At 42.9% G+C, this 1153433-nt stretch overlaps 2 pseudogenes; one reads left to right on the top strand and one right to left on the bottom strand.

Moving 5' to 3' along the window:
• Window positions 1-302522: 302522 nt before the first annotated feature.
• Window positions 302523-302640, bottom strand: LOC124790836 (annotated as a pseudogene).
• Window positions 302641-785595: 482955 nt separating this feature from the next.
• On the top strand, window positions 785596-785777 carry LOC124790906 (annotated as a pseudogene).
• The last annotated feature ends 367656 nt before the right edge of the window (window positions 785778-1153433 follow it).

Below are 1153433 nucleotides of genomic sequence, written 5' to 3'. Positions count from 1 at the left end.
AACTCGCGTATCATATCTGCCACACTCTCTTCCCTATTACGTGATAATACAAAACGAGCTCCCCTTTCGATGTCCCCCGCCAATCCCACATGGTAAGGATCCCACACCGCGCAGCAATATTCTAACAGAGGACGAACGAGTGTAGTGTAAGCTGTCTCTCTAGTGGACTTGTTGCATCTTCAAAGTGTCCTGCCAATGATACGCAACCTTTGGCTCGCCTTCCCCACAATATTATCTATGTGGTCTTTCCAACTGAAGTTGTTCGTAATTTTAACACCCAGGTACTTAGTTGAATTGACAGCCTTGAGAATTGTACTATTTATCGAGTAATCGAATTCCAACGGATTTCTTTTGGAACTCTTAGCCACAAACAATCCAGAGCTAATAGAGAGCATCATGACTGATACAGGGATTAATGATCACAAGGTCGTTGTAGCTAGGCTCAATACCGTTTCTTCCAAATCCACCAGAAACAAACGCAAAATAATTTTATTTAAAAAAGCGGATAAAGTGTCACTAGAAGCCTTCCTAAGAGACAATCTCCATTCCTTCCGAACTGACTATGTGTGCTCCCTGCCGCCGTTGGATAAGCAGCTGCAGCAGCAAGTCGTATACTCCTAGCTCACTCATTTGTTACATAGTTTAATTCTTAATTTCTTTGCGTGTTTTTGGTACTTGCATTGTTTAATTCATAAATTTCGGGCGTATTATAGTATTTGAGAGTTTTAGCAACGCGTTTTAGTACCTGAATAGTGTAAAATCGCGTAGTCTCCTTCCGCCGCCGAGCAGTGTGTCAGCAGTGCGCAAGTAGCAGCATTACTGCATTTACTAGGCAATCTTGTATTTTAGTAACCGTTTAAATTTTGTCGATTTGTTTGCGCTCTCTGTAGATTAGTTCAGACGTTCTTTGCACAACAGTTTTTAGCATGGATAGGGACTGCAACTGCTGTGTTCGGATGCAGGCTGAGTTGGCATCCCTTCGCTCCCAGCTTCAGGCAGTGTTGGCTTCGGTCACACAGCTTGAGGCTGTTGCCAATGGGCATCACTGTGGGGGTTCGGATGGGGGTTTGTCGGGGACGGCCAGTTCGTCCCACGCATCCCCCGTTCGGACTACGACTGTGGTTGCCCGGGATACTGCCCGCATTGAGGCTGATCCCTCACCTGTGGTTGAGTGGGGGCTCGTCTCAAGGTATGGCAGGGGGCGAAAGACATTCCGGAGGGCTGAACGGAAGGCCTCTCCAGTTTGTCTGACGAACCGGTTTCAGACTCTGTCTCAGGCTGATACTGATCTTCGGCCTGACATGGCTGCTTGTCCTGTACCAGAGGTTGCCCCTCAGTCTGCAAGATCCGGGCGGTCGCAGAGGGTGGGCTTACTGGTAGTTGGGAGCTCCAACGTCAGGCGCGTAATGGGGCCCCTTAGGGAAATGGCAGCAAGAGAGGGGAAGAAAACCAGTGTGCACTCCGTGTGCATACCGGGGGGAGTCATTCCAGATGTGGAAAGGGTCCTTCCGGATGCCATGAAGGGTACAGGGTGCACCCATCTGCAGGTGGTCGCTCATGTCGGCACCAATGATGTGTGTCGCTATGGATCGGAGGAAATCCTCTCTGGCTTCCGGCGGCTATCTGATTTGGTGAAGACTGCCAGTCTCGCTAGCGGGATGAAAGCAGACCTCACCATCTGCAGCATCGTCGACAGGACTGACTGCGGACCTTTGGTACAGAGCCGAGTGGAGGGTCTGAATCAGAGGTTGAGACGGTTCTGCGACCGTGTGGGCTGCAGATTCCTCGACTTGCGCCATAGGGTGGTGGGGTTTCGGGTTCCGCTGGATAGGTCAGGAGTCCACTACACGCAACAAGCGGCTACACGGGTAGCAGGGGTTGTGTGGCGTGGGCTGGGCGGTTTTTTAGGTTAGATGGCCTTGGGCAAGTACAGAAAGAGCAACAGCCTCAACGGGTGCGGGGCAAAGTCAGGACATGCGGGGACCAAGCAGCAATCAGTATTGTAATTGTCAACTGTCGAAGCTGCGTTGTTAAAGTACCGGAACTTCAAGCGCTGATAGAAAGCACCGAAGCTGAAATCGTTATAGGTACAGAAAGCTGGCTGAAGCCAGAGATAAATTCTGCCGAAATTTTTACAAAGGTACAGACGGTGTTTAGAAAGGATAGATTGCATGCAACCGGTGGTGGAGTGTTCGTCGCTGTTAGTAGTAGTTTATCCTGTAGTGAAGTAGAAGTGGATAGTTCCTGTGAATTATTATGGGTGGAGGTTACACTCAACAACCGAGCTAGGTTAATAATTGGCTCCTTTTACCGACCTCCCGACTCAGCAGTATTAGTGGCAGAACAACTGAGAGATAATTTGGAATACATTTCACATAAATTTTCTCAGCATGTTATAGTCTTAGGTGGAGATTTCAATTTACCAGATATAGACTGGGACACTCAGATGTTTAGGACGGGTGGTAGGGACAGAGCACTATCCGAAAATTACCTCGAGCAATTAAACAGAGAACCGACTCGTGGAGATAACATCTTGGACCTACTGATAACAAACAGACCCGAAATTTTCGACTCTGTATGTGCAGAACAGGGAATCAGTGATCATAAGGCCGTTGCAGCATCCCTGAATATGGAAGTTAATAGGAATATAAAAAAAGGGAGGAAGGTTTATCTGTTTAGCAAGAGTAATAGAAGGCAGATTTCAGACTACCCAACAGATCAAAACGAAAATTTCTGTTCCGACACTGACAATGTTGAGTGTTTATGGAAAAAGTTCAAGGCAATCGTAAAATGCGTTTTAGACAGGTACGTGCAGAGTAAAACGGTGAGGGACGGGAGAAAGCCACCGTGGTACAACAACAAAGTTAGGAAACTACTGCGAAAGCAAAGAGAACTTCACTCCAAGTTTAAAGGCAGCCAAAACCTCTCAGACAAACAGAAGCTAAACGATGTCAAAGTTAGCGTAAGGAGGGCTATGCGTGAAGCGTTCAGTGAATTCGAAAGTAAAATTCTATCTACCGACTTGACAGAAAATCCTAGGAAGTTCTGGTCTTACGTTAAATCAGTAAGTGGCTCGAAACAGTATATCCAGACACTCCGGGATGATGATGGCATTGAAACAGAGGATGACACGCGTAAAGCTGAAATACTAAACACCTTTTTCCAAAGCTGTTTCACAGAGGAAGAGCGCATTGCAGTTTCTTCTCTAAATCCTCGCACAAATGAAAAAATGGCTGACATCGAAATAAGTGTCCAAGAAATAGAAAAGCAAATGGAATCACTCAACAGAGGAAAGTCCACTGGACCTGACGGGATACCAATTCGATTCTACACAGAGTACGCGAAAGAACTTGCCCCCCTTCTAACAGCCGTGTACGGCAAGTCTCTAGAGGAGCGGAGGGTTCCAAATGATTGGAAAAGAGCACAGGTAGTCCCAGTCTTCAAGAAGGGTCGGCGAGCAGATGCGCAAAACTATAGACCTATATCTCTGACGTCGATCTGATGTTTTTTGCTCGAGTATCATGTCGTTTTTGGACACCCAGAATCTACTATGTAGGAATCAACATGGATTCCGGAAACAGCGATCGTGTGAGACCCAACTCGCTTTATTTGTTCATGAGACCCAGAAAATGTTAGATACAGGCTCCCAGGTAGATGCTATTTTTCTTGACTTCCGGAAGGCGTTCGATACAGTTCCGCACTGTCGCCTGATAAACAAAGTAAGAGCCTACGGAATATCAGACCAGCTGTGTGGCTGGATTGAAGAGTTTTTAGCAAACAGAACACAGCATGTTGTTATCAATGGAGAGACGTCTACAGACGTTGAAGTAACCTCTGGCGTGCCACAGGGGAGTGTTATGGGACCATTGCTTTTCACAATATATATAAATGACCTAGTAGATAGTGTCGGAAGTTCCATGCGGCTTTTCGCGGATGATGCTGTAGTATACAGAGAAGTTGCAGCATTCGAAAATTGTAGCGAAATGCAGGAAGATCTGCAGCGGATAGGCACTTGGTGCAGGGAGTGGCAACTGCCCCTTAACATAGACAAATGTAATGTATTGCGAATACATAGAAAGAAGGATCCTTTATTGTATGATTATATGATAGCGGAACAAACACTGGTGGCAGTTACTTCTGTAAAATATCTGGGAGTATGCGTGCGGAACGATTTGAAGTGGAACGATCATATAAAATTAATTGTCGGTAAGGCGGGTACCAGGTTGAGATTCATTGGGAGAGTGCTTAGAAAATGTAGTCCACCAACAAAGGAGGTGGCTTACAAAACACTCGTTCGACCTATACTTGAGTATTGCTCATCAGTGTGGGATCCGTACCAGATCGGGTTGACGGAGGAGATACAGAAGATCCGAAGAAGAGCGGCGCGTTTCGTCACAGCGCTATTTGGTAACCGTGATTGCGTTACGGAAATGTTTAATAAACTCAAGTGGCAGACTCCGCAAGAGAGGCGCTCTGCATCGCGATGTAGCTTGCTCGCCAGGTTTCGAGAGGGTGCGTTTCTGGATGAGGTATCGAATATATTGCTTCCCCCTACTTATACCTCCCGAGGAGATCACGAATGTAAAATTAGAGAGATTAGAGCGCGCACGGAGGCTTTCAGACAGTCGTTCTTCCCGCGAACCATACGTGACTGGAACAGGAAAGGGAGGTAATGACAGTGGCACGTAAAGTGTCCTCGCGGTGTAGCTTGCTCGCCAGGTTTCGAGAGGGTGCGTTTCTGGATGAGGTATCGAATATATTGCTTCCCGCTACTTATACCTCCCGAGGAGATCACGAATGTAAAATTAGAGAGATTAGAGCGCGCACGGAGGCTTTCAGACAGTCATTCTTCCCGCGTACGTGACTGGATCAGGAAAGGGAGGTAATGACAGTGGCACGTAAAGTGCCCTCCACCACACACCGTTGGGTGACTTGCGGAGTATAAATGTAGATGTAGATGTAGATGTAGATTTCTTCCCCTCCTTAGCCGCCATATCCCTAAGAGGCCCCATTACGGGCCTAACATTGGAGCTCCCATCTACGAATAAGCCCACCTTCTGCGATTGCCCAGACCTTGAAGGCTGAGAATCATCCTCAGAAACAGGGCAGGCAGCTGCATCTGGCTCAGCCAGAGACAGTACCTGAAACCTGTTTGTCAGACGCACCGGGGAGGCCTTCTGATCAGCTTCCAGGGACGTCTTTCGCTTCCTGCCATGCCTTGGAACGACCTCCCAATCAACCACAGGCGAGGGCTCATCCCCATTGCGGGCAGCAACGGGGGCAACCACAGCGGCAGTTCGATGTGGGGACACACGGGACGAGGCTGACATCCCCATGATACCCAAGTCCGGCTCCCCACAGTGGTGCCCATTGGCAACAGCCTCAAGCTGTGCGACTGAAGTCAGCGCCGCCTGCAGCTGTGAGCTAAGGTATGCCAATTCAGCCCTCATCCGAACACAGCAATCACAGTCCCTGTCCATTCTAATCATGTTGTATCGATGTTTTACTACAGAAAATTATTTGAACAGATTTTTGGTTAGAAATTCCTGAATTTATACATAACATTTTGTGTATTATTTTGTTGTGAACCTAAACAACTTTATGTTGGCTTGAGGGATTAAGGTTTAATTTGATACCGTCGGGCAGCATCCTACTAATGTGAGCATAGTATGCAACCTCTCGTATATAGTGAGATTCTTCGAAGTTTAATGGTATTGAACTGACCACATTAATTTGAACTGTAAGCGTCTGCTCCGGGTGATGCAAGTCAAGAATGTGCAAAGCTCTTTGCTTTAAATCAACAACACTTAAGGGTACGGTGTGCTACGCAAGGCAAGCGATTGCAGTGCTTGTTGCTTTCAAACTGAATATCATCGAAATCTGCCACACTGATGTAAGACAAGTGAGTCATAAAATACACACACATATATATATATATATATATATATATATATATATATATATATAAATGTGTGTGTGTGTGTGTGTGTGTGTATACGTGGAGAGGCTGCTGTTGGCAATGTGACGGAAAGAACTGTTGCTAAGTTCACTAAAAATCAGGGAAATGCAACCGTAACTTCCCCCCTTTTGCGTACAAAATTTATATGAACACGAAGTTGGCACTCGACCAGAACAAATAGCTCACGAATGGTAAACCTTACACACCAAGAACTTTTTACAAAGCGACGCATTACTCTTGGCTGAACCAAAATTTTAGAACAAACGCAACGGTCTCAGCCATGCTGGTGAGATGATGCCGCAGCGCCTGAACCTTTGAAGTCATAGTGTTGCGCTCAAATACTCTCTGGGCACTGTGGTGCGACCGTGTTGTACACTGACCCCTAGCGGTGCAGGTATGAGCCTGGCTTTCAATAGTTGCTCACCGGGCCGTATTCTCCACCCGCCCCCCTCCCCCCGCTCAAGTCGGCCTTCTTGCGATACTGAGATTCACACTACCAGGTGTGCCGTGTGCTTAGGGTATGGCCGCCGTCTCAGACACACAGCTCCAGTATATTCACTAGACATCTGGGAAACAGCCGCAAGAAAAAGAAATAATATTGCATAGCGATATGTGACAATTACGTCAAATTGTGACAGTAACCTCACAGATTCACGTCAAGGAAAGTTTTATTGGTAGCTCTCCCTTAAACTGTTAATAATTAGCTACTTATCGCAGGTTTTGCATCACTTACAAAACGGAATTTGGGTGTCACACTCCAGTGATGGACGGTAGTGTAGTTAATGGGGAAATGCAAGTGCTTTGTAGTGTGGATGACTGACATGCGGTAGTACCGTCTAGAACTGTTGTGGCAAAAATAAACTTTTTTTCCATTGCTTACGTTTACATGAACTATCACTGCACTTATGCTTTTCTCTTTATTTATGGAATAAAGTGAACAACAGTGAAGGGCGCGAGCATTAACTTTTCTCTCACATTTCGTTTATGATGCTGCAGTTATTCTGTGAACATATCTCATATTAAATTAGTCATGGACCAACTACGTCAGAAGCAAGGATAGAAAAGGAATTTCTCACCATTGCACAGAAATGGCGTCGACATCGATGATATTTTATTTCTGTCATGTTAGTAAGTGCCGGCCAGTGTGGCCGTGCGGTTCTAGGCGCTTCAGTCTGGAGCCGTGTGACCGCTACGGTCGCAGGTTCGAATCCTGCCTCGGGCATGGATGTGTGTGAAGTCCTTAGGTTAGTTACGTTTCAGTAGTTCGAATTTCTAGGGGACTGATGGCCTCAGATGTTAAGTCCCATAGTGCTCAGAGCCATTTGAACCATTTTGTTTGTAAGTGGCGCTCAGTACAATAAGCCTGGTGTCAACTTTAAGCAGAATAGTTGTGCATGTGCGGTTCTTTAAGGAAGTCGAGTTGTGTATTTTCGTGTCGAATCGGTAATACGCAATATAACTGTGATTAAATGCTTTCTTTGTTGTGAATTATCACCAAAGGATGTAGATTCACAATTAGTGAAGACTGATAACGAGTCTGCTCTTTCATTTCCAAGAATTAAGAAATTTCCGCCTGAATTCGAACGTGGCAGTACTTCTGCTACAGACGATTCATGTGGAGGTGTTCCAAAAGTGCACAGGTTGGTGCTGGGTGGTCGGCAGTTAATGGTGTATAAAATTGGTTGCGCCAAAGGTATTTCACAAAATAGGACACGACGCATTTTCGTAATGAACTACAGTGACTCTTCTAAAGTTTTGTGAAAGAGGTACACATAATTTGCTAATTTATGATACTGAAAACAAACGCGATAATTGATTTTCAGCAACATTTGAAACGTTCAGAAATTGATGCATCCAAGTTTTGTGAGTCGGTTTGGTATGCGACTGGTATTTGACATTTAGCGCCGAACACGAAACACCAATCAATGCTGTGTTTGGAAGACGGTGATGCTGCATCAAATAAAATGAAGTGGATATAAGACGTTGGAAAGAATGACTTGTTTTCTATGGGAAGCAAAGCGATTTTCCTTGTTTGTTAACCTGTACACGGTAAACAATGAGCAACTGATGAATGGCCAACATTCTGGCAATCAAACCGAGAAAAAATAGTCTTACAAGAGATTTGGATTGCTAAGCAAGACAAACAAAAATTTCTTCAGGGTAGCTGCTTTGATAAGGAGAAAACTGAAGGATTTGAAGTTCAAGTAATTGAAACGACCATTCTATTTATCAAATGTGGAAACTTCTAACCTTCACCCACTCCATGTAAAGAAATTTGTAGCTACAAAATGTTCTGAGACCACTAAAGAAGTCGTGGAATCAGGAGACGTATATTCTGCAGAATTTCCGAGATAGAACCATCCCACTGGAGAAACGTTAGACAGAATGTATTGGCCGGAAGAAGATCGCAATGTTATTAAGTGCACATTTGACCTAGTCTTTCACTTTCAAGGAGATAAATTTTCTCCGGTTTCTTGTGGGAGGGATTTATGAAAGGAAAGCGTAGAGATGCGACGACTCTTGAATGATTCGTAGAGAAAGGGATCGCTATAACAAATAAATGTTGAAAGGCGGAGGCGCGTCTGCTGCAGAGACGGTTCTTGAATGGTAATGTCGTTCCCTTTCCGGCGTTTACGACGGCACCTCGCCCTGCCAGCGAGGTGAGAAGCGTCGATCAGCTGGCGGCAATTGTATTCGATTTATATGTAAATGACCGCGGCGCGCGGCCACACACCTTGCTGGCGCCAGCGATCGGGGCGGAGCGGGGCGAGGCGGAGGGCTCGCAGGTACGACCTCCGTAGCCGGAAAGTAGAGTTCTGCTGGCGTCCATGTCAGAACCCGTGACTAACAGCTAAATTTGTTTGTTTAACGCAATAATTTAAAACAGTAGGTGCACAGTACTAGAAGGGAGGAGAAATGCATTGCCTGACCAAAAATTGAAGACCCCGGAAGAGACTGTCGAATGTCTACATCTACATCTACATTTATACTCCGCAAGCCACCCAACGGTGTGTGGCGGAGGGCACTTTACGTGCCACTGTCATTACCTCCCTTTCCTGTTCCAGTCGCGTATGGTTCGCGGGAAGAACGACTGTCTGAAAGCCTCCGTGCGCGCTCTAATCTCTCTAATTTTACATTCGTGATCTCCTCGGGAGGTATAAGTAGGGGGAAGCAATATATTCGATACCTCATCCAGAAACGCACCCTCTCGAAACCTGGCGAGCAAGCTACACCGCGATGCAGAGCGCCTCTCTTGCAGAGTCTGCCACTTGAGTTTGTTAAACATCTCCGTAACGCTATCACGGTTACCAAATAACCCTGTGACGAAACGCGCCGCTCTTCTTTGGATCTTCTCTATCTCCTCCGTCAACCCGATCTGGTACGGATCCCACACTGATGAGCAATACTCAAGTATAGGTCGAACGAGTGTTTTGTAAGCCACCTCCTTTGTTGGTGGACTACATTTTCTAAGCACTCTCCCAATGAATCTCAACCTGGTACCCGCCTTACCGACAATTAATTTTATATGATCGTTCCACTTCAAATCGTTCCGCACGCATACTCCCAGATATTTTACAGAAGTAACTGCCACCAGTGTTTGTTCCGCTATCATATAATCATACAATAAAGGATCCTTCTTTCTATGTATTCGCAATACATTACATTTGTCTATGTTAAGGGGCAGTTGCCACTCCCTGCACCAAGTGCCTATCCGCTGCAGATCTTCCTGCATTTCGCTACAATTTTCGAATGCTGCAACTTCTCTGTATACTACAGCATCATCCGCGAAAAGCCGCATGGGCCTTCCGACACTATCTACTAGGTCATTTATATATATTGTGAAAAGCAATGGTCCCATAACACTCCCCTGTGGCACGCCAGAGGTTACTTTAACGTCTGTAGACGTTTCTCCATTGATAACAACATGCTGTGTTCTGTTTGCTAAAAACTCTTCAATCCAGCCACACAGCTGGTCTGATATTCCGTAGGCATGCAACTTCGTACACATACACACATCGGTGAATATCTACGTCTACATGACTACTCTGCACATCACATTTAAGTGCCTGACAGAGGGTTCATCGAATAAACTTCACAGTAATGCTCTATTATTCCAATCTCGTACTGCGCGTGGAGGAAACGAACACCTATATCTTTCCGCGCGAGCTCTGATTTTCCTTGTTTTATAACGATGATCGTTTCTCCCTAGGTAGGCCGGCGTCAACGAAATGTTTTCGCATTCGGAGGAGAAAGTTGGTGATTTAAATTTCGTGAGAAGTTCCGACGCAATGAAAAACACCTTTGTTTTAATGATGTCCATCCCAAATCCTGCATCGTGTCATTGATAGTCTGTTCCCTATTTCACGATAATACAAAACGTGCTGCCCTTCTTTGAACTTTCTCGATACACTCCGTTAATCCTATCTGGTAAGGATCCCACACCGTGCAGCAGTACTGCGAAAGAGGATGGACAAGCGTAGTGCAGGCAGTGTCTTTCGTAGATCAGTTATATTTTCTAAGTGCCCTAACAATAAAACTCAATTTTTGGTTAGCCTCCACCACAACATTTTCTACGTGTTCCCCCCATTTTAAGTTGTTTGTAACTGTAATTCATAGGTATTTAGTTGAATTTACGCCCTTTAGATTTGACTGATGTATCGTGTAATCGAAGTTTAACGGATTCCTTTTAGCACTCTTGTGGATGACATCACACTTTTCACTATTTAGGGCCAATTGCGAATTTTTGCCCATACAGACATAATTTCTAAATCGTTTTGCAATTTCTTTTGATCTTCTGATGACTTTCCTAGTCGATAAACGACAGTATCATCTGCAACCAACCTCAGACGGGTGTTCAAATTGTCTCCTAAATCGTTTATATAGATAAGGAACAGCCTATAACACTACCTTGGGGAACGCCAGAAATCACCTCTGTTTTACTCGATGACTTTTCGTCCATTACTAAGAACTGTGACCTCTCAGACAGGAAATCACGGATCCAGTCACATGATTGAGGTGATACTGCATGAGCACTCATTTTCACTACAAACAGCTTGTGTGGTACAGTTGCAAAATCCTTTTGGAAATCTAAAAATCAATTTGAAATCCCTTGTCAGTAACACTCAAAACTTCGTTGAGTAAACAGCTAGTTGTGTTTCACGAGAACGATGTTTTCTAAATCCTTGTTGACTACTTGTCAATAGACTGTTCTCTTCGCGGTAATGAATAATGTTCGAATACGATATATGTTCCAAAATCCTGCTGCATATCGACATTAATGATTAGGGCCTGTAATTTAGTGGATACTCCGACAACCTTTCTTGAATATTGGTGTGACCCGTGCAAATTTCCAGTCTTTGGGTCCGAATCTTTCGAAGAGCGAACGGTTATATATGATTGTTAATTATGGTGCTATAGTATCAGCATTTTCTGAAAGGAACCTAACAGATATACAGCCTGGATCGGGAGACTTGCTTTTGTTAAGTGACTTAAATGGCTTCACTACTTCGAGGATATCTAGTTCTACGTTACTCATGTTGGCAGCTGTTCTTGATTCGAATTCTGGAATATTTACTTCGTCTTCTTTGGTGAACGAATTCGGAAGGCTGTGTTTAGTAAGTCTGTTTTGCAGCACTATCGTAGATAGTATTTCTATTGCTAATGCGCAGAAAAGGCATTGATTGTGTTTTACCGCTAGCATACTTCACATACGACTCTTTGGATTTTCTGCCAGGTTTGGAGGCAAAGTTTCGTTGTGAAAACTATTATAAGCATCTCGCATTGAAGACCGCACTAAATTTCGATTTCTGCAAAAGATCGCCGGTCTTGTACATTAGTGGTGTTTCAGTACTCCGTGATTGGTGGACTGGCGACCAGAATGCATTAGTGTTGTTTATGTGTATTGTTATTATCAGGCCTGGTAGGGAATATGAGAGGCATGAACATCATCAAATATTGAGTGATCACTGTTAAGGATACGGAGATTTAGCGTACTCATATGAGACAGCGTTATCAGCACCTGAAAGAGGCCTCATCGAGTGTCTCCGTTTGGCCGGTTGGTCGAACCCTGCAGTATCCATATTTTTGGGGCATTCTGATGTACCCCTTTCACATCTGCGCCTGCCGTGCGGAAACAAGCAGTGAACTCCCTGCTACATTCTGTGCCGCTCGCACTGTTCGAGTAGCAGCCAGGACTAGGAAATTATCTTCCTATGCTTAGTTTGCCATTAGCATCGCGACACAAACCGCTCTATCTGGAGTATTCCGATAACCGTCAAGCATGGACTGTTCACAAATGGCATCACATTGTGCAGCAATGAATCGCGGTTCTACACAACTCAGATGATCACCGTCGGTGAGAATGACAGCGACATGGATAAGGATCCTATTCCTCGAATGTTTTGGAGAGGCACAGCGATGTTACTCGAGGCGTCGTGGTACAGCGTATGACCTCAGTAACGACTGGTAGTGATTGAGGGAACTGTGACGGTATAACGGTACGTCATGGACATATTGTGTCCTCATGTCTGACCTCTCATGCGACTGTATCATGGTGCCATTTTTAAACACTAAAATGATTCCCCACAGGTAGCATATGTCTGTATGAATGTTGAAACGTCTCTGTGAAGTCGTTTCATAAGACGCTTTTCGAATTCGCTACAACTTATTCACTTTACTATCTGATTTTAGCTCAATTCATGAACTCTTCCAGGAAGACTGAGCACTCAAATAAGGCCTATTTAATATTATGTATGTGTTTTAATGTGGGTTTCGGTTGTGTTTTGTGGGAAACGCTGAGTTGGTCATCGTCTGCTGGGAGCAGAAAATGTTGCTTCTCGTTCGAAGGAGAGCATAGGATGACCAACTTAGGTTTTCAATACCTGAACAGAGAGGTTTACCCATCTTAGTCGAAGGCTGTGTCGAAGGCTGTTTTTGTGTGTGAGGTTGGTGACGGAGGGCTACCCCTCTGGTAGCTTCCGCTGCACGGAGAGCTGGGTAATCTCGAAAGAGAGAGGGGACTCTTCGGTGAACGCTTGGTGAGTACGGATCGTAGCTCTTAAGGGGGGTTTCAGGTGGTAGGAAGCAGGTTGAATTAGGACTTCGTTATCTTTAACTGGTGCAATACTTAAGAGCTTCAGCTTAACTGAAGCGTGTGAAGCCAGTTATTTTTTTAATGATTTTTAATCTTATATTTTGTGGAAGTTGCTTTTGTCTTTGTGTGTCGATTTTGTGCCACGTGTTTGGTAATCAATGACCCTTATGGTCCACCGCGGCACGGCAATAGGCTTTATTTTAACAGTTTGCTTGTTTAATGAACTATAAATTCTGCAAGAATATCTGTCCTTTCGTGCGCTTTCTACAAAGCAGCACAACAGTTTGATTCGGAATGCACCGCTGCGTTTGCAAGCAGCAGACGCAGTTAGTATGATGAATAATTATCGCACAGCCTTGTGCATTGGTTAAACCTCTGTCCAGAATAGTGCACGCGTAGAATCGTAATGTGAATCTCAGTAAGATATTTTTACGGTATGAATGCGAAGGAGATGATAGTATCATTGTCTTCCACCCCCGTTTTCTGTGTTTCTTCTTGCTGTAGTTAGTGTGGTCTGTTACATTCTTTCGTAATTCTTACTTAAATATTTCTAGTCAGGCACCAGTTATGTGTAGTTAGGATGTGCAACCAAATGCTTAGATACAATAAATAATCTACGTGGAAGATAAATTCTGTGGTGTTGATCTTACCCACTTACTCCGATTTCCAATCTTGAATTAATCAAATTGCTTCATGCACGACATGGAGTACTATGTATCTCGTTACTTAAAGAAATTTACATACTTGCGATTAAATTATTAAAGTAACTAAACTAATAATTTTCCAGCTCCGTTTTTTTCTAAATGGTTAGGAAGGGCTTGGGTTGGTGGCGACCCTGAATTTCTGAAATTTTATCATTATTTGTGTGAGAGAAGCAGCTAGAAATGCGAGATAACGTATATGGCTCGATTAGCAACGTCGTAAAGATGGTAATAAGTTACAACGTCTTGAGATATTCCCGTGGTCAGCAAGATCCTCAGATCTTCTCCCAATGGAACGTAGGTGGGACCAGCTCGAACGTCAGCTTCTTCACAGTGCTGGGATCCGGGACGTGAAGGACCACTTACAACAGTTGTGGGCCAGGTTGCCTCAGAAGAGGATACGACGGCTTGATGACACTCTTAAGAATTAGAGCATGCATCCAGGCAAAACGGGGTGCAACAACACACTAGTAAGTGATTCACATTGCCAAATTCTTTATAAATTTGAATCGACTTTGTAGTCACTCAAATAACACCACAAACCCCCTAGACCCATAAAGTTTCATTTCGACATTTAAGCTTCACAGAAAAAAGTTTGTTTATTACCGTGGTATTTAAACCAGGACCAGCTATGGTGTGCCAAAACCCACACGAACCGGATTTGCGGAGCGCATGCGCGCCGAGACTCGGCCTGTCTCTACTTTGTTCGGTCGTTTTCTAAAGTATACCCGTACAACACAACGTTTCATTTAGTATTGCGGTGTAGTATTTTTAGAACTCTCTTCATTTTGGTAGAATCGTGGTGTCAGCGCTGCTCAACCTTCGCTATTTGTTCGTGGCACGAAGGACGTTGACAGGTCGAATGGCTGCTTGCACAAAATGAGGCAGTCTAGCAGTTTATTATTACAAGACTTTAAAAACGGATGGGGACAGCAGAAAAGAGGAATGAGAATTCTCAATACGTATTATACAGTCGCGTAATCAATGGGTGCTGCAAATATGCTATGAAGTGATATTACATTATGAAGATAGTAAGTGTTCTCGAAAGAATAGATACCATTGATGACCATGCAGCTTCTCTAGAAGAAATGATAATTAATTGAAACCCTCAGCTGCCGACAGGTGTTGTTGATATACCTCGATGGAGACAGATGAAAATGTGTGCCCCGACCGGGACTCGAACCCGGAATCTCCTGCTTACATGGCAGACGCTATATCCATCTGTGCCCATCGAGGTATATCAACAACATCTGTCGGCAGCTGGGGGTTTCAATTAATTATCATTTATTCTAGAGAAGTTGCACGGTCATCAATGGTATCTGTCCTTTCGACAACAGTTACTGTCTTCATATATAGTTAATGGCTATCCGGCCATTGACCATCTGTGCGAATGCGCACAGGTTGCCCGAACTCTTGCGGGAATCGTCACCTTAGTGTGCGTGAGTAATGCGTGGATGGGCAAATATCCATTAGGAACATTACATATGTAGACTGTGGACAGTTGGGAATGTGGGTCTCATGGGAAGCCTGTAAGGGGTAAGTCCCTGCAGTCGCGCTATTCGTCTGTGTCCTCGATGGCTCAGATGGATAGAGCGTCTGCCACGTAACCAGGAGATCCCGGGTTCGAGTCCCGGTCGGGGCACACATTTTCAGCTGTCCCCATCGAGGTAAATCATCACCAGTCGGCAGCTGAGGCTTTCAATTAATTATCAGATATTACAATATATTCAGAAGTAATTTAAAGATTTAGTTTACAATTAAAGAGCGAAAAATTTCAGCGATAAAAAGACGCTGTCCATTGTTCCCAAGCGTCATTCCATTGTCAGTTTCAAAGGTTTTCGATGGAACTGAACGAAGAGTATGGAGACTTTATATACTATTGCAAATTACATCCGTTGAGTGAAGGGGCATGTGTTGAACGATTTTACTGTTTAAAACCCGCTATTGATGAATTTATAACGAAAAGGGAATGCAGGAACGAAAATTAGAACAATCGACATGGAGGGCAGATCTCGCATTTTAAGTGGACTTCACTGAACACGTCCCACTACGACACTGCAAGATGAGAAATAACTTATTTCTATTTTGATGGGGATGGTTTAAAAAGGAAGTAGCATTCTAGAAGACACAAATTCTGACAAACACGGTCCAATTCCCTAAGCTCACTGGCGTTAAAGGAAACACTAGGTTTGAAGAATTCATTGTGGCCTAGAAAGAATTACAAGGATAGTTTTTAAACGTTTTGACGACACTGCCAATTTTTCATCTGTTCTCGAGCTGTTTCCGAGACCGTCTGCACTTTCGGTTAAGAGGGCCTCCGTGCATGTCCAGATGTAACTGATTGGTCTGTTATGTAATTCCAATTTCAAAGACAAATTGTTTTACGGTAAATCTGTCTAGGATAACAACATCATTTCCCTCAGGTAGAGTTTCCACGTCTCCATAGCGAGGTTCCAAAAGTGCTAAAGTACTTCGATCAGCACATATTTGTCAAAGACCTTTCTTCGATTGTAAAACTAAACAAGTCACGACTACTTGGCAACTTGTTTTGCGACACTGGCTGCGTCTGTCCGAATGCAGACAGTTTGTACCACATAAAAGTTACATTTTTTCGTCATTCCGCTGAAAATAATTAAATAATACTGAAAATTTGTTTAATTTGTGATATATGCTGTTCACAGATATGAAAATGAAATCAAGTTCTGTGCAGTGCGGCTGCATTGCCATCTAAAAACGGCGCATTCGCAGTTTCGCCCTCTTCCCCCTCCTCTTGCTCCGACTGCGTGGCGTGGCAGTGGGGGAAATGCGCAGCCAGTCTGAGCAGTATGGCACGTGAGCCAGAGTACAGCTAACGAGCCGAGTTCACGGCCGCCCCTGTTTTAGACTAAACAACACGAACTATGCAAGTCATTAGAGCGGTGCAAAACATTTCTGAACAGTTCATATTTACCATCCATTCCTATGAATGGAAGTCCAAGAAAGAAGTGCTCAGATTATAACGATTATAACACATGGAAACAGTCTATCTAACCTGTCGTTCAATCTGGTTTGAAGCAGCCTGCCGGCTTTTTTCCTGTACCAGCCTCTTCATCTCACATCAGCAGCTACATCCAACCCCCTCGATTATTTGTTAAATGTATTCCGATATGTGTCTTCTCCTGTAAATTTCATCCCTCTACAGCTCTCTCCAGTGCCTTGGAACTTATTCTTTGACATCTTAACACATACCCTACTACCCTGTTCCCTTTGTTGGTCAGTGTTTTTCACATATTACTTGTTTCACAGATTCGGCTGAAGACACTCTCATTTATCATCTTAGCCTACCTTATATTCAGATTTCTTATTTACATTTCAAACGTTTCCATTTTCTTTTTCTCGGTTCCGCCGCAGTCTGCAATTCACTTATATACAAAGCTGTGCTCCAAACATAGTCTCACAAATTTCTTTCTCAAATTATGGTCTGTGTTTGATACAAGTAGATTTCTTTTAGCAAGGAATACCCGCGTTTCCTCTGATAGTCTGCTTCTTACACATTCCGTGATTAGTCCGTCATGTTTTTTTTCTGTTAAGTAGTACATCTATAAACTTATTTCTTGTGCTCCTTATTTCTTTCGTCTTTCTTAGGTTTACTCCCCACTCATATTCTGTGCATGTTAGACTGTTCACTTCAGTCAACAAATCCCCTGTTACTCATCTTCACTTTCACTGAGAATACCAAACACATAAACGAATCTCATTATTGGTATCCTTTCACCATCAATTCCTATTTCACTCATATACCTTCATTTGCATCTGTCATTGCTTGTTCGTTGTACTGGAAGGGAGGATCTACATCTACATCATACTCCGCAAGCCACCTAATGGAGTGTGGTGGAGGGTACTTTCGGTACCACTATCTGATCTCTTCAATCCTGTTCCACTCGAGAATAGTACATGGGAAGAATGATTGTCGGTAAGCCTCTGTACTGGCTCTAATTTCTCGAATTTTCTCCTCGTGGTCAATACGCAAGATGTATGTGGGGTGAAGTAATATGTTGCCTGACTCTTCCTTAAAAGTGCTGTTTCGAAATTTCAGTAGCAACTCTCTCTGTGATGCACACCGCCTCTCTTGTAACGTCTACCAGTGGAGCTTGTTTAGCATCTCCGTAACGTTCTCTCGCCAGCTAAACGATCCCATGACGAAACGCGCCGCTCTTCGTTGGATCTTCTCTATCTCCTTTATCAGTCCTGCCTGATAGGGATCCCAGATATATGAACAATACTCAAGAATCGGGCGAAAAAGCGCCTTATTAGACACTTCTATCGTGGATGAGTTACATTTCCTTAAGATTCTTCTGATGAATCTGAGTCTGGTATCTGCTTTTCCCACTATCTGTTTTATATGATCATTCCACTTGCGGTCGCTCTGGATGGTTATGGTCTGATATTTTACAGCAGATGCTCTCTCCAGCTGTCTGTCATCAATAGTTTAGCTGTACAGTTGTGGATTTCTTTTCCTATGTATGCGCAATGTGTTACATTTATTTACGTTCAGTCTGCAACAATCATCAATTCTCTGCAGGTCGTTCCGCAAATTCTTACTGTCTTCTGACGGTGCTACTTTGGTATAAAAGGAGAAATAGAAACCTCGAAAATGTTTTACACCAGTCTCAGGGCTTGTACTGGGCGAAATCTGAGCCCAGTTACATGGGGGTTAATAGAAATATTTGGATTTAAAATACATTTGTACTACGTAGAAAACATTTCATACTGAAGTCAGCTGCACACACACAACTATCTGACAAACTGTTCTTTTGTAAAACCAAAATATAATTTCCATGAACACGTCAACCAGCATCAGCCTCGTCCCGTTAACTAGTATGGTCCCAAACCGAGTGGTCTTAGCTTTAACGTAAAACTCCTCTAGCGTAACCAACTCCATCAACGTAGCATGCAAAAAATTCGACATTTTTGCATCCCTAAACTATCTAACAGAAGGCACATAATGCCTGTAGACTAGAACTAGCAGTTGGCCCAATGTGAGGGTTTCAGACTTCCACAGCTACAAATCTATGATCCGTCTCACCTTAACTACCCCAATGTAGGCTGGATATCCACTTCACCAAAGTTCTACTATTCTCTCCAAACCTTTGAAGAGCACACACTCCACCTTGCTTTCGGCATTCACTTACCTTCCCCTGCTCGAATTTTTTACCTTCTTATCACTTCCACTAGTCCTCACACAATGGATTCCGCGATGAAGACACACTACAAACTCGAAGCCAACAACTCAACTGTTTACCCTCTAATATTAAATCTGGTATGCTGCTGCGCTTGCACCAACGTATTACAGGGACACTATACCTATACACTCTTCGTATCTACTCTCTACGCAACTGTAACAGATCCACTGTCCGAGGCAATGAAATGAACCCTAACATTTACCCTTCCTAACAGATCTAACGTACTCCCTGCTCTCCTCTGACATCTGATCTCCCTCGTCATTTCCCACTGTCGCCAGCTACCTAACCCTGCCTACATACTATCTGATATCGCTCTTCCCCTCTTATCCGCCGTCCCAATGCTCAATAACAGCCCTTCTATTAATATCTCATACCTTATACCAACATAAACTTTCAGCCTCTGATTTGCCAAATGGTCCCTTCGCATTACAGGTCTTTCCCATGTTGTACAGTGCGTTGCTTAATCTGCCTCATCATTAATTCTTCTAACGGACAATTTTTAATACATTCTGTGTGTAGTCATTATTTTAACAGTTTTAAAAACCAGTACAATGTTTCATTAATTTTAATATTTTGAACCTACTTTTATTGGTAAAAAATAAATATAGTGGGTGGTCGAATGCGGCTTATTGTACCTATTCCTGCCAGACCTCGTCTGTGAAGTCAGAGAATAAAAACAATGATAAAGTTATCAGTGATTTTTTTTTTTTTTTGGTCTTACCACAGCCACGCCCTTTGGTCACTCACGTAACAAACTCGTCAGTTAAGTATTTCGTTGTATGCGAAACTTAGTGCAGTAAATGAGTAGTTTCGAGGACTAATTTGTAGTTAACACGCCAAGAATCGGCACATTCTGAATCCAACGAGGTTGCATTAGCCAATGTAATTGTCCGCCATAATCGCTGTTATATCTGGATTTTTTTCGTTCTTCTGTAATAGTTTCGGTCACAGCCATCTTCAGAATCTCCCAAATAATCAGAAAAATGAGTAACATTTCTACAAGAACGCAATGTATATAAACAAAATGAAGACATACCACTACTGAAAAACTCGAAACAGTGTATTTCTTCATTTACATGTTCAGCTGGGCCATTGTGTATATCGAAGTTAGGCTGCGTCACTGAACAGTATTAGTCGTGGAACAAATGTACCTGTAACTCACAAGGTACAGTATATCGAGATTTTTGAATGTGAGATGCCTTCATTTGTTTTTATGCAATCTATTGTTGTAGGAATATTACCTCTCACTTTTTCTGGTTATCTGACAGATTCTGATGATGGCTGCGGCCGAAACGCTTAAAGGCGTATTCAAAAAAAGGCTTAATGGCGTTGAAAACAGACAATTACATTGACTCCAGACAATAATCACGGACTGATATAATGATTTTATATCGTTTGTAGGCAGAGGTTACATTATTTAGCGTTGCTCCTGTGTATCTGTCAATGTAAGCCACGCAGTAGCAAACTGCGAACTGCAGAAGCCAATAAAATGACTCAACAATGCATTTTAGACTTCAAGTCTTAATGGTTACAGTAAATTTACATGATGTTACTTGTTCACTCAATGGGTAGCAAGCATTTTGGTTTTTAACATCGGTCAGTTCCAGAATACTTTTACTGGAACGAAACAAACCTTTGGAAATGCTATGAAAGTGTGTCAACGATGACTACATATTGTTGCGGAGTGGAGACAAAACTGTGACCTCCCCTCGCTCCGTATTCATAACTGGCTAAGGAGCTAGTTACACGTCTGTGACGATGACAGTGCACACAATTTGCGATAGGGACTGAGATAATAACGTATTGTGGTTTTCAAATCTTTGTAATTACTATCAACAAATCATTCATACAATAAAAGATGAGAGGCACCCACATGCCTTGCTCATACTGTGGCATCAAGCAGTCAGGCCTGCAAGATGAGTGGTCTGCCAAGTGAGTGGATTCATTCTTATTTATCGAGTAACATGAACTCTCGTACTCACAATTAAGTCACCAATCAACCTCCTGTATGAATAATACGCAATGGAAACGCACATCTGACTATCAGTAATTTACAGAACTCTGACTGTTCACTACGCACTGGCAATACCACATTTTCTTTTTTTCTTTTATTTAACGGCTTTTATCAACACGTGGCCACCGCACTGAATATGAATGGCGCACACATTATAAATTCGGGACATCATGACAACATACAATTCGAAGGAAAAGTCCACCAATCTTTTTCTTTTCACTATCTCATTTATTCCGATAAATTCTATAACCTAAACACACAAATTCTATAACCTACAACAATAACACATAAGAAATTCCGCCCAGTGGGCATGGCTTTACATTGGTGATTCTCTACCTTATGGTCTCGTAATTATTTAACGCTACAGTGCACTTTCTGGATAGAATGGTGGATCTTTTATTATACCTCACACTTCGACTCTCACAATCATCATCACGAAACTTTCCTCCAGACCGAGCGGTACCGAAGGAACAAGCATAACCCACTAATCTTTTGAAACTACCTTGCTACTCTCCCATGCAAACCACACATACCCAAATTACATGGCATACACCACACTGCAACATGGAATACAATACAATAAATAGTCACAACACTATCACTTTCAGCTTTCCCACTTCAATTAGTATTTATCCCAGTTTCACACGACACTGCCCCACTTTGTAATTCTACTTTCCTACTATGAACTCTGGAGATATATGCACGTCTTCCTGTGCAATGCAAGCCAAGTGGCGTTGCTGGATAGACGGCCGACTCACCTTGCTTCTCTCTCAGAGTTTGAATCTAGCGTCATACGGAATCATATCACGCAAAGTAATATTAAGAACATATTCTTCACACACGCGAGTCCTCAACTGATACCATGGACGAGTACTTCTCTTTATCCTTTGTCTCATACACAGATTGAGACTCACACAGTACGTGGAAGTACTCGTCTCTAATTTCAAGTCCTGCACACGCCATTTCTTAAATATTTCAACTTATGGCACACACGCTATTTCTTAAATATTTCAACTTACTGTACACACACTAGTAATTCAGCTTAACTTAAGCACACGGAAGTATTTCAACTTATTGCTACACGTGGTTACATTGTGACCGTTGGTCACTTCCGAAGATTACTACGATCCCATTAATATTACCTGCCTGACATTTAATTCTCCCCACAAAAGTTCCTGAAATAGAGACATTATTATTTCAAACTACTCTTAAATATTCCACATGCATACCATGCCTCCACTCTTTTGTCTTTACGGAGCACACCTAAAGACAGGTCTTAACAGCACAAGATCCAGCGGCAGAGTGCTGAAACATGGCCGTTCTTCAGGTCATTTCGCACCTCTGTCGAGGTGGGGAAGACCATGCTACCGTATTGGTCAGCCACATTTCAGGCGCTCAAAGTTCCGGTAAGTTTCATCTCTTTGGTTCCACCAAAGGTGGCCAAAGGATCGTCTCAAAGATGGTCATATATTCACATTCACTATCTGCGGTTAGCAGACGACCATACATTCATTCATTTCACAGATCTCACCAGACTGGATGTAGGGATTTATTTTGTGGGAGTGCACATGTGATCAATTAAATAAATAAATTGTCATTCTTTCCCACACTGGTATCCGGCTTCGCTGTATTAACCGAAATTGAGTTATTTTACAAAAAAAAATGTGTTGTTCTGACAAAAATAATGAAGTATGTTCTACCCATTTTCAATGTCGGGCGGTACTGTACCCTTTCAAAGAACCGTAATCTAATTGAAGGGAAGCAGGTTTCCACAAGACGACTCTCTTAAGGCGAATAGAAATACACTCCTGGAAGAAGTATTACTACATCCTTTTAGAGGTTTCCAGTTTACTCAAGATTTACTGTTGCAACAGCGCATACGGAGTACCTGAAATGATTACATTTACAGACCAATAGCACAAGCGTTTCTGACGTCCAGGTACAGAGTCCATGGTGTAGTCTCCACGGGTGGTAATCCGGGCTCTGACTCTGGCATCGGGCATCTGGCATCTATTCGTACAGGTGGCGAATGCTGTCGTGGTACATATTATGCCACGGCTGCTCGACCAGTTCACGTAATTCTGTAAGAGTTGTTAGCTGCCGAGTAGCACGGGTCAATTCCCGTTCCATTATATCCCACACGTGCTCGATTAGACACCAGGGAAGTTGGTTCAAGTGGTTCAAATGGCTCTGAGGACTATAGGGCTTAAAATCTGAGGTCATCAGTCCCCTAGAACTTAGAACTACTTAAACCTAACTAACCTAAGGACATCACACACAGCCATGCCCAAGGCAGGATTCCAACCTGCGACCGTAGCAGCAGCGCGGTTCCGGACTGAAACTCCTAGAACCGCTCGGCCACAGGGACCGGCTAAGGGAAGTTGCTACACGTTTTGCTGAGCAGAATGAATTTCACGGTGAGTGTGTGCGTGAGCATTATCCTGCTGGAACAACACATCATCTTTAAGATGCAAGGACGACAAGTGAAAGGGCCTAACAGCATTCTCGATTTATCATGCGCTGGTTAATGTCCCCTCCAGAAACACCATAGTCGAACGACAGTTGTAACTTATCGCATCCCAGAGCACGAGGTCAGTCGAGCCGTGTACGTCAATGCTGTAACGTGAGTGAAAGAGATGTGCATACCAGTAGTTCCACAGCTAATAACCGGTTCGCAGCAGCTCGTGTTGACACGTCTCGGCTCATAAGGCCTCTTATCTGTGCTGTGGTAGCTTTATGAACAGCCACTGCTTCCCTTAGAATGCTGGCGGGCGTCTGTGCTGCGTGGAGGTCCAGAACCTCGTCTACGGGTATCAGAGTGTTGACGTGACCACTGACAGCAGCATCATTGCACAACTGACGCAGCACGTCCAACTTGTGTGGCAAATTCTCCAAACGAACCATCCTGTCACTCGGAAGACCACAATTTGACCCCTTTCAAACTCATTCAGTGGGCTGTAGTAAACACGAGTGCGTCTCCGTGACCTGGATGCCTGCTTGTTTCACACGTCTGAACCACACTGAGCCTTTTGGCTGTGAGCAGTCCCTACCAAACGATAGACACAGATAGCAACTATGCCACTGCACTATGTGTTGGTGGGCAACGCTGAAATCATTATCAGTACATCTACTTCCCCTCAAGTGGCATATGCTGTCATCGGATCAAAAACAAAGTCTTCTGTCCAGGTGTACTAATTTTTATTTCGGCAGTGTATAACTGACAGGCACAGAAACATTAAGTGCTCCGAATACAGAAGACAGAACATATTAAAGTACAGAAACGATAAACTGTTGGAATTCACAGCCGTTTATCGACTGACAGCGTAAAATTGTCTTCTGACCTAACAAGGTAACGGCAAAGTGAGAATTTAAGTCTGACGACGTCGAACGTTAAGTGCACGTGTAGAACCAGAGTACGGGTACAAGGGTTCGATCCCCATCGGGACCTAATTTCCATTCAATACACATGTTGGACACGGCGCGGCCGACAGGCCGGCAGGCACAGATTACGACGGCCGATAGCGGCGGCGGGGCTACGCGTGCAAATCCGCCGCCGCGCCGCGCCGCGCCGACACCTGCGTGGCCTCGCCGGGCTGGGGCGGGCCGCGCAGCTGGCGGCGGCACGCCGCTCCGACACTCGCGGGCAGCGCTTCTGTCACGCTGAACTGTTTCTGTACACAATCGGCAAACACCTCCAACCCGTGGATTCATTTCAAGTAGTGTTCTTAGATTCTTCCGGGTTGGGAGGTTCGAGCCCTAATATCTTTTATCTTGAAGCTTCCTGGCAGATCAAAACTGTGTGCCGGACCGAGACTCGAAATCGGGACCTTTGCTTTTCGCGGGCAAGTGCTCTACCAACTGAGATACCCAAGCACGACTCACGCCCCGTCCTCACAGCTTTACTCCTGGCTGTACCTCGTCTCCTACCTTCCAAACTTTACAGAAGCTCTACTGCGAACCTTGCAGAACTACATCTACATCTACATCTACATCTATACTCCGCGAGCCACCTTACGGTGTGTGGCGGAGGGTACTTATTGTACCACTATCTGATCCCCCCTTCCCTGTTCCATTCACGAATTGTGCGTGGGAAGAACGACTGCTTGTAAGTCTCCGTATTTGCTCTAATTTCTCGGATCTTTTCGTTGTGATCATTACGCGAGATATCGCAGAGATATGGCTTAGCCAGAGCCTGGGGATGTTTCCAGGATGAGATTTTCACTCTGCAGTGGAGTGTGCGCTGATATGAAACTTCCTGGCAGATCAAAACTGTGTGCCGGACAGGAAAGCTTCTGGTAAGTTCGGAGGTACTGGCAGGAGTAAAGCTGTGAAGACGGAGCGTGAGTCGTACTTGGGTAGCTTAGTTGGTTGAGCACTTGCCCGCGAAAATCAAAGGCCCCGAGTTCGAGTCACGGCCCGGCACACAGTTTTGATCTGCCAGAAAGTTTCATGTCAGCGCACACTAAGCTGCAGAGTGAAAATCTCATTCTGGATCTTTTATCTTATTCGCGTTGTTTACGGGAAATGTACGTTTAGGGGCGGTGGAATGCTTCCGCAGTCAGTCGTAAATGCTATTTCTCTGTTTAGAGGAAGCTCATAACTGGCTACAACGACTGTGTTCATACTGTGTCTGCAACTTCACAATAGTATGTCTCTCAGACATGCAGAACTGACACTGTAACTGGCTATTAACAGCTGTGCTAAACTTACATAAACATCAGCTGTTTGCGACACATGAACATTTTTGCCTGACGGATACTCAAATCCAGATTTCCCGGTTATCGCGAGTGGTTGCCTTATCCACTCCGATTATCTGACCACACCCACAGGACCAGTGTAAACTTCCACATGTCACCTAATCACGCCCATTTTGCTCCCACTATTAATGACTCCAATACAGGGATACAAACATTATATAGTCATTTTAGCCCGTCGAGGCGTGGTTACATCATTTATAGCTACAGTGCTTGTGTTTACACAGCGTCACTACGTGACATATGGAAGTCCCGGAGACGTGCTCGGATAACCACTCGAGGTAAGCGGCTCCTGGTCCAGCGCAAATTTTTATGTTTCGCAAACAGCTGAGGTTAATGTAGAGTAGCAAAAAATGGTTCAAATGGCTCTGAGCACTATGTGACTTAACATCTATGGTCATCAGTCCCCTAGAACTTAGAACTACTTAAACCTAACTAACCTAAGGACAGCACACAACACCCAGCCATCACGAGGCAGAGAAAATCCCTGACCCCGCCGGGAATCGAACCCGGGAACCCGGGCGTGGGAAGCGAGAACGCTACCGCACGACCACGAGATGCGGGCGTAGAGTAGCAGAATGCGAATATGTTCGGCCGGCCGCGGCGGCTGAGCGGATCTACGCGCTTCAGTCCGGAACCGTGCGACTGCTACGGTCGCAGGTTCGAATCCTGCCTCAGGCATGGATGTGTGTGATGTCTTTAATTTAGTTAGGTTTAAGTAGTTCTAAGTTCTAGGGGACTGATGACTTCAGATGTTAAGTCCCATAGTGCTCAGAGCCATTTGAATCATTTTGCTAATATGTTGCGTAATGTTTTTCCGCAGTGTTCCACGAAAAGAATGCCGTCTTTGCTCCTGGGAAGCCCATTCGAGATGGCGAAACAGAATTCAAGACTGGGACACACGAGTGTTTTATGTGATGTCTACTTCGTAAATGAGCTACACTTTCCCTGAATACTGCCAGTAAACCGAAGTCGATCATTCAGCTTTCCTACATGTACCCTGTGTGTTCGTTCCATTTCATATTGGTTTGCACTGTTTCGACTTCATATGTAACGAATGCTGTACTCGTACTGCTTTTCCCAGACATCTGCATTACATTGTATTTTTCAACGTTCACAACAAGCTGCCATTAATCACACCAAATAGTACAATCAATTGGCGTTCAAAACAGTGTGTCACGGGGCGTGATCACAATTAATTTTGACACACTATGGGTTTCCCGTTAGCTTTAAGACCACCAGACTGCTGAAAGGCAGCTGTAGCTCACTCAGCGTGCAGTCTCTGACCTCCACGGAACTTTTCTAAAAAAATCTGATTCAACTATACACTTATTCAAGAAGGTTAACGGGATTTATAGTGCATTAAGAGGTGTCCGTGGGTGATAAATAACAGTATTATCCCGCTGATCCTTTCTGAATGAGGCTCCTCATAGCAGCAAGGTAGTAACGTTCGATGTTATTCACGTTTTACAACTCGCTCTGGGATGCCAAACGACTGATCACTTGAGACAAAACTGACATTATCGTTTCACTATGAATGATCATACGTGATCACTCCACTTCACATCCCCGTAAATTATCACATTGATGTCTTTCTTTTCTGATTGGTTCCAATTGCGACTCACTAATATTGTTCTTATAGGATACATTTTATGTTTTTTAAGAACTCATTTTTTTACATTTAAAGTACACTGGAAGAGTTATTAGTGCTTTTCCCGTTCCATTCACGTATGAAGCGTGGGAAGAATTACTGTAAGAGTGCTCATTTCCGCGCTGCAGTTAATCTAGTCTGGTCCCCACGATCGCTATAGGAGCTCAAGTAAGGGGTTCTGGTGTATTTCTAAGGTCATCATTTAAAGCCAGTTCTCGTAATTTTGTACGTAAGCTTTCTCGGAATAGTTTACTTCCATCTTAAAGAGTCTACCAGTTTAGTTCTTTGAGCCTGTCTGTGACACTCTCCCAAGGATCGGACAAACCTGAGACTTTTCGTACTTTTCTTCTTCGTATACTTCCAATGTCCACTCTTAGTCCTATTTCCTACGGCTTCCACACCCTTGATACAAATTCTAGGGTGTGTCATACGACTGATTTGCAAGCAATCTCCTTTGTAGACTGTTGCATTTTCACCATATTCTACTAATAACTCGAAGTCTGAGTCTCTGTGATCGTTTCATATCCCTACAAAATGCTACACCCAGTTATTGCACGAATTGACCGAATACAGCTCTGACTCATTGATAGATTAGCCATATGATACTACGTTTTTTCGTTTTGTGAAGTGAAAACTTTAAATGTAAGAACATTTAAAGGAAGTTACCAGTCTTTGCTCCACTTAGAAATGTTTTCGAGATCTGACTGAATATTTGTACAGCTTCTTTTAGACAGTATTTGATTACAGCTAACTGCATCATCTGTGAAAAGTCTGAGGGTACTATTAACATTAAGTGGACGACAGACCAAGAACTCCAACGTTATGTGTTCAATACGTGGTTGGTCTCAGTCTTTGTAACTTATTGCTTCTTCAGCTCCAGGCAGTATTTATATTTTGATTCGGTGTCGGTGTAAACTGAAGGTCTCCTACAGCTGGATACGTGATTTTAAAAGTCGGTGTAAAGCAAGGACATTCCATCTCAAACAGGGCAACGCCTAGCAAAGCACCGAGGTGTTCAAACCATCATTTAGGTGGTTGACATCTTTACCTTTATCCTTTGCGTAAATATATGGAATTGTCAGCAATATAGAGAATTTTCAGAACACTATCATCTGTGATATTATGAATGCCAACAGTCCACTTTCTGCCTCGAGACTACATGAACTATCAAAGTAAATCATATCGTGAATTGCTTCCCTACCAGTAATACTTTGTAGTTACTCTCATTGGTAGTAAGCAAATTGCTTTTGAAAGCAAGGTTTCGAGCTTTTAGTCAACAAATAAATCAAAATAACCGCTTTAAGGACATATATATCGATTAAATAGTTTTTACAAATTCGCGTATTCGGATGCATAAAATCTTATAGCATCAGAGAAGAACTGAATAATATGCATGTTGCATTGTTTCATTTATTCAGCTTCGTTGTAATGTCCTTTATTCATATTTAGTATTAATGATTTATGATGTTTCCGACTTCCTTTTTTTTTTTTTTTTTTTTTTTTTTTTTTTTTTTTTTTTTTTTTTGATGGGCGTGTATACAAAATGATACAGATTTCAGAATTATGTAACTGCATCTGTAGACATGGATATGATTACCAAGTCTGATGACTGTGAGATACAGCGAGCAAATTGAGTGCTGAACATACAGAAGATACACTGTACTGTGCGGGTCCAATTAACATGCACGGAGGTAACGATGACATTTTGCCAACATATGTTCTGATGTCGGGATACGTACGTCTGACTGACACAGTGACAGCGTTGTGACACACTCATTCCTGCGTAACTACTGCAACCTTCTTTTAGTTAAATGGCCCCATAAAGGTCGTTCTCATCGATTCCACTTAGCACTTCATTATTTTCCTGATCAACCCATCTGATCTTCAGTATTCTTCTGTTACACAATTCAGACGCTATTATTCTTGTTTTTATTGCTTTAGTTTACATATCCTTTCTATTTAAGGTTACTCAGCTAACAAACGCTTTCAGAAAATGCTTACAACCACTTAACAATATTTATTGCTTCTGACACTCTAAGTTTTAACATCTCTTTACTTCTACCACTGACAGACAGTTTGCCGTTCAAATAGCAACACGCTTCATCTTTAGCATTTACACCCAGTGACCTCAGTTACTCGTTGTATATATTCTACTCTCTGTCTTCTGGGGGTATATTATTCGTTGTATACCTCTCTTTCTCTAGAAGTTTTGATCCAGCTCTTCATCAAGTTAGTGTTTGCCACCTACTTCTTTGATCGTCGTCTTCCCACAGCGTATGATTCACTTTCATACAGTGCTGTAGTGCAGACGTACATTCTCAGAAATATTTCTCTCAAATTAAAGCCTGTGTTTGATATATATACACGTCTTTTGACTTGTATGATCCCTTTCACATGTAAATAATCTTGTCACGTTCTTTTTACTACGTCCGTCATACACTGTTTTTTTCTCCAAGGTAGCAAAACTCCTTTATTTCGTACCACAAGCGACCCTCAGTTTTGAAATTAAATTTTCTCTTATCTCATTTTTGTCGCTTCTCGATAATCTCGTCTATCTTTGGTTCAAACTCAATTTATATTTTGCTCTCAGTAGACAGTTCATTGATGACAGTAATTTTTCACTTACGCACAGGATGTTAATGTTATCAGCGAATCTTATTATTTATCTTCTGTAATTCTGAACTTTAACACAGCTTGTAACGTTCCCTTTAATTGCTACATTGTTTCTTCGATAAACTGAGTGAACCGCATAGGAGAAATACGGCATCCCCTCCTCACGCCGTTTTTAATCCTAGCACTTCTCTCTTGATCTTCTATTTCTTTTGTTTCTTCTTGTTTCTCAAGCGTATTACATATCACCCATCTTTCCCCGTAGGCTATTCCTATTTTATGAGGTTTTCAAACATTTTGCAATACTTTACTCTGCCTAAAGTTACACTAGTTTAATTTTTTAGTCCAATCAACTGTCACTTTTCTCTTTGCTATGATCATCTGTTTGACTCATACTCTGAACATCTATTAAAACAAATAGAAGATATTCAAAGTTTCATATTACATATATAAAAAAGAGGAAAATATGTACCTCATTCGCACAGTATTAAATACTAAACTCAGGTATGAAACTTTATGCAAGAGGTTTAAGTAATCGTGTACATTTCAGAATACGAAAGCAATTTTCTAATTACGTAGAGGACGTCATTAAAGCATCTGATGCTAATTTCGCATCTTTGGAGATTTTAAATCAATGTGGACTTCATGACTTAATTTATTGATTCACTGGATATAATAACTACACGAAAAAAGACTAAGGCTTAGAGAAACACATGAAATTTTAGATCTGATTGAATTTACGTTAAGCTTCAACTTATTTACTTTCAACAATAAATCTTACAAAAATAACGATGGTTTAGCGATGGGAAACTGTCTGATGAAATGTTTACCACAGAGCTCAAAAGAAATCCGTCACTAATTGTCGGGATATCGCAGGGAGAATCATATATTATGCGAGGTAGATCGACGACTCATTCTTAACTGTTAAATGAGGCAAGCCGGACAGCGAACACCTAGAAGCTAGATTTAACAGAAAACTTCCCAAAACCAACTTCACAGTTGAAGAAAATAAAGCCATAAGCTTGTTAGATGTATTCATATTTAAATACAGTAGAGGACACTTGTTCAGCATAAACAGAGAAACATAATAAACGAGAAACCCTGTCGCCCCATACAGCATAAAAGAGATTACTGTAGTAGCAAGATTAATAAACTTTTAAAGCTGACCTTTACAAAACACGACAAACAGAAGATGCTCTCAAGCAAGTGGTAGAGACGAACAGCTGTAAAGTAGTGCCGTAATCAAATTACATGAAATAATTAAAGCTAAAATGCGACTATGTCCAGAAACAAAATCGCGTGCAACAAGAGTACTAAGAAGATAACGATTACGTAACTGGAAAATAAAACAAAAAATTGTTAGATGTTTTCCTAAATCAATCATCATAGGAACCATAACTTACATTGTGTTCCATAGAAATCACACTATGGCATAACATTGCTGACAACACGGAAGTACGTAAAATAAAACCTGCAGAGTGGGCTAAGATTGTCAAAGGATTAACAGGGCACAATTTCCGTATTCGATTTAAGGAACATATTGTAACAAATAATAAAACTGCAACATAAAAACGTAAGACACTAAATGTAGAACTCCACAATGAAGTAATGCATACAGCCCCAAAAATTAGTTTCGTTGATACACTCGAGGAATTAGAAGTTTTCGTGCATTAGAAGGCAGGCACTTTTCATAGGCGTGCAACGCAAGTGGCGAATTCATAATAACTATTCATCACAAAGAAAGAGAGCCAAATAAAACTCACTTCGCAATTTCAGTCACAGATTCGAGTTGACGGCAAAATTCCGAGTTTATTGATAATAACTGCGGATTTGACTGGCAGTTAATTAAAAAGTTATTACACCAAATCAATTATTTTATTTTCTCTGACCAATGGACATCACTGATGGTTTTCAGAATGAGATTTTCACTCTGCAGCGGAGTGTGCGCTGATATGAAACTTCCTGGCAGATTAAAACTGTGTACTCGACCGAGACTCGAACTCGGGACCTTTGCCTTTCGCGGGCAAGTGCTCTACCAACTGAGCTACCGAAGCACGACTCACGCCCGGTACCCACAGCTTTACTACTGTCAGTATCTCGTCTCCTACCTTCCAAACTTTACAGAAGTTCTCCTGCGAACCTTGCAGAACTAGCACTCTCGAAAGAAAGGATATAGCGGAGACATGGCTTAGCCACAGCCTGGGGGATGTTTCCACAATGAGATTTTCACTCCGCAGCGGAGTGTGCGCTGATATGAAACTTCCTGGCAGATTAAAACTGTGTGCCCGACCGAGACTCGAACTCGGGACCTTTGCCTTTCGCGGGCAAGTGCTCTACCAACTGAGCTACCGAAGCACGACTCACGGCCGGTACCCACAGCTTTACTTCTGCCAGTATCTCGTCTCCTACCTTCCAAACTTTACAGAAGTTCTAGGGGACTGATGACCACAGATCTTAAGTCCCATAGTGCTCAGAGTCATTTTGAACATATGGCGAGCTGGACTCAGAATTTCCAGCAGTTGCTGCCACCGTCTTCTACCAACGCACAGTACAAGTGTAGCAAGTTTAGCCGGCAATGCAATCACTGAGACAAGGCGGACACGATGCAGCTTAGCTTTCATCGGGGACTAATTGCTCTGTTTTGACGTTTGCAGCCTGCTAGTTGCTTCGATGAAGCACTTTGGCGATTCTACTAATGTCTGTATTTATAGCCGCGCGGGGTATCCGAGCAGTCTTGGGCGTCTTGTCACTGTTCGGGTGGCCCCCCGTCGGAGGTTCGAGTCCTCCGTCGGGCATGGGTATGTTTGTGTGTAGTCCATAGCGTAAGTTAGTTTAAGTTATATTAAGTCGTGCGTAATCTTAGGGACCGATGACCTCAGCAGTTTGGTCCCATAAGACCATACCACAAGTTTCCAAATTTCTGTATTTATTTTTCAGTATTCTTTCTTTAACAACTAACCGTTATCGCAGCCGTTTCCATTATCCGTCACTTACTTTCATGATTATCCTTTTGTTATGTTCACCCGCCTGTGCCAAGCTTAGATTACATAATTACAATCCTTTATCCATTTTCTTAAACGTTACATACACATCTCAGTGGGTCATTCATATGTTGACGCCTTACAGTAATATAAGAAATTGTTACAATGGCTCCTTGTTTCTTGTAGATAGATGAGCCCCTTCATTAATACATCCATGTGTTTGATAAATGATAGAGCACAGGAATCAGTCGTCCTTTTTTGCCGGTTATATTTGGCAAATCCAGGTTTCGGCTAGTTCCTAGCCATTATCAGTGCACTACTTTCTAGTCTCAATGCATGTCAGTTCCCTGTTGTTCGGCCGTCAGTCACAGTTCTTTGAATAATATTCAAAGCAAACAACTGTGACTGTCACTCGAACAATATTTTTTTGATTACTATTCAAAGAACTATGACTGACGCCGACACAACATGGAACTGACATGCATTGAGACTAGGAAATGGCGGATTAATAGTAGCTAGGCACTAACCCAAATCTGGATTTTCCGAATAAAATATCTGCAAAAAAAAAAAAAAAAAAAAAAAAAAAGAAAAGAAAAGAAAAAAGAAAGAAAAAAAAGACGACGGAATGCTGTGCTGTACCATTTATAAATCAGATCACGGTCGCTGAGTGCACCCACGTTCCTAATGGAAGGTAGCCTGATAACCTTGTGTGGTGTGGTACCCCTATTAGATATCCTTCAATAAGACGTTTCCGTAGAGCGACATTGTTTTCTTTCTTAACTCTCCATGATCTTATGTGGAGCTTCCCTTCTCTCTCGGTCACCAGGCATCGCGCTTACAGTATTTTAGGGATATGCTAACAGGTCAACTGGCACCTCACACGTTCAGCACTGAAAGCATTTGGCATCTCGATTTCTCTGATAGCGGCACATTAAGATTCGTCGTGCTGCTCCAGTCTATGAGACTCATAGCTAAAACCTTCCCTTTTCCAATACCAACACTCTTTCTACGAACTGGACGCATTATTGTTTGACCTCCATTGTGTCTTACACTGAGCTGACAAAAGTCTTGGGATACTTCCAAATACCGTATCGGACCCCCTTTTGCACGACATAGTGTAGCAACTCGACGCAGCATGTTCTCAACAAGTGGCTGGAAGCCCCCTACAGAAATGTTGTGCCACGCTGCCTTTACAGACGTCCAAAAGTGAGAAAGTGTTGACGATGCGGGACTTTGTGCACGAACTGACCTCTCGATTATGTTCCATAAACAATGTGATTCATTATCTCAGGATGAAATTTTGACTCTACAGCGAAGTGTGCACTCATATGAAACTTCCTGACATTCAAACGGTGAAACATGGAAGGTCGGAGTCGAGACACTACCGAGAGTATAGCTGTGAGGACGGGTCCTGAGTCGTGTCTGGGTATCTCAGTCGGGAGAGCACTTGCCCGCGAAAGGCGAAGGTCCCTAGTTCAAGACTCGATTCGAAACAAAGTTTTTGATCTGCCAGTAAGTTTCAATAGGATTCACGTCGTGCGATGCGGGTGGCCAAATCATTCGCTCGAATTATCCAGAACGTTTTACAAACCGGTGACATAGCGCACCGTCATCCATAAAAATTCCATCTTTTTTTATGAACATGAAGTCCACGAATGGCTGCAAATGATCTCCAAGTAGGCGAACATAATCATTTCCAGTCAATGATCGGTTCACCTGGACCATAGGACCCAGTCCATTCCATGCAAACGCAGGCCGCACCATTATGGAGCCACCACCAGATAGCAAAATGCCTTGTGGACAACTTCGGTCCGTCGCTTCGTGGGGTCTGCGCCACACTCGAGCCTTACCACCAGCTCTTACCAACTAAAATCGGGGTTCACCTGACCAGGCCACAGTTTTCCAGTGGTCTTGGGCGTTATCGATATGATCACGAGAGCAGGAGAGGCATTGCAGGCGATGTCGTGCTATTAGCAAAGGCACCCGCGTCGCTCGTCTGCTGCCGTAGCACTTTAACGTCAGATTTCGCCGCTCTGTCCAAAAGGGTACGTTCGTCGCACTTTCACATTCATTTCTGCTGTTATTTCACGCAGAGCTGCTTGTCTCTACGCAAACGACGCTGCTCTTGGTCGTTAAGTGAAGTCCGTTGCCCACTGCGTTGCCCGTGATGAGAGGTAATGCCTGAAGTCTGGTATTCTCGGCACACTCTTAACACTGTGGATCTCGGAATACTGAAATCCCTAACGATGCATTTGCCATATGCCTTTCCATAAGTAGAAACCATGGCCGCAAGCTCTCGATTCGAAAACTGGATCATTGTGTACAACGCTGTATCACTTCTACAACTAGGTGAGTCAGCAAGAGAACTGAATCGGACTCAACATTACCATTGATTATGGCAGAAGAGGGCGCTAGGACACGACGTACGCAAATGCGTACGAGAAAAACAGTACCACACTTCAGCGGGAAACCATGCATACTGTAACTGTGGTTGCGAGGTACAGCGCGTATTAGACCACAGTCTCTGTAGCAAAGTATGGTTGAATAAATGGTCTGTGGCATGGAAACCATGCATTTCCGGACAAAAGTTGATAGATCTTTTTTGCTCCGTATCCTCTCATCGATTAATCAAGAGTTTGTAGACGGTGGAAAACATCACACTGTAGAGTTCATTCTACCTTTCAAAATTTTCCCAAAAATATGGCATGCGAACATACTCGTACTCTTTTTAACTTGCAACTCACCTCTCACCCTCACAACTTCAACTAACTTCATTCCTCTTCATTCCTCTCCCGCTGGCACAGTCTGCTTCACTCTTTTCCTAGCACTGGTCTGTCACTGTCAACTATGTGCCACTATCACTGTATCCCTCTCTTTCTCTCACTCTGCCATCGTCTCCTTCGCTATTTCTTAACCACAATCGTCGCTTATTACCTTCCAGGGTTTATTACTTTTCCTCTTCTTTTGCACTGCCACTGTCTCCTTCCCTTTCAGCATAAAAAAGCACGAATATGGAATCCGCGGCTCGGTTTTGGTACCCAGAAATCATGTTTTCTGTGTTTTCTCAGGAACACTCCATGAACTAAATGGTTCTTCCATAAGCCTCTCAAGGCACACCGTCTTCCACATCTAAGGCAAAAAAAGAATCAAGCGATTTGCTTTATTTGCCTAAGGTGGAGGATGTATGTACGAGGGTCACTCCAAAAGAAATGCACACTATTTTTGTAAAAATAGTTTTCATTCTGCATGTGTGAAAGTTTTACAATGTGTAGATACATCCTTCCCGCTTGTTTTCAAACTTAGTTCAACCTGTTCCTGTGAGTGGAAACGTCACAGTATGTCTTCAAGATGGCTGCTGCACTTGACGTTCGTCATAGAATTCCTGTGCTGTGAAAACGAGACAGGGGGAAACCAGTGTGCGATTTGCAGGGGGCCGGATGGGGGGGGGGGATTCCCCCCCCCCCCCTCTGCATCAGACCATCCCCTCCTCTGGTTTTAGTTTATGCATCCCAACCTGGGATGTTTATTTCCCACGCACTGGAGTAAAACTTGACATATAATTTAAATTTGTGGAGCCGAACGCTGAAAGTTTTTAATAAGTCTTACTATTAATACTATTAATTTGTTTCAGTTTTCTATCATCAGAATAAGTACAATCAAAATATCCACGAGTATGCTGCCGGTCTATAGTGTCCAATGGGCACAATATTTCGGCGATCATACATGTCGCCATCATCAGGGGAACTGACGGACTGAGCTCCTGTGAACGTGCCGGCACGGAGATCCGTACGCTATGGCTGCTCAGAGGGAACTGGGTTCGGTCGCGGCGGCGGCCGATTTAAATACCCTCCGCCCGCGGCGCGCTCCCTCCGCCGTCCGCGCCCCGCGCCACGTTCGCGCGGTGGAACAGATTGCGACGGCGTCTGAGATGATGTCGGTGTGATGGCTCTGTCCGCCGCGGCCGTCACAACTATACGTTTGCTCGATTTACTCTTGATTAACCCGATCGCTGGTTCCCAAGCCTTGCTAAGATTATAGCCACAGTCACGGTTTATGAGGTCGTCATTGGTGCGAATTTCGATGGCCTCTCTAACAACGCTGTCCCAGTATCTCGACATCTGTACCAGAATCCTCGTGCGGTCATACTCCATGGCGTGATTTTCCTACAAACAATGTTCAGCGACCGCCGACTTGCTCGGATACATCAGTCGAGTGTGCCTCTGGTGTTCACGGCATCGATCCTCGACGGTACGCATCGTCTGACCAATATACGACTTGCCACATTGACACGGAATCTGGTACACGCCTGCCTTCCTCAAACCCAGGTCATCTTTGGCGCTCCCCACCAGTGCACGAGTTTTATTTGGAGGACAAAACACAGTTCCGACCCAGTAGTGACTCACTCTCATCAAAACCACATCTTCTGCTGGAAAAGTTATGGCTACTGTGTTTTTCGATTCCGAAGGACTCTTGGTTGTGGACATCATGCCAAGTGGACCACCATAAATTGTGATGCATATGTGACGACACTGAAGAAACGTCAAGCACGACTGAGTCGTGTTCGATCACATCGGCAAAAAACCATGGAAGTGATCACAAAACTCGGATAGACAACACTGAAACACCCGCCTTACAGTCCTGACCTGGCTCCATGTGACTATCATCTCTTTGGGAAACTGGAAGACTCTCTTCGTGGAACAAGGTTTGAAGATGATGACTCCCTTGTGCACGCTGCCAAACAGGTTGGTCCAGAATTTTACCGTGCGCGTATACAGGCGCTGGTTCGAAGGTGGCGTAAGGCAATTGAGAGGGATGGAAATTATGTGCAGAAATGAAATATTGTTCCTAAAGGATGCATCTACACACTGTAAAACTTTCAAACATGTAGAATAAAAGATGGATTTAAAAAAAAGTGCATTTCTTTTGGAGTGACCCTCGTAATACTCACAGTTTGACCCGGTACTGTAGGATAGTTACAGTAGGACGAACCTTCTATAGCGTATACATGTGGTCCGAAGCGCAAGGGCTATCCAAACCACTTGGCCCTACCTTTCTATGACCAGTAGAACTGGAGATATCGAACCCCTGAGAAATCCAGTTTTTATGCGCGGCGTTCTGTAACACAGACCGCCAGAAAGAAAAATTAGAAAGCCGACATCAACTTTCATCCGATGATGGCATATGCCACCTGGGGGATAGTAGGTGTACTGATAATGGTTTCAACATTCTCCGTCAACAGATGGCATAGTGCCTACCTGAGCGCGATCTGCTTTTATCCTTTAATAGGTAAGGGTCACAGTCAGCAGGCTCAGAGTGGTGCAAACGTTTGAAGCAAGCAAGAAGCATGCCACCGATACGCACTCGTGCTTCCTACAGCCAAATGAACGAGTTCAAATGGGGTCAAACCGTAGCCTTCCGAGAGGCGAGTGGTCCTTTTAGAGAATCGCCACAGAAGTTGCACGTGTTGCGACAGTTGTGCAACGAAGCCGGTATCAGTGGTCACCTGAACATTCTCACACCCATAGACGACGTTATGGAAGTCCACGCGGCAGAGCAGCCCGGCAGGACCGTTTTATTGTAAGGGCAGAAATGGCAGATCATGCAGCTACTGCAGCATGGATGACAAGTCTTATGAGCACAGACATGTCAACACCAACTGCTGCGAACTGGTTTTAGCAGTGGGACTATGGGTCTTTCACTCATGCCATAGTAGCGACGTGCACGGCTCGACTGGTGCCATCAGAGGATCACTTGGAAGATGGAATGGCGCGCTGTGGTCCTCAGCAATGAAAACAGATTCTCTCTACACGTAATTGATGGTCGTTTACACGTACGATGTAGATCTAGTTAGTGCTGTCTCGTAGAGTGCATTCATCCAAGACACACTGGCTCCAAACCAGGCCTTATGATTTGGGATGTGATAAACTACAACTCTCGTACCTTTCGCGAGGATGCTAACCAGCGCTCAGTAAGTGCATAATGTTCCTAGACCCGTCCTTCTGCTATTCTTGCAACACGAAGGTGGTTTGTTGTTTCAACACGATAATGTGCCAGTGAAACTCAGTGTCCTGTGCAAGACGTGCACGAAATTCTCTGGCCAGCAAAAGCTCCGGACTTGTTTCGAATCGAGCACGTGTGGCATATGATTGGGTGAGAAGTACTTGGTGGGACTCTTCGAACAACTCTTACACAACCACGTGAACAGTTCAAAACAGGCATGGCACAAAGTATCCCAGGACAGTATCCGCGTCCGTGCGGTTCTAGGCGTTTCAGTCCGGAAACGTGCTGCTGCTACAGGTGCAGGTTCGAATCCTGCCTCGGGTATGGATGTGTGTGATGTCCTTAGGTCAGTTAGGTATAGGTAGTTCTAAGTCTAGGGGACTGATGACCTCAGATGTTACGTCCCAAAGTGCTTACAGCCATTTGAACCATTTTGACGGTATTCGCCATCTGTACGATTGAGTGAATGCCACAGTCAGAGGCTATGGAGGCTACACCATGTGCTAATGTAGGTGTTTCAGCATAGATCAAAACCAGATGCCTCAGAACTGTTTGTGCTATTGATCTGTATATTTAATGTCCTCCATATGCACTGTTGAAACAATAAATCTTGAATGAATTGGAAGCCTCTATTAGGTAGCGGTTGCTGTCACATACGTACTGCTGACCCTCATAGAGGGAAGTGCAGACGTCGACAATTCGTGTATGGAGCAAGGCTCTAGAGGGGGCCGCCACATGGGAATCGCGCGCGCCTCTCTGCCAGTCACGGCCAGGTGCTTTGTACGGCAGCGCCTTTGTTTGGTCTCTCGCGGCGAGATGTGGACTGGTAATCGCCAAGGCTGCGCGGCCCGCGCCGCCGAACACCTGTCACTGGTCTCTGCGGCGTGGGCGGCCGCAGCCGCAGCCGCAGCCGCAAGGCCGCGCCACTCGTCTCGTCTCGGCACCGGCCAGCCCCACGCCGCCTCCGCCTAATTAGAAGCGCACCGTGACCGCCAGCGCGGCGCGCTGCCGCAGGCGGCGGACCCGCGGTTCTCGGCGAGCGGCCGTCCCCGGCCCACTGGCACGGGGAAGCCGCCGTGACGCAACGCAAACGTCTGTCCAGCCATCTAAACAAACGGCTGTGGCGTTCGATTCCGGTTAGTTTGTTCTTTACAAATCTACCGTCGAGAAGTGCAATAGCAGAGCGAGAGCGGTGTTTTCTTGTCATCAGAAATCAAAACGACATATTGTGCGTCTCCTGCTGTAGTCGTGGCATTCGTCCGATGTCGCAGGGTGGTGGAATAGCGCTGTGATTTACTAACTACAATCCTGAAAATGGGGGACAAGAGAGATGCTTCCAAGACAGGTGCCTCCACATGTGGTGTTCTTACAACGAAAAGATCACTCGACGTCCCCCGGTAACAGAGCCACTGGCCTGGGCAAACCCCTCACTACAATGAAAACCAAGGATTTACAGAATACGTCCTTTTCGAGTGTACCTTTAAGATCAGTCTCGATGAACACCGAGGAATTTTCAACAACTGTGAGTAAGCTGTTTAGGTTTTTATATTGGTAACGCCACGTAGCGCTCTGTATGAAAATCACTGGCTGTGCTGTGTTTAGTCTGTGGCTGTTTTTTTTTTTTTTTTTTTTTTTTTTTCGTCAGTCTACTGACTGGTTTGATGCGGCCCGCCACGAATTCCTTTCCTGTGCTAACCTCTTCATCTCAGAGTAGCAATTGCAACCTACGTCCTCAATTATTTGCGTGACGTATTCCAATCTCCGTCTTCCTCTACAGTTTTTGCCCTCTACAGCTCCCTATAGTACCATGGAAGTCATTCCCTCATGTCTTAGCAGATGTCCTATCATCCTGTCCCTTCTCCTTACCAGTGTTTTCCACATATTCCTTTCCTCTCCGATTCTGCGTAGAACCTCCTCATTCCTTACCTTATCAGTCCACCTAATTTTCAACATTCGTCTATAGCACCACATCTCAAATGCTTCGATTCGCTTCTGTTCCGGTTTTCCCACAGTCCATGTTTCACTACCATACAATGCTGTACTCCAGACGTACATTCTCAGAAATTTCTTCCTCAAATTAAGGCCGGTATTTGATATTAGTAGACTTCTCTTGGCCAGAAATGCCTTTTTTGCCATAGCGAGTCTGCTTTTGATGTCCTCCTTGCTCCGTCCGTCGTTGGTTATTTTACTGCCTAGGTAGCAGAATTCCTTAACTTCATTGACTTCGTGAACATCAATCCTGATGTTAAGTTTCTCGCTGTTCTCATTTCTACTACGTCTCATTACCTTCGTCTTTCTCCGATTTACTCTCAAACCATACTCTGTACTCATTAGACTGTTCATTCCGTTCAGCAGATCATTTAATTCTTCTTCACTTTCACTCAGGATAGCAATGTCATCAGCGAATCGTATCATTGATATCCTTTCACCTTGTATTTTAATTCCACTCCTGAACCTTTCTTTTATTTCCATCATTGCTTCCTCGATGTACAGATTGAAGAGTAGGGGCGAAAGGCTACACCCTTGTCTTACACCCTTCTCAATACGAGCACTTCGTTCTTGATCGTCCACTCTTATTATTCCCTCTTGGTTGTTGTACATATTGTATATGACCCGTCTCTCTCTATAGCTTACCCGTACGTTTTTCAGAATCTCGAACAGCTTGCACCATTTTATATTGTCGAACGCTTTTTCCAGGTCGATAAATCCTATGAAAGTGTCTTGATTTTTCTTTAGCCTTGCTTCCATTATTAGCCGTAACGTCAGAATTGCCTCTCTCGTCCCTTTACTTTTCCTAAAGCCAAACTGATCGTCACCTAGCGCATTCTCAATTTTCTTTTCCATTCTTCTGTATATTATTTTTGTAAGCAGCTTCGATGCATGAGCTGTTAAGTGATTGTGCGATAATTCTCGCACTTATCAGCTCTTGCCGTCTTCGGAATTGTGTGGATGATGCTTTTCCGAAAGTCAGATGGTATATCGCCAGACTTATATATTCTACACACCAACGTGAATAGTCGTTTTGTTGCCACTTCCCCCAATGATTTTAGAAATTATGATGGAATGTTATCTATCCCTGGTTAGCATTGTTGTAATATTCGCTATTGTAGTGTTGGGCAGTTGGATGTTAACAGCGCGTAGCGTTGCGCAGTTGGAGGTGAGCCGCCAGCAGTGGTGGATGTGGGGAGTGAGATGGCGGGGTTTTGAGAGCGAATGATGTGGACAGAGACAGCAAATTTGTAACACTGGATATCATGAACTGATTTATATATATTATGACTTTTGAACACTATTAAGGTAAATACATTGTTTGTTCTTTATCAAAATCTTTCATGTGCTAACTATGCCTATCAGTAGTTAGTGCCTTCAGTAGTTAGAATCTTTTATTTAGCTGGCAGTATTGGCGCTCGCTGTATTGCAGTAGTTCGAGTAACGAAGATTTTTGTGAGGTAAGTGATTCATGAAAGGTATAGGTTATTGTTAGTCAGGGCCATTCTTTTGTAGGGATTATTAAAAGTCAGATTGCGTTGCGCTAAAAATATTGTGTGTCAGTTTAGTGTTGATCAGAATGAGTAAAGAGAGTAATGTCTGAGTACGTTCAGTTTTGCTCAGCTGTTTGAAAAGCAAATAACATAAAATATTTAACAGCACAGTAATTCATTAATTTTTCTAAGGGGACGTTACACAACCAAAGCAGCTTTATTATCTGCTCTCTATCAAAACCATGTCTGTGATATTATATGCATACAAGTAACCCAAGGAACATGCTGGCAGAATCACAGCATCGAACTGTATCTTACGAAAACGCAAAGGCACAAGATTTGGAAGTAAGCCTACATGTACTTTGGATGTCGGCTCTACCTTTATGCTTCTCGACATGAGAAAATGCTTCCCTGTATTGTAGTAATCCTGCCTCTCCAAACAGGGTGGTATTGCTTTTCACTAAACTTGTATCCAATTGACAAGATGCTTGGCACCAATCAAAGTCGAGAAGATACAGGTTCTGGCCGGAATAGCTCCAGCCGATAGCAGCTGGATACTAACAGTGAAATCCGAAAGAACCAAAGCCAGCTCTGTTGACAGACATCCGCCTCATGGGCATGAACCTGTTGCTGGAAGTCTTCGCAGCAGGAAAAGCTTCATCACAAGTACTTCCCCTATATGAAGTCAAAGGCGAAGAGAGGCGTCAACGCTGGCAAGAAAGAGCTAGAAGTGATTGGATACCACCAAAAGAGGAGTTATCCCCAGGAAATGGCCTGTCATGGGCCTGCATGGCCATTGGCCACAGTAAAACTCCCATTTTAAAATGTGGACTCTGCGATAACCAAGATGTGTCCTGTGCGTGTGGTGTTGGGAAGACAATGATGTATTTCCTTCACGACCCTGTTTACACCATACTCCCAAGCATAGTGAAGCAAGAGGATCTGGCATCAGAAAGTCCAAAAGCAGTGCCCCTTGCTGAGACACTACACTTCATATAGATGGTTGTCATCAAGATGCTAAGAAGAAGATATACACTTTGATGGTGCTATGACTGAAAGAGTTCAATCCATTTAGCTCTCATTGAAGTCGGTTCTTTGTTGGTCTTCTGCTGCGTGATTTTAACTCTATTCCACTAATCGCTATGTGCCTCAGTCGTCAGTGGTACGAGTACATTCCCGATGATCAAGCGGATTTGTGTCGAGGTCCGGCTTTTAGGCGGTTTTCCATCTGCCTCGTCGAGTGCGGGCTGGTTCCCTTTATTTCGCCTCAGTTACACTATGTCGGGGATTGCTGTGCAAACAAGTTCTCCACGTACGCGTACACCACTATTACTCTACCACGCAAACATAGGGGTTACACTCGTCTCGTGTGAGACGCTCCCTGGGGGGTCCACCGGGGGCCGAACCGCACAATAACCCTGTGTTCGGTGTGGGGCGGCGGAGGCGTGGAATGGACTGCGGTAGTCGTCGTGGGGTTGTGGACCACTGTGGCTGCGGTGGGGACGGAGCCTCTCCGTCGTTTCTAGGTCCCCGGTTAACATACAATACAATACAATACATTCCCGATGACGACTGGTAATGGCCGGCCGTTGTGGCTAAGCGGTTCTAGGCACTTCAGTCTTGAACCGCGCTGCTGCTACGTCGCAGGTTCGAATCCTGCCTCGGGTATGGATGTGTGTACTGTCCTTAGGTTAGTTAGGTTTTAGTAGTTCTAAGTCTAGGGGACTGATGACCTCAGATGTTAAGTCCCATAGTGCTCAGAGCCATTTGAACCATTTTTGACTGGTGATGCCAGTTTCCTTTGAACCTCTTTCATATATGTCTGAATCAAAGTTGTGGTCTTCCAGATGACCGTAATCGCCCTAAGAGTTCTCCATGCTGCAGGTGTAGGTGGTTTTCTTATGATTAGGAATGTGCAATTGAATGAAACTGGTTTATTTATCATCTCGATAATTCAAAATTATGATAAGTATATTTAATTTTTAACAATATTTCATAAATACCTCGTATGGGAACATATCTATCAACATTTGTTTATAGCAGGTCGTGTGAACGCAAGTCCATTAACCTGACGTGATGTTCATGGGGAAAAATGGAAAGAAATGACGTAATTACTGAGTGATTGTTATGAAATGAGATAGTAAAGGACAGAACTGCCGAGGGCAACACTTACAATTAGGGAAGATAGTACCACTCACCTGTTGTGGAATTTGGAAGCAAATGCTTCACAACCGCAAGATAAATCGTTAGAGTGGAGCTCAAGATGTTATAGCTGTAAACTGATTTGACTTTCCTACCTCACGCAGAAGCGACTCGGTGTCACTAAAATGTAGCTGTTGGCGCAATAATGCTGTGACCTCAATCTGTAACACTGCCACCGTCGTTCCTTCTAAGCTGATATCATAAGTTGAAGATCTGTGATGGACATCTAAGTAGAAGTCCTGCGAAGAAGCCTTGCGAGGTCACCGGGAGGATATGAGAGTAAGATAAATTGAGCATTTATTGCCTCATTTTACCACGTTTTTCGTTAAAAATTAGATGGGACTAGCTGGATTCTATATCTTGCGAGCTCTGACCACTGCCGATATGTCTCTGAGAGTGCATACCCCTTTCCCTGGACTGTGTTTTAACTTGGTTAACTAGTGAAATTCTTTCTAACAGTATCCTCAGAAAAAAATCGTTCCTCTCTCTTCCTTTCTCTTTCATCAATCAATAAAGGAGCTTTCTTTCGGCGTTTCTGTGCTCTCAGTCACTCTGGGAAAGATTCCGGATGAACCAACGTCCATGTTGCTGAACAAAGTTTTTTGTTTAAGAGCTGCGCATTCAGCGGCGTCCCTCCATTTCAAAGAATGGGTTCTTTTTACCAGCCTGATAGTGATCTCCGGGGTCCTTCCCAAAAGTTGTGACTACTTTCAGCAGATATTAGCACTTTCTTCTAAGGTTATTCCTCATTCCATCTCATAAAACGTTCTCGAAAGTGGTCGCTACAAGAAACTCTCCCTGTTGTGGAATAGTCGCGGCAACACGGCAGGGCGTCAGAGGAAGCTCCGCCGACTCTGTCACTGTGTGTCCGCCACTCCTCGCGGTCCCATCTGACTAGAAGCGCAGTGGGGCGCCTCGCCATCACTGGCCGTGTCGTGCAATTTGCTTCCAAAATATTTCCTCACTTCAAAATAGCGTCCAAGTAACGATGACTCTACGCTTAATATTAATTAATTGCACAGGTCATGGGTGACACTCTAATTTTAATTGTGTCTTTCGAGTCCATTCCGAAAAATGGTCCTATAACACTGTGCTTCTGCTGCGCGTTAGTTATTTGCCACGATTCTTGGATTTCATGAGGCCCAGAGATAGAACTAATTAATGACTGAGTATGCTATGCATGCTAATGATACTTGCTCGCTGTAATATATCTTTTGAGGCTTTGTGCCTCCATGATGAGTTATGGGAGATCCTTCTGAAACAATATATTTGAAACTGTTCAACATGTGTTTACTGCCTCGCAAAGGTTGTCTACGTTTTGTTGCCGTAAAAAAGTGTGCTTGCTACTCAGTTCAGGTTAGTTAGAAGGTTTTCATTTTTTGCTAGCATAACCCCTTTAAAAATCCTCTTCATAGACCTGGCAATAGCAGCTATCGCATTGTGAAAGGGATCTCAGAGTCAAACGACCAATTACTGATCATGTCTGATTCTAGGTACGCGAAGCTATCCACATCTCCTGGAGATGGTTCATTGATTGTAGTGGAGCGGCATACTGACGGTTTTCTTCAAGCTCATGCCAAGACCAAATTCACAGCAGTTACTTTTGAAGACTTCATGGAGCTGCAATTCAGTATGGCCCATTACAACCACAGTTCTTTCTAAAAACGATCTCGGCAAAAATGTTCAAGCAGATCGTGATCACATTTACACACCCCTCGATTAGGCTGGCGATGGGTCCTGTGTTCCACATAGGTTTGGTTTCGATGGAGGTATGATGTGGTAAGGTAATCGTACTTTTACTATAATGGCAACAAGTATCATTCCTCAATATATAAAGGCGCTAGAAAACCTAGATTTCGGAGGGGGAAGACGCACTTCTAGCGCCCTGTGGCGTGCCAGACGAATTGCGCGACCTACTGCTCCGTAGACATCCTTAGACGCATTTGTTGACGCGTTAGGGTTATTTCTATGAATTGCTACGTATATACTCTCCTGCCTAAATATTACTAACATGGACCTGCGAGACAGGATCGAAATAGTCACTTTTTCTATACCACTAATCAGTGACCTGTAGCAATCGATTGGGTAAAAAAAGAAAAAAAAACTCTAGGAATCGACCAAGGAAATGGAAAACTAGCCAATTAAACAGTCACGTAACCGTCTCTAACCATTTAGTATCATTTTCTTTACAGACAACATAGGATTACAATCTGAAGTTAAAAAGACCATAAGAACCCCACACTATACACTTCCACTGAAGCAAAGCGTAGTATGTTGTCTTCTAGTAACACTGACCGCTTCGTTAGTCGTATGGTTAACGCTGCTGCCTTCGCTGCGGAAGGACTCAGTTTTGATTCTTATTAGGTCCTCAGACTTTTTTCTGAGATAGAGGCGACTGGAACACGATTCAGAGCCTCCTGAGGAGCTGACTGAATAATGCTGCACCGGCAACATCAGAACTCCTCTGCCGGCAATAAGAGCCGGAGCGACTCGCAATGTCATCATCATACGTCACACCATCGTAGATCGCTCCTCAAAGCAGTCGGCTAGTCGGAACGGACCGAGGGCCTAATCTATGAGTGATGATGATGACAGAAATCATGGGATACCTAGTAACGTTATGTCGGAGCTCGTTTTGCCCGCATTAATGCAACAAATCGACGTGGCATGGAAGCCCCCTGCAGAAATACTGAGTCATGCTACCTATACAGCCGTCCATCATTGGGGAAGTGTTGTCGATGCAGGATTTTCTGTACGAAATGATCTCACGAACATGTTCCATAAATGTTCGACGGGATTCATGTCGGCCGATAGGGGTGGCCAAATTATTCACTGGAACTGCCGAGAACTTTCCTCAAACCACTCGCGAATAACTGCTGGCCGGTGACACGGCGCAGTGTCATCCACAAAAATTCCATCGGTGTTTGGGAACAAGTAGCTGAAGGAAACCATTTGCAATCAGTGGTCGTTTCAGGCTACTGGACCCAGTCTATTGCATGTAAATACAGCCCAATGGAGCCACCACCAGCTTGAGCAGTGCCTTGTTGACGACTTGGGTCCATGCTTCGTGGTGTCTACGCCACAGTCGAATTCCATTATCAGCTCTCACTGACCAAAATCTGGACTCTTCTAAGTAGACCACTGTTTTCCAGTTGTCGAGGGACCAACCGATGTCGTCACGAGCCCGGGAGAGACGCTGCAGGCGATGTCGTCGATCGTCTGCTGCCACAGCCCATTAACGCTGCACTGGCCTAAAGGATACGCTCCTCGTGGGTCCCACACTGATTTCTGCAACTATTTCAAGGAGTCTCACTTGTCTGTTAGCATTGACAACTCTAGACAAACGCCGCTGTTCTGGGTCGTTAAGTGAAAGCCTTCGGCCATTGCGTTGTCCGTGGTGAGAGCTAATACCTGATATTCGGAATTCTAGACATACTCTTGACAGTGTGGATTTCGGAATATTGAATTCCCTAACGACTTTCCGAAATGGAGTATCCCATGCGTCTATCTCCAAACTGCCATGTCGGGTTCACAGTCTGTTAATTACCATCGTGTGGCCATAATCACGTCGGAAACCGTTACATGCGAATCACCTGAGTGCAATTGACAGCTCTGCCAAGGTACTGCGCTTTTATACCTTGTGTATGCGATAGTACCGCTATCTGCATTGTGCATATTGATATCCCATTACTTTTTTCATTTGAGTGTGCACTGATACGCCAAAACATGGTGACCACCTGCTTAATAGCTTGTTTGTCCGTTTTGTGCCTTCCAGGAACACGAAATCACCCAGAAAATGCCAAGAAAACATTCGCCAGATCATAAAACTTCCTTGAAGTTTGTTGCAGGACCTTACACGCCAACGGCCATTTGTCCATTAGAGCATAATACGTGACTGATCTGAAAAGGCCAACTGGCGCCACTCAGTTGTGATACTGTCGTACAAATTCCAGCCTTCGTCGGCGATAACCAGCAGTCAGTTTGGTCCATGAACCATGCGACTGCTGCGGAGGCCAGAAGCAGCAACGTTCGCTGATCGGGCGTTCAGGTGGCACTGTTGCTAGTTCCTTGGTCCGTATGGGCCTTAGTTGTTCAACCATTCGCTGACTATTCGCCCGTATAGACCCTGCAACGGTCGTTGAACCGTGTCATCTATGGCCCGTGGTGCAGCACAGTAGTCTCAGAGCCGGTTTTGGATACCGCCATTTTAACACGCGCAGTATACTGCGGTACGTAAACAGTTACAGACTTAGCCGTTTTGAAAGTGTTTCATACATTCTCATGAAAGCCAATGATGATGCTCAGTTTCCACATTATGACAACGACTGCATTGTTTTCCGCGTACCTCCGACATGTTCTAATATCCTTCGCTGCCTGTGCTGCCACCTGCCGTGTATGAGCGGTTACTGAACTTCAATGTCGAACATTGGCGGTGTTCACATGAGCGTGTGTAGGATGCGTATAAGATACCGCTGCCGACGTTTTCTGAAGTTTGTCCCAAAAGCTCTGAGGAAATATCAGCCATCCTTTAGAAAACAAGCCCCTTCGAAAACAGCCGGAACGGGACAGATCAGCACAGATTAGCTGCATTAAGGGAAGTCCGGCCATTTATTCCCCGGCAGGCGAACAGTCCCCGTCTCCCAAGAGCACACAGCAGTGGCCAGCACTAGTCAACGGTCGTGGTTGGACCCTGATATCTTTCAAGACGACCGAAAGAAACAATCATTTTCGATGAAGTAGATGCTGAAGCTGCTTTCACGTACTATATCCCACTGTTTGTCAAGCAATAGCCGGCGGTTCTGATGGGAGCATCAGTTCCTGCGCAGTATTAATGTTTGATGACCGGTTATCAACGTAATCATCATGCTTTTCAGAAGGATGGAAAAGAATATCAGTTATGTTCTTTTCCAATGTACCATCCCGGCGTTCACTTTAAAGTATTTCCATAAACAATGACAAATCTAAATCTGTATGACTACTCCTCTCGTTCAGTTTATTATGCGAATGCTGATCTCTCAAATATTCATTTGATGTATAAAACATCAAATGGTAACAGACAATCTACCCTACACCTGCTCACGTGCCGGCCGAAGTGGCCGAGCGGTTCTAGGCGCTACAGTCTGGAACCGCGCGACCGCTACGGTCACAGGTTCGAATCCTGCCTCGGGCATGGATGTGTGTGATGTCCTTAGGTTAGTTAGGTTTAGGTAGTTCTAAGTTCTAGGGGTCTGATGACCTTAGAAGTTAAGTCCCATAGTGCTCAGAGTGCTTGTCGTTGAACTGGGGTGGTGTCACAGTTCCTTGACTGCCATCGTCAGCGTGATGTATCATGTATGTACATGTTTTCGGTAGGTACACCATAGCAATAGCACTATCTTATGAAACAAACGACAGTGTTGCAGTATGGCTGAGAAAAAATGTAGACGTTGTGTTGAATGGAGATACAAGAGAAACTGTCAATATAAGTAAACATATTGTCAGTGAAATGAGAAGTTATTCAGTATAAAGAGTGAATCCAATAAAATCATTACATACAACTGGATTAAAAACAGACGTCTGTGGAGGGTTAAAATAATAAAATTGATATTGTGAAGACAATCGATAACAAACCACCGTCCGACTATGGTGGTTTCAGCACCAGCGTCGAAAGTAGGGACTGCTAAATGCACGTAAATGTTGATGTTAGCTTTGGAATGATGTGACGTGGTGGTCTTGCGTCCGCCTCGGTGCCCATCATCGAAGAACTATTGCTTGCGGTGTGATTGATCTCACACATTTCAAAACATATGGTACAGGTACTTAGTTGCAAAGAAAATTTTAAATAATTTGTGGTATACGATACAGTACTTTTTATTGTGCTACTCCGAATGTAATTCTTATGAAATAATGTCGACTGAATGCATACTAATGGTGTTCTCTTTGCCGCCAATCCATCATTGTCATTCAACTCTCAGCTGAGGACATTTTCAGGTGTAATTCGAATCATAACACTCAAAGAACAAAAATTGGTTCAAATAGCTATGAGCACTATGGGACTTAACATCTGAGGTCATCAGTCCCCTAGAACTTAGAACTACTTAAACCTAACTAACCAAAGGACATCACACACATCCATGCCCGAAGCAGGATTCGAACTTGCGACCGTAGCAGTCACGCGGTTCCGGACTGAAGCGCCTAGAACCGCTCGGCCACAACGGCCGGCTCAAAGAATACAAATCGTGTCTGTCACTTCTCTCATTCGGTACTACGGATTTTCACACTCGTTATTATAGGTACAGACTATTTCGCAAACACGCTGATTTGTGTAAAACTACCGAGTAGCACGAGGACTCGAATATTTCTCGTATCTATCTATTAGGCATACGAGGTAGGGTGTTATCACATAGCCTACATATTTGTTGACTCCGCAAGACGTTGTAATCGTCACGAATTTACATAAATAAATATTATTTTTCGAATATATTATTTACTTATTTGGACAATATATGGTGCAGTTTACGAAAAGCTATAAGAGAATACATTTAGACATTGTTGATACCGATTTAGATCACATAGGCATTTTAAAGCAATTGCAACATTCACTCTTCCTGTATTCATAATCAAGATACGAATATAATTTGAAACTATCAGAGTCGTTTTCCAAAAATCTCACTTTTTAAGTGACTACCGCTCTACTTATACATCTACGTACATACTCCGTAAGCCACCTTATAGTGCATGGTGGAGGGCACATTGTACCAGTAGCAGTAGTTCGCCTTCTTTTTCCACAAGCAAATAGAACGAGGAAAAAACCCTTGTATATATGCATTCACACGAGCTCTAATTTCTCTTATCCTCGTAGTCCTTACGCGAAATGTACGTTGGCGGCAGCAGCATCGTTCTATAGTCAGCTTCAAATGCTGTTTCTCTAAACTTTCTCACTAGTGTTTCGCAAGAGGAACTCGGTCTTCCCTCCAGGGATTCCCATTTTAGCTCACGAATCATTTCCGTATCGACACAACCAGGACCTAATCTAGCGGCTCGCTTCTGAATTGCTTCGATTCTCCTTTCAATCAGACCTGGTGCGGATCCAAAACTGTCGAGCAGTACTGAAGAAGGTCGCACTTTTGTGACACACGCAGTCTCCATTATATGTGAGCTACACTTTCCTAAAATTGTCTCAATATACGGAAGTCCGCCATTCAGATTCCCTAATACCTACCTTACATGCTCGTTCCATTTCATATCGCGTTGCAACGTTACGCCTATATATTTCATCGACCTGACTGTATCGAACAGCACACTACCAATGTCTTATTGGAATAATTACGATATTGTTTTTCCTACCCATCTGCATTACCTTAAATCTTTCTACGTTTAGAGTAATCTGTCATTCGTCAGACCAGCTATAAATTACGTCTAAGTCATCTTGTACCCTCATAAAGTCACCCAACGACGACTCCTACCCGGGCATCACAGCTTCATCAGCAAACAGCCGCAGATCGCTGTTCACCCCTTCCGAGTGGTTCTTTATGTACTCGTATATAAAGAATAAGACTGGTCCTATCACTCTCCTCTGGGACACTCCTGACGAAACCTTTGTCTCTGATGAAAACCTGGCCGTCGAGGACAACGTACTGGGTTGTGTTATTTAAGGAGTCTTCGAACCACTCAAATATCTGGGAACCTAATCCGCACGCACGGACCTTCTTTAAGATTCTGCAGTTAGGCACTGTGTCAAACCCTTTCCGCAAATAGAAATGGACGAACTGAGTTTCGCACGAGCGGTACTAAATCCCCAGTGTCTTCTCGCAGCTTGTCAGAAACTCCTATACAACTTTCAGTTTGTTTATGGAGTAGACAGCATCGTGTTCTTTCGTGAGAGCCTAGAATTACTGGGAATTAGTCAGATAAGTGAAACTGCAAAGATCCTGATAAATCGATCTTTCGGTAGTCTTCTAGATCTTCAGTCAACTGATTTAGTGCCAGATACCTGCTTCTTCCAACGCTTTGTCCACCGTGCGTAGTTGCCGCAGAATTTCCGCATTACTCGTTGGTAGAGTAATTCCGTGTAAGGTTTGTCGCACTGACTTCAGAATTTTGATCTTTGCAGTATCACAAGGCTCAGATCCCCACGTTCATCCTCATGAGCTTCATGGATCAGGTGTGCTAATCATCTAATTCTGTACAAATGCGACGAATCACGTCCGTGTCCGAACTTGATGCGAGTTTTTGTATATTTATGGCACGTAGATAACGATATCTGAAGGGTATGAGGTTGGATTTCTGCGTAACGTTGTTGATTTCTTATCCGGTATTATTGAGCTGGAGGTTCAAATGATTTTCTTTCAATTCAACAAGAAAAAAATGTAAACGCCACCTAATATCGGAAGAGGAAAAATATAAGCAAATCTCGGAGACTCTTTTTAACAACATCTTATTAGAACATATTGTGCAAGATACTTGCAATCTGAACTCAACATTGAACACAATTCGCTACAGCAAGCGCTTTTCTGGGAGAGAGGGAAGGTAACAGCAGTGTAAGAAAAGGTCAGCTGTAAATTGTTGCACGTAAGTAATCAGCACTTTCATCCTACTTTATTGAATGAAATAGGGATATAAATTGCGCGATAATAATAATATTCTGTTAAGGCAAGTATACAGGTGCGATAGAAGCGTCAGTACATCCACAGAGAGTTAATAGAAGGGTACACAAGCGAGACCCCGTTGTGCTTTGTGTAATAACTACCGATCGCTAATGGTGGAACTTTTTCGTCGAACGTTGAACTGATGATGGGAAGTCGAGACGAAGGCGCGTTCTCCATTACGCGATCCGCTGTATTAGACTTCCCAGAGAGTTCTTTGATGTATCTTCGCAGTACAAATGTAACTCCTCCTCATCGCCGTGACTGGTGTGAAGGCGACGCTGGTTCGCATTTACTCTCCGCGAATTAAATAAATTTCGCTAAACTCCAACACCAGGATTCCCGCAGTCCGAGCGATTCGTCACGGCTTATTGTGGCCATCGATACGAAGCACAACTGGAGGTCACCAAGTGAAACGAGAAAGCTCCTCTCCCGGATGGAGTAACCACGGCGATCTTTTAAATTCCTTAATAACAAGGCACGCCGTTCCGATTTATCTGTTCGAACTGTCAAGTATTCTTTCCCTATGACGAATCGTAATGAAAGGAGAGGAAATACACAACGCGGTGTTTATGCGCTAAGCGGTAAAACAGCTCTGGAATAATGCAACCTTTAAGTGTTAAAAACTGGTCAAGGTTCTGCGAAGCATGATTAAAGCCTCCGCTGCACAAGACTCATTTATATGTATAGTTATATATAAAGCATCATCTGGAAGGGCAGTTGTTTTCGTTTTTCTCCGGACGCTCGCCGCTAGCACGGCTCGGGTCTGCCGACAGGCGTTCCTCGCGTACGGAGCAAGTGCACTACGCGAGCGAGCGGCCACCTTCCTTTTTGTATCGTGATCTTTCAACAGGGCGCTCACGAATTTCAGCGCGGGCTCGATCAATCTGGGGCTCGCCGGGCGCTGGCGCGGCTTGCGCAACGCTCCTCCCTTCCCCGGGGCGCTCACCTCTAATTGAGTTAAGCCCGGCCGGGCCTGCCGCCGAACACCGCCGCTCGCGAACTGCCGCGGCAGCCGGTCATCGAGATTTTCTCATCCGATGGTACACTGCCCGACAGTCTTGCGTTACATATTCTCAACTACAAACGCTAACGAAAACACACACTGCCTCACAAAAATAAACTGACCAGCCCAGAAAGGGAGGAGGAAAAGAAATGAAACTTCACATGTAGAGAGTATGTGATGTTTATCACGTAGATTTTACCGGCGTAGTACATGTTCATGCTCTTAGAGGGTATGCAGCTGCATTTCCCAGTCCAGATGACACGATATTTCGACGGTCCAAATGACAGCACTCAGGACTTCTTCTCTTAAGCCCACATGTCTTTTTTTTTTTTTTTTTTTTTTTTTTTTTTTTTTTTTTTTTTTGAGAAACGAGGTTGATATTCTTAGCAGTTGACCACATGGAATTGAGGCTCTCCATCGTTTTAATTGCCCTCATCTATGCACCAAATTTTCGATGTTCATTTAAAAAGATGGTCAGTTACCTTTTTTGGTAGTTTTAGTACACAAAAAAGAAAATGGGTCTTTGGGACACGGTGTATACCGCAAGCCTATACATGCTAAGCGCTACCTTCATGTTGCTAGTCGTCATTAACGACATAAACGCATCGAGGTGTTACGTACACAGGTCAAGACAAATTATGCTATTTCGAATTCTGACAATTTGGCTCAGGAATGGGATTATCCTGCTGTTATTTACAGTCAAAATGGATACGTCAAGTCGTTCGTGCTTTGGACCACCATGTGAACCATCGATGGAAACTCATAAATCAGTTATTTTCTTTAACGTTTGCGAGAGTATTTCTTCGAAAATTTCAAGAGTCCTCAGAAAATACGGTATTACAAGTGTCATTTTGTCTTTGCCCAAGCAGAGTCCTTCGAGCATCTGTTAAAGATAATTTGAGACTTAGGAGTCCTGGACCATATAAAACTCCCTGTCATTAGGATGAGATTTTCATTCTGCAGCGGAGTGTGCGTTGATATGAAACTTCCTGGCAGATTAAAACTGTGTGCCGAACCGAGACTCGAATTCGGGACCTTTGCATTTTGCGGACAAGTACTCTAACATCTGAGCTACCTAACCACGACACACGCCCTTCCCCGCGAGAGGTAAAGGTCCTGAGTTCGAGTCTCGGTCCTGCAAACAGTTTTAATCTGCCGGAAAGTTTCTTCCCTGTCATTGTTGAAAGACTTTATATGGGAAAGATTGTCCTTTCTGTTCACGCCCGATGTGTGAAATATCATCGTCACACACGTTTGTCCAACCTGAAAAATCTGCGTCGGTGGACACTGGCTCAGTGAAGAGCATATTTGTTGTTTAAAGACAAGCAGATTATACGTTGAATCGCCAAAGATACTGGTATAGGCATGCGTATTCAAATACAGAGATACGTCAACGGGTAGAATACCGCGCTTCGGTCGGCAACGCCTACGTAAGGCAACAAGTGTCGGGCGCAGTCGTTAGATCGGTTACTGCTGCTACAATGGCAGGTTATCAAGATTTAAGGGAGTTTGAACGTGGTGTTACAGTCGGCGCGCGAGCGATGGGACACAGCATCTCCGAGGTAGCGATGGAGAGGGATTTTTCCATACGACCGTTGTGCACCGTGAATATCAGGAATCCGATAAAACATCAAATCTCCGACATTGATGTGGCCGGAAAAACATCCTGCAAGAACGGGACCAACGACGGCTGAAGAGAATCATTCAACGTGACGAAACTGCAACCCTTCTGCAAATTACTGCAGATTTCAAGCGTCAGCGTGCGAACCATTCAACGGATCATCAACCATATGGGCTTCCGGAGAAAAGGCCCGCTCGTGTACTGTTGTTGACGGCACGACACAATGCTTTACGCCTCACCTGGGCCCGTTAACACCGGCATTGGACTGTTGATGACTGGAAACATATTGCCTGGTCGGAAGAGTCTCGTTTCAAATTGAATCGAGCTGATGGACGTGTCCGAATATAGAGAAAACCTTATGAATGCATGAACTTTGCATGTCAGTAGGGGACTGTTCAAGCTGGTGGAGGCTCTGTAGCTGTGTGGGAAATTTGAAGTGATAAGGGACCCCTGATACGTCTAGATACGACTGTGACATATGACACGTACGTAGACATCATGTCCATTGTGCATTCATTTCGACGGACTTGGGTGATTGCTACAGAGTGCCTCCAAGAACACTCTTGTGGCTTTAAATACTTCCGCTGGCCACCAAACTCGCCAGATATAAACATTATTGAGCGTATCTGGGATTCCTTGCAACGTGCTGTTGAGATGAGATCTTCACCCCGTCTTATGGACAGACCTGCGGGATTCATGGTTTCAATTCCCTCCAGCACTACTTCAGACATTAATCGAGTCCATTCCACGTCGTGTTGCGGTACTTCTGCGTGCTCGCGGGGGCACTACACGATATTATGCAGCTGTACCATTTTCTTTGGTTCTTCAGTGTGCAACCTCCCCCTCACTTATCGACCTTAATGACAGTGAAAAATTAAACCGCATGCACCTAATGGAAATTTGGGAATAGCAATCGTCACCGAAGTTAATTTGTCGGTAAAGAGGGAGGAAAGGGTTACATCTAAATGAAAGGAAAAAAGCAAATGAAACTGGTGGAAATTAATTTTGAAAAGGCGTAAAGTTATTAAAGAAAGTAAATGTGCGGTCGTTACGTTAACAATTAATTGGCGTTTTGAGATTTGGGTAAAATTACGGTCGCCAGTCCTATGGACAATTACTATAGTAACTGAAAAAGAAAGGTTATTGCACATATAATTAGCACTAAAAGCGTGGCAACTGAAGGTGTGAAAATTGAAAGTTTGTCAGAAGTAATAATTTCGCTACACTCTGACTTAATTTAGCAAAAGAATTAATAAAACCGGAAAATTGAAACTTAATTTAGTGACTGAAATTAATAGTGAGCTTTGTTTCTGAAGCATATCGAATTTCAGTAAAATACGGTTAGTCTTGGGCTACCTCAACAATCATTTCAAAAGCTACTTGAATCTACGCAATTTAGAAATAAGTGATTTAACTTTGAACTTGAATTAAATGATTCTGAACAATTAACAATAGTAAAATTTAGTACGTACCAAGCTGAGCTGCAGTCACAGGTAAGCTAAAATACGGTAACAAAACTCGCACTCTTAATTTGTGCTTTTGTAATCTAAATATTGTAGCCAGCTATGAATACCTTAACTGAACTTTGAAATTAAAGCAGTGAAGTGGAATAATATTACTTTAATGCTGGCGTCTGAATTTCAACGACACTCGGGTTCATTCCGGAAAAGGAAAGGACCCTGCTTGGTAATGCAATTGGGACAATGAGCAACAAATGTTCATGCTAAGTTGCTGTAATTATAGTTACGAAAATGGAAAAGTTTGAAAAGCTGAGGTCTGCCATACAGTTCTAAAACTTTACGTGCTTCCAGTCTTCCTTGTTGGTTGATTGAAGGTTTGAAGCTGTCGATCGAGGAGGTGGCGACAGTCACTCATTGTCGGCCGTCGCTGTTGCAGAAGCTGGATGTTGGCGCGCCTTCTTCTGCAAACTGTCACTAGGCGAAACGGACTCTTGATGTGCACCAGCTAATGCTTCCCGTCCGCGACACCGTGTCCGAAACTATCACAGCAAGTCGAGCGCAATTACATGCCGCCCAACCCCGAAAGCGCGGCAACTCGCGGGAGCGTCACACCACACCTGCTCCACTGCCCTCCTCCAGCCAGCCTCCCCTCTGCCCGGGCTCCACGCGACAGCGTTAACAAAGATCGTAAACACTTTGGTTCTCCACACGACCTATCGACGTAATCGTTCGATAGCATAGTTTTCGCTAGGCAAGACCCAGCGTAAAAATACGAATAATATTTACAAAACAACAAATTATACATCGACATAAATGCATAAATATAATATATATACAAATAGTAAAACAATTACAATATATAAAGACACAGAAATGTCATACCTTGAGGTATCAAAACAAGGAAAAAAAATTATAGTACAATAGATGGAAATAGGAGGGTATGCATTTCCGGCGTTACGAGTGTAGCTCCGGGTTCCCGCTGCTTGGATTGTGTACTTAAGGAATACATCGAAATACGATTACGCAATTACGACACTGATAAAGATACAGCATTTCCCATAAGCACGATGTGGAATTCTGTTTTGTTAGATATTTAGTGACTGCCTGATTTTGACCTGCTTCATCTTAATTCAGGATTCGTCGTCTTTGATTGTTTCTCCTGCCGTTAGCAGAGCAATTCTTCGCTTCGCACAGGGTAGCCCTTCCGCTTCTCGCGCACGCACAGCGGCCTTGTTGCCGGCGTATAAAGGAGCTGCCGTGTCTGTAGTTACCTCAGTTCCGGCGAGACTGTGCATTCGCAATGTCGGCTGAAGATGGTGGCCTGTTGGACAGTCGATATATTGTAATATCAGAACGATAAAATCCGGCAGCATACCCATAATGAGCACCATCATATATGTGATGGTATTTGAGTGACTACAAAATCGAGTCAAATTTGCAAACAATTTGGCGCTAAGACCCCATCTATCAGAATGATAGACGCTGATTCTAGAATTTTAGAACATGTTTTTTGCTCGAGTATCATGTCGTTTTTAGAAACCCAGAATCTACCATGTAGGAATCAACATGGATTCCGGAAACAGCGGTCGTGTGAGACCCAACTCGCTTTATTTGTTCATGAGACCCAGAAAAAATTAGATACAGGTTCCCAGGTAGATGCTATTTTTCTTGACTTCCGGAAGGCGTTCGATACAGTTCCGCACTGTCGCCTGATAAAGTAAGAGCCTACGGAATATCAGACCAGCTGTGTGGTTGGATTGAAGAGTTTTTAGCAGACAGAACACAGCATGTTGTTATCAATGGAGAGACGTCTACAGACGTTAAAGTAACCTCTGGCGTGCCACAGGGGAGTGTTATGGGACCATTGCTTTTCACAATATATATAAATGACCTAGTAGATAGTGTCGGAAGTTCCATGCGGCTTTTCGCGGATGATGCTGTAGTGTACAGAGAAGTTGCAGCATCAGAAAATTGTAGCGAAATGCAGGAAGATCTGCAGCGGATAGGCACTTGGTGCAGGGAGTGGCAACTGACCCTTAACATAGACAAATGTAATGTATTGCGAATACATAGAAAGAAGGATCCTTTATTCTATGATTATATGATAGCGGAACAAACACTGGTAGCAGTTACTTCTGTAAAATATCTGGGAGTATGCGTGCGGAACGATTTGAAGTGGAATGATCATATAAAATTAATTGTTGGTAAGGCGGGTACCAGGTTGAGATTCATTGGGAGAGTCCTTAGAAAATGTAGTCCATCAACAAAGGAGGTGGCTTACAAAACACTCGTTCGATCTATACTTGAGTATTGCTCATCAGTGTGGGATCCGTACCAGATCGGGTTGACGGAGGAGATAGAGAAGATCCAAAGAAGAGCGGCACGTTTCGTCACAGGGTTATTTGGTAACCGTGATAGCGTTACGGAGATGTTTAACAAACTCAAGTGGCAGACTCTGCAAAGGGCGGTCTGCATCGCGGTGTAGCTTGCTCGCCAGGTTTCGAGAGGGTGCATTTCTGGATGAGGTATCGAATATATTGCTTCCCCCTACTTATACCTCCCGAGGAGATCACGAATGTAAAATTAGAGAGATTAGAGCACGCACGGAGGCTTACAGATAGTCGTTCTTCCCGCGAACCATACGCGACTGGAACAGGAAAGGGAGGTAATGACAGTGGCACGTAAAGTGCCCTCTGACACACACCGTTGGGTGGCTTGCGGAGTATAAATGTATAGATGTAGATGATGTTGCACCCCCTCCAGCCTGGATGCAAGCACTGATTCGGTTGCGTAGGGTGTCATAAGGCCATTGAACCCCTCCCGAGACAATTTAACCCACAACCATTGTACCTGGCTCTCAATATACTGTATACTAGCGCTGTGATGCAGTTGCCTTCCTAGTGGGTCCCACACAAGTTCTATCAGGGACAGATCGGGGATCTTAATTGTCACAGAAGTACTACGACGGTGACATGTTGGGCGAGCATTTTCTTGTTGAGAAGACACACCATGATGTGACCTGAGGTCATACGCTGTGGCTCCCCACGTCATGGCGCCACTACTAACAAAGCTGTGACTCTTCAAAACATGGGATAAAGGGGGCAACTCATCTAGATCGCCATCATACTCTCAGACAATGATCATCCACGGTAGTGCATAACTGCGATTCGTCGATGAACTTAATGCGGCACCATTCACCAGCAGTCCATGTCACAGCGCCACTCGAAACGCGGCTGTTTGTATTTTGGTGTTAACGGCAGCCTACGTACTCTATATAATTACTTACTCCTGTTGCTGCCAATGTTGCGGGACGACTCAGAATGTTGCAGGGGGTCCGTTAGTTGCTGTCTGTTGGGAGACCCAGATGTCATACCAGGCCCAGTAGCCACACTAACCACAAACGACATAACGCACTCTGGTTGCCATTCTGCGTGTCGCATAGAATTGCAACTCTTTACTATTTGTATACCTTTTTTTTTTGGTCATCAGTCTACTGACTGGTTTGATGCGGCCCGCCACGAATTCCTTTCCTGTGCTAACCTCTTCATCTCAGAGTAGCAATTGCAACCTACGTCCTCAATTATTTGCTTGACGTATTCCAATCTCTGTCTTCCTCTACAGTTTTTGCCCTTTACAGCTCCCTCTAGTACGATGGAAGTCTTTCCCTCATGTCTTAGCAGATGTCCTATCATCCTGTCCCTTCTCCTAACCAGTGTTTTCCACATATTCCTTTCCTCTCCGATTCTGCATAGAACCTCCTCATTCCTTACCTTATCAGTCCACCTAATTTTCAACTTTCGTCTGTAGCACCACATCTCAAATGCTTCGATTCTCTTCTGTTCCGGTTTTCCCACAGTCCATGTTTCACTACCATACAATGCTGTACTCCAGACGTACATCCTCAGAAATTTCTTCCTCAAATTAAGGCCGGTATTTCATATTAGTAGACTTATCTTGGCCAGAAATTCCTTCTTTGCCATAGCGAGTCTGCTTTTGATGTCCTCCTTGCTCCGTCCGTCATTGGTTATATTACTGCCTAGGTAGCAGAATTCCTTAACTTCACTGACTTCGTGACCATCAGTCCTGATGTTAAGTTTCTCGCTGTTCTCATTTCTACTACTTCTCATTACCTTCGTCTTTCTCCGATTTACTCTCAAACCATACTGTGTACTCATTAGACTGTTCATTCCGTTCAGCAGATCATTTAATTCTTCTTCACTTTCACTCAGGATAGCAACGTCATCAGCGAATCGTATCATTGATATCCTTTCACCTTGTATTTTAATTCCACTCCTGAACCTTTCTTTTATTTCCATCATTGCTTCCTCGATGTACAGATTGAAGAGTAGGGGCGAAAGGCTACAGCTTTGTCTTACACCATTCTTAATACGAGCACTTCGTTCTTGATCGTCCACTCTTAATATTCCCTCTTGGTTGTTGTACATATTGTATATGAACCGTCTCTCCCTACAGCTTACCCCTGCTTTTTTCAGAATATCGAACAGCTTGCACCATTTTATATTGTCGAACGCTTTTTCCAGGTCGACAAATCCTATGAAAGTGTCTTGATTCTTCATTAGCCTTGCTTCCATTATTAGCCGTAACGTCAGGATTGCCTCTCTCGTCCCTTTACTTTTCCTAAAGCCAAACTGATCTTCACCTAGCGCATTCTCAATTTTCTTTTCCATTCTTCTGTATATTGTTCTTGTAAGCAGCTTCGATGCATGAGCTGTTAAGCTGATTGTGCGATAATTCTCGCACTTGTCAGCTCTTGCCGTCTTCGGAATTGTGTGGATGATGCTTTTCCGAAAGTGAGATGGTATGTCGCCAGACTCATATAATCTACACACCAACGTGAATAGTCGTTTTGTTGCTACTTCCCCCAATGATTTTAGGAATTCTGATGGAATGTTATCTATCCCTTCTGCCTTATTTGAGCGTAAGTCCTCCAAAGCTCTTTTAAATTCCGATTCTAATACTGGATCCCCTATCTCTTCTTCTATCACATCAGACAAATCTTCACCCTCATAGAGGCTTTCAATGTATTCTTTCCACCTATCTGCTCTCTCCTCTGCATTTAAGAGTGGAATTCCCGTTGCACTCTTAATGTTACCACCGTTGCTTTTAATGTCACCAAAGGTTGTTTTGACTTTCCTGTATGCTGAGTCTGTCTTTCCTACAATCATATCTTTTTCGATGTCTTCTATTTTTCCTGCAGCCATTTCGTCTTAGCTTGCCTGCACTTCCTATATATTTCATTCCTCAGCGACTTGTATTTCTGTATTCCTGATTTTCCCGGAACATGTTTGTACTTCCTCCTTTCATCAATCAACTGAAGTATTTCTTCTGTTACCCATGGTTTCTTCGCAGCTGCCTTCTTTGTACCTATGTTTTCCTTCCCAACTTCTGTGATGGCCCTTTTTAGAGATGTCCATTCCTCTTCAACTGTACTGCCTACTGCGCTATTCCTTATTGCTGTATCTATAGCGTTAGAGAACTTCAAACGTATCTCGTCATTCCTTAGTACTTCCGTATCCCACTTCTTTGCGTATTGATTCTTCCTGACTAATGTCTTGAACTTCAGCCTACTCTTCATCACCACTGTATTGTGATCTGAGTCTATATCTGCTCCTGGGTACGCCTTACAGTCCAGTATCTGATTTCAGAATCTCTGTCTGACCATGATGTAATCTAATTGAAATCTTCCCGTATCTCCCGGCCTTTTCCAAGTATACCTCCTCCTCTTGTGATTCTTGAACATGGTATTCGCTATTACTAGCTGAAACTTGTTACAGAACTCAATTAGTCTTTCTCCTCTTTCATTCCTTGTCCCAAGCCCATATTCTCCTGTAACCTTTTCTTCTACTGCTTCCCCTACAACTGCATTCCAGTCGCCCATGACTATTAGATTTTCGTCCCCCTTTACATACTGCATTACCCTTTCAATATCCTCATACACTTTCTCTATCTGTTCATCTTCAGCTTGCGACGTCGGCATGTATACCTGAACTATCGTTGTCGGTGTTGGTCTGCTGTCGATTCTGATTAGAACAACCCGGCCACTGAAGTGTTCACAGTAACACACCCTCTGCCCTACCTTCCTATTCATAACGAATCCTGCACGTGTTATACCATTTTCTGCTGCTGTTGATATTACCCGATACTCATCTGACCAGAAATCCTTGTCTTCCTTCCACTTCACTTCACTGACCCCTACTATATCCAGATTGAGCCTTTGCATTTCCCTTTTCAGATTTTCTAGTTTCCCTACCACGTTCAAGCTTCTGACATTCCACGTCCCGACTCGTAGAACGTTATCCTTTCGTTGATTATTCAATCTGTTTGTCATAGTAACCTACCCCTTGGCAGTCCTCTCCCGGAGATCCGAATGGGGGACTATTCCGGAATCTTTTGCCAATGGAGAGATCATCATGACACTTCTTCAATTACAGGCCACATGTCCTGTGGATACACGTTACGTGTCTTTAATGCAGTGGTTTCCATTGCCTTCTGCATCCTCATGTCGTTGATCATTGCTGATTCTTCCGCCTTTAGGGGCAATTTCCCATCCCTAGGAAAAGAGAGTGTCCTGAACCTCTATCCGCTCCTCCGCTCTCTTTGACAAGGCCGTTGGCAGAATGAGGCTGACTTCTTATGCCGGAAGTCTTCGGCCGCCAATGCTGATTATTTATCGAAATTTAGGCAGTGGCGGGGATCGAACCCGGGACCGAAGACGTTTTGATTATGAATCAAAGACGCTACCCCTAGACCACGGGTACCTACCGATGGTGTTAGAGTAAACGAAGTTACATTGACAGCAAACCATGTCTTCTGGCTGCTTCATTTTCTTGTCAGGCAGTATATTTTATAATCCCTTGTTATTAAGAAATGTCTTAATGTTAGACGTTACGTTGATGCTTGGCCTCATGGCAGTGAGAAATTTTCAGCTTTTTAGAATCTCTGAATTCAATCCGGCCTAACACATTTGCTCTACTATTGAGATGGGAAGCGATGCCCTCCTTCCCTTTCTTGATGTCGTGGTCAGGAAGAAGGCTGATGGTTTGTTGGGACACGCTGTTCATATGAGGAAAACTCACATTGATTTGCACCTTCAGGCTGTTAGTTGTCACTAACGTGCTCAGCTTGAAGAGATACTTCATACTTTGGTTCATAGTGTCCACGTAATTCCAGACCCTGTAAGTGTGTCAGCTGATCTAGCACGCCTAGAAGTCACTTTTCACCAGAATGTTTACAATGGACACACATCAGACACTCGGTTCGTTTTCGACCAATCGTGAATCGGCCGAGTGATAAAAATAACGAGATGACGCTTAAGTTTATGACCTTTATGCCTTACGCAGATGGCATTCCCAACAGGGTTGGTAGTATTCTGCGAAAACATGGTGTAGTGCTTTTTTCAGTCATGTAATATCAGGGCCCAGAATTTATAGCCGTAGGGTCCCGGGAAAAATCTTTTCAGCCCATGTCTCGTGACAAATTAAGTTGCCGTCCGCGGTGGCCGTGCGGTTCTAGGCACTTCAATCCGGAACCGCGTGACTGCTACGATCGCAGGTTCGAATCCTGCCTCGGGCATGGATGTATGTGATGTCCTTAGGTTAGTTAGGTTTAAGTAGTTCTAAGTTCTAGGGGACTGATGACCTCAGATTTTGAGTCCCATAGTGCTCAGAGCCATTTGAACCATTTGAACAAATTAAGTTGAGCCGGCAGATCTTCGAGATTATCTGACTGCTTCTGCTTCTCGGTGTTAGATATTTGCCTAGAAGTGACTGTTCTTCAGCATTACGGTTGGTGTGTTCAACAACAGTATACTGTGCACCTTTCGGACTAATAGTTCATATGTGAAAAAGAATGAGGCACTACTCAACGAGTCCATGCGCATCATTAACGGGTCAAAGCGATCTATTCCCACATACTGGGTACCTATCTTAAGTCACACTTCACCTCTCGATATCAGAAGGAAGAGTGCGCTACTACGTAAATATCAGAAGACCGTTAACGCCCCGAGCTTCTATTAATGAAAGAAATACTGTCAGTGGAGCAATAAAGATTGAGGTCAATCTCATCATAGCATGGGTTTGCTGCAGAAGATGAATTCAATGTCATCAACCTTGTGGAAACGCTTCTGGCAAGAAAAACGTCCTCCACATTGCCTGAAACTACCGTACATCCAGGAGAAACCCCACTGGATTTGAACAACGTCGTGCAATTTCTACTACTCTGAACCTCACTAAAAAGTGCCATCGAAGCGGTGCTAGACGCTCTCCACAAGTATAGTCACAGTCTTGTGACTGCGGTGGTGAACGATAGATGGTTGCTCATGTTGTATTTACATGTCCTGCGTGTGGTTACAATTTTTCTTTCTAAGGTTTCTTGACACAGAAGGGCGGAGTCGTAAATTACATAAAAGACCTTGATATTCGCCAACAACTGTATTATACTATTCTGGAAAACTGTATTACAATGTTGTACGGAATAGTTTACTGATTCTTGTCCTGTGACTCAAAAACTCTTAATGTACGTCATTCGATAGATACATAAATAATATTGGTGCCCTTTTATATTCCGTAAAGGACGATCTTGATTTGCGTAAGGCGGCTGGCTTTAGTATCGGATGCAGTTGTGGCAAGTCGTACATTGGTTAGACCATCGGGACCGTGGAGGCCCAGTGCAAAGTGTATAAGCGTCACGTACGCTTAGAACAGTCGAGAAATACCGCTATTGCACAGCACTGCGACTCTACTATTCATCCTACGGATCGTAAAAACACGGCTATTCTGACTTGGATTGGTGTAATATTATTAACGAAGAAAATGAAAAATTCTCGAATGACTTTATAAATAGAGAAATTCTGGTGGGTATGTTATTCTCTCTCTGATCAAGCAACCCGCGGGTAATTAACACTCGCTAATGACAAATTCTGACTAAGTCATCTTTGGTTTTGAGGTACCGCTACTTGTAATTCTGCATAGGCTGTATTATGGGTCTTGGTCAGTAGACCCTCCTACCGATGGTTTATATTGGCGCCCTCTCATTGCGTTTGTGCTTTGCAAATGACGGTGTGTTCACCTGTCAAAATGTTGTTGGTTGTCGAAGACGTTACGCAGCTGCTATCCCGTAAGTTCTCCAAACGTTTTATATGCCGTGAGAAATTCAAAATTTCAGTGGAATCATCTTTTTATTGGCTCATATACCCCTTTACTTAAGCCATCTTCACTGAGGCGACAAATGTCACGGGATAACACCTGATATCGAGTCGGATCTACTTTTCCCCGGAGTAGTGGAGCAACTCGACGTGGCATAGATTCAGTAAGTGGCATCGTCTCAAGAAGTCCCCAGCAGAAGTACTGAGCCATGCTGCCTCTATAGCCTTTCATAATTGCGAAAATGATGCTGGTGCAGGATTTTGTGCACAAACTGATCTATCGATTACGTCCCATAAATGACCAACGGGACTCATGGCGGACGATCTAGGTAGAGAAATAATTCACTCGAACTGTCCAGAATAATCTTCAATCTATTCACGAAGGACTATGGCCCTGGGACATGGCCCACTGTCATCTATAAAAGCTCCATTGTTTAATGGCTGCAAACTGTCTCCATACAGCCGAACTTAGCCATTTCCAGTCAATGATCGATGCGGTTGAATACCCCTTTCCATGTAAACACAGTCCACACCATTATAGAGCCAGCACCAAGTTGCACAGTGTCTTGTTGACGACTTGGGCTCATCGCTTCACGGAACACAAACCCTTTCATCAGCTCTTACCAAATGAAATGTTCAAATGTGTGTGAAATCTTATAGGACGTAACTGCTAAGGTCATCAGTCCCTAAACTTACACACTACTTAAGCTAAATTATCCTAAGGACAAACACACACACCCATGCCCGATTGAGGATTCGAACCTCCGCCGGGACCAGCCGCACAGTCCATGACTGCCTTACCAAATGATATCTGGTCTTGTCTGACCAGGTCACGGTTTTCCAGTCATCTAATATCCAACCGCTTCGGTCATGAGAGCAGGAGAGGCGCTGCAGTCGATGTCGTGCTATTACCAAATGGATTCGCGTCTGTCTTCTCCTGCCATAGTCCATTAACGTCAAATTTCGCCGCTCTGTCCTAACGAATACCTTCATCGCACGTCCCACAATGACTTCTGCTGTCATTTCACGGAGTGTTGCTTGTCTGTCAGCACTGACAACCCTATGGAAACGCCGCTGCTCTCGGTCGTTAAGTGAATGCCGTCGGTCACTGCGTGGTGAGAGGTAAAATTCTGACGTTTCGTATTCTCGACACACTCGTGTCATTGTGGATGTCGGAATACTGAATTCCCTGACGACTTCAGAAATGCGTAATTACGTCACGAACAATTTTTCATGAATCACCTGGGTCAAAATGACAGCTCCGCCATTGCACTGCCCTTTTATACCTTGTGTACGTAATACTACATTCGTATAGGTTCATATCGCTATCCCATGACTTATGCCACTTCAGTGTAACGCAGATTTTTCTTCGATGAACCACCTGTTGCACGACGCGTTGTCATGAAAAATGGGATCAAAGATCGGAATATCACGACGGAGATGACTGGAGAGGAAGTGAAAATCAGTCACGGTTCAGTGTACAACGTCGCGCACGGCGTTTTATACACGTCAGCCGTCGCCTTTCTCTGTGCTCCGCAATTGTTTACACCCCTTCTGAGGCAGCAGCGGAATTGTTACAATGTGACGCCAATCTAGATGTCTTACTTGAACGCGTAATAACAATGGAGGAGTGCTGATTGTATCACTACGATCCGTATACTAAGAAGCGGAATAAGTAATAGGAACACGTGCATTCATAACCGCCAAAAACACATCCGAGATTAATTCTGATTTACGTTTCAAGAAAAAAATTGTTTTTCGTTTTCTGCCACGACTTCTTATAAACACAGCTTATGTCGACAGTACTAGGTCTGTTCGGAGCATCATACTCCGCCGTCTTTAGAACGCTTCGAGATTCACTAAAGTCATAAAACATGTTCTGGAAGACAATTTCAATAAAATATTTCTCAGCAATGCATCGGATGGCTCAGTTATCGTGATTTTGTACATAAAAATCGTGAACAGGATTAAAATGAAGCTCCTCAATACTGTATTCGCTTTGTCCATACTAAAATAATGCTTGTGTCGTCTGGCAAGAGTTGTACTTTATTATTTTAATACATAAGACTTTTTTTAAAAAATTTGGAACCTCCTGGGCCGTTATTCTTTACGAAAAAGATGATCCAGCCACGCCGAGTGTGTAAAAGGCGATCAAAAATTCTCCGTTTGAAAGCGTTTCTGAAGCGTATATCCAACGTAGCGCGACTCCGATGCACGTACATAAGCACCGACTTGTAGCCAATGGATTTTTGTGGCGTTCGCGACTTCTCACTCGCTTGCGGTAAATGGAGAATCGTGAACTATGGCGACGTTATTATCGAATGTGTCCGAATAGGACCACAGTGCTTTTATTCTTTTCTTGGATGCCGAAGGTCGAAGATTTTCCGTTGTTCAATAGTGCATTTATGCCGGTTTACGTTACCGCTGTTGAACGAGTGCAGAACGAGTGCAAAAAATCTGTCATCATCCCGTAATTTCTCCTGTGCCCAGTGGCAGAACTCTACACGACGTTCAAAGTCGTCGCCATGCAATTCCTGGTGCAGAGAAACATGGTACGGGTGACAATCGGTGTTGATGTAGCATTCACAGCATCGACGTTTTTGAGATTCCCGATCCTCGCGCAATTTGTCTGCTACTGATGTGCGGATTTGGCGCGACAGCAGCTAAAACACATACTTGGCCATCATTTGTTGCAGGTCGTGGTTGACGTTTCCCATGTCGCTGAACACTTCCTGTTTCCTTAAATAACGTAACTGTCCGGTGAATGGTCCGGACACGTGGATGATGTCGTCCAGGATACCGAGCAGCATAGAAAGCACATGCACGTTGGGAATTTTGATCACAATAACCTTACATCAACACGATATCGACCTTTTCCGCAATTGGTAAACGGTACATTTTAACACCGGTAATGTATCACGAAGCAAATACTGTCCGCACTGGCGGAATGTTACGTGATACCACGTACTTACACGATTGTGACTATTACAGTCACTTTAACTAGTGCTGCGATTAATTTGTACAGTAGCAGGAGACAGTGCTTTTGTGAAAAGTGGGGAAGGATATTGGACAGTTATACTGTAGCCACGGTTGTTTTACACTGATTGTGAGAATAAGTGCAGGAATTCACGCACTATGTGTTGGAATAGTCTCTTTCCGGAGTTCAATGAGAACTATTCAAAGAAGGTACACTGGAGTACAAAATGAAAGCAACAAACGAAAATTTTGCAAGGTTGCTATTATTTTGTCACAAAACGGAATAAACAGGCGATAGGAAAGTAGAAGCAATGTAAAAAATACAGAACGTAAACAGTTGCAACATGTATAAAGTAGATGAAAATGTTCTTTGTTTTTCCAAATTAACAGATTTGCAGACACATCCGACAACTGGTTAATGTACTCACTATGGGGTGTGACCACCTCTGGCAGCAATACAGGCCTGACGACTACAGAGCATGCGTGAATAACGTCATGAATGTTTTATTGAGGCAATAACGCCCATTCTTTCTGCGAGGCTGCTCGCAAATCTTGGAGGGTGGTCGGTGGATGTTGACGTGATGCAACCTGTCTCTCTGCTGCATCCCAGACGTGCTCTATGGGAGTCAAATCGGGAGAGCGAGCAGGCCACGCCATGAGTGCAGTATCTTCCGTTTCCAGGCAAACATCAACCACTCGTGCTGTATGAGGTCGAGCGTTATCGTCCATCAATACGAAGTCTCTGCGCACAGTACCTCGCAACAACCGTACATGAGGTTCCAAGACCTTGCAACGGTAGCTGACAGCAGTTGAACCTTTCCGATTCACCTGCACAATTTCACGAAGAGGTGTTCAAGTAGTCATCATAAAACCTAACCACACCATTAGTGATCCTCCTCGATATCGGTCTCTTTTCGCAATGTTCGGGTCTCGAAATCGTGTTCCACATTCCATTCAGATGCGAATTCATCGAGAATCACTCATCGGACCAAATCGGGACTTACCTTTGAAAAGAACGTTTGTTCACTGTTCGACAGTCCAGGTGGCATGGTGACGACTCCACTCGAGACGTTCCCTTCTGTAAAGACATCTCAGAGGCAACACAGAGGTCCCCGATAATAAAGGCCATTCTGTCGAATCTTTCTCTACACCGTTTGCCTCGGTACAACACGTCCAGTGGATGCTGCTAGGTCAGATGCCAGTTGCTTTGCAGTACTAAGGCGGTACCGTCGTACTCTTACAGCAAATTAACGGTCCTCCATTTCTGATGTCACACGTGGTCGGCACTGCCCTGACTTTATAGCCGGCCGGAGTGGCCGTGCGGTTCTAGGCACTACAGTCTGGAGCCGAGCGACCGCTACGGTCGCAGGTTCGAATCCTGCCTCGGGCATGGATGTGTGTGAGATGCCCTTAGGTTAGTTAGGTTTAATTAGTTCTAATTTCTAGGCGACTGATGACCTCAGAAGTTAAGTCGCATAGTGCTCAGATCCATTTGAACCAGCCTGTCTTTATAAACTGTCGCCGCATCCGAGAAGCAACGGAACGATTCACATTGAGCCATCGAGCCACATGTGTTATCCACTGTGCTGCTACTATGACCCTCCACCGGTGAGTGTGTGGCAGGCGTCTTCTCTGTGTCGTCCTGCACCGTCTGTGACAGGGTACACAGCGACTGTGGATGTGAGACTGCACCGCGAACACCACTCCGTTTGATCGGTGCCCTTCCATGCAGAACACGATCGTAAGACATCTGTTGACACTCTGTATCATTATATCGTAAATTAGACACAGGACGGGGAAAAGGCGGTTTATTGCTTTTTGGACACCAGTGCAGTTTGGGGACTGTTTTTTGGTAATGTTCAGTAAATCGTCACATTCCCCAACCCCCCCCCCCCCTCCTGCCACCCAACCCTCCAATCCCTTGCAGACGGTTATGGGCTCAGTTTTAGAGATGGATAATGCCACCTGCTGTTTCATCCAAACACGAAAGCTATCACGTTCAAATTGGCGCAGGGCAGATATAATGGAATAGTTGAACAGCAATAATGTTTCATTTGTAGTCTGTGAAACGACGTCTGAACTATCTAAAAGAAATATTTTTACAAGAATTGAACAAGACCGGGAACGAGTCGAGAACTTGCGGAGACTAGCCGACTGGCCAAGGGCGTAAGCAGTGAGATGCCAGAGAGTGAAAAGATGGATTACAACGAGAGAAAGACAGAAACGAGTAGACAAAGAGCAAAAACAGTGAGGTAATACAATAGCGCAGTGAACTCGTGACTGACTGAGTAGCTGTGCTGATTGCTTTAAAGAATAGACACGGGCGCTGATAGGCCGGTAGGGCAGGCGTATCTCCGTAGCTAGCGCTGCAGCGGTGACAGCAGCGCTCGAAAATTATAGCAGTGCCGTCTAACGTCCGTCATCGAGGTGCATGCCTTCAGTCGGGCTTTCATACTCGCTTGGTCGCGATACCAGATCCTTTCCCCGAAGGCGCTTTGGACCAGAAACGCCCTAGAGGGTGCTTGGGAGGACGAAATGACGGCACCGCAGCCCGCCGGCAGATGAGAAGAACCCGGGTGTCTGACAGTGCCCACGTTGGGGGGCGATAATGGCCGCTTGGCGGAGGCCACAGTGACGACTGTACGAACATGTCCACACAGCTGGTGCCAGCACGTAGCAACCCGGCGTGCCGGGTCTGCGCCTCCTTGGGTTGTAGGGCCAGTCGATGGTGGAGGGTACACAGAGCTGCTGCCCGTGGCTGCTACAATCCTCGACAGTGGTGGTCCTGGGTGCTCTGAAACACTGTGAATGCAGCAGTGGTATTGGAAGTGCCCACTCCCTTTAATACATGTTGCTTAAACGTCCGTACGATATGCTCTGCCCAGTGGTCATTTTTGATTTCAGAGGTTGTTTATTTTAAATCCATATTTTTCTGTACTTCCCGCTAGTTCGACCTTTTTTGCTCTCCGATCCGTACCCCAGTCCCAAAGGCGACGGATTATAGGGGTTGTACTTTATCCCGCGTATTTAGTACAGTTTGCAGCTACTGAAAGTAAACAGAAACCTTCAGAAAGTCTCTTAATTTTTTTCCAACTCGTTTTCATCAGGCTTGCTTTCTCCTGGTTGAAGTAAAGAGTAAAGTTTCTATCATGTTATGACCCAATCTAGGGTTTATTTTTTATTGTTATAACCAAGAGAGTTTTGCAGTTAATAACTCCATCAATCTGTGCATATTGTCAAGTTGTATTACCTATCATTTTTGTAAGTTAGTAGAAGTGCATTTGTAATTTTTACTAACTTGCAACACCGTAGAAGATGGAATGACTTTCTCCTGTCTACTTACGTGCTGGCCATTGTAGCAAAGATGTGTATAATGTTCTTTGATTGTAACGAGGTAAAAAATGAAAAGAAAAAGAAGAAAAACAAAAGTTATACCAATCAGAATTTTTAAATGGCCAGAAGCAGTCTTCCGAAGTGTGTCCATGGACAATTAGCTAGCAAGGACATAATTAATTCGATGTAATTACAGAAAACACAGACCAGTAGAGTTCAAAAAGGAAGCCGGAATGCCATACAAAATGATAGCGGTTCTCAGTGTCCCAGTATGGAGCGTAAGGTCGAGACCTGTTTATAAATTGGACTTGGTGATGAAGTTTCTCACCTGCGGCGAAATTGGGATGGAAGGACCCTGCATGAAGAAGAGACGAAAGTGTTCACGAAATTTGTGGTTGCGTTTCGCTAGGACGGGTTCAAGGTTATCCGAAAGGAGCTACGCACAACTTCAGCATATAGCCATCCACCACGAACGTGTATCCACACCTTTTTCTCGGAGACGGCATACCTTTCGACATAAAACAAATAGGACTTACAAATGGAGCGCAAAACTCGTCTAACGGCTGTGCGTCGACAGAGGAGCACAGCTGAGGTGCACTTCCGGCTGCGGACTGCGGCTGCGGCGTATCCTTGCTCCGCCGTCCCTGGCCTCAAGGGAGATGCGCAGCCCAGCTGATACGCGCCATCTGCGAGTCCGGAGTGCGGGCAGCGAACAAAGCAAAAAGCGAAGCGAAGCGCCGCGTTAATTGCGCTTGGCGCGTTTAATTACGTTTCAAACGCAGACGCCGTCCGCCAGCACACCTCGTTACGTTCCCGCTTTTGTCTCACGGTTCTCCCCTATCACCGTTCCTCGCTTCGGGAGCGTATGCTGCGCTGCAGCGAGAGTAGGCATTTTGTGCGTCTCATTATTCCGCGCTAGACTGAAATTATGCAGTTTATTGTAAGAGTAACGTGCTGCAGTCGTAGATGCGAATTTTATTGTTGCCAGTTTCCATATTGTGCTGGCACTGTTTGAGGCATTCCTGGTTTAATCATCAGGTAGCTTGCTGTTATAAAGTAGTGATCTACCTGAATATCTCGTGATGCCTTTAGCTTCCGTCTGAAGGAAACATCCGACGTAGTTTCATCTGTAAATCGCAAGTTACGAGTTCAAAACTAAAAGACTTTCTCAGTTTAAGATGATATTACACTTCCCATCGGCGGAATTTCAGAGTATTCAGAAATTGGTTGTATGTTAACAATAGCCCCAAAAACACACAAAAAACGTGTTCCCTTTTCACCACCGTGAATCAACAATCGACAGCGCACACTAGTAGCTCTGGAGAGTATGGGAGAACGTATGATGCATAGACACGACAGAAGATGAAAAACAGAGAAAAGAAGACTAGTGATTCGTATTGGGTAGCCGGCCGGAGTGGCCGTGCGGTTGTAGGCGCTGCAGTCTGGAACCGCGATACCTCTACGGTCGCAGGTTCGAATCCTGCCTCGGGCATAGATGTGTGTGATCTCCTTAGGTTGGTTAGGTTTAAGTAGTTCTAAGTTCTAGGGGACTGATGACCTCAGAAGTTGAGTCCCATAGTGGTCAGAGCCATTTGAACCATGTGTATTGGGTTGTCAGCCCAGCACACGAGCTTAGTTCGGTAGTTAGAGCACAGTTTCAGTATTGGCAGGGATACTGGACTCATTTCTACCTATATATCTTCGCAAGTATGCAGGATAATCGACTTCTTCGCTGTTATCAACGGCAGTGGAGTTCGGTAGTTAGAGCAGACACAGTTTCAGTATTGGCAGGGATACTGGACTCATTTCTACCTATATATCTTCGCAAGTATGCAGGATAATCGACTTCTTCGCTGTTATCAACGGCAGTGGCGCTGTGAGTATATCGATTTCCATCAGATCACCGCAGACAGGCACCGTGGGGCCTGACCAGTACATGGATGGATGACCGGCATGTAAGCCGCATGCTGTTATCATTTCTCCCTTTGCATTTACGGTATGGGGGCAAGGAGGTGTGGTGGTACGAAGTCCCTGATCACCAGTCTTTGCGCCAGTTTCTTGAATTAAATTCCGAAGCTCTCTGCAATGTCTCTTGTGGTCTGGCATGCGACACTGTTGATGGTGATCTGTTTGTCGCATGGGGACGTTACATTTGGCGGCCCCCATGGTGCTATTCAAGAGGAGCAGGCTATGTGCTGCCTTCAGCTTTCACCCTCTGCCTTCTCTCGTCATCATAATACATGACACCACGCTACAAACACAACCATTACAGTAAACCACATTTAACAGTTACACATTAACAACCTACAATGCTCACACTTTAAGATGGTGCCTACGCGGCGAAGGGTAGAAAACACCTTTCCAATTCAGGCAGCTGAACCGCCCCTTGGGTGTTTGTTAGCTGTTTCGTAACTTCTTATTTCATTGTAGCGTGAACTGGCCTTTTCTACCACTTCCTTCAGCCTTCACTCCAGAGACATGCACTGCTTGACGAAACTTGTCGTTCCTCGGGAAAAGTCGAAACTTTCTGTCTCTGATAGCTACGAAGGAAACCTGCATAGACAAAGCCTATTCACTATCTGATAAAACGTATCACACCTGTGTAATGCGAAATAGACCATCAGACGTCACGAGATGCGGGTCCGCCAGTAGAACAGGAGGCGGGAGGTTTTGTTTTCAGTAGAGAACCAGGAACAGCATTACGGGTCGGTCAGCAGAGCTCAGTGACGTCGATCATTGACCAGTTACTGGATGTTACCTGAATAACAAATCCATCTGGGATACTTCCATCCTTATACAGCTGCCCAAATCGACTGTTGGTGATGCGATTGTGCAATACAAACGTGAAGGAACGATCAAAGTTAAACAAAGACCAGGCAGGTCTCATGTACCGTCTCATACGGACGGCGGTTGTAAAAAATCTCGTGAAATCCGCGGAAGAAATCAGTCGTGAGTTCCAAAGCTCTGTCATCACTGTAACTAGAGATTTGAAAAGCATAGGGTAAAAGATCGAGCAGCTCCTCATAATCCACATATTTCTGTAGTCACTGCTAAGCGAAGAGTGAGGTGGTACAATGAGCTATGCCACTGGGCGTTGATTTACGGGAAACTAGTGATCAGAAGTGGTTAATTACTCTATACCCCCAGGCCATACGAAAGAAGGGTTTGGATTTCGTGAAAGCCTGTGGAACGTTGCCTTCAATAAACAGTGGAGGACAGAGGGCATGGTGTTGCGGCAAGGAGGTGTCTTTCTTGGTTAGGTATGGCCCACTTATTGAGCTTAACTAAACGCTAATTGTGGAAGGATGTGATAACGTTTTACAGCATTGTATGCTGCGCACAACAGAGAAAAGGTTCTAGGCGGTACTACATCAGCATGACAGTGCATCATGCCATAATGCAGGATCTGTAGTGCAATGGTTCGGGACAATAACATTTCTGAAATTATTTGGGCTGTCGATAGTCCCAACCTGAATCCAATACAATATCTATAGGCTGAGGTAGAATGCCGACTTCTCTTCAGACATCGGCACCACCGTTCTTGGCGAATACTGGGGTGCCATTCCTCCACAGACAGACATTCCATTAAAAGTGTCCCAGCATAGCTCAAGCCGTCAAAAAAGGCGAAGAGTGAATACACACTATATTAATGACCACTAATAGGTGTCCGGATACTTTTGGTCGGATATTATTATAGAATAGGAAGAGGATCTAGATGAAAATGTGGTGGAAGATATGATACTGCGAGAAGAATTTGACAGAGCACTGAATGATCTAAGTACAAACAAAGCTCTGTGGAGTAGACGACATTCCAACACAAATACTGATATCCTCGGGATATCCAACCAACTATTCCACCTGGTATGCAAGATGTACGAGACAGACGAGATACTCTCTGGCTTGAAGAACAATGTAAGAATTCCAACTCCAAAGAAATCAGGGACTGACAGGTGTGAGTAATACCGAACTATCAGTTCCATAAATCATGGTTGCAAAATACTAACACGAATTTTTTGCAGAAGAATAGAAAAAAAACTGGTAGGCGATCTCGAGAAAGGTCAGTTTGGATTCCGGAGAAATACAGGAACACGACAGGTAATACTGACCCCAGAAGATGGGTTAAGGAAAGGCAAAACTACGTTTGTAGCATCTGTAAGTAAATGAAAGTTTTTTACAATGTTGGCTGGAATACAATCTCTGAAATTCTGAATGTAATGTTGATGGTGTTAGGACAGCAACCAGCCACTGCATTCTTATTGTGGGAATGCATTTACATCTTTTGGACGAATGTTATGAAAACAAACACTCCAAACCGACGTTTCACGACAATTAATCTATAAAAAACACACCACATGTCATAAAAAAGCATGTAAACCGTCTGAGGATGAATCACAATGATTTGAAACCGGTAACGGTACCCTTTGAATAAAGGTACTGAAAGTAAATTTGTGGCTGGTTGCTGTCCTAACTCCATCAACATTTGTCTTCAGACAACAGCCACGGTCTCCATCATGTCATTATATGACAAAATTGCAATTCTGAATGTGGCAGGGGTAAAATACGAGGAGCGAAAGGCTACTTACAACTTGTTCAGAAACCAGCTGGCAGTTATAAGCGTCGAGGGGCATGAAAGGGTAGCAGTCGTTGAGAAAGGAGTGGAACAGGGTTGTAGCCTATCCTCGACGCTATTCGGCTGTAGTAAAGGAAAACGGGAGAAGAAATAAAAATTGTGGTTTTCCGAAAACAGTGTAATGCTGTCAGGAGCAGCAAAGGACAGTAAGAGAAATTGAACGGAATTGACAGTATCTTGAAGGGAGGATATAAGATGAACATTAACAAAATCACAACAGTGACAACGGAATCAGGCGATGCTGAGCGGACAACATCAGGAAATGAGACATTAAAAGTGGCAGATGAGTTTTGCTAGTTCGGTAGTATAATAGCTCATGACCGAAGTAGATAATGCAAAATGGCAATGATAAGAAAAGTGTTTCAAACGAAGTGAAATTTGTTAACATCGATTAAAAATTCAAGCGTTAGGAAGTCGTTTCTGAAGATGTTTCTCAAGAGTAAAGCCATTTATGAAAATCAAGTGAGGACGATTATCAGTTCAGACATGAACAGAATAAAACCTTTTGAAACGTGGTGCTATACAACAATGTTAAAGATTAGATGGGTAGATAACGTATCTAATGAGCCGGTACTGCACAGAATTGGGGAGAAAAGAAATTAGTGGCACAGCTTGACTAAAAGAAGCGATTTGTTGATGGGACAAATTCTGAGGCGTTGCAAGTACCCTCTTTGTATGTTTGTATTAATATCACTGACAGCGGTCTGCGCCCTCGGCAAGAGATTCTATGGTGGACAGACTAGCAGTTAGCGAGCAGACAGTGAAAGGTTTGGACATGTTTTTTTTTAGTGAAGACTCAGGGTTGGTAGGACATGCATTGTAAAATGAGGATGGATGTAGTTGGTAATGTTTGGGTAGTGGAATTATTGACAAATATATAATTTTTGGAACTGGATGTCACATGAATAAGGTAAAAAAAATGGTTCAAATGGCTCTGAGCACTATGGGACTTAACATCTATGGTCATCAGTCCCCTAGAACTTAGAACTACTTAAACCTAACCAACCTAAGGACAGCACACAACACCCAGCCATCACGAGGCAGAGAAAAGCCCTGACCCCGCCGGGAATCGAACACGGGAACCCGGGCGTCGGAAGCGAGAACGCTACCGCACGACCACGAGATGCGGGCCATGAATAAGGTAAAATTTTCTAAAACAAAAGCTTTCTTTTGCTAACCGTATGCCTCCTAGTAGTTAGAGTTTATAGTAGCTAGAATCTTTTTATTTAGCTGGCTGTAGTTGCTGCTTGCTGTAATTGCTGAAGTTGGTGTTATGGAGGTTTTATGTGAGGTAAGTGACGTATAAAAAAGTTTGGGTTGTTGTTAGGATTTCTAGCAATTCAGGGCCATTCTTCGGTGTTAATTATTTGAAGCCAGGTTGTCAGTCTGTAGCCGTCAGATTGCGGTGGGCTTGTATATTGTGTGTAATAAATCAACAGGTTGAGTCTGAGTTGTCTTTGGGAAAACTCCGTAGGTCAGTGTTGAAATGATAAAAATAATTAAAGTACACTCAGTAGTTTCACCAAGTAAAGAGACAGAAGTTTCAGTTTCACTCAGAAGTTACACTCAGTAGTTTCGACGTCAAGAGATCACCGATTTAGAAATGGAGGAAAATGTGGATTTGGGGGGGGGGGGGGGATTATAAAGGGAGATCAAGAGATAAATACAGCAACCAGGATCAAAGAGATGTGGTTTGCATTAGGTATTCGGAGGTGAAGAGGCTTGAACAAGCTCGGGTAGTATGGAGAGCTTCGTCAAAGCAGTCTTCGGACTGATGATGACAAAAGCACAACATAGCAACAAAATGGCTCAAATGGCTCTGAGCACTGTGGGACTCAACTGCTGAGGTCATTAGTCCCCTAGAACTTAGAACTGGTTAAACCTAACTAACCTAAGGACATCACAAACATCCATGCCCGAGGCAGGATTCGAACCTGCGACCGTAGCGGACTCGCGGTTCCAGACTGCAGCGCCTTTAACCGCACGGCCACTTCGGCCGGCAAACATAGCAACAACAGTATGTACCTAGCCTTAGACTTGTGTACAAGTTGGTGATGTCAAACATGTAATACACGTAATGTAATTAATTACATTAAATTCGATTACAAGAACAAGAAATTTTGTAAACCTACTTATTTTATGAAGTTCTGTTTATACCAGTGTCGCGTTTACACCAGTGTCGCGTGGAACAACTAGTGTAAATTGTCTGTTTCCTTTATCTTCCTTCGCCGAACAGGGCTCATTAGTTTCATGATGAGGCAAATTTATTTTGTTTAAACTTTGTGGTCGAATTCTCTTCTTGTTGCCATAGTCGTGAGTTAACCTAGTGGAGGGATGTCGTATGTGCCACCGGTCCGTGGATTCTGTCTGTTATCCTATTTTACCTCTTTGTGTGTCATACTTTCTGAGGCGAAGGTTGGAGACCAGCCCAGCAGTTATCGTGCGTGGAAACAGTCTAAGGCTCACACTCAAACTGGCGTGGACGACGCAGCAGGACTACGTTCGTTTGGCATTGCTGACACCCCTAGGACGAGTCAAGCCCTCTCTGAGGACACTGTGGGCCTGCAACCACACTGAATGTCATCGCGCGTGGACTGAGACCGCAATTTTTGCTCTGACGTCTGACCGTCCAAAACTATTCGACATATACTGAACGGCTGTTTTGAAATGGTGTTTACGATTTTTCAGCCCTCCTGTTTCATGCCCTCGAGTGGCAGGATGACTGCCTGTCATACTGGCGCCTAGGAATCAGGAAACGGCCGTCTCTGTACAGAGACGTTTTTCAGTGAATGGCTGTCTCAATACAGGAACATTTAGCAAGTACCCAAATAAGGTGCGTGGGTGGCACCAAGGACGTTGCCGAACTGGGACGGGGTCTCCGAGGGACCCGTTCCATTTTAAACACGCATATGTCAAACGCCACAGGCGACTTGTGGGCACGAAACAAGAGGTCTCAAAAAGCATGAACACACGTTTCTGCTGCGGATCACGGTTAAATTTCGTCGAATGGTTTTCAACGGTCCCTAGTGGTTCCACCCTGTACACCAGAGCTAAAACTGGAGTCACACTTTACTCCAAAGGAATGCGATCCTGTTTACTGGAGTTGCAGCACCACGATGTCCTCAGAGAAAGGTTGAATCATCCGGGAGGAGTGTCAGCAATGAAAAGGTTATCGAGAACGTCGTCCTGTTGCTGATCGCACTGCCCACCGCCGTTTTCCATCGCTAAATTTGTACCAATATCCCAAGGGAAAGGGTGGTTTCATTGACGCATTATGTGCCACTCCATGACTCTTTCTCATGTCGATACAGAACTGTACGGTGATTGGAATGTTTGCCTCGGTCGTCGATAAGAAAACAGCCTCACTTGAAAGCTGGGTGTCGTGGTTCTGACCTCCACCCCACAGGCGTCAAGAGATGGCGTGAAATGTGGGTAAGATGAGTAGTGAAGAGCTTCCTATCGTGGACGCGGCCACTGTAGCGCTGGGGAGAGCCGTGGTGAATTTTGGTCCCAGTGTGACGTTATTAACCCGCTTTACAGCTCACTTTAACATCTGGCCTTTTTTCCCGCACATCTCGACACCTTGTTACTTAAAGCATCGCCGAGCGCGTGGGTGACATTGCAGGGCCCCGCGCCTTTTCACCGTTGCAGGCACCTTTGAACCAAATTTAAAACTTCTGTGTCGCAGTGAGAGACGATTATACGGATTTTCGTCAAAGTGATGGTTTAATTGTGTTGAGTAGTGTATTTATGGACATTACATAAGATGTAACATCACACAGATGAATGGAATTATGTCCAATCTTTCCTAACGCGAGGCCACTGTCGTTATGTGCGACCTCGGTAGTTGTATGCGGCTGGAGATTAAGTTCTCAGAGGCGCTCAGTTCCAGATGGCGACAATCTCAGCTGCATGATGCTTGCTCCGTGGGCAGAGTGAGGGGTGATGCACGCACGCACACGTGATGGACGAGTGCACCCACCTCCCGGCAGCTGCCGACCGCTGGACAGTGAGAGGCGGACACCCGATCCGCCGTCATCGCGCGACTGCTTCCCAGGCGCGCATCCTCCCCCCTCGGGCGACTCGTACAGAGGGCGTCGCTGCACTCCTGTAGGACTGCGCTATTAAAACCGTCCCGTTAATTGGTCGCAAATTCCGCCCCCTCCGTCTCTCTCGGGACGTACGAGCGCGCCTGCACATAAAAGAGCTGCAGCGCGCAGATATTTCTCCCTGCGCTGCGCATCATTTACGGCTCTTAAGATGGGCAAATTATGTTTATTTACTGGTTTTTCGAAACGGTGGCGTTAATTATTCGATAGCGCTGCAGATAGTACATTCCCCAGGGTTTGCTTGTCAGCGGTTTTAATGAGGCTGTCGTCGGAGGTAATATGGGGGCAGCGGGGCGAACGAGCGGCCGAGGTAGAACGCACTGCTGAGCCAACCGGTCTGCACTTCCACGATGGTCGAATTGCCTGCTGGGCTCCGACGGAGAATGTCGCGTTCGTTAAAGAACAGTAACACTTCTTTATGAAAATATTTCTAGTCCTCTCGGATTTGTGTAGTAACAAACGAAATGGAAGCTTATCACAAGTCGAACCAGTCATTATACCAATGCACCTTGCACGTATTACGATTACAGGACGATTTCTGGAACCTGACTTATAATTAGAATCATTCCATTACTGCCTACTTTATTTCTTCGTTGCTTCGTTTCTTGTATTAATTACTCAGGCTAATTATGTAAAGTGCCGCAAAGGCATACTACTAAGTTCAGCGCTGCGATCTACCACACACGACTGCGTTGCCCGAAGTCTTTAACACTAATATGGCAGCACTCAACCTCGAGGTATCCGGTTCGAGTCTTGCGGAGAAACGACAATTCCTGTTCGTGTTCAGAAAACAGTCCAGAGCCGTGTCGTTTTGGCACAAAGCACCACCACTGACGAACAAACATTGTACTATGGGATTTTCCCGGTCAGCAGAACTGCTCACTTAATCCTACCTTTCAGAGTAACCGTGGAATGCGCACATTGTCACCGAACCCCGCCATGTTTCCCTGCTGCGACGTAAACTCGACCAGAAGTTGCAAACATTGTGGAATAAGATTCGTCTGACCAAATGGGATTCTCCCGCTGCTCCGTAGTACAAGTTTCAAAGCTTCGGCATTACGTTTTTCGTGCATTTGGATCACCCTGATGAGTGGTTTTGGAATTCCAGCTCGCTCTGCATCTCCCAGCTTATGGCGTTCAAATGGCTCTGAGAACTATGGGACTTAACATCTGAGGTCAGCAGTCCCCTAGAACTTAGAACTACGTAAACCTAACTAACCTAAGGACATCACACACATCCCTGCCCGAGGCAGGATTCGAACCTGCGACCGTAGCGGTCGCGCGGTTCCAGACTGAAGCGCCTAGAACCACTCGGCCACAACGGCCGGAGTTATGGCGTTCCCTTCGCTTTGTTTTGGTGCTGACGGGATTCGCGAGTAATCTGCCGTGACTTTTGCACCTGCCGCCCTCTTATTTTTCGTCACAATCCTCTACAATGACCGTCGGCCACGATCACTCAACACAAATTTTCGTTTGCATTGCGACTTAGCGGACATAGCGATATACGGAAGCATCCATAACGTGACTAATAGTAATGTGCCCACGTTAGAATTCACTTAGCTCCAACATAATGCACTCACAACTACACGGAACACTGTTGTGACTACGACTGACAGTTGCAACATATTGAGTACCTTGCACTGGTGCCGTTAGTGATCAAATACAACAAGGCAATCCGATTACTTGGCTATCATCTGCATTTGTATTCAGGCACGCATTTCAAGCGGTGTTTCCGTATTTTTGTCCAGTCTGTGTGTGTCAGTAACGTAAAAGTTGCTGTCCGAATTATCGGCCGTGTAAATGAGTGGTGTCCATGTAGTGTATACAATAACATTCGCTATTATTAAACCCATATGATGATGACAGCCGCAAACTCGCAACGTTAATTCTCCTCCTAGCCTGCACGCATGGTTATGTCCATCGTAATTCTTATGAAACATCCACTTTTTAAAAATTGATGAATTACTGTGCTGATAAATCTCTTACGTTATTTGATTTTCAAACAGCTGAGCTGAACTGAACGTACTCAGACATTTCTCTCTTTACTTATTCTGATCAACACTAAACTGACACGCAATATTTTTAGCGCAACGCAATCTGACTTTCAATAATCCCTACAAAAGAATGGCCCTGACTAATAATAACGTATACCCTTCATGAATCACTTACTTCACAAAAATCTTCGTTACTCAAACTACGGCAATACAGCGTGCGCCAATACTGCCAGCTAAATGAAAGATTCTAACTATTGAAGGCACTAACTACTGATAGGCATACTTAGCAAATGAAAGATTTTGATCGAGAACAAACAATGTATTTACCTTAATAATGTTCAAAAGTCATCATATATATATCAGTTGATGATATCCAGTATTACAAATTTACTCTTTCTGATGGACACACGTCCAGATCGTCTGCTCTCAAAACTCTTGTCATCTCTCTCCCCACATCCACCACTGCTGGCGGCTCACCTCCAACTGCGCAACGCTACGCGCTGTTCACATCCAACTGCCCAACGCTACAATAGCAAATATTCCAACAATGCAAATCGGCCACAGACTGCACACAGCACAGTCAGTTAGTTTCATACAGAGCGCTACGTGGCGTTACCAACATAAAAACCTGAACAGCCTACTTACACATTAACTATTATTACGCCCATATGATGATGACAACCGCAAACTCTCAGCGTTAATTCTCCTCGGAGCCTCCATGCATGGTTATGTCCATCGTAATTCCGTGTACAGAACTGGGAGTCGTCTGAAACGACGACGATGCGCCGCACTTACGTCCAGTGATGTCGTTCGGAGCACCACTGATCTCACGTCTCTCTCTGTTGCTCATCAAGGAAACCCGTAACAGTCATCACCGTACTGACAATGCATGTTGATCTAGACGTGTTCCTGATCACCACATGTACCTCTAGTGCTCTAGTATGTAAACTGACAGGAAATAAGTGAAGCACGCAGAATAGGACTAGGAAACGAAATTAAAATTCACAAGTTAGAAAAACGTGTGTTGCTACTGCGCTGATTACAAAAGCGAATCAAATTAACAAAGAACTTGGCAGTATGAGCCCAATTCTTAGTATGAATTTCTCTCCCTCTGACCCGGACGCATGAACTGATCCGGTTTAGAACTGCGTCATAAAGCCATAGCCTACTGAGCTAAGCGGGTTAATAAACGCTGAAACGGACTCTTAGGCCGTGCATTACTGCGACGGAATTTACGCCAGACCTAATGCCACGTATGTTGTATCGAGGACATATCTTGTGAGCTTGCTGGCTACAGTAGTACTTAATACCGCAGCATGAAAGGTAACACATAAGGACGCCTGATGTCCGTGACGTACCGTTGTGCCGTCAGACTTCCCTTAGTCACTGCCAGTCTTGACCCGAAGTCATACCCGATGGCTCCCCGCATCATGATGGCACGGATAACACCATGTCTTTCCGCAAGTCGTCACCATACTCGGCGATGATGGTCATCCGAGCTGGTGCAGAACCGCGATTAGTCTCTAAGCAGAATGTGACGTCGTTCATCAATATTCCATGACTCCCGGTACCGACAGCACTCCAGACGAAACCGTTTGATGTTAACTGCAGCCTGCGCACGGTATGGTAACTCCCTAACCAGGCTGCTACTAGTCCCTGACCAATGATGTGGGGTGACACAGAGTGTTGCGGGGTGTCCATTACACGTGGCAGGCGCAGATCTGAAAGGGTTACGAAGTGCTTGTTGGACAGTTCGGTGAACTACCCGATCAAACTTCGTCGACTGGAACCCTCACGAGTGTATCTGCTCTGTCTTTCCCATGTAGACCAGTATCGGACCACTGCCATATTTGAATGTTCTACAAATCTGGATACTGCTCGATTCGACCTGCCGGCCAAACGGAGATCCACAACGACGGCCCTTTTGAACTCGGTCAGGTGCTGCTAACGCTGTCCCGCACGGGTACCCTTCACGGTGATCACTCAACATCTCGATGTGTTCACGCCTCTCATATTCCCTACCAGGCCTTGTAACAACACTAAACTCGAACAACACCAGTGCATTTTTGTGACCGTACTACCTGTCTCACAGCATAGCATCACTTACACATTCACCGTCGGTGTGTAAGCTTACAAAGTTACGTTGATCCGACCGTTTCTTATCCTGACATTTTTGCCAGGCGTTGTATCCCAAAACGCTTCGCAATGTCACGTGGTGCGAAACTGTTATTTCGGCCGTTTGACTTGGCCCCACGACCTCTTAGGAACTGTACAAGAGAAGGACCCTACGTGCCAGAACTGACTTCATCCTGTGTCTTCCTTTCTTTCAATAACAATGAAAACACGGTGCTTCACAGCACGAACAATAGTTGTAGTTCTTTACACATTAACAGATAAGTGCTTGACAGTTGCAGATGGGAACGGTAATTCAAGCAGTATTTGTCTATAGCGGTTTAGAGGGACCACTCACACTTCGTAGAAACCTCTCGTCAGAATTTCAAATTACGATGCAGATTGTTTCTATCAAGTTTTAATTTAGTGCGACATTTCGCACTTGTGAATGAATTACGTAGCAGAAAATTAACGGAAAATTTTCATTCCTGTGACAGTTGACAATCGAGCATTACGAGGCAATATCTTTATTGGGAGCGATATGCTCTTGTTTTCCACCGTTCTGTGAAATATGACAAAACTCATTATGTTATTCAACCTTCCGTTAAACGGGCCACCCGAGCGAGTACTGGAGTGTCATTATTCACATTCACAAAGAATTGTCGAAGAGTAGAGACAATCTAGTAGGCAAGAAAAACCCCTGGAGCGACGTCGGACTGATACATAAATATCAAGGATTACTAACCTGATTCGTCACAAATCGACCTAATAAACGACACGTCGGCTATGAACATAGATAAACAAGAAGAAAGAAGAAACGGCTTTCCAATCCACATAACTTTTGCTAATTCGTACGTCGCGTTATGACTGCCGTTATCACAATCGGAAATTAATTGATACACACTGTCATACTGAAAATAAATAAACTTCGTGATTTGCGAGACATACTTATGCTGACCAACCACAGCCGAAGTGCAGGGAACTGTTTATCATAGTTGGAGTTTAAAGTCTTGAGCTTCAGTCTGTTAATATACTGACGGAAAAAAAATCTCATTTCGAAGAAGGAGTTGTGCGGCATCAATGAAAATTGGTAGGAGTGTTTCTACGTCTGAAAGATGATGTCTGTTTAGCTTTCACGACAGTCGCGTAAGAGGGACGCTAGTAACGCCACTACGAGGATACAAATCACGTTTCGTTTAAAGACACGCTGTAACGGTCGTGAGTTGGACGTAGTGAGTTGGTGTTACTCAAGAATGCCTTTAAGACGACCGACGAAGACACCACTATCAGCAGTATATTGATAATGTTTACTTATGGACCGTCTGACAGCAACTGAATAAAACACAATTTTAGTGCCAAACGCTTTTCGCAGAAAATAAAGGCAAAACGCGTATGGCACTAGAATTGTGTTTTATTCAGTTGCTGTCAGACGGTCCATAAGTAAACATTACAAATACACTCCTGGAAATTGAAATAAGAACACCGTGAATTCATTGTCCCAGGAAGGGGAAACTTTATTCACACATTCCTGGGGTCAGATACATCACATGATCACACTGACAGAACCACAGGCACATAGACACAGGCAACAGAGCATGCACAATGTCGGCACTAGTACAGTGTATATCCACCTTTCGCAGCAATGCAGGCTGCTATTCTCCCATGGAGACGATCGTAGAGATGCTGGATGTAGTCCTGTGGAACGGCTTGCCATGCCATTTCCACCTGGCGCCTCAGTTGGACCAGCGTTCGTACTGGACGTGCAGACCGCGTGAGACGACGCTTCATCCAGTCCCAAACATGCTCAATGGGGGACAGATCCGGAGATCTTGCTGGCCAGGGTAGTTGACTTACACCTTCTAGAGCACGTTGGGTGGCACGGGATACATGCGGACGTGCATTGTCCTGTTGGAACAGCAAGTTCCCTTGCCGGTCTAGGAATGGTAGAACGATGGGTTCGATGACGGTTTGGATGTACCGTGCACTATTCAGTGTCCCCTCGACGATCACCAGTGGTGTACGGCCAGTGTAGGAGATCGCTCCCCACACCTTGATGCCGGGTGTTGGCCCTGTTTGCCTCGGTCGTATGCAGTCCTGATTGTGGCGCTCACCTGCACGGCGCCAAACACGCATACGACAATCATTGGCACCAAGGCAGATGCGACTCTCATCGCTGAAGACGAAACGTCTCCATTCGTCCCTCCATTCACGCCTGTCGCGACACCACTGGAGGCGGGCTGCACGATGTTGGGGCGTGAGCGGAAGACGGCCTACCGGTGCGCGGGACCGTAGCCCAGCTTCATGGAGACGGTTGCGAATGGTCCTCGCCGATACCCCAGGAGTAACAGTGTCCCTAATTTGCTGGGAAGTGGCGGTGCGGTCCCCTACGGCACTGCGTAGGATCCTACGGTCTTGGCGTGCATCCGTGCGTCGCTGCGGTCCGGTCCCAGGTCGACGGGCACGTGCACCTTCCGCCGACCACTGGCGACAACATCGATGTACTGTGGAGACCTCACGCCCCACGTGTTGAGCAATTCGGCGGTACGTCCACCCGGCCTCCCGCATGCCCACTGTACGCCCTCGCTCAAAGTCCGTCAACTGCACATACGGTTCACGTCCACGCTGTCGCGGCATGCTACCAGTGTTAAAGACTGCGATGGAGCTCCGTATGCCACGGCAAACTGGCTGACACTGACGGCGGCAGTGCACAAATGCTGCGCAGCTAGCGCCATTCGACGGCCAACACCGCGGTTCCTGGTGTGTCCGCTGTGCCGTGCGTGTGATCATTGCTTGTACAGCCCTCTCGTAGTGTCCGGAGCAAGTATGGTGGGTCTGACACACCGGTGTCAATGTGTTCTTTTTTCCATTTCCAGGAGTGTATATCGTAATATTACACGCAACTGAGGAAGTCAGGACTACTAAAGTTGAAGATACCACTATCAGCAATTCAATGAGTTTAAAAGAGGTCGTGTAATAGGACTACGAGAAGCTGGATGTTTCTTCTGCGACATTGGCAGGAATGTAGGCACTGTGCGTGACTGCTGGCAGCGGAGGTCACAAGAATGTGCGGTAGCAAGAGGTCCGGGCCCCGGGCGGCCTCGTGGCACTACGGAGAGGAGAGAACATCGTGTTGGGCATATGGCTGTGGCGCATCCTACTAGATAAACAGCAGCAATTCGAACATCAGTTGGCACCACAGTGACACAACTAACTGTAACAAATCGCTTACTTAAGGACAGTACCGGGAGTACATTCCACTGACTCAAAACCACCATCATTTGCAACTTCAGTGGTGTAAAGTGAGGGCTCATTAGAGGGCAGGACGGAGATCTGTTGTGTCTGGTGAAAGCTGGATCTCCTCGGTGCCAGTGATGGCCGTGTGTTGGTTAGGAGGCGGCCAGTTGAGGGCCTGCAACCAACCTGTACGCGTGTTAGACACACTGGACATATACGTGGAGCTACGGTTTGGGGTGTGATTTCGTATGACGGCAGGAGCCCTCTAGTGGTTATCCCACGCAGCTTGACTGTAAATCTGTACGTCAATCTGGTGATTCCACCTGTTGTGTTGTCATTCACGAACAGCACTGGGATGGGCGTTTTCCAACTGGATAACGCTCGCCCACCACTGCTGTTGTAACCCACGACGCTCTACAGAGTGTCGACATGTTGCCTTGACCTATTCGAGCAACAGATCAGTCTTCAATCGAGTACGTATGGGACATCATCGGACGACAACTACAGTCTCATCCGCCGCAGCCATCATTAACCACCCCTATACTGACCAACCATGCGCAAAAGGTATGAAACTCCAGCCCTCTACAACATAATTCATGCACGTTACCACGCTTACATGCAACACTGGTGGATACTCCTATTATTAATACACCAGCATTTCACATTTGCAGTGACTTACCTTGCGCTTACATTAACCTGCGTTCTTGCAATGTTAATTACCTATTCCCGAAATTTCGTTACTCTACATTAATTATTTTTAGCTATTGTGATTTTTTTCCAACAGTGTACACGTATTCTAAACAAGTCGCTGCGTGTCATTCAGCCACCTTCTCTTTACAGCTCATAATGTGGAGCGGATCCTACTTCAGTTCTCCTACAAAGGAACAAGCCTTCGGGTACTTGAGATCAATAATGTTTCATCCATATGGCAGTCAGATAGTATTCCCGTCCAGCTATGGAGACGGGCATCACTGGAAATTTTTGATCAAACATTTTCAACTGCTATTTTGTGGCTCAGCAGAGCAGTGGGTAAGTGTCAAACTACAAATGCAACTGTCGACGGTTCAATACTTAACCGGTACATGACTTTTTTCTGTCTCATATCACTTATTTATATCTGGCAGCGTGACTCTGAGTTGACCTTGAGCTATACGTTCACTAATAACTGGCTAAGTAAGAGGTTTCAGAGGTCGAATAATCCATACCACTGTGATATGACTATGTCTAGTAAAGTAGTGCGATCTGCCAACAAACGTTTTGATCGTGGTAAGCTATACCCTTTTACTTTCTTCCTTATAAATCTTACTAAGATTACAATAATCTCGAAGTGTCCAAGTGTAAAATCCATACAGTTTTGTTACTTCAAAGGCACAACTATAGAAACACTTTCTATCTATCTATACCCGGATCCCACTCCAGCTTCTGCCAGGTCTGGGAGCTGACGAGTCCTCTCCATTTGCCTCGGTCCTCCCACGACTTTTCTTCCTCCACTTGCTGCCAGATCGCACCACTCCTTTCCACGGATATTCTCACTCCCATTTTCCCTCTAGGTCTTTTCCCATCCATCTTTAGTTCTTCTATAATTTTGGGGAGTCTCTGCCCACGCATCCTCTTAACATGCCCATACCACCTTAATCTCTTTTTCCCAATTTCTTCTCTCACGCTTTCTTGTTTAAGGTCCTTTCTAATCTCTACATTCCTTACTCTGTCCATTCTTGTTTTTCCCTTTACTGCTCTGAGAAATTTCATTTCCCCTGCTTGCAGTCTGCTCCAGTCCCTTTCTGTTATTGGCCATGTTTCTCCACCATAGGTGACAAGAGGGAAGTAATAATTCTTATACATAAGGAGTTTTGCTTTTTCTGAAACTTCCTTATACCAAATCAGGTGTTTTATTGTTTGGCAGAAGTTCCCTCCCTTCTGTAACCTCAAATTAATTTCGTTAGTTATTCTTCCATCCCTAGATATTTCACTCCCTAAATAAGTGAAACTTTCTACCATTGTGAGGGGTTCTCCATTCAAGGTAATATTTCCGTTGATCCCTTTCTCTCTTCCAAATACCATTACTTCACTCTTATCTTTATTTATTTTTAATCCATACCTTTCCATTATTTCCTTACACGCATCAAGCTGTAACTGTACATCTACCTCTTTAGCACCCCATATTACCATATCATCTCCAAAAATCATCTTTTTGTCTTTTTCTTTTACTATATCTTTAACTGCCCTGTTCATTCCCTCCATCACAACATTTAAAAGTGCAGAAGATATAATACTTCCTTGTTTAAGTCCTTGTCTTATTTCGAAGTATTCTGAGTTCCCAATGGTGTTCTAATTCTACAATTGTGTCCTCTGTACAGTGTCTTTATTTCATTAATGTATCCATCTTCTATACCCATTTTCTTCATTTCTTCCCAGAGTCTTTCCCTGTTAACTGAGACATAGGCCTTTTCTATGTCTATGAAAAGCATTATCACCCTTTTGTTATACTCCCAACTTTTTTCCATCAGTTGACAGATAGAAAATATCAGGTCGATTACGCTTCTTACTTTCCTAAACTAGTGCTGTTCTTCACTCAGCTCCTTTTTTATCTTTTCACTTATTCGATTTAGTAAAATTCTTTCAAAAATCTTGGCTGTCTGACTCATAAGGATTATTCCTCTATAGTTTTTACAAAGACTTTTATTGCCTTTTTTGAAGATGGGAACAATGTCTCCTCTTCTCCAATCGTTAGGTACTGTACTGTTTCTCCACACACTTGATAGTACTCTATACAGCCGCTGCATTCCCACCGGACCTTCTGCTCTTATCATGTCAACTGATATTTCATAAGGTCCTGTGGCTTTCCCCCAATCATCTTCTTCCAGCTATTTCAATTTCTTCTAGTGTAATTTGTCCTAAGTCTGCTTCCCAATTTCTCTCAATTTAAATTATTTACAATAACTCAGGTCACCACCAAAGAAATTTCGAATCCATTACAATAACCAACTGAAAGCTTAAAATACAAAGGCAAGCACTCATTCTAAAGTATTGAACTCACGGTCTGGGCTCTTTCAGAAACCCTGTGACGTAAGGGAACACTAGACGAGCGTCCACAGTGAGTGAGTACTAATAGACGAAAGTGCATCCGTATAAAAGCAGAAACAATGCAAATTTCTTTGGGCTTAGTCTTACCTTACATTTCCCCATGTTCTAAATTCTTATAAGTCTCATTTAGCGATTTTGCATTGACGAAACTGTCAGTTGTTTACCATACAAAGCGCAGAGGCCCTCTCGGTTATCCCGTTAGATTTGGAACAGATAGCAATGCCACTTTGTCAGTAAACAGTGTGAACATTATCAAAACTGACAAACTGCGGGGACGGATTTCTGACTGGAAATGGGGGAGAAGGATACTATGGACATGCATTCGGAAATTGACGGTATGCGTGCAGCGACGAAAAATCGTCTTGGAACACAGTGCAGAACTGCATCGCATCCACGTCACAACAGTTGTTCAACGTGGCCTCCCTGGGAATGCAGGTGATAGGGATAGTAGCGGTTGTCTTGCACGATACACATCATCATACTCTGGCTTACACTATGTTGGTGGGCCACTTGCTTGGAGCTCAATATCCTGTAGGTCCAGGTCCTCCAAATATGGTGTACGCACAGTCCGCCGACTCCCTGCACGTTATTCTGTCTGAAAGGACCAGTGATCATATAATCGCCCAAAATGGGCAGGAAATGTTGTGCAATGTGGTGGTGTCTATGTTATTTCCGGTTGTGTAACTGTTTTATGATGTTTTAATATTGCACTTATAGATAGGTTTTTTGTTGTATGTGTTTTTGATAATGTAATTTGTTTTGTCAAGCTTTTTTACTCTGTTTGGCCATATTAGTTTCGCATTTAGATTCTAAACTTTCATTTCATCAAAATATTTAAATGTATCTACAGTTCTGATTTCCTGTTCTCCTATTGTAGTTTTATTTGTAAGTGTGAATCAGTTAGCATAATCTGTTACGTTTTTCAAATTATATTCTAAGAATAGTTTTCTGTGCTATATCTTGTAATGATTTAACTTGTCTGGTCTCTTGAACACTGCTGGGTAGGGGAGCAAGAGCATTTGCAAATCCCACGCACTTTAAACAAAAATTTTTCGCACTTTTCTTTTTTTCTTTAAGTTATCCTTCTACCTTTCTCTCATTATGTAATCCAGTGTGCAGCTTAATAGTAATTGTAACAGACAGTCACTCTGTCTTAAGTTTTTTTTATGAGGAATGCTTCAGAAATTTTACCTCTAAACTTCAGTTACGATTTGGTGCTGTCCAAAGTAGTTCTTTAGAATTATTAGTTTCAGGTGGAGTCCTACATTCCTCAAAATTTTTAAAACTGGAAGTCTATTTGTTTCGTTTCCTGTTATACGCCATAATCAATTTTAGACTGCTCTGCACAGCTTCTCTATAGTCTAAAATCTCCACGGCATTCCTCTTCTAGTTGTTCCTTGATTCTTCCACGTAGGATCTTGGATAAAACTTCGTGTGTGCAACGAACGATAATGTAAAGTGTATCTTGAAAATCGTGTGACCAGGCGTCTGATGATGAACTTGCCAGTTCGAAACCGGTAACGGCGCTATTTACCTAAATAAATAGCAGTATTAATAATGTCTGGTTGCTGTTTTCTTCTTTGTAAGAATTAACCTACATTAATTGTACACAGCCACGGTCTCACCACGCCAGATTTAGACACAATAGCATTAGGCATACCTCGCCAGGTACTGAGAAAAGTTCACGATTTCAAAAGATGCAGAAGAAACCTAACAAAGACAATCCTCAACATCAAATATAACAAGCAATGTCTATTAGCACAAGTAACACTAAACTACAAAAAAGTAAAGATTAATGCACGTAGCAGCACTGCAAAAATGGTCAAAGCGAAATGTGAAATCATGTGGCTCAAGACAAAGACAAAAATGCAACACAAAGAGAAAGACCTTTTCAACAGACAACAGTACAATTTACACTTGCAACTTAGCAATAGCCCTTCCAGCCTACAGTTCACCTACATATTGCAATACATTGACGACATCATTTCTAAAGAGCATCAGAAAATAACTTGTAGGCATAACAAAAAACTTGATGGTCTGAAAAGTAAAAAAGATAGCTTCAGTGCCAAAAATCCCCAGCCTAACCTACATCAGTTCCATGAGAGAGTTATTAATTCAACTGACATCACCTTTACAAATACTGAACTTGCCCTCATAAACAAAGGTCTTCAGCACAACATAGAACGAAATCTTAATAGCAATAACCTAAAAAGCCTCATTGCATCCACTAAGCTTGCATGTGATGCTGCTAAATTGAATCCCATTGAAACCAATGCAATAGGCTTCAAAGCCAATAAAATAATCACAAGACACCTAAAAAATACTTCACTTAAAAACAGTGACCAAAAGACACTGAATTTTATCAACTCCAAGCTTTCTAACATTTAAGTTCTAATAGTGAAGGCAGACAAAAGTAACTGTGCAGTTGTAATGTATAAAAATGAATATGTTGACAAAACCATGGAATTTTTCAGTAGTAATAACAAATCGAATTAGACTTTGATCCCACTTCTAAATTTCAAGCCAAACGTAAGAAAACTCTTAAGAACTGTAATTTCCTCCTAAGCAAATGGGAAGTACGTGACTGCACTGCTATGAACCCCACTGCCCCTCGCCTTAGGTCACAGCCCAAGATACATGAACAGCATGGCCCAATCAGGCCTATCGTTAACTCTAGGAATAACCCTTCATACAGATTAAATAACAAACTGCTAGCTTTTCTAAATACCCATTATACTTTTGAAACCAACTACTCTATTAGAAACACATTTGAGCTCATTGACAAAATTAAGGATGTGCACATTCCACCGACAGCCAGATTTGCATTGCTTGACATTGTAAATCTCTATACTAACATTCCTATACAGGACACCATAAATATAATCAAGCACAATCAGCTTAAACACAAGAAACTGAGTATGACAGAAATCTATGAGTTTATTGAGCTACTCACATTGGTGCTGTCATACAATTACTTCAGTTTTAATAACAAAATTTATGAACAGAATGATGGGTTCGCAATGGGTAGCAGCTTAGCAGGGAAGTTAGCAGACATCTACATAAACCACTCAGAACACTCATTTTTCAAAACTAACAGTCACATCCACAGCAAAATCATCTACTATAAAAGGTATGTAGATGATACAATTATTCTTTTTGATGGCATTAATGAAGAAATTGACACATTAGCAACCAAGCTGAGCAGCATGCACAGTAACATCAAATTCACTGTTGAACATGAATCCAATAACAGCATCAATTTCTTAGATTTAAAAATTTCCAGCAGAAACCAGAAACGTCATTTTGAAATTTACAGAAAGCAAACAGCCACAGATGTGTGCATCAACAGCTCATCTTTCCATCCAAACCAACATAAGATGGCATACTTCAGGTCCATGCTTAATCGCCTGCATAAAATTCCACTGGAACCAGTTGAACAACATAAAGAAACCAATATCATCAAAGCCATAGCTCTAAACAATGGATATAACACACACATTATTGATAAATTATCACAAAAAATCCAAAAAACAGCAAACAACAAAGCTCCATACCAGACACCTATGCAGCCAACACGAAAGTCTGCAGAAAGCAACAGAAAATATGTCTCACTTCCTTTTCTAGGGAGCATATCCCATAAAATAAGTAATCTATTCAAAAACACAAACATAAATATAAGCTTCCACACAAGTCATAAACTTCAGCAGCTAACCATTCATAACGTAAAGAATAACAACCCCCCTTACAAAAGATCAAGTATATATAAACTCAGATGCCAAATTTGCCCTTCCTTCTATATTTCTTAGATTTAAAAATTTCCAGCAGAAACCAGAAACGTCATTTTGAAATTTACAGAAAGCAAACAGCCACAGATGTGTGCATCAACAGCTCATCTTTCCATCCAAACCAACATATTCTTTTAAAAACAGTCATTCTGTGAAATCAAAGCAAGCTATATATTGTGATGTCTCTGAGAGGGAACGTTTCTGACACTGTTGTGTTTGTAAATCTGCAATCTTGTGATAACTTCACATGTGGCAAATTCTTTTTGGTGTGTGTGTGTGTGTATGTGGTGCTTAAAATCTGCATTTGCAATGCACACAACTCTCAGTAAACATGGAGTAAAAAACATTGAAGGCCACATTCAAATATTGCGTCATGTTGAGAAAGGTAGCCTCATGAATCTGCTTGAAGAGATAGAAATATGTACACATAAAAGCAAATCACCACATCATATTCTTAATTAACAGACGAAGCTAGCCAATGCAACCTTTCTACAAAACTTCATTCACCTATTATCCCGTATAAAACATAAATAAACACTACTCCTTTTGACAACAACATGCATTAAATAATCCAAATAAAGTACTACATCATAATATGGCTGCCTGCTCAATCACACATTACTGCAACTGTAAAATTGATTTAAAAATAAAAGTGGTGTGCCATACTACATTAATATAATTACTACTGTCACATTATTCATGTATCTCATGTATATGTTGTCACCTGTTTATTGCACTGTATTTACACAATACCATATAAATAACATTCATACAACTGGCCATCACATTTTCCCAATTTATTTGTAATTAATGCTCACTGAATATGGTATTATTTGTAATATAAATACTTGTAATGCTATCTTGATTCCTGAAAAAAATAAATTACTGCTACTATACTTGATTCAAATTACAGTGCACCATAGGTAGATGTTAATACAATTGTTACTGTCATAGTATTCGTTTTATCTCACCGCTATGTTGCTCCTTGTATATAGCACAGTATTACCTTAATACCAATAAGTAGCACTCACACAAGCTGGTTACTACATATATGCTCATAATGTAAGGTTTATCTTTGCGTTTTTATTTTCATTAAGTTATGTTATTCTTTAAAAACAGTCATTCTGTGAAATCAAAGCAAGCTATATATTGTGATGTCTCTGAGAGGGAACGTTTCTGACACTGTTGTGTTTGTAAATCTGCAATCTTGTGATAACTTCACATGTGGCAAATTTTTTTTGGTGTGTGTGTGTGTGTGTGTGTGTATGTGGTGCTTTGCACAATATGGTGATGTACAACTTACATGAGTGCTGGATATATTTTGGAATATTCGAAAAATACAATCCTGCAACTTCGCAACAAACTCGCGCGGAATTTTAGACGCAAGTACCATAACCAGTGGACCTAACATATTTATTTACGCTGTATTTCATCGTTTGGAGGTTAGTTATTTTCACATAGTGCGCTTCTAACACTGTTTTCTACCGTAGGGCAAAAACACAACAAAAATTCTTCGCCACAGTGTAATAATAAAAATCGAAAACGGACGATAATGTAAAGTGTATCTTGAAAATCGTGTGAGCAGCCGTCTTACGATGAACTTGCCAGTTAGAAACCGGTAACGGCGCTATTTACCTAAATAAATAGCAGTATTAATAGTGGCTGGTTGCTGTTTTCTTCTTTGTAAGAATTAACCTACATTAATTGTACACAGCCACGGTCTCACCATGTCAGTTTTAGACAAAAGAGCATAAGGTTCACCAACCTGTTCTCGACACGATAGACACGAGTCATCCAGAACTGTGCATCTTGATAACAACAAAAGCAGACCAGACATCCCAGCGTCCATTTAGTGGTCTAGAAACAACTGCTTGCTGTTGAACGTCGTCTGCTGTTAGACCCATTTAGTGCCACGTATTCATGTACGCGTCGAAAGGCACTTGATTATCTCAAAGAATGTGTGGTCATCTAGTCATGAGTATTAGCAAGCCGTCTGAGCTTTGACCTGAGATGGCAGGTAGGAAATCTTGGAGGTGGAATCAGTTCACGAGGCCGTGTGGACGGCAGACTAAAGATAACTTTCGACTGGACAACCTTGCTGTTGTGAGGACGGGCCAATCATTCGGTGCAGACGCCTTGTCTTGTGGTAATGACATGGACACGTTGAAGCTCTTTCATTCTGTATTATGGTCAGATGGTTGCTGGCTCTGACGCTTGTGCTGAAATTACGTAATCGTACACTGATTTCTTTACGCGAGACACTTCGCAGTTTGTTTAAGGCGGGCAACGTTAGATCTTTGTTCTTACAAGCTTATTTTTCACTTCCGTTGTTTTCCGTTCAAGTTAAACTTTCACGTGTCCCAAATCTTCACATGGGCTTACTTAAGAATTACATTCTGGAATATACTACATTCGCTTTAGTGCTATACGATGCCGAGAGAGATAAGCTGCCTCCAATAGTAACTTTTCAGTTGCGAAGTGCCGGAGTGGAGAATAGTTTGTACCTCTTTAACTCTGGCGAATTTTGCATGGCAACTAGACATGCACTCGAGCCCTCCTTATACCTACCACGTCATTGATTATGTGCACAGCTGCATCCTAAGGAACTGATGGTGGATCCTACTAGTTGGTAAAATAAGGAGTGCACACTCACAATAATTCAATAGGAATTGTAATCCACTCAGTAAAAAAAAGGCAATTTTATCATAATAGACGACAGGAAATGGGATTCTTCATCTATCTACGAAATGATATGCTGATTAAATATTACAGTGAGATTTGTCGATACAAACAGTAGGCTAAAGGATAGGGTATACTGAACTGTAATGAGAATAACAGTTGGCTCGAGAACAAGGAGCACCTACTCTCTGTGGTGCAATAGATTGACGATAATGACTGGAGGTCCTAATGAATAAAATATTACTCCCCCGACTATAATGCAGTATCGCAATGTAGTGAGAGCTCAAATGGGAACACATCGAGAAACAAGCAAGATGGTGTTGTAGCAAAGCGAGCGCGCGTGCTGCTGACGACTTTGGTATAAAAATGATAGGTCGTACAATGCCGGAGCCGCAAAATACTGTACCAGTACTGAAATCTGCAGCACGTCGTCGGTAGGCAGCGTTCTGTAATGTAGGCGTCGACTTCTGCTGTGCAGCAACTCTGTTTCAACACGTGGCCCCGAATGCTGTCCGAGAATTGTTCTGCTTCGGCCACGCACGAGGTTGTATCTCCAGGAAGACACACAGCAAAACCGCTTAAACTCTCCCTGTCGGTACAGATGCGAAAACGCAGAGTAAGAATCTGGGTCGTAAGTCGCACATTGAAACTGAAGTATCACCGAATTTATGCTACACAACGATTTCGAAGAAGTGCGACTAAGTCGTAAGACCGTCCGATTACCACGAAGATCACAGCCCGAATGCCATGCATCCAAGCAACGCAAGAGTGAAGCATTGTTATTCAACTATCCACTACCCTCGAAAAGAAATAAATCAGCATTCCCTCGCAGTATCTCAGAACATCATTCGCGCCTATAGCGACCGTTCCTTCTAATTTTATGACGTCAACTGGCTTCAGTTTAAGATGACTAATCATGCCTCTGCTATTTAGCAGGGGGAACTGAAATTGCCGTTTGACGGGCTATGGAAACAGTATGCCTAGACCACCGGCCATCTGGAGCCAGACAGTGGCACCCACCAGTGCACCGTCTACAAGAATTCTCAGTATCTTGAAGACAATACAGTCAGTCGGCGCCAGCTCTCTTCGTTCCAGATGCACCGGAACGGTAAACACATAAACTGTGGCGACACTCAGGTGGCTTTCAGGTCGTAGGCGAAACATGACCGAGGTCAGTCGCCCCACAAGGCGCTCAAGCCCACAGTGTACGACACTCTCCGTGTTCACGGAAGTGCACAGCCCTCACGAAAACGCAGTATGTCGAGTCCTCCTGTGCTCGCCTCGCAGCAAGCCACACAGGGAAGCAACAGAGAAAACTAAAGGCAAGACCACATACAGTTCCCAACATGCATAGCAATCAAGTGAAAAGTAATTTGACCTCTCATTACAAATACTCTCGTCAGAATAACCTTAATTGGCCTGTTTCTACAGTGAAATTATATATAACGTAAATAAAACTGATGAAAATGAGAGGTGACATGAAAAAAAAAGAAGGGCATGGAACCTCTCACAGTTTATTGGATGTTGTAGGGTACAGAGTGCAAAACAGTTTTCGTAAGCTACAGTTCGTATAGATGTATAATGAATAGCGGTATCAGGTCTGTTGCAAGGATTTTGGTTTCAGTTTGGTTTAGGTGTAGCTCTTGTTAAACTCCTGTCTCGAAAGGTCTTGTTACTATGAAATTTAAAAACAACGTTAATGAGATTGCGTTTGTGCACGTATGGATAACATTTTATATAAAGGGGAAAAGTTGAAGTGCATTAAAAATCCAGGTCATAGAACTAAATGGTTAAAGTATATAATAGTCGCATAGTTTTCAGTGTATAGACGAGTTCTCTTCGAAATTATAAGAAAAACGTAACTGCCGCTTCCTACGTTGACATTATAGACTTCTGCCGACAGGAGAGTCAATCAGTGCAATTTTTCCAGAAAATTTGTTTCGAACGAAGGGCGCTATGATTAAAACAATGGTCTCTCATTCAGAAGGAGCGGTGTTCAACATTCCGTCCAGGTTTCCTGGTTTAGTTTTTCTTTTGTTTACCTAACCTGTTTTCGACAAATATCAGCATAATTCCTATGGAGAGAAAACGGTTGATTTATTACTTATTCTTCCACTTTTAGAGATTGTGTGCTTCTAATGAATTCGTCGTTAGCAGACAGTGAAACTCTAATCTTCCTAACATCCTTCCTTACGGTGCATATGATGTTCGATTATTCATGAAAGCTCACACAGTTATTGGTATATGACTATCAGATCTACACGAACTGAAATGTCACAGCTGAAATTCATCTACTTTGGTGTTCCACAACGGACACGTACTTTTAGCACGTAACTTATCACAATAGTTAAGACCTGCCATACGTCAGACAGTGTTCAAAAACTGACCCAAGCACCTTGCTGAAACAGATTACTGTCTGAGAGTGAGAAACTCGTTTCCGTATCTTTAGATTACTCCAAAGCAAGTTAAGATTTTGAGGCACATTATTTACAACGTTTAAACAAGCTCAACAGGTTTTCTTGCTTGGTGACAGCTTCTTCACTAGCACCAGGCGTAATTGGTTGGCCGACCCTATATTATGTTAGAGAACTAACAGCGGTGGTATTCTGACGCTAGACCTGGCTGTGCTGTTCGGCTAGTAATGAGGGACATGTCGGATTGTTAAGGAGGCGGGCCGCACGAGTGTAGACGCTCTGGTGTGGGAACCGAGGCTGGCGCAAATGGCCGAGGTGAGAGAAAGGAGTGCTGATAGCTGGCGTAATGATGATGATGATGACTGCAGCGGCACAAGGCCGCCCACCCGCTCGGTGCGGCCGCGGCCGCTCGCACGACCAGGTGCCGCATATACGCCCCCCGCCGGCCCTGTAATAACAAGACGGAGCGGCGGTGCGGGTGGAGATTTCAATGCTCGGTATGAACAGCAACTGATGCGAAAATTATAGGATCCTGTTTCACCGAAAACACGGGTTGTTACATTTCGGAGTATTTTGACACGGCGTATTTAATGTTTCATAAATATTCCCTTTCAGCCCGGTTTACCGCCTTTTTTTGTAAAGGTAGTAAGGCGAGAGTTTAATAACGCCTTACTGATGGCTGTGGTGGTGCTTATTAAACTACTTGACGAAGTGTGGAATGATATTAAACCGGATACTAAAAGTCAGGATTTCCTGTCTTCAAACATGTACACGTAAAATACCTTGAAGGCTTCTAAGGCATACCGCATGCTTATGACGGTGCTTGAGAAATATAAAATAAATACTAAACGTAAGAGAATAGCGTACAGCTCAACGCTGTGGCAAATGTCTATGCTAAGGAAATGGGACATAAGATCGACAAGAGCGTAACGGGAAATAGGATTAATTGCCTGTAGACAAATACATAATTGTCACTTGTTAAACAGCACACAGCACCAGGTTTTTAGTGTGTGAGGGCAACTTTAATATGTTGAGTTGTGTATCTGCACAGGATTACCATCTGAACTCAACAGAAAACGTACGAACTTTGTTTTTGTAATTGATGCATCTTTGAAAAAAAAAAAGAAGGAATAGAAAGAAAAATGTAATATACAAATGATCTGAACTCCTTTCACAGTTACGTACTACCTCTTCGCCCCAATCTCATATTACGGCTGTCAAAAGCTTAGTTTCGTGTCAACTTCATGATCAATACAGAAGAAACACGAGCTTAACTGGAAAGCATAGTAAGAATTGCGTAGACGGGAACCATCCCAGCATTCGCCTAACATGACTGAAGGAAAACACGGGAAACCAAAATCTGGGAGACCAAACGGAGGTATGTTTAAAGCGTTATTAATAAAAGCGCTATTAGTAAACTACAATTGATAGATAAAGAAGTGAAAGTCGATCAGGAATATATAGGCGCTCAAGTAGTCAGAGTTTAACGGAGCATTGGAAGACTTGCGATCAAATAAGGCAGAAAGGATGGACAACATTCTATTAGAATTTCTAAAATAACTGGCGGTAGTGGATTCTGAACAACTATTCAGTTTGGTTTCTAGATGAGAATGGTGACGTACCATCAGAAGTACGTCCCAGAGATGGCAGCACCGTATGGCAGATGGAATTTTACCACCAGCGGCGAGAATGAGAACTGTTTTAAATACTTAAAATGGCGATGTTTTCCTTACTTGAACAGCGTGCAATCATTCGTTTTCTGAATTTGCGTGGTGTGAAACCAATTGAAATTCATCGACAGTTGAAGGAGATATGTGGTGATGGAGTTATGGATGTGTCGAAAGTGCGTTCGTGGGTGCGACAGTTTAATGAAGGCAGAACATCGTGTGACAACAAACCGAAACAACCTCGGGCTCGCACAAGCCGGTCTGACGACATGATCGAGAAAGTGGAGAGAATTGTTTTGGGGGATCGCCGAATGACTGTTGAGGGTTCAAATGGCTCTGAGCACTATGGGACTCAACTGCTGAGGTCATTAGTCCCCTAGAACTTAGAACTAGTTAAACCTAACTAACCTAAGGACATCACAAACATCCATGCCCGAGGCAGGATTCGAACCTGCGACCGTAGCGGTCTTGCGGCTCCAGACTGCAGCGCCTTTAACCGCACGGCCACTTCGGCCGGCAAACTGTTGAACAGATCGCCTCCAGACTTGGCATTTCTGTGGGTTCTGTGTACACAATCCTGTATGACGACCTGAAAATGCCAAAAGTGTCATCCAGGTGGGTGCCACGAATGCTGACGGACGACCACATGGCTGCCCGTGTGGCCTGTTGCCAAGCAATGTTGACGCGCAACGACAGCATGAATGGGACTTTCTTTTCGTCGGTTGTGACAATGGATGAGACGTGGATGCCATTTTTCAATCCAGAAACAAAGCGCCAGTCAGCTCAATGGAAGCACACAGATTCACCACCACCAAAAAAATTTCGGGTAACCGCCAGTGCTGAAAAAATGATGGTGTCCATGTTCTGGGACAGCGAGGGCGTAATCCTTACCCATTGCGTTCCAAAGGGCACTACGGTAAAAGGTGCATTCTACGAAAATGTTTTGAAGAACAAATTACTTCCTGCACTGCAACAAAAACGTCCGGGAAGTGCTGCGCGTGTGCTGTTTCACCAAGACAATGCACCCGCACATCGAGCTAACGTTACGCAAGAGTTTCTTCGTGGTAACAACTTTGAAGTAATTCCTCATGCTCCCTACTCACCTGACCTGGCTCCTAGTGACTTTTGGCTTTTTCCAACAATGAAAGACACTCTCCGTGGCCGCACATTCAAAAGCCGTGCTGCTATTGCCTCAGCGATTTTCCAGTGGCCAAAACAGACTCCTAAAGAAGCCTTCGCCGCTGCCATGGAATCATGGCGTCAGTGTTGTGAAAAATGTGTCTGCAGGTCGATTACGTCGAGAAGTAACGCCGGTTTCATCGATTTCGGGTGAGTAGTTAATTAGAAAAAAAATCGGAGGCCTTAGAACTTGAATGCACCTCGTACAATCTCGAAGCGCAGGTAAGTGCGAGAACTATCACATAACCAGCGTAACAGAAAAACCGAAAACAAAACTAATTATCTTTAACAAGACGATTAGTTAGTTGCCTTTGGAGAAGGTAAAGAAACCAGAGAGATAGTCTGACGTAACAGCTGAAATGGAAGCAAAACTTGAGAAAAATCTAGACACGTTCTTGTCTTCCCCAGCACCTCAGTTCCACTAAAAAAAAGGCCATAATGAGCCAGAGTTTTTAAATTTGTATCATAGATACAAAACGATTGAGAGTGAGAGTGAAGTGCTAACCGTTGCAAAAAAGTCCTTTAATCACCAAATAATATACAATTCAGAGAATAAAAACAAAGCACTGTGGAAAGTCATGAAAAAGAAAACAAGGAGACACGAACAAAGGCCTACTGATAAGGGAGGACAGATTAATGAAATACTTGTATAAATACAAACTAGCAAGTGAAGTGGTAGATGTCCAGATTCAACCGTAGTAAAATTCACAAAGGTTGTACTTCATGGTTTTGCGAAAATGAATGCGTCATCGTTATATTTTTAGATCTTTTTCAAGCTTTTGATACTGCTGTCCATAAGATTACACGAAATAAACTAAAAGCGTTAGGAATAAGAGGCGTAGTTAGTGACTGGTTCCAATCATTCCTAGAAGACAGAGTACAAAGAGTAGAGATAAAACGTACCTCAGGTAAGTCTAAACTTTTAGTAAAAAAACCAGAACCAAAGTACGTTAATATAGGAGTTCCTCAGAGTAGCAAATTACTGCCAGTAGTCTTCCTGATACACATTAATGGCCTTCCCAGTAGTGCCCCCAAATATGTAGGAATGGGTTGACACCAAATATACATGTGCTTTAATACTGGAAAAGGTGACATTCTAGAGACATGATGTCAATACAAAATTAACACATTACCTCTCGCGTCCTACATGTGGACAATATTTCAGCAGTAAATAGGCGTGTTACGAAAAAATTAACAGGGAAGTGCTGGAAATATAAAAGACATGTGGTTGTGTCATAGAAAGTAGCTCAACTGCCTGGACTATTTCATCAGCTTCGTATGGATGATTATCACGTTAATGATGTGGATATATTGAAATACTTCGCAGGTTGTTTTTGACAAAATGGAGATGGGTGGCTACCTAACATCGGACCATGAATCCTGTGTGCAAAAGAAAGACCACTGGGGAAGCAGTAAAATTATTCTCTATCCATGAGTGTTTTAGTGTATATAAAGGTTTGACTTCGGCGCTTAGTATTTGGGGTTGATGGGAGATTTTTCCGGGGGGACATTTGGAAGAAGTGATCTTACAGGTTTCTGGCTTGTTGGAGGGATCCGAATCACTGCTGATGCTAAACTAGTCTGAAATGATAAGCAATAAGACCACAAATATTCTTGTATATTTACTCATTATGTGTGAAAAATATACAAAATACGGAAAATATGGAAAACACTACGAAAAATAGGGAAAATATGGAAACTATAGTTGATAAGCCAGTAAGAAAAACTGATGCTTCCCTTTTACGTCACTACCCAGCTGTGGATAGATAAGATGCAAAATGTGTGGAAGTCATAAATAGATTACCTCCATTAGAGTATCACACATAACGGTAGTAAACTGAAATGAATTCAAACAAAAAAGGGGTTACGTTCCTGTAACCATCTAGGTTGCAATGACTGCACACGTTTTGTCTACTTTCATCTATATGAAAAAGATTAGCAAGTAATACTAACGTCCGACATTTGTCTAATTTTAAGATAATTATCGTAATTCTTGGCGAGTTTTTCTCCGTTTTGCTGTATGTACATTACTTTACCTGATACTTCAGGCATGAGGGACCCAGGGGATATATTGGGGCTTGGGTATTCCGTATAGTTTACCTTGTATTAAAGATAGACATTCATAGATTCTAAGGTCGTTTCCTTACAGACGGCCAAAGCACATCGCTCATTTGCTCACATAGCACGCCGCTGTGCGATAAGTCAGGGATGGCGCTGCTGACTCGTCAGTATGGCAACGCTATCTTAGCAGCCAGCGGGTGCCCATTGGCATCCCGTGGTTTAAAGTTTGACAGTTACTGCAGTTAAGGTAACAAACACACTCGTGCTACAAGTTAGAAGTAGCCTACGTTAAAATTGGTATTGTAATGGATCAACTGCGTGGACTACTGCAACAGCTTCGTGTAGATGAGTATCACCTTAGACAACACGAGTATAGTTCATGAGTTCCACTTTCTTAAAGTTAGAGAAACATTCTTTTCTCAATCCAGGACAATTTTCTCCAAAATATGATAAATGTTTTGGATATTACTGAGCTATGATTAGATCCTTTGGAATATAAAACATATATGAGTATGTAGCATCACTGACATTTTGGAATTTGTCTACTGAGATAACAAGAACACACGAAGATTGATATATGTGGAAGCATACCTTCAAGAAAATCAGGACTGAGGAAAGACATCTGATTCCACTGCTCTGCTGAAGTACTGAGTATTCTATGTAAGTCTGCAGGCTTTCGTTGCCGTCGTCACTGAAGTTAAAATCTTCTGGGTTATTAGGCCGCTTCATGTTTCTTCTAAAATGATCGACGTTTCGACCCCTCTGCTGGGATCTTCTTCAGGGTCTCCTGGTGTCCACTACTGCTAGAACAGTAACAGTAGCAGTAGTGGACACCAGAAGATCCTGAGGAAGATCCCAGCAGATGGGTCGAAACGTCGATCATTTTAGAAGAAACATGACGCGGCCTAATAACCCAGAAGATTTTAACTTCCGTTACTGAGTATTCGTTGTATGCAAATTGCATTTGAAAATCACGAGGAGGGGTGTGTGCTGTAGAAAACCGCAGATTTTAACGTAACATTTTGTTAATGGCAGAGGGCAGTACCAGACATCAACACTCTGCTAAAAAAAGAGGACTAAAGTGTATTGTTGAGACAGACTCCAATATATAGATGACGTAGATGTAATATATTTGTATCATATTATAACCGGGAAACATACCTTCTGAACCGAACAACTTTCCAAAGTCATGTATCATGCATCTAAATTCTGTATCGAGATGGATAATACTTAAATGTACCAATGTGTTGAGCATACATAAGCCAATCACAGTTTGCCTGCTGGGGCAATAAAAACACGCAAAAGTTGTCTGGTGTAGAAGTACACCTTTCTGACAGTCAAATGGAAGAACAGGTTAAACATCATGTTTAGTCTGCTTATAGTTTTGATTATTTAACATGCAAATCAATTACACAAACTCATATAGTTGGTGGAATCAGGTAAAATATTTTATTCTTGGACAGTTACTAAGGAGGAAGCGTAAGTGCAGGTTAGGTAAGATCGAGGGAGTAAATCACCTATGTCCTACTCTAAGAAGCCTACCTGTTAAAGATCCCTCACCGCACAGTAATAACCTAGACTAGACAGAGAGTATTAGTAGTTTGATATATGTTCTACGTGCTTTGCAGTCTTTGATTTGCCCTTCCACATGACCTAGACACTGTTATCTAGGAGGTGGTAGCATTTCTTGGAGAATATGTCTGATCTTCCACACGTACACACGCACACACACACACACACACACACACACACACACTCAATGTGTCCTCTATGAGTTTCGTGAGGATATCACATGACAAGGCAAATCACAATCATGAAAAATACATTGCAGATACTTGGTGCTCTGCAGGTATCGCTTTCTACTATTCAAGTATCTAATATAAACGCACTTTAACGCATAAATGTGTTATGGGGAAAGCTCGGAAGAAAGGAATTCTTGCAAAATGCTATTGACAGAAAATCTGCATTTGGTGTAGGAGACATAGACGGACAGCCCAGAAAAGCTGCTTCCCCACTTGGCTGAAGCTGTAGCCATTAATCGTGAAACATCTTGTTGTTTTAGGCAACCTATACAATCATTAGCACATAGACGTGGACTAAATTGAACGTAAGATATTATCAGCAACATCTTTAAAAACGATATTCACCAGATGACAGTTTGAATACTGTATCTGAACATCATTAGCGTCATAAACATTACAGATCACTAGCGGGGAAACACTGCACCTGTGATACTTTTGTTCCATAGGAAAGGGTTTCTTTTTGCGTTTCCAAATATTTAAAATTACATACACAAACCTTTTTCACGTCCTGCATATCCTCGCCTGCCTCATTCTGCTTCTGATATTATAGAAATTATGGTTGTCTTATTTATCAGATTTCTTTCAATTATTCTACTTTCCCCTAAATCTAATCAGAATAAATGTGCTTCCCTCTTTTTAATATTCATTGACTCTTGTTTACCGATAACTCAAACTACATACAAATTTGGCCGTCCAAAACATTTATCAGTATTTTTCAAAGTCTTCCGTAATAAACGGTTTTATAAGACAATCTGTTTACAAAATATACTCTTTAAGTATCCTTCTTTTTATATAATTGACAGATTTTATGACTAATGTAATAGTATGACAGTGAGTCGCGACATTTGTACGATGAATATGTTCTTTACTATACGGTTCTAATTACACAATATATTTCAGTATTTATACGCGTGTCATATTACTATGCTTTGGGAAGAGCTGCATATTGCAGTAACTTTTTCGGATTTGCGTGTTCATGACATGTACATTGTACTTTATATGAATGCATTACGTATTCTGTTTATGCAAATACATAATACATCATGTAAATTCACTTGATAAAGTTTTTAACTGTTTTGTTTTGTAAGTATGAAGATGACTCGGTGAGAGGTGATAACAGTAATCAATAAAAATATAGTGTGATCAATACAGATTACACAAGAGAACAAAATTTTAGTTTTTTCTGTAACTGACATGAAAGCAGATAATCGTTATGTCTTCTGGTGTGCTGACGATGAAAATTTTTATGAAAATACGTGATTAGCTCACGTTTCAAAGTGATGATAACGTTATGTTATTGCCTATATGAGATCAATTATGTATTTACCTTGGTGTTATTAGTTTTCTGCTGGTGATTCTCTGACCATTGTTCAGCCGTAATCGGGTAACATTCTTGCACTCCACTTTCACTGTTATCTCATTTCTACGTTCGAAATTTGCTGCTGAAAGCGCTCACGGTGCTCGTCGGTTACAGTAACACAGTTGTCAAGAAGAAAGTCTAAGTGGGAATCTAAGAAGTGTAACTTTAAGAATATGTTGCACCGCAGTCTATTGTAGAAGTGCAGAAGATTTGCCACAAGATACTTATAATTTTCTATCTTCGTAATTCCTTGAAAGTTTGTTGCCCCTTGAACAAAGGCATTACAAGCTAACTTTTCATGCTCTATCAAGATGGTGTTGAAATGTTCACCTTTGTACAGTTAGCGTATCTGGGGCCCACGGAAATTCCCTCTTACTTTTACCTCACTAAGGCATGGAAATTTCTAGCGCAGATAGTGAAATGCTTCCCCAGTTTTGTTCATGGCCTTCACATAGTTATTCATTAAATCCTATCTTACACGAAGAGCTGGGAGAATTATGTTCTTAGATTATTGACAAATGCTTCGAGCATAACATTGTGAGATAGTGGTTCAAGTGATTGACACTAAGGCCAAAATTTCTTTTACAGTGAAGTGCTTTGGTGTTGCTTTGCCAGAGGTATAGTCTAACAATACCACCACTTGCAAAGTAGGTTAAAAATCAGATTAATAATGTTGCTCGCGCATCATATGTTCGCTTTATCGGGCAACGACAAAGTTATTGACTGTGGATGGTACAGTCAGAATAGAAATAATGAAGTCACTGTAAAAAAGTCATTGATTTTGGCACTTATCTTGAATGGATTCCCACGTAGATTTCGTCGAAGTTGTTACGGCTCATCTTGTTGATACTAGGGTGATTCCACTTTGACTGCTAGAAGGTCCAGATCTGTATTTTAGCAATATTTGAAGACCTGACAAATGCGTTTTTCAGGAAATTCTTAATGAATAAACAATCCCAGATCAGAACAATGGCATGGTAGAAATAATTTTTGACTTGGTGTTCACGATCCACATTTTTATTAAACTTCTTGTAAATTTACATATACTTCTTCTTAATTGTCACATCATCAAGAAAACAGTTTTGTATCAATCTTCATACATTTAATTTCCACTTTAACCAAACACAAGACTTGACTGTTCTCTTACAACTCGAAATAACAACTTAACTTCTGCAAAGTGAAACAAAGACTGCCTTGTGCGCATTCGCGCCAAAACGGTTACAAGTAAGTCAAAAATTATGACAGTCTCACAGAAATGAATACACACAAGAACCATATCACTGTAATATATCGATACATCGGAGTACTTACACATTAATAAAACCAAATGTGAATATTGTCACAAAAATATGTCTGTTACTTCGCAGAAAAGTAGTACGATATTACTGGTATCGAGAACTGGGGTTGGAGTACCGTAATGGTCACGTAAATAAAGAACCATTACAACAGGAAGCTACCGAATTTGGTGTAGCCACGTAGTAGCCCTAGTAATATTCCTAAGACTTTCAGATCCCCGGAATCTGCCATTTAAACTTGCCATAGTTCAATTGCATTACGACTTGTTTCATATTATCATACGTTTCTTTCATGAAAGGTGCATATGGAATAGGAATCGACAGTAAGACGTTGCCATTATGCAGTAACATACACGTGATACTTACTTTGGCGTCGATGAACAGCCGCTGCTGACCAATCTTACAGTCAATACCACAGCTGCCGTTAGTTCCTGAACATAACTACTAAGTTCTTTTCGCTTTCTTAAACAGGGAGGAATGGCATATGGCGGATACGGAATGTAGCCACATTTACAGTCTTGTCAAACAATTCCGCTGTCGAAGTCCTGACACCAACAATTCAGATTTAAGTTCGCACTATGTTATTTTGTGAATTCCTGTGCACTCATCGATACACACAAAATCAGGATCTTTTGAAGAACTAGGTTTCGAAGGTGGTGGTGGAGCACTAGTTTCACCACCGCCCTCGCCACAGTCACAATCGGGTGTAACAGGAACAGGATTCCATGTGTTAATGGAGTTGTCAACAAAAGCAACAGTAATTCGCAAGGTTCTATGGTTCTAGCCAGATCATGGGTGTAGCAAAATCAGTGGGAGTTCTTATACGATTAACTCACGAATGAAGACTCGAAATACAAGACATGCTACATACGTAAGGAGCCAAACGCTTGTTCTGATCCCCAATTTCACAGCCCAAGTACAGTCTGTTCGCCTTGCTAATATATGGCGTTATTGGCCTCCTTTGGAATTTCGGTGTAGCCTGACGGCAAATGTAACAAGAATTGTCAGCACTGTTTATGCATTTTCGAGGCATATTGAATCACAGGAATTTCAATGACTGCTCACACTGACTCCACCTCAGTAACACGTTCTTCAAGTACACGTTCTGAACATAGCTTATAAATGCTAAAATACGCTTATGAAACATACTCCACTCCTCCCTTCCTCTTCCCCTTTCCCTTGCTGCTTCGAGCCCGGGCTAAGAAAAGAGCGACAAAATACATACAGCTGTTCTTGCCTGAAACTTCATCATTGTCTGTCATCAGTGGGATTGCGAAGTCTATGTGGGAAGGGATTGATAATGAAAGCTAAGAAAATAATGTAATCAAATGCAGCCTCCTTTAACTTGGGAACGAGAACTAATTCGAGTTTTTCATAATCACTTTCGTTATCAGCGTGGTCGGTATAGTTAACATTTATTTCATCCCAGGTACATATCCACTGTTGGGTGATGTTATAAAATGCTGCCAATTCCATAGCAAGATGGTGTTTATTCAATTCTCTTTCTCATATAGATGTATTCTTTAAAAATGTATTAATACATTTGTATTACGATTTATCGATAGGTCGTGGCACGGCTCAAAGTTTTCATAATAATTTTCAATCAATTGTCATAGGTAATTCATGTCAATTGCTGTCCTATAATAAATACCAATATGAACACTGTTTCCAAGTGACAGTATGTCGTTCTAGAAAAATAATTAAATATCGTTATCCACCTTAACAGAAAATGTAGTGAAAGATGAATATCGGAATATGAAGTGCAGAATATTTAGACTGAAGATTCTAGAAGGTACACAGAGATGACATAATTGTTGTAAAACATTAAATGATAAGTAATAAGTAACATTATACAAACAGCCAACAGTTTGATAAAGAAAACTAAAACAACGAATGAATGACGCACATTTATGTTTATGTGTTACCACAGATTCAATATCAACGAAACTTAACGTTCAGTACTAATGTGTGCAGTAGTAGCTACCATGGAAACATTGTAACAGCCGATATAGTGAAGCTGAAATACAAGCTCTATCATAAACCTGAGCGTGGCAGCTGACCATATACAGTGTTCCTCGTATGGCAGTAGATGACTCACTCCGGCTCACCACCCTACGTATCAGGTCCTCGAGCAGGTCTTGCAGTAACGCCTTCCACTGTATTCAGGTGCCAACTACGGTCGATACCCTCACACTGCAAGTAATCGTGCACAAGATCAGCACTGAATGGTCATCAGGTTTCATCTACCTAGCTCCATATGCGCCACTAAAAATGTGAACATGTCATTTCAGAATGTCGTCCCTACAAGTTGCCACTGTCAGTGTCCCCACAAGATATGTGCCATTGAGCACGTGCTTCTAATACGACTTTAGCCCACATAAAAACATATGAACCACCATATCGGTCACTTTTCACAAAATTGTAATATTTGTAACACATAGATGAAAAGACAAGAGACCCAATAACATCCAAGCAAAACCGACGTTTTCATGAAAAGAGCACCATCGTTGTTCCGTAGTTTTCTCACATTGGAAAGGATACCTTATTCAATAAAACATGCGTTGCCTGGCTATTGTTGGTGTTTTTGTTGTTATTTTCAGTCAAAGACTGGTTGGATGCAGCTCTCCACGCTACTCTGTCCTGCGCAAGCCTCTACATCTCCGAATAACTACTGCAACCCACACCATTTGAACCTGTTGACTGTACTCGTTTCTTGGTTTCTCTCAGCAGTTTTTATTCCCACACTCTTGCCTCCAATACGAAATTGACGTTTCCTTGATGTTGCAGAATGTTCTCTATCAACCGATCCCATTTTTTTAAAGACAGTTTATGTCACAAATTTCTTTTCTCCTCAGCTCTATTCAGTACTTTCTCGTTAGCTACGCGATCTGCCTTTCTGATCTCCAGCATTCTTAAGCAGCAACACATTTCAGAAGCTTCTATCCAATTCTTGTCTGAATTACTTATCGTCCACGTTTCATTTCCGTGCTACAGTCCCCAGACAAATGCATTCAGAAAATACTTGAAAATACTAAACTTTTTATTCGGTGCGTCAGTGTGAAGAAAATGCATCTATAATTGTTCTTTTCTTCTTTACTTATTGTTATCTGTAATTCAGTGTCAGAGCTGACCTCACATAAGACATACAATCGGACACTAACACACATACATAAAAATGATAAGTGAAATTTACGTGACAAGAAGCAGCAGTCAGGTAAATTAGTTCTATTATAGAATTATCAGAATATTTACGATGTATGTTGATGTTATGGTTTTTTTGTTTTTTGTTTTTTTACTGTGGGACTTAACATCTATGGTCATCAGTCCCCTAGAACTTAGAACTACCTAAACCTAACTAACCTAAGGACATCACACAACATCCAGTCATCACGAGGCAGAGAAAATCCCTGACCCCGACGGAATCGAACCCGGGAACCCGGGCGCGGGAAGCGAAAACGCTGATGTTATGTTTATTATTTGGTTGCACCAGAATGGAGTTTATTGATGACTAGCCTTTTCCCAGCGGGTTCATCCGCATATGCATTCGACACGTACACTATAAGACAAAACAAAAGACGCACCACGAAGAAATTATCCGAATGGGACAGAAATTGGTAGATTTGATGTACAGGCACAACCAAAGAATTCAATTTTCTGAAAAATCGAATGAATTATTCAAGAGAAAGAGTATCATAAATTGAGCATGTCAAGAACGTTTCGGTCCTCCTATGGTCATTATGCAAGCAGTTATTTGGCTTGACACTGTACGTCCTCCTGATGGATATTATGCCAGACTATGTACAACTGGCGCGTTAGATAGTCAAAATCTTGAGTTGGTTGGAGGACCCTACCCATAATGCTCCAAATGCTCTCAACTGGGAAGAGATCCGGAGACCTTGCTGGTAGAAGTGAGGTTTGGCTAGCACAAAGACAAGCAGTAGAAACCCTCGTGTGCGGGCGGCCATTATCTTGCTGAAACGTAAGTCCAGGATGGCTTAACATGATGGGCAACAAAACGGAGCATACAACATCGTCTACATACCATTCTGCTGAACGTGTGCCACGGATGACAGCCATAGGTGCCTGCTATAAAATGAAATGCCATCCCAGACCATCACTTCTGGCTTTCTGACCACATGGCGGGCGACATTCATGTTGGTATCCCACTGCTGCCTGAGTCTAGAGTCATGTCAGTCTGGAATCTCATTTATTGGAGAAGAAATGTCTTCAGTGATGAGTCCTACTTCGAATTGGACTACATCTGCCTTTCCATTTCCTCCTCCCATTCACTGTTCATCCCCTCTTCTATCCATCTTAATCAGTTACCACCCATGCACATCAGTACAGCAATAAAGCAGGCTGGTAAGACTCCCACAACATGTCGGTGATATAAGACAGACTACACATCAAGAGCTAGAAAATCACTTATTTGCTTGGATGTACAGGCCACTATGCAAAGCAGGTTGATAAAGCAGGCCAATACACCTGTCACGAAGAGCAGCCAACATGTCGGGGTCTGGAAAACCGTGTCTTGCCCCTGACATGTGGGCTGCACTGAAAGTTGATTTGGCAGGCTAATACTGTTCTAGACAACATATTTATTATGTAGGGCAGGCTAATCGTCAGGGCAGGAAGAATACCGTTTTTGCCGTATCTCAGCGCCTAATGGTGCTATGAGGTTACATTGGTAAATCCTATGGTGGTGATACTTGTGAGGGCTGCTGTTTTTGTACCAAATTTGGTTTAAATTAATCAGTTGTGGGTTTAAGAGGAGAACCAAGAAACACACACGTACACTTGAATACTCAGATACAGCCTCTGGAAATTGAGTTTTTCTGACATCACACGATGCTAAATCTATACTATCTCATTATTTAGCTTGTTACTACTTCTGAATAGCTACTGTCAGGTATTTTTGACCAAAAAGTTTAGTAACACTCGTAAATTTTAGTTGCCTTCACACATGTTCCAGTTTCTTCTTCCTTTAGTTTCCATTCTCTACTACATGAAACAGTTGGCAACGTTGTCATTTCGTCAGAAAGGAATCCAGAGTCGGAAAGAAGTGTCAGATGAAATACTAGCGTTTCTGCAAAATGAGTCAGCGGAATGTGTGGTATTGTATACGCTCGACTATGCAGACAACGTACATGAGGAGTACAATGACGATAATACGTTCTTAACAACTGAAAGTGATACTGGAGCCATATAGTTGATCACCTTTGTCGGACAGGGAGCAACAAATGCCGTCTCCAGTGAAACATAATAAAGGACAATCGTTGTTCAAGAAATGGGTACTAGACATAATGACGTACACGGAAGAACATCCGCAGCACAGTAAAAAACAGTTTCGAATAAGACCGCAGCAGCATCACTGTGCAATGAATAAGAAAAACTACGGATATTCAAGGGAGGACAAGGCACACTTGTTAGAAAATCTGGTGTTGCCACGTTTCAGGTATGCTCGATAGAATTCACTGGATGTGCATGATAGTGACTACTACGTTATGCACATCAAATTGGGCGTGACATAGATTACAGTGATTTCTAGGCAGGCAGTGGATGGTTGCATAGCTTCAAACAGTGCTACAGAATTGGAAGACATAAGCAATCGAAAGTTCAAACAAAGCTCAACCTGACGATGCACGGCAAACTGCGGAATCTGCCAGAAAATCTGTTGAAGAGATAATCAAACCTATGCCATCATTCGGTAAGAAATTTATTTTTGATTCTGACCAATCGCGATTTGCAGAGGAAATGTATATTAAAGGAGCCCTGGAAATGAGACGTTCCAAGAGAGCTGCATCAATATCAACTAACGCCAGTGCCTTAACGCATTCGTATTCAATTACACCAACTGTTAATCTGGATGGTAAACTGGCTGGGAAGTTATTAATTGTACTGCGAGAAGCTGGAGGTGCTCTACCCCTACGATTCTTCATCGCGTGCGTGATCTTGCAAGGGCAGTATAGAATATTTATGTCACAGCGAGCAAGAGTGGGAAAATGAAAGTAAGAGAACTACAACTACGGCGTGATAACTGCTTTTGGCCAATAGCTGGTCAAAATAACTTGCTGTTGCTTGATTCCTGGTCTGGTCATACTCCTTTGGAGCAAACAATCCCTCCTGAAAAGAGTGTGACATTGCAATTTATACCATCTGAAACCACTGGACAAATTCAGCGTCTGGATGTTTTCGTTTTCGTGCATATAAAACATATAATCTCACTATCTGAAGTTACAAAAAATGGTTCAAATGGCTCTGAGCACTATAGGACTTAACATCTGTGGTCATCAGTCCCCTAGAACTTAGAACTACTTAAACCTAACTAACCTAAGGACATCACACACATCCATGCCCGAGGCAGGATTCGAACCTGCGACCGTAGCAGCCCCGCGGTTCCGGACTGCGCGCCTAGAACCAGTAGACCACCGCGGCCGGCTCTGAAGCTACACCTTAAAGGATAGCTAGTTTCACGATAAGCTAGCTCCACGACAGAGTGTCTCGCATTAGGTTGCATGCCATCACATTCCAGCAGTTCTCATCACTCCGTTACAACAATGTGATTCAATATGCAAATTTTAAGAAAGCACACCTAGCTTAACGTCCTGCATGGTTTGTAACTCCCAAGGAGTTCCCCTTCAATCTTGATGATACGAAACTTTGCGATCAATGTGGCGCGCCACCTTTCTTTCGATGTTCATTGTTTTGAACATTTCTTGAATGTCGACTGTGTCCATTGTGTGAAATGTGATGCGTACATCTCACAGAAAGTTGATCTCTGCACCTCCTGGACACTCATTTTCTGTCGGCCTCCTGATGCACATGGTGAAACATTAGCAGCTAATATTTTTCCAGTCATAATCGCTTACACAACACTTTCAAACTAGCGGCTGAACTCGTGACCTCGCTCTCAAGGGGCTCCTTGTTAGCAGGTGGCTTTCAGCTCCTACCACACCTCGCGTTGACGATAGCCGATCTCTAACCTGCCAGTGCCATGGCCATCCGCAGAACTACTGTAGCAGATACTACGCGAAACATATTGGTCAGCTGAACTGTAGCAAGTTTTGCTAACGACACGGATATGGGACAACCCTGAGCTCACCTACAGAGTAGGCGTAGACTTTACACATGTTGTTATATCCTCTCGTTGACACACAGAAACAGTGGTTGACTGAGTTGGACAGACGCGATAGGCAGTCGGCGTAATTCGCGAGCGGCCTGGGAATGCCAGCCGTGAGCGGCGGTCATGGAGCGTGTGGCGCTATCTCGCGGGGCATCTGGCTCACCTAACTGGTCCATCTTATCGCCCTCGGGGCCGCGGCCGGTTTAATTGAACCGTAGCCGTCGGCCGAGGAATGCCGCAGCCTGGGAACGGCTCTCGCCTTACACTCGCCCGCTCCGCCGCCTTTGTTCCTTCAATTAAAACCGCCGCCGGCGATATTTAACACTTCTCCGCATCGGACGGACGCGGACGCTTCATAAGCGCGTTACTTGTTATCCGCTCTTTATGCGCGCTTATATCGGAGATTTACTTCGGAAATAAATAACGAAATGCCGCATATATAACTACCGTTGTTAGCACTCCTGCTCGAGGTTGTATCCGCATGGGACGGGGCACTGGGATGTAAGCGTTCGTTAAACCGCAGCTAATGAGGGTGAGGAGAGGTCAGCGTGAACGTGGAAAAGCTTTGGAAGGAACGGTCCTTACTCAGTTTATTGAAGGCGCCTGTTAGAGAAGAGCACGCCCGTTGTGTTCACCTCGGGAATTGGTTTCTTATGGGTGCTTGAAACGGTAATTATTCATAGCACACTGAGGAAAAAACTGTACGGAAAAAACTGTACTCCAGTCGTCAGTGTGAGTGTCTCCCCTCATTACGCTCAAAACTGTAATTAGCCTTAGCAAAAAGTCTAAAATATTTCGTTAATAATTTATTTGTGCACTTTTTCTTTGCAAGCTTAATCCCTCTCTTTGACCAATCGGCATTTGAAGAGGAAATGCATATTAAAGGAGCCCTGGAAATTAGACGTACCAAGAGAGCTGCATCAATATCAACTAAGTCAGTGCCTTAACGCATTCGTATTCAATTACGCCAACTGTTAATCTGGATGGTAAATTGGCTGGAAAGTTGTTAATTGTGCCGCGGGAAGCTGGAGGTGTTTGTTCGTACATATGACTGTATTAGTAATGTTAGATACAAGTGCAATAAAAAGTAGCAGGAGTTACGAAAATAGTATTACCTACAAATTTAATTCATTAATGACAGTCTTATCAACAACTCCACATAACTCAATGGCATGAAGTTTCTGTCATCGGACAGTAATAAACATAAACAGGATCTACTTCCTTTGCCCATACATAGTAAGATTCTTTGCAGAGTTTAGAGGTACAAGGGAAGCACGGGAAGAATCAGATCTACAGCAAGCTTTAGTTTGTCTGGGAAAGTCAACTGCAGCAGAGATGAAAGAGAAAGAAAATCTGAACAAAAAATAGAGAACGACGGGAAGTTGAGGAATAGATAAATAACTGATGATAGCTCAGGGAGATTTCGAGAAAGATACTTATATGCTGACTCATTGACGGAAAACTAAGACTTCTGACATGAACCGAGATGTAAGTGAATGAAAGTAGAGAAGGCTTTAGTCTCATCTTGAAGGCAGTGTCGTTTGGGACTATAGACAGGTTTTTCAGTAGTTGGTTCCAGAAAAGTATTGGTACGACGGCGTATGACACGAAAGATATGACGTTAGACCTACTGTATGTTGATGGTAGAGGCAAGATACTGCACACAACCGACTTTGTGTCAATGCTAAACATTATTTAATGGCTGGCTCTGAGCACTATGGGACGTAACATCTATGGTCATCAGTCCCCTAGAACTTAGAACTACTTAAACCTAACTAACCTAAGGACAGCACACAACACCCAGTCATCACGAGGCAGAGAAAATCCCTGACCCCCCCAGGAATCGAACCCGGGAACCGGGGCGTGGGAAGCGAGAACGCTACCGCACGACCACGAGCTGTGGACTATTTAATGTGTGACAGGATATTATGTGATGTATTTTCTCAATTACGTAACTTCTCGTTGCACTATAGACTGTAGCCGGCCGGTGTGGCCGTGCGGTTCTAAGCGCTTCAGTGTGGAACCGCGTGACCGCTACGGTCACAGGTTCGAATCCTGCCTCAGGCATGGATGTGTGTGATGTCCTTAGGTTAGTTAGGTTTAAGTAGTTCTACGTTCTAGGGGACTGATGACCTCAGATTTTGAGTCCCATAGTGCTCAGAGCCATTTGAACCATTTTAACTATAGACTGTACACGACAAACTGTCCGTTAACATTATTACGAACTCATTCAACTTTTTAGCGGAACCACCGTTTCTGGATCCCACAGCACCTACGTGAGATGATTGTAATGGATGTAGCTACTGAAATATCTCTACGAATATCAATGCTTCCCACTGGTTTCGACATCTACCCACCAAAATGAAAAGCAGAGTATCCTCTATACGAGAAGTAACCTTTTTTACTTACCGCCCACTTTTGTATCTTTGTTAGTAGAGAGCTTTTCTAACCGCCCACCGGCTCGACAGTACTGGGGATTTATGACGTAGGGAAGTAACTTTATAAAATTTATAAAGCAAAGCTACAGTAAGTTAAACCAAATAGTAATAATTGCTTACCAAATACTTTATGTCAAAATTTTATGAAAACCTAACGAAAATATTCATTAAAGTTTGTCATTCAGATACAGCACTGTTTTTTTTTTTTTTTTTTTAAAAAAAACTCGTATTATACAGGTATACCAACGTGTGTCAGCATTCGACGGCTGCAGGATTCAGACTACAGTTTACCATTACGGTATATTGCTGCGCTCATAAGTCAAGATCCCAGGACATGCAAATAAGGAATCCTGGGATAGTGGAGCACCATACTCAACGCCATGAAAGATCTCAGTGTGCCATGTGACTGATGGTCGAGGGGAAAAAACAGTTTATTTGCTCGGCCATGCAGAATTGTGCAGACACATCATGTACCTTTAGTCAGGAAACGAGATGGTTTGTAGCAAGCCAAGTATCAACATTGACGATGTGACGACGTCTGGATCTTCACAGATCATTTTTACGGCTCTCCTTGACCGTACAGCAGAAGCTAACAAACATTACACAGAGTAGCGGCACTATGTCATTTTTTCAGATGAGATTCGTTTTTTCACACCTGATGGCGATTGGGTGTCCGTGTGTGGAGACTCCGAACAAAACGTATGTTTCCACGTTGCATTTGTCATAATAGTATGCTCACAGCGCCTGGTGTCGTGATGTAGGTTGGCAGTCAGTACACATCATTATCATCTCGTTCGCCCCCGGTAGCTAAGTGACCACCACAGGCCCGGTGGTGGTGAGAGGAACACTGTGGCCAGGCCTCGGGTTTCGACCCCTGCCCACTTTGCCCTCCGAACCCCCACCGGTCCGCTACCACCCCAAAATAAAAGAAAAAAGTAAAAAAAAAAATCCTAAACAAAAAAAAAGTGGTCAGCGCTACAGAATGTCAAACCTAAGGGCCCAGGTTCGATTCCTGGCTGGGTCGGAGATTTTCTCCGCTCAGGGACTGGGTGTTGTGTTGTCCTAATCATCATCATTTCATCCCCATCTACATGCCAGTCACCGAAACGGCATCAAATTGAAAGACTTGCACCCGGCGAAAGGTCTACCCTACGGGAGGCCCTAGTCACAAGATTATCTCGGTTTCACATAGCCGGTAATGTGGACAGCATCTGTTACATTTCTGTCGCAGTAATCCTGATGGGTATTTATCCTCCAGTCTTCCATCATGTTATGTTTCAGCAAGATAACAAATGACTTTACATTGCCAGTGTTATCTTGACCTACCTCGAGCACAGGGTGTTCAAATGTTGCCCTGGCAAGCACGTTCTGCAAATTAACCACCCAATGAAAACAATTGCTCATAGGTTGGCGAAAAACTGTTGTGCCACCACTCCCCCAGTAACTGTTAGTAATGATTTGAAAATAATTTATCTACCGGAGAATGAAGAATGCGTACAGTGCAGCATGTTTGCTGAAAACTGCCATTGTGAATGGTGCACCAAACTCCACGCTGGTTACAAATGTCCCCATATCGCAAATGTCGTAACGCAGAAGCTACGACATGTCAAGTGGGAGAGACTCGAGCAGCCGCCCTACAGTCAAGATGTCTCCCCATGCGAGTACAAAGCATTCGGTCTCTTAAAAAACACCTTGAGAGGTCGACCGATTCGCGTCAGACGAGGATGTGCACCAGGCAGTTACGGACCTCTTCAGACAACACGATACATGTTTTAACAAACGGGTACCTTCAACCTGTTGCGTCGGTCAGATGATTGCCACTATGCTCTCAACGATTTCGCCTAACTGGCATACCGATTCTCGACTGCAGGACCTTCGAACAGAAACTTTTTGATCGAACCTTATACCATAGAAGTCTATTTGAACTCGACTGACAGCAAGTTAAAATTTCATTCCAGAATGAGATTTTCACTCTGCAGCGGAGTGTGCGCTGATATGAAACTTCCTGGCAGATTAAAACTGTGTGCCCGACCGAGACTAGAACTCGGGACCTTTGCCTTTCGCGGGCAAGTGCTCTACCAACTGAGCTACCGAAGCACGACTCACGCCCGGTACTCACAGCTTTACTTCTGCCAGTATCTCGTCTCCTACCTTCCAAACTTTTACAGAAGCTCTTCTGCGAACCTTGCAGAACTGGCACTCCTGAAAGAAAGGATATAGCGGAGACATGGCTTAGCCACAGCCTGGGGGATGTTTCCAGAATGAGATTTTCACTCTGCAGCGGAGTGTGCGCTGATATAAAACTTCCTGGCAGATTAAAACTGTGTGCCCGACCGACACTCGATCTCGGGACCTTTGCCTTTCGTGGGCAAGTGCTCTACCAACTGAGCTACCGAAGCACGACTCACGCCCGCTACTCACAGGTTTACTTCTGCCAGTATCTCGTCTCCTACCTTCCAAACTTTTACAGAAGCTCTTCTGCGACCCTTCTTTCAGGGGTGCTAGTTCTGCAAGGTTCGCAGAAGAGCTTCTGTAAAAGTTTGGAAGGTAGGAGACGAGATACTGGCAGAAGTAAAGCTGGGAGTACCGGGCGTGAGTCGTGCTTCGGTAGCTCAGTTGGCAGTCTGCCTTCGGCAGGGCAACAGAGCGGACGCGTACGTGTTGACTTCGTGCGGCGCGCGAGCTCGCCTTGTTTACTTTCTGACGGCCGTTGCTTAAGTGCCGGCTTACCTTGTCCGATCCATGGCGAACCGTTACCGTAAATCAACACTCCGATTTACTTTCTGCAACGATTATGCCAGACCCAAAGCACTCGAGGTGGAGCGTTTTCTGTGAGAGGAAGTGAAGATCCCGGCGACCGATATTATCGGCATACATTTGTCCATCGTGAGCAGCACGGTCTATGTGAAAATCATTAACGACGCGGCGTGCGAACGCATACTACGTGAGACCAAACAGGGGTTACGCTTCTGTCACGCTGATGACAATGTGGGGGAGGTAACCGTCGACCACGCAGGCTTAGGTATGCGAACGATACGCATTTTCGAATTGCCATTCGAACTTCCAGCTGAGGAAGTCGTCGCGGCACTACGCCCATACGGCACGGTCCACGGCCACACTGCGTAGAAGTGGACACAGTTTCGGACGTATCCTGTCCTCAACGGGGTCCGACAGGTCACCATAGATCTCCGAAGCCACGTACCGTCCTACTTACAGATCGGCGGATGCCGTGCCATAATTATATACGACGGCCAGCCTCGGACCTGTTCCGGGTGCGGCAAAGAAGGCCACCTTAGATCCGAATGCCTACAACGGCGTATTACGCAACTTCCAGCTGCCGCAGAACCACCCACGTCGCAACCTACAGTGCTACCGGTGACCTATGCCGCTGCTCTGGCTTCTCCTACCACTTTGCAACGTCGTCCGGTCACCACAAACGACGCCACCAACGAGCCCGACCAGACACCGACGGAGAGCGACTCGGACGACCCGCCGCCTCGGCCGGCCATCGACGCCGTTCCGAAGATGCCGGCGCAACCAGACGCTGACCCTGATCTCGGAACCACGATGGATATCGACTCGCTCATCGTTCCTACAGCGGCCTTTCTGCCAGAACGACGCGACTCCCTTCCGTCGTCGGACACGGAGGGTCGCACAAGGAAACAACGTTCCCCGAAACGTCGCAAGCGAAGACGTCGCACCGTTTCCGGCCAAGCGGAGACGTTACAAGTCGAGGAGGACGTAACCGTCGACCAGCACGAGGCCTCAGAAACGGGTACTGCTGACGATGACGTAATGAGCGCGGAGACATCTATCGGTGTGCCTGCGCCCCGTGCTGACGCTGAACTAAATCAAGAACGCATCACAGGCGACACTACACCACGCACAATTACAACATCTTCTGCAGACAAAATGGACGATACACCAGTTTCCGCTTCCACGGCGTGGCACGAGGAGGAGGTCACGGAGCAGGAGCCGTTACGGGACCCTGCGCCGTCAGGGCCCCACCACTAATCATACTCTCCCCAGACTCCCCTGCGGGCCAGCGGGATAACGTTCCACTGCGACGCCCACACCCTTGCGCGGACGGCGGAGTGGACCAGCCTCCAGCAATCCGACACCAGGCCTACCGGATAGCAACCATGAACACCAACAACATCTGTTCCAGGGTGAAAATCCGCCTTATGCAGGAGATGTTCTGGGCTTCGGATATTGATTTCGCCCTTCTGCAGGAAGTTCACTTGGCTAGTCTCCCGGATATCAATGGCTATACCGCCCACGCCTCCGCGAGTGATCCTACGGGCCGCGGGGTGGCCATCTACGTCCGCCACGGGATTTCTGTGACCGACGTCGCCTTTCTTCCATCAGCTCGGAGCATGGCACTCACTGCCATGGGGACACGCATCATTAATGTCTACGCTCCCTCAGGCACCGACCGACGGCATGAAAGAGCCCAGTTTTATTCCGAAGAAATCGCTCCCCTCTTTTTAGGGCGTTATGATCATTGCGTACTAGGGGGTGATTTTAACTGCGTTCTGCATCCTAAAGATCAGATTCCCCACTATACTACCTGCCAGGAGCTACGTATAGTGGTGCGAGACCTCCTGCTTCACGATACCTGGGAAGTCCAACACGGCGACCTTTCTGGTCATACCTTTCTTACAAGTCATTCCGCCAGCCGACTAGACTGGATATATGTCTCAGAAACTCTTAGATCTGCGATACGGGGCGCCGAACGCTGGCCGCTGGCCTTTTCCGACCATTGCGCTTACATTTGTACGGTCCTCCTTCCGCCGCAATCAGTATGGCGCAGCCGTGCGCCATGGAAACTCAATACCTCACATTTGCATGACCTGGCGTGTCGCCAACAAGTCACTGAAACATGGACAGCCTGCGAACGACGCCTTCCCCGCTACCACTCGACATTGACATGGTGGTTAGACTGCGCCAAGCCGGCGATCCGGAGGACACTGATGAGATACGGGAAGGACATGGCCGACTGGCATCGCACCACTGTTGACTTCTATTACGCGATTTTCCGAGATCTGGATGCTCAACCGCCGACCCCGGACAACCAGTTGGAACGGCAAAGAACTAAGGCGAAGATAATTGCGCTGGCACGCCGGAAACTGCAAGGGGTCGTGATACGGACGCGGCGCCACGATCACGCGGATTTAGAAATTCCATACATGCATGATATAGTGTCCGACAAACGAAGGCGTCGTCGGCAGATCATCAGCACTCTGAATACGCCTCATGGAACGCAGGTGACCACTCAGAATGACATCGTCCGCGCATTCGTCGAGCACTACCGTCGTACTTATAGTGATGACGACGCGGGGGAAACTGCAGCAGACGACTCCATTTTGCATTACGTCACGCGCACCCTCCCCCACACGGAGGCGGATGCTTTGACAGTGGCGGTCACGCTAGACGAAGTCCACAACGCAATCGCCAAGGGTGCAGTCAACAGATCGCCCGGCATTGACGGCTTACCGATTGAGTTTTACCGTTCCTTTCGGGACCTCATGGCCCCACGGTGGACGACTATGTATCAAGAACTGATAACATCTGACCAAGCAATCCCACCCGCCTTTGCTGAGGGCATCATTATACCAGTCCACAAACCAGCCCGTGGTTCGATGGTCACGAGTTACAGACCGCTCACCCTCCTCAATGCCGATTACAAGATTTTCGCGCGCTTACTGGCAATGCGGCTCCGAACTACACTCCCTCATATCCTCTCGCCAGAGCAAACGACGCCTGGCGGACAGATTAACATACAGACTGCCACAGGGGAATGCCGCGACTTAATTGCGATAGCGGCGGCCTGCAGGCTCCGGGCAGCGGTCGTTGCTATAGACTTCGACAGCGCCTTCGATAAAGTGCGTCATCGTTTCCTGTTTTCGGTGGCAGCCCGAATGGGCATCCCCCCTCCGTTTCTCGACGTCATCCGGCGTCTTTACGACAGTGCCAGTTCCCGTGTCCAAGTCAATGGACGTTTAGCAGGGCCGGTACCTACCTGCCGTTCAATACGGCAGGGGTGCCCCCTCTCTACCCTCCTGTATGCCATTGCCCTTGAGCCCCTTATTGGGGGCTTGACGACCAAGCTCTCTGGCCTCACCCTGCGCCAACACACTTTTCGCTGTCGAGCATATGCTGATGACCTCCTCCTCCTCATTCGCTCCGGCTCTGAGATTAGGGATGTCCTCGAATTGATTACCCGTTATGGGGCTGCCGCTAGCAGTGCCATGAATGTCGCCAAATCTTCTGCAATGCACATTGGACGAGGCCTCCAGGAGGCTGAAGTGGCACCCCTGCCGCTTGTGCGGACTCTCCGGTACCTTGGCATTACCTTTACCCCCACGGTCACACGCACGGCGGCAACGAATTTCCGTCGCCTGTTACACGTCATCCGCAACGACGTCCGCCAGAACCTCTTGCGCCGCCAGGACACACTTCAACGGGTTGAGTTTATTAATCTTTATGTGGCATCAAAATTGGTTCACATCGCGCAAGTTCTCCCTCTACCAACTGCAATTGGGCGCAACCTTCAGGCGGCTTTTGGCTATTATCTCACGGCTGGTTCAATGTTTAAAGTCCGTTATGAGACACTTACCCGGCCTTCACGGTCTGGTGGCGTCGGGCTCGTCAATGTCCGTATGCGAGCTGCAGCATTGTACATGAGTACCATGAGAAAACAGTGGACGGGCCAGGGTACATCTCTAACACGCAGCTTGCTTGAGGTCCTCCTACCTGCTTCCACCTCACCACCGGTGTCTGTCGGCCATATCGTGCCTTATTTGTCCCATTTTTCGACCTTTTTCGTCGACTACAGTTACACACATACCAGTCTCCCAGATACACGCCCACCTAGGACTAAGGATTTTTACAGCCTGTTGCTGCGCTGTGTTCCCCGGAATGTGATGGAGACCAAACACCCCTCCATCCAGTGGCCCATAGTGTGGACTACCGTCCACCAGCCCTTCCTCCCTACGAACGTCCGGGCACTGTGGTATCACATAGTCAACAGGAAATTTGCCACGAAGCAGCGCCTGCACAACATTGGCTTGTCGGAATCCCCTCTTTGTCTCCTTTGCCAGCAACTGGACACTGATGAACACCGTCTGGCATGCGCCTCATCGCAAGATGTATGGCGCTTTGTGCAGCAAATCATTGCCTGCTATCTCCGGGTGCCACCAGACACAGTCGAACCTCGAATGTTTCTATACCCGGAGGACAGACATTTTCCCGCCGCCAAATATCATGCTATTACGTGGGTCAAAGGGTGGGCGGTCGCTTATCTCTTTCGTGAGGGACCTAAATCCCGCCTCGACTTCTGGACCTATTTACGAACAGCCCATGAAGCTCTCGAAAACACGCCAGGTTACCGAACATTATTTGCTAACTATCTTCGAGCGGTCTTTGTTAGACCTCCACTGAGTTGGGGGGTGCCTGGCTCAGAGGGCACCCACCCCTCCTCCCCCGGCCGTGTCTGAGTTTCAACCGCCTACGATCTATTCTACTTCTGACCTCCGCGGATGGGAGAGCGCGCTGCAGATTGCGCGGATTTTATTTCTTTTTGCTTTATTTTTTTTCTCCTTTCTTTTTCTTTAACCAGAATTTATATTTCTTTTCTCTTTCGCATATGTGTTCCCATAATTTCATGCTATTAGTGAATCTTACAAAAACACATGCAAATAAATAAATAACAACGCCTTCCACTACTGTTGATTCCTGTTTCTCCCACTTCCCTAAGCACCACAGGCTCGGTGGTAGTGAGGGGGACACTGTGGCCAGGCCTCAGGTTTTTATTTTCATTATTTGCTGCCCTTCCTGACGTTGCAGTTTTTAATGGCCGTCAGTGTCATAAAGTAGTAGATGTTATAGATCTTATTTTAAACTGCAGCACGAAAGAAATTGGTATAGGCGTGCGTATATAGATACAGAGATGTGTATACAGGCAGAATACGGATCTGCAGTTGGCAACGCCTATATAAGACGACAAGTGTCTGGTGTGGTTGTTATGCCGGCCGGAGTGGCCGAGCGGCTCTAGGCGCTACAGTCTGGAACCCCGCGACCGCTACGGTCGCAGGTTCCAATCCTGCCTCGGGCATGGATGTGTGTGATGTCCTTAGGTTAGTTAGGTTTAAGTAGTTCTAAGTTCTAGGGGACTGATGACCTCAGAAGTTAAGTCCCATAGTGCTCAGACCCGTTTGAACCATTTGTGGTTGTTAGATCGGTTACTAATGCTACACCGGCAAGTTGTCAAGGTTTAAGTGAGTTAGAAGGCGGTGTTATAGTCGTCACACGAGCGACGGACACAGCGTCTCCGAGGTAGCGATGAAATGGGGATTTTTCCATACGACCATTTCACGAGTGTTCCGTGGATATCAGGAACCCAGTAAGTCAATAAATCTTAGATTCCGCTGCGGCCGGGAAAATATCCTGCAAGAACGGGACCAACGACGACTGAAGAGAATCGTTCAACGTGACAGAAGTGCAACCTATCCATAAATTGCTGCAGATTTCAATGCTGGGCCATCAACAAGTGCCACAGTGCGAACCATTCAATGAAACATCATCGATATGGGCTTTCGGAGCCGAATGTCCACTCCTGTATCCTTGATGATTGCACGACACAAAACTTTACGCCTCGCCTGGGCCCAGCAACACCGACATTGGACTGTTGATGACTGGAAACAACCTGATGAATCCATGGACCCTGCATGTCAGCAGGGGAATGTTCAAGCTGGTGGAGGCTCTGTAATGGTGTACGGCGTCTGCAGTTGGAGTGATATGGGACCCCTGACATGTCTAGATACGACTCTGACGAGTGATACGTACGTAAGCATCTTGTCTGATCAGCTGTATCCATTCATGTCCAATGTGCAATCCAACGGACTTGAGCAATTCCAGCAGGACGATATGACACGCCACACGCCCAGAATTGCTACAGAGTGGCTCCAGGAACACTCTTCAACACTCTTCTGAACTTAAACACTTCAACTGGCCAGCAAACTCCCCAGGCATGGCCGTGCGGAGTGGCCGTGCGGTTTAAGGCGTCATGTCACGGACTGCGCGGCCCGTTCCGCCGGAGCTTCGAGTCCTCCCTCGGGCGTGGGTGTGTGTGTTGTTCTTAGCATAGGTCAGTTTAAGTTAGTTTACGTAGTTTGTAGGTCTAGGGACCGATGACCTAAGCAGTTTCAAAAAATGGTTCAAATGGCTCTGAGCACTATGGGACTTAACTTCTGAGGTCATCAGTCCCCTCGAACTTAGAACTAATTAAACCTAACTAACCTAAGGACATCACACACATCCATGCCCGAGGCAGGATTCGAACCTCCGACCGTAGCAGTCACGCGGCTCCGGACTGCAGCGTCTAGAACCGCTCGGCCATCGCGGCCGGCCCTAAGCAGTTTGGTCCCTTCCCCAGACATAAACATTACTGAGCGCATCTGGGGTGCCTTGCAATGTGATATTCAGAAGAGGTAACCACCCACTCGTACTATTACGGATTTATGGACAGCCCTGTAGGATTCATAATGTCATTTCTCTCCAGCACTATTTCAGACGTTAGTCGAATTCATGCCACGTCGTGTTGCAGCGCTTCTGCGTGCGCGCGGAGGCCCTACACGATTTTAGGCAGGTGTACCAGTTTCTTTGGCTCTTCAGTGTGTAAACTCATATACACATTCAACAGTATCTACGGGCATACTGTTTTCAAACAATGTGAACATGTATATCTAAAGTCCTGATTAAACCGATCAGAAAGTGTCTAGTGTTCATTAGTTTGAACCACCAACGTTGAAAGACATTAACATGTGCGACCACGGGAGCTGAGGTGAAGTTTGACGCCACAAAAGATTTTTAATTTTATTAGAGCTGTGCTAGTATCGCCAAAAATTGGGGTGTGATATTGGTATATAAAATATGTCTCATCTGTCGGCTTAGAAAACACAGGGGTTTAAAAGCTAGTGCTAGCCACGAGCGCCGCTCTCTTCGGTTTTCCCAGAAAAAACGCGTGCGACCAGCAGGCAGCCTAGAACTAGATCGCCCTGCCGGCGCCACATTGCCTCTGTCTGCCATGTAGAGCAGGGGGATGGCTGCGGTGAGGCCCCGCCGCTGAGCGGCAGTGAAGGCTCACTGGCACGGACAACGCAGCGGGCAGAGCGTCCGTTGTTGATGGCGCTGGGCCGGCGCGGCCTGCGTGTTCCGCTCTGGTTGGCGCACGCTGGCGCGGACTCGGCAAAAAAGTGAAAAGCGTGCCCATGTCGGCCAAGGCCGCGCCACGGACCGTGACGGCCCGCCTGACGTCATCGCAGGGCTTCCCCGGAACTGGACGCTCCCTCAACACACCGCGATCTTGTCTACAGTACGACGTTGAGGTCGCCAGGTTGAGACGGCACCCAGCCACTGTATGATCCTTTCATACAAATATCCTCGTCTGGTAAGATACTTTCCTCGCTGTCAGATACGATTTCCTACTAAATCCACCTATCAGCCCAGCTGAATCTCTGCTGCTGACGCATTTCAGCACGTCAAATACAGCGAAATCTATGGATAAATTGATATATTCTGCAGTTGGAAAGTTCCTGGCAGATTAAAACAGTCTGTCGGATCTGGAATCGGATACGAAACGTCTGCCTTTAGTGGACAAATTCTCAACCTACTGAGCTATCCAGGTATTGCTCGCTATCCGCTCTCACTGTTGTACTCCCGTCAGTATCTCTCTCCTATCTTGCAGTCTCCAAAGAAGTTCTGCTGCATACCTAGCGCGACCAACACTCCTGGAAGAAACGAGAGATGGAATGGAGGAATTTAACTGCCAGAGAACTTCAAATCAGCGCACACTCCAATGCAGAGGGAAAATTCAGTCTGAAAACCATTCACCATTACAGTTTGATAAGTTTTATTGTCGCCACAGTTGTACGACGGTTTTTAAGAAAAACTGTTTCCCTCGAAATGTAAAAACGGGCAAAATATAGTATGTAAGAGAGTTAAAATGCGTGCTACACGTGGTTACATACTGAAAAGTTATTTATAATTGTCCGTTCATCAGACTTGTGTTATCTCAGAATGAATCGTTACTGGTGGACATGAACCTTTATTACCTCAAAATATCGGAAGACAATCAAACAGACTTCAAACAGTAATCGTATAACAGACGTGAAACAGTGACGATGCATAAACTGTGAGGCCCGATAATCATTTGAAGCCGGTAATTGCTCTAAATATCCGAAAAAGTTACAGAAGTCTGACTTAAGTATTTTGTGAACTTTTTCGAATAGTAGTTAATGAATGGATAAAGTACATTGCTCCTTTTTTTATACAGTGGTGCATGTAGTAATGCTCCAATTTCTTCGGTGTGTAAACTATTCCTGGTGCACTTACCGTGTTAATTCAGTATGGAGTACGAACTTGCGACAATAACCACAGTCGCCTTCATTACGGCAAAAAAAAAAAAAGGTTATCGTACAGCACTGATGATGAGAGTCCCCACCTGGGGAAGTTCGACCGTCGAGCTGCAAGTCTCTCCAGCCGACGCTACATTGGGCGACTTTCGTGTTAATGACGACGGAATGACAATGAGGGCAACACGGCACCCACTCCTAAAGCGAAGAAAATCTCCGAAACTGCCGGGAATTGAACCCGGGCCAATGTACTGCAGTCATACGCGCTCACCACTCACTTAAGGGGACGAACCTGCTTTCATCAAGAACGCAACAAACAGATCAAATGAGGTATACGGGTCCTGCAGCGAACTTGTAACGTCACACAAGTAGGCTTGCCCGCTACAGTTCGCGCAAGCTCGGTTCCGTGTACGGCAAACAAGAAATCAATATGTAATTGAAATGTTCTTAATTTTGTCGTACGCTATAGAGAATTAGCATGCATTTAAACAAGTTCTCAAGAATTATTAAATTCGTCTGAAATACTTACTCACGCTCCCCCGGAGATGGCGGCTGGCACTCGTAAGACCTGTAGTGTCACGTGCTGTGACTTAGGCGCTACTACCTGTCTTTCTCGTGGGTCTCGCGCAAGTAACTGCCAAAGATGTAACGGAATCACACAGATGTAGCAGATGAAGCAGTGCTCACTGAGACTACAGAATAGCATTACCTGAGGTGTAACTGCCGCAACTGTACATCGATTACTAACATCGATTACTGCAGTCACGTGAGTATGGTGCGGCATAAGGTTTACCCGTAACTGTCTTGCCGATTTTCGGTGTCACTACATCGCTGTACAGATAGCAAAGGCATCCTGGATTTTCTGCTTGCTTCTCATACAAGTTTTAACAATTTGCATTCGACATTTGTGATGAACTTCGCTTAAGTTTTTTTTAGGAGATAACTGCAAGGGCATTCCACTTGTTTGCTACTTGTATCCCACTTCAGGCATCACTGCGTTTTCATTATAAGAAAAGAAAGAATTAGGTCTTTTAGTGCGAGTTATCGTATTACTGTAACTGTTTTTATAAATTAGGTTGCGGTGACATTTCTAAAGTGTCCCGGCAAATCTCGGAACTGGAGAACCGCTTGCAGAAATTTATCGATTTATCTAACTTTGGCATATTTATAAATACTAAATCTTGTGTTTTCACTTCCTAATACAATACTAATCACGAAAAATCATTCACACCTCATGACCGTTGTAGTTTCTAAAACGGGTTAACACGAAGGAAATGACTAATGCCACCTGATATAAATCTTTCCTGCAGGAGAACATCGCTCGCAATGAGTGTGCATTCAGCGCATTGACTTCTAATACGGTATAACGGTGTCATATTTACCCAGCTCTTATCTCACAATTAAATTACTGATCATACAGTGACATAAAGTAGCACTTCAGTTTTATGCCTTCGTTACATTGTGTCTCGATATTAACGAACGCATAAAGCGCCTCTGAGTAGTATGTAACTACAGTTAGTGCCTCGTTGTACTTACCTATGAGAAATAACTTTTCCTCCTTTGAATAATTTCGAATTGCATCCGTAGCAGGAATAGTTCAACGCCAATGCTACTACTGATCAATATATGTGCTTAAACAGAAGGAAGATACATGGAATATTAAAGTTCATGCACACCACATGGATATTCCCATGTAGGTAAGCAAAAGAAGGGAGATGGCATTATAGACTTACACTTTACGTTGTTTTGAAGCCATAGTGCACGGGGTCTGCCGCCATTTTAAGTAGCCCAAAACATTAGCAGCACTGTTTACGACGGATTCTTGCTCATTATTTCTGTCGTGTGCATACAACAACTGCTGTATATACTAAAAATTACAGTTCTTGCTTGAAAACGTAGACCCAGGAAAGCAATTTCCAACGTTTTTCTGTCCTTGAATGTGTGTGTTTACTCGTAATACGATATATTTGGCCTCGTTAGTGTAACTTGTTGCCGCGCGGGGTAGCTGCGCGGTCTAAGGCGTCTTGTCACAGTCCGCTTGGCTCCCCCCGTCGGAAGTTCCAGTCCTCTCTCGGTCGTGGGTGCTTGTGTCGTCCCTAGCATAAGTTAGTTTTAGTTAGATTAAGTAGTGTGTAAACTTAGGGACCGATGACTTCAGCAGTTTGGTCCCATAAGTCCTTATCACAAATTTCCAATTTTGTAACTTGTTTTTGTTGATACATTTCGAATAACGAAGAAGAGAAGGATGTGATGTGAAAGGGATGTTTTCGTGATGCATTTTATTCCACTTTTGCAAATTAAGCTGGAACTCCGAAACTAATGCTTTTTTGCTTCCTGATACTGCTTCTTGTCAGTCACATTTTCAGTTTTTGAGCTCTTTGGTACAACATTTTTAACGTTCACGTTTGCAAAAAACTTACCTACCTGTTCTTTATTAGTCCACAATCGTGTGCGATGAGGAAAGAAGCAAGGCATGCAACCGTATCTTGTGCATGTCAGTGAAGTGAACAATTATTGAAATGTCAAAGAAACAGATTAGATTGTCAGTGCATTAGTTTTACTGTAGTTTACGCATTTCTCGCACTGATATCCCACCGATGATGCGTCATTCAGTGTATGGCCAATAATAGCAATTTACAGGGTAATAAAAGATATAATTTTTTAAACATGTTCCATCTATAAATATGATTAAGGGAGTGATCTCAAACGCTTAAAACGCCATGAAATGGATATTTTACATTAACATGTATGTAAGTAATTTTTTTCAGTAATGAAAACCTGTGCAAGATGTGGACCTCCATTTCAAGCAATCACCTATTTGCTTCTTTATCTGGAATATTTCTGGCCAGCAACTCTGGCAGTTTTTCAGGAATAACCAAAAATAGCACATTTGAAATGTACATGTACTTTGATCATTTGCTTGAGATTACTTTTGAACTTTATTTTTAGTTTTCCAAAGTATGCTTATGCTATACCATGCTATACCATGCTTTGTGATATACCAGTAGTTATTTAGCTACTTAGTTTTATGTTCCACGTACCATTTGCACGATAAATCGTAATGATGTGGAACGAGTCGTTATATACTGACATCAATTATTGCCAACGTAATGATTATTTATTAGGTTTTTTAGTTTTTTAATTAGAGACATACAAATGTTAGTCAGTAATTCCTACCCAGCATCATTTACACATTACTGTAATAGATAATCAATTTATGGAACAGCAGGAGTTATCACGGAGAAGCGTTTCTAATTTAGTTTCAAATTTTATGTTGCTGTCCGTCAGGCATTTTATATCAATGAGTAAGTGATCCAAAAAAAATTTTGCAGCATTGTGAACCCATGCTTATGCTACAGAGAACCTTAGTGAATGTCATTTTTTCTTCTGGTACCGTAATTTTGTACAACACTGTTCCTATTGAACAGCAGTGGAATACTTACAAGTTTCATAAGGGAATAAACATACTGTGAACGATAGACTGCTACTCGGATGCCGAGCAGCAGACAGACACGACGAAAAGAGTGTTCTCATAAGTTTTTTGCCAATGCACAATTGCACTTTTATACAATCATGCACACAAAACACTCACACATGATCGATATCTCTGGCTGTCCTAGACAGAATCTTTTTTAAAGGGGAAAGAAATAAGGACAATGAATAATTACCGGTGAGAGGAATTTAGGGCCTGAGACGCTGTCCCAACAACTGGCACGGTTACTTTGCCTTATTTCGTGCACGGACGAGACCATTAATGCAGTGTGTTTCGCACGTCGTAGCGTTTGCGATTTGGAACCCAATGAAAAAAAGAAAAAAGAAAACGGAAAGAAGGTAAAGAACGAATAATGAATAAAGTAAGGCAAATGACAGAAATAAAACCACGACGATAAAAGTAAACAGTGCAACCATAATACATGTATACAAAAAATAAATATTGCTTGATCGGCTCCACTTACTAATGAAATGTGTTACCTATAGACTTTAGACTAAGGTCGGTTCGATTAATACATCCGTAAACAACGTAAGCTGGCATTTTTGATGAAACAACTACGTCTCCACACAATGAAAGAACCCAACACGGTCGAAACTGGACACAGGTACGATAGAGTGACGTCTCGGAACCGTATAACCGCGGTGAACCATGGAGATATGAATGCGGTGAACGTAATGCTTTGGACTACGTAAGATGACGGACGTCGGCTTCAAGTCGTAATGACAATTCCCCTCTTTTTTTTACCTCCATGGATATTCCCAATTTGTGACTGTGGCCAGAGATTACATTGGCGCCCAAGAAAAAAATGTCAAATGCAGTATCTTCGTTTGGGTAATGCTCGTTCCCACAAACGTTTGGTCATTTTGACGTCACGCACAATATCGACGACTGCATGATCAGGTATCGACTTTGTGACAAGGAAGAATGTGAATATTATTGCTCCTCGATTCAGTTGCAGCAATTCAAGCTGTCCTCTTAGGTTCTTGCCTAATAGCACACTCGAAAGTCGCTACATACGAGGTGCGGCTAGAAAAAAACCGGACCGATGCTGGAAAAAACATTTATTTACAATTTCATGTTATCTCCTTCAATGTACTCTCCTCCTCGGTCTCTACACCGCTCCATACGAATTTTCCACTGTTCATAGCAATGCTGCAGATCATTTTCGGTAAGTCCATACATTACTTCCGTCGCCTTTTCTTTTACTGCTTCAACAGTCTCAAATCTAGTTCCTTTCAAAGCTGACTTGACTTTAGGGAAAAGAAGAAAGTCATAGGGGGCCAAATCAGGTGAGTAGGGTGGATGATCTAAGATGGGAATGTTGTGTTTTACCAAAAACGTCTTCACTGACAACGCACTGTGAGCTGGGGCATTGTCTTGGTGAAGGATCCATGACTTTTTTCTCCACAATTCGTTCCGTTTTCTCCGTACTCGCTCGTGTAGGGTAGCCAGGACGCTAATGTAGTAATGCTGATTCACTGTTTGTCTCTCTGGTACCCAATCAATGTGCACAATCCCTTTCATGTCAAAAAAAAAACAATCATCATTGCCTTGAATTTCGATTTTGACATTCGTGCTTTTTTTTGTCGTGGAGAACCAGGAGTTTTCCAATGCATCGATTGGCGTTTAGTTTCGGGATCGTAAGTAAAAAACCACGATTCATCGCAAGTAATAACATTTTGTAAGAAGGTGGGATCATTTTCAATGTTTTCCAGGATGTCAGAACAAGTCATTCTTCGGCGTTCCTTCTGTTCAATTGTGAGACACTTTGGAACCATTTTTGAACACACTTTGTTCATGTTGAAACTTTCATGAAGAATCTGCCTAACACTTTCCTTGTCAACTCCTGTTAACTCAAACACTGCTCTGATTGTTAAACGGCGATCTTGTCGAACAAGTTTACCGATTTTTTCAATGTTGTCATCAGTTTTTGCTGACAATGGTCTGCCAGTGCGAGTGTCATCACTGGTGTCTTCGCGGCCATCTTTAAATCGTTTAAACCACTCAAACACTTGTGTTCGCGATAAACAATCATCGCCGTACACTTGTTGTAACATTACAAACGTTTCACTTGCAGATTTTCCTAGTTTGAAACAAAATTTGATGTTAACACGCTGTTCTTTCTGTACACTCAACATATTCCGACGCACAGACAAAACGTCAACTACTTAAAACAGACGCCACGGGCAGACTGAGTGCAGGAGGCAGATGAAACTCGAGCAGTAGGCGGAGCGAGAGTCACGTGACAGGCCACGCGACTTTCAGCCTTATTGAATTCGTTTTATTGTTTCACCAGTACTAGTCCGGTTTTTTTCTAGCCACACCTCGTATTCAGAAATAAAGAGACAAATATTTGTGAGAAGAAAAAAATACAAATTTTACTGTAGCTTGTTTTAGTTGCAAAATTTAAAGCTGTAGTCTTAGGTTTCAACCCAACCACACACTCGGAAATCGCCAAATATTTGGAAATAAAGAGCCAAATATTAGTTAAAAGGCAGAATATGAATTTTATTAAAGATGTACTCTATTTGCTAATAAACAGCGGAACATTTGTTGCGAGCAAGAGTATGAATCTTAATGCTCCTCGTTTCACTCGCAGCAACGTCAACTGCCCTCTTAGGTTCTTGCTTAACCACACACTAGAAAGGCAGCCCATATTCGGAAATTAAGTGCCAAATATTTGTGAAAAGGAAGATAGGAATTTTATTGTTTCTCGCTTCAGTCGCAGAATTTAAGCTGTCATCTTGGGTTCCTGCGTAACCACTTACTTGAAAATCGCTAAATACTTATTTCATCCTTCGTTCTCAGATCAGACTGAATGTAAATAACATCCAGTATTGCAGAACATATTTGTAATAAAGTCATAAGAAAGTAAGAGAAAGTGTTAAAAACTCTAACACGAAAACAAAAATTGCATATAGCAGAATGCGACTTCAAAAACTACCATGTAAATTATCACACTAGCACTTCGTATGTTCCTGATTAAGTTTATTTTATTTGTTTTTGTGTTTTATTGTTTTGTATTTTTCGTTTTTCTATTTGTTATTTTATAAATTTTAAAATTATTTTATGTACCAGAAGTCCAGGCGTCAATGGCGCCTTCCGATTGGCGGAACATCCAAACGCGTCTTCTCGAAGTTTTAATGGCTATTCCATTTGTAGCGCGTTCAGAGCATCATGTCGGCAAAATAAGTATCAGCATCTCATGGCTTGGACGTTCCAGCCGGAAGACGGGTCATGAAAGGCCAGTTGGAAGGCGGTTCCGTAGAAAATTGGAGAAGAACTGCTTGTATCTGGGGTTGCGAATAACTGCACAATGTCGATCGTTAAGGTACGTCCAATAACCCAGTTATGATTTCTCCTCGGTACCAAAAAGTTTACAGGCCGTATGGCCGCGTAACCAATACACAGCGCTAGTTTTCGTTGCGGGGTAATGAATCACATCTGGGAATAAAAGCGTCTGGAAAATGGTTTTAGCAAGTGTCTGTCGGGTAAGGAAAGCCAAGACACACTGCGCGGGCCTCCAGACGTCAGATGGCGGACCAAATGAGAATCAGTGAGCATCTGTGTCATCTACACCACAGTGAACACAGAGGGGCGTCTCAGCGAGGTGGATGCGGTGCAAACGAAACTGGTTGACCTGCTTGAAACTGGCGGTGATGTACCAGGTGAACCGGCCGCTGGTGTCGTGAAACCCTACATGCACCGCTTTGTACAAACGTCGCCGTATGACCTAGGGAGTATACATGGAAGGGGTAAGGAGAGGAGGATGTGACTTAATTCCGGAAAGAAATGCCGAAAGTGATAGAGGTTGGGGGGGGGGGGGGGGGGCGGAATGTCTGTTAACATGACTGGGGCTGTCTTGGAGACTGGCTCATTCTCATGTAAAAGCAGTCCGGTCAGGATCGTCGGGCAACGGCTTTTGGGAGCTAACAAAAGTGTCGTAACTCCTTCTAGCACGTGGAATAAGCCCACTCCACCACGCTCCCGTTAGAGTGCGAGGGAGGAATACTGAACTTTAAATAACATCCCAGTACAGACAAAGGATCCCATCGCCATCAACACACGACGGGCGAGGTAATCGGAACCAGGAATACTTATGCCGCATGGGAGATGCGAGAGGCGTGGTACGATGTCGAGGGATCTAAGCCGGTGGTCCACAAGGCCAGCCCAGATTGTGTGGAGGAGACGCCGACTGTTTGTTGCCGCTGAACGACAGAGGTCATTCATAAAATCAATGCCCAAACAGCGGACGCTGGTGGCCTCAGAGGAGCCACGTTCTCTCAGGCAGGTCCTCACCAATGAGAAGAACCTTTGATTTCGAAATGTTAAGAGAACTGCTCGATGCTTCCCCATATGTCGCCACGCAAGTCAGAGCGGTGCGAACATCGCCTTCTTTGGGTAGGTAGAGGACTAGATCGTCAGCATAGGCCGTACAACAGAAGGGATGTCAGGCCCACCAGACGTCGGCGAAGTCCCTGGAGTGGGAGCTCTAATGCCAAAGCATACAGTATCGCGGAAAGTGGACAACCGGACAGAGCGATCGATCGCAAGAGGCCCAGTGAGGCGACCATTACAGAGTGTTATTGAATTCGCGCCGTTCAAGAGGCGCATTACCGCTCTTGCTTTACAAGCCGGAAAACCCATGTGCTGGAGGACCGATTTCGAAAAGGTATGGTCGACACGGAGTGCCTGACTGAAGTCAAGCGATGCCACTGCACCAAGTAAGCGTTGACGACCTGACGAGTGCGATCATGTCCCTGTAACGGCAAAGGGCTGTATGGATATTGTCGTCACCACCTAGAGAATTCTGATTTATTTTATTTATCGCGTCAGAAGCAAACTAAAAAATAAAAAACCATACTAGATACATTACTACATACATACACACATTATGGTTTATAAATTAAACTAGTCAAGAATAAAATAAATGATTAGACACAGATTGTGTTGTCAAACATAAGGTGATTTTAATCTATACAGTGGATGCCCAAAAATTTGCAACGTCCAGTGCACCTTGTGTAGCGTTTACGAGGTCCTCCATGGTGCACACAGTTGGAGGTAATGTGCATTGTAGTAGACGTGTTGATGTCTGCACGGCAGCTCCGCAGTCACACTGGAGAGAGTCCACCTGGAAGCCCCACCTCTCCAGATTAATCTTGGATCTTGTGACAGAAGAACGCAGGCGGTTGAGTGATTTCCATGTGGACCATTTCTCTGTGTGACCTGGGGGAAGAACTTCTTGCGAGATCAGCCACTCCTCCAGATGCTGGCATCTGACCTGCCATCTCTTCTCCCGGTGTTGATGTGGAGTGTCAGCGAGTGGTTCTGTACTGTGAAGGAAGCTCTTTCTAGACACAAGTCTTTGCTGTGCCGGTTGGTGGCCATGTAGTGGGTGGGCTTCGGATGTTAATGCCTTCATCATTTCACTCCGTACTGCTGTATCTCTTCGGATGTCCGAGGGGGTGGGGGGCTATGCCGGATAAGCAGTACAGTTTTTCCACAGGTGTGGCTCTTAGGCAACCCGTAGTGATACGACATGTCTCATTCAGAGCGACATCAACTTTCTTTGTATGTGTAGATCTGCACCATACTGGGCAAGCGTACTCAACTGCAGAGTAGCAGAGGGTTAATGCGGAGTGCGCACTGTGTCTGGCTGTGCTCCCCATGTTGTTCCAGTCAGCTTCCTAACCACATTGTTCCTGGCATCCACTTTTTGCTTTGTTTTTAAGCAGTGTTCCTTATATGTAAGAGCACGGTCCAGAGTGACTCCGAGGTATTTTGGAGTCTTGCAGTGTTCTAAAGAGGTTCCTTCCTAATCTATCTGCAAGGTTCTACTAGCCTGTTTCTGAGGTGCAAAGCACAGGTCTGGGTCTTAGAAGGATTTGGTTTCAATTGATTGTCCCTGTAATAGGCAGTATCGTCGCCCTTCCACATCGGTGAGGTCGTGTATGAGAGCTCGAATACGACGTCGGGGTACTGTGAGGAGGTGGTACATCGATGGTGTTTCGTGAGGCATATGATCACGGTTGTAGGACCTGACATGGGTCTCTTCCAAGGGTGTAAAAAATTAAAAAACTTTATTTGTTGCAGTGGAAAGATCCCGGGGACACACGCTGCTCAGTACGAACTGCGTATCCGCATCTAACATTTAACATACGTTCAAATTTCCACAGCCCCTTCGATTCACAGTTGCTTAAAATACGAGTATGAGATACGAGGGCGTGTTCAAAATTAATGCTTCCGAATTTTTTTATGTACAGAATCGTAAAGCTTTTAAAATGAAACATACCTTATTAGCATCATACACCTTTATTCTTCGTATCTACATGTTTCCAGCCATCTGCCACTAGAAGGCTCTGAATAGTAGAGTGCAACACGGCGAGGTGTACGGTAACTACGTCGGTGGTGCGTGAGAGAGAGAGAGAGAGAGAGGTGTGTTGTAGTTTCGAATTCGAAGAGGTGGAGCAACCTCAGCTTCAGAATGGCAATGCCAGACAGGAAACGAGTGCTGTCGACGTCTGGAACAATCCGACGCCTTTGATTCACTGTCATCGACGATACTCCATACATACGATAACTGTAGTAACTGTTTTGTTCAGAGGTACGATTCAATGTTTCTTCAGACATCCGCGCAAGGTTGACGACATGTGGAAGTTTGGGTCTGCCCATGAAGCGTGCTCCGAGACCCTAATGGTAAGGCGACCTCTCGCCATAAGCGCGGTACAAATTTTGACTGTCGTCCTTCCATTATACAGCTGATGGTAGTCTATATTCGCAACTACGAATACATTTCATATGCTCCATACATTCCTGAGTTGTCCCCATCTTATTTTCATCTGTCTCCAAAACTTAAAGAACACCTTTGAGGACTTCACTTTGATAGCGATGAAGAGGTGCAAGCAGAGGTGAGATTTTGGGTCCGTCAACAGAGTCAAAAATTCTACAGGGACGGTATCAAAAACTGATCTGTCGTTCGGAGAAATGTGTTCATCACCAGGGTGATTGTGTTAAGAAATTAATACTTAGATATTAAGAATAAAGATGTAGAATGTTTGTACCATTCGTTTTATTTAAATTGCTTCGAAAGCATTCACATAAAAAATTCTTGGCATTACTTTTCAGAACGCCCTCGCACATTCTCTGTGAGCAGGAATATTATTTTGTGCTTATTCATAAGCTTGTCTTCGGTAGCAACAGATTCTTCGAGATTCGTGTACTTTACGTGCCACTGATGTTCGGTACAGTGCTGTGAAAAGTTCCGAACAGGCAGCCCCATCTAGTTAATGGAATATTCATATGCAATATTATGCCAAGGGTCTGGCCGCGATCGTAACTCCGCTTCTCGTCACATCACCGATGTTAAGCGCTGTCGGGCTTGCCTAGTACCTGGATGAGTGACCGTCCGGTCTGCCTAGCGCTGTTGGCAAACGGGGTACATTCCGCCCTTGTGAGGCAAATTGAGAAGCTACTTGATTGAAAAGTAGCGGCTCCGGTCACGAAAAATAACAACGGCCTGGAGAGCTGACCTCATGCCCCTCCATATGCGCATCCTGCCACGCCAATAGACTGTGAAGATGACACGGCGGTCGGTCACTATCGTTTCGACTTCCGAGGCCTGTTCGGAAGAAAAGGTTCAAATGGCTCTAAGCACTATGGGACTTAACAACTGAGGTCATCAGTCCCCTAGACTTAGAACTACTTAAACCTAACTAACCTAAGGACATCACACACACCCATGCCCGAGGCAGAATTCGAACCTGTGACCGTAGCAGCAGCGTGGTTCCGGACTGAAGCGCCTAGAACCGCTCGGCTACCGCGGCCGGCCGGCCGAAACATATGTACACTGCTGGGCATTAAAATTGCGATACCACGAAGAATTGCAGATGATAAACGGGTATTCATGGGGCAGATATATTTTACTAGAACTGACATGTGATTACATTTTCACTCAATTTGGGTGCATAGATCTGAGAAATCAGTACCCAGAACAACAACCTCTGGCCGTAATAATGACCGTGATACGCCTGGGCATTGAGTCAAACAGAGCTTCGATGGCGTGTATAGGTACAGCTGCCCAAGCAGCTTCAACACGATACCACAGTTCATCAAGAGTAGTGACTGGCGTATTGTGACGAGCCAGTTGCTCGGCCACCATTGACCAGACGTTTTCAATTGGTGAGAGATCTGGAGAATGTGCTGGCCAGGGCAGCAGTCGAACATTTTCTGTATCCAGGAAGGCCCGTACAGGACCTGCAACATGCAGTCGTGCACTATCCTGCTGAAATGTAGGGGTTTCGCAGGGATCGAATGAAGGGTAGAGCCACGGGTCGTAACACATCTGAAATGTAACGTCCACTGTTCAAAGTGCCGTCAATGTGAACAAGAGGTGACCGAGACGTGTAACCAATGGCAACCCATACCATCACGCCGGGTGGTATGCCAGTATCGCGGAGACGAATACACGCTTCCAATGTGCGTTCATCGCGTTGTTACGCATCACGGATGCGCCCATGATGCTGTAAACAGAACCTGGATTCATCCGAAAAAATGACGTTCTGCCATTCGTGCACCCAGGTTCGTCGTTGAGTACACCATCACAGGCGCTCCTCTCTGCGATGCAGCGACAAGGGTAAACGCAGCCATGGTCTCCGAGCTGATAGTCCATGCTGCTGCAAACGTCGTCGAACTGTTCGTGCAGATGGTTGTTGTCTTGCAAACGTCCCCATCTGTTGACGCAGGGATCGAGACGAGGCTGCACAATCCGTTACAGCCATGCGGATAAGATGCCTGTCATCTCGACTGCTAGTGATACGAGGCCGCTGGGATCCAGCACGGCGTTCCGTATTACCCTCCTGAACCCACCGATTCCATATTCTGTCATTGGATCTCGACCAACGCGAACAGCAATGTCGCGATACGATAAACCGCAATCGCGATAGGCTAAAATCCTACCTTTATCAAAGTCGGAAACGTGATGGTACGCATTTCTCTTCCTTACACGAGGCATCACAACAACGTTTCCCCAGGCAACGCCGGTGAACTGCTGTTTGTGTATGAGAAATCGGTTCGAAGATTTCCTCGTGTCAGCACGTTGTTAGGTGGGGTGTCGCCACCAGCGCCAACCTTGTGGGAATGCTCCGAAAATCTAATCATTTGCATATCACAGTATCTTCTTCCTGTTTGTTAAATTTAACGTCTGTAGCACGTCAACTTCGTGGTGTGGCAATTTTAATGGCCAATAGTGTAATATTATGATCACGTGGAACTCGGAAGCTACTGCTTTTCTGACCAAGACAATGGCAGCTATCGTCGAAAATACAACTTCGTGGTATATAAATCCCTTGAGTGTTTGTATTGTGTCTACGAGATAAAGACATTTCTTAAAAGTCGAGTAAAGCTGGGAAACCGTTCGAGATGCGAGCCTCGTAGACCTGCAAGTTGCCCACCGCGTGCCCGCTCCGTGCGCAGCTCGCCCGCCTGCCGTCTCTCGCCTCGCTCGCCGGAGACACCGACTGCGTCCCCTCCGGAGCGCGGCCGGCGGCCTTCGTGCTCTCTTCTCTAATGGAAGCGGCCCCTTATGGCAGCGCATAATGTCTGTCGGGCCCGCCTCCTGCGCTACGTGTCAACTCTCCCCAGCGACGCTCATATTTCTTTCTCGTCCATCTCCTCCTCTGGTAGCTCTCACGCTGTAAAGGTGAAACCTGTTGTTTCTAAATGCGTGCACACTAACCAGTTTCTTGTAATGGCCCCTTTGTTCCTTGTCGAGGATTTACAATGAATTTTGTGTTCACACAATTTTCTCGAGTTCGGCGAGAAACAAAACTTAAAAATATGCTGTCTAAAGAATCAAAGGTCTTTTAGAAAGTTTCCGAGAATGGCATCATGAAGTAATGAAACCAGTAGAAAACAATCCCTCTATTCGCCTTTAAGGCAGTCTCTACCGGTCATCCACACTTTTCACAATGTTTAAAAAATTGCTGGCCGGCCGGTGTGGCCGTGCGGTTCTAGGCGCTTCAGTCTGGAACCGCCTGACCGCTACGATCGCAGGTTCGAATCCTGCCTCGGGCGTGGATGTGTGTAATGTCCTTAGGTTAGTTAGGTTTAAGTAGTTCTAAGTTCTAGGGGACTGATGACCACAGATGTTAAGTCCCATAGTGCTCAGAGCCATTTGAGCCATAAAAAATTGCTGAGCATTCGCAGCAAGGCTTCTTTTTGAAGCACGTATGTCGTACTCATAATATTAATCTCACACGTCTTTTGGTGACCACCGAAATGTGAAGAATTCAGCTGTCTGGCCGTAATGGGTATCGACCGTACGAAATATGGCTATAAAATATCGGTACTACTGTCGTACAACATTTTATTTCAAAAACACACATATTTTGCTTACAGTCACCCTCTGTACACTCCCTTTCTCTATGACTACAGCGCTCCATGCGATTTTTCGATTTATGGAAACAGAGCTGGAAATCTTCCTCTGTGAGCTCCTTGATGAAGCGTGACACTTTTTCGTTGTTCAAAGCGTCAGTACAAAAATTTTCACAGACTTCTGTTTGTTCGTTCGTAAGAATTTTCGACACCAGTTTCGCACACACTTTTCTCATGTTAAATAGGCTATATAAAATTTGCCTAACGTGTAGTTTGTCCATTCGTACAGTTTCAGCGATCGATCGAATACTCGACCGACAGTGACGTCGAATCAAATTATAACCTTTTTCTATGTTTTCATCCGGTTTTGATGTTGTAGGGCGTTTCAGACGTGAGTCATCTATGAATTCTTCGCTTTCATCTTTGAAAAGCTTGAACCACTCAAAGACTCGCGTATGTAGGAAACAGACTTCTTCATTCGACTCTTTTACTAACCGGAAGGTTTCAGTAGAGGTTTTTCGAGTTCCATGTGAAACTTTACGACAGTTCGTTGGCATATTATTACACTCCACACTTTCCGACAAAAGAAAAAACAGCTCTTACATAAACGAAGGCCAGGGGGGCACAGATTTGTGTACAGTCAGCAGAGATGCCACATTCAATTGGCGAGGTTTCACACTTCACAACCACTGGTCTTCATCTTCGGCGCATGCGTGCTTAGTCGGTGACAATATCAGTCCCGTTATTTTATAGCCACACCTCATATGATGGATCGAACTATTAGCACCGCCTCTCACGTCCCGTGGTGATGGTACACAGCAAGGATGAGTCTCGACAATATGTGAATGCTTTTTCCACCCTTGTTACCTTCTATTCATCAACAAATCTATCACAAATCGTGGCAGATGATTTGAGCAATGGATGTTAACATGATTCAATTCCAATTCCTACACTATCAATCTGAAATACATTTGACGATTTTGTGTCGTCATCTTTAACGTTTCTCGAAGTTGTCTGTTGTCATAATTCGTTGACTCAATGGTAGCGCGCCATCCTTAGTTCCGTTCTCTTTCTAAAAGCGATGAAATCTTTTGTTCTAAGCTGCCATGTTGGTTCCCTAAATGACTGTGTAATTTTCTCTTAGTGCGGATTGCATCCAACGATCTTCCTACGCGAGGAGTAATAGTATCCACTACGCAAATATTTGGAAGCCTTCGCTTAGTTTATTTGCCCTAATAAAAAATATTGTTTCAGCAGCAAACTGCACCCTACATTTTGTGAGAACAATGTAGAATTTCATATATTTGTTTCAAGACGATAGAGTACTCAATATCATTAAAAAAGGAACAGGCTTTATATGCAGGGTGTTTGGAAATTCCCGCTACAAAGTACTAGTGCTTGCAGAAGAAGTGACTACATTATGTTTTGAACAGGAACCCATGTCCGAAAACGCACCATTTCAGTGCTAAAGCCGTTTGACAACATGTTTGCTAAGTATGTTTGCAACAGTGTAGTCGTGGTGTGTGTGTGTGTGGGGGGGGGGGGGGGGTGCTTACGCCGGATTGGTTGATGTCCTTTGAGCTCTGCTCTACCTTCTTGACCTGGTTCGAGCTTCATTCAGTGTCTGTATATGCTAAAGCAACATAGTTGAACACCGACATGATCCTTCTGTACGGTGAAGCTCACAGTAATGAAAGAGCTGCTGTTGTGGTTTATCAAGATTGTTATGCACAGCGTCCTACTTCATCGCATACCCTTTTCGCCACAGTTACGCAACCTTCAACTTCAGCAGGCGTGACTGTGGTCCTCCAGAGAGACGTCGCACACCCGAATTTGAAGACGCCTTACTGCATCATGTTGAAGAGAATCAGCCAACGAGTACACAAGAAATTGAGCGTGCAATGAATGGTGCTCCTATCACCATCTGGAATATTCTGGTATTTGGTGGATGAACAACAACTACATTCATTCCACCTCCGATACTCCATACTATACCCACAGACACGTGAATGAGGCTCGAATCAGGTGAGAAAGGTAGGGTAGACATCAAATGAGTCAGCTAGTCCGACCTAAGCACCCCCACCATGAATACCCTGTTGCAAACCTGCCTAGCAAACATGTTTTCAAACGGCTGTAGCTCGGAATACTATGAACTCACTACCCTCTACAAGTTCTGATAGTTTGTAACTTGAATTTCCGAACACTTGTTTAATTAATTTGACCTATATCTGTGGCAATGCCTAGTAATGGAAAGAAATTAAATTGCAGGGTAGGTCGGGCTTCACGTTAAAATAGGTCACCCTACACTAGGCAGTGCGACTCGGTTTTCACATTGTAGAGGGTCAAGGACGAGTTCCTGTTGTAGACAACGAACTTTCTAGTTGGTTAAGGGCCTCTCAGACTGGTCGAAGATTGAGTCATTATGCCGTAATTCAGGTAACATGTGCGGAACAGGACTGTTGTCAGCGTTCATCTTGAGGAAAAGTTACAAGGAATAATCATGTGCTCGGGAACCCACATGTTCGTGTGCGGAAGCTACTATCCACTATGCAGAACAGTCTACTTAGGTGCTTCCTGAAGAACAGTTTTCAATCTCTTAATGTTGTCAAACGAGCACGCTCTTAATACTGCTGTGTTACAACATGTCAAGGTGCACATGATTTGTAATAGTACTTGCGGCACAGAAAATAGGTAATACGCACGGCATGCATACTCCTCCCTGTACAAGAAGCATTTGCTTTTGAATTATAATGTTCATTTTCAGTAACAGAAGGGGGACAGGTGTCTAGAGTAGGCACTGTTTCCACTCACTTTACCCGATAAGCCACATCTCTTTTCAACGGTCGACATGAATCATATTCGGTAATGGTCACAATACTCTTACCAAACGTCTGATTCCTTATGGGATCGTCAGGCAGGAGGTTGTCAACCAGTTGTGATTTGTAAAGGATTCAGTAACGTCATTTGCTTGACTCTTCTTCTCAGTTTAGGTTATCAACTCAAATTTTAGGCTGCTTCCCTTTCAAGCACTCAAGTTCACTACAACTTCACTTTCCATTTCTTTTCGACGGATCCCTTCACTGAGGTCACTGTTGGACTACCTTTTTAAGTGATACCGCAGGAGGATACGTTGATAAGCAAACTGCCTTCGGAATACTGATGACTCGTCTTTTAAGCAAGCCACTGGGAAATTTCCAAATTTTCCAGCAGTAACGGTGCATGTGTCTCCTGCTAGACGGCCACGGGAAGCGTCCTCAACACTGTAACCTCAAATGTTTCTTTTTGTGGTTTTGTTAGGATCATGTAAATTCCAAAAAAAATTGTGATGGTCATGATGAAATAAAACATAGTCTCCACACAAAAATGGTCATTTCCTCTTCATTTTAGTCTCTAATTGACACAAAAATATTGGAAACATTAAACAAACTGCTGTAAATTCTATGCAAAGACCTTACTGTCACCATCAACATACGACAGAGTACTTTCCTTTACACTTAGCACCAGTTAACTGATGACAGCGATAATGCACACTTAGTAAGCACAGCCTGTAATATTGTAGTTTTTATTGATAGGGAAAATGTGCAGATGGAGCTATAATATTCCGAAAGTAGTACCTTCCCAAATATGTGACCGGCTCTATGAATACCTGAGTAACAGAACCCAGTGCGTTAGAGTAGATAGCGAATAATCCACAGGGACTAAAGAAACGTCTGTTGCGGGCCAATGAAGCGTAAAAGGAGCTCTAACGTTATAAACATACATAAATGATTTGTCAGGCAGAATCAACATTACTATAAGATTGTACGCTGACGAAGCTGCTGTCTGCAGGAGAGTTCCGTCGCTGGATGATCACAAAATTTGCGTCTGTTTAAACAGGCCCGTCGACTTTGTTTTCCTCATAATTTAGAAGGCTCTGATTTATTATTGTTCTGCTGCATGGCTGGTTTACAGCATGAAGTCATTGCGCCATTGTGTTCACATACTATCATAAGTGATACACCTTATAACGTGAAAGTTTCTATTTGGATAGATTTCATCACTCTATAAATAGGTCGATGTATGATATCTTATATTCCCAAGGGAATGGTAATTAAATAGTCATTTTATTGAAAACTGCTTGATTTTCCATTACCTGTCCATTGTGTCAATTTTTAATGGACTGCGTGTGATGAACTTTAGGGGTGGTTTTCTGAAAAATGAGGCAAAATATTGTAGAGAATTTCATTTTAGCTTATACGCAAGTGACCTGCCAAATCGGTCGCCTGTGTCTGACTCCTTCTCTTGTCACACCCTTCAGAAACTACACCGTGAAAGTCGTGAGGGTGCGGGGGGAGGGAGGGTTGGCCGGAGGGGGAAGAGAATTCGATGAAGGAAGCAATAATTAATTTATGAATCGCAGCATCTATCAGTTTCATTACAACATAAATAAACTCTAACAGCAACAAACACACCCTGGCAACTGAATTTAATCTGTGGACATCTTCGGGGTGCACTCAGCCTCGTGATGCCAACTGATGAGCTACTCGACCGAATAGTGGCGGCTCCGGTCAAAGAAAACCGTCATAACGACCGGGAGAGCGGGCTGCTGACCACACGGCCCTTGGAAGATCCCCTCGCTTCTCAACTGATACTATTATTACTCAGCTTAGCCGCGAGTCCGTAGAGGGTGGTATATGTGACGTACAGTATGGCTGGTCAGCATTTCCACCCGGAATTTGCGAGTGTAGGTTGGATCTTCCTTGATCCGCCTTGGTGGGTCGTGTCGTCGGATTTCCTCCTACCTGTGCGCGGTGCAGCTCTCGTAAATGTCGTCCCGTGCAGATTCTTCATTGGCGCATTGGATGTCTCTGTCGGTGGAAGCTAATTATCTGAAATTGCTGTCGATCAACTTTGGGGTATCTATTTACTCGAAATTAACATTCAGAATGCCGTAATATCACTTTTATTCCCATTAGATCAATAATGAAACGCTCATGTCGCAAACTACTCGTAACCGAGAGCATGGCTACCATCGAACAATACAGGAAGAGCTCTTAACGCCGACTACCGCCTTGGCAGTCTGTATCTCTTACTAGTTTCGTCACAGTTCGTGGATTTCTGATCAAGTTCGTACTTACTAAGATATGCATTTGTTAATGAACGGGTGTGAATTTTTAACCAGGCAAAATTATGATAAATAGTTTTAAACATCCAGAGGCTCCTCCTAGTATTCATGTTGTCATAAATGACTTTAATTGTTAAATATAAATAAGCAAAATCGGTGACTTTGGCGCCAAGACGGCGGTACTTCCCATCATCTATATTTCCCAGGCTAACGCTTGTTGCTACGGTCCAGCGCCAAGCCCCACCACACTACGCGCGACATATGGTCGCTTCGTCACCTAGACAGCCAGCGTGGGAAATGCTCTCCGACTCATGGCCGACTACGGACTACAGCACTTCCTAACTATCGTGAATACATCAGTAAGAGACAATAATTTATTAAAACTGGTAAAAATGTCTTCCCGAGTAAGAGGCACCTTACACCCTCCTATCCGCATCCCCATCTGAGGATGACACGGCGGTCGGATGGTCCCGATGGGCCACTTGTGGCTTGAAGACGAAGTTGGTTGGTTTGGGGGATTAAAGGGACCAGACTGCGACGGTCATCGGTCCGAAGACGAAGTGCTTCTTTTTTTGTGGACACCATTATGTCCTTGGAAAACAGTTCGTCTCATTTTATCCCCAGCTTTGGCCACCTGTCACTATGTTAGACAGGCCACAGCAAACAAATAAGTGTGGTGCTTCGATGGCGCGTGGTATTTCTCAACATGGATGTCGATAAGCATATAGCACCGACTGCCGTCTCGATGGTAATCTTTTCACCTTATTTCCAAGGCGAATCTTGTACCTTCGTTTGGTTACTTGTAATCATCCCTCTGTGGAGACGACAAGGAAATCCAGAGTCGGAGCTGACTGACCTGTGACGAGTATTAGAGCGGCCAACGAGAAACCCGAGATGAGGAGACAAAGCAGAGCAGAGCAGCCGAGAACGAGCGCACCCCGTGCCGGGGCAGCACGTGGGCGACGCCGGGGCCCAAGGCCGCTGCCGCTGCCGCTGCCGCTGCTAGCGGGGCGGTAATTGCGGGCCGGCGGCTCGCGCGTTTATTTATAAAACGGCTCTCGCGGCGTCTTCTTTCCCAACGCTTCCAGCGGATGGCCGCTCTGATGTAACCCAGTCACAGGCCGTGACGTAAACGCGGCACAGTTCCGCGCCGCTGGCCATTGTTCGAGTGCTCCTCCGCCGCGCTGCCGGATGGACGCCTCCGCAAAAAGAGCTCCTCGCGAATCGCGAACAACATTTACGCTCCATGAACTGGAAGCAGAGAACAACTCCGCTAAGGTGCGTTTGGTACATCTGACTGCATCACAGATAATAATGGCATACTGCTGTGAAGCGCCCCCCCCCCCCCCCCCGGCCCCCAAATGAGGACGAAAACACATTAGACGCTTAATGACCAAAAAAACTCGCCAGGTATGAACAGGACTAACAGGCCGACGGTTCCGTACAAAATGTCCCAAGGATTCCCAGATTTTCGACAATGTTTTAATTTCAGTAATACAAATGTGACATGAAGTTATGGAGGAGGCATACGACCATCATTATAATAATCAGTAGTTCTGCATTCAGACTTATGGGTCGGAATGGTAAAAGTCAGACATCAAGCAAAGAATGACTTTATTGCTCATATGACGCTTTTCGGAATTTACCCATCACCAGACGTCCTGGAGCGATTACTGCACATAGAGTAATCTGTGGATGTTTGTAGACTAGACTTTTTTTTTCTCGTGCCGTTTTTCCCGCGGATACGCAGGGTCAGCATGGTTAATCGGCTGTGGCAATATTAGTTGAAGGGGTCGCCGGATGCCCTTCCTGCCGCCACTCTGTACCCCCTGGGAAGTAGTTAGTGTACCCCAACTGTCTGCGACTAGTGTAATCCATGGAATGGTACGAAAGTGTTCAGGTGACTGCGAGCCGTGTAACTGAGGCGGGACGTGGGGACCAGCCCAGTATTCACCTATGGGGACGTGGAAAACCGCCTAAAAACCACATACAGGCTGGTCGGCACACCGGCCCTCGTCGTTAATCCGCCGGGCGGATTCGATCCGAGGCCGTTGCGCCTACCCGAGTCCAGGGAGCAGCGCGTTAGCTCGGCTAACCTGGCGGGTCGTTTGTAGACTAGACTGCGAACGTTTATTTCACATACAACATGAAACGCCATAACTAAGTGCAGTGAAACCTGACGGATAAATACCGAAAAGCATCATATGAGAAATAGAATCATTCCTTTTGAAACCTTCCCATCTCTTCTATACCTCTTGTGTTATTGACAACCTTCCCTTTTACAACAAACTATGTAACGTTTTCTTAGGATTTCTTTCTCTTGCTTAATAATAATAAATGAAATCTTCCCTTTGAAATTTATTCTCTTTCTTTATCTTCACATACAAATTTAATTACTGCTTATTAAAAGTGATTTTCTGATTATTTCGACGAAACATAGAATGTGTCGTCGTCGTGGCCCTCAGTCGTTATCTGCAATAACCCAAAACTGTTCTTTACCTTTTTTACTGTTACTGGATCGCCAGCTGACTGCTACATCGAACTGCGACATGAATATACTTACTCTGTTTACTATACTCTATTAGCTGCTGGTGGGCTTTCATAATAAGTGGCTGTATTTATTACCAAAGCTGACGTTTTCTTTAATTAATTTGACTGAAGTTACGTAATTCATAGTTAAACTTTTTCTTGACAGCAAAAAAATTTTGCAAAGTTTTACGTTAATGGTTTTTTGGGATGGATTATAATTAGAAATGCAATATTGCTGGCAAAAGTTAATTATATTCTTAATGAATATTACAAACGTTCAAATGGGACTTACTTTTTACAATAATCTTACAACTAGCAATGCGCAAACATACCTTCAGTAGTCTTGAGGTTCTCAAAAAATTAATTCAATAATATTAGTTCCTCTTATTATAATAGTTAGCTGATGTCTCTGTACATCCGTTTATAATCTCTTGTAAATCATAGCTAGTGGCTGGCAGGCAGACCTCTCTTCTCAACCTCTCGCTTCAGACCTACTACCGACTCGCCTCACTTCTCGCTTACTACTGACTTCCTACGAACGCTAAAGTGTGGTCTCTCCTGCCAACAATGCTTTCTGGTGCAGACAATCCCTGCTACCGTTACAAAATGTATCAATGCGCGGTCTTTCCCGCTCTTTTATTAAAATGTATGCTTACGTGGTCTCTCCCGCCCTTTTTAAAATTATATCAATTTGCGGTCTCTCTTGTCAACAATACTTTGGTGCAGACATTCCCTGCTACCACAATTATTTCCAAAATGACAAATATTAATTATTCCTACTTAATCCTATTAATAAAATATAAACGTCTTTCATAAATTGTGATTTGACAATAAACAATAGAAATATACACATCTTACACTTTTACCACTGATGCCCAGTCAGCCTGAATGCAGAATTACTAATTGTTTTAATTTCGAGTTTGATATCGGATAACAAATCACAAAGGAAGTATTTTTTCGTGTGGTGATGATGATGATGAAGTCCCATACTCCGTGACGGAGCGTAGGCGAATGACGCGGGAGACACGCGCCGCCGTACTAGGCAAGGTCGTAGTGGAGGAGGGTTGTCGTTGCCTTCCTCCGACCGTTATGAGGATGAATAATGATGATAAAGACGACACAACAACACCCAGTCATCTCGAGGCTGGTGAAAATCCCTGACCCCGCCGGGAATCGAACCCGGGACTCCGTGCCGGGAAGTGAGAACGTTACTGCGAGACCACGAACTGTGGACTTTTCGTGTGCTATAATTACATATTAACAATTTTCGGATTTTTTTCGTTTGACTGCACTGTGAAACATTTTTTGCCAAATTTCAAGATTCTAGGTCAACAGGAAGTACACTATAGGTTACGATGAGAGAGTCTGCAGTATCAAAATATGTGAACTAACTGGTCGTAATCTTTGGTTTCCTTGACTTAGAAGGTGACGTTTATTATACCACCAGGGGGACATACCCCTTAGCATGTGACATAAATTTCAACTTAATACGTCTATCTGTTCCTGAGAAAAAGGAGTCATAACAAATGGACGTACAGGCAGACAGTGAGACAACAAATGACAGGAACATTTATTCCGTGTGTACAATAACAGATTTACGGTTTTCCTTTTCTTCCTTTGAATGTACTGTGAAATCTTCCTTTTTGCCAAATTTCGTGATTGTTAAATTTCGTGATTCTACACCGACGTGAAGTACTCAATACGATTCGATGAGTGAGTTTGCGGCTATCAAAATATGTGACATAAATACCCATATATTTTTACTGCACTGACTTACAAGTTTCAATATTTTACGCCGCCAAGTGACTGTAGACCTCAGAATGTGACATTAATTTCAACTTGATACGTCTACCCATTCCTGAAAAAAATGGTCGGGCGCACATCCAGATGCACAAGAAAGTGATCGTACTAGGATTCCGTTTTTACCGATTGTGGTACGGAAAAGAAGATGAAATAGTCGAGGCTAAAAAGCAATTCGGAAACTTAGTAATCTACGAGACTGCAAATTACTCTACCTGAATAAATGTTTCTGGACAAATATTAACGCGCATTAATATGACGTGAGTCCACCCTTCGCCTTTAAAACGGCTTGCATGGTGGAATACTTTCGAAGGGGTGTCTAAAGTCTGTGGAGGAATGGCAGCCCATTCTACCTCAGCAGCCTAAACCGGAGAAGGTATTGATGTGCGTCGCAAGGATCTGGAGCTATGTCGAGGTTACAAATCATTATAAATGCTTTCCATTGTGTTCAGTTCGGTACTCTGGGCAGGTCAATCCATTTCAGGAATTTAATTAGAGGAGGAGGGAGGGGAAAAAATGGTTCAAATAACTGTGAGCACTATGGGACTTAACATCTGAGGTCATCAGTTCCCTAGACTTAGAACTAATTAAACCTAACTAACCTAAGGACAGCACACACATCCATGCCCGAGGCAGGATTCGAACCTGCTACCGCAGCAGTCGCGCGGTTTCGGATTGAAGCGCCTAGAACCGTTCGGCCACTGCGGCTGGCTGAGGGAGAGGAAGGGAACGGAAAAGGAAGGCATGTCCAAAGGAACAGACAGCACCCTTTCATACAACTGAGTCGCCTAAATTGGCAGTGCATCCACCTTATCCAGTGCGGATGCTCGAGTACGTTCCCCCTCCTGCGGAATATCAGAGCAGTGAGCATGAAGGAAATGGACGGGGACTGCGGGTAGGTGGTGGTCGCTGGGAGTTTGGGTCGTCCGTGCAAGAGCGATAAACACTGTGTCTTGGGTGGCGCAGTGGTTAACGCAACTGCCTAGTAAGCCGGAGATCTTGGGTTCCAACCTGGTCCGGCGCATATGTTCGCTCGTCGCCGCTGGTGCTGCACATAGTCCGAAAGAACAGGCGCTAAGAATTCACACAAACGTTTCAGAAATGACATTATTCACAAATCATTGACTCACGGATCCTGCTTTATGACAGGATGCATTGCCATACACACTGACACAATCACCCTCCCCACGAAAAACACTCCCATAGACTAAGACCACCTACTTTCTGCTTCCCTGTTCACACTATATCTGAAGACAGGCGCCAGACTCACAACACTTCCATCGGAATACAACAGAGCATAGTGTGATTCACCATCGCAAACCAAGTGGTTATCAGTAATTCACTGTCCAGTGTCATGGTTCTTTGCACCTCCAGCTTCCATTGACACTGACTATAGAAATTTGTGGTAAATGAGGAACTATTCGACTACTGTACATCATACTTTTTAGCTCCTTATGCACAATCATTGTCATGGGTGGGATGCAGGTAGCCCTTTAGAAGCTGCGAGTTACGCGTTCCGCCGATGTCATGCGATTTTTACTGTCACCTTGCGCAGTGTTCGACACTCCTTCTCCGTCAGCACATGAGTTCTACCTGGTCTTGGCTTCTACTTCCCGTTTCCACTTCACAATCATACCACCAACAGTGGTTTTCGGCAGTGGTAGAAAGGTTAAATGTCCGTGATGGATTTGATACTCAGGTGACATCCAATGACTTTTGTAGTCACTAAGCTTTACTGACCTACTCATTCTGTTGTTCCTGCTCCTCTACCGATCAAAAAGTCACCGCCCATTTCGTACTGGCGTGTCCGCATCTCGTAACATCTAGTTCAAATGGCTCAGATGGCTATGAGCACTATGGGACTTAACAACAGAGGTCATCTGTCGCCTAGAACTTAGAACTACTTAAACCTAACTAGCCTAAGGACATCACACACATCCATGCCCGAGGCAGGATTCGAACCTGCGAACTAACGTCTAGTGATCAGTTCCGAATTACGTAATGGTGTCCGTAGATACTGGTAACATATAGATGTAGAGTTATTTTTCCCTGATTTTTGCAGATCTATACTTATAGATATTAATGAGTTAATTATCTACAACAAGAGAATTTCCACTAAAACCAAGTCTTTGAACGAAACGGATCGCTTTCAAGTGCAGAGTACTCCTGCAAAGTGAGTTGTACGTTGGGAGGCACCAGTACAATAACCTTATATTCCAGAGTGGTCCTTCAAGAACTGTTGCATAACACAAATCTATATATGTAGTAATAGGTATTGCCACTTTAGGTCTGTTTCCTTTGGGAGACGAGGTTTTAAATAGCATCTGAACCAAGAAATTTTTAGACCAGCGTGAAGTTTGCACCTAAAAGGTTCAGTCAGCCTCTGGGCCTCATGGAGCAACAGTTTAGACGCCATGTTGTAGCAGGGCTGGGGGCACAGGACTCAGGACTTTCGGGAAACTACTGGCGTTCAACATGCTTCTGTTGCCCCTTAACATTGTTTCACAGAAACACTCTCTCTCTCTCTCTCTCTCTCTCTCTCTCTCTCTCTCTCTCTCTGTCAATATATGTATATATATAGTAGAATGTGTATTATTTTGTTTTCTATACCGAAAAGTGACTGTCGGTCCAATAACTTGTCCAAGCAGAAAATTTTAAGCAGACATCGCTGTTTATTTAAATCGTATCACATGAAGTGATTAAGCAAGCCTCTTGTATCTGTATCTGACAATTTTTATTCTTCGATTGTTTCCACATATAGGTTTGCAATGTCTCCATTTGTCCTTCATTTTTGTTAGTAGCGTGCTCACAGTCATAGAATTGAGAGACCACTGTTAATTACACCTGGAAAGACGAGAGGAAGCTGATGCCGGTAACCTCAAGACAGAAAGCTGCAGGACAGACGCCAAAAAAGTTAATAGAAAAGATATAGAAGCAAAGATGAACTGCGTATTTCGTCACGGTATCTTCGAGTTACCGCGAGAGTGCCACGGAGATGCTTATTATACTCTACTTATAGGCATTACAAAAGATGTGTTGTACAATACATGATGGTGAGGATCACTGTATGTTCCAACAAGAAGCAGACAACGTACGACTGCTTCCCACATACCATTCGGATAGAGAGTATCAGCGACATTCGCGCTCAAACAAAATGTGTTATCTTTTATTTTAGTTTTTGCTGCTGATTTAAGCGTCCGTCTAGTTTTTTACAGTGAGCCATAGCGTGGCATATCTGGATACGATATCAGCTCAATAACTGATGGTCAGTAATCATAAGTAATGCAGAGATTTGCACAACTTCCTAGACAACTGCCTGACTAGTTATAATTGGAGGAACTGTCTCACCAACAGACGTTCTTCCTCTGAACATTTCACGAACGAACCAGAAAAAGCGGGAATGATAAGATACACAACAGTACATTCGGCCACACAGCATAAGGCGGTTTCGCAAAGTATACCTGTAGATATAGTTGTAGTTATCACATCCCACTGCAGAGTCCAATGTATGATTCCTTGAGAAGTAAATGAGACGAAGGCTGTAGATTATTCCTGCAGAGGGAATTGCGCTGTGAGATGAAACTGAGCCACCGGAATAAAATACACCCAAAAAGAAACGAGTGACACACCATTTATAGACAAACAAAGGATTAAAATTTGAGAAAAATCGAATTATTGATTCAAGACAAAGCGCATTATAAATTGGGCAAGTCAATAACGCTTTGATCCTCCTCTGGCCCTTATGCAAGCAGTTATTCGGCTTGGCATTGATTGATAGAGTGGGGAAAGAGTCGGCGTCCTTGGTGGCCGAGGTGGAGTTCGGAAAGCACAAAGACATAGTAGTAGGAACTCTCTTGTGTCGGCGGCCATGCTCTTGCTGAAATGTAAGCCCAGGATGGCTTGCCATGAAGGCCAACAAAACGGGGCGTAGAATATCGTCGACGTACCACTGTGCTGCAACATTACAGCGGATGACAACCAAAGGATTCTTGCACTCTAGACCATCACTCCCGCTTGTCGGGCCGTATGGCGGCCGATATTCAGGTTGGTATCCCACTGATGGGTGGGAGGTCTCCAGACACGTCTTCGCTGATTGTCGGGGCTCAGTTTCAAGCAGGATTCATCACTGAAGACAATTCCAGTCAATGAATTTACATGTCGAGAACGTTGGAGCATTATGGGCGGGGCACTCCATTTCGGAATTTTGACGATTTAACGCGCCAATTGGACAGATTTAGCACGATATCGCCCACGAGGACATCCAACAACTCTGTCAATCAATACCAAGCCGAATAACTGCTTGCATAAGGGCCAGAGGAGGACCAAAACGTTAATGACTTGATTAGTTTGTGTAGCTCTGTCTCTTCAATAAATCATCCATTTTTTTGCGATTGTACTCATTTGTTTCTTTGTCTTGGAGTATATGGTGACCAGTTAATGCATGCTCACTTCAGAAACGTACCGCCTGTCGTGGAGGACGGAAATGGCTCAACATCTGCGTAGAAACTATGAATTAAAGGACGGTTAATATTTTAAAAATGTATTTTTAAGGTATTTGGGTAACAGGTAAAAGGGAGGTGTACCAACGCGTTATTAACTTCCTCAGATTACGAAACTCTTTCTCTTGAATAAATTATCCAATTTTAAAAGATGTTTTCATTTGCAAATACTCAGAAATTTGACATCTGCTGCTTTGAGAACTGTTTATTATGGAGTTTGAGGAAAAGAAGATCTAATTCCCATGAGCAAAAACTGATAAGCTTCCTTCGTAAGCTAAAGCAGGTCGTTAAGTATCTCTGTGCAACATTATACTCGCACCGCCCGATGAGGAAAAGCACCCATTTTCGAGTGATCACTGCTGTTCGATGACATGCTGCTGTTTTAGTCTTCAGCTGAAGACTAGTTTTATGCAGTTTTCCACGCTAATCCATCCTGTGCAAGTCCCTTCATCTCTCCATAAATATTGTACCTACATTCACTTGAACCAGCTTTCTGGAGTTATGCCATCAATTTTGTCTCAGGATGAGTCTGCTCAACCGATCTCCTCTTTTGGTCAAATTGTGCCACATATTTCTTGTCTTCACAGTTCCATTTAGTACCTTTTCACTGTCCGTCTATCTTCAGCATTCAGCTGTGGAACCAGACTTAAAAAGCATCAGTCCTGTCCTTGTCTGTATTGTTTATCGTCCACGTTTCACTTCCGTGTATGCTGTATTACACAGAAGTACTTTCAGGAAATTCTTCCCAAATTTTAAATTTATATTAGACTTTAATATTTTTCTCTTTTTTTTAGAGACGCGCGGGATAGCCGCGTGGTCTTGGCGCCTAGCCACGGTTCGCGCAGCTGCCCCTCGTCGGAGGTACGAGTCCTTCCTCGGGCATGGGTGCGTCTGCTGTCCTTATCGTAAGTTAGTTTAAGTTAAATTAAGTAGCATGTAAACCTAGGGAACGACGACCTCAGCAGTTTATTCCGATAGGAACGTACCACAAATTTCCAAAATTTTCTATTTAGAATAGCTGGTCTCCTACCTTCATTCAGTATCTCTTTTAATAATCAGAGTCCCTTACCATCGCCAGATTTAATCAATTCCATTCCATTTCCCCTGTTTCTCTTTTGTTGTTGTTCATCTTATAATTTCTGCTCAGAACACTACCAGTGTCGTTGAAACGGTCTTCAAAGTTCTTTGCTGAATTAAATGTCATTAGAAAACTTGTAATTTCCATTTTTTTCCTTTCTAAATTTCTCCATTGTGTCACTGTTGCTTACTCATTGTACACCCCACCCGGCTAGCCGCGCGGTCTAACGCACTGCTTCCAGAGTGGTAAGGCATGCCGTTCCCGGGCACGAATCAACCCGACGGATTGGTGTCGAGATAACGTGTGCCGGCCAGCCTGTGGATAGTTTTAAGGTGGTTTTGCATGTACCTCAGCGAATACGGGCTGGTTCCCCTTATTCCGCCTCAGTTACACTATGTCGGCGATTGCTGCACAAACACTGTCTCAGCGTACGCGTAGACCATCATTACTCTACCACGCAAACATTTGTGGTTACACTCGTCTTGTATGAGACGTTCCCGTGGGGGTCTACTGGGGGAACCACACAGTAACCCTGGGTTCGGTGTGGGGCGGCGGTGAGGCGGGTGGACTTCTGTGGCCTGTTGTGGGCTTGTGAACAACTGAGGGCTCCGGCGGGACGAAGCCTCTCCGTCGTTTCTAGGTCCACAGTTCCATACAATACACACACACAATACTCATTGTACAGGTTGTACATTGAGGTATAGGCCGCAGCAATGCATCCCTTCATATCCATCGACTCTTACAACTACAGTAAGGTTTCTATGCAAGTTGTAAATAACCTGTCACTCTATTTATTTTTAATTCCTGTTTCCTGCAGGTTCTCAAAGAGTGTATTCAGTGTAAATTGTTACACACCTTCCATAAACCTACAAATAGCCTTAATTAACCTATTTTCCAAGATAGATTGCATATTGATAAATTTTTCTGAATCCCAACCTGACGTTCTCCAAGGTCGGATTCTACCAGTCTTCCCAGTATTCTTAAATGATTCGCAAGGATATTACACCTCCCAACTCGTCTCTTTCCGTTCCATAAAATCGTTTTTCCGTTTCGTGTATCATCTGATATTCAGTCAAGATTAAAAAACGTCTTATGAAATCTCTCCTGCAACACGAAAGATCCATAGCAAAGCAGCAATTCACATAAAGTCAAATGTTAACTGAACATATTAGAACAACAACGTGTTTTTGATAGCTGTCGCCGTCGAATATAGAAGATTGTCACAGCGAATAGGACGGACAACAACGCAACAAACCACCCCCCATCACGACGGAGATAACAAAAACCGATTGGGAACCATCTTCTCACAATGTGATACGGAAACAACTTCTTCAGACACATAGTTGTTCTCGTCTCATATTTTCTCGTGGGAGAAATGATGCACCCCAACAAGTGAATACTACCACCACTTACCTTACGATGCCATCATGGCATGTATTCTTCACATGTTTTGGACGTACTCATTGGTTAACTTACGTGCGCCGCAACTGTCTACCCAAGAGACTTTCATTCGTGCTTTGAACATCCAAAGATGAAGACACTGTGCTCATGACAAACTCCGTCCCCTCTGAGATGCGGGGAGCGGGGTTAGACGTCTGGAGTGGTGTCTTCTGCAAATGTAGCGCGTGGGTCGTTCTGCATGGCTTGACCAGAGTTAGGTTGTTTTCGCCCAACACTGAATTTTATGCTTTGTGACCAACCTAAGTCTGTTATAACCCCGGTATTCGATGCCCAACGCTATCAAGACGTTATTTCCCATAGTATTTCGCAAAAGAGGCTGTTTTCGCCAAATAGATTACGATGCGCCCTTGACACGGTGCCATGTAAAGAGACCGATGTTGCACTGCGGTGGAGGTAGATCATCCAGCGGATGGCTGATCCACGATTAAAAGCGCTGATTTAGCACATCTTTTCCGTCATGCGACTGACTTCGGCGCCCACGGCCATGTGGGGTCTCACTGCTTCCCAGTAACGTGACACTCTCAGCTGCTCCTTTTGCCGCGCCAGCAGGAGAACACTTTTCCAGCACGGCTTTTACCTCTAATTCAGTTGGTCATAAGCATGACACTGTGGAAGTAAATCTAAAGAATAACCGTAAAGTAAATCCTAAAGTTCAGAATATTAGTCACGTTTCATTTTATTTCCACTAATAACCGGTTTCAACCCACCTGGGCAGCCGTGCGTATTAAAGCGCCGCTACCGGCACGAGGAGGTGCGCCAGCCGAGGATCGAATCCGCAAGGAGGATTAACGAGGGTCGGGGTGCCGGCCAGCACGGATGTGGTTTTTAGGTGGTTTCCCACATCTCGCTAGGTGAATACCGAGCTGGTACATAAGTCCAAGAAGATGGGGGGGGGGGGGGGAAGACGAAGGGTAACAGAGTGGTGACAGTAACGGTATCCGGCCACACCTTAAATGAACGATGCCACATCAATTCATAACCATGACGATTCTGCGCCGATGTGGGACAAAGCCACAAGAAAAAGTAAGACTGTTTTCAGTTTCGTAAGAATCATCAGATCAACAACAGGAAAATAAAATAGTAAAGTTTTACGTTCATTGTTAGTTCAGTTAACGACTTCACCTCTCTGTGCCACTGCCTTATGACCGAGTTTTCTTCTTTTTTGGCATCTTCCCTTGTGGGTTTGATGATGGCTGTAAAGCCGAGCAATTTTATTTGTACAAATAAATTAAAATGTGACCAGTACTGTGAATTCTGCAGTTTATTTAAATATTAGGGTCTCCAGTCTGCTGCGAAGGTCAAAGTGATCTTCTTTCACGTTCACAACAATAAAAGAGTGTAAATCGCACAAAATAGGAGGAATTCATAAGAAAATAATGAACTCATACTTTTAAAAATGATATATTTGCTGACTGTTTGCTTTTCCACAGTTAATATTGTTCTTCTACCATCAGAGTAATCACCGACAGCAGAACATTAGTTTTGGAGAGATAGTCGTCTTCTAAAATTTGAGTGGCATATCTTTCTTCATCTGCGCTTTGTTGTGCGTGCATAACGAATGTATCCTGAACTATTTGTCTTTCCATCTGCAGCCTGTGTTGTGCAGTTTCACCCGTTAAATACATCTGTGACGTTAGGCGACTCACTGGCATTGTGTCAGTCATTCGAGTTTATTTATCCGTACGTTAATTCCTACGCTCCATGTTTAATGCATGCGCGCCCACCACCGTCCCCATGTATCTTTCATCCTGCTCTCTGTGAAAAACAGGTATGTTCGTTCCAGTTCTTCCTTCCTTAATAAAGCTTAAAAGTTTATTATCGCTAACATTTGCAATGCAGCCTGGAGACCTAATCAAGGACAACAGGTGCGTCTTATTTAGGGACAATCACTGTTTTTATAGTCAGTGGATACTTATATAGACTTTCTACTCCAGATAATTAATACTGAATAATAGGCTCGGATAAAACGTTTTTGGTTTACTTGTCGCATCGGATTCGGATGAAATCGAAAACTTCTGATCACCAGGGGCTAAGTCTGAATATCGTGAAATGGGCGACGCTACCACGTTTATGATTGACTAGATTACATCACGCAGATGACGGACGCTAAGTTGCCTCGTCCGTAGATTATGTTCCCAAGGGAGCTCGCAGTATTATGTAAAGTATTCCTCTGTGACCTTTCTTTGTCAAGTGCACGTTACCGTGCATTGCTGAGTGCGTGATCATTGTCTCAACTGGAGCTGCTACCACAGCTTCCCTGACCACAGAAACCCAATAATTCTAAGAGTAAACTAGAATCCTCGGCTGTTCTTTGCTTATTCATTATATTCTCTTCTGCAACCGCCAATTTTCCTAAATTTCTGTACTTTTGGTTCGATGATGTTCAACGCAGCAACGGGTGATAGTACACATAGATTGTCCACGTAACTACAGCCTCAATTGCAATGAGTATTGTAAATGTCTGGTGCTCTCTGACGGAGGTTATCTTCAAAAGGTCGCAAAATTTCTTTACCTCTCTTGGGTATCCTGAAGACTAGTCTGAACGAAGGTACGAACATATGGAACAAGTTCACAGTAATGTGACTGGCTCGAGGACTTCTTAAATAACAGAATCCAGTATGTTGTCCTCGACGGAGAGTGTTCATCACAGACAGAGGTATCGTCAAAAGTATCCCACGGAAGTGTGACAGGACCGCTGTTGTTGGCTCTGAGCACTATGGGACTTAACTTTTGAGGTCATCAGTCCCCTAGAACTTAGAACTACTTAAACCTAACTAACCTAAGGACATCACACACATCCATGCTCGAGTCAAGATTCGAAACTGCGACCGTAGCGGTCGCGCGGTTCCAGACTGTAGCGCCTAGAACCGCTCGGCCACGCCGGCCGGCACCGCTGTTGCTCTCTACATACATAAACGATTTGCGGCCATTTGTTGATGATGCCGTGGTATGCGGTAAGATTTCGAAGTTGAGTGACTGTACGAAGATACAAGACGACTTAGACAAAATTTCCAGTTGGTGTGATGAATGGCAACTAGCCCTGAATGTGGAAAAATGTAAGTTAATGCGATTGAGTAGGAAGATCAAACTTTAATGTTCGAATACAGTATTACTAGTGTCCTGCTTGACACAGTAAAGTCGTTTAAATATCAGGGCGTAACGTTGCAAAGCGTTATGAGATGGAACGAGCAAGTGAGAACTATGCTAGGGAAGCCGAATTGTCGACTTCGGTTTATTGGGAAAATTTTGGGAAAAAGTTATTCACCTGTAAAGGAGACCGCATATAGGACGCTGATGCGACCTGTTCTTGAGTGCTGGCCGAATGTTTTGGATCCATACCAGGTCGGACTCAAGGAAGACACCGAAGCGATTCAGAGGCGGGCTGCTACATTTGTTACTGGTAGGTTCGAATAGCACGCAAGTGTTACGCAGATGGGCCGGCCGCACTGGCAGTGCCGTTCTAGGCGCTACAGTCTGGAACCGAGCGACCGCTACTGAGCGACCGCCACCAACATACACACATCAAAAAAAAAATTTTGCATCACCTCGGTACCGAGAGTTCCGGAACCTGTACAGAAAATTCGAATAGAGATCAACATAAACATCATTTCCACCCTTTTTACTGCTCACGAAAATCACACATTGTATGTTGTACGACCATACAGTGAGACCTTCAGAGGTGGTGGCCCAGATTGCTGAACACAGCGGTACCTCTAAAACCCAGTAGCACATCCACTTGCATGATGCATGCCTGTATTCGTCGTGGCATACTATACACTAGATCATCAAGGCACTCTTGGTCCAGATTGTCCCACTCCTCAAAGGCGATTCGGCGCAGAGCCCTCAGAGTGCTTGGTGGGTCACGTCGTCCATGAACAGTCCTTTCCAATCTATCCCAGGCATGTTCGATAGGGTTCATGTCTGGAGAACGTGCTGGCCATTCTAGTCGAGCGATGACGTTATCCTGAAGGAAGTTGTTCACAAGATGTGCACTATGGGGGCGCGAATTGTCGTCCATGAAGACGAATGCCTCGCCAATATGCTGCCGATGTGGTTGCACTATCGGTCGGAGGAAGGAATTGCCTTCAAACACGTCTCCGAGGATTGTCTGTTTGAAGGCATATGCGACACTCATCGGTGAAGAGAACGTGATGCCAATCCTGAGCGGTCCATTTGGCATGTTGTTGGGCCCATCTGTACCGCGCTGCATGGTGTCGTGGTTGCAAAGATGGACCTCGCCATGGACGTCGGGAGTAAAGTTGCACATGATGCAACATATTGCGCACAGGTTGAGTCGTAACACGACGTCCTGTGAATGCACCAAAAGCATTATTCAACATGGTGGCGTTGCTGTCAGGGTTCCTCCGAGCCATAATCCGTAGGTAGCGGACATCCACAGCAGTAGTAGCCCATGGGCAGCCTGAGTGAGGCATGTCATCGACAGTTCCTGTTTTACTTTATCTCCTCCACGTCCGAACAACATGGCTTTGGTTCACTCCGAGATGCCTGGACACTTCCCTTGTTGAGAGCCCTTCCTGGCACAAAGTAACTGCGCGGACGCGATCAAACCGCGGTATTGACCGTCTAGGCGTGGTTGAACTACAGACGACACGATCCGTGTACCCTCTCTCTGATGGAATGACTGGAACTGATCGGCTGTCGGACCCCTTCCGTCTAATAGACGCTGCTCATGCATGTTTGTTTACATCTTTGGCGGGGGGGGGGGGGGTGTTTAGTGACATCTCTGAACGGTCAAAGGGACAGTGTCTGTGTCTGTGATACAATATCCACAGTCAGTCTAACTTCAGGAGTTCTGGGAACCGGGGTGATGCAAAACATTTTTGACGTGTGTACTTTGCGCGTAAGGACCTCGAAGATAAGATACAAGAAATTACGGCTCATGCGGAGACATAGAGACTGTTGTTTTTCAGTCGATCTATTTGCGAGTGGAACAGGAAAGGAAATGACAAGGAGTAGTGCAGCGTAACTTCCGCCACACTCTTTACGTTGGATTGCGGAGTATCTATGTAGATCTAGACCTTTTGACTGTTGCAGTATATACTTTATTCGTTGTTGTACCGCAGAATGGAAGCGTTGGCTGTAATTGCTTGGTTGACTGACGTCGCTTCTTATGAGCAGTTTCCGAGAGAGTTGACCTAACGTCACGGACTGAATACCCATTCCTTTTGAATATCATCATCAGGTGGTTACTCTAACAACCAAAGTGGAGTGCGTGTTAGGATGTTCTGTATACCTCTCTTCTGAACTGGGTGATTAAATCTACGACCGCTGAAATAAAGGCACATATGCTATTCTCCTCCTAAAGATAAATTTAAGCCTTTTAACTTAAAAGTTAAATTTAAATATTTATCGAGAGACAGTTGATTTCTCGTCAAGCTGTTCATTCCAACGTTCCGAGACACATAATAACCAAATCGTTCATCTCCTTTTCTTTCTACCAACACATGTAAGATAGGTAAATTATCATCCGTTTTCATCTCCCTGTAAATATTGTGTTTGGTCTTACACTGTTCAAATGGTCAACGAGCGGCTGCAACATCTCACTATCTTGCGGTCAGATTAAAAATTTATCGCTAGTGCCTCTCAAGAAGCAATGATGGACGGACGGGGTGCAGTATTCAACGCTTGTTCTTCGAAATCCTCCATAAAAATATTAGCTACGTTTCCTGACAATGATGAACATGTTGCTGTTCTATTGGTTGTTTTGTAATAAATTCTATCTACAAGAATTACTTGGCTGTCAAGGTATGTTTGTTTTTCAATCTTAAATACGAAATGGTTCTATAAAGAAAAGACAGAAGAATCCATAAATGTGATGTATAGGCTTACATATACTGAAAAAGTCTTAAAGTTACGCGAACTGCTACAAGTGTAAAAAGATATCAATAGTTGCAAAATACAGGCTGTATCAAGAAGAATCATCCGATTTGGTACGTCTATATTTCTTAGACTAATAAACATAGACAATGAATTTGTTTTTTGATGAACGTTAAGCTCAAAAAATTTTTTATCATACCTTTTCATAGGTTTTCAATATGCCCACCTCAGATGCACGGCTTATGTCAATGAGGTATTCACATTTTTCCACACTGCAGCGACCATCTCTTGAGTTACAGCTTCCACAGCTGCTGTTTTGCGATGTCTCACTTCATGCATTATTGTTGGTAACGGAGGCACATAAACAGAATCTTTTATAAACCCCACAAGAAGTAATCAGATATAGCCAGGTCCAGTGACCTTGGAGGCCAGTAATGTAAGGCTGAATCATCCGAGCCATCGTTCAGTAATCCTTTGATTTAAAAATTCCCGCACTTCCAGATGCCAGTGCGACCGTGTCCCATCCTGTTGGTATGTGATGTCTTTCGAATCAGTCTCCAACTGTGGGAAAAGAAAGTTTTCAATCGTATCAAGGTATGTGCTTCCAGTTTCAGTGGTCTCGGCAAAGAACAATGGACCGTACACCTGTTCCTGTGAAACTGCACAAAACACATTAAACTTTGGAGAGTCTCTCTCATGTTGTAAAACTTCTTTAGTTGCTCTGTACCCCATAATCATTTAAGTGGAATGTTGCCTCGACACTAAACACTAAGCATTGAAGAAATCTGTCATCCTCCAACTTGCCAAGAACGGAATTACAGAACTCCATACGTCGTTGTTTGTCACCTTCACGAAGAGCTTAAAGTAGCTGAATTTTGTATGATTTTACGTGTAATGGTCGACGCTACACTCACCAGACAGACATAGGGGGAACGCTGAGCTGTCGGGCTGCACTGCGAAAGGATTTCTGCGGACTCCTTGTGAAACTATGGCGGATGCGTTCGACGTCAGTGTCAAGACATTCGGCGACGGTCCGGCGATTGGCCTTTACACAAACAACCTGTTTCTCAAAATTGTTCATGCCGTCGTTTAATGCTCTGTGCTGTAGGAGGATCCACACCATACCTAGGACGAAAGTCACGCTGGATAGTTTTTACTGACCCGCACCGCGCAAAACGTAGAACACAAAACGCTTCCTGTTGTCCCAACACCAGTTTTACTAGAACTGAAATGGGCGCACACTGCTGCTACCTAGCGGGAACCGTTTAAAACTCGAAAGTCTGCTCTTTCCAACACGCACATATCTCAAATAACATAATAGTTATGTTTCTTTTTAAATCGGATGATTCTTTTGGATACACCCTGTATTTCGCCGAAATATACTTTGGAAACAGTGTTTCAAACAAAAGAGTAAACTGTTAACTGAAAGTGAATGAAAGATATTTACTGCATTTACTATAAAAAAATCTTTAAAGATATTATTGTGGATAATCTTTACTTTCTAATCTGACTTATTACGCATAAAGCAGCGACTCAAAGAATTTAGCTGAGAGATAGTTTAAGTATTATTCGGTTGTCTAAGTAACGAACAAACATATAGTGGCGGATTCAGGTAAGGTGAAAAGAATTTGTCCTTTCTCATTTCTAAAGAGTCGAACATTCAAATTTCTACAGCGTTTACGACAGACAGAATTTCATGTCTGAAGAAGGGAGGAGAAGGGAGACTAGTGTTCATCGTCTCACCGACAACGAGATCATTAGAGACGGAGCACAAGCTTGGTATATGGAAGGATGGGGAAAGAAATCGACCGTGCCCTTTCAAAGGAACCATCCCGGCATTTACCTTGAACGATTTAGGGAAACTGCGGAAGACCTAAACGGAACGTCCTAACAGATGCGAGTCCAGTGTGCTACCACTGCGGCACCTCTGTAGGTAACATCTGAAAAAATTGTGGTGGAGAAGAGACAGCAGTTGACCTATTCATAGTTGAAATACGTTCAGGACGGACACGTGAGTCTGCATTGCGTACCCTGGAATACTGCTCAAGTGTGGAGAACCCATACGTAATAGCACTACCTGGCGATATTGAACTTATACGAAGAATGGCAGCACGTATAGTTACAGTTTTGTTTTCTCCATGAGAGAGCGTCATGAAGATACTAAAGGACTTCAAATGGCATACGTTCGCAGACAGATACCAGCTACCTTGCGAAAATCCGCACAAGAATTCAAGAACCAATAATCTGAAAATTTATTGCAACCCTCTAAGCATCGCTCACACAGAAACCGAGGAGACGAGGTTAGACTCATTATAGTGCGCAAAGAGTCATTTTAGCAATAATTCTTCTCGTGCCCCATACTCGAGTGAAATGGAAAGAGGAAGTAACAAAGAGTGCAAATCGGAGTCATTAACGATAAAATCCGCTACAGTTGAAAAAATTATTTATTACTAAAAAACTTAAATTAAAATTTATAAAAAGACACAAAAAACCTTTTAGAAGTAATAATAATAATAATAATAATAATAATAATAATATGTATTGCCCCTTTCAGTTTAATGTAAGCAATAATATTTTGATCCGAGCGTCTTGGCGTCTGGCGACTATTAAGTAAACATTAAAAAGAGAAGTTAACAGCAGCTGTCTTTTCTAGAACAGCATACTTCAATTATCGCTGGGTATAAGGGTCTTTTGTCTTCCGTAATATATTCCAGGCCTGCGCGCCCCATATTCACACCTGAAAAGGGCTGGTGAAGTTATAATTACTTATTACATAAAATATGAAAACCAATCAGACTAATTAGCATAAATTGTTAATGAATACAGTTACCTACTTATAAAATAAATAATATATAATAATATATATATATAGTATAATATAATATAATAATATAAAAGAAATAAATAATATCACATTTTTACATAATGTACGAACTTATGTACGAACTTAGTTCTTGCGTTGATCTGTCTTAAGAGGCTCATGTCCTACAGTAATTTGGAGATAGCGTACTAACTCACGCTTCATTTAACTGCGTCCGCGAGTCGCGCGGTGCGCGGTGTGCTGCGCGCGGACCGTCACCAGGTGCGGCGACCCGAACGTGCAGTCGCGTTGGGGCAGGCGTCGGTAACGTTTGTGTTTGTATTGCAAATTTTTGTGAGTAAATTAATTAAGGTTTAGCCTCAGCCATTTGATATTGTTGTTTTGATATTTAGCTGGGTTGCCTAGGTTGCTGACTTGTATTTAAATTTCATGCTTTATCAATTTTAGATGTGTTACGTTTTTATTTTATTTACTTAGCGGTCCCCCGACACGAAAACGCTAAAATCAAAATATTACTACTTATATTAAAGGGGCAATACATATTACTTTTTTAATTTTTAGAGACTTTTTTGTCAGTTTCTTTAGTTTTTAATTAACCTTTTTTTCATCCTTTTTAAACTTCCTATTTTACTAGTAAACACGGTATGATCGACATCCTATCCTCAGATTCACACAAATACTTTCGAGGGCGAAACACGAAATTGCGACACGAGATCTTTTTCACGTATGAGGTTTAGGTGTTTATTTTTTTAATTCACACATATATTCATTGACTATGCTTTAGTATACATTTAGCTACTTTATGTAACGTAAGGCGAAGTACGTGAGCTGCGATTTCCCTCTCTTTCAATACTCTACCTAAACTATTAGGGCTGGCTCTGAGCACTAAGAGACTCAACTTCTGAGGTCATTAGTCCCCTAGAACTTAGAACTAGTTAAACCTAACTAACCTAAGGACATCACAAACATCCATGCCCGAGGCAGGATTCGAACCTGCGACCGTAGCGGTCTTGCGGTTCCAGACTGCAGCGTCTTTAACCGCACGGCCACTTCGGCCGGCTAACTATTAGGGAAAAATCATTTGATCTGGTACTGAATTGTAGACCTCAAAAAGAACTACAAAAAAGTTTGCGAGAACATATGTTTACCTTTAAAGTTCAGTGACACTCGCCCTTGTTCTGCATTCTATGTGCTGAAACGAGCGACCGCTCAAGCCAAAAATCACCATTGTTGGTCAACCATAGAGGATAAACATACGTTCTCTTGAACTTTTACTTAGATCTTTTAACGCTCTGCAGTCTGGTTGTAGATGATTTGATGTAGTTCTTGTGTATTAAGCAGCGAATATCAAGAGAGAGCGCTGGTGGAAAACATTTTTACTTAGCTTATCTGATGAAATTTAAAGAGCTGAACAGATTTTAGTGGAGCATAGCTAAGAAACATTCCGATTAAACCAGCTTTCGAGTAAATAAAAACTGTATTAAAATTGGTCCTTCCGTTTGGGAGCTACAGACATACACTTTAAACATAACACCACTCTGTTTGAGTCGGGGGTTTAAACGGAAAGCGCAGACCAGTGTTTGGACCGGTGCCCCATCTTCAGGTGCCTATTAAAATGTGAGTCCATGCAGGATACATAATTGAGGTCAAAATAGGTTAAAATACGTTAAAATCGTGCATATTATCACGTACTTTAACCTCAGTTATGTAACCGTTGTGGACTCACGTTCTAGTATGCACCTTATGTTGCGACACAGATCCTGAGACAGGGTCGAGCTTTCCTTTTTAGAAATAAGTAATTTTTACAACTGTCGCGGATTTTATCATTGATGATGAAAATCAACAATTGTGGATGTCCCGCCAAGAAATAACAATTGTTAGTACTCTCAGCCATGCACTTCACCGTGGTATGCAGACTAAAGATGTGGATGTAGATGTGACGATCCAGCTGGCTGGCTGGGTGCCAGCGGTGGCATCCGACGCGCATGCGCGTGTGAGCTGGTCCGGGGCTGGGCAGAGATCCGGAAGACGCGCCGATAGCATCGGCTGCCGCCCCCGCCGCCGCCGCCCCCGCCCCCGCCCCCGCCGCCCCCACCGCCCGCTGACCCCGGATGCCGGAGGCCGCGGTCAGCCCGACAGGCCCGGCGCCGCGCCGCGCCAGGCCGCAGCATCCGCGTCAGATGCCAGCCCAGATAGCCCGCTAATGGCCTCCCCACTTGTCCTTAGCGGCCGTAATTGCTCTCTATTCTGGAGCAATAGTTCACTGCCGATTCCAGCTGCACCGTGCTCGTTACGTCTGGAGCGCCTTTCATCCGTTGGGACTACTAGCTATCGTGTGAAGACATCGCCAGCACTTAAATCTGGGTGTGCTGCTGAGAAGACTTCGAATTAGAAGTAACATATCTCAGGCCTCTTCAGTGTGCTACCTTCAACAAATGCCGTGCACGTAATAGTTGATATTCTAAATAAAAACAAAGGAAACTAAATTTATTTTTCATGCCTATGCTCATTAGTTCTGTTCTTCAGTCCGAAGAATAGTTTGATGATCTCCGTGCTACTCTATCCTGTGCAAGCCTCTTCATCTCTGAAGAACCTCTGAAACCTACACCCCTTTGAAAATGCTTACTGTATTGGTCTCTTGGTCTCTCTCTATGACTTTTACCCACCAAGCTTCAATCCAGTACTAATCTGGCGATCCCTTGATGCCTCTGAATGTGTACTATCCACTAATCCCTTCTTCTAGTCAAGTTGTGCCACAAATTTATTTTCTTTCCAATTCTTTCAGTACCTGCTAATTAGTTATGTGATCCATCAGTCTACTCTTCAAAATTCTGTAGCATCATATTTCAAAAATTTCTATTCTCTTCTTGTCTAACCTGTTGCGCGTCCATGTTTCACTTCCAAGCATGGCTACATTCCATGCAAACACTTTCAGCAAATACTTCCGAACACTTACTTCTATATTGGATGTCAACAAGCAAATTTTCTTACGAAACGCTTATCTTGCTACTGCCAGTCTAAATTTTATATCCCCTCAATTTTGGAAATCCTTTTACTCAATTGCTACTTTAAGTGCCTCATTTCCTTATCTAATTTGTTTGAGCATCACCTGACTTAATTCGACTACATTACATTATTCATGTTTTGCTTTTTTTTTAATCTTCGTCTTACACCCACCTTTCAAGACTTTGTCCATTCCGTTCAATTGCTCTTCCAAGTACTTTTCTGTCTCTGACATAATTACATTGCCATCGACAAACTTCATAGTTTTTATTTCTTCTCCCTGGACTTCAATTCCCACTCCAATTTATTCTTTGGTTATCTTTACTGCTTGCTCAACTTAAAGACTGAATAACATAATCTACAGCCCTATCTCATTTATTTCTCCACTACTCGTTCCCTTTGATGCTCCTCGGGTCTTCTAATTGCCGTCTTGTTCCCGTGCAAGTGGTGAATGCCCTTTCGCTCCCTGTATTTTACCCCTGCTACCTTCAGAATTTTAAAGACAGCATTCCAGTAAACATTGTCAAAAGCTTTCTCTAAGTCTGCAAATGTTATAAACTTACATTTGTCTTTCCTTAAATTATCTTCTAAAAGAAGTCGTCGGGTCAGTATTGCCTCTTGTATTCCTACATTTCTCAGGAATCCGAAGTGATCTACCTCTAGGTCGGCTTCTACCAGTTCTTCCATTCATCTGTAAAAAATTCGTGTGAGTGTTTTGCAACCATGACTTATTAATCTGATAGCTTCGGTAGTATTCACATTTGTCAAAATCTGCTCTCTTTGCAACTGGAATTATTACATTCTTCTTGAAGTGTGAGGGTATTTCGTCTGTGTCATACATCTTGCACATCAGACGCAAGAGTTTCGTCATGGATGACTCTCCCACGGCTAACAGTAGTTCTGACGGAATGTCTAGCTCCGGGACCTTGTTTCGACTTAGGCCTTTCAACGCTCTGTCAGATTCTCCTCGCAGTAGCATATCTCCCATCTCATCTTTAACTACGTCTTCTTCCACTTCTATAATATTGCCCACAAGTACATCTCCCTTGTAGAGACCTTCTATACACTCATTCCTTCTATAAGCTTTCCCTTCTTTGCTTAGGACTGATTTTCCATCTGACCTATTGATGTTCATACAGCTCCTCTTTTCTGCAGAGCTCTTTAATTTTCTTGTAGGCGATATCTATCTTTCCCCTTGTACCGTCTGCACTCTAGCCATTTCCGCTTAGCCAGTTTCCAGTTCCTGTCAATCTCATTTTATAGACGTTTGCAGTCCCTTCCGCCTGCTTCATTTGCTGCATTTTTGTATTTTCTCCTTTTATCAGTTCAATTCAGTACCTCTTGTGTTATCCAAGGGTCTGCAGCTCGTGGTCGTGCGGTAGCGTTCTCGCTTCCCGCGCCCGGGTTCCCGGGTTTCGATTCCCGGCGAGGTCAGGGATTTTCTCTGCCTCGTGATGACTGAGTGTTGTGTGATGTCCTTAGATTAGTTAGGTTTAAGTAGTTCTAAGTTCTAGGGGACTGATGATTTTTTTTTTTCAAAACATTTTGTTCAGAATTACTCGTGTTCGACTTCCAAAGTATTTGTGTGATTCAAGATGAATTGTTAAGTTTTTATCAGTGTTCAGTTTCTACTCAGAGAAGAGGTTTCTTTGTCTTTCTAACATCGGCGAATGGGAATTTTGTGTTAAGATTTCTGCACACTTAGTGCTATGACCAAAAAGGGAACATGAAAAAAGGGGTGGGAGGGGTTTGGGCCTCGACGCACTGGCAGTGCCGTGAAGAGACCCCACTGCTAGCGCCGCGCGTACAACGCCCTGACCATCCTAAAAATAAAAAAATTAAAAATAAATAAATAAAAAATAAAAAATAAAAGTGATTAAAAAATTGGATTGCTGGGAAAAAAGGATGGATAAAGCGTCTGCAAAAAAAAATGACCATGGATGTTAAGTCCCATAGTGCTCAGAGCCATTTGAACCATTTGTTGTCCAAGGATTTCTACTAGGCCTTGTCTTTTTACCTATTTCATCCTCTTTTGTCTTCACTATTTCATTTCTCAACTCGACCCATTAGTTTGCTACTGCATTCCTTTCCCCTGTTCATCTGAGTCGTTGCCTAGTGCTCCCTCTGAAACTCTCAACAATGTCTGTTTCTTTCATCTTATCCAGATCCCACCTCATTAAATTCCTACCATTTAGCAATTTCTTCGCTTTTAATCTACAATTCGTAATCAATAATTTGTGGTCAGGATCCACGTCTTCCCTGGAAATGTCTCGCAACCTAAAATCTGGTTCCGAAATTTCTGTATTACCACTACATAAGCAGTCTGAAACCTTCCGGCGTCTCCTGGTCGCTTCCACATGAACAGCCTTCATGCATGATTCTTAAGCCAAGTGTTGGCGATGATTAAATTACACTCTGTGCAAAACTCTACCAGGCGGCTTCCATTTTCACTCCTTTCCCTCCTGTCCATATTCATCTACAATTTTTCTGACTGATAAATAAAAAGACCTACAGCCGTTCCTACGATTTTATTTTATTTTATCGCTACCAGTTTCAACGCTTCAGTACGTTATCTTCAGGCTGTTTTTGATGCGATACAGGTTGATATGATCCCCATGCCTAACACAGCAGTTGCCAGCATTACCGGATACGCAGATAATGTGTCAGCACTCCAACCATCAACTGCCAACTGATGTGTTATGCATGAAAATCATATAAACCTGTATCGCATCAAAAACAGCCTGAAGATGACGCACTGAAGCGTTGAAACTGGTAGTGACAAAATAAAATAAAATCGTAAGGACGGCTGTAGGTGTTTTTATTTGTCACGATAGTAAACGGCCGTCGTCCCAGAGACCTCCTGCTAAAAGGGTGGGCATACAAAAGTACAATTTTTCTTTCTTTTTCTTTTCCTTCCCATGACTATTAAATTTCTGTATCAACTATTTGAACAATTTCTTTTGTCTTTTCAAACATTTCTTCAACCTCTTCGTCATCCACGGAGATAGCTGGCATATAAACTTATACTCCTATGGTGGATGAGGGTTTCATGTTTGTCTTGAGTACAATAATGCGTTCACTATGCTATTCATAGTAGCTTGTATAACACTCCCGTCTGCTACTGCTATACCTTAACCTCAAAACTGGAGGCAATTTGCAAAACAGAATTATTTTGTTATAGCAATTATGGTATAAAGCAACAGAGCAGTGTTACACTCTGAGAGGAATTTTGTTATGTTGACCGTGTTGTTCCTAACGGAGGTGGCTTATCGAAAATGAAAGTCAAAATTACGTAAATATTGGAATAGTAACAAACAAAATTTTGCCTAGCTATATTGTTTACAGAATAAGGGAAACGGTCGCCAGCCTAATTAGGCAAGAGAAAGATTAGCGTTCTCGTTTATGAAAGTAGGTATATGTAACTATAATGGACAAACACAACATAGACTTAGCCACACGCGAGTGCAATGAACTCTGACACACATATGTTTTAAGATTGAAGCTGACAACTGGAGCAGCACAAGCTATTTGCAAAAATTATAAGAGATAGCGAAACACCCTATTACTTTCATGCTTACATAAAGTGAATGGTCTTTATAACATTACAATTAACATGCACTTCTAATACACAAGATACACAAACACTTAGCAAACTTGAATATATAATGTTCCACAACTGCAGCTTTCTCACTTTTACTACAGCGAAACACAATACTGACCAAATTGCAAGAACTGTCTCACCTTTAAGAATTTACTACAGACAATAATGTGATCATTTGCCTTATAAGCCTCAGTCTTAAGAACTTTTAATACTGAAGTTAGCAACAGCACTTTAAATAGCAGTTTTAATAGGAAAATTATTTTGAGCAAATAACATTTACTTTAAATCACTCTATTGCCACATTAACTTTAACTTTCCTTTTACTAAGTTCAAGAGGCATTAATTAGCAAAACTCTAGGCTTTAATTTCTTTTAGTAAGGACACTCGGATATCACTTTAGCTCAAACGGAGAGGAACCTGAGAGGCGTTATGATGAGGAGAAAAATCAAGGTAGGTACATAAATTCAGATACAAATTACCTTATATTTCAGCACAATAACACATCCATTAAGCTGATCCTTCACTGTACATCATTATAGTATTACGTTACAGTGATTGCGCAACGTGGTGGCAACTGCATGTTGGTAGGTGGATTCGCAGACTGAATTGCTGGACTCTGTCATTTCTTGGTGGCGACGACAGATACAAATTCCAGAATAGTTCCAGCTATATATCCATCCATCCGAGGCATTGGAAAGTAGCAGGAAAAGCCTCTCTCGGAACCAGCACCATATGCGTCTTTTACATGGCAGTGCACTGACTCGTAGCTCATCTCTGACTGCTGGCTCGTCCCCGACTGACTATCAGTTCCACCTTTTCCACCTAGGCCAACCATAATTTGCGCGCGCTACACAGTTCCGTTCCCGAGGGGAACCACTACACCTCTTATACACAGAATACTAAGAGCCCTAAGTGAGGATCAGCAATTTACATAACAGTAAACAACCATTTTAAACAAAACGGAACATTTGCACATATTAACATGTCTACAAAAAATTATTCACACAAAATTACAATTATATACAGTAAGTTTTGTTCCCTCCAAATGGGACAAAGCATTTAAACGAGAGATATCCTACACAGCATACAATCAAATCATGACATCAAAGTTTTAACAAAAAAAGGAGTATACAGTTTTGTGTTATCTATTCAAGCAAACACATTTACAAAAGCTCAATGATGTAACATTAAATGAAACAAAGGCAAAATAAATCAGTAGAGCAGTAGAGCCATGGTGTTACACTTGCTCGTTCCCCTATTTTATTATTCGTTGTTAAACCTGATACTGCATTCCCCCTAAATGATTTCGTTTGTATAATCTGTATTCACCTGACCAGAAGTCCTGTTCTTCCAGCCAGTGAACTTCACTAATAACCATTATATCTAAGTTCCACCGACCCATTTCTCTATTTAAATATTCTAGCCTACATGATCGATTAAGATATCTAACCTTCCACGATCCGATCCATACAATGCTGGTTTCTTTATCCTAATGACGAGATCCTCCTAAGTGATCCCCGCCCGGAGATCCGAATGGGGGTCTATTTTACCTCCGAAATATTTTACGCAAAAGGAGCTACATGCCCTCGGGAAAAATTACAGCTGTAGTTTCCCCTTCGTAGTACCAGAACACCAAGGCTGCTTTGGTTAATGTTATGAGGACAGATCAATCAGTCATTCAGACTGTTGCCCCTGCAACTGCTGAAAAGGCTGCTGCCCCTCTTCAGGAACCACACGTTTGTCAGGCCCCTCAACACATATCCTTCCATTGTGGTTGCACCTAAGGTACAGCTATCTGTATCATTGAGACACGTAAGCCTCCCCACCAACGGCAAGGTCCATGGTTCATTGGAGGAGGTGTGATGGTATAATAGACAGTTAAGAAGACATGGTTGGTTTGTACGTGATCATGCTCCAGAGTTTGAATTATTTTACGTAAATCAACCAGGCTATCAGTTCTAAAGGTCGCAAAGACGTCCAGTCCTCCCTCCTTTTATCACGTCCTACAATCCTTCCCTAATCTTTTCTTTTTTTTTTTTGTGTCGTCAGTCCTCTGACTCGTTTGACGCATCCCACCAATAATTGCACTCCGCTGCCAACCTCTTCATCCGAGAGTAGCACTTACAACGTGCACCCTCAATTAATTGCTGGCTGTATTCCAACCTCTGTCTTCCTCTACAGTTTTTGCCCTAGACAGGCGCCTGTAGTACCATGGAAGTCATTCCATGATGATTTAACAGATCTCCTATCGCCTTCTCCCTTCTCCTTATCAGTGTTTTCCATGTATTTCTTTCCGCGTCGATTTTGCGGGGAACCTACTCATTCCTTATTTACCATTCTACTTAATTTTCAGCACTTTTCTGTAGCACCACATCTCCACATCTCAAATGCTTCGATTCTCTTCTGTTCCGGTTTCCTCACAGTCCATATGTCACTACTACACAATATTGTGCTCCAAAGACACACTCTCAGAAATTTCTTCCTCAAGTTAAAGCTTATGTTTAAAACTAATAGACTTCTCTTGCCAACGCTAGTCTGCTGTTGATGTCTTCCTTGCTCCATTCGTCATTGATTATTTTGCCGCCTAGGTAGTTGAATTCCGTAACTTCAACCACTTCGTAACCATCAATCACGACGTTAAGTTTCTCGCTGCTCTCATTTCTGCTACTTCTCATTACTGTAGTCTTTCTTCGATTTACTGTCAGTTCATATTCTGTACTTGTTCATTCCATTCAGCAGACCATGTAGTTCTTCCTCACTTTCACTCAGCATAGCAATGTCATAAGCGAATCGTATAATTGCAATTTTAATTACACTCCTGAACCTACTTTTATTTAACTCACTTCTTCTTCGATGTCCAGGTTGAACAGTAGGAGCGAAGGACTACATCCCTGTTTTACACCCTTTTTAATCCGAGCACTTCGTTCTTTGTCATCCACTCTTATTATTCCCTCTTGGCTCTTGTACGTACTATATTACCCTTGTCTCCCTACAGCTTACCCCTATTTTTCTCAGAATTTAGAACATTTTCCACCATATTACATTCCAGATCGACAAATCCTATGAACGTGTCTTGATTTTCTTTGGTCTTTTTTCCATTATCAACTCAACGGCAGAACGGCCTCTCTGGTGCCTTCACTTTTCCTAAAGCCAAATTGATCGCCATCTAACAGATCCGATTCGTCTACCAAACCAATAAAATTCCCGATACTAGTTTTCCAATTTGAACACATTCCACTATGTTATTTGACACACAGGTTTGACACTACCCACCCACTCTCTACAACAACTCTTGCCCACTGCTACACCTCCATACTCTCCACATCCTCTCCCAATAAAACTTTAATCGCCTTCCTTTAGCCGACCATGAAACCCACCCAGATGAAATACTTTTCCTGTCACATCAAGGAGACCCCACCCCTACTTCCCTTTTCAGGATTTCCTCATCACATCACTCCACACCATATCCTCAGGCTTCGTTCGGGAACACATCCCTCTTCAGCCTCCCAAATCCATTTTCCGAACACTCACTCCTTAGCGCTAGCCCAAAAGCTGCCATCCCATGATATCCCTGGCAGTCTACATCCACTCATAACATCACTTATCCATGTATGTACAATGACAGAAAAAAGCGTAAATAAGAATTATTAACATCGGAAATATATTTTTCTTGGTAACATAACATAACATTGCAAGATCGCAGGTTAATTTATGTGCAAGGTAAGTAATAGCAAATGTGAAACGCTGCTACGTTAATAACCGGTGTAAGCGCTAGAATTTTGAATACAAGCGATCAGAGGTGTTGTACAGGTGCCAGACGTCAGTTTGTTCAAAAATGGTTCAAATGGCTCTAAGCACTACGGGACTTAACATCTGACGTCATCAGTGCCCTACACTTACAACCGCTCAAACCGAACTAACCTAAGGACATCACACACATCCATGCCCGAGGCAGTATTCGAACCCGCGACCGTAGCGGTCGCGCGGTTCCGGACTGTAGCGCCTAGAAACGCTCGGTCACAGCGGCCGGCTGGCAGTTTGCGAAACGGAAATCCCTGCCTGTTGCACATGGTCGGTCAACACAGGGACAGCTAATGCTGATTGTGGATGACGTTGGAGTTGTCGTACGATGAAGTCCCGTATGTGCTCGATTGGAAACAGACATGGTGATCGAAGAAGCAAGGTACAATGCCAACACTCTGAAGAGCGTGTTGGGTTACAACAGCAGTGTTTGGGCAACCCTTATCCTGATGGAAAACACCCCCTGGAATGCCGTTCATGAATGACAAAAATGGCTCTGAGCACTATGGGACTTAACATCTACGGTTCTCAGTCCCCTGGAACTTAGATCTACTTAAACTTAACTAACCTAAGGACATCACACACATCCATGCCCGAGGCAGGATTCGAACCTGCGACCGTAGCTGTCGCGCGGTTCCAGACTGAAGCGCCTAGAACCGCTCGGCCACCCCGGCCGGCTCATGAATGACAGTATAACAGGTGGAATCACCAGACTGGTTTACAAATTTGCTGTTAGGATGCACGGGGTGTCAACGAGAGTGCTGCTGCAGTTACACGAAACCATAACTCTAGATACAGGTCCAATGTGTCTATCATGTAGACGGGTTGGCTGCAGGCCCTCAACTGCCCTTCTTCTAACTAACACATGGTGTTGTAACCAACTGACAGCCAGCACTGGCACCGAGGCAGAACCAGCTTTCTTCCGAAAACACAACCGGCCCTTACCCTCCCTCGCAGTGAGATCTCGCTTGACATCGCTGAAATCACAAACGGCGGTTGTTTGGGGTCAGTGGAAAACACACTTTAGGGCGTCTGGCTCGGAGTTGTCCTTGAAGTAACCGATTTGTATCAGTTCATTGTGTCACTATGGTGCCACTTGGTGCTCAAATTCTGCTGCAGATGCAGACGCAGTACGATGCGGTAGAGCCATGCGCTGAACACGATGGCCGTCCCTCTTGGTAGTGCCACGAGGTTGTCTGGAGCCCAGTCTTCTAGCGACCACACGTTCTCGTGACCACCGCTGCCAGGACTCATGTAGAGTGGATACATTCTGCAATATTGAAGAAGGAACGTCCTGCTTCTTGTAACCCTATTACACGATCTCGTTCAAACTCAGTGAGGTGTTGATAATTGCGTCTTTGTCACCACAAAGACATTCGTGACTAACATCGAATCACCACGTCCAATCTCAAAGGTAACTAACGTTCACGTGCTTTGCAACGTGTATTTGAAGCAAACCTGATTGTAATCCTCATAGTTGCGCTACTAGGGCCAGTCTTTTGCGACTGGCGCGAAATTTGTATAGACATTGTCTTTCAGATGCAGAAACACACCTACCAGCTTTCGTTTATGTCGTTAGTTCCTTCTTGGTAATGCGATTATTTTTCCGTCAGAGTAGGTTCTTTTCGCGTAAATAGGAACTTACTCCTACGTTTCCCGAATTTCAGGAGAAGTTTTCAGTCTTTTTTCGACTTGGCCTTCATCTTCAACATAGCGGTACTCCCACTGCGCAGGATGGTACTCCCCGGTACTGGGTGATTTGCGGATACGTCTGCTTTTTAGCTCACTGAGTCGTGAGATACTTTTATCGAACGAGAAGACACAGGCTTTCATTCGCCTTCATAAAAATTTGATGGTTTGGAATCACAGTAAGTCCACAGATAAAATCCGATGTTTGCACAACGATACAGTAAGAACTGCATTTTGTGAGTAGTTAGTTTGTAACAACAATTATTGATTCAACATACCACTTAGCGTTTTCATATAATGAGAATTCTTCATTTTAAAGCTGCTTTACTTGACGATAACATCTTTTGTTAATAATGAGTGTACGCCATACTCCAAAGGAAAAATAGATAAGTTTGGAAACATATATCAGGTCGACCACGTCATTACATTTTAGTTACTGTTACAGCAGAGAAAATCCTCTTACTTACAATTAATTTATTGATATACTGAAGTGCTAATCTGCTATGTACCATATGTCCGATGATTTTAGGATACTAAACAAAACGCTAAACACATTAAATTGTAATAACGCCAGCAAATTAGAAATTCTGTTGACATATCGCGTTTATCGTTCAAAGTACACATGTATCTGCGTGTTCTGAGAGGGGAGGAAACACGCAAATTAGAAATGAGTTATTTTAATTCCGTGCTTCAGTGAAACTTCTGACTAAGATAAAAAATTTGAAAGTTTCTGATCTTGGAACACAAAAGGCTGAATAGTTTATTTCGAAGCTCTCTGCAAAAGCAACGACAACGACGGAAACTTTCAGTGAAGACAATTTGTCCACATTGTACTGAGAATATTACAGTAATTCAAAGCTGCACGCGACGAGATTTCTCGGGGGTATCCATTAGGCTGACCTTTCGGAGAGGTGGACCCCGCACGGTGAATTGTAAGTCACCAGTCGGTTGCACAGCATTTTTCCATAATTTAAGCATTCTTTATAAGTAGTCTATCAGTTGAAATAGAAACACAGAACGAAGCATCTCTAGTCATTATTACCATATTTCAACACCGATGGAGCGGAACGAACTGAGAGACGCTATTACACCGTGTTGTTGGATGCACTGAGGCAATTTTCTTCAGCTGCCATAACAATACACTTCACACAAAATAGAGTATAATGTGTTCGTGAGACCCCAAAATGAACAACGCAATTGAAGTTCTCACACTTGAGGCGCCTATGCTTTCAAATGCTTCTGTAATAACTCTCAGTCCAGCTTTGTGCCACGCCACATGTCTGTAGATGGAACACAAAATAATCTCGAAGAGAGATGCCGATACGAGTTTTTTCGACGAAAGAAACTGCGTTCAAACTTTTTGTATACTGGGATTCAAGGAACTAGTTGCAATTAAAATTATAGTGATATAAGTTATGTCTTGTTGGAAAAAAACAGACTTCTGAAGTAACTGAAACAAAGTATTTACGACACCTCTGATGTAAATATTGCATAAAGATTTATCTTTCTTTCCTTTACTCTTTTCAGTTACCATACCACCCTGCTCCCAAACCCTCCCTCTGAAGTTGACAAGCAGCTTATGTATTCTTTTCTTCAGAACTCTACAAAATGTGGGGTCGAAGTAGTTTGCTGTTGGATAGCTTGTTGCCTTGTCAACCCGTAATCATTACTTAAGGTTCAAATTCACCAACCAATTGCAAGTACTTAAATTTATTTCACGTCAGTCTTCCCACTCTGGTGTTACCGCTTCTGTACAGACAACACAAGAGCTTGCACCTCCTTTTGTGTTGGCGAGTCCCCCCCCCTAGAGGTCAGTTCCGCATTGCATAGGGATATCTGGAAACAGTGGATCAGATAGTGAATGTGTGTAGCTCAATCAGTCACAATGTTAGAGGATTGTTAGTGTTACGAGATTAATTAACTATCGATGCCTTCTGAGGTACTAGTGCTCTGATCGGGTGTCAAGGCATAAAAATTACTTGAACATTACTTGTGCTGCTAATATCTTTAACTAGATTATAGTTAATTTAATGAATTATTATCGTCTTCAATAGTTTCACTGCATGTGACTCCTGCATCTATGTCTACTGGTTGCTGTAATAATGGAGTAACTTCTCATTTCTGCAACTTTTTCTTCACTATTTTTAATCACTTATCACTTGCTACAATCATTTTAAAGTGTGGCAGACAATGTAGATTGTACTAAGACATGGTAACTCGACGCATATTATTAGATGCAAACTTTTTCCTGAAAACCGTCAGGTAATCTATTTAAGAATCCAGTATGCATATCCAGCCAATAAATCAAATCAGATCTGTAATGCTATGTGAAAACTGCAAGCAGCAATAACAGCTGCCAGTAATTGCATTTCTAATTAATTTTATGTTTATTTTTTTCTTGGTGTAGTGAGGGAATCTCTTAATTACGCCGGCCTCGGGGCTTCTAGCTGGCTGGCAAAAGGGAAGATTCTATTGAAGGCACGGCATAAGTCGTGAAGATATTTCCTGCTGAACGCCAGTCTCCATGGAGGTAAAGCTCGAGGGGGAGAGTATGTCAGCCCAACAGGATCGTGGAGTGACGCCATAAAACGTCATTGTGCGAGAAGTGAAAGGAATCCTTTTCAGCAGAGATAAAAATCTAAAAGGCGGGAGAGAACGTAAGTCTGTGAAGTAGGAGCAGCCGTTAAGCTCAAACAAGGCTAGCTGGAATGATTATTCTGAATTCAGTATGGATTCTGTGATTGGCACAGGGTAATTATATTGGCAGAGGGGAAGATTTCCCTCATGGGTCTACTTGGATGTATTCTTATTGTTCGTAACCTGAGATTAGTTACATAGTTGGGCAGAATTTCTGCCTTCTTCCATGCATCAGGGGAGAAATATACTTCCCTAATCAACCACGAGGAAACCAGCAAGAGAAGAAAATTTGTTAAGCTAATCTTGTTTATTAAACTATCATGCCTTATAACCAGTAATGTCTGTTGAAAATGAGAGGCGAGATTCTGACACTGGCAGAACCAGTTAATTTTCATAGAGAAGTGAGAGAAATTCTTCTCCGAAGGCCACCAGAGATGGCACCTGCTCCAGGTCATCGCAGAAAACTGCATAGTGAGATTTCTTGAACTTAGTGTAGAACACAGAAGCTTCGCTGTACTTCGAATTATGACCCACTACTGCAGCAGTCTTCTGCCCTCACACATCTTTAGAATAATAAGCAAGGCCCGTCTTTGCACCCACCGAGACGAGACGAATGTGACGTCATTTCGTTTTGCTCATCTAATTTGTATAGTCAGCTAGTTTCACACGCCGTGCACCTAGTGCATTGTTCATAGTTTTTAGGGACTTTCCTTGAACCTTTTCGCAGCTATTGGCTGTATTCACGATGCAGTATTACCTCATTATTTCATTTATCTCCCCAGCAGTGCTATTCCTTGCCCCTTATTAATTATTTACGTTCTTGCAAGACCCATACTTTGATGGCTGATTGGGCCACCTCTTGTAATTTCGATTAAGTAAGCCGTTATCCGTTTCGCAATCTTGCCTGTTCTGAATTTCTATGATCTTGTGGGGAGCTTCACATAGCTGTAGGTCACTGGCGATAGAACCTGTAGCATCTCAGGGATATGCTAAACGGCTCAAACGCCACCTCACAATGTAGCTCCTTATGAACTAGTAATGCGTTATAATTGCCCAGACCATCACAATGTAATAATGGCAGTCATCTTCACATTTTGAAAATGTAACGTATTGATCACCCCCCCCCCCCCCCCCCCCCCCGCCAAGAACCATGGCCCTTGCCCTTGATGGGGAGGCTTGCGTGCCTCAGCGATACAGACAGTCGTACCGTAGGTGCAACCACAACGGAGGGGTATCCTTTCAGAGGCCAGACAAACGTGTGGTTCCTGAAGAGGGGCAGCAGCCTTTTCAGTAGTTGCAGGGGCAACAGTCTGGATTTTGAAAATGTAACGTATTGATCCCTCCCAAGAACCATGGACCTTGCCGTTGGTGGGGAGGCTAGCGTGCCTCCGCTGAGAGCCCTATCGTAGGTGCAACCACAACGGAGGGGTATCTGTTGAGAGGCCAGACAAACGTGTGGCTCCTGAAGAGGGGCAGCAGCCTTTTCAGTAGATGCAGGGGCAACAGTCTGGATGATTCACTGATCTGGCCTTGTAACATTAACCAAAACAGCCTTGCTGTGCTCGTACTGCGAACGGCTGAAAGCAAGGGGAAACTACGGCCGTAATTCTTCCCGAGGGCATGCAGCTTTACTGTACTTTACTGTATGATTAAATGATGATGGCGTCCTCTTGGGTAAAATATTCCGGAGGTAAAATAGTCCCCCATTCGGATCTCCGGGCGGGGACTACTCAAGAGGACGTCGTTATCAGGAGAAAGAAAACTGGCGTTCTACGGATCGGAGCGTGGAATGCCAGATCCCTTAATCGGGCAGGTAAGTTAGAAAATTTAAAAAGGGAAATGGATAGGTTAAAGTTAGATATAGTGGGAATGAGTGAAGTTCGGTGGCAGGAGGAACAAGACTTCTGGTCAGGTGAATACAGGGTTATAAATACAAAATCAAATAGGGGTAATACAGGAGAAGGTTTAATAATGAATAAAAGAATAGGAGTGCGGGTAAGCTACTACAAACAGCATAGTGAACGCATTATTATGGCCAAGATAGACACGAAGCCCACGCCTACTACAATAGTACAAGTTTATATGCCAACTATCTCTAAAGATGACGAAGTAATTGAAGAAATGTATGATGAAATAAAAGAAATTATTCAAGGGAGACGAAAATTTAGTAGTCATGGGTGACTGGAATTCGGTAGTAGGAAAAGGGAGAGAAGGAAACGTAGTAGGTGAATATGGATTGGGGCTAAGAAATCAAAGAGGAAGCCGTGAAAGGTCTCTGTTGGATTCCTTTCCAACAACGTTACAGCCGCCTGATAGAATTTTGCACAGAGCACAACTTAATCATAGCTAACACTTGGTTCAAGAATCATAAAAGAAGGTTGTATACATGGAAGAAGCCTGGAGATACTGACAGGTTTCAGATAGATTACATAATGGTAAGACAGAGATTTAGGAACCAGGTCCTAAATTGTGAGACATTTCCAGGGGCAGATGTGGACTCTGATCACAATCTATTGGTTATGACCTGTAGATTAAAACTGAAGAAATTGCAAAAAGGTGGGAATTTAAGGTGATGGGACCTGGATAAACTGAAAGAACCAGAGGTTGTACAGAGTTTCAGGGAGAGCATAAGGAAACAATTGACAGGAATGGGGGAGAGAATTACAGTAGAAGAAGAATGGGTAGCTTTGAGAGATGAAGTAGTGAAGGCAGCAGAGGACATAGTAGGTAAAAAGACGAGGGCTAGTAGAAATCCTTGGGTAACAGAAGAAATACTAAATTTAATTGATGAAAGGTGGAAATATAAAAGTGCAGTAAATGAAGCAGGAAAAAAGGAATACAAACGTCTCAGAAACAAGATCGACAGGAAGTGCAAAAAGGCTAAGCAGGGATGGCTAGAGGACAAATGTAAGGATGTAGAGGCTTATCTCACTAGGGGTAAGATAGATACTGCCTACAGGAAAATTAAAGAGACCTTTGGAGAACAGAGAACCACTTGTATGAAAATCAAGAGCTCAGATGGAAACCTAGTTCTAAGCAAAGAAGGGAAAGCAGAAAGGTGGAGGGGGTATACAGAGGGCCTATACAAGGGCAATGTACTTGAGGACATTATTATGGAAATGGAAGAGGATATAGATGAACATGAAATGGGAGACACGATACTGCGTGAAGAGTTTGACAAAGCACTGAAAGACCTGAGTCGAAACAAGGCTCCGGGAGTAGACAACATTCCATTAGAAATACTGACGGCCTTGGGAGAGGCAGTCCTGACAAAACTCTACCATCTGGTGAGCAAGATGTACGAGACAGGCGAAATACCATCAGACTTCAAGAAGAATATAATAATTCCGATCCCAAAGAAAGCAGGTGCTGACAGATGTGAAAATTACCGAACAATCAGTCTAATAAGTCACGGATGCAAAGTACTAACGCGTATTCTCTACAGACGAATGGAAAAACTGGTAGAAGCTGACCTCGGGGAAGATCAGTTTGGATTCCGTAGAAATGTTGGAACACGTGAGGCAATACTGACCCTACGCCTTATCTTAGAAGCTAGATTAAGGAAGGGCAAACCTACGTTTCTAGCATTTGTAAACTTAGAGAAAGCTTTTGACAATGTTGACTGGAATACTCTCTTTCAAATTCTGAATGTGTCAGGGGTAAAATACAGGGAGCGAAAGGCTATTTACAATTTGTACAGAAACCAGATGGCAGTTATAAGAGTCGAGGGGCACGAAAAGGAAGCAGTGGTTGGGAAGGGAGTGAGATAGGGTTGTAGCCTATCCCCGATGTTATTCAATCTGTATATTGAGCAAGCAGTGAAGGAAACAAATGAAAAATTCGGAGTAGGTATTAAAATCCATGGAGAAGAAATAAAACTTTGAGGTTCGCCGATGACATTGTAATTCTGTCAGAGACAGCAAAGGACTTGGAAGAGCAGTTGAACGGAATGGACAGTGTCATGAAAGGAGGGTATAAGGTGAAGATCAACAAAAGCAAATCGAGGATAAGGGAATGTAGTCGAATTAAGTCGGGTGATGCTGAGGGAATTAGATTTGGAAATGAGACACTTAAAGTAGTAAAGTAGTTTTGCTATTTGGGGAGCAAAATAACTGATGATGGTCGAAGTAGAGAGGATATAAAATGTAGACTGGCAATGGCAAGGAAAGTGTTTCTGAAGAAGAGAAATTTGTTAACATCGAGTATTGATTTAGGTGTCAGGAAGTCGTTTTTGAAAGTATTTGTATGGAGCGTAGCCATGTATGGAAGTGAAACATGGACGATAACTAGTTTGGACAAGAAGAGAATAGAAGCTTTCGAAATGTGGTGCTACAGAAGAATGCTGAAGATTAGATGGGTAGATAATACAACTAATGAGGAGGTATTGAATAGGATTGGGGAGAAGTTTGTGTCACAACTAGAAGAAGGGATCGGTTGGTAGGACACGTTCTGAGGCATCAAGGGATCACCAATTTAGTATTGGAGGGCAGCGTGGAGGGTGAAAATTGTAGAGGGAGTCCAAGAGATGAATACATTTATCAGATTCAGAAGGATGTAGGTTGTAGTAGGTACTGGGAGATGAAGAAGCTTGCACAGGATAGAGTAGCATGGAGAGCTGCATCAAACCAGTCTCAGGACTGAAGACCACAACAACAACAACAACGTATTGATCTTCCATAAGGAAGATTTATGCAGTGAGGAGACATAAGTCATGGACAGCGATATACACATATAGAGATGGCGTTAGTATCACGTACAGAAGGTATAAAAGGGCAGTGCGATGGCGGAGCTGTCATTTGTAGTCAGGTATCCGTGATGATTATCGATGCACAATGGGAATTAACAGACTATGAGCACTGAATGGTAGTTGGAGCTAGACGCAAGGAACATTCCATTACGAAAATCGTTTAGCAGTTTATTATTCCGAGATCCACAGTGTCAATAGTGTGCCGAGAATACCCAATTTTAGGCATAACCTCTCACCACGAACAACGAGGGCAGCTGCGTCTGCGTAGAGTTGTCAGTGCTAACAGACAAGTAACACTGCGTGAAATAATCACAGAAATCGTTGTGAGACCTATCCCCAATGACAGTGCGGCGAAATTCGCGTTTATAGGCTATGACAGCAGACGATCGACGCGAGTGACTTTGTTAACAGCACGACGAGGCCCGAGGAACATTTCCTGGGCTCGATTGGACCCTAAACGCCTGGAAAACTGTGGCGTGGTCAGATGAGCCCTGATTTCAGTAGGTAAGAGCTGATTGTAAGGTTCGAGTGTGGTGCAGACCCCATGAAGCTATGGACTCAAGGTGTCAACAAGGCACTGTGAAAGCTGATGATGGCTCCATTACGCTGTGGACTGCGTTTGTACGGAATGGACTGGGCTCTCTGGTCCAAATGAACCGATCATTGACTGGAAATGCTTACGTTCGGATATTTGGAGACTAGTTTCAACCATTTTAAGACTTCAAGCTCCCAAAAAAATGATGGAATTTTTATGGATGACAATGCGCCACGTCCCCAGGCCACAATCGTTAGCGATTGGTTTGAATAACATTCTGGTCAATTCGGGCAAATTATTTGGCTACTCAGATCGTCCAACTTGGCACATAACCGGGAGGTCAGTTCGTGCACGAAATCCTGCATCGGCAACATTTTCGCAATGATGGATCGCTATAGAGGCAGCATGACTCAGTATTTCGTAAGCGGATTTCCAGCGACATGTTGAGTTCATGGTACGTCGTGTTGCTGCGCTTCGCCGGGTAAAAGTGGGTCCGACACGATATCAGAAGGTATCACATGATTTTCGTCACCTCAGTGTACAGCAAGCACTTGTGGTCGGATACTTGACGTTCACTTGCTCGTTTTCCTGAACTACGCAAAGTCAAGAGTGGTTCGGGAACTTCCTGGACTTGCAGTACACGGTAAACAAAGGAGTAGGAGTGGTATCGTACGACAGTGGCTCAAATCTGGGTCGGCGATCGCCAGCAGCCCGTTTGGCCCAAGGTCAGCGAGCTGCTCCCAGAGCGGGCAACCTGATGGCGCGGCGGAAGAGGCGCTTATTAACTTCCGCCCATAAAGCGGACCTAGCCACAACACCATGAGCTGCAGCAGATTGCATCCTGCCGCGAGAAAAGGCGACGCCTGAATGGGAGCTGCGGCAGGGCCCGGTCTGTCTCGCTGCCGGCCCTCATTTATCCGAGGCCATTCACGACCGCCGTTATACGAGCACTGCCCGCCGGATCGCACGCCCGGCGCCGCCGCGCACAATGCCTCGGTCGGCATAAAGCGAACCTGTAGTTTACCGGATCAAAAACAAGCCATGGTGCACTCTTAATGGGGAAGGAGAGTCGACTCGAGGTAAAAAAAGATAAACACTATCGCTGAAGGAATGAGATTAGGAAATGAGACACAAAGAGGAGTAGATGATATCTGGTATTTTAGTCCAGTCAAACGGTAATTCTCACTGTAAAGTTCTGTAGAAATTTTTTGACAATCTTTCTATATGTTTTTCAGGGTGCTGTGCCCGATTTATGAAAGTTCCACCAACATTTCGATCCGGATTTGGGTCAAAAAGGAATAAGCAACGAAAAAACGGGGCTTATTACGATTTTCGCTTATAAGTCGGAGACGACGCAATTTTCGGCGAAGTTGTCTATTTGTGAAAATAAAGAGGAAAAGAGTTTCCCTAAAATACGTGACCTTTTTCGTCACTCCGACCGAACGGCATGTAGCGCATGTTGAAGTTACCGTAATTTCGGGCACTACCACCAAAACTCAATTCCTCATCCCTCCGTATGTTATGATGTTCGTTCAAATGACGGAATGAAAGGTATCTTCATTCGTTTGACTAAAACGTATTCAGATAACTTATGTCAAAAATATAATAATGATGCTTTATTCGGCAAATTCTAATGACAGTTACTAAGGTAGTAATATCATATTGTTAATATAAAAATTTTAAAGAGACTTCAAAGGCGTTTCATTCTTTTCGGGCATCAAGCTCCACAGTCCTCTTCCTCACTTACTTCGTCTGCAAAATTAGAACTTACATGGGTATTTTACATCTAAGTAAGGTAATAGATGACTAATCTCACATCTGATAACAGATAAATAATTGTTTGCCTGTTGTAACTATAAATAAGTATAATAAATAAGAGTTGAGCCCAAACGTACACTTTTCTCACAATAATAAGGTCTTGAGATTTCACAACGAGAAATAATAATATAAACAATGTGATCAAATGTTCAAATGTGTGTGAAATCTTATGGGACTTAACTGCTAAGGTCATCAGTCCCTAAGCTTACACACTACTTAACCTAAATTATCCTAAGGACAAACACACACACCCATGCCCTAGGGAGGACTCGAACCTCTGCCGGGGCCAGCCGCACACTCCATGACCGCCAACAATGTGACATCTTGCTTACCTTCGTCAGTGGAAGATCTGGTTCCAATCTACTGTTTCTCCTGTACTTCCATCATGGCTTCTTCTAAGTCTTTCGAATAGAGATGGCTGACTTTCTCACAATCTGTATAGCAGGTGATGCAGAGATTCGAGCAGCGGAAGCCTGTTTTTCGGCAGTTGCAAGAGTAGCTATGACACTCAGTTTTGCATCTGCGTACCACATACTGTAGGTCGGAATAACGTCGAGTGCTGGCAGCTGTAGCATAGTGGTTGGAACCAGGCGTTTCTTGCATCTCGTCCAATCCCGTTCCTCGAGATCTTTATTTTGCCCAGCGACTGTTATACCCGGTGCTTCATTTGGAGAATATACTGCCAAGCTGCATCCACAGTTGGTGGCATAGAAGCGATGTTGATAATTGTTCTAAATGCCGATTTTATGTACCTTCTGTATCTGAGGTGGTTCAAAGGTTCTCTCCTTACACCACCGTACAACCTTAAGTGGAATCTACACCGTTCGGATCTTTAAATATTTGTATGTTCTTTTGGAATTCAGAGTTTTTCTTCAGTGTAGTGATGCCTTTCACTCTGACCTGATTGTAAAGAGCAGAAGTAATGTCACAACCTCTGACTGAATACTAGAACAGGATGTTCTCACAAGCTGGGTGGCCAATTCCCCGAGGAGAGTAAAACTGATGTGGGATTTTCCCTCACCTTGATTTCAACTAGTACATTACATTTTTGATTGAAGCCTTTTAGAATGACCAGAAGGTCCACGTCTTCCCTATCAACTACGACGGCTGAATCTGTGAGGTCCAAAGATAATGCGTGGTTGAGGATCAACGTATTGTCATCTTCCGCAGCTTGCTTAGAAACTATGCCTGCTTAGGCCAGTTTGTCCATTAACACTGTTATTAAGCGGTCCTTGGTCTTCGAATTAGGAATTTTTCATGGACGACACGTATTACCGTCGTTTCGTTGAAGATTATACCTACAGAGCTGTGTCTGTGAGATCTTCTCACTCGGTCATTCTCATTGGTGCTGGTGCTCAGTTTCTGAAAGCAACCATCAAACACTACAACGGACCTTTAACTGTAATTCAACTGAGTGAAGGAGACATAGCTGACACAGATACCTGAAAATGACTGCCCAATGAGCCACACAACTCTATGCAGCAGGTATCATCTATCAAGAGGGGAGATCAGTGTCATCTTACAAACATCTTAGCCCTCTACCACGGCAAGCTTTAACAATCAACCACTTCAGTGACATCGTGACACTACTGGAGGATGGAACTGCAAATTTGGCAGTGGATGTGAGAGAAAGTACGATACGATAGGGACGATGTAGGGGGGGGGGGGGGGGGGAGCGAGGAGAATCCTGGGATGACATAAGTTTATAAGTCGCGCTAATCTTCAATACGGGCTATAAGCCGTACGGCTGGTCTGATGAAAAAAGTCACTATGACCTATTTTACGGGAAATCATATCATCTCTATTCTGATAAGTAGACAACTGTGCCCAAAATTGCATTGATTCCATTTCTGACCCATTTCCTCGTCGAATTTTGGTGGAACTTTAAAAATTCGGATTCACCACCCTCGAAAAAATATAAGCAGCTTAGCACAAAGAGTTCTACAAAACATTCCGCTATTCAACCTTTTTGAGCACGCTCTGACTGAACTATGTAGTTAGATAAATAATTGATAATGAGCGAAGTAGAGAGGACATAAAACGCAGACTGACAATATGAAGAAAACCATTTCTGAAAAAGAGGATTTTGAAATTTCCTAATAGATTAAAACTGTATGCCGGACTGGGACTAGACCAAGCGACCTTTGCCTTTCGTGTCCAAGCACAACTCACAACCCACCCTCAGAGGCAAAAATCCCAAGTTCGAGCCCCGGTCGGACACATAGTTTTAATTTACCAGGAAGTTTCAAAACACCACGCACTCCGCCGCTGGGTGACAATTCAGTCTGGGAAGAGGAATTGGTTTACACCTAGTATAAATTTAAATGTTAAGAAGTCTTTGCTTAAGGAATTTGGAGTGTAGCCTTGTATGAAGTTCAAATGTGGACGATAAGCTGTTCAAACAAGAATCGAATAGAAGCATCCGAATGGTGGTGCTATAAAACAATGCCGAACTGTAAATGGATAGATCGAATAAGTAATGATGATGTACTGAATCGAAATGGAGAAAAAAGAAATGTGTTTCACATATTGACTAAAAGGAGGTGAACGTTGGTGGAACTTATTCACAGGGATCAAGGTATCTCCGCTTTGGCAACGGAAGGGCGTTTTGGGGGTTATAACTGTAGAGGGAAACCAAGGCCTGAAACAGATTCTAATAGATGTAGGTTTCAGTGCTTACGCAACTGTGAAGAGGCTTGTATTGCATAGATGATAGATAGCTGCATCAAACTATCTTCTCCTCTGAAGACTATAACATCAGTCCTGTAGACAAGAGAAACTGAATGAGCAGAGGCCACAAGTTTCTGAAAAGAATGTCTTTCGACTCAGCAACGAAATGTTTTACATGACTGATGGAAACCGATTGCAAAGGGTGCAAACCAACCATCATACCTGCTTTCTCATGGGAAAAACTCAGGTGCCTTCTATATGAGCGGTAGGGCTCCAACCATGAATCAGCCATAGCCCCCTCTTGCGTTTCCGCTCACCACAAAGACTTTACCATGGTGCTGCAGGACCGCCATGTCTGGGAGAACCGATAAAGTGAACAACTTTTTACACATATCTCACAATTACTTTTCGGAATTTATGGTATTAGCTGAGTGAACATGCGGGGCCTATTCGGAAAGTGTGGTCCGATCCGTCGCGAAATCGAAACCACAGTGAAAATCAGATGAAACTTCGCACATATGTGTCGGGCAGTGTGTCTAGTATGCCTGTCTATCGCGTCACGTAGATCTTCCTAGTTCTGAGCACAAAGTGAGCACGTAAACATGCCTAGGAGAATAGTGAACCCCGAAAGTTGGGTGCCCACTGGCAGGTTTCGCCTGATTTCATGCAATCCCACATAACATTTCCTTCCTCAAACATGGTTCAAATGGCTCTGAGCACTATGGGACTTAACATCTATGATCATCAGTCCCCTAGAACTTAGAACTACTTAAACCTAACTAACCTAGGGACATCACACACATCCATGCCCGAGGCAGGATTCGAACCTGCGACCGTAGCAGTCGCGCGGCTCTGGACTGAGCGCCTAGAACCGCTAGACCACCGCGGCCTTTCCTTCCTCATGACAATTCTTGGTCACACACTGCAGTGGCAATGAGGATGTCCCTGAAGTGTTTGATCACCGAACATACCGCCGGGACTTCGCTCCCTTTGATGTTCATCTCTGCTCACATGAGGACAACATTTTGACACGGACAACGAACTGCAAATCAGCGAAGAGAAGTGGTGGAGAGCACAGGCGGCTGCATTCTATGACGAAGCTGTTGGAAAGTTGATACAACGTTACGATAAATATGTACGTCGGAGCGGCGACTGTGTAGAGAATCAGCTGGAATGTGTAGCAAACTGTTGCAGACAAAACGTTTTTGATTTTCACTGTAATTTCCATTTCGCAACCGATCGGACCTTACTTCCCAAATAGCCCTTGTAGATTTCCTGTTACGCCTAGAGGCGCTTTCGAGGATTTGAGTAGGCTTGTGAACTCTAGATAAGCTCGTCAAACGATGATACCTGGTTTAAAATTTGGTCTTGTACACAGTTTTTCTTTGTGTTGAAAATACGTTTTTGCAAGCCCTCTGCAGTTGATCTATCGCAGAGGGCAGTTCGTCGCAGACTGAGGCTCCGACAAGAAAGTTATATTTGTTAGTTCTGTTGCTTGAGCAACGCTAGATAAAGACGGTTATTAATGTAATACGCTGCTTTCTTCATCACACGAACGATACCTCCAGTGTAACGCTAATGTACTGAATGATCTCTGGTTGTTGCAGTGACATATTTATAAAATCACCTACAGACTTCACTTCAAAGCACAGAGCATTCCCTCTTCAACGTAAAGCTTCACTTTCTTCAATTACTGGTGGTATGTTAGGATATGCTGCCGCCGAACAGAGGCACATCATTGTAGCCCTATATCTCTGACGTCAGCCTTGTGGCATGGCGAGACAAGTGGGTGTCGGTTGTTCGGGGGAAAGGCAGACCACCGAGGAGATGTTGCTGAGCGTGTGCTATTACTTCACTAGCTATGAAGATGATTATATAAAGTACCTCGTCACAGGCAATATAGACATCTTTGCGTATTTGCAGGACAGGTTTGGGTCCTGTAAGTTTTCTGATACTGAAATCCCATTCTACCTCGTATCGCGAGTGATTATCTTCTATCTGCCTCCGTTATTCAATATAATAATAAAGTACTATTTTTAGAGTACCTGGTTGTTCAATACAGAAATTTTATCAGCAGCTCTCGGCGGTAAATGATGACGATCAAATATTTACGTGCTGTGAGGACTACCTTCTGAAAATACACGCATCAAAAATATTTTTCATCACCTCGGTTCCGAGATTTCCGGAACCTGTACACAAAATTCGAATAGAGATCAACATGAACATCATTTCTGCCATTTCTATTGCTCATGAAAACCACACATTGCATGTTGTACCACTAAACAGCGAGACCTTCAGAGGTGGTGGTCCAAATTGCTGTACACACCGGTACCTCTAATACCCAGTTGCACGTCTACATCTACATCTACATCTGTATCCATACTCCGCAAGCCAACTGACGGTGTGTGGCGGAGGGTACCTTGAGTACCTCTATCGGTTCTCCCTTCTATTCCAGTCTCGTATTGTTCGTGGAAAGAAGGATTGTCGGTATGCTTCTGTGTGGGCTCTAATCTCTCTGATTTTATCCTCATGGTCTCTTCGCGAGATACACGTAGGAGAGAGCAATATACTGCTTGACTCTACGGTGAAGGTATGTTCTCGAAACTTCAACAAAAGCCCGTACCGAGCTACTGAGCGTCTCTCCTGCAGAGTCTTCCACTGGAGTTTATCTATCATCTCCGTAACGCTTTCGCTATTACTAAATGATCCTGTAACGAAACGCGCTGCTCTCCGTTGGATCTTCTCTATCTCTTCTATCAACCCTATCAGGTACGGATCCCACACTGCTGAGCAGTATTCAAGCAGTGGGCGAACAAGCGTACTGTAACCTACTTCCTTTGTTTTCTGAATGCATTTCCTTAGGATTCTTCCAATGAATCTCAGTCTGGCATCTGCTTTACCAACGATCAACTTTATATGATCATTCCATTTTAAATCACTCCTAATGCGTACTCCCAGATAATTTATGGAATTAACTGCTTCCAGTTGCTGACCTGCTATTTTGTAGCTAAATGATAAGGGATCTATCTTTCTATGTATTCGCAGCACATTACACTTGTCTACATTGAGATTCAATTGCCATTTCCTGCACCATGCGTTAATTCGCTGCAGATCCTCCTGCATTTCAGTACAATTTTCCATTGTTACAACCTCTCGATATACCACAGCATCATCCGCAAAAAGCCTCAGTGAACTTCCGATGTCATTCACAAGGTCATTTATGTATATTATGAATAGCAACGGTCCAACGACACTCCCCTGCGGCACACCTGAAATCACTCTTACTTCGGAAGACTTCTCTCCATTGAGAATGACATGCTGCGTTCTGTTATCTAGGAGCTCTTCAATCCAATCACACAACTGGTCTGATAGTCCATATGCTCTTACTATGTTCATTAAACGACTGTGGGGAACTGTATCGAACGCCTTGCGGAAGTCAAGAAACACGGCATCTACCTGTGAACCCGTGTCTATGGCCCTCTGAGTCTCGTGGACGAATAGCGCGAGCTGGGTTTCACACGACCGTCTTTTTCGAAACCCATGCTGATTCCTACAGAGTAGATTTCTAGTCTCCAGAAAAGTCATTATATTCGAACATAAAACGTCCTCTTGCATTGATGCATGTCTGTATTCGTCGTAGGATACGATCCATAGTTTCATTAAGGCACTGTTGGTCCAAATTGTCCCACTCAACGGCGATTCGGCGTAGATCCCTCAGAGTGGTTGGTAAGTCACGTGGTCCATAAACAAACCTTTTCCATCTATCCCAGGCATGTTCAATAGGGTTTATGTCTGGAGCGATGTGCACGATGGGGACGCGAATTGTCATCCATGACCACCAGCGGCGTACGTCGGCCCCACTTTATGCCACCCCAAAACAGCAGGGAACCTCCACCTTGCTGCACTCGCTGGGCGGTGTGTCTAAGGCGTTCAGCCTTACTGGGTACCCTCCAAACACGTCTCCGACGATTGTCTGGTTGGAGGCATATGCGACACTCATCGGTGAAAAGAACGTGGTGCCAGTCCTGAGCGGTCCATTCGGCATGTTGTTGGGCCCATCTGTACGGTGCTGCATGGTGTCGTGGTTGCAAAGATGGACATCCCCATGAACGTCGGAAGTGAAGTTGTGCAACATGCAGCCTATTGCGCATAGTTTGAGTCGTAACACGACGTCCTGTGGCTGCATGAAAAGCATTATTTAACATGGTAGCTTTGCTGACAGGGTTCCTCCTAGTAATAATCCGTAGGTAGCGGACCCCCTCCGTCTAATAGGCGCTGTTCATGCATGGTTGTTTACATGTTTGGGCGGGTACGCACGCAACACACACACACACACACACACACACACACACACACACACATAACTTGGAACAGCTCATTGCTCCATTGCGGCTACTCAGCCCCGAAGCCGGCCGCTGTGGCCGAGCGGTTCTAGGCGCTACAGTCTGGAACCGCGCGACCGCTACGGTTGCAGGTTCGAATCCTGCCTTTGGCATGGATGTATGTGATGTCCTTAGGTTAGTTAGGTTTAAGTAGTTCTAAGTTCTAGGGGACCGATGACCTAAGATGTTAAGTCCCAGAGTGCTCAGAGCCATTTGAACCATCAGCCTCGAAACGGGGAGCCCTTTCTGATGGACCTAACCAGAATGGAAATGATGGAGTATGGAGCAAGGGAATGTAGTGACTAGACGGGCACACACCGAGGAAATCTGCCCAAATGCTACCACAATGGGTGTTGCCAAGATGACGGCGGCGTAAGCGGATCGAAAAGACTTTAATTGGTGTATGAGCTTAACAATGACATGCTGGTGGCTTTGTAGCCTCGCCGTTCAAATCTTTCCGCTGGTCAGGTCCACAACCAACTCGATCGGTAGTGACCTAAAAAGGATCACCTCCAACTATTCCCTTGGCCACACCAAGAGCGAGCGTCTCGCACGTTGACAAGACGCGCGGCCGTATAATGCTGAAAGCAGCGCAGATGCATTGTGTTGTGGACCCTTGGCGCCAGACTGTTGGACTTAGCGTATCCCTCCGCTGGACGACCAAAATTGGCACCTTTTGTACACCTCATAAACTTCGAGGCAGCTTTCCCGCCTTTATTTGTAACATTACTGTTGATATAACTGAATGCGTTACCGATGTCATACTTCAATACGAATACAGCGTATTTGCTATACTAGTCTCTAAATAAGAAGCCACCAGCTGATAAACCGATGACTTTATTTGACGCGGTTCGGGTAGAGCCCATTCTGCCCATCCTCAGATCAGCATGGACATCTTGGTGGGCAAGTATATAATGACAGCATGTAGCAAACAAACGCTTTCATGACAGCTTTGTCTATTAAATATTGTTTTCACACATCCGATCACCAAGATGTACATTCCAGTCTGAGTATGGGTTCTACCCGAATTGCGTCAAATTAAGTCATCGATTTATCAGTTGGGGGCTATCTATTTTGTGACCAGTGCGGCATTTATGCAATATTCCTGTTGCATTTCACTGTGGTCACATTCTTGCTGCGTGATTTTATGTCGCAATTACAGGATGGAACATTTCAAGGCACTACAGTAGAAGTGGTGGACTGTTTAGTGAGGTGACAAGTTGTTCTGGCAGTTTACAATTATTATGTTTAATTGGCTGATTAATGATATGTGATACAAGGCTAAGGCTGTTTTAATTTATAATTTCCCATCAACTGACTCCTCATTTACGCCCTAATTATTTCTCCGACTGGCAAAACTCTCTTAAATTTTATGTTTTAGCTACGTCTTTTTAAAGTGAGGACGGCAACGGCAGTCTCCCGCACTCGTTTTGAAAACGACGCGCTACGCTCTGTCGTAGAGTGTTGGAATGTGTTTTATCCTCGCATGATATAACATTTCTGAAGATAGAAAAGTCCGCTGTAGTTATCAACGTGGATTCTAAAACAGCGATAGTGTGAATCCCAGCTGTGTTTGTTCGGGCACGAGGCCCAGAATGCAGTAGATACTGGCGCTGAGCTTGATGCCGTGTTCCTTGACTTCAGAAGCCGTTTGACACAGTTCTCCTCTCCCGCCTAATGATGAAAATAAGACCGTGCAGAATTTCAGACTAGTTGCGTGATTGGGCTGAAGAGTTTCTAGCAAACAGAACATAGAACGTCATTCCCAGCGAAGAGGAATCTTCCGATGTAGGAGTAATTTTGAGCGTGCTCCAAGGGAGTGTTATAGAACCATTACCTTTTATAATATATATAAATTACCTAGTTGATAGCGTCAGAAGCTTCATGCGGCTTCTTGCAGATGACTGGGTGTTGTGTGCTGTCCTTAGGTTAGTTAGGTTTAAGTAGTTCTAAGTTCTAGGGGACTGATGACCAAAGATGTTAAGTCCCATAGTGCTCAGAGCCATTTGAACCATTTTTTTCTTGCAGATGATGCTGCTGTATTTACAGATCTTACAAACCTAGAAAGTTTCAGGGAAATGCAGGACGACTTGGAGAGGACTTTACCAACAACATAAATGCGAAAGAACGTTATTGTATGATTATACGACTACAGCACCACTACTGGGAATAGTTACAGCCACAAAATATCTACGATTGTGAGTAAGGGGCGATTTGAAGTGCAACATATACATTGAAGTAATCGCAAGAAAGGCAGATGCAAGACTGAGGTTCACTGGAATGATATTCAACAAGTGTAGCCACACACAAAGGGGATGGCTTTAAAAACCTTCATTTGAACAATATTTGAATATTTCTCGTCAACCAAAGGTTCGTTCCCCATGATAATCTTAGAATAAATAGAGATGATTCAAAGAAAGCTAGCGCATTTCGTTACAGTTTCATGTCGTAAGCGCGAAAGTGTCACGGAGATGTTCAGCAAACACCAGTGGCAGACGCTGTAAGAGAGGCTTTCTGGACCACAGTGCGGTTTACTGTTGAAATTCCGAGAGCATACCTTCCTCTCGCTAAAGCACCATGAACGTACAGCTAGAGCGATTCGAATGTACACTGGAGACTTACCGATAATCACTCGTCCGACGGATTCGCGACAGGAACAGGAAAGGAGAGAGGCGGGAGTCCTACACAAAGTGCTCTCCATCACACACCGCAGGATGACTTGCGGAGTATAGATGTAGAGGAAGATGTGGTCTCTCTACAGGCTCTTCTTTTACGATTCAGGACAGGAACAGGTAACGGGGCAAGTAATAGTGCTATACAAAATACCTTCCATCACACACCATAGTGTGACCTGCAGAGTGTAGACGTAGATGTAGATGATGAAGTAGATGTACATGTTGTCTTTCTGCAGGCTCTTCCCCTACATTGAAAATGTTCCGCAAGATAATGTATTTGCATCAGTAACCAGCGACGATAGCGAGCTCACTTAAGTTAACGTAATAAGCTTAGGAAGACAAAGTGAAAACTTTTCAGCTTAACTGTAGAAGACTGCCTCCTTTCCCCACGAGAAGCTTCCGATTCTGAAATGTGATCCCCTTCTGTCGTACAACTGACAAAGTGTGTAGAGTTCCGACAAATATGTTGAATAAACTTGGCATTCGCACCATTTGTAAATCAAATACCCCGGTTTTCCCATCTTCCAACTACTCTGTTTGACGTAAGAACGTGAAGCATGGAGAAGGGGAGGAGTAAATGTAAAGAAACATCAAGCGTTGAAAGTGGATATGATATTACTTCAGTGATTACAAAACTGAGTAAAATTAACGAAGAACTTGATAGTACGAGCCCGCTTGTTAGTATCACGTCGCTCCCCCTCTGGCTCGGACGCATTCACTGATTGTGTAGGCATGAGTGTCATGGAGCCATTGTATCCTTTCCTGAAGTAAGCTGGTCATTGGATCCTGGACACAGGCAATGGAGCGGAGCTGATGTCCGAAATAGACCCACACTTTTTCTATCTGGGACAAATACAAATTATGCGTATCATTTGGAAGTCAGATCAGGAAGCAAGAGAGATCTGGAGAGATCGAATAGGAGTCCCTAACCGTCCTTTCCACCAACCTGTCGTCTTCTAAAGTTGTGTCTCCAGCGCAGAAGACAGCTCGTCGGTCGTGGGATCTTCTTCGGCGGAGGCTGCTACGCTGTTAACTTGAACCTGTGATTGTGGTTTTTACGGGATGCCACTTCCCGGGATAGACCCTGTATCTACAGAGGACAAGTACTGAAAATGATGGTATCCTGTTTCATTATTATTTAAATATTCATACATTTTACACTGTCTTTTACAACACTCGATATAGCTTTCTTAATTTACGGTAACTTTTCTACTCAACTTCCGATATACAGTATGACATGTCCGTCCAAAATAGAGAGACGTGTCCGTCCCTTCAGAACGCCCGAAACAGTCTGACTAGTGCAGCCAAAGTACTTTGTCTCCCGGGCTCGCCAAAGCGACCCGAAGGTGTCCGAAGCACTTCGGTTGCAATATCGTTATTTTTCTGCTTCTCATAACTAGTAAAATTTAATAAACAAAACCATAAACTCGTAGGGTAACCATGATAGTCATACTGAAAACTAAGTTAAATACAATGAAAAGTATATAAATAATCAATAAGAGAAGTTAGGTGTTTTGGCGCCTAACACCCGAATGTGCCGACCAATCAGAAGCAAGTTCAGTACAATTGGCGGACTCACCCATGGGACTGGTAAACACTGTACCATCTGTCGCTTATACCTCACTCCACTTTTGTACCATATGCTACTTCACGTGTAACAAGCTGAATCCAGGGGAGCTTCTAGCAAGATAAAATACTGGAGGCCACAGCCAGTAATACCACACAAATCTGGGGACCTAGCTTGCCAAGGGAGTTCCTCAACTACAGCCAAACAATTCATAGAAACATGTGCCGTGTATGGACGAAAAATGTCCTGTAGAAAAATGGCATGATACGTAACACATGGGGACACAGCATGTCAGTGACCTACCGTTGTATCGTCATTTGCCACAGTCAGTACCAGCCTTGACCTGAAGTCATGCCCGATGGCTTCCCACGCCATGACGCCACGAGTAACACCGCTATCTCTCTCCAAATGGGATCTCTCACCGGGTCACTGTCATAATGGCCGACGACGGTCATCCTCGGTAGTGCAGAACCGAGATTCATTTCTGAATACAGTGTGACGCGTCGTGGTGTAAACGACAGCCTACGCATGGGACGGCAATTCGCTAGTCCAGCCACGGTTCATCTCCAACCAATCGTGTGAGATGACACAAAACGTTGCAGGGATTCCATTTCTTGTTCTGGCCAGACAGGCTGAGATGTGAAGCGGTTACTATGTGCTCGGTGCACAATTCGGCTATTTTTCCTTGTGATTATAGGAACCTTGACGACGATAATTCCTGGCCTCGTGTTTCCACAAAGTCCTGCACTGGACCACTGTCACATACGAACGCCCCAGAAATCTGCATACTGTACGATTCGTCCAGCCTGCCAAACTAAGACCCGCAATGAGGCCCTTTTAAAACTTGTGAGGTGTTCAACGCTGTCTCACGTGAGTATGTGTCTTCTCCATGTCTTTCCCAGTGATCACTCAACATCTGGTGCTGTTCACGCTTCTTATCTACCTTATCAGACGTAGTGAAAACACTTAACACGAACAATGCTAGTGAACTCTCGTGGTTGTTCTACTTGTCACAGAAAATTACAAGTAAAATCGTTTACATAACTACCGATGGCTTGTAGGTACATAAAGTTACATTGACATCCGAACATCTCTTCTGGGTTCTTCATTGTTTTGTCAGGAAGTGTAACCTTTTAGTCACTTGCATTGACCCACTGAAATAGCGTTTCTTAAATAGAGGGGTTCATGGTGACTTCTTTTACATTCAGATATACTCTAGTTACTGTCCTAGAGTTTCCATTCGCCCAGTAAATACTGGCACACCCATTCACCTTCCTTCTTTTGGAACATCTTCACCCTCCTTCTATCCAATGCTTTGGTGCTTATTTCCTTTCTGGTGTCATATAGTGGAAACTTAGCAGCAAATCGGCACTCAAAATCAGTGAGTTTGTTTGAAATCTGCCGACAACAATGCTCATAGATTCGTTTTCGATTACTTTATCATCATTCAACAATTGCAACGAACATCTTGCACAAAGCTGTCATTAGTTAATAATTTAAAGCATACCATAGGATTATGTTCTACTTAATTATGCAATCAAATGCTTCATATAATTTTAATCACGGCTCGTGTAATATCCACACTGAACAATTTCTCAATATTTGGTATCGCAGCTTTATGGCGTTCTTGCAAGGTACCATCTTCGACTGGGAACACAGCAGTCCTGAGCCTAACCCCTTATTTAATAACTGTAGAAGATGGGCTACACTTCTTATGAACTTTGTCCAATTCAGGATGAATCTCCGTTGAAGATAAACCGTTGTAAAAAGGCTTTTTTAAGTAACTATTTTAGTTTAATCGTTAGAACAAAGCTCGTGCAACCGGGATACTTTAGAAACCCGACAAAAATGAGGGAGTTGAGACCAATGGTGACGTGTGACATGTGCGTACAAAATGAACAGACAAAATAAAGTTTCATTCGTAACGATGCAATTCCAGCACTAAGACAAGAAACTTTCTCTTTCCCTTAATATGAGGACTGAAATTATCCACTTACACATTATATGGTGATAGTATGAAACGTCTTTGTCACGACAATGCAATGTACTTATTAATGAAAGGAGATACTGAACAATTTCAATTTTTAGAGTCAGACATTCTTGGTCCGTCTACTTTCACGAAAATTAAACTTTCCTTCTTCTAAAAGGGACGAGAGGGTCTATCAACACACACAACCTTCAGATTTATATTCGAATAGCATGAACTAAATTATCTCTTACTGATATTACAGGTTAACGCAAGCCCATGTACACTTAAAAACAAGCAATGTGTTGAAATTATCCAGGTTTAAGAAATAATTGTTTATTTCAAATAAAGTAACAGCGTTTCTAGGAAGACAGTTGTATTTTACAAATACCTTTCGACCGTGATTTCAGTCGTAATGCTTTTATTCTGATATTTCTACTTTGTCAAATTAATTGAGTTTTTGTTTTATTCCGTGGAGTCTGCTGTACCACATGATGGAACTCGTCCGCTGAGTCACCCGACAAGTCTGTGACTCTGCAATACCGGTTACACAACGCTTGATATCGGGAATTCCCAATCCTCTGGTATACGTCAAAAAAAAAAAAAAAAAAAAAAGCATTGGCCCAGATAGTCACCATGACAGATGCTACCTGTATGTGGTATGCTTGATATAGTTTGTGCTCTGCTATATTGCCGCTTCCTTCTGCCACCCTAAATAGAGTGTGATCAGGAGGCCGTAACTCACACAGCGAAAGAAGACAATCCTGAGGGCATGTTTCAATTCTTATTTGAAACAAACAAGTGCTGTTTCATTTTATAAAGTAAAGAACAACTACCTTCAGTCACAATCGTGATTATGTATCAGTGCACGATGCATTTCAAGCCCTTGGGGTTCATCTTTAGGTGCTTTAAAGTCTACATCGATTATTTTTCAGATTTAGGAAAATCTGGCCCTGGTAATATTAAAATGGTATTTGACAAAGCGGGCACATTGTGAATATAAGTTTACAAAACTAATGCACAGCGAAAAGTAACTTACTGCATTTCAGGCAGTAGGTCTGACACCATGTTACCCATAGCTAAGCCTTCGTCCTGTTGGTAAATTTATCATTAAAAGGGAACCGGTTGTGGGACAGCAGCAGTTTAAGTAGATCGACCAACTCAGCCTCCACGCTGGCATACTCATCAACCACTAAGAAAATAATTTTTTTGAAGGGAAAATAAAATTGTTGAAAAAATTTTATATTCTGTATGATATATGTATATATGCCACTCTACTCCTATTTGATGGCATAAAAGCTGAACTTGATTACCTGCTTAACATGCTTCACAGCTTAACATGAAACAAGTCAATCTATAAATTTCTTAGGTCTCGAAATGGTTAATAAACAACAAGAACATAATTTTCCATTTTACAGGAAAACCTATTGACAAACTATCCCACAAATTACAGACCAACATCAGTAACAGAAGCACTCGAAGAGTAACAACTGACACAGCGTATTTCTTCACAAGCATCCCCTATTATGGCACAGCATCACAAACAATTGCTAACTTATTTAAGAAAACCAATATTAAAATATCATTCTCCACAGACCACAAACTTGGGCACCACTTACCTCACACAGCAAGCACAAACACTCCAATAACAGAACACAGTGGAATACATAAATTACAATGCAACAGCTGCCCTATATTTTATATAGCCAAAACAGGAAGAACTTTTCACACACACTACTTTAACACACTGATACTTTCAGACTTAACCACTTTGAGAAATCCACAACAGCCAGCCACTTGTACCTTAACAGGCATAGACTAAGTTACATCCACAACGGCATAATTGTAGTCCACACGGAGAATCTTAGTAAAAATCTTGAGCTACAAGATAAATTAGAAATCATGTTACAGGAAGAAAAATCTTCTGAACACGTGATGAATGAACAAACAGAGTTTAGCAACCACAGTTTGTTCAGCAATTTTAGTAGTTTATTTTTTCCTAAATTAATAGATACTGAATAGTGAAACCGTTCGGTAATATAATCCATATCTGACATATTCACAAATATTCGTTTTGTAACTGATATCCTGTATGACTGATAATACAATATCTCCTATGAAGTAATAACACCTGTGTATTTGTAGAAATTCAGTATCTTTACATTTGCAATGCTCAGGCTTGTTTTTACAAAATGTGCTCTAGAACGAAATGTGTTTTTATGTACAGGCTACGTTCACTCATACTGTGCTTCAAAACCCATGTATCCACCACTGTAAACTGTAAGTTATTTTTCGATTTGTATTAGTTTTGTAATATTCACAAGGGACCTCTTTGTAAAGCACCATTGTAATCTTACCGGGACCAGAATCGCACCTGAAGATGAGCCTCTAGGGCTCGAAATGCATCGTGAATTGAAATAAAATTACGATTGTTGCTGAAGGCCGTTTCTCTTTATTTTAAGAATTGTAGTACTTACGTTTTCATTTATGCTTCATTCTCGTCTAACTGTGACCTGTTGTATACCATGTTCCATTTCGGCAGCTTCACTGATTACGTCAAGGAAAGCTTGAGAATGGAGCTGCGACCCCGAAACTAGCAGAAAAGAGTAGATTATAAGTAAATAAAATAAAAACAGCCTAACGTAGGTGTGAAATTGCCATTTCCAGAATAATACTTCTCTGTTAGTGATTATTTTGTAAATTGTTTGCTTTGGTAATAGAAGGTTATTCAATCTCATACGAAGATTACGGTAAGTGCGGAACTGTGGAGTACCTTTTTTGTTGCAATGCTAAATTATGGATGCTGTTTATAGTTTGTTGGTATGTAACAGAAGAAAACTTCCTTAAAGTTACCTTATGTTGTTATGAATGTAACAGCTGTATTGTACAATTTTGTTATTATATTGATGGCTACCTGTGTTTTGCCGATTATCTCCTGAAAATAGAAAACTTGAGCCTTACGAAGCCGATATTCTTTAACATCACATAACGTTATTATAACAAGAACTCCAAGCTACTACCTGTAGAAGTTAACTTCGCATTTGATTGACGACTTCATTTCGTGAGGTTGCCAGTGACTACTACCTATCTTCGGATGGTCTGTATTTTCAACCTCCTAGTGTCCATTTCCAATGGCTAAATAAATTAATCAAACGAAATGATTAGCGGTTTACTACGAACCACTTCACTTGCTCGATATCCTTCGCCAAAGAAAGCGTGCTGCAGTCGTGAGAAAATTGCACCAGTTTGCTACAAGGCATTACTTCAAGGTGCAATCAGTGGTGTGCCTGCTCTCTTCCGATGAATTGCCTTCCATTTTCCCTCTCCACCGCAATTAAATTTTTGTTCCATTGGTGTTATTTCTCCAGATTGCTACAGACGCTTTCATCGACGAGAAGGTTTATGAGAGTGCTCCTTACTATCCATACACAATTAGGCTTACGCTCTCGACCTTTTACGTTTCCATCGTGATATTAATGACAATGAGTCCAAGTTTCATGTAAATTAGAAAAATACTAGAGAATAACAGAGAACGACCTTTGGCAAAATGTTTTCTATTAACAACAGAGTCTCTAAACCTAACGGCACCGCAATGCTTTTTATCCCTTTTCCGCAATAAATACACTTGTGAAAAACATCTACCTGAACGGTTTCGTTTAAGGCAACATATTAGTGGACACTGATACGGCGTGTGCCCATCCTTCGCCTTCATGATGCCTTGAACTCTGCTGGCTGCCTGAAACTGTGTAGAGGAATGACAGCCTGTTCTTCCTCAAAAGCCGAAACCGGAGAAGCTACTGAAGTTGGGCGTTGGGGTCTAGAGGGAAGTAGCCGTCCTAACTCGTCCCAAAGCCGATCCATTGGGCAGGCCGAGCAATTTTAGGAACGTTGTTGTCCACAAAGCATTGCCTCAAAGATGCTGCTTTATGCATCACGCTGATACAATCTCCGCGCTGTCCCTCTACTGTAGTCTCTACGCAATGTTGTAAAATATATTCACATCCTTCCATATTTAGCATTTTCTTATGCACAATAGAGGGAGCCACACATTAACCACGAAAAAAGATGCAGTGCTGCACTATCACCTACTCCGTACTTCCCTGTCGGCAATATACTTAACATTCTCCCGGCATTTGTCAAACCCAAACGATCCCATGGGATTGCCACATGATAAGGCGTGATTCGTCATTCCAACTCACTCGTTTGTAGTCATCCACTAACAAGGGAGCCTCCCGATCGCACCCCCCTCAGATTTAGTTATAATTTGGCACAGTGGATAGGCCTTGAAAAACTGAACACAGATCAGTCGAGAAAACAGGAAGAAGTTGTGTGGAACTATGAAAAAATAAGCAAAATATACAAACTGAGTAGTCCATGGGCAGCACAGGCAATATCATTGACGATGTGAGCATAGGAGCGCCGTGGTCCCGTGGTTAGCGTGAGCAGTTGCAGAGCGAGAGGTCCTTGGTTCAAGTCTTCCCTCCAGCGAAAAGTCTGTTTACTTTATTTTTGCAAGGTTATGATCTGTCCGTTCGTTCATTGACGTCTCTGTTCACTGTAATAGGTTTAGTGTCTGTGTTTTGCGACCGCACCGCAAAACCGTGCGATTAGTAGACGAAAGGACGTGCCTCTCCAATGGGAACCGAAAACATTTGAGCCAGGAAACCACGTCTGATATATTCTATACGACACTGGTGACGGCATGTGCGTCACATGACAGGAATATGTTGTCGACCCACCTAACTTGCACACTTGACGAATGGGTAAAAAGATTCTTCTACCTTGCCCGATTTAGTTTTCTTGTGGATGTGATAATCACTCCCAAAGAAGTGATGAAAACATAAGAGTGCGTCACATAAACTGCAACAAATGAATGCAACAGTTTTACAGTCGCACAGTTTTCTCTGTGCTCTGTCAAAACATATGTTTTTAACGTTTTCAAATTTTTCCGTGTGTAGACCGTCAAATCCTGCAGATGTCCAAGCAAATCTGAACATGTCCTGAAATTTTGGAGAGCAAAGTTGATTATGTGTGAGTGCCTGAACTCTGATAATTGTCTGGAAATAAAAATTTAAACTTTTCACTCGATGGAAGATTTCAACCAAGGACCTCTCGCTCCGCAGCTGCTCACGCTAACCACGGGACCACGGCGCTCTTGTGCTAATATTATCCTTGATATGGCCTACGTTGCCCATGGACTACTCAGTTTGAATATTTTGCTTGTTTTTTCATAGTTCCACGCAACTTCTCCTTGTTTTCTCGATTGATCTGTGTTCAGTTTTTCACGGCCTATCCACTGTGCCAACTTATAACTAAATCTGAGGGGGGGGGGGGTGCGATGGGGAGGTTCCCTTGCAAGTAGCGAGGCTTACTGTGTTGCGGCTCGACCATTGCAGCCCACATTCTTCACCTCCCTACACACAGTAATTGACTAGCTAGTCGTACTTTGGAACTCACGAGTGACGATTTCCTCTTATTTCGTGCAACATTTTACAATCACACTTAGCAATGCTTGACGGTTCTTCCCGTTTCCCTGGTTTTGTTTTAACTGTGGTTGTACCTTCGCGTTTCCATTTCACAATCACATAATCAACAGTCGATTTGGACATTTTCGGAAGGGTTGAACCGTCCCAGAGCTATTTGTCCAATAATTAGCCCACGTTCGAAGTCACTGAGCTAACCTGGACGACCTATGCTGCCACTGACAAAGCGATACTCCCCGCCACCTTTAATACTGGCGGACCCACCTATTGTGACATCTAGTGCGCAGTTCGAAATTACATAGGTATATCACGACACACTTGAGTAGATAGTGTACTCCTGTACCATCTCTTGCCGGCCGGTGTGGCCGTGCGGTTCTAGGCGCTTGAGTCTGGAACCGCGTGACCGCTACGGTCGCAGGTTCGAATCCTGCCTCGGGCATGGATGTGTGTGACGTCCTTAGGTTAGTAAGGTTTAAGTAGTTCTAAGTTCTAGGGGACTGATGACCACAGATGTTAAGTCGCATAGTGCTCAGAGCCATCTCTTACCCAATTTAGTCTTTTTTAAGTACTTCAGTCCGAAAACAAAAACAGATTTTAGCTTCTATAGTATATACCACATGCCATCAATCGCTTTTAAACTGAAACATGATTTTACGTTCTGTCATTCAGAGCCGGCCGTTGTGACCGAGCGGTTCTAGGCGTTTCAGTCCGGAACGGCGCTACTGCTACGGTCGCAGGTTCTAATCCTGCCTCGGGCATGGTTGTGTGTGACGGCCTTAGGTTAGTTAGGTTTAAGTAGTTCTAAGTCTAGGGGTTGATGACCTCAGATGTTAAGTCCCATAGTGCTTAGAGCCATTTGAACCATTTTTGTCATTCAGATCTGAAATGGTCACCACAGACGGAAACCGATAGTAAATTGACGAACGTTTGAATCATTGAGCGTTCTGATAGATGTAAATTGGTGAAGGTTATCTCGTGGAACGGGAAAGAGAAAATCTATGTTTGCACTCGGTACAGTATGTTTCAGAGCGTTCTTAGTGGGCCAGCGTCATGCCCCTCCCTCCTCCCATTGTCCCCCCCTTCCTATTCCAGTAGTCGATGGTACGCGCGAAGAAACATAATACCATGGGAAAGCTGAAATGTATCAGCATCGATATTTGGTAATCATTAACACCACATTCAGAGTTGTTATACATAACAGCACATAAGCCTGATGACTGTAAGAATATTTTTCTGTATCTGTTAGCACTGATAGAAGCGAAATTTCTTTACTTTCGTTATTAAGATCATCTTAACAGACTTAGCCCTTTCAGACCCTCTGGCTACAATTACGTAATAACTTTTACCGTGTCTCAACTTCAACACAAGTATTTTTTGTCAGTGGAAACCAGAGATACACGTCTATGAACATTCGACATTTTCATCATGCGAAAGTGCTCCCAACTGTTGGCATCACTAGAAAATATCAGCAAGTCAGTGTAGCAGTGGGCAGCAGCTCGTCACCGACAGAATACAAGGATGTCGTTCGTCCACTGTGTAACTGTACATTGTTATTGTTATTTTGCATAGTAAGTATTGAATGATCATTTAACTATTTATTACAATAGAGAATACTTCGTAATTAGTTATTTTAGTCCCTAAAATGAAGCTAAGTGTACGAAGTATGTTTTGAAAAACGGCACAAACTTTTGTATAAATCTTGCACTTAAAATAATTAAAAACGTATCTAAGAGGACGACACAATAATAAAAACTTTCCTTCCTTCAGAAGAAATTCTGATCCTGAAAGGGTTAATGAGATCACTAACGTAAATCAAGTGTCAACTAAATCTGTCAAATACACTCCTGGAAATGGAAAAAAGAACACATTGACACCGGTGTGTCAGACCCACCATACTTGCTCCGGACACTGCGAGAGGGCTGTACAAGCAATGATCACACGCACGGCACAGCGGACACACCAGGAACCGCGGTGTTGGCCGTCGAATGGCGCTAGCTGCGCAGCATTTGTGCACCGCCGCCGTCAGTTTCAGCCAGTTTGCCGTGGCATACGGAGCTCCATCGCAGTCTTTAACACTGGTAGCATGCCGCGACAGCGTGGACGTGAACCGTATGTGCAGTTGACGGACTTTGAGCGAGGGCATATAGTGGGCATGCGGGAGGCCGGGTGGACGTACCGCCGAAATGCTCAACACGTGGGGCGTGAGGTCTCCACAGTACATCGATGTTGTGGCCAGTGGTCGGCGGAAGGTGCACGTGCCCGTCGACCTGGGACCGGACCGCAGCGACGCACGGATGCACGCCAAGACCGTAGGATCCTACGCAGTGCCGTAGGGGACCGCACCGCCACTTCCCAGCAAATTAGGGACACTGTTGCTCCTGGGGTATCGGCGAGGACCATTCGCAACCGTCTCCATGAAGCTGGGCTACGGACCCGCACACCGTTAGGCCGTCTTCCGCTCACGCCCCAACATCGTGCAGCCCGCCTCCAGTGGTGTCGCGACAGGCGTGAATGGAGGGACGAATGGAGACGTGTCGTCTTCAGCGATGAGAGTCGCTTCTGCCTTGGTGCCAATGATGGTCGTATGCGTGTTTGGCGCCGTGCAGGTGAGCGCCACAATCAGGACTGCATACGACCGAGGCACACAGGGCCAACACCCGGCATCATGGTGTGGGGAGCGATCTCCTACACTGGCCGTACACCACTGGTGATCGGCGAGGGGACACTGAATAGTGCACGGTACATCCAAACCGTCATCGAACCCATCGTTCTACCATTCCTAGACCGGCAAGGGAACTTGCTGTTCCAACAGGACAATGCACGTCCGCATGTATCCCGTGCCACCCAACGTGCTCTAGAAGGTGTAAGTCAACTACCCTGGCCAGCAAGATCTCCGGATCTGTCCCCCATTGAGCATGTTTGGGACTGGATGAAGCGTCGTCTCACGCGGTCTGCACGTCCAGCGCGAACGCTGGTCCAACTGAGGCGCCAGGTGGAAATGGCACGGCAAGCCGTTCCACAGGACTACATCCAGCATCTCTACGATCGTCTCCATGGGAGAATAGCAGCCTGCATTGCTGCGAAAGGTGGATATACACTGTACTAGTGCCGACATTGTGTATGCTCTGTTGCCTGTGTCTATGTGCCTGTGGTTTTGTCAGTGTGATCATGTGATGTATCTGACCCCAGGAATGTGTCAATAAAGTTTCCCCTTCCTGGGACAATGAATTCACGGTGTTCTTATTTCAATTTCCAGGAGTGTACCTTTATTTGTACGGATTTCTGAGATAGTCAAGTTGTGTGTGCTACGTTCAAATACATGAACTAGATTACCTTGCACCAATAAAAGAAAAGGGGGAAAGAGAGGCAGAGAAAGAGAGAATATTATTAGGGCGAATTATCGCCCATCAAACGTTGGACGCGGTTCATAAAAGGCTACTCATTTTTCTACATTTATTAAACAGAATGATATATTCAAAAGTTCCATGTTTCGTACGAAAGATGGAACACCTGAGGAATACCATAAAGCCACAAACATCGGCAAAAGTCAGCTTCATTGTTATAAGAAGATCGTCGACTAAAATTATTTCGACAGGCAATAAAGCACCGACAGGAAAGATGTTTCATTCTGATCTCCGAAAAAGTAAAAGTATAATGTCTTTGTGCACTAACATTTTGAAAAAATTTTCCCCATTTGTAAGATTTAGGCAGAAAGTAGAACCAACGAAGTCTTTAAGAATGTTTGCGAGAACACTGCTTCCCTCTGATAACAGGAATACGTTGAATGAACCACAGTGAACCTCGCTGAAATGGAATACGTTTTACAAAATGAAACGCACTTGTGTGGATGGTGCAGTTGACAGTCACGGAACACTTGCTGCGTGACTCAGTGAAGTGGCAACATGTGGCCGGGTCACTTATTCAAGATTATCTGATTGTACCAAGAGAGCAGCTAAGCGTGAGCTTCCGTTATTTATGGATCACAGAACGTATCTTCAGTCCCAAGAACAAGACAGCAGACAGCTGTTGTGCAATTACGTTGAGCGTGAACAAACTACGATGTAGCGTGAACTTGCCGGGTCGCTCATTAGAATTGCCACTCTTGTGTACCGTAGTACGTTAGCGATGATTCGATGGTGGAGACAACAGAAATCAGATGTTCTTAAAGCAGAAGTGCTCCATCTCTGCCACCTCGAGACAAAGACGAGCGCCATGACTCCAGGTAAGATGGAGTATCACTGACGAACGAGACCATGACCGTCAAAAGTAATCGGAGCCATTGTGACACACAGTATATCACACAAACAATAAACAATTACTTTATGTAAGATGGTTAACGCTCCAGCGTCCTGTGTCCCATTTACACTTGACCTTATTAGTACCATAATCATTCCTAATCGTTCCCTTACGCTTACCGGTGGCGGTCGAAAAACCGTTGTGTGTTTACACATTCATTCAGTTTCCATACCAGGATTTAAGGAGTTGGAAGAACAATTACATATCCAGATCATTTCCGGTTTTTATCCAGGGAGAATGAAAAGTCGTTCGTGCATCAGTGAAGTCACTACACCTGTCTTGCGACCGTATTTCAAAATTTCGGAAGATTATATGTTGAAGCGAGTAACGTGTGTTGCCATATTACAAGATCAACATGAAATTCACTGCTGGGTTAGTGTTGTGATCAAGTCCTCAAGTCTTCCACACTTAGTGGGATATTACGGGGCAGTACCTCATTCCCAGTCCATCTCCGGGAAATACTACCTTCAAGTGCGCCAGACTATACGAGTACGGCATTCTCCACTCATGATATGCATGCCGCCCATATCTGTACTACACATAATGTAACAAATTTGTTGTTCGTAAGCCGCGCTTAGTGGCTGCGGTTAGAGGCGCTATGTCACGAATTGAGCGGCCCCTCTCGCTGGAGGTTCGAGTCTTCCCTCGGACATGGGTTTGTGTGTTGTCCTTAGCGTAAGTTAGTTTAAGCTAGTTTAAGTAGTGTATAAGTCTAGGGACCTCAGCAGTTTGGTCCCTTAGGAATTCACTCTCATTTGAACATTTGACAATACTTGTAGGTTTTAAAACGCTTGTCGGGCGCTTCCTATATATAACTGATGGATAAATAGTTCACCTCCTTATAATATTTTACTGCATGGGCCCCACATTTTTCGTTTTAAATTCTACAAGTATTTTCATGACTATTAAAAATAAACACGCACAAATTGTCGGACTATTTGAAATTCGTGTGGGGCTAGGAGAAATCCTTTTCTACTTTAGCTCTTTTTAAAAATGTATTATAGCACAAAAATTTTTATTTAAACAATTATTTTTTCACTTATAGTGTCATGGCTATACCACGAAATATCATTATCAACAGCCTTTTGAGATCCCACTCTAAGATGTTGGACGCATTACGGTCTCATTGTTCCTGCCGTTTCTAGTGTAACCACTAAGTCCTTCCTCCGCATTTGGCTGACAGAAAGGTAGGTAAGGAGTATAACAGACCAGCAATAGAGAAACGGAAATGAGAAAATTTTAGCCCCCCCCCCCCCCCAAAAAAAAAAGATAAATAAATAAAGCTCCGTGGCACGCCTGAATGTGCCTTTCGGATAATACAGATGCGTCATTCTCTTAAATAGCAATGGGGTATCGCCCAGCTCGCAACGACACCTGACGGATCCGCATTCAGTGGGAAGGAGTTATTTGGTATATAACTATGGCGTAACTTGCTGATGAGTACCTTTATCCCTCCGTCTTTTGCCAATCACTGGGAAATTTCGTCCATCTGCAGGGTCCCAACTAGCTACCATCAAGCCACCTTACATGGGCTGCAGAAACAGATTTGGATGAAATTTAAAAAAAAAAAAAATATGGTGGCAAAGTAAAGTAAGCACGATGGGAACCTTTGTACACTGCTGGCCACCGTAAATGCAACACCCTGAAGGAAGCATCCGAATCAAGTGAAATTTACACCATGGGTTTGCAGCGATGAGATATCCAACTGATTAGAATTTCAGCGCAGACGCACATCACGCGCGCCTGTGGCGCCACCTCATAGCGCCATTTAAGGCTTGGCGATTTCGACGAGTGTACGTTCGGCACGTGTGTTTACCTTGTGGTTGTTTCACAAGACGATCAGTTATGCCTCGTAGACAACAGCGAACATCGTTTGATCAAGTATCCGAGTTCGACAGAGGAAGGATAGTGGCTTACCGAGATTGTGGATTATCATACAGAGAAATCGCTAGTCGTGTTGGACGAAACCAAACAACTGTAATGCCGATATGTGACCGTTGGATGCAGGAGGGTACGACGGACCGACGTGGTCGATCGCATTCACCTCGATGCACCACTGCACGTGCTGATAGGCAAATTGTGCGCATGGCAGTGACGGATCGCTCAGTGACATTCCGAACCATAGCACAGCACATTGCGTCTGTAACGCATCATCCAGTGTCTGCGTGTACCATTCGACGCCGTTTACAGCAGAGTGGTCTGTCCGCAAGACGTCCATTGCTTCGTCTACCATTGACGCAGAACCACAGACGTCTCCGTCGCCAATGGTGTGATGACAGACGGATGTGGACGGCAGAATGGAATGACGTTGTCTTTACTGACGAGGCACGCTTCTGTCTGCAGCACCACGATGGTCGGATTCGAGTGTGGAGACACCGTGGAGAGAGGATGCTGGACAGCTGCATTATGCACCGCCACACTGGTCTTGCACCGGGTATTATGGTATGGGGCGGTATTGGATATTACACTCGCACGCCTCTAATACGCATTGCCGGTACTTTAAATAGCCGGCGCTACATATCCGAGGTGCTGGAGCCGGTTGTCCTTCCTTACCTTCAGGGCTCGGCCACAGCCATATTACAACAGGATAATGCGCGACCACACGTGGCACGCATTGTCCAAAGGTTCTTCGTCAATAACCAGATTGAAGTGCTTCCCTGGCCGGCTCGCTCTCCGGATGTTTCGCCGATAGAAAACATGTGAGGTCCATGGTTGCTCAACGAGTGACCCAGATTACATCCCCAGCTGCTACACCAGATGATCTTTGGCAACGTGTGGAAGCTGCTTGGGCTGCTGTACCCCAGGAACACATCCAACGTCTCTTTGACTCAATGCCGAGACGTGTGGCAGCGGTGATCTCCAACAATGGCGGCTACTCTGGCTACTGATTCTGGCAGGAACCACATGTCACAGACGTCTGTAAACGTAATCATTTGATACTTGGTCAACATGTTATCTACAAAATAAATTTTGTTGTGCTACCTCTTGTCTTTCTTGGTGTTGCATTTACGGTGGCCAGCAGTGTATTTAGGCGGCGTGTACTTCTGAAGGATCGAACGAGGAATCGACAGAGAGAAACACTGCTTATTTGAAGCGAGCTAACGGTACGAGAGCTGACATTTTGAAAACGCGACGATCTTCTCAAGGCGATTAGATCACATTTAAATCGTCGTGTTTAGAAAGGAAGAAAATGGATAGGTGAGACACAGCGACTTAATGTTAGTGAAGGGAACGAGGAGCTGAGTGATCCATTTGTCAAGAGTTCTATTCTTGTGGCGGCCTTTACCGGCAAGTAATGGAGCTCACCCGACAGAGCCTCCGTGCGGCACCGGGCCGGAGGATTACAGGTACGTAAATGTGATGTAAATAGCGGCGGGTCGTGAGTCCTGCGAGGCAGCGCCGCCCCCATAACGAGGCGCAGGTGTAGCTGGACCTGAGGTGGCGACCTCGGGGCGCTTCCCGGAACGTCCGCCGCTCTTCCCAGAAGACGGCGCCGTCACCGTGACGTCGCGGCAGAGGGCGCCAGGTACGGCGGCCGGCGGCCAGCGGCAGCGCAGCCTCGACCCGCGACGCAGTGGTCTGCTTCCAGATGCAACCTTCACACCGTTCGAGTGCCGTGCCCCGGATTAGGAATGGCAGACAGTTATCTGTGACTGTGGCGATTACGTATGTCGCAAACAGGTGACTTCAGGCTGAACGAAGTATTCGGTTTGTAATATTTCAACAATAACACCAGGAAAGAAGTGCTCGGATCAGAAAGAATGTAAGACGGGAATGCTATCTCTTTTCCCTACTACTGACGGAAGTAAAGAACGGTCCAAGAGTGGGATTAAAATTCAGCCTGAAAGGGTGTCAATGATAAGATTCGCTGATGATATTATTTGCTATCCTCGATGGAAGCGAAAAATCATTGCAGGATATTTTGGATGTAATAAACAGTCTAACGAGTGCAGAATATGGATTGAGAGTAAAGTGAAGAAAGACGAAACTAATGAGCAGTAGCAGGAATGAGAACAGCGACAAATTTAATATGAGAATTCGTAATCACGAAAAAGACGAAGCTAAGGAGTTCTGGAATCTAGGCAGTAAAATAACCCCTGTCGAACGGAGAAAGGAACACATAAAAAACAGACTAGTTCTGGCAAAAAAGGTGTTCCGTGCAAAGAGAAGTCTACTAGTAACAAACGTAATTTGGGAAATAAATATCTGAGAATGTACATCTGGAGCAAAGTATTGTATGATAGTGAATCATGGACAGTGGAAAAATCGGAACAAAAGAGAACCGCAGCATTTGAGGTGTGATATTAAGAAGCATGTTGAAAATTAGGTGGACTGATAAAATGGGAAATGAGGAGGCTGTCCGCAAAATCGGCGAATAAAGTAACAAAAGGAAAACACTGACAAGAAAGAGGGACATGATGGTAGAATATTAGAGAATAATCACCATATCACTAGACGGTAAAAACTGTAGGTAAAAACAGAGACTGGAATACATCCAAAAAATAACTGACAACGAAGGGTACTACAGTTGGAGTGAGATGAAGAGATTGACACAGCAGAGGTGACGAGCAGCAGAGGTGACGAGCGGTATCAGACCAGTCAGAAGTCTGATGTCAAAAAAATAAATAAATATATACGTGGAGGATCTTGGCCGAATCGGCAGGTAGAGAAACTTGTCGTAATCACTAAAGAAAGGACCGGATGATACGCAATATGTTAAGGGATCAAGGAATAATTTCCACGCAACTTGAGGAAGCTGTAGAGGGTAAACAAGGAAGAGGGTGGAATTTGTAGGGGAGGACAGAGATTGCAATGTATCCAGTAAGTAACGGGGATGTTAGGTGCAAGTGGTACTGTGAGATCAGGAGGCGGGCTGTGTGAAACCTGGCAGAAGACCGACGAGAAAGGAAAGTCATTTCTTGGCTGCGCTTGCGTGACAGTTCTACGGCCATTGTGTATGCCAGGTTATCTTTACGGGATATGGCAGTAGGAAACATTTCTCCGGCCTGAAGAATATGTGGAGGCCTTTCCGTAGGCCTATTAAATGGGGGATGTGGTAGGAGCCAACCAGGTTGACTTCTAGACCGATGTTTTCGAACACCTGTTGCATAGAAAGTCTGAAAATGCTGACAGGAAACAGAACTTTACAGACGTGCAGCTAGCGAGAGAAGTACATGACCAATGAAAATGCACGTCTTCTGGTCCTGATGCTATACTCATGTTCATGAAAAACAGAACACCTTGAACAACTAAAGGAAGGACGTTCATGATCACAGAACACGTTCATTAGTATGTTCTGCATAAATCATTAGCGTCTGAACCATATCGGCCCGTGGGTTCAAGATGAACATAGACATCGTGGAGCAAAACCACCTACTAGTAAAATGTGCCAGCGGCTCTCTTTGTCGCTGTAAACCGAGGGTGATGTATTAGTGTGAATCGAGCAGACGCGCCGGATGCCTAGCAGACATACGCGCGAACCGTGCTGTCAAATTAGTGAGTTTGCAAAAGGGTTCATTATTGGCGTGAGAGAAGTGATGCACCCATCCAGGAAATTGCTGCTCTTGTGTGACGAAGCATTTTGGGTGTGTGCAGAATGGTTCACGGAATCAGATCGCACCACCGAGACCACACCTCGAGAAGGGGGTGACAGTCGGTCGCCGTTTACAATGATAAGGATTAAGTGCGGTTCGTCCTGCCTACCTTTAATGAATGTGGAGAAACATGCTAGACGGCAAAAGTGTATGGAACGACGTCACTGAGTACAGGATTGGCATCAGATAGTCTTTCCGGACAAATCCACGTTCTGTTTGTTTCAAGATGATGGCTGCATTTTCGGTCGCTGCAGACAGTGGGAGCGGCAACACAGTGACTGCATTCGCACAGGACATACATCGCTAACTCAATGTTGGGGTACTGTTGGGTACAACCACAAATCACAGTTGGTTTGTGTCCAGGGCACTGTGACCAGTGTGACCTACGTGAATGACATCCTGCAACCCATAGCCATATCCTTTCTGCACTACACCTCAGACACCATTTTTCAGTAAGACAATGCACGGCTGCATGTTGCTGCACGGACACGAGACTTCTTGGTGTCACAGGGTGCCACACTTTTGCTCTGGGCCGCCAGATCATCAGACTTGTTGCCAATCGATAACGTGTGGGATATGGTGAAATGACCAGCGCCAAACATTATAGATGAACTTTGGAATCAGGTGAATGCAGCATGGATGGCTATACCACATGGCGCCATTCGCGACTTGTATGCGTTCATGCCGTGACGCATGGACCAATTTATCAGGGACCATGGCGCACCCTGTGCCTACTAGGCAACAGAACACACTCTAGACCGAGGTGACTGAAATGCTAATCATTTTTGCAGAACATACTAACGTACAAGACCTGTGAATGCGAACGTCCTATGTCCAGTTGTTCAAGATATTCTGTTTTTCTGAATATAAGTGTACTTGGTTGAAAGGCCAGTATGTGAAATAGACTCGTGGGAAGTCCTCTGGCAGCTCTCGCAAGGGTAGGATGGGAGTTGCAGCCACTGGGGTGGATCCGAGTTTTTAAAACTGTTACATGTATGAAGTCGGGTGTGAGTGATCCTCAGTGATAATTAAATTGTTTCTATGATACGAAAAACAAAGAGTTTGAAAGTGCGTTCCCCGAGCACGAATGTGAAGGCCTCAGAGTTTCAGAATTTTGCGAGCAAGGGTATGACTCAGTGAGCGACCACTTGCTCGGGAAGCCAAGGTCTTGTGTCAGTAGGTGGAGGCACCAGATACAGCGGCGACTTTTTAAAAACGACGAGGCGGACTTCGCAAGGTGCTGTAGAAGACGATAAATTTCTTTTGTTCCAGCGGAAAGGTGAAGTGTGGTGTTGTAGTGATTGTGTCTTTTGATTGGTGTTGATTGTTTATGGAGGAGGCAATGTTAGAAACCCTTTAAGGACGGTGTAGTGTCTGTTCCTAGTTTTTCAATCTAGCTGTCGGATGTGAGAGTTGCTCTGATACAGGTCACTGGTTAATTGTATAGCAGTATTTATTTTAACACAGTCTCGCAATTCGACGCTACGCTGACTACAGTAATTTTAAGTGATAATATAAATCCAACAGTGAAGAGAACTAATTCGGGTCCTCTAGCAACGTTTCAGATTAAATCTTGAGGACGGTACGTCGTGTTGTCTCGCGTAGTTTTCACGGTCAACAGGCAGTGGAGACTCGCCATGGCCACAGTGGTTCAAAAATGTTCAAATGTGTGTGAAATCTTTTGGGACTTAACTGCTAAGGTCATCAGTCCCTAAGCTCACTCACGACTTTAACGTAAATTATGCTGCATGGGGGCTTAATTATATATAATGAATGCAAATACTTTTTAAATTTTTAGTCGCTGTCTGTCCGGTTACGCAGTCTCGTAACCGGTTGGCCCTGACCAGTATTAGTACGCAATCTGACTGCATAGAATAACAACAAAGAATGAAAGAAAACTTCCGTTAACACAATTAATTAATTAAGTCCCCAGCAACTATAAAACGTAGGAAACAACAAAACACAAGTGTAGCTGTTCTGTGTGTGGAAGTGTGATTCAACGTACACATCTGGCACGGTTCTTCCTCAATAAAACCAGATATTTTAAACACCATTTATACTGAAGTAATTAAAAAAAATAAACAGAAATACTATGATTGCACATAGTAACCAGAAATACAGTCTAATACAAGAACACGAGCCAGGTGCTTTGTTGACTGAACCTGTGACCAAGAGGCATTATTGTTTAAGACATTGAAATAATAAAAAAAAGGAATTTTTTACCTTCATATATATTGACGAAAAGCACACTCTGATCATTACAGCATCCCCAATCCAACAACATCTGGTGTCTAGCCCATCAAAACAATACTACAATTCTGAACAAGCACTCACTACCGCAACTTCTCAACAACGGCTCGCTACTGCTACATCTCAACAAGCACTCTCCACCACGACTTCTCGACAAGAACTGCCAGTGGAGGCGGCTGAATAATACTCTTTGGCGCAATCTCTGGCGCTGTAGCTCAGTGTAGCCACCTTTCATATGCCCCTCCTCCACGGGCCGGAATTTGATGGTATTTTTGCCAGCATTGGTGGTGAAAATACCACCAAATTCGTCAAAACAAAAAAAAAAAAAAAAAATACAGACAAAAATAAAAGATAATATTAATAAGTAAGTATCACCTCACTAAATAAATTTTGGCTTTGCACTGACCCTTCAATAACCTAATATATAAAATACAGTAAGGAATACAAATGCTTTCATACATGTGATTTTACATAATAGTTTACACAAGTATCATTCAATCAATGGCACCCAGTAATGTTGAGCAGGTGCAGACACCAACAAGTGACATTATTTCAGTAGAAGCAGTCCATCAGTGGCACCCAGTAATGTTGAGCAGGTGCAGACACCAACAAGTGACATTATTTCAGTAGAAGCAGTCCATCAGTGGCACCCAGTAATGTTGAGCAGGTGCAGACACCAACAAGTGACATTATTTCAGTAGAAGCAGTCCATCAGTGGCACCCAGTAATGTTGAGCAGGTGCAGACACCAACAAGTGACATTATTTCAGTAGAAGCAGTCCATCAGTGGCACACAGCATTGTGGAACAGGTGCAGACACCAACAAGTGACATTATTTCAGTAGAAGCAGTCCATCAATGGCACCCAGTAATGTTGAACAGGTGCAAGCACGAACAACAGTTTGAAGGCACACACAATTTCTTTTACAAAATTATTATCAATGCTCTTACACTAAACACACAAATTATAATAAACGCACAAATGATATCAGATAATTATCATATTAAATATTACAAACACACAAATATCAGTAAACCTATAATATTTATGGGTGTCAGTGCAGGCCACAAAAAACAAGTAAAATAATATTTAGGAGATAGGTCGGTACCAATTATTTGAGATTAGGAAAGGAAAACACACAAAACACACTCACTCATCTTTCATCCACATTAAGTACTACCGTGTAATTGAATAGTGTTAACTGTGTAAATGCAATTCTGTCCAAAATTTTATGTTCAACTTGTGTATCAATTAGTAGTGGCAGCAATGTATAACAGTCAATAATAGTTAGTCAACGTCGTAGTCATCATGTCAAGACCAATGTTTGCCAAGCCAAATCAAATGCACGGTTGCTGAAACAACTGTCAGTGTGCCAAGATATGCAAATACTTCCTCTCTCCAAAAAAAAGTATATACTACTTAGTGATTTAACAAAGTGTGTGTGTAGACAATCTTCCTTCCACTTGAGTGTTCTAGTCTGCCATCTTCATCCTCCTCGTTCCATATAAACCAACAAAAAAAAAATATGCTCCTCACTTACTTCACCTCTTATCCACCAAAACTCCATTAATCAGTATCATCACATAATCTTAATACTTCAATAATACCTCTTACGTCGATACATCTAAACCTTATCATCAATATCATTTACCTTACCTCTCGTCCACCAAAACTCCAATAATCATCAACTTCACATAATCTCAATACCGCAATAATACCTCTTCAATACGACGATACATATAAACCTTATTACCAAAATCATTTCACTTCCATAGAAACTCTTCCCTCTAGTCAGTCTCCTCGAACAAGTACAGATAAAATCCTACTGCATACTTCAATTCATCATTCCATACAATCCGAAGACAATGTCCACACATAACCTCTGTGTAATCCACCTGACCCATATCTTCTACTCATTATGAATTATAAAATACATTTTGGTTATCTTTTCCATCATAAAATAAAAGAAATGCATACATGACCTCTAACAGCCTTTAGTCTGAATAACTTTCAGTAAGGAAGTACGAGTGCGGAGTCTGAATGATCATAATATTTCACAGTGTGTACACCACTACAAGAATCATGGCAAAACAGAAGCAAACATGTGGAGTATTTCTTGTGTCAAGTGTCACTTGCTATTTCAATTGCTCACGAAGAATGTAGTGTAATAACTGTCATGGTCTAAACCTAGTCTTGGTGTGTCATGTCGTTAGCTTCCTTCCTAGTAACATAAATTTATACAGTTTCCATAAAACCTCCAGCTCATGTGACTTCAATGAAGTTTCTTGTAGTAACGACGTTCGTAGAATAATAGCAGTTCATTTTCTTACCTTAAAATATAAGGCACTAAGCGTAGGCAAAACATGCAATCGCGAGTAAATATACCAGTGGATGAACAGAATGTGGATGCAGGACAATTCCTACAACGAGACTCTGCCAAGTGAACAATCTATAATTAATACCATAATGTGACCTAAACTCCATGTTCGTACACCGCATATCAGCATTTCTATATACCAAATTAAAGAGTAGTTATGACAACAAACAGAAATGTATAAATATGCAATCCATACGCAAAGCAGCAAATATGTATCTTACACAATAAACAGGTCATTAGCATCATATCAGCATAATCGAATAAATGTTCATATATAATCTTAATAAGTAAACATGAAGGGGCAAGCAGATAAATCACAAAGTATAACTTACATAAATAACCATATCAGTACAATTAATCAGGTGACAATTATAATTTAAATAAATAAGCACAGCAGGCACAAAAAAAAAATATGACATCAGTGAAAAAGCATAGCAGCCAAGCGATGCATAATATACACAAGTAACAACTGTTCATTAATCAATCATTGTCAATATCAGTTAACACGAAGTATGAATCACGTAATCGCGAGCAGCAAATTACGTCTAAAGTACGTACCAAGTGGAAATATGTTACCTGAAAAATCAACTCAATTAATAGTTACCTTTTTAGTTTATTAGTTTCTTCTTAGAAATTACATTCTTCCTGAAAATTTTCTCGATAGCAAGTCCTCTTAACGTCGGAGACACACAGAATTTACCTGAAGGTCTTAAATATTTTATACAACCGTATCCTGAAAAATACTGAACGTTAATAACATAATTTATCAAGTCACTATAGCTTTATACTAAATTTATTCGGAGAAATTAGACTGTGTATTTGTTTACGGCTGTCAGTGCATTCGCACTGAGCGCTCGATCAGCTGTAGGTGCGCGTGACGTAGGAAGTAATTGTTTACGGTCAACGACTGCCTTGTGCGGCGCGCAGACTTGACTGTTGCTTTGAGTATGTGCCGCCGCCGAAACACAGCGCGGTATCCTTGTATTCTCTGCATGTTTACGTATAACTGTTAGTCATAAATTGGTAGTGGCAGCAGAAGACAACACAGCTGATGGACAGAAGCATTAGTTCGCGCAGACTTGACTGTTGCTTTGAGTATGTGCCGCCGCCGGAACACGGCGCGGTATCCTTACATTCTCCGTGTGTTTACGTATCAACTGTTAGTTGCTCAGAAGCATGTCATTCCACAAAAATTTTAACGTTAGATATATGATGTATTCCCTTAGAGCGTCGAGATTTAAGAGTTTCTACTTCAACAGTGTTATCATGAATAATTTTGCGAATTCTATATGGACCGTTATAAAGCAGAAAAAATTTGCGACACAAGCCCTTTCCTTTGCGAGACAAACGGTGAGACTTAATTAACACCTTTTGACCAACTGACAAGGTTTTTAAACGACCAGGACGTTTAGCTGATTTCTCTCTTCTAGCAGCCGCAGATGCAATATTTTGCAGAGACAGGTTCACAACTTCAGAATGCCGCAGTTTCCGTGTAGGCGGAAAAGGAACGATTTCAGAAATGCGATTTGTCGGTGCTTTATTTTTTAATATCAATATAGGCGGTAAAGAAGTTGAATCATTAGGGAGTTCATTCAGAATGTTTTGAAAAATATGAAGATACTGATCCCACGTTCTGTGATTCTGATGACAATAAAGTCGACACAATTTATTGATTTCCTTCATCCATCTCTCTGAAGCGTTAGATTGAGGGTGAAAAAGTGAAATGAAGATTGGTTTAATCTTACGACGCCGTAGAGTACGAAGCCAAATTTTAGAGCGAAACTGTGATCCATTATCTGATATAACCTTATCAACATGACCCACTTCTTTAAGAAAATGTTTGATGATAGCGTTAGATACTGAACGAGCTGTTGCTTTGCGTAAAGGTGTAAAACACACATATTTTGATGTCAGTTCCACTGCTACCAAAATGTACGCAAAACCATTAGTAGAACGAACCACTGGACCGAACAAATCGACTGCAGCCATCTCCTTTAATTTCGGTGGACTGATAGGAAACAACGGTGCTCTGTGAGAAATTGTTGGCGGCTTAGCCGTTTGACATAATTTGCATTTGGTAAGAACAGATCGAATACGTTTTTCCATGTTACTGAAGTAGCAATTTTCTCGTAATTTATGAAAGCATTTTCTGGGACCAAAGTGTGCATAACTGAAATGTGTGTACCAAATCAATTTATTAACCCACTCATCAGGAATACAAACTAACCAAACAGAGTTGTCGACCGATTTTCGTTTAAAAAGAATATCATTGCGAACTAAATAATACTGTCTAATCGCTACGCTTTCCTTTCTCCTCCACTTCTCCTTAATGTCCTTCCAGATTGGATCCTTATTTTGCTCATTAGCGATGTCCTTGAGCGAAGACGAAATAAAATTCTCAAACGCAACACCTTGAATATACATCAAACAATAATTGTTTTCTTTGCAGTCCTCCTCAGCACTTTGTTTCCATCCTATAGGTGCACGTGATAAAGCATCAGCAATAATATTTGAAGAACCCTGTATGTAAACAATACTAAAATCAAATTCCTGTAGATACAGCGCCCATTGTGACAATCTTCCATGTGTTAATTTTGTTGACATAAGAAATTCCAGAGCTCGATGATCGGTGTAAACCTTAGTATGTCTCCCACACAAAAATGTCCGAAATTTTGTGAAAGCCCATACAACAGCCAAGGCTTCAAGTTCCGTAATCGAATAATTCTTTTCTGATTTAGAGAGAACATGACTTCCAAATGCAATAGTTTTCTGTATCACAACGCCGTCTTCTTCTATCTCTTGAAATAAATGTGCACCTAGGCCTTTGTATGATGAGTCCGTCGCCAAACAAAAATCTTTAGATAAATCCGGATGTGAAAGAAGTGGAGCAGCAACTAAAGCATCACGAAGTTATTCAAATTCTTATTGAGCTTCCTCATCCCAACACCAATTACAATTCTTTCCAGACAGTTCACATAAACGAGATGTGGCCAAATTGTCCAATCTAACAAAGCGTCTAAGAAAATTACAGACACCAAGGAAACTACGAACATCACGTTTTGTGGTAGGAACAGCATAATTACGAATAGCGTCTAGTTTTTCTGGATCAGGAAGAATACCTTCTGTAGAAATAATATGACCAAGAAATTTCACCTGAGAACGACCAAATTCAGATTTTTCCAAGTTCACTGTAATGCCAACTCTTGCAAAAATACGTAATAATGGATCCAAAATTTTGTTATGCTCACTCCAAGAACGTTTAGCAATAAGAATATCGTCAACATATGAAGTAATATTGTCACGAAGATAAACAGGTAAAATTTCGTTTACACTACGAATGAATGCTGCTGAAGATACAGTAAGTCCAAATGGTAATTTCCGAAATCACTTTTGGGTAAAATAGTCATATCCGGTTATTCTTTACCGTCTCTCTAGATAGATTGATAGTCAAAGAGTTGTTTTGATAGATGCAAAGAATAGTAAAAGAGTAGGCAGCAGTGCAGAAAACTAAAAGGGAAATAGCACTACTACAGCTCGGGGCCCTGTGCACGCTACGGCACATATTCACTTGGTGTAGTGAATCCCCTGAGGACTTTAACAGCCACACGTAAATTCCAGTTTGTGACTTAGTGTCAAATTTGGCGGAAGTGCGTACGTAATTGAATCTAACCATGAACATGGATGTATGTCATTCTTAGAATTGCGAAAGATCTTAAATTTCCGAACTGTTAAGAAGTGTTTATAGTCAAAGTTTTCTCCTTGTGGCGACAAAGACCTACCGCGTCTGTCCCAGTCCCAATGTCGATTATTGTCAAGTTCGCGCGCCTGGCGCTCCCTTGTTGCATCTCGAAAATGAAACAAATTATTTTCTTCAAACCCCTCTGCTATCTCTGATTCTAAATTTCTTCTGCAGTCTTTTCCTACGATTTCGCCTCCAATTTGTTTGACTTGCTTTCGTAATGCCTCAAATTCCCTTTTAACGCGTTCATTAAATTTTCCCTGATTTTCAACATGCCTGTTTATGTTCTGGTACTCTTCGGTTTCTGCAAATGGCAATGGTGCTGCATCATCTGAATCTCTGTCCCCATTTAAACTGACTTGTCAGTTAACTGAAATCTCCTCAACTCTTTCCGATAAGTCACCTAATTTTTCTTTCTGTTTATTTACGTCTTTTGTAAGTGTCGCGGCTCGGGTTTCAGTATTGACACATTTAGTAGTTAACTGTTCACACTGTTGCGTTAGGTTGTTTATTCTGTCATTTGGTACGGATTCCTCGATTCTTTCAAGTATTTCTTCCTTATCGTGTGCACGTTGTAAATTTAACTCTGAAAATTTTTGTACTATCACGCGATCTCTTTCTTCCTGTTCTCTGTCCTGTTCCTCTTGTCTAATTTCTATGGAAATTAAACTATTATTGTGAGCATTCAAAATCGGTTGTAGTTCTTCTCTAATTTCTTTGTTTGATTCATCTTTCATGTTTTTGAAACATGTCCCTATTCGTGAGCCTAACTGTGTTTCCATTATTTCCATCTTCGTTTTAATTCTTCCTATTTCTGTTTTAATTGTTCCTATCTCTGTTTTAATTTCAGATCGTAACTGTGATCCCACTGTTTTTAATTCAGATCTTAACTGTGATCCCAGATTTAATATTGCACCCATCAACTGCTCCATATTAACTGGTTCAAACTTCTTTTCGCCAGTGACATTTCCCGTAAAACTAACTTCCTTCGGCATAGCCGTAAAGCTATCTGTGTTCGATACTATTTCAGAAACTTCTATCGTTAATCTCGTATTCTGAAAAGTTTTTGGTTGTGAAAAATTTTGAACTGGTTCGGAACTATTTTCCCGACTTATTAAATTGTTTTCTACTTCATTATTCATGATACTGTTTTCCTCTGTTGGCGAGTTCGCCATGTTAACAATTTCGTCATTCTCACTATTCATCATTTTTGCCTTTTTCATCGATCGCGTAATCATTTACAAAACATACAAAACTCGTCACTATATGAAAATTACACACAATGACACTTTATCACCAACAATATCATTTACACGAAATGCTTCCCTCAAACACGATTAACGAACAATTGAAATCTTCATAATTGCACAAAATTGTGAAACCCGTATACAAGACAACAAAAATTAAATTCTGCAAAAAATACCATTAGAAAAATGACAATTACCAAATCTACACATGCAATATAGACTACAATTACTAAACTACAAATTACTACAACAATACTACTGTCTGCTATTTTTACAATCAGAATAATTCCAAGGGACGATCCGAAACAGCGGTCGCCACGTGCATGGGGGCTTAATTATATATAATGAATGCAAATACTTTTTTAATTTTTAGTCGCTGTCTGTCCGGTTACGCAGTCTCGTAACCGGTTGGCCCTGACCAGTATTAGTACGCAATCTGACTGCATAGAATAACAACAAAGAATGAAAGAAAACTTCCGTTAACACAATTAATTAATTAAGTCCCCAGCAACTATAAAACCTAGGAAACAACAAAACACAAGTGTAGCTGTTCTGTGTGTGGAAGTGTGATTCAACGTACACATCTGGCACGGTTCTTCCTCAATAAAACCAGATATTTTAAACACCATTTATACTGAAGTAATTAAAAAAAATAAACAGAAATACTATGATTGCACATAGTAACCAGAAATACAGTCTAATACAAGAATACGAGCCAGGTGCTTTGTTGACTGAACCTGTGACCAAGAGGCATTATTGTTTAAGACATTGAAATAATAAAAAAAAGGAATTTTTTACCTTCCTATATATTGACGAAAAGCACACTCTGATCATTACAGCATCCCCAATCCAACAACATCTGGTGTCTAGCCCATCAAAACAATACTACAAATTCTGAACAAGCACTCACTACCGCAACTTCTCAACAACGGCTCCCTACTGCTACATCTCAACAAGCACTCTCCACCACGACTTCTCGACAAGAACTGCCAGTGGAGGCGGCTGAATGATACTCTTTGGCGCAATCTATGGCGCTGTGGCTCAGTGTAGCCACCTTTCAATGCTAAGGACAAACACACACATCAATGCCCGAGGGAGGACTCGAACCTCCGCCAGGACCAGCCGCACAGTCAGCCACAGTAGTGCGGCTGCTCCGGAAACAGAATCGGAGGTTAGTTTCAGATCATAAGGACTTCAAAAAGGAAGCCACAAAGTACTTCACAACCTAAAATTCCTGCAAAAACATAAGTACGAAGGAATCGACATTACTCAGTTGCAGGCAACAGATTTATTTTTCTGTTGTTTCAACAAAGACTCTACGTGTGATCAATGTGATGCGAAGAATTTCAACACAGATCCGCAGGTAGTTGGGAAACATCCATTCTAAGCAAGCAGTTGTCAGTCTTCGAGGTCAGTTTGCTGGAGTACAGCCTAACGATATTGCGAACAAACAATCGGTATTCGGAGTTTGTACACAGACTGATGTGGACACTTTCGTAGCGTATATGAAAATAACATAAACTCGCGTTTATATCAAATTTTAAGGATATTATACTTAAATGGAATAGAAAGAAACTAATCCGATATGGTACATGAAAACACGGTTATGTACCCACTATAAAACTTCAGACAAGGACTTTCAGTAACTGCCAGATGTGGATTTATGAAAAAGAGAGGACAGATGACCACAACAGAAAGAGTGCAAACAGATGTAGCGGCCGTAGCTGCAACTCACATCTCAGGATCGATAACTTTGTAGGTAGGAATCGTGTGACCAACAGCAGCGGCCCTCGGTCGGATGATGAGGCATGTTGGTAGCGACTGACGAGCGCGCAACAGCTATTATTCTTTTTTCACAGAAAAGAAGCTGTATAAATTCTATAATTGCTGGCCCTGCTCTCACGAAAGTAAAGCTATTGGCCTTCGTTGTACGTGTCTTCTATCTGCAGTGATGCAGATTGATTACTGTTGGGCGCAGTTCACACCACCGACGAAGGAAGCCAGCGTGCAGCGCACCATCAGAAACTTCTGGAGCAAGCTGAGACCGTGTGTGTGGCACGTGGACCAGGTGGTCTGTTTGGTTTCCTTCTCTTTCCCCCAGTCAGTGACAGTCCCTGTCTCATTCTGTTGTTACACAGTTACTGTCTGTTAATTATTACTTATTTCCATTAATATACAGGGTTTCCGGGCTAGAATCTACTAAAATAAAATATAGCAACTTCAGAAATAGTTCAGATATTTATTGATGGTATGTTTCTACAAGTACGGTAACTCAAAATGTTATTTTACCACACCTAACACACATCAATATGCGTACCATTAGTGGCGCAACAGACATTTAATTTGTATTCCATTTCTCTTCAAGTTCTTTGCAGCATCACAGGTTTAATATTTTCGACAGTTGCATGAATGAGATTGCGTAGATCTCGTAAATCACTAATCGATATCTGGTGCACTTGATCCTTGATATACCTCCACAGGAAAAAAAAAATCAAGTGCCTTAATGTCTGGGCTACCTCTCTCAATACAGCCATTTGGTGATCCAAGAAATCCTCGCTATGGTCGAAAAAAGACATGTTGCGCCATCTTGTTGAAAGATCACCTCACGAAGAAGTTGTGGCACAACATACAGCTCTCACATGTCTACCTATTTTGCTGCATTACCCTCAGTTTCTGCGAAGAAGGATGTGCTTTTAACCTTCTCCTTCAACAATCCACCCCACACATTTACTTTCGCAGAGTAATTTTTGCACTCTAACACTACGTGTGGGGCTTCAGTCCCCTATATGAGACAACTCTGTGTGTTTACAGTGCCGAAAGTGTGGAATGTAGCCTGGTCCAAGAAACCGATGAAATCGAGCAATGTCTCGTTTTCAACCATTTTTCCAGAACTGTTCTGTCAAACGAGGTGCTGTTAACTGTCTACTTGCTTGTCGGACTGACTTACGAGGGTTTCGCTCGAAGGACGTGCGGATTAATTGAACAGTAGCCTCTGGATCTGCGCGCTTGGCGTGGTGGCCCGCCATCGAAAGCAAAACCGTACTTTCCCGAAGGTGGTTGTCCCATTTCTTTATTGTCATCGTCAGTTGGTCGCAGTTCATACGCCGGAAACGGTGTTATACCGGCGTAAAAGACTTTATCTCTGCGAGAGAAAGCACACGTAACACATTCTTCTGTGGAGTCGCATTTACGTGAACGATGTAGTTACGCACATGCGCATGTGGCACCATGCGCATGTGGTACCAACTGTCTCGAGTAAACACAGAAAAAATTTTGAGTTACCATACTTGTAGAAGTAAACCGCCAAAAATATCTCAATAACCTTCAAGTTATTAACTTTATATCACATTTTTGATATGGGCATTCTGTATTTCAGCGACTTTATCAGTGATAGGCATGCAAATAGAAACCCCCGAAGTAATATATTGAAATGTTTTCAGAGATTTCGAAGTGCCAATTGCCACCAATGAAAGTGCATCACTCGCTGAAGAACTAATTCAAAAGAATAGAGGCATCACCACGAGCCAAATGAGCGCAGAGACAAGGAAAAAGGATGTGTTTCACAAGCTGCGATATGATCGCGAATTGAACAGTGACCCAAAAATGGAATTAATTCACAAACACCGAATCGTCGGTAATTGAACAGTCACCTGAATATAGAATAAATTTTGAAGATGCTCATTATAGACCGAAACCGGTAGTCTAACGATAAAATATTTGTGAACATAGAGTTTTAGTAAAGGAAATTTAAAAGGATGTCCGATGACGCTGACTGAGCGGTTAAGATACAGCAAATCAGTAACTGATTGGTGGAGTCCATGTACCACGATAAGGAAGATGCTACGAATCGAAAAGAGAAAGGAAATGCTCCTTTCATAGTGAAAAGAGACTACAATATTAATTTTGAACATTTCTATCACCCAAAGAGGAACATACAGTACTTTTTTATCTGACGTATAGCGCCGACCCTATGTTGCGAAACCTGCTAATAACGTTGTTGTAGGTGGTGGTCGACTTCCTTTCCTATCTTTGCTCAGTTTAAGCTTGCACCCAGTCCGTAATGACCTCATCGTCGACGGGTGTTAAACTCAAATATTCTTTGCCGTGCTGATTGAAAGCTAGGCCTACCTAGTTGTTATTTACATAACCACATATCGTTCAGATCCTGCTTTACCTCAGCAACAGAAAGAACGTACCATTTTCATTTATGCCTGTAGATAAACTGTGCATGAAGTTTAGTACAAGAGCTTCTTGCAAAGTGGCCGAATGGAAGCTAGACTGAAGTAACATCAAGTGACTGGTACGTATTGGGTGTCGACATTCCAAGCCACTGGTCCATATATGAATAACTTATCATAAAGAATCAGCGGAATTCTGCAATGTCCTCGCAAGCGATGCTGTTATTTGTAGAAGGGTACGCCCAGAAAAGAAACGCCCTCTCGATGTTATTCGCGGCAGCTCCAGTCTGTAATTTGCTTAAGCAAATGCATGAATCCGATAGCGTTCGGTTTCTAAAACAGTTGTAATCTCCTTCCCCAACATTACCGATCAGACAACTAAAGAGTCCTGCCAGAAGTTCCATATTTAAATAAAGTACATCCTGTAGAAATACATAAAATCTTCAAAATAGTAACCGCATTTACAAATATGTTGAACGCTTAAAATAAACTGTAAACCAATGGTATTGTGTTCACTTTCACTAATTACAATAAAGCTTATTGGTAGCTACCGTATGAAGAACCAGTAATAAGTTTATGTAACGCTGATGGGGAACTGTAGATGAATGTTGAAAAATAAAATTAGGTGCACGGTAAGGAATGAGGAGGTTTACCACAGAATCGGCGAGGAAAGGAATATGCGGGTAGTACTGAGAAGAAGAAGGGACATGACGATAGGATACCTGTTAAGACATCAAGGAATAACTTTCATGATACTAAAGGGAGCTGTAGAGGGTAGAAGCTGTAGATGAAGACAGAGATTGGAATACAGGCAGCAAATGATTGCGGATGTGGGTTGCAAGTGCTACTATGAGCTGAAAAGGTTGGCACAGAGCAGGAATTCGTGGCAGGCCACACCAAATCACACACACACACACACACACACACATATATATATATATATATATATATATATATATATATATATATATATATATAATTACACTCAATATGATGTTTACAACTTCATGTTTATTGAGGCATTATATATATAATGCCGCAATAAACATGAAATTGTTAACATCATATTGGGTGTAATTTAATGTCTCTAAACTGCGGACCTAATATTTCCTTATTGGTATTCATGACCAACAAATAGTTTGGTCAAATAACATTATTAACATTAAAATTATGCTTTTTAAGGAAGCTGGTCAGATCAAATACTGCTGCCAACGGACACTTCCGAACAATTTGGAAAGACCGGAAAAATTATCAAAGTTAACAGTTATATTTGGCTCGTATAAAATGTTACAAAATTCACCAAGTGAGAGAGAATTGATAGTGTTGTGCTAAATTTTTGGCTCCATGCACATTCCTTTACGGTTTAGAATTATTCTTTATAGCTGTAGCTCTCGATTATGATCAGACCCGGTTTTCGCATCAAACACTACTGCAGATGCTTGCTTAAATCGGTAAGTTTTACGCAGATCGGTAGTCGTTCGAAATAAAGTATAAATGCAAAGGAGACAGTATGAGAACGAACTGGAGTAAAATGTTTTAGCATCAGTCTATCACTTCGAAACAACACTTAGTCAACCTAATGCGTCAAATGAGAAAAGAACCATTCAATGCACAATGAAAATTAAATCCATATACCACTTTCCTGCGGTGCAGCAGTTTAGTCAGTGGTTGGTAGTTCCCAGGTTAAAATGTACTTGGCTCCTGATTTACTGGTGGCTTTAACTGCGTTCTGTCTTTCTGGCAAATGATGCCCGAGGAAGATCTTCAAAGCCAAGGCCAGGTGGCCAAGTGGCTCTGACCTTTGCCACAGCCAGTGAATCCTTCCAGGAATCTCCAGTGGGATGCTTCCCTAGAGAGCCATATGACCTACAGTGCACTTGCTCACTTACAGTTCATCTCAGTATCCCTTCGGAATTGCCTCTTACTTAGGTATGAACCACGCAATTCAGTATAAAAATGTAAACTACGTTAATTAAATGCTGGCAAGCACTGGTAATGATACACATTTCATTTGTCTGGGGAATTAATTATTCCGATTTTATTGGTCTTTTTAATTCCGGTTTTATATCAGTAATGGGACTTTTGCAAAAAAAAAAAAAAAAAAAAAGAAAAAACGGTCACCTAACATCAACTCTTCATGCTGTTTTTAAATTAACACAGATGCAGTTGCATTGAGAACTTTTTAAAGTGATTTTACGTCGGAGGACTTTGACCTACAACATGACATTGGGATTATGTGTTCGTTTGAGGCATTGTTTGGGATTAGAATTTTGCCAAGGGTACACATCAATATTTTATTATGTTGTATACCAATCTGATAAGCCATTGCCGACTCACTATTTTGCTTTAATGTCGCAATCTTAATTTCTTTTATAAACATGACAGGTTTATTTAATTTACCAGCTCATGACTCATTCACTACTCCTTCAAATTTAATTACACAAGTTAAAAGAACACAATTTTACAAACATCATCAACAAAAGTTTATCTCAGTTTCTACTATGCAAGAATGTAAGACATTCAAAATGTAAAAACTGTCCTGAAAAGGAAAAAAACACAACAGTTGTCCTCGATATGAGGCACAAATAAAGTTCATCACGCAAGATTGGCAAAGTAATAGGCTTGATACGAGAGATACATGATTAGTCTGTATGTCCAGTTTTATTGAAACAATTTGGGTTTATGTAGCACATTGCCCTATTTTGACTAGAAAAGGAAGTGTTTGCGATGCAAGATGATGCTCAGCATAGAGCTTTTCCTTATTTTGTTTATTGCACACAAACATACGAAAATATCTCAGGTGTTCACACCACTGATGGCCATAATCTGTCTTACATAAACCCAAGTCTCTTCCCTGATCACGGCAGTGCACATCAGATTTCAAGAATGGAATAGAAATGAGGTCAAAACAGTGCCTCTTCCTTCCTAAACAATGTTGCAAGATGCATCAATATTGGGTGGTTAGTGTTCTTTCACTTGCTCAACATTATGAACTGTGACTAGTGTTTATTGGAGGATTTTAATTTGGTATGAACACAAGTCTCATCATTCATTAGGTGTAAAGACAGAGTCTTAGTGTTTTTTAGGTAGGAAAACAACAATGTATTAATCATCTGGGCAACATTTATTCGCTTGACAAACTGTGTGAAGTTTCCACATGCCATCACCATGTGTAAATACAATCAGGGCAGCTGGCACTTGCCAGTTTGATAGCGGTGAGGCCTCAGGACACCCAGATGTGCGGCCGTCTGCTAGGCGAGGCGGTGGTGTATTTCGGGAAGTCCCTCAGGTATATTGCTTGCGTGGTGGTTTCATTCAATTGTGGACTGGTAAACGTTGGAGCATATTGTGCCTGCACAGAGACTGGCTCAGCTGGTGAGCGACTTCTTCTGGCACTTGCCTCAGCAATCGAACGGTTGACCCAGTTTCGTTCCTTCACTTCACCTAACACATCATCATAATACTCCATGGCTTCCGGAAATTTGTTCCATCACATCTTATATACACACAAAAATATAAATAAACCTCAACCAGTATGGACATCTTCATCAGGGCAACTACTGCCGATCATCTGTTCCCCAATTTAATGCTTCTCATTTCAGCTGCTTATGCATCATCTTCTTGACTCGTTTTGAAGACAATCAAACTGGTGCCGTGCGAGAAATCTTCTTTACGGCCTCAAAACTCCCCTATTTTTTTCATAGGATGACTTCATGCTCTTACTGGTATTCTTGCGACAGACCTGCGACTGGATATCACGTCTCTGCTTACTTCTTCATCGTGTCTCACTCTCTAAATGTGCTATATGAAATTTGACGGTTATCAATCGACTTGCATTTTCATGATATTTATAATATTTGCTATTGACTCTTCTTTGATCTACTCCTCGACATTCGCAAAGCTTTACAGCAAGTGTCATCTCCTTATTGGACCTCTTCCCTTTACCTTCCTCTTCCTGGTGGCATTTTCGTCTAACTGGTGGTAATCCACAGTCTCTCTTATCCAAGCCCTCAGTGGTCGATCTGTCAGCACTAATCTAGGCGTCATACCTGTAGTCTTATTTAATAAATCATTTAGTAAAAGCTGAAAATCTGCCAGATACAAGTCCCACGATGTGCTCCATATGTTGCCGTGATAATACGACCAACACAGCAGTTTCTCTCGTTATCTCTCTCGGAGGGGGATTCGTGCCAAGGAGGTACCATGATGTATGTACTGTTTTAATCTTCTTTGGCCTCATAAATTCCTTGCAGTACTTGGATCTAAATGGTGGTCCAATGGTTCAACCCATGTGAAGAAAGTAGTTGCTAAAGGCTCTTCTTACTGATCTACCTGTGGCATTCTTTAACAAAGCGGCTTTGATAAATTTAGAAGTCAGCTCAATGGTTTTTAATATGTATTGGTATTTCCTGCAATCTTCACATATTCTTAGTACCTTCCTCATCCTCCTGTCCATATTATTGAAGTATATTGACTCTTTCAATTCGGTGCAACACTTTTGGGATCCAAAGTGAGCATGACTGAGGCTTGCATACAAAATTAATTTGTTTACAAATTTCTCTGCGATAACACTAATCAACTGCTTTCAGCTTCATTGATGCCTCTGAAAAAATAATGTTGTTAATACTTGCTGAAGACTAGTCCTGCCAGTTTTCTTTGACTTGCCTTAATAGTGGGTCCCTGTTTATTCACTTCCGATATTGGTAAGCACTGTCCCTACAAAATTTTCAAACGTCACTTTCTTCAGGTAAAGTACGTTAAAATTTGTCTCATTTATCTTGATGTCACTCTCACGATTCAGTTCAATGGGTGCTCTTGGTAATGCAAGTATTATAACATTTCCTGTTCTGGGACGGGTAACACATAAAACCTAAACTCTTACACATAGGGTGCCGACCTTTAAAGACGTCCATAAGTGAGTTTTGCTGTCACCAAAAACTCCAAGGCTTTACGGTCGGCGTACACCTTTGTCATTCATCCCTCCAAAAAGTACCCGAATTTGCTAAATCCCTGTACAACGGCTAGTGTTTCTAATTTTGTTATGGAGTAATTTTTTTCAAAATATGACTACCGAAGGCGATGGTTTTATTCTCTATCTCCCTACCATCCTGTTTGACGTCCTGGAATAGATGAATGCCGAGATATTTCCTCCATACATTAGTAAACATTCAGAACACCTTGCTTAGGTCTTGGTGAAACAAAAATGGCGATCTAATGGTTCCTTCAAATCTTCGAATTCTTGTACCTCAGTCCATTTCCAGATGACGTTTTCCCCTGTCATGTGACCCAAATTGAATGTAATAACGGTATCTTTTACGAATCGGTAATAGAAGTTTGCTAGTACCAAAAATACACACACTTAACGCTTAGTCCTTGGTACTGAGTACTTCTCAGAGGCCTCTAACTTTCCCGATTCTGGCGGGTTGCATTGGCAGATACCACATGTCCTAAGAAATCTATATTCTTGTATTCAAACTCAGTTTATTTTTTAAATCAATCATGGTATCAGGTTTCTCAAATGCTTCGATTTCGTAGTTTTTTCCCGCAGCTAGTAAGTCGTCGACATACAGCGTAACATTATCTTCCAATGACTCCACTCCGTTGAAGACTTCACTCAGTTAATACTTGGCAGAGATCCAACCTGCTTTTGGATCGGGCTTCCTTAGCTCCTGTGCAGAAAAATCTGCAGTATACTGCTTATCCAGTTTCAATAAGCTACCAGACGAATTTAAAAATCATAGCAGTAAACCCGCACTTTTAAATCGAACTGAAGAGTTTTCTCATGGGTCACTCCTGTTCTGTTGAGGAGTTCCTTGAAAAAATAAGCTGATTCTTATGTTATATTGTTGATTGCTTTCACTTAAACTTATGGCTTCACTTTTTTGGGTCATAAAGATTTTATTTTCATCTGTTATTACTTTTAGGTTGTAATTTGATGTACAGACACGTTCAGTGATCTTGGAGATTTGCACCTCAATTTGGTCCTACAGAACTTGACGTGTAAATAAATAAATAAATGAATAAATTATGGGCCCTAGTCTTCGAATGGGGGCAGAAGATGGAACATTTACCCCCAGCGGCAATTGTTGAATAGGAAGCAATATTCGTAACATAAAAATGCTGTGTACTGGCAACAATCCGGGTGCAGCTCGACTTGGCAATAGCTCCGCGCAAATCGAACGAAGTGAGGACACGTATTCCACGAAACTGCTGAAGCAGTTCTTCGAGTGTCGCTGTCCACCAGTCTCCATTTCGATTATTCTATTTACCAGTTACGAATCAGATACAAGTCTGATAGCTCCATCTTTCTTGTTGACACACCATATCAGGTTCTTTTATTAACTGACTGCCTCTTCTGCAACCCTTTAATATTTTCTTCACCTCATTCTGTATTTGTTCCTTTTAGATGATTGGCAGTTGCGGAACTTAACGCAAAATTTACCGTGTTCTTTCACCTTGAATTTGTACAAGAACGTCTTGATTACCCTGGAATATGCGAAAATACTCTTGATTATGATTTTAATAGATATTCTAATCCTGCACTCAAGCCTGCATATTCGATGTGGCGAAGATTTGCTTCTACCTCTTCATAAATCCCTCAGATTTCGCTCTTGCATGCATCCACTAGCATCAGTGCCACAAATTCTTGGTCTTCGTCCTTCTCTACGTTATTATATAAGTACAGAGGCACTATTCTATCTGCTAATTTTGCAGTAACGAACCTTTCTGCCATGTGCAAGACCATCTCCTACCTCTTCATGATATCGAGTCACAGTGTTGTTAACACTGCCAAGCCCTGTATTACCATAAAGTTTGAATAGAAATCATGCATTTGGCATGTAAAATTCACTCTCACTTGCTCCTTCTCATCAGCATACTTGCCACTCACAGCTCCTTGAATCTTTCCATTCGGTGTCTCGAAGACTGGCCTCCTCCATTTCTATTCAAAAAAAATCATAAACACTCTTATGTAAGACTGATACCTGTCTAGCTGAACTATTCTACCATTTAAGTATATACTGATACACCAAAACATTACGATCACTGCCCACCACGAAGTTGGATGCCGCCTGGTGGTTTTGCGGGTACGTGAGGCGGTAACAAAAGTATGTAAGCGGAGCAGAGATGGACGGGGAATCACTCTAGCGAAGATATGGGCTGCAAATGAGAAACTCCATTGACACAACCGACTTTGACAAAAAGCTGATTATTCTTATGCAGAGCTCGTCAACGAGCATCTCGAAAACGGTGAAGCTGGTGGAAGATTCACCGCTACTGTCGTGAGCTTCTACGTAAAATTTTAGTAGAAGAACAGTGAAACTGCCACTAGGAGCTAAATAGTTGGGCGTGCACGACCCTTCACGGAACGTGGAATTCGGGGGCTTGTCAACTCCGTAAAGTAGGATAGATGGTGATCTGTGGCATCTCTGCCAGAAGAGCACAATGCTGGTCCTCGCACAAGCGTTTCGGAGAACAATGTTCATCGCACATTGTTGAACATGGAGCTCCGCAGCAAACCATCTTTACGGGTCACATGTTGACGCCACGACATAGTCAATTACGATTGCGGTGGGCAAGGGACTATCGGCATTCAAACATCGATCAATGGAAACGCGCCAACTCGTCGGGTGAATCACATTTTTGGTACACTTGGTCAATGGTCATCTCCACAAACGCCGTCATCGAAGCGAACGGCGCCTCGAAACGTGCAGCGCGCCTCGGACGCACGCTGGTGGGAGAAATATTATGGAAAGGGATACATTCTACTGCGTTTTCATGGGATCTGTGGTAGTAATCTAAGACACACTGACAACTGCGAATCACCTGTAGCCCTCCATGTTTCATGTCTTCCCCGGTGAAGGTGTCATCTTTCAGCAGTGTAACTGTCCATGTCTCGGAGTCAGAACCGTTTTGCAGTGGTTTGAGGAGCATTGTAATGAACTCATGTTGTCTCGACTACAAAATTCGCCTGATGTAAATCTTCTGGCAGCCATCTGGGTCGCTATCATGTGGCATCACCGCGTAATCAGATCATCGGCCCGTTATTTACGCAAAATACATTACCTGTATGTAGACATCTAATGCTACATACCTCCACAAACTGATATGCAGAATCAGTGATGTATTTCCTTCTAGGGATGGATGAACAAGCTATTAAGCAGCAGACCATAATGTTTTGGCTCGTGTTTTTTGACGACAAGATACTCGCAACACTCAACCCCACCATATTTTCCTAATAATGTGTACCTGATCTCGGTTAATCCATGCATAGTGTTCCTGCAGTCCTATTACATCGAACAGTCCCATGTGAAGCATGTGGTCTAATCAATTCCGGGAATCGTTTCTTTCCTCCTCATTCCCTTGAGTTGGGAATTAGATCAGATCCTCAAACTTCGATAATTTCTGCTCTTCCCTCTTGTTTATCATGTCTTCTCCATTTAAATAGTTAGTCGTCAGGCCTCCAGTTAATCCTTTTATATCCAGCTGATACTGAGGTCACGTTTGTGTATTATCATTTTTTTCTCCCTATCGGTTTCCATTCGTGTCCCTCTCCTCAGGACGGTTATTTATTTGTTTATTTTCTAGCGGAAAATTGGTGTGAACAAAATGCACAGGCCCCATCGCTTTGGTACTTAGGTTGTAGACTAATTTGTGCAGTAGCTTATGGAATTCAAAGACACTGTGCATTTTCTACCGGCAATGCTGAGTTCCCAATAGATTTGAAGTGTAAACTTCATTACACAAGGGTATATGGTTCCTCACTGCCGTGTCTCTGAAAATCTCTATGGGATCTGGCCTCATCGACTCTAGATAATTTTTTATCATTATCCCTATCGTCACCTGGTCTTGCGTATCCACTCATCAGTGTTCTTCGAGGAAATTACACATGAATTCTTCATATGTCTTGCACTGTTCCAAAGTCATTCGCCTTATAGTCTCTTCTCTAAAGTGCTCGCACACAGACTTAAATTTTTAGTACAGGTGGTCACAGTTTCAGCAAAGTCTCACAGAATTCCTCACTCCACATCCTTGGGTGTAAGCAGTTTGCAGCGTCTGTAACTAATGAGTACTTTTGTACAGATACGAAACGTATCCAGATTTCTTCTTTGTCCGTGACACTTGATACAGTATCTACAACTGCGGTGGCGACTGTTCCCTAATGCTGCATAACCTGTCGGTAATCTCTCTTTTCTCTTATTCTTCCCTGTTCCTTTCTTCCTCACTTCGGGTAGTTAAATTCTCTCTTCAGTTGCAAGTCGAATTTTATAAGCGCGTCCAGCATTTGCTGGTTGTTCTGGTTAATATGGCTCTGCGTTTCTTTAAACTGTACCAGTACTCTAATTTCTTCATTCTCAGGTACACTTGCTGCTGCCTTACCTATCTGATGTGGTTTTCTTAAGAGATGCTCGTCGGTGGTGGTTAGTACCTCAACTTGTTCTATTACTTTTCCCATAATATCAAAAATGGTTCAAATGGCTCTGAGCACTATGGGACTTAACATCTGAGGTCATCAATCCCCTAGAATTTAGAACTACTTAATCGTAACTAACCTAAGGACATCACACACATCCATGCCCGAGGCAGGATTCCAACCTGCGACCGTAGCAGTCACGTGGTTCCGGACTGAAGCGCCTAGAACCGCTCGGCCACCGTGGCCGGCTTCTCTTAAATACTTCTGCCTCGTACTTAACTGTTCATCATTTTTCTTTACTCTCCCATCATTTCGTTTTTTTGCTTTTCTAGAGTCGTTTGTGTAAATTTTTGAGTTGAGCATTAGTTTTCTTAGACTGTTCACCGCTTTTCTTGAATTGACAAACGAGCAACATTTGCTCATCGAATGCTGCAAGTGATTGAGATGTGGGACCACAAGTGGCGGCACTCTGTGCTGCACTTTCGTAGCCTCTTATTTCTGAGACCTCCACTGTTTGAAAAGTTTCACGCTCATCCTCTCTCATAAACTTTATTTCGCTCCTGAACTTTCTCGTTCCCCAAATGACCATTTTTGTGCTGTTTCCGACGCTTCGCTAACATCTGTGTTATGACTACTGTCTCTAAGTGGCCTGAAAGATCTCTCCCCAATTCAGTCATTCTTGCTAAACGTCTAGGTCTCGACTTGGTAACCTTTGCCATGCTCCAATACAATTGCTATACTTCAGCGGACCTAAGATCAGAATAAAAACTAATCACCCTACAACAAAATCTCTCAAACCTCACACATACACACCCACACACACACACACACACACACACACAAGCACTACATTTATTCAATTCCCTCCTAACACATAACACACAGAGCAAACTGGAAAATGAATAAAATCCCCTCCCCTCTTCAACTGAACAATGGCAAACTTGTACCACCTTCACTTACGTGAAAGCAATACATAAATAGCTACGAGCTAGCAGTTTATAAATCATTTATAGGTTTATTGATTTTAATGACTTTCGGTATGGAAAATGCAAATTCTTCTTGAAAATTTAAGTTTCGCAGGTGTAACTGCGACTTCAAGAGATCGAAGTCAACAGGTATCGCCAAGATGTATGTGTATGGGTCAGGTTCAAATGGCTCTGAGCACTATGCGACTTAACTTCTGAGGTCATCAGTCGCCTAGAACTTAGAACTACTTAAACCTAACTAACCTAAGGACATCACACACACCCATGCCCGAGGCAGGATTCGAACCTGCGACCGTAGCGGTCGCTCGGCTCCAGACTGCAGCGCCTAGAACCTCACGGCCACACCGGCCGGCGTATGGGTCAGGATGTTGACTAGAGGTATACAGAGTGGCCGCGTAATATGGCTTAACTCGTTACTGCACTCCAAAACAACGAATAATGAAGTCAATTATCTACGAAATTAAACAAGAATAACGATAATTCAGTTTATTACATTAAACGTGCATGATAAAAGAACTGAAAAAGGCTGTCAGATCTAAATTAACCCCTTCAAGTCTGGTTAAGGGATCTGGGATCCGATTTTAATAATATATTTTCCATCGTGTACAAACTCTAGGGATTGATTGATGAGACAATACGGAACAAAAAAGGTCTAATAAACCTGTATCCAGAAATGCATGGTTTCCATGTTAGGGGCCATTCATTCAGTCGTACATTGTTACAGAGACTGCGGTCTAATACGCTCTGTACCAAGCAGCCACAGCTGCAGTATGCGTTGAAAATGGTTTCCATGTGTCTCAACGCACACCTGTACGCGCCGTAGCATGAAACAATTCATACTGCAACTGTGGCTGCGTGGTACGGTGCGTATTAGACCGCAGTATCTGTAACCAGGTATGACTGAATAAATCACCTCGAGCACGGAAACCATGCTTTTCCGGACATAAGTTAATTAAACCTTTTTTGTTCCGTATGCTCTCATCGATCAGTCCCTAGAGTTTGTACACGGTGGAAAAAATCATTCTGTATTCATGCAGTCATACCATGATAGAATATTAATATTAAAATGAAGATAGTAGTAGCGGTTACATCTGTGGCAAGAATTGAAAGCATGTTGATAGTAAAAAAATGCATCCAAGGCTTCAGAATAAAGCCTAATATTACTGAAACTCAGTAAAAATGATCTGACTGTCCCTAGAACGGGTCTCACTGTCTCGGCTAGATCTCACCATGTTAATCTGCCGGTGGATGCCGAAGCGAGTACAAAATCAGTCATTGGGGTCGTACCAACTACTTGTGTCTGCAGATATGTTCAACCCAGCTCAGCGGGAAAATGTTCTACGTCTCCACTCACCTGCTCATAAACTGCTTGGCTGCAGAGACGTTCGGCTGATGAGGTGCACAGAAAAAGAATCGTTGGGAGGGACCCTGTCGGAGAAGTGGTTTCGTACGGTCTGCTTCCTACATGAAAGATTCGTATTTCCGTGTTCTTCGTACATCACATCATTCCGACTTTATAAACTATTGATGTTCCAAATGCTGACCAGTAAAAAGATGCGTTAAAAGAAACTGGTCCCCTTCCCTGATTCTTGTTTCAGGAGGTTGACCAGCGATATGCTCCCTACCACTTGATGCTGGAAAACTGTTTCGTGCTGTCTCTCAATCTCTCTCTCTCTGTCTCTCTCTCTCTCGCTTGATCTCTGTCTCTGTGGACATCGGGTTAGACTTCGGCAGCACAACCGAGTTTCTCTCTCTGATTTCTCAATTACTTATGTTTTAGTCACCTTTCTTACGTTGTACTAAACATTGGGGGTTTGTAGAGCCCGAGCTCGTTAGCATAATACGCCTCCAAAACTGTCCTAACTACCGTTTTCATACTCGCCTTCCCGTGTTATGCTTTCTAAATTCTGTTTGTAATAGCATTCTACCAGGCCTGCCCAAAAACGATATTTATGCATGTAACTTCCACATTCTGGTAGGTAAAAACACAGTGTCGTTAGCATTAGCTTTTTTTTGCGTCATGATTCTTCTCATTCGTTTGATGCGGTCCGCTACAAATTTCTCTCCTGTGCCAACCTTTTCCACTCAGAGTTGCACTTGCAACCTACGTCCTCAATTACGTACTGGAAGTATCCCAATCTCAGTCTTCCTGTACAGTTGGCCGGCCGTTGTGGCCGAGCGATTCTTGGCGCTTCAGTCTGAAACCGCGCGACCGCAACGATCGCAGGTTCGAATCCTGCCTCGTGCATGGATGTGTGTGATGTCCTTAGGTTAGTTAGGTTTAACTAGTTCTAAGTTCGAGGGGACTGATGACCTCAGATGTTAAGTCCCATGGTGCTCAGAGCCATTTGAACCATTTTGAGCCTCTACAGTTTTTACCGTCTATAACTCCCTGTAGTACCACAAAGTTATTCCTGATGTCTTAACAGATGTCCTGCTCTCCTTTCCTTTCTTCTTGGCAGCTTTTTCCATACATTCTTTTCCTCTCCGATTCTGCGGAAAACCTCCTCATTCCCTATCTGCCCACCTAATTTTCAACGTTCTCCTGCAGCATGACATCTCAAATGCTTTGATTCTCTACTGTTTCCCTTTTCTCCATAGTCCATGTCTCACTGCCATAGAATACTGTGCTCCAAACGTACATTCTCAGAAATTTCTTCCTCAGATTAAGACCTATGTTTGATAATAGTAGACTTCACTTGGCCAGGAATGCCTTTTTTAGCAGTGCTAACCTGCTTGTGATGTCCTCCTTGCTCCATCTGTCATTGGTCATTTTACTCCCTAGGTAGAAGAATTCCTCAAATTCATATATTTCGTAATCAGTTATGCTGTTAATTTTAACTCTGTTGTCACTTGTGCTACTTGTCATTGCTTTCGTTTTTTTTCGAATTACTCTCAGTCCGTATTCTGTATTCATTAGACCATTCCGTTCAAGAGCTGCTGTAATTCTTCTTCACATTCACTGAGAATAGCATTTTCACCAGCGAATCTTACATTGACATCCTTTCACCTTGAATTTTAATCGTGTTCTTGAAACTTTTTTTTGTGTCACAGCTTCTTCGACGTATCGATTGAACACCATTCATAATCAGTATACTCCGTTCTCGGTCTTCCATTCTTGTTTTTTCGTCTTGATTCTTGTACACATTGTACATTACCCGCTTTTCTCTATAGCTTACCCTTATTTTTCTCAGGATTTCGAACACTTTTCACCGTTTGAAACTGTCGAGCGGTTTTTCCAGGTTGACAAATACTATGAAAGTGTGTGTATTGATGTTTCTTCAGTTTTGCTTCCATTATCAACGGCAACGTGACAACTGAATCTCTGGCACCTTTGCCTTTCATAAAACCAAGCTGATCGTCTTCTAACACATACTCAATTTTCTTTTCCGTTCTTCTGTATACTAATCTTGTCGGGCACTTAGATGCATAAGCTGTTAACTTCATTTTGCGATAATTCTTGCACATGTCAGCTCTTGTAATCTTGGGAATTGTGTGGATTATGTTTTTCAGAACGTCTGATGGTATATCGCCAATCTCATGCATCCTACACTCCAATGTGAATAGTCATTTTGTTTTCACTTGTCCTAATGACTTTCGAAATTTCGATGGAATATTATCTGTTTCACTTTAAGTCTTCCAAAGATTTTCTACATTTTTATTCTAATACTAGCTCCCCTGTCTCCCTTCCTGTCGACTACTGTTTCTTCTTCTATCAAGTTATATAAGTCCTCGCCTTCATAGATGCCCTCAGTTCCCATCTATCCCCTCTCTACTGTGCATTTGACAGTGCAATTCCCATTGCACTCTTAATGTTACATCTCTTGCTTCTAATTTTGCCGATGTTATTTTGACTTTCCTTTTTACATGCAGTGCCAGATCTTCCGACAATCACTTCTTTTTCGATTTCTTCGCATTTTTGGTGCTTCGCCATAGATTTCCTGCACTTACTATTTATTCATTCCTAAGTGGGTAATATTTCTATATTCCTGAATTTCCTTGAGCTTTTCTGTATTTCTTTCTTTCGTCATTCAACTGAAGTATTTCTTCTGTTACCCATAGCCTCTTCACAGTTGCCTTCCTTGTACCTACGTTTTTTTTCAACTTCGGTGAATTCCCTTTTTAGTGACGTCCATTCTTCTTCAACTAAATACCGACTTGAGCTGTTTAATATCGCAGTATCTAGAGCCTCACAGAACTTTAAGTGTTTCTCTTAATTTCCTTGTATTTCTGTAGTCCACTTCCTTGCGCATTGATTCTTTCCGACTAGTATCGTAAATATTAGCCTACTCTTCATCATTAACAAATTGTGATCTGAATCCACATCTGCCCCTGGGTACGCCTTACAATCCAATATCAGATTTCGGAATCTCTGCCTGACCTAGATCTAATCTTCCCATATGTCTCTGCCTTTTCCAACTATACCTCCTCCTCTTGGGATTCTTGAGCAGAGTATTCGCTGTTACCACCTAAAATTTATTGCTGTGTTGAATTATTCTTTCTCCTCTCTCATCATCGCTACCAAGCCGATACTCTCTCGTAAACCTTTGTTATACTTCTTTCCCTACAACCGCATTCCATTTCCCTACAACCGCATTCCAATCACCCTGACTATTAGATTTTCATCGCCCTTTCCGTACTGAATTGCCCATTCAAATTTTCTCTATGTCTTCACCTTCTGCTTGCGGCCGCACAATGTCCTCGGGTTCGGTATAGGGTGGCGGTGAGGTGGGTGGACTTCTGTGGCCTGTTGTGGGCTTGTGAACCACTGACGGCTCCGGCGGGACGAAGCCTCTCTTTCGTTTCTAGGTTCCCGGTTTAAAACACAATGTGCTCCTCGAAACGTTGGACCTCTTTCCTACTCCCTGCAGCTTCGTGAAGGTAGCAGTCTGCAAGATTTATTTGGAGTGTGGTAGATGCTGCGGAGCACTTTATTCTGTATCCCTGAAACTTTTGTGCACATGGCCTAGCTTCAGTTCTCCATACCAGTCTGACGTAATTCATGACTGATCCTAAATATTTGTAATCCACTCCTCCTTAAATATTAATAGACCACATCCTTCAGAGACTGTAAATCTTTCGTTAATCAAGAACGCCACCTGTAATGCGGTAAATCTTTCGTTAATAAAGGTGGCAGATTGTTTCTTACAGGTTTTGTCTACGTAATGTTACATCGTCACCTGGCGATTAAGTGTTACTCAAGGTCATTTTGCAGTCAGAGTTCAGGGTGAAGCTTACCGCGCTCAGACTCGATGTTGTTGTTGTTGTTGTGGTATTCAGTCCTGAGACTGGTTTGATGCAGCTCTCCATGCTACTCTATCCTGTGCAAGCTTCTTCATCTCCCAGTACTTACTGCAACCTGCATCCTTCTGAATCTGCTTATTGTATTCATCTCTTGGTCTCCCTCTACGATTTTTACCCTCCACGCTGCCCTCCAATGCTAAATTTGTGATCCCTTGATGCCTCAGAACATGTCCTACCAACAGGTCCCTTCTTCTTGTCAAGTTGTGCCACAAACTCCTCTTCTCCCCAATTCTATTCAATACCTCCTCATTAGTTATGTGATCTACCCATCTAATCTTCAGGATTCTTCTGTAGCACTACATTTCGATAGCTTCTATTCTCTTCTTGTCCAAACTATTTATCGTCCACGTTTCACTTGCATACATGGCTACACTCCATACAAATACTTTCAGAAACGATTTCCTGACACTTAAATCTATACTCGATGTTAACAAATTTCTGTGCTTCAGAAACGCTTTCTTTGCCATTGCCAGTCTACATTTCCTATCCTCTCTGCTTCGACCATCATCATTTATTTTGCTCCCCAAATAGCAAAACTCGTTTACTACTTTAAGTGTCTCAATTCCTAATCTAATTTCCTCAGCATCAGCTGACTTAATTCGACTACATTCCATTATCCTCCTTTTGCTTTTGTTGATGTTAATCTTATATCCTCCTTTCAAGACACTGTCCATTCCGTTCAACTGCTCTTCCAGGTCCTTTGCTGTCTCTGACACAATTACAATGTCATCGGCGAACCTCATAGTTTTTATTTCTTCTCCATGGATTTTAATACATACTCCGAATTTTTATTTTGTTTCCTTTACTGCTTGCTCAGTATACAGATTGAGACTCGATACGACCGCGAAAGTCGATAGACGTCGCCGACGGTCGAGACTAGGCAAGTAAACGTCACAGTGACGTCACGTAGAAGTGTCACCGCGGCGAATCTAGCGTCTCCCTGTGACATACCTAACCCTCCGCTCCTATCGAGCGCCCTTCTCAAACTGCTTATGGCTTTCTGTCGGTGTCGAGACCAGACGGGGCAGTGCGGCTCGGGCGTGGCACGCAGTGGCCCCAGAAGTGCGCCGCGGCCGCTCCGAGGTGTGGACAATGGACCTCGCGACGGACCGCGCCGAGCCATAAAAGAGGGAGAGCGGGCGGGAGGAGTCCTCACAACAGCGCCGCCATTATGCCCGCCGTCCCGGGTTCGACTCTCTTCTCTGTCAAGTGCTCATCACACGTCCATAAATAATGCATAAGTGCAGGCTCTTAAAGGTGCGCGCGCGAGCCCGAGTGTGGATGTGCGTCCGAGTGCGTGCGTGATATAATTCCCCCGCTGATGATATATCGCTCCTTGTGTGGCGAACGTAAATTACGCTCCGCCCGTTCGCTCGGAATTACAATTAAATTTTATGTGCCTTATGAAAACGCGAAATGTAAAGAATAAACTTCATTATCGTAAAAGATGGCTTTCGCTAAAATAAAACCGGCACTTATTTATGTGCAGGGCGCTGACACTGACATCGCCGGGGATGTTAAAGCCGGCATGTCGCCTTGCACTCAGGTTTTCGCTCGCGTTTGCTCGTTAATTACGGCCGATGATAGGTACGAGCGGAGAGTAATCGTTCGCATTCAGTCTGGTCTGCGGTCTCGTCGGTCGTATACGAAAAAGTAATTAAACGAGCTACGTAATTGCCCGCTAATAACATACTGCCGGTGACATACGGTGATGGGGCGGCCGCCTCGATAAACAATAACTATCAGACTTTCAAATTATTCGCCCATTTCCCTTTAACCTTCTCACATCTTCTGGAATGCTGAAATAATTTAATGTAATTACTCAATCAACAGCTGTCATAGAACCGGCCTATTTCTTTTTGCAACTTAAGCTCTTTCTTCCTTTTCGTGACCAAGCGAAACGGTTACAAACTCCAGAGAGGTAGAAAAAATTTCTAAATGGGTGACCACAGTTGAACTTCCAGTTTCAAAACGCCGTAGTGAGAGAATCACTGCTCAGAATGTTGTCAGATTTGAATAGTATATTATTGACGCAGGGGGAAACTCCGTGGCACCAAAAGGGGACGTTTCAAGTTGACCAATAGGTGGCGCTGTAAGAGTCAGACTATGCACACCAATAAACGTGCTGCACAAGGCTGTTCCTCAGTTTGCCTCCGAGAAGCCCAACATGACTGCCTGCATGAAGGATCGAGCGCTGCCGGTAAAGCTCTTTTACAATAATGCTGACTCTGCGCCAGTAGCCGTGCAGAAGTTCTTCCGGACACTTAGGGGTATAAAAAAAGGTATTTGTCCGACGTCTGCAACGAGTATGGAGAAAAATATTTCAAAATTCGAAAAAAAGGTTGTTTTAAAGTTCAGTGTGGCAGGGGGAGGAAAGCAGTTGATCAGACATCCGACGAAGGTGTGATCAAAACATTGCAGGAGGGGTTGAGCGGTAGTGGGCTGACATGCAGCCCACGGGGCATTGTCTCACGGTTGGAAATGGCTGTGGACACGATGCATAAAATTCTACGAAATTCCTGCACTGATATCCACAGTCAGGGATTGCTTCCTGCTGACCTACCAGCAAGACAAACGTTTACTCTGGAATCCCTTGGTCGCACGGAAGTGGACAATGAGTGGCCATGGAACATTCCATGTACAGACGAATCCCATTTCAATTTCCAATGACATCTCAACCCGCAGAATTGCAAATTATGGGCAACGTAAAATCCTTATGCACATCAAATGGTACCATTGCATTGAACAAAGGTGACTGTTTGGTGCGGGTGACGGCATCGTTTATCGTAGGACCGTATTTTTTGGAGGAGATGAGTTCTGCGGGTCCTGTTACCCGTACCGTCACTGGTAAACCCTATGAGAGTTTTTCGAGTACCGACGTCATTTCAACCCTTCAAAAGCTGGATGTGTGAGTAGGGTCATTTTTATGCAAGATGGTGCTCCTTCGCACATTGGACAACCATTGTGTGGCATTTTGGAAATGCTAGAATTATTAGTAGTCATTTCCCTACAGCCGGGCCGTCCAAATCACCTGGTCTTAATCTGGTGTGACTTCTGGCTGTGAGGTTCAGTGCTCCAGTTACGAGCGTGGGTGAAATGAAGGCACACATTGCGTCCTGAACGTGACACCCGAGAAAGCTCGATCTGTTGTGAACATGCTGGTTCTCAGTTTCAAATTGTGGTAGAAAATGGTGGACAGTATATTGAACATGTCTTGCGCCTGTCTCACTACAATTAGAAATCGATATCATTTTGCATTTTATGCAGTTTTGGCACTAGGTCAATTAAAAACAATGTCATTTTGCTTTTTATGCGGTTTTTTGCTGCAAGACAATTAAAAACTGATTTTTCCCGTCGATTTTGGTACGATCATGCCGTGGTAGGTTGGCTTACCTAACTAACAGTGCCACAACTGTTGACTGCCGAACTTGTATAGTCATGGACATTAAGCAGTACAGCCGACCCCATTTGCGTCAACTCGCTTAAAGCGCCGTCTATTAGTAAAATTTTCGTTAATTTTTTTCCTTTTTTTCCCCATGAAACTTCCACCTGCGCCAATAACGTGCTGTTAAAATTTTACCTCATTCTGATCAGTGATTCTCCTACTACGGCGGGATGAAGTTGCAACCTTAATTATGGACGACCTGTGTTTTATGCGAGGAAAAAGGTACCGTCTATGAAACTTCATTCAAAATTTATTGACTGCGTGATGTAATAATACTGCCAGTGAATAAAACGCTTTTCCAAAGAATATTAAACTGCTATGCAGATAAACTGATTCTGTTGTTTTTTGTTTTGTTTTATATAATCAGCTTCCTTACCCACTCATATAATGTAATGTAGATCATACTAGCTTGCGTGACACGGAGATGAGCCAGACCCATATCAAATCCGCGGCCCATTACCCGCCATGGGCTGGTGTGTGGTTTCTAGGTGCTTTCCTACGCTCGTTTAGGCAGATGCTGGGCTCTTCCCCAATTTCCACCCAAAAGATGCGATTCATCATCTTTTAAATTAAGATCACCCACAGTACAAAGTTTAAGCAGAACACAGACATGTGGCACAGATGACTCTCTTCCCCCCACCCCCATCATCTTTTAAATTAAGATGACGCACAGTACAACAAAGTTTAAGCAGAACACAGACATGTGGCACAGATGACTCTCCCCCCCCCCCCCCCCCCCCTTCCTTCGGTAACTGGCGTCTGCGGCAGCAGGAAGGATATCCGGCCTCAAAGTTAAATAAGATAAACTTGCCAAATATTCGGTGCAGTTGACTCCATACTAGACGAGATTAATGCTAAGGCGAAGGAGTATGAAGAATCTCGTTTCTTTCTCCTGCTCGCAACTTACTATGCTCATTATTGTTCAGTTTTCTAGTCTCATTTTATTTTAATGCTAAATTGGAAAACACAAACTTGTCTGCACAATTCAAACATTTTTAATCTCCTGTAAGTTTTACTGCAAAAAAAAAAATTCTTCCTAAATTTGATAACTGTTTTCTGTTATTTCATTTTTTATTTCTTCGTTTATGTAATCATCTTACGAAGCTATTAGTGTTAACTGTGATATTGATTCGTCATCATAAACGCAAATTCGTAAAACACGTAATATGTAGAAATCCATGAGATGTTAGCACTTCTCATCAGTACACAGAATTAACCCTGCGTTGTAAGAGTCATGTACCACAAGTCTGACTGTAGGCGAACAAAAAAAGGGACAGTATTTTTGTAACTCTCATGGGGATAAGGGGACAGATACGACAATAAGATGAACACAAGTAGAACCTGAGTTGCTCGCATCAATATCAAAATATCGAAATAAGTGCTACGATCACCTTTTGATGCGTTGCATACGAATTTTGCAGTACAGCATTTCACTCTATTTCTGAAAACTGAAACATTCCTCGCGAAAATAAATGAGGTAGAAAGCTGTTACCTATCGATAGATTATCGTACTCTCGTTTTTCATATACTTCACCTTCCCCATTTTTAGTGACCACTTTCATGCTAGAATTTTCAGCTGAATGTATACTACATGTATATCGTTCCTTTATGTAAATGACACACTTGTAAAGTGCTTGACGTGCATCGTGCAACATTGGTTTCATTTCTTTCTGCGGGATCATAGTTCAAAGTGAGACGAGATAATGAGTTCGTTCAAGGAGTTTAGATTAGAGATCAACGTGCCGTCGAAGAGGAGGTCATTACAAGCAGTGCAGAAGCTCGATTCAGGGAACGATGACGATGGAAAATGGATGTTCCCTCTGCACAGGAACTGGTATTTGGTTAAGCGATTGGTGGAAACGACAGTAAACCGAGTTCTGGGTGATCGAACAGGGGTTTGAACCGCCCCCTCCACTTCCTCCCTAATGAGAGTTCAGCAGCTCATCGCTGCGCTACCTCGCTCTTTTCTAGCAGACGTTGATTAGAATTCCGGTGCTAAAATTTCTTATATCTTCTCTTTTTCTTGTGGGATTTCGATTTACCTTTGACGAAAGAGTTAACAGCAGAGAATGATGAATATGTCGCTCTTTACATGCGACAGCTTGTTTGTATAGAACAGTTAAATCAAGAACGTCTCTGACTTGCGAATCAGTGTTCTTCCGTTTCACGCAGTTCTTACATTTGCTTATTTTCAGTACCTTTGTAACAGCCTACAGAAACTATATAGGTAACATACTCAGTGTGTGTGTGTGTGTGTGTGTGTGTGTGTGTGTGTGTGTGTGGGTGCGTGTGTGTGTGTATTCGCTCGCGTGCCTGCAATAGTTAGAGGGAAATGGAAGTCATAAATAGAGAGAGAGTAGAGAGTGAGAGAGCGAGAGAGACAGAGAGACAGAGAGGGAGAGAGAGTGAGGGACCGAATGAAGGAGGGAAGGCGAGAGGGAGGCAAAAAGGGAAGGACATGGAGGGAGGAACAATATTTTGGAGGATATAAATATGATGAAACAGGGATAAACGAAAAGAAAGGAAGATGGGGTTTATAGTCACATCGACGGACTGATCATTAGGAACAGAGCCCTAGAGGGAACGGTAAACAATTTGTATGAAAGTGAACATGACATGTTAGAGACATACATACAGAGATTCGCCTGCAAAAGTTTGTACCTAAGAGAGGACATATTGTTATATACGCTGTCCAGTCACATTAATATGACCACCTGTCGAGAGGCTGAATAACCACCTTTTGCAGCACGGACTGCTTCGGAACGTGCAGGAAGGGATCAATGAGGTTCTGGACGGTACCGACAGAGGTGTAGAGCCAATCCGATTCCAGTGACGTCGCCATCTTTGCTAGGTTTCTCTGATGACGATCCAGGGTGCGAACAGTCCAGCAGAGGTTGTCCCACAGATTCTCGACTGGGTTTAAGGCCGGCGAATTTCGTGGCCAGGAGAGTACTATAAACTCATCCTGGGGCTCTTCCAACCACGCACGTATTTTGCGAGTTGTCTGACATGTTGCATTATCCTGCTGGTAGATGCCATCATGTGGAGGAAAAATCAACTGCATGTAAGGATGGACATCGTCCAAGGCGGTAGAAGTATACCTGTATTGATCCATTCTGCCTTCCACAATGACGAGATTATCTCGGGAATGTCACATTCCCCACACCATAATGCTCCCTCCTCCGGCCTGTACCTTTTCGACGATTGTTGGAGTGTGTTTGCTTTCAGAATTTTGACGCCGCACACACCAACGGCCATCTGTCCGATTGAGCATAAAACATGATTCATCTGGAAAGTTCGACTATCTCTATTTAGTAGACGTCCAGTTGCGGTAGCGGCATGCAAATTCCAGTGTTCGTTGGCTAGGAACAGCCGTGGTACATGAACCAGGCGCCTCTTGCAGAGACCCATATACAGCAACATTCACTGAATGGTTGTTAAAGAGACAGTACTGATAGCCTCTTGTTCACCTGGGTGGTCAACTGCACTCCAAAAAAAGTTCAAATTTGTGTGAAAACTTATGGGACTTAACTACTAAGGTCATCAAAGCGTACACACTACTTAACTTAAATTATCCTAAGGACAAACACACCCACCCATGCCCGAGGGAGGACTCGAACCTCCGCCAGGACCAGCCGCACAGTCGATGACTGCAGCGCCGTAGACCTCACGGCAACTGCACTCCTGTTCAACGGTACACATCTCCACAGCCGTCGTTCACCCTTGTCACTTGTAGCCTGTGGTGAACCACAGTTACCATGGCGCCAGGTTTGAAAAGCGCCATTTTGTCATGAACGGTATACTTGAACCACTGCGTCACGGGAAGAATTAATAAACTTAACCGTTTCGGAAGTACTTCCACCCTTGGCTCGAAATTCAGTAATCATGTTCTTTTGTGCGTCAGGTAAATGGCTCCCTTTTCCGCATTACGACAACGACTGAGCAGTTTTCTACGTCCCGCGACACACTTTATATACCCGCCACTGCTAATACAGTCACCTGCCATCTGTGAGTGGTTAATTCCAGTTGACGTCGAACATAGTCGGTGGTCACATTAAATTCACTGGACCATTTATATTTTGTTAGCGGACTTGGGTGTAATATTGTTCTCATCATTTGTTGCAAAATGCTATAGTGGAAAATTATTTGTCACTAACAGGAAATTACCGTTGGTTATGTATACCATGACAGAACTGCTAGTAAGACAACCATTGCTATATAACATGTCTTCCAACATTAGTTCTCCCACAATTTTCTGATGTTGCTGATGTACACTGATGAACCAATACACTTTGACCAACGCCCGTCGCAGGACTGAATGACACCCGGTGGCGTTACGGGCACGTAAAATGCTGAGGAAAGTATGCAAGCAAAGCTGAGACGTATGGGGAACCATTCTAGCCACGGCAATGGCCGCAGATGGGCTTAACTACTGAGATAATCGCCTTTTACGAAGGGTAGGTTATCAAGGCCCAGCGGCTGGGAACGACCCTGTCAGTAGCAGCGAAGCTAGTCTGCTGTCCGTGTGCTACTGTCACTGGAAAGTGACTGAAGAGCGGTGAAGCCACGAATAGATGAAAATGTGTTTGGCGTCCACTCCCCAACACAGGACGTGGATGTCGGAGGCACGCCCACTCTTCAAAGCAGGATAAGATGTATGTGCCAGATTGAAGGCCGAGTGAAATTGTTTCGGAACACATGGTTGAGCTCAAGCTGTTGAACATGGGAGTTCAGAGCAGACGACCGCTGAGGGTTTGCATACAGACCCAACGACATAATCGGTTACGATTTCGTTTGGTCGGATGAATCACGTTTCTTGTTAGCTCAACCATTCTACGGTCTTGTCTGATACTGTCATCCAGGCTAGCTTCTCCTCCAAACATGCACTGCGCCACAGTCGCAGGTCGTTGTACGCCGTGGGGGCAGTTCATCTGGGCTTCCAAGGGATCTCGATGGGAACACAACAGTTATGGAGTATTTGAGATGTGTTGCTAGCCGTTTGAAGACTTTCAGGTGTCTTGTCTTCCCTCACGGCGATGTCATCATCCAGCACTCATCTTGAAAGAATCATGCTAGTGTGTTTTGCGCGGCATGATAATGAACCAATTTCATGACGTGAACAGTATATGAACCTGATCTAAACCAGGTGTAACTGATCAGGGATGCTACTGGACGATAGCGCCGTGTCCGTAATTTAAGGGGATTGCGTGATCTGTGCATAGACATGTGGCACCGGAAACCTCCGGAATCTACCAAACATTTTGTTGAATTCGTTTCTCTGTTGCAGTATATGCTTAAGGAGTGGAGAGATGGGTTTATTTGACTGATACGGTTGAGCTGGACTTCCTTTATCAAATTTTATTTAAGAAGTAGAATCTACGCGGATATTCTGGAACCTCTTCTTCCTGGCAGAGAGGGAGTAACTGCACCACACGACTCCAGCTGTAATGGACTCTTGCGACAAGGACCAGCAGTATATTCTGAAACAGAGATACATATAAGACGCAGGCCCTTAACTGGCAGCACCAGCAACAGTTCATTTTCTGGCGTTTGCCATAAAAGGGAGGAGGTAGGTTAAATTCATTTACCAAAACGCTGTGATTTACGAACTCTAGACTATTTGGCAAGGGTTCTCTCTGCAGCTTAAAATATCTCGCTATTACAATTACGCAACTTCAAAATTTAATACCGATTGCGATATTTAGATCTGGATACTAGGACTCTTAAAAATTTGTAACTAATAATAGTACTTCATATCTTAAAATGTTTCCATGATTAAAAAAGATCTCTGTGGCTAGGAATCATATCACAATAAGATCTCCAACAATTTTAATTACTTTACATTTGTTAAGCCTTTAAATTTGAAAATCAAACATAAATAACGGTGGATCACATTTAAAGATATATCTGCAGATGTTGCTGATCAGCCTCGGGCACAGAGACACTTGCATGACACCACGACGACGTAGCATATACATGAGGAAACACATATACTAAGAATCAATTACACTAGTCATTCAAACGACACCCAGTGTCTAACTAATTGCATTTACGAACCTGGGTCGCTAGTGTATTTAGCCACACCATAAAAGTAGTACTTACAGTAGTTAGCGCGCCTTGCGGAAAACATAATACAAGACAGCTTTAGGTTTTCGGCACCAGCCTTGGTAATAATAACGTAGAGTAGCCTGCCCAGGCTCATGCGTAAAAACTGCCGTGATAATCAGGTGCTAGGCCCATGCACCATTCAGATCCTTAGCCTAGAAATACAGATCCGACTCATTGTATCTGAATGTGGCCACGCTACATGTAGCTTACAATATGGAACTAGGAAGCAGGCGCTTTATTGTGTGTAACAAAGCCAACAACCATAAGAGCGGCTACTAACGCCGTTCGCAATAGTAAGCACTGAAAATATAAACCAATGTTCGGGCACACCCACAAGATAGGCCATCCACAACAATGGCCAGGTGTCTTAACAAATTTTAACCACAGACAAGCAATCCTAAAATCAGTGTTCAAACACGAACCAAGGCGGGTTAACACACTCATCGTTCACCACAAGACTATACAACTTTGTAATAAGAAGATACCGGCACACTCTCGCACAGCAATCAACTTAATTAACAGTTAAATTAAGAACTGCCTAATGCAAAGCCTCCTCATCACGACATCCACAATTTTAACCGAACACACATTAATGCCTGAACCCGAGCGGATATACACCGTACAATCAAAGTATCGACTCAGATCCCAGTTGAACGATCTGACAAGAACTGCAGCAACCTACACTGGTAACAGCCAAGGTGAAACACAAGCAGTGTAAAACAACAGCTGCAATTTCAATTTGCTGCTCGCTTTATTCGTGAATGAAAACTTTGCAAGAATCCATTGTCCACCTTGTTCCAGGACCGCAGGAATCCGACCTACAATATGCAAACTGAAAAGGCCTACTAGTTCAAAGAGGCCGTCCCTGGCAATCGCTACCACCAACAGTCACTGTTCTGGATCAGTTGCACATCTTATCACACCACGCAACGAAGAGAGACTGCATGCCCGCCGAATGCATGACGACGTGGAAGGTTGCAGCACTAGTGGGACACCAGCAACAGGCGTTGCCCTCCACAAACGCGCCGATTTTGCTGGACTGGTGAACATTCGGCACACCTCATAGATGCCCACAACGTAAAGAGCAATATGAATGCTTTTCTTTGAGCTTGCAAGATAAATTCACCTCCTAATGGGGCCATGAACAACGGAACAGACAAATTCCATTGGGTAAAACATTTGTTACACATACAGAGCGAGGTTAATTTACAACGGAACAGACAAATTCCATTGGGCGAAACATTTGTTACACATACAGAGCGAGGTTAATTTTCCAACTGGCCAAGTTTCAGAACGTAATTCGTTATAAGGTTCGGGACGTTCGACTTCTAGATTTCTTTATTACACCTCAGTGTTTTACGGGATAATTTCACTGCACTTCGTAACTCGTATTACAGTTCAGAGCAGAATATTACTGCCAGGCGTTTGATAATTTTCGTGTTACAGTTCAGAGAAGAGAACATGACTTATATTCAAGCCGGCCGAAGTGGCCATGCGGTTAAAGGCGCTGCAGTCTGGAACCGCCAGACCGCTACGGTCGCAGGTTCGAATCCTGCCTCGGGCATGGATGTTTGTGATGTCCTTAGGTTAGTTAGGTTTAACTAGTTCTAAGTTCTAGGGGACTAATGACCTCAGCAGTTGAGTCCCATAGTGCTCAGAGCCATTTGAACCATTTGAACTTATATTCAAGTATTATTTAGACCGGCGGAAAATTGCTCCCATCGGAGCACAAAAAATGCCAACATATTCCTTTTTATTTAAAAGACTCTGGTTGAAAAGTGGGGTACCAGCTGCCTCGTTCTACATTCCTCAGCAGCTCTGAAATTTTCCCAAAAATTTTGGTATGCAATCATATTGGCGTTTTTTTTTAACATGCAATTCACCTGAAACTCACACATGCACCCGTAACTGCATCTCACTCACATGCTGTTAAGTCGCTCGTACCCATCCACTTTCGGTTGCCCTTTCTCACCCACTCATTCGGCCCAACTCATAGTTTGTGTCTCTCTGTCAGTGTTCCTGTGTCACAGACACAGCCCCTCGTTCTGTCCTGCTGCTACAGTCTGCCTCCCTCCGCCCCCCCCCCTTCCCCCTTCCCCGGGGGCAATTTCTCCTTCACTCTTCGCCTATCACTGTTCTGTCACTGTCTACTGGGTTCCGTTCCGCTGCCACCCTGTCCCTCTCTTTCTCTTACATTGGCTTCTTCTGCTTCGCTCTTGCTCTAACACAACCACTGTCTGCTGTTTATTATTTACCCGTCTTTTTGCCACTGCCACTGTATTCTTTTCTCCGAGAATGAAAAAGCGCGTATAGGTTAGCTTGCCAAAATTTTTGGAAAAATTTCTGAAGGTGCTGAGAAATGTAGAATGCGGCATCTTGTATCCACTTTTCTGTCACAGTTTTTTAAATAAACAGGAACATTTCACATTTTTTGTGCTCATATACGAACATTTTTCCGCTGGTTCTCTTCTTTTCCCTGCTGCAGCAGGGCATGTAACTCATTTGAAAAGGAATGTATTGATCAATAAAATTTAGATAGCTTAAAATACGTGAAAATGAAATAAGGGAAAACTAGTTTTACACTCCAGACCGGATTTTAGTCCCAAAACAGTTTTGCGTGTGCTTCAGTGCTTTATCGTGGGTTCCGAGATGATTACAGATACCACAACATTGGTTTCGCAGGTGATAGCCGAGACACCTTACAGCCTATTTCTCTGTGCTCCGTCTCTTCATAAACTACGTTTCGCATCACACTGGATTTTACATGTACAAGTGAGGTAACTTTGAACCACAGTATCTCGGAAACGGATAAAGATATATCGAAAATTTTCGAAGTTGTGCAATATCTGGGTCTTTGGAACATATCGCAAAAATTTCAGTCATTTGCTGTGCATAGCCGTCTTGGAATACTAGGCTGGGTTTTGGTCCCCTAGTAACGTGGAACATATAGTAAAAAACCCTATTTTTCGGGTTTTCCGAGGAACCGCCAATGAATAACTGATTCTTGATGATGATGATGTTGGTTTGTGGGGCACTCAACATCATGGTCATCAGCGCCCGTACAAGTTCCCAATCCCTCCATTTCCAGTCTCACCACTTCCCTGATGATGATGAGATGATGATGACCACAAGCACTCAGTATCAAGGCGGGAAAATCCCCCACCCGCCGGGTGACTCTAGCTTGTCATCACCAACAGACTCCGAGGTGTTAGCACCGGAAAATTCCATTTTTATGCGCGGCGTTTTGAAACATCAGGCACGGCCGGCCTTTGTGACAGAGCGCTTCTAGGCGCTTCAGTCTGGAACCGCGCGACCGGTACGCTCGCAGGTTCGAATCCTGCTTAGGGCATGGATGTGTCTTATGTCCTTAGGTTAGTTAGGTTTAAGTATTTCTAAGTTCTAGGGGACTGATGACCTCAGAAGTTAAGTCCCGTAGTGCTCAGAGCCATTTGAAACATTAGGCACGCATGCCAGTCACAGCCCAGTATTTTAGGGGATAATTTCGCTGCGTTTCGTAAATCTTATTACAATTCAGAACAAACCATTACCGTTATGCGTTTGGTAACTTTCGCGTTGCAGTTTAGGGATTAAGAGAACATGATTTACATTTAAGTATTACAATGACCGGCACGAAAAACGCAACACTTCAGTTTCTTACAAAACCTGAAATTTGTTTTAAATTTATGACGCTTTTATGAGACTAATCCATTATCTTATGATGGAATATTATGCTACGGTCCCATCTAAGTGACCAACAATGAAAAAAAGAAAGGCGATTATAAACAAATTCGGAAATTTTGAGTACGCTCATAAAGCTAATGCACGTCTCTTCTGATGTAATACACTTCGCAATTTACTTTACAGACCTCGAAGCCCATCTCGGAGACCCCTGTTCACACCTTCAAAGTCGTGTATTGCCACCTGTTGCATAAATTAAGACATTCAACCTTTCGTACATCCTCCTGACTAATGCGGCAACGTCCTGTTGATGATCATATCCCATTCTTCCAGGAGGGTGTTCCGTAGATCCTGTAGGGTCTCTGGATAGTGCTGATGGGATCTTCTCTCTAGGTAGTCCCAACGGTGCTCAATAGGATTCAAATCAGGACTTAAAGCAGGCCAACCTATAAGATTAATCCCTATTTCATCCAATCCTCACAACAGGTGGGCATGCATTGTCATCCATTAGTGAAAAATCATCACTGGAATGAAAGACACAACGTGCTCCAGAAGGATTCCCTTCACATACCGATCTCCGGTAAGGCACCCATGCTCCGCGAAGATCAAATCCGTGCTTGCAGCTGTATTTATTTCTCCCCACACCATCACAGAACCACCCTGAAAATGCATCGTGGAAGAGAATGTACAAGGAGAATACCTTTCCCCTAGTCTTCTCCAGACGCTCTCTCTTCCATCAGCTGATCAGAGGCCAAATCGCAACTCTTCGGTGAACAACACTTGATCCCATTGTTGTACTGTTGAGCCAAGATGTTCGCTTCCGAAATGTAGTCGAGCTGTGCAATGCTCTCCGGTGAGTTCCGGCCCTGTAGCAAGTTTTCTGGACTGAAGATTAGCTTCTTCCAGGCTTCTTCGAATGGTTCTCTCACTAACATTGACCCTTCGAGCCTGTTGGAATCGATTTCGTGCTTCATTAGCGGCGGTGTGATAGTTGCGGAGAACTGTAGTTGTAAGAAAGCGGTCATCTCTCTCCAATGTTGCTCTTCTCGGCCTGTTCCTGGTCTCCTTACAAAACCTCCTGTTTCCCTGTGCCTTCGTACAGTTCTGGAAATCGTGAAAGGTGGAGTCTTCAACACTTCTATAATGTAATTCATGCTACGACTATCTTCCACCAAAGCAACAGCTTTCGCTGCTTGTTCAGGGCTTAACGACACGTTTACTCCAAAAAGCCGATTACAACCACAGAAATATCCTACAAATACGTCTGACTGAAAGGCGAACAATTCGGGGTACAACAATAAGCCCTTTGGAGATAAGAGAACGACTTGTATGAATATCAGGAGCTCAGATGGAAACCCAGTTCTAAGCAAAGAAGGGAAAGCAGAAAGGTGGAAGGAGTATATAGAGGGTCTATACAAGGGCGATGTACTTGAGGACAATATTATGGAAATGGAAGAGGATGTAGATGAAGATGAAATGGGAGATATGATACTGCGTGAAGAGTTTGACAGAGCACTGAAAGACCTGAGTCGAAACAAGGCCCCCGGAGTAGACAATATTCCATTGGAACTACTGACGGCCGTGGGAGAGCCAGTCCTGACAAAACTCTACCATCTGGTGAGCAAGATGTATGAAACAGGCGAAATACCCTCAGACTTCAAGAAGAATATAATAATTCCAATCCCAAAGAAAGCAGGTGTTGACAGATGTGAAAATTACCGAACTGTCAGCTTAATAAATCAAAGCTGCAAAATACTAACACGAATTCTTTACAGACGAATGGAAAAACTAGTAGAAACCAACCTCGGGGAAGATCAGTTTGGATTCCGTAGAAACACTGGAACACGTGAGGCAATACTGACCTTACGACTTATCTTAGAAGAAAGATTAAGGAAAGGCAAACCTACGTTTCTAGCATTTGTAGACTTAGAGAAAGCTTTTGACAATGTTGACTGGAATACTCTCTTTCAAATTCTAAAGGTGGCAGGGGTAAAATACAGGGATCGAAAGGCTATTTACAACTTGTACAGAAACCAGATGGCAGTTATAAGAGTCGAGGGACATGAAAGGGAAGCAGTGGTTGGGAAGGGAGTAAGACAGGGTTGTAGCCTCTCCCCGATGTTGTTCAATCTGTATATTGAGCAAGAAGTAAAGGAAACAAAAGAAAAATTCGGAGTAGGTATTAAAATTCATGGAGAAGAAATAAAAACTTTGAGGTTCGCCGATGACATTGTAATTCTGTCAGAGACAGCAAAGGACTTGGAAGAGCAGTTGAATGGAATGGACAGTGTCTTGAAAGGAGGATATAAGATGAACATCAACAAAAGCAAAACAAGGATAATGGAATGTAGTCTAATTAAGTCGGGTGATGCTGAGGGAATTAGATTAGGAAATGAGGCACTTAAAGTAGTAAAGGAGTTTTGCTATTTGGGGAGCAAAATAACTGATGATGGTCGAAGTAGAGAGGATATAAAATGTAGGCTGGCAATGGCAAGGAAAGCGTTTCTGAAGAAGAGAAATTTGTTAACATCCAGTATTGATTTAAGTGTCAGGAAGTCATTTCTGAAAGTATTCGTATGGAGTGTAGCCATGTATGGAAGTGAAACATGGACGATAAATAGTTTGGACAAGAAGAGAATAGAAGCTTTCGAAATGTGGTGCTACAGAAGAATGCTGAAGATTAGATGGGTAGATCACATAACTAATGAGGAAGTATTGAATAGGATTGGGGAGAAGAGAAGTTTGTGGCACAACTTGATCAGAAGAAGGGATCGGTTGGTAGGACATGTTCTGAGGCATCAAGGGATCACCAATTTAGTATTGGAGGACAGCGTGGAGGCTAAAAATCGTAGAGGGAGACCAAGAGATGAATACACTAAGCAGATTCAGAAGGATGTAGGTTGCAGTAGGTACTGGGAGATGAAAAAGCTTGCACAGGATAGAGTAGCATGGAGAGCTGCAACAAACCAGTCTCAGGACTGAAGACCACAACAACAATAAGCCCTACAAGAGCAGGAAAACATTATTCACTCACATTCGATTACGTGTTTTTCAGATCGCTTGGGAAACAGCAAATAAGGCTAGAACACTAAACAATCAATACTTCATTGTTTGCTCACAAAGCTACGCCAATAACATACCCGTTTCAAAAAATTGGTTGAAGTTCACCACTTTGACTAAATAAATAACTGCACATCATTTATTGGCTGTTGCGTTTTACTGCCGGTGTATTTAGATAATGATTATTGTCTACGTGATATTTTAATGGAAGTAAAATGGTTCAAATGGCTCTGAGCACTATGGGACTTAACATCTGTGGTCATCAGTCCCCTAGAACTGAGAACTACTTAAACCTAACTAACCTAAGGACATCACAAACATCCATGCCCCAGGCAGGATTCGAACCTGCGACCGTAGCAGTCGCGCGGTTCCGGACTGAGCACCTAGAACCGCTAGACCACCGCGACCGGCAATGGAAGTAAGAAGACAAAATTTTGCTTAATTGTGTATCGTGCGGATACAGGAAAGTAGCGACGATTTTCTCCCCATTCTATCCACGGGGTTCGGGCCGTATAAGCAAAAAGGAGCGCTCGGATAGACTTCGTTTGAGGGTGCTCAGTCTGTCGTCTCAACCACTGTGACCGGACAACAGCGCACGTTGGCAGCTCTGCGGGGCCCGTGCCATCGGCGGCGCCCCGGCCGCCGGCGCCGGGGCCAGCTGGCTCGGTGCGCTTTAGTATGCGCGAAGCGGCGGTCCCTACAAGGCCGGCCAATTAGAGCACGGCAAGTGGCGAGCGGACGCGGGCCGAATGCAGAGAGGGCTCGCGAGCGCCGCTGCCCGCGGTTCTCACGCACGCCGTCCCGTCCCGACTCGTCTCGGAAATTAATTAATAGCCCGCGCTGGCACATCGAAGGCAGCCGATCGCCACCGAGCGAGCGCTCCGCATAAATTGCCGGCGTGGCCGCTGTGCCGCTCGCCGCTCCTCCGGTGCGTCCGGCCGCGGCGCGCAGCGCCTCCGCCGTCCCTTTTTGCAGACCCCCTCCCGCCGCCAATAGAACGGGCCGCGAGCGAGCTCTTTGATGTTCGCTGCCCGCTAATTGGGTCCGGCGACAGCGGAACTGTAACAATGGCCGCACCGCGGACAACAATGAGCACCTAGCCAGTTAATCTGCCGCGTCTTTCGCAGCGGCCGGTTAATTGCCATATTGCGCCGTCACGTCCCGCGCGATTGTCTCTGGCGGTGTCTCGCGGCAAATTGAAAAAGACGATTCGCGGAGTCTCCCGTCCTTTAACGGATCCGCGAAAGAGTAATGCATGGGCGGTTGTTAAGGAGGGGGGAATTATTGCCGATATGGTACCGTAACGGATGTCACCAATTGACAGTTGTGGCCAGGAAGCGAGTCTAGAATTATGTGCGAACTCTGTGCGCATTGCTCCCTGTCGCCGACAAAGAGATATGTGAGGCTTCGTGACATAAAAGGAAGCCATACCTCAGTTTGTGACGCGTCCGTCGTTAATCATTGCGTGTGTGGAATACTGTTGGCTGCGACGTACGTAAGAAGTTCCACCAGTATGCTGCGAGCGAAATTTTCGAATGTAAGCTACGATTATATCTCATCTACAGAGTAGCGATATGAAGACATGTAATGGACGGAGAGTGCGAACGGCCTGTCTGCAAGGCAAGTATCGTAGATTTCCATTTATTTCACACCAGTGCTATGCACTTGGGAGTTTAATTCATGTCTTATCCAGCTGTTAGAACAGTTGTTACCACTTACTCTAAGACTCGACGTTGAAGAATATGCAGACAACTAAAAACAAACCAGCAGTAAATTAATTAAACACTAATAAATATATTTCTGTCACAATAAAATTATTTTGGTATCTAGTCAGAAATTTGACGAAGAATGGGCAAAATTAAAAAAATTCTTTATCCAAATAATTTGATGAGTTTGAGAGCATATAGAGCGTAGAGAACTACGTTTCATATTTATTACAACAATGGTATCAGGAACGGTTGGTAGTGTTACAGGACAGTTTCCGGAAAAGCCCTGTAAAATACGTAAATTCATATAAATACATATTAGAGATCCACTCTTGACCTGAATAATTAATTGAAATCGAAGAAATGAATTTATAGTGAATGTATGAGTTATTGCCAGCTTCCTTAACAATCAAAAACAGAATTACTTGCTAGCTTCAAATAAGGAAATATTTTGGAGGCTCATAGGCTGTCATGGATACAGAGCCAAATGCCAGAACAGTCAGGAACCTTGCTAATCTTTTCTTAGGAGGCTAGTGAAGACGGGAGGTTCTTGTCACGGACAGGCCGTGCGCTCACCTGTGTGACTCCCTAGGATGCCACCTTGCAGATGGACAGCAGTTACAAAATCCTGTAGCAAGTACGTAACACATAGAGTCATTGGGTCATTCTGTGCTGTCGTAAGCTGTCGCCAGCACACCGGTCGGCAAAGATGAAGCATGAAGATCGATTACTAAACACTGGACCAAGCACGCCTTTCATGGGAGAGGCCAGAGACACACCCACAGGCAACAATCCGCCAACGCCGTCTTGACAGCATGTATTTAGGTGGCCGCCGCTGACCTGAGGGCCTCAATCACTCGCTCTACCATCCAGATTGCTGTCTGTCAGTTTACTCGCAGAGTGGGTTTAGTTCATCATAGGCTACGACAGTAGGCACCAACCTCATTGGTGACTGTAGTGGGACTATTACTTATGAGCTCGTGAAAAGGTACACAAGCTCTCTAAGCAGCATTTTGACCAGTTGGACTTTGGAAGGTTCAGAGGCCAACCACGCAATTTAAGTATGTAACGAAAAATGTGGTAAAGTGAAGTTTCCTTGTTGGGCTCTTTCACATAGAAATCACTTGATTCACTTATTTGTCTCGTCTCGTCTAGTCTCGTCACTCATTTCAGCGAGAGTTTGTCTTGGAGCACTTCTGCTACTACTCCATCGCCTCAGCCACCAACTGATCTGATGCGTTTGGGGTACTCAGAAAATATTTGGGACATTCAACTCTTAGTCCCAGGAGAGAGCCGCTGGTGCTGCCACTGACTGAGATCACAGATATTTCGTCACGGACAACTGCATTATGATGAGGCTGGACCGCTACCATGAGCTATGTGGAATGCCAAATAAATTCGTAATTTTTTTGCAATTTCAAAGCTTCACTCTGAAGATTTGCCTTGCGAAGGCAGGACAGTTTGTCTCCAAAATCTACAGCAGGTGTGATGTAATGCATTCAACAGTTCTACATACTATCTTGAATAGTTTTATTCTATGTAAACCAATTTTAGATAAATAACAAAGTACTTGCCTGAGTATTCTTAGTTTCCCCTTGACCCTCGGGAAAGATTCATCAGATTTAGTTTCCACTGGTTGCCAGTATCAAATGTTAATAAGAAATTGCCACAGGTTGTCATTATTGTGTATGAAATATTAATTGTCAATGAGAGTATTTGAGTATCATTTTGTTTTGATTATTAATTGTCTGCTTTTTGATATGGAAATAAACTGAAAAAATTAGAGTCATGTTCCACCTAATATTAAATCGACCCCTCCCAGGCAAGACAGGACTACATTACAGTAGGCATGTATTCATCATTTGTAGTTAGATTACTTTTGTATCTAATTATTAAGTATATTTGACTATTACATGATAAATACATATTCCTGTCTTATGAAGATGAATATTGATGCCATTTGGTTTGAACGAAATCACACCATTTTTGTGATTAAATCCAAACTATTCAAAAAGACAATAGCGAAAAATATTTTTTTATATATGAATAATGTTGTCACTCAAAATTAAAAATAAGAAATAACAAAAAAACACGATTGAGAAAATTCTGTTGAACAGCAACAAAAATAACCAGGAAAAAATGCCAGATAAATGATCCTCGAACTGGAGAAACAGAAACAAACTTTAAAAATTACACTATTTGCAGTCGCATACGTTAATGCTGAATATATCCCAGTGAGTTCCAGTTTTTTTCCAGTCTTTGTGTGCTCCAGCTACTGCCTCTATATTTGGGTAATGGTCTGCATCCCAGCAGTGGGTGTGCTGCTAATCCCACCTGTAATGGCTAAGCAGGCCAATCTCCGCACCTTAGCAAGCTCCTTAGCTACCTGCTGTTCTACCTTTTTCCACCACACTGTAGCCCCATAAGTGATCATAGGTCTTACTACCATGGTGTATATCCAGTACATAGTCTTGGAGCTTAAGCCCCAGTTTTACCACAAGCTCCCCTGGTATTCATTAGAGTACGTTTCGCCTTGGAACAGGTGCTCCTCTTGTGAGAGGTCCATAATAGTTTCTCATCCAGCTTCACCCCTAGATATTTCACTGTCCCCTTCACTGGTAGAGTTTCATCGAAAAACTTGAGATCCCAATATGTGTGATGGATCTGCTTCCTCGTAAATGGTACTACAAGTCTTCTTAGGACTGAGCCTTAGATCCTGTTTCCTGCACCAACTTTGCATAATGTCCAGTGCTCCTTGTACCATAGCTCTGATTGTACTTAAAAATTTGCCAAGTATTACTATGACAAGATCGTCTGCGTATCCCCGGCTAAAGTACTGTCTAGAGTTTAATTCTACAATTAGTTCATTCATCAAAAGGTTCCACAATAGGGGGGACAGGGCCCCTCCTTGTGGATACCATCTATTGGTGTTGATTACCGTTTTTGTTGTATAATGGTGGTTTCTACCGTTCTACCAATAAGCATGTCTCTAATCCACCTGAAAATCGTGACCTCCAAGCCATGCACCCCTGCTACCTTACCATAGATTTGAAGGTCATGTTGCTGAAAGCCCCTTCGATGTCCAAGAAGATGCAAAGGGGTATTTCCTTAAAGTATAGTGCTTTCTCCACCTTCCCAACAGGTTGGTGGAGTGCAGTTTCACACAGTTTTCCAGGTTGGTATGCATGTTGGTTTAAGTGTAGAGGGACCCTAGTTAACCTCTTCTCCCTAACATGCACGTGAACATTTTTTCTAATGTTTTAAGAAGAAAGGAGGACAGACTGATTGGTCTCATATCCTTGGCCTTGGTATGATAAAATCTTCCTGGCTTTGGAATGAAGACAACCTTCACTGCCCTCCAGACATTAGGAATGATTCTTGATGCTAAGCTAACCATAAATAACCTGCTTGTTGCAGGAGTACTGGAAAAATTCCATCTGGGCCAGGTGACTTGAATGGTTGGAATTTTCCCCCTGGCAATTGGATTTTATTATGGTCAACACATTCTCTGGCAGAATCCCAGTTCTCCCTCTGAATACCTGGAAACCGATATCTCACAGGGATCTCGTCCTGGTCTATGTTGTCTGTCAGTGTACATTGAGGAAATTGGGTCTTGAGGAGTAGTTTCAGTGCTGTCCTTATATACTTCCCATCCTCTTTCCTTAAAGTTCCTCCTGGATTAGTTGGTATCCTAGTGAGGATTTTGTGAAGTCTAGCCTGAACAGCTGTACCCTCTACCTCCTCACAGAATATTTTCCAGGACGCCTGCTTCGCTTGCTTAACTGGAATAATGTATTTGACAAGGGCCACCCGATATTCTGCCCATTGTCCTTTCCTTCTCGCAAGGTTAAATGGTCTTTATACCTGTTTCCTCTGTGATTCCAGGTTGTTGTTCCACCAAGATACATTCCTATTCATCCACTTCTTGGTGACTGAGCAGTTGTCATGGCTCGAGGTCATGATGGCAGAGGTAACTGGCTCTGCTACCTCCTCAAACTCTATTACTACAAGTACTGACTTCCGATAGGCTTGAGTCGAGGTCCGTTCTGTACACGTCCCAGTCCGTTTTCCTGGGATTCCTATAGGACATGATCTGTCTAATGCCCATTTCAACCTCGAACTTACTTCACATGTGGTCTGATGAGGATGGCTCTGAAGCGACATGCCATTGTTTGACATAACTACACATCAAAGTGGAACTGAAGGTTATGTCAATTATCCCTTCCCTTTTTATATTTCTAAATGTAGGTTCTTTGCCCCTATCGAGGATCTCTAGTTATTGGCTAGAAGGAATTCTATAAGCTTCTCACCTATATTGTTGGTGTCAGTGCTGCCCCACACTAAGTTGTGGGCATTAGCATCACATCAAACCAATAGTGGGTCACCCTGCTGCGCACAGGTTTCTGTCAGTCTCCTCACCTCCTGAGAAGGAGGAGCACTGTCCTGGTAAGGAAGGTATGCCGAGGCTATTACATACTCCCTCGTCATACCTTTCTCAATTTGCCGCATCCTGATGGTCACTAATTACCTAGAACAAAAGTACGCCATTGGCTTGAAGGGGATTCCATTTTTACATAAATGCACATTCTGGAGTTTCTTATATTTCTAGCATCAATCAGCTTACCTCCAGTGCCTACGAGGCCCGATACATCCCGTTTACATAAATACGGTTCCTAAATCAGGGCCACGTCCACTTCCTGTCTTCACAGAAGACAACTCAAAGCAGCAATGGCCCCTTTACTGTGTTGCAGATTTATCTGCAGCACATTCAGTCTCCATCTTGCCGCCATTGTCTCTTCTGATGTTTTTGATTACCCTGATGGCAATCTGCGAGAATCCCAAGAATAGTCTCAGGTCCTGTTCCCGCGTTTCCCTCAGGGACTTTTCTCCGACTTCCACCACAACGGTCTGGCCATTTGGTGCAACCTTCCAGTTGATTACCTTTCAGTCCTCTGTCGAGACTTTCGGGTTTTGAGAAACTGTTTTCACAATCAGAATCTCTGGAGAGGTATCCTTAAGGAGTTTTGGCACCCAGATTAATATCTTTGAGGTCCTGAAGACCTCAGCTGTTGTCTCCAATAGCAGCTTTCCATCCTCCCACAGTGATATTAGAGTCACCTTTTCCTTAAGCCAGTCCACTGTTCCCACTTCCTCACAGACAAAGATAAGAGCATCATAATTCACACAGGCTCACCTGAATTTCGGTCCTGGACCAGCATCCACCCCTCCCCTCCCCCCAAACTCCTCAAAGGGATCCATCTGCATGAGCTGCTCCTGCTGCAAGGTGATGACCAGTTGACAGCCTTGCTGGATAACCCCCATCCTAAAAACCGACAATGCAGTACTATAGGTCTGTTTCCCTATTTCTTGCCTTGGCTTTTTCTGGATATGCTTATCCTGAGAAGTGGGAGTCAGATTCCTCCCTTGTTCTCTTACTGCCTGCCCTCGATGTAGAAAGCGTTTGTACATCAACTTCTCTGGGTCAGTCCTTTCTTGAAGGTCTTGGGCTCAAGCCTTTTTGTTCCCTCCGCTTTTGTTCACTAAGAAGTTTCCTCCTCTGAGACCCAGACAAGTCTTTGATCTTAATGTGGTCCAATGTATTATTAACCATTCCCACTTCCTCAACAGGTCTGGCCCCTGTTCAGCTGAGCGGATGTTTTCCGTTGGTTCGAGTCCCAATATTTGATTGTCTGAGGTCTCAACTTGTCCCAAACTATTGCTATTTTCATTTGTGTCCATTTTGGTCCCACAAGAGTTGGGAAACTAAACAGTCCACTTAATGGAAACCCCACATGTTACAAGGCTAATTACTCAGGGAGGTCGCCCGGTATCCCTGAGGCCCCATTCATGATACATCTTCCCATGTGCAACGCACCCCTCGGCACAGATCGCATCACACCTGGGCTGGGAGTTGGGGAAGGACAAGGAATGGCTGTCAGATGACAGGTCGTTGTGGGACACACTTAGTCTGGTCCTACCGACTGTAGGTTCCCACAGCCAGCATAGCCCTCAGCTTTATGTGAACACACAAGCCTTCCCACCTGCACAGACAGCGCTACTTGAAGGTGGTGTCTCCCAGAGAGAAGCAGTTGGTTACTTTAAAGGAGTTCAAAAGTGACATTCTGTGACAAACATAGATCTAAGCACTCTGTTATGAGTCAAAAAATGAGTTTAATATTCTAGTCCGGTGATGCAAGACATAGCAGATAAGAACAGATTTTTTTATCTGATGAGAAATTACTTAGAGGAAATATAGCCTATGCATAGTGCTGTACAGGATTTTCGCAACAACTAATGATACTTAAGGGATGCGAAATCGCGTGTATGCCCCTGTTTCTTTTGTCTTCGAAAAAAACTCATATAAAATGGGGAATCGACATATCATGAGAGAAATTTAAGGTGTGTGGTCAACAATATTGCTGTATCAGATTGGGTAAAGTGTTTTTTTTTTTTTAACTGGGTGGTGGGAAGGATCTATATCAGGGTGGAGTTTGTTAGAGCTACTCTATCCATCCAAGCTGGAGCTGTTTTTTTGCAGTACACTGCGGCTAGTTGTAGGAGTGGTCAAGAGGCTTTGGCAACTGGAAGTTGCAGATTAGCTCAGCCTGTGATGGGTGGTTGGGTGGTTAGGTACAAGGAATGTGCCGACCTGTCTGACCTTGCTCACGGCTTCAGGGGCTGGTGAAGTGGCCAATGTGCTGGGTGAGTGGCTACAGAAGCGGACGTGTGTGTTGAGTGAGAAGATTCAGTATGATGGATGTTTGCATTGGATGATTATTCCCCCATGTCAATTGATCGGTTGACTGTATGGTGACAGTCACGCCGACCTCTGAGCATGCGGTACAGTGGGTTTGTACATGCCAGGGGATGGGTGCACTGCTGCCAGAATGGCCAGCACTGGTGCAAGTCTCTGCCGGCCTTCGAGGACGGGGCTGCCCTGCAGTCAGCAGCTGGCGCGCACTTCCTGATCACCAGTTTGTGTGATAGGTAAGATTTTTTCCACCAGGTATGTTTAGTGGAAACGTTATGGTGGAGGAGGGCGTTTGTGCTCTGAAACGTTGGTGCATGCAAGATTCAGATATATTTAGCACTACAATCTATTTGTGGTGGGAATTTCATTACTTTATTTGCATAATGTTTGGGTGTGATTTTTCAACGCTTGAGTATAATACCCCAACCTGTTTTGAACGTTTGAGTATGTTCTATTATGAAGAAGGATCATCGTAAGGCGGAGTTGCGTGTTTTAAGCTATCTATTTGATTCCTGTAAATTGTTAAACAATTAATTTGATACTTTAGTGCAAATGGATTATTTCACTTATTTTTTATATCGAAATTCTTCAGCTCTCCCTTTGTCTGCAGCATTAGTCAACAGGAACATAGTATTCTGAGAAGAGATCACATAAGCAGGGAGTGGCCTCTTGAGAGAGAGAGAGGCAGGAAGCGGGTCTGGAATTTCCCAATCAACAGAATGCCACCACTTGATGCCATGTTTGGGCGCCACGAGATCAAAGGTGGCCGATATCCAGTCCGTGGTCAATGGTATATAGTAACGTAATCTTTAAATAGGACTTTGGGCGATGGCGCCCTGAGGATGGACACAGACCTGAGAGACCCGAAACGTTGGCTTCTGTACTGCACTTCATTCAATTCCTCAGTGATTACAGTTACTACAGCATGGGGGAGGGGGGGGGGGAAGGGAGAGGGAGAATGGACCCAAGTGGAGGAACCCATTTAGAAACTTAATAGTACTTTAAAAACCCAATCACGATGTCAATCTCCCGATTGATGAATATGTTTCCGATAGTCGTATTGCGAGCACATCCACCAGAACAAACCCTCCACAGGTTGTTTAAGGACATACCAGGCAACTGAGCTGAAATTTGAAATTTTCAGCTACCTTCTATGTAATAGACTTCCTACCATATGACCTGTCTGTGTCAGTATCCACCGACAGGAAGCTAGGGGAAAAAATACCAGTTGGTTTTGGGAACCTGGTGGTTTCAGGATCAAATCCGTTAAATATTCCAATCCTAGTACACACCAATAGGAAGCAAAGAAACGTGACAGAATGTGGCCACTTGAGAGAGAGTGTGTGTGTTTTGACAGGAATTTCTGAGGTATGAACATGAAAGGGGTGCCGCACCTGCCGCCTTTTTTCAGGGTTTAGTGCCACTTTCGGTCAGCCAGTCATGGGGCCCCAGTGAGAATAGTGCAGCCTGCACATGTGGGAATACGCGAAGCAGTTGACACGGTAAAGCGGTCAGGGGCGTGGGTGCACAATGCCCTGCAGTCGGTGAGAAAAATGTTAAGAGGGTAATTATGTGCGGTGAGTTATGTTGAAGGTATTCCTTGCACAACCAGGATAAAAAAAAGCGATCGATTTAATGAATTCTTTTCGATGCATTTTAAAAGATCTGTATCTCCTCAAACAACAGAGAATGATGAGCAAGAGAGATCCAGCCCCTGCAAATTGAATTTTATAAATAAACAATATACCCTTTGCTGTGTAATTGAATTTCCTGTCTTGAGATCCATCTTCTCCAGCATGTAGATCCCAGTTTTCAGGTGTGGGTGGGAGGGGAGGGCTGGGGGGTTTACCAGAGGAGGAGGGGTTAGTTAATTGATCAATTTAATTACTTAGTTAACCGAATTAATAGAGTAGGAGAGGGCCATTCAAAAAACTCAGGCCTGAAAATGTGCTTTTTCGGAGTGGGGGAAGTGGGAGGGTTGGAGGTTTCCAGAGGGGTGGGGGAGACTAGGGGAGGGAGGCGTGATTAATTAATTAATTTAATATCAAAAGTGGCGTAGAGCAATAGGTTAAGAACCTGTCAATCAAAAGAGAACAATAGGTTTTCCCCTAAATGTATGCTTGCTCCTGATGCAGGCAACACTCACAAACATAATGCGCTGATGCTGGCCCTATCCTACTAAACATGGCCTGCAGAAATAATGGCCTAGCTTCGTCAGCTGCTTTCCAAATTCAGAGGACTTCTGATGCGAGGCTAGTGCTGGATGTAAAAACACGCCATTGATAAATTAGTCAGCGATGTTACAGAGATAGAGTGGCGGTGGCCGTTTTCTAGAACCGGGAAAGCTTTCTGTCAAGTAACAGGCATTGTACCACGATGTGTTGTCTTGGAAGGATTTTGTGTGCTGGTGGGATCCACTCTATTGGGCTCATGTATGCATTTTTCACTACTGGCTGGCATGCAGTACTTGGTGGAAAATAACTGCAGGGAGAAAATAACTAGAGGCGGTGGTTACATGCATAGAACAGCAGACTAGCAGAGACAAGGAGCTGTACACAACTTATGCATATGAGCTGAACACGTTGACAATGGAAATCAGCGCGCCAACTAGGAAACGAACAGGGTCCAGAGTTAATGAATTAAAGTCATCTACATTGTGCGTAGTTTTACAGTGGTGTTGCTGGAGGACCGCTTTGTCACGTAAAGTACTACCTGACAGACTGGAACGAGGAGTGGTATCCCACATTACCAGAATTAATTAACACCACGGACGTTTCGTGCTGTAGTGAATGTTTGAGCATTTTGATGAATCAGCGGTTTACTGTCATTGTTTTAGTTTGAGAGCATGCTCTTATTATTCCGATACGTACAGATATTGTGAAGCATTTCGCAGTCTTTCTTAATGTGTTCGATATGAATATGTAATTTGAATAAATTAGTGTGTTAACTGAAAAACTGTTTCCGTTTGGCACCTTCCATCCATTCTGAAATATTTTTTGTGTAAACCTCCACCTTGGGGTGTATGGGTAGGCACTTAAAAACGCGTTACCCACTGAAGGTATGCATATTAAAATTTTATAGCTTCGAGTTTAAAGCTGTGGCCAGTGAAACGGTTGTGGATATGGCGTTAGCATTTTGTTTTAATGTGGAACGAACAGCTAGTGTGAACTGACGATGGACAAGCGTCCACTCGAAAGGATGGATATTTTGGAGGACAGAAGTGACATATCGGACATCTTCAGTGGTGAAGTAGGGTGTAGGGAATTATTAGAAAGTAGTGACTTGCCTTTCGAGCTGATAGGGCAGTCATTTCAAGTTTCTGTTTTGAAAGCGGTGTGTGTAAATTTACGTTGTAATTTTTCTTGTTTTCTATGTCTGGAAACGCGCTCGTTAAATCTGAATTACTTGGGCATGCACCTGCAGCCTCGCCAGAGAAACTGCGCTGCACAGAGATCAGTTGAAGGTGAACTTTGCTGTGTGAAGAGGCACACCAGATTTATCTGTTGAGAGCATCTATCTGAACCTTTCCTGGAAAATTATATTCAAAATTCAAGTCATCAGTGCAATACCTGGTCACTTCTAGGAGAGCATCAGTGGTATTTGATATGGCCAAATGTGTGTCACTGGATAATCCAAACGCAAGATCAGGAAAATGTTTCCATATATCCATCCACGATAAAAATCCTTGAAACGGATATTTCTACCAAGTGAGCTAACATTTAAAATGCTCCAGCATATACAAATTAATTTAATGACTTTAGCAATATTCTCAAAACTTTCAATAAGATGTGTTCCCCCAAGGCTAAAAAAATTTTGGCCAGTGATCTCACTGAAAATATTAAGCACACGTTTGACATTTTGTCACTCCACGTTACTTGATAAAGAGAGTTTAAATTAAGTTTGTTGTCAAATTTTATTATCTGTGTACACTCTATGTCATGTAGCTTTTTAACTGCAGGGAACGTTCTGAAACAGTTTCAAACTGGGGGTATTTTATTGTCTGATTAGGATCTTTTTTTTATTTTTTATTTATTTTTTTTTGATCCAATCGTTTCTGTCACATTTTAATATGTGAACAGAATCTAAAAGCGGTTGAGTGTCAACATTAGGCTGTTTGTAAACAATTGACAGTTGAGGGTGGTAACAAAGAATTACAATGCCTGTCTATTAATTGAATTGTTGTCACTAACAACGCAGATACCTTAAAAACACTGCATGTAGTCCAGAAACTATTTTCTGAATTAGAGTGAAGAGTTCACCATTTGTTTTCCACTGGAAGGATGTGAAATACCTCTTAATGTGAAGAAAGCAAGCTTTGTAGGTCTATCATAAAAAACTTGAACACAAGTTGCCACATTTTTAGAATTAAATACAGCACCCAAAATGTTACCTCAGGTGAAATCCAAATAACGCTTCAAGTGTATTTAATTAACCTTTAGTGAAACCACATGATCTGGTTCACAAAGAAACTGGAACTTCTGTTCTGTTTACAATAGAAAACTGTTGCATAGCCGTTCAGCTGCTGGGTTTGTTTGAAAACGTGAACAAATCTTATGCAGTATATTAGATGGGGTGTGCTTCTTAAAAATTTGTAAGCATGTTGTAATATTGAAAATAAAATACTACAGAACATAATAAAATCTGACTATTATCTGTAATGATTCGTTTGGACACCCATTAAATTCACTTGCTCGCATAAAAAATTAATTATGCTACTTTCAGTCTCATCAAAAAAATTTGCCGTATTTTTCAGAAAATTGGTTATGAATATCAAGTGGTCTTGTAATGAACTATCATTGTTCTTTCTGCTTTAGTTTTTCCAAGTTACCAACAACGTCAGTTAAGTCATTTAAATGGTGTATAGTTAATGGGAACTTCTTTGTAACAAGTTTTGTGATTACACTTTTACCGACATATAACTGCATACTCTGGTCAGTATTCACAATAACAGAACACAAAGGTATGGTTATATCTGTTGTTCCTATCAGGGCAAAACTAATGGCACTGTATGACTTTATAATATGCCAATTTTTGGGCAGCTTGACCCCTCTAAGCACTTAAGAAAGCCATTAAAGCCCAACAAATGTTTTTCCTGTTCGTACTTGGTTTGAGTTGCTACACTGGCTGCAAAATCTATTTCTAACTTTGTGTTTTCCAGACGCTCCCGTATCTCATCTCCGCCCTCTCTTGAACGAGAAACTGACGAAAGGTACTTCGGCAGTTAGGCAGAACGGATGGTATATGGTTCGTGGTTAAAGGTGAGGTTTCCGAATAGGCACATAATGTTTCTTCCGCATCGAACTGTCGAAATATTCGGTGCGTCTCAGAATGAGATACTTGGTGAAACGGAGCTCGCACACCTTGAAATAATGAGAAAAACTTTTATCAGCTAAATATGATAACTCCCAAGGGGAAAGGTTGCCACTAAGTACTTACTTCAAAGTCGGATTAGTGTCGATTACTGTCAGAAGAAATCGATTAATACTGACTCAGTATTTTAAATTATAAGGCTAAAGATATTCCCGTATTAGTAAATCACAGTCTGCCACTGACTCAGTACTGTATACTGTGTACTTGCTCTGCTATAGAAAGGCAACAGATTAACCGAAATAACGTTGTTACTGTACAATTAGCCATCATGCTAACTTAAACGCACAATAAGTTGCTCATTCTCCCTATATTAAAGCAGGCGTACTCCGAGACAATCGAACTGAACTGTATAGACGTTTAGCTTACCCTCGAACTGTCTGTCACCCGGAAATTTTCGCAGTCTACCGCAGCTATTCATTTCTGTGTAATTCTGTGCTTTTAGGAAATGAAAACACAGCTACGTTTTCATAATTTCCCTTGCAGAGTGGCACACAATGCCTGTACGCCATTTGGAATGATTACATCGAAACAGAATTAAAAACAGATGTCTTTCTGTAGATCAAGTCTCACGCTCCAGCTGTATATTTTGAAGTCAACGTAAACGATAAACAAAGTTTTGTTTACAGGGTAGGTTAGCCAACATAAAAACTTTACTCTGAATTGCTTGGTCAGAGAAATCCACAGAAATTAACCACATTATTATACAGTGAAGATTTTTCACTGCACATTGGTTTGGACCCGTCGCTTCTTTTCCTTGCAGTGCTTCATATATTTAATGAAATGAACAACGCGTTCAGTCAGTTGCTTTAGTTGCATTGTTGGTACGGCTATGAAATCCAGCTCTGGCCACCAGAAGTGTAATAGTAGCTGATTATGCACACCCACAAACGGCCTACCGGAAATGACGTCATATGTCGTACTCGTTTTGGTGGGGAGGCCTGTATGTTAGAAAGTGTTGACACTGCTGGTGCAACAACGACGCTCCTGCAGCGATTTCGATGGGATGTATTTCATCACCCAACGTACAACCTGGACTTAGCTCCGATTTTCAGCTCTTCGCTCACCTGAACCGCTGGCTATGATTGACAGTACGTTGCACAGACAGCGGGCTACAGACCGGCGTAGGGAAAGTCTGTTCGACGCTACGACAAATGTCTAAGTCGGAGCGTTGACTATGTAGGGAAATAGATGGAATGTGTGGCTAATGTTGCAAATAAAACACACCTGACTTTTATTGTGGTTTCTATTTCACGACCGATCAGCGGTTGGAATAAAAATCGCCCGCGTATTTTCCTGATATTAACTTTTACTCACAGACTTTTCTACTAGTCAAATTGGTTTTTTGGGACACTGGTAAGCGGCTCAGCGAAGACGGCACTTAGTGGTTTATCATCTAGTCCAGTAGCCGGTTTTGTGGGATTTTTTGAGTCTCACGTCAGGGCTCATAATAGTGGAATGGGAAATGTAACCAATTAACTTACTCTCGTAAGATCTAGTCGAGAATGGCGTCCCTCATATCTTAACTTTTAGACAGTGACAGTAGTGTGAGAAGTTAACCTGGGCCCTCTGATTAATGTTTATTTGTCAAACTATGACGTAATTACATCACAGAGGATTGTAGTTCGCACCGTGCCTCGTCTGTAACTCACTACGCTTAACCACGGCCACTTCCTTCGTGGCCATCTGGGGGAAAGAAACAAGGCTCTACAGTCTTGTGAGACGTGTTCCTGCCGAGCACGTGCACACTTATTAAATCACAGTCCCCGCCAGAAAAGTTGGAAATAACTAAACAGAACTCCAGACCCAAAAACGGGAACACACTTTGTAATGTAATAAAATAAAAATTTTTTGTTTATTTGTTTTGTGACTATTAGTGTAATGTAATAAAATAAAATATGAGCCATGACTTATACAAAAAAGAAACACACGTTAATGCAATGGCTCAGCATAAAAGAGAAATAACTAATGTAGGAATATTATTAACAGTGTAATACCTTGTTTAATTTAGCCCGACGTGTATAAGCACTCAGTAAACTAGCTCAGTTCTCAGGATAGTTACGTAATCGTCGATACATCGTGGTTTCGTTTCGATTCCCCAATATAAGATAACAAGAGTAGCATCTACAAATGAAATCCTATAATGGAACTGGAATCCTGTGACCAGATCTTTCGTGCCTGGGATGTTATCTCGTTATACACTCCTGGAAATGGAAAAAAGAACACATTGACACCGGTGTGTCAGACCCACCATACTTGCTCCGGACACTGCGAGAGGGCTGTACAAGCAATGATCACACGCACGGCACAGCGGACACACCAGGAACCGCGGTGTTGGCCGTCGAATGGCGCTAGCTGCGCAGCATTTGTGCACCGCCGCCGTCAGTGTCAGCCAGTTTGCCGTGGCATACGGAGCTCCATCGCAGTCTTTAACACTGGTAGCATGCCGCGACAGCGTGGACGTGAACCGTATGTGCAGTTGACGGACTTTGAGCGAGGGCGTATAGTGGGCATGCGGGAGGCCGGGTGGACGTACCGCCGAATTGCTCAACACGTGGGGCGTGAGGTCTCCACAGTACATCGATGTTGTCGCCAGTGGTCGGCGGAAGGTGCACGTGCCCGTCGACCTGGAACCGGACCGCAGCGACGCACGGATGCACGCCAAGACTGTAGGATCCTACGCAATGCCGTAGGGGACCGCACCGCCACTTCCCAGCAAATTAGGGACACTGTTGCTCCTGGGGTATCGGCGAGGACCATTCGCAACCGTCTCCATGAAGCTGGGCTACGGTCCCGCACACCGTTAGGCCGTCTTCCGCTCACGCCCCAACATCGTGCAGCCCGCCTCCAGTGGTGTCGCGAAAGGCGTGAATGGAGGGACGAATGGAGACGTGTCGTCTTCAGCGATGAGAGTCGCTTCTGCCTTGGTGCCAATGATGGTCGTATGCGTGTTTGGCGCCGTGCAGGTGAGCGCCAAAATCAGGACTGCATACGACCGAGGCACACAGGGCCAACACCCAGCATCATGGTGTGGGGAGCGATCTCCTACACTGGCCGTACACCACTAGTGATCGTCGAGGGGACACTGAATAGTGCACGGAACATCCAAACCGTCATCGAACCCATCGTTCTACCATTCCTAGACCGGCAAGGGAACTTGCTGTTCCAACAGGACAATGCATGTCCGCATGTATCCCGTGCCACCCAACGTGCTCTAGAAGGTGTAAGTCAACTACCCTGGCCAGCAAGATCTCCGGATCTGTCCCCCATTGAGCATGTTTGGGACTGGATGAAGCGTCGTCTCACGCGGTCTGCACGTCCAGCACGAACGCTGGTCCAACTGAGGCGCCAGGTGGAAATGTCATGGCAAGCCGTTCCACAGGACTGCATCCAGCATCTCTACGATCGTCTCCATGGGAGAATAGCAGCCTGCATTGCTGCGAAAGGTGGATATACACTGTACTAGTGCCGACATTGTGCATGCTCTGTTGCCTGTGTCTATGTGCCTGTGGTTCTGTCAGTGTGATCATGTGATGTATCTGACCCCAGGAATGTGTCAATAAAGTTTCCCCTTCCTGGGACAATGAATCCACGGTGTTCTTATTTCAATTTCCAGGAGTGTATAAAGAAAATCTACAAGTAAAATTGTTAAATTATTAGTAGCTTCCTCCAGTCTCCTGGGATCTGAAATAAAGTTTATTGTGCTAACCGACGGCACGTATCGTGTTAAAGATTTTCTAAGATGGTGCCTAGCAATGAAAATTCTTTGTTAAGGCCCATATCTGCTTAAGACAATAAAGGTATCAGATTTACAACATATTGACCACATACACAAATTCTTTTGACAAAATAACCATTATATTTTTCAAGTTTTAAGTACAACTTACATTATCAGCTGGTACAGCAAGATGAGCTTTACACAAGAACGTCCTCTTATGTCCGAATCCAAGCAGATAAGATAAGTTAATGACAAAGGAAAGATATTTCATGCACAGAAGCGCAAGAGCCCACGGAATAACATGTCCATTGTGGTTCTATCTCTTCTTCTTTGGCGTACTTGTCGATTACTTATAAAATTTATCATAATATTTAGTTTACATTTTTGTAAACCCCAGTCCACCCAGGAGAAACAGTACTACTTTCAGAATATAAGATTTATTGTACAGTAATTTTATTTTTCGCGAAGGATCTCAAGTGCTGATTTCACTTTAAAATGAAACCTCCGTTACTGAGAGCACGGACTAACAGCTGACTTTTTGATTTCTCAAGCCCCAAGCAGGTGCACGAAATTTTGTGTAACATTCAGGCCTTTAAGCCAATGACTCTCTGGAGCAGAATGCAGACAGCTTCATTAGCCATTTTCTCATTCCACTAACAGCACTCCTCGCTAGCGATTTCAGCTAAATCGGGACGTCTGAAATATCCCTTTTGGGCTACCGTGGCATCGCACTGTATCTCACTTATGGTAGCAACCCAATGTGAGGAGTGCGGAACGAACTAAGTGACACGTTGCTCTGCAGCTTTAATCGGAAATTTATGCTGGTGGACCCTGATTAATTCTCTTCACTGTTACAATTATAAAATTCACACGTATTATAAAAGTAGATGAACGCCTATATGGGTTGTAAATGGTATAAGCTGCCAAAAAATTATTTTTAGTAGAACACAAGTAACTGATTTAAAACTTTTGGTAACCTGTTTGTCCATTTCCTATGGTTGTCCCAGAACAAATACAGTTCACTTCGGGATAACGTTTTTGGAAAGGTGACATTACCGCTGCGCGTACTGCATCGCGAGCATGAGTTGCAAGCGAGTAAGCCACACATCCCGCGCCCGGGTTCCCGGGTTCGATTCCCGGCGGGGTCAGGGATTTTCTCTGCCTCGTGATGACTGGGTGTTGTGTAATGTTCTTAGGTTAGTTAGGTTTAAGTAGTTCTAAGTTCTAGGGGACTGATGACCATAGATGTTGAGTCCCATAGTGCTCAGAGCCATAAGCCACAACGGCCTGCGTGGTAGAGTCACTTTAATGCGCCGTGTCGGCAGTCATCAAGTTACCAGTGCCGACGTTATCGCAACTGCGTCAAACGTTAGGATGGAAGGGAGGTTTACTATCACTGGACAATGTGATATTTATTTAATTTATACCGGGGCAAAAGATGTTGCGAGGGCAGCTGTACGAATAATCGAGAATATTTCCCACAACGAAGAATTCCTGCACGATCGCCATTTGTCGCTGTTCACCAAAGAATTGTATCACCATAATTCGTCACTTTCAGTGAATTATTTTGCGATTCATTCGTGAAAAAGTACAGTAGTTAACTTTACTTTTAATTCTGTATGCGAAACGTTTTGTCTGTTCTGGCATGCTTTCGTTTTATTATAAGTAAATCACGACAGAATACAGTTTACGAGTGTATTTGATTTGCATAGCTTGAGAGGTACTGACTCTATACTACCTCGCGCGAAAGCCAGAGGCCCACAACGCGAAGAACACACCTTGGAAGAGGAGGAACAAATTCTACATCGCATCCACGATATCACACTCAGAGTACTAGAAGAATCGCCCTCCAAGTAGGCGTATCGTACACAGCCGTTCATCGCCCTTTGAAGGAGGAGCGCCTGCGGCCTTGCCACATTCAACGCGTACAACGTTTGAAGAGCAAGATTTCCTGTCGCGACGAGAATTCTCTGTTTTTTTCTTTAATTGCGCAGTATGATTTTGTAAACAAAATACTCGTCACAGATGAAGCATGTTTCACTCGCGACGGAATAACCAGTTTCCATGCACGTGGAGTGCACACAGTCCGCAACAAGTAGTAGCAACACATTTTCAGCGCCGCCACTTTTCCGTAGGGTATGGGAGGGTATAACCGGTTATTACAGCACTAGACCTTACGCTTCCCCTGCACGATTCACTGGTAACAACTACTGAACGTTTCTACAGGAAACATTGCTACCAACTTCATTAGAAAATACTCCGTTAGCCGTACGTCGTAACATGTGGTTCCTCCACTATGGTGCTCCACCTCATATTGTTCACAGAGTACGAAGATCTTTGAATAAACGATTTCCAGGTCGATGGATTGGACTTTTTGATCCACGTCGATGGCCAGAACACAGTACTGATTTAAATTTACTGGATTTTTACATTTGAGCCCATATGAAGGAATTTATTTATGCTTAGCAAATGAATGACGAGGACGAACTTATGCAGAGGATTTTCGATGCTGCCAATATATCAAAAGCAAATGTGCGTGTGTGTGAACGAGTGCGACGTAATGAAGAATGTGTCGAATCGAATGGTTGGCATTTTGAACACTTATTTTGGTACTGGTGTAACAGGGAAAAAAGTCATGTGGATTTCGTTTACGTTACGATACTGCTGTAGAAAAGGAAAAAATCTGAATTTAATTTTCGTTATGGTATTGTTATACAAAAAGGAAACAGTTGATTGTAATTAACGTACAACAAATTACGTGGTAATTGATTGATTTTGTACTAAAGGAAACACATTTAATTTGATATTAGCTTTTCTTTACTACTATGACCTTCGTTATGGTAACGTTCAAAAAGAGAAAACATTTTGTTGTACTTAATTCATTGTTTACGCGAAACCAACTACATGTTCTGGACAACCCAGCGACTGTTTCCATTCCTGTTTCGGTAGTAACGAGCCGCCGCGCCGCATCGTTGTACACGTCCAATGTTTACATTGCTCTAGTTCGTCCATTACCTTTCTCTGATCGTTGCGTCGATGTCAGTAATACACAAGAAAGGTCGTGTGCCGACAGCTGACAATGTAAACAGAAATGCATCTACTACCAAACCTACACAAAAATAAATAACGTGATACAACGACATTTCATTAGACTTTTTTGCTCAGCACACCGAGATATACCGTCTGTATACATTTAGCAGCTTATACCGCTTACAGCCGCGCGGTCTAGGCCGCCTGGCCACGGTTTGCGCCGCGCCCCTCGTCGGAGGTTCGAGTCCTCCCTCGGCCATGGATGCGTGTGTTGTCGTTAGCGTAAATTAGTTTAAGTTAGATTAAGTAGTGTGTAAGCCTAGCGACCGATGACCTCAACAGTTTGCTCCCATAGGAACTTACCAAAAATTTCCGAACTATACCGTTTATATCCTGTATGTATGTACATACGAGTATGTTCCACGTCTCCCCCTAAATCAATGGAACAGTTTCAACCGAACTTCCTACACATGTCACTTATTCACCGGAGGAAATCGCGGTGGGAGGAGAACCACCTACGTATCAAAGGGGCAAAGGGGGGAGGGGGGGGTGAAAAAGCAGTGTCGCTCACGACGCGCGAATAGCCTTACTTTAGTCATCCAGAATTTGAGAATGAGAGCACTTCGTGACTTGCAACAAACTTCACACATAATTTCAGACCTTTACGAAACGTTTTCTCGATGACAGTCCCCATAAAACGATGAAAGGAAAGAAGTTTAACGTTTACTATATTTTCGCCAAATCATTGGCCGATCCTTCCAAACTGCCTAACCAGAAAAATCACCAGATTTGAGCCCCTTCTCGTGGAAATTAAAATGTGTTTCCTTCATTTGTTTAGTCTTTATTTCTTGTTTTTCGTGGGAACCGTTTCAACCAGCAAAAGTTTAATTTTAACCACCACGTATTATGAGAGGTTACCGTGCGAACACATGAGTTAGGTTTGTGTGAGGACGTGAAAATGGCCACCACTAATTTCAATCTGGGGACGATGTTCTGAGTAGCTTGCATAGACTTTCTAAGCCATTTAAATGGCCGTTGGAGTTACCTGAATGTCAGTTTCAATATGTTAAAGATTTCAGGGAAGGAGAGCCCCGTTTTAAAAAACTTTTTTGAGGGATTCCTTTACAAGTACTGTGTGTAAATGGAACCGAGGTTTATCGAGGACGGAAAGCTGGAAGGGGAGCTTTTGCACCAACCACGCTCTAGTATGCTACTTAGAGTAGTCAACGTACTTAACGATTGGAGCAGATACATCAGGAGCTAAGATGGACCGGGCACAAGCGGGATAGCCAGCAGGTGCCGACGCCTCTTCTCTGGTGTGCGGATCAAGCTCTCCCAACGAGCAATTGAGGTCCAAGTTCTACCAAATCAAATTTACAAATACTTAATGCACATGCCACAAGATGGAAAGCTAGGTAACCTTAAAATCACATATCCTTACTTGATGTTCAAATGTACAGATTACTGTCTTAGGTTAGCAACTGAACATCCATTTAATGTAATGTTTTGTCATAAACATCTAGGTACAGTGACTAACATGATTTTGACCCACGACCCACGACCCACGTTTAAGCGCCATTTCTTATGAAAGCTTTTATTCTTCGAAAAAAAAATTCGGACTATTGCTTGTGATGTTGTATTATTAAACTGTAATATAGCCGTTTTGCATGCCACTAGGACGGAGCGGCGTAGTAGGAAGGAGACGATAGCAGCAGTCAATGGAAAGCAAGTAATATAAGTGGGGGGGGGGGGGGGGAGCATAGTAAGCGGTATCTGGATGTCGACATTGAAGGACTATGTATTTGGAGTCGATATAAAGATGACCTCCATTTTCAGGACGCTACATTTTAAAGTTTATGAGTAATCTGATTTCTGGCGGTAAATGGCCCCACAGGGCAAGCGTTAGGAGCTTGATGATTTGTGAGTGCAGTTCACATTGTTGCTTAAAATTATTCCCCTAGTTGGAGCATAAAGAAACTTTAAGGTTTTTATACGAACGTGTTCCGAAAGAACTTGTAAAATTAACATTTCGGTCATTTAGTTACGAATTACAAGCGACGTTTTGAGTCTGCTTTGGTGAATTTGGCTGCCTGAGCTACTGAGATTACTAGTGCCGTTACAATAGTATTCCGTAGTACTAAATAAACTACTGAATTTCAAAGTAATTCCTTGTGTCACTCTGCTCATTCGATAAACTCGAGTCCAGTTACCTTCATTTACTAATACTACAGTAACCAGACTGCAAAGAACTTTATAAACTTGTAATTTTCCATAGCAACTGTTTTACAGTAGTGTGCGATTGGTCTGTAGACAACTGATAGTCCAAAGTGAATTCAGGCAAATTCCATCGCTTACTTGTGTTGTCCTCCCAAGACATGTTAATTAAATGAGCGTGGTAGCTAGCAAAAATAAAATAAAAAGAATATAAATTTATTGTAAGATTTTATGGGACCAAACTGCTTAGTTCATCGGTCCCTAAGCTTACACACTACTTAATCTAACTTAAACTAACTTACGCTATGGACAACACACACATCCATCCGGACCGTGACAAGATGCCCTAGACCGCGCGGCGGTAGGGAGCAGTCAGAACGTATACAATGGATTATGTAAGACTTCGGGAGTGGTAGGCAGGCTAAGAAGGAAATTTAATATAAGACTGAAAGAATTCTTGGAACTGCATTACACAGTACACTGGTATAATGTTTCCTTATTGTAACAATGGATGTCGGTCACCATTCGCACCTGAAGATAATACAGAAAATGTACGGTTGTGTGTTACATAGTTTAGCTCAAAAAATATATTCTGAAAGCTACTCAACACAACCTATACAAAACATTACAAAATACTGGGTGACTCATAAGTCCGTTGACATTTGAAAATGCACTAATTCACGATATGTCAAAGATGGAGAGGTAAAACTTGACATTCATGCTGAAATGGCATGGTGGTTTTATTGAAACCAATGCTAGATCGTAAACCGGCCAACAGATGGACGCATGATAATCGTGAATAAAAGTAGCTGCAGTGAGACAATGGGTGGGATGCGCCAGCTGTCGCAGCATGTTGACTTTACCAGAAAATGCACTATTAGTGAAGCTTTGCTATCAGAATGGAGCCGCTACTGCAACTTGACGATCCTATTCGCCACAAGAAGCGTATTTGCACAAGTGAACGTCCTGTCACAAGTGTCGCTGTGAAGAAAATGATCGCGAAGTTTCAAATGGTTCAAATGGCTCTGAGCACTATGGGACTTAACTTCTGAGGTCATCAGTCCCGTAGAACTTAGAACCACTTAAACCTAAGTAACCTAAGGACGTCACCCACATCCATGCCCGAGGCAGGATTCGAACCTGCGACCGTAGCGGTCGCGCGGTTCCAGACTGTAGCGCCTAGAACCGCTCGGCCACTTCGGCCGGCGCGAAGTTTCAAGCCACAGGTTGTGGGCGACCAGACACTAGTGCTACTGCTGCTCGGACAGTTCAAGAAAAAATGAAGACTTCAGCGGAATCATCTCCGTATGGTGAAGATAGTGCTCGTGAAGTCACACGCTGCAGCAGCTTTTCACGCATTACTGTTCGGAGAGGACAAAGACGTACACTCCAGTGCCATCCGTACAAAACGCAGCGTCATCAGGAACAGTTAGCCACCGATACGGAGAGCAATTGTGGTGCGAGCACTTCAAAATATTTGGGAAGACTGAGCGGCGTTGGCTCGTTCTATGTTCTTACATCTTTGCCTACTGGCGTGATCCATCTCTGTCTAACCGCCGGATGGCGCTTCGGTCACCTCTTAATTGACTAACTATGGCTCTGAGCACTATGGGACTCAACTGCTGAGGTCATTAGTCCCCTAGAACTTAGAACTAGTTAAACCTAACTAACCTAAGGACATCACACACATCCATGCCCGAGGCAGGATTCGAACCTGCGACCGTAGCGGTCTCGCGGTTCCAGACTGCAGCGCCAGAACCGCGCGACCACTTCGGCCGGCTCTTAATTGACTCTTTGGTTGTAGTTTCTTGCAGCAGGTTGTTGCCTCATTGCCGGCCGCGGTGGTCTAGCGGTTCTAGGCGCGCAGTCCGGAACCGCGCGGCTGCTACGGTCGCAGGTTTGAATCCTGCCTCGGGCATGGATGTGTGTGATGTCCTTAGGTTAGTTAGGTTTAAGTAGTTCTAAGTTCTAGGGGACTGATGACCACAGATGTTAAGTCCCATAGTGCTCAGAGCCATTTGAACCAATTTGACCTCATTGGCAGTCAGTCAGTCAGTCGCTGTCAATGAAAGAGAGACAAGTGGCACATATGACCTACGGCGAACTGTTCGCGGAGCTTACGGGCGCACGACTGTCTAAGCGGCCGGTGGTCGACAGAGTTGATCAGCAATACTTAGGCCTAATGTAGCCGGTTTACCCTGGATTAAGGAGGCATACTTGCTGATGTGGGTGTTGGAGTGCTATTCATTGTCTAGTGCCCTCTGTCCTGCCTTTTGAGGGTAAAGTAATTGTTACTTAGAATGAAATTTTCACTCTACAGCGGAGTGTGCGTCGATATGAAACTTCCTGGCAGATTAAAACTGTGTGCCGGACCGAGACTCGAACTCGGGACCTTTGCCTTTCGCGGGCAAGTGCTCTACCGACTGAGCTACCCAAGCAGAATCACGCCCCTTCCCTACAGCTTTAATTCCGCCAGTACCTCGTCTCCTACCTAGAGCACTTGCCCGCGAAAGGCAAAGGTCCCGAGTTAGAGTCTCGGTCCGGCACACTTTTAATCTGCCAGGAAGTTTCATACTTGTTACTTGATTGACACATGTGCTTCCATGTTGAAGCTGCTCCTGATACGCTGGATTGCCTGTGATTCTCCATCACTTTGTCACAAGTGTTAAATTCACCATTTGGTGCCTCTGTCTGAAATTATCTGAGTGCCATATTTGCGTGTTTTAGAATTTCCTTCAATTGCAACTTGTTCAATGTGTACTTATTTGTCAGTTACGAATGAATTAATTGTCATATGTTCCACCGAGAGAGGTGGCGCAGTGGCTAGCACACTGATCTCGTATTCGGGAGGACGACGGTCCAATCCCGCGTCCGGCCACCCTGATCTAGGTTTTCCGTGATATCCCTAAATCGCTCCAGGCAAATGCCGGGATGGTTACTTTGAAAGGGCACGGCAGGCTTCCTTTCCCGTCCTTTCCCAATCCGATGAGACCGATGACCTCGCTGTCTGGTCTCCTCCCCCAGACAACCCAACCCATATGTTCTAGGCCGCCACGTGTGTTCGTGGCCACTGAAGTCGAAATTGAATCTTATTTTTAATGAAAGTTGTCGCCTCCCTGACTGGTGTAACGACCATAAAATTGCCGACGCGTATAGTAAACAACGCTAGTGGTCCAGTCAGTCTTGGCTCATTTGGGTAATTGCGTTCCATAACTGTGGTGAGATTTTTCCCCTTTCAAAAGAAATTAATATTTATTGTTCTAAATACAATTACTATTTAGTTGTTTGGTTTTAGCCCTCAAGATTTGCCTGTTATCTTTCAAGTCACTTAAGTTAATGTGTTTGAGCAGCCCTTGATTTCTGGGGTATTTCATTAACTTGTTATTATATTTCACCGTAAGATTAACCGGTTAATCCTCTTAGTAATTTTTATTGTAATGTTCTTATTTTAATATGTAAGGTTGGTTGGGGCTTGGGGCCACGCTCACACTGAGTTTCTCGTATTGGTCTGAGCATTTTCATATGTTCTACGATTGTTATACATGAATTATGTATAAGCTTGTTTGTTCTCGGATTTCCGAGTTGTTCGTACAGTTTGGAGGCACTGTTACCCACCGGTTCATCGGGTTTAGTCTGTCCATGTCGGCTACATACGTCCGCGCAGAGGGCGCGCCACTTCCCGTCTCACCGTAGCCTCTGAGACGTTGTGGCCTCCTGGCTTGCTACGGCATCCCTCATAACTCGAGTATCTACCTCGTAGCAATCGGGCGTCAATTTAACCTGAAGTGCCCATTATTCTACATTATCTTATCCAGACCTGGCCGGCCGTACCTGCCCTTTCCAAGTTTTCCCTGTTTGAAGTTTGGTTTTAACGTAATAACTTGAATGTTTGTGTGATGCTCAATTTGTTAAAAGGTATATTATTATTTTCCACATCAGTGTCCTGTTTATGCCCAAGGGGATTCTCTGATTGATCAAATATTGGATAATTGCGTTGACAATTGATCCTGTGTTCGTTGCATAAAATATTAGCACTTAACGGTCTTCAGCTCGTCAGATACCAGACTTGTAAAATTTCGTGTTACTGCACTTGTTATATTCATTAATGTGAAGCACCTCTTTTGACCAGCCAGATGTTGGAGTTGAAATCCTTAGCATCACCGCTGTCACTGTTTGCCCAGCGCCAAGCGCGTGTTTCAAAAGAATGGTTCAAATGGCTCTGAGCAGTATGGGACTTAACATCTGAGGTCATCAGTCCCCTAGAACTTAGAACCACTTAAACCTAACTAACCTAAGGACATCATACACATCCATGCCCGAGGCAGGATTCGAACCTGCGACCGTAGCAGTCGCGCGGTTCCGGACTACAGCGCATAGAACCGCATGGCCACCGCGGCCGGCGCGCGTGTTTCGGTTGTATTTGATTGTACTACTTGCTTGTTAGTCCTTCCTAAATTGTTGCATCTTATTCGTCTGAATTAAGTAATTAATCATCAATTGGTTTAATTTAAGAAACTTTGGCTGAATGCCTTTCCTTAATTATTTTATCTAATTCTCTGTTGAAATTTGAGCTGCTGTTAACATTTTAAATCAGTTGCTGGCGCTAATTGTCACTCATTAGCTGCGACTTCTTAGTTACGTTCATTGCAAGCAGCTATTATGATTTGTATTTCATTGTTTTTCGTATGTGTGCAATAAGAAATTGTTGGACTCTTGTGAAGTAAGAAATAACTTATGATAAATACCCTACACCTTTCCCATGCCCGTTCCTTTATCCTGGGGCGTCCTTTGGTTGTCTAACGTGTTGTGGACCGTTCCACACTCCAATGATCTGTCAACACCCACAACTGACCAACTTGGGCAACCGAAAATGGGAACCAAACTGCATGACGAGAAAGGCTCGATGTGGTGTGGCTCTACCAACCCAATCGTGAGCGGACCGTTTTTCTTCGAGAAAATGCGGGGTGCTGTTTTTCAAACAGTCAGCGTGACTGATGCGATGTATGACGACGCATTACAGAGTCGCATCATTTATAAACACCCCACATTGCCACATGTGTGAAAGTTGCGAACATCGTTTAGAGAGGATCTCGTGCTGAAGCGCCACTTCCGTCATACTAAGCCTCCCAGGTCCTCATACCTCAGTCCGTGTGATTACTGTCAATAGTCCGACCTCATTACGGATCCAAAGAGACAACATCCGACGGGATTGTCACACCATACGTACTGACATGCTGTGCAGTGCTTTCACAACACTGATCTTTGACTAGAGGTATCGTCGATGCTGGACGACCGGCACTTTGAGCATTTGTTATAGAGAACATCGTCTTGCTAAAAATCGATTGTGATGCTAATTACTGCTTTTCTATTATATGAAGCATCATCTGTTGGTCATTTTGTACATTTTTTTAGTTTCAATAAAACTCCATGTCATTTCAAGCACGTGTGTCAGTTTTTACCTCTGTACCTACATTACTGAAGTTTCAAATGTTAACAGACTCTTGGGTCACACAGTAGAAAGAAATTGCAGGAGAAAACATCAAACAAGAGAAAAAGAGATAACGATAGTGAAACCATATAGTACCTCGTTTTGCAAAGAATAATGGTTCGAATTAGTCCTCAGAGTTAGACCCGCACCTATGTGTAGTATACACCTCCCGTCCGTGTGACGCCATTTCGCTTTCCACACACACGTAGTAACAGCTCTGCCTCGCTGGTTCACGAACTGTCTTGTTACCGCGTGGCGTCGGACCGGTCGCTTTTTCCCCTAGCTGACAGCAACTCACGTCTGTCAGCTATCAGCGGTCTCAGAAGGTTAATCCTTTCCGTCACCGCTAATTCGACATTTGCCTTTTTCTTCCCCACGTTTCAAAAGAGCCGAAAGGCCTCCGTCGGCGAGGCCGGACCTTCGGGACGAATCCGGCGTCGCGCGCCAGACCTCCGCGGGACGGTTTCTTACCGCGCTCGCGCGCCCCTCTTTGCCACCGCGAGCGCGATTTATGGGCGCAGACGGCGGCGGCGGAACCGCCGGTCGAGAGCGCCGCAGGTTTTTGTGGGGATGACGCGCCGATATTGCTAATACCAATTTGTTGGCCGCCGGTGTGGCGACGGCCTAGCGGGGCAATTACAGTGGGCTGCGGTCTGGCCGACCTGCTCCCGCTTTGTGCTCTGCGGTCGCCGCGCCCTGCGAACGCACCGGCAATTAGAACAGCGGGCAGTCGCGTAATGTGCTGAATTCCTTATTTCCACCCGTCAGCTCTACAAAGCGCCAATTACGTTTGTGTCCACGCCGGCGTTCCCTCCAGCGTCTTTTATATCCGCTGGTGGTAACAAACACTGTCTCCATCTCTAAATCCTTTCCAGCTCCGTGCCGCCGCATGCCTGTTTCCTTGCCGTAGCAGCAAACTGCATCTAGAGCAATGGCTCCCAACGTTTTCTACCTCGTGCTCCAGTTTCAAAAACGGTTCAAATGGCTCTGAGCGCTATGGGACTTAACATCTGAGGTCAACAGTCCCCTAGAACTTAGAACTATTTAAACCTAACATCACACACATCCATACCCGAGGCAGGATTCGAACCAGCGACCGTAGCGGTCGCGCGGTTCCAGACTGTAGCGCCTAGAACCGCTCGGCCACCCTAGCCTGCTCCCGTTTGCAGCCCCTGAATATCTCATGCCTTCTCGCCACCCCCCACCCCCACCTTTGTTCAATCGTTCTAAAGATTTAACTAGCTGACAGGCCAGTCATTGTTCGGGTATTCGTTTTACTAATTTCCTGTTAGAAAAGGAAGCAGAAAATGAAATGTGTTTGTACTGTAATATGTAAAAAATTCCATTTCCATCTATTCGTAAAGACGCCTTTAAAATTATGAAGCAGTCGTACAGAGAAATATGCATAGTGTACAAACGTATAAGTTCACCTGCTTCGCGTGTCTACAAAGCGATTTCGTAAACGTCCCTATGGCGAAGCCTCTTCATAGCTCTACAGAGGGCTATTTTTTTCGCCCACAGCCATTTGCGTTACTCAGTTGAAAGCAGTCAAAAGCGCTACCAGCTGTCAGGAATTTTCTTAAGGTGAGTCGACAGCAGGAGTATCTTAGTTGTAAAGAATAAATGTATCAGAACTTGACGTATGATGCGCCATTTTTTCACGTCGCTTAGTGGTTATGACATCGTATTTCTTGACCTATGTTCTTACAACGATGTATATGTGTAGGTACATTTACCGGCATATGTGCAGACTGTCTTCGAAATATGTTGCGAAGAGTAGCCAAAAACAAGTAATGTACACATCAATAAAAGTTTTTCATCACCTCGGTTTCGAGAATTCTGGAGCCTGTACAGAAAATTGGAATAGAGATCAACATAAACATCATTTGCCCCCTTTTTATTGCTCATGATAACCACACATTGCATGTTGTATCACCATATAGCGAGACCTTCAGGGGGGGGGGGGGGGGAGGGTCCAGATTGCTGTACACATCGGTACCTCTAATACCCAGTAGCACGTCCTCCTGCATTGATGCATACCTGTAGTCGTCGTGGCATACCATCCACAAGTTCATCATGGCACTGTTGGTCCAGATTGTCCAACACCCCAACGGCGATTCGGCCTGGATCCCTCAAAGTAGTTGGTGGGTCACGTCGTCCATAAACAGCTCTCTTCTGTCTATCCCAGGCATGTGTCGATAGGGTTCATGTCTGGAGAGCATGTTGGCCGCTCTAGTCGAGCGATGTCGTTATCCTGAAGGAAGTCATTCACAAGATGTTCACGATGGGGGCCCGAATTGTGGTCCATGAAGACAAATGCCTCCCCAATATTTTGCCGATATGGTTGCACTATCGTTCAGAGGATGGCAGTCACATATCGTACACCCGTTACGGCGCCTTCCATGACCACCAGCGGCGTGCGTTGACCCCACATAATGCCACCACAAAACAGCAGGAAACCTCCACCTTGCTGCACTCACTGCACAGTTTGTCTAAGGCGTTCAGCCTGATTGAATTGCCTCCAAACACGTCTCCGACGATTGTCTGGTTGAATGCATATGCGATATTCATTGGTGAGGAGAAGATGATGCCAATCCTGAGCGGTCTATTCGGCATGTTGTTGGGCCCATCTGTATCTCGCTGCATGAACTTAGGGAGTGAAGTTGCGCGTCATGTAGCCTATTGCGCACAGTTTAAGTAGTTACATGAAGTCCTGTAGCTGCACGAAAAGCATTATTCAACATGGTGGCGTTGGTGTCAGGGTTCCTCCGAGCCATAATCCGTAGGTAGCGGTCATCCACTGCAGTAATAGCCCTTGGGCGGCCTGAGCAGGGCATGTCATCGACAGTTCCTGTCTCTCTGCATCTCCTCCACGTCCGAAAAACATTGCTTTGGTTCACTTCGAGAAGCCTGGACACGTCCCCTTCGTCTAATACGCGCTGCTCATTTGTGGTTGTTTACATCTCTGGGCGGATTTAGTGACATCTCTGAACAGTCAAAGGGACTGTGTCTGTGATACAATATCCACAGTCAACGTCTATTTTCAGGAGTTCTGAGATCCAGGATGACGCACAACTTTTTTTGGTGTGTGTAAATTTAAATGTCACGCATGATGCGGCAGTTTTTCACGCATCTCATTGTTTATGATGTCACATCTCCCGATCTATGTGTCATACAATGAAATAATTTCGAAGTTACAATAAGCGGCATTGTGAATACTGTCCGCAAAATGTGCTACGAAAAAGGTTCGTAGCAAAGAAGTATTAAATTTAAACGTAATGCTCAATGCGGCAGTTTTTCACCCTTTTCAGTGTTATGACGTCATATCTCATGAACTAAATGTGGTACCATGATATAATTTTGTAGGTGCTTTCACCAGCATATGTGAATACTATCTGCGAAATTTGTCTGAAATAGTTAGTAGCACACAACTAACAGTATAAAAATCATGCATGATGCGGCATTGTTTCACCCATCCCATTGTTTATAACGCCATATCTCGTAGTTCTTACCCCGAGAACGATTGTTGCTTGTCACTAAGGGACATGTCTACCAAGTTATCATAGTGCGTCAAAGGACATGATAGACAAAATAGACATGTTTCTATGCATTTCTTAAGTACATAATAATATTGTTTTTACTTCAACAACATTTTTAACGTCAAAAATTCTTTTATATGATGAAACTTGCAAGCAAAATTTAGAATAGCAATGAAACAGTTGAAACAGTTTTCCATCAAGCTGCTCCTGAATATGTGGTTTCAAACCAGCTGACGCACATCAAAGATCACTCTCCGTGTTTAGTCTACTGTGGTGTTTATTTTCATGATGGCTAATTCAGTTTCATGCGATTTAAGGAATTTCATTTTCGAACGAAAAGGTCTTTTGGTTTTATTTTTCAAAACTGGATGAGTTATTGTTAGATGATGTTCCAGACGTACAGGCCGCAATGAGCCGTTTCTGAGGACACTGTGACATACTGCACACTGTACCAGTTGCACGTTGTCTTTTTCAATAGACGCGAATGTATACTTAATATACAGTGTCTTCCGCAAATGTTGCAAAAAACTCCGACGGCTTGCGGAGGGTGTCTTGGGGAACAGATCGAGGTAGTAACCCGAGTCTGGAAACGTTACATAACGACGCCACACACGGTCGAAGTTTAAGGAGCCGCCGCCTGCCACTAGACTTCCCATCTGGCAGCAAACGTGACTTCGTACGCTGGCGGACCATAGGTGGAACGTCTCGCAGTGCTGTTTGTTATTCTATGATCCCGTCTGATTATCTCCACTGTACAACACAGAGTTAGCTGCTGTGTAAATAGGTCTTATTTACCATGAATACAATTGCCTTGGTGGAAGGTAGTTTTGGACATCAGTTTCCATTTAGAGCTTTTTTCTCCTGAATATCAAAAAATATTGAAGAGTTTAGAGAGTTGCAGGAAAAAGGTAGACTAGAAATGGAAACCGCGTCTGAAAATGACATCCACCGAGATCAGAGCATCACATTCATAGGAGACAAAGCGTGTCTACGCAGCAACTAGCCATATCTTCTCTGCTGAAGATCGTGTCAATTCTGCCAGATCACTGTATAACAGACGACATTGTGAGAAGTTCCAATTTTGGTCCATCAGCGTACAAAGTCACGTTTGCTGCTCAAGGCGTGGCCTAGTGGCCTTGAATGAATCTAGGACAGCGGAATCGGGTGGTCATTAAAAATATCCAACAGTTATTTATCAGTTTACTCATGTTGAGCGCGAAGGGGCGATTTGTAGTGATTACTTAGGAGAAGAAGAACTTCCCAGCAGAGATAGCTATAAAAACTTTATTGTAGATAACCGATTTCGGCAAAACTAAGTTGCCATCTTCAGATCTTCTAAAGGGTTATTATAAACATCTTGTAAAAGCTACACACAAAATCTTTCCATTTATTTTCAAGGTACACAAACATGTTATGAGCGACACATTGGCACGTCACAAATTAAAAAATTAAAAATTACTCTGTAAATCACAGTTCGCCAAAACACCGTTCCCATTACATAAGACGTCTTACCCATCGGAGTCAATAGGACATGCATGAGACTAGAAAACTTGATATCAAGCAATATGTCAGTAATTGTGTACCTTATGTGCAACGATGTGAATTAGCCACAACCGATTCCATTATAACGTCTACCAGAAGCATATAAACCGTTTGAAGTGCTTGAGACGGACATTTTGGGTTTATTTAATGAAACACCAGTAGGAAATAAATACAAATTGAGTATGCAATTCATGACCAGAGTATTTGTTCCTCAAGCATTAGTAAATAATTGGTTGCTCATATTTGGTATCCCGGACACTAATTACAGGCCAGGATGCCAACTTCACGTCCGATATTATGAAGCAGTTGTGTAGATTCCTCCAAATTTGCACGCTGCAAGCAAGCTCCTTCCACCCCAAAACTAATGGGAGAGCAGAGAGAATTCATCGCATGATTTGAAAGATGTTGAGCTACTTACTACATTATCAGTAATCAGGAAAATTGGGATGTAAATATAAATGTTGTAGCTGTGGCATAGAATTCTAAAGTCCATATGGCTACCGGTCTTTCACCATATGAGGTAATATATGGGAGAAAAATTCCTTCACCTTTCGAAGTGGGTAACCTGAAGTTTGAATACGACATTGGATCAGTAAACAAGTCTTCTAAGAAATTACGTGACATGGTGCAACAAGTGAAATGCACAAAAACGAAAGCTGTAGAATGACAAGAGCAGATAGGTACGGAGGCTACTGCAATACATTGTTGGCCAATGAATATTAGTGATGAATCCATATACACTAAAAGGTAAAACAAAGGAATTCCTGACTTGATACTATGGGCCATACCAAGTAGTGGAAATGATGTCACCTGTCAATGTTAAAAAAATACAGATGCCAACAAATAAGTTGATTATTCATGTGGGACGTTTTAAGCCTTTTAAGGGAGCTGTGGATCCATTCCCGCAGATTCTCACACTTGTGTGAGTTGCAGCTATCCAGTGAGAAGGGAGGCTATGGAAATCGACCCTCAGTACACATAGCTGTCTTCGATTGTCTATGGAACCATGAGTCAGGCTGGAAGGACACTGCTGCGGCCCCAGCTGAACTGCCAATTTCCACTGCGATACTCACGGGGCACGGAGGCCGCCATCACACTGCAGGTCTGCTGGATGATTGACCTGCGTGAGAGGGGGTGGGGAGTGTACTGCTGCTGATTATCCCATTCCTGTGGCAGACACCAGTACTTCCAGTTCTTGTGTCCGAAATGGAGCCTGAGAGCTGCTCCCTGCGAGCCAGTGAGTAGTTCAGGTGGATATGGGGCCTGACTGCTGGATGCAAATATTAAACACCAACGAGTGCTCTTTCGAGACCAACACTTGGAGCTGGAGACCGCTGGAGTCCATGGATCGACGGCGACCACGTGACGTAACAGCGACTACCCAACACCTTGTGCAGTGTAGGTACTGCGAGTCGAGCGCACGCCAGCCTTTCGCCGGACGAGGCGCATCTCTGCCGACCTGGCTCTGGTATGATGCTTTGTCGTGTATCACAGCCTAAAAAATGTGTTATTGTCAATGATGCTTTGTTGGCGTAACTAGGTTCTCACCACCGCATCATGCCCGGCTCTCTCCTGATGACTAAAGGAGTCTAGGACTGGAGTCATATGTAACTACTCATATTTTCATTTCTTCTGTCTATACACATCAATCATTGGCAGATGGCATTTGGGTTGATTTGTTATTTTTATAGAGACAACAACTTAGAAAGAAGTGTTAACTTCTACTCTCACAGTCAAATACATTTACTAGTGTCATGTTAGTATCAATAAGTAGTTTGAATTAATTGCAAAAGGTACTGTTGTCTGCTGCCCTACAGAAGCTATAAAATATCGAATCCACAGCAACATTAATTAATAATTACTTGCAAGGTTTCTCGGTGTCAGTGAGTGACTGGATGTTTATCCAAGTTGTGGTTTCCATTTTATGTGAACATTAGTGTCTACATTGTATGATAGGAAGCAGAATGGATTACTAATGGTGTACTTACAGGTGTACAGCCGAATTGTTGTTTCCATTTTATGTAATATGTAAGCATATATCAAACAATATGAAGCCAAATGAATTATTATTAGTGTACTAGCTGTATCCGGCCACGCTTGTCTGCGGTTCAGCCTCCTTAAAAGGAAAAAGAAGAAGAGAGAAGGCAGACGTTTCTAATGTGTATTGGGATTGGATATACGTCCTAATCTCCTTCTCTCCCCTGTCTCTGTCCATCTCCCACTGCCCCTTTCTTTCTCCGCGTCTCCTCTTCCTTCCCCCTCTCTCTGTCCATCACCTCCTCCTCTCTCCGTCCATATTCTTCTCCCCCTCTCACTCCTTCTGTCCCTCTCTCTGTCGATCTCCTCCTCCTGTTATCTACGTCCATTTCCTACCAACCCTCTGCCCATCTCCTTTCCTCCCTCCCTCTCTCACCTGGATTGTTTATCGTTATTGAAAATTCAGATTCTCTAGTGGTATTCTAATCGTAAACTAAACAACTAAAACAACTCCTCCCGAAAAGGCCATGAAGCCCAACGGTATCGACCTGCCACCGTGTCATCCTCAGACCACAAGCGTCACTGGATGCGGATATGGAGGGGCATGTGGTCAGCACACCGCTCTCGCCGCCGCATGTCAGTTTCCGAGACCGGAGTCGCTACTTTTCAATCAAGTAGCTCCTCAGGTTGCCTCACAATGGCTGAGTACACTCCGCATGCCAACAGCGCTCGGCACACAAGATGGTCACCCATCTAAGTGTTAGCCCAGCCCGACAGCGCTTAACTTCGGTGATCTGACGGAAACCGGTGTTATCACTGCGGCAAGGCCGTTGGTCAATCGTAAACCAACAAGCCATAAATACGAACATATGTTCAAAAATGCATGGTTTCCATGCTAATTTATTCAGTCACACTTTGTTGCAGGGACTGCGGTCTAACACGCGCCGCACCATGCCCCCACAGTTACAGTATGTATGGTTTCCTCCTAGAGAGTGGTATTGTTTCTCATACGTCATATACTAGCGCCCACTCCTGCCATACCATTGGTAATGTTGTGTTCAATTCACTTCTCTTGCTGACTCAACTTGTAATGGATGTGATACAGCTATGTACACAATGGTTCCGTATCCGAAGCGGGAGCTGGTGTTTACTTACGGAAAGGTAATTGGCAACGGCCAGCGGGCACCTAGGTTGTATCAGGAGACCTATTCTCGCCGACAACAAGCACAGTGTTCAATGTTTGCAACAGTGTTTCGCTGTTTGTCCAAGACAGTGTCGTTTCAGGAAGCAGGAAATGATAAAGTGCGTATCTGAAGTGTTCGGACACCAGACTTGGAGGAAAATGTGATTAGCGCTGTGCAAGGCGACCGCCGTATGGAACATTCTCCATGACAATTGTTACTACCCTTATCACTTACTGCGCATGCAGGGCTTACTAGCGACAGACTTTTCACATCGGGAGCAGTTTTGTCACCGTTTCTGCCAACAAGTAACCATGATTCCGGGATTTATATCACCCATGCTACTCACAAATGAGATTGGTATCTTCAACTTTCATAGCAGTCATCTGTGGGATAGTACGCAGAATCCCCATAGTATGGTGACAGGGAATCATCAGCATCGGTGCAGCCGAAGTGTGTAGGCCGGGATAATTGGGGACCATATTTTGGGGCCAGTCTTCCTTCCACGTCGCGTAACAGGCCGGGGCTATCGGCGTTTCTTGCGGGTGACTTTGCCTCCCCTGCTGGAAGTAGTGCCATTGACGATTCGAATGGGTTATGGGGCTGCTACATGATAGTGCTCCAGCCGTTAACATCCGACGTATCTCAACCAGGTCTTCCCTGGTCGACAGATCGGACGAGGGTTTGCAGTTACATGGCCTGCTCGTTCACCGGATCTTAACCCGTGCATTTTCTGGTAGTGCGGCCATCTCAAAAGTATCGTGTATTCAGAGCTTATTCCAGATGTGGAGACGCTGGAGCAGCATATCCGTGCCGCCTTTGACACTGTTCGGATTCAACTTGGCCTATGTGAACGTGTGAGACAGAACATGCTACGGCGCGTACGCCTTGACGGACATGGAAATCAATTTCAACACGTAGTGTAACTATGGTTGCATGGAACAGCGCGTATTAGACCGCAGTCTCTGTAATCATGTGTGATTGAATAAATGGTCTCTAGCATGGAAAGCATGCGTTTCCGGAAATAAGTTCATTACACCTTTTCTGTTCTGTCTCTACCCATCGATTCCTACAGTTTGTACACGGTGGAAGACATACATTCGTGAACATCGGACTCCGGAGCAGACGACCCCTCCTTGTTAGAATGTTGACAGAACAAAATCATCAATCATGATTGGAATCCAATTACAGGTTTATCGAGATTGGTCCGCGGATCAATGGAAAAATGAATCACCACCAGTTCATTTCTGTGATAGGACACATGAAATTCATGCAAACAGCTACTCGAAAGTTGCACTGTACGATGGAGACAGGCAGGTGGAGACAGAATTACATTACGGCGGACATTAACCTCGGATTCCATGCCTATGCAGTAATAGAATGTATCATTACAACTGTGGATTACGTGAATATTACTACGCACCATCTGCGTCCCTTCATGTTTGATGTCATCTTCCAGCACGACAATTGGCCATGTCACAAGACCAGAATCGTGCAACAGTGATCTGTCGAACATAGTAGTGGACACACGTTGATGCCTGGATCATCAGATTCGCCTGAGTTCAACCCAACGGTACAAATCTTGGACGCTACTTGCCTACAGTTCTGCACCCGGAAACCACCGGACCGTAATATACTATAATTGTGTGACCTGTGCTTAGATATTCGGTGAAATGTATCTCCGGAAAGCTACTAACGACTTGTCTAGTCCATGATAATCAGAATCGCTACTGTATTGCTTTCCAAAGGTAGCCCTATACGCTATTAAGCAGGTGGTCGTAAAGTTTTTGCCAACTCGTGTCGTTTCCTGTGATTAAATTATGCAATTACTATGGAAAATGAGAGTAATAAAGTATGAGTACCACAGAATCTAATAGCTCTCCAAATGAACGAGCATCAACTTCATTATAACATCACTAATCACTAACTTCTGGAACCAACCGAATTTACGTTGTTAATGAACAGACCCAAATAAGGCATGCAAGAATTAAATATCGTCCTTAAATTAATGTGAATACCAGTATGTAACATCAGTCTTTACCTTAATTATTCACTTGAGGTTTCATTCATCTACTAAAGGTGATTATGCTGGAAATACGTAGAGACCAAATATAGTTAATGTACAGGGAGCGCTCAGTAAGTATTACGACACATTTTGTTTCTCGGCCAATTTCGGTTGAAAAAACTACGACGTTCATTGTGGGACATCGTGAAATATTCTCTCTTCATCCTTGATGTTTTCATAAGGTTCCGATAGGTGACTGCTCTACACAGACTTTAAAATGGCGTTCGTGATGGATATGTGTTCCAAGCAGGGAGCTGTCATTTTATTTTGGTGGGAAAACAATCACAGATATTCATAGGCGCTTGCAGAACATCTACAAAGATCTTGTAGCGAACAAAAGCACTGCGAGTCGTTGGGTGAGCAGTCTGTCATCTTCACAACAAGGTCGCGCAAACCTATCAGACCTCCCGCGTGAAAGCCGGTCCCACATAGCTGTCACTCCTGCAGTGTTGGAACGTGCGGACCCTCTTAGTCAAGGTGATCGACCGTCAAAAGAATACGACAAGCATTTCTGTTTATGGGTACGTTACTCTCGTTTCATGAAAAGTAGCTAAGTTAGTGATGATGGCATGAATCTACCATTGTAATAAAACTCCGAGATCAGTCATACTTCTAACAGAAAATGCCTAAACATTCTACAGCTCTTGTACTATTACCCACGTATACCTCTCACTCTCGCCTCATTACCTGATGTTCCATGATACCTAAGAATTCTTTATTTAATCAGTTGTCTTAGCAATATCTACCGGGTGTCTTTTTGTATTACTGATTTAAGCACACTTTGCCACCGTTTCAGTACCATTAATATTATTCAATCTGTGTACTAAACTCCACGTATTGCTGAGGACTATAATATATCTGTTTTATTCTGAATGGTAGTTTTGAATTTTATGTGGTGTCCTATAATTTATTTGTAACTTTAAACATGTAAAATGTTGTTGGTTGGAAAGACTGAACTCTCACCCTGTCGATTATAGAGGAAATACGATGCACTGCTATAATAGTCTGGTCAGGGAGTTTTCAGGTGTCCTACTTGCTCGCTAATTTCAATTCACATTGAAGACTAAAACAAAACGTGACTGGTTACAGTAAATTCTAGAAACCTTTATTCATCACAGTCGTAGTGTTCCAAGTCCGTCATGGTTAAAAGTTTTATAATAAAGTTACTAGATGACTTTTATTACTTGATAAGCAAAATAACTGACGATGGGTGAAGCAAAGACGAAATAATTATAATGTGGAGCAGCAACAACAACAAAAAATCATTTCTGATAAAGAGACTTTGACATCGATTATTAAATTTCAGTGTTAGAAAGTCTTTTCTGGCGGTATTTGTCTGAAATGTAGACACGTACGTAAGTGAAATGAGGACAGTAAATATCTAAGAAGAGAAATTTCTGAAATTAATAGTTACGAAAAACGGGGGAAAATTAGTGGAGTCTAACGGTACCTGATATGGGCCCGGATAGCTGTGTGTACCACAGAGTCGCTTCCAGTGTGGGGAGCCAAGGTCAAATCCTCCTCATAGACCAACGAAGAGGGTCGGCGTGCTGGCCAGCCTGGATGTGGTTTTTAGTAGGTTTACCAAGTCCCACTAGCTGAATATCGGGTTGCTAACCAAGTTCCATCTCAGTTACACGATTCGCAAACATTTAGAAAACTTTCACTCACTTTCACCTGAATACCATTACACGTAGACAGTTTAATCACACGCATACCATCCCAGAGGATAACAGGGGGACGACCAGTACAGTCACCCCGTAATGTACCCATGCCAAAATCATTACCAACCGATGCGAAATGTATGGCACAACTAGACTGAGAAGAGACCATTTGGTAGGACACAGCCTAAGACATGAATGAATAACTCATTTGGTAATGCAATGAGCGGAGGAAGTGTAGTAGAGGAAGGCCAAGGCATTAAGCAGATTCAAATGAATGAAGGTTTCTGTACTGATACAAGGATGAAGAGCACTTCACATCGTGAAAAGCTGCATGAAACCAGTCTTCGGACTGAAGACCACACCACAACACCGACGTGAGTAGGGAATACTATAGACGCTAGCCACAGAACCCGAGGGGCATATCTAGGTATTTCTACATTGGTGGTCACTAGATGTCGTAATATCTGCACCCTTATTTAAGTTAGACAAAGTAGTGTGCAAGCCTAGGGACCGATGACCTCAGAAATTTGTTCCCATAGAAACTAATCACAAATTGTAAATTGTATAAATCGCCATTGGTACTCAATTGGGATATTCCTTATGTAATCCAAATTAATGACTATACATCTACATCAGTAATAAAATGTTGTTTTGTATCTTCGGTACAAATTGTTTCAAAATAGAGAATTGAATATCCGTGCAGGTCTATAAGTACCATTCTAGACAGAACGTGAAAACAGTATGCAAGAACCAGCTTTGGATTTCAGCCATACGTATAGATACACCAGTATACAGGCACATACGTTCACTGTAAGAGGTACCTTGTGACGCACTTTCGAAGGCTGAGCCCTCTATATCCTTCTGAGTAGCACATGGGAACATAATCGCGTAATTGTGCATTGGTCCTCCCCTGACATTAATTATAAGAGCATTAGATTAGCTGCGCAGGCAGCTATATGAGGATGCAGGCACTGTTGACAAAGTCATATAGTATTTTACACGCTATGTCGTTAGATGTTAATGAGGCCGGGAATGCTTGGGAACTGATAGCCAAGATCCCGAAGATAGCTTGCAACTACATCTATGTGATACGTGTTCCGAGGACAGAATTATGTGGTTTGTATCTTCTTCGTCTCAGCAAACACATAGAGGGATGGCGCTGAAGTTGGCCGATAGAGGTGTTTGTTGAGCTTCAAATTATTAAATTTCCTCCTGTGCTATACTGTCGTGAAGCTCCTCCATGTGTGTGTCTTTGTTGGTTGGCTACACGTTCTACAGATAATTTGAACGATTCTTTTATCGAAATGATGTGGAACGAGTCAGTTTACAGAATATGCATACATGATTGATGATAACATTAATGAATACATTATTATTATTAGTCCTACTCAAGCAATTACACTTAATTATTTTATTTTATTTTTTTCACTGGCTACCAGTTTTTAAATGGAAATTAGTCAATGGAATAAAAAGAGCTGCGCAGGAGAAGTTATTTTAAAATAAGATTAAAAAGTTGTAGGATATTTTATGTTGTTGGGAAAATAATAAAAATTTACTGTTGGTGCATATTGAATTATTTTCTCAGCTACTGACACCTTTAAAAATGGGTAATAAAGGTTATTTTTCCCCTCTTCTGTTTTAGGTATATTATATCACTGTTTTTCTCAAATTGCGATGCATTATTTATCACGAATTTCACTAGCGAATATATGTATTGTGACAGTGCAGTTAAAATGCCTAACTCCGTAAAGAGGAACAAATTATTTCTACAACAGTGTGATCACTCAACTGCAGAATCCTTAAAGGGGCATCTAGATGTCGTTCGTGGGTGAACACCACGTGTTACTGTTACTGCTCGCTTTTGTACGACGCGGATGATGCTGTAGTAAACAGAGAAGTTGCAGCATTAGAAAATTGTAGCGAAATGCAGGAAGATCTGCAGCGGATAGGCACTTGGTGCAGGGAGTGGCAACTGACCCTTAACATAGACAAATGTAATGTATTGCGAATACATAGAAAGAAATATCCTTTATTGTATGATTATATGATAGCGGAACAAACACTGGTAGCAGTTACTTCTGTAAAATATCTGGGAGTATGCGTGCGGAACGATTTGAAGTGGAATGATCATATAAAATTAATTGTTGGTAAGGCGGGTACCAGGTTGAGATTCATTGGGAGAGTGCTTAGAAAATGTAGTCCATCAACAAAGGAGATGGCTTACAAAACATTCGTTCGACCTATACTTGAGTATTGCTCATCAGTGTGGGATCCGTACCAAATCGGTTTGACGGAGGAGATAGAGAAGATCCAAAGAAGAGCGGCGCGTTTCGTCACAGGGTTATTTGGTAACCGTGATAGCGTTACGGAGATGTTTTATAAACTCAAGTGGCAGACTCTGCAAGAGAGGCGCTCTGCATCGCGGTGTAGCTTGCTCGCCAGGTTTCGAGAGGGTGCGTTTCTGGATGAGGTATCGAATATATTGCTTCCCCCTACTTATACCTCCCAAGGAGATCACGAATGTAAAATTAGAGAGAGTAGAGCGCGCACGGAGGCTTTCAGACAGTCGTTCTTCCCGCGAACCATACGCGACTGGAACAGGAAAGGGAGGTAATGACAGTGGCACGTAAAGTTCCCTCCGCCACACACCGTTGGGTGGCTTTCGGAGTATAAATGTAGATGTAGATGTAGATATTTTCTTATTAAGTGGTGAGTTCCCCTAGAAAATTGTTCTTTAGAACATTACTGAGTGGAAACATGTAGAATATGTCAGGAGGCTGATACGCTTGTTTCCAATATTAGCAATTATACAAACAGCAAAAATAGATGAACTTGATTGTTTGAGGAGCTCAATAATATGCTTCTTCTAGTTCAAGCTTTCATCAACATATATTCTCAAAAATTTGGAGCATTCTACCCTACATACTGACTCCTGCTCATCAGCTGCTTAAGTTGTTGGCACGACTATTTGTTGTAGAGAACTGAAAGTGGTGTGTTTATGCAAAATTTAGCGAGAATCTATTTTCAGTGAACAGCTTAATAAACCTTTGGAAAATATATTTATCATCTCTTCTGTCGTTTTCAAATGGAACTTTTTATAATGGGGTATCACCTGCAAAAAGTGGCAACTTTGCTTTTTGAATCTTAAGTGAAAGATCATTCACGTATATAAGGTATAGGAGTGGGCCCAAAACTGAACCTTATGGGACTCCCTTTGCGAGCTTTCCCGAGTCATTAAAATTGTTATGATTCTTGTTGTCAGTTGTTATGATGACAGGTGGCCAATGTTAAATAGAAACATATATTGCGGGTTTGGCAGTGAAGTCGGCAAGGAGCTGGCTGCATAGTCTGTATCTGCAACGACTGAAATAATTAGTGGTCGTTAGTATATATATATATATATATATATATATATATATATATATATATATATATATATATATATATATATATATATATATATATATATGTATCGTACTTAACTTGTGTTACAGGCGGCATACATATAATTACAAATAGATATCTAGAGAGGCATTACTTATGCCGTAGTTGACTAAGCGGCTTGTTAGAGGTTGCTTTCTATCAGCTGAAGGCTAGTTGACGTCCCGATCTAGAGTGGACGAGAGCTCGCTAGATACTTGTCAAAAGCCGCGGAGTGGCGTTAGTCGCTACTCGCGGGTACAGCGATATCTATTACGAACCGCGGTCGATATCTGCAACCCCGTAACAACTGTGGTATCGAACGTTGATACCACAGAAATTTTCTACCAAACCTATAATTTCTAATCAATGTTATTTCGTATTCACTATCAGATATTATGACTGCCACGTCTGTGCGAATTCCAAGGTTTCCAAAACGGCCATTTCCTCGGCTGTGATAATAGTGAAGTGTGGTTTCAACGCTATCAGTAGACTTGGACGCATCGGTATACAACCCGTAGACATATTGATGGTGAGACAGGAATTCCTGCTGTCGCAAAAAAATGGTTCGAATGGCTCTGAGCACTATGGGTTTTAACTTCTAAGGTCATCAGTTCCCTAGAACTTAGAACTACTTAAACCTAACTAACCTACGGACATCACACTCATCCATGCCTGTGGCCGGATTCTAACCTGCGACTGTAGCGGTCGCGCGGTTCCAGACTGTAGCGCCTAGAACCGCTCGGCCACCCCGGCCGGCCCTGCCGCCGCAGGTTCGAATCCTGCATCGGGCATGGATGTGTGTGATGTCCTTAGGTTAGTTAGGTTTAAGCAGTTCTAAGTCTAGGGTACTGAAGACCTCATATGTTAACTCCCATAGTGCTTAGAGCCATTTGAACCATTTCTAACCAGGAATTCCACTGTCGTTGTGTCAGTTGGCCCCTGTTTTTGAAACGTTAAACTGGTCCTGGCAGCAACCTGCAGAGTCAACGTTTCGTATGGCACGCTGTAGATGCTGTAGTGCAGTAGAAGAGGACGCCTCCATACTTACAATTATATATTAATACCTTCAGCTGCTGACGGGCGTTGATATATATCAACGGGGACAGATGAAAATATGTGCCCCGACCGGGATCTCCTGCTTATATGGCAGACGCTCTACCCATCTCAGCCACAGAAGGCACAGAGGATAGTGTGACTGCAGGGACTATCTCGCGCACGCCTCCCGCGAGACCCACATTCTCACCTTATATGTCCACACACTACATTCGTAGTGTCCCTACCCAACACACTCATTACTCGTGGAAGACATTCTTACCAAGTCCCGTAAGAGTTCGGGTAATATGTGTGCATCCGCACAGAAGAAGGAGGTCATGGCCAATATTGCCAGAACTATATACTTATATGGATATGCTGTCTGTTCTTTCGGACATGTCCGAAAGAACAGACACCACATCCATATAAGTATATCCTCCATAGTTTGTGCCTTGATGCTGGCGTGTCCATAAATTCAACAGCCATGGGTGGTATCTGCTAATTTAGCCAGTAACTTCCAACACACAGTAGGATGTTAATTCCCATTCTTTCATCAAGGAACTCATATTCGTCTAAATGGAGCCCCATGAGGAATTTCTTACAGAGGAATTGTGGTGTGCGTACTGTGAGACCTTCGGTACACACACCATCAGATTATTTGACTTGTCGCTCTAACGAAGTAGGCGAGTGTCAGCAATATGTCTCGTGGTCTTATCGTGGCGTGTTTATCTTCTGCCGTTAGGTCAGACGATAGAAATGCCACTTGCACGCTTAGAGTAGCAGATTGACGGTGACCAACTTTAAACAGAACTTGATTAATTTTCACACACATTTATTAAAATAATAAAAATCATAGACATTACGTATCTTGATTCTGGATGCTGTTTACAATTGACAATCTGAAGTTCCTTTGGTGTTGGCACGTTAATCTTATTCTCACATATCTCTGATACTTGACAAAGTGCCTATTCATTTATCTTCATGGCTATGTACAGCAATATCGTAATCTTATTAGGCGCAGACTGAAACTTGACTACAGACTAATGCAGACTGATGCAGACTGACTAATCGGACGTCTGTACACTCGTTATAATACCTCGTGCGTTCAGGTATCACTGCGTGAGTGTGATCCGCGAGGAGAAAAGGTTCTACGTTAGCAGCAATCTCATTGGCTGCATTACATATTACTACGCAGATTGGTGTTGTGTGATGTCCTTAGGTTAGTTAGGTTTAAGTAGTTCTAAGTTCTAGGGGACTGATGACCATAGATGCTAAGTCCCTTAGTGCTCTGAGCCAGCCATGTTAATACGCGGATCGGCGGAAGCATAATTTAGTCCGTCTCTAAGATAGCGCCATCTCGTAGTGCGGAGACGGACGAGCGCTGCGCCTGCGCTGTTGTGCTTAGCGGGGCGCGCTCTAGTGGGAAAGTTGTGTACGCGCTGACTACGCGGAACTATGTACACAACAGGAATATTCGTTGGAGTTTTAAAGATGGTTCATTGGTTTCAACTAATAATACGCTGCCTGGGTCTTTTCAGTCGTTCATATCCGAACTAGGGGAGGAGTGACGACTACGATGACGTCGTGGAAGCCGCGGCGAGCCCGCATGCGCGCGCACAGTGGTCGGCTGCCCGCGCCTGTTCGCCCATTCCCGTCACACGCCGTCCACTGCCACAGCGGGACGCCCCGTTATTGATTGCGCGGCTCTCGTGCGACCTGCTTATTCTCTTTTCCCTCCCCAACAGGTGATTTCGATTCGGTGTCTTCTTCGTATACATCTCGTGCTTTCACGTGCGCCTTTATTCTCCAGGTTTAGTATGTGCCTGTATTTATGAGCATCGCATCTGGAACAAGGGGAGGCGCTGTGCCGTCGGCTGCCATATACAGGCGCGGCGCGTCCTCCTGGTGCCATTCAACGCGCGCCGCGTTTTTACTCGCCCCGGCTAACGTCCGCAAAAGTTACACTACCGAGATCCGTCCGTCGCTTCTGTCCTCCAACTGTGATCTTTATCTGTATTCCATGTGAAGATGAGCTCCTCTTCTCGGAAGCAATACTTCCCGAACGGAAGGGTACCGCATTTCTTTCGTGCGAAAAAGGAAGTAAAATCGTGTACAGAGAATTAACGTTACACTGTAATGGGATTGTGAGGCTTCACAGAAGAAGTAAGGTGTCGTGTTTTATTACGCACATTTCGCAGGACTGCCGGCTAGCGGTGCTGTTACGGATTACTAATGCTCTCCGTACAAGTTTCAGAATTGTTTGTCTGTATCCCACACGCTCGAGTAGAGTTTACTTGTGCAGGACAGTGAGCCGTAAAGCACTTCACTACAAAAAAACTTTTCAACTCCTAATTTACTCAAGACTGCAAACCAAAATCGTAAGACCAACAACATCTGCGGCTGCAGGTTCAAAAAAATGGTTCAAATGGCTCTGAGCACTATGGGACTCAACTGCTGAGGTCATTAGTCCCCTAGAACTTAGAACTAGTTAAACCTAACTAACCTAAGGACATCACACACATCCATGCCCGAGGCAGGATTCGAAAATGCGACCGTAGGGGTCACGCGGTTCCGGACTGCGCGCCTAGAACCGCTAGCCCACCGCGGCCGGCGAAGCACTGAAAACTGAGAGTTCAAAATGTAGACTGGCATAGTAAAAACGCTCTTGAAAAAACCAGGAAATGAGTTTTTATTAGGATGTTTTCCAACAAACATTTTACTCTTGTTTGAATGATATTTCCTCTATTTGACCGAATACATTTCGTTACTTATCTACAGTAGATCATGAACCTATCCTCATTTAACAAAGTCTTACATCCACCATTATGGTATATGATAATGGCTTAAGGCCGGAAACATGATAGTAATACAAAATAACGAAGTTGTATAATAAAATGGCGGAAACATTAGTTAAATATTATTACATGACTATGACCCAAAAATACGTTAAGGGAGCAGGAGAAGCACCACAGGACATTTTAATTCGCACTGTCTATACTTTTACAAATAAATTCATAAAGCTTTGTCAGCATGACGAGGAAGGATTCAGGATTCACACTTATAGCAGTGGAAGTTCAAAGACACGAAAAAATAATATTTTTTATACGTGAAAATTCATGATTTTTTCCACTTACTGTTGGCTGCATTTGTTGCTATAGGTACACTTTTCTTTGTAAGTAAGAGAGATTCATCGATCAATTTTGCACAGCTTACAAACCATACTTACAGGTGTATGAAACTCTAGAATTTATTTAATCTATGGAAAAATGAATGGGCTGTTACGCTTTAAACTTCATGTTTAGAGAAAACTCGAATTTTATAGTTAATTATCTCAATTTTTACCACAGTTTTTAACAGATTTGGGGAATTCTAGAGTTTCATACACCTGAATGTATGGTTTGTATGCTGTGCAAAATTCATCGAAAAATCTCTCTTACTTATGTAGAAAAATGTACCTACAGCAACAAATGCGGCCAATACCAAGTGAAAAAATGATGAAATTTCACATGTAAAAAAAATTGGTTTTGTTATGTTTTTGAACTTCCTCTGCTATGAGTATGAATCTTGAATCCTTCCTGGTCATGATAACAAAGTTTTATGAATTTATTTGTATAAGTATAGACAGTGTAAATTAAAATGTTCTGTGGTGCTTCTCCTGCTCCGAGTCGGCCCCTTTCACGTCCTACCCCCCTTAATACTAATTTACTTCTGTTCAACTCATCAACCTCTCGACAGATTTGATCCTGTTCTCCATCTTCGCCTCTCTTGTACTAATCGTTTCATCTCCACTCTTAGCTGTTACATCCCAAATCTTCCGTAATAAGTTTTGGATATTCTGGTATTGATCTGTTCCCACTACTTACACCCTGCACTTCTCCTGCTACCTCCTGGTCATTTATTACTGGATGCCGCAACAGACCTCCCACAAACCTGTGCTGTTCTTCTAGAACAGTTCTTCCATGGATTTCTTGCCTTAACATTTTTCTTCTTGGTATACTTCATTTCATACTTGAACCGTCCACTTAATTTTAAAATTTTTTGTTTGCACCACATTTCAGATTCTTCTAAATTTTCCTTCTCCGTATTATCGATTGTCTTGTGCGGTGTTCCATATTGACACTTTCAGGAACTTCTTCATTAGTTGCGTAATATTTCTTTATACCATCACAGTATTTCATCATAAATCTCTCTTCGCCTCTGATAGTAGTTTTGTCATCCTTCTTCCTAGATATCAGAACTTCTCCACCACTGCACCGTTCCCAATTTTAACGTTAAGCAAGTAGTTATTCTCCTTTCTATTACTCTTAACCACCTTCGGCCATGCTCTGTTTATCCATAATCCTAATTCTGTGTCAAGTGTGTTGTCAATTTTCTTTAACAGACCTTCTTAATTTCTCTTACATCAGACAGAGGGGCAATATACACACTGAAATTTTCGGGAGCAAGTGCTGTACCAGCTGAGCTACCCAAGCACGACTGACGACCCGTCCTCACAGCTGCAGAGTGAAAATTTCGTTCTGGAAACATCCCCCAGGCTGTGGCTAAGCCACGACTGCAGAATAGCCATTCTTCCAGGAGTACTAGTTCTGCACGCTCGGCAGGAGGGATTTCGTGAAGTTTAGAAGGAGACGAAATACTGGCGGAATTAAAGCTGTGAGGACGGGTTATGAGTCGTGCTTGGGTAGCACAGCGGTAGAGCACTTGCCCTCGAAAATCAAAAGTCCCTAGTTCGAACAGTTTTGAACTGCCTGGAAGTTTCATATAAGGGTTATATCGTCCGCGAAATTCAGCCTTAATATGTGTTCCCTTTTTCTCGCCTAGCGAGACTGTATATCCGCCGTCGACTGCCTGTGATCTATGTGCCGCATAATACTCCGAACAGGGATCCATGCCTCATTGCGGGCAATGCGCCCGCAGAAGAAATCCGAGAACGTCTCTGCGAGCAACATAATGAGTTAAGTTTGTCGCAGTAGACTTCGCTCTTTACCATTCTGCTAATTAACATATGAAACATTTCACACTTCAAGCAACTAGATAAAAGTATTACTATGTGTCGCTGTAAACCTCTCTTCGACACAGGTAGTGCGTATTCCTCTAGCTGAAGAATTTGTACCTTCCTGACGGGCAAATAACACGGAAAGGAACTCAACTGTTTCAGACATAAGCTACACACAAAAGATAGACGGAGAAATAACTTTTTTTTATCTTTCGTCAATAACCAACCGAAAAGTCTAAGCGACCATTTCACTTTTCACCAGATATAAATAATATGTATGTGATGTAATCGTCACATCAGACCTGTATTAAAGAAAAAGAATAGTTTACTTCTGTATATCTCGACACTAGTTTAATGTATACGGAATATACTGCGGCAGTAATTTCACGGTTTCCATTTTCATGGAATTTTATGGACGAGAGCTTCACAAAACCACGATTAATTCATAAGATAGTTGTGAAGGAAACATCGTTCAGGAGACATTCAAACCAGTGAAGTGAATGCATCCCATAAAATACTCTCGTTTTTTTTATATCAGTAAGATCCACCTATTATTTCCACCTATTATTTCCTGATTCTCAATTTACACCGAGATTTAAAATCTTTGTCCTCTCTTTGTGGAGTTGCTATCTTGTTAGTCTGTCTTTCTTGTGTGTCCTAATCATGCTACGGCAAACAGAAAGCCTAAGATCGTAAGCTCGTCTAATTATTAACATATCGTACATTCGCTCTCAGACTCCTTAAGTACGTAGCACATCAGGTAGCCAACTTTTCTCAGTTGTGAGATATGTTGAAGCTTAAGAATATTACCGTTACGTAAGAGACACAGAAAAAAGAAAGAACATTACATATACCAAAGATGTAAACAGTCAAAATTTTCCGAATGGAGCTGCTAGCACTTTGTTGATAACGCATCTGCTACGCTGTATCGTTACCACACTGCTTAAGACTAGACTCAGCGCGAGAACAATATATTGAAAGATAAATATCCACTGATAACCGTTAGGCGCGGCGGATTACCCGAGCGGTCTAAGGCCCTGCAGTCATGAACTGTGCGGCTGGTCCCTTCGGAGGTTCGAGTCCTCCCTCGGGCATGGGTGTGTGTGTTTGTCCTTAGCGTAATTTAGGCTAAATAGTGTGTAAGCGTAGAGACTGATGATCTTAGCAGTTAAGTCCCATAAGATTTCACACACATTTGAACATTTGTTTGATAACCGTTAAATGTGAAAACACTCCAAACCGAAATACATTTTTCGGTACTGCACACATTTCAAACACATATATGAAGTAGGTCTCTTGAACATGTTGAGTTTTGTCAGTCAAATTCGGATAAGCTGAATAAGAACGATCATCAAGTTGGAGTCAATTGTTGTGCTCAGCGACTGTGCAAGGAAGAACACAGCAAACAGTTGCGTATCAATTTGTACTTTGTTGCAGATATAACTAGATTTCAGCTACTGTTTAGCCATCATCAGCGTATTTAGTAGCGAGTCATATCGATCTAACAAGCTTTAATATGCACGTATTGCCGTGCGGGGCAGCCGTGTGGTCTAATGTTCCGTGTCATGGCTCGCGGGGCGTTGTGTTGTCCTTAGCGTTAGTTTAAGTTAGACTAAGTAGAGTGGAAGCCTAGGGACCGATGATCTCAGCAGTTTGGTCCCATAGGAACTACCATTTTTTTAGGTATATATTGTTAAAACGATATTAAACTGTCCGTAGCTCAATTCAGATGCGCTCACTACTAAACGCACTGATGATGGCTATCCCATAGCTGAAATCTAGCTAGATCTGAAGTAAAATACGGATTCATACAAGACTGTCTGCTGTGTTCCTCCCTGATAAAAGAAAAAGAATAACTGAGGACCCACTAAGAAAGTAATAGCTTAAATAAATAGAGAGTAAAGGAATACAAGACCACACCAAGAGTATAAACGTAAGTACACTGATGAGCCGAAGCTTAATGGTCACCTGATTAACAGCGAGCTGGTCCACCTTTGGAAGCCATGCAGCAGTGATTCTGCGTGGCATGGAATCGGCGAGTTCTTGGTATGTTCAGTTGTGGAACTAAGCCAAGCCCACGCAGTTCTTGTAAGCAACGGGTCGGTGGGTTGCGGGCTCGAGCCTGGCGCCTCGTAGTGTTCCAGGTGCGTTCCATCGGCTTCATATCAAGCAGTTATGGCGGCCAAGACATCATCGTGAGTTGTAACGCTCCCCAAAGCACTGTAGCACGATTAAGGCCTTGTGAGAAGGGAAATTATCCTGCACGAAGACTGCTCAGGTGCCGCGTCATAATCATTTAATCAAAGTGGATTATGTCAGTGAATTTCTCCATTTGCAGCCCGTATCAGATTTAGGATGGTTCTTCATTTGTCTCCACTCTACTTGTATACTTTTCCTACCACTTTACGTTCCGCAACGCTACCAGGTGGCATTCAGTCTCACCGTGAGCATAAAGTTTTGGCTTCATTAGCGTATCTAATGGCCTGTAAAACGCATTCAGAAACTGTAATAAATCATAAGTGCAGAACAGCGAAGGGTAAAAATTCTGAAAAACCGGAAGCCATCTGAAAAGCATCGCAAAACGTCGTGTCGGTGGTCGGTTTATGAGCAACCAAGGTACACGAAAAGATAGTCTGTTCATTGTGGTATGGCTGGAAGTTCTTTCTAGAGTCAGTGAAACAGCATGTGCTACATACAAGCATGTTTAAAGCCTCTGTCGGTACCCTTGCGACAGCATACTCAACCTAGAACATGTTGCAAACCGCCGCGCATAAAAAAACGGAATTTTTGGGGTCGCGCCTCGGGTTCTATTGGTGGCAGAAAGAGAGGTTCAAACAATTTGGATAGCCCTTGAGCGAGGGGCCATTTGCATATCCAGCAGAAGGATCATTTTACTGTAATTATCCTGCAGTACAGGGTAATCTTTTCAATATCACAACACGCTTCCTCAAGCCTAGGCAAATAGAGAGAATCGGCTGGTTCTTTTCGCATGAGATGTCTTCTACAGTGCCCCTTAAAGGGCCTTACGGAGGCACTATTTAGTTCATGGGCGGTTCCTGATAAAACGAGAAAAACATGATTTCTGGGCACCAAAACCGACCCTCAGATTCCGAGACGGCTAGGCACGGTAAAGAGCTGAAATTTTTGAGACGTATTCCTATGATCTCGATCTCGAATTACATTGAAAATCTCCTTGAGATCTTTATCCGTTCCGAGATGCGGAAGTTCAAAATCTCTCTACTTGTACACGTAAAATACCTATGAAAAATCCGGTCTGAGCCGAAAACGTAATTTAAAAGAGTGAAGTAACATGGGGCAATATGGATCAAAGTGTCTCAGTTACTGTCAGAAGGGTTCTGGGAAGCTCACAGTGTTATAGTACTGAAGCACATGCAAAACTTTTGTACAAATGAAATCCTGTCTTAGGGTTAAAATTGTATAGTTTTGCGTTATTTCAGTTTCACATAAGTAAACTATCAACATTTTACTGACCCATGAAGTTTTTTTTCGTATGATTGACATGCCTGTTGCAGCAGGGAAAAGAAGGAAATCAGCGGAGAAATGCTCCTATCGGAGCACAGAAAGGGCTGGTATGCCACCCTTTATGAAGGACTCTGACTAGAAAGTGGGATATCAGCTGTCTTATTCTATCTTGCACAGCATCTTTAAAAATTTTCCCAAAAATTTTGCCATGCTAACATGTTCCCGTTTTTTTATACTGAGAGAGGAGGAGAGTGTGGTAGGGGGAAAGAGACCGAAAAGTAATAAATACTGTGGCTGACAGTACAGAGCAATGTTAGGAAAATAGTGAAGGAGACAATTCCAGTGGGAGCGGAATAAAGAGAAGGAAAAGAGAAAGCGGGTGAGAGTGAGTGACAAGGCGAAACAGACTGTACGACAACAGCAACGAAAAAAAGAAAGATAGTAATAGTGAGAAGGGACAGTAGCAGGAGGAAGGAATGAATGGAGTAGTTGCAGTACGAGAAAACAAGAGGCAGATGCTGAGAATGGGTGGAGACAGTATTAGTAAGACAGAATGAAGGAGACTGTGGCAATGAGTCAGGAGAAAGTGACAGAGAGAAAGAAAGAGATGACAACGAGCTGCGCTGAATTAGTCACGGAGAATGGGCAAGTGAGAGTGGATGGGTATGAGCGGCTTACAGCGCTGACCTATTGGATGTGAGGAAGTTACTGTTAGGGGACCTTGTGGGAGTGAGAAGGGAGCAGCATCTTGAGAAAGTGTGAATATATTCAAATGCTAAAATTTTTAGGAAAATGTTTGAAGGTGCTGAGTAAGGTAGAATGAGGCAGCTGGTAAAGCATTTTTCAAACAGAGTCTTTTAATAAACAGGAGCATATCTGCATTTTAGTGCTCCAAGATAAGCTTTCTCTAAGTCCACAAATGCTATAAACATAGGTTTGCCTTTCCTTAATCTATGTTCTAAAATAAGTGCCTCTCGTGTCCCTGCATTTCTCCAGAATCCAAACTGATCTTCCCCAAGGTCAGCTTCTACTAGTTTTTCCATTCTTCCGTAAAGAATTCGTGTTAGTGTTTTGTAACCATGATTTGTTAAACTGTCAGGTTGGTAATATTCACACGTCAGTGATATAGGTCTATAATCATGTCCAACACTCCGAGCACCATTCTAGAAAACAGGACTGTACTGTGCTTTTTTCCAGTTGCTTGGTACACTACGCTGCTCCAGCGACCAGTGATAGTTTGCTTTTAGGAAGGGAGTAAGTCCGTTTGTTTTTTGTAGCATCTCACTGGACAAACCCTTTATTTTTTGTAGCATCTTACTGGGCCAAAACTTAATTACGCTCTTAAAAGAGCACACTGGTCAGTAAAAGTGATTTAATTGATACAGAACTGGAACCAGACAACCACATGACTCTCCACCAGTAACATAAGCAGACTAGCTTGTGTCCACCAGTCGGTTGCATGGAATAAGTGCAAGAAGATTGGTCGACACTGGGACGTAACAGAATGGCAATAAGAATCTATTGTTTTCGTACGAGTGAACGCCAAACCATGAATTGAGTTACATGAAATAATTAAATTTTCATTGAAATATTTGAGTCTTATATTTATCCACGATAATGAAAGAAGCTGAAGAAAAATTAAAGTTTGTGCCACAGCTAGGTTTTGAACCCAGTTCTTCTTAATTACTAAACATGTGTGCTAGTCATTACCCCACCAAAACAGTAAAGCTAATACAGCTGCACAAAGTACCGTAGTTCAATGCCCCCCCCCCCCCCCACAAACACACACAAACACAAACTTCAGTTTACATGTCCAACTTATCCCTTCTTAGATCATCACTACTAATGAGGCTATTTGGTAATGGAATAACACTCCAGTGTTGGACATAATGGGGACATCCCACCTGTATCTCAGCCATAGTTGATCTGTAGGACTGATATAATTCAATTTTCCTTGAGACATTTGATTCATCATCGCAGATGAAAATGGTACTCAAATGTTTCGAGGAAAACTTAATTTTATCAGATCTATAGATCATCTACGCCCGATGTAGAGGCAGGATTTCCCCGTTACGTCCAACACTGGGGTGCTATTCCAGTACCCAAAGGCCTCCTCGACAGTGGTGACGATCTGAGAAGGGAGAAATAAGCTGAAGACATGAATTGAAGTTTGAGATAGGGTTGACATCGTACTAGGGTAGGCCGTGCAGCAGTGTTACATACACTGCTTTGGCTACCACACATACCTCGTAAGCAAGGAGATCTTGGTGCAAGTCCCAGCCGAGGTACAAACTTAAAATCATTTCTTCAGCTTCTCTCATTATCGTATGACTTAGATGAGTTAGTGTATCAATGCGGACTGCTCCACGTGTTCTACAAGCAATGGTGTGCTATTTGGAGCAGTTGACACGAAGTAAGAACAGTAATCATAACAGGATCGTAACTGATATCGTCCAGAGACGAACGTCATGCCTTTTCGTAGCAATCGGCTTGAAACATGCCCGGAATTTCTGGAGCAATTCCACTTGCTATGCCCATTTCAACCAGCTTCCGACGGCCTAATAAGGCGTTTAAAGTGAAGAGTGTGGAAAGTATTGGTCAGGTTGGAGGAGATGCTATTTCCGTTCTTTTTCTTTTCGCATCGTGACTTCGGATCAGTCTTTCGGGTTACTGTAAATATGAGCCATGGTGTTTATTTCCATATTCTCCCATACATCTACATCAGTATGTGACAGATACTTCCGCCTTCAAGATTACAACAGCCGTCTTCACTGTGCTGCAAGTGCACATCACTCCCATGTTCATCTCGACCAGCCCACTCAGTCTCGCGATCTTTATTTAATAGAGCATGTCTAGCACTATTAGGGAGAGGAGGTAAACAGTAGCAATGAGCATCTCCGCTATATAGTAGCTCTACAACATGTAATTGTCAATGAGTGGTTTCTGCATCTACATGATTATTCTCCAGTTCAGGTAAGTGCCTGGCAGAGGGTTCATCGAACCACCTTCAAGCTGTTTGTCTACCGTTCCACTCTAGAAAAAAAAATGGTTCAAATGGCTCTGAGCGCTATGGGACTTAACATCTATGGTCATCAGTCCCCTAGAACCTAGAACTACTTAAACCTAACTAACCTAAGGACATCACACAACACCCAGTTATCACGAGACAGAGGAATTCCACTCTAGAAGATCGCGGGAAAAATGAGTACTTAAATCTCTCTGTGCGAGCTCTGTTTTCTCATCCTTTATCATGCCGATCATTTCTCCCTATGTACGAGGGCAGTTCAATAAGTAATGCAACACATTTTTTTTCTCGGCCAATTTTGGTTGAAAAAACCGGAAATTTCTTGTGGAATATTTTCAAACATTCCCGCTTCGTCTCGTATAGTTTCATTGACTTCCGACAGGTGGCAGCGCTGTAAGGAGCTGTTAAAATGGCGTCTGTAACGGGTGTGCGTTGCAAACAACGGGCAGTGATCGAGTTTCTTTTGACGGAAAACCAGGGCATCTCAGATATTCATAGGCGCTTGCAGAATGTTTACGGTGATCTGGCAGTGGAAAAAAGCACGGTGAGTCGTTGGGCAAAGCGTGTGTCATCATCGCCGCAAGGTCAAGCAAGACTGTCTGATCTCCCGCGTGCGGGCCAGCCGTGCACAGCTGTGACTCCTGCAATGGCGGAGCGTGCGAACACACTCGTTCGAGATGATCGACGGATCACCATCAAACAACTCAGTGCTCAACTTGACATCTCTGTTGGTAGTGCTGTCACAATTGTTCACCAGTTGGGATATTCAAAGGTTTGTTCCCGCTGGGTCCCTCGTTGTCTAACCGAACACCATAAAGAGCAAAGGAGAACCATCTGTGCGGAACTGCTTGCTCGTCATGTGGCTGAGGGTGACAATTTCTTGTCAAAGATTGTTACAGGCGATGAAACATGGGTTCATCACTTCGAACCTGAAACAAAACGGCAATCAATGGAGTGGCGCCACACCCACTCCCCTACCAAGAAAAAGTTTAAAGCCATACCCTCAGCCGGTAAAGTCATGGTTACAGTCTTCTGGGACGCTGAAGGGGTTATTCTGTTCGATGTTCTTCCCCATGGTCAAACGATCAACTCTGAAGTGTGTTGTGCTACTCTTCAGAAATTGAAGAAACGACTTCAGCGTGTTCGTAGGCACAAAAATCTGAACGAACTTCTCCTTCTTCATGACAGCGCAAGTCCTTACACAAGTCTTCGCACCCGAGAGGAGCTCACAAAACTTCAGTGGACTGTTCTTCCTCATGCACCCTACGGCCCCGATCTCGCACCGTCGGATTTCCGTATGTTTGGCCCAATGAAGGACGCATTCTGTGGGAGGCACTACGCGGATGATGAAGAAGTTATTGATGCAGTACGACGTTGGCTCCGACATCGACCAGTGGAATGGTACCGTGCAGGCATACAGGCCCTCATTTCAAGGTGGCGTAAGGCCGTAGCATTGAATGGAGATTACGTTGAAAAATAGTGTTGTGTAGCTAAAAGATTGGGGAATAACCTGGTGTATTTCAATGCTGAATAAAACAACCCCTGTTTCAGAAAAAAAATGTGTTGCATTACTTATTGAACTGCCCTCGTAGCTGTCCACCAACAGAATATTTTCGCCATCTGGGAGAAAGCTGGTGATTGAAATTGCACGAAAAGATCCTGTCGCAGAGAAAATTGCCTTTCTTTAAATGACTTCACCCCAAATCATGGCCATGTCCGTGGTACTCTCTCCTCTGTTTCTCCATAATACAAAACGAGCTGCTCTTCTTTGAACTTTTTCAATGTCCTCCGCCAGTCCTGTTTGATGCTGATCCCATACCGATGATAATACTCCAGAAGAGGGTGGACAAGCGTCGTATAATGAGTCTCTTGGCGTAGACCTGTTGAACTTCCTAAGTGTTCTTTCAATAAACCACAGACTTCCTTTTGCTTTACCCACATCATTATCTGTGTAAACTTTTCAATTTAAGTTATTAGTAATTGTGTTAGCTAAGTATATAGCTGAAATTTCAGCATTTAGATTTGTGTGATTTATCGTGAAACCGAAGATTAGTGCTTTTCCTTTCGATCTCATGTAGATGATTTCACACTTCTCGTTATTTAGAGTCAACTGCCACTTTCAGCACCATACAGGTATCCTATTTCAATCATTTTGCATTTGCTTTTGTTCATCTGATGGCTTTACAAGACGGTAAATGACTGAATCATCTATAAACAGTCTAATAGTGCTTCTGAGATTGCCTCCTAAATAATGTATGTAGATCAGAAACAGAAGAAGGCCTATAACACTTGCTTGGGGAATGTTAGATGTTACTTCCGTTTTACTAGATGACTTGCGGTCAGATACTACGAACTGAGACGTTTCTAACTGGAAATCACGAATCCAGTCACACAAGTGAAAATCTAAAGATATGGAATCAATCTGTGTCGATAGCAATCATTACTTCATGAGAATAAAGAGCTATTTGCGTTTCACAAGAACGATATTTTCTGAATCCACGCTATGTGTCAATAAATCGTTTTCTTCGAGGTAGTTCATAATGTTTGAACACATTATGTGTTCCAAAATTCTACTTCAAACCGACTTCAGTGATATGGGCTTAAACTATGTTTGGCATACGTGAAGACAATTATGGTCCATCTTTCTGAGCTAAAGTCGGAGACTACAGTCGGTATTGCACGGCATTAACATGAGGTCTCCTGAGTGTGATTAATTTTTTGTCCAGTATTCTTAAATTAATTCGACCCAGATGCCTTTAGACTGCTGAGCAATTTTGGTTGATTTTCTATTGCACGATCATTTCTGACAATGTCTGATGCGTTGTCGTCCGCACGATGGTAGTATGGGTGAACCATATTACGAGCTTCCACGGTGAAACCACTTCGTGAAACCTATTTCAGCATTCCGACGTTTTGTAATTTTCCGTTTGGGCGCCATTACGATCGTTGAGCGACAGAAGAGTGTTTAGCTACGACCTAAACTTTTTAAGAGTTCTAGTAAGATCGGTTAGCATAATCTTATTTTCGAATTCAGCGAATTCCGCTCGTTTTGCTTTTTACGTTCATGTTGGCTTCCTTCACTTAAATTTGTGATGCTGCTGTCTTTGCTTTCGTAACATGTTCCTCCATAGCTTTCTATCCACTGAAGGTCTTTTCAATTTCTAATTTCTCACAACCTTGTTCAACACGTACTGGTCTCACCCAACACACACTAGTCTCACAAGGAAACATCAGCAACGCGATTCTATTAAATAAAAATTTAAATTTAAAAAAATTCACGCAAGATATCAGTCCCAGCAATCTAATCCCGCGAAATTGTGGGTCATAATTCTGGGGGAGCACAGTTATGACCTTCGGAATTTACAGCTTTTAATCTAAGCGCGCCCCGGTTGTGCGTATCACTTAACATCGGACTGACAATCAACGCCAACCTTTTCGCGGAATGTTGAAGGCGAAGGAAGAGGAGTAGAGTGGCGGACTCTCCTGCACAACGTGTTTTGAAATCCTGTTCGAGAACAGTCATCTTATTCTACGTAAAAATTGTAATATGGGTACGTAATAAGTCAGTCTGACGCATATGTACCCTCAGTACTGCAGGGTATTATATATTAGTTGTACAAAAGGAACTTTTAATTGTGAAAATGGTAAATAACGTATTTGATTCAGCACTGAATGCCGTATATCTTCATTTTTTATTCCCGCCTAACATTATTAGTTCCCGAAGTTCCCGCTAGGTAGCATACGCCAATGAGTTATTCACATATCATGGAGTCGTTTCAGAGCATGCGCGGTATTGCGTATGGTTTTGTGAATCCAATCAGCTACTACGGTTCAGAGGCAGTTCAGTATCAAAGACAAACTGTTCTTATCTCGTACAGTCGTTTCGTCGAAACTGTCTGTGTATCACAATGGAGACCGCGTCAGGTTCGGCCAGTAGTATCTGACGCAGCAATTAAACAAGTTCGGTAGTCGTTCATTCGTAGTCCCGGTAAATTAAAGAGACGTATCAGTTTAGAACTGAAGGCACCTGGATTGTGGGAGGTATTACGGAAACGCCTGTCATTCAAACCCTACTAAATGGAACTGTTGCAAGCCTTAAGAGAAAGTGACAAAGAAAAACGAGCTGAGATTTGTGTAGAAACTTTTAATAAGACACAGCCTGAAGATGATTTTCTTAATAAAATTGTGTTCAGTGACGCAGCCATTTTCCATATCTGCGGCAGAGTGAACTGGCATGATGTTCATATATGGTGTGAGTAAAACCATGTCACGTAATCGAAGATGTACGGGACTCGCCTAAGGTAAATGTTTTTGCACTTAAGCTGTAACTTGATTTACAGTTCTTTCTTTCTTGCCAAGTCAACTGTAACTGGCATATCGTACCTGGACATGTTTGAAATTACCTAATGCCTCAATTACAACAGGATATGAGCAAATAATTTATTCTCAAGCAAGATAGCGCGCCACCACATTATCATCGTGAAGTTGTTGCGTATCTCCTAAGTATCTCCTATGGAGATCCCGGCGGGGTCAGGGATTTTCTCTGCCTTGTGATGACTGGATGTTGTGTGATGTCCTTAGGTTAGTTAGGTTTAAGTAGTTCTAAGTTCTAGGGGACTGATGACCATAGATGTTAAGCCCCATAGTGTTCAGAGCCATTTCTTATGGAGATACGCAACGCCACCTCTATCAACTGATTTAATCCCAATGGATATCTTCTGTGTATGGCGTTATATTAAAGATAGTGTCCGTTCCTCCGCAAACGTCGACGAGCTATGACAAGCGATAACACAAGCAGTTGTCATAATCCATCAAGACTTGTTTCATAGGATTTTGCAGGAAATTGATTACGGATGGGACACTTATCGTGCTTCGAAAGGTTACCACACTGAACGTTTGCAAATGAAACTTCAGTGTTGTATCAAACATTTCTGTAATTTATTTTCGTTTTTCATAATTAAAGGTTACCTTGGTATAGTTAATTTATAAGCACCCTGTATTTTATCAATGCTCTCATGTTCATATTCTGTAGTTATATGTGCGCGTCAAAATCAAAATTAATAAACCTAAATACTGAAGAATAATTATGATATTGAGTTGTTGATTTTCTGTTTATAATTGAATCACGCCAGTTACATTGAAGAATAGCCTATGCCCTGCAAAAGTACTTCACTTTACCACAGCCTGCTTAAAGATGCAAAGAAAACGGCGCACAACTGTGATGTTCAAAATTACACAGTGTTACTCTACTTCTTTAATGACACATCAATTCATTTAATTCATTTTAGAAAAAACGCACTCTTTGACACAATGAACAAACGTCACAGCAATTTTTCACAAACTTCTTACTCACTCCGCTGTACTGTACTCCCTCGGGCATTAAGCAGCTGCAGTGGGGCGGAGCGAGTGACAAACAGTGCACGCGGGAGATTAAAAGCTATACTTTTAAAGGTCCTAACTGCTTAGTGTCCAATTATGGGCCTAAGTTTCTGGCGGTAGCGATTTCTGAGGCTGATGTCTTGCTTAGTGTGCTTTCTTCTCCTTAAAATACGAGATGAAGTTGGTGGTACATTGTCCGTTTTTTTTTTAATTTTATCTGCTTTTGTCACACATCTTTGCCTTCATTGCTGAAATTCCGTGTTGACAACTCTACAGTTTGTTCCCGTCACTCTCACGAAGCAACATTATTTTCCAGACTATTAACATTCCTTGCACCGCCAGGAGTCACTGAGCTATAGCAGGCTTATGATCACCGTTGTCCTACTCTACGTTAACTGATTCGAAAAGGACGGGTCTGTTGCTTACCCCAGGAGTTGGTCTTCTATACAGCTGCCCGAAGCTGTTTTGTAGACTAGAAGACCTTCGGAGAAGATATCCGACTGTTGCCAGACTCCCAAAGACGGGCGGCCGTTCCACACCTGGAGGTCCGAACAGCTGGTGGTGGGCGCAACGGCGCCCCGTGACATTGGGAGTTTGCTAATCGGGCTCCCTGTGAGAAAGCGCGCCCGAGCGGCTGCCCTGTCGCAACGGCCTGGCCGCGCCGAGCTGGGCTGAGCTGAGGTAAGGGCACGGTCAGCGGTGGGCCGGCCGCCACTCCATCAGGGCCGTGAGAACCAGCGCGGGCAGCCAGCGCCGCGAGTGGGCGGCGTCTCTTGTTGTCAGGGAAGAGCACAGTGGCCAGGCCGCCCTCGCGGCCGTGTGGTGGAGCAGCGGACGCAACGCGTGGCTGCTCCTGGTTGATCTATAAGGGTTGGTTACCTACACTATGTAGTTCCATATTACATGAACCTCTTCATTGTTTCCGAAGGTGAATGTTCGTTATGGGTTCGCAGCTGGCATAGCATTTCTCTGGCCATTAAAAGTGATACATCAAGAAGAAATGCAGATGATAAACGGATATTCATTGAACAAATATATTATACTAGAACTGACATGTGATTACATTTTCCCGCAATTTGGGTGCGTAGATCCTGAGGAATCAGGGCCCAGAAGAACCACTTCTGGCCGTAATAACAGCCTTGATACGCCTGGGCATTGAGTCAAACAGAGCTTGGATGGCGTGTACAGGTACAGCTGCCCATGCACCTTCAACACGATACCACAGTTCATCAAGAGTAGTGACTAGCGTATTGTGACGAGCCAGTTGCTCGGCCACCATTGACCAGACGTTTGCAATTGCTGAGAGATCTGGAAAATGTGCTGGTCAGGGCAGCAGTCGAACATTTTCTGTATCCAGAAAGGCCCGTGCAGGACCTGCAACATGCGGTCGTGCATTATCCTACTGAACTGTACGGTTTTGCAGGGATCGAATGAAGGGTAGAGCCACAGGTCGTAACACATCTGAAATGTAATGTCCACTGTTCAAAATGCCGTCAATACGAACAAGAGGTGACCGAGACGTGTAACCAATGGCAACCCATACCATCACGCCGGATAATACGCCAAAATGGCGATGACGAATACACGCTTCCAATGTGCGTTCACCGCGATGTCGCCGAACACGGACGCGACCATCATGATGCCGTAAACAGAACCATGATTCATCCGAAAAAATGACGTTTTGTCATTCGTGCACCCAGGTTCGTCGTTGAGTACACCACTGCAGGCGCTCCTGTCTGTGATGCAGCGTCAAGGGTAACCGCAGCCATGGTCTCCGAGCTGATAGTCCATGCTGCTGCAAACGTCGTCGAACTGTTCGTGCAGATGGTTGTTGTCTTGCAAACGTCCCCATCTGTTGACTCAGGGATCTAGACGTGGCTGCACAATCCGTTACAGCCATGCGGATAAGATGCCTGTCATCTCGACTGCTAGTGAAACGAGGCCGTTGGGATCCAGCACGGCGTTCCCTATTACCCTCTGAACCCACCGATTCCATATTCTGCTAACAGTCATTGGATCTCGACGAACGCGAGCAGCAGTGTCGCGATACGATAAACCGCAATCGCGATAGGTTACAATCTGACCTTTATCAAAGTCGGAAACGTGATGGTACGCATTTCTCCTCCTTACACGAGGCAGCACAACAACGCTTCACCAGGCAACGCCGGTCAACTGCTGTTTTTGCGTGAGAAATAGGTTGGAAACCTTCCTCATGTCAGCACGTTGTAGATGTCACCACCAGTGCGAACCTTGTGTGAATGCTCTGAAAAGCTAATCATTTGCATATCACAGCATCTTCTTCCTGTCGGTTAAATTTCGCGCCTGTAGCAAGCGAACCACAGCCGCTGAAATAAGCATGTGTACAGCTTGATCGTAGGATTAGTGCAGTGAAGGAGCTCGAAGAACAACGTGTGTGTGAAATCCTGCTACAAACTTGGCAAAACTTTCACAGAGACACTTCAAGTGCTTAGCCAATCATACGGGAAGGACTGTACGAGTCACACTCAGTGCTACGTGTAGTTTAAACGTTTTCAACAGGGCAGAGTGTCGGTCTGTGACGATTCCAAGTCTGGATGCCCTTTCACATCAACAGATGATGGCCATGTGGACAGGGTTCGGCTGTGATTCGTGGTAATCGTCACTTAATTGTTCGGGAAGTTGCTGAGGAGGTGGGCATCAGTGTAGGACGATGCCATCAAGTTTAGAGTGAAAAACTTGCGATGCGTCGTGTCAGTTCAAAATTCGTACCACGATTGTTGACCGAAGATCAGAAACAGACCCATGTTGAAATGTGCGAGAAACTGCTTGCCACTGTTAATGACAATGAACACTCTCTTAAGAACATCATAACAGGCTATGGGACGTGGATGAACGACTCTGATGCTGAAACGAAGATGCAGTCATTGCAGTAGGTGGACAAAGCGTCATCTCGTCCAAAAGAAGCGCGCACGAGTCCGTCAAAGATCAAGGTGATGTTGATTGTGTTTTTTGATTGCAAAAGCATTATCCGTCATGAATTTGTGCCACGTGGTCATATGGTAAACAAGGAAATCTACCAGGGAATCTTAGGGCATATGAGGGATGCTGTTAGCAGGAAGAGGCCTGAATTGTGGGAAAACCAGAGTTGGATTTTGTATCATGACTATGCGCCAGCTCATTATCTGCTGCTATCTAGCGAAACACCACATTCCCGTTGTGCCCCATCCACCGTGTTCTCCGGTCCAAGTCCCAGCAGACTCTTTCCTGTTTCCCAAACTGAAAAACACGTTGAAAGGACATCGCTTCCAAACAATAGAGGAGATATAGGACGATGCGACGAGAAATCTGTGGTCCATACCATAAAATGTGTTCTAGGAGGCGTTCCAAGACTGGAAGAAACGGTGGGAACGGCGTATTGTCAACACTTCGGCTGAATAAGGATACGCGTTCACCAATGAAGAGACTGTGGCAGAAATGTAAAGGAAGTGAGACAAGCATATTCATTTGTTCGTGAGGCATGTTGCAAGAAACTATCTGTTTCATAAGAGCAAGTACCGAAGGACTGACACACCAGTTAACTGACTGTTAAGTCGATACAGCATAACAAGGAGAACACATTTGGTCATTACAAACCGAATCTTGCAAGATAGCCTCTCGCTAGCTCCCTTTAAATAATTCAGCTCTCGTCATGAGTTGATCATTGGGATCGATTGGATTCACAGTAACAGCACTCGATTCCATGATTGCTGGACTATAGTGAATTTATGTCTTAGATGATCATCACACTCGACGAAGTAGCCAAAGGTGTACTCAAGATGCTGCTCACCACCTACCTTCTGCTGATGGCGAAACTGACTGTATAACGACAACACCATATCGCAGGATGCTGCCAATATCAGACTTCAATGCAGAAGCTAGCAGCAGGGCCTCTTGGAGCCCACATTCCTTCTCAACTTTCCGGCGCCTTCAGGTGCTGAAACCTACCAGAAGTAGGGCGGCAATCAACTGAAATCACGACTACTGGTCCTCGTAAAATTCAGAGTGGGACTGAGTACACTCCAGCAGTCAACCTGAAACAGCCACGCCTGCATGCTGGCTGTCCGCTGCGGCGCCAGGGTCGCTGTCATCTTCCCTGACAGACGTCCGCTATAATCCAACATGCAACTGAATGAGCAACAGTCGAGGATGGTGTGAAATAATGACGACTTGTAAACATTGTGTATAAATAACTGACCCCTAACAAAGTTCTGCTATGTCGTCAACGGTTCACAGGTTCCCAAAAGCTGTCCTCACTTCATGCAGAGGTGTCTCCACTCAGAACCTCTGTAGTTGTTAGGAGTAGTATGTTTCTTGTTTGGTCAGTATGGTTCAAATGATTCAAATGGCTCTGAGCACTATGGGACTTAACATCTGAGGTCATCAGTCCCCTAGAACTTAGAACTACTTAAACCTAACTAACCTAAGGACATCAGACACATCCATGCCCGAGGCAGGATTCGAACCTGCGACCGTAGCGGTCGCGCGGTTCCAGACAAGCGCCTAGAACCGCTCGGCTACTGCGGCCGGCGTTTGGTCAGTACCTCCAAGTACATATGAAAGAGAAGTCATTAATGTTTACTTCCCCTGGGCAGCTGGTTAGGTAACTGAAATGTGGATGCATCGACACAGAATTGTAAGTCTCTATACAGAGGCATAGTCCAATTAGTGGCGCAGTATGCAGAAAACATCAGGTACAGATTTAGGTGACATGTTTTGGGGAAGACTGCTAGATGCAGACAAAAAACAACCAACCGACTCAAAAGGGTATATATTAATGTACCAGTGATCTCAATATCTGTACCTATACCCTTAGACACTTTGTACATAAACTCACTCTCTCTCTCTCTCTCTCTCTCTCTCTCTCTCTCTCTCTCTCACACACACACACACACACACACACACACGCACACACACACACACACACACACACACACACATATATATATAGGGTGGTCCATTGATCGTGACCATGCCAATATCTCACGAAATAAGCGTCAAACTAAAAACCACAAAGAACGAAACTTGTCTAGCTTGAAGGGGGAAACCAGATGGCGCTATGGTTGGCCCGCTAGATGGCGCTGCCATAGGTCAAACGGATATCAACCGCGTTTTTTTAAACAGGGAGCCCCATTTTTATTACATATTCGGGTAGTACGTAAAGAAATATGAATGTTTTAAATGGACCTCTTTTTTCGCTTTGTGATAGATGGCGCTGTATTAGTCACAAACATATGGATCACAATTTTAGACGAACAGTTGTTAACAGGTAGGTTTTTTAAATTAATATACAGAACGTAGGTACGTTTGAACATTTTCTTTCGGTTGTTCCAATGTGATACATGTATCTTTGTGAACTTATCATTTATGAGAACGCATGCTGTTACAGCGTGATTACCAGTAAATACCACATTAATGCAATAAATGCTCAAAATGATGTCCGCCAACCTCAGTGCAATTGGCAATACGTGTCACGACATTCCTCTCAACATCCAGTAGTTCGCCTTCCGTAATGTTCGCACATGCATTAACAATCCGCTGACATATGTTGTCAGGCGTTGTCGGTGGATAACGATAGCAGCTATCCATCAACTTTTTTCACATAAAGAAATCCGGGGCAACAGATCCGATGAAAGTGCGGGTCATGGTATGGCGCTTCGACGACCAATACACTTGTCATGAAATACGCTATTCAATACCGCTTCAACCGCAGGCGAGCTATGTGCCGGACATCCATCATCTTGGAAGTACATCGTCATTCCGTCATGCAGTGAAACATCTTTTAGCAACGTCGGTAGAACATTACGTAGGAAATCAGCATACATTGCACCATTTAGATTGCCATCGATAAAATGGAAGCCAATTATCCTTCCTCCCATAATGCCGCACCATACATTAACCCGTCAAGGTCGCAGATATTCCACTTGTCGCAGCCATCGTGGGTTTTCCGTTGCCCAATAGTGCATATTATACCAGTTTACGTTACCGCTGTTGGTGAATGACGCTTCGTCGCTAAATAGAACGCGTGCAAAAAATCTGTCATCGTTCCGTAATTTCTCTTGTGCCCAGTGGCAGAACTGTACACGACGTTCAAAGTCGTCGCCATGCAATTCCTGGAGCATAGAAATATAGCGCGGGTGCAATTGATGTTGATGTAGCATTCTCACCACCGACGTTTTTGAGATTCCCCATTCTCGCGCAATTTGTCTGCTACTGATGTGCGGATTAGCCACAACAGCAGCTAAAACACCTACTTGCGCATCATCATTTGTTGCAGATCGTGGTTGACGTTTCACATGTGACTGGACACTTCCTGCTTCCTTAAATAACGTAACTATCCGGCGAACGGTCCGGACACTTGGATGATGTCGTCCAGGATACCGAGCAGCACACATAGCACACGCCCGTTGGGCATTTTGATCACAATAGTCATACATCAACGCGATATCGACCTTTTCTGTAATTGGTAAACGGTCAATTTTAACACGGGTAATGTATCACGAAGCAAATACCGTCCACACTGGCGGAATGTTACGTGATACCACGTACTTATACGTTTGTAGCTACTAAAGCGCCACCTATCATAAAGCGAAAAAAGTGGTCCAACTAAAACATTCATATTTCTTTACGTACTACACGAATATGTAATAAGAAAAGGGGGCTCCTATTTAAAAAACGTAGTTGATACCCGTTTGACGTATGGCAGCGCCACCTAGCGGGCCAACCATAGTGCCATCTTGTTTCCCCCTTCAAGCTAGACAAGTTTTGTTCTTTGTAGTTTTTTCGTTTGATGCTAATTTCGTGAGATATTTGGCCCGATCACTACCAATGGATCACCCTGTATATATATATAATACGTGATGCATATATATATATATATATATATATATATATATATATATATATATGATATCAAAAGCTCAGTTCAGAGAATTCCCGAACCTGTACGAAAAATTGGAATAGAGATCAACATAAACGACATTTGCGCCCGTTTTATTGCCGTTGAAAACCACACATTGCGTGTTGTACCACCATACAGCGAGACCTTCAGAGCTGGTGGTCCAGATTGCTGTACACACCGGTACCTCTAATACCCAGTAGCACGTCCTCTTTATCGATGCATGCTTGTATTCGTCGTGGCATACTATCCACGAGTTCATCAAGGCACTGTTGGTCCAGATTGTACCACTCCTCAGAGACAACTCGTTGTAGATCCCTCAGAGTAGTTGGTGCATCAGGTCGTCCGTAAACATCCCTTTTCAATCTATCCCAGACATGTTCAATTGGGTTCATGTCCGGAGAACATGCTGACCACTCTAGTCGAGCGATGTCGTTATCCTGAAGGAAGTCATTCACAAGATGTGCACGAAAGGGGTGCGAATTGTCGTCCATAAAGACGAATGTCTCGCCAATATGCTGCCGATAAGGTTGCACTACCGATCGGAGGATGGCATCGGGTATCGTACAGCCATTATGGTGCCTTCCATGACCACCAGCGGCGTAAGTTGGCCCCACATAATGCCACCCCAAAACAGCAGGGAACTTCCACCAAGCTGCACTCGCTGGACAGCGTGTCTAAGGCGTTAAGCCTGACCGGGTTGCCTCCAAACACGTCTCCGCCGACTGTCTGGTAGAAGGCATATGCGGCACTTATCGGTGAAGAGAACTGATGCCAATCCTGAGCTGTCTGTTCGATATGTTGTTGGGCTCATCTGTACTGCGCTGCATGGTGTGGTGGTTGCAAAGATAGACTTCACCATGGACGTGTGGAGTGAAGATGCGCATCATGCAGTCCGTTACACACAGTTTGAGTCATATCACTAAGTCCTATGGCTGCACGAAAAGTATTATTCAACATGGTGGCGTTGCTGTCAGGGTTCCTCCGAGCAATAATCCGTAGGTAGCGGTCATCCACTGCAGTAGTAGCACATGGGCGGCCTGTGCGAGGCATGTCAGCGACAGTTCCTGTCGCTCTGTATCTCCTCCATTTCACTTTGGTTCACTCCGTGACGCCTGGACACTTCCTTTGTTGAGAGCCCTTCCTGGCACAAAGTAACAATGCGGACGCGGACGAACCGCGGTATTGACCGTCTAGGCATGGCTGAACTACAGACAACACGAACCGTTTACCTCCATCCTGGTGGAATGAATGGAACTAATCGGCTGTCTAATAGGCGCTGCTCATGCATAGTTGTTTACGTCCGTGGGCGGGTTTAATGACATCTCTGAACAGTTAAAGGGACTGTGTCTGTGATACAATATCCACAGTCAACGTCTGTCTTCAGGAGTTCTGGGAACCAGGGTGATGCAAAATGTTCTTTGATGTATGTTTATGCAGACTTGCTGACTTGTATCTTATTCAACCACTGGTCTTAGTTAAAGCCTATGCTCAGGGTACTGTAACAGATACAAAACAAAAATGAAATCAAATCCACTGAAAAACATGACCTGCAAGATCATAACTTTTCCTAAGAAAATACTTTCGTCAAAATGCAACGGCGCGACTGAACCTATCTTTCTCAGAACATTTCTTCAGATCGGCAATCTCCTCACTTGCTGTCCGTGCTGCCAGCAATCGCAATACTCGCTCGTCCACAAGCACTTTCTACTGCCGCTTGTGTCTACCATCTGAATATTATTGTTGCCTATGTTTTCCAAAGCTACCAAGGGACCTTTAGCTCTCGTTATCATGTAACACGCAAGCCCAGAAACCGATTAACTCATAACGCAGACGCAATTTAAGCTTCATATAGAATCAAAATTCAGCGATCACTACCATAACAAATTAGCAAACATGCTCACAGAAAAACTAAACTAATGACAACGGTCTGTGTCATAATTTTGGATCTTGACCTCTTCATCGCTGCCTGAATGCCAACCAAAGTCCTGACTCAATCTACCGTCCTCACAAAATTTCTTCTGATCGGCATTCTCTTTACTTGCTCCCCTTAACTGTCGGAGCATGGAGGCAGACAAAACAAGGGTACTTAAAAGTGTGTAAAGTAGCAGAACAGATTTAACTAATGCGATATGAAGAATAGCCCTATCACTTATAAATACGCCCTTGCGACAGTGATTAGAAATCATACCTGATAAAAACATATAGGTTCATCATACCGAGCATCCTACAACTAGAGGATGCACCTTAAATTGATGAGTGATCTTATAGGATATTCGGACTGTATTCTAGTCCCCAAGCTCTTCCAAATTAACTAATGCCTCCGAAAATTATTAATAAACAACATATAACAGTGAAAATCAATGATCATGATAACTAATCTCTACTAAAACAATACATGCAATTCTGCACTATACAAATTTATTATAAGTTCAAATGGCTCTGAGCACTATGGGACTCAACTGCTGAGGTCATTAGTCCCCTAGAACTTAGAACTAGTTAAACCTAACTAACCTAAGGACATCACAAACATCCATGCCCGAGGCAGGATTCGAACCTGCGACCGTAGCGGTCTTGCGGTTCCAGACTGCAGCGCTTTTAACCGCACGGCCACTTCGGCCGGCTTTATTATAAGTCACAGCTCATTTCAGTGAAAATGAAACAATGACATAATCGTCCAAAGGACATTTAAAACAAAATAATAATCGCTCTAAATTAATACTAGCAAGCAACTGCTTACTTCTGGCCTGTTTTTGCATACGTGATCTGTGAAATTATACTAAATGACTATTATCATATTAGTAGGAAACTCTAGAAGAAACTACTCCCAAACAATTGGAGTGAAAGCTAATGGGGATAAGAAATACGTTAATAGTGATCACAGTAATTTTCTTTTACAGCCCTGAAACGCTGGAGAGGATCATTGTGAATACACTGTGGTGGGGAAAAGGAGTGGCGATTCGAGAAGAAATCTGCGCCATTGGCAAAGGTACAGTCGTTCAGAATATTCTGAATTCTAAAATGCAATGGACGTAAAAAATACGGCGCACAACCACTACATTTGAATTATGTTTTGTAGCTTCTCTGCACACAACAGGTGAGAGACATGGACTGCCAGCCACAACGGTGAAATTCAGACACGTTTTAGCGTGAGACTATAACAGGAGGAGTGCTCACCTTATGCTGCGTAGTAGACGAGAACTCCCAGCCAAAAAAATGTTCAGAATCCTCCAAGTTTACGACAAGTACAGTGGCTTAAATGCTCACTAAATTACAAGATCGCCTGAGAGCAGAAGACAGCAAGTCCATAAGTCGTCAACAGGAGCTGACATGCAAGATGCCCATTCCTCATGCGCGTCCAGACAGAAGACCCTCTTTTATAACTGCTGGCTCTCTAGTAGACCTCTGATTTCCTCATCCGTAAGCCCAGGTAGCTGACCATAATCATAGAATTCCCTGTACATTCTCCCCCTCTCCTCATTCTTGGGGCAAATTCAAGCGGAAAAGTTTTGGCTGCCAAAAATGGATCTCCAATTAAACTGCACCACAGGCTTATGCATAATGGAACAACGGCTACCACGCATTCACGTCACACTCAGACCTTCAGACATTTCTCTCTGCCGACCGCCATTCCGTCCTCGACGAGAACACATTGAGGCATAGGCAACCGTTATGCCAAACTCAACGGAAACGCGGAGAGACGCATACCAAGCGTCATACCATACTCAAAGGAGACACGGTGAGGCTCACAGCCGACCGTCATTCCACGTTCGACGGAAACACGTCGAAACACTTGAAGAAAAGGTGAACCATGGTACAGATAGGAGAAAGAACTAATATCTAAAAAAAAATAAGGTGGACAACAATTTAAATTCTTATTGTATTTAAAGGTATGTTAATGTTAACTTTTCCTGTGCTAGTGCTAAATCTTTATTAACGATTTTTGGTAGCTCATTTTGACATGTAAATAATATTTTCTTATGTTGCACTTTTTCCAACTTGTTTAAGTTAATAGAAACGTACTATTAACAATTCTGAGTGTAATGTGTTCATAAAAATACATAGGATAGATAAATATGAATGGATTTAGCTATTGCAGGATGTTACCAAAAAGTTTGTAAAGTAAAAATTGGGTTTAGAAATCCAGTGTTCGTAAATGTCAATGTTGATAATTTTTGTAAAGTCATGATGAGCAGAATTATAATTTCTGGAGAATGTAAATAGAATCATAAATAGCTGTAAAATCATGAGATAGGTTGAGATATAGTTTACAAAGTTTAATTGTAAGAATTAAGCATGTTTTCGATTATGTGTAACCTAAAAGAAAAAGTAACATTCTTTTTATAAAATGGGGAAGATAATATTAAATGAACGTTTCCTCAACTTCAATACATATCCATCATCATTTAACATAAATTAACTGAATAAAATTTAACAGTCTCAATATAAATGTTGAATTTTCAAATGATACAAATCTATAAAGATACGCACATTGTTTGAATTTCAATGTAGTCAACTATTTTTGAAAGAAAATAATTCCTTCAAGCACTTCAATAGAATATCACAAAAAATCAGAAAATCAAGGTGAGGGAAATGAAGGAGAATGAATAGAACCACTGCGTAAAATATACTAAATATTAAGATAGGAAGTTGGTCAGTAAACACCTCAATTGTTACAGTCAGCAGTTGAACCAATTTTGCACTGTCTTCAATCAATTACTCAATCATTGATTTACCCAGTACAAAATTGAAGACAGAAGGAGGAGAATATGGAAGGTTGCAGAATGTTCAGATTTGCACCTTACATGAGACCTTTACAAATCGCAATGAGAAGGTGACGGTGACACCTAACGTAAATAGGCAGTTATGAGAACATTTGCCTATCAGTATGTAAGGCAAAAAGGGATGACAGTCAATTAACACACCATTCCTATACAATGTATGTCTTTGAGTGGAAGGTAGAACATGGAACGCGAGTCGAGTCCCTTTTAGTTTTGACAAGCCAGCTTCCAACGGTGTAGCGAAACCGCGCTGTGGGAGTTATGCTGGCAGCCACTTAAGGGGTGGCAGGAAGGAAGACAGCGACCCAGGGTCAGGTGACTCAAGCTGGAAGGCCGCCTGTAGCGAAGGCATCGGTACAAGAGCAGAGAAGGAGCTTTAGAAAACCGCGTTTCGAAATTCCAACAGGATATGAACAAAAGCAAGTGACGCATTTTCGTCCAGCGAGTGTGATACACAGAAAGGTCAATGTACTTTAGGCGGCTAGAACGGGCACAAAACGTCCAATTGGTGGAAACTCAGTAGGAAGGAGAAAACTACCAAGTAGAGGGAGGCAGGTCTGCCATGAGTAAGACAAGAGAGAGTTTTTAAGGGGACTCTTCTCTGAACTGGCTTCAAGTGCAGAATGGAGCATTTAACGCTCCATATGACGCAGAGAAGAAATTGGTGTGGACACTGCGTTCACCACAGACGATTTTCGTAGTACTGACCAACATCATAAAGTATGTGTAAGAGCAATTTTGTAAAGAAATGTCCAATCAAACTTTCATATTATTGTGCTTAGGATTAATGTAAAACCAGCACTCCGTCTTCAGGCCACGAGTGACCTACCGGGACCTCCGACCGCTGTGTCATCCTCAGTGGAGGATGCGAATAGGAGGGGCATGGGGTCAGCACAACGCTCTCCCGGTCGTTATGATGGTATTCTTTACCGAAGCTGCTACAAATCGGTCGAATAACTCCTCAATTGGCATCACGAGGCTGAGTGCACCCCGAAAAATGGCAACAGAGCATGGTGGCCTGGACGGTCACCCATCCAAGTGCCGACCACGCCCGACAGCGCTTAACTTCGGTGATTTCATGGGAACCGGTGTGTCCTCTGCGGCAAGGCCGTTGCCCCAGATTTAATGTAAAGAAACTTTCAATTAAACTTTCATTGTATTGTGCTTATGATTAAAGTTCTTTGAGAGAGTTAATATTTAACACTGTTGTGTATAAACTTATTTCACTTTTTGATGTTGACAAGATGAGTTATCCATTGTGCTGTTTTTATGTTGACGAGTTGAAAACTGTGTGAAAAGCTGTAATTTGGTGAGAAATATTGCGACAATAAACTTGTCATTTCACCTCACACAGTTGTTCTCAATTCAAGAATAAGCAAAAGCAAAACCCCCACAACCTTACACATGTACAGACAAATAAATGATTATAATCTCAGATATGTTCGATGATTTATGCAAGAGACAGAGCTTCACAAATTGTGCAAGTCAGTAACATGTTGGTCCACCTCTGGCCCTTACGCAAGCACTTATTCGGCTTGGCAACGCTTGATGAAGTTGCTGGATGTCCTCCTGAGCGATATCGTACCAAATTCTGTCCAATTGGTGAGTTAGATCGTTAAAATCTCAAGATGGTTGGATTCTCCAAACGTTCATTGGGGAAGGGATCCGGAGACTATAGTGGCCAACAAAGGATTTGGTAAGCACCAACAAAGGCAGTAGAATCTCTTTTGCTGAAATGTAATCCCAGTCTGGCTTGCCATACCCCAAAAGGGGTGTAAAATATCGTCGACGGCCAGCTGTGCTGGAAGCTTGCCGCGAATGACAACCAGAGGTATCCTGCTATAAAATGGTACCCCAGACCATCACACCTGGTTGTTGGGCTGCATGACGCGACTGTCAGGTTGCTACGCCACCGCCATCTAGGGCGTCTCCAGACGTCTTCGGGCTGGAATCTCATTGACTGGAGTAGAACTCTCTTAATTGATGAGTCCCTGTTCGATCATTGACTGAACCCTATTTTAGCCAGCAATGTCACCAGATCTCTCCCCAGTTGAGAACGACTGGAGCATTATGGACAGGGCCTTCAGCCAGCTCGGAATTTTGAAGATCTAATGCGAGAGTTGTACAACATTTGGCATGATATCCCTCAGCTGGACATCCAGCAACTCTTATCAATCAATGCGAAACCGAATAACTGCTTGCATAGGGGCCAAAGTCCAACAACGCGTTACTGACTTGCTCAACCTGTGAAGCTCTTAACTGTGAATAAATCATCCAATTTTTCTGAAATTTTAATAATATGTTTGTCCCTACATTTACATTGCATCTACCGATTTCCGACCCATTCGATTAATTCGTTCGTGGTGCGTTGTTTCCTTTTACCCTAATAATATTCGTTTGAGCTGCAGATATTTTCTTACGAAAATCAAAACTTTGGTTCACTTGTTCCAAATATGAACAGTTATGGCCCCGAAAAGGGCAACTGTAGAAAAATGTACAATCTGGCACTGACTCTTTCCATAGCTAAATTTTAATTACTTCTACCTGTGGATGATGAAGAATCACGGTTTCAGACTTTATTGGAAAGTGAGCTAAAGCGACATTTCAAGCTTATACTCTCATTAGGCACACATGAGAAGTATTTCAATAATTTGTGTCGTGCACTGTCTGAGACGCTGCGTTGACGGTGAACAACCGCATTCAGTTAAGAAAGAACTCGTTAACTGGTTCCGCATCAGCTGCAGAATATTGCAGAACAAATGAAAATTTGTGCTGGACTGGGACTATACCCAAATTTCCTGCTTGTCGATAGCTCTTGCGTTAACCGCTTCGGCTCTACGAGCACCTTTCCAGGCGCCGCGCATATCTCAGGTTGTCCTGTTGTCTGCTCTCCCTTACGCTTGCACTATATTACCGTGATTCCCGGACTGGATGAGACAGTTTGCTCTCGTCATTGCGTTGATATGGTTGATGCGGTACCATAATCGCAATATGCGAGTTCATTCTGAATAGACTGCGCCTGTCGATCATGAACCATCACAGCTCTGCACTGCCGTATTTCATGCATTAATAAGGCAATGACGAGCAACACAGTGTCTCATCCTGTGCGGGAATCGCGGTAATATAGTTCGAACACAAGGAAGGGTAGACACCAGGACAATTAGAGAGATGCGCCGCTCCTGGAAGTGTGCTCATATAGTCGAAGTGGTGAAGGCGACTGCTTGCGACAAGCGGGAAATCCGGGATCGTGTCATGGCCCGTCACAAATTTTTGTTTTTTTTTCTGAAATATTCTACCGCTAATACGGAACCATAATCGTGGTTTCTGATTTCATTCTTGTTTCAATAACCCTTAATTCTGGTGTACTGAACATGATACCTTATAATATATATTGGAAAAAAGCGTATGATAATTAGCGAAGATTCATTCTAGATCTTGCACTGTAATATAATTAGGGGATGTTTTTGTGTAGAAGAAATACAATATCTCCGCGTTATCGTTTCGGCACTTTAAGAACGCACATGTATTAAAATCAGTTACCAAATTCACGAAATTGATGATGACGTTCCACGCCGAGGTTTTAGAGTAACAAACATCGAAGTATTTGGATCATGTAAATCAGTTAGCCTTCCATTCTAACGATAATGATTTCCACGATTTCTTAATAAAAATGGACCTAAGTACAAATAAATTTTTCATTTTTGTGGCAATTTGAAGCATTTTTGGTGCCATAACTTACGAATAGTAGGGAAGACGCACGAAAAATAACGTTAAAAAGCAAAATTTTCTATCAGTATGCGATAACCTTTGGTGTGAAATTATCCAAATGACGCCACACAAGACATGAAAATCTGTCAATGTGTAAAGCCCTTCACTCTGTTCAGAACATGTGTCTCTTTCATACATTCGTAAGAGAAATTTTCCTCCTTAAACTATGGTGCTGGTTCTCCTTCTCTTTTCAAGTTTAATGTCTCTTGATCACTCTATTCTTGAAGACACAACTGAGTATACAGCAACGCTGTGAAGCCGGTAGTTTTTCGCTATCAACAGTTTTATTCATTTCGTAATATTACCAGTGTGCTTATGTACATATTTAATGTTGCTCGAAACACACATGATAGTCAGTGCAAACGTTTTCTCCTCTTAGGATTACGACCCCGTGGCTTGGCGTACGGTCTCACTGTATCAGATCATAAACGAAATATGTTCTCTGCATCATGCGTGATGAGACAAAGTTCAGACCTTTCTCTCCGCGATGACGTAATGCGAGGAAGCTCGGCAACGAAAATTAATATCATCTGTAGCTGAAATATTAGCCACGAACTGAAGATAAATGTAACATGAATATGGAAACAAAAGACAAACACGGGAGTTCCCTACCTACTAGGTGCACAGTTTTCATCTACCGCTAAAGGTCGAAGACAAACATGCTCGCATTCCGTGGAACAAAAGCAAGCAGTTATCTTACATATTTTCCTAAACAGTGTTCCTCCCCACAGATTTAAGTGTACATCAGCATTCGAAATCAGCAACCCTTTTAACAAACGTGCATTGATACATCTTTCAAAAGTGTAGCAGTAGCCTCTCCAACCCGTCGTCTTCGCAGTTATGAAACAAATAGATTTCTGGAGTATTCCTCCAGTCGCACAAATAAGGTTCGGTTATTACGTAAACACCCACGAGAAAAGTTTTACTCCATACTGCAAATCTTTTGTAACTCGTTCGATTAATTAATAGCAGAAAACTATCGTGTTAAAAAATTTAGAGAATAAATATATTTTGTCTGGAAGACGCCCGACAGCTATTAGTTAATTAAGAAAGTCTTCCTTATAAATCACCAAGAGAATTTCTTTAAATATGAATTTCCAACTTTGACAGCAAGAATCCGCCAGAAAATGACTATAGCTCTTTATTTAAAGAGAGAAAGTGTTTTCGTTTTGAAGATGTGTCTTCAGACGGATGTTACAGCCTTGTCTCCTACAATCAACAAAAAATTTCGTTGTAAAAAAGTGGAAAAAATCGAATGAAATTTGTCGCGCAATTATTAACAGAAATATTAATTAGCTATGTGGAATACAGCCTAAAAGAAAAGAAAAAATATCTTACAACAGTGTCGTGACATAACTCAAGCGTTGCAGACTCTGTTTTGCTACACGCATAAACCATGTGCAACATGCACCACAACTCATCCACTTAAAATTTTGCTGGCGTATATTTTATGTAAGAGCTGGTGGAAAACGTTTATGATTTCGTTAATGCATATTATGCCCAATAGGTGAGAGAGATTACTAGTCAGAATGACTCAAATTCAAAATTGAAGTCATTCTGACTAGTAATGAACGCTCACTGAATAATATTTACAATAGAGGGATGTTAATAACATTAAATTCACGATAAATAACCTGCTAAAACAGTTTCGCACCACCCACATGACTGATGTAGTTCGTATATTTTTTTCGGAAACTTCTTTCTCAATACTCTTTTGACCACAGGGAATAGCTACGAAGAACAACCCGTGTGAAAACAAAATCCGCATTCACTGTACAGCTTAGCAGTGTACGCTAAGTCTGCAGCCAAGAAAGGGATAATCGAAGTTGTTTATACTGTCCAACCTGTCAGCATGCGTCGAAGGATCATTTCAGGGTTAGTCTTCGCAAGTTTTCTCATTTTAGGGCAAGAGAGATTATCAGTACGTACAGTTGCCCATAAAGCCAAACCGATCATCATCTAACAGCTCCTTAGGTTACGTTTCCATTCTTATGTATATTATACTTGTCATCAACTTGGATGCATTAGCTGTTAAGCTGACTGCGATGATTCTCGCACTTGTCGGCTCTTTCCGTCTTCGGGATTGAGCGGATGATATTTTTCCTTAAGTATGATGGTATGTCGCCAATCTTATAGATTCTATAGGCCAATCTGAATAACGGTTTGGTTGTACTACCCCCAAGTATTTTAGAAATTCCGACTGAATACGTTGTCCATTCCTTCCGACCTCTTTGACCTCTGACTATTACTGGATCTCCTATGTCATTCCTTTCTCATCCAGTTCCTTCTAACACCCATCGATAAGTCCTCCCCTTCACACAGGCCTTCTGTGTCCTCTTTCCATCTCTTTCTTTTGCGTTTAGGAGTGGGCTTCTCATCGCAGTGTTAATATTAGTGCCTTTGCTTTTATTTTCATCGAAGGTTGTTTTAACTTTTCTGTATACTGAGTCAGCATTGCCGACAATATTTTCATTTTTGATTTCTTTACGTCTTTCCTGCAGCCATTTCGCCTTAGCTTCCCCGCACTTCCTACTTATTTCTTCCATGTAACATGTATTTCCGTATTTCTGAATTTCCCTTAACGTTTTTGTACTTCCTTTTTAAGTGATTCTTCACAGTGACATTTCATGTACCTATGTTTTTATTTCCAATTTCTGTCACTGCTCTTTTTAAAAGCGTCCATTCTTCTTCAAATAAACTGTCAGCTGAGTATCTCTTCATTCCTTAGAATTGAAACTTCCCACCGCACCTCCTCAGATTTATTGGAAAGTGGTCCCGTCAAAAAATTAACACAGATCAAGCATGAAAACAGGAAGACGGTATACTGGACTTTAAAAAAAAAGTAAAATAGATGCAGTGGACGATCCAAGAACAAGAAGAGCAATAAAGCCCCATGGTTAATTGGTTACGGTGCCCGAATACAAACCGGGTGAGCCATGTTCAATCTTCCCTCGTGCAAACTTTTTTTTCGTTGTTCGTTTTCTTCAAATTTGTATCAGTGTCGTGGCGTAACGTCCGTTTGCAACACCGAGGTGTAAGGTAGCGACATAATTATAATCATAGTTGATTCTGCACAACTACTCTATTAGCAGCCGAAAGGAAGTGGCTTTCGCTTGGGAACCGCAAAAGTTTGATGACAAGGCGACAGGTCAACCTAATCCTTCACCGAAAAACGCGTCTGGTGTGTCACAAATGGCATCAGTGATAGTACGTGTGTCGTATGATAGGAATCTCTTATCAACGCACTTAATTTGTACGACTGGTAATTGAGTGAGATATGCCTCCTCGCCCGGTACAGGAGTTCATATGAATGTGAATGTGATCACTCCCAAGCAAATGCTGAAAATGTAGTAGTTTGTCACATAAGCTGCAACAAATGAACGCAACAGTTTCACAATCACACAGTTTCTCTGTGCTCTATCAAAACATATCTTTTTCACGTTTTTGCTTTCCGTTTTGGAAGTCTTGAGTCTTGAATTGCTTTGTTGTAACATAGATCACAACAGTCTATTTGTTGCTTGCATTTCTGTGAGACATATATGTGGTATCTCGCCTGCTCTCACAGTTAATCACATTTATTTGCACCGGTAACGTAATCTTAACAACTGTCTCATATTCTATAACCAGTGTATGGTATGATAACTGCCAAGGCTACAGAAAGAGTACAGACGTTCCAATGACTGGACGGATAGTTCATAATGTTGTGGAAGAAAACTGGCACAATTGATTTTTGCACACGGCTCGCCTGCTTGGCAGTCAGTCACCATTACCACTTACCCGCAATGCTTCCTGTTTCCATGCTTGATCTGTGTTCAGTTATTGACGGGCTATCAGCTGGGGCTATTACCACTAAATCTGAAGCAGGGTGCGACGGAGAGTTTCCCTTGGTAGTAATTACATATCCCACTACTTGGCAGATTGATTTTTCCTGATTACTCTCTTAAACTTCAGGCTACTCCTCATTATTAATAAACTGTGAAAAAAGTCTTACAATCCAGTATCTGATTTTGGGATCTCCGCCTGACTATGATGTAATCCAGCTTGAATCTTCCTGCCTCTCACAGCCTTTTCCAAGTATACCTCTTGCTATTATGAGACTTGAACAGAGTACCCGTTATTATCAGCTGAAATGTATTCCAGGACTCCATTATCCTTGCCCTCTCTCATTCCTACTGCCAAGCCCATATTGTCCCGAAATCCCTTCTTCTATTCCTTCCCCTAGAACCGCATTCCAGTCCCCAAGACTATTTAAATTTCATCTCCCTTTACGTACTGAATTACGCGCCCAATATCCTCATACATTTTCTCTATTTCTTCATCTTCTGATTGCTATGTCGACATATATACCTGTACTATTATTGTCGGTGTTGGTTTGCTGACGATTCTGATGAGAACAACCCCATCACTGAACTATTCACAGTAGCTCACTCTCTGACCTACCTTCCTATGCACACCGAATTCTACAACATTTTCTGTTGCTGTTGATATGGCCCTATAATCGCTGAACAAAAATTCACTTCACTGATCACCACTATATCACATTGAGTCTTAGCATTTCCCCTTATAGATTTTCTAACTTCCCAGCCATGTTTAAACTTGTGAAATTCCGCGCCCCTATTCGAAGAACGTTACCCTTTAGTTGATTATTCAATCTTTTTCTCATGGTCACCTCCACATTGGAAGTCCTCTCCCGGAGAGAAGAATCTTCTGCCATAGGAGAGATCATCATGACTCATTTTCAATTACAGGGCACATGTCCGTGTAAACAAAAAAATGGTTCAAATGGCTCTGAGCACTATGGGACTCAACTGCTGTGGTCATAAGTCCCCTAGAACTTAGAACTACTTAAACCTAACTAACCTAAGGACATCACACACATCCATGCCCGAGGCAGGATTCGAACCTGCGACCGTAGCGGTCGTGCGGTTCCAGACTGTAGCGCCTTTAACCGCTCGGCCACTCCGGCCGGCTTCCGTGTATACAAATAATGTGTCTTTAATGCAGTGATTTCCACCGTCTTCTTCATCCCCATGCCGTAGATAATTGCTGGTTCTTCCGCTTTCTAAGAGCAGTTACCCACATCAAGGACAAGAACGTGCCCTTAACTTCTGTCCACTCCTTCTCCCGCTTTAACAACGCCGTTGGCAGGATGAGAGTGACTTCTTAAGCCTGAAATCTTCGGCCACTATTGCTGATGATTTTTGCTCAAAATTTAAACAATGGCTCCAGTCGAACCGGACCCGTCGTTTTTGTTACTAGTCGAAGGCACCGCCCATTGACCTTTAATATAATATAAATCACTCTGTCAGTCGAATAAAAATAGTAGTAAGAAGTATTATCCCCTCAAACTCGACTCCAGTCGGTCCACATCAGACGCAGGGTCGTAGTGTCATAGATTTCATAGACGCTCTGCAGTATAACATACACCTGTCGTTCTTTTCCAAGTACCGAAACTAGTTCACCAAAAACTGTTACGGGAGAACATAAGTAAATTTTTGATGGGCTATGAGAGAAGAAAGTTCTTACGTAACGCCCCTTACTGAAAATCGCTACAGCCAGGCTACAGCGTTTTCGAACTATAAACGGAATATACACATGGTGCAGTTGATATTTTCCCTTTTCTATTCCTTGTGCTGAAAGAATGAGGCATTACAGTAGCGTACACTCAGTGTTCCGTTTCTTGCTAACCCTAAGTCCACAAATAGCTCTTCATGTCTCCCTCCGACGCTCTTCACAAAACATCGTTGTCCCATCGCCAGTCACCCACTGAATATAAAACCATTTACTATCGCATTGTATATTTTCACGTTTAACGAGTCGCAGTATTTACCCATTTATAACCGCCGATGTAGTAGGTACAGTGACAGCAAGAATTATGGAACTTGAATGAGTCTAGTTTTTGTCAGTTATTCTGAAAAAATACAGTGAAAAATGTAAATACCTGAAAAGTTTAAGTTACTTGTTTTACTATGGTTTGTAGCTCCTCTTGATGTTCTTCCGTGTTGGCGATTTAAAATTTGGGTTCAAAAATGGTTCAAATGGCTCTGAGCACTATGGGACTCAACTGCTGAGGTCAGAAGTCCCCTAGGACTTAGAACTACTTAAACCTAACTAACCTAAGGACAACACACACATCCATGCCCGAGGCAGGATTCGAACCTGCGACCGTAGCGGTCGCGCGGTTCCAGACTGTAGCGCCAGAACCGCTCGGCCACCAGCGGCCGGCTAAAATTTGGGTTGTTTTGGAAATCAGCCTTATGCAAACACAGTTTATTATTTTTTTTTTTTTTTTTGTTTTCACCCAGATATATTTCTACGCCAATGTGTCATCTTTTGTGGGTCCAGTTTTTATTTCCGTAAAGAACAGTATCAAAGTTATAACGATTTAACTGTTGTAAGCCTAAAAATTACCATATGCGCAGTTTGCTTTGTTTTATTTAAATGCTGACCTTAAAATTACGTCACTAAATGAACTACATTATTATACATCCGTTTTTATATTCTTTTTCATCCTTTTTCTTTGACAGCGTGTCATCTGAAAACTAGCCTTCAAGAAATTTATTGCGTATTTGTGAAGAACTGTATCGTGGGTAGAGGTTATGTGCTTTCCTGTACTTACATTTTTCGTCCTGTTTCGTGTCTCTGTTTTGCATCTCGGTCAACTGCTATTCAGTTCACTGTTCCCACAAAGTTGTTCACAAAATTTTCGCTCACTAGTTCACCTCAAATGCACTCTCACAAAATGTGGCGAAACGTGATCTGAACAAACACTTCTGACTCGATACTCGGTGAGAGATATTGTGTTATTGTCGCTGCTCACTTGTTCGTCGCTGGTCTTGTGTTTGTTTGTTATGGCGCTAATTTTGAGTGTTTAGTCAGAACTGGTGTGGTGTCGATGCTGGGACAGGGCAGAGTGTATGTAATGTGTGTATGTGTGTATGTGTGTGTGTGTGTGCGTGTGTGTGTGTGTGTGTGTGTGTGTGTGTGTGTGTGTGTTTGTGCGCGCGGAATAAGAGAGAGAGAGAGAGAGAGAGAAAGAGAGGTATAGAGAGTTACTTCATTTAGCTATGTAATTTTAAGGTGGGCGTCTACACAAAACAAAGCAAATTGCACATATTGTTGTTCTTACGGGTACAACAGTTAAATTATTATAAATTTGATAGTGTACTTTACGGAAATAAAAATTGGACCCACATAAGATGATACATTGGTGGCGAAACATGTCTGGGTAAATACAAAAATAAACTAACTGTGTTTGTATAAGGCTGATTTTCAACACAACCCAACTCTTACGTTACTTACAGAAGTTTTACGATCACATTACTCTTAGGTATTCAGATAATGAAATTTTTCCCGTAGATGCACATGTTGGTGTGGGCAGCAGAAATCAGGTACCGAAAGTCATATGGTTTCTTTCCACGGAGAATCGAAGTTTGTCAAAATCGTTTGGTTTAGAATTACGTTACTGCAGACGTATTGAACAGTGCTAACGAGGTAGGAACTATTTTTTATTAACTGGTTCGTATTACGCCGTTTTCAGAGAGTAGCAGTTACAGAGAAAACAGCAGATGAGGTGCCTACTGTCGTAAATACAGCAGTAGGACGGCAACGTTAATAAATTCAGTATTTCTACCAGGTGCGCAGGCAATAACACTCAACATGTTGCGAAATTTGTGTTAAACATTCAACAGAAAGTGGAAAGAGTACGCGATTACTGAAGAAATACAAATTGCTTGTCGGAGTGATTTACGTTAAATGCTAATATTCACAAGAATAACGACTGAGAATCAGACGAAAGGAAGAACGACTGCAGACCAGACAAGACGTTGTCTTCACAGCGCAGAAGACGCCTTGGCGAATGCAAGTGCTCGTAAAACTGCAGATAAGACGAATTCATTAAACCAATGCAGACTGCGCGTCGGAAATTTGTTTCAAGTCGCAATGAAGCATTTGTTTCGCTCCCAGTCGTAAAGAGTTCATCGAATAAGTTATTGTTAGGTGGCTCACGATGAGCAGCTAATTACATTTTCAGCGTCAAACCAACAGCCAATACCATAAAAGTTTTTTCTCTTAGTCTGTTGAACTGTTTCTCAAAGCTATGCTACTATCTGTTGCTTTTACTACCTTGATTACGGTTTTTAGTCAAATAAACGTAAAGACCTCTTTGGAACATACGACGTGGCACAAAGCACTCGTTCCCACAGTCGTTGCCAGGCCTTGAGATCACTGCTCTCACTAACGTTCTCAGTCTGCTTTCGGCCGGTGAGCGGCGAGGACGTCTTCTTTACGTCCCGTCCGCAGAGTCGCGAGCGCGTGTAGTTCGTTTACTTCCTCGCCGCAGCTAATACTCGCGTCCGTTAACACTGAGTCGCCATGGCTCATTCGTACAGAAAAGCTACCATCAAGATCAGCTTCCAGCCCGACTACGCACGACCACGAGCCTTTGAAGTCGAACGATTCATCCGTGACGAAGTTCAAATACCAACACAGCACATCATCGGTATCCACCTATCCATCACAAGTAGCGTCGTTTACGTCAAGATGGTCGATGACGAGTTATGTCGCGCAGTTGTGAACAGATGCGCGAACACTCTCAAGTTCAAACACTCCGATGGTCACATCGGAGAGGTTACTGTTGACCATGCTGGCCTAGGATTACGCACACTAAGAGTCTTCGAACTCCCTTTCGAAGTACCACCGGACGTCGTTACCTCACCTTTCCGCCCTTATGGGACGGTAATTAGCCACGTGGCCGAAAAATGGAACACCTTCGAGACGTACCAGGTCCTCAACGGCGTCCGACAAGTGAAAATTGAATTAAAGAAACATGTGCCGTCCTACTTAGTCATAGGTGGCTGTCGAGCAATAGTAATGTACGACGGACAACCTCGTACTTGTTCTGGTTGCGGCCAGGAGGGTCATGTGCGCTCAGCGTGTATTCAACGTCGGGTTACACAACTTCCATTGCATGACACGACACCACCTCCTACGCTCACGGCCCTCCCCCTCAATTACGCAGAGGTGACACGATCGACAGTCATGACAGTCGACAACCCACCCCGAAGACAGGAAGCATTAGAATGCGCACCTGTCGCCGGTCCTGGATTGACCAACACCATTACGGTGTCTGCAGAGGTTGAAGAATGCCGCCCATCGACTCCACATGAAGATTCGGACGAGAGAATGGAACTCGACGCTAGGGTTGTACCGACCTCTGCCTTTCTACCTGAGGGGGATGCTATACGGGAACCACAAACTCTTTCGGACACAGAAACCCACGTCCGCAAACAAAGGTCACCGAGAAAAGGTAAAAATCGACGTCGCACACCCTCAGACGATTGCCTCCAGCGGACGTCTTCTCCAGTTGACGACCGGACGGCCAACGAAACGACGAGGAAAATGGATGACACGAGACCACCCTCACCTGTCGCTTTGATTTTGACAAACCCGATTCCGCTCTCTCGGACAAGCGGATGGCCAGCACAGCGCCCGCCGTTGGTACACAACCGAAAACAACTGCGGATTCACCCATAGTCACTCAGCCCACAAGTGTTCTACCGCAGCCACCGTTAACTTACGGACCTTGGGTGGATGACATTGAAGACGATTCTACGCCCGCTGTGGTGGATGAGGAGAGAGTTCTCTCCTCCCACACCTCGGCCCCTCCTGAATAGCAACAGATGACGGCGCGGACGCGGCCAGCAGATCACAGGCCCCACCTTTTACGGCGACACTGACGGCGGCCCCCACCGCAGGAGACGATGTACAGACCTATCGCTTAACGTCCATCAACATTAACAACATTCGGACACGTACGAAGTTGTCGCTGCTCCAAGACATGCTCAATGCAGCAGACGTTGACACTGTCTTTCTCCAAGAAGTCTTCGTCGTCGATTTCCCGGGTATGTATGGCTATACGGCTCATGTGTCCCACGCCTCGCCAACTAACAGTGGAGACGCAATTCTCCTCAGAGAGGGCCTCGAGGCGGACGAAATCCGATATCTCCCCGACGCTAGAGGAATGGCCGTAACGGTGCAAGGCGTCCGGTTTATCAATGTGTACTCCCCTTCCGGAACGAATCGCCGTCGTGGCCGATCGCTCTTCTTCGCAGAAGGAATAGCACCGCTTTTTCAGGGCAGGCACGATGACTTGATATTAGGGGGCGATTTCAATTGCACCCAAGCACCTAAAGATCAGCTGCCACGCCACTCACCGTGCCCCGAACTTGGGACACTCATCGGCGATCTCCAGCTGGTAGATACATGGGAACATGTCCGAGGAAATAGACCGGAATACACCCATTTCACGAGTCACTCGTCTAGTCGCATCGATAGGATTTACGTCTCCCGTTCGCTCGCGGCAACTGTGAGTGACGCGGAGGTGTGGCCAGTAGCCTTTTCTGATCACGAGGCCTATATATGTGCCGTCACCCTTCGTCGCCAACGGGTGTGGCGCAGCTGACATCCCTGGAAATTAAACCTTGCTCATCTCGCTTCTCCGGATTGTCGACGCGCCATCGAAGACACGTGGAGTTTGTGCGTCCGCCGCCTCCCAACGTATCCTACGTCGATTAGTTGGCGGTTAACCTGCGCCAAGCCGGCCCTACTGCGAACCTTTATTACGTATGGTCGTGAGACTGCTGCTTGGAAGCGGCAGACCCTTGATTTTTATTTCACCGTCCTTCGCGAATGCGCCTCCTTGCCACCCACACCGGAACGACAGTTGACAGTTCAGCGTGCCAAAGCACAGATCGTAGCCCATATGCCCCGACACCTCGAAGGGACGATCGTCCGAGCGCGAAGACAGACTCGCAACGGAACGACCCACCATGTACCACGTCATCCGAGAACGTACACTGCGAAGACGGGCGCTGATACATGCCATCACCACTGAGGACGGCCGTCATCACACCACACAACGCGATATTGCTGCAGCCTTCTTCGACCATTACGCACGACTTTATTCTGCTCGATGTTCCGACCCGACGACGGTAATAGCAGTCTCACAACTGGTTTACGGCATTGTCCCACAGGATTTACAAACTGAATTATTGAACGACATTACGGAAGACGAAGTTATCGACGCCATCGGTAAAGGAGCGGCGAATAAGTCTCCTGGCCCCGACGGGCTGCCTGTGGAGTTTCATAGAACTTTCCAGTATTTACTGGCTCCCAAGTTAACAGACATCTGTCGGGAGCTTATGTCCCCCGCGCTGCCGCTCCCTGCGACCTTCGTAGAAGGAATAATTATACCGGTTCACAAACCAATAGGTGGGGCTCGAATACAAGATTACCGCCCGTTAACACTCGTCAACTGCGACATGAAGATATTCACCAGATTATTAGCAAACCGTCTACGACCGACCCTACCTTACGTCATCTCGCCAGATCAGACTTCCCTAGGGGGTATCAACAACATCCACACAGCACTGTGTCGATACCGTGACTTAATAGCCCTAGCCAGGGCACGCCGCATCCCGGGAGCGCTGGCATCACTAGATTTTAGCCAAGCTTTTGATCGAGTGGATCACGCGTACCTAACGTCCGTTCTCCAGCACATGCAGTACCCACCGCAATTCACAGACGTCGTGATGCGCCTCCTCCGAGGGGCGACTTCCAAAGTGCTCGTTAACGGGCGTCTCTCGCAGTCCCTCCCGATTTTCCTCTCCGTGCGTCAAGGCTGCCTCTTGTCGACGTTACTATATGCTCTGGTACTGGAACCGCTCCTCTGTGGCCTCCGTCAACGCCTCACCGGTCTTACCCTGTGTGACGTCACATTTCGCTGTACAGCATACGCAGACAACCTGGTTCTCGTGTTCCGCAATCGCGACTATGTCAACGGAGCACTAGAATGGATTACCACGTACGGTGTGGCTTCCGGCAGCTGTCTCAACGTCGCCAAATTGGTCGCCATCGCAATAGGAGACGGGTTGACCCCAGCGTGTGTCGAACCCCTACAGCTTCGTGGCACTATCAAATGTCTCGAAATAGAGTTTCACGACGACATACGGCGCACTGCGGCTCTTAACTACTGCCGCTTATTACAACAAATTCGGGTCCAGATTTTCAACCTTCGTCTGCGGACCCTCGACATTCTCCAAAGGACACACTTTCTCAATGTTTACCTCGCATCGCGCCTTCCACACACAGCGCGTAATCTTCCAATACCGTTACTGATGGCTCAACGTCTATTAGCGGCATTCGGAGCCTACGTCAGTACAGGCATGCTCTTCAAAGTCAGTTATGAGTCACTGACCCTTCCCCCAGAAAGGGGAGGTCTTGGTCTAGTCCATGTCCACGACAGAGCTGTGACCCTGTATGTCAGCTCACACATCAAGCTGTGACGCCACCACCCGGAAAGTTTGACAGGTTTGCTGTTGGAGTCCTTAGCTCCGCCCTCCCTTATGCCCCCACTGACGACGCAAGACATACCCCCACCCTTCTACTACTTCGGGAACTTTTACATTGAACACAGCTATGTCCGTATCGCAGTGCCACCGACGAAACAGGCGTCGGCGCGGAATATATATCATGTCCTACAGCAGAGGCGCCCACCAAACACCGTGGACACCAAAAGCCCTCAGGTTAATTGGAAGGTGGTGTGGAAGACGATTCACGCGGTTCCACTGGACACAGTCGTCCGATCCACATGGTACATCACAGTCAATGGTAAACAGATCACCCGATCACGCCTCCACAAGATAAACATGGCGGAATCGCCTCTCTGCGTAGACTGCGGGATACCAGACACGGACGAACACCGTGTCACATGTGGCGCGGTAGAAGACGTATGGAGCTTGGTGCGACAAATTTTGTCGTATTTTCTACGAGTGACTCCGGAACACATTACACCTCGGTTTCTACTACTTCCGGATCAACAGTATTTCCCGCGCGCCAAGACCAACGCTGTCACGTGGATCCGTGCGCATGCGGTACACTACTTATTTCACGATGGACCTAAAGATGTATTCGACTTTTGGAACTACCTACAAGAACGTCATTACAAGATCGTACGGAACCCAAAATACAGACAGTATTTTTTTAATTACCTAGGGAGTGCCCTACGCGACCTTACACGCAGCTGGATCATCAACAGGTAGGAGAAGACACCCATTGAGTGAGCTGACAAGACTAAGTTCGATTCTCGGTGGAATAACATGATATACGTGAAGACGTACCTGGATGATGAAGCGTAAGGAGAGTAGCGACACACCCTTCTGCATCCTGCATGAAGCACTTTTTTTTTCGTTTTCCCCATATACATTACACCGGTGTAGGAACGTGCCGAGATATTGTTTTCTTTTTCTCAGAGCACGATGCGGTGCTAGATACATTTATTTTTGTTGTGGTATAAAGTAAAACCACACTAGGAATGTATTAAAAACAGTAAATAAAAAAAAACGCTCTTAACAGTTTGGAAGATCACTAATGAGACCAACATCGTATTCTGACAATTCTCTGACCGCAGTGGATAATAAACAAATGTTAAAAACAGGATGCAATGATGGTGTATTGCTCCTAGACTTTGGTCATGTTCAATAGTGGCATTTCAACGGTCACTGACTATTTAATAATAGATTATTATAGTACCTCGCTGTTTTCGGAGCAGTCCAGGCTTTAATGTCCAGACGGCCTGTATCAGAATGTCTTATGCTAATGAACAGTTCCGAACAGCGAGAATTTAGAATTCGTTCGAAGCTTCATTTCTTCCATCTCTACATTTGCCACAGTTCTAGTTTTAATCTCATGGTTACAGTTTAGCTTCAAGCCAATACGTATTCATCATTTGTTACATTGATTTCTCAAGTCAAAGACTTCCCTTCACTATTGAGCTATGTACGCGTTGCCACGTAAACCTAATTAAGATTTCTGATTTTTTTGCCCTTGTTGTGTTGATAAAAAAGTACGAGCTGTTCTGGGATTTTCAGAAGCCGTATAGGTATGACTGGTACAGCACATTAACATATCAGTACAGGTTGTAAGCAGCAGCTTCTGAACTATTCTAGATAGGGTAAACAGCGAAACACTCTCGGTAGTTACGCAGAAAGTGTTCTCAGAAGAGCACCTACGCGGTCCGGATATGAGGTAGGGTAACAACGTCAAACATACAGTTATCTCTATGAGCCTCACGTCTCGCGGAGTTTACGGCAAAGAAACTAAAACTGAAGGTCACACCATGTCGTCGGCATGCGAAAAATAAGATTATCAGAGCAACTGAGTTTTATACTTTACATTTTTCATTCCGAGTACAGATATTATGTTTACTTTACGGAATGAACTCTAGCGGCTCGTAGTGATGAGATTTCAGATACTTCGGAAGAAGGATGATGATACTACTTCGTAAACTTCCAGAGTAGTGTCACGTATAATTTTTGCGTGAAGCTACCTGCTACACCGTTCCATATCTTATTATTATTTTAGACGCCTTATATCAAAACTGCACCTAGCGATAATTTCTTCGAAAGTCACCAGTGATTTTGAATATGGCTTCTCATATGTGTTCTAAAATCCACAAGCTGCCTGAGATGAATTACTTCATAAAATAGCGGAGTGGTTTTTCTTACAAGGGATGAAGCAACATTGCAAACGATTTGGCATACAATAAGAGTGATTCCGATTAAGCGTCGTTGTAATTGCTGGAGTTTCCAGCAAGCTTTCTACCACATAATTTGTTTTTCAAATCTCAGTGTCGTAGCAGTACCCGCGGTATCAGCTAGACATAGGCGAACACATGACCTACTACTTTCTCTTATTTTATCACGGGGTCAGCACTATAGTGCAGAGTTCTCTAATCCGGGACTTATTCTGCCCACAGAAGTAGTGAAGCAACTCAAATCACGTAATAAAAACAAGTCTTCTGGTCCAGACTGAATACCAATTAGGTTCCTTTCGGAGTATGCTGATGCATTATTTCCATACTTAACAATCATATATAACCGTTTGCTCGACGAAAGGTCCGTACCCAAAGACTGGAAAGTTGCACAGGTCACACCAGTAATCAAGAAAGGTAGTAGGAGAAATCCACTAAATTACAGGCCCATATCGTTAACATCGATACGCAGCAGAATTTTAGAACATATATTGTGATCGAACATTATGAATTACCTCGAAGAAAACGGTCTATTGACACACAGTCCACATGGGTTTAGAAAACATAGTCTCTGTGAAACACAACTAGCTCTTTATTCACATGAAGTGTTGAGTGCTATTGACAAGGGATTTCAGATCGATTCCGTGTTTCTGGATTTCCGGAAGGCTTTTGACACTGTACCACACAAGTGGCTCGTAGTGAAATTGCATGCTTATGGAATATCGTCTCAGTTATGTGACTGGATTTGTGCTTTCCTGTCAGAGAGGTCACTGTTCGTAGTAATTGGCGGGAAGTCATCGAGTAAAACGGAAGTGATTTCTAGCGATCCCCAAGGTAGTGTTCCATATATATAAACGATTTGGGAGACAATCTAAGCAGCCGTCTTCAGTTGTTTGCAGATGACGCTGTCGTTTATCGACTAATAAAGTTATCACAAGATCAAAACAAACTGCAAAACGATTTTTAAAAAAATATTTGAATGGTGCGAAAAGTGGCAGTTGACCCTAAATAATGAAAACTGTGAGGTCCCCGCCAACAATTATGTACAGATTACAAAACCCTAATACTGACTTCAGTTACAAACGATGCGCTGATTTCGTCTCAAACTAATAACACTTATCAAAAGCTATTTCAGTTGCACCGCACGCTGTGGGTTGATAGGGAACTCGATGAACACGAAGCACATGTTGAAGACTGAACTGAATCAGTGACTTGAAATTTACACATAACTAAAAGTAACCTCCTCACATCAGTAGCAGATGGCTTGGATAAATCTCGACTTTTTACCAGTCCTGTTCAAGAAGTTTCAGACGTTAACAAAATCCCTTTAAAAGATTCTTTGACTTCAAGAAAGCATCATCGACTTTTTTCTCAGGGTGAAGAAGATAATATTCTAAAACTCAAACTTGTTCCAGAATACTGTGATCGTTTTGTCGACTTAGAGACAGTTATCTCGAGATTGATAGCTTGAGAGATATGCCGAAGAGAACGACTAACTTTCTTTCAGCTTATAAGAACTGGAAATCGTCATCATTCAATGGAAAGCAACAGGGCCGCGGGGTTAGCTGTTTTTCGAACTGAACGAAAAAGAAAACAACGTCGCTTCTTCTCCTTTCATCATGGTTTAGGCCACAGTCTTGTTCCGTGCAGGCCGGGGTGGCCGAGCGGCTCTGGGCGCTACAGTCTGGAACCGCGCGACCGCTACGGTCGTAGGTTCGAATCCTGCCTCGGGCATGGATGTGTGTGATGTCCTTAGGTTAGTTAGGTTCAAGTAGTTATAAGTTCTACGGGACTGATGACCTCAGAAATTAAGTCCAATAGTGCTCAGAGCCATTTGAACCATTTTCTTGTTCCGTCTTCTAAGTATTCAGCCATCCTGTTCTCGTCTTCCTATGGATCTTGTACCTACAGGATTGAAATTTAAGGCTTGTTTTGGTGGTCTCGAATATGGCATTCTTCGCAGATATTACATCCAGCATTGGCGATTAGATCTGATCTTTAATTTATGGTATATACCCTAAGCTCTGCTCTTATATTTGCGTTCCTTAGTCTTTGTAATCTTGTGCAATCCATTGTTTCTCTTAGAAATTTAATTTATGCCGCTTCTATTCTACTTTGTTGCTCTTTTTGTAGTTGTCTAAAATTCATTTTCAAATAGCAATGTAGGTGCGCCCGTTATATTAAAACTTAAATTTTTGCCTTTCCTATCTTTATTTCTGTGTTCTATTAATTGATCCGCATATCATATTTCTGCAGTTTGCTGTCAATATCGAGTTCATTTTGGTAGCTACAGCATTTCCCAGGTAATATAAGTCACTAACTTGTTCAAGTGTTTTGATTCCTGTAACGATCTCGGTTCTCTGCGGTTTTGTCCCTCTAAAAGCCATTACTTTTATTTCTGAAATGGGTATTTTGTACTACATTCGTGTTTTGCTGTACCCCTCGAGTGCAACGTCGTCTACAAAGAATTACTGTTTTAAAATACTCGTATATGTCATGTGACAATATCGAGGCTGGATCACTTTGTTGTTTCCATGTCTCAATCATATCGTCATTGTATATATTAAAAATGTAGGTTATAAGTTACACTCATGCCGGGCCGCTTGGTTCATGGATGTGTCTTCTGTCGCAACATAGTCTTTGCTCTTATTTTTGTAGCTCTGTATAGGCTGTCTATTACTTTCATTATTTTCAGAACATATCCTTTCTTCTCTAGTACGTTCCATAATATTTTTCTGTTCTCAATGCTGGAGTTTTTCCCTATTGAACTCTATTTGTTTTTCTATAACTTGTTTAAGTATGAAAACATTATCTGTACAGGATCTCGCTTTTCTGAAACTATATTGTTCTTCAAATGATAGATTTTAAGACGTAACTGATAGACGCTGGTTTATTATCTTGGAATAAGACAAACTGCCTATTGGCTTCTGTCTCGGGTTCTTCGGCTGACGTTCGTCTGATGATTTTACTGGCCTTTCGCTAGCACAAGTGGTTGGCACTGTCAAAGCTTCACTCTCCATTGATGGTGGTGAACTGGAGCCGAGTTCGCGGCCGCAGACTATATGTACCTGGCGTGCCAACGTGCAATGGCTAGCCGGCCGCGGTGGTCTCGCGGTTCTGGGCGCTTCAGTCTGGAACCGCGCGACCGCTGCGGTCGCAGGTTCGAATCCTGCCTCGGGCATGGATGTGTGTGATGTCCTTAGGTTAGTTAGGTTTAAGTAGTTCTAAGTTCTAGGGGACTGATGACCACAGCTGTTAAGTCCCATAGTGCTCAGAGCCATTTGAACCATTTTGCAATGGCTTCTCCGGAGTCATTTCCGGCGCGGTTCTCCTCTTGCTATCTGCGACGGTCTTTCGCTGCAGCACGGGAAGCCAGGAACCGTTTACCTTAAGACATTCTTCTTTCTTATTGAAGCTATTCCCGTGTTTTTGTATTTCTATAGCCGCTCTGCGCAAGCGAGTGTGATAGCGCTTCTCTACACTCAGAACTTCCGTGTCGGCGAATTTTATTACATGGTCTGTCTGATACAATGCGTGCTCTGCTACGGCCGATTTCTCCACCTGCCCCAACCTGTAGTGTCGCTTAAGTTCTTTGATCCTGGTGTTAATTGCTTGTCCCGTAATTCCGACATAAACCTTTCAGTGTGAGCATGGTATGCGGTATAACCCGGCATTGCAAGTGGGTCCCTTTCCTCCTTTGCCGGTCTAAGGCACTCTTTGATCTTCTTTGTTGGTTTGAAAATCGTATTTACGCCGTGCTTGCACAATAACTCCCGGCGGAGGTTCGAATCCTCCCTCGGGCATGGGTGTGTGTGTTTCCCGTTAGGATAATTTAGGTTAAGTAGTGTTAAGCTTAGGGACTGATGACCTTAGCAGTTAAGTCCCATAAGACTTCACACACATTTGAACATTTGCACAATAACCGGCCGATTCTGTCCGTCACTCTGGGAATGTATGGCAGAAAGGCCAAACCCGACATTTCTTTTTCTGATTTGTCGCTTCGCCGAGTATTTGTCTCTGTTACACTTCTACTGTAACTTGTGGAGTACCCACTGCTCCTCAGAACACTTTCCAGGTGTTGCATTTCGACTCTGAGGTGCTGCGGCTGACGTATTTGTCCTGCTCGCATTACAAGCGTATTAATCATGCCTCTTTTCTGACTAGGGTGGTGGTCTGATAAATGAATAACATTTGGGATTGGCTACAACCCTGTCTCACTCCCTTCCCAACCACTGCTTCCCTTTCATGCCCCTCGACTCTTATAGCTGCCATCTAGTTTCTGTACAAATTGTAAATAGGCTTTCGTTCCCTGTATTTAACCCTTGCCACCTTCAGAATTTAAAAGAGAATAATCCAGTCAACATTGTCAAAAGCTTTAACCAAGTCTACAAATGGTAGACACGTGGGTTTGCCTTTCCTTAATCTACCTTCAAAGATAAGTCGTATCGGCTCACGTGTTCCAACATAAGCACACTAAGCTTTAAATATAATCTCCATACGTAAGTAACTCGGCGTTTATACCATCACCTCCTGCTGGTTTCCGGTGTCTTGTATTCAGGGCCACGATTAGCTCTTGGAGGCTGGTCCCGGCGGAGGTTCGAGTCCTCCCTCGGACATGGGTGTGTGTATTTCTCCTTAGGATAATTTAGGTTAAGTAGTGTGTAAGCTTAGGGACTGATGACCGTAGCAGTTAAGTCCTAAAAGATTTCACACACATTTGAACATTTGATTAGCTCTTGCATCGTTATGAGTTCGCCGTCATATCGTTTATCCATTTCAGGGGGTCCCCCTGTAATGCTCAGGTTTCAGTACGGCAGAGCTGATAAGCCAGAACATTATGGCCACTGTCCACCGCGAAGCGACATTGCGGGCATAAAAGTACGTAAGCGGAGCATCCACGGACAGGTTATCACCCTAGGTGCATTACTCAGAGCCTATGAACGAGTATCTCGAAAAGGGAGAACCTGATCGAATGTACACGTGCTACTGTCATGAGCATCTACGGAAAGAGAAGGACATCGAAACTATCACTAGGCGCTAAGTGGATCGACGTCCACGACTCTACACAGAATGTGGTGTTCGGAGGCTTGTCTACTCTGTAAACTAGGATAGATGACTTCTCTGCCTAAAGAGCACAATGTTGGTGCACGCAAAAATCTTTCGGGGCACACTTTCATCGTACATTGTTGCACATGGAGATGAGCAGTAGACAACCCTCATGTTTTCGCATGTTGGCTCAAGGACGTCGTCAGTTACGATTTCAGTGGGCAAGGGACCATCGGGATTCGACCGCCGACCAACGGGAACGTGTCGGCTCTTCGAGTGAATAATATTTTTTTGCTACACTACTTCGATGGTCGTCTTTACAAACATCGAAGTAAAGGGCGGCTGGAAACTTGAAGCGTCCCACGGACACAGGCCGGTGGGAGCAGTATTATGCTATGGTAGACATTCTCCTACGCTTGCATGCGACCTTTGGAAGTAATCTAAGACACTCTGACAGCTACGAACAACCTGCATCGCTTCATGCTTGTTGTCTTCCCCGATAGCGAAGTAATCTTTCAGCAGTATAATTGTCCGTGTCTCGGAGCCAGAACCGTGCTCCAGTGGTTTGAAGATATCTTGTTCAATTACACTCCAAAATTATTCCAAGTTTCGTTATTTGTTTTCGTTACAATGGTTTTTACTTTAATTCCTTTCTCTTTATAATCTTGTTTCGCAGATTTCGTTTCCTCAACTGCATTTGTGATATCTTCCTTCCATGCTCTTAATCCGTTATAATGTCTTCTGTTATTCTTCTTACCTGGTGACTCATTTGTGTCCTCTTCAACATTTAGCTTTATATTTTGTCCTTCGGTTTATAACCATTTGAATCTGTCTGTTTTAGCAAAAATTCAGTCTATTTTGATACTGATGTCTCGCACTCTGTAGTAGGAACACCTTAAAACTTTCTCCCTTCTTCTCTTATTTAATTTTTTTCGCCCTTTCATACAGAGGGCATAGCTGTTTTTGACACCACCGAGTAGTTTTTCAAGTAAACGTCACTACTTCTGAAAACACAATCATCCTGAACTTTGTTTATTTCACTGTCGCCAATCACATAATCCAATCAGGCGCCAGGTGCATTTATGTATATCTCTCTTCCTAAAAAATAATGGTTTCCAAGTCATTGCTTGAGGCAAAATGTATAGGTGAATGCCCATAATCATTTATGTACTGTTCACCGAAACTTCCACTGCTAGAGGTACTGGGTTATTTCCTGTTCTGGCATTTAAATCACGTCGAATTAATAGGTGACCCATCTCTTTGTTTTTATCTATATCGTTATGTAAGGTTTCGCAGAAATCTTCAAGTCTCTTTTTCTATCTTCCGGAGCGTGGATCCCAATTTCATTTAGATGCCCCCGAAATATTCTGAATCTTGGTGATGTGATTCCGTCATTTACATAAGGGTAAACTTCGATTTTATATTTCCATTTATTACCTACTAAAATAGCAACTTCACTACTAGCCCTTTTGTCATTTCCCACATTACTGTAAATCATTAGGTATGCGTCTAAATCTGCATTTCCTGTTGTCTCTTCCTTTGTTTCCGTAATTGTTGCAATATTAGTTCTTCTTTGTTTCAGTTCTTTAGACAGCTGTGTTTCTTTTAAGTGTACGCTTATCACATTCCAAGTTGCAATGTTGAGGATTTACCTTTCTGTCATTTTGGCAGCGTTGACACGGTTTCATTTATTGTGAAGTTGGCAACATAGAGAATGATGCTTGGATGAAGATATCTGCTAGTTGTAGACAATTCCGTTGTATTTTGCAGAAAGATACTCTTTGCACAAGCTCTTGGATCGAAATTGATAATCGCTACAATCACAGCAACGCTGTAAAAGAATACTAGTTTCGTAGTTGTGGTGTATTGTCGTTTAATGTTAAATGGGGATATGAGGCTTCGTTGGTGGACGGAGGAATATTGTAAAGCCTCAAAACACAGCGATGATCTACTGCTAGCAAATGTGCGATGTTCCAGAGAAAATCCACGCTTCCTATCATGGACGATAATGCCCGTGCCCGTTGAGTTTTTCTGGTGGGTACGTTTCTTACAGTAGCAAATTTCTGTTACACTGAGAAGCAGTCAATGTTAATGGATGTTAACCTGCAGGGTCCCTATGCCAGCGACCGTCAGATTGCTGCCCGAGGGCCACATGCGTCCCAAATTTATTCGTGCGGCCCGCCGTTCTGTAATATATAATAATATGCATCTAGCAACTAACTGCTGAATCCAAAAGCCTCAACTAACGTTAAGGGGTTCTTACGAGTGTAGTAGTTTTTCTGCTTAGTAACAAACAAAAGTTCTTACAGTGAGAGTACTATTTTAAGATGTGCTTGATTTTAGTTGACGTTGGTGATTTCCATCATGAGCTAAGTAAAGTTGGCCGTTTACCTCAGGCTAGAGGGGTAGGTAGCGCGGCCACTGAGGGATTGAACGATATGAGAGGGGGAAACGTTTTATTGTTTGTCTTGCAGTACTGACAACTCACGGGCGTGCGTGATGACTGTTGTGGTATAAATTTTGACATGGAAGCAACAGGGATTCGTGAATGAGCATTACAGATCATCTTCAATATAGGTGGTACAATTATGTAGTAAGGAATATGAAATTAAATTAAGGCTGTTGAAACAGAACGCAATGAGTAGAAGAAATATGACATTTTAAAACATTTCGTGAACATTTGTGAGCGTATCCCATATTGCATAATACATTTAAATGTAAGTATAATTTCTGTACATAAGCACTTAAGGGGACCACACCATGCCTATCTAACCCTTGTTAATTTAGGCAAGTATTTGACCCATTTCCGAGAAAATTATTTGATGCAGGACCTTAAAATTTTTGCTGTATGTTACATTATGCTAAGAGAGTCAACTGTACTAAAATCTATTTTATCCATTTTATAGTTTTTAAGAAATACCTTTTTAAATGTATTAACAAAAAATATTAAGCTTTTTCTGTAGAAAATATTTTTTATGAACCTCCTAATGGGGGAATATTAATGAATGTAGTACCAGAGGTGGCTTTTTATGTCATGCAGAGTCTCTGAAAATTTTATTCATTTATCTATGATAGTTTCTGATTTAATAGGGCATACGTACTGAAAATCTTAGTTTGCGGGAAATTGGCTTCAAAGAAAAAACGTTTGGAATTGGTTACTTACAGTTGATTAAAACAGTCCTGTTGCATCTGATGGCCCTTCTTTGGCCTCTAGCAGGTCTTCCAGCCTCTTTATCACCTTCCTGGATGTTTGTCTTGCTTTCTTGGCCATATTAGACGCAGACCTGTCTGCATCGACTGTCCTCATTTTATCGCGATGTTGCAGCACAGTGATCATATTTTCACCAGGATTAATTGCCAGATTTATCAGTACCTAACACTTTCCAGTATTACCACAACTGAATGTAATAACAGCATCATGAACTCCTAGTTTCATTGTATGCATGCCTACAAATACAGTTTTAGGAAGGCGGTTCCAAATTATGCTGTTGAAACATTTATTTGGGTTCTGTGTCTGCCCATGCAGACATTTCCTTAGAAGGTCAGGATGAGCCAAGTCTCTGAAAATAGGTTTAATTGCTGTAATAACAGCAGCAGGAAGAGAATGCTGGCGAGAATAAGATTCTCGAGTTGCCTGAGCAATATTGTATTTGCACCAAGAATTTTCTCCTGATGGACACAATCCATGACATGGCTTATCATCAGTAGAGGACTTATGGAAGAATATGGCCCAAACATCTCTCTTCATTGCCTCCAGATTTTCTTTATTTCTGCTAATTGCCTGCCCATAGTATACCTGTAAGTTTTCTATAACAACTACATGCAATCACACTTGACAAAACTAACCGCGTGTTTGAAAGCGTGCTGCTTACAAACAACAGAAACAAAAGAATACCGACAGTTGCATTCCACGGATAGCCAACACACTCGGAAGTAAAAAAAAGTCCCTAACGTGCAATGTAGGGGATATAAAGATCTAAAATATATGCAGAAAAGTGGGTGACAGGAAAGTGGGCGTGGCACATAAACATATGTGGTAGGAAAATGCTCTCTAAATGTTCGAAAAAAAAATTTTTGAGCAAAATCCTTTGCAGAGTACTTAAATAGAACCTTAATCTATTGAAATATGATGAAAACCGAAAATCGATTTTTTTCGACCTGAACCACGGTGTGGTCTCCTTAATCATCCGCTCACCCAAACACAACTTCGTACACAGTTACAGTATCACAACTTCAGGGTCGCTGACGGTGGCAGCATTTTGAAACAGGGAACAGTAGACACGAAATGTTCCCAACGTTGCCGACTTAGGAGCTGTCGGCTAACTTATTGCTCCCTCACTATAGCTATTATATTGAGGGTTCGTAACGTACTATTTTACGTAGGTTACCAATTCACGATAACAGTGATACGACATATGTGGCCCGAGGCGTCGCCTCACAATGTCAGTATTGGCTCTGGACAATAACGTTTGAACCCCTAATCCATGCAATGCACTGTGGATACCAACAACGGCCTGTCAGCCGTCATCGGGCACTCTTGACTCGTCAACGACTCTGTACACGGTTAACTGCCACCGGAGTTCCTTAACGAAATCACAGAGACAAAACCACGTCACTGGCTAGCATGTGTGACAACTAGGGGTAACCATTGTCCTATTTTGCAGTTTCGGAAGAGAGTTACAACTTTTGTTACGTCCTTAAATGTGTGCAATCAAGTTCAGAAGACTTTTATGATTAATTTTAGTCACTGTTGCAAGTCAAATTTCATATAGTAAAGATTTATCTTGTTCTACAGTCTAGACAATCTTATAGGACGTAAGATATATGTAGTCACTGCTTGATGAAGGGTTAACTTTTAGATGAATGTGTAGAGCAGTTACAGAAATGGGCTGAACTTTCATCTTTGAAATACGGACCGTGTGTGAGTATCTTGTGCCGTGCGACCAGCAATTCTTGCGGCTTTTCCTCTAGTGTGCTACGTGCTCTTTGGCCGCTTCTGTCTGAACGAACTTTCGGGGTCCTAGACGGCAGTGCCCGCTGAGGAACGAGTATTTAAGGAATAGCACAGACAGTACAGGTCGAGTCTCCTGGATGAGGAAAAGCGAGTGCCGGGTGCAGAACACTGGACTCGCATTCGGGAGGACGACGGTTCAATCCCGGGTCCGGCCATCCTGATTTAGGTTTTCCGTGATTTCCCTAAATCACTCCAGGCAAATGCCGGGATGGTTCCTCTGAAAGGGCACGGCGGACTTCCTTCCCCATCCTTCCCTAATCCGATGAGACCGCTGACCACGCTGTCTGGTCTCCTTCCATAAAACAACCAGCCAACCGGGTGCAGACCTTGGCTGTCCGCGCCTCGTTGATACCAGCGGTGAGTCTGTGGCAGTCACGGAAGGATCGGTCTGTGTCGTCAGCCGCCCGACCTGCGCTGTGGTTTCCATTCTAGTATAGTGCTGGGTGCAGAGCTTCATAAAAAAGCCGATACTGAGACAACTTCACTCCAGAATGAACAACTGTAGCGGTGAGCTTTTTCTTGGATCGACATAGCCATTCAGCCTTTATAGGACTGAAGTTTTGTAGACGTCGCGCAGTAAGTGGTGACTGTTGCACGCCCGTTCTGTCTCATTCCGCCCACGTCCTCTGCTGGTGGAAGCATAGTCAGTATCACTGGTATTCACCTGCAGCTCTGCAAGAAGGATGAGCTTATTTGAATTTGGTGCACCTCTCAACGTTATTTGATCAAGGAAAGTTTTTAAAATTGTAGTGATGTCCAAAATTAAAGCAACAAACGGAAAATTAGCAAGGTTGCGTTAATTCCGCCAGAAAACAGCATAAACAAGTGATGGTAAAGTAGAAACAATTTAAAGAATACGGAACGTAAACAATTCCAACATTCATAATGGTAGACAAAAATTTTCTTCGTTTTTTCCAACTTAACGGGATTGCACACACATTCCGACTACTGGTTAATGTGCTAAGAAGGCGTGTGACCAACCCTGATAGCAATAAAGGCCTAACAAAGACGAGGCATGCTGTGAATGATGTCATCAGTCTCGTGTTGAGACAATAACGCCCATTTTTCCTGCAGAGCTGCTCGCAAGTTCAAAAATGGTTCAAATGGCTCTGAGCACTGTGGGACTTAACCTCTGAGGTCATTAGTCCCCTAGAACTTAGAACTACTTAAACCTAACTAACCTAAGGACATCACACACATCCATGCCCGAGGCAGGATTCGAACCTGCGACCGTAGCGGTCGCGCGGTTCCAGACTGAAGCGCCTAAAACCGCTCGGCCACTCCGGCCGGCTGCTCGCAAATCTTGGAGAGCGGTTGGTGGATGCTGATGTGATGCAGTACTTCTCCCTGGAGCATCCCAGATGTGCTCTATGGGATTCAAATCGGGAGAGCGACCAGGCCACCCCACGCGTACAATATCTTCCTTTCCACGAAAACATCAACAATCCGTGGTCTATGTTGTCGACCGTTATCGTCCATCAGTATGACGTCTGGATCCACAGCAACTCGCAACAACAGCAAATGAGCCCCAAGATCTCGTCACGCTACCTGGTAGCAGTTAAACCTTGCCGATTCAGCCGTACAATTTCATGAAGAGGGGTTCGAGTGGTAAACATAATCCCATCTCACATCACTAGGGACCCTCCTCGATATCGGCCTCTTTCCACAATGTTCGGGTCCCGAAATCGTGTTCCACTGTCCCTTCAGACACGAATCCATCGATAATCACTCTCCTGACTAAATCGAGTCTCATCTGTGGAAACAACATTGGCCCACTGTTCGACCGTCCGGGTGACATGCTGATTACGCCACTCTAGACCTTTCCTTCAGTGAAGATACTTCACAGGTAGACATATAACAGGTCTCCGACAATAAAGGCCATTCTGTCGAAGCCTTTTTCACATTGTTTGCCTCGATACAAAACGTCCAGTGGATGCTGAGAGGTAACTTTCCAGTTGCCGTGCAGCACTCAGACGGTACCGTCATGCTCCTTCAACTAAATAACGGTCCTCTATTTCTGGTGTCACACGTGGTCGGCCCTGCCCTGGTCTTCGGGATGCAGTTTCGGTCTCTGTAAACTGTGGCCACATCCGGAGAACAACAAAACGATTCCTTTCTCTCTATGGCCCTCCACCGCAGAGAGTCTGGTAGATATCTCTCCTGTGCCATACAGCGCCGTCTGCGACTGTGTACACGGCGATTGTGGATGTGAAGCTACCCTGTAAACGCTACCTCGTATCATAGGTGCCCTAACGTCATAGTTGGCATGGTTTCCCGTTGACCGGAATGGCATCTTGCAACCAGATGACCGTACAGTCATTTGGTTGACAGTTTGTATGGGTATATCGTGAATTGGACACAGGACGGGGAAACAGCGGTTTGTTGCTTTAATTTTGGACACCACTGTATTTGTCGTGTACTATGCAAGATACTATAAGATTCTGTCTTTCAGACCAAGCTGGTTTTGTGGTTGTGATATATAATATTTAAAGCAACTGCTGGCAAATTAGGCTTATATATTGAGCTCAACAAATACGGCCCTTATCAGTACGAAAGTGGTCATGCTCAGAAAGAATGGTAATATCGTTGCGTGATTGTTCGTGGGTCTTGGCATTGCGGTCATATGTCAAACTTAAGAAAATTTAGTAGATTTGCTTAGGTGTAATAATAATAATAATAATAATTGTGGCACACTATTTAAACTATCAACTCACTTGAACCGTTTCCTGAACTGAAATTTCGGGCCAGGACATAAATATCAAGTTCTGTTTATCAAATATTTTCAGAACTTCTTAAAGTCTCTCCTTGGTGAATGGACCATACACACTGTCTTGTGTGTCAGTAGAGCTGCCTCAGTGTATAAGACTGAACCCTCGATAATTCCGAGTATGCTACGTTTATTGTCACGTGGCTGTGTATTAACTTTGCCAGTGAGGCGTGATTGGAAATTATTCTGTCCAACAGACGGTTAATCGGAAAATAGTGAATTTTTAAACTGTTGTTAGAATAATAATTAGGGCCACTGCTCTTTTCGGTCAGACCAAAACTGTTGCTTTCTGTCAATAAAAATTTGTAATTGTGTATTACTACCAATTACTAGAATAATGTTTTAAGATTTGTTTTGTTTTTATTGCCTGTTCCATTCTCTTGTTTTAACGTTGTTCTGGCGGGTTCTCTCTATGTTTACTGTCTTTTTGAAAGTCTTCAGTTCTGTTTATCTGGTATTTGCCTGTTCTGTTCACTAGTCTTAAGGTTGTTCTCTTGGGTTCTCCTACATTTACTGACTTTTTGAAAGCATTTGATACTGTTCATCTGATGTATCCAAAAGGTCTTCATGCCAAGTTCCAAGGATCTTGGTTATTAAGAAATTTTCGGACTGTCTCCCGTTAGTAAACATATCTAGCATTCCGACCACAGATTTGATGAAAATTAAAAGTAACATAAATTTGAAGCTACTAGTATTCTGGCACTATCCTCATGTATACAGATATTAAAGATATTCAATGGGAATTTAAAGTAAATATATTTGAGAGTGAATGTTTCTTAGTTGAATTTATCGCAGATGTAGTGATCTTACGTTTTTAATTGATAAAAGATGTTGTTGTTGTTGTTGTTGTTGTCTTCAGTCCTGAGACTGGTTTGATGCAGCTCTCCATGCTACTCTATCCTGTGCAAGCTTCTTCATCTCCCAGTAACTACTGAAACCTACATCCTTCTGAATCTGCTTAGTGTATTCATCTCTTGGTCTCCCTCTACGATTTTTACCCCCACGCTGCCCTCCAATAATAAACTGGTGATCCCTTGATGCCTCAGAACATGCCCTACCAACCGGTCCCTTCTTCTTGTCAAGTTGAGCCACAAACTCCTCCCCTCTATTCAATACCTCCTCATTAGTTACGTGATCTACCCATCTAATCTTCAGCATTCTTGTGTAGCACCACAATTCTAAAGCTTCTATTCTCTTCCTGTCCAAACTATTTATCGTCCATGTTTCACTTCCATACATGGCTACACTCCATACAAATACTTTCAGAAATGACTTCCTGACACTTAAATCTACACTCGATGTTAACAAATTTCTCTTCTTCAGAAACGCTTTCCTTCCCATTGCCAATCTACATTTTATATCCTCTCTACTTCGACCATCATCAGTTATTTTGCTCCCCAAATAGTAAAACTCCTTTACTACTTCAAGTGTCTCATTTCCTAATCTAATTCCCGCAGCATCACCCGACTTAATTCGACTACATTCCGTTATACTCGTTTTGCTTTTGGTGATGTTCATCTTATATCCTCCTTTCAAGACACTATCCATTCCGTTCAACTGCTCTTCCAAGTCCTTTGCTGTCTCTGACAGAATTACAATGTCATCGGCGAACCTCAAAGTTTTTATTTCTTCTCCATGGATTTTAATATCTACTCCGAATTTTTCTTTTGTTTCCTTTACTGCTTGCTCAATATACAGATTGAATAACATCGGGGACAGGCAACAACCCTGTCTCACTCCCTTCCCAACCACTGCTTCCCTTTCATGTCCCTCGACTCTTATAACTGCTATTTGGTTTCTGTACAAATTGTAAATAGTCTTTCGCTCCCTGTATTTTACCCCTGCCATCTTTAGAATTTGAAAGAGAGTATTCCAGTCAACATTGTCTATAGCTTTCTCTAAGTCTACAAATACTAGAAACGTAGGTTTGTCTTTCCTTAATCTATTTTCTAAGATAAGTAGTAGGGTCAGTATTGCCTCACGTGTTCCAATATTTCTACGGAATCCAAACTGATCTTCCCCGAGGTCGGCTTCTACTAGTTTTTCCATTCGTCTGTAAGTAATTCGCGTTAGTATTTTGCAACTGTGACTTATTAAACTGATAGTTCGGTAATTTTCACATCTGTCAACACCTGGGATTGGAATTATTATATTCTTCTTGAAGTCTGAGGGTAATTCACCTGTCTCATACATCTTGCTCACCAGATGGTAGAGTTTTGTCATGACTGGCTCTCCCAAGGCTGTCAGTAGTTCCAATGGAATGTTGTCTACTGCCGGGGCTTGTTTCGACTCAGGTCTTTCAGTGCTCTGTCAAACTCTTCACGCAGTATCGTGTCTCCCATTTCATCTTCATCTACTTCCTCTTCAATTTCCATAATATTGTCCTCAAGTACATCGCCTTTGTATAGACCCTCTATATACTCCTTCCACCCTTCTGCTTTCCCTTCTTTGCTTAGAACTGGGTTTCCATCTGAGCTCTTGATATTCATGCAAGTGGCTCTCTTTTCTCCAAAGGTCTCTTTAATGTTTCTGTAGGCTAGCTTACACCTAGTGAGATAAGCCTCTACATCCTTACATTTGTCCTCTAGCCATCCCTGTTTAGCCATTTTGCACTTCCTGTCAACCTCATTTTTGAGACGTTTGTATTCCTTTTTGCCTGCTTCATTTACTGCGTTTTTATATTTTCTCCTTTCATCAATTAAATTCAATATTTCTTCTGTTACGTAAGGATTTCTACTAGTTCTTGTCTTTTTACCTACTTGATCCTCTGCCGCCTTCACTACTTCATCCCTCAGAGCTACCCATTCTTCTTCTACTGTATTTATTTCCCCCATTCCTGTCAATTGTTCCCTTATGCTCTCCCTGAAACTCTGTACAACCTCGGGTTTAGTCAGTTTATCCAGGTCCCATCTCCTTAAATTACCACCTTTTTGCAGTTTCTTCAGTTTTAATCTACAGTTCATAACCAATAGATTGTGGTCAGGGTCCACATCTGCCCCTGGAAATGTCTTACAATTTAAAACCTGGTTACTAAACCTCTGTCTTACCTTTATATAATCTATCCGATATCTTCTAGTAACTCCAGGATTCTTCCATGTATACAACCTTCTTTTATGATTCTTGAACCAAGTGTTAGCAATGATTAAGTTATGCTCTGTGCAAAATTCTACCAGACGGCTTCCTCTTTCATTTCTCTCCCCCCAATCCATATTCACCTACTACGTTTCCTTCTCTCCCGTTTCGTACTCTCGAATTCCAGTCGTCCATGACTGTTAAATTTTCGTCTCCCTTCACTAACTGCATAATTTCTTTTATCTCGTCATACATTTCATCAATTTCATCATCATCTGCAGGCCCAGTTGGCAAATAAACTTATACTACTGTAGTAGGCATGGGCTTCGTGTCTATCGTGGCCACAATAATGCGTTCACTGTGCTGTTTGTAGTAGCTTACCCGCACTCCTATTTTTTTATTCATTATTAAACCTACTCCTGCATTACCCCTATTTGATTTTGTATTTATAACCCTGTATTCACCTGACCAAAAGTCTTACTCCTCCTCCCACCGAACTTCACTAATTCCCACTATATATAACTTTAACCTATCCATTTCCCTTTTTAAATTTTCTAACCTACCTGCCCGATTAAGGGATCTGACATTCCACGCTCCGATCCGTAGAACGGCAGTTTTCTTTCTCCTGATAACGACGTCCTCTTGAGTAGTTCCCGTCCGGAGATCAGAATGGGGGACTATTTTACCTCCGGAATATTTTACCCAAGAGGACGCCATCATCATTTAACTATACAGTAAAGCTGCATGCCCTCGGGAAAAATTACTGCTGTAATTTCCCCTTGCTTTCAGCCGTTCGCAGTACCAGCACAGCAAGGCCGTTTTGGTTATTGTTACAAGGCCAGATCAGTCAATCATCCAGACTGTTGCCCCTGCAACTACTGAAAAGGCTGCTGCCCCTCTTGAGGAACCACACGTTTGTCTGGCCTCTCAACAGATACCCGTCCGTTGTGGTTGCACCTACGGTACGGCCATCTGGATCGCTGAGGCACGCAAGCCTCCCCACCAACGGCATGGTCCATGGTTCATGGGGGGTAGATTAAGGATTGCATTTAAGAAAGGTTGGGTATTTTCAATTGTATATTTTATGATTCTGAGCGTATTGCACACTGGATCTCAAAAATTGTTAAATATACGAAGTTTGATGCGTTTTTTTTTTTTGTATTTTTTGCTGGATTCAGCTGAAAACTACTTCCCAATCCGCACCCTGCCGTATCAGATGTCGTTATCAAAGGGACATAAAGTTCAAATACGCATCTCTTCTTCTGTAGTGGTCAATCCAAGGATTGGTTTGCAACAGCTACAATGGCAGCTTGTCTCCATTCTGTGCGTCTTTCAGCTTTTCTCTTCATTTCTTTATAGGTGTCACATCCCACATCTTTCACGATTTGATCCATGTACCTCAGTCGTGGTCTTCCTCTTGGTCTTTTTCCCTCGACGTATCCCTCTATGATTGTGTTCAGGAGTCCTTTATGTCTTAATAGATGGCCTGTAAATTGCACTCTTCTTTTAACAATGAAACTCCAGAAGCTTCTCTTCTCACCTGCTCTTTCCAGAACTACTTCGTTGGTGACCTTGTCGATCCATTTTATTTTGAGCATGCGTCTATAGCACCACATTTCAAAAGAATTTAGCTTCTGCTGTTCCTCTGTCCCGAGAGTCCATCTATAAGAGAAAAAAAAAACATTTGTAATACTCATACGTCTATGTGTCTCAAGATAGTAAACTGATTCTAGACAAACGTTTTATTGTCATGAAATGGTCAGCAAAACGTGAATGTTTATTGTCACTGAACGCATGACTTATCTGTGGAGAAGCAGCACTAAATGTTTTGTGTTGGTTAGTAAAAACGAATAACATATGAGTAGGATACACTGTTTCCTCTGAATCATATAATGGAGATTCAACATAATACTCAGTTTATTTCTACTAACTCTGTCTGGGAATCATTTCGAAAAGGACCGCTCTCCTGTTCCGCGCAATGTACGGTACTCTTCCTTGCTTTTTAAAGTGAGCGTAGTCGTCAGATGAACAGAATTCAATCTTCTTAATTTATCATCTTCGGTGTTCTTCAACGTAGCTACCTAGTTAATTTATCAACACCCTTTATAAACATACATTATGTCGTTATGACAAAGAGGCAAGTTGATGTTGATACATTGAATGGTTCTACGACAATCGAAGAGCGTGCACGCTCGCCTTTTGGCTGAGTATCGCCGACAGCATTCAGCTAAGCGTACGAAACGTCCACGACATTTTACAGCTCACAGTTCTGATGATGTAAGGGCTGCTCGTGGGAGTCCTTTTGCAACCCTACACGCAACTTCACATCTGAGATCAGTCATATAATAGGAATCTCCTCACTCATACGGATCTCCCTGAACAATCACACATCGCTGTATTTCTGCTCAGGGTAATTACATTGAAAAGCCAAAGAAACTGGTACACCTTTCTACTATCATGTAGGGCCCTCTCGATCACGCAGAAGTGCCGCAGCACGACGTGGCGTGGACTCAACTAACGCCTGAAGTAGTGCTGGATGGAACTGACACCACGAATCCTGCAGGGCTGTCCATAAATCCGTAAGAGTACGAGGCGGTGGAGTGCTCTTCTGAACAGTACGTTGCAAGGCATCCCAGATACGCTCAATAATGTTCATATCCGGGGCATTTGGTGGCCAGCGGAAATGTTTAAACTCATAAGAGTGTTCCTGGAGCCACTCTGTATCTATTCTGGACGTGCGGGGTGTAGAATTGTGCTGCTGGAATTTCCCCAACTCCGTCGGAATGCACAATGGACATGAATGGTTGCAGGTGATCAGACAGGATGCTAACGTACGTGTCACCTGTCAGAGTCGTATCTAGACGTATCAGGGGTCCCATATAACTCCAACCGCACACTCTACACACCATTACAGAGTCTCCACCAACTTGAGCAGTGCCCTGCTGACATGCAAGATCCATGGATCCATGAGGTTGTCTCCATACCAATACACGTCCATCCACTCGATACTGTTTTTAACGAGACTCGTCCGACCAGACAAAATGTTTCCAGTCATCAATAGCCCAATGTCGGTATTGACAGGTCGAGGCGAGGCGTAAAGCTTTGTGTCGTGGAGTCATCAACGGTACACGAGTGGACCTTCGTCTCCGAAAGCCCATATCGATGATGTTTCGTTGAATGGTTCGCCCACTGACACTTGTTGATGGCCCAGCATTGAAATCTGCAGTAATTTGCGGAACGGTTGCACTTCTGTCACGTTGAACGTTTCTCGTTGGTCCCTTTCTTACAGAATCTTTTTCCGGTCGCAGCGATGTCGGAGATTTAATGTTTTACGTTATTCCTGATTGTTGTGACTTGGCAAGACAGCCAAGTCACTGTGCGAGGATGCCGAAAGGCACGCGTTAAGATCACGCAGGCTGGCGTGAGGTCTGGAACAGTTAAGGGAATTTATAGTAGCAAATGAAGTACGTAGTTGATGTAATACTTAACTTTAATCCATAATTGGAGAACATCGCTCTTGTTGATACATTAATAACAATCTCAATATAAACTGGTAATGGCGTCTTGCTAGGTCGTAGCAAATGACGTAGCTGAAGGCTTTGCTAACTATCGTCTCGGCAAATGAGAGCGTATTTGTCAGTGATCCATCTCTGGCAAAGTCTGCTGTACAACTGGGGCGAGTGCTAGGACGTCTCTCTAGACCTGCCGTGTGGTGGCGCTCGGTCTGCAATCACTGACAGTGGCGACACGCGGGTCCGACGTATACTAATGGACCGCGGCCGATTTAAAGGCTACCACCTAGCAAGTGTGGTGTCTGGCGGTGACACCACATTCCTCTTCCGCAAATCGGCGTACGGTTGTGTTATAAGGCTTCCGCCCGCCGTGGGGAGGACCCCATGTTGACGTATGCGACTAGGTGGGAAGCCTAACAACAGGTGAGGCTGTGCCACCCGCACCCTGCCATTCGGTCCGAGAGGAGCTAGGAAACGCCTGAAAACCTAGTCCAGGGTGCACGCCAACATGCGGTGTATGCGCCCGTAAAGAGACAGGAGGGGCCGTAGGGTCGACCTCCATCGCGTCGGGGCACCCGACGGGCGAAGACGAGATCTGGTCCGGAGCGGGCAAAGAGTTCCATGTCGGAGGACAGCTGGTCACGGGAAGCGATCGGCGGCGCGGGACCCAGGGAGGCGCTTGGCGGCTGCAGCAAGCGTCCACTGCGGGCGTCGCCGGCGGGAGAACAGGCAGCGGCGGCGGTGGCGCGTCGCCATGGGGCAAAATGGAAGGCAGCGTTGGTAACACCTGGGGATGAGGCGAGCCAGTAGATGGGTCCCCAGGGCGCTGACCGGACGGCACCGTCGCTGAAAGCAGACGGGGAGCGGCAGAACCCGGGCGACGACAGAGGCGCAGCTGATTGAGATGCCGGCGCACCTCACCAGAGGCCCGCAAAACCAGATACATAGCGCGGCCGAGGCAGCGAAGAATGCGCTATGCGAGCCAACGCCGTGAACCTCGATAGTTGCGATAGTATACAACGTCGCCTGGAGCAAAAGCAGGTGGCTGCCGCAGCACAGGAACCTGATGCGGCGGATGCAGCAAAGACATCAGAGTTCGATGAGGACGACCATGGAGCAACTCAGCCGGCGAGTGACCATCTCGGGGCTGAGAGCGATACGAGGACAAAAAGAGCAATAACGCGTCCTCCCGAGAATGCGACTCTTTCAACTTCAACATCTGTGACTTGAAAGTCCGGACCAATCGTTCAGCGGCACCGTTTGACTTAGGCGAAAACGGCGCGGACGTCAGATGTTGAATACCATCGGCCTTGCAGAATGACTGAAATTCTGCGGACATAAATTGTGGGCCATTGTCGGAAACAATAGTCTGTGGAAGACCTTCAATGCAAAAGATAGCAGATAACGCTTGGATGGTGGCAGATGACGTCGTGGAAGACATCTTGACAACAAAAGGAAAATTACTGTATGAATCTACCACAACCAACCATCGAGCATTCCAGAATGGACCAGCAAAATCTATGTGTAAACGTTGCCAAGGGGAAGTGGCTTTTGGCCATGCAAAGAATTTCCGCGGTGGTGCGGATTGTTGTTCGGCACACGCCATGGAAGAAGAGCACATATTCGTAATCGCAGCATCGATTCCGAACCAAGTACAGTGCTGACGAGCAAGTTGTTTCGTACGCACTATACCCCAATGTCCTTGGTGGAGAAGCCGTAAGACAGAGGACTGTAACGAACGTGGGACCACGAACCGGGACTGATCATTATCAGAACGCAACAGCAAAACACCACGTCGAACAAAAAGTCTCTCCTTGTGAGCAAAAAATCAGCGAACCAATGGATCCTCGATCCGTGACTTTGACAAGGGCCATTGCGTAGCAACAAAACGCAAAACTGTAGCAAGGACAGGGTCAGCAGCTGTGGCCGTAGCTACACGACGAAAATCAACCGGAAACGATTCGACCACGTCATCGGTTTCCGCATCAATGAACATGCAAGCAAGTTCGGAAGAATCGAATGCTCTATCCTCAGCAACAGGCAAACGGGACAACGCATCGGCGTTTCCGTGCTTAACAGTGGACCGATACAAGATATCGTAGCGGTACTGCGAGAGGAAAATAGCCCAGCGAATGAATTTCTGCGCTGTACGTGGAGGTACAGGCTTGTTCGGATGAAAAAGCGATATCAAAGGTTTGTGGTCTGTGATGATGGTAAAGTGACGACCAAACAAGAAATCATGAAACTTTGTAACACCAAATACGAGAGCCAAGGCTTCTTTCTCGATCAGTGAATAATTTCTTTGCGCAGACGAGAGCAATTTGGACGCAAAGGCAATAGGGCGATCGTGCGATCCAGCTTTGTGCGCAAGCACAGCACCGATCCCGAAATCCGATGCATCTACCATCAACAAAAGGGGTTTCTGGGGATCGAATGGCGTAAGGCAAGTAGTGGAAAGCAACGCCGATTTCAACTGGCGAAAGGCGCGTTCGCATTCCGTCGTCCAGACGAACGGAACACCTTTACGGCGTAAGCGATGAAGCGGAGCTGAAATGGAAGAGGCGTGGCGCACATATCTGTTATAGTAATTGGTTTTTCCCAGCACACTCTGTAGCTGCTTCAAATTCTGCGGCGAAGGCAAGTCTTGTATGGCACGGAGGTGCTCGGGACTGGGATGTATGCCTTGGGCATTGATGACATGTCCCAAATAGGGTAAGTCACGAGCAAAAAACACACATTTGTCCTTCCGCAAGCGAAGACCATTTTGTCGCAAGACCTGAAATAATATTCTGAGATTGTCTAAATGTTCTTCTTCTGTCTTGCCGGAGATCACAATATCGTCCAGATAGGTTGCTGCAGTAGGGACCGAGGCACAAACAGTTTGCAGATATTGCTGAAACAATGCAGGGGCAGATGCACACCTGAATGGCAGTCTTTTGAAGCGATACAAACCCAGATGCGTGTTAACCACCAAAACGCGCTGGGATTCGTCGTCCAACGGTATTTGCAAGTACGCATCCGCGAGGTCCAACTTCGAAAAATATTTACCCGGGCACAGTTTGTCAAAAAGATCTTCCGGGCAGGGTAAAGGAAAAGTGGCAATCACTAGTTGTGGATTCACTGTAGCTTTGAAGTCCACACAAAGTCTCAATTTGCCGGAAGGTTTTGGCAAAATTACTAGGGGTGATGCCCAGAGAGAAGCCTGCACACGTTCAATCACACCTTGTGATTCCAAATCGTGTAATGTTTTTGCGACCTCATCACGCAATGCGTGGGGAACATTGCGCGCTCTGAAAAATTTCGGTTGCGCGTTTACTTTCAGTTCTAAATGTGCTTTATAGTTCTTAGCGCAACCAAGGCCCGGTGCAAAAATGTCTGCAAATTCTTCACATAGACGAGAAACACTGGCTGAAGGCACAGTCTGGGTCACTGATAGGACGGGATTGACTATAGACAAGTTAAACAACTGAAATAAATCTAAACCAAACAAGTTCACTGCACAAGAAGAACGAAGGACGTAAAATGACACAGGTTTTGTTTGTCCCCTGTATGTTGCAAGAAGGCCGCACTGTCCTAACACAGGGATAGCTTGTCCTGAACAAATATTTAACTGAACAGTTGCGGCTTGCAACGGAGGTGTGCCCAGTTATTTGTACGTGTCTTTATTGATCAATGAAACTGCAGCTCCGGTATCGAGCTGGAATGGGATCACGTTGCCATTAATGTCCAAGTCTACAAAAAGTTTATTTTCTTGCCAATGACAAGAGTGACTGTCTCGTGCAACGTGAACAGACACTGGTACAGAAACACTTGCTACGTGACGGGATTTCCTGCGATGTCGATGCACACTATTTGTGGGACGAACACAGTCACTGTTAGGGAGAGTGGCACTGGGCGGAGTGGAATTAACTACATGAATGTCCATGGGCGAAGGTTCACAAGCCTGAGTAGTCTTGGTTTGATTCCGAGTCCGGCGGGAAGCGAAGGGCCTAGAATGGTTGTGAGTGTCCGATCTAAGCTTTTTCTGGCAAACACTCTGAACATGTCCTTCTTTATTACAGAAAAAGCAAATAGCTTGGCGTGACGGGCAATTCTCACGCGAATGTCTAGTTGCACACTGCGGACATGATTTTAGCACTGCATTTGCTTGCTTGCACGGCACACGTAGCGGAGAGCTTGGCGGCAGCTGCGCGGACGGGCGCGAGGGCTGTTTACTGTTCCGTGCAGCTCGCCCGGCGGGCCGGTTAATGTGACACACAGCTGGCGAAGTTTCAAATGATTCCTGAGCAAAGTCAAGTGTGTCCTGCCTATCCAAGATGTCCATCACTTGTTGAAGGGAGGGATTGACTAGTTTCAAAATCTGTTCCCTTATACGAACATCAGAAACGTTCTGTGCAATTGCATCACGTACCATAGTATCTGAATAAGGGAGTCCACATTCACACTCAAAAGCACAATCCCTAGTAAGGCCTTGCAAAGTTGCAACCCACTCCCGATTAGTTTGACCGGCCATACGTTTTGTACGAAAGAACGTATACCTTTTGGCAACTACATTGACTGAGTCTTTGAAATATGCATCTAATGCAGACAAAATTTCTTCGTAGGACAGAGTTGCTACGTCGCGTCGGGGAAACAATTTCACTATCACACGGTAGGTGGACACACCTACACAAGAAAGCAAAAAAGGCTGCCGCTCAATACCTTGAATTCTGTAGGCGGCGAGATGGAATCCAAATTGGCGTGACCACTCCGTCCAGCTTTCCAGTGCCGCATCAAAAGGACGAAAAGGTGGTGCAACTGCGTGTTGTGACTGCGGGAGCGATGGAGCGGCGGCCGCCTCATCGTTTTGCATTGCACGTTGACCCTGGACGAGCTGTCCAAAGGCATCCAATAAGGCCTGCGTCTGCTGACTCTGCAAGCGATAAAATTCGGACAGTACATCTGGAGATTGTGGCGAAGCCATAACACAAGTAGTTTAAGCAAGTATAAAAAAGAAGACCGTTTTTACACTCGTCGCCAAACTTGTTGTGACTTGGCAAGACAGCCAAGTCACTATGCGAGGATGCCGAAAGGCACGCGTTAAGCTCACGCAGACTGGCGTGAGGTCTGGAACAGTTCAGGGAATTTATAGTAGCAAATGAAGTACGTAGTTGATGTAATACTTAACTTTAATCCATAATTGGAGAACATCGCTCTTGTTGATACATTAATAACAATCTCAATATAAACTGGTAATGGCGTCTTGCTAGGTCGTAGCAAATGACGTAGCTGAAGGCTTTGCTAACTATCGTCTCGGCAAATGAGAGCGTATTTGTCAGTGATCCATCTCTGGCAAAGTCTGCTGTACAACTGGGGCGAGTGCTAGGACGTCTCTCTAGACCTGCCGTGTGGTGGCGCTCGGTCTGCAATCACTGACAGTGGCGACACGCGGGTCCGACGTATACTAATGGACCGCGGCCGATTTAAAGGCTACCACCTAGCAAGTGTGGTGTCTGGCGGTGACACCACACTCATATTCATGGTACACTCGTGAAATGGTCGCACTGGAAAATTACCACTTCATCGCTACCTCAGAGACGCTGTGCCCCATTGCCCGTGCGCCGCCAATAACACCACGTTCAAACTCACTTAAATCTTGAAAACGTGCCGTTGTAACAGCAGTAACCGATCTAACAACTGTTCCAGACTCTTGTTTTCTTATATAGGAGTTGCCGACCGCAGCGCCGTATTGTGCCCGTTTACATATTTCCGTATTTTTTTTTTTCCTATACCAGTTTCTTTGGCGCTTCAGTGTACATGCTTTTGATGTATCAACCTGACTATCAATATTGTATACTCAAGGATGTCTGATGTTCGAACATGAATTCTGTTTGTAGATGAGTTTTACTATATTCTTCCACAATGCGAGTTAGTCAAATCATATTCGACATATATTTTTTCTGTTTCAATATTTAGTCTTGATTTTTGGATACGAAGATTAATAGAGTAGCGTAAGCAACTTACTACGTACATTTAAACGTCTTCTATCTCGAAAACAATTTTTCCATGCTTTTTGCTTCATGTCGACTAAGTTTTTTACTTCTGTTTTATTTATTTAAATATAACAGTAACTTATTTTACATCGGTGCATGACACGTGAAATGTTTGGGTGTTTATCTGTTTAGCAGCGTTCTGATGTACAATCTACTGGACGCTCACTGAAATATCGTATGCAGCAAGTGGTCTAGTGGTTAGCGTCTGGGGGCCCTGGGTTCGAGTAACGCCTGGTTTGGCGATTTTCTTCGCTCGGGGAACTAATCATTACAACACAGCTTAACCAAAAGGACGCCTAAGTCGTTGAATTGGCGTCAGATAGAAAGACTTACACCAGGCAGCCATTAATGCCGTACGATCATTTCATTTCACCTAATTATCCCTCGAAGCGTGCCTGACGCTCTTCTTCGTAAAATTGTACAAAGGAAGACATCCAAATCTGCCACATCGTACAGCAGAAACTTCAGTAAATTCCAAACAATGCTGGCTGCGTGCACTGTGACACACAGTGTACTGGGTGAGCACTTGCCGCAGTCAAACTGAAAACCGTGTGACTGGCAACGAGAGAGAGCTAATAAGGAAGGATGCCTCCTCTCGGTGAAAAGTGGTACTGCGTGGTCTAAACGCTGTTGTTGCGGTAATAAGAGTGTACGTCATAAGCCATTTGTAGCAGGCGAAATGTTGCTCTGCGTTTATTAGGCTCGACTCATGCACCGAGATTGCAGATCCTCGGCAGTTATCTGTGGATTTAATATGTTGCTCGAAGTTGTTAACACAGTACCGGAAATGAGTTACTATTAAAGCTGAAAAACCGCGTGTAAACGGAGATAGCGAGCGGCGTCTGGCCTATTCAGGAATACTATCGACGTCGCAGTAGCCCATAAACAGTTTACTTCTTTCTCCAAGAAAAGTAACGCTACGAAATATTTACTTTTACGTTTTCCCATAACAAAAGCTTACACCGAAAGGAGGATGGTAATCTGAGTGTGCTCCTCTTGGATTTGAATCACGTATCTAAAGCAAAACTGTGTAAATCCTTGCACGTTGATATTATTAATAATCTTGAAGAGTGACATTTGAATATTTTCATTCTCCAGCCTGTATATTCAGTTATAATATACACACATTAACTGCAATAGTGACTAAATATATTTTGCAGCAGTCCAAGTGGAAAATTTGGTCATTTCTAAAAAGAAGATACTGTACTAAAATATCTAAAAGGATGGAGTAAACGTAACTATGGTGTTACGGAATGTGGGACTGCGACTGGGCGATAAATTGTGAAAAGAATATTCCAACAGTCATTATTTGTATAGATTTTTATTTTGGCTGCCAGTATCGGCTTCTCTTTAGAGTCATCTTTAAGCCTTGTACCACGAACACAAACAGCATCCAGTCGTACCTGTATAACACAGAAAACCGATATTTGCACCTGGTTTCCGCAGAAGACCTCACGAGTAATGTGTGCTCTTCACACACGTGACATTAACTTGGGACAGTCGTTAGATTTTCAAGTCTTCGCATTCGTAAGTTTCTCAAGTCACTTTCATTGACTAGTAAGTAGTAATCCACACTTTATTTTTCTCCACAATTACGATGCGTAGTGTACTGTGTTCCAGTATTCGAACTGTCTGCAATCTAAAGTCCAACAGTAATCTGACCTGTCTGTTTTTGACAACTTTTTCTGGCTTCTTGTCCGATATTCCCTTGCCGCCGCACGTTGTAATTTTGGCGCAGGCTCCAGTGGATTATTTGTGCCACATCATTATTTTAACACTCGTAATCATTCCGGGCGATCTTCTTTCAACAGTACAGGATATGAGCAACTGTTTCGTCAGCTTCTTTGCAGGCTGTGCACCCTGGTTCTTTTCTGATTGGCGTTGTTTCTGATGGATTCCTTCTGTGCAGTAAAAATCAGTCCTTCAGTTTCCTTCTTTAGGGTTCCGTTGCTCAGCGAAGACCAGGTCTTTTCTTTATCTGTTTTGCTTTCAATGTTCTCCAAAAACTGCCCATGCAGTGCTTTATTGGTTCAAATGGCTCTGAGCACTATGGGACTTAACTGCTGAGGTCATCAGTCCCCTAGAACGTAGAACTACTTAAACCTAACTAACCTAAGGACATCACACACATCCATGCCCGAGGCAGGATTCGAACCTGCGACCGTAGCGGTCGCGCGGTTCCAGACTGTAGCGCCTAGAACCGCTCGGCCACTTAGGCCGGCGCAGTGCTTTATTGCCTAGGCTGCCAGACCAACATTGGACTGCAGCTTCCCGGTATTAATTCTTGGTTTGCTGTACCTTGAGAAGCTGTCTGTTGCAGATTTCAGCTAGTGCTGGTGCTTTGCTATCTTTCACATAGTCTGCGAATGCAAGTTTCTCGTCTTCCATTGTCCGATAGTAACCGTAAAACTGTAATATTCATACCATCATTTAGCTTTTAACTAAAAAGTATTTATTACTGCGAATATCCACGGATATAAGTGTTGTAGTTTAGATGTGTTGATCGAATAACTAATGACGAGGTACTAAATCGAAGTGGAGGAAAAAGAAATTTGCGGCACAGCTTTCCCGAAAGAAGGGTTTAGGTAATAGGATGCATCAAGGTAGCGTCAATGTTGCAGTGGAATGAAATGTGGGCGGCAAAAAGTGAAGAGCGAGATTAAGTTAACTACAGTAAGCAGAATACCCTTATTTTCAGTCTGTCGGTCGCTATTTTTATTTCAAAATGATGAGTTTCGGGCAATGTCGTCTATCTTCAGATCAAATCTCTTAGCTACGGATTGATTTGTCCTAACGGTTGTATGAGTTCGCTGTCACACACTCATATATATGACACCGAACTGTTAGTTCACTGTCATATACAGTGAACTGATAGTTCTTTTAGGACAGGTTGCTCCGTAACGACGAGAAATGATCAGAAGATGGGCAACAGCACCCGATACCGGTCATTTTGAAATAAAAATAGCGATGTACAGACAGGAAATAAACCTGTTGTTTACAAATAAGCATCGCTGATAACGCCCTGTGACAAATATACCCAGTTCTGTTTTACAGTAAGCAGGTCTAAATGAATGTATATTTCAGTAGACTAATGGTCAAGAGTTTTCGATCATGTATCATAAAAACTATACACAAAATTTCACTGTACCAACACATCGTACAACCTAAGCAGATCAACAAAATAAATATTTTCTCTTGTCATTCAGTACAATATGCTGTAGATTTTAGCCTCTTCAATATACCCACCCTATGCACTCAGAACAGCTGCACAAACTAGTGTCAGTCTGGAGATAAGATTTTGTAGTGTCTTTGTAGCTATTGCAGTTCGACACGTCTGCAAACTACTCCACAGATCTTCAACATTGAATGGTTTCCGTTTTCTGGTCTCCTTGTCAAGTTCATCCCATAAGAGCTCAGTGTAACTTCAGTCAGGTGATGGAAGTGGCCAAATCATATCTTTAGTTACGCACATCCTCTGCACAGGTTAGGGGCTTTGTCATGTTGCAGAACAAACCCATGACCAATAAGTCTCTTGCCACTTGGAAATGCGCTGTTGAGCAGTATCCTGTGACACTCTTCCTTCTTTATTGTTCCGTTAATTCTCAGTAGATTACCGACTTTATCGCCCGCAAAACATCCTCACACCACGACTTACCCTCCACCAAGCTTCACCACTTGTGTGACACACTGACTCTTCATGCCTCCTCCGCAAACTCGACGATCAAATATACGACAATGCCTTCCAAATATTTAAAACCTAGATTCCTCTACGAATAACAGATTGGACCATTGCTGCACGCTCCACTTAATATGTTGCTGTGCCCATTTCAATCTTTTCACCTTATTTTGTGTGCGTAATAAAGGTTTTTGGCCGCTGTGCACCCGTTTAAACTTCGGTCACGCAGATGGCGTTGCAGTCTTGAGATGGTGACAGGTGGTGATCGCATGCTATTTCCTTCGTTGCCAATTTCAAGTACACCACGGATTCTCTAACGTTTACTCTGCGCACATATGAACTGATGTTCCCGGTATGATGTTGCTAGGGATCACAGAGACCATGAAACACCTGCATTGGCACAAGTTTGCTTGAACCGTTGCAATGAATGCAGCACTGTAGATTGGGCGAGGCCAACTTTTGTTGTTACTGTCTTACCAGTATTGCCTTCCTAATTCAAAGTTAGGATTACAACACGTTTTCAGTTCCGATGTCCTTCTTCGGTCCCATTACGACTGAATGATGTATTAATCTGATCAGATATACGAACACAATGCTAGGTGCACACAATGCGAAATGATTATTACAGAGCTTTTGGCCCGTAGTGTAGTTATGCAGAGCTTGCACAGGATGGAGAGCTGCTTGAAAGCAGTCCTCGGACTTAAAGTGCATATCTACGACCCAACATGACATCGGTACCTACGTTAGCCCAGGATTTATTCGCGAAATAATTACGAGGGACGTATAAGTAATGCAACATTTTCTTTTCTCGGCAACTTTCAGTTGAAAAAAAGGGGACTCTTGTTAGACTTCGTGGAATAGTTCTGCTTCAGCCCTTATAGTTTTATGAAGTTCCGATAGGTGGTGGCGCTATACTTAGTCGTCAGTACGGCGTCTGGAAAGGAAGTGTGTTCCAAGCAAGATCCGTCATTTGGTTTCTTTAGGCGGAAAACCAGAGCGTCGCAGTTATTCGTAGGCGCTCGCAGAATGTCTACGGTGACCTGGCAGTGAGCAAAACATATTCAGTCGTTGCTTCAAACGTCTATCATCGCCACAAAAGTAGCGCAAACCTGTCCGATCTCCTGCGAGGCGCCCGGCCGCACACAGTTGAGATTCCTGCATTGTTGGAACGTGTGGACACTCTCATTCGAGATGATCGACGGATCACAATCAAACACCCCGCTGCGCAACTGGGCATCTCTGTTGGTAGTGCTGACACACTCGTCCACCAGTTAGGGCACTCGAAGATGTGTGCCGTTGCCTTTCTCGTTGCCAACAAAAGACCATAAACAGTAAAGAATCTGCGCGAAATTGCTAGCGCATTACTAGGTTGATAATGAGACTTTTTTTGTCGAAAATCGTCACAGACGATGAAACACGAGTTCATCACCTACACCCGGACATAAAACGTCAGTGCATGAAGTGGCCCCACACCAGCTCTCCCCCGAAGACAAAATTCAGATCTGCACCCTCAGCCGGTGAATTCATGGCGACGGTCTTCTGGGACAGTGAAGACGTTAGTGTGTTTGATGTCGTCCCTCATGATGCAATGCTCAACTCTCGGGTGTATTGTACTACCCTCAGATCCCTCAGGAAATTGAAGAAACGACTTCAGAGTATTTGTTGCCGCAAAAAATCCAACGAAATTCTTCTTCTCCATGACAACACAAGGTCTCACTCAAGTATGAGAGTAGTTCACAAAAGTTCACTGAACTTTGTTTCCTAATCCTCATTACTGCCCGGATCTCGCACCTTCTGACTTCCATCTGTTTGGCCCAATGAAGGATGCTCTCCGCAGGATCATTACATGGATGATGACGAGGTAACTGATACAGCAAGACATTGGCTCCGGCGTCGACCAGTAGCGTGGTACCATCCGGGCATACAGATCCTTCCAGTAAGGTGGCGTAAAGCCGTCGCTTTAAACGCAGATTATGTTTAAAAATAGCATTTTGTAGTCAGAAGAGTGGGGAATAGTACTGTCTATTGGGATAATTAATAAAACCAACCTGCTGTCAGGAAAAAAAAGCTGTGCTGCATTACTTATTGAACACCCCTCGTATTATTGCGGATATCCGCGTCCGCGAAGAGTTGTGCTTATCGGCATAAAATAGAGACGTTGCTCCGCCTGAGAAGTTCTCACTGGAGTCGCGTTCCTTGTGCAACAGGCGCGGACGCAGGAGCGACCGGCAGATCCAGGAAGAGCGCCGAGGAGTGGCCGTGGCTGGAGGCGGGCGAGCGGAAGCGCGCAGGTGGCAGCGGCCCGCGGGATGAGCGAAAGATCAGTGGGTGGCCTTGAACCGCGCCGCGCATAATTTGTATGAGAAGGTGCTACGGTTCAGTCCCGACCCGTCCGGTCCGGATCTCCGGCTAATCCGGACCACCGGCTAGCGCCGCAGCCGGTGCCAGGCCAGCGCGCCGTGATCTACAGCTGTCCTTGCGCCCATCCGGTCTCCCGGATCGCCGCGCGCTCGTCCCAGCGCGCGTTTCCATAGGTCAGAGAACGAGGCCGCACCGCGCCAAGTGTTCCCACGCGTCAAGACAAGACAACATACACAGGCACACATATAATTCACTGCTCGTGCCGGGGAGCGCCTCCGGGCGGATGCAAGCTCCCATCAGTTCCGTTAATGTCACTGCGACGGCCTTGCGGCAATTTAAATACAGCTCTGTTCTGTTCTGCAACAGCCGTGGCTCCGTAATAGACACCACTCTTTTCTCGGCGCTGGCGAACCAACTCGATGCGGGCTCCACAATAGCTGTCGTGCGACATGTGAGAAGGGTAATGGTACGAACCTGTGTAGAGTGGCTTCTGTTAAAGAGGGGCAGGGAGAGCCGAGTCTATACAAATATACCGACAAAAAAAATCACAAAACCAAGAAGGAGTCGTGCGACATAAACGAAAGTTCGTAGACGCGTTTCTACATCTGAAAGATGATATCTATTCAGATTTCGCACCAGTCGCGTTAAAGTGGCCATAGCAGAGCCACTATGAGGGTTCAAATGATATTTGCTTGAAATACATGCTGCAAAGGGCGTGAGAGTTAATTACCTTTGATATTGGATGTGGTGAGTTGTTACTCAGGAATGCCTTTAAGGCGACAAAGACGCCACTCGTTTGAACGAGGTCGTGTAAGAGGCTAACGAGAAGCTGGATGTTACTTCTGCGATATTTCACAAAGACTTGACAGGAATGTTGCGACTGTACATGACTGCTAGCAGCATTGGTCGTGGGAATGTACAGTATCAAGAAGATAGGGCAGCCGACCGCTACGTGTCACTGCTGAGAGGAAAGGGCATCATGTTCGATGCGTGGCTCTGGCTCATCGTCCTTTATCTGCAGAAACAGTTTTAGCAACCCTTGGCACCACACTGACACAACGAACTGTCACAAATCTGTTACTTGAACGACAGCTCCGAGCCAAAATCCTTGTACCGTGCAGACTACTGACCCAAAATCACCCGTTTGTGGCTGCAGTTGTGTCAAGCGAGAGCTCATTGGAGGACAGGGTGGAGGTCTGTTGTGTTTCCTGATGAAAGCCGGTTCTGCCTCGGTGTCGGTGAAGGCTGTGTGTTGATTAGAAGGAGGCCAGTTGAGGGCCCACAACAATCTGTGTGCTAGACACACTGGGCCTACACCTGGAGGTACGGTCTAATGTGCGATTTCGTATGGCAGCAGGAGCACTCTCGTGGTTATCCCACGCACCCTGGCTGTTAACTCGTCAGTCTGGTGATTCGTTCTGTTGTGCTGCCATTCATGAACAGCATTCCAAGGGTTTCCAATAGGATAACGCTCCTCCACATCCCGCTGTTGTAAAACAAAATGCCCTACAGAATGTTGCCATTTGCCTTGGCCTTCTCGATCACCAGATCTGTCTCCAATCGAGTACATACAGGACTCTTTTTTCCTTTGAGTCATCAGTCTTCTGACAGGTCTCATGTGGCCGCCACGAATTTGTCTCCTGTGCCAACCTCTTCATATCACAGTAGTACTTGCAACCTAGTTATCTACTGAATGTATTCTAATCTGTCTTTCTCAACATTGCTCTCTACAGCTCCCTCTAGTAGCGTGATAGTCAGTCACTGGTGTCTTAACAGATGTCGTATCATCCTGTCCTCTTTCGTCGTAAGTCCTTCCTTTCTTGTCCGTGTCTGCGCAGAACCTCCTCAATCCTTACCTTTTCAGTCTACCTAATTTTCAACATTCGTCTGTAACACCACATCTCAATGCTTCGATTCTCATCTGTTCCGGTTTACCCAAAGCCAATGTTTCACTACCAGACAATCTGTGCTCCAAAAGTATGTTCTCAGAAAATTCTTCTTCAAATAAAGACCTATGTTTGATACTAGTAGACAGCTCTAGGCCAGGAATGCCCTTTTTGCCAGCGTTAATCTGCTTTTGATGTCCTCCTTCCTCCGTCCGTCATTGGTTATTTTCCTGCCTAGGTAACAGAATTTCTTATTCATCTACTTCGTGACAGTGAATCCTGATGTTAAATCTCTCGCTGTTCTCATTTCTGCTGTTTCTCATTACTTTCGTCTTTCTTCGATTTACCCTCAATCCATATTCTGTACTTATTAGGCTGTTAATTCCATTCAGCAGATCATGTAATTCTTCTTCAATTTCACTCAGGATAGCAATGTCATCAGCGAATCGTATAACTGATATCCTTTCACCCTGAATTTTAAGTCCACTCCTGAAGTTTTTATTTTATTTTCATCATTGTTTCTTCGATATACAGATTGAACAGTAGGGGCAAAAAACTACATCCGTGTCTTACACCCTTTTTAATCCGAGCATTTCGTTCTCGATCGTCCACTCGCATTATTCTCTTTTGGTTCTTGTACACTCGTACATGTAGCATATTACCCGTCTCTCTCTATAGCTTACCCCTATTTTTCTCAGACTTTCGAACATCTTGAACTACATTGTCGAACGCTTTTGCCAGGTTGATAAATCCTATGAGCAAGTCTTGATTTTTCTGTAGTCTTGCTTCCATTATCAACGGCAACGTCAGAATTACCTCTCTGGTGCCTTTACCTTTCTTAAAGCTAAACTGATCGACATCTAACACATCCACATTTTTTTCCATTATTCTATATAGTATTCTTGTCAGCAGCTTGTATCCATGAGCTGTTAAGCTGACTGTACAGCAATTCTCACAATTGTCAGATCTTGCAGTCTTCGGAATTGTGTGGATGACATTTTTCCGAAAGTCAGACGGTGTATTGGCCGACTCATACATTCTACACACCAACGTGAATAGTCGTTTTGTTGCCACTCCCTCTAAGAATTTTAGAAATTCTGAAGGAATGTTATTGATCCCTTCTGCCTTATTTGATTTTAAGTCCTCCAAAGCTATTTTAAAGTTTGATTCTAATGATCCCCTATGTCTGCTAACTCGACCGCAGTTTCTTCTTCTATCACATCAGAGAAATTTTCCTCCTCATAGAGGCCTTCAATGTACTGTTTCCACCTATCCACTCTCTCCATTGCGTTTAACAATGGAATTCCGATTGCGTTCTTAATGTTACAACCCTTTTTTTTTATTTCACCGAAGGTTCTTTTGATTTTCCTATATGCTGAGTCAGTTCTTTCGACTATCATTTCTTTTTCGATTTCTTCACCTTTTTTCTTGCAGCCATTTCATCTTAGCCTCCCTACAATTCCTATTTATTTCATTCCTTAGCGACTAGTATTTCTGTATTCCTGAATTTCCCTAACATTTATGTGCTTCCGTCTTCCATCCATCAGCTGAAGTATTTCTTCTGTTACCCGTAGTTACTTTATAGTTACCTTCTTTGTGCCTATGTTTTTCTTTCCAAATTCTGTAATTGCCCTTTTTAGAGATATCCATTCCTCTTCAACTGCACTTCCTACTGGACTATTCTTTATTTCTGTATCTACAGCCTTAGTGAACTTCAAGCGTATCTCGTCATTCCTTAGCACTTCCGTGTCCCACTTCTTTGCTTGTTCATTCTTCCTGACTAATCTCTTGAACGTCAGCCTACTCTTCATCACTACTATATTGTGATCTGAGTCTATATCTGCTTCTGGGTAGGCCATACAATTAACAATCTGATTCCGGAATCTCTGTCTGCCTGACCATGATGTAATTTAATCTTGCTCCTCTCCCATTCCTTGTACCAAGCCCATATTCTCCTGTTACATTTTATTCTACTCCTTCCCCTGCAACTGCATTGCAGTCCCCCATGACCATTAGATTTTCATCCCCCTTTACATATTGTATTACCCTTTCAATACCCTCATATACTTTCTCTATCTCTTCATCTTCAGCTTGCGACGTCGGCATGTATACCTGAACTATCGTTGTCGGTGTTGGTTTGAGGTCTAGTCTGATAATAACAGCCCTGTCATTGAACTGTTCACAGTAACACACTCTCTGACCTACCTTCCTATTCATGACGAGTCCTACCCTGCTATACCATTATCTACTGCTATTGATATTACCTCATACTCATCTAACTAGAAATCCTTGTCTTCTTTCCATTTCACTTCACTGATCCCTACTTTATCTAGACTGACCCTTTGCATTTCAGATTTTCTGTCTTCTTTTCCTACCACACAAACTTCTGACATTCCACCCCCCGACTCATAGAACGATATCCTTTCGTTGATTATCAAATCTTTTTGTGATGATCACCTCCCCTTTGGCAGGGCCCTCCCGGAGATACGGGAGGACTAGCCCGGAATCTTATGACAATGGGGAAATCATCTTGACGTTTTTTCAGTTACAGTCCATATGTCCTGTGGATGCACGTTATGTATCTTTAATGCAGTGGTTTCCAGTGCCTTCTGCATCCTCATGTCGTTGATAATTGCTGATTCTTCCGCCTTTAGGGGTAGTTTCCCACCCCAAGGGCGAGACAGCGACCTGAACCGCTGTCTGCTCCTCCGCTCTCTTTGAGAAAACCGTTGGCGGTATGACGGTGACTTCTTATGAAGGAAGTTTTCGGCCGCCAATGCCGATTATTAATCAAAATTTAACAAGTGGTGAGTTTCGAACCCGGGACCGAAGACGTTTTATTTATGAATCAAAGACGTTACCCCCTTTTTTGCGTTTTGTTCGTTATTGTTGTTGTATTTGGTCGTAGCGGACGTTACATGACATCTGTTGAAGTTCGTTGTTGATCCTTTACGGAGACCCGCCAGCTCTCTGACCGAAGACACTGAGCTACGGTGCCGGCCCCCTAGACCACGTCCGACGAACTCCGTCATCCACAGACAATCGTTCCTGTACTGACCGACCAAGTGCAACAGGCATGGAATGTCATCCTACAACCTGCGTCCGCCACCTATATAACACAATCATGCAAGTTTGTATGCTTACATTCAACATTCTGGTTGTTACACCGACTATTAACGTACCAGCATTTCACATATGTAATGGCTTATCTCGCTCTTGCGTTAACCTGTGATCTTGCAATGTTAATCACGTAAGTATGTTACCTAGACAAATGTATTCTCGAATTTTTTTATCTGCAATAATTTTTTTGATATGGCCATCTTTTTTTCCACCAGGGTATATGGTTTTAAACTCTCGTACAGGTAAGTAGTGGCTTCAGAAAGTAACTTGCACATGTCGTCTATAATGCCCTGCCTTACTTATTCTCCATATATAACGAAGCAAAAATTACTATTTGTACTTCCTGTTTCATAGTATAAGCAACATTTAAATTATTTAGTAGAGGCAGAAACTTTATGTTTGCAGATAAATATTACTTATCTTGCAAAGTCGCTCTAATTGTCGACTGGGTCCTTCGTTCCTACACACTCCATTCGAAGATTTCGTCCTGGGTTGTTGAAATGACAAGCCGCTGGAGCATAATGTTGCTTTTAACTCTTATATTTGTTTGTTCCTATGTTATTGACACACATTGTAATGGAACTGTATATCTGAAGACATTGAAATACATCGAAAACTATATATCAGATCCAAATAATTTATAGTTAAAATTTGTTCGTCTCGGAGTGGGACATCGAATGACACGAAACTCGACCGCCCACCGTACCCTACGCGTGGGAACGGTGAGGCAACTTTGAAATCTTGAATGGAAACCCCCTTTTTTTATTGCAGAGTCGGATTCTACGGAAAAAATACACACCTTTTGTCTGGAATTTTTTTTCGTTTCGCTACAGACGGCGCTGTGATCGGAAAATTCAAAATGGGTAGAAAATCGTATGTTCCAAAAAGCTATCCAATGACGCTTGAATTCCCCCCCCCCCCCTTTCTACACGCTGCGAGTATAGGAGGCAATTATTTCAGAACTTTTATTGGGAAGCCCCATTCTCAATATCGTATTCCTCCGGTAAAACGAAAAAGGAACTGCCCGTTGCGCCACTACGGCCGCTTAGCAGTCTGCAGCTGATCATAACAGGCAGTTTTGTCTCACTAAAGGTTATGAAATATTACATGTTCTACCCTCGCACTGTCGAGGTGGGTGGTTGGTTCAAGTGTCATTGGATAGAATTTTGAAACATCGATTCTCTACTCATATTTCCAATTACGCAGCGTCTGTCGCGTAAGGGAAAGAAATGTAAAAGACAAATCTTATACATCTTTTTCCGTAGAATCCGAATCTGCAGTAAGAAATGGGGGTTCCCATTCAAGATTTAAAAGTTTCTCCCTTCCACCCTTCTGTAACCCCCTTCCCCACACATTCGGTGAACTGAGATTTTGAGTTTGATCTCACTGGATGAACCCTTTCGAGATGAACAAATTTTGATTGTAAGTTTATTGGATCTACTGTGTTGTTTTCGAGATATTTCAAAGTCTTAAGATAAATTTTGTGCAACTTTCTTGAGCTAGCCGGCGGGAGTGGCCGTGCGGTTCTAGGCACTACAGTCTGGAGCCGAGCGACCGCTACGGTCGCAGGTTCGAATCCTGCCTCGGGCATGGATGTGTGTGATGTCCTTAGGTTAGTTAGGTTTAATTAGTTCTAAGTTCTAGGCGACTGATGACCTCAGAAGTCAAGTCGCATAGTGCTCAGAGCCATTTTTCTTGAGCTAAAGAAAGATAGTCGAACAGAGAATATCAATTACGAAACTCAATAGCTACTAAAACCACTCTTACACTATCGTATCAGACTCTGAAGCAACTCTCACACTACTCTGGCTGCACTTGGCGCCAAAAACACAGTATATACTGTGGTATTAATATGACTGTCTTCATTGAAATTGTTTTTGAAATTTAATTTATATGATATTTCCTAGAAATAATTATTTAACTAATGATTTAAATATTTAACAAACGTAACTAATTTAATTTAATTAATTATATAACTAATTTAATTAAGTAACTCATTTTTAATTATTTAACTAATAGTTAATAACAAAGGTTGCAAATTTTAGCAATACAAAAAGAAGTAGCTTGCTATTTTCTTGTAACATCGATTTCATTATCGTCAATAAAAGTAGAAAAACTATAAATGAAGACAGAAATTTTGTTTGTATGAAAACTGAAGCATCATAATGTTACGTTTACTGCAAATTCGTTTTTAGATCATTTAAGTTGACAACTGTGATTACTAATTATCATGATACAAGATCGATGTTACGAAATCGATCGATATGAATACCAAAAATATATAACAGAAAAATAATATTTTGGCAACCAGATATGTTCAGAAATGTCTACAGATGAGGAATATATAATTAAAGTAAGAAAATTAAGCCAATCCTGACCACAATTTATACGGAATTGACCATTTTGGTTAACCTGCGAAAGTTCCGATGAGGCAATGGTCATCACACGTCTAACGCTAAGGCCATTGTGCATCAAGGGTGGCACACTGTCGGAAAAGAGTACATGTTCCGGTTTCCCTGAGTTCTTATGCAGTGCAGGTAACAGGTGCACCACAGTGTGGAAATGAAATGGCGAGATAACTGGGAACATCGTCCAAATAGGCGAGGCAGCACCATGATTGTGAGCAAAAGCTCTAAATGCCCAATGAATAAACAGAGGATAAAAATCAGTACTAAACAGTGATAGAAAGTAATGATAACACAAACTATACTGAGTCAATCTTCATAATACAAGGGATAAAACGGGTGTAAGTGCAGATTTTATTATTTGTGGTACCTTAATATGTTCACACATCAGTATGCTGATTGGTTTTTTCTCTGTGTTGAAAAGTCTTCCCACAAACTTTACGATGCAATGTTTTCTGCACGACCGTAACTGCACCTCTAAGTGGACCTCACCTGTCAGTACACACTAATTTTTTTGCGCACACGTGTCCACACTTCAACGGCTTCCCTTCTGCCTAGGGGAAAAAAAGCGTTAATGGCTTGCTCTTTCCACATGTACTCTAAGGTACTAAACAACCTAAAATGTAGTAATCCTAATAGCTATCATTATTAGTCTGCAAATGAAGTAAATACTGATGTAATGTTATTCCGTACACTGCCCTCAGTCACCAACAGAAATATCTACACTTATTCCCGTTACACATTGTACGTAGAAAGCATTATGGGCCCAAATAACGGAAAATAAAATGTATAACAACCATGACAAAAAGTTTAAAGTGTAAGTGTAGTAATGTAAGTAGTGAAATAACCAGCAACATGACTGAGGTGATCAACCTGCATTATATAAAACAACTAGCCAGGCCCACCGTTGATTAACTTCAGTGAACAAACAGAAATCGGTAATACCAATGTGACAATGCCATTGGCTTTTATTTAAAATTATACATACTATAAGGAGAAAGGATATATATTGGAGAAACAAATAATTTGTCTACTGTTAAAAGTGCTTGTGAGAATGAAAACGAAACTACACCTTTTCACAGCAGAACATTTACTTTCTTCCAGTCAGTTTTAATAGAAAACCTGTACATTGTTAAACAATTCATACAGCATATGTTCATCAAATGCTTATTAGAGTATCGTGTACAAAACTGAGATAATTCGGTCAAGAACTTTTCCAGAATTTTGCGAACAACTTTAAAAAACGATTTGTCTTTATATAGTCGTATGGACAATTTTATGGAAGGATGGTTAAGGGGCGAAGCAGACGAATGGCAGTTTAACAAAATAGGCCTGAATCTGTAATTAACAGCCGGCCGGGGTGGCCGAGCGGTTCTAGGCGCTACAGTCTGGAACCCTGCGACCGCTACGGTCGCAGGTTCGAATCCTGCCTCGGGCATGGGTGTGTGTGATGTCCTTAGGTTAGTTAGGTTTAAGTAGTTCTAAGTTCTGGGGGACTGATAACCCCAGAAATTAAGTCCCATAGTGCTCAGAGCCATTTTTTTGTAATTAACAATAACATACGTTACAACGTTGTTTGTTCGCTTATTGTGAATAGTGGATTTTTTCCATTAAACTGAAGACCCGACCCATCGGATGTAGATGAAGGGTACTTAAGTTATTATTTATCTTTTTGATGGAGTGTTTGTGTGCTTTTAGCTTATTAGTCTCGAATTACTTATGTCCTGGCGTTCTTTGGAACGAATATTGAATGCACGCCCTGTCCGTCCATCATAAAGGCACTGTAAGACACCTGACAGTGTGTGTAGTTTATGGCTGTGATTTCGTGCCATCTAAACTGTAGACCATCTTGACTCGGTATATAAAACGCAGGAGTCTCCCTGGTTTTTTAAACCGTTTGCCAAATTTGTCCGATATAATTCCCGTATATGGCTTTTTCTAGTATATGTTGTGTGTCTTATCTTTAAATGTAGGAGAGTGATACCATGATTATTATCTTTATGTCTTTTAAGCGGTATCTGCTGGTTGAGAACATTTAATCCTGGCATATAATAAGCTCTGTTATGTGCTATGTATATAATAACTTTTAGTTCTTTTTCACATTGTTATGTATTGAATATCACTTGACTGGCTCGTTGTAAAATAGCCCGTAATGCAGCCATCTTAGATTTGCGTGGGTGATTAGACGAACTGTGGATGATACTATTTTTAGTGGTTTCTCTTCTGCAAATACTGTTCATAATTTTACTGTCGAGGAGATGTAAGTACAGTAAGGAGAAGTTGTGGCGTTCAGCCGTAAATTATATATTGGGACGTATGTCGTTCAGATCTAGTTGCAATTGCTGGTCTTCTACAATGGAACCATTGTATAAAAGAAGTAAATCGTCAACGTAGCGTCGATAGCATGTAAATGATTCGAATGGGCAAAAAGAAGTGATGCTCGATATGTTTTGAAACGTCCCCTTTAAACAATTATACATGACTGTGCTTAAACTGACACACAATATTTTGTTAGCGCAATGCAATCTGACTTTCAAAATTCCCTACAAAAGAATGGCCCTGACTAACATTAAACTATACCTTTCACAAATCACTTACCTCACAAAAATCTTCGCTGCTCAAGCTACTGCAATACAGCGAGCGCCACTACTGCCAGCTAAATAAAAGGTTCAAACTATGGAAGGCACTAACTACTGATAGGGATAGTTAGCAAATGAAAGATATTAATAGAGAACAAACAATGTATTTACCTTGATATCATCATATGTAAATATAGCAGTTCATGACAAATTTCAAAACTCCGCCATCTCTCTCCCCACATCCACCACCGCTGGCGGCTCACCTCCAACTGCGCAACGCTACGCGCTGTTCACATCCAGCTGCCGCTGCCCAACACTACAATGGCAGACAACAATGCAAACTAGCCACAGACTGCACACAGCACAGCCAGTGATTTTCATATTGAGCGCTACGTAACGTTGCCAATAAGAAAACATAAACACCCTACTTACATAGAGAAAACATAAACAGCCTACTTACAGTTTGACGAAAATATTGGCAACTATATTTGCTAAAGGTAAGTCTATAGACAACGCCTCAGTTTGCTTGTAAACTGTATTATTAAACTGTAAATGTTTGCGATACAACATTAGCTAGAGAAGTGTTATGAATTCATCATTAACTTGTCTGTGAAGTTAAGCATACTGTGTTACGTTGTTCTCAATGATGGGGACCACTTCCTTAGTTGGTATGTTCCTTACTACACAGGTTTTATTAGTATACATGTGTCACTCGTAATGTCAACAGTATCTAAGAGGCCAACGAGTTCACCTTGTTTGTTATGGTAAATGTAATACGAAATTGGTAAAGTTTGACGAGAAAACTATTCAGCTCTTTAGCTAGCCAATAATATCGGTCTGAGGGTGTGTCTGAGGCGAACCAGCGCCTTGGGAACTGGCGACGGTATAAAACAGACAAAAACTGAATTTTCCCTTATAGATACAGTGTGCTGCTCTTGTACTGCCATCAGCCGAATTGTACATCGACAGATCGGACTTCTATTGTCGTGCTGATTTCACGAAGAAACTTTGTCAACGAAGAGCGTCTAATGCAGTAGCTATATTCCCGCCGTTGATGTTCAGTCTGTATCGCACTGTCCTGGCTGTCAGTAACTGATGAATTATACACATGCACTTCAGCTTCCCAAAATAAATCTCACTTCTGGCCCGTTAGCTTCAGGAGATTTCCATTATGAATGTGTACAGATGCTGAAATCCTATTATCTCGAAATAGAAGCGTTCTGTGCCACGTACTTCATAATGACACATGTAAGTCACGACATTAACATACGTTTAGGACACATTCCTTCAAACCGCAGAGCAACAACATAATTTCAGTTCGTTTATTTGATTTCACTTAGTAATTCACTTCGATTTATTTTGATGTTATCGCTAGTGATGGTTCATATGGCTCAAAGCACTATGGACTTAACATCTGACGTCATCAGTCCCCTAGACTTAGAACTACTTAAACCTAACTAACCCAAGGACATCAGACACATCCATGCCCGAGGCATGATTCGAACCTGCAACCACAGCAGCAGCGCGGTTCCGGACTGAAACGCCTAGAACCTCTCGGCCACAGCCGTCGGCTATCGCCAGCGTTCTGTGAATGTAAGTACAAGTAAGGCCATCTGTTAATAGCGTAGGGAACTGTTTGTGTAGATGTTGTCATGTTTCTGTCCGAACATACCAGTAATGGCATTTATTATTATTTTTATCATTCGTCCTCTCAGAAGTTAAAAGACACATAGTAGAATTTTTAGGAATAAGAAACAAAAGTATGTAAAGATTTAGTTATGCTTGTAGGACAGTGGTCTCCAACCTGGATTAATTAAGCACTGAGCTTACAAAATTTAATTTTCTGAGGAGTAAAAAGAAAAGGGTTCAACTGTGTTTCGGTCATGGAACTAAATTATGTTTGAAAGAACATTACAGTTACCACTTTTTCGCAAGACCAATACTGATTATGTTAGCAATAATTACATTTTTTCGTTTTCAAATACAAGGCTTTACTCGTGGCGCAATGTGGTGAAGATTACAGATTGTGAATCAGAAACACCTTCCTCCCATAGCCTAAGCTCTACAAACATAGTTCAGACTTTGCGCCATGCATCTTTACAGTAAAATTGAAACATATTCTTAAAAATTGCATGATAAGGGCTTCCCCGAGTTGTAGGTAGGTGCTGCAAAAGACCAGAAACTGCTTCATTATTCATTTCACAACAACAAGCAAACTAAATGGCAGCATGCTTTAGTGTAGTAGGGCCTTGGCTGTCTTATAAAGGAAAGTCAAATGTAAACGAGACAGATGGCAAAAAAGTATGTAAACTCTTTATTTATTTCAAAAGCTAGTACACTTAGCCCACTGTGGGACGACACGGTCAGTGCCTTCATGGAAAAATGTTTGCCGCTGCCTACGGGAGCATCATTGCAACCAGGCGTGCGCCGGTTCATCCCAAGCAAATCGACGGCTACGACCCTTTTTCTTCAGGGCTGAAGAAACACGGAAATCGCGCGGGGAGAGATGTGGACTGTGACAGGGGATGTGCGAGGACTTCCCGCCGAAACTCCTACAGCGTTCTTTCAATAACCTTGACAGAATGTTGGTGAACAGTATACTGCAGAAGAACGATGCCGTCCGTCAACATTCCTTGACGTTTGGACTACGCTGCAAACATTTCGCCTCGAAGCCCTTACACCTCCTCTATACAGTGCCGATCTCTCCCCGTGCAGTTCTGGGGCCTTGAGGAAGGACATTCGTGGCAGTCGATTTGCTTCGGACGAAGAGGTGGACGCCTGGGTACAATCATCGTTCCATAGGCAACCGCAAATATTATTTCATGAAGGCACTGACCATGTTGCCTCATAGTGGGATAAATGTATTAACATTTATGGCGTTGCTTCTGAAGTATTGAACACTTCACTTACTTGTTTTCCATAGGTCTCGTTATCATTTATATTATTATTATTATTATTATTAGTGGCAGTGATCAGACACAGAACATCAGCATCCTGAACTCCTTTGACTTCTACCACTTCAGAAGCAAGTGGGATAAAACAGTAGGCCTAAGTAACAGTGCACAGTTTTTAACTTGGTTGCTTTCAATTGTTGGTGCAGGGTGTGGTTAAAGCAACTCAGTTAGGCAGATGAGTGCTGCAGAGGAAGTATCTTTCGTAACAAGAGTCAATCCTCAATTTGAATAATTAGCTTTATTTTGTGAGAATGATTTGTAGGTAGCACCCGCGATCCAGTGAGAATTGCTTCATTATTTTATAAAACAAGGTTGTTAGAAATAATCAGTACCAATTGTCTTATTGGCTCATTAGTTAGTGGTTTAGTGAAACGCCTACAGTAATTAAATAGCTCTTATCTTTCGTCATTTTAAAAGAGTTAAAAGAAAATTCTTTTTCGTTCTAATGCACTAATGTCGTTGATGATGGGGGAAGGGAGGGGGGGCAGGGTTAAGCAAATACGTGGTTGCACTCAAGGGTAATGGTCTGAGAAAGAACCACCGGTGTAGCAAAACCTCACTGGCGAAACAGAGACTTTATTTACTTTAACAGAAGCGAGTAGTAGTCACATGGTAGTAGTAGTCAGTGGCCGGTTGGTAATGTGACCATATATGTTGCATGAGGTTCAGCGGAATGAAAACGTATTATCTGGAAGAAAAGCATGGCTTGTCATAATTGCAGAGGCGGTATATTAATGACGGAAGAAGAAATTTACTGTGAATGACGAAATGTAAATATGCCACAGGAATGCCACTAAAATTATGCAGCGTCCACATCAGCAATGAATCGAACCACGTAAGTTTGTCTGCAAATATTGCTAAGTGCAGCTTCTCCATGATCGTTTTTGTATTTCTTTCATCATAAACTCAAATATAACACAGTGTAATGAACTTGCTTTCATTTATTCTACATCCCGTCACCATAAAGCAGTAGTAAATTTGGTACTTACAGACGTACAAAATAGATTCACGAATCCATCCACGCCACCGCACTATGATAAACAGATATCACTAGCTGCACAGTATCTGTTGTATTAATATCAGTAATGCTTAGTGCATGATTAGTAGAGTACTTATCGTGCATGAGTGTGTGCATGATCGCTATCATTATTACAACGCCATATTGTTATGTTCAGTGCCACGGCACCGTACATCAATACCAATACTTCCATCATAGCTCCCAGTTATCGTCAATGTTTATTTTACCTTTAAAATACCAATTTCAAAATTATGTAGACACACGCAAGAGTAAGGTTTACAACTGTTTTTGCGGTTAACATGATGTTGAAATTTCCGATGCTCTCACGGTCTCAACATTTGATTAAACAGGAAAAATTTTAATAGTAAATCCCCACTGTCGTGCGGTCGCGTTAGAACTTATTATACATAGTGTTATTTTTCTCAGGGGCACTATTTATGCGTTGGCATAATACGTTTGCTCGTATAATAACATGGAGTGATAATTCCTTGTTGTGGCCGTTGCACAAATGTTTCAGATTGAACTGCAGTGACCATCAGCAACAATTATCGATGGATCCTGACAACATTACTGTACTTACGTTTCACAAGTATGAAGAAGATGATATGCGCAGATAGATTCCGTGCCATGGCAGCAGTAAAAACTTCCCGACGAATACTTTCGATTGTTCATGTTCCGTAAACTGATTCCTTTCGATAGTGACGAGCTCCAACAATCAGTAGCACCCCAAGAAACATCACAGTTTGGCTGTATCTACGTCTTTTCCAATTCTCTTTCTATTCAGAGCAGCATTTTGCATTGTAATGCCAAACTACACGTGATGCTTCAGCACTGATGAAGGCATATACAGTATCTACAATTTGGTCATCGAACACCATAACGAAAACATAGGACAGTGTGCGTGCTAGATCACTTACATTCGTTGGCCTGGGAAATCATTTGTCAGTGACGACAGCGAATCACAGGGACACTGAAATTGTCCTTTCTCATCCTGACTTTGCAACAAACTTATCTCCTTCATCGGAATCACCATCAGAATTTTTACTGGCAATTTCAATTTCTTCTCAATTCACTTCAAGGTTATTTTCATATCCTAGCGCGTCTTGTTCTGGAATAAAGTACTTAACACATTTGCTCCAGACATCTTCTGGGTTACTGGAATCACATTTATCCGGCATCCGAACAATGACATCATATGAGATTTGCTCGCGAGCCACTTTTGAAAATTTACCGCTCTCATATTACCAAAAAAAAAAAAAAAAAAAAAAAAAAAAAAAAAAAAAAAAAAAAAAAAAAAAAAATCCCTCTAAATATAGTATACGAAGCGGGGTCCTGCCAGGACTCCAAGTGTGTTTTTATTCTGTTTTATGTTTCTTAACGAACGCTTCACAGATCTAATTACGTAATACGTATCTTAAACAGATACAAGACCCATATAAATATCAAGAATAAAGTAGTTTTTACAGGTGCATCAGCGTCACCGAAGATCACTGTCTGTGGTCCCTAGATGAACAGCTTGATATATTAAGCGATAACCTTAACTGTTTCTTTATACTGTGGGTGCTGATGTCGATATCTCACGTTTGTGGGTCTGTGCAGCGGTAAAATATTTCTGAGGCAGTATTATTCGTGGGCAAGTTGAAAAGTTTTTAGCCTGGCAGTAAAAGGCTGCTCTATTTTCGTCAAAAATTTCTTCCAGGTTACGAGATACTTTTATATGCGGAAGGCAGATTTTAGAGGATAATAAATCTGAATAGAGAGGAAGTTTTGATCGTTCACATTTCGATTCAATTACTTACCTCGATTACTACTAACCATAGTCAGCAAACGTATTATCCTGAGGAAACGCGTATTTTCATTCTAATCATTTTGTCAAGAAAACTTAAAAATATTTAACATTGCGTTACCATGTGTAAGGAGAAACATGCGAGAAGCCTGTCTTTCAATCCACAAAATCTTTTAGGTAGATGAATCAAATTGTTCAAAGGGTTCTGAGCACTATGCGACTTAACTTCTGAGGTCATCAGTCGCCTAGAACTTAGAACTAATTGAACCCAACTAACCTAAGGACATCACACACATCCATGCCTCGGGGCAGGATTCGAACCTGCGACCGTGGCGGTCGCTCGGTTCCAGACTGTAGCGCCCAGAACCGCACGGCCACACCGGCCGGCGTAGATGAATCAACTTCATCATGTTGTAGTGTAGGACCTTCAGCTTAGGCCTGCTGCATTACTTGCTGTTTCGTTTGGGATTGAAGCTGTGCACGCATGTCTCAAACATAATTATTAGTCGACGCATTAAATTTCTTTGACATAAGGAGCCACATATCTACAGCGAGATAATTGTTGGTAACAGCGCAGTAAATCAGTTTTAAATTATCTTGCACAAAGATCATCGTTAATTATTCACTTAAAATGTGCAGTAATCCTTCTTAGCCGGCCGGAGTCGCCAAGTGGTTCTAGGCGCTGCAGTCTAGAACCGCGCGACCGCTACGGTCGCAGGTTCGAATCCTGCCTCGGGCATGGATGTGTGTGATGTCCTTAGGTTAGTTAGGTTTAAGTAGTTCTAAGTTCTAGGGGACTGATGACCTCAGAAGTTAAGTCCCATAGTGCTCAGAGCCATTTGATTTGAATCCTTCTTACTATATTTGTATGACGTCAGCTGGATCATAGGTATTCAGCTCCCGGTCGTCCAATATCGCATTAAACACTTTGTTTATATTTTCTTGTGTGGCTACAGTTTCGCGACGTATTTGAGATCGAGCATCCGCTTATGACACATGTCTGTGTTTGATTCCATCCATTAATTTATTCAGTGTTGAATGTGAAGCAGTAGAAGTCTCATAAGCTGTAACTATCTACAGATAAGTTTTATTTATTGATGACATCAAACCCGTAAGACTGCGGATGGCAGTAGGAAAACGTTATATATCAAGCATAACTACAGAATGCTTAGAACAGTTTAAATCAAACTTGGTATAACTGTGTATTTACTTTCAGGAGAAATGCTACTTGACAACCACTCCCCTAGTTCTGCTAAAGATAGGCTTGGGGGTAGGGGAAGGTGACATGTAAGCATTATTCAGGAATGTATGGAGAAGTTCCAGCCAAACTTAGTGAACATGTGTATTGAAAGGGGAAAAAATACTGTGGGGTATGACAACTCTAGGACCTCTGTTTGTGGGGTGAGAAAGTGGTGATATTTAAGCATAACCCTCGAACACTTGGAGCAGTTTTTACCAAACGTTGTTCGTACATGACTCGAAAAAGATCCTGTGGGGGTAAGATATCGCTAACATGATGACGGGTCGGGTTCAGCTCCAAAAGGAGTGAGATATTAAAACAAATAATAACGATAGTTAACAGTGCAGAAACCACCGATTGCGGGGTGACTAGGCTATCTTAATAGTCAAGATGTCAAAGAGGTCACATATAGATCCCAATTAACAAATCTCTAAGAATCTTCTGGAAAGATATAAATATGTAAGGGACTTCTCAGTTAGCACCACAGCATATTTTCATCGTGTGGGAGTTGGAATCTACACTCCTGGAAATTGAAATAAGAACACCGTGAATTCATTGTCCCAGGAAGGGGAAACTTTATTGACACATTCCTGGGGTCAGATACATCACATGATCACACTGACAGAACCACAGGCACATAGACACAGGCAACAGAGCATGCACAATGTCGGCACTAGTACAGTGTATATCCACCTTTCGCAGCAATGCAGGCTGCTATTCTCCCATGGAGACGATCGTAGAGATGCTGGATGTAGTCCTGTGGAACGGCTTGCCATGCCATTTCCACCTGGCGCCTCAGTTGGACCAGCGTTCGTGCTGGACGTGCAGACCGCGTGAGACGACGCTTCATCCAGTCCCAAACATGCTCAATGGGGGACAGATCCGGAGATCTTGCTGGCCAGGGTAGTTGACTTACACCTTCTAGAGCACGTTGGGTGGCACGGGATACATGCGGACGTGCATTGTCCTGTTGGAACAGCAAGTTCCCTTGCCGGTCTAGGAATGGTAGAACGATGGGTTCGATGACGGTTTGGATGTACCGTGCACTATTCAGTGTCCCCTCGACGATCACCAGTGGTGTACGGCCAGTGTAGGAGATCGCTCCCCACACCATGATGCCGGGTGTTGGCCCTGTGTGCCTCGGTCGTATGCAGTCCTGATTGTGGCGCTCACCTGCACGGCGCCAAACACGCATACGACCATCATTGGCACCAAGGCAGAAGCGACTCTCACCGCTGAAGACGACACGTCTCCATTCGTCCCTCCATTCACGCCTGTCGCGACACCACTGGAGGCGGGCTGCACGATGTTGGGGCGTGAGCGGAAGACGGCCTAACGGTGTGCGGGACCGTAGCCCAGCTTCATGGAGACGGTTGCGAATGGTCCTCGCCGATACCCCAGGAGCAACAGTGTCCCTAATTTGCTGGGAAGTGGCGGTACGGTCCCCTACGGCACTGCGTAGGATCCTACGGTCTTGGCGTGCATCCGTGCGTCGCTGCGGTCCGGTCCCTGGTCGACGGGCACGTGCACCTTCCGCCGACCACTGGCGACAACATCGATGTACTGTGGAGACCTCACGCCCCACGTGTTGAGCAATTCGGCGGTACGTCCACCCGGCCTCCCGCATGCCCACTATACGCCCTCGCTCAAAGTCCGTCAACTGCACATACGGTTCACGCCCACGCTGTCGCGGCATGCTACCAGTGTTAAAGACTGCGATGGAGCTCCGTATGCCACGGCAAACTGGCTGAAACTGACGGCGGCGGTGCACAAATGCTGCGCAGCTAGCGCCATTCGACGGCCAACACCGCGGTTCCTGGTGTGTCCGCTGTGCCGTGCGTGTGATCATTGCTTGTACAGCCCTCTCGCAGTGTCCGGAGCAAGTATGGTGGGTCTGACACACCGGTGTCAATGTGTTCTTTTTTCCATTTCCAGGAGGGTATTTAAAGTGGTATTAAACATTATAATAGTTTTTCCTTATAAATAGGAGGCAACGTAAGCTAATTTTATTAAATTTCGCATCACACATGACACAGTTCTGACCATAAAACACTGTTTTTCTTTTATCTTTAAGAACTATGGAACCTTCTTGTTTGTTGCTTACTTTGTGGTACATTTATGACTGAGCTACTAAAGATAAGTTGCTTTTGGGAGTCTTCTCACGTTCATTTCAGCTGTAGTGAATATGTGTGTATCACACATTTCTCGAAAAAAGACAATTGTGGATTGTTGGGGGTCTTGTTAGCCTGTAACCATTTGACAAGAAAATAACTATGACAACAGTTTGATGCGGAGCATTGAAAGTGTTTCACGTTAAGGCATAAAGGTAACAGCTGACAGGCACAAAAATACATCCTGGCACTTAGATAAAAGTAAGTAAAGTAACTCACAAAAATACCGAAGTGCTTAATCGAACCATGATATACGCTGGGCCTGCACACAAATTTAAAAATGACATTGCGACATGCCTCTAACGTCGATGCACTGCAAATCCGTTCATTCTTTACATGTCTCTAAAGGCCACTTGCACATTGACAAAATATAGTAAACACTAGTCAAATCAGAACAAAAACTACATAAACATTTTACTGCCAATCATTAAAAAGAATTTATGGTCCTCATGAATATATGTACCACCATGTACAGCATGAGCGGGATTTTAAGGCCTACAGCGGAAAAGCAAAAGAAATAACCACACTACAAAAAGGTACAAAAAAAACATCGCACCATACAAAACACAAAAAACGCAATGAAAAATGTCACTCAACCTCAGCAGAGGAGATATCTACTGCAGTTGGCAGTTCGTCGTTGTTGGTCTCCAGCTTCATCTTCCATCGCTGTCCGTTTCTTTTTACCTTCCACGGTATTGTAGACAGGTCCATAGATCTTTCCGAATATCTTCGTCTGGAAGGCACAGATTGCGTCTTCAGTTGTCGCTCGCATCCATACAAGAGTGTCGGCCATACTTGCGTCAAGGACAGCTGGATCTTATTTTCTGCGATATCAGTTCTGACTGGAATACATTGTTCAAACTACAGAACATGCGATTATAGTTTATTATTCGTTCGGTAATAAATGGCATTGGATGTTTTGTGGTCTGACTTGTCCAAAATATTCCATGGCAGCATCTATTAAAGCTCACAACTTGCCTTTTCAGTATTAGTTATGAAATGCTTCTTAAATAGTTTTGCACCACTACATCATTTACTCTTAAGGGTATCTTAGCCTCCTCCTCTGTGGTTGTAGCAGTTTCCTTCTTCACTACATTACTGCATATCGTGTTTTTGTGGTATGATGTGGCTTCATTTTTTTCGTAACGCATTTGCTTTGTTGTCTCTATCATTGTCTTCAATATTTAACTGCAGCCTTCATCAGAGCTGTTTGTGAGTGAAAATACAGTTTCCTTTTTGTCTTACAAGCTTCCTTTTCTCCTTGAGAAACACGTGGCATTTTTTAACACAAGGAAAACTTTTAGCTTCGATGTTTAAACTAAAATCTACCCAAAGGCCAGGTTTTAGTTTCGATGTGTAGGTTAGGGTACATACAACGTTCATGTAGAAGATATAATGTTGTGAAATGGCTTGAATCCATTTGAAACGCCCTGTACGGTGAGCAGGTAGTATTCCCGAAGAGATGCAGTATTTAAATGTAACGTTGCGCAGAAAAAGCACCCTAAAAATGTAACTTGACAATAGATTCAAATAAAACAAAGTAGAAATGCTACCACTGACATAGTGGCGGATGTATTGAGAACTGGGCAACTGATCTCTCTGGTGTATAGTCAACCTTTTCGAGACTTTTCCGCAGCAAGAGTTATAATTCTGTTCTCTGTTTAACCGATGTAAGTGGAGTTGTCGGGTGTTTCGTTCTATAAATTCGATACACAGCATGTTTTCCGGCTGTTACTGGGCAACAGGCACCTCCCCGTAATAAGACGAGCGAATGGGAACGTGGGTGCAAGTCATTCTCAAAAGTCTACAGCGAAAATTACCGTCCGATCTCAAATTGCTGCGAAGGCCTCAATCAAAGCCATCTCCCACACCGCAGAATGTACTCCAGCACCGCTTTCTGCGGCAAACCTCGATGTGAAAACGCTGTCTGCATCGCCCTCAAGACGGCTTTATTGTTATTATTGTCATTAATTCGTCATTAACGTGAGATAAAAGAAGAGGGAAATTCAGCGGGCCGTCTGTGGACCAACGGCCGGTGCGCTCTTTGATTATTGAAGAGCAGAACTAAAAGTGCGGCGAGCTAAGTGCCGGTATAACGTTTTGTTACGCTCCGAGTACGGTAATAAAACTACAAGAATGTTTGTAAGCGGACTGCGTTCACACACGAACCCGCCTTTATGAGCAGTTTATGAAAAGGAAGTCCCGAGAGCGGCCGTATTAAAGCCTCGTATAACTCGCACTTGCGGCGCGACGCAGCCCCGCTCGGTGGGCGCCATAAAAGCGGCGTCGGGGCGCCAACTCGCGGCGGGGGCGGGCGTCGCTCTGCTAATTTACAGCGCGACACTGTTATCAGCGACACCTGCGAGCTCGCAAATTGTCCGTCTGGGGAGCACCTGTGAGGAGGTGGCCGTCGGGCCGTCTTCCGGCTCCTGCTCTTTCTCTTCACCGCAAAGTCGCGAATAGCTCCAAGAAAATTCAATTTCTTCATAGTCTTGTTCAATGCTCGATTTGTTTGGCTACACAGTGCTATTTCTTTCATTCAGATGCGTCAATTAGATTTTCAGTTATTACACTACTGACCATTAAAATTGCTACACCACGAAGGTGACGTGCTACAGACGCGAAATTTAACCAAGAGGAAGAAGATGCTGTGATATGCAAATGATTAGCTTTTCAGAGCATTCACACAGGTTTGGCGCCGATGGCGACACCCACAACGTGCTGACATGAGGAAAGTTTCCAATCGATTTCTCACACACAAACAGCAGTTGACCGGCGTTGCATGGTGAAACGTTGTTGTGATGTCTCGTGTAAGGAGGAGAAATGCGTACCATCACGTTTCCGACTTTGATAAAGGTCGGATTGTAGCCTATCGCGATTGTGGTTTATCGTATCGCGACATTACTGCTCGCATAGGTCGAGATCCAATGACTGTTAGCACAATATGGAATCGGTGGGTTCAGGAGGGTAATACGGAACGCCGTGCTAGATCCCAACGACCTCGTATCACTAGCAGTCGAGATGACAAGCATCTTATCCGCATGGCTGTAACGGATCGTGCAGCCACGTCTCGATCCCTGAGTCAACAGATGGGGACGTTTGCAAGACAACAACCATCTGCACGAACAGTTCGACGACATTTGCAGCAGCATGGACGATCAGCTCGGGGACCACGGCTGCAGTTACCTTTGAGGCTGCATCACAGACAGGAGCGCCTGAGATGATGTACTCAACGACGAACCTGGGTGCACGAATGACAAAACGTCATTTTTTCGGATGAATCCAGGTTCTGTTTACAGCATCATGATGGTCGCATCCGTGTTTGGCGACATCGCGGTGAACGCACATTGGAAGTGTGTATTCGTCATCGCCATACTGGCGTATCACCCGGCGTGATGGTATGGGGTGCCATTGGTTACACGTGTCGGTCACCTCTTGTTCGCATTGACGGCACTTTGAACAGTGGACGTTACATTTCAGATATGTTACGACCCGTGGCTCTATCCTTCATTCGATCCCTGTGAAACCCTGTATTTCAGCAGGATAATGCACGGCCGAATGTTGCTGTTCCTGTACGGGCCTTTCTGCATACAGAAAATGTTCGACTGCTGCCCTGGCCAGCACTTTCTCCAGATCTCTCCCCAATTGAAAACGTCTGATCAATGGTGGCCGATCAACTGGCTCGTCACAATACGCCAGTCACTACTCTTGATGAACTGTAGTATCGTGTTGAAGCTGCATGGGCAGCTGTACCTGTACACGCCATCCAAGCTCTGTTTGACTCAATGCGAAGGCGTATCAAGGCCGTTATTACGGCCAGAGGTGGTTGTTCTGGGTACTGATTTCTCAGGATCCATGGACCCAAATTGCGTGAAAATGTAATCACATGTCAGTTCTAGTATAATATATTTGTCCAATGAATACCCGTTTATCATCTGCATTTCTTCTTGGTGTAGCAATTTTAATGGCCAGTAGCGTAATTTTTGTCGGAATTTTATCGTGATGTCGCCCACTTTTGCTCTCCTTGCTAAGCATCGAGCGCTGTACATCAGTTACTTGGGTTCGACAGTGGGTGGAAGAGAGAATTGTAGTTTTGTTGTTTTACACCGCAGAGTAGTATCTCCGGGGAGCACTAAAAATACACCCAAGTTCTACATTTCAGCACCTGGACGCCGAACTTCCTGTGTGACAAGTAGACTGCCGACTAGGGAGTAATACTGGGCAAGTTGCGGCAAACACGGAAGCAATCGCTGCACGGGGGAACTACTGTGCGTCCAAGTCTGCAAGCGGAACGTAATGACACCATGGAGCCGAGATAAACCTTCATACTAGTGGCAAAGCGTAGTAGTCGTAAGGAAGGCTAGATATGTCGCAACAATAAGTACTGAGGTGCCGAGCCAGCAGAAAAGAGTCTCTGAAGGATGAAGCTGCGAAAGTCTCGGAGAGCAGACACCGAGGAAAAACCGGGACACTGATGTCATAGCCATTCTGACCACCGCAGAGGATAGGGGAAGGGCCGACATAAACATCCCACACTTCTTAACAAATGTCTGATTGCTGAGTGCCGATTACCAACAGCGTAGTCTCAGCCGTTGTGTCAATTGCAGCTATCCAGTGAGAGGGGGAGGCTACGGAGGTCGACCCTCGACATGTCCAGCAGTCTTCGGTCGTCTATGGAACCTCGAGGCCGGCTGTAAGGAGAATGATGCTGCCAGCTGCACTGCCAGCTTCCAGGGCAACACTGATGGGGCGCGGATGCCGCCATCACCCTGCAGGTCTGCTGAAGGCTTGCCCAGTGTGATCCGAATACTTCCGTCACCCGCCTTCGAGAGAGGGGAGGGTGCGCTGCTACTGCTCATCCCGTTCCTGTGGCAGACACCGATGCTGCTGGCTCCTGTCACCAAAACACGGACGGCGACCCCTGCCTGCCAATCAATACTTCAGGTGGACCTGGACCAGAACCTTTGACGTAAATGAAAGCTCTTAGGAGATCGATGGGTAGAGATGGAGGCCACCGGAGTCCCCGGATTGACAGCCACCTTTGACGTAACAGCTGCCGCCCGACGCTTTGCTGCGCTGGCTGTACTGCGAGTCAAGTGCACGTCAGGCTTCCACCGCTGACCAGACGCTGATCCGCAGGCCCAACAGACGCGCGGCGCTTTGGAAGACAGTGCTGTATTTTTGCTAATAGATGTGTTGCTGTCAATGATGTTTTCTTGGCGTTATCGAGTGCGACTGCGTACCACTACCGCATCCCGTCTGGCTCCCTCCTGATGACTGAAGGAGTTCAAATAGTTCAAATGGCTCAGAGCACTATGGGACTTAACTTCTGAGGTCATGAGTCCCCTAGAACTTAGAACTACTTAAACCTAACTAACCTAAGGACATCACACACAACCATGCCCGAGGCAGGATTCGAATCTGTGACCGTAGCGGTCGCGCGGTTCCAGACTGTAATTGCAGCAGATTTCAATGCTGGGCCGTCAACAAGTGTCAGCGAGCGAACCATTCAATGAAACACCATTGATATGGGCTTTCGGAACCGAAGGCCCACTCGTGTACCCTCGGTGACCGCACGACGCAAAGCTTTACACCTCACCTGGGCTTGTCAACGCCGACATTGGACTGTTGACGATTGGGAACATGTTGCTTGGTCAGACGAGTCTCGTTTCCAATTCTATCGAACGAGTGGTAATGTACAGGTGTGGAAACAACCTCATTAATCCACTGACCCTCAACTTCAGCAGGGAACTGTTCAAGCTGGTGGTAGCTCTGTAATGGAGTTGGACGTGTGCAGCTACAGTGATATGGGGCCCGTTATACGTTTAGCTACGACGACTGACACGTAAGTAAGCATCCTGTCTGATCACCTGCATACATACCTGTCGGTTGCGCATTCCGATGGACTTCGGCAATTCCAGCAGCACAGTGCGACACCCTACGCGTTCAGAATCGCTAAAGAGCGGCTCCAGGAACATTCTTCTGAGTTTAAACACTTTCGCTGGCCACCAAACTCCCCTGACATGAACATTATTGAGCATATCTGGGATGCCTTGCAACGTGTTTGTCAGAAGCGATCTCCACCTCCTCGTACTCTAACGAATTTATGGACAGCCTTGCAGGATTCATGAAGTCAGTTCCATCCAGCACTACTTCAGGCGTTAGTCGAGTCCATGCCTCGTCGTACTGCGGCACTTCTGCGTTCTGCGTGGTCCCTTCACGTTATTGAGCAGATGTACAAGTTTCTGCGGCTCTTCAGTGTATTTTCTCCAACAGAAACAGTAATATAGTCCGTTTTGTAATAAAATTTACCACTGAAACTATAAACACTCACCGGAAACATTTGTTGCACACCTCATTAATTTTTCTAGATTCTTTAAGCCATATTGGACCCGCCGTTTCGCCCTCTTGAAGTTTGATATAAAAATCGTCATAAACCCCATTTTAGTCATTTTTGGCAATATTGGAGCAGATTTTGCGATTTTCGACAGGTTTTCACGATTGAGACTCACTGTGCGGCGAGCGAGCGTGAGCGCTCCTACTTAAATGGCTCAGAGCACTACGGGACGTAACTTCTCAGGTCATCAGTCCCCTAGAACTTAGAACTACTTAAGGGGGGTAGGACGTCAAACGGGCCGACGTGGAGCAGGAGAGGCATCACAGGAGATTTTAATTTCCAGTGTCTATACTTTTACAAATAAATTTATAAAACTTTGTCAGCATCACCAGGAAGGATTCAGGTTGGCTCAAATGGCTCTGTGCACTATGGGACTTAACATCTGTGGTCATCAGCCCCCTAGAACTTAGAACTACTTAAACCTAACTAACCTAAGGACATCACACACATCCATGCCCGAGGCAGGATTCGAACCTGCGATCGTAGCAGTCGCGCGGTTCCGGACTGAGCGCCTAGAACCGCTAGACCACCGCGGCTGGCAAGGATTCAGGATTCACACTCATTGCAGTGGAAGTTCTTAACATAACAAAATACTTTTTTTAAGTGTGGAATTTCATCATTTTTTTCACTTACTAATGGCCGCATTTGTTGCTAAAGGTACACTTTTCTTCGTAAGTTACGCGAAGATTATTCGATGAATTTTGCACAGCATACATGCCATACCTACAGGTGTATGAAACTCTAGAATTTATTTAATTTATGAGAAAACGAATGATCTGTTGTATTTTAAACTTCATGTTTAGAGAAAACACAAGTTTTAGTTAATTATCTTAATTTTTACCACCTTTTTTAATAGCTTTGGAAAATTCTAGAATTTCATACACCTTTAAGTATGGTTTGTATGCTGCGCAAAATTCATCCAAGAATCTCTCTTACTTATAAACAAAGGTGTAACTATAGCACAAATGCTGCCACTAGTAAGTGAAAAAAATGATGAAATTTCACACGCCAAAAAAAATCTTCATTGTGTTTTCGAACTTCCTCTGCTATGAGTGTGAATTCTGAATCCTTCCTGGTCATGCTGACAAAGTTTTATGAATTTATTTGTAAAAGTATAGACAGTGGAAATTAAAATGTCCTGTGGTGCCTCTCCTGCTCCACGTCAGCCCGTTTGACTTCTTACTCCCCTTAAGTAGTTCTAAGTGCTAGGGGACTGATGACCTGAGAAGTTACGTCCCGTAGTGCTCTGAGCCATTTAAGTAGGAGCGCTCACGCTCGCTCGCCGCACAGTGAGTCTCAATCGTGAAAACCTGTCGAAAATCGCAAAATCTGCTCCAATATTGCCAAAAATGACTAAAATGGGGTTTATGACGATTTTTATATCAAACTTCAAGAGGGCGAAACGGCGGGTCCAATATGCCTTAAAGAAACTAGAAAAATTGATGAGGTGTGCAACGAATGTTTCCGGTGAGTGTTCTACATCTACATCTACATTTATACTCCGCAAGCCACCCAACGGTGTGTGGCGGAGGGCACTTTACGTGCCACTGTCATTACATCCCTTTCCTGTTCCAGTCGCGTATGGTTCGCGGGAAGAACGACTGTCTGAAAGCCTCCGTGCGTGCTCTAATCTCTCTAATTTTACATTCGTGATCTCCTCGGGAGGTATAAGTAGGGGGAAGCAATATATTCGATACCTCATCCAGAAACGCACCCTCTCGAAACCTGGCGAGCAAGCTACACCGCGATGCAGAGCGCCTCTCTTGCAGAGTCTGCCACTTGAGTTTATTAAACATCTCCGTAACGCTATCACGGTTACCAAATAACCCTGTGACGAAACGCGCCGCTCTTCTTTGGATCTTCTCTATCTCCTCCGTCAGACCGATCTGGTACGGATCCCACACTGATGAGCAATACTCAAGTATAGGTCGAACGAGTGTTTTGTAAGCCACCTCCTTTGTTGATGGACTACATTTTCTAAGCACTCTCCCAATGAATCTCAACCTGGCAACCGCCTTACCAACAATTAATTTTATATGATCATTCCACTTCAAATCGTTCCGCACGCATACTCCCAGATATTTTACAGAAGCAACTGCTACCAGTGTTTGTTCAGCTATCATATAATCATACAATAAAGGATCCTTCTTCCTATGTATTCGCAATACATTACATTTGTCTATGTTAAGGGTCAGTTGCCACTCCCTGCACCAAGTGCCTATCCGCTGCAGATCATCCTGCATTTCGCTACAATTTTCTAATGCTGCAACTTCTCTGTATACTACAGCATCATCCACGAAAAGCCGCATAGAACTTCCGACACTATCTACTAGGTCATTTATATATATTGTGAAAAGCAATGGTCCCATAACACTCCCCTGTGGCACGCCAGAGGTTACTTTAACGTCTGTAGACGTCTCTCCATTGATAACAACATGCTGTGTTCTGTTTGTTAAAAACTCTTCAATCCAGCCACACAGCTGGTCTGATATTCCGTAGGCTCTTACTTTGTTTATCAGGCGACAGTGCGGAACTGTATCGAACGCCTTCCGGAAGTCAAGAAAAATAGCATCTACCTGGGAGCCTGTATCTAATATTTTCTGGGTCTCATGAACAAATAAAGCGAGTTGGGTCTCACACGATCGAGCAAAAAACATGTTCTAAAATTCTACAACAGATCGACGTCAGAGATATAGGTCTATAGTTTTGCGCATCTGCTCGACGACCCTTCTTGAAGACTGGGACTATATGTGCTCTTTTCCAATTATTTGGAACCGTCCGTTCCTCTAGAGACTTGCGGTACACGGCTGTTAGAAGGTGGGTAAGTTCTTTCGCGTACTCTGTGTAGAATCGAATTGGTATCCCGTCAGGTCCAGTGGACTTTCCTCTATTGAGTGATTTGAGTTGCTTTTCTATTCCTTGGACACTTATTTTTATGTCAGCCATTTTTTCGTTTGTGCGAGGATTTAGAGAAGGAACTGCAGTGCGGTCTTCCTCTGTGAAACAGCTTTGGAAAAAGGTGTTTAGTATTTCAGCTTTACGCGTGTCATCCTCTGTTTCAATGCCATCATCATCCCGTAGTGTCTGGATATGCTGTTTCGAGCCACTTACTGATTTAACGTAAGACCAGAACTTCCTAGGATTTTCTGTCAAGTCAGTACATAGAATTTTACTTTCGAATTCAATGAACGCTTCACGCATAGCCCTCCTTACGCTAACTTTGACATCGTTTAGCTTCTGTTTGTGTGAGAGGTTTTGGCTGCGTTTAAACTTGGAGTGGAGCTCTCTTTGCTTTCGCAGTAGTTTCCTAACTTTGTTGTTGTACCACGGTGGGTTTTTCCCGTCCCTCACAGTTTTACTCGGCACGTACCTGTCTAAAACGCATTTTACGATTGCCTTGAACTTTTTCCATAAACACTCAACATTGTCAGTGTCGGAACAGAAATTTTCGTTTTGATCTGTTAGGTAGTCTGAAATCTGCCTTCTATTACTCTTGCTAAACAGATAAACCTTCCTCCCGTTTTTTATATTCCTATTAACTTCCATATTCAGGGATGCTGCAACGGCCTTATGATCACTGATTCCCTGTTCTGTACATACAGAGTCGAAAAGTTCGGGTCTGTTTGTTATCAGTAGGTCCAAGATGTTATCTCCACGAGTCGGTTCACTGTTTAATTGCTCGAGGTAATTTTCGGATAGTGCACTCAGTATAATGTCACTCGATGCTCTGTCCCTACCACCCGTCCTAAACATCTGGGTGTCCCAGTCTATATCTGGTAAATTGAAATCTCCACCTAAGACTATAACTTGCTGAGAAAATTTATGTGAAATGTATTCCAAATTTTCTCTCAGTTGTTCTGCCACTAATGCTGCTGAGTCGGGAGGTCGGTAAAAGAAGCCAATTATTAACCTAGTTCGGTTGTTGAGTGTAACCTCCACCCATAATAATTCACAGGAACTATCCACTTCTACTTCACTACAGGATAAACTACTACTAACAGCGACGAACACTCCACCACCGGTTGCATGCAATCTATCCTTTCTAAACACCGTCTGTACCTTTGTAAAAATTTCGGCAGAATTTATCTCTGGCTTAATCCAGCTTTCTGTACCTATAACAATTTCAGATTCGGTGCTTTCTATCAGCGCTTGAAGTTCTGGTACTTTACCAACGCAGCTTCGACAGTTGACAATTACAATACCGATTGCTGCTTGGTCCCCGCATGTCCTGACTTTGCCCCGCACCCGTTGAGGCTGTTGCCCTTTCTGTACTTGCCCAAGGCCATCTAACCTAAAAAACCGCCCAGCCCACGCCACACAACCCCTGCTACCCGTGTAGCCGCTTGTTGCGTGTAGTGGACTCCTGACCTATCCAGCGGAACCCGAAACCCCACCACCCTATGGCGCAAGTCGAGGAATCTGCAGCCCACACGGTCGCAGAACCGTCTCAGCCTCTGATTGAGACCCTCCACTCGGCTCTGTACCAAAGGTCCGCAGTCAGTCCTGTCGACGATGCTGCAGATGGTGAGCTCTGCTTTCATCCCGCTAGCGAGACTGGCAGTCTTCACCAAATCAGATAACCGCCGGAAGCCAGAGAGGATTTTCTCCGATCCATAGCGACACACATCATTGGTGCCGCATTCGGGAGGACGACGGTTCAATCCCGCGTCCGGCCATCCTGATTTAGGTTTTCCGTGATTTCCCTAAATCGCTCCAGGCAAATGCCGGGATGGTTCCTTTCACAGGGCACGGCCGACTTCCTTCCCCGTCCTTCCCTAATCCGATGAGACCGATGACCTCGCTGTCTGGTCTCCTTCCTCGAAACAACCAACCAACCACTGGTGCCGACATGAGCGACCACCTGCAGATGGGTGCACCCTGTACCCTTCATGGCATCCGGAAGGACCCTTTCCACATCTGGAATGACCCCCCCGGTATGCACACGGAGTGCACATTGGTTTTCTTCCCCTCTCTTGCTGCCATTTTCCTAAGGGGCCCCATTACGCGCCTGACGTTGGAGCTCCCAACTACCAGTAAGCCCACCCTCTGCGACTGCCCGGATCTTGCAGACTGAGGGGCAACCTCTGGGACAGGACAAGCAGCCATGTCAGGCCGAAGATCAGTATCAGCCTGAGACAGAGCCTGAAACCGGTTCGTCAGACAAACTGGAGAGGCTTTCCGTTCAGCCCTCCGGAATGTCTTTCGCCCCCTGCCACACCTCGAGACGACCTCCGACTCTATCACAGATGAGGGATCAGCCTCAATGAGGGCAGTATCCCGGGCAACCACAGTCGTAGTCCGATCAGGGGATGCGTGGGACGAGCTGGCCGTCCCCGACAAACCCCCATCCGGACCCCCACAGTGATGCCCATTGGCAACAGCCTCAAGCTGTGTGACCGAAGCCAACACTGCCTGAAGCTGGGAACGAAGGGATGCCAACGCAGCCTGGATCCGAACACAGCAGTTGCAGTCCCTATCCATGCTAAAAACTGTTTTGCAAAGAACGTCTGATCTAATCTACAAAGAGCGCAAACAAATCAACAAAATTTAAACGGATATTAAAATACAAGATTGCCTAGTAAATGCAGTAATGCTGCTACTTGCGCACTGCTGACACTGCTCGGCGGCGGAGGGAGACTACGCGAATTTACACTATTCAGGTACTAAAACGCGATGCTACAACTCTCAAATACTATAATACGCCCGAAATTTATGAATTAAACAATGCAAGTACCAAAAACACGCAAAGAAATTAAGAATTAAACTATGTAACAAATGAGTGAGCTAGGAGTATACGACTTGCTGCTCAGCTGCTTATCCAACGGCGGCAGGGAGCACACTGACTGTGACCAACCGACACTGGCCGTTCAAAACAAAAACAGAAGACAAACGACTACGCGAATTTGCACTATTCAGGTACTAAAACGCGATGCTACAACTCTCAAATACTATAATACGCCCGAAATTAATGAATTAAACAATGCAAGTACCAAAAACACGCAAAGAAATTAAGAATTAAACTATGTAACAAATGAGTGAGCTAGGAGTATACGACTTGCTGCTCAGCTGCTTATCCAACGGCGGCAGGGAGCACAATGGTAAATTTTATTACAAAATAGGCTATATTACTATTTCTATTAGAGAAAATACACTGAAGAGCCGCAGAAACTAGTACATCTGCTCAATAACGTGAAGGGCCCACGCAGAACGCAGAAGTGCCGCAACACGACGTGGCATGGACTCGACTAACGCCTGAAGGAGTGCTGGATGGAACTGACTTCATGAATCCTGCAGGGCTGTCCATAAATTCGTGAGAGTAGAGGAGGTGGAGATGGCTTCTGACAAACACGTTGCAAGGCATCCCAGATATGCTCAATAATGTTCATGTCAGGGGAGTTTGGTGGCCAGCGAAAGTGTTTAAACTCAGAAGAATGTTCCTGGAGCCGCTCTTTAGCGATTCTGAACGCGTAGGGTGTCGCACTGTGCTGCTGGAATTGCCGAAGTCCATCGGAATGCGCAACCGACAGGAATGTATGCAGGTGATCAGACAGGATGCTTACGCACGTGTCACCCGCCGTATCTAGACGTATAACGGGCCCCATATCACTCCAGCTGCCCACCTATGACTCCACTGCAGAGCCAGCACCATCTTGAACAGTTCCTTGCTGACGTTGAGGGTCCATGGATTAATGAGGTTGTTTCCACACCTGTACACTACAACTCGCTCGATAGAATAGGAAACGTCTGACCAGGCAACATGTTACCAATCGTCAACAGTCAAATGTCGGTGTTGTCAAGCCCAGGCGAGGTGTAAAGCTTTGCGTCGTGCAGTCATCAAGGCTACACGAGTGGGCCTTCGGTTCCGAAAGCCCATATCGATGGTGTTTCACTGAATGGTTCGCAGACTGACACTTGTTGACGGCCCAGCATTGAAATCTGCAGCAATTTGCGGAAGGGTTGCACTTCTGTCGCGTTGGAAGATTCTCTTCAGTCGTCGTTGGTCCAATTCTTGGCCGGCCGCGGTGGTCTAGCGGTTCTAGGTGCTCAGTCCGGAGCCGCGTGACTGCTACGGTCGCAGGTTCGAATCCTGCCTCGGGCATGGTTGTGGGTGATGTCCTTAGGTTAGTTAGGTTTAAGTAGTTCTAAGTTCTAGGGGACTGATGACCACAGATGTTAAGTCCCATAGTGCTCAGAGCCATCCAATTCTCGCTGGATCTATGGCCGCAGCGATGTCGAGATTTGATGTGTCTCCGGATTCCTCATATTCACGGTAAACTCGTGAAATGATCGTAGGGGAAAATCCCCACTTCATCTCTACCGCACATGTGCTGCGTTCCATCGCTCGTGCACCGATTATAGCACAACGTTCTAACTCACTTAAATCTTGATAACCTGCCATTGAAGCAACAATAACCGATCTAACACTGCGCCAGACTCTTGTTGTCTTATATAAGCGTTGCCGACCGCCGTGCCGTATTCTGCTTCTTTATGTATCTCTGTATTTGCATACACATAGCATTACCAGTTTCTTTGGCGCTTCAGTGTACTACAAAACACACTATATTACTATCTCTATAAGAGATTCACATTTCAGCAAGATAATGCTGGCCCGCAGACGGCGAGAGTGTTACTTCTTGTCTTCGTCCTGATCGAAATCTACCTTCCCCAGAATGTGGCTGCATCTGTCCCGAATTGAGAACGTCTTGAGCATTATCGGCAGGCTCCAAGTCAGCCCATTTGACGTCCTACCCCCCTTAAACCTAACTATCCTAAGGACATCACACACATCCATGCCCGATGCAGGATTCGAACTTGCGACCGTAACGGTCGCGCGGTTTCAGACTGTAGCTCCTAGAACCACTCGGCCACTCTGGCCGGTGAGCGCCCCTGCTTCCTAGCTGCCTCAGTAACAGGCCTGGTGCAGAGTACAGCGGTAGCATTCAAATGGGACTGCCAGTAACTCTCAAGCCTCGCTTCGAGCGTCGCTTCCATATCGCTGGGTTAAGCGTGCCGCTGCAACCGTATCCGTTTTTCCAGCGGTGAGTGAGCAATCTCGCCACCGCGTATCACTGATAAGGCAGGTCACAGGGTGCAGCCGTTGTGAGGGGGCAGCGCGGCACGGGAGGTCGCTCGCGAAACGGCTCTCCCCGGCGCTGCGGCGGCTGGCGGCAAAGGCACACGCTATCTGGCCGCGGTATCGCCGCCACGGCCGAGCCCCGCTGTCCGTCAGCCCGGCAGAGCAGCGCCGGCCCCCGACAGGTCGCGGGCGCCGCCTGCCGCCGCTGCTGCCGCTGCAGGCTCCCACCTCAAAGGCGCCGCCCGTTGCGCCGGGCGCCCCCGGCGGTCCCATTCCTCAGCTGTGGCAGCGCAATAGCCCGGCGCACTACGGGCCCTGTATACCAAGCGACCTATCTGCAAACAAGCGACAGCCGGGATTATCGGATTATGTGATCACCCTATCACACACTTCTCAGCCTGTCGCCGGCACAACTACCTACACGCGAGGCTGCATGGTAATTAAATGTGGGAATTAATAGGGATAGTGGCACATTATCTCCGAAAATTTCTCTCTCTAGTGTTCAACCCTGTCTTTGTTTGTAGCAGTACAAAATGGTTCAAATGGCTCTGAGCACTATGGGACTCAACTGCTGAGGTCATTAGTCCCCTAGAACTTAGAACTAGTTAAACCTAACTAACCTAAGGACATCACACACATCCATGCCCGAGGCAGGATTCGAACCTGCGACCGTAGCGGTCTCGCGGTTCCAGACTGCAGCGCCAGAACCGCGCGGCCACTTCGGCCGGCCTGTAGCAGTACACAATCCCGCTCTTCCGTCTGTCTTCCTCTTCATGTTTGCGTATGAAGTGCATCCCATATCATTCAAAATCTCCTTCATCTATGACATCTCTGGTCGTCAACGGCAATTCTTTCCCTCAGTAGCTCCTTCTTCTATAATTCCAATAACATACAGGGTGAGTCACTAACTATTGCCACCTACAGTAACTCCGAAAGTCTGATAGTAGCTGAAACATTTGTGGGACGAAAGTTGTATGTGACAACGGATGCCATAATATGACGCTGGTTTTTTTGTTGCTAGTAGAGGCGTTTCAGAGATATGAAGGTCAACTTCGATTTTTTTTAATGGGATGCTATTTTCTGATAGTTTCTATCGAGACGAATCCAGTGATCTGTAACAGTGAGGTCTTTGAAGGTCAACAAAGGCCATAAAGTGTCATGAACTTCCATTTACAGAAGGTGTTCGAATTCATGCCCATCGGTATCAATGCAGTGCAGCAATTTTCTTATCGTGGATTGAGTGGTATTCCTTATCACTTCGCCACTCATCGAAGCACATGCTCTGACAATTCTCTCTCAAAAATGTTCAAATGTGCGTGAAATCTTATGGGACTTAACAGTCCCTAAGCTAAGAAACTACTTAACCTATATTTTCCTAAGGACAAACACACACACCCATGCCAGAGGAGAGGATTCGAACCTCCGCTGGGATCAGCCGCACAGTCCATGACTGCAACGCCTTCGACCGCTTTCTCTTTCTTTTTTTTCTTTTTTTTTTGTCTTCGTTCGGAGCATCTGTTCCGGGCGGACGTAAAACACCCGTTTATGTACGTCGTTGATCCATTAACTCATTTTTTTTTTATTATTATTACAGACGGTACCTAACCCTCTGACCGAACACACTGAGCTACCGTGCCGGCGAAAACCGCTCGGCTAATCCCGCGCTGCAATTGTCTCTCGTATTTCGTGCAAATAGTAAACAGTCGCCGAATACGGCGTATCCATCCAACGTACCACAGACATGTAAACACCATTCGACGGTTTCGCAACACAACACTAACAGGAACGAGAACAAAACGTTCTCGGTTTTCCAGCCGAGTCACTTCGAATAAAATCCTAGAGCTTTCGATGGCAATCTCCGCCATCGTCGTCAGGAGTCCACTGACTGCCAGGGCTGCTACGGTTTCTCGCTTGTATAGGCATGATGACGTCATCAGCAGCTAGTCAGATCGACCCAATGTGGCGCGCGCGCGTAAGTCGACCCGGGCAGCTAGCGGAGCTATTGCCCGTGGCAGCACCGGTGACGTCATGTGGCGCCAGGGGCAGGCGCCACGTTTGAAACTGCCGCTCCCGCGTTGCGCAACTGTCTTTGCTTTCTTTCGATGTCCAACGCACGCCCCCATGCCTTGGTGAGTGTGTATCCCTGGTCTCTGTTGAAATTGTTGTTGTTTAAGCGAATCTCGGCCGCTTCCTTTATAATGGAGTCCCAGTATGTAGACGCATGAGCCAACACTTTTCTATTTTAGAACTGTATTTTATGTCCGTTTTTCTAGGCCATGCTCCGCTATGGCCGACTTGTCTAGCTCCTTTGTTTTATATAGCGCTTGTGCTCAGTACAACGCTCCGCAACCATGCGAATTGTTTGTCCAATATACATGCTGCCACATTCATAGGGTACGCCATACACACCGGACACTCCAAGAGCAATGTCAACAGGACGCAACGTATCTCGTATCTTGGGGGTGGGCCGGAACACTGGTCTTAGCCCATGTTTCTGCAACAGACGTCCTAACTTACTGCTAGTTGCTCCACAGTATGGCACGAATATAGTCCGTTTGGCCTCTTCTACTGATTCACCAGGTGTCTTTCGTCGGCGCCCTTGAAAGCATTTGCGATGTCTCTTTTGTTGTATCCATTTTCCCCGAAAACACGTTTTAAGTTATGCAATTCAGACTGTAGGTGGTCATCGTCAGAGATAATCTTGGCTCTATGAACCAACGTGTGCAGGACAGCTTTCTTGTGTACGTGGTGGTGGAAACCATTGGCATTCAAGTGGCAATCAGTGTGTGTTGGTTTCCGGTACACTGAATGACCAAGCCGGCCTCCTGCCTTCCGCTCAACCAAAACATCCAAGAATGGTAGCTTGCAGTGCTTCTCCATCTCGACAGTAAATTTAATGTTGGGATGGACACCATTCATATGATCGACGAACTGCTGTAGTGTATCTACGCCATGTGGCCATATCAGGAAGGTGTCATCAACGTATCGTATAAAGCAACACGGCCGTAATGTCGCAGTTTGCAGAGCCTACTCCTCAAAGTGCTCCTTGAAGAAATTTGCGACTGCTAGAGACAGTGGTGATCCCATGGCTGTGCCGTCCGTCATCTCATAATATTCATCGCAGTACAAAAAGTACGTTGTCGTTAGGACGTGACGGAACAATTTAATGATTCCAGATGGAAAATGTTGGGCCAAAAGATCCAGCGTATCTTGTATTGGCACCCTCGTAAAAAGTGACACAACGTCCAGGCTAACCACTAGGTCGTTTGGGGCTATCTTCATTCTCTTGAGTGTCTCAACAAATTTCAGCGAGTTGACAACATGGTTTTCGCAACGTCCCAATTTCGGTGCTAATAATCCTGCTAGATATTTAGCAAGTCTGTAGGTGGTCGAACTGATTCCACTAACAATGGACCTCAGAGGAACACTTTCCTTGTGTATCTTTGGTAATCCATAGAGCCTGGGAGGTCTGGCTGCACGAGGCGTTAATTTCTTCACCACTTCATATGGTAAGCCAGAATCCATCAATAACTTCCCTGTTATTCGAATTGATGCGGCTGGAAAGCCGAGAACGTTTTATTCATGTATGCCGTTGCGAAAGACTCCGAGGACACTAATGGGAACGGTTAGACTAGTATCGTCGAATAAAGCGAATGTGAATGATGTATCCCTTCGAAGAACAAGTCGATATGCTTCTCGTTTACTGAGAATGCCAACGAAATTCAGTGAGAGCTAGAGACTTATACACTGAAAGATATCCTCAACGTACAGCACCCTACACGTCCTACATTTCAATATATGTATGACAAATTGAGAACAACTGGATCTTTAACGCATCGGAAACATATTCAGCAAAGGAAAGTTACTAACGAGGAAACGGAAATTGGTACTCTTGCCACCGTGGTTCGAGATCCTTGTATTAGTTCGCTTCAAATCGCAAGGGAATCTGGCATGAGCCAGAGTAGTGTTGTTCGTGTATCGCATCGCTATAAATATCATCCTTACCATATCAGTCTCCATCAAGAATTTGCCGGTGGGCTCAACTTCAGATTCAGAGGGATGACACATTTATTAAATTGATCTTATTTACTGACGAGGCTACATTCACGAACCATGGAAATGTTACTTTGCATAACTTGCATAAATGGGCAACTGAAAATCCATGCTGGCTGCGTCAAGTTGCACACCAGAAACCATGGCCGGTGAATGTATGGTGTGGGATTCTGGAGGACAGAATTTATAGGCCCCTATTCCATCGAAGGAAACCTTAATGGCAGGAAGTACACCACATTCCTGCAAGAAACATTAGGTCTGTTATTGGAAGAAACACCTTTATGAACAACGAACAGAATGTGGTATCACACGATGGGTGTCAGGCACATTTTTCACTGATGGCTAGAAATGAGTTGCGGAGACAATTCCAAAATCGTTGGATTGGACGCGGAGGAGATGCGTCGTGGCCGGCTCGTTCGCCAGACTCTGGATTTTTTCTTGTGGGAATTCGTAAAAGACATTGCTTGTAAAGACGCTCCAACTACACTCGAAGATATGACAGAGAGAATTGTCAGACCATGTACTTCGATAAGTGCCGATGTGAGAAGGAATACCGCTCAATCCATGATAAGAAGATTGCTGCACTGCATTGATACTAATGATCATCACTTCTAACACCTTCTGTAAATTGATGTTAATGCCACCTTTGTGATCATCGTTGACCTTCAAAGACATTACTGTTACAAATGATTGGATTCGTCTCGATAGCCGCTATCAGAAAATAGGTACCAAACTATAGCATCCCATAAAAAAAAGAAGTTGACCTTCATATCTCTGAAGCGACCCCACCTAGCAACAAAAAACCAGCGTCATATTATGGCCTCCGTTGTCCCATGCAACTTTTGTCCCACCAACTTTTCAGCTCCTATCATACTTTCGGAGCTATTCTTGATGGTAATAGTTAGTGATTCACTCTGTATTATATCTCAAAATGTGCCCTACGAGTTTTTCTCCTCTAACACTGAGGTGGCGAAATTTGTAGCGTAGTTTAAAGGTGTGAGTACATACCAAATTTCCGGTATTACGTCTCACCACGGACAGCGCACTGGCCTACGGCCTTCATTTAACGACCGAGAGCAGCGTCTGCGTAGAGTTGTCACCGCTAACAGACAAGATGGAAAAACCGCAGGAATCAACGTGGGACGTACGACGAACGTATCCGTTACGATAGTGCGGCGAAATTTGGCGTTAATGGGCTATGGCAGCAGACGACTGACGCGAGTGCCTTTGCTAACAGAACGACACCGCCTGCAGCGCCTCTCTTGGGTCCGTGACCTAGTCAGATGAGTCCCGATTTCAACTGACAAGAGCTGATTTCAGGGATCGATTGTGGTGCAGATCCCATGAAGCCATGGGCAGAGGTTGTCAACAAGGTACTGTAATCTGGTTGTGTCTCCATAACGCTGCGGGCTGTGTGTGAATCGAACGGACTGGATCCCCTGATCCAAGTGAACCGAACATTGACTGGAAATGGTTATGTTCGGCTACTTGGAGACAATTAGCAGCCTTTGATGGACTTCCTATTCTCAAATATGCAATCTGGCCTCAATTCTCTGCAAATTGTTTGAAGAACATTCCGGACAGATTCGAGCGAATGATTTGGCCATCGAGATCACCCAGCATGAATCCCATGGGACATTTATGAGATATAACTGAGAGTTCAGTTCATGCCCAAAATCCTGCACCGGCCACACTTTCGCAATTATGGAAGTCTATAGAGGCAGAGAACTTCCAACGAGAGCCGGCCGGTGTGGCCGTGCGGTTACAGGCGCTTCAGTCTGGAACCGCGTGACCGCTACGGTCGCAGGTTCGAATCATGCCTCGGGCATGGATGTGTGTGATGTCCTTAGGTTAGTTAGGTTTAAGTAGTTCTAAGTTCTAGGGGACTGATGACCACAGGTGTTAAGTCCCATAGTGCTCAGAGCCATTTTTGAACTTCCAACGAGTTGCTGAGTCCATGTCACGGCGAGATGCTACACTAGGCCAGGCAAAAGAAGGTTTGACGCAGTATTATAAGGTATCCCAGACTTTTGTCACATCATTATATTTGGATGCGCCACCACAGAGATCTGCTTCCCTGTATGCTTCTCAGCACCTCTTCATTTGTAGCTCTGTCTTTCTAGCTGATCTTCATCATCCATCTATAGCACCAAGTCTCCAGGGCTTCTAGCCGTTTTCTCTCTTGGTTTCCTATTGACCAAGTCGCATACCCGTATAGCTCCAACCAAAAGGTTTCATGGCCCGTTTCCTTATTTCCAGACTGATGGTGATTAAGTTATTCTTCAAATTAAATTCAGTTTTAGGCTGCTATATTTCACTTACAGTTTCTTTTTGGCTTCTGCCAACCCTTGTGATCCTGCTTCCGGAATAGAGAAATTCCTCGTCATTTCTAGCTGCTCTCTTCCAATTCTTATTCTTAAAGGTTCATACTCTCCTTTAGCACTGCATACAATTCCTTTAGTCTTGTTCATTCTCATACCATACCACTGCAGAAAATCCCATTGTGCTGACGATCGTCTCTAGACCTTCTTTCGTCTCCTTGATCACAGCAGTATTATCTGCGTATCGTAGCATGTTTATCTTCTGATCATTAATTTTGATTCCTAAGTCAGTAGTTTCACTCCCTCGCTTTATAGCTTTCTGGATATAAGAACTGAATATAAGAGGAGAAAGGGCATACTTTTTAATTTTTGCTTCTTCATCCTGATGAAAATGCCTAGTCAGAGCCATTTCGTTCTTATAGAAGCTGTGTGTCACATGCGTGTTTGTATTTTAGACCGGCTTTCTTCAGTACTCTGGACATCTCTTGCCAGATAATATTGTCAAGTGCCTTTTCCAGGACTACAAAGGTAATACAAGTTGGCTTATTTTTCGATATTTCCATTTCGACGAGAAGCCTCCGTGCCAGAATCGCTTCTCTTATTCTTAATCCTCTCTGAAATCCAAAGTGATCTTCACTCAGTATATCCTCCACCTTCTCTTTAATTCATCTCAGAATTATCTTTATAAGAAGTTTTAAAGCATGCGATATTAGGCGCGATATTCGGTATTGTTCATATTTTGTAGCTATTGCCTTCTTCGGTATAGGAACATTGATGCATTTTTGGAAGTCGGTTGGTATCTCTCCTGTGTTATAGATAGACCTAATCGGTTTCAGCAGTATCATTTTCATGTTGCCACCAACATTCTTGATTAGTTCTGCAGCAATGTCATCAATATCCGTAGATCATTAAAAGCTTTCTTAAATTCTTCGTGCAGTAGATCTAAGATGCGATAAAATCTACGAAATTTCATCCACATCTCCTCGTATACTCTCTCTGTCAAATTGTAAAGCAAATGCTCCTATCTTCTCCCATTTACGCTTCATGCTCTTTTCGTTTCTCAGTCGGTCACATCACTTTATTTTCCCAGATCGTCTCCTTCCACTGATTTCAGACATCTATTATAATTTTATCTTCTCACCGGACTTACCAGTACGTCTTCATTCTTTCGCTGGCTTCTTTCATCTGTCGTCGGCCGTTGTGGCTGAACGGTTCTAGGCGCTTCAGTGCGGACCCGCGTGCCTGCTACGGTCGCAGGCTCAAATCCTGCCTCGGGCATGGATGTGTGTGATGTCCTTAGTTTAGTTAGGTTTAATTAACTTTGTGTTACCACGTTCCTCTTTCTCTCCTTTCTCCGCCCCTTCTCTCATGTCCATCGCAGCTAGCGCTAATATGAGGGACGTTTAGAAAGGAAGTTTCGCCGTTGACTCTGAAATAGAAGATGGTACGCCAGGTGGCACATACAGTGGCCATATGACTCCACACCCGTTGCTAATTCAACGTCGAAAGGGACGTCAGGAGGGGAGGGATGACACATGCACGGAGCACCGAAGAAGAGAGAGTGGTAGCAGACAAGTGAACCCGAGGTTATTCGACTACACAGCATGATGTCACATGGACGATACTGACAACGTGGTCGCCAGTAAGAGGATGCTGTTACTCCGTATTAGTACCAACACGGGACTAGCTTATCAGTCATCCATGAAATCCTGCAAAGTGTCTTTGGTGAAGACGTAATGTCTCGTCAAATGTTTGGTAGCTGACGTTGCACGTTCAAAGAAGGAAGGCAGAGTGTGCAGGACGAAGGCTGAAGTGAGCGTCCCTTCACATCCGCGAATGAAAACAATATTGCCAGAGTACTGTATAAGATGTTATCGCACAGGTGCACTGGCACTGAGATTTGCCAGGCTGATTTCTTAAAATGATTGCACGGCACCAAAAATTTATAAATGTCGATGGCGACTATGTCGAAAAATATTACAAGATGCTTAGTTCGCGATGCCATCGTGTATCTGTTTCTGGAAATAAAGTTAACATGTGAAAAAAAATGACGAAACTTACTTTCGGAACGTTTCTCGTAGTTTCAAGATAGTCTACGGCAACTTGTCCCCACTGATGTAGCCTACTAATGAACAAAAATGTAAACTGTGTTAATTTGTTCTCTTTCTGCACAACAATTATTACTAAATGGTTTACCCCCGCATAGCCACACGTCTTAAAGCGCCGCCTACGGGACGTGGATGTGCGCCAGCCTGGATCGAATCCGCTCGGCGGATTAACGACGAGGGTTTTGGTACCGGCGACCTGGGGGTGTGTTTTTTAGGGTATTCCCTGCAACCGAACAGATGGATACCGGGCTGGTACCCAACTTCCGCCTCACTTACGAACAGCAGTCATTTGTAACATTTCGCACAGTTTCACATAAATAACGGTATACGCAGACAGTTGGGGTACACTCATTTCGTCCAGCGGTGGGGGAAGGTAGTGGGGTGGCGACAAGAATAGCATCCGGCCATCCTTCAGATTAACTATGTCGACCCTGTGCAGGTGCAGAACAAAGGCACAAGAAAAAGAAGAAGGAAGAAGTCTGTGCTAAATAATTAAATATTATGGAAACCACTGTAAAGTGCGTAACGAAGTATTATGTTCCATTATACACCTGACATTTCCCACCTAAACGACTTAAAGCCAATGTCACTGAGATCCAATCAAATCAAGTTCAGTGTGACTCAATGGTCAGGTGTGAGTCCTTCATTTGGACGCCACTTCCGCGACTTTTGTGAACGTAACTACTCCTGTTATCCAATGGAGAAAACAGACTTCCACTTTAACGTGTAATCCGAATTAAGTGTCAGATCCTGCCCTTACACTGATGGGAGGTGAATGCCTGAAAAAAAAGCAGAATGAAAATTTTTGCGCTCCGCCCGCAATTAGATCTCACGCGAGTCTAACAAGCCCGAGACTCACCGAGATATGTAACAAGAAAAACCTCTTCTGTAGCAATAGATAACAAAGACACACAGTTAGCGTGATCAAAACTGTTTCGGATATCTTGCAAGGGGACCACCACGCCTACTCCTCTTCACCGACTTCGTAAACATTTATGTTTCACTACCATACAACGCTGTGCTCGAAACGTACATTCTCAGAAATGTTTTCCTCAAGTTAATAAGACCTATGTTTGGTACTAGAAGATTTCTCTTGACCAGGAATGCCCTTTCTGCCAGTGGTAATCTGCTTTTTATATCCTCCTTACTCCGCCCGTCATGGGTTATTTTGCTGCGTAGGCAGCAGAGTTTCTTAACTTCATCTACTTTCTTGATCACAAGTTCGGATGTTAAGTTTCTCGCTGTTCTCATTTCTGCTATTTCTCATTATTTTCGTGTTTCTTCACTTTACTCTCGGTCCTTATTCAGCACTCATTAGAGTGTTTATTCCATTCAACAAATACTGTAACTCTTCTTCACTTTCACTCAGGGTAACAATGTCATCAGCAAATCGTATCATTGACATCATTGATTTTCAATTTTAATTCCACTCTTGAACCTCCTCGATATGTTGTACTTATTAACATTTTCATAAAAGACATGAAAAGGAAAAGCAAACAAAAATTTGGGTTTGCAAACAACTTCCCAAGGAGGTTCAAATGGTTCAAATGGCTCTGAGCACTATGGGACTTAAAACTTCTGAGGTCATCAGTCCCCTAGAACTTAGAACTACTTAAACCTAACTAACCTAAGCACAACACACACACACAGCCATGCCCAAGGCAGGATTCGAACCTGCGACCGTAGCGGTCGCGCGGTTCCAGACTGTAACGCTTTGAACCGCTCGGCCACACCAGCCGGCTCCCAAGGAGGAGCTGTAATTGAAGTGTAAAAGATTTCGTTACGCGTGGTTGGCTTCTATACTGTCCATTGTGAAAGAACCTTTTACGAACCCAAATTGGTTTTCCTGTAGAAACCTTAACACAACCTCACAACTGTAAAAATGCGTTGTTTATACTGTGAATAAATGCGAGAAAATGACTGCTTTTACTGTTTTAACGGTGAATATTAACCCAGCTTGTATAATCACCAACTGTAAAACAATAAAACTGTCTGATTTCATGTTTTCATGTAGCTCTACAGTCCCTTGCTGGAAATTTATTTCCTGTCCCAAATTTTCCTTCACCTCTTCTTTTCATTTACGAAAATGTTAATCAAGACACTGAGAATTATTTCGGTTTATTTGCAGTAGATGCAACGTAAAAATTGCAAACAAAACAGTTTCTATGTAGAGCCTCGGTCCAGGATCAGACCATCATCGTGTCCAACAACCATCTCAGCTATGCAATTGCGTAATTGGAATAAAGTTATCAGACGTCCATTGTCTCGTCACTGACAGGAGCTGTATTTACGTAACATCATGCCCATTAAACCTCATAGGCATTTATGTGTGAAACACCACTTTGCCTGTCATTAATTCTCCTTCAGTGAAGTCCAACGTGTCATTTGTAGACTGTCTTTTCCCAGAATTAATTCTCTATTCAAAAAGTGTTCGTTCCTATTCGCAGTGTTACTCACGAAGAGCAGTAGCGAACCTTTTACCAATAATGTTTATTACAGTCAAATACTCTCGAAAATTATTTCATGACATTACTGGTTTAGACTGATAAGTCACTTTCAGGAGCACACAGATACTCCTTGACCTATGGTGCAAGTCTTCTGCGATGAAATGACATCCCGCGTTTTTTGACATGGCTCCACACCTAAGAAATGTCCATGGGCTACAAGTCGAAACCTGTTTAGCCATTAAAGAATTTATGTGAGTATTTCACTGCCATAACCTGTACTGCAGAAAATTATTATTGGCAAGTCATAAACTGATGACTATAGCCCACTCATTTTGTCACGCATAACACGTTTATTTATTATTTTGTCTTGCCTCATAATGTCCCCCTGAGTTTTAGTTCCGTTTCTGAATGTTTCTGTATTAACTTTATTATGTTAACATTTGTGAAATCACGCCAAACACTCTCACCAATGGTAACCAAATTTCAGAATAGTTACGCTTACTACGCCGACGCTCGCATCTTCTACAGCAGGTATGAGCTTCAAAAATCTATAAAGATTCCCAAGTGCGGTCTTGAGACAGATTTGTAACCTTTTATAGTATGGTCACCTAAAAAGAAATAAATTTAATGAAGATGAGGTTCAGATTTCATATTCAGACAAATGATGTCGGCCAGTTAGCATAAGCGTTAGTGTCACCACGTCGTACGGAATAATGCGACAAATAAACAGCGAGTGAACGAATGACCTGGGCATTAGATATCGTTACAGAAAGGCGTGCATCACGGGGAGGAAAAATCAAGTAAATCTTATTTTTACGTGAACCAATTTAAAAATTTCTCAGCTAATTTTCGGAGACTGAAGAGGTATTAAAACTAAGAGACTTAAAAATCGAAAGAAATTCTAGACAATTACAAACTACAGCATCGGATCAAAAGAGTCCGTACATCCTTGATTACAACGCAATTGAGCACTACACGTCACGAGAGTCGGACCACCAGCATAAAATACTTTCAAAACAGCCATCATGCGTATTAAACCAGCATTTACTAAGAACGATGGCACCACCGTCGGAATGATTAAACATATTATTCGCCCACTCTCATCCACTACGACAGACATCTTCAATCACTCTTGAACCACAAGCACTTTCACTGAGATCTGGAATCAGGATCTAGTAAAGCCGCGACCAAAAAAGGACGTTCCTACAGCATCTACTGATCACTGACCAATTTGCATTATTCCCGCACTGTCCATGACCTTAGAGTATACAGTCAAGACCCGCTAACAAACTACTTAACTACAAACCACCTACCAGACGAATATCAGTCAGGTTTCCATAAACAACGCAGCACAGCATCTGCCTTAATAAAGTTAAGAGATAATCTGAAGGTTGCATGAATGCACAAGAGGCGACTGTCATATGCTTCTTAAACGTCAGTAAAGCCTTTGACACTGTCGACTTTGACATTTTTCTTGCCATACATAGCAGCCTAAGATCTCTACAACCATGTACACCGAAGAGCCAAAGAAACTGGTATAGCTATGCATATTCACATATACATATGGAGACAGGTGGGATACGGCGCTAAGGTTAGCAACGCGTATATAAGACACCAAGTGTCTGTGGCAGTTGTTAGATCGGTTATTGCTGCTACAATGTCAGGTTATCAAGATTTAAGTGAGTCTGAACGTGGTGTCACAGTCGACGCACAAGCGATGGAGCACAGCATCTCCAAGGTAGCGATAAAGTGGGGAATTTGCCGTACGATCATTTCACGAGTGTACTGCGAATACCAGGAATCTGGTAAAACATCAAATCTCCGATATTGCTGGACCGGAAAAAGATCCTGCAAGAACGGGACCAACGACGACTGAAGAGAATCGTTCAACGTGACTTAAGTGCAACCCTTCCGCAAACTGCTGCAGATTTCAACGCTGGAAAATCAGCAAGTGTCAGGGTGCGAACCATTCAAGGAAACTTCATCGATATGGGCTTTCGGAGCCGAAGGTCCACTCGTGTAGCATTGATAACTGCACGACAGAAAGCTTCAGGCCTCGGCTGGGCGCGTCAACATCGACACTTGGCTATTGATGACTGCAAACATGTTGCCTAGTCAGACGATTCTTGCTTCAAATTGTATCGAGCGGATGGACATGTACTGGTACGGATACAACCTCATGAATCTATGGACCCTGCATGTCAGCAGGGGACTGTTCAAGTTGGTGGAGGCTCTGTAATGATGTGGGGCGTGTGCAGTTTGAGTAATCTAGGGACCCTGATACGTCTAGTTACGACTCTGACAGGTGACACTACGTAAGCATCCTGTCTGATCACCTACATCCATTCATGTCCATTGTGTATTCCGACGGAGTTGGGCAATTCCAGCAGCACAATGCGACATCCAAATGTCCAGAACTGCTACAGAGTAGCTCCAGGAACACTCTTCTGAATTTAAATACTTCCGCTGGTCACCATACTCCCCAGACACGAACATTATTGAGCATAACTGGGATGCCTTGCGACGTGCTGTTTACAAGAGATCTCCACCCCCTCGCACTCTTACGGATTTGTGGACAGCCCTCTAGGATTCATGGTGTCATTTCCCCCCAGCACTACTTCAGACATTAGTCTTGTCCACGACACGTCGTGTTGCGGCACTTCTGCCTGCTCGCGGGGGCCCTCCATGATATTAGGCTGGTGTTCCACTTTCCTTGGCTCTTCAGTGTAGTTTCGTTTGATTAGGAGCCCGAATTTCTCACCAAGTGCAGTGCAGTGGTTTCGCTCATGCCTGAGGTTTCGCCAACAGTGCGTCCTCTCTGCCACCGTAGTCATAATGGAGGCAGGTAGTACCACGTGTGCCCCAGGGTTCGGTATTAGCTCCCATATTCTTTTCGTTGTATGTCACTGACGTGTCATCTTTTTCGTCCTACTGCAAATACCACGTACACCATGATGACCTCCAGTCTAAGTGAAAAATCACTAAACCGGAAGACAGCTGTTGAGAATCTCAGTACGTCTATGTGCACTACCAAAATGGGTGCAAGATTAAGGATTAATGCTCAATCCATCCAAATCCCAAGCGGTACTGGTCGGTCATTCTAGGCTGTTTAGACTTAACTATCAAGAATCCCTAACACCTTTAACCCTAAATGGGAAAAAACAACTTCTCTTCCTAAGGAAAGGGTATAGGAATAATAATGGATGAAAATGTACATTGTACTGAGCACGTAACTGCAGTGTGCAAGAAGGCATCAACATCTTTCCATGCCTTACTTACGAAAACGTAAGAAACTCATTCGTCTTGACCTAAAAAAATGTCTTGTACGAACACTTCCGGTTATCGATTACAGTGATGTTATTCTGCGAGGCCTTTCTCAGGAAATCTCACGGCGCCTGGAACTGGTTATGAATGCCGGTGCTCGCTATGTTTGTGATGTTCGACTCTTTGATCATATTAAACCATCATATGCACTGTGTACCTGGCGTACGCAGGCAAACGCAGAGATTTCAATACCCTCTGTTTTCGCTACTACTTTATGTTTTTTTTCTTTTTTGGTCATCAGACTTCTGAATGATTTGATGCGGCCCGCCACTAATTCCTCTCCTGTGCTAACCTCTTCATCTCAGATAAGCACTTGCAACCTACGTCCTCAGTTATTTGCTGGATGTATTACAATCTCGGTCTTCCTCTACAGTTTTTGCCTTCTACAGCTACCTCTCGTACCATCGAAGACATTCCGTGATGTCTTAACATATGTCCTTTCTCTTCTCCTCATCAGTGTTTTCCACAAATTTCTTTCATCTCCATTTCTGTGCAGAACCTCCTCATTCCTTACCTGATCAGTCCATCTAATTTTCAACATGTGTCTGTAGCACAGCATCTCATATGCTTCGATTCTTTTCTGTTCCACTTTTATCACAGTCCATGTTTCACTCCCCTACAGTGCTGTACTCCAGCCTATGTTTGATACCAGAAGACTTCCCTTGGCCAGGAATACCCTTTTTGCCATTTCTAGTCTGCTTTTGATATCCTCCTTGCTCGGTCCGTCATTGGTTATTTTACTGCCTAGGTAGCAGAATTCCTTAACTTCATCTACTTCGTGACTATCAATCCTGATGTTAAGTTTCTCGCTGTTTTCATTCCTGCTACTTCTCATTACATTCGTCTTTCTTCGATTTACTCTCGGTCCATATTATGTACTCGTTAGATTGTTCATTCCGTTCAGCAGATAATTCCTTTCTTCATTTTTCACTCAGGACAGCAATGTCATCTGAGAATCGTGTCATTGATATCTTTTCACCTTAAATTTTAATTCCACTCCTGAACCTTTCTTTTCGTCTTGAGTATTCTTTAGTCTTGCTTCTATTGTCAGTCGCAACGTCAGAATTGCCTCTCTGGTGCATTTACCTTTCCTAAAGCCAAACTGACCATCATCTAACAGATCATCAATTTTCTTTTCCATTCTTCTATGCATTATTCTAGTGTGCAACTTGGATTCACGAGCTGTTAAACTGATTCGGCGATAATTCTCGCACTTGTCAACTCTTGCAGGCTTCTCAATTGTGTGGGTGATATTTTTCCGATAGTCAGACAATATGTTGCCAGATTCATACATTCTGCGCATCAACGTGAATAATCGTTTTGTTGCCACATCCCCCATGATTTTATAAATTCTGATGGAATGTTATCCATCCCTTCTACCTTATTTAAACTTAAATCCTCCAAAACTCTTTTACATTCTGATTCTAGTACTGGATCCCCTATCTCCTCTACATCGACTCCTGTTTCTTCTTCTATCACATGAGATAAATCTTCCCCTCATAGAGGCTTTCAACTTACTCTTTTCACTTATCCGTTCTCTCCTCTGCATTTAACAGTGGAATTCCCATTTCACTCTTAATGTTACCACCCTTGCTTTTAATGTCACCGAAGGATGTCTTGACTTTCTGTATGCTGAGTCTGTCCTTCCGACAATCATTTCTTTTTCGATTTCTTTACATTTTTCATGCACCCATTTCGTCTTAGCTTCCCTGCGCTTCCTGTTTGTTTCATTCCTCAGCGAATTATATTTCTGTATTCCTGAGTTTCCCGGAGCATTTTTGTACTTACTCCTTTCATCGATCAACTGAAGTATTTCTTCTGTTACCCATTGTTTCTTCGCTATTACCTTCTTTCTACCAGCGTTTTTATTTCCAAATTCAGTAATGTCCTTTTTTAGATATGTCCATTCCTCTTCAACTGTACTGTTTACTGAGCCATTCCTCATTGCTGTATCTATAGCCTTAGAAAACTTCAAGCATATCTCGTCATTCCTTGGTACTTCTGTATCCCTCTTCTTTGCGAACTGATTCTTCCTGTCTAATCTCTTAAGCTCCAGTCTACTCTTCAACTCTACTATATTGTGATCTGAGTCTATATCTGCTCCTGGGTACGCCTTACAATCCAGTTCTGATTTCGGAATCTCTGTCTGACCGTGGTGTAATCTAACCGAACTCTTCCTATATCACCTTACCTTTTCCAAGTATACCTCCTCCTATAGTGGTTCTAGAACAGAGTATTCGAAATTAATATCTGAAATTTGTTACAGAACTCAATTAGTCTTTCTCCACACTCATTTCTTGTACCGGGCCCATATTCACCTGTAACCTTTTCTTCTACTGCTTCCCGTACAACTGCATTCCAGTCCCCCATGATCATTAGATTTTCATCTCCATTTACGTACTGTATTACCCTTTCAGTATCCTCATGTACATACTTTCTCTTTCTCTTCATCTTCAGTTTGCTACGTCCGCATGTATACCTGAAATATCGTTGTCGGTGTTGGTTTCCTGTCGATTCTGATAAGAACAACCCTATAATTGACCTGTTCACAGTAACACACTCTGTGCCCTACCTTCCTATTCATAACGAATCCTACTCCCGTTATACCATTTTCTGCTGCTGTTGAGATTACCCTATACCCATCTGACCAGAAATCCTTGTCTTCTTTACATTTCACTTCACTAGCCCCTACTATATCTAGAATGAGCCTCTGTATTTCCATTTTCAGATTTTCTAGTTTCCCTACCACGTTCAAGTTTCTGACTTCCCACTCCTCGACCCCTAGAACGTTATCCTTCCGTTGATTATTAAATCTTTTTCTCATGGTCACCTCCCCTTTGGCAATCTCCTCCCAGAGATCCCAAAGGGGGACTATTCCCGGAAGCCTTTGCCAATGGAGAGATCATCATGACACTTTTCAATTACAGGCCACATGTCCTGTGGATACTCGTTACGTTTCTTTAATACTGTGGTTTCCATTGCCTTCTGCATTCTCATACGCTTGTCCATTGCCAATTTTTCCGCCTTGACGGGCAGTTTCCCATCCTTGAGAGAAGAGAGTGCCCTGAACCTCTGTCTGCTCCTCCACCGTCTTTGACAATGCCGTTAGCCGTTAGCAGAACGGGGGTGACTTCTTATGCCGATTATTAATTAATATTTAAGTAGTGGCGTGATTCGAACCCGGGACCGAAGAGGTTTCGATTATTAATCAAATACGCAACCCCACCCCCTTTATTTGTATTTTGTTCGTGATTGTTCGTTGTGTTTGGTCGTAGCGGACGTCACGTGACATTCGTCGAAGTTTGCTGCTGATCTCTTCCCTCAGTTTTTGTTATTATTATTATTATAGAGAGCAGCGAGCTTTTTCGAACAGGCTGAGCTACCGTTTCGGTCCTTAAGACCACGCGTCTATCCAAGTACCAAGTATCTTTCATCGATCTCAATGCTCTTTCTCGAACAACATGGCTGAAAATTGCGTTCCCGTAACAACAAAATCTTTTCTGTCCAACGCCACTGTTCAGGCACTTTCGCGAAGTCCTTATCAGTAACTGGAATAACCTCCCACATTAAATAAGAGAACTTAATAACACCTACAGCGCCGCATCTCGTGGTCGTGCGGTAGCGTTATCGCTTCCCACGCCCGGGTTCCCGGGTTCGATTCCCGGCGGGGTCAGGGATTTTCTCTGCCTCGTGATGGCTGGGTGTTGTGTGATGTCCTTAGGTTAGTTCGGTTTAAGTAGTTCTAAGTTCTAGGGGACTGATGACCATGGATGTTAAGTCCCATAGTGCTCAGAGCCATTTGAACACCTACAGCTTCAGATGGCAGTTAATGACGTATTTACTAAAACAACAATAATGATTACAGTTGTCCCTGTACGCACTCGTTGCCCTTGTGCATTATTCTTTCCAACCAGATCTTCCTCATCTCTCTGTGTTCTTAGCTGGTGCACTCTCCTCAAGTTTCCTTTCCCCAGAACTCGTTTTATCATAAAACATCTATTTTGTACACCTATAATTTTTTCCTATCTATTATGTTTATTGTTTTTATTATCGTTATTAATGTCATTACTATCATTATTATTGTTTTTACTGTTAGTGGTAGCAACAGCAGTAATGCAAGCACAGCCAGCACTAACTTCATTAGTTCATAGTCAGTATTGTTTCCTCACATTGTCAGTATAGATACTTAAATAATTTTCATACTATTTGTCATATCAAAATATTAAAATAACTAAGGTGGATAAAAGGTATGTATGTGTGAAACCCTGCTCCATCCTAATCATATCAGGTTAAATGAATAAATAAAATGAAAGGATGCAGAGAGCATGATGTTGTCGTTAAGGGAGCACCAACAGCATACTGGTTCGGTTAGGAGAGGTCCGTGGATTCAAATGTGGACTTACCACTGAATGTCATCTGAGTGACAAATCCATCAAAGATATTTCAGCTGTTCTAAAGCACTCCAAGCCGACTGTTGGTGAACTGAATCCGAAGTGCAAACGCGAAGAAGCAACCACAACTAAACGAAGAGCAGACATGCTCGTGCACTAACGGACAGGGACCATCGAGCATTGAGGAGTGTGGCTGTAAAAACTCGCATGATGTCACCTGGAGAACTCACTTGAGGAAAGAGGTAACACTTCCTAAGCCTGCACTTATGTATGGTTGTGAAAACTGAACCCTGAGAAAAGGAGATGAACAAAGAAATGAAGCAGCTGAGGTTTCTGAGGTCACTTCTTGGACTAACGCTAAGAAACAGAGTGCGGTTGAAGATACAACACAACAAGTACACGTAAAACCAACAATGACAGAAGAAATTGGACACTACCAAAAGAAATGGTATGGCTATATCAAAAGGATGGCACCTGAGTGCCTGCCATGACAAGCGTTCCATTTCAAACGAACTGGAAAACCGGATGTAAGACGGCCAATGAGTAAATGGAGACAACGGTGTTGTCAAATCCCTTTGGTTTCTGAACGGGCCAACAGCCTCTCTTTCAAATGGAAGAGAAAAAAGAAGAAGAATAGGAGGAAGAATGGCCTGAGCAGACTGTCAAACAGCTCATTGAAAGTGTCTCCAACCAGCAGAGTTCAAGCCCTTGCGAAGGCGGAGGGTGGACATATACACATATACACTAATAAGTGTCCACACACTTTTGATCACGCAATGTGTGCACTTGAGGACAAACATATCGGAAATAGTACTCCGTATGGCCAACGTTCATATAAGGTATGTTTCACCACATCTCATTGATGCCATACACGTTCAAAGATCCCATGCATGCTCTGAATTCACTGACAACCAGCCACACTGTATTCCTGGAGTTATCAACAAAGTTGCAATACACCATATCATTTGAACGACCCTACCACAAACTAAGTCCCTCAATTTCAGGACGAGGGATCTACGAGACAAGCCGCAACTGACACACTTATCGAAAGTTTGTTTACAAGTATTTAGATATTTGGAATTATGATGAAATCACACGAGGGGCAATCATTTTGAAATTTACGCTTCACTTGTGGTGTTTCGAGATAAACTTAGCCTTAGAAATTACAGTGCTTTAACTCTGTCATTACTGCACTTACGCATACGGCATATTGGAGAAACCATTGGTTTTCGTACCCATGTTAATTGTGATCATGTGCTTTCTTGACGCCACTGCGGCGACTTGCACGTCGATGGGGATGAAATGATAATGATTAGGACAACACAATACCCAGTCCCTGAACGGAGAACACCTCGTATATGTTATTGCCATTGTTATTAGAATCGTAAGCATCTGTGACTTGTCGAAACTGGGCATGACTGCGAGTTAAATTGGTGAAATTCGGGGTGGGAATAAATAAAACAAACTGTGTCCCCTCATCCCGCTGAAACAAGTCGTGGATATGCACATGCCTAGAGCATACGTTACCCAAAGTGTGAACTAGTAACGAAGTATCTAGCGGAGAGGATCCTATTTGCTTATTGATCATTTTAATAGACAGGGATAGTACACACTAACAAGGTGTCATGGTTTACATTTCCTATTTTGTCTTTATTGCACCTTGATGAAACGTGTATAAGAGAACAACTTATTAAGTTTAGGTAGATCTAAATGGCGTACAGTGGTGTAGTACTGGCCGCGACCGAGCACCTCGGTGCTACAGTAGTTCCCTGCACACTAGAGCCTGCTTGATGCTCTCACTGCACGGGAAAATCACACGCAGAGAGACCTGTCGCATTTCTCAAGTAAGTCATCGATCTGCCCGCACTTCTACTGTCGTCACGGGTTCCTTTCCGAGGAGTGACGGAAGCGGCACTCGCGCCGACCGGGAGACAAATAAAGAAAGAAAGGAAAGCGAAGCGGGACGTGTTCTGCAGACTGGAAGCATCGCCCCCCTTATTTCCATTTACGCCGCGTAACACGAGCGGCGCGTGTTCGCCAACTTGTAAAACCGCGATGAGAAGGTGGCTGACACGCAAATGAAAATTCTCCTTTCCGGGCCGGCGGCTGCCGTCCGGTGCGTCTGCCGCGGTGGTCGGCCGTTTCGGTACGACCGGTGCGTCGCGACAGCCGTCCGTGCCCTTTGACGGACTACAAGACAGATCGCGTGTCGCCGGCGCCGCGCTCACATCTGACGGGAAGAAAGCCGCACCACGCCGGCCGTGATCGCACTGGGCGAGTGGCTCTGTGCGCCGGGTCGGGTCAGCGGGCGGCCTCGGTCTATCTGGGCTTCCGGCTCTCGGCGACAGACGCCGTCCTGGAGCTCTCGTCCCGAAACGGAGAGACCCGAGAAGACACGAGCTCTCCTTAGGAAACACTGGTCACGGCGTAAAAGACGCAGTTCAGACGAGAAGGTCATTTTACGAATTTCCACGCTACATTCAATTTCATCTCTATGATCTTGTGTTTCCCCGATAGTTAGGCCTTGTGAGCGGAATGCTCCAAGTGTATTATTTATTTTCGTTGAAAACGGCCTCCATAGTTCTCTTCTGGCCTATACTCCCTGACAAACACATGACGGGGTCGATGGGAGGAACCTTCACAGATCGGGATGTTATTTTACTGCTTACACCACCGAGACACATTTACAGAGAAAAAATGGTTCAAATGGCTATGAGCACTATGGGACTTAACTTCTGAGGTCATCAGTCCCCTAGAACGTAGAACTACTTAAGGGGGGGTAGGTCGTCAAACGGGCCGACTTGCAGCGGGAGAGGCATCTCAGGACATTTTAATTTCCAGTGTCTATACTTTTACAAATAAATTGATAAAACTTTGTCAGCATCACCAGGAAGGATTCAGGATTCACACTCATTGCAGTGGAAGTTCGAAAACATAACAAAATAAAATTTTTTTACGTGCGAAATTTCATCATTTTTTCACTTACTAATTGCTGCATTTGTTGCTATAGGTACACTTTTCTTCATAAGTTAGCATATATACCATACTCACAGGTATATGAAACTCTATAATTTATTTAATTTATGGAAAAACGAATGAAATGTTATATTTTAAACTTCATGTTTAGAAAAAAAAAACAAATTTTATAGTTAATTACCTCAATTTTTATTACAGTTTTTAATAGATTTGGAAAATTCTAGAGTTTCATACACCTTTAAGTATAGTTTGTATGCTGTGCAAAATTTATCGAAGAATCACTCTTACTTATGAAGAAATGTGTACCTATAGCAACAAATCCTGCCATTAGTAAGTGAAAAAAAAATGATGAAATTTCACAAGTAAAAAAAATTACTTCGTTATGTTTTAGAGCTTCCACTGCTATGAGTGTAAATTCTGAATCCTTCCTGGTCATGCTGACAAAGTTTTATCAATTTATTTGTAAAAGTATAGACAGTGGAAATTGAAATGTCCTATGGTGCCTCTCGTGCTCCAAGTCGGCCAGTTTGACGTCCTACCCCCCCTTAAACCTAACTAACCTAAGGACATCACACACATCCATGCCCGAGGCAGGATACGAACCTGCGACCGTAGCGGTCTCGCGGTTCTAGGCTGTAGCGCCTAGAACCGCTCGGCCACTCTCGCCGGCATCTACAGAGAACTAGAAGGTATGAAACCACTTATGTCCTGGACATGTGCACTCAGTCGATTCAAAAGGGTGTCATAAAGGCGTTGTATGCTCCACTGAGACGAGGTAGCCAACATCTGCTGTGACTGGTGCTTGATATCCTGGATGCTGCCACCGACACGCAGTTGACGTCCGAGCTAGTCGCTCGCATGTTCTATCGGAGACAGACCTTGAGTCTTGCTGAACGAGGGAGTATTTCAGCCTCACGCAGAGGGATCATAGGGTGCCGATTCGTGGCACATCTGCGGCCCTGACACCTGGCACTGCCCCAATCGCTGGCCGAAATCGTAGTAGTGTGGAGGGAGAGGGAGTTGGCGGGTCTCAGTGCGGCAAAACTGTTGGTGTCCGCTGGGTAAGCGCATTGTTGGTGGTTTCGAAGCTACTTGTCTGGCGAACGGCGCTCTTTTTGGTGCAATAGAGGCGTGTGTCGTGTGTGCGCTGGCACTGTTCTGCTGAAAAATGGCACTGTCGTACTGTAGCTTGAGAAGTAACACATGACGTACCGTTACGCTGTCATACCACTACAAGCCTGATCTGGAGTCATACCCCATGGCTTGATGCACCGTGACGCCGTGAGTACTACTACTACTATGCTACTCGAAAATATTGGAAAAATGGGACTTGTCTCCAGTAGTGCTAAACCACGATTCGTCGCTGAAAACAGTGCGACGCCACTAATCAGGATCCCACGCTTCCCAATAACCCAACACTTGAGACACAGCCGCTTGTGTTGTGCTGTTAATGTCAGCGTACACATAGGACGGCAATGCCCTAGTCCGGCTGCTGATAGTTTGGGACTAATGGTGTGAGACATCACAAAGTGTTGCAGGAAGTCAATTACTTGTTCTCGGATGACACGCACTAATGTGAAGGCCCCACGATGTGCTTGGTGCACAATATGGCTATTCTTCCTTGCGATGGTCAATATTCTTGTCGTGATGTTCTCACGGAGTCCAACATCTGCCCACTATCACATCCGAATACTCCCAAAAATCTGGATATTGCGCGATTCAACCAACCGGCCAAATGGAGACCAACAGTGAGGCCTCTTTCAAATTCTGTCAGAGGCTGATAACTCCGCTTCACAGGAGTGCGCCGCACTTCAGTGTGCTTTACAATAATCCCTCAACATCCGAGGCTGTTCGTACTCCTTATACACCCTACCAGACACTAAAGAAAAATTGCACTAATGCACTCTGATGGCCGTTTTACCTGTCACAAGAGATCGCATCTGTAGTCATTTATATATACTTTTACATGTGTCTGGGAATGGGGAAAGCAATGGAAGGAAATGATAAGAATTCGTGACTTCCAAGCCATAAGCGGCTTCCGTGAGGGCGCACGCGTGATCCTACTGGCGCCACTTGGGCGCGCATTCCGTCGACTCTGGCCCTCGTCGTATCATCTTTGGTGGGTCATGTGTTTGCACTGGGGCTGGATGGTGGCGAGAGCTGTGTCGGACACGGAGCTCGACGGGTGTGCCTGAGTGCTCGGCGTCCTGGCGATTGAAGCTACATTGGTTGGTTGGTTGATTTGGGAGAGGGGACGAAATGGCGAGGTCATCGGTGCCGTCCGATTAGGGAAGGATGGGGAAGGAAGTCAGCCGTGCCATTTCAAAGGAATCATCCCGGCATTTGCCGGAAGCGATTTAGGGAAATCATGGAAAAGCTAAATCAGGAATTCGGCGTCCTACCGAATGAGAGTCCATTGTGCTAGCCACTGCGCCACCCCGCTCGGTGATTGCAGCGAGTTAACACCGTTGACCTTTCGGCTCTGGGTCCCCGTGTTTTCCTGCAGCGCTGAAATTTGCTACCGGCAAGTGCAGTGGGCAAGGAATGGCTCACGGCTCGTGCAACCTGGTTACGACATGCATCAGTCAGTTCTGGTGTGCTAAATACTCCGAGATGTTTTGAACATCTTGTTAGCAACCACTAACAGGAGGGCATTATTATCCAGTGCCTACCTGGAATCCTGAAGCTATTGGCCTCCTTGGCATTTGTTTGAAATTATTTATAAAGACCGTTTAGTAAGTACTGTAGTTAAAGATCTGCCAGTGTGAGCTGGCCAGGAATCCAGTTTTTTTATGCCTTTCGGTGATCCTTTTGGAGCTTTATGTCTCAATCTGGAAGTTTCTGTATGCGCCAAGTTACTGTTCTGCAATGTTAATCCTGTATTTGAAATCATAGTTCGTTATTATTGAGCATATGATACTACTGATTGCAATTTCTGTTTGTTGTAGACCTCATGGCGCTTCCTGGTGCGAGTTATTGGATTTGGCCTGTAACTGAAGTTGTGTGCACTCAGCCAAAAGGTATGCTCGTGTAGGTCATGTGTATGTGGGTGCTTGCATTTGCACATTCTCCTACTCCGTGTTGAGGAGCCCTTCGGGTTATAGTTGTCCAGTTTAATCGGCCGTCCCCAATTGGTGTGTATCCCAATTACAGAGTCTGTTAACCCCTAAGACGCCCCAGTGAAAGCATAACTTGATTTTTTTAAACCTTGTTGGAATTATTATGTAATAAGTAAATGATCTTACAGATTTCTTGCTGTTATTGTTGGAAAGGTTAATTTGCAATGTTGTTAGCTGGCCGCTGCAACACACGAAGTTTTAGTAGTTGAATTGTCAATTCCTCGTTTAAGTGTTACTGTGTATGTTAATTTGGATCAAAGTTATTTTACAGTTTCTTGTTTGGTATATGTTGACAGCCTTGCATCGTCAGCGGTTGACGCGTTGCTGCTCCACTGGCCCGGGGCTGGGACGCGTTTTCTTTCTCCTTCGGAGGATCTCCCGTTCAGCCTCTAGTTGAGTAGTTTGTTGTTATTCTTTTGGTATTGGTGGATTAGGGAGTAACTGACTCAGTGATGAAAGTCTTTGAGCAAATTCAGCACTGAGTTTCTTGTGTTCTTTAAAAAATTAAGGATTTAATTGTCATTGTCATTGTCATTGTGTTTTAGAGGTACGGTAGTTTTTTAAGTAGTTAACGTGATTTAAGTGTAACAAGCTTGTGGCCGATCAATGTAGTAATACTGTTGCTTCGGTTTTACATGTGGGTAGCCTTTGGGCAGCTTGTCTATACGACAGCAGAATAACTAGTGGAGACGTATGCATTTTAATGCTTTTGAACTTATATTCCAGTCCTGTTACAGGGTCAGCCCACAGTTGTCATATAGTTGCGAGGACAAAGTGCCGCCGCTTGTGTATTTAATTAATTATCTGTTTGTAGTCGGGCCACCACTGTGTTGCACTGTTGATATTTTTGAGTACTACACTCCTGGAAATTGAAATAAGAACACCGTGAATTCATTGTCCCAGGAAGAGGAAACTTTATTGACACATTCCTGGGGTCAGATACATCACATGATCACACTGACAGAACCACAGGCACATAGACACAGGCAACAGAGCATGCACAATGTCGGCACTAGTACAGTGTATATCCACCTTTCGCAGCAATGCAGGCTGCTATTCTCCCATGGAGACGATCGTAGAGATGCTGGATGTAGTCCTGTGGAACGGCTTGCCATGCCATTTCCACCTGGCGCCTCAGTTGGACCAGCGTTCGTGCTGGACGTGCAGACCGCGTGAGACGACGCTTCATCCAGTCCCAAACATGCTCAATGGGGGACAGATCCGGAGATCTTGCTGGCCAGGGTAGTTCACTTACACATTCTAGAGCACGTTGGGTGGCACGGGATACATGCGGACGTGCATTGTCCTGTTGGAACAGCAAGTTCCCTTGCCGGTCTAGGAATGGTAGAACGATGGGTTCGATGACGGTTTGGATGTACCGTGCACTATTCAGTGTCCCCTCGACGATCACCAGTGGTGTACGGCCAGTGTAGGAGATCGCTCCCCACACCATGATGCCGGGTGTTGGCCCTGTGTGCCTCGGTCGTATGCAGTCCTGATTGTGGCGCTCACCTGCACGGCGCCAAACACGCATACGACCATCATTGGCACCAAGGCAGAAGCGACTCTCATCGCTGAAGACGACACGTCTCCATTCGTCCCTCCATTCACGCCTGTCGCGACACCACTGGAGGCGGGCTGCACGATGTTGGGGCGTGAGCGGAAGACGGCCTAACGGTGTGCGGGATCGTAGCCCAGCTTCATGGAGACGGTTGCGAATGGTCCTCGCCGATACCCCAGGAGCAACAGTGTCCCTAATTTGCTGGGAAGTGGCGCTGCGGTCCCCTACGGCACTGCGTAGGATCCTACGGTCTTGGCGTGCATCCGTGCGTCGCTGCGGTCCGGTCCCAGGTCGACGGGCACGTGCACCTTCCGCCGACCACTGGCGACGACATCGATGTACTGTGGAGACCTCACGCCCCACGTGTTGAGCAATTCGGCGGTACGTCCACCCGGCCTCCCGCATGCCCACTATACGCCCTCGCCCAAAGTCCGTCAACTGCACATACGGTTCACGTCCACGCTGTCGCGGCATGCTACCAGTGTTAAAGACTGCGATGGAGCTCCGTATGCCACGGCAAACTGGCAGACACCGACGGCGGCGGTGCACAAATGCTGCGCAGCTAGCGCCATTCGACGACCAACACCGCGGTTCCTGGTGTGTCCGCTGTGCCGTGCGTGTGATCATTGCTTGTACAGCCCTCTCGCAGTGTCCGGAGCAAGTATGGTGGGTCTGACACACCGGTGTCAATGTGTTCTTTTTTCGATTTCCAGGAGTGTATATGTAATTTTATGTATAATGCAAATGTCCTTATACATTGAGAATTTAGGTTAAAAATCTCAACTATTTGTATGTATTTCGCAAGAATATTGGTAACTGTTAACTCATGACTGATTTCTTACTAAATAAAAATATTTCTTTGGGAATGATAAATGATGCATCAAGTTAGGCCACACTTCCATATATTTTCCTTAAATTAATCCCGATACTTGTTGGTCTCAACTTCCGGCCGCACAGGCCAGTCCCTGACCGACTCAAATTTCCAGCTTACCGCACGGTGCAATACAGCGTCGCCCGCATCTCGTGGTCGTGCGGTAGCGTTCTCGCTTCCCACGCCCGGGTTCCCGGCTTCGATTCCCGGCGGGGTCAGGGATTTTCTCTGCCTCGTGATGGCTGGGTGTTGTGTGCTGTCCTTAGGTTAGTTAGGTTTAAGTAGTTCTAAGTTCTAGGGGACTGATGACCATCGATGTTAAGTCCCATAGTGCTCAGAGCCATTTGAACCATTTGAACCAATACAGCGTCCCTCGTCCATTAACCCCCTTCTCACAAATTATTGATTCCCGTAGAAGTTCGGACGACACTTGCGCATCTGCACTTAGGCAAACGTCAAGGAGCCGTCGCAAACTCAGTTTTACATAAATGTATTCACCACCTGTCTCATCAAGATTGGTGCCTGTTCTGTCGGACGTGTCCGACACAACAGACACCACTCAAAGATGTACATTTATATACTCGCCGACGGTGAGTACGGTTACGAAGTTACGTTGACATCCGACCATATCATCTGGGTGCTTGACATTTTCTGTCACGTAGTGCAGCCCCTATATCCGATTATGGCAACTATGACACCGTTCTCGCTACAGTTAATTTTTCTGTTAAGGAATCTGTGTGGTTCTGTAGAACTCCTAGTTCCTTGGCTGTAGTGATTTCCGCAATTAAGACTAACAATTCGGAAGCGATTGGATCCCTTCGTTCCGTCAAGGCCTCAAGAAGCTGATTTATATGTACCTACCTGAGACAGTATTTCCTCTCTTTCGTTCGTTGCCGACCGACCGTCACTGAGTACTGTAGTGACCGCGAAACAAAATCATTATTAAAAAAGTATTAAATAAAATTATAATAGAAAATCATAATGTGTACGTGAATTCATAAGGGACCAAACTGCTGAGGTCATCGGTCCCTAGACTTACACACTACATAAACCAACTTAACGCTAAGGACAACACACACTCCCATGCTCAAGGGAGGACTCGAATCTACGGCTGGAGAGGTAGAAAATCGTAGTCTGTCGTTAAATAGTAACGTAGTATGACTTTGTATTGTTTAAAACTTGAGCAAGTTTTACGATAAAGGATTTGTTCTTAGAAAATGCAAGATAATTATTTCGTCACCGAAGATCCACAATGTTCTTTTATCATACCACTATACCTACATGCATATATTTGCGTGGAGGCCGCACGTAACTGTTACCTGGTTCGTTATTTCTCGCTGTCCAGCGCAGCTTCATCATTATTCACAGAGGACCACATTTTATTTATTTATTTATTTATTTTTTACGTAGGATACCAAACATAAAAGAAATTCGTAGCAATTGTGTGCATTCATAGGTACAAAGGCGACAAATGAATAACACGTTGAATTACCATTTACCTTGTGTTTAAATTACTTCTTTCAATAAACTCTGCTCAACAAATAATAGTAATTTATCAGTGTCCTCGTAGTGTTTCGCAGTGGCATGTCTGAAAATATCTTTTGTTTTCAAGTCTGCTCATTTCGAATAAAATTCTCGACCTTTCAAAGGCTATCTCCGCCATCGACGCCAGGAATGAAACTACTGACTGCTGGGGCTGGCACGATTTTCCGCTTATATAGCCACGAATACGGCCGCTGGCACCTATCAGAGAATGCCGAAACGACGCGTGCGCGGAAGGTGAGTTGGGGAGCTCGTGGCAGCTCCGGCCCGCTGCGGGTCCGAGTGACGTCAGGTGGCGCCGTGTCTCAATCTGCCGCTCTCGACTCCCTAACTCAGTGTATACGCCTGGTCTCTGTTACAACTTTTGCTGCTCGTTCTAACCTCAGCCGCCTCTTTAGTAACAGAACCCCCGTATGTTGACGCATGAGCCAAGACTCCCGTCTTCTCAAACTGTATTAATCCCGATACTTATTCTTGATCTCAACTTGCGGCCGCACAGGCTAGTCCCTGACAAGTCAATGTTCAGCTACAGCTGACTTGTCCAGCTGCATTTGCTTAATATGTCTCTTGTGCTCGGAACAATGTTCTGTAACTGTGCGAATTGTCTGACCTACATAGAAAGTCCACTGGACCTGACGGGATACCAATTCGATTCTACACAGAGTACGCGAAACAACTTGCCCCCCTTCTAACAGCCGTGTACCGCAAGTCTCTAGAGGAACGGAGGGTTCCAAACGATTGGAAAAGAGCGCAAATAGTCCCAGTCTTCAAGAAGGGTCGTCGAGCAGATGCGCAAAACTATAGACCTATATTTCTTACGTCGATCACTTGTAGAATTTTAGAACATGTTTTTTGCTCGCGTATCATGTCATTTCTGGAAACCCAGAATCTACTATGTAGGAATCAACATGGATTCCGGAAACAGCGATCGTGTGAGACCCAACTCGCTTTATTTGTTCATGAGACCCAGAAAATATTAGATACAGGCTCCCAGGTAGATGCTATTTTTCTTGACTTCCGGAAGGCGTTCGATACAGTTCCGCACTGTCGCCTGATAAACAAAGTAAGAGCCTACGGAATATCAGACCAGCTGTGTGGCTGGATTGAAGAGTTTTTAGCAAACAGAACACAGCATGTTGTTATCAATGGAGAGACGTCTACAGACGTTAAAGTAACCTCTGGCGTGCCACAGGGGAGTGTTATGGGACCATTGCTTTTCACAATATATGTAAATGACTTAGTAGATAGTGTCGGAAGTTCCATGCGGCTTTTCGCGGATGATGCTGTAGTATACAGAGAAGTTGCAGCATTAGAAAATTGTAGCGAAATGCAGGAAGATCTGCAGCGGATAGGCACTTGGTGCAGGGAGTGGCAACTGACCCTTAACATAGACAAATGTAATGTATTGCGAATACATAGAAAGAAGGATCCTTTATTGTATGATTATATGATAGCGGAACAAACACTGGTAGCAGTTACTTCTGTAAAATATCTGGGAGTATGCGTGCGGAACGATTTGAAGTGGAATGATCATATAAAATTAATTGTTGCTAAGGCGGGTACCAGGTTGAGATTCATTGGGAGAGTGCTTAGAAAATGTAGTCCATCAACAAAGGAGGTGGCTTACAAAACACTCGTTCGACCTATACTTGAGTATTGCTCATCAGTGTGGGATCCGTACCAGATCGGTCTGACGGAGGAGATAGAGAAGATCCAAAGAAGAGCGGCGCGTTTCGTCACAGGGTTATTTGGTAACCGTGATAGCGTTACGGAGATGTTTAATAAACTCAAGTGGCAGACTCTGCAAGAGAGGCGCTCTGCATCGCGGTGTAGCTTGCTCGCCAGGTTTCGAAAGGGTGCGTTTCTGGATGAGGTATCGAATATATTGCTTCCCCCTACTTATACCTCCCGAGGAGATCACGAATGTAAAATTAGAGAGATTAGAGCACGCACGGAGGCTTTCAGACAGTCGTTTTTCCCGCGAACCATACGCGACTGGAACAGGAAAGGGAGGTAATGACAGTGGCACGTAAAGTGCCCTCCGCCACACACCGTTGGGTGGCTTGCGGAGTATCAATGTAGATGTAGATGTAGAACCTGCCGCACTCGCAAAGGACATCATACACCCCAAGCACAGGAAGAGCTATGTCGTCTACAACACGATGCAGCATGCCTCGTATCTCGGGAGCGGGCCGGAACACTGGTCTCAGTCCTTGTTCCTGCTGCACACGTCCTAACTTGCTGCTCGTTGCCTCACAGTATGACAGCAATGGCTCTGGCTCGACTTCTTCTGCCGATCCATAAGGAGCCCTTCTTCGGTGGCACACGAAAGCATTTGCAGTGTCTTGCTGTAACCATTCCGGTGGCGGCCAATCTGTGATGTACATGTGTGCTGAGGAGCGTCGTTGCGGATCGCGCGGCAGTCTGTTGACCGGTCATCCTAGGCGAATATGGCATGCGACGATCTAGGCACTTGAAAGCTAAGCTACTTTTGAGGTTCAAAATTTGGCATTCTCTAGCATTTATGCCTTCATTTTAATTTCTGAAGCCTTTGTCAAATGTCTGATCGTGTATAATTGGTTATAATTGTTGTTATAATTGTTATTATCTAATTGTTATATATATATATATATATATATATATATATAATTGTTGTTATAATTGTGCTGACAGTGAGTGTTTATTTGTTGATTTGTAGATACATTCAAATAAGGTACTGGTTGACTCGAACAACCATTTCGTGCCTTTCATCTCCCATGCTACGTGATAAATTTGCTGAATTTTGTACATTACTCGTACGAGTTTCTCGTTCACAATCAAAGTACGGCCTAATGTTTACATTTGTATGGACCATTTTGATGTTAATTGACTTAATGTAGTAGTCCCCTTAGTTTCCCTTGCTTTTTGTAGCGCCTGAAGATGGGATTTACAGCCTCAAACTCTGGTTGTGTGTACGATTTTATCCAAATAAAATATTTGTCAAGCGTAACTGGAGCGCATTTATTCAAATGGCTCCGAGCACTGTGGGACTTGACATCTCAGGTCATCAGTCCCCTAGAACTTAGAACTACTTAAACCTAACCTAAGGACATCACACACATCCATACTCGAGGCAGGAATCGAACCTGCGACCGTAGTGGTCGCGCGGATCCAGACTGAAGCGCCTAGAACCGCTCGGCCACATCGGCAGGCCGGATTTATGCATCAAGAAATATATTGAACAGCTGTTGTGGATGTCACAAGAAGAGTATGTTATTTTTCTCTTTGACTTTCCGTCGTTATTAACACGAACTCTGGCTTTCCAGTTCTGGTGCGATTCCTTGTGTTGTAGCAGCCTTCAATGTTACATTTTGCTTAGCTGTAAATTTCTTGTGGCTTGGAGTAAGATACAGAAGTACAGCACGAGAAAGGATTTTATTGACATTGTTAGCAGAGCATGCAGCGACTAGCACGGCAGGTAGTTTGCAGCGACACATCGCAATCGTAGCTGTTCGGCTAAAACCCTTACCTTCCGAATTAAAGACCGCCATTTGCAAGGACGAATATGAATTCTGGACTAGGATTTAAAGGATCTTTGGAACTAATAGAAAAGAAAGAACAAAATAAAATATTTACTTCACATTTCCTACTGAGTAATCAACTCTGCCTTGCATGATGGTAGTTTCCTAGTTTTCTGTATTAGCCTCCTTAAAAAGACGGGAAGTTATAAGAATGTACGAGCGAAAATGTATCAAGTTTTCCTTTCAAGATAGTAGCATGAAACTTATGAAGTAGCAATTAGTGAGATTCGTTTATCGTGCACTAAGTTTTCCTCTTTCGGTTCTGAATTAGATTTATATATTAATACCTTCAGCTGCTGACGGGCTTTGATATATCAAACAGGACAGCTGAAAATCTGTGCCTCGACTGGAACTCGAATCCGGGACCTCCTGCTTACATGGCAGACGCTCTATCCATCTGGGCCACCGAGGGCAGAGAGGATAGCGCGACTGCAGGGACTATCTCACGCATGCCTCCCGCGAGACCCACATTTTCACCTTATATGTCCACACACTACACTTGTAGTGTCCCTACCCAATACACTCATTACTCGTGGAAGACGTTCTTACCAAGTCTCGTAAGAGTTCGGGTAATATGTGTGCATTCGCACAGAAGAAGAAGGTCATGGACATGTCCGAAAGAACAGACACCATATCCATATATCTTTTGATTCTTGTTTAATATTTCCTGGTACAAATTCTGCGACTGTCTTTTTGGGATTATTTTTCAGTCTTTATTTTTGTGTGGCATTATTTTGTCTACCTTACTTCCCCCAGTTTATTGTTTTGTTCTTTCAACTAGCTTGAAAAGTTGTAATCTGCAGTGTGACTTGAACTAGCCACATTTCCACTTTTTTTTTTTTTTTAAGAAGAAAGATACTGAGTCCTTTCGAACCTTATCTGCATCTGTTAAGTCATAGCGTATGCAATGTTTTATCACACGTTTACCATCATTACCGAGCACAAACACAGCGTTACCTTGTAACAGGAGGCTTTAGCATGGGAGCGCTACACTAGCGCCTGTGAGAGGTCTGGTTATTTTTATAAGTTTACAGTTTCGCTCCGCGCGCTAGCACTCGGCTTGCACTCCTAGAACGGCGTCTGTCGCTTTCAAGCCTCTCCGGCCGGCGGCAGGTGGCGCCCTCCGCAAATTCGCGGGCAGCGTCTCTAAATGGCGAGGACACTCGGCCGGCTGTGCCCGCTAGGTCAGCCGGTCTTCTTCACGCCAGGGGCTTGCTCGCCTTCGCACCGAGCCATGCCGATGAAAGTGTGTGTGTGTGTGTGTTTGTGTGTTTGTGTGTGTGTGTGTGTGTGTGTGTGTGTGTGTGAGTGTGCTCATCAGAGCCGCTTTATAGCAACCACAGCTGCCGCGGCACCGCCATAATTCACGCCGAGAGGTCGACTCACCAACCGGCGTCGGCTATAACGCTTGGTCCTTCGGGTGAGGCCTGCAATATTTTTGCTGCCTCCCTGCTAATGCACGCCACTTCGGCGCTGTTGTTGGTGTTGAGCGCCATTGAAACAATTAGCACCATGCGGATTGCTGTCGATGACCGTGCGGTATGGTTTACGCTGGATCAGTAATTCAGTCCCGTGGCCAGTGATTTAGTATCTCCCCTAAACGGGAAAGCTGCATGTGGGCGAGAGTACGATCGTGCACGATTTAGTCGACAGTCAAGTTGTAACGTATCGTTTCCTGGCCGCGCCCGTGTGCAGGTTCTATGAACAGTTGTGGACAGCAGAGCCCGTCTCCGGCTGAGAAACGAAGGCAGGTTTTGTTCGAACTGATAGCGATGGGTTGATCTTTCCCTAAACGTTCTAGATGGGTCATATCAAACGAATTCACAACTGCGAATAATGACTACCATCAGCTGTAGAATGAAATGACGATAATGGAAATATGTACCTGCCGAGACTCGAACCCGGATTTTCCGCTTATCGCGAGCGGTCGCTTTACCATTTGGCTATCCATGCACGACTCGCGGCCAGACCCGATCTTCCATATGTCCTCAAATCCCGGTTCGAGTCCCGGTCTGGCATAAATTTTCATATCGTATTTATCTGCCGATACCGGGCAAGCGACTTTCAAATACAACGTCTGACCAGCACGAGAATATACATAATGGATGTACGAGTTCAGATCGTGACCTCATGGTTGACGGTATGGAAGCTTGTGTCTAGCAGTGGGTCATGCACGGATAGCAAATGGTAAAGCGACCTTTCGCGATAAGCGGGAAATCCGGGATTGAGTCTCGGTCAGGCGCGTCATTCCATTCTACAGCTGATGGTAGCCCTTATTCTCAACTGCGCATTCATTTGATGTGGTTCCTAACGGCTGTGTTCACCACAGTGCTTGTTTCTTTGGACATGCATGCATCAGAATAACAGAGGAACTGCAATATCGTTTTCTAAATTATTGGTGATTGGAGGCGACTAAGCTGATTTCAAATGGCGAGTATTTTTCTAATGACTCCCAGCGTTTTCCTCTATACTTCGCAAGGAAAAAACTTGCAAAAGTCACGCAGCAAGAAGCAGCTTACAGAAGTGCTACAAACCGTTAGGACATGGATAATGAACATCTCTTCATTATTCTCATGATTCGCATTGGTTGGCAGGCCTAAATGTTTATTGCGTCAAGCGATCCGGAGGTCGCGTAATCGGGTAGACGGTCCACGTGACGCTGAGGTGCTAAGTCATGTGCTCTCTGGGGTTGAGGTGGTGGTTTTATAGTGTGTTTCAGAAGCTGAGAGAAGGTGATCCTTTTGTGATCAACCGAGCCATCTCCTACAGTAGGTGACGTTGTTTCAACACTTGAAGGTGTTCCACTACAAATTATGCCGCCCTCACGATATATTATTCAGTTAGTCACGCCATTTACTTCAGTGAATGTTTAATAATTTTGTTATTTTAAGTGTGTTTTGTAAAATACTACAACATGTTTGTATTTATTTGTTTGTTTGTTTCATTTTCAACGCTGAGCTCGGACTTCAGCGAAAGGATCTTTTGGCGCGGTCTGCGGACAGTGAGGTGCCGGAGCAAGTTATTGCCGTCCCGACGGCCAATCCTCACAAGAATGTGCTTCAAGTGGGTTAAGACATCGGTGTTAATAGCTGAACAATGGAAAAAGAAATAAATATCATTGCAGTGACAGCGATCTAAATGAAATATTTTTTCCAAATTAAAACTCTCTTGATCGCTTAAAAAACATTCATTAAAATCGTGGCCAGTTTCAGTCAATGTAAGACTGTCTTGAGACCAGTATCTAGCATTGGCCAGCGGAGATGTTATGTTGAGACACGACCGTCATCTAACGTAACGAGAGAGCTCTTCACGAAATTTCAGCTACCAAGTTTTTCCTCTGAATACGAAAATATTTTATAGTACCAACCTATATACGGACGAATAACCATCGTAATAAAATAAATCAGAGCTCACGCAGAAAGATGTAAGTTACACTTTTCCCACGAGCTGTTAGAGAGTGTAACGCTACAGAAATAGTGTCAAAGTGGTTCGAAGCACCCTCTACCAGAGGCTTAAATGTGAATTGCACAGTTGCTATGTACATGTATAAGCACTCCACCATCAAATGGCAGCGCCGTTGCTTAGCTCAGGCGCATTTCCCATGGGAAACCAACGTCAAAATTCTTCGTTGTGTACTTTCGTCCAAAAGCACTGCATTTGACCTTAACACCCCCACTGTTGATAGCCTTAACACCCTCACTCTTGATAGCAATCGGGTATTAGTTGAAAGTATGCCTTCAGCATATGGATTAAGAAGGTGGCAGTACAGTGCCTTGTATCATGGAAGGGTTGATGTTCAGATGAATTTTCAACATTTATTTATTATCTTGCCCCATCAAAGTGCCATTTTCTCTTTGATGCTATCATTTCAATGGACTCAACCTGCAACAGCAACGATCAGCAACGACGTACGGCCTTCATCCGCTAGGAGACTCAATCGACGGAATTTCTATACACATCCATGCATACTATAAAAGTGCATTAATGTACGTATGTATGTAGGTATGTACGTATGTACGTTGCACATCTCCTCTTAAACCACTAGATCGATTTCAAAGCAAACTTGTTACACATATCACTTAATCACTTACCGACTGGAAAGAATCACCGTGGGGGTAAGTCCCACCAATATTGCAAAGCACTGGAGACGAGGCTGAAAAGGAAACGTAGCTCATGATGCGCAGACAGCCAACTAAGTTCATCGAATAAATGAGAGCGCTTAGTGACTTTCAAAATCTTTACACATAGCTTCAAACCTTTACGGAACTTTTTCTATCTGACACTCCCCCCTCCCCCCCCCCCCCCCCATCCCCCACCCACACACAAAATGATGAAAGAAAAGATTATCGCTTACTACATTTTCAGTGTTCATGTAAAAAGTTTGTCGCATCAGGCTTGACCGCCGCATAAGGCCTGACCTTTTATTACTTGTTTGCTGCTACATCTATTCTCAACATAGTTCGCAGACAGTAATCGTACATACTACTAGATGTATCTGATAGTTATATTGTTGTACGACACACACGTAATAAATATTAAACTGCTTGAAAGAGAAACTGCAGAGCGAAATTCGATAGAACGACAGGTGAAATATGTGTACAAACATGTGTGAAATACGTTAAATAAATCAGAAAGGAATCGAGGAGCAAACGGACACACATAGGTAGCTGCACGACAAGGACAGAAAGAAGGGAGGGGAAATGGGCAGAGTGTTGAGGGCAGATGGACAGAGAGAAAGGGGAGAGGAAGAGATGGACAGAGTGTAGGAGCGGAGCATATGGGTAGAGAAATGGAAGAGGAGGTGGTAGACAGAGAGAGGGGAAAGGAAGAGGTCGACAGAGAAAGGAAAGAGGGGGAAATGGACAGGGAGAGGGAGAGGAGTAAATGGACAGAGAGAGGGGCAGGAGAAAATAGACAGAGACAGCGGTAGAAGATGGGCAGAGAGTCTGGGGGGACAGAGAAGGGGGAGGAGGAGATGGACAGAGAGAGAAGGTAGGAGGAGATGAACTAGTAAAAGACTGGAATAAACACGTACCACATACCCAGGCAATTTCGGGTCATCAGCCATCTGACTGGTTTGGAGCAGCCTGTCATGAACTCTTCTCCTGTGCCAACCTTTTGATCTCAGGCTAACACTTCGAACCTATGTCCTCAATTATTTGCCTGATGTATCCCAATCTCTACCTTCCTCTACAGCTTTTAACTGTAGTAACGTGGAAGTTATTTCCTGATGTCTTAGCAGACGTCCTGTCATATTGTTCCTTCTTCTTGTCAGTATTTTCCATATATTTCTTTCCTCGCCGATTCTGCAGAGAACCCCCTCATACCTTACCTTACCAGCCTTCATTTTTAACAAACGTCTTCAGTTCGGAATTTTCCCTGCATTATTAAAAATAACTAAAGCTATACCAATTTTTGAAGAACGAGACAAAAATCTCCCCCAAAATTACCACACAGTCTCAATAATTGCTGTAATTTACAAATTATTTGAAATTCTTATATTTAATTAATTAAATGATTATTTTGAAGAAAATAATCTCCTTTCGAAAAAACAGTTTGCTTACAGACAAGGAAAAAATACCACCTCAGCAGTTCTTGACGCACTGCTTCTGAAAATAGGGGTAAATCCTCTCTGGTTTTATGTGACCTAAGTAAGGCCTTTGGTTGCATCCCTTATGAAACATTGATTGAGAAACTTAAATTTTATTGAGTACAAACTACAGCTATAAAAATAATTGCTTCATACGTAAGAAACAGAAAACAATATGTTTCAGCGAAAAACAGATATTCACTAATGAAAATGGTAGAGACAGTGGTACCTCAGGGATCAATGCTTGGAACCTTTCTTTCTCATAATTGCCATCAATGATTTGCCACATCACGTCCCTCAATCTGTGGTCTTCTATGCGGATGGCACAACAATAATTGCAACTCACTAGGACACATGAGCATTACAACAAATGTCGTTGGACTCACTAAATGCCGCAGTGCAATAGTTCAAATGGCTCTGAGCACTATGGGACTTAACTACTGAGGTCATCAGTCCCCTAGAACTTAGAACTACTCAAACCTAACCAACCTAAGGACATCACCCACATCCATGCCTGAGGCACGGTTCGAACCTGTTCGAAACTGCGACCCTAGCGGTCGCGCGGTTCCTGACTGTAGCGCCTAGAACCGCTCGGCCACTCCGACCGGCCAGTACAATAGTTCTCCTCCAACAAACTGCTGTGTAGTACTGAAAAGACCCATAATCTTCTGTTACGACTATCTAATGACATAGAAACTAAACCTGTTACATTTTTAGATTCCACATTGACCCCAGATTGAGCTGGGGAGTCACATATGCAAAAAAAAAAAAAAAAAAAAAAAAAAAAGAAGAAGCTAACATACCTAATGTGGAAAGTGAGAGATTTTGTTACTCCTAACTAATTAAGACAGACATGTTTTGGCCTGTTCCTGTCTCATATTTCTTGCGGACTGTGTTGGTATGGGGCCACTCCACACACATAGCTGATATATTGAAGATACAAGGGAAAAAAAACACTTGTAAGATCAATGTTTAGGGCTCGACCAAGAGATCACTGCCGACCTCTGTTTAGAAAACTCAATTTACGTACAATAGTAAATCTGTATATGTATGACTCATTATTACACATTAAAACAAATATCAAACAATTTCTTATAGCAGGAGATATACACCAACATATCGCCAGAGGTAAAATTAAAATGGATATTCTGAGACACAGCCTTCTAAACTATTTCAAAGAATACTGCACAGCTGGTTGGCTGAAAATCCATTTAATAGTGTAACAGAATTTTTTGATGAAAAAAATGTAAAAAATGTTCAAATTTAAAATACATAGCTAAATGTTTGCAGTTGTGAAAGGAATTCAATATAAACGCTTTTAATTGTGCATATAATTAAGTATAAATATCCGCAATTGAGCATGTAATAAAACACAGGAAACACATGTTAAACATATCAGTATTATGTATAAGACATAAGGCCTATTCCTTTATGTAAAAAATCGACGGCAAATAACGATGACTACCTAACTTTCCACATTCTTCTGTAGCACCTCGTCTCAAATGCTTCTATTCCCATTTTTTCTCGTTTTCCCAATGTCCGTGTCTCTCTCTGAGACGTACATTCTCAGGAATTTATTCCTCAAATTGAGACCTATGTTTGATGTTAGTAGACTCCTGGCCGGGAATGCCCTTTTTGCCAGTGCTAGTCTGCTTTTTATGTCCTCCTTGTTCCGTCCGCCTTGATTATTTTTCTGCCTACGTAGCAGAATTCCTTGACTGGTCACCAGTTCTGACGTTACATTTCTCGCTGTTCCCATTTATGCTGCTTCTCATTACTCTGAATCCATATTCTGTACTCATTAAACTGCTCATTCCATTCAATACGTCCTGTGATGGTTTTTCGCTTTCACTCAGGATAGCGATGAGGTCACCGAATTTTAATATTTTTAACATTTCACTCTGAATTTGAATCTCATTATTGAACCTCTCTTTTACTTCTGCCATTGCTTCTTCGACGTTTAGATTGAACAGCAGGGGTGAAAGACTACATCCCTGTCTTACACCCTTTTTAAACCGAGTACTTCGTTCTTCGACTACCATTCTTATTGTTCTCTCGTGTTTCTTGAAGATCATGTATACTGTCCACCTTTCCCTATAGCTCATCTCTATTTTTGTCAAGATTTCGAAAATATTACGCCCTATGACACTGTGGAACACTTTTTCCAGCTCGCCAAATTCTACTAACGTGTCTCGATTTTACTTCAGTCTTGCTTCCATTAATAACGGCAAAGCTAGAACTGCCTTTCTGGTGCATTTACCTTTCCGAAAGCCAATCTGATCGTCATCTGATAGATCTTCAGTTTTATCTTCCATTATTCTGTATATTATTCTAGTCAGCAACTTGGATGCATGAGCTGTTCAGCCGATTGTGCGATAATTCACTCATTTTTCGGCTCTTTCACTCTTCGGAACTGTGTAGATGGTGTGTTTTCGAAACACTGATGGCGTATCGCCAGTCTCATACATTGTACACACCAAGTGAATAACTGTTTTGTTGCCACTTCTCCCTGTGATTTCAGATAATCCTAAGGAATGTTATCCATCCCGTCTACCTTGTTTGATTTTAAGTCTTCCATAGCTTTTCTAAATTCTAACTCTAAATTCCCTATCGAGTCCCATTACCTCTTCTGTCAAGTCATCAGATAAGTGCTTCCCCTCGTAGAGATCTTCAGTATACTCTTTCTACATATTCGTTCTCTTCCTGCATTTGACAGTGGAATTCTCATTGCACTCTTAATGTTACCACCCTTGCTTTTTCTATATGCTGAGTCAGTCCTGACAATCATTTCTTTTTTATTTTTTCAAATTCTTCATGTCAGCATTTCGCCTAAGCTTCTTATTTATTTCATTCCTAAGTGACTTGTATTTCTGTATTCCTGATATTTCCTGAATATTTTTGTACTCCCTTCTTTCATCGATCAATTGAAGTATTTCTTCCGTTACCCACGATTTCTTCGCAGTTACCTTCCTTGTACCTACGTTTTTCTCTCCAACGTCTATGACTGCCGTTTTTATATACGTCCATTCCTGTTCAACGGAACTGCCTACTGATCTATTCCTTATCGCAGTACTTATAGCCTCAGAAAACTTCAAGCGTATCTCTTCATTCTTTAGTACTTCCGTATCACACTTCTTTGCGCATTCGTTCTTCCTGACTACTATCTTAAACCTCAGACTACTCTTCATAATCATCAAATTCTTATTGAGTCTATATCTACCCCTGGGCACGCCTTCCAATCCAATATCTCATTTCGGAGTCTCTGCCTGACCGTGATGTAATCTAACTGAAATATTCCTATACCTCCCAGCCTTTTCCAAGTATACCTCCTCCTCTTGTGTTTCTTGAACAGAGTATTCGGTGTTACCTTCTTAAATTTATTTCAGAACTCAATTAGTCGTTCTCCTCTCTCACTCATACCGACGAACCCATGGTCCTCCGTAACCTTTTCTTCTACTTCTTCCCTTACCACGGCATTCCAATCTCCCTTGACTATCAAATTTTCATCTCCCTTTTGTACTGAATTACGTGCGCTAATCGTCATATAATTTATCTCTTCATCTTCTGCTTGCGACGTCGGCATGTATACCTTAACTCTTGTTATCCATGTTGGTTTGCTATCGACTGTGGGCGACCCTATCAACGAGCTCTTCACAGTAAGCCACTTTCTGTTCCAGCTTTCTATTCATAATTAATTTTACTCCTGTTGTACCATTTTCTGCTGCTGTTGAAATTGCCCTTATCCATCTGACCAGAAATCCTTGTTTTCTTTTCATTTCACTTCACTGATGCCTATTATATCTAGAGTGGTCCTTAAAATTCTATTTTCCAGATGTTCTAGGTTCCCTGTCCCGCTCTAGCTTCTGACATTCCACGCCCCATCTCGTCGAACGTTATCCTTTCGTTGGTTAAGCAATATTTTTCGTATGATCACCCCTCCCTTGGCATACCCTCCCGGAGATATGGAACAATAATAACGCTTTTCCAATTACGGGCCACATGTTCTGTGGACATATGTTATGTGTCTTCAATACACTGCCATTGCCCTTGGAATCCTCATGCTGTTGATCACTAATCATTCTTCCGCCTTTTACGGGCAGTTTACCACCCTAAGAGAAAGAGAGTGTGTCCCCTCCTCCGCCCTCATTGACAAGGCCGTTGGCAGAATTAAGGTGACTTGTTATGCCAGAAGTCTTCGGCTGCTAATGGTGATGAGTTTTATTCAAAGCCGGCCGGAGTGGCCGTGCAGTTCTAGGCGCTAAAGTCTGGAACCGAGAGACCGCTATGGTCGCAGGTTCGAATCCTGCCTCGGGCATGGATGTGTGTGATGTTCTTAGGTTAGTTAGGTTTAAGTAGTTCTAAGTTCTAGGTGACTGATGACCTCAGATGTTAAGTCGCATAGTGGTCAGAGCCATTTTTTATTCAAAGCTTAAGCAGTGGCAGTGCTCGATCCCGGGTCCGAGGACGTTTTTATTACTATATGTTTTTATTATTTTGTCTTATACTCCAAAATTACGTGTACAATGTTATTACAAATTTTTTCTTTTAATCATCACAATTTAAAATCATAATCAACTCAACAAGAAATCGAATTTAATGACATTTACTTTTTTTGTCCATCTTCCAGCACACCGTGAGCTCAAAAACGTAAGAAAGAAATAAGATCATGGAAACTGGTACAGTTATACTCGTATTGCTTAAACAACGGCAACAAAAGATATCAAATAATGATGAAAAACAAATCCTGCATGCCATCCCATGTGGACTTCTCACCCGTGGATAATGTTCATTGGTACTAAATCGATCACATTTCGCTTCGTATCAAGGTCCACTGCACGGATGGGGTCGTCATCTGCCCAGTACCACTCAAGTGTAAAGGGGGGGGGGGGGGTTTACAAAGACACTGCACAAACAATTTGTGAAGAGCTATTGATAGCCAACAGTGTGTGTGTGTGTGTGTGTGTGTGTGTGTGTGTGTGTGTATTGTGTACTGAACCAGGGACCTAGACCGCTTCGTCACGCTGTAGCTCTCAGTGGTTAACAGCCCCACAACAGGCCACAGTAGTCCACCCAACTCACCACCACCCCACACCGAACCCCGGCTTATTGTGCCGTTCTGCCCCCAGTAGACACCCCCCCCCCCTCCACCCACCAGGGAACGTCTCATACCAGACGAGTGTAACCCCAGTGTTTGCGTGGTAGAGTGATTATGGCGTACACGTACGTGGAGACAGTGTTTGCGCAGCAATCGCCGCCACAGTGTAACTGAGGCGGAATAAGGGGAACCAGCCGGCATTCGCCGAGGCAGATTGAAAACCACTTTAAAAACCATCCACAGGCTGACAGGCACAGCGGATCTCGACACTAATCCGCCAGGCGGATTCGTGCCAGGGAACGGCACGCCTTCCCGCTCGGGAAACAGCGCGTTAGACCGCGCGGCTAGCCGTGTGCTATAATTACCTTGGGGAAATTGCCACTAGTCAAAATCCATCTCCTCATCGTCGATGTATAAGTAGTAAATGGACATGGATTTAAACTGTGTAACAGGTGAGGATCTTCCGCACCAGCATACATACGTCAAACACTGTTCCACATATTAAACAGTATTCATCAATGCCCTGGAGGTGGCACTGTGAGCAGAGGAGAAAATCCGTCATCCCGACAGCGTGCAATCTGCGTCTGGTCACGTAATTCCTGTTAAACACGTCGTACCACATTGCTTATATCCATTTAGGGACAGGCCATAGTGTGGCTGGGCTTTCACTCACAGTCACAGTGCAAGGGATGGATCTCAGCAGCAACGATAGATGCCTCTCTCCTTCGGTGCTCCAGTGATGGGGAGATCGGGGTTCACATAACGATATTCAAATTCGAATGCTGAGATGTGGAAAAGAGATGAGCACAGTCGTAACAGATGGCAGGATGGAGGCGGGCATCAGTTCCTCTAACAGAGTGGGTGAGCCCCAGTTTGTCCTCACAAAGAGGAAGCGTGAGGGAGTCTTAGCTGACTTTGAATACGAATCCAACAGTAAGCTACGATCCAAATGCTGCCAGCAGTCGGCATTCCATCAATGTTGGTACTGGGAGAACTTGAGCCATGAGTATCAGTTTGGTCATTACATGAAGGTTAAGATATTCGACACGCTGTAGAAGGCCCAAGCGTCGAAGTAGTTTCTGGTGGACGTCTGTGCATATCACCGGCAGTAGGTGTCTATAGTTCATGGTACCTATGCGATGCACTTACTGCGTAAATGTAATGCCCAAATATCTGATCATAACCACCTGTGCGAGGAGTACCATGCAGCTGTCTTGCAGGTCCCTGCCAATGTGCATCGCAGCCTACTTGACTACATTCGTATGGCTTATCGCTACCAACCAATACCGCTTAATCCATTGAACCACAGATCACTCCTTATCACTTGTTTGGAGCAGGCGTAGAAGGTCGTCAGCATATACTCTGCAGTGGAAGGTATGTCCCCTCAACGTAATCCCCAGAAGTCTTGGTTTCATCCCTGCTGTGAGTGGTTGCATCGCAATCCTGTGAGATATCGTGGCCAGTGGACATCGTTGACGAACCGAATGCCGCACTGGGAACTCTGTACACCCACTTACCAGTAAATGGGATGATTCTGCGACTAAGAGACGCAAAAGCACGTTTAAGAGGTCAGGTGAGAAGCCCATGCACGTTACAACTGACGTAAAAACTTGCGGTGCATCTGTCGAAAGACAATTGAGATCAAAATAGATCTAAGGTGACAGTATGTGGCGAGAGGTATCAAATCGCTACATTCACCAGTGGGCATTTGCACACTTATCTCTCCTCGTTTCGTTTGCTCCATCGACAGGATTAGTGGCAGGACGTTCTGTAAGTGCGCTACCAGAAGCCAGACAAAGATCTTATAATCCGAATGTGACATTTTAATCGAGCAGTAATCCTCTATCGTCCGTCCTCTTGGAAGCTTATGTATCGGAATGACTAGTCCATGGACAAAGGCATGCGGCACACAAAAATCGGGAGACATCATCTCTCGGTACACGGTGATCCAACGTGGCATCGTCAAGGGGCGCAAAGACCGATAGAAGTCTAGGGGCAGCCCATCTGGCCCCGGCGACTTATTAAGTGCACCCTCATCTAGTACGTGCTCAAAGTCGTCCTTTGTAATCTCAATCTCTGATAAAGGCGACGATGCTGCTGTGCCGTCGAGGGTGCGTGAGACGTGCTGCAAAATACCGCTATCGTCCAGTTCCTCTATATTCTCCTGTTGGAAAAAGCGTCGATAATGGCCTGCAAAGTCTCCCACAATGGCCGTCTGGATGGTTAAGGATCGACTATCTGACAAAGTGAGGTTCGTGATTAACGTTGTCGGCTTCGCGGCTGTAGAACACGTTGTGGTGCACAGATGGTCTTTCACCACTCACTCGGTCTTGACTCTGCGAACGCACGACGGCCCCTTCCAATTTACGCCTTGTAAGCGACAATATTTTAGCTTTAATTCGGCGACTTGCCATCTGTAGGTCTGGAGAAGGCGACTGGAATGCGAGATCGCAAAGCATTGGGTAACAGTCGTCCGAAGTATAATAGTTCCACGCTGCAATGTGCTTTCCATACTGTATTAACGAACGGCAGAGCGCTGGTTTTGCACATTCCATCCACCATGCCAACATCGAACGGTGCCGTGGAAGACATCTTTCGTAGTGCGCCAACGCGGCGGCGATGATCTGACGGCATTCTGTCCTGGAGGTGTGCCACATTGATCTTCCACATCCCACGGCTGCGCCCTACACGTTGTTGCTGAATGGTGACCATGCATATGAAGGCACTTATGGTCTGAACAGCCGGCCATCGTTCCTTGTCCAACACTCTCAGGGCTAGCTCACGTGAGACATAAATGCAATCTAGACGACTAGGCGAATGACTGGGGTGGTCAGCTTGCACTTTCTGCAAAGTATTTATGAGAAGCAGATCTCGCACCAATATCCGAAGTTCTTGACAAGTCAAAAAATATGGGGAGGAGCGCAGAGTTAATATCGCTGTCGAAGATATATTGATCGTAGCGACCATGAAAAGAAGGAAGTGATTTCCTCTGAGTAGAACGTCTATCTCTCGCTGTGTCCGTCGGTTGCTGATGGAGCGTAAACGTTAATAAAACTTGTACCCAGCGACGTGATCTCCAATGCTCTGGCCGAAGGGAGTTAAGTCACATCTTCGATTTCAATATAGTCACGCACTTACATCGCTGAACCGCTGCCAGTCTGATCACATGTCGTATAACCATAGAAGTCAGGGAGAGGTGAGAAGCGCACTTCTTGCAATAAAGTAAAGTCGGTATCTAAAGCACGAACCATATGTTGCAGCGGGTAGATCTTCACCGTTGTTCACACTGAGGTTAAATGTGGCGATACGACAAGGTTGTCGTCGAACTGAGCCATGTTATTCATTAGGCCGGAATTGTGTGTCATGCTGCATCGTCATCTCCAAACATCCCGAACATCTCGGCTGTAACCGATCCAAAGTGCCATCGGTGTAACTTGCGGGTCGTCGTCGTACTTCCACCCCCCACCCCCTCCTCTCCCACTCGCACACTCGCATTCCATCCACCACGCCAATATCGAAGGGTGCCGAGGAAGACGTCTTTCGCAGTCCGCCAATCCGGCGGCAATGATCTGACGGCATTCCGGAGGTGTGCCACATTAATCTTCCTCATCCCACGTTTGCGCCCTACACCCAAGAACATCTTCCATCGTCTCCTTAGCACATGGGATGGTGCCTGCAGTCTAGCATGTGGGGGCAGCATCTCTCTCTCATACCGACGACTGTTGGCTCATATGTGTGTACGATAAAACATGGTAAGTCCCACTCTGCGTTCCCATGTTGCAACCGGCTACAGTTGCCTCCGAGGCAGATTGAAAACCACTTTAAAAACCATCCACAGGCTGACAGGCACAGCGGACGTCGACACTAATCCGCCAGGCGGATTCGTGCCAGGGAACGGCACGCCTTTCCGCTCGGGAAACAGCGCGTTAGACCGCGCGGCTAGCCGTGTGCTATAATTACAAAAATGGCTCTGAGCACTATGGGACTTAACATCTATGGTCGTCAGTCCCCTAGAACTTAGAACTACTTAAACCTAACTAACCTAAAGACATCACACAAAACACCCACCCATCACGAGGCAGAGAAAATCCCTGACCCCGCCGGGAATCGAACCCGGGAACCCGGGCGTGGGAAGCGAGAACGCTACCGCACGACCACGAGATGCGGGCTGCTATGATTACCTTGGAGAAATTGCCACTAGTCAAAATCCATCTCCTCATCGTCGATGTATAAGTAGTAAATGGACATGGATTTAAACTGTGTAACAGGTGAGGATCTTCCGCACCAGCATACATACGTCAAACACTGTTCCACATATTAAACAGTATTCATCAATGCCCTGGAGGTGGCACCGTGAGCAGAGGAGAAAATCCGTCATCCCGACAGCGTGCAATCTGCGTCTGGTCACGTAATTCCTGTTAAACACGTCGTACCACATTGCTTATATCCATTTAGGGACAGGCCATAGTGTGGCTGGGCTTTCACTCACAGTCACAGTGCAAGGGATGGATCTCAGCAGCAACGATAGATGCCTCTCTCCTTCGGTGCTCCAGTGATGTGGAGATCGGGGTTCACACAACGATATTCAAGTTCGAATGCTGAGATGTGGAAAAGAGATGAGCACAGTCGTAACAGATGGCAGGATGGAGGCGGGCATCAGTTCCTCTAACAGAGTGGGTGAGCCCCAGTTTGTCCTGACAAAGAAGAAGCGTGAGGGAGTCTTAGCTGACTTTGAATACGACTCCAACAGTAAGCTACGATCCAAATGCCGCCAGCAGTCTGCATTCCATCAATGTTGGTAGTGGGAGAGCTTGAGCCATGAGTATCAGTTTGGTCATTACATGAAGGTTAAGATATTCGACACGCTGTAGAAGGCCCAAGCGTCGAAGTAGTTTCTGGTGGGCGTCTGTGCATATCACCTGTAGTGGGTGTCTATAGTTCATGGTACCTATGCGATGCACTTACTGCGTAAATGTAATGCCCAAATATCTGATCATAACCACCTGTGCGAGGAGTACCATGCAGCTCTCCTGCAGGTGCCTGCATCAACTTGGCGGCTGGAGCCCCTCGTCCTCCAGTAGCTGGTTCTCAACACGTTCTGAAGTTACTCTACGCCTTAGATTAGGCACTTTGGTGATCTGTGCTTCGTGATGTGTCCTTCTGTGTGAGACGAAGGCAGTGACTCACAAAGCTTCGGCAGAAAGGCGCAGCTGGCACGATCATTGAGTCTGTCGCCGTTGCATCATCATGGACATCGTCATCTGCCGACGGGGACGGCGCTGTCGGAGTGGAGACCATGACAGAATGAGCGTTTCGTCTTCGGGTACTCTGAAGGATGCTGCTTTGTTTTATGAGTGCGTATCAACGCCGAGGGAAGCGGCAGCAGCCTTCAGGGCGATAACGTAAGTCGCGGGAAGCAGCGTCGGTGATATCGGCAGCGCGGTGTCAGCAAGCGGCAGTTGTTGATCCGGCGTTGGATGCATTCGGATCGTATGTGACCCTCCTTCCAACATCCGATAGAGATATTCGGTTGTCCGTCGCAAATGACGATGACGCGGCTGCCGCCGATATATAGATATAAGGGAACATGTCTTTTAAGTTCAATTCGGGTGTTGGACTCCGTTCAGGACTGGATATGTTCGGAATTGCATCCATGTTCCTGCGACATGGCTATTGTACCGTGAGAAACGGGCGAAGAGCCGACTCGACGTCTTCTGTGGGAGTTCAAATGGAAGTCTGAATATCCTGATTGCGCGGAGTCCCAAACCAGCATGATCGACGTCTACAGTACCCGCATTGCCATATGCTTGGCTGAAGGCACGCACGAAACGGCCGAGTACTGAGAAAAGCACGAGCGCTCACACCGCGGACAGTACACTAACAGCACATCTGCGCTGCTGTCCTGCCAACGCTAATCAAAGACGCTACTCCTAGACAGCGGGTACACTAAGCTGGTGTGTAATGGATCACATCACAGACGATCGGTATCGTGAACCAAAAGAACCTTTAAGCGTTAGATACTACACTTTGCTTCAGAAAGGGCTCATGTGACCTGACTATAAGCAAAGGAAACCAAGAATTTTACGCGTAAGTTTATTTTTAAACTCATTTCTTGATTACATCGTCTAAACAAATACGGAACAGGATTTACTCATTTGAAGGCACACTGCCGTGAAACACAGGTTCTTGAAGAAGACTGATTTTATATCATTGTCTACATGAATGAAAATAGGAACTTCGTGTCAGTTTTAACTTACATTTAGAGCTACAAAGCTTTTATTTTATAAACAAAAAATCGATTTTACGAAGAGTATCTTTCACATCTCAGCACATAACCCATTGAGGTACTTTTTACTGTTAATTTTAGGATCAAAGTTTTCGTTCACCTTAAACACAAATGTTCAGTTATCTCCAGTGGACGCACAAAGTTACTGCATTCACCCCTGTTGCTCTTCCGTCTTACTAAGCAGGAAAGTTGTTGGAAGGGGAGGCACATAGATGGAGACTATCATGTGGCCCCACAAAATGGAATCAGATACTGTGTGATCAGGCGGTTTTGGAAGCCAAGGGTACGACCCTCTTGCTGCCGGAGTTGCAATACCATAATCGCGACGAAAATCACAACACATATTTTAAATTGTAAACTGCACCTGTTGAAATGGAAAATGCAAAACGCCATTTTTTGCTCCATTACTCCCATCCCAACTCATACTGGGCTACAAATGAGGGAGCGAGCTAGTTGCTCTGGGGAAACGCCTACAGGCAACCACTTTACCATCAACATACAGTTGGCACCAAGATAAACTCTTAGTTTCAATGTGTAAATTAAAATCCTTCCTTACTTTCGACTTTCAGTCGTGGATAAGATTGAATGAATCGGTTTGGAACATTTGGCAGTCTAAATGTCCATCAAATAAGGCGTAGGGTCACCGCTGGCATCCAGATAACCATGAATTCTACTAGTAACAGGTGATTATAAATATGAACAAGAGTTTTCTCACGATCAGCTGCTCCATTTCTCTGAAAGCTACTTGAGGGGAAAGTCAGTTGTTTCTCCAGAGCAGATCCTGTTATTCCAGCCTGGTGTTTATGAAAGCCCACCAGTGAGCACGGAACTGGATGATAGCTGCTACACAGCACTGCATCAGTTGCACGGGCGGCAGTGCCATGCTTATCTTGCTGGCCCACTAATACTCGATGCCGTACTGTAAAGCTAGCCGTGTAGAAAGCTCTGTCTTCAGCCATGAATTCGTTGTGCGTTTGTGTCATTATCACCACACATCGTTGTTTCATTCTCATGGATTCCCTACGCCTTCGGTTTCTGTCTTCGAGTACTCGTTTGGACTCATTGTTCTGCCGTGCTGTCTCCATTACTGGTCTTCGTCTGCGTCTTGCTGTCGTCCTCCTGTTCATAGTTGGTGATTCGCTGATGATTGCCCTTGCCCGGTCGGCTACTTCTGGTGGTTCTTGAGTCGTTCTGGATCTTCTGAGATTTCAGTCACTGTAACAGTTGAATACGTAAAAGGTTAACGGCGTCCCAATGACGGAAATTTCGTGGAGCTCTTGGAGCAACAACAGCTGCTACTGCAGAAGCAATTGCAAAAGGAGTTTCGACAAGAGAAATAACACTCGCACCAACAAAATTAATTGTTCCATCAGGAAATTCAGGTTTTGAGAGGTTAACTGCAAGTTGAGAGTACCCTCATTATACAGGAAGTGGTCACCTCCCTCGCCTTTTAACGATGTCAAGAAGGAATGGGACAAGCATCTGCAATGGTTGAAGCATCACTTCACAACCTTTCCGGTCTCTGTTGATGCTCTCCTATCGTCACTCTTCCTTTCTTGTGTTTTCCCGCGGACATCTATCTTACTGAAGAATTTGGGTCCTCCCACAAATTCACTCACACTCACTTTCGAGCGAATATGCTTGTCGCTTTCAAATCATTATTCGCAACGATTGCAAGGGATTGCATCATGACTCGAGTTTCATCAACACTACAAGCAACTTGGTCAGTCGTATCACTCGTGGGTGACTGATGTACAAGGGCTGAGTTGTCGCTGCGATTTCACTTGTGCGAACACAGTTGCAAAAATCCATAAGCTGACTCTTTTATTGGAGTTGCAGTGGTCAATTGGCCCCCAAAAATGGTTCAAATGGCTCTGAGCACTATGGGACTTAATTTCTGAGATCATCAGGCCCCTAGAACTTAGAACTACTTAAACCTAACTAACCTAAGGACATCACAAACATCCATGCCCGAGGCAGGACTCGAACCTGCGACCGTAGCGGTCGTGCGGTTCCAGACTGTAGCGCCTAGAACCGCTCGGCCACCCCGGTCGGTCATTGGCTCTCGATCTAGAAGTAAGCACTTAGATATCAAGCTACACAACCCTTCCTTCAACGATATTTGAGAAATCACCCACTCTTTCGAAATCTGACACAAACCAAAGAATGTGTCAAGGATCGACGACTAGTATCAGTGGTCCACCCACTGCATCGCGCCCTAGGGAGAGAGTTGGGGAGAGAGGGTGGAATATTCTTGTTTACCCTGACACTGTCGTCGTGATTCGTCGTTTTCTGGTGTGCTGGTGGCCTCATTGCAGACAGTCACATCCCGTCCATTAGGGCAATGTCGTCTTACACCTTGTTCTAACTGTTACACGACACATAAGCATGCAGACAGTCTGGGCTGCTAGGTTCAATGTACCAGTTGTGGAGCCGGCCGCGGTAGCCGAGCGGTTCTAGGCGCTCCAGTCCAGAACCACGCTGCTGCTACGGTCGCAGGTTCGAATCCTGCCTTGGGCATGGATGTGTGTGATGTCCCTAGGTTTAAGTAGTTCTAAGTCTAGGGGACTGATGACCTCAGATGTTGAGTCCCATAGTGCTCAGAACCATTTGAACCATTTTGAACCAGTTGTGGAGGAGTTGCGCATCTCTGAACTGTCTGCCATAAACCGTCAGGAAAATCGAAGCCCATTCACCTATATGCATCAACAGATGGTGCGTAAACCTCATGCAAGTGTTCCCCAGAGTCATATTGTACTAACAAGTTATCAATCTCGCAACCGCGAATCAGGTCATTTGTTTCCAGATGAACGCCGAAGTAGCTGTTTTCTTGGTGAAACTCCAAGTGTATACTCATCTGCTTTCCCCTGAGTTGGTCTCGGTCTTCTGTATGTTCGTCACATACAGTGATCCATGGTTGTCCCATATATTCTTCAAAGAACGCCAAAATGGAACTCCAGTCTCGGTTTGCCTCTCCCATCATACGACAGTCATCACTAATGTTCTCATGCTTGACACCGAGGCATACACTCATCATGTCGTCATCCCATCTGTCCCGAACCCTCAAGTTTTACAGCTCCTCCATTGAGGTCATTAGGTCACTGAAGAAATTCCTCACAAGGTGACACACCTACTGACCAGGATTGAACAAGGATGTGGAGGCCATGGTGTGCAGCTGGTTTGCTTGCACCAGGCACAAGATCACTCCACCCCAACCTTTTGCTCCCTGGCCCATCCCCTGCCGCTGCTGGGACAACATTCATTTGAATTTTTCAGGCCTACTTTTGTGCTCAATTATGGCTCACTATAGTGCACACTTGCTCTAAGTGCCCTTGGCCATCATGGCGTCCATCACCCCTGCTGCCATAGTTAACCCACTCCTCCAGATTTTCACCATGGAAGGGGTTCTCTGGATCATCATAGTGGACAGTGGGCCCCAATTTTCTGCGACGGTTTTCGGGCAATTCTGCGCCTCAAACGGCTTCAGACAGTTAGTCTGCCATTTTACTCGTCCTCCGATGGAAAAGTGCAGTAAATGGGGGAGATGTTTGAACACCAAATATTAATGACTGTGGGAAGCACCAACCCCACAGGACGTTTCTGAGCACCGACAGGACCACTCCCATCCATGACCGAAACTTGGCGGAACTCCTCCACGGTCAGCAGCTGCATGTTCTCCTAGTCTCACAACCCTGGAAACAACCCCAGATCCAGCATCCTGGGCGCTATCCACAGGGCAGAGCAGTGTTGGCATGCTCACATGGGGCAAACGTTGTATGGACGCCAGCTACGATGGTTTACACCCATGGATGGTGCCTTATGGTAGTTGACACTCAGAGAAATTTGGAGCGCACTTGCATTCACGCCTACCAACTGCACCACAGTCGATGGCTCGAATAGACTGTGAAAGCCCGACTTTGCTAGTTCTACAACTTGTGTTCTGGAACACTAGCAGCGGTTCCCATGGACACAGTTATAGATGGGGGGGAGGTCTCCCCTCAGCTTCCATGGCCAACATCGCTCATACCACCACACCTCAGCACATTGCACATATCGTCCAAGTTGCGTCTGGCCTCATGTTCTTATTTCTGGGGGAGGTATCTGCTCTCCCAGCCCCATGAAGGCCATGGAGGTCGATGACGGCCGCTAGACAGTACTATATCTGTGAGTGCTAGCCTCGCCACTGCAGTAGTTACCGCAGAGCCACGCCACCTAGCTGGCCAATTAATACCGGCAGCTATATTACGAAGCGGTCTGTCTTCAGTCATGATTTTGATGTAATCGTACATCGTGTACACTACGCATCGTTGTTTTGATCACTGGATGCACTACACCATTGGTTTTCGCTCTTTGATTACTCGCCTGGAATTGTTATTCTGCCCTACCATCTTCGATATCCATCATCTTCCTGTTGTTGTCCTCCTGAGCACATTCGGCGACTCGCTGTTGACAGCTCTTGGCCAGGCGTCCAATTCTCTGAGTTCTTGAGACATTCCCGGTCCTGTCAGACTCCGGTCACTATACAAACCACATTGGTTTGCTAACATTGAAATCTGGCGTGTATGAGAATGAGAATGGGCGTGCTATTAAAGTTTCATACTTATTTACCTCCTTCCTCTCTACCTATGTAGCTGCGTTCTCTATCGCACGCTTGTGCATTTGGGCTCGTTTCGGAGGTAAGCAATTTCGAATCCTGGCGGTGGAAAATTGTCACTGCCAATATTTTTCCGGTAAAGGGAGGAAAGATGGTGACCTAAAGTTTCAGATCATCAGTCTTCTTGCAAATGTGTGTCGGAGTATACCACTGGATGAATAGGGCATAGTTCAGGAGATACGACGTCATAAATATTGATCTGCTTGAAAATGAAATTAAAAGGCTAAATTCGCTAGAGATATGGGTGAAATATGCGTACATCTACATCTACATCTACATCCATACTCCGCAAGCCACCTAACGGTGTGTGTCGGAGGGTACCTTGAGTACCTCTATCGGTTCTCCCTTCTATTCCAGTCTCGTATTGTTAGTGGAAAGAAGGATTGTCGGTATGCCTCTGTGTGGGCTCTAATCTCTCTGATTTTATCCTCATGGTCTCTTCGCGAGATATACGTAGGAGGGAGCAATATACTGCTTGACTCTTCGGTGATGGTGTGTTCTCGAAACTTCAACAAAAGCCCGTACCGAGCTACTGGGCGTCTCTCCTGCAGAGTCTTCCACTGGAGTTTATCTATCATCTCCGTAACGCTTTCGCGATTACTAAATGATCCTGTAACGAAGCGCGCTGCTCTCCGTTGGATCTTCTCTATCTCTTCTATCAACCCTATCTGGTACGGATCCCACACTGCTGAGCAGTATTCAAGCAGTGGGCGAACAAGCGTACTGTAACCTACTTCCTTTGTTTTCGGATTGAATTTCCTTAGGATTTAAATAATAAGGTAGAACATTGACGAAGGAAAGGTGCACCTCATTCACAACACGAAGAGAATGATGAAAACATGCAAACAACTCTTTGACGTAAGTATGATGCGTTCAGTTAGATCAAAACCGTGTTATTCTTAACTTTGAACACAAAGAAATTATTTGCATGACAATAATAATAATAGTAATGAGCAGGCTTCATTAAAAGCATGGACTGCAGGCTTGATTTACCATATTGAAATGCATAAACGATGATGGCTTTCGCTGCTGTGACACCAAATTGACCAGTTCCAAAGTAGTTAAAAGTCAGAAAAATATACAGTGCGATGAATCACTAGAAAAGAACAGGAGTAGACTCAATATTACTATATAACACATTTAGATAAAATTGATTCTTATTTCACCATAAAATACATAGCTCGCTTAACGCGTAACCTTCAAGTAGCGAGACTCATGCAAGAAGAAGGGAGGAAGACGACTCTGCGCTCTCCGTATTTTATAAACATAAGACAATCAAGTTGAAGTGACAGGGTGATAGGACATCTGTTAAGACATGAGGGAATGACTTCCATGGTACTAGAGCGAGCTGTAGAGGAAGACAGAAATTGGAATGCAGCCAGCAAATAATTGCAAGTGCTACTCTTGAGTTGAAGTGATTGGCACAGGAGAGGAATTCGTGGCAGACCGCATCAAACCAGTCAGGACACTGATGACCTCAAAAAGACGATAAAAAGTAAAACAGATAATAATCGTAGATTTAAATTAAAGCTCATCTGAGAAATATAATTTCATCACTGATATCACTGCAACACAAAGATTTGTTTCAACGGCGAGAAAAAAGAAGCACCAACCATGTTGCGCAGAGTAACTCAGAATTACACCGAGAGAGACAGGTTTTGTAGATCAGTATTGTTTGTTTAAGCTCTTTTTTCAAAATTTATAATTCGTGTGACGAATGACATTGTCGCATTTACAGCACTGCTTGTTTTCACAGATACTGTTTTCTCTACTAGTAGTTTCTTCATTAACTGGTAATCTACTTATGCGTAAAATCCCTTCTGCTTCTTTATAGTAACTTTATTTTTCAAGTACAGTTTCTGTCTCGTTATCAGGCTCACTATTGTTCTCTAAATCAACTACAAAGGAAGGCAGTTGCAAAGTTGTACCAGCATCAGTCTTAATTTTGCATTTCGTAGTAAGAGTCAAGAGTTCAAATTCCTTTCGTAGACCGTATCAGCAAGATGTGCTGATCACGCACAAGCATTATCAACTGATACCGAACCATCATGTTTACGAGCGTTTATCCACCCTTGATTCGTCTCATTTTGCTTAGGAAATACATGAAACACAAATCCCAACTTCGTTTCCTCCAGTAGTTAGTACAACATGCCATCGTACAGCAAACTACCATATTTCACTGTAAACAGTTCAGAACATACTGTCAGAACCCCTCAGCACAGTGAAAACTGCAGCACAACTCTGCACTTAATCGTCGACCATGAGCGATAAGAACTCACACTTACGCAAGCAGCTTATATTCGCTCAAAAACCCATTGACAAGACTATAGGTTTCTGATAGTGCTTGGCTACAGAGCCAGAGGCGCGGATTGAGGGTACAATCAATTTAGGGTAGGGTGATGAGATGGGTCGTAGTATTTCACTGCATCTCCGGGCACCCTCCCCCCCCCCCCCCCCCCCCTCCATGTGAGTGATATGGGGTACTCTCAGCCTCGTACTGCCAACGGAGGAGCTACTCGATGGATTGGTAGTAGGTCCAAGATCGAGCAACGGGAGAGTGGTGTGACGAACACACGTCCCTCCATGCCGCACACAACGACGCTACTGGCAGAGAATGAACGGCATTCTATCGGGCGTGATTGGCCCGTCTAGGTCCAGAACGCTGAACTTTACCTTTATCCCACACCCCACCTGAAATGCACTGCTGCTAAAAAATTAGTACAACATTTTTGAAGTTTCAAATTTCAGCTCAGAATTTATATCGCAATAGTGCGTACCAAATATGTACCACGCTGAAATACCCGTATTGGTTAGTACGTAGTGTAACCTCCGCAGGTGGCAGAGCAGGTGCTGATTCTGGCGTCCAGTCGACCATACAGATTGCGAATGCAGTCCTGGGATACGTCATGCCAAGCCTGCTCGAACTGTTCACGTAGTTCTGTAAGAGTTGTTGGTTGTACAGTCACATGAGTCACTTCTTGTCTCATATATCACATACGTGCTCGATTGGATACATGTCCAAAGATTATGCTGGGCAGGAACGTTGCTGACCTCTTTCAGAGCACGTTGAGTATCACAGGCAGTGTTTGGGCGAGCTTTACCATCTTGGAACAATGCATCAAATTACTGTTGGAAGAACGGGAAGAGTACGGGTCTAACAACATTCTGTATGTACCGAGCGCTGGTTAGCGTCCCACCAGAAACACGAAAGGTGAACGAGAGCTGTAGCTTATCGCACTCTAGACCATAATGCCTTGGGTGGAACCAGTGTATCTTGGACCATTGCATTTTACGAGACAGCGCCCACCAGGTCCATGCTGTTCGTGCACATGACTACCACTCTGATGGCACCAGTCGAACCGCGTACGTAGATGCTGTGGCGTGTGTGGGAGATGTACTAAGGTCGCGTGCCCGTAGCCCCACTGCTAACAAGGGATTCTCAACAGTTTGTGCCGACACGCCTGGCCTCACAAGCCCTCTTACCTGTTCTGTGGTAGCTGTACGATCTGCCACTGCTGTCCCTACAATGCGGCGACCCTGGTGGGCGACTGTGCTGCGTGGACGTCCAGAGCCTCGTCTACAGGTGTGAATGCCCACGTGATCACTGATACCAGCATTGTTGCACATACGACGCAGCACGTCCAACTTGTTTGGCAGTTCACCGAGAGGACCATCATGCCACTCGGAAGTCCACAACCTCACCCCTTGCAAAATCGCTCAGTTGGCTGTAGGACGCACGTGTGCGTCTGTGTGGTATGGTTGCCTGCTTGCTTCACAGCTTTGCACCACACTAAGGCTTTTGGCTGTGAGCATTGCCTATTAAAGAGTAGAAACAGATGGCACATTGATAGCTCTTCTACTATCTTTTGGTGGACCCGACGTTGTAACAATCGTCAGTCGTTCTGCTATGCCCCAGGTGCCACATGCTGTCATCGGATCAAAGTCGACATCGTCTTTCCATGTCTATTAATTTTTTCCCGGCAGTGTATAATTTGGCTTCACGTCGACATTTAACATAACACCAATGCAAAGGATTTTAACACTAATAACGATGAAATATATAAAATGTTTGAATATAATCACATTAACTTGATTATGTCAGTGAGTGGTTTGTTCACTGTATGCGGGATGGTCGTGACCCTCCCCCCTCCCCCCCCCCCCCCTCTGTCCACAACAGCTGGTGGTTTAGTGGCTAGCGTTGCTGCCTCTGGATCACTGGGTTCCGGGTTCGATTCCCAGCCAGTTTGGGGATTTTCTCTGCCAGGGGACTGGGTGTTTGTGTTGTCCTTATCATTTCGCCATCATTCGTTATACGGGCGCCGATAACTGCGCAGTTCAGCTTGCACCAAATCAAACATCATCATCATTATCTTCACCTCCCCTCTCTTTCCTTCCTTGATCGACACCTGTACTGAGCGTTGGCAGGGTCAACTTTGCAAAGTTATGCGTATGTAGGCGAGCGATTTGGTCATCATCTTGAGTTTGTAGGAGGTCAGATGAAACGGCCAGTGGGTGCCTGGGTCTCAGAGCGCTGGTGGCCGCCCCAGACAAAGCGCCGCCGTTGGGAAAGCCCCAGCAACCGGTACAGACGAGCCAGATGCAGGGGCGAGCAGCGTCAGCGGAAATGGGTAACCTCCAGAGCTGGGAATTTGTACGGCTGTTGGTAGCCTGGCCTTTGTGCAGGAAATGCACCAAAAATTGCTGAGTGTCAGACAAGCTGAAAGAGGTCCTTTACAACTCTTTGAAAATATATAATAATTTACAATCAAATATTAATGCAGATCTGAATAAATTATCAATTCCTGAAAAATGAGGTGCATCCAATGACACAATAATATTTCAGTATTTTTAAAACTGCAAAAGTTAATGTTTACTGGGACTTAAAATTTTCACAATGAACCTCTGAATTAATAACTTTTAAACTCTTAATGCGGTTTCAATAAACAATATCTCATATGATAGCATTGCTTGATAGCTATCATTCATGGAATTCACTCATCTGTAACTACACTACTGGCCACCGTAAATGCAACACCCTGAAGGAAGCATCCGATTCAAGTGAATTTCACACCATGTGTTTGCAGCGATGAGATATGCAACTGATTAGAATTTCAGCCCAGACGCACATCACGCGCGCCTGTGGCGCCACCTCATAGCGCCATTTAAGGCTTGGCGATTTCGACGAGTGTACGTTCGGCACGTGTGTTTACCTTGTGGTTGTTTCACAAGACGATCAGTTATGCCTCGTAGACAACAGCGAACATCTTTTTATCAAGTATCCGAGTTCGAAAGAGGAAGGATAGTGGCTTACCGAGATTGTGGATTATCATACAGAGAAATCGCTAGTCGTGTTGGACGAAACCAAACAACTGTAATGCGGATATGTGACCGTTGGATGCAGGAGGGTACGACGGACCGATGTGGTCGATCGCATTCACCTCGGTGCACCACTGCACGTGCTGATAGGCAAATTGTGCGCATGGCAGTGACGGATCGCTCAGTGACATCCCGAACCATAGCACAGCACATTGCATCTGTAACGCATCATCCAGTGTCTGCGCGTACCATTTGACACCGTTTACAGCAGAGTGGTCTGTCCGCAAGACGTCCATTGCTTCGTCTACCATTGACGCAGAACCACAGACGTCTCCATCGCCAATGGTGTGATGACAGACGGATGTGGATGGCAGAATGGAATGACGTTGTCTTTACTGACGAGGCACGCTTTTGTCTGCAGCACCACGATGGTCGGATTCGAGTGTGGAGACACCGTGGAGAGAGGATGCTGGACAGCTGCATTATGCACCGCCACACTGGTCTTGCACCGGGTATTATGGTATGGGGCGGTATTGAATATTACTCTCGCACGCCTCTAGTACGCATTGCCGGTACTTTAAATAGCCGGCGCTACATATCCGAGGTGCTGGAGCCAGTTGTCCTTCCACAGCCATATTTCAACAGGATAATGCGCGACCACACATGGCACGCATTGTCCAAAGGTTCTTCGTCAATAACCAGATTGAATTGCTTCCCTGGCCGGCTCGCTCTCCGGATCTTTCGCCGATAGAAAACATGTGGTCCATGGTTGCTCAACGAGTGACCCAGATTACATCCCCAGCTGCCACACCAGATGATCTTTGGCAACGTGTGGAAGCTGCTTGAGCTGCTGTACCCCAGGAACACATCCGACGTCTCTTTGACTCAATGCCGTGACGTGTGGCAGCGGTGATTTCCAACAATGGCGGCTACTCTGGCTACTGATTCTGGCAGGAACCACATGTCACAGACGTCTGTAAACGTAATCATTTGATACTTGGTCAACATGTTATCTACAAAATAAATCTTGTTGTGCTACCTCTTGTCTTTCTTGGTGTTGCATTTACGGTGACCAGCAGTGTATTTTATTTATTGAATTATGACTTCTTCTATATATTTTGCCAGTTACTTTATTTCAATGCTGACTACAAGTACTATTCAAAACTGCGCTAATTTAAAAGTGACCGATCAGATGTGTTAGCGGACACTACAGCTGAATAGAGAACCAGGAGACACTTCTGTCAAGAAGATATAAATAACTTTTTAAACAATATTTAACGACAATTCGTTGTCATTTAACGTGAGAGCAATTGTACAAGAACACTAGCTTATGTTTATTCAACAGTCGGTAGATTATGATTGAAGTGATCGCTGTATCAAGCAGAAATCTACAGATACCGGTATTTGAATGCTGGTCCCTTCTTTGACCAGAACTGAGGCTGGACTCTTCCTACACGTCGGTCAGGGGCATGAGGATAGCCTAGTAAATCACCGAAACTGGTATCCCAATAAAATAACAGTTAAGATATTAGATGGCTGGGACTTTTCGAGTGAAGAGCTGAAGGGAGCGATGTTGGACACTTTGATGTTTGTTCTGTAACAAGACAGACCTGCCGGTGGTATTATGTGGTTTTTGATGGCGTAAACGATATTTTCTGAACAGTGAAGGCCGCTAAAGCACTTTAATTTCTCAAGGTACTTTATATTTCGAGGTGTCTAAATGTGCTCCAGAGCAAGACTCTAACTTTTTCCGCTTGTATTACGGAACTGAGTATAGAGAGAATATGGGTTTCTACTCGTCTTCTCATGTGTGTATCATCATGTTGAACTCTGAACTCTTTTGAGATGGTGAATGTTTTTTTGTGCTGTGATTACGGAAAAGACTTAGCTTTCGCATATCTTTGATTAAAATTTAGTTTGGGGATTTTGCTAGCATTATAATAATGCTTTCAACGTATAGTTACTGCATTTTAGGAGAGTATTTCCCTGCATGTTATACTTGATTACCGCACGACCACTTTCCGTTTATTTGAGATGTTCTTTCTTGAATAAACATTATTCAACATAATTCACTGTCAAGTACATCACTTACAGACGTTAGAAAAGAACCATTTTATTAAATTATTCGTTTATCCTTTATTTCACATTTCTGTGCATTTTATTGATTCTCGAACCGAACAGAGAAATTAAAATTTCACAGTTCAGATGAGTTTTGAACTCACGACCCTCCATGCAACATTCTAGTATCATAACCACCTTTTTTTTTCTTTTAAATGTGAAGAAACTACACTATACGGGACTAACGTGTGTGCATCAACCCACAAAAACACGAGGAAAGGAGGGGGGAGGGGTATTTCTACTAGGGTGCGGAAGGTATTTTTTTTATTTTTTATTGTTTTTTTATATTTATTTATTTATATTGATATCAATGTGCGAACAGTCATAGTTAATCAAGCCCGGAAAACTAGAACAGAATGAAGACACCATCGAAGATAGTAAACATAAATAACATGAAAATAAAGCTACCACTTCGTAGTTAGGCTTCCCAGTGACTGCGCCCACTGATAAAGATTGTTCAATATATGATCGTTTGCAGTTCGGTCTGACCTCATCTGCCACTGCCTGGAACATTCCAGCTATACGGCGGGCTGTGAAAGGCACTCCATAGGTAGTTTGCGAAGCATTGTCCATAGCTGGTATGCCCGGAAATAGCATGATGTCTTTGAGCAGAAGTCAAGTAAATTCTTGTGTCCGTCACGACAGAGGTAATGGACCGCACGTCCACGTATCCAGGTGACGGAGTTGGTTCTAGTCTTGGGGTGAAATGTCTCATCCGGAAACAATAACGTGCGTGCAGATATATGCTCCGGCCTAACTCGCAAGAGATAAGCCAACTTCTGCCGCACTAGGTGCCAAACCGGTTCCGCCTCTTCACAGCTGAGGCGGTGCTCGTCACAATATACTGTATTACAACCCACACAATTGGGAGATTCTGCCATGTGGATATTGTAGAGACGTTCTTGCGTCACCAGCTTCCCATTAACGACTACGTACCATTGGGAAACGACATCGGAATCAAGCATGACATCGTGTACAGTCTTCCATGCTTATGGATGGGTACAATCACTCCTTCCAAGAACGGTGCAGGCAACGGTATACCCTGGGGCATCAATTCCTGACAAATTTCAACCCAACACGGTACCAACAGTTGTTTAAAGTCTCGATAGAACTCTGATGGTAATCCATCGATTCCTGGTGATTTATGGGGAGCACCTTTACCAATGGCGTCGAGCACTTCCTCTTCTGGCACTTCTCCCAGTAAAGTCGGTACCATGTCTGGTGGAACTGTACCGTGGACATGTCCTGAAACGGTGTCTACCGTCGCCATATCAGGGAGCACTGCTGAAGTAAAGTTGATCGTAATGCCCAGAGAAGGCTTCTGCTATATCTGCTTGTTCTACCACGCGTCGTCCGTCGTCCGTTATCATGTCGGTTACCAGTGCCCTACGACGCCTCCTGCGTTCTAGGAGCACGTGGTGCATAGAAGGCCTTTCTGATTGTTTCATGTCTGGAGCACGCAACCATATAACAGCGCCCTGTAAATGATGGCGTGCTAAGGAGACGAGCTGCGCTTTCGCGCGATTGACTATGATCTGCTTGTCAGGTGAGGGCTCCATAGCAAGACATTCCCGTAGGACGGTGTGATAAAAGTTTTCCATGATCCTCCTCTATGCCGCCGCTTCCCGGCCGTAAGCCATGAAGGTGGACCTAAGAGCAGGCTTCTCACATTCAATCCACCAACTGAGGGTCGATCGGTAACGACCACGACGCTGTAAGAACGAGTTCCACGACTCTTCGATAGCACCTTTACATGCCGGCTCGTCCAGATGGGCGACGTTCAGTTTCCAGGGGGGCATACTGCGCCACACACGTGCAGGTTGGAGGGCAATGGTGCAAATATAGGCTCTGTGGTCGGTGAATGCAGTGGGCCAGAGCTCTGCTCCTCTCGTCGCCGTCGAAAGGGTCCTTGTGACTTAAATCCTGTCTAACCGACTTGATGAATGACTTGTATAATGGGTGTAACCAGGAGCTGGGCCATGGATGTGGCGCCACGTGTCGATCAGGTGGAGGTGACACACTAACATTTCCAATTCCACACAAGGGGCGTGATGTGGCTGCTGATCAGACGGAGATAATGTACAGTTAAAATCTCCTACGATCACCATATCGTCTATGCGGCCCATAAATAGACGCGTAATATCTTCCGTAAAAAGGCGGGCCCGATCTCTCCGTCTCCCTGATCCTGAAGGAGCATATACATTGATGAATCTGAAACGTCCCCTTTTGAACAATTCGTACAAGACTGTCCTTAAACTGACATACAATATTTTTAGCGCAACGCAATCTGACTTTCAAAATTCCCTACAAAACAATGGCCCTGACTAACATTTAACTATACCTTTCACAAATCACTTACCTCACAAAAATCTTCGCTGCTCAAGCTACTGCAATACAGCGAGCGCCACTACTGCCAACTAAATAAAAGATTCAAACTATGAAAGGCACTAACTACTGATAGGGATAGTTAGCAAATGAAAGATATTAATAGAGAACAAACAATGTATTTACCTTAATATCATCACAAGTCATAATATATATATCAGTTCATTACAAATCTCCGCCATCTCTCTCCCCACATCCACCACTGCTGGCGGCTCACCTCCAACTGCGCAACGCTACGCGCTGTTCACATCCAGCTGCCGCTGCCCAACACTACAATGGCGAGTATTACAACAATGGAAAGCAGACACAGACTGCCCACAGCACAGCCAGTGATTTTCATACAGAGGTGGCGTTACCAATGAAAAAACTTAAACAGCCTACTTACATAGCCCCCATGCTCCCCACAAAAAATTTTACAAATTGGATTGGGCAGTGGCCAATACAGATTTGAAAAAATTTTTCACAATTACAATAACAAAGAAATCAAATGCACACACTTATTGATACAATGTTGGTCAAAAGCTAAAATTTTCTCACAGTCCATAAAGATAGTCCTGATCATTCATCATAATAGTAATTACAGGTTTTTTTTCACAAAGTCTCATTAGTAAAAGAAATTGCACACAGAAGTAGTGGATTTCCATGCAGTCTTGCAGAAGTAGTGTTGTCCTTCGAACGGAAAGACAGTGCTGACTCTTGACATGCTGACAGGTAATGGGCCACAATGGAGCAAACCCACAGCGGAGTCAGTCGAAGTTTTGAAGAATATTGGTGGGTAGGTCATCACAGAGCAGACCCACTGTAGCCCTGGTAGAGATTACGGTATTGGTAGGCTACCAGAGGTGCAGACCCACTGCAGTCCTTGTAGAAATAATGGTATTGATGGATCATCAAAGATGTAGACCCACTGTAGTCCTTGTAGAGATTATGGTATTGGTGGATCATCAAAGGTGTAGACCCACTGTAGTCCTTGTAGAGAGGGCCAGCAGCCATCTGTTGCGACTGTGCAGGTGCACAATCACCATCGAAGGGTCTTGCGGACAATATAGCAAGTCCATAAACCACCACTTGTGCACTCAGAAAGTTTTTCTTTTAATTGTCCTTAGAACGAGCAATGCTGTTATCCAGTCCCTTGCTGAATCATTAACACACATGCAAACACTATCAGTCCCTACTTCTCACATATTGTCCATATACTATGACCAACAGAAACGTGTGCAGTGAAATGTAACTGAATTTGAAGAACTGGTGTCTGTACACATTATAAATTTACAACATGAAAATACAATTACAAAGGTACAAAATACATCATTAAAGAACATAACAATACCGATAACATTTGTAGTAAAACAGGCGTTACAAAAGAATAGAAATAGACATATACGTCAGTGTTACAGGAATTATGACATGAGTACATACATAGAAGATCAGAATAACGTGCGAAACATCAACTTCACACATGAGCATTTAAACAGAATGAATAATGTCTAATATCTTTACAAAGTAAATAACATATTATTAATGCCAATTATATTTGAGGATAACAGTATTCCTCATCATAGTGAATGTAGCTTAATATTAAAAGAAGAAAAAAATTCTATGAAACTACACAGAGACAGGAAGAAAACAAATACACAAGGGTACACAAACACGTACTGGGATAACACAAAAGGAAAGGACAGGGTTCGTTTTCAGTGTAACATTTGGTACTGCAGTCCAACCTAAAACTTCATATATCTTTCCTTTTATTTCATCCGTTGTTTCCACCAAAAAAATTCTATCTAAGCATGCTTTCTGTATTTAAATGTTCACACATTTCGTACCTCAACATTTATTTCCAAGAAAATCCTACCTAAACCTGTTTTCTCAATGCATTTCTTCCAATTCATCGCAACTCATTCTCTTAGAGGCTACCCCCTCTTAAGCTAACTTAAATCTACTGAGCTCAGATGCTAAACTAAGGGACAAGGCAATGCAGCATCACATAACAAATCAACACAAACAGCAATGCAAAAAAATGCAAATTGGCAAAGCTAGCAGCATAAATGAGCAAAAGTCAAATTCAATAACACTATGCCTGGCAAACAGCAGCAACTTATACCTAAACATGACATAGCGTAAGCAGAAAAAATATTACACTAAAATGGCCATGTCTAATACCTATGTCACATCTTAGCATTAGAGTGATGCATCACAATTTATTCTACAAAAGAAATTACCAAGTACTTGAAAAGAAAATTATGTGTTACTGTTATTAGTTCCTTCTTATTGTTCTTTCCTTTCCAAGTGCTCCTTTTTTTAAAGAATGTGGATCATAAAATAATTATTTAATAGATCTGTTGACAGAAAGAGTTCACATTAGCAAATGCATTTCATTTTATAAAAGCAATGCTGCAACACAGCTGGAAACCAGATATCAAATGAAATAAGCAATTACGCAAACCAAAGCATAAAAACATCATTCAATAGCTATGTGGCATTTCGTAAGTCAGTAGCACTCAACTCTCGGAGAAAGACACTTGTCATAATCAGGTGTGCAGATGTATGAATATTTCCGAGGATAATGGCCTCCCCTTTTTTTTGTTCTACCTGTGCCGCTGAAAAGGGCTCGCAATAATGGCTTTTTCTCCAGGCGTCTGACACAGCTGGGTGCCCGCGACGCATTACGTGCAGGTGGTCACTTAACTTTCGTACGGAAATATTTACGACAGGAGATTCTGCTACCGTGGTAGTCTCATATAAAAATATTTCACAGGTCAAGAATTAGCGTTGCAAATCTGTAGAAACAAAACCCTATAAATATAACAGTGTCCAAAAAATTTTCAGTGGCATTGTGATACATTCAAGCATATACACACACATTTCATAACTCTTAAAGTATGATTCTTGGTTTCCAACAACTTTTTCATAAATCAGAGTCCCTAACCCCTACTCCTTACCTTATTACACATATACGTATCCATCGACACTCGTCAATATTTCGTCATTATAAATATGAAGCATAATCAAATAACTCATATAGCCTCAGCCTATTAATCGTAAACATACCTCAGCAGCATAATACACATCGTCGTCGTAAAAATAACATCATAACACCTCGGTCAAATCTCAAAATCGTCGTAGCTTCCTCCAATAATTAAAAAAATTCTCTGCTCATGTCAAAAGTGTCATCTGCCTCAAACGTACTTTAAAAATCATAATCCCTTTACCAAATACATCATTCAAAGCTCTCATAGTATCACAATGGTTCCAAAAAAATATGAAGAGTTCACACAGTACAGACAAAATACAATTTCGTAAGTGTGAAGTTATCCAACGGTGTAATTACGTAAACATGTGTCACTGATGTAGTAAAAATAAATGTTTGTCTCTCTCAGTTAAATGATCAGATAGCTGTGTAAATTGTGTGTTAGAGAAATATGGTACCGATGTGTAAAGTTGTATAAGCAAATACCATATTAGCTAGGGCTCCTTGTGCTTACCAAACACATGGTACACAAAGTAAGCGTGTACCCCCCTGAGGATAAATGTAATTATACCCTCAGGTGTTACAAATTACAGCAATGGAATGAAATGTATCACGGAAAACTTTCTTTGTAATTCAAAAATCTTGAAAAATAAATGGCTTAAGTACAAAATCTCTCAAATGCGTGTCCTGTAGCGCTAAATGTGCGTCTTGCTGTAAGATAATTCTGTGGAAGTGTCGTACTTATCGTCCTCCGAAAGCCAAGTTCTGCAGAAGTCAATGTACTTACCTCATGATAAACAAAGTGAAATGCTTTGCGTATAGATATCATACTTATTACGCTTATTGCCGTGATGAAGAAAGTTCTGTACAGTAACGTATTGTTATGCCACGAAAAAGGCTGTCTCATTGTTGCTATACCACAAAAGTTACTACTAAAACATGTTTTTCTTCCTAGAAGAATTCAGAAAACTGTGCAGATATAAAACAGATACACTGCAAAAGCAACATTGTAAATTGTCACTCATTAGTAGCGTCGTGATAAAAATCGTGTAGCTGTCACATAAACTAACCTCTGTGTCATCTGGTATCTCTCAGAAAGTACTTTAAATCCGGAATGTATTTTCAAGTAAACCAAAATGTTGCATTAAAATCTCATTAGCAGTACTGGTAAATGTTCTAATCGTACAACTAACAAGCAAGAATGTACACACACAATTACACTGTGTCGTCTGTTCGCAATAACAATGCATTCGTAATTTCTGTTTAAATAATTTCTCTTGGTTCTTGGCTGGATATTGAACTTCAAACATTGTTGCATGGTAACAGTTTCTAAAGCATACTAGTAACGTGAAGTGAAACGTTTTATGGCAAAGACAAAGTTAAAAAGCAGATTATCTTTCAATAAACGGTTTTACATGTGAAATATGGTGTAAACCTTTACTCTTCCTAGTACGCAGAGTTTCAACTTTAACGCAATTATCATGTCGTATACGTCGGTAAAGAATACTGGAATTTTTCTCAAGGTTAGCGTCTATGTTATTTTTCTCTGAGCCAGCCGGCGCACGCGGCTGCCTGCGGTGCGAGTCATTGTCTGTCTCTTTGTTGGCGCGCGTTGTTATTGGGATTAGGAGACCTAACTTCTACAAATTCGCCTTGCCGAGAGGGCCCAGCCCTGTTTGAAGCTCGCCAGTTCTGATGGAATTCAGGTCTGTCGTTATGTCGGTAGTTTACATAGTTTCTTGTTTGTCGGTCATGTGGTGGAGAATTTCTCCCTGAATCGTAACTCTGCGCCGAACTGTTGCGTCTGAAGTTATTCTGCCACCCTTGATAATATTTATTTTGGTTCCCATATTGTCTGTTTCTCTGATTGTCTCTGTGATAGTCATTACCACGGAGAGGTGATCTTTCCCTGTAGTTATTACTACTCTGCCAACGGTTGTCATACGGGTGGTGTCTATTTTGGTCACGATTTGTGTTGTGAGAATAGCCTTGTCGTGTCCAGTTATTACTTCTTTCATCGCAGAATTGCGACGGATGTGACCTGTAATTGCTGTGTTCCTGGTTTCGCGTTCCGCGATTGTCAGTGTCAATTTCTAATTCTTGTAAGAGTCCCTGAAAAGCTTCAATGTCGTCTTTGCAACGTCCTGCCAAAATAATATGTCGTAAATGTTCAGGCAGTTTGATTAAGCAAATGCGGATGAGTTCTGAGGGGCTGTATGGGTTTGAAAGATACTGATTCATATGCACCTTGTCTTCAAAATATTTCATAAGACTGGAAAATTCAGATTGTTCGAAACGTTTCATCATTATGATGCTATGTTTTACACGGTCTTGTGTGGCTTGAGACCAATATGCTGAGAGGAAGGCATGGTAAAACTCTCCTTCACTGTGGCAATCGTGAATTACCGATCGCATTCTTACAGCTGGTTCATTCTCTAAGTAGCCACACATAAATTCTAATCTGTGTTCCAACGACCAGTTGGGAGGAAAACAATGAGAGAATTGATGGAGCCATGCTTGTGGATGAATGTCGTTGGCAGAATTCTTAAACGTTTTGAATTTACGTGTAGTAATGAACAGCTTATAGTCAAAATCATCATGTCTGCGAGTCGCATATCGGTCATTGTTACGTCGTTTCGGCGGTTCCATTTCAAAATTCGGTGCACCTTGCCAATTTCTTTCATAACTTCCGAAGTGCCCTGTGTTGTTATTTTGTGTCTGTTCCGTATTTGTATGTCCCTCTTCCCGTATTGGGGCGCGAGTGTCCTCTGAAATACGTAATTCTTGTACTACTTGTGCCAACTGATCTTGCACTTCCCAGATTTCTCTTTTGTACTGTGTATTGATTTGATTTTGATTTTGTTTGAATTTTCTAATTTGTTCATACTCTTCTGTGTCAGTGAAGGCTACAGGTGTTGTGTCATTCAGATCATCATCTACCTTTGTAGATAAGTTAGTGAACTGATCTGAAAGTTCGGCTACTTTATCCGATAGTGAAATCATTTCCTCTGTATGTTTTTCTGAACCAAGTTTCAGAGTGTCCATTTGTGTTGCAATCGTGTCTACTGTGACCTTTAAGTTTTCCTGAGTTTTTGCAAGTTGCGTAACCGAATCGGTAGATGCAACTGAGTCAATTTTAGCTTGCAAGGTGTTGTGATTTTCATGAAAAATAGTTTGCAGTTCTTTTATGGCTGCTTCATGATTCTGTAATGCATTTTCATGCCGCGAAAAAATAGGTTGGAAATGCTCACAAATTTGTGATTTTACGTCATTACAGACTTTTTGACATTTCGATTCAATGTTATGTAACTCACTAGTTAAATCTTCACGTGTTTGTTCAAGTGTGGTGTCTAACTTTTGAAGATTTTGTTCCATTGTGTCTAACTTTTTGAGATTTTGTTCCACTGTGTCTAACTTTTTGAGATTTTGTTCCACTGTGTCTAACTGTTGCTGTGTTTGTCTCTGGTGTTGTTCCATTGTGTCTAACTTTTCAAGCTTTTGCTGTGTTTGTCTCTGATTTTGTTCCATTTGTTGCATTAATTGCAATAATAATGTATTAGTGTCTGGAATCTGTTTCTCTACGCTTTTCGGCAGTGCATTTGCACCGACAACATTCACATTTTGACAAGCAGAAAATGTGTCTTGACTTATTTGAGAAAACGGTGATGACCCAAAACCTGAATCTACAGTATTTGCGAAATTGTGTCCTGTCATTTCGGATTCCTGAGGCGAGCTGTTGCCGACCGATCGATCGATAATGCTTCCCTCTTCACTAATTGTTTCACTGTCCACGCCATTGTTTGCCGCCCGCTCCATTTCCCTATGCACAATTACCAAATTACTACTTTGAACATCAGTTAATTCATTACTCGGTGGCGCTAACACACTGCTCTCATTTTCACTGTCATTTCTCAGTTTACTTTGGAGCCTAGTATTACGTTTTTCACACGCCATTATTGTCACAGTATTTCACACGACAACACAGAAAAACACAATTTGAAGAGCAAAAATAAGAGAACACATTAACATAGCACTGAAATTAATATCTAGTTAATTACAGCTGCGAAATACTTGGTGCAAATCTATATGCATGCCACAACTGTTTTACTGTACAACAATGAAAGGCTACAACTACAAAGGAGATTCTCTCTACAATTACGCGCTAGCAATAAACAAAAGCTACACTAAATACACAAACTACAAGAAAAATCAGAAGATTCCAGTGAGGTATCCTAGGCTAAGGGTCGACATATGAAACGTCCCCTTTGAACAATTCTTACACGACTGTACTTAAACTGACATACAATATTTTTAGCGCAACGCAATCTGACTTTCAAAATTCCCTACAAAACAATGGCCCTGACTAACATTTAACTATACCTTTCACAAATCACTTACCTCACAAAAATCTTCGCTGCTCAAGCTACTGCAATACAGCGAGCGCCACTACTGCCAACTAAATAAAAGGTTCAAACTATGAAAGGCACTAACTACTGATAGGGATAGTTAGCAAATGAAAGATATTAATAGAGAACAAACAATGTATTTACCTTAATATCATCACAAGTCATAATATATATATCAGTTCATTACAAATCTCCGCCATCTCTCTCCCCACATCCACCACTGCTGGCGGCTCACCTCCAACTGCGCAACGCTACGCGCTGTTCACATCCAGCTGCCGCTGCCCAACACTACAATGGCGAGTATTACAACAATGCAAAGCAGACACAGACTGCCCACAGCACAGCCAGTGATTTTCATACAGAGGTGGCGTTACCAATGAAAAAACCTAAACAGCCTACTTACAAATCGTACACCGATGACAGTTACTGCCATGGCTCTTGCACTCGGTAAGTACAGTTCGTCCGTAGCCGGCAAGCCGTCCCGTAGCAGGACAGCCACACCACAATCGGTAGAAGAGGCGTGGGAGATGTGGGCGGTATATCCGTAGAAGTCAGGGAAACTAGCGACACATACTTCCTGTAAGAGGGCCACGTCGATGTTCGCCGCATCAAGCATGCGTTGTAGCATTGTCAGTTTGTGTGGTGCCCTTATCGCGTTGATATTGATTGTGGCAAGGCGAAAGGTGTGCTGCCTAGCCTCTTCACGTAGGTTAGACGCCATGGCAATCGAAGATAACGGCAAGAGATGCCGGACCCACCAAATCCGTTACAAATTATGAGTCTTTCACGCTAGGAGGGGCATCCCCAATGCCACCCCCTCCCTTGTCACCCCTGCCCTCTCCAGGAAGATCCTCAACATCGTCCGACCACAGTGGGTGCAACACGATGCTGTGTAGCTGATCGGCAGCTAAATCTCTCTCACGCACGTCGTCTTTGGTAGAGGTAGACGGAGCGCCATCCATCGACGCGACCTGCTGCATCTGTGGTGCATGAAGTAACTGGGCACTCGTAGTATGAGCAAGTGAACCGTCTACACCACTTAGATCTTCAGCACGCGCAGCATCCATGCCGTCTGATGAGATGTCACCTTCTTGACCGGCCGTGTGTAGGAGGCAATCGTCAGAAGGGGTCCACCGACGTCGCTTGCGTCGTTGAGGCGAACGTTGCTTTCGAACGTGGACATCCGTATCCGAATGTGGGGGGCATTCCAGCGTCGTATCACCTTCCGCTAGGAAAGCCGCGGTCGGAACAATGTTCGCGTCCACGTCCATCGCGTTCTGAATGTTATGTTGCGTCTGGATTCCATGGGACCGTTGCTGCTGTTGTTGCTGTGGAGGGGGCGACATATGGGTTGTCATCAGGGGTCCCTCCTCTTCCTCCCTTGGTACTTCTGACGTCAATGGATGTGTCCTATCGCCCGTTTCGTCCTCATCTATGGTGCGCATCGTCGTCTGAGCGTACGTGAGGGGCAGGATTGTCGTCCCCGTCGTGGAAACGGAGTCTCCCACTGGTATCTGCGAAATTCTACGTTGTAAGCAGCTCGATCGAACGTGGCCTTCCTGCCCACATCCGGAAAAGGTACGTGGTTGACCGTCGTACATTATGACTGAACGATAGCCACCGATGTTCAAATAGGACGCCACATGTTTCTTGAGCTCAAGTTTAATTTGGCGCACACCATTGTAGACCTTATACGTCGAGAAAGTTTGCCACTTTTCTGCAACATGGATGATAACATTGCCATATGGTCGGAAGGCGTCCTTGACAACTTCCTCTGGGACCTCGAAGAGGAGCTCAAAAACCCTTACAGTCCTTAGGCCAATGCCTGCATGATCCACCGTCACTACACCGATATGCCCGTCAGAACGTTTGAGTGAGTTCGAGTATTTAGATACCACATCACGCAGACCTCTGCACTGGTCATTTTAACATAAACCACGCTCGCCGTTATAGAAAAATGTAATCCGACGACAGTCGCTGGATCTAAACGTAGATTGTCGCGTATGAACTATTCTATTTCATAGGCTCGAGGACGCGCATGATCTGGTTGGAAAGTAATTTTGATCGTATCGTGGCACCATGTGTGTGCCATAGTCGCACTGAACTTGGAACAAATACAACTCGCGCCGCGAGAAGGTAAACACGAGCAAGCGCTCACGGTCGCGCACGGCGGGGTGCAGCGGACGTCCTCGCCCCAACGCAGCCGAAAGCAGACTGTACCACTAGAATAAAGTGACTGTTCTCCTCAGCTTCTTCTCCCACGGTATTGGTGGTAAGTGATAAACTGTGCATAAGTAAGCGAGAGACATAATTTGCGGGATGTACGCTTTCTCCAAGCGGAGAGCACTGCGCTTGCGCTTGTTGCAACTGTCGCTTGGAATCGCCAACAATGCAATCTTCGTCCATGACTCGACACGCTTGAAGTCTGCGCAAGTACCGGCCAAGTTGTTTTGTGCCCAGGCAACACCAGATTGCTGCGCTGTTGATTTCGGCGCTTCACTTCTACCTCTACATCTACATTTATACTCCGCAAGCCACCGAACGGTGTGTGGCGGAGGACACTTTACATGCCACTGTCATTACCTCCGTTTCCTGTTCCAGTCGCGTATGATTCGCGGGAAGAACGACTGCCGGAAAGCCTCCGTGCGCGCTCGAATCTCTCTAATTTTACATTCGTGATCTCCTCGGGAGGTGTAAGTAGGGGGAAGCAATATATTCAATACCTCATCCAGAAACGCACCCTCTCGAAAACTGGACAGCAAGCTACACCGCGATGCAGAGCGCCTCTCTTGCAGAGTCTGCCACTTGAGTTTGCTAAACATCTCCGTAACGCTATCACGGTTACTAAATAACCCTGTGACGAAACGCGCTGCTCTTCTTTGGATCTTCTCTATCTCCTCCGTCAACCCGACCTGGTACGGATCCCACACTGATGAGCAATACTCAAGCATTGGTCGAACGAGTGTTTTGTAAGCCACCTCCTTTGTTGATGGACTACATTTTCTAAGGACTCTCTCAATGAATCTCAACCTGGTACCCGCCTTACCATAAATTAATTTTATATGATCATTCCATTTCAAATCGTTCCGTACGCATACTGCAAGATATTTTACAGAAGTAACTGCTACCAGTGTTTGTTCCGCTATCATATAATGCAAGGGGGCTTAATTACATAAAAATGCAAATATTTTAGTAGCTGTGAGTCCGGTTACGAAGTTTCGTAACCGGTTGGCCCTGAGTAGTATTAACACGCAATCTGACTGCAAAAAATAACAATAAAGAATGAAAGGAAATTTCCGTTAACACAATTGATTAATTAAGTCACCAGCAACTATAAAAGTTACGAAACAACAAAGCACAAGTGTAACTGTTCTGTGTGTGGAAGTGTGATTCAACGTACACGTATCTGGCACGGTTCTTCCTCAATACGACAAGATATTTTAAACACCATTTACAATGAAGTAATTAAAAAACCAGAAATACTATAATTGCACATAGAAAACAGAATTACAGTGTAATACATGAACACGAGCCAGATGCTTTGTTGACTGAACCTGTGACCAAGAGACATTGTTATTTAGGAAATTTGAAATAAAAACTTTTTTGTTAGCTCCATATATATTGACGAAAAATACACTGTGGTCATTGCAACATCTTCCATATATACATTACACCAACCGAACAGCATCAACTCTCTCGGCCAGCAGAAGAACAACTGCACACGACATGCTCTCAACTAGTACTGCTCTCGACATCCTCTCAACAAGCACTTCCCACGGCAGCTTCTGAACTACAACTGCCCAGTGGAGGCGGCGGAATAATAATCTTTGGCGCAATCTCTGGCGCTGTGACTCAGTGTAGCCACCTTTCAATAATCATACAATAAAGGAGCCTTCTTTCTATGTATTCGCAGCAGATAACATTTGTCTATGTTAAGGGTCAGTTGCCAGTCCCTGCACCAAGTGCCTATCCGCTGCAGATCTTCCTGCATTCCGCTGCAATTTTCTAATGCTGCAACTTCTCTGTATACTACAGCATCATCCGCGAAAAGCCGCAGTGCAGGAATATCGCCGACTGTTCTGGAAGGGCGGTGAAAGACGCTGCGGCGCCCGGCGGTCGCGACCGCTGCCGTCGCAACGCGACCCGGCGCGACTCGGTGCGACGCGGGCGTCTGTTGCCACAATGGCGCCGCTGATGTACGCGCGCGTCGCCTGCATACAAATAGACGCGCACCGCTAGGTTACGCTGCCCGCGAATGGAAATGAGGCAGGCGCATCTGCAAACGGGAGAAGCCGGCCGCCAGTCAATAAACACCAGCTGCGGCGCTGGCTGCACCCCGAGGCCTGCCCGTAAACAGATTAGCGCCACAGTAAAGGCATCGCGCGGGTAGGCGGGCCGCGCCGCACTGCGCACGTAATGAGTCGTAATTAGCAGCAGCAGGCGCCTCTCCTCCGTCAGCGAAGCCGGCGGCGTCGCCGACCTCCGCCTCCCCGACCCGTTAACTTATACTCGAGCGAGGGCAGACGCCGGCGCAGCTTTTATGGTAAAACAGTTTTGCCAGCGCCGACGGGAGACGCGATAGCTGGCTGCGGGCGGCAGCCGCGCAGTTAAATATGTATTAGTCGGCGCGTAGCCGAGCGGCGCGGCTGCCACAATTAAAAAGCCGCTGCGTCGCCTCCCGACTGCACCATTGGCCGCCGTTTTATGCACAGCGTGCGAGCCGTCCGAGTCCGCGGCGACCATTACGGCACGCGAAAACAATCGCGGCTGCCCGAGCGGCCTTCTCGGCCATTCTTCCCGCCGACTGCGACCTCCGTTCCTCTCTCGCCTGGAAGCAGATCGTGTCCGCACCTGCGCGCGCCCGTCCGTGTTTATCTTTGACGGCAACATGTTAGCGGTAACGTCGTCGCCACGGCTAGCGCTGTGATTCTCGGGCCCTAATGTCGTCATAAAATTAGAATTTAAAATCTAGTCTTTATAAATCGTTTTCCTCGCGATTTATAGGCGACCGTCGGAATAGTAACGAATCACCTGTTTGCAGGGGCGACGGAGAGTGGCCGCGAGTGGGCGCGGACAGACGAATGTGGTATTCTCTAAAGCCTGCCACGACCGCTGCTGCTGCTGCCAGGCTATGCTGCGGTCGAAGCTTTCCTGTGCCAGTGGCGCTGCAGCTGCGTTTACTTACACTACTGGCCATTAAAATTGCTGAACCAAGAAGAAATGCAGATGATAAACGGGTATTCACTGGACAAATATATTATACTAGAACTGACATGTGACTACATTTTCACGCAATTTGGGTGCATAGATCCTGAGAAATCAGTACCTAGAACAACTACTCAGAACAACCACCTCGGGCCATTATAACGGCCTTGATACGCCTGGGCATTGAGTCAAACAGAGCTTGGATGGCGTGTACAGATAAAGCTGCCCATGCAGCTTCAACACGACACCACAGTTCATCAAAAGCAGTGACGGGCGTATTGTGACGAGCCAGTTGCTTGGCCACCAGTGACCAGACGTTTTCAATTGGTGACAGATCTGGAGAATGTGCTAGCCAGGGCAGCAGCCGAACATTTTCTGTATTCAGAAAGGCCCGTACAGGACCTGCAACATGCGGTCGTGCATTATCCTGCTGAAATGTACGGTTTCGTAGGGATCGAATGAAGGGTAGAGCCATGGGTCGTAACACATCTGAAATGTAACATCCACTGTTCAAAGTGCCGTCAATGCGAACAAGAGGTGACCGAGACGTGTAACCTTTGGCACCCCATACCTACACGCCGGGTGAGACGCCAGTATGGCGAAGACGAATACATGCTTCCAATGTCCGTTCACCGCGATGTCGCCAGACACGGATGCGACCATCATGATGCTGTAAACAGAACCCTGATTCATCCGAAAAAATGACGTTTTGCCATTCGTGCACCCAGATTCGTCGTCGAGTACACCATCGCAGGCACTCCTGTCTGTGATGCTGCGTCAAGGGTAACCGCAGCCATGATCTCCGAGCTGATAGTCCATGCTGTTGCAAACATCGTCGAACTGTTCGTGCAGATGGTTGTTGTCTTGCAAACGTCCCCATCTGTACTCAGGGATCGAGACGTGGCTGCACGATCCGTTACAGACATGCGGATAAGATGCCAGTCATCTCGACTGCTGGTGATACGAGGCCGTTGGGATCCAGCACGGCGTTCCGTATTACCCTCCTGAACCCACCGATTCCATATTCTGCTAACAGTCGTTGGATCTCGACCAACGCGAGCAGCAATGTCGCGATACGATAAACCGCAATCGCGATAGGTTACAATCCGACCTTTATCTAAGTCGGAAACGTGCTGGTACGCATTTCTCTTCCTTACACGAGGCATCACAACAACGTTTCACCATGCAACGCCAGTCAACTGCTGTTTGTGTATGAGAAATCGGTTGGAAACTTTCCTCACGTCAGCACGTTGTAGGTGTCGTCACTGGCGCCAACCTTGTGTGAATGCTCTGAAAAGCTAATCATTTGCATATCACAGCACCTTCTTCCTGTCGGTTAAATTTCGCGTCTGTAGCACATCATCCTCGTGGCGTAGCAATTTTAATGGCCAACAGTGTAGTTCATCAATCCTTTGCACACCATATTTCAATAAATGGTTTGAGTGAAGTGACAATTGAGGAGTATCTCAGTATTACTAGTCCAACTTGAATAATGCAACGAATACAATATACTTAAACACTAATTGTCTACAGCCATAATTAAAATCCCTGTATCACGCCAATGACGGTTGCATTCTGTGGCATAATTATGAAAGAATGCACGTGTGGTGCATTACCTCTACATTTGTACCTGACATTGTAAGATTGATGTAAGAGGAGAGAGGTTTATGAGGTGACCATGAAGCAATAATGTATATGCTGAGGAGCCTGGAGGGATGTTTTGAGGTGATTTAAATTCCGTATTAACATCTACAATCTAGCTTTTAATGCCTCATTGCATGAATAATTTATCATGTCTGAGGATGCTAATTCTTAAGACTTCTGCGGACTGAGTATCCCTCTGAATCCATCATCAATATTGTAGTAAGAAGGGTAAACCCCTACACATCTGTCGTGCAATAGGGTATGGATGTTTTTGCCCCACTGAAACTGAAAATTATCATATGGAAAAACTCTGAATTTAGGAACACTCTTCCACTGGTTAGTTTACTGTTGTCAAATATGCTCATTTCTGTTTTAGATTCCGCTTCCTGTCTGTCTGTAGAATCAGAACAATAAATCGAGGCGTTTCTAGTTGAACTATTTATATCTTAGTCATTCACACTCTATTGGATGTCATCAGCAGAACAGGATACTCGTAAAGTTCGCATGAATGGAAAGTTAATAGAAAATTAACATCACATCTAAACGTTTCAGACACACTTCACCTGATGCAGATATATGGGATACTTTCCACTTCAAAGCATTTTATTCTCTTTTTGTGGTGCTCGTTAAGTGTGTGAGCTATTATGGTTAGCCGAGAGCGCTAATGCGCTGCTTCCTGGACTCGGGTAGCAGCGCCGGCCCTGGTTCGAATCCGCCCAGCGGATTATCGTCGGCGGCCGGTGTGTCGGGCAGCCTGGATGTGGTTTTTACGTGGTTTTCCACATCCCGCTAGGTGAATACCTGGCTGGTCCCCACGTTCCGTCTCTGTTACACGACTCGCAGACATCTGAACATGTTCGCTCTATTCCATGGATTACACAAGAAGCAGACAGCTGGGGTACGTTCATTCCGTCCTGGGGGGTACGGGGTGGCGGCCACCCCTTGAAACTAACTTTGTCAAATCCGTTCCTAACCGTGCCGACCCTGCGAATCCGCGGGACATGGCACCAGCAAAAGAAAGACATTACAGGAAAAAAATATTGATAAAGTACTGGCGCAATTCTTCCAGAGGACATACGTCCCTGAATGAGATGAAGTAGTAGATAGTATTTCTGTTTTTTTTTTTTTTTTTTTTTTTTAACATTTGCAGCCTAGCGAGTTCCGCATCCTCCTGTAACATCTAAAGTGACAATCCCACATCTTTGGAATTCTACATCATCTTTGGCAACATATTCCTCATAAACAGTCAACAAAGTCTTGGGATTTTGAGTATTCGAACTAATTTAAGCAAATCTGTATTTGTAAGTGGTCTGCCCAATAGAAACGCTAAGGAATTTGTTCTTAACTGCCCCAGCCATTTCCTGTGTGGCTTTGAATATAGTCGCCGGCCAGGGTGACCGAGCGGTGCTAGGCGCTACAGTCTGGAACAGCGCGACCGCTACGGTCGCAGGTTCGAATCCTACCTCGGGCATGGATGTGTGTGATGTCCTTAGGTTAGTTAGATTTGTGTAGTTCTAAGTTCTAGGGGACTAATGACCTCAGAGGTTAAGTCCCATAGTGCTCAGAGCCATTTGAATCATTTTTTTGAATATAGTCCTTTACCAAAAGGTAGATCTTCCTCTATTTTATTCTACCTTTTAGCATCCTGTAGCTGCTTCTGTGCATTTTGTACATTCTTTACAGTTCAAGCTATAACAATTGCTCCTTCTGTTAATGATCTGTTTGCTGATAGCCCCACAATGGCAGGAATTAGAAATGGAATGATTCCACTAGCTGGCTTGGATAATGGTGTAACCATAGGCATTCTAAACGCCTTCTTATTCCTTCCTGTTTCATCGCACTTTGAGGTGCTACGCCTCTGAGTAGACGCAATTTTTTAAATATCCCACAGGTTTTCTCTTTTGCTTCTTTATCGTAAAATGAACTGTGTTCATCATTTCTTGGACATTTATCCCAACGTGCAATTTAAGTTTGGCAGAAAGAGCTTTAGCAACTGCGAATGCTACAACACATTGCCATATTCCAGTGTCCTTTCTTCGGTATATTTGCTGGGCGTCATCGGTTCAAATTCGATCTGCAGGTGGCGATCATTATTTTCAGCATAAGCGATATCGTGCTACTTGCAGGCGTTCTGGGGTTCAGTAATTCATTTATCACCACGAATCGTTCAGGTTCAGGTGTCAGGTTCGTTCCAGGTCCACAGTAATTGTATCCAATGCAGTTCAAGTGTCAGCTTATCAAGAATACCACGACTGCCTCTACTGATGCGCTTCCTAACACTGGTGTCACGCTGCTGCACTGTCCGAGGTTTGTGCGGTGTCACCGCCAGACACCACACTTGCTAGGTGGAAACCTTTAAATCGGCCGCGATCCGTTATTATACGTCGGACCCGCGTGTCGCCACTATCAGTGATTGCAGACCGAGCGCCGCCACACGGCAGGTCTAGAGAGACTTCCTAGCACTCGCCCCAGTGGTTCAACCTACTTTGTTAGCGATGGTTCACTGACAAATTACGCTCTCATTTGCCGAGACGATAGTTAGCATAGCCTTCAGCTACGTCATTTGCTACGACCTAGCAAGGCGCCATTACCAGTTACTATTGATGCTGTAAAACATGTACCGTCAAGAGCGATGTTCACCATTTATGGATTAAAGTTAAGTATTCCAGCAGCTACGTACGTTTTTTGCTGAAGTCTAATTTCCTTGACCTGTTCCATACCTCACGCCAGCCTGCGTGAGCTAAAACGCGTGCCTTTCGGCTTCCTCTCAAAACCGGTGTTGGCTCTCCTGCAAACCCACAACAGTTTGCGTGTCCTGTTATGCACCAAATCATGAATATTTACGCAACGGTTGTGCACGGAGCCAGTGTTTCGAACATTGTACAGGAAATTCTTGTCGAATCAGGAGAAGGGATAAGATGCTGGAGCGTATGCTAAGGTCTCCATTACGATTTACAGTGAAGAGCCAAAGAAACTGGTACACCTGCCTACTATCGTGAAGAGCCCCTGCGAGCACGCAGATGTGCCGCAGAACGACATTGCATGGACTAGACTAATGTCTTAGTAGTGCTGGAGGGAGTTGACACCATGAATCCTATATGGCCGTCCATAAATCCGTAAGAGTACGAGGGGGTGGAGATCTCTGCTGAGCAGCATGTTGCAAGGCATCCCAGATATGCCCAATAATGTTCATTCCTGGGGAGTTTGGTGGCCAGCGGAAATGTTTAAACTCAGAAGAGTGTTCCTAGAGCCACTCTGTATCATTTCTGGACGTGTGGGGTGTCGCACTGTCCAGATGGAATTGCCCAATTCCGTCTGAATGCTCAATGGACATGAATGGATGCAGATGATCAGACAGAATGCCTACGTACGTGTCACCTGTCAGACACGTATCTAGACGTATCATGGGTCCCATATCAATCCAACTACACACACCTCACACCACTAGAGAGCCTCCACCAGCTTGAACAATCTCCTACTGACATTTAGGGTCAATGGATTCAAGACGTTGTCTCAATACCCGTGCACGTACATCCGCTCGATACAATTTGAAACGAGATTCGTCCGACCAGGCAACAGGTTTCCAATCAAGAATAGTCCAATGACGGGCCCAGGCGAGACGTAAAGTTTAGTGTCGTGTAGTAATCAAGGGTACACCAGTGGGCCTTCGGCTCCGAAAAACCATACCGATGGTGTTTCGTTGAATGGTTCACACGCTGACACCTATTGATGGCCTAGCACTGAAATCTGCAGCAATTTGTGGAAGGCATGCGCTTCTGTCACGTTGAACGGGTCTCTTGAGTTGTCGTTGGTCCCGTTCTTGCAGGACCTTTTTCCGGCCTCAGCGATATCGGAGATTTGATGTTTTACCGGATGCCTGATATTCACGGTATACTTGTGAAATGGTCGGAGGGGAAAATCCCCACTTCATCGCTACCTCGGAGATGCTGGGTCTCATCAATCGTGCGCCGACTGTAACACGACGTTCAAACTCACTTAAACCTTGTAGCAGCAGTAACCGATCTAACAACTGCGCCAGACACTTCTTGTCTTTTATAGACTTTGCCCACCGCAACGCCTGTTTACATATCTTTGTATTTGAATACGCATGCCTATGCCAATTTCTTTGGCGGTTCAATGTATATTCTCATATTATTATTATTATGTGCGATTGGACCCATACGGATCACGCAAAGCTTTTCCGATTCAATTTTTTAATTCTCCAAACTTCTCTTATTCTTTCCCCATGAATTCTCTTTCTTTCCTCTGTCCATTTTGTCCCCTGTCTCTTGCAAACTTCATTCTAGGGTTGTACTTTCCAACTATTGATTTTTTGCCTGTATACATTTCTGTTTATAACTTCTGAAGTATTTATTTGTGCATTTGCTAGATCTGTTTTGGTTTCTTGTATCCAGGGTATGGTTTTCAATTTTTCAATGTATATTAAAATTTTGTGGGAGAGTCTGGGTGTTGGGAGTCTGTGGATATGACCGTAAAATTTTAGTCTTCTTTTCCGGATGTCTGCTGCGAGGTTAGATAATTTTTCTGTAGTTTTCCGAGACTGTAACCTGTATCCATCTTCCGTTCTTTTTGGGCCAAGAATCTTTCTGATAATTTTGCGTTCCTCTTTCAGGATGCCTTCCGGGTCGCCTTTTCTATGGAGTGTGAGTGTTTCGCTGGCATATAGTGCTTCGGGCTTGATTACTGTATTGTAGTGTCGTATTTTTGAGTGAATGGAGAGACACTTTTTATTGTAGATGTTGTGGGTTTTCCAGTATGCTCTTTTCAGTTTTTGCAGTCGAACTTTTCGTGCAGTTTTCTCTCCCCCTGTGGGTTCTAGGACCTCGCCTAAGTATTTAAAGAATGGAACTCTCTCAATTTGTCCATATTTTGTAGTCAGTTTTTGAGTTTCAAATTTTGAGCAGATGAATTTGGTTTTTTGGAACGAAAATTGTAGCCCAACTTTTTCGGCGCATTCTTTGAGAATGTCTATCTGTTTAATTGCTGTGGTCTCGTTTTCTGCTAGAATGGCCACGTCATCTGCAAATGCCAAGCATGAAATTTTAATACCATCTTTAGATCTTCCTAGTTGTATAGGCTTCCAGTAATTTTGATTCTTCAGTTCTTTTTCCCATTCTCGGATGATTTTGTCTAAGACAAGGTTGAAGAGGAGTGGAGACAAGCCGTCACCTTGTCTGACGCCGGTTTTGATCAGGAAGGGCTCTGATATTTCACCCAGGAATTTTATCTTAGAAGTTGTGTTTGTGAGCGTTTCTTTGATAAGGTTTAGGGTTTTCGGATCGAGTCCTAGCTCCTCAAGGATAATAAAGAGAGATTGCCTATCGATTGAATCATAAGCCTTTGCAAAATCAACAAAGGAACAAATGACCGGACTGTTTCTGACTGCTTTGTATTTTAGTGTTGTCTTCAAATTGAAAATTTGTTCTGCACAGGATCGGTGAGGGCGAAAGCCAGCTTGGTATTCACCAATACTGTGTTCGAGTTGTTCTTGTGTTTGTTGAAGAAGACAAGCTGAGAAGATTTTATAAGTGACTTGGAGAAGGGAGATTCCTCGATAGTTGTTTATATCTGCCATGTCTCCCTTTTTTTGCAGTGGATGAATTAGGGCGCATTTCCAATCTTCTGGTAGTTTTTCTGTCTGCCAAATGTCTGTGATGATTTGAGTGAGTTCTTTGAGGGAATTTGGTCCAAGATTTTTAAGTAGTTCTGCAGTGATATTATCTTCTCCGGATGCCTTGTTGTTTTTCAGTCTATGAATATGTCTTTGGATCTCCTCTAGTGTAGGTGGTGGGGACTCTGGATTTGTGTAGATAGCAGTTTCTTGAGGGAATCTTGAAGAAGGTTCAGGGCAATTGAGGAGTCCGGAAAAGTATCTTGCCAGCTCCTCACAATTTTCCCGATTTGTGAGCGCTAGTTTTCCATCTGGTTTTCTGAAACATAGATTTCGTGAGCCGTATCCATTGATTCTCCCAGCAAAGGTCTTATAGAAGTCTCGTACATTATAGTTACGGAATTTTTCTTCAATAGACTCACACTGTTCCTTGAGGTACTTCCTCTTGACTTGTCTGATTGTTTTTGCCACTTGTCTTCTGGTGTTGTGGAAGTGATCTAGATTTTCTGGGGATTTTTTACTGTTATACTTCAGAAAGGCTTTCTTTCTTTCTTCCAGCGCTTTTTCACATCCAGAGTCCCACCAGGGGTGTTTTGTGTTCTTTTTCAATGGGATCAGTTCTTTTGCCTTCTTTGTAATTTTTGTTCGAAATTTTTCCCAAGAGTCAGCTGGTTCCTTTTCCCACTCCTCCTTCAGATTGGTTTCTTTGATTGTTCGTGTGTCAAATTTCATCATGTGTGTTTTCTTCGGATAGAATTTTTTTAGGGTGAATTTCACTTTAATGCGTGTTAAGTAGTGGTCTGAGTCAATGTTCGCCCCTCTGCGGACTTGGACATCATGGATCTCTTTCTGTACGAAATAGGAGATGGCACTGTGGTCAATCTGATATTCGCCGATCTCTTGTATGGGGGACCTCCAGGTCTTTTGTTTTCTAGGTTTTTTTCTCAAAGATGTAGACATTATTTTTAGATTATTTTGTTGGCATAGTTCAATAAATCTCAGTCCGTTTCTGTTGGTGAATCTGTGTGCTGGATATTTTCCTACAGTTTTTTGGTGTTCTTTCTCTCTGCCAATTTGTGCATTGAAATCTCCCATTAAGATTTTGATATCATCCCGGGGAATTTTGGCCATGACATCTTCAAGTTTAGTCCAGAATTTTTCAGTTTGTAGTTGGCGTTTTTTGTTGTCTATGTTTGTGGGTGCATGAACATTTATCAATGTGTATTTCTTGTTGGCGCACTGGATACGCATGGTCATGAGGCGATTATTTATGGAAGAGACCTCTCTAATTGAGCCTAATATATTTCTGTGCACCGCAAATGCCATGCCCAGGAGTGGCGTACCATTGGCAATTCGTTTGTCAGTCTTGCTCTTGAAGATGCGATAGTTTCCAGAGTCTATTGTATTTTCATCCGTGAATCTAGTTTCTTGTAACGCTAAGATCTTAATTTTTTGTTGGTCTAGCTCTGTTACTAAGTTGTGTAATTTTCCAGGTTGAATTAGGGTCTGAATGTTAAAGGTACCAATGTACATGGGAACCTTGGGACGAAGTTTGCTTGAGAACTCTGATCGTGATGGCCCGGGTTCCCCAGAATCCGAAAACCCAGTTGTCGTCTGTCGACGAGTGGATTGGTTACCACCTGGGGTAATTCTGTCATTACTCTCACGAATCATGATAGCTTGTAAGTTTTGGTCCAGTGTTTCCACTGGGTGTTTAGAACCAGGGATTGTCAGTTCCTGGAGCATATAATACAGCCGCACCTACTAGATGGACAGACGCTGACCTCGCTGCCGCTCGACTCGAGTACAGACGCATTGAGGATTTGGAATGTGAGATTTTTTTTCAAGGTTTTCTCCTATAGATCCGCCGTGTTCTGTGTTAACAGGGTCACCTCGTGTAGGATGTGGCTCTTCACCACGCACGGACGGTCTTGGACGCAGCTTCCTCAGAGGCAAAAGTCTTGCATACCTCCTCAGCTCGTCCCTGGGGTGGTGAGGACCAGTACTGAGTCAACCCCAAGCAAAGGTGCTACCTCTACCAACCACCTTGTATTATATTCTCATATATATATAGCATCAAATAGAAGATGCTTAAATAAGATCATTGTTCTGTGTCTGCCTCTGGAACAGGTGATTCAAACATTTCTACTTTTATCGATGCACTACATGAACTGTAAAGCTGAGCAGTACTGTATTTAAAACCCAAAATGAAAGTCCTCGGAAAAACGACGAAAACTTAGTTCAACATTCTGTGTTACTTGTGGGTGAGTGATACGTAATTCTTACAGAAACAAGGACAACCAGCATCTTTCTTTCTTTCTTTTGCTGGTGCGTTGTCCCGCGGATTCGCAGGGTCGGCACGGTTAGTAATGGATTTGGCAAGGTTAGTTTTAAGGGGTGGCCGGGTGCCCCTCCTGCCGCCACCCCGTACCCCCCAGGACGGAATGAGCGTTTCCCAGCTGTCTGCGTCTAGTGTAATCCATGGAATAGCGCGAACATGTTCAGATGTCTGCGAGTCGTGTAACTGAGGCGGAACGTGGGGACTAGCCAGGTATTCACCTAGCAGGATGTGGAAAACCACGTAAAAATCACATCCAGGCTGCCCGACACACCGGCCGCCGACGGTAATCCGCTGGGCGGATTCGAACCAGGGCCGGCGCTGCTACCCGAGTCCAGGAAGCAGCGCATTAGCGCTCTCTCGGCTAACCTGGCGGGTAAACAAGGACAACCAGCATATTTATTTATTAAAAATGTTATCAACAAAGGCGAAGTTAGCAGGAAGATACGTACACATCTAGTATGCACGTATTCGAATATCACAAAAAAATGGTTCAAATGGCTCTGAGCACTATGGGACTTAACATCTATGGTCATCAGTCCCCTAGAACTTAGAACTACTTAAATCTAACTAACCTAAGGACAGCACACAACACCCAGCCATCACGAGACAGAGAAAATCCCTGACCCCGCCGGGAATCGAACCCGGGAACCCGGGCGTGGGAAGCGAGAACGCAACCGCACGACCACGAGAGAATATCACAAAGAAAGCAGCAAAAAACGTTGGTGATTTTTGTGAAACTAACGTTGGGCTTTCTAGATATCGTTTACTTTGATATTGCTGCATTCAATCAAGGCAGTTGGTTTCAAATGCACATTAATAAATCTCACTGGATATGCTGGCTTCAGATATTTCGTTGCTATAAATGGTTTCTTACCGAGATAAGTTGTTCTAAACGCTGATGTAATGCCGGCGGCAAATTTCTTCACTTCCGGAAAATTCAGTATCAGATAAGCAGCCGTAAAATTCAACAAGTTTTCTTTCTCTGTGCTCCTCTTTCAACAAGACGTTCGTTTGCAATTCTGTGGTCTCTGACTGTAGATCAACTTCCACAGCATCAAACTTACAATCAAACGTATCTGGAATAAAAGAACGTCACTCTCAATGTTGTGAAGATCTGATAATCTTCTTCATTTCATGAATAACTTTTGTTGGAAAGTCACGGTTGACGTCTTCGAGGATTGTAGCATAAAACTCTTTGAAACGTAAATGAGGAAAGTTTTCTCTTTGTAGTTGTGCTTCAAACAATGGTTGCTTTCTCCGAAAGCTTTCATGATTTGGTAGGGTATACGAGGTTATCTTTTCCCTGAAGTTTCAAGTTCATTTCATTCAGCCGGGATGTGATGTCTACCAAAAATGATGATTTTAAGAGCCAGCCGGAATCTGACAGTAGTGGATCACCTTTGTTTTTCAGCGAGAAAAACATCTATTTCGTTTCGGAGCTTGTAAAAACCTAACAGGACTTTACCGCAGCTGTGACGTCTCTTTACTGTACGACAAAGTAAGTCACAGAATTCTTCGTCAAGAAAAGCCTGGAACTGACAGTGGTTCAGCGCATATCGCCATGAGAGTTTCATACGGGATAAAACGGGATTTGACATAGTCCGTACGCAACATGATCGGAGAATACGCCCATAGATTTCTATGTGCAAAGATTTCCCCGTCCATATGTCGGCTGTCGACGACAACTGAAATTTAGAAATGGAACTCTTGCCTTGCTGATGTAGGAACGAAGATGCTCGGACAAGTGGCCACGTTCCGAAGGGAGTCTGAGTGGCTCACCACACACGCGGTCGGCTGCAGAGGACTCAATGTCAGGTTTAACAGCTGCACGTAGTCCTAGTAACACCAGCAGCAGGGCAGGTACGTCTCGTGTTAAATACGTTTTGTCAAGCAAACTCAAGTACTGTCGGCGGGCCAGATGAACTGATGTCGCGGGTCGTAGTTCGGAGACCTATGATGTAGGGCATGCTGAATTGCGTAGCCTGTATATACTAGATTTTTAAAAATGTGCTCCTGTAGATTAGTGAACTGTCTCTCATTACGTAATCCAGCTCTTCACTGGATGTCCCATACTGTGATCGTATGATCAACTAGTATCACTGTGGGAGAGGGAGCATAAAACAGAAATCTGCGTTGAAGCATTACATAGGCGAACTCACTCATTCAGGCTCAATATTACTTCGACATCAGTACATCGAGGATTTTTGAGTACCACCAGCGTGTTGAACTCACCATCTGACGTTCTAATGCTGATACTTTTACAGATGGTCTTGTTTAAACTGAATCTGACGTTAAATAGCATTATTTGCACTTCAGGCGGATTCTGCTGCGATGATTTTACCACACCTGTAAGAAAAAAGAAAAAAATTATTAGTTAAGATTCCTTCCGATTACTTTTTCATTCATCTGCTTCAGTGCTAATACGTACATGGTAGGTATTTTGCTGTGGGGAGTGTTGCTATACCTTTGAGAACTCTCCCGCAACTAGGTGAATGTTTTATCGACAGCTGTTAATATATAGCTTTCTTTATCAGCGGTTTACGCAACTTTTAAAAAATAATATGTTCATGATTGATTTTCAGTATAAAAGAATAAATTATTTGAGCCCTGTAGTCAGTTCGTCATTGCCGCTAGTACAGAAATGAACAAGATTGCAATCCTTGTGGCTAAACTCAATAAATGGAGGGTGTCAATTTTCATCGGATACTTGTTTAATGGTAGTAGGTGTGTACTGAAAGTTATGATTACTGACGTATGTGTTCGTGCTTTGAATACAGGAATTAACTCACTCTTAAGGGAAAACAGTGGCTTCACAACTTTGTTGTATTCAAGAAACCTGCTTAGCCCAGACACCCTAGATGCCCTGAAATTAATTATTTCCAAAGACGTTATGATGCTTCAGCTAGAGGATTATGGTTCTGACGAGAAGGAACTAATTACTGCTTATTACATCTATGAGTGGCTAAAAAACTGTTTGAAGTTCTTTTTTAAATTTACAGCAAAACTTACAGAAAGACATCATAGTTTAAAGGCCGTTGGCTGTTATATGTTTCATATAGAACATAATCGTTTGTTATGTGGTATTTCACACAGATTTAACTGTCTGTCTCAAGTGTTTAAGAGAGATGGGTTTCTTTCTAAGTGTGAGCCCTGCTATGAACCTTATCACGTGAAAGTTGGATGCCAGATTGACGGTTCTCCTCCTACTGAACTGCACTGTGTTGGATAAAAAAGGAAGAAGAAATATTAATTTATTTTTTCATAATTTATTATTTCTTTCTTAGGGATCGTAGTATGAGTAACCATAGCAGCTTAGTAAGTTGGTTGTTGTTTAGGAGTCAAACACCTTGATCATTACGCCTCGGTGGTTACGTCTTTCTCTTTATACTTTATAGACACTTGAATACTGGGGATGGGGATGGGGGTTAAGAAATGAGAAAAATTTTGTAGGAAATATTTTGCTTTACTTACATATAAACATTGTTACAGTCATTCAGTTCTGTAATATTTGGCGAGTGCCTGCTTTCTTTATACCTTACATTCAGCTTGTTTAACATTCAAACCTATTGGCACAACAACAGATATTGGTACACTGTATTTGAATTCAGCTTCTATGAACTAGATGCTTACAGGATCTTCATTTTTACACCTGGCACTGGATGAAAACAGGCATGTATACACTGTTCTAACTGCTTCATATTTACGCTGTTCTCACACATATTTCACAAAGTCATAGAATGCAACTCTGACCTATGAACGCTAGCAGCTCTGTCTGTAGGAATTATTAAAGCACAGTACAGATCACTCAAGTGCAAAACACGTGAATGTTTTCTGTACATCCGCGTATCCCCCGAACTTAATTCTAGTATAGCTTCTCCATACTTATCTCCAGCCGAAACCTTCCTCCAAAACCAGTCAGTTGGTGTTTAGCATGGATAGTGCTCAGTCATTATCTTGCTCTAAGTGTAATCTTCCATGATGCACAAGTAGTTCCATTCTTAGCATGAATACTGCACTTGAATCCCAACACGTTGAATGTTATCTGCTTCAACTACTACATCAAAGACGCGTTTGGTGCTAGACCAACATTCACACGTGTAGACGCACTAGTAGTTAAATTATATGTACTGACGAATAGCAGTATTTTTCTGGCACTTAAATGGAGTTCAGCTGACTGAGGAAGCTACAGCAGCTGCTGTTGCTGCTGTGACGGTACGGAGTAGTCGAATCGCAGGCCCAATAAATGTGGAAGACCACATGTGGACGGCTACTGTTGCTGTGGCAGAAACACAAACAATAGTACGTTGAACACGTGCGTGTCCTACTCCTGTAGTTCTGCTAGTACTGAATCAGGTGCGTGTCGTAATGCTGTAAAAACATGAATAAGAAAACTTAATTATAACCGAGTATGTTAATAGCATTATTATTATTATTGTTTCTTTCTTTCCTCAGGCGTTATGTCTGGTCAAAAATGGAAAGTGACGCGGACCTTGATCAAGCGTGACTTCCTTTTAACTGTACGGTATATGTTATATTGCATTTAGGAACTTTCGGGTGATTGAACATGTATCAATAATTACGGATTTCTGTAGTTGTATATATAAGTTTGGATGTAGCTGTATTGCATTGATGTACTGGTGGATATTGTGTGGTATGACTCATGTAGTCGATAGTATAATTGGTATAATGTCAACTTTATCCTGACGCGACATGTCCTTGACTTCCTTAGCCAGTTGGATGTATTTTTCAATTTTTTCTCCTGTTTTCTTTTGTATATTTGTTGTATTGGGTATGGATATTTCGAATAGTTGTGTTAATTTCTTCTTTTTATTGGTGATTATGATGTCAGGTATGTTATGTGGTGTTGTTTTATCTGTTATAATGGTTCTGTTCCAGTATAATTTGTATTCATCATTCTCCAGTACATTTTGTGGTGCATACTTGTATGTGGGAACATGTTGTTTTATACGTTTATGTTGTAAGGCAAGTTGTTGATGTATTATTTTTGCTACATTGTCATGTCTTCTGGAGTATTCTGTATTTGCTAGTATTGTACATCCGCTTGTGATGTGATCTACTGTTTCTATTTGTTGTTTGCAAAGTCTGCATTTATCTGTTGTGGTATTGGGATCTCTAATAATATGCTTGCTGTAATATCTGGTGTTTATTGTTTGATCCTGTATTGCACTCATGAATCCTTCCGTCTCACTGTATATATTGCCTTTTCTTAGCCATGTGTTGGATGCGTCTTGATCGATGTGTGGCTGTGTTAGATGATACGGGTGCTTGCCATGTAGTGTTTTCTTTTTCCAATTTACTTTCTTCATATCTGTTGATGTTATGTGATCTAGAGGGTTGTAGAAGTGGTTATGAAATTGCAGTGGTGTAGCCGATGTATTTATATGAGTGATTGCTTTGTGTATTTTGCTAGTTTCTGCTCGTTCTATAAGGAATTTTCTTAAATTCTCTACCTGTCCATAATGTAGGTTTTTTATGTCGATAAATCCCCTTCCTCCTTCCTTTCTGCTTAATGTGAATCTTTCTGTTGCTGAATGTATGTGATGTATTCTATATTTGTGGCATTGTGATCGTGTAAGTGTATTGAGTGCTTCTAGGTCTGTGTTACTCCATTTCACTGCTCCAAATGAGTAGGTCAATATTGGTATAGCATAAGTATTTATAGCTTTTGTCTTGTTTCTTGCTGTCAATTCTGTTTTCAGTATTTTTGTTAGTCTTTGTCTATATTTTTCTTTTAGTTCTTCTTTAATATTTGTATTATTTATTCATATTTTTTGTCTGTATCCTAGATATTTATAGGCATCTGTTTTTCCCATCGCTTCTATGCAGTCGCTGTGGTTATCCAATATGTAATCTTCTTGTTTACTGTGTTTTCCCTTGACTATGCTATTTTTCTTACATTTGTCTGTTCCAAAAGCCATATTTATATCATTGCTGAATACTTCTGTTATCTTTAGTAATTGGTTGAGTTGTTGATTTGTTGCTGCCAGCAGTTTTAGATCATCCATGTATAACAAATGTGTTGGTATGTTCCAGTAATATTGTATCCATAATTTATATTATTTAGCATATTGGATAGTGGGTTCAGAGCAAGGCAGAACCAGAAAGGACTTAATGAGTCTCCTTGGTATATTCCACACTTAATCTGTATTGGCTGTGATGTGATATTATTTGAATCTGTTTGTATATTAAGTGTGGTTTTCCAATTTTTCATTACTATGTTTAGGAACTGTATCAATTTAGGATATACTTTGTATATTTCCAATATTTGTAGTAACCATGAGTAGGGTACACTATCAAAAGCTTTTTGGTAATCAATGTATGCGTAGTGTAGCGACCTTTGTTTAGTTTTAGCTTGGTATGTCACCTCTGCATCTATTATCAGTTGCTCTTTACATCCTCATGCTCCTTTGCAACAGCCTTTTTGTTCTTCATTTATAATTTTGTTCTGTGTTGTATGTGTCATTAATTTCTGTGTAATGACTGAAGTTAATATTTTGTACACTCCTGGAAATGGAAAAAAGAACACATTGACACCGGTGTGTCAGACCCACCATACTTGCTCTAGACACTGCGAGAGGGCTGTACAAGCAATGATCTCACACACGGCACAGCGGACACACCAGGAACCGCGGTGTTGGCCGTCGAATGGCGCTAGCTGCGCAGCATTTGTGCACCGCCGTCGTCAGTGTCAGCCAGTTTGCCGCGGCATACGGAGCTCCATCGCAGTCTTTAACACTGGTAGCATGCCGCGACAGCGTGGACGTGAACCGTATGTGCAGTTGACGGACTTTGAGCGAGGGCGTATAGTGGGCATGCGGGAGGCCGGGTGGACGTACCGCCGAATTGCTCAACACGTGGGGCGTGAGGTCTCCACAGTACATCGATGTTGTCGCCGGTGGTTGGCGGAAGGTGCACGTGCCCGTCGACCTGGGACCGGACCGCAGCGACGCACGGATGCATGCCAAGACCGTAGGATCCTACGCAGTGCCGTAGGGGACCGCACCGCCACTTCCCAGCAAATTAGGGACACTGTTGCTCCTGGGGTATCGGCGAGGACCATTCGCAACCGTCTCCATGAAGCTGGGCTACGGTCCCGCACACCGTTAGGCCGTCTTCCGCTCACGCCCCAACATCGTGCAGCCCGCCTCCAGTGGTGTCGCGACAGGCGTGAATGGAGGGACGAATGGAGACGTGTCGTCTTCAGCGATGAGAGTTGCTTCTGCCTTGGTGCCAATGATGGTCGTATGCGTGTTTGGCGCCGTGCAGGTGAGCGCCACAATCAGGACTGCATACGACCGAGGCACACAGGGCCAACACCCGGCATCATGGTGTGGGGAGCGATCTCCTACACTGGCCGTACACCACTGGTGATCGTCGAGGGGACACTGAATAGTGCACGGTACATCCAAACCGTCATCGAACCCATCGTTCTACCATTCCTAGACCGGCAAGGGAACTTGCTGTTCCAACAGGGCAATGCACGTCCGCATGTATCCCATGCCACCCAACGTGCTCTAGAAGGTGTAAGTCAACTACCCTGGCCAGCAAGATCTCCGGATCTGTCCCCCATTGAGCATGTTTGGGACTGGATGAAGCGCCGTCTCACGCGGTCTGCACGTCCAGCACGAACGCTGGTCCAACTGAGGCGCCAGGTGGAAATGGCATGGCAAGCCGTTCCACAGGACTACATCCAGCATCTCTACGATCGTCTCCATGGGAGAATAGCAGCCTGCATTGCTGCGAAAGGTGGATATACACTGTACTAGTGCCGACATTGTGCATGCTCTGTTGCCTGTGTCTATGTGCCTGTGGTTCTGTCAGTGTGATCATGTGATGTATCTGACCCCAGGAATGTGTCAATAAAGTTTCCCCTTCCTGGGACAATGAATTCACGGTGTTCTTATTTCAATTTCCAGGAGTGTATATTGTTGGTAGGCATGTTATGGGGCAATATTTAGCTGGGTTTGCTGTGTCTGCTTGATCTTTAGGTTTCAGATAAGTTATTCCATGTGTAAGTGTATCAGGGAATGTGTATGGGTCTGCAATGTAACTGTTAAATAATTTAGTTAGATGTGAACGTGTTGAGGTGAACTTCTTTAGCCAGAAATTTGCTATTTTATCTTTTTAGGGGCTTTCCAATTGTGAGTAGAATTAATTGCTTGGGTGACTTCATGTTGCAATATTATCACTTCAGGCATCTGCGGTATCATCTTGTATGTGTCTGTTTCTGCTGTATCCACCGTGCATGCCTGTTATGTTGTACCGGGTTTGACCATATGTTGCTCCAGAAGTGTTCCATGTCTGTTATGCTTGGTGGATTGTCTACTTAAATGTGTGTGTTATCTATTGTCTGGTAAAATTTCTTTTGGTTTGTGTTGAATGTTTGGTTTTGTTTCCTTCTATTTTCACTTTTTTTGTATCTTCTAAGTCGTTTGGCCAATGCTTGTAATTTCTGCTTCTTTTCATCTAATTGCTCTATCGCTTCTTGTTGTGAGATTTTACCTAACCTTTTTCGTTTTTTTTCTGACATTTCATTTCTTATAAATTGTGTTAGCTGTCCAATGTCTTTTCTCAGTTTTTCTATTCTGATCTGTAGCCTGTGTTGCCATGCTGGTTTTGTGGGTTTCTTCTGTGTGTTGGTTGGTTCTGATCTCTGCCTAGTATGTATATTTAGTGTAGTGAGTGCTCCTATATAAACCAGTAGTTGTAACTCTTCCATAGTTGTGTTTTCATTTATTTTGTTGTGTATGATTGTGTTGATAGTTTTTATTGTTGTTTCTACTTGTGGGTTATTTGGCGGTCTATGCAAGAATGGTCTAATGTCTGTATTTGTGTCTTTGTATTCTATATATGTCAGCTGAAATTTTTCTTCTATATCTAACATGTGTGTCACTTCGTGTTCTATTTGTGCTTGTTCTGGTGGCTCTTAAGATTTCGTTTTCCTCTGATTGTTTAATTGATGCATGTTGGTCTTTGTTTGTTTGCTATGGGATGTTTGAGTCCATTACTGTATTTTCTTCTTCTTCTGATTGCACATTATTTTGTTCCAGTATTTGTTGTACATGTTGTTTGATGTTTTCTAATTCTGACTGGGGTATCCTGTTATTTTTGATTATTACACGGATCTGATCAGCTAGTCGTTGTTCTGTTAAAAATTTTAATTCTGGGTATCTGGTAATAAATGTTGTGTATACTTGTGATCTATATCCAGTTGTGTTGGTTCCTAGGTTTGTTGCTTGGTAATAACGGAACATGAGGTGTCGATTAACTTCATCTGACCATCTCATCCTCTGTCTTTGTTTTCCTTCTAGGGTGGTTGCAGGAAGCATATCCTGCAAAACACCTCTATTTGGACTTAAATCATTTTCCAGTTGGCTAGCAGTGTCGTTACCATTGTGGGCGGGCATAGGGTTCAAGCGTCGTCCCCGACCATGACGGCACTTATCCGAGGCTTCTTTAGTTCTGTCCTGAACCAAGTAATCACACTAAAATGGGGGTTAGCCCTATTAGTGGTTTGTTCTTTTCGTCGCCTTTTACGACTGGCAGAACATACCGGAGGCCTATTCTTTTCCCGGGCCTCCACGGGGTTTATTGTTATTATTATTATTATTATTATTACTACTACTATTATTAACTAATGGACAAATACTTTCAAACCTAACAGCCTTCGTCTGCGTTCTATTCAAGCTGAAGGTAGTGGCTGCTCTCTGTTGATGGTGTTTCAATTGATCCTTTAACTATGACCTACAGAGCTCGAATGAGAGACAGTTGGATTTTTATAGTAAAATGGGGAGGGTAACTTGATTCCCGTTGGCCAGGAGCAAACTGCCTGAAAGCATTGCCTCCCCCCCCCCCTTTCCCTTGCGATTGGCTGAGAGCATGACAATGTCAGTTTAGTGCAAATTGGGGGAGGGAAACGCTGAACTGCAACACACTGGTGTTTAATTCTTGGAACGCTGACACAAATAGGTGCTGACAACTGTCCAATTCCTATAACACAAATAAAATAGTGCTGACGTCATCGACTTTTGGGCCTGAACCAGTAGTGCTCTTATCCAACAGTCTGCGATACAAATATGACGCTCTTCGGTGAAAAAAGTTAAAATGTACATATAGATAAAACAATATTATTTAATCGAGACACATTGACCTATGAAAGCTCCTGGCAGATTAAAACTGTGTGTCGGACGGGAACCGGACCTCTGCCTTTCACAGGCAAGTTCTCTGCCGACTGAGCTACCCAAGCACGGCTGACGACCCGCCCTCACAGCTTTACTACCGACAGTTGCTCATCTACCTTGCAAACACTGGTCTTGGATTAGCACTCTTGGAAGAAAGGACGTTGCGGAGATACAGCTCAACCAAAGCCTGAGGGATTGTCCCCAGAATGTATTTTTACTCTGCAGCAGAGTCTGATCTTATCTGAAAATTCTATTATTGTTTGCCGGAGCAGTACTCGAACTTAGGACCTTTGCTTTTGACGAGCAAGTGGTCTACCGACTGAGCTATCCAAGTACGATTCATAACTTGCTTTCATAATTTTACTTCTACCAAATCTCATCCTCCATATTCCAGCCTTTTAGATACGTTTTTAAAATTTGTAAAAAAGATAAATTTCATGGGTGGTACTTATTTAAAATTAAACTGTCTTTATTCAAACAAAAAAATCTGAAAATAATGGCCCACTGGGAATTCAGCTGAAAAAATAGCACGGAACCATTAAAACTCTGCGGCATACTGAAGCTGAAATGTCAAATTTCTTTTGACATACGAAAGTTTGTAATCTGTAGATGGAACCAAGCTTTTGCAATATAATTTTATATTTCCTAATTTCCGAGTTTCTGAGAAGCAGAAGTACCTATTTCATACTGTTTGTAGTTTTTTCCAGGTTTAGATGAGTGTTTTGAATATAATACGTACTTGGTTGCGGTTTAATAAGCTGGTAAAGCCGACTTCCATCTAATTGTGTTGTTCCTGTACGCTTCCGGATATCTTCCTCGGGTTCTGAAGTGATGTTCGCTACACCTGTAGTATCTGTTGTATTTAAACACTTTCTTTTCTTCACAAATAAAAAAAGAACAAATCTGTTTCTTTTTTAGTCTCCGTTGCTAAACAGCTATGTGGCCAGGCTACATATAACAAACTAATCAACAACGTACTGGAACGTGAAGCACGTTGCTAGACTCTTTCAGAAGGGCCACGCCGCTATGGCAGCATACTAATGGGCACCAACACAGAAGATCTTACTAAACATGCAAAGCAGTTTTCAGCAATTCTACTAGATCATAGCGAGCAATATATTCTGAGATTATGTTTCTTAATTGTAGGAACTCTATTATCCATTAACGAAAAATATTTTATAAAGTCAGGGGAATGAATGTATCCGTTGTCAGTTCATGCGGTCTCACGCAGTGGCGCTGTTATCCTCTTCAATGTCACCAGGAAGTATCAGGTAGCAACTAAACATTCATAATATGGAGCGCAAGTGGACGAAACTGTAATAAATAGATCGCTTTGGTATTAGCAGGTAAAGACCTCAAGGATTCTGAATTCCCTTATCTTTAAGATGAAATTTTCGGCAGATTTTGTACTTCATGGAGGTCGTGATTGGATTAAAAATCCGGAGCTTACTTTAAAACTGTTGTTAATTGAAACCGATGATAGTTATATAAAATTCGTTTGACCAGGACTCCACACAATATGTTCAGAAATTATGTTCCTTAATTATTAAACCTCTATTATCCTAAAGGCAGGGGAATGAGTATATAGGTTTTGTCAGTTCATGCGGTCTGAGCACAAAACAGTTTGGCTCATCATCGTTTTTAAAATATACCACAATGCCAGACGCCGCTCGGTTTCCGGTTTACGGAGAGGGTTTCCCCACAACTACCAGGCTAATGCTGGGGTAAAGAAATTTACATAAGGTTAATTGAGAACTCAACTACTGGTGCCGTCAAGAAGGCAAAAATAAATATTGTAAATAAGAAAACAAAGACTGATAATCTTGTGAGACAAATATCCAATCACAAAAATGAAAAAAATGTAAATAATACCAATATAATGCTAAACTTCAATAACAATACTGACAGAAATAACTGATTGTATTTCCAAACCACCATGCACTTTAGGGCAATTGAATATTAATGAATACGTACATGTATGTCGTTCTGAAAAACTTCACTGCTTACATCCCTGTGTTACACCGATAATATAACTACACACAAATGTTAAGTATATAGAAGTGTATTCAACGAATTATATTTCATAACTGCTCTGTAACAATGATCAATAATGTAACACTAAAAAGGAGTACTGATTATTTAATTTACTGTGCCGTAAAAGCAATGAGAAAGTGATAGTGACATCGTCAATGTAAATATTTGTGCCATTTAACTTTTCTTGCCTTGGAGGTATTCATGAAATTTCTGTGTATATATGAACTGTTATCCAAAAACTCTCTAATCTTCGATCAAAGATACAGTAAAATCCTTATCATTGACTGAAACACATTAAAAATATGAACCAGTAGGTCATACTGTGTGAAAAGAAAGAATATAACATTTGTTACTTAATGCAAGTTGTGAGTAAACTTTTACAGAGATTCCTTCTCAGTTCAGCTTAGCAGTACGCTATCTCTGTAAAGCAATGCGAATAATGTTTATTTATGAAACTTTCATTTCAAAATTGTTCAAAAATGGTTCAAACGGCTCTGAGCACTATGGGACTTAACTGCTGAGGTCATTAGTCCCCTAGAACTTACAACTACTTAAACCTAACTAACCTAAGGACATCACACACATCCATGCCCGAGGCAGGATTCGAACCTGCGACCGTAGCGGTCGCGCGGTTCCAGACTGTAGCGCCTAGAACCGCTCTGCCACTTCGGCCGGCTAAAATTCTGTTATTAGCATAATTTCGCCCTATGTTGGGGCATTGTAATTCTTCAGTTTCATGTTAATGCCTCCAGCGTAGATAAAAGACAGATAATTTTCCTTACAATTTACTTTAAGTACCTTTTTCTCAGCAGTTTTTTGCAAGGCAGCGATTTGCATTTTTACACTATGGATTTTCAGTTTCTTTCCTCTTTACGGAGACGCGGAAAATATCAGAGATGAGTTCTCGGTTCGTTTGAGTATTGAGAGCGAATTAGTTATCTGCTACTGGCTTGCTTGGCCTATCGTAGCTTTACCCAGGCCTCGTTGGTCGTCAGTTATCAGGTTCCTGTAGGGCCTTCACAGCTACTGTAGCGGTCCCGAGACACACACAGCCCCCACTGCACTTCGTAATCCACTACAGGCAGTCCCATACTTCAGTTGGAGGACCACGAACAAGATGGCGAGACCAGGTGAAGGATGATGTGAACCGGTGAGGACTGCAATGGAAAAAGGTGCCAAATGGTAGACTGCATAAGCAGAAACGTTCATTAGTCGAATAACGAGAAGAGTTTTCACGAAGCCCTGACTTGTGCGTTCAGTCGCCAATTTATGAAAGTATAATTTAATAAAATATTACTGCTGCATATGAAGTATTAGCCAGAATCATATTAGAATATCGTTAGCACCCTCAGTGTTTAAGAACAATGGAAGAACAAGGTACGACATTGTCTCTTTCGCCATTTAAGAATAGCTTCTAATCCTTTTGAATTTTATGTTCACTGAGTTAACTGCCGAACAGTGACGAAAGGTCAGAGGTAAAATACGTGTTCTCATATCTCGTACGTGGGCCCAAAACGCAAAATATTATTTGCTACTAACTTTTGGCTTTTGGACTTTATAAAACAATTTTTAGTCGAAATATGAAATCCTCTGGTTATCATTGTTAGCATTCAACCGCGATTCTTATACATGTATTTTAACAACGCGTTTCAAGAGACAATGCTCCCATCATCAGGTTGTAAAATCTATGTCATGACATAGATTTTACAACCTGATGATGGGAGCATTGTCTCTTGAAACGCGTTGTTAAAATACATGTATAAGAATCGCAGTTGAATGCTAACAATGATAACCAGTATAGCGACAACTGCTACCTCGACTTCATAATGGATTATGTTAAATCATAATGGATTATATGAAATCCTCTACTCAGGCGAACCGTCGGTGGTTTCAGTTAGCTGGAGGAAACTGATCTTAATGCATAAATTAATTGACTAATTTAATCGACCTGTTTTAATTCATACACATGTTATTAGGGTCACTGAATTCATGATTGTGCAAGCAGTATGAAGCTGTTATTGGAAATATGGTTTTTATTCTATTCAGCTCCCTTTAATAGTAATGGAGGGTAAACCTGACGGCTGCTGAGACTTTTCCAGGCGGTTTATTTGTCCCGGAAATGTATCCGAATTAGAACAGCAGTACTGATAGTATTTTCCACATTTTTCAACTGGTAGTAAGTCATTTTTGTAGGCTCATGTGTGCTTTTAATTTGCTTGGTTTCTACGTTTTCTTCCTTGTGAATTTTGTGCAGTTAATACGCTTGCTTATAAATGTATATATGATGTGTGTTCAGCTCGTCTGAATGGAGAAATTACACAGTACGGATTAATAAACGTCCTACCTATTTTAGTAACATTAATGTTATTATTAAGGATTGTAAGGAAAAAGTCTAAGAACCTCCGAAGGGTAGATACATTAAAGTAAGGGGAACTTATGGGCGAAGTATTTGACTTTTTTTAGCGTTGTTTGTGTTTTCGTTGTATTTATGATGCAGAGGAGATTATAATTTCTCAACTCGTCAGATGAACATTTCAAATTTTTTGTGTCATACAAAGAGTTACGTTCATACAAACAACACCACAGAAACAACGGTGCACAATTTCTTGGTACGTAACAGGTGCTTAATGTTGGTAATAAATTATTACATGTTAATGGAAGCCCCAGTGAAAGCGCAATATTCGCGAGACAGAAGTCGTAATCTCCCTCCATGCTCGACGACGTTTATACCGAGCGCCCAGGAAGCAATGACCACTCATCAATTTCGGACGAGCTTTTCTCACTAACCTTCCCAAGTATTTCGCAAGAGAGCTGACATTTCGGCGATAGATGCGCCATCGACGCTTGCCTAACGGAGCGGCGCACTCTCCGCTGCGGACAAAAACGTGCGTGCCAATTAGCCGTGCCCCCACCGGTACGGCACACGAGGATCGGCGGCACGCGTTATTAACTCCGTCCCATAGCCTCCGCCGTGTTGGAATAAATTGCTCGGCCGGCGCGTGATGCTGCATCGCCGCCTCTCGCCGCGCGTCACGCGCCGGGCCTTGGCGGAAAGGCGCAGCCGCTGCCGTCCGCGGGTTCCTGCCTCGCGCACCGTTCGTAGGAAGCTGGGACTCATTTCAGCAACTTTCAGCCGCCTCTTGGGAACTATAACCTACTTATCAGCTTATCTTTCCAAATCCAAAGAGATCAGCGTAAGAATAAAACAGGTATTCATTGGACAGATATATTATACTAGAACTGACATGTGTTTACATTTTCACGCAGTTTGGGTGCATAGATCCTGAGAAATCAGTACCCAGAACAACCACCTCTGGCCATAATAACGGCCTTGATACGCCTGGGCATTGAGTCAAACAGAGCTTGGATGGCGTGTACAGGTACAGCTGCCCATGCAGCTTCAACATGATACCACAGTTCATCAAGAGCAGTGACTGGCGTATTGTGACGAGCCAGTTGCTCGCCCACCATTGACCACAAGTTTTCAATTGGTGAGAGATCTGGAGAATGTGCTGGCCAGAGCAGCAGTCGAATATTTTCTGTATCCAGAAAGGCCCGTACAGGACCTGCAACATGCGGTCGTGCATTATCCTGCTGAAATGTAGGGTTTCGCAGGGATCGAATGAAGGGTAGAGCCACGGGTCGTAACACATCTGAAATGTAACGTCCACTGTTCAAAGTGCCGTCAATGCGAACAAGAGGTGTGATTTATCGTGTAACCTTAATTCAGCTGATTCCCTTTAGTTCTCGTGTGGATGGTTTCACACTTTTCAGTATTTAAAGTCAATTGCCACTTTTCGCACCACGCAGAAGCTTTTCTAAATTATTTTGCAATTCGTTTTGATCATCTCATCTCAAGACGGTAAATGACAGCCTCAACTGCTAACAGTCTGAGAGGATGCTCATATTGCCTCCCATGTGATTTATGTAGATCAAGAACAGCAGAGGGCTTATAGCATTTCCTTGGGAAAAACAAAAATGAGTTCTGTTTTATTTAATGATTTTCCGTCAATTACTGTGAACCTTTCTGATAGGAACTCACGAATCCCGTTTCACAACTCAGGTGATACTCCATAGGCACGCAATTTGGTTAGGTGGCACTTGGGAGGAACGGTGTCAAAAGTATTGTGGAAATTTGAAAACATGGAATGAATCTGAATGAATTTGCTATCGATAGCACTCTTTACTTCATGAGAATAAAGAGATAGTTGTGTCTCACAAGAACAATATTATCAGGATCTGTGCTTGACAATAAATCGTATTGTTCCAGGCACAATTCATAATGTTCAATCACAGTATATGTTCCAAAAACCTACTGCATATCGACGTTAGTGATATGGGTCTGTAATTCAACGGATTACTCCTATTTCCTTTCTTGGGCATTGGTATGACCTCTGCAACTTTCCAGTCTTTAGGTAGGAAACTTTCGATGAGCGAGCGGTTGTATATGATAGCTAAGTATGGAGTTATCGTATCAGCATATTCTGAAAGTAAACTGGCTGGTATACAGACTGAACCCGGGGGCTTGCCTTAATGAGCAAATCACTGACCTCATTCGTTTGCTAAGAGTACAACTATTTTTTTTTTCAATGGCAAACTACACCATCCGTCTGACGGCCTGGCAATGGGTAGTCCAGTGGCAGCCATCTTGGCCGATATTTTCATTAATTCGCTGGAAAAAAATTCTTTAGTAATTTTTCAGCTGCTGATCTGGCTATTTCGTCGTATTGTCGGTACGTAGAAGACATTTTGGTCATATGCAGCGATTCTCTGGAAGGTATTGAACATTTGTTTGAAATTTTTAACAGTCTTCGTGAAAAAATCAGCTTCACTTTTGAATTAAAAAATAGCTATCACCAGCTTCATTACTTGGACCTAAAAAATGATTCAAATGGCTCTAAGTACTATGGAACTTAGCATCTGAGGTCATCAGTCCCCTAGAACTTAGAACTACTTAAACCTAACTAACCTAAGGACATCACACACATCCACGCCCGAGGCACGATTCGAATCTGCGACCGTAGCAGCCTCGTGGTTCCAGACTGAAGCGCCTAGAACCGCTCGGCCACAGCGGCAGGAATTTGGACCTAGTACTGCTGTTGACAACGAAACACTTTCCTTCGGTATTTTTCGAAAAGCCACTAATACAGATCACATTGTGCCCGCTACTTCAGTGCATCCCCATTTACATAAAAAAGCATTTTTTCATTCAGCCATTCATCGTACAGTTTCTATGCCTTTGTCACCTGACAAGCTTCATGAAGAGACGAATTTAATAAAAACTATTACAGTTAATAACGGCTATGGTCCCTCGTTACTTGAAAAGATCTTCGAAGTTCAAACTGACGCTAAACTGGCCACATTATGCATCGGTGCTGTTTCTGATAATACCGAGTACAACAAAGTTTTTTCTGTTCCATTTTAGACCCTATTTTCTACAGAACTCGTCGTCTTCTAGTTAAAAAATATAGATGTAAAGTTACCTTTTCCACTAACAATAACTAGCAAAAAAATCTACACACAGCTCAGGAGTTCATAAAATCATTTGTGATGCGAGTTCCGTTTACTACATAGGACAAGCTGAAAGGTCTTTCAGTGTAACGTACAAGCAACATTTATTGGGATAAAGAGACACTAATGTACATAATTCCACTTTTGCTAATCACCTGTTCATTTCCGGTCACAAACCAAAAGTGTTGAAGAAATTTCCATTATGCATAGGGAAAAAATTGTCATAGGCTCGACGTACTAGAAGAACTGGAAGTTTTCAAGCATATTTCGAAGAGGATGGTCTCATCCTCAATGAACATTTACAATTACGTAACAAAAAGTTTCTCACTTGCTTTAATCCACTACCCGCGGAATTCTGATTTCTCTAATTTTTACTCTTTTCCTGCCTCTAGTCACCGAAACGTCTTATTTTTTTAATCTCATAGACGTGCACTACTACAGTTACCTTCATGCAGGTATTTTTTGGATTGTACAGCTGTTTGTATACATATTCTATAATATCCAGTGATTTATGTAATGGTAATTTCTGCATAGCGTAGTTGATGGCTCTGTTATAATTCATTTGCTTGTCTTTTTGTATTTACAAAATACATTAAACTCTCTTCCTTTGTATTTTGTTTTATAATTAATTGTTGTTTAATTTAATTATTACTGTTACAACGTCGCGAATGGGCACACGTCACTGTCCGCGCCCGATAGGCGGCGCAACTTGTATTGTTTCGTGGCAGCAATGTAAACCATTGGGCCGATCAGTCATGTTGTTCATAGCAAGGCATACGTGCCAAAGACTGAAACGTGTTTAATTTTAATTTTTGACTTGAGCATATCTGCTCGAAACTTTGACCATTGCTTTCTCGCAATGTAACGTTACGTAAGTAACCTTTATATGTCATGACAGCTGTCATCATGGTTAACACTTTTGTTAAACTTAATTTTCTATATATTATTTAATAAGATTTATTAAAGATTCATTCTGATAAAGATATCCTTAGATATCCTAGATCTTTGAACTAGGTCAATGTACCAAACAGATATTTGCAACCGGTTGGCTGTGTGATTCCTATGCGGAAACTTATATACTGTTGCTGACACCCAAAGCTCCAGATGTCAGACACTCAGACTGGTACTGTAAGTTGTATGTCGACAGAGTATCAAGCGAAACTCCGATTTAGTTCGTACTATGTTCTGTCGCCCAACAAAATGTGCATAAATGTTAATTAAAAATAGCACCGGAACTAACAGAGAGCAGGAAAAGGTAACTATGATTAGCTACTACGTGTGGCTTCCGTGGGTGAGTCGGTAATGTGTTAGGTCCTTAATGTAATGGTCCCGGTTTCATATCCCAAAGGTGACAGCTTTTTTTTTTTTTTTTGGCTACATTACGCGTAAAAGTGCTATATGGAACAGCATGTTTATGTCACGTAAAAAAGGCTTTTCGGAATATGTAGAAATGTTCTTTCGGCAGTCTGACTTCGCTTTGATAGCTGAAAGTAGCAAACCTATAGAGTACATCTGTGTAGATAGTTGTGGTGTTCTGTCTGACATGTGCGACAGAACAGACACCAGTCGTGATGTTACATAGCGACTGTTGCGTACGTACAACAGAAATAACTGAAGTTGAGACAAAGTGTGCAGCATTCCTACTGGACATAATAAATCAACGGGATGCGTCGAATGTCACAGAAGAGGAAACATTAGACATCGACGAGCGCACACCAGGTGGTGTGGAATAGTTCGTTCGTGACCAAGTGAACGGACTGGAGTCGATGTCTTCAATCTCGTCGCCAGAAAGGTCCTCAAGCCACAGAAAGAGATAATGGTAGTGTTTTACTCAAGAAACGAGAAAATCGTAACGCTTGAATATTGGCTTAAAGTCAAAAATAAGCCGAAGCCAACACCAACATTTGCACATTGTACGATGACAGCAATGAAATACAGATATCTCACTATATGTACTGCACGGTGTGCGTTTTATGAATGGAAACGGCAGTGGGAAAATGGAGAGTTAATGTCTTTGAAGGAGAAGCACAACCGTATTACAATGTGTGATGGAGACCTTCAGACACAACCGCCAGGAAGGTCGATATGTTCACGATGTAGACATCAAATTGTAGGCGAAAACAAAAACCAGACAGCTTAATTTCTCAAGATTTGACGCCAGTGACAGTTGTGTCTTGCGCTGGAAGCGTAAAAACCATATTGTAAGAGGTGAAGTCAAACTTTTGGTTGCAGTGAAAATGTACCACAACAGAAACAATATCCAGAAAACGGTAGAGGACTGGCAACAAGCATCTCGTGCACAATCCTGCAACTAGAGCTTCTGAAGATATTGTAGGGGTTCTGCAGTCCGTTCACGCGGCAACACATACATACACAGTTATTCCAGTGCTTTCACAGACGGGAAAACTTGCTCCAGAGCTGTTTGTTGTCCTTCGACAGTCTCGTACTTTTCGCAGCACCAAATTTAATTACCTACTCTCACTCCTCCTGCAAAATGACTAAAGAACTGTTCAGGACATTTCTACAAGAAACGGTAGTGAAGTAAATCAGTAGAGAGCAACTTCTGCTAATGGTTCAAATGGCTCTGAGCACTATAGGACTTAATTTCTGAGGTCATCAGTCCCCTAGAACTTAGATCTACTTAAACCTAACTAACCTAAGGACCACACACATCCATGCCCGAGGCAGGATTCGAACCTGCGACCGTAACGGTCGCACGGTCCCAGACTGTAGCGCCTAGAACCGCTAGCCTTCTGCTAATACTGGATTCTTACGGTCCCCAGAAAAACACTAGTGTTCTTCGTGACCTGAACGTACAAAATAATCTACCAGAAGACAAAATCACAGTTCACATAATTCCAGCAAACACAACCTCTATTTGTGAATCCCTTGATCTTAATTTCTTCATAATGTACAAGCATATGATTCGTAAAATATTCTATGTTGCTCCAGACTCTTTGAAACAGATTAGTCTGCACCAAGAGAATAATTTTGTTAAACTTGAGTCCCTCACATACAACAAGTTGTGTCCTCCACTTTTCTATGATTCTCACCGTTACAGGTGAGTAATAATTAAGGTCTCTTTATGTTACAAGCTTTCAGTCCGCAATCTACAGAGTGGATGTGCAAATGTGGGATTCATCAAATTGTGTACGAAAGTAACTTTCTTCACATACTTCTTCGTATGCAACCATTATTGTGAAGACTTTCTATCTGACTGAATGACACTGCATATATACAGGGTGGTCCATTGATCGTGACCGGGACAAATATCTCACGAAATAAGCGTCGAACGAAAAAACTACAAAGTACGAAACTTGTCTAGCTTGAAGGGAGAAACCAGATGGCGCTATGGTTGGCCCGCTAGATGGCGCTGCCATAGGTCAAACGGATATCAACTGCGTTTTTTGAAATAGGAAAGCCCATTTTTATTACTTATTCGTGAAGTACGTAAAGAAATATGAATGTTTTAGTTGGACCACTTTTTTCGCTTTGTGACAGATGGCGCTATAATAGTCACAAACATGTGGCTCACAATTTTAGACGAACGGTTGGTAAAAGGTAGGTTTTTTTAAATTAAAATATAGAACGAAGGTACGTTTGAACATTTTATTTCGGTTGTTCCAATGTGATACATGTACCTTTGTGAACGTATCATTTCTGAGAACGCATGCTGTTACAGTGTGATTACCTGTAAATACCACATTAATGCAATAAATGCTGAAAATGATGTCCGTCAACCTCAATGAATTTGGCGATACGTGTAACGACATTCCTCTCAACAGCGAGTAGTTCACCTTCCGTAATGTTCGCACATACATTGACAATGCGCTGACGCATGTTGCTAGGTGTTGTCGGTGGATCACGATAGCAAATATCCTTCAACTTTCCCTACAGAAAGAAATCCGGGGACGTCAGATCCGGTAAACGTGCGGGCCATGGTATGGTGCTTCGACGACCAATCCACCTGTCATGAAATATGCTATCAATACCGTTCAACCGCACGGGAGCTATGTGCCGGACATCCATCATGTTGGAAGTACATCGCCATTCTGTCATGCAGTGAAACATCTTGTAGTAACATCGGTAGGACATTACGTAGAAAATCAGCATACATTGCACCATTTAGATTGCCATCTATAAAATGGGGGCCAATTATCCTTCCTCCCATAATGCCGCACCATACATTAAGCCGCCGAGATCGTTGATGATCCACTTGTCGCAGCCATCGTGGATTTTCCGTTGCCCAATAGCGCATATTATGCCGGTTTACGTTACCGCTATTGATCAATGACGCTTCGTCGTTAAATAGAACATGTGCAAAAAATCTGTCATCGTCCCGTAATTTCTCTTGTGCCCAGGGGCAGAACTGTACACGACGTTCAAAGTCCGCCCTAGCGGAATGTTACGTGATACCACGTACTTATACGTTTGTGACTATCACAGCGCCATCTATCACAAAGTGAAAAAAGTGGTCCAACTAAAACATTCATATATCTTTACGTACTACACGAATATGTAATAAAAATGGGGTTCCTATTTTTTTAAAAAACCCAGTTGATATCCATGGCAGCGCCATCTAGCGGGACAACCATAGCGCCATCTGGTTTCCCCCTTCAAGCTAGACGAGTTTCGTTCTTTGTAGTTTTTTTCATTTGATGCTTATTTCGTGAGAGATTTGGCCCGGTCACTATCAATGGACCACCCTGTACACACACACTAATTGAACAGCTTGTTTCAGTAGAGTTTTTAAATATGCTGGCCCCGGCTCAGGGGCATATATACACTTCCACTAAGTGAGCAAAAGCAGACGGACACCAGGCAGAAAATGACTCACAAGTTCGTGGCGCGCCTCCATCGGTAATGTTGGAATTCAATATGGTGTTGGGCCACCCTTAGCCTCGATCACAGCTTTCACTCTCGCAGGCATTCGTTCAACCAGGTGCTTGGTTTCTTAGGGAATACCAGCCCATTCTTTACTGAGTGCAGCACTGAGGAGAGGTATCGATGTCGGTCGGCGAGGCCTGGCAGGAAGTCGGCATTCCAAAAAATCCCAAAGGCGTTCTATAGAATTCAGGTCAGGACTCTGTGCAGGCCAGTCCATTACAGGGATGATATTTTCGGGTAACCACTCCGCCACAGACCGTGCATTATGAACAGGTGCTCGATCGTGTTGAAGGGTGCAATCGCCATCCCTGAATTGCCCTTCAACAGTGGGAAGCAAGAAGATGCTTAAAACATCAATGTAGGCCTGTACTGTGATAGTGCCACGCAAAACAACAAGGGGTGCAAGCCCCCTCCATGAAAAATACGACCGTACCATAATACCACCGCCTCCAAATTTTACTGTTGGCACTACACACGCTGGTAGATGACCTTCACCGGACATTCGCCACACCCACACCCTATCATCGGTTCGCCACATTGTGTACTATGATTCGTCAATCCGCACAACGTTTTTCCGCTGTTTAATAGTATAGAAAACCGGACAGCTTTATATTAAAAGAAACACTAGTACTCACAAGGTACGGAAAAAAATTAAATAAAATTTAACTACCACATCACAGCAGTAACGTCATTCACACGAGATTTACAATTTTGAACGGAGCCCTCAAGAATCACAAGGCTTTGCGAAGTGGCTCCGCTAATACCGCAACAGTTACATACAGTCGCTAGAAAACCAAAGAACCTGACGTAAAAAGTTCACTGATTCTACAGTGCTTCTTGCAAAAGTGGGTAACCAGGGCGTCGAGCAACACGGATGAGAAGATCACACAATAACATAATAGTCGTTAAAACGAAGAATAAGTACTACCGTAACTGGCGAGTATCGATGCATAAATCAACAGCACCCCAATTAACAGAGACCGCAAGCAAGGGAGCGTTTCCACAATATAACTGACGGTCAGGAACACATCGGATGTAATCCACAGGCAGCCCTTGTGCGCGATGATCGGAATTAACTGACAGTTAAGAAAATCGCCACCACAGCTGGCACAGATTTCTTATGGATATTCAAATGTCGATCGTAAGTCCATATCCAACCGCCCCATCAGAATAAGTTTTCCACATGGTGATCTCCACTGACCAAACAACAACAAGCGGCACTTCGGACCAGCACTGATTATCGTTTGAAACGTAGCTACCACCAACGTAGCTACCACCCAAGTATACCACAGGCCACCAAGTCACTGTCCTTGCTACATGCAGTCGCTTAACAGGAACTCACTGACTGCGCCCTTAACTAAGAGAGAACCGCTACCAACCGTAGTGGCGCTTAAATGGCACGTCAAGAGGTGCTGCCTCCCTAGGAGCAGATATAGACCCAGATCACGATTTAGTAATGGTGGCTAAAGTTTAAAAGACTAGTCAGGAAGAATCAGTGCGCAGGGAAGTGGAATACGGAAGTACTAAAGAACGAAGAGATGCGCTTGAAATTCTCTGAGGCTGTCGATACTGCGGTGATGAATAGCTCAGTAGGCAGTTCAGTTGAAGAGGAATGGACATCTCTAAACCGGGCAATCACAGAAGTGGGAAAGAATATCGTAGAGACAGGAAAGGTAACTGCGACAAAACCGTGGATAACAGAAGAAATTAGTCGATCGATGAGAGAAGGGAGTACACAAATGTTCACTGAAATTCAGGAATACAGAATTACAAGTCGCTTAGGAACGAAATAAATAGGAAGCGCAGTGTAGCTAAGGCAAAATGGCTGCGAGAATAATGTGAAGAAATGGAAAAAGAAATGACTGTCGGAAGGACGGCCTCAGTATATAGAAAACATACTGCAATATTAAAAGCAACAGCGGTAACATTAAAAGTGCAACGCAAATTCCACTATTAAATGCAGAGGAGAGAGCGGATAGGTGGAAAGAGTAAATTGAAGGGTTCTATGAGGGGAAAGACTTGTCTTATGCTGTGACAGAAGAAGAAACAGGAGTCGATGTAGAAGAGGTAGGGGATCCAGTATTAGAATCAAAATTTAAAAGAGTTTATGAAGACTTGAAATCAAATAAGGCAAGGGGATAAATAACATTCCATCGGAATTTCTAATATCGTTAGGGGAAGTGGCAACAAAATGACTATTCACTTTGATGTGTAGATTGTATGAGACTGGCGATATACAATGAGATTTTCGGAAAAATATCATCCACACAATTCCGTAAACTCCAAGAACAGACAAGTGCGAGAATTATCGCACAACCAGGTTAACAGATCATGCATCCAGGTTGCTGACAAGAATAATATACAGAGGAATGGAAAAAAATAATTGAGAATGTGTTAGATGACGATCAGTTTGGCTTTAAGAAAGGTGAAGGCACCTGAGAGGCATTTCTGACGTTGTAGGTGATAACGGAAGCAAGAGTGAAGAAAAATCAAGACAAATTCATATAATTTTTTTGACCCTGAGAAAGCGTTCGACAATGTAAAACGGTGCAAAATGTTCGAAATCCTGTAAGGAAAGACGAGTAATATGCAATATGTGCAAGAACCCAGAAGGAGCAATATGAATGGAAGTGCTAGGATTAAAGAGGGAGTAAGGCAGGGTGTAGTCTTTCTTCCCTACTGTCCAATCTATACATCGAAGAACTAATGAAGGAAATAAAAGAAAGATTGAAGAATGGTATTTAAATTCAAGGTGAATGGATATCAATGACAAGATTTACTGATAACAATGCTGTCCTCAGTGAAACTGAAGAAGAATTTCAGGACGCGTTGAATGGAATGAGCAGTCTACTGAGTATATAATATACACTGAGAGACGAAATTACTGAGAAGCAGAATAAATAAGAACAGCAAGCAACTGAACGTCAGAATTGAAGATCACGAAATAGAGGAAATTAAGGAATTTTTCATCCTAGGCAGCAAAATAACCTATGAAGAACAGAGCAAGGAGGACATAAAAACAGACTAGCTTTGGCAAAAAGGGCATTTATGGTCAAGAAAAGTCTGCTAGTATAAAACATAGGTCTTAATTTGAGAAAGAAATTCCTGAGAATGTACGTTTAGCGTTGTATGGTAGCGAGACATGGACTGTCAGGGAGAGAAAAGAATCGAAGTATCTCAGATGTGCTGCCACAGAAGAATGTTGAAAATTAGGTGGACTCATAAAGTAAGGAACTAGGAGGTTCTCAGCAGAATCAGCGAGCAAAGGAACATACGGAAAGCACTTGTAAGAAGAAGGGATAGAATGATATGATATCTCCTAAAACATCAGGGAATGGTTCGAGAGGGAACTGTAGAGGAACGCAGAGACTGGAATATATCCCGCAAACAATTGAGGAAGTAGGCTACAATTACTATTCTGAGATGCGAAGATTGGCACAGGAGAGAAATTCATGGTGAGCTGCATCAAAAAAGTCAGAAGACTAATGACATCAACACCCTCTCCCCTCCCAAAAAAGCTTGTCTTCCCAGACGTAACGAGTTTGTAAACAGAATATCCCTTTTTTAAGATACACACATAAAAAAAGTTTTGCATCACCTCGGTTCCGAGAGTTTCGGAATCTGTACAGAAAATTGGAACAGAGATCAACATAAACATCATTTTTTATTGCTCATGAAAGCCATTTATTACATGTTGTACCACCATACAGCGAGACCTTCAGAGGTGATGGTCCAGATTGCTGTACTCAACGGTGCCTCTAATAACCAGTAGCACGAACTCTTGCATTGATGCATGCCTATATTCGTCGTGGCATACTATCCACAAGTTCATCAAGGCACTGTTGGTCCAGATTGTCCCACTCCTCAACGGCGATTCGGCGTAGATCTCTCAGAGTGGTTGATGGGTCACGTCGTCCAAAAAAACACCTTTTCAATCTTTCACAGGCATGTTCGATGGGGTTCGTGTCTGGAGAACGTGCTGGTCACTCTAGTCGAGCGATGTCGTAATTCACAAGATGTGCACGACGGGGGCGCAAATTGTCGTCCATAAAGATTAATGTCTCGCCAATATGCTGCCGATATGGTTGCACTATCGGTCGGAGGATGGCAGTCAAGTATCTTACAGCCGTTACGGCGCCTTCCATGACCACCAGCGGCGTTCGTCGTCCCCACATAACGCCACCGCAAAACAGCAGGGAACCTCCATCTTGCTGCACTCGCTCGACGGTGTGTCTAAGGCGTTCAGACTGTACGGTTTGTCTCCAAACATGTCTCCGACGATTGTCTGGTTGAAGGCATATGCGACACTCATCGGTGAAGAGAAGTGATGCCAGCCGGCCGTTGTGGCCGAGCGGTTCTAGGCGCTTCAGTCCGGAACCGAGCTGCTGCTACGGCCGCAGGTTCGAATCCTGCCTCGGGCATGGATGTGTGTAATGTCCTTGGGTTAGTTAGGTTTAAGTAGTTCTAAGTCTAGGGGACTGATGACCTCAGATGTTAAGTCCCATAGTGCCCTGAGCCATTTGAAAGATTTTGAAGTGATGCCAATTCTGAACGGTCCATTCGGCATGCTTTTGGATGCATCTGTACCTCGCTGCATGGTGTCATGGTTACAAAGATGGACCTCGCCATAGACGTCTGGAGTGAAGTTGGGCATCATGCAGCCTATTACGCACAGTTTGAGTCGTACCACGACGTTCTGCGGCTGCACGAAAAGTATTATTCAACATGGTGGCGTTGCTGTCAGGGTTCCTCCGAGACGTTATCCGTAGTTAGCGGTCATCCACTGTAGTAGTAGCTCTTGGGCGGCCTGAGCGAGGCATGTCATCGACAGTTCCTGTCTCTCTGTATCTCCTCCATGTCCGAACAACATGGGTTTGGTTCACTTCGAAACACCTGAACACTTCCCTTGTTGAGCACCCTTTCGGGCACAAAGTGACAATGCGGACGCGATCGAAACGTAGTACTGAGCGTCTAGGCATGGCTGAGCTACAGACAACACGAGCCATGTACCTCCTTCCTAGTGGAATGACTGGAACTGATCGGCTGTCGAATCTTCTCCGTCTAATGGGCGCTGTTAATGCACGTTTGTTTATATCTTTGGGGGGAGGGGGGGAGGTTAGTGACATCTTTGAACAGTCAAAGAGACTGTGTCTGTGATACAGTATACACGGTCAACATCTATCTTCAGAAGTTCAGGGAACTGGGGTGATGCAAAACTTTTTTTAATGTGTGTAATATCCCACACCTCCCGTCTCGTGGCTGATGCTTAATCTGACTTAACTGAGGGTTTCCATCCTGCCTCTCCCATAGACCTCCAAATAAGCCCGGAATGTCCCCTATCACTCTTCCCACCCAAACAGGCCCCTTGCGACTTTATTTTATTCCCCAGACACACCTTCCCCGGGAAATGTTCGAGTTAGTGCGTCAGCCAGTTGCTTATCAGTATTCGTTATGTGATGCACCTGAAAACGGAAAGCCAAAATCCTTAACGCCACCAGATTAGAAGCACAAAATAAAGATCGTTAGTAGCACTATGCTAAACGACTAGCAAGCAACTCTAGTTCCTTAATTTAACCCGTTAGTATAGCTTGCGGACAGCATAAAGCTTTTCCATTATAAGTGAACAACTTGTTTCAGTAAAGACGTTACTTATAATACGCTGACCTCGGTTCTGGGGCCCACGCATACACAAAATAAACAGACAGAATAACAAGACTCCCTTCCTGTAACACACGAAACACATAATTACAAAAACATGCATGCAGAGAACAGAACAGTTTGAGATTAAAAGCGCCACTCATATTCACAAGGTGCGATAAACAATCATAAATAAAATTTAATCATCGCGTCAAAGAAGTGATTTGTTTCGCATGAAGTTTACAATAGGAAGGCGCGCAAGGTGGATGACGTGATCGCATAATATCACAACAGCCGTTAAAACGAAGAGTAAATGCTCACCGTAGTGTCAGAGTATCGGTGTATAACTCAACAGATGCCCAAATAAGAGAGACTACAAGAAAGTGGGCGTTTCCACAATATAACTGTCTTTCACAAACCAGCCGGGAGTAATGATTAAGCAGAGTGATCGGAAATGACTGACAGGTAACAAACCCGATACCAAAACTGACACACTTTTCTTCCGCATAATCTAATGCCGAGCACAAGTCAATGTCAAACCGTCGTACCAGAATAAGTTCCCCCAGGGTGATCTTTACTGGGCGAACAGCGACAACCAGCATTCCGGACCAGCGCTGACTATTGTTTTAAACGTAGCTGCCACTCAAGCTTACCATCGGCCACAATGTCATTGCTCTTGCTACACGCAGTCGCTTAATAGTAACTCATTGACTGCACCTGTAACTATGAGAGAACCGCTGCCCACAGTGGGAGCACATAATTTACCGGCAAGAGATGCTGCTTCCCCTCATGTGGCGGAAACACTGCACATTGCACAGCCACCACCAGAGGTACTGCTAGCCAGGGGCACCTACCGATAGTGTGCGATAAAGAAGGAAGTACCCTGCCGCAAGGCACAACTTTGTACACCTGGAAGAGACCTGGAGACACTAGAAAGTTTCACATTCATTATATAATCGTAAGACTGAGATTTCGAAACCAAATTTTAAATTACGTGTTATTTCCCGGGGGTAGATGTAGACTCTGACAAAAATTTATTGGTTATGCACAATAGATTAAAACTGCAGACTTTGCAAGACAGTAGGAAATTAAGGAGATGGGACTTGGGTTAGCTGAAAGAACCAGATGTTGTTGAGAGTTTCAAAGGAGGCTCAGGGAATGATTGAAACAGGGGAAAGGATTAGAGTAGAAGGAAAATAGTTAGCTCTCCAATATGGTGTAGTGAAGGCAGAATAGGATTAAACAGATAAAAAGACAGGGACTAGTGGAAAACGTGGGATACCGCAGTAAAGACTGAATTTAATTGATAGAAGAAGAAAATATAAAAATGTAGCAAATGAAGGAGGAGAAATGGAATATAGACGTGTAACGAATGAGAATGTCAGAAAGCGCAAAATGGCTAAACGCGAATGGCTAGAGAACAATGCAAGTCTACAGGGTGTTATTAAACGATACGACGGTCTTCGGGGGGTTGAGAAGCACAAATTGAGTACAGGAACCATTGTCCAGAAAAGTCATCCAGTGACGCCACGGAGTATCGCTCCTGCGACTAGGGCCCCCCTTCGGCAGAAAATGTAACATTGTGCACTGTCGGACAGTAGGCGGAGCGTTTCGTAATGTTGTCTGTTAATCAGTGATCGCAACTGAATGCCACGATCGCCAGCGGAGACAGGCCTCGTCTCCTATGGACCTGATGCTCTGTTGCCTTCTTGAATGACGATTTCGGACATGGGTTTCCATCCGCATTTTATTTCTCTCAAGAAACCCTCTAAAATATTCAGTGTGTTTCATTATACAACAGAAAAATAAATGACGGAAACCCGTGTCCGAAACCGTCATCCACCATGGCAACAGAGCGTCGCATTCATAGGAGACCAGGCATGTCCAGGCAAAAGCTAACTCTATCTTCCTCAGTGTCGAGCCTGAAAATCAGTCGCGATCACTGAACAAACAACATTGTGACACTTTCCGCCTGCTGTGCGTCAGCGTACAAAGTGACTTTTGCTGCCGAGGGGGTGACCTAACCGCAGGGTCCGGTGCCAATAACTTCGACGCTCTGTAGCGTCGTTGGATGACGTTTCCGGACACAGACTGCTATCCTCAATCTGTTCGTCAAGACACCCTCTAAAACCCCTCGAAGTTTGTTGCTAACCCCCTTTATGACTCGTGTTTATTGTTGACAACCACACAAGATTTCCGCCCGCATCTCGTGGTCGTGCGGTAGCGTTCTCGCTTCCCACGCCCGGGTTCCCGGGTTCGATTTCCGGCGGGGTCAGGAATTTTCTCTGCCTCGTGATGGCTGGGTGTTGTGTGCTGTCCTTAGGTTAGTTAGGTTTAAGTAGTTCTAAGTTCTAGGGGACTTATGATCACAGCAACTGAGTCCCATAGTGCTCAGAGCCATTTGAACCATTTTGAACAAGATTTCCCATCGTGTATCACGTTTGTTAATACGAGAGTATAGTACTGCAGTTAGTGCTGTATATGTGTCGCAGATACAGCGTTGTAACGTTGGCACAGTTTGCGCAAATGAGAGAACGCTGCACTCAACAGGGTTACCTAAGGAACAAGTACGTTCCAGCTGCGAGAAGCCGCCAGGCCGGGCGGACCTATTATTGAGACAGGGATCCATCGCAACAGGGCTGCAGTGGAACATTGGGCGCCAAAAGTAGCACCCTGACCGCACGGACTTGTCTTGTGTAATTGGTTGCGCGACGGAACTTTTAGGCTGCCTACCACAGTGACAAGGCACGAATCTACATCTGCCTCTACGTGAGTATTCTGAAAACGACTGTGAAGTACACGACAGAGGGTACTTCAAATTGAACCATTTGATCTTTTCCCCATTCTATTCACGTATGGTGAGGGAGAAGAATGCCTGCTTAAATGCCTCTGTGCGCACTAACATTATTCTTCTCTTCGAAATCCTTATGGGAACTATAGTAAATGGGTTGGACTACATTCCTCACTTAAAGCTTTTCTTTGAAACTTTCACAGGATAGTTTCCACTTATGTCCAGAGTGTTTAGTAAATCAGCTCTTTCAGATCTCCATGAGACTCTCCCATGGGTCAAACAAAGCTATGACCAAAATAAGTTTTCATCCAGCAGCGGAGTGTGTGCTGATTTGAAATTTCCTGGGAGATTGAGATTGTGTGTCGGGCGGGGACTCGAACCAGGGACTTTTGCTTCGGATGGTAGCAGATGGGATACTGGCGGAAAAAGAGCTGGGAGGGCGAGTCGTGAGTCTTATTTGGATAGCTCAGTAGGCAAAGGTCCCACGTTTGGGTCCCTGTCCGGCACACTGTTTTAATATGGTAAGAAATTTCAAAGCTGTGACCATTCGTGCCGCCTTTCTTTCTATACATTCAGTATCCTCTCTCACTCTCATTTCGTTCAGGTCTCACAAACTTGCGCAGTATTCTAAGATGGGTCGCACTATTGTTTTGAAAGCAATCTCCTTTACAGTTCACTATTATTCTACCGATGTACCGATGTCGGCCACCAGCTTTACCCCACGACATTCATATCAGTACAAATTGTTACACCTTGGTATTTGTATGAGTTGACCGATTCCGACTGTGACTCACTGATATTACAGTCACAGGATATCAAGTTCTTTCGTTTTATGACGTACAGAATCTTACATTCCTCAACAATTACACACGTTGTCTGTCTACGTAGCACTTTGAATTATTATCACTGTCTGAATATTTGTACAGATTTTTTCACAAGGGAACCTCCCCATCGCACCCCCCTCAGATTTAGTTATAAGTTGGCACAGTGGATAGGCCTTGAAAAACTGAACACAGATCTCTCGAGAAAACAGGAAGAAGTTGTGTGGAACTATGAAAAAAATAAGCAAAATATACTAACTGAGTAGTCGATGCGCAAGATAGGCAACATCAAGGAAAGTGTGAGCTCGGGATTGCCGTGGTTCCGTGGTTAGCGTGAGCAGCTGCGGAACGAGAGGTCCTTGGTTCAGGTCTTCCCCCGAGTGAAAAGCTAAATTTTTTATTTTCAGACAATTATCAAAGTTCAGGCACTCACACATAATCAACTTCGCTCTCAAAAATTCCAGTACATGTTCAGATATGCTTGGACATACGTAGGATTTGACGGTCTACACACGGAAAAATTTGAAAACCTTAAAAACATATGTTTTGACAGAGAACAGGGAAAACTGTGCGACTGTGAAACTGTTGCATTCATTTGTTGCAGTTTATGTGACAAACTGTTATGTTTTCATCACTTTTTTTGGAGTGATTATCACAGCCACTAGAAAACCTAAATCGGGCAAGGTAGAAGAATCTTTTTACCCATTCGTGTACACGTTAGGTGGGTCGACAACATATTCCTGTCATGTAGCGCACATGCCGTCACCAGTGTCGTATAGAATATATCAGACGTGTTTTCCTGTGGAGGAATCGGTTGACCTATGACCTTGCGATCAAACATTTTCGGTTCCCTTTGGAGAGGCACGTCCTTTCGTCTACTAATCGCACGGTTTTGCGGTGCGGTCGCTAAACACAGACGCTAAACTTATTACAGTGAACAGAGACGTCAATGAACGAACGGACAGATCATAACTTAACGAAAGTAAAGAAAATAAATTTTTCACTCGAGGGAAGACTTGAACCAAGAACCTCTCGTTCCGCAGCTGCTCACGCTAACCACAGGATTACGGCACTCCCGAGCTCAAACTTCCCTGGATGTTGCCTATCATAGACATGGACTACACAGTTTGTATATTTTGCTTATTTTTTTCGTAGTTCCACACAACTTCTTCCTGTTTTCTCGATTGATCAGTATTCAGTTTTTCAAGGCCTATCCACTGTGCCAACTTATAACTAAATCTGAGGGGGGGTGCGATGGGGAGGTTCCCTTGTCAGACAGGACTTCATTATAAATAAGTGCGTCGTCTGTGAAACGTCCGAGATTATTGTTAATATTGTGTGAAAAGTCATTAACATACAACGTGAATACCGAGGTTCCAGGATACTTCCCTTACCTCAATAGCTGTCGATGACTCTCCATCTAAAATGTCACGCTGCGTCATCCCTTTCATACCATCGTCCGCAAGTAAGAGTACTCGTAGAATTGACGCAAATGCTTTTCGTAAGTGAGGAAACACTGCATCCAGGTGACAGCCTTGATCCGTGCCTTTGGGGATATCATATGAGACGATAATTGGGTTTCTTACGCTTCATGTTTTCGGAAATCCTTTCTAGTTGCCAGGGAGGAGATCGTTCTGATTGGGATACCTCGTTAGTTTTGATTTGTTTAAAGATGACTGAAATTTTAACACAAAGGAACTAAATAGAGTACTCCGTAGTATCCAAAAGCGAGGTGAATGACGATGACTTACTTTTTCGTTGGTGAATCTGACCTTATTGACAATTTAATTGTGTCGAGCGTTTAAAAATTCATTTTCTTAACCAAGTGCCGTAGTTTTACGAGTCTGATTCGAGATAACAGTTTTGAACCAGACATGACTATCTCGAGTCAGCCTCGTGGAAACAAGTGTGGGCCAAACATAACATCGCGAGTCTAGCTCATGAGACAAAAACTTGTCAGTTACAGTTTCTGTTCATACCAATACGGCACCAGAACTGGTCACAATTCGATAAATCTATGTTACAAAGCAAGTGTGCTAGTGTTTTGGTAGATTCATTTTTGAAGAAAATTTAACGAACCCTTACAAAATGTTATGAGAGGGACCGTTAAGTGGATATAGTCATGAAGAATCCACTAGTACTAGAGCGATTGTACAAAGGTGTGCAAAAAGTTTAATTAAAGATGACGATAGTGAAGAGGAAGATTCAGTACCTAACCCACGTGTATCGTGGGTTTGGCAGAAAGTGAAAAACACGCCAATCATTTGGAAATATTCTCAGACTAGTGGTGTAAAATCATCTGTTTCAAATAATTTAAGTGAACATCAAGGATAATTTGAACTATTTTCTGTTATGTTTGATGACAAATTTTGGGAAATACTTGTTACGGACTCAAGTCTCTTCATACGTCAGATAATAGACAGCCAAAGGAAAACACGGAAAGTGGATGACGCTTGGTACTCTTTTAATTTCGACGAAATGAAGGCCTGCTATGCACTGTGCATTTTGACGGTGCAAGTCAGAAAACCAAATACGCAAATGTATAGGTGTAAAAGACAAGTAAGATAAACGCCAATATTTTAAAAAAGTAATGCCTTTTATCAGATTTAAACAAAATTCTTACATTTCTGCAATATTGAAATTGCTGACACTCCTGGCTGGCTCAGAAAAATAAGAACTATCCTTATTATCTGGAATGAGACACTTAAAGAAATTTACACACAGGCAAAAAATTTCAGTATAGACGAATACTTGATAATACACAAAGGACGTTAAACACATAAATAGTTTAATCCACCTAAAATAGCGAGATTTAGATTATAAATTTACAAACTATGCGAGGCAAGTCCCGGTTTTTCTTATGGGTAGGCCGAAATTGGTCGCAATAGTAGTGCATCAGAGACTGTGTCGTGGACTCGTCGAAATCCGTACAGAACAAGGAATTTATTTTGTTTATTGATGACTGGTACTCTTCCCCTAACTTCTTTTTAAAATTGTACCAGGAAAATATAAATGACATTGTGACAGTGTGCAGAAGTTGGCAAAATGCATGCCAAAAAATAATCATAAACAAATTTTAAAGAATGTAGAATGTTAATGGAGAAGTTATAATAATTTGTTAGCTCCGAGATGTAAAGAAAAGCGCGACGTGTGCATGATATCAACGACAGGCGAAAGTGTAGAGATGGTTGAACACATAGACAAACAATTTAGAAAAACAATGAACTTGAAATGCATCTTCGACTACAATACGGGAAAGGGTGGAATTGATGGTCGAGATCAGACGTTCGCCTTGTTTCCTAATCATGAGAAAAGTCCTCAAAGGATACCGAAAAATTCTTTTTGCTCTGTTCAATAAGTACATCATCCATAAAACTATTCACGGTCGAAAAAAGAAACCTACGTTGAGCACCGTATAAATACAGCAGTGATAACTTAAAACAATGTCCAATTACCGGGCTACGAAAAACGTGGTAAACCTTTCATAGGTGAAACAGCTCTTTGACTCCAGGCTCAATATCGGACCCATTTCCAAAAGCATATCGATTCGATGCCTAAAAAAGAAGGCGCCCAACAAAGATGTGCAAAGTTTTCGTAAAACACGAGGAACGAAGCGAAACGACGTGGGACTCCACGCAGTGTAAAGGGGCGTTACATCTACCACATGCTTGCGGAGCTACCTTGCCATGCTGTGTATTTTCCTTGAAACACGTACGTTTGAAATAAAGGAAACTTGTACGTTTGTAATGCGACTGAAATTACGTAACTGACAGTAGTCCGAAACACAACTGTTAGAATGGGAATAGCGTGTGAATGTGTATTTTATCTCGTCGTTTATGCGCTTTGCCCCGTACTGTACTGAACCTCTTGACTTCCAGAATGTAAATTTAATATAGATGCGAGAATGTAAACTGTCAATAACTTTAAACCAAACCAAAACTGCATGACTTTACGTAACACGAAAACTGAATCTGATGCAACACTATTGATTTTAAATTTGCCCTGATAATAATACAAATTTGATCAATTTGAAAATAATAGTGCCTGTGCTAAATGAATGGTATCCATGAGGTAGTAAAATTTCTTACCTTTATCTGCGCAATAGTAATGCTCTTCGCACTGCTCTCTATTAGTACTTTAAATTGTATAGTTAGCAAAAAGCTATTGTGCAACTCTGTTCCTTAGCATTCATCTTCATTAAATCGAATATGATTGAGACAATAACTTCTTGAGGAAAATAGTTAATCAAACATGACAAGGATCTGAAAATTGGTATTGACTTGGGGTAAGTAACAGTATGGCACTAAGCTTAAAACTTGTATTTTTACTCTATGAAAAATCAAAATGCTCACAATTGACACACTCAGTAAACTAATTAGGCATTAACAATTAGCTTCACGAAATCATTGGATGAGAGTGCTATACATTGTGTCAATCATCACTTATGAATACGCGCATTGCATTAGTAACAATGAGATTCCTTTTACAGTTGGCAAAACATCAGAGTATTTAAAAAAAATCATTACTGTCAGTAGAGAGGAAGAATATGTACCCAGCAAACATCAGACACAACACGTCTTTACATTTGAGAGTGCTCTTTACATCTCCCGATCTGAAATTACCTTGACACATTACCCATAACGCCTGAAACAGCGATCGCTGTTGAGCAGCGAGGCAACTACACAATCAATACTACATTTGACCATCTCTGGTTCAATATAATATTTTCTTAAAGAACTTGAATTAATTTACCCTTTGTATATACCTTTCATCCTACTAAAAAGTCGTTGAAGTGGAGCGTTTCTTCTTGTAATTAAACCTTTTGCTGACAATATCTACTTTTTGATGTCTTGTCGCGCGAAACAATTGAGCGTGTAAGTATCGGGTGATCAAAAAGTCAGTATAAATTTTAAAACTGAATAAATCACGGAATAATGTAGATAGAGAGGTACAAATTGACACACATGCTTGGAATGACATGGGGTTTTATTAGAACCAGAAAAATACAAAAGTTCAAAAAATGTCCGACAGATGGCGCTTCATCTGATCAGAATAGCAATAATTAGCATAACAAAGTAAGATAAAGCAAAGATGATGTTCTTTACAGGAAATGCTCAATATGTCCACCATCATTCCTCAACAATAGCTGTAGTCGAGGAATAATGTTGTGAACAGCACTGTAAAGCATGTCCGGAGTTATGGAGAGGCATTGGCGTCGGATGTTGTCTTTCAACATCCCTAGAGATGTCGGTCGATCACGATACACTTGCGACCTCAGGTAACCCCAAAGCCAATAATCGCACGGACTGAGGTCTGGGGACCTGGGAGGCCAAGCATGACGAAAGTGGTGGCTGAGCACACGATCATCACCAAACGACGCGCGCAGGAGGTCTTTCACGCGTCTAGCAATATGGTTGGTTCTAATAAAACCCCATGTCATTCCAAGCATATATGTCAATTTTTACCTCTCTATCCACATTATTCCATGGTTTATTGAGTTTCAAATTTATACTGACTTTTTGATCACCCGGTACATGATAGGTGTCGGTATGTTGGGTTGTACCGGTACTACGATCGTCTCGCGTATTATCACGATAGCCTGTTTCGCAGGCGTCGCATCTAGCCGCTTCAACACGGGTGTCGTCGAATTAAGTGATACGGTAAGGAGTTAATAGGTAAGAATGAGTAACAGTGCTGTTTTAATAGTTACGTTAAACATCGCCCATCCCTATCGTAAACTGTTCTGGGAAATACGTTGATTAGTTGCGGTGAAGGCGGTGCAGACAGGCTACCGTACTGCTTACGTCCAACCTCGGAGCAGGGCTGACCGGCGCGGGCGACGTGACACAGAGCGCAGGCGCGGCGAGCCTGTTAGGCAGCCGGGGCGCAGCCGCAGGGCCTTTTATCGTGTCGCGCTGTCGCGCGCAGATTAATCGACGGAAAATCGCTCCGATAGGCGAACGGCGCGCCGCGCCGACCGAGTTTATCGGCAGCAGATGCACCTTGTAAGGGTCTCAATTAAGCAGTAGCGGACAATGGCTTGTAATGGAGGTGAGATACACGGGCGAGATTAACAAGGCGCGGTTCGCGCCGCCCGCGGCCCTGCTGACACCGCAATAGACCCATAAAGCAGCAGCGCCCCCGGCCGGACGCGGGGACCGGCCAGGGGATCTCCTCCAGGGGCCGGCACGGCGGCGGAGGCGGCTGCTGCGGAGGCGGCGGTGGCGGCGGCGGCGGCGCCGAGCGGGCGGCGCGACGTGCCCGTAATTAAGATGACCTAATTGACAGGTTCTCGTCGTCGCGCTGCAAGAAATCTGCGCTCGCTGATTGATGCATCCTGCGAGAGTCAGCGCCTGCTATGTATGGCGCGAGAGCGTCCCTCGGCTGGATCACGTTCCGCGGCGTCTCCCCAAGCTGCGCGTAGCAGCGTGTGATGAAGAACGCCGTTCCTCTCTTCCCACACATACTTCAGATTTCTGATGTCCATGTAACTTAAAAACGTGCATCTGCATATACAGGATGTATCATAATTAAAACGCAAAAAAGCTATCACGGTTCAAAACGTATTAAAATAGAAGCAAAAATGATCTAGTAAATACGTTTTCCTAAAATGAACCGTTTTCCAGACAGCTACGAATATGTGGCTACGATCCGCAACTGACTTCAGTGTTAAATATTGTTCTAGTTAGTTCAAAACTACCGGTTGGCTATATACGGTGGTGGTTTGAAAAGTTCTCGGAACGGAATAGAAGAAAAGTACTTAGATCACTGATCCTTTTTTTTATTTTTCAATGTAATCTACTTGTAGATTAATTCTCTTGGTCCAGCCATGTTCCAGTACCTTGACCCAATCTCGAAAATGAGTTTCCTCCAGGCCTGCAATATAGCTGTCAACTCCGGCTATCAATTCTTCGTTTGAAGTGAATCTTCGTCCACCAAGAAATATTTTCAGTTTTGGGAAGAGATGGAAGTCTGACGGTGCCATATCAGCTGAATAAGGCGGGTATGGCAACAATTCATACCTTAGTTCGTGTAATTTGGCCATGGCGACGGCACACGCGTGCTGGCGCGCATTGTCTTGGTAGAAGATGATTTTCCTCCTTGCTACATCTAGCCTTTTTTCGCGTATCTTCCGTTGCAATTTTTCCAGGAGGTTAGCATAGCATTCACCACTAATTGTTTGCCCAGTGGGAAGAGAAACTACAACACAATCCCCTTCGCATCCCAGAACACTGATGCACAACGGTCGCAGGTTCGGATCCTGCCACGGGCATGGACGTGTGTGATGTCTTTAGGTTAGTTACGTTTAAGTAGTTCTAAGTTATAGGGGACTGATGACCTCAGAAGTTAGGTCCCATAGTGCTCAGAGCCATTTGAACCATTTTTGAACCAGAACACTGATACCATGACCTTTCCCGCAGAAGGAATTGTCTTTCCTTTCTTTGGTGGCGGAGAATCAGCTCTGACTCTTTTTTTGTCTGTGGGGTACAATAATGCACCCAAGTTCCATATGTGGTCATAAATCGGCGCAGAAAATCTTGTTCGTTTCTCCTAAAACATGCCAAACATTGTTCCGATATGTCTATTCTCATGTGTTTTTGGTCCAGCGTCTAGGGTCGGGGCACCCATCTTGCAAATATATATATATATATATATATATATATATATATATATATATATATATATATATATATATATATTTCATTTCCAGTTCTTCGGTTAAAATGTGATGTACCCTTTCAGATGACATCTAGTGAGCGTGAGCAATTTCACACACTTTCAATCGGCGATGGTCCATGATCATTTTACGCACTTCTGCAATGAATTCTGAATTCTTGGCCAACCACTGCGCGGATCATCATCTAAGCTCTCCCGACGAAATTTAAATTCATTTGTTCACTTGGCAACAGTTGAATATAAAAGAGCAGAGTTCCCCAGTGTATTCTGGAAATCGGCATGAATGTTCTTTGCTTTCATACCTTTCTTTACTAAGTACTTAGTCATTGCCGGAATCTCGATTTCTTCCGTCTTCGCAAATCACTACGCGGGAACAACACAGAGCGACGTCACCGCCGCAGCTGTCTTCCGAGAGCACTGACGTGGCACCTGTTTACAGGCAACAGTCCAATGAATATCACGTGAACACCTCATTGCGCTAGCACTGACCTCTCGTGGTGATTCCGACAACTTTTCATACCACCCTCGTACATCGTAGAAGACCGACATATCGTAGATATGTTCATTGACCGGCGCCCTCGCACAATGCGCTGAAATAATAATAGTTCCACTTTCTGCAGCAGTGCGAGCTGTATATATCAAATGTTCAAAATGTTCAAATGTGTGTGAAATCTTATGGGACTTAACTGCTAAGGTAATCAGTCCCTAAGCTTACACACTACTTAAACTAAATTATCCTAAGGACAAACACACACACACCCATGCCCGAGGGAGGACTCGAACCTCCGCCGGGACCAGTCGCACAGTCCATGACTGCAGCGCCTAAGACCGCTCGGCTAACCCCGCATGGCACTGTATACATAGCAGGAGGTTGAAACATCGTAGGTACGTTCATTAATCTGTGCGCTCGCGGATATGGTGAAAAAAAAATAATAAATCCTCTTTACGCCACAAGGTGAAAAAATGGCGCTGTTAGCAGTCAGAATATGAAATACTTCCTGTTTTGATTTCAGTATGCTGTTCGTCGCTTGGCGATGTATGTTGATTTATTTTGTGTTGTGATTATTGGTGTAAAGGGTTAATAAGGCTGAATGGGTCCGTACGAAAGGCCGCAGAAATAGCAGCGCTGCGTTGCGTGAATACTTCCGACAGAAACAGCTGCAAAGAGGCCCGACGTCAACAAATGGTCTAAATAATATGGTTCAAATGGCTCTGAGCACTATGGGACTTAACATCTATGGTCATCAGTCCCCTAGAACTTAGAACTACGTAAACCTAACTAACCTAAGGACAGCACACAACACCCAGCCATCACGAGGCAGAGAAAATCCCTGACCCCGCCGGGAATCGAACCCGGGAACCCGGGCGTGGGAAGCGAGAACGCTACCGCACGACCACGAGATGCGGGCTAAATAATATGATTAAGAAATTTGAAGAAATGGGTGAAGTTGGTGATGCAGCAGGGAGAGGGAGACGGCCCATTCCGATTGCTGTTGATGAAGTTGTGGTAGCTGACCGTGCAGCACAGGCCTCAAATTGTGTAGCCAGTGCTCGAACTGTTTTACGGGAATCGCCCCTCGCCTGGAGGACAGCTAAAAAGATTTTGCTGCTCATTTTGCACTGGTATTCTACTAGATTCGTCTATGCGCCAAATGATCCCACCAAAACTTTGTCCTTCGTTTTTTGGAACACATGGAAATGGATGGCTTATGAACAGGTAATATTCTTTGAACAGACGAGGCACATTTTTCTTTGCACAGTGCCAGGAAAGCACAGAACTGTCTCTTCCGCCAGGAACACCCACTGCACACAGCTTGTATGATTGTGTGGTGTGATTTCACAAGCTCCTTCATTTTCCGTCCGTTTTTCTTCTAGGAGAGGACACCTCGCAGGCTTATTAGGTGCACAGTGACATCTGCACGCTATATTCCAGCTTTGCAAGAACGCAACTGTGCCTACACCATTATTTTCATGTAAGACGAGGCAACACCACATGTACCTTGCTGCGTGAAAACTTTGCTTCGAGAAACTGTTCGTAACGAGCGCATCGTCTCTAAGCAAATTCTAGATGTGTGGCCTTCCAGTCCCCTGATCTAAATATTCGTGATTTCTGGTTGTGGGGATGTCTTGAAGATTGTGTCTATTACAGATGTATCCAGACTCTTCATGATATGAAGGGTAGCATTCGACGACATATCGCTCCGGCTATACTGCGACTAACTGTCGACCATGCTGTGTTACGGATGCGTTATGTTGCTGTATCGGAAGACCATACTGAACGATGTAACCTCTGACAGAACCATCGTGATCGTGAGTTTGATCGTTCCTCAAAAACTTTCCGTTTGAGGGTATTTCTGCAGCGTATATGCAACGCACCGCGACTCCGATGAGCGAGTATGAGTACTGACGTGTAGGCAGGGATTTAGTGTGGCAGTCCTGTTTTCCGACGTGCAAGTAGTAAAGACGGAAACGTTAACTATGGTGACTTTATTACCAAATTCATACAAACAGGATCAAAAAAATGGCTCTGAGCACTATGGGACTTAACTGCTGTGGTCATCAGTCCCCTAGAACTTAGAACTACTTAAACCTAACTAACCTAAGGACATCACACACATCCATGCCCGAGGCAGGATTCGAACCTGCGACCGTAGCAGTCGCGCGGTTCCAGACTGTAGCGCCAAGAACCGCTCGGCCACTCCGGCCAGCCAAACAGGATCAACGTGCTGTTATAATTTTCTTGGCTGCTGAAGGACAAACAGAGATGACATCCATTGTAGAATAAAGAATGTATGTGGGGAAGCAAGTCTGCCGGAAACCACAGTTGTGGGCCGGCTGGAGTGGCCGTGCGCTTCTAGGCGCTACAATCTGGAACCGCATGACCGCTACGGTGGCAGGTTCGAATCCTGCCTCGGGCATGGATGTGTGTGATGTCCTTAGGTTAGTCAGGTTTAAGTAGTTCTAAGTTCTAGGGGACTGATGACCACAGCAGTTAAGTCCCATAGTGCTCAGAGCCATTTGAACCATTTGAACCACAGTTGTGGAATGACGCGCCAAGTTCCGTGCTGGTCGCAGTTCGACACAAGAGTAAACCAACTCAAATGGGGTACACTCGAGCTCCCGGTCTACAGTCCTGATCTCACGCCATGCAATAATCAGGCTTTCGTTCCTTTAAAAAAAGGCCTTGAAAGGTCAACAATTCCTGTCGGACGAGGATGTGCTGGAGGCAGTTACTGAAGTTTTCATGCAGCAGAACACAGTGTTCTACCAAACGGGTATCTTCAACCTGGAGCGTCGTTGGGATGACTGCCTCAATGCTCACAGGGATTTTGCCTGATTAGCACACCTATTCTGGACTGTACAGCCTTCGAAAGGAAACTTTTTGATCCCTCTTATATTTGAAACGAAAAACTTTTCTGTCATTCAATATTAAATTGGGCTCAAATCTGATGTGAACCCGTACGCTGTTCGTGAGCTACCGAGTAAGTAACATGTCTCAATTAATCTGTAGTTAGGCGTACCAGATTACTGTTTCTTTGAAGCAGTAACGCGGTGGGCGAGAGTGGCTTGGTTTTTGCCTTGGGGCCATCCAGGAATCTGCGAAGATATTCCCCCTTGTGTAACGCTAGATGATGATGATGATGAAAACCCATACTCCTTGACAGAGCATAGGGGAACGATACTGGAGACCCGCACCGCCGTACTAGGCAATGTCCTAGTGGAGGTGGTTTGCCATTGCCTTCCTCCGCCCATAATGGGGATGAATGATGATGATGATGATACAACAACACCCAGTCATCTCGAGGCAGGTGAAAATCCCTGATCCCGCCTGGAATCGAACCAGGGACCCCGTGCTCGGGAAGCGAGAACGCTACTGCGAGACCACGATCTGCGGACTGTGTAACGCTAGACAACATAGTATATCCATCATGGGCAGAGTCACATTTTATCGTTGCTGTAAGTCATATTAAGGGCCAAGATGACTAGCAGTGGTTGTACCTTCGACTCCTTAGTCTCCTGGGTTTTTCTGTTAGCGTTTATTTCAGAAGTAAACTGTTCAGAACACCCACTGAAGCCTTTGAACACTTGGAGGACAAAACAGTATAGCTTACTTTAAATTTACGAGATGATCTGGGGTATTTCAAAGAACTACGCTGTTCACTTCACGAATAAAGCTTAGGTGTTGTTGTTAGTCTGGTTTTTATAACTACGGACTTCATTAGTAAACTAATCTTTAAAAATCACTGCTTATCTACGCTACATCCTCAGCACTGTTCAGGAGGGCAGGGCGACATTGGATGTGGACATCTGGAAGTCAGTCAGCTCCAGCTCTCGGCTGATACACATCTACAGAGCGGCTAGTTAAGTGTTCACCTTTTACTGTGTTTTCCTCAGGGTATATTTCTTTCGTGCGTGTTTTGCTGTTTAAGAGGTGTAAGCTCGTATTTTGTAAGTGTAAATTCAGGCATTCTGTAGCGTAGCTTTCATTCTCTCTGAACTGCCAGCTACGTACGTCACTAAGGCATCAGAGTCCATTGGTGCCACGTAAGAAGAGTAGCAAGTTGCATACCTAGGACTCTGTCTGTTTTTATAGTTTACTTCTTCAGTTAGTTTTGCTAGGATGGATAGGATGCGTGTATGCTGTGCACGGACGCTGGAGGAGCTGGCTGCTATTCGCGAAGAGCTGAAAGTGCATTTGGCTACGGTTAGTTACCTTCGGGCTGCTACCTCCGTGTGTAGCGGTGGCGGAGAATCGGGCGCGTCGCATGGGGCACCTTAGGTGTCGCTTGTTTCGGTCACGGACTCTACTGCCGAGGCACCTCCTACTGTACCCGATGCGGTGGATCCGCCCTCACAGCTGGATGAGTGGTGGGTCATTATAAAGACTGACGGTCTGGCATCGCCCATTCCCTCTGTGAGTGAACAGGTGGCCGCTCCTTCAGCGGGGTCCGAGCGGGTACACGGGAGGAGGCGTTTACTAGTTGTTGGGAGCTTCAACATTAGCCTTTTTATGGATTCCCTTAGGCAGATAGCATTCAGGGCTGGAGAGAAAGACAATGTGCACTCTGTATGTCTGCCAGGGGGCCTCATCCGAGATGTGGAGTTGGCGTTGCCTGCTGTGCTATCGAGCCCGCAGGGTGCAGTCGTCTGCAAGTTGTGGCTCATGTCGGCACCAACGACGCCTGTCGCGTTGCCCCTGAGACCATCCTCATTTCTTACAGGCAGCTGGTGGAAGTAGTGAAGGCTGCTGGCCTCACGCTTGGAGTGCAAGCAGAGCTTGCAGTTTGTGACATTGTTCGTAGAGTTGATTAGAGTCCTTTGGTGTGGAGCCGGGTAGAGTGTCTCAACCCAAGAATTCGCGACTCTGTATGATTTTTAGGTTAGGCGGTAGTTTGAATTACTCTGATAAACATTTGCCAGTCGACACACGGCAGGGGAAGTCAGACCGCGTCCAGAGTAAAGGGTGGGGTGGGGGGGAGGGGGGACAGACAGTACGTTCCAACATGTTTTTCGAAAACTGTCTTGATTAACTAGTTCAGTAACCGACACACAATGTAAATATCTTAGACACTGTAGCTACAAACAGGCCGTACCTAAGCGACAAGGTCAGTACGGAAACGGGGATTAGTGATCATGATGTCATTGTAGCAACTATGGTTACGAAAGAGCAGTTACTAGCGTCTCACTTAGACAGTGGATCGCCATCACTTAGTTCCAGCGAGATGGACATCGTGGAATTGTGGGCAAAGTTTAAGCAGATTTTATATCGTGCTCTGGAGAATTATATACCTAATAAGTGGATTAAGGACGGAAAAGACCCACCATGGTTTATTAACGGGATTCGGAAAATGCAGAGGAAGCAGATGCCGCTGCACACTCAGTTCAAAAGATAACGCGCAAATGACGACAATCAAACGTTTCTAGAAATTCGTGCGTCTGTGAAAAGAGTAGAGAAACCAAGAAAATTCTGGTCCTCTGCAAACTGGTAAGTGCGTCTAAGACTTCCATCCATTAGATGTTGACCAGTCTGGTGTGGCAGTTGAAGACAGTAAAACAAAAGCCGATGTTCTAAAATTTCGCGTTCAAGAAATTGTTCACGCAGGACAGTCGTGCAAACATACAGTCGTTCAAAGGGTGGTAGGCTGAAATTACCTCCAATAGGATCACACCTTGTAAGGCACTGCTTTTTTCATATCAAACTGCAAGATGAGGACGGCTTTATCTTTTACTAGAGCCGGTAACACATTTCGCAAATTTCTCCCCGTTGCTCGAGACGTGTACTTTCCTAGATTTGGAATTTGAATGAGTCAATTCTACATCAGATTCATTAATGACAAAACTGCTATGAGGTAGAGGACCATGGGGAAAGTAGTCATCTGTCTTCTTGATTCAATAGCAATAAAAGAAGCTGGAACGTCAGTAGTTTATTTTTATTTTTATTTTACTTATTTTTGCTTCACAGAATAAAAACTATATTCCCTTTTCATTATTTTTATGCCCAACCAGCGCTGTTTATTGTTTTTCATTTATTTCAATCTCTTGCGAAATCTAAAGGCTTCATCTTCAGACTGTGTTATAAATAATAATACAGAAACAGGCAAAATGTTTTTACTCTCCGTAATAAAAGAGAATGAAAAACATCTCAGTGTTCTTGTTGTAGGTAATAATTCTAACAATAACCTAAATTCACATAGCGAAATAACTAAAACTAAATTAAGGTCGATGTACAGGTATATTAGCCGGCGATCAACCAAGTTAAGTTGTTGTTATTGTCTACGTTGCTAACAGCTGAAAAGAAGATACCAGCATAAAATACATATAAATCGGCGGCACGGCTCTTCCTAAATAAGGCATCCGATTACATCTCAGAGCCCGACTCTAAGTACCCATCTGCCATAATCTCTGTCCTGCTCTTCTAAACTTCACGAACAGCTTGAGCGCTGTGAATTTTCCACAAAAACTCTCAAGCAATTACAAGTACATTCTAACGCAAGAATGGCATTAATTTTAAACATAGGCTATCTCGATAAAACGAAGTTGTGGAAATAGTGGTAATCGACGTAAGCGCCAGTTGCATCATGCACGGAGATACTTCACACGGTAGTACGGGATATTCATTTCAGGGAAGGCCAACGGGGTCAACTTTTTGAAATGCTCCGATGCGGAAGGAAATTAATATTTTGGTCATAAAATGAAATTTTCTCCTATGGTTCTCAGAGGTAGGATTTTTTTATCACTTTTAATGCGGAATCGATTAAAACAGTACTTCCTGATTACCCCCTTGTGAAAACAAAGTCATCACAACAGATACGAGAATGTTGGTCAAATCCAACAAGTTACGTTACTTGTTCAATATGCAAGTTTATAGAATGTGAAACCAGACTACTCTAATTCGAACTTCTCCCTCAAAAAATATTTGTGCAGGGAAGCAACAAAAATGTGTAAACTGTTTCAGTTTCTGTGATATAGTAAAAGTCGTTCATTTGTAAGGGAATGGTAAATTTCGAAAACCGTCCATTAATCCATCTGTTATCTTTAAACTGTTCGTCTTCGGAGATAACGTTTATGCAACGACAAAAATCGTTACCATAAAATAGAGTACCAAAGTTGATCCTTGTATCTGTCTTATCTGAAGAGAAAATATAATTTTTATACAGACAATATGATGGAGGTATTACAATCAACGACTTGCAACTCTAGGTGATTTGTACAGATACTGAATTTAATCGAGTTCCTTATACAATAATTGTTCTGGAGATGTACCATTGGAAGAGCGACGAGAGGACTTCAAAAGAACCATTCGTAACACTATTTTCGAAGTAGAATATCACCTCCAACTCGTTTTAAATGTTCCGTAAATTGCTTAAAAGATTCTGAGGAACACCGTAGTGAAGGTTTCCGAAGAAAAATGCTATTCTGAGCGGCACGAGTCACGGTTTACTAAGCTGTGATACTGAAAATGAATCAAGTAAATTGATAGCAAAATGCATTTGCTTCGGACAACAAAGTTTCTGAGCAATCGTTTAATATACTCCTTTTTGTGCGATTCATTTTGCCAGATTGGGGGCTAGTTGGAGTAGGCCTTACTGCTATTGTAAAAATAAACTGAATAGTATAGCGCGTACATTTCTAGATGGGAACGACATAGCAGATATCGTCCTGATTTAAGTTTCATGGCTATTTACCTTCCCAGATCACTGAGTTGCTATACAAACAAAGACAATAAATAATGACTCTGTTAATAGCCTCTTATTAACACAGATAACAGAAATGTGACGAAAATATTATGACCTCGAAAAGTACGACTCCATTGCAGCACTGTGACGTTTTTGAGACGTGCATTTAGTTGCTTGCTTCTGGAGAGCGTGTGAGTGTAATTATCTCTGGATTAGTTCTAAAAAAACTGTAAATTACATCTCCATAATTTGTGATCACTTTTGTCACTTCCTAAGTAAGGAAATTAATAACTTCTCACAGATATTCTCTGTCTTATGCCTAGACTTCGAAAATCAGTATTCAAAATTCATATCAATTTTTCGTAATACTGTATGTCCAAGAGAGAGATTAACTAGTTCCTCCTGTTAACTTCATAACTGATTTTAAATTTTCATTCGGAAAAATCACTCCCGAGCTTGGTTTTTAAAGACATATCGGCAAATATTTTTTTTAAACACATCTTTGCCAAATATTTTGGGTTCAGTGTCTTCCAAAATATGAAGTGCACAATTTTTTTTAACTTCAATTCGGAAGTCACGAACTGTGTTATTACAAAAAACTACGTACACTCAGGACCGAACATACATCATTTCATTTAACATTTTGATATGTTTTTTGTTTCTTTAGGATAGGCCATAGCATGTAAGTGATACTTCTGACGTCTTCTTCTTGGGTGTGGCAGTCGGGTCTCTAAAGTCTACGTCCGGCGACGTCAACATTTCTTACAAGACTGAAGATACCTTCGGCTGTCACTTAACTGTTGTGCCCCTAATTAAACACAAAAAACAGACTAACACACACATTTGCAGTTCTAAAAAGAATTAATTTCTAACATATAAACATTATAACATTTAAAATGAATAAGCTCGGTTGGATACTTACCATGCGTCGTTGCTGAGAAAACAGATACAGAAAATAGACTGTATCATCACAAATCCAACTGAACACTACATCGTCCACACGGACACCGTGAACGTCGATGTATGGAGAACGCATGAGGCACAGGTGCACCGAAGACGCCACTAGAACCACGCTGTATTAGAAGGAAGTTCCCTACAACTAAAAGCACTTGGCAGTCAAGCAAGGGAATTTTGAACGCAACGAGTGTCTGGAAGAATTCGTTTGGCAGATTAACCATGATGGCACCAACGAGGCTAGAGCAAGCCATGAGTATGTAACGTCAAACCCTTGTGGCTGGAAAATATACTACAAATTAGTTAATGCAAATGGACCAATGATAAAAGAACTGAAATGGCAGGAGAACGCTTTTCGAAATATTTCTTTTCGATTGTGCACTTGGGGAAGAGCACGTTGCAAGACAGTTCCGTTCTCACGAAGTCAAGATGGTATCTTTGTAATATCTCCCACTACCGCCCTGTCCATACCCTGCAGCTGGAGGCATCACGGACGGTCCGTCCGAATGGCCCGAGATACGCCAAATCTAACCGAGAGGGTGTGGTACATAGGCTGTAGTCTTCATCGCTGCTCCTGAGACGTCGCTCCTACCTGTCCCTCCACTGCGCTTTAACAACCTGTCCGGTAGCTGACTTTTTGTTAGCCTTGTTTTAGTGAGGACAGGAACTTGTGTGAATCTGCCAATGGGGGTCGTTTCCTGCACGATCACGTCCCAGGTCGTTTGGCACAGGAGAAAATTACATATGCTACATTCTGGCTTCTCGAATTTTGCCTCGCTCCGGTAGTTTACTGACATGTCCTCAAAGTGTGTTCTTCCTCTCTATTCAGATGATTAAATCCTTCCATGGCATACATTTCGATATTGACGACGACGTAATTTTCGAGATGGACCTTTTCTTGGACAGCCAAAACGCATAACTACAGCATAGGTCTCCGCGAAGTCATTCATTGTTGGGAAATATAGTGTGTGGATATGTAATGAGGACTTTCACTGTCGCTGCTTGATTGTTATCGAGGTGATAATTAAAATATCATGACTACCCCTCGTAGTAAGAGTCTATTGCCAATTCCTGAACCATTATTCGAACCTTTGCAACTCCTTCTCCATTTTGCTTAAATTTTCTCCATTTCTTTGGAAACAACAGTATCATCCACGAACACTTACATGGCGCCTCCAGCGTTGTCCGCAAGGTTATTTACATGTGTATTAGTAACGATCCAACGCAAGAGTAACACTAAATACATACTGCTGGACGGCTTGCCTGGCTTCCGATAATTGTGTGGGCAACTGCGTAGAGCTATGACCAAAGTTCAGAAAATAGTGTAACTGAATATCACCATTTTAACGTAAACAGTTTAAGCAGCACATCTAGGAAAGATCTCCAGAGACACGAATATTATCTGTTCCACATTAAAATGGCGTTTGGAGCGACATCTGTAGCAGTGATGGCAACAGCGTGCTACCGTACCACCCAGTCCGCCCGCATGCAGTGCCAGCTGGCCACCAACTCCAGCAATAGTTATGTGGAAGATACATTTCCTGAATTGCCTATTCCCAAATTTTTCATCACAGCCGGCCGGCGCGGCCGAGCCGTTCTAAGCGCTGCCGTCTGGAACCGCGCGACCGCTACGGTCGCAGGTTCGAATCCTGCTTCGGGCGTGGATGTGCGTGATGTCCTTCGGTTAGTTAGGTTTAAGTAGTTCTAGGGGACTGATGACCTCAGAAGTTAAGTCCCATAGTGCTCAGAGCCATTTGAACAATTTTTCATCACACTCCTTAAATATTAAATCTATACCAAAAAATTGATTCTTATCAGTTTAATACGTGATACATGCTACATCACAGATTGTTTAACTAGTCGGCATAGCTCAGTGACTCCACCCTCCTGCTAATGGCTTGGCAAAGCAGCTGGGAGACCTTGGAAAAGCGGTATGAAGTACCCTCTGCCACGCTACATTGGCATGGAATATTCTCTGCAACACCATATCGTAAAAAGTGTTCTTCGCCATATAACATTAACACGAAGAACCCATTGCAACGTAGCACGGCCACACAAGATTTGTATGAAGCAACCTCTGTCACATAACATAGATACTAAGCACCATGCGCCAAGCAAAAGTAACAAAAAGCACCCTGTGCCACATAACTTCGTTCGAAGCAACTTCCTCCGCGCAACGTGGTATGGGATATCATCTGCCACATAACCTCTATAGAAAGCAGTATTCGATGTTAACACTGATCCAAAACACTCTCTGCCACATAATATAGGTACAAAGCCTATACTGATTGGTACGAAGAGGCCACTGCCCTGAAACATTGCTGAGAATCAGTCTCTGCTTTTCAACTATCCTACGTAGCACCCTTTGCTATGGATCGTCGTCACAAAGCCTCCTCGAAGCACTCTCTGCCGCTTGACATCAGTAAGAAGCTCTCTCCGCCACAGAGCATTGGTAAGAAGCACTCTCTGCCACGCCACAGTAAAGTTACAGTATTTTTTACTACTGAGATGATGTGGTGCTAACGGAGTACGTATGAATGATTCGAAGGCGTTTTGCCATTCGCCACTAGATGACAATGGTCCCATTTCTAATCGACGGGGATTTTAATTCATCTTAGTTCAGCCAGTTTGCATTACAGATTTATGAATTATACAGACAAACCTTCCTCGTGATTCATTGTATCTGTTAGTGAAAACCGTGTCAAAATCTCCCAGTAATGCCTGACATTAGCCCGAACAGACAGAGAGGAACCATGGTGGGGCACTTAATATATGTCTTCCTAGAATAGAAGAACAAGAACTACAACAATAACAGTGTTCCTATAACACTCCCCGGCGTGGGTACTAAACTGCTTTTACGTTAAGAATGATGTGCTGAATTCTATTTGCTAGAAACTCTCCAGTCCAATCACGAAGGTAGTCTTATATTCCATACGTATCTACGTTTTTCATTAGACAACGATGCGGAATGTTCACATCAGAATATGAGAGAGATGCGTATTTTGCAGTTCGACGAAACTATTCTAGTGAAGGCTTTAGAAAGTGGGTGACACTGGATTAAATGTACGGCGAAAAAGGAACAATGAATTGACTGTTGGTGTTAATAACGATCATCCTCCTTTACCCCCTCTGCATTACTGCAGATGACGTGTCACTGAGCACATTTGTCCTGTGCATGCTGTACACGTGAGGCGCCTAGTTGTTTCCACTGCACTGTGTAGAATACGAAGGTTCTGTTATAGTTCACTAACCTGCTGTCTTCAAGTTGATGTCCCCAGCGCAGAAAACAGCACGCAGGACGTAGGTTTTGCATCTTGAGGCTAAAACTGACTTTTAGCGAGGTTCTGTTCTGAAATATTTTAAAATAGCCAAACGAGAAGACTACATGATCTTAATACAACACCTTCTGATACAGGAAAGTACATGATCAAACACTATGTTTACGAAAATTTATCTTTACTCTATTTGTGGCACGTGTCTGTGCCTTATGACTACCGGAGTGAATCTTTTAATACTGAACACTGGCAAACACATCCTACGACAGACAACATGTCTGTTCTTCTCGACTGCCTAATCCAGAGTGACGAACAGCCCGAAGCACTTCGCGCGGCGTAACAGAAATGGCGTGACCCGAACGCTTCCGAAGTGCTTCGTCTGCAATTTCGACAGTCTTTTGTTTTTTATTTACCTTGTTTTTAATACTTCTAAAAATGACTGATTGATAGTCATCTGTTGAGAGATATTTATATTAAAAAGTGAAGTCATTCCAATGAGTAGTTTAATTAATAATAATAACTATACTTTAACGTTTTGCCGCCCTTGCTCCGAACACAGCAGCCAATCACAGAGCAGTAGCATTATGCAGGCGGTCTTTCTCACAGGAATGGTACCGAATCTAACATCTGTCACAGGTACCTCACACCACATTTCGTCATCTATACAGGATGTTACAAAAAGGTACGACCAAACTTTCAGGAAACATTCCTCACACACAAAGAAAGAAAATATGTTATGTGGACATGTGTTCGGAAACGCTTACTTTCCATGTTAGAGCTCATTTTATTACTTCTCTTCAAATTACATTAATCATGGAATGGAAACACACAGCAACAGAACGTACCAGCGTGACTTCACACACTTTGTTACAGGAAATGTTCAAAATGTCCTCCGTTAGCGAGGATACATGCATCCACCCTCCGTCGCATGGAATCCCTGATGCACTGATGCAGCCCTGGAGAATGGGGTATTGTATCACAGCCGTCCACAATACGAGCACGAAGAGTCTCTACATTTGGTACCGGGGTTGCGTAGAAAAGAGCTTTCAAATGCCCCCATAAATGAAAGTCAAGAGGGTTGAGGTCAGGAGAGCGTGGAGGCCATGGAATTGGTCCGCCTCTACCAATCCATCGGTCACCGAATCTGTTGCTGAGAAGCGTACGAACACTTCGACTGAAATGTGCAGGAGCTCCATCGTGCATGAACCACATGTGTCGTACTTGTAAAGGCACATGTTCTAGCAGCACAGGTAGAGTATCCCGTATGAAATCGTGATAACGTGCTCCATTGAGCGTAGGTGGAAGAACATGGGGCCCAATCAACACATCACCACCAATGCCTGCCCAAAAGTTCACAGAAAATCTGTGTTGATGACGTGATTGCACAACTGCGTGCGGATTCTCGTCAGCCCACACATGTTGATTGTGAAAATGTACAATTTGATCACGTTGGAATGAAGCCTCATCCGTAAAGAGAACATTTGCTGAAATGAGGTTTGACACATTGTTGGATGATCCATTCGCAGAAGTGTAACCGTGGAGTCCAATCAGCTGCTGATAGTGCCTGCACACGCTGTACATGGTACGGAAACAACTGGTTCTCCCGTAGCACGCTCCATACAGCAGCAATTTCTCTGACGCTGTATTAGGGTTATCGTCAATTGCACGAAGAATTGCCTCGTCCATTGCAGGTGTCCTCGTCGTTCTAGGTCTTCCCCAGTCGCGAGTCATAGGCTGGAATGTTCCGTGCTCCCTAAGACGCCGATCAACTGCTTCGAAAGTCTTCCTGTCGCGACACCTTCTTTGTGGAAATCTGTCTCGATACAAACGTACCGCGCTATTGTCCCGTGCTAATCCATACATCAAATGGGCATCTGCCAACTCCGCATTTGTAAACATTGCACTGCCTGCAAAACCACGTTCGTGATGAACACTAACCTGTTGATGCTACGTGCTGATGTGCTTGAGCAATGAGTCGCATGTCAACACAAGCACCAAAGTCAACATTACCTTCCTTCAATTGGGCCAACTGGCGGCGAATCGAGGAAGTACAGTACATACCGACGAAACTAAAATGAGCTCTAACATGGAAATTAAGCGTTTCCGGACACATGTCCACATAACATCTTTTCTTTATTTGTGTTCGAGGAATGCTTGCTTAAAGTTTGGCCGTACCTTTTTGTAACACCCTGTATACACTTCTTGCATCTCCCTGCTCTGGGAACAGCTTCTTGGAGCTTAATATGATGCCTGACTAAGCCAGAAATATTACAAATGTTGGGAACTAAAACGAGAATGGCGAAAAAATAATTTGAGTGTTATCCTTGTTAGGTCGAAAACCTTTGCACGTCCCTCGTGTTTCTTGCAGTGCAGCTACCTGTAGGCTCCAGTGGACGTACGCAGATGCCACGGCGTCGGTTAAAGCCTGCCCATAGAATAGCGCTGTTAGGTGTAGGAATCCTAGGCTTCACGACGGACGGCGGCGACAATGGCACGACTCGTGGCTGCGTTGGGCGCGCTATTTTAATTAACGCGACGCGGAATGCCGGCCGGCCTGCCGTGGCTTGCATTGTTCTCGTTAAGAGACGCGCCAGGACGGGACGGCTGGCGATTGGCGACTGGCGACTAGGTGTCGCTGCCGCTGCTGATCGCTATCCGAGGCGGCGGGAGATGGCGTCGAGAGATTAGGCCTGTAGGCGCCGGGGGACATTCCCCGCGCTGCGCGCTGCTTTATGACGCACGGCGCGCATGCCTAGCCGCCGCCGCCGCCGCCTCGCATAAACTACCGTTCCAACGAGCACCCGCTCCCCTAGCAACGGGCTCCGCTTAATCCTCCGCCTCCTCCCCGGTGGAGCCAGCAGCCAGTCTCCGGATAAGCGGCTCGCCTCTCACGGATGGATAACACAGGCCACAGAACAAGTGGGCGCGGCTTTATTTAGGAAACGTTGCAATTGAATCAAACGGGACTGTGAATTCGGATTACAGGGAGCTTAGCTAAGTCCAGTCAGTATCTCAGAGTCAGCATGGCTGACGTGACATGCGGCTATAGAACCGGAAGCAGGTGAACATATTTTCTCAGGGCACATGGACTCTTACAATGCTGGCCACACGCTTATTGCGTTTTCCTCGGCTCACAGGGATGTATGATCCGATTCTTCGCGCTAACTTGACCCAGCTTCTCCGTGTTTGCCGATGTTATTGCTGGACAGTTTTCTACGGAATTCTGAATTGCAAACTGGGTATACAGCTTGCGTAAGTTGGTTTTGGGAAATTATGCGGTTCCTGTGTCTTTACGAGAAGAAATCTCTCCATGTGTGCCGTCTGTTTATAGTGAAAGTGCAGCTACTCGCAGAGATCATGTGTAGGCTATAATTATCGTATGGCAGCGAAACTTGATAACTATTCTAAAGCTTCAATGGAACCGATTCACGTTGAAATAAAATTAGTTCCAATTTTAGTCACTAAGTGCGCAAATCTGGGCTGTGAATGAAAAAAACAAGACGTACAGAAATGTTTCCATATGTATTGTACACTACTGGCCATTACAATTGCTACACCCCGAAGATGACGTACTACAGACGCGAAATGTAACCGACGGGAAGAAGATGCTGTGATATGCAAATGATTAGCTTTTCAGACAATTCACACAAGGTTGGCACCGGAGGCGACACCTACAACGTGCTGACATGGGGAACGTTTCCAACCGATTTCTCATACACAAACAGCAGTTGACCGGCGTTGCCTGGTGAAACGTTGTTGTGATGCCTCGTGTAAGGAGGAGAAATGCGTACTATCATGTTTCTGACTTTGATAAAGGTCGGATTGTAGCCTATCGCGATTGCGGTTTATCGTATCGCGACATTGCTGCTCGCGTTGGTCGAGATCCAATGACTGTTAGCAGAATATGGAATCAGCAGTCGAGATGACAGGCATCTTATCTGCATGGCTGCAACGGATGGTGCAGCCACGTCTCGATCCCTGAGTCAACAGATGGGGACGTTTGCAAGACAACAACCATCTGCACGAACAGTTCCACGACGTTTGCAGAGGCTTGAACTATCAGCTCGGAGACCATGGCTGCGGTTACCATTGACGCTGCATCACAGACAGGAGCGCGTGCGATGGTGTACTCAACGACGAACCTGGTTGCACGAATGGCAAAACGTCATTTTTTCGGATGAATCCATGTTCTGTTTATAGCATTATGATGGTCTCATCCGTATTTGGCAACATCGCGGTGAACGCACATTGGTAGCGTGCATTCGTCATCGCCATACTGGCGTATCACCCGGCGTGATGGTATGGGTTGCCATTGGACACACGTCTCGGTCACCTCTTGTTCCTATTGACGGCACTTTGAACAGTGGACGTTACATTTCAGATGCGGTACGACCCGTGGCTCTACCATTCATTCGATCCCTGCGAAACCCTACATTTCAGCAGGATAATGCACGATCGCATGTTGCAGATCCTGTACGGGCCTTTCTGGATACAGAAAATGTTCGACTGCTGCCTTGGCCAGCACATTCTCCAGATCTCTCACCAATTGAAAACGTCTGGTCAATGGTGGCCCAGCAACTGGCTCGTTACAACACGCCAGTCACTACTCTTGATGAACTGTGGTATCGTGTTGAAGCTGCATGGGCAGCTGTACCTGTACACTCCATCCAAGCTCTGTTCGACTCAATGCACAGGCGTATCAAGGACGTTATTACGGCCAGAGGTGGTTGTTCTGGGTACTGATTTCTCAGCATCTATGCACCCAAATTGCGTGAAAATGTAATCACATGTCAGTTCTAGTATAATATATTTGTGCAATGAATACCCGTTTATCATCTGCATTTCTTCTTTGTGTAGCAATTTTAATGGCCAGTAGTGTATTCTCAATGGGATTTGAACAGAAAATGTCAATCAAGTGAGAAAGGCATAATGTTGATTTTGTTATTAACTGCCGCTTACACAATGTGTTCAATACAAGCACCGGAGACGTCAACGAGATGTTGTACAGTGCCAAATGTAGACCTGGTGGCAAAACTGGAACAATTTTTTTCAGTGTAAATCAGTTCCCCCTCCCCATGAACCATGGACCTTGCCGTTGGTGGGGAGGCTTGCGTGCCTCAGCGATACAGATAGCCGTACCGTAGGTGCAACCACAACGGAGGGGTATGTGTTGAGAGGCCAGACAAACGTGTGGTTCCTGAAGAGGGGCAGCAGCCTTTTCAGTAGTTGCAAGGGCAACAGTCTGGATGATTGACTGATCTGGCCTTATAACAATAACCAAAACGGCCTTGCTGTGCTGGTACTGCGAACGGCTGAAAGCAAGGGGAAACTACAGCCGTAATTTTTCCCGAGGGCATGCAGCTTTACTGTATGATTACATGATGATGGCGTCCTCTTGGGTAAAATATTCCGGAGGTAAAATAGTCCCCCATTCGGATCTCCGGGCGGGGACTACTCAAGAGGATGTCGTTATCAGGAGAAAGAAAAATGGCGTTCTACGGATCGGAGCGTGGAACGTCAGATCCCTTAATCGGGCAGGTAGGTTAGAAAATTTAAAAAGGGAAATGGATAGGTTGAAGTTAGATATAGTGGGAATTAGTGAAGTTCGGTGGCGGGAGGAACAAGACTTCTGGTCAGGTGACTACAGGGTTATAAACACAAAATCAAATAGGGGTAATGCAGGAGTAGGTTTAATAATGAATAGGAAAATAGGAATGCGGGTAAGCTACTACAAACAGCATAGTGAACGCATTATTGTGGCCAAGATAGATACGAAGCCCACGCCTACTACAGTAGTACAAGTTTATATGCCAACTAGCTCTGCAGATGACGAAGAAATTGAAGAAATGTATGATGAAATAAAAGAAATTATTCAGATTGTGAAGGGAGACGAAAATTTAATAGTCATGGGTGACTGGAATTCGAGTGTAGGAAAAGGGAGAGAAGGAAACATAGTAGGTGAATATGGATTGGGGGACAGAAATGAAAGAGGAAGCCGCCTGGTCGAATTTTGCACAGAGCACAACATAACCATAACTAACACTTGGTTTAAGAATCATGAAAGAAGGTTGTATACATGGAAGAACCCTGGAGATACTAAAAGGTATCAGATAGATTATATAATGGTAAGACAGAGATTAAGGAACCAGGTTTTAAATTGTAAGACATTTCCAGGGGCAGATGTGGACTCTGACCACAATCTATTGGTTATGACCTGTAGATTAAAACTGAAGAAACTGCAAAAAGGTGGGAATTTAAGGAGATGGGACCTGGATAAACTAAAAGAACAGAGGTTGTACAGAGATTCAGGGAGAGCATAAGGGAGCAATTGACAGGAATGGGGGAAATACATACAGTAGAAGAAGAATGGGTAGCTTTGAGGGATGAAGTAGTGAAGGCAGCAGAGGATCAAGTAGGTAAAAAGACGAGGGCTAGTAGAAATCCTTGGGTAACAGACGAAATATTGAATTTAATTGATGAAAGGAGAAAATATAAAAAATGCAGTAAGTGAAACAGGCAAAAAGGAATACAAACGTCTCAAAAATGAGATCGACAGGAAGTGCAAAATGGCTAAACAGGGATGGCTAGAGGACAAATGTAAGGATGTAGAGGCCTATCTCACTAGGGGTAAGATAGATACCACCTACAGGAAAATTAAAGAGACCTTTGGAGATAATAGAACGACTTGTATGAATATCAAGAGCTCAGATGGAAACCCAGTTCTAAGCAAAGAAGGGAAAGCAGAAAGGTGGAAGGAGTATATAGAGGGTCTATACAAGGGCGATGTACTTGAGGACAATATTATGGAAATGGAAGAGGATGTAGGTGAAGATGAAATGGGAGATATGAGACTGCGTGAAGAGTTTGACAGAGCACTGAAAGACCTGAGACGAAACAAGGCCCCCGGAGTAGACAATATTCCATTGGTACTACTGACGGCCGTGGGAGAGCCAGTCCTGACAAAACTCTACCATCTGATGAGCAAGATGTATGAAACAGGCGAAATACCCTCAGACTTCAAGAAGAATATAATAATTCCAATCCCAAAGAAAGCAGGTGTTGACAGATGTGAAAATTACCGAACTATCAGCTTAATAAGTCACAGCTGCAAAATACTAACACGAATTCTTTACAGACGAATGGAAAAACTAGTAGAAGCCAACCTCGAGGAAGATCAGTTTGGATTCCGTAGAAACACTGGAACACGTGAGGCAATACTGACCTTACGACTTATCTTAGAAGAAAGATTAAGGAAAGCAAACCTACGTTTCTAGCATTTGTAGACTTAGAGAAAGCTTTTGACAATGTTGACTGGAATACTCTCTTTCAAATTCTAAAGGTGGCAGGGGTAAAATACAGGGAGCGAAAGGCTATTTACAATTTGTACAGAAACCAGATGGCAGTAATAAGAGTCGAGGGATATGAAAGGGAAGCAGTGGTTGGGAAGGGAGTAAGACAGGGTTGTAGCCTCTCCCCGATGTTGTTCAATCTGTATATTGAGCAAGAAGTAAAGGAAACAAAAGAAAAATTCGGAGTAGGTATTAAAATTCATGGAGAAGAAATAAAAACATTGAGGTTCGCCGAAGACATTGTAATTCTGTCAGAGACAGCAAAGGACTTGGAAGAGCAGTTGAATGGAATGGACAGTGTCTTGAAAGGAGGATATAAGATGAACATCAACAAAAGCAAAACAAGGATAATGGAATGTAGTCTAATTAAGTCGGGTGATGCTGAGGGAATTAGATTAGGAAATGAGGCAATTAAAGTAGTAAAGGAGTTTTGCTATTTGGGGAGCAAAATAACTGATGATGGTCGAAGTAGAGAGGATATAAAATGTAGGCTGGCAATGGCAAGGAAAGCGTTTCTGAAGAAGAGAAATTTGTTAACATCCAGTATTGATTTAAGTGTCAGGAAGTCATTTCTGAAAGTATTCGTATGGAGTGTAGCCATGTATGGAAGTGAAACATGGACGATAAATAGTTTGGACAAGAAGAGAATAGAAGCTTTCGAAATGTGGTGCTACAGAAGAATGCTGAAGATTAGATGGGTAGATCACATAACTAATGAGGAAGTATTGAATAGGATTGGGGAGAAGAGAAGTTTGTGGCACAACTTGACCAGAAGAAGGGATCGGTTGGTAGGACATGTTCTGAGGCATCAAGGGATCACCAATTTAGTATTGGAGGGCAGCGTGGAGGGTAAAAATCGTAGAGGGAGACCAAGGGATGAATACACTAAGCAGATTCAGAAGGATGTAGGTTGCAGTAGGTACTGGGAGATGAAAAAGCTTGCACAGGATAGAGTAGCATGGAGAGCTGCATCAAACCAGTCTCAGGACTGAAGACCACAACAACAACAACAAATCAGTTTCACATTAACGCATCAGTACATCTGCCAATTTTGCTGCCATACGGTAGTTACAGCCCGCACTCAATATCCGCGGGCAGCTGCGCTTAATTGATAACCACCCGATTATGACATATCCGTGTCCACCTCCGTAACTGAGTGGTTAGTGCGTCTGAGTGCCATGCAGGGGACCAACGTTCGATTCTCGTTACTGCCGTGGATTTTTTGTCGGTAATAGGACTGGTATGTCGTGCACTCAACCTCGAGAGCCCACGTAGCTACTCGCCCGACTAATAGCGGTTCCAAAGTCTAGAAATAATACGCCAGCGACAGGTAGAGCGGTGCGCTGAACGTACGCCAATCCTTCCGCATCTATTGACGGCATTGGTAGTGAACGACACTTGTGTCGGTCGGGTCCGATTGGCTTGTCATATATCTGCATGGAGTGCTGTGTCTTTACGGTCAGATGTTTGCCCCATTGTGTGCGATGAAGTTCTATTAAAATTGTGTAAACAACGTTCCATGTTGTGAAACGTGCGACGGCTGAACAAAAGGCAAGAGCAGGGACCTCTGAATCTGGAATGGTGAACTTTGGCGATTTTTATCTGTTAATAATTCTGTAAATTATGGGGAGCTTACGTTGTAATCGACAAAAAGGTAAGTTCTGAAGGAGGAGAAGTGCTGACGAAAGTATCTGTGTGGCCGCAATTGACGAATTAAGTAATTTTTTTATGAAACTCGAGAAAAAGCGATTTTATTATTTCAACTGTGATTACATCAATATATAAGAACATATAACACTTCTTATTTCATATATTAAACATCAGGGTGCAACGAATTTGTAAATAGCGTTACTGGCATCCGAAGTGTTCTCATAATGAAATCATTTCCCATATCGCAGTCAAACATCACTATGTGACGGTAGAGAAAGAGATAAGTGAAACTGATGCAATTATCTCATAACAATCAAGACTAAACAAATTTCTAATTGTGTTAATAGAGAGATAGTACTCTAGGTTAAGGAACAGAATTGTTGGAGTTAGATTGCAGCGAGCAGAAAATAACTGCATGGCTATCGTGCACTATACAAGTAAGGAACTCTGAATTTACATATACCACTATTAACGGGTATGGACAGTTCATACACCGCTCCCATTGGTTGACCTTGTCATGGTATCCTGGTCATGCCAGTTTGCATTCTTCTGTGATAAATTGTTCGATGTTTCAGCAAATGACAATGGCTAAATTCAGAGGATATCATCTTAATAGGCTGAATTTTGAAGGGGAGTTTTGTAGCGTTCATTCTAACAGTGTTCTCCATTTCTTGACTAACACTGACCAATTCAAAGCAGATAGCTTTCACATGGATAGTTCTACCGTTTCCTTGAAACCTTCAGGAGTTTCCATGGCCACGGACAGGGAATGTAATTCTGATCTTCTTCAGGCCACTAATTTGAGTGAGAGTTACATAATGACTGAAGGAGAAGACCGTGAAGTTTGTTATTGAGTCTACCACCAGTGGACAGGCACGATCACTCGAAACAAAAAAAAAAACAAAAAAAAACTAGTAATTATACCTTGAGAGCTATGATCATTTGTTGATCTTCGTTACTGTGAAACACATCTCTTCTACTGAACAAGTGCTCATAGCTCTTAACGTACCGGTAAGCACTTGAGAGCCCATGTTTACTAGACTTTTTGCTTGTTTTGATCCGTATTATTTTTTCCAAAATATGGAAAGCAAAGAGCTTGCAATAGAAGAGATTTCTTTTACATTATCGAAAATGAAGAAGTGCTCATAGATCTTAAGGTATACGTTTTAGAGCCCATACTTATTAGACTATTTTACTTCGAATGATCTTCCCTGTGATATTCTTGAATATTGTCCATTACTCCTGGGACACCCTGTATATAGCTCTTCAATGGCCTCATCCAAGGAATGAGTGATGAAGTGAAAAATTTTTCACAATGCATTCGGTATATTATGATAAATAAATAAAAGAATCCGCCTGTTGCGAGAACATGGGTACTGAACGAATACATAGAAAGTTGCCGCTAAAACTGATCATCATTCATTGCTATATTTGGCAGGGATACATTTTTTGCAAAGTCTGTACAGATAGCCATCTTCTTTTTGTTTTTTCTTGTCTCCTATTTACTGGGGGGGGGGGGGGGGAGTCACTGGCCGGGTGAGTCACCACTGACTTGCCTACTTCTTTCCCCAGAAAGTGGCTTACTGGCTGTTTCCTTTTACAGCACAAATTTGAATGCTAATGTCTGTTGATTCGCTTCGTTTCTTTGAAAGTTTCGCCTCTCAAAAGATGCATAATGTGCTGTCTTTTAAATCGTATAGTGAATACATAAATTTAGCAGCGTCCAACAGAAATATTCAAATATGTCTACAGTTATAAACTGTCAGTCAATTACTGCATTGCCCAGCTAGAATGTGACATGAGCATGAGCATGAGCATGAAACAAACAACCGTTTTCATATGTTGTCTGTAAGTAAGTGTACCTGTTTACAAATATTCAGTTAGGTTTGTTGACTACTTTCATACAAACTTAGTTCACTCTTTAATATCACTTCACTTTTTTAACACGGAGACACACAACACTGGAACCGGCGAATTTTACTGAAAAGATTTCGGAGCTTTAGCTGAGGAAGTTTTAAGCTCCGACACCGACAAAGAATGGTAGAAGTGAAAATAGTTTCTCATAGCATAGGTTTTGATGTACAATCAAGTTACCTTTACGTGGATTCTTTTTACAATGGCAAATATATGTGTGTGTGAATTATTCGGCAATTTAAACTCGCCGCGTAAAGCTTTCATGAAATGGCGGCAGATAAATGAACATCGGTGTATCACAGAATTGATCTGTTCCGATTACTTGAAAATAACTGACTGAATTCGATTTGAAAAAACATTAATCAGCATTAAATAACTGTTCTCAGCATTTTCAGTCAGAAATAAAACTGCAACTCTTGCCAATAAAATCATATAAATACATTACCGCTAATGACGGTGTTGCAGCTCGTCCTCAGCAAAGCAAAGATGGAATGCAGAGGATCAAGATTAGTAATATGCTTACTGAAAATTTGAAGTCAATTTGAATTACATTATTCTCTATTTTTCTCCAATAATTTACAAGAGGTAGTTTACATAATAGTAATAATACCAGACCTTATCATAGGTGTCAGATTAAAGTACGTCTTGTTAGCGTCATGGCTACTCGAACAAGAAGAAAAATTGCAACAAAAAAATCAGTGATAATAATAATTGTTCTTACAATTAAAAGATATCATTGTTCTCAGTCTATTTTCTGTGGCTTGTGGAGATACTGTTACTCTGTCTCTGCACCAGCAAAACCAAGCCGTTTCACTGACAACACGCTTGTCTCTCACGATATCACATATTAAAAAAATTATAAAAAAATGTTTTTATTGACTATAAAACAGGGGATTGGATTCTATAAAGTCCCCTGGGTTGGTAAAAAATATTTAGTGACAAAACTAGTTGTAACAGTCCACAACAGCCACGATATGCGCTGGTTTTTGTCATAATTATTCACTGTTCAGGTGTCTGATAGTCTCATTATACTTAAAGTCATAATAGTTTCGATGTTGTTATTAATATACATACTAGATGGATCTATACATATAACAACAAGTATTTTTGTAATAGTCAGGTTTACTTCGGTAGTTAAAGATGCCTCAGAAATAGTGGCGGTGGCTTCACAGATTACTTTTCCCCCACTATTCGGGTTCTCTGGATACGGCAAACTGGCAATAAAACCGTCCAAATGGCTTCAAGACACCCGTAACAAATTACTTTCTGAGTCTAGTACAGAATTTTGTGGTATTAAGAAACATTTGTTGAAAATAAGTTCATATTAGACTTATAAGGGTTTTTCGTATGAAAATTTCTGTGACTAGTTCATAGAAACGCATTTCTACAACAATATTTTAGAAGTTTTTCATTGACATAAGTCATTAAAATCGTCGGACGTCGTGCCGATGATGCGAAAGTCTACCACCGTGTCGAGTCTCGAGAACGTCGGCAGATGGGGCTGCATCGAAATCTGGATCTGCTGCTGGACCAGATGCTGCACTGGAACCGATCAGGGTTGTCGCCTCCCATTTCCCGCTCGTTCACGAAGCGTTCATGAAAGTCGAAAATTGGTGTTAGTATACATGTCATATATCAGTGGTGCTCCGAAAAAGAACAGTTAGATTTGGGTTCGCTTTTACACACACAGATTCACTCGGTATACAATTCAGTATATGTCCTGGAGTCATAACACCACCCTCCCATTTCAGTGTAGTGACCCACTATTTATTTATAACATTTTGTAAACGACACAGCAGTGGTTTCTTTTTGTGATGTCTGTCGTGATACTTTGTTTTCATCATCACTGTTTATAAACATTCCTGCGTGATGTAACGGAGCCACCGACGTAGCACACATTGTTGGTACGCCACAGCAGGTACAGTCTGATTCAAAAATATCTTACTCACAAAGCATAGACGCGACTGCACTACTAAAGGTCTGGCATTTTATACTGTTTCAAGTTGTTAACTGAAATCAACGTCTTTTATCGTCGCAACTAATATCATTTCATTCTATGAGCGTCCATAAAATCATTTTGAAAGTTATGATATTGTTTGTTTAAAAAAATCCACACATGAGTGTCTATATCATCTTCTTTACTCAGTTTTTAATTAGACTTGTTTCACTGTACAGGTCACTGACGGTGGTTTTACATTTCACACAAAAGCTACATCAGTTTCGTTTTGTTATAACATAATTAGCAACCTTGTACGTTTTTGTGGTTGTCATCGGGTGGGATCGGACCTGCGATGATCACAGTACATGGTCCCTTATGCATAAACTCTTACAACATCCATCATCATTCATACGGGTAACATTACTTATTGAAAGTGTAGGACAAATGTCCATGTTTGGCATTTCGATCATAAGTGAGTTTGGAATACTTTAGTAAGTAACCGAATGGTACAAAAAATCTTACTCAAGTTCAGCCAAAGTCAATAATTTAGAAAACACGCAGACTCACAAGCAACTTATGCTTAACACGTGTATGCGTTCAGAAGTTATCTATCCATTGAATTACTCATTTAAAGACACAGGATAATACATGAATGTTTATATTACGTACAAGGAGAAGAAAACAAACAAGGTGCAATGTTTTTCCTCATCTAGCGCAAACTGAAGAAACTACAAAAAAGGTGGTAGTTTAAGGAGATGGGACCTGGATAAACTGACTAAAGCAGAGGTTGTACAGAGTTTCAGGGAGAGCATAAGGGAACAATTGACCCTAACCCAGTAGAAGAAGAATGGGTAGCTTTGAGGGATGAAGTAGTGAATGCAGCAGAGGATCAAGTAGGTAAAAAGACGAGGGCTAGTAGAAATCCTTGGGTAACAGAAGAAATATTGAATTTAATTGATGAAAGGAGAAAATATAAAAGTACAGCAAATGAAGCAGGCAAAAAGGAATACAAACGTCTCAAATATGAGATCGACAGGAAGTGCAAAATGGCTAAGCAGGGATGGCTAGAGGATAAATGTAAGGATGTAGAGGCGCATATCACTAGGGGTAGGATAGATACTGCCTACAGGAAAATTAAAGAGACATTTGGAGGAAAGAGAACCACTTGCATGAATATCAAGAGCTCAGGTGGAAACCCAGTTCTAAGCAAAGAAGGGAAAGCAGAAAGGTGGAAGGAGTACATGGAGGGTCTATACAAGGGCGATGTTCTGGCGGACAATATTATAGAAATGGATTTTAGATGAAGATGAAATAGGAGATATGATACTGCGTGAAAAGTTTGACAGGGCACTGAAAGACCTGAGTCGAAACAGGGCCCCGGGAGTAGACAACATTCCATCCTTGGGAGAGCCAGTCCTGACAAAACTCTACCATTTGGTGAGCAAGATGTATGAGACAGGCGAAATACCCTCAGACTTCAAGAAGAATATAATAATTTCAATTCCAAAGAAAGCAGGTGTTGACAGATGTGAAAATTACCGAACTATCAGTTTAATAAGTCACTAATGCGAATTCTTTACAGACGAATCGAAAAACTAGTGGACGCCGACCTCGGAGAAGATCAGTTTGGATTTCGTAGAAATGTTGGAACACGTGAGGCAATACTGACCTTAAGATTTATCTTAGAAGCTAGATTAAGGAAAGGTAAACCTACGTTTCTAGCATTTGTAGACTTAGAGAAAGCTTTTGACAATGTTGACTGGAATACTCTCTTTCAAATTCTGAAGGTGGCAGGGGTAAGATACAGGGAGCGAAAAGCTATTTGCAATTTGTACAGAAACCAGATGGCAGTTACAAGAGTCGAGGAGCATGAAAGGGAACCAGCGGTTGGGAAGGGAGTGAGACAGGGTTGTTGCCTCTCCCCGATGTTATTCAATCTCTATATTGAGCAAGCAGTGAAGGAAACAAAAGAAAAATTCGGAGTAGCTATTAAAATCCATGGAGAAGAAATAAAAACTTTGAGGTTCGCCGATGACATTGTAATTCTATGAGAGACAACAAAGGACTTGGAAGAGCAGTTGAACGGAATGGACAGCGTCTTCAAAGGAGGGCATAAGATGAACATCAACAAAAGCAAAACAAGGATAATGGAATGTAGTCGAATTAAGTCGGGTGATGCTGAAGGAATTAGATTAGGAAATGAGACACTTAAAGTAGTAAAAGAGTTTTGCTATTTGGGGAGCAAAATAACTGATGAAGGTAGAAGTAGAGAGGATATAAAATGTAGATTGGCAATGGCAAGGAAAGTATTTCTGAAGAAGAGAAATTTGTTAACATCGAGTATAGAGTTAAGTGTCAGGAAGTCATTTCTGAAAGTATTTGTATGGAGTGTAGCCATGTATGGAAGTGAAACATGGACGATAAATAGTTTTTGGACAAGAAGAGAATAGAATCTTTCGAAATGTGGTGCTACAGAAGAATGCTTAAGATTAGATGGGTAGATCACATAACTAATGAGGAAGTACTGAATAGGATTGGGGAGAAGAGAAGTTTGTGGCACAACTTGACTAGAAGAAGGAATCGGTTGGTAGGACATGTTCTGAGGCATCAAGGGATCACCAATTTAGTATTGGAGGGCAGCGTGGAGGGTAAAAATCGTAGAGGGAGACCAAGAGATGAATACACTAAGCAGATTCAGAAGGATGTAGGTTGCAATAGGTACTGGGAGACGAAGAAGCTTGCACAGGATAGAGTAGCATGGAGGGCTGCATCAAACCAGTCTCAGGACTGAAGACCACAACAACAACAACAGCGCAAGTAATAAAATTCAGTATATAAAACACTGAAATGATACAGAAATCACGAATCTTAGAACGTGACTGACATATCTCTGGCCTGAATGGCCCTAGTTTCTTTATATTAGTTTTCAGCATTTTTCTAGTCGTGAAGTGACCTAATGTACAGTTTTAAAATTGACAAGACACAAATGAGTTTACAAAATGCAGTAAGTATATCACTTATAACTCCTATATGCAATACTTATACAGGTGTACCAACTCTCGGTAGAAAAATTATATTTACATCACTTCCGTAGTTGTTACCCTTTAATGAAGGTACCTCTTTAAACCTCTGTGGCAATACAACCCTTTTATTTTGTCAGTGTTAACTTCTGTTAGTAACATCCCTCGTGTGGGATAGAACTAATTTTGTAGGGACCTGTGTATAGCAGGTGCCACTTCTTATCCTGCTTCTTCAAAAGTGGTGCCTTGGGATGAATCCGAATCAACACTAATTCATTTACAGCATATTCTTGTCAGTCGGTTAATTTCTTGTCGAACTTTATTTTACGGAGTTCTGCTTGCCTAGTAATATCCACCTTTTCTTGGTGTGACTTACCTTCGTTTTACAACTTAGGCACAGGCTTAGCCCATTCGTTCCTCTCCTGAATATTACCCATTAACTCATTTGGTGTAAATCCTGTTGACGTGTGTGTTAAGTCATCGTATATTTAAACAAAGTTGTTTAGATATTCAATCCATTTTGTTTCCTTGTTAGACGCATAGGTCCGGAAAAATCAGTTTAATTCCCTGGACATTCGTCTACTGGGTTACTGCTAGGTGCAAATCTCGATATTAAGACATGTCTTATTCCATACTCTTCCACTATATTTTTCAATCTGCTTCCAGTAAAATAAGTAGCATTATCTGTTACAAGAGTGGTACGGTATCCAGTTGTTCTAAAGTAATCTGTAGTTAGCTTTCTCGAAATACTGCTAGCAGTTGCTGCATGCAAAGCATACATTTTGAGATGTTTGGAGAATGAACCATATAAAGTTAGGATGTGTTCTACTCCCCCTCGAGCTGTCGGTAGGGGTCCTGTTATGTCCATTGCAATTACTCTCCAGGTCTTTGTGTAGTTATTGGGTGTTATTCTGTATCCCTGCACCTATTATTTGACTTTGTCTTTTGGCGTATGTCACATCTTTTTTTCAGGTTTGGGAAGTAAGAATATTGTTTGATTTTAAGTTTAGTTTTGAGAATTCCAAAATTTCCCCAAACTCGGTGGATAAAGCAGATTTCATCTTCAAGATGGTCTGTAGGGATGCACATACACACACGATCCAGTGTTAGGCTCCTTCGTTTTATAGAATAAAATCTTATCATGTAACTGATAAAATTGATGTAAGACACTATCTTGTTGTTGTTTGAGGATGTCGCTAATGTTTTTCCACATATGATCATTTTCCTGTGATTTTTCTAAGTTTTTCCACATTAATGCCTGATGGTCGCATAGAACATTCACATGTTTCCTATAGACATAATAACGGAATTTTTTAAATGCGAAGACAACAGCCAATGCTTCCAGTTCTGTCACAGTGTATGCCCGTTCACATTTTGTCAGTATACGACTGGCGAATCCTATCATTCTTATGTCCAGTCCGTTGTCTTGTTGTTCAGTTTGGAACAGACATGCACCTAAACCATACCTTGAAGCATCAGTAGCAATAAAGAAGTGTTTTGACATATCTGGCTGGGGCAACATTGGTGCGTTAACTAATGCTTCTTTTATCCTATCAAAATCTTCTCGGCATTTACTGGTCCAGCACCATTGTGTATTCTTTTTTAATAACCCCGGTAATGCCTCACTGTTTCACTGTTGAATGGGCAGAAAACGCCTGAAGAAGGACGCCAAACCAATGAAACTCTTTAATTGTCACTTAGTTTTGGTATAAGGTAAGTTAGCTATTGATGCCACATTAGTGGGATCTGGTTTGATACCCTCAGGTGAAACGTCATAGAAATTTAATCTCCTTTCGAGCAAATTCTGATTTGCTAATAAAAGATCATCAACGTACGCTGTGACTCGGTCGAGCTACTGTGGCCCTAGCACATTGTCAAGTGCTGCAATAAATACTACGGCGCTTATATTTAAGCCGAAGGGAAAAACACAAAATTAGTAACTTCGCCCTCCAAATATAAATGCTGTATATTGTCTGGATTGCTTTGACAACATGATTTGCCGGAATGACAATCTCGGATCTAAAGAGCTTAAGTATCTTTTTCCATAAGACTTCTGGATCTGCTCGTCTAAATTTCCGGATTTCGCTCCCACGGGCATAATAATTTTGTTAATTTCCCGTGCGTCAGGAAACAGTCTAATACTTTTATCTGCTTTACTTATTGCTAGCAAAGGACTACTATGAGGGGAATTGGATGTCTCAATTATACCCCAGCCCACCATCTTCCATATCTCTTTCATGATCTCTTCCTTTTGGGTCCAGGGTACTGAGTAAGACGCTCAACAAGAGGTCTTATGTGGATATACCTGCGTATCATAGACATATCCTTTCACGATACCAGGCAGGGTATTTAGATAATAACTCTATCAACTGTTTAGCTTGAAATTCCTCAATATTTGTTGCTTCGTTTACCTTCTCCTTGATAGTGTCACTGATAGTCTTGGGATTGAGTGTATCATTATTCCGATGGGTATGACAGAATTTCATTTGTTCATACTCCAACATGAGCGGTTTCGGAACACCGACGGAAAAAATCAAATTCCTTATCGTCGAATGGGCTGCATCAAATTCACTGCTGAGCTCCATAATCATCTGCTGCTGACGGTATTTAAAGGTGAAGGTCCCATGGGCGAGGTCTATTATTGCCTCCTTCTCCCGCATAAAATCTAATCCCAGTAAGACCGGTACTGAAAGATACTCTACTAAAATGAATATGCGCGCTTAAGTTCCAACTTCTGTTTGAGTCTCGGCTTGAGTCTGGGACTTGATTGTTTGGGCCTTCTGTCCCAGTGCACCAACAAAATTGCAGTTTGAAAGGGCAAAACCGGTAATTTTCTAATCTGCGAGACCCTTTTATAGAATTACATATTCATAACTGATACACTCTCCCCGGTATCAAGTAGTATAGTGGTGGTCACACCACTTATAATTGCAGCTACTCCTGCTTGAATTATTTCTTTCTTCTCTTTGTCTGAAATGGTGGGCTTTTCACATAATTCTTCACACATGTCCCTACCATTCTGGTATCTAATCATATATATATTGTTCGACCTATTGCCTTCATTTACATCCCCAGTCGCCTATCGAAGACATACAGAGACCGCTTTTGGTTTGACGGTTTCTGATTATTCGGTTCCTGCTCAGGTGACACCTGCGAGATAAAATGATAATTAAACCAGAACTGTCAATATCAGAAAGGAAAGTTTATACCACAGAGTATATGGATTTGATATTAGCTACCCACGTGTGTTAGTAGCTAGTGTTCTCAATTTCACGAAGTATTTTGCATCACACAGTGTCTATACTTGATATTGTTTATGTATGTGTGGGATATAAGTGTTTATTGTCATTGCCATTGTGAATAAAGAAATTTTGTTGAAATGGTTAGGCCAAAGAAACAGATTAAGCCCACTGAACTTACTGATGTCAATGTAAGTACTGATGCGGTATCAGAGAGTCAAAGCGAACAAATAGAGCACACTTCAGTCAAATTACTAGCACATACGTCAGGAATTAACGACGAAATTTTTTTAACGGAATTACCAAACGATAATGAAGTCAAGGATCAGTCTGGAATAACAGACAATCCTTGCATTTTGTTGGTAGTTAGTGGGAGCTGGTGTTACTGATTGATTCCACTGTTAAGGATAGAGCTTGCATAAAATTTATTGCCTGTGAAGGCGAACCGTATGTTGGTTGCGGATTCCAACTACTAGGACCTGGCTGTAGGCAGTATCCTTGCCCTGATCGGATGTTTTTCGGGTTGTTCTTATGCGGATTATTTTGCCCGTTTTCGGTTCTCCTTTTACGATTAAAATGATTATTTATATTTTCGTTATCACCCTGTCGTTGATTATTATTCGATAGAGGTAAGTTTTGATTGCTGTTGTTACTGTTTTATTCTACCTTTGATCCATAATTCATTTTATTGTTGTTATAGCCTCCATTATTGACATGTTTACTTTTATTTTTCCTAGGACTGTTATCGCTCTTGTTCGATGTGTTCCCGTTCCATGATGGTTTTTCATTATTATTATTATTATTATTATTATTATTATTACCATTGACAAGTCCCTCAATAGATTTTCTTATATCCTCATGTACTAAATCTAATGAGTCAATTATGTTAAGAAACACCTTCATATCAGTATCAGAGACATTAAATAATTGTCGACGAATAGAAACTGGTATTCTTGCTTTTAGAACTATCAACAAATATCTAGGTGCTACCCGCTCATCCCAGTGATGTGCCATATTTATACATTTTTCAAAGTACTTCCTTAGCGTACCAGCTATGGGCTACATATTTCGGCACTGTACACTGTTTTGTGTAATCTTTCTTGGATAGACGCAGACAAAAATTGGCCTAAGAATTCCTTTTCAGATCCGTCAAAACTCTTGCATGTTGCAGGGGCATCAAGTGCCCACAGAGAAGAAGCGTCTTCAGTAATATGAGCGACTACATGCTGGATCTTTTGTTGTTCTGTCCAGGGTTTTCGTAGTATACTCTTAAAGTTTCGAATGGAAAGTACTGTGTGGATATTCCGTTTATTGTCTTCATTGAATACATGATATGGCCGGTGTTTGATAAGGCTTTCGTCGTGAATCAGTGCGTTTAACTGTACTGTACCATTATTGTTAACCTGCGCTGCATCCGCATGATATCACGTACAGTCGGTTTCCGAATTCGGCCTATGTTGTGACGTAACCTGTTGCAGTCCAATACGTTGGTTGCCATAACTCCTTTCCCTAGGTGTCTCTAATTAGTTTGCAGGTGAATTTGACACATTGCGTGGATCCGCAATGCGTGTTGTTTCATTACACCGTATTGCTGGCCTTTCGATATTCTGGTTTTCTAAACATAACTATTGAACCACTTCCTTACGAACTTGGGATTCGGTATCTTTTTGTATATTGCCCTGTATGGAATCCACAGTAATGGCCAAGCTCTTAAACTGCTTATCTAACTTATTAACTTCCTGTTGTATAGTATTGTCCGGCCAGAGTGGCCGAGCGGTTCTAGGCGCTACAGTCTGGAACCGCGCGACCGCTACGGTCGCAGGTTCGAATCCTGCCTCGGGCATGGATGTGTGTGATGTCATTAGGTTATTTAGGTTTAAGTAGTTCTAAGTTCTAGGGGACTGATGACCACAGCAGTTAAGTCCCATAGTGCTCAGAGCCATTTGAACCATTTTGCATAGTATCAATCCGAACTGGAACATCTCCCACAGGTTTAATAGTGCTTTTGACAATATCAATTTCTTTGTTAAACTGTTAGACAATAGCCTTGTCCCGTTCAACCAAGATTTGATTGAATTTGTCTGCTAGATCTTTGTCTCTCTCAACAAATGTTTTATTTATTAAATCCAGAAAAATTCTTTCTCTTTCTTGCTCTTCGAGCTCATGTTGTTGTTCCCTTAATATATCTTCCTCCTTTCGCTCTTGCTCTTTTGGAGTCCTAGCTCCCTACGTTCTTGTTCCATAACATTAAGTCTTTGGAACAGAAGTTGTATTAAGTTACTATCAGACGGGGTTGGAGTAGAACAAGTAATAAGGCCCGCCCCCTGCTCTGTTACATTACTCTCAGTCATATCGGAAACTTTTGTCTAAGGATTGTCTGTTATTCCAGACTGATCCTTGACTTCATTATCGTTTGGTAATTCTGTTAAAAATATTTCGTCGTTAATTCCTGACGTATGTGCTAGTAATTTGACTGAAGTGTGCTCTATTTGTTCGCTTTGACTCTCTGATACCGCATCAGTATCTACATTGACATCAGTAAGTTCAGTGGGCTTAATCTGTTTCTTTGGCCTAACCATTTCAACAAAATTTCTTTACTCACAATGGCAATGACAATAAACACTTACATCCCACACATACATAAACAATATCAAGTATAGACACTGTGTGATGCAAAATACTTCGTGAAATTGAGAACACTAGCTACTAACACACGTGGGTAGCTAATATCAAATCCATATACTCTGTGGTATAAACCTTCCTTTCTGATATTGACAGTTCTGGTTTAATTACCATTTTATCTCGCAGCCGCAATGTAATGGTAGCTACTCATACGGCTGCAACAATACTGAATGAATTTTTGATTGATCTCAAATTGCGTGTGCCACAAGATGTACGAATATGAACAAACGTCTTTACCTTAACGCTCATGATCGCGATGATCCAATGCCTATTAAAATTTATTTTTACATTCCTGTTTGTGGTCTCTCTTCAAGATAATTGCTTTTATCATTTGCACTCCAATCGGTATACATGAAATAAAATAAGACAGTACATTAATATATTACAATGGTACGATATACCTGAAAACATTTAATACATATGTCAAATAAATATGGTGATGTTACATAGTCTTTATGCATATATATTTTATGTCGCGCCCCACGCTGGACGCCAGTATGCTATGTTTTAAACCGTGTTGAGAATGTGTATGTTCAGCAGCGTCTAACACAAATATTTAAATATGTCTACAGTTACAAAATGTCATTGAATTACGGCATTGCCCAGCTAGAATATGACATGAACATGAATGTGAACTAAATTGAAACACACAACCGTTTTTACATATTGTCTGTAAGGAAGTGCATCTGTTTAAAATTATTCAATTAGGTTCGCTGACTTCACTTTTATAACACGAAGACACACAACTCTGGGAACGGCAAATTTTACTGAAAAGATTTATGAGATTTATTTGACAAAGTTTTGTGCCCCGATACCAGGAAAGAATGGTAGAAATTAAAATAGTTTCTCATAGCATAGGTTTTGATATACGATCAAGTTACCTTTACGTGGATTCTTTTTACAATGGCAAATACATGTGCCTGAATTATTCGGCAATTTAAACATGCCGCGTAAAGCTTTCATGAAATGGCGGCAGATAAATGAACATCGGTGTATCACAGAATCGATCTGTTCCGATTACATGAAAATAACTGACTGAATTCGATTTGAAAAAACATTAATCGGCATTAAATAATTGTTCTCAGCATTTTCAATCGGAAATAAAACTACAGCTCTTGCCAATGAAATCATATAAATATATTACCGCTAATGACGGTGTTGCAGCTCGTCCTCAGCAAAGCAAAGATGGAATGCAGAGGATCAAGATTAGTAATATGCTTAACGAAAATTTGAAGTCAATTTGAATTACATTATTCTCTATTTTTCTCCAATAATTTACAAGAGGTAGTTTACATAATAGTAATAATACAAGACCTTATCATAGGCGGAAGGTTAAAGTGCGTTTTGGTAGCATCATGGCTACTCTACCAAGAAGAAAGAATGCAAAAAATCAGTGATAATAATAATTGTTCTTATAATTAAAAGATATCGTTGTTTTCAGTCTATTTTCTGTGGCTTATGGAGATATGTTACACCGTCTCTGCACTAGCAAAACCAAACCGTTTCTCTGACAACACACTTGGCTCTCACGATATCTCATATTGAAAAATAATAATAAAAATGTTTTTATCGACTATAAAATAGGGGCGTGGATGCTATAGTATGACCAGTCTGAACAGGGCTGTAGCAATAACTCAATTCTGAACAAAGGTAGCTTAAATCGTTTTTTCTTTTGATCCTTCATTTGTGTATTTTGTGGCTACTTTAAAAGGTTAATGAAAATAAAATGACGTCACTGTGGCCCTCTAAGGATCCCATAGTCCTCATTCGTTAGAAATTACTGGAAAATTTTTTTCACATGAATTCAAAATATTATTGTAAATGTTACGTTCAGTCAACAGTTGTCACTGCATAACAAAGTCAACAAAGAATTTAGCCAGCACTCATTCCACTAAGGCCCATAAGACGTCTATTGGTGCGTATTTTCCATTTAAACGCTTAAGTTTGGAAGTTTACTGTTCATTTGCCGTTTCATTTTTCGCCTTTATTACTTTCGCTATCCTTATATTTGCGATATTTTGCACGTTGGTTTTATGATTAGATTCAATTAGTTGCAACAAGTTCTTTAAGTGAGTGAGCCTACAAAACCATTACTTGTGTTTGGAGGAGTGCTGTCATCAGCCATTAGGAAACGTATGCAGGTTTAGAACTACAAGGCGATATACCTTCGAATCTGTTTCCATCGTTTCTTGTGATCAGTCAGCACACAGAATTTGCGAAGGTATCCTTCCTTATGGTGATAGGAAGATTTCGTGCAATGGATGTTGATTGTAGGTTCAAGTAATATCTTTTCAATCCATCATGATATAATTTCGAACTTAGCATTCTCTCTTGAGTTAGGAACGAATTATTCTCTTGGTAGAAGTCGTATCTGAGAATATGCAGTTTTGATACTCTGTTCGAGAAACGTACTTGTATTTGCTGCATTGAGAAACCATGTGGACTTTGTTAATGTTTTCAATGATCAATATTCATATCACACTCTTGTTCGGTTTTAGGAAACCAAACTAAGAACATGTTTGGTGACACCATCTCTGGCAGGTCACTTGAATCAGTAGCAAACTGTGGTTTATTTGTGGAGACGTAAGTGCGATATCAATAATATTTTTCTTTGGGGAAAAACTGGAAGCTGTTTATTTGCGTATATGTGTCACACTCTCTCTGTGTGATCCATTCTTTTGAAACACATGACATTTACTGCATTTCCAGCATACAATAAACAGTTCTGTAAAAATAATACTACAACCCCTATTAACACTTTCCTTATTACAAGTCTTCGAATCAAACAAATCCGCAGTAAACGTTACTTATACATGAGCGGCTGGTCCCGGCAGGTTCGAGTCCACCCTCGGGCATGGGTGTGTGTGTTTGTCTTTAGGATAATTTAAGTTAAGCAGTGTGTAAGCTTAGGGACTGCTGACCTTAGTAGTTAAGTCCCATAAGGTTTCACATACATACATTATAGATGAGTTCATAGACAATTATAATGAAACGATACAATACAAAAACTACAAATCACTTCCCACACAATTATAATAAAAAGAATATAAATGCATTCCATACAATTATGATTAAACAGACAACAATGTCTTAATTTCATTTAACAGTTGGGTATGATTTAATGAGCTGGTCATCAAACCAGAAGCAACATCAGCGACCTTAGAAAATACTACCTTACAACGATGAAATATCTTGACAAAACAGCACACTGCATATGCTCAATTAACCAACTACGTGATCATTTGCGTATGCATCAACTTGTTCAAATAAGGACACAGATAATTACTGTACTGGCCATTAAAACTGCTACATCAAGAATAAATGCATATGATAAACGGGTATTCATTGGACAACTATATTATACTAGAACTGACATGTGATTACATTTTCACGCAATGTGGGTGCAGAGATCCTGAGAAATCAGTACCCAGAACAACCACCTCTGGCCGTAATAACGGCCTTGATACGCCTACATTGAGTCAAACAGAGCTTGGATGACGTGTACAGGTACAGCTGCCCATGCAGCTTCAACACGATACCACAGTTCATCAGGAGTAGTGACAGGCGTATTGTGACGAACCAGTTGCTCGGCCACCATTGACCAGACGTTTTCAATTGGTGAGAGATCTGGAGAATGTGTTGGCCAGGGCTACAGCCGAACATTTCTGTATCCAGAGAGGGCCGTACAGGACCTGCAACATGCGGCCGTGAATAATCCTGCTGAAATGTAGGGTTTCGCAGGGATCGAATGAAGGGTATAGCCACGGGTAGTAACGCATCTGAAATGTAACATCCACTCTTCAAAAATGGTTCAAATGGCTCTGAGCACTATGGGACTTACCGTCTGTGGTCATCAGTCCCCTAGAACTTAGAACTACTTAAACCTAACTAACCTAAGGACATCACGCACATCCATGCCCGAGGCAGGATTCGAACCTGCGACCGTAGCAGTCCCGCGGTTCCGGACTGAGCTCCTAGAACCGCTAGACCCACTCTTCAAAGTGCCGTCAATGCGAACAAGAGGTGACCGAGACGTGTAACCAATGGCACCCCATACCATCACGCCGGGTGATACGACTGTATGGCGATGAAGAATACACGCTTCCAATGTGCGTTGTCCGCCCCCGGTAGCTGAGTGGACAGCGTGACAGACAGGCAATCCTAAGGGCCCGGGTTCGATTCCCGGCTGGGTCGAAGATTTTCTCCGCTCAGGGACTGGGTGTTGTACTAATCATCATCATTTCATCCCCATCGACGCGCAGGTCGCCGAAGTGGCGTCAAATCGAAAGACCTGCACCAGGTGAACGGCCTACCCGACGGAAGGCCCTAGACACACGACATTTCCTTTCATGTGCGTTCACCACGATGTCGTCAAACACGGATGCGACCATCATGACGCTGTAAACAAAACCTGGATTCATCGGAAAGAATGACGTTTTACCATTCGCGCACCCAGGTTCGTCGTTGAGTACACCATCGCAGGCGCTCTTGTCTGTGATGCAGCGTCAAGGGTAACCGCAGCCATGGTCTCCGAGCTGATAGTCCATGCTGCTGAAAACGTCGTCGGACTGTTCATGTACATGGTTGTTGTCTTGCAAACGTTCCTATCTGTTGACTCAGGGATCGTGACGTGGCTGCACGATCCGTTACAGCCATGCGGATAAGATGCCTGCATCTCGACTGCTAGTGATAGGAGGCCGTTGGAATCCAGCACGGCGTTCTGTATTACCCTCCTGAACCCACCGATTCCATATTCTGCTAACAGTCATTGGATCTCGACCAACGCGAGCAGCAATGTCGCGATACGATAAACCGCAATCGCGATAGGCTACAATCCGACCTTTATCAGAGTCGGAAACATGATGGTACGCATTTCTCCTCCTTACACAAGACATCATAGCAAAGTTACACCAGGCAACGCCGGTCTACTGCTGTTTGTGTATGAGAAATCTGTTGGAAACTTTCCTCATGTCAGCACGTTGTAGGTGTCGCCACCGGCGCCAGCCTTGTGCGAATGCTCTGAAAAGCTAATCATTTGCATATCACAGCATCTTCTTCCTGTCGGTCAAATTTCGCGTCTGTAGCACGTCATCTTCGTGGTATAGCAATTTTAATGTCCAGAAGTGTATTTGTCTGTATAGTACAATTCAACACTTTTCTTACACTTTACAATGTGTCATTCTCAATATATCTCAGGCGACTGAAACCTAGTCAATGTGACTTACGCAAGATGCCATTGGCTGCTATTCAAATTCAGTTATTCTCCACAGCAGCCACATGGAAAAACCAGCCAGCGCATGCAGTGGTGCCCATTAATTTCTGGGTCTAGCACGGAAGCTTTCCCCAGTATCGGGCTCAACTAGTAGACAAAAGACCATTAATGTTATTTGACAACTGTCACTGAAATGAACCAAGTAACTGCTCTGCGGTGATACGGAAATCAACGTCCTGCATGGAGAGTGAGGTGACTTCTCGGTATTTCTAGGACGAAGGCTCAATGCTAAAGTACACCTGACCGATGTCCGTGTTAAGGCGCAGCTGCAACTAGGCGGCGCCACATTCATACCGCTCTCAGTGCCACGTTGCAGCGGGAGGCACGAGTGCGAATTCAAGCCAGTTTAACTCGCGAAACCTATACGGGGTGAGCTGCGGCTGAAACCTCGCACTTACGCTTTGACTGGAAATACTGCACTTCACCTTACTCACAGTGTGAAGTGGTGAGAGAAAAGCTCCAACACTCACAACCGTCCAGTTTACGAACAGATTACATATCATAAGGGTGTATTCTTATTTAGGGGGATTATCTTTGACATAAGGTTTAATTTGAGATACGTACATTCCAAATATTCTTCTATGTTGGTGGCTCTTGATCAGCAATGTGACTGGGGTGATGAAACGCAAAATACCAGCAGGTCCCACAAAACTGGAAAAAAGCTTTCACATAATATCCTCTACCCCGCGACTGTTCACCTCAAAGTTTTCGACACAAACCTGATCCCCCGGCTTCAGGGAGATCGGCTGCCTTCCAACATTGAAACGAGTTTCAATTTTCCTTTGGGCTACCCTCAAGTTATTACGAACTCGCTCCCAGTTAGTGCAGATCTGTGTAGCATCAAACTTTGGAAGTAACCACAAGTTAGCGAGCGACGGATTAGGTTTAATCACAAACATCAAGGTAGCTGGCCTTGTGGGCTTCGCGCATGGCCGTGTTGAAGGCGTACCCTACCCTGGATTAGGAGTTATCCGACCGGGTATAATCGCTCTGGTGGAAGGCAATCAGGGCTGCCCACAAACTAAGATTCACGCGCTCCGCCAGAGGAGGGTTCGGATAATACAACGCGGTTGTGCTATGAGCCATCCCAACTTCAAACCAGAAATTACGAAATGCAGCAGATTTAAGCCTTATCCGATATCAGCAGCAGCTGACGGCGTCCGACAGTGCAGAATAGTGACAGTCTGGGTTTACATGGTTGGGTCTACCAAGGAGTGCAGAGTCGCGTCGTGGATGTAGTGCGACTGAGACGGCTCACAGCAACAGAAGTGCCTGAAGTAGGCCACAGGTTACAAACTGGAGGGCACAAAGTCCACAGCACTGGACTCAGCGTGAACTGCAGGGTCACAGCTAGCAATGGCCGAGATGGAGCTGGGTACTTGTTGATCCGTATACATACGTAAATGCGTAGATCATCACAAGTCGCCCCTCGTTGCTGATGACTGGTAGCTAGCGATACCCCTGTCTAGTATTCATGAGTATTTATATGGGCTTGGCTCGTCCTTGCTTTGCTAAAGCATCAGTTCCCATCTCATAACTCAAAACAAAGCCACAGCTCGGGCGTGAAACAGTCAGGTTACCCTTGCCACAGTAGCTCTGCCTTTCTGCCGTCTCAATGATATTATGCCACTGGTCCTTCTGCTTGCCGTAGCATGTTGGAACCTCCTCGATGACTCGGAGACAGTACTTGTCAAATTAGCAAATAGGCCCTGTGTAACATCGTCTAGCAAGCCCGAAGTGACCCACTTCCACGGCCTCTTGTGTTGGCTACGTGCGGCGCCTACATTTTATCCAACCACGCCAAGTGAATAAACAGCAGTGTAAAACTGTATAGCTTCGTAGTTCTGGGTTTTACTTAATTTGTCATGGTACTAGTTCATTTTTATTAAACAACACGCCACCTACAAGCTGTATAGAAAAACGTGTAGTAGAAGCTGTAATGCATATTTCAAATGATGTAGTAATCACAGTCGCCCAAGTTTAAGTGTTGCCAAGTGATAATAGACTATTACTTCATAATAAAAATGAGTATAGTTTGTTGCATCTTCATTCAACAGCTATATTCAACCATCCGCACTCCTGTTCCCCCTTTCCTAGTACTGAAGCAACTTCACTCGCTTCTATGATGTGGTCCTGCATGACTCTAGGTCACAACCTCTCACTGTTCATATATTGCTGGTTACATCGAATTTCATGTCCTCGGACCCATGAGTGGGTGAGAACCAAGGAATTTATGTTGATAGAATAGTTGCCAGTGACGCAACCAAGGTAAAAGAGTTGAGCAAGCGATGGAGAGGGGAGGGCACAGCTAACCCCCCGCTCACCCCCTTCTCCTAAAAAATAATCTCTGCAAACTTAAATAGCGTTCTATACCGCCAAACAGGTGCACGTATCGGTGCAGTGTCACTTTGAAAAAAGCCAAAACATGTAATAGATATGTCCGCAGCTCGTGGTCGTGCGGTAGCGTTCTCGCTTCCCACGCCCGGGTTCCCGGGTTCGATTCCCGGCGGGGTCAGGGATTTTCTCTGCCTCGTGATGACTGGGTGTTGTGTGATGTCCTTAGGTTAGTTAGGCTTAAGTAGTTTTAAGTTCTAGGGGACTGATGACCATAGATGTTAAGTCCCATAGTGCTCAGAGCCATTTGGACCATTTTGCAATCGATGCTGACGAGCAGGAAATGTTCCGTAGCCATTAGTCGTGATATCTCGAAACTACATTGTTCTTCACTTGACACCCAGTCCCCTCCCCCTCCTTCCTTCCTTATCCTAGATCTTTGATACGCTCTTGTACGCAACGCTGCCATATTTTCTCAAACAGCAGAATATACTGAATTGTTGTGCTGTAAATACTGCTCAACGCTCTCCACTGTGACATTTTTAATTTAACAGTACTGCGTTCCTGATATCTATGCTCACGAATTAAACTATTAAAGGCGTCGAAGAGCTCACATCTTCACGACTCAACAACCTGAGCACGGGACATAATCTCTGTCATATTACACCAAATTTACAAGTGATTTACCTCCACGTTACTACTACTGCATGAGCCTGCAGCAAAGGACACGTGTGAGGGCTGGCGTCCAGGCTTCTGTCAGAGATTGGCTAGCATGGGCAACTCTGAAGATCTTCGGATAAAACTCCCTCTATTGCTGTGGATCAACGAATTCGCCGCGGGAACAGTGTGCTAGTCATTGTCCCCGCTGTTGCCACCCATCGCAGCCCCTGTTCTGTATCACCACCACCGCCTTTGCCGATATCATCTATTTTCTACGTCATCAGCCCCACCACAATATCGGTCATATTCACTGCAACCTGAATGTTCGCCACAATCGCCACCAGTGTTATTCCCCAAAAATATGCCCTACTATGAGGTCGGCAGCGCGTCACTGCAACTCCACTCGGGAGTTTCGACAAGCCTTTCTGTCCACCTATTGGTTGGAAGCGGCACAAGATAGGGTCAAGCATGGCATAATTATACTGCCAAATTTGAACCAGTCTGGTTTCGGCAGCCCAGCACGCCTATTCGACCACATGCTGCAGGCAAATCAATTTTTTATATGACCCATACGGGCCTGCGGAACTAATTAGGATACGCATCACCAAATTGCTGATGCACTTGCGCCACGTCATTCTTGCGGGACGATGCAAAGAGGACGTGGAAACGTTTAAGACACTTCTCCAAGAGTTGGAATACAATAAAGGAGAATGCCCGCCTAATCATGCACAAAGTTATTACGGGGCACAGCAGCGCGATCGCAGTCGTGGCCATAGTACTAATCAACGGCGTGACTGGTCGTCGCGACGCGAACGGAACAATAATTGGGACCGGCCGTATAGAAACCGGGTTAACACTCGCGAGCACAGGTGGAACAACGGATATGATCGAGGATGTGGACAAGATCGTGAACGCTACAGGTACGGCAACCAGAATCGATACTACAATGAACACGGTGGGAATAGGATTGTAGGCGGAGCACCACATAATGTTGAAATTCGGCCGGCTAACCCAAGACATAACGCAGCAAATGGAAATGAACAAAACCGGCAATGACAAATGATCAGCGCAGACAATCGGAACAAATGAGTGACATGGCAAATGAGTACATAGGGTGTATAGAGAGGAGAAAGAACTGATTAGTTTAAGTTTGTGACATATGTATTTTGAATAATACGTTGGTAAAAATGATAATAAAGATATTTCTATGTGATTTATTGAAGTGATGCTTTTAGTTTTTTTCTTTCCTTGTGCAATTAGGATTTAGGTTGGGTCAAATGTGTAGATAAAAGGTTTCTTTGTGAAAGAGCGAAATGCTGTTTATGGTTTTATTTGTGTAAATTGAAAAGAGTCGCTCCTGAGAGAATGCAAAACTCAGGGGAATGTCCGATCTGTGGGTATTATTGGTCTGGCAAACCCAGGTCCCCAGCTGTTAGTAGCCGTGTTTCCGATTTTCTGCTTTCAGTGCTTACTATCTATCTATTACTATTCTATATCTGCCAGTATAAATGAGGATCTCTTACTATAGTATGCGTGCTGTATGAATATTTTAAGATAGGGGAACTCTGAGAAAGGAATGAGTAAGTTTAGAATCTTGAAAACAGGATGCAATAATACGATTGTTTAACCATTGGCTTCCCAACATGCGATGATATGTTAATATTGATGATATATGTCTTTTTTGTTCTTTATAGCTGAGTATGTAAAGTGCTGTCTGTAGATTTCGTCAGTATATTGATTCCCTTCAAGCTGAAAGAAGAATTGTGGTTTGTGTAATTTATGTGACCCTGAAATATTATTGTGGTAGTCAAATACGAGCAGTTTTTCAGCTAATGGAGAAAGGAACAGAAATATGGATCCTTTCTGTAGTCTTGATTGATGTTGAGCCAGAGCCTGAAAAATTATTCTGCGTTAATACTTGTCCTAGAAAAGCGACGTTTATGTGTTTTGCTGATGCTGTGAGCATTACAGCTTACTGTTTTCGCTGGTGCGGGATGCACTGCAGCCTATATGATTTGTACTGAGGAAATTTCCCTCTTGAAGGTAGAGGAAGATTAAATAATTTTGATTATGGGACCGAAGGAAAGCTTTGTTTAAGGTAATAAGGATGAAGCAAAACATTTGTCATTTAAACTACAGGAGGATTCGGATCTTTTGTGTCTGTTGTAAGTTCAATATGTTAAGATGAAACTGTTTTACAGAATAGAGGAGACCACAATTCAGCCATTCATGAGAAATGAATCCAGAATAACCACCACAGGCGAAATAATTGATTTGGAACCGAAAGGTAACTTAAAGAAGGAACAAAATTGGTACGAAAATGTAGTATAACCTGTATAATGAAAATGTTTTTAACCTTGTCAGAGTCATCTGTGTGAATAATTCTTGTGATAACGTAATTTTAGATGAAATTGTCTTACTGTGTTATGTGTGAATATATGAGTATGATAAATGTATAATTGCGAGTCTCTTATCAGGTGTGTCAACTGGTATAAATGTTTTGGCGTATAAATAACCATTGTTCTTTTTACTGTGTATGTTTAAGGAAAGTTTCTCCATATTTATCATGTAACAAGACGTATGCCGCGAGCGTCAGGAAGAGGACGAATTAGAACAATGTTGTAGTAGTATAAACACTGTGTTGACGTAGCACTGAAGTAGCTTGTTGGATTAACTAGTAGTGGATTGAAGTAGAATTTTGAGTAATACATGTTTATGGGTAGTTAGTTTGTAGTATAGACAACAGGTGTGCATGTGTGTGTGTGTAAATAACATGTGAACCCTATGCTGACCTGACCTATACTTGCACAAGGCATAATCCTATTCATTTTAGTGAATTAATAAGTAGCATTTGATTTATTAAAACGGAAGTGAACCACATTAGTGATGTGGATTTAGATATTATATTGTCAGTTCATTTACTTTTTATTTTTATACTGTCAAGTCATTTCACTTTAATTTTTTATATTGTCAATTCATTTAACTTTTAATTTTATATTGTCGATTCATCTAACTTATTTTATTTAAAAAAAAATTAAGTCTCACTTTTGTTCCTAAAAATTGTGAAAGACAATACTAAGTGGTATTATGTATGACATTTTGTAATCACATAACTATGATGAACAATTTCTGTGAATGCAGTTGAGAACGTGAAAGTGAACCGGCTAAACTCTTACGTGATAGCGGGAGCAGCGAGGAGGAGGGCTAGTTGTAAACTGGCGGGTTTCCCAGCAGGACACACTGTCAACCGGGCCACTTCGGGAGCGCGGTCACAACAAAAGAAGGGTACGGGACAAACACTTTCCCTTGCGCCCGGAGCTAACGGCCGGCCACACCAGTGCGACCCTTCATGGAGGCGATGACCTGAGATGGCCGAGCGATCCACCATGCGGAAATCCATCTGCTGGCAACGCACCACACGCACGCGACCATGAAGAGACGGCCGCGGTGAAACGACCGAAAACAGGGGATAAAGGGGCGTGGAGCCTTTTGACAAGTACTGTCCAGAGAAACTGGCAGACTTCAAAGACGCCCATCATCATTTCCTGACAGATGCCCACTGTCAAGCGACAGTAAATCATAATTCGATGTTCTCTGGTAGCTAAGGGTGGCACAAACAAGAGCCATTAAGTGTCATCCTCGCCCAGGAATATCAAACCGGCGAGCCAATTGAGGATAACTCAAGAATGTAACAACACAAGGGGCGTGGAGCCTTTTGACACATACTGTCCAGAGAAACTGGCAGACATCAACGATGCCTATCAATATTTCCTGGCGGATGCCCACTATCAAGTGACAGTAAATCATAGTTCGATGTTCTCTGGTAGCAAAGGGTGGCACAAAGAAGAGCCATTAAGTGTCATCCTTGCCCAGGAATATCAACCTGGCGTGTCAAACGAGGATACCGCACGAATTTGAGAACACAAACATGGAACCAAATCGAGATGTACGTGACACAGGCCACCAAGAGAAACTTCATGAGAGGGCAGAGACGGCGGGATTGCACGCAACAGATGGACAAAAAAATCCCTACTGACAGCTGCGGCGACGAAACCCCCTCCTCCCCCTTATATTGTGCCTCGGAACAGTGGAACTACTGAGTGTGTCAGTGAACAGTGATTATACGTTTCTTAGTTCAATGCGTATACATGTGTTTCTGTCAGAGAAATTTTGAGTCGTGTGTTTTGCAGGGGTTCGATTTATTGGTGTTTATTAGACTGACTCTTGTATTTTGCAGGTGTTCTATTTATTGTTTTTTTTTTTTTTTAGACTTTGACTCTTGTATTTTGCAGGTGTTTTATTTATTGGTGTTTTTTTTTAGATGATGACTATTGTACTTCCAGAGCTGTTTTATTGATCAATGTTTGTTCTCGTATGATGTATTAGATCTGTGATATTTTGTTTCGTAAATTCATTCCTGTGGCATTCCTTTGTTTATCAGTTCAGGTAGCTATTCATTCTCATTGGACTGTGATCCATTAGCCTTTGCATGGGGCATATTTATTGTGAGGAACCCCTTAAGGGTAATAATCACATAATTAATTCTAGTTTCAGTATAATGACACAGTAGTCATTGTTTGCTAACTAACTGAAATATAGTAGAGTGATTAAATTAGTGCCACAAAGTTATTTTTATTCTACAAACTATTAGTTTTATAAGATATAGAATTTTTTAGTGATAACCACTTTGTAACACATGTTTTTTTCCTCCTATCACTTTTTTGCTTTTGAGGATTGTGCATTGTAATGTTCTGCTTTATAACACTGATGTTATTTTCATGTTCTTTTTTAATTGCTGTGCGACCTTTGCTATTTTCATAAATTTTACTTGTTAATAAACAGTCATAAATTTTCCTGTGATCAGTTGGCTCTTGCAATGAGCAAATACTGGTGAACTCCATGAGGGTAACAACCAGAAATTGTTTTCATATTAATGACACAGGGACCATTGTTTTTACTTGCTGACCAAATTAGGTCTACACGACCTTTTAAATAGGTGTCACAGATTGTGTTCTTTTTCTGTTTGAAATTGGTAGATTTTAAAGATTTGTTGAAATTATTGTGTTTTAGCAAGTAGCTGGTGACCTTTTGCCTTTTCTTTACATTTTTCGATTAAGTAGGGTGTGAGAAGCCTGCTTGCGAATGTCCTAGCATGGCCAGAAAATTCCCTGCACAGTCTTTTCCCGGAGCGTTGGGGTTATGAAAGGTCTCTGTTGGATTCCTTTCATGTTAATTTCTTAAATCTGTTGTCATTTACGGCATAAATTCCTCTTCTAAATTTACTGTGGCGTTTCTGACTATCTGGACGGAGACTGAGTAGTGGAACGTGTTACTTTTACACATAAACAAGAACGATCCGTCACACTACTACACTTTAAAACACAGTTTATATGTAATTCATGTCACACAGTCTCATACGGAATCTACATCCGCTTTCATTCACATACTGTATATGATAAGATACTGTCATCCCCCTTCCCTTGTGTGTGAGAGGATGAATGAGCAAATGTATTTCTAGTTGCATGCTTGAGGGTAGCAGACAAGCCTGTCTGCTAGAGAACAGTAGGACCAATGTCGGAACAGGTAGCTACGCTTTCTAAAAGCAAAGAGGTTTCTATCCTTAGTATGGTCCTGTCCGTCCCTTGTCATGTTGGTATAGGAAGCTGCCCCTCTGGCCACTTCCGTTTGTATTTGTGAGCCACCCTCAGGAAGGGACCAGGTCAGTCTGTCCGTGGCGAGCGTCTGAAGTGGTAAGATCTCCGGCTAAGCACGTGTCTGCTGAAGTGGTAAGATCTCCGGCTAAGCACGTGTCTGCTAAGTCCGTAGGACAATGGATTTCTTAAGTTCAGCCTAACTGAAAATTTAATCACCTTTATTTCAGGTTTAGCTCTAAAATATCTAATGTTATCTTAAATTGGAACGCAGTGTAATTCGAGTGTGAAGTTCAGAATGTGTTCCGGTAGTTGCTTTGTCACTACTTTATGAGTAAAGTGGAACCACGTGTTGATCAGTAACTCTAACTAGCATCATCAATCTTCAATGCAAAAGTGCGTGAGATTATAACGTCTCGTCTTGACAATATTTTTCAATATAGCAACTTTTCTTTATGTTCAACCCACGTGGGGTGTACTTTGTGAGACCAGTACCACGTACTTATACAATTGTTTGACCCATCAGGTTAATAGTAAGACGATAGTAACCAGTTCGAGGTTTTTCTTTTGTAAATTGTTTTTCGATCTAATTTATTTTAATTATCAAAATTATTGTGGAGTTACACTCTTTGTGTAGACCAAGCTGACCACGTGAAGCATGTGGTGTAATCATCAAAGTAGCCCTCAGCTATTCTTTTCGGGAAGATTTCACAGAGAGTTACTATGAATTTAGTATACCAGTGTGTGGTAATTACATGACGGACAGGATTGTGCTACGAACGTAACTTCTTTGGGTGAAAATTGAATCGGTTGGTTGTGGTTAATTTCCTCTAGCATATGTTTCAATGTTCTTCGTGTGTTATTTTATGAATGCAGTGTTGTACGCAGTCTCCCAATCTTGGCTCCATATTTGATGTGTTCCGTAAGATTACAATCTCACATTTTCACAATCCTAAATAAGGCACCAGTTTAGTTATGAATCAAGTTAAATATCCTGAAATTTCAATGATCAATGTTAAAATAAATTTCCAAATATAAACTGATTTATTTCTTTTTATTTAAATTCTCTTTATATATATATATATATATATATATATATATATATATATATATATATATGACTATTACAAGATTATAATTAATGTTAGTCTGGTTGGGAATTTGGTAACCTAGGCTGGATACCTGGTGAAACGGTTGTGCAGTAATGCAAGGTTAACTTCCCCAGACGGATCACAGCTTTTAACCCACTTTTATGGACTTGAATATCAGCACAACATTAGAGCTATCCAAAGCCCGTCCTTTCAATGATGGCAGCAATTACCTTTCACCCATCAGAAATATAGCTTCTCACTACAAACAGGGCAGCAGTTATCTACAGACACCCATCGTCGCTGCAATCCTACAGTCGCACATATCTTTACCGTATATTGACTGTCCGCACCTGTACTTCCCACTTTTTTCCCACTTTTTACATCTATCATACCAACTGGGCAGGCCCTAAAGTATTTTTCGAATTAATCAAGTTCATCTCCAGTCTTCAGCTGTTGAGATATCTGCATATGCAATAACTATACTATCATCATCCCCATCTCACATAGCAGTTAATGGTGCTGCAGTCACAACTGCACCATTATTATTATAATTTAAGTTATCACGCTTCAACAAACCGGTCTCTCAGACAAATCCACATTCTCACAAACAAGGTCGCAAAATAATCACCAGGTAAAACACAACAATGACTCACAACTCATCCGATAAACCATGTTCATCTGAGATGAAACAAGAATAGCCTTCTGTATATCGTTTCTAAATTAAAATTTGGATTTCACGACTGCTATATTGTGATATAGCTGATGTTGCTTCTAGTTTGATGACCAAGTCATTAAATCATACCCAACTGTTAAATGAAATTAAGAGATTATTGTCTGTTTTATCATTATTTTATGGAAAGCATTTATATTCTGTTTATTATAATTGTGTGGGAAGTCATTTGTATTGTTTTGTGTTACATCGTTTTATTATAATTGTCTATGAACTCATATGTAAGTAACATTTACCGCGGATTTGTTTGATTCGAAGACTTGTAAAAAGTAAAGTGTCAATTGGGGTTTTAGTATTATTTTTTTGGGGTTTAGTATTATTTTTTACAGAACTGTTTATTGTATGCTGGAAATGCAGTAAATGTCATGAGTTTCGAAAGAATCCCTCCCCCCATGAACCGCAGACCTTGCCGATGGTGGGGAGGCTTGCGTGCCTCAGCGATACAGATAGCCATACCGTAGGTGCAACCACAACGGAGGGGTATCTGTTGAGAGGCTAGACAAAGGTGTGGTTCCTGAAGAGGGGCAGCAGCCTTTTCAGTAGTTGCAGGGGCAACAATCTGGATGATTGACTGATCTGGCCTTGTAACACTAACCAAAACGGCCTTGCTGTGCTGGTACTGCGAACGGCTGAAAGCAAGGGGAAACTACAGCCGTAATTTTTCCCGAGGGCATGCAGCTTTACTGTATGGTTAAATGATGATGGCGTCCTCTTGGGTAAAATATTCCGGAGGTAAAATAGTCCCCCATTCTGATCTCCGGACGGGAACTACTCAAGAGGACGTCGTTATCAGGAGAAAGAAAACTGCCGTTCTACGGATCGGAGCGTGGAATGTCAGATCCCTTAATCGGGCAGGTAGGTTAGAAAATTTAAAAAGGCAAACGGATAGGTTAAAGCTAGATGTAGTGGGAATTAGTGAAGTTCGATGGCAGGAGAAACAAAACTTTTGATCAGGTGAATACAGGATTATAAATACAAAATCAAATAGAGGTAATGCAGGAGTAGGTTTAATAATGAATAAAAAATTGGAGTGCAGATAAGCTACTACAAACAGCCTTGTGAACGCATTATTGTGGCCAAGATAGACACGAAGCCAACGCCTATTACAGTAGTACAAATTTATATGCCAAGTAGCTCTGCAGATGATGAAGAAATTGATGAAATGTATGATGAGATAAAAGAAATTATTCAGGTAGTGAAGGGAGACGAAAATTTAATAGTTATGGGTGACTGGAATTCGAGAGTAGGGAAATGGAGAGAAGGAAAGACAGTAGATGAATGTGGATTGGGGGTAAGAAATGAAAGAGAAAGCCGTCCGATAGAATTTTGCACAGAGCATAACTTAATCATAGCCAACACTTGGCTCAAGAATCATAAAGAAGGTTCCATACATGGAAGAATCCTGGAGATACTAGAAGGTATCAGATACATTATATAATAGTCAGACAGAGATTTAGGAACCAGGTTTTAAACTGTAAGATATTTCCAGGGGCAGATGTGGACTCTGACCACACTCTATTGGTTATGACCTGTAGATTAAAACGGAAGAAACTGCAAAAAGGTGGGAATTTAAGGAGATGAGACCTGGATAAACTGACTAAACCAGAGGTTGTACACAGTTTCAGGGAGAGCATGAGGGAACAATTGACAGGAATGGGGGAAAGAAAAACAGTAGAAGAAGAATGGGTAGCTTTGAGGGATGAAGTAGTGAAGGCAGCAGAGGATCAAGTAGGTAAAAAGACGAGGGCTAGTAGAAATTCTTGGGTGACAGAAGAAATATTGAATTTAATTGATGAAAGGAGAAAGTATAAAAATGCAATAAATGAAGCAGGCAAAAAGGAATACAAACGTCTCAATTATGAGATCGACAGGATGTGCAAAATGGCTAAACAGGGATGGCTAGAGGACAAATGTAAGGATGTAGAGGCTTATCTCACTAGGGTTAAGATAGATACTGCCTACAGGAAAATTAAAGAGACCTTTGGAGAAAAGAGAACCACTTGTATGAATATTATCAATATCAAGAGCTCAGATGGAAACCCAGTTCTAAGCAAAGAAGGGAAAACAGAAAGGTGAAAGGAGTATATAGAGGGACTACACAAGGGCGATGTAGTCGAGGACAATATTATGGAAATGCAAGAGAATGTAGATGAAGATGAAATGGGAGATACGATACTGCGTGAAGAGTTTACAGAGCACTGAAATCCCTGAGTCGAAACAAGGCCCTGGTAGTAGACAACATTCAATTAGAACTACTGACGGCTTCGGGAGAGCCAGTCCTGACAAAACTCTACCATCTGGTGAGCAAGATGTATGAGGCAGGCGAAATACCATCAGACTTCAAGAAGAATATAATAATTCCAATCCCAAAGAAAGCAAGTGTTGACAGAGTTGAAAATTACCGAACTATGAGTTTAATAAATCACAGCTGCAAAATACTAACACGAATACTTTACAGACGAATGGAAAAACTGGTAGAAGCGGACCAGGAGGAAGATCAGTTTGGATTCCGTAGAAATATTGGAACACGTAAGGCAATACTGACCTTAAGACTTATCTTAGAAGGAAGATTAAGGAAAGGCAAACCTACATTTCTAGCATTTGTAGACTTAGAGAAAACTTTTGACAGTGTTGACTGGAATACTCTCAAATTCTAAAAGTGGCAGTGGTAAAATACAGAGAGCGAAAGGCTATTTACAATTTGTACTGAAACCAGATGGCAGTTATAAGAGTCGAGGGACATGAAAGGGAAGCTGTGGTTGGGAAGGGAGTGAGACAGGGTTGTAGCCTGTCCCGGATGTTATTCAATCTGTATGTTGAGCAAGCAGTAGAGGAAACAAAAGAAAAATTCGGGGTAGGTATTAAAATCCATGGAGAAGAAATAAAAACTTTGAGGTTCGTCGATGACATTGTAATTCTATCAGAGACAGCAAAGGACTTGGAAGAGCAGTTGAACGGAATGGTCAATGTCTTGAAAGGAGGATATAAAATGAACATAACAAAAGCAAAACGAAGATAATGGAATTTAGTCTAATTAAGTCGGGTGATGCTGAGGGAATTGGATTAGGAAACGAGACACTTAAAGCAGTAAAGGAGTTTTGCTATTTGGGGAGCAAAATAACTGATGATGGTCGAAGTGGAGAAGATATAAAATGTAGACTGGCAAGGAAAGCGTTTCTGAAGAAGAAAAATTTGTTAACATCGAGTGTAGATTTAAGTGTTAGGAAGTCGTTTCTGAAAGTATTTGTATCGATGTATGGAAGTGGAACATGGAAGGTAAATAGTTTGGACAAGAAGAGAATAGAAGCTTTCGAAATGCGGTGCTACAGAAGAATGCTGAAGATTAGATGGGTAGATCACATAACTAATGAGGAGGTATTGAATAGAATTGGGGAGAAGAGGAGTTTGTGGGACAACTTGACAAGAAGAAAGGACTGGCTGGTAGGACATGTTCTGAGGCATCAAGGGATCACAAATATAGCATTCGAGGGCAGCGTGGAGGGTAAAAATTGTAGAGAGAGACCAAGAGATGAATACACTAAGCAGATTCAGAAGGATGTAGGTTGCAGTAAGTACTGGGAGATGAAGAAGCTTGCACAGGATAGAGTGGCATGGAGAGTCGCATCAAACCAGTCACAGGACTGAAGACCAAAACAACGACATATTGTGATCTGCAGGAACGTTCAAACTAAATGGAAAACCAAATATCCACAATGCTCACTACTAGTCAGAAGAAAACCCTCACTGGTGCGTCAGCAAACTTCGTACGCCTAAGCATAAATACCAGATGTTGACTCATCCTTGATGAAGTGCCCTTTTTACGAATGGTCAGATCGTGACCTATACCCTAAATTTCTCCAACATCCACTGATGTCCCACAAGCAGCACGATTGCTAACATGGTTGTTGAAAGGTGACAGGTGTGCCTTGTATAAAAATATTCCTAGGCTATTTGATGGTAGAGTAGAGCCAATAATCTCATTCACCAGATTTAACTCCCCCTTACTACTCCTTTTTGAGACACATAGCATGATATTGTGTAGAAACAGCGACCTACAGAGTGAGATGGTATAAAAGGTACAGAATTCGCGAAGCGTGCCAGTCGCCGCCAGACACAGAGATACTGCAGGGCACTGAAAGTACACAAAGACGGACAATGTTGTGCTGAGAAAATGACTGAAAGCATCTCCAGCTCTCCATAACCCGTTTCTGTCCCATCTCTTTCTAGGCCATCAAATATGTTATAGATTCCTTTTTGAGCGTCTTTCGACTTATTTTCCGCATTTCTAAAGCTTACGCCAGCCGTTTTCAATTTTGTAATCATTATCTTCCACTCGGCACTCATCTCAAATTCTCTTATCTCATGTCATGTGATGTCGTTTAATGTTCATGTCATTTTGGAGAGGACGTAGGCGTCTGAAGCGATTGATAATCGAAAGAATTGGTTAAGAAATAAAGCATCAGATATATTCGGAATAGGGAATGCAGACTGACGTGCACACATCAGTCTATGAGGTCAGTAGCCAGTCTTTAATTTTATGTCGAAACAGAATCCGAGAAAAGACATAGCAGAGGTATCACGCCATTGCAAGCAAGAGCAAGCTTGTGACTTGGAGTTGGCGCTCTGCAGCGGGGCCAGCAGTCAACGTGTGGTTCCCCTCCCACCCTCCCTATTACCTATGCACAGAGGGTGCTCAGTAGGCGCTTCAGTCTGGAACCGCGCGACCGCTACGGTCGCAGGTTCGAACCCTGCCTCGGTCATGGATGTGTGGGATGTCCTTAGGTTAGTTAGGTCTAAGTAGTTCTAAGTTCTAGGGGACTGATGACTTCATATGTAAAGTCCCATAGTGCTCAGAGCCATTTGAACCATTTTTGCTCAGTAGGCGGGCTGACAGCAGTTCATATTCCACAGTAATTATCAATCTCTGCTGAATCGACGAGTCTACTTGTCACGTAGGCCACAATAAGTGATACTTGACCATTACCAGAAAATATAAAAATTAAACATTCGAAATAAATATCAAATGACTATGCGACCTACCTATGACAGATATTCTCGATCTATTGTTAAGTTTCGTCTGTTGAAACGTGTATTCGTAGAAATTCAACATGAAAAGGCGGAGGGGCTACACACACAACACGAAGGACGATACACCAAATGTTTTATTTCGGTTTTTATAGATTGTGTGGATGGAAGTGGTTTCTTCAGGACCTTTCCGATGCTTGGAGCAGGTGACGTTATGTCCACCTCACGACATTTAGTTGGCAACAGGTAGTGAAAATCTACATCTACATGACTACTCCGTAATTCACATTTAAGTGCCTGGCAGAGGGTTCTTCGAAATCACCTTCAGACTGCCGTTACACTTCCTAACAGCGCGTAGGAAAATGGACAGTTAAATCTTTCTGTACGAGCTCTGCTTTTATTGTGATGATCATTTCTCTCTATGCGGGTTGGCGACAATAAAATATTTTCACACTCAGAGGAGAAAATTGGTGATTCAAATTTCGTTAAATTGTCCGAGACACTCTCTCCTCTACTTCGCGATAATAGAAAACGAGACGCCCTTCTTCGAACTTTTTCGATGTCTTCCGTCAATCCTATCTGATAAGGACATTAGTAGACCAGTTGCATCTTCTCTGATTTGGCTTCCTTACAAGATTATCTATGTCATCGGTCCAGCTTAAGTTGTTCGTGATTGTAATTCACAGGTCTTAAGGCGAACTGACGGCTTTCTGTGATTAGAAATTTTATAGATTACTTTTTGTGGAAGATCCCACACTTTTTCTTATTGAGAGGCAATTGTCACTTTTCTCATTGTTCAGATAGTGTTTCTAGGTCATTTTCCAACTGGTTTTAGGTTCTGAAGGCTACACTAGACGGTACATGACAGCATCATCTGCAAACAATCTAAGAGGACTGCTAAGATTATCTCCTAAATCGTTTATCTACATTAGGAACAGCAAAGAGCTTATAATACTTTCTTGGCGATCGCCGGATATCAGTTCTGTTTTACTCTATGACTTTCTCTCGATTACTTTGTACTGTGACATCTCTGAGTGAAAATGTCGGATCCAATCACATAGTTGAAGCGATACTCCTTAGGCACGCAGTATGGCTAGAAGACTTTTGAGAGGAACAGTGTCAGAAGCTTTCTGGAAATTAGAAACACGGAATCAATTTGAGATCCCCTGTCGATCTAGGGAAAAAATGGTCAGTCTTCAATGAATATTTTTTCATGATTCGTCGGTTCCATGGACTCATCGCTTATTAAATGTCGGGCCGCAGTTATGTACCGGTGAAATTACATGAAGTTAACAACGAGCCTAGAGCACTTCCTTCCGAAGTACCTGGTACATGAAAAAAAAGCACACAGATTGCAGGCTTTCTCTCACAGTGTGTTCCTCGGATGCATGGCGGAAACCAGTCCCACGCTAGCTGCAGCGCAGTATATGCCACGGCGGTGGTATTACCAGAGATTTCCGCGTAAATTTCACTGCAGGAATTTACGACACCCGATAGCCTGCTAGATATCAGTCTACAACGGCGAGCAGAGGCGCTATCTGTGACGCGGAGGCAGCTGCGGCCAACAGAAACGGGCAGCTTGTGTGCCGCCGTGTAGTAGGTACCGGCGTTTAATGCAATGCAGCCGATATACAGGACGCCGGCCGTTTGAAAGAGCGGTGAGTTGTGGCGGCAGGCGGCTTTGTATAGCAGCGTAATCCGGTGGAATGGCAAAGTAGCCGTCCCGAGCCGGGCGCTCGCCTGGGAAGACGCGCGCTCCCGACGAGAGGCATTGGAACTCGTGCGGCCGCGGACAACGGGGGGAGCCCTCGCGGCCGCTGCGACAGCGCCCATAAAATACCCTCCCTACCCCGTATTTCTATTCCGAAATAGATTTGCCGAGATAATGTTTATTTATTGTGTTTAAAGTAAGCTATGAATTAGTTAATCGCACGCCGCACGCTTAAATTTAAATCTTGTCAACTTTTATTTTGATAAACACGTTAAATTTCCTGCCATTCGTTATACATTTCTTTTTCCCTTTTTCGGTGTGGAGCGCCACGTCCCCGTGCGCGCGCACACACACACACGGAACGGAGCAGAACAGTTCCGCCGCTCGAGCGTACATTTATACACCCGAGGGCCGCTCCGAGTAGAGGCGACGTGTGCGCTTGCGCCATCCGTCTGCGCCCGGGGCTGCTCGCCGTATGCAAATAGGCGCCGGCCGACGCCTGCCTTGCGTCAGCGCTCGTAATGGCGCGCTTTAGCAGGTGTCGGCGCGCGGCGCGTCTTTTATTGCTCGCGGCAGCAGGTTCCCCGGCACCCCCTCGCGAACTCGCGCTTTTGTCCCAGCAACGTGTTCGCCAGCGCACACAAACTCCGGAACTTTTACGTGTTCCATCACCCTAACTCCTCAACTTGCCCAGAACTGCCAGTACACGAACTTTGCAGCTAACAGTACACGCCCGATATTCTCATGGTCACTTCCCGCCACACGTCATTAATGAGACCACGACAAGTGACATAATCCTGTTCCCCACAAACTTCGCTCAGTGAAGAGGAGTCAAAATAAGCGAACACGTTTCTCGGCTTATCCACAGCTATTAGTATGTTTCTGAGAAAACGACGTTCAAATTTCACAAGATATTTACGTGCCCTTTACCCAGGCAAACTTTACTGAAGCGATGGCACTATGGCTAGCACGAGGTTTCACGCGTTTTACCTTCCCGTCTCCGAAACCCGATGATTATTTTTAGCCGGCCGTTGTGGCCGAGTGCTTCTAGGCGCTTCAGTCCGGGACCGCACTGCTGCTACGGTCGCAGGTTCGAAACCCGCCTCGGGCATGAATGTGTGTGATGTCCTTAGGTTAGTTAGGTTTAAGTAGTTCTAAGTCTAGGGGACTGATGTCCTCAGATGTTAAGCCCCATAGTGCTCAAAGCCATTTGAACCATTTTTGAATTATTTTTATTTTTGTTTTTCATGTACCTGTCCATGACCCTAAAAGGTACCCCACGAATTTTTTCCAATTTATACTGAAATAACGTTGTCCTTAGTCTTCTACTAATTGCATGTCTGTTAATGAACTAAAAAATGAATGAGAAAATTATTTGAACATGTTTTCAACGAAATTCCTTTAGTGTATATTGACACATAATCAAATGAAACAGCCAGTTTTCGGTAAAATAATCAGTTATGCATGGACTGCCGCGAAATTATTGCCAACGCACGAAATCTTCAGCAATATTAACGATGCTTTTTCCCAGACTGAGATTCACATGAAGGAATGTCTCTTAGGCAAATCTGCCTTCTTGCGATGCTTCTGGCGTTCGGAATTTCTGTTTTTCGAATGTTTCTACGATCAGTGTCATCCAAGTGAATCCACCATATCTCCCAGTATAATAAGCGTAAGAATTGAAACGTACCCTTAGAAAAATTAGTGAATTACTGTGATGATAAACCTCTTACGTTATTTGATTTTCAAACAGCTGAGCAGAACTGAACGTACTCAGACATTTCTCTCTTTACTTATTCTGATCAACACTAAACTGACCACATAAATTTTTTTAACGCAACGCAATCTGACTTTCAATAATCCCTACAAAAGAAAGGCCCTGACTAACAAAAACCTATACCTTTCATGAATCACTTACTTCACAAAAATCTTTGTTACTCGAACTACTGCAATACAGCGAGCGCCAAACTGCCAGCTAAATAAAAGATTCTAACTACTGAAGGCACTAACTACTGATAGGCATGGTTAGCAAATGAAAGATTTTGCTAATAGCGTTCAAAAGTCATTTTATATATATATATATATATATATATATATATATATATATATATATATATATATATATATATATATATATATATCAGTTCATGACATCCAGTCTTACAAATATACTCTCTCAGATGGACACACGTCCAGATCATCCACTCTCAAAACTCCGCCATCTCTCTCCCCATATCCACCACTGCTGGCGGCTCACCTCGAACTGTGCAACGCTACGCGCTGTTCACATCCAACTGCCCAACGCTACAATAGCGACTGTTCCAACAATGCCAACCAGCCACAGACGTCACACAACACAGTCAGTGATTTTCATATAGAGCGCTACGTGGCGTTACCAACATAAAAACCTAAACAGCCTACTTACAGAATAAAGTATAAGAATTAACATAATAAGTGAAGTAAGAATGCAAGCAGACTACAGCGCTGCGGTCGGCATCGCCTATAGAAGACAACTGTCTGACGCGGTTGCTAGGTAGGTTACTTCCGCTACAACGGTACGTTATCACGATTTAAATGAGTTTGAACGTGGCATTATAGTCGGGACACAGCATCTCCAAGCCAGAGAGGAAGTGGTGACTTTCCCGTACTAGCCTTCACGAGTGTAGCCTGACTATCAGGAATCCAGTAAAACACCAAATCTCCGACATCATCACTGCTGCCGGAAAAATGTTCTGCAAGAAAGGGAGCAAGTACAGCTGAAGACAATCGTTCAACTTGGCATACCTGCAACCCTTGCGCAAATTGATGCAGATTTCAATGTTGGGCCATCAACAAGCGTCAGCGTACGAACCATTCAACGAAATATCATCGATATGGGCTCTTGTACCCTTGATGACTGCACGACACAAAGCCTTACGCCTCGGCTGGGACCTTCAACACCGACAGTGTACTGTTGATGACTGGAAACATGTTGCCTGGTCAGACGAGTCTCGTTTCAAAGTGTATCAAAAATGGCTCTGAGCACTATGGGACTGAATACCTGAGGTCATTAGTCCCCTAGAACTTAGAACTACTTAAACCTAACTAACCTAAGGACATCACACACATCCATGCTCGAGGCAGGATTCGAACCTGCGACCGTAGTGGTCGCGCGGTTCCAGACTGAAGCGCCTAGAACCGCTCGGCTCAAAGTGTATCGATCAGATGGACGTGTACAGGGATGGAGACAACCTCATGAATCCATGGACACTGTATGGCAGCAGTGGACTGTTCAAGATGGTGGAGGCTCTGCAATGGTGTGGGGCGTGTGCAGTTGGAATGATATGGAACTCCTGACTATGGCAGGTAACACTTACGTAAGCATCCTGTCTGATCACCTGCATCCATTCATGTCCATTGTGCATTCCGGCGAACTTGGGAAATTCCAGCAGGACAAGCGACACCTCACACGTCCAGAATTGCCACAGAGTGGCTCCAGGAACACTCTTCTAAGTTTAAACATTTCCGCTGACTCCCCAGACATGAACATTATTGCGCGTATCTCGGATGTCTTGCAACATCCTCTTCAGAAGAGATCTCCACCCCCTCGTACTCTTACTGATTTATGGACAGCACTGCAGGATTCATGGTGTCATTTCCCTCCAGCACTACTTCCGACATTAGTCGAGTTCAGGCCACGGCGTGTTGCGACACTTCTGCGTGCTCACGGGCCCTCCACGACATTAGGCAGTCGTACCAGTTTCTTTGGCACTTCAGTGTATAATTAATGTATGACACTTATTGTGAAACCCAGTTGCTATTTTACGGTTAAGATAACGCCCTTTCATCATCGAATTTGATAAGAAATATTCGAGTAGTAATCTTCTATGGACATGGGTAGACAAATGAAGACAAAACAATAAAATAAATTAAAGAAAAACAATAACCGTGTTTCGAACAGGGGACGCAAGACTGAAAGGTCGCGACGTTAGCCACTGTGCAGGCTGAGATTATCATGCGCTAAAAGGCAACTAAAGTACGTCTATAACTTTGACCATCGTTTTCTCAAAAAAAAAAAAAAAAAAAAATGGTTCAAATGGCTCTGAGCACTATGGGACTTAACTTCTGAGGTCATCAGTCCCCTAGAACTTAGAACTACTTAAACCTAACTAACCTAAGGACATCACACACATCCATTCCCGAGGCACGATTCGAACCTGCGACCGTAGCGGTCGCGCGGTTCCAGACTGTAGCGCCTAGAACCGCTCGGACACTCCGTCGTTTTCTCAGCAATGGTCGAGTATCTACGGATAAGCCGAGACACGTGTTCGTTTATTTTGTCTTCTCTTCCACTTAGCGAAGTCTGTGGGAAATCGGTTTATGGCAGTCACTGTGTTCTCCTCGTATGCCATATTGTGGCAGTGTAGCAGTATTAAATACTGTTCGACCTGATACTCCTTTTTAAAGCATGCGACTGCTCGCTTGCTGGTTGATGGTATGAACAACATGCAGGAACGAGTTTTCTTAATCTTCAACCGTCTTTGTACTAGTTCAGTTCAAAGGTCTACGAGCTCGTTAGTCAATAGAGCGAAATATCAACGATACGACTGAACTATTTTTGGAGCCAAATTTTTAAAACTTCAACTATTTAAGCTAGCCATGAATGCATAAGAGGCCATTATAAAGTACTGTTCAGACTGCACCAAAGCCTTTGATACTGTCAGCTTCGACATTTTACTTTCCTAATTTAGCAGCCTAAGTTTCTCGCCAAGCGAAGTGCATTTTTTTCATTCATACATGACATCTCGCCAGCAATGCGTCGTGTCCGGTACCATAAAGTCACTATGGAAGCTAAAGTATTAGGCGTCCCCCAGGATTCGGCAACAAGCCCTGCACTCTCTTGATTTTACGACAATCATGTGCCATCAGTTTTGTCCTTCATCAAATGCCACATGTACACTGATGACCACCATCAGTAAATGAGAACACAGCCCTCGAGAATCTCAATACTAACCCTTGTGCACCGTCGAAATGGTGTTAAGCGGTAATGGTTGGTCATTCTAGGCCAATTAGCCAAAAGTATCGGGAATTCTCACGACCTTTATTCGTAAATGGGACAAATATCAACTTCTCCCCCTCCGCAACGAGTATAGAAGTAACAGTAGATGAAAATCTAAATTGGGCAGTGCACGTAACTGCAACGTGCAAGAAAGCATCAGTATCTCTCCATGCCCATGGGAAGCTCTTCCCTCTTGACCTGAAAAAGGAAGTTGCACGAACACAAAACACTTCCAGCTATTGATTGCAGCGATGTTATCTTGCTAGGTCTTTCTAAGTGGAAGTCAGGGCACCTGGAACTCGTTTTTAATGTCTGTGTTCGTTATATCTCTGATGTTCGACACTTTGAGCATACTTCACGATCAAGTGCATAGTTATCCTGCTTGTGCACAGAAAAACGCAGAGATTTCCGTTCCCATTGCCTTCTCTACTGTCTTAACATACACTGTCCCAAACATCTCCCCTCGACCTTAACACCCTTGTCTGAACAACATGGCGGAAACACCCGTTTCCATCAGAGCAAAATCCTTTATATGCCAGTCCATAGTTCAGCCACTTTCTCGAAGGCTTTCTCAGTAGCAGGAACCCCTCTCTGAAATAACCTCCATACTATATTAGAGAACTGAATAACATCCCATCTTCAGAAGACAGTTAATGACATATCTACTAGAGCAACAATAAGGACTACCATTGTCCCTGTACACACTCGTTACCACTGTACAATCTTCTTTCCAACCAAATCTTATTCATTTAGCAGTATTCTTAGATGGTGAAGTCGTCTTAAATTCCCTTTTCCCAGAATTTGCTATATTTGGAAACATCTGTTTTCCCCACCTATAATTTTTTTTATATCTACCACTCTCATTTTTATTATTATTATTATTAGTGGCAGTAGCATCAGCCGGGGCAGTACTGTCAGTACTAACTTTATTAGTTCATAATCAGTGTTATTTACTCACATTGTCTGCATACAGACTCAAATAATTTTAATACTATTTATTGTACTAAAATAGTTATTTCTTAGGTAACTAAGATTTAAAAATGGTATTGTATGTGCGAAACCTTGCTTTGATGCAAGAGAGGGCCTGATGGCCCTAATCGGACCAGGTTAAATAAATAAATAGATAATTTAAATACAAGTAGGTACATAGTTATTAACTTAATTATGGTCCTTCTAAGCTAACATATGCTAGAAATGTTCTCAATCTGACTGATGCACCTTCCCAACTATCCCATCAACACTCGCCTTGTATACCTGTTTCGCCTGACTCGTCTCGTTCATGCCCTTTGTATATCCACTTCAACGAACCTGTCTCGGTATTCGACACTATATTTTATTTCACTCCACAACGCTCCCTAAAATTAACTTAATAAAACTTACGTAAAGTTTTAAATCTCATTTAAACTCTAGACACAGAACTTTATATCACACTTAATAAAGGTATTATTTGTTAATAAAACTAAGTTGTCCATAAAATTAAACCATGACCATGACTGACACACACTAAGGTGAACAATGGCCTTCCACCTCTTTGAAACGTTTCGGAATGTTCAGTGTGAATGTAGTCGTTTTTAGTTTTAGGCGTGATTCCAGATTCTCACCAATAAGACGATTTCTTAGTTTACTGTTGAGAAGGAAGGTTCATGCTTAAAAATGACAGTAACATATTTAAAAATGAATATGTAGATCCGAATAAGGGAAAAATCAATTACTTCAACTGAATTATCCTCCATATTTTAAAAATCAACATATTTTCATTCGCCAGCTCTTTCAAAGCATACCACTTGTGACTTGAACTCACATTCGTTTTTCTCCAGTATTTCGAGCTACATAGTTCATCGTTTCTTGAGTCAAGCAGTCAAATTACAGAAGGGAAGAAAATTGTAATTCTGTTACAGTAGGATTAAGAGTTTTTTTCCCAAAGCCTAATGCCACCCTGCTGTTTCTGAGATCCTGTCGAGAAAAGCTTCCTTCATATTTAAAAGTGTTGTTCCGGAATGGAAAATGTCAGCGTCTGAGTTATTTCTTGGTGATGCTTCAACAGGCTCCAAAATTAAACCAAAGGTTACTCTTTCAAAATCTAGAGCAAAAGGAAGTATTTTGTTTTCGAATGACATAACTTCTCCTAACAGCAAAACATCTGTGTTTTACTTTCACCTGTTGTTTACCACAGAGCTGATTTAGGTGAGACGTAACTACCATCATGAAATTAATTTTTTGCATCCACTCATCGGTCGTTAGTTCTACGTAATTAAATCCCTCTCAAGGAGAAATGTTGTAATTGCTCTTAATAAGGAAGCGAAATTTTTCAAAACGTTCCCTCCTGACAACCAACGTATCTTGTGATGCAACAGAATATCTGCACACTCAGTCTCCATTTCGACTAAGAATTCTTTAAACTGGCGATGATCAGGAGCCTGGGTGCCTGCACGTCGTATTTTCTGGAACAATCACACTCAAGGGGCAGAAGAGCAGTATGTAGTTCGCGAGCTGCGGTTTGCCGACCAGCAGTCTATGTGCAATAGAACGTCGGTGAAAAGCACTTCCAATGCAACATAATTTAGAATTTTTCATAGCAGAAGATGAACTCCAAAAAATTACATAATTATAGTTGGATTGATCGTGAATGACTATTACACTACAACCAGGGTTTATGTTTGAACTCAGATTGCCGCGCGGGATTAGCCGAGCGGTCCAAAGGTGCTGCAGTCATGGACTGTGCGGCTGGTGACGGCGGAGGTTCGAGTCAAATGGCTCTAAGCACTATGGGACTTAACATCTAAGGTCATCAGTCCCCTAGACTTAGAACTACGTAAACCTAACTAACCTAAGGACATCACACACATCCATGCCCGAGGCAGGATTCGAACCTGCGACTGTAGCGGTCACGCGGTTCCAGACTGAAGCGTCTAGAACCGCACGGCCACACCGGCCGGCGAGGTTAGAGTCCTCCCTCGGGCATGGGTGTGTGTGTTTGTCCTTAGGATATTTTACGTTAAGTAGTGTGTAAGCTTAGGGACTGATGACCTTAGCAGTTAAGTCCAATAAGATTTCACACACACACATACATGAACTCAGATTGTTTATTAATCAAACACTAATATATTTGACAGCAAATAAATTACTAGATTCGGCGGTCGATAGTTGCAACTGGTAACAAACGATGCAAATCTGTACTACTAAAATTCGTCATTAAAGTTCATTACTGAGTTTCTGCATACAACAGTAACTAATTTTTATTGACCGCAACTCGACTTCTTTTCTGGAATCTACAAGTATCACAACCGTTCGCCCCTGCTGCTGTACGACCCCCCAGAGAACTAAGTTTAACACTTTTACAGTGTACCTGAACCTAGATCCTAGTCCTTTCTATGCGATGACTAAAACTGAGGCCTCACTTTACCGTGACCCAAATGCAGCTGAATCTACCTATTCTAAGGCATAATGTGTCAGAATACCGGCCTCTCATTGCTTCTGGCCAAGGTGCTACAACAAATTAACAACTATCGAACCAAGAGGCCGATATTAACAATAATGAGAAAAAAGATAATAAATAAATTTACAGCTATCGAAAGAATACGACGATTTTTTTAACAAATCCGGATAAATTCGAGTAGGACTCACGCACAGAGGGTTCCATACAAACTTAATTATCTACATTGATAGTCCATCAATTCCGGAAGTCGAGAATTTCGCTGATTTTTGCCTGTTATCGACATCGGTACTGGCAAGGTATCAAAATATGTGACATAAGTGACCGTTCCTTTGACTGCATTGACTTAGTAGCTTGTATGGTTACACCGCAAAAGTGACTGTGGATCTTAGTATGTGACATAAATTTCGGCATCATACGTGTTCCTGTCTAGCGGCTTTAACTGGCGGACGGACAGACAGTCAGTTGACAAATGACAAAAAATGTTTGGTGTGAAATTCTAGGCCAAAGGAAAGCACTCTATGGGTTTTGATGAGTGAGTTTGCGAGTGTCAAAATATGTGACATATTGGTCGTATTGTTTGATTGTATGACCTAGAAGCTTCAATTTTTTGTATCGTTATGGGACGGTAAAACGTAATATGTGGCATAAATTTAAACTTTAAACGTCTACCCTTTCTTCGAAAGTGTTATTGTTGTGGATTGGCAAGACAGCCAACCCACTATGAGACGAAGCCGAAAGGCACGCGGTTTAGCTCACGCAGGCTGGCGTGAGGTCTGGAACAGGTCAAGGAAATGAGACTAACAAAAAACCTACGTAGCTGCTGGAATACTTAACTTTAATCCATAAATGGTGAACATCGCTCTTGACGGTACATGTTTTACAGCATCAATAGTAACTGGTAATGGCGCCTTGCTAGGTCGTAGCAAATGATGTAGCTGAAGGCTCTGCTAACTATCGTCTCGGCAAATGAGAGCGTAATTTGTCAGTGAACCATCGCTAGCAAAGTCGGCTGTACAACTGGGGCGAGTGCTAGGAAGTCTCTCTAGACCTGCCGTGTGGCGGCACTCGGTCTGCAATCACTGATAGTGGCGTCACGCGGGTCCGACGTATACTAATGGACCGCGGCCGATTTAAAGGCTACCAGCTAGCAAGTGTGGTGTCTGGCGGTGACACCACAGTTATTAGCAGACGAATAGATAGACAGGCAGAAGGACAACAAAGTTTATACCGATGGATGTACAGAAACCTCCATACAATGCGACGGCGTTACGCCACGTTACTGCGAACTCCTGTATGCTCGCATGATACCACTCTACTGGTCGACGTCGGAGCCAACATCTTGCTACATCACTAACCTCTCCATTATCCACGTACTGCTTCCGGTGGAATGCGCCCATCATTGGACCAAACAGATGGAAGTTGGAAGGCGTGAGACCCGGTCTGATGGATGGATAAGGGGAACACTCCAATGAATTTTTGTGATCTCCTCTCGGGTACGCAGATTTGTGTGAGGCCTTGCGTTGTCATGGTGAAGGAGAAGTTCGTTTGAATTTTTATGGCGATGACCTCGCAGAAGTAGTTTCTGCAATTTCCTGAGGGTAGCATAATAATTTCATAGTTCATCGTTTCACCATGATGGAGGATATCAAACAGAATAATCCTTTGAGGATCCGAGAAGACCGTCACCATGACTTTACCTGCTGAGGGTGCGGCTTTGAACTTATTTTCGGAGGAGATGTGGGGTGGCGCCATTGGTTTCGAAGTGATGAACCAATGTTTCATCGCCTGTGAAAATGTTCGACAGTAAATTGTCACAGTTAGCCTTGTAACGTTCTAGTAATTCCGCACGGATGGTCCTTCCTTGTTGTTTATGGTCTTGTGTTAGGCGGCGGGGAACCCCGCGAGCACACCCTTGAGTACCCCAATTGGTAAACAAGTGCGTGAGCACAGCCAAAGGAAGCGTCCACTTGAGCAGCGAGGTGTTTGATTGTAATCCGTCAATCACGTCGAGTGTGAGTGTCCGCACGTTCCAACACTTCAGGAGTCATCCGGCACGCGGGAGATCCGACAGGATTGCGCGATCTTGTTGCGATGACGACAGACGCCTCGCCCAACGATTCACCGTGCTTTTGTTCACTGGCAGTTCTCCGCAGACATTCTTCAAGAGTCTATGAGTATCTTCGATGCTTGTTATTTTCCGCAAAAATGCCTCAGTGACTGCTGTTTACTTAGGACGCACCTTCGTTACAGACGCCATTCTGCCAGCTACGTATAGCGCCGCCACATACTGGAACTCCATAAAGCCAGTGGGGAAGAGTGGGCATAGTCGACGATGTCGCACAACAAAATCCGCATTTTTCCAACTGAAACTGGTCGAGAATAAAATGTACCGCATTACTTATTGACTGCTCCTCGTACATAATATTTCTTCATTGCATATCATCTGGTCCTAGCAAAACTTTATTATCTTATACTGTTTGCTACTTTATCATTTATTTTTCAACATTACTCAGTGATGGCTACTGTTGCGTTTATGTAGTTTGTTAACGTTGATGACCAAATAAACATGTTTATCCATAATATCATTACGTCAGTTAACAGCACTATCCAAGGGCTGTCTAACGACCTTTTTGCTGATTATTTTACCTTTTCTAGTTCTGGTTTTCCCACATGTTGACTAGAAATTAAAGTGTTAAAATGTAAAAGTCTTTTTCAAAAATGTTTTAATTGCTTAAATCACGTTCATATCTGTAAAAGTTTATATATGTACCCGATCTAAGCAATTAAAAGGTTTTTGAAAAGAATATTTTTTACATGTTAACGAATTACGTAATATTTCTTTCCCCTTCACCGAAAATGACAGTCATAACCAGAAATTAAATTATTTTCGTTATCATATAAACAGTAGATATTGCTTTTTAGTTTGCTTATGTACCGTAAAACCGAGCGAGGTGGCGCAATGGTTAGCACACTGGACTCGCATTCGGGAGGACGACGGTTCAATCCCGTCTCCAGCCATCCTGATTTAGGTTTTCCGTGATTTCCCTAAATCGTTTCAGGCAAATGCCGGGATGGTTCCTTTGAAAGGGCACGGCCGATTTCCTTCCCCCATCCTTCCCTAACCCGAGCTTGTGCTCCGTCTCTGATGACCTCGTTGTCGACGGGACGTTAAAAAACACTAACCTAACCTAACCTATGTACCGTAAAGTTAACCTTAGAGAGAGTAACTCGTCAATCAGGAAACAGTTACACTGAATATCTGAGCGAGAATTTCTCTTTGGTTAGAAAGTACTCGTTTCTACAATCGCTCCGCGCTGAGTCGCTTTTAAAGGAAGTTGCGTGTTAAGCGTCATCCTTCCCCAACCTTGCCTTCTCTGGAGTTTATGAGTTGCAAAAAGAAATCTTTTTATACATTATTTTGTCAAAAATAAAATACTAAGAAATACTATAAAAGTGTTCTGGATTTAGACCAAAAAACACTTAACAAGAGTTTGCATAAGTAAAGATTTACCCTCAATCAGGTCAATGCGCCTCGACACAAAGACGCTTTCGCGATGAGAAAACAGAGGAGCAGTTGACAAATTACATCAATATCCACAATATTCACAAGGTTTGTCCCCTTGCGAGTGTCATCTGTTCTTAAATCTGAAGAATTTTTTGCTTAGAAAATATTTTGAGGACGGTGAACAAATTATCCAAGCCGTTTTAGGTAAAAAGTAGAATTAGTTCACTTGAAAACGGTGGGCAACGTGCGCTCATACAAAAGAGGAGTAAGTCGACATGTAACTAAACTTTTCACTAAACAATCTAGCGAAATATTCGGTACCAGAACGAGAACTTTTCACTTTTCCTTGATTGAATGCTTCTTTGCCATACATGCATCTGATGTATGGTGGTGTCAATGAGAAAGACCGAGTACCGCTCTCGCGTCATTCTTGTTCCCGAGACCAAAAATTCCACTTCTAAATTGGCACTTCCGATAAAGAAGAGCCAACAGTGCAACCATATGTGACACAGATAGTAATAGAACCGACTTTATTCCTAATATTGAAGAATAGATTTTGTGCCGTCACAGGGACAACCAATCTGGAAAAACACTTCACATTCCACATAGCCTCCATTCAGAGAATACGCTTGTGAGGAGAGTGCTGCATCAGAAGCTATTCCTTCCTCTCGATCGTTAATGCGTCACAGTAGTGAGGTATGATGATTACACTCTCTGGCGACAGGAACGTCATCCAGCCGCTCTCTATCAGTAACAATGCCTAATCCAAATTTACATATCGATCCCTAGAAATATGCCACAAGACCAGGAAAGAGAAGAAGAATAAGGAGGTGATTACCTTCCATGCCGAACTGAATTTGCACGCTGGTTTCTGCAACAGTTGGGCCTGCCGTCCTTTTCTTTGACCTATGAGTTTTACACCTGTGAAAGGATCAGAATTAACATAGTTGTAATAGTTTTTTAATTAGAGGAAAGACTACGTGAAGTAGTAAACAAGTACTGGAAAATGACAGTAAGAATTTGTAAGCTGACAAGATTTTGACACCATACATTCAATATTCTTTTAGATTTGTATTCGTATTAGATCACTGATTATGGTGCACAATCGGATTTTTAATCAGTTCATTGGCTGATACTAGCCGGTATCACATACTAACAATTTCTGAAGCACTGTATGTATGGGAGTTAATTAAAGCTGAGTACTGTCAGAAAAGGCGTTATAAAGAAAAGTAACAATATGTTTTATCAATCTCTGAATTACATGTGGCATAGAATCTGACATAATGTACTTCCTATTTATACACTTTTTGCATTCCATATGGTTTATGAAAATTAATAATTTAGGTACCTACATTGCGATTCATTTTACTAGCATCCCGATAGGAAGTTTGGTTTGATGTGTTAAACTGAAGTGAAGTAAACCCACGACATGATACTTCGTTTAACAGAAATCCCTAGGTGTAGACTGTCAACGGCAAGGTCGTGTTAATCATTTCTAGGCGTGAGAACTCCACTGTGGAGGCAACATTAGGCAACCACACATACATACACTATGTTACAAACACCACAGGGGTTTTCATAAATTATAAATCTTACAATTTAATTGTTTCATTTGGTGTGTAATCGCGTCTGTCAGCACATACTGCCTTGTTAATTATATAGCTGTATTGGATTAAATGGTAAAACTGATTTTAGTTAAAAATTCAATTAAAAAGTCTCTCCGGTTAATTAATTAAGCTATGATACTTGTGAACACTTCAGGCTACGTGCATTAAAGAGTGCTACAATTTGATAGGTCAGTCTCTTTGTTACAGTAATTTTTTTCAGTAATTTATATATATTTCAGTACACAGCGTGCACAAACCAAATGCCGCGCCGATCAAATGAATCACCAATACTCATATATGGTACTAGTTATTTCCTTTCCTATTCCACTTGCAGGTGAAAAGAGGGAAAAACGACTTCCTATACGCCTATGTACAAAGCCCAATTTCTCTTCTCTTACTTTCGTGGTATTTTACGAAATGTGCGTTGGCGGCAGTAGAATCGTTCTGCAGTCAGCTGCATACGCCTGTTCTCTAAACTTCCTCAGCAGTGTTTTGCAAAAAGAACGTCATCGTTCCTCTAAGTAATACTCGCATACTGATCAAACCTACACGTAACACATCGCAGCTCTCTTCTAAACTGCTTATATGTCCGCCTTTAATCTGACCTCGGTGGGATCATAAACACTAGGGCGGTACTTCAGAATGAATCGCACAAGCGTTCTGTACGTGGTCTTCAGTGTGGATCAGATACACTTTCCTAAAACTCTCCCAATAAACAGACGTCGACCATTCCCCTTCCCTCCTACTGCACTTACGAGCTCGTTATATTTCACATCGTCTAGTTATGTAATTGATGTAACTGTGGCAAGCGTCACACCGCTAATAATGTGTTCGAACAATACACGATTGATTTTGCTGTTCATTTGCATTAGTTTACGTTTACTTTTTTAGAGCAACCTGCCACTTGTTCCAGAACCGTGTAAAAGAGACCTGTTACGAGATTTTAGACCAATAACTCTTCTCAAAGCCGATTTAAAAATATATCCATAACATACGCCACGTTAAAGCCAGTCCTGAAAACTATTATAGGGTTGTATCAAACTAGTGTGCAAATACGACACTTCATTCTTGATACCTTGTTTGAATGTAGAGATATTACTGACTTGGCTGTGTAAGTTGCATCTCGAAGTAGTGATTTGGATCTTAATAAAGCATTTGACAGACTCAATGAGGACTTTTAAACGGCAACTATGAGGGAAATGGGTTTTGATGAATTTTGTACGAATTCTTCGAAAATATGTAAGTGGAAGCTTTTCAATTATCACGATTAACAGCCATTTAAGTGGACTCACGCAAATAAGTCAGTCAGTACCTCAGGTACGTCCTCTTTCAATGACGTATTCGTTTGCCGTGGAGCTCTTACTTGGGGATCTGCATACAGCTTTAAAGAGACTACAGGTATTTGCAGATGATGTAAGTGTTAATATAAATACAAACGAGGACATGAACGAACTCAGAAGATATCGACCAAAGTGCACCAGTATTTTAGGTGCAAAGCTTCATCTCCAAAAATTTACAGTAAAGAATGTGGGAAAGCTAGAGGCTATGGCAGGATGATATTATCTAGACTGGCCAACAGAATTAAAGAATCATGAGCCGTGTTGGGCACATGTTATGTGTAGGAGTTTGGATTTAATTTATCAGCAAGTCAACACTGTTCACATTGTGCTGTCTTGTTCTCGTTGTTGGCTGTTGGGGCATTCCTGCGAGCAACAGTGTGTGTGTTCGAGTTGGCGAAGGTTTAGCCACCATCTTGTGGAGTCTAACTGTATTTGGTTATTTGAAATTGAAGTGCACCAGCGCAATTTTCTGCCTTGTGGTAGTTAACGCTCCGGTTAACGGCCCTGGCCGTTGACGTAAATTCAGGCAGTGTCCTTTCCTCACCATGTTGTCGCTGTCCAGCACGGTGTGTAGTTTGACAGCTTGATGTATGCTTGGTTTTGGCGTCCATGCCTTTGACGTTTTGCATTGAACTCCCAGTTGTGTGCTGGTCGAGTGGAGCGCAAGTTACCTTGTCAGTGGGTCGATGACTGTCTGTCGGTTGGGTTGTCGTCGGATCGAGAATGTTGGGCCGACTGCCTGTCTCATCTAAGTGATCGTTAGTATTTCAAGTGGTGGCCAACCCCCGAAACTTCTGAGCGCTGTTAGCTGCACTGCCTTTTTTTTATTTTCTGTTGTGTTTATTTATATGGCTCATAGCCGATGGTTTTGAATTAAAGTTGGCCGGGCGAAGTGGCCGTGCGGTTAAAGGTGCTGCAGTCTGGAACCGCAAGACCGCTACGGTCGCAGGTTCGAGTCCTGCCTCGGGCATGGATGTTTGTGATGTCCTTAGGTTAGTTAGGTTTAACTAGTTCTAAGTTCTAGGGGACTAATGACCTCAGCAGTTGAGTCCCATAGTGCTCAGAGCCATTTGAACCAATTAAAGTTGAATTGTTTTTAGTGGTGTTTAAAGTCATGGGCCTTCAGCCGCTTTAAAATTAAAATTTCTTGCTTGTCAAGTGTTAGATTATTTGGGCCTTCAGCCTGATTAAGATATTGTTTATAGATAAATCCTTGGGCCTTCTGCCTACTAAAAATTATTTTAGTTGTGTTTTAAGTCATGGGCCTTCAGCCGTTATAAAATTAAAGTTCCTTGCTTGTCAAGTATTAGATTGCTTGGGGCTTTCAACCTAAAGTAAGATAAGGCTTTGTTGTTTAAATTTATTTTACCTTGAGTTTTAAGTCATGGGGACTTCAGTCGTTTTTAAATTAATAATCTTTGTCTTTCGAGCATCAGACTGTTTGGGGCCTTCAGCGTAATTGAAGATAAGGCCTTCTGCCTAGTTTACTTTTTATTTAATTTTATCTTGAGTTTTAAATCACGGGCCTTTAGCCGTCTCTAAATGAAAGTTGTTGCTTTTCAGATGACAACTAAGTTCAAGAATTTGTACTGTAATGTTTGGTCAAATAAATAAAGATATATAATTTCGAGTGTAACTGACAGCCGCTCATTTTGGGCCCTTTCCACAGTTCCAACTACCTGTCCTGGCCTGCGCGATTAGCAGGGCGTTTGAGGTCTTTTTTTTTCGAAAAGTCACATTTCCCACCCAATGCGACGCTTAAGTTTGAAATCTGGATCCATGTTGCTTACAAACTTCCTCTGCAATGCTGCGACGACAGGCTCCGGCTCTCCGACGTTTCAAACAGAAAGGTGTCGACACGTGCGAAAAAAAAGCCACAGCTCGGAAGTTTATATGACGTTTAACGTGGGAAAACGATTTCACAATGGCACCAAACCTTACCACAGTTCTGCCCAACCCCACTGTGGATGTTTCACAGGATGGGAAGGTTGTCACAGCCTCTCTTATCCACATTTCACCCTTTCTTTTGACGTCTCTGTAACGGAGGTTAGAAACGAGACGCAAGTCACTGAAATCACGCGGTTCCCTTATGAGTGGTCGAGAAATACATTCCAGAGACACTGCCGTCCAGAATCGGTAATAAAAGGCCTCAGACCCTCAGGCATTCTTTGAGAACACTGTGGGGCCCAACATGATAGCATCCGCTTGGAACTCAGCGCGATCGCAATTTTTGCTCCCGTACATAGGCTGAAGCTACTAGCGACCGTTCAAAACCATCCAACAAAATTTGAAAGTGATGCAAAGTAGGAGAGGGTGCTTATGTTTTTTCAGCACTTCTATTTTTGGTTTCCTCCTGTGACATGGTCCTGGGGAATGTGACATTGAGCCATGTGTGAATAAAATGGAAAGGGTCTCTCTACGACCCCACCGCCCCTCTCCCCCCCCCCCCCCCCCCCACTCCACAGTTTGGCAAAATCCTTAGTGACACCCAGCCACTTTTACTGAGAATTTTAAAAATGTCCCTGAAGAGTCAGAACCTGTGACGAAGGCCTAGGCTCTTGCAGATCAGTAGCACCTTCGACATTCTCCAGTTTTGGATGGCCTACTATCAGGCACAAGAGTAGCGATGTAGTGGGGAAGGAGTAGCAGTGTAGCCTGCCTGCAGGCGCCGGGGACTCGTCACAGGTTCTACCAGTACAGGTACATTTTTAAAATTCTCAAAAAAGTTTGGTGCGAGCAAGTGAGGGTTTTGACAAACTGAAGGAGTCATAGTGGAACCCTTTTCGTTTTATTTACACATGCATCAATGTCCTGTCCCCCCACAATCATGCAACAGGAAGATACAAAGCAGGAGCTCTGAAAAAGCATATGCTGTCCTGCCAGTAAGACAAACGTCTGCTCTAGAGTTGGTTACACGCATGGAAAGGCGAGAAGAATGGCCATGAAACATCTGTAGAGAGATGAAGCCCATTTGTACCACCAAGGACACGTCAGTACACAGAACTGCAGAGCGTGGGCGACGGAAAATCCACCCGCACATTAACCAGAGCTGCATCATTCTGCAAAGGTAACTATGTAGTACGGATTGATGATATCATTTATCGTAGGGCCATAATTTTCGGGAAGATGAATTGTGCTGGTCCTATTAACTATATTACCACTCGTAAACGCTGTAACAGTCCTTTACGCACCAACGTCATTACAACCCATCATTTTTATGCGAGATGGTGATCCTTTGTGCATTGCACAGCCAGTTAAGCAGTAGCTGCTGCTGCAGAAATATTTTGTAACTGTTAGAGTAACCAGCCATCACTTACCTACAGCCTGGCCGTCCAGATAACCTGAACTTAATCCGTGTGGCTTCTGACTATGGGGTTATCTGAAAGATGCCGTGTTAAGCGCTCCATAACCGAACTGAAGGCGCCAAGCATCTGCTGGTTCTGAGCTTCAATTTGTGGCTGAAAAAAGGTTGACAGCATATTGAACATGTCTTGCGTCAACCTCACGAGAGCTAAAGGCTGATATCATTGCTGCGTTTATGCGGCTTTTGACCTAAAGACAATTAAAATCCTGTGTCCTTGTTGCTTTGTCTTCAGATTTTGCCATCAGGACAATGAAAACCGATTTTTACCAACCGATGTGATGCGATATTTCCGTGGTCGATGGGCTTACTCAACTAACAGTGCCATAACTGTTGAATGCCAAATTTGTGCAGTCATGCACATTGCATAGTACGGATGGTTTAATGTGCAACTCATACCCCAACCGTCGATCCATCTGTCATTTTACTTTACGATGCTGACATGCTTACCTACTGAGAAAATGTTCGTTAAATTTTTTTTGTTTCCATAATGTTTTGCCCTTATTACATAATATGCCTCTCAAAATTGGCGTCATGCTGAGCAGCGGTTGTTTTTTATAGAGTTTTGAAACAAGAACTTTAATTATAATCACCCTGTATTTAATGCCATTTCCATATGACGTGGTTCAACCAGTTGGCTAAAAAAGTTACACTCCATTCGTGGCACGCTCCGGGAGAACAACGTTCGGAATATAGTTCATCTACTGAAAGTACTGTTTATTAATGTTTACGTGTTAAGTAAAATTAACTATATAGTGTCTATAATATCGGTATCATCAGACGTAGCCCACAAAATATTTGTGAACGCGTGCTGATAATTGCGGAAACTTCAAGTCACTAGTAACACACCTAAACAGAATTTCAAACATAACACACGCAACCAAGTCGTGAAGAACGCAAGGTCTGTTTGATACTTTGATACCTGCAGACAACGAATGACGCGTCACGTTGTGTGGGCCACCAGGAAAGTTTACGAACCACTAACAGAAAAGCGTTTGCAAAACCTCTTCGACATGAAGCATCCAAGAAAACACTGGAACCATATGGGTCACTGTCTCTTACACGATCCTAAGTATACCTTGGTATGACGTGGTCAGTGGTACCATTGCTGCTACGGAAGACTCCATAAAATTAGCGTGAAAGCCACCCCTGATTGTCATTATTGTCAGTTGGTTGAATCTATATAACTTTTATTTCTGAAGACAAAACACTAATCTGGATTTGGACCGGGAAAAAACTAGCCTTCATGAACAGAACCGTCGAGATCACCATGACAGTGACCCTTTATCTCGCCTAGAACCGTCACCCAAGTGCAAACCACAAAAGCTACTCTGTGCACTTTGTCATCGACTTCCTTTACTGAACATTCATATTAACCACTTCTAGCAGGTTTATCGCAAGTCATCTGACAGTTTTGCCGCCGAAGAAAATTTTTTAAGTTTTTAGTGGAATTTTCGGTCCTTTGTTAATAATAAAATTTATTTTATTTATTTTTCTATTTTAAGATCCAAGATTTTCACGTCTTAGATTATGATTCCACAGAAGAACATGACAAAATAAGCCTAGGTCGCAAACGTATGCCTCTGAAATTACGCTCGACTCGGAGTTATGCAAGTTCAAAAACTGGTGCTAACTGAATGTTTCACTGGCAGTATTCGCCCATCAAAGGGCGGTGAGGTGGTGGCATAACGTTCCCGATTAGCAGTACCTGCGTCATTGTCTTGAATTAAATTACAAATGTTTTCGCCGTCTCTCATGAAGCGACCGTATGGGACACTGTTGATTATTCCATTTGGCACTCTTCGAGAGGAACTGAGCATGTGTCGGTACCGTGTTTCTCCTTCTCCCTTTTCTCATCATCATCATACAGCACAAACATAGCACTATACTACACCCCTATTCATTGCACTCACCTACACTCTTCAAATACACATACAACGCAACTCTCACTTGTCCGCAAGGAAAGAGGAATGTGTGTAGGGGAAGAAGTTCCATGCCGACGGGTGGGTGAATTCATCCGGTGGGAAATCCAGGCCAACAATGACCTACGGCATATCTTTCACATGAGATCAGTGGTTGCTGTCATTTCGATATCAGATGATTTTATTTGCAGCGTAATGAGCTCCTATATCACAGTAGCAGTGGCGTGGTGGAGCTAACAATCATGTTCTTGAACTAAAGGTGCGGTCGAGACGGCCGGATGGGCCAGCCATCGGGATCGGCTGACGTCACAGGTGGTTTCGTCCTCTGGAGACGCATGAATTATCGAGTGTATACAGCCTTCGCAACAACTCCTGTCTCTGCTGCCGCTGTTTACTATGCGGGGGTATACGAATGTACGCAGCTGTTCATACTCCGACACTGTGCTGTCTACATTAAAGGTGATAGCAGCACAGTCGAGGAACTCTTTAAATTCCGTAACTGTTCATATCATGTTACACGGCGTCCTCTAACATCTTTGTGAATGTTTCCCAACATCAGAAGTTGTCATCAACCATACGTTCTTACTCCAAATGTGTGTCCCTTTATGTTTTCATACGTCCTCCATTAATCCAGAAGGATAGTTTTGCAACGCCTTGTCTAAGACTGACCGTTCTGTTTCTGAACTACATTATTATTCTCTATGGAGATATCATCAGCGACGTTTCAAGCGTCGTACATTCCTGCCAAGAGATGGAAGTTACACTTCAGACAGTTTCGCAGCGACGCGAGAAACTTGGCCAAGTCTGAGAGTTGATTCATTGCCAACCTTCACTACCTCTTCCTCTTTATCGTCCCTGCCGCGCCGTGGTCGTCGTACTGCGAACATGTTACTCTTTGAAATTACCTCCTTTTGAGTAAAGCCAGTAGGCAACACAACTCTGCTCAGCTGATTTTATAGGAACACCTCAAATAAAACTACGTGATCAACGCTTGTGTCATTGGCTTTGTTTTAATGTGTTAAAACTAACTCCACCATCAGCTCCTTGCGCCGGGGTCGATGCTGACCGGCAACCACGTCATCCAATGGGAACTTAGGGTACGGAGAGAAGGGGCACACCCCTTACCAAGGAACTTGGCGCCGGTGCTCCTCATTCCAGTAGATTCACAAAAGGTATTACGTTGCATTGTCCCACACCCAGGAAAAAATTCTCTGACTGTACTGGAAATTCAACCTACATGCGCTCAGGTACGCTCAATTACGGTGGCAGAATTTATTTATGACTAACAGCGTGGAGGGTTCCTATGGTGGGTAAAGGTCGGAATAACGATAACCAGGAAGTTGAAAATCAAATGCGCAAAATTTCGATGCACGAAGACTCCGATATTATTAGTAATGTCAGCCCGCCAGGATTCGATCGTCATCGTTACGTCAAGGTCAATATACTGTTTACTGGTACACCAGCTGGCCTAATTTTCGAGTCTACTGCCACCTGGGGAAGTCTCCATGCGTGTACTCCAAATAAGTGGCGACTGATCCTCTAGCTTACCGCTTTATTACACATTCGTCTTCATTTCTTCCATATGACATGGATTCAGAGCAATTGCATATGCTGTCATGCTCAAAAGTATCCGAACTGCTGTCTGCCTAATTTGTATACGACACATATAACGTAACTTTCTGCGGGATGTCTAATCGCTTTTCGGTACCACAAAAAATGGTTACTACAAGAGGTCACTAGAGAAGACTGCTCTGTATGGCAACCGATACAAAATACCACTATAATGCAAACAATCAGGAAACTGAGCCATATCGCTGGTCGATCATCAGCGATCGGCTTCTTATCTTTGGCGAGTCCCCGGCATGAACATCTTTGCGTTTTCGGCTGGGGCGCACGGGACGGCGAGAGGCAGTCGGTTTGGGCGGCCGGTGAGACTGGCGGAGTGTGGCTCGGGCGTAAGCACATGTGTGATGTCTGTTACACTAGGGCTGTTAGCTAATCGTGAAACTCCTGCGGCGGTTACTGGTTGCCCGGAAGGCATTTCATATAAACTGTGCCAAGCCTCGCAGTTAGAGGGGAGTCCGGAGTTGGTGTTGGCCTAGATGTTTGTACAAAGTAAGGTGCCTGTGTGAGAAGCACAGCGTGGGCCTGTTAGTTGCTTCGTCCTTCTGGCAGCCACCGCAAGCGGATGTTCGGCCGGAATGTCTACAGTTTGTGGTGAGCATAGTGTGAACTAGTTCTCGTAGGATGTGCTCCCAGCCTGACTCTTAGCCTGTGTTATTTGTGGGTGCCGACCCCTTGTCTATAACTGCTGCCGCGTGTCCTGTAAGATTTCACAGCAAAACTGTGTTTTTGTGGCATTCTGTGTTTCTGGGTCAGCCTCCGCCTAGAAAGGAGAGAGATTTGTGCCTCAACTGAAAGGGAGGGGGGGGGGGGTTCGATTGTACATCTTTTGGAATCCCTTAATGCTGCAATTTAAACATATAAAAAATTGTTCTTTCAGAATAAGCGCCTGTTTCTTTGGGACACTGCGGTTCAAACAGGAGTGGCGTAATGTTAATGAGTATTTGTTATTCGTCAAATGAAGTGTATTTAATGTCTTGCAGTTTTCTGTGGCACGCAGCTGTGTTATTGCACTCATTTTAAAGTGTTCTGTCGAGTGAATGACTGCTCCCTACTTCAGTATATTCTTTTGAGTAGTATTGTAAGGTTTTTTGTATATCTGTCAGTGGGGTGTGTTGATTCAATTTTGTTTTTCGCTCCCATTTTATTGTTTAGTTTATCTGGTTACTGGCTTAACTCGCGCTTCACGCATTAAATCAGCTGATATTGAATTTTTTTTTAATACCTGTTTAATGTCAGAGAGAAAAAATGGCTCTGAGCACCATGGGACTTAACTGCTGTGGTCATCAGTCCCCTATAACTTAGAACTACTTAAACCTAACTAACCTAAGGACATCACACACATCCATGCCCAAGGCAAGATTCGAACCTGCGACCGTAGCGGTCGCGCGGTTCCTGACTGTAGCGCCTATAACCGCTCGGCCACTTCGGCCGGCTAATGTCAGAGAGATTCTAATGTAACTTCATTTATGTTATTTGAAATAAATGTGTTGGATTGACCTTAATGAATTATGTGCAATCGAAGTAAGGGACCCAGTCCTTCATTAGTGCTTAACAGTGGCGTGTGGTTCGGGTTGTGAGCCCCGTGCTCGGACCAGAAACACTTTATTACAGATGACACAGCCCTTAACGCTTGTAACTCAGATTTATTACCATTACTTACATCTCAAAAAATAAGTTTCAACTTGAAATTAAGTAACAAAAATTTTTGTACTGTGCCAGCTCGTGGACTTGCTATCCAGCAACTACTAACCCTGTTGAGTAATTTAAACTTGAAGTGACGTGACGTAAAGTTTGTTTGTAACGGGGATTCGTAGCCAGCACGTAATCGACAAGCAACAGTCAACTGTTATATAGAGAATTTTACCACCAGCAATGAGGTGATTGAAACTGAAATGACTGAAGGAAATAGTTTCACCTTGTACGGATTCGAAACTTGCACCTACTTCAGTCGTCTGCTATCCACAAACAGATATTAAATGTTTTATTTCACCTGTAGGGAGACGTGAGCATGTCTGAACTGAAAAAAAATGGCGAAAAGCTCTGTGCGGACTGGGAGTCGAAACAGGAACCTATTGTTATTTTTGACTACGAACGAAGAGACGCTAAAAGTCACAATTATTTTTCACCTTTAGTTTGCTGTGCACGTTCTACTGTTTGAAATGACATGTTGCAAATATTTGTACCAAAACAGGATTCAAACCCAAACACGGGCCTTGAGGAGTTTGGTATCTTGGGGGAAAAACGAAACGATGGCACTGTATCGTCCCAAATGGATCAGCTCCCATGAAATATGAAATCCCAGAGCGAATCCCAGTCTGGCACTGATATCTTCAACGCTTCAAGTTTAAATATAATAATAAACAAGTGCCCTGTGACATTATGCGATTATTGGTTCATTATTAAAATAAAATTTATGATGTCACTGCCCAACATCAGCCACTTTGCTCCAGTCGGTAGCCAAGGGACATCATGTTTAATGTGAGATTGCTATCATGGTGCAGACCTACATTGTTCATTTTACGTTACGAGAGGTGAAGAGTGGCTTTTCGTGCTTGTTAAAAATGTTTTTCTTAAGTGAAATCGTAGCCAGACCTTAAGCATACACCATTCTGAAAGATCACCGGACCACACATACAGCTGGCTAACGATTTTGACATAACGAGGGATTCTCCACAGTGGATGAGAATTCTTCCTGTAAGAACACCACAGACTGTTCAAAACATTCATGTACATATTCGTCCACATCGCAATTCGCCAGTTGTCTTGGCTACACAATGGGTACTTTCAACTTGATTTTGTAATCAGTGGAGTAAAATCACCCAACAGGCGGTTGTCCGAACTGATAACACGTAAGAATGCGGAAATTTCAGGCAGGAACTATTGCTTTCCGTACAAGCTGCCGTGGTAGTGTATTTATTAGTGTTCTAGTGGCAAATGAGGCGTCCTATAAACACGAAGTCGAAAAATGGAGCGTGTTCATCGTAAACTGCATTTCGTCTGATGTAACTGCAACAGGCAACAGCTTTATGACCATTGCCCATGCAGCAACGTGATGTGATGAACATTGAAGTATGAAATTACCATAGCAATTAAATTTTTTTGAATGAAGTAGATTGGAGCATAAAACTTTGGTATGTTGTCATACGGGGAGTTATAAGTGTATTTAGCAACTGTTATTTTTTTTATCTGAGGTTCTAGAATAGTTCATGCAGTGACTTATTGAATGTGACCTAGAGGAACGTTGTTTAATTGACAGAAAACGGAGTGTATTTGAGGGAGGGGATTTTCTAGTTTTATAATCGGTAATATATAATACACTCCTGGAAATGGAAAAAAGAACACATTGACACCGGTGTGTCAGACCCACCATACTTACTCCGGACACTGCGAGAGGGCTGTACAAGCAATGATCACACGCACGGCACAGCGGACACACCAGGAACCGCGGTGTTGGCCGTCGAATGGCGCTAGCTGCGCAGCATTTGTGCACCGCCGCCGTCAGTGTCAGCCAGTTTGCCGTGGCATACGGAGCTCCATCGCAGTCTTTAACACTGGTAGCATGCCGCGACAGCGTGGACGTGAACCGTATGTCCAGTTGACGGACTTTGAGCGAGGGCGTATAGTGGGCATGCGGGAGGCCGGGTGGACGTACCGCCGAATTGCTCAACACGTGGGGCGTGAGGTCTCCACAGTCCATCGATGTTGTCGCCAGTGGTCGGCGGAAGGTGCACGTGCCCGTCGACCTGGGACCGGACCGCAACGACGCACGGATGCATGCCAAGACCGTAGGATCCTACGCAGTGCCGTAGGGGACCGCACCGCCACTTCCCAGCAAATTAGGGACACTGTTGCTCCTGGGGTATCGGCGAGAACCATTCGCAACCGTCTCCATGAAGCTGGGCTACGGTCCCGCACACCGTTAGGCCGTCTTCCGCTCACGCCCCAACATCGTGCAGCCCGCCTCCAGTGGTGTCGCGACAGGCGTGAATGGAGGGACGAATGGAGACGTGTCGTCTTCAGCGATGAGAGTCGCTTCTGCCTTGGTGCCAATGATGGTCGTATGCGTGTTTGGCGCCGTGCAGGTGAGCGCCACAATCAGGACTGCATACGACCGAGGCACACAGGGCCAACACCCGGCATCATGGTGTGGGGAGCGATCTCCTACACTGGCCGTACACCACTGGTGATCGTCGAGGGGACACTGAATAGTGCACGGTACATCCAAACCGTCATCGAACCCATCGTTCTACCATTCCTAGACCGGCAAGGGAACTTGCTGTTCCAACAGGACAATGCACGTCCGCATGTATCCCGTGCCACCCAACGTGCTCTAGAAGGTGTAAGTCAACTACCCTGGCCAGCAAGATCTCCGGATCTGTCCCCCACTGAGCATGTTTGGGACTGGATGAAGCGTCGTCTCACGCGGTCTGCACGTCCAGCACGAACGCTGGTCCAACTGAGGCGCCAGGTGGAAATGGCATGGCAAGCCGTTCCACAGGACTACATCCAGCATCTCTACGATCGTCTCCATGGGAGAATAGCAGCCTGCATTGCTGCGAAAGGTGGATATACACTGTACTAGTGCCGACATTGTGCATGCTCTGTTGCCTGTGTCTATGTGCCTGTGGTTCTGTCAGTGTGATCATGTGATGTATCTGACCCCAGGAATGTGTCAATAAAGTTTCCCCTTCCTGGGACAATGAATTCACGGTGTTCTTATTTCAATTTCCAGGAGTGTATTATGATCTGCCTTATTATTGTTAGAGGTGGTGTTAATGAAATCATTCTTAAATAAAACCGTTATAAGTGTACAGTACTAAAAAGAATATTATTTGTCTATAATGTTGATTGCATCTGGTGATGCAAAAAAGCGAATAGTTTGCAGTGCAATTAAGACGGAAGAATAAAAATAGCTATGACAGCTACGGAAAATGAGGATGCCCAAATAATTTGATGTCATTCGTAACTAGGCTTTAAGCCCAAAACACAGTTACAGAAACCCGAACAAAACGCTTTGACCTATACTTCTGGTATTTTAGCTCCCACAAGACGTGATGACACCCGGCGTCACCGTGTCTTCGCAGCATGAGCTTTCCAAGTGCTAACCGGCTCAAGAAACACCTCGGCTTAACAAACGTATTCATTTCTTTCACTAGTCTAATAGAGAAATTGTAACATTGTAGAATACGTTTGACAGTTATGTGACCGTCAGTTTACTTGATGGAGTTGTTCAGATTTATCCTGCTAAATTCACTTGACATTTTCTGATTCCAATAAGTAATAAATAATCTAAATGACTCTCACTTAAGCTGATACACTGGGCTATCAAATTTATGATTTGATTCCAGGAACCTACAAATAATTTTATATTTTACGTTTCGAATTATCTGTTGTCAATCACTACGGCAATGAGAGCGTACTGGAATTGTAGTGGTACGCTAGTTAAGCAATCTTTCTTCGGCAGTGATAAGGCGAGCACCTCTTGTTTGCGTCTGCCACCGGCAGAACTACCAACGGACGATCGCCGTCAGCAGCAACAAGACGTCTGTCCGGCCTCGTGGTTGTTGATCACGGAGCAGTACCGACTTCCGCTTTTGTGATGTATGGCTAGATGTCGGACGGCAACCGTCCGCCAGCCTACACGGAACTATCTTAGGAAGCATAGGTCACACAGGAAACGGAAGAGACAGCGCCTTACCCCTTCTGATGACTGCCTCTATCGGGCGTGACACGGGATGACGACCCTTCTACTGATGACGCACTTTCCTCCGACACCTTGGCACCGGACGACACGACGTCTTTCTGTCACTGTTCTGGTCAGCATCTACCTACGGGCAGCAACTAACCCTCACCTGCGTCTGATCTGGTTGCCCACTTTCCTGTGTCGTGTTCCACTGAACCAGCGCAGTGAGACGTCTGTCTCCTGAGCGGACGACGTCAGTGCTGAGGATGGACGTTCTGAAGTTGCACAGGGAGATGGAACCCCCTTTGTGCGGTCAAATCCGTGTAATATAGATGTGCCCTTCCACAGGAGCCTTGTGGGAAGCTCGCCCTGCTTCCTCTGTGTTTCCATCGTCCGCCCACCTGGTGGTGGAAGCTTTTAAATCTTATCGCATAGCCACGGTCGGTGTCAATACCATTTGCATGTGCCATAAACAGGCGTTACTCCTTGAACGACCGTAGATTTCGGACACTGAAGTCATCCTCCATCAGGAGGTGAATGTTGCAGCTGGTTCGACTTGTCGTCGTGAACATTCCACTTTCTTCTCCAAGATGGTCACTTCTCTCTTCCGTAGGTCGGCAGGATGCATTGATCATGGAAGGCGACCTCAATCCCACCCATACACCCAAAGACCAACGTCACGGTCACTCTCCATGCATGGTGCTAGCAGCAGCTGTCCAGCACCTCAACCATTTGGACTCTTGGGTGTATGTTCCAGGCAATGGTCTGTGGTTTACCCATTTCACTAGTGTTTATTTCCCTCGCGATATTGTCTGTGGGACGCGGGCTGCTGAAGTCTGGTCCCTTGCGTTTTATGACACCTATATCTGTGCCGTCACTCACTGCTGCGAAAAGGTGTGGCGCAGATGGAGGCTATGGATACTGAACACGATGCACTTTACTTCGCGCTACTGCCAGCTGCTCACATAAACCACATAGGCAGCTTGTCGTCGACGCCGTGATGTAGACCAATCTGCCCTGTAATGGTGGGTCCTCCGTGCAAAGCCTGCGCTTCGCAAGGTTCAAATGGCTCTAAGCACTATGGGACTTAACATCTGAGGTCATTAGTCCCCGAGACTTAGAACTACTTAAACCTAAGGACATCACACATCCATGCCCGAGGCAGGATTCGAACCTGCGACCGTTGCAACAGAGCGGTTCCATACTGAAGCGCCTAGAACGCCTCGGCCACAGAGTCCGGCGCTCCGCAAGGCCTTGAATGGTTATGGAAGTGAGGTCGCGGCATGGCGGCGACGAACCCAGGATTTCTTCTACGTCACCGTTCTGTGGAACGTACTACGATGCCGTATTCGCCAGAGAATCAGGCGATGGTGAATCATGCCAAGGGACAGCTCTGTGCCCTCTCTCAACACCACCTTGATTGTTAATAATTACGTTATTAATGGTTCAAATTGCAAACAATTTGTGTGGTATGTTGTGTATTAGTATAGGATTGGATTGTAATGATCAGTTATATGATTATTAGATTTTCAATTTTTGTCGTTATCCCGGACGCGAGCACTAGTCTTACTAGGTGCTCGCGCCGTCCGGGATGTCAGTCCAAGTCGTAATGTGCCATTTGAACCTTGCGAAGCGCAGGCTTTGCACGGAGGACCCACCATTACAGGGCAGATTGGTCTACATCACGGCGTCGACGACAAGCTGCCTATGTGGTTTATGTGAGCAGCTGGCAGTAGCGCGAAGTAAGGTGCATCGTGTTCAGTATCCATAGCCTCCATCTGCGCCACACCTTTTCGCAGCAGAATAGCGCCTCCGTTCGAGGACTTTAATTAATGTTCTCAGGACTGATGACAAGCAGCGTTTAGATACCGAACGCGATATTGTGTCTGCCCTACATGCGCATTATACTACGCTGTGCATCACCAACATACCAACATTGCGGCGGTCTCCCGACTCCCCGCTGGCTCGGTTCCTGGGAATGCAACGATGGATCTCCTAGCCTATGCCGTGGAGCACGAAGTCCATGATGCTATCAAGGCTGGTTCTATAAACAAGCTGCCAAGCGTTGATGGACTCCCATTAAAGTTTTGTCGGCCATTTCTTCCGTTACTGTCCCCAGCGTGGACGGAAATTTGTCGACACCTTATATTTCGCCTGTCATGGGGATCCCCAACGGTTTCCTCGACGGTCTCCTCATTCCCATTCACAAGCTTCTGGGCACATAATGAATATGCGATTATCGCCCCTTCACGTTGCTCAACTGTGACACGAAGATCTCTATGCAGCTGCTGGCTGCACGACTTAAACAGGCGGCCTAGTACGACGATTAAACCTCTTGACAGTGCCAATAAAATCTACACTGCCCGCTGTCACCATCGAAACACAGCTCTTGCTCAACCTCGCCGTGTGCATTGCCTTTGGCCACTCTTGGCTTCAGCCAGGCTTTCGATCGGGTCGATCACAAATATCTGGAAGCGATGCGCCACAACACGGGAAACCCTCATACTACCGTTGACGTCATAATGCGTTTCCTTGGGGTGACGTCGTGTGTGCTGTACAATCGAGCGCTGTGGTTATAACTGCAGAACTTCCTGAGGACAGCGCTGCTCCATTGTACGTAGCTGCAACTATCAGATCCTTAGGACTCGATTTCATAGATGACTTGCAGTGTTCGACTGCCCTCGACTGCTGGTGCCTACTGCCCCAATTACGAGGTCGACTCGTAGATTATCGTTTGCAAGCCCTTAGTCTCTTGCAGCAGACAAACTATGTTAATGTATATTTTGCATCACGAATCCTCCACATGGCACAGACAATTCCCATTCCGACACGTACTTGCGGCACTGGATTCGTACGTTCACCACGGCTTGCTGTTCAAGCTACAGCACAAGACCCTCGCCCTCCCGCGGTGCAGGGCGGTTTAAACTTGTACCAGCTTTCAGGAGGTGCTGTGGCGCCGTTGTCCCACAAGTCTCACAAGCCTGTTTCCCTGTTGCCGGAGACCCTTGTTCCCCGCTCTCCCTCAGTCGGTATCCAGCTATCAGACCTCCCACTGCCCTTCTTTTACTTCCGCTTTTCTTTTTCCTCGAACTGAACTATTTCCAACACACTTGATGTCCACGAAGGTGCTCTGTGGCTTCCTTCAGTAGAACATAATACCCAATGTGTTTGAGGGGAAGCGTGCCCACGTCGACTGGAGTGTCTTCTGGCGGCCGGTGTGCGCTCCCTATCAAGCCACTGATGTCCAGTCTGCACGGTAACTTATTGTCAATGGAAAGCAAATAGGCCGGTCACGCCTTCACGTGATTCACCTTGCAGACACCCCAAAATGTGTCACCTGCGATTTTATGGTTACGGAAGAGCATCACCTGGTGTGCAGAGCGGCAATATACAAGTACTTGTTTGCTGACTGCGAGAAAAAATGTCCTTGATTTTAGGCGCTTAGTGAGCTACATTTTGGAGTTGTCCGCAGCCCCAAATACAAACAATTGTTCTCTAATTTTCTTTTTAGCGTTCTTCTCAACCCACAGTGTAGTTGGGGTATTACTGTGATGAGCAGTTGACCCACTCATTTTCCACTCTTAGTATTGATTATTCTCTGGTCACCGGAATTTTCCTCTCCGAGAAACCATCGATAGTCCCACGATGGGTGCGAACTGACGCTACCTCCTCCTTGCGATACCTGTTTCCTGCTATGCGTGCTGCTGTTAGCTAAATAATAGTAATAATAAAACCTTGACTCACTGATATGCTTTGTATCTCTACTACTCCTCGTTTCCTACTCTTTCGTTGGTTCTTGTGAGAGGGAGCCGGAAATGGGTGGCCAGACCTCGGGTTGCGACCTTCACCCACTTTTCTCCCACCATCCCACCGGGAAGATTAAAAAAATGGTGGTAACGCAGCCACTTTGTGAAGTCGAAGATGACTTGCCCTTAGTCCCAGTATCGCTGTAAACCTAAGCAGTGGCTCTTCTACATCTACATCTACATTTATACTCCGCAAGCCACCCAACGGTGTGTGGCGGAGGGCACTTTACGTGCCACTGTCATTACCTCCCTTTTCTGTTCCAGTCGCGTATGGTTCGCGGGAAGAACGACTGTCTGTAAGCCTCCGTGCGCGCTCGAATATCTCTAATTTTTCATTCGTGATCTCCTCGGGAGGTATAAGTATGGGGTAGCAATATATTCGATACCTCATCCAGAAACGCACCCTCTCGAAACCTGGCGAGCAAGCTACACCGCGATGCAGAGCGCCTCTCTTGCAGAGTCTGCCACTTGAGTTTGCTAAACATCTCCGTAACGCTATCACGGTTACCAAATAACCCTGTGACGAAACGCGCCGCTCTTCTTTGGATCTTCTATATCTCCTCCGTCAACCCGATCTGGTACGGATCCCACACTGATGAGCAATACTCAAGTATAGGTCGAACGAGTGTTTTGTAAGCCACCTCCTTTGTTGATGGACTACATTTTCTAAGGACTCTCCCAATGAATCTCAACCTGGTACCCGCCTTACCACCAATTAATTTTATATGATCATTCCACTTCAAATCGTTCCGCACGCATACTCCCAGATATTTTACAGAAGTAACTGCTACCAGTGTTTGTTCCGCTATCATATAATCATACAATAAAGGATCCTTCTTTCTATGTATTCGCAATACCTTACATTTGTCCTCGCTATAATTTTCTAATGCTGTAACTTCTCTGTATGCTACAGCATCATCCGCGAAAAGCCGCATGGAACTTCCGACACTATCTACTAGGTCATTTATATAAATCGTGAAAAGCAATGGTCCCATAACACTCCCCTGTGGGACGCCAGAGGTTACTTTAACGTCTGTAGACGTCTCTCCATTGATAACAACATGCTGTGTTCTGTTTGCTAAAAACTTTTCAATCCAGCCACACAGCTGGTCTGATATTCCGTAGGGTCTTACTTTGTTTATCAGGCGACTGTCCGGAACTGTATCGAACGCCTTCCGGAAGTCAAGGAAAATAGCATCTACCTGGGAGCCTGTATCTAATTTTTTCTGGGTCTCATGAACAAATAAAGCGAGTTGGGTCTCACACGATTGCTGTTTTCCGAATCCATGTTGATTCCTACAGAGTAGATTCTGGGTTTCCAAAAACGACATGATACGCGAGCAAAAAACATGTTCTAAAATTCTACAACAGATCGATGTCAGAGATATAGGTCTATAGTTTTGCGCATTTGCTCGACGACCCTTCTTGAAGACTGGGAGTACCTGTGCTCTTTTCCAATCATTTGGAACCTTCCGTTCCTCTAGTGACTTGCGGTACACGGCTGTTAGAAGGGGGGCAAGTTCTTTCGCGTACTCTGTATAGGATCGAATTGGTACCCCTTCAGGTCCAGTGGACATTCCTCTGTTGAGTGATTCCAGTTGCTTTTCTATTCCTTGGACACTCATTTCGATGTCAGCCATTTTTTCATTTGTGCGAGGATTTAGAGAAGGAACTGCATTGCGGTCTTCCTCTGTGAAACAGCTTTGGAAAAAGGTGTTTAGTATTTCAGCTTTACGCGTGTCATCCTCTGTTTCAATGCCATCATCATCCCGGAGTGTCTGGATATGCTATTTCGAGCCACTTACTGATTTAACGTAAGACCAACACTTCCTAGGATTTTCTGTCAAGTCGGTACATAGAATTTTACTTTCGAATTCACTGAACGCTTCACGCATAGCCTTCCTTACGCTAACTTTGACATCGTTTAGCTTCTGTTTGTCTGAGAGGTTTTGGATGCTTTTAAACTTGGAGAGAAGCTCTCTTTGCTTTCGCAGTAGTTTCCCAACTTTGTTGTTGAACCACGGTGGGTTTTTCCCGTCCCTCACAGTTTTTCTCGGCACGTACCTCTTCTGTTACTGAGCTACAAGAGTATACATTGAACAACAAAAACTAAATCTTATTCTTGGGTCTAAAGTCGTCTCACAATTTAAAGGTGAAAATTTAAACACTAGTGACATTGGACTCCTGTTAAAACTCGTATTTTTCTGTTACAAGGTACAAATTTTAGTTTTTTTGCTGCGCAGAATAATTTGTAAACTTAGTTTCTTTTTAGGTTCTTTTTAGGTTTGCTCTCACTGTCAGATTTACTAATTTTCGTGGTAGTCCTACTATGCTTCTTTTTTAGGACGTGGGACGTCATGTAGACACAGTCCATATCAAGATCAAAGGTGCCTAGAACTGGCTAATGGGTGAAGTTTTAAGCAGGCTCGTTATAAGGATAATATTTGGTTCAAATGGTTCAAATGGCTCTGAGCACTATGGGACTTAACATCTTAGGTCATCAGTCCCCTAGAACTTAGAACTACTTAAACCTAACAAACCTAAGGACATCACACACATCCATGCCCGAGGCAGGATTCGAACCTGCGACCGTAGCAGTCCCGCTGTTCCGGACTGCAGCGCCTAGAACCGCAAGACCACCGCAGTCAGCGATAATATTTGCTTCATTAAATTACACTTCAGTCATCCAGTTATCATTGTATGTTCTAATTCATTTACATTAGAACAGTGCATAACGCTTATTGAATATGGCAGAAACTTAAGCAAGAAATTAATCATCAGCAGCACTTTCTTTCACATTAACGAAAATACTGTAATTATGCTCACACAGTTTGTGGTTTTCACACGTGAAAAAAGCTATTAATTCAGAGCTGAAGATATTTTCAGTTTAAGTATGAAGTACGCTTTCGTCCAGAAAGTAATCTTCTCGATGTTGTTCGATAAGGAGCGAGGAAGGTGAATGTTGACGATCTTACCATTATGTGACATGTCCACTGTGGCGTTGGGCACAATTGTGGTAAAATTTGGTACTAATGTGACACAATTAATCCACTTTACAGCTCACATGAATGTCTGAGCTCTGGCTTTTCTTTGCATGAGTCGACATCTCGCTGTTTGAAGCGTAGCCGATGTGTGTGTGAATTCCTAAGGGACCAAACTGCTGAGGTCATCGGTCCCGAAACTTAAACACTACATAGAATAACTTATGCTAAGAACAATACACACACACACACACACACACACACACACACACACACACACACACATGCCCGAGGAAGGACTCGAACCTCCGACGGGAAGGGCCGCGCAATCCGTGACATGGCGCCTCAAACCACGAGGCCACTTCGCGAGTGAAGCGTAGCCAAGCGCGAGGGTGACTGATCAGGGCGCCACACTTTTGAACCATTACAGAGGTAGGTTTTACGCATGTTTCAGCCAAATTTAATAATTCTGCGTGGCAATTCGAGACAATTATTTGGTTTCAAAGAAAGTGTACCTTAAATTGTGTTGTGCAATGTATTTCAATCTGTTCACTTATTTCCAGATACTTTTCCAGAATTGCACCTTCTAGTTTCACCTTCGGAATAGGTAAAATCGTACGGGGCATGAGAGCTTCACACTTCTTCAAAGCATTCCTTGAAAACACAGGGGGCTCACTCGCAGTGTCTACAATCTTTATCGGTTCAATATTACCGAAACTGACACAAATTTTAGGACAGAGAATAGTTTTCTTCAACGATTGATTCTCTCCAAGCAAATATTCTCGAACACCCCTGTGTTTCTAAACGAATGTTTCTTTCAGCTACATCTTTAGAGACTCCGTTGCGACGAGTGGCTCGCTCGCTTAACATTCTGGACGTGCTTAGTTTTACGGAAAAAATGAACAGTACCTTTTTGTAGGAAATTTAATGTAGTTAAATTTTGTACTGAGATATGTTTCCGCTGGAGACCGCCGTTTTTCGAACTATTCACGAAACACGTACAAAAGTGATATTCTCGGCTCCCACCCTTACAGCCCTCATAGGTCAGGATTTCTAGTATGTTGTTCATGTCACTCCGTCCTGCCACTGTACAAAAGTTTCCGACTACACGGACTATTCCATATATTCGACCGTTTTTGGTCTCAATTGATTCGGCTATTACGCTATCAGCAAAGTCGGCTATTTCATTAACATTATTAATTTAAATCGGTCCTTGAGGGTAAAGAAAGAAAAACGACTTTAATGAATGTTACGCTAACACTAATTATGTTGACAATTCAATCCAGAATTAACCCTTACAAGCACAGTGGTTTCGTAGTCGGAAGGCATGACGAATACAACGTTATAATTGTTCGTTATTGTTCTCTCAAATTCACAAGACTGTTGGGTGAATTTTCACAAACGTAAATTTCACATTATGAAAGTGTTTGCCTACGCTGGAGCCGTAATAAGATCAGTCAATGAAGATCAAAATAGTCGAACGTGGGAAATAATTCCCGCAGTCGCAAAATTCAGTAGCAAGAGGAAGCACCGTGATCAATATACCGCAAATCCTGACCGGTGGACACCGAGTTTGAAGGTACCTTCTTTACATTTTTCTTGAATAATTCGAAGACTACGCCCTGTAGCGAAAACATTGCCATTACAATATTTAACTACATTAAATTTCCTACAAAAACGTCCTGTTCATTATTTCTGCAGAAGAGTGAGAGAACAGGAAAACCTCGGCCGTCGTTTTTGAAGGCCGGATATAAGATTGCGGGGCAGCCGAATCAGCCTGTATTAATGCACTTTGAATACCCCAGTCCAAAAAATATTTTTAGCAGATTTCCCTTAGTCGTCACTCAAGTGTCAAAACTGTAAATCACCTACCAAACAGTCCCTGATTGGGACTGCTTCTGTCCCATTTGCTGCAAAACGTGCATCCCATTGATTGGTGTTTGCAGCATCATACGTTTGCCTGAAGTTACAACTTTACCGTGAATGCATATAAACTATTACATTTTTACATACACTAGGCTTTCATACTTTTTGGCTCAGACATATTTTTCCACAATTAAATTAAAAATTGTTCCCATCTTCTCTTCTAACAAGGATTTTCGGGAGGTTTCCCTTTGTTGTAAGGCAAATTCCAAAACTGAAAACCGAATACCAATATTCCCTACAAATTCGAACTCCCTCTCCCCGACTTAACATTTCGCCTGCTACTTGGCCTCGAAGTCCCGCATTGTTCACTGGGTCAATGCTCGAACGGCCAGCTCTACCTAGAGAATGAAAAAATATCAACAATTAAAAAAAGTCGAGATCATCATGTCCCGGTTTATATATCGCACATGTCGAGCAACTCGCCGACTTTACCTTGCTACACATACAATAAGTTGATGAGCACAAGCTCGGATAAGGAAACGGTAGGGAAAGGAATCGATCATGTTCTAGCCAACGGAACCACCCAGTCATTGGGCTCAGTTTAGGAAAACCACGGAAAATCTAAACCTGAGTGGCGGGACAGGGATACGGAACGCCGTCCACTGCACAACTCTTGGAGGTATCGATTGATATCTTTTCAACGAGTTTAGCTAGCAAAATTATTTCATACACAAACAGAAGTAAGAAAAATAAACAACAACTTTACTGTTGAAATGGGACTAAAACTCCTCATGTTAGCTTCCAATGAGACTGTGACACGATTGACACACTATAAAATTTATTTCCAAAATGACAATGGTTACGTTTTATTTCCTTAGTGAAAGTAATTCAAGTGTATTTCATCAGATTGCGTCGTTTGCGGGCAGCCAGACTTGTTAACAAGACAGGTATTTCGAACATTAGTGAGGACATAGGAAACACATATTTCTTTTCGAGCTATAAGAATTTCGGGCTCAATTATTATTTGTGCATGCTGTTTGGAATGGACACTCTGTTTTGCATCAGTGCAGGGTTATTCAAAATGATCTAGACACTTTCTAGTGATTGTAAAAATGTTTGTATTGAGGTAAGGTATTATATGATGGTGTATATGGAAACAACAACCCAAGAAGTTCCTTGGATCATTTTTACAAACGTTGAATGTGTGAACCTTTAGTGACAAGACACGCAGTCTACAGGCAAAATCGGTCCACACTCATCCGAAGTGTCTGCATCGATGACAGTCAGAGCTGCCTGATACGCCCACCTTTAGAAAGGTATTCTGTGTGCTTAAGCTTCTGTGTATTCGTAAATGAATTGTCTGGTAGATCGATCCTTCTTACATGTCGTCTGGGAGGAAATTCTGTATCCATACAAATAATCATAGTACTATAGCTTACCTCAATATAGACAGTTTTTACAGTCACCTGGAAGTTTCTGGATCATTTTGAATAACCCTGTATTGTAACGGTGTTTCACTAGGAGAGGTGCACGCAGTAATAATGTTAACAGCAAACCGGCAATATTATTTTCAGAATACCAGCTCTTGTGCACGTTTCCCGTTACGCACAGTGTACGAGTATCTATCACTACAACCGTAGAACAAGTGTTAGAATTAAGCGATACAATTTCTAACATACAGTTTAGCTTATGGCACCTGATGAGTTGCTGCCTAACACTACTTACCAGTTTTCTTTTACTTCACTATCGTGATCAAATCTCGTGCGGAAGACTTTTCGTATACTATAATACCATAGCCTCACTAAACGTTAATAAACATTATAGGCAGCTATGCCAAGAGATGAACAAAGAAAATGCTATATTCAAGCAAAAAACAACGTTTGCAACATTCGGGGCATACTGCTATCAGCCAGACAGTCGTATCGTCCGAAAGATTTCCTCTCCCAGCCTCCTACTTAACGACTATTTTGATTTATGAGCAGTGTTGAAGAAGTAATGCAACAAATTCTTTTGTCGGCCAGTCTCGGTTGAAAAAAATGTTGTTGTGGAACATGGAATATTCCCAGTTCAGCCCCTATATATCCGATACGTAGCCTTCAAAGTGGCGTCTGTAATGGAGGTGAGTTCCAAGCAGAGCGCTGTGAGTGAGTTTCTTTTGGCGGAAAACCAGAGCGTCGCAGATATTCACAGGTGGTTGCCGAATGTCTACGAAGACCTGGCAATGAAAACAAGCAAGGTGAGTCGCTGGGCGAGGCGTATGTCATCAAGGTCACACAAACAGAAGCCCAGATCCGATCTCCCGCCTGCCGGTCGCACACAACTGTGTCGGAACGGCCGGACCCTCGAGGTGATTGGTTCAAATGGCTCTGATCACTATGGGACTTAACTGCTGAGGTCATCAGTCCTCTAGAACGTAGAACTACTTAAACCTAACTAACCTAAGGACATCACACACATCCACGCCTGGGGCAGGATTCGAACCTGCGACGTAGCGGTCGCGCGGTTCCAGACTGAAGCGCCTAGAACCGCTCGGCCACTCCGGCCGGCCATTCGAGGTGATGCAAACTAATTTCTCCTTCTCCATGACAACGCAAGGCCTCACACAAATCTGCACACCCAAGAGGAACCAACAAAACGTCATTAGACTGTTCATTCCCATCGACCCTAAAGCCCTGATTTCGCACCTTCCGACTTCCACCTGTATGGTCCAATGAAGGATGCACTCCGCGGGAAGCATTACATGGATTATGGGGAGATTATTCATGAAGCAAGACGCTAACTCAGACGTCGACCAGTAGAGCGGTACCATGCCCTCCCAGTAATGTAGCGTAAGACCATTACATTGAACGGAGATCATGTTGAAATATAGGTTTTTGTGACAAAAAGAGTGTGGAATAATGAAGCGTATCGGAACCAACCTGTTTTCGGAAAAAAAATATGTTGCATTACTTACTGCACGCTCCTCGTAGTTACACACTTTCTCATTGCTCAGGGTAACAATGAACGTTCAACAATTAAGTTGCTCGGAAAGTACGATGCCTGCGTAACTTAAATATAATACGTCATTTCTATCATCATTTTAATGTCAACAGATGAAACACATGTAACCAAATTTCTAGAGTTTTAGATACTAGGGTTTGGTAAGCTTCAACAGGTAAAATTGTTGTTTCGGGAGACACAAACATCAAGTAAAAGTTATCTGTAACGCTAAGGAGAGCTCTGATTAGTGGACCAACAGGTCTTTCTCTTAACCCTTCTCATTCTGTAACTACGAAATGATTTACCGAGAAGCTCTTTCACAACAAGATCAGCCACCAAGCAGGACGATACCGAAGGAGCAACTTATTAATGTACTAAAGGTTCATAGAAGAAATTATCTACAAACAGGAGTTAAAGAAAGACTTGGCTGAAATGAAAGGAATTGCTTTCAAGAATCAGAAATGGTGTGTGAAACTCCCCTACGAGGTTCGCTGTGCAAATGAAACGTCACATTAACAAATGCGCAAAGCATGTTAATCAGCTTGACAACCAATAATAACTCAAGAACCTAATGCACAGTAAGGCAGCTGCTTCTTTTTTCTGGTCATTAACTATAAAGTGCACCTTTAGATAGCTACTTACAAGCAGCAGTACACCTGGCAGTAATGATCATCGGAGAGCCATTAGCAAGAGCTATAACTACGTACAAGAGGCTCGGAACCATGCGGAAGCGTGATTGTACTTGAGTATAGTCGCTTCTTAGTAAGAACATTTACGGCAACGTAGCTAATGAGAATCCAAACCGCATCAGTTGCAGTAAAAATCTTACAGTGAGTAAAAAATTTCATTCTTTTTCAGTGTTTAGACAACTAGCAGTTCCTGAATTTAATGTTAAAAAATTAAACGCTGTAATAAGTACTGTAGTAGCAAGGTGTGTTTAATATACGTTGCATTGAAAAATTCGTTAATTGAGTGAAATATCTTCTTGCATCAGTGAAATACAGTGTATTAACAATGAGAGCGGTAACCGATAACACTGAAAACTAGGTTTTCTAGGTAAGTTAAACAGGGGAAAAATGGCAGATTAACACTTATTAATCGTCATGAAGGCAAAAAAATGGATTACATGGAAAAATAAACTTCAGATAGTTAGAAAAACGTCATTCTGCTTGTAGAAAGACAGTAGAATTAGAATTACTGTACCAGTGACGAGCTAATTTCCTCTGATAACTGTCACTGTAGCATCCATTGTCGACTCCAGACAAACGTACGTTCATGGCCGCCACATCATTGTAGGGACAAGAACCTGATTACAGTATCACAGGAGCATTTCACCACTTTATATCATGAAAAATTTATTATGAAGTGGAATTACTGGAAAAATGTCCATTTCATTTGGGATGTGAGCCAAATCGACACGTATTTTAAGCTCTGAGATCTGTGAAAAATCCATCTACTCCAAGGATGGCTCTTGCACTCGACGTCTTCAACTATCTCAATTATTTGTTGGATTTATTACAATCTCTGACTTCAGTTTTTGTCCACTACAGGTCCCTCTAGAAGCACAGAAGTTATTCCTTGATGTTTCAACGCATGCCCTAACAGGGTGTCCCTTCTTCTTGTGGGACGTTCATTCCTTACGTCACGCTTTTGTTTAAATTTTCACCACCTCTCCCACTTTGGTCAGAAATAGTGCGACTTCCTATCATCTTTGACTGAGGTGAATCCTCTAATTTTTTAATATTTAAATTTATTTGTTATGTCCATGTCTTTGCTTCATACCATCAAAAATACCTATCAGGTTGCTCGGAATTAATTTTATGAAACAAAATGTTATCCATTACAATAATCTATCCACCATTTGGCGGCTTTCAAAACAATTAATTTGGTTAAACTCGTTATGGTATATCTTAAATAAAGTTATCATTTTCGCCTCTTATTTCGGATAAAAATGTAATCATTGGCATAAAGAGTATATTAAACAGTGTTTTTAATGTGTGACTAAAATCTTTTTAATATAATCCATTATGGAGTCGAGGTAGCAGTTGTCGTTATACTGGTTATCACTGTTAGCATTCAACCGCGATTCTTATACATATATTTTAACAACGCGTTTCAAGAGACAATGCTCCCATCATCAGCTTGTAAAATCTATGTCATGAAATTAAACGGACTAAAAAGACAAAATACCATCACAAATAGTTGGGAAGTCCATATAGTAAAACAGAATTAGAAGTATATTGGACCGTGGGTCCTCGTCTTACATTGAAGTTGTTGACACAAGTCGATGGCCGTCCCATAGCTACCAAATATGCTGTCGCACTGTGCCGGCTCGGGGCCTCTATACGAACTGTATGTCATCCGTCGTTCCCCATAGCTTATTCCTATTTCTCTCAGAATTTCGAATATCTTGTGCCAGTTCACGCCGTGTAACGCTCTTTCGACGTCGACACATCCTATGAACGTGTCTTAATTTTTCTTCGGTCTTGATTCCGTTATCAGGTGCATCACCAGAACTGCTTTCTGCTGATTTTACTTTTCCTGAAGCCAAAGTGATCGTCATCTAACACATCTTCAATTTTTTTCCATTCTTCTGTATATTATTCTTGTAAGCAACTTGTATGTGAGAGCTGTTAAGCTGATTGTGCGATAGTTTGTGATCTTATCTGCTCCTGCTATCTCAAGAATTGTGTGGATGATATTTTCCAGCAGTCTGATGTTAAGTCGCATGTCCATGGATTCTACACACCAACTTGAGCAGTAGTTCGGTTGCCACTTCCCCCCATTGATTTTAGAAATTCTGATAGAAGGCCTTATTTTATCTCAAGCTTTCCATAACCTTTTAAATCAACAAATCAACTCGAATTTCTTCTTCTATCACTTCAAAGACAAGTTGTCCCATAGTCCCCTCTCCACCAATCCGCTCTCTCCTCTGCGTACAATAGTGGATTCCCTTTGGACTCTCAGTGTTGCCACTCTTGCTTTTAATTTCACCTACGGTTGCTTTGAATATACTAGGTCAGTCCTTCTGACGATCATTTGTTTCTTGATATCTTTGTACTTTTATTGCAGCCACTTCACCTTGGATTCCCTGCACTTCCTGTTTATTTCATTCTTATGTGACTAACATTGCTGTATTCCCGTCTTCCCTTGAACGTATTTATACTTTGATAAAATATCTAGTTGGTTTATATGCAGCTCGAGCAGTGGATATACACTGACGATACCATCCCAAGACACAAGACTAGTGTAAAAGGAGGTAGTTTTATCATTTTTAAGTTTGTGAGCATATTGATTGGAGTAGGAAACTTGCGGTGTGGTTGTATGATGTTGGAGAAATACATCCCGCATTAGCGTATTAAGAGCGTTGCATTCCGCTAGACTAATACTTCGGAAATTGTATGGTATTAACCATGTAGCATTTTTTAGATGCAGAACGGTGTAACCATAGGAGTGTGTGTTTATGCTCTACTATCATTTCTCTCATTTCGTTACCTTCCAGGTCTGATTCCAGACTGGAATAATGATTCAGAATTAATAGCGTGTTTCAAACTCCATCGGTCTGGAGCTCCATCATGTATAAACCACACGTTTCTTCTTAACCGTCTGTTACATCAACAAAACACTTTCATACCTACTATACACCGATAAGAGTGCTGCCCTCCTCGGCTCGCACGCATCTGGAGAGATCTTGCGTTTTTGAATGGGTGTCGTGGGTAAGATTGGTGCTGTAGGGAGTATTGGTCAAGGACAATGCGGGAGGGATCGTTCAATCTCTGACTTTATCCTACGAATGCGAGAATACTCTGTGACACCCATCCATACAGGGAAAGATGGTCAGTCGCAATCGTAGCTTCTGCACTACGATCGATACCCTGGAAATATGTAGATAATCTACCTACATCGGTGTCTGGTACAGTTCGGTGTATATGTTCAAATGGACATACTGCACAATCATCTAGCTGCATTCGGAATCTAGTATATTGTAGCTGCAAAGTAGTGGAAAGGTGATTTAGCGACGATACAGAAATTGGGAAGCATTCTGCTGTTTCATTGGCTGGCACTGAAATTACATAACTGATAGACTTTGATATATATGACCAAATGAATGAACTGGACAGTCATCTATGTGTATTCGCAATCTGGTATATGGTACTTGCAAAATAATAGAGGAATGATTTAGCGATGATGCAGAAATTGGGAAGCATTCTGCTGTGACATTGGCTGGCAATGAAATTATGGAAGAACTAGTAAAATTGCTAAAACAGATCGTGCTATCAACAGTCGTGTGTATTACCATACATTGCCCAAACAATACAGTCTTTTCCATCCCATCCGTCCACTGGTACACTTGATTACCGCATAATGGTCGATTAACACCACTTAGAGGAGTCCAGCTGGAACACTGGACTTCTGCTAGTTGAGACTGTTGAGCATGATATTAAATGTAGAGGTCATCCAGACAGTTGTTTAGAAGCGTTCCTCAATGCTGCAGACTATTTTATGTACATACGCTGCGATTCCCTCCACATGTTTCTATTTTCTCTAATTTTTTTCACAAATATGGTAGTAGTACCTCTTTTATTTCTAGTATCTCATGTATGTTGTGAATGGGACCTTCCGGTGATGGTCAGTACTGGAACAGTAACCATGTACATGACTGCAAAATGAGGAAACAACGCTCAGCAAAATGGAACACCGAGAGGTCTGTAACCACTGTGGAAGATGAGATTAGCTGTATCGGTCATCACCTTCGAATAGCTGTTGGAAACCCTCTACAATGCCGTAAACTCTTCCAGTTTCCATGTGTTGTTATTTGTTCCACATATTTTTCAATGAGAATCATCGGCTCTGTGTTTTATTGCTACCAATCTTTGTGTTGTGGGAGCTGCATAGTTTACATCATGCGATGCTCAGCTTTCTGTGAGAGCCAAAGGATTGAAATGTGTTGTCAGTTTAGCACCTGACACAGAATAAGAGAAAGGTGTATGGCAGAGTACAAAGCTGTAGTGTTACACTTTTTGGATTTGTTACAGCCAAATAAACAATGTATTAAACTGCTTATGAAGGAATGATACAGAAACCCTCTCTTGTGATTGATACTCTGTTAGATATGGTCTTCCTCCAGTACAGCTGACACTAATTTACCCAGGTCTGTGCTAGCAACGTCAACCACTTGTCACCTGCTCCAAAGGAGTGATAGATGTATATGTAATATGCTCAATGTCGACGCACATATGGTATTTGTTTTGTCGATGTATCAGAAGAGAGAGACGTGATAAACACTTGCAGGAGGTGCTATTACAAGGAATGGTATAAATGATTAAAGTTTGGATACATATAGTTCTCTCAAAACTGCACAAATTTCACTGGTAAGAGTAATAGAAGTCAGCTGTATCTATTCTCATTGAATCATGACTGTTTTTATTATTATTGTCACAACCGCAATTTTAAAAATAGGTGTTACTGTAAGTCCTATGTTGTTTCATAGTTCATAACCTCTAGTTATAAAATAGCCCTCACTTGGATCATTGCTCGTTGTGGAACCCAGAAACGATAGTGTTTGCCCCTTCTGCCCCCCCCCCCCCCCCCACTGTCCCCCCTCCCCCCCGACATGTGAGTAGATTCTTTCAAAACAAGGTGTGATGATCAAATTGCTTACAAAATTAGAATGTGAGGACCTGCTGTATGATTAGGAATTTACAGACATATCAATATACAGGATTTCTGGAGCAGAAACATCAAATGTAAGCACACAGATGGGAACTGGTTTCGATGTAATGGAAGATAGAGAGAGAGAGAGAGAGAGAGAGAGAGAGAGACGCAACAAAATCTTATAGGAGGTTCTATTACAAGACAGGCTCCCACGATTTGATTCGTAAATGCACTTGTGATCTAGCTTCACAATAGTAAAATGGGACTTGCCATAGCATGCAAAACAGGAACTTCCTTTTTAATTATAGCATGTTGTTGTCGAATGTAAAATGATTGTATTTTTTCTGACATGTGAGTCCATGGCATGAAAGATTGTATTCTCTAATTTATTCCATGTGTTTGAAATGTTTGTAATACCCACGTACATACCAGTTTATTAACAGACAGTGATCTGAACCTGAGAGACGATCTCAAGTCTCTTAATTTGTCCATCAAGCTGGAAGAAATTGCTTAACATAGATGTTTTAGTCTTTAGAGTTTAAACTCGTGCTTTTTCTTTACTCTGATGATGGTTTTGAAACAATGATGACATTATGTGTTGATTGGCAGTTTTTGCAGCAAAATAGTGGAATTTTGTTCTTCCAGTTTTACGCATGGTGGATATGTATAGGGGATGTATATCCTGGTCATTTGTAATCGGTGGTGGTGCACTTTGTTGGATGCCACAAAATAATGAGATGTGAATTGTATCCTGTAGTTGATTTTGCTCATAAGAGTAAAAGAAATGGACTGCACCGAGGCCATTTATTGGCATCACGATTGTGTTCCTTTTAATAGGTGCTCGAAATGTGTTGACATTAAATAAATGTGTTCTCCACCACAGAACAGAGTGGTGTTGTGGAAACAGTCCAGTGTGTGTGTGTGTGTGTGTGTGTGTGTGTGTGTGTGTGTGTGCATGGATGGGCGATGTGCTCTAGTCAGGGTGTGGCTTGTGGCCAGGACAGCTCAGTTAAATTTCCTTTTTATATTGGCAAAGGTTTCATGCTAGTGTGTATTCGTGGCTGTGGCCACCAGTATTTTATCTCGCTAGAAGCTCGCCTTGATTAAGTTTGCTACACGTGAAGTAGCATATGGTACAAAAGTGGAATGAGACACATGCAGCAGATGGTACAGTATGTTCCATTCCCATGGGAGAATCTTCCAGTTGTACTGAACTTGCTCTTGATTGGTCAGCACATTCGGGTGTTAGACCGAAAATGCGTAACTTTCTTATTAATTACCGGTATTTATAAACTTTTCATTGTATTTAACCTAGTTTTCAGTATGACAATCTCTAATGGCTACCCTACGAGTCTACTGTTTTTGTCTATCAAATTTCACTAGCTTTGAGAAACATAAGAATAACGATATTGCAACCAAAGTGCTTCGGACATCTTTGGGTCGTATTGGCACACATGGGAGACAAAGTACTTTGGCTGCACTAGTCCGACTGTTTCGAGCATTCTTAAGGTCCGGTCACACAACTCTGTTTCGGGAGTTCTTCATAGTCCGACAAGTATCTCTGTTCTACATCTACATTTATACTCCGCAAGCCACCCAACGGTGTGTGGCGGAGGGCACTTTATGTGCCACTGTCATTACCTCCCTTTCCTGTTCCAGCGCGTATGGTTCGCGGGAAGAACGACTGTCTGAAAGCCTCCGTGCGCGCTCGAATCTCTCTAATTTTACTTTCGTGATCTCTTCGGGAGGTATAAGTAGGGGGAAGCAATATATTCGATACCTCATTCAGAAACGCACCCTCTCGAAACCTGGCGAGCAAGCTACACCGCGATGCAGAGCGCCTCTCTTGCAGAGTCTGCCGCTTGAGTTTGTTAAACATCTCCGTAACGCTATCACGGTTACCAAATAACCCTGTGACGAAACGCGCCGCTCTTCTTTGGATCCTCTCTATCTCCTCCGTCAACCCGATCTGGTACGGATCCCACACTGATGAGCAATACTTAAGTATAGGTCGAACGAGTGTTTTGTAAGCCACCTCCTTTGTTGATGGACTACATTTTCTAAGGACTCTCCCAATGAATCTCAACCCGGTACCCGCCTTACCACCAATTAATTTTATATGATCATTCCACTTCAAATCGTTCCGCACGCATACTCCCAGGTATTTTACGGAAGTAACTGCTACCAGTGTTTGTTCCGCTATCATATAATCATACAATAAAGGATACTTCTTTCTATGTATTCGCAATACATTACATTTGTCTATGTTAAGGGTCAGTTGCCACTCCCTGCACCAAGTGCCTATCAGCTGCACATCTTCCTGCATTTCGCTACAATTTTCTAATGCTGCAACTTCTCTGTATACTACAGCATCATCCGCGAAAAGCCGCATGGAACTTCCAACACTATCTACTAGTTCATTTATATATATTGTGAAAAGCAATGGTCCCATAACACTCCCCTGTGGGACGCCAGAGGTTACTTTAACGTCTGTAGACGTCTCTCCATTGATAACAACATGCTGTGTTCTGTTTGCTAGAAACTCTTCAATCCAGCCACACAGCTGGTCTGATATTCCGTTGGCTCTTACTTTGTTTATCAGGCGACTGTGCGGAACTGTATCGAACGCCTTCCGGAAGTCAAGGAAAATAGCATCTACCTGGGAGCCTGTATCTAATATTTTCTGGGTCTCATGAACAAATAAAGTGAGTTGGGTCTCACACGATCGCTGTTTCCGGAATCCATGTTGATTCCTACATAGTAGATTCTGGGTTTCCAAAAACGACATGATACTCGAGCAAAAAACAAGTTCTAAAATTCTGCAACAGATCGACGTCAGAGATATAGGTCTATAGTTTTGCACATCTGCTCGACGACCCTTCTTGAAGACTGGGACTACCTGTGCTCTTTTCCCTCTAGAAACTTGCGGTACAAAGCTGTTAGAAGGGGGGCACGTTCTTTCGCGTACTCTGTGTAGAATCGAATTGGTATCCCGTCAGGTCCAGTGGACTTTCCTCTGTTGAGTGATTCCAGTTGCTTTTCTATTCCTTGGACACTTACTTCGATGTCAGCCATTTTTTCGTTTGTGCGAGGATTTAGAGAAGGAACCTACAGTGCGGTCTTCCTCTGTGAAATAGCTTTGGAAAAAGGTGTTTAGTATTTCAGCTTTACGCGTGTCATCCTCTGTTTCAATGCCATCATCATCCCGGAGTGTCTGGATATGCTGTTTCGAGCCACTTACTGATTTAACGTAAGACCAGAACTTCCTAGGATTTTCTGTCAAGTCGATACATAGAAATTTACTTTCGAATTCACTGAACGCTTCACGCATAGCCCTCCTTACGCTAACTTTGACATCGTTTAGCTTCTGTTTGTCTGAGAGGCTTTGGCTGCGTTTAAACTTGGAGTGAAGCTCTCTTTGCTTTCGCAGTAGTTTCCTAACTTTGTTGTTGTACCACGGTGGGTTTTTCCCGTCCCTCACGGTTTTACTCGGCACGTACCTGTCTAAAACGCATTTTACGATAGCCTTGAGCTTTTTCCATAAACACTCAACATTGTCAGTGTCGGAACAGAAATTTTCGTTTTGATCTGTTAGGTAGTCTGAAACCTGCCATCTATTACTCTTGCTAAACAGATAAACCTTCCTACCTTTTTTTATATTCCTATTAACTTCCATATTCAGAGATGCTGCAACGGCCTTATGATCACTGATTCCCTGTTCTGCACATACAGAGTCGAAAAGTTCGGGTCTGTTTGTTATCAGTAGGTCCAAGATGTTATCTCCACGAGTCGGTTCTCTGTTTAATTTCTCGAGGTAATTTTCGGATAGTGCACTCAGTATAATGTCACTCGATGCTCTGTCCCTGCCACCCGTCCTAAAAATCTGAGTGTCCCAATCTATATCTGGTAAATTGAAATCTCCACCTAAGACTATAACATGCTGAGAAAATTTATGTGAAATGTATTCCAAATTTTCTCTCAGTTGTTCTGCCACTAATGCTGCTGAGTCGGTTGTTGAGTGTAACCTCCACCCATAATAATTCACAGGAACTATCCACTTCTACTTCACTACAGGATAAACTACTACCAACAGCGACGAACACTCCACCACCGGTTGCATGCAGTCTATCCTTTCTAAACACCGTCTGTACCTTTGTAAAAATTTCGGCAGAATTTACCTCTGGCTTCAGCCAGCTTTCTGTACCTATAACGATTTCAGCTTCGGTGCTTTCTATCAGCCCTTGAAGTTCCGGTACTTTACCGACGCAGCTTCGACAGTTTGCAATTACAATACCGATTGCTGCTTGGTCCCCGCATGTCCTGACTTTGCCCCGCACCCGTTGAGGCTGTTGCCCTTTCTGTACTTGCCCAAGGCCATCTAACCTAAAAAACCGCCCAGCCCACGCCACACAACCCCTGCTACCCGTGTAGCCGCTTGTTGCGTGTAGTGGACTCCTGACCTATCCAGCGGAACCCGAAACCCCACCACCCTATGGCGCAAGTCGAGGAATCTGCAGCCCCCACGGTCGCAGAACCGTCTCAGCCTCTGATTCAGACCCTCCACTCAGCTCTGTACCAAAGGTCCGCAGTCAGTCCTGTCGACGATGCTGCAGATGGTGAGCTCTGCTTTCATCCCGCTAGTGAGACTGGCAGTCTTCACCAAATCAGATAGCCGCCGGAAGCCAGAGAGGATTTCCTCCGATCCATAGCGACACACATCATTGGTGCCGACATGAGCGACCAGCTGCAGATAGGTGCACCCTGTACCCTTCATGGCATCCGGAAGGACCCTTTCCACATCTGGAATGACTCCCCCCGGTATGCGCACGGAGTGCACATTGGTTTTCTTCCCCTCTCTTGCTGCCCTATCCCTAAGGGGCCCCATTACGCGCCTGACGTTGGAGCTCCCAACTACCAGTAAGCCCACCCTCTGCACATGGGCCTTCCATCCAGAAGGACCAGGGTTGGACTACCTGAAAAGACACCACCATTTTCAATTCCCACCAGTTCCCAGGTGAGGGGTGAGGTAGAACGTCAGCACAGCCTTGGGACAAAGAAACTACCGCCAAAATTCGAAATACTCATCAAAATTCGAAATTCCCGTCAAAATTTGTAATTCCCGCCAAAAGGGTAGATGGGGGAGGGGGAAAGTCGGGAGGGGGAAGTATGCTGGGACCCAGGTGCAGGTTGAGAAAAACACTTCATCTGGGAGTGGGGGTGGGCGTGGATGGGGGTAATTAATTGATTGAGTTAATTGAGTTAATTAATTTGCATATCAATTCGATATCAAAAGTGTGCCAGCACCCCTAGTACCTTACTACTCAAGCAGAGACCTGAAGGTTCTTGTAAGGCAGTTCTGAAGGAACGTTAATGACAAGTTTAAACTGCGTTTCGAACTGAGACTCACATCTTTGTGCAGTACAAGCCTGTGACAGAAATTGTGCTACCTCACCACATACATCGGATCCCCACGAAGTTCCGTTTCGTCTCTAATTCCTCCCCACTTTCTCCAAACTAAGTCTCGAGCGTGGCGCGTTTTTTTAATGGTCTTTTACTGATGTTGATAGAGGTAGGTCCGCTACAAGTGATGAGTCTCGCACGCGTATGAGCCAACACCTGCGCGGCAGAGAACTCGGCGCTCTACAATGAGAAGCTGCGGGCGCTCACATCCGCAGCAAATGCATGGCGCGTAGCTTCGAGATTAATTACAGCGGCGGCTGCGCTGTCTTGAGACTTCACACTCTCACACGGTAACTTAACGCCTTTGTTTATGGACTGCCTGTTTTGCTTGAAATACTGCCTCTGCGAAGCACTTAATTAGGATCACGCCAACTACCTAGCGCAGCATTACCTAAATATTCGTATCCTTTAATGTCACGACGGTTTTAAAACGTAATTAACAATAAAAGTATAGGATTCTCGTAATATAAAGATGCATACAACACATGTTTTGTCATGTGACGCACAACTGTATTACACATGGAATGCAAGTGCAAGCTAGTGGATGATTGATAACCGAGATTAAATTTTTACACTTTGCAGACTTGTGGTATTTTGAATCCTAGAACTAGTACAAGGGGTGATTAAAACGTCCTTGTTTCAGGGCGATTGCTGTAGCGTATACGCAATGTAGTGCAACTCCTGTGCGGATGTATAAGCTTCGACAAGCAGACAAGAGATTAGTGCGGCATTCGTGTCTCTCGACGTGTGTGCGGTACATGCAGATACGTGATCTATGGCGACGTTATTACCAATTGCGTTCAAACAGGACCAAAGTGCTTATATCCTTTTCTTGGTTCCCGAAGGTCGAATACCAGTAGGTGCCCACCGGAAAAGGAAGACTGTCTATGGATCAGCATGTCTGCCGAAAACTACCATTGTGTAATGGTACGCCAACTTTTGCGCTGCATCATGACAACGCACATTCCCCTATCGCAAACGTCTTAACGTAAAAGTTACGTCAACTCATCTCTCCCCATCCAATTATCATGCATGTAGTCCCTTAAAAAAGGCCTCGAAGGGTCGACGGTTGTTGGCGGACGAGGTGCGGCAGGCACTTACGGCCGTCTTTATGCACCAAGAGACGGTGTTTTACCAAACGAGTATGTCCAACTTCGTGCATCACTGGGATGACTGCCTCAATGGGCACGGCATCTGCCTCATTGGTGTACCAATCCTCGACTGCACATTCTCCGAACGGAAACATTTTTTTATCTTCCTTATACAGGATGGTAAGAAACAGTCTCAAATGCTTGTAGGGATGTCGCTGGGTAGTTCGTTGTTAACAAAAAAATTCAATACGTTACACCGTTTCCTAATTAATTAGCATTCAAGTTAGCCAGTTACGTCGTTGCGTGCGCAAATTCGAGCGGTCGGCCAGATACAATTGGCGCCAGTTGTTCTTATAGCTTATATGATAGCGTAAGAGACTGCTCAGCCTTTGGCTCGGGTGCACTCCTTACTACTGCCCCATATTCAATTTTTGTAACCCTCTCCTGTTCGGATTTAGGACACGAAACGAAGAGCGCGATTGACGACACAGTCTCTGGGGCGGTAGGGCGGTAGGTGTGGTGAGGGGGGGAGGGGGTTATTACTGATCTATAAGGCAGTAATCGTCAAATGCCCGTCATCTCATATTTCCCATGTTTATCGTATGTAAATTAGTGCGCACGTATACACTGTGTGTGATACATACGGAAGATAACAAGTTTGATCAAATTTCGTCTCTCCTCAGGTTTCTTTCGTGTAGTTAGATCACTTCCGGCCAGTAACGTAGAATTCCCGGTTACAATGTGTGCTGTTATGGAATGTTCTTAAATATTGTTCAAACTATGTAACTGCTCTCTTGATTTATGGTGCTGTCATGAAACAGTGGTTGCTGCAAAATTTTGGAAGCGGTAAGCAATCAGAACAATTTTACTGGGCATAAAAAGATATGAATGGACAGGTGGTTCGAACATCCGATAAGGTAACAGGTAAGTGGGCGTATATACACCGTGTGATCAAAAATATCCGGACACCTAGCTGAAAATGACTTACAAGTTCGTTGCGCCCTCCACCGGTAATGCTGAAATTCAATATGGTGTTGGCCAACCCTTAGCCTTGATAACAGCTTCCATTCCCGCAGGAATATGTTCAATCAGGTGTTGGAAGGTTTCCTGGGGAATGGCGGCCCATTCTTCACGGAATGCTGCACTGAGGAAAGGTATCGATGTCGGTCGGTGAGGCCTGGCACGAATTGGGCGTTTTAAAGCATCCCAAAGGTGTTCAATGGGATTCAGATCAAGACTCTGTGCAGGCCTGTCCATTACAGGGATGTTATTGTCTTGTAACCACTCCGCCACAGGTCTTGCATTACGAACAGGTGCTCGATCGTGGGCCGGCCGGTGTGGCCGTGCGGTTCTAGGCGCTTCAGTTTGGAACCGCGTGACCGCTACGGTCGCAGGTTCGAATCCTGCCTCGGGCATGGATGTATGTGATGTCCTTAGGTTAGTTAGGTTTTATTAGTTCTAAGTTCTAGATGACTGATGACCTCAGAAGTTAAGTCGCATAGCGATTTGAACCATTTTTTTGCTCGATCGTGTTGAAAGATGCAATCGCCATCCTCGAATTGCTCTTCAACAGTGGGAAGCAAGAATGTGCTTCAAACATCAGTGTAGGCCTGTGCTGTGATAGTGCTACGCAAAACAACAAGGGGTGCAAGCCTGCTCCATGAAAAACACGACCACACCACAATACCAACGCCTCCGAATTTTACTGTTGGCACTACGCACGCTGGCAGATTACGTTCACCGGGCATTCGCGATATCCCCACTCTGCCATCGTATCGTTACATTGTGTACCGTGATTCGTCACTCCACACGACGTTTATCCACTGTTCAATCGCCCAATGTTTACGTTCCTTACACCAAGGTTGGCGTGGTTTGGAATTTACCGGCGGGGGCTTATGAGCAGCCGCTCGACCATGAAATCCAAGTTTTCGCATCTCCCGCCTAACTGTCATAGTACTTACAGTGGATCCTGTGATGTTTGCATTTCCTGTGTGGTGGTCTGGGTAGGTGTCTGCCTATTACACATTACAGCCCTCTTCAACTGTCGGTCGTCTCTGTCAGTCAACAGACGAAGTCGGCCTGTACCCTTTGTGCTGTACGTGACCCTTCATTTTTGCACTTCACTGTCACATCGGAAACAGTGGACCTAGGGATGTTTAAGAGTTTGGAAATCTCGCGTACAGACGTACGACACAAGTGATGCCCAATTACCCGACCACGTTCGACGTCCGCGGATCTGCTCTCTCAAGATGTCTAATGATTACTGAGGTCGCTAATATCGAGTACCTGGCAGTAGGTGGCAGCACAATGCACATAATATGAAAAACGTATGTTTCTGGGGATGTCCGGATACTTTTGATCACATTCTTACGTGACTACACTTATTACGAAAAGGAGCTGTGGCAGTGAATAAGAGTAACATTCAGTTGCAGCACCTCCACAACAAAACACAAAGTATCTGTACAACTAAACCCATTAAACCAAGCAAAGGCTGCAATGTTTTAAAACTATTTGTACTGAGTTTCTACCAGAACATATCTCCCACTATCTTAAAAATGGATCCACTGTTGCGTATTGTACAGTATATAGTAAATGTAAGCAACATAAACACAGCTACAGACTTGGCTAGTGCTTACCACTGTTCAAACATTTAATATTTGATATTCTGATAGTTCTTGACACGAGAAAAAACCAGTTCAAACACCTAAGACTTTACATCCTGAAGGAGCTCCGACAAATTGATGCTGCAGTTTAGATGGACAGAACATACACAACTACAGACGGCATGAAGAGGTAATTAACACTGAATTTCGAAGCAATGATGAGGGCATGAAAATCTTATATTGTTAAAGCCGGAGGAGGTAGTGCGGCGATTAAGACAGGGAGGTACGAACTTCAGCGACCGTTCGACTACCCAATTTAGACTTGCGTAGTAAATGTCGGTATGGCTCCTTTCATATTCTTTCAAAAGAACATGGCCAATCTGCTTCATTGTCATTTACATATACGAATGTGTCTTTAGAAACGTCATCATTCACGAGATGTTAAATCCTTACATTGTCTTCTCCGTTCTTTGTTAGTAACAATATTTGAAGACATGCGCGGAAAACCGGGCTAACCCACAGTATTTAGAAATGGAGAAATATGGGGTTGTGCAGATGATGCTGGAAAAAATTTATCAAACTATTTCATTCTTATTTTTTAACGGTAATCCCTACAATATGGACCAGTTACGTTTCTGCTATGGAATGTCCTTTACACTGGAACGTAACATGAAAAATAGTAATTAATAAAGAAGATCAATAATATGTGAAGGTTTTTTTCGTAGATTATCAAACATCCCCAAACACAATTACCATTAACAATAGTAAAAAGTACTGTAAAAGGGAAACCTTGTGCCGGCCGCGGTGGCCGAGCGGTTCTAGGCGCTTCAGTCCGGAACCACGCGGCTGCTACGGTCGCAGGTTCGAATCCTGCCTCGGGCATGGATGTGTGTGATGTCCTTAGGTTAGTTAGGTTTAAGTAGTTCTAAGTCTAGTGGACTGATGACGTCAGATGTTAAGTCCCATAGTGCTTAGAACCATTTAAACCATTTTGAAACCTGGTGACAACACATCACGTATGGCTCAAACAGATCAAGCCAATGGTCACTATCATAGCCTGATGTCGCAAAACAATGCATCCATTTATGAAAGCAATGGCCATAACAGAATTGTAAGTTTTTGAATATTCTGAATCCATTTTCAAATTTTCATTGGCAGTACTAGTAGGTTTAACTCGGAAGTTCGGTTTTGCTTGTAGTTCTTTCTTTTTCTGACAATTTTTCCCATATGAATTTGCTTCTTAAGGTGATAACAAACCTGACAGGCGCCGCTATGTGACTTTGCAAAGCCAATATTAAAAAACTGATAAAATATTTTCCAACGCATGCCAAAGCTAAGAGGTTTCTTGTTGCTGCCTTTGCACTTATCTTGATAAAGACTGTACATATTGCAACCGTTTAGACCTGCACACAGATACGTCATGTTGGGATTCTTTTAACTGAAATAGTGTCTTGACTGTGTAGGAAAACTATTTACTCGTACATGAGCCCAAGCAAATTCCTGGTCCGCTTCGCTGCATGTATTTGGGCGATTGCTACGTTTCCTCCGCTTATACACCTTACATAAAATATTCAGCTTTTAATGTTACGTTACAAATAAATCTATTATTGTGAATGTACGTCTAGTGTCTTGTTGCGTAATGAAACATGGGAACTAACTTCAGGAGTTCCAGACGTTATCTTTTGTTGATTCACACAGTACAGGCATCGACTGCTTATACGGAAGATTGCTAGACTACCTGTCTTACATATCTGAACGTTTCCTTCACTTACAGTAACCTCATAGATGTTGGTTGTCTGCAGCCTTCTCCTGTCTGAATTAACAGTAAACCTCCACTTCACAGGATTCACATTTACACATCCAAATGTATATAAATTTTGAAGATCATTGTTACTTAGATTTCGGAAATCAAGAAACAACTTCCCCTGTGTACCTGCAGGTACAACCTTGAATCATTTTCTCGCATAGGCTTAATCTGAACCTTGTGATTTTGCCTTTTTCACTACACCTTTATGATTACTATACTGCTAACCGCTATTTCGCTTCTTCTTCACAACATCTTTGCGTCTATTCTGTGGGAAATGTTTCCCCTTTCGATAATTTCCACTGATTTTTCACACTTCCGTCAGCGTTTCCCATTTCTATAGCCACCATGTTCACTAATTGTATTCTGTACTGATTGTGCCAACTGAACACTTCGGGAACCCTAAACTACGTTCATAAAGTGATTAATTTACATATTAAACAAGGACTGTATTTCGTGTTTACACTTTTCTTAGTTCCAATATGTAGCCTCTCCCCGATGTTATTCAATCTGTATATTGAGCAAGCAGTAAAGGAAACAAAAGAAAAATTTGGAGTAGCTATTAAAATCCATGGAGAAGAACTAAAAACTTTGAGGTTCGCTGATGACATTGTAATTCTGTCAGAGACAGCAAAGGACTTGGAAGAGCAGTTGAACGGAATAGACAGTGCTTGAAAGGAGAATATAAGATGAACATCAAAAAAATCAAGACCAGGATAATGGAATGTAGTCGAATTAAATCGGGTGATGCTGAGGGAATTAGATTAGGAAATGAGACATTTAAAGTAGTAAAGGAGTTTTGCTGTTTGGGGAGCAAAACAACTGATGATGGTCGAAGTAGAGAGGATATAAAATGTAGACTGGCAATAGTAAGGAAAGCGTTTCTGAAAAAGAGAAATTTGTTAGCATCGAGTATAGATTTAAGCTTCAGGAAGTCGTTTTTGAAAGTATTTGTATGGAGCGTAGCCATGTATGGAAGTGATGGTTGGTTTGGTTGTTCGGGGAAGGAAACCAGACAGCGTGGTCATCGGTCTCATCGGATTAGGGAAGGATGGGGAAGGATGTCGGCCGTGCCCTTTCAGAGGAACCATCCCGGCATTTGCCTGAAGTGATTTAGGGAAATCACGGAAAACCTAAATCAGGATGGCCGGACGCGGGATTGAACCGTCGTCCTCCCGAATGCGAGTCCAGTGTCTAACCACTGCGCCACCTCGCTCGATATAGAAGTGATACATGGACAATAAATAGTTTGGACAAGAGAATAGAAGCTTTCGAAATGTGGTGCTACAGAAGAATGCTGAAGATTAGATGGGTAGATCACATAACGAATGAGGAGGTATTGAATAGAATTGGGGAGAAGAGGAGTTTGTGGCACTACTTGACTACAAGAAGAGATCGGTTGGTAGGACATGTTCTAAGGCGTCAAGGGATCACCAGTTTAGCATTGGAGGGCGGCGTGGAGGGTAAAAATTGTAGAGGGAGACCAAGAGATGAATACACTAAGCAGATTTAGAAGGATGTAGGTTGCAGTAGGTACTGGGAGATGAAGAAGCTTGCACAGGATAGAGTAGCATGGAGAGTTGCATCAAACCAGTCTCAGTACTGAAGACCTCAACAACAACAACAACGTCCCTCAGCCACCAAACCTTTTCAAATTATAGGTAAATTATCTGTTGTCTATTTATTATATGGGATAGTATTGGCTATCCTGCTACTCAAATGTGTAGCTTATTTCCCTTGGAGAGAACCCGGAGGGTAACGGAAGATTAGACCGTTTTTAACATTACAGAAATCATATCTAGCGAAATGCAAGAAATTCTCTGTGCTGTATTACTTCCTAACGTGATATTTAGGGATAAATGTGTAGCTTATTTCCCTTGGAGAGAAACCGGAGGGTAACGGAAGATTAGACCGTTTTTAACATTACAGAAATCATATCTAGCGAAATGCAAGAAATTCTCTGTGCTGTATTACTTCCTAACGTGATATTTAGGGATAAATGTGTAGCTTATTTCCCTTGGAGAGAACCCGGAGGGTAACGGAAGATTAGACCGTTTTTAACATTACAGAAATCATATCTAGCGAAATGCAAGAAATTCTCTGTGCTGTATTACTTCCTAACGTGATATTTAGGGATGAGATCATTGTCAGTTTGGATAGTCCCTGTACCAAGCAACAAATGGCAGCACTAACCTCTTGTTTTTACGTTTGAGGGTTTGTGCGTTTTCCCGCGCATGTGTTCATTTGTACACTGAAACACTAAATATGCAAATTTTGTCCAATACTTCGTCTCTTTTAATTTCAAAGTTCTCCCGCATTGTACAGAGAGAATAATAAAAACATAGCTACAAATAACTGTCAGTCATAAGTTAAAAGAAGTATCAGCATTTCTTACAACACTCTCTGTACTAATGATCCTACGTGAGTTAGTCCGTTAACTGATTTAAACTTACCTAAAATACTGTTTTAAGGTAGTTTGTCTGTTACAATTTTTGCACTGTTCTAAGCTCTCATGGCGAAATTTTGGTAGTCCACAGATTTCTGTTCTCTTCTTCTTTGCTGCAAAGGGCAGTACGGTGCAATATGCGACACCTCTGCATTGACGCAATAACTCTTCGAGTTCCTACCAACTACTATACAATTTACGTTACAAGAATAATGTGAATGTTAAAGAATTCCTTAGACCACTCACAGGCTTTCATAATAGTTAAGGTACTCCATTAAAAGTAAAGTATTAGTTTTAATTTCCTTTGGAAAAAAAATAAACGAAATCTCGCTGGTCTACTTTTTCCTAAACCGTATTTCTGTCTTAACTTCACCGTTACCATTCTGTCTCCAGTATATCTAATTTCATATTCCACCTCATAATGTTGCATCACTTTATTGGAAAGTTTTTTTCTATTTATCACTCCATTAATCCTCTCAGCAACTACCTTTTAACCACTCCTGCGCCTTTTCCCTCTTTTGTGCACGTTTTGTGTAATTGATTCTGTCTTTCTGTGTTCGTTTCATCTCACTGATACCCATCCACCCAGCCAGGTCCCCCTCGCCTACCCCCCCCCCCCCCCTCTCCCTTCTCCGTACCTACCTACACACACACACACACACACACACACACACACACACACACAGACAGACAGTGAATAGGTATCGACCAAATTCTAAGCTACACCAGGTGAATATCTTGTGTGAGCGTTTGAAGAGTGTGCTTTATAAGATCGCAGTTGAGGGAGACACATTCTCATTTTACAGATAACGTACAATGTGTGAAGATGATCGCACTAAGACAGACACCTTTGGACGCTGAAATCCTTTGATGATGCGATTTCCGCGTTATACTGTGCTGGAGGCCATCATTTTATGCACTTTCTGCTTTTTTATTTGGTGCACTCTCTTTCGGCATTAGGGTGAATAACAGAGTTCTCTTTTTCAAACTTGTTACAATTATTTTGTCGGCTATGACTGACGTATCTACATTTATACTCTGCAACCAGTTTAGGGCGTGTCGCAGAGATTACAGTGTCCCCTTTCCTGTTCCAGTCGCCAACGGTTTGCGGGAAGACTCTGTGTGACAAGCAATCATTACAGTTTGTTCATGGTCTTTTGTCGAGATTAACGTAGGAAGAAGCAATACGTATACTGATTTGCTCTTCTGGAAACATAGACTCTAGGAATCTTAACGGTGACCCAAACTATGATGCACAACGCCTCTCTTGCAGCGTTTGCTACAGCCTCTTTCGCACTTACTGATATAAGGTGAAACTTTGGATCTTTTGTATTTCCTCTATTAATTCCTATTGCCTCTATTAATTCTGTTTCATGTTTGTACCTATATCATTTTTATTTACACAGAAGAAATATGTCGAATTCTTCTAACTGTGATGCTGTCTATCGGTTTCGAATGCCTTTCGCCAAATTCACTGGTGAATATGATGACAGCTACTGCTCGTTACTGCTGCTCGCCTTACTCCCGATAGTCTGCTGCGGATTACCACAAAATGCCAAAACTTATTGTTTAAAGAGGCTCATTTTATATTGCTGTATAAACACTTTCTTCAGTCTCGCTTCTGCTGTTATCTTCTACAATCAAAAGTTCTTAAGTCTCATGTTGCAGATGCAGCAGTTAGTAGAGTACGAAATCTGTAGACCAGGAATGTGGTACCACGGTTTTGCTTGTATAACTGACATAAAAATCGCTCCTGTTAACATTTATTTTTACGTCACAGATCATTGAATAGGATGAAGTGTAAAATTCATTGGTGTTGCTCATGAGTATTTCCTCTTTGATCTTTTAGCCGAGCAGTGTTGGTACTAATGGATGCGCCTTTCAGCATCCAATGCCTGCACGAACACATATATTTAAACTGTGACTCTCTGCGGCCAGCTGATTTCCGTGAGTACAGCTCATGGCAATGAGAGAGCTGAATAATCTACCGAAGAAAGCGTGACGTAATGTGAGTATTGAATTTTACTGAATCGTGAGCTAATACAGACTGTCGTGAATAACGCATTGCGAGAAAGCACTTCTGCGTCGCATTCTTCAGTTCCGTAGAGGAAGACAGCAAATGGCGGGAAAGTTAATTACAATCATTAATAGGTACTTGCTGGTAGATATCGCGAAACTCATTTAACGGTGACCGAACATTTTATTAACTTCAGTCGTTCACTAAGCGCATGTACCTCGCTCATACCTTTCACACACATTGCTTAGTAACGCTATTGAACTATTGCGCTCGATATGAATGTTTGTGGCTCTAAGGATAGACAACCTTGTCCGCCAGTAAAAGAACTCTGCCTGATTAGATTAGCTGCGATTGTTCCTTCTGGTTACCATTTTACTATCACATCACCAGCAGTCAATTTCGGCAGCTTTAGAAGGGTTGAAATGTCCCTGATGGAGTAGTTACTCAGGCAACATCCAATGATCAGCCCACATTCAAAGTCACTAAGCTCACTGCTGTTACTGCTTAGTCACTGACAACACAATACCCCCCTCCTCCATTTATTCTACCGTTTCTGCCTCTCGTAACATGTAGAGGTCAACAGTGCATTACATACTGGTTTCCGGATGCGTTTGACCAGACACTGTGTTTCTGCTGGTATACCTACTGCGACGAGAGATGCACAAGGTGTTCAAAACACAACATTGCCAGCCAGGAGTGTTGCTGTGACGTTTATAGATTTTCGGCGAACATAAAGCTTTAGCCGTATTTTTGTGTTTAAAATTCCCTATTTACTATGGCCTGTGCGTGAATTTTAGGAAATTTGAAAATGTTGACATGAATGAGGAGTTCATAAAGATCAGTTCTTCTTACAACAGTCTGATTGATACAAGGTTTGATAAAAGAGGATAAAACATAACAAGGAACAAAACTGTAATGCCACATCTGAGTGCAAATTAAAAACTTTGTTCTTAAACTAGTGTGTTACATTTCATTACTTGCATCGTATCTCGTAGATCCCGCATAATGGGATGTGTCGGATCTGAAAAGAGATCTGGTGCGCTCATTTTATTCTGTGTAACACAATGCAGTTATTAAATTCTGTGAAAAATTTGTAAGGTGGCAGCTTGAATGAATGTTAATTTCACACCTTACATGAGATTTTAAATGTCATAACAAGTATATGAATATGTCACCTGACATACTTAGGCAATAGTGGTCAGATTTGCCTATCAAAATGTACAGTATATAATGCAAAGGGATGACACTCGATTCGACAGTATTAACACACCCAACCCAAATTCTGCATGTCAATGAGCAAAAGGCGAAAAAAGGTGCTGGGAGAAACGTTTTAATTTGGGGCAGACGCGATTTGCGGCATCACAGCCCGCATACAACAAAACGCTTCTAACAGGGGTTGGTGACCCGCAGCGAGAGAGACAACTAACGCACTGGGCTATATATCGAGGGGAGCAGGTAGCGGCCCAGCGCTGCCTGCGACGGAGAAATTGTTTAGAAAACTGTACTGGGGAATTTCCAGATGAATACGAACAGGCTAGGATGTGCGCTCATGATGTACGAGTGTATCTTTTAGGCGTCAGGAGTGGGCAAAACATGTCAGATTGGCTGCAATAAACTCAGAAGGAGTAAAAGTGCCGATATTTCGGCGCAGTTTAAAGGTAGGCCCTTTGCGATTCGTGAGTGTAGTTTCCACAAGATGAAAGGAACGCTCCAATTGGTCTGAGAAAGCCGTGACGTGAAGCACGAAAGAACACAGGTAGGGGACAGTTAGCTACGAAAGACACAATACCGAAAACTTCGGGAACCCTCCTCTGAACCAGCGTCAAGTGTAGAACAAGGTGCATCACGTGTACGACGCCAAAAGAGGAATTTTTGTGTGAACAATTTGTCCACTTTGGCTGACATTCAGCTAGACATTAGCAGAAGAGCCACTGAGCTCCGACATCGGAGAAACGAAACAGCCACGTAGTTAATTGTTCTTGCGAGAACTGAGAGGGCATTGAAGTATACACGCTGCTACATCTATGCACGTGTATGTTGCCGTATTTTCCAGTCTAGGAATTAGTGCATGTTTCCTCGCTTAACGAGAAACGTAAGACAGTTTCAGCTGATAAAATCAGTACAAATTTTGATTAGCTTTTTATAGGGCTTTCAGAGGGCGAGAGCAGCCATGCAGCCGACAGCATGTCCCATCTAAGGGTAAATCCCGCAGGCAGAGGCGTAAAATCGTAGGCTCAGCAGCTTGCATCCACTGTGAACATTTGCAACCTTGAGTAATCTTATGCTCATCTTGTCACAAGAACCATCCATCCTCTGTAGACTTGATCATCATCCTATATAGTACCAAACTTATAACGTAATCAGATGGTTTGTCGTAATATTGACCAACGCAGACAAGGCTTTACTGTCTAGTAGTACGAAAAATCATGTAGATAATCTTCTGTTTGGATTTGATATTGTTGTGTTCAGTTTAATTTCTGCTAAACAGGACGTAATACGTAATCTATGTAAACCCATGCACTTCTTTGACAACAAAAGAGAAATTAAATTTTACAGCTAAATACCGACTTGCTCTGTCATAGAATAAGGGTCCTCTCCTAACCCCAGTAATTTATTCTAATGACGCTGACGCACTCACAGGGTGTTTTTGCTGATGTCTAACTAATGTGAAAAGGAGTGGAGTGTCAGAAATTATTTTACTTCATTAATCCTGTTACTTATATGAGTTTCCTTGAAGATATTCCTCAGTAGAGTAGAAGGAGTTGTCCAACCATTCGATATATAATTGTCATAAATTCCCCCACATGACCAAGTCATGAATAACACATTGCGAAAAATCATTTCTGCATAGCATTCTTCAGTTCTGTAGAATAAGCTAGCGAACTGCAGTAAAATAACAGGTACCTGCAGATACGTATGTCTAAACTGATTTAATGGTGATCTAAAACTCAATTAACTTTAATATTTCACTGAATACACGTACCTCGGTCGTATGTTTCAGGCGCACCGTTTAGTAACATTATCAGACTATTTTGCTCGACAGGAATGTCGGTAGCTCTAAGGATGGACAACCCTGTCCGTCAGTACAAGAGTTTCTGTGAAGACATTCTTCAATAGAGTAGGAGTTGCGCAACACATTGATCTATAGCTGTCTTAAATCCCCCTACATTACCCACAACACATTTAATATGGGAACAGGAAATGGCCAGTGAGAACGCCTGCATTCTGTCACTGAGGCTGATTGGTTGAAAAGCCTCAACGTTTTAGAATATCGTGGAGGGGCTGAGAGCTCTGCGAAATGGAGAACGCTGTTGGCAATCCTAATGCGTGTAGGGAGCTCGTTGTGAGCCCATCAGAGGGTGGTGTTTTAAAACTGTTGTTACACGTTTATGAAGCCGGTAGTCAGTGATGCTCTCTTTCATCAGATTTATTACTGTTTTGGTGTGTTACGCCACGGCTTATTCTTTTTTGCGAGTATCTTGATCAGAAAGTAGCTCTTACATCCAATGTCTCCATTCGTCAAAGAACATTTTCTAAACACTGTGACGTGCACTTGAAATGGTTATTAGTGAATCCAGTGTTCAGGTGGATAACCTATTGTCAGTGGCATTTGATACGGAGGAAGAAACAACTGTATGTACATTAATTTCTACAACATGACAACTATATACAAAACATCAGGATCATAAACCTAGTTACTACACAAATTTCTGTATCAATTACATGCTTGTCAGTTATAATTTTTTTATGGAGTTTAGCTTGATGTACATCCAGAAGGCAAACAATCATATGGATATCAATAAGAACCAAGTCTACGTTAATACGATAGGATATGAAATCCATCCTGTCGCACAGTACACGGGTTGTCGTGCATGTTACTGCCGTTAAATCTCAGGCAGTGATAATTCTTGGTGACATCTGATATAACTATCATATACACTCCTGGAAATGGAAAAAAGAACACATTGACACCGGTGTGTCAGACCCACCATACTTGCTCCGGACACTGCGAGAGGGCTGTACAAGCAATGATCACACGCACGGCACAGCGGACACACCAGGAACCGTGGTGTTGGACGTCGAATGGCGCTAGCTGCGCAGCATTTGTGCACCGCCGCCGTCAGTGTCAGCCAGTTTGCCGTGGCATACGGAGCTCCATCGCAGTCTTTAACACTGGTAGCATGCCGCGACAGCGTGGACGTGAACCGTATGTGCAGTTGACGGACTTTGAGCGAGGGCGTATAGTGAGCATGCGGGAGGCCGGGTGGACGTACCGCCGAATTGCTCAACACGTGGGGCGTGAGGTCTCCACAGTACATCGATGTTGTCGCCAGTGATCGGCGGAAGGTGCACGTGCCCGTCGACCTGGGACCGGACCGCAGCGACGCACGGATGCACGCCAAGACCGTAGGATCCTACGCAGTGCCGTAGGGGACCGCACCGCCACTTCCCAGCAAATTAGGGACACTGTTGCTCCTGGGGTATCGGCGAGGACCATTCGCAACCGTCTCCATGAAGCTGGGCTACGGTCCCGCACACCGTTAGGCCGTCTTCCGCTCACGCCCCAACATCGTGCAGCCCGCCTCCAGTGGTGTCGCGACAGGCGTGAATGGAGGGACGAATGGAGACGTGTCGTCTTCAGCGATGAGAGTCGCTTCTGCCTTGGTGCCAATGATGGTCGTATGCGTGTTTGGCGCCGTGCAGGTGAGCGCCACAATCAGGACTGCATACGACCGAGGCACACAGGGCCAACACCCGACATCATGGTGTGGGGAGCGATCTCCTACACTGGCCGTACACCACTGGTGATCGTCGAGGGGACACTGAATAGTGCACGGTACATCCAAACCGTCATCGAACCCATCGTTCTACCATTCCTAGACCGGCAAGGGAACTTGCTGTTCCAACAGGACAATGCACGTCCGCATGTATCCCGTGCCACCCAACGTGCTCTAGAAGGTGTAAGTCAACTACCCTGGCCAGCAAGATCTCCGGATCTGTCCCCCATTGAGCATGTTTGGGACTGGATGAAGCGTCGTCTCACGCGGTCTGCACGTCCAGCACGAACGCTGGTCCAACTGAGGCGCCAGGTGGAAATGGCATGGCAAGCCGTTCCACAGGACTACATCCAGCATCTCTACGATCGTCTCCATGGGAGAATAGCAGCCTGCATTGCTGCGAAAGGTGGATATACACTGTACTAGTGCCGACATTGTGCATGCTCTGTTGCCTGTGTCTATGTGCCTGTGGTTCTGTCAGTGTGATCATGTGATGTATCTGACCCCAGGAATGTGTCAATAAAGTTTCCCCTTCCTGGGACAATGAATTCACGGTGTTCTTATTTCAATTTCCAGGAGTGTAATTTAAACATGGAACTGATAGGTCAGAGTCTACGTAACGTGTCTTTTGTCATTAACATACGCGACAACCTTTATATTGTGATGTAGGACTGATTTAATATCCTATCGTACTAACATAAACATGGTTGTAATACGGTTCTAGGCATCCACATCGTTGTTTGTTTTCTAGATTCGCATCAAGCTGAACATCATAAAGAATTTACAGCTCACACGCATGTCATTGATACAATGATACACATATAAACAGACTCGTATTTCTTCTGTTATGGCCGGCCAGTGTGGTCGAGCAGTTCTGGGCGCTTCAGTCGGGAGCCGCGCGACCGCTGCAGTCGCAGGTTCGAATCCTGCCTCGGGAATGGATGTGTGTGATGTCTTTAGGTTAGTTAGGTTTAAGTAGTTCTACGTTCTAGGGGCTGATGACTTCAGATGTTAAGTCCCATAGTGCTCAGAGCCATTGAATCATTGAACCATCTTCTGTTACGATGCAGTTGTTACGTTGTAGAAATTGATGTATGTACAGTTCTTTGTTCCTGCTTATGTGATGTCACTAACAAAGGATTATCTACGAATACCGGTTAGGCTAATAAAAATTTTAGGTGTAACTCATAGTGTTTAATTGATCAGATTTATCTGCACACTTGTTAGAGGACATTAATACTGGGTGACTCTACCTTTCTCCTTTATGACGGCACGAACTCTTTTGGGGACACTTTCACTGAGGTGTCTGAATATTTGTCAAGGTTCAAAAATGGTTCAAATGGCTCTGAGCGCTATGGGACTTAACTTCTCAGGTCATCAGTCCCATAGAACTTAGAACTACTTAAACCTAACTAACCTGAGGACATCACGCACATCCATACCCGAGGCAGGATTCGAACCTGCGACCGTAACGGTCGCGCGGTTCCAGATTGTAGCGCCTAGAACCGGTCGGCCACTCCGGCCGGCATCTGTCAAGGATTGGCAGCCCATTCCCCTTGAAGAGCCGAAACCAGAGAAGGTACCGACGTAGGACACTGGCGTCTGAAGCGAAGCTGACGCCCTGACTTATCCCAAAGGTGTTTCACTGGGCTCAGGTCGTGCCTCTAAGCAGGTCAGTCCATTTCAGGAATGTAACTGTCCACAGATCATTACCTCGCAGATACTGCTTTATCAGAGGGTGTACTGTCACGCTGGTACAATCTTCCTCTACCGCACACAGTGTACAATGCTATAAAAGATGTTGGTGTTTTCTTAAGTACAATAAGGGGACCACACCTTAGCAACTAAAAACGCTTCCGTATCATGACAGTACCTCCTCTGTACTTCACTGTCGCTCCTATTCATGATGACAGCATCGTTCTGAGGCCATTCTCCAAACTCAGCCCCTTCCTTCAGATTGCCACAGTGTATAGCGTGATTCGTCACTCGAAATCTCTCGTTTCCAGTCACCCACTGTGCAGTGGCGTCACTCTTTACACAGCCCCAAGCGTTGCTTAGCACGGAATACGGAAATATGTAGCTCACGAGGAGCTGCTCGACCACCATACCGATTCATTTTTACTCCCTGTGCACAGACGTTGTGTTAGCTGAACGTCTGCTGGCACTCTGGAACCCGCGACTGATTCCTGCCGCTGATTTGATGTGATTTTGTACAACCACACTCCGCAATGCTCGACGGTCCGTGTCCTTCAATATACACTACTGGCCATTAAAACTGGTACGCCACGAAGATGACGTGCTACAGATGCGAAATTTAACCGACAGGAAGAAGATGCTGTGATATGCAAATGATTAGCTTTTCAGAGCATTCACACAAGGTTGGCGCCGGTGGCGACACCTACAACGTGCTGACATGAGGGAACTTTCCAACCGATTTCTCATACACAAACAGTAGCACGTTGTAGGTGTCGCCACCGGCGCCAACCTTGTGTGAATGCTCTGAAAAGCTAATCATTTGCATATCACTGCATCTTCTTCCCGTCGGTTAAATTTCGCGTCTGTAGCACGTATTCTTCGTGGTGTAGCAATTTTAATAGCCAGTAGTGTAGATTTATTCCCTACTTGTAACTTAACCCGGCAGTGGTGTGGCCAGTAATTCCAACGCTAGTGGTTCATGGGATGTAGTAAACCCCATCTAGTTGTTAATATATTTTAAATATTTTAACATTTAATGTAGTGGTTTAAGCAACTGCAAGTTATTACCATGGATAAATATGATTGTATATTATTATACAACAGTGACACTAATGAAATGGAATATTATTTACTAATTATTAGTCACATACCAGTTACAAATATTTAGACATACGTTTCTAATTTCTCATCGAATTACAATTACTCACAAACTGCTCACAAACGTCTCTAATTAAAGCCAATATGTCTACTTCCTTCCTAGCTGCTTCATTATCTTGGTCATCAAAACGAGGACAGTGTAAAACTAATATGAATCTTTGGATTGACATACTAGCACAAAAGAACCTCTATCCCAGTTCCATCAAATGATTAGCTGTCCAAAGGTCTTCCAGATTGTCTACTTGCCTTACTACTCCCTGCTAAATACAGGACTTCACTGCCACAATTTAGTGCTTCGTTGTAGATTTTAATACGCTTTCTTGTAAATAATTTCACTCTCTATTTGGTTATTTGCGAATAAAAAAAATGCTGATTAATATCAGAAAATGTAAAGAGATTGAAACACTGTTATGGTGTAGCACATTGTTTGGCATTTTGGAACGGCGCCTGGAAGACAGGCTGTACTATTGTGCGACCTTGTTCCAACATTACATACGGAAATTCTTTTCTCCATTTAGTCGATTCCTCTTTTCCAGATGGAAACTATCCTTTATCTCATCTTCATCCTTGTCATCTCTTTCCTGCTCTGATGATATGGTCACCGACAATAATAGCACCCTCTTTGTCTCCACTGTCGAAATCAACTGGACCGTCATCAATTACGTGATCAATTAGTGCTTCATTTTGTCCCCTTCTGGCCCATCCGTAAATGCTATTAATAATACGAGCAAATATCGTATCAAATTCCTTCTTATGGGACGAGACTGGTATGTTGGGTTTTCACAAACTGCAGCATGCTCAACCTTGTTTCAAAAGCATCTCACGAAGTCCTGTCCTCAACTAAAGTTACAAAAACACACTTGCACCACTCTACTGACATATCGAAGCTGCTACCTGGAACCACAAAGCAGTGAGACATGCCATCTGGCAAGTAAGTATAGAAATTTGCAGTAAGGATGTACCAAAGCTCAGACACCACTACCAGGTATCTTGTCACTCAGGATCTCTTCCCAGCTTACTTATTTGAGGGAACAGAACAGTTGTACAAACGATCAACACAAGTGGTGTGTTGGCGAGTAACTTGTCCGAGACCCGAAAATGCTTTTCCATGTTCTTAATTGCACAAGGGAAAGCGTCATCTGAACACAGATCGAAGGCACAGCAGCGACTCAAGCGTTCCGTTTCGCAAGACGTAAGCTCTTCGCGCAGCATATGTGGAGCAACTGAACTACTGCGAAAGCTGGCGTCACTGTTGCGCAGGCGGCAACCCGCGCGGGATTACCGCGGCAGCCCGTCGACAGCCTGGCACCTCTGGGACCGGAGTCGATCCGTCTTCCTTGATGACTCACTCCGCCCCGCCCAGGTCAGGCAATTAGCCCACCATAATTTCAGGGAAATACCACACAGCGCGCTAGTCACCGTTTAGTGGTTTCACTAGCGGTATCCATTTTCCCGCGCCTCCTCCTCCGGAGGCCAAAAAGTTTCGACGGGCCGGGCTTATGCCGCGGAGGGAGAGAGCTTCGAGTTCGCTGGGGTCAAGCGGGCGGGTGGGCGCCGGTGCTAATCTGTTAATTAAGCGTCGAGAGGCGGCTCTCGGCCTTGACCGCAGCACAGTACGAGCCGCGGGCCTCGCCGGCGAAAGTGGCTGCTCTGCTCTGCTCGTCGCTGTCGTCCACGCCTAATGACGCAGCCTGCGTTCCCATGGGAACAGTTGGCAGCGCTGGGTGTGGCCGGCGCTCAGCAGCACTTCACCGTGGGCGGGGATTCACCGGCCGCGCGCGCTTGCCAGTACGTCACGACGCGTATTCTCGATTCTCCGCGCGCGATCGGCGGATTTTCTGAAGACGTAGCTGGCGACCACCTGAACTGGAGTGACGCGTGCTCGTTGGTTTTTCCGCTGCGTCGCCAGCCGCCACGAGGGTCGATTTAAAGGAAGTGATATGTGGCGTTGGTCGCGGGTCAGTACCGAATGACGTGCTTCTGGACCATTCGCCGAACGCCAGCACGTAGTCACTGCCCTGCGGGTAAGCACCGTCAGAGGTGAATATGAGGTCATTCGTGTCTGGTAATTCCTGCGTGGCGCAAGTTTTCAGTTTAGCCTATATCTAACACATGAACAAGTATCTTTGTTTCTTTGTCTTCTATGTGTTCGTATAACCACTCATTCGGTTACGATGAAGCTGGTGAGTTGTTGGGCGTATGTATGCGAAGGTTTCTGAGGGGATTATAACCACTTGGCTCCCAAAAGGATGGCGGTGAGAATGGGGTGACGTAGAAGCTTAGCTCACGAATGTCTGGAGAAATTTTAATCAATTTTTTCATTTTTTCTTTGTTTTGAAGAATTATTTGTATAGTACACGCAAAATGCCGTGGTCGCTACATGCGCACTCGGCTCGGGCAGCGAGAGATGAGCAGCAGTGGTGGGTGGTAGTTCAGAGTGCGGTTAGGGAAATGCCGTTCTAAACTGAAACTTAAATTTTTGGTAAATATTAAGCGGAGCGCCTCCACGCCCACACTAGTATGGTGACGATTCTAAAAGATTTGTCACCACTTCTTTGTTAGTGTCTAAAAAATATTCCGCCGAAAATGCAAAGGGTATTTTCGCCTGGTTTGTTAACCATTTGTTGCCTTTCAGAGGACAGTCACGAGTGGAAAATTTTGAGTAAAACCTACACTTTTCTCTTGTTACCATGTCAAAATATGATTCTTTTGCCAAAAGTCAACGGAGTTCACACAGTATCACCCCATTAACATGTTGTTAGGACGCGAGAAAATTTTGAAATAGTGGTTTATTAAGTTAATTAAGTGACGAACTGGAGAAATATAACGTCAGCATCTTACGAAAAAGAACATCCTCGGACAAAATAAACGTGTAATGACTTCCCTTATGTTATTCCAAACCCACAGCATTTGTCGTTTCACCAACTATCGATTGCCCTTAAAAATTACATTCTTTCATCGGAAAAGTCTGTAGTTGCTGGAATAACACGTTAGATAATGAAGTTTTGCATAATAACCATACAGCAAAATACTCTACTCTTTGTGTGCTCTAATTTGTCAAAATCTTATTACGATGTCTCGAACCGTTTATGAAATATGAGGAATCTTTTGGATATTTCACTCTGACTTTATCGCTGGTGCGGTGCGATCGCAAATAAGCGCCCTACATCAGATCAATTTTCTCGAGAGATCTAGCGCCCCTTGATTTTCATTGCAAACTTTTACGGATTTAGCGGAGTGTCTTATTTCCACGTAAATATCCCAATAATTATTACCATTAACTAAATGATGGGCACCTGACATATTAAGCTACAAGTAAAGCAAAAAATGATTTTTTTTTTTACCGAATAGTTTCCGTAATATCGTTTGAGAAAGATTGCGAGGCGTGGCCATCGATTCTGTCTTCGCCGACCGACTGAAAGGTGGCAAATGCTTGTCGGCCTCCCTTCTGAGCAAACGAATGAACTCGCCCAGCTCTTTGGGCAAAAAATGGTCATTGCGCATCGGCTACCGTATCCTGCGCGACCTATACAAAGATATTATGGGGATAGTATAAGCCAACCACCCCTAGGAGTGGGCGTGTGGGCAACAAAGCGTGACATGTAAAAATATTATGTAACCATGTATATTATTATCACACCCATTGTTCTCAGGGTCGCTACACTTGGTGACTTTCACAATGACGTTTCAACCCTAGAGTTGTGGGTAGTGGAAATTGGGGGAGGGGACGCAAACGCATCATATATCAGCATATTTCTGTAACACCTGAAGGAATTTTTACCAAAATTAATGAATACATGACTAATAATTTGTATGAAAATTATTTGGATGTAGATACCCGTTACCGCAAAGGATGGGGATGGCGATGAGAATAAGTGACACGTAAAACGGAAACGACCTATTGCTATTTCTTGTGATTAACTGATTCAGGATACTTTAAAAGAATGAAGTGCAATTTGTCTCTTATTCGTTCTGTTCAGTGTTTCTATCACATCGTGAGACTGAGCACTGCAGCGATCCAATAACTTTGCCAACGTGTTTCGGGGCCAAAGATAATGCAACATAGCTGAATACCACATATACACTTTCAACGCCGAAAAATAACACGATTTAGTTGCGAATAATAATAATCGTAACAACAATAAAACAATGTAAATTGCAGTTGACTGAAATCTGTAACTGTCGTTGCACGGAAGTTCAGTATAGGAAAAATTCCGAACAAGCTTCTCTCCTCCATTTGCCGTCATCTGCACTTGTGATAACTTTTATTTGAAACTGCGTTACCGTATTCCACGAAAAGCATTAAATATCGTTCTAATGAAATGTTCTAATTTTTTTCTGATTATTTTACCAAGTTTCACATTATACAGGGCTTCGAATAACCATATCAATCAGAAACACTGCAGTACTTGTTGGATGTTTTAGCCTTAAAGCTCGATGTATTTTTTGATACAGACAACGCACTAATATTTTTTCGTCACTCTGCAAGAGTTTCTAACATGTTCATCAAATCTGTATTGGCGTTTGTTGAAACACTTTGTTCTTTACTAAAACCTCCAAAAAAAGAAATCCGGTTTATCATATCACTTTCTCCGAATTAAGTGGGCGTTGCAAAAAAATGGCTCTGAGCACTATGGGACTCAACTGCTGAGGTCATTAGTCCCCTAGAACTTAGAACTAGTTAAACCTAACTAACCTAAGGACATCACAAACATCCATGCCCGAGGCAGGATTCGAACCTGCGACCGTAGCGGTCTTGCGGTTCCAGACTGCAGCGCCTTTAACCGCACGGCCACTTCGGCCGGCTGGGCGTTGCAACTGCGACCTAATGCCTCATGCGTTTTTTCAGGAGTAATTAGCTGTGCTACCATCATGTTGGAAACATTAATTCGACGTTCTCTGCGGCTACGATCTTCAAGCAGTAACGGTCATTCTTTCTTCAGGGGGTTTGGTTAAGTTTTCCCTCCAAAATGCACCAAAACCAGTAAGGACGAACAAGTTTGCCATTCATCATTCCACACAAAAATTTAACTGACGAAGAATGTAGATGTATAACTCCACGAAACCAATGCGGATTCGCCGCCTCCAGTAATATGTGTTGTGTCTATTGAAAATACAATGATTCATTCGTGCTTGGCGAAAATATCTGATTTTTCTTCGGTCACAACTCCATTGACGAAGCAAGAGGCAATTATGAAAATAGTCGCCATGAAGTTCCTGGCGCATGGAAGTGTGACAGACGTCAAATGCGAGACTCCTTAATTTAAGTGCACTCGTCTGTGATAACCAGAATCACAAAACACCTGCTGGACTTAAGTGAATGTTCACTGCAACAGCAATTTTCTGCCATGTTAGGTCTTCTAAGTGTCCTTTGATCCGGTTTCACTGCTGGTAAATCCTTTCACAACGGTGAAAAGCGAAATGCTAGCTGGTACCCTTGCCAGGAAAAGTTCAGCGTTAAGGGTGTCAACATTTGTTACGTTTCTTACGGAATTACCGTAAATTAAAATAATTTTCATTTGCCCTTCAGCAGATTTCTCCCGCAAAAACCAGCTGAAAGGAGTGACGAAAGACTGATGTATACAGCTGATTTTTAACAGAACAATGCCCTTAACTTACAAGTGTTTACAATACGATGCTGTGCATTGAAAATGAACCTGCTCCGCAAGAAGGAATGAAAACAAAGCCAAAAGAACTAAATTCAGTGATAACTACTAGTATTTTCATAAACACAAGCATCTTCCCTTGAGTAAGGTGCGACAGCCATCATACCCTCCCACTTAAACTCCACATACAGATAACCAGTCATACCAGAAGATGCTGAAGTAGTTCACAACAGAGGAGCCTAAACGTCGATTTGAAGAAGGGAACTGCGTGGCGTAACAACCTATAAGGGTTTACCGTCAAGTAATATCTTGCCTTTTCTTCTTGGAAAGTTTGATTTCGGAATTTCCACATTAAATCACTGCGTGATAATCATAATTTTCCCTGTATCGTCTGCCACTGGAGTTTGTTGAGCATCTCTTTTCCGCTTTCGCAGTTATTAAACGCTTCCGTGATGAAACTCGCCGTTCTTCATTAAATCTTCTCGATCTCTTCTATTAATCCAACCCAGTAAGGCTTTCAAGCGGATTAGCAATACTCAACACTTGGTCGAATAGTTGTTTCGTTAGTCACTTCTTTCGTGGATGAATTACATTTGCTAAATATTCTTCCAGTTCCACGCAACCTGGTATTTGATTCTTCCACAGTTGTGTTTTAAGAGGTTTTTCCGTTTTGGATCACTCCGGACTGTATATTACCGTTGTTACTGTTCGGAGTGATATATCTCCAGAACCATAACTGAACAACAATGGGTCTGAGTGCTACATATATTTATTAGCGTTCATGATCAGTTGCCACTTCCGCTCCAACCATCAATCCTATGCAGGTCGTCCTGCATTTCGTTGCAGGCTTCTTGCCTTGCAGCTTTCCTGTAGACAACAACAGTACCAAGCAACAATATTATCTGGCAACAAGTTCACTGAACTTCCAATATTATCCAGTAATTACCTTATTTTTAAACATTGTAAAGTCCAAAGACATTCCCTTGAAGTATTTTCGAAATTATCTTAACATCTACCGATTCCGTCCCTTTAAGAACATCGTATTTAGTTCTGTCTTCTAGGAAGCCCAGAACCCACTCCTAAATATAGTTGGATACCGAAGGACAATACGGAATTCAATCGAATGCCTTCTGGAAGTCATCAACCTGGGCGGCTTTGTCTACGCCGCTCTTGATTTCTTGTACGAAAGAAGCGATATTTGTTTTGCAGGATGTTTGTTTACGGAATCCGTGTTGAATTTCATATAGGAAATTTTTGTCATAGTGCTTGAATCCAAAACAAGTTACATAATACTGCCACAGATTGACGTCAGCGAGATAGGCCTACTCTTTGGTACCTTTCTCCGATGACCCCCACCTGGGCACAGAAGCGACACACACTTTTCGCAGACATAAAGAGAAACGTTTTCTTCTTCTTCTTCTTCTTCTTCTTCTTCGTCTTCTTCTTTACTGAAGCCATCTGTTCATCTGTCGTTCTAAATCTCCCTTTCCTACTGGCTTATTTCTAAGTAATATGTTTACGTTTTATGCATACTTGCCCTATTTTTGAATTGTATAGACAGTACTGGTATATTATATTCTTCTCATAAAATACTGTTTCGTATCTGATCTCCGAGGGTACAGCCTTTTACTTTGATTAAAAGTTTAATTTCAAACGACTATATTTTTCTTTCGTCTTTCTTAGTTTAAGTCCAAGATTCTGACTTTGTCTCCTTTCTTGGCTTCTTTGCTTTGTGCCACATATTGTTAGAAACTTACTTCATTTATTGGGACTTCGTTAAGTAAGGAGTTGGTATGCAGCACATCATATAAAGTCAGGAAAACATGTGTTTTGTCGATAAATAACATGTGAGCCATGCTAAGGAAATTAAAAGTAGAACAATTGTCACTGCAAGATTGTTCCTAGCTAATACAGCTAATATCACAACCTAAAGGATGAAAATGTTACGTCTGTTCTATTACTTGTTCGTCTAATACTATCTCGGGGGAACTGGAAATTTCCCTTTAAACGGCATTACTTTTTTTGCCGAAATTTTTAATTGCTTCTGTTCCTCCATCGAAAGCCATTTCATAATATATGAGTGCGATGTTCATTTACCGGCTACATTCTCGTTGTTCTTCAATTAACTGGTGTGTAGTAGCAACTTCGTCACTATAAGATTGTTCCTTTCTAAAATCATTTTGTACCTTCACTAGAATATGATACTGAGAAACGTGGGTAGCCTCTGAATCATGAAACCCAGTGAAGATTATTCCGCTCCAAATAAAAGTGGAAGAAATTTCTGTAAGACCTATACAGGAATAAACCTACCACATGCTTCTTACAAATTCTACCCAAAAATTAATAACACTAGAAGGAAAGTTAGTAGCCCCTGATGAAGGAACAAAATTTATTTACAAAGGAACAGTCTTGCAGTGACAACGTTAATTATTCTACATTTAATTTACTACCGAGAAAACATACGTTTTCATGGCTCCGTAGTTAACTACCTAAATAATTGCTTTCGGCTGACATTAATATGCTATGAACCCTCTCAACGCCGGTAAGTGTACGTAAGTGGGCCGCAAACCACACTGTAAAATTTTAACCGCTAGAGACGGGGCTAATACAACGACTGTGAATCGTCAGGCCGTTCTGACTGCTCATTTCCCGAAGACCCGGCATCCCCTCAAAGGTTCAGCGAACTATCAACGCGAGGAATTGAGTAAAAATGAGTCGAGTTAGCTGAACAACTATTCTGTACACTTATATTACAGAATACACTGGAAAGCAGTACCTGAAAACACGTTAAAGAAAGAAAGGGCCAACTGCTAATTCGGACACGTCCACATAAATTGAGAGCGAAGCTCTTTTATTAAATTTATTTTCAAATTTTCACTACTAGACAAATGCCCAGAAATTCGTGACTTCTTATCTTAATTGAAGTAATTAACAAAACTTCGGCAAGCATCATTAACACTTATAGTATGTCATAGGTTTTCCTTAGCCACAGTGATAGAAAAATACGGACCATCCATCCTTTACCGAACAAAGCTCCTTCCCCTTTCCCATTCACAAAATAACTGCGAGTTCCCTTCAGTAGTGTATCTTGATTTACACAGACAGCGTCTTTACGCTTGCCACCACCCACTCAGGGCCCGCAGCCTGTTATTTAGAACAGTGTACCCTCTGCAGTCTTAATATTCTCTCGTCGCATCCCAGACGCTGCTGACTCACTGACTCCGATTCATTCCAGCTCACGTATCCCGAAATACATTGTTGGCCTCTTCACTCTTTTCATTTGTTGTGGCATAAATATTTACAGAGACGGGTTGACACTGATCAGTCTGCTCCCTTCCACCCCGCTGACTTCTTGATAGTCACAAGTGAATGTCGTAGCATATTACCCTTAACAGATAAGTAACACTCTTCAGTTGCCGACCCACATCTCTTAGGTGTTTGTAAATGGCCTCGGGGTTCCCTGAACCACAATGTTCCCAAACAACTCCAGTTGTTGTATAGACTTCGTAGCAATGATTGACGTGAACGGGTTAACTTTGTTTGTCTGGTGTTTCCAGGGGATTTGACCTCTGTGCGACGGAAGACTACCCTCCATCTTCCCAGGAACGCGACACAATATGCACTGTTCCCATTGCCCAGGGAGATATTTCCCTTGCGGCTAAATTAGCAGGTTTCCCTTTTTATCTTAGAGCGATGTATATGGAGCTTACAAACATCTTCAGATTAAAGCCTCACAGAACGATCCGTCACAGGTGAAAGTTCAGCAGTACGGACTGCAACAACTCTATCATTTTTCAGTTCAAATGGTTCAAATGGCTCTGAGCACTATGGGACTCAACTGCTGAGGTCATTAGTCCCCTAGAACTTAGAACTAGTTAAACCTAAGGACATCACACACATCCATGCCCGAGGCAGGATTCGAACCTGCGACCGTAGCGGTCTCGCGGTTCCAGACTGCAGCGCCAGAACCGCGCGGCCACTTCGGCCGGCCATTTTTCAGTACAAGGGCAAGGACAACGTAGGATATTTGTAACGTGGTGCCTCGCCTTTGCAGTGGTATACCACGATTTTTTATAAAAACTTATTCTTCTATATGAGGTTTATATATCTTTTTTTTATCTATAGCAAAGAGCCTTATTAATTCCGAAAAAAAGGAAGGAAGGGCTTAACGTTCCGTAGATATCGAGTATAAGAGACGGAGCACAAGCTTTGAATGTATCAAGGATGGGGAAAGAAATCGGCTGTGCGCTTTCAAAGGAACTGTCCCAGCATTTGCCTACTCCAGGAATTTGAGGATATAATTTAACTCTTCCCGCCGGACACTGGTGGCCGAACGGTTCTAGGCGCTTCAGTCTGGAACCGCGCGACCGCTACGGACGCGGGTTCGAATCCTGCCTCGGCCATGGATGTGTGTGATGTCCTTAGGTTAGTTAGGTTTAAGTAGTTCTAAGTTCTATGGAACTGATGACCTAAGATGTTAAGTCGAATAGTACTAACAAGGGGAGGCCGCCAACTGTGAAATTCAGATTCGATTCATACTGCGCATAATAAAAGCTCATGGCCAGAGGTGTAGTGTGGCAAAGCACCAAGATGCACTTCTCAGCCGTTGTCGAGAAAATCGACAGTTAAAATAAACCGTTGCGGTGAAATACTCTCTACGATTAATAGTTTTCTACAGCGTCGTGGCGCAGCGGTAAGCCCTCGGGTTCGTAATCCGAAGGTCGCCGGATCGTTTCGGCCCATTCAACATCTGTCCTTCAAGTGTAACGAGCGAGTAACGGAGTTTATATTTCATACCTGCCACAGCAAATTTGTGTTCGTGGGGTTTCTATTCTAATTCGAACGTTTGACTTACGCTATACGTATTCGTTTCGGAATATCGTTTCTACGTCTTCCGTTAACTATACGTGATTAACATTATGAAGACAATTAATAACATTTGTGAAATACAACTTTGTTTGAGGAAAACATAATGATGTTCGAAGTCGCCAGTTTTTCCACGACAAACGACTTTCAACAACTTATTATATGTATAATTGTTGCAACTGATTACCGGGAATTTTATATATATATATATATATATATATATATGTGTGTGTGTGTGTGTGTGTGTGTGTGTGTATATGTGTACACACATTTGAATTACAAAAAACAAATACTAAAAAAAAAATTAAAAAAAGTTGCATGGCGCGAGATTCGATCCGGCAACCTTCGGATTACGAACCCGAGCCCTTACCGCTGCGCCACGACGCTGTAGAAAATTATTAATCGTAGAGAGTATTTCACCGCAACGGTTTATTTTAACTGTCGATTTTCTCGACAACGGCTGAGAAGTGCATCTTGGTGCTTTGCCACATTACACCTCTGGCCATGAGCTTTTATTATGCGCAGTATGAATTGAATCTGAATTTCACAATTGGCGGCCTCCCCTTGTAAGTTTCATTTGAACCATTTTGGTGCGCAGACCTTAAGGACGAAAGTAACTTCCGCATGGCCTGCCACTGCCAAGTAACATAGCTCGATGAAGATTGAACCGTCGTAAGAGTGAACTGCTACAGTATAGTAAAGTACAGTACAGTACAGTACAGTACAGAAGGTAACTGAGAGCAATACGCCGTGAGACGAACTGAAACGACACTCTTTTCCAAGGCGAATAATTCCACTGACGTCACCACGATTCACGATGGCCTCCTGGACATCATAAAGGGCAGAACATGGATCTTAATAGCGCAATGCATGCTCTGCAACGTGCTCCCGTGCTGGTCACAAGGATGGTAAGGAGTTGTCTCCACAGCGGAGATGAGAACAGCTGGATGGTGTTTGGTGCATGTGGACGTGCTACACTGTGTGTCCCCAACGCATACCATACGTGCTCGAAACGGTCATACATTGTTATCTACTGAAAGAAATCAGGGCCGAGTGCATCCCTGAGAGCCGAGAAGCTACAGGGGACACGCAAGTCAGCAGAGAAGCTAGGCGGATGTTGTCGGCTGTCTGTAGATCGTCGTCATCGGCGTCGGCGCCCCGCGAGGTGTCAGTTCGACCCAAATGATGGGCCCGGCTCCCCGCGTCTGCGGCCAAATCGCGCGTACGTGCGTGAAGGGATCGGCCCGATAGGTGCGAATTATCGACGAATTTCCGCGGGTCGCGACCCTGTGCGCAAGGCGCGCTCTCTTTGCTTCACAGCCATTGTCTCTGCGGGACCCATTTAGAGCTCGAGCGCCCCACCGCACCGTAGCGCACGAATCGTGCCTCGGCAAATCGGCGGTCGTGTGCCCTCCCCTGCAAGGACACTGCGGCCCTTGTTAACGTCAGCCCGTCACAGTCTGCCGGCCCGCGCCCGTGGGAACGGCGGCCGGACACCTAGGCGAAGTGACGAGGCCGCCCGCTGTCCCTCTCTGGCACTCCAAGCGCTAGGTGAATCCCTGCTTTCATTACTAGCTTGCATTTGATATCGAGCACCAAGTTAGGAGGTGTGAAATACGCAAATGTGGTGCCTATCCGGAATAATCTGGAAAATTGCCATAGGTTTATTGTATACTTGCGTGCAAATTGACCTCCACAGAGCTAGGATGACTTGATACTTGAGAGTCGTAGGCATTTGTTTCCAATCCAACTGTACGTGACACCCGTCTTTTTATACACGTAACCCGTAAGAATATGCTGGAATGTATGTCATATAGCTGAGGCCTTTTCAAGAAGCTGCTAGACGAGCAAGAGCGATCACACTCGCTCGCAGCTTCGATAGTGAGCGCTCACAGCAAAAAAAAAAAAAGAGTGAAATTACAATGGCCGGCCGTTGTGGCCGAGCGGTTCTAGGCGCTTCAGTCTGGAGCTGCGCGACCGCTACGGTTGCAGGTTCGAATCCTGCCTCGGGCATGGATGTGTGAGATGTCCTTAGGTTAGTTAGGTTTAAGTAGTTCAAAGTTCTAGGGGACTGATGACCTCAGATGTTAAGTCCCATGGTGCTCAGAGCCAGTTGAACCAGCCAGTTGCAATGAATTCATACCTTCCGCTGCTTACAGGTGTTGATAAGCACCAGCGGGGACAGTTGAAAATGTATGCCCCGACCGGGACTCGAACCCGGGATCTCTTGCCTACACGGCAAACGCTCTATCCGACTTTTTTTTTAGTGTTCTCATTTTGTTCGCTTTTGTTCGTTGCATTTTTTTTTTTTTTTTTAAGTAGCTAACCCTCGGACCGAACACGCTGAGCTACCGTGCCGGCATTCGACTGAGGCACCGAGGGCACAGGATAGCGCGACTGCAGGGACATGACTCTGGCACGCTCCCCGTGATACCCACATTCCCAACTTCCTGTCCACACACTACTTCTGTAGTTATTACTCGCGGCAGTCAACTGCCGATTCCAGTAAGAGTTAGAGCAATGTGAGTGCATCTGCAATAAAGGTCATTGGCCGGTAAGCCTTATCTGTATGAAAATGGTATCTGTTCTTTCGGACATGTCCGAAGTGCGGGAGAAGCGCAGGAGAAGTGTCTTCTACGGAATGACCATAGTTAGTTTCGGCGGTGGCATGACGTGAACGTATATGCTTAACTGCATAGTGCTTAAAATGGAGAGCAGCTCTTTGTAAAATGAGGAAAAATAACTTTCTGTCCGAGTTACGAAATTCAAAGATACATCAACATCAATTTACAACACGTCAGTCCAGGATGTTTATGTGATTATGGCATGCGATGTCGGCTTGAGATTGTAATATTTCTGGCTTTGCAGCCATCGTATTCAGGTACAAGAAGCTATTCTTAGAGTAGTTGAGAACGCAGAAGTGGCAAGATGACGTAATACGGTGAGAGTTACCGATGACAGATGGTTTGTTCAGTTCGGGTATCGTGAGAAAGACCGCCCAAATTGTGCTCCTTCTCCGTAATTGGCTGCTGCGTTCGGAAGTTGCGTCCAAAAATGATAATCTTCTGTAATTTGTGTTAGGAAAACTAAACAGCGTATTTACTTGCAGCCGCGCGGGATTAGCCGAGCGGTCTAGGGCGCTGCAGTCATGGACTGTGCGGGTGGTCCCGGCGGAGGTTCGAGTCCTCCCTCGGGAATTGGTGTGTGTGTGTTTGTCCTTAGGATAATTCAGGTTAAGTAGGGTGTAAGCTTGGAGACTGATGACCTAAGTAGTTAAGTGCCATAAGATTTCACACACATTTCCTTTTTTGTATTTACTTGCATTTCAAATTAAACCATCTCTCAACATTATTTCACAAGTATTAATAACCAGCAGAATAATAAACAACTGCTAAATATAAAGGCAGACGAACCACTTCGGTGATCTTCGGATCGCACCCAACTGGGATGGTGGGCGAAGTTGTTCGACTGCAAGGGTGCCAAACGTACGAGGTTCCTGGTACAAATATGAGATTTGTGGTCTGGTGTACGAGGTACGAGGACACGGTCAGGATCGCACAGTTATGTACGAGATTCCGACACAGAAAATTTCATGACATGATTTTTTATTGTGGGCAACAATTTACAGCGTAAATAGGTCTTTACATTTTGGCTACATTGGGTGTGCTACATGAAAAGTAGACGCACTGGCTATGTTCGCGGATTTTTTTTTTTTTCATTTTAATGTACCTTTTAGTTTTCCTAGTTCCCTTAGCTCCCTCAGTTTTCCTCGGAATTCGTCGGCAGAGTCCGGAACGTTCCGTAGTTTTACGCACTGCTCCCAGCGAAAGCGATTTGCTGTATGTTGCACTACAATGAACAGAAGTTCACTGTGCAGTGGACGCGATAGTGTTAATGATGATGATTGTGATGATGATGATGATGATGACATTGAAATGTAGAGTCCAGAAGAATGCAGCGCCTGCGACTGATTTGTTAATGATTATCTCCATTCTGAGTATTAAAATAAATTTTTACATTGTTTTCAATGTAATTCATGTCTTACTCATTGAATAGTGTCACATCATGATTTAGTTTTTTCTATATTTCATATTCACTGATATAAAAAATTGCCGTAATTTAATATAAACTGCATAAATACGGGTTTTCAGCAAATGACCGAGCGCGATGGCGCAGTGGTTAGCACGCTGGACTCGTATTCGGGAGGACGACGGTTCAATCTCGCGTCCGGCCATCCTGATTTAGGTTTTCCCTGATTTTCCTAAAATCGCTTCAGGAAAATGGCGATGTGGTTCCTTTGAAGGGGCACGGCCGTCTTCCTTCCCCACTCTTCCCTAGCCCGATGAGACAGATGACCGCGCTGTGTGGTCTCTTCCATCAAATCAACCCCTTTCAGCAAACGTGTTTACTTTCGTGCTGTTTAGACCACAATAAGCGAAGACTGCGTGCCCGTTGGCAATACTGCGAAGAAGCCATTTCACTGTTACGTGTTGGCTTTTCCTTTCGTTCCTCTTTGCCACGCTTCCCCCTCATCCTAGGAAACTAGAAAAACTTAACAAGGAATAGTGGCCCATTTCCTTGTGTATTATAACTTATACTTCTAATTTGCATAGAAATGACACATGCGCAACAGATTGTTTCTCAGCAATTCAGAAACTATTAAACATAATAATACTCGAGAAGTATAGATCTATTCTCTACAGTAATACATTAGACTCGTTCATTTCCTAAATATGGCGCAATCTTCTCGAAAATTAGCGGTTTTGTTGCAAAATTTTTGCATTTTTGAGTTGCAATTTTAATTTCTAAAATAAACGCTACATGCCTGTGACTTTCTTGTTACTAAAGAAATTAATTGTTTTATTGTAATAATGACATTACTAAATCTTTATTTATTTGCAATTCATAAAACATAATTAGTTGTAAAGCCTATTTCTGGAATTAATTTCAACTAGGTTTCGAATTTTGCACACTAGAGCACGTGACAATGAGCACGAGGAAGTCCAATGGAAACAAAATAATTTTTTTCTCATTGATACTAATTTTCGTTTCAGTGGCCTTCAGCCACACAAAAAATTGACGAAAGATATGCAATCGAATACTGAAAGTCTAGTCTAAGCTACCTCTACAGAAACGTGTCATCATTTAATAGAGAAAGGTGTCTTCCCTATGGTTAGTTAGCCGGAAATCCGCGAGGAACAAATTACGTTCTTCGTGTTTGTCGTCTCTGACTATCACAAAAGCCTAGAGTAGATGGCCCCTTCCTCCGATGCTTACCGACAATTTCCGAACTTAAACCGTAGCGCTGGCAACATATGCGGTCTAACAGTGCGTGGTGCGGTATTATTTCAATAGATATTTCATAATCAAGTATCCACACTTTTTAACACGAAAACATATGTAACGCTGTTTAACGAAATGAAGCGATCGTTACGGCGCGCTGAGCTCACAGTGCATCAATAGTTCAACGCAGATGTGTTTCCGGCACTGACAACAGCCCGCCTCGCCGTATGTAGTATCTGCTTTTCTCTGTTCCATACACGTAGTATTGTGTCTCTTGTCTAATTGTTTGTGCTACCTACTTACCTACAATTATGAGTGATTGTGAGGAAGTCAGTGGTCGTTCCTGTACCCTTACTCCACCAAGAAAAATACCCAGAAAAGGCAGCTGGACAAGAAAAAAGGAAGGTAATACATCATCGCAGCATCGCTCACAAACTTTTTGACATCAGTGGTTAAAGGATCTGGCTTTTAATGACTGGATTTTGCCAGACACCAATGTTTATTAAAGCTAAGTGTGCATTTTGCTTCGGAACATCGATGGTAACTGAAATATCTAGCCGGCCGTTGTGGCCGAGCGGTTCTAGGCGCTTCAGTCCGGAACCGCGCGACTGCTACAGTCGCAGGTTCGAAGCCTGCCTCGGGCATGGACGTGTGTGATGTTGTTAGGTTAGTTAGGTTTAAGTAGTTCTAAGTTCTAGGGGACTGATGACCTCAGATTTTAAGTCCTATAGTGCTCAGAGCCATTTCTTTTAATATTTAATTTGAAACCTCACGCCACTACCAAAAATATACAAACTACAAACCTGGTTCTAGTGTAAAAACGCAAACATTAACATCGCCTGTATTCCAAAAAAGTGTATCTCCACAAAATAAAGAAAAAGCTGGAGCAGAAATTAAACTTGCTGCTTTTTTGCAGAGCATAACATTGCATTTTCGATTGCTGACATTTGATATCTTTATTAAAAGAAGTTGTGACGGATTCTAGATTAATTACGGAAATAGAGCTCAAGCGAACTAAAGTATCAGCAGTGCTAAAGGACGTTCTTGGAGAAGGTCATAAAGCAGAATTAGCCCAAAAAATAAAAATAAAACTTTTCGGTCATGACGCACGAGACAACCGACATTTCAACGGTCAAAACTGCTTGGTATTTTGATCAAGAAGCTCAAAAAATGTATAGCACATTTTAGGAGTTGCACATTTTAAAGGAATCACAATAGTGAAATGTGTTTGTCACTCAGCCCATTTGTGTGCTAGCAAAGGATGTAAACAGTTACCTGAAAGTGTAGAGTAACTAACTCGTGATATTTGTAACTTTTTTAAACACAGTAATAAAAGTCAGTTCGATTTTCGTAACTTGCAGTCATTTGTTGAAGTGGAGCCCACAAAATTCTTAAGCCATCTCAGACAAGATGACTTTCATTGTCAGTAGTGGCTGAAAGAATATTAGAGCAGTGGGAAGTCCTAAGTCTACTTTTTATCGATTTCACGACAAATTGTACATTTAAAGCCAAAGCCGATGTGCGAAATCGAGCAGTATTTATTTCTGAAAAACTCAGCACCCTATTCTGCAAACTTTATTTTTGGTTCCTTGAATGCTCGCTCCCTTTATTTAATTCACTCAGTCTGGAATTTCAAAGCGAGAAAGTAGTTATTTCCAATCTACATGTGAAAATACGTGAACTTTACCAGGAAATCCTATTGCGTTATTTACAACATGACTGTGTCATGAGGCCAAACCTAGGTGAAATGGACCCTGAAAGTCAGCGACATCAGCTCCATAACACTGAACTGTACCCTGGCGTCAAAGTGTACGAGATCTTAAGACATCTAGATGTGGTCAGACATCCGGCAGATATTAAACAATTCTTCTCATGTTGCAAAAATTTCTACAGAGTTGCTGCCACAGAAATAAAAACCTATACAACATGGAGGATCCTGTCCTGTCAATGTTAAAGTTTTCAAACCAGAATCAGCGCTCTCTCAAAATTTCAGGAGCCGTTTCCCAGCATTAATATCTCTTATTGCAGTGGTTCCGCTGATAACTGCACCATATGATCACGCAAAAAAAAAAAGAAAAGAAAAATTATAGACAATCAGTGGAGACGGCTGCCAAACGCACAAGCGCGGTTTCCTGAAGGATTGAATGAAATTAATGAGCCAGATAAGTTTTTGGATCTTTTACTAAACACTGAAGATTTTCTGAGCTGGCTCTTTTTCCTGTAACTGCCCTGTCCCTGCCTCATACAAATGCTGACGGCGAGCGAGTTTTCAGTAAGGTTAAGTTGATGAAAACAGACAAGAAACTGGCTCACTGTGGAGAGTGTGAACGGAACAATTCTTGCTGCAGAGAGCGCAAAAGGACCAACACGTACTGGAAATTGCGTCAATTTTGAACCGACGAAAGAAATGTAGAGCCATATGACTAGAGAAAAATTACACGGCAACATAAGAACGATGTCAGTGAGACTGAGGATGTACCTGATATTATATTTGGAGACATAAACTAAGACTAGAAAATACTACAAAAAATGTCATTCTTGTATGCAAATATAGGTTACATGGCGCCACAGTTGTGTGATCTGTGGCGGTGTCGTGGCCTAAGTCGCGCCTCTAATGGTAAGCCAGGAACGAAAAATGCTTCAGCGTCACCAAAAATTTGCCCAAGCAACGGAGAGGTTTTTCCCGCCAATGAGAGGGGAATATACTCCAGTCAGCTAACAGCACAGGTAACTAAAGTGCTTTAAAGATCGTCTAAATAATAATATATCATGTACCTGTGTAATTTTATAAACTAATAAATTATCACCTAACTGTTATATCTCGTCGTGAAATTATTTATCAATGTGAGTTCTCATTTTGCCTCAATGTATAATGCGATTTGCGAATCTTTTGTACTTCCGAGAGTGAAATAAAATTACATCACAGTTGGTAATCGATATTAAGCATTCACGCAATCCAGTACGTCTCATCTCACCGCCTCTACCATCCCCCCACTCCCCCCAGGCCCGAACAGCCGTGCCGAGTAATGTGTCCAGGATTTGGGTCTGGAAAATGTGGCCGCCGTTAACTTTTTATTTGTTTAATTCGAAAATTTTTAAATTAACAAATGTCAACTAAATTCACACACATTCAATACGTCTTATTTTTGGTTTTATAACATTTTAAATGCTTGATAAACGAACGAGGTTTGTGAGCCAAAGTACGAGATTTTTGGCTATTTATGTACGAGGAAAAAAGTTCTACGGTTGGCAACGCTGTTCGGCTGTAAGATCAGAACTGATTCGGCAGTGTCGGAGGACAGACCGCGGTCAGTGTCAGATGTGATTAGTAATCCACAGCCGCGCGGCATTAGCTGAGCGGTCTCAGGCGCTGCAGTCATGGACTGTGCGGCTGGTCCCGGCGGAGGTTCGAGTCCTCCCTTGGGCCTGGGTGTGTGGGTTTGTCCTTAGGATAATTTACGTTAAGTAGTGTGTAAGCTTAGGGACTGATTACCTTAGCAGTTAAGGCCCATAAGAAATAAAAAACAGTAATCCACGGTTTGTAAAAATAGAGCTGGTTCGGTGGTGTCGGAGGAGAGACATGTTGTCTGCCGCGGTATCAGTTAAGACTCAATTTGCAATGTGTAGTTTGTAAATGTGAGAGCTGAAATTACGGAAATCCGCTGTACATTAATTTTTTGAAGAATAGAAATTATTTGTGACTCTAAAGTGGAATGTAATTGTGCAGTTTCTAATGTTCTGCCAATAAAAAGCGAATGGCATCCCGCACGAACGAACTGATTGGAAATATAATTATTTCTAAAATAACAGTTCCTCGGTAACTGTATCTTACAGCTTGTAGATAACGAAATGGTTCAAATGGCTCTGAGCACTATGGGACTTAACATCTATGATCATCAGTCACCTAGAACTGCTTAAACCTAACTAACCTAAGGACATCACACAACACCCAGTCATCACGAGGCAGAGAAAATCCCCGACCGCGCCGGGAATCGAACCCGGGAACCCGGGCGTGGGAAGCGAGAACGCCACCGCACGACCACGAGCTGCGGACTGTAGATAACGGATTAACAACCTAAGTGCTATTTACTGCGCATGGGACAACAACTGTAGAAGACTACAGGTTGGTGAACATGTGGTAGAACTTAAGAATTCCACTCAGGGCGATGGAAGCAAACAGGCACGTCGCGTGTTTGAGAGCATGACTGTGGATAAAAATTGTTGTACGAGCTATAAAACTTATCACTTACCTCATGTTCACAATTTTGGAACATAAATTCTCTTGGTGTGGAATGAAATGTACTGCAAAAATCTCATGTGCAATGAGCTACGATTTTACAATCTCTCCTAGTTGTCACGAAACCGATATTTCGCCCAACCATAGCTGCTGCGCCATCTGTAGACACAATAACTAGATCCTTCCATTGCAGACCCATATTTTCAACACTCTCTTGCATACAAGCGACGCCGGCTGGTGTGGCCGAGCGCTTCTAGGCGCTTCAGTCTGGAACCGCGCGACCGCTACTGGCACAGGTTCGAATCCTGCCTCGGGCATGGATGTGTGTGATGTCCTTAGGCTAGTTAGGTTTAAGTAGTTCTAAGATCTAGGGGACTGATGACCTCAGATGTTAAGTCCCATAGTGCGCAGAGCCATTTGAACCATTTGAACCATACAAGCGACAATATCTGCTCCTATTGCAGTGTCTTTCTACGGGACCAAATCATTAGTTCCTCTGTGATGTTTGGACTACTATCTTCTCCGCGAATGTAAACGGCCAACACAGTAATATCAGAAATGTCTATGCACACATCCAGAGTCAAAGAAAACACAATCCAATTTTTTGCAAGAACCATTACCTTAACTGAAACTTTAGTAGCTTTTTCTTGAATTCTGCTCCGAGCAGTGGAACGAGAGAAACTAACCGCCTTAAACACTTCCAAGCTTCTCAGGAGCTATATGCTCCGCTGCAGATACCAAACACGTTGTTATAACTCTCCTTCAGTGAAACAGCGCAACGCTTTGGTGACCTAAAATGAAATATTGATAAATACTTGGGATTTGCAGATGCGATAGATGACTGTTCCTCCTGAAAATAAAAATGTATTATCAAGTGAAATTGTTGGGAAAAATCATTCAAGAGTTTGTTTCTCTGCTCGCATATGGAGAATATCCTGAAAATAAAAATTTATTATCACTTGAAATTCTTGGGAAAAATCATTTTAACAGAGGTTTCTTTAGCTTTTGCAATTCTCTCCCGCTCGTCAATTTCCAAGTGTCCGAAACCTTTTGCTTGAAAGGTGTTGTAATGTCTCTGTAAAGCGACTTTTTCGTTATGTTCAGGGCTTTGAGGCGTCTTACGGCAAGTTGAAACGGTCAGAGAGACAGGGATATAAGTATGATAAACCCTTTCCCCTCAAAAATACTTCTCTCTTTCATACCTCCTCTGTAATACACAGATGACGTGTCACTGATCTCATTTTTACTAAGATTGCAGTAAACGCGAGGTGCATATTTGCTTGACCGCTCTGAGTGAAGTGCAATAGTTCTAATACACACATCAAAAAAAGTTTTGTATCACCTCGGTCCCAAAAGATCCGGAACCTGTACAAAAATTGGAATAGAGATAAACATCAACATCATTTTCTCCCTTTTTATTGCTCATGGAAACCACACATCGCTTGTACCACCATCCAGCGAGGCCTGCAGAGGTGGTGGTCCAAATTGCTGTACAAACCAGTACCTCTAATACCCAGTAGCACGTCCTCTTGCGTTGATGTATGCCTGTATTCGCCGTGGCATACTATCCACAATTTCATCAAAGATCATCAGATTGTCCCAATCCTCAACGGCGATTCGGCGTAGACCCCTCAGAGTGGTCCATGAAGACGAACGCCTCGCCAATATGCTGCCGATTTGGTTGCACTATCGGGAGGATGGCATTCACGTATCGTACAGCCGTAACGGCGCCTTGCATGACAACCAGCGGCGAACGTCGACCCACATAAGGCCACCCCAAAACATTAGGGAACCTCCACCTTGCTGCACTCGCTGGACAGTGTGTCTAAGGCGTTCAGCCTGACTGGGTTGCCTCCACACATGTCTCCGATGATTGTTTGGTTGGCGGCATATGCGACACTCATCGGTGAAGAGAACGTGATGCCAATCCTGAACAGTCCATTCGGCATGTTGTTGGGCCCGTCTGTACCGCACTGCATGGTGTCGTGGTTGCAAAAACAGACCTCGCCATGGACGTCGCGAGTGATGGGTCAAATGGCTCTGAGCACTATGGGACTTAACATCTATGGTCATCAGTCCCTAGAACTTAGAACTACTGAAACCTAACTAACCTAAGGACAGCACACAACACCCAGTCATCACGAGGCAGAGAAAATCCCTGACCCCGCCGAGAATTGAACCCGGGAACCCGGGCGTGGGAAGCGAGAACGCTACCGCACGACCACGAGCTGCGGACCGTCGCGAGTGAAGATGCGCATAATGCAGCCTATTGCGCACGGTTTGAGACTTACCACGACGTCCAGTGGCTTCACGAAAAGCATTATTCAACATTGTGGCGTTGCTGTCAGTGTTCCTCCGAGCCATGATCCATAGGTAGCGGTTATCCACTACAGTAGTAGCCCTTGGGCGGCCTGAGCGAGGTATGTCATCGACAGTTCCTGTCTCTCTGTATCTCCTCTTTGTCTAAACAACATCGCTTTGGTTCAGTCCGAGACGCCTGGACACTTCCCTTGTTGAGAGCCCTTCCTGGCACAAAGTAACAATGCGGACGCCATCGATGGTATTGACCGCCTAGGCACTACACAGACTACACGAGCCGTGCACCTCCTTCCTGTTGGAATGACTGGAACTGATCGGCTGTCGTCCCCGCCACCTAATAGGCGCTGCTCATGCATGGTTGTTTACATCTTTGGCCGGGTTTAATGACATCTCTGAACAGTCAAAGGGGCAGTATCAGTGATACAATATCCACAGTCAACGTCTGTCTTCAGGAGTTCTGGGGACAGGGGTGATGTAAAACTTTGATTTGTGTAAATGTTCACCGACCTGCAGTCTTCTACAGTTGTCAGCCGTGAATCCGTTATCTTGAGGTTGTAAGAAACTGTTAGCGAAGAACTGTTATTTCAGAAATAATCATATTTACAATCATTTCGTTCATACGGGATGCCACTCGCTTTTTATTGGCAGAACACGAGAAACTTCACAACTGCATTCCACTTTAGAGTCACAAATAATTGCTGTTCCTTTTGGTCTATCTGGAGAGCATTTATGGCTATTTACCGTATCAAAGTGAAGTACACTGGCTGAGCCGAGGTAAAGTCCTTGAGAGATTTTTTTTGAAATTCGGAGTGAAATACATGGACATGAGTGGTAAGTCTGTTGCCGAACTGAAAGACTAACGGTAGACAGCAGATTTGGTCTTCCTCTGTGTCATAACATTTCGTATGAATATTTTGAATTGAGCATTACAGGTGGAAACGTGTTAATTTTGTTGAATAGACAGCTAGAAAGTTTCAACACCGCTAATTTTTCCAAGTTGTCATCTTTATGTATTGAAGCCCGACCAACATTGATCAAAAATGATAATGCATTGAGAATGGCTAGTTTCTAGCTGAAATCTAGATCTGCCAATAAAATTTCAAAAGGACCACTGAAAGCTGAAATCTATTATTTACAAGACGCAAGAATGTTGAGCGAATACTTATGGCCTTAATGCAAGTAGAACTTCGCGAGTGCACAGAACCAATTGGAAGATATCATATTTGCCTAAGATATACACTACCGCTCATTAATTTCAATACACCCAATACATGACATCTAGTTCTCTGCAGATAAGCTCTAATACCGTGGGTAGAGGTGAGAAAGCAGAGGACTAGAACAACAGTTGTACGCCGGCTGCAGTGGCCATGTGGTTCTAGGCGCTACAGTCTGGAACCGCGCGACCGCTACGGTCGCAGGTTCGAATCCTGCCTCGGGCATGGATGTGTGTGATGTCCTTAGGTTAGTTAGGTTTAAGTAGTTCTAAGTTCTAGGGGACTGATGACCTCAGAAGTTAAGTCCCATAGTGCTCAGAGCCCTTTGAAACATTTTGAACAACAGTTGTACACATGTCACGATTTTTGTTTGTGGTCATCGAGATACAATAGTATTCAACAAAAAATGTTGTGTACAAATACGTTATGTACCTATCTGATATGTTTGTTTACCTACGAGTATTTGCCGACGGGCGCCGCATTTGGTGCACCTGTGTTGTTCCCTGTAGTGATGTGATGTCCGCAGCGAAAGGCAAGCATTGCTACGATACATAACATTTGGTTCCTGCACGTCAGTTCTTTCGTGACACTGAAGTGTGCACATCGTTAGTATGGCTCAACGAATGCACAGATATCGATAGAAAAACGGGCTGCAATTGTAGCACTTAGCCAATCGGGTTTATCTATTTGCCAATTTGTGAAACGGTGTAGTGCAATAGGAGGAGTGCAATACACCCATCACCGCCAGAAGACAACAGGTAATGGTAAGGACATACCACGACCAGGACGACTTCGTAAAACAACTAAAAGTGATGATAAATATATCAGAATTACCGGTAAGACAAATAGATTCAAAACAGCGCCCCAAATTCGTGCAGAATTGTTAGAAATGAAGACAACAATATCTGTTGTAACAATATGAAGGAAACTGACTTAAGCTGGCTTGAAAGAATGTGTCACAGCAAGAAAACCCCTTCTAAGGCGCATAAATATACAGAAGAGACTTGAGTGGGCTAGAAAACATAGTAATTGGACATCGGAAGGTGGACAAAGGTGTTATTCGCCGATGAATTGAAGTTCGAGATTTTTGGAACCAGAAGGAGAATATTTGTTCGCCGATTAGTAGGGGAAATTGTAGCCCAGCTGTGTTCTACCTACAGTTAAACACGATGGAGGTTGTATTATGGTTTGGGGATGTTTTGCCGGATAGAGTTGGCGACATTGTGAATCAGAGGCAGTCCCACCGCATACTTCAGTATCATGCAATACGAAGTGGATTGCGCTTAATAGGGAAAGGGTTCACCTTACAACAGGATAATGACCCAGAACATCTGTCGGCATACTGTACGCACTACATTGCATCAAAGGAAAAACAGAAAGTACTGAATGATACGGCATGGCCGTCCCAAAGGCCCGATTGTAATCCCATTGAAATGGTCTGGGATGAAGTGGACAGACGTATCAGGGAAGTTAATATATCCAGCAAGGAACATCTCTGGAATATTGTTAAGGATGTGTGGAAACATATAGATTTACGATACCTACAAAAGCCGACTGACCGCATGCCTTGGGTTTTTAAGGGAGTCATTAAATCCAAAGGAGGATACTTTGATGAAAGTAAAATATAATGATTGTGTTTGTGCTATGTATGTGGAAGTTAATATAATTATATTTTGCGAAAAATAACGTTTGGTTTGTGTTGTAGCCGGACGGAGTGGCCGTCGGTTCTAGGCGCTACAGTCTGGAACCGCGCGACCTCTACGGTCGCAGGTTCGAATCCTGCCTCGGGCATGGATGTGTGTGATGTCCTTACGTTAGTTAGGTTTAAGGAGTTCTAAGTCTAGGGGACTGATGACCTTAGATGTTAAGTCCCACAGTGCTTAGAGCCATCTCAACCATTTGTGTTGTAAATCTGAAATACCAGGGTGTATTGAAATTAATGAGCGGTAGTGTACGTGTAAAGTAACAAAAATGGTACCATTCCTTGTCAGAGGTACTGTTAATGGCAAGTAGTGTCAGGCTGAGAGAGTGGAATTAGGCAGAAGAGGAAAAATAAGGTAACGAACTTAAAGCAATAAAAAATTAAGTTACAAGGTTCAATCATGATCGTCTTGACCGTCCGTAATGCGCAATTGATTGCCTCTCTACAGGCTATAATTATCTAATCCCAATCCCGTAAATCTAAAAATTACACCTAGTTTCTGCATCGTTTACTTCCGAGACCGGTATTCCGAATCGGCACAAAGGAAATGAGACTGCTCGCACTACAAAGGCAATACTTGTGGGGACTTCCTAGTGTCAGTTTTTAACCTTAAATTAACGTCTCGTTATAAAGTGACAAGTTTAGTACAGAAGTGTTGGGTTCCGCCTGAATTCTTTTCTTCATTGTTTAGTACGTTTCTGAACGTCGTTTTTCGTAAGGGTGGGGAGGAGCTCACCTATTTTTGTGTTCCAGAGGAACGCAAGGAGACAGCGACAGGAAACTGTTTTCCCGCCCCCACTGAGTGATCGATTTTTTCAAAACCCGATTCCAATAAGCTATCTCTCACTAATATACCACACCAAAACTGTACTTAGTCATGCGGTGTCACATACGGTTTCTTCATTCCTGTTATATCGGCTACGTAACGTGGCAGTGACGACTAAGATTAATTACATATCATTAGTCTTTGTAATATTTTGCACTGTGTTTGGTACAAGGTGGTATATGATACGCCCAGGGTGACCATCATATTAGTAGCCTGTTAAAATCGGGTACGCTATGACCATTAAATTCCACAACTATTAAACCTACAGCTGTCGAATGATAATCACTGAATAGCACTAATTTGATATTTACGAGAGACTCCAGGTGCAATAAGTTCTCGTACTAATCACAGTCATAAAACAGTGTAGCCACTACTGAATTCTCTAAACTATTAACTTTAATAAGGCCTATTTCGACTTTGGAATGTGGAAATTTTTTTCCTATGTGCTGCCTGCTGCCAGAGTATTACCTTTGCTTAGGCGAATATACGTTTTAGCGGTGTGGAACAGAGCTTTTCTTATTCACTTCCCAAAACTAATAAAAACCCTTTTTATTTTTGATGTGTCGACAGAAGTGCCGACACAGTGTTATTTTGAAGGGGCCGATAGGCACGCTATCTAACGCAGACGGGCGTGAATTCTGGAACAGGATAACTATTGAATGGTAGCAAGAAAAGTACGTAGCTGCTTTATACTTAACTTTTAATTATTGTTGTATACATCGTTCTTCTTGAGACATTTATACTATAACTCTCAAACTATGTAAGGCTAATGGCGCCTTGCTAGGTCGTAGCCATGGACTTAGCAGAAGGCTATTCTAACTGTCTCTCGGCAAATGAGAGGAAGGCTTCGTCCTTATTGTCGCTAGCAATGTCGTCGTACAACTGGGGCGAGTGCTCGTCCGTATCTCGAGACCTGCCTTGTGGTGGGGCTAGGTCTGCGATCACACAGTGGCGACACGCGGGTCTGACATGTACTAAATGGACCGCGGCCGATTTAAGCTACCACCTAGCAAGTGTGGTGTCTGACGGTGACACCACATTTTTGCTTTAAAGTAGATTCACATATGATATGAATTATTGACGTCACTTTTTTATTCTTGAAGTTAAATCTTTTCCAATGCACATACAAAAATTAACAAGAGGATATCGGGCAACTTACTCGTTCTTCAAATTCAATTAAATAGTTAGTGTGGTGTTTTTACAGAAAAAGAATCTTAGAATAACACTAATAGTCTAAGCACATCCAATCCAAGGTTCCGATTCAAAAGGAATGAAACAAAGCAGGAGCAGCTGATACGCAGCTTGACACTTTCACACCAACCTACAAGGGCTGCATTCTAACCTGAATTCAGCTATCTCACTATGACTTTCCACAATGTATTACAAATGAGACTCAAAAACTCAAGTTAGTATTGGGATCGAAGTATACCCTTTCGAATACCTCACTGTCTGGGTAACAAGGAAGTCCAGAAACGTGTAAAGCACCCATGCCTGTTAAGCTGGCTTTGGTTTAACTCTCGTGAATATTATCACATAGTCAATAAAACGGACAAAGGAGGAATGCATTGGTTGCTTACAATAGTTGTTAGGATGTGGCAGTTAATTTTTTTTCCTTCTTTTCTTTGTGTATCGAGTCACATCGTTGACAGCCGACATCTATAATCCATATTACAGCTGTTCTGACTAGATACCTCTCCCGTTGTCTCATTTCTCTCAAGCATCGTAAGATAGATGAAACCTAACATTATAATCGCAATTAATACACAATAGTACATTCAGTTTGTCATTTACACAACACGTCACAGAAAAATATCTTTAATTAAGAGTTCGACATTTCTTGGGTGGAAAGATGCAGAAAACAAAAACTACCCATTGATACCCGTAGAGCAAGGTGGTGTATCACACATGCAGTGTTGCTTATTTTGTGTTGAGTTACTACATCATATATTTATATCTGAGACTGCGATTCTCTTTAGTGCTACTGTGTTTATTGTCTGCTCACTATGAATAACACTGATACACGGATATTTTAATCGGTGCACTACAGCTGTGATGTGTTGGACTAATGATTCTGTAATGAATACCTTGAACACCTCAACTAAACAACTTCATTCACAACTGCTTTCAGTCTTCATCGTCATCTTTATCTACCTCAATAGGTCTAAGGAAATAAATGTTCAATGACAGATATAATTACTACCTAAAGTAAACATTCACAGTCCGCAGCTCGTGGTCGTGCGGTAGTGTTCTCGCTTCCCGCGCCCGGGTTCCCGGGTTCGATTCCCGGCGGCGTCAGGGATTTTCTCTGCCTCGTGATGACTGGGTATTGTGTGATGTCCTTAGGTTAGTTAGATTTAAGTAGTTCTAAGTTCTAGGGGACTGATGACCATAGATGTTAAGTCCCATAGTGCTCAGAGCCATTTGAACCATTCTTAAACATTCACCGACAAATACCATTACTATGCACGGAACAATAAAATACAAATGCTAGGTCACAGGCTGGTTAAAATCCATTACTTTCAGATATTCATCACTAATAGACTGATGGAAATACACAGATAAGGTGGCCATGGTGGTCTAGCGAGTAGAGCAGTAGACTCCGGTCAAAAAAGTCCCAGATTCAGTCCTGGATAGGTGTATGGGTTACCCTTGATCCAGTCCCTCCAGGACGACTCCAGGTCTGCTCAGCGTGCTACCAAATGATTACCCGGTATCTTTCCTGGGGGTAAAACGCTATTGGAACAAAAGACCCGCCACCGCTCCTCCTCTTAGTGCCGCGACGTAGAAAGGCTGCACTCTACCTGCCGTCAGGCCAATAGCCCAGTCACAGTCTCGTGTCACAGACTTCATGTTTACTTTTACTATACGCATTTCCGGAGATGACGGTGTTCACAAATACATTGCAGAACACGACTGTATCTTTACGCCGTATATATCAGAAATTCACTGTCAGCATCCGTTAAAGACTACCAGTAAGAGTATCTACACTACTGGCCATTAAAATTGCTACACCAAGAAGAAATGCAGATGATAAACGGGTATTCATTGGACAAATATATTATACTAGAACCGACACGTGATTACACTTTCACGCAGTGGGTGCATAGATCCTGAGAAATCATTACCCAGAACAACGACCTCTGGCCGTAATAACGGCGTTGATACGCCTGGGCATTGAGTTAAACATAGCTTGGATGGCGTGTACAGGTACAGCTGCCCATGCAGCTTCAACACGATACCGCAGGTCATCAAGAGTAGTGACTGGCGTATTGTGACGAGCCAGTTGCTCGGCCACCATTGACCAGACGTTTTCAATTGGTGAGAGATCTGGAAAATGTGCTGGGCAGGTCAGCAGTCGAACATTTTCTGTATCCAGAAAGGCCCGTACAGGACCTGCATCATGCGGTCGTGCATTATCCTGCTGAAATGTAGAGTTTCGCAGGGATCGAATGAAGGGTAGAGCCACGAGTCGCAACACACTGTTCTTCAAAGTGCCGTCAATGCGAACAAGAGGTGACCGAGACGTGTAACCAATGGCACCCAATACCATCACATCGGGTGGTACGCCAGTATGGCGATGACGAATACACGCTTCCAATGTGCGTTCACCGCGATGTCGTCAAACACGGATGCCACCATCATGATGCTGTAAACAGAACCTGGATTCATCCGAAAAAATGACGTTTTGCCATTCGTGCACCCAGGTTCGTCGTTGAGTACACCATCGCAGGCGCTCCTGTCTGTGATGCAGCGTCAAGGGTAAACGCAGCCACGGTCTCCGAGCTGATAGTCCGTGCTGCTGCAAACGTCGTCGACTTTCCGGGCAGATGGTTGTTGTCTTGCAAACGTCCCCATCTGTTGACTCAGGGATCGAGACGTGGCTGCACGATCCGTTACAGCCATGCGGATAAGATGCCTGTCATCTCGACTGCTAGTGATACGAGGCCGTTGGTATCCAACACGGCGCTCCGTATTACCCTCCTGAACCCACCGATTCCATGTTCTGCTAACAGTCATTGGATCTCGACCAACGCGAGCAGCAATGTCGCGGTACGATAAACCGCGATCGCGATGGGCTACAATACGACCTTTATCAAAGTCGGAAACGTGATGGTGCGCATTTCTCCACCCTACACGAGGCATCACAACAACGTTTCACCAGGCAACGCCGGTCAACTGCTGTTTGTGTATGAGAAATCGGTTGGAAACTTTCCTCAAGTCAGCAAGTTGTAGGTGTCGCCACCGGCGCCAACCTCGTGCGAATGCTCTGAAAAACTAATCATTTGCATATCACAGCATCTTCTTCCTGTTGGTTAAATTTCGCGTCTGTAGCACGTCATCTTCATGGTGTAGCAATTTTAATGGCCAGGAGTGTAGTATAATGACAAATGGCTTGAGTAAGATACGCACATATTTGAAACAATACTTCGTGGGTATGTTGGTTTCCAATATACAGTTAAATATTCACATCAAGAAAAGTTTTTCATCACCTCGTTTCCGAGAGTTCCACAATTTGTACAGACAAGTGGAATTGAGATCAACATAAACATGATTCCCGTCCTTTTTATTGCTCATGAAAACCATACGCTGCATGTTGTACCACCAACAGCGAGATCTTCAGAGGCTGTGGTCCAGATTGCTGTACCCACCGGTACCTCTAATACCCAGTAGCATGTCCTCTTGCATTGATCCAGTACTCGCCGTGGCATACTATCTCCAAGTTCATTAAGGCACTGTTGGTCCATATTGTCCCACTCCTCAACGGCGATTCGGCGTAGATCCCTCAGAGTGGTTAGTGGGCCACGTCGTCCACGCATGCTAGATAGGGTTCGTGTCTGGAGAACACGCTGGCCATCTAGTCGAGCGATGTTGTTATTCTGTAGGAAGTCATTTACAAGACGTTCACGATAGGGGTGCGAAATATCGTCCATGAAGACGAATGCCTCGCCAATTTGCGGCAGATATGGTTGTACTATCGGTCGGAAGATGCCATTCAAGTATCGTGCAGCCGTTACTTCACCTTCCACGACCATCAGCGGCGTACGTCGGCCCCACATAAGGCCACCCCAAAACATCAGGGAACCCCCACCTTGCGGCACTCGCTGGACGGTGTGTCTAAGGCGTTCAGGCTCACAGGGTTGCCTCCAAACACGTCTCCGGCGATTGTCCGGATGAAGGCATATGCGACACTCATCGGTGAAGACATCGTAATGCCAATCCTGAGCGGTCCATTCGGCATGTCGTTGGGCCCATCTGTACCGCGCTACACGGTTTCATGATTGCAAAGATGGACATCGCCACGGGCATCGAGAGTGAAGTTGCGCATAATGCAGCCTATTGCGCACAGTCTGCGTCGTAACACGACGTCCTGTGGCTGCACGAAAAGCATTATTCAATATGGTAGCGTTGCTCTCAGGGTTCCTCCGAGTCATAATCCGTAGGTAGCGGTCATCCAGTGCAGTAGTAGCCCTTTGGCGGCCTAAGCGAGATATGTCATCGACAATTCCTGTCTCTCTGTATCTTCTCCGTGTCCGAACAAAATCGCTTTCGTTCACTCCGAGACGTTGGACGCTTCCCTTGTTGAGAGTCATTCCTGGCACAAAGTAACAATGCGGACGCCATCGAACCGCGGTATTGACCGTCTAGACATGGTTGAACTACAGACAACACGAGCCGTGTACCTCCTTCCTGGTGGAATGACTGGAACTGATCGGCTGTCGGACCCACTCCACATAAAGAGCGCTGCTCATGCATGGTTGTTTACGTCATTGGGCGTGTTTAGTGACATCTCTGAAAGTCAAAGAGACTGTGTCTTTGATACAGTATCCACAGTCAACGTCTATCTTCAGGAGTTCTGGGAACAGGGGTGATGCAAACCTTTTTTTACGTGTGTATCTTAGATACAATCAGTATATTTACCCTGTTGTTTGAGATTTGCTCGACGTAATAACTGCTTCATTGCTCCACAGGCATCACGTCGCACAGTAATGTGAGAGCAGCATAGTATTGCAACGAGACAGGTGCCCGTTATCTTCAGATGCTTAGTGACGAGTAGCTGCAGTGGATCGCCAATATTCGCGGTGGTTCGCAAGAAAATTGCAGGCGCGAAGGTGTGAGGCCATAAAGTCATCGCAGACGAATCGTAAAGTGCAGCGACATCCAGCGCCCCATGCCAGAGAAAAAGCCACGGTCTTCGCGTGCGCGATTGCGCAAAAGCGCGGCGACAAATAGCGGCCCAGCGCGCCTGCGGTTAGAGCTTTGGCGCCCAGCTTAAATGAGTGGACTCCGATTCTCCGTCTGTGTAAACGCGGATTCCATCGTCTGCTGACGACAATGTCCTAGTGCCGTCAGTGCTGGTTCCTATGTCTTTTCCAGTTGAAATCCTGTGTCTCTATTAATGACGTCGTTACTGAAACGTATTACGACTGCTTCTTTAATGATGAAGTCTAGTACGTGGAGGCGGACGAAAGTATCTTTGTCTTTCCGTAGTTCATGCTGTAGTTCATGCTATGTCCCGTGTCGAGACACTATTCCGCAACAGCAGACTTTTCTACTCTTCCTTGATCCATTATGGACCGTGGGACAACGGCTGGCATGTATTTCTTGATGCAATAATTTACCAACAACCATATGTATCGTAGAAATTTATTTTATGAACTTCTTATGTGCTACCAGTTTCGGCATTACATTGATGAAATTTACAGGCCCCACACGTCATAGTCGTAAAAACGCTGTACACGGAAGGAGCCATATAACTGGATCCGTGAATCAAATCATTATGCAACTGCTCTTGGTGGCCAGGCGACACAGCATGAGGCGGTTTGCAAACATCGATGTACAGCGTTTTTACGACTATGACGTGTGGGGCCTGAAGATTGCATCAATGTAATGCCGAAACTGGTAGCACATAAGAAGTTCATAAAATAAATTTCTACAATACATACTTCTGTTGAATTGCATCAATGTAATGCCGAAACTGGTTCAAAATGGCTCTGAGCACTATGGAACTTAACATCTTAGGTCATCAGTCCCCTAGAGCTTAGAACTACTGAAACCTAACTAACCTAAGGCCATCACACACATCCATGCCCGAGGCAGGATTCGAACCTGCGACTGTAGCAGTCCCGCAGTTCCGGACTGCAGCGCCTAGAACCGCACGGCCACCACGGCCGGCTGCCGAAACTGGTAGCACATAAGAAGTTCATAAAATAAATTTCTACAATACATACTTCTGTTGGTAAATTATTGCATCAAGAAAAAGGCAAACTTTTCTGGCTGGCCCAAGCTGGTGTGACGTCTGTGTACAGCTGATCTGTCTTTAACAGAGCGACACGTCTGGCTAATGTACGATTTCTCACACTGGCACTAGATTTTATACATCCCTGGCCTCCTTAGACCTAGCTCATCTTTAGTAGAACCCAACATCGTTTGTACTCGCGCTGTAGGGTGAAAGACACATTTTATTTGATGTTTCTTGAATAGCCTGCCGATTTGAAGGACACACCACTAACACAAGATAGAAAAACCATTCCCGTAGAGTTCTCCGTTTCCTCTGGCTGTTCTTGAGCTTTAGAGGGTGCAGGTTGAAATGCATTACGGATCTGTTTATCAGAGTACCCGTTTCGAACAAATGCAGAAAAATGATGACTAAGCTCTGCTGATAAGCTCCTTGCATCTGAGATAACTCTAGCTCTAAAATGAGAGTCCATAATATCAGGAATTGGTAATGGCCTAAAGCCGAAATTGCAATAGTGTAATAGAAACTTATACCAGTCACTGGCGTAAAGATGACATCCTTCAAAAAAATTGTTATGACTGTGAATCCCAGCTACAACAAGTTTATTCAGTATATTTAACATTTTACGTGTAATGTTTCTTTTGTACATACCTGAAGGGTCGAATCACGGATTCCGGTCTACCGAAGGGGAGGGGGGTGGGGGGACGGTGGAGGGAGGAGTGGGGATTAGGCAGAGTTCATAGAAATCTTGTGTCCCTGTGCCAACTGCAGTTTCTCTAAACGACGGTTTTTGCTTAATCTGTTATAACGGCAATTAAAATAGCGAGAAAATTTTTGAGACTGTTAACTCTGAACGCTATGTTGCAAAGAATCTGTTTTTTATTAACACGAAACAGGGGCACATCTGGGCAGGCTGCAGGCCCATGGACCACCAACACACATTCCCATACACCGCCCGCAAAAAAAGAAAGGAAAGAAAACCAAAATTTTGTACATGGCTGCACCTTCAGAGACCGTGAATAGTTACAATTGAAAGAAAAACAGCTCTCGGTCACTATTTTTAACAAATTAACCTGGTTTCAACACTGCTAGGAGTGTCTTCCTCAGAATTTAAAACAAAGAATGATCTATATTCTATAACATGGTCACAGAATTATGACCTATCATACGTTTTTAGTCATAATTCTGTGACCATGTTATAGAATATAGACCATTCTTTGATTTAAATTCTGAGGAAGACGCTCCTGGCAGTGTTGAAAGCAGGTTAATTTGTTAAAAATAGTGACCGAGGGCTGTTTTTCTTTCAATTGTGAAAGGAAAGAAAGATTGCTAGAGCTGCCTCTCAAGAGAGTCACGCAGCACGTAGACTGAAATCAGCAGTGAATAAAGTTGTTTCATTCAACAGCTGAAGACGTAAGTCACAATGTTTTTTCCTGCAATGTCTTTGCCTTTCTGTATTTTATAAGATATCCTCATTTTCATAGAGTTTGTGTCCAGTTCACGTTCACGTGTGACCTCTCATCCAGACGAGACCAACGCCACCACCGCCACCACCACCTCCCACCACCACCACCACCACCACCACAACTTCTTGCTCCTCTACCGCCCCTTCCTCCTTCCAGTTCCTCCCAAATGCAGTATTAAAGCAAAAGGAACGACATATTTAGTAAAAGAGGAATTTCAATGTAATGAGAGTGGTACCTTTTTCAGTTCTTCCTTACTCTCCCCTAAATACCCCCCTCCCTCCCGCAATCTTTCTTTTCACATTCTAATTCTGACATTCAGTCACTTGTAGGTCACTCGTGCTTATAAAAGTCTCTCACACACACAGGTTACTCTCCAATAGCGATCCTGGTATGCAGGAAACGTCGCGGGAAATTCAGATGCCAGAATCGGCAATACAAAGGCTGCAGCCAGATGGCTGACGAAATCGGTGTTCACGCCCGTATTTTCGTGCTCTGGCGGGGCTGGTTAGGCACGGGTCTAACGCGCACGTCTGGTTGGAAATGGGCCTAGCTTTTCGTAAGTACCGCAGCGCGGAACGTGCTGCGGGCCCCAATCGAGGTGGCGTATGGGGGGAGGGGTGGGGCGGCAATAAGCCCGGCGTGCGGTGCTGTAATCTCGGGCGCGCGGCGGCGACAGGCGTCTGCCGTAAATGATAGGCTGGGCCGCGAGCTCTGGGCTGCGGGCCGCGGCCTGGCGCCGCCCCCTCACGCGGACAACGCCTGCACTCGGGGGAACGCGCCGGCTAGCGCAACACGTCCCTCCTCGCGAAATGCCTCTCGCGCTCTCTCCCTCTCTCGTTGTCTACCATTATCCTCGTTTTATCCCCCGACAGGTATTCCATTACATCGGCGCCAACATTTTTATCACTGCTCAAAGGCGCGACTTGTTACAGCGACGGAGCAGAGTACATTTCCTTTGTTATTTAAGAAGACTACGAACCCTATAGACTACAGATACCTGCTTCTGTCGCCTGTAACTGACAGCGTGCTGCAACCAATTTAGCCATCGATTTCCGGTGAGTTCTGAATCGACGGGGATCTCTTTTACCAAGAACGAAATGATTAGCTGCTGTTGGGAGTTTAGGTGAAACGATCTGGCCTAGACCCTTCCAAAGACCGTCGGCTACGGAGGTCAAACCAGGAATTCTCATATTCACTTTACGAGTTGGTAACAAAATGGTTCAAATGGCTCTGAGCACTATGGGACTTAACTGCTGTGGTCATCAGTCCCCTAGAGCTTAGAACTACTTAAACCTAACTAACCTAAGGACATCACACACATCCATGCACGAGGCAGGATTCGAACCTGCGACCGTAGCGGTTGCGCGGTTCCAGAATGTAGCGCCTAGAACCGCTCGGCCATTCCGGCCGGCCACTTGGTAACATTGTCCTGAGAACTGCGAGACACCTATCATCATAATTGGTGGTCACGACGAAGATGAATTCAGGGAAATCTGCTACCAAGACAGCAAAATAACCAATGACGGACGGAGTAAGGAGCACAAGCATACTAGCACAGGAAAAAAGAGTATTCCTGGTCGACAGAAGTCTGCTAGCACCAAACATAGGTCTTAATTTGAAGAAGAAATGTCTGAGAATGTACGTTTGAAGCGCAGAATTGTGTGTCAGTGAGATACGAAGTGTGGAAAAAACCGGAACAGAAGACAATAGAAGCATTTGAAATGTGGTGTTACAGAAGAATGTTGAAAATTACGTGGATTGACAAGGCGAGGAATGAGGAGGTTCGTCGTAAAATCGGCGAGAAGAAGAATATATGGAAATCGCTGGCAGCAAAAAGGGACAGGACGAAAGGACATATGTTGAAACATCATGGAATAACTTCCATGGTAGTAGAGGGAACTGTAGAAGATAAAAACTGTAGCGGAACCCAGAGACTGCAATACATCCAGTAAATAATTGAGGGCGTAGCATGCAGGTGCTACTCTGAGACGGAAAGTTTGACACAGGAAAGGAATTCGTGGAGGGCCGCTTCAAACCAGTCAGAAGACTGAATACTCATAATAAAAGTGGATCACGTGATTAGAGGAAGCTGAAACAGTTTGTAAAGCCATATTTCTTGAATAAATGTGGGGAATGGAGTGCGAATGGCAAACAACAGTTATAAGGAATGACTAAGGAATAGATGCAGAACAAATCAATCGTAATGAAATTGATTAGTTGTTTAGTCAATAATAATTTAATGGCTGAATTCACGACCAGTCGAAAGAACTAGCCATGTCATTCTGAGCCTGAGAAAATTTCGCTGAGAAAATAATTTGTTCGATTTTTGAGGTTCTGTATCTTACTTTGTGACAATTTTTGTTCAGTAATGAACTTATACTGTCGTATTACAAGCTGAAACTAGTAGCACAATGAATAATACTTTTAACAGGCTGTATGTACATATAGCATGTTAAACAATTCTTCACATTGTTTCTTATGCAGAAGAAATTTCACGGGTAGGGTAAGACCGAGTAAAAGCAGTGAGGTAAAACCGGCAATATCTGATATTACCCCATGCCGCCGTTACATATAACTTATATGTGCGACTAAAGAAGTAGGTGCTTTTAACTGTACGCTACTCACGTGTACACGTTTTAATTAGTAGTACATAATTATCACATACAGGGTTGACAATTTTTTGGGACAATTTTTAGATTACTTTTGTCATTAATAATCTGACTAATTATCCCTTACTGAAGATGTTTATTTTCATTTGAGATGGCACCATTAAGCGGTTTATACCGTCAGCAAACTGTGACATGTCTTAACAGCCATCCGAAAAAGAGTGTCAACCCAGTATAACGTAGTTCAATTGTCCGGGTTCCGTTTAATAGGTTAGGAGTCCATTAGACACAGGAAGCGGCTACACGGATAGCGGGGGCATTGTGTGCAAGGCACTGGGCGGTTTTTTTTTTTTTTTTTCAGGGAACCACAGAAAGGGCGTCCGTCAAAAAGAAGGCAGATAAAATACAGTAAGGTAGTTGTAGTCGGTATTGTAATCGTAAATTGTCGTAGCTGTATTTGGAAACAACGAGAGCTCGAAGCCCTAACAGAAAGCACTGAAGCTCAAATAGTTATAGGTACGGAAAGCTGGCTAAAGCCGGAAATAAGCTCAGCCGAAATTTTTTGAAACAACCTAACTGTTCAGAAAGGATAGATTAAGTAAAGTTGGTGGTGGAGTTTTTTTGCTGTGAGCAGTAGTTTCCTTGTAATGAAATTGAATTAGATAGTTCCTGCGAAATAGTATGGTAGAGGTTACACTTGACAATCGGACTAAACTATTAATTAGTTGCTGGACAGTTCAAAGAAAACTTGAGTCTCATTTCATTTCAAATACGTACCCCACTCCTACAGTTATAGTCGGTAGTGACTTCAATCTACAATCCATATGCTGGAAAAATTATACATTTAAAGCTGGCGGCAGGCATAAAACGTCATCCGAAATTGTACTGAATGCTTTCTCAGAAAATTATTTTGAACAACTAGTTCATGAGCCCACTCGAAGCGTAAATGGTTGCGAAAGCATACTTGAGCTCTTAGCAACAAATAATCCTGGACAAATAGGGAGTATCATGACGAATACAGTGATTAGCGACCATAAGGCAGTTGCTACTAGGCTGAATACCGTAATACCCACAACCATCAAGAAGAAACGCAAAGTACATCTATTTAAAAAAGCTGATGAACATGCTCTTAACGCCTTTTTGAGAGAGAGTCTCCACTCTTTCGATCTAATCACGCAAGCGTAGAAAACATGTGGAATGATTTCAGAGAGATAGTATCGACGGCAGTTGAGAGATAGATACCATGTAAATCAGTAAATGATGGTACTGATCCCCCATGGTAAACAATACGAGTCAGATCGCTGATGCAAAGCAACGAAAAAAGCATGCTAAATTTAAAAGAACGCAAAATCCCCAAGATTGGCCAAGTTCTGCAGAAGCTCGAAATATAGCGCGTACTTCAATGCGAGATGCTTTTAATAATTTCAGCAACGAAACTTTGTTTCGGAATCTGGCAGGAAACCCAAAGAGATTCAGGTCATACATAAAGCACACCAGTGGCAAGACACAAATAATACTTTCGCAGCCCGATAACAACGGTGAAGTCACTGATGACAATGCCACTAAAGCAGAGTTATTAGACACGGTTTTCCGGAACTCCTTCATCAAACAAGACGAAGCATATATTCCTGAATTCCAATCAAGAACAACTGCGAAGATGGGAAACATAGAAGTAGATATCCTCGGTGTTGCAAAGCCGCTTAAATCACTTAATAAAGACAAGGCGTCCGGTCCAGGTTGAATACCAGTCAGCTTCCTTTCAGAGTATTCTGATGTGATAGCTCCACATTTAGCAATTATATACAACCGCTCACTCACAGAACGTTCCGTACCTAAAGACTGTAAAATTGCTCATGTCACACCAATACCCAAAAAGGGAAGTAGGAGTAATCCGCTGAATTACAGGCCCATATCACTAACGTCGATTTTCAGTAGGGTTTTGGAATATATACTGTTTTTGAACGTTATGAATTAACTCGAAGAAAACGATTTATTGACACATAGTCAGCACGGATTCAGGAAACATCGTTCTTATGAAACACAACTAGCTCTTTATACTCATTAAATAATGAGTGCTATCAACGGGGGATATCAAATTGATTCCATATTTTTAGATTTTCAGAGGGCTTTCGAAACCGTTCCTCACAAGCGTCTTCTAAGCAAACTGCGTGCCTATGGAATTTCACCTCAGTTGTGCGACTGGATTCATGCTTTCGTGTCAGAAAGGTCACAGTTCGTATCAACAGACGGGAAGTCATCGAGTAAAACAGAAGTAATATCCGGCGTTCCCCAAGGAAGTGTTATAGGCTCTCTTTGCTCCGGATCTTTATTAACGACATAGGAGACAATCTTGCAGATGATGCTGTCATTTACCGTCTTGTAAAGTCATCAGATGACCAAAACGAGTTGATTTAGATAAGAAATCTATGTGGTGCGAAAAGTGGCAATTGACCCTGGATAAAGAAACGTTTTAAGTTATTGACATGGGTACTAAAAGATATCTTCTAAATTTCGATTACGCGATAAGTCACACAAATCTGAAGACTGTAAATTCAACTAAATACTTAGGGATTACAATTAGAAGTAACCTAAATTGGAACGATCACATAGGTAATGTTGGGGGTAGAGCAAACCAAAGACAGCGATTCATTGGCAGAACACTTCTAAGGTGCAACAGGTCTACTAAAGAGACTGCTTACACCATGCTTGTCCGCCCTATTCTGGAGTACTGCTGTGAGGTGTGGCATCCGCATCAGGTAGGACTGACGGATGGCATCAAAAAAGTAAAAAGAAGGGCAGTTCGTTTTGAATTATCGCGAAATAGGGGAGATAGTGCCACAGACATGATACGTGAATTGGAGTGACAATCGTTAAAACAAAGGCGTTTTTCGTTGCGACGGGATCTTCTCATGAAATTTCAATCACCAGTTTTTTCCTCCGATTGCGAAAACATTTTGTTGGCACCCACCTACACAGGGAGAAATAAATGATCATCACGATAAAATAAGAGAAATCAGGGCAAGCACAGAAAAATTTAAGTGTTCGTTTCTTCCGCGCGCGGTTCCAGAGTGGAACGGAACAGACAACTATGAAGGTGGTTCGTTGAACCCTCTGCCACACACTTTATTGAGAATAGCAGAGTAATCACGTAGATTTAGATGTAGACTTGCATATACTAGAAGAACAACAATGCAAAATAATCTATCTGAGCTTATTCCTGCCTGATGCTAAAGCATTTGGAGGAGAGGAATTTGCACCATCAGATACAATAGAAAGTATGACGCTAGATTCCCAGAGCACAACGTCAGTCACTGCTTCTTCTCCACATCCTGGTCCATCGACTGATGCGCAAACACAATCTTCATTCGCTGTATCACCGCAGAGACCATCATCAACCAGGTAAAGAGGAAGATGGTCCATGATCACGGAGTTTCATGAATAAATATTTTAATAGCAAAAAAAAAAAAAAAATAAAAAAATAAAAAAAAACCTGCCTGTAATATAGAAGTAGAAATAAGATATCAGATCACCTGAAATTTGTTCTTGTAGTAATTTATTTATTTTATCTCGTGCTCTCATGTTATCGCCATTAAAATACTTGCCCTTATATCGGCTTTAACACATGTAAAGAACAACAAATTACATCTCTGTACAAAGTAGGTTATGCCATATCTTTCTGTCAAGATGTTTGTTACAAGCAACAGTTGTAAAGCGCATGCTGGATGCTGGTAAAGTGTAAACTAATATAGTTCGTGTGAAAGTGTTCTGGACATCAAAATGGAGGCAGACACATCCGAAAAAAGCCGCCTATACTGTCACAAACCAGCACCCAGCATTATGCTACTATCAGTAATGATGTAACTTCCCGGATCCTCCCGAAACCATCTGAAGATGAACCTGAAAAGGTTTGAAAACCGGTTTATGGAATAAAGCATTATTATTCAAAAAAGTGGCTGGTTGCAGTTGTGTATAACTTATTTACATTCAATATACAGTCACGGTTCTAAAATATCCGTAATGGATAAGCATAATGTGGAATAAATTTTAGATACCCTGTCGATATAGCACTCATTACTTCGTGTGAATAAATTGCCTGTTCTGTTTCACGAGAAGACGTTTTCTGAATCCCTGCTATGTGCCTATAGGTTTCTTCGAGGACTTCATAACGTTCGAATACAATACATATTCCAAAATCGTGCTGCAAATTGATGTCAGTAGTGTGGTTGTATAATTCTGTGGATTACTTCTATTTTCTTTTCTTCTGTTTTGTCGGGACTCGTGTTATTTTCCAGGCGTTAACTACTGATCTATCGCCAAGCGAGCGGTTGTTTGTTATTGCTATGCGAGGATCTATTATATCAGCATGCTGGTATACACTCTGTACCAGAAGATTTGGCTTTATTAAGTGATGTAAGTTTTTCGCTATACTGTGGATATTTGCTTCTGAGTTACTCATTTTGGCAGCTGTTCTTGATTTGTACTCTGGAATATTTACTGCATCTACTTTGGCGAAGGAATTTCGGAAAACTTTATATAGTAGTGGTTCTGCCATCGATAATATTACAGTTGCTATAAGAAAACTTCAGAATAATAGCTCGTCGCTGAAGGGAAAGGCCTTGTACAGGAACGGAGGAGGAATGAAAATAAACGATCATGGGAGAACTGTTCAAAATGGCCGGCCGAAGTGACTGTGCGGTTCCAGGTGCTGCTTGTCTGGAACCGCGAAACCGCTACAATCGCAGGTTCGAATCCTGCCTCGGGCATGGATGTGTGTGATGTTCTTAGGATAGTTAGGTTTAACTAGTTCTAAGTTCTGGGGGCCTAATGACCTCAGAAGTTGAGTCCCATAGTGCTCAGAGCCATTTCAACCATTTGTTCGAAATGTGATAGACCCTCAAAGAGGTAATGAACAAAATAATGTTTCAGAAGAAGGATAATATATTGGGTGTTTCTCGTATGACGAAAGAGCTGCTCCTGGGTTGTGAGGGGGCCAGTAACGAGGAGGAAGCTTCCCAACCGCCGCATACGCTCCAGCCCGTTCTCCAGAATTTGTCAGGTGGCGTGTCGGTTTTAGCAGAATGAGAAAACTTAGGAAAGCCCTTGGAAAGATCTCCAAGAAAAATTGTTGCGCTATTTAGCGCTTAAGACAGGGTGTGTTTGATGTTTAGAAACTACAAAAATTTCGTAAATTAATTCTCAAGTTTTGAAACTCTTCTCGTCAGTTTTGTAACTGAAGGTATTGAGCCAGTACAGGCTGAAGGATGTGCTTATTCTCCTCACTTTTATCAGAAATGCAAAAACCGTTGTTATATGTCGGCAAGAAAATCGCTGGGCTTAGAAAGTCCTATTTTTGAACTCATCTGTGAACACATTTAGGGTAGTTCTACGCCTCTCGTTAGCCACGGACGGGCAGAGCTAGGCCAGCCCGCGCCACTTAGCTGACGCCACAGCACGCTAGAAGCGGGTGACTCTCAGGGTTACGCCGCAGGCGCGTAATCAGTGCTTTCCTACCTCGTACAGCTGGTGAGGGACTGCGACCACTCCTTCTCGTCGGTACCCATCCTAGGCTGGCACTTCCACAGCTTTATAACTGTTATTCCGCCTGACGCATCAGCCAGATTATATACATTTTGGTCGGCCATGTTTGCTCAAGGTACATTCTCTCGATTAGGTGTTCACGTAGAATACTACTACACAAAGTCACTGCAGCAGGTGCTGGAACCTCTCACTTAAGATCTTAAATCTCTGAGATCTTTGACACCTATGAAACGAGACGTGCCTGTTATAATAGTGCTTAAAAGAGGAGGTATAGGGAGATGTCACAAAAATGCAGATTAATCGTACAACGTGAAAAAGTTAACATGAATTTATCAACTTTTGTGTGAACATATTTTAATGCAGTGCACACAAAACTTTAAACGAAGCCAAACTGGAAGCTGGACATGACATTCAATAAATATTTCGAAATAAGCAAACACAAAATAACCGCTTTGGATACTATATCACCATCATCACCATTATCAATCAGTACGACCGCTTGATGATGTGCCCGCTTTGAGTCGGCGTGCAAGATAGAACCTCTGTAGGTTCTTCCATTTCTGCCTATCTTGAGCTTCCCGTTGCCAGTTCAAACCGCCTGCCTTCCTTTAGTCTGTCCCATCTGTATAGTGGTCTTACCCTTGGTATTTTTTGGTAAACTGGGCTCCAATCTAGCACTTGTTTGACCGTCCGCCATCTTTTCTTCGAGCGACATGACCATCCTTGCAAGGTATTCACTTTTCCATTATCGCAGTATGAACAAAACAGTCTTCATCGCGATTTTTTATTTATTTAGTGCCGACCGGTTTCAGCCCATCGCAGGGGCCATATTGAGGGCGAGAGGAATGGGGAGACCATTGTTAGGCTACACAAAGAAAGACGGAAAAAATCGATATCAGAGAGACAACAAAGGTCAGTCAACCTGTTGGCACTAAATAAATAAAAAGTCGCGACTGAGACTGTTTTATTAATACTCAATTAATTTATAGTACTCGATGTTTCTCAAGAACCATATTGTCCAAACAACTGACATTTGTTGTCTGTCTGATATCGATTTTTTTCTGTCTTTCTTTGTGTAGCCCAACAATGGTCTCCCCATTCCTCTTTGGGATACTGTTACTTTTCCAACAACGAATTCATTTAATGTGATAACTTATTAGTGGCAGTATACATTGGTCAAACACCGTTTTCTTCAGCTCGGTCGACATCGTAGACCAAAACTGAAGAGCATCTCCCATAAGCTTGCCAGCCTAATTTAATATGTTGAAATATTTCTGGTCTTAGGTCTCCTGCCATTTTTAGCAGTTGGCCCAGGTGGACATATTCTGTGACCTTTGCAGTTGCGTTCTCCAAACAGATATTTCCCTCTGGTGTTCATTCCTACTTCATGAGTTTGGTTTTGTCATGCTTCATTTTAGGCCTACTTCAGAACAACCTAACCCAAGTTCACTAAATAGTATTTGAAGATCTTCTGTACTATTTGCAAATAGAACAACATCATCAGCGAACCTTTGGTTATTTAATCTCTTTCCCAGAATTTGGATTCCCTTTGTTATCCAATCCAGTTTTGACACTGCTTTTTCGAGGACTGCTGAAAATAGTTTTGGAAATACAGAGTCACCTTGTTTCACGCACTTTTCAATGGGAAAAACGCTGTGGAGGGTTTGTATACATGTTTAACACAGGTCTGCTCTATTCCTTTCTCCGTTAGAGCCTCGAACACAGTTGGATGACTGATCGAATCGCATGCCTTTTCAAAATCTACGTAGGCTAGGCAGAGAGGTAGATCTTACTCATTTGTTCTACTAATTCGTGTAGAATGAGGATATGATCAGTTATACTAAACCCTGTGCGGAACCCATATTACTCAATGGATTGGGCCAAGGTCAAGTGTAGTGTTCAATCAAGTAGTCAAAATTCTAGTAAAAACTTTTTACGGTATGGACAGTAGGTTGATAGAGCTTTAGTTATTTATGTATTTAGTACTGTCTTTCTTACGTATTAGGATTATTTTGGCTTTATCATAATCTCTTGATATTTTTCCACTGTGGAAACAACTTGAAAATATTTTAGCTAAATGTTTTATGGATTCGTCATCCACCAGCTTCAAAATATCGACTGAGAGGTAATCACTACCTGGAGTATATAGACAACCAAAAATATTTTTCCAATTTAAGGTGAAATAAGTTAAATTGGTTATCATGTAGTCTGTGCTGCCATTATTTGTTTTCTGTTACCCGAGTAATTACGAGTATTTGAGTAACGAACAGCTATTCCGTGGAAAGATTTCTTTTGACTTCGCCATTCTTTCGTATTAGAATCGGTCTGGTGCGTTTTGTAACTGTATACAACTTGTGACAGCTTCGCAGTACCACATGGGAAGTATTTAATTCTATAAACTTGGTAGTACATATCCAGCGAACACAGGGTCTATAGATCATGTGCTGCTTCCACAACCTGACTCCTTTCCTTTCTGTTCTGTGCCCGGTTCCTCCAGGTGTCTCCAACCTCCAGGACTGCTGTGTCCTGCGCCAGGTCGTCCATCCAGTGCTGCCTTGATCGTCCTATGGGTTGTCTGGTTTCTGGTTTTCCTCAAATGCTTTCTACTGGTATATCGGTTAAATGACCTGCCCATAGGATCTTTTGCCTTTCAGGTTCTGTAGTATTGCTGGTTGTTGCATTAAGAGGTAGATTTCCTCATTCCTCCTCCTTCTCTATTCTCATTTAACCAAAATCGGTTCCCATAGCTACCTCACTACACTTTTTTCAATTATTAATGGTTTTTTCTTGTCGCATTTTGTCATGCTCCAGGTTTGTGAACCGTACATGACTGCTGGGCATATTACTGTATTATAGATTCTCGTTTTAGTATTCGCTGATATTGAATCTGAGTGAGCTGAGCGTCTCCCTGAGGGAATACGTGCTTTTCATTCCCACTGCTGTTCTTTCCTTGAAAACAATTTCTATGCTGTTATTGCCGGTAAACCAAGATCCCATTTATTTGAGCTGATGGAGTCTCTTGAATTTCATGCCATCTATCTCAAGAAATTCTTGCTGCTCTTGTTTCCTTCGTAATTGCTTGAACTCCGTATTGTCTTGATCCACTTTTAGCCCCACCTTCTGTGGGTAGTTTCTTTCAACTCATGGACTGATTCCCTTAGCAGTACTATATCATCTGCATTTGCGAGATAATTGAAATTATTAAAAAATAAAAAGTGGGCATTGTTTCGGTATGGAGTGAATCGGAACTGAAACTTCTCTGAAAGAATAAGGAGCAGGGGGGGGGGGATTTTAGATTTTATTTTAGGTTCATATGTACACAGAATGGACGATTTTGCCACAAGAGCTAAGGAAACAGATGACTGTATGAAACTTCTTAACCAAAATCCGATTACAGTACATGACAAGAATGAAGAATTTATCATTCTAACCAACCAAAAAATTAAAATAATGAAAGTGACGCAATCGAAGATTAGCGAATTATTTGTATCTTCGCTGATGACATTACTATTTGAGCTTAAGTAAGAAGGATTTGAGTAACAGTTGCGTGGAATGAACAAGCTGTTAGCAAGCAGATAACTAACAGGGTAACCACAGAGCAAGGAGGCGCAGTGATTAACATTCCGGTCTCGCGTTCCGGAGGACGTCGGTTCAAATGCCCATCTGGCCACCCAGATTTAGGTTTTCCGCGATTTCTTTAAATCGCTTCATGCAAATGCCGGGATGGTTCCTTTCAGAGGGTTTGTTTTCTGACATCTAGACCTTATTGTCGACGGGACGCTAAACTGAAATCTTCCTTCCTTTGTCCTGTGTCGACTAAACATAGGCTCATCTTCGATACTACGAAATACGTCACTTCTACTTCAAGCTCTTTGCTTTACATGTTGTGGCAGAAGGTACTACGGAATAAAAAGAGAAAGAAGTCCAGTAAACATTAGCTCTAAAATGCATACCTTAAGACATATGAGCACTCGTTCATCTGCGACACTACGAAATTCATTACCTGTACTTTAGTAAGAGGTAGTGTGGATGAAAACAAGAAGAAAAATCTGGTAAACGTGGGCTCTAAAATGCATACTTCGTTACTATGAAACACGTCATTTCTACTTCTAGTTATTTGCTATGACAGGATAATCAAAAGAAGCTGTTGACAGAGTTGAACAAACATAATTACCAATATTACAAATATTAAAACTGGAAGAGTTGCAGTAGAACAAATCTATAGTTCAGAAAACGAGAAAGATACGAAGAACAGATAATCGCAAGCGTCGCAACTTTTATTCAACAATAAAATTGGAGTGGAAGTTATAGTAAAACTACAACAAATATGGAACCACACAAGAGGTGAAACAAGTATGTCGCTCCAGTTAACTCGTACTAAGGAGTAAAATAGCTTGAAAAGAATAGTACATAGAAGGTTTTTTTTCATTTTTGGAAAGATGGCTAGGATCGAATATCTTTGAACTTAGTGGACACTGAAATGAGAAAAGTCGTGAGATACCGACTTTCATATATACAGATGGCGGTAGTGTCGCATATAGAAGGTATAAAAGGATAGTGCTTTGGCGGAGCTGCCGTTTGTACTTAGGTGAGTCATCTGAAACAGTTTCTAACGTGATTATGGCCGCACGACGGAAATTAACAGACTCTGAATACGGAATGCTAGCTGGAGGTAGACATACGGGACATTCCATTTCGAAAATCGTTAGTAAATTCAATATTCTGCGATCCAAGTGCCCAGTGTGTGCCGAGGATACCAAATTTCAGGCATTACCTCTCACCATGGACAACGCAATGGCTGACGGCCTTCAGTTAACGTCCGAGAGCAGTGGCGTTTGCATAGAATTGTCAGTGCCAACAGGCAACCAACAATGCGTGGAATAACCGCAGAAGCCTATGTGAGACGTACTGCGAACATGTAAGTTAGGACAGTGCTGCGAAATTTGGCGTTAATATGCTATGGCATCAGACGACCGACCCGAGTGCCTTTGCTGACAGCACGACAACTCCTGCAGCGTCTCTCTGGGCTCTTGACCATATGGGTTGGAGCCTAGACTGGAAAACCGCAATCTGGTCAGAAGAGTCCCGATTTCAGTTGGTACGAGATGATGGTAGGTTCGAGTATGGCGCAGACCCCACGAAGCCATGGACCCAAGTTGTTAACAAGGCACTGTGCAAGCTGGTTGTAGCTGCATAATGGTGTGGGCTGTGTTTGCATGGACTGGATTGGGTTCTCTGGTCCAACTCAACTCATCATTGCCTGAAAATGTTTATGTTCGGCTGCTTGGAGATTATTTGCAGCCATTCATAGACTTCATGTTCCCAAATAACGATGGAATTTTTGTGGATGACAATGCACCTTGTGCCAGGCAACAATTTTTCGCAATTGGTTTGAAGAACATTCTGGACAGTTCTAGCGAATTGTTTGGCAACCCAGATTGCCTGACATGAATTTCATCGAACATTTATGGGACCTAATCGAGAGGTCAGTTCGAGCTTAAAATCATTCACCTGCAGCACTTTCGCAACTATGGACAGCTATAGAGTCCGCATGGCTTAATATTACTGCAGGAGGTTGCAAGGATTTGTTGAGTCCATGCAACGTGAGTTGCTGCACTACACGGGGCAAAATAAGGTCCGGCACAATATTAGGAGATATCCCATGACTTTTGTCACCTCAGTGTAAAGTTATCTGTTTGAATAGCCATTTGGAATTAAGAAGGAGGTTTGTGAAGATGCACATTTCTGTGGGAACGATATGTGGACTGAAGGCTGAGGAAGAAAAAATGTAGCTGGAGGAAAAGATTGTAATTCGTAGCAGCGAATATTGAGAACAAAGGTCTTAATGGGTGTAAAGACCGTTGAAGTGGGCGAGGGGCTTGGGAGAGGAGGGATGGATTGGGACACAGAAAAAAATGAAAGATGACGTCAAAGAAACTGAAAAATTATCGCCTGAAACATAAAATGAGTGCGTCCCCTTGACATTCGTAACGTAACAAAACTGACAAAACAAAGTACTGTATTATTAAGCAAGTATAACGAGCGAAATGCGAGGCAGTTCTACGAAATGAGTAGATGCCAACGTGCGGCTGAAGCGCGTTGGCTATTAATTAGTGTGAACGGAATCAATAGCTCTGAAAGAATGGATCGATGATATGATGACGATGATATTCACTAAATAGATACTGACTGAGGCCAAAATATGATTAATTTATAGTAATCCACTTTTTCTGTTGCACACTTAAAAATCGTCAGTTGTTCATCAAAGGCATTTAATCGCTTATCTTTGTGCAGCTAGTAAAATGTGTTCAAGAGTACAGTCGAGGCAGCACTCCTCCTCCAGTTTCTCGTGTTGCTTCATGAATGATGCATTGGATGTCGTAGGTCGTGCATCTTAATATTACAGTGAACGTAATTCGAGAGTCACGACTTGCAGTTCTTCGGCGTCCGCTTCTCATAAACGAAGACGTAAAAAGCAACTATGTTAAAACCAACCCATCGTGATTACACTGACGGTTACAGATTCTTACTGCTCTCTTTGGGCTTTTTGCACAGAATTGCCTTTCGATTTCTTCATTGAACGATGTAAACAAGATTCAAAAGAATACCTCATTCACGTTAATCTTTCGGTAGAAATGTGTATCTATATCTTGTTGGTGAATTGAACATATTGACTACGTAAGACGTTACATATAATTTTCAGGTTGCTATCAGTGTATAATTGATCTGTTAGATATTCCTGAGTTGGTGCACACAAGTTAATCCTGATTAATCTTTGTCGGGATGGCGTAGGCGATAAAACCTCTCATGTTCACTCCTGCGTTCTTCTATAGTGTGTACTGTTTGTTCGATATGACTGGCCACTCTCCAAGGTACCTTGTAGACCGCCGGTGTTCTGTGACCTGCTGCATCTTTCACTAGTTTGAGTAATTCCCGGATTTTTGTCGGAGCCCGGAAAATCGTTTTGATCTTGTGTCTTTTCAGCAGGCGGCTTATCTTGTCCGACACAGAGCCAAAGAACGGTAAGAAAGCAAGTCTATTTTCCTGCTCCTCGTCAGTAGTCTTACTGTGATTCTCGCTTCAAATCGCTTCATTTATTTGATGAACGTTGTACTCGTTGTTCCTGAAGACATTCCTAGGTGCTTCAGCTCATGGGGTAAGTTATCAGCGTGTGATATCATTCTTGCACGATGCACCAATGTTTGTAACATAGTCGCTTCTGTGCCGGGTGATGATGGCTGATGGCGTACAAGTTCAGATCGGAGTGAGTAGGTTGTCTATAGACGCTGTGGTCAAGGCATCAATTTCGTTTGCGGAGGACAAGGACGCCGAGTAAGGGCAATGCATTGTATTTTTCTACCTCAGTAGTGAACTGGACGTTAGTGTTAACGCTGTTGAGATGTTCGAAGAACTCATCACGCTTCTCACGTTCGATGTGCCAAATGACGAACATGTCGTCAACTCATCACGCTTCTCACGTTCGATGTGCCAAATGACGAACATGTCGTCAACTCATCGAAAGAAACAACTAGACTTCAATTGTGCCGTGTCTATGGCAGTACTTCCATCGTAACGCCGTCACATTGTAATACTCAGAAAATAAGAGGACTTAAGGGTGTACCCAAATATTTCTAACATGTCACTTAGAAGAACTGGGATACTAGGTCCAAGAGTCTTTGATAGGAATGTTCGTAAACAGCGCGGTCGCAGAAAATCTGTACGCGTTGTTCTTTGCCAGAATGCTCCCGACACTACACTGTGTGTCATTTGCTTTTTCATTTATTGCCTCCATTTACTAATGGTCAAGACTTGAGAATAATAATAGCCCCCCCTCTGCACTGCCGAGAGAGAGATCCATATGGCCGGTCGCCTGATGTATGGAGCAATTAGTCTCAGCGTCCGAAACCTAATTCTTCGGGAAACTGTATTTCCAAAAGCTACTTCCGCTGTTAACTACAGACTTCACTGGATGACGTATGACATCTCCACTATAAACACGCGTTGATTTTGATGCTTGATTCGTTAATACAATTGCTAGGCAGCAGCAGGAACTGTAATACGTGATAAAACTCTAGGACAGATACTGTGCCTGACCAGTACAGGGGGCCAGCCAGCATCCGGATTACCGTGCTTCCACGTACGGCGCAAGCAGTCGAAGACGCTTCGCCGCCAGCTGTAGCTCACTGTATTTACACTTTAAATTTGCTTTTATGATAGAGGCAGTCTTATTTGCAGTCGGTAGTACTACAAAAAAATATAGATTTTCCAGTACAGTATAATGAAGAAAAACATAATTTGTAAGTACAGTTACTAAAATATATGTTCTTACATGTATATTTATGATATGCTTGATCTAATGTAAAATGTATTGAAAGGAGCACAAAAGGATATCAATGAAAACAATGGTGTCAATAACATTGCAGTAGGCACGCAAAGAACCTGAAGATAAGTAACATACAACAGCAGCGCTGTGTTAGGAAGGGTTGGCGAAATCAACAGCCTTCTATTGATTTCGGCAACCCTCATATCAGTCAGGGCTACACACTGGAACTATCGCCAAGTTCGCCGCTGGCATGTAATTCCGAATTGAAACAAAAACATAAAGAAATATCGGGCCAGAAGGAAATCAGAATACATCGGAACTAAAACAGCTGTGATATATACTGAAAAATACGCATTTCGCGTAGATGCGTTCTTGTCGTTAACAATTCTGTTACGATGATATTTCTCTTTCCTATAAACCTCCATCCTTCCAGGAAGACATTAAACGCCCTTATCAATTTCTGTTCTTGATTTCTGTGCCCTTATCAGGTGTATATCATAGCGGTAAGTTGCGTGTGTAATTTGTGGGCTGTGCTGGCGTAAATTCTTAGTGGTGAAGGCAGAAGAGTAACTCCACTAGCAGATGGGCAAGCGCACATGTGAAACACCAACAGCACTCAATCCCAATGAACATTCCTCAATGAATTAAGCCCTGTCACATGTGATAAAACGCAAATCTAAAAATCATTGATATAATGACACGGATATTACTCTGAAATACTTGTAATTCTAAAAATGAAAAACGTGTTGCGCAGGCAAGGATAACAATAATGAGGCGAACTACTCATGTCTCAACTACCTATTCGCCCTCAGTTTTTAATATTTCAAAAAACCTTCGGTGCTTTGTGCAGATCTCCCTCTCATTTTAGTTACTGCGTCACCAGCACCTTATTATTTCTGAATATATGGGTTTATTCAGTATATTTTATTATATTATTATTGTTTCCTTGAAATTCTCCCTTTTTCTTTGATAATTACGCCGTTCCATTTAAGACGTTTTTATTATTGCCTTCATTACATTTGAAACGTCTGTTGTTTTTTATATAAGTATATTCTGATTTCTTATCTCGACTACGTCTTTATAACAGCAATTTTTTAAAGCTTTAAACTTGTTAATTTAATCTGCTGTTTATCCTTATTTCAGAAGAATTCCGATGATCTACAATTCTTACTTGCAGCCTAGTGAATGAGTTTATTTCTAAGCTTTATCTACCGAAAATGGTTTAGTACCGTTACTTCCCGAACTATTTCGTCAGTATTTAATAAAATATAGTCAGTTTCATTTTCATTTGCATTTGGTCCTTGCCAAGTCCATTTCTGTTTGTTCTCTTCTGGGATTGTGTGTTAAGGACCCACGTTTTGATAAATTCTCTCAACATATGATCTCTGTCACTGTTGGTTCGTAGCCTAACTTTTCCTCTGGCGAAATGATCTATAGTTTTTGTCCTATTCTCGCATTATAATCACCCTGTATCGTGTTATAATGGGATTTACAGGAATTTATTTATTTATTTTGCAGCTCTTCATAGAAGTCTTCTTCCTGATCATCAAAATATGCTCACGTTAGTGTGTATATTTCATTCGTCCTCTTGGAAAAACTCTCATTTACTTTCAAATTGATCCTTGATATTCTGCGATTACTCCAGTATCTGCAACATTGCTTTTAATTTTCCTGTTCATCATAAAGCCCATTACTGAATCTCCTAATTAGCTGGCTCTTCTATAGTAAAATACACTCCTGGAAATGGAAAAAAGAACACATTGACACCGGTGTGTCAGACCCACCATACTTGCTCCGGACACTGCGAGAGGGCTGTACAAGCAATGATCACACGCACGGCACAGCGGACACACCAGGAACCGCGGTGTTGGCCGTCGAATGGCGCTAGCTGCGCAGCATTTGTGCACCGCCGCCGTCAGTGTCAGCCAGTTTGCCGTGGCATACGGAGCTCCATCGCAGTCTTTAACTTAACTGGTAGCATGCCGCGACAGCGTGGACGTGAACCGTATGTGCAGTTGACGGACTTTGAGCGAGGGCGTATTGTGGGCATGCGGGAGGCCGGGTGGACGTACCGCCGAATTGCTCAACACGTGGGGCGTGAGGTCTCCACAGTACATCGATGTTGTCGCCAGTGGTCGGCGGAAGGTGCACGTGCCCGTCGACCTGGGACCGGACCGCAGCGACGCACGGATGCACGCCAAGACCGTAGGATCCTACGCAGTGCCGTAGGGGACCGCACCGCCACTTCCCAGCAAATTAGGGACACTGTTGCTCCTGGGGTGTCGGCGAGGACCATTCGCAACCGTCTCCATGAATCTGGGCTACGGTCCCGCACACCGTTAGGCCGTCTTCCGCTCACGCCCCAACATCGTGCAGCCCGCCTCCAGTGGTGTCGCGAAAGGCGTGAATGGTGGGACGAATGGAGACGTGTCGTCTTCAGCGATGAGAGTCGCTTCTGCCTTGGTGCCAATGATGGTCGTATGCGTGTTTGGCGCCGTGCAGGTGAGCGCCACACTCAGGACTGCATACGACCGAGGCACACAGGGCCAACACCCGGCATCATGGTGTGGGGAGCGATCTCCTACACTGGCCGTACACCACTGGTGATCGTCGAGGGGACACTGAATAGTGCACGGTACATCCAAACCGTCATCGAACCCATCGTTCTACCATTCCTAGACCGGCAAGGGAACTTGCTGTTCCAACAGGACAATGCACGTCCGCATGTATCCCGTGCCACCCAACGTGCTCTAGAAGGTGTAAGTCAACTACCCTGGCCAGCAAGATCTCCGGATCTGTCCCCCATTGAGCATGTTTGGGACTGGATGAAGCGTCGTCTCACGCGGTCTGCACGTCCAGCACGAACGCTGGTCCAACTGAGGCGCCAGGTGGAAATGGCATGGCAAGCCGTTCCACAGGACTACATCCAGCATCTCTACGATCGTCTCCATGGGAGAATAGCAGCCTGCATTGCTGCGAAAGGTGGATATACACTGTACTAGTGCCGACATTGTGCATGCTCTGTTGCCTGTGTCTATGTGCCTGTGGTTCTGTCAGTGTGATCATGTGATGTATCTGACCCCAGGAATGTGTCAATAAAGTTTCCCCTTCCTGGGGCAATGAATTCACGGTGTTCTTATTTCAATTTCCAGGAGTGTATATCTCCAGATTTTAATTCTATTCTACATAGCGCAACACAGTCAAAGGACCACTTTTCCGAAACCCCGTAACTGTCTCCCACTGTGGCACAGAGGTCTGAAGTGTGCCCGCAAACTTTCTCTGTAATGGTGCAAAAGCATGGCACCCACCGACGTCACCCTCCGACTCGGTGGCCCTTCACACAATAAGGTATCGACACATGCGGAAAAAAAGCCAAGAACTTAGAATTTCACGTGGGATGTACGGCGGATTATGGACTTCACATTGGCACCAAAGTTCATCACGATTCTGCTCTGCCTTTTCAAACAATGTGAAGGTCGTCACACACACCTTCTTACACATACTTCTTCCCTTCTGTAGACACCTCTACGGTGGAGGACAGAACCACAAAGCTGAGCGTTGAAATCCATTCTGACCTTTACTACAGCCGCGAAATGAGTGGCACTACGTCACTGAACTAACGCCTGTTAGTCGCGTGCGAAATCTGAAAGTTATGCCTGTCATGCCGGTGGCTATGAATCAAAGACCTGACTGTCTACGTACAGGAATGTTTTTACAGTGCCCAACAAAAGTGCGTGAGTGCCACCGAGGATGTTGCCGAACTGGGGTTCTTAGAAGGTCTCCTAGTAATTTTATTCACGCATGTGTCAATGTCGCGCCCCTCGCATGATCATGCCTCAGTAGGCGCGTAACAGTTTTTTCTGCTTCTGATGACGTTCAGAGTACGTCGATTAGTTTTGAACGGTCCCTAGTGGTTGCACCCCGTACGCCAGAGCAAAAATTTCGGTCCAAAGAGGTGCCATCGCGTTCATTGTCGTCACAGACCCACGACGTCCTTAGAGAAGGGCTCAACCGTCTGGGGAGCGTCAGCAGTGCCAAACATTTTCAAGAACGCCTTATTGTTGCTCATCGCACAGCGAACAGTCGTTTTCGACCACGAAATGTGTGGACATTAACGCCCCAAGGGGAGAGGTGGTTTTACTGATGTTGTTTGTGGCATCCCCTGAAGTCTGTTTGTGTCGATAGTGACCGAGCTGTGTCTGAAATGTTTTCCTGCGCCACCCATAAGAAAGCCGTGTGGTTTTGACACTGGACATCGCGTTTCTGACCATAGCAGTGGCGTCGAAAGAAGAGGTGAAATATGTGGCGTTGGGCAGAATTATGGTGAAATTATGTGCCAGCGTGACGGCATTCATTAACCCACCTTACACCTCACATGAATTTCTGAGTTCTGGCCTTCTTTTCGTATGTGTGAACGTCTTGCTGTTTGGAGCGTCGCCGATCGCGAGGATGACGTTGCAGAGCTCCACGTTTTTTCATCATTTCAGAAGAAGGTTGTAGGCACCTTTAAGTCACATTTCAGACTTCTGCGTCACAACGGGAGAAAATTACGGTGTTTCGAAAACGTGACCCTTTAAAAATGTTACGGAGTCTATATTATTTTTTCTCAACCCTTTGAGTACCAGTGGTTTCTTCCTGAATCCATCATCTCGCATGTGACCACTGATGCTATTTCAAGACAGAGACACCTTGTAGTACACTGACATACTACAACTGTAGTATATTATAGCAGTCAGAGTGTTCAAAGCAACAGGCGGCTCGGGCACTGTGCTACGTGATTTTAGTTAATCGTCGAAATTTACCTTTCATTTGTCGGTTTGAACTTTGATGTGCTGGGTCTCGACAGTGGAGTGTGCAAATCGTCCACCAAAATTACGTGCTTAACACAGAAACTTTATGCAAGCTAGTATACGTCTTGTATAATATCACACCAGCAAATTGCTTGTTACAGTAACTAAAACTCTCTATAATCTCAAAAGCGTGCTAACGACAAGTGAGAACAAGTCTCATTACTCATTAGTAATGCAGATGAAGTAAATATGATGAATGTTCCAAGTAGGGATGTATGTTTTACAATGGAATGCCACCACAAAGATAGCACTACTCATTTATACAAAGAGAAATGGGTAAGACTTAGGATGGAAGTAAATACTATCCTTAGCTTTAACGTATCAATTTATGCCCTCAAGTTAGTGTCACAATTATATTATTTGCAATTAACTGTTGGTGCAAAAAATGAAGTCTATTCACGTAATTAGGTCTGAAATGATTGCATACATGAAGTACAAAGAAAAAATACGTGACCTCAAAATGATTTTAACTAAGTCAATTAGACAACGTAATACACACTGATGTGCAAAAGAATACATTATGACTCTTCGAATAAGGCTCTATTGGTACAGAGAGCACTGCTGACTATTGGTATCTACCTTAAACTAAATGGAAATTTGTTACAGAACAGCAATTGTCTTTCCATATCTGTGTAGGTCACAAACGCAAGTTAAACACTGCTGCAGGAGTAGAAAAGTGCTAGAATAAACTTCGCAGATTGTAGGGAGCTCAGAGCAAAGGCAGCGTCAACGCTAAAAGCGACACTTCCTCAGTAATCAGCACAGTATCCCGCCAGTGTCCGGACAAGTCTCTCTCGATATAACCTGACAGCCATGTGTCTCCACACCGTCTCTCCGTCTTGCCTCCGATGTCTCTGCTTACAAATGACCGTGATGTGGACGGAGGATTCACAGCTTTCGCCGCAGTGGTGATTAAGAATTTCCCTGAATACACAAAAACGCAGGGAAACCTGCTAAACCTTCTCCACCATCAGTTACTGAATGTCCATTAAGTAAATGAAGGTTAGTATACTGCATTTGCTGTGTCGGTACTAATTGGATCAGACATTCGTGTCACAGCGCCAATGCTGCTGATCCATCTGACTGGCTGACAACATTCGGAATGTAAGGTTCAGAAATTTTCCCACACGGGGAGATGGCAAAATGGCGGTTTCGCGTGTTTGTATCAGCCTACACGGATGCGCAGATTCGTCCGGCCAACAGTACTCAGGGGGCCCGCGGTCACTGTGCTCTAATTTCAAAGACCCATGCCAACTTGATTACAATTCAGGCCATTTTCACGCGAGCAAGCCCACAGCACAATGGGGAATCTGAGCCATTCCGTATTCGAGGTATTGAGACCACGCAGGTTTCTTGTAACTCATCCGCGGAGGCCTACCTTAGGCAAGAGAAAATTAAGAATTTCACTCCAAAAGCCACTAGTATGTTTTTCCCTCCAGCAAAGTTAAGAAAATATAACTCAAAATTTACTTATACCTCACATAGAGACCTGTGGTTTTTTATAGTCATCTTATTGAGGAGATCATTGACGGTAAAGTGTATCTAAAGCTATTGTAACCTAAATTAGAGTTTTTACTGCTGCTGTAATGCATGGGTCCGAAATGAAACTGTTGGAGAAGTATGTACTATTGATATAAATTTATTAAATTTATGCCTATTTTTGATAGTTATATAGGACTATAATTTGTTTTAGGCATTATGAGTTCATGGAAGTTTCGAGATGTGGGATTCTGTCTAGGAGAAATACAAAATTGCTTTCAATTATATCTCACGAAATGATTGGTAGTTGAAAACGCTATGTCCCAGAGATTCCAAAGTGAAGCGACAAGTTTTATACAATTGATTGTTTATTTTTTGCCAATTTCTCCTTGTATTCGTAGCATAGTATAATAATAAACCTTAATTTTGAGACCAACTCCTTGAAATATCTGATTGTTTAGTTTTTGCCAATTTCTCGTTGTATTCGATGCTTCTCAAGAAGCTAAAGCTTCATTTTGTGAAAAATTTTAAAACTAATTTTTTTAAAATATTGTTGGCAGTCAAAGCGTTAAGAGTTAAACTTTGCGTTGACAGCAAGACTATAATAATGGGCACGCCATCTTATACAAAAAAAATATTCAACAGCCTAGATGGCATAAAATGTTTCTTTATTAAATACAACCGATTTCCACAGACTTTGCTGTAATCTCCAGCTCTTAAAAATTTTTTTGTTGTAAAAGTGTTCATTTTACGATGAAAACGCGAAGTTTTCAAGTAATTAAAAATCAGCACATTATAAAAGATTTGTCATAACTAAAGTATTTAGGAACATAAAGCACCTTGTGCGGAAGGCCATATCCATGTGCACGTCGCTCACAGAAGCTTCTTATATCACACAAACAAGTTGCAACCGTAGCCAATATGCCGTTTAAAGTGGATTTTCACTGTTGGAGATATGTCCAGCTTGTGTAAGTAGATGTGCTGCTGTGTAATGTGTTTTTGTTCTGTAACAATCATCTGTGAGTGATATACCTGTGGATATGGCCTTTCGCACAAGGTATATTATGTGTTTAATTACTTTTTAGTTATGACAAAACTTTTATAATGTGCTATTTTTTATCCCCCTGAAAACTTGGTGTTGAAGTTTCAACGTAAAATGAACATGCTTTGCAACAAAAAGATTTTTAAGATCTGAATATGACAGAAAAGTCTGTCGAAAATGGTTGTCTTAAGTAAAGAAATATTTTATACGATTTACGCTCTTGAGTATGTTTTAGCGAGTAAAACAGATCGCACCTTCCGTGCTCTCAAAATAAGAAAATTCTGTGTTATATAAGCGCTTAATGAAGAAAAATCATTTGAAGCCTTTTGACTATTTTTTCGACCATGACTGTCTCAAGAAATATGTAAAAGTTTTTGATGATGAGGTATTACCTCGAAACATGTCGAACAATAAACAAATTATAGATTAGTTAACAAATTTTGTGACTGGTAGCGGTAGCTAAAAACCTTTACAAGAAAAATTATGAATAGAACTTTGACGAAACCAAACGGAAAACAACAAGAACTGCATTTTAAAAATAGGTTGCCCACTTAATTCTGGCTACGGATATCGAGTCCTAAAACGGCAACAGTCCTGTATCACCGGTAAAGACGAGAAATGTGGGACAGTACCGTGCGTACTACGAGGTCCAGATCAGGAGGTTTAACTTTTTTAAATCAGATAAGGTGTAAATTGAGAGCCTTTTCTTCTGATAGCGCAGTCTGTTTTTCTAATCTGTATAAATCGGAGTTGCGTGTGACGTATGAAACTGTCTGATCTGTTATTGCTAAAGAAACCGTGCCCTCCACCCCCCCCCCCAAAAAAAGGAACCTTAAGACTACCCGAGTGAAGGAACATCTATGTGTCGCAATCTGCGAAACGAACTGTACTTCGCAACTGAAGCACATTAGAGTCGGCGAAAGGTCGCTTCAGTTCCAAGTTCAAGTAATTTAAAAGCCTGTTTCGACCTGCTCTGCAGTGATGAGTCAGTATAAATTAATCCTCTTCAGTCCATCGAGTTGCATCACATCGGCAGCATAGGACGTTGCGTAGTGCAGAGTAGCAATAGTCCCCGAGTACCTTACGAGCAAGGTCTCCGGTATGCAGTTCAACAACTTTTCGCGTAAATCCGATTGCAGTAATCTACTTGTGTGACTGAATAAGGCTGAGGAAAATTTATTAAGTTTGTGTTCGGAATGTCGAGCGATGTTTGCATGATTTGCGCTTATTAAAGGATTATACTGTTTTCAAACTTCCTACATCTGAAGACAAGGCTTAGAAGAGAAAAATACTTCTGTAAATAATAGATTTCAGCTATTGGTCGCCCTTTTTAAATTTTAGTGGCAGCTCTAGATTTGAGCTAGAAACTAGCCATTCTCAATGCACTATCATTGTTGATCAATGCATGTAATGCCTGTTGGTCAATCTTCGTCCAAAGTTCACTGAATACTCAAACGATAGTGCACTGAGAATGGCTAGTTTCTAGCTGAAATCTAGATCTGCCAATAAAATTTAAAAAGGACGACTGATAGCTGAAATCTATTACTTACAAGTCAATATAGTAGTCAAATGGTTCAAATGGCTCTGAGCACTATGCGACTTAACTTCTGAGGTTATCAGACGCCTAGAACTTAGAACTAATTAAACCTATCTAACCTAAGGACATCACACACACCCATGCCCGAGGCAGGATTCGAACCTGCGACCGGAGCGGTCGCTCGGCTCCACACTGTAGCGCCTAGAACCGCACGGCCACTCCGGCCGGCAGTATAGCAGTCGCTGCGTGCAACAGCCTTCTGAATGGAAGGTAACCTGATAAAAATACTTTTTTAAGAAAACTACATTGATTTTGGTGTCTGTGACACATGACATGAATAGCAGGATAAAGAAGTAGCAGCACTTCACTGCGCGAATTCGATTGAAGTAGAGACACTTAAAATAATAGACTGTTTAAAGAACTTTGTTCATCAGTTTCATTACGTATCCGAAATTTTTGTAGATATTTCCACTGGACTCGCAGTACCTGCTTTTCAAGCTGGTAATCTTACAGATACCATAGTGCGTCCACTCAGTACGAAAACGATGCTTCCATATTGTCTCTTCGTTAATGGTGGCAATCTTGGCTATACTTTAGGCTGCTGTACTGTGCTTTAATGGCTATTGTAACGTAGAAATTAACTTCTGTCAGTTGATCCAAAAAGTATTTCGGTGAACGTAATGTTCCCAACAGAGTCATTATTACAAATAATTCTTCTAGAAGGAAAAGAACAAATCAATTACAGGAAATCCTTTCTTTTCCATCCTGTGAATGGATGAGTATTAAAAGAGCAAACGTTTACACCTCAGTCAATATTTCTACATTATTTTATTTTTCAACCATTAAAGTTTTTCTTTGCGTCCTTAGACTTCTTGCGGTGTGGATACAGTACACTTGGAGTTCTATCTAGTTTGAAAGAGATAGCGTAGGGTAAATAAGGACGATGGAAGCAATTGCGTACTGACGAAGGTCGAGGAGGACAGACTATAACTGAGCCAGATTCGTTATTTACTAGAAAAATTTAGACGCAGGTGATTGTCGAAGAAGAAAATGAAGTAAGGTTAGTGATTAGTCCATTGGCAGCGATGTCGTTAGAAACGAAAACATACACGGACTAATAGAGGAGGGGGAAATTGGCTGTGTCCTTTTCGAGGGGGCCATCCGCCACTAGCGTTAGGCGAGTGAGGAAAGGGACGGTTATCCTGAATCAGAGCAACCAAGTGGGTGCAGTAAACAGGGCAGTGTTGTTGAAAACCGACTGGCGCCCTACCAAAACCGGCACCGAGGCAACTGTGCTACATCACGAGCCATACATGACAGTGGTGAACGACAGCTGCGGAAATGTGTACCGTCGAATAGACGTGCAGCTGTTGAGCACCTGATCGCCCAGATGAACTAAGGGGCTACCATCAGTGTCTCCTCAATGAGTTCAGCGAACATTGCAGCGTCTGGGCATCTGCAGCAGACGCCTTGTACATACACGCATGCTGACTAATGTTCATCGACAACAAGCACTGGAACTTCCTGGCAGATTAAAGCTGTGTGCCGGGACGAGACTCGAACTCGGGACCTTTGCCTTTCGCGGGCAAGTGCTCTACCAACTGAGCTACCCAAGCACGACTCACGCCCCTTCCTCACAGCTTTACTTCTGCCAGTTCCTCGTCTCCTACCTTCCAACCTCCACAGAAGCTCTCCTGCGAACCTTGCAGAACTAGCACTCCTGAAAGAAAGGAAATTGCGGAGACATGGCTTTAATCTGCCAGGAAGTTTCATATCAGCGCACACTCCGCTGCAGAGTGAAAATCTCATTCTGGAAACAAGCACTGGAATTTGCACGGCAATAACGCCACTGGACGTCCACTGAGTGGCGACAGGTGGCCTTTTCAGGTGACAAATTGCCGTTGGCGTGTTTGCCGTGAAACCTCTGGAAGCAAACACCCTGCTACAGTCGTCGGAAGGGTCTATGCCGAAGGAGGGAGCGCCGTGGTCTGGGGAACGTTTTCGGGGCATTCACAGGGTGAACCCGTCGTTCTGGAAGGCACCATGTATCAGCACAAATATGCATCTATCCTTGGGGACCATGTCCACCCGTAAATGTAGTCTCTTTTTCCTCGGCGTGATGGCATACCCCAGCAGCACAATGAGTGCCGCACAGCTCGCAGTGTACATGTATTGTTCGAAGAGCACCGGGGTGAGTTTACCGCACTGCCCTGGCCATAGATCCTCAACCGACAAAAGGAAGCGCAGATGGCCTCGGCAATGGAGTCGGCATGACTCCACATCCACGCCAGTACCTTCCACAACCTCAGTGACTCTCTTCATGCGCGTCTCGCAGCGTCCGTGTTGCAAAAGGTGGTTATTCATGCTTTTGAGAGGTGATTACGTTAAAGTGACTGAAAAGTGCAACAAGGGGAGTTGTCACAACGTCAAAAATTTTAAGCCTACTCCACCACGTTAGTTACCTCGAACATTAGCTTCTGGAACGTTTTCTTTAATAATGCCATATTGCATCTTTTACTGGTGTACTAATTTTGTATTCTGCCTGGAAGGCGGCACGTGGATCTGCTACTGTCAACTAAATGCGTAGGGCGAATGTAGGAAGTGAGTAGGAGCAGGTGAGGTAAGACTCTCGGTACAGCTTTTTACGTGAAAGTACATTTAATTATTAGTCAATGAACTGAAGAGACCATAGGTGCAAAACCGTATTCCCGTCGTAAGTAGTACATAGTCTCAATAGCAAGCTGAGGCTGAAGCGATGTTTCCAGGCCGTCTGCTCTTGATGAAATGGGAAGAATCTGGAGCGGAGCTCGTGGAGCTCTCCCGCTCCGGCTACAGTGCGCTGTCGTCGGTGTCTCATAGTGCCTACTTATGAAACTATGCCGTGGCATCGTTGCTATCGATATCACAACTAATAGTTATGATTATTGTCTAAACTGTAAAGGAATAACACTTCAACCGTAACTGGACTCGTTCAAGCGGTATTTTCTTTTATATATTTGAATTTTGGTTGCGCTGTTTACTTTTACCGTAACGGTTTTATTTCTGTTATTTAACTGTAGGTTTTCTAGCATTCAAACTCGAAATGCTCCATTAGTGAAAGTTGTGAGAAGGAAAGACTGGAAACGTCCAAATATAAAAAAATGTGTTCTCCACATTTTCGGGAATTTTATGACTTCCTTTGCACGCTGTGCGGCTCTTTAGTGGATGTAGGAGCGAGAAACAGATGCTATCCATAAACAGAGCATTCAGATATTAACTGATTCTGCACTTAATATCAAATAATAAAAATAATACATAGCTTTGTTGCTAAAGTTGTAGCGGTATATTTGAATGTAGAAATACAGATACAAGAGATTATAAATTTGTCACTCTTCGATATAATGTCTATTCACAAGATGTCGAGCCCTGACTAGTTTGAATGTCTGTAAATGTTAATCAACTGGTAAACTCACTAAATGGGGCTCAGTGCACAGATGTTCGAACGTAAATACACCAACCGCCAGAGCTGCGGGGAGGGGATGTCTGCATCTCATTGGTGGAGGCGTAATCGTTTGTGCCAGCGTATTCGAAAGTGCGGCCGATCGGATCGCGGCCGATAACGCAGGCAACAGGACGTAGACCGAACATCAGTTTCGACAGATCGCATTAAGGAACGTGCAGGATTACGAAAACAGCCGTTTCATGTCACCAACTTCTCTTCTTGGTTTTTCGGAACGCATAAAAAACCAAGAGATACATTAACAAGGAGAAATGCGTCATGTTACAGGACCAATGCCGGCCGCTGTGGACGAGCGGTTCTAGGCGCTTCAGTCAGGAACCGCGCAACTGCTACGGTCGCAGATTCGAATCCTGCCTCGGGCGTGGATGTGTGTGATGTCCTTAGGTTAGTTCGGTTTAAGTGGTTATAAGTTCTTTGGGACTGATGACCTCAAATGTTAAGTCCCATAGTGCTCAGAACCATTTGAAATGGACCAAAATATATACATTAAAGAACAGAAAAACGTGTGAATTTGCCTTCCTCACGCGTGTAATTCACGAAAGCACAGCAAAATTTTCCATTTAAAACAAACGTTGCGTGCACATGACAGAATGGTTCAAATGGCTCTGAGCACTATGGGACTCAACATCTTAGGTCATAAGTCCCCTAGAACTTAGAACTACTTAAACCTAACTAACCTAAGGACATCACACACACCCATGCCCGAGGCAGCATTCGAACCTGCGACCGTAGCAGTCCCGCGGTTCCGGACTGCAGCGCCAGAACCGCACGGCCACCGCGGCCGGCCACACGACAGAAATTAAGAACAAGAATCAATCGTAACAGTATTCTGCTAATGTTTTGGGACATCTGACAAGGAAAGTACAGCTTATCTGTACCCGTCTTCCCTTATTATACCTTCTTGTTTCGACAGTTAATTTTTACCTTTGACAAGCGTTATTTCTGCCGAATTCGCATGAACTTCTACGACGAGTCTTTTCCGCTATGTTTATATAACACCCCAACGTTCGACCCTCAGTGCGTAATACGAGAGATATTCAGAAAGTAAGATCCGATTACCCTCGGCATGGAAATCGCTGTGAAAATAAAAAATATTTCATTAGCAACAGTTTGTTACACTTTCTAGCTAATTCTCTAGATTTTCGCAGCACCGACTTAGATGTCTGCAGTATCGTTGTGCCATCTTTCCAATAACGTCATCATAGAAGACAGCCGTCTGTGCTTTCCGTCAATTCTCTACAGTTCATTGTCTGTGCCAAAATCCACTGAAGAGCCAAAGAAACCGATACACCTGCCTAATATCGTGTAGGACACCCACGAGCACGCAGAAGTACCGCAACACGACGTAGCATGCACTAATCAATGTCTGAAGTAGTGCTGGAGGGAAATGTCATCATGGAACCTACAGGGCTGTCCATAAATCCGTAAGAGTACGAGGGTGTGGAGATCTCTTTTGAACAGCCCATTGCAAGGCATTCCAGATATGCTCAATAATGTTCGTGTCTGGGGAGTTTGGTAGTCACCTGAAGTGTTTAAACTCAGAAGAGTGTTCCTGGAGCCACTCTGTAGCAATTTTGGACGTTCTGGTTTTGCATTGTTCTGCTGGAATTGCCAAGTTCGTCGGAATGGACATGAATGGATGCACGTGATCATACAGGATGCTTACGTACGTGTCACCTGCCAGAGTTGTAGACGTATCAGGGGTTCCATATCATTCCAACTGCACACGCCCCACACCATTTGCAGAACCTCCAGCAGCTTGAACAGTCCCCTGCTGACATGCAGGGTCCATGGATTCATGGGATTGTATACGTACCCGTACACGTCCATCCTCTAGGTACAATTTGGAACGAGAGTCGCCCGACCAGGTAACATGTTCCCAGTCATCAACAGTCCAATGTCGGTGATGACGGGCCCAGGCGAGACGTAAAGCTTTGTGTCATGCAGTCATCAAGGGTACACGAGTGGGCCCTCGCCTCCGAAAGCCCATATCGATGATGTTTCGTTGAATGGTTCGCACGCTGACACTTGTTGATGGCCCAGCATTGAAATCTGCTGCAATTTGCGGAACAGTTGCACTGCTGTCACGTTGAACGTTTCTCGTTGGTCCCTTTCTTGAAGAATCTTTTTCTGGTCGCAGCAATGTCGGAGATTTCGTGATATTTACGGTACACTCGCGAAATGGTTGCCGGCCGGAGTGGCCGAGCGGATAAAGGCGCTACAGTCTGGAACCGCACGACCGCTACGGTCGCAGGTTCGAATCCTGCCTCGGGCATGGATGTGTGTGATGTCCTTAGGTTAGTTAGGTTTAAGTAGTTCTAAGTTCTAGGGGACTTATGACCACAGCAGTTGAGTCCCATAGTGCTCAGAGCCGAGCGAAATGGTCGTACTACGGGAAAATCCCCACTTCATCGCTACCTCGGAGATGCTGTCTCCCATCGCTCGTGCGCCAACTGTAACACAACGCTAACACTCACTTAAATCTTGATATCCTGCCATTGTGGCAGCAGTAACCGATGTAACAACTGCAACAGACACTTGCTGTCTTGCATAGGCGTTGCCGACAGCAGCACCGTATTCCGTCCGTTTATATATTTCTGTATATGAATACGCATGTCTATCCCAGTTTATTTGGCGGTTCAGTGTATTATCTTCATAGCCAGGGGTTCATGTAAGGCACTCATATTTTGCGGAAGACACTATTTATCTAGGTATCTTCAGGTGACACGATCGACGGGCATATTAGAGACACTGCCCAAGACATCTGTGTAGAGCATCATCGGATTTTCACTGTGTTTCCACTCCGTGCCCGATCCGACCTTACTCTTCGAATATCCCTCGTATTCAGCAGATCCTGGAGCACCTATGAAGAAACGACCTTAATCCCCGGAAGATTTACCTGCAACTAAAACTGAAAACTGTCATGTTTTCTTATTTAAAAAGTAGCTTCACCTCGCGCATCATCGTTGGTAAGACGTGTGAGGGACGAAAGTGATATATTTTTCGTGTAGTTAGTGAGATATCATTAAACTGGTGAAAGAGGAATGGAAAAATGAAAAAGTCAAGGTCGATTTCTGACAGCCGTCTGATACGTGCTTCTCGCTCACTGTCGTTTTGTACGTCGCTCTTCATCGCAGGCACCGACTGCAGACAACAAAACGGGTGCATCGTGACATATGCAGCCGCCAGCCAGCGCCGGAGATTTACAGGCGTCAGAACGAGGATTCATCGTTGGCGGAAAGACACTGGGAGAGGGGCACAATGTTGCGCAGCTGCGGATAAGATCTCCGCGGCGCGGCATTGAGGTCGCAGCAGCCAGCAGCCGACCGCCCCCCTGTCCGGCCGCTCATAGCGCACTGCTGCCGCAAGGACGCCTCAAATGTTATTTCATTCGCATGGCCGGCCCGGCGGCGCGCGTGAAGACGATCCGGGCAGAGCGGCTCGGAGCACCTGCGCAGTTGGCGTTGCGCAAAGCGGCCACTCGCGGACGACCATCCGTCACAGGGCGCCCTTGGGCGCTCGGCGCAGGCGGAGGCGGCCCGCGCGTGCCGGCCGCAGGAAATATGCCCGCCCGGCTACTTCGAGGCTGCTCCGCACTTCATTTCCGTCACGGCTGTCCCTGCACAGTATTTGCAAACTGCTGCATTTGTATAGCGCTTGCTACCGCCAAGCGGAACTTCGGCCGTGTAACTCGGCGGTTCATAGACTCAAATTTTCACTAACTACAGTGGAGAAGAAATAAAAACTTTGAGGTTCGCCGATAACATTGTAATTCTGTCAGAGACAGCAAAGAACTTGGAAGAGCAGTTGAACGGAATGGTCAGTGTCTTGAAAGGAGGATATAAGATGAACATCAACAAAAGCAAAACCAGGATAATGGAATGTAGTCGAATTAAGTCGGATGATGCTGAGGGAATTATATTAGGAAATGAGACACTTAAAGTAATAAAGGAGTTTTGCTATTTGGGGAGCAAAATAACCGATGATGGTCGAAGTAGAGAGGATATAAAATGCAGACTGGCAATGGCAAGAAAAGCGTTTCTGAAGAAGAAAAATTTGGTACCATTTAGTATAGATTTAAAAGTCAGGAAGTTGTTTCTGAAAGTATTTGTATGGAGTGTAGCCATGTATGGAAGTGACACGTGGACGATAAATAGTTTAGACAAGAAGAGAATAGAAGCTTTCGAAATGTGGGGCTACAGAAGAATGCTGAAGATTAGATGGGTAGATCACATAACTAATGAGGAGGTGAAACTTCATGGCAGATTAAAACTGTGTGCCGGACCGAGACTCGAACTCGGGACCTTTAACTTTCGCGGGCAAGTGCTCTACCAACTGAGCTACCCAAGCACGACTCACAGCCCGTCCTCACAGCTTTACTTCTGCCAGTACCTCGTCTCCTGCTACCTAATGAATAGGTATTGAATATAATTGAGGAGAAGAGGAACTTGTGGCACAACTTGACTAGAAGAAGGAATCGGTTGGTAGGACATGTTCTGAGACATCGAGGGATCACCAATTTAATATTGGAGGGCAGTGTGGAGGGTAAAAATCGAATAGGGAGTCCAAGAGATGAATATACTAAGCAGATGAAGAAGGATGTAGGCTGCAGTAGGTACTGGGAGATGAAGAAGCTTGCACAGGATAGAGTAGCATGGAGAGCTGAATCAAACCAGTCTCACGACTGAAGACCACAACAACAACAACATTGCCTCAGTAGGATATTTGGTCACCTCTATAGCGCAGACAGTTTTATCGTACAGGTTTATACGAAATGATTGAAATGACCTCACTAACGCACCATATCTGCGTTCATTGGATGTATCTACATTGTAACGTATCATTTTCCGATCACGGCTGTGTGCTCGTCTTGCTTTACTGTGGACGCAAGGCCAGATCCTGGCAGCGTTGTCAAGGGGGTACGATCGCTAGGTTTTCGTAATGTTCTAAAATGGATAGTCGTCTGCGCTGATCTCAGGGACAAGTATATGCATGGTGTCTGTTCTTCGGAAACGTCCAAAAGACATCACTTTTGATTCAGTAGCAGTAAATACATTTGACATAGGGGAAACTTTGATCGCAGCCGCAATTGGGCACTGAAACAAACCCAGTGGCGGCAAGTGAAAATTTGTGCCGAACTGGCATTCGATCCTGAATTCCGCTTTGAAAAAGCTGATAAAAATGTTCTCAACGCCTTTTTAAGAGACATTCTTCACTCCTTCCGACCTGATCATGTAAGCGCAGAAAAGTTGTAGAATGATTTCAAAGAGATAGTATCGACAGCAATTGAAAGATATATAAAACATAAATTAATAAGTGATGGTACTGATCCCCCATGGTACACAAAACGAGTCAGATCGCTGCTGCAGAGGCAACGAATAAAAGCATTTAAAAGAACGCAAAATCCCCAAGATTGGCAAAGTTTTGCAGAAGTTCGAAATATAGCGCGTGTTTCAATGCGAGATGCTTTTAATAATTTCCAGAACGAAACTCTGTCTCGGAATCTGGCAGAAAACCCAAAGAGATCCTGGTCATACAAAAAGCACACCAGTGGCAAGACACAATCAATACCTTTACTGCGCGATAACAACGGTGAAGTCACTGACGACAGTTCCACTAAAACAGTGTTATTAAACACGGTTTTCCGAAACTTCTTCACCAAACGACGAAGTAAATATTCCTGAATTCCAATCAAGAACAACTGCCAAGATGAAAAACATCGAAGAAGATATCGTCCGTGTAACGAACCAGCTTAAATCACTTAATAAATGCAAGGCCTCCGGTCCAGATTGTATACCAGTGAGGTTCCTCTTAGAGTATACTGATAAAATAGCTCCATATTTAGCAATTGTATACAACCACTCGCTCACAGAAAGATCCGTACCTAAAGACAGGAAAATTGCTCAAGTCACACCAATACCCAAAAAGGGAAGTAGGAGTAATCCGCTGAATTACAGGCCCATATGACTAACGTCGATCTGCAGTAGGGTTCTGGAACATACACTGTATTCGAACATTGTTAAGTACCTCGAAGAAAACAATTTATTGACACATAGCACAGATTCAGAAAATATCGTTCACAACTAGCTCTTTATGAACTAATCAGTGCTATCGACAGGGATGTCAAATTGATTCCATATTTTTAAATTCCCAGAAGGCTTTCGACACCGTTCCTCACGAGCGTCTTCTAACCAAACTGCGAAGTTACGGAATATCGCCTCAGTCGTGCGACTGGATCCGTGTTTTCCTGTCAGAAAAAATGGTTCAAATGGCTCTGAGCACTATGGGACTTAACTTCTGAGGTCATCAGTCAGCTACAACTTAGAACTACTTAAACCTAACTAACCTAAGGACATCACACACATCCATGCCCGAGGCAGGATTCGAACCTGCGACCGTAGCGGTCGTGCGGTTCCAGACTGAAGCGCCTACAACCGCTCGGCAACACCGGCCGGCTCTTGTAAAGTCATCAGATGACCAAAACGGATTGCAAAATGATTAAGATAAGATATCTCTATGGTGCTAAAATGATAATTGACCCTGAATAAAGAAAAGTGTGAAGTTATTGACATGGGTACTAAAATAAATTCGCTAAATTATGATTACACGGTAAGTCACACAAATCTGAAGGCTGTAAATTCAACTAAATACTTAAGAATTACAACTACAAATAACCTAAACTCAAACGATCACATAGATAATGTTGTGGGAATAGCAAACCAAAGACTGTGATTCACTGGCAGAACACTTAGAAAGTGCAACAGGTCTACCAAAGAGACTACTTACACCACGCTTGTCCACCCTGTTCTGGAGCACTACTGTGCAGTGTGGGATCCGCATGAGGTGGGACTGGCCGATTACATCGAAAAAGCAAAAAGAAGGGCGGTTCGTTTTGCATTATCGCGAAATAGGGGAGATTGTGCCACAGACTTGATACGCGAATTGGAGTGGCAATCATTAAAACAAAGGCGTTTTTCGTTGCGACGGGATCTTCTCACGAAATTTCAATCGCCAGTTTTCTCCTCCGATTGCGAAGACATTCTGTTGCCATCCACCTCAATAGGGAGAAATGATCATCACGATAAAAGAAGAGAAATCAGGGCTCGCACAGAAAAATTTAATTGCTCTTTTTTCCCACGCCCCGTTCGAGTGTGGAATGCTAGAGAGACAGCTTGAAGGTGGTTCATAACTCTCTGCCAGACACTTCATTGTGAACAGCAGAGTAATCACGTAGATGTAGACGTAAGTGTACGCAAGTGGTCACGGTAACAGCTCCGGCTGTCTAGCATGCTTTCCGCCCAACCCAAGTTCTCAACTTGTCGCATCTACATATGTAACGTCCCATCATCCTCATCGCTCGCAGCTTCATCTGATGCCCACGAGAGTTGGCTATGGCGACCGCTCGCTTAAGGCTTGGAATCCTAGTTCGAGTCCTGGTGCGGGCACAAATTTTCAGTTGTCGCCATTGGATTTATTTCAATGCCAGATTTCGGCTAAGGTCTGAGTTTTTCCATCGTCAAGGTCAAGTAATTTTTCCATTGTCCATGTTTTCCAACCTCTTTTGGAAAGAAACTTCTGGCAAGAAGCAGCGCCTTGCAGAAGTGCCATGTGTGGGAGCAGGGAATGACCAACAATCTCCTATTTAAGTGTGCGTTATAAGGGGGGAAGGAAGAGATGGACAGGCAGAGAGGGATAAGGAGGAGGTGAACAGAGATACAAGGAGGAGGGATGGACAGAGAGGGGGCAGGAGTAGATGGTCAGAGAAAGGTGGCAGTAGGAGATGATCAGAGGGAGGGGGAGGAGGAGATAAATGTAGAGGGGGTGAGAAGGATATGGAGGGGCAGGAGAAGGACATAGAGGGGGAAGATAAAACGGAAAGACGGGGAACGAGCAGATGGGCACAGGGGGAGGAATAAATGGGTGGAGAGAGGGGCAGGAATAGCTGGACACGAATGGGATAGGAAGAGGTGGACAGCAAAAGGGGGAGAAGGTGGTAAACAGAGAATGGAAGGAGCAGATCAACAGGGAGAGTGGCAAGAGGAGATCGAGGAATAGAACTAGAATAAATGAATACGCGGTCAGCGCCGAGTTTTCAGCTAGTACGAAATAAAATCGATAATGTTGGTACGTTGTGCCCTGCAACATGCACCATGCAGTGGCTTATGCAGTCATAAAAGGAACGTTAAAACGTTCCTTTTGTCCGCCCTCAAAGCTTACTTGACGTGGAGTGAAATCTCATTCGCAGAATTCACAAACTCCTGCGGAATGCGGCGTGCGAGACAAACTGAGCGACGCATTGCTCTGAGTATTTTGTCGGAATCATTTATTGACAGACCTGGATTACTGCTCTGCATTACTGAAACTGTCGTATCTGTTTAAATAAGGTCTAGCGTCGCTTTAACCCACGAGAGAGGATTAAATTTTTCACTAAAGCCAGTAATTAAATCCCTGTAGCTACGTAATTACTTTGAGTAAGATTCTTAGATCTGACGACTACATTCAAAAATGCACATCGCGAAAACTTCAAAACACCGCTTCCAACTAGCCTTTCCACAAATAAAAATAAATAAATAATAGGAACTCAATTTAAAGCAAATCGCTGCAAACTCAACAAAAAGACCAAATAAGTCTCCACGAACACAAACGTTATTATATTTGTTTTAATTAGATTTGGACATGTCCCACTGTCCCATAAAATCTGACCTACAGCTAGATAACGACTTCACTATTCGATATCTGCCTCTTCCTACTACCCTCAAGCGTGAGGCCAAAACGGCACCGTCCAACCTCGCTCGAAAAAAAAAAAAAAAAAAAAAAAAAAAAAAAAAAAAAAAAAAAAAAAACGAAATTTCACTGATCTCTTAACACCCGTGCACGGGAAACACACCTACCGTGTCTTTCATTTTTCTGTTTTCGAAGAAATACGTCGTTGATCACTGTTCATAATTCAATCTCTGAACTCGGAAACAAGAAATTCAATCGAATCACCACCTCCGCTTCAGAGAGCCCACGACTATAAAACCCAAGAGGGCTACCGGTCGACTTCAAAATTTCGCGAGCACCAAGCCGTTCCACGAAAACTGTTTACTATTTGGCGATTGCAGCCAATCAGAATCAGGAGTGATGGAAATGTGCTCGCATCATGTGGTCGCGAGAGCACAGCAAAGGCGCCAATTGTGAAGTAGGGGAGGGTTAATTCTAACAACGTTGCCATTTAATGGCAGCATTGAGGACTCTTCTCATTTCATTTGTGCTGGTAATATTATAATTTTACACAAAAAGATGGATTCGAAAAATTTTTCGTGTATCGTAAGAGCAGAATACTTTCAGAAAGTTCAATTTACAAAGACACTACATGTCTCATCACATCAATGAACACGGTAAGGGAAAATGTGATGGATCCAAGTGTGTGCTCTCTAAGGAGCAAAAAGAAGAAAGGGAAAAATCAAGTCTTTGTGTGCCCAGATGAATTCTAAATCAATTTGTTCAAATGGCTCTGAGCACTATGGGACTTAAAATCTGAAGTCATCAGTCCCCTAGACTTAGAACTACTTACACCTAACTAACCTAAGGACATTACACACATCCGTGCCCGAGGCAGGGTTCGAACCTGCAACCGTAGCAGTAGCGCGGTTCCGGACTGAAGCGCCTAGAACCACACGACCACAGCGGCCGTCACATGAGTTCTCAAATGGCACTACATTTACCATAGCTTTTACGTCCTTGCTAGTCGCAGCTGAGAGTTTATGTCCACTTCCGGTAGAACCATTTCGCGTGGTGCCTTCATCAAAGATGACAAATGTAAGTCCCACACAGATTATGGCAGGCGACTCTCGGAACAAGTTCCCACAATCTTTGTGAGGAGTTCATTGCATATTCTTTGGCACTCTATGAAAGTGCAGATATCATAGAAACGCAGCTGTTACATTTCACATTCTTAACATTATTGACATTTTTGAGGTCTGTGAGGGCGAATGTAGACGCTGACTACGAATCCCATAAACCATTACTCTTTTATGGTTTTAAAAATTCACCATTTTCTATCGTTCCCTAACGTTTGCTCAACTGATGATATACTGTCTTCAGTGCCACGTGAATCATGGATATAGGTAATCGACTACAGCCTGAACAGCTCTAGGTGAACGATAAATTTTTTCCTTGAGTAGAAAACGTTCTTTGCTACAAATTTAATGCCCACTGCCCAGCACATGCACAACACGTGATGGCAGGTAGGGATTAGAACATCGATGACAGCAGGTTGTGGGCTGAAGATGTATTGTAGATGCACTTTGCTCTATCTTCTTTTTCCTCTGTAAGGTCATGTTAGAGGATCGTAGCAAAACCTGCAAACTAGAAAAAAAAGAAGAAAATTGGTATTTTTCAGTAACTAGCAGTAAACTACTTTTATCCGATCCGTAAACCAGTTTAGTGCCCAAGATGTAGTTTTCTTAAATATAAACGTGTCTTAGGTATTATTTATGGACAGAATGAAAGCACGTGTCGTAGCAGCCTGTTTGAAGAGTCTCATTGCATTTATCACTACATATTATAAATTAAACTCCCTCGGCCAATTATTCCGTCTGCATGAGACGGCTAATCTCAGAAACTGCTGTAGGGATTTTGATACGGTTTGCGCTAATAGACAGACTGATTCACCAGGAAGGTTTGTGTACATATTTTGTTATCGCGCCACAAGACAACTCGTTCGGTGGCGCTACCCCTGAGAAGGCGAGATGGATCGGTAGTTCTTTGATAAAATTAGATGGTTATGGACTAACATAATACATTCAATATACCAGAGGACCATTTGACAGCTTCAGTGAATAGAAGACGAGTAATTTATCTAAAAATTTAAAGAAAACTACTGTGGTCCAAAAACGTAATTACTGACATGTGTACATTTTTTATATCCTGGTAGCCGTGATAAAATATTTAGATAGAATTACATCACAGTTTAAAACGAACATGAAGGGCTCATTTTATACCATTTCTAATGTATTAATTTTCGTGTTTCTGACGAATATCACATTAATTTGAACACTGAAATTAGATCAGACATCACTGAATCGTTCCACGTACTGCAGAATAATTGCTCTTTGCTTCTGTGGAATGAATACTGAAACTGAAAATATCAATGCATATGTAACACATGCATTATATACTTTCTCCCCACTTTTTCCACGTTTTCCTCAGTATGGATGAAAGGAATAAACAATGTATCGAATAAAAATTAAATGATTTTTCCCTGTGTGTCACAGTTGATGTATTTTTATGTATTCAAGCATGACGCGGAAAAAAGGAGGTCTTACACGGTATTTAACTTCATATGTAAGCAGAATGTTCTACTTGTGTAGCATACAACAGTTCTTCTTTGTAAAACTTCATTCGAACATAGCAGTAGGCTTACTGTTTGCACCATATATTTCAGTGGCAATGGTGTTTCCTCATAATTTCGACCGTAACTATGACACCGAACCCACATGTGGCCGGCATCAGGTTTATCTGGTAATGTGGGATTCCTGAGCGCCGCGCCTGTATCCCGGCTGCGGTAGGTCGCGCGGAGAACGGAACTCGGCCTACTGTGTGTGCCGACTCAAAAAAGCGGGTGTTGCGCGGCTGTTACCGGCTGCAAATACCTACCCTCGCGTCGGAACGGGCTGATTTTATCGTTATGACTACACCTGCGCGCGTCGAGCAACACACAGCGACGAGCCGTCATAAAATGCGTACGACGGTAGGTGGCATAGCGCCTGCAGCGGGCTTTTTACTCGACGAGCATTCTGCTGTCGCTTTACTAATGTTTCCTCTTACGTTCTGTGCGCATTCTCCGTGGTACTCTGAGGGAAATATCGTCTCACTAAGCATTCTGCGCTCGCCGTAATGCCTATGTCTAATGTTATTTCAGTTACCAATGATACTTATTGTTCGACTTATTTACTTCTCGTAATGCCTCGATCTCTTTAATTTCCAAAACAGAGCTGTATTTTCGAACTGAATTCCCAGAAATTTTATATGAGCTTGTTCAAGTTATTAAATACACTGAAGCGCCAAAGAAACTTCTATAAGCGTGCAGAGACATGCACACAGGCAGAATACGGCGCTACGGTCGGCAGCACCTATATAAAACAACAAGTATCTGGCCCAGTTGTTAGAATGGTTACTGCTGCTACAGTGGCAGGTTGTCAAGACTTATGTGAGTTTGAACGTAGTGTTATAGGGGACACAGCATCTCCGAGGTAGGGATGAAGTGAGAATTTTCCCGTACGACCACTTCACGAGTGTACCGTGAATATCAGGATTCCGGTATAACATCAAATCTCCGACATCGCTGCGGCCGGAAAAAGATCCTGCAAGAACAGGACCAACGACAACTGAAGACAATCGTTCAACGTGACAGAAGTGCAACCCTACCGGAAATTGCTGCAGATTTCAATGCTGGTCCATCAACAAGTGTCAGCGAGCGAACCATTCAACGAAAGACCATCCATATGGGCTTTCGGAGCCGAAGGCCCATTCGTGTACCCTTAACTGCACGACACAAAGCTTTACGCCTCGCCTGGGCCCGTCAACACGGACTTATGCTGTTGATGTCTGGAAACATGTTGCCTGGTCGGATTAGTCTTGTTTCAAGTCGTATCGAGTGGATGGACGTGTACGGGTATGGAGACAACTTCATTAATCCATGGACCCTGCATATCAGCACGGGACTGTTCAAGCTGCAGGAGGCTCTATAATGGCAAGGTATGGGGCGTGTGCAGTTGGAATGATGTGGGACCCCTAATACGTCTAGATACGGCTCTGACAGGTGACACATACACCAGCATTCATTCATGTCCATTGTGCATTCCGACAGGCTTAGGCAATTCCAGTAGGACAATGCGAAACCCCACACGTCCAGAATTTCTGCAGAGTTGCTCCAGGAACACTCTTCTGAGTTTAAACACTTCCGCTGGCCACCAAATTCGCCAGATATGAACAATTTTGAGCATATCTGGGATACCTTGCAACGTGATGTTCAGAAGAGATCTCCACCCTCTCGTACTCTTACGGATTTATGGCACCCATGCAGGATTCATGGTGTCAATTCCCTCCAGCACTACTTCAGACATTAGTCGAGTCCGTGCTATGTTGTGCTGCGGCACCTGTGCGTACTCTCAGAGGCTCTACACGATAGTAGGCAGGTGTACCACTTGATTTGGCTCTTTAATGTAAATAATAATGGAGACTTTACCATACGCTCCACCGTCTTATCCCTACTTCTGATTCAATAGAAATTTCCTGTGCAACGTTCGAAACACTGATAGACGAAGTAGAGAAGCTACTAGCGCGTTCCTCACGGGTTTATTTGATAAGCGAGAAAGCGTCAAGAAAACGACTATTCAACACCAGTGACAGACGCTACAAGAGAGGCATTTTGTGTCACGGTGTGGTTTTGTCTTAAAATTCCGAGAAAGTACTTTCCTAGACGAGCCAGTCTCCTTTATACATTTCGCAAAAGGGCCATGGAGCAAAACTTATAGAGATTCGTGTTCGTGCAAAGGGTTACAGTCTCTCTTCCGGTGCACAACTCATGACTGGAACAGGAGTAGGGAGAAATTACTGTGGTATACACAGTTTCCTCCTCCACAAACTCAGGTGGCTTTCAGAGTATAGATGCAGAAGTAGAAAGAGGTCTAGAGCGAAATATCAAGTTTTCCATTGGTCGCTGTTCTGAAGTACAAAATGGCTCTGAGCACTATGGGACTTAACTTCTAAGATCATCAGTCCTCTAGAACTTAGAGCTACTTAAACCTAACTAACCTAAGGACATCACACACATCCATGCCCGAGGCAGGATTCGAACCTGCGACTGTAGCAATCGCGCGGTTCCGGCCTGAAGCTCATAGGACCGCTCGGCCCCTGTATTTTCACTCAGAATCAAATGCGGTTATAAAATTAGGCTTCAACAAATTCAGGGTGTTTCTAGTACATTTTAACTTTCTATCTTTTGACTGCGCTTGGAAAACGGTCAGTTAATAATCATGTCTCCTGTTTTCTTTCCCTTTTCGTTCAGACGTCTGGCAACAACTGACCTGCTGCAATTCTTCAATCGAAAGACTGCCATGTAATCATTATGTCTTTCGTCGAACGCTCTTCTTGTCTGCTCGAAACAGAAGTTTGCATAATTGCAATCTGTTTTGTAATCTGGGGTTTCCTCAAACAAATCTTATTTATTTATTACATGTCCTATTTTCGGTTCGGTTGAGAACTTAAGGTTACGTCATGCCTTTCGAGTGTTACTGCTATCTCATAATAAACGTTAACAGCAAATAGTTTCCTATAGTACGGGATGCCTTCCGTTTTGCAAAAAATCAAATGGCTCTGAGCACTATGGGACTCAACTGCTGAGGTCATTAGTCCCCTAGAACTTAGAACTAGTTAAACCTAACTAACCTAAGGACATCACAAACATCCATGCCCGAGGCAGGATTCGAACCTGCGACCGTAGCGGTCTTGCGGTTCCAGGCTGCAGCGCCTTTAACCGCACGGCCACTTCGGCCGGCTCCGTTTTGCATCTCCTATTTCATTACCTTTGTGCTTCTCTCTCTCTCTCTCTTCGTAATTATTTTGTTACCATTCTACTAAAAAGTACAGTTTTGCATCCATTTTTTTATGGCTGACTGCTCTTTCTGACCAGGCGGGTTCCCATAGCGGCAATGTTGGTGCTCTGCTGATCAGATACGTAGATTATGTAAATTTTTGTGACGTTGGCTGTCATTGAAGTTTTGAAATTTTGTTTCATTTAGTGCTGGTTTCTTAAAATGTTGAATTCACTTATGCCGCTTTCATACTGCTAGACACTTTGGAAATTTATTTTTTTATTTTTTTGTGCTTCCTTTGTAAACTGCACGCTGTTGCGTATTTTAGTGAAAAGACCACAACGCTTATTTAAGTTCTTCATTACTGCCATTAAACCGGCCGATGACTGGTTACGAAATGTTTACTTATTTATAACATTTGTACATTTCCTGAAAGCAGATAAGCAACGCCGTAATGGCACCCACAATTTCCATTTAACGACCGCAAACCGGCGACCAGTTGCAGTCTTTCCCAAGCTGTTACCGCTCAGTTGGCGGCCGCTCTCAGATTTCGCGCGAGAGATAGACAGCGCGACGACGGATCCAAACAGCTACGCTTGCGTTTCACTCGCCAAGAAGAATTAGCCGATCGGAGGCGGAGATTAGTGGGCCGAGTGAAACTAGCTAAGTGAATGAGATACGGCGAGGAGTCCATAAATTTAACTAGTGTAGAGCAGAGTGGTGAACGATAAGCGCCATCTCGGGCCGGCAGCCCGCGGCCCGCGCTCTGCAGAAGAGATGGCGGCCGGGGGGAGGTGCGCCGGCGGCGGGGGTCAGATTGCCGCGGCCGGATTAGCATACCTTCCCACGGCCTACTGTCGCTGCCGGCGCTGCCTCTCCAGGGTCCAAGATCGCCCCGAGCTCTCGGCCACGCTTCAGGTGGGGCTCATCGGCAACTAAAGCGCCTCCTCGGATTAACTGCCAGCGCTGTATACGCCGAGGTAACAAAAGTCATTGGATTGCTCCCAATATCCTGTCCGAACTCCTTTTGCGCGGCGTAGTGCGGCAGCTCGACGTGGCATGGACTCAACAAGTCGTTGCAAGTCCTCCGCGGAAATACTCAGCCATTCTTCCTCTACAGCCGTCCATAACTGCAAAAATGTTGCCGGCGCAGGATTTTGTGCCCGTACTGACCTCCCTCAAGAAGAATATAATAATTCCAATCCCAAAGAAAGCAGGTGTTGACAAATGTGAAAATTACCGAACTATCAGTTTAATAAGCCACAGCTGCAAAATACTAACTCGAATTATTTACAGACGAATGGAAAAACTAGTAGAAGCCGACCTCGGGAAGACCAGTTTGGATTCCGTAGAAATACTGGAACACGTGAGGCAATACTGACCTTACGACTTATCTTAGAAGAAAGATTAAGGAAAGGCAAACCTACGTTTCTAGCATTTGTAGACTTAGAGAAAGCTTTTGACAATGTTGACTGGAATACTCTCTTTCAAATTCTAAAGGTGGCAGGGGTAAAATACAGGGAGCGAAAGGCTATTTACAACTTGTACAGAAACCAGATGGCAGTTATAAGAGTTGAGGGACATGAAAGGGAAGCAGTGGTTGGGAAGGGAGTAAGACAGGGTTGTAGCCTCTCCCCGATGTTATTCAATCTCTATATTGAGCAAGCAGTAAAGGAAACAAAAGAAAAATTTGGAGTAGGTATTAAAATCCATTTAGAAGAAATAAAAAACTTTGAGGTTCGCCGGTGACATTGTAATTCTGTCAGAGACAGCAAAGGACTTGGAAGAGCAGTTGAACGGAATGGATGGTGTCTTGAAGGGAGGGTATAAGATGAACATCAACAAAAGAGATGAACATCAACAAAAGCAAAACGAGGATAATGGAATGTAGTCGAATTAAGTCGGATGATTCTGAGGGAATTAGATTAGGAAATGAGACACTTAAAGTAGTAAAGGAGTTTTGCTATTTGGGGAGCAAAATAACTGATGAGGGCCGAAGTAGAGAGGATATAAAATGTAGACTGGCAATGGCACGGAAAGCGTTTCTGAAGAAGAAAAATTTGTTAACATCGAGTATAGATTTAAGTGTCAGGAATTCATTTCTGAAAGTATCAGTATGGAGTGTAGCCATGTATGAAAGTGAAACATGGACGATAAATAGTTTAGACAAGAACAGAATAGAAGCTTTCGAAATGTGGTGCTACAGAAGAATGCTGAAGATTAGATGGGTAGATCACGTAACTAATGAGGAGGTATTGAATAGGATTGGGGAGAAGAGGAGTTTGTGGCACAACTTGAGTAGAAGAAGGGATCGGTTGGTAGAACATGTTCTGAGGCATCAAGAGATCACCAATTTAGTACTGGAGGGCAGCGTGGAGGGTAAAAATCGTAGAGGGAGACCAAGAGATGAATACACTAAGCAGATTCAGAAGGATGTAGGCTGCAATAGGTACTGGGAGATGAAGAGGCTTGCACAGGATAGAGTAGCATGGAGAGCTGCATCAAACCAGTCTCAGGACTGAAGACCACAACAACAAGTGATCTTCCGGTTATGTCCCATAAATGTTCGCTGAGACGTTGAGCAACCTGGGTGGCCAAATCATTCACTCGAATTGTCCAGAATGTTCTTGAAACCAATCGTGAACAAATGTGCCACTCTGACATGGTGCGCTGTCATCCATAAAAATTCCATCTATGTTTGACTACAAGTAGCCGAAAATGATTATTGCTCCTCCATAATCGGTTCAGTTGGACCAGAGAACCCGGTACATTCCATGTATACACACCCACAAAATTGTGGAGCTACCACCAGCTTGCACAGTGCCTTATTAACAACTTGGGTCCATGTCTTGATGGGGTCTGCACCACACTCGAACCCTATCGTCAGCTCTTACCAAATGAAATCGGGAATCATCTGACCAGGCCACGGTTTTCCAGCCTCGGCTCCAACCGATATGATCACGAGCACAAGAGAGGCGCTGCAGACGATGTCATGCTGTTAGGGCCGGCCGCGGTGGTCGTGCGGTTCTACGCGCTCCAGTCCGGAGCCGCGCTGCTGCTACGGTCGCAGGCTCGAATCCTGCCTCAGGCATGGATGTGTGTGATGTCCTTAGGTTAGTTAGGTTTAAGTAGTTCTAAGTTCTAGCGGACTGATGACCACAGCAGTTGAGTCCCATAGTGCTCAGAGCCATTTGAACCATTTGAACCATGCTGTTAGGCTGCAGTCACTCTCGTCGGTCATCTGCTGCCACAGACCATTAACGGCAGATTTCGCCGCACTGTCGTAACGGATACGTTCGTCGTACGTTCCACATTGATATGTGCTGTTATTTCACGCATTGTTACGTGCCTGTTAGCGCTGACAACTCTACGCAACTGCCACTGCTCTCGGTCATTAAGTGAAGATCGTCAGCCACTGCGTTGTCAGTGGTGAGAGGTAATGCCTGAAATGTGGTATTCTCAGCACAATCTCGACACTGTGGACCCCAGAATATTGAGCTACCTAACGATTTCCGAAATGGAATGTCTCATGTGTCTATCTCCGACTGCCTTCCCGCGTTCAGAGTCTGTTAATTCCCGTCGCACGGCCATAATCACGTCGGAAGTCTTTTCACCTGATGACAGCTCCATCAATGCACTGTCCGTTTATGACCCGAATACGCGGTACTCCTGCCAGCGTATTGTCCTTTTATACCCTGCATACGCAGTGCTACCGCCATTGTATATCTCCATGTCGCTATCCCGTGACAATTGTCATTTAGTATTCTGTATACCCGTCGCAAACGGGTATGTAACCTGTGCTAACAACGTATACAGGGTGTAAACAATAACTATTTAGCCGGCCGCTGTGGCCGAGCGGTTCTAGGCGCTTCAGTCCAGAACCGTGCTGCTACCACGGTCGCCGGTTCGAATCCTGCCTCGGGTGTGGATGTCCTTAGTTTAGTTAGGTTTAAGTAGTTCTAAGTCTAGGGAACTCATGACGTCAGATGTTAAGTCCCATAGTTCTTAGAGCCGTTTGAACCATTTTGATAACTGTTTACAACGTACCATAGTGCTCTAGGGGAATTCGAGGTTAACAGTTTCGCATAAGATATCAGTTTTTCTTTTGTGGTCTATCAAGCCGAAAAACAACCTGAAATCTAGACTACTGTGTGAAGACAACACGTTGTTTACAGTTGTTACGAAGTATTTCGAAACTTTCTTGAACTATTTACTTAGAAGTATTACATGATATTCCAATAAACACTCGAATGGATGTAGGTTATATATCGTAAAAAAATATGTAATATATAAAAGTGTATATCAGTACCGCTATATAGAGACAAATTGGAGTTTAACGTTGTTACCAAAGATCTCGAAATGTTCTTGACTGATCAAATTTGTACACGAAGGCCTAAAAAAAGTTGGAACCGATATAGGCTATAAATTTTCTGATGTACGCAAGCCATTTTATTTTAACATAGATGGAACACAAGCACGTAAATAATATATGAAGGGGACATGTTAGTAGCAAAATCTAGCAAAGCTCTTATCGGACGTACTACAAAATTATACGTGATATCCAAGCATGTAAATAATACGTGAAGGGGACATGTTATTAACAAAATCTATCAAAGCTCACTACAAAATAATACGTGGTATACAAATTTATACGCGACATTCAAGCATGTAAATAGTACGTGAAGGTGACATGTTGTTAATAAAATCTATCAAAGCTCTTAACAGACTCACCACAGAATTATACGTAGTTTTCAGCCACACTTGCGATATTCATTTCGTTAAAAAAAATAATATACAGCTTTTCTATTACAAATGACTGCCAGAAAGAAAATACCGATCTACGCTGTGCAGAGGAAATATGTGGTTTTGTTTTCTTTGTCGTAGTTTTAACTCCAATAGCAGGGCTTTTGAACTTTTATATATATATATTTTCTCTTTACATATTTTTCATCAAAAATTGTTGACACTGCTATATGCTGCTTCGTCTTTTACCTCACAGCCGGTTTTAACAGAAAACGGGAAACTTATTTATGGCTTATCAGATTATGGTTAGAATACTACTACGAAATCTGAATTGTACGAAACTGTGGACTCCTACCCGTTTGCTGACTAAAACTATGCAAAGTACAGTCATTGTAGTTACTATCCTCACTGATACAGCAACACAACAGATGTCTCATATCCCGTCTACTAATGATACCAACCAATTTACATATTCATTTTAAGTGACCTCAGTGCCCAATCAAGGTATCACTCAAATTAACAATAAACAAGGCTTAAGTTTAGAGAAAAGGGTAAGAGGAAATGGACAAAGAGGGTGGGAGAAAACTGACATAAAGCTGGGGAAGCAGGAGATGGAAAACTAGAGTGGGAAGGAAGAGGTGGAGAGACGCAAGCGGGATGAGGAGATGAACAGAGAGATGGGACAGATGGAGATTAGGACGTATATCCATTACCATACACATTTAGCAATTGCGAAGCATTGGCGGGTTTCGCTAGCGATATACTAAGAGGGAAAGTTCTTGACCGATTTACTTCAAATTATCAAAAACCTAAAAAATTCTTCATCGATTTTTTAAAAATTTTTGCACATACTAGTTACAAACTTCTAGAACTTGTAGAGGCCTGTGGTTACATAAAATTTTGAATAGGAAACTGTGCCCGGAAACGTCATTCAACGACGCTTCAAAGCGTCAAAGTTACAGACACCGCCGCCTGTTATTGTATGTATGTACAGGGTGATTCTGTGATGATAACTTTCAACTCGTTCGTTTCCGAACCAGGGTCCCTGACCTCAAACCGACAGATTTATCCTTCTTCATTGCCCTCGAAAGTTTGTAACATCATCACGTTTTGTAAAGCAAGTGGAACGTGTTACCTGTGCCTAAGTGTGTAAAAGTGCAGTAGAATTATCGGCACTGGAAAACATTAATTATGTTTTCCAAAATACTATGTACACCAACATCCAACTACCGAATACTAATCACTCTACATGACTCCCACTCTGCTGCAGAAAATTAATATATGTATCATCTGATGATGAGTCGCTAGGCAGTTTGAAACCGGTAATGGAATAACAAAAATAAATTTAAAAAAATATAAAAAATTGAAGAACAAAACAAAAGTCAACCGGTTGCAATGGTTTCAAGAAACTTTATTCATCAGTCGCAGTGTTCCTCATCCATAACGGATAAAAGTTTTATTTCGCTACCCAGCCAGGTAAAAGGAGCATTTAATACACACAGAAGGCGTAAACTGAAATTTATGAAAACAATTCTCGCTATCAAATTCAATAAGCAGTGAATATCAGAGAATGTTATTTCCAATTATATTAAAGCAGAGCGGCCGCGTGGTTTGAGGCACCTGCCGGCCGCTGTGGCCGAGCGGTTCTAGGCACTTCAGTCCGGAACCGCGCTGCTGCTACGGTCGCAGGTTCGAATCCTGCCTCGGGCGTGTATGTGTGTGATGTCCTCAGGTTAGTTAGGTTAAAGCAGTTCTAAGTGTAGGGGCTGATGACCTCAGATGGTAAGTCCCATAGTGCTTAGAGCCATTTGAACCATTTCAGGCGCCACGTCACGGATTGCGCGGGTGCTTCCGCCGGAGGTTCGAGTCCTCCCTGGATGTTTGTGTTGTCTTTAGCGTAAATTAGTTTAAGTTAGTTTAAGTAGTGTGTAAGTCTAGCGACCGATGACCTCAGCGTATTGTCCTTTAGGAATTCACACACATTTGAACATTTTTTGGAACAAAGACCAAAGTAAATCAGCACAATCTGTCAAAAGAAAGTGTGAAATCACATGGATAAAAAAATTAAATCAGGTCTCATTGTAAACAAAAAAAAAACTTACTCAACAAAGATATCCACAGACTGCACCTGGAATTAGGCTACTATCTTACGCTATCCCAACTTGTAAGATTCTTAGATGTAGTTCAACAATCTGTGTATAAAGAAATACTAAAACTATCATCAAAACAAAAGAAAAAGCTGTCTGTCCTCAAAGCTAAGAAGCCCACTAGCTCTCAGCATAACTCACCTGCTGAACGACATAAATTCTCCGAAAGAGTAACGACCACACCTAACATTAACTTCAAAAACGCAGAACTTAATCTGCTAAATAAAGGACTCAGGCATAGTATTGCCACCAAACTTGATGAAAACACAGTTAAAGGTCTAATTACTGACGCTAAAATAGCATGCCTATCAGCAAAATTGAGTCAAAATGAACAAAATGCTATGGCACATGAAGCAAATAAGCCAATAAAGAGAAACCTAAAAATACAAAAACTGCACAGTAACTCACATAAGGAGGCTACAAAACTGAAGGAAATCGATAAAAAAAATAGCTAACAAGGATGCCCTTGTTGTTAAGGCAGACAAAAGCAATACAGCTGTAAAAAAGTACGAATTAGACCTACACTGAATTTTTCAAAGATGTTACATAACTGAATAATAATCTGATCCCACTCCCAAATTCCAAGCTAAAATAAAAAAACTTGATGAAAAACTGCAAGTTCCTCCTAACATCCACTGAAACTAAGGACTGCATAACAATGAACCCTACAGCTCCAAAGCTCAGGTCACAGCCCAAGATTCTTAAACAAGGCCATCAGATACGTTCATTAGTCAACTCAGTAAACATCCCTGGGTACAAAATGGCTAAAAAACTTCATGAAGTCCTTAGCAAATCATACACATTTACAACCAGTTACTCTATACAGGATAGTTATGAACCGATTAACAGCTTCAAAGATATCACCAAACTGAGTACAGCAAGGTTTATATCCCTCGACATAGATAACCTCTACACCATTTACCCATAACAGAAACACTCTGAATTACGCGTTTTGTAAAGCATGTGGAACGTGTTACCTGTGGCTAAGTGTGTAAAGTGCAATACAACTAACGTCACTGGAAAACGTTCGTTATGTTTTCCAGAATACTATGTACACCAGCATACAACCACAGGATACTAATCACTCTACATGACTTCTACACTGCTGCAAACAATTAATATATGTACCATCTGATGATGACTCTCTAGGCGCTTCAAAACCAGTAATGTAAGATTGAAAAAAATTGAAGAACAAAACGAAAGACGACTGGTTGCAGTAATTTCAAGAAACCTTTATTCAAAAAATTTGTGTGGTACGCATTCGTTGTAGCTTGGATAGCTTTTACAGGCTAATTTAAGGTTGTTCCCGGCTTTGTATACGACAGGCATCCTTAATTGTTGGTTCCGATTTCCCCTACACATCTGTGGTACGTTTTAAGCATTGTTTATACCTTGTATAAGAAGCGGGAGTCAATTGCGTCCGATGGATACGTTCTGATATTTTAACGCGGCATGAATACACTGTCCGACCTGCAGTGACTTATTAGTGTTATTCTTGTCAATAACTATATTAATTCTGGTTACAAAGGGAGCTTTTTATCAGTTGCCCTTTCTTCGTTTTGGCTGGATTACAGTGCTGAGCTCCATTACAAAGCAGACTGAATAGGTGCAAGCGTGGCTAATGAAAAGTGGAAGTACAAGGTTAACTTATGGATAGTGACAGAGGATGAACTTACTAGTCCATCTTCGGACGAGACTACTGTGGCCATCGGCTACCCTGGCCTTCCAGCATCACGGGGCAGAGAAAAAAAGAGTTCTTAACGTTTCCCGCGTTCACTTACCACCAGTAATGACTTCAATCTACTCTCGATATGTTGGCGAAAATGTATGTTTATAGCCGGTCGTAGGCAAAAATCATCGTTCGAATTCCTATGAAATGGCTTCTATGGTCGAGACCGGTCACCTTGTAATAAAAGTGTCTTTACAACGTAGAGAGTTTTATGTTTATTTCCAGATAAAATATCGCTTGACGACTTCCCAAGAGACAGTCTCTTCTTCCAAATTAACGATGTTAACCTAGACGATCTACGGTTTAAATTCAAAGAAATGGTACAAACATCTCTTTTGAGATTTATTCCAAATAAATTAATAAGAGGTGGAATTGACCCCCTATGATACACAAAAACCACTCAGAAAACAGAGGTAGAAGCAATAAAAACAAAACATGCCAAGTTTAAAAGAACCCAAAATCTCCAAAACTGGCATTGTCTTACTGAAGCTCGAAGCATAGTGCTAACTACAATTCTAGATGCTTTTAACAGTTTCTGCAAGAATCTCTATATCTAAATCTGGCAAAAAATCCAAAGAGACTCTGGTCACACGTAAAGTACACCAGCAGCAAGACACAATCAACACTTCCACCGTGCGATAGCAGTGGTAATGTTACCGACGATAGAGCCACTAGACGGGAGTTACTAACAACGGGTTCCGAGATATCCTTTACCAAAGACGATGAAGTAAATACTACAAAATTCGAATCAAGAATAGCTAGCAAAACTAGTAAGTCAGAAGTAGACATGCCAGATATAGGGAAGAAACTTAAATCATTTGATAAAGGAAAGTATTCCAGTCCTGACTGTATACCAATTAGATTATTTTCAGTGCATGGTGATATAATAACACCGTACTTGGCAATCATTTACAACCGCTCGCTCGCCGAAAGATCCGTACCTAAAGAGAGCGAAGTTACACAGATCAAATCATCACTTAAGAAAGGGAATAGGAGTAATTCTTTGAATTACATACCTATATCACTGACGTCGATTTGTATTATGATTTTGTAGCTTACAGGGTGTCCCAGGAGCAATGGTAAATATTCACAGACATGACAGAAACAATGATTCGAAGCAAAAATGCCTGGTCAACATACATTCTAAAATGCAAACCTTAAGAACGGTGAACACATCATTTTCAATATTGTGACACGAATCTCTTCTACAGCAACGTCTTTGCTTTCCATATTTTGAGAGGTAGTAGTGTACAAGAAGAAACGTCCATTAAATATGGGCTCTCAAGTGCATACCGTAAGAGCTATGAGTATTTCTTCACCTTCGCTACTATGAAACGCGTTTCTTCTATTGAACAAGTGCTCATAACTCTTAAGGTATGGTTGTTAGAACCCATGTTTCCTGCTCCATTTTTTTTTCTTTTTTTTTTTTTTTTTTTTTTTTTGTTTTACTCCGCCTTCTCCCAAAATATGGAATGCAGACAGCTTGCAGTACAGAGATTTGTTTCACAATATTGAAGATGAAGGCTGGTAGTTCCTAAGTTCTGCATTTTAGTGCCAATGTTTACTAAATTTTCTTGCCTCAAGCGATCGTTCCTGTTATATCGTTGAATAAACACCCTTAGACTGTGTTCGAAAATTTAAATTACCTCGAAGTAAATGATTTAACGACGCGTAGTCAGCATGGAATCAGATATCGTTCTTGGTAAACACAAACTAGCTCTTAATTCGCATGAATCAATGAGTGCCATTGACAGGGGATCTAAAATCGATTCCATACTTCTCGATATTCAGAAAGTTTTTTACAAGATTCCTCAGAAGTGACTTCTAATCGAATTGCGTGCATACGGAGTATCTACGACTGGATTCGTGATTTACTACCGGAAAGGTAAGAACTCGTAGTAATCAACGCGGAACCATCGAATAGAACAGAAGTGATATCTGATGTTCCCAAGGAAGTGCTATAGCCCCTCTGTTTTTCTAATCTACATCAACGAAGTAGGAGTAAAACTGAGCAGCCCTCTTAGACTGTTTGCGAATGACACTCCTATACCGTCTAATGAAGTCATCAGAAGATCAAACCTGGCTGTACATGGTATCTGTATAACCGAGAAATGGCAGTTAATCCGAAATAATGATGTGTGAAGAAATGCAAATTAATACTAAGAGGAATTAGTTAAGTTTCGAATAAAAAAGCTAGCCGTCACAATTTTTTTAGTTTTTTGTGAAACAATTCATTTCGGATCCTGTGGGTCTATCTTCAGGCGTAAATCACCTAATACGTAGTTTACTTTTCCACTTGAGTGAGGTGAAACGCATTTTCCAGTTATGAGAAAGTTACATTGCATATTTCGCATTTCGCTGTTCGACTGCGGAAAATGTGGGAAACAAAGGAAAAAACAGTGAAAAGCTTACGAAACAAACAAGGAAGAATATTTTTGAACGTTTTGAAGTCAGCATACGTTTGTTTATTTATACTGTCGCCGCACATCATGTCACTCAGGAGCTCATTTCTTAACAACTGTTTAAAAACTTCACAGATGTAGTTAAACCGATGTGCTAAAAAATGAAGTTTATCTCAAAGTCTGAGAGATCTGAGTTTGAAAATTATATATGCAAGGAATAAATTTAAAACAAGTCTAACATACAACTATGGTTATCGAAATTTGTTTGTTCATTTAACATAGATACAGGTTATTTGATTTTGTAGAGGTTTAGTTCCTTCTGTTCTAAGAGATTTAGGATCTTACCATTGGCTTCATTTTGTAGTACTACCAAATCGTTTTCTATCTTGTTGATCACTCAGCATATGCTGTGCAATAACTCATTTTTCAGATTGGTTGAGCCTGAAAGCATTTATGTGTTCTTGGAAACGGGTTTTGAAATTTCTACCTAATTTCCCCTGATGTACGGTGGGACAACGACGATTTGATAATTAATTCTAGCTTATCTGCTTTTATGTTGTGGGGTAGCAAGTATCCTAACTTATTATAAGTGGAGAATGCAATTGTTACAAAGTTTTTTTTTAAGATTACCAATTTTATGTGATATGGGGGTCTAAGTATGGGATACCGGCAGTTATTTTTTTTCCTTCCTTATTGTAGCTCTTGACACAGTTTAATAAAACCCGAAGGCGGTTTTATTCAAATTTCCTGTGCACTGAATAAAGTCACGTTTAAAACTGAAAAATACGGGTAAAATGAAACTGTTAAATTTGGTTACACGACAAATCATACAAATCAAAAGGCTGTCAAATCAACTAAATACTTATGGATTACAATTACCACTTAATTTGGAAGGATTAAATATTAAACGTTGTGGAAAAGGCGAACCAAAAGCGTTTTATGCGCAGAACACTTAGAAGATCCAACGAGTCTATTAATGAGACTGCATATACTAGGCTTCTCCATCCTCATCGCAGTATGGGATCCGTTCCAGGTAGGACTGACCGACGACCTGGAAAAATTTTCAGGAAGGATGGCCCGTTTTGTATTACTGAAAAGTAGGGAGAGAGTGTTGCAGATTGGATACACAAGGTAGCGTGGCAGTCGTTGGAACTAAGGCGTTTTTCGTAATGGAGAGATGTTTTCACGAAATTTCAATCGACATCTGTGAATGCGAAAATATTTTGCTGACATCAAGCTACACTGGGGGAGATGACCATCGTAACAAAATAGGAGAAATTAGAGCTCGCACGGAAATATTTAATTGTTCATTTTTCATGCGCTTCATTGCGGAGAGAAATAGTGTGAAAACGGTTCCCCTAAGTGTGCCTTGCAGAGTAGACACATAGTTGGAGATGAAGATTAAACCCTGAAGTATATGCTCTGATTTTGTAGCGACCAGACAGTAGTCTATTCAGTCTTACGCAATGTATATGTCAACTGAGAAAGGGATATGGTTTTCATTTGTGGTGACTGTTGTCTATCATGCATGCGGCGAGGTTGTGGACTGAAATGTAACCTGATCGAACCAAGTCTTTGTTATATTGTTGCCTCTCCACTATATAATTCTGTATAAAAGAGAGCCCAAATCAACCTCCCACTCTATAAAAAAATTACGTATTACCAAAACTATGTACAAAAAACTGTTATCCAACATCAACTCGTATGCTAACCTTTGACTAAATAAATCCGAACTGAACTGTAACTGGTCTGAACACAACTTGCCTCTATATTAAATGCGTAAGGAAGTAAAACAGTTATCTGACCATAATCAAAATTTCCATTTATCTCACGTCTTGGCAACATTGTTGCAGATTTCTCAAAAGCACAACAGCAAACCGCAAGAAGACAGCGGCTAAGTTAGATTTCTATTTCTAAATAAATATTCAAACTGTTGCATACCACATGGTGCAACGCGTAATGATAAGTCTTCTTTAAACAGTGGAATGGGGAGAGTACGTATTCCTATGAAATGATGTTCCAAGACAACGATTTTAGAATGAAGTATATATTCAAAAAGACAGTGTAAAATTTCCCGTGATCTATACACATAATATTGGTGCGAACAATACAATGCGTAACAAAATGAACAATGACTTGAAAAGGGTACAATGTTAACAGAGAACTTTTGTTACAAACCGAACAGTTATATCAGTTGATATCTTAATGCACGACTCAAAGAAGTGGGGGTGGTCTTTCTTTAAGCTCTGAGTGAGTTAACTAGCTGACAATCATTACAAGCCGCGCGGTGCTGCAGTCTTACCTCAACATTTATGTTCTTTTCGCCTTCGAACGTATATATATATCGCATTCATCCTTGCTGTCCTTTTCAATAAATCTTTCTTCGTCTAATAGATATAATCACAAGTCAACACAGCACTACTGGATATGACACGTCAACTAAGAATGTGTCAAGACTGCGCGAAGGCAAAGATTGTGCCACAACAAGATCAAAGATTGTTTAGCAATAACAGAACTTTCTCTCTCTCTGTTTCTCTCTAATTGACACATCGATAACTTACAAAAATCAAAATGACATGCCCACCTTACAACACGTCTCCGCAAACACTTTGAAAATTCGAGGAACTAGAAGTGTCAAGAATAAAATACGCCAGCTTAAAAGAACAGCAACTGATAAATGAACTGCAACCATTATTCTAGCAGCAGTAACACACTGTCTGCATGTCGCTACGAGACAGCTTGAATGTGTGAGTGGGGTCAGCCAAAGGAATGTTTCGCGGTTATTACATTCCAGCTCATTTCATCTTTTCCACATTTCGCTCCACAAACAGCTTTCAAAATCTGTCACAGTTCTTGGAATCGTGAACCGCATGACGTATTTCCTCCCTCCTTCTCCCCTACCGGACAGATAATTGCAAACATTTTTACCGTTACATTTGGAGATCGTTGGATCGGTCGATAGGGGAGCACACAAGACGGCCTATGCTTAACACCTGTCGACTTATCGATGTGGAACATTAAAACGAGAAGACTACAAGGAAACACCGAATATTCCGGAAGACGTGAAATATCATGTAATACCTATCTGAGCAGCGATAAATCCAGATGAAATTCAAAATGAAGTATGGTCTCTCCGGATTCTCGTAATAGAATGTGTCACTGCTCAAGGTCAACGTTTTGAGATCTTGATGTGACAGAAATAATAATAAATATACTAATCGTGCCTGAGTTCCGTGTTTGTTTATGTTTCCTGCAGTGACGCGTATGTCTTGAAAGATCTTCCCCTGGCGATAGGACAGCATCTAGGAGTGCTTCTTTCTTTTTTACAGTTTGATAAAGATCCACAAATTTTATACTGTCGTCAAATGTACTTACCAGTGCCATAGAAGAAATTATCCAGTTCCACTAAAAATGTCTTATTTTGACTAAAGTTCAGTCTTGATCACATCATGTATGTTTTAATAATATAGGTAATCGGTTTCGGTTCTTTCTACAAAACCATCATCAGACCCATGGCTCCCTTAGGATGGTAGGCGGAGCAGCGAGGAGAGCTCCGCCTACCATCCTAAGGGAGCCATGGCTCTGATGATGGTTTTGTAGAAAGAACCGAAACCGATTACCTATATTATTAAAACATACATGATGTGATCAAGACTGAACTTTAGCCAAAATATAACAATTAATTAATCACTGCTTTCCAAAAATGTTTACCAAAATTGTAAAAAATGTCTGTATCATATGAACGTTGAAAATTTACGAACGCTAGAAAATTTGCCGCAGCAACTTAGCCATATTTATTGGTTCTGAATATATGTGCGGTATACTGTCTTAGCTGGCTCGTACTATCTACAGGGTGGCTGTAATTAAATTTCCGCTACTTGAAGCGGCTTTGACGGAAAATTGTTTACCGTATGCGTAGCCAACTTTACAGGAATGATGTTCGGAATGTGCGCTGCAGGATTTGCGTTGTCAGTGCTCTTAACATGAGATGCTGTTAGGGGCCGGTACTGGTACAGCAACGTAGAGGTCAAACACAAACAGCAGCGTACATACAGTGGCGAACAGTCAACACGGGTCTGGACAAGGTGAGCAGGACTTTACTCGTATAGCAGTTTTATCAAAGCAACAGGAACAGTGGTGCTGCTCTTCGCGTGTATCGGCAGAAATCATGAAAAAAATCACATTTTTTATTTGCGTAGTTGTAAGTAAATAAAATTGAGATTATTATCCCAAACTTTTCTTTGCAATTCAAACTACAAATGGTATAAAAAAAATTAAAACCGTTAGCAGTGTAACGCGCCATGCCCATGTTTCAAGGTTCCCAGAGGAGGAAAAATTTTTTCTTTCTCAGTTTTACCTGTGAACACGGAAAATACAGCTTTACAAGGCTGTAATTTTTTTTATGTACAACACATGACGAAACTACAAGAAACTGCTACAGGAAAAGGAAAGATTAAATATTGAAGCAGCTAACTCGGAACCCGGCGGTCGTCAGTTTGCAGAGTCTGTAAAGATTACGGATTCTGGTTAACGTTTAAATTTTTTCACTATATTGACATCCTATAAGTCCATGAAATGTTTCAGTGCTCTTATTTGGAAGGGATGTCCAAAGACTGTGTTTGTTTCCAATATGGTAGTGAAGATTTCTGCTTTGGAAGCTGCTACAGTTTTTAATGATAGGAACGTGGCAAGACTTCACACCCTCAGCAGGTTGGACCGTATCCCTGAAGTCTTCACTGATGCTGCGGATCATCGATGAACAACGAATCACGAAGGCGGAGACTTCAGTAACGAATATACAAAAAATTACTAGGCAAAAGAGCAGAGGAGCTAAAAGCACTGCAGAGGATGACGAGGAAGAACTGGAGTATGTTTATGGGCAGCTTTAGCTAAGGTATGATTAAAAGATTTTTAAAACATTTCATCCAAACCTTAAAACGATTTTTCTGCAACTGCACGTTTTCTCCTTTCAGGAACACGTATATCAGAAACTATTGGAAGAATTTCAATGGAATTTGGCACACCTATTCTTTTACATGGAAGCAATAATCAAGTGAAATAAAATTTTTATCTAGACATTATAATGAGTTTAATATATGGAAAAATTTTCCGTGAAACATGTTCAAATTCAAAACATCACAGAAAGCAACAGAAATAAATTACCAAACAGTTACAGGACTTTATTGTACATTTATTAGTGTAGATTACTTATTCGGAGAAAAAAATTGTCAAATTTACCTCGAAATAATGAAAAATTTTACCGTAATATAACAATGTAAAAAATAAAAATTCTGTCACAGCATTAAAATCACAATTTTATTAAAAATTTTGTAAGAATTATTTAAAGTATACTAGATCGCTATACATAAGTGCGCAAAATTTCAGTGAGATTGAACAAAAAATGATTGAAATACGGTTTACACAGATATCAGTGCAAGACTGCCACCGTCTCCCCATAGGTATATGGAGAGGTGCTCTTTCCGCATCAGGGTTGCATGAGTCGGGAGTTCGCAGTAACTGACAATTTGGAAATTGCTCCTGGAAGAGGCTGATGGCCAATTTCGACAAAAATTGTTGAACAAGTTATTGTTGCCATGGCTGAGAATGCTGGGCGCAGTGTTCCATCTCATAATCTCATAGCAATGGCCGCGTGGGGTAGCCTTGCGGTCTTGGGCGCCTTGCCACGGTTCGCGCAACTCCCTCTGTCGGAAGTTCGAGTCCTCTCTGGGGCATGAGTGTGTGCGTTGTCGTTAGTGTAAGTTAGTTTAAGTTAGATTAAGGAGTGTGTAAGCCTAGGGACCGATGACCTTAGCTGTTTGATTCCTTAGGAACTTACCACAACTTTCCAATTCTTAGCAATGCACGAATCATGTCATGACGGTCGAATATTCCATGATCCATGTTGTAAACGTGCTGTGAACAGTTGCGAATTGGTACCTCTAGTACGGTTCTGGGTTGTCGTGCATACAGATGCTCGCCACTTTCTGTAGTGTTTGTAACTGGGAACATAAAGACGGTACTCAAACGGAATTAAAATGTTTTCCAGTGGTTCTTTCATTTTTTCCCCCCCCGTGTCCTCACAAATGTTTCCACAAAGTTTCATTGTCCTAAGGGGGACCCCTGTCAAGTAGCGAAAGTTTTATTATAACTACCCTGTATTTTAGTACATGCCAAATCTCACTTGGCTTCTCATGACCCCTGCGCGGAATACAGGGCAGAGGCAGCTGACACGTTTCACAGCCTTCCGTTAACATCTGACTGGATGCAGCTAAAACGTCGCCTTTCATCCAAAGATCTCCATTAAAGTATCGTTAGTACTTTTGTCGCACCTGTGCTATCTAACGGGATCCTTGACAATATATCTCTCAAGTCTTTCGATGCCTGCTATTATGTCTAATTTAGAAGGGTTCCAATCATTCTAGCAGCTCTTTAGAAATGTAGCTCTAGTGTCTTGCGTATGGTTTCTCTCACTGATGCACTGCAGTTATAGGTTATCCTAACATGAAAACATAGTCAGCCATTCGCCTTTCCTGCTACTGATCCATAGTCCTCTAATTTTCATATTACTTTGATCAGTCGTTATAGTCTCAATAATAAACACTTATTGGTCACAATAATAACTGAGTGCATAAGGTGGTGGCTGGAAGCCAGCTTCTTAGTACGAAAGTTTTCCAACCAAGTCAACAGCGTTCATGGACCAATGTAAACTGCAGCAAATCCACACGCATCCAACTTCCCAACTAAATTCATCTTATGCTCTGAACGACTGAATAAGGCTCCCAGTGGATAAGAATATTACAGCCACTTAAATTTTTCCAATGTGATTTCGGCTGTGTTACTGCTGTATGACAATTTTAACGGAGACGTTTCTAGCTGTGAAAATTTGGATGTGATAATCTAGTCTCTTCAGAGAAAGTCCATCACCCACAACCCTCGTGCATAACCGATTTCATAAACTGGCGAGTCCTCAAACTTTTAATATTTTGTTGTTTTAAATATTTATTTTATGGCGAGAAGAATTCTCAGTTACCGAGAAGCCCTCTGAAGCCCGTGTGTTCTGCTAGCTGATTTTAAATTAGAATTTTTCAAATTCTGTTCTCGGTTGTTTTGACAAATAGTTCATAATTTTGAAAAATCAGACTGATAGGACTACAACTAAATATGTAAGACTTATTTCCTTTTCTCTGTAGAACACTTATGCAAGGCAGGAGGGACTGATAGGGCAATATTTTATCGTGAGATGCTCGTTATATATTACTTTGAGGTGGGAAAGTATTGCGGTATGGGAAGTTTTTTATCGTTTCTTTTTGGTCATATCATTCCACATAACAAATTTCTTCACTTTTCTTGATGACTTTGTCATCACTGTAGACGTACTCCTCTTTAGTAGGAGGTGAATAACATTACAGGTGTTGACAAAATATTTTGAATGTATTCAACATGCTCTTTCTCCCTGTCTGAAGAATACCATTCACATGTTGTACACTCCCCTCCCACTCTCTTCTTGATCATATCCATGGAGCTTTTCATGAAACTTTTTCATTCCGGAGCCAAATGATGTTGACTGTTTTTCTTGAAATCAAATCTTTAGGTCTTACAGATATAGCCCCTCATTGTTCTTCAGCAGAAAATTTCTGCCCTGAAGTTTGTTTCTGAGTTGCTGTTGGCATTTTATCCACGACAACAGTAGCTCGCAAAAAATGCATGATACGTGGGCTAAATTTTAACTGGTTAACTACTTCTTGCCTATTAATATCTGAGCTTAAGATTGTATCAGTTATTGTGCATGCTTCTGAAGGCATCCATGTAAATCTATTATTCTATCTTTTTGTATTTTATTCTTTTTTTCAATGTTTATTAATGAGTAACTTTGGCCGTAAATAAACTTTTCTAAACTGGCAAACGGCCCGACATTCCACATGGGGTTCTGTACATTCGTCATCATTAGGGTTTGACGTCGGTACTTAGACCCTGTTTGAGATTCTATTAAATTCCTTGATGTTAGTTCTCCATTTCTACATCTTATTTGAGATTCTTTTAAATTCCTTGATGTTAGTTCTTCATTTCTTGTGGCTTACTAGTTTTCTTTTAGTTTCTGTTCTTACTATATAAGGTGTTACCACTAATACTCTCCGTTGTTACTTCATCACTTATTTCAACATCAGGTATTCCAATACGACCGAAAGAAAGTTAATCTGAGACATTTTAAAAATCCAAAATTCTTTTTCCAGATCTGTCATTTCATAGAAAGTAGCGCATTATTTTATAACAGCCTTGTTGGTAGTTAGGTATAGAGAGACCATCAGGCCTATTCCTCAGTTCGGGTTTGCACAAAGGCCGCAATATTTTTTACCATCTAGCTGCGATGCTTTCCTTTAGATAACAAACAGTATAATAAACTGAAAACCTGATCCTATCTGGTGAATGGATTATTTAGGTGTATCAAGAATGTCAGGGCCTGTTGCGCTTTTCTGGGGTATTCCTATTGTTAGTCTCCCATCCGTTACTGATACAACATTTCTGAAATCCAACACATACTTTTAAAGGTATTCCTTGTGTTCGTATCTCAATGAGCAGTCGGAAGCAGTGTTGTTGAATGCTTTTCCGAAACCTAGGAAGACGGGCCTTTATTTGTTCTATTATTATCAATGCACGCTATTTGAAAAAGAAGAGTTGTGATTCACACTAGTGAATTTTATTGAAACCATTCTGATTCTCTGAGAATATCCCCTTTCCCTTAAGGTGTGTGATAGTGTCCAAGCTACGGAAATGATCCAGGGTTCTTCAACATACGGATGGTTAGGATACTGGTCTGCCATTCAGTGCGTCAGTTCTAGTATTTTACGATAAATATGGCTCTCAACTCTTTTTCAGTCACGCTGAACTATTCGCGGGACGAGAGATTCTTCATAAATATGAGTTAAAAAGGGGATGATCCCGCACCATTTCAAGGTAGAATATGGCTCTGAGCACTATGGGACTCAACTGCTGTGGTCATCAGTCCCCTAGAACTTAGAACTACTTAAACCTAACTAACCTAAGGACAGCACACAACACCCAGCCATCACGAGGCAGAGAAAATCCCTGACCCCGCCGGGAATCGAACCCGGGACCCCGGGCGTGGGAAGCGAGAACGCTACCGCACGACCACGAGATGCGGGCAAGGTAGAATATGAGTGGAATACAACCAAAGCCCGCTGCCTGTTTCGCATTGAGCAGTTTTGATTATTTTATTTGTATTATGTCGCTTTCTTGCCCGTTGCGTTTTCAGTTCAATCTTTGCAGTTGATTTTAGACTAACTATTCGATCAAGTAGAAACTTGAAGTTTTAAACATAGCTCAGAACTGGTTGGCAAAACAATATTGACTCGCTTTCTTGTCAGTCTATGCGGTAGGAGGAGGGTGGCGGTGAAAAACATTTATAAATAATTATTTGAATAAAAATAATAGTTTTGATGTAGCAGAGTTTTTAAATGGGGTTAGAAACTATAAAATAATTTCTCCTAATCCATATAGATTCCTAAACCCATACATGTAGTACTGATAATTTGTGCTTTTGAATTTTTAATTGTTATCATAATACTCTTAAGTTTATAATGGAAAACGTGTGTTGGCGGGGGGGGGGGGGGGGATGGCATGCAGTAGATAACAGGAGATGAGCTGTTCACTCTCTTTTTATATATTAATCTTACAAGTACTGTAATGGCTATAAAAATTCTCAAGACTAACTGTATGCAGCTAGCAATTTGTGTAGGGCTAGGAGAAACTATTTTATTCTTTATAATCCGAATTTAAAACGTGTTATATTAAAAATTTATTTTTATTTACACAATTGTTCCAGTGTCAGGTATATGATGTGATGTATACAGTCTACAGCGCACTTTTGTGATCGTTTTCTCATTCCTCAATCCGGTCACCCGTCCACCATCACTGATTGGCGAGCTTACTAAAGTGCCATGGTAGTGGCGTTGATTCCGTCCGAGTTACTAATAGAAATTTCCCCATAGTGACAAGTCTAGAACGGAACGTTCACGCTCTTGTACGGATAGATGAGGGGGGAACTTTAAGGAGAGGTAGTGGCTCCGGTTACTGGAGCTACTGTAACAGCTGCAATAGTAATGTACAAACTTCACATCCCTCTAAGTTGAAGTCCAATGTTGACGACATAGAACAACACAGATTCCGATTAGCAGCACCTGATACACGATCTCTGATCGCTAGGTTATTTTTTGTTAGTCCATTCTCGAAATAAAACTGTTTGTACGCTTCGAAATGGGCACTGTTTTCTCTGTTCTCAGCATGAATGTCGACATGAGAGACATCGGGGGGAAGAATGGATATTTGTTAACTCGTCTCAAAATGTCTCATCTTGGTTTTGCTTGAATAACCTAAGTGTAATGCGCACGTTTTCCTTGTATAGTTCGTATTGGCGTGACGTAATGAAATGTTAAGAAGTTCTCTGAGTCTTCTCTACCGGGCCCATAAATTTTACTTCTAAAGGCTGAAAGGTGGCTGCACTGAGCCACAGCGCCAGAGATTGCGCCAAAGAGTTTTATTTCGCCGCCTCCACTTGCAGTGCTTGTTGAAAACTCGTAGTAGGCAGTGCTTATCGAGAACTCGTAGTAGACAGTGCTTGCTGAGATGTCGTAGTGAAAAGTTCTTGTCGAGAAGTCGGAGTGGAGAGTGCTTGTTCCATGTTTTATGCAGTTGATTGATGGGCTAGACAGCAGATGTTGTTCGAATGGAGATATTGTAATGATCAGAGTGCTTTTCGTCAATATATATGAAGGTAACAAATTCCCTGTTTTTTTTTTCATTATTTTAATGTCGTAAATATTGCGTCATTACAGGTTCAGTCAACAAAGCATCTGGCTTGTGTTCTTGTATTAGAGTGTAATTCTGGTTTTCTTGCGCAATTATAGTATTTCTATTTTTTTAATTACTTCAGTATAAATGATATTTAAAAATTTCTTGTCTTGTTGAAGAAGAACCGTGCCAGATGTGTACGTTGAATCACACTCCCACACACAGAACAATTACACTTGTGTTTTGGTTTCGTAGGTTTTATAGTTGCTGGGGACTTAATTAATTAATTGTGTTAACGGAAATTTTCATTCATTGTTTGTTGCTGTTCTATGCAGTCAGATTGCGTACAAAAACTAGTCAGGGCCAACCGTTTACGAGACTTCGTAATCGGACAGACAGCTACTAAATATTTAAAAATTATTTTCGTTATTATTCAATTAAGCCCCATGCACGTGGCGACCGCTGCTTCGGATCGTCCCTTGGAATTCTTCTGATTGTAAAAATAGTAGACAGTAGTATTGTTGTAGTAGTTTGTAGTTTAGTAATTGTAGTCTATACTGCATGAGTAGATTTGGTAATTCTCATTCTTTTAATGGTATTTTGCAAAATTTAATTTTTGATGACTTGTATACAGGTCTGACAATTTTGTGCAGTTAGGAAGATTTCAATTGTTCGTTAATCGTGTTTGTTGGGAAGCATTTCGTGTGAATGGTATTGTTGGAGATAAAGAGTCATTGTGTGTAATTTTTGTATAGTGACGAGTTTTGTATGTTTTGTAAATGATTACGCGATCGATGAAAAAGGCAAAAATGATGGATAGTGAGAATGACGAAATTGTTAACATGGCGAACTCGCCAACACAGGAGAACAGTGTGATGAATAATGAAGTTGAAAACAATTTAATAAGTCGGGAAAATAGTCCGGAACCATTTCAAAATTTTTCTCAATCAGAAAATTCACAGAATACGAGATTAGCGATAGAAGATTCTGAAATAGTATCGAACACAGATAGCTTTACGGCTATGACGAAGGAAACTGGTTTTGCGGGAAATGTTAGGGGCGAAAAGAATTTCGAACCAGTTACTATGGAGCGGATGATGAGTGCTATATTAAATTTGGGATCACAGTTACGATCTGAAATTAAAACTGATATGGAAGCAATGGCAACACGGTTAAGCTCACGAATAGGGCATGTTTCAAAAACATGAAAGATGAATCAAAGAAAGAAATTAGAGAAGAAGTACAACCGATTTTGAATGCTCACAGTAATAGTTTAACTTCAATAGAAATCAGACAAAAGGACCAGGATAGAGAACAGGAGGAAAGAGATCGCGTGATAGTACAAAAATTTTCAGAGTTAAATTTACAACGTGCGCACGATAAGGAAGAAATATTTGAGAAAATCGAGGAATCCGTACCAAATGACAGAATAAATAACCTAACACAACAATATGAACAGTGAACTACCAAATGTGTTAATACTGAAACCCGAGTCGCGACACTTACGGAAGACGTAAATAAACAGAAAGAACAAATAGGTGATTTATCGGAAAGAGTTGAGGAGATTTCAGATAAATTGACAAGTCTTAGTTTAAATGGAGACAGAGATTCAGATGATACAGCACCATTGCCATTTGCAGAAACCGAAGAGTACCAGAATATAAATAAGCATGTTGAAAATAAGGGAAAATTTAATGAACGCGTTAAAAGGGAATTTGACGCATTACGAAAGCAAGTCAAACAAATCGAAGGCGAAATTGTAGGAAAAGACAGCAGAAGAAATTTAGAATCACAGATAGCAGAGGGGTTTGAAGAAAGTAATTTATTTCATTTACGAGAAGCAACAAGAGAGCGCCAGGCGCGCGAACTTGACAATAATCGACATTGGGACAGGGACAGACACGGTAGGTCTTTGTCGCCACGAGGAGAAAACTTTGACTATAAACACTTCTTAACTGTTCGGAAATTTAAGATCTTTCGTAATTCTAAGAATGACATACATCCATGTTCATGGTTAGATCAATTTATGTATGCACTTCCACCAAATTGGCCACTAAGTCACAAACTGGAAATTATGTGCAGCTATTAAAGTCCTCAGGGGATTCACTACACTAAGTGAATATGTGCCGTAGCGTGCATAGGGCCCCGAGCTGTAGTGGTGCTATTTCCCTTTTAGTTTTCTGCACCGCTGCCTACTCTTTTACTATTCTTTGCATCTGTCAAACCAACTCTTCGACTATCAATCTATCTAGACAGTAGATAAACAATAACCGGATATGACTAATTTACCCAAAAGTGATTTCGGAAATTACCATTTGGACTTACTGTATCTTCATCAGCATTCATTCGTAGTTTAAACGAAATTTTACCTGTTTATCTTCGTGACAATATTACTTCATATGTTGACGATATTCTTATTGCTAAACATTCTTGGAGTGAACACAACAAAATTTTGGATTCATTATTACGTATCTTTGCAAGAGTTGGCATTACAGTTAACTTGGAAAAATCTGAATTTGGTCGTTCTCAGCTGAAATGTCTCGGTCGCATTATTTCTACAGAAGGTATTCTTTCTGATCCAGAAAAATTAGACGCTATTCGTAATTATGCTGTTCCTTCCACAAAATGTGATGTTCATAGTTTCCTTGGTGTTGTAATTTTCTTAGACGCTTTGTTAGATTGGACAATTTGGCCACACCTCGTTTTTGCGAACTATCTGGAAAGTTCTTTTTAATGAAAATCGGTCGACAACTCTGTTTGGTTAGTTTGTATTCCTGATGAGTGGGTCAATAAATTGATTTGGTACACACATTTCTGTTATGCACACTTTGGTCCCAGAAAATGCTTTCATAAATTACGAGAAAATTGCTACTTCAGTAATATGGAAAAACGTATTCGATCTGTTCTTGCCAAATGCAAATTATGTCAAAAGGCTAAGCCGCCAACTATTTCTCACAGAGCACCGTTGTTTCCTGTCATTCCAGCGAAATTAAAGGACATAGCTGCAGTCGATTTGTTCGGTCCAGTGGTTCGTTCTACTAATCGTTTTGCGTACATTTTCGTAGGAGTGGAACTGACATCAAAATATGTGTGTTTTACACCTTTACGCAAAGCAACAGCTCGTTCTGTATCTAATGCTTTCATCAAACATTTTCTTATAGAAGTGGGTCATGTTGATAAGGTTATATCAGATAATGGATCACAGTTTCGCTCTAAAATTTGGCTTCGTACTCTAAGGCGTCGTAAGATTAAACCAATTTTCATTTCACTTTTTCACCCTCAATCTAACGCTTCAGAGAGATGGATGAAGGAAATCAATAAATTGTGTCGACTTTATTGTCATTAGAATCTCAGAACGTGGGATCAGTATCTTCATATTTTTCAAAACATTCTGAATGAACTTCCTAATGACTCAACTTCTTTACCGCCTATACTGATATTAAAAAACAAAGCACCGGCAAATCGATTTTCTGAAATCGTTCCTTTTCCGCCTTCATGGAAACTGCAGCATTCTGAAGTTGTCAACCTGGCTCTACGAAATATTACATCTGCGGCTGCTAGAAGAGAGAAATCAGCTAAACGTCCTGGTTGTTTAAAAACCATGTCAGTTGGTCAAAAGGTGTTAATTAAGTCTCATCGTTTGTCTCACAAAGGAAAGGACTTGTGTCGCAAATTTTTTCTGCTTTATAACGGTCCATATAGAGTTCGAAAAATTATTCATGATAACACTGTCGAAGTAGAAACTCTTAAATCTCGACGCTCTAAGGGAATACATCATATATCGAATGTTAAAATTTTTGTGGAATGACATACTTTAGAGAAACTAACAGCTACATGTAAACATGCGGAGAATACAAGGATACCGCGCTGTGTTTTGGCGGCGGCACATACTCAAAGCAACAGTCAAGTCTGCGCGACGCACAAGGCAGTCGTTGACCGCAAACAATTACTTCCTACGTCACGCGTACCTACAGCTGATCGAGCGCTCAGTGCGAATGCACTGACAGCCGTAAACAAATACACAGTCTAATTTCTCCGATTAAATACAGTATAAAGCTATAGTGACTTAATGAATTATGCTATTAACGTTCAGTATTTTTCAGGATACGGTTGTATAAAATATTTAAGAACTTCAGCTAAATTCTGTGCGTGTCCGACGTTAAGACGACTTGCTATGGAGAAAATTTCAGGAAGAATGTAATTTCGAAGAAAAAAGTAATAAACTAAAAAGGGGAACTATTAATTGAGTTTATTTTTCAGGTAACATAATTCCACTTAGGTACGTACTTTAGACGCAATTTGCTGCTCGCGATTACGTGATTCATACTTTGCGCTAATTTCATGTTCTATGAATTTACTTGTGAAGCGACGTGCTTGCGTACGTTAACTGATTTTGACAATGATTGATTAATGAACAGGGTTGTTACTTGCGTATATTATGCATCGCTTGGCTGCTATGCTTTTTCACTGATGTCATATTTTTCTATTATGTGCCTGCTGTGCTTATTTATTTAAATTATAATTGTCACCTGATTAGTTGTGCTGATATGTGTATGTATGTGGGTTACACTTTGTGATTTATCTGCTTGCGCCTTCATGTTTACTTATTAAGATTACATACGAACATTTATTTGCTTATGCTGATATGATGCTAATGACCTGTTTATTTCGTAAGATATACACTCCTGGAAATTGAAATAAGAACATCGTGAATTCATTGTCCCAGGAAGGGGAAACTTTATTGACACATTCCTGGGGTCAGATACATCACATGATCACACTGACAGAACCACAGGCACATAAACACAGGCAACAGAGCATGCACAATGTCGGCACTAGTACAGTGTATATCCACCTTTCGCAGCAATGCAGGCTGCTATTCTCCCATGGAGACGATCGTAGAGATGCTGGATGTAGTCCTGTGGAACGGCTTGTCATGCCATTTCCACCTGGCGCCTCAGTTGGACCAGCGTTCGTGCTGGACGTGCAGACCGCGTGAGACGACGCTTCATCCAGTCCCAAACATGCTCAGTGGGGGACAGATCCGGAGATCTTGCTGGCCAGGGTAGTTGACTTACACCTTCTAGAGCACGTTGGGTGGCACGGGATACATGCGGAGCATTGTCCTGTTGGAACAGCAAGTTCCCTTGCCGGTCTAGGAATGGTAGAACGATGGGTTCGATGACGGTTTGGATGTACCGTGCACTATTCAGTGTCCCCTCGACGATCACCAGTGGTGTACGGCCAGTGTAGGAGATCGCTCCCCACACCATGATGCTGGGTGTTGGCCCTGTGTCCCTCGGTCGTATGCAGTCCTGATTGTGCCGCTCACCTGCACGGCGCCGAACACGCATACGACCATCATTGGCACCAAGGCAGAAGCGACTCTCATCGCTGAAGACGACACGTCTCCATTCGTCCCTCCATTCACGCCTGTCGCGACACCACTGGAGGCGGGCTGCACGATGTTGGGGCGTGAGCGGAAGACGGCCTAACGGTGTGCGGGACCGTAGCCCAGCTTCATGGAGACGGTTGCGAATGGTCCTCGCCGATACCCCAGGAGCAACAGTGTCCCTAATTTGCTGGGAAGTGGCGGTGCGGTCCCCTACGGCACTGCGTAGGATCCTACGGTCTTGACGTGCATCCGTGCGTCGCTGCGGTCCGGTCCCATGTTGACGGGCACGTGCACCTTCCGCCGACCACTGGCGACAGCATCGATGTACTGTGGAGACCTCACGCCCCACGTGTTGAGCAATTCGGCGGTACGTCCACCCGGCCTCCCGCATGCCCACTATACGCCCTCGCTCAAAGTCCGTCAGCTGCACATACGGTTCACGTCTACGCTGTCGCGGCATGCTACCAGTGTTAAAGACTGCGATGGAGCTCCGTATGCCACGGCAAACTGGCTGACACTGACGGCGGCGGTGCACAAATGCTGCGCAGCTAGCGCCATTCGACGACCAACACCGCGGTTCCTGGTGTGTCCGCTGTGCCGTGCGTGTGATCATTGCTTGTACAGCCCTCTCGCAGTGTCCGGAGCAAGTATGGTGGGTCTGACACACCGGTGTCAATGTGTTCTTTTTTCCATTTCCAGGAGTGTATATTTGCTGCTTTGCGTATGGATTGCATATTTACACATTTCTGTTTTGTTGTCATAACTACTCTTCAATTTAGAATATAGCAATGCTGATGTACAGTGTACGAACATAGAGTTTAGGTTACAGTATGATATTAATTATAGATTGTTTGCTTGGCAGAGCCTCGTTGTAGGAATTGTGCTGCATCCACTTGTTGACATTCGGTTCTCTACTGGTATATTTACTCGCTGTTGCATGTTTTGCTTACGCTCAGTGCCTTATATTTTTAAGATAAGAAAATGAACTGCTATAATTCGACGAACGACATTAGTACAAGAAACTTCATAGAAGTCACATGAGCTGGAGGTTTTATGAAAGCTGTATAAATTTATGCTAATAGGAAGGAAGCTAACGACATGACATACCAACACTAGGGTTAGACCATTGACAGTTATTACACTGCATTCTTCGTGAGCAATTGAAATGGGAAGTGACACTTGACACAAAAAATACTCCACATGTTTGCTTCTGCCATGATTCTTGAAGTGGTGTACACACTGTGGAATATTACGATTTATTCACTCAAAGTCTTATGTGATCTTTCATACTACGTACTCGTACTTACTTACTGAGAGTTATTCAAACTAAAGGCTGTTAGAGGTCGTGTATGCATTTCTCTTATTTAATGATGGACAAGGTAACCAAAATGTATCTTATAATTCATAATGAGTAGAAGATTTGGCTCAGGTGGACTACACAGAGGTTGTGTGTGGATACTGTGTCTTCGGATTGTATAGGATGATGAATTGAAGTTTGCATTAGGATTTTATCTGTACTTGTTCGAGGAAACTGACTAGAAGAAAGAGTTGTTATGGAAGTGAAATGATATTAGCGATAAGGTTTATATGTATCGATGTATTGAAGAGGTATTATTGAGGTATTGAGATTATGTGAAGTTGATGATTATTGGAGTTTTGGTGGACAAGAGGTAAGGTAAATGATATTGATGATGAGGTTTATATGTATCGACGTAAGAGGTATTATTGAAATATTAAGATTATGTGATGCTGATGATTATTGGAGTTTTGGTGGATAAGAGGTAAAGTAAGTGAGGAGCATATTTTTTTTGTTGGTTTATATGGAACAAGGAGGATGAAGATAGCAGAATAGAACACTATAGTGGAAGGAAGATTGTCTACACACACTTTGTTAAATCAATAAGCAGTACATTTTTTTTTTTTTTGGAGACAGGAAGTAATTGCATATCTTGGCACATTGACAGTTGTTCAGCAACCGTACATTTGATTTGGCTTGGCAAACATTGGTCTTGCAATGATGACTATGACGTTGACTAACTATTATTGACTGTTATACAGTGCTGCCACTACTACTTGATACACATGATGAACATCAAATTTTGAGAGAATTGCATTTACACAGTTAAAACTATTCAATTACACAGTAGCACTAATGTGGACGAAAGATGAGTGAGTGTGTTTTGTGTGTGTTTGAGTGTTTTCCTTTCCCAATCCCAAATTGGTGCCGACCTATCTCCTAAATATTATTTTATTTGTTTGTTGTGGCTTGCACTGACACCCATAAATATTATAGGTTTACTGATATTTGTGTATTTGTAATAGTTAATATGACAATTATCTGACATCATTTGTGTGTTTGTTATAATTTGTATATTTAGTGTAAGAGCATTGATAATAATTTTGTAAAAGCAATTGTGTGTGCATTCAAACTATTGTTCATGCCTGAACTGCCTGATAGTGATGGTGAATATTATGGACTGTTACCTGCACTTGTTCAACATAATGCGTGCCACTTAGAAATGTTTAATTTCTGCTGATGAACTGTGTGATTAGTGATAGTGAATATTATGGACTGTTACTTGCACTTTTTCTACATGATTGGTGCCACTAGGACATGTTTAATTTCTGCTTATAAACTCTGATAAACTGTGTGATTAGTGATAGTGAATATTATGGACTGCTGTCTGCACCTGTTCAACATTGCTGGGTGCCACTGATGGACTGCTCCTACTGAAATAATGTCACTTGTTGGTGTCTGCACCTGCTCAACATTACTGGGGGCCACAAATGGACTGATTTTACTGAGATAATGTCACTTGCTGGTGTCTGCACCTGTTCAACACTGCCAGGTGCCACAGATGGAACTGCTTCTACTGAAATAATGTCACTTGTTGGTGTCTGCACCTGTTCAACATTGCTGGGTGCCACTTATTGACTGCTTCTACTGAGATAATGTCACTTGTTGGTGTCTGCACCTGTTCAACATTGCCGGGTGCCACAGATGGAACTGCTTCTACTGAAATAATGTCACTTGTTGGTGTCTACACCTACTCAACATTGCTGGGTGCCACTATTGGAACTGCTTCTACTGAAATGATGTCACTTGTTGGTGTTTGCACCTGTTGACCATTGCTGGGTGCTACTGCTGGAACTATCAACTACTTGTTTTTTTTTTTAATCTTTGAAAGCATTTTATGTGAACATTTGTATAAAATGATTTTTTGTGTATTATGTAAACTATTATGTAAAGTCACATGTATGAAAGAATTTGTATTGCTTACTATATTTTATATATTAGGTTATTGAAAGGTCAGTGCAAAGCCAAAATTTTATCTAATTATGTGATATTTACGTATTAATATTATCTTTTATTTTTGTCTGTATTTTTGTGGACGAATTTGGTGGTATTTTCACCACCAATGGTGGCAAAAATACCATCAAATTCTAGCCTGTGGAGGAAGGGCATATGAAGGGTGGCTGCACTGAGCCACAGCGCCAGAGATTGCGCCAAAGAGTTTTATTTCGCCGCCTCCACTGGCAGTGCTTGTTGTAGTAGGCAGTGCTTGTCGAGAACTCGTAGTAGACAGTGCTTGCTGAGATGTCGTAGTGAAAAGTTCTTGTCGAGAAGTCGGAGTGGAGAGTGCTTGTTCCATGTTTTATGCAGTTGTTTGATGGGCTAGACAGCAGATGTTGTTCCAATGGAGATATTGTAATGATCAGAGTGCTTTTCGTCAATATATATGAAGGTAACAAATTCCCTGTTTTTTTCATTATTTTAATGTCGTAAATAATGCCTCATTACAGGTTCAGTCAACAAAGCATCTGGCTTGTGTTCTTGTATTAGAGTGTAATTCTGGTTTTCTTGCGCAATTATAGTATTTCTATTTTTTTAATTACTTCAGTATAAATGGTATTTAAAATTTCTTGTCTTGTTGAAGAAGAACCGTGCCAGATGTGTACGTTGAATCACACTCCCACACACAGAACAATTACACTTGTGTTTTGGTTTCGTAGGTTTTATAGTTGCTGGGGACTTAATTAATTAATTGTGTTAACGGAAATTTTCTTTCATTGTTTGTTGCTGTTCTATGCAGTCAGATTGCGTACAAAAACTAGTCAGGGCCAACCGTTTACGAGACTTCGTAATCGGACAGACAGCTACTAAAAATTTAAAAATTATTTTCATTATATATAATTAAGCCCCCATGCAAGGCTTCTAGGTTGACGAATGTTTCTCAAGAATTCCTCAACGTCTGACAGCGACCTACTTTGTTAGGAGTCTTTCAACCTAGCATTAGTCCTCCAGACAACTCAATATATATGCTTGCTCCATCCTGATGGACAACCCTACGTGGCTATAATAAACCCGTCGCCGCACGCTGCTAGATCCACAGACTGTTTTCTCTTTTATTTAGCATCTTGAATTTTAATGCTGTTTGCCTGATAAAGAGTTAATGCATTCAACTGGATGTTGTTCTAACAAGGGAACCTCCCCATCGCACCCCCCTCAGATTTACTTATAAGCTGGGACAGTGGATAGGCTTTGAAAAACTGAACACAGATCAATCGAGAAAAGAGGAAGAAGTTGTGTGGAACTATGAAAAAAAATGAGCAAAATATAAAAACTGAGTAGTCCAAGGGCAAGATATTCAACATCAAGGAGAACGTGAGCTCAGGAGCGCCGTGGTCACGTGGTTAGCGTATGCAGCAGCGCAACGAGAGGTCCTTGGTTCAAGTCTTCCCTCGAGTGAAAATTTTACTTTCTTTATTTTCGCAAAGTTATGATCTGTCCGTTCGTTCATTGACGTCTCTGTTCACTGTAATAAGTTTAGTGTGTGTTTTGCGGCCGCACCGGAAAACCGTGCGATTAGTAGACGAAATGACGTGCCTCTCCAGTGGGAACCGAAAACATTTTATCAGTTTGTATATTTTGCTTATTTTTTTCATAGTTCCACACAACTTCTTCCTCTTTTCTCGATTGATCTGTGTTCAGTTTTTCAAGGCCTATCCAACTGTTCCAGCTTATAAGTAAATCTGAGGGGGGTGCGATGGGGAGGTTCCCTTGTAAGCCTCAAACAAATGTATCAGCTGGTTCATTTAGATTATCTTGTATTTACTGTTACTCTTACCATAGTTAATGTTTACCATTCTACTCTTCTACCATTATGCATAGTTTGTTGTACGATAAATTTCGTAATGTAGCCTTTGCATCCTCTAGCGTATGGGTTGTTCTCTCTTAAAGATAGCGCAGAGGCTTGTCAAACAATTGAGCAGCATGTACCCATATACAACACCAACTACCTGGGACATGTTATGTCTTAGTACTTTTGGATGGTATGTTCGTTCTTAAATTCTTTGTATTCGGTAGGTCGACTATCGCGTGGTCTTCTGGGCCTGACCGCGGGATTTTCGTTTATATTTTGCGCATTCACGATCTTACGTTTACCACAAATAAAACCTCTATTACGTATTAAGAACACGTGTTCCGTAAATTAAAGATGTCAAGCTTTAGATAAACCTAGGCGTTAGATGTTTCTAATTGACTCCAGTAACTGACGCACGAGACTAGCTTAATCAGCCACGATTTTTTCTCTCTTATATATGCCAAAGCTGTTACTGTTTGTTTACACTAAAAAGGTAAACTTTAGATGCGTCACCGTCCGTCTCCACTTAATGTTCCATCCGGTCCTTTGCACCTTCTTCGGAATAACATACCAGAAAATTAGCGGTATATTAATCAAAAATATAAAGAGAAATGTTAGTTTTCGTGGATGTAATGACGCTTATTTCTACTGAACTGAATAATTAAGTTTAGTTCACTCATATGACAAGATCCTTTCCTTGTTTCCTATTTATCAGCTCCACAACATAACGTAAAGCTTTCGCAAAAGCGTAATACGATCAGTTTTTTACCACTATTGAAAATTCCCGGGCTACTGTTGTGTTCGGATGGATCTTCTTGTTGAACCAACGATTCGGGAGAAATATCCGAGATCTAATAACGGAGACATTTCTGGTAGTGAAAATTTACATGTTTTGATCTAATCTCTACACAGAAAGTCCATCACCAGCAAACATCGTACATAACCGATTTCATAATATCGCGAGTCCTCAAACTTTCGGACATTTCAGTCGATAAGTATTATGACAGTATTCAGTTTGGCGTTTACCTCAGTCACAGACGTACTTTCCGTCATTACCATTGATTCAGTTTGCTGATAATTGCATACACTTTTGTCGTAATCATGTTGCCTGGTAGTCCTTGTTTACTTCTCCGAAACCAGAAAAGTTTCCTCTGGCGCCTGGGAAAACCCACGCTATTCATGAAACTGAACCAGCACAATAAAATTCTCTAGGGGACCAATCTGTACTTGTTTTAGGGAGCTCCAGCAGTTCTCAGTTATAACCCACAAACAAAGAGGCCGTTCACCAGTGCATGGAATAGTTGTATCTTTTCCGTGGGCAATCTACGTAAATGCCTGCTGTGGTTTCTATGATAACATATCATTTCCTCACAGCGACTGTCTCTCCAGCTACAATTAACGAACTTAAAAGAACCCGCAGAATTGAATTCCAGTTACAGTAAGTAAGGGCGTAAGGGTCATTCTGTCAGAGTGCTAATTTATTTAAGACACGGAACTTTCCTCCTACCCTTCCCCCTGCCCTCTGTTGTAAATGTGACAATGGCACACTTCTGATACCAAATTAATTGACTGATTGATTAAATTCATTAGTTAACTACTCATTAATTACTCCATATGGCTCATGATGGAGTGCAAAGAGCACCTCGAATTCCTCAAGCGAAATGTACATTCCTCCCATCTATGCAAATTATTTTCGAAGTCTAAAGAAATCAGAGTAATTACGCGTTTTCACATCGCTAAAGAACCGTTACTTGTTGGTTCTTCGCATGAAAATCCTGTACAACGACATGTCATAGGCTATATTTTCTCCAAGTATTCTCTCATTCAGTAAAAAAATCTGTTCTTATCAGCTTAATATCTTGTGTGTCTTGCTTTACAAGACTAGAATATTAAACTCATTTTTGGCTCGTGACGGAGTGCAAAGAGCATGCTCTACCTCTGTCACAGGATGCCACCTCACTTCTGAACTGTCTTAAGGTAGTCATATGCCTCGTTACTTACGAAGTCTCTTAAGGTAGAAAAATATCAACACAGAGGAGTTGTAAATATCGTCTTAATTCAACCTACTACCTTATAAATTCGTTAATACAGGTGAGTTTATCACAAATGCAATCTCTCCTTGTGTAGGTGGTAGGTTGAATTTTCGTTAATAATTCCTACCGAACGTGAAAATGCCCACCACTCCAACTTGCAAATCACGTCCGTGGCATTCTCGCCCTTTCTTCTACCTGCCCAGAGGAACATAACATCAGAATCCCTTTGCATGTTGAGTAATTTTTTCCTGCAGTTGGATTAGATTTGCCAGGCAACCGTTGTGGACGCTACTATGATGTCACTCAGGGGCTTCCCACGGACTTGGTACTCATTTCCCCCTATACCAAAATTGGTGGTGACTGTCATCAAATAGCTAAAGGTATCCAGCGCTAGTTATGTTCTCTCTTTCTCTAGCCCTGTCATACTAGTGGAAGTAAGCCATTTAGAATTCTGGCATAGTGCCTCCAGGCCAATCCTGCAGAGACCTGTCGGTCTTTGGGGGCGGTAGGATGTTTCACTCTCTTCTCCATCCCTGTGACGCCTCCGCCCCCCTCCCAACTGCCGGCACCAAGTCGCTTGCAAGTCCCAGGTCTGTTTTAACGTACCACCCTACCTACCATCCGGGAATCTGCGTTAAATTAAAAATGGTGGTGCCCTTTCCAGGACTCGAACCCTTGCGGATCGAAAGACAAGTGCACACCCAACACAAGGAAACTGTCCACTTGCAGGAGAGGAAGGTTAGGTTAATGTATTTATTTTGGTTGGGAAATTGAAGCGAAGGTCGTTGCTACTTATGTAATTAATTGTAAAAATCGGACCTAATTACACAACTATGTGCATAGCGCTACAAAAGGAGTGGCCAAAATCGCAAAACAGTTCCAAAATTGATGATGCCATACAACTAGTGTTATTTTGCTTGGTAAAAATTTCACAGTACCGCTCGAAACTAATACCAGATGCACTAAAAATCCACCCTTCACATTTAAGCTGGCGGGAAAAGTGGCGGGAGAGGGAGGTACTATCTTTATTTTTTTGGTGAGAAATATGTTCAACTGACGAGATGCCGGTGTTGGGAAGGGACGACTTTACTAAGTGTATTACCTATAAGCATACAGCTGAGGACAGCATCTATCGCTGTTTTAATGTCAGAGTTCGCTACAGACACCTCCTGCAGCCCAGGTAATCGAAGCCAATACATGATACCACAACTGTTCCAGTTACACATCGAAATTATTGTGAAAAAAAGCAGCACTCGTCATCAGTGAGTTGTAATGGAACATATGTACTAGAAAATCGTCGTACCAAAAGATTGCGACAGGTGAGATGGGCAGTAGTTGAACATGAGTTATCCTCAATATACGGCCAGGAACTTGAGAAATTATAGGCACCTCTTCCTCCTCACATCCGTCCTTCTCCCTCTCTCTCTTTCCCTCTACTTACGACTGGAACATGGCTTTTCCAGACCGTCAATTTATACCGTATGCCGCATTTCTATTGGACATACAGCTGGCAGACCACTGGCACTCAGGCTGATTTGAGACATCGGCTCTTTGCCCACACAAAAAATGTATAGCCAACTAAACAATATGAGACAAATGAGGGCTGCAGCAAGTGCAAATTGTTTGTTCATCTAAAATGTAGTGGCACTGCACGGTCCCCCCCCCCCCCCTGCCACCAACACTGCCTCACACACCACCGCCTGGTAAAGGCGCAGTCACGTTGGCGACCTCACACACAGAAGGTCTGCTCCAATGCCAGCCATTCTGAGGTGGAGAACAGCTGTATTTATCTCTTATACGTGAGCACCTATCAAAAAGAAGAACACAATTACTATGATAATAAATGTCATATTTCCATGAAAATAGGCGCAGTCCATTTTCTTTTAGTTTTATGAGAAAAATAGGTATAGATTTTACGTTCATTTTCACGATACAACTTGCATCTCATTATTTCGCAACATCCAACGAAGTAAAAGAAATCTACAGCACCACCCCCCATTACACATGACCAAACTGCAGAGATTGGTGCTATACACATGTCAGATGTATTAACTTATATCACATCTCCTATACATGCCCACCCTGTGTAAAATTGCGGATAAGGACTTCTACTATTTTGCTGTGAAAACTACTGATCACTGCAGAATGTCGTCATTATTTCGAAACCATTTTCGGAGAAAAGAAAAAGAGAGAATTTTAACTCCAAAGAAAAAACATCTATATTAAGCAAATTCTTTAAGCTTCATGGACAAATTAAATGACCTGAGAGTGTCTCTCACGTTGAAATCAGGGTCTGTAAATAAACTGCCATGCATGTGGTTATCAAAAAAATTTCAGACACATGAAATAACATTACAGAATGAGTATTATTCAGTGCATTTGCTCTATTTTCTGTTTGTCTATGTTCATGTGTGTGTTGCGAATGAATCCCATGACTCAGGACTGGCCTGAGACAGTGTTAGAATACGGGCCCACCCCGTGTTATATCTGGAATGGTGCCAAAAATGGATCCACAATGCACTATATACAGGACAGGGTTCGAAGGTGTATTCATCATGCATTACATTTGGAACGGGTTCTAGAGGATGATTCGCAGTGTGCTACATTTGGGATAGGTTTCGATGGTGGATCCATCAGCGAGAGAACTGGGTGAGGTTTATTGGAGCATACACGTGTACAGACACAGAAATACAGAAAATAAATCAAATGCATCGCATCTGTAGAATATTTAGTTGTGTGTGAGTGGCTGCATTTGAGCACGGTGTTATACTCCACTATCCGAACAATATGCCGTTCTATCTAGTACATAAGAATAATACTCATGAAGAAGTGTCTGCATCCTTCCAACGGACATCTAGCAGACAAAACAGCAGAACTAGGATGATCATATGCCATCGCTGAGGATCTTTAAAAGCATAAAAGAGAGCATGACAGGGGGTGGCGGGACGCCTTGATTTGTTGTTATTACTGGACAACCTAGACAACATTGTTACGAAATATCGACTATATAACTGCCATCGAAGATATTATGCTCTTTAGCAGGATGAATTTAAATGTGCTTACATTCCCTACAGAATCGTTTTGCGAAGAGTTTCTCGCTATTTTCAGGGCTGTAGCACTGTCGAAAATAACGTAGAAGCGGTTGAAATCGTGACTTCACAGTTGGTAATATGGATGGATAGTCTCTATATGCATGTGTAGAGCTGTCAGCAGTGGACAGTTGAGGTTCGAATGGATGACTTGCTAATTGTTCGTCAGTAAATTATGTTGCTGGGGGTGCACTCTCTGTAGGTATGGAGAAGGGAAACTCTCACGTTTCAGGATGCTAAGTGCAGTCAACACATGGTCAGCAAACGAATAAGTTATTACGAGGATAAAAAAATAACCGAACTGAACAGTTTATAGATGTCCTGACACGATTGTGGGAACGTATCACAATTATAAACCGAGCGAGGTGACGCAGTGGGTAACACAATGGACTTGCATTTGGGAGGACGACAGTTCAATTCCGCATCCGGCCATCCTGATTTAGGTTTTCCTTGATTTCCCTAAATCACTCCAGGCAAATGCCGGGATTGTTCCTTTGAAAGGGCATGGCCGACTTCCTTCCCCATCTTTCCCTAATCCGATGACACTGATGACCTCACTGTTTGGTCTTTTCCCTCAAACAATCCAATCCAACCCACAGTTATAAGGGGTAAAAAAAATAGTGAAGCTCATCTGTATAGCAATAACTCCCTGTTGCAGATTCCTTTATGGTAGAGTTAACCCTAGGAGCCTAAGGGGGGGGGGGGGGGCGGTTCGTTGAACCCACAATTTTTTTATGCCTCCTGCTTTTGCCCAAGTAACTTTCATACTAGATATTCCCTGTGAGTTATTGTTTGTTGGCTATTTTATGAAACGATAGTGTCAATATATTTTATAGAAAATTCCTGCTTTGAAAGATAAAATAAATAAACTTATTGTGGGTCCAACAAACCCCCCCTTAGGCTTCCATGATATAGATAATTTCCCTTAGTAGGATTTTGTATTTCTCATCTCTACAACATGCAAGTTAGTTTCTTGATGGTTGGTATTCTTGACATTCACAGCAATCAGTTTACTTTCAGAGGAAGTGATTGTTGATGTCAGTCAGTTGTTATTTATCTTGTAAACTTGCAGTGAGTTAGTGCAGTTCCCTACTGTTCACACCCAGACTTAGAAATGACTAAAAGAATACGTGACTCGTCTTCAGAAAGAGATCTGAATGAAATTTTAGATGAAGATTCTGACTCGTGAATATGAGGATGGTGTTATGGAGTAAGATTCAGATCGGGAAAGTGATGTGGATGTTAGAGAAGATTAAGATAGCGCAGCTTCAGGCAGTGACCATCAGGACGTTATTGTGGCCAGGTCTGGAAGAAGGTACGTAATCACACAGCCTAGAATTCCTCGGAGGTCTGTTGCTAATATAGTAAGAGAGCAGGCATGAGTAACTCCAGCTGGTGTTTGCCATTCACCTGGAGAAACATTGAAGTTACTTCTTACGCCTGACAACATGGATGTTATAGTAAAACATTCAAATGAAGAGGCAGTTAAGTGAAATGTTACTTTGACTAACGAGAAAGAATTGTATGCCTTAATAGGAATCCTGATACTTATGGGGGCAAATAAGGACAATTCTGTCAGTGTACACGATCTTTGGTCAGACCTAATGGGTCGCCCAGTTTACAAGGGTATTATGGCAAGAGAACGTTTCAAGGAACTTATTGCAATCATAAGGTGTGATGACAAAAGTACCCGCCAGCTAAGAAGGGAAGCAGACAAGTTCACAGCAATCCGTGATATTTTCAACAAAGTGAATGATAGGTTTCCACTACTGTATAAACCAGGGGTCCAGCTCACCGTTGATGAGAGCTCAGCTTGTTTAGAGGGTGCTGCCTCTTCAAAGTATTTATGAAGGATAAACTGGGCAAGTATGGCATCCTTATACGCATGATGCCCGATGCAGTTGACAGATACGTCTTGAATATGCAACCCTATGCAGGTAATGTTCGGAATTTGTCGAAACAAGAACGGGGTTCAGCAGCTGTCGTCAAACGTCTGGTAGCACCTGCGAAAAATGCTGTTCGAAATATTACTACAGATCGATACTACACATCGGTGGATTTGGTGGAAGAGTTATACCAAGACTACAAAATTACTACAGTAGGAACTCTCCAGTCAAACAGGAAGCAAATTCCAGACATAATGAAGAACTCATCAAATCGAGAGCTATATTCATCAATGTTCTTGTTCACAGACCCATCAACAGGTAGGCCTCCGGTAACTTTGGTGTCCTACATAGCAAAAACGAAACCAAGTAAAAATTTACTGATGTTGTCAACAATGCACCAAGATAAAGGCACTGTTGGAGGAGAGAAGAATAAAACTGAGATAAATGCATATTATAATTCCACTAAAGGTGGAATTGATACCATTGATCAAATGGCGCATATGTGCACCTGCAAGAGTGGAACAAAGAGGTGGCCTCTATCTGTATTTTACTCTCTCATCGACATTTGCGCTATCAATGCAGCCACCATATTCATCCAGCAACATCCATGATGGAATGAAAAGAAACACAAGAAACGGAAACTTTATCTTCTGCAAGCTGGGATGGAACTAGTGAAATTGCAGGTGGAAGAAAGAAGTGCCAATGCAAGAGGGTTATCTAACCAAATTGTTCACTCAATGGAGACTATTCTACAAAAGAAAATCAAAGAAGTGACAACAGAAGCACGTCAGCCTGCTGCAGGGAAAGGTCGGTGCCATATTTATGTAAGAGAAGCTAAAACAAAGAAGCAGAAGTACAACAATCTAAGTAAACGAAAACTGTTTTGTGGATAGTGTCATAAACATGTGTATAACACACATTCAGAAAAAATTGTGAAGTGTGTCTCTTGCCTTGAAGTTGAGGACTCAGGGTAGTCTATTGTATATGAACATATATGAACACATCTGTATTTTGTATTGTAATATGTCAATTTTTTATTCATTCAATCCAATATTTATAACAATTAACAACATTTATAAACTGATGCCTTAGTTAAAATACATAAACCATTTTGAAAGTTGTAATTTTTCGTCAGTAAACTTATTTAATACCTGTGGGCTCGCCGAACCCCCCTCTCCCTTACGCATCCAAGTTAGAAAAAAAGGCTTGGGCGTCCTAGGGTTAAAGTCAAATGAATGTGTAGAGCTGTGCCACCCTTCAAGTCTTCACCAAGTGCATCGGTACATGAGTCTGCAGACAAGCCCTCTGATGTGTCGTAGCAGTACATAGATTGGCTTCCAAACTACGGATTTCCAATCTGCACCACTCGCTGAGTCTCATCCAGGTACAATGCCTGTGTTATTATACTTTGCAAGCTCTTCCTATTCAAAATGCCTGCATGTAGATCATCAGGGAGCGGGGAATGCTTAGGATTTTTTAATAGGCTGGTGTGTAAGACACTATAATATCATCGTATGAAACGAAACGACACGCGGGTATGCCAGAAATATGACCATATACATATGGAAAGCTATCGAAAAAATGTGAAAAAATTATATAAAATCGGTAAAATATCGAGGAAAGCCTGATATAATTACGAAAAATTGATTTTAAATACGTAAATCTTTATAACCTGCCATTGTACCATCAATAACCGATTTCACAGCTGCGCCAGACATTTGTTGTCTTGTATGAGCGTTTCAGACCGCAGCGCCATATTCTACCTATTTACATACCTCTGTATTTGAATACGCATGCCTGTGCTTCAGTGTAGTTAAAGACAGTCATTCGATATTCATGAACTGTAGATGTTAAGCTACTGAACTTCTTTGTGCAGTCTTCGTATACTCTATACAGCAGTGCATATCTTCCTGTACATTAGTGTGCTATTTTCCTCGTTGCGATAGCTCTCTACCTAGTCACTAACTGGTGTGGGACTAGATAGCCTTGTAACTAATGAAACAGTACTGTGATGGGATATCGAGAGAATTAGCAGGGGTCTGTGACTTGGCAGGGGACATCCCTAAAGCATCATAATCAATTGGATTCAAATGCTATCAAAAACTGGAAAATGTGTAAGAATATGGCGGGTAAGGGGGTAAGGGGAGTTGAGAAGTGAGCTCTATACCGCATTACCTCACGGTTGTGGACAAACAAATTACAGCGTCTCACATACGTTTCACAAAGTGACTGCAGTGAGAAAATTGGAAGCTTATACAACAGTTTTTAGTGAGAGACAATCAGCAGCAGAAGTTCAGTCTTTAGTTTTCTCGATAAAATATGAGACAACATTCTTCTGCCAGTTTTGTGTGCCTATAAATAGATTTAATGACATCTTAAAAGGTAACTAAATTTAAATCTACATCCATATACTGGCATCGCAAGCTGTTGTACGATGTATGGCGGTGGATGGCCTGTACCACTACTAGTTATTTCCTTTCCTATTTCCACTGGCAAACAGTGCCAAGGAAAGAAAGATTGTCTGTATGCTTGGTTATGGCAGCTAATTTCTCGTATCTCATCTTCGTGGTCCTTCCGCGAAATAATGTTGGTGGCAGTAGAGTCCTGCAGTCAGCTTCAGACACCAGTTCTCTAAATTTTCTTAACAGTGTTCTTCGGAAAGAACATCGCATTCCCTCCAGGCATTCCCATTTGAGTTCTCGAAGCAGCTGCCCACCTATCAGGTGGGAGTCAATATTAACGCTTCTACAGGACCGTATTCTGAGGCAAACCCAGGTATTTGGGCTCATACATGTCAAGCACCCAGTCCTTCTGAGTAAGATAAGCCGTCTTTCGTCATTCTGGAATCATTAACAGCCGTCCGGCATGGCGAGCAGTGACTTGTCGGCTAGGAGCGTGACGTGTGGACGGAGGTTCGTGGTCCGGTGGGAGAAGTGGCGGCTGCTCGCATGCAGCCCGGCGGCTGTGGCAGGCTTGAAAGAGGAAGCGTCACAGGGGTGGATAAGGGAGTGAAACATTCTACTGCCCCCATAGACCGACAGGTCTCAGTAGGATTCGTTTTGGAGGAGTGTGCCAGAATTTTAAATGGCTTACTTCCTCCAGCATGAAAAGGCGAGAGGTAAACAGAAAATAATTGGTGCAGATATTTTCAGCTATCTGACGACGACAACCTAGCCTGTCGGAAATCCCCACAAAAGTGTCTTCAATGGTTAACTGGCGAGTGTAATCCGAGTGTAGGAAAACAAATTACCCATCACACAAATTCTCATGATCTATCTAACTAATTAGTCAATGCTTTTGATGTCAATGAAGTTTCCCTGGGCGGGTGGAAGCGTGAACGACAGTACCACGGATACCATTTGCGAGTTGGGTGGTAATCATGCGTTTTTTCTTTGTGGCGAGGTCTTTTAACGAAGTTTCAACCTCCCACATACATAGGGAGAGATTATCGTCGTAATAAAATCATCTTGTTTTCAGTCATCAGTCTTCTGACTGGTCTGATGCGGCCCGCCACGAATTCCTCTTCTGTTCAAACCTCTTCATCTCAGAGTTGCACTTGCAACCTATGTCCACTATTATTTGGTGGATGTATTCCAATCTCTGTCTTCCTCTATAGTTTTTCCCGTGGAAGTCATTCCCTGATACCGTAACAGGTACCTTATCATCCTGTCTCTTCTCCTTGTCGGTGTTTCCCACACATTCCTTTCCTTTCCGATTCTGCGCAGAATCTCCTCATTCCTTATCTTATCAGTTTACCTAATTTTAAAAATTCGTCTGTAGCAGCACATCTCAAATGCTTCGATTCCCTTCAGTTCCAGTTTTCCCACAGTCCATGTTTCACTACCATACAATGCTGGATTTCAAACGAACATTCTCAGAAATTTCTTCCCCAAATTATGGCCAATTTTTGGTACTAGTATACTTCTCTTAGCCAGGAATGCCCTTTTTGCCAGTGCTAGTCTGCTTTTGATGTCCGCCTTATCCGTCCATCATTAGTTATTCTGCTGCCTAGTTGGTAGAATAACTTCATCTACTTCGTAACCATCAGTCCTGATGTTTAGTTGTAACCATCAATCCTGATATTAAGTTTCTTACTGTTCTTATTTTTGTTACTTCTCGTTCCTTTCGTCTTTCTTCGATTTACTCTCAATCCATATTCTGTACCTATTGGACAGTTCATTCAGCAAATCATGTAATTCTTCTTCACTTTCACTAAGGATAGTAACGACATTAGCGAATCGTATTATTGACATCCTTTCACCTTGAATGTTAATTCTTTAGTCCGAACCATCGTTCTTGGTCGTCCCCTCTTATTATTCTGTATTGGTTCTTGTACATATTGTATATTACCCGTCTCTCTCTATAGCTTACTCCAATTTTTCTCAGAATTCCGAACATGTTGCACAATTTTACGCTGTCGAACACTTTTTCCAGGTCGACATATCCTATGAACATGTCCCGATTTTTCTTTAGTCTTGCTTACATTCTCAGCCGCAACGTCTGAATTGCCTCTCTGGTGCATTTACCTTTCCCAAAGTCACACTGATCGTCGTCTAAAACCTCCTCAATTTTCTTTTCCATTATTCTGTATATTATTCTTGTGAGCAACTTGGATGAGCTGTAACGCTGATTGCGCGATAATTTTCGCTCTTGTCAGATCTTGCAGTCATCAGTGCAGATGATATTTTTCCGAAGTCAGCCTCATAGATTCTACACACAAATGTGAATATTTGTTTTGTTGTCACGTCCCCCCACGATTTTAGAAATTGTGATGGAATGTTATCTATCCCTTCTGCCTTATCTGATCTTAAGTCCTTCAATCCCCTCTTAGATTCTGATTCTAATACTGGATCCCCTATCTTGTCTAAACCGCCTCCTGTTTCTTCTTCTGTCACATCAGACAAATCTTCCCCCTCATAGCGCCCTTCAGTGTACTCTTTCCACCTATCGTGTCTCTCTTCTGTACTTAACAGTAGAATTCCCATTGCACTCATAAGGTTACCACACCTGCTTTTAATTTCATCGAAGGTTGTTTTGACTTCCAACAATCATTTCTTTTTGATTTCTCAACATTTTTCGTGTACCCGTTTCGTCTTAGCTTGGCTACTCTTCCTGTTTATTTCATTCCTCAAAGACTTATATTTCTGTATTCCTGTATTTACCTGAACATTTTTGTACTTCCTTCTTTCATTGTTCAACTGAAGTATTTCCTCTGTTACCCATGGTTCTTCGTAGTTATCTTCTTTGTACCTATGTTTTTCTTTCCAACTTCTGTGATTGCCCTTTTTAGAGGTACTTCCTACTGAGCTATTAATTATTGCTGTATCTGTAGCCTTTGAGAACTTCAAGTGTATCTCATCATTCGTTAGTACTTCCATTTTTTTGCGTATTGATTCATCCTGACTAATTTCTTAAACTTCAGCCCACTCTTCATCACTACTGCATTGTGATCTGTCTATATCTGCTCCTGGGTAGGTCTTACAATCCAGTATCTGATTTCGGAATCTCTGCCTGATCATGATGTAATCTAACTAAAATGTTCCCAAGTCACCCAAACTTTTCCAAGTATTCCTCCTCCTCTTGTGGTTGTTGAAAAGAGTATTCGCTATTACTAGCTGAAATTTATTATAGAACTCAATTAGTCTTTCTCCTCTATCATTCCTTGTCCTAAGTCCATATTGACCTGTTACCTTTTCTTTTATTCCTTCCCCTACAACTGCATTCCAGTTCCCCATCGCTATTAGATTTTCATCTCCCTTTACATATTGTATGAACCTTGCATATCGTCATATACTTTCTCAATCTCTTCGTCTTCAGCTTGCGGCGTCGGCATGTATACCTGGACTATCGTCGTCAGTGTTGGTTTTCTGTCGAATCCTACCCCCGCTATACCAATTTCTGCTGCTGTTGATATTACCCTATACTCATCTGACCAGAAATCTTTGTCTTCTTTCCATTTCACTTCACTGATCCCTACTATACCTAGATTGAGTCTTTTCAAATCCCTTTTCAGATTTTCTAGCTTTCCTACCACGTTCTAACTTCTGACATTCCACCTCGACGCGTAGAACGTTATCCTTTCGTTGGTTATTCAATCTTTTTCTCATGGTGGACTCCCATTTGGCACTCCTCTCGCGGAGATTCGAATGGGGGACTATTACTGAGGTCTTTGCCAATGGAGAGATCATCATGACACTTTTTCAATTGCAGGCCACATGATCTATGGATACACGTTATGTGTCCTTAATGCTGTGGTTTCCACTGCCTTCTGCATCCTGATGGCGTTGATCATTGCTGATTCTTCCCCCTTTAAGGGCAGTTCCCCATCCCAAGATCAAGAGACTGCCGTGAACCTCCGTCCGTCCTCCGCCCTCTTTCGACAAGGCCGTTAGCTGAATGATGGTGACTTCTTATGGTGGAAGTCTTCGGCCGCCAATGTTGATTACTAATCAAAATGTAAGAGGAGGCTGGTTTCGAACCCAGGACCAAGGACGTTTTGATTACTAATACATGACGCTATCCCTAATTCTCAGATAACATTAGTGATTTTTTAAAGTTATAGGTAATACTAACTTGATATGTACAACTCCTCTGTGCTCTTATTTGCCTACCTTAAGTGACTTAGTAGGTGATGAGGAATCTGGCTGCCTTAAGACAGTTTGAAAGTGAGGAGGTATCTTGTGAGAGAGGTAGAGAATGTTTAACATATTTAAAATGTTCGGATAATAAGTTGCCGTCTCTTTATCTAAGAATAGATGATGAATGCAGCTAGCCTCTATCTCTGTGTATTGTCTTGTCTGTATAGACATGTATCTGTTGCCTTTAAGATCCCTTCACCTTCACATATAAATCTATACAGTAAAGTAAGGCCCTCCCCGTTCTTGGGCGATCCGTGATAAGACAGGCGAAAAATTAGACTAATGGAGGATTATTAGTATTATCGCTATTTTCATTCGCTCTCTCTCTTTCTCTCCTTTATCTATGTTGTACCTCCCCGCAAGAAATTTGAAAGTCAATGATTATAAAAATGTGCCAGATGTTGTCTTCGCACAAAACTGAATAATAAAAATGAGCCAAGCGTAACCTCCTTGCAAAATTAAAGAATAATAATGGCCCAAATGTAAACTCCCCACAAAAATTAAGGAATGATGATTGATCATTAAACCCACAATAATGTTAATTAAATAATGAACCATGAACTGGATGCAACATCTCAACACAAATAATTAAACCTGATAAATCTTATAAGGGCAGCAGCGCTGACCTTCGGCCCTGTGAAATAATTAAACCTGATAAATTCTTACCTCAGTAAAACTGCATCTATACCTCCTCTTATTTTTCGGCACAGCTCCGTGCAATGCTGGCCTACATTTAATTTTGATTCTTGGAGGGAATGCATAGGAAATATTCTTTAAATTGAAATGAATCTTTTTCTTTAAATGAGTTACTTTATAAAAGGTTATTATTGGGGCATCATTTTTGAACAAATTAAATACAATTAACATACGTTACTAGCTGAGCGCAATGCTGCTTCATTACTTTCTACAATAATACACATCGTCCACCACAATCCCGACCAGATTCAGAAGAACAGCACGCCGTCGACGCATGCCAACGCCCGCTCAGTACAACCGTCCACTCGCTACACACTACTGCCGACTACTACTGCAGACGGAGTGCAACTCGCAACTGCACCAGACTGCTACTACTATCCAACTGACTACTCTCTCTGCCCCGTCGCCACACACTACTGAACTCTCGCGCGGTCAAGCGCAGACTAGCAACGATAAATAACTCTCTGGTCAGAGATTCTGTCATGCCTCGCCATCGCTGGTAATGAATACATACGTGTTTCATAACCCTCCACTGGGGGGCAAAAATTTGGCAGCGATGGTGAGTCATTTGGACTTGCCATGAGCAACAATTTTTTTTTAACTAACTAGCTTTACAATCACCAAATATACAGATATATAGGTGTAGAACATGAAGTAAATATAGTGCACATGCACTGAGTACAGAACATATCAGGTAATGACAAAATGTATATACAATGAGTACAGAGCAAATCAGCAAATCACAAAAAATGTATATGCACTGAGTAGAAATCATGTTAACAAAATGACAAAAGTACACATGCACTGTAGTTCAGAACATATTTGCAAATCACAAAAATGTAAAGGCCATAAATACAAATCACGATAAATAAATGATTTTTAATATGTTGCAAGAATTGGGATAGGGAAGGGAAGGATTGCGTCATGGTTGTAGCACTTTAGGTTGCAAGCAGCTGCACTGAAAGTCCATATCTTTCTACGGAAGCACAACACCAAGTGAGGCAATCTAAAGTTCTTTTCCCAGAAATATTAATCAGCGTAGCCAAGACACTGAAATGCCGTAGTAATATTCAATTTTATCCTTTTGGTAGTACATTAGGTGCACCAAACAGTGGGACCATAATAGCATCTTCATCGCTCATGGTGGTGGACAGCATGTCGTGTCAACACCACGTTCTTGTCTGTTACAACAACGTAGAATTAGTGCAAAAACCAAATATAGTGCTCCATGATCATGAGGATATACAGGACAAACGGATATTGCAGTAATTCCAGGTAATTAGGTTAGAAGGTGCAGGGCATTAAGTCACATACTAGTTTTCATTGAGAATTACACTAGTAATGGGTGGCACTCATTGCCCAGTTATTGAACATTTCTGTACCATGTATGTAGTATTACAGAATAATGTTCATGAGTAACATTACACAGAACATTGGAACTCATTGCCTAATTGTAAACCATCAGAAGTCATTTACAGAGAACAGTAGCACTCATTGCCTAATTACAAACCATCAAAAGTCATCATAGTATTAGAGAATAATGTTTACATAATAATATAAATGAATTGTTTTTACAGAGAACATTGGCACTCATTGCCTAATTGCAAACCATCAGAAGTCATTTACAGAGAACATTTGCACTCATTGCCTAATTACAAACCATCAGAAGTCATCATAATATTACAGAATAATGTTTACATAATAATATTCATGAATTGTTTTTACAGAGTTCATTGGCACTCACTGCCTAATTGCAAACCATCAGAAGTCATTTACAGAGAACATAGGCACTCATTGTCTGATTACAAACCATCAGAAGTCATCATAGTATTAAGGAATAATGTTTACATAATAATATTCATGAATTGTTTTTACAGAGAACATTGGCACTCATTGCCTGATTGCAAACAATCAGAAGTCACTTACAGAAAACGTTAGCACTCATTGCCTAATTACAAACCACCAGAAGTCATCATAGTATTACAGAATAATGTTTACATAATAATATTCGTGAATTGTTTTTACAGAGAACATTGGCACCCATTGCCTAATTGCAAACCATCAGAAGTCATTTACAGAGAACATTGGCACTCATTGTCTAATTACAAACCATCAGATGTCATCATAGTATTACAGAATAATGTTTACATAATAATATTCATAAATTGTTTTTTACAGAGAACATTGGCACTCATAGCCTAATTGCAAACCATCAGAAGTCATTTACAGAGAACATTGACACTCATTGCCTAATTACAAACCATCACAAGTCATCATAGTATTACAGAATAATGTTTACATAATAATATTCATGAATTGGTTTTACAGGGAACATTGGCACTCATTGCCTAATTGCAAACCATCAGAAGTCATCATAGTATTACAGAATAATGTTTACATAATTAATCTAATTAAAGTAATCATTAAAATTCATTTTTTTTGCTAGCAATGCATTGCGTTAGGTAATTACTGGGGAATGAAAATATTTGCTTTTAAATTATTGCTGCAAATGAAGATGTGTAACGTCATTCGTCTTGAGTCAGCTGTAGCAAGATTATGAAACAAGTAGAGTATATGTAATCACATTCCTATATGACATGGGTTTAATGAACAACTGCTTATAGCACATTAATTTCATAAATAATTTCTCCTGCAAAATATACAAAAATGGATTATTAAACTGAAAGAAGAAGCGCATTTTATGCTGAAAAGTAGTAAACTTCGAATTAACTGGCAGTGAAATGTGTTTAAAAAATATGTGTGTTCCCTAGCTGTCCTTTCCAAAACCTTCAGTCATCCTACTATGCAATATAACACATACTGTCAAAACGAACTGCAACAAATACTTAAATAACTACATAGCATAAATACATAAACTTCAACATCATCCTCATCTGTAAAGAAAAAAAAAACTTCATTATCCATCACTTCATTATCCATATTATCATAACTCCATTATTATCATCACCTGTAAAGAAAAACTTCATTATTCATAGTAGCATATTCTTCATCATTATTCATCATCATTCATTATCACCTGCAAAAAAGTCACTTCATTATTCATTATACAATTATTCCTTATTTCTATCATATTTCATCACTAAAACTAAGATGTGAAGTTCTGTCTGACAGCCTGCATCAATCGCTTCGTATTCTGAAAGAAAAAATTCGTTGAGACTGCTATTTTACGATGTGTATAGTATATTCTTGTTAATGCATGTTAATCCTGATCCATTTACTCTTCCTCATAAGGTTTTTGCATCTTCTTTCGTTCATTCCGAAGGTGAAATTCCCATTTCTGTTTAATTTATTTCTTTTACACGTTATTTCTTTCTGAAAATGATGAACAAAGATCAATGTCTTGCATTTAAATCATATACTCATTAAATAAAAACTGGTTTATAGTAACATAATTTGAGCATACAGCATAGCATGACAGAAAACGTAATATGTTAAAAAAAATAGACAGTGTTCAGATGCAAAAATGTACACAGAATATCACAATGCAGCAGCAAAAAATGTAAAATAGTCACGATGTTGAGATTTCATAGGGCAAAAATGTCAAAGTCAACTGGTGTGTGTTATATCTTAACTAATTCATAGTGCATACAAACAAAACATGAAAACAATCGTACATACATAAAAAATGATGACAAGAAATGTGACTTTCTTTGTGTTCAGCTTGTATGTTGTGTAGTTAATAGAGACGAGAATTAAAGACTTTAATGGAGAGAGAATTTAATAAAATTAATATGTCACTAGTCAAAATTGCATAATTATTTATAAGATACGTAAGTTTATCTGGAAAAATATGCACAGTCTGATGTGTAACGACAAGAAAAGCGACCTACTAACCTTACCTTGCCGGGCACTTGCCAAGAAAAATACGACAACCATCAGTAAGTAGTCATATAAATATAATTGCATAAGTGGTCATAAAACGTGTAAATTCATCTGGAAAATATACACGGTCTGATGTATAACGACAAGAAAAGTGACCTGCTAGCCTTACCTTGCCGGGTACTTGCCAAGAAAAATACGACAATCATCAGTAAGTATTCATGTGAATATAATTGCATAAGTGGTCATACAAATTGGCAAATGGCACTACAGCATGTTAAATCATAAAGTATCTTCATTCAATAAAAGGTTTAATATTCGATATGTGGTGGCTTCCTTTGGATTTTCTGGTTCTCAAAGTTTCGACGTGTACAACATTGGGGTGAGGAATGCTGCGAATCCGATATGGACCTGCGTATAGAAGTTCAAATTTATTGCACCTACCTTTTATTTTGTTGGATAAATAGTGTGTACATACTAATATCTTCTGTCCAACGTGAAAGTCACGGCGTATACAAACCTGTTTTTGTTGTCTTCTCCGGCGCTCTGCGGCACGTTTGATGTTGTTCAGCGCGATGTCAATTATTTCATGGTGTCGTAGTCGACGAGATGTAGGAAAGTTTACTAATTCTTTAATTTTGTTATGTGGTACAACATTTTTCAGTATAACAGACGGAGATAGCATAGTGGATTCATTTGGTATGGAATTAATTACATCCTGGAATGAGTGTATGTGTGTGTCCCAATCAATATGTCTTTTATGGCAGTATATTCTACACAGTTTACCAATTTCTTTCATTAATCATTCACAAGGGTTCGAAGAAGCATGGTACCTGGATACGTAGATCGGAGAAATGTTTCTAGCTCGTAACATACGTGTCCATATAGCAGATCGAAACTGTGGTCCATTGTCGGAAATTACTTTCAACACATCCCCTACATGAAATAGAAAATGTTTTACAAATGCATTCGAAATAGTTTTAGCAGTAGCTTTGCGTAACGGAGTAAAGGTAACAAATTTTGAAGTGAGTTCAACAGCGACAAAGATGTAGCAAAAACCTCTATTAGTTCTGGGAATCGGACCAAAAATGTCTACAGCGCCCAAATGTCTCAATTTAACAGGTACAATGGGATATAATGGAGGAATATGTGAAGTTGTGTCTGACTTAGCTTTCTGGCAGATTTTGCATGACGCTAAAACTCGTCGTATACGTTTCTCCATGTCGGTAAAATAGCAGTTCTGTCTCAGTATAAGAAAACATTTTCTAGCTCCGTAATGTGCGTAACTTAAATGAGTATACCAGATTAATTTGTTAACAAGCTCGTAAGGAATGCATAATAACCAATTGTTGCTGTCAGGATGAGAGTGGCGAAACAGAATGTCACTGCGTACAGTGTAATGGTTTCTAATGGTAACATTTTTCATATCTTGCCAGAGGTGTTTAATCTCTTTCCACACGTTATCTTTACTTTGCTCTTGTGGTATGTCCTGTAATGACGACGAAATAAAATTTTCAAATGCAACTTGTTGAATGTACATGACGCTAAAATTTGCTTTGCAGAAGTTGGTTGCGATGTCTTGCTGATTGTTGCCGAGAGAACGAGATAGTGCGTCTGCGACAACATTTTGTGTGCCGGGAATGTGAACAATTGTAAAATTAAATTGCTGTAGATAAAGTTTCCATCTGCTTAATCTGTCGTGAGTAAATTTAGCCGAAAGTAAAAACTGTATCGCTGTATGGTCTGTGTAGACGGTGGCGTGTCTTCCACAAAGAAAATGCCGAAATCTCGTAAAAGCCCAAACAACACATAATGTTTCCAGTTCTGTAACAGAATAATTTCGTTCAGCAGGTGACAGAATGCGACTTGCAAATGCGATGTTTTTAATTACTGTTGACACATCTTCTTCAATTTCCTGAAAGATATGTACGCCTAAAGCTGTGTTAGAACTGTCGGTGGCAATGGAAAAATTTCTAGGAAGATCTGGGTGCGATAAAAGTGGTGCATTCAACAAAGCATGTTTCAGGTTCATAAATTCAGAATGTGCTTGCCTATCCCAAAACCAAATAGTGTTTTTACCTGTCAATTGACATAATCCAGGGGTATCTAAAGCAGAGTAATGAATAAATTAACGAAAAAAGTTAATTAAACCCAAAAAACTGCGTAGTTGTTTCTTTGTCGTAGGAACAGTAATGTCACGTAAAGCTTGAAGTTTTTCCGGGTCAGGCGCAATGCCTTCTGCTGAAATTACATGTCCAAGAAATTTTATAGAAGTTTTGCCAAAATGCGATTTACTGAGATTAACTGTGAGTCCTTGTGCACGAAAAGTTTGCAACAGTTGTTCAAGAATCAGATTGTGTTCAGACCAATTAGCTTCTGCAATAAGAATGTCTACTACGTACGTTGTGATACTGTCTTTTAGTTCTGTCGGAAGTATTGTGTTCAAACCGCGAATAAAAGCTGCTGAAGAAATAGTTAAACCGAATGGTAATTTAAAAAATTGATAACAGTCACCAAAACAGAGAAATGCAGTGTACTTTCTGCAGTTCGGATGGAGCTGAATTTGCCAAAATCCCGATTTCAAATCTAATGTGGAATAAATAGCAGTACCATGAAATTTCTGTAGAAGTTCTTCTAGTGTCTGTGGGCGATCTGTTTCCTTAATAACAATGTCATTGACGTGACGCGAATAAGTACGAGGCGAAGTGAACCATCTTTTTCTTAACAATATGGAGCGGGTTTATGTACGGACTAACTGCCGGTTCAATAATTCCTTGGGCGAGCATATCTTGCAATTCTTTCTTAACTTGTTCTCTATGAATATAAGGAATGAGATAATGCTTTGCTTTAAATGTGTCGCGCTGTTTGACTTGAAATTCATACATAAAACCGGACATAGTACCAGGAATGTTGTCGAAAACTGGAGCTTGCTGTAAAATAATTTTGTGTAGTTGCGTGCGTTCGTCGTCTGTATTTGCACTGCTTTGTTTAACTTTATCAGAAATCATCTGCATTGCGTCATAGTCGGCTTCGTCTGGAGTATTGTAGTTATGTACGTACGTATCTGTGAACAATGTGGAATTACAGTCTATGCTACGTGATACGGAAATGACCTCAGTACAATTAATTGTTTGTTCTTCCTCAGATAAAGAGTGCTGAAATTCTAAAGTCAGTTGTACATCTTCATCCTTCAACATTAAATAGGAAATTTGAAAGTCAATAATTGCGTCGTGTTGTACCAGAAAATTCGTACCTAAAATAGCGTCTGTTGTCACTAAAGGAACAATCCAAAAATTTGAGTGAAATGTGTGACCTGCAATACAAAATGATAAATGTGTCTGTAATTTAACGTCTACTCCTTTACTCGATACTGCTCCTTTCACTTTCGTTTTACCTAATGGTAACGTAGGATATGTATTCCCTTTGTTACACTAGTTGAAAGTTTCCTCATTTATGACTGACATAGGTGATCAGAATCGATTACTGCTGAAATTTCGATGAACCAATTTTAATTTCGATGACAGGGTGTGAAATGGTTTTTTGAACAATTGGTCTTTCCTGCAAAAGAGTGTCTCTGATGTCGTCAAAAGTAATAACAATTATCATGAACCAGATTCTGTGTATCTGAAGTATTGCTTACGATGCTGGAAGATGCAACCTGGACTGTATCTAGTCAAATTCTATCTGACGTGTTATTATTATCGGGAGGATTCTGTGGCATTTCGACTATTTGAACTGATCTGATATTTCTTCCAGACGTATTACGTTCTGGATGATACCTACTGTCGGGTTCATTCATGAGAATATGTTCTTGCGGATGATTTTGCTGTTGGTAAGACCGACTGTTATTAAATGTACGTTGAAAATTGCGCTCATTGTTTTTACGTCTGTCGTGATAGTCATTCCAATACGGTGCATTGCGATAGGAATTGAAATACTGTGTTTTCTGCACGTAGTTCTTTCCTTGTTGCTGTGCGTTACTATTTGTTGGAGCTGAGACTATACGTGCGCGCGGCGAAACATTAAAGCCTGGCTGACCTTGCACACTGCATTGTTAGTTAGGTATGCTAACCGGCTAGCTTTCATGCTGTTGCGGAGAGAAACCTCTATTGTTACCAAAATGTGTTTGCTGTTGCTGATAATTTTGACGATACTGATAATTAAAATTTTGCCTGTTATTAAAGTTCTGGTGGTTGTCGTTCCTAAAGCGTCTATTACCTTTGCTATTGAAATTGCGTGGCTGATCGTAATTACTGTAAGTTTGTTGGCCTTGGTTATAATATGAAAAATTTTTGTTTACTAAGGAATAATCCGATTGCTGCACATCCAAAAGCTGTAACAGATCCCTGAATGCCAAAATATTTTCTTTTTGCTGACCCGTTAAAAGTGACACTTTTAATGATTGTTGCAATTTAGAAATACATAATTGAATGAGTGCAGATTCCTTATATGGTTCACTTAAGTACTGATTTTGTTGGACTATGTGCTCAAAGAATTGTGTGACAGTAGGAAAATTTGAGTTCTCATAATTTGGTAAACTAATTGATTGATCCTTAATTCCGCGCTGTGTCGTCTTCGACCAATACGCTGACAGAAAAGCATTCTGAAATTCTTCTACCGAGTAGCATTGTCTCGTGATCGGTGTCATACGAGTTGCCAGTTCGCCTTCCAAAAAACTGCAAATAAATTCAAGTTTGTGTGTTACGGGCCAAGTCGGTGGAAAAGCAAAGCTAAATTGTTGTATCCAGTCCAGTGGGTGAATCTGTGTTCTGTCATTTTTAAATACTTTAAATTTTCTTACTGATAGAAAATGTTTGTAATCGAAATTATCGTCTCTGTATGACGGAAGAGGTTCAGGATTGTATGAGAATCTGTTTGTCTGTGACTGTTCGGAATCTAACTCACGCATTCTTTGTAGATTACCTTAATTATACTGACTGTGTGAGTGTGAGAAATGTTCGGAATTCGCCGTATCCTGTGACGTGTTATTAACTGAAATATTTTTTATCTCTGTTACCTCTTGCTGTAAACTTGACATTTTCTACGTAATGTGTTATTAGACGAATCAGTCTCATTGATTGTCTGATGTAAATTTTGGAATTCAGGTGTTTGGTTAAACAAAATCGGTGCAGTATCGTCTGATTTGTTGTCATTATTACTTTCGATAACATCAATAGGACTGGCCAATTCATCATATTTTTCGGTCAGTATTTTTACCTGATCATCGTTTTGAGTGTCAGAAGCATTAATTTGTTTTTGTATTTTATGTGTGGTTTCGCTCAATTTTTTAACGTCTGCTTTAATGACATCGGAATCCTGTGTTAGTTCTAATTGTTCGAGTCTGTCTGTCACTGTCTGAAAGTCTGCTGTGTGTGTGTCTGTTTTCGATTTAAGATCGGAAATTTCATCACGTAAATCTGTGTTCAACTGTTTGATGGTATTAATTTCGTTGGACACTGTAGCAATATTGGTGTCTACGTATGTTTTTGCTTTCGCAAACAATTTACGTTTACCTTCCTGTCTCTGTGCAGTGATTGTTTCCATGACTTGTCATTTTACTTTATTCTGTTCCTGTACAAATTTACGGAAACGCGTATCACTGTTTTGTACGTGATGATTAAAACGCTCGTCAATTTGACTGTTCTGTTGTTAGAATTTCGCGTCTATCTTTGCATCCATTGCGCGCAAAAGTTCTGCTGTCATTACTTTAAACTCGTCGCGTAATTGTGTTGCTTTTTCAGAACATTGTTTACCAACTGCACTAATTTCGTCTCTAAGTGATTTTGTTGCAGCTGTTTGCATATCCCTTAATTCTTGAGCAACAGATCTAATTTCTTCACTACTTTTTCTAGCACAAACCTCAATTTCCACACGTAATTGTTCCTTAGTATCATGACACTGCGCGGCAACGACTGTAATCTGTTCACTAAGCTGTCTGGAATTGTTGTCTAATTTTTCATTAAGGTTGTCATGTTTTTCATTAAGTTGTTTGATCTGTTCACTAAGCTGTTTGGAATTGTTGTCTAGTTTTTCATTAAAGTGTTGTTTGAGATCTTCACTAAGTTGTTTGTGATTGTCGTCTTGTCTTTCATTCTGTTGTTTGAAATTTTCATTCTGTTGTTTGGAATGCTCATTAAGTAGTTGTTTAACATTTTCGTTATTTTGTTGAAATAATGCCATAATTTGATCCAAGGTAACATTACCTACTCTATTCTCTGTACAGTGTGATGGTGTATCTGCAATTGTCACGTTTTGTGTATCCATTTGGATATTCTGCTATTCTTGAAAATGTTTGCCAATCGGATGTGCACTGCCAGTCACTACACCGGAATCAAATAAATTTGTCGTACTCTGATTACACTGCTCATTTTCATTAGAAAAATCTGTCCGTTCGTCACGTAAATTCTGCAAACCGGGTGTGTTAAGCTGGGCAGCGCTCATTGCAACAGAACGCCCCTGGTCATCAATTGTCGTCAAATTAACAGAGGACACAATTGAATTCGTTTGTTCATCATCAAGATAACAATCATTATTAGTGGTCGGTACGCACTGATTGTCCGTAAATGGAGGATTGTCATAATTACACTGCATGCCGCAAGTACTATCGGTCAAGTTGTTTAAGTTGGTTATTTCACTCATTATACCTCGCAATGTACTATTAACAATTTTTCGCGGCATTTTTCTCAGAACAAATTAATCACAAATGAAATAAGCACAATGCAAAAAGCAACAAACACAAATACAACAAAGAGCAACCAATTGCCGATGATCTGCGAGAGAAAGTCACAAAATTAGTAAAAGCGTTGCGCCAAATCCTAATTATATTTAAGTAAATAACAGCAGATATCTGACTACTTATCAGAAGATTCTCAAAGAAATACGATCCTGGTCCGGATGTCGCCGAGTGTAACCTCCCCGTGAAAATAAGTCAATAACAATGTAAATGAAAATGGAGCCATATATCGTTAAATTGAAATGAAGTCAAACGTAAACTCCCCACAAAATTAAAGAATAACAATGGCCCAAATGTAAACTCTCCACAAACATTAACGAATGAACATTGCTCATTAAACCCACAATAATGTTAATTAAATAATGAAGCATGAGCTGAATGTAACATCTGAACAGAAATAATTAAACCTGATAAATTTTATAAGGGCAGCAACGCTGACCTTCGGCCATGTGAAATAATTAAACCTGATAAATTCTTACCTCAGTAAAACTGCATCTATATCAGCTCCTATTTTTTGGCACAACTTCTTGCAATGCTGGCTTATATTTAATTCTGATTCTTGGAGGAAATGCGTAGGAAATATTCTTTAAATTGAAATGAATGCTTTTTCTTCAAAGGAGTGGAAAAATTCTTTAAATTGAAATGATTACTTTTCTTTAAAAGATTTACTTTATAAAAAATTATTATTGGGGCATTTCTTGAACAAATTAATTACAATTACCATACATTATTAGCTGAGCGCAATGCTGCTTCATTACGTTCTACAATAATACACATCGTCCACCACAATCCTGACCAGATTCGGAAGAACAGCACGCCGCCGACGCATGCCGAATCCCGCAGACTAGCACCGACTACTACACCAGACTGCAACTACTCTCCAACTGACTACTCTCTCTGCCCACTCGCCACACACTACTGCCGACACTACTACTGCAGACAGAGTGCAACTCGCAACTGCACATTCGCGCGGTCAAGCGCAGATTAGCAACGATAAATAACTCTCTGGTCAGAGGTTCTGTCATGCCTCGCCATCGCTGGTAATGAATACATACGTGTTTCAGTATCTAGTCAAATTCTATCTGCCGTATTATTATTTTCGGGAGGATACTGTGGCATTTGGACTGTTTGAACTGTTCTGTTATTCCTTCCAGACGTATTACGCTCTGGATGATACATACTACCTGGTTCATTCATGATAATATGTTCTTGTGGATGCTTTTGCTGTTCGTAAGACCGACTGACATTAAATGTACGTTGAAAATTGTGCTCATTGTTTTTACGTCTGTCGTGATAGTCATTCCTATACGGTGCATTGCGATAGGAATTGAAATACTGTGTTATCTGCACGTAGTTATTTCCTTGCTGGCGTGCGTTACTATTTGTTGTAGCTGGGACTATACGTGCACGCGGCGAAACATTAAAGCCTGGTTGACCTTGTGCATTACATTGTTGGTTAGGTATGCTAACCGGCTGACTTTGATGCTGTTGCGGAGAAAAACGTCTATTGTTACTAAAATATGGTTCTTCTTGCTGATAATTTTGTCGATACTGATAATTAAAATTTTGCCTGTTATTAGAATTCTGGTGGTTGTCGTTCCTGAAGCGTCTATTAGCTTTGCTATTGTAATTGTGTGGCTGATCGTAATTACTGTATGTTTGTTGACCTTGGTTACTACATGAAAAATTTTTGTTTACTAAGGAATAATCCGATTGCTGCACTTCCAAAAGCTGTAACAGATCTCTGAATGCCAAAATATTTTCCTTTTGCTGACCCGTTAAAAGTGACACTCTTAATGATCGTGGTAATTTAGAGATACATAGTTGAATGAGTGCAGATTCACTATATGGTTCACTTAAGTACTGGTTTTGTTGGACCATGTGCTCAAAAAATTGCGTGACAGTGGAAAAATTTGAGTTCTCATAATTTGGTAAACTAATTAGTTGATCCTTAATTCCGCGCTATGTCGTCTTTGACCAATATGCTGACAGAAAAGCATTTTGAAACTCTTCTACCGAATAGCATTGCCTCGCGATCGGTCTCATACGAGTTGCCGGTTCGCCTTCCAAAAATCTGCAAATAAATTCAAGTTTATGTGTTACAGGCCAAGTCGGTGGAAAAGCAAAGCTAAATTGTTGTATCCAATCCAGTGGGTGAATCTGTGTTCTGTCATTTTTAAATACTTTAAATTTTCTTACTGATAGAAAATGTTTGTAATCGAAATTATCGTCTCTGTATGACGGAACAGGTTCAGGATTGTATGAGAATCTGTTTGTCTGTGACTGTTCGGAATCTAACTCACGCATTCTTTGTAGATTACCTTAATTATACTGGCTGTGTGAGTGTGAGAAATGTTCGGAATTCGCCGTATGCTGTGACGTGTTATTAACTGAAATATTTTTTATCTCTGTTACCTCTTGCTGTAAACTTGACAATTTTCTACGTAATGTGGTATTAGACGAATCGATCTCATTGATTGTCTGCTGTAAATTTTGGAATTCAGGTGTTTGGTTAAACAAAATCGGTGCAGTATCGTCTGATTTGCTGTCATTATTACTTTCAATAACGTCAATACGACTGGCCAATTTATTACATTTTTCAGTCAATATTTTTACCTGATCATCGGTTTTAGTGTCAGAAGCATTAATTTGCTTTTGTATTTTACGTGTGGTTTCGCTCAATTTTTTAACGTCAGCTTTGATGACATCAGAATCCTGTATTAGTTCTAATTGTTCGAGTCTGTCTGTCACTGTCTGAAAGTCTGCTGTGTGTGTGTCCGTTTTTGATTTTAGATCGGAAATTTCATCACGCAATTCTGTGTTCAACTGCTTGATGGTATTAATTTCGTCTGACACTGTAGCAATATTGTTGTCTACGTATGTTTTAGCCTTCGCAAACAATTTACGTTTATCTTCCTGCCTCTGTGCGGTGATTGTTTCCATGACTTGTCGTTTTACTTTATTCTGATCCTATATAAATTTACGGAAACGCGTATCACCGTTTTGCAGGTGAAGATTAAAACGTTCGTCAATTTGAGTGTTCTGTTGGTCGAATTTCGCGTCTACTTTTGCATCCAGTGTGCGCGAAAGTTCTGCTGTCATCAATTTAAACTCGTCCCGTAACTGTGTTGCTTTTTCAGAGCATTGTTTACCGACTGCACTAATTTCGCCTCTAAGTGCTTCTGTTGTAGTTATTTGCATATCCCTTAATTCTTGAGGAACAGACAGATCTAATTTCTTCGCTACTTTTCCTAGCACAAGCCTCAATTTCCTCACGTAACTGTTCTTTAGTATCATGACACTGCGCTGCAACTGCTCTAATCTGTTCACTAAGCTGTCTGGAATTGTTGTCTAATTTTTCATTTAACTGTTGTTTGAGATTTTCGTTATTTTCATTAAGTTGTTGTTTGAGATTTTCAATAAGTTGTTTGTGATTGTTGTCTTGTTGTATGAAATTTTCCTTAAATTGTTTGTTATTTTGATTAAGGTTGTCTTGTTTTTTATTAATTTCATTAAGTTGTTGTTTGTTCTGTTCACTAAATTGTCTGAAATTTTCATTTTGTTTTTCACTCTTTTGTTGTAAAAATGCCATAACTTGATCCCAGCCAAAATTATCGGGCTCTATTCCCCGTGTTATTTGATAGTGTACCTGCAATTGTTTGCTGATCGTATGTGCACTATCGGTCACTACCTCGGAATTAAATAAATCTGTCGTACTTTGAGTATCCTGTTCATTTTCATTAGAAAAATTCGTCTGTTTGTCACACGAATTTTGCAAACCGGTTGTGATAAGCTGGGCAGCGCTCATTGCAACAGAATGCCCCGCGTCATCAATTGTCGTTAAATTAACAGAGGACACAATTGGATTCGTCAGTTCATCACTAGGATCAAAATCAACATTACTGGTCGGTACACACTGATTGTCTGCAAATGGAAGATTGTCATCATTATACTGCATGTCGCAAGTACTATCAGTCAAGTTGTTTAACTCGGTTATTTCACTCACTATACCTCGCGATGTACTATTAACAGTTTTTCGCTGCATTTTAACACTAATCACAATTATTCACAAATGAAACAAAGACAATGCAAAATCCAACAAACACTATTACAACAAAGAGCAACAAATTGCCGATGATCTGTGGAAGAAAGTGACAGAGTTAGTAAAAGCGTTGCGCAAAAATGCTAATTATATTAAGTAAATAAGAGCAGATATCTGACTACTTATCAGAAGATTCACAAAGAAATACGATCCTGGTCCGGATGTCGCCAAGTGTAACCTCCCCGCACGAAATTTAGAAAGTCAATGATTATAAAAATGTGCCAGATGTTGTCTTCAGACAAAACTGAACAATAAAAATGAGCCAAGCGTAACCTCCTTGCAAAATTAAAGAATAATAATGGCCCAAATGTAAACTCCCCACAAAAATTAAGGAATGATGATTGATCATTAAACCCACAATAATGTTAATTAAATAATGAACCATGAACTGGATGTAACATCTCAACACAAATAATTAAACCTGATAAATCTTATAAGGGCAGCAGCGCTGACCTTCGGCCCTGTGAAATAATTAAACCTGATAAATTCTTACCTCAGTAAAACTGCATCTATATCTGCTCTTATTTTTCGACACAGCTCCGTGCATTGCTGGCCTACATTTAATTTTGATTCTTGGAGGGAATGCATAGGAAATATTCTTTAAATTGAAATGAATCTTTTTCTTTAAATGAGTTACTTTATAAAAGGTTATTATTGGGGCATCATTTTTTGAACAAATTAATTACAATTAACATACGTTATTAGCTGAGCGCAATGCTGCTTCATTACCTTCTACAATAATACACATCGTCCACCACAATCCCGACCAGATTCGGAAGAACAGCACGCCGTCGACGCATGCCGACGCCCGCTCAGTACAACCGTCCACTCGCTACACACTACTGCCGACTGACTACTACTGCAGACAGAGTGCAACTCGCAACTGCACCAGACTGCTACTACTATCCAACTGACTACTCTCTCTGCCCACTCGCCACACACTACTGAACTCTCGCGCGGTCAAGCGCAGACTAGCAACGATAAATAACTCTCTGGTCAGAGATTCTGTCATGCCTCGCCATCGCTGGTAATGAATACATACGTGTTTCAATGTACAGTTTTTAATATAATTTTTCATTACGTGAAATCAGCCACATAGAATCTTTGGTGGAGTCCTTCTTCTTGGTAATCGGCTGCTGGCTTGCTATAAGAGATCTATAAATTTATTATTACTGTTTAACACTGCAGGCAGTCGGGAGAATCAATCGTGTGGACAATATGTTCCTTTTACGAAAGATTGCGAATTCCAGATGTGTACGAAGCCTTTTTGGACGATTTAACACAGACTCAGTGATTGTAGGCTCTCTTCGACACAGCTGAAACTTCCCCACTAATTACAGGGCCAACGTGAGCATCAAATGATTCAGAAAAAACTCATTCGTTCATTCACTCCAGAACAAAAAAGTCACAAACCTAATTTATGGAGGAAATTGTGTATTAAATCCATCTCCATTACATGTCCAGATCTCCGGTGATTCCACGCCTTAATTATTTTCCTTTTACAGTCTCTTTCTCTTCAAACAAACCACTAGCGGCACAAATGTTAATTGGCTCGTTTTAGAGAGAAGAAAAGCAGAATATGTTTCTCTCAGAAACACGTCAATCCCTCAACAGATACTCCAGAAGCTGTCCTCGTTACCACTCTAACAACCATGGAGAATGCATAAATGCATCCCTGTTATTTCAAAGAATAAACGCACTAGAAAATACTTTGACGTCGTCGAGCTGTCGCCGCATATATTACGAGTAAATCAGATCAGATAACTTTTCCAAAGTGAATGAATGGGGATGGTTTGATTGAAAATGATTAATTGGTGCGTGGTAGAGGGTATTTTCTGTGAGGACATTACAATGCCCCTCGCAGCGAGCGAAGTTTGTGAGCCTAATTTTGATTTACCGAACACACTTCGCGAGCTATCTATTAGTGTGGGTAACCCGAAAGTGATGATTGTCAGTCCTCCGACTGAAAAAAAATTATGTTTAAGACAGACGAAGAAAAGAAACATTGAAAACAGAAGTAATGAAGAGACAGGTCCGGCGGCTGTATTGCTTTTACGTGCATCAAGGTGTTATGTCTGCTGTGCACAACCAAGGAAGATGGTCTTTCATGAAACTGTTATCAGGGTCTACCCATTCGGGAACTTTCTTAAGCAGGGAAACTTTGGAAAACCTCTTAAGCCTAGACCCCCAGCCTACAGTACATAGAGAATAGGAAAGCCTACAGAAGAGAAAAAATAATTTTGAAATTTATCTCTAAAGGAAAGATAGGGATCGATTTATATAACGATTTGGAGAAGAGTGAATTGTGCCTCTAGCTAAAAAAAATTTTAAAATCAATAACTCGAGTTTTTTTTTTTTTACAGTCTTGTTCCCAGGACAATATCTTGCAGTGCTAAAACTCACCGGGATCTTGCATGTTCCCGACGTCCACATTTGTAGTCGGTCTTCTACGCGGCCCACAATGGGAAGAGTAGAAGAGACAGGGATACCAGATTTTACATGCAACATTCATTCCAAAAGAATTAGCAATGACCGAAAGGGAAACTCTTCCTGTAAAAGAACTGGTTAGGTTGCACCGTCCAAGATTCTCCTTTTTGAAAACAAAATCCCTATGGCTTCATGCATCCTTTTTCTTACGATGTACTGCAAGGAATTTAGCCATTGACTTAAGGTTTCCATTTATCCATTGACTAATGCTGTTGCCGAAAACATCATAATATTTACTCTAGTTTAAATTTTCTTTTGGACTTCGCATCACCACTTGTCCTTATAAGTCCATAAATTCTGACACATTTTCTGTCAATGATTTATTCTTCGTAATTTAAAGGATTCATGCAACTTGCAGTAGATTTGGATTCAAATCATCGAATAATGGAAAGTGTGGTTCATTTTATACAAAGACATAATCCATCATTTCCTTGAAAAGTCATATCATTTATCTATACTCATAAAAATTTTATCCTAAATACATATATTTCTCCGCTTGATTTCTGTAATGTAAAAGTTATTAGTAGTGAGGAATGTGGATTCACTTCTTTCAATTATTCTCTGATTTATCCGGCATTCATACATGCACATATATGGAAATGGATTTTCAAACAAAATTCCAAAGTGAAAAAGACCCATTAAATAACTACTAATTCTATGAATATTAATTTCTTTTGACATTCAACAATAAATCAAGAACTCTTAACGTCTAATTATAACACTTTTTTGAAGTTCAACATCAATCAGTTTCCCCTCGCGTTTGATGCGAGTCTCTTACAAAACATATCTGTGTCGTCTATATCGATTCTAACTCTCGCGCAGACGTCAATTGTTTTGCGCGGGAAATTATCTTTGCGGCGTTAACCGTCACTCATGATTCACTACTTAACCGCAAACTTCACTTCACACGTTTACACATCTAAGAGTGCGCTTGAAATTATATATGAACATTCACTGGGAACCTCTATTGATTATGCAGCGTCGTTTTCGGGAAATATTTCTTTCTTCTTGAAGGTCATTCAGATCCTTTATAATTCTTGATGACATTAGCAATGCCAAATAAAAATCGCTCTGAGCATTATGGGACTTAACATCTATGGTCACCAGTCCCCTAGAACTTAGAACTACTTAAACCTAACTAACCTAAGGACAGCACACAACATCCAGTCATCACGAGGCAGAGAAAATCCCTGACCCCGCCGGGAATCGAACCCGGGAACCCGGGCGTGAGCAATGCTAAAGTTCTGTGTTTACCCAAACACAGTTGAAGCCTATCTCCACTATCTTCTTTGCAGCACTCGATAGTTATAGTTAGTCACTATTTCTACAATCTGTGTCACTGGTTAATTATTTCAGTGTAAATTTTCTAACACTAAACACACACAGTTTATTGTTATGTTTTTACGAGCGTTCATCTCTGTCACTCGCAACACCATTCCTTCCTATCTTCTAATCTTCATTAAATTTTTTTCAAGTCGTTATGGGAAAATAACCCTTTAATTTTGTTAGATCCCGGGTATGCTAACAGATAAGCCCCAGGGTTCGGAATTTGTAGAATGATGTATGGGCCAGTATATAATAACTCCCATTTCTTTATACTCTTCTCTATTAAGGATGATTTGGTATGTCTTTTGACTAGTACCTTCTCTCCGACTTGGTACGCCTGTACCCTCTTGATTAATTTGTCATATTGTTGTTTTCTCTGATCAGCCTTTTGCGTCATATTTATGATGGCTTGTGTTATTTTTTTCTTCCCAAGGCAACTCAGTTTCCTGAGTTTTGGGCATATGTTCAGTCCAGAAGGTTTCTTCTTTTGCCTCGAACATCAATTCATGAGGTGTATATCCAGTGGAGGAGTGGGGCATGTTGTTGTATATCTGCTCAATATTTCCTTTTGAACTTGAGCCTTTAACCTCCAGGGAACAGGACATATGTATCCCTTAATAACTCCTGGCCTTTCATCAAAAACGTTTTCATACATTAATAATAATTCATTGAGCTCCTTCTTCTGATCTTCGATAATGCAGTCGGATTCATTTAACTTTTCAGACACTAATTGACCGAAATCTTCTTTGACTTGGAACTCTTTAATTACGTGCTCTTTAGAATTTTGGAACGTCCTGATTACTTGCACACTGATCCCACAATTATATTTTCTCGTAAGGCTTTTTTTTTCAACAACTCCAACTCAATGTCTTGTTTATTAACATTCAACCAAATTTGTCCTGTTTTAAAATCTATTCTGCATCCGTATTGACGTAGGCTGTCGACTCCGATAATGCAATCCACCACCAAATTTTTCACAACAAGGAATGTGCTTAATATTGCTACATTTCCGAATTCCACACCAAGTAGTGACTGCACTTTTACATTAGCTGATCGAGCCCCAACGGCGCCTATTATTCTGCAATTTTGAACTGGAAATACTGGTACTCGTCTTATATTTCTGATCCTGTTGAATAGTGCCTCCGAAATAACATTTGTGGTTGCAGCTGTGTCTAAAACCGCCACTATAGATACAGTCTCCATAATGACTTGCACTTCGGCTACTGCCACCTGTGCCTTATCCTCATCTTGTGGTTCTAAGTCCTTGGTCAGTTCATTTGCCAGTAATCGTCCATCATTATACGTTAGCATGGGTACACATATCCTGTTGCCCCTCAACCAATTGTTGACCGCTCCTCCGGGGCACGAGTGGGTCCTTACAAGTTTGTTGGGTTTTGATTTGTCTGCTGGTTGACATCATCCGTCACTTCGGTAATTACCGGTTGATTCGTAGATGTCTGTCCCCACCGATATTGGCTATTTGAATTCATTCCTCCCGGTTGATTCCAATTTCTATTATTGTTATTATTCCAGGCTTGGCGTCTGAAATTTCTTTCGTTCCTCCACACGGGGTTGAATCTTTTCCCGTTCCTGTTGTTCCTTGACTAACCCCTCGCAAGAGCATTGCCGGGATTACTATTGAGATTTTGAGGGGTTTCGCCATTATTTAACGATATCTGTTCATTCCTTTTAAGTGTCGATTGATCGCCATTGGTATAACCCATACTTCCACCTTGCCTACCGTTTGGCGGAGGTTCTATCTCCCTGTATTGAAATATGTTATTACGGGCTTTCTGGTTGTTCTCTTCGATAATATCTATATGGTCTAATGTCGTGAGGAACGACTCTAAGTCTTTGTCGTTGCCGTAAATCAGTTGACTGCGGATGCTAGTTGGTAGTCTTGCCTTGTTGTTGTGGTCTTCAGTCCTGAGACTGGTTTGATGCAGCTCTCCATGCTACTCTATCCTGTTCAAGCTTCTTCATCTCCCAGTACCTACTGCAACCTACATCCTTCTGAATCTGCTTAGTGTATTCATCTCTTGGTCTCCCTCTACGATTTTTACCCTCCACGCTGCCCTCCAATACTAAATTTGTGATCCCTTGATGCCTCAAAACATGTCCTACCAACCGATCCCTTCTTCTAGTCAAGTTGTGCCACAAACTTCTCATCTCCCCAATCCTATTCAATACCTCCTCATTAGTTACGTGATCTACCCACCTTATCTTCAGCATTCTTCTGTAGCACCACATTTCAAAAGCTTCTATTCTCTTCTTGTCCAAACTGGTTATCGTCCATGTTTCACTTCCATACATGGCTACACTCCATACAAATACTTTCAGAAACGACTTCCTGACACTTAAATCTATACTCGATGTTAACAAATTTCTCTTCTTCAGAAACGATTTCCTTGCCATTGCCAGTATACATTTTATATCCTCTCTACTTCGACCATCATCAGTTATTTTACTCCCTAAATAGCAAAACTCCTTTACTACTTTAAGTGTCTCATTTCCTAATCTAATCCCCTCAGCATCACCCGATTTAATTTGACTACATTCCATTATCCTCGTTTTGCTTTTGTTGATGTTCATCTTATATCCTCCTTTCAAGACACTGTCCATTCCGTTCAACTGCTCTTCCAAGTCCTTTGCTGTCTCTGACAGAATTACAATGTCATCGGCGAACCTCAAAGTTTTTACTTCTTCTCCATGAATTTTAATTCTACTCCGAATTTTTCTTTTGTTTCCTTTACTGCTTGCTCAATATACAGACTGAATAACATCGGGGAGAGGCTACAACCCTGATTCACTCCTTTCCCAACCACTGTTTCCCTTTCATGCCCCTCGACTCTTATAACTGCCATCTGGTTTCTGTACAAATTGTAAATAGCCTTTCGCTCCCTGTGTTTTACCCCTGCCACCTTCAGAATTTGAAAGAGAGTATTCCAGTTAACGTTGTCAAAAGCTTTCTCTAAGTCTACAAATGCTAGAAACGTAGGTTTGCCTTTTCTTAATCTTTCTTCTAAGATAAGTCGTAAGGTTAGTATTGCCTCACGTGTTCCAACATTTCTACGGAATCCAAACTGATCTTCCTCCTGGTCCGCTTCTACCAGTTTTTCCATTCGTCTGTAAAGAATTCGCGTTAGTAATTTGCAGCTGTGACTTATTAAACTGATAGTTCGCTATTTTTCACAGCTGTCAACACCTGCTTTCTTTGGGATTGGAATTATTATATTCTTCTTGAAGTCTGTGGGTATTTCACCTGTCTCATTCATCTTGCTCACCAGATGGTAGAGTTTTGTCATGACTGGCTCTCCCAAGGCCATCAGTAGTTCTAATGGAATGTTGTCTACTCCCGGGGCCTTGTTTCGACTCAGGTCTTTCAGTGCTCTGTCAAACTCTTCACGCAGTATCTTATCTCCCATTTCATCTTCATCTACATCCTCTTCCATTTCCATAATATTGTCCTCAAGTACATCGCCCTTGTATAAACCCTCTATATACTCCTTCCACCTTTCTGCCTTCCCTTCTTTGCTTAGAACTGGGTTGCCATCTGAGCTCTTGATATTCATACAAGTGGTTCTCTTCTCTCCAAAAGTCTCTTTAATTTTCCTGTAGGCAGTATCTATCTCACCCGTAGTGAGACAAGCCTCTACATCCTTACATTTGTCCTCTAGCCATCCCTGCTTAGCCATTTTGCACTTCCTGTCGATCTCATTTTTGAGACGTTTGTATTCGTTTTTGCCTGCTTCATTTACTGCATTTTTATAATTTCTCCTTTCATCAATTAAATTCAATATTTCTTCTGTTACCCAAGGATTTCTATTAGCCCTCGTCTTTTTACCTACTTGATCCTCTGCTGCCTTCACTACTTCATCCCTCAGAGCTTGCCTTAAGTATGTTTATTATGTCTGGCAAGGGCATAGGTCTGTCCCAGTATCTCGTTTTATTTGTATATTTTCCGAAATACCTTCTAAGGCTTCCTTTCGAAAAGGAGAAAGGCTCTGGGTAGAGCACTTCCTGCCTTAGGCGTTCCTGTACCCCTTCTGACCAGAACTTTGCTAAAAACGCCTTCTCAAAATCGTCATACGTCGGGCAAACAGAAGTCATGTCCGAGGCCCAGATCGCCCCCGAACCTTGTATATACCCTGTAACAAATCTGATCTTCTACCACTCCGACCAATTTCTGGGTAGCACTCCTCTGAAACTTCGAATAAAAACAATGGGATTGACCCCCCTTTTGTCAGGGTTAAAAATCTGTAATTGCCGATGCTTTATCATTTTTTCTTCGGCATGGCAAAGACTTTCGTAATCTCCGTTAGATACGAATTCACGCGAACAACCAGCTTGTGGCAATTTAATGTTTGAATTACTTGCACAAGTCGGTATTGTGTAAGAATGGGCAGTAACTGGCTCTATAGTCGCTGCCAACTTCTGCTGCTGCCCTGTATTAATTTGTTCTGAGCATTGTTGTGAAGCGCGCATCGACTCTTCTATCGTTTGTTTCCAATGCTCCAAATCAGCACCTAACTGCTGTCGCACCTCCTTAAGTCCTTTCGCAAACAAATTCTCTTCCTGTTTGCCAGATAAACTCTGGAATGCTGCCTTAACATTTTGCTCAACGTTTTCACACATTAGCCTTTTGTTTTCTAATGTGATTTCGGGTAATTTACCCGTTAATACGTTAATTTGGTGGTCTATACCGTCTTGACGCTCTGTCAGATGTTCAACGCTTTCCTTTAGGTTAGTCTGTGTACGTGCCAATTCAGAAAGTTGCGGAATTGCACATGACATGGCGTCTTGCTTTTGTACTAATTGCAGAATCATTTCCACTTGTTCCCGTACAGTATCTATCTTAATAGCCACATACTCCTTCATTTCGACACGTACGTGGTGAGTAGATTCCTCACATTGTGCTTTCACCAATTCTATTTGTGCAGTTCCGTCTCTTCGGCCTGATCTTTGAATTCCTTGGTCTTCGCCTCTATCCGCTGCTCTAATTCGGAAAAACTGTCTTGTAACTGCTGCTTAATCTCAGTCTGCACTAATTTCATCTCTTCTTGAGTTTGTCACTAATTGTGCTTTAATGTCGTTTTTCAGATTTTCCTGCCCTTCAGTAACTGAGGCTAATTTCGTATTCAAATCATTTTTCCCTTCAGTAACTGAGGCAAATTTCGCATTAATGTCGGTTTTCAAAGTATTCATGCTGTCAGTTATCATCTTCATCTGTCTCATGATAATTACCAATGGATCTAATCCCTGCTTCGTACTTGCTGTTACACCTCCAGCCGTGTCTACCGGCCATTCTGTTGCGCTATCTGTAGCCATCGGTCCTACAACACTTCTTACTGCTTCATTGTTATCAGTGCCAACAGCTGAAGGCTGATGCGTGCTGCTTTGCTCTGCTTGACTCATCCTAAACATTGCCCTAGTTAAAGCGATATAAATGTTCTACTGTCACCATGTATAACTCCCTTCTACTGTCACTATATGTAACTCCCTTCACACAAGAGTACTTCTGTGTCTACTTTCTTAATGTACATATACAGATAAATGCAACTGAGACAGGTCAATCAAAACACTTCCTATATCTAACATGAACACAATCAATCAATGTTCAAATATCAAATAACACTAAACAGAGAAGCGTATACTTCAACTGTACTAACAAGCCTTAACAAGTAAAATATACATCTAGCCTTTTCTCTGCGCCCAGCGTGCTGTCTTTCGGCTTTATTTGTAGAACCAATTATATGACCTGCGAGTCTTTCCTCTCTTTTCCAAGCGTCAGTTAGGTTAGCTCGTCGTAGTTGACATGAAACAGAGAACAAAATTATTTTAGCAACGTCCAAAAACGTGTCCTGTCACGGATTGGCCATTTTAACATTTTTAAAATGTTCGTATAATAAGTTGCCGTCTCTTTATCTAAGAATAGATGATGAATGCAGCTAGCCTCTATCTCTGTGTATTATCTTGTCTGTATAGACGTGTATCTGTTGCCTTTAAGATCACTTCACCTTCACACATAAATCTATACAGTAAAGTAAGGCCCTCCCCGTTCTTGGGTGATCCGTGATAAGACAGGCGAAAAATTAGACTAATGGAGGATTATTAGTATTATCGCTATTTTCATTCGCTCTCTCTCTTTCTCTCCTTTATCTATGTACAGTTTTTAATATAATTTTTCATTACGTGAAATCAGCCACATAGAATCTTTGGTGGAGTCCTTCTTCTTGGTAATCGGCGGCTGGCTTGCTATAAGAGATCTTTAAATTTATTATTACTGTCACACTGCAGTCAGTTGGGAGAATCAATCGTGTGGATAATTTGTTCCTTTTACGAAAGATTGCGAATTCCAGATGCGTACGAAGCCTTTTTGGACGATTTAACACAGACTCAGTGATTGCAGGCTCTCTTCGACACAGCTGAAACTTCCCCACTAATTACAGGGCCAACGTGATCATCAAACGATTCAGAAAAAACTCATTCGTTCATTCACTCCAGAACAAAAAAGTCACAAACCTTATTTACGGAGAAAATTGTGTATTAAATCCATCTCCATTACATGTCCAGATCTCCGGTGATTCCACGCCTTAATTATTTTCCTTTTACAGTCTCTTTCTCTTCAAACAAACCGCCAGCGGTACAAATGTTAATTGGCTCGCTTTAGCGAGAAGAAAAGCAGATTATGTATCTCTCAGAAACACGTCAATCCCTCAACGGATACTCCAGGAGCTGTCCTCGTTACCACTCTAACAACCATGGAGAATGTATATATGCATCCCTGTTATTTCAAAGAATAAACGCACTAGAAAATACTTTGGCTTCGTCGAGCTGTCGCAGCATATATTACGAGAAAATGAGATCAGGTAACTTTTCCAAAGTGAATGAATGTGGATGGTTTGATTGAAAATGATTAATTGGTGCGTGGTAGAGGGTATTTTCTGTGGGGACATTACAAATGCTCTTAGCATTCCGTCACGAGCGAGAAATGAGTTTAACATTCTAGTCTTGTAACAAAGGACACAACGATATTAAGCTGATAAGCACAGATTTTTTTAGTCGATGAGAGAATACTTGGAGGAAATATAGCCTATGCCAAACCGATGTACAAGATTTTCACACTAGGAATCAATAAGTCACGATACTTTAGCGATGTGAAAACGCATACGTACTCCGGTTTCTTCTGTCTTCTAAAATAACTTGTATAAAGGGGAGAATGTACATTTCGTGCGAGAATTTCGAGCTGTACGGATAACACCATCCTCAGACTGGGTAAAGATGGTTTCTTAAACTGGGGAGTCCATGTTGGGGATGCATGTCGGGGATGGAGCTACAGTCAAAACTTTACGCCCAAGCTGCTCCAGCTTATCTTGCACAGTGCTGTGAGTTAGCGACGTCTGTTCATTGCCAGTGGTAGGTTTGGTCACGAGGACTCGCCAACTAGAAGCCGCAGCTCAGCCTCTCGCAACCTGGCAGATATAGAAAGGCACCGGCCCGTTGGCTCTTCAGGTACGCAATACACTCTGTAGATGGCGCTGGACTACACCAGAGGTCATTGGGCAGTTTTTTCGTCTTAGATGCCGTATTCAAGCAATATAATGAGCACTACACTCCAAAAAAATATCGCACGATTTATTACCCACATCTGTATTGGCTAGGACGTGACTTGCGACTCGTAAATACTTATCTGTGTTTAAAATAATTGAAAAGCCACGATCGCTTCAATCGTTTGTTAGATGATCGGTTTCAGCACTCTGAAGGTGCCATCATCAGATCTGAAACGTGGATTAACATTTATAAAACCATATGGACATCATGGCATATGAGGCAGACCAGAGTGATCGCCCCACGACACACCACTGCAAAACTTATCTGTGTGTTTCAGCTCCAATGGTGTTTCTACAGGACTTCTGTATGTATAAGGCATGGCTTTATAGCAGAAGGTCCATGACAACTGCCGTGCTGACTGGGATGCCTACTGGGAATCCATTGCCTCACAGGTCGAAAGCCACCCACTTACCTTTCACCATCGCACTGACATCACCCATGCTTCCGTCCTTCCTCCAGAAGACCATCGCTGACGCCTTGGAGGCCCAAGTTCCTACTAAACTTATCCACCCTCACTGCCCTACTCTTCCTCCACAGGCGGTCCTCTTTCTCAGCGAATCCTGTAGGCTCTACCATTCATTCCTCCGCATCTGTGACCGGAATACACTGCTCTGCCATTGGCAATTGCAACGACACATCCACAACCTCTTAATAGCAAAGAAATGCCGGGACTTGCGCCAGACCTGTACACGAATCAACTCTGCCCTCCCTATCAACTCTAAGTACTGCTCTTTCTTTCACCATCTTACTGGTAGGCATCCCACCCTGCATTATTCCCTTCTCCACGACGACCGTCCCTTTCCTGACAACCTCAGTAAGGATGACCATTGTACTTCTCACTTCTCTGAGGTCTTCTTCACTTCCGACGAACCTCACTTTGATTACACCCTCTTGAACGCTCCGATACATCTGTCCTGCCACTCACCCCCATTTTCCGATACTTAGACCAGTTACTCCCCCCCCCCCCTTCCCCTTAGATGTAAACACTCCCATTACCGCACATGACATCAAACTCATACTCCTCTCAAAACGCAACACTGCTCCTAGTCATGGCGGTGTCAGCTTCTGCCACCTCAAGGAATCCCTTTCCGTCCTTCCTGGCTGTCCTTGCTACCTTGTATAAAGTCATCCGCTCTGCCAGCTTTTACCCCAACCTATGGAAGACCGCCCACGTCCTGCTATCCCTAAGCCCAACAAATCCCCTTCTGACACCTCTTCCTTTCGTCCCATGTGCCTCACCTCCATGTTCAGTAAGATATGTTAACCTTGGCAATCTTATTTTCCTCCAATTTAACTCTCGTCATTCCACTATCTTTGTTTTCCTCGACCTCCAGAATTCTTATGACCATATCTGGCATCCTGGGCTCCTGTTTAAACTCTAGACCTACGCTCCTCCCATCAATTTCGTACATCTTGTTGCTTCCTTCCTCTCCTATCGTCCCTCCTATGTCACTACCCACAATACCAACTCCAGTACTTTCTATCCCACCGCCAGCATGCCCCAAGGTTCTGTTCTTTTCCCTCTCCTCTGTCTCCTGTATACTGCAGATATGCCCAAAACACTCCCACCTGTTCACCTCCTACAATTTACTGATGACACCACCTTCCTGGTCCTCTATCCTACCCTTCAACAGCCCCAACATACCCATCAAACCCACCTTGACCAGTTCACTGCCTGGTGCAACCAGTGGCTCCTTCGCATCAACACTTCCAAGACCCAGGCAATCATCATAGGTCGTACCACCCACTCCTTCTGGCTAAACGATTTTTACATTACCATTTATGGTCGTCCTATCTGCCTCACTCCATTCTGCCTTGGCCTCACCCTCTAATGTCACCTCACCTGGACTCCTCATCTCCTAAAGATCCAACACAAAGCCCACAATAGACTCTGCCTCCTGAAACTTCTGTTTGGCCAGACGTGGCGAGTGCATTCTTCCACCATTCTTCACACCTACAAATCCTTATGGATACCATCCTTTGTTATGCCAGTGTCACCTGCATTTCCATCCCCCACACGGATCCTCTATGACCTCATCCCCTTCCCACATCTTCTTTTCCTTGAACACATCCACACCCTGTACATAATCTACAGACTCTATCCCCACCCCCAGCGCATTGCCATGCCTTTAGCATAGTGTTCTGCCTTCTCTCCTTCTCCTCCACCTCCTTTACCAACGTACCTACCAGCACTACCTCTCCTAAAATTTATCCTTCCTACCAACTCCAACACTACCTTCTCCCTATTCCTGCTCAGGGCTTCCTCCCGCCTCCTTTTCCCTTCTATACCTCGTCCTTTTCCCATGCAATCCTCCCATGTCTGTGCTCCCTCCTGACTTGCCTTCCCTCTCCCTCTACCATTCCGCCATCTGCTGCCCCTAAGTGCGTCTCCTGACCACATTTCTTTTCATCCCACATCCTTCAGCCCCCTCCCCTGCTGCCCCCTTCTCTCCCCTCTTTTCCGTCCTATCTTCCCTTGGCAGGTTCCTCCCAGCAGCATTTGTTATTTGTCGCATGTACTCTGTGCCATCTGGTGGTTTCAAAGTGTAGTTGTTCTGATGTGTTTTAATACGGTGGTGAACTTTTGACTTGTGTGTGTGACTTCAGTGTATTTTATGTGCTCCACAAATCGCCAGTTATGTTTTTATCTTTATGTAGACTTTTTTATAACTGTCCCACCATGAATGTCTCCATGTAAATGTATATTTTAATCCCCACTCTCTCCCCTTGTAATTTTGTTATGTCGCTCTTTTGTCGCCTTTTATGTGTATGATTTTATTTTTTATTTGTACTGTCACTCGCATGAAGAGAAGTGGACTATACCACTGACAGCCCTCCCCTACCCATAGGGTGCAGGGGAATGAAATTACAATAAAGAAAAAAAATAATAGCACTGGAATAGTGGGTTACGTGCTAATATTATATCCTATCCTTATGTACCTCCCATCAGCTTTTCATCTGTAGATTGGCAGAAGGTTACTCCTCTGCATTTCAGAGATAGATTAATCTGTGTTATTATTACCCATCTTTCCAACATGGAGCTGTTGGCTAGACTGTCTGCAGCAACTTTGTAGCTCTAGACTAAAAGTGAAAATATCCTCTCTATATCAACCAGCTGTAGCTACTTTCTACAAACTGGCTATTAAAATTGCTACACCACGAAGATGACGTGCTACAGACGCGAAATTTAACTGACAGGAAGAAGATGCTGTGATATACAAATGATTAGCTTTTCAGAACATTCACAAGAGGTTGGCGCCGGTGGCGACACCTACAACGTGCTGACATGAGGAAACTTTCCAACCGATTTCTCATACACAAACAGCAGTTCACCTGCGTTGCCTGGTGAAACGTTGTTGTGATTCCTCGTGTAAGGAGGAGAAATGCGTACCATCACGTTTCCGACTTTGATAAAGGTCGGATTGTAGCCTATCGTGTTGCGGTTTATCGTGTCGCGTCATTGCTGCTCGCGTTGGTCTAGATCCAATGACTGTCAGCAGAATATGGAATCGGTGAATTCAGGAGGGTAATACGGAACGCCGTACTGGATTCCAACGGCCTCGTTTCACTAGCAGTCGAGATGACAGGCATCTTATCCGCATGGCTATAACGGATAGTGCAGCCACGTCATGAACCCTGAGTCAACAGATGGGGACGTTTGCAAGACAACAACCATCTTCACGAACAGTTCGACAACGTTTACAGCAGCATGGACTATCAGCTCGTAGACCATGGCTGCGGTTACTCAACGACGAACCTGGATGCACGAATGGCAAAACGTCATTTTTTCGGATGAATCCAGATTCTGTTTACAGCATCATGATGGTCGCACCCGTATTTGGCGACATCGTGGTGAACGCACACTGGAAGCGTGTATTCGTCATCGCCATACTGGCGTATCATCTGGCGGGATGGTATGGGGTGCCATTGGTTACACGTCTCGGTCACCTCTTGTTCACATTGACGGCACTTTGGACAATGGACGATACATTTCAGATGTGTTACGACCCGTGGCTCTATCCTTCATTCGATCCCTGCAAAACCCTACATTTCAGCAGGATAATGCACGATCGCATGTTGCAGGTCCTGTACGGGCCTTTCTGGATACAAAAGATGTTCGCTTGCTGCCCTGGCCAGCACATTTTCCAGATCTCTCACCAATTGAAAACGTCTGGTCAATGGTGGCCGAGCAACTGGTTCATCACAATACGCCAGTCACTACTCTTAATGATCTGTGGTATCGTGTTGAAGCTGCATGGGCAGCTGTACCTGCACACGCCATCGAAGCTCCGTTTGACTCAATGCCCAGGTGTATTAAGGCCGTTATTAGGGCCAGAGGTGGTTGTTATGGGTACTGATTTCTCAGGATCTATGCACCCAAACTGAGTGAAAATGTAATCACATGTCAGTTCTAGTATAATATATTTGTCCAATGAATACCCGTTTATCGTCTGCATTTCTTCTTGGTGTAGCAGTTTTAATGGCCAGTAGTGTAACACTGAATCAATGGCAGCTACTCATCCCCAGCTACCATGTTTCACAGACAGAGAAAGCTGAATTTCCTGCCAATAGCAGGGGGTAGTTGGACTGTGCCAGTATTCTAGGTCGATCATCTTGTGTTGTGCTATCATAGTTAGACTCCGTGAGTCTTCCAAAAATGATAAAATAAGAAGAGTGCCACATATTCTTCCATTCCAGCAGTATGGAAATTGAAACTTCATAAATATTGAATATAATTTTATTATTATTAATTATTGATTATTATTGTTCTTCTTCTTCTTCTTCTTCTTCTTATTATTATTATTTCTTCTGCTACGTAATTAGCGTTTGACTTTATCACAAAAATTCGAATACAGTACAAAAATTTGAATTTCCTGCCGATTTTGAACTTCCCCTATTTTACCAGGTGGGTAGGGTGGGATGAGAGCCTAATTAATTGATAATTTTAAATAATTAGTCAATTAATTTAACATCAAATATGCGCCAGAGCCTTTTCTTTTACCTTCCAAACCTCAAAGGCAGTGGACCTAGGTTTGAGTCGTGCTCCAGCACATAGATTTGATGTCTGAGAGGGGATGGATGGGGAGGGCAGGAGATTTCCAGTACGGGAAAGGGATAATTAATAGGTCAATTTAATTAATTCGTGAATTAATTTTACATAAAAAATGCGACATTGCTACATAGATGGCAAGGGGGAGGGCCAGCTATTGTGAATAAATTAAAACTGCACCAGAATCACCCTCACTCCGTTACTATTATAAATTACAATAGAGATACCCTTTGTAGCAGCAGGTTTTAGGTGTTACTGAGGATATAACTGCACAGAGTAAATGCGCAATGCTCCACCTGCCTCATCGTTGTTACTACGCTTAAAGGAACTGGTGAACAGTATAGAAAGTTACTGAATTTCGATTAACCGTTCTTTAGTGTACAGTCAACTACTCAATTTTGGTGACGTAACTTGGAAAGAGATAGGAGAAATCTGTGTGGAGTCTTAGAGCGTTTGATCAAGTGCAGGACTGTGTGGTCATAGGAGGAAAAAGTTGCGCCCTGTGAAGGTGGTCACTAAGGAGTGGCCAGGTGGAAGACAGAAAATTCTTTCAGATAATGTAACTTGTAGGACTAGCAGTTGAGTTAAGATTTAGAGTCCTGCAATTGAGTGTCACTGTCAGATAAAAGATGCGATAGCGTAAAATACAGTATTATTCCCATAGAGAAATAGAGTCCCTACGTGTGTGCAATGTAAATTTCAAAAATGTTGATTTAATTGGACTGGATCAATTTAAATGAATAAAAAGCTTTAAGTACAATATTTTCTCTGACATTTCACTTTGGATTAGTTATTTCTTATGAACAAATTTTCCTTTCAAAATACCTGGCCGTCTAATGCAGAAGCTACAAGGAATTTTCTGTGTGCCCTCCCCGTCAAACTGACATTTACTCAATCAGAACAGTATTTTCCTCGATTCATGAGAAAGGAGGGATAGGAGGGATTTGTAGACCCTAACAGCGGTTTAGAAGGTAGCCGAAATTTATGTATTCTTAAAAAAAGAATTGTTTTCATAAAAACACCCACATGGAATGTAAACAGAACCCTTTTATATTTCATTTGTCAGCGATTTGATATTTGTACGTTAAATTTTATTTTACACGAGTTAAAGCAGAGAAAGAAGATGGTGGTCGGAAGATGGGTTACTCCTCTATCATTCAGTCAACTGACAGAATCTGGCTTGAATGGACACGAAAAAAAAAAAAAAAAAAACGCTTCTCACGCTTCTCATCGTTCAACTAACTATTTTGGCAGTCTACTGGAATAATTTAGAGAATAATACAATAACGAACTAATGTTAGTGTTACATGCTTGGAGATTTCATGCGGACGTGTAGTATAACTAAAGGATAGACTACGGCGAGCAGTTTCAGCACATGCTCCGTGTGGATGAAGGATTTGCAGGGAAATGTGTGCCTTCTGACAACGCGCAATTCAAACTTAGCGGAATTTTGGTCCTTCTCAGTTGAATCTACTGGGTTACTGAGAATCCTCGCGTTAATATAAACTAGGGACCGAACTTACTGGGTTGTTTCTCTTCGTATTGTGTTATCACGTGGTTTCATTCGCCCTTTCCTTTTCGAGAATACCATTACTGGGCAGGCGTGTACCCATATATTTCAGACATGAACTTCGCCTGCAATCTCAATTCTGTGTAGTTCACGCTCAAATATGTAGCCCTGCCTCACTACCATCCAGATGTCAGGTTTTACCTGAATGACACAACCCAGACTGTGGGTAGGTACTGTTGAGTAACAGTCTACCTCTCCTGATTGACACTTATGGACTACTAAACGAGGTGGACCAACAAAGATGATATGTATCGACAGAAACCATCTACAGGCAACGAGTTACATAGAAAAAAGAAAAAAACGTAACGTCATGGGCTGCCGTTACGCCATATACACTGACAGCCGTAATTCGATCTGCAATTCGGCGCCATCGGCTGTGTTGGAACCTGTTGAAGATAATTTCGTACATATTACGTAACTCTCTCTGTGCCAAAGCACTGTAATTGTAAGTAAAGTTGTAAAGAATATATAAATATCAAACAGTTTTAGTTTTTAATATTTTTATTACAATATAAAGAATAGACGTCCTTTAATGTTATCTCGATAAATTGTTAACCGCTTTACTTAAAATTCTCACACCACATTCTTTAAGCAAGAGCGTACTGGTTTTCTGTAAAAAACCGACTGCGAGAAAGAAAATGTAGTGCCGTGCTGTGCTGTTAAAATGTGTGATTTCATCTTCTTCCTCGCAATCAGCAACAATGTTCTGTTTTGTTTTCTTCCTCGCAGTCGGTTTCCACAGAACTCAGAAAAGTTGTATTTGTGCCCTATAATTAGAAATTGTTCTACGGAATCTGAAGCGTTCTAGACTTTGTAATCGGATCCGTTCGCAGATTACAACTATGTGAAATCCTGTCATTGAAGTTAGTATCGTCAGAGATCAGCAGCTTGAGACGTCTGTCACGAACTATCGTGTACCATGATCCCAACCGATTTACCCATTCATTTTAAGCGACTTCAGTTCCCAATCAAAGTTTCGTTTGCACTAAAAATAAACATTTCTCGAGGTCAAAAAGGATGAGATGGATGGAGAGGGGCGGGTAGGAAAAAGAGAGGGGAAGGAGGAGATGAAATGAGAGAGGAGGAGGTGATGGACACGGAAAAGGGGTAGGAGGTGACGAACAGTGAGATGGGCTTGGAGAAAACGGTCAGACAGAAGAAGAAGATGGACAGAGAGAGGGGAGAGGAGGAGGTGGACAGAGAGAGGGTTAGTACATATATCCAATTCCCATGCATATTTGGCAAATACGAAGCATTGCTGGATTTGTTAGTTATTTACTAATATACTTACATTTGCTCGCTATACCAACTGGGCATAATTGATATCAGTTCCCTAATGTACTGGGTGATCAAAAAGTCAGTATAAATTTGAAAACTGAATAAATCATGGAATAATGTAGATAGAGAGGTACAAATTGACACACATGCTTGGAATGACATGGTGTTTTATTAGAACCAAAAAAATACAAAAGTTCAAAAAATGTCCGACAGGTGACGCTTCATCTGATCAGAATAGCAATAATTAGCATAACAAAGTAAGACAAAGCAAAGATGATGTTCTTTACAGGAAATGCTCAATATGTCCACTATCATTCCTCAACAATAGCTGTAGTCGAGGAATAATGTTGTGAACAGCTCTGTAAAGATGTCCGGAGTTACGGTGAGGCATTCGCGTCGGATGTTGTCTTTCAGCATCCCTAGAGATGTCGGTCGATGACGATACACTTGCAACTTCAGGTAACCCCAAAGCCAATAATCGCACGGACTGAGGTCTGGAGACCTGGGAGGCCAAGCATGACGAAAGTGGCGGCTGACACACGATCGTCACCAAACGATGTGCGCAAGAGATCTTTCACGAGTATAGCAATACATTGTTTTTTTTGTTCTAATAAAACCCCATGCCATTCCAAGCATGTGTGTCAATTTTTACCTCTCTATGTACATTATTCCGTGGTTTATTAAGTTTTCAAATTTATACTGACTTTTTGATCACCCGGTACGTAGTCCACATTTTTTTAGAAGAAACAAGAAAGTAGTATCATACACTACACTGTGGTTACAAAGATTTTTAGTGATATTTGGCGAATATGGCGTAACAAAATTTGATTTTGGTGCGGGAAACGCTTACTAAGAAATTTATTACTTGTGGAGAGGGAAGATCTCGACGCATTCCGGTTCACTCAGCCGGAGTTCTTTGAGTGATTCAAAAGTGAGCTGCCAAGGGCATTCTGCCGCAGCGCAACCGCATTAGCTCCCTATCCTCCGTCACACCCGGCAATTCCTGGACAGCTGTCAGCCCCCTGGGCCCATTGCGGCGATAGGAGAGGTGACGTGCTCCAGTCGGAAGATGGCTTTCAATCTTGGTGCACAACTGCCTCTTTAAGCGAATCAGACTTTCAAATTTCTCACTAGGACCATATTATGAGACACAGCCGACTGAAGTCAAACGCTAGCAAATGGGGAGGGAGGGAGGGGGGGAGGGCTCGAGGGACGAGAATGCTGCAAAGAATTATGGGTAACATTTTCGTCGTGCTGCTCCAAGGGAACAGCTGAAATCAGTCTCCTTAGCCGAAATTGTTATTTGGAACTGGAGGAAGAAGGGGAGAGGGGAGAGGGGAGGGCAGAGTCGGATAGGATTCGCTGGAGACGACTGCGTTCTCCAGGGCCGGCAAACCTGCAATCAGGCGGCGAGGTGCGGGAGGAGCGGGCCGCCGCCGTCCGCTCTTAAAACAGTTGGCCTACCGCATAAATATTTGAGTGTCGGCGCACCGGAGTGTATTATTTGCTCCGAAATGTAGATTCGCGCTGGCGCGATCGCGCGCGGCTTTCTACGGAAACCCCGGGCGCTCCCGCGCAGTGCCGGCTCACCGAACACTTGTTCGGACTTACCAGACGTGCAGCGAAAGAGCGAGGTGGAGAAAAAAAGGAGAAGAGTCGTAGGGGTCGGATTCGGCGTCGGACCGTTTCTTCCCAGGCGCACTTTTCCTCGCCGGCGCCCTCGCTGCTTTGCATACGGCGGCGAGATGATGCGCCTGCGCGCCCGGCATTAGGAGAACTCCCCGGCGCTCTTGTCCTTGTTATTACGTTCACCGGGGCGATGTGGAAATCACACGCGTGTGCGATTCCCCCGGCCGACTCCCACGCTCGGCGAGGCAGTAGTGGCTTATTATGAAACGCTGTCACGCGTGCGCTGCCCCATTTACTGCGGAATGCCGGCCCCGGATGGGCGGCTTCGTGACATGCAGTGCCACCTAATGCCTGGACGCTGTCCAATTCACACAACACGGCGCGTTGCCCACCTCCAATTGCGCTCTGCGCCCGTACTCCCTCCCAACCCAGCCCCCTCCCCCGCTTCGCTCTTTCTGGAACTCCTCGCACCTCAACGCTTCTTCATTTCCGCCCGCGTTTATTATTAATTCAGCTGCAATACTATCCGGCACAGAGCGGCGCCAGTGTGGTGAAAGCCCTCTCGAATCAACTTCTGGAATAACGAGCACCACTTAATATCCTCCTTTTGTTGAGTAACGGCGGCAAGGAGATTCGTTCCCGTAACGAGCTTAGTAACTATATTGCCAAAAGTGGACCTCGGGTACATTATAAGCGTATTCAAATTTCGTCTGGAAATTGAGTGATGCAGGTGCGATATTCCACGAATTCTCGGTCGATCGCGCTCGTTTTCACATTTCATGCAGAAGACAGAACCACACAGTAGTAATGCATGTACGGCGCAATCTGAAAGCTCAAATTGCTCGTCGAATTACACTTGATAGGTCTCGGGAACTGCGCCCAAATTAGAGGCAGCCGAATGATGTATATTAGAATCACATCCCGCAACTGCGTCTGCGTTCGCCATTCATGCAAGTTGACCGACGATCTCATCATTTGAAAATGAATCGTTCCAGTAGTGTGCATATGCTTACCTGTGGCCTACCAACCACACAGTACCCTTCCTCAGTGAATGTGTCGAACCAATTAAGAGCCCAAACCTTCTCAATTTCATCAGTGTATTGGGGAAAATAGGATAATTATTACGATTAAATGTAAATGCTTCAGTAAATGCGTAAGAGAAACTGGCCATTAGAGCCCATTCACCAAAAAAACAGCAAGTCACAGAAAATAAGTTAAGTCAGATAATTATTTCAATAAGAATATAAATTATTAAATTATTATATATTAATTAAAAAACTGAAAAACGAAAGCCAGCCGGTGTGGGCGTGCGGTTCTAGGCGCTTCAGTCTGGAACCGCGTGACCGCTACGGTCGCAGGTTCGAATACTGCCTCGGGCATGGATGTGTGTCATGTCCTTATGTTAGTTAGGTTTAAGTAGTTCTAAGTTCTAGGGGACTGATGACCACAGATGTTAAGTCCCATAGTACTCAGAGCCATTTGAACCATTTTTTTGAAAAACTAAAAGTTTATTAAAATGTGCTTGAATTACATTACGATCTTTACGTTTTAAAACAGTCTATGGAACAAAATGATACACTTCTTGGTAACAGTTTAGGTATACGAGGTGTTGGTTGATTTGGGGGAGGGGACCAAACTGCGAGGTCATCGATCCCATCGGATTATGGAAGGATGGGGAAGGAAGTCGGCCGTGCCCTTTCAAAGGAACCATCCCGGCATTTGCCTGAAGCGGCTTAGGGAAAACACGGGAAACCTAAATCACGATGGCCGGACGGGGATTTGAACCGTCGTCCTCCCGAATGCGAGTCCAGTGTGCTAATCACTGCGCCACCTCGCTCGGTACATACGAGATGTATGAGAAAATTAATGTGGCTGTTAACACTGGGAGAGATCTGGCAACACTGTGTTGTTCTACTCGTGTAGACCGTTTCGTTCATCCCTTCCAGATACTCAGTCCGTGCAGCCACCACGTGATGTTTGGGAGTGCCATCAGTGAAGTTGTCTTTTTTTTGCGTGTTACGAAAATGGAATAGCGAAATTTAGAACAACGTTATGTCATCAAGTTTTATGCTAAACTTGGGGAATCAGCTAGTGCGACCTATGGAAAGTTGAAACAGGTCTATGGGGAACATTTCTTATCAAGAGCACAAGTTTTTCGCAGGCACAAATCATTTTTGGAAGGCTGAGAACACGTTCAAGATGAACCTTGATCAGGGAGATCTACAACTTCAAAAACCGATGAAAACGTCGAACGTTTGCGTGTCCTTGTGAGACCAGACAGACGCTTAACGATGGAATGATGGTTGACCTGTTGAACTTAAACATTCCCATAGTACATAAAATTTTGACTGAAGATTTGCAAATGCGAAAGGTCTGTGTGAAAATGGGCCGAAAAATCTCACAGTTAAGCAGAAGGACAATCGAAGAAATGTGTCCGTTGGTAGTCTTCAGAGGACTGCCAACGACCACAAATTTTTCAATGGTGTGAAGGTAATGAATCCTATATTTTTGAGTACGATCCTGAAATAAAGCGGCAAAGTGAGGAGTGGCACACTGAGACGTCTCCTCGACCGAAAAAATATCGAATAAACAAATCAAAGATCAAAAGAATACTCATTTGTTTTGTTGTCAGTAGAGGTTTTGTGCATAAAGAATTTGTTCCTCCAGGACAAACTGCCAACCAAGAATTTTACAAAGACGCCCTTGAAAGGCTCAGGAAAAGGGTGAATCGAGTGGGACCGGACATAGCATACAAGTGAATGCTGCATCATGACAACGCCCCATGTCACACAGCCACTTCTATCACGAATTTTTTGACCTTAAAAGGCATTCGTATTGTTCCACAGCCTCCCTATTCACCTAATCTGAATACTTGTGACTTTCCTCTTTTCCCGAAATTGAAAAATGTCTTAAAAGCACACAATTTTGGGCCTCTGGAGAACATTCAAAACAATGTGACCGACTTGTTAGTGGGCCCACCAGTTGAAGCCTTTCAGCGCTGTTAGTAGGACTGAGAACAACCACTCTGCCGGTGTATAGCTGCCAAAGGGACCTGCTTTGAAGGGGACACTGTTGTTGTTTGAGAAAAATAAAAACTTTGGCTGATAAAAAATGCAGTCTCACTATTTTCCTCCTAAATCTCGTATGTGGGGAGTGACCACAGACTTTACAAGACACTGTCATTATCCGAAATAGAGAGCACATCCAAAGGCAAACCACGGGCGTCCTCTCAGCAGCAACAACGGGTACCCCACGAAGACGTTGACCGACCACTGGTACATGCTCTTACCAGAAAATGAAACCATACCTCAAACATCGCGCACTACTGTGTGAGTTATTAAATAAACATCCCTGAGTGTCTGAATGGACCTGCGTCATGAACCTTTCACCATTTTTACAGTAACCCTCTCTGTCACTCTGTCATTCTCTAACTGATGCATAACCTAACATATAATGGAGTAGCACAATATGACATTATCTTGGAGATTTCGCTGACTGTCGCATACCACTATAGATTCTTCTCGGGACGTGCTGCCATTTTCACCACACTCCATAACAGATGGCTCTACATTTGCACCATAGCCTGCATCTAGTCACCACATTAGGGTATGTTACACGGCACATTTTCAAATGGCATGCCCCTTCCACAATGCTTTTGACCACTCAGTTTGTAATAAAGCTATAAAGTAAAATCATCAGCAGATAAACAATAATCAATCGATTACATTGCACCTAACAAAGTTCAATTAGAAGATTCGAAACTCGATTGTTTACTTAGTTTGGGTATGTACCTTAGACCATGATTTCAGTAGGTCTGGATGCATTTCTTTGCACCACATGCAACAATACAATGCGTTCCTCTCATAGGTACAAAACCGCCCTTCCATGCAATTCACCGTTCTCCCTGTAACCACAGAAGTCAGATATATCGCACGAAGCAGTCTTCATCTTGTCTCAACTTTTTTTTCTTTTCAGGGCCAATGAAGGCGGGTGTCTAGTGTCCGTGTGCGGTCTTTTGGCTACATACTGCTAAACAGGTGCATGCATTCTCCGTGTGAAGTCTTATCCTATGACACGACCTTCTCACTTAGTGTATTCCTACTGTGCGAAGCCTTCCATGCGTGTTTAACTGGTAACAGTTAAAGTATGACACAGGTAACTGATGTTCTTGTTTCTCCGTCTCCAACCATCTGCCCGACCCAGTTTCACAGGAGGACCGCTCTCGGGATGTCGCTTTACAGTGACTGTTGCAATTTCTCTTCCATCCTTTAAACGTCGCAATCCGTCTGAATTGAGATCACGTGTTTGCTGACGATAGAAGTCTCCTTGCATCAATTCTTCTATCAGATAAATCTGAAAGAATAACACTGTAAGTGAAATGCTTGGAATTTAATCTATAGTATTGATCTCTGTGTGGATAGCTGGGGAGCGTTGGGATTGATGGGATAGGTGGAAGACATAACTTTCGCAATATAGCTTGTTTCAAGTAGGAAAAGAATGAAAATTAAGTTTCAACAACAAAGCCACTTGGTGATAGAGCTCAAGTTCGAAATGGGCGAAGATCGCGAAAGAAATCGGCCGCGTTCATTTCAAAGAAACCATTTGCTTTAAGTGATTTAGCAAGCCAAGGAAAATCTAAATCTAACAAGGACACATCACCAACTTGACCCCATATTTTATGCAGACAAACGCACACATCTAAGATATCCCCTGCAATCGACCCCACGCGAAAATTTGGGCTATAATGGTGACGGTTCTGACCATCTGAAAACACAGATTTGGAACTTTCGTACATACCGTCTGTTGGTCACTTCGTCCGCCCCACTGCAGTCGCCAAATGCACTGTACAGAGGAATGACAGCCAGAGCCGTATTATACGAGGGATATTGAAGGCCAAACTTGTTTTGAAATATTGCTCGAGAACACATTATTCTACGAGAAAACTAGTGACTAATGTGAGTACGTAATATGTCAACCTCAAGCACATGAAAACCCGATATTATTTAGCAATACTCTCGATATTCTTAACTATACATACGCCTCAAAATATGAATTAATATACATGTGCAAACTGAATAATTACTATGAAATGAAGCTAAAGATTTTCAGTTTAGAATTTAATCATGTCAATGACGTTGAATAATCGCATCTGCAGCAAATGTACTTCACTTTAACAGGGCCAGCTTTAAAATTTAAAATCCAAGCACATGTCCACAGAATATATATACATATATATATATATATATATATATATATATATATATATATATATATGTATGTATATCTCCAGGCTGGCTGGCACACCGGCCCTCGTCGATAATCCGCCAGTTGGATTCGACCCGGGAGATATATGTATTATAGATGGCGCAGGTTAGCCGATAGCCCTAATGTGCTGCTTCCTGGACTCGGGTAGGCACGCTGTTCCCAGATCGAATCCGCCCGGCGGATTAAGGGCGAAAGCTGCTGTGCCAGCCAGCCTGGATGTGGTTTTTAGGTGGTTTTTCGCATCCCAGAAGGTGAATTCCGGGCTGGTCCGCATGTCTCACCTCAGTTACACGACTCGCAGACCACTGTACCACTGGATGCAGACAGCTGGAGTACACTAGTTCTGTCCCAGGGAGGGGGGGGGGGGGTATGGGGTGGCAACATGGCAACAGGAAGGACATCCGGCCACCCTCTGACACCAACATTGCCACATTCATAGTAACATGGTTGACCCCGTGTTGTAGTGGAACAAATGCCCAAGAAAATGATGATGATATAAAGGATGGCGCCATTTCATTACCATAGGGCCCAGAGTGGCTGGAAGTCATGAATTCCCACTCATCCATTCACTTTCTTACCGCGTTCTCAACATTTCATATAAATGTATATACCAGCCACGTTATCACGAGTGGTGGTTGTTCTGTCGGGTATGTCAAGTTGGGATTGCAGAGGGGGAGTGGGGAGGAGGGGGAATTGGAGGGACGCGAATGACAAGACAACCGGTGTGCGTGAAACCTTAAAAGCTGTGCTATCAGCAGGTCATAAGTGCGCACTATCGATATACATGTGGCAGCATGTGTACCTAACATGTTCCAAAATGCCGCGCATAAAAAAGGAGAACGTCAATTCTCAAAGAATACAATATGGAACGTCATTATGAGGTTAAACGTTATCAGAGTTGCTCCAAATGTACCGGTAGCCAACGATTAGAAACATATGCATCTCTAAATCGCGGTATGAAATCTCAGAAATTGTTCTTTAAGGAAGGAAATGCAGAATAAAAAACAGCAATTGTTGCTAGTTTTCGTGTGGCACACTTAATTGCAAAATATGGAAAACAATTTACTGACGGCGAATTAATAAAGGATTGCTTGGCTGCAACAGTTGAAGAAATGTGTCCAGAAAAAGCTACTTCATTTAAAAGCATCAGTCTGCTAGCAAACACTGAGCCTAGAAGAGTAAATTGTATTGCTGAAATTAAATTAACTCAGTTGTCTGAGAAAACTCGACACTTAAGAGTGGTTCTCTTTGGCTCTGGGTGAGTCAATAGATGTTTCAGATAGTGCACAGATATTAATTTTTATTGGACGGATCAACAAAAATTATGAATCGCATGAAGAGCTTCTTGACGTACATAGCATCCACGGCCATGGAAGAAGAAATTTTTCAAGGAGTGGAAAATGCTGTTTAGAGAAACCGTCTTCAATGGAAAAAGACACGTTGTATCACAACTTATGGTGGCAAATCATGTGTAGATAAAAATAAAGTTGCCGTTGCTCTCGTGTATTGGGCGGTAGAAAATGACGATGGCTCAAAACACTAAACATACATTGCATCATTCATCAACAGTCTTTGTGCGGAAAATACTTGGACACGGCAGACGTTTTAAAGCCAGTCGTGTCAGCTGTTAATTATATAAGATCACATGTTGTCACTCATCGTTAATTCCGTGAGTTTATTGAAGAGAATGAAGAAAATGACTAGCCATATTATACAGCTGTTACGCTGTCTTAGCGATTGAAAAGCTTTAATGTGATTTTTTGAGCTCCGAACAACAATCGAAATTTTGTAAAATGTAAACTTTCACGGCCGTAAACGTCACAATTAATAAAACGTTCTGTGCTATTATGCCGCGGTCGAATGGATTTCACCTTAAAACCCAACGTTTCGTTCCCGTCTGCTGACGAAGTTTTCAAGACGGATCGTAGTTTCTTTGAATGTCCGATTCACAACCTAGATCGCTAGTGACTACAGCAAAAGTCCGCTTCCGAGTGCTTCATCGCAGTAGCGTGACGTCACACGTTTTGAATACGAGAGTTCAATTGGCCTTATCGACTGCCGTCGTCCGCTGTTGCTGTCACCTCATAGTCGAAGACTGGTACATATCTTCTTCAGCACCGGAATTCAGATGTTATTCACGCCCTCCTCCTTTCTATCGAAATTCCTGGTATGTTTTACGATCTCTATGGCGTGTTGTATAGCCTTTAACGATATCCGCTTGTGACTGCCAGTCCTATCAAAAGGAATGCGGTGGTCTCCTGTCTGCAAAGCATGTTCCGCAACAGCTATTCTGTCGATCTCCCCTCTTCTGCAATTGGCCTTGTGCTCTTGTAGTCGTTTTCTGGCCACTTTTTTTGTAGTACCCACGTACGCCTCCCCACAATTACACGAAATCCTATAAATAACTGCTTGTTCCAGGGGCTGGTGAGCATCCTTGATTGATTTCAGGTGATGTATCTTCCGAGTGTGTGTGTGTGTGTGTGTGTGTGTGTGTGTGTGTGTGTGCGTGTGTGTGTGTGTGTGATGTGTGGAGATTACCGCGATGTTCCGCTTTTTCAGGATTTTTCCTATGCGCCCGTGAAGTCCTTAATGAACGGCAGGAAAACTTTCGATTTCACCGGCGCTTCAGCATTGCTATGATGTCTACGCGGTGGTCGTAACGCTCTTTTCACCTTGGCGAACGAGTAAACATTCTTGAGCAATTCATTGATGAGATGGTTTAATTCTGCGTGAAGCATCACTAGTTAGAAGATTTTCCTTTATCCGCCAACGCTTTTATGATGCCTCGCTTTTATTGTGAGTGGTGGTTCGAATCCCGGTGTAGGTAGCAGTCTGTTTGTGTGGGCTTTCGGTAAACCGGGTGGCCCAAGCAACTGTCTTCTTTCTTGGAAACCGGCACATCAAGAAAATTTAATCTTCCGCCGGCCTCCTCCTCCATGCTCAACTGAATCTTAGGTGTAATTAACACTCGTTAAGTGAAATACATTTTTCTACGTTTATATACATGCTCCGCAAGCCACCGTGTGGTGCGTGGTGCAGGGTAACCTGTACCACTAGCAGTCATTTCCTTTCATGTTCCACTCGCAAACAAGGCGAGGGAAAAACGACTATCTATATGCCTCCGTACGAACACTAATGTCTCCAATCTCATCTTCCATAGGATTTTCGCGAAATGTACGTTTGCGGCAGTAGAATCATACCGCCCCAAATGGCAGATCTCTAAATTTTCTCAGTAGTACACCTTGAAAGGAACGTCGCCTTTCCCCTGTGATTCCCATTTGATTCCCATTCCCATTTGATTCCCATTTGCGTTCCCGAAGCATCTTTGTTATACATCCGTGTTGTTCGAACCTATAAATAACAAATCTAGTAGTCGGCCTCTGAATTGCTTCGACGTTTTACTGTAATTCGAGCTGGTGTGATTCCCTAACACTCAAACAATGCTCGCACTAGTGTCCTATAGGCGGTCAGCTTTACAGTGAGCCACATTTTCCTAAATTCTTCCAATAAACTGAAGTCGACCTTTCGCCTTCCCTACTACAATCCTCACATGCTCATCCCATTTCATATTGAATACAGCAAAAGAGACATCGCAAACGCTTTCAAGGGCCGCCGACGAAAGACACCTGGTGAATCAGAAGGAGAGGCCAAACGGACTGTATTCCTGCCATACTGTGGAGCAACTAGCAGTAAGTTAGGACGTCTGCTGCAGAAACATGGGCTAAGACAAGTGTTCCGGTCCGCCCTCAAGATGCGAGATACGTTGCGCCCTGTTAAAGACGACATTGCTCTTCGAGTGTCCGATGTGTATGGTGTACCGTGTGAATATGGCAGCATGTATATTGGACAAACAATTCGCACGGGTGCGAAGTGTTGTACTGAGCACAAGCGCCATATAAAGCAAAGGGAGCCTTCACAAGTCGGCCATAGCGGAGCACTGCCTGACGTCACCGGTGCTGCCACGGGCAATAGCTCCGCTGCCTGCCCGGGTCGACTTACGCGCGCTCCCCACGATGGATCGATCTGATTGGTTGCTGATGATGTCATCATGCCTATATAAGCGAGAAACCGTAACAGCCCCGGCAGTCAGTGAACTCCTGACGACGATGGCGGAAATGGCCATCGAGAGCGCGAGGATTTTATTCGAATTGACGTGGCTGGAAAACCGAGAACGTTTTATTCATGTATGCTGTCGCGCAAGACTCCGAGGAACCATTTCATATTGCTTTGCAGTGTTATGCCCAGATATTTAGACGGGGTGACTGTGTCATGCAGCACACTACTAATGCTGTACTCGAATATTATGAATTTGTTTTTCCTACTCATCTACATCTTGTTACTTTTTTAGTTACAGTTTTTAAGTTACATTTCTTTATAATTAGAACTGGCTGCCATTTATCACACAAACTATAGATTTTTTATAAGTCATCTTGTATCCTTCTACAGTCACTCAACGGCGGAACCTCCCCATATACCGCGGCGTCATTGGTAAACAGCAGTAGACTGCTACTTACTCTGTCCGCCATATCATTTACGTATATGGGAAATCACAGCGGTGCCATAGCACTTCCCTGGGGCACACCTGGCGATACCATTGTTTCTGATGAACACTTGACGTTTCCCGCAGAAATCAGTTTAGAAGTAGGTCAATGCGTTTCATACCGAGAAAATAGTTACTCAAACAGATTTATGATACTGTATTGTAATTTTTATTTAAGGTATAGGACATTCTATTTTAGAAGAAAGTTGCCTAAAGATAATTTTTTTATCCCAGTGCTTGTCGAAAACGAGACATTGCATTATCGTTAATTAAATTCGCAGCGTGCATAGCTACTGCCTTATGGTCATCTTTAATAAAATCGTGTTAGTTAATGACGACAAATCACAATTGGTATTCGTAAACAGACACTGTGAGGGAAAGGGTTGTCATGAGCGGACGAAGAAAAGCACTTGCAACATCGTTGCAGCGAATTTGCAGCATCGTCGCGGAATGCTGGTCATTGGCACAGACGACAACAATTGTTGCGCGAGGTGCATTGCGATCAATACAGATGATTTAACACATGATGTCGGAGATGTAAATTACCGAGCGTTAAGCGTGACTTAGTGTTCATATATAGTGGCCAGGACAGAAGTTGGTTTTTGAAACAGTTATTAAACAACGAAAAAAAACACTGAAAAACTGTTCGTGCGAAACATAATTGGCTAAGTGAGTAAATTTCTTACATTTTCGTCTACTGGCTGTACGAATCACTCGCTATAGGAGTGTAATGAAAAAGATTTCGGCGGATCAGATCAGTACATGTGTGAGCCGTTACCGCAGGCCGGATTTATGGCGTTTGCAGGCCGATTTTGGGCCGCGGGCCGTAGTTTGGAGACCCCTGGTATGGAGGTACTGCGATGATGGATGTGGTGTTGCATGCGAGCAGACAAAATGTTAGGGTGTTATGTGACTGAGTTCCTCAATTGCAGGATTACGCGCAGCTAGAGGAGAAGTGTTGAGGAATTCAGCAACAGGCGACTAGCGCTTGTTATCACCATTATTCATACCACAGGCCTCTGAACACTTGCTTCTTTCAGATAGTAATCGTTGACTTGAGTAATCTTCTCCTGATGATGTTTCAATCGTCATGTGTTTAATCCGACCAATAATCTGAGCTACACGTTAGCACATTTTCCTAAAAGAAAAGAGAGAATGTCATTTTCCCCTCTAAAGGCTCAATACACGTTGCACCAGTCCGATTGTCATAACAGTATGGGGTTTTCATAGAATGGATCGCTCATTCTACTACCGATTTACTCCATATTACTCCAGTATTTTGTATTAGGAGTTCTTCACATTTATGTTACTCTTAACTGTGTCTGTTTTCCGATCTTTAACCGAAATTCTGTGTTTAGCAGTTGGTCCAGTCTGCATTGTAGTCTACCTATTATTTCAATTCCCTTTCTGGAATCCTATTTCATTTCTTTAGTAGCCTTTCTTTATATACGCAAATAACAGAGGTGATGACACTCAGCAATCTCGTGTTACACGATTTTAACTACAGATGTCTCCTTTGACGATCTGTTTCTGTTATACATAGTATCTGTATATTTTAGGAAAGCACCGAATCCTCGATATCTAGAAACGTTGGGCTCAATTTGGTCAGTTATCATTCGAAATAATTATCAGCCCCATTTTGGAGAATATTCATAAGCGGCCCGTGCAAGCACTGCCATCAGCGTCGAGAAATAATCGCAGTATTGAAATATTTTTTGCAGATAGCGCCCACAGCTTTCACATATTTATAGAACGCTATATTGAACGTTTTTTGCAGTCAGTTTCAATTAAGTAAGATCATTATATACGAATATCGAATCTGTTAGAGCTTGATGATCTTAGGTGACTGAAACACGCTGCTAATAAAAGTAAATAATGTGATGCAGCAGCTGTGTGTGTCGCTATGATGCTCAGTTAATCGCTGTGTTAAATCGCGCCCCGCAACTAGTCCTGCAGACTGTTTAGCTGGAGTCCAGACATCGAGCAACTGCAGTTTGCGTTACACTCACTTGAAGAGTATGCCAGGTGCCCTCCAAATTAAAGAGGGGCTCCTGTTGTTCAGTAGTGAACCCTTGAAAATCGATTAAGGGCCGAAACTGGTCGTGGAGAAATTTTGTTGCAGTTCGCACTGGGATTCAATAAGAACATCTGGAGAAGGCAATAAGGGAAGCTGTCGAAATGTGCAATGCGGCAAGGTTGATTCAAGAACTGGCTCGAAAATCAGGAGTTAACCATTTTTGAGGAAACAATGACAGTACGCTGCATGCAGGCATTCTTATCCCACAAAAGGTTCACTAGCTTTCGTATGGTATCTCTTATCCATTTCTAAATTAGGATATGACTATTTCATGTAGCTACACGTGGAAGATGAAAGACATGGTGTAAGAGGTCCGTGACTAAGGAATTTATTGCTAGCGCACTCGACCAGATGTAATTTCGATGGATTGCTCACGCGCTGCCTGCGATATGTAAGATATAAGAGAATCTCGGACCAGAGAGCAGTGTTGTATGCAGTATGAAATGTGTGGCAGTAGGAGTAAGTAGTAGCTAACAGTCTGGTGTATGGGGTTGTCTGGGCCGGTCGTAGGGAGCGATGGCGGCGCCTGAGCGTTGTAGTATAAGGTAAAAGCATCCTCGCGCGTATGTACTATTGTTATATCAAGTCCAACGTAAATGTTTTTAAAAAAATCTCTTAATAATAATCTATGTGATAAAAATTAACTTTTGACAATCATTCATCTCAATTTAAAGAATTTGCTAATTTCTCCACTCCATGATCATCCCGATTATTGTAAAGAAAAATCAGTTGTTTCTTTTTATACATGACATATCTATAGACCAGCATTGCACTGGTCTGAGCCAGAAAAATTTCTTATAGGAGCGAATATATATGCGTTATCCGGCGACTTCATTGAGGTAAGATTTTTCAAATTATTCAGAATGAATTTTCAGGGCCATGACGCAGCACTGCTGACGTCCAAAATTTACCAGTCAATTATTGAAAGGTTATAAGTGAGCCACAATTCTATTGAGAGCTTAGTCGCATTTTATTATTGTGAGGTTACTGAATAATAAACGGTTGGGAGGTTACGCTGAATGTGAATAATATATAATTTTTTTTCTGTGGGGAGGGTACACTAAAATGTGAATGCTCTCTCTCTCTCTCTCTCTCTCTCTCTCTCTCTCTCTATATATATATATATATATATATAAAACATAGCTGCACAACACCAACGGTTCCACGTAATAAAATTATAAACAGCCGACCAGTTGCAATGGATAAAGGGATTCTGTACCTAGGTTTCGACAAATATAAATTTGTCTTCTTCAGAAGGTAGCAATTTTACATTAGTAAGGACTAATGTACCATCGCCGTTTTTACAAGTGTCGGCATGGATCCATTTGTATATATATATATATATATATATATATATATATATATATATATATATATATATATATATATATATATTATCTGTGGGGAGGTTACAATGGTGTCACCGGTGTACAAAGCGGCGCTTGCGAGGGCAAAGCGGAACATGATGGAGAGAATGGACACGGCCAAAAAGACCTCACAGCGGTGAAGTGTGCGCACTGGCCCCGCTGTGGAAGGTAAGGCACGAGTCACGACGCTTTCCTTCCGCAATTTCGGCAAATAACCGTTCTGCCGCGGGAAGATGGAGTGAGCAGAAGTGACCAAAGAAAAGGAAAAGAGACCGCTCAGAGGAGTAGTCGCACCAGCTGTCGGACGTTCGCGCCTGTAATTATATTTGCGTGTGTAGCGGTACTTTCCTCCTTTTAACTTTTCCTCTTCCCTTCCAGGACTTTCCGAGGGTCAGCTGTGTGTGACCCACGGCGTCGGCACTGTGGACTCCACTCGCCTCGCCCCGAAATCGGCGACCGGCCGCGACCCGGCGGAACGGAACGGCCTGCGCGCGCCGCAGTTGTGGGACCGGCGAGATTTATGCTGTCCGCTGATACACTTCCACGGGAGTATATCGCCGGTGTCCGCTTTCTGGGTCAGCGGCAGTAAGAGGACAGACGAAGGGAGAGGGGGTCGGGTCAAGTAGGCGAGCCCGCGCGCCGCAGTACGTTTCCCCTGCGCGATCGGTTCCTCATTCCACGACGCGCCCGTCTGGGAACGAGGGCGCTCTTCTATAAAAGTCGAGGAAGGGCGGCGTCATAATTTTTAAATCTTATCTTTGCGGGCGTTTGGGACGATTTAATGGAATACATTACTGATGGAGGTTTAACCTTTCCCGACGCGCTATTGTTTCGGGATCTCCGCCCCCTCTCCCCTCCCTCCACTTCCCCCGGCCGCGCGAGCCGAAACAATAAAATAACGCGGCCCGCGTCTCCGCAGGTGGGTCCGCCCGGCTGCGGCTGCGGCAGCGCGCGGCGGCGCGGAGAAAGGCCGCCGGCGGTGGTCGAGATTAAATCGCGAGGATGCTCTCGCAGATTACATCATCGCCCAATTGTATGCAGACAACTGGAACAATCGGAATGTCATCTTCCGTGACGGCAGAGAGAGCGCAGGTGGGGGAGCGGGCCGTATCGTCCAGACACGAGAATGAGGCACTTGAGTGTCGTAGTTGACACGTGCCGGAACTTCCGTCCACTGGGCAAGTTACGTCTATGCACTGGACAGTTACATCTGCTCCGCTATGTTCCGATCTCTCTGAAGCCTAGAAGTGAGACGCAAATGTTTGCAAATCTGTAATTCCGATGTGATATTATCTTCTAGTGTTTTCCGGGCGGGAAGGAGCGCCGTCCCCGGCACGAATCAGCCCGGCGGATTTGTGTCGAGGTCCGGTGAGCAGGCCAGTCTGTAGATGGTTTTTAGGCGCTTTTCCATCTGCCTCGGAAAATGCGGTCTGGTTCCCCTCTTTCCGCCTCAGCTACACCTTACGGCGATTGCTGCGCAAACAAGTTCTCCACGTCGCGTACACCACCATTACTCTACCACGCAAACATAGGTGTTACACTCATCTGGTGTGAGACGTTCCCTGGGGTGTCCACCGGGGGCTGCGCATACAAGTTCTCCACGTATGCATACACCGCCATTACTCAACCACGCAAACATAGGTGTTATACTCGTCTGGTGTGAGACGTTCCCTGTGGGGTCCACCGGGGGCCGAACCGCACAATAACCCTAGGTTCGGTGTGGGGCGGAGGAGGGGTGAAGTGGACTGCGGTAGTCGTCGTGGAGTTGCGGACAACTGCGGCGGGGACGGAGCCTCTCCGTCGTTTCTAGGTCCCCGGTTCACATAACATAACATAACAAATGGTTCAAATGGCTCTGAGCACTATGGGACTTAACATCTTAGGTCATCAGTCCCCTAGAACTTGGTACTACTTAAACCAAACTAACCTAAGGACATCACACACATCCATGCCCGAGGCAGGATTCGAACCTGTAACCGTAGTAGTCCTGCGGGTCTGGACTGCAGCGCCTAGAACCGCACGGCCACCGCGGCCGGCCACAACATAACATAACATCTTCTAGTGTTAACTCTCATTCAGGCAAACCCCGCCTTAGAGTCGCAATTCCTGGTACCTTAGTATTGGGCTGGTGCAATAAGTTGGTAGTGACAATCTGGAAGAGCACAACAGACACACGCAACAGAGACTTTTCAGTGATATATTCCCTTCTTTATTTACAACAGCCTGCCAACACTACGATACCTTTTCGATTCCGCGACCGTACAATCGTGGTTTTGAGGCGAAGAACTCGTGAGCCATGTTCGGAACGCATTTACATTCGGAAAGAAAGTTCTATGAAGGTTGCTCAATAGGGAGCGGCAACCTGAGGCCGCAAGATCAGGTGAATGAGGTCGGTCTGGAACGACTTCCCAGCCCAAATTCTATATAGTGTTTTTAATCACTCGAGCAGAGTGCAGGCGGACGTTATCCTGGGCTAGCATCACTTCACACAGTCTTCCTGGTCGTTGTTCTTGGACTGCGTCTAAACTGTTGACAGTAAATCTCATCAGTGATGGTTACACCTCAGGGAAGCAACTCGTAGTACACTGTTCTGTCACATGTGTAACATTATCGCTTGGAGAGGCGAGCAGGTTTTTGTACAGAGAGCTGCTGATTTGTTTGGGCTTAACCATTTCTTTCTTTCGCTTATTTCTGCATGAAGACGCCATTTCTCGTCACCAGTACTGATACAGGATAGGAATGATCGGTGTTGTTTACCAGCCAAGTAATGACGAGCAAGCAGAGACGCGCATATGGCCACCTGCTGATTTTTGTGATTTTTGGCTTAGAGCGTGCAGTACTCAACACAACCGATTTCTGAACCTTCCCCACTGCATGCAAATGTCGCACGATGGTGGAACCATCACAGTCCATCATTTTCGCCAATTTTCAAGTACACTGACGTGGATCATTGTGAATTAATGCGTTTAAACGATCTTCATCAAACACCAAATATCTTCCTGAAAATGGAGAGCCACCATTGTCAAAAGGATTCTCCTTAAAATGAGACAACCATTTTGTTGCCGTGCTCTGTCTAGTGGCATTATCCTCATAAACTGCGCGAATGATTCTGCCTGCCTCCGGTGCTGTCACTCCTCTACTGAACTCAATCAGAAGAATATGCTGTAAATGTCCCGATTCCTCCACTAGGCACTCCATTTCCTAGCGCACACAGCTCCACTCATTAGCTTCAGATGACAAATTGACAGTATGTTAACTCAAATAATAACAGTGAACTACAGTTAAAAATGACAATCGGTAAATAAACCCATAGCAACCGGAATAGCAACATCCAAACAGAAATGCTAAGAATATATGCAGCAGCCTCATACATCTCTGCCGGCCGGAGTGGCCGAGCGGTTCTAGGCGCTACAGTCTGGAACCGCGCGATCGCTACGGTCGCAGGTTCGAATCCTGCCTCTGGTATGGATGTGTGTGATATCCTTAGGTTCGTTAGGTTTAAGTAGTTCTAAGTTGTAGGGGACTGATGACCTCAGTAGTTAAGTCCCATAGTGCTCAGAGCCATTTGAACCAATACACCTGTAGCACTATAGACCACAGTATGTTGAATAAAAAAGGTTATTATGTCCACTCGAATCGTTTTAAGCACTTTCTCTTGCAATCGCGAGTGATACGGGGGAAGATCCATCACATGTACCCTTATGTATATGGTCGAACTTCCACAGTGTCATCCTTGGGGCCAGTTACCGATGGTTTTATCAGAGCATGTAACACCTTTCTTTATTCCAACTGCAACGTGGCTCTACAAATTTTGAGGGCGAGGCAGTCCACTATGTACAACACCTTTCCTGTACTGTCTTCCACTGGAATTTGTTGAGTTCGTCGGAGAATCTCTCCCGTTAACGCGTATCGAGTGGTGCAGCTATTCTTTATTACTTCTTTTTTCTTGCGAGTATAGGATGGAACAGTAGGGACTGCTCAAAACCATTCGACGAAATCTGAATGTGGTTGGAAGCAGCAAAGAGTATTCATGGTTTTTCAGCCCTTCTGTTCACGTCCTTCTGCGGCGTGACCACAAGTGGCACGACACTGACATATTCGTGAATGAAACCACCCAGTTCGACAACAGCCACGGATCCACACTCATACCTTGTTGAGCACTTTAAAAATGTAGCTGTACAGAGACAGGCAGTCACTGATTACTAGTCGCCGGCGTGACATGAATTCCTTTCGACACACCTTACATTTCGTATTCAGCCAGCAGCAGCTAATTAGGTGACACAGCGCCACCCAGTACCAGGCTGTCATTTTCGACCGCGAAATTTCGACCGGGAAATCCAGAGAGAAGGGGTGGTTTTATTGACGCCTACCCCTGAGGCTCTTTCGTGTCGATACTGAGCGAGTGTGAGTCTGAAACGTTTTCCTCCACCACCCATAAGCAAACGGCAAGATTTTAACAAAAAAATGGCTCTGAGCACTATGGGACTCAACTGCTGAGGTCATTAGTCCCCTAGAACTTAGAACTAGTTAAACCTAACTAACCTAAGGACACCACAAACATCCATGCCCGAGGCAGGATTCGAACCTGCGACCGTAGCGGTCTTGCGATGCCAGACTGCAGCGCCTTTAACCGCACGGCCACTTCGGCCGGCAAGATTTTAACACCTACAAGGGAACCTCCCCATCGCACCCCCTTCAGATTTAGTTATAAGTTGGCACAGTGGATAGGCCTTGAAAAACTGAACACAGATCAATCGAGAAAACAGGAAGAAGTTGTGTGGAACTGTGAAAAAATAAGCAAAATATACAAACTGAGTAGTCCATGTGCAAGACAGGCAACAACAAGGAAACAGTAAACTCACGGATGCCGTGGTCCCGTGGTTAGCGTGAGCAGCTGCGGAACGAGAGGTCCTTGGTTCAAGCCTTCAATTGCGTGAAAATTTTAACACTTTATTTTCAGTTTATGTGACATACGCTTATGTTTTCATCACTTTTTTAGGAGTGATTATTACATTCACAAGAAAACCTAAATCGGGCAAGGTAGAAGAACCTTTTTACCCATGACAACATATTCCTGTCATGTGACGCACATGCCGTCACCAGTGTCGTATAGAATATATCAGACGTGTTTTCCTGTGGAGGAATCGGTTGACCTATGACCTTGCGATCAAATGTTTTCGGTTCCCATTGGAGAGGCACGTCCTTTCGTCTACTAATCACACGGTTTTGCGGTGCGGTCGCAAAACACAGACACTAAACTTATTACAGTGAACAGAGACGTCAATGAACGAACGGACAGATCATAACTTTGCGAAAATAAAGAAAGTAAAGTTCTCACCCGAGGGAAAACTTGAACCATGGACCTCTTATTCCGCAGCTGCTTACGCTAACCACGAGACCATGGCGCTCCTTAGCTCACACTCTCCTTGATGTTGCCTATCTCGCACATGGACTACTCAGTTTGTATATTTTGCTTATTTTTTCATAGTTCCACACAACTTCTTCCTGTTTTCTCGATTGATCTGTGTTTAGTTTTTCAAGGCCTATCGAATGAGCCAGCTTATAACTAAATCTGAGGGGGGTGCGATGGGGAGGTTCCCTTGTTAGTATCGCGGCTCTGACCTCCATCGCAGAGGAGTCAAGAGGAAGAACGAAATGTGGATAAGAGTGGGGGTGACGATCTACTCATCGAGTGACACGTCCAGTGTGACATTGGGCAGAATTGTGGTGAATTTTGGTGCCAAAGTGGCGTCACTGACCCACCTTACCCATCACATGAAATTCTGACCTTGGACACTTTTTTCACATGTATTCTCATTCAGTCCACTTCACTTGTCTAACCTACGTCGAAGAAAGTGTGCGACAACTACCAAGAAGTGAGTGAAATAATTTAATGCACTAATAAAGTGTTTCTCAAAGCCCCACATTACTCTTAGAGAAATGCTGTCGAACGTAGCGTTGCAGCTTGACCATGCCCTAGAGAAGCATAATACATGGACTGAGGCTGTCGGTTAGTGAAATTTTTTAAACTGTGAAATCTGTGACTGATTCATTTCCGAGAGATTCTTCAGACTAAATACCAGAGGCACAAAATGCTCACACTGAACCTACAGTCGAAAATGCTCTAGACGTACAGACTTAGCAACTTCTGGTTCCTTGCAAGAGCATTAAAGACGGTTGTAATATGATATTTTTATCAGTGAATAAATGAAATGAATTAGTGAATGAAGAACTAGAATTTAGGGAGTTACCATTGTAGAAATCCTTAGGCGTTGTTGAGAATGTGAAGCGGAAGCTTAACGACATTAGAGGCAATACTGAGCAGAGGGCAGTGAATAAGTATGCCGCCATTTTGGCAAAAAATCGTTGTCACTCAATTTTTGGTACCATCTGCAATATTCTGAGTGGGGGAGAATATTACGCTCTACCGGACATCTATCTACGAGAAGTAATACAGAAGTTGATTGGAACTGAAACTATTGTTTTATGTTAAATAGTTAATAACATATTTTCACAATATTAAGTATTTTCTTGTATATTTTACCCGTTTTCATCACATAAATATCTAAATATTTGGTATGTTGACATTCGATAAAAATACAATTTCTGCTTATCACATCCGAATCTGCCACTCCACGAACGTGAGACGGCACAAGCAAAAACCTGATCTAAATGTGGATGATCGAGAACAGCAGAAAAATACTGTTGACTACCAAGAACAACAGAAGTGCAGAAAATATATTGTATAAAAAGCAAGCAAATAGAACATTTTGTCAGCAGCATAGTGACTTATATTGCAACTTGAAACTACAGTACGCATGTACTGCATTTTAAACAGATATTCTAGCATGAAAGAGACATTTATTGACTTTTTAAAATAGCTACGTTGCGCAGTACCTACATGTTCACAAACATCACGACAAAAAATGGTTCAAATGGCTCTGAGCACTATCGGACTCAACATCTGAGGTCATCAGTCCCCTAGAACTTAGAACTACTTAAACCTAACTAACCTAAGGACATCACACACATCCATGCCCGAGGCAGGATTCGAACCTGCGACCGTAGCAGTCACGCGGTTCCGGACTGAAGTGACTAGAACCGCACGGCCACCGTTGCCGACCCATCACGACAGGGCACAGTTTATGAGAAATTATAAATGAAACCTCTCAGGAAGTGTTGCTTCACCACGATTTTTCCTTGGTGCTTCATGTGGCAGTACGCCAAAGGTATTGGAATATTACCTTTTTGTGAGTATGAAAAACTGACTGTTTCTTAAAGTGAAGCAACATGGATGTGAATCACTTTGATTTACGAGCTTCATTATCCAGATTCAGCCTGAGGGCCTGTCGTGTTTCCTTTGTTCTCTGCGCATCTGACAAGCAGCGAGCAGTGGGTGAAAGGCAGTACGATTCGACTGCACACGTTGCCGCATCATCTGTTGTAATACTTCTGCGTGTGTTTGCCTCTGAACACGTTGTCGGTGTGCTGGTAGTCGGCAACCGAAGTGGAGTGCTACCTATCTTTTCATTCCTCGTATCTGCTGCTTATTCGTTAGCAAAAGAGGCTTGTGTTATTCCCTACCTGTTTCGTGAAATACACTACTGGCCATTAAAATTGCTACACCAAGAAGAAATGCAGATGATAAAGGGGTATTCATTGGACAAATATATTATACTAGAACTCATATGTGATTACATTTTCAGGTAATTTGGGTGCATAGATCCTGAGAAATCAGTACCCAAAAGAACCACCTCTGGCCGTAATAACGGCCTTGATACGCCTGGGCATTGAGTCAAACAGAGCTTGGATGACGTGTACAGGTACAGCTGCCCATGCAGCTTCAACACGACTCCACAGTTCATCAAAAGTAGTGACTGTCGTATTGTGACGAGCCAGTTGCTCGGCCACCATTGACCAGACGTTTTCAATTGGTGAGAGATCTGGAGAATGTGCTGGCTAGGGCAGCAGTCGAACATTTTCTGTATCCAGAAAGGCCCGTTCAGGACCTGCAACATGCGGTCGTGCATTATCCTGCTGAAATATAGGGTTTCGCAGGGATCGAATGAAGGGTAGAGCCACGGGTCGAACACATCTGGAATGTAACGTCCACTGTTCAGAGTGTCGTCAATGCGGACAAGAGGTGACCAAAACATGTAACCAATGGCACCCCACACCACCACGCCGGGTGATACGCCAGTATGGCGATGACGAATACACGCGTACACCGCAGTGTCGCCAAACAAGGCAGCGACCATCATGATTCTCTAACCAGAACCTGGATTCATCCGAAAAAATGATATTTTGCCATTCGTGCACCCAGGTTCGTCGTTGAGTACACCATCGCAGGCGCTCCTGTCTGTGATGCAACGTCAAGGGTAATCGCAGCCATGGTCTCCGAGCTGATAGTCCATGCTGCTGCAAACGTCGTGGAACTGTTCGTGCAGATGGTTGTTGTCTTGCAAACGTCCCCATCTGTTGACCCAGGGATCGAGACGTGGCTGCACGATCCGTTACAGCCATGCGGATAAGAGTGATACGAGGCCGTTGGGCTCTAGCACGGCGTTCCGTATTATCCTCCTGAATCCACCGATTCCATATTCTGCTAACAGTCATTGGATCTCCACCAGCGCGAGCAGCAATGTCGCGATATGATAAACCGCAATCGCGATAGGCTACAATCCGACCTTTATCAAAGTCGGAAACGTGATGGTACGCATTTCTCCTCCTTACACGAGACATAACAACAACGTTTCACCGGGCAACGCCGGTCAACTGCTGTTTGTGTATGAGAAATAGGTTGGAAACTTTCCTTATGTCAGCACGTTGTAGGTGTCACCACCGGCGCCAACCTTGTGTGAATGCTCTGAAAAGCTAATCATTTGCAAGTAGTTTTGCAGTAACTCCCTTACTTAGCTTAGACTACGTCGAACTTTTAGGAGCACCAAGACGCTGACTAGAACTTAGACCTAGAAAGGCTCAAACGTAAGAGGAAGAAACAAATCATTATGCCAACGGTGAACTCACGCATAGTGAACAGGCATCGAAATAATCATTTTTAGAGCGTTACGAGGCAGCATTTGAGAAAGATAAGTAAAGCAGTCTATAATCCTTTGCACAGGACGTAGTTCTGGAGTGCACGTGCAGCAGCTTCAGCCAAGTGGTGATCTGTAGTTGAACATCAAGACAGAACTGCAGTACAGTTTCATATTTTATGCTTGCTCAAAACTTCACGATTCTTGAAATTCCAGATAGTTGTCATAGAAAGGTGTATGGCTTACTATGGGTATGACACTGATTCAGTGTTGATTACACGTATTTTGTGTGGTGGTCATTGCATTAATTCACACACAGCTAATAGAAGAGTTCCATCCGTATATTCGCACACAAATTTTAGAAACAGAAGAAAAGAAATACTGAAAATTACTCGAATTTGTAAGCCTTTTCTAGAGAAGAAAACGTTCAATCTCAGTGATATACTCTGAGACAAAATTAGCTACAAAATAAATCGTTAACAAAAGAAGTAATCGGATTACCCCAACAAAAATCTGAAGAGTGTCTTAACAACATAATAATAATTATTTCCTATCCACGTATCACATAAGAAATGTTCATTCTTAATTTATCTGCATTTACGAATGTTTTTGATTGATCTGTAGCTTACATCTGATATCTGTAAAGAATGCAGCAGGCCTGGGTTAATGTTGCCGTATGGTTACGAAATGATCCCCATATTTTTTATTGTTTCAGTAGCTAATCCACTGTATCGGAATTATATTCATGTAATTATGTCTAAATCCTATTCCTGGCTATATACACTACCATATGATGTAATATCCTGATGTAATATGCTAACAAAGGTAGTCAGTTATTTCATGCACTGGTAGCTAGTTAATCCTAACAGCTAACAGTCGCCGACACCTTATGTAGTGACTAGGAAAGAAATGATAAAGGCGTGGTGGTACATAAATACTGGTGTCCAAAAGTAAAGCAACAAACGTAAATTCTGCTAGCTGTGTTTATTTTGCCAGAAAACAGTATAATCAGGTGATAGTAAAGTAGAAATAATGTAAAGAAAATACTGCAACATGCATAAAGGCCGACAAAAATGTCCTTCGTTTTTGTCAATTTAACGGATTTGCGCACACATTCCGACAACTGATTAACTGCTCATTACGGAGTGTGATCACTTCTGACAGCACAGACCACACAACGACGGAACGTACAGTGAATGATGTCATCAATCTCATGTTGAGGTAATAACGCCCATTCTTCCTGCAGAACTGTTCGCAAATCTTAGGAGTAGTTGGTGGAGGCTGACGTTATGCTAATCGTCTCCCCAGCGCATCCCAGACATGCTCAATCCAAATCGGAAGAGCGAACAGACCACGCCGCGCATACAATATCTTCCGTCTCCAAGAAAACATTAACCACCCATGCTCTATGAAGTCGAGCATTATTGTCCATCAATGCGACGTCTGGGCCCACAGCACCTCGCAACAACCGCAAATGACCTCAAGATCTCGTCAGTGTACCTGACAGCAGTTAAACGTTGCCGATTCACCCGTGCAACTTCAAGAAGAGCTGTTCCAGTGGTCAGCAAAATCCCTGTCCACACCATTATGGATCCTCCTCGATATTGGTCTATTTCCACCATGTTTGGGTCTCCAAATCGTGTTCTCCGTTCCCTCCAGAGGCGAAAACGTCGAGAATCATTCTCGAGACCAGATCGGGACTCATCTGTGAATAGAACATTGGCCCAGTGTTTGATCACCCAGGTGGCATGTTGACGACTCCATTCTAGGCGTTTCCTTTTTTGAAGACGCGCCAGACGTCCATACTCACCCAAGTCTCCGACAATAAAGGCCTCTCTGCCGAAGCCTTCTGTACACCGTTTGCCTCGATGCAACACGTCCAGAGGATTCTGCGAGGTGAGATGCCAGCAGCTTTGCTGTACTAATGCGGTACCGTTAAGCCTTTACAGCCAAATAACTGCTCTCTCTTTCCGCTGTTGCACTTGATCGGTCCTGGCCTAGTCTTTGGGGTACAGTTTCGGTCTCTACAAACTGTTGCCACATCCGAGAAACAACAGAACAATTCACATTGAGCCATCGGTCCACATCAGTTTGCGACTGTCGTGCTTCCACTCTTCCTACGGCTCTCCACTGCAGAGAGACTGATAGGCGTCTTTTATGTGTCATACTGCACCGTCTGAGACTGTATACACAGCTGTTGTGGATTTGGGACTACCCGACAAATCCATTTGATGGGTGCCCTAACGTCATCGCTGGGGTACGTATCCGTTGAACAAAAGCGGCCGCGAAGAACACGATCGTACATCTGTTGACAGTTAGTATGATTATATCGTGACTTACACACAGGACGGGGAAATAGCGATTTGCTGCTTTAATTTAGGACAGCGTTATATATATATATATATCGTTCACTATTGTCAGGAATGTAACCGTGGTCGAACTGCGTCTCATGCTGTATCATATCATTGCTACCTAGCCCTAAATATCAACTGAAACATGATTTGCAATTGTTTGTCATTAAATATAAATTACACACTGCTAAGTTTATGGAAATCAGCAAAAGTTGCCCACAAGTAATCAAACGAGGGCAACAGCAGATGTTAATACGTAGTAGATACATCACTAAGAGACCAATAGGAAGAAGTGGATTAAACTTATGGAGGAACTCGATATGAGCAAGAGCAGTCACAAAGCATGGAGCCCACTGAAAAGCCTAAACAGCGGTACAGCTCAAGAGACTTTGTAAACATAACTCGTGGCCAAAAGCCACTCAGCTCGTAAATAATTACAAGCAAGACCAAACCTCCCTAAACAAGAAATCAATATTAATTGAGTAGACGGTAACGAAACGAGCAAACTGTTCTCCCCTTTTACCATAACAGATCTGAATAATACCGTAAAGATATGAAAACCATGGAGAGGCTCTGGACTACAGGACATCCTGAGTGAGGAGATCAAACATTTCGGGCCGAAAGCTAAACCGTAGGTATTAGACATGTTCAACGCCTGTCTGCAACAGTGTAAAATTCGGAGCATCTGGCGAAAAACCAAGATCATAGTTATTTTTAAACCGGGTAAAGAAGCCAGTAACCCAAACACCTACCGCCCGATCTCCCTGTTATGCCATACAAACAGAATTTTCGAAAGAGTGACATAGACCGTCTCACACTGGCCTTAGAACCTATCCTCATACCGTACCAGGCTGGATTATGTCCTGAAGAAAACTGTGCTGCACAAGCGCTCAATCAGACTCAACACATCGAGAGTCGTTCCAGGGGGGATATGTAACAGATGCCGTTTTCATTGACCTTACGCGTGCGTATGACACCATCAATCTCTGACTCCTGATGCAGAGGTATATGCTACAACTAAAGACATTAATCTTACAAACTTCATTAGAAACCTGCTCCACAATCGGAGGTCCGTAGATGAGTTTCAGCGAAAACGATGCAGATGGAGAAACCAGAGGGATGGCCTGTCATTGAGAAGTGTGTTGTCACCATTGCTCTTTAACATCTACACCAATGATCAACCCCTCCTTGTAGGTACAAATAGCTAAACATATATACGCAGATGACAGGACGATTACAGCACAAGTGAAAACATTCGATTATGTGGAACATTGTTTGCGTAAGGCCCTTGTAGACCTAGATCTGTATTACAGAAATAACGAGCTGAAGCCAAATCCAACGAAAACACAAGTGTGGAACATGCATCCCGACAGAAAACTACAGACCGAATTGAAAAGGGTACTATTACAACATTTCCCCAACCCCAAATACCTGGGCTTTACACTAGATAAGGCCTTAACATACAAACAACAAAATTAAAACTTAGCAGGAAAAATACCATTCACAAGCTGCTCTAAATGGGAAGTCAGATCCAGGATCCTCAAGAGTCTGCCGGTGAGTATGCGCACCCGGTTTGGTAGAGATCAGCATATGTAAAGCAATCTGGTGTCGCTCTCAGCGAGACAAGCGTAATCATCACCGGATGTCTGAAGCCCACATCTCTGAACAAGATCCACCACACAGATTATCTCCAGCCATCTGTAGGGAGGCAGCAGAACTCACAGAACAATTTAAATCAGCAGAATCGGAACGCCTCCTCTACAACCGGCTCACTGGCGATCAAAATCAAGGCAAAGTTTCCTGAGATCTTCGGAAGATTATCAAGAACCTAAAACGAGAGTGAACCTTTGGAGGAAGATTCAAATTAACACTAGATTAAGCCGAAAGAGAAACTAGCACCAGGATGCGATGAATTTTGGGAAACCTGGAAGGTACAAAGCAAAGTACATAAGAGCACCGCAAGATCGAGATCACTACCCAGTAGACGCTAACGTCTGCGAATGTGGAGCACTACAAACCACGCTTGAAATGTACAACAGCAACTGTGCTCCACCTGTAGCATCATTGCCACAGATACTACTACAACGCCGCGCCAACACAAGGTTGGCAGCCCGTCGTCTGCCGCGCACAGCGCACTCCAGCGGGCTGTGCAGCTCGACGGAACAGGAGTGTGCCTCGTCCACTTCTTAGCTAGATTTCAACCTTGGCAGACGCACTTTCATAATCGGCCCTCAGCCAGTTCTGTTTGCATTGATTCTCTGAGGGGGGCCCCATCAGGCTTAGTCCCTGAGAATATGTTGTATTAGTTCATGGTATTCCATGTTTCGAGATTTAGTTCATAGCCGCAGCTGCAGTCCTACAAACTATTGAAGTTAAGTAATATTCATTGTACTACGTGTTTCTTGAATAATAATCCTTCTCTCTAACAGTGTTCCGTACCGCATATTATTGCAACCTGGACTCCTTCACTCCTATCAACTCGGCCTCCTACTTATTTGCATTTAGTAACGAGCTGAAAACACCCACGCGTTTTGTGCCTCTAAACAGTGAGACACAATACCACCAAATGCACTGTAGAGGACGTTATGACAGCAAAGCGAAATGCAATTGACGTCACCCGTTTCTGGGCAAGAAATGTTTAACTCTAGCTCAAAATCACTATACGTATTCCCTGCTTTTATGTTTGATGTATTGCAATCGTTACATAGTTTCATGCCTAGGCTTCCCCAGGCATGATCCTGTTGGATAACTCTCTCAGTACAGACACAGGCTGCCAGCAGCTGAAACACCATATAATGACACACTCTTTATAGTGTGTTCCAACGCCTAACTATCGCTTGCATATTACTTTCAAGAGTCGTCAAACTCATGAACAGCCAACACTAAGGAAGATGTAGTGAAACGTCCCCTTTGAACAATTATACATGGCTGGCCTTAAACTGACACACAATATTTTTAGCGCAACGCAGTCTGACTTTCAATAATCCCTACAAAAGAATGGCCCTGACTAACATTAGCCTATACCTTTCACAAATCACTTACCTCACAAAAATCTTAGTTACTCGAACTACTGCAATACAGCGAGCGCCACTACTGCCAGCTAAATAAAAGATTCAAACTACGGAAGGCACTAACTACTGATAGGCATAGTTAGCAAATGAAAGATTTTAGTAGAGAACAAACAATGTATTTACCTTAATAGTGTTGAAAAATCATAATATACATAGCAGTTCATAACATCCAGTCTTACAAATTTCAAAACTCCGCCATTTCTCTCCCCACGTCCACCACTGCTGGCGGCTCACCTCCAACTGCGCAACGCTACGCGCTGTTCACATCCAGCTGCCCAACACTACAATGGCAGACAACAATGCAAACTAGCCACAGACTGCACACAGCACAGCCAGTGATTTTCATACAGAGCGCTACGTAACGTTGCCAATAAGAAAACATAAACAGCCTACTTACAGTAGTGTTACGGTAGCAAAGCAAAGGAGGCCCATATTATCCACGAAATACATTGTCACATGCTCCGTCACGGCATAGTGTTGTGAATGTTGCGAAAGTTTGTAGTTGATGTGTTACTATAATCAGTCCTTACATAAAGGACAATTAGATCCCTCCACAAGGCGGTGTAGGATACGGTTTTTTATTTATTTTTTATTTATTTATTTTTTTTTTCACGGCGAGAAACACGGGGCAACGGATTTGACAGGAAGCAACAGGTCGTTATCTCCACATGGAGGTAGCGGTGGGTATGGGCGGCAGGGGTAGAAGGGCACTTCACGTAACAGCTGAGTACAGCGCCGGAGGCTATGGTGAGAGCGGGATAGGGGAGAAGAAAGATCCCGCAATGGAAACGGTGGAGGCCTAGAGTGGCGAGGGGACTGAGAAAGTTGTTTCAAATTACGGGGTTTTCAACTGGGGACATATTTTTCTTGTTTTCCTGTGTTTTGACAAAGCAATAAATACACAAATTTAGTACAGCAGGCATTTGCTAAAAGTTCCCGTAAGCAATCGTACCTCATCGTAATGTGGTTCTACGGTTATTTACATATTTGGAGAGACGGCCTCAATGTTAGATGCTGAACGAAGAGGAGAGACCCCCTAAACAAAACGAACAAAAATTTTGGATATTTCTGACTACATGCACCAGAGTCCAGCAAAATCACTGCGCAAGTTGGCGCAAGGAAGAAATATTGAGCTTGCAACCGCGCATAAAGTGGTTAGGGAAACATATAAACTGCTAACACATAAAGCGACAGCATTGGATGAATTCAAAGATGCGAATCGTGAAAAGCGAGTCCGTTACTGAAGATGATTTACATCTTTTATTGAGAGGAATACCGTTGATTTTCTTGATGTCACCTTCTATGCGGACGAGGCCGGGTTTCTCCTCTCTGGCGATGTTATCACACAAAACACACGTTTCTGGGCAACGGAGAATCCTCACGACGTCCTTGAAAAGCCATGGCAAGATCGGAGAATTGGAGTCTGTGCAGCAATATTCAGCCGGTGCATTATTGGACCTTCATTTCTTTTTTTTAAGAAACCGTGAAGGTCAGTGTTGCTTAGTGATCCACGATTTCATTGGCCAGCTACAGGAAGACGAAATCAACTACTAATGGCTCAAACAATATGACACTACTGTGCACCCAGCTAACAACATTATGCGCCTTCTGGATGAGTTTTTGGGGGAACGTGTCATCTCAAATGAAACTATGGTCCCGTCGCTCGCCGGCCTAACTCCACCAGATTTTTTTTTCTTGAGAGAGCAGCAAAATATGTAGTGTATCGCAATAGCCCGTCCACCCTTGGTGCCTTACAAACTGAAATAACTGCGTGTGAGAAGGATGTCAAAATCAGATCCGCATAAAGTGTTTTCGAGTAAAATTAAGCAGGTTCTGGCTTGTACAGCGGCTCTTGAGCGTCTTTTCCAATACATGTAGTAGCTGCACAGCAAAATCCGATCAGCCTGTAGGCAGACGTTCATGTTAACCGTAATAGCCAACATAGACAGTGGGTAACGATGTAACAAACTTTCGTTTCTAAAAGTGAGACTCGTGTGTCATACATAAACGACTACGGCCTGTTTAGATTTCTGAAAGTCATCTTATACAGCCGTACGAAGCGCATTAAATATACATGCCTGTGATCGGTTTCGACTTGCAAAGTTTATTTTCAGGTACTCCAAACACATCCCTCCCGGAGTTCGTCTGTAGGTGACTCAGAATACGAAACCCTTCATAGGCATGTGTATGTAGTGCGCATATGTGCAGGTAAGAAAAAGGAACTACAGTCCAACGACGGGGGGGCAGACATTTCGGTACGAGAACGGTTTATTTTGTGGTATTTTGGTGTGCACTTTTGCTAAGACATCGGTGCTCCGTATTTCTTTGCTTTTCCTTCCCAAGAACAGCAAATTATGTGCCAATTTGTACGCAATATATTAGTTAATGCATCTGTGTCGACCCGAAGCTCAGCATGGCACAACCCTATTTAACACTGGGTCTAGGTAGGCTGTATCTTTAGTGTTTATTCACTTACACTTAAGTTCTTTTGTACTGCAGATCGCGAGGTAATGCGTACACGAAGTGTCAAAAGGTCGACCTACAATACAGCCAAAAGTCTTCCGTTTTCTCCACTAAACACTAACAAAGTGAACAGCAGTATTTACTGGAGTGTAACAGCTACTATCAAAGGTGTGCTGTTTGAGACTCTCCTGAGCAACTCACAACAGATTCATGACACTTCTTTCGAAATAAACTATAAATATCCAAAGAATCAGTTTGTAGATAATTATTCTCATGGAAAATCATAAAACGCAATTTTTTGGGATACGGATTGAATAATAGTGTGAAAAAGTTCTCTCAACATTTTTCAGTTCGTCTGTGGCACATTTGCAAAGATACTGTTTATGAATCCTTATTGCGAATTTTTTCGAATCGGAATGACATATCTCATTTACAAGCTGTTTCACAATTGCTATTAGAGGCTTCTACGGGCTGCAGAGAGGACTTGGTAGATAAAGCTCTGATGAGGAAAGCATGTCCGCAAATGTAAAGTTTGGATGTGAAATACGTCTGATTATCTGCTCTCCCGTTTCACGATACGCACTCAGACTGAGAAAAGGACGCTGTCGTCATACCAGCTGTAATACATTGATTCGCCTCGGTATGGTAGGTCCTCAACTGTTCGGTACTGAGAAAATTTTATTATGTATATTGTTTGACTAGTTTCCGTTAGTAACAAGCTGTGTGGTTTGAGAATGGGGTTGTCAGCCTGAAAGCAGTAACCACCGCAGCAAAAATTGTTAATTCATTCGACTGATTGTGAGACGGACAAAAAAAATCACAAATTTTCTGTTGTAATTGTGACACCAGATACCGTTCACATCCTCTACAACAATGGCTGCGAAATCCGGTACCTTCCCTGCTAGGAGGGCTAACTGACGCTCCACGGACGCACTGCACACTCTACTGTAGAGACGACGTGCTTCGTCACGTGGAAGAGAACTATGTCACAAGCTCCTGTGGAGCAGTCAGGAGAGAACTCATTGTCTCCCATTTGTACTTACGGTGAAGCGGGAGATTTGAATGACATGCTGTCTTCAGACTTACGAGGCGTGTTTTCTAAGTAAGTACCGTTCTGAAATTAAAAAAGACATTCTAAGATATCTCAATTTTATTTTTAGAGGAAAGCCTGTACCTTAATCTACTTTTTTACATAATTTCCGTCAATATTGAGGCACTTGTCATATCCTTGTACCAGTTTTTTAATACCCTCCTCATAGAAGTCTGCCGCCGGACTTGTTAACCACTGCATCACCACTGTTTTGACGTCGTCATCGTCTTGAAGACGCTGACCGCCCAGGTGTTTCTTCAAGTGCAGGAACAGACGGTAGTCACTGGGCGCAAGATCGGGGCTGTACGGAGGATGATCTAGAGTTTTCCATCGAAAAGATGTGATGAGATCTTTGGTCTGATTCGCCACATGCGGACGGGCATTGTCTTGCAGCAAAACGATGCACTTGTTCAACTTCCATGGACTGTTGCTTTGATTCTGGTGCGACGTAGGCCACCCATGTTTCATTGCCCTTAACAATTTGGCTTAAGAAATCATCGCCGTCGTTGTGGTACCGCTCAAGGAAAGTCAATGCACTGTCTAAACGTATGGTTTTGTGCACATCCGTCAACATTTTCGGTACCCAACGTGCGCACAAGTTTTGGTAATTCAAGTGCTCGGTCACAATACCATACAAAACACTACGAGAAACACTAGGAAAGTCATCCCGCAAGGAGGAAATCGTAAAGCGTCTGTTTTCTCTTACCTTATTGTCCACTTCCTGCACCAAACTTTCATTAAACACCGAAGGACACCCACTCCGTTGTTCATCATGCATATTTGTGCGGCCATCTTTAAATGCTCTCACCCACTTTCTAACATTCCATCACTCAAAATGTTTTCTCCGTAAACTGCACAGATCTCACGATGAATATCAATCGCTTTTAGGCCTTTAGCACTAAGAAATCTTATAATAGCCCGTACTTAACAGTCGACGGGACTCACGATTATCGGAGGCATCTTAAACACTCAGTACACAACGTTAACATGGAAGAATCAGACTGCAATGGCGTCAGTGAGTATGTTAAGGCACAGGATTTCATGTAAAAATAAAATTATTGAGATATCTTAGCACGTATTTTTTTTATTTCAAAACGGTACTTCTTAAAAAACCCCGTTTCGTATTTCATATCCAAACGGTGAATTTCTGTCACGATCTTCACCGTCACGTAGAGGTATCAATTTCCTTCGTAAATTTATAAGGTCATTTATCATGAACGAGTGACCCTCCTTCTTAAACTTTTAAAAACACACGGGAAGTACGGGGAATATCTTCTAGCACCGATTGCTGATAGTCATATTTTTTTTATACAATCGAACCTTTATTTTGATACGCGGTTGGTACCTAAACCAGACAACTACTCACAGTTTTGTGTGGAATGTTTAGGATATGAGGTAGTTCAAAAAGTATTTGAAAGCAGATATATGTTTGATAATGCCAGTGGCACAGGAGCGATGGCGCAAAACGAATGGTACTTTCAGCATCCAATAACCTTACAAAAACCTTCACTGGCAAAAAGGATATGACGGAGAGGACTAAGGGATGCTTGGTTGGACCATCTGGATAACACATTGCCATTGAAAAGCGGAGATGCCCGTTGATCCCGGTCAAACGAACAAGTTACTTCAGTGCACAGTTTTTCTTAAGCCTTCGGATTTCTTAGATCGTGGAATCTGGCAACATGATTCAGGTATTTCGAAAAACTTGAACCGTTGTTGTAAACTCCCTACTGGAGTCCGCATGCAGTAGTCTGAAGAGCAGAGGCTGCAGGCGTATTGCTGCTGTCGGGTCTTCGGAGCGGTCCTGTCAGACCGTGGAGTATACGGCAGCCGTGGTGCGTCGTATGAGCGATGCGCGCTGTGTCCCGGCGTGAGTGTGCATTGCATCTCGTTGGCTCGCTTGAGCCCGCCAACCAGTGACTCATGCTGGGTTCGGCGCTGGCAGATACATATCGCACGCACAGTGGCACGCGCCCATTCCAGGGTCGTCGACCCTGATCGCTTGAGAGCACCATGTAATCTAGTGCCTCGCCAACTTAACGTAACTATAGCACTTCTCCTCCCTCCCTCCCCTGCCTCTCCCTCTCCCTCCCGCCCCCCCCCTCTCTCCCTCCCGCGAGCACAAAGAAGGGCCGCAAAATGTCGTGGCATTGACTCGACTATTGTCTGAAGTAAGGCTGGAGGGAGCTGACACCATTAATACTGCAGGGCTATCCATAAATCAGTAAGAGTACGAGAGGGTGGAGGTTTCTTCTGAACAGCATGTTGCAAGGCATCCCAGATATGCTCAAATATGTTCATGTCTGGGGATTTTGGTGGCTAGCGGAAGTGTTTAAACCAGGAAGAGTGTTCCCTGGAGTCACTCGTTAGCAATTCTGGAGGTGTGGGGTGTCGCATTGTCGTGCTGGAATTGTCCAAGATCGTCGGAAGGCACAGTGGACACGAATACGAGCTTGAACAGTCCCCTGCTAACATGCGGGATCAATGGACTCATTACGTTGTCAGCGAACCCGTACACGTCCATCCGCTCGATACAATTTTAAACGAGACTCGTCCGACCAGGCCACATGTTTCCAGTCATCCATAGTCCAATGTCAGTGTAGACGGGCCCAGGCGAAGCGTAAGGCTTTGTATCGTGAAGTCATCAAGGGTACACGAGCGAGCCTTCGGCTCAGAAAGCCCATTTCTATGATGGTTCGTTGAATGGTACGCACACTGACACTTGTTGACGGCCCAGCATTGAAATCTGCAGCGATTTTCGGAACAGTTGCACTTTTGTCACGTTGAACGATTCTCTTCAATCGTCTTTGGTCCCGTTCTTGCAGGATCTTTTTCCGGCCGCAGCGATGTCGGAGATTTGATGTTTTGGCGGATTGCTGATATTCACGGTACACTCGTGAAATGGTCATACGGGAAAATCGCCACTTCATCGCTACCTCAGAGATGCTGTGTCCCATGGCTCGTGCGCCGACTATAATACCACATGCAAACTCACTTAAATCTTGATAACCTGCCATTGTAGCAACAGCAGAATTTCTGGAAGGGCGTTGAATGAATATATATCACTAAGATGTCTGCACTCACTGGTGTAAACATATCTTACTTTTAAAATGGGACTATAACGAAATACAAAATATAATTCCATTCATCGAATGGAGTATTCGCTGAGTAAGGTTAAATCTCCTAACCATGCAGAGGTTGGTCTCTAAACCATGACTTAAAGAGAATCAAAGTTTATGGAGCTTTATTTACACCGTCAGTCAATTGTGCGTTTGCCGCGTGGTCTGAGGTGCCTTACCACGGGTCTCGCGGCTTCCCCCGTCGGCAGTTCAAATCCTCCCTCGGACATGGGGGTGTGTGTTTCCCTTAACATAGGTTAGATTAAGTAGTCTGTAAGTCTACTTAATCTAACTTATGTTAAGGGACCGATGACCTCAGCAGTTTGTTCCCATGGGAACTTAATGTGGAGTCACCGCCAGACACCACACTTGCTAGGTGGCAGCCTTTAAATCGGCCGCGGTCCATTAGTATTCGTCGGACCCGCGTGTCGCCACTGTCAGTGATTGCAGACCGAGCGCCGCCACACGGCAGGTCTAGAGAGACTTCCTAGCACTCTCCCCAGTTGTACAGCCGAATTTGCTAGCGATGCTACACTGACAAATACGCTCTCATTTGCCGAGACGATAGTTAGCATAGCCTTTAGCTACGTCATTTGCTACGACCTAGTAAGGCGCCATTACCAGTTTATATTGAAATGGAAATTATGTACCGTCAAGAGCGATGTACACCAATTATGGATGAAAGTTAAGTATTCTACCAGTTAACTCCCGTTTTGCTAGTCTTATTTCTCTGACCTGTTCCAGACCTCACGCCAGTCTGCGTGTAATTAAACGCTTGCATTTCGGCCTACTCTAGCAAACACGGTGTTGGCTCTTTTGCCAACACAGCACTTAACACCAAAAATAAAATTTGTGCTTTTAGAGTGGCTTAGGAGCGCACTACTTAACGTAGTTCATAAGTCGTCTGACAGTGATGTTCCTTTTTCTAGGCCCAGCGGAAGGGATACGACCGTCTTGTTTATACTTTACAGGTCGGAGATGGACCTGTAACCAGGACTAATTTAGGGTGGAGTGGCGTCCCGTGCCGAAAACGAACGATTTCTTTTTTATGGTTAAATATTTACTTATTTCCCAATGCATTTCTCTTCTAGTTAATGCACTTCGTCCAGCTTTTCTTCCAGTGAGTACGTTCCACTTCTGAGATGAGCTTCTGGGAGGTACACAAAATACCCATGTACGAATAATGTATATAGATTTTTGTTACACTTTAGTAAACTCCAACTACACCGTAAGTTTGAAGTGGCAAATTTCGTTTGAGAGTGTAATAAAGTTCCTACAGACGCTAGTTTCTGTCCGATCGTCAGTCACAATGAAGGTGCTTACTTAGTATCAGAATCTGTGGCTTCGAAATGTACAATGGCGTAATAGAAATGCTACAAAGATGGTAGGCGGATTTCATTGTTAATTCTTATTGTTGCGCCAACATTGCACCTTCATTCGATGTCATTGTCCCAGACAATGTCAGAACGTGAATCTTAGGTTCGTTTCTCTTGATGAGAGGCTTTCTTCGGAATTACAACAAAGTAATATTAGGCTTTATTTCATCTAAATAATAAAGTCTGTAGTTTAGAAGAACATCAGCTTTTCTTTTTATTATAAACATATTCCACCAGAGAAAATAGCAAACTGAGTTCTTCAGCATGGCTTAGTCATGCGTGCGCCTATTAAGTTCAAATGATAACTCATTCTCATTAGTCAAAATTCAGAGTTTTACCATCTAACTGAAGAATACAACTCATAAAATAATCTACCTTGCACTTCCCTGTACCATGCCATCAACACTTCGCACCGGGAGAGGTGAGCAGTAGTTAGCACATTGGACTCGCACTCGTGAGGAAGACGTTTCAAATCGATATCCGACCATTTGAGTTAGGTTTCCCATCATTTCACTAAACTGCTCTGGACAAATGCCGGAATGCTTCCTTTGAAAGGGCACGGCGGATTTCCTTTCCCACCTTTGAAACTATCAGCGTTTCTGCTCCGTCGCCAATGACCTCTTTGTTAGCGAGACGCTTAACCCTTGCCATTCTTCCCTTTCTTCAACACTTGCTGCTGGGTGTTTGGCACGAAATACTTCGCTGGGCGGTCATTGCTTACAATGACGCAGACGCGAAAATAATTCGTGTCTTCCTCGTATTTCAATCGTTTATCTAAAATTAAGTGTAAAATGACGTTCTAAATACGTCGTAACAGTACAGTTCTGAGAGGATCTCCCATACTGTTTTGACGATATCTAGAGTTGATTTAGTTTTTAGTAATATACGAAAGTACGAAGTGTGATCAAAAATTAACGGGAGTCTTTATCTTTCTTAAACAGTCTTTATTTATTCATCAAAATCTATTTTGTCCCCTTCAAAGTAACCCCCCCCCCCCCCCCCCCCCCACATCAGGTACAGTACATTTGTGCCAGAGCTTTTTCAAGTCTTGGGAAGCACTTCTGGGATTCACTTTTCGTTGTGATATTCAGGTTCTTCAGCGATTCTTTTTTTTTATCTCATCAATAGCAGCAAAACTACGTCCTTTCATGGTTCTCTTCGCCCTTGGGAACAGAAAGAGGTCGCAGAGACTATGTCCGACGAAAACGGTGGCTGAAGCAACATAATCGTTTCGTTTTTTGCCAAAAACGAATCCCGAACAAACATTGAGGTGTGAATGGGAGCATTATCATGATGGTATTTCCAAGAGTGGTTTTGCAACTGTTCTGATCGTTTTCGTCGGACTGCTTCACGCAAACAGAGCGTAACTTCCAGGTAGTGTTCGTTATTGACCGTACGATCATATGGCAGGAATTCATGATGCACTATCCTGTTGTAATCAAAGAGAACAGTGAGAAGAACCTCGACATGTGATCGAACTTGTCGAATGTTTTTCGGTCGTGGCTCTACAGGCAGTCCCATTGGGACGATTGGGCCTTGGTTTCGACAACATGTTTCGTTACTTGTTATAACATTCTTTAACGGTTCTGGATCGTTGTTGGCTTCATTCAGCAGTTGCTCAGCGATAAGAGACGTCGTTTTAGGTCGAAATTCAACAATTTCGGAAGAAACTTTACTGCTACACGTTTCACGCGCAAAACACCCGAAGAAATTGCTTGGAAAGGCGAAGGATATGGCGACGTTATCGACGACCTCTGATGGTGATTCGGCAATTTTCCAAAACCACTTTCTTTACCTCTTCCACGTAACAGGGGAGTGTGGGATGGCCGAGGAGTATACCGAGGTAGTCCGAACAAATGCAATAACACTATAACTGGGTGGCGCAGTGATTAACGGAACTGCTTAGTAAGTGTCAGATACCGGGTTCCAGTACTGTCCGGCACACATTTTCAGTCGTCACCACTGATTCCGCATAAAATTCCAATGCAGAAAAAGGTTCGAATGGCTCTGAGCACTATGGGACTTAACTTCTGAGGTCATCAGTCCCCTAGAACTTAGAACTACTTAAACCTAACTAACCTAAGGACATCACACACATCGATGCCCGAGGCAGGATTCGAACCTGCGACCGTAGCGGTCGCGCGCTTCCAGACAGGAGCGTCTAGAACCACTCGGCCACCCCGGCCGGCCTTCCAATGCAGCTGACATCATTAGTTCCTTTCCTTTCTCTCCCCCTCCCCCCTCCACCTTCAATTTGCATAATATTCTTCCACATTGTCATCAGTAAATGAAGTTCTATGGTGTCCAGGGTGATCGTCGTCTTCGACGTCTTCTCAACCCTCTTCGGAACGCTTATAACACTCGTAAATTTTTGACTTATTCATAGTAGATTCGCCAAAAACCACAGTCAACATTTCGGATGTGGTGCTGCAATTAATTCATTCCATTTTTCAATCACAATTTAATCCAAATTCTTTGATTCATCTTTTTCGAAAGTAAAAGTTTGCCAAGCACTCGAAAACAGATATAACCTTTTCGACTGTAAACAATAAGCTAAATATTCAAAGCAGCTGAAAATGCAAACATACATTAGGGACATGTATATCAACAAGATAAAAGAATTCAAAATCGGAAGAATAAAGCCGGCGAAATTAAAAAATTCCCTATACTTTTGCTTATAAGCTGATTCGCACCCAGTCAAAATCATGATCGCGTCTTTCACCACAGCAGCCAATCAGAATGCAAGCGGTTTCTTCAGGCGCGGTTTTCCACAAGCGCTGCATCAAGGTGGTAGCACCTGACGTAGTTGCCTCATCCCACCTGGTGACGTCATATGTCCGCTATTTTAGCCTCTCTCAATTTAAGCGGGAATGAAGTTATAGCTGCAAGAGTCAGAAGTTCTACGTGATCGTCAGACGTTGTAGGCGCGACAGCAGGGAGCCAGGACGGCGGCCGGCGAGCGCTCCTCCATTCACTGGTGCCGGGCGGCGGCGCCCATTCACCCGGGCGCTGGCCTTCCCGGAAACGCTCGGCCACTCGCCATTGTCGGCCTGCCGCTCCAGATCGGCCGCCGTTAGAATACAAACGCCGGCGAGCCGAGCGGAGTCGCTCATCGCTCACGGTGCGTCGCGCTCCTCTGGCTCCGCCGACCTTTTCTCGACAGGCCAAAGATCAAGCCATGGGCGTGCACAGTTTACAATGCGCGCATTCCGTGCTCGAGAGTCATGTTCGTGAACTGTGGCTTCTTATTTGACTGACAATTATCAGACTCATTGCAGTACAGTATACTTCCCAAGCTGCTGTGGGGTTACAGAAGGTCAAAGTGCAGTAATTGTGACACGTAGCGTCCCTGTGTTATCAGACATTTCGCCTCACTAAATCTCGCACCTTAGAGAGTAAGTGCTACTTGTAGTAAAGATATACGATGAAGAGCCAAAGAAACTGGCACACCTGCCTAATATCGCGTAGGGCCCCCGTCAGCACACAGAAGTGCCGCAACACGACGTGGCATTGACTCGACTAATGTCTGAAGGGAAAACCAGGCTGGAGGGAATTGACACCATGAATCCTGCGGGGCTGTCCAAGAAACCATAAGAGTACGAGAGGGTGGAGATCTCTTCTGAACAGCACGTTCAAGGCATCCCAGATATGCTCAATAATGTTCATGTCTGCGGAATACAGTGGCCGGCGGTGTTTAACCTCAGAACAGTGTTCCTGGAGCCACTCTGTAGCAATTCTGGACGTGTGGAGCGTCGCAATTCCTGCTGGTTGGTTCAAATGGCTCTGAGCACTATGCGACTCAACTTCTGAGGTCATCAGTCGCCTAGAACTTAGAACTAATTAAACCTAACTAACCTAAGGACATCACACACATCCATGCCCGAGGCAGGATTCGAACCTGCGACCGTAGCGGTCACGCGGTTCCAGACTGAAGCGCCTTTAACCGCACGGCCACACCGGCCGGTAATTCCTGCTGGAATTCCTCAAGTCCTTCGGAATGCAAAATGGACATGAACGGATGCAAATGATGAGACATGATGCTTTACGTGTCACCTATCAGAGTCGTATCTAGACGTATCAGGGGTCACACATCACTCCAACTGCACATGATGCACACTATTACAGAGCCACCACCAGACTGAACAGTCCCCTGCTGACATGAAGGGTTCGCTGATTCATGAGGTTGTCTCCACACCGGTATACGTCCATCCGCTCGATACAATTTGAAACGAGACTCGTCCGACCAGGCAACATGTTCCCAGTCATCACCTCCATATCGTTCAACCAGACACATTCACACTTTTGTACAAAAACACTATACATATAAAAGCAATTAGAACCTTACGTAGCAGCAACAATTAACCAGAACACATATACAAGCAACAGAACCTTTGGTAACATCAACAGACTAACCCACAAAACCAAAACGTGAATATATATAACACAGCTTCCTGCCCACTTTGACATTACATCCACATGTCCATACACATCTACACAGACATTCCACAAGGCACCGTATTGTGCGTGGCGGAGGCCACCCTGAACCACCACTAAGTCATTTCCTTTCCTTTTCCTCTCGGAAATAGAGCGAGGGAAAAATGACTTGCTAGAAGCCTCCATATGACTCCCAATTTCTCGTAGCTTATCTTCGTGGTCCCTAAGGGCAGTTTATACTAGCGGCAATAGGATCGTGTGGCAGTCAGCCTCAAATGAAGGTTCTCTAAATTTTCGCAATACTGTTTCTCGAAAAGAACATCGCCTTCCCTCCAGGGATTCACGTTTGAGTTCCCGAAGCATCTCCATAACACTTAGATGTTATTCGGTAACAAATCTAGCAGCCCGCCTCTATTTATTTATTTATTTATCGAATGTCATACATCACAATCCTTATACATTTCATACATAGGTTAGTTACAGATTGACATCAAGACATTTAATATAATCAATTGGCTCCTCTGTTGCAGCGAAGAAATTGTTAAAGGTTCCCTTGTAGGCTCAAACCGGGCATTCTTCTACTATGTGTCGGACTGTTTGTTTCTCAGCGTCGCGGTCGAAATTTAGTGTTGTTATCGTTCCCCATTTGCAGAGGGCGTCAGCACATCTCTGTGGGCAGTACTTATAGGGTTTAGAGCTGTCCACAATTTGCGTGACTGGTTGAAGCCAGGCGGTTACTAAGCAGTCATGAAACTTTGGCATTTTGGTGTACAGAGTTCTTACCAGTGTTGTTTCCACAGATTGTCATCAAAGTTGAAGTTCGTCATCTCTTTAGCAGATAGTACTGCTGGTCTTCTCGGTTTAAGTCTTCTGATCTCCAAGTCAGCTATGTCGCTGTGTATGGGCAACTGTGGGATATTAGTTCTCTTGTTGAACTCACTGAGAAGAGCGTTTTTTCTCCTCATTTCGGGGAGTAGTATGTGGCTCAGGCTGGGCAGCCATACAGTGGCCGTAGATTTTATTGTGCCACTGATAATGCGCGTGGTGTCATTTAGTACCACATCGATCCTGCTTGTATGCGGGCTGTTAATCCACACAGGAGCGCAGTATTCTGCCACCGTGTAGACAAGCCCAACTGCTGATGTGAGGAGTGTGCTTGCTGTGGAGCCGCACAGTTTATAAATGATTATGTTTCTTGTCCTCATTTTAGCTGCAGTCTTTGTCAGGTGCTCCTTGTAAGAGAGCGTCCTGTCCAAAGCGACTCCTAGGCATTTGGGGTACTTGTTGTGGCTGAGGCGTTTCCCTTCAAAGATGGCATTGAGCTCTCTTCTTGCTGAGTGGTTGCAAAGGTGGAAACAAGATAATTCACTCTTAGTCGGATTTGGCTGCTGTCTTCATTTGCGGAAATAGCCACTCAACAGCTTCAAATCGGAGCACAAGGTGTCTTCAGTAGCCTCGAATGATTCATGTTGCAAAGCTAGAGCCCAATCGTCTTCACAGCCAAACTTCCTAGATTGTGTGTTTGGGATGTCAGAAGTATAAAAATTGAAGAACAATGGGACAAGAACTGAGCCTTATGGTAGCCCATTGTTGAGAATCTTGGCAGAGCTCATTTGTTCTCCAGTAATCACTTGAAATGCTCTCGCGGTAAGCATGTTATCGACGACTCTGATGATACTGCTGCATGGAATTATTTTTATGAGCTTCTACAGCAGGCCTTGTCTCCAGACAGCATCATAGGCTGCGCTCAGGTCTATGAATGCAACTGATGTTTTTTTTTTTTTTTTTCTGGCAGCCTGCCTGTATATGTGTTGTCAGGGAAAGTACTTGATCAGTGCAGCTTCTATTAGGTCGAAATCCTGATTGTTCGTCTGCAATCGAGTCCAGTATTTTTGGGATCAGTCTGTTATATAGGAGTCTCTGGAGCAATGTGACTGGCCTATAACTCTTCCGCTGATCGCTTGGTTTCCCTGGTTTAAGCAGTGCAGTAATCTTTGGGTTCTTCATTTTCTGTAGTATGTTCCCTGTTGCCATTATATTTGAGTAAAACTCTTGAAAGGTCTCTGTTGGATTCCTTTCATGTTAATTTCTTAAATCTGTTGTCATTTACGGCATAAATTCCTCTTCTAAATTTACTGTGGCGTTTCTGACTATCTGGGAGGAGACTGTGTAGTGGAACGTGTTACTTTTACACATAAACAAGAACGATCTGTCACACTACTACACTTTAAAACACAGTTTATATGTAATTCATGTCACACAGTCTCATACGGAACCTACATCCGCTTTCATTTATATACTGTATATGAAAAGATACTGTCATCCCCCTTCCCTTCTGTGTGAGAGGATGAATGAGCAAATGTATTTATAGTTGCATGCTTGAGGGTAGCAGACAAGCCTGTCTGCTAGAGAACAGTAGGACCAACGTTGGAACAGGTAGCTACGCTCTCTAAAAGCAGAGAGGTTTCTATTCTTGGTATGGTCCTGTCTGTCCCTTGCATGTTGGTATAGGAAGCTGCCCCTCTGGCCACTTCCGTTTGGTATTTGTGAGCCACCCTCAGGAAGGGACCAGGTCAGTCTGTCCGCGGCGAGCGTCTGAAGTGGTAAGATCTCCGGCTAAGCGCGTGTCTGCTAAGTCCGTAGGACAATGGATTTCTTAAGTTCAGCCTAACTGAAAACTTAATCACCTTTATTTCAGTTTTAGCTCTAAAATATCTAATGTTATCTTAAAGTGCTACGCAGTGTAAATCGAGTGTGAAGTTCAGAATATATTCCAGTAGTTGCTTTGTCACTACTTTGTGAATAAAGTGGAACCACGTGTTGATCAGTAACTCTAACTAGTACCATCAATCTTCAATGCGAATGTGCGTGAGATTATAAAGTCTCGTCTTGACAATATTTTTCAATATAGCAACTTTTCTTTATGTTCAACCCACGTGGGGTGTACTTTGTGAGACCAGTACCACGTGCTTATACAATTGTTTGACCCATCAGGTTAATAGTAAGACGATAGTAACTAATTCGAGGTTTTTGTTTTGTAAATTGCTTTTCGATCTAATTTATTTTGATTATCAAAATTATTGTGGAGTTACACGCTTTGTATAAACCAAGTTGACCACGTGTAGCATGTGGTGTAATCATCGAAGTAGCCCTCAGCTATTCTTTTCGGGAAGATTTCACAGGGAGTTAGTATGAATTTAGTATACCAGTGTGTGGTAATTACATGACGGACAGGATTGTGCTACGAACGTAACTTCTTTGGGTGAAAATTGAATCGGTTGGTTGTGGTTAATTTCCTCTTGCATATGTTTCAACGTCCTTCGTGTGTTATTTTATGAATGCAGCGTTGTATGCAGTCTCCCAATCTTGGCTCCATATTTGATGTGTTCCGTAAGATTAGAAACTCACATTTTCACAATCCTAAACAAGGCACCAGTTATGAATCAAGTTTAATATGCTGAAATTTTAAATGTTAAAATAAATGTCCAAATGTAAACTGATTTATTTCTTTTTATTTAAATTTTATATATATATATATATATATATATATATATATATATATATATATATATATATATATATGTCAACGGTTGTCGTTTGACTATTAAAAGATTATATTTAATGTTAGTCCGGTTGGGAATTTGGTAAGCTAGACTGGATACTTGGTGAAACAGTTGCGCAGTAATGCAAGGTTAACTTCCCCAGACAGCTCACAGCTTTTAACCCGCTTTTACTATCTTGAATATCAGCACCGCTTACACCTCAAATTAAGCAACAACATTACACTCTGAAAGCCATTTTTTGGCAGAGGGAAGAAGGAATTCTGGGTGTATTCCTCCAATCAAGTTGTCTTTCTGGATTATATTCCTTTCTCCAAGCTGTTGACCTAAATGTTCCTTGGTCCTTTGGGTCGAAAATAAGAACAGGTCGTTACTCTCTGCCCAGTCAGCAAGAGCCTCGCCATTACCATCAGCTGTTCTATATTTCCAAAGGGGTTGGTGGCTGTTAAAATCCCCCACGTATATTGCTGGGTGTGGCGGATATGGCAGGACATCTTGAGGCCAGTGAATGGTTGGTGGTTTTTACACATTGCTCACTGACAGATCTCTTACCTTGCCAGCAACTTCATGTATGTCGCCATGCACTGTTGCCGAGCACAAGTGGACGTTTCCAATCGATGATCGTACATACGTAGCCACGCCATGTGCACGATGATACGTTGCACCAACAAGGTTGTAGCCTGGAATCATACCTCTCCGTTTAAGTTGGTCTTCGTCTTCAACTTGAGTTTCCTGAACTGCAGCGAGATCAATGTTGTCATCACATAAAATCTTATTTAATACTTGGCATTTAGCCCAGCTTACTCCTTCTATAGTGATATGACAAATCTTGAAGATAGGTCCAAGGGGCCTCGTCTGTTGGCTCTGTGAGGAGCCTTTCCTATGGCTACTTCTAATGGTTTGACTCATATCTGTGGTATAAGATGTAAAATTAGCCAGAAGATCAGCGATGAAGTTCGATGATTGTTTGGCCGCCCCTAAGTGACTGTTCTTTAGTACCACCTGGGAAACACGTGTAGCTCATCGTATGCTACGGACGCGAACAGCCATTGTCTCCCAGCCCGCCTCTGAAGAACTGCTTCGATGTCTTCCTTCAATCCGACCTGCTACGGATCCCAAACACTCAAACAGAACTCAAGAATAGGTAGCATTGGCGTCCTACATGCGGTCTCCTTTACAGTGAAACACCCTTTCGTAAAATTCTCCATATAAACCAAAATCGACCATTCGCCTTCCCTATCATAGTTCTCACTTGCCCGTTCTATTTCATAGCGCTTTGCAACGTTACGCCCAGATGTTCAAACGGCTTGACTGTGTCAAGCAGGACAGTAGTAATATTGTATCAGAACATTAGGTTTGTTCTTCCTACTCATCCGCATTAACTTACAATTCATCACACCAACTAGAAATTTTGTCTGATTGTACAACAGTATATACCCACATGCCAACTGAAGAAACAATCAAAATAATTGAAAAGGTAGCTAAGACAGATGAACGTTGTAACAGAAATTTATCACAGGGGAAAATTACTCCAAGTTTTAGGTTTAATTCCACATTCAGCAGGAACGACCCTCCTATGGGATCACCCAAAAGTGGCTTATTGGCCAATGTCTCCCTTAACGATCCTGAAAACAAAATGTTTTATGAAATAATGAACCCTAAAGAGTACAGAGTAATATATTGGTCCTGCTTTAGTCATAACATAATTTACTTGGTAGATGAAATATATGATCAGATTCTACAGTCACAAGAAGCCTTCAATACTGCTTATCCAACTATCCATTTCACATTTGAAAACAAAACAGACTGGAAAGTACACTTCTTAAACATCACACTAGACAATAAATCAACAAAGACCAGTTGTCAGTGTACAGAAAACACACAATAACCTGTAAAATAAAACGCAACAGATCTAACTACCCCACAACACATACAAAAGCCAGTCTCTGATACCTCCTACTGAATTGAATTACACTGAATAAAAATAATTAAAAACAAGAACGGAACTTAATCATACAGCCACATTCACTGGTTACAAACAACACTCTTACGTGTCCAGCAATCACAGGAGCTTCAGATTACGCACTGCTTCCACAAACTGCCTTCATTATTTTCTGTTTTGGGCTCGGTTTCTTCTGGTTTCTTCAATCTCCAGGACTTCTAGGTCCTTTGCCAGATGATCTATCCAGTGCTGACTTAGTCATCGTCTCAGTGTCTGATGTTTGGTTTCCCCCCAAGTGCCTTCTTTACCTGACTACATGGCCTGTCCACTAAATTCTTTTGCTCTTCAGCTTCTGCAGAATTGCTGTTGTTGCATCAAGAGGTATGTTTCCTCGTTCTTCCTCCTCCTCCATCACCTTTATGTGAGATTGGCCCCCCTACCTTCCTTATTCCTCTTCTTTCAAATATTGTAGTCTTTTCCTTTTTTCGTTTATCATAACACTGTGTTATAAGGTCTCTCATCTTAGTGTTCGCCGGTAATGATTTTGAGTTGAGCGTCTCCTTGATGGAATACATGCATTTTTTCCCATTGCCGTTCTTTCCGTAACGTCCATTTCTATGCTGTTGTCACGAATAACATCACGAGCAGGAGAATTTCTTGCGATAGGTGGCATGAGTTTCAAGAAAATTCGCCAGCTCAAATTTTTTTGGAATCTTAGTTTACCAGTAACAACAGCATAGAAATGGTCGTCGAGAAAGAATGTTGTTGTTGTTGTTGTGGTCTTCAGTCCTAAGACTGGTTTGATGCAGCTCTCCATGCTACTCTATCCTGTGCAAGCTTCTTTATCTCCCAGTACGTACTGCAGCCTACATCCTTCTGAATCTGCTTAGTGTATTCATCTCTTGGTCTCCCTCTACGATTTTTACCCTCCACGCTGCCCTCCCATACTAAATTGGTGATCCTTCGATGTCTCAGAACATGTCATACCAAACGATCCCTTCTTCTAGTCAAATTGTGCCACAAGCTCCTCTTCTCCCCAATTCTATTCAATACCTCCTCATTAGTTATGTGATCTACCCATCTAATCTTCAGCATTCTTCTGTAGCACCACATTTCGAAAGCTCCTATTCTCTTCTTGTATAAACTATTTATAGTCCACGTTTCACTTCCATACATGGCTACACTCCATACAAATACTTTCAGAAACGACTTCCTGACATTCGAATCTATACTCGATGTTAACAAATTTTTCTTCTTCAGAAACGCTTTCCTTGCCATTGCCAGTCTACATTTTATATCCTCTCTACTTCGACCATCATCAGTTATTTTGCTCCCCAAATAGCAAAACTCCTTTACTACTTTAAGTGTCTCATTTCCTAATCTAATTCCCTCACCATCACCCGACTTAATTCGACTAAATTCCATTATCTTCGTTTTGCTTTTGTTGATGTTCATCTTATACCCTCGTTTCAAGACACTGTCCATTCCGTTCAACTGCTCTTCCAAGTCCTTTGCTGTCTCTGACAGAATTACAGTGTCATCGACGAACCTCAAAGTTTTTATTTCTTCTCCATGGACTTTAATACCTACTCGGAACTTTTCTTTTGTTTCCTTTATTGCTTGCTCAATATACAGATTGAATAACATCGAGGATAGGCTACAACCCTGTCTCACTCCCTTACCAACCACTGCTTCCCTTTCATACCCCTCGATCTTATAACTGCCGTCTGGTTTCTGTAAACATTGTAAATATCCTTTGGCTGCCTGTATTTTACCCCTGCTACCTTCAGAATTTGAAAGAGAGTATTCCAATCAACATTGTCAAAAGCTTTCTCTAAGTCTACAAATGTTAGAAACGTAGGTTTGCCTTTCCTTAATCTTTCTTCTAAGATAAGTCGTAGGCTCAGTATTGCCTCACGTGTTCCAACATTTCTACGGAATCCAAATTGATCTTCCCCGATGTCGGCTTCTTTCAGTTTTTCCATTCGTCTGTAAAGAATTCGCGTTAGTATTTTGAAGCTGTGACTTATTAAACTGATAGTTCGGTAATTTTCACATCTGTCAACACCTGCTTTCTTTGGGATTGGAATTCTTGAAGTCTGAGGGTCTTTCGCATGTCTCATACATCTTGCTCACCAGATGGTAGAGTTTTGTCAGGACTGGCTCTCCCAAGGCCGTCAGTAGTTCTAATGGAATGTTGTCTACTCCGGTGGCCTTGTTTCGACAGGTCTTTCAGTGGTCTGTCAAACTTTTCACGCAGTATCATATCTCCCATTTCATCTTCATCTACATCCTCTTCCATTTCCATAATGTTGTCCTCAAGTACATCGCCCTTGTATAGACGCTCTATATACTCCTTCCACCTTTCTGCTTTCTCTTCTTTGCTTAGAACTGGGTTTCCATCAAAGCTCTTGATATTCATGCAACTGGTTCTTCTTTCTCCAAATGTCTCTTTAATTTTCCTGTGGGCAGTATCTATCTTACCCCTAGTGATATAAGCCTCTACATCCTTACATTTGTCCTCTAGCCATCCCTGCTTAGCCATTTTGCACTGCCTGTCGATACCATTTTTGAGACGTTTGTATTCGATTTTTTCTGCTTCATTTACTGCATTTTTATATTTTCTCCTTTCATCAATTAAATTCAATATTTCTTCTGTTACCCAAGGTTTTCTACTAGCCCTCGTCTTTTTACCTATTTGATCCTCTGCTGCCTTCACTATTTCATCCGTCAAAGCTACCCATTCTTCTTCTACTGTATTTCTTTCCCCCATTCTTGTCAATTGTTCCCTTATGCTCTCCCTGAAACTCTGTACAACCTCTGGTTCTTTCAGGTCATCCAGGTCCCATCACCTTAAATTCCCACCTTTTTCAGTTTCTTCAGTTTTAATCTACAGTTCATAACCAATAGATTGTAGTCAGAGTCCACATCTGCCCCTGGAAATGTCTTACAATTTAAAACCTGGTTCCTAAATCTCTGTCTTACCATTATATAATCTATCTGATACCTTTTAGTATCTCCAGGGTTCTTCCATGTATATAACCCTCTTTCATGATTCTTAAACCAAATGTTATCTATGATTAAGTTATGCTCTGCACAAAATTCTGCCAGGCGGCTTCCTCTTTCATTTCTTAGTCCCAATTCATATTCACCTACTATGTTTCCTTCTCTCCCTTTTCCTACTCTTGAACTTCACTCACCCATGACTATTAAATTTCCGTCTCCCTTCACTACCTGAATAATTTCTTTATTGCATGTATTCCCCCCACGAAGACGCTCAGTTCAAATCAGTATCAGGGAATACCAATATGAGAATCTATAGCACAGTAACAGATTAAATACAGTGCACAAATTGAATCAAAAAATAAAACAACTTCCACACCACAGTATTACAGCATAGCACATCAGTAATAATTATACAGCAAAGAACACGCAATTACCCAAGATGAAGAACCCACAAGCAATAGGAAAACAAGGCACAAACTGACATTTGACAACAAAAGAATCCAGAGAGTAGGGAACTTTTGAGAAAACAAAGAATACACATGTGCATACAAAACAAACAATACAATACAGAAAAAAATGAAAGACACCAATGGACACATTCAGCAAAGCAGGTATATGCTAGTTATCCTGCAAAGATTGTGGTACAGTTTGTGTGGGACAGACAAGCAGAAAATTCAGAATAATTCGCTTTAAACATTAAAATCAAAACAACAACACCATTAACAAACAGAAAAATTACCAAGCACTATTCAGGACAGGTAAACTGCAGCATGCACGGTCTAGTCACATTAATGTGGCCACTTGTCAAAAGCTTGAATAACCACCTTTTGCAGCACATACATGAAGGAATGTAGTCAGTGAGGTTCCCACCGATTTGCAGCCATGTTGACTCCAGTATCGTGGCCAGTTGCTATAGGTTTCTCGTTTGAGAATCCATTGCCCAAATAGCCCGATCAAGGTGATTCACAGGATCTCTATTGTTTTAGAAACTGGGGTGTTCGGTAGTCAGTGGAGTATGGTAAACTCATCCTGGTGCTCTTCAGACCATACACATACACTACAAACTTTACGAGACGTTGCTTTGTCCTGCTGGTATTTGCAATCGTGTAGAGGAAGAAAGAAACGGCATATAGCGGTAGACATGGCCTCCAAGGACGGATGCGTACTTCTGTTGATCCATTGTGCCATCCAGAATGACGAGATCTCCCAGGGAATGCCACTTAAACATTCCTCAGAACATAACGCTTCTTTCTCCGACCTGGATCCTTCCAACGATTGTTACAGAGCCATTCACGCGTATGGTCGGCCGTCCGATGAAACATAGAACTTGACTCATCTGGAAAGACCGCCTGCCGCCAAGCAGTGGACGGCCAGCTGCGACACGCGTGACAACTCCAGCCTTCGTCGCCAATGAACAGCAGTCAGCGTGGGTGCATGAACCAGGTGCCTGTTGCGCAGGCCCGTAAGTAGCAACGTTCGCTGAACGGTCGTTGCGCAGATACTGACGGTAGCCCCTTGGTTCATCTGCGCGGTCGTTTCCTCAACAGTTGCCAGTCTATTCGCTCGCACACGTCCCTGCAGCCGTCGTTCATCCCTGTCATCTATGGTCCCCACGGTGCACCATAGTTACCTCGATGCCGGTTTTGAATAGCACCACTTTACCATGCGCCACGTACTTTAAACACGGCTGTCTTAAAACCATTGAATGGATATCCACCATTTGTTTGACGTACAGTAAATGTGAGTGCTACGTATCAAATTTAGTTCTTATAGCCGATATATTGTGAAAGAAACAGTTTATTGAAAATGGCAATTTTGTAATCGTACTCGCTCGAGAATAAAGTTGTGAGGACGCCTATGCTGGACAGCTTAATCCACAATACGGAGTGCCGTTCCGCGCGGTTTTTTGCATGCGAGGGCATCAGGTCCAATATCAAAGATCCGTGTTCCTCTACTGGAGGCATACCATGCGTGGCAAGAGTTATTGATGACCTATAGCTGATTTCTCGATTTGCTCGGTATCTGCTCGTGTCACAGTGTGTTCAGAACACTTTTCATTGTTTACATTATCACACTGGATCACGTTTGGTATTTGCATCCCAAAGAAGTCGTTACTTCTGGACATGAGTGAATTTCGATGCATTATTGGGTTAATGGTACTCTCTCAGAGATAGATACTTTTACATAAATGAACAATGATAAATTTCAGTTCGTCGTCAATGGGGTGTTCATGACTACACTTCTGATTATCCAGCAATAGCCCTTACATTCGTCGCGTTGTGTTCAAAGAGGGCTCTGTTTCTTTGTAGTTCACTAGATGTTTGCAATAGCAATTTCAAAATGGGTTCCTGCATATCACTTTCTTATTCATTGTTTGTTTGTGCCGTGACCGAGCATTGTTTGCTTGTGCCAGGACCGACCACAATAATTTTTGGGGTAAGAAATCTTACCTAAGTCACAAATTTTACCTCTTATACACAAAGCACTTTTAAGCATTCGATTGGAACTTCCAGACGCGATTACATGAATACGAACAAATTTAGACTCAATCGTCGTGAGAAACCCACAACAACCAATCACATTAATTACAACAAGCACATGATGAAAAGATATAATGCAGCAACTGCCTTGTACACAGAAAGCAAAGAGAAGTACTTGAGACTGATACAGCAATAATACAATATAAAATTTGGTGATCACGTACTAAAGGAACCAACAGACTTCTATAGCTACGATTATGTCAACATTTTCTCTGTAATATTTTCCTAAGTCCCAAGGCATTTAGTTCCTCCGTGGTTTCAGGAAATATGCAGCTTTTTCATTGTAAATCCTTAAATTAAATGGTAGTGATTGTCAGTATAAATATATGATGTAAAGTCTACAGTTTGCACGAAGTCAGTTCTTTGAAAGATGTCGTATAATTGCCTTGCGCTGCTGGTAAAATTCGTTGTTTACACAACCAGTTATGATCTACTGACTGTCATCAGGTTCATAAATGTATTCACAACTTCATGTTAATCGAAATATAAAATTATTGTTGCTAAACGATAAAACAACGAAATAGACAGTTGTCATAGCGTAATATAAATTACGTCATCAATCTATAAAAACCATGTCGGCCGCCGTGACCGAGCGGTTCTAGACGCTTCAGTCCAGAACCGCGCTGCTGCTGCGGTTGCAGGTTTGAATCCTGCCTCGGGCATGGATGTGTGTGTGATGCCCTTAGGTTAGTTAGGTTTAAGTAGTTCTAAGTCTAGGGGACTGATGACTGCAGATGTTAAGTCCCACAGAGCTAAGAGCCATTTGAACCATTTTTTTTACAAAAACCTTGCTATGTAATGTACTCATTTATGTTATAACTGTAACTGGCGTTAACTTTATTAAAAAAATTTATTTTTAACATATTTTATTTTTCGCCTGACATGAAGATGTGAATAATTTTATGAACCTGATGACGGTCAGTCGTCAGAAACTTGGGTAAATAAAGAATTTTGACCGGCAAATAGATACGGGGTGAGGGGCACCACCTCCTGAAAATATGTTTAATTCTTTGACTTGTTTTCAAAGGTTTACTCTGAATTCGACTTCTCTGTGCTCGCGAGTAATGGCACTTGCATTGCATCATTCAAATACATGTTATTCAAGAGAATCCCATAGGAAATATAATTCTGTGTCGCATATATTTTCTCTCTACCTTCATGCAATATTGTATTATGACTTAACCAACATGACATTTAACCCAAAATAATATGTAATTCCAGCTACTTATTCCATTTACTTATTACGTCACAAGTCTTCAAGTGCACTGTAAGTGATAAATAAAAGTGTCATCAAATGTGGGTTTCTTACCCTAAAACGAAAGTAAATATCCTTCGAATTTCCGATAACGTTATAGAACTTGCAGCTGTTAACTTAAATAATTTAAAGCCTATAGTTTTCGAAGCGGGAAAGTTTACGGTTAAAGGGTTCGGCATTACCATTAAGATCAAGATAAATAAAGAGTGTGGTGTTTGCGATTGCTCAGACATTTATGAAATCGTTTCTTATAGTTCCGTTAATCATGACTGGATCAGTTGCCAAATGTAGCAAACATATAATGAGAGGTACGGAAGCAGTAAGTTGTGTTTAACCATAGAGTGACTGTTTGAAATTTATTGCTGCATCATTTTCCTTTTAAGTAACGTAGTCGCCGCCTTCAGCTGACGGGGGAACCAGCGGAAGAGTCGCTAATATCGGAGCTTTCTTAAGGAATGACAGGCGGTGGCAGAATATGGCACGCGGATAAAGACTTATTAAGACCTGCGGCCCCGAGAGCCCGCTGTCCGAATCATATCAGTTTCGTGTGCCGGCGTGGCATCAGACCTTTTGTTAGCCTCTTCCTTTTGTGGAACCGCCGGGGCCAGCTGAAAGGAGTCGGGCATTGTTAGCGCCTGAATGGCTTAATAGCGGACTTGAAGGGCTCTTCCGCATAGGCGGAGCGAATTCATCAATGCATTACCCGTAACAGCTGCGAGCGTTTTTGCTGGCCACTCTCCCTCGTAAGAGAGATATCAACAAGGCAATGAAAATAACGTGAGCACCGGGCTCACTTTCCTGAACAGTGCCACAAAGACAATCAGATACTGTGCATGCTTATTATAAATAAGTAAAATGGTATCACATATGTATCGTATCTATATTTTAGACGTAATAATTTGGAACTTGGTAGTCGTTTCCAGAACTCGTGGAATTATGTTTTGTTCCATCACAGCGCAGCAGCAATTAACAGCTCGAACAGGCTGCGACAAATGCAGAGAACTCGTAAACTTATATGGGTTTGTTAGAAGCACAACACTTCAGAAAGGGATTCGCAAATGCACAGTTTGTTAACCCAGTCGAGGCTGGTATACACAGCTCGTAACCAGTGGATGTCTCCGGTCGACCGACAGTGACAAAGGAAGCGGTCGAGCGCGTGTTTTCTTTATTCTTGTTTGTTATGGTCTTCACTCCGAAATCTCGTTTCATGCAGCTTTACATACCACGCTATCATACCATGCGCAAGACTCTTCATCTTTGCGTAACTACTCAACCTACATTAAATCTAATCCGCTTATTGTAGTCAGGCCATGGTCTTCCTCAACAACTTTTACCTCATCCACCCCCCCCCCCCCAACACAAACATCCCCTTTTTGTTACCAAATTGACTATCCCATTGCTTGACGTCTCAATACACAAAGTATGCCAAAAAAGTTCCGAGACTGGTTTTATATCTGGTGTAAAAACGACGTTAGCGCAGTAACTACGGTGAATACAAGAAATATTGTACTCGTAAACTCCAGACGTGCTTTCGGCCAGTCATTTGCAAGCAGGGAGTGTAAAGTTAGTGGAAGTGAGACGGTAGTGTGCCACGGTTGTTGTGTGACGTATCGCAATGGAGCAACATCTCTAAATCAAGTGTTCAAGACATTCTCCAGAATGTTTCGAAGAAGAGAAAAGTGCGTGAAAAGTTTTTACCGTAGACCTTGACTTTCGGACAAAAACGGCGCAGGAGCGCCTGCTGCGACTTGACTAGAGTGCAAAATGCGGACAATTCTTTTCCGGAAGAAACATGGTCACTGGTGACGAAACTTGAGGTTCATCAATAGCAGCCTATCACAGAACGACAAGCTGCAAAAATTCACATGAATGGTCAACATGGTCGACCTTCAAGCCCATGTGGCGCGCGAGTTCAACATCCCAATGGAGGACTTCTCTGACACTTTTACATGGTTGTATGAGAGTTTTTTGCCTTGTACTCAAGCGATGGGAGACTATGTAAAACACCTGAAGCGTTAAAACCACCATCGTAAAGTTTATCTGTTTTTTATTAATCCAGTCTGGAAATGTTTTGGACAGACAATTGATCAATTGTTATCGTCAAGTTGTGACATAAATTTCTTTTCTCATTAATTCGATTCGCTACTACCTCATTAGTCATCTGATACATTCATCTAATCTGCAACTCTTCTCTGTAACACATTTCAAAAGATTATGTTTTCTTCTTGGTTCAACAGTGTACTTCCATCGCCCACGCTTCCCACTGATTTCACAGAAATCGACAAAAAGAGCATGCTGAGAGCTAAACATCCATGACCGTTTTGTTGACCGTATAAAAACCACTGAACCAGAAATCTTAATGTCTAAATACTGCAGGCGTTGACGCCCAAGAAGAGAGTGGATCTCTTTGAGTTTGCTTCCGCATGTAACAGCAAAGGGAGGGAATAACTTTCGAGTAAAAATTTTCTTTAAGGGTGACGCAAAGTCTGTCTTGTAGATGGTACAGTTAATGGATGATCCCTACACTATTCTTCAGAATGTTTGCAACATAACAAAATGTAAAGCATTGAGTGCAGCACGGCAGCATATTATGGACTAATAAATTATTTATTTGACAGAATCGTGACTGACTGAGAAATTTTTATCATTTTTGGGCCTTAGTTTTCAGAGCTTTAGACATGATTTGTTGCAGGTTTTTGCTCAGACATGAGGAATGTACCTACGGTTGAATACGTAAACGGGCACGTGGATCCAACAAAAGCGTCGGACATCCAGCACAAAAGAAAATATTTTAAAACCAGGTAGGCAGCAAAGAGCAGTTGCGCTTATTGAACTGAGAAAAACAGTTATATCTCTACACAGAAACCTGGATTCTAAATAATACTAAAAGAATGGTAAGCAACTACGACTGCATACTTGATGTCAGTAAAGAAAATGTTAAAATATTTATATATGTATTAATACCTTAATACCTGACGACGGATTTATACAAGCATTGAAACTTTCATTATTTCGTCTTCTTCAGGTGTTAAGAGGACAGAATAAACTGTGAATGGGCTGCAGATACAGAATGATCCGTGTTAGAACATAATCCTGAAGGAAAGAAGAAAGATGTTAGTTACACACAGACAACACTTACAAATATAATCTGCAATCGACATAAAAGCAGTAAGCCAAAAATCACACAAGCCTCTCGAACTGTTTTCATCTCTAGAATCGAACCAAAATCGAAAATGTGTGTGTGTGTGATTCCAGACCCACTGGCGATGTTTTAAAGGAATGCAGCGAAATGAGTATGGTGAAATAAATACGCATTACTGTACAGCAACAACAGACACTATGTCTACTCGAATGAAGAATTTACGTTTTGCGTATTCTATCAATTTCTCTTTATATCGTTCAAATGGCTCTGAGCACTATGGGACTTAACATCTTAGGTCATCAGTCCCCTAGAACTACTTAAACCTAAGTAACATAAGGACATCACACACATCCATGGCCGAGGCAGGATTCGAACCTGCGACCGTAGCAGCCCCGCGGTTCCGGACTGCAGCGCCTAGAGCCGCACGGCCACCGAGGCCGGCTTTATATCGTGAAACATCCCCTTAGAAAAATTAATGAATTACTGTGTTGATAAACCTCTATGTTATTTGATTTTCAAACAGCTGAGCAAAACTGAACGTACTCAGACATTACTCTCTTTACTTATTCTGATCAACACTAAACTGACACAATATTTTTAGGGCAACGCAATCTGACTTTCAAAATCCTACAAAAGAATGGCCCTGACTAACAATAACCTACACCTTTCATGAATCACTTACCTCACAAAAATCTTCGTTACTCGAACTACTGCAATACAGCGAGCGCCACTACTGCCAGCTAAATAAGGCACTAACTACTGATAGGCATAGTCAGCAAATAAAAGATTTTGATAGAGAACAAACAACGTATTTACCTTAATAGTGTTCAAAAGTCATAATATATATATATGAGTTCATGATACCCAGTATTACAAATTTACTCTTTTTGGCGAACATAGGTCCAGATCGTCCGCTCTTAAAATTCTGCCATCTCTCTCCCCACATCCACCACTGCTGGCGGCTCACCTCCAACTGCACAACGCTACGCGCTGTTCACACCCAACTGCCCGACACTACAATAGCGAATATTCCATCAATGCAAACTAGCCACAGACTGCACACAGCACAGTCAGTGGTTTTCATACAGAGCGCTACGTGACGTTACCAACATAAAAACCTAAACAACCTACTTTCAATCTTGAGTTATGAAATGTGTGTTTTCGGATCTGGTTCTAAAATGATGTTAAACACAACTGTCCTTCAAGTATGCACTCGCACTGAAAACGCTTGTAAATAATTCCTCTTCTGAATGTAAAATCTGCTGGCTCATTAGGTCCCATCAGACTACAGAAAATTTTACCTTCGAACACAACGGCTATGAATGGCTGCACACTTTGTACTTCAAGTATGAGACTACATTCTTAGAATTATTCTTCAAACAATAATCGGGGGCGGGCATAAATTTCAAATGATACGCGCTTTAAAGTGGACATCAAGAAAACGACGGCGAGTTTCCAACGGCTGCAGTTCCGAATACGAGGAAATTAGGTCTCATACCTTCATGATATTTTTCACTTTTAAATGACACAGTCTTTCAGGTCTTGAAGTATAGCTGTTTTCTTGTGAAATACACTGTTCCACTGCACCAATAGAGTGCATTTTCTTCAGCAACAATCAGTGACGTTTATTGTTACATAACTATAAAAACTAAGATATGAGAAAATGTGAAATACACGAGAGAAAGTTATTTTTCTTTCATCAAAGTGAACAGTAAGAAACTTGAGACGGAGAATAAACTGGTGCAGCACGAACTGATTGGAATGGTTCTCACGCATTACGTTCGCGCCTTCTGGAATGGAACGGTACACGGAATCTCTGCAAATAAAGAGGTGACCAGTGTTCCTGGAAGTTCACGCAAGTGGGCACTGGCAGTATGAGAATGCAGGGCAGAAGCGCGGGAGGCTACAGCTGAATCACAGCTGCGGAACGTGGCCGGAATACCACCCCACAAGGAGTGGAAACGCGAGCGCCTCGGAGACCTGAGTTGCGTCTCCGATCACGTCATCTCAGTTGGCAGGTACGTGGTGCCGGAGCCTTCGTCGGCTTCTCTCTACTGGCGCCGACGACAGAAAAACAGCTGCTGCTTCTCGGGCCAGAAATGTATCGCGCTCTGCGTAGGTATGTTTAAAAGTCAGCGACTTACAGTGAACACAGAAAAGAGAATAGGCTGGTCCAAATGCTTCACACCGTGAGAACTTTTATTCAGTAAACTGAACGAATGATTTGGCCACCCAGATCATCCGACATGACGCCCCCTGAACATTAATGGGACACAATCGAGAGGTCAGTTCGTGGACAAAATCCTGCACCGGTAAATCTTTCGCAATTATGGACGGCTATAGAGGCACTACTACCTCCTAAAGGTATCCCATGACTTTTGTCACCTCTGTGATGTTCATATCACTACAGTCCATGGAACACCCTTTGTATTATTTGGTGTCTGTGTAATCTCCGGTATTATACCCGGGCACACACAAACAGTGGCGGTTAGGAGACGGACCTTAGCTGCTACAAGTGGCCCTGGTGTGGGGGAGGGGGGGGGGGGGGTAGACACAGTGACTCTCCTCTCTCTCTCTCTCTCTCTCTCTCTCTCTCTCTCTCTCTCACTGGATGTTCTTCCTCTAGAAATAAGGGACTCGAGATCTTGTTTCACATTCTGTCCTGCTCCGCAGAGCATCACTTTATAAAGGGGATTTTTCAGTAAAGACGTTCGTAAAAATAAATAAATAAATAAAAATAAGAACAAGCAAGTGTGTGCTTGAATCGAATATTCAGATCTTTGATGAAATTTATCAACTTCGTCTCTGTGTCTTTCGATGACCAAATAAGCTGCTTTTACAAGCCTTTTGTTCCGGCGTTCACTGGGCATATGAAGAAGCTTCGCTCCCGACCCCGTACCGAGCTGATAACGAGAGGGAATTCACTGCGTCCTTGACACATGACAGGTTGTAAGGGGTTCACCACCCTGCTGGAGCCAATGTAATCTCGATGTACTTGCTCACTTGCTAGAACGACAAATCACAGGGGCTGTCTGAGACATAAAATATCTTTGCCCCTGTCAAAAGAGAGCTACAATAGAGTCGTAGGTCAGAGCAGTCTTTCGCTGCTACACAGTAGTTGTAGTCTGTCGCTCGTACAGCGCAGTCCCTCAGATTTTCTTGGTGCGACTGATTAATCTTGTTCTTCCAGGTGTTCAACACACCGTTAACAAAAATAAGCGGTTTTTCAAGCTATGCTATTTTTGCAATGTTCATATATCGCCGTCTGCTATTTCCATACAAAAAGTGATTCAAGTCTGCATGTGTTCAATCATACAGGTCCCCAAAGTAAATAGAGGTAAGTACAACACGACTGTATACACTCAAGTCTTAAGCCCAACAATGTAAACTTCGGTGATTAAAGATCCATTTTTACTTCAGTGAAGAAAATGAGCCTGGTTCACGAAATATCGTTCTTGTGTGATACTCAAACTTGGATCACATGAACGAGGTTCAAAACTGACAATAAGTTAAACCAGTACGAAACACGCTTGGTAACACCGCAAAGTGCGCTTTCGACAAGATTATCGTACTTCGACGGCAGATATTAATCGTATATTGCAACTCAATGATTTAGGTACGCAGGATTCGTCATTGACGGTTTTGTGTTATAGAGCTGGAGGAAAAAAGCAGGAGAAGACACGCTTTTCTAATTTCTCCACGGCCTAAAAAGATGTATTTTTAGCTTCGCCTCGAATTTAATTCACCAAACACGAGAACAACCCTTAGTTTGAAAAGTATTTCAGTGGGAATGATCAAGAAAGCATTCGCGTACGTCGTAGTGTAATTTTAAGATACAATATCGAATATCGAGAGTACATCGTTCGGCACCTGCCGTTGTTGATTTAATTCCGAACACAAACAGATGGCCATCGTGGTGTTATGCCCACTTTCAGCTGTTTGCACAGCATGATGTAAACGTACGTAAGAGTTAGCGTTGGTGACGGTTTATGTGGTTTTCTGTGTGGACCGAAGTTCTTATTTACTGACTGATTAACGATTACATGCGCTCACTGTTTCGGTTTGTAACCTCTTGCAAACGTCATAACAGTTAATGCATGATGTCGCCGTTCACTAGTTACTTTGTAACTCTCTCTTGAATACTGACTTGCGTTGTTTTTAGTACGAAGTATTTAGTTACCAGTATGAAAGCCTAGAGAACAATTTTGTAAAATATTTTCAGTTGGTTGCCGTCGAACTTCATATACTTGTGGTTCGCTGGAAATGTTTCGAACTTTCCTTTCACAAACCTGTTATGAAATGCCTTTAGACTTGTTCATATTAATTACGAGCTTTCTTCTAGTACTCTGTTGAGAGCAATTACTATCTGCGCTCATTACTTACGTCATTTTCATCTGTATACACGAAACAAAATTTGTTCTTCTGTAATGTTGCTAGATTGTGAATCGACTACAATTGTACTTAACTTTCTAATTTTCTAGTCAAAATGGATCCTAGTTCGTGGCCACATCATCTTCAATCAACGCTTCTACCAGACAGATTTCCTAGTTCAGCTTCATACGAATCTATTTATTTATTAATTTTTTGTGCTAAGATTAAAGGCTTTGTACAATTGACCCTGAGATGCGAAGCCCTCCATCGCCGCTAATAATGTTATAGCAATTAACCTGCGTTCCTTCACATGTTACAATCACAAAGCCTTAGCAAAGCCGATGCATTACGTGGTGTCACCGCCAGACACCACACTTGCTAGGTGGTAGCCTTTAAATCGGCCGCGGTCCGTTAGTATACATCGGAGCCGCGTGTCGCCACTATCAGTGATTGCAGACCGAGCGCCGCCACACTGCAGGTCTAGTCTAGAGAGACTCCCTAGCCCTCGCCCAGTTGTACAGCCGACTTTACTAGCGATGGTTCACTGTCTACATACGCTCTCATTTGAAGAGACGACAGTTTACATAGCCTTCAGCTACGTCATTTGCTACGACTTAGCAAGGCGCCATATTCAGTTACTACGAATGTGTTCTGAACAGATAATATTGTGAATGACGTACCGTCAAGAGCGACGTTCATCATTAATGGATTAAAGTTAAGTATCAAACTAATTATGTCCGCTTTCTGAATTCTAATTCCTTGTCATGTTCCAGACCTCACGTCAGTATAGTCCTTCCCTCCTCACGCCAGCCTGCGTGAGATAAAACGCGTGCATTTCGGCCTCCATTCGTAACACGCTGTTGGCTCTTCAGCCAACACAACACATTGTTTTAGGGTTATGAGTGATTGCAAATTACTGCACTTCACTGCTGTTGCTTGTTTGTTTACGGAGGAACGTTTCGTGACTATTGAATTGTCGTCAGAGGTTCCTCGGATCTGGCTTGCAAGAAAACATAAATGGTGCAACAGACGGACAAGCGTGGCTAACCGCCGAATCTAGGTGTTGACTAGAGAACAGAAGTGTGTGAGGTAAATTATTCTCGTATGATGAGAGGCGCGCGCCTGCCGCTATTAATGCCGGCCGCAGGGAGACAACTGGCCGGAGCGCGCCTCGTGACACGGTGGACTTCCCACCGTCTGGCCCGGGCCAGCGCCCCGGTTGTTACGGGGAACACGTGGGCGCCGCGCGGCCCAGTGACTAACGACGCCACGACGTCGCCCGGCTGCTCCGCCTTTCGGCTCGGTCGTGCTTCGCTAACTGCTTCCGTCAGCTTCTGGGAACTCGATTCTCTCTTTCACAACATTGGGTTTTAGTAATGGAATGCGATCGCTCAGCCTGGGTTGGTCGAATTAATAACTGAGCCAGTGACATATCCTAGGAAGTTCTGATCTTACGTTAAATCAGTAAGTGGATCGAAACATCATATCCAGACACTCTGGGCTAATAATGGCATAGAAACAGCGGATGACACGCGTAAAGCTGAAATACTAAACACCTTTTTCCATAGCTGCTCCACTGCAGTTCCTTCTCTAATTCCTCGCACGAACTAAAAAATGGGTGACATCCAAGGAATAGAAAAGCAACTGAAATCACTCAACAGAGGAAAGTCCACTGGACCTGATGGGATACCAATTCGATTCTACACAGAGTACGCGAAAGAACTTGCCCCCCTTCTAACAGCCGTGTACTGCAAGTCTCTAGAGGAACGGAAGGTTCCAAATGACTGGAGAACAGCACAGGTAGTTCCAGTTTTCAAGAAGGGTCGTCGAGCAGATGCGCAAAACTGTACGCCTATATCTCTGACATCGATCTGTTGTAGAATTTTAGAACATGTTTTTTGCTCGCGTATCATGTCATTTCTGGAAACCCAGAATCTACTCTGTAGGAAGCAACATGGATTCCGGAAACAGCGATCGTGTGAGACCCAACTCGCTTTATTTGCTCATGAGACACAGAAAATATTAGATACAGGCTCCCAGGTAGATGCTATTTTCCTTGACTTCCGGAAGGCGTTCGATACAGTTCTGCGCTGTCGCCTGATAAACAAAGTAAGAGCCTACGGAATATCAGACCAGCTGTGTGGCTGGATTGAAGAGTTTTTAGCAAACAGGACACAGCATGTTGTTATCAATGGAGAGACGTCTACAGACGTTAAAGTAACCTCTGGCGTGCCACAGGGGAGTGTTATGGAACCATTGCTTTTCACAATATATATAAATGACCTAACAGATAGTGTCGGAAGCTCCATGCGGCTTTTCGCGGATGATGCTGTAGTATACAGAGAAGCTGCAGCATTAGAAAATTACAGCGAAATGCAGGAAAACTGCAGCAGATAGGCACTTGGTGCAGGGAGTGGCAACTGACCCTTAACACAGACAGATGTAATATATTGCGAATACATAGAAAGAAGGATCCTTTATTGTATTATTATATGATAGCGGAACAAACACTGGTAGCAGTTACTTCTGGAAAATATCTGGGAGTATGCGTACGGAACGATATGAAGTGGAATGATCATATAAAATTAATTGTTGGTAAGGCGGGTGCCAGGTTGAGATTCATTGGGAGAGCCGTTAGAAAAAGTAGTCCATCAACAAAGGAGGTGGCTTACAAAACACTCGTTTGACCTATACTTCAGTATTGCTCATCAGTGTGGGATCCGTACCAGGTCGGGTTGACAGAGGAGATAGAGAAGATCCAAAGAAGAGCGGCGCGTTTCGTCACAGGGTTATTTGGTAAGCGTGATAGCGTTACGGAGATATTTAGCAAACTTAAGTGGCAGACTCTGCAAGAGAGGCGCTCTGCATCGCGGTGTAGCTCGCTGTCCAGGTTTCGAGAGGGTGCGTTTCTGGATGAAGTATCGAATATATTGCTTTCCCTTACCTCTACCTCCCGGGGAGATCACGAATGTAAAATTAGAGAGATTTGAGTGCGCACGGAGGCTTTCCGACAGTCGTTCTTCCCGTGAACCATACGCGACTGGAACAGGAAAGGGAGGTAATGACAGTGGCACGTCAAGTGCCCTCTACCTCACACCGTTGGGTGGCTTGCGGAGTATAAATGTAGATGTAGATGTAGATGGAAGTCACAAATGAATTACTTCCACTCTCCGCTACAATTTACTGAAACGCACTGTCCCACAGCGTCCCTATTCCCGGGCGCAATAATAAGTTTTCGAAGCTATTGCTCGACACAGATGGTGAAAGAAACAAGCCCGACTCAGACAATGAGTCATAATCGTAATCCAGAGCTCATGGAGGTTACGACTCTACTCGTGAAGATGGTCAATACTGCATAAGCAGGGCAACGTTCGAAGATCATTGCCACACAGCGAGTCCAGCCCTAGTAAGGAGTGCAAACAGTGCAGTATGACAGCATTCGCAATGTAGGTCTGAAAACCCTACAGTATGGTGTGATAACATGCAACATTAGAGCTCCGCCGCTCCAAGGCATTCTGGTACTGATGAGAAATGCAGAGTCAGCGAAAACCGTCTAGCATTGACACACCACCATGCAGACAGCAGCGCTGACACCTTTGGCTGAACGAGGGCAAATGGCAGTCAAATTGCTACAATCACATAGTGTCTGCCTTTAAATACTCTTGTTTCAGTCATCGCATTCTCAGTGTCTGGTCATTCCGTCTGCAAAAAATGGTTCAAATGGCTCTGAGCATTATGGGACTGAACATCTGAGGTCATCAGTGCGCTAGAACTTAGAACTACTTAAACCTAACTAACCTAAGGACATCACACACATCCATACCAGAGGCAGGATTCGAACCTGCAACAGTAAGCGGTCGCGCGTTTCCAGACTGAAGCGCCTAGAATCGCTCGGCCACAACGGCCGGCTCCGTCTGCATCACTGATTCCGATAGAATGTCATTCTCACTAGTCTCAGGTTAACCCTGCTGGAGAACGGTCATATGGTGCTTGCTGCTTGTTGGAAGTGCTATGCGACTGTAGCCTGCTGGCTGTGGCTGGATTGCACTGTTCCACACTGCTGCTACCGACGGGTAACAGCGGTTATTGGTATAAGACGCGGAGCTACGGGCCTTCCTCTGCTGGACGGCCAAAAGACTGACTGCAAGCTGGGCGGGCAGTCGAGTGCTCCCTTCAAGATTGTACGAGTACCGCTTTCCTGGGTGTACGCTATGTGTGCTGGGGGAGCCCTGGGCGTCTGCTTTCACAACAGCCACCATCTGCAAGATGCAGAGGATACAGGTCGCACGAGCGTCCACCTTCGAGAGCGCTGAGGCCCATTGTATCCACAGAGGCGCATCCGCGGCCTTCCTCGCTGGCCCCGTGCTGCACCCAGTGCTGCCTCATGGTCAGGCAGTGAGGCTGACCTACCGCAACTATACTGAGTGCTGTGTCTAGCATTCCTCGCCAACACCTGGAAGAGCAGCCTGGTCTGTTTCGTATGCTCCAGAGAAGACAATATTCTTTGTAGAAATCACATTAATGAGATTCCGTTCCAGATGCCACTGTTTCACTGATGCCAACACCTGGAAGAGCAGCCTGGTCTGTTTCGTATGCTCCAGAGAAGACAATATTCATTGTAGAAATCACGTTAATGAAATTCCGTTCCAGATACCACTGTTTCACTGATGCTTTCAGGCATGACACTGAAACACCTATCAACCGTGGGAGTTCGGCCTCCGACACTTGTTACATCACCCTCTCACCTGTCCAACGCCGATACCGACTGACTTCCTGAGCCAAGGAGTGACCATTACAACTGATGCACAACTGGTTGTCACGTCGACACCACTGAAATCAATTTCGCTCGTTTTGCAGTCTGCATGTTATTATGAAGGGTGGTGCGCGAGGATTCCTTATTCATTGTATAATTTGTTGGCCATGGTAGGTCACAGACAGCTAAATTCAATCCGAAAATAACTCTGTCCAAGTTGAAAAGCAATTGCCGCGAAACGTATTTGAAACCTGTCAAGTGTGTGTTTTTTATGTTTCTGGGCACGATATGCCGAGCACCTAAGCTATGGAGCCAAATGTTTTACTTGACGACACTGGAGGCATTTGGCATTGAACGGTAATGGATGTATACGGGTTATGATAATCCGTAGAGTTGAAGTAACTTCTTGTGCGTTGTACGAGGGCTATTCGGAAAGTAAGGAACGATAGGTCGCAAAGTGGAAACCACAGTGAAGAGCAAAACTATTCTATTTGCAACAGTTAGCTACACCTTCCCGCTACTTCTCTACACAGTCGCCACTCACACTTAGACATCTGTCGTAGCGTTGTATCATAATACCACCGAAACAATAACGTAAGGTATGGAACAGCGAAATCTAGTCTCCATTATGAATCATTCATTATACATCGGAGTGTGTGGTTTTTGTTTTGAAACTTCGCGGCAGGTTAAAACTCCGTTCTCCTCCAGAACTCTTATCCGGAACTTTCCCTTCCGCAGCAGTGTCCATACCGACCGAGACAGGGGGGTGGGCGAGACATGGATCGAACCCGCGCGGCTCATCAACGACCGTGGAGGGTGCATAGGCCCGACTGAGTTTTTTGGCTTTTACGTGGTTTCGCAAGCTCGTTTAGGCAAATGCTGGGTTGGTCCTCAAATTCCACCTCAGACAAGACAATACAAAAATCGTTAAAATACAGTAAGACACAGAACAAAGTTTACGACTTCCCTCCCTTAGATTATCTTTATGACTGTAAGGTCAAGAAGGGCATCCACCCCCAAAGTTAAATAATAAAATAAAAATGTCCCCAATCCTGAAAAAACGGGTCGCGTACTATTCGAGATAAACGCTGCGAAAAAGGAATGAAAGAAATCCTTTCTTCCAATTGCGCTAGTACTATAGAATTAGCATGAAAATTTTTGTGGAGTCTGGTAATTAGTAATTTATGAATTTCACTGAATCGCAGTTAAATTCCAAACTGATGAGCCTGCATTGCGATTCAGTTCTAAGTTTCATTAATAGTTTCAGAATTAGGTAAAAATCAGGTTCGTGCGACACATTGAGTTAAAAGTAATCAGATCGAAAATGAATCTCCACTCCATAACATCGACAAGGTTAGATAGTTCACCTCGAGATCTGAACAGACGCTGTTACATGAAAAATCGTACAAAGATAGCGGAAATCTTCAGGGCAGAGTACCAGCGTTATATTTGTACTGCATTTATGGCTATATTTTTCCAAAACTAACAAATAAGCAAAATAAGCCTTGTACGTGTTTTTTGTTTAACAACTGTCAACGGAACATGACTCTGGATGTAAACAAAATTTAAAAAAATAATATAATCATATATTTTTGCACATAATTTTGAAATGCCATGTCCCTGACCAAATATAGTAAAATTCGAGACACATGCCAGCGACAGATGAAAGAAACAAATGGAATTTACCGGATAACTAATTTTTACAATCAGAGATAAAAATGGATATCTAAAATATTATTTTTAATATGAAAAATTATGAGATTATTGATAAATGTTCTCATAAAATACACTGACCTCATAGACTCCCTTACAGAACATCAGATATGCGATATGCGGAAAAACACAGTTGAAAAATGAATGGAATCGTAAATTTCGGTAATCAGGGTAGGTATCATAAACTACAAATGAACAAAGATCCCTGATGTACTGGTGGGTTGGGAGTGATACTGGCAGACTTAAGGCTGTAACGTCGTCTAATGAGTAGCGTTTGTATGGCTCTGTCTGATGCGAGCGAAACGAAAGGTTCCGGGCTCAAGTTCCGTTTGCCGCACAGTTTCAATCTGCTGGGAAATTTCAAGAGCATGCCTTACTCAGGGTCTAGGTAAATATCCGTTAAGAAAGCACAAGATTTTTAGGTGGAATTACACTAGCAAGCCACGGCGCTCGAAGACGATTTGCATCATCTTGCACCTGGGAAAACAAATGGCAAACGTTGTTGTGCTCGTTCTACATCGTCTTCTGACGACTACCAATACCCCGCGCTGACTGCCTCGAAATGTAGCGTCTTCTCAGTAATCTTTTGAGCGATTTACAAATAGACCTGGAAAGAGGATTGTGTTATAAGTGGCGGCGGGATTTGGTGCTACATCTGAATTACAGGCTCATTACTTTTTGGCAATGATTTCTTGATCTGGTATGAGACAAGATTAATATCATTGTACCAATAGTGTGGTTGGGGAATGGAGGGCTGTGTTTTGTCGACTGACAGACGGTTCAGCTGAATGATCTTTATTTACATATTTAATAGGAAAAAAGCACATCTGTGTCTTCGGGATGTCTGCTTCCCGGTTGCTGTGGCGGTAGTTCAAATTTTCGCGGACGATGCGCATTTGGCTCATCGACAAAGTTTGTTTTTTTATATGTTGGGAAATCCAAACATATATGTATTGAAACGTTTCTTTTCACTCAGCAATACAAAGTAAACGTATTCTGCTAGACGTGGATGCAAGAAGACGAGTCCGCTATTTTCACCATAGCTATTAAACCTTTGCGCTGTCAAAAGGGTGTCACAATAACAGTTCGGAGGATAGTGGAACACTACATCTACATGATTATCCAGTATTTCACGCTTAGGTTTAGTCCCCGATTCGGATCTCCGATAGGGGGCTTTCAGAAGGAAGCTAACATTCTACGGGTCGGAATGTGGAATTCCACAAATTCGAATGTGGCAGGGAAGCTAGAAAATCTGAATTTGTAAATGCTTAGATTCACTCTAGATATAGAGAGAATCAGTGAACTGAAATGTGAATAAGAAAATGATTTATGATCAGACAAATACAGGCAATATCTACAGTAACAGATCATAAAAGGAGTATGATTCGCTGTGAATAGAAAGAGAAGGCACAAAGTTATTGTGAACAGTTCAGTGACAGAGTTATTTTCATCGAAATCGACAGCAAATTAACGGCAACAATAATAGTTTAGGTATAAATACCGACGGCACAAACTGATGTCGAGGTAGATAAGATGTATGAGGACACTGAACGGGTAACTTAGTTTGTAAAATTAGAAAAAAATGGTTCAAATGGCTCTGAGCACTATGGGACTTAACTTCTGAGGTCATCAGTCCCCTAGAACTTAGAACTACTTAAACCTAACTAACCTAAGGACGTCGCAAACATCCATGCTCGAGGCAGAATTCGAACCTGCGACCGTAGCGGTCGCGCGGTTCCAGACTGTACAGCCTAGAACCGCTCGGCCATCCCAGCCGGCCTTTAAAAGTAGACTAAAAGCTGATAATCGTGGGGGACTGAAGTGCGACGGTGGGGAAAATAATAGAAGAACAGGAGAATGTCAGCTTTGTAGCATAAATGGTAGATACCGAGCCAGCTGGCGCGTCGGTTAGCACACTGAACTCGCTTTCGGAAGGGAGACGGTTCCCATCCGCGCGCAACTATCCTGATTTAGGTTTTCCGTGATTTTCCTAAATCGCCCCAGAAAAATGTCGGGATGATTTCTTTTATAGGGCACGCCTTATACCTTAATCTTCCTTCTCTCTTTCTAGGAATGAGAGGCGAGGATAAAAGGTTCTATAATAAATTTCAGCTAGTAATAATCTTCGAAAATCACAAGAGGAAGAGAAGTACTTGGAAAAGGTCCGCAGGCATGGGAAGATTCCACCTGGATTGCACCATGATCAGACAAAGTTTGTGAGATCAGATAAGGCCCATCGAGGACTAGTTGTAGACTCAAAGCACAATTTAGTGATGAAAGAGTAGCCTGAAGTTTAAGAGAATCTTCCGGTAGTATCAATGTAAAAATAAGAATGATACTGAAAAACTGTGGAGTGAGTAGTGTTAGAAGTTCTTTAAGGCTGCAGGTACAGCAATAGGCAGCTCAGATGAAGAATAATGGACATCTCTGACAAAAGGCAACCACAGAAATTGGATGGACAAACACAGATACAAGGAATGTAGCTACGGATGAATAACAGAAAAAAAACAGAAAAAAACAGAAAAAATACTTAATTTGAGGGAAGATAGAGGGAAATACAAATACGTTCATGGAAAGACAGGAATACAGCAATGTAAGCCACTTAACAATGAAATATATAGAAAGAGCAGTGTCGTCAACACGAAATGTCTACCGGAAAATGTTAAGAAACCGAGGAAAACTGATATTCGGAAATATTGATTTAGCATATAGAACAGTAAAAACAACCTTTAGTCGAGTTAAAAAATGGATGGCAACATTACTAGTACAATGGGAATTCATCTACATCTACATTTATACTCCGCAAGCCACCCAACGGTGTGTGGCGGAGGGCACTTTACGTGCCACTGTCATTACCTCCCTTTCCGGTTCCAGTCACGTATGGTTCGCGGGAAGAACGACTGCCGGAAAGCCTCCGTGCGCGCTCGAATCTCTCTAATTTTACGTTCGTGATCTCCCCGGGAGGTATAAGTAGGGGGAAGCAATATATTCGATACCTCATCCAAAAACGCACCCTCTCGAAACCTGGACAGCAAGCTACACCGCGATGCACAGAGCGCCTCTCTTGCAGAGTTTGCCACTTGAGTTTGCTAAACATCTCCGTAACGCTATCACGCTTACCAAATAACGCTGTGACGAAACGCGCCGCTCTTCTTTGGATCTTCTCTCTCTCCTCCGTCAACCCGACCTGGTACGGATCCCACACTGATGAGCAATATTGAAGTAGAGGTCGAACGAGTGTTTTGTAAGCCACCTCCTTTGTTGATGGACTACATTTTCTAAGGACAGAATGTGCAAGTATCAAGAGGGAACAATTAGACTGGAAGACAAAGAACGAGATGTTCGGATTAAAAAGGGTGTAAGACGGCGACGCAGTATTTCACCCCTACTATTCAACTGCCAAGCGCAATAGATACGCGGAAAGCGTACATTGCAAGCCTCTACGAGGTGGGCGACTTGCCAGGTACCGTTACTGAAGAAGAAATGGGGGTCGGTATAGAAGATGCAGGGAATGGATAGACAATAATTCTCTTGAATTTCTAAAATCATTGGGAGAAATAGCAACCATACGCCTATTCAAGTTGGTGCATAGAATCTATGAGACTGGAGACAAACCATCAGACTTTCGGAAAAACACCATTTACCAACAGCTACGGTCTCCAGAGCAGATATGTGCAAGACGTATCGCATAATCAGCTTAACAGCTCATGTATCCAGGTTGCAGGAAAGAATAGTATACAGAAAAATTGAGAAGAAAACTGGAGATCTGTTACAGGACGATCAGTGTGACTTCAGGAAAGGTGAAGACACCAGAGAGGCAGTTCTGATGATGCGCTTAATAATGGAAGCACGACTTAAGAAAACTCAAGGAGTGCTAATGGGATTTATCGACGTAGAGAAAGCGCCTGAAGAAGTAAAACGGTGCAAGCTGTTCGAAATCCTTAGAAAAAATGGAGTAAGATATGGGGAAAAACAGAATGTACAAGTATCAAGAGGGAACAATTATACTGGAAGACAAAGAACGAGATGTCCGGATTAAAAAAGGTGTAAGACGGCGACGCAGTCTTTCACCCCTAGTATTCCATCTATGCATCGGAGAAGCAATGACGTTCATAAAGTAAGATTCAAGATTGGGATTAAAATTCAAGTGAAAATTTATCAGTGATTAGATTCGCTGATATCACTGATATCCACACTGAAAATGAAGAACGATCAATAGACCAACAGGATGGAATGAACAGTCTAATTGTTGAATGGAATTCTAGTCTGACGAGTGCAGAGCATGAGTTGAGAAAAAAACTGAAGAGAGACGAAAGTAATGACGAGAACCAGAAACGAGAATAGCGAGAAACTTATCAAAACTGGTGACCGAAAAGTAAAAGAAATGAAGGAATTCTGCTACTATGGGATCAAAATAACAGTACACCCGCGAATCAAGGGCTACGTAAAGAACAGACTAGCGCAGGCAAATAGCGCAGACCTCACCAAAGGAAATTTATATGCATCAAACATAACGACTTATTTATGAATAAAGGAGACGACTGGCCGAAAGGCAGAAACGCTGCGTTGTCGATGGGCCCACAAGCAAAAGGTACGGAGCTAGGCTAGCATTGGGAATGCATTTCCTTTTTCTAGCTCCTGGGGAGCCAGGCGTGTGCATGTGTGTGTGTGTGTGTGTGTGTGTGTGTGTGTGTGTGTGTGTGTGTGTGTGTGTGTTTGTGCATGTTTTTCCTACAGCTAGAAAGAGGAAGTGCATTCCGAAAGCTATCCAAGCTCCGTAGCTTTTGTTTGTGTGCCCATCGACGACGCTGCGCTTCCGCTTTTCCCTGAGTTTTCTCCTTTATTTCTAAATAATTCTTAATTTTCTGCCGGAACTTTCAAATGTTAATATCAAATGTAAGCCTTAATTTGAGGAAGAAATTTCTAAGAATGTTCGTTTGGTGTACAACACTTTGTGGTACACAATAACTGACTGGGAAAATAAGAAAAGCAGCGAATTGGTGTTGGAGATGTGGTGGTATAGGATGTTAAAATTAGATGGACTGATAATTTAAAGAATGAAGGGATTCTGCAGAAAATCGACGAAGAAGGATAATGCATGGAAAACAGTGACAAGAACAAAGGAGAGGATGATAGTCCGCAGCTCGTCGTCTAGTGGCTAGCCTCGCTGCCTCTGGATCCCGGGTTCGATTCCCAGCCGTGTTGGGGATTTTCTCTGCCCCAGAACTGTTTGTTTGTGTTGTACTCATCATCATCATTCGTGACAGTGGCTAGATTGGATTGCGTAAAAATTGGACTGTGTAAAATAGGAACTTTGTACGGGCGCTGATGACCGCGCAGTTGAGCGCCCCATAAACCAAACATCATCATCATCATCATCATCACAGGTTGATAGCCCATGGTGAAACATCAGCAAATAACTTACATTGTTAATGGGGCTGTATAGGGTAAGGAAAGACAGAGATTAAAGAATATCCAACAATGTTTTGTTTTGTCAAACAATACTTTGGTTTGTGAGCCTGTTCTCAGCAACTGCAGATTTCTCCAGTTCTTGATTTTTAATATACTGTTAATGTTACGCACAGCAGTTGGAAACGGCACCGATGGAATGACGGATGTAATTGCTTCCGCACTGGCAAGAAATATTACAAATTCCATATATCCAGAGGCTGAAAGTGTCCTTAACAGAGCGTAGCATCTCTCTTATCTTCCCGTTTGACGAAACAGGCTTCAGCACACTGGTATCCTGCAACAAAAGAGGCAGCAGAAGTATAAATTGTGAGAAGAATTTCAACCGTGACAGCTGATAGGACAGTTGCAGAGGCGCATGGAAGCGAGCTCTCCACGCAGAGAACAGCCAGAAATATTCTTCGCAATGTTTACGGCACTACGGGGACGGTGACGACACCAGCGCAGACGTTGACACCATATGCGACAGCATTAGGTAATTACCGACTTTTCTTGAGCTGTGAATGGGCTATATTAGGCCACAAAAAGGAGCAGTTTAGGCAGACAGTTGCTCCAAACGAAGACTACGGAGATCATCGTCGAAAGCTCAATGTTTTACCCTGAATTAATGCAGCAAGAAGTCCGATAGTATTTCATATTGTTGGAACACAGAACATGTTGCAAAATATTGGTACTAATCAATGTTAAGGTACAGATGTATGATTCAGCGGATTACTTCTATTTCTTTCTTGTAGATTGAGGTTCCCTATGCAAGATCCAGTCTTTGACGAGGAACCCCTTCAGTACGACGTTGCAAAAGGCCAATGATGTTTACGGCATTCGACACTCCACATATTGTCTACCAAGCAAACACAATATTGGCAACAAATGGCAAGAGTAGGCAGGGCTGGAGGTATCCAGTAGTGAGCATAGTTGAACTGATTACTCGACGAGTAACTCAAAACAGTAGTACAGTGCTAGTGGTGTTGATTCAAAGCAGAGCAATGGCAACGATAAACAAAGCAAACCTAGCATTATATCTACAACACATGCCGAAGTTGACGTTTCGTCGGAAAAGTACAATGGTTCAGATGGGTCTAACCACTATGGGACTTAACATCTGAGGTCATCAGTCCCCTAGACTTAGAACTACTTAAACCTAACTAACCTAAGGACATCACACACATCCATGCCCGAGGCAGGATTCGAGCCTGCGACCATAGCATCAGCGTGGTTCCGGACTGAAGCGCCTAGAACCGCTCGGCTGCTGTCGGAAAGTAACCCAAGGAATTTCACAGAGTGGGATGGAAGTGGCAGATGAAATTATTAGCGTTTCTGCAAGACCAGTTAGTGGAATGCGTGGTGTCGTATACTCTCGACTGTGTGAAAAACGTACGTTAGGAGTGCAACGATGATGATACCTGGTTAACAAGTGAAAGTGATATTGGAACAGGTGTCGGGGCATGTAGTTCGTCATCCTTGTCTGACAGGGAGCCGCAAATCCTGTCTCCAGTGGAACGCAGTAAAGGACAATCGTTATCCGAAGGAGCAGGTATTAAACATAATTTGTACATCGAAGATCATCCGCAGCGTACTACAAAAACAATTACGAACATATTTCGAATAAGTCCGCAGCAATATGACAGTGTAGTGCATAAGAAAAAGTACGGGTATTCAAGGGAGGACAAGACGCACTTGTTACAAAGACTGCGCGTTTCGAGAGTGCTCGATACAATCTTCAGGATGTGCATGATAGTGATCTACTGCGCTATGCTCATCAAATTGCGGGCGACATAGATTGCAGGGAGTGCAAGGAAAACACTGAATGGTTGCATGGCTTCAGACAGCGCTACAAAATTGGTTTTTAAACCAATAATTTTTCATTCTGTATTCGTGGTGCAAATTAATAGTTTGTCTTGAGCATTTCTAGAATGTCGACGATGCCCATTTTGTGAAGTGTAATACATACATCCTGTAGAAGGTTGATCTCTACACCAATCGGATACATTTTCTGTTGATTTCCTGTTGCACGTCGTGATTCATTAGCAGCTGGTACTCCTATTTTTCCTCTTGTAATTGTTGAGACAACACTTCCAAATGAGCATTACTGAAGATTGAACTTGCGACCTCGCACTCAAGGAGTTCCTTGCGAGTCTTTCGTCGAGCGAGCGGTTGTATACGATTGCTAAAAAAGGAGCTGGCCAGGGCGGTACTTTGCTTAAGAAGTGCGGAGAGTTTCCCCAGCAATTGTAGAGGCATGCGAGTCCGTAGAAAGCTGCGACAGAAACAGCCAGCAGCTTCGCATGGCAGCGGGCAGTTTATAGGAAACGAGGAAGAGCCCGGCGCGGCAGCACGCGCTAGGAATTAATACGGTGGCACCGCGGCGGCGGCGGCCCGTCGTGCGCTCGGCGCTGAGCGGCGCGGCGCGGCGCGCCTCGCGGCGATAGCGATCGGGCCGCGTATAGAGAGCGGGGGCGCCGGCTGCTCTTCTCCGCTGCTCGCTCGCTTCCCATACTGGCTGGCGGGCTGGCACACTTGTGACCCGCGCTTTCTAGCGAGGTCAGCAGACGAGCCGCGCAGAAGGTCAAGCACTTCCCAAATGCCTGCCGCCACAGCCGCAGCCACCGCTGCTCGACTTTCTCCCGCGAGGCTGCAGCCGTATTTTATTGGTCGGCCGAGGCGTATCCAGGTTACACTGGCAGCGCCCCGGGCGCTCGGCTGCTGTGCCGACAACCCGCGCACTGCCTCTGATAAGCGCCGCTTTCTCGGGCGTTCCGACCCGAGAGAGGGGGCGCAGTGTTCGAGGCACAAGACTAGTCGGATCTTTCCATCCGATTTTGTTTCTCCGTGGTTTCCTCACATGACTTCAGACCAATACCAGAAATTTGGTTTTGCACGTGGGGTCCCAAGGATCGTACCTATACGAAAAAATTCATATCGGTTGGTTATAATTAAAGTGTAGCTCCTCACGGAGATCCAGAGTCGGCTGTAATTATCGAATGGCAGAAACACTTGGCGGATATTCTAATGCGGTAATACAGAACTGACTCGCACTTGCAAACCGTTAGCTCCAACTTTGACCACCAGGTGCAAATCTGGCACTGTACAGTGTCTCGTCGACTTCTTCAGTGCTCGTACTGAACAATCTGTGCTGCGCAAATTAATGATACCATAAAAACTACGCCTTTCTCAATTGTTTGACCTTTTCTTTCCACATTCCGTTCCTAATCCACTACATGTGAAAGCAGTTCTATACGTTTTCCTTTTTTTCACATTCACAGAGGCAGATTTGCACCTATTGGCGAAAACTGGAACGAATTTTTTCCAAGGTAAATCGATTCCGCCTTAACGCATTACAGTATCTAGCACGTTTCGCTGCCATAGAACAATTACAATCTCCACTGGACATATGTGAACAGGTGCACTTTAATTATAGCCACCCAGTATTTCAGAACTTGTTGCAAATAATTTTTTGACAGTTGAAGATGATCAGACGATCAAAATCGGTAGTAGATAATGAATTACTGTCACGCTTTAAAAGAGATTAAAATTGCGTAGCGGACCGCGACACGAATCCGAAACCCTGTCTTTCGCGAGAAATGCTCTTAGCGACTGAGCTATACAGGCACGACCCAGGAACCTCCGTCACAGTTGTACTTTCGCTGCTAACGGAAGGTTATGGGTTCGAGTCCGGGTACAAGACACTGTTTTAATGAGGTGAAAAATTTCAAAATGGCGCACACTCCGTTTGTGACGAAATGGGACCCCTTAGAACGTTAACCTAGTTAAAAACGACTGTGTTCATCTACTGTAAGTGGAGGAAGCCTGATACGCCCCGCGCTCCATCCCCCCTGATTTCTCACGGACGTAAATTTTAAAGTAACTGAAATCAAGAACAGTTTACTTTCCCCAGGATTCACTGTATATTAGTCCACACACGCAAGTAAGGTTTACAGGACTATAACACGGCGAGTATTCACTCGTCTAGCAAAATAAAACATGTTCCCCGTAACAAATTTATTCGCTCAGCACAAAAAATGTTCAAATGTGTGTGAATTCCTAAGGGACCAAAGTGTTGAGGTCATCGGTCCCTAGACTTACATGCTACTTAAACTAACTCATGCTAAGAACAACACTCACACACCCATGCGCGATGGAGGACTCGAAACTCCGGCGGGAGGGGCAGCGCAGCCCGTGACATGGCGCCTTAAACCGCGCGGCCACTCCGCGCACTAGACAAGTCGTCGTGATTTGTGTAATGGCCGACAATGTGCAAATGCTCAACATACAATAATCCACACGAGAATTGGCGCAAAAACAAAGAAACATGAAAATTAAAAAGTAACATAAGAAAGTAACATAAATAAGTATACATAAACGATTTAAAATAATTGAAAAATAAAGACTGCGTAATTTTAACCTCATTGATTATATACAGCACGTTCGGAAATTTCCGTTACAAACTTCCAGGACTTGTAGGAAGGAGTGAGTACGTAATATTTTGAATAGGAACCCATGTCCAAAAAACCATACCGTTCCGTTCTACGAAGTTTTCGATTCAGATGTGTAACGCGTCCACGTCTGCTGACGGGAAATGAAAGGTCTCAGCACTGCTTTTCCTAGCATGCTGTAGTGTAGACAGGATGAAGTGTACTACGTCAGACGGTCGCCTGATGTCACTGAACGTCTCCCTTGCTGCGAGACTCCTGGAGACAGGAAGATCTGCTGACACGAGACGGCCGGGGTGGCCGAGCGGTTCTAGGCGCTACAGTCTGAAACCGCGCGATCGCTACGGTCGCAGGTTCGAATCCTGCTTCGGGCATGGATGTGTGTGATGTTCTTAGGTTAGTTAGGTTTAAGTAGTTCCGAGTTCTAGGGGACTGATGACCTCAGAAGTTAAGTCCCATAGTGCTCAGAGCCATTTGTACCATTTTGCTGACACGAGTTCGGGCCGCTGCAACATTGGTGGTGGCCAAAAAAAAATGGCTCTGAGCACTATGGGACTCAACTGCTGTGATCATTAGTCCCCTAGAACTTAGAACTACTTAAACCTAACTAACCTAAGGACATCACACACACCCATGCCCGAGGCAGGATTCGAACCTGCGATCGTAGCAGCAGCGCGGCTCCGGACTGGAGCGCCTAGAACCACACGGCCACCGCGGCCGGCATGGTGGCCACATCTAGTCCCTGTTTTAATGAATGAATACCGTTCAGTATGCTGTTTTTTCAGTTTTGCGATAATGTAAACACGTTATGTTTAAAACTTCCTGTCAAATTAAAACTGTGTGCCGGACCGAGACTCGAACTCGAGACCTTTCCTTTTCGCGGACAAGTGTTCTACCGACTTTTTTTGGTTGATCTCATTTTGTTTGTGATTGTTCATGGCGGACGTCCCATGACGCCTGTTCAAGTTCATCGTCGCTCTATGAACTCAGTTTTTTATTACAGAAGGCGGCTAACCCTCTGACCGAACCCGCTGAGCTACTGTGACGGCAAAAAAACGTCGTTGCTTAGATGTCCCAGCACAACTCGCGATCCGTCCTCACCGCTTCAGTTCTACTTGTACCTCATCTTCCAAACTTCGCAGAAGCTCTTCTGCGAACCTAGCAGAACTAGCACTCCTTCAAGAAATGATATTGCGAAGACATGGCTTAGCCACAGCCTGAGGGATGTTTCCCGAATGAGATTTTCTCTCTGCAGCGGAGTGTGCGCTGATATGAAACTTCCTGGCAGATTAAATCTGTATGTCGGATCGATATTCAAACTCGGGGCCTTTTCTTCTCGCGGGCAAGTACTCCACCGACTGAACTACCCAAGCACGACTCCCGAACCCTCCTCACAGCTTCAATTCTGCGAGTACCTCGTCTGCTACCGGTCGTTATGTGTAAGTGTTAATACAAACAAATGCGCTCAAGAGATAAATGGCTCTTCCTTTAGGTTTCCTTTCGAATTGGTACCTAATAATAGTACTACGTCACGCCTACTTCAATTGCTCAAGCAACTGAAACCGTGTAGAACGGAAACGGTTCGTTTCCAGGCATGATGGGGGTAAGTTCCTATGGGAGCAAACTGCTGAGGTCATCGGTCCCTAGGCTTACAGACTACTTAATCTAACCTGAACCAACTTACGTTAAGGGCAACGTACACATCCATACCCGAGGGAGGACTCGAACTTCCGATGGGGTGGGCCGAGCAAACCGTGACACGGCGCCCTTAGACCACGCGGTTACTCTGCGGCTCCGGGCGTGGGTTCCTGTTCATAATATTATGACTCACTCGTCTGTAGAAGGCTTAGACGTTTGTAACGGTAGTTTCCAAACCCTAGATAATAGCAGTTATTTGTAATAATGAGGACTGTGTCGAAAGATAATGAGCTTGCAAAAAATGACATCTGTAAAACCAATTGGTTTATTGAACTAAAATGACGAAAATGATTTTCATCTTTAATTTTTAAAGCTCAGAAAAAGGCAGTTTCAGCTATTGGAAACACAATGACCATGAAAAGGTAACCTATCATACAATCAATAATTTGAATATAAAATTGTTTTCAGCAATAGTTCGTGAGTCGACGTTCGTTTTATTGGTCCGTAATCCTAGAGGATGTAGTCCAGTAATTATTGGCGTCTTGCTGATCCACGATTGTAGCCACACGTTGCGAATAGAGCAGGAACGTGGTATATTCGTATAATTAGAGCATTACATGCAACGACAAAAGTAACATATGCTTCCTTCAATTAACGCGTGACGTATCCCGACGTCATGATATTTGTTAGGCGTTACTAGTCACAGTTTCAAATTTACAATTTTCCGTTCGACCGCGGCTCGCCACTCTGCAAAGTTGAACCGTCCACAGTGAGTAAGCGCATTAAATTATTTCTAAATTAGCAGTCCGCGGTGTACGTCAGACAATCCGTAACGTGCATAACAGTCAACGTGGTCACAATCAACTGCAGGGCGATCAGCACACCGTACATTCAAGATTAAAGCTACTGATATTTGTTCACGACAAGGAAACGCGTTACCACATTTCTGTTTACTTTTACAGTCTTCGTTACGCTCTGAACCGTCCGTGGCGTCTACAAGTCAATATAGTGGACTTACAGCTTTCACTCAGCTTAGCAGTCTGCACACCAAAGTTCTTAAGTTTAATGTGCGGAATAGCAGTTACGATTAATAAGCAGTCCGACACGTAATCAGCTGTTTGTCAGCGGTGCACACTCAAAATCACAAATCGCATCGCCGTTCAAACACATTGACCACGGACACCGGAAACACAATTGTGCCCACGCAGCACGACAATCACCTTTTCGTTCGCGCTTCCAACACTTTGTTGATGCTTTCTCTGGCGATCTATGGATATGTTTCTACACCGCCGAACCCATATCGTTTTACATTACACATTAAAAAATTCCAAGTACGTTGATCTACAGTTTCATACTAACTACAGCTTCATATTATTCCATTCATGTAAAAAGGATTTCAAAAGCACAACATACAGCATCAGGACAAAAGGAAATTAGCAACTAGATCAATGACCACTGCATGACATAAACAGAAGCTTAGTTGTACAAAGAAATAAATCTACAGCACTAATCGTAATGTAACTCTTTCAACGTATCACGAAAATAAAGCAGAAAAAAGGAAAAAAAAATCTATATCGTACTGTAGTGTTATCTTCACAGGCTGCAGAGAGGAAGATTGGTTCTGTAATTAATTATTTTTTGTCTTGGCGGTTTTGACATATGACTTTTTTCAAATGTCAGCATATTTCTTCTGAAAATTACTTAGCGATTTACTTGCTTAATTTTTGTCTAAGCTGAAAAAACAGCAAGGTCATTAGAATCTGATCGTCAGCTAGGACTGGAGAAGGATGCTTCTCTTTAAAGTAAGTACTGTGTCCGCCGACAGGCACGGTACACAGCTATTTACAGGGTGATCAGGAAGAAAGGTACATTCTTTGAGTGGTGATAATATTGGTGATTATGAATAAAAACGTCAAATGAACATATGCGCTTTTCTTAACTGTATTTGAAATATAGCTATTTGAAAATGCGCAAGGCCCCTGGCACAGTATCTCCGTGAAACATATCCTGTGCGCTGGACTTGTTTTCTTAGCCACCGTGCTCATCTGATCTTCTCATAATAGATTACTGTTTGTGGGGTTGCCTTAAGGGCGAAGTACAGGCGCAGAGTGGACACAAAGGGGAGACTTCATGTTCATATTTTATATGTGTCCGTCAGCCCATGCGCAAGTGAAGTGCGCATTGAAATGGTCAGTAAAGACAACGCTACGTAAGCTAACGTCATTTTGGTTGTACTAGCAAGAAAGTTCTGTGGTGAAGGAGGACATGCGACTGACGGCCGTGCGCTCTAGTAAAGGATGGTACGAATTACCGCAGATCACCAACACAGCAGCTGTCAACAAACAATAGCTACAAAAAATGTCAAATGTGTGTGAATTTCTAAGGGACCAAACTGCTCAGGTCATCGGTCCCTAGATTTACACACTACTTAAACTAACTTATGCTAAGAAAAACACACACACACCCATCCCCGAGGGAGGACTAGAATCTCCAACGGTGCAGTCAGTGACATGGCGACTCCAGCCGCGCGGCCACTCCGCGCGGCCAAGAGCTCCAAAATGCATTGCAGTTGACGGTGGACTTTTTGAACATCTTCTGTATGGAAATTTACACAATTAAACAAAATACTAGTTGATTACGTTTCATTTACTATCACTTGCATTTATTCTGTTCCCCACAGTTGTCATTAATTTCCTTGGAAGAAACAAGTAATTTGTTCATATGGAATTTTCTGTTCAGAATCACGAATACTATCATCCCTCAAACAATGTACCTTACCTCCTGACTCTCACTGTGTACAGATGGCGCCTCAGTCCAGGCAAGTCTCCAAAATGGCGCCACTTGGTCTGGACCATGCGCCACATACCCTGAGCAGCCAAAACATTACGGCCACTTTCCACCGCGACGTTAAGAGCCACCTGGTTGCGTTGCGGGCACGTGATGCGGTGGCAAAACTATGTAAGAGTAGTAAACCCTAGCGAAGATACGAGCTGCAAATGGGGAAACCCATTGATATAAGCACACGGCGACTTTGACAAAGGGTAGATTATTATTACGCAGAGCTTGTGAACGAGTATCTCGAAAACGACTAACCTGGTCGAATGATCACGTGCTGCTCTCGTGAGCATCTACGGGAAGAGGTAGAAGGACAGTGAAACTACCACTAGGCGCTATGTGGTTGGACGTCCATGACTCTTCACAGAACGTTGGGTTCGAAGCTTGTCTGCTCCAGAAAGTAGGATAGATGTTTATATGTGGCATCCCTACAGAAAGAGCATGATGCTGGTGCGCGCACAAGTGTTTCGGAGCACACCAGTCCCCGTAAAGTGTAGAACATGGAGCTCTGCAGCAGACCACTCCTACTTGTTTATCTGTTGACGTCATCGTCAATTACGATTGCAGCGCGCAAGGGACCATCGGGAGTCAACGGTTGAGCAATGGAAACGTGTCGGCTCTTTGGGTGAGTTACATTTTTGCTACACTTGGACGGTGGTCGTCTCCACAAACGCCGTCGTCGAGGTGAACGGCGGCCCGAAACGTACAACGCGTTACGGACGCAGGCTGGTGGGAGCAGTGCTACGGTATGGAAGGCATTCTCTTGCGTAGGACCTGTGGTCGTAATCGAAAATACGCTGACAGCTAAGAACCACCTACATACCGTCATGCTTCCCCGCCAGCGATGTCACCTTTCAGCAGTATAACTGTCCGTTTCTCGGAACCAGAACCGCGCTGCAGTGGTTTGAGGAGAATTATAGTGAACTAACGTTGATAACTAGGCGACCAATTTCGCCTGATGTAAATCCTAAGGAACCCATCTGGCGCTATCGAGCGCCAACACAGCATACGCAAACCAGCGGCATGTTATTTACGCGAATTACATGACCTGTGCGTAGACATCTAATGTCACATACCTCCACAACCCTGGCGACAAACTGTCGGATCCCTGATACGGAGAATCAGTGATGTATCTCGTTCCGAAACGGACAAACAAGCTATTAAGCAGGTGGGCATGCTGTTTTGGATCAGCAGTGTAGATGGCGCACGTATCAGGTATCATGTTATGCTTCCGCCGCAAATCCTATCCATCGACCATAGTTATGCTCTGACGCTACAAAGGGCGCTGATAACAATGACCAAATCATGATTCGCAAATAAACTTTCATCTTCCGACCGCGGAGTAAAGCAACATACGACTTCACTCGACCAGTTACCAGTTGCCAGAAGCTATAGCACATTTGACATTCAGTTACGCCGCAGTCAGCAGACGGTTGTCACATTGCCACAGTCATTGCACTGTGTCGCAGTATTCACCGTGCGCTTTGTTAATGAGACAGAACTTAGATACCAGCAGCACATGCAGACTGGTAGTACTGCTAGATTAGTTAGACAAGGTTCACTGGAGATAGGTTGAGATCACTGTTCAGAACTTTATTAGTGTCACACCTTATCATCGTCATACTAAAGATATTTTTTTGTACATGCTTGTAATAAATGATTGTTGATTGATACTGATTGTGTTGCCGACATCATTTTGAGTGCAATCCGAGTTTGTCTTCTATATAACAAAACAGCTGATATATGCAGGCACACCACTTCAATACAGCAACTTCTTTCTGTGATAGGGGGATGGTTCGCTTCCTCTTACGTTCATGCTGATCGTCAAACTCATTTAGTGAATACAGCAGTAAAAACTTGGAATTTCCGTTAAGCGAATTAGGAAAACAAAGTACTAAACACACTGACGGAAAAATTGCAACATCAAACAATGAAGTGCGAGATAAGCCACAACGAATGTGAAATGCTGGTACATTAACAATCGGTGTAACCGCCAGAATGTTGACTGCAAACACTTGAATGTGCATACATTCATGTTGTACAGGTGCCGGATGTCAGTTTGTGTGACGGAGTTCCACGCCTCGGTCATTATAGGTAGGTTAATTATGTTTGAGAATGAGGCTGGAATCGTCGTTCGATGATGTCCCATATGTGCTCGACTGGAGACAGATCTGGTGATCGAGCAGGCCAAGGCCACATGCCAACACTCTGTACAGTTGGGCTGCAACAGCGGTATGAGGGAGAGCGTTAAGCTGTTGGAAAATATCCCGTGGAATGATGTTCATGAATGGCAGCACTTCAGGTCGAATCACCAGACTGACGAACAAATTAGCAATCAGGTTGAGTTGGATAACCACGAGAATATTCCAGTTGTCATTCGAAACCAGCTTTCATCAGAAAACACAACACACCTATATCCTTCTCTCCAATGAGCTCTCGCTTCGTACCACTGAAGCATCAAACGGCAGCGGCGCTCGGTAACCGTGCGGTCTCGGGCGCCTTGCCACGGTTCGTGCCGCTCTCCCCGTCGGAGGTTCGAATCTTCCCTCGGGCATTGGTGTGTGTGATGTCCTAAGCGTAAGTTATAAGTTAGATTAAGTAGTGTGTAAGCCTAGGGACCGATGACGTAAGCAATTTGGTCCCATAAGACCTTACCACAAATTTCCCAAAATTAGAAAATGGGGGGTTTGGGATCAGTGTAATGCACGCAGCAGGGCGACTAACTCGGAGCCGTCCTCGAAGTAGCATTTCGTTGCATCACTATGGCGCCAACTGCTGTTCAAATGCCTGTTGCAGAAGAACTACGATGTGCCAGAGCCATACGCCGAAAACGATAGTCTTCCGTCTCGGTAGTGACAAGTGGCCGAAGTGGCCGTTAGGAGCCCGGTGTTCTTGCGACAGTACATTCTTGTGACATCGCTGCAAGCATTCACGTACAGTGGCTATACTCCTAGCGAGTCTTTCCCCAACATCGCAGAAAGAAAATCCAGCTTCAGCCCTGTTACACGACCTCGTTCAAACTCAGCGAGGTATTTATATTGGCGTCTTTGCCGCCTTAAAGGCATTCTTCACTAACATCAATTAATCATGTCCAGCCTCGAAGATAACAAACGCTCACGACCGATGCAACGTGTGTTTAATGCAAACCCGACTTGCATCCTCACACTTACGAAATTGGCAAGAAATTTAAATAGAGATCATCAATCAGATACAGAAACACGGCTATCAAATTTCGTTTATGTCGCAAAACTTCTTCTTGGTGGTGCGATTCCTTTTCCGTTAGTGCATATAGTTAGTGATCTAGGTTAGATCGAAACATGAATCCGTATTTGACGATCGCAAGCAGTCGGCTTAATCATTAGACTATATGTACACGTCGCCAGGTACAATTCGAACTTCCGTTCTCGCTGGTATTTCCGCCTGTGATTTCAGAACACATCTACTACACGTTCCCGGTGAAAGGGGGGGGGGGGGGGGGAGGGCAGTGGAGGAAGGAGGAGTGGAGGAGTCGATGGATGTGGCTCACACTGGCACACACGATGTATATGAAATGAATTTATTGCACACCAAAATAAAATAATTGATTGATGGGAATGAAATCACTGAAGATTCATGACATGAAACGAAATCAGTGTAAATCTTTCATATCTGTTAAACCAGCATAGTAAAAATACAGTGACCAATATAAATATCTGCCAGACGAGAACTCTAAGCCACATTTGCTGGTGATTGCTTGCTATAGGGAGGAAACCTGAGTTCGAGACACTGGTACATTTTTACTACTGTCTCTACATATGGACTACATTGTAGCATATGTTAGTGGTTGCAGTAATACTACTTCATGTCACTATTTCTGCATTGATTTCATTCCTATAGATCTATGCATTTCATTTCAATTCATTCAAAAAAAAAAAAAAAAGGAGAAATATATTAATGGCCGGACGGAGAACTGAATACCGTATCTCCAGAAGTCAGGTTACCGAAGCTTGTGCTCAGTCTCTCTCGACTTCCCGGTCGACACTAAACTTGTCCTTTCCTAGATTTTCCGTAGTTGCGCTACATTACTGCGGGATAATGTTGAAAATTTTCTTGAGAACGCTATGGCTGCGTTCTTACACCTTCCTCATCTGGGTCGAACTTCACCAGTGCCCTGTCTTTAAGTGCCAGGAAGGCGACGAGATGTTAATCTGTAGCGTTCTTTTAATACGTATTTATGCCAGTTGATTGAAAGATATCATCGCGCTGCCTAGCGAATTCTCTTTTTTAAAATATCGGTACCAAAAGCATTACACAGTGTGTTAACTCCTGCAGGGAGCTTTATCGACTGTCTTTACAGGTTAAGGGAACTCCTAGCAATCAACAAGGGAAACTTTCGAGCTGGCTTGAATGGCAGCCCCGAGAAAGAGGAATACGAAGATATAAGCCAGTTACGCATAAGATTTGTTTTAACAAATGGACCTTTGCACCGCCTTCTCCAGAAAATAACCATTAAGGTGGTTTCAGAGTTACTACAGAACAAGAAGAGTAGAACTTTTTTCTTTATTCTGCTGTCCACGAAATTTCATTGGTATCATTCCGCAACTCTTTTGTGTGGTAGCAACAAGGTATTCGCAAACAGTGCCTATTGACCTGCCATATGCCGGTCCAATCGCGAATGATGACTGTTACCCTGACTCGTGCCTTCCACTATTAGTATGATGCTTGGACTCATTCTGACCAAATAAATACTGATTAGAGCGTATGAGAATATTTCAAAGCTGTTACAGTACAATGTCTATGAAAGACAAAGAAAGAAAGAAATCGTGATTGGAATTACATTATGATCTCAAAGGATTTGTCGGTGTGACTGATTAATGGTGTACTTCTGTATGTTTACCCGAGGTCGTATTTGAATTTTAGCACAATATTTCGGCTATCGACCTAGTCGTCTTTGTTACGCCGTGCACTCCGTCTAGCCTTCCAGGTCTGCTTACCCTCCTCATCTGCATCCTCTACCAACTTATCAAATTCCTTAGCCTACTCTTTCTTCTTGACCACCTCAGTACACTCTATGTTACCGTTAATCTCGACACTACTCACTCAGCCGGCCGCGGTGGCCGAGCGGTTCTAGGCGCTTCAGTCCGGAACCGCGCGACTGCTACGGTCGCAGGTTCGAATCCTGCCTCGGGCATGCATGTGTATGATGTCCTTAGTGAACTCACTGCCCAGCTTCCCCAGTGCTCGCTGATCCTGATACTGATGTCCTTAGTGAACTCACTCCCCAGCTTCCCCAGTGCTCGCTGATCCTGGTACTGCAGCGCCTCTAAAACCAAATTCCCCCAACACTACACCTCAACATCATTCATGGTCTCTCCAAACGAAAATTTAATCGCCTTATCCGACCATAAAATCTGCCCTGATATATACCCGTCATATATATCTAGAAAATCCCCACCACCCACCGCTTTTTCAGGGCTTCCCTCCCCTCCAACCCTCTCCACTTACTTCGTGAGTCTTGGTTCGGAACCGCATCCATCTCAACTCTTTCCCCATTCTTTCTCCAAACATCCACCTACACAAACTCCCTCCTATGCACAGCCTTTAAAAGCTACATTCCTCTGATACCCTTCTCCCTGCCAGTCTATTTCCATTCATCTATTCACTCATTCATGTATCTCTTAATATGTTACGCATCGGCTTTTCCGTTTTAGTTTAAGTAACTATCTATCTGTTTTTTATTTCTTCTTGCGCGACACTCATATTCTAGGTAGTCACCAAATCAGTCTTTTATATTTTAACTTACGCAACCGACAATTTGTCCTTTTCTGATACAAAATATTTATTTTTGTCAAATGCCATGTCCAGTGTTTATACTATGTTTTTTAAAATTGTCCTTTCATATAGCTGAAGAGCGGCAAATTGTATTCGCTGACAGCCCACCCCTGCCCATGTGAGAGAGGGCGCGGAAAATGAAATAACAATAAAGAAAGAAATGTCTGTTCAGATGATGCGAGTTATGCTGTGATGTGTACCCAATGAGTGTCGGCAGCGAGTACACGTAACAGTATCACTTGCAGCATCTGAACAAAGACGACTAGGTAGATTGTCGAAATACTCTTATTGTGTGAAGATGATAATAATAACTCGACTGAACACTGGGAAGCACACCATTACTTGAATTACGTTACTCTACCGACTGCGCAGCGAATTGTTGTCTGCTCTAGACGTTCTGTTTGCAGATGTCTTCCGACTGTGTCAGTATTTTAAACGAATTCTAATGTAAGCGGGAAAGTTTCCCTGTGTTCTCGGCCACGTTTCACGAATAAATAATGCGGAAATATCTCAGGTTTACTGTACGGAGAACTCTAAGACGCGCTGCCAGATTTCTTTCCGATCTAATACGCATGCTAAAGAGATATGAAGCAAACCGGCGTAATTGTAGTCGATCGGTACGTGTTGCTGCTAGCTGACATACGTGGCACTAGTTGTGACGCTGATTTCACTTTCTATATCGCACCCCTCGCAGCGAGTTTGTAGTTCTCTCTTCCTTCTGTTTGCTGTCTCGACAACCTTCCGCAACATGGTAGTAGTAGAGTGGATGCATTAGGTTCAAAATTGTTCAAATGGCTCTGAACACTATGGGATTTAACTTCTGACGTCATCAGTCCCCTAGAACTTAGAACTACTTAAACCTAACTAACCTAAGGACATCACACACATCCATGTCCGAGGCAGGATTCGAACCTGTGACCGTAGCGGTCGCGCGGTTCCAGACTGTAGCGCCTAGAACCGCTCGGCCACACCGGCCGGCGATTCATTAGGCATTAAAGGACATGTTGAGAGTAAACCAATATGTTGCTGTATTTAATTTCCAGAAACACTCTTGATGTTACCTCTGTCAAACATTTCCATTTGATATACTGGCTGGTTATAATAAAACGTTCGGTACTTGAGAGGGACCCCTTGAAAATGGAGTGATCGTAGGACAATGAAAATCCCTGAAAGCATTTGTATAGACAAGCGTAAGGGAAAAAACGAATAATCCTTTGAAAGAACACATTAATCTGGTGATCTTGGTGGTTAGGCGATTTCGGCCAATAATCCGGTTTGCTCCTGGAAATCGCCGACGGCCAACTGCACCACAAATAGTTGAAGCTGTTGCCGCGTCTAAGAGTGCTGAACGCAAAGTGTTATCTTCAAGCAGGACACGAGCTGTGTCAGGACAGCTGACCTTTCCATGACCCACCGTTCGAAAGGTGCTGTACACAACTGCCAAATGGTATCAGTGCAAACTTCACATCTCTCAGCAACTTTTGCCACATGACACAGACATTTTAGTAGATATTGAGCTTACGTTTGTTGCAATGGTTGAAGTTGACGGCATTTGGCCTTGGAACATTTTGTGAAGTGACGAAGCACATTTTACGGTCAATGGGGCAGTGAACTCTAACAACTGTTGCGTTTGGGGGTCGTCACTGCCAACGAACGTTAGTGAAGTTCCCCTACACAGCGAAAGTGCCACTGTGTGGTGTTGCTTCAAGGCCCAGTTCAAGTGGGTCCATCTATCTTTGAGGAACTCAGACCCCAAGGACCAAGGACATAGCGACAACAGCGACATAGGGTGGAAGACGAAATGGAGAGAGATGGAAGAGCAGGAAATGGCCAGAGACTGGGAGGAGGAGCTGATGGAGACAGGGGGGCACTATGAGGAGATGGACAAAGAGAGGGGTAAGAGGAGATGGACAGAAATGGAAAGGAGAAGAGATTAGGACAACAGTTCTGACAAATTTTAGCAATTACGAAGCATTGTAGGTTCTTCGTAAGTAATAGAAATAGCTGCTGGTTCCTCAGCTCTTAAGTAGAATCATTTTGACATTAGTGACTCTCCACGTTCAGAAAGACGTTGGGGGTTTGATGAAGATCGTTTAAACGCATTAAACCACAAAGATCTACGTCAATATACTCAGGCACAAGCAGATGGAACAGGAAGGTTCAAAAATTAAGTCTGTGGGTACTGTACGCTCTAAGCCAAAATCACGACAATCAGAGGGTGACCATATGTGCACCTCTGCTGGTTCATCATCAATTGGCTCGTGAACAACACAGACTATTTCTATACTCGATCATCACTGGTGACGAGAAATGGTGTCTTTATGCTAATAGGGAAAAGAAAGGAATGGTTGACCCCAAACAAGCAGCAGCTCCTCGTATAAAGCCCTGCGTGCATCCATAAGAGTCAATGTTAATGCATCTGGTGGAACAGCGACGGTGTGGTGTACTACGAATTACTTCCCCGAGGTGTAACCATGAATGCTGGCATTTATTGTCAACAACTGAGATGTCCTGCAAGCGTAATCCAAGAACAACGACCAGGAAGACTGCGTGAGAGGTGCTAGTACACAATAACGCTTGCCCGCGTTCCGCTACACAGACTTAATCTTTCCCTAGTCGAAATAGTGGCTATTGCACACTCACTACGGGTTGGAGCGTGTGCACAATTTCTTTGCCCACAAAAATTCCCACAGTAGTATTTAACTACCGCTTTGCTATTTGTCGTCATGATACGCACCCACCTTAGTCCCCCAATTTTACATCCTCAGACTTTCACCTTTTCCACTCTTTATCAAGCAAACTCCAAGAAACTTCCTTTCCGAATGGAAATGCGCTTTGAACATGGCTTGACGAGTTCTTCGCTTCAGAACCATGTGATTTTTAGAGTCGCGGAAACGAAAAGTTACCCCAGCGTTTGCAGACATTGGTAAAGAGTGAAGGAGAATATGTTACTGATCGCTAAAGTCTCTGTTATATGCATCTGTTATGTTTATTAAACTTATGGAAAAACACTAGGAACTTATCCATCCACCAAAATTTACTAGACTGTCGTACGTCAGACCTTTGTATCTGCACAGTGAGTGTACTAATGTGTGCAAACTTAAAATGGCTTCAAATAGCTCTGAGCACTATGCGACTTAACTTCTGAGGTCATCAGTCGCCTAGAACTTAGAACTAACCTAAGGACATCACACACACCCATGCCCGAGGCAGGATTCGAACCTGCGACCGGAGCGGACGCTCGGCTCCAGACTGTAGCGCCTAGAACCGCACGGCCACTCCGGCCGGCTGTGCAAACTTAGCTTATCACTTAGTGTACAAATGGATGAAACCTCTGAACTGTCTTCTCAAGCCCAGGGTGTCAAACAGGCATTCTACATAAATATGGCCCTGGCCCTGTAAGGCAGTTAATATCAGGAGGAGATCATAACAAAAATCATTAGAAATGCTGCTGTCAGGTACCTAGAATGCATGAATTAATAAAAGTGAAAGTTTGGGGTCTATTCTAGGAAGACAAACAGCTGTTCCTTTTTTTTATTCTACAGATAATTTATCAACTGTTGCTTTCGGTGTCAAGTGATGAACAACAATCATGTTCAATCAATAGCAAAATATTTAATTCTTGGACATATTGAAATGACGATTATAAAAATCGTTGTCTCTACACACGAAAATTTTTATCACAAGAAAGAATGAACAAAAATAAATGCTCATCAGCTCATTTAAACCTACAATGTCGTTGATGATCAATGCACTGGGTTGGTGGAGAATAAAATTACTTTTTGAACAAATGAAAACACTTTCATGTACTCAATGCGAGGGTAGGTTAGTATCCTAGCTTATGATAGATAATAGTCAAAGTGTACACACTTTGCAGTGAGCAAAATCTAGACTCAACATTTACTGTGGCCTTATGTGCGATGGTACTTTATGAAGAAGCATCTGCAATGCCGTTGTCTCTGTGATGGATCTGAAATGCTAATTACCTACTCTGGCATTGACTCAATTCACTCAGTTGCAACTTTCCTGCATTCCGCAGAACGTTAATCTTTCCCTAGTCGAAATAGTGGCTATTGCACACTCACTACGGGTTGGAGCGTGTGCACAATTTCTTTGCCCACAAAAATTCCCACAGTAGTATTTAACTACCGCTTTGCTATTTGTCGTCATGATACGTGAAGCATATCGTCCTCACTTTGCAGAAAGAAAACTCTGAACACCTTTGCTTATTTACACATACTTGTGCGGTCTGCCGCAAGATGAGAGAGAGAGAGAGAGAGAGAGAGAGAGAGAGAGACTTAATTGTAGATCTCAAAAATGGCTCTGAGCACTATGGCATTTAACTGCTGAGGACAAGGACATCACACACATCCATGCCCGAGGCAGGATTCGAACCTGCGACCGTAGCGGTCGCGCGGTCCCAGACTGCAGCGCCTAGAACCGCCCGGCCACACCGGCCGGCTTTATTTACACTATAAGGAATTATGTATTGTTCTGGTCTTATCCCTTTCTGCACTGAAGCTCGCCATTCTCTTGCTAATGGGAGTTTTACAATATCATTAGCCATCTGCGTTGTTCGTCTGCAAAAGGCGTTTCGCTTTGATCTGTTTGTTTCATGCCAATTTCCATATACTGGTAGATATTGCAGTTAATCTCATGTACCCAAAAACTGACAAAACAATGGCGTTTTGTTGATATAATGCGATCATTATTTTCTGAGGATCTCATACTGTATCATATTGTCATTATGGATAAAGTTTGTGTAAGGTCCTCTAAATCTGGACACCTTACAAGACAATATTGATATTTTCAAAGAGAATTGTTACCGACAGTTGTAAATAGAGAATACTGTTGACAGTGCATTCTGCTTGTTATGGAGCTCTTCAGTAGTGGACATTGATACTTGCAGTGTTGCCCAAATAATTTTTCAATCATTTCAATTAAATATTCAGGAAGAGTAGCTAATGTGGTATACTTTTTAATTTTGTTTTGAACTGATAGAGATTCTCAACGTCTTGCTTTACGTTAGATGGGAGCTTGTTGAATATTTTTGCACCAGGAAACGTACGGCCACTCTGAATCACAACGAATATATCGTGTAGACCACAGTTCAGCTGAAACTTGAGTTTAATTGTCAACAACAGATATGATTAAATGTACATGCTCTCAGAAGTGAGTGCAGTTGTTCAAAGATCCTTATAACGGTTTCTGCTGGATGTGCTATGTTGCTTACATAACGCTCTTACAGGACGATTTTGTTTAATAAATACTTTACGTACCTTTGGTGCATTATCCCAAAAGTTAATTCCAGAACACAACTGCGAGTGAATATGTAAAATGCTCTTACGACAATACGAAGGGAGATATTCATAAGAGTAAAACATTCTGAACTCATCTTCTTGATTAGTTTAATAGTGTTGGTTACATTTAAATATGTTACCCAACAGGGCCCCCGGAAAATATGCTCACAGTATTTTTTTAAAGGGTGACAATTAACGCAAGTTTATGGTACAAAAAGTTCCTTTTACTTTTTATTTCTTGATTTAATATGGTACTGTGAAAGCCTTTGTGAAATTTAAACTTAAACTGATTGTGTAGACCATTTGTAGGCAATGTACAGCTATCATCTGACTAAACATTACAGAGATTGAGCGCTGGATCTTGACTACAGGAGAATGTATGCAGGAATCCTTTTCCCTCGATTCGCCATACATATTTAGATGTTAACATAGATACATACTTTATAACTCAGTATTTAGTGCATAACTGACTCTCTAGTCATCGACTCTTAATAATTAGTACTTCATCGACTATCTCGCGCATTTTCTACTTAAATATTTTCTATATCATTTATAGACACCAAGTACCAAGTAAAAGCAGGTCAAGATAATTCAGTGGTATTACACTGTTCAGCAGAAACCTCTCGCACTATCGTAATATAACAAGCGTATGCCGGGAAAATGATGGCTTGTTATTTCACACCTAGAAAACTAAGACTGTGTAAATTAACGGAGTAAGGACTGCTGATGTGTCCATGGGACATTGGAAACAAATATTACAGACTTTCCAAACACAAAATACAGGATACAAAAGGATATGAATCCACCCTCTAAAAAAAAGTGGTATATATTCGCCCACAATAACGACACAGGCAGCACATTAAGGGCGCAAAGCCTTCATAGGCCAAACAAAGACTCAAACCACAGACACATTCAACAGCAAGTTCAACAAATCAGTGTTCACGATGCATTTTAACTGCATACATGCAGATCTTTCAAAACTTGGTATTCTGAACATCCCAGTGCTCCAAAATCCAGTTTCCATTCCATGTTATATGACCGCTTAAGCTCACAATTACTATCCAATAACGGCAGAAAGAGGCTTAAAAACAAGAATCTAAATAAAAAACTGTTCCTATTATTTCATTTCTGTCGCCGGGTCTCGTACCGATATCGCAATCGTTTTAAAAATATAATGGTCGCCTTGCGTATAAATTGCAACACTAACTGTCACATAGTTTAACACACGACATTAACACACAACGCAAGACATACCAAAACAGCGATATGTATGAAATTTACTGCTCCGAGTGTAATATCAGCTACAGCGGACAAACGGGAAGAAATTTTAGAAGGCAGTGCAAGAAATACCCAGAACTAAAAAGAAAGAAACATGGAAGTAAATCCATCTTCGCAACTCACCTCATACGGAACATAATATCAAAAACAACCTCGTAATTCGTTATACAAAGAAGAATGGGGTACTTTGTGGACATACACGAAGAAACATAAATTTACGCCCATCTAAAAAAAGGGGAAATGACGCGTAATGAGCAGGTCGCACTAAGAAAAAACAATTATTGACAACTTCTTTTAAAAGTACTCTGTACTTCCGTAGGTGCATCCAGATGATAGCAAACTTTTTCTTGTAAGCAGTCCATCCACGACATCTTAGCGGTTTCTACAGTTCTCCGTTTTGTAACTTCTGCATGTTCGCACTATAGGATGTAGCCTTACAGTCGACGTGGATGCATCTTCCCCTGAATCTAATTTAAAATTTTATTTAATTTAAAACCTTTCTTTTATCTTTTCATTTGTAATGCATGCAATTGAAAATTTCGAGAATGTCAGAATAAAATTCCTTTTAAAGCTGAAGTATCCAAATTTTTTGTGTGGAAAAGGTACAGTTTTTTATAATCATGATACGCTCATGTTTTCCTAAGCTATCATTGGGCATATAACTTTTAAATCTACGTGGCTTTTACTTTCTTAATCATCTGACTTTGCTTCACCACAGTACAATGTGAGATGTACATGCATTATTCTGTACTTATATTGTAGATGTGTAAACATAGTTTCTTGTGTGATATTATGTAAAATGCTTACAGATCCATTTTGCTATGTATTAAAAACTGCAGTTTCGGATTCACTTGAAAATGGCCTGGATGTGAAAGCCTACACCGGTCTTGGACTTAAACAAAATATCAGCAAGTGGAGTGGCCTTTCGGCTGTTGAGTATATAGTTGCGGAACTGCAGACATCGAGAAACTAATAAATGACGCAAAAATATTTACATCCACTAACTGACTATACAGAAACTGCATCATGAAAGAAAATTTCTACATGAACAGACCACAGGTGAAAAGAAGTAGTTCTAAACAATATCCAGCTTTGTTTAATGGCACGCCATTCAAATCATTTGGTTTAATACAATAATTAGATATGGGCGAGTAAGTGAAAAGGAGGGAAGATGTACATAGATATGAGCATTTACACACACACACACACACACACACACACACACACACACACACATATCCGTGCGTGGGCCCCCCACATGAAAGCAAAAGATTTTTGAAACTAGTGTGTAAAAAATTAATTTACTTGTACAGTATTTCTGTACTACTGCCTTCGGTGAGAGAAATGAAGAAGAGAATACTAACATTAATAGGCATTAAAAAAAAAAGTTCGCTCTCAAAAGTACAGTTGAAGTGATTTCCGATATTTTTCCGACTACCTTCACAAAAACATCAGCTCTTTGTAGATGACAGGCTAACCAAAGATTTATTTGAAAATTCTGTAACAAACAGCAAGAAACCAGTTATTCAGCTAAAAACATAGCAGTAACAGCAAAATCCATAGCTCTCATTTTTAGTAACCACTATTAATGTAAAACATTTTCTAGTTTCAGATATCCAATAAAATAAAAGTTCACTTCTCTGGTGAAAAATTTTTGAGGAAGAAAATTAAGAAGATACTGTAGACACAGAGAGGTAAAAATAAATAATTGGACAATTTGGTAGGAATAAAATTTCATTGTTGTTGGATCGTTCTGCATCGCTATATGTACACTGATCAGCCAGAACATCATGACCACCTGCCTAATAGCCGGTATGTCCATCTTTGGCACGGATAACAAAGGCGACACGTCGTGGCATAGAAACAATGAGGCCTTGGAGGTCGCTGGAGGGAGTTGGCACCACATCAGCACACTGAAGTCACCTAATTCCCGTAAATTCCGTGGAAGGGATGATGACCTGTGACGCCACGTTCAATTACACCCCAGATGTGTTCGATAGGGTTCAGATCTGGCGAGGTGGGGGGCCAGCACACCAATCGGAACTCGCCACTGTGTTCCTCGAACCACTCCATCACAGTATTAGCCTTGTGACATGGCGCAATATCTCGTTAAAAAATGCCACTACCATCGGGAAATATAATCGTCATGAAGGGGAGTATGTCATCTGCAACCAGTATACGATACTCCTTGGCTATTATGGTGCCTCACACGAGCTCCACTGGACCTATGGGTGCCCACGTGAATGTTTCCCACAGCATAATGTGGCCGGCGCCAGCATGTCTCCGTCTCGCAGTACAGGTGTCAAGAAGCTGTTCCCCTGAGAGAAGACTGATTCGCGCCCTCCCACCGCCATGTGAAGAAGATATCCGGGATTCATCAGATCGTGCAACGCTCTGCCACTGCGCTAACGTTCTGTGCTGATGAACATTTAAGTCGTATTTTCCGGTGTCGTGACGTTAACATTGGCCCACGCGTAGGTCGTCGGCTGCAGAGGCCCATCGTTAGGAGTGTTCGGTGCGCTGTGTTCAGACGCCGTTGTTCTCCATCCAGCATTAAATTCCGCCACAGTTCGCCTGTCCGGTTTTAATGGTCTGCCCAGCCTAAGACGTCCGACATCTGTAATGAGGGGTGGCCGCCCAATCCCACGACGTGTGGACGTGATTTTACCTTGGTGTCGCCACATTTTGAAGATACTCTCCACAGAACTCCTCACCGAGCGAGGTGACGCAATGGTCAGCACAATGGACTCGCCCTCAGGAGCACGACGGTTCAAACCCACGTCTGGCCATCCTGATTTACATCGTCCGTGATATCCCTAAATCGCTTCAGGCAAATGACGGGATGGTTCCTTTGAAAGGGCACGGTCAATTTCCTTCCCCATCCTTCCCCTCCCTCCAAACCAACCAACTAATTAACAGAACTCCTTGAACAGCCGACAAGTCGGGCATTTTTCTAAATGCTGGTGCCGAGCATCTGGCCACCACAATCTGCCCTCGGTGGAGCTCAGACAGATCGCACGCCTTTCCCATTCTATACACAGACAGCACGTTCACTCGTACTATATGCACCGTGCGTGTGTGTGTGACTAGCAGACGTTCCTCGCCAGCTGGCGGTGCTATCGCTTGGATGGGTTTATAGCGATAGTAGGTAGGTGGTTCAAAAATGGTTCAAATGGTTCTGAGCACTGTGGGACTTCTGAGGTCATCAGACCCCTATAACTTAGAACTACTTAAACCTAACCAACCTAAAGGAAATTACAAACACCCATGTCCGAGGCAGGATTCGAACCTGTGACCGTAGCGGTCGCGCGGTTCCAGACTGTAGCGCCTAGAACCGCTCGGCCATTCCGGCAGGGAGGTCGGTGGTCATGATGTTCTCGTTGATCAGTGTATATTAGATTTCTTACTGTTTACTGAAACGGAAAATGTATAAAAATCATCAAATGTGCGATAAGGTCAACAAAATCATTCAGTCAGCACGGTACCTGTCCGAAAAGCGACAATGAAATCCGAACAAAATGGAATTTTCAGCTAGGCACTATGAGGGAACTTCAAAGACAAACTTAAAGAAAATACTATGACAGTTTTCAGCAAAATAAACCAAAGCAAATATTGTAGACATAGCGATGGAAAAAAAAAAACAATTACGGCATTCGTACTTTTGTCTTCATTACCTGAGTCTAACGCAAGGCATACTTTCACTCAATTATGACATTTGCAACAACAGCGACTACAGTAAATCAGATGAATGTATCGAAATTCCACCAACAAAAACAAACAACTCATTTGTATCATACGCAGTGTCATTTCACGTGTTATGAATCCATCTGCAGATACTCTTAATTCCGCAGGAACTACCTGTTTCATGTCGTTTTTTATGGACTGAGTGCTTAATTCAGGCCCGGCATGGAATGTCTTCCTTGCATAAAATTAGATATAAGTAACCTGAAATATGTTACTATCTTCAATGCACTTTGAAAAAAAAATGTACGTGCGTGAATTATACACTGTAAGAAATGTTAGCAAAATTTACCTTTCTGTGCCGTACTTCCAGTAACACGTAGTGTTAGAAAATGTTGCCTGAATATACTTCGCACGTAACTATTTATGCTACTTACGGCCAGTTCTCACCACCGAAATTGTTTTTCTCGTTAACTCTGTGCTTATAACAACGTAATGCAGCACAAGTTGTAATTAACACTCAAAAACTTTTTAAATTAGTTAACCTGGGGAGGAGTAGATGCCATGAGGTGAATTTGAACTAAAACTAGTGAATTATATAAATGATTTCTATAAAAGAAATTGCTTCTAACTACATTTTTTCACTTACGTGGCTATAAACAAATGAATGTGCACTCTTGTCAATACACTAACCCCGTTTGAACACTCTGAAAGTGAAGCTGCTAATAAAGTGACAAAATGAAATTAGTCTCGCTGTAAATACCTGATATGATAACACGTTTAATGCATTAAATATTCGATTTTTTTAAAAATAATTACGTTTCAAGACTCCAGCCAAGTAAATGTAAATCCAATTATGTTAAGAATACTCCAGACGAGCGATGTTTTATTATGTTCGAATTATTTTCGCACTGTGTGACGAAAGTGTGGCTGTCTATGGAATGGGGAAAGGGGAGAGCGGCAGTGGTACCAGAAGTATGACGTTAAGGTGGACTGCAGAACATAAATTTTGATGAAGTACATATAGAAGGTCAGAAAGTGATGTAATAAGTCTAGTTTCTTTTCGAATATTATAAAGACACAAGGTCGTTATAACAGGTGTTCTCACTGTATTGCACTCACTTCATTGCACTCTGGCATGCGTAGCAGGGAGGTTGGATATGTGGCAGAGTTTTACTGTGGTTTGCACGGTCACCAAACCAATAAGACAATTCACAATACCTCCCGAGGAGATCACGAATGTAAAATTAGAGAGATTAGAGCGCGCACGGAGGCTTTCAGACAGTCGTTCTTCCCGCGAACCATACGCGACTGGAACAGGAAAGGGAGGTAATGACAGTGGCACGTAAAGTGCCCTCCGCCACACACAGTTGGGTGGCTTGCGGAGTATAAATGTAGATGTAGATGTAGATGTACACAACAGCTTCGTATGTGTGGGGACATTTAAATTTCTTGTTTGCTTCAAAGGCGAAGAGCAGTGATTAGATAATTCACAAAATCATTGCAAACAAGAGTGAAATCATACTTTACCAGTCTAGGGTTACTGAGATGCTGTGATAATTCATGGTCCAAGCGTGTACTGAAACAAGTGGATTATGTTGCAACATACGCTTCAGAGGATGTTATTGCCATCTAAACAGCTTTTCCTTGTGTTTTACAAGTATAGACGAATTTTTCAGTCACTTGGAACTTGTAATATAGTCTTCAAAATCTGTTGTGATACAGTATCACTAATGAATAAGTCTAGTATGCCATTGGTCACTGTCTTGCATCTACCGATTCATTGTTGTGGCGGAACGTTGTTTTCGTCCAAAATGGATATTTCAGGATATGTTCATATTTTATTCTTTTTTTTGTTTTATTTTTGTTTTTAGATAAGAAAATGTGACGTAGCAAGTTCTTTTATTAAGCATTCTCGAATTCAACCGATCGCCTTTGGCGCCCATATTTGTCTGAGCTACGAATAGCAGTCGTTCGTGGGAATATCTGTAGTTCTGAAAAGGCATGAAAGACGATTATAATCTACAGTGAGACATAGATAGCGACCAATGTTATTCTCCGAGCTGCAGAACGTATATCTCTCTACACATCCGCAATTACGGAAACGCTGGTTATATGCGTATAGTAAATAACTCGAGGTGAAAAAAGTTTCATAATTGAAGATTATCAGCTTTCTTTACAGGTATGGGTGCATAAGAAGTAGTTTACTCTCGTTTCTGTACACATATGGACGAATTACAGTCGCGCTCGTGCAGTGTACCGTACTTCAATACATCATTGATGTCGGCCGTTATGAACATCGTGAGCTACTTGATGGCACAGCAGCTTTGTAGGTTAGTCACGTGTCATTAGTACTGTAGTGGGTGGGTGATACATGAGGGAGTATCTAAAAACGAAAGTGGAAGACAATCGAAAAGCGATTCTGTCAAGCTGCGTACCATTAAGATGTTATCCAAGAGCTGCGAAACCCCCAGAGCGTCCTGAAAGGCTTGCGCAGTCGTGCAGTCTACATCTCACTTCCTGATATGCAGTGGTTCCTAACCTGCGGATAATTACCCCCTGAAGAGTAAAATTAAATTTTACAAGAGGTAAAAACAAAAAAAGGTTCGATTGTATTACGGTTATGAAACTAAATTATTATTTTAAGGTTCACTATTATTACCACTATTTCTTGAGACTAATACTGATGATGTTGGAGGTGGAGGGAACTAGCTAACATCTGACTGCACTCAGGGTTAATGGCCTCAGGAAGGTTGGGAAATACTGATCTTATACAGGACTTAAGTTTGTGAAATGAAGCAAATACGGTCCCCTGTTTTTCATTGCTCAGAAGCAAACAATGGAAGTAGCCCGCTTGTGAGAAGACCTGCTTTGTTCAATAATTAAGTCCACTTGTTAACAAATCTGCTTTGTCCAATAATCAAGAAACAAGATTCTAACAAGAAATACGGAGCCACTAAGGAGAAGCTCATGAGGCATGCCAACAGCATCATATTAGACAATCAATTGTTTTGTGCAGGATGGTCACAAGCAGCCGGAAAAGCTTCTCAGGAAGTTACACAGTAGGTTGTGCTGAGAAATAATTGTTAAGAAAAACATTCAACATGTTGCGCCGAGTTAATTAACAGTGAAATTAAACAATCAGGCCCTTGCCGCCGCAAATTCAAGCGGCCTGTCAGAGACGGTGTCGCCAAACCTGTACTTCGTTTGGTTTCCTAAAACCGAAGAAGACAGCGATACAAATGTAGTCCATGCGGCGATAGCAATGATCGAACCAGAACTAAAGGCTGAGCAGTCTCGTGTGCTATGTCTTAGCTACGGGAACAATTGACATTAACTGTATATGGCGGGATGCTTGAATTTGGGCGCTTAAAGGCCCGATTGGCTCATTCAATGCTAATTAACTCGGAAACGGCGCAACATATAGATTCTTTCTCTTAACAGTTATTCTCAGCACAGCTTACTCTGCAACACTCTTACAAGCTTTCCAGACTATTTCTGTCCACCCTGGATAATGTGCTACTTTTCAGGGAAAATCGCCTCGTTTCACAAGGACGGTTTGAGACTGGCCCGAAAGCCTTCAACACGTGGTTAACTCTAAGTGAAGTTCTATTAAATGCTAGAGCTTCAGTGTGAAGCGTTTACTGTTGTGTTAGTTCCTTATTTCCTCCAGAAATGAAACAGCTTTTGTTCGTTTCCCAGCCCTATTACTTAAGCAAAATGCTATGCTACACTTCACGCATTTTCACCTAATTTTTGACAGGAATGCTCTATATTAGCAAACTAATGTTGGAAGCAAAATGATAGTGCTTTTACACTAATTTTACCACTTATACAACGGTATAAGTGGCTGGATTACGAATAATTTTTCACATAAATGGGTATTTTTAGTAGAAGAGGTTAGATATCGGTCTCGCCAGCGGCACTGTTGCAGCACCTGCGCTGAAGTACTGGTCAGCTGCAAAGGCAGGCATTATCTGACGCAAATGCTGTATTTAACTGACACACATAGGCTTGTGGCAGTTATGAAATAATGGTTCGCATCATGGTCTTTAGCTATCTCAACAATATGTGCGCACACCACCTTCGGGTGAGCTGAGTTAATAAGGGAAAACATCATTTTCTAGTACTGTAGCTTCAAAGATTAAATTCTGCACCATCAAATCAACTACGTGTAACGAAGTATTCGTTTCCGTTATTTCCGTTATTGATCGTCAGGATGTACAACGTGTCTGACATCTCACTGTGGCTGAGCGCAGAGCACGATATTGTTTGTTGATTGCGTGGAAGGGACGTTATTGCAATTAGACACCACATTGTTGACACTAAGTGAATTAATAACGTACTTACTAACTTACACTTACTTACTTATTCTCCTGGTCCCACAAACCTTATTCGGATTTTGGCCTTGCCAAGCAGCCTCCTCCACAGCGTTCTCTCTATCGCTTCTTCTTCCCTTACTCCAGTAAAAGATCCTTGGACACCTGCCCCCCCCCCCCAATCTTGTTTTAGGTCTCCCTTAAAGGTCTTCACACTTCACCTTTCTTCTCAGATGCTTCCCTCGATCTTGATCCCTCCTCTTTTCTATTGACTTGCCCGACCCATCTCAGCCTCCTTATCTTTGCTTCCACAAAAGTATATGTTTTTCATTATACAGCTCACTGAGATCCCTGTTTTTTTTCCTTCTTCGCCATTCTCCCCCCTCCCAAATTGGTCCAAATACTTTCCGCATGATATTATTTTCGAAAACATTTATTCTTCTCTCTATATACTTCCCATCCTCCATACGTTTGCCCCATATACTAGTAATGGTCTGATTACAGTTCTGTATGTTATTATTTTCTTTTCTCTTGATAAAATGTTGGATGGTAGTAGTTTGTTGAGTGAATATGATGCTTGTAACCTCGCCTCTATATTTTGTTTCTCATCATCCCAGAAATATAAACTCTTCTGCTCCTTCATACACATGGTGATCAACTTGTGTGACTGAAAGTTGGACGTCTATGATTCTGCTGTGTGTATACACAAACTCTGAGCTTGAGATATTAACGCGTGTAGTAGTGAACAGTCGTCGAGGGAAGTCGGAAGCGCTCAGATGCAGAGTGCCGTGGAAAGAAGTCGTGCGACACGAGAGGCCGCAGCCTGCCTTGATCGTGCTAGTAGCACTGGGGTTGACTCTGGTGTTAGTTGAGGATTTTTTTAGTAATTTGTCTTTTCGCTGCACGTCGTTGGTTGCCTGCGCACTGGAAGGATTTTGTCAGATTTGTGTATGCATACACTGAGAGTAGTATTTTTATCTTTGTTGTGGCCAGAAACGTGTTTATTGAGTACAGACATTGTGGAATAATTAAAAGTCTGTGTAACGTTTGTTAGCGTTTAAATCTTAAATTTTCTGAATATTGTAAATTAAAAGTTTTTATTGTTTTCTTTCATTTTTATTACACCATGACTAAACCCCTCCTGATCATTCAATATACCGTATATATAAATACATACAAAATATGGCAGTAGTTGTTGCAATTAGTCCACGCATTGCACTCTGTATGGTTCGCAGTATTGGTTTTGAAACATTTTAGCGTGTTGCTGATCACGCAGTCATATATTTCAACGCGTCCCTTTTAAATAACTTTCAGATACGGTTCACCTGTAAATTATTACCAATCATAGTCGCGTTTCATGTTTCCCTCCTTTCTGTCTAGTAATTTCTTTCTACTCTCATGAATTTAGTTTTCTCGTCATTTACCTCTAATCCATCTTAGCTTTTTGAAATCCCTTTCTTGACAGTATTTTCAGGTCATCTAGATTTTCAGCGATGAATGCTACATCATCCACAAAAGCCACTACATTTATTTTATTCCTATGCTATTTTTCTCCTCTGCTTCGCTTTGTTGCATCCAGTGCTTCCTGTGTCATTACACTGAACAGGAATGGTGTATTCCATCTCCTTGGCTGACTCCCGTTTTTATGTTAAACGCCATGGAATATTTCCCATTCATTTTCACTATCCCTTTTGAGCCTTCCAGTGTAACTTTTACAAAATGAATAATCTTCTTTGGTATTTCGAGCTTCGGCATTTTCCCCCACAACTTTTGTCTGTTTATGCTATCGTAGGCTTTCTTATAATCCACAAACAATATTGCCATTGTTTTGTTTTATTCCCAACATTCTGATATGGCTTCATTTAGTACAAATGTCTTACCGGTAATGGATCGGTTCTTTATAAATACCTCTTGTTTCTCATCCATTATCTCTTACAAATACGGTTCCATTTAAAAGCTCCTCAAAATATTCCTTCCAAATTTCCATACTTTTTTCCTTTCCAAAGCTGTAATGACATTTTTATCTTTAACGCCGTACATCCTTATTCATAGGATACATACGTATCCTATTCTGAAGAACCTAACTGACCTGTAGAAAGCTGTCTCATTCCATGTAGATTTATTCTCTCTTTCTCTTTTCACTAGACTCAACATGCTCTTCTCTTTCCTTCTGAGAGAGTTCCAGCTTTTCCTGTTAGCATTTTCATACACTTCTTTGCTTTCGTTCGAATCGTCCCGTAGGGGTTTGTCGTTTCCTACTCTTCTTTCTTTCACTTTTGGCTCACAGTCTTCCGAGAACCATATGGATTCCCCCCCCCCCCCCCCCCCCCTTCTTTTTCGTTTGCCTTATGCTTCTAGTGCTGCTGCTTCCACATTTGTTTTTATAATTTCCCACTGGCCTCTAAAGCCGAGCTTGTCCCCCACTGATAGAAACTCAGATCTGTTTTGAAGCTTAATGACAGATTCCCGTGTCCTTTCATTATCTCTCAATTTTTGCGCATCTCTGTTTGATTCTTCTATACCATTTCCTCCTCCAATAACGTTTAAATGGGACAGATTTCCAGTTAAACTTGATACGAATTTATTCTTTGTGCTATTTGAAATCAGTGGCTTTATGTGCTCACCGGACCAAAAATTAAGTCAGCCCAATGCGTACATACAGATGAATCATGAACCAGATGGCGAAGCTGTGCATAAGGAAGCAGCGATCATTGAGACTTTCAAGCGGACATTGTACACAAAAATGGTTAAATATGAGGACGTGATAGAGAGGCAAATGAGGAGCAGTCTTGATATGCTGTAACCATGGGCATATGGTGTGTAAAGCTGATAGATTTGTTGATGGTGGGAAAAAGATCCTGATTGAGAGGGACCGGAGACGCGTTTCACGGCCTGTGAATCAAAATCGCTTCCAAACCCGACAGGGACTGCTGCAGGCGGTGAATGACGGTCCAGACCAGCCTGTTAGAAAGAGAACATTGCGGCGGCAACCGAATGCAATAAACATTTGCAGTCGATCACCTCGCATGAGACCACTGCTCACACAGGCACATCTTGCTGCACGTTCAGTGGGCTAGAAATCATCGAACGTAATGCAATCTTACGTATCACTTGTTTGTCTGTATTCAAATGACGCACGTCGTCGATTGTGCTGAAGGCCAAATGAAGCATTTCATCCTGAATGTATGGAAGGTCAGGTGCAAGCCGTAGGTTGCGTCTATGATGTTTTGAGGATGCTTTTCTTATCATGAATGTGACTCATCACCGAGATGACTACTAACATTAACCAGCTTGTTTATTTAATGATCATGCCACAACCAATCTCAGTAGCATTTACAACCCCTGTTTAAAACTAAACTACTTCTATCGTCCTTAGAAAACTGCCAAAATTATAACAATACCTAAACCCGGTAAATGGCTCCCCTTCCCTCAAAGTCATCGAGAAGTTTCTCATCAATTTCCTCAGAAGTTTTTCGCAAAAATCGTTGTCATTTTCTTGCAAATCTTTTTTCAGCAGAACGATGTAATCTTTCCCGAACAATTCGCTTTCCGCGCTAATTAGTCAGCCCGTATTGTCAGTGAAATGTGAAGATTTAGTAGACTACACATGGGTCTTGCTTTATTAGATATAGAAAAAGCTTTTTGAAGGGTGTAGCATAGTGGATTACTATACAAACTCCATAGCTAGGACTGTCCGCTTAATAAAGTGCATATTCATCAGTTGGTTTGAGCTAATTTTGGGAATTTTTGACGGAGACATTAAGTGTGATTTACAGAGGAATTTGGATTATATACAGATAAATGACTTTGAGAGGCGATAGTCCAGATATATCTCCATTGTTTGTAATCAATTTTATTCGGTTTCAGTCGTTTGAAGTTGGGTAAGTACCGATTCAGTACTTTCTCATATGGAACCCGGAGGCACCAACAACGAACGCTTTAGAGAATCAACAAATAACTGTTTGAATATGTTTAAGACGGTAAGATGATGTTCATTAGTTTAGCTCCATATTAATATTTGCAATGTTACAATAACTTTATCTTGGAACCCTTCTATTTAGTCCGTGTTTGCATAGAAAAACAGCAATATGGGAATTGTGACTCCTCCTTGGTGCAAAACACTTAGTCATTTGTTTACTTATTTAGTCCCCAAGCTAGTTTCAACGACAAACATCGCCATCATCAGTTGGTTACTTAAATCTAAAACATGCAGAAAATAGCATAGTTATAAAAACACTGACACATTACTACTGTTCGTTTTTTGAAATATAGTTTTCTGTGGATACTTTCATACTACCTTATTTATTGTACGTTATGCCATGTTTTGAAGAATTGTTGTCGCTGTTCGCGGTATATTTTCTGCGCTTTTTCTGTTGTCGTTTTTCTCAGCGTACATCATGCCATCTGAAACTGTGTGAGTGGCTGTTAGTAAGCATATACTAAAAGATGAATAGAAAGTAGGTTAGAATGACATCATTCGTGAAAGATGCTCTCGAGTATTTCTGAGACATGTACTGTTCCTATGCAAGTTGTTAGGGTTAATATTAGGCTGTAGTAAACAGGCAAATGGATGAAAATGTGACACACGTGCAGTCGCGAGTCTGAGATTCGGACTTCAGCATTGAAGTCCAAGCTATTGTTGCTGAGGTTATGTTTCACTGTGTAATACACGTATGTCAGTTCTGCTGCAACAGTTCTGCTTTATCCACTTGTGCTTGAGCTACCTCTAGAAAAAAGAAGCTGGAAGTTTTGAAAGACTCCTTATGTCCTTCTCCTTGTTTATATGACCTAACCATATTACAAATATTTATTACCAAATGAAATTCATGTTAACGCAGTTTCGAATTGCACCAAACAAATAACGTTATTTCAAAATTAACTTACGGCTTACGGGTAATTTTTGCGTTCTGAGAACACTCGGTATTACCGCCAAGTGCCACATTAAATTACCGTTTGCAGATGTAACAGGAGGATCTGAAACAGTTAGCTTTACAGGATGAATTCAGGATCAAGTGAACGGTAGACATACATGTTTTCAGTTTTTTTTACTTGGGAATGATTTCGCGCTATCTTCATTGCTGTTCATATTAAAACAAGAAATCACAAACTCCAAATCTGACCAGAACAATGCTCACGTCCTCTAGCTCAACGTAATGAGGTCCTTCCTCCAATTACCGGGTCGCCGGCCGGCAGAACAGACTCCAAACGTAAGCGCTGTTGCTGGTTTACTTGTTCACCACAGGAGCAGAGATTGTAAGGAAAGCCATGACATATCAGGCGAAATAAATTATTTTAACTCCCATTCCGAATTTAGAAAAATACGGGATAAATTCAGAATAATATGAGACATAAACGTAACAAAAAGCCGTAATGCGGGATTTCCTGGCAAATACGGGATTGTTGACAACCCTAGTCTGGGTGTGTGTGCCAGAGAAAATGCTAAATAAGAAAAGCGCTGTAGTAACGTCCTAATACATGTTGTTTCCCTTAAAGCTTGTTTCTCATTAGTAATTCATATCTGGCTCAGGAATGGTAGTTTTCGAGTCCTATGTATTACACTCAGACGTGTTTCGTTAGTTGTGTGATTAGTTCTCATTGTGCAAAATGGCTCTGAGCACTATGGGACTCAACATCTGAGGTCATCAGTCCCCTAGAACTTAGAACTACTTAAACCTAACTAACCTAAGGACATCACACACACCCATGTCCGAGGCAGGATTCGAACCTGCGACCGTAGCGGTCGCGCGGTTCCAGACTGAAGCGCCTAGAACCGCTCGGCCACATTGGCCAACTCTCATTGTGCATGTACTTGACTTCCCAATATACTGAGGAAAGTCCTAGAATAGTTTTATGTGAGCATTTGTGTGGGCAAAATATTTTTCGATGCTTGTGTGTCATATATTATTTTCATCCCGAAAATAGCTCCTATTTTGTCGTAATGTACTTTTGTTTAATTGGAAGTGTTAATTGATCTGTTGAGTTCGCCTAATAGAAGAGACAGTAAATATAAAAAATGACAGACACCTTAGGTGAAACATGTCTACAGCTCGTCCTGCGGTGCGGGGCCTCGCTGGCAGCAGGAGGTAATGATGCGACCTGTCCAAGGAGCCACTCACGTGCTGCCAGCGACAGGTACAGTCTGTGCGCGCTGCGGGCTCCGTGTGGTACCCTGTATTGCATTTAATACGGGATTACTACCAACTGCGGAATGTAAAGGCGTCTGATTTATTCTTATGGATTACATTGGTTCTGTCGACTGCCAGGCTAACGATGTATACGTACACTGATAGTTCATTAGTGTGAACGTTTTAAGAAATGATACCTTAAAGTTTTGTTCATTGCTCAGCGGTATGGAGATGCCTGACACGTTGGACGTAATGATGAGCAGTAACGGAAGAAACAAGTACCGAATACTTTGCAACTGGTAAGTGGCTCGATAGTGCCACGCTTAAAAATTTAGTCTTTGCCTTTACGGCCAAAAAATAAAGTGGTTTAGTTTGACTCAAGAGTTGTTAGCGTCACAGCATCGCTAGTAACTAATCAAAAGTGGCACACAATTATACGTAAGGGGCCACTAATAATCTCTTGAACTGAATTCGTCCGAAGAATCCAATTTACATTAGATCAGTTTGTCAGTTAGCTATACTGGGTCGCATTCGGCCAGCGTGTTGATGAAAAGTGAGCGCCTCTCGACGTTCGGAAAGATTGACCGACCAGAATGAAGCCAAGATTGGTATAATAAAAATCTACTGCCAGGCGCGCTAGTCCTTTTTTATATTTTATTTTCCATGTCTTTTGCGAAACTTTGGCTCTGCTTACATGGTCGCTTCGTGAGGCTTTGGAGGACAACTGCCCTTCCCCTCCCCCCCCCCCCCCCTCCTTCCTCCTCCACCCAAGAAACATGATACTGAAATTTCGTTGGGAAGCCCTAACATATCCTCCTTACAGTCCAGAACTCTCCCCATGCGATTTCACTGTTTTTGGAGCCCTGAGGAAAGACATTCGCGGCCGCCGCTTTGCTTCGGATGAAGTGGTGCACGCCTGGGTACGATCGTGGTTCCGTAGGCAAACGTAAACATTTTTCCGTGAATGTACTGACGGTCTTGTCTCAATGTAGGAAAAACTATAAAAAGTTATGGCGATTAATTTGAAATGATAAATGGTTTACTTAGTTTTACCTATATCGTTTTCATTTGACCTGCTCTTACACATTAATATTTATTGGACACGATATCAGGTCGCTGACGTCAAACCAACTGTTCACACATTACGACGATTTTATTTCGTATATTTCAGTAATAGTCACCCTCTAACACTGAATGAGACCTGGACAGTTTGCGCTTCGTTAAGAATCTGCTGGCGTTCGTGATTTACAAGCAATCTCCTTATTGTCCACCAAACATTTTTTTTATGCTGGCTGCCTTTTTTTGCAGTTCACTAGTTTCACACGCCTCCCTGCACGAATTCTTAGAGCTTTGTGTCTACTCCTCGTCCAGTGTCTGCAGGGACCGTCCGGTTTATCTGCACGTCTCGCATTGTCTGCACGATACTTCATTCGTCGAATATCTTCTCATTTCTGCGCTGTTGGACACGGTCGTGCAGTGTCATCCACATAAATGGTCTTTCATATAAATGAAGTCAGGCCCGAATTCACCCCGGAAAATGGGCATGTGGGGAAGGAGTAAAATGTCACAATAATGTTGACCGGTGTGTGTTCCGTGTCGAAGATTTGGAGGTCGTTATACCCATCCAGCATAATGGCTCCCACACCGTAACACTTGGACCACCTATGGTCATGTTCGACAATGCGGGACGTATCCACATACGGCCATTGATGGGAACACGTCAGGAACACTGTCGAACACACTTCTTACCAACTTTGTGGCCAACGTTGGGGGACGTTGCAGAACACATCCTATTACGAACAAAGTCTCACAGTTTCTAATGTTCAGGGTAGTATAATGAATCGTAGCGAGTTTAGCAAAATTATTGTCTTTGAATGAAAGTGTCTTTCTGTTCGTCTCACTGCCTGTTTCTTTCGGTTACCTTCCGTAGTATATTTTAGCAGCTCTTTCTACATTGTACAACACAGTTAAAAAATTACTTTTTAGAAATGCCAGAATTGTCTTCCATTGTGACGCAGGAGTTTCAAATTTGCCTCAAAGGTGCCCACAGCCTTCCTCTCTACTGGTGTAAAGGCGTGGGGCCCTGCAACATCACCCTCGGGCTCGGCGACGCTTCAGACAGCAAGCTAGCGACGCAAAGGCCAGAGCTCAGAGGTCCGTGTAAGGTGGGTTACTGGTGTCACATTAACTCCAAAGTTCACCACATTTCTGCCCAAAGCCACCGTGCACGTGTCACACGATGGGATGGCCGTCACATTTCACCACATTTCACCTCTTCTTTGGTCTCCTCTACGATGGAAGTCAGAACTGCGACGCCCAGCGTTGAAATCATGCTATTTTCTTATGGGTGGCCGAGGAAAACATTTCAAGCAAACCGCCGCTCAGCATGAACATCAGAAATCGTCTGGAGATGTGTAAATGAAACCACCCGTTTCCTTCGGAATTGATTCACACATATTTCCGATGAGGAAAGGCTGCATTCTACCTTCGGTAGTAGATCGGCCATGGACGTTATCTTAGCTTGCCGTCATCTTAGCTTGCCGTTGAACTCTACTTTCTTTTAAAACATTATCAACAAATATCATTCGAACACTCCACCACTGATGTCGGTCGTCCTTTGCACATACAGTATATTAGCTCTAATTTTGTTCCTCCTCCATCATTTAACTGCCCATCTGAAAACCACCGGTCTACACAACTCCATCCTGCTCACGGCTGTACATAGAATAATCAAAACACATGACCAAAAACGCTGTCATCAAATACTTCCAATAACGAATCACAACATGAGCGGCCCCTTGATTTGTAATTAAGCACTGAATGGAATTAAACGTAAACAACGTGAGAAATATGCATACCTTAAGTTACAAATGCTGTAGCATCTCATCAGACGATCCAATAACCCTGAAGTAACTGAAGAATTTGGCCTAATCGTGCCCTTAGCTTGGAATTTAATCTGACATACAGACTTGTGGTAAGGCTACTATTTAAAATAGCTTGGATCTAATGTGTTGTGACACCTCTGCTGGTGGCAACTTTCACAATGTCAACGTCCCACACGAGCGGGAAGTGCGAGCGCTAGAAACACATTTTAAAAACACGTAGGTGGTAGCCCAGTGGATGCCCTAGCCTCGGTTAGGAAACGACACCTTGCAAAGAGCCTGGCAGACAATGCGAGACGTGCAGATAACCAGATAACCGGGCGCCCCTGTAGGCACTGGACGGAGCGTAGACACAAAGCGCTAAGAATTTGTACAGGGAGGCGTGTGAAACTAAAGAACTGCAGAAAAAGTCAGCCTGCATAAAAAAAAATGTTTGCTGGACAATTAGCAGATTGTTTATAAATCACGAACACCAGCACATTATTAACGAAGCCCAAAATGTCCAGGTATCATTCAGACATACAGGGTGACAGTTATTGAAATATATGACATCGCCGGCCGGGTTGGCCGAGCGGTTCTAGGCGCTACAGTCTGGAACCTTGCGACCGCTACGGTCGCAGGTTCGAATCCTGCCTCGAGCATGGATGTGTGTGATGTCCTTAGGTTTAAGTAGTTCTAAGTTCTAGGGGACTGATGGCCTTATAAGTTAAGCCCCATAGTAATCAGAGCCATTTTATATGACATCAAATCGTCATAACTTCCGAACAGTTTGCATTAGGACGTTCAAGCTCCACGGTTGGCCGCGGGGCGTGAAGGGAATTAATATACGCGGTATGGTCTGCTTTAGTGACGAAAATCACTTTCATTAGGATGGGTTCGTCATTAAGAAAAATTGGCGCATTTGCGGGACTGGCAATCCGCATTTCGCGATCGAGATGTCTCTTCACACTTAATGGGGGATTGGAAGATGATTTCATCCACATTATCCAAAGTGACCTTGATTTCGGAAAGATGTGGTTCATACAAGACGAAGCTCGACCCCCATCGAAGCAGGAGAATGTTTGATGTCCTGGAGGAGCAATTTGGGGACCGCATTCTGGCTCTGGGGTACCCAGAGGCCACTGGCATTGGCTTCGACTGGCCAACATGTTCTCCGGATCTGAACACATGCGACTCGATTTTGTGGGGCTATATCAGAGACAAGTGTACAGCAACAAGCCCAAAACTATTGCTGGGCTGAAAACAGCCCTTCAGGAGGTCATCGATGTTCCGACATATCAGCGGGTCATGCAGAATTTCGCCATTCGTCTGCGCCACATCATCGCCAATAATGGCAGGCATATCGGATAAATCGTTACCTAAATTCGAATATTTCTAGTGACGTTTACGTGTTGTATAAAGTATGTGCTCGCTGTACTTTGTAAATAATTTACGTTTTATTTCTTATAGTTCAAGAATTGTCACGCTGTAGTTGTTACATAGAAATGTTGCGTGACAGCTTTCCCGACAGTTAAAGAATGCAGGAAAGAATCGGAACAATAAGTGAGCAACGCTGGGAACAGCACTGACAGCGATAACGTGAGAAAGATGCCAATTCCTGAGCCACACACTAGCCCACGCAAGATAAGAAATTTCTAACCTGCCCTGGGAAGTGTAGTCATGGAACGGCGATCAGTCATTGGGCGGCATTGTACATTTAGTCCACCAATGACACGGCCGAGAGGAGCAAAAATTCAGCGGGTCGGTGAGCTTACAGGCTGATGAGGAGGGAAGCAGACAGGTGGAGGACATCGCAGAAGGGAGAGGACATGAGTGCTCCTTCATCCATCGGCTACATTCACCTTTCACACCCGAGTCTGGGCGGATCGCTGATGAAGACTTAGACTCGCCGCTGCCGCTACAAGAAGACTCGCCGTAACGACACAGCGTCTGCTTGCGGAAGTCACCACGCGACAAATGACCACGAAGAGTGCTGAGATTATCCATTCTCCCCTCCTTCCCCTTAATAACTGAGTCGTGTGCACGCCCATTCAAATCGACCCTGAGATTTGTAATTTTATGTAAAAAACGTACAGGAGTGAAAGATAATATTTCATACTTTAAACATCTAAACCATTTGTTCCTGTCGGTTATCTATCTCTTAATCTCATAATTTTTGATGCCTGAGTTTCCTTGATTACTGTGTAAGGAGGCTGTGTCAGTTTGGTTTTTGTATGTTATCGGTGTGCACGTCAGAGAGAGAGCGAGCAAGTTACGTTAAACCAACTTTGTTTTTTTTTTTTTTGTGCCACAGTCTTTGCCTCTACGGAGTCTGACACATTCTTAGTTGAAGCGTGGCAGATGGTGGACGTATTCGGTAATGTTGTGTTGACTTGTGATGATATGTGTTAGATGGGGAAAGATTTATTGTAACGGACAGCAAGGATGAACAGGATGTATATGTTGGAAGGTGAAAAGGATATGAATTTTGATTAATGTTATTACTTTTTGAAGAGAAGAAGTCTGAGATAAGACTGCAGCACTGCGCACCTAAATTGTGGAAATGATTTTTGTCAGCGAGATAACTTGCTCAGAGCTGAGACAAAGACTATCCCACTTTCCTGAGTCATGCATTAACATATTAACTGATTAAGCTTTTTTGTTTTTATACAAACCCTCTGTTAACATTGTTTACTTTTTAAATCATTGTTCACTTTGTTGAGCATAGTATTGTTCAGACCTATGTTATGTGTGAAGACCACGCGAAGTTTTATTCTGTCGTTTTAGAATACATACTTCATTCTAAAATCGTTGTCTTGGAACATCTTTTCACACTCTTTACTACAATCATCAGTTTGAATACGTATTTAGAAATAGAAATATGCATTAGCCACTACCTGCTTGCCGTTTGCTGTTGTGTCTTCGAGAAATCTTCAACAATGTTGTCAAGACGTGAGGTAAGTGGAAATTCTTATTGGGGTCAGATAATTGTTTTACTTCGGTTGCACATTTAATATAAGACAAGTCGCATTCGATCAATTACAGATCAGTTCAAACTAGGTTCTGCTTAGTCAAAGGTTAGCACACGAGCAGTTGACCCTCAATAACGAAAAGTGTGAGGTCATCCACATGAATACTAAAAGGAGTTCGTTAAACTTCGTTTACACCATAATTCAGTCTAATCTAAAAGCCGTAAATTAAACTAAATACGTAGGTATTACAATTATGAACAAGTTAAATTGTACAGAACACATAGAAAATGTTGTGGGGAAGGCTAACCAAAGGCTGCGTTTTATTGGCAGGACACTTAGAAAGTGTAACAGACCTACTAAGTAGACTGCCTACACTACGCTTGTACGTCCTCTTTTAGAATACTGCTGCGCGATGTGGGATCCGTACCACATAGGACTGACGGACTACATCGAAAAAGTTCAAAGAAAGGCAGCACGTTTTGTATTATCGCAAAATATAGGAGAGAGTGCCACAGAAATGATACAGGATTTGGGCTGGAAATCATTAAAAGAAAGGCGTTTTTCGTTGCGACGGAATCTTCTCACGAAATTCCTATCACCAACTTTCTCCCCCGAATGCAAAAAGTTTTGTTGACACCGACCTACTTAGGGCGGAACGATCACCACGATAAAATAAGGGAAACCAGAGCTCGTAAGATATAGGTTTCCATTCTTTCGGCACGCTGTACGAGATTGGAATAATAGATAATTGTGAAGATGGTTCGATGAACCCTCTGCCAGGCACTTAAATGTGATTTGCAGAGTATCCATATAGATGTAGATAAGTTTTTGAGGACATATTTTTGGTAATACGTAGAATTTTATAGAGTAGGAGGTAAATTTGGGCAAAATTTCAGGCTGAAGCAAATATAGAGGAGAGGTTGCATCTGATGCCACTTGATTACTGCCGCCCAATGTGGAACAACGCAATTAGTAATTTGCCTGTCATTTTATGCAAGAGAGCAAACGAATTGTCGATCACTGCATTGTGTGATTCACTTTTCTTCATTTCTTTTTTTGATATTGTAACGTCCCCTTAGAAAAATGATGAATGACTGTGCTGGTTAACTTCTGCGTTATTTGATACAAAGACAGCTGAGTAAAACTGAACACTCTCAGACATTTCTCTCTTTACGTATTCCGATCATCACTAAACTGGCACACAATATTTTTAGCGCAACGCAATCTGACTTTGAATAATCCCTACAAAAGAATGACCCTGACTAAAAATAACCTATACCTTCCATGAATCACCTACCTCACAAGAATCTTCGTTACTCGAACTACTGCAATACAGCGAGCGCCAATAATGCCAGCTAAATAAAAGCTAAATAAAAAGAGTCTAACTACTGAAGCACTAACTACTGATAGGCATAGTTAGCAATTGAAAGATTTTGATAGAGAACAAACAATGTATTTTCTTTAATAATGTTCAAAAGTCATCATATATATATATATCAATTCATGACCTCCATCTTTACATATTTCCTTTTTCTGGTGGACACACGTCCAGGTCGTCCGCTTATAGCCACCTCTCAAAACTCTGGCATCTCTCTCTCCGCATCCACCACTGCTGTCGGCTCACCTCCAACTGCCCAACGCTACGCGCTGTTCACATTCTGCTGCCCAACAGCAGAATAGCGAATATTCCAACAATGAGTCCAACCAGCCACAGACTGCACACAGCACAGTCAGTGATTTTCTTACAGAGCACTACGTGGCGTTACCAACATAAAAACCTAAACAGCCTACTCACAATATAACCAAAAAAGCTGCTTCCTCCGTGTCCATTTCCGGCGGACGACCAACAGTGACTGATGCGACGACCAGCAGCAAGCACCCGACAACACTCGTCAACAAAACTACTGATTTCGGCCGCACGTTAACGCGCGTTGTATCGTGACGTAGCTTCACGTCGAGGAGATCGATCCGTTTGGTGTACCGGCTCGTTTCCGAGCGTGCACCGCGTTCTTCACTTCGAGGAACACCTCCCGAATGAGGACTGGGACTGCGTTAAGGGGGGGGGGGGGGGGTAGGACGTCAAACGGGCTGACTTGGAGCAGGAGAGGCACCATAGGACATTTCAATTTCCACTGTCTATACTTCCACAAGTAAATTCGTAAAACTTTGTCTGCATGACGAGGAATGATTGAGAATTCAGACTCGTAGCAGCGAAAGTTCAAAAACGTAACAAAATAATTTGTTTTTACATGTGAAATTACATCATTTTTTCACTTACTATTGACTGCATTTGTTGCTATGGATACACTTTTCTTCATAAGTAAGAGAGACTGTTCGATGAATTCTGCGCAGCATACAAACCATACCTACAGGTGTCTGAAACTCTAGAACCTACTTAATTTATGAAAAAATGAATGAGCTGCTACGTTTTAAACTTAATGTTTAGAAAAAAATCAAATTTTGTAATTAATTATCTCAATGTTTACCACAGTTTTTAATAGCTTTGGAAAATTCTAGAGTTTCGTACACCTGTAAGTATGGTTTGTATGCTGCGCAAAATTCATCAAAGAATCTCTCTTACTTGTGAAGAAAAATGTACCTATAGCAACAAACGGAGCCAAGAGTAAGTGAAAAAATGATGAAATTTTATATGTAAAAAAAAATATTTTGTTATGTTTTTGCACTTCCACTGCTATGAGTGTGAATCCTGAATACTTCCTGGTCATGCTGACAAAGTCTTACGAATTTATTTGTAAAAGTATAGACTGTAGAAAATAAAATGTTCTGTGGTGCCTCTCCTGCTCCAAGTCGGCCGCTACGGTCGCAGGTTCGAATCCTGCCTCGGGCATGGATGTGTGTGTTGTCCATATGTTAGCTTAGGTTTAAGTAGTTTGATGACCACGGATGGTAAGTCCCATAGAGCTCAGAGCCATTTTTGAACCAAGTCGGCCCGTTTGACGTCCTACCGCCCCTTAAGCGAGGCTGCGGGGGACCAGACCGTGAATGCGGCCGCCCCCGGCGTCCCACGAGGCGCCCCCGGCGTCGCGGCCGCGGCGGGGCAGGGCAGGGCAGGGTGCGGCGCCGGTGACGGATGGCGGCGGCCGGCAGCCACGCCGGAGCCGCGCCGCAGCCGCAGCCACAGCCGGCGCCGCGCCGCCAACACGCGCTTTCGCCGGCCGGCAGAAGAACACAGGTCCGGCCGGCGTCGGCATAGGCGTTCCCTCGTGCGCTTATGGTCGCTCGTAAATCTGCGCGCGTGCGCGCTTGCATTGCTGTCGCAGCCAGGTTTTAAGGGCAATTTGCCGTTCCGTGTTCTCCGTAACAAATGGCCCATTTGAATGACATAAAAACATTAACAGCGGTACTTTGCCAACCTACACCCGCTCTTCGTCTTTTCCTTATTTACGCCGATATACATGTGCGCAAACTCTGCGAACAGGTCAATTGTAAAGAACAAATCTTCCGAAGGGGAAACATTACAGTGGGATGACTTCAGTTTACATCCACCGCTCTGCGTGAATACAGGTGTGCGGTGTACCCTTCACCCTCAGACGAACAAATCATAAGCATACTTAAAACACTTAGGATAACTTTATGATGTCATATTTACATTGCAGATCTAGCACGGCTGTCGTACTGTTGCCTGCAATCGAAATGTGGCTGTAGCAGAAGACGGCAGGTAGCCAGAAAGCATACATAATCAAGAGTAATATCTTCCCATTTCATCCATTATAGATAGTTTGTGAAAGCCTGCGACTGTGAAAAGAGTGAATCGTTTGTAAATAACTTTTCTGCTACCAATCACGATTTTCTTTCATTTATATTTTACGCGACGCCTTTCGGGAAATTGGGTTGGATTGTTTGGTGGAGAAGATCAGACAGCGAGGTCATCGGTCTCATCGGATTGGGAAGGATGGGGAAGGATGTCAGCCGTACCCTTTCAAAGGAACCATCCTGGCATTTGCCTGGAGCGATTTAGGAAATCACGGAAAACCTAAATCAGGATGGCCGGACGCGGGATGGAACCGTCGTCCTTTCGGGAAATGATTCCCATTTTCAAGTACGTTTTTCTCGGTGTACTATGTCATTTTTATGTAAACGTTTTGATGCGTGAGAATCTTCTTTGAGCTGTTGACTTCACTGCAGTACATAAGAAAACGCGCTATTTTTAGTTGATTGACGATTTTTACGTGTGGTTAGTGGCTAATTTTGGAATAACTTATACATACGGTTTTCTTGTGGTCCATTTCTGCAGAGTCTCAAACATGTTGAACACCACACACGATTTTCTCTGCACAGTATACACTAATGATCCAAGCCGCTATGACCACCTGCTTGATAGCCTGTTTGTCCGTTTTTTGAAAAATGGTTATGAGCCCAAAAAAAGGTTGAAATGCCTCTGAGCACTATGCGACCTAACTTCTGAGGTCATCAGTTGCCTAGAACTTAGAACTACTTGAACCTAACTAACCTAAGGACATCAGACACATCCCTGCCCGAGGCAGGATTCGAACCTACGACCGTAGCGTGTAAGAGGTATGCGCTGTCTGCGATATGAGAATCGCTGACCAGAGAGCAGTGTTGACTGCAGTACGAACTGTGTAAATGTAGCAGTTAGTTGTTGCTAGTCGCTTGTCTGAGGTTGTCTGCGCTTGTCTGCAGTCTGCTCTGGTCGTTAATCTGGAGATGGAGTATTATTGTATAAGGTAAAGAAGCAGCGTCGCGCATATCTAGTAATGTATCTGAACTGTCATCCAAATGTTTTAAAAAATGTCCTAATAATAATTTTTGCAATATAAAGTAATTTTTTTAAAAAAAGCATTCATTTAAAAAAAATCAGTTGCTTCCTTTCACAAATCACAAATGTATAGGCCAGCATTGCACGGAGCTGTCCGGAAAAATTTTTTTTGGTAAGAGCAGATATATTTGCCGTTTTTATCGAGGTAAGGATTTTTGCTTTTTTATTCAGAATGATCTTACAGGGCCACGACGCAGCACTGCTGTCGTCCAAATTTTACCCGGTTACTGAATTTATTTTTTTATTATGGGGTTTAAGAATTTTTCTGTTTCGTGCTTACAGTAAATGAGAAAAGAATTTTGTGGGTAGATTAAATGTGAATGCATTTGTGCACAGAGGTTATAAATGGGAACCAATTTTGTTCTGAGGTCACACAAAAATTAGAATCGCTATCCATAATAATTATTTAATTCCAATTTTATTTTGTGGGGAGGTTACAAGCGGTCGCGGGGTTCCAGACCGAAGCGCCTAGAACCGCTCGGCCACAAGGCCAGCCCGTCTTTTGAAACAAAATACATAACTGATTCTGCTTGTCAATATTCTGTTTGTTGGTAGGTTTGTGGAGGATGTGGTATTATATATGTTACAAAAAGGTACGGCCAAACTTTCAGGAAACATTCCTCACATACAAACAAAGAAAATATGTTATGCGGACATGTGTCCGGAAACGCTTGCTTTCCATGTTAGAGCTCATTTTATTACTTCTCTTCAAATTACATTAATCATAGAATGGAAACACACAGCAACAGAACGTACCAGCGTGACTTCAAACACTTTGTTACAGGAAATGTTCAAAATGTTCTCCGTTAGCGAGGATACATGCATCCACCCTCCGTCGCATGGAATCCCTGATGCGCTGATGCAGCCCTGGAGAATGGCGTATTGTATCACAGCCGTCCACAATACGAGCACGAAGAATCTCTACATTTGGTACCGGGGTTGCGTAGACAAGAGCTTTCAAATGCCCCCATAAATAAAAGTCAAGAGGTTTAAGGTCAGGAGGGCGTCTACCAATCCATCGGTCACCGAATCTGTTGTTGAGAAGCGTACGAACACTTCGATTGAAACGTGCAGGAGCTCCATCGTGCATGAAACACATGTTGTGTCGTACCTGTAAAGGCATATGTTCTAGCAGCACAGGTAGAGTATCCCGTATAAAGTCATGGCATGAATCGAGGAAATACAGTACATACTGACGAAACTACAATGAGCTCTAACATGGAAATTAAGCGTTTTCAGACACATGTCCACTTAACATCTCTTCTTTATTTGTGTGTGAGGAATGTTTCCTGAAAGTTTGGCCGTACCTTTTTGTAACACCCTCGTGTAATTCGCATAAATAGCGGGCTGCTGATTTGCGTACGCGATGATGGCGGCCCATAGCAATCCACATGTGTTCCATACGATTTACGTCAGACGAATTGGTCGCCGAGACATCGACTTGAGTTCACTACAATGCTCCTCCAACCGCTGCAGGACGATTCTGCTGCGAAACACGGACAATTGTACTGCTGAAAGATCGTCGTCGGGGAAGACAGCCAGCACGAAGGAATGCAGATCGTTTGCAGCTGGTAGCGTGTCTTCGGTTACTACCACAGGTCCCATACAACCGCAGGAGAGTGTCTCCCATAGCATAATACTGCTCCCACCAGTCTGCATCCATGGCGTGCTGACCCTTTCGAGCCGCCGTTCACTGTTCACCGTGATTACGGCGTTTGTGGAGATGACTATCGGCCTAGAATTGAAAAAAATGTGATTCGCCCAAGGAAACGACACGTTTCCATCGATCGACGATCGAATCGGGTCTCATGGATTGCAATTGTAACTGACGATGTAGTTGGGTCAACATGCGAACACGTAGGGACGGTCTACTGCGGAGCTCTATGTTCAACAATGGACGATAAACAGTGTGCTCCGAAACCCTTCTGCGTGCAATAGCATCGTGCTTTTTCGGCAGAGATGCGTCAGGTCACCCACCATCCATCCTACCTTAGAGAGCAGAGAAGCCTCCGAATCTTTCGATCTGTGAAAAGCTGTCCTTTTACCTCTTTCTGTAAATTCTCACGACAGTAGCACGTGAACGTTCGACAAGGTTCGCCGTTTTCGAAATACTCGCTCACATGCTTTGCGTCATAGTAATCTGCACTTTATCAGAGTCGTTTACCTTGGTGGATTTCCCAATTTGCATCCCATATCTTCGCTATGGTGATGCCTCGTCCGTGTCTGCTTTTTTAGTTGTGGTCCATCTTCCACAGAATATGATACCCTCTGTAAAAAGGCATATCATACTCTGCGGATGACCTATAACATTAGTGCTGTCGACCACATCTAAAAGCATTCTTGTAAGTTTTTATTTAAGTTATTGTCGATGTATACTGTGCACAGAAAATTCTGTGTGATGTTTACCGTGTGTGATACAATGCACAAATCGTCCGTAAGAAAACTTTAAATACAAGTTTTTCCGAATTTCGCCACTAATTTCATACAAAGATCATTAACGAACTAAAGTTTGCACGTTTTTATATATTGCAGAGAAGTTAACAGAACAAAGCAGAACCTCACACATCAAAAATATTACATAAAAATGATGTAGTACAAAGAGAAACACCCGCTTGCTAACGGGAATCATTTCCCGAAATTCTTCGTGTAAAATATGAATAAAAGAAACTGGTAACTGGTAGAAGAAAAGTTATTAGTAAAAAAAGTTATTTGTAAACCCACAGTTATATCTTCGACATCCTAAGTCATGAAGTAATACGGTTATCAAAGACCTGTTTCTTCTCTTTTCAGAAGCCGCTGACGTTCCGCTACGGCGTTCATCAGATTACAACAAAATCACTATTTGAATGCGGAAAGTTATTTCTGAATGAGATTGGCGGTCAAAGAAAGATCAGCTAGATTCCATAATAGTTAGAGAAAAATGCCTGAACAATGTGTTTGTTTGAGCCCAATAATGCCCCCTAAAAAAAGTATGGTCCTCTTCCCTGCCTCTGGCCTAAGAATCAACTCACCCAGCTAGTTGTGTAGGGATTGCACCTCTCAATCCAAAAAGAGCTGCAATTTGTATTTTTTTTCATGCATACACTGCGTAGCCAGAACTGAAGTTTATATAAACTGCAAGAAAAAATTTGTTTGTTAACCTGGCATTGAACTTACCGCACCATAAAACATTCCAACATGTAGATGTAAACGCAGTTCACACTAAGAATCGAAATAATCAGTGAAAAGAAGCTTCATATTACAATCTGACGTACTGGCTTCTCTATGACCACAACGAGATCAGAAATTACTGAAGGCAGTTGAAGAAGTATGGAACAAATTAAGAAATGAAAAACTATTACAGAAAAACTGCTTCAGATTTTAGGAACAACGATGGAAAAAATCACAGGCAATTCAATAATAATTAAGGTGAATTTATGCCGACAGTGTAGGCGAGATTGTCAATGTGACGAAAAGATTTTAGAAACGAGTTCAGCGAGAGATAAACAGAAGAATACCTTTGCTGAGTAGGCCTGAAATGTAATGGGGAAATGAAATAAGGATACAAGGAATTACTGTTGCGTTGTCTATGGATAGAAATAGACAGAAATTCAGAGGAGAAACCCAGAGGAAAGAATGCGCGGATGGAAATCCTTCAGAAGATTGAAGAGAGGCCTGCCATTAGATCTCTGTGAAGAAATCATAATACTGCCAGACTGCTCATCCACCTTTGAGCGGTGTTAATCAGTCAAGGAATCTGCAGGAGTTAACGAAGCGAATAGAGAATTTTCAATGAACAGATGCGCAGTCAATTCAAGACTTCTTTAATTAGCATAGTGACGTCACACAATTCTAAATTAAATCGAGCAGGAGACATTATGCGAGAGCCCATTACGGACGTCTGAATTCAAAGTTGCCTTTTTTTTTCAAAGCTGCCTTTAGACAACTAGGGCTTACTATGAGATGAATTTTGTGTATACCATAGTGCTCCATACAGTCTACTTAGCCGGTACCCACAGTCCCCACCACGCAGCGAAATTTGACTGTGCAGCTGAGACCGCTCGCACCCATGCAACACGATGTTGAGGTAGAGCTGCGAGAAGATATTTTACCCTTTTTTGTTATAATACACAATTGTTATTACTTCTTGAAATTTCAAAATGGAAAATTATAAACATTTAATTTTTAAGAAGGAAGATTAGTTTTGGAGATAGGTGTCCCTTTACAGGCGCCATCGTCCCTGTGCAGTGCGTCCCATTGTTGGTTTATTATAAATGATAATTCAAGCCTTGGATGTCACGAGTGGATCCATCTCCCGCAGAGCTGTCCTAATATCTAACTTTTGTTAGCGGTTTTTCATTGTACTTGTGTTAATAAGCTAGATTACTTGTGTTATAGTTTTTCTTGATTTGCGGGTTTTTCGTAGCACATGGTGCAATTTTAGGCCACGATCTATCGAATTTAAGAGTCGACAGGTTTTCATGCTGATATTTCTGTGTGTTACTATTTCATCACTTAATGCCATGTATGTGTTTCGTACACTGCAAAGATACTGGTAGATAGTGTTCCATGTTTGTCTCCTCATTTGTGTTAGTGTCAGAGCAGTCCGTTGTGCTGGGGTCTTCATCTGAACTAACTTATTCGTCTCGTTGTCGTGTAATTCCATGTCGATATTGTCTCATTTCTTTATAGATGCCCGCTTCCTTACCCGATTGATCAGCGCGTCTGACTGCCATGGAGCGGTCTCCGGTTCGATTCCAGGCCAGGTCGGAGATTTTCTCACCTCGGGGGATTGGATGTTGTGTTGTCCTAATCATCAGTGTGGCGTCAGCTGAAAAGATCTGCAACTTGGCGGCCGATCTTCCTCAGGTGGAGACTCCCAGTAATGAATGCCACACGTTCATCTTATTTTTCTTTATAGATAGTGTATTCCATTTTGGAGATTTGAGCTGTGTGTTTAACAGTTCTCATATGTCTGCCTTCATGAGTGTTTCTTGTAGTGTCTCTGAGGTAATTCCTGGTATGTGTCTCTGTAAGTGTCGGTATTGCTCACAGTGCGGAACTAAATGTTCAGGAGTTCCATATCGTCCACTCTGGTAATTGCCACTGTCTGCAAGTGAAACGTGTTGCAAATGCGCTGGATAAGAGGCGTGCCCAGTTCAAAAGTGAATCACGCCACTGATCAGATTCATTTGTTTCATTCGCAAGCGTTCCCTGACAATGGAGAAAAAGATGCACAGCCTACTACCGTTACCACTTTGAAATGTATTCGCAGATGTTTTTTGGCTGATCTCATCTTATTCTTTACTGTTCGTTGATTTTTTTCGGGTCGGACGTACCATAACATGTGTTCAAGTTCATCGTTGATCCATTCATTCAGTATTTTTATTACAGAAGGCAGCTAGCCTTGTGACCGATCACGCTGAGCTACCGTGCCGGCATCTGTTAGGCTAGCCTAGCACGGCTTATAGCCGGACCAAAATATCCACGTCTCATTAGCCATGTGTCGACAATCTACATTATATATAATTCTGTATGTTCCCGTACAAGAAAGATATTTTACTTCAGAAACGCTTGCCCGGTGTCGGCGGATAAATAGGATATCGCAGTACCTGTGTTATTCCGGGTTACGATGCAATGTTCCTTTGGACGTGCATGCTTGTCCAAAGAAACAGGCACTGCGGCGACTGCAGCCGTTATGTCCAAAGGAACACAGCATCGTAATGAGGAATAATACAGGCACTGCAATATCGTACTTAGCACTTTGGTCCCACTATCGTTGCCTGATGTACCCTCCCCAAGAATCTGGTTGTCGTTTCCGCTCGATTTTTCTCCTCTAATTTCCCTGTCATTGTCAGGTCTTCCCGCCTTCAGCCAGTACGATGCAGTTCAATATTTGATGGTTATGTCTATTGGAGGGACACCAAACACCACACACAGGGTGGTGCTGAAAGACCCTGACAGCCTAACCTTACGCACTACTTAATCTAACTTAAACTAACTTACGCCCCAGGGAGGACTCGAACCTCTGACGAGGGGAACCGGGCGGGCTGTGACAACGCGCCTTTGACAGCGGGGCTACCCCGCGTGGCGCTGGGACGAGTCTATGTGCCCACTCACCTGCTGCAAAACATGTTAGTGATTCCTGGGGGGGGGGGGGGGGGGGGGGCAAAGTGGTATTTCCGCTGTGAGTAGTGGGTAGTCTGTATTTTGTGGTATTTAAGAGTGCTATAAGAGTGCTAATTTATGTACAAAATTCTAGGCAATTACGGAAGCGCTTGCTCATAAAATTTCGGGAGTGAACGTTCAGAAATGGCTCACTACGACAGTATTTCTGAAACTGGCAACCGTAACCTGTGGCTGAACGAGCAGAAGAGCGTTACCGTATTTCTTTGCCAGAAGCTGTAAAGAACAGCCTGACATTAAATCTAGTTTGTTTGTCACACGTCTAAGACCCTCTGTCTGCTGCCGGGGCTGGAACATTGTTGACGCTGAATGGTAAGGGGGCTAGACCGTCGCACAGAGGGCCAGAATCTTGAAAACGTGGCCAAAAAGGAAAAAAAAAAAGTTTAAAGATGGGGATTTTGGACTATCAGGTTGGCAGCAGCAATGCTGGGACAACTGAATGCCGGCTATGCGGACCACCAGATGTTCATTTGTTCGGTAATATCTCAGGTCAAATGCGTCAGTTCATTGTTAGCGTGCGCGCAGCTGACCAGGCTACAAAAACAGTCGTGTTGTTGAAGGAAGTTATTTATGTTTTGTGCAAGTGAAACCAATACTTTCAATATGGAATGTATTCCAGGAGGTACGTACTAGTGAAAAAACACTTATATCACTATTAAATCATCAATTATGCACGTTTACATTTCAATTAACGTACTACAAGGAAATGAATGACAAAATCGTAAAATGCGCTTAAAAAATAGAGACAAGTTACGAATTCCACGACATTCCGCTTTCTTTTGCGCTGTGTAAGCAAGTATATATTATTACCTTTGTAAATTAAGCTTCAAATCCCGCGACTAGTTGCGACTCTGGCTTTGAGCCACGTTTTAAGCGACACTTGCAAAACGTCATTGTTCAGACATCTTCAAAAATGACAGTAGAATCAATTAATTATGAGTTTTATTTGTACAATTTAAATTACAATCGACACGTAGAAGCATTGTAAAGAATAAAATAATTAGAAAAATGACGAAAAGGGTAACACAGATTTTTTTTTTTAATTTCAGTTTCATCTGATCCAGCGTATTCCAGAAACGGATTTTCGAGGAAAGATATTTTTCTAATAACAAAAGAGTATTTGTCAAATGATTTGGAAGGGGTCATAGAACATTTGGAAAGGTTGTTGACAGAAAAAAGTGGACATACAATTAAAATTCCCTATGATATGAGGCCTACCATTTCGATTTTGTTAACAAAGTTAAGAAGCGGGTATAAGGAAGAAACTCGCCGACAAGGATATTTTTTCAAGAAGAACGAAACCTGGTTAAATACAATAGTATATATTCCGATTGATTCGAAACCTGCAAGTGTGACTAAATCAACAGGCCGACCTGCCACAAAATTTGAAACATTATCTGAAGGAGAACTGAGGAGATTCGTACGAAGTTCAGTCCTGTCGAATTATCGTTCGCCGCGCAAATGAGTCTTCGATCTTCGGGGCACCCAGATGCTGCGAAGATTGTGAAAGACGTCACACTCTCAAGTCCATCCAAGGTGAAAAAAATAAAAGGCAGGCTTGCGATTTTCAACATCATCGCCAACCTCATATGATGCAAATGAAGGTCTAGCACTCCTTTTCGACTTGAAATTGTCAAAAGAATCTTACCAGCATTTGAGAAATGGGGCTAAAGGAAAAGGCTTAAACACACTATATCCACCGTATTCAGCTGTTTTGGTAGCAAAAAAAGCTTGCTGCCCTCCAGACGCAACCCTCACTTTTACCGAATCAAAAGCTGAGGTACGGTTGCAAGCTTTGTTAGACCACACTGTTCAACGTGTTCTACTGCTGAAACGAGACGATATTTTACATATGAGTGATTCGGAAATGTCTAATATGGCCCTTATTTGTAAGTGGGGCTTTGACGGAACCTCCGGGCAAAGCATGTATAAAATGAAGTTTTCAGATTCGAGTATTTCAGATGCAACTTTATTTTTCACTTCGCTTTTTCCACTGAAACTTGCAGGTGTAAATGAAGAAACTAAAGAAGAAAAGATCTTATGGATTAATCCGAAGCCGTCTTCAACCCTCTTCTGCAGACCACTGAAGTTAGAATTTACAAAGGAAACAGAGTAAACGTCTTTAAATGAGAAAGCGTATTACGACAAACAGATCGAACAACTCCAGTCATTCGAAACAGTTATTCATGGGAAAGACATTTCCATTAAATACAATTTAAGCATGGCCATGGTAGATGGTAAAGTGTGCAATGCTATCACCAACACGAAATCTGCGCAACGGTGCTATCTCTACAAGGCTACGTCTGCCCAATTTAATAACATTGACGATGTTTTGAAAAAACAAGTTACCGCCGATTATCTGCAGTACGGACTATCAACTCTTCACGCCTGGATTCGATGTTTTGAATGTTGTATTCATTTGGCATACCAAATGAAAACAAAAAAGTGGATAAAGAGGAAAAAACAATACTGAAAGCCAACATTTAAAAAGCTTTCAAAGAGCAGCTTGGAATTGTAATTGACATGCCGAAACAAGGGTTTGGCAGTACGAATGACGGAAACACTGCTCGACGTTTTTTTGAAAACACTCCAACATCAGCGCTGATAACTGGACTTTCCGAAGAACTAATCCACCGTTTCCATATAATTTTGCAGACGATTTCGAGCGGACGTCAGATCGATGTTGAAAAGTTTCGAGCATACGCCTTAGCAACTGCCAGGCACTACGTGAAAGAATACCCCTGGTACAACATGCCAACAGCAATCCATAGATTGTTGATTCACGGTCCAGACATTTCTTCGGCCATTTTAGCCATCGGTCAGCTATCGGAGGATGCTCAGGAATCAACCAATAAGTTGATAAAGCAATATCGCTTGAGTTTTTCTCAAAAGTTTTCAAGAGTTAAGACTATGGAAGACGTGTTCAGGAGATTGTTGGCAACGACAGACCCCTACGTTTCTTCCTTACGCAAATCTTCGCCCAAGAAACTGAAGAGTTCGTCGCCAGAAGCCGTTGCCCTCTTAGTTCCTGTGTCGGAAGACTATGAAGATTCAGATGCAGATGCAGATAATGAGGAAACAGTGTTTGAGGATGACGATTCAGTTGAAGCAGAAGATGAAAAAGAATAAGAAAATGAAAACTTGTAAATTAAGTTATAAAAAATTTACAAAATAAATAATTGTAATTAAAATGAAATAATTTTTTGTAATATTTTACACCATCTTGTAACCTATATTTGGTCCTTTCTTCGAGTTTTCCACTTTTTTGGTTTATTTTTTAAGCATTAACTACAATAACCCCTAACAACTGACTTTTATATGAATAAAAATATATAAATATAAATAAATAAAAAGACATAGATTTTGACCACCATCTTGGATCCACCATTTTTAAATTTTTTGAACTCTGTCATCATCAGTAACCTCGATAATTCCCTAAAAATTACTTTTATACGTAAAAAATGATAGTAGTGTACATAGAGCCTGCCATCTTGGGTCCGCCATTTTGTTTTTTTTTTCACTTTTTGATATCATATTCTTAATCAGAAACTCCGTAAACCCTTACATACTAAGTTTGGTACAAATTGAACAACTACTTATATTTTGACTAGCTTTTTGGGATTCTGACCCACTGTGCGTCGCCATGATGACTTGGATTACACTATGTCATCCGTCGTGTGCGCCATCAAAATGATATCCTGTCACAACAGCACTGAGTGTCAAGAGGCCATAAATGCCGCTCGCTCTGGCCAATCAGTCTCTGTCATCGTTCGTGGGATCTCCGAGAGGTACTGTGCGACAGTCGTCGACTGCATGTGGGTATCCAACCTAGCAGCTACAAGGAGCTGCCTCTGCTTGCTCGGGACTAAGTCCTGCGCCTAGTCCTGCTGGGAACTGAACTGTCGGCTTACAGGTGGCGGCCGTCTACTGACTGACTTCAACCGATATCAGGGTGCCTACCTGGGGATCCTACGTTCGTTGTCTGCGCTCAGGTGTCTGATGCATCAGGCTCACCCCAGGTTGCTGGTCGGTCGTAAATTTGCGCCAAACAACGTGAACGGCTTACATTAGCGTTTGCTGCCGTGATGGTCGTGTCGCCTGATGCTGCTCTCCGCGTCCGCTGATGCGAATGCGCTGACTAGACCACTTCATCGCTGCGAACTGTCCGACCTGCTTTCTTTGTGCCGCTGGCCATCTCCTGCTACTGCTTGCTGAGTTAACCAAGCATAGTTGCCCAGGGCCGGTGCGCCCCACTGGTGCACTGCCTGCAGCGACACGAGTCTTCCATTGTTGTATGAATTCCGATAATAAATCTGTTGTTATTCACTCACTGCCTCTATAACTCCAAGACAGCTGACCACCTGGTGCTACGTACGTGCTGCCCTGTCAACTAACCATCCAGCGACGTCATAGCGACCTGCTACGATGTTTATAGACACTCAAACCCATAATGACCAACAATATGTCACTGTAGCCGCAAATGGCCGTCTGTGGTAGAAGTTGAAGGGAAGGGAAGGGGAGATGATATTGTTACGTTAAATGTTTTTCATCACATACGTCACTGAAGATTACGAATTATGGAAGTAAATGTAGTAGATGTCATTCTCTCACTTCAGCGTTGTAATTCTGCTACATTCAGGTTAATTCACTTAATATTAAATGATACTATAAATGTTTAAGTGCCGTTACTTATGCCATATGGTCTACTAATTGTTCTAGTACCGGTATGTTGAAGTTAAGCAATAAGCAATTACAGGATGCCAAATATATTTAGGCCTTCTTTCTTAGAACTTGAACTCTACTAATTTTATTGCTGAAAGTAATGCCTTCGAATTTTTTATTCTCCTCTCAGTATCGGTTGACATATGTCATGCATATTACTCTCTCTACTCTCCCGCTTCGCTGCCGCAAGTTGGAACTCAATGCCGTTAGAGGGCTCCGAGCTGTAGCATGTAAATTGGTGGTGCGTGAAGTAACTACGAAGGTGCGTGAGAGACCCACAGGCAAGTGGAAGCACGAATGTGAAGAGTTCGGCCACACATGAAGCATCCAGCGGGACAATACCAGAACACGCACGACCGCTGCGACATCCGCAACAATGCAACGCCTTGGTTTCACTGTCATTGTTCATCCTACATGCAGTTCCATCTTGGACCCATCCGACTATTATCTGTTTCCAATACTTAAAACAAACTTTCGAGGACTTTACTTTAACAGCAATGAAGTGGTTGCCTCCGTGAACAAAGTCAGACATTCTACAGAAACAGTATCAAGAGACGGGTCTCTCGTTTTGAGAAATGTGTGCGTCGTCAAGGTGACTATGTTGAGACATAATTATGTAGACATGAAGAATAAATATGAAAATTTTAATAAAGTCTAAATTTAGACTTGGTAATTATTGCAGATATAGATTTAGACCAACGATATAACGTAGTCGTCATCGGTGCATTAACTTAAGAGTCATACATGTACCAACTTGTGGCAAATGACACTAGCCTTTACATAACAAAAATATGTCTGCCATATAAAGTCCAGCGTCACTTGTCACAAGTAAGTGCTCTGACATGTTGGTACCTGTAGGATTCTTGGTAATGCACCGGTGATTATGTTATAGTCGATATGTAGTTCAGCAGTAAGTTACGGATATTTGCGTCTGACAAGGAGAGGACGTCTGCTCGTCATCCCCGAATTCGTCCAAATTTATGGTACATGTGGTGAGAAAAGAAAGTGCCTCAAGTGGAAACTCCAGATGGCCAAGCGCTTAGGAAATAAAAGGAATTTTGATACGGATCTATCACCATGTGAACCGTATCAATTGTCCCTGTGAGAGTGTGTTGTCGAAGTGGTTTTTCGCCCAGCCGTAAGAGATTAAAAAAATGGCTCTGAGCACTATGGGACTTAACATCTGAGGTCATCAGCCCCCAGAACCTGGAACTAATTGAACCTAACTAACCTAAGGACATCTCACACATCCATGCCCGAGGCAGGATTCGAACCTGCGACCGTAGCGGTCGCGCGGGTCGAGACTGAAGCGCGTAGAACCGCATGGCCACTGCGGCCGGCGGTAAGAGATTAGATTCGGTTTGAAAGTGTCGCAGGTTCGACTCTGCCCAAATATTTTTGTGCTCTTTGGCAATGCATACACTACTGACATCACAATTGACCTCAATACCATATAGTTTATTTTGTTAATTTATATAAGCACAAAAAGTACAGGCATAGGATGAAACGCGGGACTGAAAATATTTAAAAAGGGGCTGTAGTTAACACGGGAACGTCGTGTATGTAAATCGATGCTTCCATTCTTTTGCAGTTGATCAGTTACATGTTCCGGGGCGATATTCATCAAAGAAACAGGGGAAGCAATAATTTTGACCGCATCTTGAGCACGTTATAAAAGCCACCTTTTTGCAGTGAAATGGTTATTTCTAATGTCTTCACAGAAAAAGAAACTTGATTGACATTCTGAAAACAGCTTCTTTCATTGCACAGTCCAGCAGCGAACCACCCGTATGGCAGCATGCCGCTGAATACATGCGAGGATAGGTGGTGATGTATAATGGAATGTAGTTTGATGCAAGCTTCTCGAGAAGTGACTTCTTCTCCTTTCTCGATGACGTAAGTGCAGTTTTGACATTTTTTTATTAGGTTTCTTACCTGAAGATAAAAATGTGTCGCAGAGTAGAACCAGGGGAATTACAGGTACTTTGATACTGCACTTCATCTTGGAACAGTTAGTCTTTTATTTGCCAAGGAGCAGTGTGGCCCTTTCAATTCGAATCCGTTCTCTTTCCGCTGAGCCAAACACCGGTTCCTGAACGTATTGTCACAGGGACAACTGATTAGGTACACATAGTGATAGATCCGTATCATACTTCCTTTTACTTACTGAACGCTTGACCATCTGAAGTTCCCACTTGGGGCACTTGCATGTCTCACCACGCCCTTGGACGAATTCGTTCTGCGATGACGAGTAGGCGTCCCCTCCTTGTGAGTGCTATCCTTTAAGTTTGAATAACCAGAGGTCGCTGTACACAGTCACCCAGCTGATTCCAATTTAGGTAATAAAGTTTCCTTTATTTAAAAAGCCTGAAGAGCTTTCACATAAAAATTTCAGGAGGCATTATTTTTCAGCACGCTCTCGTAGATCAAGCAAATGAAATTCTGAATACGAATTACACTAAGGTCTCTTGCTTCAATGCAATGCGCGTCTTAAGTTTATGACGATATAAAAATACTTTTTGTTGTATATTCTGAAGAATTCAAATGAAGTATTATCACTTAGTCTTTACTGATGGACTGCTTCCAGGTAAACCAATAATTGTAAAGACAAGGTAATTGTTGTTTCAAATAGGATCGATGATTTCTCTTAAGAGAGTTCATGAACGTTCTGTGATTCACACAATTATTCATTTGCAGTTTGTACACTACAATAATCCAATGTTCTTAATTCACAATTACAGTTAGAAAACCGTGGATAGCAACTGTATTCGCTCACAGATTCATCCTTTACAAGAACTTGTAGGAATTTATCCAGTCTTCACGGCATTATCTCCAGTAATTTCGGCTCCATAGTCACATTTCTAGTACAGCCTTCAAAAAGTGGCAACAGGAACAGCCTGTTACTCTACGAGTATTTAGTGTGTTTAACTTTTTGGTTCACCACTCTTCTCAAACTTGACATGTTTTTAAATTAATATTCCTAACGTTTCTTGCGAGTACTATTTTTCTAACCGAGTGTACAGTGAAACTGTAACAGGAAATAGTGTCCTCAAACTATCTATTTCGTTCAGTAATGGCCATCATCAAAACTGAATTGAGACAAACGCAGTATGTTTTTGTATAAAACCTAGAATATTTTGTACCTGAAAGATATTCCATCTGCCTATTTTCTGATATGAGATTGGTTATTACTGACTAAAATTACGAAAATTTTTTCCTAGTTGTTGACCGGAATCATTTTGGAAGAAGAGAGTGTCAACAGAATACTCATCACGATGTAGAAATATTTGGTCACCGAGAATGTTGAACTAAACATCCTGGTTTACGTTCACGGTGACCTGAATAATGGGCGTGGTATGAAAAACATCGCAAAATGTTCTCATTGTTCACTCAGATCCTGGTTGTGATAGACCTCGATTCACTGAGTGCAGTAATTTTTGTCGACTCTGGAACCTACTGAAGCGCCCGCTAAACCCGCTGGGCAGAACAGGTAATTAGGATTGTGGTAAGGGCCAAATAAGTCTGGGGTCAGTTTCACCTTCTAATTGTAATTTATTGTAATTTAACAACACATTTACAACCAAAGCGGCACATAGCCGAACCTTTACCAAACGCAACTCTTTCACGGCTGAAGGCCTCCAACAAGAAATCTTAAAAATCAACAAGATAAAAATGCAGTTAAAATAGCAAATAAAATAATTAAGAAAACATATATCACAGCTAGGTGGAAAGCCTCAAGGCAAAGTACATAGAACAAACATATACAAGGCGCAATACAAATGGCTGAAGGGCGCAATTAAATTTCAAAATTTAAAAATATATTACCATATATATATATATATATATATATATATATATATATATATATATATATATATATATATATATTGAAAATCATCATATATATATATATAATTATAACCTTTATACTTTAAATAGCTGAAATCTGATAATTAATCACCGGTGGGAAATACAATAAAGACAACGGCACTCGGAAGCCTGCAGGGAGTTCGGTCTGCCTTCATTCACCTAGGTGACACAGGTGGTGAGCCCAACTACACTTGATCAGTCGCAACCCAACCAAGGGACAGCCACGGACCGACCGACAAAAAGACTTGCTTGCCACCAATCGGTACATGAGAACTCAAAAACAAAATGTTAGGGACGTAATTATCCACAATCAAATATGTACAAAGACTCCGTGTTGCCCACAGGAAAACCTCCCAAACAGCGAAACACCGAAACGAACCACAACATGAATGGACGAGGCTTGGATACTTAAAACACCACTCAACTTTGACGTCCTGGGTCGATGAACCACGACGCTCGTAGCGGTCGGAGAGCTCCACGCACGCTCCGACACTGCGCAGGGACCGGCAGCGGATCCAGCCGACTGCACAGCGCGGAGATATCTTCCCTAGTCCGCAGCAATCGACCGACTCCTGCCGGTCCGTCCGCGACTGCTGCTTCGTCGCGACTGCACCGCTGGTCTGTCTCGCACTAACTTGCAGATACACGACAGCAGAAATACTGGCTCTGACCCAACCATGCGGGGGAAACACGCCGACTGGCTAAGCGACATCCATGCACCAGGAAAGGACAGACCCAAGTTCCACAAGATGGTAATAGAAGGGGCCCAGAAGCGCTCAGAGAACCAGTTACACGTCGTTCGATGAGACGACCGACCTCTCAGAGGCAGTACGCCGACAACATTTAAAATAACTTGTCAAAGGAAATAATGCCAACTAAACACACAACCTGACAAACACTTGCACGAAGACCTGAACGACACCCAACAGTAACTAAGCACGCACGAAGACGAATCGGGAGTCGATGCACACACACAAACATAGCCGACTCATGATCGATCGGCGAGCCAAAACACGTCGTCCGGTAGGACGACCGACCGACGATCCACCAAGACCGTGGCCCGGCTCAAGTGATGCGTGGCGGTAACGGTCGGGCGAGCCATGTCGACACAGACTTCACAGCTTCAACCCAACTTCACTAGTGCCGCATTACAACTCACCGACTGGCAGGTCCGGTCTGCGCTCGAGACGCGTTCTAAATGACTGGCAGACCCGAACTCGCGACCCGAACTCTCTATCCGAACTTCCTTACCACAGACGACGACCGGCAAGTAATAGCAGTCGAGCAAAGATACTACGAGATTAAGTGTATCGATAAGCGCTGCTAGCGCCGGTCACGGTCAGGCAAAGCAGCAACTCAGTGACATCAGTAATTTAAATTAACGTAGTGAGGTGGCAGTTGCATGGGGGCTTAATTAAATACAATTGAAAATACTTTTTAAATTTTTCGTAGCTGTATGTCCGATTACGCAGACTCGTAAACGGTTGGCCCTGACTATTATTATTACGCAATCTGACTGCAACAAACAATGAAAGAAAATTTTCGTAAACACAGTTAATTAATTAAGTCCCCAGCAACTATAAAACCTACAAAACCAAAGCACAAATGTAACTGTCCTGTATGTGGGAGTGTGACTCAACGTACACATCTGGCACGGTTCTTCTCCAACAAGACAAGAATTTTTAAATACCAATTATACTAACGTGATAAAAGAAAATTACAAATACTACAATTGCGTAAGGGAAGCAGAATTAAACTCTAATACAAGAACACACGCCAGATGCTTTGTTGACTGAACCTGTAATGACTCATTATTTAAAACATGGAATTAATGAAAAAACACGCAATATTTTACCTTCATATATATTGACGAAAAGCACTCTGATTGATACAGTATTTCCATTAGAATAACATCTGCTATCTCTCCCATCAAATAACTGCATAAAACATGGAACAACACTCTCCACTATCACATCTCACTCCGACTTCACGACAAGCAGTGCCCACTAGCACATCTCGGTACGAACTGTCTTCTACGAGCTCTCCCCACGCATACTACTACGAGCTCTCAACAAGCACTGTGGAGGCGGCTTAATAGTACTCTTTGGCGCAATCTCTGGCGCAGTGGCTCAGTGTAGCCACCTTTCATATGCCCCTCCTCCACAGGCCAGAATTTGATGGTATTTTTGCCAGCATTGGTGGTGAAAATTCCACCAAATTCGTCCACAAAAATACAGACAAAAATAAAAGATAATATTAATACCTAAATATCACATAGTTAAAATTTTGGCTTTGCACTGATCTTTCACTAACCTAATATATGAAATACAGTAGGCAATACAAATTCCTTTCACACATGTGGCTTTACATAATAGTTTGCACAATACACAAAAAATCAGTTTATACAAATGTTCACATAAAATGCTTTCAATGATTAGTTTATACAAAAAAAAACATCAACAGGTGACATCTTTTCAGTAGAAGCAGTCCATCAGTGGCACCCAGTAAAGTTTAGCAGGTGCACACAGCAACAAGTCACATTAGTTCAGTAGAAGCAATCCATCAGTGGCACCCAGCAATGTTGAGTAGGTGCAGACAGCAAGAAGTGACTTCATTTCCATACAAGTAGTCCATCAGTTGCACCCAGCAATGTTGACCAGGTGCAGACACCAACAAGTGACATCATTTCAGCAGAAGCAGTTCCATCTGTGGCACCCAGTAAAGTTGCAGAGGTACACACAGCAACAAGTCACATTAGTTCAGTAGAAGCAGTTCATCAGTGGCATCCAGCAATGTTGAGCAGGTGCAGACAGCAACAAGTGACATCATTTCAGTAGAAGCAGTTCCATTAGTGGCACCCAGCAATGTTGAGTAGGTGCAGACACCGGCAAGTGACATCATTTCCATAGAAGTAGCTTCATCTGTGCACCCAGTAATGCTGAGCAGGTGCAGACACCAACAAGTGACATCATTTCAGTAGAAGCAGTCCATCAGTTGCACCCAGCAATGTTGAGCAGGTGCAGACAGCAACAAGTGACTTCATTTCAGTAGAAACAGTTCATCAGTTGCACCCAGCAATGTTGAGAGCAGGTGCAGACACCAACAAGTGACATCATTTCAGTAGAAGCAGTCCATCAGTTGCACCCAGCAATGTTGAGCAGGTGCAGACACCAACAAGTGACATCATTTCAGTAGAAGCAGTCCATCAGTTGCACCCAGCAATGTTGAGTAGGTGCAGACAGCAACAAGTGACTTCATTTCAGTAGAAACAGTTCATTAGTTGCACCCAGCAATGTTGAGCAGGTGCAGACACCAACAAGTGACATCATTTCAGTAGAAGCAGTCCATCAGTTGCACCCAGCAATGTTGAGCAGGTGCAGACACCAACAAGTGACATCATTTCAGTAGAAGCAGTCCATCAGTTGCACCCAGCAATGTTGAGTAGGTGCAGACAGCAACAAGTGACTTCATTTCAGTAGAAACAGTTCATTAGTTGCACCCAGCAATGTTGAGCAGGTGCAGACACCAACAAGTGACATCATTTCAGTAGAAGCAGTCCATCAGTTGCACCCAGCAATGTTAAGCAGGTGCAGACACCAACAAGTGACATCATTTCAGTAGAAGCAGTCCATCAGTTGCACCCAGCAATGTTAAGCAGGTGCAGACACCAACAAGTGACATCATTTCCATAGAAGTAGCTTCATCTGTGCACCCAGTAATGTTGAGCAGGTGCAGAGAGCAGTCCATGATATTCACTATCACTGATCACACTGTTCATCAGCAGAAATTAAACATGTCCTAGTGGCACCAATCATTTAGAAAAAGTACAGGTAACAGTCCATAATATTCACTATCACTGATCACACAGTTCAAGCATGAACAATAGTTTGAAAACACATACTAATCACACTGTTCATCAGCAGAAATTAAACATGTCCTAGTGACACCAAAGAAAAAGCACAAGTAACAGTCCATAATATTCACGATCACTGATCAGACAGTTCAGGCATGAACAATAGTTTAAATGCACATACAAATGCTTTTACAATGCTCTTACACTAAACATACAAATTCTAATAAACACACAAATGATATCAGATAATTGTCGTAGTAACTATTACAAATACTCAAATATCAGTAAACCTATAATATTTATGGGTGTCAGTGCAAGCCACTACAAACAAATAAAATAATATTCAAGAGATAGGTGGGTAGGATTAGGAAAGGAAAACACACAAAACACACTCACTCATCTCTCATCCACATTAAGTACTACTGTGTAACTGAATAGTGTTAATTGTGTAAATGCAATTCTGTCAAAATTTGATGTTCATCATGTGTATCAAGTAATAGTGGCAACAATGTACAACAGTCAATAATAGTTAGGTCAACGTCATAGTCATCATGTCAAGACCAATGTTTGCCAAGCCAGATCAAATGTACTGTTGTTGAACAACTGTCAGTGAGCCAAGATATGCAAATACTTCCTCTCTTCAAAAAAAAGTATATACTGCTTAGTGATTTAACAAAGTGTGTGTATAGACTATCTTCCTTCTACTTTAGTGTTCTAGTCTGCTATCTTCATCCTCCTTGTTCCATAAGATCAACAAAAAAAATATGCATCTCACTTACTTTACCTCCTATACACCAAAACTCCAATAATCATCAGCATCACACAATCTCAATACATCACTAATACTTCTTCAATACGTCGATACATATAAACCTCATCATTAATAGCATTTACCTTACCTCTTGTCCACAAAAACTCCAATAATCATCAACTTCATATAATCTCTATACCTCAATAATACCTCTTCAATACGTCGATAAATATGAACCTTATTGCCAATATCATCTCACTTCCAACACAACTCTTTCCTCTAGTCAGTCTCCTCGAACAAGTACAGATAAAATCATAGTGCAAACTTCAGTTCATCATCCCATACAATCTGAAGACACATTGTCAATACACAACCTCTGTGTAATCCGTCTGACCCAAATCTTCTACTCATTATGAATTATAAACAAAGAGATGCATACATGATCTCTAACAGACTTAGTTCGAATAACTCTCAGTAATTAAGTACGATTACGGAGTGTGAATAATCATAATATTTCACAGTGTGTACACCACTTCAAGAATTATGGCAGAAGCAAACATGTGGAGTATTTCTTGTGTCAAGTGTCACTTACTATTTCAATTGCTCCCGAAAAATGCAGTGTAATAACTGTCAGTGGTCTAAACCTAGTGTTGGTATGTCATGTCGTTAGCTTCCTTCCTATTAGCATAAATTTATACAGCTTCCATAAAACCTCAGCTCATGTGACTTCAACGGAGTTCTTTGTACCAATGTCGTTCGTCGAATTATAGCAGTTCATTTTCTTATCTTAAAAATGTAAGGCACTGAGCGTAAGCAAAACAAGCAATAGCGAGTAAATATACCAGTAGAGAACAGAATGTCAACAAGTGTATGCAGCACAATTCTTACAACGAGGCTCTGCCAAGCGAACAATCTATAATTAATACAACAGTGTGACCTAAACTCTATGTTCATACACAGTATATCAGCATTTCTATACACCAAATTAAAGAGTAGTTATGACAACAAACAGAAATGTATAAATATGCAATACATACGCATACCAGCAAACAGGCCATTAGCATCATATCAGCATAAGCAAATAAATGTTCATATGTCATCTTAACAAGTAAACATGGAGGCGCAAGCAGATAAATCACAAAGTATAACTTACATACCTACACACATCAGCACAATAAATCAGGTTACAACTATAATTTAAATAAATAAGCACAGCAGGCACATAATAAAAAAATATGACATCAGTGAAAAAGCAGTGCAGCCAAGCGATGCATAATATACACAAGTTACAACCCAGTTCATTAATAATCATTGTCAAAATCAGTTAACGTACGCAAGCACGTCGCTTCACACGTAAATTCATAGAACATGAAATTAGCACAAAGTATGAATAATGTAATCGCGAGCAGCAAATTACGTCTAAAGTACGTACCCAAGTGGAAATATGTTACCTGAAAAATAAACTCAATTAATAGTTACCTTTTTTTTTTAGTTTATTAGTTTCTTCTTCGAAATTACATTCTTCCTGAGAATTTCTCGATAGCAAGTCCTCTTAACGTCGGAGACACACAGAATTTACCTGAAGTTCTTAAATATTTTATAGAACGGTATCCTGAAAAATACTGAATGTTAATAACAGAATTCATCAAGTCACTATAGCTTTATACTGAATTTAATCGGAGAAATTAAACTGTGTATTTGTTTACGGCTGTCAGTGCATTCGCACTGAGCGCTCGATCAGCTGTAGGCGCGTGACGTAGGAAGCAATTGTTCGCGGTCAACGACTGCCTTGTGCGGCGCGCAGACTTGACTGTTGCTTTGAGTATGTGCCGCCGCCAAAACACAGCGCGGTATCCTTGTACTCTCCGCATGTTTACATCTAGCTGTTAGTTTCTCTAAAGTATGTCATTCCACAAAAATTTTTTTTTTCAAAGTTATCATTCTACAAATATTTTTACGTTAGATATATGATGTATTCCTTCAGAGCGTCGAGATTTAAGAGTTTCTACTTCGACAGTGTTATCATGAATAATTTTGCGAATTCTATATGGACCGTTATAAAGCAGAAAAAATTTGCGACACAAGCCTTTTCCTTTGTGAGACAAACGGTGGGACTTAATTTACACCTTCTGACCAACTGACAAGATTTTTAAACGACCAGGATGTTTAACTGATTTCTCTCTTCTAGCAGCCACAGATGCAATATTTTGCAGAGCCATGTTCACAACTTCGGAATGCCGCAGTTTCCGTGAAGGCGGAAAAGGAACGATTTCAGATATGCGATTTTTCGGTGCTTTGTTTTTTAATATCAGTATAGGCGGTAAAGAAGATGAGTCATTAGGAAGTTCATTCAGAATGTTTTGAAAAATATGAAGATACTGATCCCAAGTTCTGTGATTCTGATGACAATAAAGACGACACAATTTATTGATTTCCTTCATCCATCTCTCTGAAGCGTTAGATTGAGGGTGAAAAAGTGAAATGAAGATTGGTTTAATTTTACGACGCTGCAGAGTACGAAGCCAAATTTTAGAAAGAAACTGTGATCCATTATCTGATATAACCTTATCAACATGACCAACTTCTTTAAGAAAATGTTTGATGAAAGCTTTAGATACTGAACGAGCTGTTGCTTTGCGTAACGGTGTAAAACACACATATTTTGACGTCAGTTCCACTGCTACGAAAATGTACGCAAAACCATTAGTAGAACGAACCACTGGACCGAACAAATCGACTGCAGCCATCTCCTTTAATTTCGCTGGAATGATAGGAAACAACAGTGCTCTGTGAGAAACTGTTGGCTGCTTAGCCTTTTGACATAATTTGCATTTGGCCAGAACAGATCGAATACGTTTTTCCATATTACTGAAATAACAATTTTCTCGTAATTTATGAAAGCATTTTCTGGGACCAAAGTGTGCATAACTGAAATGCGTATACCAAATCAATTTATTGACCCACTCATCAGAAATACAAACTAACCAAACAGAGCTGTCGACCGATTTTCGTTTAAAAAGAATGTCATTGCGGACTAAATAATGCTGTCTAATCACTACGCTTTCCTTTCTCCTCCACTTCTCCTTAATGTCCTTCCAGACTGGATCCTTATTTTGCTCCTTAGCGATGTCCTGGAGCGAAGACGAAATAAAGTTCTCAAACGCAACACCTTGAATATACATCAAACAATAATTGTTTTCTATGCCGTCCTCTTCAGCACTTTGTTTCAAACCCATCGGTGCACGTGATAAAGCATCAGCAACAATATTTGAAGAACCCTGTATGTAAACAATACTAAAATCAAATTCCTGTAGGTACAACGCCCATCGTGACAATCTGCCATGAGTTAATTTCGTCGACATAAGAAATTCCAGAGCTCGATGATCGGTGTAAACCTTCGTATGTCTGCCAAACAAAAATGTGCGAAATTTTGTAAAAGCCCAAACAACAGCCAAAGCTTCAAGTTCCGTAATCGAATAATTCTTTTCTGATTTAGAAAGAACACGACTTCCAAATGCAATAGTCTTCTGTACTACAACGCCGTTTTCTTCTATTTCTTGAAATAAATGTGCACCTAGGCCCTTGTATGATGAGTCCGTCGCCAAACAAAAATCTTTAGATAGATCCGGATGTGAAGGAACTGGAGCAGCAACTAAAGCATCACGAAGCTGTTCAAATTCTGACTGAGCTTCCTCATCCCAACACCAATTAGATTTCTTTCCAGATAGTTCACATAAACGAGGTGTGGCCAAATTGTCCAATCTAACAAAGCGTCGAAGAAAATTACAGACACCAAGGAAACTACGAACATCACGTTTTGTGGTAGGAACAGCATAGTTACGAATAGCGTTTAATTTCTCTGGATCAGGAAGAATACCTTCTGTAGAAATAATGTGACCGAGAAATTTCACCTGAGAACGACCAAATTCAGATTTTTCTAAGTTCACAGTAATGCCAACTTTTGCAAAAATACGCAATAATGAATCCAAAATTTTGTTGTGTTCACTCCAAGAACGTTTAGCAATAAGAATATCGTCGACATATGAAGTCATATTGTCACGAAGATAAACAGGTAAAATTTCGTTTAGGCTACGAATGAATGCTGCTGAAGATACAGTAAGTCCAAACGGTAATTTCCGAAGTCACTTTTGGGTAACATAGTCATATCCGGTTAATGTTTACTTACTCTCTAGATAGATTGATAGTCGAAGAGCTGGTTTGACAGATGCAAAGAATAGGAAAAGAGTAGGCAGCGGTACAGAAAACTAAAAGAGAAATAGCACCACTACAGCTCGGGGCCCTATGCTCGCTACGGCACATATTCACTTAGAGTAGTGAATCCCCTGAGGACTGTAATAACTGCACATAATTTCTAGTTTGTGACTTTGTGGCAAATTTGGCGGAAGTGCGTACATAAATTGATCTAACCATGCACATGGATGTATGTCATTCTTAGAATTGCGGAAGATCTTAAATTTCCGAACAGTCAAAAAGTGTTTATAGTCAAAGTTTTCGCCTCGTGGCGACAAAGACCTACCGCGTCTGTCCCAGTCCCAATGACGATTATTGTCAAGTTCGCGCGCCTGGCGCTCTCTTGTCGCATCCCGTAAATGAAACAAATTATTTTCTTCAAACCCCTCTGCTATCTGTGATTCCAAATTTCTTTTGCTGTCTTTTCCTACAATTTCGCCTTCGATCTGTTTGACTTGCTTTCGTAATGCCTCAACTTCCCTTTTAACGCGTTCATTAAATTTTCCCTGATTTTCAACATGCTTATTTATGTTCTGGTACTCTTCGGTTTCTGCAAATGGTAATGGAGCAGTATCATCCGAATCTCTGTCCTCATGTAAACTAAGATTTGTCAATTTATCTGAAATTTCCTCAACTCTTTCCGATAAGTCACCTAATTGTTCTTTCTGTTAATTTACGTCTTCCGTAAGTGTCGCGACTCGGGTTTCAGTATTAACACATTTGGTAGTTAACTGTTCATACTGTTGTGTTAGGTTATTCAATCTGCCATTTGGTACGGATCCTTCGATTCTCTCAAATATTTCTTCCTTATCCTTTGCACGTTGTAAATTTTACTCTGAAAAATTCTGTACCATCACGCGATCTCTTTCTTCCTGTTCTCTATCCTGTTCCCGTTGTCTGATTTCTACTGCAATTAATCTATTATTGTGAGAATTCAGAATCGGTTGTACTTCCTCTCTGATTTCTTTCTTTAATTCATCTTTCATATTTCTGAAACATGTCCCTATTCTTGAATCTAACCGTGTTTCCAAAGTTCCCATCTCTGTTTTTAATTCAGATCCAAACCGTGTTTCCATTGTTCCCATATCAGTTTTTAATTCAGATCGTAAAGTTCCAATCTCTGTTTTAATTGTTCCTATCTCTGTTTTAATTGTTCCTATCTCTGTTTTAAATTCAGATCCTAACCGAGTTTCCATTGTTCCCATCCGTGCTCCCAAATTTACTATAGCACTCATCAACTGCTCTATATCAAATTGTTCAGAATTCATTTCGCCCCTAACATTTCCCGCAAAACTAACTTCCTTCTGCATAGCCATAAGGCTATCTGTGTTCAATACTATTCCAGAATCTTCTGTCGTTAATCTCAGATTCTGTAAATTTTCTGATTGAGAAAAATTTTGAAATGGTTCCGGACTATTTTCCCGACTTATCACATTGTTTTCCACCTCATTATCCACCATACTGTTTTCCTCTGTTGGCGAGTTCGCCATGTCAACAATTTCGTCATTCTCACTATTCATCATTTTTGCCTTTTTCATTGATCGCGTAATCATTTGCAAAACATAAAAAAAAATTCGTCACTGTTCGAAAATCACACACAATGACTCCTTATCTCCAACAATACTATTCACACGAGATGTTTCCCTGAAACACGATTAACGAACAATTGACATAATTGCACTAGATTGTCAAACGCGTAAACAAGACAACAAATCAAATTCTGAGAAAAAAATATCATTAGAAGAATGCCAATTACCAAATCTACACATGCAATATAACCTACAATTACTAAACTACAAATTACTACAACAATACTACAGTCTACAATTTTCACAATCAGAAGAATCCAAGGGACGATCCGAAGCAGCGGTCGCCACGTGCAAGGGGGCTTAATTAAATACAATTGAAAATACTTTTTAAATTTTTCGTAGCTGTATGTCCGATTACGCAGACTCGTAAACGGTTGGCCCTGACTATTATTATTACGCAATCTGACTGCAACAAACAATGAAAGAAAATTTTCGTAAACACAGTTAATTAATTAAGTCCCCAGCAACTATAAAACCTACAAAACCAAAGCACAAATGTAACTGTCCTGTATGTGGGAGTGTGACTCAACGTACACATCTGGCACGGTTCTTCTCCAACAAGACAAGAATTTTTAAATACCAATTATACTAACGTGATAAAAGAAAATTACAAATACTACAATTGCGTAAGGGAAGCAGAATTAAACTCTAATACAAGAACACACGCCAGATGCTTTGTTGACTGAACCTGTAATGACTCATTATTTAAAACATGGAATTAATGAAAAAACACGCAATATTTTACCTTCATATATATTGACGAAAAGCACTCTGATTGATACAGTATTTCCATTAGAATAACATCTGCTATCTCTCCCATCAAATAACTGCATAAAACATGGAACAACACTCTCCACTATCACATCTCACTCCGACTTCACGACAAGCAGTGCCCACTAGCACATCTCGGTACGAACTGTCTTCTACGAGCTCTCCCCACGCATACTACTACGAGCTCTCAACAAGCACTGTGGAGGCGGCTTAATAGTACTCTTTGGCGCAATCTCTGGCGCAGTGGCTCAGTGTAGCCACCTTTCACAGTACGTTAAAATCAGGGAGTAAAATGGGTGATGGTGGGAACACGAGCCACGCACGGTTCACCTACTTTGGTTGGCAAGGCAGCCCCTGCCGGTTAGCGTCTTTTTGCAACCACAATTCTTACGCCGTGTTATATGGCTGTGAATGCTAAACCATTCCTTGCAGACTCGTTAAATGACCCGCGTTGATACACCAGCTGTCTGAGTACAATCCTGATACCTCTTTCCCCCCATTCTGTCACGTCTCGTCATCGAACAACCTCAATGCGAGGAGGATAATTTGACCACGTGGTAAGAGTTCCACACCATGTGCAGTGCTCTTTTTTTTAAGTAGGTGGCTAATATTTTGTTCGGCAAGTTTATATTTAACGATGAAATGTTCAGACAAGTATCCCTGAAGTCATGGGAGATGCTCAAAAATGGTTCAAATGGCTCTGAGCACTATGCGACTTAACTTCTGAGGTCATCGGTCGTCTAGAACTTAGAACTAATTAAACCTAACTAACCTAAGGACATTACACACATCCATGCCCGAGGCAGGATTCGAACCTGCGACCGTAGCGGTCGCTCGGCTCCAGACTGTAGCGCCTAGAACCGCACGGCCACTCCGGTCGGCCCATGGGAAATGTCCTGACAGGTGCGGTCGGAGGGCTATAGACCTCTGTGAAGGAAACCAGTTGTGCTGACGTGGAGAATACATAGAACATAACTGGCGTTACTACCATTCGCGTGCCGATGGTTGTATGTAGCGACGAAATTCTGCAAAAATCATTTCCATAGGAGTCACAATCTGGTCTCAACTACGGCGGTTTTCCGTATCGCTCTTAAAGTACACTGCTGACCATTAAAATTGCAACGCTATGAAGGTAGTGTACAACAAACTTTCGATTTTCATGAAGTGTGCAACGTGCTTCGATATACAGGAAATTAGCATTTCAGCACAACCGCGTTAAGTACTGCGAATAATCTCATTTGCATTCTGTAGATAAGGAAAGATTTCACAGCGGGTTTCTGAGTAAGGAATCGCATTTGAATACTGATTGTTTCTGAGAGGGTAGTGTTATGCCTCGTGTAAGGAGGAGATACGTCTTCCAACACTTGTCGGGATTCGGCGGAGCTCTGCAGTATTTCTGCTCGAGTTGGTAGGGATTCTACTACTGCCATATGAGTATGGTAAGAATGGGTTCACGAGGGCCGCGCGGGATTAGCCGAGCGGTCTAGGGCGCTGCAGTCATTGACTGTGCGGCTGGTCCCAGCAGTGGTTCGAGTCCTCCCTCGGGCATAGGTGTGTGTGTTTGTCCTTAGGATAATTTAAGTTAAGTAGTGTATAAGTTTAGGGACTGATGACCTTAGCAGTTAAGTCTCATAAGATCTCACATACATTTGAACATTTGGTTCACGAGGACCGTGCTTAGCAACATGCACGCGACAAATACCTCTAGCAGTCCTGTCCTGTCAGCGAAGACGACAAAATGCCAGCTGGGAGAAAGAATTCGTGAAGTCATAACTTTTTGTACAGTGGTAAGGGGAGGGGGGTGGGGGAGTGTAATGCTAAAAATTCTGGCAGGTGAGGTGTGAGCGTGGTGGGGGCATCAAGCGATAATGTCTCCCAGTACGAAATTAAACTGCATTAAATTTCTTACAAACAGGGTGCTATTCGTTTTTTCTCTTTTCCAGACCAGGAAAAATCATTTTTTATCTACGTCGGTTACATGTCGCCCTTAATGCACGTTGATTCAATGCCCAAATTAAGAACCCGGTCGGATAATTTGTTGCGCTGGAAGTCCGTTCTCAGCCGCTCGTTATTGAACCGTTGCAACCTGCCCGCTGCGAGGACGAGACGTGTGACTGCGACCGCACGGAACCGGCTGGCGAGGCGCTCCCGGGCGTGTGGTCCGTGTCAGGCGAGGCCGGCTGCGGGTCGCGCGCGGCCATCAGCCGGCAGAAGAGCGAGTGGGCGGGCGGCCGCCTAAAGAGCAGTGGGGCGCGCGGAGAAAGGCCGCCGGCGGCGCAACTGGAGCACCGGCCTCGGCAGACGCCACCCGGCTGGAAGCTGCCGGCCGGCCGGTGGGCGCTTCTTCAGTCCAGGCCGCGCCGGGTCACTATCTGCGGCTACGCCCCTCAGCTTCCTCCAGCAATGTCACGAGACAGTAAATCAACACCCAAACAATGTTCTCCAGTTTCAGCCCGAGCAGGACTCACGTTTGGACGGTTCCATACAATCATAACTATGCAGAATGAGATTTTCACTCTGCAGCGGAGTGTGCGCTGATATGAAATTTCCTGGCGGATTAAAACTGTGTCCCGGACCGAGACTCGAACTTGGGACCTTTGCATTTCGCGGGCAAGCGCTCTACCAACTGAGCTACACAAGCACGACTCACGCCCCGTCCTCACAGCTTTACTTCCGCCAGTAGAGCACTTGCCCGCGAAAGGCGAAGGTCCCGAGTTCGAGTCTCGGTCCGGCACACAGTTTTAATCCGCCAGTAAGTTTCAATCATAATAATAATTTCGTGTGGCTCAGTGGCCTGGTGTGAATCTTTCTACTACGCCACTGGGGCAACTAGCCTGTCCCTAACCTGTTCCAACTATCCCAACGGGGAAGGGGATCTACAGTTTAACGTGGAATCGGAACCATGTGTCTGGCGAATCCTCAAATCGTTGGGAGTTGAAGGCTAGGTTAAAATGAAGACTGAAAAATCCGGGGTCCAACCTTGATTCGATCCCGCGCCCTCTCCGTTTCAAAGCACTACCAGACCATATATACACTGAAGAGCCAAAGAAACTGGTATACCTGCGTAATATCGTGTAGGGTCCTCGCGAGCACGCATAAGTGCCTCAAGACGACGTGGCATGGACTCGACTGAAGTCTGAAGTAGTGCTCGAGAGAACTGACACCATGAATCCTGCAGCGCTGTCCATAAATCCGTAAGAGTACGAGGGGGTGGAGATCTCTGCTGAACAGCACGTTGCAAGGCATCCCAGATATGCTCAATAATGTTCATGTCTGGGAGTTTGGATGCCACCGGAAATGTTTAAATTCAGAAAAGTGTTCCTGGAGCCACTCTGTAGCTATTCTGGACTGTGTGGGGCGTGGCATTGTCCTGCTAGAACTGTTCAAGTCCGTCGGAATGCACAATATACATGAAAGGATGCAAGTGATGAGATGGGATTCTTATGTACGTGTCGCCTATGTGAGTCGTATATCTAGACGTATCAGGGGTCCCATATCACTTCAACTGCACATGATCCACACTATTACAGGGCCTCCACCAGGATGAACATTCCCCTGCTGACATGCAGGGTTCATGGCTTCATGAGGTTGTCTCCATACCTGTACAAGTCCATCCACTCGATACAATTTTAAACGAGACTAGTCCCACCAGGCAACATGTTTCCACTCGTCAACAGTGTAATGAGCCGTATTCTGCCTGTTGAAATATCTCTATATTTGAATACACATGCCTATGCCAGTATCTTTGCCACTCCAGTGTACATTATGAGCAACTTTGCGAGTATCAAAATATATGACTTATATGGCCAGATGGTTTGAGTGCACTAACATTTTCTTTTTAGTTTATTGGCTTGCGGTAAGTGCCCATACAGCCATCTCGGTAAAGGAAATATGATTTGACAGTTTGTTTCGACAATACAGAGCATACAACAATTTAAGTCATACTCTGGCACGAAGTTACATGTGCTTAACAAAGGACAGATCGAGTCAGAAAACGAATTTTGGTTCCACAGTATACTGAAACGAGTAAACTAGCCGAAAATGTAGCATAGGGTACACACAGGTAGCACGCTATAAAAATTGTACTCATAACACAATATAAACGATAAATCCCCGTTGGTACACATTCGGAATATTCCCAGTTCGATCCATATTAGTGCCTATATATTCCAATTAACAGTAAAATGTTCTTTTGTATGTTGTTTGAGGGTTCGGGATTGCAGCCATCTTCAGGCAAGCGTTCGCCATTGGCGGACTTTGTCCCGAAGATGGCTGAACGATTGCCAGCCGAAATACTGTAGCAAGAAGTCAACATGATCCGGCTGCAATCCCGAAACCTCATAGAATATTCAGTACGCCGGGAAAACTTCAAGAATTCTATCATCTAGACAAAACAGGAGAACAGTTAACAAGAAACACATTTGGGTATTACAGCCATACGTATAGATACACCAGCATTGAGACACTTAAATATAAGAGGTACGTAATGACATACATTTAGAGGCTGAGAGTTGCGTGGGAATATAGTCAGTTAACTGATCTTTGGTTTTTACCTGGCATTCTAATTACCAAGAGCATTAGATTAGCAGTTCAGGGAACTTTATCTTGATGTCGGCACTGTTGTCGAATTCGTACAGTAGTTTTTATGTTCTTATATCGTTGGGTTTTAACAAGTTTCGGAGCCTGCTTGGAGACTCTTAATCATGTGCATTTTGTTGTCCACAGCTCGTGGTCTAATTGTACTCTGAAAAAAAAACAAAACACTGAGTTAATGGATCAACGATTAACTCAACAAGCGTCATGGAACGTCCGACCCCAACAAATGCAATGAACGTTAGCGTTGCTGCCTCTGAATTACATGGTCTCTGGTTCTATTGCCAGACGGGTTGGGGAATTTATCTGCCCGGAAACGGGGTGTTTCTGTTGTCCTCACCATTTCATCATCATTCGTGAAAGTGGCTAGATTGGACTGTTTAAAGATTGAGACTCTGTAAGTGTGCTGCATTTTGTTAGAACCTTAATCTATTTACACCACAAAGGGACCGTAGATCATTTATATAAACATACATAGAGATAAAATTTATATAAATATACATAAAATTTACATAAATTTTAACTTCTTACCTCCACCTGTTCCTGAAAAGAGGGTTTAACACTCGGACAGACAGACAGACAGACATACGGACAACAAAATGATTCTATAAGGATTCCGTTTCTTATCGATTGCGATACGGAACACTTAAAACAACTTATGAGGGAAGCACACACCCAACAGGTCACAGTCCGCTCGTCTTTCAGACGGTTGTTGAACATACTTAAATGTACCGACTGCTGCTGCGGTACGACGCACTTCTCAAGCATTTTCGAAAAACCGCGGTTCGATGTCTTACGAGCCTGTTGAAAATCATACGAAAGCGCCAGCCGTCCAGCAAGGACGTCAGCGTCACCAGGCTAAGGTTGCACGCGAGAAGGCATGTAGGGCATTCGATATCTCTTCCTCATCTTCCATTAAAATCGTGCTTCTCGCAAAGGAATACTAATAAAAATGATAATCATAGTGGTACATTTGTGCTGATGAGTAATCGACGTAAAATAAAGAATCCTGATGAAACGGTCTCTTATTTCCCTGTAAATTCATGTGCGTATCGCAGAAAAGTCGCGCTGCGCAATAATGTACACTACATACGTGAGAATGAGTGAATAAATAAATATTCATTTTCTCAGGATTCCTCATTATACCACCACTAAAAAAAATGGTTCAAATGGCTCTGAGCACTATGGGACTTAACAACTGTGGTCATCAGTCCCCTAGAACTTAGAACTACTTAAACCTAACTAACCTAAGGACATCACACACATCCATGCCCGAGGCAGGATTCGAACCTGCGACCGTAGCAGTCACGCGGTTCCGGAATGCGCGCCTAGAACCGCGAGACCACCGCGGCCGGCATACTACCACTAAACCTTGCAACGAAAGCACCCCTATGAATCTCATTATTATTACCGTTCACTTCTGAACAAACGTCGTTGTTTTTTTTTTATCTTCCGCCAAAATCATGATTTTCGGAAAGGTACAATAAAAAATGTGTGTGTGTGTGTGTGTGTGTGTGAGCAGTTCGGGTACGTGCCACAGGTCTTTCGTGGAAACGTCGGAATAAAATCATAATAGGTGTTTCCTATTAATAAGTGTTTTGAATCTCTTTAATACAGTGGTTACAAAGATTGGTACAACGGTTACAGGACAGATAAATCACTAGTTTAGACTATCGTTCGACGCTGTGTGCACAATGCCAACCACTCCCATTCGTTCGACACTGAGCTTTGTAGGCTTTTTAGATTCCTTTGGACGATATCTTTGATTTGCGTTTTCTGTAATTCCGAGCATATTGAGGAGTCATATGAAACAACATATTTCATGATTTTGTAATTTTCAATTTAATATTGATTCTTACTTATATTCCGGCAAATATATTTATTGGCCCACTTTGGGTTTTAGTACAACTTGGAAAGCTCTTCACAATGACACCTGGCTAATCGCGTTTTTGCGTTACACTAATTTATAGCTTTCAGCTAACTTGCAACATTCACGCACAGGCACCTACACTGGTACGATGACGTCACAGGCAAAGTAAACACTGCGCTACAAACACTTATGATCTACCAGTTGTGGGTATAACTACTATTAACGCATTATTAGTGTTTTACTTCTTAGCGATTCAGATCTAATGGTGTTTGGCCACTCAGGAAGTTCAACCGTTGAGTGAATGGAAATTGTCATCTCAAAAAATTCAAGACTCTTGTGGAAGATTATAAAAAAATCTATGACGTGAATGGATTTCATTACGTGCTGACATCTAGTCTGCCGCCTTAGCCGGTTGCCCTATCATCGCTGCTCGACGGTTAGCGCTCGCCTGCAGTGTTCAACAGGCTCGTACAACTTTGAAAATCGACTTCTAGAAAACTTTGGAGAAACGCATCACAATGTAGCAACGTTTGTTAATCTGACTATGTACTACAACAGCGCGAAAGATTAGCAAAACCATCGGCCTGCTTAGTGTAGTTTCCCTTCTCAGAGACACTCGACAGTAGTTGTGGTGATACCCCGCTTGTAAACGCTCGATGCTTCAAGCAGCTTGTGCTATCGTTCCGTGGCAGAACGTTGAAAAAAAAAAATAAAATAAACCGCTCGGTCACACCGGCCCACGCAGAACATTGCAAGTTTGACGTAGCTGTAAAAAGTGACGGTGACGAAAGAGCGCATGAGTATCCATCATTTTTTGACGGTATCTAAGCGTCATTTAGTACTCCTTGTGCTAGGGAGGTTCGGACGCAGAAAAACCAAGCAGGTAGTTGAACTGAGAATGACTATGTTACCGTGAAACGGGCTATATGTTAATGTGAAACTTCGTGGTAGTTTAAAGTTACCACCTAACAATTATTACCGCGATGACTGATGTTTACAGAATCAATTATTGATATCCCTACGCAAACTGCACATTCGCCGTATTGTTGTTGAATGTTTTATGTAAAGCTATAAACAGAGCAAGCTGCTTAGTCCTCAGTGTACAGTGCTTATAGTATAATGCAATTATTTAGTATTATGTAGTCATTTTACAGGAAATCCGTTGTAAATCAAGTTTGGAGTGTAGACATCCTAACAATACCTACAACATGTAGCAAGTATGTTATATAATCAATTAATTTACTAGCTTCATAGCCGGCCGTGGTGACCGAGCGGTTCTAGGCGCTACAGTCTGGAACCGCGCGACCGCTACGGTCGCAGGTTCGAATCCTGCCTCGGGCATGGATGTGTGTGATGTCCTTAGGTTAGTTAGGTTTAATTAGTTCTAAGTTCTAAGGGACTGATGACCTCAAAAGTTAAGTCCCATAGTGCTCAGAGCCATTTGAACCAATATTTATAAACGCACTCCCTACGGCCTAGGCATTACGGTGTGGGCAGGCGCAGTGGTCAGATACCTCTTTATATCTTTATTCGACGTACTATTAAAGACGCTAGTACTCTGGCTTCATTCAATCAAAGCTATACCGTGCAGTTCGAGAGTCAACCGTCGATAGTCCAAGATCAGAGTAATACAAGAAACAACACAACTATTTAATAACGCCTGCTTCTCCGGCTCAACCAGTTAAACTGCCGTTACTTCAAAGCACGAGACCTACTTAGCACCGAGAAATGAGTATCCTCGGCACAGCGGTTATCAAATTGATATTCAACTAGCGAAAGCGCCTCACAACGCCCCAAACACCCGATTCTGAAACAATAGATAGCAGTTTCACGTTATTAACGTACGGCGCTGCTTTCGTATCACTAGTCACTCCCGAAATTTGGAGAGGAGGAGATTAATTAGATTTGACGTCTCGTCGACACCACAAGCTCCAATTAGTGTAGGATGGAGAAGGAAATCATCCGTGGCCTTTCAAAGGAACCAGCCCAACATTTGCCTTAAGCGATATAAGCAGATCACGGAAAACCTAAATCTGGGTCGCCGGACGCGGAATTGAACCGTCGTCCTCCTGAATGCGAGTCCAGTGTGCTAATCGCAGAGCCGAATTGCGAATACAATGAAAGGCGAACGAAATTATTTACGTTTGCATACAAAGACTTCTTAAAGAAAGCTACTAGAAAATGTTCGTAAAACCACACAATATACGCATGTTTGAATGTAACCCTTACTGCTTTTTTGTGACTGAAAGGCCACAGACATATTGTGTAAAGCAAGAATCTTAACGCTTATAACGTTCAGTTAAGATTGTACCTCTTCACTGACGTCGTAAGCTTCAACAAAAGTGTATTCGTGCCGCACGAATTGATTTCACAGCAGAACTTATGGAGTATTCTAGGTGCGTAAGAGACTTCATTTCAATTTTAACTTGTCTTTAGCTGCAGCAAAGTCATGCTCTTGAGCTGTAACTTTATTTAAATCAACAACTTTGCTTTCCTTAGCTTACCCAAATGGCTCGATATGAACTCTGAAAGCGCTCTGCAACAAGGCCGCGGTTGAAAGCTCTCCGTCCTTGTCCAGAGAAGCAGGTGTCCCGTTTCTACTGACCCCGGTGTAGACACGACACGTTTAGCGCTAACGAAAGGAGGATCTGGTGCGTGGATTTGAAGAAGCACTGCTGACCGTCACAACAGACGCGTTTCCCCTCAACTCTCACAACTCCCTCCTGTCTCCTCACCCTTGGTTCGATACTATAGCACTTAGAATACAGCGTACTTACAGTAGAAACATAAGACAGCCGTGATGAATTATCCTGAAGTTATCTCACAAGCGTCCATGGCACACAGTCACTTTTATTTATAAAGAACGTGGAGCTCTGTATTTATATTTCAGCTTAAAAACTCACCAACGTCCACAATGGGCAGAACAAATCCACTACTTTTGTAATGAATGATTAGTGTCCGTTTCTTCTATACGGCTAGAATTCTGTAACTTACGAGTAAATAAGGGGTGCTCAGAAACTGTCTGAAAAGATTGTAAGAGTGCTGCAGGTTAGGTTGTGATGAGAAATAATTTTTGAGAAAAAAAAATTCGATAAGTTGTTCCGTTTCCGAGTTAATTTGCATTGATGTTAGCCACTCAGGCTGTTGCAAGTGCAAATTCGAGCGCCCCGCTAGAGACGGTGTCGCCAAACCTATCCTTTGTTTAGTTTCCTAAAACCAAACAAGAGAGCGATAAAAAAAAAATTCTGTGCGGGACTTTAGAACTCGAGGCAAAGGCTGAGCAATCTCGTGAGGCGTCATCTACGCTGTGAGAACGACTGACAGCAATTGTATCTCGCGGGCTGCTTGCATTTGCGTGCGTAACGGCGTGATTCGCTAAGTTCAGTGCTAATTAACTCTGTAGCGGAGCAACGAATCGCACTTTTTCTGAACAACAATTTTTCGGCCTCACGTATCCTACAACACCCTAAGAAGCTTTTCAAGCTGTTTCTGATCACCCTGTACAACAGCTCACCTACAGTTATCAAACTTTTGTGATGAAAACAGTTTCTGTCGTGGGATATGAACGTTTGTGCAGACAATTAAAGTTCAGGGAGAGGAAATAAAAAATCTGAAGTTTGCATTTGACACTGTCGATAGGTGATTGCAGAAAACATGGCTGTGGGAGGAGGAGGACCAGCCCCATTTAAGGATATATCATAACAATACCCTTTTTACTTCCTTTATTTACCATAATAGCATGCCAGCACGGCATATATATATATATATATATATATATATATATATATATATATATATATATATATATACAGCGTGAGTCACCTAACGTTACCGCTGGATATAATTCGTAAACCACATCAAATACTGACGAATCGATTCCACAGACCGAACGTGAGGAGAGGAGCTAGTGTAATTGGTTAATACAAAGCATAAAAAAATGCACGGAAGTATGTTTTTTAACACAAACCTACGTTTTTTTAAATGGAACCCCGTTAGTTTTGTTAGCACATCTGAACATATAAACAAATACGTAATCAGTGCCGTTTGCTGCATTGTAAAATGTTAATTACATCCGGAGATATTGTAACCTAGCGTTGACGCTTGAGTACCACTCCTCCGCTGTTCGATCGTGTGTGTCGGAGACCACCGAATTACGTAGGGATCCAAAGGGAACGGTGATGGACCTTAGGTACAGAAGAGACTGGAACAGCACATTACGTCCACATGCTAACACCTTTTTATTGGTCTCTTTCACTGACGCACATGTACATTACCATGAGGGATGAGGTACACGTAAACACGTGGTTTCCGTTTTCAATTATGGAGTGCAATAGAGCGTGTCCCGACATGTCAGGCCAACAGATGTTCAATGTGGTGGCCTTCATTTGCTGCACACAATTGCAATCTCTGGCGTAATGAATGTCGTACACGCCGCAGTACATCTGGTGTAACGTCGCCGCAGGCTGCCACAATACGTTGTTTCATATCCTCTGGGGTTGTAGGCACATCACGGTGCACATTCTCCTTTAACGTGCCTGACAGAAAGAAGTCCAGAGGTGTAAGATCAGGAGGGCTCGCCGACCGTGGCCCGTGTTTGTTACAACACGCAGCTGAACGTCGGAGGTTTCAAGCGTCAACTTTAGGTTACAATATCTCCGGATGTAATTAACATTTTACAATGCAACAAACGGCACTGATTACGTATTTGTTTATATGTTCAGATGTGGTAACAAAACTAACGTGGTTCCATTTTAAAAAAACGTAGGTTTGTGTTAAAAAACATACTTCCGTGCATTTTTGTATGGTTTGTATTAAACAATTACACTAGCCCCTCTCCTCACGTTCGGTCTGTGGAATCGGTTCGTCAGTATTTGATGTGGTTTACGAAATATATCCAGCGGTAACGTTAGGTGACTCACACTGTATATATATCCAGACTATAATAACCGATTCTTAGCCTGCAAACTTTATTTAAATAAACTGTGACAATAAAACGAGAAACTAAAACACAATATCTTGAATTTATAGTTCGCAGCCACCAGCGATTATCCCGTGAAATGTAAGACACTATAATTGAATGCGTAAATTCTTAAGAAAAATAGAATATTTATATATGATTGCTACAACGTAAAACAAAATGTCTCTTGCAACTTAAAGAAATAGGCACGGCTAGTGAAATTGTACCTCAACTGAATTTAAACTTCAGCTTAAAAATATCGCAATTCCATAAAAAAATAATCATCAGAAGGATGTAACCAATCCCTTGTGAAGGGAACTTTAAGCAGGACACAATTTCACACCATTTAAATCAACCTATCTTGGAGAAATGCAGAAAAAATACAAAATTAATCAAACAGCAGTTTTAGTTTGTCTATCGTGCAGCCTGATGGGCCCAGCAGAATCAGTACCCTACTTAAAGTAGCATGATTTACTATTATAAATTTTTGTTAAGGAAGGCACTTTGTCATCAACATTGTGTCGTTGCACTACGCCCACTGAGAGAGCGCTGGCCCCACTGATTGCGTCCGACGGCAGCAACACCTAAGGCAGACTCGGGCCCGACACAGACACACAAGAAGCACTCTACAACAAATGGAAAAACCAATAAATTTATAACCAGGAGTTGTCTATTGTGAAGCCGCCAATCTTTTAGTAATCTAAGAAAGCAGACATTGAATTAATCGATCAGAGGAACCAACTGTTTCGGCAACTATCACACAGCTCATACTGTGGCTGATAAAGACAAGACAAGAAGGTGAAGATTAATTATGGCTAATCGTCTTCTGCCTTTCCTCTGCACATAACTACGGCGCAAATGGCCAGTACATTAGTACTCAATTACACAAGTTACAGAAGCACTGGGCGTTTAAGAGGCTTAACCAACCTAAGTAACACCGAACACCAGTAACGTACAGCAAATAGATTTGAAATTTACCGTGTTTATAATGATACCTCCCTGACTGACTGTAGTTTAAGAATCACTAACAGAACTACAGGAGCTTAGCGTTTTACGCTGGCTTCACTTTAGAACATTTTAAAGAGTACGTGTCAGGCACGACCGTATAAAACTCATTTTAAAGCCATGAAAAGCTGATTTTTATATGAATGTCAGAGTAGAAGGATTCAACTCGGGCACTACTGAGCCGGAAAGTAAAGCGATGCAATCAGAACATGGCAAGGTTTGCAACAGAAAAACGACTGCCAACAACTGGGTTGGTTGATTTGGGAGAGGGAATGAAACAGCAAGGTTACCTGTCCCAAAGGGTTATGAAAGGATGGGGAAGGAAATCGTCCGTGCCCTTTCAAAAGAACCATCCTGGCATTTTCCCGAAGCGATTTAGGGAAATCACAGAAAACCTAAATCAGGGTGGCTTTGAGCCGTCGTCCCCAAAGGGCGAGTCCAGCGTGCTGACCACTGTGCTACGTCGCTCGGTCAGCAACTTAGGTCTTACGGAGCACAGAACTTAAAACGTCTCACCCGTTGGAAAGGCGCCGTCTGCTCAAATGGCTCTGAGCACTATGGGACTTAATTTCTGAGGTCATCAGTCTCCCAGAACTAGGAACTACTTAAACCTAACTAACCTAAGGACATCACACACATCCATGCCCGAGGCAGGATTCGGACCTACGACCGTAGCGGTCGCGCGGTTCCAGACTGTAGCGCCTAGAACCGCTCGGCCACCCGGGCCGGCCACGCCGTCTGTGACACCAGCACGAGGGTTGGAGATACCGCACGGTGTCACAAGACAGGACACAGGCACATCCAGGTCTAACCGCCCACGGACAGCAAAGGCATCCACTGCGAACGCTGACAACCTTAGTTCCGCTACAACCACTTGGCCTCGCCGTGCCGACCCACTCATCGGTGTCACCCCTCCGCGTCACGCCGAACAACAACGGTCCAGCACTGCTCCAGGGCTGACTTCTCGCTGCGACCGCCGTGCTGGAGAGGACTGTCCTCTCGCGAACGTGCTCATAAGTCTCCAGCCTCCCTGGAAACCCACCTGTCAGCCCGTCTTAGCCCGCTCTTTTTTAATCTTCACGTGGCCAATCACGCGACGGCAAAGCTAGGGCGAGGAGCTGACTCACGGCTTGCGCCAGAGATTAAGAGACAGCGCCTCGGCTCAGCTGTTACTTTTAAGAAACAGCAAAAAACTAGAAACAGCAGTTGAATGGCTCGTCTAGTCTCTTGAAAAGAAGTTGTAAGATCAACATCAACAAAGGGGTGCCGATCCCAAATCGTTACGAGTTGCCGCTGGCTTAAATTCCCGCGCGTGCCTCTCGCTGCAGCGCGGCGCTGGGAGCAGCGCAAATGTGGCGCCGCCTAGCTGCAGCTGCGGCTTACCGAGGACTGTTGGTGGAGCGTCCCTATGCATCAGCCTTCGTACTGGAAGTACCGAGAAGTCACCATGCTCTCCATGAAGGACGCTTCTCGCCCACCTACATCTACATCTACATTTATACTTCGTAAGCCACCCAACGGTGTTTGGCGGAGGGCACTTTACGTGCCACTGTCATTACCTCCCATTCCTGTTCCACTCGCGTATGGTTCGCGGGAAGAACGACTGCTGGAAAGCCTCCGTGCGCGCTCGAATCTCTCTAATTTTACATTCGTGATCTCAGGAGGTATAAGTAGGGGGAAGCAATATACTCGATACCTCATCCAGAAGCGCACCCTCTCTAAACCTGGACAGCAAGCTACACAGCGATGCAGAGCGCCGCTCTTGCAGAGTCTGCCACTTGAGTTTGCTAAACATCCCTGTAACGCTATCACGCTTATCAAGTAACCCTGTGAAGAAACGCGCCGCTCTTCTTTGGATCTTCTCTATCTCCTCCGTCAACCCAACCTGGTACGGATCCCACACTGATCAGCAATAGGTCGAACGAGTGTTTTGTAAGCCACCTCCTTTGTTGATGGACTACATTTTCTAAGGACTCTCCCAATGAATCTCAACCTGGCACCCGCCTCACCAACAGTTAATTTTATATAATCATTCCACTTCAAATCGTTCCGTACGCATACTACCAGATACTTTACAGAAGTAACTGCTACCAGTGTTTGTTCCGCCATCATATAATCATACAATAAAGGATCATTCTTTCTATGTATTCGCAATACATTACATTTGTCTGTGTTATGGGTCAGTTGCCACTCCCTACACCACGTGCCTATCCGCTGCAGATCTTCCTGCATTTCGCTGCAATTTTCTAATGCTACAACTTCTCTGTATACTGCAGCATCATCCGCGAAAAGGCGCATGGAAGTTCCGACACTATCTACTAGGTCAGAGCAGCAGAGCAGCTACTTGGTCCGTATGGGTCACAGTGGCGCTTACCACCAGACATTAATTTTATTTTGTGTACTACATGGACTGGATACTGGAGAAAGCTTCCAATTTGCCGAGCATCGCTGCTTGGCGGGCTGCTGTGGCAGGCTGCTGCACGCAGATAGGGGCCGTTGGTATCTTTGTGTAAGCCACATTGACAGGGTTGTAGTAGCCTGAAGCTTATCGGGAATGTCCAGTTTTGAAGAACAAAACGGGGTTGAGTGGTATTATACTGTCAAGCAAAGATTGTGTCACTATTTGAACTAGTTGATGGACGTGCATAAAATCATGTTGTTCGTTGTTTGAGCATACTGCAGTGTGCCGTTCAGTCAAAATATTTCATGGTCGAAAGAGCCACATTCTCTAAGATTGCTGATGCTGCCACTAGCTTGATGACCGAGTCATTAAATTACTCTCGGTTGTTAACTGGAGCCGACCGCTGTGGCCGAGCGGTTCTAGACGCTTCAGTCCGGAACCGCGCTGCTGCTTCTGCACTAAAAAAACTCGTACCCTGATTATTACTGAATAAAAACGAAAACGTATTAGTGAAAAACGAGGTGTATCATAGGCTATTATTTCACAGCCTAGAGTTTATGTATGCCGGTATAAAAAATCTAATATTTTCCTTTTTTTCTTTCGAGAATGCTCTTTACCTTGACATATCTCCAGATTAATTTCCACAGAAGAGTACTGGCGCAGTTGAGGGCGAAATTAACTCATAATTACTACTTATCTATCTGATATTTTGAAACATTCTACAGATAAATAGTATGCATGAACCACAGTTTTCAGAACACGCGTATAAAATTTTTCGACGTTAAACTAACGTAAAATCTTTAACCAGGAATACGAGTGGAGAATAGAGCCTCCACTGCAAGCAGTCCAATGCAAGTTTTTGTTTTAGAAAGGAGGAGCTACAACTATCGTAAGACAATTGTAACAGTTCGAAGTCGTTAATATGTTCATACTTCTCAGATTCATTTACTGTAGAATAAAGAATAGGCCTATTGACAGTCTGAAGAAAAACGACAATAAAAGTAATCGAGAGAGAGACAGTGTATCAAAGAGATTCAATAGGATGAAATACTGATTTCACCATTTAATATGTAGGCTACACGACCAGATCCAACACTCTCCAAACTCATACTATTCCTTCTTCAGTACTGATTCCAACCTTTAGTATATCGGGGGGGGGGGGGGGGGGGGTCTTTCCTACGGGCCATCAGGTCCATTTTCTCAGGTGTTTCGACATATATTGGCAAATTCATTTCTGCAACGTGTAGCTCGAGTCAACCCAAACAAATACTGATCATCATGTCCTTCATAAGACGCCCAGCGTCGATAGAGAGCGTCGGTTCATTTTCCGTTACAAACAAAATTATATTTAAAGCGGGATTTTAAGTGCCCATACGGCCAGACGGTCCCAGATTAGTCTAGTACAATATTCCTTTGATCTATATGCATTGACAGGGGCAGAAATAAACGAAGAATAACCAGCACCCCTGCAGCTGCCTGGCGGTAGCAGTCAGCGCTGGTTATTCTTTGTGTTTTACTGTTCCTGTTAATACGTACAGATCAAGGGAATCTCGCACTAGACTAATCTGGGACCGTCTGGCCGTATGGACACGGAAAATTCCGCTTTAAAAGCCATTTTGTTTGTAACAGAAAATAAACGACGCTTTCCACCCAAGCTGGGCGTCACATGGAAGAAGCGATGAACAGAAGTTGTTTGGACTGACTCCAGCTACAATACCGAAATACCAGAGGAAATGCGCCTGAGGACTCTTAGGAGACACAAAAAATGGCTCTGAGCACTATGGGACTTAACAGCTGAGGTCATCAGTCCTCTAGAACTTAGAACTACTTAAACCTAACTAACCTAAGGACATCACACAACACCCAGTCATCACGAGGCAGAGAAAATCCCTGACCCCGCCACGAATCGAACCCGGGCGCGAGAAGCGAGAACGCTACCGCACGACCACGAGCTGCGGACTAGGAGAGACATCCTGCGTAGGCCACGTCACTAGATAGAACTCTCTCCAACGCCACAATAAATTTCATCACGACAGCTTTGCAATCATACGCTGTTTTGGAAGTAAACAGCGAGGCTAAATTGTTTTTAGAATACAGATTTTCGTGTAATATGAACACATATGTGAAAAATGTAACGGCAACTATTTTTTCAGACGGAACATCATAATACACAACAAAGCTGAAGCAGTTGATATTTCATAATTTCTCACTTTGCTGTTGTCTATATACTTTTAAAATCGAAGAGGATCCTTTTTTGTTTAATTGGTAAAACCGAGGATAGGGAAGATGGTTCAAATGGCTCTGAGCACTATGGGACTCAACTGCTGTGGTCATCAGTCCCCTAGAACTTAGAATTAAGTAAACCTAACTAACCTAAGGACATCACACACATCCATGCCCGAGGCAGGATTCGAACCTTCGACCGGAGCAGCAGCGCGGCTCCGGACTGCAGCGCCTAGAACCGCACGACCACCGCGGCCGGCGATAGGGAAGCATTTGAAACGAAAGTAATTTCAGTGTAGTTAGCCAGTGTGAAATAATATTTTAACTCACTTGTGGAAATATGGTTGTAACATTTGTAGCTATAATTGTCATCAGAATATTTTGAATACTAAGAACTTGTATGTAAACGTGTTCAATACTGCAAGCGATTGTTCCTTTCTACACATTCCTTTGGATTAAAACTTTTTTCATCAGTTCTGGCGGTTCCTTGTATCACAGAAACATAAGACGGAAATGTCTGTGTTTCACAATAATTTAAGTGCTCTTCAGACTCTACTTACAACAGTCGACTGCGGCAAGACGTGTTCCCTGCGAAAGAGACACATGACTAACTGACTGAATGATTCACAAAGGTTTTTCTTATAGAAGGATTCCAAGCTTTAGCAAGTACTTCGGGGATCTACATACTGTATAAACATTGAAGGCTTTAGCGAAAGGAGGTACTACAGTATTATATTTGGAAATACCAGTCCTCTATTTTCATATGTATTATTTACCTTCTTGAACTAGGAAACTGTTCCTATTTATTTCTTACTATTTCTCGGTGGTGACAGGAGTATTTACTTTCTTTTTGCAAGCTCACGCAGCATTCTATGCCAGTCTATGCTAGGCGTAAACCAAAGTGTAGCTATCTGTGTTCCTATGTTTGGATTGATGTTCATATCGCTTGTATAATACTCCATTTACCCGTACGAAAACTACAATTTACGGTATAATTTCAATGTACCAACAACAGGAGTAATTGCTCACATCAGGAGAATTTCCTTCCTATCAGCGAAAAACATTATGATTTACAATTAAACAATCGGGGGGGGGGGGTAAAAAAAAGAAGGGAGTGGTCATTGCGTCACAAATTTGACGCCGCCGTCTGCTTTCTTAAGTAGCCGAAAAAATTTGTTTCACCGTATTCACACCTCCGCGGTTCACCGCGGTGTTGCTTCCCCGTGACGTCACTCTAAGGTACCCATGCCCAGTTTCGACCGTGTTGGATGCCTTGACTGAGTGGAGACGTAGTTGTTTCCTCAGAAGCGTCAGATTCCGTTGCTTACGGATGTAAGTCTTAGTCTAAAGTTTAAAGAAATCACATTTCATTCGTAAATGGAGCCGCTGAAACAACATTTTCTTTTGTATGCTTGAATCATACTTGCACTGTTTACTTTTATCGTAGTGGTTTAATTTCTGTCATTTGACTTTAGATTTGCCTTACTTTACTCAGTGGTCGTTCATTCTCTTCTTTCCTGCGTTTTTCACTGCCTCCCAAACGCCCCGACACCCGAGCCACACCGAATCGACAGGCTCGTACCCGTACAACACACAGGTGCGTAACTACGCTGACTGATGGGGCAGCATCTCATGCTCTAAATTCTTCCCGTCACTGGTTATTCATTGTTAATTTTCTCCCCCTTAAAAAAATTCTGATTAGAACAGTCAGAGACAGCGGTCATGTGTAGGTGAGTTTTGTGAGCTTGATTGTATGAATGTGTAAGAGTGTTTTGCTTCGTCTCTGAACAAGGCCTTGGCTGAAAACTTACGCGAACTCTCTTTTCATCGTGCGTGTCTGCTGCTCGGCATGCGAGTAACAGTCTATCTGTCTTACAGTTTAGTTATTCCCTCATGAAGATGTTTTAAATAATTCAATGTATTTCACCAGGAACAATGTTGTACATACTGTAATTACAGTACCAGAAGAAAAAAATGACATTCGTTACGCCCCATAAGGTCGTCTGTAACACAAACAGGGGTTCATAATGCTGCAACCAAAAGTTTTGATCATTTACCCACTGATATAAAATGCCTGACAGACAGCAAAATAAAATTTGAAATTAAACTAAAAAGTTTCTCTTTGACACTTTCTCCTATTCCGCAGAACATTATCTATTACTGTAATGTGTGAATGGTGATGGGCAGGAATTAGTGACTAAAATGTCTGTCTTTAATTAAAAAAACGGAAAAACTAATAAATGATCAGCATGGAGGCATAGTTACAAATAATGACTCAAAAGTAAAATCAAGCAGATGATCAAAATAGATGCACTTTTCAATAGGTTATTCCTGAAGAAACTGATGGAGTTACTGGAGAGAAATTTGCCGGGAAAAGAAGTAAATAGGTTACTGTTGGGAAGATGGGCCTCCATCTTACGCAGCTTAGGCAATAATTACCAAAAAATTACTTACATACATGTTAAAGCAAAATATTCGTTTTACGGTGTTTAGGCGTTTGAGACCATTCGTTTAATAAATTTATGGAATTCCACAATGCTGGTAGATGTTTAAAAAATTATATTTTTTACCCTATAAATTGCTGTTATTAATCACGCACTGAATGATGCATCAAAGGTAAGGTTTCAGAAAGAGAAGACGTATAAACTGCAGTGAAACTAATGCACTGGCAGTCTAATGAAATAAGAACTCTATTCTGTATGAAGTTTGTTAATTTAACATTTCAATAATCTTTCACTTTGTTGACATGCACAAGATACGACAGCTTGCCTTGCTTCGTTCCTCACTGCACGTGTTTATACGCTAACAAAGAAGACGTAAGTACGTTTTTGCAAACGTGAACATCAAAAATGTTGTGCATGCGAGTTGAAAGCTGAAACTGCGACTAACAAGAAGCGGTACTAATAAGCAAACAAGCAGTAGCTTCGGAGTTCCAGCTTCGTTTGCTGTCGATACAAATATAGTGAAAGTGGAATAAATGCATTACGAAAGCACACATTCATCATATCCTTCTATTCCGGATTATTCGAAATATGTCAACAAAAGAAAGTTATATTAACGAGGCCAATATATCGTGCTATTAGAGCAAATACGCATTCAAGAACAGAAAAACGTTCGAAATTGTCTGCCTGACACTATGTTGTTCATGCAACCACTCTAATTTTTAGCATTTAGAACAGTTATTGCATGCACACGACAGAAATAGTAAACAAGAAGCAGTCGTAAACAGTAGTCTGCTACTGTTTTGGGTTACTTTAAACAGAAATAGTAAGCAAGAAGCAGTCGTAAACAGTAGTCTGCTATTGTTTTGGGTTACCTAAAACGGCGGCAGGCCGCGCCCACTGTGGCATCAAAACAACGTACAGAGTAAGTCTGTAGTGGCATCTCCCTTCTTTATTCTACCTCCATACAAACAACCGACATTCGAAGTAAATGTATGAGTTCCTAGATCTATAATTTCCGACCTGTATTTGAAACTCGAAGTAATTATAAAACATTTAGTGTACAAACACTAGCACAACAGGGCACCTAACGTAACTTAGATACTTTTGATATTTCAAAAATTGTGCAACATATTGAAACAGTTCCCGATACTTGATATTACACAAAGATACTAGTTATTTTACGTTTATTGAACAAGGTACATATTCACTTTTTTATACTCATTTAGTAGATTATGTAAAGCAAAGCATGATGTAGTGATGTAACACCTGCTAGTGTTTTCAGCGAAGTATTTCCGTGAAGAACTCCTTGTACTTTTTTATAGTCAATCAGTGGTCGTTTGAAAATATGCTAAAACCATTTTTACGCGCGCCGTAGGCTGTCAGAAATTTTAATAAAAATGAATTTTCCGTGTCATGTACTACGTTCCTGGCCAGGTTCGCCCAATGGCCATTTTAGAATGACTGTTAACTCAAACACCAAAGAGATGATACGAGGTAGAAAAAGCAAAGCACTTTTTTTTAAACATCGTTACAATTTTCAAGTATTTTGAAACCAGCTGTCAACAATAATTCAGTTACATGAAGGACTACACCGTGCGTTCCTGTATGCAGTATGTGACGTTCACGGCGATATATGCACGTTTTCGACACGTGCGTGTGTGGGAGGAAATCTCTGTTCCCACGTAGCACTGTGTAGTTTATAAACATAATGACACACATTTCAGTGACTCAGCTGAAGCAATGTAACAGTTGTGTTGTTATTTGTAAAGTGTAACGAAGTTAAGAAAATCGTTTTGCCTTTTGACCTTGTGTTTGCTCGTTGATATTTGATACTGCAGACACTTGAGAATGTGTGCTGGTCGAAACTGGCCAATAATGTACTATATGATGTGATAAAGAAGATCTGTATAAAAATTTCGCCGGCCGCGGTGGCCGAACCGTTCTAGGTGCTACAGTCTGGAACCGGACGACCGCTACGTTGGCAGGTTCGAACCCTGCCTCGGGCATGGATGTGTGTGATGTCTTTAGGTTAGTTAGGTTTAAGTAGTTCTAAGTTCTAGGGGACTGATGACCTTAGAAGTTATGACCTTAGAAGTTAGGTCCCATAGTGCTCAGAGCCATTTTTTTGTAAAAATTTCTGATAGCCTACGGTGGACATAAACATGGTTTTACTAATCAGAAAAAGACCAAAGCGAATAGCTGAAACATTGGACCATTCATTAGTAAGAGTGGCTAGATGCCTGCATAAAGCCTAAATTCAATATCCGAAACAAAAGAAAAAAAGAATTGAAAAAAAATCAAATTTGGCGCACAAAATATGAGAGCCGGAAAATGTGCAGAAACAAACACCACATTATTAGGAAGTAGGTAGTAGGCAGCAGGCCTCATTTTATTGGTCCAACAGTGAGTAAACGAAGAAAGACAAATATTTCTCTTGCATAAATCGGACCAAATTATTTTGGAAACTGATGATGAAACCGTGATTTTAATAAGGTCGATAAAATTGCTACAATGTTAAGTGCTTGCGAAGACGTATTAAATCCGAACTCAAATGAATAGGACAAATTTTAATCTAAAAATAGATTGAATGAATCGAGATCGCCCCTTGCAACAGGCGACGCTTATAATACGTTTTCCCAGCAAAATCTATTTTCTGAGAATACCAGTTATTTTTCATGCAGAACTAACTGAAATACTTGAGAATCGTAATAACTTTAGGAGGAATGAGAAAGGGTTAATCTTTAGTAAAACACTGTGGTAAAACAGGTGCATAACGTAATCCAGTATGAGTACAGAATGCCTCTGCAAAACATTCTGCATGTTATCCACCTCTGGCCCCATATGAGTCAAGGTAAGATCGTCCGCTGAAAAGAAGTACGAGCCAGTTCTAAAAATGACAGCTTTCTGTTGGAGTACACTACGAAAGAGCGAATAAATGATTGTTCTTTATTTAATTATCCTGCTGCGACTATACGTATGTGTTAAAGGGAACTTGGAAAACCTGTCTGCTGCACTTTAGCAAATTGTGTAGTGTGCTTTTAATGTTATGATGTAAGTTAAACTGTGTGTGGCTCTTTTCTTAAGGAAGGAAATATTTCTTTCTCGATATTTACTCTTTATCGCGAAGAGATTGCCTGTGCCATCGATTTTGCGTGCGAAAATGGTGTGAAGTGGTTTGGATGCTGAGCAACGAGTGAGGCTGTCCATCAGTATGGTAATGAGCAGACTTTCCGGTAGACCGCACGTAAAAGTAAATTTTGCAGACGACTTCTGCGACTGCGCCTTCACAGTTATTGGTGTAAGCTGCAGCAAGCTGCCATGCCAAAGCAAATATTCTTAAACTACAGCTGTAAAGGACAAATTCTTTCTTACTAAGCATAATTTTCGTCGTTCTGCAACTATACGCTTAAAAATTCAAGCATTATTTCGTTTCAAATACAGCAAAATCCGACAAAACCTGCTCAATAATTTTTCGCGATAATATGTAGAACGATCAGTTCATAAAGTACCTTGCATGCAACGAGAAACGGACAGTTCCTAATTGCATGCAGTTTCGGAAAATTTTAAAGAATCAGAAAGCCTTAGTGGCTCTGGAAAAATATCATTGGGTGTCTTCTAGTGTTCTGTACGTCGGGTGAAGTAGAAGCTTTCTCGCTGATTTCGCGTCCTTCTTTTATGGTTACCACGATGGATGTTCCGTCTAGAAGGTCTTCAGGGTGTGTGGTTGTAGTGTAGTGATCAGCTTTCACCATAGTACAGTGGACCATACTTTGAAGTGATCAGAACTTTTCTGTGCGAGTGTGTGCACTCATAAATCTCACCTAATATCCTTACAGATAGGACGTGAGTGGTTTGTGAGTTCTCTAAGCCTTTATGTAGTGACATACTGATGGCGACTTACTTATGTCTACATTTGAACGAGAATTTTCTGTGTTAAAGTGGTCCACTGATGTGTTCAGTGGGTCAGAACTATTTATTCACCCTTACGGATGTCTACTTTCGTAAAATGAAGTACAGTACTCAGTTCATCCACTTCCATATCCCCCACCTTCTCTTCTCCATATTTTTTTAACCTTTGATGTACGAGGTCATAGTCTGATGTGTCTGCAGTCAATGTCTCAGTTTTAAACTAGCTAACATTTTATTATTCGATTGGAGAGTTGGAAGAATGTTCTGCACACTCACACTTCTCAGGTACAAGTGTGTTATTTCAGCATCTAATAATACTGTCGCTTTCATTGCACCACTTCATTTCTCTGTGTCTAATTCATAAACGTTATTCCTGCTTGTTTTCATATTGCGGTTCCCTCACCAGTAAAGTAGTTATAGACAAGACATTTAACCTGATTTAACCAGGTCTGGGAAATAAATCGAGCATAACATTGTAAACAGATACGTTATGGAAGGTGTGCAGCGTGTAACGACACGGGTGGTATAATGTGGTGGCAACACCAGCGGGCTCATGGCCTCATACGCTTCGCTTGTACATTGCTATTCGTAAGTACTTACAGGGTTTCAGAAGGCGTCTGCCTGAAATATATAAGACGTACGGAAGAATGACAGACGTCAGTGGGCAGTCTCCACAAGTTACGATTCGTTACCTGCCCCGTGACGTAGTCGTCCATAATATGCTGGACTAGGGAGTTACCCGTGTCAGAATGTGTTGACAAATTATCTTCTGCGGCCTGTCGCGCCTGTATATGGGCAACCCAATGAACAGGTTTCCAATGCAGGCTGCTATCCGATTTTCCCATGCAGTTCGTGACGTCGTCACTTAAATGCACATACGTATTCGTGTTAAATGCACATACGTATTCGTGTTTACCATGTCGCAGACAGAACCCTTATTGAGCACCTTTAGTGTGTTAAGAACTTGGAGATCTGCTCTGTCCACTGATATATGTTATCTTCTGAAACACCAAAGTACTTGCGTTTTGCCAACCTCTGTAACACCTAAAGCTTTTGTGCCACTTACGTAAAGCTAAAATTAGAAAATTTGTGTACGTGTACATCGTGGATAATATACAAGATGAGTCAACTGCCTTTACCGATGTCGTTTTATGGAACATACAATGTTATATTTGGCCTCCATAAACCAAGGGCGATATTTTCAAATTTTCTTGCTCGCTATGCAGAAACTATAATTCCAACAGAAAAAATGAACAGGACGTTTTGCAGGAAATTTAATGTAGTTAAATTTTGTACTGGATTTGCTAGAGGCATTGGTTTTTTAGTTATTCAATAAAAACGTACGAAAGTGACCTTCGAAGACATCTCCACTGCCATATTCATCCCTCTCCATTCATTATATCTAGTACGTTGTTCGTGACACTTTCTCCTACCATTGTACAAAAATTTCCGACTGCACGAAGTATTCACGACATCCAACCGAGTTGTGTCTATATTGATTGGGCCAGGAGCATATTCGGCTGTTTCTTTACCATTATTAAACATGCGCGTGAGACTAATGAAAGAGAAGAGACTTTTTTAAACGCTACTCTAAAACTAATTACGTTGCCAATTCTTTCCAGACATAACTCTCACAAGCACAGTAGTTTCGTAGTCAGAAGGCCTGACGAATACTATGATATAATTGTTTATTTTATGCTATTAAAATTTACGAAACTGCTATGTAAAATTTACACAAACGCCAATTTTATAGTTTGTAAGTGCTCGACTAAGCCGATGCCGTAATAAGATTAGTCAGTGAAGACAAAAAAAAGGTAGAATGTGAGAAAATATTTGTACAGTGGTTGGAGGGAGTGCCTCGAACAACATACTGGAAATGGTGGGGGGGCTGAGTATGGGAGATAGGCTGCGTTTGAAGATAGCTTTCTCACGTTTTTCTTGAATAACTTGAAAACTACGGCCTCTAGCGAAAACGTATCCCAGTACAAAATTTAACTACATTAAATTTCCTACAAAAAGGTCAAGTTCTTTATTCCTGTAGAACTAATAGTTTCCGGTAGCGATTGAGAGAATATGAAAATCTCGTACTTGGTTTTTTAAGACAAGACAGAACAATGCGGTTAGGATGAAACTACATCGGTAGGGGCAGCTGTATCACTCTATATAAGCACTGAAAATATTATAACCGTAGAGATGTACGTATATGAATGGTAAGAACTTTCCCGTGACTTCAACCAGATTATTTGAATAATACAGTCTTTAATGACTTGCGCAAGGTAGTCATTGGCACAGGAAGCGAAACGTATCAAGTACGTGACCACAACGCAAGAACCAGCATTTATTATGTGAGTGATGACCACGATTTTTAATGTCTTAGAAAAACTGTGACAAAGAATCACAAACTGAGCGGAGTGGATCTGGAATGGATAGATTGCACTGCATTTTTGTGTAAAACTGTCTTGTGGCTTATATATAGTATAACAAAAACTGATGATTGTTTTTAGGAAGGGAATAATCAGGGCAAAAAAACGATTCTGGCGGCAATAATAATCACAAGATGCTGAGGAAGCTAGCAAGTGCATACATAAAAAAATGTTTGATGTGTGCCTGAGAAGATGAATTTAAAGCTTGAACAGCACAAAATCTTTGACGCAAATGTCATGCAGGTGTTGATGGTTGCAATGTAATGAACCGTTGCTGGACTCTGTGGAAATGTTTCGGTGACAGTTATTTCCTAATCTGGATTTTAATTTGAGGTGAAGCCTTGCGTGTGTTAACTGTAGTGCAATAGACGACAACAGCATGTGCGCAAACTTCTTGTCGATGGGACTATGTCAGACATTCTTGTGGCCACTAACGTGAGACACTCAAAGAGCGCAGATAGCGATTAGCATATCCACATGTTTGGTCACTGGCTGGAAAATGAAATGATTTCTTCAAGCTGAGCTGGGGTAGCAACGAGGTATCAGCAAGCAGCTCAGTGCAGTAAGCAGAAAAAGGGAGATAACTATAGGGAATACCTTTTACAGAGGCAACAACTATAGTGCTAACTCACTTAAAGGTCCAAAGTTTTTATCGATTTTCAAGAACAATAGACTCGAAAAGTGGGAGAGTCGGTAACTGACTCATGCAGAGTGTGTAGTGTGTACTGACATTCAGTTAATTTCACAGAAATTGGGATAGCTTTACGTGACACAGCTCTTTTCTATGTCTACATCATACTCCGAAAATCAGCTAACGGTGTTCCACTCGCGAATGGCGCGTATGAAGAAAATGTCGGTAAGCCTCTGTATTAGCTCTAAGTTCTTGAATTTTTCTGTAATGGTCATCTTGCGAGATGCATGTGAGAGGGAGTAATATGTCGTCCGAATCTTCCCAGAAAGTGCTCTCTCGAAACTTCAATAGGAGGTCTCTCCGGGACGAACTGCATCACTCGTGTAGCGTTTACCGACGGAGTTTATTGAGTATCTCTGTAGCTCTCTCTTGCCGACTAAACGATCCCGTGATGTGTGCTGCGATTTAAACCTTACCAGTAGTCAGGCGTTAGTTCCAGGGCTGATGGCAAACTGAAGGATGTTTTGATCGGAACTAAAGAATTTGCTAACGTCTATTTTCACATTTTTTCGAGAGTCTTCGCTTACGAGACCCAAAGAAACTGCCACTTTGTGATTTCGAAGTTATACATATCTTCGGCTTAGCAACTCTACGGTAATTGTGGGTTTAAGCTAGGGCGTCAGTGAGCATTGGATCTCTTCCCGACTCTTTTTAACCGGTGAGAATCGAACTGCTTCTATAACCCCTAGAGCAGCCATGTAAAAATGACGGAGTTGGAATTCCCTTGACGCACAAGGGTTACATGGGTCAGAAACATGAGAAAGAATCCATCCAAAAGTGCTGCAACAGCTGTGCTCCTCTTCCCAGAAGCTGGTCATAACACGTCCCTCATATTGATTAGTACTGAAATGAGCGTACGGCATTGTGGACCGGAAGTCCCCCATTCGGGGAAGTTCGGCCACCGAGGGCAAGTGCTTATTGCATTCGACGCCACGTTGGGGGACTTGCTCGTCGGAGATGGGGATGAAATGATGATGAGGTCAACACAACACCCAATCCCTGAGCGGATAAAATCTCCTGCCCGAGCCGGGAATCAAACCCGGGCTCGTTGGCGTGGCACTGCGCCGCACTGACCACTCAGCTAACGGGGCGGACGTGATTAGTACTGTGATGCGATCATGGGCCAATCCTGTCACTATAGTAGATTTTAGTTCAAATGCGACGTTGCGAAAACTTTTACAGGTTTGGCTCATTTAAGTCGTGCTTAGAATACCGAGAGAAGTGTTTCTGGCGTTCACACCGATCGAAAATTGTTGTTACCCTGTCTGCCAGCGAAAGACCTGCTATTTCAGTTTATCTAGAATTTTTATAACATGTTCTCTCATACAGACGAAAAAAAAGATTCTTTGTGCAAAAGCACAAACTCTGCATCAAACACTTTCACCATAAAATCAGCATAAAGCTGAGGATATCACGGAATTCAGAGTACATGAAGTCGAAACAAATGGATGATGATTGCCAGCAGATCTGCTTTTCCTGAAGGTAGCAAAGAAATTCATCAACTACTTAGGGTTTGTAAGAAGTGGAAGGGCATTAATACCTAAAAAATGCTCGAGAAATGACTAACTTCTTACTAGAACTTATCTGAACTTTATTAAGGTAAAGTGTAATGTTAAATGGCAACATGTACACATGACCGTCTAATATCCGGTGGTGAGGAACAAGAAGAGTCACATCAGAAGAATGACTGTGTGCAGTGATCTGAGAAGATTACATGTAAATAGCTACTGTATAAGTTAAAAGAATAATTAGATCTGATAACAATACTGACTGAAACTGAACTATATGTGTGCCAGAACTCCGAGGAACTTTACACGTATAATGAATGCAATATGCTCAGTAAGTAGCAGTAGTAGTGATTCTTTTATTCTATCTACTCTCGCTCTCTCTGCTTTTTCCTCTCTTGGTTGATGTATTTATTAATGGCAGGTGTAAATTTCCTGATGGTAGAAACTTTATGTTTACTTTCAGCAAAGACGACGTATTTCAGTATAATAACATCTAAAACAAGAAACTGCCCCCCCCCCCCCCCACCCCCACCTACATTTCACAGGAGGAGTAGGATGCATTTGAATTAATTAATGTTCCTAATTATACTGTTACAGGCTGCACTGCGTTACTGCAGTGCAAATCAATCTCTAACACGCATCGTTTTAGTTGATGTTGAAAAGATAAATGTCTCAGAAGTCCACTCGATAATGAAGATTTTGAACCCACCCGCACGGCGGTTAGCTTAAGTTGATCATTTTTCCGTTGTGAGACGAAACACCAAACTCTGCCTTTACCATTTATCTGTCCAACTCTGTAGATGCGATTATGAGAATTTTACGTTGCTAAAAATCAGTAACAGGCCCAAGGTTTGCCACTGACTTTAATTTCTGCTCACATTTCGCGTTTCTAAAGGCATCTTCCATCCTCAGGTGTGCTTTTGTCATCTGAATATTTCACCGGAGCACAGATGAAAATGGAAAATAGCTTCCGAAACATATAGTGTGGGGAACAAATCAAATCAATGGTGTAGGTCGAACATTTTACTAATGCTTTGCTTGTAGCCGCCACATGAACGAATCTCGCGCAGCACAGATCTCAAGCATCAGCTGCCGCTTTCGCTCCAGGTCGCGAGCTCGTGCCCGAGTGTGTTTTTGACTGTAAATCTCTTCCGGCAGATTGGTGAGCCGACGCGACGTTCACAGAAAACGACCGAGCGGCCATGTCGGGCAGAGTGGTTGAGATTCCGCTTTGCTCCCTCTGTCGGAGAACCTGTAGGAATCCGACACGCCTGGAAAAGGGAGATTCCCGGATGGACATGCTGTGTATGTCGGCCGTTTTTATCGAGGTTCTCTCGCTAGATAAGGAACAGAGACTCGAAGTAGGCGCATGTTTTAGGAGAAACTGGAATGCAGAGGTTTCTTCCACGTGCTCCACCTCATCCATTGAGCTGTCTGTTGCTCTGATCTGACTTAAGCAACGAGAAAATGACCCTATACTTTGAGGAGCGTGAGGATTGTGTGTTGTTGGTTCACTGGGCACGAAAGACTACGCGATTTAAAACTAGGATTCCGTCGCTGTATTTCCCGAACTGAAAACATAGGTCGAGAAGGAAACCATTGTCATCATTTTTGTAAATAAATGAGAAAAGCAAACGTTATTCATATAATCTGATGATTTGCTTTCACTTAACGTAAAAACGAGACCCACATGTAACAGAGACAAGCTGGTTGCTTTTTTGTGAAGCGTAGAATACTCCTGTTTGCGAAACTCTTACAGCTACTTGTATATCGAAAACGGACAAATGTAGTAAAGTGTACGGAACTGATGACAGTCGTCACTGGTTGTCTTTCAGAAACAAATACGTAACTAACCAATCATTATAGAAATCGAGACTCGTACGGTATCCCATCGTTGTTTGAAACAGGATATGATTATGCTGAAAAGAACAATTCATTTACTCTTCTAGGATTCTAACTGAGCGTAAACGGCTGGTTCGAAAAGACAAGACAAGCAACGAAGAAAACAGACATCTGACGTCAAAAGCAATGTTTTGTGTTAATGTTTTCCGAGTAACAACTCACCAACCATATCAGATTGTACTCTGTTTTATGCTACTCGATCTTAGGCAAGAGTGTTACTACTATCAGACTTCTTTATTTTTCTGAGGAATGAAGCGATTTCCTTCCCTTGTTCCATGTGACTCTATTTTAGTTCATTTTGCTAGGGAGAGGCATTTTATGCGATCACTGCTTCCTTCAAATAAGTGTTTAGGGCCTCTGAATTCTTTTTCAGTTCGTATCCTGCGGTCGTTATAATAACGAATGGTTTCTTATCGCTAATCAGAGCTTATAGCCGTTAGTGCCGAAATGTATAAAATTATATCTTTCCTTTCTCATTGTACTTTACAGATGTGCGCACTCCGGTGCCCTGTACCGTATCTACAATTTATTACACCCTTAGTTCTCGTATCCTGTTGTCCAGTTAACCCTTATGCATGTCTGTAACAGTCGCAGATAATGATTTTAGTCAGTTTCATTCATATCCACCGAATCGGAGTATATTTCGATAACTGCATCTGGGCTAAGCATTAATTCATATTGACACTTGACATAGTATCTAAGTCAAAACTTGTCGATTAGATTACTGGTTTTCACATGTTTAAGAGTCAGGTTCTTATCATCAAGCGACATAATTTCAAGAGATTAATGCATGCCTAACCTGGGGCGTGAGATGATGGATGCTTTAGTGGATAGCATAACATATATCCGCCTACAAACAATTGCACTTATTACAGGTCGAAAATCAAGCAGAAATGCAAAACTTGTCACCTGCACGCTTTTTCAAAGTACATAAACAAAGCAAACCATTTTAATGTTCCTCCATCTCTGTGTCAGTCGCTGTTAGTGTCGCTAGTACGTCTCATGCATTGTGACTTGCTTTCATCTACACGCATGCGAAACGTATTTTTAGGTCCTCCCCCCCATGAACCATGGACCTTGCCGTTGGTGGGGAGGCTTGCGTGCCTCAGCGATACAGATAGCCGCACCGTAGGTACAACCACAACGGAGGGGTATCTGTTGAGAGGCCAGACAAACGTGTGGTTCCTGAAGAGGGGCAGCAGCCTTTTCAGTAGTTGCAAGGGCAACAGTCTGGATGATTGACTGATCTGGCCTTGTAACAATAACCAAAACGGCTTTGCTGTGCTGGTACTGCGAACGGCTGAAAGCAAGGGGAAACTACGGCCGTAATTTTTCCCTAGGGCATGCAGCTTTACTGTATGATTAAATGATGATGGCGTCCTCTTGGGTAAAATATTCCGGAGGTAAAATAGTCCCCCATTCGGATCTCCGGGCGGGGACTACTCAAGAGGATGTCGTTATCACGAGAAAGAAAACTGGCGTTCTACGGATCGGAGCGTGGAATGTCAGATCCCTTAATCGGGCAGGTAGGTTAGAAAATTTAAAAAGGGAAATGGATAGGTTAAGGTTAGATATAGTGGGAATTAGTGAAGTTCGGTGGCAGGAGGAACAAGACTTCTGGTCAGGTGACTACAGGGTTATAAACACAAAGTCCAATAGCGGTAATGCAGGAGTAGGTTTAATAATGAATAGGAAAATAGGAATGCGGGTAAGCTACTACAAACAGCATAGTGAACGCATTATTGTGGCCAAGATAGATACGAAGCCCACACCTACTACAGTAGTACAAGTTTATATGCCAACTAGCTCTGCAGATGACGAAGAAATTGAAGAAATGTATGATGAAATAAAAGAAATTATTCAGATAGTGAAGGGAGACGAAAATTTAATAGTCATGGGTGACTGGAATTCGAGTGTAGGAAAAGGGAGAGAAGGAAACGTAGTAGGTGAATATGGATTGGGGCTAAGAAATGAAAGAGGAAGCCGCCTGATAGAATTTTGCACAGAGCACAACTTAATCATAGCTAACACTTGGTTTAAGAATCATGATAGAAGGTTGTATACATGGAAGGACCCTGGAGATACTAAAAGGTATCAGATAGATTATATAATGGTAAGACAGAGATTTAGGAACCAGGTTTTAAATTGTAAGACGTTTCCAGGGGCAGATGTGGACTCTGACCACAATCTATTGGTTATGACCTGTAGATTAAAACTGAAGAAACTGCAAAAAGGTGGGAATTTAAGGAGATGGGACCTGGATAAACTGAAAGAACCAGAGGTTGTACAGAGTTTCAGGAAGAGCATAAGGGAACAATTGATAGGAATGGGGGAAAGAAATACAGTAGAAGAAGAATGGGTAGCTCTGAGGGATGAAGTAGTGAAGGCAGCAGACGATCAAGTAGGTAAAAAGAAGAGGGTTAGTAGAAATCCTTGGGTAACAGAAGAAATATTGAATTTAATTGATGAAAGGAGAAAATATAAAAATGCAGTAAATGAAGCAGGCAAAAAGGAATACAAACATCTCAAAAATGAGATCGACAGGAAGTGCAAAATGGCTAAGCAGGGATGGCTAGAGGACAAATGTAAGGATGTAGTGGCTTATCTCGCTAGGGGTAAGACAGATACTGCCTACAGGAAAATTAAAGAGACGTTTGGAGATAAGAGAACCACATGTATGAACATCAAGAGCTCAGGTGGAAACCCAGTTCTAAGCAAAGAAGGGAAAGCAGAAAGGTGGAAGGAGTATATAGAGGGTCTACACAAGGGCGATGCACTTGAGGACAATATTATGGAAATGGAAGAGGATGTAGATGAAGATGAAATGGGAGATACGATACTGCGTGAAGAGTTTGACAGAGCACTGAAGGACCTGAGTCGAAACAAGGCCCCCGGAGTAGACAACATTCCATTGGAACTACTGACGGCCTTGGGAGAGCCAGTCCTGACAAAACTCTACCATCTGGTGAGCAAGATGTATGAGACAGGTGAAATACCCTCAGACTTCAAGAAGAATATAATAATTCCAATCCCAAAGAAAGCAGGTGTTGACAGATGTGAAAATTACCGAACTATCAGTTTAATAAGCCACAGCTGCAAAGTACTAACACGAATTCTTTACAGACGAATGGAAAAACTAGTAGAAGCCGACCTCGGGGAAGATCAGTTTGGATTCCGTAGAAATACTGGAACACGTGAGGCAATACTGACCTTACGACTTATCTTAGAAGAAAGATTAAGGAAAGGCAAACCTACGTTTCCAGCATTTGTAGACTTAGAGAAAGCTTTTGACAATGTTGACTGGAATACTCTCTTTCAAATTCTAAAGGTGGCAGGGGTAAAATACAGGGAGCGAAAGGCTATTTACAACTTGTACAGAAACCAGATGGCAGTTATAAGAGTTGAGGGACATGAAAGGGAAGCAGTGGTTGGGAAGGGAGTAAGACAGGGTTGTAGCCTCTCCCCGATGTTATTCAATCTCTATACTGAGCAAGCAGTAAAGGAAACAAAAGAAAAATTTGGAGTAGGTATTAAAATCCATGGAGAAGAAATAAAAACTTTGAGGTTCGCCGATGACATTGTAATTCTGGCAGAGACAGCAAAGGACTTGGAAGAGCAGTTGAACGGAATGGATGGTGTCTTGAAGGGAGGATATAAGATGAACATCAACAAAAGCAAAACGAGGATAATGGAATGTAGTCGAATTAAGCCGGGTGATGCTGAGGGTATTAGATTAGGAAATGAGACACTTAAAGTAGTAAAGGAGTTTTGCTATTTGGGGAGCAAAATAACTGATGATGGACGAAGTAGAGAGGATATAAAATGTAGACTGGCAATGGCAAGGAAAGCGTTTCTGAAGAAGAGAAATTTGTTAACATCGAGTATAGATTTAAGTGTCAGAAACTCGTTTCTGAAAGTATTTTTATGGAGTGTAGCCATGTATGGAAGTGAAACATGGACGGTAAATAGTTTGGACAAGAAGAGAATAGAAGCTTTTGAAATGTGGTGCTACAGAAGAATGCTGAAGATTAGATGGGTAGATCACATAACTAATGAGGAAGTATTGAATAGGATTGGGGAGAAGAGAAGTTTGTGGCACAACTTGACCAGAAGAAGGGATCGGTTGGTAGGACATGTTCTGAGGCATCAAGGGATCACCAATTTAGTATTGGAGGGCAGCGTGGAGGGTAAAAATCATAGGAGGAGACCAAGAGATGAATACACTAAGCAGATTCAGAAGGATGTAGGTTGCAGTAGGTACTGGGAGATGAAGAAGCTTGCACAGGATAGAGTAGCATGGAGAGCTGCATCAAACCAGTCTCAGGACTGAAGACCACAACAACAACAACAGTTTTTTTATTTTGTAACTATTTTTTTCACTTTTGTCCTTATAATAACATCATTTTCAGTTCCTTAATCTGGTCACAGGTAATTTTTTATGTACCTTGTGGTTGTTGTGGTCTTCAGTCCGAAGACTGGTTTGAGCAGGCCACCACACTAGTCTGTTCTGTGCAAGACACTTAATCTCTGATTAAGTATTGAAACCCACATTCACATTCCCTTGGTCTCCGTACACTCAACTGTTACCCCCTGTACTTCCTTTCATGGCCGAATCGTCGATTATTTGATGCCTCAGGATGTGTCGTATCAATCGTTCCCTTCTTTTCGTGAAGTTGTGCATTAATTTCTTTTTTCCCCCAATTCGATTAAATACATCCTCATTAGTTATTCGATCTACCCATTTATTCTACAGCATTCTTCGGTAGCCTCATATTTAAAAAGTTTCTTTTGTCCTTTTGTTTCAACTGCTTCTAATCCACGCTCCAGTTTCGTACAAGGCTTCACACCTCGAGAAGAGATTTCCTAATACTCAAATGCGTGTTAAATGTTCAGACATTCCTCATTTCTCAGAAATGCTTTACTTGCTTTTGTCAATCTGCGCTTTTTATTCTCTCTAATTCCGGCTTCATCAGTTATTTTGCTGCCCAAACAACAAAATTCATGTACTGCTTTTCTGTGCCTCATAACCTAATTTTATTCCACGAGCATTATCTGATTTAATTAGATTACATTCCATTACCATTGTTTCGATGTTATTTGTGTTAGTCTTATGACCTCTTTTCAAGAAACTGTTCGTTCCCTTCAACTGTTCTTGCAAGTTTTCAACTGTGCCTAACAGAATTACGTCATCCGGAAACCTCGAAGTTTTTGTGGTTTTTTTTTCCTTGAGCTTTAATTCTGTTTTCAAATTCCTCCTTGGTTTCTTTTACTGCATGCTCAGTATACAGACTGAAGCGATGAACTACAACCCTGAGTCATTTCCTGCCAACCACTGTTTCCTTTTCATATCCTTCATTCACTATTACTGCAATCAAGTTTCTGCAGAATTGTCGTATTTTATTCCTCCACCTTCAAAATTTCAAGAAATGTGTAGGCCAGTAAACATTATCAATAGCTTTATCTAAATCTACAAATGCTATTAATGCAGGTTTGTCTGTCTTCGACATCTGTTCTATGATAAGTCAAAGATCAGTAATGCCCCTCGTATTCTTTCATGGTTTCGAAACCCAAACAGCTGCCCATGACAGTATTTTGAAACTAATACGTAATAAACTGATGACTGAGTAGTGTAGTAAATAAAATTATCGCGATTAGATGTTCGTTGAAAAATAGTGAAGATAAATGAAACGAGTTTTAGCTAACGGGCAGAACGCAGAGATTTCAGGTTTTCTCAGATCACCGTAGTGCAACACTTTCTGAAAAATTTGCAAATGTGATTTGTTTGCTCTGTTTAATAACATGAACTGTATATTAAATTGATATCGAGTGGGTCGAATAAGGATTTGTTTCCCAATGGGAGCTTCAGATATGGAAGAGAAAATACATTTATATTTTCGTTCCCTAACCGAAAGGGATAGTATTTTAATAGATAGGAGAAAAATGAGTATCTAATTAATTAAAATTTTCGATTCAATGGGACAAGGTTAATGTTCGGTGGACGCCATTGTTCAGAAATGTTTGACATTCTCTATGGTCTGAAACAAATCAGCTTAAATGAAACGAGTCAGAAACGTAAACCAATGTGATAATTCAGTAATTCAACGGAGGAAGTACCTGGATCTGACGTAAGCAAATAACTTTAGACAAACTGTACATCAAATGTAAACTTTTTAATGTTCATATAAAAATGTAGAAGTAAAATAATATTTGGAGAGATAACCGAAACAACTAAAGAATGTGCACAGCAAACTAACCGGTACATGTCATTGTCAGATTTTGTAATCTTCCTAGAGATCGATATCTTACATTGTCACGGTAGGGTGATGTAAGATTCGACTTAATGCAGTCAGATATCAGATGCTACATAAACATTGTTGGAGAGTTCAGCCGATCTGTAACCTTAGATAATGGCCGATGAATCATAGAAGGCGGCGGGCGGTAAAACGAGAGGAACAATAGAACATCAGGCGAAATCCGATTGGCGTGAGTTGTCTAGCAGGCTGATGCCGAGCTTTGTCACGAGGTGTAGGCATTCTTCCTTTTCTTTCTTCCATCGTTACAGTCTTTTGACTGGTCTGAAGCAGGCCTTTGTTTTATGATCCCTTACACCAATATATCTCCTCCTGCATGCGTCATACACAGGAGGTTCTCAATAATCATCAGATTTATTGAGATTGTTAGTAGGCACTCGGTGAACATAGTTTTACTTTCTGTTACGTTAGTCGAACTTCTTAGATCCAGCGGAGGGGGATCTGTGAGATGCGGAACGACAGCATCGATTTAAAATTTGCTTAATTCAATTGCAATACAAATGAAATGAGTTGACATCACGAATAATTATTGTATTTCATTTCTTACGGTGTCATAAAATAATTAAACATTAATTTTAAGATTTTCTATGAAGATACTCTTCGTTGGATGGAAATATCTGCCCAATAGAAAGATATTTATTTCAGTCTTAAACTCCACCATATTACCCCCATAACATTTGATATGTGGTAGTAGACTGGATGTTCGCCTCGATAGCTGGCATGGTGGCTCAGCGTGTTCGGTCAGAGGATTAACTGCTCTCTGTAATAAAAAAACTGAGCGAACGGAACAGCGATGAACTTAGACAGTTATCGTAGGACGTCCGCCCCGAACGAATGCAACGAACAAAAACGAACAAAATGAGATAAACAAAAAAAAAACGTCAATGCGGCAGAATGCCATGCAAAGGGGCCCGAGTTTCCATTCCTGGCTGGGTCGGAGGTTTTTCAAATGTTCAAATGTGTGTGAAATCTAATGGGACTTAACTGCTAAGGTCATCAGTCCCTAAGCTTACACACTACTTAACCTAAATTATCCAAAGTACAAACACGCACACCCATGCCCGAGGGAGGGCTCGAATCTCCGCCGGGACCAGCCGGGAGATTTTTCTACGCTCAGCGACTGGATACTGTTGTCTTCATCATAACCATCTAATCGCTATCGACATGCAAGTTACCGAAGTGGCGTCAACTAAAATACTAGCACCAGGTGACCGGTCTACCCGACGGGAGGCACTAGCCACAAGACATTTCATTTCAGCAGACTGAATTCGTGTGAAGCTGAATATCTGCGTCCTTTCCTCACTAATGTTGACGTCTTGAAGCTTTTTAGAAGTCGTTTCTCATCCCATTGTTGTATTCATCCTTGTCCAATATTTTTTTTAATAAAAGAGAAAAATTTCTGAAAAAATAAGCATTCAGAATAGGAAGAGGAAACGAAAATAAACTTTTCGCTGTTAATAGCATATGTGATATTATTACCAGGATTGCGAAATCGAGTAAACTTTACAAAGATCTTGGCAGCTTAAGCCAACACACGAGATCGACATTGCACCACTTCTGACCTCGATTCATGAACTGACTCTGTTGGGAAGGGTGTCCATAAAGACGTTGTATCCTCTCCTGAACTGTTATATCTGGCCCCAGAGATCCAGGATAAGGGTACTGGGACAGAGTAGACGCCCGAGCTGCTGCCACACATGTTTTATTGTGGGCCTATCTGATAATTTTCCTGGCGAGAGGAGTATCTCAGCATCACGCAGACAGTCCATGAAGACACTTGTTGTTTGTGGAAGATCGTTGGCCCGTAGAAAAGCTTCACCGCGATACTGTCGCGTGAAAAGAAATATTTGATGTCTCAGAATTTCCATCATGTACCATGGTGAGATAGAAGTTTTCCAAATCACTGCAAGCAGCGTCCTGAACTCACACACGATTGCTCTCCGCACCGTGACACCAGGAACAATGCCGCTGCGACGCTCCAAAACGTTGGAAGAATCGAACCTCTCACCTGGTCACCGCCATACTCGCCGTCACCACAGTACAACGATCCTCTCTCAGGGTGGTCAGACGTCTAGTATGCCTGCCCTCACGTTTCCATGCAGTACAGCTTCGGACCACAGTCACATCCAAATGCCCCGTGAGTGAAGATAGCGCACGATTCGAACAACGGACCAAATGGAACGCACTAATAGGACCCTAATCTATATAAACGACCTAGGAGGCAATGTCAGCAGCCATCTTAGATTATTTTCAGACGATGCTGTCATTTACCGCCTAGTAAAATCATCAGAAAATAAAAACCAATTGTAAAATGACTTAGACAAGTCGTCTGTATGATGCGAAAAGTGGCAACTGACTCTAAATTTTTTCGAAATTCCACGTCTAACGGGGTGCAATAATGGGCGAAATGTATTTAGAAAAATGTCGCTATTAATGTAATAATGAAGCTAGAACTACGGAAATTGGCATTTGGTATCTCGATCAGAAATAGAAAATACGTGTTCAATCGCTTTTCGAAGTTCAGGCCCTAAGGGGTGAGGTAGTGCGTTATTTTTTAATGAAACATTGTTAAATAGTTATGAAAGAATTTTTAAGGCTACTTGTATGAAAGTATGAAAGTAGATATTTGACTTCTCGGTTAGAATTTAAAAAAAAATGAGTCTTTCATTATAAGGTGGTGAAAGAGGGGATTAAAAGTTTTACGAAAATATTTTATTATGAAAGCGGTTTCGGTTTTAGGTCAGAAGTACCTTACGTAAAAACTGTTATTTTATGTATTTAATTAGAGTGAAATGTTTAGAAGGTGCCGCAATTTGTGATCTAAATGAAACAAACCTATTTAACAGTCACCACAACAAATCGGCTTTGTCATAATTGCATAGGAAAAGAAACGCCTCTTTAATATATTAATTTTTCAATGGGCCTAATATATATTCATGAAATTATTTTTGTTGTACTCAAACTAAGCATTATTGATCACAAAATAACAAAATAGATGTTACCTTTAAATGCAGTTACATGTACAGGAATATCCTTTTGAGACGAGAGAATTCAGTATAACTAAAGATCCACTTACTCGACTGTCTCTTTTTCTTTGTAACTCGGTGTATGAAATTAAATTAAATCCGTTGGAACACTTTGATTATGCAAAGACTGATAGCCCTATAAAGGGTCACTAACTATAGATTTACATATTTACACTTGAGAAATGGGCTTAACGACATACAAATTCGATTAAAGAAAAAAAATCTTTGCAGAGCATATAGTCTACGCGAATGAAGTAGCGGGTGCTACGCTAGTATGTCCTGCGTAATGGAACGAATACGCTTCCATGCTCTGTGATGAGGCGTGGATATCCAACATCATGTTGCCTGCTCGTGGTTTCACCGTCCTTCCACCATAGACTTCGACAGATGCTCAACAGAGTAGCGCTTGAACATCCGACAGCCTTTGCCGCTTCCGAGATGCTGGATGCCAGGCGTCGGGCCACAGCTATCAGCCCATTGTGAAAGTCGTTTCTGTCAGTACACTTCCCCAGCGAGGGCTCGTGCCGTCGCTAGTGTGATCCCCATTCGTGTCTGCTCCTTTTACGTAGTTTCCTCTCTGCGTCAACTGCTCGCAATGCCAATGTCGCTGTCGGCCTTGGTCATAATGTTAGTTCATACAATATGCAGCACGATTAAAGGATCAATTTTTCGTAACTTCGCAATTGTTTTCCGTTTCAGAGTAAAAGTTTGAAATATCGCTCAACTGTGCCTGCAACATACCTTTGTAAGTGAGCAAATGCCTCGCGCCCTTTGACGTCACCCTCGGGCTCGGAGACGCTTCAAACAGCTTCAAACACGCGGGAAAAAGGCCGCAGCTCAGAAGTTCGTGTGAGGTGTTAGGTGGGCTAATGATGTCTCATTGCCACCAAATTTCAGCACACATCTACCCAACGCTACCGTGGACGTGTCACACGATCGAAATATCGTTCCCTTCTTGTGACGTCTCCGAGGTGACTGTCAGAACCGCGAGGCCCAGCGTCGAAATCACTCAGTTTTCTTATGGGTGGCCGCGGAAAACACTTCAGACGCATCGAAGTTCAGACTCACTCGAAAAGACTTGAGGAGACAGGACAAAGGGCGTCATTGAAGCTTCCCCTTCCTTGAGGCGTTGATTCCCACACACTTCGCCGTTAAAAACGACAGTTTGCAGTGCGATGAGCAACAGTACGACGTTCTGGACAATCTTTGGCAGCGTTGAGACGTCATGGACCATACGGGCCCTCTCTAATGACACCATGGTCCAGCAACCCCACTGAATGTAATCACTTCACTGTGGTGGAGTGCAGTGCTACTGAAACTTTTGCTCTGGTGTACAACTTGGACCACTAGGGGATGTTCAAAACCAGTGGAGGAAATCTGAACGCGATCTGAAGCAGTGAAGGGTACTTATACTTTTCCAGTTCCCTGTTTTGCATCCTCCTGTATTGCGATTCCAGTACCTGCGGTCTAGGGGTAGCGTCTTTGATTTACAATCAAAACGTCTTCGGTCCCGGGTTCGATCTCCGCCACTGCCTAAATTTTGATAAATAATCAGCATTGGTGGCCGAAGACTTCCGGCATAAGAAGTCAGTCTCATTCTGCCAGCGGCCTTGTCAAAGAGGGCGGAGGAGCGGATAGAGGTTCAGGGCACTCTCTTGTCCTAGGAGTGGGAAATTGCCCCTAAAGGAGGAAGAATCAGCAATGATAAACGACATGAGGATGCAGAAGGCAATGGAAACCACTGCATTAAAGACACGTAACGTGTATCCACAGGACATGTGGCCTGTAATTGAAGAAGTGTCATGATGATCTCTCCATTGGCAAAAGATTCCGGAATAGTCCCCCATTCGGATCTCCGGGAGGGGACTGCCAAGGGGGAGGTTACCATGTGAAAAAGATTGAATAATCAACGAAAGGATAACGTTCTACGAGTCGGGGCGTGGAATGTCAGAAGCTTGAACGTGGTAGGGAAACTAGAAAATCTGAAAAGAGAAATACAAAGGCTCAATCTAGATATAGTAGGGGTCAGTGAAGTGAAGTGGTAGGAAGACAAGGATTTCTGGTCAGATGAGTATCGGGTAATATCAACAGCAGCAGAAAATGGTATAACAGGTGTAGGATTCGTTATGAATAGGATGGTAGGGCAGAGGGTGTGTTACTATGAACAGTTCAGTGACCGGATTGTTCTAATCAGAATCGGCAGCAGACCAACACCGACAACGATAGTTCAGGTATACATGCCGACGTCGCAAGCTGAAGATGAACAGACAGAGAAAGTGTATGAGGATATTGAAAGGGTAATGCAGTATGTACAGGGGGACGAAAATCTAATAGTCATGGGCGACTGGAATGGAGTTGTAGGAGAAGGAGTAGAAGAAAAGGTTACAGGTGAATATGGGCTTGGGACAAGGAATGAAAGACGAGAAAGACTAATTGAGTTCTGTAACAAGTTTCAGCTAGTAACAGCGAATACCCTGTTCAAGAATCACAAGAGGAGGAGGTATACTTGGAAAAGGCCGGGAGATACGGGAAGATTTCAATTAGATTACATCATGGTCAGACAGAGATTGCGAAATCAGATACCGGATTGTAAGGCGTACCCAGGAGCAGATATAGACTCAGATCACAATATAGTAGTGATGAAGAGTAGGCTGAAGTTCAAGACATTAGTCAGGAAGAATCAATACGCATAGAAGTGGGATACGGATGTATTAAAGAATGACGAGATACGTTTGAAGTTCTCTAACGCTATAGATACAGCAATAAGGAATAGCGCAGTAGGCAGTACAGTTGAAGAGGAATGGACATCTCTAACAAGGGCCATCACAGAAGTTGGGAAATAAAACATAGGTACAAAGAAGGTAGCTGCGAAGAAACCATGGGTAACAGAAGAAATACTTCAGTTGATTGATGAAAGGAGGAAGTACAAATATATTCCGGGAAAATCAGGAATACAGAAATACAAGTCGCTGAGGAATGAAATAAATAGGAAGTGCAGGGAAGCTAAGACGAAATGGCTGCAGGAAAAATGTGAAGACATCGAAAAAGATATGATTGTCGGAAGGACAGACTCAGCATACAGGAAAGTCAAAACAACCTTTGGTGACATTAAAAGCAACGGTGGTAACATTAAAAGTGCAACGGGAATTCCACTGTTAAACGCAAAGGAGAGAGCAGATAGGTGGAAAGAATACATTAAAAGCCTCTATGAGGGTGAAGATCTGTCTGATGTGATAGAAGAAGAAACAGCAGTCGATTTAGAAGAGATAGGGGATCCAGTATTAGAATCTGAATTTAAAAGAGCTTTGGAGGACTTACGGTCAAATAAGGCAGAAGGGATAGATAACATTCCATCAGAATTTCTAAAATCATTGGGGGTAGTGGCAACAAAACGACTATTCACGTTGGTGTGTAGAATATATGAGTCTGGCGATATACCATCTGACTTTCGGAAAAGCATCATCCACACAATTCCGAAGACGGCAAGAGCTGACAAGTGCGAGATTTATCGCACAATCAGCTTAACAGCTCATGCATCGAAGCTGCTTACAAGAATAATATACAGAAGAATGGAAAAGAAAATTGAGAATGCGCTAGGTGACGATCAGTTTGGCTTTAGGAAAAGTAAAGGGACGAGAGAGGCAATTCTGACGTTACGGCTAATAATGGAAGCAAGGCTAAAGAAAAGTCAAGACACTTTCATAGGATTTGTCGACCTGGAAAAAGCGTTCGACAATATAAAATGGTGCAAGCTGTTCGAGATTCTGAAAAAAGTAGGGGTAAGCTGTAGGGAGAGACGGGTCATATACAATATGTACAACAACCAAGAGGGAATAATAAGAGTGGACGATCAAGAACGAAGTGCTCTTCAATCTGTACATCGAGGAAGCAATGATGGAAATAAAAGAAAGGTTCAGGAGTGGAATTAAAATACAGGGAGAAAGGATATCAATGATACGATTCGCTGATGACATTGCTATCCTGAGGGAAAGTGAAGAAGAATTAAATGATCTGCTGAACGGAATGAACAGTCTAATGAGTACACAGTATGGTTTGAGAGTATATCGGAGAAAGACGAAGGTAATGAGAAGTAATAGAAATGAGAACAGAGAGAAACTTAACATCAGGATTGATGGTCACGAAGTCAATGAAGTTAAGTAATTCTGCTACCTAGGTAGTAAAATAACCAATGATGGACGGAGCAAGGAGGACATCAAAAGCAGACTCGCTGTGACAAAAAAGGCATTTCTGGCCAAGAGAAGTCTACTAATATCAAATACCGGCCTTAATTTGAGGAAGAAATTTCTGAGGATGTACGTCTGGAGTACAGCATTGTATGGTAGTGAAACATGGACTGTGGGAAAACCGGAACAGAAGAGAATCGAAGCATTTGAGATGTGGTGCTATAGACGAATGTTGAAAATTAGGTGGACTAATAAGGTAAGGAATGAGGAGGTTCTACGCAGAATCGGAGAGGAAAGGAATATGTGGAAAACACTGATAAGGAGAAGGGACAGGATGATAGGACACCTGCTAAGACATGAGGGAATGACTTCCATGGTACTAGAGGGAGCTGTAGAGGGCAAAAACTGTAGAGGAAGACAGAGATTGGAATACGTCAAGCAAATAATTGAGGACGTAGGTTGCAAGTGCCACTCTGAGATGAAGAGGTTAGCACAGGAAAGGAATTCATGGCGGGCCGCATCAAACCAGTCAGTAGACTGATGACCAAAAAAAAGAAGAGTGCGACATTGAGACATATGTGAATAAAGGGGTAGAGGGTCCTTCTAAGAGCCCCTAGTCCGGCAAAACACTGAAGTGATACCCGCTCTAATTTGTTGAACACTTTAAAAATTTATAAGTGCAGAGAAAACGGGTGAGAGAGTCCTAGGCAACTGCAGGTAGGCAACCCCTTGGTACCTCTCTGATCCTGCATGCCTACTAACAGGGTGCCAGGACTATGTCATGGGCTTCCTTTGTAAAAAGATAATTTTTAAAGTGCTCAACAAACGTGGGTCGGTGGCGCTATCAATGTTGCTGAATTGGAGAGTCTTAGAGGGAATGTTTTCCGTTTTATTCACGCATGTGCCAATGTCGCACCCCTCTACAATCACGCCACAGGAGGGCGCATAACAAGAGAGTTGGAAAGCATAAGCTCACACTTTTGCTGCCTTGGTTCGGGTTCAGATTTTGTCGAATGACTTTGAATGGTCCGTAGTGGATGCACTCTGTACACCAGAGCAAACGTTGAGATCGCACTGCACTCTAAAGGGGTGCGATCATGTTCAATGGCACTGCTGACCCATCATGTCCTTAGAAGCATCCGAGGGTGTTATCAGCGTCAACTATTATCGAGAACGTCGTTCTGTTGCCTATCGTACTGCACTGCACTGCGAATTGTCTTTTTCTGGTTTCATTAATGCCAATGATACCACCCCCTGTCCGTCTGCTTAGCTGGATGGTAACCTGTTCGCCTCCCATGCAAGCGGGCCTGGGTTCGATTCCTAGACGGGTTGGAGATTTTTCTCCACTCGGGGACTGGGTGTTGTGTTGCCCTCATCGTCACGTCATCCTCATCACCTGCGCGCAAGTCACCCAGTGTGGCTTCGAATGAAATAAGACCTGCACTTGGCGGCCGAACTTCCCCGAATAGGGGCCTTCCGTCAATCGATGCCATTATCTCATTTCCATTTTTTCCATACCACCCCTTTTCTTGTTTATTACGATCAGCGATGTGTCTGAAAAGTTTTCCTCAGCCACCTCCTGATTTCAACGGTGGGCATCGCGGTTCTAACTTCCATCGCGAAGGCGTCTAAAGAAGGGGTTGAATCAGGTTAAAAGAAGTGGTGTTCGACACTTTCTTCGTGTGACACGTGCAAGGCGGATCTGTACAGAAATTTTGTGCGAACATGAGATCATTAACCCACCTTAGACCTCACATGAACTTTTGAATTCTGGCCTTTCGCATGTGTTCACACCTTCCTGTGTGAAGCGCTGCCAAGTCTGAGAGTGACGTCGCAGGGCGCCACGCTTTTACACCATTACGGAGCAAAGTCGTATGCGCCTTTGAGCCAAATTTTAAACATCAGCGGCCAAATGGGAATCAAATACAGGGTTTCGAAAACGTGAACCCTGAATTTTATTGGAGAGGTCTCAAAGCGCAGAGCGGAAGAAATCGTTATTGGAAGCGTCCACGCCCCATGAGCTCCGCCAGGTGTCTCTCGACCGCTGGTCCAGGGGGCGAAGCGTGCTCCGGGAGCGCGTCCGCGCTGGCCGGCGTGATATACTGACCGAGCGAGCGCCGCGCAGAGGTCACGATTAAAGCGGGTCGGCGCGGCGCGGCGGTTAACCCGACTGATGTCTTAAGCCGGCGCGTAAACGCCGCCTGTCGGCTCTCGCGGTGGCAATCAAATTTTATGTGTGAAGACGAGCGAGTGCTGTTATTATCACGGATAGCTTCCTCCGCGAACCTCATTTCGTTTCACAATCGCCCCATGTTGTTGGCCGTTATTACGTTTCTAATTTTCTTGTAACGATTCGCAGAGCACATCGCCGAGATGGCCCCTGGTGATTTATAAAACTAAGCCGGCGTACGCGCGGGATCCGTGGGTCAGCCAGCAGCCCTGAGAACTCTGCCGACCCAGATTTCATTCCTCTTCGGCTCCGAGCCAGGACCGATGCCGAAGGTCCCTCTCGATGCGGAGAGCGCTTCTGCGTTACGACACTTCAGCGCGTGTTTTATTTTTAAACTGACGGCTATTCGAATGAGTGGATGTTTCGTGATATGTGACTACTACAGTCACGACCCATTACCAGATGCTTCCTCTGCACTGCACTTAGAAACCGTGTCGGTTACCTAAATCAAACGATAGGTGTCCTTGTTCCCAAGCGCTAACGTTCGGAATAAAACTTACAGCTGTCTACGTAATTATGGTTCAGTGAAACAGAGCTTGTAAGGAATCTGAGTAAAAATCAGCTGAAAAAGCTATTTTTTACCAGCACAAAAGAGCGTCACTCACCCACTAAATAAACGCCTGATTAGGTAATGCTAGGATTTCGCCGCTGTGCGGAATCTGCATTGTTGTTGTTGTGGTCTTTTTTTTTTATTTTGGCCTTTGAGTGTGTACTCAATTTATTCATCGGCAACACATAGTGACAATGTACACATAATTGAATAAACAAATACAGAAATGCATATTTACAAGAATACAGTTTTGTACATAATGTTTTAAAAATTAAATTGAATTGAATTGGAAAATAATTAAAAGTGTCTTGGCTTACAATTCACACCACTTCTGAAATATCTTCATCAGCAAGACATATTTATAATTTATGTACACCGTTAAAACCTACAGATTGTAACCAGTACTCGTGATGAAGTTAACTATCACTTTATATAGACTAACGTCTTTAGTACACCAAAGAGAAGAAGCTGATTGAGGAAGATGGTAGCCCATACTCTGCAATGTCTTCAGAAAGACCAACCGTTCACGGTCAAATTCGGGGCACATAAATAAGATGTGGTTGACATCAGCTTCCGACTCAGGATCACACTCACATGCTGGTGAACTGTAAACGTTGATCCGATGTAGATGTTGTGGGAAAGAGGCATGATTGAAGCGGAGTCTTATGATGGTAGAAATCGTGGATCGGTCCAAATGTGTCCTCATGAACCACGGCTGTGAAGGAATCCGAGGTTGTAGCACTGCGTAACAACCGCCTTTTGTCTGTTGAGAAACGTTCCACATTTCCTGCCATTGTTGTCTTGCGTGATCCTTGACTTCACGTAAGTAGTCTGTATAAGGAAGGTGCAGACCCAGGACGGTGCCTAAGGTTGCCGCTTGTTTGGCTAATGCATCAACTTCATCATTATAGAGGATACCAGAGTGGGAAGGTACCCACAACAAATGGATCGTCCGGCCCGTGCGTGTGCTGCGAATATATTCAGATATCACGTCCAAGATATAACTGTTGGTTGTTTTGTTCCATCGACTGTACTGAATGTTTTTAAGAACGCTTTGCGATTCAGATGCTATCAATATCTTGGGGAAGGAAGTGCTAAAGACAAACTTAAGTGCTTCCAAAACTGCCACTGTCTCCGCCGTAAAAATAGAAGTGTTCGGAGGCAGTTTGAAGGTTTTGCGGATCTGGATCTGAGGGCAGAAAAAAGCGCATCCTGTACACTCTTCTTGCGGAATTTTGGAGCCATCGGTATATACACAGAGAAAACCCGACCATTGGCTTGAACGAGACGATTGAAGCCAACGTTGATATTAGTACTGTCTAGCCAGGTAGTACTTAAATAATGGACTGGGATCTGGGAGCAGAGCATTTGAAAATCATATTCAAAAACAGGTAGATGAGCTGAACGCCGTATAGAATGTATGACAGGTGACCAAGTGTCAAAGCTGGCACAAACGGCTGGCACTTTATTCCTTCTGTGGGATGCAATCCACAGTCGATAAATGCAGTCTCTACTTTGATAGACGGAACTGTCCATAATGGTCATGCCTTGAATGTAGAATTTGTCCGATAACATTTGGCCCCTAATGCTCAAGGGCATCTCCCCTGCTTCTATTAAAAGGGCGTTGGTGGGCGTCGATCGCATGGCTCCAAGACAGGTACGAATGGCTCTATATTGAAGAGTATCTAATTTGGAGAGATGAATCTTTGACGCAGTGTGGTAGAATTGACAGCCATAGTCTAATCGAGATCGAATTATCCCTCGGTACATGGTGAGTAAAACACTCTGGTGCGCTCCCCACCAGACACGAGTGAGTGATCTGGTTACATTTAAACCTTCTTCACACTTGGTAACGGTGGATCGGACGTGGGGCGCCCAGCTTAACCGATAGTCAAAAATCATCCCCAGAAATCGAGCGCAGTCCTGAGACTGGTTTGATGCAGCTCTCCATGCTACTCTATCCTGTGCCAGCTTCTTCATCTCACACTACCTACTGCAACCTACATCCTTCTGAATCTGCTTAGTGTATTCATCTCTTGGTCTCCCTCTACGATTTCTACCCTCCAAGCTGCCCTCGAATACTAAATTGGTGACCTATTGATGCCTCAGAACATGTCCTACCAACCGATCCCTTCTTCTAGTCACGTTGTGCCACAAACTCCTCTTCTCCCCAAATCTATTCAATACCTCCTCATTAGTTATGTGATCTACCCATCTAATCTTCAGCATTCTTCTGCAGCACCACATTTCGAAAGCTTCTATTCTCTTCTTGTCCAAACTATTTATCGTCCATGTTTCACTTCCATACATGGCTACACTCCATAAAAATACTTTCAGAAACGAGTTTCTGACACTTAAATCTATACTCAATGTTAACAAATTTCTCTTCTTCAGAAATGCTTTCCTTGCCATTGACAGTCTGCATTTTATATCCTCTCTATTTCGACCATCATCAGTTATTTTGCTGCCCAAATAGCAAAACTCCTTTACTACTCTCTCATTAAACAGCTGAATTATAAATTGAAATTCCCAATAATGAACGGCTGTCCTGGGCTGCAAGCATTAATTTTGTATCTTCATTTTAAAATGTCATATCACTCGAGAACAAAAGTACGTGTTCGAAGCCCACATTTTTTTCTCAGTTCACTCTCACTCATTAAAATGTATAGACTGTATAAACGTCAGCAGATGATAAAATGTGCTTTAGAAATAGAAAAACAGTGCCTCGTAGTATTAAGTAACATTTAGTAAATAAAGTAGTAAAAATATACAGGTTGCAATGGGTATAAGTGCAGATATTTCTTTGATGATTCAGAACGGTGTACTCAACATTTATTTACGTCATTTGCAGACTAGTAATTATAGCTGTTACAACTTTTACGTTTTGAAGTTGATTAGTACCTCCAAGTACATGTGGAAAGACCAAGCAATTAATGCTTATTTTCCCTGGGCAGCAGGTCGATGCTGAAGTGCGGACGCGTGAACGGAAAACAGTTAGTCCATACTGACTTGCATATTGCATATAGTGGTGCAGTACGATAACGCAAAAAACATCAGGTAGTAAATTATGTTACCTGTTTGTGAAAAGGCTGTTTGGCCCAGGGATAAAACAGCCAACATACTGATGTGTACACATATTAAGGCACAACTTACAGTATAACAATATCTGCACTTACGTCCGTTACACTGTACATAGCTCTAAGCTAGCGTAACCAATATTTGAAAGTCCAGTTCGTACACAACACAACAACCGACTTACTACAGTATTTTTTTAAAATCTTCTGTCTGTGGAAACTGACCCATTTGTATTCCGTTCACGTTTCCTGGGGCCTTCGTTGCACCATCGCCAGTTTTCCTAATTCTCAGCTATGCTGGGTGATTAGTGAGATTTCTTTGACAGTTGCTACTATGAAACATTTTTGACACAGAGTTCCTCAATATAATTTTCACCGATAATTAACTGTTTCTATCACTCGCCAATAGATTCTTTTTTGGGTTAGCTTAGATGTATTATTCGTTCCAGTAAATCCAGAATGAGAAGATCTTGCAGGATGTAGAACGTGTCAGAAAACAAGAATACCAGTAAATGTTTACAAAGAAAAAAAATGTTCTAACGTACCGTCAAGTTGGTTCTGACGTATGTGGAATAAATCAAAATCAATATTTAATACACTCACTTGCATATGACAATTGTTACACTTACGATGATCATATTACAGCACTGACTTTGTACAGAAGTGAGACTGTACGTAGTTCTCGCATTATTTGATATGATTAGTAACATACACACATCAGTTAGTTCTGCTACGAAATCCATCATTACAATGTAAGAAGCTGGCTAGCAATATATTCTCTCTCGTTTTTAATTAACATTTAAGGAGAATAAGAGAAGCGCATATAACTTGACCGTTACAGTACCTGACTTTTTTTTTAAAAAAAGTAAACCGTCTTTCATTTGGTTTGAAAATGTCCATCGCTTATTCGTATCTTGTGTTTATCTCCTCATCTCCATGTAACTATTACTCCTATCGTATTACCTATAGTCAATTATTATTCGTTTTCTCTGTTTTATGCGTATTGTGAATTAAGAGAGTGTTATGCCAGACGTTTTTCCCCTTTATTTAGACAGCATCATCAGTAATGGTTCTATAAATATGGCATACATAGTATGGTTGTACATTTCGATATTTACCAATTAAAAACAGTTCCTGATTATGAATATGATGTACAATTTACTTACGGTGCTTGTTATTCCTTTTTACCAGCTCTGAAGTCAGCAGATTTCTCTTACTTTGTTGGCATAGATTGTAGTAGAAAAACACGTGGTTCGACTTGCATCTTTCGCGATGTTTTATCTTTCGGAAACCTGCTTTTTCTTTTGTTACATTTGCGTTGTTTGCTCTTTTTATTTTTTCTGTCTTACAGTGAAATGAAGTGGAAGCAAATGCGGGTTCCTAAAATCTGAGGAATCGGGAAAGCTTTTCCATTGCAGTCTCTGCTTATAATGAAGGAAAAACCTTAAATTGTACGCCATAATCAAGAGCAAAAACTGTTCTTAATCTGTGTGGCGATTCTGTTATTTAACGGGCTGTTAACACTGGGTTGAAATATTAACAGCCGTGCAAACGTCACGTTCCCGAGCGCTTCACTTAATGTGTGGTTCTGGCTCGGGTGAAGCGTCCATCAGACATGGGACTGATACACAAACTCCCCGATATTGCACAACGGCTTACTATTTAAATGTAGTTTGTGGTCCTTAACGCTAATCTGACTGCATACAGCAAGTAATTCCTACAACGATATAGTTAAAGAGTAAGTAGCTTAGTCTCAGAGAGTTTATTACTCCCTTTAGTTTCAACACATCTCTTGCCTTACATGGGAACTTTTAATACATTAATCTCGTAGATATACCCACCCTTTCACACGTAAGAAATACGGATTGTATTCAGAAAAACAAGTATTTTCGATACGTGCTTCGCAATCCCAGTCTTTTTGATAATTCAGTCAGTATTAATAATAAATTTAGTCAATCGTTTTAGCCAGGCGCAAACAGTAACATTACTTCAGTCTGACAAGAATTCAGTGCAATAACTGACGCTTTACAATTTAAATCATTTCGCCGGCCGGTGTGGCCGAGCGGTTCAACGCGCTTCAGTCTGGCACCACACGACCGCTACGGTCGCATGTTCGAATCCTGCCTCGGGCATGGATGTATGTGATGTCCTTAGGTTAGTTAGGTTTAAGTAGTTCTAAGTTCTAGGGGACTGATGACCTTAGATGTTAAGTCCCATAGTGCTCAGAGCCATTTTTAAATCACTTCTTCATTAATCAGCAATGGCTTTCGGACGATCCTTGCTTGTTGGAACAACGTCAGATTTCCATCACCTCTTGTGCTACGTATGTCCAGGTATTCCGTTCCTCGCTGACTGAAATACTGGGTGAAGCCCATGACTTACTTTAAACTATTTTACAGACTTATGAATACAAGCATAAATGCCATCGTGCTTCAAATGCTTTTTCAACATCGTTCCAGCCTTAACAGTTAGCAGGAGAAAACAAAGAAGTGCTTATATGGCCGACGTAGTAAGGCTGTCACGTCTGTAGCATCTCATTATATGCGCTATATTTAGAGAACCAACACTGATGACGGTTTGTAAATAATAGTGAAACGTGTCTGGTGTTACACTCTCTTAATTGCAGTTCTATCAAGACAGGGAAAAAAAGTAGTAATTGAGGCATGAGAATCATAAGGGCATAAAGCATAGACGCAAAGTTTTGAGAAAAATAGGTTTTTGTGAAAGTCAGTTTTATAGGCAAACCACCCGTCTCACAGGTTTGACTTGTTTTTTACCCAAGTCTCAACATTCTATAATTTCTGTAAAAAAACTGTGGGAACTTCGTGTTATGAAAGTTGTATTAATATTTAGGATTATTATTATTAATGTTAATACGCAAAATTTTCATACATAGGCTGGTGGAAACAGTGTCTTTTTGACTGTTGCGTAGTTCTTTATTAATGTGGAACTAGAATCAGAACATAAGAAACATATAAATGTACCACACACAATTATGACCTATCTCAACACTTCATGGTAGGCACTCGCTATCATCACTTTCATTATGTTTATTCTCCTGCTTGAGGTTCAGATAAAACAGTCTGTTCGTTTCAGGCATGAAGTCCACAAGTTTTGTTATGTCTATGTGTTTTAAGCTTGATCTAGTAGTATTGTTAACTTTTTGTGTTTCAAAGTTGATATTTACCTTCCAGCCACGTGTTTGAGCTCTAGATTTTGCAAAGCATGCACAAACTGTGGGGAACTAACAAATCGGGCCCCCCTTGATGTTATTTGAAAAAATGGTGGCCTCTCACAACTCCAACGAAGAATACATCACCTTGAACAACAGATCCGTGGCAACCTGATGAAAACTTTATTATTGCAAAAATTCTGAAAATAACATTTTTACCACGAACATCAACTTTTGGTTTGTTAGTGAGGTTGGTAACACTCTTAACGGTACTGAAATCCTCAGCAAAATTTTACTGATTTGAATGCTGAAACTATGAAATGTGAGGTTACGGCGTAGTATTCCTTCAAGAGCTTCCAGCTTTTATGAAGAAATGCGCTTCAGTGTAGCCAGTGAGGGTTGCCACAGCAAAGAAAATTTGTCGTTGGGCCCATATGGAATTGAATATCAGAGAAACTTTACATATACAGTCTAGGGTTCAAATGGCTCTGAGCACTAGGGGACTTAACATCTGAGGTCATCAGTCCCCTAGAACGAACTACTTAAACCTAACTAACCTAAGGACATCACACACATCCATGCCCGAGGCAGGATACGAACCTGCGACCGTAGCGGTCGCGCGGCTCCAGACTGAAGCGCCTAGAACCGCTCGGCCACCCCGGCCAGCATACAGTGTAGGGATGCAGCACTTACAAAGCTGGCTGACTGTAAGATAAACAGATGTCAGGAGCGTGCATACGTGCTACTATCTGAAAATCGACGACGGGGAGCGTTAGGCACTTATGGATCTCAGAGCCTCAGTGGATATATTGCAGTTGCACGCCGACTGTCTTCTCTCTTCCATTGCTGCTAATCTTAACTATCAGTAGCAGCTGTTCGGGAAATGGGCAAAGATATTTCAAAATAATGATTGATAATAAACTCATTGCTGACCCATCGAGCTCATCCCTTACACCACCGAGAAGTGTAAGGAATTCTGGGGAAAATGTAATTCGCGGTGGGGCGAGAAAAATAATTATTCGGATGGAAGAATGCTTCGGTCTGGAGAAACAGAATGGTCAGATAATTGTCACATTGCTACGATGATAACAATATGTAGTGGTGGAAGAGATTAATTCATTTAATAATGAAAGCAAATATATTTATAAATGAAACACAATAAAGTGTTTGGTGTGGCCAAGACAGTAACTTATTTGATATGTTGTAAACAACTTGCAGTCCAAGATTGCAACCATGGACTGCATGTTTCTTACAACAAAATGCTTCATGGTCATTCATAGTTAATAAATGCCTCAAACGTCACTTTCTTCTACTCCCTGAACTAGAACTGCACTACAACAACCTTATCTTAATTTCACAAGTTTTGATAGAAATAATGCGCTTTTAGCGAACCATTTTTACTTTTGTGCTTGAAATACAACTATCGCAGTCGCTGGTCAGTACCAGGCGCACAGGCGTCCGTGGATGACTAGTACTGTTAGTGAAATTTTCCTAACCATCCCCCCTCTGACCACCCTTCGCCTTGTAGGCACGGTGCAAATTATTTTCGCACACCTTGTTCCGTACCTTCCTTCCGTAACCAAACGGTACGACACTTGTGTCGCTCTTCAAGTTTGTAAATAAACATTGAGTTAATCCACAGTGTTGTCAAGCGTCAATGGATTTCTGGTCAGATCCAAATGTTCAAAATCAGAAGAAAACGGTGAAAAAATATTTGATGACTGACGGATTTTTTTAGACGGAAACTTTTACGGATATTAGCTGATCGTGTCGTGCTTTTGTTTCTCAGTTGATTTGCCTATGGACGTTTTTCTTTTATGATTGTAGCCGTGCTGAAATTGAGCCTTGTGCGCTATGCATGTGATCACAACTTGTTCATAGAATTTGGAAGGTTTCGTGTTGTTCCCAATGATTGCGAACCTGCTCCACCTAACTCCGAGTGGCGCTGCAGTAGCACGTAGGAAGTGAATTGCATATTATTATTATTGGTCATTACGACCTATTTAGGTACCCGCGACAGTGTATCAAAAAATTATAAATACATCCGCAACCAGTCACTTTTATTGGAAAGAAAAACTAGGAGACGAAATTATCTATGAGAACTGCTTGTTGTTTGACCTCGAGATGTCCATGACTAAAAGAATTTCATTTCATGTTCTTTACTACAGATCAGTAGCACATGTGAACACGATCGTCACTGTTCATCAAGCCTTGCTAGTTCTGATCGTCATTTCCACTGCATTTTAGTGATCCAGAAAATTCATTACAGAAGCTCCCAGCAAGGTTAATGGAACTTGAGAATTATCGCTGACAGCACTGTTAACCCTTGGAGGCACAAGATTCCAGGCCCAGAAGGAAAACGCGTTTCCACTGTTGTGCGCTTGACGTTATCACAGATGTTTCAGGTGATATGTCACTGAGGTGTTAGGGTTCGTGGGGCTCCTGTTCTTTGTACAGCGTACTGCTTATTATCAAACCGCTAGGAGTGAATCTTATATGGAAAATACAGTAGAATAAAATTGACAGATTTCTTAAGAACAAGTATGCCGTCGAAGAATCCGATTCTGGAAGTGAACAAACGCTAAGCGCAAGTAAAAAAGCACAGCGACCTACTGGTAAGTACAATGAAAGCTACTTAAGCTATGCTTTCACGACTGTGAGTGAAGATTATCCTTTCCCACTACGCTTAGTATGTGGGTATAAATTGGCAAATGAATCCCTTCTTCCTAGTAAACTGAGCAAACCTTTTAAAACAATGCATTCACATTTGCAAGATAAACCTGTAAGCTATTTCAAGAGACTGTCTGAACAACAAACAAGGGCAGAAAATTCTTTTAAAAATGTAATGTCTGTTTCTGATAAAGCTCTGATCGCTTCCTACCAAGTCTCTGAACTAATAGCAAAGAGTATGAAACCTCATACTATAGGCGAGTCACTTATTTTGCCTGCTTGCAAGAAAACCGTATGATGATGCTGGGAAATGAAGCAGCTATGAAAATAAGCAAGGTTCCTTTGCCGAATGATGCAGTTTGCAGGTGTATTATAGAAATGTGTTCTGATATTGGGAAAAATGTATGCAGTGACGAACTCAGGAATTCAAAATTTGCATTGCAAATTGATGAATAAACAGCCATTACCAACCAATTGCAACTCTCAGCATTTGTCCGTTTCATTCATCAAGATCAAATGGTAAATGAGTTTCTTGCTTGCACTGAATTAAGTGGTCTACTAAAGGTGAGGACGTTTACAACAGTTTAAATGGTTACCTTAATAAGTGACAGTTAACAGGGAAGTCGTGTGTAGGCATATGTACAGAAGGCGCCCCTTCAATGGTAAGCTGTGTTAAGGGCCTTATTTCTTTTGTAAAAAAACAAAAGGGAGATGTTATTGTAACTCATTGCTTTCTTCATAGGGAGACCTTAATAACAAAAACCTTTGGGAGAAAAACTGAGAGAAATCTTAGAGCAAGTATTTAAACAGTACCTTCAGGTGGTTGTAGAGCGGGAAAGTACCTACACGTGTGCATGAGCTACGACAAGAACTTCTCGTGTTTTTCGAAGAAATAAACATTTTTTGCAACGTCTTTTGGAGTGAATTTTGGATTGCCAGATTGCAGTATTTGGCCGATATATTTCAGCAATTCAATATTTTGGACACTAGTGTGCGAGGGAAATAAGAAAATTTCCTCACATCCATTGGCAAAATTAAAGCGTTTCACAGAAAACTACAAATATGGAAAAGAAAAGTTGTTCAAGGTAACTTATAATGTTGGTAAGGAGCACGTGCATACATAAAATACATCCAATAATAGTAGATCTTTTAATAAGTTGAGAAGAGAAATTGAGTTAGTGTTTTCCATCCCTCAACACTGAACAGTACAACTGGATTCGAAACCCATTCATTGAAACTTCAGATGATTTCGGCTTAACATTAACAGAAGAAGAAGAGTTGATAGCTATACTTACTGATTGTGGGCTGATGATTAAGCATAAGGAATTGTCTCTTGAAGCCTTTCGGATTTCTATAAAATAAGAATATGAGTTGATATTTAAAAGGATGTCACCATTTTACTTCAATTTTTGACGTCATATTTATGTGAATTAAGATTTTCTGCCCTCGCCACAATTAAATGTAAACAGAGAGGAACTCTTCAATGTATTGACGAGGAAATGAAAATTGCCTTTCAAACATATCTCCAAACATTGAAGAAATTTCGAGGACACATAAGACTCGCGTTTCTCATAACACTAGAAAGAGTAGATGTAAGGTACGTTTCATTTGTATTGTGTTATTACTTTTCTCTATAATCTGAATTAATCGTTAGTGTTATTGCATTATTTCATTTCAATACGTTTCACTTAATAGTTTATCTTGCCTTTCGTCTTGGGAGGGTAGGAGGCAATCGTGCTTCATGAATCTCTCACATTTTTATATAAAAATTATTTGTTCATATTGTGATAATGTATGTGTTTTATTCATATAAGTTGTATTTTCTGTAGTCTAGATGCGAAATTCAAAATAAAATGACTTAATTGTTATTTTATCACAGTATTTATTTCCCGTATTGATTATTGTAAAATATTCCCCATAAATGTGTTTAAAGTACTCCCGCAATTACTTGCGGCCTTTTAAATGCCCTCGAAGCTCAAAAAGTTTGAGAACCACTGATCTAGACTATGACGCCTGTGAACGTTTGCAGTGCTGTCAGTTCCCACAGCGGTTTCATTCCTCTTCAGAAATTTTATTTCAAAGCCTTAATTGCTTCTTTCATCAGTTTTGTATAAATTCATCAATTTTAAAAGTCAATATCTGTCTTTTTTCTCCATAGGTTCTCTTGCATGGTCAATCAACGTATTTGTCTCATAGGCAGAGCTTTTGCTCTACAAATATAGCGACTTGGAATTAGAACGATATTCCGGAAGAGCAACGAACTCTGGTGTTGTAGCGAAAGAGTCTGGCTCATAGCTCTTTACAGAACATCAAACAATTCTTTAATTTGATGTCGTGACCTGCAGAAACTCTTCTTTCATCTCCTCGTAACTTCATAAGTATTGTATCGCCGCTGTTCGATCTGGAATCTGAAACCTTATTTATACCTCCATTTCTCATTTGCTGCATTAGTTCCATTCTATCACCATGATTTCATCACCCTAGCAACTTTTGCTTAAGAGAGTTCGCGTAACCGACAATTCTTACACTTTATCGCTTAATAACTGTTCCACTGCCCTCGCAAGCTTGAATTGCCTGCAGAGGCCAGCATTACTCACCACCGCCCATCATCGCTCGGCTCCACTTTTTTGCCACCGATCTGGGTGGTACAGAGATGAAGACAATGGAACCGTGTTCGGAAGGTCGGTGGCTCAAACTCGTGTCCTGACACCTAGATTTAAGATCTGCACTGTTACCTGAAATAACTTCAGGCAAATGCCGGAACTATTTGGAAAAAGGATGGAATCAGTTTCCTTCCCAAAACTTTCCCAAGCCGAACTTGTGCTACTGAAGCTTGCGTACCGTCGAGGGGAGTCACATTCAAGGCTACGGTCAGAATTCACGTCTTCTTGGTGGAGTGGAGCGTGCCAGAAGAAGCACGTGCTGCTTTGCTGATTAAATTAGGTACGTTGACTGGCGCAGCCCGGATCAGTTTCCTACATTGCTGCACATATAAAATCAGTCTAAAATATCAAATTAGGAGAAAAACTTCAAATAAAAAACATCGCTATAGTACAGAATTTATTTCGATTACCGATTTCAGCAAGCTATGATGCCATGTTTGGATCTGTGAAGCATGCATCACTTATTAATGTCTTATAGAAGGTGTTTTCCACTCTGAACCTCGAGCACCATGGTACATTAGCACCTAGACTTTGTATTTCTCTGCTCTGGATCCATAACTAGGTGACCTGTGCGTGGAGTTAATATGTAACATTTATTGTCCTGTTTGTTACCTTCATACAGCATGACATGTACTTCTTTGTTGTTTATGTGTTTGTTCCTTAAACCTGGAGCGATCTACTGTTGTTTTTTCCGTGACGATGTTCCACATTGCACTTGCTGTACTAATGGTTTAACTAGGTACATAGGAGGGCACATCGGTAGCTACATTTCCTGTGGCACATCTTCTGAACCAACATTGGTGACATCTCCAAAATGTGATATTCCACACCAGATTTGACAGCTGGAACAGTTCTTGAAGTGCACCACAAGAAAGTGCAACAGGAAGGCTAGGGCAGGATACAGTCCATGGCGGAATGAAATATCTCTTGCTAGTTTCTGTGTCATCTGCAAAGCAAACTACAGCTCTCCCTCTACCTCTCTCTCTCTTTGTGGTTATGATCTTTTTTAAAGTCTATTTTGATTCAGGCAGCTTCTACTTTCGTGAGATTGTCAACGTATGTGTGTGTGAAATAGCTAGCATTTCCGCCTTGTATTCCCTACATCTCCCTTTCTCTCTCACTTTCTCTCTCTCTCTCTCTCTCTCTTTGTATGTAGCGATCTTTCTTAAAGTGTATTTTAAGTCAGCCTCCTACTAGTTTTGTGATATCGTCAAATTGTGTGTGTGTGTGTGTGTGTGTGTGTGTGTGTGTGTGTGTGTGTGTGAGAGAGAGAGAGAGAGGGGGGGGGGGGGGAGAGAGAGAGAGAGAAATAGCTACCGCATCCACCTTATATTCCCTGCGTTCCCCGCATCATGATCGTGTGACTGGAATTTAATTATTTATTTTCATCAGTATTTTAGTATTGCTTTCTAGTCAGATAGTTGCTTTGGAAAGAGGGCATCTCCCTCGTGCACTTGTATCTGACAGGTTGGTTCATGCATGCAGTAACAGGATGTGACCACTTGAGCCGGCAGCTGACAGCTGACAGTGGTGCGACGAGTCTGGTGGTGTTTCCAAATACCTCTGGCACAACCTGACTCTGGGCCACCTGTGCGGGTGGCGAGACACGAGAAAGTTTTTCAGATATGTTTTCTCGATCTGTCACGGTGTAGTTACATGTTTCCTCATGGGATCAGAATGAAAATGTGTTGCAAATGTTTAAATATTCCATACACCACCTTGCATCTCATAAATTGTTTAAATAACCAATATTCCACACATTGTGTAAATTGCTTAAACTATATTCCAAGCATTGCAGTCGTTCTCCTGCCAAATGTCCAATCAACTGTGTCTTTTTCTCGCCAGTTTGCCGTTGGGGAGGAGAGGGGAGGGCTGGGGGGTTTTTCAGACGGGGAGGATTAATGAATTGCTCGATTTAATTAGTTAGCCAGTGTAATTGATATCAAAAATGTGTTTGTATCAGTGAGGGGAGTTTTCAGAGGGGTGGGGGAGGAGGAGGAGAGGGGGAGAGGGAGGGGGATGGGTGAGGGTTTCTTGGTTCAAATGGTTCTGAGCACTATGGGACTTAACTGCTGAGATCATCAGTCCCCTAGAACTTAGAACTACTTAAACCTAACCAACCTAAGGACATCACACACGTCTATGCCTGAGGCAGGATTCGAACCTGCGCTGCGACCGTAGTGGCCGCGCGGTTCCAAACTGTAGCGCGTAGAACCACTCGGCCACTCTGGCCGGCGAGGGTTTCTTGGAAAAGCACTTAAACCACCAATGGGTTGAGGACCTGTCAATCAAAATGACCGGTCATAAACCTCTTAGCAGAACAATTGCTTAAGGACCTGGACTTGAAAAGAGAACAACTGGTTTACTACTGAATGTACACTTGTCCCTGAATGTAGGCGAGCCGCACTAACAATATGCACTGAAACCTGCTTTGTCCCACCGCTGCCACATACGTCATGACATGTACTTTTATCTGGTATCGTATCAGTTCTGTTGAACATGGTTGAAGGCGATAATTTTCTACATTTTCTACATTTCTTCTATGACTTGTATGTGGTAGTTAAGAGTGCGTTGAATGTTCTTTTTAGATATCTACATTGCAGATTAAACTACATCTAGATATCGAACTATAGTTTACACAGCGCCTAGTATTCATGCTATACTGTACTGTTGGTGGTATCTTATAATGGATTTTGCATATGGTGATTTAAGATTACACCAGCTAATAACTGTCCTTGTGTTGTCTCCAACAATATCACATTTACTTTACATGTTGTCTCTGTATCCTTGTTACCTACTCCTTAAGTGATAATATTTTCTACTTAAGCTTGCCATAAAACTGGCTTGTGTACGTATTATTAAGTCAAATAATGAGTATACAACACTTTCTGTTATGTTTTTATAAGATTTTATAAAAATAACAAAAATATTTTTTAAGTTTAAGTAATTTTAAGCACAGTATTTTGTAATGTAATTTTATTTGTATCCGTTCTTGTTACTCGTGTACCTGTATCTATAGATAAGTTGTACAATTGCAATCTACGAATCGTGAATTTTTTTTTACCGTTACGATTTATACGGTATTATTGTTACTACCACAGAGTCATGTGGCAGTTGATCGTAACATGTGTGTTGTTTAATACAGAATCTTAGTCTTCATTCAGCTATTGTGCCAACTTGAGCATGTGTAGGTAATTAAATAAGGATAATTTTTATGTAATGATTGTTTTACAGTTGACATACCGATATACTACGGTTTTCATATTCCTGAAATGTCTATTTATGATGCTGCAAGGTACAATGCGCACATAGTGGAGACTCATTGAAATATATTCCATAAGGTATGTACTATGTATCAATATTATGCATCATGTATCACATCGCATTACATCTGACCCCATTGTGCTTACAATTTCGATCTAATGCCTCACAGATCGGATGATGGCAACACAGCTTGCTGGAACCGCTAATTAAAATAAATGCTGTACTGTAGCGACCTTGGCTGTTTGAAGCTTTTACTTCTTATTTCATATAAATCTAGATCGCTCTGACAGTTACAGAATGTCGAGGATGTTATTGTTGTGGTCTTCAGTCCAACGACTGATTTGATGCAGCTCCCCAAGCCTCTTCATCTCCGAGTAACTACTGCAACCTATATCCTTCTGAATATGCTTAGTGTAATCATCTCTTGGCCACCCTCTGCAGTTATTACCCTTCACGCTTCGCTCCAGCGCTAAATTGACGATCCCTTGATGCCTCAGAGCGTGTCCTACCAACCGATACCTTCTTCTAGCCAAGTTGTGCCGTAAATTACTCTTCTCGCAAATTCTATTCAGTACCTCTTCATCAGTTACGTGATCCACCCATCCAATCTTCAGCATTCTAATGTAGCACCACATTTCAAAAGCTTCTATTCTCATCTTGTCTAAACTGTTTATCGTCTATGTTTCTCTTCCGTAAATGGCTTCTCTGCATACAAACACTTTCAGAAAAAACTTCCTGACACTTAAATCTGTACTGAATGTTCACAAATTTCTCTCCTTCAGAAACGATTTCCTTGTCATCGCCAGTCAATATTTTATATCCTCCCTACTTTGACAAGCATCTGTTATTTTGCTGCCCAAATATCAAAACTCATCTACTACTTTAAATGTCTCATTTCCTAATGTAATCCCCGCAGCATCACCTGATTAAATTACCCTTGTTTTGCTTTTGTTTATATTCATCTTATATTCTCCTTCCAAGACGCTGTCCATTCCGTTCAACTGTTCTTCCGTGTCCTTTGCTGTCTCTGACAGAATTACAATGTCATCGGCAAACCTCACAGTTTTCATTACTTCTGCCTGGGTTTTAAGTCGTACTCCAAATTTTTCTTTTCTTTTCTGTAATCCTTGCTCAATATACAGATTGAATAATATTGGGGACGGGCTACAACGCTGTCTCACTCCCTTCTCAACAGTTGCTTCCGTTTCGCGCCCCTCCACTCTTATAACTGCCATCTGGTTTCTGTACAAATTGTAAATAGCCCTTCGCTCCCTGTATTTGACCCTGGCAACCTACAGAATTTGAAAGAGAGTATTCCAGTCAACATTGTCAAAAGCTTTCTCTAATTCTACAAATGCTATAAATGTAGGTTTGCCTTTCCTTGACCTACCTTCTAAGATAAGTCGTAAGGTTAGTATTACCTCGCGTGTTCCTATATTTATACGGAATCCAAACTGATCTTCCCCGGGGTCGGCTTATAACAGCTTTTCCATTTGTCTATAAAGAATTGGTGTTGTATTTTGCAACCATGACTTATTTAAATGAGAAATCGGTAATTTTTACACGTGTCAGCACCCGCTATCTTTGGAAGCGGAATTATTATGTTCTTCTTGAAGTCTGAGGATATTTCGCCTGTCTCATACATCTTGCTCACCGGATGGAAGAGTTTTGTCATGGTTGGCCCTCCCAAGGCTATCAGTAATTCTAACGGAATGTTGTCTACTCACGGAGTCTTCTTTCGACTGAGGTCTTTCAGTGCTCTGTCAAATTCTTCACCTAGTATCATATCTTCCATCTGATCTTCATCTACTTCCTCTTCCATTTCCATAATATTGCCCTCAATCACATCGCCCTTGCATACACCCTCTATAAACTCCTTCCGTCTTTCTCCTTTCCTTTCTTTGCTCGGGACTGGTTTTCATCTGAGCTCTTGATATTTAGACAGATGGTTCTCTTTTCTCCAAAGGTCTCTAAAATTTTCCTGTAGACGTCATCTACCTTACTCCTAAAGATACATGCTTCTACATTCTTACATTTATCCTTACATTCCCCCTCAGCCATTTTGCACTTCCTTTCGATCTCATTTCTGAGACTTTGGTATTCCTTTTCGCCTACTTCATTTATTGCATTTTTATAAATTCTCCTTTCAATAATAAACGAGTTCTATTAGCCCTCGTCTTTTTAGCTACTTGATCCTCTGCTGCCTTTGCTATTTAACATCTCAAAGCTACCCATTCTTTTTCTTCTGTATTCCTTTCCCCCGTTCTTGTCAACAGTTCTGCAATGCTCCCCCTGAAACTCTCTACAATCTCTGGATCTTTCAGTTTATCCAGGCTCCATCTGCTTAAATTCCTAATTTTTTACAGTTTTTTCGGTTTTTATCTACAGTTCATAACCAATAAATTGTGGTCAGGGTCCACATCTGCTCGTGGAAATGTCTTACAAGCATATAATGTCAAGCATACACCGTCTAAAACAAAAGCCGCCAGCACCTCTCTCAGCCGTGAGACAGGGTTAAACTGCTCACAACTCCAAAGTTAATGATCAGAAGCACTTTCGCTATCCTACTACTTTCTGGTGAGATCCGATATCCGACCACTAGATTGGAATATGATCAGCACGAACAATTCAGTGCACTGCTGCCAACTGGTTACTGTCAAATTCCTCCCGCTAATGACACCTACCAAATGGAAATACATTTCAACGTCAAAAAGGAAAGAGTCACACATAAAACATTAGTTTCACATGTGCAGGAAAAACAATCAATGAATTAACTGTAGCCAAGTCCGCCTGTCTTCTGGGTCCATGCTAGGCTCAGAGGTCTGTCTTAATCAAAAAAGTCCATGCTCGCTACGAAGCAGCACTCCCCAAGAGAAACAGAAAGGTGCCAGACTGGAGTTCCACACTCGTGTACGGGATCTGACTTCGGATTCTCACAGTGTTGTGTCCTTAACACGCTTGGTTGATCCAAATCACCTACTCGCGATTTCAGACATACAAATGAGCTCCATTTCAGTGACTATACGACTACCGTACCCCAAGCCTGCCGATCGACTCTTCGACTTTTCGTCCTCCCGACCACTCGACGAAAATGTTTAACTTTCAGGCCTTTCAGCGAATCAGACTTAGTAGGGTGATGCAACCAGTTTCATTCACCATTTTCCGTTTGCGTTCATAGCTTTTCTGTATGACGCTGATTCTTTCGGAGACTTTAAGAGCCTTTATGGAAACAGATGTCGCAAACACCACCCGTCAGACATCGAGCGACGTAGCGCGGTGGTTTGCACATAGGACTCGCATTCTAGAGGATAACGTTTCAAACCCGCATCCGGCCATCCTGAATTACGTTTTCCGTGATTTCCCCGAATCCGTTAAGGCAAATGACGGGCTAGTCACCTCCTTCCTCAACCCGAGCTTGCGCTCTGTCTCTAATGACCTCGTTCTCGACAGGGCGTTCAACAGTAATCTCCCCCCTCCAACTCCACCACCCGTCACGGGGATATCACTCGACCTAGAGCCTGCCTCTTGTGTTTCGAGTCTTTGACAGTTACCCGTTCCGAGAGATTAGGGAAACACTCAACCTTCTAGGCGCTCAGTCCGAAGCCGCGCGACTGCTACGGTCGCAGGTTCGAATCCTGCCTCGGGCATGGATGTGTGTGATGTCCTTAGGTTAGTTAGGTTTAAGTAGTTCTAAGTTCTAGGTGACTGATGACCACAGATGTTAAGTCCCATAGTGCTCAGAGCCATTTGAACCATTTTTTTTTAAACACTCAACCCCCTCCTGGCTGGGGAAACACCTTGTCTCGGGCGTACACAACAGCCACCGAGACGAACAGAAATGCTGAGGTCTAGAAATCATACACTGTCCCGTCACATTACACTGAGGCGACAAAAGTCATGGGATAGCGATATGCACATTTACAGATGGTAGTACCGCGTACACAAGGCACGAAAGGGCAGTGTGTAGGTGCCATTTGTACTCAGGAGGTTCATGTGAAAAGGTTTCGGCCGTGATTATGGCCACACGACGGGAATTAACAGTCTGAACGTGGAATGGTAGTTGGAGCTAGAAGCATGGAACATTTCATTTCGGAAATCGTTAAGGAATTTAAGAGTGCGCCAAGAATACCAAATTACAGGCATTACCTGTCACCACGGTCAACGCAGTGGCCGACGGCCTTTACTTATCGGCCGAAGCAAACGGGTTTTGCGTAGAGGTTGGAGTTGAGTTGTTTGGGGAAGGAGACCAGACAGCGAGGTCATCGGTCTCATCGGATTAGGGAAGAACAGGGAAGGAAGGCACCACACCGGCATTTGTCTGGAGTGATTTAGGGAAATCACGGAAAACGTAAACCAGTATGGCCGGACCGTCGTCCTCCCGAATGCGAATCCAGCGTGTTTTGCGTTGAGTTGTCAGTGCTTACAGACAAGTAAAAGTGAATGAAATAACAGCAGACATGAATGCGGAACGTACGACGAACGTATCCGTTAGGATATTGCTTTGAAATTTAGCGTTAATTGTCAATGGCAGCAGACGACCGACGCGAGTACCTTTTCCAACAACACGACATCGCCTGCAGCGCCTCTCCTGGGTCGTGACCATATCGGTTGATCGCTAGACACTAGAAAGCCGTGGCCTGGACAGATGAGTCCCGTTTCAGTTGGTAAGAGCTGATAGTAGGGTTCGAGTGTGGCGCAGACCTTACGAAGCCACGGACCTGAGTTATCAACAAGGCACTGTGCAAGCTGGTGGTTGTTCCATAATGGTGTGCACTGTGTGTACATGATATTGAAAGGGGTCCTCTGGAACAACTGAGTCGATCATTGAGTGGAGATGGTTACGTTCGGCTACTTGGAAACCATTTACATCCCAAATAACGATGGAATTTTTATAAGTGTAATGTGTCATGTCAATGGGCCACAGTTGTTCACGATTAGTTTGAAGAACATTCTGGGCAATTCTAGCGCAACTTAAGTCCTATCGAAAATTTGTGGAACATAATCGAGAGGTCAGTTCGTGGACAAAACCCTACAGCGGCAACACTTTCGGAATTCTGGATGGCTATAGAGGCAGCATGGCTCTATTGAGGACTTCCAACGCCTTGTTGAGTCCATGCGGCATCGAGTTGGTGCACTTTTTTTTTTTGGTCATCAGTCTACTGACTGGTTTGATGCGGCCCGCCACGAATTCCTTTCCTGTGCTAACCTCTTCATCTCAGAGTAGCACTTGCAACCTACGTCGTCAATTATTTGCTTGACGTATTCCAATCTCTGTCTTCCTCTACAGTTTTTGCCCTCTACAGCTCCCTCTAGTACCATGGAAGTCATTCCCTCATGTCTTAGCAGATGTCCTATCATCCTGTCCCTTCTCCTTATCAGTGTTTTCCACATATTCCTTTCCTCTCCGATTCTGCGTAGAACCTCCTCATTCCTTACCTTATCAGTTCACCTAATTTTCAACATTCGTCTATAGCACCACATCTCAAATGCCTAGATTCTCTTCTGTTCCGGTTTTCCCACAGTCCATGTTTCACTACCACACAATGCTGTACTCCAGACGTACATCCTCAGAAATTTCTTCCTCAAATTAAGGCCGGTATTTAATATTGGTAGACTTCTCTTGGCCAGAAATGCCTTTTTTGCCATAGTGAGACTGCTTTTGATGTCCTCCTTGCTCCGTCCATCATTGGTTATTTTACTGCCTAGGTAGCAGAATTCCTTAACTTGATTGACTTCGTGACCATCAATCCTGATGTTAAGTTTCTCTCTGTTCTCATTTCTATTACTTCTCATTACCTTCGTCTTTCTCCGATATACTCTCAAACCATACTGTGTACTCATTAGACTGTTCATTCCGTTCAGCAGACCATTTAATTCTTCTTCACTTTCCCTCAGCATAGCAATGTCATCAGCGAATCGTATCATTGATATCTTTTCTCCCTGTATTTTAATTCCACTCCTGAACCTTTCTTTTATTTCCATCATTGCTTCCTCGATGTACAGATTGTAGAGCAGGGCCGAAAGGCTACAGCCTTGACTTACACCCTTCTTAATACGAGCACTTCGTTCTTGATCGTCCACTCTTATTATTCCCTCTTGGTTGTTGTACATATTGTATATGACCCGTCTCTCCCTATAGCTTACCCCTACTTTTTTCAGAAACAGCTTGCACCATTTTATATTGTCGAACGCTTTTTCCAGGACGACAAATCCTATGAAAGTGTTTTGATTTTTCTTTAGCCTTGCTTCCATTATTAGCCGTAAAGTCAGAATTGCCTCTCTCGTCCCTTTACTTTTCCTAAAGCGAAACTGATCGTCACCTTGCGCATTGTCAATTTTCTTTTCCATTCTTCTGTATATTATTCTTGTAAGCAGCGTCGATGCATGAGCTGTTAAGCTGATTGTGCGATAAATCTCGCACTTGTCAGCTCTTGCCGTCTTCGGAATTGTGTGGATGATGCTTTTCCGAAAGTCAGATGGTATATCGCCAGACTCATATATTCTTCACACCAACGTGAGTAGTCGTTTTGTTGCCACTTCCACCAATGATTTTAGAAATTCTGATGGAATGTTATCTATCCCTTCTGCCTTATTTGACCGTAAGTCCTCCAAAGCTCTTTTAAATTCAGATTCTAATACTGGATCCCCTATCTCTTCTAAATCGACTCCTGTTTCTTCTTCTATCACATCAGACAGATCTTCACCCTCCTAGAGGCTTTCAATGTATTCTTTCCACCTATCTTCTCTCTCCTCTGCATTTAACAGTGGAATTCCCGTTGCACTCTTAATGTTACTACCGTTGCTTTTAATGTCACCAAAGGTTGTTTTGACTTTCCTGTATGCTGAGTCTGTCCTTCCGACAATCATATCTTTTTCGATGTCTTCACATTTTTCCTGCAGCCATTTCGTCTTAGCTTCCCTGCACTTCCTATTTATTTCATTCCTCAGCGACTTGTATTTCTGTATTCCTGATTTTCCCGCAACATGTTTGCACTTCCTCCTTTCATCAATCAACTGAAGTATTTCTTCTGTTACCCATGGTTTCTTCGCAGCTACCTTCTTTGTACCTATGTTTTATTTCCCAACTTCTGTGATGGTCCTTTTTAGAGATATCCATTCCTCTTCAACTGTACTGCCTACTGCACTATTCCTTATTGCTGTATCTATAGCGTTAGAGAACTTCAAACGTATCTCGTCATTCCTTAATACATCCGTATCCCACTTCTTTGCGTATTGATTCTTCCTGACTAATGTCTTGAACTTCAGCCTACTCTTCATCACTACTATATTGTGATCTGAGTCTATATCTGCTCCTGGGTACGCCTTACAATCCGGTATCTGATTTCGCAATCTCTGTCTGACCATGATGTAATCTAATTGAAATCTTCCCGTATCTCCCGGCCTTTTCCAAGTATACCTCCTCCTCTTGTGATTCTTGAACAGGGTATTCGCTATTACTAGCTGAAACTTGTTACAGAACTCAATTAGTCTTTCTCCGCTTTCATTCCTTGTCCCAAGCCCATATTGTCCTGTAACCCTTTCTTCTACTCCTTCCCCTACAACTGCATTACGCCGGGCAAAAAGTGGTCCGACACAGTATTGGGAGGTACCTCATGACTTTTATCATCTCAGGGTAGTGAGAAAAAACTGTCAGAATCCTGAACAACCACCTTTAGGAACGCGGACCGCAGCGAAACCTGCAAGAAGGGAGTCAATGAGGCTATTGTAGGTAACGACAGGGATGTGGAGGATGTGGACGACTGCAGTAACGTGGCCAACTTCGCTAGGTTTCTCCGTTGAAGGTCCAGGGCGCGAACACCGTGATAGGGGTGGTTCCACATGTTCTCGATTGTGTTTAATTTCAGGGTGTTTGGTGGCTGGGGGAGTATGCTTTTTGAACGATAAACGTACACTACGAGCTGTGCGACACGTTACATTGTACTGATGATAGATGCCATTATGTAGAGGAGAAACTAACTGTACCTACCGGTGGACAGGGTCCCCGAGGGTAGATGGATCCTTGTGTCGATCCCTTGTGCTTTCCAGGATGACGAGATCACCAAGAGAATACGACGGAAAGACTCTTCAAACCATAACGCTCCCCCCTCCAGCATGGACCCTTCCGACGATTGTTGCAGGGTGTTTTCTTTCAGAAGTTTCACGCCGTACACGCAACGGTCATCTGTCTGATTGGGCATAAAAGCTGATTCTTACGAAAAGGTTTCTTGTCGCCACTCAGTGGACGTTCAGTTGCGATATTGGCGCGCAAATAACAGCCTTTGTTGTCAGCATGTGTGCATGAACGGGACGCAAGGTGCACAGACCCATACGAAGGAAATTTTGTTGAAATATCATTGAGGAGACACTGTTGGTAGCCGTTTGATTAAAAAAATGGTTCAAATGACTCTAAGCACTATGGGACTTAACATCTGAGGTCATTAGTCTCCTAGACTTAGAATTGCTTAAACCAAACTAACCAAAGGACATCACACACATCCATGCCCGAGGCAGGATTCGAACCTGCGACCGTAGCAGCAGCGCGGTTCCGGACTGAAGCGCCTAGAACCGCTCGGTCCCAGCGGCCGGCTCCGTTTGGTTCACCTGGGCGGCCAGCTGCTTAACAGTTGCAAGTCGTTCCCTCCCGTCACGTATGGCCCGTGTTGCACCACTATTGCCTTTTACAAATTTAGCCGTTTCGGAAATGCTTTTAGTCGTTTCGGAGATGCTTCCAGCCTTGGCCTGAAAGCCAGTGCTCATGCCGTTTTGGACATCGTGCAAGCCGCTCCGTTTCCGCATTGGCTCTGAGCACTATGGGACTCAACTGCTGAGGTCATTAGTCCCCTATAACTTAGAACTAGTTAAACCTAACTAACCTAAGGACATCACAAAGATCCATGCCCGAGGCAGGATTCGAACCTGCGACCGTAGCGGTCTTGCGGTTCCAGACGGCAGCGCCTTTAACCTCACGGCCACTTCGGCCGGCAGGTAGAAGTAGGGTCGTACTGCAGTCTGTCCCATTGGCTTTTTGAGAGAATTTCTTCCCCCCAGGCTTTCTCATTTAAGTTTACGTAGCATTTTCGTAACACGTGTTGATCGAATCCACTGGTAACAGACCTAGCAGCACCCCTATGAATTGCTCCGACGTCTTCGTTTAATTCGACCTACTGGGGATCCAAAACTCTCGAATAGTATTCAAGAATGGGTTACACAATTGTTCTATACTCGGTATCCGTTATTGAGGAGCTACACTTTGCTATAATTCTTGCAATGAATCGAAGCCCACCATTTGCCTTCCCTGCCACAGATCTTACGTACTCGCTCCACTTCATATTGCCTTGCAACATTGCACCTAGATGTTTAATAGACGTGACTTTGCCAAGCAGTAATCCACTAATATCGTATTCGAATATTACAGAATTGTTTTTCCTACTCGTCTGCATTAACTTACATTTTTGCACTTTCAGAGCTAGCTGTAATTCGTCACACTAAATAGAAATTTTATCGATGTCAACCTATACGCTCCTATATTCACTCAACGACGGCATTTGTCCATGTACTACTACGATATCTACAAACAGTTGTAGGTTGCTAATTAACCTATCCACTTGATCGTTTATCTATATAGAGAACAAAACTGGTCCTGTCACCATCCCTGAGCACTCCTGACTATATCTTTGTCTCCAATGAAGTAATTCCTGCAATGTTACGAGGAGGAAGTGGACGGTGTAGACGTTGTTTTGTTTGAATGTACACTAGGAATGAGCTAAGGAAAAGAGATCTATACAATATCCATAATGCAGTGGTTCTGTTACGACATTCACCAGTGGCAGGAGTCGTGGTTGAAAATGACAGTATGTAATTTCCACGCATACTTGAGGTCTAATTAGTTTAACATTACACCACACGTAAAAGAACAACAATCGGAAAGGTTTAGGAACAATGTTCAAAAAGTGGCAGTGTCGAGCAGCTTCCATGATTTTTTTTTTTGTAATGAAGGGCTAGCAGACAACTACAGTCCTCGGTAGCTTTGTTTAAGTCTGTTCTTTGGCATTTGTCTGAGAGTCCCATTGTTAAACAAGAATGGTAGACTTTACATTCCGTTCTGGCCGTTCCTTTATGCCGTAAGACTTCTTTCATTAGGCGGTACTGATATACTATTCACTTATTTATTAAAATAAGCTGTTTTGCGTAACACTCGTGCAATGACGTAGCATCACACAGTCTGGTATTCAGCTGCTATTGCAAACCGTTATTAATAAATACGTAATTATAATTTTAAACAAAGGCAACTTTATATCTGCTTAACGGCCTCTATTTATCCGGACTGGTTCCCCTCCAGTTTTTCTCGAACAAAGCTCCCGACCTCAGAGACTTTCGATCGGGATTGTTTCGAAGTAGGAAACTTTTCCCGCACTTACAAAAATAAATAATATTAAAATAATTAATATAAAAAGTAACAATAAACAAGAGGATTAAATAATTACGGAAAGTAAAACATATCAAAAATTAAAAAAAGGAACTAGATATACTATAACTACCAAATTCATTATGAAAGGAAATGTCTTCTTCTTTACAAAGATGTTGACACTTATATTTATGAAGTACCATTCAGCTGATGTTCTTTTTTCCTTTCTATTACGCATTGCGCCCAATATGTGGTTTCCAGCAACCGGAAAGAGGAATCTGTGAACAACCAGCAGCCTATATACGGGCAAATGTGAAGGTGGTTTTGGTAATACAGCCAGAAAATATCATACAGTGTGGAAACATTACAGGTCTCTTAACAAATAGGGAAGACATTTTAAAACTTCTGAATATTGTTTAATAATTATTGAAGAAAGAAACTTTGCTGTTTTTAACCGCCTGCGTACAGCTCCCATGCAAAGCCCAATAGCTCTGCTCTTTACCTCATAGAGAATGATTGCCTCTGGAGTAGAAACGATCACTTTCTCTCTTGCAGTTTGCGGGAGTGTGCATCAGCTTTAAGGTGCACGGAGGGTTCCATATCTTCCACCATGCCATACCACAAATTTACGAATGACATCGAGAATTCGTAGATGAGCATTCGATAAAATATGGAAAATGACCGATGTTTCACACACATCTGATTCAAGTGTCGGTGCTATCTGAGCCATGTTCTCATAGCACCGTAATGATGGCACCATCAGAACAAACACTGAATTTGTCATGTATCAACCAACTAGCTTATGGAGCTGGGAAAGCAGCAGTAGTTGTATATATTGTACCCTAGTGACCACAACAGAAGGTTTGGTGATCTATAGCTTCGTCGGTAGGGAACATTGAAGAGTACATGACTCTGATACGGTTAATTTCTAAAATTAAAGGTTTCATTTTCAGGTAAAACGTATAGACACAACATAAAAATTTCGCGTCTGTGAGAAAAACTGGTAGCTGGATAAGAATTAATTTCTAAAGCGTCACTATGTCCTGTAGCAGAACCTAAGAGTGAACATCCTAATTAAACTGAAACTTCCTGGCAGATTAAAACTGTGTGCCCGACTGAGACTCGAACTCGGGACCTTTGCCTTTCGCGGGCAAGTGCTCTTCCATCTGAGCTGCCGAAGCACGACTCACGCCCGGCCCTCACAGCTTTACATCTGCCAGTATCTCGTCTCCTACCTTGCAAACTTTACAGAAACTCTTCTGCGAACCTTGCAGAACTAGCACTCCTGAAAGAAAGAATACTGCTGAGACATGGCTTAGCCACAGCCTGGGGGATGTTTCCAGAATGAGATTTTCACTCTGCAACGGAGTGTGCGCTGATATGAAACTTCGTAGCAGATTAAAACTGTGTGCCCGACCGAGAGTCGAACTCGGGACGTTTGCCTTTCGCGGGCAAGTGCTCTTCCATTTTTTTTTTTTTTTTTTTTTTTTTTTAACATAAATGAGTATAAAGTCTCACCATCAGCAGCTTTTTTTTTTTTTTTTTGGAGCACAGGAAAAAGAAAACAAATAGGCTGCAGATAGAGAGCTATGTGTGAAAGGGACAAACACGTGTAAGGAGAAAAAAAAACTTAGAAGAGGAGGAGAAAAGAGAAGTGAAATAAAATAGGAATAGTTTTCCGCGCCATGCTCCACTTTGGCGCGCCATCAGAACAAAATGCATTCTATCATTGACCATTGAAGGGGAACGTGAAATCGTCCAGTCTTGGCTGGCACGGTTCGTTGAGATTCCAGCTTTGAGGCGGGTTGGTGAAAATACTCTGTAAATAGTTTGCGAAAGTGGCCCGATAGTGTCGATGCCGGCGAAGGGTGTGGTGATGTACTTGGAGGCGTGTCCAAAAGTCCGCCGGATCGACGATGTCGTCCCGGAAGAGGTAGTTGACAGCCATGCCACTGATCCATGTGATGGCGTGCCACTTAGCCGATGGAAAGTAGGTCGTGTTGGGATATATCATCATGGTGGGAGAAACGTGATGTGGTGGTACTCGGAGGTAGAAAGCCACAATCTTCTGTACGAGGGTCCAAACAGCTGCTGCTGACCCACACTCAAAACGATGTAAATCTGTATCTTCGACATTGCACTTGAGGCACAGGGGTGAGTCCACCAGTGCGATGCGATGCAGTTTCTGTCTTGTAGTATACTTGCCGTTGACGAGAAGGTACCACATAGAGGTGGTGTCAGTGGTGTGATATGGTTGGTGGATCGTTTTCCAAACTGTAGGCTATGAAACCTGGGGGTGACGTGTTTCGACGGGGTTGCGGGGTGGAGACTTTCGGAGAAGGCGGTAGATGTCGCGGGTGGTCGTCTTCCTGGTCCTGGGGAGCTTGGTGCATACGTAGCTGTACTCCAAAAAGAAACGGCCGATATGTGACATCTGAGGTGGGATGTGTGCCAAAGACGTCGGTGGGCGTCTCGAAACAGGTGTGAGCTCGGTGGTCAACATTCCAGTAAAACTAGCATTTTGGGTTTTCCATAACCGGAGCATAGTATTGGTGTAAAGTGCCGTAGTCCTGGCTCTCACATTAACCAGATCGATACCACCATCCCGCTTTGGTAAGGTGAGAGCTTCACAATGGACTTTGAAGATGTGTCCAGAACAAATGAAATTGCCGAAAGCCGCCTGTAATCTGGCCGCCATTGTCGCAGTGATGGACAGAATCTGCGCTATATGGGGTATCCGGGCTGCCAGACGGGTATTGACGAAGTTGACTCTCTGGCACATATTCAGCGGGCGTAGTACGTGATTTTGTATGTTGGCCCGGATGCGTTGCAGCAGCGCCCGAAAATCGATCGCCGAGGTGCGGCGAATGTCTCGCGTGTGTACTAATCCGAGACAACGAAGGGTGTCCATCAGTTCAAATGGGACTACGCTGTCTACCTGGAGGCCGCGGCCGATCTTCATGGCGCATGATTTTGCCACGTTCATAGCGCTCCCTGCCCCTGCACTGTAAAGGGTAATCCACTGCATCGCAGCTTGTACGTCAGCCGCTGAACGTACGACAAGGGCCAAGTCGTCCGCGTAAGCTCGGCAGCGGAACATATGATCTCGGATTGGAATACCTGTCAAACGTCGCCGTAATCCGCAAATGAGTGGTTCCATCGCAATGGCATAAAGCACCGTCAACAAAGGGCAACCCTGCCGTACTGAGCGTTCAATCCGTATAGGTTCTGTAAGTCTGCCGTTGACGAGAAGTCTGGACGTTGCTCCACGAAAGAGCCGCATAATCACTTGCGTGAACATCGGGAGAATTGCCATTCGGTCCATCACTGCGTTGAGGAATGCGTGATTGACGCGGTCAAACGCTTGTTTGAAGTCGATGGAGATTAAAGCGCCTGGCAGTCGAGAGTGTATTGCCACAGCGATCACATCTCGATATTCACTGAGGGCTGTCTGTATATTACGATCGCCGCCTAAGGATGTTTGTTCGTGGGAAACAATGTCCCGTAAGACACGTTTGAGTCGCACTGCTAGAAGGCGTGTGAAAATCTTGAAGTCGGAATTGAGTAATGTGATCGGCCGATAACTGTCGAGTCGTGTTCCTCCTGCGGGTTTCGGGACTGGCACGAGTAAGCCTTCCATGAACATTGGTGGCGGGTTCGCCGTGCCGGACAAAAGTTCCCAGTACATGTCCCTCCATCGTGGCATCATCATATCTTGGAAGGTTCTGTAAAATTCGAGAGGTAAACCATCTGGGCCGGGAGATCGATTCAGAGACCCTTTGGCCACAGCGCCTTGGACGTCGTCGGTGGTCACTTCAGCAGTCAGGAGGGTTGCAGCTGCTGCGCTTAGAGTACCAAGTGTCTCCTGGCCAACTTCAGCAATGGCCTCTGCACCGGCAGGTATTTCTTGATAGAAAAGTCTATAGTGCGTTGTGAATGCATCCGCAATGGTAGCTTGCGAAGTCAGCCGTCGTCCATCAGGTAAGTCTAAAGTTGTCACTAAAGCCTGTCGGCGTCGACGAACATTTTGAACAATATGATGCATAGAAGGTTCTTCACCGTTAATCCTATCTTGGCTGCGTGCCCGTACAATGGCTCCCTCTAGACGGCATCTGGTCAAGGATAAAATCTTTGCCTTGATGCGTTGAGCTTCTTTTAGACGATCCGGGGATGGAGGATGATCCATGAGTTCACGTAGAGCGCTATAGTAGAAATCAGTTGTATGGTGATTCCACCTGGCTTTGGCTCTGCCATAGTGTGTCAATGTGCGTCGGATGGACGGTTTGGCGCACAGCAACCACCACTGCAGTGTGGTCTCGTAACGCATAATGCGTTGAACACAGGTGTGCCACATGTCGGTGACCTGTTGTCGACATTCAGGGTCCCGCAGTAGCGCGACATTCAGTTTCCAAGGTCCTGCACTGCGCCATATAGATTGTCGACGTAGGTTCATGGTACAGATGTAGATGTCATGATCCGAAAAGGCAGACGGTCAACGTTCCGCGTCGAGGAGAACTGATTTTAGAGCGTTAGAGATGTATATTCTATCAAGTCGGCTGGTGGAGTGGCTCGTGATGTGTGTATACCCCGGGCGGTCGCCGTGTACCACTCGCCAAGTGTCGAGGAGACGAAGGCGGCGGACGAGGAAGCGAAGTTCGGAACATGTGGTGAAATGGGGGTGTTGGTCTGTCCGCTCGAGAACACAGTTGAAATCTCCACCTACGATGAGATGATCGTATCGGCCGAGGAATAAAGGCGTGATATCTTCTGCTTAGAACTGGGAGCGATCCCTCAGTTTATCAGTGTCCGATGGGGCGTAGAGATTTATGATTTTGAGTCCTTCAACTATTATGGCCACCCCTCGCGCTGTTGGGAGGTATGCGACATCGGAAACCGCAATCCCTTCTCGGAGGAGGATGGCTGCGCCTGTGTGTTACATAGCTGCAGGGGCGGCGTACGTCTCATATCCATAACATCCAGTCCAAGTCGCTGTCCTCAGTTCTTGTAACAGGGCGATGTCGATGTCCGCTGCTCTTAGCGTGTCAGGGAGCAGTTGAAGTTAAGCGTGGGAGCCGATATTATTAGTATTGAGAGTAGCTTTTCGGTACGCCTGATGGGAGATCCATGCTGCCGATAGGTTTGTAGCTGGTGAAGATTGTTGTGGTGGATGCTGGAAGTCCATAGAAGTCGCAGGAGTCGCCGTAGAAACTTCCCCCATTTTAGTGTTGGTCTAACGGAGAAACAGATCTCATTTCCGCATCAGATGGAGGTGGGAAATCCGTGTCATCCGCCCATGAAAAGTGTCCGACAGGTTTGACATCCGCGAGGGGTGGCAGCGCTGGCCGAGTCGGCTCAGTTGCGTCGGTGACAACAGGCGTGCTATGTTCCATGGCTTCTGGGCGCGGGGCTTGCGCACGATCTCTGTCGGACGGTTCACCGTGTTGTGGATGGCGCGTCTCCGTGGCAGAGGAGAAAGTGTTATCGTGTTCTCCGTCGGAGTGATGTGGCATCTCTTCGTCCTGCGGAGGGGGCTCAATGGTCGATTCTGATATCTTGCGGCGTTTTTTTCGTCGTTTGGGCGACTTCTGCTTTCGGCAATGATTTTCGGTGTCTGAGGAAGGAAGAGATTCACGTCGTTCCGGTACAAAAGCCGCGGGTGCTATCATGCGGTCGTCATTCTCCAGAACACTCTCATTGGTATCCTTGTGATCATCTAGCGTGGGCGTGTCCGGCTGTTGGACATGTTCACGGGCGGCATCGCCGGTGTCAGGTGCTGGGACGCCTCCGGGTGTATCGGACCAGAGAGACGCTCATGAACGGCGTCTTGGTTGGGCTGGACGTGCAGCGTCGCCGTATAGGTGACTGGAAGGGTGGTCGTGGTTCTGTCGGTGTTCGTATCGTCAGGCCTTAGTTGTGTGATGAGGCGTTGCAGGCACTCATTACGGACGTGGCCTTCTTTGCTACAACCAGAACATGTTCGAGGTTGTCCGTCGTAAATGACCACCGCACAGAAGCCGCCGATAGAAATGTACGATGGAACGTGCCGTTTGAGATAGATTCGGACTTGTCTCACACCATTACGCACCGGATACGTCGTAAACTGTGCCCATGTCTCGGCTACGTGGCTCTGGACTTTTCCGAACGGGCTTAGCGCCGCGATGACTTCATCTTCATTCACCTCGAAAGGCAGTTCGAATACACGGATCGTCCGAAGGCCAAGTCCTGCATGGTCGACATCCACAGGCCTGACGTTTCCGTCGGAGTGCCGAAATTTTAGTCCATGTCGCGTCATTTGAATAATCTCGTTGCAGGCAGCGTCGGAAGTCATATTAACATAAACGACGCTGCTAATGATCGATTGGTGTATGCCGATGAGTTCGTCACGGGGGATCTTCACGTCTTCGCATAGGAGCGTTCGACGGCCAGTGCTTTGGGTCGAGCGTATTCATTTGAGAAGGTGAGCTTAAGAGTGTTCTTCCTGTAAGAGTTGGCCATTAGAACTTGTTCGACTGAGAAGCGCTGTGACGAGGAAGTAAACAAAACACTCCGCTCGCGCAGCGGCGTGGACGGCCGAGCGCGGTGCGCACTGCTGCCCTGCCGAACGCAGACTGATCTGAGCTACCGAAGCACGACTCACGCCCGGCCATCACAGCTTTACTTCTGCCAGTATCTCGTCTCCTAACTTCCAAACTTTACAGAAGCTCTTCTGCGAACCTAATTAAATTGTCGTATTCTCCATGTTTTTAGCTACTCAGACGATTTAATCGTAATTATGACATTGATGGCTGAAGCTGAGAGAACAAAAAAGCAGGTATATGGACCAAACTGCTGGCAAACAATACCCTTTTCATAAGTCCTTATAATCTACCGTATTTGTCAATGTTCATAAAAGACAGTTGTTTATTCCACGCACGCTAGCTAATCATCAGGGGACCCCATAAGAAGTGTTGAGGCTGTGAGTCAATAATTAGAGGCCAGATTTGTGTGTGCCAAAAACTGAGAAAGCGTTTAGCGACTTGTCAAGCTACATGTGGCAGTGGTTCTCATATTAAATTATATGATATTTAGGGTCTCTCAGAGACTACAAACTGAAACAGTTTTTGTATTTTTGTTATTGACAGAGCGAAAAAATGCTGAAATTAATTCCTTAATTTTCGATAACTATAAATTTAACTTTTCTAATGTCTTGAAGAATGCAGTCGTGTCATTTACAATCCTCTCACCTTAATGCAAAAACCGGTAAGGTAAGAACGCAGACATTACTGCCAGTGCAGCTATATGACCAGCCTTCCAAATGGAGAAGCTCACTATAGGTCATCTGTAATAAGGTTTCGAAGCCTCTTTGTCATCTGTGGCGTATAATGACGTAGAAAGTCTCGTAACAGACGTATGAATGGAAAACTCCCTTCATCAGTTCGAGTACAATGCATAAGAGTTGCTACTGTTCAGTGTGACCGCTAACCTCACCACACATAAATCGGACAGCCACAAATCGACTGCTTCTAAATTGAGGCCACTAATTATTGACATGATACTGTCCCGTTTCCAGTGACCGGCTTTCGCAGCCAGAATAGGAGAATCCTAATTAGTATTATCGTGTAGCGGGAGCGGGTGACAGAACTAAACGTCAGCAGTGAAACATGGCTTTCCCGGACTTTGTCGCTGCCGTGGAAGTTTCCTTTGTCACGTCGCCAAATGACCCGCAGTCATGTCGCTTGTCGTTAGTGACCGTTTCACCGCCCCGCTATCCGCAGGCTGTCTTCTGTGTCTTGTTCCGCGAGAGTTACTATTAAACCAATCAAAATAAAAGATTTCTAGACATCTACAGTAGTCGAACATCCGTTTTCTCGCGCCTCAGTTGTATTGCACATTAATTTGGGCGTGCTGTGTTCAATATTGTGATTTTCATTCATTAAATTTTATCAGCCGTGGCGAACAGAACGTAAAGGGAGTGAAATACACAACCAAACAAAAACTTCTCGAGCGCAGAGTTCCTGATATGACTCACTGCTGCTTTCCAATGTGATGTGTTAACGTAGTTCCATTCAGGAGGACAGCGGGTTTCTCTGCAGATGGGCGCACATCAACAATCTCTAAACGAATATTTACTGTGTTTAATTATTTCAGTTATTTTTGTTCCTGATGTTCCTGAACCAGTCCCTGAACTGCACTGGAAAGTAGTCCCATACTCAGGAGATTGTGGATACGGGAGCAAATGTAACAGTGCGGCATCGCCGTTCTAGGCGAAGTCATAGTGGAGATGGTTTGCTATTGTCTTCCACTGATTTGTTATGAAGTCTCTACCTGCGTCGTATGAATAACTGGAAATAGCACCAAGGGTGCCGTCAAACTTAACGACCCCATACAATGGACGGATCTCCATCAAAGCTTCATGAGGGACTGCGGAGAGGACTGGACTTTAATCCGGATATTGGCGCACAGACCAGTGATCAGAAACTTTCTGCTACCACCTCTTTTCCCCTTAGTAACAACTCTCCAACAACAGGATTCGAACCGGTCTACCTCCGAGTCGAGCGCAACCTCGACTGTGGAGGCGGGTGAACTGCACGTTCGCATTGCAAGATAATACAATCGACGTTTTTTTGTGTAGCAAATTTATTCCTACGGTTTTCAACGGACACTGTAGAACATGACGCATACGGGTCTCTCATCGTACACGTTTAATTCGAAGTGCTATGCTCTAGAAGGTCGAGTAATAATTGGAATCAGAACTCGACACAAATACCTGGTTGTAACAATTTCCGGGGATATGAATTGAAATGATCAGTTAGTCTCAGTCATATGAACACCGCTTCCTTTGGACGAAAAATGAAGAATACAAAAATAGTACCCCAAAGCCCAGAAGTCCCAAAAAACAAGTTTCAAATTTCATAAAAAAAGAAAAAAAAGTCCCTTTCCGAATAATGTTGCTTGAATAGTAGCACGTACATAGAAAAGAAATTCAGTACCAAGTAGCTTAGTGTTTTGACAAAGAAATAAATGAAAAAGATAGAATCCCATTAGTTTCAAAATAAAATCATAGTAGAAACCATGGAGTAGGACGAAAGATCTCAAATAATACTCCTTGTGAGTACTCTTTGAGAATTGTGTGTAATACCTAAGAAAGAGCCACGCACTGTTACTGTGTTACGAGAGTTTGCCGGAGCAAGTCGTACCTCAGCGTGTGCTCGTATACGTGGACGCGACGAGATTGTTTCTTGAACGCCAAGCCGGCCAGTGTGGCCACGCGGTTAAAGGCGCTTCAGTCAGGAACCGCGCGACCGCTACGGTCGCAGGTTCGAATCCTGCCTCGGGCATGGATGTGTGTGATGTCCTTAGGTTAGTTAGGTTTAAGTAGTTCTAAGTTCTAGGGGACTGATGACCTCAGATGTTAAGTCCCATAGTGCTCAGAGCCATTTGAACCATTTTTTGAACGCCAAAGATTTGTGATCTACTACGACGCACTGAGCTTGTAAGAAGTAAATCAGTCAGTAATTTCAAATAGGACATCAAGTAGACTCCCGATAGTGAAAGATTCGAAATTGTCTTAAATTGAATACCCAAACTTAGAAACTATTAATGATGAAGCGATATAGAGACTAAACTTTGAAGCAGAATTGTGAGAAAAGAATTAACTTTCGTAAAATCAGTTAATGGACTCTGGAACTTGCATAAGACTTGGACTGAAGTATACATCATTAACTCCACCCATATAGGAAAAGCTACTTCCTTACGGCAATGTTAGGATGTGAAAATAGTGCAATGAACCAGCATTCAGTGTTATTACTGCTTCAATAACTTCCTTCAATCCATTCAATATCGTATACTCAGTAAATAATTATCTGAGCGACCACGTAGATTGTCCAAGCATAAGTACTCTTTGCCGCATTAACAAATTGTCGCTCTGTTACGAACTATTAGGCTCTAGTAATCTGAAAAACTTTAGTGGAGATATTGGTGTTGTGTATGTAATGAAGCTATGATTAATACCGGAATAGGAGCTGATATATCCCTACTTGTAGCTGTGTTTAAATACGCCGGGGAGCACATAATTGCTTGACTCGATCGAGACAAATAATACGCACTCGGTGGGATTTCAGTGCAGCCCAAATAGATTTTTTATATAATACAGCTCTACCGCTAGTTAGCTAGACTGCGACGTTGTAATATGTAAAGCAGCTGACACCCGGTTCATTTGTAGAATCTTGGGAAAATGCACTATGCTTACAAATTACGCGTGAGATCCATCCTTGAACATTGCTTACTTACTTGGAATCCAGATAAGTAGGGTTATGAGTGGATATTGAACGTATAAGGAAGTGGATACGCTTACTGGTTTGTTTGATCGTCGGGAGAGCGTCATAGAAATGGTAAAAAAAATTGAAATGGCAGACACCAACTGCTCCACGAAGGCCTACTTACAAAGCTGTAATAACTAGTATTGAAGAATCCAGGAATACACTACAGTTTTCTGTGCATCGTTCCCTTAAGCACCGCAAAGATTAGCCTAATTATAGCGCACACGACGCGTTTAATCAGTTATACTTCCAACGCTTCATACACAGTAGTGTGTAGGGAGTATAGATGTAATTGGAGATTTAGACGTGAATCAAGTGTCGATGTCATTCGATATTTCAGTGCAGCACAGGATGCACGGACTGAGGCTCCTAAATTTTTCACAACTAATAACTTTTCACTCGTTGAAGGTATTTGTGTTCTTTTTTTTCAACCAGACGAACAGTTACTACAGGCTCATGAACCAAAGTATATTTGCAACTTACTCAACATCGAGACACATGGATCAGCTTTGTCTTCTTTTTAAATGGAATTGCGGTGTTTTCGCACCAGAAATGAATTTACGTAACTCTTTTGTAGCTCTGATAAGAAATTACAGAACAAAAGTACATTGAATATGGTGATTTTTCTGCTAGTTTCCCCGCCGTTTGAGATGCGCGCTCTCTAGAAGTTTTCTCTACTCCGTTTTAAAACTAAAAGTCACTGAAAATGACAATAAAGCTTAGGTACGTAGTGGATCGACTGCACTAACTCGTCTCCTCGAAATTGCTTCGATGACGCTGGTATCTACCGACAGCGGTGTGCCTATTACGTGGGATAAGTGACACCTACGTGGAGAATAGCGAGTTTTCAGGCTTAGCAGTGAATTTGACTTGTACATAACTATTATTCTGGCATCATAAATCTATATAAAAAACTTAGTTAGTTGCTGTATCTTGGTGAAAATTAAGTTGAAAAGGTGCACTGGTCTATAGTAGTAAATACTCGTCACTACCGATATGTGTAGCAATTGAAAATATCTTAAATGAGTCAAAGGTTATTTCAAGTGTAAAAGTAAGTAAAAGGCGTTCCCCATGAAGAGAATGGAGTGATGAGGTCATATTGCAGAGATCATGTGAGGCAATATGTGAGACATTTGTGATATGCGCTTATTAAAAATATGCAAAGCTATACGAGAAAATATGTTTGATAAATGTAAAATGTAAATGTCGTGTGACTAGGGCCTCCAGTCGGGTAGACCCTTCGCCAAGTGCAAGTCTTTCGATTTGACTCCACTTCGGCGACTTGCGCGTCTATGGAGATGAAATGATGATGATTTGGTCAATACAACACTCACTCCCTGAGCGGAGAAAATCTCTGACCCATCCGGGAATCGAACCCGGGGCAGTTAGGTTTGTCATTCTGTCGCGCTGACCACTCAACTACCGGGGGCGGACATATTCGATATGAAATGTTCATTTTCTAGTAACATAAAAATTATTACCACTTGGGTGATCTAGCATATCCCTCACATTTCTGCTGTAAATCGATGAAGCAGTTGCTAGCGTCAAGAAGAAAGGCAATATAGTTAAGGGCAAGTGATCGCTTAGCGAAGAATCAGGTTTTAAGAAACACTTAGAGTACCATCTTGATGGAGAGGAATGTCACCCATTAACTAAAGAACACTTAGGAGCTGGGTGAAAAACTATAAAACGATTGAACTACCCTTTAGTTGCTCGGAATATAGCCACCCAGAACGATCTTCTACGATATTAGTCTTGTGTCTCAAGAAGCTTTAGTGTCACTAGAGCTCTTGGCAACAGGTTCCTCATGTGGTTTGCTCTTAAACGGAGAAGAGAGGAAGGCAGAAGAACGAGAAACGGAAAGAGTGACAGCAGTCAAACGGATGAGAAAAAAGTGAGCTAGAGGAAGTAAGATGAACGCCATCGCACTTAGGAGTGACAAAGACAAAAAGAGAGAGTGAAAAAATATAAACAGACAGTAAACAATGAAAATGATAGGCCCATAGGTGGATAAATGTGGGCAACCGAGACAGGAATGCTGTTCTACTTCAGCAAATAAGTTTTCCACACTTTTAGTAGGAGTCATACGCCCATGAAAAGTATATTTACTTGTTTCTTTCAGTTTTAGTTGGTATACGGTTTGAATTTGTATGCATCACCTCATGTTCCCAGAAACTGGGAGGCCTCACCATTAGCGTAGTATCAGTAATTAGCTTTGACTGCGCTCGTGAAACTGCCTCCTGTTTCACGTTGTCTGCGTCCCCTATTCCAGACGTACTACGGAAGCGAATTACTGTATGTGCTTTAGGAGGCAAAGGTTATCACACATATTCCAGTCTGAAGCTATCTCACGAAATGAGCAATGTTCAAGATCAAATTAAAATCCAAATGAAAACTGTCAACATATTTTGTAATTTTAACATGTAGCGCCTTTAGAAAGCGACGTACGTTACACAGTTGATAATACACTTGATAACAGGATTGAGAGAAGGTGAAATGAATTAGTGTCCTTCATACACCTGTGTGTTGTTGTTGTTCACTGTCTCTCAACCAAATGTTTCACAGAATCAACATGTAGACAGAACATATGTTTTCCAGAGTTCATACTGGTTTAATCACCTACTGATAGCGGTTCTGTCTACAGTGTGTTGCGGATCGACAGTATATATGTGAAGAAAAATGTACGTCAACTTGATAGCAGACACAGTGCGTAGGTTTCTCAGAGTAACCGATATAAACCCTGCTTATCACAGGGAAAATTATTAACAGGATCGCATCCAACATCATCAGGAGAAATACATGTCGCCATGAGATCCAAATTCCTATGTGGGATATGTAGCCGGTTAACAATTTAGTAAGCACGTGACATATTCCTACAGAAAATCGTCTGGATTACGTACAACAAAAGGTGCATTCATCGCACGCTACAACTGCTTCTTCGTCTTGTCATTAATCACAAACACAAAATAAATGAACTGAAATATAACACTTCTGCATTAATAGTAGTGACGAGTCATTCTATATTTACAACCAAAATTTCCTTAAATCCTAATCACACTACAAGTATTTGCTGTATGTTCGAAGTATTGCAAGCAGTATACCATCAGAGAAGATGCACTTCTCCAAGTTTAGTAACAGACGGATAATGTATCTTCCTGAAAAGTAGTACATGTGTGTCTTTGGTTCACACTCAATCCTTATCCCCACTAATATTATGTGGCTGTAGCCTTTTCTAAAGCCTTAGACACATTTTATTGCCTCCAGCGTATCCGTTCCTTCATTCTTCTGTTCCTAAGTAATGATTTTGCACAGCACGTATGGCTACGTTAAAAATGTAACATGTATAGTCCTGTCATTAGCATTTATGTTACAATGTAGACGTTTACGTTGTAAAATTTGAAGTCTTTGGTCCAAACTTTGCAAAAACAGATATAATGTCTGCAGGGATACCGCAATCACTTTTTCTACAATGTTACTTATAATCCGTCTTGACTGCAAAATGTTTATTCACATGACCGGTTTCGGTTCCTCTAGAACCATCTTCAGATCTGCAATTTCGGTTACAGGAGTAACCCGTCCACACTCAGCAACCTTCACATGCTGCGTCACGAAATATGAGAAATACTTGGAGAATGTAGTCTAGTGAGCGTTAAGTGTCGAACACAATTAAATATTCGAACAGATGTGCAAATATAAGACGTATATCTAGAGCTGCAACATAAATCGAAAGATACATACCCGTAAAACGTGTCACTCATGAAACAAAGCTTGTAGATACTGAATCCTTTTCCAGTAAACTTTTTGATTCACTGTATTTTTGCAGGACATCTTTCTTCAATTTTACTGAAAAAGGAACGGAACTTCCGGTTTAACAACCTGTCAGCGAAATCGTCATCAGTGACGGGAAACAACCCCTGATTGGGAAGGACAGGAATAAAAACTGGAGTTCCATGGAAGAGTAACCATCCCGGTTAGTTAGATAGTTACTTACGTGTTCGATGGATCATTCTACACGACAGATCGTAATGATGTGGAACGAGTTCTTTTACATTCAAATCACAAATTAATATGTACTTACGATTACATTCTGAACATCTATAAGGGTTTTGAATTAGCAATTCCTACCCACTGCCTTTTTAGACATTAGAGTTATAGAAATTCTTCTGCGGAATAGAAGGAGTTGTTAAGGAGAAACTTTCTGTTTATTATCAAATTTTGTGTAAGTGATCAAAAATTTTTGTTACAGCATTGTCACCCCTTTTTGTGCCAAAGACAACCTTAATGTGGAGTAATGAATGTCATTTTTCCTTCTGGTATCGTAATTGTATACCTCACTGTTACTTTTGAACTTAAGTGGATTATTTACAACAAACTTCATGGGAATAAGTATGGTGTGAAGCAGTAGGCAGAGTGTCCAATTCCTTAAACAAATGTCTATAAGATGATCGTGGGTAAGCACCACATGTTATTCTTACAGCACGTTTTTGCGCAATGGAGTCTTTCTTTTTTAAAGATGAATTATTCCAGAACATTATTCCATATGACGTCATAGAATGAAAATATGCAAAACGTAGTAACTTACCCATTTGTCTCTTCCCAAGATCAAATTTCCAATTTAAATTCTCATTAGTATGGGCTCCTAAAAGTTTAAAAGTTTCCATTCTATTTAATAGTTTCCCGCCATGCGTGACACCTATCATTGGTGTAGTACCTCTAGAAGCCCAAAATTGAAAATATTGTGTCTTTCCAAAACTGAGGGTGAGGCCATTTGGAGAAAAGTCTATGACGCTTTTAAGAACTTCGTTTACCATTTTTTATTTCTTTACGTATGCTTGGATTGATTACAACACTAGTGTCATCTGTGAAAAGAGCAGATTCTGCTTGTTGTTTACTATACAGAAAATCATTTAACATTCGCCTTAATCGATTTGGGGAAATAATGGAAAACTTAAGTGAGGATAACTGGATTGGGGTAAAAACGCCGCCTTACAGGACACCACGACAGCATAGGAAAATATCAAAGTGGTGGTATTGTTAAATCCTCTTGAGAGAACTGTTGAATTCAGCTGTCCACTGTCTTATCACTGCACTGCCTGTAGAAAGAAGAATGTATGAACACCTTCTCGATCCACTTCTGCCATAGTGTGCCATTTTGGTTAGTATAACATTCCCATTGAAAATATTCACAGCCAGTATGATCTTAGTGATCGTTTAATTGATGGTATTTTCATCATTATGTCGAATCATATTGACTACCAACAACGGTTCATTAGAGGTTGCCTCCTACTAGTCGCTGGACAACTGTCTCAGAACTACTTATGGTATATGGTGCTGTTCTGCCTAGAGGTTAAATGGTTCAAATGGCTCTGAGCACTATGGGACTTAACATCTATGGTCATCAGTCCCCTAGAACTCAGAACTACTTAAACCTAACTAACCTAAAGACATCACACAACACCCAGTCATCACGAGGCAGAGAAAATCCCTGACCCTGCCGGAAATCGAACCCGGGCGTGGGAAGCGAGAACGCTACCGCACGACCACGATCTGTGGACTACCTAGAGGTTAGTTTCACATGAAAGCGTCCAGAAAACATCAAATTAGAAGACATGGCACGACGTCATAAAAAATAAAGAGAAATACTTTTAAGTTTTTCGAGAAAACATTTGAATCAAAAGAATTGGTTTCAGTGATAGCAGGAGTCACCAGATTTGAACTACTAATAAATGGAAACACATAATGTGGCCTAATGAATCTTACTAACACAAAATTATTGACGTGTTTTCATATAGACCACATGAGGGGATGTCTTTAACCCAATCTACCTTAATCGACAAAGGAAATATGATGGAGATTCTGCCACGATTAGAGAAGTCACATCATGGTTTATTGGTCCTACAGTTACTATAACAAGGGTATGCAAATTTAAGTGATCGACTTAATTCAGGAGTGCAGCCATCTTTTCAAACATGTTAGCATATCCATTATTACCGTAATATCCAGACCATCACCACTGAAAATGAACAAAATTGATTTGAGGAACTTGATGGAGATACCATACGTCTTACAAAGTCTCCATCATCCACGGAGTGAGGGATAATTAGACCATTGAAAACCGTATTGCAAAACAAATTAATCTCTCCACACAAGTCTGCCATTTTTCAATCTTTGAAGAAGTTCCTTAAGTCGAAAGGTGTAAAATCTTCTTTTTCAATGATTTGGATCTCATCATCTAAATCGTTAATATCATCAGCAGCTTCACAACCACTACTAGAGAAAGACTTCTTATAGACCTTTTCCCGCATCATTGTCTTCAGGCGTACACATCAGTGTTGGTCATGCTTGTCTCCCGATGCCATGTTCCTAGCTTCCATTGAGTCGTCGTTGTTGTGTTTTCGTCTCTTAAAATTTAGAGACGAACTTCGTTACTTCATTTACAGTTCTACTTCAGTTTCATTGTAGTCACAAGTACGACATTCATTCCAATTGGTTTCTTGATCCAAAGTAATAATTTCCAAAACCAAACTCCCAGGGCATCAAAGGCAACACTCATTAGATGCATTTGCATTAAAATCATCGATCATATTGGCGACAACTCGCTGTAGTGTGGAACGTGTCAGTACATGCAGTCGATTTACATAGATGAAGTACTTTTTTTTGTTCTTAGTCTACAAAAAAACTGATAACTATAACTCAGTCACAGACATAAAATACAGGGTGATTCAAAAAGAATACCACAACTTTAGGAATTAAAAACTCTGGACCGATAAAAGGCAGAGCTAAGCACTATCTGTCGGCGAATTAAGGGAGCTATAAAGTTTCATTTAGTTGTACATTTGTTCGCCTGAGGCGCTGTTGACTAGGCGTCAGCGTCAGTTGATGCTAAGATAGCGACCGCTCAACAGAAAGCTTTTTGTGTTATTGAGTACGGCAGAAGTGAATCGACGACAGTTGTTCAGCGTGCATTTCGAACGAAGTATGGTGTTAAACCTCCTGATAGGTGGTGTATTAAATGTTGGTATAAACAGTTTACAGAGAATGGGTGTTTGTGCAAAGGGAAAAGTTCTGGACGGCCGAGAACGAGTGATGAAAATGTAGCACGCATCCAGCAAGCATTTGTTCGCAGCCCAGGAAAATCGACTTGCAGAGCTAGCAGAGAGCTACAAATTCCACAATCAACTGTATGGAGAGTCCGCATTGGCACTTATCTGTCCGTAACTACCTGAACGTCAACTACCCGAGGCGATGGGTCGGCCGCCAGGCAGCCCGTGACAGAGCACTTCATCACTGGCCTCCAAGAAGCCCTGATCTTACCACCTGCGATTTTTTCGTATGGGGGTATGTTAAGGATATGGTGTTTCGGCCACCTCTCCCAGCCACCATTGATGATTTGAAACGAGAAATAACAGCAGCTATCCAAACTGTTACGCCTGATATGCTACAGAGAGTGTGGAACGAGTTGGAGTATCGGGTTGATATTGCTCGAGTGTCTGGAGAGGGCCATATTGAACATCTCTGAACTTGTTTTTGAGTGAAAAAAAAAACCTTTTTAAATACTCTTTGTAATGATGTATAACAGAAGGTTATATTATGTTTCTTCCATTAAACACGCATTTTTAAAGTTGTGGTATTCTTTTTGAATCACCCTGTATATTAGCAGCTCATCTGTATAGTGGGAGGAGTAGTGAGGCAAAAGTGATTTCAATTTGTCTTCAAGTCTTTCTTTACCTACTAGCTCCTGTAATTGACAAAAACTGCATGCTTTACTTCTTTCTGTGCAACAGTAAGGTTGATTGTGGATAGATATATTTACGAATGCTATTACGATTCGCAAATTGTTCCTAATTCTTCACAGAAAATTTAATAATACAATAAAAATATTTTGTGGGTGTAGTTAGTACGGCAAACTTTTCAAACATTTAGGTACATGAGGTCCGAGGATGGACAGTAAGAGCACGTTTCTCTGCCATGAATATTTTGTGTCTGTGCGAGGAATTGCCTCAGAAAATTATTCCATGTGATATCAGTGAAAGGAAGTATGTAAAGTAAGCTACTTTTCCGATACTTTCATCACCGAAAGCAGCGATTACATGAGGAGCAGACGTTGTGAACACAAACGTTTGAAAAAGTCTCTAATGTTTGATTTCCAGTTCAAGTTCTGATCAGTTTGCACTTCGGGAATTCTGACTATTCATTTAATGTATTTCTCTATTATCTCAATTTATTTCGAAGGAGAATTTTATTTGAGGGCCTGTACCGATGTAGACGTATAGGATGTTAGCTGTGTATGTACACACTTCAGTGTATTAGTTGTTGTTCTCTGTGTCTTCCGGCAAACATGTCACATAATTTACTACCCGATTTTTTTGCACATTCCTAAATGCACCACTAAGTGGGCTACGGCTGGCGGTATAGACCAACGATTTTGCACACGCTTGTCCTCACTTCAAAACCTGACCTGCTGCCCAGGGGAAAATAAGCGTTAATGGCTTGCTCTTGCAGCGTGTATTTGGAGGTACTAACCAACCTAAAACATACAACTCCTGACAGGTATAATTATTAGTCTGCAAATGGAGGGAATGCTGATGTGATGATGTTGAGTGCACTGTCCTCAGACGCTATATATCCTTTGAAAAACTAAAGTTCATGACAAGCATTTTTGATGCTCCTAAAAATATTGCCGTTGACAACAATACAATACACAAAACAGATTCCTTTAAATACCTAGGAGAGTGGATTACATACAATGCAAAAGAAAAGAGAGCTATAGAAACTAGAGTGCACAAAATAGTAAGAGTGTTTCGTATAACCAAAAACGTTTACAACAAAATAATTCTTGTCTTGTAACACGAAATTAAGACACTACCAAACAGTGGCCAGACCTGAAGCTCTGTATGTGGCAGAAACACTTAAACTAATAAGAAATGGAGATCTTGAGAAACTACAGGAAATCGAAAGAAGAATATGAAGGAATGTACTGGAAGCTAAAAGAAACGATAATGCTGAAAACAGGTTAAAACCAAACAGAGAGCTACATTTGAAAACTGAAAAACTAACTGATGTAATGGGGAAGAGAAGAATACAGTTTTCTGGACATATATCCAGACTGTATAGCAACAGACTAACCAAGCGGATATTCACATTACTCAATAGCTCCAAATCCAAGCTCGCATCGTTCTCAGAGACTGAAAAGGACATGGAAAACGCTGGAATTGCAATAGACACAATAGAAAACAGAACACATTTAAGAAAGGCAGTTCAAAAGGAAGAATTTCAGGAGAGAAAGAAAACAACTAAACGAAAGCTGACTCAAGAAGAAAGGGAACAACACTCTAAAAGGATGAAGGATATTTGGAAAGTAAGGAATTCTAATACAATGAAGAATAGCCAAAGTTGATTCATCCTACCCTCCAAATGGGTTACTTGAAAGAAGAATTCAATCTTGCAACCCACAAAAGTAATGGGTCCTTGAAGTAATTCTTGTTGGCCAGTTTCATTTGGAGTAATAGAAAAGCTGTCAACACTCTTGTATACAGGCATCCTCGACCTCCTTGTGTATCTTCTCCTCCTGTAAGGCATGGCTGTGTGCTTCGTACGGCTGCCTCGAGTCGAATGAGCATGCTGTTGCCTCACGAGAGAGATAAGAAGTCCTATGACGTCATATTGATAAGCTTATCTGGGCGTGGCAGCGGAAGTAAGCCCGCTCAGTAGCGCAATGGCGGCACCTGAAGTCGAGTAATTCTGCTGATCGCGCTCAGTTAAAACTTACCGCGATCCGTCGAAGCCTAGCGGCGGCCGAGCGAAACTCGTTCAAGGTCACCCGCCAAGATGGCGGCGCACACAGAAGAATTTGAAGGAAAATACTGGAAGCTAAAAGAAACGATAATGCTGAAAACAGGTTAAAACCAAACAGAGAGCTATATTTGAAAACTGAATATATATATATATATATATATATATATATATATATATATATATATATATATATATATATATATATGAATATAATAGAGGGAAACATTCCACGTGGGAAAAATATATCTAAAAAGAAAGATGATGAAACTTACCAAACAAAAGCGCTGGCAGGTCGATAGACACACAAACAAACACAAACATACACACAAAATTCTAGCTTTCGCAACCAATGGTTGCCTCGTCAGGAAAGAGGGAAGGAGAAGGAAAGACAAAAGGATATGGGTTTTAAGGGAGAGGGTAAGGAGTCATTCCAATCCCGGGAGCGGAAAGACTTACCTTAGGGGGAAAAAGGACAGGTATACACTCGCACACACACACATATCCATCCACACATACACAGACACAAGCAGACTGCTTGTGTCTGTGTATGTGTGGATGGATATGTGTGTGTGTGCGAGTGTATACCTGTCCTTTTTCCCCCTAAGGTAAGTCTTTCCGCTCCCGGGATTGGAATGACTCCTTACCCTCTCCCTTAAAACCCATATCCTTTTGTCTTTCCTTCTCCTTCCCTCTTTCCTGACGAGGCAACCATTGGTTGCGAAAGCTAGAATTTTGTGTGTATGTTTGTGTTTGTTTGTGTGTCTATCGACCTGCCAGCGCTTTTGTTTGGTAAGTTTCATCATCTTTCTTTTTAGATATATTTTTCCCACGTGGAATGTTTCCCTCTATTATATTCATATATATATATATATATATATATATATATATATATATTGCTGCGACCCCAAAACTTGTTATAAAGACTCACATAAATATTAAAAGATAGCAACACAGTGTAGCTGTGGCACTTATTCTTATTGTTATTGTGTTTGTTGTGTTCTTTAGTCCGACGACTGATTTGCTGCAACTGTACGCCCTGCTCTACCTTGTGCTATCCTCTTGACCTCGGCGTAACTACTGCTGCATACTCCCATGTCAACCTTCGTACTGTATTCGAGCTTTGGTCTTCCTCTGAAATTCTTACATCCCCCCCCCCCCCCCCCCCATAATTCCCTCCATTACCAAAGTGACAATTGCTTTTTGCTTCCGGATGCGTTCTATGGCATCTTTTATGCAAGTTTCACCGTAAATTTCTTTTTTCACCCATTAGATTCAGTTCACTGTCTTAGACCTCTGGTCTTACGTCAAATCATGCTGGTTGTGGTATTCTTTGCTCCACCGTTTGTGTGAGGTGTTCGTGAGGCGGAGGCTACTTCTATGCGGGCGGCCACTGTGTTCTCCAGTCTGCTGTGAACCGACCAGCCGGCTGGAAGCGGAGCTCGGCGGCTGGAGGCGATGGCCGGCCGCTCGCCGCGATAAGCCCTTTAATGCACTTGTAAAATAAACTTTACTGCCCGCCGTCCGATACAGCAATAAATACAGGCGCTCCCGCCATGGGAGGCACACGTAGCATTCTTCAGATCGAACAACGAAACGCGAGCACTTTGCGCGAAATATATAGTATAAAGTTTTACGGCCGGGCAGGAATGTAATTCCTGTATCAAATACGCATTCACTCCATTGGAGCACCTGCTTACTTGATTTATTGTGGCCTGGCGAACCGCCTGTAAATCACATTCGGTAATTATCGTTCAAGCGAGCCGCTGCTACATCGTCGATAGAAACGCGAAAGAGGACTCAGGAAGTTCTTTCTTTCAGTATGTTGTTTCGCGAGAATCTCAGATTACTTGAATCGTGAGCTCAACGATGACAGTTGATTTAATAGACTCTGAAACATCCTATGTGCTTTGGTTTCCACCTGCAACTAACTAAAGGCCACTTTATAGGTAAGTACGGTTACAGAAACAAGCCCACTGACCGTAAATTGTACCTAGCGTCATAAGCCGGCTTCAACAGTTCTGCAACTTTGTGTATGAGATTCTACAGCAAACTGCTAGTAGTCCGAAAATATGGGGTTAATGTGGTCATTAACATCATAGTATCTAAGGTTTGTTGCTCAACAATGGACAAGATTAGGAGAAAATGACAAAGGTTTTCGTCAAGGAACCGTACCGTCATTCGCCTAAACTCGCCTACGGAAATCACAAACGAGGTAAATTTTAGTAATCACAAGTGTTTACGGAATTTTCAACAAAGTGGGATGAATTCATTGCCTCTACTACTTCAGTCGGTGAGTACTTTCGACACTTTCTGTTCAGAACCAATGACATGGAAAGCTGGGCAGAATTGTCCTGTTTCACGTCAGCGCACGACTAAGCACTCAGTTGGTACAATGCAGACGGTTCGGAACTTCGACTGCAAATTTATTCAGCACTGTCCTTACAGCCTCTGTCTCACACTCACAAGGGAGCATTCCCAAGTGTAAATAAACGATCTTGATCAAACTTGGCTAGGGTGGAGAGGGAGCAAAGTAATGCATATGCATTCATCTATTTGTGCTCAGTTTCACTTTTAAGAAGTAAAACATACCCTAAAAAACTGGCATATTAGGCTTAGAGGGAATATTTTCGCCACGATGTTATATGAAAAATGTATTTCAAGTAAAAGTTGATATGTAATCAACGTTGTGGAAAACTGTGTAATCAACCTTTGTGATAATATCAAATTTCACAGAATACTCCACCACAACTAACGAATTTCGAAAAATGAAAAAAAAAGGCCTGAGAATCATCTCACGTAGTTCTTCCAACACCGAGAGCCGTATACGTCCCACGCCTGTACCGGTACCGTCGAGCTCTTTGGGACCACCAGATGAACATGTTCCTTTTCTACAAGTACAATGCTCTTAACGGTTCTTCCGCATTGACCATCCCGGAATCTAACAATAATACAGTTTTTTTTCCCTCGATGGGAAAGAAAACATCTGTAAATACCTTTTGACCTCGTCATATGTTTGTTCACCAGACTTCGATGCTGTGACATGGACATTTGGAGCTTCGAAAAGGGATTCTCCAATGCTCAGTCTAAACTCAACATAAGTTTATTTTAAAATTGCGAAAAGGTGGGCAGTGAGTGTGAAAAAACCATTTAGAGTATCGTAACCGAGGACAAAAACTCTTCATTGGTTGTCATAAAGGGTTCGACGCCACAGGCACAGCCGTGTACGTATACGGCTTTCGGTGTTGGAAGAACTTTGCGAGAATATTTTCAGATCTCTTTTCAGATCAGTTGCGTTAAATGATTAAGATGTCAGTATCCACTTGAGGAACAATATAATCAAGCTGCAGTCACTAGTTTTTTTTTTTGAGTCATCAGTCTTCTGACTGGTTTGATGCGATCCGCCACGAGTTCCTCTTCTGTGCCAACCTTTTCGTCTCAGAGGAGCAATTGCAACCTACGTCCTCAATTATTTGCTGGATGTATGTCAGTCTCTGTCATCCTCCACAGTTTTTGCCCTCTACAGCTCTCTCTAGTACCATGGAAGTAATTCCCTGAAGTCCTAACAGATGTCCTGTCATCCTTTCCCTTCCCCTAGTCCATGTTTCCAACATATTCCTTTACTCTCCCAGTCAGCTCAGAACCTCCCATTCCTTACCTTATCAGCCCACCTAACTTTCAACATTCGTCTGTAACACCACTTCTCAAATGCTTCCATTCTTTTCTGTTTCGGTTTTCCCACAGTCCATGTTTCACTACCATACAATGCTGTGCTCCAAAAGTACATTCTCATAATTTTTTTCCTCAAATTATGGGCATTGTTTGATACTAGCAGTCTTCTTTAGGCCAGGAATGCCCTTTTTGCCAGTGCTGGTCTGCTTTTGATGTCCTTCTTGCTCCGTCCGTCATTGGTTAGTTTGCTGCCTAGGTAGCAGAATTACTTAACTTTATCTACTTCGTGACCAACAACCCTGACGTTAAGTTTCTCGCAGTTCTCATTTCTGCTACTTCTCATTAGTTTCGTCTTTCTTCGATTTACTCTCAGTCCATATTCTGTAGTCATTGGATCGTTCATCCCATTCAGCAGATCATGTAATTCTTCTTGACTCTCTCTGACGATGGCAATGTCATCAGCGGATCGCATCCTTGATATCCTTTCATCTTGAATTTTAATTCCAATTCTGAACCTTTCTTTTATTTCCATCATTGCTTATTCGATGTAGAGACAGAAGGAACAGTAGGGTCGAAACACCCTACTGTTTCACACCATTTTTAATCCGAGCATTTCGTTCTTGGTCGTCCACTCTTATTGTTCCATCTTGGGTCTTGTACATACTGTATTTTAGCCGTCTCTCCCTATACGTTACGACCAATTTTTCTCAGAATTTCGAACATTTTGCATCATTATACGTTGTCGAACGCTTTTTCCTGGTCGACAGATCCTATGAACGTCTCTGTCTTGATTTTTTTGTAGTCTTGCTTCCACTATCAACCGCAACGTCAGAATTGCCTCTCTGATGTCTTTACCTTTCCTAAAGTCAAACTGATTGTCATCCAAGACATCTTCAGTTTTCTTTTCCATTCTTCTGTACATTATTCTTGTCAGCAACTTGGATGCATGAGCTCTTAAGCTGATTGTGCGATAATTCTCGCACTTGTCAGCTCTTGCCGCCTCGGATGATGTTTTTCAAAAAGTCAGATGGTATGTCGCCAGACTCGTACAGTCTGTAGACCAACGTGAACAGTCGTTTTGTCGCCACTTCCCCCAATGATTTTAGAAATTCTGATGAAATGCTATCTATCCCTTCTGCCTTATTTGATCTTAAGTCCTCCAAAGCTCTCTTAAATTCTTCTTCTATTACTGGATCCCTTATCTCTTCTAAGCCGTCTCCTACGTCTTCTTCTATCACATTAGACAAATCTTACCCCTCATAGAGACCTTCAATATACTCTTTCACCTACCCACTCTCTTCTTTGCATTTAATACTGGAATTCCCGTTGCACTCTTTATGTTACCACCTTTGCCTTTAGTTTCATTGAAGGTTAATTTTATTTTCCTTTGTGCTGAGTTAGTCTGACCTACAATGATTCCTTTTTCGATTCGTTCACGTTTTCCATGCAGCCATTTCGTCTTTGCTTCCCTGCAGTTCCTATTTATTTCACTCCCCAGCAGCTTGTATTTCTATATCTCTGAATTTCCCTGAACATTTTTGTACTTCCTTCTTTCATCGATCAGCTGAAGTATCTGTTACCCATGGTTTCTTGGCAGTTACCTTCATTGCACCTATGTATCTCTTTGTAACTTCTGTGATTCCTCTTTTTTGCGATGTCCATTCCTCTTAAACTGTACTGTGTACTGAGCTATTTCTTATTGCTGTATCTATAGCCTTAGAGAACTTAGAGCGTATCTTGTCATTCCCTAGTACTTCTGTATGCCACTTCTTTGCGTACTGATTCTTCCTGACCAATCTTTTAAGCTTCAGCCTACTTTTCATCACTACTACATTGTGATATGTTTCTATATCTGATCCTGGGTACGCCTTATAATCCAGTACCTGATTTCGGAAACTCTTCCCGTATTAACCGGCCTTTTCCAAGTATACCTCCTCCTCTTGTGGGTCTTGAACGTAGTATTCGCTATTACTGGCTGAAATTATACAGAACTCAATTAGTTTTTCTCCTCTCTCATTCCTTGTCCCAAGTCCATATTCTCGTGTAACCTTTTCTTCTACTCCTTCCCCTACAACTGTATTCCAGCCCCCTATGACTACCAGATTTTCATCTCCCTTTACGTACTGCATTATCCTTTCAATAAGCTCATATGCTTTCTCTATCTGTTCATCTGCAGCTTGTTACGTCGGCATGTATACCTGAACTATCATTGTCGACTCTGATAAGAACAACCCCATCATTGAACTGTTCACAGTAACACACTCCCTGCCCTTCCTTTGTATTCATAACGAATCCTACTCCCATATACCATTTTCTGCCATTATATCTAGATTGAGCTCTTGCATTTCCATTTCCAGATTTTATAGCTTCCCTGTCACTTTCAAGTTTCTGATGACCACCTCCCCTTTGGCAGTCCCTCCTTGAGATCTGAATGGGGGACTACTTCTAAATCTTCTGCCACTGGAGACATCATTATGAACTTTATCAGTTACAGGCAACATGTCCTGTGGATACACATTATGTGTCTTTGATGCAGTGGTTTTCATTGTATTGTGCATCCTCATGCCTTTGATTGACGCTGATTCTTCCACCCATAGGGGGACAAGAGGGTGCTCTGAACCTCTGTCCGCTCCTCCGCCCTCTTTGACAAGGCCGTTGGCAGAATGAGGGTGACTTTTTATGCAGGAAGTCTTCCGCCACCAGTCCTGATTATTAATCAAAATTTAAGCGGCAGCGGGTTTCGAACCCGGGACCGGGGACGTTTTGATTACTATTCAAAGATGCTACCCCCAATTGCTGCTTAGCAGAAAGTATCTTAGCTAAAGATGTGAGATGAAATGAGGGATGATCAACATTTCGTCGCATACATACAAAGAAAAGCCGCGACAATATTTTCGACAAAATTTACACAAATATAGCAGAGCTTAAAAACGATCCACGAACGCTGATGGCGTGAGTATTTGCCTGAAAATTAGTGAAGAGACGAACTGTGATCAAGTTCCACAAGCCATGAAAGTACTCCAAACTGCAAAATTCTTGAACCACAAAAATAATCACTGACTGATATTAAGATGCAATACATTTTACCCTACTCGCACTACGTTGAGAAACCCAGATTCCTACAGTGAAAAGATGTATATTTACAACAGAAATATTCAATAGAAACTTGGAATGCATTTCATACCATTCCCTCGCACACATTGACACTAGGTTAACAACATACGGGCTAAGATTGTACCACTGACCACGTGGCTGTGTGGATGCACGAAAACACCGACTTTCAAGTTCCAAACAAACTCACAAACTGTCTAAAATTTTATTTCATAGCTCTAGTAATTCCGTTTAATAAATTTACCCTGTACATTGAGAATGAATCCGCTACACTACCAGTCGGGGAAGCCAACGTCCTTTTTTTCTGCTTACACGTGGAGCCTAGCTCTCTCATACAAAAAATATTCTTTCTAAAAAACTCAAGAATGATATTAAACGTTCACACGAAATTAGTCTCACGATAATTAACATGATCATCTTTGAACACCAAATGAACTGAAATAAAAATGACTTAAATTCATACACTACATAATTTAAATACTTTTATCTGTGCTCTGCCCACAGGTAAGTCTGTACGAGTAGTCACCAAGGTCCAACAGAGCAGTAACCCTTTTCACACAAAAGCCTAATCGCTTCCGCTCCTCTATAGCGGATGAAGCCAAGGATGCGATCGTCGTCACCTGCCAACTTAACCTCTTTTACCTGTTATTGCACCAACTCTGATGATCTAGCTAGACCTCTCTTTCTGCTTCCACTATAGCCATTGGCAAAACTCAAGCAGCAGACGAACTTGTAGCAACAGGCAGACGGCTTATGGTTGCTCTCACGAACACTTACTTTCACTGGTTCCAATCGCGCAAAACGGGTTAAATGATGGAACAAGGGTATGAGACTGATTCAGGTGCCTGATTCCTGTAACATAATAGAGAAAAGAAAGTACACACTTCCTTCCGAGAGGTGCAGAATAGCGATATATATATATATATATATATATATATATATATATATATATATATATATGAGAGGGACCTGGTGATCTCTATCAATGGGCTAAAGGCAAAGAACAAAGAGGATCCCATACAAAAATCGTTCGACAGTATAGAGTTAAATGTTGCACCAACACTATGCCATTTCTGGACAGAGACAACGTGAGGCAATGGCCTAGGAGGGCTCTGACAAAGGCCTGGCGAATTATAAAAATAATGCGGATGTACCACAGCGTGGGATATAGGTCCACACTGAACTAGAACTGACGCAAAAGAGATAATTGCACAGTTTTTTGATAGGATATACTTTTCGCAATACGCCATTGGCCACAGAAGATCGTTACGTAGAGGCACCTCTGTTATTCTCAGGGAAACAGTAGAGCGCACTGTCTCTACCCTCATGCCTCCAAGAGTAATTTCGAGCTAGGATAGTGCGCACATTGTCACTTTCCACAAAAAGTGTTGCAGACACGTAAAGTTTGCTGCTGCATTGTCGTAAAACAAAGCGACATCTTTCGAGTATTCAGTCACGCCAAGAGACAAAATTTTTTTCGAAAACCTGATTCGTAATGGTCTCCTGTGCTTAACAACAGCCTCTTAGGCACTCCGCGATAATTCAGTGCAACTACATTCTGAGTTCTTGGACGTAATGCAAATGGCTCAGTCGAACTAGAGTATATGCAACCATCTCCATGCGATCAATTTCGCCTCTAGGGATCCATTACAACCAACAGTACAACGTCCTCTCAACCTTTCAAGCACTGTAGTGCGCGAACAAGGTGGACACAGGAAGACCTGGAATGGAACGTGGATCAGTGGCGGCGGATTCCGAAGAAACCTCGATGATCGTCGCAGAAGTGTGTGTAGGTAGCGATGTACAACTAAGATAAATGGTCCCGAGGATTCAGTAAGGAGGGCAGCTTGTCGTGTATTGTGCTGGTGTCATGTGAGGATATCGTACGCCTTTCGTAATTATCGAAGTTAATTTAAGGACTTAGCAGTGTCGGGACGAGAGCCTCGAACATATTTTCCAGTCCTACATCAACATTTCCGTTTTCATGACTGTAATGGATTTCTAATATCATACGACACTGACAGAACATTCACTACAGAATCAATCATCACATTCGTCACTGCAAATCAGTGACACATTACAGTTTCACATTCGACAGTACGAAGTTAGCCTCTTAAGTAGTATCCAGTAAAAAGCTTTGTAAGAACCCTTTAAAAAATAGATAAGGTTGCTGTGACTATGTAACAATTTGCGAAAATGTTCTTCTCGTAATTATTCACAACGCGTAATTTTGATGATCGGCTGACTTGAGCTCAATAGATCCAGTTTGTGAGGACGTGAATGAAATTGATATTTCTTTATACTCTTTCTTACATTCTTGCCTTTTACTGTTTTAAGTCTAGAGGAGGGCCGTCGGTACTCACTCACAAGTGAAGAGCGTAATTACACTACTGGCCATTAAAATTGCCGCACCACAAAGATAACGTGCTACAGAAGCGAAATTTAACTGACAGGAAGAAGATGCTGTGATATGCAAATGATTAGCTTTTCAGAACATTCACACAAGTTTGGCGCCGGTGGCGACACCTACAACGTGCTGACATGAGGAAAGTTTCCAACCGATTTCTCATATACAAAAAGCAGTTGACTGGCGTTGCCAGGTGAAACGTTGTTGTGATGCCTCGTGTAAGGAGGAGAAATGCGTACGTACCATCACGTTTCCGACTTCGATAAAGTTCGGATTGTAGCCTATCGCGATTGCAGTTTATCGTATCGCGACATTGCTGTTCGCGTTGGTCGAGATCCAATGACTTTTAACAGAATATGGAATCGGTGGGTTCAGGAGGGTAATACGGAACGCCGTGCTGCATCGCAACGGCCTCGTGTCACTAGCAGTCGAGATGACAGGCATCTTATCCGCATGGCTGTAACGGATCGTGCAGCCACGTCTCGATCCCTGAATCAACAGCCGGCCGCGGTGGCCGTGCGGTTCTAGGCGCTGCACCTGGAACCGTGGGACTGCTACGGTCGCAGGCTCGAATCCTGCCTCGGGCATGGATGTGTGTGATGTCCTTAGGTTAGTTAGGTTTAAGTAGTTCTAAGTTCTAGGGGACTGATGACCTAAGATGTTAAGTCCCAAAGTGCTCAGAGCCATTTGAACCAACCTGAATCAACAGATGGGGGCGTTTGCAAGACAACAACCATCTGCACGAACAGTTCGACGACGTTTGCAGCAGCATGGACTATCAGCTCGGAGTCCACGGCTGCAATTACCCTCGACGCTGCATCACAGACAGGAGCGCCTGTGATGGTGTAATCAACGACGAACCTGGTGCACGAATGGCAAAACGTCATTTTTTCGGATGAATGCAGATTCTGTTTACAGCATCATGATGGTCTCATCCGTGTTTGGCGACATCGCGGTGAACGCACATTGGAAGCGTGTGTTCGCCATCGCCATACTGGCGTATCAAATGGTTCAAATGGCTCTGAGCACTATGGGACTTAACATCGGTGGTCATCAGTCCCCTAGAACTTAGAACTACTGAAACCTAACTAACCTAAGGACATCACACACATCCATACCCGAGGCAGGATTCGAACCTGCGACCGTAGCGGTCACGCGGTTCCAGACTGAAGCGCCCAGAACCGCACGGCCACACCGGCCGGCACTGGCGTATCACCCGGCGTGATGGTATGGGGTGCCATTGGTTACACGTCTCGGTCACCTCTTGTTCGCATTGACGGCACTGTGAACAGTGGACGTTACATTTCATATGTGTTACGACCCGTGGAACTATCCTTCATTCGTTCCCTGCGAAACCCTAAATTTCAGCAGGATAATGCACGACCGCATGTTGCAGGTCCTGTACGGGCCTTTGTGGATACCGAAAATGTTCGACTGCTGCCCTGGTCAGCACATTCTCTAGATCTCTCACCAGTTGAAAACGTCTGGTCGATGGTGAAAGCAACTGGCTCGTCACAATATGCCATCACTACTCTTTATGAACTGTGGTATCGTGTTGAAGCTGCATGGGCAGCTGTACCTGTACACGCCATCCAAGTTCTGTTTGACTCAATACCCAGGCGTATCAAGGCTGTTATTACGGCCAGAGGTGGTTGTTCTGGGTACTGATTTCTCAGTATCTATGCACCCAAATTGCGTGAAAATGTAATCACATGTCAGTTCCAGTATAATATATTTTATCCTATGAATACCCGTTTATCATCTGCATTTCTTCTTGTTGTAGCAATTTTAATGGCCAGTAGTGTACTTATGTTCACACATATAGAGAGCGCAGTTACATCGGTTCTGAGCCGTACGTATACACTACATACTATAGGCATGCAACAGAATATTATAGCCGAACTTACAGTAAGGTAGAAGACTCGTATGCGACCGTTGATAGATCGTCAGAGTAGTCACATTTCTGTATGAAATCATTCACTTTTCCACGATGGCCAATATTGCGATCGTAACAATAAATACTGAACAGACATTAGTAAAGAAATTTGTTTTCTGTGGGAACATAACAAAATTCTTTCCGAAGTGTCCTAATTTAACAACAATTACGTAATCACTATTTAGGAGTTGTTCAAAGACTGATAAGTGTGAATGCAAATAGGAAAAAATAGAGAAGGACGCTGTAGAAGATCAAAACAAAAAACTGAGCATCTTTATTACATTGCGACGACATTTATTATTGATATGCGTGCCTTCTCTACTGTGAAGAAATCTAGTGCTGTTGGCCAGATCATCCTACGCAGAGGATAGCCAAAACCAGTCGGTTAAGTACCATTCCAGATAGGTGTTTTTAAGACGTCATTTCTCCTTCTTTTTGTTTGCGCTACAAATGTAGGTTGAGGATCATATTCCGCAGATATGTCTCCAGATTTATGTCAGTGTAAAATCAAAAAAAATATTCTTGAAATGGGAGAAGAAGTAATCACTGCGAGAATGTTTATTTCTGAGCTGCTGACTCTTATAAAAATAAAGCTTCTTCTCCTGTGGCAATCTATTTCTGATGATACATTTGCCTTCGTAACCTTTCTTAGTTTCTCTAGCAAGGTATAAAAAAAATTGTTTCATTTCGTCTACTTTTCCCTCGTCTGTCTGGATATTCGGCAAATATTTGCTCTCTTTTCCGCTATGCTTTATCATGTCCATCTTATCCTTATATACCCTTAACTCAAATACGGTGCCTAGCGGGCTGTTCATTACTGTCATGAAAATCTTCCAATCTCTAGGCTATAAGATTTATTACACCCCCTTTAATGTAATCTTCTAAGGCAGTTGCAACGCTCGCACGTGGTGATGAATACTGCCTCTTAAGCAAAAACAATAAAGTAGTGTAAATTATAAAAAGAGACAATTCTTAGAAGAGGGGAACCGGCAACACGGAAAGAGACAGGATTACAAACAGAACACTAAGAGAAAAAATTTACAGTGTCAGTAAATAAGTGTATTTGATTCGTTTCAGATGAAATGAGCATCTAGAAAAGAATTATTAATTAAATAGTACGAGTTAAAAAAAGGAGACGGAGAGAGAGAGAGAGAGAGAGAGAGAGAGAGAGAGAGAGAGAGAGAGAGAGAGCAGACCGTAGGTACCGTACCAGGCTGTATCACAATGCTTCAAGTGAAGAAGAAGACGAAGAAGCTATCCAACTATTAGCAGTTTATATTCTTAATTCTGAAATAAACCGACTGTCGTACTACCAGCTGCAGTCTTGTATTCAGGGTAGCATCTGATCATCTCTGATCTATCCATCAATGAAGTTCTGAAAAGTAAAACACGAAACGATCCCCAATACTAACATTCACGGAAGAAAAAAGTTTAAAATATTAAAAAAAAGGACACGGCATACAATAACCAGCTTCTTTTTCTTCTCAGCCAACCTTTCGTTTAATATGCTAAGTTTCCACCGACGTCTTTTGTCATACGGATCATGCAATTAACGTTTAAACATTCTGCAACTATTACCCTAACTGCTTCCTAGTCTAGTTTAGGTATTTCTGAATGACTTACCACATGTCTGATTCCCATTTTCCTTACCCCTCTATTCTTTTCTGTAGCATTTATTTCGAACTAAATCTTTCTTGTTTAAAGAGCATAAACTCCAATTGCCGTTTAATAATCAGTTTTCAAACTAAATACAAAAACGCGGAACATTAACAGGATTTTTACTTTGATTTTTGAATATGAAATGGGCCTGCTAAGGATTGAGGCGACATAGAGTGAATTAGAACGATTAGAACGACCTTTTTTTTTTTTTTGCTTGTGGCTTCTTTGCATTGGACTAGTGCATGGAAATTACTCCTAGCCATTTTTTAAAACTTTTATTCGCAACTGCGAGTCTGTTACCCTGCCACAGAACAGTTTTGTAATTAATTCTTACATATCGTGCATATGTGTTGTGCTCCCAACAAAAAGGACTTATGTCACCTGAGCGTCAGTGACGCAATGGAAGAGGTAAAGAGGTCGCGGAGGTGGCAGACGAGCAGACTTTCTATTGACGGAGTCCTGGTTGGGATGGGAAAGCATTTATTGGCCATTCCAATTAGATCGCGCTGGTCGACTTTCCTGGCCGCTGCGCACCACTTAGCACGGGCATTTAGCGTTGCAGCCTCTGTCCGGGTTTCGCTTTCATAACTGACACCCACCGGTCGCCTCGCGAAGGAAATGAAACCGACAGCGGTCGATTGTGGATTTATTGATCCTTTTGCGGTTTCCTGACACTAATGAGCGCTAGTATGTCTTTTGTCAGTATTACGCTGTGCGTGGATGTTCGAAAATAAGTATTAGATAAATACTTGTTCGTATTCTGAATAGAGACGTTACAACGAAGCAAACTGAAAATCGTAACTGAAAGAAAAATAAAGAATAAAACAGTCAATATACATCTGTAGAACTTTCGGATAAAGAATGAAACATCGCGGACGGTACCTCCGCAAACCTAGGAAGAATGTGGATAGATTATAGAGAGCGATGGGTGGGCAAGAGTATATACGGGAAGAATGAAAGGGGGAGATGTAACGACAGCCATACTTGTTAACAAAGGTGTGAAACGGAGTCGCAACTGGTCACGACGGAAAACAGTTACCGTGTCTGTCAAACGCGACGAGCCCCTGCTGGTGGATAAGGCAGCACGTTTTGTATTATCGCGAAATATGGGAGAGAGTGTCACAGAAATGATACAGGATTTGGGCTGGAAATCGTTAAAAGAAAGGCGTTTTTCGTTGCGACGGAATCTTATCAAGAAATTCCAGTCACCAACTTGCTCCTTCGAATGCGAAAATATTTTGTTGACCCCGACTTACATAGGCAGCAACGATCACCACAATAAAATAAGGGAAATTAGAGCTCTTACGAAAAGATATAGGTGTTCGTTCTTTCCGGGTACTATATGAGATTGGAATAATAGAGAATTGTGAAGTAGGTTCGATGAACCCTCTGCCTGGCACGTAAATGTGATTTGCAGAGTGTCCATGTAGATGTAGATGTAAGGTCGTACATATTTCTGGATCTTGTGTGAACCCTGTCAAGAATGCGAAATTTTTCAAGCATGAGTGCAAAATGGCTCTGAGCACTATGGGACTGAACTTCTAAGGTCATCAGTCCCCTAGAACTTAGAACTACTTAAACCTAACTAACCTAAGGACATCACGCACATCCATGCCCGAGGCAGGATTCGAACCTGCGACCGTAGCGGCCGCGCGGTTTCAGACTGTAGCGCCTTTAACCGCTTGGCCACCACGGCCGGCAAGCATGAGTGTACATGCCTTCTGATGGCTTTTGGATGTTTTACTGTAGATGTAGGTGACGTCTTCCTGGAAACACAAAGATATGCCGAACTCTAAACATCACCCATAGCCATCAACTGTGTCGTTTGTTGGCTTCTTTTTAGTACTTATGCGATCAAATTTCGTAAATTCTGCTCTCTGTGTGATAACTCGCACTGTAGCAGAGAGTTAATGTTCTTTAGTCAGCTGTGCGATGATAAAATGTAATCAGTCACCTTTCTTCCACATCCACGTGTTAGAAGGTTCACCTGTTCATTGTCAGTGGCTAAAAAACTGTTTGAGAATTTGTACTGTGTCATTGTCTCTACTGTTACTCTAGGCCTTTTCAACTCTGGCTTTGTCGAATAATACCAGGAAGAGGACTGGTGAAAGTTCTTTACGTATCAAGGAGATTTTTTTGGCCTATGGTGCTGACCTAGAGACATCTATTCTGAACTGTATAAATGAATTTATGCACATATTAGGTATGAAAATTACAATAATTATTCATCTGAACAATTAAATAAATTACTGAATTTATTTTAGTAAACTGCAAAGCAAAAACATTAGCTTCCTGGTACTGGACTACGTCGACTTCACACAACTGAAAGGAGTGGTCGGGCAAGTCTCATTATCTGTAATACGTAATAATTTTTTTACGCCCACCAAGTTCAGACGATGTCTGATACTTCCAGTAGACTTCTATTCCAAGTGGGAAAAGTATCTGACCAAGCCACACTGGAAGCTTCGATGTGGCTGAAAATTCCACACATTGATCTACAAGTGACATTGGAATAGTAAATGGGAACGAGTTTGCTCACATTGGTACGGCGAGTATCAGAACTGCATAGTACTAGGGATGGAAAGATAGTCGCATTGTTGCTGCAGCTGATAGGGTCACTTTAACTTGTATAAGCGTTAACCATACACAAAATTCCCAAAGTAAATTGAAAGGTATAGTAGAAATTCAGTTTGAAGTGCACGTCGAATTCTCATTGCGCAAAGAAGAAAGATCTCATTCCTTTGCGCGGAGTTACGAAAAAAAATACTCGTTGTAGTAAAGTCTCATGAAATTTATCTATAGTCAATTTTCCAATACTGTTCTATACAGTCATTTTATTTGTTTAAACTATTTTTCATTTTTGTAGCACCAGAACAGCCTATTTGAGTTGTTTATGTGTAACTGAAGAACCAAAGTGTACAACCGTCGCTGAGCTAGTGTTAACTACTGGTGCCATTGGAATCTACTAGTTGTATTATACTAAACGTCGAACATAGAAGATGTGTGCTGGAATACGCGAGTGAGTAAAATATTCTTTCTTTGTCTGTAGGTTCAATGGGATGGATTTCAGCTGCTTTGTGAAATTCGGCATTCTTATGATCCATTGTAGTTACAATAGTGTTTTGTGGTTGTGAAATGTTTCTACCGTCTCGCTATTTGTAACGCAATGTACGTAGTACATCTTGTAATATTTACCGTTGTTTAATAAAGGAATGAGATTACTTACATCAGGCTGTAACAATGATGCACTTGCGATTAATGATTTCCGCCTTGATCACATCTCTTAATCCTGTATCATACAGGCTAAAGGTTACTGAAATTCTTACAACCAACTCTGGGATCCTCGTATACGGCTAAGTCATGAGGCTGATAGAGTGCAAGCCTGTACACCGAGATACGAAACTTCGTTGCGAAACTCTCCGATTAGTATTCGTTAACACCAATGCCTGAAATACAGGTTGGTTATAATTAAACTATCGTTATTTGAGAGGCGCCCCATGAGAAACATGTGGTCTTAGGACAGTGAAACTTTGTGGAAACATGTAAGAACATGCAAGCAAAAAATAATGAATAAACCGTTGAAAGAATCACATTTTAATTTCCACATGAGAGGGTAGTTAACGCGTACCGTGTTTACGTTCCACGTTACAAACGTTGCTCATTGTGACGCCCTTCTGCGTCCACGACATCCTGGAACCGCATTTCACAATATTGTTCTTAGCACTTTTAGAACGGTGGACCATGGCATGACAAAGGTCGTGCACAGCTCGAAGATAGCATATTGCGTCCGGCATTCTCAGCTATGGCAACAGTAACTTGAAACTACGTGAAAGTTCGAATGGATACGTATATGACGTCGCCTGCCTTGTGTCGGAGTAAGCTAGAATAGCTTACTCTGTAACTCTACGTAAGTAGTGTTATTATTCAGGAGATAACAAGAATGACATTGGTCGCGCTTTTGTCTGACAAACATATACCCAGCAGTATTAAAATAATTTTTATACACGATGCGCAGTGGCAACCAACCATTTTCACAGTGTCCTGTACATAGCAAAAAGTCAACCGTTCTGAGATTAGTTCAACTGAGACGACTTTAAATATTACTGTTAAACTCGGTTGGACTCCAGCGATTGACGTCGACTTAGAGTCAGTAGCATCATGTAACAGTTACGGTCTACGTGTAGACACAGGGTACCAGTATTATGACTTTCAAACCTACACACAACGTTTACGTTAACAGCTTCAATTACGTGACGTGTTATCAAAATAGCTGCTTTCATGGCAATTCTACTATTTGCAAAGACTCTCAAAAACGCTTTTAATTATTATAGTAAAGTTATTCTCAATAGAAAACCACTGTAATTAATGCAAGGTCATAGCCTCACACTACGATAATACGGCGTAATTAAGTTTAATTAATCCAGCAAAATGTTAAGGGATCATCGGTTTATTGTCGTATACTATTACTTATTGCAGAGGATATTGACACTCTTATTAAAATAATTCGAATTGAATTGGTTTAGTACCTGCTGAATATAATTAGTTCTCGAGTCTTGTTATTTAGCGTAAAAATATATCTTTTCTTTTGCTGACCCAAACGTATGATAAACTTTCCCATTCATATGCCACTATTACGTAAATAGAATCGCTGATCGAGAATTCTTGTTACTAAAGTATTAACGATAATTTTATTTGACTTTATTCTTTTATCTTCACTATGGAGTTAATTCTTAGTAAATATGACCACTTTTAATAACCTTCAAGTTTATCTTTTTAATTAACGGGAATTCATTTGACGCAACCCAAAGAATAATTAATACCTTGGATTCAAATACTGTTACACGTCATTCGTACCTGCAAACAGTTTTCATATGTAAATCTCTTTCAAATAACTAGAAACTGTAAGTGGAATTTTGTCGTATTGCTGAATATTTTATCTTTGAAGAACTTTCCAAATAACACGACTAATATCCACAGCATTTAAAATTTGTTACTTCTCATAGCACACGTTAACTCACTCACACTACGACATTAGAAGACGAGTTTCTAAGTTTTAAGTCTTAAGTTTTACTCTGGACTCCGCTGTCGCTGCTGACCAATCTCTGCTTTGCTGCACAGTTGATGGGTTTGGCAGCCGTTTGTCGATCTGGATATCTGCAACATATATACAAAAATTCTTAGGTCACGATTACAGTATTATGGCACTAAAACCCTTTGTATTTCTTTTCTATAACTCAAGTGACGTGGCTCATCCGTGGAGGCGAACGACGTCTTTTAACGTACGTCAAATTTGACACAGTACTACTTCTTCAGTAGTCTTTGGCGCAGATGGCCGTCGGCCTCTTCCAGGAGCATTTTCCAAATCACCAGTTATATCGCACTTCCGAATGATGTTATTCAACCCTAGTGAGGAAAGAGGGTCTTTCCACATTCCTATAATGCGTCGATACTCGCGAAGAGCGGTAGCACTATTGCTGTCGTTTTGATAAAACAGCTTTAAGAGTGAAGTCTCTTTAATTCCATCTTTATACAGGTTGTAGGCAGACGTCTGCTGTTCAGTATAAAACGTCGAATTAAAACATCTTGAACCGTTTAAATTTGCAGTTGTTATTTTATTTGAGCAACCGGTTTCAGACTGGAGTAGAGGTGAGATTCTTCCTGCACGTCGGTCCGGGGTCCTGTAGATGGCATAATGTAGCGCTGTAACTTGTTGCTCAAATAACATAACAATTAGAAATTTAGACGGCTGAAGATATTTTGAGTCGATATTTTAAGAGTAAAGTCCTTCTCACCTTGTCGAGACCCGTGTTGATTGGCTGCAACTGTAATTCACACTGAATCCTGTGTCACCGTGACAGAACCAGCTTCTAACGGCAAGTCATGACACTAACACTATTAACAATGCACATCCTACAGTGCATCGTCTGAAAATCGTTCCTATAAAGTTCGGTACCCATACGGTAAATAGTTTTCTGTCTACACTGGATCATATAGGGAAAGTTTAATTATAACAACCCTTTATGCAAGATGGATCTCTTCCTCAGTTTTGCAATAATTCGAATGTGCACATACGACACCCATAAAGAATGTACTTGAAACATGCTAAGAATCTGATACTGAGATAAGTTGTGTGCAACGTATATACACGAAAAATTTCCAGTGATCCTTACGATCAGTAACAAACGAGTGAGGTTGTAGGCAGGTTAATTAAAAAAGAAACAGTAGACGATAAGAAATAGTTAAGAGAGAAATTAAACTATTATTATTTCTGGTAAAAGAAAGGCTTTAGCGAAGATTTAAATCAAATCAATTTACTCATGCTTTCGGATAACAACTACTTAAAGCTTATGCTTCCATCTGCGTAAATACAAGAACTTAAAAAACTTCCCTTACATAATGCTATGGAATGTAATTATCGTGAGATACATTATGATTCGAATAGAAACCTTTTATAACAACGTTCAGACTAGATGGCATTTTACATAGTACCAAGAGCTCAGAAAGTGATTAGTGCAATTTAGTCATTTATTATGATGAACTGCAGTTCATTCCGTTGAGAAACTCTTTCCGTTCTACAAGAACAAACATGCTTCTGCGACATATATCGATATTTATATACTATGATAGTATCAACTATAGTTGATAACGATGACTAGTACTAAGATGATCATGAAAGGTACAGCATCCACGTTCCACGTGACATGTTTTACTGTTATCAAACAGGTATTTTCGTACTCAACGATCAAGCTATAGGTCTCGTGTGCACATAGTCTGATCGCTTCCAATTATTTAAAATTCCTCAGCGCTTGAATTAAATGGTTCAAATGGCTCTGAGCACTACGGGACTTAACTTCTAAGGTCATCAGTCCCCTAGAACTTAGAATACTTAAACCTAACTAACCTAAGGACATCACACACATCCATGCCCGAGGCAGGATTCGAACCTGCGACCGTAGCGGTCGCGCGGTTCCACACTGTAGCACCTAGAACCGCTAAGCCCTTGAATTAAAAGTAGATTGTAATGTCTTCATTAAAACAGGCTCGCTAGTTACAAAAGGGACTGTTTGTAGGCGGAACTTAGGAGAAATATACTACCCAATAGCAGGAGATAGCGGTTTCAGTTACATGATGAGTTAGACAGATGCATTCCGCAGCCTTCGAAATTACTTACCAGACTCCAAAGATCTGTAATCGGAACTAAAATGTCTGTACAAAAAATAACCGAAGAAACTACATGGTATGGAATATGTCAACCATTTCACGGTAACAGTATTATTTCTTCCATCAAATGCCTAATTACTTAACTGAAGTGACTTAATAACTCAACTCTATGGGTTTATATGCTGCAGTGTTTAACCACCGTACTTGTTTGGCTTCGTTGAAGCCCGAAATATACGGAGGGGCCAAAACTCATGAGAATGCATTGTGACACGAGTCGTCCACAGGATGATGTGGTGCGTTTATCTCTGTACAATAGACGAACAAATAGGTTCCTGACACCCCACATTCAAATCGGCGTCATTCTGGCTCACAACAGATCGTCGATCACTGTGTATGGCCCCGCAGAGGCGACGACACCTTCATTCGTCAAGCACCGTGGCTTACGCATGTGGAAACATTGTCCCTGCGACACTGAAGATTCACCATAGACATCGTTGACCTTGTAAACGAGAGATGTTGTGTAATCTCTGATATACTATGATCTGTGTGTTCCACCGTTTGTCATCCCACGATCACTGTCGCTAAACTCAAGGATTGCAGTCATGTTCACAACACACCTGCGCTTGCAAAAAGCTTATATTCGGCTGAGGATCAGTGCATATAAATACCATACGACCTTTAATAGGTGTTTGTTGGATCCTTCACAAAATAAATGTTTCACCTCCCTGAGAGGTGCCACTGTAGATCAATAATAACCTAATGAAACGAATTAGGAAGCCAAGAAAGGCGTGCCATATCAAGCTCATCAAATCAATCGTGGACATTTCAAGATTAACGGATACTCTCCTGCGGGGAACACTCTGCGCCTACAATGAATATCGCCAATTACAACTACTTCATAGTAGTTGACTATAGAATGCACTAAAAACCACGTTTCGATCCCTCAAACCATAATACACTGTCCAGTAAGATTAGTGCCACCACGTAACAAAAGCCTGAACAACCACCATTTGCAACATCAATCACTGCGAGACGTGCAGGAAGAGTGTCAGTGACGTTCGCAAGGAACCGACAGGGATGTGCAGCCACGCCGACTCAGTGCTGTGACAAACTGCGCTAGGTTTGTCGATTGTTTATCCAAGGCGCGCACAGCTCGGTCGAGGTGTTTCGACAGATTCTGGATTGGGTTTAAATCAGGAGGGTATGGTGACCATGAGAGTACGGTTAACGTATCCTGATGCTCTTCGAACCACGCACGTACGCTGCGAGCTGTGTGACGCGTTGCGTTGTCGTATTGGTAGACGGCATTGTGCCGAGGAAAAACAAACTGCTTCTAGGGATGACAATGGTCCCCAAAGACAGATGCACACTTGTGTTGACCCATTGTGCCTTCAGAATGGCCAGATCGCCCAGTAGACACGGTTGTAGTGTAGAAATTGCGAAGGAGATAATGGCAGCGTGGGAGAAAGAGAGGGGTACAGCGGCAGTGGAACCTAGTTTACGGTGACAGAACCCTGCTAGGGAAAGAATGAGGTGAGAGTCAGTGATAATGACGGACAGAGTCTATGACTGCGACAGCGGGGAAGAGAGAGATAGTGAAAGTGAGAAGAGACAGCGGTAGCTGAATGGAATGAATGAGGTAGTGGCAGTAAGAGAGAGCAACAGGGAGACAGTGGCAGTGAGAGGAGTCAGTAAGGCAGAACGGACGACACTACATCTACGTTTATACTCCGCAAGCCACCCAACGGTGTGTGGCGGAGGGCACTTTACGTGCCACTGTCATTACCTGCGTTTCCTGTTCCAGTCGCGTATGGTTCGCGGGAAGAACGACTGCCGGAAAGCCTCCGTGCGCGCTCGAATCTCTCTAATTTTACATTCATGATCTCCTCGGGAGGTATAAGTAGGGGGAAGCAATATATTCGATACCTCATCCAGAAACGCACCCTCTCGAAACCTGGACAGCAAGCTACACCGTGATGCAGAGCGCCTCTCTTGCAGAGTCTGCCAATTGAGTTTGCTAAATATCTCCGTAACGCTATCATGCTTACCAAATAACCCTGTGACGAAACGCGCCGCTGTTCTTTGGATCTTCTCTATCTCCTCCGTCAACCCACCCGGCACGGATTCCACACTGATGAGCAGTACTCAAGCATAGGTCGAACGAGTGTTTTGTAAGCCACCTCCTTTGTTAATGGACTACATTTTCTAAGGACTCCCAATGAATCTCAACCTGGCACTCGCCTTACCAACAATTAATTTTATATGATCATTCCACTTCAAATCGTTCCGCACTGTGAGACAGAGTACTGGAACAGTTAGAGACAGAGCAAAGTAACGACAGTGAGTCGAGCTGAATGAGTGCGTGAGAATAGGCAAGTGGCAGCGGATGGGTGTGAACGACTTAAAGCGGTAGACTATTGAGTAATGCAAGTTGCATTTAGGAAACCTTGTGGGAGTGGGAGATGAGTTACGTGTTAAAAAGAGCGCGAATACGTTCTCACGCCAAAATATTATGGAAAATTTTTAAATGTGCTGAGGAAGGTACAATGAGGGAACTTTTCTGTCAGTCGTTTAATAAACAGGAGCTTGTTCCCCTTTTCTGTGCACCAATGGGAGCATTTTGCAGTTGGTCGATTTCTTTTGCACCAGTAGCTATGAGTGAAATGTTTAAAACTTAAATGGTATGATAAAATCTCTGTACAAGAAACTAATTTTACGCAACATATCAAGTATCAGACAGTTTATGGGGTGTAGAAAAATTTCCGATACCAGTCACAATAAAAGGTTATTTATTTGTCACACGACTGGTTTCGGTCTTGCACCCATCTTCAGATGTTTATATATTCACGTACATGTTTATACGCTGGAGATCACAGTATAAATACAAAAAAAATAATTATTTGCTGGTGACTAAACAGATATAAGTGGGACAATTGTAAGATGGGCGCAAGCCCGAAACCGGTTGTGAGACAAATAAATAAACTTTTATTGTGACTGGTAGTGGAAATTTTTCTACACCCTATAAAGGAACAGTCACGAAGTTCAACAGCATCCAATATGGCTAAAATTCATATCAGACAGTTTTATGTTGAAACTTCCTGGAAGATTGAAACTATATTCCAGATCGGTACTCGAACCCGAGATCTTTGCCTTTACTTCTCAGAAGTTCTCCTACCTAACGTACGGGACTAGCAATGGTGGAAGAAAGGATGTTGCGAAGGCTTTGGTTAGACACAGTCTGGGGGATGTTTTCAGAATGATAGTTTTACGTTGTGATAACATGAAACCACACGGTCAGTCCAAGTAGGATAAATGCCTCCCCTCCCCACTTTCACGATACAGTGCATTAGAGTTGAATCGGAAATGTTTAACGAGAAATTCATGAAATTTATTCGCTTCCAGCACCGACACAAAACTTCCATATATCATACTGTCTAGTAGCGTGGTCGGATAGCGGAAATGGTTAAGGGGGGTAGGACGTCAAACTGGACGTCTTGGAGCAGGTGAGGCGTCACAGGACATTTTAATTTCCACTGTCTATACTTTTACAAGTAAATTCATAAAAATTTGTCAGCATGACCAGGAAGGATTCAGTATTCACACTCCTAGCCGTGGAAGTTCAAAAACATAACAAAATAAATTTTTTTACGTGTGAAATTTCATCATTTTTTCACTTACTATTGGCTGCATTTGTTGCTATAGGTACACCTTTCTTCATAAGTAAGAGAGACTGTTCGATGAATTTTGCACGGCATACAAACCATACTTACAGGTGCCTGAAACTCTAGAATCTATTTAATTTATGAAAAAATGAATGAGCTCTGACGTTTTAAGCTTCATGTTTAGAAAAAAAATAAAATTTTGTAGTTAATTATCTCAATTTTTACCATAGTTTTTAATAGATTTGGAAAATTCTAAAGTTTCATAAACCTGTAAGTATGGTTTGTATGCTGTGCAAAATTCATCAAAGAATCTCTCTCACTTGTGAAGAAAAGTGTACCTATAGCAACAAATGCAGCCAATAGTAAGTGAAAAAATGATGAAATTTCACATCTAAAAAAAAATTATTTTGTTTTTGAACTTTCACTGCTATGAGTGTGAATCATGAATCCTTCCTGGTCATGCTGACAAAGTTTTATGAATTTATTTGTAAAGGTATAGGCACTGGAAATTAAAATCTCCTGTGGTGCATCACCTGCTCCATGTCGGCCCGTTTGACGTCCTACCCCCCTTAAGGCGATTTCTGTGGGTTCGAGTCCAGTCCTGGCACAAACTTTCATGTCACCAATAGGTAGTATATTCATACATAATGGAGCTAAAGTCAGAAAGATTCCGCTATTCAGAATAAATTTCGTAAATTTAGTACAGCAGCAAGATCGTCACCAATGTCTATGTCTTCAGACATGTTAAAAATAAGATCCGGAAATGTGGTGTTGGTAGCTGTGCGATATTTATCTTTTCTATTCTCTCCAGTTTTGCCTTCCGCTTCACTTCGTCGCACGTAGCAGGTGCAATAGCATCGCTCAGTCGTACAGACTGCCTGTTGGCGCATTTTCCCGTAACTCAGCCGTGAAAGAGGACGGCACTTTCTAACGGGTCACCAGCGGGGCGCGCCTCTGTGAGACTTTTCCGCGTGACGCTTGGAAAGCGCGACCTCGGGCGGCGGGGCGCCTCACCGCCGCCGCCGCCGCCGCCTCTGCCTCCTCGGCTATCGGTATAAGTGGTACGGCCAGGACGGGCCGCAAGTGGCGCTGCGCCGTTTGCTCAGCGTGGGCCGTCACGGTGACACGCGTCAGCGTCGCGCGGGGAAACGAGCGCGCACAGCTCGGCCCGGCCTGCCTTGTGCCAATACTGGGAACTCGAGGCGCGATTTGTGTCAACACGGCTCCCAGTTCGAGAGCAGCCCCGGGGCACACCTCAGGTTTCGGGTTTCATATCTCCCTGTCTCTCTCTCTCTTTCTGTCTCTGTCTCTCACTCTCTTCTCTGTCCTTTTTCTTCTGACTCTCCCTTTCTTCGACTCTTCGGTTTGCTTCCAAAACAGAAGTGCGAGAAAACTTACGCTCGTCCCAGAACGTAGAAAGGCGACCGCAAAAGGTAGCAAGGGAAGGGCAGCTGCCTCTCTCGGAATCTGGGGAATAGAATTTTTACTCCCTTTAGATTTCTGACGCATTTATAGGAATGATTCACACTGTACAAAAAGGCAGATTTAGTACAGGCGAGAGCGACAGGAAATATTGTGTCCTTAGAAATTGCTGCAGAATTTGAGTTTGGTAGGTTATCATGCTGCTCACAAAAAATTACATAGTTTACTTCGCTATCCTGCAGTCTACATCCACACGATTACTGTGCAATCTACAATTAAGTGCTTGGCAGAGAGATCATCGAACCACATTTAAACTACTTTTCTACCGTTCCAAAAAAAAAAAAAAAAAAAGGTTCAAATGGCTCTGAGCGCTATGGGACTTAACTTCTGAGGTCATCAGTCGTCTAGAACTTAGAACTAATTAAACCTAACTAACCTAAGAACATCACACACATCCATGTTCGAGGCAGGATTCGAACCTGCGACCGTAGCGGTCGCTCGGCTCCAGACTGCAGCTCCTAGAACCGCACGGCCACTACGGCCCGCCTTCCGTTCCACTCAAGGACAGCGTGCTAGAAGAACCGACACTTAAGTCTTTCCGTACGAGCTCTGATTTCTCTTATTTTATTGTGATGGTCATTTATCCATACGGAGATGGGCGTCAAGAAAGTATTTTCACACTTTGAGGAGAAAGTTGGCGATTGAAATTTCTTGAGGAGGTCCGGCTGCGGCAGAAAACGCCTTCGTTCTAATGACTACCGTCCCAATTCGTGTATCATGTCCCTGGCACTCTTTCCTTTGGTGCATAATCATACAAAACGAGCTGCCCTTCTTTGAACTTCATCGATGTCCTCCGTCAATCCCATGTAATGCGGATACCACACCGCGCAGCAATGCTGCAGAAGCTGGTGGGCAAGCGTAGTGTAAGGAGTCTCTTTAATAAACTTGTTACATTTCCCAAGTATTTTACCAACAAATCACAGTCTTTGTTTTGCTTTCCCGCAATATCATCTACATGTTGGTTCCAATTTAAGTTATTCGTAATTGTAATCTATAAGTATTTAGTTGAATTTACAGCCTTTGTATTTGTGTGATTTATCGTGTAACTCAAATTTAGCGGATTTCTTTTAGTGCTCATATGGATGAATTTCACACTTTTCAAGACTTACAGTCAATTGCCACTTTTTGCACCATAAAGATATCTTATCTAAATCATTTTCTCATTAGCTTTGATCATTTGATGACTTCATCTGCAAACAATCTAAGAGAACTGCGCAGATTGTCTCCTAAATCGCTTATGTAGATCAGGAACAACAGAGAGCCTATAACACTTCCTTGGAGAACGCGAGATATTACTTCCGTTTTACTCGAAAATTTTCCGTCTATTATTACGATCTGTATCCTTTCTAACAGGAAATCACGAATTCAGTTACACAACTGAGACCATGCTCCATAGGCACGCAACTTAATTAGAAGTAGCTTGTGAGAAACGGTGTCAAAAGCCTTGTACAAATCTAAAAATATGGAATCAATTTGATGTCAAGACGAATGGGATCTTTACAGAGCAGAGTCGAAGGAATTCTCAAACTTTCTCCTTTTGCTTGCTAGTACACCACTTATTGAGCTGGGGAAAAAAGTACCGATTCGGTACCTAGCGTGGAGTCCGATGTCAATCGTTGGACACCTTCTTTCTCACCGACTTAGTATAAACATGGTTATTGTGGCTTATGGATATGCGTTCTCTAATTCCGACAAGGGCGTCAGTATTTTAGCTCCCGCGCGTTGGCGAACGAAACATGTCATTGCTTTAGGAGATTGAATTCTCTATCATATGGCAGAACTATAGCAATAGCCCCTTAAGCAAATGGTCACGTTGTACTGTGAGTGTCATTGTTTATGCTTTATACAGTGTGGAGAATAATTGCATCACCAAATTTTAACCCTGGATAGGTGCTACCAGTAGGAACTGAAATTACTAATGTTGTATAGGTCGACAACACACCGTTTTTAAACTACGGAAACTTGGCGCCACGCGCTCCAATTGACTGTGGGATTGCTCTGTGGCCGTTCGTCGGTTGTCGGTTCTCACATACAAATGTCCTTCGCCCCGTCACTGCCCCAACGTGACACGCACACGTGTCGGATAGGTCTTGAAGTTTGTCTCCACCTCACGTCAGAGGCATTCACATGTAAGCTTCGCTTCGGAGCACACACAATTCACCTGCGATTTAGTCACACAGTAAGCATGGCGGTACAGTATTCGTTTGAAGAACAACGAGGTATGGTTTTTGTTTATGGACTAGCCGATGGTAATGCGCATGAAGCTCGACGGTTATAAGAGGAACGGTACCCAGCAAGACGCTACCCACACTCACAAACGTTTACAGAAATTCACCGGCGACTTGGCGAGAAAGGCTCGTTAACAGGATGTCATGGTGATGCTTGAACACCTCGAACACGACGCGATGCTGCATTTGAAGAGACTGTTCTCGAGCGCTTCGAGGAAGCACCTACGACAAGTACTCGAGCGGTTGGACACGACATGGGGGTCACTCATCGGTTAGGCTGGCAGGTTTTGAGGAATGACGGCCAGCATCTATTTAGTTTGCACCCTGTCCAAAACCTAAATCCCGTGGCGGACTATGAGCACGAGCCAGGGTTTTGCGGTGGTTTCTGCAACGTTTTGGACGAGATCCCGAGTTCCCCATCGTTGTGTTGTTTACTGACGAGTGAACATTCCATCAGGATGGCCTTTACAGCACTCGAAACGTTGATTACAGGGCAAGGGAAAATCCTCACGGCACTTACGTCCAAGAACACCAGGAACGATTTTCGCACAACATTTGGGCAGGTATTGTGGGTGACCATCTGATTGGGTCGGTCTGTCTACAGCCTAGACTTACCCGGTCGAACTACATTCACTTTTTGCTAGAAACTCTACCCGGACTACTGGATGATGTGCCCCTGGACATACGGCTACGCATGTGGTTGCAGCATGATGGGGCGCCCGCAGGTGACAGTTGTGCTTTACGCATTTAAATGAACTTTTCCACGGCCGGGTATTTCGCAGAGGTGCTCGTAGGACATGGCATCCGCGATCACCAGACCTCACACCACCGGACTTTTTCCTGTGGGGATTCTTCAAGGTTCTAGTTCACCCACCCGGACGCGAACCACCTACAAACGAAGAGGAATTAATGGATCGCATTGAACATGGCGCCAATCACATCAGGCCTTGCCAGGGATCTTCAAAACACCGTACGACACTACCAAGCTTGTGTCGCGTCTGAGGGTCACCAATTCGAGCACATGCTTCAAGTAAACAATGTCCTAGCTACATAAAGGCCCTTTTCAGGGCCGACACAATTTGTAAGAGACTTTCTGTACGTGAACTAGCAGCTGTTAACGAGTACGTTCCCGGTACGTCTTATCATGAAACTACAGCGGATGTGTCGGGACCCCGGAGGATTCGTCCTCAGGTCTCCAGAGTGGTAGGCCGGCGCGCTACCACCGAGCGTGGGGCCGGCTTGGATACATCGCGATCTCCGGCAGGCAAAGCATTCGCGGTCATGAGTTGTCCAGGCAACAAGGCAACCCCACGAACAACCGGAGCACGTGGCGCCAAGTTTCCGTAGTTTAAAAATTGTGCTCAGTAGTCTAAACATTGTTAACAAAATTGGTATCGACAACTTGTCTTGAAACCCACAACCATACCATCAATTAACAATTATAGTAAGGTGGCTAAATTCCTGTGACAACTACCTGCGTCATGTATAGGGCACTGAGTAAATAATATTTTGAATTGAATTACATATCTGGAGGCGTATTGCGTCAGAGTTACAGGAAAAAATTACTAAAACGATGAGTCACATTCTCCCGTGTTTGACAGGTGCTAAATCGTTAATGTTGTTCTCTCACTCAGTTGATAATATTATTTCCAGTCACCTTATGTGCTATCATCGGTAGTAGACGCCATTGTCGAGGAACGAGATATGAATAGTCCATGGTAGAAGAGACACCTGTTGGGTAACATCTCCTTCCAAGGATTATGTGTTGTAATCACCTTTTCTAGTCTCTATCACCCATTCACCCGCCTGTTACGAGGTTTACCTAGTTTCCTCTTTCCAGCCGACCGATAATTCATAATCTCTTCTGGCACTCCTTTTTCTGTCGTTCTATCAACATGATCCTTTCATTTAATTCTATTCTCTTCTGTCTTGTCACTAACTGGAAAGATTTTTAAATCTGATCGTATTGTTTCAGTCCTTATTTTATTCGTTACAGTCTTTCACGTATACCATGAATGTCATCTCTGTTGCTTGTATATCTGATTTTTCTTTTTCTGTTGCCGCCCATGATTGGAAACCATATGCAAAAGTAGGTGCAGCCATAACTTTATAGAACTACATTTGTGTTTCATTTCTTGTTTTTCTTCCCAAAATTCTTCCAGTTGTACCGTAGACAGCGGTGACATTTATTAACCTTCTTCTCGATGTCTCTATCATAGTTAAAACTATTATCACATCCTAGATAACAGAAGTGGAATACTTATTCTAAAATTTTCTCATTTGTTACCATTTTCCGTCTGACTGGATTATTTCCTTCGAAAGCCATTATCTTTGTTTAGGTGGAGATACAGTTAAGTTGTAATATACTGCGTTTTGGTTCAAGTTGTGTACTGCTCATTGTAAATCATGTTCTGCTACCTGTATAATTATCTGGCCATCAGTATATAACAGATTATTTTATGGTACACTAGATCCTATTTTGATTTTCAAGTGTATTTCATCTCTCCACAACATAACTAGGTCGTCAGTATACAGATTTAATAATGTGGTTCGTAGACTGTATCCTTATTGAACACCTTGATTTATTAAAGATTCATCTGATATTTCTGAACCTGAACTATTTTTGTATTTACATATAGACTCTTTATGGTATTAACAAGAAGTTTAAGATTTTTTTTGTAACGTTTTCCACGAAAGGTGTCTTTTTACCTTATCAAAGGCTTTCTTAGCAATCAATAAATGCGAAATGCCTTTCTGATCCAAATTCCCGAAGTTTTCAGTAATTTCTCTTATTATAAATTACCATTACACGAAACTCCCTTTCTGAAGCCTGATGGTTCTTCTGAGATTATTGTATCAGCGATAGTTTGTAGCCTTTGATTATATCCTGCATTTAGTAAACTTATTCCTCTATAGCTGCCTGTGTCTTTCCTGTTGCCTTTTTTAAATATAGAAATTACTTCCACTGTGTTCCATTCGTCAGGTGCAGCACAGTTCTTCAGACACATATTTAAAAAAGGGGGTAAGCAAACTTCTACAATGATTGCGCCATTTTTGATTACTTCAGCATTAATGACATCTATGCCAGGAGCTTTTCTATTTCTTTTTTTTTTGTTACGTTTCAGGCTGCTTTTAATTTTTTTATCTCTCTCTGATCTACATAATTATTATCAATTTTTATAGAACAACTTTTCACTTTCTTCAACATACCACAATGGCGTATCCATTGATTTTTTGTTACTGCGTTAATATTTTCAATGTCTTTCTCCATTTTATTCATATGTTTCATAAGTTTAAACGCTGTATTCGGTCTTCTGTGAATGTCGTTTTCAACATTAGCAATAAATCTTTCCCATTATTCACTATGGTATCTGTTTATTACATTCCTTGTTTTATTTCTTTTCTGTTTGTATATTTCCCAGGCTTCGTTTGTTCGTGTTTCTAAGTATACGTTAAAATCATTTTGTTTTACTTTAATATTTTAGCTATTTTTGTGTTCCATATTTTCAGACCCCTTGATGCTTTACTTTTCCCTAGTACCTCATTCGCTATTTTCAACATTGCCGTTTTAAATCTTTTCCATTGTTCTCCCATGCTGTCTATAGTTTTAACCATTTGCAATTCCTGTGTGTCTTTGTTGGTGTGAGTTCCTTATGCTTTCGTTACGTAGAAAGTGAATTTCATATTTCCAGTTTTGGTTTTCGATTTTCTTCCTCATGTAACGTAGAAAGTGAAATTCATATCTTTATTGGGTACCTTAGTATTGGTCATTGTAACAGAATATGTTTGACTGTACACAGTACCACAATCACCATAAATTATCATTTATTTCACTTAGAGGATGTGATAGTGCCGAACATTTTGTTTATGCCTGGCTGTTCCTGAATAACGGGAAAGGTTCGTCTCCCGAATGGTTTTCAGTCAGTCAAAGGAAGAAGAATCAATACGTTTTGGCGCTTTTATTACAACGTTCAGCCTGTACCTCGAATACCTCCGTTTTGACATATTATCAGGATTTCTTGTATATACAAGGTGAGCCAGGAGGAGAGGTACATGCTTTGAGATGAGATAATATTAGTGATTCTGAACAATAACTCTATTGCGAATGGTTTCCGAGATAGAACACGTTTAATATCACTTTTTACATTTTTCTTTAATAACTCGAAAACCGCACACTCCAACGAAAACATGTCTCAGTACACAATCAAACTAAATCAAATTTGCTACAAGAAAAGGTCCTATTTATTTTTTGTCTAGGACTAACAGTTTGCGCGGAGAGATTGCGAGAATATTGAAACTCTAGCGTACGCTGTAGCTTGGGTGCTTCTTGTGAACCAGTTTGAGGTAGGTTTCCGATTTGATAGACCACAAGTGTCTTGCACCAAAATGTTCGTCTCAACTTCCTCTATGTTACTGAGGTACGTTGTAAACAACGACAATGAATAATACAGAAAATAAATAGAAATGTATATTAAAAGTGTTCTGTCACGGAAACCATTCGCAATAGGGCCTATATCAACGTCAAGTTTTTTTGTTCAGAATTACTAATGCTCTCACCCTTCAAAACACACAAATTTCCTCCTGACTCACCCTGCATATACACACATCAAAAGAAGTTTTGCATCACCTCGGTTCGGAGAGTTGCGGAACCCGTACAGAAAGTTGGAATAGAGATCAACATAAACATCATTTCCGCCCTTTATATTGCTCATGAAAACCACACTCTGAGACCTTCAGAGGTGGTGGTCCAGATTGCTGTTCACAGCGGTACCTCCAATACCCAGTAGCACGTCCTCTTGCATTGATGCATGCCTGGATTCGTCGTGGCACACTATCTACAAGTTTATCAAGGCGCATTTGGTCCAGATTGTCACACTCCTCATCGGCGATTCGGCGTAGGTCCCTCAGAGTGTTTGGTGGGTCATGTCGTCCATGAACAGCCCTTTTCAATCTATCCCAGGCATGTTCGACAGGGTTCATGTCTGGAGAACATGCTGACCACTCTAGTCGAGCGATGTCGTTATTTTGAAGGAAGTCATTCACAAGATGTGCACGATGGGAGCGCGAATTGTCGTCCACGAAGATGAATGCCTCGCCAGTCTGCTGCCGATATGGTTGCACTATCGGTAGGAGGATGACATTCGTGTATCGTACATTTTTTTACGGCATCTTTCCAAACCACCAGCGGCGTACGTCGGCCCCACAGAATGCCACCCTAAAATAGCAGGGAACATCCAACTTGCTGCACACGCTGGACTGTGTATCTAACGCGTTCAGCCTGACCGTGTTGGCTCCAAACACGTCTCCAACTATTGTCTGGTTGAAGGCATATGTGATGTTTATCGGTGAAGAGAACGTGATGCCAGTCCTGAGCGGTCCCTTCAGCATGTTGTTGGGCCCATCTGTACCGCGCTGTATGGTGTCGTGGATGCAAAGATGGACCTCGCCATGGACGTCGGGAGTGTAGCTGCGCATCATGCAGCCTATTGCACATAGTTTGAGTCGTAACATGAGGTCCTGTGGCCGCACTAAAAGCATTATTCAGCATGGTGGTGTTGCTGTCAGGGTTCCTCCGAGCCACAGTCCGTAGGCAGCGGCCATACAATGCAGTAGTAGCCCCTGGGCGGCCTGAGCGAGGCATGTCATCGACGATTGCTGTCTCTCTGTAACTCCTCCATGTCCGGACAACATCACTTTGGTTCACTCCGAGACGCCTGGACACATCCCTTGTTAAGAGCCCTACCTGGCACTAAGTAACAATGCGGACGCAATCAAACCGTCTAGGCATGGTTGAAGTACAGATAACACGAGCCGTGTACCTCCTTCCTGGTGGAATGACTGGAGCTGATCAGCTATCGGATCCTCTCCGTCTGATAGGCGCTCCTATGTATGGTTGTTTAAATCCTGGACCGGGTTTAGTGACATGTCTGAACAGTCGATGGGACTATGTCTGTGATAAAACATCCAAAGTCAACGTCTGTCTTCAGGAGTTATGAAAACCGAGATGATGCAAAACTTTTTTGATGTGTGTTTATCGATTACGACAAATTTCTAGCAGTTTTTCTGCCCGATCTTTGACGAATCCGAAGCAGTGCTTCGTTTTTAATGACTTTGTAGTCAGTGGCTTTTAAAGTCCCACTTTCTTCTTCTTCCCAGTGTCGTTAACTTTAGAAATTGCTGTGAATAACTTTTAGTCAGAAGTAATAACAGTTTCAACAGCGCTGGTTACGTCATGGTGTCAAATGTGAATTTTCTTATGATATTTCATATCCATTCTGTCTGTGGCTCACTGCCTAATGGTTAGCGTCAATACCTTAAAATCGCGGTGTCACGGGTTCGATTCCGGGCCCGATCGGAGATTTTCCTAGCTCGGGTACTGGATATTCGTTTTTTTCCACTCGCTTCATCTTGTCTCAAACGCTTACGTGGCGTCAAGTAGAAAGACTTCCGCTAGGTGGTTAACGAACTCCAGACCGCGTTCCCGCTCAAGAATGCAATAAGATAATTTAATTTTATATCCCTAATGTTTAATTTAAAGATGACATTTTCATTAGCTCTTCATGATTTTTCGTGTCTGGTTGAAGGTAGTTTAAAATATACCATGAATTATTTTTCTCTGGGAGTTACTTTTCAGTGCTACAATTTTTCATGCCCACTGGTACATGTGCTCACTTATACTCTATTCATATTAGTAGAAGGTTCGAGCAAAACGAATTTATAACATGCTGCCTTCGGCAGATATAATATTTGGTTCTTTTACGTGCGATTTTCATCCGACAAGGTAAGTGCATTAGAGAACTTCAAGACTCCTTCTGCAGCATTGAATACATCGAAACTGCGTTTTATTGAATCATTTCCTTACTGTTAAGCATTACCACATGCTAAATGCAGTTACACGTCTTTCCTACAAAGAGGAAGGCATTTATACTTCGAGGTTGTATTAGGACAGTTGAAGATCGCGATTGCGATTCATGTTCCTTTATGTTAAAGATCCAGTTATATGTTCTGTTGCGCTAAGGAAGTTTGCTTACTACCTCGTATTTTAATGACTGTAGTCAGATCGCGTTACTGTTCATTCATGGGCCAAATTTAATGAAAGGGAATTATTTTTATAGCTTCAAAGCCGGTAATGCAACTTGCTATGCAATAAAGTTAAATCATAATAAGTAGTAGCGGCTTTCAACTTTTATAGTAACTGGACAAAACACAAACACTTGTCAAGGATGCTGAATGTAGACATTGGATAGTTGTCATGGGATTGATTTATGATTCCAGGATTTGAGACAAATATGTAAATAATCTCTGTGTTGGCTCTCATTGAATCACACGAGAACCGATTTCTTCCACACTTTTTCTGAGAAAGTTTGGACAAAACTCTCTTAAAATTGATAATGGCGTGAATTGCACCGTTCTCTTTGATGGCCACTTGGTCAATAAGTTGAAGGTACTGTGCCACCTGCTCTTTGCAAACCGTTTAATTTAATTGGTTCTTGTAAATGTAACTAATTAAGAGAAAATGTTAGTGAATATGTCTGTTTAAGCCCTTTTACGTCCGCACACTGATAAAGGGCACGTTAGAAAGAAGAAGGAGTTATCATGTCACTAAAAGAACATGGCCGTAACTTTTCATGATTTAGCGTAAGAACCTGATATGGCGCTCTGTGTCAGTAATTTATGTAAAGTGAGGAAAAAATAATTCTGGACGACCATAATGGTACGCCAGACGTGATCAGTCCAGCAAGGGTGAGAAGCACCTCACATATGAATATTTGCATTCGGCCAGTTTCGTATGACGGCTTCAACCTCTCCAGATCTCTGAAAAAAACACTGCCACAGGCACAACTTAATTAGATAATTTTAGAACTAGGGCAGCCACGTCTAAAGTAGTTATATATAACTGATTGACCGATTCACACAGCACAACAAGTGTTTACGTACAGTTTTTAAAACTATTAAATTACAGTAGTCCGCAGTAGCTGACTACTGAAGTCGGTTAGAGACTCTCCCAACCGGTTCCACAACTTGTAAGTTGCATCTTCTGGTGTATATCTGCACAGAGAATTTTATAAATCGATACTTTGGTAATGGGGAGATATCTTAAAGTACTGATTGATTAGAGTTAAACACGGAAGAAAATATTATGTATCTATTTAGGAAACAATGCTTTCACCGGTTGAAGAAAGCTGAGAACTTTGTCTAGCGTCGCCAACGGTTAGTCTGCGGCGTTCTGTAATAGCTCCCTATGACATATGAAAGTGGTTCAAATGGCTCTGAGCACTATGGGACTCAACTGCTGAGGTCATTAGTCCCCTAGAACTTAGAACTAGTTAAACCTAACTAACCTAAGGACATCACAAACAACCATGCCCGAGGCAGGATTCGAACCTGCGACCGTAGCGGTCTTGCCGTTCCAGACTGCAACGCCTTTAACCGCACGGCCACATCGGCCGGCATGGATGTGTGTGATGTCCTTAGGTTAGTTAGCTTTAAGTAGTTGTAGGTTCTAGGGGACTGATGACCTCAGAAATTAAGTCCCATAGTGCTCAGAGCCATTTGAACCATTTGATTTACGAAATTTACTGTACAGATATCCGCCAGAAGACCCAACTGCGGTTGTGAGAGTCTTAATCGACTTCAATAAATTCAGCTAGTGGGGGCAGTTGGACTTTTCACTCATTTTTCTATTTTATTACCTTTAATAACTGAACGTAAACACCTCTTATAGTGTACGAATTGGACAATCAATTATGTGCAGCAAAATAGGGTTATTTCCGAATTGTAACTGTCTAATTGTTAATCGAAAGACAGACATTACAAGTGCACGTGCCAACAACTTTAAGAACAACGTTATTCCTGCCAAGGCACCTAGCGTCCCTTACAATGCCCGGGACTTGAAACAACCACTGTGACCCCTGTGATCACTATCTGTAAAATTTCGTCATAAAGTACAGTAAAGTACTTGCTGGAAAGCCAGGTCGCGCTTCACAAAAATGAAGAAGATGGTGCGCTTACGCCGGAACGCGCTGTGGGGCCCCCACGGGTCTCTCCAAATGACCGACTAATTTCTGCCGCCAAATTACATATTGCTAAACGGACGGTACGTCACGATCCTTTGTACGCGAGCCTTGTCGGCGTTTAAAACCAACAACGGCCGTGGAGTTGGAGTAATAACTTAATAAGGCCCGCACGAGCAGAGGACCGGCGGGAGGGGAGAGGGCTATCACGGCATCTGGCCTCGTTTCCAGTGCGCACGCTCGGGCGACGACAATTACAGTGCGGCGGCGGCGGCAGAGGCAGAGGCAGGATGGCCCGCGGACCCCGGCCTGTGCGGCGCGGAGTGGCGTCAGGGGCTCGTAGAGGCCGCCCCGCCGCTGACGCGGGCTTCCACAGAGAAGGGCAGTCGCGCGCCGCGAGACGGCAAGTGCTCTCGTACACTCCTGGAAATGGAAAAAAGAACACATTGACACCGGTGTGTCAGACCCACCATACTTGCTCCGGACACTGCGAGAGGGCTGTACAAGCAATGATCACACGCACGGCACAGCGGACACACCAGGAACCGCGGTGTTGGCCGTCGAATGGCGCTAGCTGCGCAGCATTTGTGCACCGCCGCCGTCAGTGTCAGCCAGTTTGCCGTGGCATACGGAGCTCCATCGCAGTCTTTAACACTGGTAGCATGCCGCGACAGCGTGGACGTGAACCGTATGTGCAGTTGACGGACTTTGAGCGAGGGCGTATAGTGGGCATGCGGGAGGCCGGGTGGACGTACCGCCGAATTGCTCAACACGTGGGGCGTGAGGTCTCCACAGTACATCGATGTTGTCGCCAGTGGTCGGCGGAAGGTGCACGTGCCCGTCGACCTGGGACCGGACCGCAGCGACGCACGGATGCACGCCAAGACCGTAGGATCCTACGCAGTGCCGTAGGGGACCGCACCGCCACTTCCCAGCAAATTAGGGACACTGTTGCTCCTGGGGTATCGGCGAGGACCATTCGCAACCGTCTCCATGAAGCTGGGCTACGGTCCCGCACACCGTTAGGCCGTCTTCCGCTCACGCCCCAACATCGTGCAGCCCGCCTCCAGTGGTGTCGCGACAGGCGTGAATGGAGGGACGAATGGAGACGTGTCGTCTTCAGCGATGAGAGTCGCTTCTGCCTTGGTGCCAATGATGGTCGTATGCGTGTTTGGCGCCGTGCAGGTGAGCGCCACAATCAGGACTGCATACGACTGAGGCACACAGGGCCAACACCCGGCATCATGGTGTGGGGAGCGATCTCCTACACTGGCCGTACACCACTGGTGATCGTCGAGGGGACACTGAATAGTGCACGGTACATCCAAACCGTCATCGAACCCATCGTTCTACCATTCCTAGACCGGCAAGGGAACTTTCTGTTCCAACAGGACAATGCACGTCCGCATGTATCCCGTGGCACCCAACGTGCTCTAGAAGGTGTAAGTCAACTACCCTGGCCAGCAAGATCTCCGGATCTGTCCCCCATTGAGCATGTTTGGGACTGGATGAAGCGTCGTCTCACGCGGTCTGCACGCCCAGCACGAACGCTGGTCCAACTGAGGCGCCAGGTGGAAATGGCATGGCAAGCCGGTCCACAGGACTACATCCAGCATCTCTACGATCGTCTCCATGGGAGAATAGCAGCCTGCATTGCTGCGAAAGGTGGATATACACTGTACTAGTGCCGACATTGTGCATGCTCTGTTGCCTGTGTCTATGTGCCTGTGGTTCTGTCAGTGTGATCATGTGATGTATCTGACCCCAGGAATGTGTCAATAAAGTTTCCCCTTCCTGGGACAATGAATTCACGGTGTTCTTATTTCAATTTCCAGGAGTGTATGTCGCTTGTAGCGGAGAAGCATCTACGAAGGCAACCGCCATGTGACAAATGGCGAAGACCGTGTAAGACAGTAGTTGTCAATCTTTTCTGCTTAAGAGCCAAAATTGACATTGTAGGGCGACACCTCGGGCACGCAAGGAGGGTGTAAAGTGGCTACTCAAAGAGAAATTCAGTTTTCATCAAACCATGATTATTGATGGAAACCTACAACTTACACATTTGAATCTACACTACTGGCCATTAAAATTGCTACACCAAGAAGAACAAAAGGGGTATTCATTGGACAAATATATTATACAAGAACTGACATGTGATTGCATTTTGACGCAATTTGGGTGCATAGATCGTGAGAGATCAGTACCCAGAACAACCGCCTCTGACCGTAATAACGGCCTTGATACGTCTGGACATTGCGTCAAACAGAGCTTGGATGGCGTGTACAGGTACAGCTGCCCATGTACCTCCAACATGACACCACAGTTCATAAAGAGTAGTGACTGGCATATTGTGACGAGCCAGTTGCTCGGCCACCATTGACCAGACGTTTTCAGTTGGTGAGAGATCTGGAGAATGTGCTGGCCAGGGCAGCAGCCGAACATTTTCTGTATCCGGAAAGGCCTGTACATGACCTGAAACGTGCGGTCGTGCATTATCCTGCTGAAATGTAGGGTTTCGCAGGGATCGAATGAAGGGTAGCGCCACGGGTCGTAACACATCTGAAATGTAACGTCCACTGTTCAAAGTGCCGTCAATGTGAACAAGAGGTGACCGAGACGTGTAACCAATGGCACCCCATACCATCACGACGCGTGATACGCCAGTATGGCGATGACGAATACGCGCTTCCAACGTGCGTTCACCACAATGTCGCCAAACACGGATACGACCATCATGATGCTGTAAACAGATCCTGGATTCATCCGAAAAAAATTCTGCTGCAAACATCGTCGAACTGTTCGTGCAGATGGTTGTTGTCTTGCAAACGTCCCCATCTGTTGACTCAGGGATCGAGACGTGGCTGCACGATCCGTTACAGCCATGCGGATAAGATGCCTGTCATCACGACTGCTAGTGATACGAGGCTGTTGGGACCCAGCACGACGTTCCGAGTTACCCTCCTGAACCCACCGATTCCATATTCTGCTAACAGTCATTGGATCTCGATCAACGCGAGCAGCAATGTCGCGATACGATAAACCGCAATCGCGATAGGCTACAATCCGACCTTTATCAAAGTAGGAAACGTGATGGTACGCATTTCTCCTCCTTACACGAGGCATCACAACAACGTTTCACCTGGCAACGCCGGTCAACTGCTGTTTATGTATGAGAAATCAGTTGGAAACTTTCCTCATGTCAGCACGTTGTAGGTGTCGCCACTGGCGCCAACCTTGTGTGAATGCTCTGAAAAGCCAATCATTTGCATATCACAGCATCTTCTTCCTGTCGGTTAAATTTCGCGTCTGTAGCACATCATCTTCGTGGTGTAGCAATTTTAATGGCCAGTAGTGTACATATTGTAAGGTATTACGCTAAATAATTTTTGACTGACAAAGAAAATTTCTTTTGTCAGAAAAGTTGCAATACAGATTTGTTTTACTTCTGAATTTGCGATACTAAAAAGGAAAAAAAAAATTGTTTTATGTTATCTGGTATGTGTGCGTCCTTGAAGTGAAGTTGACCATGTTTCTGAGCAAACTCACTAGGTGGCAAGGCTGTGCTTAGCAACACTCTGGGTTCTTGGCGCAGTAGTTACGGTAACACAATGGAGGCTGATTGTGAGCAAAGAGTGAGCATTAATATCTGCGTTAAGCTCGGGGAAACCCCTAGTGAAACATGAACAGTCGTTAAGCAAGCATATGCAGGCGAGGTCCTTTCAAGGTGTCGTGTTTCCGAGTGGCACAAAAGGTTTCGTGAAGGCAGAGATTCAGTGCAAGACGGTCCCAGAAGTGGTTGCCTATTTACAGCACATATCAACGCAAATGTGGAGTGTGTAAGGCAGTCATTGCAAGAAGCTTGTCACGTAACTGTGTTTGTGTGACATCAGAAGAACGTAACTTGAATCTTGGTGTGTGTGTCGTAAGATTTTGTGCGAAGATTTTGGAAACGGAAGCTTAATGCAAAACTCGTCCCTTACAGACGAACAGAAAAAGAGTAAGAATTTCTGCTGAACTAGTGGATAGAGCCAGACGTGGTACCACATTTCTGCAATTATTATTGATGGGGATGAAAGTTGGTGCAGCCTGTATGACCCTCACGCGAGTCGTCGAAGTGCTGAATGAGGGAGTCCTGGATCACCAGCCTCGAAAACAGTCAGACAACAACCTTCAAGAACAAAGACAATGTTAACCGCATTCTTTTTTAGTAAAGGAATAGTTCACCATGAGTTCCTCCAGGTTAACAGTAAACCATACTTTTTAAATTGAAGTTTTGAAACGTTTGCGACAAGCTATTCGACGCCGCCACTGTAATTTGTTGCATCCTCAGGACTGGTTCTTATTGTACGACAATGCAAGACCCCATACTGCTTTATCTGTTACCGAGTATCTGTCCAGAAATTCTGTTTTTGCCGTCCGACATCCGCCATATACACACGATCTCTCGTCTTGTGATTTTTTCTTGTTTCCGAGAGTGAAAAAACGACTGAAATGAAAGCTTCATCAAGATATCGCATACATGCAATACTCTTTAACAGGTCAACTTACAAGTATCGCAAGCGAAAATTTTCCTGCTTGCTTCCAAGACTTTCAGAAACGTTGGAAACTGTTTATAAATACCCAAGGAGACTACCTCAACAGGAGCTTGTATCGTTGCTTGTCCTGCAACGTTTCTGACAATGTATTGGAACTACATGCATTTTTCAGAAGGCTTACGTAGTGACCAGTTTTCCGTACCTAAGTGGGTACTGTGCCCCGTGCCTCTGCAACAGGATTCCATGTCAGTTGGTCTGATTCGCGAACGAATTTTTCTAACCATCTTGATACCCTAATATTTGAAATTATACCAAGTGGCTGTAGCATACCGTTTTAAGTCGGTCTTCTGTTCTGGGCCAAATAAAACAGAACAAAGACGATTTTAAGTAACATAGCTTAATTAATTCAAAATTGTCATTTAGAGATGAAATGGCGGATAATAGCTTTGTATATAAAAGGATTTAGAAGTAAGTTTTATCTGTTGTGTTACGCGTGTTTCTTGATGTAACAATTCCCTATCTGGGTGAACACCTCGGCTGCTGTAGTGCGGCCACTCTTTCCGATCGGACGTCATGTCGGCATTAGTGGTTCACAGCAGAGACTATCAAACTGAAATAAATAACAGGGAACCACATTTGAAGGCCAAGGCGTTGTTCAACTCTGACACTATAAAAAATTTGTTAATTTTCATGCAGGTGAGATAACAGGACTACTATAAAGACTTATCTTACGTTAGACGAACCAAAAACAAGAAAGTTATTACTATAACATAAGGGAACAAGGTTCCGCTGCTAATCTCAGTGACAACAAAGGTGATGTACATTATTTGAAGCAGAACTAATCTGACCACTTCTCGCCAAGCAGCAGTGCTGCTCAGGGCAAAAAATACGCAATGCTCATTTTCCTCACCCTGGCCAATTTACCACACCTTGCCCTACCGATCTTACTGTTAATTGGTAACAGACATAAATCACTATGTTATAGGAATTAATAATAGTAACTGCAATAAGAGATCCAATCACAAATGTTTGCGAAACGATTTGAATGTAATTTTTCTTTTACTTGTTGCACTGTATTACAACAGCCCCAACTTGATTTCATATTACTTGCTACAAACATGTACCACATTCTAAGGCAACTGTTTCTATAGCATGCATTCACGAATCTATGTTACTTCTGTCTGACATTTATACCACAGCAGCTGATCTGCGCTAGTTGCGCACTCTCGTGAGTTGTCAGCATTGGAAGACAAACAGTAAGAAGTCACCCTTTCACTTCTATTATCCCCCAGCGGCCGCGCTGCATACCATTCTGCCCCTGACATAAGAGGTAAACTTAATTTAGCCCATAGCCGAACATTAATTAAAATCACGCATATGTTAAAATTTTTCTGTTTCTTTAATATTGTTGTTTTTTACTGAGCAATTGACGTTTTTGAATTTTGTTGTTAGTTGTTAGAAGCGTTTTATTACTATTATTATTATTACATTACTATTATAAAAACGCTTAATTCTGACCCTATACAGCCCGTGGGCCGTAGTCTGACGACCTCTGGTATTAGTTGTTGACTGGGAAGGTTAAGGGACCTACTGTCATGTCCACAATTCGTGAAGAGGATGGTAGAATATCTGCCCTGCTTCCTGATGATAACCAAATAACAGATACTAAAATACACGCAAAACTTAGGAGTAAACTAGATAACGAATACAAAAATTAGACGTTGGTGTTACCCTTCGCTCAAGCAGTTTCTATCGCAATTTTCAAGCTCAAAATTGGAAAGTCACCTGGCCTGGATTGCTTCTACCCTGAGGTTGCGCGGAAGATAGTGCCATGTTTGACAGCATTACTAAACGAGGCATTGTGAATAGCTAGAACAGTAGTGATTAAAATGGGGGATAAAGACCCGGCATCTCCCAAAACCTATAGACCTTCACTGAAGCCCCAAAGAAAGTGATGGAGGCATGCGTTTTCAAATACAGAGATATGTAAACAAGCAGAATACGGTGCTGCGGTCGGCAACACCTATATAAGACAACAAGAGTCTGCCCTAGTTCTTAGATCGTTTATTGCTGCTTCAATGGCAGATTATTAAGGTTTCAGTGAGTTTGAACGTGATGTTATAGTCGGCGAGCGATGGGACACAGCATCTCAGAGGTAGCGATGAAGAGGGGATTTCCCCGTACGAACACTTCACGAGTTTACCACGAATATCAGGAATCCGGTAAAACATCAAATTTCCGACATCGCTGCGGCCGGAAAAGGATCCTGCAAGAACGGGACTAACAACGATTGAACAGAATCGTTCAGTTTGAGATAAGTGCAACCCTTCCGCAATTTTCTGCAGATTTCAATGCTGTGCCATCAACAATGATGATCACCTAATTGAACATCATTTTGCCACAGTGACTTATGTCATTGTATCTGCTTCACTTTCAGAGTGCGATTCAAGAACGAGCTACGAAACGCCTGCTTTTCAACTTCCATACCAGCAACCGCGTTCTGTTCGACGTTAAACGCTACGTTACTACCTTCCTATGTAGTCATTTTGGAGATCTTGCCTGTTTTCACCATAACGTTACTGTAAATTAAAATTTTCTTTTGCAAAAATTTTGAATAACCACCATCTGAGAAAAACATGTACAATGTAAAAAATATACAGCTCGGGAATGCTGACACAACAACTTAAAACAGTACACTCCGTTACTAATAAAACACTATGGAAATAGCCACTTTGCGACTTAAATTCACAATGGAAAAATTTAACACAGAGAAAACTGTTACTGAGTGACTTGGACGAAGTTTCAGTATTGCACGTCTTGGACAGCATGAGAAGCTAAAATTACACTTTGCAGCTTTCCCGTATCTCAAATAGTGATGAGTTGACGTTTTCAAAATGTTTCCTGGGTTTGTTTAATGGAATTCTCTAAGTTTAATCATGATAATTTTGTTCTTTTTTGTTGCTTATTTCTGTTTCCTCTTCAAATCGAAGTTAGCCGTTGAGATGTGGTACATGATAGGTAGGAAAACAAACAAGGTTAGGTGATTATAAATCCTTTCGCGGTCTCGCCATTTATAATCGCTCTTTCTGCTTAGTAAGCTGTTAGTATCTGTTGCAGTGAATATAAAAATCGGAAGAGAGAAGGGGCGATTATAATGATGATACGAACGACGAAAATCGGCGAAGCGCGTGATGCAGACTTATCTTTAAAACGATGATGTGCGACCTTAGAAAGATGATTAATCAAGTTTATGCGTTAGAATTAACTTCGTTTAATAAAATGACGCTCGCAGGTTGGCATAGGACTTGGTTATCGCGTAATTAAATGAAGATAGGTTCATTTTCTGGAATGTGCTGTGAACACCGAAGGCTGCGACAGTGGCTGTGATTGTATCATCATATTATGAACTCAAACAACAAATATGTGCTGGAAAACAATAAGAACTGTTAGATGACGACAAGGAGTAAATTAAACAATACAAATGAGTAAAGTGAATCTTCAGTTTTATTTAATTCAGTTATGTAAACAATCATAATAAGATATCACCTATTGTTACAGCCGTTCACTAAGACGGCTACGACGGAAGAGAGCAAGTACAACACAGTAATGAGACACTATCATTTGTTATAGAAGTAATTTCATATCTGAAATAAATTGTAGAACATATCTCTGAGATCGGGAAGCTGTGATAATACTGAGAGGCACCCACTTGCCTTTCTCATACTGTGGCATCAAGCAGTCAGGCCTGCAAGATGAGTGGTTTGCCAAGCGAGTGGAATCTTCCTTAATTTATCGAGCAACATGAATTCTCGTATCTTACTATTTAGTATGAATAATACGCAACGGAAACACGCATCTGACTATCAGTGATTTATAGAACTCTGACTGTACACTACGCACTGGCAATACCACATTTACCTTTTGTCTTTGATTTAACGGCTTTTATATAAATTCGGGACATTACAATAACATACAATTTAATGAAAAAGGCCACCAATCTCTTTCTTTTCACTATTTGATTTATTCCTAAACACACAAATTCTACAACCTACAACAAAATCACATGAGAAATTCCGCCCAGTGGGCATGGCTTTACGTTAGTGAATCTCTATACTATGGTCTCGTAATCTATTTACCGCAACAGTGCACTCCCTGGATCGGATGGTGGATCTTTTATTATACCTCACACTTCGCCTCTCACAATAATCCTCACGAAACTTTCCTCCAGATCGAGCGATACAGAAGGAACAGGCATACCCACAAATCTTTCGAAACTACCTTGCTACTCCCATGCAAAACACACATACCCAAATTACAAGACATACACAACACAACAATATGAAATATTACACAAAGAACGGTTACAACTTCATCACTTTCCGCTTTCCCACTTCAATCAATATTTATCCCAGTTTCACACGACACTGCCCCACTTTGTAATTCTACTTTCCTACTGTGAACTCTGGAGATAAACGCACGTCTTCCTGTGCAATGCAAGCCATGTGGCGTTGCTGGAAAAACGGCCGACTCACCTTGATTCTCTCTCAGAGTTTAAATTCAGCGTCACACGGAATGATATTTCTTAAATACTTCAACTTATGATACACACGCTATTTCTTAAATATTTCAGCTTATTGTACACACGCTATTAATTCTTAAATATTTCAGCTTATTGTACACACGCTATTAATTCTTAAATATTTCAGCTTAAGCTCACGGAAGTATCTCAACTTATAACTACACGTGGGCTCTTTGTGACCGTTGGTTTACTACAATCCCCTTAAAATTACCTGCCTCACTTTGTAATTTTCCCCACAAAAGGTCCTGTGAAAGAGAAATTATTAATTCTAACTACTCTTAAATATTCCACATCCATACCATGCCTCCACTCTTTCATTCCGGAGCACAACAAAAAAACAGGTCTTTACAGCAGAAGGTTCAGCGGCAGAGTGCTGAAACATGGCCGTATTCTCATTCTCTCGCACCTCTCTCGAAGTGGGAGAAGCACCTTGCTACCTTATTGGTCAGCCACATTTCAGACGCTCAAAGCTCTGGTAACTTCCATCTCTTTGGTCTCACCAAAGGTAGCCAAAGGATCGACTCAAAGATGATAATATATTCCGATTTACTATCTGTGGTTAGCAGACGACCATACATTCATTCCTTTCACAGATCTCACCAAACTGGATGTAGGGATTTATTTTGAGGGAGTGCACATGTGATCAATTAAATAAATAAATTGTCATTCTTTCCCACACTGGTGTCCGGCTACGCTGTATTAATTGAAATTGAGTTACTTTTACACAAAAAAATGTGTTGTTCTGACAAGAATTTCGTACCTATTTCCAATGTTGGGCGGTACTGTACCCTTTCACCACCGGCTACCCATGCAGAAAAAAAATGGCACGGTACTATCCTTGCAATGCGAGGGTAGTTCCGAACATTTTTTTTTTTTTAAGAAAACTGTATTAAAACAAACGTAGCAATTCATCAAAATAACCAGGAGGAGACCTTAGCCCCTGGTGACCTCAAATTGACGACCAAATGTTGTTACTTTACCAAATTGGCAGTTGTTGCATTATTGTACTCTCCACAATCCGGAGTAGCGTACTCATACTAATTTACAACAATCTACATGACAAATAAAACATCACATCATAGAAATGAAAAAGTAATCTTGAGATAAAATTTTGCTTTAGTTACTGGGATCTTCGTTATTTTTATGAGTAATCCAAATTTCAATAATTCTATAAAAAATACTTTCTCTGTTGTCACGGATATAGACGACAAGAACTTGCATTTCGACTAGCCTTCGTTACACTTTACTGTGAAATGTCACCACTGTGATAATAAAAATAAGTAGCTTCAGTCAAAACACCAACAAGATTATTACTATGGACGACATCAAAATACATCAGTTAATTCCGATATTTGTTGTGCAATGCAAACTCTTGTCCCCTGTGACAATCTTCCTGATCAATGCTACATGAACCGCTACGTTAGTATTACGCCACTGGCTTATAATTAGAGCATCATTGTACCAAATATTCTAATAAACATGCTACGTGAATTTGATAGCCCAGAACAGACAAAAAACAAACACTAACTATTCTAAACACAAATGTTGATGAAATACAATTACACTTGCTGTCCCTTCAGGAATGAAACACATAAAAAAAAACATTTACACAATTACAAATACATTATTCCCTATCTTGCGAGTCACACGGAAACCTTTCATTCTGTGGTTTTCTTGTGGTCAAAAAGTTGCTGATAGTTTTCCTAGAACCACTGTCTCGGTGTCAAAGCTCTCCCATGGTTACCCGGACGAAAGTCTTTAAGTCACTCAAATCGGCATTTTGAACACGCACCGAACAGTAAACTGTATCTCACATTAAACACAAATGTCATAGTCACTGTCAGAGTACCATCCACACGAATCTGTTCGTCCAAAAAAATGGCCCTACAACTACTATTACCCACGGTTCTGCCCTTTCAGTTCATGGTGTAATTAAAAGTCGTAAGTTTCAACAAACAGCACTTATTCCCGCACCAGTTCAAGAAATGTCTCCTACTACAGACGCAAATGTCAATGTCCCACTCTAGTTTCTTGCCTTCATACAATAATTGTTCACCAAACGACAACTGTCCTCTTTAAGTATACCAAGTGTCCCACATGCAATTCACAAAGCACACTTAACAAGTCACTGCCAAAAGTTTATGGATCCCACCATTCAGTGGTCAAGACAAAACAAAACGATCGTCCTGTCTGCTAAAGACAAAATCTTTTCCACCACTCACAACGTGGAAACACCAGTCCTTCACTTTCCACATTATGGAAAGTCGCAGTCATCTTGTTTCACGGCTCCACAGTCCAGTACTAGTTATTAGCTGCTGGTAAAAAAAATGCTCGCCGGGCTCTGCCGCGCCTCGTCCATTCTGCAGTAGCGCCGCTGCGCGCGCCGTTGAGCAGAAGAAACCACCCGCTGTTGCCTCCGCGGGATACCTTCCCCAGTCGTAACGCCGCTTTCACACTATACGGTTTTGACCGTACGGCAAAAAGCCGTACGAGTTTTAGCCGTGCCTGTGTTGCTTTCACATTACACGGCTTTTTGACGTGACCAGTTGTTGGTGTCTATTCAGTTTGCTTAATGTGTGTATCAAGATGAACCGTAAACGAGTTGTTGCTTTGTGGTTGCTTCATCGTCGCCGCAAAAGAAAAGGTCGTCTTTTGTGGGTACACCCCATTAACCAGAGAAGAGACGAAGTGGGTTTATTTTATACACTCTTTGAAGATTTGAGGAACGACGGAAATAAATTCTTTAACTATTTCCGAATGTCTATTACCTCGTTTGACGAATTACATAGAAAACTAAAGGATGTGTTACAACGACAAAACACACAATTCCGCAATTGCATCCAACCTGTTCAAATGCTGGCTATCACGTTAAGGTAATTTAATACATAAAAACTAGTTCTGTTTATTTACTTATTTATTTGTGTTTTACATTTTTATTACGCTCAGATTATGAAGTAGAAAAGTCAATATCAATATCAGCAGTTGAAACCAAAGAGTTTGTAGCAGGACTGACTGTACTGTCACTTTGTGGCGACAGGCTCTCTGCAAAAACGTTGTAGAACTGCGTTGTTGATGGTGGGCCTTCATGGCTACTTGTGGAAGGCGAAGGGTATGGTGGTGGCACTTTATTAATTCGTTGATAAGAACTGCGACCTTGAGAAGTCTGTAATGGTTGTTCGAGAAAAGTAGTTGGGTTTGGTGCAGCTGGAGGAGGACGAATCTGATGCGTATGGTAAGAGGATATTGGAGCAGCATTTTCCATAGGTGAATAAGAATAAGCTTGAAATCTATTATTATAGGGCATGGGAGGTGTGTAATGGGTAAATGGAGGAGGTTGAGCTGTCAATATATTTCTCCTTTCATATATATTTTCTATAACTTTGAGGACTCCCATCTGAAACTGAAGATAATCCTGTTCATCAAATTTTTCCAGATGAGGCTTCAGACTAAGTAAAAATGACATTTTGCTGCAAGGTTTGTCTTCTTCCAGAGCTCGTAATATTTTCATTTCGATTGCATCAGGTTTTCTATGTTTTCTGTTTGTATGGCACTCGCTTTTGGATGTTTGTTGTGTGGGTGCTGTATCAAATGGCCCAGAAACATTCTCAGTATTTTCGACGGAGCCCTGCGTTTCTATATCTTCTTCCAGTCTGGCGGTGCGTTCCGATTGAAAACTGTCCTCCGTCTCTCGAGCATCATACAGCTTTTTTAGAAACTGCAGCTGATCAGAATATACATACTTTTTCATTTTCTTTGCTGCTGAGCCACTTTTTTTCGCAGCTTGAATTTTTATGTTTGACTTCACAAAGGAGTCTCGTAGATTGGTCCACCTCCGTATTACTTCTATACCTACATCAAAAGAAAACAAAACTGTATGAAAACATTTTAATTTTGTATAGAAAAAAGCAAAACTGTAACAAAAAATGTCCACTGCAAACTAAATGTCACTGATTTTTTTTCGTTTTGTTCAGGTATCTGGCAAGCGGTTGTTCCTTCACTGACTTACATTTCCAGTACAGAATTGGGATTTCTACAGCAAGTAAAGTGGTTAATGATGTATGCACAGCAATTTGGTCATCACTGCGGGAAGAATGTATACAAAGACCGACCAAAGAGGTATGGGAATCAATAGCGGCTGGATTTGAACGTACTGCTAATTTCCCCCACTGCTTAGGAGCGGTGGATGGAAAACATATCCGTCTTACTGCCCCATTTAATAGCGGATCAATGTACTTCAATTACAAAGAATACTTTTCTGTGGTTCTGATGGCTGTAGCGGATTCCAACTACAGGTTCATTTATGTCGACGTAGGAAGTTATGGCAAAGACTGTGACTCTTCAGTGTTCAGACGGTCCAGTTTATGGAAGTCAATAGAAAGTAATTCCCTGGAATTTCCAGACGTCCAATGTCTGCCTGGTACGGAAGGTCCAAAAGTACCCTACTTCTTCGTGGGAGACGCAGCATTTGGCCTACACACGCATTTGCTCCGGCCTTTTGGGGGAACAAACTTGACAGTTGAGAAACGTGTATTTAATTACCGTTTGTGCAGAGCAAGGAGGTATGTGGAATGTGCTTTTGGCATCCTCACCAATAAGTGGCGGTTGTTTCACCGACCTTTAAATGTTCATCCAGATTTTGCAGTAAAAATGGTTAAAGCTTGCATTGTTTTACACAATTTTGTACGTCAGAGAGATGGATTTATAATTGAAGACACCACATCCTTCACTGGTTTGGAAGACTTAGCCCAAGATGCCAACATAAGAGGAGGACTGACAGCCAACGCCATAAGGAACACTCTTTGTAAATATTTTATGACAAATGCTGGAAGCGTGTCATGGCAGATGTCAAAGATATAAATTAACAAGCCTTTTCCTTTTTGTAGATTGTTTGTGAAAGCCTGCGACTGTATAGTAAATAGTTTTCTTTATAAATAAATTACTGCTACCACTCACGTTTTTAATCGTTTTGTTTATATTTTGTACGACGCGTTTCGGGAAATAATTCCGATCTTCAAGTGCGTTTTTTTCTCTAAGTTTTCATTATGTGTAGTGTTTTTTTATTTGTGAGGTCTTGTGCGTGTTTCTCTTATAAATTACAGTAAAGAAAACAGAATGCAAGACCTGACACATAAAAAGACACCACACATGATGAAAACTTAGAGAAAAACGCACTTAAGGATGGGAATTATTTCCCGAAACGCGTCGTGCAAAATATAAACAAAACAAAAAAAACGTGACTGGTAGCAGTAATTTACTTATAAACAAACGATTTACTTTTAGAATAAAATTTATAACGTTAAATAAAAACTGTTTAAAACGTATTAAATGTAATATTAATATATTAAATAAATACTTACCAAACGCATTTTTATCTTTGTCTTCCATCTCATCAAAATCTTGCTTCAGTGCTACGCAAACTTCCCGCCAAGCATTCTTTGTAGCAATACGATCTCTATACGCATCTAGAGTTTTGTCCCACAGAACAGGTCTTACTTCCACCAAGGTTATCAAAAGTTCAGTATCAATTTCATCCATTCTTCTACACTTTTCAGTAAACAAGAATAAACACAAATGAATAAAACGACACTACAACGAACTAGTCGACGCCGTACGGCTCAAAACCGTCCAGTGTGAAAGCATGCACTTAGTCACGTAGGCCACTGTTGTCGAACTTGCCGTACGGCGACCGTCTGTTGTAGTGGCAAGACACGGCTGCAGCACGGCACGGCAGCGGCATTTTGCCGTCGCCGTATAATGTGAAAGGCGCCATACATTTCTTCACACCTACAGCCGTACGGCTTTTTGCCGTACGGTCAAAACCGTATAGTGTGAAAGCGGCGTAAGGGTGGCGGAACTCATGAATGGCCAGTGGTACGTGCGTGTCGCCCCAGGCCGTTGACCTGCTGTAGCGGGCGCGTGGAGTGTACCCCGTCCGACAGTGGAGTGGGGAGTGCCGCGGCTCTGTCGCCTGTCGCCATGGCATCGTCAGCTCGGCCCGCTAGCGGTATGGGCGTTACGACACCCAATCAGTCAGACCGTTCCGTGCATCTCGCAACATTACAGACAAAAGGAAATTCTTACATTAAAATTATACACCCTAGTTTTCTACACATACAACATCAACATTTATCTCTTTTCTATAGACAGCCCATACTCGTGCTATTCATTGTACCTGTCGTCCCTCATACAAAACATGAAAGTGTAAAAAAAAAACAAAAGGAATAATAAACAATCTATACAGCTCATAATTACAATATCAAATAGTAGGCTACTCTAACATCCTATCACAGTGAAAGTATTAGAAACTTTATCCTAAAACTACAATATACAATGTACTTTTGTGCTTGTGACACACTGAAATTAATACCCCTTGAAAGTGTTCTAACAAAAAAATAAGAATAATCTACATAGCTCACAATTACCTACCACATGTTATTAAATATTAAACTACTTTAATATCCTAAGACAATAAACATTTTAGAAACTGGTGACTCTAAATCTACAACATACAATGCACCTTTATGTTTGTGACAGACTGAAATTAGTATCTCTTTATACATTTTACATTTTATTATATATAACAACATTTCTAGGACATGTATGAACCATCCACATGATGTCAAATCCTGACCTGCCATCGAGGTTCATCCAAATCAAACAATACACAATAATGTTTTAGTTACAGATCGGTAGGATCCCCTTTACAGGAGTGGGCGCATTGATCACACTACTCTACGACTCTCACTCACCAGACATCACATTTTCCTTCTCATTCAATCCATTAATACACTAACAGAATAGGTCTAGAAGTCAGTTAACCTTAACACCACCACACTCACGACAACATACCATACCTTTGCTCCCTTATACTTATAACACCACCACACTCACGACAACATACCATACCTTTGCTCCCTTATACTCAACCACATAACACATGAAGCTGTTCCGGAGATAGCTTTCCAGTCTCCGAATTCGTCCTTTCACTCTGGCACCTCTCTCCATCGGCTTACCTCCGCATTCACTTCATGCTAAATATCAACTTAGAATTGCGACATTTCATCTAAGAAACAAAAATACACAAATTATTCAACCTGCAAAATAACTGTACACATTCTTGGTACCGTTTTGATTAGTTATCCTGGTACCAGGCTTCAACAACAACAACAATAAATATTATTTTTGCCAAATCGCAAATGTTATGCTAAGAATTAGATCTTACACTTATATTACATCTTACGTCAGTGTTCCACAACGTTCACCATCTGGATCTCATACTCCCTTTATGTCCTTTCACATTGTGCAGTTGTCCTCATCTCTTCATTCGTATTTCGGCTCTCCGTCCGTCCATTACTCCATCATTTCCTGGTCTTCCTTCGCCATTCGCATCAATCTCTATTGCAGCATACACAGGTCTCTCTGTAACATACATCTAAGACATCTCCACATTATTCAATTCTACTCACCTTTATTTACCACTGTTTCATCACGTCGAATCTCTATTTATTAATCACACTGCTTCACGTCGCTTCTTCCCTTACCTATCACCTTTATCCACTACTATTTATCACGTCGCTTCTCTATCTACCATCTTTATTGCCTCATAAATCATCACGTCGTTTCTGCTCGATCCTTATTCATACGACAAAAAATACGTACATACACCACTCTGTCGACTCCTGTTCATGACTCATTTGACCAGTCTATTCCGTCATACTTCCTGACATCCCGCCTGAAAATTCTTATGTTCGATTTGACCCTGCACAACGTTACACACCACAAATAAATACACTGACTATCTACCATAAATTGCCTACTTTAGATCTATCCTTAACTTTTCCATAATTTGATGTTAGAAATGTGATGAAGCCCACGAGACTGTTTTCCCTTGATCGTCTCAATCAGTACAGCATTTTCATGGACAATCCGCCTCACTCTGAATGGTCCACTATACCCAGTAAAGAATTTGCTAGTTAGGAATCTAAGTTTACATGAAAATTAAATGCGTGCAGAGAATATACAAGCTGGGAGAGATGGGCAACCCAAGTGTTAGTAACTTTGGTGCTAGTGGCCTCTTTCCCTAACACCAGACTCCGAACATCCATACGCAGCACCTCATAACTGTCGCTATAACAATGACATACTACCCATCAGATGGCAGCTAATCTATAAACTTCGATCACAATGTTGACTTTTCTACATTACGTGTTAAGTACCTGCAATAGTCAAATCGCACTAATTAAACTGGACTTATTGGCATTATTACATAACATTTCAGCAACTGGTTTCTTTGAGGAAACAATCGTTTTACTTTACTGGTGTTTTACTCTCTGATCAGAAGTATGGTATTTGCATTCCTACATATCAGTAGAGTATGTCTGCTACATAGACAATTTTCAGTGCCAGCTGCATGTGTTTTAAGGCAAGATGCTAAGGGCTGATATGTTGGATTTGTTTCTCCTATCCATCAATCTATTACGACAAGAAAGAAATACCAGGATTCCATGCTCTTCTGTCATTCTGATAGTTCCTGCCGTTCCTATCCTCGACACTATGTGACCTATGAGTCGTGTCTCCGTTCACAATGTTGCTCTCATTACCCAATTCTTGTAACAAGTGCCGGAGTGACGCGGAATCGTCTAAGCCTCTGCCTGCCATCACTATACCTCTGCGCAATTTCACTGGCAACTTCGCTATACAGATCTTAATGAACTCCCCAGGTTCGTATGTCACATCCAAATACCTATTTCGTCTCAGCATTTCCTGATAGCACTCCACTGGATCTCTTATATCACCTTCGTTACCATTTCGCATTATCAATATGCTTTGTGTAACCTGATCCTGCTTACTTTGCGACCAGAATTCATTTAAATAGCTACTACAGTCTTTAATAACTTCCTGCATTTTCGCTCTAGCCTCGTCCCTCAAATGGTTACACACAAACTTCATTTTAAGGGGCAGTCCCCTCGATGAAGGTAATGAATCTTGAAATTGAGAAAGCCTTGGACTATACCCAGTTGGGTCTGCCACCTGTTTTATCCGACACAACCGTTCTTCTGACTCTCTGAATTCGTCTTCCTCTTTCTGCCTATTTTCGATTTTTGAATTTATCTCACTCTCCCTACGCAGTCTACCTGGTGGTGTTTCACCTTCGCTTCTGCACGCTAATTGCAACTGTGCTAGTTCTTCCCTATGTTTCCTATTTGTTTCCAATTGTGCCTCTTTATACTGTAATAGTGATTGTATCTCCTCCTGGTCGGCATAAACCTTTCGCTGCGTACTGTCAGAGCCTGTTTCGCCTCTTATACTGATCTTTTCTACCTCTGCACTAATTGTATTCATTCTGACCACTACCTCCGCAACTTCATCCCTGTATTTATTTAGCGCCACTTCCTGCTGGGTGACTTGAGCTTCCACGCTGTCTAATGCCCCTTGTTTATCCGCAAGTAAGTCCTTCACTACCTCATTGATTCGCTCATCTGGCAACACGTCCCTACGTTCTGTGATATCCCTCTCTATTGCAATTATTCGTACCTCCAAATTATTGGTTTTTTCTTTCACGGCGTCACATACTTGCTTCAACACACCCAGATTCTTCTCCCCCTCATCTAACCGATTATTAACTGCGGACAGACGCTCATCGATAACTGAGAGTAGCTTCCTCATTGCCTCTTTATTTCCCTTATCAATTGCCTCCAATCTTTCCTTATTTGCTTCCAATCTCTCCTTAGTCTCCCTATCCATTGCTTCCAATCTCTCCTTAGCCTCCCTATCTCTCTCCTTATTATCTCTATTGATTGCTTCTAATCTTTCGTTAGTTGCTTCAAATCTTTCCTTAGTCTCCCTACTCATCGCTTGTAAAAACTGCAGTATCACATCGTTATCATCGTTATTTCCTACTTTCGACGCGCTCACCTCGTTCGCCTGAGAAATCGTAGCTTCGCTAAGGGTAGCTGCACTTTCACCGCACACCTGGCCTAGTCTCGGCTCGCCCGCGTCGTCGGGAAAAGCCCGCGTTTGTGGACAAAGCCCGCCGCATAAAGGTTCCCCTTGCAGCGGTCCACTGAACAATACAGCCCCTTCGGAGCGTTTGTCTTTCTCGCTCATTAACCCATGGTCAACAGCTACTTCCTGCTGCACTGCTACGTCCACCCCAGAATCGCTATTCTCCATGGTGGCTACACTTTTCGACTGCGACCTAGTTACTACGGACATTACGCAAAAAAAATTATGAAACGATCTTCCAGCCTTGTGCGATATAGCAATTAATTACATAAAATAAAATAAAAGATCCTCACCAATCCAGAAAGAATTTGCAAACAGAAAAATTTTACTTCTTAGCGCTATCACAATACATTCCATAAAAAAAATCTTAACAGCAAACCCTAACAACAAAATATCCTAACAAAAACGATCCTGGCAAAGGAATCCTGGCAACAAATTAAATATCCTGGTAACAAAATTATCGTGGCAAAAAACGGAATCCTGGCAGGGTCGAAATTATGAGAGGCACCCACTTGCCTTTCTCATACTGTGGCATCAAGCAGTCAGGCCTGCAAGATGAGTGGTTTGCCAAGCGAGTGGAATCTTCCTTAATTTATCGAGCAACATGAATTCTCGTATCTTACTATTTAGTTACAAATTATCCTCCTGTATGAATAATACGCAACGGAAACACGCATCTGACTATCAGTGATTTATAGAACTCTGACTGTACACTACGCACTGGCAATACCACATTTACCTTTTGTCTTTGATTTAACGGCTTTTATATAAATTCGGGACATTACAATAACATACAATTTAATGAAAAAGGCCACCAATCTCTTTCTTTTCACTATTTGATTTATTCCTAAACACACAAATTCTACAACCTACAACAAAATCACATGAGAAATTCCGCCCAGTGGGCATGGCTTTACGTTAGTGAATCTCTATACTATGGTCTCGTAATCTATTTACCGCAACAGTGCACTCCCTGGATCGGATGGTGGATCTTTTATTATACCTCACACTTCGCCTCTCACAATAATCCTCACGAAACTTTCCTCCAGATCGAGCGATACAGAAGGAACAGGCATACCCACAAATCTTTCGAAACTACCTTGCTACTCCCATGCAAAACACACATACCCAAATTACAAGACATACACAACACAACAATATGAAATATTACACAAAGAACGGTTACAACTTCATCACTTTCCGCTTTCCCACTTCAATCAATATTTATCCCAGTTTCACACGACACTGCCCCACTTTGTAATTCTACTTTCCTACTGTGAACTCTGGAGATAAACGCACGTCTTCCTGTGCAATGCAAGCCATGTGGCGTTGCTGGAAAAACGGCCGACTCACCTTGATTCTCTCTCAGAGTTTAAATTCAGCGTCACACGGAATGATATTTCTTAAATACTTCAACTTATGATACACACGCTATTTCTTAAATATTTCAGCTTATTGTACACACGCTATTAATTCTTAAATATTTCAGCTTATTGTACACACGCTATTAATTCTTAAATATTTCAGCTTAAGCTCACGGAAGTATCTCAACTTATAACTACACGTGGGCTCTTTGTGACCGTTGGTTTACTACAATCCCCTTAAAATTACCTGCCTCACTTTGTAATTTTCCCCACAAAAGGTCCTGTGAAAGAGAAATTATTAATTCTAACTACTCTTAAATATTCCACATCCATACCATGCCTCCACTCTTTCATTCCGGAGCACAACAAAAAAACAGGTCTTTACAGCAGAAGGTTCAGCGGCAGAGTGCTGAAACATGGCCGTATTCTCATTCTCTCGCACCTCTCTCGAAGTGGGAGAAGCACCTTGCTACCTTATTGGTCAGCCACATTTCAGACGCTCAAAGCTCTGGTAACTTCCATCTCTTTGGTCTCACCAAAGGTAGCCAAAGGATCGACTCAAAGATGATAATATATTCCGATTTACTATCTGTGGTTAGCAGACGACCATACATTCATTCCTTTCACAGATCTCACCAAACTGGATGTAGGGATTTATTTTGAGGGAGTGCACATGTGATCAATTAAATAAATAAATTGTCATTCTTTCCCACACTGGTGTCCGGCTACGCTGTATTAATTGAAATTGAGTTACTTTTACACAAAAAAATGTGTTGTTCTGACAAGAATTTCGTACCTATTTCCAATGTTGGGCGGTACTGTACCCTTTCAATACTAGTTATGGGATTATAAAACGTGTCTTAAAATAAAATGCAGCTTATATTTAAAGAAGTTAAAATATTTAATCATATCTTAAAAAATTCTATCCCGATAGTGTCGTTACTTGTTATGCAGTAGATTACAAATGGCTGTCCACGGTGTTACAGATTCTTCATCCAGCTGGGCTCATACAAGATTAGTAATGGGATTCCTATACACTTGGCATACTACGACACTGTGATTCCTTAGTGACTAGGGGACATAGAGTAAATTGTACACTTCCCCTGAAAACGCATCCTTACTAAATATAAGGTAGACTGTACATATCACAAACAAATATTAGATTTTAAATGACTATACATGGCGGGTGAGTGTGATCCTCAAGTCAAGGGTAATTATTTTTTCACAGGTTCACAGTTGAAATGCTGCCACGAAACTTATGTATGTTTAAATTCTGGAAAAAAATATAGCCTCAGCCCTTCAGTATGGAAGATGGGAGTGAGACAAATACCTTGAGGGACAGAAAGAAAAATAAAAAATAATAAAAATAATGATAACGAACGTTCTGTGAGAATATCTCTGTAACTAAAAAAAAAAGATGTAAGAATGCAGATAAATATCCCATAATTATATTCTTAAAATGGTCAATAAGCATCTATCATAATATGGACTCTTAATAATAACTGAAAGACAAAATATGACTGAGCAAAAGAAAGCAGAAGGGAAATGATACATCAAAATGGACACAACAGTGCACATATAATAATATTTACGATACATGATTGGAAGGAAGGTATATGTTGAGGTGGCATAAGTGATCCATGGAATGAGTGATTTTGAGAAAATGCGCTATAATAAGAAGTTTCACAAGTCGTGTAAGTTTCAATCTGTCGTCTAATTGTTGCTAAGCAATTTCTGGTACTGAGTGGACGTTAGTTAGTTAGTAATTTGTGTTCCACAGATCATATGATAATTATAATTCTGGGAGAATTTGCAGGTTGTGGCAGGTTGAACCCCACATTCAATGATGGAGCAAGAATACTCCTGAGGAATATCTGATTAACTAAAAAAAAATTTAAGAATGCAAATAAACATCCCATAATTATATTCTTGAAATGGCCAATAAAAATCTATCGAAATATGGGTTTTTAATAGTAATTGAAAGATGAAATATGTCTGCTAGAAAGAAAGCAGAAGGGAAACGATACATGAAAATGGACACAACAGTGCACATATAATAATATTTATGGTACATGATTGGAAGGAAAACAGATGTTGAGGTGGTAGAAGTGATCCAAGTAATCAGTGATTTTGAGAAAATGCGTTATAATAAGAAGTTTTACAAGTCAAATGAGTTTCAATCTGTTGCATAATTGTCGCTAAGTAATTTCTGGCACTAAGTGGACGTTAGTTATGTGTTCCAAAGATCATATGTACGATTCTTTTATCAGAATGATGTGGAATGACTCTGTGTACAGGATATGTGTACATAATTAGAGTTAACGTTAATCTTGTTGAATACTAAGTGGATGATCATTCATATGTATAAGGAATGAGAGTGGACCAAAATTGAACCCTGTGGAACTCCCTTTATGATTTCTTCTCAGTCACTGAAACCAGGCGTATAGGAGTCTTATTACAAATGGCATGTAAGATACTTTGACAGTGTGAGGAACATGTGTATCTATTGAAATACAAATAATGACTCTACGAGGTGCATTCAAGTTCTAAGGCCTCCGATTTTTTTTCTCCGGACTGGAAAGAGACAGAAACATGTGCATTGTTTTAAAATGAGGCCGCGTTTATTGTCAATACGTCCCAGAGATGGCAGCACCGTATGGCAGATGGAATTTTACCACCAGCGGCGAGAATGAGAACTGTTTTAAATACTTAAAATGGCGACGTTTTCCTTACTTGAACAGCATGCAATCATTCGTTTTCTGAATTTGCGTGGTGCGAAACCAGTTGAAATTCATCGACAGTTGAAGGAGACATATGGTGATGGAGTTATGGATGTGTCGAAAGTGCGTTCATGGGTGCGACGATTTAATGAAGGCAGAACATCGTGTGACAACAAACCGAAACAACCTCGGGCTCGCACAAGCTGGTCTGACGACATGATCGAGAAAGTGGAGAGAATTCTTTTGGGGGATCGCCGAATGACTGTTGAACAGATCGCCTCCAGAGTTGGCATTTCTGTGGGTTCTGTGCACACAATCCTACATGACGACCTGAAAATGCGAAAAGTGTCATCCAGGTGGGTGCCACGAATGCTGACGGACGACCACATGGCTGCTCCTGTGGCATGTTGCCAAGCAATGTTGATGCACAATGACAGCATGAATGGGACTTTCTTTTCGTCGGTTGTGATAATGGATGAGACGTGGATGCCATTTTTCAATCCAGAAACAAAGCACCAGTCAGCTCAATGGAAGCACACAGATTCACCGCCACCAAAAAAATTTCGGGTAACCGCCAGTGCTGAAAAAATGATGGTGTCCATGTTCTGGGACAGCGAGGGCGTAATCCTTACCCATTGCGTTCCAAAGGGCACTACGGTGACAGGTGCATCCTACGAAAATGTTTTGAAGAACAAATTCCTTCCTGCACTGCAACAAAAACTTCCGGGAAGGGCTGTGCGTGTGCTGTTTCATCAAAACAACGCACCCGCACATCGAGCTAACGTTACGCAACAGTTTCTTCGTGATAACAACTTTGAAGTGATTCCTCATGCTCCCTACTCACCTGACCTGGCTCCTAGTGACTTTTGGCTTTTTCCAACAATGAAAGACACTCTCCGTGGCCACACATTCACCAGCCGTGCTGCTATTGCTTCAGCGATTTTCCAGTGGTCAAAACAGACTCCTAAAGAAGCCTTCGCCGCTGCCATGGAATCATGGCGTGAGCGTTGTGAAAAATGTGTACGTCTGCAGGGCGATTACGCCGAGAAGTAACGCCAGTTTCATCGATTTCGGGTGAGTAGTTAATTAGAAAAAAAATCGGAGGCCTTAGAACTTGAATGCACCTTGTATACGGTTAGATTTTTGAACATGTGATTAAAAATTTAACTTACAGTTTGTAAGTAGAAAATCGTGAATGGAATAGAAGAAGTTGTCCAGCAGAAATGATTTTAAGATAGATTTAAAATTTCGTTAGCCATTTTATGTTATTGGGCCAATGACCAAATAATTTTGTTCCTGCGTATTGAATTTCCTTCCGAGTCACTGACTGCTTTAACAATGGATAATAAATGTCATTTTTATCTCTTAGTTTTGTAGATTTTAACATCACTGTTCTTCACAGATTGTGATGGATAATGAATATTTGTACTGTGATGACACATATGAAATGCCTAGTTCCTTGACGAGGTACTTACAAGACGACTGTGAGTAAATAATATACTGATGACTTTTGTGCAGTCAGTACTGAATTACTGCAGAAAATTATTCTATAGCACAGTATTGAGCGAATATGCAAAATATGTCAGGGGGTGTATACGTTTATTTCGAAGACTAGCAGTTATGCCAAGACCAAAAATAACTGAACATTGTTTGAGAATATCAGTAACATGCTTCTTCCAGTTCAAGTTTTCATAAATATTTACAGCCAAAACTTTATTGCATTCTACCTTGTTTCCTGACTCCTGCTCATGTGCCACATCAATTTTGGGTTGACTCTATTTGTTGTACAGATCTGAATGTAGTGTGTTTCTTTTTTCAAAATTTATGAAAAGATTATTTTTGTAGAACCATTTACCAATTACGTGGAAAATATCATTTACGAACCCTTCTGTTACTTTCTCTCTAATGTGATTTGTTATAACACTAGTATCGTCTTGTTGAATACTAAGTGGATGATCATTCATACGTATAAGGAGTGAGAGTGGACCAAAATTGAACCCTGTGGAACTCCCTTTATGATTTCTTCTCAGTCACTAAAACTATCCATCTTTCTGACATTGCCTGAATTATTCAGCACAACCTTTTGCATTCTGTTTGTTAAGTGTGATTCAGACTAGCTGTGTACGAAGCCATCAGTTTCATAAAATTTGATTTTTCTAACAGAGTAACATAATCTTCTACACAGTCAAATACCTTGGAAACACCACAAAAATACCAACTGTCGACATATTATTACTTAAGGGTTGTACTGTTTGATGAGTGAATATATAAAAAGCAGTTTCATATAAAAAGCAGTCTCAGTCTGGAATCCGAAGTGTGATATGCCAAGTAAATTACGTTCGTTTAAGTGTGAGACTACTGTTGAGTACTTTAGCTTTTCTAATATTTTAGAAAAAAATATCAGTAAGGGAAGTGGACAATAATTGTTTAAGTGTGTCTTGTCACCTTTCCTATGACGTGGTTTAACAATTGCTTATTTTAATCTATCTGGAAAAATTCCCTGCGACAGTGATGGACTGAATATATTACTAAAGACATTGCTTATAAAGCTGGAACAACTTTTCAGGATTCTGTTTGAGATTCCATTAACCCCAAAAGAGGTTTTGTTTTTAAGAATTTTCCTAATTTCATTAATTTCAGTGAAGAATGCTTGTTCTATTTCTAGCAGCTTGAACTTTCATGGAACGTCGTGTTGTAATTAGGCCACTTTCTATATTTATCAGCTGTGTCCGCAAATGTGTCCTCTTTCTTAGCCAGATAAACACAGGCAGGCTGGTTATACGTCGAGGATCAACTCTCATGTGGTAGCATAAAAAACTTAAGATGCTCCTTTCATAACCAAAACAGGAGAACAGTTGTAAAGTTTTCGTCTTGTGAAATTGTTGCTCACGGACGACCCATATGACTCACATATTCACGCAGGCAGCACGTAATGAGCTTATTATCCTCCTCTTGAGTCGTACGTTGCGGTTTAGAATTAGTAGCCATCATAGTTTAAAACATTTCTAAAACCAATCTTCAGACGCACGACCGAATCGTGAATATGAGCAATTAAAGAGGTACAGCATTGTTCATAAAGTGACGTGGCGCTGAAGCTTTCACACAAGAGAAATGAGCTTCGACGAAATCAAAATTTAGGCCTCGTGTCAGTGATCTGCTGTCTGTCTTGCCACCGGTTTACGTAGTTAAAATTCAACAGAGCTCAGTTGGCCTGTTTTAAGTGTAAATCACTTCTTGTCGCGCGTGACTTATTGTCACATTACTTAACTTTACCAGCATTGCTCACGCCAGTTGTTTCCTATGTTGCAATTTCTGTCACTACAACATTTACATAACATGGAGTAGTCTTCGAAAATGTAACTTTCCAGATACAATAATATTCGATGTGTGAATCTCTCTTAAGACCAAAGATACGTCTAGAAAACCAGAGATTACACGACAAGAAGTAAGACTGATGCGGCGGGCTTCTTTTAACTGAACTCTGGAAGGCTTGGTATCGAACAAGGTAATAAGTTTCGGGGAGATATTTGCTAAATTACTCAACGGTTTTTGTGATTGAGAACGTAGACAAATACTTAGGAATTGCATGGTTACCCATTAAGATCATCAAACTAAACGAAGCAGGAGCACTGCCATTTCCTGTAAGCCACCCCGGACGAAAATCTAAATCGGATGCTCTTCCGAACGCTCATCATTACTGTTACTGGAGCGATTTGTACAATACGGTTTCACTATTTCCGATATATTCACTCAGTCCTTGCAACCACATAACAATCAATTATTAAGAAAGTCCGATTTTAAAGTAGTTAGTCATCATTAAGAAAATCCCAGTCTGTTAGTCAAATCCTTGCGCCATGTGTTAACACACAGAACTGTCGAATACAAACCGCTAAAAAATTCAACACAAATTTAAAATTACGATCATAAATTCAGAAACTCTGATAAATGAGACATTCAAATACACGTCAAAAACAGTGCAGCCATGTTGCACAGTCAATGAAACAAGACATCGTTGCAGTAGAATGTAAATACGATTCGCTGTACAAGCACCTCTAGTGCAGTTGTAACAGTGACAATTGATATTTCACTTGCTGTTACTTTAGAAAATACTGCTAAACACCTGAAGGTTTTTGGCCGAGCGAGACTGCGCAGTGGTTCGCACAGTGAACTCGCATTATGGAGGACTATAGTTCAAATCCGCGTCAGACCATTCTGGTTTCGGTTTTCTGTAATTTCCTAAAGTCGCTACAGGCAAATACGGGGAAGATTCCTGCGAAATGGCACGGAAGATTTCGAAGGAATGTTAAATCCTAATCTCCCTGCCTTCATTTCTTGAATATTTGTGGTCAGTACGGCCTAAAAAATAAGTACTCAAGCATCAACAAAAGAAAACGGCTATGTAAGTTGTTTCGAATCACCGATTTAAAAAATTTCGTACTGAATTTATTCTGAAATGAGGGTGATGGGTGTAATATAACACCAACATCGTTGCACTGAAATTTGGGATCGACGCTGCAAGATCGAGTCCCCGTTCGCACATATGGCCCCGCTACGTCCATTTCTGATATAATCATGCTAGTCACTCTTTCAGTATTCGCGGACCTACGGATTCGGTGAGAGGAATCCATCACAGGCTCCGTGCAGTAGCCCAAGACGTAAAACACTTGCGACACTTCTAGTAATGAGTTTTAGATTTGTTGAGTGTCAGCAGTGTCTTTTTCATGAATCTATTTTCGTTCAAAACGTTTCAAACAGCTCTGAGCACTATGGGACTTAACATCTGAGGTCATCAGTCCCCTAGACTTAGAACTATTTAAACCTGACTAACCTAAGGACATCACACATATCTATGCCCGAGGCAGAATTCGAACCTGCGACCGTAGCACCAGCGCAATTCCGGATTGACCTATTTTCGTAATCAACGGCTTACTTCCCTGCTCGAGAAGTCTATTTATGACCAGCAGAAAATTTTACAAATGCAAAACTCATTCTATATTCATAAAATATTTAAAGTTGTGCTTGGTGCCACCCATCACTAGACTGCGACAACCCATTATCTAGCGAAGGTAATTTGAAGCAGCAATGCAAGCCAAAAGAAGTCTGTCTCGAGTGATTACAATAAGACTCGCTAAAAGTAACACGGTAAAGAAATGAGACACGAAATGTAGTATAAGTTTTCTTAGCAAAATTACCGATGGTGGACCGATGTAAACACGAGATAGGATGCAATATCAAGAAAAGCATTTCTATAAAAGAAAAACTTGTTAACATCGAATTACACTAAAAAAACACGCATCGCCATTGAATTATCCGAATGGGATCTTCAGAAAAATTGGATGATTTATTTAAGAGAAATAGCTTCTCATATTGAGCAAGTCAATATCGCTACGGTCGTCATCTGGTCTTTATGCAAGCAGTTATTCGACTTGGCAATGATTGACAGAGTTGTTGGATGTCTTCTTGAGGGATATCGTGTCAAATACTGTCCGATTGGCACGTTATATCGTCAAAATCCCGAGCTGGTTGGAGGGCCCTGCCCATAATGCTCCAAAAATTCTCAGTTTGGTAGAGATCCGGATACTTACTGGCCAAGGTAGGGCGTGGAAAGCACGAAGATAGGCAGGAGAAACTCTTGCCGTATGCGGCAGAATGGCTTGCCGTGAAAGGCAATAAAACGAGGCTTAGAATATCGTCGACGAAATGCTGTGCTGTAAGAGTGCACAGGATGACAACCAAAGGGGTCCTGCTACGAAATAAAATGGCACCGTAGACCATCACTCCCAGATGTCGAGCCATATGGCGTGCGACAGTCGGATTCGTACCCCACCGTTGTCCGGGACGTCTCCAGACATGTCATCATCCTGGAATCTCACTGGCTGTAGTAGAATTGTCTTCAGTGATGAGTCCCGCTTCGAAACGAATCCCGAAAACCAGAGAAGACGTGTCTGGAGACGCCCCAGACAGCAATGGGAGACCAACCCGAATGTCGACCGCCATAGCATTCTTCTCATAGCAGAAACCTTTTGGTTGTTTTTTCAGCGGTACAACACATAGGTACGTCGAAGATATTCTACGAGCCGTTTTGTTACCCTTCAAGGCAAGCCATCCAGAGCGTACATTTCAGCAAGATAATGCCCACGTTCCAACGGAGAGAATTTCTATTGCTTGTCTTCGTGCTTGGCAAGCCTTAACTTTGCCAGTAAGAACTCCGGATCGCTCCCCAAGTGAGAAAGTTTGGATCATTGTGGGCAGGGCCTTCCAACCAGCTCGGAATTTTGACTATCTAGTGCGCCAATTGGACAGAATACGTCACGATATCCCTCAGTAGGACATCCAACATCTCCGTCAATCAGTGCCAAGCCGAATAACTGTTTTCTTAAGGGAAAGAGGCAGACCAATGTGTTATTGACTTGCTCAATTTGTGAAGCTGTTTCTCTTGAATAAATCATCCAGTTTTCTTAAAATGTAATCTTTTTTTCGTCTGTACATGAATATTACGTCTACCGATTTACGTACCAATTCAGTAATTTATTAGTGGGGTGTCGGTTTCTTTTCAGTCTTAGAGTGTAGATTTAAATGCTAGGAAGTATTTTCTGAATTGTTTGTCTCGAATAAATCCTTGTAAGGAAGTGAAACCTGGTCATTAAGTAATTCAGACAAGAAAAAAGTGCGAGATTTTGAAATACGTCCCCGAGAAATGGTAGATCGGATAGTACCGACGAAGTACTACAGAAAATTAAGGGAAAAGCAGTTTACGGCACAAATTGAAAAAAAAAAAAAATAAGGGATCAGTTGACAGGAAACATCCTTGGTCAACTTGAAATCATCAATACCATAACATAGAGAAGTGTGAGGTGTGAAAATAGTAGAGAGAGACAAAGGCTTGAATATACTGAGCATTTCAGTAGCATGTAGGTGGCAATAGTTATGCAAAGATGAAGAGAACCGGGTAACTGTATCGAACGAGTCTTCAGACACAATACCACAACAAGAATTCTTGGCCATGTTCTAAGTGCGTATAAAATAAATTTCCTTGAGAGGGTAAGGCTTCTTTCTACAAATCAGTAAGAATTCAGAAAGCATCGCTTGTCCTTTTGTCACATGATATCCTGGGAACCATGGATGAAAGGAACTCTTGAAATTACACATTAATTTTTGAAAACAATTTCGCACAGAATGTCAGCAGTCCTGATAAAATATTTTAAAACTGAGTTAGAAACAGTCTTGACGGTAATAAAATATTTATTCGCAATGACAACCGGTTTCAGCCAAAATGTGAACCATCGACAAGACCGTAGAACATCATGATAGCAGTTGTCCGTGAACGGAGCAGGTATCGTGGATCCACGAATGTCAACTGCTCTGCCTCAGCAGTTGGCATTAGTGGATCCCGGTACCTGCTCCGTTTTCAGCCACCACCTGACATCATGGTGTAATACGGTCTGAAGATAGTCACATTTTGACTGAATTCGGTTACCATTTTACTGCGGTCAAAACAATTTTTAATTCAGTTTTAAAATCCCACATTCCTGAAATTCCGGAAATCGTTTGACACGGCACCCAACTACCCACTGTTAACGAAGTTGAGAGAACACGAGAAAGGTTCCCAGATATGTGAGTGGCTTGAAGACTTTGTGAGTAATAGAATCCAGTACTTTCTCCTCGACGGCAAGTGTTGCTCAGAGACAACGGTACTGTCAGGAGTGGCCCAGGTAATTGTGACAGGACCACTCTAGACAGTAATGTGCGTGGAAGTGTCGTCGTTGGGTGTCTATAGAAGTGTCGCGATGACTTAGACTGAATTTTGAGTGGCAGCTTGCTCAAAATGTAGATAAAGGCCGCGAGGGATTAGTCGAGCGGTCTAAGGCTCTGCAGTCATGGATTGTGTGCCTGGTCCCGGCGGAGGTTCGAGTCCTCCCTCGGGCATGGGTGTGTGTGTGTTTGTCCTTAGGATAATTTAGGTTAAGTAGTGTGTAAGCTTAGGTACTGATGACCTTAGCAGTTAAGTCCCGTAAGATTTCACATTTTTTTTTTTTTGTAGAAAAAGTATGCTAAGGAGATGAGTACGAAAATCAGTCCAATAGTGTTCGAATACAGTATTAGTGGCTTGTTGGTTGACACAGTCGCCTTGATTAAATATCTAGGCGATAATCTGGCTATTCGAAATAAAATACAACGAGTACATAGGGATGGTAGTAGGGAAGGCGAATGGTTGACTTCGATTTATTGGGAGAGTTTTAAGATAGCAAAGCTCATCTATACAGAAGACCACTTACGTAACACTACCGTGACACATTGTTGGATAGTGTTTCAGTATTTGCGATCCCCACCAGCTCCTGTTGAACTGAAGAAGTGTGGTGCTAAGTTTTGTTATCTCGCAAATATTAAGGACGTGTTTCATGAAATCAAATGGGAATCTCTGGAGGAAACGTGACGCTGTTTTAGCGATACATATTGAGAAAATTTAGAGAACGGGCTTTTGCAGCTAATTGTAGTGCGATTCTATAGTGGCCAAAGTACGTTTCGCGTAAGCATCTACATCGATACTCTGCAAATCACATTTAAGTGCCTGGCAGAGGGTTCATCGAACCACCTTCACAAATTCTCTATTATTCCAATCTCGTATAGCGCGAGGAAAGAATTAATACCTATATCTTTCCGTACGAGTTACGATTTCCCTTACTTTATCGTGGTGATCGATCTTCCCTATGTAGGTCGGTGTCAACAAAATATTTTCGCATTCGGAGGAGAAAGTTGGTGATTGGAATTTCGTGAGAAGATTCCGCCGCAACGAAAAACGCCTTTCTTCTAATGGTTTCTGTGACACTCTCTCCCACATTCCGCGATAGTACAAAACGTGCTGCCTTTCTTTTGAACTTATTCGATGTACTCCGTCAGTCCTACCTGGTACGGATTCCAAACCGCGCAGGAGTATTCTAAAAGAGGACGGACAAGCGTAGTGTAGGCAGTCTCCTTAGTAGGTCTGTTACATTTTCTAAATGTCCTGCCAATAAAACGCAGTCTGTTTAGCCTCCCTACAACATTTTCTGTGTGTTCCTTCCAATTTAAGTTGTTCATAATTGTAATACCTAGGTATTTAGTTGAATTTATGGCTTTTAGATTAGGCTGATTTATCGTGTAACCCTAGTTTAACGAGTTCCTTTTAGCACTCATGTGGATAACCTCACACTTTTCGTTATTTAGGGTCAACTGCCACTTTTCGCACCATTCCGATATTTCTTCTAAATCGTTTTGCAGTTTGTTTTGATCTTCTGATGACTTTATTAGTCGATAAATGACAGCGTCATCTGCAAACAACCGAAGACGGCTGCTCAGATTGTCTCCCAAATCGTTTATTTAGATAAGGAACAGCAAAGGGCCTATAACATTACCTTGGGGAACGCCAAAAATCACTTCTGTTGTAATCGATGACCTCTCTTCAGTTACTACGAACAGTGACCTCTCTGACAGGAAATCACAAATCCATTCACATAACTGGGGACGATATTCCATAAGCACGCAATTTCACTACGAGCCACTTGTGTGGTACAGTGTAATCGCGAGGACAAGAGAAATTACAGTTAATACGGATATAGATAGCTTCTTCCCTCGCTTTATTTTCGCGTGGAAAGGAAAGAGAATGACTAGAGGCAGTAGAAAGATCCCACCGCCATGCTCCATACGGTGTCTTGAGGACTGTACATAAACATGTAGATATAGAAGAGTAACAATTCCAGCAAAGTGACCGCCCCCTCCTTCAAGGGTAAAAATGATACGACTGCAAATGTTATGATCATGGAGGTAGAGGCCAGTGGGGCGAGAGCTACTAATTAAGAGGAGCAACGGATACATCGTCGAGCACCTCGTCGTCTCGTCGTCTGCGTAACGTTGCAGTATGAATAAAGAGCGCCTGAAAAACAATGGGGTCGGCCGGTGTGGCCGAGCGGTTCTTGGCGCTTCAGTCTGGAACCGCGCGGTCGCTACGGTCGCAGGTTCGAATCCTGCCTCGGGCATGGCTGTGTGTGTGAAGTCCTTAGGTTAGTTAGGTTTAAGTAGTTCTAAGTTCTAGGGGACTCATGACCTTAGATGTTAAGTCCCATAGTGCTCAGAGGCGTTTTTTGAAAAACAATGGTGTTACGAATCGACAGCAGCGCCCTTCTGTTCGTACTCAACGCGAAAGTCGCGTACGTCTGTCTGCAGCGTAGTGCAAAGACAAGTGGGGGGAGCCGGCCGCAGCTGGGAGGCGCCAGCGAGGAGCGCCCCGGAGCACGTCGCCGTGATGGAGCGGCAACGTCTCATTTCGACGGCGGGCGCATTAGCCGCGAGCACCGGGTTTTTGCGGCGGCCGCCACGGCGGTGGCGGAATCCATAAATTAGAATCAGCACATTTGCTGTTTGCTTTACCCGTCAATACGATCGGTCTCGTAATTAATAGAAACTTCGGACGCGTCAGGAGCGAGCGCAAAAAAAGAGAGTCTGGAAACGGCGTGAAAAGGGGGTGGGGTGGAGGGCGAGTTTCACAGGTTAATGGCTCAGCACTATTTCATTAGCGGGAACTGACGGTTCGAAATTGCCTTCGTGCCAACTAAATGTTTCACTGCACACGTACTTTTATTTTGTGTCTGTCCGGCGCCCCGTTCGGACCTCGCTCGGGTTTTACGTTGCGGGGCGTTTTTAAAGGCGCCGCAGAACAAATCTCTGCGTTGGTAATTGAGCGCACAGTACGCCTCGGCCCGGCATTGGGCGGCTGGACTGGCGGGTCGTGCAGCAGACAGCGGACAGCAGGCAGCAGGAAGCGGCTCCTTTGCCGTCACTTGTGCGGCCGCGTGCGGACCGACCCTTCCAACCGTGTGTGTGTGAGAGAGAGAGGGAGAGAGAGAGACAGAGAGAGTGAGAGAGATTGCACACCCTGCTTCTTCTTTCCTGCCAGTTTCCACAGTTTCCGATCTTTTCTCAGATTTCGGCTGAGTATTAGAGGAAGTAGGTTTATCCATTCTTGGTAACGGACGGACGGTCAGAGAGTCATTCATGTAAATTTCTTACAGTCTTACAAAGTCACGCCATATGCTCCAAGAAACAAGAGTCGGAGGAAGTGTAAGGACTAAACAACTAACGAGGGACGTTCATTAAGTAATGCAAAACATTTTTTTCCTGACAGAAGCTTGATTTTATTCGGAATTCCAGTATACCTTGTTATTTCCCGCTCTTTTGGCTACAAAACTCTGTTTTTCAACGTAGTCTGTGTTCAATGCGACGGCATTACGCTTACCCTACTGCGCGGGCCTGTATGCCCGCATGGTACAACTATGCTGGTCAAAGTCGGAGCCAAAGTCTTGCTGCGTCAGTAACCACCACATCATCCAAATATTGCTTCCTGCGAAGTGCATCCCCCAATGGGTCAAATACACTCCTGGAAATTGAAATAAGAACACCGTGAATTCATTGTCCCAGGAAGGGGAAACTGTATTGACACATTCCTGGGGTCAGATACATCACATGATCACACTGACAGAACCACAGGCACATAGACACAGGCAACAGAGCATGCACAATGTCGGCACTAGTACAGTGTATATCCACCTTTCGCAGCAATGCAGGCTGCTATTCTCCCATGGAGACGATCGTAGAGAGCGGGATGTAGTCCTGTGGAACGGCTTGCCATGCCATTTCCACCTGCCGCCTCAGTTGGACCAGCGTTCGTGCTGGACGTGCAGACCGCGTGAGACGACGCTTCATCCAGTCCCAAACATGCTCAATGGGGGACAGATCCGGAGATCTTGCTGGCCAGGGTAGTTGACTTACACCTTTTAGAGCACGTTGGGTGGCACGGGATACATGCGGACGTGCATTGTCCTGTTGGAACAGCAAGTTCCCTTGCCGGTATAGGAATGGTAGAACGATGGGTTCGATGACGGTTTGGATGTACCGTGCACTATTCAGTGTCCCCTCGACGATCACCAGTGGTGTACGGCCAGTGTAGGAGATCGCTCCCCACACCATGATGCCGGGTGTTGGCCCTGTGTGCCTCGGTCGTATGCAGTCCTGATTGTGGCACTCACCTGCACGGCGCCAAACACGCATACGACCATCATTGGCACCAAGGCAGAAGCGACTCTCATCGCTGAAGACGACACGTCTCCATTCGTCCCTCCATTCACGCCTGTCACGACACCACTGGAGGCGGGCTGCACGATGTTGGGGCGTGAGCGGAAGACGGCCTAACGGTGTGCGGGACCGCAGCCCAGCTTCATGGAGACGGTTGCGAATGGTCCTCGCCGATACCCCAGGAGCAACAGTGTCCCTAATTTGCTGGGAAGTGGCGGTGCAGTCCCCTACGGCACAGCGTAGGATCCTACGGTCTTGGCGTGCATCCGTGCGTCGCTGCAGTCCGGTCCCAGGTCGACGGGCACGTGCACCTTCCGCCGACCACTGGCGACAACATCGATGTACTGTGGAGACCTCACGCCCCACGTGTTGAGCAATTCGGCGGTACGTCCACCCGGCCTCCCGCATGCCCACTATACGCCCTCGCTCAAAGTCCGTCAACTGCACATACGGTTCACGTCCACGCTGTCGCGGCATGCTACCAGTGTTAAAGACTGCGATGGAGCTCCGTATGCCACGGCAAACTGGCTGACACTGACGGCGGCGATGCACAAATGCTGCGCAGCTAGCGCCATTCGACGGCCAACACCGCTGTTCCTGGTGTGTCCGCTGTGCCGTGCGTGTGATCATTGCTTGTACAGCCCTCTCGCAGTGTCCGGAGCAAGTATGGTGGGTCTGACACACCGGTGTCAATGTGTTCTTTTTTCCATTTCCAGGAGTGTAGTTGGAAATCGGATGGTGCGAGATCCTGGCTGCAGGGTGGATGAAGAAGAACGGTCCAATGACGTTTTCTGACCTTCTCTCGCCTATGACGACGTTCGACAAAAAATTTGTCGTAATCAGTCTCGTATCGAGAGGGGAATTTCGCACAGATGGTTCTTCGTTGCTCCTATGGTCTTCTGTTAGGTAGCGAGGAACCCAGCACATTCCCTTGAGTGCCCCAGTTGGTGGACGAGTGTGTCACCACTATCAATAGAGACGCCTACTTGGGCAGCGAGGTGTTTGATTGTCGTCCGTCGATCACCTCGAATGAGAGTGTCCGCACGTACCAATATTGCAGGAGTCACAGCTGCGTGCGGCCGTCCCGCACGCGACTGGACAGATTTGCGTGACCTTGTTACGATGATGACAGACGCCTCGCCCAATGACTCACCGTGCTTTTGTTCACTGCCAGATCTCCATAGACATGCTGCAAGCCTCTATGAATATCTACGATGCTCTAGTTTTCCGACGAAAGAAATTCAATGACAACTGTTTCCTTGGAACGCACCTCCGTTACACACGGCTTTCTCAAGTTTAAGATAGTGCCGCCACCTATCGGAACTTCGTGAAACTATATGGGCTGAAGTCGGTCTATTCCACTCTGTCCTACAACGAATTCTGATTTTTGAACTGAAATTGTCCTAGGAAAAAATGTGTTGCATTACTTGTTGGACGCCCTCTACGTCTTAGAATGTAAACTCAAATCGAATGTGGTTTGAACTCTACATAGCTTTCCTAGACAAGTCCCTGGAAAAAGTGGTAGCCCCTTGCCTTCCTCCTACCCTTCATCTGACTTAACCCAGCCAGTTGTTAGCGAACCAAAATTGTAACGTGTTCTCCAAACTACCATGTATCTAGGCAGTTTTCACAAATCACTTCTAAAACTCGGAATGGTGGTAAGTGATCCGACAACAATTGTTCCTGAGTGAAATCATACTTTTTTACCTTGTCGTCTATGTTGTAGGATCATCACCAAACATCAAAAAAAAATGACGAATCTATTCAGTCCATGAGGTTACTCGTCGTTACAGAAAGTTCAGTACAAGGAAAGCTGCGGTGAAAGAAGTGTCAGCCAGAAGTTGATGGAAACTCCACTACAAAAAATGCTATCTCTCAAGAGACAAAAAGCAAACCTAGAAAGGAAAGAGTTAAATCTCCAATCAGTAACCCTTATCACTTCGTCTATTCCCACAAAATGAAGGTTTACTTCAAGGGGTATTCGACAATAAACGTTCTAGTCCACCCTACCTTCTTCATGGACCTTATTTGAAAGACACCTGCGCAACAGTCATCACCGTTAGACAATTGGGGAAAAATTCCCATTAAAAGCGCAAAGTCTGAAAGCCAGATGAAAATCGAAACCTTCATTCCTCAAGAGCACAAGGATTTCTGCAAAGAAATAATATTTGACCAGCTGTACATGAAAATGACACAGAATAAGAACAATGGAAACATTTAACGTGTTTGACAACAGTACTGTGTTGTCTTATTTACTAATTTTTGAGATTTGAAACACAAATTATAGCTCTTAATAATATCATGTATGCCTCTGAAATATCATTAAATGAAAGTCAATAAACAAACTAAAATTCGGTTGATTCTGACCTTATTTATTTGATTTAAGTCATATTCTTCTAATAATTTCCGGGTATGCAGCCGGATCCCGTCGACATTCTGCCACGATATTTCGGCCCAGAGACGTCCGGCCATCCGTCACAGCGGAATCGACAGTGTCATTCGATACTCAATGACTAGATGAACCTTTATTTCCACCACCGAGGGCAGCACGTACAACTCGGCTACGCTGCGCATGTCAACACCTGACGCATGCCCTGTAGGATGCCAGTACATTTCACATGCGCGAGATTCGGCATAAATACCGCGACTGCACCTGGGCTCTTCAGTAGTTGTGTACTCACCTGATGATGGCCGGACGTCTCTGGGCCGAAATATCGTGGCAGAATGTCGACGGGATCCGGCTGCATACCCGGAAATTATTAGAAGAAGAAATACGCCGGGAAAATTTCAGAAGTCACATTAAGTCATATTTTTTGAAAAAGGGAGAAAACAAATAAAGTTTTTAGGTCAATAAAACATAGTGTAATTAATTATGGTGAATATCTCTCGATATGATTGGTGGGGGGCGTGTTATTCTTTTTTTAACCTCCAAATTTCGCTGTGAGAAAGATGATGCAGAGGCTAAAGCACCAGGCAGGTACTTAGGAATTAATAGGTGCTCGGGTGTCCACGGTGCCGCATTGAATATGGTTATTCGTAGCAAAGCAAGCTTCAAATCTTACCTAAAATCATTTCCACTGGCCTACCCCTTCTACTCCATGGACGAATTACAACTTAAAAACTGGTTCCCTGTAATCAAGTATACATATCCAGTGAACCGATTTGTTCCACATCATTGGATAAAATAATCGTTCAAATTATATATGGAACATGTACCTAACAAAGGAAATATCAGATCCTTTTCTTATAATATTAGTGTCGTTGGGACGCCTTTTCTTCGATATTTTTTTAATTTCTTGTGCTAATTGCAGTCGGTCCTGAGATGGGCCCAATAACCTTGTAGTTACGAAATGGTAATGGCCGTGACTTTAAAAGAGAAATAATCTCGATACCTTGGCACAATCGTAGCAGATAGAAATTTTCTGTTCTTAGAAAAATCTTAGATTCCCCCGTTATCCCTCCCTCAGGAGACATACTTCGCTGCAAACATTAGCTACATACATGGAATGAAACCTTTGTTGGGCATTATCTATATGTCGTTTTTCACTGACCCTGTTAAGTCATCCCGATTTCAATTTCAATTTAGATGGCTTTGGGAATAGCAAGGAGAGAATCGTAGATGCTTAGTTGATTCAATTCAGTACCAATAAATTAGATTTTATCCAGAATTACATTCAATCTAATGTGATCGAGTACTAGGACCATTGTATTAAATATAGAGCAACAGTTCTCCAAAACTGAAACAAATTATACGCTTACCTCAAGAGAACGTGCTTTACGTGGAAGCAACGAGCAATGTGCTGTGTTGCAGTGTAAGCTTCAGTTAGATACACATGAGTCTGTGTATGTGTTTCGATTTTCCAGACATTCACCTCAAGAAAATCTTATTTGTAATTTTCGCTAGAAGAAATCCGACATTCGCGTATTAGACTTAATCAGTATTATTCCAATAAATATGACTGTGGCATCTACCTACCAATGTCTTGACTTGCGTGGTCGCATCATCTTAAATAGCTCCAGAGAGAAACTGCTAGGTACTCGCATGTTGTGACCTGTTACAGTGACTGATCACTGATCATGTTTTCAAACGATACCAGAACATTTCATCTATTTACAATCGCTACGGATAGTGGGCGTCGAGGACTGACAAGGAGACAGTTCGGAAGCGAATTTTTATAAATATAGATATGAGCGGTGTGTCTAACATCTGTAATTCTACGAGCGCGAAGGATTTTTGATGATAACGTTTCAATACGCATGCACAACCGACGTCCGAATTCCTACGCGAACCAGAAATCGGGGAGTAGAGGTTAATGGGCGGGGACCGTCCCAGTGCGGCATACGGAAAGTTGGGAATTTGGATCTGACGGAAACCGTGTCCAGATGGCAGAGGCGTCAACTGTTCTGTTTTGGAGAAGCGGAGCATCCAGGTTCAAGCACCGGTCCAGCACAAATTTTCCCGGCCAATAAAGCTATGCAATCATTTCATTTCATTTCAGCTCTTTCCGTTACATTGCGGTTGGATGTCATTTTTTACTTCCTATCTCTTTCTCATCCCGTTTTCTTTCCTTTCCGTTCACCCCAATTATTATGAATGTTTGTAATTTTCTATACTCAGATGTCCATTTCCCAAAGCTATTAGATGCAACTCTCAAAAAGTTTCAAGAAAATGAACTTTGAATTATTCCGCAGGACTATAATTCACTGAAATTAGGTGATTTTCATGACAGACCGCGAGGCTTACTCAGTAGCGTTGGAGAATGATAATTGGGTAATCAGTGCATCGCTTGTTCGAATCTTGCTATAACCTTTATTCGTTTTATTTTATTTCGTTCAACTCGAACACATACAAATTTCAATTTTTTTCTTTTGAATCGTCAGCCTTCTGACTGATTTGGTGCAGCCCGCCACAAATTCCTCTGCTGTGCCAACCTTTTCATCTTATAGTAGCACGTGCAACTTACGTCCTCAGTTATTTGGTCGATATATGCCAATCTCTGTCTTCCTCTTTAGTTTTTACCCTATACTGCTCCCTCTAGTACCATGGCAGTAATTCCCCGATGCCGTAATAGATGTTCTATCATCCTCTATATTCTTCTTGTCAGTGTTTTTCGTATATTCGTTTCCTCGTCGATTCTGCGGAGAACCTCCTCATTCCTTACCTTATCTGTCCACCTAATTCTCTTCTGTTCCGGTTTTCCCAGAGTTCATGTTCCACTCTCGTGCAATGATGTGCTCCAAAAGCACCTTCTCAGTCATTTATTCCTCAAAATAAGGTCTACATTTGATACCATTAGACTTCTAATGGCCACAAATCCTCTCTTTACCTGTGCCAGTCTGCTTTTTATGTCCTTGCTTCGTCTGTAATGGTAAATTTGTTTGCAAGGTAACAGTATTCCTTAACTTCGTGTACTTCGAGATCCCCAATTTTGATGTCAAGTTTCCCGCTACTCTTATTTCTGCTACACCTCATTACCTTTGTCTGTTTCCGATTTATTCTCAATCCATTCTCTATACTGATTAGACTGCTCATTCCATTCAGCAGGTAATCTATTTCTTCTTCACATCACTGAGGACAGCAACATCAACTGTGAATTTTATCATTGATATCCTTCCATTCTAAATATTAACCCCTCTCTGCAATCTTTTATCTTCGTCATTTATCCTTCGATGTATGTATTGAACAGTAGGGGCAAAAGAATTCATCCCTGCCTTACACCCATTTTAATCCGAGCACTTGGTTCTTGGTCTTCTAGTCCTACTGTTCCCTCTTGCTTCAAGTACATATTATATATTACCCGTCTTTCCGCGTTGCTTACCGCTATCTTCCTCATCATTTCAAAATGTTCAGATGTGTGTGAATTCCTAAGGGACCAAACTGCTTAGATCATCGGTCCCTATACTAACACACTACTTAAACTATTTTATGCTAAGAGCAACACACACACCCATGCCCGAGGGAGGACTAGAACCTCTGGCGGGAGGGGCCTCGCAGTCCGTGACATGACGCATCAGACCGCGCGGCCACTCCGCGCGGCCCTCAGAATTTAGAGCATCTTGTAACCGCAATGTCAGAACTGCCTCTCTGGTGCCTTCAGCTTTCCTAAAGTCTAACTGATCGTCAACTAACAGCTCCTCAATTTTCTTTTCCATTTTTCTGTATTGTTTTTTCTTGTAAGCAGCTTGGATGTATCACCTGTTAAGTTCATAGTGCGATAATTCTCGCATTTGTCTGCTCTTCTTATCTTAGGAAATGTGTGGATGACGGTTTTCCGAAAGTATGACGATATATCACCAGTCTCATACATTCTACACACAGACATGAGAAGCTTTTTTGTTGCCGTATCCCCTAATGATTTTAGAAATTCTAATGGAATGTTTACTATATATATACCTTCTGCCTTATTTGATCTTAAGTGGTCCAAAGCTGTTTTAAGTGTTTTGTTTCAGGTCCCACTTTAGTAGCTGTCCTTTTAAAATAAACTCAAAGCAGAAATTCCAGCAGAGGAAACCATGCCGTGAGGCCAGTTGCAACGTCTCAGTCGACGGGAAGTGGCCAGTGATTCTACAAATGCAGCTTCCACTGCAAATATCAAACTCTGAGACGCTTTTGGAAAAAAGAAAAAGTGTTGTGCAACTCTAAGTGGCTTGCTACAATAAACGAATTTGATATAATAAGACTATGTGTTCAAATTGGTGCTCAAAAAACGCTACTTTCGAAATAGGACTATGTCCTGTTATTGCAACCACGGTTCACATTCCTTACCTCTTGGTAGTGAAGGTACAGCTTCACTAGCGATGGTCCTCTATCCCTGGTGAACGTTTATTGTTTGCCAAATTGGAATCAATAATCCACTTCCAGTAAAGCGGCCAGTGAAGATGTATCACCACCAGTGGTGGTATATCTTCCCTGAAACTAACAAATTTTCTATAATGTACATATCGTGAACAATAGCAGTCCCATCACTATACTCTGAAGCACACCGGATGCCGCCTTTGCTTCTAACTATGCATTCGCATTAAAAGTTACATGACAGTCACATATTCATTCAGACATTAAGTATGCACGTATTTTGTTTCCTACGTGAGGACATGTGACTGTGTGGAATGATTTCTAGAAATAAATAAACTGATTTCTGTTGTGTGACAAATAGCGGACGATTACTAGTTTACTGGCACATTATACTTGGCCTCAGAAGTCTCCACACATTTGTCGGCTCGTAATGGTCTTATGTATAAGGTGGCTGTAAATTGGACCAATTTAATTCTGGCAGAGTGTACAGAATGAATTTCGTTTTACTTGAAAGTGAACAGGGACTCGTGATTAACTGTAGATTACTAAACCCTCTTAAAATTTGCGCCAGCAGTAAGGTATAAAACAGGATATTCCGTGCTTAATTTGGTATGTAACATACCACTGGAGATCTAATAATGGTGATTAACTAATGCGTAACCTATAAATTACGAGTTCCTTTGAATAAAATGTGGAGTAGAAAACCTTACAATGTAGCATTTCGCCCCCCCCCCCCCCCCCTCCAACCTCAATTTAGTGTTCTACGGTTAAGCAGGGTGCTTAGGGGATCTGTCGTTCTCTCACAAGCTACGTGTATTAGGTAACACAAATAGCATACTCATGGACCACTGATTGTGGTGAGGGTAGGGGGGGGGGGGGGGGGAAATCCTTCCAGCTCCCACTCCCCAACAACTTTTTAGAGGCAGTTTCAATATTTTGAGTCTTTGTTGACGAAAATGACACTGTTGAGTGACATACCCAAGTTTAACTCATTACACATATTAAGAGCTCTTGTATAATGAGAATTACTGGTTTGCAGGATTTACTAACGTGCAAGTATATCGTGTGTGTAATAGGGTATCTATTTACATTTCCGATAAAAATCAAGCAGAATTTAGTTCGAAAAACTATTCGATTTGAAGTCATTTCCATGGTTGTTTAAGATATAATAAATAATAATCATACACACACTATCGATAAATTTAAATTGTAATGTCATGTAACTTTTTTGTAATCGGTAATCGCAAAATGCGCTTTAACCCAGGTTTTAATTGGCACGCTGTTAGAAGTTTTAAGTGACATTGAAATATATGGTCTGAGACAAACAAAATACTCAAAAAAGTGGCTTTGGGTTCTAATTCTACTAACTTTTTTCAAGGTGATCTCCTGTTTAGATCACATTGAGTCCCATACCCTATCTACTGAGTCGTCACTGCCGCCCTCCCCTCCTCCTGCCCCAATAACTTAGTGCTGGTGACGCCCGTGGTTAAAAATGGTTCAAATGGCTCTGAGCACTATGGAACTTAATTTCCGAGGTCATCAGTCCACTAGAACTTAGAACTACTTAAACCTAACTTACCTAATGACACCACACACATCCATGCCCGAGGCAGCATTCGAACCTGCGTCCGTAGCGGTCCTGCGGTTCCAGACTGTAGCGCCTAGAATCGCATGGCCACCCGAACCGGCCCCGTGGTCAACCAAATGGTTTATGATGAAGTCCACGGAAGAGGAAACGCTCTATAAACACGTTCGGAACGATGAAAGATTCAGAGCAACGTACCCTGCAATAATGGAACTCCTTGCAAGACCGTGCCCCAGACAAGGAAGTCGCGACACCGCGCAAGCAAATGTCCAGCAGGCGGTCTGATGCGCCATTACTCACATCCGGTCCCTCGGAGGCCGTAACGATTTTCTGTACCAGTTTATTGTGCTGCATAATGAGCGGTGAGTCACGAGCAGAACATCACGTTCCGCTTCTGTGTCAAGGCCGCGTCCAGTTTCCCAAGCGGTCCCGTCGGGGCGCGCTATAAACTATTCTGGTCAGCTCCTTAATGACGGCCCGCGGCGTGAGTCGCCGGCTGCAGCCTCAGAGGCAGACTTTCGCACAAACACTCTCTTCCCTTACTGGCCTATCGCCTTATCGCTCTCGAGTTTGCTTTCTGGGCCGCAGTGCATGAGATCAACTGTACAACTGCGGTGGACGCACATCACGTCGCAAAATAACTCAGTTGAATTATTCCAACATTTAAGTATAGTTAGAGGTCATATTCTTCAGTAATATACGCTGGTTGACTCTTGCTAAGGAACAGAGGCATTGTTGTTCAGGAATAAACACAGGCTGTAATGGATAACATGACGGGCAGATACATACGGAATAGAGGTGGAGTGGTATATTTATAACGAAAATAATATAGATATTGCCATTTCGGAAAGCAGGATAACAGATAACAGTAACGTTAATATTTGACACAGGTCAGACTCCTAACATAAAGGTCGATATCGGACCCTCAATAAGGTAATGCCTTCTTCGGGTACTAATATACATTTCGCACCAGTTCTTCATGCTGGCTACCTCGAGGGATATTATCCCACACCTCTGTCAGGGCGGTTTTCAGTCCTTGCACGGTTCGGGGAGGGGGTGCTTGTTGAGAAACACGTCTGCCAATGGCGTCCCGAGGATGCTGTATAGGGTTTCGGTCCTGGGAGCACTCAAGCCTTTCCATACATTCAGTATTTTCTCTTACCAATGTGTCGGTTGGCGATCCTGTGTGGGCGGACATTGACATCTATAAACAGAAAGTTGGGACTAACCGCAATCCTAACAGCCGGACATGATCCAGAATAATGTCCCCGCAGTACTGGCACCTGTAATAGTACGTCGAGCAAAGATATAAAGAGGTATCTGACCACTGCTCCTGCCCACACCATAATGCCTAGGCCGTAGGGAGTGCGTTTATAAATATTCTGCGGTACTAATGTGTTTGGCTCTCTCTCCTCACTAACTGCTATGCTGAATCACAGTGAAGCGAGATTCGTCGGAGAACATCACTAAGGACCATCGTTGCTGACGCCGACCAACATGCTCCCTACACCAACGAACTTTTTCGCGACGATGGCGTGGTTGAAGTGGGATGCATTTAAAAGGCTTCCGACCATCGAAACCAGCACGATTTAATAACCTCGAAATTATTCTGCTAGAGACACTAGTACCGGTAGCAGTTGTAAGGTATGCAGTGACCTACGTAGGAGTGAAATGTCTGTTCCTTTTCGCCACTAGAGCTACGAATCGATTCTCCTGTGGTGTAGTTGTCTGTCTACGATGAACGGCATCGTTTTGCATAGCATTTCCACCTTCAGCGGCCTTTTGTAATCGCGAGATGACACACCCATTACCATCGCCACAATAGTGACACTTCGAACGGTTTCGATCCATCCAACTGCTCTTTTACGATCGTAACCACTCAGATGATGTGTTGCAGGCGTCTTGTCGCAACAGATGGAACGTCCCACAAACCAGTTCCACAACAGCCTTCGTTAAACACCATTCTGCATGAACTGTCGAATGGGTCAAATGGCTCTGAGTACTATGGGACTTAACTTCTGAGGTCATCAGACCCATAGAACTTAGAACTACTTAAACCTAACTAACCTAAGGACACCACACACATCCATGCCCGAGGCAGCATTCGAACCTGCGACCGTAACGGTCACGCGGTTCCAGACTGTAGCGCTTAGAACCTCTCGGCCACCCTGGGCGGCCTGTCGAACGCATACAGAGCATTCTTACAGAGGCTTCGCTGCAAGTAAAACGTCTCAACTCCAAATTTCGTTTTATTATCACTGTTTCAACGTTCCTTAATAACTTTAGGCAGTTGGCAAATGTTCCCTGGCAAGTACCAGTTGTTCCTCAGCAGTCGTCAAGCAGTGTAAATTGCACGCCTTCTGGATGAGAAACTTTCTACCATTAAAAGAAGTAAAGCAAAACCCGGGACCTAACTAACGTTCATGAAGGCGCTCCAGTATTCTGATTACATTATACAAGATCACAGGACGTTCTCCAGACCATTTTAAAGCCACCATCGATGCTTATCACACTCTGAAACTTCTGCCTAATGTTGGGAAGAGTAGAACTTATTACCGAGCAGCATTACGTTCAGATAGCTGATGGCTTTGCATACCAGATTTCTACTGAGCACATGTCTTGTGCTCCAGATTGTAAGTACTATTTGCGGGACTACGTGATAAGACTTGAAAATTCCATCGAAGCTGGCCGAGTAACTGAGAAACATCTGCACGCTACTTGGTAGAGCAAATACAAGAAAATTAATGTTTTGAAAGAGGCCAGTACTGATATCGTCATCGCACGAGGGCAGTCATAAAGTTTCAGTAATAATCTCGAAACAATGACGCTGTGTAATTATTTGTTTGTTTGTTTGTTTATAGGAGCAAGTCTGCTGTCCTGGTACACACTGAAATATCGCGCCACTGTACCGTAGCATGCCGTTAGTGGACCAAAACAAAATGGCACAATCAACCGATAAAGGAGAGCTTTGTACGGTAATTCGCTTTCGGCTGCAGCTGTGTTTGACAAGTTCAGACGCTAAATGTGTCATCTGGATTGACCTGATACTACCACCACTACGAGATAGTATACTTTTCGACAACAGTAACAGCAAAATTTGTAAAAAGGAACAGTAGAAATAGTGTAATTCTAATTAATACGTTTATATTTTTTGATGCAGCTATCTTACAAAGATTCATTTACTGCCATTGGGTGACATAAATAGATTTGCCACTGACTCTGTATACATTACTCATTTTTTATGTATTGTTCTACTCATCCTGGCAACAATATGGCGATAAGGCGACCTCTTACGTCTAACCTAGTATTACTCATTTTAATTGCTACATTTGTTACCTGAAGTCTTTCAATATATCTCAGCACTGAATATAACTTTTACAAATACAATGACGGAAAAAAATCACAACACTAAAAAGTAATGATTGCGGAGTAATGAAATTTCAGGAATATATTTGTCTACGTAACATATTTAAGTCATTAGCATTGCAAGATCGCAGGTTAACATAAGCGCGAGGTAAGTCAATGCATAATTGAAATGTTAGCACATTAACCGATGTAACCGCCAGAACGGTGAATGCAAGCATGCAGACGGGCATGCATTGTGTCGTACAGGTGCCGAATGCCAATTTGTGGGATGGAGTTCCATGCCTGTTACACATAGTCAGTCAATGCAGGGACAGTTAATTCTGGTTGTGGAGGGCACTGGAATTGTCGTCAGATGATGTCCCATAGGTGCTCGACTGGAGATGGAAAGCACCCTCTGGTCTGCTGTTCACGAATGGCAGCAAAACAGGTCGAATAACCACAGTGACGTACAAGTTTGCAGTCAGGATGCGTGAAGTAACCACCAGGGTGCTCCTCCTGTCATAATATATCGCACCTCAGACCGTATCTCCATGCGTGCGTCCAATGTGTGTAGCACGCAGACAGACTGGTTGCAGGCCCTAAACTGGCCTCCTAACCAGTATGCGGCCATCACTGGCACCGTGGCAAAACCAGCACCCAGCAGCAAGCACAGCAGACTTCCACCCTGCCCTCCAATGAGCTCTCGCTGGACACTACTGAGTGGGAAGTGGCGGTTGGTTGGGTTCAGTGGAACGCACGCTACAGGGCGTCTGGCTCGGAATTGT

Source organism: Schistocerca piceifrons, chromosome 3 (genome assembly GCF_021461385.2).
Source record: "Schistocerca piceifrons isolate TAMUIC-IGC-003096 chromosome 3, iqSchPice1.1, whole genome shotgun sequence".
Taxonomy (NCBI): domain Eukaryota; kingdom Metazoa; phylum Arthropoda; class Insecta; order Orthoptera; family Acrididae; genus Schistocerca; species Schistocerca piceifrons.
Note: the sequence above shows the minus strand (reverse complement) of the source record. Positions and strands in the feature narration are given on the sequence as shown.